The following is a 1,153,433-nucleotide window of genomic DNA, read 5'->3' as shown; positions in this document are numbered from 1 at the left end:
GTTGCCGAGAGAAGGGGGGGCGGCGGGGGTTGTGGGGGGGGGAGCGCTGTCCTCCCAGCTGAAAAACCTAAGTGGAGAGGGCGCAACCGCCACTTTAAATAAAAATCTGATTCCGGGTTCAGCTGAAAGCCTCTAGGATGCTTCGGGAAATGGGCACTTGCCAATGAAGGGAAAGTATAAGCAATTTTCACAAGTGAGAGTGAGTCCACTGAAGGGGTGGGGGTGCTGTCTGCGGGCTGCCCCGCTTCAGCAAGCTAACGGGCCTCCCTGAACTGACTTACCATTCTGTAAAGCAATTATCTTCTGATGCTGTTGCTCGGTTAAGGCTGTTAAAGCTTTTAAGTGTTTCAAAGTTAATTCCAAGACTACCGCTTTCTCCAGATGCCCTAGTGTCTGCAGTGGTGCAAAAGAGAAGGGGGCACTTGGTTACTTAAAAGCACACATTTGGCTTGATGGCTCTCCATTCAGCACAGCAACTTAGGCAAGCACTTTGAAAGAACTACTATTCTTACACTTCTTGAGCTTTCCTTAAGACAGGTTATAAATGCTTTCTTGCCTTCAGCTTGAAACACCCATTCTGAGACTGGGAAACTGTACACTATAGAACAAGTTTTAAGTCAGGCCTCTAATATTTACATTTTTTCTTACATCTCTGTAAGTCGTACGGGGCTATTATAACGCCCTTGGAGATACAGCAAAGAATGAAAATGTGCATCTTACTGTTAATTTGAGATGTTCAGGCAGTAAATCTTTCAGCTGAGCAATGCATTCATTAATTCGGTCTCTTCTTTTCTTTTCTATTAATCTGTGCGGTAATTTGTAGGTATCCTTAATATAAGTGTCGTGGAAGAGAGAAAACAATAAGCTAAACATTCACTGGACACAGCAATCCTCCCACTCCCACCCCTCCACAACATACTATGTGATAGAACTATGCCCAAGAAACCTCTTTCCTCTGGACTGTTCTTGAAATGCAATTTAAATTCAGGTATGATGTTTAATATACCCCTGAGAGTATCCAGAAAGCCACTTAAAATTCACAGTTGGGAAAGCTCACAGGCTGGAATATATTTGCGGGCAGAGCTTCACTGTGAAATCAATGGCCCTAATTAACTATCCAGGCAGGTTATGGGAAACATCGGAAACTTACACTTACCTTGCTGTCGTCTCGCTTCATGCTCCTTTTGGGTTTACACATATACAAAGAAGAATAGTCCAGTCTGCAAAACAGAAATCATCATCAGGCACCCATTCCGGGAGGGGCTCTGCCCTTATCCGCTCCATACCACTTTCTGGAGGAGGAAAAAAAAAAAAAAATCTAACCGAAGCCCAGACAGATATTCGCAAGGGTGCTTGCACCTTACCCTATAAAATCTCTGTGTTCCAGTAACTGTCTCTCTTGCAAATGAGGAATTCCTTCGTCCATGTTCAATCGCTGTTTGTTTCTTCTGTTTCGATTTTGGGGTCTCTGTTCTATAATCTGTGGGACGGTAGCCTTGGGAGATCTTGGGGGGATCGGTGCGTCTCCAGTCTCTCTCTCTCTAGCTCTCCCTCTTCAGTGCAGTGTCGAAAGTGTGAAGCAGTTGGTCCCCCCACCCCCCCGCGGTCGCTTGCTCTCTGGCACACACGCACACACACACTCGCGCCGGCCCCACTGCGATGGTAGTTTGCTCTCACTCCGGGCAGTGTTTGGCCACAGGGCACGCGCGTCGCCGGCCAGACCAGCACCCAGCTCACGTGCGGAACGTACCATCCGCGGTCCAGCCCGGAGGGGGGCGGGGGAGGAGGGGCCGGGCCGGGAGGGGGCGTCGGGAGAAGGCGAGCGGCGGCGGGAGGGGGCGGGGACACCTGATCAGGGCCACCGGAAAGGAAAAACAACTTCGGCCAAGCTATTCATCTTCCCAAAGGCGATGCAGTCTGAGGGGGGAGGGGGCCGGGGTGCGGGGCAGCCGGGGCTTCCTTGGCTTGGAAACGCGACTCCCGCGGTTCGGTCGTCATTACGGTGCAGAAACGTGAACGTGGCTTTTTGCTTTTCTACCGATGGGCTGTTGATTTGGATTAGAGAATGACAAGAGAGATTTCGCGGTGGGTAAACTTCGGTTTCGAAGGAAATTTTGGAGACTTGTTTGCTCACCGCTCAGTGGCCCGGGGGAACCCTTGGCGCGGATTGGAGGTTGCCCCGAAAAGGGCAATTTGAAATCAGCTCCACGAGGGATTTCAGATAAATGAAAATGTAATTATTGGGTCAGAATGTCGCAATCCTAATCCCTTTCGGAGACGCACTGTCCCTGGGCCACCTAAACTTCCCGCAGCAGCCGGAATTGCGGTGCCACTAATCACAGCAGCAGATGACGACGTTTGGGGCCTCTTGTGCTTGCGGAGGAACGCGGCGAGGAGAGAGCGGGGGTAGGGAGGGTGGAGGGGGTGGCACGAGAGGGGCCGCCACAGAAAAGCAATGCAGCATTTATCACTCTCTGGCGAAACTCCGCCGCCCCTCTGCGCCTCTGGTGACGCTAACGTTCTTTCTTTGAGCCCCCATCCCCCGTGAGATAAGCCACGCCGGGAGTGTGCCGAGCCCACGTTTACTACCGCTGGCACCTCCAAAGCCTCCCTCCTTAATCCTCTCTCAAACGGGTACCAGCACAGGGCCAGCAACGTGATCCGACCTGCCGCTGCTGCCACATCACTGCGCGGGGAAACCGTGCGCGCGCGCGCGCTCGCCCAGCAGCCGCGGGAGCACAGGCTAGCACGAGCGGGGCTACCTTTCTCCAGAGCCACACCAGGAGCATGACTCACTCACTGCTAGTGAGAGTTACCCGGAGGTGCCTGGGGATGAGCACTGCCCACGCCGCCCTGAGCGGCAGGAGACAGGGTCCTGGGAGGCCAGGGGAAAGTGTCTTGCGGGACCCCCAGGTCTCCGGTCCCGTGCTGCCGCAACTTGGTCCGCGAGGGGTGAGATGGAGGAAATATATATTAATCTCCTGAATAAACAGAAATTAAAGCCAAGCTTTTTTTCTTGCACTTAGAGTAATAATTGCATTCTCCTCTGGTGATTTCCGAAACATTCATTATTGTCAGTGGCACGTGAACCAAGGGTAGCAGAACACCAAATGTACACGCACTGGAGCGCAGCAGGGATAGGGGCCGTCGCTACGTGTCCTCCCGGCAGCTACCCCCACCCCCAGCCTCAGGCCCGGCGGGCGCGGGTTCCGGGGACGGATCTGGGTCGCTGGAAGCGGCGGCTGGAAGGAGGTCACGTGGCTGCTAGAGTCGCGTCTCCTCCCCGCCTCCAAGAGCCGCCGGGCCACGGCCTCCACCGCTAGAGCTGCTGCAGTCTCCCGAGTCCTGCACAGAGACGCGCAGCGCGTCTGGCTTCGTGACTTGGGCGGCGGCGGCGGCGGCGGCGACCCGGGCTCACCCTGGCGAGATGAACCGCTTGCGGCCGATTCAATTCCTTAGGAGGACCCTGAAGGTCTCTCGACTTCCTCAAATAGGGGATATAATTTTGCACCAAATAGGCAATTTAATAAAGATAATACTTAAAAGATATTTTTCAATGCTGTTGTATTTAAACCTTTATCCGAATGTCTCTCCTGTTTCCAAGTGGTTGAATGAGTAATTCCCTTTGGTGGGAAGGGCAAGTTAGAACCCTAAAGCTGCATATTCCTGCACTACTGTATCGTTTTCCCCCTCTTGTTTTGTCCAAAAAGTGGGGATGGGAGGATGCCCTTAAGGTTAACAACAACAACTAAAAATTAAAATACCAGCTCCCTTTACAGGATCTGATTGTTTGGAGTAGGAATAGGGTTGAAAAATGATCACTAAACTTATGAAAATGAAGTAAAGACCGAATCCTTGTATTTTGGCCTTGTCAGTAGATCAGAGGAGACTAAGTCAGACAGACATCTGGCCAAAGCAAACCTTAGGGATAAAGTCTGGAGCAGTTTCTACTGCAAGTTAAAATAGGAGGAACCAGGACCTGCACCTTGAGGATCAAGGGTGGATTAAGTTAGCATACACACTTTCTATAATCTAAGGACACAGAAAGAAGATACTGTCTGCCTATGAAGACTTTTTGTTACCACTTTTCTCTCCTCTCTCTCCAATCCCTTCTGTACCAAGCTTCCATATTTCTGTAGTCAACAGTTTGGTTTTCCCTTCCTCTCTTTCCTCTCCTGATACCCAGCTCAACTGTAAATGGGCTTATTTTTCAATTTTTTATCTCCTTTGTTATTTTTGATTCTCACTTTCCTCTTCTTGTCTTTTCCTTTCATGCCCCTTTATTCTTCTTGTTTTCCTTCTTTCTCTTCTTTTCCCTTCTGTTATCTTCTATCTTTCCCTGTTAAATATCTGTTTTTGCCCTGTCCCTGTAGTTTTTGTTCTAAGTCCTGTGTTTTTTAACCTTTCACCCTGGTGACACTTCTTGCTTATCCACTTCCTTAAACTTGAGTCCTACCCCTTTTCTTTCTCAAACTATTGTTCTGGACACAAGGCATGGTGTTTTGTTTTTTAATATTGATTTTTTTAGTTGTAGTTGGACACAATACCTTTATTTTATTTACTTATTCTTATGTGATGCTAAGGATCAAACCCAGGGTCTCCCGCATGCTAGGAGAGCGCTCTACTGCTGAGCCCCAACCCTAGCCCCAACCAGGAATAGTTTGATGTCTCCAAGTGTCCCTTTTCTGCAAGGAGGGCAATTACAATAGCTGAAAACTACATAAGACTTAGGATTAGTGTACCAGACTCCATTCTAAGGGCTTTTCATGTATTAACTCATTAATCCTTATAGTACTGACCCTGCATATGGTAGATACTATTATTCTCTGCATTCCATAGATGAGAAAATGTTTACATAGTGAGATTACAAAATGTGTCAAAGGTCCCAGAGCAGGATTTAAACCCAGTGTATGCCTGAGTCTGTACCCTTTACTGTTACCCCTTAATGTGAATGGTGAGGGCTAAAGTCTAAATGTTTACCTGCTTCAGGGGTGTGCTTATGCATTTGTTGTGGAGTATGTGTGTGAATGTGGAAGGGTGGGATTTTGAAAGAGAGATGGGGGAAGGGAGAGAATGTTAGCATTGGAGCTGATGGCAGAGAACCAAGAAGGTATAACAGAGATGGGTAGCAGTCTTTTGGCTGTCAGTAATCATCCATTTGGCATCTAGCTCCATATTTATTGATTTAAGTCCAAACATCCTAATTAACTGTTATTATTTCATACAGATGTACAGAGGAAGGTCAGTGTAGAAAAGGCTAACAGTGACTGATTGTTCACCATCTAACTGAGCAAACCAAGCCAAACTCTAATGTGAAGCCTGCAGGTTTGTAATAGGAAGAATTCACCTGTGGTCAGGTTAGAAAGGAAAAAATTCCCCTGACAGAGGAACAAAAACTGGACTGCCCGCTTTGGACATGTTTAAAATAGATTGAGTCTTATCTTTTTAGGAAGGCTTAATGCTGTTCTGCTGAAAGCCAAGAAGGTACAAAATGAGCTCAAAGCCCCTTTGAGCTTATAATTAAATGATTTTATGATGCGTGCCTCCAATGAAAGATACCCATCTTTCTCCTTTTTGTAAGTAGTGGAGAAAGCTGCTCCCATTGGTTTTCTTTGGTTAAACAGGGAAATCACTACTTCAGAGACTAACAATTTGGCCCAGGTGTTTTTCTCCTAAGTATTCTAGGCTTTACATTCACTGTATTCACCTTGTGGCTTTGGAAGGTCTTATCCTACTTGCTTGCAATGTCTTGGATTTCCAACAAAGACAGAATTCTCCTGAGAAGATTAAAGTTCCATTAGGAATATAGGTTTTCTACCTCTTTAGTGCTCTACAAGTCCTACTGCTCTTCTGGAGAGGTGACTCATGGAGAGGTGTTTGGGGACCCCAGACCTGAACTAAATGAACTATGTACCTCTGATGACCTTGGAAATTCCAAGCTCTTCCGAAGGTGAGGAATCTCGTGCTTGTGATGCTGTGAAAACAGCCCATGGGGGGCAGATGTGTGGAGTGTGTGTGTGTGTGTGTGTGTGTTGCTGAGGATGCAATCCAAGGCCTCCAGCATGCTAGCCAAGCCCTCTACCACTGAGCTGCACCTCTAATCCCAGATGCCTTAATGGCCTCTGTTTTGGATAGAATTTATAGCTGTTCTATGTCATTTTACTCAAACAGAAGATATAACCTATTCATCAAAGAACATAAGAATCTAAAAGTTTGGGGTTGATGCTTAAAGTTTGGGGTTGATGTTTGGGGTTGAAGCCAGGGGGAAAGGTGGTAGGAATCTTCTTTTGTGGAGAAGGGTTAATGCTGTCACACACCCTGCAGAAAGAAAGATAGCACCAAGAAGGATCTTAGGAGGGAGGGAAACCCCACTGCTACTCACCAGAAGCCAAATATGACTTTAAAATATTGATGATGTTATTTGCTGAAGGTACCAGATTTAGAATCCTGGAATAGAAGGTTAGGTTTCCCAGTTGCATACTCAGCACTTTAGCCACAGCAGCAGAAGTGTCCCCTTTTTAATTTGTAAAAGAACTTAAGTCTTTCTGTAGCCTACCAATTAACGTGTCTTTATGGTTGTAAATATACACATGAATCACGTTTTATACTTATGTAACACTCTTTAGGACAATTATCCACTTATTAGTCTTTGCATAGTACCAAAGAGCAGATAATATTAAGGATAGGAAATACATTCTATTTCTGCTGAAATCACTTATATATTTGTATTTATTTGATTGTCATAAACTCCCTGGAAGGCTATTCCAAATTTAATGTGTTCTCAGTGCTCCCAGAGTTTCTAATATGCAAAAAAAAATGTAGACTCAAAAATTATAGTCATTTTTAGAACTAATTGATTTCCTTCATATATCCTATATCTTCAAGTCATTCATATAGATATTTTCTTTTTAAGCACTTTTGCCTCTCCATGTAACAATGATTGCCCTTTTAGGTGAAGGACTTCCCCTGGCATTTTTGCCACCAATCTGCCTGGTCCCTCCTGTTATCCGTACGCTTCTTATACTGATGCAGGCTGGTCCATAACGATGCCAGAAAAGAAGAGTGTGGAAAAGATGACACACCGATAAGGATCTCCATAATGTGATTCTTACCCTTCCTCTGGATTCCTTGAACTAGCTGGATTATAGAACCCAGAGAGGCTGCAGTTAGAAGGCACCTTTTAACCTTTGTTTTCCTTGTTTCTGCTGATGAAAATTCTTGGAAAAATCTTCAAAGAGAAGCATATTATATAATGTGAAGCATACCGAAATGGAATAAGATGTCCCAAACAGCCACTCTTCTCACCTACCTTTTGTGGACTTTGTTAGGTCTTTGAATATCATACATGCTAGGCAAGCGCTCTCCCACTGAGCTACATCCTCAGTCCCGGAGTTATCCATTACAGAGTGCCACTTTATATAAGACACAGAAAGTCTAGTTAAGGAGGACTTAATCTACACTTAAAATTAGAACTAATGTTTGAAATTTAATTCAGTAGTTAAATCAAGAATTCATATACATTAATTACCCAAAAGTAAAGTTATACTTTAATTTGTAATTCTGTCTCATAAGGAAACTGATGGAAATCTAGACTATCTGTATTAATTAAGAGCTGTACCTCTGATGGCCTTAGAAATTCCAAGCTCTTCCAAAGGTGAGGAGTCTCCTGCCTGTGATGTTGTGAAAACAGTCCATGAGAGGTAGATGTGTGGAGTGTGTGTGTGTGTGTGTGTGTGTGTGTGTGTGTATGTTTCTGAGGATGGAATCCAAGGCCTCCTGCATGCTAGCTAAGCCCTCTACCACTGAGCTGCACCTCTAGTCCTAGCTACCTTAATTGCCTCTATTTTGGATAGAATTTATGGCTTAAATAAGACAAAATAACAGCAGCTTAATCAAAGAAGGCATTTTTTTTTTTTTTGCTAGCATACAAGAAGTCAGAAGGTAACGGAATTCAGAGGTAAATTGAGGTGATAATAGTGCCAATATCCTAAATTTCTGCTTTTCTGTTGTGTTCTCCACCAGCTCCTATCCTCAAGATTGCATCATGGTCATAAGATGTTTGCTGGAACTCCTGCAGGAAGGATAAAAGGGGGACTTCCAGCCCAACAAGGTCTCTTTAAGCTTTTCTTGGGGTATTTAATTCCAATTCCAATTATAAACTCCATTCAATGACCTCTGCTTATATCTTATTGTTCAGTCCTATTGCAAGGAGACTAGAAATACAGTTTTCTAGCTGAAGCTTCCCAATGACTAGAGGGAACAGAGAATAGATATTAGATTGGCATCAGTCATTCTGTTGTGGTGTGACTAAAGTAGTGGCTTGTTCAGGTCCTCTTCTTCTTCTTCTTCTTTTTTACCAGTGGCTCTTTTTTTTCCCTCTCTCTCATGCCACATGTATTGATAGTTTTTCTTAAGTATACTGGGGTGTTTTATTCCAGTTTCAGAAACTTTTCATTCTTTCCATCTGTAGTTGCACAAACTTAACTCCTTAAGCACAGGGTCTTTAACATCTGTATTCTCAAGTTCTAATAATTGCAGAAATCTGCTTAGGGAGGAAATGCAACAGGGTTTGCTCTTTGTGTAGAATGCAAATTGCAACTGCATGTTTTCTGGGAAATGACTTTCTTCCTTTTTAAGTTGCACACCTGTCCTCTGGCTGTTCTGTCTCTAAAGCAATGCCTTCTGCATTTGGATTGAAGCAAGAAATTTATGCTCCTTCTGACAGTTCCCACCTGAATGCAGCTAGGATTTTGTTCTTCATTCACTTATAGCCACATCAATCTATGTAGAGTACAATATCTTTAGGGTCAGAAGATAAGGAGGAAAATTGTCTGATGTAATTGTGTTCCGCAGTAGAAAGAGAAAAGAGGAGATCAGGTCGGTACAGCAAAAAGGGAGCAAAAGAACCAGTCTCTAGGGTGGATGTTGGGAAGTGGAACACCGGAAGAATGAACCTTGGGATACTTTACTATGGACATATATAAGAGCTATCATCTTACAACCATTATTTAGTTGAAATTCTTGACACTAGCCACCATAAACTCCACTTTATAGATGTACAAGTTCAAGTTTTCATCCTAGCTGTGGAGTGGTATTCCTGACATTTAAGTTGGAATACTAGGCATATTTCCCCATAGACAGATGACAATGGACAAAGGCTATAGTTAGCCTGTGGAATACAGTTGTCAAGTGTCTTGGAATCTGCTATTCAGTCTCATCCATTAAATGAGTATGTGCTGTGCTTATAAGTGCTGGGCATTAGGGATTTAGCATTGAACCTTGTCTTCAACAAGCTTACAATGTATGGGTGGAATTTCTCAAAGAGATCACTAAGAAAATGAACAGTTAATCCTAAAACCATCATATGTTCCCCAAAGCCTCCTTTATGGCACATTCGAGATATACCGACAGCTATGCTTCTCTAGTAATGCACTTTAGAAATCATTCCAGAGAATGTAGTTAGTGGCCTCAGCCTGTGGGTGAGCCATGTTCTCCTGTAATCAAAAGACCACTGGACAGAAAGACTGGCAAGGAAAATGCTTTCTGTCTAGACCTTCATCACACCTACCATCTAATTTGCCCCCATCCCTGATGTTGCTGAGAATGTCGGTTCAACAGCCAGCTCCTCTGAGCACATACAATTTCACTTCATATCTTCTCTGTCTCTGATTTTGCCACCTCCAGTGACAAGTAATGTGGTCTTATCTTCTCGTGGCTCAGTGTTGGAACTTTCTCTCTTTGATGTTTGAACCTAACTTTGTCTGTAGGTTGTAACTTGGTTTTCTCTGTTGGTGTTCCACACCCTCTGTAGTCTCTGACCAGACCTTCCTGATTATCCCCAGCACCCTGGCCCTCACCTTGACTCCTGCTGCTTGTTTATTGCCCTTGCAGTTCCTTTTAGGAGAAGATTTAAACAGGGCTAAGCTTAGCTTATTTCCTCTGCTCCAGAGCAGGCTGGAGTGGCTGCCCAAAAGAAGAGAACTCATTGAATGATCCATAATCTCCAGAAAATGGATTTGCACATCCTGAAAAGGGTACCACATCTTCATCTTCATACACTTGACTCCCTTGATTCTTCTTCAACCTTAGCAGTTTCACCAGGAAGGGAGCCTAGAGGGCTGGCAACTTGAAACACCCTGATGTCCACATTCCTTCCAGCAGTGTGAACTAGATTCCAAATTTAGAAAGACTGTCTGACCTTTAAACCAAAAATTCAATGGTTATTCTTGACCTCTTTATCCCCCCTCACTCTCCTCATCCAATTAACAGCAATGTCCTATAGATTCCACCTTATAAAGATATATTAAATCCAGCTTCTTCATCCTTGCTATCCACACCAGATCAACCACCAAAATCTCTCACCCCAAATGCTGTAACAATGTCTTCACTGATTTTAACATTTGGGGCTTACTAGGGAAAGCATAAACCACTTTAGATATTTCAAGTAGGAAGAATTTAATAGAGGGAATTAAAGGCACATATAACTTTTGGAAAGGCCGGGGTCATCTAGGGTGGGAAAAAACTGCTGCTGACTTTCAGGAAATCGTGACAATCAGGAGATTCTGAAAAGCCAAGAGCCAATGAGTCCAACTCTCTGCTCTGCTAAAGGAGCTGACTTGCAGAGGCTTGCCTGGGGGCCTCTGTGAACGTTGCCTCTGTGCACATCCACACTACAGAAACGGCGTGTTCCTTCTTCTTGCCACATCTTGTACAGAGCCTGTCATTGGAAGTATCTTTGCTGGAGCCCTGTGAGGAAGAATTTCTGGAAAATGAGGTTCCAAGCAACTATCCTATGATGAGGATAGATGTGAAGACAGTGGAACTGGTACTAAATCAACAGTAAATTTCACATACCATGTGTCCATTGGGTATGCCTATCTTCTCTGTCACACCAAGTTCTATCACTATACTCTATCTACTCTATCTAGAACAATTTTTTTTCCCATCCATGCCATTTTTTCTGGTCAAAACCCTATAACAACTTCCTGTTTTTCTTAAGTTAAAATAAAAATAAAAACTCTTCAGTGGCCTGAAAGATGCTGATGTGATTTAGCTCCTGCCTAGAGCTTCAGCCTTATCTCTCACTTATTTTACCCTATTATTTTATTTTATTTTTCAAAAAAACAAGAAAGATCTGGAGATATAGCTCAGTAGTAGAATGCCCCTGGGTTCAATCCCCCATTCTCCTCCCCCCCTCCAAAATACTCCACATTTCATCCCTGCCCAGTACCATTCCTAATACAAGTTACACCTTTAATTCACTTGTTCCACATTATAAGCGAATGTTGTACCATACTTTTAACTATCTAGGGTCAATATTTCATACCACCCACAATTTGATTTTTAAAACAATAAAGGATGTACTTCATGTTTCAAAAGACCACTGCACCCAAAGGACCGCTGATGAAAATCATATGCATGTATGAATAGGCTACAGTGAAACCCCACTATGATGTACAATTATTATGCACCAAAAAAGGGACCACTGATGGAAAAATGGTACACCTCAGAATGCAGCCATCTGAGAACCACGTGAACTCCAACCACTGTCCTTTCCTAGACCGAGCGGCTGGAGGCTTGGGGCACTGACATTAACAAAGGACTACTCCGGTGACTCTGCACACACCACCATCAGAGCCACTGGCATTCATCAGCACTTTCAGATGTCCCTACCAACACAGGCTTCATCACAGGCATCTTTCTCTATCTCTATATTCCACCCTACATCTTTCTCTCCAATCTTATTTAATGTACCCTATTCTATCTCAAGCCCTTCACTCATGCTGTTCCACTGAGTTGAAATACTTCTCCTCCCTTCCCAACTGCCTTAAACTCTCTTTCTCCTACTTCTGCATCATCGGAAGCACCATTTTCTCCAAGAATCCTACTCTGGGTCCTATACACACTTCTCCACCTTCTAGAAGCTTCCTTTGTACCTATAATTCTCTTGTATAACATTTCTACTGTTTGAAAGGCTCATAAGACTTTTCAATGTCTATCTTCCCCCATTAGTTTGTAAACTCCATAAAGATGGACACTGCTGTGAACCCCGTGTGAACCCAAACCACACACATTGCTGTTTTTGTCCAGGGACTCCAAAAGGTACTTTGCCAAATTGTGTACAAACTGAAGGTGGTTTTGTTTCAGGAAAACACTTGAGTGGCAAGTCATAGGCAAGCCATGTAACATCTGAAGGGTCTTTGTACCTGTTGGAGGTGGGGAAAATAATGTTGGCTTCCACCCTCGATTCCCCTTTCTCTTTTCCCCTTTTATATATTGCTGTGGGCAGGACTATCCTCACTTGCTTGGAATGCTGTATATTTATTTCTCAGTCTTACCAGGTTTGTAAAAATTAGGAATTAGACCAGATGAAGGATCAGAAAGTGCTCCTGATATAGCAAGAAACCTTAGCAGGGTCTTTGGTGGAGCGGTTAGAAGTTCTTTTGAGCAAGGCAGCAGGTGTGGCCTGTGCCTCTAGAACTGCTGTTGGTCCCTCTACTAAGATGGACATGTTCTGGCAGTTAGCTCTGCCAGCATGCTCCCTAACAGCCTTGGTAAGTTGGCATTGCTCACTCACAGAACTTTTGCCCCCTTTCACAGTGTGCATTAGCAAGGCAGAGAGATTTCAGGGGCTGCAGCTGATTCAGTTGAATTCCACAGGTGCTCCAGAGACCAGGGGTTGGTGAGGTAACATTGAGGGCATGGCTTTCAGGGGCCAGAATTGGGGAGGGGGCGTAGAGCTTGGCATGGTGAGCTGTTTTTCCAGGTCTGCTGGGCTGAGTGGCTCACAGGAGGGGGTCCTGGGACTGAGCCAAAGAGCTTGGTTACCAGGAGTGCAGAAAGAAACGAGCACTGTGCCAGGATGTAGGAGTCAAGCCTGGGACTCAGGAACAAAGTGGGAGGGTTGAGAGCCAGTGGAGCCAATCCATCAGAATGCCAAGCCGGTAGGCATGGAGGAGGCAAGAAGTGAGGGATCAGTACAGACAAAGGAGAGCTGGGGCAGGACGTGGGAAGCCCAGGTCTGGATGATGCGTGATTGCTGTGGAACAATTCTCCTTGGGGAAGTCATGATGCTTCCAACAGGTTGGAAACAGGGTCAGGAGCACTTCAACTCTCATCCCCAAACCAACTTGGTGTTTACTACAGGCACTTATAATTGCACAAACTCATAATTCCCATTTTTCTAATCATGTATTTAGAAGGGCAGCATTGCTTTTCCTGATGAAGGGGTTGCAAAATCAAACTATACTTCCTAAACACAGCCCGGGTGATAGCAAGCCATCAGCAGGCCTGGGTCTGAGTTCACACCTGCTCAACAATTCTGCATCAAAGGTGGTTATCTGGCAGCTACAAATCTGGGTCTGTCTTGTTACTGGATAATGACACTAATGATTTTTCTGGAAGCCATGTTTTTTATTGTACTTTAGCAATTCTGCTTCAGATGTACTGACGGTAATGAAACAGACACATCACACACTTTCATCCTTATTTCATATTATTTCACGTTGTTGCTAATGGTGGCAGCTTCATATGAGCTTGGGCTTTATGATCAAGAGGATCTGGGTTCAAATGCTGTTTTCCCCTGAGTAGCTGAGTGACCTTGGACAAATTATTAATGAATCTGCTTTCTCAAAGGTGACAGAGATAGCAATGTCTTCCCAGGACTGCTTGTTGTGCAGGTCTGTGACAATGTGACAAGAACATCTGCAGCATGGTAGGTGAGCAATAAATGTTAGCTATTGTTTTCCCCATTTGATCTGCCTGGTCAAAAATGTGAGCAGCATAGAAAATACTGATGACATACTGGTGAAAATAACTGATGAATTAAATATATTTTAGGTTCAAGAGATAAACCTATTGCTTTCAAATATCAGTTTCTTACTAACAAGTGAATAATAATAAAACAGTAGGCCAGACCTGTCAACGTGGTTTTCTGTTAATGAGATACAGTTGAGAGTCCACTTTATTTCATGTCCTAGTTGGAAATAGGCAACACTGGTCACAACTTCGTGCTTTTAAATCACGCTATTCAGAGAGCTCTACTGCGAGGTCACACGGTTCTACATTTGTTCCCCAATTGAGGGAAGTCCTGTCAGTCCCTCCTTTGTCATGAGTTATGTCTGTTCAGGTCTTAAAGGAATGAGATGGTGGAATTAAGTTTCAGAGTTTGCCAGCTGTTCTAAAATCACTTTTAGAGCAGTTATTCTGCGCCATGCTTTCCTTTAGTATCGCCCACGTCCTGTGCAGGTGATGGAATCAGGATCACTTGGAGTGAATTGGGTTGGCAACGAAAAGACCATGCAAACACAAATACCTTTTTCCGGGTTTAAGGATGGCTTGGAGACCTCAGTCCCCACGCTGGAGGGCAAGGGCAACAAAGGAGGCAAGAGGCAAGAGAGGGAGCACCCTGAACCTCTGTTTTTGTTTAGGGGAAATACATTCAAAATTCCACCCAAATAAGGCAAGAGATTGAGTTACAGCAAACAGAGGGGTGTAGCCCAGTCCCATTGGGTAACGCCCACCCCCAGGACTCACTTCCTTGCCCAGTGAAGGTGAGGCCCACCTGCTTCGCACTGCTGCTGCTGTTCAGGGTGCCCCCCTCCCCAGCACCTTAGTGCTTTATAAATGTTAACTCTCAAATAGCCCCACAACCCTTTGAGATAGATACTGAGACCACATTCAGAAACCGAGGAAACCGAGGCACAAGTTAAGTAAAGTGTTCATGTTGCACAGCTACTAAGTGGCACAGCCAGGATTTGGACTATAGAGTCAATGCCTTAGTGTCTGCTGCCTCCTGGCACAATGACCTCCAAAATATCCAGGCAAAAATTGAACAGTTCTGTTCATCTCCCATGATTTTTGTTTAGAGAAGAGACGATTCATGGTACCAGAAGGAGCACAAGCCTTGGAGTCTGAAACTCTGAGGCCCAGGTGAAGCTTTGCTGCTGCTTATTGGCTGGACTAGGAAAGATGAGGAGCTGAGCTTCTCCACACCTCAGCTCCCTGCCTTATGAAGTTGGAAGTGTAACTGCTATAATGGCTGACCCACAGGAGATGCCCCATGAATAGTGTACCTACCTCAAATGCTAAATATCTAACTATATCCAAGGATGCGATTATTTCGGTGGCTTATGTACTCCTGAAAAATTTTTCTTGATTTTAGTAAACTTTTCATCTTAAAAAATATGGTAAAATGTGATCACTAAGGGAACAATTTGGGTGGGGGGTGTTCTCTGTGTGTGAGGCATTTTCTGCATTGGTGGTATCCAACCGAACTATCTGCCAGGATGAAAATATTCTATTATCTTTCTTGTTCAATAAGGTAGCCACTGGCCATGTATGAATATTGAGCACTTGAAATGTGGTTAGTTTAACTAAGGTATTGAACTTTTAATTTGATTTAATTTTACATAATTTAAACTTAAATTTCCATATGTGGGTTAGTGGCTTTAATTGGATTCAAATGCTAATAGATCAGCAGGCAACTCTTAAGAAAATCAAGACAGTTTCTTAGTCTGTTCTTTTTCTGAGTTGCCCATAATGCTTGGAATTTGTGTAAGAAGAAAAAAAATATCAATTAACAAGCATACATTTGAGCAAACAAAGAGAAACTGCAGCCATCAGCTTCTCTAGGTTTTATGTTATTTGACAGATCCATTTTAATTTTACTGGAACCCAACCCAAATGATGTAAGTTATCAACATTTTAAAAGACAGATCATGAATTTGCTATGAATATTTTAGTCACTTCCCATAAGTAGATAGTAACATAATAATTTTGATACTGCATATAATACTATATGTATATCAGTTAGGTTTAGAGGTAAGCAGTGGTATGCCAGTAAATGTTTAAATGATCCTCTGGGAAAAATGTGTGTGTGGGGGGAGGGGACAGCTATTATATATTTATATATTTTACTATTATAAAGGATGTGCAGTAAAGTACACAATTATATGTAATAATAAAATATGCATCACTCCTCTAAATTCCATATAGCCAATTGATTCTTACTGAATACTTTTATTGATTTTTGCTAAATCCTTTAATCCCTTGCCAGTCAATGGTTGCAATTAATTCACAAGTGAAATTCCAACATGGATGTTAGTTGATATTTTTGTTCATATTAGTGATCAAGAGACAAATAAGACAATGAAACCATCCATGATAACCTTACATATTTGTCAATGATATATGCAACTTCTTCATTAAATCATATAACAATATTCACATACTGTAAAAATATTTCCTCAATATTTTGAGGAAAATTATTATCCACAATGCAGTGACTATAGACAGAACACATTTTTAAGTGCAATCTTCATGATTAACATTTTCTCTTTTGCTTTCTTGAGTCTAAGAATCAACAAAACAATTCATCATACACTAATTTGTAGAGTTTCCAGTTTCCATGGTGTAAATAGTTCCACTATGACCAATTTCAACCTACCAATGCAATATCACTCAAAGTGGAGAGAACAATGGGCATACTAACCTCAAGACTATATGTAACAGTAACATGTAGTAAAATAACTAGGAAGTCATGAGTTTTGAGTAATTATTATCTTTGTGTTAATAAAATTTATTTAGTTGTAAGTTTATATAAATTAGTTTCTAATATTGGCTAATCCCAGAATTGATATTGTCAGTTCATCAACAATATATAGAAGGACTGGCCATTCTTTGCCAGGATTAGATACTTGGGCTAAACATAAAGGAAGCCTGTCAATACTTGAGTCTTCCAGAATGAGCTCTTGCCACCTTCTGTGTCTGTTTTTTCCTCCCTGAAAAATCTCATCTAGGCTCATTACTGATCCAGCTTCATGCTGTTGACTCCTAAATTTGTTTCCACCCCTAGTTTTTGTTTTTAGCTGTAGACTAAGAAAAACCTGACTTCCTACTTTATAACTTCTCTTGGATGTTGTATAGTTATTTTAAACTTACCATGGTCATTCAGTTACATCTTATTGTCTACCTTCTGCCTCAAACCTATCCACTGGTTCTCCAGTCCTTGCCATTCTTAGGCAGTAATGGTGGTCTAAGCCCAAATTTGATCCTTCTGTTTCATCAACTTTGCACATACAATCCATCAGCAAGCTCTGTTTTCTTTATTCCCAATGCTCCCTAAATCTGGATGGTCCTCACCATCTTCATGGCTATCATACTTCTCAAGGCCATTATCCCTTCTTGTGACTACAGAGAAGAAGCTTCCCCTCCTCCAGTTTCTCCCACATAGACCTTTCACAGGACATGAGGACACTTTTACAAATATAAACCACTTTATGTCACTCTTTTCTTTCAAATATGCCCTGTAATTATTTATTACAGTTAGAATAAAGTCCACATTTCTTTCTATAGCTGTAGTTGGTAGAATGGTGTGTTCATGTCCTAATCACTGGAACTTGAATAGATTACCTTATATGGCAAAAGAAACTTTGCAGATGGGACTAAATTAAGGAGTTCAGATGATGAGATTGTCCAGGTGGGCACAACATAAGCATAAGCATCCTTAAAAGTGAAATGAAGAGACAGAGGAGAGGAAGTAATTGTTTCATCCTCAGGGAGCTACAACATTGTTGGGCTTAAAGATGAATGAAGGAGGCACAAATCTAGGATTATGGTGCCTTCAGGAGCTGGAAAGGCAAGGAAATGGATCTTCCTAGAGCCTACAAAAAGGAATGCTGTCCTCGGTAGTGCCCGCCTGTAATCCCAGAGGCTCAGGAGGCTGAGGCAGGGTGATGGAAAGTTCAAAGCCAGTCTCAGCAAAAGCGAGTGAGACCCTGTCTCTAAATAAAATACAGATTAGGGCTGAGATGTGGGTCAGGGGTTGAGTGCCCCTGAGTTCAATCCCTGGTACAAAAAAAAAAAAAAAAAGAGAAAGAAAGAAAGCCACTTAAGATTTATAGAACAGAAAGAAAATAAATTTTTGTTGTTTAAGCCAGTACATTTGTGGTGATTAGTTAGGGCAGCAGCAGAAAACTAATACATTTTAACCAGAGTGAGATAAAATTTCAGTTTAATTTTGATTTGCATTTTCCTGATTGCTAAGGATGTTGAACATTTTTTCATGTATTTGTTGGTAATTTGAATTTATTCTTTTGCAAAATGTCTATTTAGTTCACTTGGTTGGGTTATTTGTTGTTGTTTTTGAGTTCATTATATATTCTGGATATTAATCCTCTGACAGAAGGGTAGTTGACAGAGATTTCCTCCCATTCTATAGGCTTTTAGTTGTTTCCTTTGGCATGCAGAAGCTTTTAAATTTGATGCCATCTCACTTATTGATTCTTGGTTTTATTTCTTGTACTTTAGGAGTCTTATTAAGGAAGTTGCTGGCTATATGTTGGAACATTGACCCTATGTTTTCTTCTAGCGGGTACGAAGTTTCTGATCCAATTGCCAGGTCTTTGATCTATTTTGAGTTGACTTTTGTGCAGGGTGAGAGATAAAGAAGAAGTCTCATTGAAAGTCACATTACATTTCAAAGCCCTAGAATAAGAAGAACAAATCAACACCCAAAACAGTAGAAGACAGGAAACAATTAAAAACAGACAAGGGCTGGGTTTGTAGCTCAGTGGTAGAATACTTGCCTAGCACATTTTTCTGCATATGGATGTTTCATCTCACCCTGGTTAGAATGGGAAGCATCAAAATAATAATAATAATAATAATAATAATAATAATAATAATAATAATAATAAATGTTGGTGAGGATATAGGGAGAAAGGAGCACCTTTACATTGTTGGTGGGACTGCAAATTAGTACAACCATGTTGAAAAACAATACTGAGATTCCTAAAGAGAATAGAAATGGAACCACCATATGATCTAGCTACTCCAATCCTTAGTATTTATTCAAAAGAGTGGAAATCATCATACTGCAGTAATACCTACACACCAGTGTTTATAGCATCACAGTCCACAATGGCCACATTATGGAACCAGCCTTGGTATCTATCAACAAATGAATAGATAAAGAAAATGTACTATATGTACAACATGGAGTTTGACTCAGCCACAAAGAAGAATGAAGTTACATCATTTGCAAGAAAATGGATGGAATTTATGGAATTTGAAGACATTATGTTAAGTGAAATAAGCCAGACACAGAAAGTCAAGGGTCAAATGTTTTCTCTCATATGTGGAAAATAGAAATAAAGAATAAAAACAGGGATTTCATGAAAATAGGAGAGAATAGGAGAATAGAGGAAGGAAATCAAAGGGGAGGCAGGAGAGGAGAGAACTGTGGAATGAAATTGCCCAAATTATGCTATGTGCATGCATCCATGTATCACAATGAATTCTATTTTTACATGAAATTATAATGCACCAATTTCAAAAAACAACTACTAAATTGAAGGAAGACCAGAGAGTAGAGGAAGGGAATAGGGGAGAGGAAGGAGGAGCCGAGAAAGGGAGGTACTGGGGATCGAAATGAAGCAAATTATGTTGTATACATTTATGAATATGTCAAAATGAACCCCCTATTATGTATGACTATGAAGAACTAATAAAAACATATAAAGAAAATGAATACAAAAAATAGTATACATGTCCCTCTGAGATCTGCTTCTTGTCAGTCTCTGTAATCTCGTCTTTTATCACTCTGTCCCTTTGTTCACTATGCTCCATCAATCTGTGCTTTTGTTTTGTCTGGGCAACAAGAAGAATCATTTCTTGGGATTTGTGCTAGGTAGCTGTTGGCTACAACTTTCTTCCTCAGATCTTCACAGAATTGACTATGCACCATTTAGATTTCCAAAATCTTCTCAAAGGGGCACCACTACCTGGTAACTTTTTATTCTGTTTTATTTTCTGAATAGCTTATATCAGACTCTAAAATTGTCTTAATGATTCATTCATTGTCTTCTACCTTCTGACCAGACACACTCCATTAAAATAGAAACTTCATGAAATCAGGAACCTTAGTCTATCACATTCACCCAGTGAGCACCCAGTGATACAGCTGAAAAAAAAAAAGTGGAAAATGCCCAAGTGCCTTCCCTCAGGATAGGCATAGTTCATGGGAGAGAGGATGAGTTAAGCAGTGATTACAGCCCAGCACAAATGAGTGTCATAAAGGGATGTGGGGTGTCACAGGCACCCATCGGAAAAGCACCTTGACAGGATTTCTGGAGGAGTATAACCATGGGACAGAGAAAATGGGAAAGCAAAATCCAGATAAAATCTTGAAGAGAAAATGGGAAAGCAAAATCCAGATAAAAAGGAGCAGGTGGATGTTCAGGCAGGGGATGTGGAGGGACAAGGGCACAAAGGTGTGACTCATAATACAAAGGCATTAAGCAAGCTATGGATGGTTGGGTTCCTGGAACCTGGAATGAAAGAAGGTGCCTCATTTTAGGGACTTGGTATGATTTATCAAGAGATTTTTAACTTGTCTAGGTGACATTGGGGGGCCATTGAAGGATTTAAAATGGGCCAGTTTTGCATCATAGAAAGTTTACTTCCATGACACTATTGAGACTAGTTTAAATAGTCACTATTGAGACTAGAATGCTGCTGGAGGCAGGAGACCAGTCAGAAAGATCTGACATCATCAAGAGAAAAGATCCTAGGGTAGTAACAAGGAAGGTAGAGAGTGATAGGCAGATCTGAGAAACATCTTCAAGGTAGATTCTATGTGATTGTGTGAAGTAAAAAAGAAGGATTAGGAGTGACCTTCAGAATGGGTTTCAAGTGGCTGGGCAGAAAGTGGTACCACCAATAAGACTAATGAATACTGAAGGGGGACATAGACTTCATGGGGTATTATGAATGAGGTGACATCTCAGAGGGACTTGGATAACTGAGTCTGCAACCCGGGGGAAAACAGCCCAGTGATTTAGATTCAGGACTTAATGGCAGATCTGACGCAAGTGGTTGAGCTAACTTGTGATTAGAAGAGAAGCAGGTTGAGGATGGAATCCTGGGGAACACAGGTTTTTATTCATTTGATGGAAGAAGACGAACCTACGAAAGGGACCAAGAAGGAATAGTCAGAGAGGAAGGGAAAATCAGGAATGTGCACTCACCCACAGAAATATCAGCTCTTGGTGTTGCACTTATTTTAAATGTTATCTCCTCTAGTTCCTCTCAGAGTCATTTACTTTAATTGAATCACTACTGCACATTATTAGTACCTCTTTTGTGGAAATTGTCACATGGTACATAGATCTATATCTATTTATCTGTCTATTCTGGCCTCGTTGTCCTATATAGTGTATTTATATACAATAAATAAAAATAAATAAAGTATTTTTATGTGGTGCTGAGAATCAAACCCAGTGCCTCACAGGTGCCCAGCAAGCATCCTACCACTGAGCCACAAATCCAGCCCTATAGCGTATTTCTTGAAAGCAAGAACTATGACTTAATTTTAATTTTTTTGGTAGTTCTCAATAGAATATCATGCACTTATCAACTTTATGAAAAATAAACATCATCACAGAACATAGCAGATATTTTGGAAAGTATCATTTATTTATATTTTAAAGGAAGCAATAATCATTTGAATAAGTATAGGAAGGACCAAATAGCTAAGAAAATGATTTCTTCATGTGACAGTTGGATTTCATCTTCATATACTTGCATCATCATGAGTTCCTGTGTAATTATAATAGAGAATTATTTATTGAATGATTATTGTGTTCTGGGCATTCTCTCAAGTACTTGATAGACATGATTTCATTTAATCTTCACAGTAACCTATGGGTTTGGCATTATTCCCATTTCATGGATGAAGAATCAGAATCTCAGAAAGTTTTGAATAACTTGCCTAGGATCACAACAGTCAGTAAAAGGCTAGTATTTAAAGCCATATAGAGTGGTATTCTAAGTTTGTCTCTCCCCAGCCACTTATGTGACATTGTGGTCAAGTAGGGTGCAGGAGGGACACTTCAGGGGCCTGCAAATGGATTTTGCTTACTTAATTACCCATAATGGGGCATGTATTTTGAATGGTTAGAAATACCTGACATATTGGTATGTGAAACTGATAGTTGTGTTTTTGCAATATATCTTAAACAAAGATTTTCAGATTTAAGCAAACACTAATATAAGACTCATTGATTCATTCAGCAAGCAGTTTAGAACACAGAACTTTGCCAAAGTTTATAAAAGAAAATAGCACAACTTCATGCTCAAGGGCAAAAACAAGGGAATCTAATGGAGCAGAAGACCCAAAAGGGCTCTTGGTGCCCAAACTAGCAGAGTTTTAAGAGGTACTGTTGCTGCAACATAGTAGTAATATCCAGCCTTCCTGTTTCTTTATTGTTTAGCAAAAAGGTAGGGAATGGTCTTTATTCTCAATGGCCTGTTAAAATGGTAACATGTAACATATAAATTGTCTCTTCCTCTGAGACTGTGAGTCCCTCAAGAGCAGGGCTCAGTTTTTCCATTATTCTATACCAAATACAAAACAAGAGAAGGTGATGAATGGGATAGAGCCTGTAGCAATTATTGCCATATCCGGCAGAGAAATGCTCTAGGATGGTAGGGACTTCGCCTTTTTTGTTTACCACTGATTCTTCAAAATACTTGTTGAAAGAACAGATGGTTTTATAGTATGCAGCAATTATGTGGCAGGTCAAATGGATTATCTACTACATTTTAAAAAAATTTCTAAGGTCTGTGATTATTAGTAGTCTAATTCCTATTAAAAATTATGAGTTTGGGGCTGGGGATATAGCTCAGTTTGTAGAGTGCTTGCCTCTCATGCACAAGGCCCTGGGTTCAATCTTCAGCACCACAAAAATAAGTAAATAAATAAAGAATAAATAAAAAAATAAAAATGAGTTGGTCACTTTATTCTCTGCCAGTGCAGCACAAACTCTGTTCATTTTCAAGTTCACCTTTGTAGATTATTCAACATAATAATTAATTTGCTAATATATATAATCATTTCTACAGCACCACATGGGAATGTTCTCAACTATTCAATTAATTTAATGCTAGAGTTAATGTAAATGATTGACTATATGATTGGAGAAAAGAGGATTCTATTATGAGGTACCATTCACTCACATCTGTATTCCATAATATTGTATATAGTCCATTTTCTAGTTTATGAAGAAAACTAGCATTGACACATCTGTCAAACTCTTGCGATATCTATGTTTGTGTAGTCAGAATGTCTCAGACCTCACTAGCCAGATGGTGCCATTGTATTTTTCAGGACTCGCCCCACTGCAAGTGACAGAGACCAAATTCCAGGTAGCTGAAGCAGTAACGGAGATGATTGGCCTATGTAACAACCTGAGGTGTGGGATAAGGTGACAGGAACTACAGATGTGCCTGTCATTAGATCTCCCTCTCCAACTCTTATCTCAGGTTCCTTCTGCAAAGGAGCTTTATTCTTTCACGCCAATGTCTTCCTCAATGGAAAAACTGAGGGAGGGGCATGAGGCTATAGTCTGAAGCAGATATTCACTGCTTAGTAACCTGAGGGAAGGATTGATCGTTCCAGTTTTGGTTCAAGCAAGTCAGGGAAAGGACACTGGGCAGGCCCCCTTGGGGCACTTGATCAATCACTGTGTCCTAGGAGGGCTGACTCTGTGTTCCCACATAGTAGATGACAGAAAGTTCTGACTTGTAAAAAACCTCTGCCCCTTAATACCTCTGGAAGTCCTCAGGGTACCCATCCAAGACTCGGTCCAGGATTTCCCTCTTTACTGTGGCTCCCACAGTCTTGGACATGTTCATGAAACTAATATTGTGAGACAGGAATGAAGACAGTACCGTAGCCTCAGATTGGGCACTGGTGGAAACAAGCACCCACATCACTGGATTGACCCGAATGTTGCCCCTGCCTCTCTGCCAGGAGCCTACAGTTGTCACTCTTGCCACAATTTAGCTCCTTCTGACAGTGGTTCTCTTAGGAGTTGTAGAGAATGCAGCAAGATTTCTTGTGCCCATGAACTCATGGCATGGTCCACTGGCTTGATACTGCCGTGGGCTGAGTCAAGACATTTCGTTCCCATGCTCATGTTCACCTGCTCAGAGGCTGCAACTCTGCTCCTGTCTTTGTGTCTGTTACCATTCTCTCTCCTGACAGACAAGGGCGTTTGGCTCCCTGTGTAGCTGGCAGTCTGCTTCTCCTGATGTCGGCTAAATTAGAGTGGCAGTGCCTTTACGTAAGTTCAGAGAGGCACAGGTCGTGTCCCTTCTCTCTGAGTGAGAAGTGAGGAGATTTTGACTTTGTTGGACAGAATGCTGGAGATTTTGCAAGTCATACCTACAAACTTCTCCAGAGTATACAACTTAACAGGGTGGATGGATGGGGTTGGGGTGGATTCCCTAACACTTTCCAAGTTATATGCATGTTCTTAGGGGTGAATTCCGTTCTGGCCTTCTATTAGAGCCATTTCAATTTAAGAGGCATAAGGGACATTTACGCTGGTGGACTGGACCACCCAGGAGGGATCCTTTGGTATCTGTTGATTTAGACATTTGCATAATTCCTTGAAATGAGTTCACTGAACCTTAGTAATAGTTCCACACAGAACTATTGTCCTCTTAAGCCACATAGAGTGAGTTAAGGCAAACTTAATTGTTGATAAGGTTTTTTAAAATAACAGTTTTATGGAGATATAATTCACATATGATAAAAGTCATCCACTTAAAGTGTACAATTAGCTTTTTTTTTAACTTTGTTTATTTTTTTTTTATGTGGTGCTGAGGATCGAACCCAGTGCCTCACACATGTGAGGCAAGCGCTCTACCACTGAGCCACAACCCCAGCCCACAACTAGCTTTTAATATATTCCAGAGTTGTGCAACCATCACCACAATCAATTTTAGAATGTTTTCTTCAACCAGAAAAGAAACCCTGTGGACAATGCCCACTCCCTCTTTTCTTGCCCTCCTCTCTTCCCAGCCCCAGGCAACCACCCATCTACTTTTTTTTTTTTGGAGTTGCCAATTCTGGACATTTCATGTCAGTAGAATCATACAAAATATTGTCCATTGTAACTGGCTACTTTCATTTAATATTTGATGTATCAGTACCTCATTTCTTTTTATTGCTATATAATATTCAATGGTATGGGTATACCACATTTTATTTATCCATTTGTCAGATGATGGACATTGGGTTGTTCCCCTTTTGGTATTTTGAATAATGTTCCTGTGAATATTCATGTATAAGGTTTTATGGAGATGTATGCATTCAATACTCACAGGTTTTTATCTAGGTGTTGAATTGCTAGGTCATTTGGTAACGGAACCGTCATACTGCTTTGCAAAATGGCTACAACGTTTTGCATTCCCCCTATAAGTATGTGAAGGTTCCCATACCTCCACATCATAAGGGGTGTTTTAATAGAAGGCGTGATAAATGTGCAAGTGAGGCATGAGAAGTCATGATTTGTCTTAAATTTACTGACAATAAGTTTAATAAACATTAACCATTTGATTGACTCGAACTGTAAATTGACATTCAAATAATTGTATTTTTATTCAAAAACACATGTTTATCCTACAGGTTATAAAATATGACTGAGAAAGAGAATTTGGGTATTGAACAAACATTTCAGGTTGGCAGGGTTTAATTCTTTTTCCCAAAATACCCTTCAAAATGTAAGTAAATTAGCAAATACAAGTACTAATGGGAATACAGTACTAAGATGGAAATAGGGTTCTTGCTTAATTCTACTTTCTTGGAATATCCATATCTGAGCTTTAGCTCAGTCAAGACATCCTATAACATAATAAAGCAACACACAATGAAACTAGGCTAAGAAGACAGAAGCACGTGACAAAAATGCATGGAATCGCCCTGCAGATCCTACTTAATGTAGCATCATAAATTTATGCATGACCAGAAACAGTCATAAAAGGTACAGTGCTTCTTTCTTCCCTCTGTTGTTCCTCTGTGAGCCTGACAATGAAGGCTGTTAAGGGAGCAGCCCCTTTCTGTTGTTGAATGAATTTTTGTGGCACCATAGTACACAGGCTGGTACTTAGGTTGGTGCATGGGGGGTGTGGGGGAGTGCATGTTCATACCTCCCTCTTTGCACTAATGGAAATCTCCTTTTAGAAACATCACATCTAAGATGCATTTTTGGAATCCACCTTAATATGTACTTAACAAGGTAAATACTTTATTTTATAAAATAGATGTGGTCAGGGAATTTTAAGGTAATTGGCACATTTATTCTGTAGTTTGCTATTCTATTATGTGATTTTGTGTTGATGTGGGGACTCAAAAGTCTTATCTGTGATATTAGCCCATAAATCAGCACAGTGGACTTTCTTAGAACCTCTGTGGTCAGGCCCTCATGCTTTGTCATTTTTCTTGTTCCTCTTGCTCCTTGGCCATGTGTATCTCCGTCTCACCTTGAGGTGATTTTGGAGTGACCTGGCTTCTTCCTCGGATTAATTATGTAGATTAGCCTAGGATTATGCTTCTGAGAGTAAAGTAAGGATGCTACACAGTTTATAATTTTCTCGAATAGGGAGGAGACCGTAACTTGATCTGAATAAAACCTAGACATGAATTAGCCTGTTGAAGACATGAACTGCCTTGAGATAAAGATGAACCTTGTGTGATGATGAAAAAACAGACTGACTCTGGGTGCTGCTTTCTAGAGTGGATATAAGTGGAAAAGCTAGGGGTTGAAGAAAGCTCTAGTTCCTCTTCTTACAGGTATTATGATTTTGGCATCTTGCATTCTATCATATTTCAACTCAATATCACTTTGTTTCAAGCATGGTTTTCTTAAACTATATATTGGGTGAAAACAGGGACTCAATGAACTGTAACTTTTTTTTTTTTCCAGAAAAAAAAATCTTCCCTCATCGTTATAAGTGTTTTTCTGTTGTGTTTCTATGTGACATTTCCATTCAGAAATGTCCTGAAAATAAATGAAGACTTTAAAGGAGTCAGAATCTGCCCTATCATTACTGGCTAATCGAGTGTAATTACAGTTCTCTGTATTGTCACACACTCAGACTTGCTGGAGACCCCACACAAAGGACTGGGGTTTTTTGTTTTGTTTTATTTTTTTAAGTCAGAAATTCTTTGTTTCTGATCAAGCATTACTCTTATTTATGGCTTGTGATTTGAAAAACTTCAAGCCATCTTGGATTTTAAAGTAATGGTGGATACCCCCTCCCCACTCCCCAGGAACATTTATCTTACATGGAGAAGCACTACTATAAATGGTTGAACGCAGGGATTGCTCTCTGTAAGATGATGTGTACAGATTATTTTTAAGTTGGCTCTAGATTTGATGTAGTCTTTACATCCCACCTCAAATGCACGGTGTCTCTTTGCTTGTGTTGCTGTATTTATAAAATTCAACAAATTTGTTTCCTAATTCTTATGATTGGAAATCTTGATGTCTTGTATTTTCACATGTTTACCTGCCACTTGGTAGTTAGGAACCACAACAGTGATTCAGGGGCACTTGGAGAACAAGACTTATTTTTAAAAATTATTTAAGGAATATCAAATTCTAGCAATTTCATCATTTAGCTCATTTTATTTGTCAGTGAGAGGCTTCAGAGGTATCAGACACCAGATTTGACATCTAGCTTCATCTTTTTCTAGCTCTGACCTTGGGCAAATGATTTACCCTCTCTTGGCCTCATTTTCCTCATTTTTGTCTTATTGACAAATATACGTAGTGCATACAGTTTTCATGAGACTGGAATAAGCCAATAAATGTCCGTGTCTTACACATACTATCTACTCAGTACAAGTGACTTATTGTTTCTGCCAACATCAACAATTCCAACATTAAGAACATTTTGGAAATATTATTCTATTTGGAACTTATGTTGTAATCTTTATTAGCCAAATAATGTGATATCCCATTACTCAATTAATATACATTTTTATACAGTTAAAATATGCAGACAAACACAGGCACACACACACCCCATATATATTGCACCTGAAGCTTTAAAGGGATTTTCAAGAATTTAAGTCCTTTGATATTTGGATACATATATTCTTAAGGTCAGTACTCCCTTATAGGAAGAAACATGAGGACATAACTATGCTATATGGTGTACTCTCTTAAACTTGAAGACAATTCCGGCCAAGTGCGTACTGTCCACACCTAGGGCACTCATGGTTTATGGCTCCCTCTTGATTGTGTCAGGAGGAGCTCAAGGACAAGCTCACATCAGCCATCCAAAAGGAAGCATTTGGGAGAAAGCTGAAATGGATTTGACTCTGGGGCAGCACAGGGGTGCATTGTTTTGCCCACTGAACTCACACACATGACCCTACACAAAGCCCAGAACACCATCACCTGACTGTTTTGGTGCTGAGCAGTATATTTTAGTAAAAATTTCTGATAATACCTATAAGATACTTTCCTAAATATGGTGCTCTCACATTTTAGTTTCTTAACCAGTTATTATTTCATGATGCTATTATACCAGTTTGATTTTTTATATAAGCTTATTATTTTATTTTCCCAGGAGTGACTATTTTCCTATATGTAAAGTTTAAATGTCTTTCAAAAAGAGCTTGTTCCTAAGTATCCATTTGACAAAGAAGTCACATGAAGATTTAATTTTTTGTGCAAGTCCTTGTACATTTTTAATTTGGAGAGTCATCTGTATCATTATGATCTCTCTTCCTACTAAAATGTGTTAAAGGAGACCTTTGAGATCCCATAGCTGAGGATACTTTGTTATAAATGAGCATAAAGCCTAATGCTGTGAGTACTAGTGAATTCTGGAAGGAAGCATAGGCTTTTGATTTTTTTAAAAATTCTTCTTAGAGTCTGGAAAGGGACAGTCATCTCTGGGATTTGTGATGCATTCTGCATGAGGATAATTTTGCCTCTGGGAAAGTCAGAGTCAGGCCAAAATCACTCCTGGGATTTTGAAGTCTGAAGTCACTTGTTTGGCTCTGCTCACTAGAAAATTCAAGATTAATCATTGGCCAGCATGAACAGTGGTTGAGAAATGAATTGTTGTAATGATAATTTCCAGAATTTTTTTTTAAGATATAGAAATTCTTCCACATTTTATTTTAGGCACCAGCATGGCAAATCTTAGTGGGGTTTTCAGGTGAGACTTAGAAGTGAAGTGGCAAATGAACATTTGAAATAACCCCATGACTGTTCTTTCTTTTAAGTTCCCTGATAGTTTTTTTTTAGTTAAGTAAATATTTTTGTCTTATTGTTACTTTATTTCATTGTAACATATTAATTTTTTACAATAACAGTCCACCCCATATCTAGATAATGAATTTCCTTCCCATTATCAAATTCTTTGATTTCAAATACTGAAAGCCTGTTTTCACATGGGAGTAACAGATTAAAATTTATGATGTTTATAAATTATAAAATTTATAATTTAAAAGTATCATCCAAGCACTCAGAATAAGAAATATACCATATTTTTAAACACTCACTTATCAAAAAGTGGCACAAGAAATTTGTTTCACAATCACAACATGTTTCAAGCAGTTATCATTGGTAAATCATTCACATCTTTTTCCTTAATACTGAAAATTCTTTTTTTATTATTTTTAAAAATTTATATATGAAATCAGAATGCATTACAATTCATATTACACATATAGAGCACAATTTTTCGTATCTCTGGTTGTATACAAAGTATATTCACACCAATTCGCACCTTCATACATGTACTTTGGGTAGTAATGATCATCACATTCCACCATCATTAATAACCCCATGCCCCTCCCTTCCCCTCCAACCCCTCTGCCCTCTCTAGAGTTCATCTATTCCTCCCATGCTCCCCCACCATCCCACTATGAATCAGCCTCCTTATCCCCGTTAGTTTTTTGAACAGGTTTTATTTATTTATTTGAATACTAATCATACTGTAAAGCCAGCATGAGATCAACTTTTGTTAACATACCCAAGCAATATCATTACATAATTAAATCTTTTGGAGATGATAGAGAGAAGAAGGAAAATGTGAGAGATATAGTTCATCCCATGATATTTAAATTAGTACTAGTATCATTTTCCTCTTGAGATCCTTTTAAAACCTGTTAAAAAATAACCACATACATTATGTTTATTTTCCCCTTGTTTTCCAACACAACTAATTCTTAAAATCCTCTATTGGAGTTCTAAGCTTCTGTTCAGGGGCACTCTTTCATATAAAGTTTTCACAATGGCCAACACTTCATTCATTTAATACATATTTATTGAATACTATGAGTGTCAGGAACTGTTCAGAGTTCTTGGGATACATCAGTGAACAAGAAAACAAGGCTCCTTCCTTCACTGGGCTCTTATTTTAGCTTACACAGAGGACCTAACCTACCTATACTCAAGACCTAGACTTTGCCATGCTCCAAGGGTCCCTGTGGTCCAAGAGGGGATCTAATATGTTCTTGAAACAGGTCCACACGAATCAGTAGCACACTATACTCACTCGTACAGAACATAAATGTATTTTTTAAAAATATTTTTTACTTGTCAATGAACCTTTATTTTTTGATATTATTTATTTATATGTAGTGCTGAGAATTGAACCCAGTGCCTCACACATGCTAGGCAAGTTCTCTACCGATGAGCCACAACCCCAGCTCACATAAATGTATTTTTAAATTTTGTCTATATCTGACATAATCCTCCTTATCTTTCCCTTTGTGGTAGCAAATTAAAACAAAACAAAACTTAATTTTTAAAAAATCTCATCCAAGGCAATAATTTACCATTGCTTTTGGCAATGCTGGTATTTTAAATTGAAAATGAGAAGGAGATGAGAGAGATGCCACATGAATAAAAATTTTGAATATGTCAGCATGTTTACTTAATTTTTTGTGCTATTCATAATTTGGTGACTATGGGCACAATTCACTTTCAAGTCTAACTGATTTTATTAACATTTCCCTTACCATTTTCTTAACTCCCAACAATCAACAAAACCATAACCAAAGCCCTGATTTGCAGCAGCTGCCTATTTCCATGGTGTAAATACTCCACCACAGCTGAGTTCAAATTTCCCACGTGATGTCACTGAACATAGAAAAGATGTGCAACAGAGTGCCATTCTACATGCCATTCACATTCTACATGTCACCCAACAGACATGTAGCCACAAATAACCTCAGGATAACAGATAATAGCTAAAACGTATTGAAATTGAAATGATGAGGAATGTATTTCCTTTGCTTTTAATGTAATGTTTTTGCCGGGGCTGTAGCTCAGTTTGGGAGTGCTTGCCAAGCATGTGCCAGACACCCAGTTCGATCCCTAGCACTACAAGGAGAAAACAAAAACAAAAACTTAATATAATTTATTTAATTGTGAATTTAATTGTTAATTATGGATGTGTTTAGCTGTTGGCTTGCAAAATACTTGGCAATTTAACAATTGGCTCTCACAAGTCACTATGTCAGGCCAAACTACAGTAACCATCAATGATCTGTTTTCCTTATCTCTCTTCTTCAACTCAACAGAAAATGTGCTAACTCTATCTCTGAAGCTGATTTCAAACCCCTCTTTTCCCTATGACCATCAGTTCTCATCACACTCACCTCCCACCTGCCTCCCGGAAATAGTCTCTCCACCTGTTCTGTCTGCTGCCTCCACTCCAAATGTATCTACACTCTATTCTCCACATGGAAGCTAGTCATATTTTTTAAATGTGTATCATAATATTTTTCATATTAAACCCTTCAACATCTTCTATTGTCCTTAGAAGAAAACCCAAGCTCTCATCATGACCAACAAGGCTCTACGTCCTCCAACTGTGGTCTCCCTACACTTCATCTTAGTCATCATTGCTGAGAGCCATAGCCAAGTAGGAATGATGCATGGCAATTTCCTTGTCAGCCTACCCCATGTTGCTTAGAGGGAGGACTCTCCATTGTGGAAATGGGCTTGCCTTGGACCCAGGTCATTTGCAGTGACATTGCATGAAAGGTGACCTTGCTCAAAGACCAGGGCGGATCCGGGTTTAGGGCAGATCAGGGTTTAGGGCGGATCCAGGTTTAAGGTGTATCCTGCTGGGAATGGGGCGTATCCTGCTGCCTCCAGGCGCCCGCTCCTTGAGTTCCCGTTGAGTTCTCCTGGGATTCAGAGGGTATTTGGGATGCAGAGCCTGGTGGAGGTGGAATTTTCCCCAGAACGTGCGTGTAGAGTGCCGGTGTGAGTTCGGGAATAAAGAATTGCTGTTTGAATCTACAAGGCTGTGAGTGGCTCGTGATTTTGTGCCCAGCCAGACTGCGGCACATCATCCTAGCCAAGCACACTGCATGCCAGTCACACTGGCTTCTTTCTTTTCCTGAAGCACACCTATTTCGTAGCTACTTCAGGATCTTAGCATTTGTTTCCTCAGCCAGGAATGCTCTTCCCCATTCCAGGGCTGGCTCCTTCTCACCATTCAGATTCCATCTGGAATATCATCTCCTAAGAGAAGTCTCCCTGGCTGTTTTATCTATGGTAGCCCACATCTCCCAGAGTGCCATTATCTGTCACATTTCTCTGTTCCCATGAATTCAGGCAACTCACCCAGCCTTTTCATGCCTCAAATTTTTCATTTCTTCAGTGGAAGTAACTATAGTACTTTCCTCCTAGGGTTGTGAAGATGTGATGAGTTAATACATGGAAAGTAATTTGCATACTGCCTGGATCATATTAAGTACTATATAGTATCATCATCATTGCCAATGTTTTGAAGTATTATCATCACTGTTATTATTGAAGCATTCAAGGTTCTTGTCACTGTCTATGAGTATTTTATCTATGTTTTTGCTTGTTTGTTTTCTGTCTTCTCTAATGGAATTTCAGCTCCATGGGAGCAGTGATCTTGAATAACTCAGGCATGGCTGTGTCCTAGCCCCTAGATCAGTGCCTGCCACATGCTAAATACTTCCATATTTTTTGAATGAATGTGTGTATATGTGAATAAACACAAGAAGTAGGGGTGACTCATTCTGAACCTTTGTATATTGGAAAATATTATCCCAGAAACTTGTAATCAGTAGGATTTCAGAGACACAGCCTTTTCTATAGGCAGCGGGACTCCTGGACTCTTGCCATAGGGCAGCGGGAGCTTCCATGAATTCTGGATATGGTTTTCCTAGAGTTTTCAGGGAGCTGATGCTACAGTGATCTCACTCATCAGGAATAATGTGCTAAACTGAGCTCCAAAGGTGAAGTCAATTGTGAGAACTAGTAGTTTGTATCCCTAGTGGGACTAGCCTAGATGAAGAACTGTGTGTTTGGGATTCAGAAAGCAGCCTGACAACAGGGAGTCCAACACTTTGTTATCCATGATGAGGAGACTCAGCAATCTGTACCATTTGTGAAAGAATTTGCGGCAGCCTCAGGAACCACCTTTGTGGTTCTGGGGGTTGTTTTGAGCAAAAATCTTGTTTTGAGTCCACCTGTCTTGATGTAAGCAGTCATTTGTACCATATAAAAATAAATAAAGATATTGTGTCCACCTTAAAAAAAAAGGTTATATGAAAAGGCTCATTTCCATGGTTCTTTTTTTTTTCTTTTCAATTTTCCATTTAGATCCCTGATGTGTCCTGATGGTAAGTTCATGAAGAATCTCTGCATCTTGCCCTGTGTTGATTAGAAAAGACCATTTTCTTGGCTCTGTGGAACCTTCTGAGGACACACCATGTGTGTTCTTCACCACTGCATGTTGAGTACCTAGCACATGCCTGTCTCTGAATAATCGCCTATGGATGAAGGACAGGATTTCCATATCCAGAGCAGTATCAAATAGAGTATGGTACCTGGCACTTAGAGAGCAGGGCCCTGGGGACACTCTGAGGAGCACCAAGGGAGCCCTCTCTGCCTCCTCCACTCATCTTTCTGAAGGAGGCACTGAGAAGGGAGAAGGCAGGCTTTGGGATCAGAATTTGAGATTAAATTTTGTATCAGGCTGTAGTTATATCTCGAGGAATGACTATTTAAATCGCCTTGAGGACATTGTTACTTACCATCTTTCAGTTTTTTAATTTGTAAAATTAGAATAAAAAAATGGTACCTATGAGAATTAATCATAGAGTATACAAATATTTTTGCCCAGAACCTGGTGCCTGCTATGTGATCAGCTATGGGAGCTATTGATATGAATTAGTGTAGTGTTTTCTGTTTGCATATGATTATCTATTAGATTAAGGGGCTAGGATTTGTTGAGAGCAGAGTGGAATTGGGTCCAATAACACAGGGCCATAGCAGATCCTTGGCCAGAACTATATTAGGAAGAATTAGGGTTTGGGCCCAGAGGTTAGGCCAGTGATGATAGTGTGTGGTGAGGACATGGGACATGACAATATAATGACACAGAAGACAATGTGTGAAACAAAGAAATAGATCAATTTTTATAGATGAGAAACTGTACTGAGATTGATATCTGAATCTCTACCAAACTCCTGGAGAATTTCTATTCCTCATAGGAAATCTACTTTTTAATGAGAGAAAAAAAATCCAAATCGTGTTTTATGAACATGGAATTAGGACAACTTGGAAGTTGGCTTTTTTAGAATTCATGACTAGTGTATTCATGGTACACAGTAAGGCTATTGGGTAATATCTGTTTATCCTTCTCTTCCTCTTTTTCCTTCTCCTTCTCATCCTTCTTCTCCTTCTTCTTTTTAAATGTTTTTTATTAGTGCTTTATAGTTATACATAATAGTGTGGTTTGGTTTTGTTTCTTATATTGGGTAAATCATATAATAGAGAGTAATTCAGGAGTTGAAGTTACTGATCCAGATTCATCAGGGAAAGATGAATTAGCAGATGATAGGGTGAAAATTAGAGAAGAAACAATTATGAACACGGAAGGGAAGGCCACAGCCCAGACAAAAGGGATGGGAAAGCATGTATCTCAGAGGGCAGGGTGATACTGTATTGTGGGCAGAGGGCAAAAAACACCAAGAGATAATCAATACTTCAACAATATAAAAGTGACTCCAGCTTTGTCCTTAAATGGCTGTAGCACACAACTTTAAGACTTTAAAAGGAATAAAAAATGTTAACATTTAAGAAGATGTCCTCTGGCAAATCTGCAATAGAGTGACGACCCTTGAATGGTTTTGTAATAAGCGTGTGGGCGAAGGAGAAATTTGGCAGAGAGGGGAAAAGTTAATCTGAAAGAGGAAATTCAAGGTTAAAAGAACATGAAGGCCAGTTATTTGTGATGAATGTAAAGGAAGGATCAAGATTTAATAATGAACAAGAGAGACAAAGAATAGAGCCAGCGTTAATGACGAGAGGGCACGCAAGAAGCCACTGCACTAAGGTTTTCAGTGGCACCATTGCACTGGCCATTAGGACAACCTTTGAGGTGAGCCCTGTTGCAGCCCCATATAGCAGGGCAGGTCAAAACTTGTCGGTGACTTGGAGCCGGGAGGCAGAGGAGCTGAGGTGTGAATCTGTGCTCTCTGAGACAAGAGCTCCTGTGTATCACCATGCAGCTGAGGTTTGTCCAGAGGGGCTGAGAGAAGACGATGAAGGTAGGGAAAGAAATGGGAAGAAGAGGCTCAAGGGACTTCACTATTCAAGTATCTTAGAATGAAAGTAAGACATTGTAATGAATAAAGGAGTAAGGAAATCAATATTTATTGATCAACTCGTATGACTCAAGTTCATGTATATAATCTCTTTTAATCACAAAGACCCCGTGAAGCAGATAGGACTTCCCTTTACACAGATGAGATATGAGTTCAGAGAAGTCACTGTTAATCATGTAGCTCATAAATACCTAAGCCAGGATTAGAACCACGGCCTGCTGCCTTAGAAAGCCCGCAGTATTTCCATTTGAGCAGCTGCCTGGGGAAAGGAAGTGCTCAGGCTGGGTGTGAGAGAGCAGAAATGGCATCTCCTTCGAATGGTGGGGTAAAAATGCAAATAAAGCATGACTAGAAAGACAAAAAAGGGAAATGAGAAAGGGAGGACCGCACAGTGATAATTAGGCTCACACCACCTGTTTTTCCTCTAGCCAAAGAGGTCCCTTGTCAAGGCTCTGAGTGAAAAACAAAGCAACCGATTATCTCAGAAAGGCCAACAAAGTTTTCTGTTGGTCATCCCGGGATCTGCAGCAACTCAGGAGCAGGTGATTTGGAGAAGCCCCAGACTGCCACAGGAGATTGCAAGAAATTGACACTGCTGACTGCCGTGGACATTTCACAGAAAATAGTAATTTTAAAAAGACACAAAATGGAGAGGTGCTCAGAGGAACACACTCTACAAGGGTGGCTGGCAGGAAGTATGGTTACTATGCAGGACACCGAGACACATAACAGCCCTGTGCAGCTTGCAGGGTCAATTTTATTATCACCGCTTTGCATATGAGGAAACTGTGCCCCTAGTGTTTGAGGACCGGCCTGTGGTCTTGAGCTTTAGAATCCAGGTGTCTGACTAAATCTAGTGTGTCTCATACTGTGTCATTTTCATTTAGAATGAAATATATTTCTACTGGTAACTTTGGGGTATCAGATAATGGACATATTTTTTAGTAGAGCTCCTTACCTTGTTCTATACAGGTAATTCTTTTTAAACACTTTATGTTTATTTGTTTTCAATAAAAGTAGCTTTAGAAGAAAATGCCATTCAGCCTCTTGGGTTACGGTGGTGTTTTCCAGGTGCAGATTCATGTAGAATCTTAACCAGGATTTGTCTAATAATTAACAAAGGTGGCTGCTGGCTTCTCTCTGTGATCTCAGGTTCCACTACAAGTCTTTCTGTTTGCTGCTGTTCAGGATACTGTGACTGGTGGAAGGTGATTCCTTAATGGCCAACTCAGTAGCTTTCATTAAGTAATCTGACAGCCGGGAAATACATTCTCACTCCCAGACTCTGGAGTTAATGAAATACTTAATCATTTCTAAATAAAACTGAGTGAATTATCTTTGGCTCATGCAGAACCTTCCTCCTGCCCACAGAGATTCACATTGGATATACTCAACAATTACCAAGGCCATGCTGACACTCTCAGACCGCTCAGATTACTAATTTTGCTTCTCCTTTCAAGAAATTGGGGAGATTTTTACATTAGGAGGAATAGCAGACACTAGAAATCACTCTCAACGTGACTTTGAAAGATCTCTACACACTTCATGGTTATATTCCATACCCCTGTTTCATTCCGCTGGGATAAAACAACAGTTTCCCAACTATTGATAAGACTTAAGTGGCTCAGTGGCAGGGTAGCAACCTCAAACCATGGGACAAAAACTTAATGCCTTGATCACTACCAATCTTTTCATGTAGCCATCAACTAGTTCCTGAATCCAGATGGGCAATTTGCTCATTTCTCCTTTTAACATATTTTATTCAGGATTTAAAGGTTTTTTTGTTTTGCTTTTTGATCAACACCTCGTGAAACTCATTATCTACCTTCTGATCTATGACAAAGTCCTCTTTAAAAGGCAGTTACTTTTTTTTTTCTGCTTAACATCTAAAATCCAAGGCCACTATCATGAAAATACACTCTGTCTGAAAGGGCAGAAAAGATGTTCCTTCTAATACAATTATATATATATATATATATATATATATATATATATATATATATATTAATTAGTATAACTGGTGTGAGGGAAGAGCTCTGGGTTGTTGAATGCTCATCCTGTGCTTTGTTCAGCTCTCCCCTGTTTCTCCTTCCCTTGTTCCTTCCATACTCGCTTCCTTCCTCTCCTTCTTTTTAAACTCTTCTGTGTGTGTAAATCCATACTTCCTACTCTGAGCTTTCTCCTCTCCATGATTTACCCTTGCAGGAGCCTACCTAGCCCAAGCTGTGTCTGTAAACAGACATGTGACCTTCCTGGCCACATCTGACATCTCTACAGACAGCCTGGTCATCATCAGGAAGGTTCAACAGCTTAGTCATGGCGCTTTCAAGCTCTGAAACACAGGGGCTTCTGACTGCCTGCAGCACAGGACCTGCAGGAAGTCTCTCTGATGATGCGGACCAACTGGGACTAGCCTGCAGCAGTTCCTTTTATAACCAGAAGAGGCAGATAGGGTCCTGGCTGAGGCAGCTGCACAAACACAGCTAAGGATCTTCAGCAAGCAGTTGCCCCTACAGCTGACCACTAGTGTCTCTTTTGTTTTTATGTCTGGGATTCTCTGGTTTGCCCACTGCACACAGCAGCGCCTTTAGAACCAGATGTTGTCAATTGAACCTGTTGCAAGTTTGGCATGACGCTAATCACCATCCTCTGACCAGCAAAGTCCATCAAGCTCAGAGTCAAGCTCAGAGGCACAGAGAAAGATATCTGGGGACAGAATATCTTCCACATCAACCAACAGGAGCCAGGACAGCCTGTTAGGAACTAGGCTGGGCCACACTCTCCTTTGCTATATTACCTTTAATCAAGACTCCTCATGGTACAACAGTCATGCAACAAGCTCTAAGACCCAAAAAGGCAACTCTGCCCCTTGGTTGGAAAGTGGATCCATTCATCCCTGGAAATACTGGATGGGAGAGGGAGGAGAAACTGTCTGAAAAGCAGAGACACATCATGGGGTATGGCAGAGATTGACAGTAGGGTGGAGCTAAGAGGCCTGACTTTCTGGGATGTGCCTTAGGGTGGGAGGGTGTCTTCAAATGCAGCAGAGGCCTCAAAGCTAACTCTGAACTCTTGAATGAACTAACACAGTTAAGCAGGCAGGAGTTTTGCTAATACCTCAATACAATGGGTGGATCTCTAGTATAAGCAGAACTTGAGAGGCAGATATTGGCTAAATGGAACACAAAAACCCAAACCAAAGCAAAACCCACTTCTGAAAGGGTCTGTGCCATGAAGGAGATCGGCTGTGACATCTGTCCCCTGGGAGGGTTTGTGGGATGATTTTGTACATCAGGATGAACCTTTTCCCTGAAGCTCCATCGGTCACTGAGGGCAAGACCAGAAAATCTCAGCACAGAGGCCTGGGGCGGGAAGCTGCAACAAGATCTGCCCTGGGAAAAGCAGGCACTGCATGGATGGTCCAGGCTGCAGGGGATGAGGGAGATTCCATTTGAAAGAGAGAAGCCAATAATACAGTTTATGTCTTGGACAGTCCATGATATTCAATGTTTGCTCAAGATAAAGAAAATAGAAAAATGCCCTGTTGTACAAATGGACACTGATTTTATTTTCTCATTTACCCCTGGACCCTCACCCAATAGTCTTTTACTTTCAAATGAGCTTCCAATTTATTTTTAAAGTCAATTTACCCTTCTTGTAGACCCAAGTAATCACTGCAATCTAAACACACAAATAACATTGGTGTGTTAGGTTGCAAGAGAAATCATTCTACTCTTCCACAATAACTGTCAGAGCAAACTCATCTTTACGTGAAGTGCTGTCAGTCATTTTGAGAAATTATGCAAGCAGCAACATTCAATTTAAACAATATAAACATACGGTGCTTTATTTGTTTCCTTGATGACAAAGGGGAGTGTGTGAATTTTTCCTTTGCAGGTAGAACTTGTCTATGGTAGTCCTGGAATCATTTTTCTTCCATATTCATAATATCCTATCACCCTGTTCCCCTTATTTATTACCTTGATGCTCCCCACCCCCATCAGAGCCATGCTCCCCTCTCATCTTACTGAAAGAGTATCATGAACCATTCTTCTCTTGCTGCAGCCTTCCTTACATGGCAGACTGAGTGAGCCCTTTAATCTCAGTTACATCCTATTTTTCCTCTGCTTAAAGCCTCACATTTTGCTGACAGTGAAACTCAAAGCCTCAACGCAGGACTACACAGCCCTGCATGGTATGTCCCCAGCCTCTTCCCTCCAGCCTCTCCTGCTTCTCTTACCTCACTGCATCCCAACAGTGACCTCCTTGCTGTTCCTGGAGCCCATCGGGAGCCTCCTGCCTGAGGGCCTCTGCTCTAGCTCTTCCCTCTGCCTGACGCTGTCTTCCTGGTGACATTCTCTGGGCTCACACCATCTCTCTCCTTCAAGTCTTCGCTCAAATCTCTGCCCTCTGAGACCTGCCTTGACCATTCAACCTGCACCTCAGCACCCACCTCTACACCCTTGACAAGCCCCTAATTAGCTCTACTTTTTTCTTTCTTATCACTTATCATTTCTTAAAATTCTTCATGATTCACTTATTGATTACATTTACTACTTATTGTTAGAAACCTTCTAATTAAATTCAAAATACACAAGGTCAGGGGTCTCTGTTTTGTTCAAGCACCTAGGACAGAATCTAGTGTCTAGAGAGAGTATCCAGTAGGCACCTAGTCTTCATTGTTGAACAAATGAGTGAGCATATGAATGTTTTCAGTGTGTATTCTGTTATCCAAACTCTATCATTCATTTATGTAACTTGTCACTGATCAGTCCTTTGGGTCACCTCCTCCATTGTTTGGGTACCTGTTACTATTTCATTTTGATCATCTTATATGCAAATACAAGGAGGTCCCTAAGTCACTGGTGGTATATACCCTTGAAGGGGACTTTGAGACTCAGGCTCCTTGTTCTTTCCTTCTTTTTTGCTTCCTGGCCATAAAGAAAGCAGATTTGCTCTGCTTTATGTTCCCATCATAATGTGCTACCTCACCGCAGCCCCAAAGCAATAGGGCCAACCATCATGGACTGGAATCTTCAAGACTGTGTGCCAAAAAAACATTTCTCTTTATAAGTTGATTGTCTCAGGTATTTTTATTATAGTGATGGAAACTGACTAACAGGTGGGAACTAAGACACAGTATTGTTCTTAAGAAGGTAATTAATACCTTCTCCATGATAATTGTTATTGATTATTCATTTAATTTGAAATTAATTCTGAAGTCCCCAGAAACAGAGCAGATAGAATTGCGTGAATACCTAGCACAAGAATGAGTGAGAAAAAAGCTTTCCATTTATCTTTGTTTGTGCTATGGAAAAACAGAATACCTGAGACTGTGTAATTTATAAAGAACAGCAATTTATTTCTCATAATTCCAGAGACAATAAAGACCAATCAAGATCCCAGCAGCTGGTAAGTGTCTCCTTGCTGTTTCCTCACATGACAGAAGGCAGAAGAGCAAGCAAGAATGGAAGAACAAGCTAGCAATCGAACAGAATTCCACATAAAGTCTCTATTAGAAGGACTTAATCCCATTAACAGTGGAGCAGCTCTCATGGTCTAAGCACCTCTTAAAAGTACGACCTCTTAGTATTATCATATGGGATTTCAGAGGGGATTAAGTTTCAACATGAATGTTGGAGGGAATAAAAACATTCAAACCCTAGCACCACAGATAGTGATAAAGTCTGAGAAAAGTGGAACCTCTGTTACCCAGAGATTTATATTTCTTTACATATAGATATGTTATATTTCATATATTCACATAGATATGTAATATTTGACATGAAATACATGTTGATATAAATCACCAACATTCTGCCTAACACATCCCAAAATAAAAAAATATTATTAAACTCCACTGTGCTAAGTAAGCACTAAGGCCATCAGGGTGAACAAAAATATTCCCTGCTCGTGGGATGGAACCCAGGACATAGTGCATGCTTGACAAGTGCTGAGCTATACTCACAGCCCTAAAATAAATAAATAAATAAATAAATATATATATATATATATATATATATATATATATGAAAAAAAGAGAAAGAAAACAGGAATGGGAAGCCTGCCCATGAGTGTAGTGAATTTTAATTTTCAGGTCTGTGAAGAACTTGGTAAGCAGACCACTCTGTAGATCTCACACAACAATGGAACACACCTGAACTGAGACAGAGAGGCCTAAAAGAATTGGTTGTGGGCTGGGGTTGTAGTTCAATGATGGAACACTTGCCTCACAAGTATGAGCCACCTGGTTCAATCCTGAGCATCACATAAAAATAAAATAAAAGGTTTTGTGTCCATCTTCAATTAAAAAATAAAATATCATTTAAAAAAATTAAAAAGAATTGATCCTTCCAGAAAGCAATTTCTCAAAGTACGGTCAGAGATCAAGTTCTTTTCTATTGCATCGAGGCCTTTGGATTTTTGGTTATCCTTTTTGCTTCTGGTTGTACATTTTATATTTGCATTAGGTACAATCTTGGTTCTATAAGATTGACTGTTGAGAGCCACAGCGGAAGGGGCCCCAGCAAACTTCCAGCTGCCAGCTGATTGGCTCCTCTGCGGTGATGCTCATTGGGCTGTTTCCCCGCCCTTTCAGACTATGGAGCTGCTCATTGGGGGACTCTTTTGGCTCCGCCCACACAACCCAGCCAATTGGTCTCAAGAGCAGGAGGAGTGGGGGGTTGAGAGGCTTGCAGGAAGCTGGTGGTGGCATTTGGGACCTGAGGGAATTCCTGAAGACCTCTGTGGTGCCATGTGTTCTAAAAATAAAGTTCATTTCTGCTTGATAAGTGGCTTATCAATTGTGCCCAGCCAGACTGCGGCAATTGACCATTAAAAAGTTGTTCAAAGCTATCTTGAACTTGCCTATATCCTCTGCAGTATTAACAACCCCTTTTGAGCTAGAATTGGTCATGTATTCACTAGACATCTGTATGACCTTTCTTCTTTCATTTATAAAGACACAGACAAGCAAATCTCCTCTCCTCCTTGCTTCTGGGACTGGTTTTAGTTGGATACCACTTTAGCCTCTAATATCTCTCAGCCATGAATGACGTTGGCCATAGCTTCTATGATATTCCTGTAGACGAATTGACTCTGTCCTTTGCATATACTTTATTGTCTGGTTTATTCAAATATTCGATTTAAAAATACTTAGAACATGAGGAGGAGAGAGGATCATGATATAAAGAATTCTTGAACAAATGTTTTAATTTGAAAAATTCTGAGCTTCTAGTTGGAGTCAAGAATAGGAGGTGTACCTTCTTCATACCTTAAAATGAGGAAATAATTCAGAAAACCCTTGGCAAGTGATGTAAGCCAAAATGTTGGATCTCCATTCCCATCTATAGAGAGCTAGGGAAAGGGGTTTTCTCTTGGTAGGGAGTTCACTTCTTTTCTTGGCCTGACCAAAACCCCTGGCCTTCAGATTGTCTAGTAAATCTGCCCCTTCCAGATTTTGAGACTGGGGGCTGTGAAGCTGATATTTCGACGCACCATTTTTTAACTGCTGCTACTGCTTTATTTGTGTCCTAATTAAATCGTTTCGATTTTGTACTTATGGCCTGAAGCAATTTAATCATCCAGGGTACAATTTAATAAATTTTAAAAAAACTGAGTGGGACTGACTGCCATTGTGCCCCACACAGTGGCATGCAACCAGTGGATGCTTAATAAATCCTAATTTAGGATTACGACAGCCTTACAGGCAGGGAACGTAGAATTCTGAGTTACTTTTCCTGTTCTCCGAGTCACTGTCTGATCCGAGAAAAGGCACTTCTATAATTCAGTTTCACAATCCACAAAAGGAAATAGTTCTTGTTCATCATTATCAATTTAGGATACAGAAAGAAATGCAGATGGATTAAATTAATAATTGTCTTTCTGTTTGAAGGTGGCAGTTGGCCAGGTGTTCTCAGGCTCAAGTGAAGAATCTGAATGAAATATATTTGAAAATATTCAGGTTAGATGACGAAACTCTGGAGGGCCCCTCTGGAGAGCTTGAAATGGGGGCTTTTCTTGCTTCAGATGGCCTTAGCAGAAGGGGGCCAGATGATCCCTTTGTACAGGCTTGCCATTCTTATGTGGATTTTTAAAGAATATGGTTACTGACTAGAGGTAATGCACTAGAAGGTGAGTTCTTTGGTCTAGCTCCTTAATAATCATGTGATCAAGTGATCAATACACCATTTAAATGCCCAAACTCAGGCAGGAGACATGGTTGAACCAGATGGTTGTTATTGGAGAGGGGTTGACTGCTCATAACCTTTGACTTAGTAAACCCTAGTCTCTGGAGCAGAGGTCAGCAAAATACAGGCTGCCCAGTTTTGTACAGCTTGTGAACTAAAAAGGCTCTTTACAGTTTTAAACAGTTAAAACAAAATTTTTAAAAGAATACCATTTCATGACACATGGAAAACTAAATTCAAATCTCATTGCATATAGATAAAGTTTGATTTGAACACAGACATACACATTCATGTATGTGTTGTTTACGTCTACTTTCATAATACATCAGTAGAGCTGCAAAGATAAAACAGAAACCATCTGGCCTGCAAAGCTAAAGTGATTTGCTACCTGGCTCTTCATAGGAAAAGTTTGGTCTACCCAAAAGAAGTGGCCCACACAATACAGAATAATCTGTATGGGGGAAGTTTATCACAGTGTGATCTATACTAGAAAAATGTGAATGCTCTCCCAAGTACATAAACATTGTTAAATAAATTGTGCCACATCCTTTTAACAGAACATTTCAGAACCATTAAAATGGAGAGCATTGACTATCTACCAGTACTAAAAAAGAACATAGTATATTAAAGTGGAAAAAATATTAGACCATAGACTTGTATAACCATATGAATATTAATTATCCAAAAAATATTTAGTGGGAACTAGAATGTTAGTGAGACATGTACTAGATACATGAGAAGAAAAAACAATTTAGTGTTGATAAAATGACTTGGTAAGAGTGATCAATTTTGCTGATTTTTTCCCTTCATCTCTAGTTTTATTTTTTCCCTATATAACGCTTATGTTACTCACATATTAAAAGCTTTACTTTAAAAGATTGGGGAAAGGATCAGCTTATATAAAAGGACAGTCAACAGCTCTCTTCCAGACTGAAGCTGCCTGGTGGGACCTGCCGAAGGTTCCTGACGGCAGGGACAGCATCTTGTTCTGCTCCAGCAATTTCTCTTTTATATCTTTCTCTACCACATTTCTCTTTATGAAATAGAAGACCAGGCTTCTTTTTAAACTCCTCCCTGCTCTCTTCTACACGGACCCAGGGAGCCAGCAGGCATGACTTTCTCTCCATTTAAGAAACAGAGACAGCCCTGTTTACACAACACCTATACCATCTGAGAAACTGCAACTCTGTCTGAAGAGATTTCAGTGGCACCTGCTGTTCTTCATGATCATGTAGGAACCCACATCTGAGCGAGGTCAAAAGTGGGAATTTTTATGAAGTAGAACTGGTTCTAGAGCCCAGACTCAATACCTCCCCAACTCTACCTCTGTCAGGAAAGCCATGTTACTTTACATCCATCGAAGTCTTTAAAGAAAAGTGCCACCACTTGTTAGCATTGCTTTTTGAATGTTTAAAGACATATTAAGGATGAAAATAATGGAAAGGGCATCACATTTGTAAGATTAAATATGGGACTGGCCTGAGACACTAAAAGGGAAGACCATTAAGAGTTATTATGCATGTAAGACATCCATATAAAAATAAGAAGTTTTAAAAAAGCCAGAATGCTCCAGTGAGTGATTCACCCCACATAATGTTCTAAGGCTGTCATACAGTGATGACCCAATGGGGGTAGTGGGTGAGCAGTGACTTCTGTCCCACTTGAGTGAAATAATATTGGCTTCAGAGATGTCCCTTACTCTTTACTTCTGAATCCAGTTCTTAGGCTGTTCAGAAACAACTGTATGGGCATTGAAGAACTTCATTAATCCAACAAATATTCACTGAGCACCAACAGTAAGGGAGTCTAAAAGTAATTTCAGATGATGATGTAGGAGGAGGGTTGGGTGGAGGTTGTACATCACAGTGATACTATGGCTGTGATTCAGAAAGGAGAAGAAAGTGACAATAGAAAAAAGGAGCAAGAGGAAGATATGAGACATGTTTCAAGGAAGGATTTATGTGACTCAGAGATTGGTTAGATAGAGGCCATTATGTAGAAATTTCCCTGAGGAGAAAGTTCATGCCTAGGTGTGCTGTGATAGCTAACACAGGACAAACCACGAGTGTACCAAGTGTGGTTTGAATTAAATTGAGTTGAAGATGATTTTCATGCTTGGAGAAATGTGGTATTCTTAGCAAGACTAAAAGGCAAAAAAGGGAAGCTAGTTTTTTTTTTTTTAAGAAAGAATATAGACCTAGTTTAAAAATAATAGTTTAAGGTATGGTGGGTCATCCAATATCAAATAACTAGTTAGCTGACCTGAATTCTGGAATGCTTTTTAAGCATCCCCATATTTAGCAAGCATTTCTTTAGTTTCAAAACTACAAAAGAATCAATTCTACATTCAACTAACAATTCTTTTCTCTCTCTCTCTCTCTCTCTCTCTCTCTCTCTCTCTCTCTCTGCTTCATTCTTTCAAAAGCAGTTGGAAGGCTCTTAGTTAATATAAAAATTAATGTTGTTCATTTAAAATGCTTGAATTTGGAGTAATAACACGATTTTACACTGGGGGGCTATTTCTGAAATGTGTTCATGAGATTTCCACTGTCATATTTTCCCATAAGTACTCATTTGTCTTGGGAGAATTAAAGAATGCTATAGAAGAAATATAAAGGGCTAGAAAGGCTTAGATTTTAGCCTCTAATATCAAAATATGATTTTCAAGAGACAGTAGGCATATAAGACAGGTTTTGTCCCAGAAAGAAAGAGTTTTCTATATTTCTTACTTTCCTGAGAATTGTATGAGAGTCTATATCCCTAAAAAAATGCCAGTCACTATAAAAACTTGCTCTCCATCCAAGATGGCATGAGGAAATGGCCTGGGAAAAGCAGCTCAATGGGGGTTGAAAGATACGTAGCTGGTTTCTCCCACCAAATATTTGACCTAAAAGAGTCTAGCAGTCCTCGAATACCCCCATGGAGGGTCCCTAGGGCTGTGGAGAGAGCTTACAGAGAAGTAACTTCTGTGCACCTGAGCATTCAAGCAAAAGCTGAGTCATTTGAAGAGACAGTGCAAATGAATGGTCAGGACTAACATCTGCAGAGAAAACACAGTGTGCACCTGCTGGCCATCCCACCCTCCTCCAGTTCTCAACCATGTGGGGACTCATGAGGAAGTCTTTTAGGTTATAGTGAAATAGAAAAAGAAGCTGCATTTCTTTGTACATCTGAGTGCATGCAATGTGAACGAGTAACCACTACTGTTATACAAAGTTAAAATTGGGAATTTAATGATGATTGATGACAATAAATTATTCTCAGTTTCTGAGTGTAACTACAGATCTAGAAGAAAGCTGAACTAAGAAACTTGTCTTCAAATGTATGGCACGAATTCCAATTGCTCTAAGTAATAACTGTCCTAAGCCATTAATAGACCATCTTCCTCCAATGACATTAAGGCAGACTTCAGAATATGCAGCTATTTAAAGAATCTTTATGTATTTACTGAGATCCAAACAAGTGAATTGATTACCACTTTTGAAATCCTCTCCAAGTAACAAGGCACTAAAAAATATCTATATAAACATTCTTGAATTGTACGATTCACCTCTTGTTCTTTAATTGTCTATTGTCCTTACTCTAATTTCCCCCTGTGGTCCATGATTTGCTAACTCCAAGTGAGCCAGAGGAAATTTACTTCAATTCAGCGTCTGAAAGTTTGTGTTTGGGGGTATTCATTGAATTTATTGAACTTATTGAGAAAGTTTCTCATCTTAGTTAGGTACCTTTTTCCCATCCTTAGTCTTACTTACTAGTCAAATGGGGGAAATTAAAAAAACAATAGCTTTGCCCTGTCAAGAATAGAAAAATTAATAACATGTGTAAGTTGTTCATCATCTGTCAAGCATTGTATGTAATTGTGGCTATATAAATCATCAAATTTCATCATCATGGTGACTATATACTTGAGTATTTTTTAAATCCTTATTTTACAGATGAGGAAACTGAGACTTAAGCTAAGTAAACCTGGTTAAAAAAAATCATGCAGCTAGTAAAGGTGAGATTGAAACACATTCAGCTTAATTTACTAGCTCCTTCTCTTGACAATGGCATTATGTTGTAGTTTTGGTTGCTCTTCTCTGTTAGACTACTGTAAATTATACTATTGTTCCCTAGTTGCTGTGGTCCATTTCTGGGCTGCATTCATTTATTTATTCCGCATTCATTTTTTAACTAGTACCCTCCTGTTTCCAAAATTCTCTCTATTCTTTTTTGAACACTGTTCAATTTGATCCTTCTGTTTTGAACACTGTTCATTTTGATCCTTCTGTTTTGTGCCATTGATTTTACTTATGCATTCCATGATCATTGGTTTCCTGTTCATATTTAGACCAAGAAACAGGACATAATGATTGACAAGATTCTGGGTGTCTCTCAGCTTCTAAAATTAGGGAAACTTTACTGTGGGGCATGAACTGCCATTCAATGAGTCTTGGTTTGTTTCTTTTCTTTAGGAAAGAGCATGGGAATAAATGTCAAAGAGGCTGGTAAGGGTATTGTTCTGCATTTCAGACTGTAGGTAAGGGATGGGTGTAATTGCTCTCTAAAGAGATCTTTAACGAAGTCCCCAGTTTTCAAGTCCACTTCTGAACTCTGCCCTCTGTAACTGCAGGTGCAGAGCCCAGATCCTCCCTGGGGCTCCATATGGAGCCTTGGCTCGTACCTTCTCTGGAGCCTTTCATTCTTATTGTCCAGAGCTGCTTCTCCTGCCAACATCATGCTTGTTTTTTCCAGTGTCCAGATGTCTTTTATATGCTGATGAGTTATTCTCTTTATTCTTATAGGTTTCTTCTTCTCACCCCCCCACCCGCTCTTTTACTTCTTTATGGTCATTTCTTAGAATGGAGTTTAGGCGAATGCACATATTTAATCATTATCTTAGATTAAAAGCCTATGGTGTTTCTCTTGAAAAGCTATTTTAAGCACTGATAAACAAGATAGTGTAGCCTTAAATTTTATATTTCAATGAATTTGGAAACCAAATCTCAGCTTGCTAAAATATAAGTGCCTTTATATTTTTTTCTTATTTCTTTTTGTGATTTGTGTTGACTGTGGCTCATGTATGTGGATGATTAAACTTCAAATCGTGTCTTCAAAGATGAATGAAGAAATGATGATTTGTTTGAATAATACCATAAAACAGGTAGACATGGGAAAATTCATTTGTAGCCATCTCAAAAACTCAAGTGAGATATGTGATACATGAGATTTCTGTATCAAGTTTACATTTTTTTTTTTTTCCTAGCGGAACATCCCAGAACATGGGAGACAGAACTTCTGAGGTTAAAAGCATTCTAGGGAGGAAATGGCCAGGATTTCACTGGTCACCAAGAAAATAAATACACCTTGTTTACCACCCAATAAAGATGAAATAAAAATAAATCAGGAAACTTCCTTGTGGTGGCTATGAAAAATGTCAGGCATTATTTGAAGGTTGAACTCACATTTTCAGGGCATCATCACTAACTTATTATACACACCTGATCTCTAAATACCATCTTGGTTAAATATTGATTATTCTTCAGGCTCCACTTAAACTACAAATATTGACCACATCTACCAATTTTTTTCATTAGCAGCTTTATTGAGGCATGATTGACATATAATAAACTACACAAAAGTATAAAACTTAATAAGTTTTGATATCCATTACCCTCCACATTTTCTTGCATCGCCTAATAACAACCCTGTTCCTTTTCCTTCCCACCTCCTCTACCGTCTCCTCAAAACCATTGATCTGCTTTCTGTCCCTACTGTAGTTTGCATTTTCTAAGATTTTATAGACATTGAATCACCAGATTTACTTTTCTTGGTCCAGATTTTCACTCTCAGAATAATTCTTTTTCAACTTTGCCTGCAGTTGTTTTCACATCAGGGATCTTACAGCTGAAGTCACTATGAACATCACAACTAAATCACTATGAACATTTGCACATCAATCTTTGTATGTGGACATCAGCTTTCACCTCTCTTGGACTGGGTGGTGTGGGAGGTCTGCGTTCAACTTTTTAAGAAACTACTGGACTCTTTCCAAAGTGGTGGCACCATTTTCATGCAGTGTGTGAGAATTCCAGTCACCCCACATCCTCACATACACTTGGAATGTTGAGTCTTTTCAGTGGAAGCTATTCTAACACATGTGTAGTGACAGCTCATGGTAGTTTTAATTTACATTTCTTTAATGGCTGATGTTGCATATCTTTTCAGGTGTATATTTGCCACCTATCTCCCTTTGTGTAGTGTTAAATGTTTTGCCCATTTTTTATTGGATTATTTGTGTCCATATTACTGTGTGTGAGAGTTCTTTACATATTTGGGCTAGAAGTCCTTTATCTTTGATTTGTAAATATTTTCTCCCAGTCTGTGGCTTCTCTTTTCATTCTCTTACTCTCTACCTTATCTTATTTTGAAAGTGTGTGGGCTTTATGGGAATTTTTTAAAACATAACAATAACAATTGTAAGTAGCATACCACGGAATTCAGATTCCTTTGAAAGTTGTACAGACATGCTGAGGTAATGTCAAAATTGAGCTGTTTTTGTTTTGTTTTAATTAATTAATTTATTTTAATTAGGTATATATGACAGCAGAATGCATTTGATTCACTGTACACAATTGCAGCATAATTTTACATTTCCATGGTTGTACACGATGTATCCTCAAACCATATGTGCAGTCATACATGTATCTAGGGTAATACTGTTCATTTCATTCCACCATCTTTCCTGCCCCCATGCACCCTCCCTACCTTCCCCTCCCTTTGCCCAAAGTTCCTCCATTTTTCCCATGCCTCCCCGTTGTCACAGAGAACATTTAGCCTTTGGTTTTTTGGAATTGGCTTACTTCGCTTAGCATGATACTCTCCCACTCCATCCATTTACCTGCAAATGCCATAAAGTAATATTCCATTGTGTATATACCACAGTTTCTTTCTTGGGCACTGTTTTATTTCTTCTCTCATTCCCAGTTCCATTGCCCTTTTTAGGCTGCCTTCTTGTACTTGTTGAATTATCACATCTATTGAAGGGAATCTAGGTTGGTTCCATAGTTTAGCTATTGTGACTTGTGCTGCTATAAACGTTGGTGTGGCTGCATTACAATAGTATGCTGATTTTAAGTCCTCTGGGTATAGACCTAGGAGTGAGATAACTGGGTCAAATGGTGGTTCCACTCCAAGTTTTCTAAGGAAGCTCCATACTGCTTTTCAGATTGGTTGCATCAATTTGCACTCCCACCAGCAATGTATGAGTGTGACTTTTCCCCCACATTCCCACCAACATTTATTGTTGTCCGTATTTTTGATAACTGCCATCTGATTGGCATGAGATGAAATCTTAGAGTAGTTTTGATTTGCATTTCTCTAATTACTAAAGATGTTAAACTTTTAAAAATATATTTATTGATCAAGTGTATATTTTCTGAGAAGTGTCTGTTCAGCTCCTTAGCCCATTTATTGAAACCTACAGAACACTAAAGAAAGAAATTGAAGAAGAGCTTAAAAGACAGAAAGATCTCCCATGCTCTTGGATTGGCAAAATTAATATTGTCAAATTGGTCCTACTACCCAAAGAGCTATACAGGTTCAATGTGATTCCAATTCAAATCCCAATGTCATTTCTTATAGAAATAGAAAAGGCAACCATGAAATTCATTTGGAAAAATAAGAGACCCAGAATAGCCAAAGCAATCCTTAGCAAGAAGAGTAAGGCAGGAGGCATCACAATAAATACCAGATCTTAAACTATATTACAAAGCTATAATAACAAAAATGGAATGGTATTGGCACCAAAATAGACATGTAGACCAATGATACAGAATAGAAGCCAAAGAAACAAACCCACATATAGTTATCTCATACTAGACACAAAGTGCCAAAAACATACAATGGAGAAAAGATAGCCTCTTCAACAAATAGTGCTGGGAAACTGGAAATCCATATGCAACAAAATGAAAATAAACCCCTATCTCTCACCATGCACAAAACTCAACTCAAAGTGGACCAAGGATCTAGGAATTAGTCTAGAGACACTGCGCCTAATAGAAGAAAAAGTAGGCCCAAATCTGCATCATGTCAGATTAGGTCCCGACTTCCTTAACAAGACTCCTAAAGTGCAAGAAATAAAATAAAGAATTAATAAATGAGATGAACTCAAACTAAAAAGCTTCTTCTAAGCAAAAGAAACAATCAATGAGATAAAGAGAGAGCCTACATTTTGGGAGCAAATTTTTGCCACATGCACATCAGATAGAGCACTAATCTCCTCATACCTCATTTGAATCAAATGTATGATATATGATATGTCAAGATCATTGTAATGTTTGAGCAACCAATTAAAAAAACACCAAAAACACAACAACCCAATCAGAATTGAACTGTTAAATGTGAGTCTACAATGGGAAATCCAATTCTACATACTTAACAGAGCCTATTTCTTAAAATTAAAAAATTGAGGGCTGGGGTTGTGGTTCAGTGGTAGCACACTTGCCTAGCATGTGTGAGGCACTGGGTTCTATTCTCAGCACCACATATAAATAAATAAAATAAAGGTTCATTGACAACTAAAAAATATTTTTAAAAATTAAAAAAATTATGAAACTGTAGTTTTAATGAATTTTTAATAATGAATTATATTGAGTAGAAAATTTATTAAATTGCAAAAAATTTCAGATGTAGAAATTCTGTTAGCATTCTTTTCCTTCATTTAGATATTTTAAGCTGAATTATTCTAATTTAGATATTTTTAGCTGAATTATTCTAATGAAATAGTTTATTTATTCCCTGTCTTTAAACCTTTCATAGGTAAAAGATTCATAATCATTGGATTGGTCATATAATATTTGATTATATGATTCACACTCAATATTAAATGAACGGAGAGATGATGAATGATGGTTCTAAACCTTTTATAAGTTTCTCTAAATTCTTAGTGATATCAAAATTCTGCCAAAGTTAATCCTGGAATTAAGGCAAACTAAATTATAATGTGCAAACAGTATATGTTAAAGCTAGAATCCTAAACTTTATCCCCTTTCCAAGTGCAATGGGAAAGCTGAGTATCACTGCACAACTCTGCCCAGTAACTTCATTATCAGAATTTTTCTTCTATATTTCTCCTTTTATTTTATTCTCAAGCATTTGTGATAATTAAAAATAGTTATTTCTTCAAAAATAGTTGAGTTTGCATATTGAGTCTAGATATTCTTTGGAAGTTGATATTTATCCTGTATCACAGTTGCTTACCATCTTCCCAGTTGCTTATGTCAGATGGATACTTGGGCACTGTTTTATTTCTTCTCTCATTCCCAGTTCCATTGCCCTGTTCAAGCTGCCATCTTGTATTTGCTGACTTATCACAGTAACCTCCTGCTTTAGTCCCTGCCTGTATTCTTTCCCTCCATCAGTCCATTATCTACGCTGTAGCCAGGTAACATCTTCATAATATAAATTCAACCATGTTATATTCTGCTCAAATATTTGTCATAACTTTATTACCTTAAGAAAGAAGTCCAGGGCTGGGGCCATGGTTCAGTGGTAGAGCACTTGCCTAGCATGTGTGAGCATGGGTTTGATTCTCAGCACCACATATAAATAAATAAAATAAAGGCCATTGACAACTAAAAAACAATATTTTTTAAAAAAGGATGAAGTCCAAATTTCTTTTATGACATTACAAGGCTCTCCATATTGGATTCACTCTTTTTTAAAATATTTTTTTAGTTGTTGATAGACTTTTATTTTATTTATTTATATACAGTGCTGAGAATTGAACTCAGTGCCTCACACATGCCAGGTGAGCACTCTACCACTGAGCCACAGCCTCAGCTCCCTGGATTCACTTTTAAATAACAATACAAGAAGAGATGGAGATAGATTTTTTTTTAAGTTCAGAATATAAAACTATTCAGATCGGTGACTGAAGGAGTATAAAATTGTGGTAGGATCCAATGAGAAGATTTTTAAAAATTGGCTTTATGAGGCACAACACATTATTTTAATGCTTTTACTATGTTATTCCTACCTGTCCCTTGGTGAATCTCTGAGAATGACTGAACACTAGCATTTCACTTTTAAGTCACTTTCTATTTCAGCCAAAGCTCATGGAGCCCTAGATATGGGATTGGTTGCTACATAGCTCTGGATATTCAGAAAAATACTGGGTCAAGTTGGTCTGCATCTCTAATGCTTAGAGGTACTCAACCTTGACCCATCGTGCTTCCCAGTGGACAGACAGACGGCATCATCCTTGAGGAGGGTTTAGAACGTGATGGAAGCTCCCAGGCATGATGTGGAGCCATTCAGCACCACCTGCAGCTTCTCTTCCCAGCATGGAGCTCCTGTTTCTTCCTTCTCTTCTTGGGCTTATATGAAAGGGCTGACTGGGGCCCTTGGGAACCAGAAGTCTTAGAGCATTCCAGTCATGACTCCTTTGGATGCAAAGAGCAGAAATCCCCAATACTATAAAACAGAAAAGTCAGGAACTGGAGCTAGTTTCTCCAGATCATAAGTGCCACATGGATTGTCTCTCGACATCTGCATCTGACTTTGTACTCTGCTCATATACTCCAGCCAGCTATCTACTTACTGATCTTGCACAACAGCCAACATGGCACCCTCCAATTCTATACATATCACGACAATTCATCTGACATTTACTAACAGGCCTAATTGCTCATTTCCCCCAATTCCAGATTTTCTAATATGATTGTTCTAAATTGTCATTTGAGCAATACCCATCTCATAATGGTGTGTGTGTGTGTGTGTGTGTGTGTGTGTGTATGCATGCACACAAGCACTTGCATGCTTAGTATAAGATATGTAGGTGCCAACAATGATAAAGATGGAAATCTGTAGCATAGACTGGGGTAAATTAAGGAGGACTATGGGTGGACTGGTTATAAAAAAACTACCTGGATATAAGGTGAAACCCAGCTCAACTGGGAAGATGTGAGAAGGAAAGCAAATTTAATGATCACACTAAGAATGTATTCTGAACTCTCAGCTAAAATTTTGGAGACAGAAATACAGGACAGGTTAGAGAGAAGAAGGCAAAAGGGAAGAGAATGGATGTGGCTCGGGTGCAGACACATACCTGATGGTATAGCTCAAGAAGCTCGTGTGCCTTTGGGGCCTGGGCATCTTCCATGCAGGTCTGCAACAGGGTTGGACCCTGGTCTGTTCTCCCTGTTAGTGCAACTGGTGCAGGATAAAAACCAGAATGCCTCCTCAGGAATTTAAGTATATTAGACACTTTACAGATTGATATTGGTGCACACATCTGGACCAGGTTAAATCATTCACTCTTCAAATATGTATTTAGTACTTGCTATATGTATTGAACTACACCCCAGACTTTGCTGGGGATGCAGCAATGAACATGTCTATTTGTTCTGATTAGGGTTCAGAGACTCAGACTTACAACCTAGAAGGAGTACAACATTACTCAAAGGTGACAATGACCTGAGAACTTTCAAAGGAGAAGCTTTGGGAAAGAGCTTGAGGAACACAGCTAGTTTAGGCTAGGAGTCAAGGTGGGCTTCCTGGAGGAAACCACAAAGGCTGCATAGGTGCATAGGGAACAAGAGTGTCCCAGGTATGGGGAGCCAGGTGCTTGAAGCCTAGTGGCAAAGAGAGCAGTGCCTGAGGAACTATAGCACTGGCTGGGGAGGAGGTAGAGAGGAGAAGGTGAAGGCAGAGGGACCAGTACAGAGGTCACGCTAGGAGGCAGTCACTAGATACTAAGGGCAATGGAAAGGGGTAGAAGAGATTAGTGTCTCTTGGGGACTGGATCTCATACTGATGGATTGCTCATTTCGGTTTTGATGGGGACAGGAGCCAGGCACTATGAGGAGGGAGCCATGGCACCATGAGGGCAAAAGAGGATTCCAAAACAAGAAGGGTCTGTGAGCAAAGCCTCATCTACGTCACAATTGACCTAGGGGCCCCGTGTTCCCACCAGTCAACACAGCTATGCCTGGATGTGTTCAGTTTCTCATGTCTACACCTACACAGCATCAGAAGCATTGGTTCTGCTATATAGCCCTGGTCTCAAATGCCCCCTAAGAGGCCCTACCAAATGAAGCCAGAAGACTATATGATGGCCATTAAAAACAACCAATCAAATTCCATGCCCCTTAGTGTCAGGCTGTCTGTTAAAGGAGGCAAGAACCCAGTCCAGTTGTGTACCACTCAGTAGTTACTTACAACTCGACATGTATATGGATGGTGTTGCAGCATCTCTGATGGTATTCACATTTAGGTCATTGAAACCCTCAGATAATTGATCTTATTTTTAGCCAGGCTTTTAAAATTTATTTATTTATTTGCAATGCCATAGTAAAATATTTACTTAGGCTGCTGACTTTTCGTATGAGAAAGATACTGTTAGTCCTTACTGGGACAAACTGTGTGCTGTGTGCTTTTCTGATGGCACAGAGAAGACTGCACTCCTGAGCCCTCCTGACTTTCCCACAACCTGTCTTGGAATCAGAGAACCAGCAGGAAAAGGATGGAGTTGGGAAAGGTTGATGAATTTATGTTTCATCTTCCTTCTCCGCTTCTCCTCCGGGAGGTGTGAACAAATAATGAAACTGCTAAAAAGAAAGGCAGCATGAAAGATAAAGAGGCTGCACAATTGGCCCTTGAAAATTCAAACTCCAGATCATTAGCTGTGAATCTGAGAGGAGGTGTTGAATATTCATTCACACGACCGTGCACATTGCAGCCAGATTTCTTTTCTTGACACAATGAACAGTGTCCTGACACCTCTAGACCATTAGGGTGCTTGCAGAACCTTGCCAAGGTGACAACAAGGGAAGGGACTTTCACTTCACCTCCCGTACCACCACCAAAGTGGCGCCACCTTGCAAAAATCACATGTGCCATCTCCTGCCACAAAACATAAACTAACCACTGCATTTAAGAAGTTCCATTCCACCCCTCTAACTGTCCCCTGTGAATTCTGAGTACACAATGAATTTTCCTCCAATCTGCAAATGAGCCTCAAAGTTTACTGTTTAATAACTAAGTGACTTAAATCAAGATATATGTTCTGCAATACAAGAAACATAATTTTAAGACACACAGAAACTTGAAATGTACTGGAAGTCTTTAGAGAAGAATGGGGAGAAAATCAGACATTTGCATTTTATCTTCTTGAGAATCATACAGCATCTTCCTCATGGTTTGGGACTCAACAGATGTGGAAGAAGTGTCACTCCAACACTCCAAGCTAAGACATTTGTCAAGTGTCGTTTGCATGAATAGAGCATACTGAAGGTAAGCAAGACACTGGAGAGATATTCAGCAGAGTGTATTACTCTGAAAGGAAAGAATTTAAACTTTCCAAGAAGGAAACAACCCCTACTCTCTGCCAGGTCATTCCAAAGTACGCACTGGTCCACCTTCCAGAACCCTCCACAGTTGGGCTGTGCTCCAGGGAGACATTGTTAGAGGACAAGGAGCACAGGCTGAAAAGAAGCAGACTGAGTCTCCGGAGCTGCACAGAATCTCAAGCAAGCTTTACATCCGTGCTGTGTGTTTCAAGGAGATCTATTTTCATTCTCACTTGGGTTATATCAGCAAAGAAACCATGATCTCTGTGAAAATCTTTTTCCTTTTTTAAACTTTAGTACTCATCTTTTTTTTTCACTTTTCTTTTATCCAAAGAAACCATTTTGTCTAAAGTTACTCAATATCCATTGGGGAAATTTTCACTTGATCCACTTCTTTGTTTATCAGAATTCTGTTATCTTCTATTTGAGGACATGATAGCAGCAAAACTACTGTTGTAAAAAAAAGTTAGTGTTTGAAATGGACCCAAGTCGATAGCTCCCTTATTGCTGAAGGGAGGCTGGTCAACAGTGGTAGCCCTCTTGTACCGTTGTATTTTTAAGAACATGTAATATTATAGTTGTTTTCTCAGTGGTGGCTTCAAAAGGGTCTATAGCGAGACTACATTTGAAAACCACATTTCTCTTGGTGCTACGGGTCAGCTTACAAAAGGCAGTTAGGTAGGAAATGCTATCCAAAAGCATATGATTGTGTAAACAGACACTAATTATAGATCAAAGTTTAGTTACAGGTTTTGCTTTGTAGGATGACCTGAGCCAAACTCGTCTAGTGAGATAATCACCTGACAGACACCAGTAAACTAACCCAGGCATGTGGACGTCCTTCACTGGAGCACCTGTGAATAGACTATAACCCAGTATGACCTGGAAGTACAAAATCGAAGACTGACCTTAAAGCAATCAGAACTTAGATGTAGAAACACACATTGTCCCTTTCAAAACGGACAGAGTTGTCATTGCTCAACGTACATTTATTAACTAGTTTTTGAGAATTGCTTTTAAATCCTTTGTGACACATGATTTTTAATATTCTATACAGAAGCTAATAATATTCTCAAAGAACAGATTTAACACTGGGAATAACTGACAGTTGTTTGGAGGTGAGTGAGGCCTGTGGCAGGAGGAGAGGAGTCGATGACTAGGAGTGGCTCACTTGGCTTTGAGTCCAGCCCTGTCACCTGCAGTAGTGAGATCATGGGCAGGTGCAAAGGCTGATCTGGCCTCATCTGAAGCAGAGTCACTCACTCGTTCCACTGTCTCCAGGTAATGTTCTTTGTTGAGCAATCACTATAGGGACAGAGAACAGGAGCTGACGGATGAAATAATTACCTCTGACTCCAAATTTCTGCCTTAGATTGATGATCAATCTTTAAAAAAATAAACAAAAATAACAAGCTCAGTGTATACTAGCATTAATTAATAAGTATGATTATCTTGGGTGGCTTCTAAATTACCTTTGATGAAAGCTCCAAAGGTTTGTAAGTCCCTATAGTCTTACTAGGTAAAATTTTAACTTTTTTAATTGACAAAGGTGAAGCACCAGACTCATTTCTGGTGCATTTCTGATACCATCGATCCTAGATTGATTTATTTTCTTGCTTTCTCCTCCCTCCTCTCCTCTCTCCTTTAGTTTTTCTTTTCCTTCTTTTCTTTCTTTCTTTTTTAATTTGGGACAATGACTTGCAGTTCTAGCCATGTATCAAAATTACATGGAGCTGGGCATGGTGGCCTAAGCCTGTAATCCAAGTGACTTGGGAGATGAAGGCAGGAGGATTATAAGTTTGAGGCCAGCCTCAGTAACTTAGGGAGATCCTGTTTCAAATAAAAACTTGAAAAACAACTGCTTATGGAATCTTTGAAAAGTACTGCTAGTGGACATCAATCCCCTTCTGGAAGTAGAAGCTCTAGGAAAGATCTCAGTCCCAGTGTTCAAAGTGCCTCATGAGTGATTCTGACACAGCCAGGGATGAGAATAGGAGCTTTCCATAACCACTTGTATTGTCAGAAATGTCTACCTTTATCTTAGCAAATTTTTTATACTATCTTTTCTTACAAAACTTTTTTAAGAAATATTATCTTAGCAACATCTTATTATGATTGAGATTAAATTAATATATGAAAATCTGATCCAGAGAGAATTTGTCCATCTACAAGTAGTCTTGTCTTTTTTTTTAGAGAGAGAAATTTTAATATTTTTTTTTTTTTAGTTTTTGGCGGACACATCTTTGTTTGTATGTGGTGCTGAGGATCGAACCCAGGCTGCACGCACGCCAGGTGAGCGCTTGAGCCACATCCCCAGCCCCAGTAGTCTTGTCTTTTTAATTGAGTACCCATTAAGTATCTAACTCTGTGTTTGTTGTTTAGGTAACTATAAAGGAAATTCAAGATCAGTCTCTACCCCCAAGGCCAATGTTAGGAATTGGGGAAGATGTTAATAGAATTATGGAAGGGGCTCTTGGAATACTCAGAGCCACAGAAAACCACAGCTATCCTTGCATGTGAATTTCCTGGGGGGGGGGGATGTGAACATGTAGGGAATGCTGTAAGTCTTCAGCTGGACTTTGGTCCCAAACACCACTGTAGCTTGCCCTCTGCTTCTCAGCTGGATCGCAAAGCCACCCCCAAACCCACATGATAAAATGCATCACAGCTTCTGTTTATCATTCCATACTGTGCTGTACTTGAGGGGATTACATGAAAGGAAGAAAGTGGGAAAAAAGAAGTCTCTGCAAATATGGACATTGGAGAAGTAGCTCCTGACCTAGTGTCCTGTCTTTGTTGATGAGTGAAAACTTGAGCAGAGAAGGAGAAAGAAGCACGCCAGCTTCTACCCACTGTGGTCTTTGGTCAGATTTTCAATTTAACTTTCAAAGTGACAGCTGATTTGTGTGGGACCTGGAGTGTCACAAGCATAAAGCAACTTCCTAGGGGTGGTGGTCAAGGTCTGAGGTGAGAAATGGGAAGCTTACGGCTCCAGTGCTTGCAGAGGACAATCTGGAGGGCAAAGAGTAAGGTACACATTTGCTGGATTTTCAAAGCACTTCGTACATTTATAAATTGCAGTTACTTATTTCATTATGTTCTAAGAGCCTGTTTTCTGCAATTTGGCTTATTCATGCTTTGTAGAACTAACACAGTTCCTAGCACAGAGGGTAATCAGTAATGCCTTGTAAATGAATGAAAGACCTTCATAGAAGATAATAACAGGATATAAGACTATATAAATATAACTCGTGTGTTACATAGAATGCTATAGAAGTGCGAGAAAGAAATAGTTCAATGGCCTAGATAGTTAGGAAACTCTTAACAGAGGAGGTGGGCTTGGGATAAACACTTTTGCACAGTAAACGTTTTGTTTATTCAAAAGATGCCTGACCTGTGGCCAGTGCTGTGCACTCTCCTGGGATGTTGGAGGTGAGTCACAAATCAGCTGTCACTTTGAAAGTTAATGTAAGTTAAAAATCTGTCCAAAGACCATGCTTGGTCAACATATAGATCATTTAGTGACATAGTTAATTTCTCTTCTAGATGAACATCAGCAGAGGAAAAGAGTATGATAGAAATTAGTGAACCAAAATTGCAACAGCTTATTTCATAGAGAGGAAGGGAGCAAAAATGCAGCCTGTGGAAGAAATGAAGTGAATTTCTTTGGAAAACTAAGGATAGTTTTGTTGCGGTAGTTGTCTTACATGAAAATATAATGTGCACATCCAAGGAACATAAAATAGGAAGAAGAGGAATATATATATACCTTTAAAGTCCATCTGCCCCTCCTCCTTTCACCGAGTGCCTAGTCCTGGTCTGATTGTACTCCTGGTTCCCACGGGCAATGGACAAAAGTGTGAAACCAGGGGAAAGTGTCTGTAAGGCTTAGGAAGAGAGGAAGAGCTCTGTGCTGTGTAAAGAGACGAGCTCATTCTGAGATAACGTCCTGATTGAGCCAGTGGGTCTGACCCAGCACATTCCAGAGTCGTCTCAGAGATAAATATCCACCAGGTGTGAAAGACCACACTGCTGTGCCAAGTCTGTGGGGTCATCACACGCACATTTCCCAACTCCAGTCGATTGCCTGTGATGGTGACATGCTGCAGTAAAGTAACTTTGCCCTTTGTGCCTTACTGTACCTACGCACGATTCTGTCCTGGCACGTGTCACAATTTATTACCTCTCCCGAATCACGAGTCTCTCTCTCTCTCCAGTTGATCTCCTTAAGGGAGGTTTCAGGGCCTGCCAGGTTGTGTGGCAATGTCAGGCAATTATTTAATATTTATGAACTAAATAAAGTATCCTGTGCAGGCAGCCCATTGCTGAGAAGAAATAAGTGAGGAGTAGCAGCCTCTAGAAAAGGGAATGTGACCTTTTGCCTTAAGGGGTGGCAAGAGTGTTGACCTCACCAGGCATGGTGGCCCATATCTGTAACTCCAGGGATTCAGGAGGCTGAGGCAGGAGAATTGTGAGTTTGAGACTAGTCTGAGCGATTTATTTATGTGTTTATGTATTTGGTGGTTATTTCCTTTTGTATAAATTATTTTTCTCTGATATGCAGATTCTGACTCACGATGGGAAGCAGGGTTTCACCAGATGGGACAGGGAAGAGTGGCAGGAAGGGAGGGTGAATTGGAATGTAAAAGACATTCCTATGTTCCTATACAAATACACCTTCAGTGTAACTCCACATGAGGTACAACCACAAAAATGGAAACTTATACTCCATATATTATGATATGTCGAAATTCATTCTACTTTCATGTAAAAATAAAAAAATTTGTTCTAATCAGTTATACATGACAGAAGAATGCTCTTCGATTCATTGTACACAAATGGAGCACAATTTTTCACTTCTCTGGTGGTGTACGAAGTAAAGTCACACCATTCATGCAATCATGTATGTGCCCAGGGTAATGATATCCATCTCATTCCACCATCTTTCCTATCCCTATGCCCCCTGCTCTCCCATTCCTCCCCTTTGCCCAATTCAAAGTTCCTCCACTCATCCCATGCTCCCCCACCATTATGGATTAGTATCCATTATCAGAGAATATATTCGGCCTTTGGTTTTGGGGGATTGGCTTACTTCACTTAGCATGATATTCTTCTACTCCATCCATTTGCCTGAAAATGCCATGATTTTATTCTCTTTAAATGCTGAGTAATATTCCATTGTGTATATGTACCACAGTTTCTATTTATTTATTTGCCACAGTTTCTTTATCCATTCATCTATTAAAGAGCATTAGGTTGGTTCCACGGTTTGACTATTGTGAATTGTGCTGCTATAAACATTGATGTGGCAGCCTTACTATATAGTAGTGACACTATAATAGTAGGAGTGGGATAACTGAGTCAAATGGTGGTTCCATTCCAAGCTTTCTAAGGAAGCTCCGTACTGCTTTTCAGATTGGTTGCACCAATTTGCAGTCCCACCAGGAATGTATGAGTGTGCCTTTTCCCCCCACATCTTCACCAACACTTATTGTTGTCTGTATTCTTGATAACTGTCATTCTGACTGTAGCAGGTTGAAATCTTAGAGTAGTTTTGATTTGCATGTTCTAATTACCAGAGATGTTAAGCTTTTTTTCATATATTTGTTGATGGATTGTGTAGCTTTTTCTGAGAAGTGTCTGCTTAGCCCCTTAGCCCATTTATTGATTGGGTTGTTTGTTTTTTTGGTGTTAAGTTTTTTGGGTTCTTTATATATCCTGGAGATTAGTGCTCTACCTGATGTGCATGTGGTGAAAATTTGCTTCCATTCTGTAGGCTCTGACTTCGCCTTATTGATGATTGCTTTCTGAGAAGAAGCTTTTTAGTTTGAATCCATCCCATTTATTGATTCTTGATTTATTTTAAATTAATGTATTTAATTATTTTAATTAGGAGTATATGACAGCAGAATGCATTTTGATTCATTGCACATTATTGCAACACAACTTTTCATTTCTCTGGTTATAAAGATGTAGTGTCACACCATATGAGCAATAATATATGTACCTAGGGTAATGATGTCCATCTCATTATACCATCATTCCTGCCCCCATTCCCCCTCTTGATTCTTTATTTTATTTCTTGTGCTTTAGAAGTCTTGTTAGGAAAGTCGGGGCCTAATCCAACATGATGAAGATTTGGACCTACTTTTTCTTCTATTAGGTGTAGGTTCCTAGGTCCTTGATCCACTCTGAGTTGAGTTTCATGCATGGTGAGAGATAGGGGTTTAATTTCATTTTGCTGCATATGGATTTCCAGTTTTCCCAGCACCGTTTGTTGAAGAGGCTATCTTTTCTCCAATGTATACTTTTTAACCTGGGAAATTTAGCAAGACCTAATTAGTCAATTAATTAATTAAAAAAGTGTTGAGCTTAGCTTGGAGTGTCCTGGGAAGGTTTTTAATAGGACTTAATCACTAGGATACATCCCAAACATGCAAAGACCCACACCACACTCCAAACACAACTAAACCAGGAATATAAAATGTGATTTAAATGTTTTAAGGTGCTTCTAACCTTCATCCCTGACTGAAGGCCAGTGTACACAAGTCTGTGTTAGTACATCACTTCAGTTTTTAGATTTAGACTAATGACAACTTCCCAAAACACTGTAAATAGACATCATAGAATGGCTTTGTATTTTCCTCCACAATTTGACAAATAGTCTGTTGTTTTCTGTATTCCTTTATTTCTAAAATTGAATTCACTGCTCATTTGTCACATGTTTTGTTTTGCTCCTACAGCCCACTATTGCAGAGATAAGGATACTCAAGGGCAATGCTGTGATGTACCTGTGCAGGGGCCCAAGTCTGAGTACCTTCTACTTCAAGAGTCAGAAATAATTCTCTCCAACAAGAGGAGTATCTACTGGCTTGTTTATTTAACCATTTAACAGTGTTCATTGAGCACCTACTGTAGGCCAAATATGGTGATGCAGTGGTGAATGAGACAGTCTCCTGCCTGAGGATGTTCAAGGAACTGGCTTCAGGCAGAGTTGTTTTTTGATGCTCAAATAATATCATTCTCTCTCTCCCTGGATCCCTACACCCTACACTCATCTTCTTGGCTCTTTTAGACTGTTCTTCTTTGCACATTGACATTTTTCTCTTCTGTCATATAAAGTCCCCCTTTAAGTTGTGGGAATACAAGCACGCTTACCATGGGCATCCCCTTCCCCAGAGGAAGAGAGGACCACGGCCTCCCCTGTAGCAGCCACTCCTTTTGCCTGATGGATGGATTCTATTCACCTTGCTCTGGATCAGTCCTCCATCTGCCCACTCGGTATTAGGCTCAGGGTAGGGCAGGGATACCTTTGATGTGTGATTTGTCAAGCTAAGGCCCTCTTCTGCTGTCATGGAGTGGGCCATTGTCTCACAGGATCATAGTGGAAGGGTCATTCCCCAGTCTAAGAAGAGGTTTTAGACCTCAAAAAGGATGCCCCACGTACCACGTGCAATATTTTAGAAAGCAAAACATTTGAAAAAAATGTAAACATTTTTCTGCTAAGATATGATAGATTTAGCTTAATGTTAGATTATCCATATGTTTTTGAAGTGCCAGCAACTCAGTAACTTCTGTGAAATACTTTTAAATCAATTTGAGGAATCAAGAATGAAACCTCTGCTAATTTCAATATAACTGTCACAAAGTACATAGTACCTGGCCTGGGAGGCACTTTTATTTTGTACGGGGGATTGAACCCAGAGGCATTTAACCACTGAGACACATCCCCAGCCCTTTTTATATTTTATTTTGAGACATGGTCTTGCTAAGTTGCTTGAGGTTTCGCTAAGTTGCTAAGACTGGCTTTGAACTTGCAATCCTCCTGCCTCAGCCTCCCAAGTTGCTGAGATTACAGGAATTCCACTGTACCCTGCTTGTGTGGGGACATTCTAAAAAACCAAAAACACCCTACAATCTGAAAAAATTCTCAATTATACAGTAGGTTGAGGATAGAGAAGGTGGTGGTAAAGAAAAATGAAATGATATTGTGAAGCAAAAAATAAAATTATATTGCAAAGCACTAATTCCATGGTTGACACTTCAGAGATGAGGCAGTGAGTGTAAGAGATGACCAGGAAGAATTATACTTTTTGTGAAGTATGTTGGAGGAGAAATAATGAGGACAAAATTGCCAAAGAGAAACTGCAGAGAAAGAATGTGTAGAAAGGAAGAAGTGAATAAGAAGAATGTGTAGAAAGGAAGAAGTGAATAAGAAAAAAGGCAGAGTTAGGATAATAACTAACAAGTATTGATTACTTATTTATAATTGATCCATTATTGATACCAGGAAGTGATCTGTATGCTGTTATCAACTTTTATTTGTATTGCATAGCAACCTTCTGAAGTAAGAACTTTTAACGTTCACATTATACAAAAAGGAAACCAAGGTCTGGGGGAGGTCCAGGAACTTGTCCATTCCTAGTCACACTGCTGCTAAGATCAGAGCTAATAATGGCAGTCTAAAATCCGTGCTTATACATATAACCACATAAAAAGGAGAGAACTCAGAAATGAATTTAGGGAGGAAAAGAACAAGGCCTACAGGGTTTATCTCAGAACCAAAGATGTCTTGAAAAGTGGTGATGAATAGATAAGGAATCACAGACAGTGGCATAATAGGATCAAAGGTGTCCCCTGGGCTTGGACACAGGTAATGGCCAGCCATTCACTGAGGAGGAGGATTAGAGGTCAAAATGAAAATGTTATCATTTGCATAGAACACATAGGATATTTAAAATGACTCTGGTATGCTGGCACATCTGCACACACCTGTAATTCCGGAGGCTTGGGAGGCTGAGGCAGGAGGATCACAAGTTCAAAGCCAGCCCCAGCAACAGAGAGGCACTAAAAACTCAGTAAGACACTGTATCTAAATAAAATATAAAATAGGGCTGGGAATGTGGCTAGGTGATTGAGGGCCCCTGAGTTCAATACATGGAACAACAACAACAAAAAAGACTTTGGTGTATTTTAATGTTGTTGTTTAGAAAATCTGATTATCACTCATCCAAAGTGTCTTGGTTGAGTTGTTCCTAAAGATTAATAATAAAGGAGAAATAAAATACAAAATTCAGAGATCTTAAAGAAATGTCATTTACAGAAGAAATATCTGAATCCAGATAACTTTCTATGACTATTTAGGATTTATAAATATTTATTAGAATCATAAAGTGTCCTGAGTGCTGAGCCAGGTACTCTAGGAGTAGATGTGACTGGGAAAGCATGGCAGCTGCCCCCACAGAGCTTATGGCCAAGACTCCCCTGGGTGTCGTTTCCCACTGCAGTGGCACAGGGCAGGGACATCTGTGCACAGCGCACTTACTCCCTTAACACACGTGGCTGCCTATATGTGCAATGTAGGAATAAATTTTTTTCTGTACAGTGAAAAATACAAGTCTTTCGAAATCAAATATAAGTGGAAAGAGCACTAAATTTAAAGCAAGAAAACCTTGGTTAAAAAGCAGAAGACCTTGGATGAAAATAGCTGAGAACAAACTACTAAAGGACTTAGGAGAAATTCCCACCTCACAGGGTTTTAGTGAGATTGAAACAGATGATAACATTTAAGAATACTTTGTATCCTATACAAACACATAAACATCTCAAGCATTATTATTATTATTACTGTAATTGTCAGAAAATCTTGGTTTTGCCTAGTTTAGAGAAAATTTTCAGAAAATGATGTCATGACATTGGAACTATGTCTTTACTTATGATATCTAGCAATAAAATGTGCTGTGTATGGAAATGGTAGGAGACCCTCAATGTTACACAAAATTACATAGAAAAGGATGTGAGGGGAAAGGGGGGGAAACAAGGGAGAGAATGGAACAACAGCAGATGAGGTAGAGAGGGATGATGGGAGGGGAGAGGAGGGGGGATAGTAGGGGATAGGAAAGGTAGCAGAATACAACAGTCACTAATATGCCATTATGTAAAAATGTGAGTGTGTAACCAATGTGATTCTACAATTTGTATTTGGGGTAAAAATGGGAGTTCATAACCCAATTGAGTCAAAAATGTATGAAAGATGATATATCATGAGCTTTGTAATGTTTTGAACAACCAATAAAATGTGCTGTGGCATTAGACGTGAAAGCAGAATGGCTTTGGAGCTAAAGTCTGCAGTATTTAGAATAAAAATATCAATAGTACATTCATTGTATACATACCCCAGGCTACAGGTCAAGGACTCTCTCAGCTGCCTTCCCACCACCCCTGCAGACTTATCTGCATCCATTCTTTCCTTCTACCTTGGCCTGTGACCAACCTTTCCTTCAACAGCTCACCTCAATCAACTTGTCTGATCAACTGTTTCCTCCCCCAGGGAATCTTTATTAGCTTCTTTAGCACACACACATATTCAAGTGTCTTCCACGAAGAAAAGAATAAGAGGTGTGTTAGATTTCCACTGCTGTGACAAAATATCTGAGAAAATCAACTTCAAGGAACAATGGTTTGTTCTGGCTCATGATTTCAGAGATGGTATAGTCCCTAGTGCTTTGGGGCTGTGGCAGCACAGTACATCATGGTGGGGAGTTTGCTCACCTCGTAGAGGCCAGGAAGCAAAAGAAGAAGAGAAGAGGGATGGGGTCCATATTCCTTTAAGGGTAGAACCTCAGCGACCTAACTTCCTTCCACTAGGCCCCATCTCCTAAAGGTTCCACCACTTCCCAATAGTGCCACAGGCTGGGGACTGTGCCTTTAGCACGTGGGCCACCAGGGAACATTTAAGATCTACACCATGGCCAGGTGTGATGGTGCGCAACTATAATCCCAGCAACTGGGGAGGCTGACGCAAGACGGTTACAAATTTGAGGCCAGTCTTAGCAATTAAGCAAGACCTTCAGCAACTAACTGAGATCCTGTCTCAAAATTAAAAATAAAAAGGACTGGGGATGTGGCTCAGTGATAAAGCACCCCAGTACAAGACCTACACCATAGTAAAAAGTAAACTTAATCACTGTTGTTTTTTCTTTTAAATTTGTTTGTTTTACTGTTTTCTCCCCTTCAGAGATTAGTGTCTCCATAGATTCCTTTACATGTATTTTTTTTCTTCTACCTCCAGTCCATTCTTTTTTGAGTGTGTGTGTGTGGTGCCAGGGATTGAACCCAAGGCCTTGTGCATGTGAGGCAAACACTCTACCAACTAAGCTATATCCCCAGTCCCTCCTGTCCATTCTTGATCTCATAGAAATCTTGAAACTGCCAGATGGGATTGATCTGGCAAAGGTAGCCAGTGACCATCTTGTCACTGAAGACTTTGGATACTTTCCTTTTACTTGATTTCTCTGTGAGTTCAGGGATAGAGTGAGTTTAAAATACATCTGGGCCTTTTAAATGGATATGTGAATGGGTATCTGCATTTGCAGAGGTAGTGCTAAGAAGAGCATTCTGGGTTCCTAAGATAGACTTGGTAGTCTTCAGCAAAGCCATAGAATATGTGGAATAAGAAGAGATAGAGGATAGGAAGGGAACCCGAGGAATAACCCATATTTAGGAAATCATGAAAGGAAATTTAGTCTACAGGGACACTTGAGATGGAAGGCATGATGATTTAAAAATGTCTTTAAGGGTTGGGGTTGTAGCTCAGCAGTAGAGTGCTTACCTCAAAAGTATGAGGCACTGGGTTCGATTAAATAAATAAAATAAAGATATTTTTTAAAAAAATCTTTGATGCTCCTTGATTCTTTGATAGAATTCCTTTCAAAAGATAGATCTTAGTTCTTTTCACCTTCATTGTGGGCTAGACTTAGTCATAGTTACTCATTTCTCAAGACTGGAATGTAGCTCAGGTGTTACTGGGACCTCTGAGGAGTATCATGCAAAGGATAGCTTTTCATCTTGCTTCCTCAACCTCTGAACCTCTGCTTCTGGTTGAAGTGAGCCAGCTGCCAAGTTGGGAGGTGACAGCTGCAGCCCTGTGGAAGGCCCCCTGGAATAGAAAAGCCAGCCAGCCAGGTGAGTGAGCCAAGCCACCCTGAAAGCAGAGCCTCCTGCCTCAGTAAAACCTTCCGATAATTCTAGGCCTCCAGATAACAGGAAAAAACAAACCATGCTGCTCTGTGTCTGAATACTTGACCCATGTAAACTATGGGATAATAAATAATTATTATTATTTCAAATTGCCGAGTTTTAGGGTGATTCATTACGCAGCAATAGATAATTAATACAGAGGAGTCACCAGGGCAAGAAAGAAGTGAGGAGAGTTTAGGCCAGAATTTAAACTTATCGCCACTTATGGAACTGTTAATTGCTGATGGATATCCACCAACTCCCTGTATTTTTTTTCTATTATATATTTTTAAATCAAGATGTAATTACATACAACATGCACAGATCTTAAATGTTCTTCATGGAGTTTTGACAACGGTTTATACCCATGCAACCACCATACAAGATATGGAAGACTTAGTTCCATTGCTCAGAAAATCTTCTCTAGACCTTCCCAGTCAATTCTTTCATTTCAACTCCATAATCACTGTTCAAATTCTATGACTACAGATTATCTTTGATTTTTTAAAATGAATTTATATCAATAGAATCATGCAGAAGGTATTATTTTGTCTGTTTTCATTTTCTTAGCACACTGTTAGTGAGATTAATCCAAGTCATTGTCTATATTGATAGTTCATTCCTTTTCTTATTGGAAAGTCCTATTTTACTGTCAAATATATTATAATTTACTTATCTGTTATCCTGGCATTTATTAATTAAGATAAATTTGGTTATTAATAGCTCATCATATGTGGTCAAAACATCAAATTTACATGTTGAAAAATTTGAAATTATAAATACAAGGCAAATTCTGTAAATAGATAAAATGCATGATGAAATAATTGATAATTATCACTTCTACAGAATTTCATAGGATGAGAAAAATCACAAGCCCACTGTTGACTATAAAGAGAACATTGCTTACATGACATTTAACTCAAAAATATAAACTGCCATGCAAAAATTATAAATGGGTCAATTCTTTTGAGAACAAAATAGGCCTAAAGACACATTTCAAATTAATGATGTCAAAAAATAAAATGGAAAACTATATGATAGTTTTTTTTCTTTTCTACATGTGTATATGGGCACAGACATGGATCAGCATTAACCCTGGAGTCATTTTAGATATGGAGTCCAGTGAGATGTTTGGAGATAACGGTATTGAATACAACAAACAAGTTCCCAATTATTCTCTGCAGTGTATTTGATACTCCTTTAAATCAAATCTAACTGGATGCTTTTGATATACTTAATTACATTTTACAGAAACTTGATATAAGCCTTAGAACTTTAATAATTTCTTTCTGAAATCTTTTTTTTTTGTTGTTGTTGTTCTTGGCCAATGCAAGTTATGTGCTCAGAAATGTTAGTTTAGATTATTTTTAGTTGGATTTCCTAAGGACATTTTGTTAATGATGTTACTTTTAAAAGAGTTGTCATCTTCCCTAATCTAAGCTTCTGAGGCAAAAATACTTCAAAATAATGCTAAATTTGAGATATACTACAAAGATAGAGGTACTAAGTTTAATTTAAATTTTTCCCTGAGAATCAAAATAATCTCAAACTACGTGTTAACTACTCTCCTGCAATTTCTAGCTTACAATCTCTATAAGTTTTGAGTTACGAGAATAACCAAGAATATTTGAAAACAATTTGTTTCTACTTTGCCTTTTATCCCAATAATATAAGTGCATGAAGAAGCTATTACATACCCTATAAAACAGTGACATCATAATTTATGAATACTAAAGAAGCCCCAGTTTATTTCTGTGACATCTATGATGAACTGGAAAGGTGATTTTTACCAATAGAAAGGAGAGTTTTCTCTCTCTTATCTTACCCCTCCTTTCCTCTTATATGTAATTTTGTATAACCCTGAGGATCACCTTCCATTTCCATGCGATTTCCCTACTCACTCCCTTTCAAGTGGAAGAAATGATTTACAGTAGAGGGGGTAGAGAGAGAAAAGGGGAGGGGAGGGGAGGGGAGATAGTAGAGATTAGGATAGAAAGCAGAATACATCAGACACTAGAATGGCAATATGTAAATCAATGGAAGTGTAACTGATGTGATACAGTAATCTGTATAGGGGGTAAAATTGGGAGTTCATAACCCACTTGAATCAAACTGTGACATATGATATATTAAGAACTATGTAATGTTTTGAACGACCAACAATAAAAAAAAGAAAAAAGAAAGGAGAGTTTTCTCATTCTGTCCTTAATGACCATCTAATTTCATTTCGAGCTTTGATTGCTCTCAATCACTAACCATTTGACAACAACTCTTCTCACCTTCTTCTTTGACTTTCCTATAGCATTCGAATGAAAATGCCATCCTTACCACTATTATCTTGTGATATTGCCAAGGGTGATTCCCCTCGAACACGGGTTTATCCAAGCTGCTGGAAATCTGAGCAGGAGTGAAGAACTGTACATTACTGTCTCCTTTGCTAGAAGCTGAAAACTGAACTAGGCAGTTATAATCAGACTCAAAGGATTACAATTTATCTAGGATGCTGTTCACTGTTACTGGTTTCATTTGTAGCTAGTCTCAGCTAGGCAATTATAGTTAAGTCTTTATTATAAAAACACACAATTATCCTCCGAATCCACAGTTTTGCTTTTTAAAAATTTTAAGTGGAAAATTCCAGAAATAAACAATTCATAAGTTTTAAGTAACTTTTATTGCAGTAATTATCTTAATCATTCTATTTTATTATTAATTTATTGTGCCTAATTTATAAATTAAACTTTATCACAGGAACATATAGGGAAAAACAGTGTGTGTGTGTGTGTGTGTGTGTGTGTATGTGTGTGTGTGTATACATGGTTTGCTACTATTTGCAGTTTCAGGCATCCACTGAGGGTCTTTATATCCATCATCAATAAGGGGGGACTAGTATATACACAACTTTAAATCATTCTAATTCTGAAACTTAGAAGACATGTACAGGAATACCCTATTTTCTTGTTTAACTACTATAACTTACATCAAACTTAATGTTTTAAGGAATAGAATAGTAATATTTTATTCCTAGCTAAATGCCAACCCAACATTATCATCAACAAACAGAGCCTGTATCTAGTCCTCAATTGTTAATAACAGGAGTAATGATCTCCACCGATGTATTAGTCAGCCTCCCATTACTATAACAAATGCCCAAGATAAATTAACAGAAAAAGAGGAAAGGCTCAGAGTTTTGGAGGTTCCAGTCTATTCTGGATTGGTGTCATTGCTTTGGGCCTATAATGGCACAATACATCACAGCAGGAGCACCTGGCAGAAGACACTCATTTACCTTAGGATACAGAAGTGAAAGAGAAGAGGCCTGTTCCTAAATCCCCTTTCAGGGCACAACCACAATGATCTAACATCTTTGACTAAGCCCCATCTCTAAAAGCTTTCTACCACTTTCCAGTTGCACCAAGCTGAGGACCCCAACATTTAAACATGGGCATTTGGGGAGTATTTATTCAAATCATAGCAATTGACTATTGTATATATTATGGTAGTACATCAAGGTAGTTTTCTAAAGTACTCAGATAGCCTTAGGCTCAAGATAACAGATGATTCAATGATAGAAAGAATAACACCTATGATAATTAAGTTGTTTAATGTCATAAACAATTTAAATAGTCCACCCACTTGTTTGTCCATAAGCAGTGTACATACAGGAATTGATTAACAAAATAAGTACTCCACAAGGCCACTGACTTTGGATTTCACATTTGGTTTTCCTGATTCTCATCCCTACCTAGGTGAGTGACTTCACAATCTGGTTACTTAATTCTGATAATCAATATTTTTCATCTTTAACAATGAAAACTATAATCATAAAGTGTTTATAAGGAAGTAATATGAAACACTGAAAGTGCTTGCTACAGAATATTCAGTAATTGTCCCTATTTTATTATTATTATTATTATTATTATTAATATTATTATTATTATTTGCAGGTGTTGGGGAGTGAACCCAAGGGTACTGAACCACTGAGCCACATTCCTCATCCTTTTTATTTTTTGAGACAGGGTCTCACTAAGTTTCTGAGGCTGGCCTCGAACTTGTAAGTCTCCTATCTTACCCTCTCCAGACTCTGGAATTAGAGGCACACTCCACTGTGTCTGGCTAACTTTATTATTAATAAAAACGAATAATTAATTATAGGTAGTGAGTTGGCTTTCTATGTTCCATGGACCATATTTTTCTCACTTGTCCAAAAGGAAGGTATAAGAAAAACACTGAAGTTAATAAAATAAGTAAGGGTGAAGTATATATTTTATGTTCTCAAAGGTACTTTTGTGGGGAGTTGGCAGTTTATAAGGAGAGCTGATAACAATTTAATAATTTAATAATTCTGAGGAAACAAAAGGAAATTAGATTTTCTTTAAGTTAGTTGATTGAAAATAATTTATCCCATCTTGGCAAATCATTTCTTTTTGAATACAGGTTTCTGGATGTTAAAATGACCATACCAAAGGCATATAAATACGTGGAAGTGATGGTATCATTTCTTAGTGGTTTCACTGAAATTTGCTGTAAGCAGTACTGACTAGAGGTATGCAGGAATTAATTATAATCAGCTTTATTCATTTGCTTTGTGACTTGGGGCCAACACCCTTCTATCCTAGCACATTGTAGGTGCTTAAATTTAACTTTTACATGTTGTCTGGCTAAAACTGCCCCTCTCTAGGGTGGACTCTCCCCCTAGGCACTGCTGTCTAGTTAAATGAAGACTGCCTGAGAACTCCATCTATTTTATTTTATTATTTTACTTTATTTTTTGAGACAGGGTCTCACCAAGTTGCTTCCGGCCTGGCCAACTTGCTGGGGCTGGTCTTGAACTTGTGATCGATCCTCCTGCTCCAGCCTCCCCACTTGCTAAGATTACAAGATTACAAGTGTGCACCATAGCCCTGACCCATATACACTATTATAAGAGCTTTAAAAAATAATGGAGAATTCACCATTAGCCCACTATCTCTACAAATAATTTTTCAAAAAGCAAATACCTCAATGGGGAAAATACCTTTATTTTTTGGTTGGATTATAGAATTTAGAAGAGTCCATTGTTGGAAAATAAGAACAATCTAACTTCTGGAAGTGACTTCACAGCTTGGAGCGCAGCAAAGCCTATTTCGGATTAAACTGTCTATTAATTAAACTCAAATGATTTAAACATTCATCACTTTGCATTGCACCTCCCAGAAAACAAAAACACAACAACAACAAACCTAGGGTTTGAGTGAGGAAAACGGCCCCTGCGCGCGCGCGCGCACACACACACTCACACACTATACATGCACATACTCCGCACTCACTCACTTACTCCACTCCTGTCTACAGTGCTCAGATTTTAGGAGGCCTGAAGATTCGCGCCAGCTCCCACTGGCGATGGGAAACCCGCCCCGGGGCCGGTCAGGCGCTGCATCTCGGACCGTTGGCAGTTGGCGACCCCCCTTGAATCCCCCTCTGCCGCGGGCTCCCCGCGGCCTTTGGAGGCTCCACGAGTCGGCTCCAAATGTTTTCCATATTTGTTCAGCCTCCGTAATTCGAATACCAGGGCAGGTTCAGCCCGCCCTGCGCCGCGCTCCCGGCCCAGGGCGCTGCTCACGCTCCCACCCCGCCACCCACCCCCGCTGCCGCCATGGGCAAGGACAAGCAGCCCCGCGGCCAGCAGAGGCAGGGGGGGCCGCCGGCCGCGGACACCGCCAGGCCCGACGACATGGGGCCGAAGAAGGGCAAAGGGGCCCCCAAGGAGTGCGGGGAGGAGGAGGCCCGGACGTGCTGCGGCTGCCGGTTCCCACTGCTGCTAGCCCTGCTGCAGCTGGCCCTGGGCATCGCCGTGACCGTGGTGGGCTTCCTCATGGCGAGCATCAGCTCCTCCCTGCTAGTCAGAGACACTCCATTTTGGGCTGGGATCATTGTAAGCATCGAGTCTGTTTTGCCTAAGCGCGTTTGCCAAACAGGAATGCAAAGCCGCATGGTCGAGTTCAGACTAACCCAACTGCATGCGCCCTTCCCAGCTCCACTCCTCTAACTCGCGCTCTGCTTGGTGACTAGTGCGGGGTACACTTGGCTTTCCCAGGGGTGAGGCTGGACGCGATCGGAGCCGTGCCCTTCTGCAGGTCGCTCCCAATGCCTCCAAGGGGACTGATGAACCCTCTGGAGCTGGGCAGGCGCTCTAAAAGGCTGCGTGTTGTGGCCAAATTGTGGCTGTTAGCCTCAGGAGCTAACAGCAGATTCACTTTGACTTCTTCCTTATCTGATTCCTCAGGTACCACCCCTGTCCCTAAATAAGTAGCAAAAAGTGAAGTTCATCTAACTAATCAAAGTAGATTAGGGAAAAGGCTGAAGTTGCCACTTTGGGTAGTATAATTGTGTTAAGTGAGGTTCCATTAGTAGGTTTTATGAAATAATGTTTCAAGGCAGGAAATGTGAATGCAACAAGAACAGCCTTAATCCACTGGAGTCTAACGTAGTTGGTAAGCAGGGCTCTGGCCCTGGCAGAAGTATATTTGGGACTTTGCTAATGGATGTACTGTTCTAAGCAGAACAGTGCTCAGCTGTTAGGAGTGAGTGTTGAAACACGTAGCATACTTGGCTTCATTCAATGAATTCCTTAATGTAAGATGGGTGCCATTTATTGAGCACCAACTATGTGCCTGCCCTGCTGGAAGCCTTTTAGACATTATTTCTAATCCCTACATCGTCCTTATGGGGCAGTTATCATTTCTCAAATGAGGGAACCCAGGCGGGACTGGCCCAGGTTAGTGAGTTGACAAACATTCAGCCAAGTTGATTCCTTTTTACACCCGACTGTCTGCAATTTCTAATTGAGATCTGCTGCCCCACGTTTGATTTGCAATTTTAATACCATGTTATATTACAGTGACTGTGGCCAACTAAACTTTCATGTGCATTTCATTTGAGCCATTAAATAATGTTTTGAGGTGGGAATTGTTATTCCTCTTTGGACAGGAGAAAACAGGCTAAGAAGTTAAACGTTCTCAAATCCAGAGAGTCAATAAGAGAGACTAGAATCCACACTTCTGATTCCTAATTTCATCTTACATCATTACTGCCATCACTGACCATGGAACTATATAACTCATAAAACAACCCTCAAAATAATTTTTTATCAGGGACAGACATTAAAGTCACCTGATAAATATGCATCAATGCAGGTACTTTCTAATTAAGATTATTTGAATTAACAAATTCTTGCAGAGTAATTTAAAACTTTTAATTTGTGTACTAAGAATTCCCATGAAATTAACATGATTGGAGTTTTCTAAATCAAGTGATTTTAAAAATAGCTCTTCACTATACTGGGTATTTTCATCACCTCAATGGCTGTCAACATACTGGAGTGGGGGAGGAAAGATCTGTTCTTTAAGGATAGGCAAATTAAAAGAAAAAAGGAACAAAATCCTTTCACTGAGTGTTTTTTAGTATTGTTTTTTAATGTGTCTTCTGTCTTTTATTTCAACTCCAAAAAGTCCCATACCAAAGAAGCAAATTAGATGGGGGAAAAACTTGTTGTAATGTTGATGGCATAACATACAAAGTATGCAATTTCATGAGTTAAAGTTCCTATAGGATATGATGTGCTTAATTGTTCTGGAAGCTCCTTGAGTGTGGTCGGAGCATTGCATATATCCCAGGTCTCTGATCTTTCTGATTTTTTTTTTTTTATAATTTAGGATTCATTTGAAATTTGCTCATAGCATGTGGCCCAGATGGTACTTGTAATCTTGCATTTTCTTTCAACAGAGAGACCTGAGACTAGTGAGGAGTTCTCTGAAAAATCAGACTAGGAACACCTCTCATCCCTCTGGGGCCAGAGCTATAGGCTCTGGCATTGTTTCACGAATGTACAGTGCTTGCCCTCACCACATTGGCTGTGGTTGGTCACAGGGCAGTCTTCCAAGTTTTCAGGGAAAGAGAAAGAAAGAGGCAGATGGTAAAGTGTAGATGTATAAACACTGTGCACAGTGTTGAGCCCCAGCTCAGACACTATTTGCTGAATTACTTTGGGAAATTACTTAACTCTAGGTTTCCATTTCTTATGGAATCAGAATGACAATGGTAATTTCTACCTCTTAGAATTGTCCTGAGGATTATATAAGATAATGCATGTAGAGCCCTTGGAATCGTGTCAGCTGATGGTAAGCATACAATGAGTTAGCTCTTTTTATTAGCTGTCAGTGAAACAATCACTGGTAGTGGCATTCTTCAAAGTACAAGTGGCCGTATTTCATTTCTAGTCTAACAGAACAGTCATTTCTGACTCGCTCCATTTCTCGGACCCTTTTTGTCATCTCACCCTTCTCTGCTCTCAGCCAAGTTACTATTTAGCAGCCACCATGGTATTAGATTAGTCCAGTACTTTCTGAATCTCTCTGGAGGTTTCTAAAAATGAACTTGGAGGAGAGGGGCATCCTGAGGGTCATTTTCCCTTTGGAGTACAGGATGACTCTGATCTGGTATATCCTGCAGGGACAACGGAAAAGTTTGCCCTGTTGAGGAGACTCACCACACCAGAGCCAATCCATGAAGCTGAGGCAGAGCCACGCCCACCTCCTGGACATAGGCAGACTGCTAGATCCACCCCCTCTACACTTTGTGTGCTTCACTCTTGTTGCCTCTTAATTGTGTGGTCGTGGCTTCATTTCTCAAGTGCTGCCATTCCCTTAACTTGGGATTTGGAGACTGCCATTTCCATTGTGGAAACTGGGTATATGGATAAGTTAAGTTCACTTAGGTGACTTCTTTCTGGTTGATCAAAGCCTGAGTGACATGAATGTTCTGGGAACTTCTGTTTGTAGTCTGATAAAGCCATTGTTGATGTATGATCAGAGTTTTATATGTAGTGAAATTTGAGGAAAACGATTAGGTTATATCTTATCTATCCTCCATATTTACCTATCCAAAATGTGACTCCAATCACTTGGTGGTGGTGGGGTGGGTGTTTGCAGGGGTGATTGAAGTCTTTTTACCTCAGTTACAGAAGATTTCCAAAAAAGAAAAGGGGATAGAGAAATGTGATCTGCACAAGTGCTGGTTTTGTTTGTTGTTTGGGAATGAACCCAGGGATGATGATGATGATGATGATGATGATGATGATGATGATTTTTATCACTGAACTACACCCTCAATCCTTCTTTTAATTTTTTATTTATTTTGAGTCAGGGTCTCTCTAAATTGCTGAAGGTCTCTCTAAGTTGCAGAGACTAGCCTGGAACTTGCCATCCTCCTGTCTTAGCCTCACAGTCACAGGGATTATAGGCATCCTGTACTCGGCTGGCTCTCAAAATAATAGATGGTTTGAGGGTTGTAAGTAATACCACAATGATAATACAAAGTGAAAGAGCGTCTCTGAGGATGAACTTGGCTAGGGGCAAGGCGTCCTAGGAAATAGAAGTTGGTTCTGTATTTTTTCTTTTAATGGCTTGAATATCTGGGTCAGATAGGCATTCAAATTTGCTCATCATTTGGGAATTCTTATTGATAAAAAATGTATATGGATTATAGGAATCTAAGAATTTGTGGCACTTGTTCAAATGAATACTTCTGTTTTAGGTGATGCATGTTGAAACTTGAGCTTATTTTTCTTCATTCAGAAACATTTTGGGGGGTGTCTGCTGCACTAGGCATTGATCTAGAAATAATGAATCATGTACCTGGAGGAGCTCTCCAGCTTCTGATGGACAAGTACCCTTATCATACCTGACAGTAATGAATATTACCGATTAAAAAATTTAACCTACATGCATATTTTTAAAGACCATTTACCTTTTAAAGTAGTCACTTGCAGTGATTTATTTGCTTTGGCATCTCTACTCTGAAGTCAATTTAAGAGCAAATTCATGCTCCTCATCTCCAGTGGGGACATTCAGTATTTGTTAATCTCTTGACCCTCTAAGGAGTATTCACATGGAAAGTGGGAATTTTCCTTGACTTCTGTTTTCTTTAAGCTTTCCTTCCTTTCCCTCAGTTGCTAACATATCCTACCCACTGGAGTAAAAGCCCCATGAAATATACTTTATTAATCACATTAGAAAGTTTAAGTCATGGACATAGGAAAAGGAACAGTACCCTTTATTTAATATCATTCACAAAATTATTATGTGAATCTGCAATGATTAAAAGTCCTGTCAAGAATTTCAATAACATGTTAACTTACTCTAAAGAATTCAAAATGCAGATATATTCAGATTTTGAAAATCTATTTTAAGTCTTAATAGAAGAGAAAACTGGAGTGGTTATTAATTTTGAAACCATATATATTGTGAAATTTACAAGTTGATATATGACATATAGAAAATAAGGATCATATATAATATTATCCACAATTTATAAGTAAAAAAATGATTTATCAAACTGATGTGATCGTGGTTATAAAGAGAAACTGGAAGAGAAAAAGATTTGGCATTGTGGTTTTGATACACCCTTCAATCAGTCAAGAAGCTAAAAATGGTGTCAGTTTTCTATATAGTAGTTTTGACATTTGAAAAATTAAATCTGGAATTATATTTTTAGGAACACACTGCATAGTAATTCATTATTTTTCATATTGGGACTGTAATATGCTTCCAAAACCTAATGCAGCACCTCAGGTGCCCACTGGGAAATAAGTTTTATGATAGCGACTGTCATAGGATTGTTAGGAACTAAGAAGTGGTAATTACATGGCCTGATTCAATCTCCATTGAGTATGTATAATAGATAATGGCAGGAAAATTATCTTATAGTCACATGAATTTCTCATAGTAAGTATAAAAATGGAATGTAATTGAATTAATTTGGCAAAAATTAATTTTAATAAGTGCATGAAAATAAAATGGAATAGACAAGAAGTTGGTGAAATGTTTTCTGAAGGAATTTCAGGAATAAAGAGTAAGGAAGATTGTGCTAAAGAGAAATGAGTTTTTAACCTTTTCCTGTAGTTTTATACTAGATATGCAAAGGCCAAAGAAATGCTCATATAATGAGGAATTTTTCCCTAAATATTATTTTTTTAATAAGGAGAATTAAAACCCTGTATTAGAGTTATATTCAACTTAGGAACTTGATTCAGAATGCTAATCTCTGGAACATTTGAGATGTTAATCATCATTTTGGTTTAATTCTTTTGAATAATAGGAATAGTAATACATAGAGTTTTGGGATAATCAGATAAAAATAAACAAGGTATTCTTCTGCTTTATGTGTACTTACTATATCTGCAGAGCTACTGTATATCCCCTGACACTTTGGGATACCTAGTGTGTTGAACTATTTATTTATTTCATACTTGACATTATTTGCATTTGCATTTGAACTTGCATATACCCATTTAAAGTATAAATACAGAGAAATTTAGATTTATTCATAACATATAACATAACTGAGTAATAATAAAGAATATGTTGTTACTCCATTTTGGCTTTGGAGTATTTAAAATACTTAAATTTTACAGAAATTTTTTACAGAAGTATTTAAAACACTTTAACTCATCATTATCAAGATCTTTTATTGCGTGTTATGACTATAGGACTTTAAAAAAGAGAGAGGCAGAGAAAGAAAGAGGTCATTTGACTTATTTTACATTCCCTTAATTGGAATAAATTAGGACATACTAGGATGTAGCCAAATGCTAGATGTTTATATTACAATCATCTACCAAGGAAGCCATAGCATTAAGTTCCCTAATATAATTTCTGATGTGGGGTATACTTTCATTTTTTTTCAATTGATCTGAGGAAATGGATGGTGTCTAGACTTCTTTCCTTTCACCTTGTCCCTGACATTTCCATTAAGAGTATTCTTTAACTGTGTCCACTTGCATGTGCTGAGCTCTGGAGGGATAGCATCAACATTAAAAGGAAGTACAGAAGGGTGTGCTAAAGAGTCCAGCAAGCATGTTTCTATGTTACTGTAGGACAGAAATGAAATCTACTCATTAAACTTTAATTGGGTCTCATTTCACTGCAAAATACTGTCATTTTTAGGGCCTAAAATCTGGCAAACTAGAGAAGTACTGGTCACAAGAGCCCATCAAGATCTGGGGCGGATGGGACCTCATTAAGTCATATTCTAACCTTCTAGTTATTACCTGCTCTGAGTGTTCAAGTCCAGGGTTATTATAATGTGTTCATAAACTGATAGTTAACTCTAAAAAAATAGATGTCAGGAATTGGATTTTTAGCACAGATTACATAAAAACCCATTTTGGAGGCACACTGTCTTTCAGATAGTTCAGATGTCATCTCAGATCTTCATGTATTGAGATCCAACTTGGCAGAGGAATCTGTCAGATGCCTGAGCAAGGCAGCTAACTCACACATCTTGGTTAATTTTCAAATTCACATATGTACATCTACACATGTTGTATTAACTAAAATACATTTTTGTTTATGTCTTAGTCTTCTTGAGTTGCCATAATAAAATCCATACACTGGGTGGTTTAAACAGCAAGCATTCATTTTCTCACGGTTCTGGAAACTTGGAAGTCTAAGGTCAGGGTGTCAGCATGCTTGGGGTCTGGTGAAGTTTCTCTTCCAGGCTTACAGATGGCTGCCTTCTTGTGTGCTCACCAGTCTCTTCTTGGTTCATACACTTGGAGAGAAAGGAGATGTTTATCCGCCTTTGTCTCTGTCTCTGTCTCTATCTCCCTCTCTCAAGCCATCGATCTTGTCAGATTAGGATCCTACCCTTAAAACCTCCTTTAACCTTAATTACCTCCTAAAAGCCCTATCCTCAAATACAATTATTTTGGGAGTTAGGCTTTAACATATGCATTTCAGGGAGACACAGTTCAGTCCCTAGCACTTTGCATGGGGGCTATACACTTGTACAACCACCTGTGATTCTTAAGCCCATTTCCCATCTTATTAATGAAAGCCCTCCGGCTTTCTGGGAATGGCTATGCATCTGAATGTTTCTGATGAAGATTCCGAGCCTATAAACTGACAAGTGGCAATTCATCGGGAGGGGTGGCTCTGTACTCATGCCTTTAGTGAAACATTTGTAGGAGGATGCTTTCACTGCGTCTACAAATTGCTTAAATTGCTTCTTTTGTCAAATTTCTGTAAAAATAAAATCAAGTAGATCCAGGTAGTCAGTGCAATTCTAAGAGTGGCTTGGGAATTTTATTGACTGCATTAGCTTTTCAAGGCTTTAGCTTTTTAAGGTTTAGGAACCACAGAGTAGTAAATTCCTGCCTTCCTCCCCTGCTCCAGGGACTAACTGGCTGTTAAGATACAGCTAAATGACATCTTGGTTCTGAGGCATGGGTGGTTGGTTGGCTGACTGATACTGCTGGCAGATGCTCCTATTTTCAACAGTTTGACAGTTTATCAAGCCTGCTGTCCTGTGAGAGGCAGTGATTCGTACTTGGTGTTTCTGGAGCTCAAAGGAAGCAGCCTTTCACCTCTTCTTTGTAATATTCAGCCATCGTTTTCATTTTTGATGCTATGTAAAATTAGATAAATATTTTTTGTTCTGTGGAACGTGTCAGGATAAAACCCTGGATGTGTCCCACCCTGAACCTCATTATGTAAGGGCCTTTTGTACCAGAGGTACTTCCTTGTTAGATCCATACTTAGAAACTTGTTCAAGGGCTTCTCATGGGATTCTGTTGGTGCAGCTTAGAAATCCCAAACTGGGCTGAGCTTTTCCTTTACCAAGTGCTGCACAAATCCAAGCCATCTCAGAAGGAAAGGCAGGGGAGGTTGCTTAAAACTTTCAAGTATGCAGCCCTTCAGAACAATTGCCCCATCTCAGTTCCAAAATGAGTAGCCAACAGAAAGCATGGTCACTTCTAAAGTACCAGAAGAATCCCATTATATCTCCGGTTTTATTTTTGAGCATAAAGTTGATGCTCTCTGTTCTAATATTGCTAGAGCCACAGCCCCTTCTTAGTAGTCATGAATGGGTTTCATCTGTGGGGGCTGGCAAAAGGCCAGCATGTGACTGGGCATTAGAAAGCAAAAGGTTTGTTCCCAAATGAGCATTCTCAATTTCTGCTGAAGATTCTGTTGGACTTGAGTCTGTCTTGCAGAAATGGCCAACTCTCCCCTGGTTGGGAGTGCCCTGTTGGTGGGAGAAGCTGTGAGCAATCTAGAGAAAGCTCTTTTAATGACATCCCACTTAGTTGTTGTTTTTAAAGTGTTAGATTCATCATTCATTATTCCAAGTTTTTAAAAACCTCCTTTAAGATAAAAGATATTATCAAGGCCTCTCTCTTGTATGGAGGATAATGACAGGAGACCAGAAAACAGGAGGAATTGTTAATGTGTTAGCTAGGCCCTGACTAGGAAGACAATTTTAGCTTTATTACAGGGAATGGGAGGATGACATAACACTTACTGGTCAACTTCTAAAGTATCAGGTGTGGGTCACAGGCTTCCTGAGGGTGGTACTTCATCTTCATGGTTATACTTCAGGGCAGGGCCAGGTACCATTCTCAGGCAAGTGGATGGCTGGGCTACCCTCACCAGAGTGCAGAGCATCCAAGACTAGAGAAGAAAGCATAAACAAATTAGAATGAAGGAAAAAGATCTTCTTTTGACCACATACAGATGCGAGGCTGAATTTGAACACTGCAGTTTACCAGTTCTCTGCTCCATAAGTTTATGCCCTTCTCTCTGCTAGTCTGATTCTGAAACAAAAGGACCAAAGCCACTCAGGTTGGCTTTGGCTCATAAGCTTTTCATTCGCAAGTAGTCTGGGATGCCTATTAAAGGGTTTCAGTCTGTACTAAGTGCTTTGAGACTGGCTATAATTTTTAAAATGAACCTTGGATAACCAAAACTATTGTGTCATAGAACCTTCGATAAATAATTCTCATTCAGTCACCGAATCTAATGCGTCACAAATTTTTCCACCTCGAGACCTCCCTGAAGCCCTTCGCCCAGTCCTCACACCCACATCACAAAAAGCTCAGTGTTTGGCTAACCCATGTTGCGTGGGAGGCACACAGGACAGGCTGCAGGCTGCCTGGGGACACTGGTCTCCTCACACTGAAATGATAAAACGATGTTCAGATGAAAAGCAATATTTCTATGTATTGCTTAATGTTCCTTTATATCCTGTTTATTTTTAAAAGTACTCTCAAATGGAAAAGCCACTTGATAATATTTTTTAAAGGTTGAACATGATGGTTTCCTCATTTGTGCTACTGTTACAATGTTATATAATAGAATTTATATTGATTTACCATAGTTTCTATACACTGTACTAACAGATTTCTATTTATTGTACTATTTCACATATATGAGCCCTGGGGCATTAATGGGAAATTATCTCTGCAGTCATTTCTAAAGCAGGGCCTATTTTGAGAGCCTCCTCAATTATGCCTGAGTAATGAAATCCAATCTATGACTGTACTTGGAGTAGACTAAATCCATATAACAAGATCCCTCTCCTTGTGAGGGCTTGAAAAATACCAAAGGGAAGCAAACGAACTACAGGTTATTTATTTTTTTTCGCCACAAATACATAAATTTTGCTCCTCCTCTTGATTCATGAGAAAGACTGGGAAAATAATCTTTGTTTCGCCACATTCTTTGGCAATGGATTATTTTGCAAAAATAGGTATTTATTGATAGAACTTGGTGATTAGTCTCTGCTAAGTCACTGCAGGAGTGAGTTAAGTAATTGATAAGCAACAAGTCAGAAGCCTATAAAAGAAAGAGTACTTGTTAGTAAAATAGAAACTTCTTAGATATAGACACTCTCCCTCTGTATCTCCAGATGGCATCCCCTGCCCAGGTGTTTAATCTCTGGGAAAGGAAATGCAGGAAAAATAATTACATATAGTTTAAAAAGCCAGGTGTCCAGGCTGTGCCCTAAACCATGTTCAAAGGGGCAGGCATGAGCAACCCTGCAGGGGAGGATCAGCAAAAGCAAGGAGAGGGGAACTGAAATTGTAGGAGAGGCTCCAGCTTTGGAGTAAAAAGAGTATGGGAAGAGTCCTGGCTCTACCAGTTTATAACCATTTTCCAAAACATGTTTGGTAATTGCTTTTTATTTTCATTTTTATGTGAGTGTGAACAAGTACACACAATTCTATGACATTTTCAGTTTTGTATTGACAAGTAGAAAATAATAAGAACCATTTATCAATTCCTAACTTTGTCAAATTTTAATATTTTTATAATTGCTTTAGTGTTTTTTTTTTTTTTTTTTTTAGAAAGAAACATTATGGTATACTGAAGTTCTCTGTGTTTCATTTCTTAATCACATTTTCCTACCTGCCTGTCTTCCCCAGAGGTGTCTACTGTCCTGAATTTGGCATTTGTTATGATTATGCTTGTCTCTTTTCATATTTTGCAGCATGTACATATCCATAACCAATAATTATCTTGTTTTAAATTTCATATAAATGGTATTGTTTTTGTTGTTATTTGAGATTTATTTATAAAGATATTTGTTGTTATTTGAGATTTGTTTATAGTAGTACATGGATACCACTCATTCATTTTTGCTACACTATATTTCATTTTAGGAATATATAATTATTCATCCACCTAATGATAAAAATTTAGGCTGTTTTCAAAAATGATTTTTTTTTTCAGTTATAAAGTTTAACTAGACATTCTGGTCCATGGCTCCCTTTGCCTGTATTTCAGTTTCTTTAAGGCATATTCCCAGAAGTTAAGTTATTGGCTTGTACAATGTAGGCACCGTCAACTTACTAGAAATTGCCATGTCACTCCCAAAATCCCAAACTGTGCTAATTTATACTTATATGAATGATAAATCAGAGTTTCTTTTCCCTGACTTATTTGTGTACAGTAGCATTTTGTTTTAAGTTGCCTTTTTTTCTGATTACTGCTGGAGTTGGACATATTTTATGTTGATTGGCCATTTATGTTTTTCTTCAAAAATATTTTCTATGGGTTGTTTGTTCCTCATTTCTTGACTAATAGGATTTTTTTTTTTTACTTCTGTTACTTAACCTTTCTGGTTTTAAGTACTGAAAATATCTTTTCCTACTTGGTATCAAGTTTTGTTTATGGTGCATTTCTTATGAAAAATATTTAATTTGCATATTTTTATAATTATCAATCTTTTTATGGTATGTGCTTTGATATATTTTAGAAAAGTTTCTCCTTACTCCAGGTCATAAGATATTATTCTATACAATTTTCTAAAAATGTTAAAGTTTTGCTTTTTCTATTTATATCTTTAATCTGGATACACTAACATTTTGCATATGATATTAAGTGGGGTCCATACAGATTGCTAATTATTTTAGTACCATTTAATAAATGGTATTTGAGAATATTACTTGAGAATCAGCCTTTTAAATTCCAAGAAAAATACTGTGGTATTTTCATGGGATTTGTACTTTCTATAAATGAACAAAGAATAGCTTTCCATTTATTTGGGTCTTCCCTAACTTTTTTTTTTGTATGTGTGTGTGTGTGTGTGTGTGTGTGTGGTGCTGAGGATTGAACCCAGGGCCTTGTGCATGCAATTTGATTGTTGATTTCAAACAAATTGGTTTGTGTTCCTTCTTAGGTAACATGCCCCTTCTTTATGATTGCTTTCCACATTTTCTCTTTGTTTTGCAATTTAACTACAGTGTGTCTAAATATGGATTCTGCTTTTATGTATCCTACTGGGGACTGGTTTTATGAACCAAAGATTTTTGTTTTTAATCGATTCTAAATTCCAGCCATTTCCTTCCAAATCATGTGTCTGTCTTCATGTGATTCCCCAGTGTGGGACTGCTATAAGATGTATGTTTACAACCTTCTTCTATTTTCCTTATCTCCTAACCTTTTATTAGGTTTTATCTCTCTACCTCTCCATGCTGTGTCTTGGGTTAGTTCCTCAGATCTTTTAGTTCACGGTTTCCCTCTTCAGTTGACCTCAATCTGCCTATTACCTAGCCATTGAGTTTCTAATTCCATCAATTTTCTTTTTCATTTCTGGAACTTCTATTTTGTTATCATTGTTAATATTTTTATATCATATATTCCTGCTATTTTTACAAGTTCCCTCTTCTTTATTGATGTTTTCATTTCCTTCTTTCTTTATTCATGTTTTCAATTCCTCCTTTCATGTCTTTGTTTAGAATATTCTTTTTTATAGTTTCTGTGCATTAGTTCCATTACTTGGATTTCTTAGGGCTTTAATTCTTAGAGAATGTGTGTTTATACATGTACATGTTGGCCTTCATCAGTGAATTAATTCTTCATATGTTTGCTCATTTTGATGTGTGGGGTCATCTTCCAGGAGGCCTTACAGATGGTTTTGTCTTGCCATGTGTCCCCTTGGTATCATCAGCCTAGAGCCACTTCTTTTTTTCATAGTCTATTTATCATAGAAGATTTCTTGCACACACAAAAGCAGATACAATTGTATAATGAACCTCTGTGCTATTCCCATCACTCACCTTCAATGATTATTGTCTTGTGATCAACCTATTTCATCAATATGTTCCTATACTTCCTCCATACCCACATATCACACTCTGAATTATTTTAAGTAAATCCCAGACTTCATAACATTTCACTCATAAATATTTTCCTATATAAGTTAAATAATAAAGGCTATAAAATAATCAAAATACCAATATTACATCTAACAAGTTAATTTCATCACAGGATCACATGAGTGTTCAAATATGCATTATTTACTCATGATTATGTCTTCACAGTTTGTTCCAACTCAGGATCCCAGTAAGATCTATATGCTGAAATTGGTTCATATATTTCTTTATTTCTTTATTTTTTTTAGTTGTAGTTAGACACAATACCTCTATTTCGTTTATTTATTTTTATGTGGTGCTGAGGATCGAATCTAGGGCCCCCACATGTGGGAGACAAGCGCTCTGCCGCTGAGCCACAACCCCAGCCCCTCTTTTGTCTTCTTTACTCAAGGATTTTCACTTTCTCTCTCCTTTCCATTATCTTTCTATTTCTCCCCACCCCACCCCACCCCCTTATTTGCTGACATAACCAAGTTTTTATACAAGGTCACTTTTATGTAACTTTCTCATCTTAATAGGATCCAGTATTGTGCAAATAGTTAAAATTCCCCAAAACCCCTGAGCACAACAAGTTTTGTTGACATGCAGTGTAAGTGGGTTAATTACGTTCTAGTCTTGTAAGTGTGTCGTCATTTAAGAAGTCTACACAAATGCCATAGTCTTGGTTCCAACTATCTATCTGTAGACTCAGGTGTATTGTTGGCCTGTGTGGCCATTAAAACCAAGACTTTTCTGTTGTGAAGACTGACTATCATTCTCCCTGCATGCTACTCCCACTTTTCTTTGGGATTTTTGCTTTGTCAATTTTTTTCATTTTTTGGAAATTTTGATATTAATAAAAAATGTGTTCTACGTCTTATTCAGTATTTTATATCACTTTATAAGGAGTTTTCTTATAATTTGGTTCTTAAATCATGCAGATATAAAACATCTTCTTGCTTTTAAAAATCTTTTTTAGATTAACTTATAATTTTCTTAACCTTGCTGCTTCAAAATATTCTATATAATAGATGATGTCTTTTTACTTATTGTATAGTTTTAAGTAATAAATGAGCTAATATAAATAAAGTAATACATAAAAAAGACCTTTTCTGGATGAGAATATATTTGAGCAGGTTTAAAGAATGAATATGACTGAGTTTAAGGTACTTGAAGGAGGCACATTACACCAGGTGGATAAGAAAGTGAAGGGACATTTTAGGTCAAAGGGGCAACTGGTGACCTGTTAGCATTTAACTCAGTTTTCATCCACAACCAACATTACTGCTTCACAGTTCTGTTGTTTGTGTTGATTCAACCTTTTGAGTATATAATTGCAAAAATTCTCAATAGTTCCTGTAAAATAAGAAAACTTAGATACTCAAAACTGTTACAATATTAAAACGAGACCCTACCCTCCATAAAGGATTCTATTTGGATGTTACAATAAATGAGGCACTGGGATGCTGTGGGATTTCTTTTCTCAGTTTTCTGTGAGTTGATGAAATATTCCTTAGGATTTATTGGCTTAAAATGATGAGTTATTTGCAATTATTTCCAAGCAAGGATTTAGGAACTTGTGAATTGTAGCAACTTGGTGCCCACACGCCTATTGCACCTCTTCTAGCTCTCCACCAGAAAGTTTACTTTGGCTGAAACATCAAGGAAAGTATACTCTATCCATAGGATTTAGGGGATTCACACTCATCTGATCCAGCTGCTGTTCACAAGTTCCAACTCATTTTTATTAGTTCCATTGAAGTACTTTTCTGATATAGTATAAGCAATATACAAGGTTCAAGTGAACATCTGGACAGCACACTGTGTGCTGGGAAGTGGGACCGTCACTTAACCAACACGTTTGTCTTCCCATGTTTCTCTGCTGGTACAAAGATCTGGCTGAAGTACACAGCAACACAAAGTTCAAAGCAATACTGGTGGAAAAAATATTAGGGAAAATACATAATTTCAGTTATTGGATTGTTTCAAATCATGATAAAAGCCACCACTTTGAATTAGGAATAATGTATCTAACCATACAAAGGATTTTAGTCTGGTATAGTTCTGCATGCTTCTTTCCCATCCAATCAGAACTTTGATCACAACAGAGGAAGTGAATGCACTCTCATTGCTGGAAATCACATGAGCAATAATTTATTTAAGAATACCTCACAAATTCTTAGAAATTTTATTTATTTCCAATTGATTTTGCAAAAAAAATCTAGATTTAACAAAGCTGTCGGTAAGGATCAGCCCACTTTTATATTTTAACATAATTAGCACATAAATCATTACTTTGGTTCAATTGCAATGTCTTTGCATACTCATCTATGAAGAGTTCATACATTATAGTAATTCAGACATACATCTGTCAAATATCAACTCCACAGGTAAAAGGACAATTATAACAACAATGGGAGAGAATAAAATTGACAAGATTTTGCAGACAGAGTAAATATGGGTATTGTTGAGCAAAGATTTCTTCTCTTTAGATCCTTAAGAAAATTCTTTTCTGTGGTACAATTTATCATGTAGAATTGACTTCTCACTGAGAAACTTTGACCTAGATGTCTAATATTTGCTTCTTTAAAAAATAACCTCTTGGTGCATCTTTGCAAAGTAACTATTACAAATTCTTCGTTCAGTTTCACAGAAAAATATGGCAATGCAGAATTGAGGCTGTGTGTCAAAACCTGAACTCTCCGTGCACAGACAGAACTTCGTTCTTTGGTAAAGAGAGGATTTCTGTGCTAGAAATTTTCAAACAGCAGATTTTACTCTTAACAGAAAAATTAACAATAAAGAGTAAAACTCAGTGAGGCTCTGGGATTGTAGTAGATTCCTAAGGCACATGACAAGGCATCAGATATCTTCCTGATATATCACAGGCCAAATAAAACACTCATAAGCAGAAGTTCCTAGCTATAAAAAACTTTGCTAGCTAGAGTTTTCTTCATAGTGGAAAAGAAGCTACTATTTTGAGCTTAGTTTAATAAAACCAAGAAAAAATGTTTCAAGATTATAAGTAGTTTTAATTTCTGTGCATTCATGTGCAGTGTTGAGAGATAGATTGTTACTCCCTTCCCCCTCATCTTCTGCCATAAAACCCTGGGTTGATTTTTAGTCCATATTTACACCCCTATCACTTCTTTAATCTGTCATGAATATCTTTTACACTGTTTGGCTGAAAGCTTCTTTTAAAAAAAAAGTAACGTTGACTTTAGATTTGTTAAGGACAGAATATATTTTTCAGTGAACAACTTTCTTTTTTTTTCAGAAATTGAATGCTTGTCTTTGTAAAACCACAATAGGGTAACTGAAGAAATATATATATAGCTTGGCATGGTCACTAAGATTGGCACAGGTGGTGTTGAGCAAGGATTCCTGGGTAGTAGATAACAGGTTTGAAGCAGAAATTTAAAAAAGCAGCAAAACAAGTTATATATTTTATATATTTCTCAGGTATTTTCAAACTATTGTGTTAACATTACTGGAAAGATGCTTTAAAAGTGGAAACTATGAAAGCAAAACTAACCCAAGTAATGAGTTAGTTTTTAATCCATTTATTCAGTCAACAAATGTTTATTGATTGTATATATGTGCTGGGTGTTATACTAAGCCCTTTATATTTGCTGTCTCATTTAATCCTTATGGCAACTTATGAAATAGGCATCATTGATATCACCCCGAAGATGATGAACCAAGGCTTGAAAAGTTAACTTCTTCTCAATATCTAGAAAGATGGAGAGTTGGGTTTTGAACCTTTATCCAGTAAATCCAGAGCTAAGATGCATTGTGTCAGAGTCTCTATCTTTAGGTATGTGGCATGGCCCATTTTGCTACAAAATCTTGCATAGTTACCCTTACTTGTCCCTTCTTCGGGTCTGTGTATGTTGCATCTGGAGCTGGGAGGTCTTATATGACATGGGGGGGGGGGATACGTGTTATTGAAGTAATAGAGCCAGCAAGGCACTCTCAGAAAAACTGTGAGTTCGCTGTGCTGTTTCTTTCTTTTTGGAAGGACATTACCCAATTTATTTTTTTCCCAGAGGGACTTATCACTTTAAGGACTTATTGTTTGTGTTTTGCTAACCACTCTATGTCATGTTTGTTGGGGAATAAGTTAGGATAATAAGCGCTCGGTTCTCCATAGCTTGTCTCGACAGCTGACATCATAGATCTGCTTATTTTGTTCATGGTCTGCCTTTCCATTTGAAAACATGAGCCCTACCAAGGCAAGATTTTTGTCTCTTCTCTTCCCTGTGGTATTGCCAAGCCTCAGAGAGTACGTGGCACATGGTAGGTACACAATGAACATTTGTTAAAAGAACAGAATGAGACTATTTCCAAGATGTGATAGAGTGCTTACATTTACATATATTATTCATTTTCAGCTCAAATTTCAGAGTGAGTTACACTGGCACAGTTTGAGGTCATATGAGATGGAAAAAAATACCTACTACAATTACAGGCACATAACTTAAGATCCTTAAAAACAAATTATAAAGTAAGTATTATTTTCTCCATTTTGTGCATGATAAGACTGAGTCTCAATGACTGAGTCGTGGTCCCGCACCTTGGATACTTGTTTGGACTTTAAGGATTTCCTCTTCACACTTTGCCTCAGGAGTAGTGCTTCAGCCATTCAGGAGAGGAGCAGAGGCTAGAACATTCTCCAAATCACTGCAGTTCTTGCTTGGAGTGCTAGTCAAGATTCCTCCAAGGAGGACTCCATGTTGTGTAGTAGCTAAAAGCCAGGTTCAGTACTCTGACAGGTATGGCTATCAACTTGGAGATATATATATATGTTTTCTCTGTGAGTTTGGAGCATAAAACCTTTATGGCTCTAGTTTCCTTATCTATCAAATGGAATTCATAATGGGAGTATCTTGTAGGGTTTTTTATGAGTAAGGACTGAGATAATTTACACAGGATGCTTAGTAAGGTGCCTGGTATTAAAACTTCTCAATATTAGTATCAAAATGTCAAACAATCTAGACTTGGTGAGCTTTTCTTACATAAATATACAGATTACGCCAAGTGCTCATTTGTGCTAATACTAAGTAAATCCCATAATATTTGTAACCCAGACAGTATCAATTCTAAACATGGTTATGCTGATAATATAGTTAAGAGTCTTTAAATATACTCTAAACTTGGTCTACTCTAATAAACATATTAATTGCATTAATAATTTTAGTAATTACTACTAGTTATTCTGTACCTATAACGTAGATATTATCCTAAACATTATCCTTGTTTATATTATCATTAATCTTCTTCTGATTAACCATTAAAACATTATTGTCTTCATTTTATAGGTAGGGATACTGAGGCCAAAAAGAATTAAATAACTTTGTCCAAGGTCATCTAACTTGTAAAGAAATAGAATCAAGATTTAAATTCTAAAGTCTGAATTTGTTTTCCATTATGCAACTGTCTCCTTAATTATACTTATGGTTCTACACTTGATTTTAACAGAACCAAATAAGCAGTTATCATTGTTGAATGAACTTGATGTTTCATGTTTTCGAATGTTATTTTTTCCTTATCTCATTAGGGGAAAGGGTATGTTTCTGAATCTGTTTATTTTAGCTTTTACTTAAAAACATAATGAAAAATAATAATTAATAATCATGAATGTGGAAAGGGAATGTGCTTCATAATTTTAGCATGTTTAAATCCTACTTGATTAACAGCAAAAATTTTGTCTTTTAAAAATAACACGTACTTAAAAAAATAATAAGAAAAAACCTAGATGATTCAGGGCTTCTTACATTAAAAAGATCTGGGTGGTTGATCAGTGAGGGGAGCCGAGTGAGCTGCTCTTGTCTGCTCATCTCACACCTGGCCCAGGTTGCCAAAGGATACTGCTCATGGCAATCAGCTTTTTTGTACCTCACTTCCTCTTCTGTAAAGTGGGCATTAAAGTATAAATTTCCATCTTCTTCAAACTCCCAGTTTCTATAACAATAAAGCTTTTAGTGATTTTACTTTTATTATACTCCCCAAAATCACTTGGGGAGTAATTCCCATATTGGAGTGACCATTAAATTATTATATATTCTGTATTAATATAAAATAACTTAGGGTGCAAGGAGTAGATACTTAAATGTTTGTATTTGTAAAGCCTCAGTTTTCTCTCCCTTGTGACAAGCCTCTGGAGGAATGAAAAAAAAAATATATATATATATAGTATTTAGTACAGGGCCTACCACTTTGTAAGTACCCATAGGTATCGTTATTATTATATTATGATTGTTTATAATAAATAGCTCATTATAGGATACTCAACTAGTTATAGTACCAGTCTGGAACCCTAACCATTGTGATAAACCTCAAAGCAGGCATCAGCATTTGGAAGACTATGTTTATAACGTAGGTCAATGGTTCTCAAAGTGTGGCTATAGGACAAGCAACATCAGAATTTTCTAGGAATTTGTTAAGATGCAGATTTCTCAGTCCCTACCCCAGACCTATTAAATCAAAAATTCTGTGGATAAGACCAGTTTTGACCAAGACCTTTAAGTGATTCTGAAACACTGCCTTAAACCTTGTCTTCCTATAAGGCAATGTGATGAGAGTCTAGTAAAAATCTTAAATCATGCTAACATATTCTCTACAGTCCTGAAATCTTGATCACATAAGCAACCTTTAATATATCTTCTTGAAATGTTCTGTTTCATATTATTTAATTTTCTGGTACTTTATGTGTTAACAAGTCTCTTGAGTAAGACTACATTCAATTAACAGACTGTAATATGTTTATCATTTGTTGAAAATGATTTCTAATATTTTACCTTAAATTATATTAAATAAATGAAAATCCATAGAAATTGCCTTAAGAAATATCCATCAAAACATTTACAGTTCTACTACTTCCCTGGGTGATCAATTGACTGTGCAAACATGAGAAGAGAGTTCATCTTGTTACGATATTGATTGAATTAAAGCACTTTAAATACAAAGGTGGAAGTTGATTAACTTACAGAAATAGAGTCACATTTCAGGTTCACAAAGGAAAGGTAGGCATGGAAGGACAAGAGGATGCTGAAAGGCATTTGACAGGGGAAGGTTGTATTCCCCCGATAACCCTGTCAAGCAGCACCGTCGACACCAAAAAGAAGAAAACAAATAAATTGGAGGTTGTGTGAATGTCACAAGACCAGAATATAAATATGTAAGACATGGAAAGAAGTAAATACCAATAATGCTTTTTCTTAGAGAATGTTTAGGGGGATACCTTCTAGCTAGAACAAAATGAAAAGGAAAAAAAATGTAGATAAATCTCTGAGATACTGATCCTGCATCTACCTTTTATTCACAATAAACCCACCTTTAAGAGATACCAGTGCAGGTGCCATAGGCCAAATCACAAAACAAAGTCAATGTGTGACAAAACTCAGGACTCCTGCATCTAGAAATGTACTTAACATTCGGAGAACATTTCAACCCTGTTTTGCTTTCCACCTCACAAGAGAGAATGCAGACTTCAGCCTGTGTAGACAGAAAATATCAAGACAGAATGTGGAATTTAGGACTTGGGTTTTCCTATTACACTGAACAAATCGTAGAAACACACATCTAAAAATTTCATGTTAAAATGATGTTTATCTTTTTTTTTTCTCTTTTCCATTAAAAGTCACTGTAATATTTTCTTATCAATATAATATCTACCCATGAATGGACTAAACCTTACTATGGTCTTAAACACTAGTTGTCCTGTTGCCTTCTTCCCATTCCGTGTTTTCAGTGCCACCCATTTTCCACTTGGCATCATGCTCTGTGACACCACCTGTCCACCTCAGGCCTAGGTGTCTGGTCCAATGGATGCCTTCCTGAAAACCCCACATAATTGCCTGTTTCCTGTTCCGTGGGCTTCACCTCGCCATATCTAATGGGAGTGCTGGCCTGGATTCCAGGAAAGTTGTGCCAGAAAAATCTGGCGGGTCTTGCTGCTCATTAACATCAACTCCCCCTTCCTTGCCTGGGAAACCAGAACACGGTGTCTTCCTGGCATGCCCGTGTCCTGCCAGCTCAGGAAGCAAGACCCTTAGTCTGGCATGGAAAATCTGGTTTCCTCTCCATGGCCATAAAGCCTTCAGTTTTTAATGTTCAATAAATATCAATCTTCTAGAACATTCTTACACTCAATACAAATGAACACTCTGATTTAAAAAAAAATCACTGTTAAAACTTCAAAGCTGGGGTTGGGGTGATGGCTGAGTGGTAGAGCGCCTGCCCAGCATGTGCAAGGCACTGGGTTCGATTTTCAGCACCACATATAAATACATATAATAAAGGTCCATTGAGAGCTAAAAAAGATTTTTAAAAATTTCAAAGCTGTAGGAAAGAAAATGAAACAATATCTAGAACCTATCAAGTTTTGTCATATGATTAAGAATTAAAATATGTTGAATTAATTCAATCTTTATAGCCAACACCCGTTACAAGGACCTAGATAGAAGTGAAACTTTCAAAAATCTGAAAGGATAATCAGTTAAATAATTTTTACACATGGCATGATGTACAATCAAAATTTTAACAAGTATATTTGAGATGTTTTCTGCTCAAAAGATTCTTCATAACTGGGTAACTTCCTGGGCCCTTTTGTTTCCACTAGTCTCTCTAGATGGGCCAGTGTTTCCTATGGCTTCATTAGCTTCACATAGGCTGATGACTCACAAATTCTCCATCCAGACCTCATTCCTACACTGTAGGCCCACATGGCTGAGCTTCGAATCCATGTGGTATCATCATTTCCCACTTCCATTCTGCTCCTCCTCATATGTCTTGTAGCTCATGAAATGTCAAAACCTGGCAGCTCAAGTCAGGTAAGCAGCTGAGCACTTCCCTAATCCTTCTCTCCTTCAGCCCTAATATGGAATCCATCTTTAGATCCTATGGATTTTGTTTCCTTACTGTCACTCAAACTTACCATCTCTCTATCCTCACCTCTACCTAAGCTCATCAATTCCTTGCAGGAAAAGAATAGCTTCCTACAGGTCTACCCTCCACAAATATCATCACCCCCATTCATTTCATTCTTCGTAGTCAGGAGGACAATTCTAAAATGCAGAGTTGACTGTGCCCTAAGATGCTTACTGTGTATTTCTCCATGCTTTGGTACCTACTAGTACTCTTTCTGCCCAGAATAGCTTTCCTCACATCCTCCTTCTACCTAATTCCTGCTTATCCTTTGAAACTTATCTTGCTCCAGGACATTTCTCCAAGTCTCCCTCAGGTTAGTCACCCCTTCTGTGTATTCTCATAGCAGATGGGGTTTTAGTACCTAGATTATATTGTAACTTCACCCTTTTCTATTTTCCAACTGGAATAAGAGATCCTTGGAGGCGGGATTGTCCTTGGAGTAAAGAACTATGGTTTTTCATCTGTCAATTCTCAGTCATACAATAGCACAGGGTCTGCTATTGTAAATCCTCAATAAGGTTCTTCCGATTGAAGAAATGAAATGCTCTAGAATGAGGTCATGGGTTTCTATGCAACATCTTACTGGAAACCAGGTTAAATGAAGGCTACAAAGAATTAGATACTATTGAAAGGGGAAATTTTGTTCCAGCAGAGGCATTGAATCTGATTTTTAAAGATGCTGGTCAGTTAGGCCTGATTATTGGAAATGTGTCTCTTGTAAAGACAAAGAGGAAAGTCTTCGCAATTGCCAACCTCAGCACTGTAGTCTCTAGGGACCAAGACAGTTACATGAGAAAGATGTGCTTGTCCCATGCCTCTGCAGACAAAAACTATCAAGGGAGAACAGGAATATACTTTGGGATATAACAATCCCCATACAAGCAGTTTTAGAACCTTCAATCTGATTTGTTGCCATTAAACAAAAAGGAAAGAAGGTCTCTCCTCTGTTGTGTCAATTCTATAAATTCTTACTATGAGAATACATAGTACATCCACAAGGCTTTATTAAACATGTACCTTAATTTCTAGTTTTTTAATGTGCTTAAAAAAATTAAAAACCACCTCATTTCTGACTTGGAAATGTCAGCACATTATAAGCTACAAAACAACTTCAGTATCATTACCTGTTCACCTGCCAGCCCTCTGCTGAAAAGCTGCCTCCCTGGATTCTGCTTTGCTTTCCATCCACACCTCTCTAGTGCATGCCATGTTCACGTGCTTTAAGGCTGTGTCTCTCCACTGGAAACTTTATCTACTACTATTAAACCATGCATCGAGTCCTAATAACAGAAAACCCTGGAAACAAGTTGTATTAAAAGAAGGCTGGGATTTTGGCTTCATGGTCTAGTAGAAATCTGAACAACCTTCTACTTGGGAACAGATAAAGGCACAGGCAATTTATTGATTGTGTTAACACAAGATAAAAAAAGAAGTGTTACCTTAAAGTGCTGTTGGCTTGCTTTGTAAGTTCCCAGTTCTACAAACCCAACAATCGTAGGGTAGTAGAGCTGGTAACATACAAAGCCAACATACCATTTTAAGATTTGAAGCTGGCCATGGTAGGGATTGTGAATATTACCAAATCAGTTGTTTACTTCTCAATGACTCTCAGCCACCCCTCCAATATCCATCTCTAGGAAAATTGTGCCTATTAGAAATGCAATTCTATTGCGTTATGTTTCCTATGTTTAGCAACATTTTAAACTTTCCAAAACTGAATATGAACAGATTCACTTTGATTAGAAATTTCAAATCACAGTTTAAAAAATTCCAGTTCACAAAAAAGAAACTACAGTTTAACTAACAGAATCAGTGTATTTTCTCAAAGCCGCCACTCCTCCCACCAGCCTTTCTGTGAGGCACATCTACCTTCTGTCCATCATCTTCACTCAAGACCTTGGAAGTTGCTTTTCTCCTAGCATTCGTGCAATACATTACTACACCTTTTCCCTCCACTGCTCTATCTGAAGTTGCCTGCAATCCCCTGAGCTCTGACCCACCTAATATGTTAATCTTGCTCAGGTTAGTAAAATAAAATCCTGATGTTCTCTTCCAACCCACCCAACATCACTGTTCATTTTCCCGAAACAGTCTCAAATCATGTCATTCCCTGTTTGAAAACTTTCAAGGAAGCTCCACGACTTACTAAACCAGCCCTGTATCCTCAAATCTTGGTCCTACTTTTTCTTCTCTACGTTTCATTCATTCAACTGTGCTCTTCTCTCAAAGTGCACGGTGCAGGTGCAGCTCCATGCTCCTGTGGCTGCTTTTTACCCAGCCTACCTGGTTTGCATCCTGGTTCCATTATTTACTTGCTTTATGCCTCTGCTTCCTCATTTACAACATACAATAGCACCTAGATTTTATTATGACGATTACACGAGGAAGTACCTACAAAGCCCTTAGAAGAGCTCTAGCACATGGTGTTTAGTAAATGTTAGTGACCATTATTGTTATGTCTTTCAAAGGCCATTTTCAAATCCACTTGTTGAGCGAAACCTTTTGTCTTGCCTAACTCAATGTAACTTCTTCCACTTTTTGTACTTCTCTGAATAGCATTTGACATATTAGGCCCTGCCACAGTGTAGTGCATGTATTTATTTTGGCCTGTACTGAACTGTATGCTGATTAATGCTGAGAAAACTTTATTCATCTTTGTACATGGGATCATCAAAAGGATATAATAAATACTAGCTAAATTGAAATAAATTGATTTTATTGTGTTCCACAAATTAAGTAAATACATATAAATAAGTAAAATGAAATGAACAGCTTGATAACATGGATGTTACTAGTGAAAGACACTGAGATGTCAGTAGAACCATGACTTGCCCTGATAACATCCTTTATTCCATGTTCTGCATTTCAGGTCTGCTTAGTGGCCTATCTGGGCTTGTTTATGCTTTGTGTCTCATATCAAGTCGACGAACGGACATGTATCCAGTTTTCTATGAAAGTAAGTTGTTATTTTTCTTTTCTTTATCAACAATAGAAATACAAGTATAAAATAAAGGAGTGCTTTTTAAAGGGTTGCATATCTGATGTGTCTAGAAATTACATTTTCAGGCAGGCCAAAAAATGTTTTAGGAGGGCATTGATCCAGACCCAAAGGTAATGCTAGTCTTAATTTCCATGAGCTGGGCTGGCATGGAGTATGTGAAGTGTGTCCTTTAATGCCCTTAAAAGGAATATTGAGCATTCATCAGCTCAACAAAACACTTGGCCAGGGAAAGGTGGCTCTTTCAGTACCCACTTCCATATCTTGGGGGTTATTTGGAGTATTTTAATAAAGAAGCAATTTAAGTGCATTTCCCCTTGTAGGTGGGATCACTGAGACAGAAAAAGTACATTGGGTGCATCCAAATGATCTGTGCCAGGAGTCTGAGGGCAATGGTTGGGATATGCATGGTTTGGCAAGTGTGTGTTTCTTTCATTTTTGTGAATTTTTTCTCTGTTAAGGACAGTGAATTTGCTTGGACTCAATTCAAATGCACAGCATTTTCGATGAACAGAATATTCTCCAAAGGGAAACATAGATACCTCCTTTTCAGAGTTTAAGGACATAAAACACTGAACCAAGTAATCAAAGCTAGTAGAAATCAAATTCCTACATTTTCTCTCAGCTATTATAGCAAATAATAAAAAATATCAATAACTTTTTTTCTATTCACACTATTTACTTTTCTTCTATAAGAAAACATAAAAACTTTATAAATATGTAACAAAAATTCCATCAGTATATACAAATATAATGCACCCATAAAAATGTAAAAAGAGAAAAAACATAAAAACTGGATGTTCTTTTGTTCACCTCAACTAGAATAAAATTAAGTCAACAATATTATTTGGAAATTATGAAGATGAAGAACATAAGATGTATTGGAATATTGCAGTATAATTGAAGCTGTTAATATAAAAGAGCAGAGTGCTGATGCTTTTTAAAATCATGCTGTAGTTGGGTGTGGTGGAACACACCTGTAATTCCGTGACTTGGGAGGCTGAGGCAGGAGGATCACAAGTTCAAGGCCAGCCTGGGTAACTTAGTGAAATCCTATCTCAACATTAAAAAATAAGAAGGGCCAGGGATGTAGCTCAGTGGTAAAGCCCTTCTGGGTTCCATCCCTGTACTGCAAATAAGCAAACAGATAAATAAAATTTTAAAATCATAATGTAAAAAGGAAGTTAATGGAACAAAGATAGTTTACATTTTATTAACTAATGAAAAAAAGCTCGTGACAAAAAATTTATCATATGATTTCACAGAAGACAGACTACCTTTCATTGTGCATAAAAAATAGTTACCCATGAGTGCAGGGATAAAGAGCAACACTTTGTAGTTTTCTCCAATTTTGAAATGTTCTCCAATAGTGAGACATCACTTTTCTAACTAAAAAATAATAGATGCTGTTTTTAAGAAAATTGTGAAGAGTTAGAATTTTGGTACAAATATCTACATTTGAAAATTTTACTTTTTGTGTCTAAGGACTTTCCTTAAAAGAAGAAGTCTAGATAGAACAAAGCCTCAGTTCAAGTCTTTTTGTTGCATTCTGACTAAAAGAAGGCTTGGTGATGGAAGGAAGCAAGCAAGCAAGCCTGGTAAAAATGGTCTGTTAAATAACGGGGAACTTAATTCAGTAGGTGAAAAACCCCCTAAACTAGGTTTTCATTAATTTATGTGCAATACCCTCATTTTCCCTCACAGATGATCCCAGAAAACAGCAGAACGAAATGCCTCACTTTCAGAGAGACCCCTAAAGGCATCTCAATGTCTGCACCTCAGTTAAAATAAGGAGCAAAGTAGAAAAAAGGGAAAGAAAGAAAAAAGTCACTGCCAATGTCAGCCAGGTTGAGAATTTCCCACTAGGAAGATCTCATTAGTTACCTAATTTTTTCACCTGTGACAGACATTGACAAATACTGAGGCACTTTTCTCTTCCCCTGAATGTGACCTTTAGTGGTGCTTGCTGCCAGCAATCTAAGGTGCTGGCTTATAGTATCTTCAGGTCCAAAATCAGCTTCACTCATCTCCAGGTTTCCCAGTGGTCCAACAGGGCACAGTGATTTCCTCTCCCTTTTAGGAGGGGGCAGGAATGAAATGCATGTTAGGTGTTTCTTACCAGCACAGTTGCATTTGAGTGCCCCCATGTTGGCACCCTGGCTTAAGCATTGTCTGAGAATTTCTTTCTTCTTGTTGAATGCTCAGATAGCCAGGGCAAGCAATCGGGCCATGATGACAATCTCCTTGTGGAGAGAGAGAGAGAGAGAGAGAGAGAGAGAGAGAGAGAGAGAGAGAGAGAGAGAAAGCAAGAGCCCCCCCCCCCCCCCACACACACACCTTTTTCCTTTGGCAGGTCTTGGATGCCACCAGTGCTTTCCTCTTTCTCCCTGGCTTCTAACCCTGGGCTTGGCCGGTCCATCTTACTGTGGATTGCGCCTCCTGCCTTTCCCCGTGGCCCCTATTGCTGGGGGCACACCTGAATTTTCAGAAATATGTGGAGTTCATGTGCTTGCGGGAACATTCCGGGGCACGGTCCCTCATGCCCACATCTAGGAAGCCCCTGGGCTGCTGTGACAGCCCGCTCTTGCGCGGTGTGCAGAGGGGACTTTACCATTCAGGCCACCGGGGAAGGTAATTAAATTGAAACAGAACCACCTTCTCCCGAAGTCACCGAATGTGAAAGTCTGAAAGCCGCAGCCGGGTACCAATTAGAGAGAGGCAGGGAACGGAGGAGCCGGGGAGCGAGACCCGCCTGGCGCTGCTGTTACAGAAGCACCCGGGGCCACCGCGCCTCCGCCCGCCGCAGAGCGCCAGACCGCTGCGCTGACACCCGCAAGACGAATGCCTCCCGCGCGGGGCTGTTATCAAGATATATTTGCTCGGATTCCCAAGGTCATCGTACACACTTTCATTGATAGTTATTCGTGCTGTGTAGGTAAAACAAGCCACTTGATTTTAAATTATGGATTCTGACCCGTAAGCTTGTTGCTGTCAGATGAGTTTAAAGCCATGAAGGCAACATGCTGCAGCGTTGCAGATATAGCCCACAGGCTTTAGCCGATCAAGTCTATATTTATGACCTAAAATGGATAAGAAACTCTATTCTGTGGCTTCTTCCTGTTTACTGATGCTTTTCTGAGTGGGAGAAGTGGAGGCACCTTTACGTGTATGTGAATTTGTTCATATTCAAAGGAGCTAAGGGGCATGCATAGCTTTTCTTGTACTCTTGCTGGCTTCTAACATATTTAAGAAGCTCAATTAAAACTGAGCAATCACTGTACTTGTGTAAATGTTTACATCCATTCCACAAGCCAAGTATGTATTGTTACTCCCACACCACAGAGAATAAGACAAAGACAATACCACTGATATGCTAAGGGTCCTGTGGACTGGCAATCCTTCCCCTTCTCTACTAATTTGTTTATTTATTTCACAAACACCTAAACAGTGCTACTATGCACCAGACTCTGTTCTAAGCCCTTTGCAGATGTCAACTCTTTTGATTCTGATAATATTCCTATGAAGTCAGTGCTATTATGATTGTCATTCAAGTTTACAGATGAAGAAACACAGGTGCACATGGATTGATTAATTTGCCCAAGGACCACAGCTTTTGAGGGGACAGCCAAGTTCTATCTCAGACAGTCTGGCTCCTTGATTCATGCTCTTAACCATCACCCAGTACTGCTGTGCAAATCTTTTAATTTCTGAGCCAAGAAATTATCCGTTTTAAAAATAGGAAAAACTGTAGAGCATGGTGGCACACACATATAGTCCCAGCGACTTGGGTAGCTGAGGCAGGGAGATCACAATTTCAAGGCCAGCTGCAGCTATTTAGCAAGACTTCTCAGTAACTTAGCAAGACCCTTTCTCAAAATAAAAAATAAAAAGGGCTGGGGATATGGATTAGTGGAAAAGGGCCCCTGGGCTCAATCCTTTACCCAGAGGCACTGAGAAGAAAAAAAAAATAGATAAAATTTCCAATTTTAGCAAATGGACTTTTGTCTCCAATAAGTATTGCAGAAATCTACTATTTAAGGGTATATGTCTGTGAGCGTGTTGAGGTAATTATAAGATCTGCCCATTCCATTCATTGGTGGCAATAAAAAGAAAACTCCATTTGGGGTCCTTCTACTAAGCAGATGACTAGCCAGTAGGAAATTATCACCTTGACTTGAGTCTTTTCTGCTGGTAATTATGAATGAAGTACTGATGTTCCCAGAGCAAATAGGTCCCAGCTCTCTGCTGGCTGCGCCAGAAACAGTTGCAATGGTATGCTCACACAACATGGCCAACACAGTTTGGCTCTTGGCATCAACTGTTTAAAGTCGATCACCAAGTCTAAATATTTCAGAGCAACCCAGAACATTTCAAGTATTCTGTTCCATTAGCTGCACACAATAAACTCATACTTTTAAGCCCAAAGAGTCCATTTTTGTATAAAATATAGTCACTAAATATACTGGGGACAGGAACAAAGCACTGCTTTCAATACAGCAAATTACATATTTCCTTTTTAAATTTTATAATACTGCCACTTTGTATTTATCTGGTTCACTTCCTCCAAGGAACACTAAACACAGTGACTATAAATTATCCTTGTTATGTGCCTGAGATATAAGATGCTTCTATAAACTGTTTCACAGATGAAGATTAACTTGGGTTACATCTGAAAACCCTATGAATGATTTGAAAAGATTATCTTTGATGAGAAGATTCAAAAAACTTATGTACTCCTTAAGATATACTAAGACAAAAATGATTTTAACCAGTTCCACTCTCTTCCAGTGACTTCAGATATCTAATCAAGCTGTATGGGATCTAGGATAGATTTCTTCACAGGCAAACAGAAACACATGGTTAGGGCACCCGCAACCATGTGTGTGCACACACACACATACCTTAAATAAAAATTTTATTATTCCATATTTAAGATTTGAAAACACTTGACATTGTCATTGTGTGGGAAATCACTCATTTAGATGACTTTCATACATATATTTTATGTTTTTATGTATGTTTTTATTTTAATTGACAAGTAATTGGAGGTGGAAGAAGGGCATAATCTTTTCTGAGCTACTTTAATCTGAAAAAATGAATGAAACTAACCTTACCTTGGGGAGTCCCCATTCACCAGAACTAATCCTTTTAAAGAGCAACTTTGGACTGTGGTGACATAAATCTTAAACTACAAACTGTGGATGCTAGTTCCCAGGTCCGCAAAGTCTGATCCTTTCTAGATTCTCAGCAGGTAGACCACTAAGAGAAACATTACCAGTAGGTGAGTCTAATCACAAGAACATTTCTTGTCCTGTATGAGAGATTTTGCTGTGGCCATGTCAGTGGGAACCAACAATTTTTGATCAAAACATTTCACTGTAAGTAAGCCAAATGTTCTGAGGTTCCACAGTTCTTTTGCAGAAGAATTAAAACTTAAACCACTTTCAATTCTGAATCTAACAAGTAGGTTAACAGTGCTCAGAGCCTTGGGGGCTGGGGAGCTATTTAGAGTTTATTTTCACTCCCAGGAACTACATGTTTTTAGCAGAATATGAGTGATGAAGCTAACATCAAGTCATCTGCCTTCTGGAGCCATAATTTTCTTCTCCCAGTAAACTCTTGCTTGGGTCCCTGGCTTTTATGGACATAGTCTGGCAGCCACCACATGGAACAGTCTTTTTTCATTAACCTGTATTTTTAGTTGATCAATTACTGATAATTTTGGCCCACACAGTGTTTGCCTTACAGAAACCTGTTCTTGACTTCCTAGTCTTCCTTGTTATCAGCGGCTCTTGATTTCAAAATAAGCCCAATATGTCATCCAGGAATGGCTATCTGATTTGGAATTTATTTTAAATGGCTTGCTACATCTAGACGTCAGCCATTCCACAACGAAGCTAATACGGTTGGCTCAGTTCTGTATGGCAGAAAGGGCTCAACATCTGTATGGCAAATGGTATTAGGACCAGGGTTTAAGGACTGCTTGCTAATAAATAAACACGAAAGTTATTTCCATGTCTTGGGTGCTGTGTCTCTGAGGAGACAGCCCTTCCATCAGAGAACTTCCTAAGAGAGAAGAAAAAGAGTGATGTTAATTAATTAGCTTTGCAAATAGTCATCCCATGTTCTTTGTAACCAGAAAGGTTTCATTCTGCTTTCTTGCAGCTGTTGTACTTTGTGCTGAGCGCCCTGGGCCTGACCGTCTGTGTGCTGGCCGTGGCATTTGCTGCCCACCACTATTCGCTGCTCGAACGGTTTACCTGTGAGACTGCACTTGACTCCTGCCAGTGCAAACTGCCCTCCTCGGAGCCGCTCAGCAGGACCTTTGTTTACCGGGATGTGACTGACTGTACCAGCGTCACTGACACTTTCAAACTGTTCTTACTCGTCCAGATGGTGCTGAACTTGGTCTGTGGCCTTGTGTGCTTGTTGGCCTGCTTTGTGATGTGGAAACATAGGTACCAGGTCTTTTATGTGGGTGTCAGGATGTGCTCTCTGACAACTTCAGAAGGCCAACAGCAAAAGGTCTAATAGTCTTGCTCAGAGGTGGAAAGAAAACAGCACATGGAGTAGCTGAGGTGGCAACAAAATGTTTTTTTTTAGAAAGAAAGAAAAGTTTGACGATAAATACTATTTGCCATTCTAAATGAATGTTTTTATATTTTTCAGGAAAACAAAAGAGCATTTCTTCAGGTTTCTATTGCATTTTTAAAATTCATTTGAGGAAAAACAAATCCAGATTGAGTTTTGAGAATATTAGAATTTAAAAGAACACTGAACCGGGAAAGAAGGGCACAGATCTTTTTTTGCAGTCTGGCGTTTATTCCTGACACTCATTTCATCCCTGACTTACAATACAACCTTCTTTCCTGTTAGTCCAGTTTTGGTGGTATGAACTGGCACTTTGGGGCCACTTGCTAGATTGTGTAGTATCTTCTGGTCCTTGCCACCTTGAACCACAGTTCTCATGGTATCTTAGAGAAAGGCAGGGTAGAGGAAGAGCCAAATGTCCAGGCTAAATCTTTTTATTTTCCCTGGTAGAGATGTCTTCAAGCCATGAAAGAGCTTTACAAAATCAGAGTAGAAAAGGAAGAGACTTTGCAAAAGGCTAAATAATTATAACCACCTGGGCTGGGGCGGCGGCCTTTTTAGTTCCCTGGGTTTGGCTGTGTGAGTAGATCACTCTCCGAATGCTTTGGATGATCATCTGTTTCTCAATAATTGAAAGGTGGTGGTAGTTGTATTCTTAATGATGTAGAAGTTTTAAAAATAATTACATTATGCTTCTATTCTATCATCTAAAACAAATCATTAAAACTAATTTCTAGCTAATTGTTAATTATAATTATGCTCAGAAGTCTATTTAATGAGCTCTGGCTGTACTTAGGCAGCACTGTCAGTGTTAAGAGAAATTACTCTCACAAGAGAAGACGCCTAAAGATCTTTTTTTTTGGAAGCCAATCATTATAAGAAAAGAAAAAAAATATTAATAGATTAAAAGCACTCACTTAAACAAAAACAAGAGCATTTGTCATAGAAAATGTTCTACAAATGGCACATTTGTGATATGTTGAAAAGTATCTCTCTTGGCAACTGAGTACCTTTGAGGAAGATTGGGTACTGCAGATGAGTTCTATTCATAAAACTGTAGTTGGTACATAATCCTATTATTGATTTATATGCATAGTGAACTTCAAGACTCAATGTTTTGAAGTGCTTATTTGAGAAATATGTCCAATGATTTTTTTGTTTTGTTTTGTTTTGTTTTTGAGGCAAGGTCTCACTATTTTGCCCAGGCTGGACTTGAACTCCTGTGCTCAAGTGATAGCCCATTTCCACCTCCAGAATAGCGAGTGTTATAGGCATTTTCCACTGTAACCAGTTGTGTTTTGCTTTGTTTTTGACTTACTATGATTAAAAACAAGTAGCCTATGATAGGGGACTTTGCTCTGTTTTTCCTATTATTATTATTATCATCATCATCATCACTATTATTAACTTCTGAATGATATAATTGTTTCAAAAAGGAGTTCAAAATGGAAATTCATGCAGCATAAATGCTATCAAGAACTTTCTCTATTAGTACACTCTGTTGAAAGAGAAGTTCAAGGTAATGATTGAGCTCAATATGCCTCTCTGCATTGCTTATTGATATACTTTAATAATCACAAAATTCAACCCCAAAATCAAATAGATTCTTTGAGGATAGATGAATAATTTCATTGCTTATGATAATCGTGTCAATATCTGCATAACATAAATATCCAAATAAAAAAGTCACAGAGGATTGTAAATATATTTTTATATTCTCTAGATAAATCACTTGATTAACAGATGTTAAAACCTTTTTATGTTTTGACCTGATTTACAAATGGCCTTCCTACCCAGTAGGTCAGGCCAAGGAGGAACATTGGAGAGCTTAGTGGCCAAGAGTCTGGAGCAGGATTGACTATATTCAAAAATTTCACTGACAGAATACCAAGCCTCTGAGGATAACATGAAAAGTCCTTTGTGCCCTGTTAAGAAAAATCTCAATAACTTAATCCATTTTGGTTTTTGATAATGTTTACTGCATGAAGAAGAAAATGACAGAGAATCTAGAATGTCCCAGGTCGCCCTTAAAAGAGTAAGAAAGGACTGAGTTCGTGCTAGTTACCATGAATCAGGCACCCCTGGAAGCACATCCTGAATACCTTTAGCAACTTTTTATAGCAAACACTACAGGTTTTTATATTAGGAAATTGAGGTTCCACACATCAATTAAGGTGCTCTATGATTTCAAATGATTCACAGGGTATTCCAAATGGTAGAAAAACTTTCGCTTTTTTTTTTTTTGCTTCCTTTGTATAAATAATGTAACCAATAAAAGCTGACTTGGTAATAAGCTTGATATTAGTATGTTGAATACTCAGGAGATGTGTGTGTGTGTGTGTGTGTGTGTGTGTGTGTGGTATAGTGGGGATTTTGCTATTGTGGAATCAAATCATTCTTAAATCCCCAGAGAGAAAAATATAAATGAAAAGAAGGAACAAAAAAAAAAAAAAAGATTCCTTTGCTGAGAGCTTACTGTATATTGATATGTGTAAGAATTGTGTTGCATGAATAACAAACTGCTTTGGGCTGGATTTGAAGTATTTTGATGTTATGTTTTGCAAATATTGAAGTTACAATAAGGGCAACAGGAAAGGAACAGACACACAGCTTTATACTTAGCAAAATGTTACATTGAAAATCTGACTAGGAGCCAAGATGGTGACTGTCTCCTCTTTTAAACCATACAACAGTAAGATTTGTGCAATCCTCCTCCTCTCCCACCTCCTTCAGGAGTATTAAATGAATCAAGACTTTGGAAAGAAAGGGAAACAGCCGGGACTTGGCAGTACTTGAAATAGGAGGAATACAGCAGCCTAAATGTACAGACTTTGTCACGGAGCCCACTCGATGGGTCTGTGTCTTCACGTGACGGCCATCTGTGCCTCCCTTGCACCATCCAAATGTGCGTAGGCAGAGACTTGGAGCCAAGCCTAAAAATACAGCTACACCAGGGCCCTGGAAACTGTAGTCAAGTAACAGGCCTAACTTTTTTTTCCTCGTTGGATTAAAAGTGTGGATGATCTCTTTGGAGGGGATTCCAGCCACACATATCAGAGTGTTGTTCTGACAGGAAGAATCCATTATATAGGCATTTTCTATTCCTGTCCAAGGCATGAGGATCTTTTGATATCCTTGTACTTCTCTTCTCACGTGCAGTATATTTGGCCTACATTTATAAAATTGTAATAAAGGCTAGGATAGAGGGTGTCCAAGGAAGATTCTCAAGGACAACTGTGGTTACTGAAAAATAATAAAAAATCAATCTAAAAGCTGCCCTGAAAAACGAATGGCTTCTGTACCTAAAACATGCCTTTATATTTTCTAGTGATTATCTCTGAACTATAGCTATGTGGCCATCATTTCTGTAAATCTGCTGTCAGTTCTTACCATACTCAAAATTCTCGTCATGTTTTTAGGTGTGCACTGTATATTCAGGATATACGATGGACAAATAGTTTCACAGTGGAAACATTCATTTGGATCTTCGTCTTAATGGTTTAGCCTTTGACATAAATACCTTGATTTGGTGTTTTCCCCTGATTTTCTAGTACTTTATTATCTCAAGTGATTTTTATCCCCTTCAAAAATAATGGTGTCTTACTTTGGAGTTGTGGTTTATTCTTCTGGTCTTGATCACATAGTGAATAGAATACCAAGTGTTTCTACACATTTGAGGTTGTGGTTTTTAAAGGTGTTGTGTATAAGCAGATTTTCTTTATTAATAAAATTTCCATAGTACTTGGACACACTGCATTGAGATGTGCTCTAAAGTGACTGGTGCACACAAAATCTCTCAGGTTAGTGTTTACTCAAAAAAATCTGGCTTGGGAATCCACAAGACCCAATATCATTTTGACTCTTTTTGTCCCAGGGACTGTCCCTATTTGGGGACTCTGGTCCATCACAGAAGTCAAGATTATAATGACTCCCCAGGCAATGAGTCTGAACTAGGAAAAAAAAATCTCGTGAAAGGTACCTGGAATGTTGCTTCTTAGTTTGTATGATCTAATGTCAAATAAAGCCTGGACTAAAGAATTAGATACATCTGAGAGTTACACATTTGAGTCTTTTCCATTTCAAGTTGGAATTTGAAGACCTCTGCTTACCCACTCTGAGGCCATTGAAAGAGTTAATTATGTGGTAAGATGCAGTGGTTCTTTTTGTTTAGTTTGAAAAACTTGTAGAATGCTTGCAGAAAAAGCTAACAATTTAGGACCTACTCTGCAAGCTGGATTGGCTGTCCTTGAGTTGGGGCTGTAGATTCCAGGCTGGGAAGTCTGGCTGCCATTTTTTGCCTGTGTGACTTTGGACAAGCCATTGGCTTTTAGTTTCCTCATATGTAAAGTAGAGAAAAATCTAACTGCCTCACAGCATTATGGGGAAGGTTAAATGAAATAGCACTTAGCAAAAAGATGGTCTCCTAGAGAGCTCTTAGTACACATTTGGTTTCTTCCTTCTCTAGCGGATTCTATGTAGTGTGCGAAGCTTCTCCTCAGTGATACAGGTTTCTGCTCCCACATCAAACTAGAAAAGTAGCTCTGTTTTGTTGTCACCTTTTGTTAAATCATTTTAATACATCAGAAACAGAAAGAAAATTTGCTTTTAAAATAAGATAGCACCAACTTTTATTGCTAGACACAGAATGCACATAATTTTGGGCTGGTCTGATCCCTTTGTTGTTTTCTGTATGCGGATGTTTTTGAATGAGTTTATCTTTTCTCAGTTCTTCTCCCCAGCAGAAATAGAGCCTGAGACATTTCTCTTATTTTTCATCTAAATTCTAACATAATGCAGTAGAAATGTTTTTTTTTTTTTTAACTTGTTTTTTTTTTTTTTTGGCGGCGGGGAGGGAGTACCAGGGATTGAATTTAGGGGCACTCGGCCACTAAGCCACATTCTCAGCCCTATTGTGTATTTTCTTTAGATACAGGCTCTCACTGAGTTGCTTAGCACCTCACTTTTGCTGAGACTGGCTTTGAACCTGCAATCTTCCTGCCTCAGCCTCCTGAGCTGCTGGGATTACAAGCATGTGCCACTGAGTCCGGCTTTTTCTTTATTGAGCTTTTATATATTACCAGTCCACTGCATGTTAGGTCCTAGTGTACAATCCCTCATAGATTTAAAAACCAGCAATCAAGTTTGTTTCTGAATCACCAGTTCTCATTCAAGAATCATAGAAGGTTTACTTTTGAGCATAGACAGAAAAAATGAAATGGGTCTTTATTCTCCAAGCTAGATCTGAAAACATTGATGCCAATCTTTAAATTTGAGGAAATTTAATTATTGAAGTTATATAGCCAGTACTATACTCTTTCCCTTGATAAAGTCTATCCATCTTAATAGGTCATGATAAATTTATTATTTTTTTATTTAACACATTCATATCTTTTCTAAGTTTTTTATAAAGTATAAGACTACTAAATATTATATTGTATTTTTAAAAATAAAAATTGAAAGTGAAAATAAAACTAACATGGGGATGACAGCCCGGAGACAACAATTTTTTCATTTTCCCCAACAAATATTTATATATTTATTGATAATCCTTTTCAAAGCATGGGTGCTCAGAGGTAATCCTTTTTGTTTGGTAAATTGATTAGAAAAATCCTTTAATCAAGGGGATGTAGGACATATATTCATTGGTAATGGAAAAAGCAGATACCACCAGTAATCCAAAGGCAAAAGTTTCAGAGATAGGAAGTCGTTGGTTTAACAACCTTCTCTGAGGTTGCAGGGAATGAGGCCTGGAGTCTTCTGGAACCCATACTGGAGCTCTCTTTTGCACATAGAAGCCTGCTGGAAAGGGAGGGAGGGCCCCTGCAATGGGATGAAGGTCCACCTGATGCTGCCAGGAATTGTAGGGGAGACTTGGGCAACACCCCAAGGGGGGACTGAATCATAAGAGGTCAGGTGGCACTGGAGACATTGGAGTACCCCTTTCTGAGCAGGGCATCCCATCTACTCTATTTGACTTCCTGCCAAGACCCTTCTCCCCAGAAATTCTCACTGTCTTATCTCTGCCTGATCAGGGGGTGACTGTAGGGAGTGAGAGGATAACTCAAGAACCACAGGGGAAGGGGCAGTGTGAACAGAGAAAATAACTGTAATCTTGTGACATTCTCCCCCAATTGGTCTCCTACATCTTCCTAAACACACAGATCTGTTAGACCATCAGTGTCCCAGGGAAGACCTGAAAGTGATGTGCCAACCAGAGTGGACTGTCACAGACAGAGACCAGAATGGAGAGACGTGAAGTTCAAGTCATCACTGACCTCAACAGATGATTTTAAATTCCCTTCCACTCAGGATAGAACTCACATATCATTCCCTCAGATAGCTTTGCCTCAGATAGCTTTATTCTTCCATTAATTTCCCCTCTAGAGAGCAATAAAGTGACAAAAGGTTGGTGTACCCTTTCAAAAAGAGAGAAGGCTTGCTTTGTTTTAATACAGGGAAGTTAAGAATCTGAGACTCTGAGCTTGACTGTTTAACCAGCGGCTGGGAACATGCACTTAGACAACTGTAGGGAGGAGTGACATCATGAGCAAATTTGGGGGCTGGGTGAGGTGACCACAAATGAAAACCTGGATTCCATTTGGCCTGGCTGGGTTGGAGTAAGAACAGCCATCCTGGTGCAAACTCACACCCACTCGCCACCTGATTTTAAAGTTGCTCCAGACAGCTCTGGGAAAAATCACCAATCCAGTTACCAACACTTCCAGATCTATATTTTTTCCCTCTCTTGGGCAATTTCTACTCTTCAGAAGAAGAAGACCCCCGCCCCCATACACACACACACACTGCAGAGTCACCCTGCCCCTCCCTCCATTTTCATTAGACTCTATTAAGGTACTGCTAATTCAAATGCTAGCAGTTAACACAGATACCCCCGTGGGCACTGGTTTCACTTTACTAGGCCACAACTAAAGATCAGGAAAGCTTTCAGATTCACAGAAATCAGGCGGAGACTTGTCCAAGAGTCCTTCATACCCAGCCACGTAGCCACCTACTCCCGATTGCCCAGGGTTCTCATACAGCTGCAGAGCCCATGGGACTTGGAGGACACTTCCCATTAGCCTAGCTCTTGCTTTTGCATCTGCAGCCAAGTCAGATGCTCAATACATTGGAGCAAACCTCAGCTCAGACTGGTGGAAGGGAGGCATCCAGAAACTCAGAGGGAGGGGTTTTCCCTCCACTGTTTCAAAGGGCATTTTACTGTGGAAGGCAGGATGAGCAGAGGGAAGAATCCATGCAGAACCTCTTGGCCCCGGCGCCTGGCTCCCTGAGCATTACTCACGGATACAACTCACCAAAGTTGAGAAGCTTCGCTGGGACCCCCAGCTTTTCTATTCACCCACCACAGAACACCCTCAGACTTTGGCTTGGCTTCACACTGCCGCCCAGAGCACGACGTGTCTGCCACTAAGCAGGGTTAATGCTCATTTCTTGCTGAAAAAGTCCCAAAATGTAACTTAACAGGGTAATCTTTCTGTTGTTGTTGTTAATTTCCAAAATGTGTTCCCCCCCATCCCCCCAGTCCTTGAGCGCAGACCTGTGGTTTTGTCTCTCCTGGTTTTACAGTCTATCTGCCTCCAGCCAAGAGACTTGGCTGTTTCTGCCCCCTGAGTCACAGTCTCGGCTGGTAGCTGAACCCAGGAAGCCCTGGCCCATGTCTCTCCCTGGAACCACCAGACCACACAGCCTCCAGTGCTCAACCCTTTGGCGGGTGTCCTGCCTCCTCTTTGTTTGGAAAGAGACTTCTTACGTAACTCCACAACCTACTAAATGCTCCATTGTCTTCCACTTGGGAGAGCTCGAAATAACCCATTAGTGACTTATGACTTATCACAGAGATAGAATCTCATATGCACACACCCACAGCCCCCATGGAGCTAGCCTCACCTCTCCTACCTCATCAACAATGAGACTGAATGCTTGTGGTCTTTGGAGACTGGAAAGTTCAGTACAAGATGCAGGGAATGCAAAGGTCAGTTCATCTATAGGTCATGGTACTTTGCTCCAAAGGCACATGAAAGTCATTTGTAATTCAAGACTGAGGCAGACACAAACAATTCTGATCTGATTATCCTTTTACTAATCTGATTTTGATAAACAGCTGATGAAAGTGGGAGGTGTCTGGTCATCAGAGGAGAGATACCCAGGCAGTGAAATCAGTTTCTCTTATCTCACTGGGCAGGGATTTATTTCAAGACTCCTATTAATAGCCTGCAATGCCAAGAACTGTGATCTCTACCCTGGATTGCAAGAAGCTTCTGAGCAGAGTGGCAGAAACCCATTGGGTAAGGTGTTCTCCTCCATCTTTATTTTCTATGAATCTCTGATTAGCCCTGTTGGGGATTCTAGTAATTACTTAAAGCTGGCACCTCTATAAAAAAAATATACCTCTTAGGATTCAATTAAAAATGAAAAGAACCACTGCATGTTGTTGCCAGGGAGCTTTCACAGTATAAGACAGGGGTGTAGACCAGGACGAATAAAACACTTCTGCGTTAGGTGACATTTCCATCTGGCTCTGCTGCCACAGCAGCTCTGGGGAGAGCAGCTACAGAGAGGAGGGGGACAGCCTGTTCTGTCCTCCCCATGGACCTCATGGTCTTTCAAGGATTCCTCAGGCCCTTTTCTTATTTCTTCCTGCCACAGACATTTTCTCACCTGGGACCAGCTACATGACTAGGTGAGGTGGGGTCACATTTCTTTGCCTGCTCAATAACATGTGAGTCTTAGGAAAAGCTTTCAGAAAGGGTCTCTGAAATTGGTAAAGTGCAAGTGTTTCAACAGACCTAGGCAGCGTGGAGACAAGAGGCAAGAGGCTGTGTCTCTCTTTGTCCCTGCTCTCCCTCCCACTTCCCTTAATGCCTCCGTGTCTTGGACACCAATTTACCAGATTCAGTGCATGTATCTTTGGACAGCAGCTGCCAAACTCAGAAGGCAAGAGATTTTGCTGTGCTTAGTTTTGGGTGAAAATGTGACTCAGGTCTCATAATATTCAGTTCACTGAGTTTCAAAAAGCTGAGTATAAAAGGGGCTTTCTATTCTGGCTTTTAAAGTAGGGATTTCTGCAAGGTTATTTGAAGACCCCCTTCAGTCTTTGGGTCCAAGCTTCTTTTAAGGAGCTACTTGTGTATTACAGGGAAAAATTTTAGGTCTTGTAATTTGGAGACTCCACTGATTTTTAAATAATGTGGAAAAAAATCAACTTTTGATTTCTTGTTCATAGGAAACAAACTGAGATTCAAGTTCATCTAAAATGAGAAGATTAGATTCCTTGTGAAGGAAATACAAGTTTTAATAAAACTTGCATCCAAAAATGAACAAGAGTTGCTTATACTTACTGCAAGGACAATAGCTCAAAAGCTCAACACAGGCATGGACTTGACATTACAAATCCATTTTCTTTCTCACTGCAGACTGGCTATAAAGGAAGGATTTGGAATAGACATTAGGAAGAAGTTCCTAACTATAAATGTGTAAGATATGAAAGAAATTACCAAGGGAACTTGTAAAATCCTTATTTCTGCAGAATAGAAAATAACCTTCTCTGAAAACTATTGATAAAATAGTGTATCCTCTCTTTCTACAATGGCTTCATTCAAACACTGCCCAAAAGCTCTTATGAAAAAAAAATTTCCGACTGAAAATCGTGGGAATTTACCAATCCAATAGAGACTTCTAATGGTGTCATTGTCCTTTCTTATCGGTCCTCTGTCCTCTTCTCTTTCTAAAAGCACTTCTGATTTAGGAAATTTTGGAGACAGGGTGAAAAATAGAAAAGTTAAGTGACTAAAGAAAGGAGTAGAATTGAAATACCTATAAATTACCACTTCAAGGTAACAGTAAAAATAAAATTTAAGAAACCTCTTATGTATAGTCTACATATTTTAATACATAATATAATATGCAAACATGTGGTCCTGTTTAATTACACTTGGGAAATCCCAGAATGATATTTTAAGGAGCCCTTGAATTCAGAGTCTGTATGTATTTGAGAGGCTACACATCATGATCATGAAAGATACAATTCTGGAACCAGGATGTCTCGGTTGAATTCCAATGGGGTCTTGGGAAAGCCAAAAACTTCCTTTGTGCCTCCCCAACTCAGTTGCCTCTTTGAAGGATAATGATATGGTTTTTGTGAAGAATGAATGAATTATTAAAAGTAAGAGATTTGGAACAGTGCCTATGGCCTATGCTACCTCTAGGGAGGATGATGTTGATGATGATAAACTATCATATAGAAATTCAGGAAACCAGGAAAAGAGTGGTAGCACCTAAAATCCCTATAGCAGAGCACTCTGCAGAAATACACAGTGGTTTCTGTCTTCTGTAGACTAAGGACAACAACAGTCCCTCTGACCCCTGCAAACATTGGAAAGTGCAATGTCAATTGTTTTCTTATGTTTCTTCCCCAGTCATGATCTCTATTCACTGGGAAAACTAGATTAGAGCTTCCAAGTCCTGGCATCTGGGAATCCTGAGGCTCAGTGACCTAGAGGAATGATATGTCACAGCCAGAATAAGATTTTTAGAGCCCAGAACCAGTCTGTGGCCATTCCCCTACACTCTCAGATGTAGGTGCTTTCCATGATAATAAATACTTCCTTCGACCTTTAAGGGAATGAAAAAGGTAGCAAAGGCTTTGAAGAATGCTTTGTTACACTGGGAAGGGCAACCCCACCATCTTTGCCTTGGAGACTCTGAATCACATGTTTGTACAAATTCATGTGACTTTTTTCTTGGAATCCAGCTGGCAGAGTTATTTTCTTTCTACCTATCCATTAGCTCTGTCCCTGAGCCTTGCCCAGCACAGTAATTCAGATTCTATGGAGGGGCAGGACCCTGGCAAAGCTCTGGTAAGGACCTTTGTGTGAAAATAGATGGCTCATGGCAAAGTGACACCCTTGAATTTTACAGCTCCCTGTCCACACCATCAAGGTCAGCTCTGGCATCCACAAGATAAAATCTTTAGAGATCTTTATCAAAGCTGTTCTTACCAAGCCACACTGCCTGTCTCCAGGGCCCCAGGGGGTAGTGCTAGAAGTGGACTAAATATGCAAGCCCAGTCTGTCCCAACCTAAATGTGGAGTTCTATAAATTGACATCCTGGGTACTCTAAAGAGCTAAGATAGATGAGATTTAGCTTCATAGCATGCTCATGAATTAAAAATAGACCTTAAATACAGACGTGACCAAACTATCCTGTGGGGGAAGAGTGGCCCCGCCTCCTTGATGAGCAATGTCATGGGCTCTGACTTGACCTCGAGCAGACACTCCATCCACAGTCAAAAATCTCTGAGGTCAAAATAGAGATGGGACCACGGCCCCTCAGCCCACACCTCCTCCCCTTCTGGCCCCAACATACTCACTTCCTCTGCAGTTCTTTCATGAGAAGAAAGAAGAACCCAAACCAGGAGAGGGGCCAGGGAGATGGCATGGAAACCTCTGAGACCTGCTTGCAGGGCTGTGTGTACACTCCTCCTCTAAGAGGAAAGCAGCTTCAGGATGAGAAAGAGCAGGAAGGTCAGAGTGAATGAACATGTGAGGGACTGTTCCATACTGTTCCATAGAAAGCTAGGTTTTACTCAAGGTTCATGCACTCTCTCCTCTTTTTTTTTTTTTTAAATTAGGAATTAGGTGTTAGATGAGGGTTTTATAAATTACTGAATTTTTAATATTTTTTGAGATAGTATTTCTCTTCTACTATCTCCAAATTGCCTTCCATGCTCTATATTCTGTGCTCTTCCCTGAGTGCATTTGGGGCCCTTAGACATAAAGCAAAAGGAAGAAATCATTTTCTGCTAAGTTTTAAATTTTGGCATTTGTTACCAAGAGTCAAAAATCATTTTCTTTTACTATTTCATGTAAATAAGAAAACGTATGAAAGGGAAAATAAAATTTTACTGCAACCTCTTTTAGTTTACTCTTGTAATTTCTCCTTAAAAGAAAATAGTTATTTCTTAACTTAAAATTATTGTGTTGGAGCTAGAAGGAATCTTTCTAATTCATCTTATGGAAGAAAGAACTGAAGCCAGATGAAGTTAAATGACTCCCTCAGGGTCATTCAACTCAACATTCTCTTTTTTACTCCTTTGTAACACAAATTTTTTTGGCTTTTCTTTCCCTCCTTTTCTTGATTCTTTATCATATGAATTTAAAAGTTTGGGGTCCACAATTGTGCATGTCCTAATTTCAACAGGGTGGAAACCCCTGTTCAGTATTCTCCAGGAGGCTAGGCAAGAACTCGTTGTTGGTTTTTGTTTTTGTTTTCTGGGTGAAACCTCCACATTAATTTTATTAATATGTCCCAGGATATTTTCTCTCTGTTTCTTTTAAAATGAAATAAAATAAAAGTTGCTTATCTTCTCCCAACCTCGATGATCCAGAGTGAGTGGAGGAAGTACAAGGTGTTGGGAGCTCCCCAGAGCCCATGTACAGAGGAGCTGGCTGAGAGTGTGACCAGGAAACACTAGGAGCAGAGCAAACAGCCTGTTGTTTGAGAATATACCTTGGTGTTGATAGACAATGCTGGCAGCTGTACTCCCCAAGGGAGCTTCCTCTCTGACTCAGTGTGGTTCAGTGGTTAAAAACAGACTCAAGATCAGTCCCTTTGCCTGAGATCCAAGTCTAGGTTTTGCTACCACTTACCAGCTAGATAGACTTGGACAAATTCCTTGACTACTCTCTTCCTAAGTTCTATCACCCACAAAGGGGAGTTACAGAACACCTCCCTCACGTGTTCCTTGTAAGGCTCACATACATTAGTAACTATAATGTGCTGGGAAGAGTGTTTGGAGCACTCAAAGGCTCAACCTATACTCCTTATTACTACCTCCTATCCATCCTATTTCCTTTCTTTGAATTTTCTGAAAATAAAGGCCAGATGTGCAAGAGGAAAGGTGCTTATTATTCTGACTAGCTACCCAGATCAGCAATGCAGTTATGACCTCATGGGACAGTGAGGAGTCCTTTCTCGAGTCCTTTCTCATCTATCTCCACCCAGCTTACACCATTAAGGACACAAATGCCTGCAGTTCACCTTCAATTAGAGAGCAATTTCCAGAATGTGCTATGTCAGAGAAATTTCTGGTAGATTTCAGACTTTTAACTGAAGTCTGGTTTCTGGCTAACACAACAAATCCTCTCTGAAACTCGTGTGTACTGGGCTTTCTCATTGTTGCATCAGATCTGCAATCAGAAATGACAGTCCTACCTATTCCAGGTCTTCAGAGTGGGATTAGTTTTTAGACTCTGTTCCTAATGACTCTATTGCCAATAAGCTTGGGTTATTCCTGCCCAGTCACCTGCCTCTGCTTTCAGTGGTCCTTTTCAAAGCTGGACTGGTCCTCTGGAGAGAGACATGCTATACTTCTAAAGAGCCCCCAAGGATTTCAGCCCTTCCAAGCTGCACCGAAAGGTTTGTTAAGCAAATAATGGGATTCTTCTCTTCTCCATCAGGTCTTCAAGCCTTGCAACACGGTGTCAGTCCCTTTGCCAGTACTGGGGTTTCAGTGGACCATAGTGGGGTGTCCCATAATCACTAACACACAAGAAAAGAGTAAAAAGGGAATCTAAAGAAAATTTCCAAGGATAGTTAACTAGTCTGACACCCATGCATTCTGAAGGCTGTTTTAGGCTGGGAAGAAAAGCAGTGATCTCTGGGTTCCTGGCCTCACAAATGGAACCATGCAGCAGGAGTACCATCCCCGTTTCTGAGATTTCTGTGTCTTCCACATAACCACCAAGGCAAACACAACCCCCCCCCCCCCCCGCAACAAATGAAGAACCCAGTTTGTTGCATAAGCTCCTTCCTTCCAGAGTAATTCAATCTCATCCCTCCCCACCGGATCTGGAAGAAGGAGCAAATGTGCATTGGATTTGGGGGCTCGTGGTAAAACAGAAATATGCATCATCATTGGCCAGGCCACCAGAATGCTTTGGAACATTCCTCACCTGCTCCACTTAAAAAAAGACCTGGCCCTAGCTTATCTTAGTAAGTGACTAATGTGCACTCCACCCGGGAAGGCCTGCCATGGCCTCAGATCTTCTCTGCCACTCTGCACAGTGCCCTTGGCAATACCACAGCAGGCCACAGAAGCTGGGTGAGGCCAGGCCTAAGGAGAAGGAGAGGATAGCCCAAAATAAGATGCAGCTGCTGAACTTTCTTTTCATTATATCAATTTCTAGACTTCTGGATACTTTCTGAAAGGGGTGGGAAAGGACTAAAGGAGACAATCTGTCTGCTTTAAACCTAACTGAAATTGAGCAATAATGAAAGCCATTCAGCCTGGGCAGAGACAGCTCACCATGATCACTGCTCTCTACCACTCAATTCTATTTAGTTAGGAACCTTCATTTCAGCTCTACCTTCGGGGCAGAAAAACACAGACCCCTGAGGCAGGCTGTGCCCATTGCAGTCTCCTCTGGCCCTGCCTTCTCTCTTACCTGGAGCCATTCACCATACCAGCCCCTTCCAGGTTGGGAACAAGGGCAGAGCAAATATGGCTGTAGGAGCAGCACCCTCTGTCCAGCTTACTCAGTGATGCTGCGCCTGGAGTGCATCTATGAGCAATGGGCCACAACCCTGGACCATTAAATCATTCATGTGTTTCATATTACAGTGTATGTTGAGAGAAAAGATGGTCAAAAAGATGTTTCTTAGCTTTGCTAGACCTGATGGGATTGAGGTGGGGGGTAGGAAGGTGGTGGGCCAAAGGGGAGGTGTCAGTTTTCTTCCCAAGTCCTCCATTCCAACCATTTCCCTCATTTTCTGCTTGAGGACCTTTTATTATGTCCTAATTCATGCATCTTTGAATGATCTGTGCTTCTCCAGAATATCCCTACATCTTAGTCCCAGGGTTAAAACAAAATGAAGACAAGAGAGAAAGAAAATGTGAAAGATTCAATACTTCAGTAATGTCTACAGCACATTAGTCACAATGCTAGGATCTGGATGCACAGAGATCAACAACAGCAACAACAAAAATAAGCTTACATTCATGAGGGAGAGACAGAAATAATAATCAAAAGATAAGAAAATGAACAGAACAGAATTTTATGTAGAGGGTAAGAATTATGGAGAACACAGTTTTCCTGCTGGAGAGAGTGAAGGGCAGGGCAACATTGGGAAGGGTGGGGAGGGAAGGCCTCTTGCTGAGCATGCCATTTGATTTGGAACCTGAATAGCTAGAGAGAGCCAGGCAATGATCTGGGACAAAAGCATTCCAAGCAGAAGGGACAGCAGGTGTGAGGTTAGGCAATAGAGGGGAGAGGAAGAGGGTGAGCATACGTTGATCAGAGCTTCTGAGGGGCAGGCTGCTGCTAATGGGAATGAAGTGGTCAGAGTGGATCAGATCACAGAGGCATTTGTAGACCATCATAAGTAGTGGTGCCATAGGAGTGTTTGTAAGCACCAGAGTGACAGGAAGTTCATCCTCTCTGTTTGCCTCTCTGTCGTTCATAACTATGCATATACACTTATGCATAAGCACAGAGAAGATAGATGGTTGAGGGTCAACTGAGTTAGGGTTGTGAAAATATTGTGTTTCTATCATACTTCCATTATGTTTTTACAATTATTCATAACAGTTTCCTGAGGACTTCAAAATTGACATTTAGAAGGATGAACAATTTCTCAGAAGTACAAAATGAAGGAAAATAAAGCAAATATATATCTGAAGCCCTTTTATAAAATTAAAACCTAATTATTATAACCTAATTCATGCATCTTTTAATGCTCTGTTCTTCTCCAGAATATCCCTACATCTTAGTCCCAGGGTTAAAAAAAAAAATGAGGACAAGAGGGAAAGAAAATGGGAAAGATTCAATACTTCAGTAATGTCTATAGCACATTAGTTTAAATGGCACCGTCCACACACATCAAGCTGGACATTAGTCTTTCAAAGCCAAACTCGAAGATATTTTGCTGTGGCTACAACAGGGACACAACTGGAAAGAAAAAGCTGTATGACTTTGTACGGAGCCTCCCTCACATATCCAGTGAGAAAAAGCACAGCTTGGTTTAAGGAATCCAAAACCAGTAATTTGTGAGTACCAAGGTTTATCCATATTTGCACAGGGCACTAGGCCTCCCTCTGAGATCCAGACAAGAACCCTCAGTTTCACCCACTTGTTTAACCACAATGGCCCCTCTCTGTCCCAGGACATCGGTGGCACCTTGGAAGACTCAGTCAATGAAAGAACTTGGAGCAAGAAAATGTTTTGGGGTGTTGGCAAACTCCTTCAAGTACTTTTCTACGTGACTTTCTTCCATTCTTTTCTTTCAAGAACTTCTGAAAGGAGAGAAAAATCTGAGAGAAGAGATGGGCTGATTTTCATTATGAATTCTGATTATGTCTAATATGACAAAAATTACATAATATTATTCTTGTAATATGATGGAGTTTTAGACACCTGGTGATTAAAGGCACTCTGTCATCTATACATAAGCAGAAACTTTATATCCACACTTTCTTATTGTTTAAATAAATGTGTGCAAAAAGTAAGTAAATCTTATTTTAAAAAAGCAAGCTGGACACTGTGTTGCACATCTATAATCACAGCGGCTGGGGAGACTGAGGCTGGAGGACGGCAAGTTCAAAGTCAGGCCTTAGCAATTCGTCAAGGCCCTGAGTAACTTAGTTAGACCCTGTCTCAAAATAAAATATAAACAAGGGCTGGGGGTGTGGCTCCATGGATAGCACCCCTGGTTTCAATCCCTGGTACTAAAAAAAAAGTAAAGCAAGACTGAGGTCTGAATAAAACTACAGTAGACTTTAACAAAGTAGTTATTAGCAAAGAATATATGAAAGCATGAATTACTTGTAGATATATTTTATTCAGTTTATCCTATTTATCCTTTGATAACTTAAATACATAATAAAACAACATATTTAAAAAGAGTAAAAATAGAAGCCAAATACTAAATAAAATTGAGAAAGTATACATAAAATAGGAGAAGCTATTGTAAATAAGAAAAATAAGTTAGGTTTTTTTAATTCACTTTAGAAATATTTCCTTCATTTAGACAGATTTTGGAAACTAGTTCAATGATTAAAAACCTGAAGAATAAAAGTAGCATACACTGAAGTTTGGTTCCCCCAAAGATATCCTTGTTCTAATTCCTGGATCCTGTCAATTTTATTTTAGATGGCAGAAAAGGGTTTTGCAAATGTGATTAAGTAAGGGTCTTGAAATGGCCAGCTTAGCCTGGATGATTTGGGCAGGTCCTAAGTGCAATGACACATGTCCTTGTGAGAGAGACACAGAGGGCGAGGTGACACTACACAGGAGAAATCTAAGACCTAGGATTTTCTGGTAAATACCTGAGCACTGTCTCTCTCACTGTTTTAAAAAATCTATTTATAAGTAAAAATAAACTGAAGATTATTGTATAAAGTTTATGTCCCTGGAAAATTCCATCAGTAAACTAAGCACCAACTTAGATAATCTCATGAAGAAGAGGACCAGTTTTGAATTAAAACTCCAAATTCTTTTTTTTTTTTTTTTTTTTTTTTGACGCAGAGAGGTACTAGGGATCGAACATAGGAGCACTTTGCCACTGAGCTACATCCTTAGACCCTTCTATTTATTTATTTATTTATTTACTTACTTACTTATTTATGATGCTGGGAATTGAATTCAGGGGCACTCAACCACTGAGCCACATCCCCAGCCCTTGTTTGTATTTTATTTAGAGATAGGGCCTCACTGAGTTGCTTAGGGCCTCTCTTAATTGCTGAAACTGGCTTTGAATGTATAATCCTCCTATCTCATCCTCCCAAACCACTGGGATTACAGGTATGCACCACTGAACTTGGCTGGACCTTTTTATTTTTGAAACAGGATCTCACTAAATTTCTCAAACTGGCCTCAAATTTGTGATACTCCTACCTCAGACTCCCGAGTCACTGAGATTACAGGTATGTGCAATAAACCTACTTGAAACACTCCTGAATTCTAATCCTGCCTCCTCACTGTCTAGCAGTGAGAGCTCAGGCAGATGACTAAATTATGAAAACTTGAGGGATTATCTTTCTAAAAGCATGATGTCCTCATCTTTAGAATGTTGATAACAATACACGACTGATATTTTTATACAGGGCAACTGAAATGAGACAGTATAAAGTTCTGTGTCTGGCACCTAGAATACAACACCTTCTTAGTAAATGAGAACTATGATCATTACTATTTTAGTCAGAAATTTAGCTGGGGCTGTGGGGTAGCTCAGTAGCAGAGCCTGAGTAGCTTAGCATGTGGGAGGCTTTGCAGGCTCTGGGTTCAACCCCAAGCACTGGGAAAAAGAATTATAGCTCAGCACCCTTTCAGCTTTTGATTAGCTAATTTAAGTTGTTTATTTTAACTGGAAAACAAAACACATAAGAAAAATTATATAAAATAAAAATGTCCAGTTTAACTGGCGATAATAAAACAAATGTGCAGATAACAAATACAGGGTCAAAAGAACGCATTGCCAGCAACCAAAATCCTTCACTGACTCTCTTTCTGCCATCCCCTAGAAATATTTCCTTGTGCCTTAAATGTAGCTGCAATAACTTTCTTTTTCTTTTTCTTTTCTTTTTTTTTTTTTTTTTTTTTTGGTACCAGGGATAGGGATTGAACCCAGAGACACTTGACTACCTAGTCACATCCCCAGTCCTTTTTTATTTTGTTTTGTTTTTTAGTTTTGAGACCAGTTCTCACTAAGTTGTTTGCGGCCTAGCTCAGTAAAATGCTGAGGCTGGTTTTGAAATTGTGATACTCCAGCTTCAGCCTCCCAAGTGACTGAGATTACAGGCATACGTTACTGTACCCAGCTGATTTTTAACTTTCTTAACTCATGTGGCAAATATTCCTTCACTTTGTTTCTAATTTTATTACCTAGACAGAAATAACTTTATCAAGACTTTTAAAAACCTATGAGTTGCCCTAGAAAGTTTGGAGGATTGAGTTCATACTTATTGAGAGATACAGTGTGCAGAAACTCTACAGAAACTAATAAGACGATATAGGCTGCTTGCTCTCTAGGAGCTTATAGTGATGAAAACCAAAACCATACCCCTGGCTCCCAGCTTGAAGAATGCCCTTATGCCACTTTCCTATTGAAACAAACAATATTCACTAGAAACAAACGTAATACAAGAAATTGCTCTTTTAAGAATCGTTTTCAAAGCTGACTGTCTACTCATGTTTCATGGTATGAAGAGAAAGGGAAATGGGAAGAGGCTCAATGTTTATTAGCACCATGTTAGAGTTTTAAATTTTACCTATTAATTGTTACAATACTCTATTATGTTAGATATTGTACAGGAGAAAAGGAATAATTTTCTTCATACCCTTAATAATGAGTAACTGGGATTGTCTGTAACAAAAGATAGATTAACAAGAGGAAAACAAAAAGAAGTTTATTAACATGCATACCTCACGTATACATGGAGGAAATCCAGAGAATGAATAAATCTCTGGAACAGACTTCAAAGAGTTTAAACTTCAGGCTCAAATACTGGTATTTTCTAAAAGAAAGAAAGGAGAATATAGGAAAAGTCAGGTTCATATGAGATGGCCAGGAAATGCATATAAAACAAAGGTAAGTTTGTTAGGCTGATGTGAATTAATACTTCACCAGTGTATGAGTCTCTATGGATTTAGTTTTCCTTCTTACAAATAGAGATTTCCTTTATAGATATAAATTTCTCTTACAAATAATGTTTTATGCTGTTTCTGTGTCTTTGGTTTCTCTAAATAACCAGTTCAACATAATCAATTTGCCCAAGAAGCATGTTATAGGGTGGCATAATATCTTCTACTGTATATTTTGGGATGGTGTGTCCTAAGCACCATCAATATCATTAATCTTATTTGAATTGTGAAGATGTTGAGGCAAGCTAGGAAGTTGGGACAATATAATTTTTTATTTTTATTTTAAAAATTTTTTGGTACTGGGGATTGAACCTAGGGAAACCTACTACAGAGCTATATTCCCAGCTCTTATTATGTTTTATATTGAGACAGGATCTCAGTAAGCTGTCGCAGCTGGCCTCAAACTTGCAATCCTCTTGCCTCAACCTCACAAGTCTCTGGGATTACAGGTGTGCATCCCCATGCCCAGTTGGGCCAATATAATCTTAAAAATAGAAAATGGAGAGACTTCCACATCATGACATAAGGAAGATATAATAATTATAAATGTGCTCAACAATAGACTGAATTACATGAAACAAAATGTAACAGAATTGAAAGAACTTTACAACTCAACTACTATAGTTGAAGATTTCAGTACAATTCTTCATATATATTACATCAGAATGCATTACAATTCTTATTACACATATAGAGCCCAATTTTTCATATCTCTGGTCGTATACAAAGTATATTCACACCAATTCGTGTCTTCATACATGTACTTTGGATAATAATGATCATCACATTCCAACATCATTAATAACTCCATGCCCCCTCCCCTCCCCTTCAACCCCTCTGCCCTATCTAGACTATTCCTCCCATGCTCTCGCTTCCTGTCCCACTGTGAATAGGCCTCCTTATATCAAAGAAAACATTTGGCTTTTGTGTTTTGGGGATTGGCTAACTTCACTTAGCATTATCTCCTATAACTCCATCCATTTACCTGCAAATGCCATGATTTTATTCTCTTTTATTGCTGAGTAGTATTCCATTGTGTATATATGGCACATTTTTTAATCCATTCATCTATTGAAGGGCATCAAGGTTGGCTCCACAGTTTAGCTATTGTGAATTGTGCTGCTATAAACATGGATGTGGCTGTGTCCCTGTAATATGCTGTTTTTAAGTCTTTTGGGTATAGACTGAGGAGAGGGATAGCTGGGTCAAATGGTGGTTCCATTCCCAATTTTCCAAGAAATAGAAATGCTACACAAAAATTTATCAAGAATATGGAAGATTGGACAACATTACAAACCAACTCAAACTAACTACATAAAGAGATTCCACTCAACAACTGAAGAATGCACAGTCTTCTCAAGTACATATAAAAGGACCATAGGAGGGTGTGTTCTGGTCCCTAAAATAATTCTCAGTGAATTTAAAATGATTATGATCATATAAAGTACGTTCTTCGATGACAACAGAATTGGAAGACCTATAACAACAACAGAAAGAAATCTGAGAAATCCTCAAACATCTGGAAGTTAAACAGCACACTTCTAAATAACCCCTTGTTCAAAGAAAAAAAAATCACAGGGAAAATTGACAATATTTTAACCAAATGAAACCAAAGTACAAGATGCCAAAATTTAAAGCATATAGGTAAAGCAGTACTTAGAAGGAAATGTGTAGCTTTTTGTTGATTTTTGCAATGCTGGAATTGAATCCAGGGCTTCACACATGCTAGGCAACACTCTACTGCTGAACTATATCTCCATCCTGCAAATTCTGGTTTTGAATGTCTATATCAGAAAAGAAGAAAGCTTCAAATCAATAATGTCAGCTTTTAACAGCTCAGTGGTAGAACATTCGTCTGGCATGTGTGAGGCACTGAGTTCAATCCTTGGCACTGCATAAAAATAAACAAATAAAATAAAGGCATTCTGTCCATCTGCAACTACAACAAAATTTTAAAAAATAATGGCAGCTTTTATTTTAAGAAACTAGGAAAAGATAAGCAAAAATTTTAATGATCAAGAAGACTGACAAACTTTTAACTAGACTAAGCAAGGGGAAAAAAAAAGAGAGAGAAGACAAAAATTATCAAAATCAGGAGTGAAATGGAGACAGCATTACCAACCCTACAGGAATTATAAGAATTTTAAGGGAGTATGATGACTAACTTAATGCAAGCAGCTTACTCACTGAGATGAAATGAACAAATTCTCACAAATCACTGAGTTTGACTTTAGGAAGAAATAGAAAATCTGAATAGACCTATAACAATTTAATCAATTAACAATTAAACATTGTCTCACAAAGACAAGCCCAGGCCCAAATAATTTTAAGAAATGATACCAGTCCTCTACAAATTCTTTCAGATGTAGAGGAGAGAACACTTTTCAATTCATTCTGTGAGGCCAGTATTATCCTGATATCAAAGCCAAATAAAAACATTACTAGAAAAAAATTATAACACTTATGAACAAAGGCACAATCATCACTACCACAATACTAATAAATTAAATAATTATACACAAAGACAAATTATACTCCTAAGACATTTATCTTAATTACAACTTATCTTAGGAATGCAAAGCTAGTTAAACATCTGAAAATTAACAGAAAATAAAAAGGACAAATACCACACTGTCAACTCAATAGATATAGAAAAATATCTGACTAAACCTAACATCCACTCATGATTAAACACTCTCTACAAACCATGAATTGAAGGAAATATCTCCAGCCCCTGTGGCTTGGTAGTGTTTGCACAGTTCTCTAAATTTACTACAAATATTTAATTGAATACTTACAACAAGTAAATTTTATTATATTTAAATTATGCCTTAGTATAGCTATTATAAAAATGAAAAATGATAAAGGTACTTAAATCTCTTAGTAGAAGGTTCTATAGGCAAGAATTATATGCTTATTATGTTCCCTTTGGAGCACAAAACATTAGGATTCCTCAATTTTTAGTGAATGACTCAATTGAGATTTAAAAGACGAATCATGAATCCATGGACTTCACAACCAATAGCCTGGAATTTGGGCTGCTACGTATCATTGCTACAACTGATTCTCTTTACTCTTTTTCTCAAACCAACTTTCTATACCCACTTTCTCATCTCTGTCTTTGTTCACAGTATACCCTTGAGCCACAAGGTGGTACTTTGGACATGTGTAGCTCGGTTGCTCTCCAGAATGACTTCAGGGCAGTTTGAGAGAAGGGGATACATGATATAAACAGGCCATTTGACAGCTGGATAGTCACACGCTGAAGAGGGCTTTGATTAGATATAGACAACTTTAACTCATTCATAAAATAAATCTTTTTATCTCTTCCTCACTAAAAGTTGAATATGAAAAAAGTAATGGCTAGGAATATTACCAAAATATGGGTTCCATGGGGGTTTTTTGCACCCAAAAGCCAACCAAATGAAGGACCAAGTGGGGTGTTAGTTAGGCAATGGGGTTTCATTCATTAATATGGGCATGGTGAAGCTGACATTGACTTAGGGCAGATGTTGTGAAAAGGAGGTTCAAGTTGATACTGCAGTTCAAGTTGATATTCAAGTTGATATTACAGCTAATATTTATTTAGCATCTGCTTTTTGTGCCAAGTATACCATCCCAAGTTTTGGAAATACCGTCACATGCAAAACAAACTCTATTCTCATGGGGCTTGCATTATAGTTGGGAGGGAAATAAAAAGTGGGCAAAAAAGACTGGTATTTAGTTCAGGAGGGCTCTGGAAAGTCCTGAAAAGCAGGAAAGGAGAAAATGGGACTGGTGAAATGGTGAAGGTGGCAGTTACCATTGTATCTGAAATGGACAGCCAAGGATTTCCTAACAAGATGGTATTTGAGTGGGTCTGAAGAAAATGTGAGAAGGGATCATGCTATTCACTTGGCAAAAAGCAACCAATGAAGAGAGAACAAAAAAATATAAGGGACTGAAGGTGGGAGCCTTCTTGGTATTTAAGCCAGAGAAAGAGAGCAAGAACATAGCTGCAGCGTGGGTCTTAAAGGTACATGGCAAAGATGAGTTTGGAGAGGTAGCAGTAATATGGCTTGTGGGCATGGAGGGTTTTGGATCTGGATTTTATTCTGAGGGAGATAGAAGCCATTGTAGAATTTTAGCAAAGAAGTGACCTGATCTGACTTCTGTTTTAAAGGGGTTACCCTGGCTGCTCTGTTGACACTGACTACACTAGGGCAGAGGGAGAAGCCCTGAGACCAGTTAAGGTACTGTTGTAATAATCCAGGCAAGAGGTGATGGTGGCTGAGATCGAGGTGTTAGCAAGGGAGAGGGGAAATGACCATATTTTATATATATATATCTCTAAGGAAGAGTCAACAAGATTAACTGATGATTATACCTAGGGTATGAGAGAAATCAAAGAGCCAAATATGACTATTTATTTTAATCGTCTAACAAGACTTTATGTACTAATTATATACCAGGCACTGTTCCAAATTCTTGACAAATACCAATCATTTAATCTCTGCAATAGCCCTGTGAGACAGGTACTACTTTTATAATCATTTTCCTCCTTCAAGGTTTTGGCTCTGAGAAGATAAAAGGGTGGAGTTGACATTGACTTAGGGCAGATGTTGTGAAAAGGAGGTTCAAGTTGATATTCCAGTTGAGATGACTGAAACAACTTCACAGTGATGCCAAGCATGCAACTGGCTCTCAAATCTGGAGCTAAGGAGAGAGATCTAAGCTGAAGATCCTCATTCAATGGCCCTCAGTGTAAAGGTGGCCATGAAACTGGATGAGATCTCTAAGGGATTATGAGACAGAAGAGAAGAGGACCAGGAACAAGCTTGAGGCCATGCAGTATTTAAATATGGGGACAAACTCTCAAAGAAAGCAGAGAAATGGCCCATGAGTTTGGCATCCTGGAAATCAAGTGAAGAAACAGTTTGAAGGAGGAGGAACAGAGCAGCTATGTTGAATGCTACAGATTGGTCAAGTAAGAAAGACTGAGAATTTATTTATTAATTGCTTTGAAAGAGCCGTTTAATTGATTGGTAGAGATGAAAGTTTAAATGCAACAGGTTTAAGAGGAGGAGAATAGGAGATGGTAAAGGTAATTCTTTTGAGGCATTTTCTTTCTTTTAAGCTGTAGATGAACACAATACATTTAGTTAATTTATTTATTTTTATGTGGTGCTGAGGATCAAACCCAGTGCCTCACACATGCTAGGCAAGTGCAAGAAGGGCAAAAGCCCCTCTTTTGAGGAATTTTCTATCAAAAGAAATAAAGAAATATGCAGCAGCCAGAGAAAATTATAGGGCTTAGAGAGAGGTTTTTTGTTTTTGTTTTATTCTGTTTTATTTATAAATGAGTGAAATAACAGCATATTTGTACACTGATAGAAATGGTCCAATAGAAAAGTTAAAATAAATAAATAGATAGATAGATAGATCGAGCAGAGAAGAAATGAAATGAAGTCAATGGCAGTTGAAACAGGATGATAAAGTCAGGGGCTTAGATACAGAGGGATTTCAAACTTAGTAAATGAAAGAAAGGCGAATGAATACATGGAAATCCATGGAGATAGGTGAATGCACAGAGAGATATGATTGGCATTTGCAGAAGTTCCCTTCTAATTTCTTCTATTTTCTCAAAGAAATCAGGAAATGGTCATAAGCTGAAAGAGGTCAGAAGTGAATGGAGTTTTGAGGCCAGAGAAGCTGTGACACGAATGCCTAGGAAAATGGGGACTATATTCCAAAATTTTATAAAGGTCAACCACAGGTCACTGTATTGTTCTAGTTTAATTACGAAAGTTTGGATCTTCAGGAGACCCCTATTAAAATGCAAATACTGGGAACCCAAGTGCCTTCCAGCTGCTTTGCTTGGATAACACATTTGTATCAGAATGTCTGAGCTGTGAGACAGCTGAGAATAAGATTCCCCAGGGTCATGATGCTTGTAATCAGTCTTTCCTGGGAAATCTAAATTTCATTTCCTTTTTTTTAAAAGAAAAATAAATTGTTTAATGTAGAACTGAAAATAATTGATTTGAAAAACTTAGTAAGATTTAATATAACTAAATCCATATATCAGGAAAAAAATTCATCAAACCACTTGTCCCAATTTTCCCCCCCAACTACAGAAATAAGACACAAGTAAAGGCCTTTGGAAGGAATCAACAAAGTGGGATTGAGAGAGATACTATTCTTAGGAAGAAAGGGGTTGTTCCAGACCAATAATACTTGCAAATACTGGTACTTTGTCTATCAAACCTAGCAACATATTATTTTATTAATACTCCCTTTCATATTAATAAATGCTGAGTAGAGACATAATTATTTGTGCTCTCTTCTACCATTATAGCCCAAGAATTTTTATAGAATTTTCTTTTTGAAAAATGCAAGCATTGAATCACCTCTAGGATGGTAATAGAATGCTGTGCATGAGGTACCTGGGTCCTGGCATGCCCCTTAAGCTTGAGTTAGAACCTCAGTTCTTCTCTATTCTACCTTTGTGACATTGGGAAAGTTTCCTGTCCTCACTGAGATAGTTTCCTCTTCTATAGATCATGGGCTACTGATGAATGTTGTGAAATTAAATGAAGCAACGTGTCACAAGAGGTGCACAGGCCTGTGTCCTGCAATTGAAAGAGCTCTCATTCTTAATCAAATGTTGCTCAACATGGAAGGTGGTATTGTCCCTTATAACTGGAGAGACAGCTAGAGCTTCCTCTGAGGATTTGTTTGAACTTGTATCTGGAAAACAAACGGTTTCTCACTATACTCTCACTTAAAACACTCACTTCATTTCTAGCTGGCAGAGCCTGTGGGATTCTTTCCCACACCAAGAGATTCTCTAATTCTCTGTGAACACCAGCTGGGTGTCCTACAGCTCAACATTATTCTGACACTATCTAAGGGTAATGCAGACCCCTGGGGTTAAGGGCTCAGTCCCACAAGACCCCTCCCCCCCACTTCAGATGCCATGTGCAGGTGTTGTATCCTGAGGTTCCTTCCAGTTTCTGTCCACCTTGGCTACAAGTTGGAGATTCTCAAGATCCCCTTCTTGGCCTGGATAATTTGCTAGAGCAGTTCACAGAACCAAGGAAAGTAGTTTACTTTCTAGAGTACTGGTTTATTGCAAACAGCATATGAAAGGATACCACTGAGAGCCAGATAGAGAGGTACATAGGACAAGGGATGGGAGAAGAGGCATGAAGCTTCTAGGCCCTCCAGAGTGCACACACCTCCCAGCACCTCTGCAAGTTCAGCAACAGAAGCTCTGCAAACACGACCTTTACCGCTTAGGGAAGCGAACAAGTAGATGGGTCCTTGGTGATTCACTCAATCTCCTTCTACTTCCAGGAGGATGGCGGTTGGGTCTGAAAGTTCCAGCCCTTGAATCACTTGGTTGGTTCCCTGGCAGCCAGCTCCCCCATTTCCCTCCACCACCTTTAGGGGCTTTCCAAAAGTTGTCTCATTAACATAAACTCAGGTGTGGTTGAAAGGAGCTTTTTATGAATAACAAAAGACCTTTATTACCTTTAACACTTAGGAAATTCCTAGGGTTTCTGGAACGCTAGCCAGGAACTGGGGATACAGACTAAAATATGTATTTCTTACTGTATCATAATACCATGGTGAACAATGCAAAGACCCAAACACCACCAAAAACAGAAGCAAAAGAGTTGGACAGTGGGTATAGCTGTGTTTTTAATTGTCCCCTTGGCATTGTAAGCATATCAGGGACTGCCAATATGTTTTGCTCATCTTCAGCCAACTGATGATGATGAGATCTTCATTTTACCATAATATTTTTAAAGTTCCAGAAGGATGGGGACCATGTATCTAACTGAACTCAATAGGGCTGCTTACCAACTCGTTAAATGAAGGAGAATACTTAAACAAAAAGGTGTGCTTTCCCTCAGCAGTGGGTTTTAAGGGAGTGCAGCCACGAGGTCCCTCTCACACACACAGGCTGGGCCCTCGGAAGTAGTGGGTATGCAGGCGGCTGTGCTTGAAGTTAGGTTTAATGATGTCCTCCAACAACTGCATCCACTGCTGATGTCGCCATTGGAATCTTGCAGCTGCTTGGCTGGTGTGTGCACTTCTTATATGTTACAGTGTAAAATGAAGAGAGCAGAGAAAATGCTTAGAGCCACATCTAGAACCCCCATGGGCAGACTGTGTCCTCCTGCTGGAATGCTTAGGGAGCAAGACAGCCAAGTTTCTGTGTTCTGCAAGAAAGCCTGTCCTTTGGTGACCTCTGTGTATCAATCAGCTTAGATTCCAGACACTTTGTCTTATGGGAAAGTCTAAGGCCCCAGGTCAGGCCCAGCAGACAAAGCCTTATCCAATAATTCAAACTGTTATTCATTAACCTGATCAGGTACTAAGGAGTCAGTTTGTGTCTGACACCCTAATTACAGACCATGGCCATGGGGCTGTGTCTTTTATAAGCCCTTGGAGTGTGGGGCCACTCCCATGCTTGTCACCTGGCCCTTTCTTTCCTGGCAGAGAATGTTTTCACCTCTTTAAGGCCTTCTAGATTCTGGACTTTACAGTTTGAAGGTTATCCTCTACGATGGTTTTTAGCTTTTTTATTTTGCTCTGACCCTCTTTTCCCATCAAAATCACACCCAATTCCAATATTTAAAACAGCTCTGAAAAGGTTGGCATAGAATTTGAAGCTCCTGAGATCGTCATCCTAGCCTTTCTTTCACAGCTGAAAAAGCAGGTCTAGGTCTCTCCTGTCCAATATGGTGACCACTAGTCCCTAGTAACCAGGGAATATTTGAAATGGCTAGTCCAAAACAGAGGCATGCTGTATCTGTAAAACACTCCAAGAATTTCAAAGATTTGGTACAAAACAAAACAAAAAGAATGTAAAATAGCTCATTAGTATATTTTTATTGAGAACATGTTGAAATGATAATATTTTAGATTAGTTCCAATAAGACATATCATTAAAAATTAATCCCATTAGTTTTACTTTACCTTTTTTAATGGGAGTACTAGAAAATTCAGAATTACGTAAGTGGCTCATATGCATAGCTTGTGTTATAATTCCATTGGACAGCACTGGTCTAGATTGTTTTTATAAATGCCTTCTTCAAGGGTGTGTAGATCATCAAGGGCAGGTCAGGACCATGACTCCTAACTTGTGTTCTCTCCATTCCACCATTCTCACATTCCTCATCTTCACAGCGACATAACTGATGGACAGCAGCTCACAGTAACATCCCTGGGAAGTTTCATCTACTGTAACAGGATCAGAGGAAAGAACTCACAGGTGAAGGTCGAGGTGGAGTAGGATTAGGTTGATGCACGGTCCTCCCAAACACCTGTTTATTTGACATCTAGAAGACCATGGCTTAGGAGTCTTGAAGTAGAAACAAGTGCCGAGGCTAGACCTCTCCATGATTACTCCCTATCTCCTTGGGGAAATTGCCAACCTGCCCAGTGTCATTTCTCCTATCTGTGAAGTGAAGGAATATGTTTATGAGCTTCCAAAGTCCTCTTCCAGCTCTGGAATTCTGTGCCCCACCATTTTTTAATTCCCCTACACTCTTCCCTGCTAGCAAATACTTTTTCATGAGGTGGACTCACATCTACTTTTCCCCCTTTCTCATAGTCTCCTGAAAGCCAGCTTCAGCAAAGTGAAGTTGAGGTGGGAAGGGGAAATGACTTCAAAGACGACTTTAAATCGCTTCCTTTCCTCCTTGCCCCTGAAAACAATGGAAATTCAGCTGTGTGCTCATCTCTCAGCACCATGAAGAAGAGTGGAAAGGAGGGGGGAGTGGAAGGAAGATGGGGAAAGAAGAGGGCAAAGAGGAGGAGGGAAATGGCTTTTAGAAATGCACACTTAGAGGGGTGATTAGTCATCTAACTGCACTCCTAGAAAGCAGGGTCCTCTGTTTGAGGGGTGGGAGCCGGGTTGTCTCGTGCAGTACTCCAGCACACTACTCGGCTGTGGCCCACAGATCTGAAGCAATCACTTGGTTAGGCACACGGAGTTTGTTTATAGCCCCCGCCTTTTATTGGTGGCACATTCCTAATAGGCATGCTAATAAAGGCAGATGAAACACATAGTTACACAGAATGAGAGAAGTCAAATTAAACAACAAATTTATTAAACTTTTTACCTCCTTCAGAGCTCCTGTGAAGCAGAAAACACCCAGACATTGTTTTAAGTCAGGGAATTTCCAGCCTTGCAACTGAGCTCCCTGGCAGAAAGCCAGGTTGCCGCCAGTGCGTGGGAGAGAGCAGCCTTCTCAGGGCTGTGTTGGAAGTTGCAAGTTTATGAGGCATTTATGGCAGGGTTTAGCCAGTACCTATGGGTTTAGACTATAGTTTTTCCTTGAAAATGTACTTCATTTCTGAATTGCTGCATGTGCTATGATGCTTATTATGACTTTTGTTTCCTTGACCCATTATGTATAACCATTGTCCTGTTTATGGAACACCTAAAAAACTAAAATATGTGGATTATTAACTTTGAAATAAATAATTTTGGTTTTAGAATTCTATGCTGTTGAGGGCTCGAGATGTGGCTCAGGGGTTAAGTACCCCTGGGTTTAATCCCCAGAACCAAAAAAACGAAAAAAAAAAAAAAGAATTCTATGCTTTTGAGAAAAGTAATAGATAGGTGAGTGATTAATGATAATATTCACTAATATTATTATTGGGGTTTTTTTTGTTGTAAGTGGACACAATCTTTATTTAATTTTTTAATATGTGGTGCTGAGGATTGAACCCAGTGCCTCGCATGTGCTGGGTGAGCTCTCTACCACTATCCCAACCCCAACCCCTCATTAATATTATTAATGATATCATTAATGTTAATAAATTATATACTTAGCCCTAGATTATGATTTTCAACCTATGTTAATGTACCTGTGCCAATTTCATTGAAACACTTGTATAATTGAAAATTTGGGATTTAATGGGTTAATGCTTCATAGTCTCAAGTTTTGTCTTCAATCAATTTTTGAGACGAGATGCTTCTCTTGGGTCCCACCCATACCTGACACTCCTAGGGAAGAGCAGTGAGAAGGGAAGTGACCCTGAGGCCAGCCACAGGGCCCTATTGGCTGCATCTTCGTGTGTGTAGGTTTGGGAGAAGGGAGAAGAAACTGGTGCAGCTTTGAAAGGCAGTTTGAACTTAACCCCTCCTGCCCATGCTAGGGCTATTGACAGTGGAGCCTCAGCAAGAACCAAAGAGCATCTTATTAAAAGAGACTTTTGAGAAAAGAAGAAAGGAGGAGAAAAAAAAAAAAAAAACAGAACATCCAATTAAAATTAAAATTTCAGATTTCTGGAATGTTAGAAGAGAATAAAATTGGAGCAATTATATGGTAGCAGTTGCGGGGGTCAAATCATTAATCTTGGGGGGTATTTTCCTGTTGAGTCTGTTGTCTAATACCTGCCTCACAGAAGAGAGAACATAAATTAAAGTGCCAAATCCAGGAGCCAAGTAGCTAACACTGCGGAGGATGAGGATTCTTCCTGGAGCGGCCCACCCAGACCCCCTGGGCCAAGGTACAAGATGAGTTTCCCTTGATACACTGCAGGCATTTTCTTGACTGCACAGGGGCTGCTGAAAGCCTGGGCAGGCTCTAAGTAAATGGGATCACAGTGGGGCTCAGCAAACATGCCCTCCGGGTTGAGTACACTCTGTTCACACAGTTCAGGTCACAGTGTCCTGGAGGGCAAGGCCCATGTAACTGTGTTTCCTGACGAGGGCCTCTGGGAGACACACTCCTCCTGGCCAGGCCTTACCATCCTTTCTATTTTTGTCAAAGAGCTCACAAACTCAACCTTCACATCCCTTCACACTCAGGGACTGACTGGGGGAAGGAAGACCTCTCTTTCTGCAGGCCCTCGTTGTCCTTTAATGACGACACATAAAAGACACAGGCTCTGAATTAGGAACAGAAGTGAGGGGCCCCCATTTAGGGGAATTCAGTGTCACCCTGTATCAGAGCTGACTTGGGCTGCCATAACAAAGGACCGTGGACTGGTAGCTAAACAATAGAAATTAAATGTATTTTCTCACAGTTCTCGAGGCTAGACATCTACCATCAAGGCTCCAAAAGGGTGGTTTCTTTTGGAGCTCTCTCCTTGGCCTGTGGATAGCCATCTCTTCCCTTTGTCTTTGCATAGTATTTCTTCTGTGTGTGTCTTCTAAGGACCCCAGTCATATTGGATTAAGGCCCATTTCATGATCTCATACTAATTTAATATGAGATCAGGCTCTATAAAGGCCCTGAGCCTGTGGTAAGTGAAGTTCAGATTTCTTTCTTCCTTTTTTTTTTTTTTGGTACTGGGGATTGAACTCAGGGCCACTGGACCACTGAGCTACATCTGAGCTACCACTGAGCCCTATTTTGTATTTGATTTAGAGGCAGGGTCTCAATGAGTTGCTTAGCGCCTCACTGTTGCTGAGGCTGGCTTTGAATTCATGATCCTCCTGCCTCAGCCTCCAGAGCCACTGGGATTACCGGCATGCGCCACCATGCCCAGCCTGAAGTTAGGATTTCAATACATGAATTTGGAGAAGGGGGCATAACTCAACTCATAACACCATGCCTGTGACTTTCAGGAAGGCTGAAAACCTCAGTGTAGCCTCCCATGGCACCACATCAACATTAGGATAGCCCAGGAATGCCTTTCTATCTACTTTTCTTACAAAAATGCCCCAGTATTTCTGGTCTTTCTGAGCATCTTAGACTGGTCTTCTCCAGGATCTCAGTTCCTGAGGATGTTTTCTGGAACATTCCCTGGGGGACTGTAGCACTGCCAAGCCCACAGGCCAATGTGCTCCCTCACCCACAAATCTTCCCCTCCTGGCCATTCCCAGTCAGCCAAAATAGGCCCAGTTAAGGAGGGTTGTGGTCTTGCCCAAGAAGCCAGGTATGGTGCACTCTCCCCAATCTCTTAGGTGTGGCCTCCCGAAAGATAACCGTCTCCTCAGGTCAGCTTGTCCTTCCTGTGGTGTTTACCACCAAGCCTTCTCCCTGTGACACAGGTTCCAGAAATGGAGATCCAGATTTGTTTTTCTTCCCACTATTCCTTAAAAATAATCCCCTGGTCATACAGGTTGGGAAAGAAAATGGGATTCCTAGCCCCCTCACCCCTCTGGGTTTTGTTGTGGTGGTTGTTATTGGTTCATTTATTTGTTTAGTTGTTATTTTTTTTTTTAAATAGCCATTTAAAGGTATGTCCCCTCTCCCTGAACCAGATCAACCAGGGTCACCTTTACTTGGGCTTTGCAATTCAACTCTGCTTTCTACAATCACAGCGCTGAGCTCATTATACAAAAACAGCTCTAGTGAATCCTCTTGCTGAGACTGAACACTCCTGGGTGGTCCTTCTTGGGTGGGTCCCTGGGCACAGAAACCCCACGCCACGTTTCCTCCTCGCTCAGCACGCCAGGCAGATTCTGCCTCATGCAGCTCAGCTCCAGCTCATCAGGAGATAAGATCAGAGACACTACGGAAGGGCCTTGTTTTAACAAGGCAGAAAATACAAGCTATTGCAAACATCAGGCCTACTGTGCAGAAAACGAACCCCCGCAGCACACCTTGGCTTTGGGGGCCCTCGCCAGAGAGGGTTTCTCCCCTCGTAAAGATCAGTATCATGGGGTGAGGAAAGAGTCATGCCACTCCCAGCAGGGCTTCCAGGCAGAGGGCTTCACTTTCAATTACCCAGAGCAGCTGTAGACTGCTGCTTATGTAACGGGCCCTGCGCCTCCTTCCCGGGAGGAGGATGTGGAACCATTTGGTGTTTGCTGAATAATGAGTCATGGTCAGAGTTAGGGAGCAGAAACACTGAATTTCTCCCCTGCATTGCTTCATCCGGAACTTCTAGTAAAGAATGATAAGCCATGAGTCAGAGCCCAGCAGGGCCTACCCGGGAGGAAAGCACCAGAGAAGGTTCCAAAATGCAGCCCCCCAAGGGCTCCTGCGAGCTGCAGAAAGGGGCTGTGGGGGCATTTGAATCCCAGATGGGCACTTCATGAGGAGAGGCACTGTTTATTTTGGCCTGTGGCTGAGCTGCCAGGGGTTTTCCTATCTTTAGTGACTGTAGCCCTTTTCCAAGACTCAGCCAGGATCCCTGAGTGTGGGGGTAAAGACCAAGGCTTGAAAATGAACAACACTCTCTCCAAACCTCATTTAAACCTCAAAAATGAAACACATCTCAGGGGTGGGAGGAAGGGGTATATTTACATCAACTGAGAAATCAAAAGGTTTGATTTCAGCCAGAGAGAGAGAGAGAGAGAGAGAGAGAGAGAGAGAGAAAGGGGGATTCTTCATATTCTAAGGTAAACATAAATATACAAAAACCCAACAAAACAAAATTAAACCCTGTAATAAAATGGGTCAGAAATTACTTGTCTCTTTTGTTTCTAAGGGATTCTATCAAAATTTATAGACTTTCTACATCAGCAAATAATTTCTTGTGACTCCCCAGTCCCGCCCCGTCATGCTTTCCAACATACCCAAGGAGGAGTCACAACCTTTCTGGGGCGGTAGCTCAGTAGCAGAGCCCTCACCTAGCATGCAAAAACGTCACAGCCTTTATTGTCCTTTTTCAGCAAATCAGGATCCAAATCTGGGTAACATGCAAGGCTCTCTTCCTAAGTCGGTCTAAGTCGGTGGGTCTACTTTGTGGTGGTGTTCTAAGACGCTCAGGGCAACTTGCCTGATGAATAATAATATTTTTTTCATTGTACTAGCTCTTAGGAAGCTGAGCTCTGTCTATGAGAAGTAGCATAGCATAGAGGTCAAGGTCAAAATGTCTGGATTTAATCCCTGCTCTGCTACTTACCACCAGCTATGTAATTCTGGCACACAATTAGCTCCTCTGCTTGGTTCCCTCAGCTATAAAATAGGAGCAAGGAGAGCCTCTACCTTATAGGGTGGTTCTGAGGACTGAGGCAAAATTTCTAAAGCCTTTTGAATGATCAGGATTTCTTTTTAAACCAATCCTCAACCTCATCATCATCATCATTGACATTTACCTTCACAGACTTCTATTCAAAAACATGTTTGCAAAATGTGAGCAGATCTTATGGTCAACTAGATATAGCTTTTTATAATTAGCAAGTTTTCTCTTTAGTCTTTGCATGTACAAAAAAAGGAGGGGACATCACAAGCATATAGTGAAGATTCAATAAGATAAAGTTTATCAAGCTTAGAAAACACTCAAATGATGGCAACTATTTTGATTATAATTACCAATTCCACAGATTGAATCTGTGTGCAAATTCTAGAATATCCCATGCAGCCAAGTGAAGTTCCAACCCCCTAGATCACAAACATCTCTTTAGAGTATTTCTACATGTGTTCATGATACGAAACACCAGAGGGGAAGCAGATTCGTCGAATTCTAATTTAACACAAAGTTCATAAGGCATTTGTTCCGGTGGTGGGTCAAGAAAAGGAAGGAGGAAAGATGAAACAATTCTTTAGATTCTTTAACAGGGCACTTTCAGCTTGAGTTATATTGATTGATTTCCTGCTCAATTCAGCTGACCACAGAAAGTAGATGACACACCTCTGAGACTGGCCCTTTAGCGCCAGACAGATGAGATGGGTGTTGTAGGGCAGCCACATGCCTGACATCATCCCCACCAGCATCGCCCCACATGGCGTCCATGTTAGAGGTGTTAGGTGCAGTGCTAAAGGACTTGATGTATTAGCTCAGTTTTATCCTTACAACAATCTTGTTGGCTTAATATTATTATCTCCATCTTAAGGATGAGAAAACTGTTCTTTCCAGGCTTGCAACCCTCACAGTCCCACAGCTGTTAAGTGATAGAATATAGAATTCCAGTCTCAGATGCTGTCCATGGGGCTCTATTGCCACTTGCTACTGGGGTTGGGGCCTTCCCAGAACTCCTCCCGCTGTCCTGGCTTGCAAATCCTCTGCCTTCAGGACAATGTTCAGCAGCCACCAGGTGACCTGCTGGGTTAGTGCCTCCACAGGCCCTTGCCTGGGGAGAGATGTCTGTGTGGCTGACAGACTTCCAGGGGCTGTTGCCAGCTTTGGACCTCGGCATAACTGAGACGGACTTGACAGAAACAATTCAGTTCAACAGCAGCATGAAGTTCCCCCCAAGTTATTCTGTGGAGGCAGCAGTAAAGGAGGAGTGACCCCTGCCCCCAGGTCCCAATGTAGCCAACAGGCCCCGTTAAGAAGGGCAGAGCTGATGGCTTGGACTAGCTTCTTTTCTTGAAACCACGTTAATTTGTCCAGTTTTGTGGCTTTTTTATGTGGAACAACATTAGCTCATCCAAGCTTGTGGTTTATTTGAAAACGAAATTCCGGTAAATCTTTCGCACCATCTGGCAGTGCGGTGATTGGCCACGAGTTAGGGAGAAGCCACTGAGCACACACGAAAACAAAGCGACGAAAACCCACCCCAAACAGAGAGGCTCTGTGTAATTTGCCTACCCAAGCAGCCCCACCGGCCTCTCTGAGGAATGGATCTGTCCCCATGAGCGGAGCCTTGACCTGTCACTCTCAGGGTGGGAATCTGTTTCTCTCAATAGCTGAGGCTGTGTGGAATTTCTTAGCTTAAGCCTGAGCCAGGGTCTTAAATTCTTTCTATAGAAATACATTAGAAGGGGCTCTTTGAGGACACAAACAGGGTGTAGAAACCAACATGAGTGATCAGGAGTAAAAGGGATTTAAACATCAGCAGTTGACTCTTGGGTCTGTGGAAAAATGAGACCTGGGTCTCTGAGGGATGTAGATGTCATTCTTATCTGTCTCCATTCCATAGTCCTTCCCTGGTATTCATAATACACATAATAAATATTCACCCAGTGCTCTCTCTGGGTGGGCCCCAGGCACAGGAGACAGAATCATAGACAAGGCAGACAGGCTCCTTGCTTTTAGAAAGCTTATATTCTGCCAGATGCGGTGATACGTACCTGTAATCCCAGGACCCCTGGAGGCTGAGGCAGGGGGATGGAACGTTAAGAGCCAGCATCAGCAACTTAGCAAGACCCTAAGCAATTTAACATGATCCTGTCACAAACAAACAAACAAAAAGAACAGAAAACCTGGGGTTGTTGTGCAGTGGTTAAGCACCCAGTTCAATCTCTAGTACCAAAAAATAAAAAAGAAAGCTAGGATAAACAATTCTAGGATAAACAATTGAAAAAGCATATCATTTAAAGTAATAATTTTAGGCAAGCACGGTAGTACATGCCTAAAATCTAGCACCTTGGGAGGCTGAGGCAGGAGGATCACAAGTTCAAGGCCAACCTCAGCAACTTATCAAGTTCCTAAAGCAACTTAGCAAGGACCTGTCTCAAAATGAAAGAAAGAAAGAAAGAAAGAAAGAAAGAAAGAAAGAAAGAAAGAAAGAAAGAAAGAAAGAAAGAAAGGCAGGCTGGGGATGTAGCTCAGTGGTAAAGCACCTCTGGGTTCAATCCTCATACAAAAAAAATAAATAAAATAATTCAAACACAATAACTGGTATGTAGAGGAAAAACAAGCACTTGAGAATAGGAGATGACATTTGAGCAGGAACTGCATATTGAAAAGCTGCCAGCCCTGGGAGGTGTGGAAAAGCTAAGGGATCAGCCCGATGAGAACAGTGTAAGAGAAGGAAGCACGCTGATATGAGGACAGAGAGGCAGCAGGGCCACACCCAAGACACAACGGGAACTTGTTCCTCCTTTCACTGGGGGGGGGGGGGGAGAGCGCTTTAGTCACTGGGGGAGAATGGACCATGATAGTGGGTGCAGAAAAACCAGGTAGGAGGTTTCCTCGGTTATCCAGACCAGGGCCCACAAGCCTGAGCCCAAACGGTGGAGAGGGAGCAGAGGAAGAGACTTGAGGTAGAACCAAGAGAATTTACTGATGGATTTGATGTGGAGGAATCAAGAGAGGGATCATGGAAGAAAGCTCCGAGGTTCTGTAGCCGAAGCAACTGGGTGGGAGGTAATGCCATTACCAAGAGTGGGGAGATCAGAAAGGGGAGCACAATGCTTGCGGGGGGGGGGGAATTAAGCATCTGTTTTAACACATTAAATTTGATATATCTGTGATGTAGCCATGTGGGAATATCAAGTAGATATTCTGGAATTCCGCAGAAAAAAAATAAATATTTAAGATGTCATTAGCATGAAGCTGATATTTGAACCCATGAGAATTGATGAACTGATCTAACAGAGGGAAATAGAAAGTATTCCAGAAAAGATTGGGAATGTCTCCTAACCCAGCCTGCATGCATACTTGGGAGGGGTACACACAGAAAATTTGAACACATTGTGGGGCCTTGTGCACATACACGTGGACACATTAGCCTGCTTGTGCAGTGCACACCCATAACCCCCTCCACACAAAGCACCCATTGGCTACTACTCAGGAATGAATCTGGTAAAAGGCCCCAGGCAGATCTTGGAAATGAGCCTTGAGCTATTTGGACAGGAATTCTAGGGCCCCAAGGCTCTGGAAAATAGTGTAGAAGAGAACAGCACAGGAGCTTGGTAGATGTGTTGCTGCAGACCGCGTTCTCCTCATTCATCTGGGTAAGGATCAGAGCAGGTCAGGTCAGAGCTGGGACATCTAAAGCACCGGAGAACAGGTAGGGACATTGGCATTCGTGCCCAAGGGTGAAACTGCACATCTTATATTCATCAGGGTGATCAAGGGCGTTACTTCAGAATCTCATACGTAGTTCCTAGGAAGGGAGCCGGTGTAACTCACCCTGCCGTGTCCTAGACTCTTCCTGCAGAGTCTGCTGTGCCGGCCTTCCCTTTGCTTCATACTGCCCTTATCATAATGCAAGTGGGCACTCTTCCTAAATTGACCAAAATTTATGTTGGTGGGAAGGAGAAGTAAGTGAATAGGAAAGATTGGGTCAAGGGGGAAAACCCCTGCCACAGAGTTCAATCTCAGCTAAATAGACCAGAAGGTCTGATGCACACAATCAATGGGCATTTGAACCTCAGTCATGGTACACCTAGGTCCCCGGGCACAGGCCATCCCTCAGGACGTGTTCACAATGGGAATTCCATGCATAAATGATGTGCAGGGAATTGAAGGGCAGCATGGCTTCTCTTGTTCTTTGCATTCAAAGCTCAGATCTGCTGAAGACCGGGATCCATCCAATGCACACTTTGACCCTCAAAGGTTAGGACATAGCAAGAGTTACTCAAGGCATTTGAAGCTTAAGACTACTTTCCCATTTTAGTGAATTATAAGAGTGCAAGCAAGGCAACTCATCTTCTTGTTGTGAATGGTCCAGCATTCTGGGCAGGTTGGGAATCTAAGGAGGAGATACACTTGAGCAGTCACAGCCGCCTACATCTCTAAGATTGGGCATTCTGACATGAAGAGTTAATTTTCTTCTCCAGATACAGGGCTCAGTCGCCCTCCTTTGACGTGTGTGGCTCAAGTCAAAGCAATGCCGTAGGCAAAGCTCATCAGCATTCCCTTTTCAAAGCCTCAAAGGCTGGCAGCCCTCCCATCAATTCCAGGATTGGTGACCAGGCCTTATTTGCTGTCCAAATAATGAAATCCTTAGCTTTCCTCATCTGCTCAGCACCCTCACAACAGGCGGATGTCACATACAATAGGGCTATAAAAATTGTACAGCTGCATGACACTTTCTAATTCTTCTTGTTCCTTTCTTTCTTTTTTGTCGTCACAGCAACCCTGGTATCCCTGTAGCCAAGCCAAAGAGAGGTAGAACTGTCAGGGGAAAGTCTAAGCGTCAGAAACGATAAGTCTCATTCCAAACTCTATAGTGGTGGCACATCTTGTGGCCTTGGGCAAGTCACCCAATCTGTCTGCTCCTTCCTTCCAAAAAGAGAAGCAAACTGAAAGGGGGCTGGGCGAGTTCATGAGTTTGGTGGAAAGGTTTGAACAACTTGGTTCCATCAGTGCAATAATGACCTCTCTCTATTTACAAGACATTGGCGCCTCTCTTCATTTCACTTTTGATAGCTGAGTGGATTTGCAAGTAAATGGGAGCTCTCAGCAGCAATCTGTGGAGCATTCTAAAAGCCTCTGGTTTGAATCTTCCAGAGAAAATGTCAGCCACTCTGTAGAATGTTACTTTAAGGGGCTTTCAACAGGACTTAAGTCCTCTGAAGCAAGGGTTATGTGAGAGTGAAATTATGCTATATTCCTTTTTCAAATTAAGACAAAAGGAAATTTGTGTTTTTGAATGGTGGCCTTGAACTTTATACATTTATGTACCTCAAAAGAATGAATGACTCACATCTGGTGCATTGCTGTCTGTGTTACATAATGCTTGACAAATATTTATGGCTAAATTGATGAATGAATGGGTGACTATAGGTAGCAAAAAAAATAATCTATTGTTAAATTTTATTTTAGAATGCATTTTTACCCCAGAATGCTCAAGATTTGCTGTTGAGGGTCTTCAGTCATATTTGATATCACTCTGTACTATCTTACTTTCACTGGGTGCAGATTTTGCTTGGATTGAGATGAAACCAAAAGTAGAATCACTAGGGTTCACTGAGCTGTGGGAGGACGCTATGTCCTGTCTATGTGGGGCAGAAGTCCTGTGGCATGGTCATAATTCACAGAAAAAGAAACTAAAGCTAGGAGATACTGAACATTTCAGAATGGCCTTATCCCTACTGGAACAAGTAGGCACCTGTGATCTCAGAGGCTTTGAAAATCCCCTGCCCCTAAACATGAGGGCTGCTTTGTCACTGTGACCAAAATACCTGACAAGAACAACACAGAGGAGAGATGAAGAAAAGCTTATTTTGGCTCAGGGTTTCAGAGGTCTCAGTCCGTGGTCAGCCAGCTCCATTGCTCTGGACCTGCGGGGTGAAGTAGAACATCATGGCGAAAGAGCTTGGTAGAGGAAAGCTGCTCAGCTCATGTAAGTCAAGGAGCAGAAGTACAGGAAGAGGCCAGGAACAAGATTAGTGCTTTCAGGGTGTGCTCCCAGTGAGCTGCTTCCTCCAACTAGGTCCCATCTCCCAGGAGTCCATTCAGCTAGATAGGTTAACCCATTGGTGGGGCCAGAACTCTCCAGATCCAATCATTGCCTAAAAGCCCCATGATCCCGAAGACTCCATGGAGACTCATAGACGTCAGCTTCCCATTCCACCAGGAGGCCACAGAAGATACACCCTTTCCTCAGATACCCAGACACCAGTCCCTGAGAGAAGCCAGGGAAGGGGGCAGAACTCTGAACAACTAAGTATTTTATGTAGAAGAGATGGAAGAATTACATATGGAGATTATTTAAACGATAATACCTAAGCTTATTGTGTTGTTAAAAAACCTTATTTCTTTATATAGGGCCTGCAAATCAATAGCTTCAAGTAGGAGCTCATTAGAAATGCAGAATCTCTTTGTGATGAAAACATTCAAAACCCTCTCTTCTGTAATTTTGAATTATATTATACAATACTCTTAGGTATTATCTTTTGATTAAAAAAAATAAAGTTTACTAATTTAAAAAGAGAAGGAAAGAAATGCAGGCTCTCAGGACCCATGCCAGACCTATCAAGCCAGAATTCTCATATTAACCAGACCTCTAGGTGATTCATGTGCATGTTAAAGTTCAAGAGGTGCGGCCCTAAAGTACAGAACCCTTCCTTGTCTCTTGCCCATTGTCCAGTAAGGACAACCAGAGTGGTTGTAGAATAGTCCAGAACTACATTTTATCTATACATCTTACTGATGTATAAATCTGTGACTCCATCACAGTTGAATGAACATAGAGAGCAAACTTAAGAGAAGGGGAGTAGCTTCTAGCACCTTCTGAATCAAAAGGAACAGGTAAAATTGGGTTAGCAATGGGGTGTCCGCTGATATGTCAATCCCTTCTATTGATACCACTGGCTCTATTGCTATAGTGAGAAGGATTCTGAACGATGTCAAAGGTCAGCAGGAAAAGGCAGTGCAGGTTAACTATGATGACAGTGATGTCAGGCTAGAGATACCAGCATACCTTCCCCAAGTCTGCCACCTCTGAGGTGGCAGGTATTCCAAGAAGAATCAATTGGGAAAGAGCCTTTGATGTTTCCTGACAAAAGTTGCACCAGGGATTTCCTGCTCTCTTCTCCTCCTTCTCCTTATTTTTGGTACCAGGGATTGAACCCAGCAGTGCCTGGGCCCCATCCCCAGCCAGATCACAAAGCAGACAGGGCTATTTGCAGCCAGATTGAGGTGCTGGAGTTCCCAGAGAGATTACTTCTTAACTCTAACGAAACCCATTCCAGTGTCACTCACAGGCAAATGCACTTTCTAGGTGGTTGTTATGAACAAAATTGTGCCCCCTACCCATTCAGACCTATATGTGAAATTCTAACCCCCAACGTGACTATGTTTGGAGATAAGGCTTTTAAGGGGTATTTAAGGGTAAATGAGGTCATAACGGTGGTTTCTAATCCAATATGACTGATATATGTGGATATATGCACACAGAGGAAAAAACATGGGAGGACAGTGAGCAGGTGGACTTCATAAGCCAGGAGGAGAACAGTCTCTGCAGACATCAAGCCTGACAATACAATCACGGGCTTCCAGGCTCCAGAATTGTGCAGAAATACCTTTCTGTTGTTTGAGGCACCCTGTAGTATTTTATTATGGCATCCCTCACAGACTTGTGCACGAGTGCTTAGCAGGCTGAAGGTTGGACACCCACTGCTACAATAGTCCCACCCTGGACAGCCAGGATGCCCCAAAGTTAATGATGCAAAACTGACTTGCTTCTGAAGGGTGGGGCAGGAAAGGGGGAGCAAGCTGAGGTCCCTGGGCCCATTCCCAGCTGCCAGCTCTATTTGAAGCCTGAGATCAGGGACAGCAGATGGGAGAGTGATGAGCCCCTTCTGGTGCAGGTGATTCATAGGGCATCTGGGCATGCAGCCCACCTCTACCACCAGTGGGAGAGATTTCCCATCTATCCCAGCCCCTGCTCCACACTGGAGAGCCACGTGAGGCTGGGCAGGGGCAAGGGGAAGGGGCTCTCAGTCCTCTAGTGCATCTGCTCTTCTGCCCTCAGAAGCCCTTGGTCTGTCGGTTAGCTCACTCGGGCAGCTGTGTTTGTAGTCACATTTGCCTTTGACTTGCATCAGCTGCTCTACCTGCCTTGCTTTTTCTGTTCTTCCTATATCTCTGCCTCTTTAGGGCAAGTTCTATACCTTCCCCAGGGATGCCTTCACCAAAAGGAGACCCACTCTTCCTAGTAGGACAATCGAGACGTTCTTCCCTGCAGCAGTATAACAGTCTGTGTTTTTTGGCACCTTGTTGCCTATATGTTGGCCAGGTTTGGGATCCTGGTATGTGGCTTGAGGACTTTGACACTACGTCATTGCTTGGCATTTGTCTTGTGCCTCAAAGAGAGTCTCTGATGGGGTTGGGTCCAGTACCCACTCTCCTTCTCCTTGCCTTGGCTAGGATACTTCTCACTGGAAATCCACTGTCTGCCAGCTGGGAACTGAAGTCTCCCTTTTCCCTGGAGGTCCTGATATTTTCAGTGTCACCTGAAGCATATGGCAGCTTCATTCCTCACTGTCAAGGGAGATTCCCTCCTTCTGGACACTTGGAAGGCATCATAGTCCCTTCCCTCTCTTGCTCAGTTCTTCTCCCAGGGAAGGAGGCTAAGATTTTTGTTCTCTTGTGATTTCTAGTTTATGGACAAACCCCAGAAGTCAACAGTGTTTTACCCAGGCTCACTTCGGTGCCACCTGGTGTCCTTCCCTGCCTGAGTGGGCATCGCAGCAGCAAGAGTCTGGAGTGGCTTCCCAGCCCCCAGCATGTGACCCACACATGCTCAGAAGCATGCAGAGCAGCATTAACCTTTTGGGGGATTTTCCGGAGTCAACGAGACAGCCCATGGAGTGTAATTTATGTCTCTTTCCTTTGTCCTTCCCCTCACCCCCCTTCTGGAAGCAGTCATTTGGAATGGACAGAGTAAAACAGGAGTTAAAGAACTGTCTGCATATTTTTCCTAAGCTATAATTAAGATGGAAGCTCATTTGCCATCCCTGGGATTGGGGTAATCAAGCATATGACAGAGCAAGACTTTGGAACATTTTTATCAGTTCTGGAACCACAGTTCCTCCATGGCCAAATTTCTCTTCATGTCTCAGATTTCAGAGAATAGACTAACATTTCCCGTACAGACAGGCCACCCCTCTGCTCTCCTGATTCAGCTGTCCACTGTGCACTGCAGCTACATGCAAAGGGTAGGAGTGGACGCATTCCAGCTTGCTGGGGTTTGGAACGGCATCTCTCATCCCCAGAGAAGGGATTCTCTGTGGAGGCTGAGCTGGCGGCGCTTGAGCTTGCCTTGCGGTTGGCACGTAGGCCATCAGAAATCATCTGAGCATCAACCTGCCAAGCTGGGGCCATCCTGGGGTGCAGGGATTTATTGCCAACAGAGGACAGAAAATAAGCCATTTCCTTTGCTCTGCTCTGCAAGCCACTTTCACGTAAAGGGACTCTGCTCTTGCCCCTGTCGGGTCAATACCTAACTCATCAAGCTTGTGTTCGGCTGGCAGTTCAGGCCTGTCTGCTACCAGGAACAGGTGCCAAATCCGAGTGTGGAATTTTCCCAGCAGGCCCCAGGGAGTACTGCTGCCAAGGCAACTGTGGTAGAGTTGAGGAGTAACTAGTGAACCACAAATCCAGAAAAGGAAGAGAAGGCCACCCTCTTGGCTTGGGCCGACTCAGGTACAGGCTGTCCCTTGAGGAAAGCTGGGGGTTGCAGAGACTCCCCAGTGCCAAGGGCAGACCAGGCCAGAGCAAGCAAGGCTGGGCCGCATGAGGCAGCTTCCCAGAACCAGGTGAATCAGACCAGGTGAGGACAACCCAGAGAGGCTGTCTGCTTGGCCGCAGAGGACTCTGGCCAGCAGGAGTGACAAAAAACAGTTGGTAGCCGGGGAAAACCAAGGGACCTCTGTTTAGCAAACAAGATCAGGGGGTCCAAAGTGAGCTCTGGATCTAAGTGGCCAGGGAGGAAGCAGAGTTGTGTGCGATATAGAAGCAGTCCTGGAACTCGGGATGGCACGGACAAAGCCAGTGATACCCAAGGATTTGAGGTCACAAGTTCAACCGAAAGGAGCAGAAACAGAGAAACCAACCAGTCCTTTGGACCCAAACAGTAACAATTCCATACTGACACCACCTGACAGAACAAGTCTTTCCTCATCCCTGGAAAGGGAGTCCCACCCGTGGCCACCGTGGCAGCAGAACACCTAGACAGATGGAGATGGTCACCAGGCTGCTTGCCTGCCTTTACTCCTTCTGGGCCCCCAGATCTTGACTGCAATTCTGAGACCACATTCAAGCACCATGGTGTGATGTTCAGTGGGAACAGGACAGGGAAGCATACTGGTCATGGCCAGGATTTGATCTTCCTGGAGTTTCACTTAACTTGGAGACTCCATTAATTTCATGAAGACAACAAAATGTTGTGCTGAGAATGACTGAGCCCATAATTTGAAATGAGAACCAGAGTTTTATATGTCACATGATAACTAATTTAGACTACAAAATTGTCTTTAGCAAATTAAGAATATAGTGGGCCAGGCCTTTGTTACTGAACAAATGAACACCCCCTGCCCCCAGTGCACCTGATTATCCTGTTCTCATGGAGATTTGATTCACTTAACTTTGATTGCTTTTCTTTGAAGTATATACTTTTTTTGATAGGATTAGATTCTCTGGTTTGAAACCTAAATCAAAATTATCTTTTTGCTGAAAATAAATATGACACTCCCTATATTCCAAAATGATGCAGCCCTGTGGTAGCAAAACTATAGTTGTTGCTTTCTAACCACTATTGAGTAGGTACAGAAGGATGTTGTTATGACCAATGGCTTTTTCTGGGAGGACAGTAGTGTGGGGTATTTAACCCAGGGGCACTTTGCCACAGTGCTACATCCCCAGCCCTTTTAATTTTTTTTTTTAATTTTTTGAGACAGAGTATCACTAAGTTGCTAAGACTGGCCTTAAACTTGCAATCCTCCTGCTTCAGCCTCCCAAGTCTCTGGATTATAGGAATGTCTCACCATGCCCAGCAGACCTTTAAAGCAGATGAAACAAACTACCTCCTACTTTTTATAGGATCATAGCTGGGCATGAACAATATCTGTAAGGGGTCTAAAATCTCAAGGTTTTGGAATGGTAAACTGCAGAAATAAGAGAGTAAATTAACATTTTTGAAAGGCCAGTTTCCAGAACTCTATTGGTGATTTACTCTATATTATATCCTTAAATCCTTAGAACAACCTAGAAAAGAAATCATCACACCCATTTTTTTCTATGGGTATTGTAATGTCCAGAGAAAAGAAATGTTACAGAGTGAGGGCACCACATGTGGCCCTCAGTTGCTCCTGCTGGACTCCATTCCCTTGGTGGAAGCTGTTGTGAACCACCTGTTTCTTCAAGTGCTTGACACTATAGCTTTGCAGCTGAAAGCATAGCTGCCTTCAAAATTATATAATAAACTGACTAATCAGTTTGAAAAAGAGCTCAGTGTTCTTATTTCCCAGTAGTTATTATTGTTTAATATTGTATGTATACTTTAAAGTGGAAGATATTCCAACAAAAAAATTTAATTCATGGGGAGATGATTCTGCCAAGTTTACGACCCATGATTAAAGGTCAAAAAGTACAGCATGAGGCAACCTCATTGATTCTTTCTTTTCCCTTTGGGGATTTTAGACATTCTCAAATATCCGTTGACATCATAGTCCTTGTGTAGGAACTGAGCTCAGTTTTCTTCTAGCACCTTCTTTTTTTGTTTGTATTTGCTCATTCTTCTTTGTGTGAGGCATGTTTGAGATTCTACCTCCTTAAGGAACTGCATTTTAAAGCATGAACAGTTCTGGAATATCTTATGGAAGGATCTCTGAGGTATATGGAAATATGGGAACAAAGAAATTATTGGCCTATGTCAGAATTAATTGCAAAGAGACCCTGGAAGCCCAGATCTGTCCACAAAAAAAACCTGGCTATTTCAAAGGGAAAACAGAGGCAAACTCTGGGTCTGAAAGCAAACACTTAGAGGCATTCAGGAAGGTGCCTTTAGAAAATAAAAACTCTAGAATAGAAAAAAAAAACATTACTTGGGGTGCAGGTGCTTTTTTTAATCCCTTAATTCTCCTGAGCCTGTGGATTTGAGATGAAAGAGAAAGAATTGAGATCAATGACTGCCTGCCCAGGTAATGTTGATGAACTGGATTTGGAGTTGGGGCCCATTGGCTTAGGATGCTGGAATACTGGGTTCTTGGGCATGGCTGGTTCACATTTCACATGCACAGGAAGAATATATCAGGCTCAACACAATGGAGGAGGGAGAGAAACAGATAAATTTGGGAAAACAGTTATTAAGGAGCATGGCAGATGCAAAGCTGGAAAGGAGCTATAGAGTACGAAAGGCCATGAAAAGTTACATGTAGGAGTAGGGAACAGCCTTCAGTATCAGTGATGGAGTTCAGGGAGGAGAGCAGTGGCTAAGCATGCAGGTATCTGGCCTTCTCTCTGGGTCCTGAAGAAATGTTAAAGCAAGTACACAGCTTAGGTGGGGATAAAGCAAGAGGCCAGGAGGTGAAGAGGCAGGAACAGTTTGTGAATCTGATCCCATAATGTCCAGGAAGTAGGCTCTAATATCTCCAGGTTGCCAGGGGATATTGAGAACTGGCTAGTGTGTATGTGTTGCAGTGGGGTAAGGGGTGATGGGTGGGGAGTGTTAGAAGGCTTGTTAGAAGGCCCAGAGCTGGGTCATAAATACATCCTTGGATTTAATTTCACACATATCAGTAATGGGGTGGAATGAGACTCACAAATCAAGTGAAGGGTTTTATATTAATTCCTTATTTATTCAACAAATAAGAATTGAGCAATTATTCTATTGGGATGCTGGGGATCGAACCCTGAATGAGAGTGACAAGAGCATTTCAATGAAGGAGTTTACAAAAAAAATATGCAGACAGGTAAGCAATTAAATAAGAAATGATCATATAGTAATTTATGCTATGAAAAAAAGAGAGAGAAAGAAACAATGTAGATTGAGAGTGATGAGGTCAGTTGGCATAGACAGAGACACAGTTGACATGGCACAGGCATCTCTGAGAATGGGACATCTGAATTGAGCCCTGGATTTAGGGATGGCTCCACAGTGTAGAGAGATGGGATGGAATGATCCAAGTAAAGAGAAGGAATCACCTGGGCAATGGAGCCAAGGGAGGACCCTTCCTGCAAAGTCTGAAAGAGGAAATAAGGCAGAGTGGCTGGAGGATGGCGAGTGGAAGGCAGGAACTGGTTCTTTAAGTTTGGCCTCTAGACCGGTAGCAGTAACATCATCTGGGAATGTTTTAGAAATACAAGTTCCTGAGTCCTACTCCAGATTTAGTAAATAAAACTCTGAGTGAGGACCCAGAAATTAGTGTTTTAACAAATTCTTCAGGTGATTTTGAAGTTCACTAATATTAGAGAACCAGCACTTTATAGCAAAAAAAGATAGACTTTATGACCATAACATCAACTGCTCTTACACACTGCCCCACCCAGAAGCCCTAGCCCTGCATCGTGATGAAATGATGTTTTGAAGGGTAGTGCCGGCCTGGAGGTGTTTCTTGTGTATAGACAGGTGCTATCTTTTAAGGTACAGAATACACTGTTGGTCTTTCTCCATCAGGATTACAAAAGAGCTTTTAACCATACTGAAAATGATTTGAGTGCTATTTTCCCTATTCTCCGGTAGATGATCCATGGCTAATGCTATCCTAGACTCTTATGAGGAAAGTTAATTCATTATGTACAATGGATGCCTCAGGGCATTAGGGCTTCATTTTCTTGGAGAGTCCTTTTTGAGAATAGCAGCTATAAATCAATGACCCCTGTTATGATTTGGATGTGAGGTGTCCCCCAAAAGTTCACATGTGAGATGATGCAAGAAGGTTTAGAGGAGAAATGAATGGGTCGTGGGAGTCTTAACCCAATCAGTGAATCAATGTCCTGAAGAAATGAACTGAGTGAAAACTGAAGGCAGATAGTGTGTGGCTGGAGGGGTGGGTCTTGGGGAGGCATGTCTTTGGGGTATATATTTTCTACCTAGCTAGTGGAGTCTCTCCCTTTGTTTTCTGATCATCACGTGAGCCACTTCCTTCCACCACATTTTTCTGCCATGTTGTCCTGCCTCACCTTGAGCCCTGAGGAATGGAGCCAGCAGTCTGTGGACTCTGAAAAAGTGAGCCTCATAAACCTCTCCTCCTCTAAAGTTGTTCTTGTCAAGTCTTTTAGTCACAGGAGTGAAAAAGCTGCCTAAAACAACCTCTAGAGTTTGGTGTGCCCCCAGTAGGTAGAGTAATGAATGGGTCTGGGAAACAAGGAATGAAGATAGGCGTGGCTCCGCTTACCGTGGCTCCCAATGACCCACTTGGGAAATCCATATTCCTTCCTGTCCCTGCAATTCTGGGCTGTGTAAGTCTAGAGGTCCTAGTTCCAAAAGAATGTGTTCCAGCACAAAGAAGGAGTAAACTAAGAAAGAAGAAAACGTTTTATTTGGAAAGGAGTGGATATAACTTACAGGGAGGAAGAAGAAGTTCCAGGATGATAACTACACAACCTGCATTGAGGACAATTACACAGTTTATGTTATGCATAAATAATATATAATACATATTATATATAAATATATAATTATATGATATATACTTATATTAATGTATTTGTATATAATATTGTTTAATGCATATTTATATAATGCATATAATATATATGTATATATTTTTATTTATATCTCAGGTAGAAACAAGTATCATGAAGGAAAAAGGGAGTAGAGACTTGGCAATGGCAGGTGCCCTCATAGCTCAAGGCAGTGTTAACCACAAGCACAAAGGAACAGAGGGGACATCCTATTTAAGTCAGTGGGAGGAAGGAGGGGTGAGTGTTGGGTGCTTGAGGAGTAAGAATATGTGGGGCAAAGTCATGAGGAGGGTAGAAAACCAAATACTAGAGAAATGAAGGTTTAGTGCCAGGCAGCACTGTGCCCATTTGAGGTTTGTGGTCATAAATTTAAAGGGAGACTATTCAGCATGGTTCTGATTTTTTTTTCCAGCCATGTTCAGACTTGAGGCTGCAGGCAGCATAGAGGGCATGATCAAGACCAGAGCTTAACCAGGTGAGTGTGATGGAAGGAAAAAAGACGTTTGAGAGTCTTGTAAGTTGTTCCAAGGATGGAACTTAAGCTAAGGAGGGAAGTAGGGGCATGGATGAGGAGGGTAGGACGTGAAGATTTTCTAGATTCAGGGATTTTAAAAAAGAACAATTTGTTGTAGAAGGGGATACAGTTGAACTACATGTCCATAAGCCATTTAGCTGTGTAGAAATTTAAGGATGAGAACAGCAGACTGGTTTTAAGAAGGACACTTCCTGTCCCTAGGAAATTCTAGGATGTGTAAGTCTAGAGGTCCGAATTCCCAGAGAATGTGTTCCAGGACAAAGCAGGTCTAACCTAAGAAAGAGGAAAACATTTCATTTGGAAAGGAGTGAACCCAACTTCAGGGGAGGATGAAGAAGTTTCAGGATGATAACTATACAGTGTACAGTAAAAATAACTTCACGTTTGAACAGCGGGGTGGGGGCTAGCCGCAGACAGCACTCTCCTGACCCATTTCTCAGCCAACCTAGAAGCCTTCTCCAACCAGGAGGGTGTCTGCAGAGTGTCCCATTTGGCTGAAAGTAGAGCATCTGACAAATTCCTGTCTTACTCCACTGACAGAATCATCAATCAGGAAGTGGAGGAAGAGGCAGGGAAAGTTTCTACTTTCACAAGGAAGAATGTGTTGGTGAAAGCGAAATTGGATGGGAATTTAGAGAGAAAAGTCATCTGATTCCCTTAACAGTTCTAAATGAGCCAAATCATCCAGGTTCATATGATCATTAAATCCATGACTAGTGGATTTTTGTCACGTTACATGAATATAAGATAATACTGGAAATCAGTAAAGGCTATGACTTTAAGAAAGAAGGCAGAATCTGCAAGATAAATAAATGAAAAAAAAAAAAAAAAGAATGGTCTTGACCTTTCTCACTAGATGTAGATTAGTCAACCAGAGGATGTTTCTAGTGGCAGTTCACAGGAATCTAGGAGTTAACATAGTAAATTATAATCTCAATCTCAGTGAATTTGGAATGTCAGTACAGTGAGTCAGTCTACCAACAGCAATACCCTGGTCCCCAAACAGCTTTTTAAAATCTGTATACTTATATTGATTAGTATTTATACTCTATTTCTAGTACTTAAAGCAACTCTGTAACTGAAACTTTGATGTTGATCTTACTGTTGAAGAAACTGAGGTCAAACAAAGTAAATGACTTTCCCAAAGCCACGTAGGATATGGTAGAGCCAAGGTTCAAGCCCAAGCCAGCCTCTCTCCAAAGACCATTTTAATGTTACTTGCATTTGAATAGCAACTCAACATAAAGTATGTGGGATAAAATTTTGTGGTGATTAGTAAAAAAGGACAGTACTATGAGTAAAAAGAACAGGTTTTGGTTTTGTCAATAGCTTCTTTAGAAGCCATGGCACAACTTGGTCATTAAAACCACTGACCTGTTCTCACTTTCCATTGACATAGGGTCAGAATCTGCAGTGGTTCACCATTTGTGTCAGGCTGTATCTATTGGTCCAGTTGTGAGTCCCAGGCTTGAAAAGAAATATAGTCAGGTCAGATCACATTTGTAATGAAGAGACCACCTTAATGGAAAACTGAAAATCTCATTGAAGTCTTGTTGAAGAAGCTAGATACTTTGGAGAAGGGAATATCTGAAGGGAATAGATTATCTTTTCTAAAATACTTGGTGGGCTGTCTTTTCAAAGAGAGAATAAACTTGTTCTCTATGACACCCAAGTGATAGAAAGAACAAGGACTAAGTATTAAGAGTTACGGGTTCAATCAAAAAGGGGGCTGCCTAAAAACACATTGTTTTCTATTCTAGAGTGTTTACAAACCACTGAGTACAGATATTATGGAGGTACTTCAAGTCTCAGATGTATGATTATGTTACATTTGTGTTTTTTCCTTCCAATCTGAACCTCCTACAATTCCATGATTTATTTTAAAAATTAAATGTCTTTGTGAATATATTCATATAATTTTATAATAAATAAATGAAATTATATTACACCTGATTTTTAAAAAGTCTGATTCTTTTCTTTATTTTTAATTGGATTTCCCTTTCTCTCCTTTTCTCATTGTAGAGCTCTGCCCTGCAATTGTCTAATCCAGCTCTGCTACTGACTGTGTGTCCTCAGACAAGTTACTTAACTTCTCCATGCCTCAGTTTCCATATTTGTAAAATAGCAATAGCAACCTGTTCATAGGATTATTACGAGCATTACATATAAATAATATATGTAAAGAACTTGGTGTTGTGCTTGTCATTTAACAAGCACTAGAGAAGACTGAGTCATGATGACTCCCCATGTCAGTCCTTCCTTGTAAACTGGCATAGCAAAAATTGCTAGAATGGCTAGGTACAGTGATACATGCCTATTAACCTTGGTAGGCTGAGGCAGGAGGATCCCAAGTTTGAGACCAGCCTCAGAAATTTAGCCAGGCTGTAAGCAATTTAGCAAGATTCTATATCAAAATAAAAAAAAATAAAAAGGGCTGGGATGTGACTCAGTAGTAAAACAGAGCTGGGTTCAATCTCAGCACAATAATAAATACATAAATAAATGACTAGAATGGCTGTAGAATATACGATAATTTATTCAGTCCTTTTTCTTTTGATAAATATTCTCTTTTTTCCTAGATCCCCCCACCCACCAATACAAATGGCATTGCAAGGACTGGAGCTGTGGCTCAGTGGCAGAGCACTTGCTTAGCACATGTGAGGCATTGGGTTTGATCTTCAGCACCACATAAAAATGAATAAAATAAAGGTATTGTGTGCGTCTACAACTAAAAATATTTTTTAAATGGCACTGCAATATATAACTGTGTACTTATATCTTTTTACAGTGTTGTTTTATTTCTATGATATTAAACTAAAAGTGCATTGCTTAAGGGAAGGCTATGTGTATTTTTAAATTGGTGCATTATAACTATATAATGGTGGAATTCATTATGCCTTATTTGTACATGCCGATAACAATTTGATCAATCTCATTTCCTAGTACTTTCTTTATCTTCTCTTTCTTTCTCCTTCTGCCATACTGATATCCATTCTATTATTATTATTATTATTTTAATAGGTACAATGTGACTATATAAATATGTGGTATATATACACATATATACTTATATGTGTATATATGTATATTCATACATATATTCACATATGAATCACATATATGTGTGGTATATTTATATGTATATATTCATATATATATACATGAATCATGTATACATATATATGTTCACGTGTGTGTGTGTATATATATACACACACGTACCATTGAGGCTCATTCATACATGAACATAGCATAATTTGGTGGATTTTTTTCCCCAATACTTCCTCCTCTCATTCCTCCCTTTCCTCTGCCTTTTATTCTCATGAGATTCTCCACCCCACCCTCTTTTTAAAAAAATTCTTCTTTTCCTTTCTCTTTCTCTCTTTTTTAATTTTAAGAACATTGTCCTCTTGCCTTCACTGAATAAAGTCTCTGTTAAGACTTTGTTAAGTCTATTTCCTCCCATAATGTGTAAGAGTATACTTTTCCCCACATCCCTACCAACAATAAGTCATAGAGTCCTTTTTAACTTTTGCCAGAGTAGTTGATATTTCACTGAGTTTTTTAATTTGCAGTTCCGTAATTTTAGGAAATTTGAGCACCCTTTCATGTTGGTCATCCACATACTCACTGCTGGGTTGTGGGCATTTTCCTTGCCTGTTCTAAGAGCTCTTGGCATAGCATATGTCTCAACCTCTCGTGTGACTTCCTTTAAAACCACATTGGTTCTAACCATGGGGCATGGCTATGTCTGGGTCACTTCTGCACCAGCATTCCTAGATGAATCATTTCTTCTCTTCTTTTCTCCTCACTGCCTGGAATGGGGACTGGCCTGTAAGACAGCAAAGCATTTAACAAGAAATCAGTGGGTCTCCGCTGTGGAGAAACACACTAACGCAGAGCCATGAGAGAGAAGATGCAAGGACCAAGTCGTGGAGTGAGCAGTGTGAGAGACAAATCTGCAAAAGCCAAATATGTGGGATCAGAGGTAGGATCCCAGAGTCACAAGTGTGGAACCAGGTCAAGGTCAGGTCAGGCAGGTCAGTATGCTGACAGGTCAAGGTGAAGGGGCAGTGATGGGGGCCATTCACTTAAGATACCCATTAGCGTGTGAAGCTTATTTTTATAGGCCGGCAGGAGTAAAATGTGATGGTGGTCTAAAGTAGACCTGGCTCCAAATGGTCAGGCAGGGCACGATCATTTGCTAGTTCTAACTCTTTACTGGAGCCTTACTGCCTACATATCTTCCACAATCTTCTCCGATCTTTCCCTCTGCGCTTTGCATTTTCTACTCCATTATTGCTGCTCAAACTCCCTTCATCTTCTGGCTTTTGCTTGGGATGTATGTGTTCCCTGTTTCTCCTGCTGTATAGATTCTATTCATTTCTATTTCCCTGAAAGCCATCCTGATCACACTCTCCTCATGTGAACTCTTCCCATTCTGAACTCTCACAGTAATTATTTTCTGCCCACACATTTGGCAATTGGTCATTGTCTCCTTGAGATTCTACTGGAAACAATTCCTCCACCCAGCCTGCTTGAGCAATGAGGAAATTTATTATCTCACATAGCAGGAAGGCCTGAGTTAGGACAGGCTCCAAGGTTGATTCAGAGACTTTAAAAAGTCATGTCTTCACTCTGCCACACAATGTCTGGTTTCTTCATGGTTTAAGAAGACATCGAGAAACCACATAAACCTCACTCCCCTTGGTTTATGCTTAGCAGTGGAGTAGGGGCTCTCTACCTGAGCATGGCGTCTTTCTCTTCAGTCTGATTGACCCAACATTGGTCACATACCTACCACTGGTAATGGTGGCAAAGGGAACAATCTTATACTAATTTGAACTTACACCTGGATGTGGGGAGAGATCATCTTACCCTGGGTCACCTGGAGTGAATACTTTAATAAGGTTGGGGTCTGGTGGGAATTGAGAATGGGAGATGAATGTGGCATGGTCATGTGTGGCCTGTAATAAGTCTTTATTACCTTGAATTACTGAATTTATTACCTTGAATTTATCCCTGTTACTGTCTGTCACCTTTTCATGCTTCTCATATCCTTTTCTCCCAGGTAAATTGTAAATACCTCGAGACAAAGGTGATCTTATATTTTGTACTCCCAAATTACTTTCTTATAGATGTTTCAGAAACTATTTATTGATTGGATTTGACTTCTCTAAGATTCACCTATATTCTTATTTATTTGTTTTTGGTACTGGGGATTGAACTCAGAGGCACTTTACCACTGAGCCACATCCCCAGTCCTTTTTATTTTTTATTTTTTTATTTTGAGACAGGGTCTTGTTAAGTTGTTTAGGGCCTTTCTAAATTTCTGAGCCTGGCTTTGAACTTTTGATCCTCCTGCTTCAGCCTCCCAAGTGGCTGGAATTACAGTTGTGTACCGCCATGCCTGGCCCACCTACACGATTTACCTTAACTAGAACCACCAAATATGGGATGGGAGCTTTGGAGGTTCAGGTGATAAAGATAAAATGGTAAAGCATTGGGGAGCTCAAGCCGCCCCGGAAGCTGGAAGTCTGTTTGGAATCATGTTGCACTCCTTCCCTACCTCTGCCCCAGGAACTACATGCTTATTAGCATTAAGCACTACAACCTCAGCCCTTGCTCTTTTGATTAGTGCTACAGGGAAATTAAGATTCTATATTAAAATTTCTTCATCCTTGATCCTTGCATTTTTCCCCACATTTTTTTTGCACTAAGACCTGCAAAGTTTGCCTTAGCCAAAAATATTCTTTTTATTATATTCCTTTCAGAAAAGACCATGGTCACAAAAAAATGTATACTTAAGGTATTTTATTCATTCATACAACAAACATGTTTTCTGAATACCCATTACCAAGCTTTGTGCTAGATAAAGCAAAGTTGGATAAGAAATTATTCTTTTGCTGAAATTTCCCATTAATAGATATGCTATTGCCCCTTCCAATTTGGTAGTCATGATTTCTATGGGGTCACTGGGTTCAGATCTTAAATGATCAACTGCTCTAGTATGAAGTATTGGGCTACGGACATTTTGCTGGTTTCGGTGAGAAAAAGATGTACAGATTCGCCCTCTATTCAATGTTTAGCCTAAGGTGATTCACTTAGCTCAGCTTCGACATCACTAAAAAGGGAATTCATACTATTAGCATACTTCTAGTACAAGTTATAAAACCCATTGCCCATGTGTAAGGCATAATTCTGACAGCCTAAGCTTGAGAATCTCGTTAGCTAAAGTATAGTAAGATTGGGTGAGGTGGTTGTTAAGAGGTTTCTGAATGAGTCAGGCCTCTGGTGCTAAATTTATTAATGAGTCATTTTCCTTGCCTAGCAGACACTGTGGTAGAAAGTGAAAGAGGAAGAGGCCATTCAATGTCTGTTTTTAAAAAATATGTTCTGGCCTTCTATCACCAAAGCACATTTCCACCTATTTTAGTGTTTTAAGCCTAATACTTGTCACCAAAACATTTTCCTGATCCTCTCAGTTTGGAAAAATCAAGTGAGGTCTTTTTTTTCCCAGGAAAAAGGAGACTGGGTTTTGTTTTCTCTCAGAGGTCTCAGATACTAAATTCCTAATGGCCAGACATGGCCTCTATTAACCTTGCTCTCTGGGTGCAGAACCTGAAATTCAAATCTGATTATTCCAGGCTTTACTAAAACCTTCTGGTGACAGAGTTGTCACTCCTCACACTGTCTTGTTTTGTGTGATTTGACCAGCCTTCATCTTCATTCCACGCCTCTTCCTTCCTGTATCACTACATCCTGGGTCTCTTCATAGATTTCCCACCTGAGATCTCAAACTAGTCTTTTCCTTTTTCTGCTGGAACCTCCTCAGCTAGTCCCTCTTCTTCTCCCTCATAAGAATCACAAGATCTTCTACTCTTACCATAGCTTAAACCACTGATCATTCCTTTCAGCACCTGGGAGCCTTCTGTCTCCACTCAATGTTCTATGCAGCTTGAGGTCCCTAGTCAGCTATGACATTGCCTCATCGATCCATTGGGCACTTACCCAGGTCCATCATGCCAACCCCAAGTCCAGTCTGCACCCAGAGTGTTCATTTGACCTCCCCTGACAATGTAAGTCTATGGGATAAAGACTCAGACTGCAATAGGACTGGCCTTCTGAAAATTTACACTGTAAACTTAAACAGATCTGCAATAGCAGGGTGATTTAAAAATTCTGTCAGAAGACATAAAACATCTCTTCTGGCCAATATTTCTAAATATTCCATCTTCTTCAAATCTCCAGTCAGACTGTCCTTGATCTTTGCAAATTAGTTTGCCTTCTTGATTTATAGAAAATGTTAAGACTACTCCATAATTCCTCTTCCTTGTTCCCATTCCTCCTCCTTCCTCCTTTCTCTGTGTGGGTATCCATATATACATCTCTGTATCTATCATCTCTTCTCTACCCACCCACCCACTTGTGTCCATCACCATCATCATCACCTATCCTTGTTGCATCTGTCTTAGCTCAGGCTTGTGACAAGCTATTCAGTTGCCCCTTCAAGGAATGACTCTCAGCCCAGTGAGGGACAATGTGGTCAGCTAACAGTCTTTAGCCCTCAGCTCCCTCAGGGTCTGCCTCAGTTGTGTCACTTCGCCTGCATCCCTATAGCAGTGGCCCATATCCATGACTGAGGAAAGAGGACATAAAGCCCTCTAGTTGCCTGGCTTTTCCAGGGAATTAGAATTATTGATGAGCTCAATTATTGCCTACCTCTGGAGCTCCCTACCATCTTCAACTTTTTCTGTCTGATCCTGCTTCTTCATCCTTCCTTTAGAGGTTTTCATTCATAATAAATTTTTTATACCCCAAATTTGTCTTAATGTCTCCTTCCATAGAATTCAACCTGGGGGTGTCCCCAGAAAACAGGCAGTAAGTTAGGTTTTCACTGCCAGCTGATGGTGAGGATACCATCGCTGGTAAGGTGGCTCAGAGTCCCTGGCCCTGATTCTGATCTCATGGTTAAACTTTTAGCAGTAGTGAATTGTGGTGCAATAGTGGAAGAGAATGCACTAGAGTGGGTGCTGTGTCAGGCTTTTGAGGTATATGAAGAAAATCACAGCAATAATAACAGTATTCTAATATTTGGGAAGATGGCTAAAGGCCATTGATGCACTGTTTATGCAGAAATGTAACCAACAGCTGGGCAACCGACAACTGAAAGCCCAGTTTGAAAGCCGGACAGATCCTTGTTTGCATGCATCTCCTGCAGCTGCAAGTAGAGAAAGGCTCTAAGGAGCTGATAATCAGAATGACTTAACTCCGAAGACGGTAAAACCCTCAGCTGCAGCAGATCTCTTATTTGAGAATCAGGCCTTTGGCTGGAAAAACCTGGAACCCCAGCACCTACAATGGGGACATCTGGATGGATTTCCATTTCTACTGTGTCATGTGTAACATTATGCCTTTGTTACTTATTTGTCATATTTTCCCCCATTAGATGGTGAATTTGAGTGTTGGAATTCGATTTTAATCCTATTTTTTCTCTCTTCTTCATCCAACAGCCTTTATGCAACACACAAAGCTGCCTGGTGGTAACAAATGCTCAGTACAATTTTCATGACTCCAGTGTTTACTTAGGATTGTTGTTCCGTAACATCCCTACTTTCCTCGTTACTATTGAGTTCCAGAGGGAAATGTGTTCACTTTTTAAGGTTAGCTGATCCTTTTTTGACCCAAGACCCTCTACCTATTCAGGGTCCTCAGTCTTTTCCTCTCTATTAACTGCCCTCCCACATTGCTCTGCCACAGGATGGTGCTTTGGAAGTGTTTGCTTAATGAATGAATCTTCCATTGTTTCTCCCTATAAATCTTCCTCCTCAATAAGGCTGATCCTTTAACCAAAGCCATGGCTAGCCTCAACTCTATATTCTACCCATGCTGCTGCTGCCTGTCTGCTCAAATCTTGTTCAGGTTCTACAAGGGAGGTGGACAGTGATATGTACCAGCAAAAGGAAAGTACCAAATGCCACCCTAAAGTGGGCAAATAGGAAGATTCAGCCTGCAAGGAATGGACATTTGCCAACAAGCTTTCATTCTCTCACACCCTTGGAAATGCTCTTTTTGTCTTTCCATTCTCAGGCACTGTTTTCTCCACTGTTTTTTAAATTTATTTTTTATTTAAAAATGTCTTGGTCTTAACATTTCAGATGACACAAGCCTGTGTTCTGACACCCAACCTTATCCTGAGCCTTACAGCAATTCCACTGCAGCTTCTAAGCCTCTGCCTGGACTCCACTAGGTGAATATTTAAGGAACCAACCAACATGTATGTGTCCCTTGCCACTGTGAGACATTTTTGTGAGGTAGAGGGGTCCAGGCTACTAGTCTAACCTGTGTTCGATTTGAAAGTTCCAGTGTGATCAGGGGATTGATAGTTAAGTAACTCCGAAATTGGTTGGTATGAGAGATGGGAGATCCTCTTAGAAAATGAATCCGTCTTGGGAAAACAAGCTCATAAGCTTTATCTAAGAGCACAAAGTCTGTGTTACACAAGAGAGGCAATTTTCAATTCAGCAAAGTCTTTGTTCCTGAAATCATGCCATACAAATCACTCCTATCTTAGCCCCAGTCCCCTACACCCAGTTGTTTATATGAGGGCTGTGGGAAAAGGAGAACATAAAAAAATAACCTTGCAATATTGTACTGTATACTATTATAATATTGTACCTTATTAATTTTTAAGTTTAAGAATCCACATGATAGCTGGAGGTATAAGACTTGGGCATAATATCTGATGCTAAGTTTACCCTTTTCCTTTTGAAGAAAGTAATTTATGGAAGCAAAGAAGGCCTTTTGCATAGGGTAACAGCCTGGGGGTAATAATAGAACTGAGACTGACTGAGCCTAAAAACCCAAGGACCCATGTCCTTTGTGTCCCTCGGGTCTTAGCCCCCCTCTTCACCACACCTGGGAGATGGTCCACGTGTCTTACTATCACATTTCTAACATCCATTTCAAAAGCCTGACTGGTAGCTCCGCTTTGGATGATCTTTATTTTTGAACTCCTGAAATGCCTCTGGTCTGTATCAATCGTTTTGGCCTCCAATCACTCCTTTGCATCTATACTGTCCCCTCACTGGGGAGTATGGGAAATGGTTTTGGAATTGTCTGTCATACCCAGAATGCTAGGCTTACCTGTGGGGACTTGAAAAATCTGTTGAAACAATAAATTATTTAAGAGCTAAATGTGAAATAAGAAAAGACTGACTTTGTGATTAGCATTCTGCTTCTTCCTCGTTCATGTTTCCCTTGTGGATTTCTTCTCCCTCTCCTAGGTCACTGGCCAACAGAATCCATTCTGGCTGCCCTAGTGTGAAGCATGCTGGGAGCCTACTCAAGAGAGGGAACTGCACCCAGCACAAGAAGATAGTCTTGGGAATACAGTCTGTTTTTGAAGTTGTCTTCTTCATTCTTTGCTATGACTTTATTTTCCTCTTCTCAAAAGTGACAATATGGTAGTGCATTCCTTGGTATGCCCTTGATAGGTAATGGGAAAGTCTGAAAGGTTTCCTTGAGATCAGAGCTAAGCGGCTGCATTAGATTAATATAATTTTCTTGCTTAAACAACAACCTTGAATATCCAACTCATTCCAATTCAACACACACCCATTGGGTATTTACCCTGAGGAGCTAACACAAGGCTCTGTACTAGAAATTTCCAGTGTTATTTAATAATTACAACAACCATGAATGTAACAGCCCTATTTATAAAGGAAAACAAAACCAAAAACACCCATACCCTCAGAGAGGGTAATTTATTTGCTGAAAGTCAAAGAAGCCACATCAAACCCAGGCATTCAAACTCCAAAATTGCAGACTGACTGTGGAATTCAAGGCCTCCCAAACACTCTCTCTCTACCTAAGTATCTGCAAAGCCAGGTTGACAACCATGCTTTTGTCCAACATAGAAGAGTTAGAAGACCACTTTTCCGTGTTTCTATGTTACTTTCAAAATTTTGATTCAACCCTAATTTCAAATAAAATTGTTTTGTTAACCTGTAGTTACTTTGACATCCTACAGCCTGGTCATGTGGAAGCAGAGCCCCGGAGTAGCTTGAGTTTCCAATCTCCTCCTGCAAGGGAGTCAAATAGGCAAAAGAAAAATGCTAAGCCACCTTTTCAGAGTGTCTTTCTAAACTGTGAACGCACAGCAACACATGTCCAACAAATGGATATTGTGCCATCATCCGCATTGGAAAATGGTCATTAGTACCTCCAACCCTTTTACCAAACCTCAGAGCTCTTGGTTTAAGAGGGGGGTTTTGTAGTTAAGCTTTTGAAAAAAACATTTATGTGTTTTTTTCCCTCTGCTCCTTATCAGCTATTGTGTGGCCAATTCTGAATACCAAATTACTTCAAGTCTTAACAAAAATACCTATACTTCGTGCTATATGAAAATAGTACTTTTATTAGCTATAAAAGAAAAATATATAAATTGGTCTTTGTAAAATAAAAAAATATTTCTTCAAAGACAAAGAGGGAAAGGTGAGCCAGAAACTGGGAGAAAAACTGAAAACACCAAGGATCCACATTTTGGGGAAAGACCTTGTATTCAGAGTTAGAAAAACTCTTGGAGCTTGACTTCTTGGAGAAGTCAAACACCATAAACAAAAATAAGCAAGATGTACAGAGTTCACCCACAAAGAGCTACAAATAGCCAGTGAGCACATGAAAATATGTTCACTATCGTTAGCCACTGAGGAAATGAGAGTACCACAGCGAGGTGTCATGCCCATCTGAACAGCTAGGAGAAAAAGGACCCAAACCCCCAGAGCTGGTGAGAGTGGGGACCACTGACCTCCAGGCAAAAGCAGCACAGAAACTCTGGGAAGGAGCTGGGCAGGTTGTTCATGTTAAATCACCTAACTAGAAAGAACTGGGAAGAGAGGAATCATCCAAACCCAGAGTTAGCACAGGGAAGGAAATGGTAAAGATTAGGAGAGAAATAAATAAAACAGTGTAGAAAAACAACACAGAAATAAAGGAAACTGAACTGGTTTTGTATCAAGATTTTAAAAAATTGACAAATCTTCAGTTAGGTTAATAAAAAGAGAGAGAGAAAAGAGACCCCAATAAATAAAATCAGAAATAAAAGAGGAAATATTGCACATGATACCACAGAAATAATTAGGGTCAGGAGGCTACTAGAAGTGCCAGCTAACAAAGTGAAAAACCTGGAAGACATGGATAAATTCCTAGAAACATATAACCTACTTAGACTGCATCAGAAGAAAGAGGAAGTCTAGACACACCTATGACCAGCAGGGAGACTGGATCAGTCATCAGAAACCTCTCAACAAAAACAACGAAAAGCCCAGGACCAGATGGGGCTTCATTGTTCAATTCTTCCAGCATTTGGAACATCGATGCCAATCCTTGTCAAACTCTATCAAAAAACTGAAGAAAATGGAAAACTTCTAAACTTGTTTTATGAGGCCAACATTATACTAATACCAAATTTAGACAAAGACACTATAAGAAAACAGAACTACAGGCTAATATTCCTGGTGAACATAGATTCAAAAACCCTGAAAAATACTAGCAAACCTGTTCAACAGCATGTCAAAGTGGGATGATAAAGTGGGATTTAACCCTAGGATGCAAGGATGGTTCAATATATGAAAATCAACTAATGTGATATACCACCTCAACAGAATGGAGGATATAAATCTCATGACCATCTTAATAGATGAATAAAAAGCATTTGATAAGGGGCTGGGGATGTGGCTCAAGCGGTAGCGCGCTCACCTGGTATGTGTGCGGCCTGGGTTCGATCCTCAGCACCACATACCAACAAAGATGTTGTGTCCGCCGAGAACTAAAAAAAATAAATAAATTTAAAAAAAAAAAGCATTTGATAAAATTCAACACTTGTCTACAAGTGGATAGGCACCCTAGTAAATGTCTTGATATATGTCTATGAATTTAATCAGAGAAACACCTAAAAATTTATGTTCAAGAATATTTCTCATTATTGTTAGTAATGAAAAATGAAACCACTGAAGCTCCAAGTGACAATGAATTAGTGCATTAAAATGGGGAGCTTTGGTGAGATGCATATTAATCTTTACAACTGGGTGTCCTGCTCTGGCCCTAACCTGCCCTCCAACCTTGTAAAGTCTCCCCCATGTAAGTATTTCTGGGCCTCCCCAGAGGTTTCCAGTGGGAACTTATGAGTCAGGCAGCTGGATACAATCACACGAGGTACTTGCACTATTCATCTCTTGCTCCCTTCCTCCCTCCTCACAACAAGAGCCTTAATCCTGCCCTGGCGGACAGGACCTGTCATGAGCATTGCCAGCGTCCATGCCAACAGTGTACCCATGGGGCTCTACAGTCTGCTGATCTTCAGATTGTCCCAGCAGTGGCTGCTGTCCTTCATTTCCTCTGAACTGAAAAGCATTCTCAAAATCCTTACAAGAACTTTACAAGAACCAGATTGTACGCCATACTTCCACTGTCCTCCTCCTTCCTGTCCAAAGGACTACACACCAAATTCCATGAGCATCCTGCAACTAGGAACCCAAAGCCTTCTTGAAGTACCTTGCCCACAGGAAGGGGTCCAAACTTTGGGTTCTAACAACATCCACTTGAATCCCAGTTTAGGGTCTGCCAGGGAGTGTGTGTGTGTGTGTGTGTGTCTGTGTGTCTGCAGATAAATGGCACAGCATTTAGCTACAAGCATGTATTGCCTCAGATTATTTAGATTATTGTTGTTGTTGTTGTTGTGTGTGTGTGTCATGCTCATCTGTGAATGTCTCATAGAGGATATAACTGATGTGTCCTCCCTCCTAGGGAAAAGGTTGGGAGCCAGCTGACAGGACAGATGGATGCTCTTTCACTTTCTCTTAACCCTTGTGTAAGTAGAATTGGGCCCTCGGGGGGCATCTGGGCTTTAACTCCCATGGTCTAGGGCTAAGTGTCAGAATAAAGCACACTATCCCTGGAGGACCCTGAACTCACAGGGAGTACCCCAGGGCAGAAAACCCCTGGAAGCACAGACTCACCATGGAACAGCTGCAGTCATACCTGCCAGCCCACCCATCTGGGGAGATTCAGTCCTATCAGGTTGACTGGGTCGTCTGAATTTGTTCTGGTACCTACCTATGGATGAAGTAAACAAGAAGTCTTATGAAAGGTTAATCTTTGTCATCAGGGGTGTTCTTCCTGGCGAGAATGTTCTATCTAGTACCTCGCAAGGTAGCCAGCACGGCTTCTAAATAAGTCACAGTGAATCAGACGTACCAGAATTGCTGTTTGGATCCAGGTCTGTGGGTGTGTCTCTGGGTCTGAGAGTTTTGGATGGACACCTGAAAATGTTTATCACAGAGCCTCCTTGCAAGCCCTCCCTTTCAGGGAAGCTGGGCAATCATTCTCTGGTTCCAACAAGGAAGAAGAAGACAGAGCAGTTGGTGTCACCAATTAACCAAGTCATGGGGTTGAACCACTCGTTCCAAAAACTTAATATCCACAAACTTCAGTGCAAATGGCCTCTTTTAATTATTTGGGAATAATGGGCCTTAGGGAAGCAAGTGCTCTCAGCCTTGTGATCTGAGCAAGGTTCAGGAGCTCCAGCTGAGTCACCGCTGACTGCATGACCCCACGCACATCACCTGACCTCCACATGCTTCAGCTGGCCCAGCTGTAGAGATGAGTAAACGTGGTCCGGAAGGCCCTGGGGTGCAAAAACAGGCTTCTGCACACAGCTGCCCCGGGGAGCTTCTGAGGGCACAGGTCAGCTCCACCAGGGGAGGGGGACCCTAGGTCAGGCCACCAGAACAGTCTTACCTAAAAACCGCCTTTGGAAAAGTGCCATCTTTCATGCTCTTTGGGTAGGAGTATAAGTTAGCAAAGCCTTTGTGGGACCTTAAAACTATTCACATGTCTTGATTGCATGATATCACTTGAATGAATCTGTTCTTAGCAAATCAGTGGTTCACACAAATATTTATGTGCAAGGATGTTTATCACGGTGTAGTCTTTCATAGTGAAAAACTGAGAATTATCTGAATGCTCGACTACATAGCATTACTCAATAAACTATGGTACATCTGTGTGTTGGAAAGTTGTGTGGATGTTTAAAAAAATCATAAGTACAGATTAATGACCTGATAAATGTCCACAATAGAATATAAGTAGGACAAGATTATAAAACAATGTTGTTAGAATAATCCAACTCTTTTAAAATCACATTCTCTATCACATGGAGGCAAAAGGCTGGGAGGAGATAGAATCAATTGTTAACTAGTGTAATCTCTGGGCCTTGGGATTGTGAATTCTCTTTTCAATCCATGATGCTTGCCTGTATAACCCAGTTTTTTTCCCACAATGAATATGAGTTCTGTTTTTGCCATAAAAATGATTCTGAAGTTCCCCGTATCTCAGTCCCACTGACGTCTTCCCTGGGGCCGACCTGCATGCACACCGAGGGAGCACAGGGGCACAGGACACACGTGTGAATCAGGGCTTAGGCAATTCCAACCCTGGGGCTCTCTGCCTGGGAACAGAGTGGGACAATTTTTGAGGAGGCTGAGCCTGAAGAATGATGACTCCGGGGATGGCTTCCTAGATCCTCCGTGCGCATGGCTGCCAGCCTTGACTCTTTCCTAAAATTCTGGCTTATTGACCAAGGCCGAAGGGTGAGTTGCCAAAGCAGCCAACTGCCCGGCACAAGCCCATGGTTTACTCCATATCCACTCAGTATCTGTTAGGCAACACCGGATCCTGTTCACCAGGAAGTCTATTCCAAGTGAAACCTTTCTTTCAAAAGTTAACCAAACACGTTGGTGAGGAGTCTAGCACCTGTTAGCCATGCAGTTTGTTTTGGGTTTTTTTTTTTTACAACCTATTTGAATCTTTTTAATATGTACACATGAGATTGGAATGCATTACAATTCTTATTACACAGATAGAGCACAATTTTTTTGGTTGTATACAAAGTATATTCTCACCAATTCGTTTCTTCATACATGTACTTTGTTTTTTTTCCTCTCTTTTTTTATTAGTTGCTCATGACAATACAATGATCTTGACATATCATATATTTGATTCAAATGGGGTATGAATTCTCATTTTTCCAAGTGTACAGTTGCAGAATCACATGGGTTATATGGCCATGTCATACACGTACTTTGGATAATGATGTCCATCACGTTCCACCATCATTTCTAACCCCATGCTCCCTCCCTTCCTCTTCAACCCCTCTGCCCTATCTAGAGTTCGTCTATTCCTCCCATGCTCCCTCTCCCTATCCCACTATGAATCTGCCTCCTTATATAAAAGAAAACATTTGGCATTTGTTTTTTTGGGATTGGCTAACTTCACTTAGCATTAGCTTCTCTAACTCTATCCATTTACCTGCAAACACCATGATTTTATTCTCTTTTATTGCTGAGTAATATTCCATTGGGTATAAATGCCACATTTTTTTTTATCCATTCATGTATTGAAGGGCATCTAGGTTGGTTCCACAGTTTAGCTATCGTGAATTGTGTTGCTATAAACATTGATGTGGCTGTGTCCCTTTTTAAAGTCCTTTGGGTATAGACCAAGGAGAGGGATAGCTGGGTCAAATGGTGGTTCCATTCCCAATTTATGCAGGTCACTTTTGAAGTATTAAACCTACACAAATATCTTGAGTTGCAATATCACATTGGCTGGGTGGTGAGTCTACAGTGCTATATCCTGCATGGGAACAAAAATGTTTAAATGGCACATCATCCTTTGAGAAGAAAGCCATCTCCTCCATAGTCCATATTGGGAAGGAAGCAGGTAATTTATAAGCCAATCAAAGAAAATTGGCACATCCTCATTAGAGCTTTCAAGATGATCTTTTCTAAACCAGCACAGCCATTCTTAATCCTTTTTACCAAAACTGAGGGGTAGAGGCAGTAGATCTCCTCATTCCTGAGACTTGCTTCGGGATATAGCATGTCATTGCCTCCCTCAGGTCAGAAGTGCATGCCTGCTTCCCCTGGGCAGACTTGCTGAAGATGGCCCTGGAACAGGCCAAGTAAGCAGGAAAGACTGAGGTACATTTTACCATTGTCACAATGTGAAGTAGGAGTAATAGCTCTATCTCACAAGAAAGAAAACAAAGCTTCTATCATCATCATCCTACATTTTATTGAGTATCTACTTTGTATCTGGTACTGGTTCAGGCACTTGGGGAAAGAGCAGTGCACTAAATGGATAAAGGCTTTGCCCTCAAAAAGTTTACCTTCTATTGAGAATAAGCAATTAGCAGATTTATAACATATTTAGTGATAATTGACATCAAGAAAAATAAAGCTGGTTAAGGGGATAGAGAATGAGAGAGGTACAATTTTATATAGAGTAACTAGAGGAGCTTTCTTTAATAGGATGACATTTGATCAGAGACACAAAGGCAGAGCAGAAGTGAGCTACGTGAATCCTCACTGGACGAATGTTCAAGGCACAGAAAAGAACAAATGCAAGGCCTGGTGGTGAGAGCCTGCTCTGATGTGTCAGAGGATCCGCAAATGTGACAGTGTAGCTGAAGGCCACGGGGAGGACTCAGACTCTGCTCCAAATAAGATGAGGAGCCATGGGAAGGTTCTCAGTAGAGGAGTGGCATGCTCTGACAGGTTCTCAGTCACAGGAGTGACATGCTGTGACAGGTCAAAGTGGCCATGGCTATGGATGGAAGCAGGTAACCAATTCAGATGTCACTGTAAAATCAAGGACCAGGCTTGAAACGCTGAAAGTGTAGTTGGAAGAGGAGCAGTTTCAAAGGAAGCTATGTCAGGGCTAATTGGTATATTCCATGTGGTATGGTGAAGGGGAAGATGACCAAATGAGAACTTCAAGGTCATTGGCCTAACCTGAGCTAAGAATGGGGAGGGGGAATTCCCAGTCTGGTTTTGGATTCACAGTGGATCCTAACTATTCACTGTAGTTAAGTTCTATAAAGTCACACAGAAGACAAATAGCCTGTACTGAACCTTTGTTCCTGGGAAAACTCGGGGTTAGGTTTCTGTGACTCTCTACCAATCAGATTATCAACAAATTAACTTGTTTGTGTGTTTCTATTTAAAGACACTTTATTTAGTATGTATTATTGATGATTTAACATAGAACTCTGCAATGGCACTACAGTTCATGCCTGAACAGAGTTTATCATCACATGTATTTTTCTCCATAAGGCACATTCCAGCTTTCTTGAACTTATGGACATTAAACATTGTGCTCTTCAGTACAATGCTTGGGAGGCATTTTAGACAGTAAAATAACCAACCAAGAGCACAAAAATATGGAAACGTGTCATTAAATAAATTGTGAAAAGAATTTTTTTTTTTTTTTTTTTTTTTTTACATTACGAGAGCTGAAACACTGAGGCAGAACTCTGGCTTGTGTGACCTCAGAAGAAACATGTATTTCCAGTGACTTGACTTTTTCACCACTCTGTAGATGTCTGAAGATGATTTTGAAAGCACTGCATTGATTTAGAGGAGTAAGTAGGCATGTAAATATGGAATCCACAAACAATGAGGACTGACTATATTAAGATTTAGAAACCTATTACTTAAGTAGATGTATGAAAATCAGTTGGAGCTCAGAAGATGGGAGAGAAAAGTTGGAACTGAAGATGTTGACTTGGGAATCATTGCCATGTACCTCAGGCTCTAGAGCTAGCACGAGAGTGGCTGCCATCTCCTTGGGAGTACAGAAAAAGCAGAGAGAAAAGTTCTAGAGATTTGATGCTGGGCAAGCTAAGAAGGGGCTGACTGCAGAGGAGATTAAGAAAGAGTAGATAAGCCAAGAGTGGTGGCACATGCCTATAATCCAAGATACTCCGGAGACCAAGGCAGGAGTTTTGTAAATTAGAGGCCAGGCTCTGCAATTTAGCAGGAACTTGTCTCAAAACAAAAACAAATAAACAAACAAAAGTGGATGGACCATGGAAGAAGAAAAGAATAAAGGGAGAGTTATTTTAAGAACAAGGGAGTCATAGCTGGGCGTGGTGGCGCACACCTGTAATCCCAGTAACTCAGGAGGCTGAGACAAGGATCATGAGCTCAAAACCAGCCTCAGCAACTTACGGAGGCCCTGTGCAATTCAGCAAGACCCTGTCTCTAATAAAATACTTTTTTAAAGGGCTGGGGATGTGGTTCAGTTGTTAAGTGCCCCTTGGTTCAATCCCTGGTGGAAGGAAGGAAGGAAGGAAGGAAGGAAGGAAGGAAGGAAGGAAGGAAGGAAGGGAGGGAGGGAGGGAGGAGGGGAGGGAGGGAGGGAGGGGGAAAGAAGAAAAGAAAGAAGGACTAAGGGAATCAGGAATGATGAAAAGTTGAGTCTTCTGAGAGGTAAGGATTGACTTTTAGATTAGACAAGATGGCAGCCATTGGAGACTTGGATGGACAGTTTCATTTGAGTAGTAGAGACTCAAGCCTGTCTGGACTGGATTAAAGAACAAACATACGATTCCTTTCAGGAGTTTTGATGTAAATGAGAGAAAAGGAATAGGGTCAAAACCTAGGAAGCTGTAAGATCAAAGATTCTTTTTTCAAGGGAGCAGCCCCAACACAGGAGCTGAGAGGAACGGACCAATAGACGGGGAATGACTGATGCTGCAGAGAGTTGAAGGCAGATCTGCAGAGAACTGCAGATGGCAGCCTTCTGCTGAACTGCATCAATTACATGTGGCAAGGACCCTTCTCCTCATCTCCAGGTGAGAAAAACAAGGCGAAGAAAGGTCAGAAACATGTTCATGATCACACAGTGAGTAAGTGGCAGATCCAGGATGCAAATCTGGGCTTTCTGTTCCCAGAGCTTGGGCTTGAACTGCTGCAACTTGAGAGTCCAATCAATTCACAGTTATCGATCACCTTGTATCTAGCCGACGCTAACCAAGGTTGAACGGTGAGAGGAAGAAAGAGTGAAATCCCAGGCTTCTGCCTTTCCTTCCCTCTCTCTTGGAAACATCACGCTTTGCTCTCACAGGGAGGCTGAGGAGGAGTGCTGCAGCTGCAGTTTGAGTGGAGCCCCTGGTGTCAGGGTCATTGCCGATTCCTGAGGCTGCCCCAGCGAGCCTCCCCTTCAGAACACGGTGAGGTCAATTTTGTAGCACACGGGAAATAAAATTCATTCCTGAGGGTCATTCCCAAATCAAAAATTTAATTAATCTTCTCATAAACTTTTGTTCTTATTTTGATCCCACATGAGAGATTTCTGAGAAAATAGCTCAGCTTTTCCCAACCCAAAGGTATGCACCTTGGCCATTCCCTTGGACCTCGTCGACGGTGGTTAAATAAATCACTTGTTGCTAAACAGCAATTTATTCCCCTGACATCTACATGGCCCTCTTGGTTTATTTTAAAATATATCAACTAACTTGCCACAACTGCCGTGGCTTTTAATGTGTCTGACACATGCAATTTCAATAGCTCCATGAAAATGTCACCCCATAAAATAGAGACAGGGAAGGCACTGAGAGTTAGTGTGTAGGCACATCCTTGGAAAATAAGGGACAAAAACACTCATCCAGGTGGGGTTCAGGAAAGGGCATTTCTCCCAGAAGTTCAGGAAATGAATTAGATTATGTGGGACTAGCTCTTTATATATATATTCCTTTTGAAAACATTAATTCTCCATGCTTGTTATTTTTGCTTATGGAACCTATGGGCTTTCCTAGGGTCTCTTTCACATAAAAGTAACACCTGTCTGATGCATGTCTTCAATCTTTCATTTCCAGGAAAATATTTACTGTTGAATGTAGTCATGTTATTTAGTAAAGGGAAGAGTTCTAGAATGTTAGACGTGTGCTCTCTTTTTATTTGTTCCACACACAGTAATTTCATGCTATACTAAATGAGACATTTGCGCTAGTCACCTGGCCTCGGTGGGTTGGCAATCCCGTGAGAATGATCTTTGTCTATGCAGGCAAAGGTGGAAGGAGGTGGTTATGTCTTAGCTCTGGTACAAATGTGTCGTAACTAAGGCAATTGAGATTCCTAATCTGGAAAACTGGAAAGATATTAAATACTACCTACTGTAATGGTTTGGCTATGAGGTGTTCCCCAAAAGCTCCTGTGTTAATTCAGGGATATTCAGAGATGAAATGATCAGATTATGGAGCTTTAACCTATTCAGTCCACCCTCGTTTGAATGGAAAGAGTGGGTGGTAATTGGAAGCAGATGGGGTATGGCTGGAGGAGATGGATCACTGGGGGCATGTCCTGGAGGATGCATTTGCCCTGCATTCCCTTCCCCTCCCTCTCTCTCTGCTTTCCGGCTGCCATGTCCTGAACTATTTTCCTCTGCCGTGCTCTCTGCCATGTTGTTCTGTCTCAACTCAGGCCCAGAACAATGGGGTCAACTGACCAGGGACTGAACCCCAGAAATCATGAGCTCAAATTAAATTTTCCTCCTCTAAGTTGTCAGCTATTTCGGTCACAGCAATGAAAACCTGACTGATGCACCTACTTCAGGGTTACTGGTGTGATTAATAGTAATAGTAAAGCCCTGTAAAACTCAATGTTTGGTTCTTGACGAAACTCAAGGCACACTGTGATTATTGACTCTCCATCTATATTGTTCTAGAAGCTGATTCAGGTGCCTAATATCTACCATTCATTGCTGATGTCTTTACAGTGAGACAATCTGGCATTGAAAATAAGGTGTCAGGAAATCACATGATGCTTTCTTTTTTGCCTCAGTGATTACCAGGTCTACCATCTTATTCCTCTGGTGCCTTGCAGATTCCTCAAGCCCAACAGGTCACAAATATACCCACTCTCGTGAATTTTCTCTGGTTGATGATGGACATTTACTTTCTTTCCCAAATTAGAACTTTGATATAATCTTCAACCCTCTCCTTCCCTGACCTATTACTGGTCTAAAATTCGAAACCTCTACCTCCTCGTGTCTCCCAGATCTGTCCACATTTCCCCATCAGGTCACTACTGCTCTGGTATGGGTCCTCTGTTCTCTTTAGAGCAAACTCCAACCTTGCTGCCTCCCTATGAGCCTCTCCCCCTCCCTCCTGTTCCTCAAGCTGCTTCAAGTCGTATCCCCGAAGTCAAACATGATCATGTTCTGCTTCCCATAGAAAAGCTGCTGCTGGCTCCCCACTGCTCCCTAGAATAATAATCTAAACAATTTAAAGCTCAGTTCTCATGACTTCCCCAGAACACACCAGCCACATTTGCCCTTGGTCATTCCATGAAGAATGCTTCTTTCTCCCTCTGTCTTAGTGGCTGTTTTCACTCTTCCTGTGACTTCAATGTCCCCCTCCTTTTCCTTGACAGCTTCTAAATTCTCATTCAACTGATCCAATGTCACCTCTTCCATGCACCCACTCAGCATTCTGGACATAGCTGCCACTTCTTTCGAGCTCCTTGGCACCTTCCATACTTTGACTGGAGTGTTTACTACATGGTATTGAAATACTATTGTTGGTTTGTGTTACCCTTGAAATGTGAGCTCCCTAGAGTAGGGGTTATATTTTATGACCTTTTTATCTCCAGTGCCTGGGATCAGATGGAATCTGAACCTGACAGACGTTTGACAATAACGGTAGGAGAAGGGTGCTGTTGCTCTGTTGCTTCCTTTCCCTCAAACATTTATCCTGGATGTTCCTGTACTAAGAGCCTCCTAGATGTCCTCCTGCCTCTACCTTACTTCAAGTATTAAATTATTCTGTGGTTGTCTTGGTCTACTTGTGCTGCCATAACCACGGACTGGCTGACTTAAACAGCAGAAATTTATTTCTCACATTTCTGGAGTCTGTAAGTCTAAGATTAGGGGGCAGCATGGCTAGATTCCAGGGGGAGCTCTCTTCTAGGTTACACCTGGCTACCTTCTCTTTTAGCGCCATAAGGAGGAAAGACTGCAGAGAATGATGGGAAGGGTCCCTTTTATAAGGAAACTAAATTCCATTCATGAGGGCTCCACCCTCATGACCTAATCACATTTCAACCACCCCTTGCTGCCGAGGTGGGTGCACTGGCATGCACCTGTAATACCAACCACTGAGGCAGGAGACTCTCTTGAGCCCAGGAGCTCAGTGTCAGCCTGGGCAACATAGACAGACCTCTACTTCGAAAATTTAAAAGACCCCACATCTTACTATACCATTATATTGGTGGTTAAGATTTCAATATATGAACTTGGATAAGTGAGGTACAAACAGTGGGGTACAAACATTCTGTCCCTAAACTGCTACAGTCTCACTCCTCCTTAAACATTATTTGCCAAGTATGGATACAGAAGCATATGGCCTCAGTTCAGGTCTCCACCTACCTGACCTACCTGTTGGGGAACTTTTGGCAAATTGCTCAATCACCTTGTGCCTAGGTTTTTGCATCTTAGATCTAGGGACAACTATATACTTATTTTACAGGGCTGTATGAGGATTAATAAGTTGAATCCTATACAGTGTTTAGAAGAGAGTCTGACCCTTAGTGCGTGCTCTGGGGTGTTAGCTGCTACTAGCCTTGCTCAGATGCGAATTCCCCACCTGTGAACTTCTCTCAGCTCTTTCCTCTGGATTCCACAGCCTGCTATTACCACACGTACCTCCTGACTAATGAACATTAAATAGCTTACCACCTGGCTTCATGTTGTCTATGAATCGATCTCTCTTGGTAGCTGTTAAGTTCCTTTAAGACATTCCATATATTTTTTTTATTTTTAATTTTGGAATGCTGGGGATTGAAACTGGGGCCTTGTGCATACTAGGCAAGCACTCTACACTGAGCCACATCCCCAGCTATATATATTATAAATATATATAAAATATTTATAACATATATGATTTTGATTTCTTCACTCCCTGCCTGCCACTTTCTACTTAGGATATACTATTAAGCACAAAACTGGTACTCATTAAATTAAGTCACTTAGGGGACCTCATGGCTCTATGGAAAAAATGATGAATACCATGGGCTGTAGTCTCCTTCCAGCAGTGCCTTTTTACAGGGAGTGTTCTGAAGCCAGTTGTCCACTTCATCTCCCGTTCTCTGTCTTTAACACAATTCTTTTAAAAGAAGTAGCTAATGAATAGTGGCCAGTTCAAATCAGATAGGAAAGAGTGGAGTCTGGACACAGGGAGGCATGTGGCCTTCCCAGAATCAACAGTCACCCTGTGCTTCCTGCCACCTGCATAGCTCACTCATGGAGCCAACCCAAGCTCTATGAGTAACAGGAGTCATCCGATGATGCAGGACACGAACGAAATCAGTCTCAACACTTTACAACATAGTGCGCTTATTATTTCTGTGATCACCTGTGCCTCCATCCACATATAGGCCTGCTGTGCTATTTTAAGTTAGGAAAAGAGGTACACTACAATGTGTGTGTCCAGGGGCCACACTCATCTGAAAACCTATAGAACAACATCGAAATTGCTCAGTAACACAGGCAAATTCCCATGTGTTATGTAACTTGAAACTAGAAAACGGAAGCCTATAATTATAAGAGGTGAGTTTAAACTGATGAAAGTCACATGTTCTCACTGAAAATCTCCTGAGCTTATACTATCTATAGTTCCTCCTATAACCAAATCTAGGAGAAACAGTAAAATACTCAGATGCAAAGAAGGCTCCTTTTCCACCTTCTGCTTTGGTTAACACTCGTGGCACACCTACCTTGTGAAAGCTGACTTGAGAGTCAGGCTGGGACTTGGTTGTTCAGGGCGTCTCTTGCTAACTCAAGTCTATTTGGCATTACCTTCCAGGGGCCCCAAATCAGGAAGTAACTGCAGCCTGAATATGGTAGAAGACCATTTTCCTCTCTTCCTGTTTGCTCCCATTGCTGGGGCAAGTGGATACATGTGGCTGTCAGTCCAAATAGCAGTGCCAGCAAGCGATCCTGGTAGAACAAAAGTGCATTTCTTCTGTGCTGGTCTTGGAGTCTCTTGGAGACAGATGGAGTGCATTATTTTAAGTCCAGTGTACGTGGAGATCCACAATATCCAGCAGGGATCACTCCCAGAGCCCTTCTATCCAGGCTCACAACACTTGTCCTTCATTGATGCATGGCGAGGTGTACCTTGCTGCTGGCTCTCCCTCCTGCTTGCTGTGGTGTCATACATACAGGAAGCCCATCTCCAGAGTTAGAATGAGAAAAATTAATGGGAATGGAAGGAGAAAGGAGAGGCCCGCATTGAACTGTTAGACCCAGAATACAGGAGAGGGGATGGCCTCTGCTTTTCAGATGAGTGTGACCCCTGTTGTGGACTTAGGGAAACACTGGGGGGTGAGTACAGGTTTTCTCCTAGTGTCTTTATTTTTAGACTATCCACAAACTAATCCTGAGAATGGAGAGTCTTGTGTTTCATCCAAGTTGCAGTTAGGGAAGTTTCTTAATAGACTTTTCTTAGCTTTAATAATGGCATTATTTGGCTGGTGGTGTATACTTGTAATCCTAGCAGCTCAGGAGGCTGAGGTAGGGTCATCACAAGTTCAAAGCCAGCCTCAGCAAAAGGAGGGTGCTAAACAACTTAGTGAGTCCCTGTCTTTAAATAAAATACAAAATAGGGCTGAGGATGTGGCTCAGTGGTTGAGTGCCCCCGAGTTCAATCCTTAATACCCCCTTCCAAATAATAATAATGGCATTATTTACTTTATGTATGACCCTGGTATTGCTTTTACTCTCTGGTGTTTTTCATGTTTTGTAAATAGAAAGTTAGGAGGAGATACACCAGACTCTAGGTGTTTGACAAGAAGTACTCTTTGAAACTCTTCTCTTGACTTCTGAAATACCATTCCTTTCTATTCTCTCACCAACTTTCTGATTTTATTACTTATCATTTCTAACTTCTGCCAGATTTTCCTTGGGCTGTGTCCTTGGGTTTCTTCTTTTCTCCACATCTTCTTCCTCTTTTAGCATTCATTTATTCCTTTGGTCCCACTATTGTGCAGTATCTTGATGATACTCAAATCTTTTATTTCAATCCCTGACTTCTTACATAGATATTTCAAACCAACACATATTCTTTCCTGGGTGTCTCTACAACAAGTAAAACTCATTGAATCCAAGCATAAGCCCATCTTCTACTCCCCCTTCCAGCCTTCCCTATAGAACCACTGTTTTCCCATTGAGCAAGCCGAGAGTCCACAACTTGTTCTGGATCCCTCCCTCTTTCTTGTTTCTCACCACTGTGCACAAAGCTGCAGGCCCTTTGGAACACCTCTTTCAGCTAATACTTTTTTCCATTCCAGTGGCTACTAATCTTAAGATAAAACCCTCCTCATATCTTGCCCAGACTTCTGCAGAATTCTTTAAATTTAATAAGCACTAAATAAATGTTGAAAAGATGAATATCTAAGCATCAGGATGGAGGTTTTGTAAAAATCTCGGTGAATTGCTATTCTGCCCTCTCCCGTATTTATGCAACAGCTTTTTTGGAGCTAAGCTTTGCATTTCTCCTGAAGTTCATCAGAATATCTTTGTTCACCCTTCCAGTTTTCTGACATTATTGTTCTTCTGTCATCAATCATGTTAACTCTCCTTCCCAGCTTTATGTCATTTCCACATTTTGTAATTTTGCTGTCTACTTCTTTATTCCAGACATGGAAATAAATGTTGGTCAGGAAAAGGCCAAGGACAGAGATCTAACAACCGGCCAAGGATATTTTACTCTAGTTTCACATTAAGTAAAACTGTTCACTTGCATATAAATTTGCAGAATTCCCTTCTTTTCCAAGACACATTTCTCTATGTTGTTGATAGGAATTTCATGCAAACTTCTAAAATGTCTTTTTGAATTCAATATAAACTGTGACTATGATATTCACTTAATCCACAATTCTAGTCATCCTATAAAAATGTAAATGATGTTAGGAAAAACCTATTTTTAGGAAATGTTAGATAGATTTAAGTCATTAAAACTTTTATTTCTAAAAAATGTCATTATTAAACTATCAAAGCAAATTTGAAAACTATAAGAAAGAAAACAAGGTATATCCTATAGCTATTTTATAATGAATATCATTTTGTGTATTTTGTTGAGAAGCATATTTTTATGTAGTTAATAGTCTATATAATTTTGTAGCCATTTAAAATAAAACTAATCTTACATGTTTTCCAGTATTGCCTCAGTTTACATACTTCTTTTAGGTTTTATGACATTTCATCCTGTGACTGAATTATAAGTTTATAAACACACCTAAATTGCTGGACATTTGGAATATGTTTGATTTTGAAATGATATATGATAAAATGAAATTTTGCATGTGCTTTTTTTCTTATTTGATATTGTTCTTGGATAAATCCTAGAAGTTTCATACTTGAGTCAATATTCTGGTGCCTACTACATATGTCTCTGTATTAGTCAGGTAGGGTGTGTAATGCTGTGGTAACAAATTATCACATTCCTCAATTTCATTTATTTAACAACCCAAAAGGAAAAAATACCCCATATATTTCAATGGCTTATCACATGAAAGTTTATATCTCACTCATACCTATTCTGCTGCAGGCTCAAGGATTTTCAGGATAGTTCCTTTCAAAGAGGATTTAGATTGGTTCCATCTTGCTCCATGACTGATGAGGCAGGGTAAGGACTGCAGATTGTATACGGGCTTTTTGCTGCCTCAGCTTGTCAATTGTACTCACAATCAATTGGATAGAAATGGCCATGTGTTCCCACCCATTTGCAGTGAGTGTTGGAAAGTGTTTCATCTACGTGTTCAATACAAAAAGAGCACCACTATTGGTGAGCGTTAAAGTCTACTCCAGTGGAATGGTTTTGTACTGTCTATTAAGCTGGGCTGGAACTACATTCCCCAGAATGCCTTTACTCCTGAGGTTACCCATTAGGCTTGCCCACAGGAAGTCTTTTCATGAGATTTGGAACATGGAAGTGAAACAGTAGCTACTAAGTTCAGAATAAGCAGGTGACAGATGCCACTGAATCTCCTGCCTGGTCTCCTGGCCCACCGTGTTGGTGAGCAGCAGAAAGTGGTCTACAGTTCTCCAGCTCTATCAGATTTCCTACTCCAGCTCTGAGTCCTGGGTCAGAAACACACACAGCTCCAGGTGAAGGGAGCCAGCTTCTTCAATTAGGCCACCTACACTATATGGAGTTTGGAGGTGGTTGACACTAGATGCACATTTGTCTATCCTCAGGATCCCAGCTTTTCCTTGCTCTCCTCTGCCTCATACCCAGCTTTCCTCCCTATCTGCCAGCCCCACTGACTTGCTGTAACTTCGGCCCTACTGTCTGATGCAGAAGCACCAGCCTTCCATGAAGCTCTTCACCATAACTGCATGATGTTAGACACACAGTTATGGTGAAGGTCCCTAAAATGAATCTCTCAGGCAATGTTATCCAAAGTGGTTTTGATTTCCTGATAAATCTCTAATTAAAAACCATACATGATAAAGCAGGGCCTAATCTTAAGGTATTGTGGTCACAGAATTTTTGAGTTAAGCTGCTGAGAGGACAGGATCACGAAGCAACACTTGACTCATGTTGAAAGAGAAGAGGAGGAGGTTATAATAAGTGATTGTCTAAAAAGGAGACAAACATAAACATACAACAAAACCAAAGGCAGGAATTAGAGCTGGCGCAGCCCTAGCAGCTTTTCCCCTGTGCAAACAGAATACAGGGGATGAAGCTTTGGGAGCAAGTGCTATGGTGACTACCCAGGGGATCCTCACCTGCATGCCCCTCCCCTGTTGGGAGGGGGGTCACTAGCTGGAGAGGATTTTCCACCAAGGACTAGAGATCAAAGGAAACAGGCTAATCTTGGGGGGAAATCCAAAATAAAACTGAAGAGTCAGAATTTTTATTAAAGTGAGTCCAACTGAATTTAACAACTAATCTCTGTTCCTATAACATTTCTACCTGCCTGAAGTTCCATCTCTGTGATTCTTTGTTTGCCATGTGACTCCATGTGATGGTCAGCTGTGGGGGAGGTACTGGGTTGCTAAAGCCTGGAGATTTTTGGCCTGGGGTTGTTCTCTGAAGACCAGGCCTCCCGAGACTTCCTCAAAACACCCTGGCTGACCAAAGGCAGGGTGACTTGTGGACTTCTTTCACACTGCCCTCCACATGCACACTCCTGCCCTTGGTTGCCAATCACTCTCACTGGAAGAGGAACTCTGTCCCATTTCCCTCCCCCAATCATTCCTCTGATTCCAAACAAAACAAATCAGTTCTTGCCACACTGCTTCAAAGAAGTGTGGTGTCCTGGAAAATACCCATATGAGCAAAGAAATCTATTCATAGATTGCATGTGATTCATGCCACTCAGGTTGACTTTGGCTGCGTTATGCTTAGTTCTCTTCTGAGGGAAACTGTCATTGGAAGCAGCAGGAAATCTGAGAAGATCAAGTGGCCTTTGCCCACCGAGCTCACACAGGGCATCAGACACAATATAGACACACTAGTGTGTGTTGGTAAATTGAGGACTTGGCCAGCTCCCAACAAACCCTGAGTATGTGGGTCCATCTGGATCATTTCATCAGTGTGACTGGAATCATAGCTTTTGGTCCCTCATGTCTGGCTATGTGAAATAGCAATGATAAAGCCTTTTTACACCAATGGAGACATTTTGAAACATGGCAAGAAGTGAATAAAGCACTGAAAGTATCACACTCAAAAAATACACAAATCCAATTTTATTAATATTAACTTATAAATTATCTGGCCTTGACATATTATATTAGAATCATGTTGTTTTTTTTTTTTTTTTGAGGCAAATATAGTAATCCTCTACTGCAGGGGGATAAAAAGTCTACTTGGTGATATGAGAAGTACTGGCATGATAATTTCATAAATTATTCAAGTCCGTGGAAACATTCCAGTTCAGAGATGGCAACCCAGATTTGCTTTCAGATTTCTCAATTTTCACATGCGTTTTTAGCTCCCTGCTTGATTCTGGTACTGTGTGTTTTCTTTTACTAAACACGATAGCTTTATCAATAATTATTCAGAGACAGCAGCAAATGAGTGACTAGAAGGCTTCAATAGGCCTGAGGCATTTTCTAAAAACTGGAATTGGTTGTCAAATTTTGAACATGGAGCTCTTCGCACGGCCTCCCCACTCCCTAAATATGGCGCTCACTTAGTGGTTTCCCACACTGTAGAGACTTGCTGGCTCCCGCAGGCCTCTGTGGCTGTTTAAGACGCCTGCTCCCTCTATAGTGCATCCTGTCGGGTGTCTCAGCATTGTGGAATGGGTCTCTATTTCAGAATATGTTGATTTGTTGTTCCGTGTGGCTTTAAAGCAGCTCTAGGGAATATTCCAACTTACAGTTGCTCTTCCACCAAGCACTGTTCTCTTCATGTTTAAAGGCTTATCTCTTGAGCCTACAATCTGTTACATCATTGTGCCTATGCAATGTTTACTTACTTATGTCCAATCTACCAGGTCCCTGGAGGGCAAGCCCTTTCCTTCCTATTATCTACGGTTAGTCCTCCTTTTCCCTATGAATAGTATACAGGGAAACAGAAGTTGCCATTTTAGATTTCCCTCACCAATTCCTGAGATTCCTGCTTATTCTCAGTCCTGGAGGAAAAGGGGTGTGGGCCACACTGCACTACTGCTTATAATAGGATAGCTAGAAGCTAAAAGGACAGCCAAAGCGCTGAGCCATGAGCTGCAGATATGGGAACAAGCACACAGTTACTTCTGACTTGAATGAATTCTCTTCCTGAGACTATTAACAATCTACTAGAAACTAAGTTCTCTTTAGTTAGACCTCTAAGTTGAACTTTTTAATGACAGAAAGATATGATAAATTATTTTCATGTATACAGTTTATTTTATTAATATTATAGTCCTAGATGATACAACATCTCTAATCCCTAAAAAGATCTTTTAATTTAGAAGACATACTCTGGAGTCTCAGAATGTAGCACACAGTGAAACAAAACCCTTTTGAAATTAAAAATGTTATTCAGCAGAAACTGAGACTTTTAAACCCATATGGGTTTCAATACCAAATATTAAAAATCAAAGCAAAGATGATTGCATTTATTTTAATATCACTATATAAATATGAGCATGTTGATGATACTCACCTGACCAAATGTTGCAGCTGCATTAAAAAACGTATGCATAACCAAAAAAGTCCTACAAGTTGTCATTTCTTTATTATTATCTTTCTCGTTCATGAATTTAATGTCCTGGAAAGTGCCTTTTTGGTTTGCTGTTCTTATTTTGCTTTATAACCCCAAAACATTTAGGTATTAAAAATACAACTGAGAAATTTTAAGATCTGGATGAAATGACAGTCTGTACTCACTTTTTTTTTTTTTTCCCATGAGAGAAAATATGCCATGAAACAATGAGCTGCCTACACAATTGCTGGAGATGTTCGCTCATTTCCCATTAGTAGTTACGGGACCAATAGCTTTTTCACTCTAGAATGGACAATTGCCGTGTTAGAAAAGACCAGATAGTTTGCCATCTAAAACACAGGTTGCTCACGTCTGTACCAATTAATTGATTCTCTTGACTTTCAGTTCAGACATCAGAAATATTTTATGCTGAAACAGAGATAGCTTCCTATATTAGAATATGTTCAATATTTGCCTTTGCCCTCTTCTTTTCCTTCCCCACAAAACTCTGCCCAATTCCAGATTTAAAAGTACACTTTTTACTAAATACTGATAATGATAATGATGGTGGATTTTTCAAATGACTATTTTAGTCTAATTTTGATGAAGCCATTTTAAAAAAACAAATATATGATATAGTGTTTTTAAAAAATTAGTCATTGATGGACCTTTATTTTATCTTATTTATATGTTGTGCTGAGACTCAAACCCAGTGCCTCACACATGCTAGGCAAATGCTCTACCACTGAGCCACAACCCCAGCCCCCCCCCCACCCCCGTACTAAGTTTGAATAAAGAATTCAGGTTAACTGAATAACAGCTGGATTTCTTCTCCCTTTAGTGAATGCCCACTAGGTTCAAAGGTTGTTCTGTACACTGATATATCACAATTTCTTTGCATCTTTTGGTCATGAATGTTAGGGTCCTTTAGCTCCTGGCCAGGAAAAATACTATCATATCAGAGTGAGGAGTGCTTAGTTTGGGGTGGTCTGGGGGTGGGAAGTGATGCCAGTTGATTTGGTTCAAAAATTTATTCCTCTGGGCTCCAACAGTGTATTCCAAGTCTTATGTTTTAACAGTGTGTGGAAGAAAGATTGGTTCTGGTTTCCTTTGTGTTCTATACAGACCATGCTTTGAGATTTTTTAGGAGTCAACAGTTAAAACTATGTGAGAAAAAAATCCCAAAACTTTAAAAATGTCATAGCAACCTCTCTTTGGCTCTTCAACCTTGGTGGTAATAACCAAAAGTTTAAAGGCTCTAGAGGCCAGAGGGCCCATTTGCAAAGCCTCTTTCAAGAGTCTAGAGTCAGGAGCCTTCGATGCCTTGCCACATAGCAATTCTCCTAATATTTTCATTATCTGTATTTTGCTTTAATGTTCCAAATGTATAGTCTCTAAAAGTAATCTGACCATGCCAGGTTATTTTCTCCTTCAACAAACTCTGATTGCATGATTTAATATAAAAACAATTTGGGGAAGAGATTATTATCTTTATACACTTTGAAAAGCCCTTACTGTTACAGTTTTAAACATGCAATTGAAATGCTATATTTTCTTGAGTATTTAATCAATTTCTTGGATTCTCCCCTCTAACTGCAGGAACAGGATAAACAGAAACACTCAGTTCTTGGAGCACAACAAACACAAATCAAATTGCTTTCACTCCATGTTTATAAAAGTCAAGGCCACCATCAGAAGTTTTTCACTATTTCCTGTCACCTTTAAATATTTTCACTTATTAAAAGCAGTATATTTTAATAGTATATGCCTATGTTCTAAAAAAAAAAAATTCTTCCCTGGGGCTTGCTGTCAGGCTTTTCTTCCCCAAGCCTTTTGCAATCTTAGCCTATTCTGACTTAAAATGTGTTCCTAACAAGTTATATGAAAGCCACCTTTTGGGATGCCCATCGACAGAGCCCATCTGAAGCCTGGAGAAAGCAATCGAATCCAGCTATGTGGTCAGCAGGCGGACATCTGCTCCAAAGCACACGCTCCTGAGTTGCACATCCACTGGGTTTCATGTAATAAAGAAACTGCCCAGCGACAGCTACGGTTTGGAAGTATTCCCATGCTCCTTTCCAATTCTCATTTTTAATCTTTTCAGCTATTTTCTTTAGTACAATTAGCCACCAAAGTATGACTTCCTGTATCATTGACCTATGTGCCACAATTATAAGTAATAAATTCCAACCAGCCCAGAGGAAGGCTAGAGTCAGCACTGAAGGAAAAACTGAGCCTCATCAATTTATCAGAAGGTGGTTCTCCCTGCCCGGTGTTACTTCCCACTCTGCCTCTCCCTACCCTCGCTAGCCCCTGTGACCAAGTTCATGTTGCTTTGAGGATATGTGATGTGTGCTTTCGAGTTGCTGCTTTTGAGCTTGGGTCTTCTCAGCCATGAAAACACAGTTACAAATTGTTCTGGGAGCTAAACCACTCAACATCTTGGCACTTGGTTGTTTTTAACTTTTCAACAATAGGCACTGTTCACTCCCCTCCATCTCAGTCCTTTATTCAGTGAGCAGGCAGGACACTGATGAAAGGCTAGTCACGGCTTCCCCCCATGGTATCAGTGTGGTGGCATGTGATGATTCACATGGGGTGTGTTTGATCCGAGGAAGCCCAGCCTCTGCTTATTCTTCCTTTGTTCTGTCATCTGGGGAGAGAGAGAGAGAGAGACTGTTCAGCTGATTTCCACTCTTTCCCAGTGCTGGTGGGCACAGACGTTCTCTATCAATATTTCCCAAGTACCTAGGATCTGGCATCTTATAGAATATATTTATCAAAAAAAAGGGAAATAAAAAAAATGTGAATTTCCACAAAGAGAGAAAAAGAGCAAAACCCTCTCTGTGGTTAGGAAACAGGAACCATGGTTAATTTTTAAGACAGATCTTGATTTTCACTCATTTATCACTGTCACCACAATCATTTTAATAGTTAGCTGGGCTACTATTGATAACCACGAATGCTAACGATGTTGTATGATAAAGGGGTAGATTGTTGTAGTTACTGATAATGATTTGCTATTCTGATGAGTATAATAATTGTAAACGTGGCAGAAAATATGCTCTTCTATCAAAAAGTGCAGAAGTGTCCTTGCATGTTGGTATTTGCTCCTTTCCCCCCTTCACACAGTGACTAAGAAGTTCCCTGTTTGCAGAGATATAGTTCTACAGCAAGACATGGGGTTTCTTTACTGGAGTTCACAATCCTCTGAAGGACAGCCTAGCTCCCAGGAGTCTCTCTGGGTTTCCCCCGGATTCAAAGTGGTGAATGGCTCCGGCCCCCAGCGCCACCTCCAGGAGCATACATACCTGCTCCTTGAGTTCCGCCAGCTGACCTGACAGCTGTTTGACCAGACTCATGGTTGATTCCAGCTTTTCCTGCAGGTTCCGAATCTCATTTTGCTCACTGTCACCTTCATTGCTAACAAGGGACATGGCTCGCATCCGAGGAAACCAGTCCAAGTTCTTCTCCTAAAAGCAAAGTAAATGTGCAGGAACAAAGGAATGAGTATGGAAGGGAGCCTGGAGTCCCATAAAGAATGTTTATAGGTGTTCATTATTATTAATGAACCAAGTTAAACCAAGGTCTCTTAGCACTCACACCAAAAAGCATCCTCTAGCCAGGGTTGGGGAGGGGATGAGGGCGGGAACAAAGTGGGGGTCAGCCATTGCTCTTCATGAACTGGGGGAAGATCTTCAATATTGAAACAAGCTTGCTATGGGCTTCTAGAGAGATTCCAGTTGAAGCACTTAGGAGAGCACCATGCACCCTGCAGGCATGCAGTGAATCTTCCTGAGTGAGGGGTCATGATGAGGTGGGGTCTGGAAACTGGGGAGAGGACGTGTATTATGTGTGGGTACAGCAGAGTCATGAGCTGTTTCTCTTTCCCCCAGCACAGGGGAGGAAAGGGTGGTAGAACAAGAGGGTGGTAAAAAGATAGTTTCAGTTCTAGCTGCCCACGCTCGTTTCCTTCCCACTTCCCCCATTGAGGCTCCTCACCAGCTCTTTGGTCTCTAAGCTCCACTTAGGAAAGAGGGGAGTAGGAGGGCATGGCCCAGGGTTGCTCTGTCTGCTCCCTTTGGAAACACTCTATTATGGTGGTTTTAGACTTAAGACTTCTCCAGACAGCAATAGATGGCACCACTTCTGCATTTCTAGGGTGTGTCTTGTGGTGGTGGTGGGAGGATATTAGGAGGAGGACTCTACTTTCCACTATGATAGACACCCAGCTGTCTAAAAAATTGAATTGCCTAACAGCATGGAATCACTGAGAATTACTTAGATTAAATTTTCCAATCTTCAAAAGAACTGTACAAAGTAAACCATATTGTCCCCTATTTTACAGGTAAGGAAACAAGAGGATCCAACATGACAATTACCCCTGTCACAAGCTAGTGAATGGCAGGGGAGAAATGGGATTTGAGCCATTGATTGGGCATGCCAATGTATCTCTACCTACCCATCTATTTCTCTAAGTCATCTTCTCCCAATATCCCCAGAAGTTGGCTTTTTGCTTTAGATTCTTTCTTCTCCAGAAATGTCCACTGAAGTGGTTGGGGAAATCCTCTGTCTAGAGGATCCTAAGCAGGAGGCTCATTGAGCAAGCACCTTCCCTAAGGTGGAAAGACTGCACTGTGCTGTGGTCTCCACGATCTTACCTGGCCCTTGAATTGATTTTTTGTTGTTGTTGCTGGTTGGGGAACAAGTTCTCTTTAGTTCCCTATTGCCAAGGGCAGTGAAAGGGGCTAATAAAGGATTAAAGATAAAACACATTGAAGAGTTTTAAACTGCATTTAAACAGCTGTAGTTAATTAGCATTTCAAAGGAGAACAGTCACTTCCTCTGAAGTGCAGAGTGACAGATTCATTCATTTAATCAATCCTTCAACTTCTATTGTCAGGTAGCAGGGATGAAAGTCAGATAAGACTGTGTGTGTGTGTGTGTGTGTGTGTGTGTGTGTGTGTGTGTATGTGTGTGTGTGTGCTCTCAAGGGGCTTATGGAGTAGGTTGGTCCTCCAGGAAGAGTGGACCGCATACCCCGTCTGTCAAAATCCCCTGGGGTTGCTTGTTAAAATTGAGATCCCCACCCCATCACCTCTTACCAAATCAGAACCTCAGGGGATGTGCGTGATTCTTATTCTGATGTCATTACTGTGTACGAACTCTGGTCTTCAGAGACAGAAAAGATAAATGAGGATTGCTGGGACAGTGGCAGGACAGGGAGATGGCGTGAACAGGAAAAATCTATAATAGCAGTTTGGAAAAAACAGCAGAGGAAACCAAATCAGGACCCATTAAATGCTTGCAGAGTGGTGTACACGGTCCAGCCAGGTGGGAAACCAGGCCTTGAAATGACTGCAGCAAAGACCCTTGTTCACAAACAATCCAGGTAAATGTGCAGATGAGTCAGAAAACCAGACTGACACAGAATCTTGTGTCTCCCTGGGAAGGGCATCAGGAAGACACAGGTGTAGCGAAGTAGGAATGTCGGCAAAGCAGTAGCTAGGCTTAGGAATATTAAGGTGTGGACTGGCAGGAAAGATGGAGAGGAAGAAACCTGTGCTAGCTCCTGTGGTCATTTGTTCCTTCTAACAATGCAATGACATGCGTTCTATTATCTCTCTGGTGTCTACATTGTCTACAATGCTACTAATTATCTAAATTTTACAAATGAAGAAACTGAGTCTAGGAGGGGCACAGCGAGGATCCCAGCTCAGATCTGTTCATTCTGTTTTGTTGGTAGGACACAAGACAATGCACAGAAAATGAAATAAATATAAGACTTTGAAGGTAGGACAACTTTGAGATATGAAAACTCTGGGGTGAGAATGCCTTAAATCTGCTGAAGGTGGGTACTGCCTAAATTGGGGTATCAGTGTTGGTGGGCACGGAGTCTTAACTGAGGAAGATGAAAAATTCCAGGTTATGGAAGCTGGGTGATGATAGTACTCTAGTGTGAATGTACTCAACACCATAAAGCTATTTTTAAAATGGCCCACACGACAAATTTGATATTATGTATATTTTACCACAACTAAAAAAAAAAATCACAGAATTTGCAGAGGCTAATTTTTTTGGATGAAATGTGCATGGAGCCCGGAAGTCATCCTGAAGATCAGTACCTGGGTAGATGAGGAAGCTGTGGGCCAGCCAGGACCAATGTTTGTAATGAATGCACAAAAGTGACCCAATGTGCTAGAGGACATTGAGATTTTAAAAATGCCCTTTAATGGTGATTGAAGGTGTCACGATTTCTTGATGTCAGGGAGCCCAGAATTTGTGAACCTTCTTCTAGGGCCCTTAGGACTGAGTGGTTGGGGAAATAGGCAGCTGCCTCCAGAGGGCTAAAAGGGAGGCTCCTCCTGCGACAAAGAGGCAGCATTGTGGAAGAGAAGAATGGTCCACGAGGATAGGGGCCAGAGAAGCTCTTGGAGCAGAGGTTTTGGGAGCATCAAATGATTGGGCTTGGGGTGAGGAGGTACAGTGAGTGAAAATATTAACTTTCAGAAAGTTTCAAGACACAAAGCATTGCTCGAATACTTAGCAGACTGTCACTCTGCTGAAGAGAACACAGGGAAGAGTGTGAAACTGGCTCTGAAGAAACGCTACTGCAGCATTGGGGGCCAGATCAGTCAAGTCCATCACCTCTGGCTTTTGAGGAAACCATGGCAGTTCTCAGTGACCACTGTTGGAGCCATTTGGGCCATGGAGCTCTCATTCCCTACACTGTTCTGTATCTTTGTTCATCCATTAATTGAGTAATTCTTACTGGGGATTCCTGTGTCTGTGCTAGGCACTGAGAAAACAACAGAAAACAAAACCCAGCACAATCCATATGCTCTTTAAAATACACGGTTTGGGGTGGGGTGTGGAGAGTAAAACTTCCATCAAGGGATGACAAAAATAAAGACAAGCTGGGCTTAAATGCTAGGTAGGAAAGGTACATGGCTTCTCTTTTCTCTCAGTTACTAAAATGCATTCTTTCTTTTAACACTCTTTTGGTTTTCCTAATCTTTTTTTCTGCTTTTTAATATGTACATTGTTTCATTTCTTCCTCCCTTTGTGTATCAACTGATGACCGGCCGAAATGTAAATATAATGTTTAATTAACATTTTTTTTTCACTATCAAACAAAACTTTATGGTTCTTAAGATTTGAGAGACCGAAGTTAAATGAAAAAATTTAATTTTTTTTGTCCTTTTCAATAAAATGATCTTTCAAAAATCAGTTTCACATCTTATTTTTCTTCAAAACTAATGCAGAAAATATATTCTTTTCATCAAGTTTAACTCAAATACAGTAGTGTTCTTAGAATAAAATGTGGTGAGTGTTTATATATGATTATGTATAGTCATATAGTCAGATCAATTTGTCCTATTAACATTTGTATTACTTTTGATATATATATATATATATATCTCAAAAGTAAATCCCAATTAAGCACCCAGAATTTCCTCTCTCTGCTCTGCTACTTTCCATGGAGGTCTCATCCTAAGCAAGGTGGAGAGAAAGGTGAGCTGTGGACCTCAGCCTAAGCCGGAACCACGGGACCCACACACAGAACAGTAACTAGCTGACAGGACACCACTCCCTCAGCAGGTCCACGTGTAACGTGCTCAAACAAAGCCGTTGGATTTGATTTACTATTCCTCAGTTTACTTCTCTATGCTATGTACATCTTGTGATCATATGAGCACATGATTATTAGATTCCCATGTTGACTCTGCTTAGTCAATATGAAATCATTTCCTTATTTCACCAGGAATGAAAATATTTGACCACAGGGTAGCATAGAGTCAGGGAAGTGGTGGATTAACTGTTAGAATCTGAGGCTACAATGTAAGATCCTAACAATTTGGTGAGTGAAAATTCAGACCTTCCAGAGATTTCAAAAATGCAAAGCTCAGAGATGGAACTAGTCATATCTCTGAGATGTCACAGGGCAACCACAACCCTCTTGCTGTCTCCAAATTCTAATAATAATGTACCTTTCTGGATGACTGAAAGACCAAATGGTAGAGATACATAAATCTTTCAAATTAGTCCTTTCAACAATAGTCAGATCAGTTTGTCCTACTAACATTTGTAGTTATGCAATAAAAATGATTAAGTTGTTAGTGCCAATCAAAATTATCTGTGCTGTTTTCATATTTGGTTCTCAAATATGGTATTTCATTTGTGGGAAAGAGGCAATGTGGTACAATGCACAGAGCACGGATTTAGGAGTCAGGACACCTGGGTTCTGACTTTATTAGCCCCCAACTAGCAATGTGACATAGAGGGGGAAGGTCTGATTGCTGAGTCCCGGTTTCCTCATCTGTAAAGCTAGAATGTTATCCTAGGTGGTGTCTATGTCTTTTCCGGCTCATCATTATGTCAGTTATGAATACAAGGAAAGTTTAAAAGCCAAACTGCTGAGAGAAACTTCCATCTTGCCAAATGAGCAAATAGAAAGAGGGCTTTAGGATAGAGGCAACCTTGAAACCACATAGCCACTGTGAATGCCCAGCGCCTTGTGAATGCCCAGCCAATAGTCTAGAAAGTTTGGTTTCCTTGAGGTCTCACAGTACAATAGTGGCAGATATCCCTGCTCTCGTTCCACTTCAGGACAAGTTCTGCCACATTACATAATGGAATAGGTCTTACATAACCCGTCCCTCTTGGTATCTAATTGACCACAGGCTCAAGAAAACACAAAGAGCATAATCACCTTCCTCTACATCAGAATGAGATTAAGGAGTAAATGAGATTGATTTGGGGAGGCCAGACACTGGAGAAACTGACTTGTATCTTTTTAGCTCTGTTAGCTACACATTAATAGATTCCTGTAGGTAAGCTAAAGAGAAAGCAAGTAGTCTCCATCCCACACCACAGTAACCAATCTCCAAGGCACTGTAGCCATGCTATGACCAATACCCACAATTCCTTAAAGTAGGGGCTGTTACCATCCTGTTTTACAGAATGACACCGAGGCAAGAGGAGGATTATTACTTGCCCAATGTCTCCAGGTGATGTAAGTGGCTAAGCCTGGCTTTGACCTCCACCCTGTAAGACTGGAAATCTTGTGGTCCTTTGACTGCATTAGACTACTCTCTGTCTAATGGTGACGTCAGGTTTAGTTCTGAATTTGCTGAAGCAAACAAACACCAGGAAACCTCCAAACAGAAACTACTATATCTTATACCTTCTTGAATACTTTTTCTGGGATACGCTAAAAAGATGCTAAAAGCTTATTTATTGAAAATCAGAAACACAAACCACTGAAGCATTGCATCACAGATGCATGTGTGGGTACCGACGGGAACATGTCAATGCTCGACATTCACTAAGATTTTGCAGAGTGTTCACAAATATGGCTGACAAGAGGTCAGCATTGAGTGTGCCATGTCTTGCCACGGAATATCAATAAACCATTTAATATACACTTTCACCTCTGCTTCCAGACTTTATTGCTATGCTTAGATTTGCTGCCACAAGATCATTTCCTAGGGTCTTTCTTGGTTACCATCCTCTCCTAAGTTTTCTGTTTATATTGCATTTTCCATTCTAAAACTCATTTGCAAAGCCTCCTGGGCTGAAGAGCATAACCATTTCCCCAAAGCCTCAGCATGACCTACTGCATTTTTCTCTTTGCACTTCTGGTCTGGAGATGTCAGCAGAAATGGCTCTCAAAAGTAACAACAGCCATGCAACTACTACCTCCTTACTGGAAGGTCCCTGAGGGAAAGACACTGTTCCTGCTTTCCTGGAACTTCAGACATAGGAAAATAGGTTGGAACAATCTTTCTTTTGAAGTTGAAGTGACCGTTTCAGTTAGAGGGAGTGCCTCATGTGCCTGGTCCCAGTCACTGCTCAATTTCACAAAAGGCCTGGTGGGCTTCTCACCTTTGTGAAAACAGGGTGGCCTTGAGGGCAGATTAGGCATTATCTTGAAAAAATAAGGGACACCCACAACATAGTGTCTGGCTTCCTATCCAGTTCCTAGAGAATGCCCCACAAGAAATGCTGCCTTAGGGAAGCCCCCCTCCAACCCCCCCCAAAAAAAAGCGCGACCTCTCTTCAAGGCTCAGATACAAGCCCCATTCTTCATAGGGAAGAATGGGCTGGAAAAATATACCCTTTCTTGACAAAAGTTAGGGACTTCAGGTGAGAGGATAAGGATCCAGCTATATTCCTTGAAATTAAAACACCATTCCTGGATTGACAGATAAATGAAACCATTGGTAATTTATTCTAAAAAGAGGTAGGGGAAAATAGCCAATTTTTGTTCTAGAAAAACAACACATTAAGGACTAGCAGATTCATTTTCCATGCATTTTATTTCCTTATTTTCTTCTGCATCTCTCTGTACCTTAATCTCCCTGCATCATTTTTCCTGCAATGGGTAGGGCCCTGCAAATTCAGATTAGCGAATTTATGAGTACTGAGAAAGTTGGGGATGGTAAATTATCCAAAACAAGCCTGTATTGGAAGCAATAATTCCCTCTGGAGTGTTAGCATGACACCCTGACATATTTTAAAAATTTGAATGATCATGTTATGTACATGTACAAACGAGGCATCATGAATTCCACTATTATGCATCATTATAATGCACCACTAAAAGTTAGTGTTCAAATAGCATGTTTATATTATGTACATGAAGTGTTTTGGACCTCATAAAGTGCTGCACAGATAGAAAGTATCCTTGGACAGTTGGAGCAATGTGCATAGCAGCTGGGACCCTTGCCTGCGGGCAACACATGGCCCCTAACAAATGCTAGTGTCACTGCTGGATCTGGCCTGTTCCCTTTTCCATAGTACCACCTCCAGTGTGGTAAGGGGAATGCAGCCCTGAGAGCCCCGCAGGGCAAGGCCTATTTCATCTAGTCACCACTTCCAAAACAGAGGGGAAAACATGTCTAGTCAAAGTATCAATGGAGGAGAGTTCTGGGATGAAAACAACCTAACAGGACTATTGATCTCAGCAGGTCCCAGGTTTAGAATCAGAGAGTTGCCATTGAAGGGCCTGGGAGATAGCCCACTCTCCAGCCTCCTTGCTTTGTACCCTGAGCAGCCCTGGTGGGAGGCAGACAGTTCCAAGCACAGGGCTCACAGGAGGACCAGGAGGAGGTAGAAGTGTGAAGTCCTTTCTCTCTCAGCTGGCCTCCTGACTTTAGGGAGACTGGACACAGATAGCAATGACCCTTGGGTGTCTATAGGATGAATCATTCACATCTGCTCATGGTGGGTCCTGTATGCTCCCAGCTGACAGTGATCTGAGGGGCAGAGCCACTGACAGGAGGGCTGGGAAGATCTAAGAAGGTAGCACAGAGTGGCTGGGAAGCACCGCCCTCTTGTCTGTAAATTTAGAAGGATTGCCAGGGAGCCAGCATGAAGAGGGCTCTCAGAGGCTCTGGGTGGACACTGAACCTGACCTTGAGCTGTGATCAGTGTGAGGTCTGCTCAGGGAGAGGCCTGTGGAGCTCACCACCCAGAGCTGCTGCAAGCCACTGGCCAGCTGATTTCTAGAATCCCCGGAAGTATCAGACTTGGACTGGGATCCAATTAGTCAAAGGTCCAGGAATCTGGGGAAGCATTCAACGATGCAGAGACTTGTCCACCAGCTCACTGTGAATGGCCCAGGAACTGAAGTCCCCACTGCTCTTTTTCCTTCAGATGTGTTAAATGGGAAACATTTTGATTACAAAGGAAAAAAATAAGTAAATCAGAGGACTATCAGGGATAACAGACAGCCCCAAGGTTCTGCTGATGGACTTCCTAGAGCTAGTCTAGGCTACATGTTTTTTTTTTCCCCCTATTAATTCTATTTGTGTGTGTGTGGAGGGTGGGTACTGGGGAGTGATCCAGGGGTGCTCTACCATTGAACTATATCCCCAGGCCTTTTTTTTTTTTTTTTTTTGAGACAGAGTCTCACTAATTTGTCCAGGCTGCCTTGGAACTTGTGATCCTCCTGCTTCAGCCTCTTAACTACCCTTGGCTCTAATCAATTCTTCAACCCTTTGATTCTATAGTTTTCTTTGGGGTATTTTTTTTCTTACCTTATTACTTATTAATTTCCATACTTTAACCCCTCTGATTACTATCACTTGGATTCTTTATAAAAAGAACATACATATATATTTTCTTCTACAAATAATTTGAAGTAGGAACATTCTTGAGTCTCATTATATAGAAGAAAGCTGGAGAATTCTTCACAGTGAGTTGGGGGCAAAGCACATTGAACAGAGTTGAACACTCAAGTGGGCATTTGTTCAACTCTTGGCTGCCCAGGATCTGGAGGCCATCTCTGTGTGAGAAAACAGCCAGAGTGGGGTCTTGGTGGAACGTGGGGTCTAGCCTTGCACCTCAGAGACAGGAAGGGCTCCCCATGGCAGCTGGAGCTGAGTCCTAGGAGTTAGGAGTGGCCCATTAGATGTTCCTGCCTCAGAAATGGATGTTGAATAAGTGATGCCAAGAAGCAGGGGTGGTACAGGATTCCTTCCATTCACGCTGGCTGGGGTGGTGACTTCTGGCTATGGTGACACCAGGCATGCCAGGACCAACTTCCAGCCTGCAACCACAGTGATAACTAATTCCTTCTCCAGCAAGACTGTCCCCAGCTGGACTTTCCAAACAGCACATTTTTCATGAGTCCTGTCCATACTGAACCTGATTCTTTCCTCTTAACACTGTACATTTTTTCCACAACTTTTTTTCTCTCTAAAGAACACCAGCCTATTGCTATCATTGAAAATAAGGAAACCCAACTGAAACACAGCAAGGGAATGACAAGGTCAAGTCCTAATTTAACACAGCCAATTTCATCCAGAATAAAAATAATAAAACATTACACTAGAATGGCTGAGCCATACATTTAATTAACTCTTATTTAATAATTATAATTAATAATATATAATTATGCAATGATCCTATTATTAATTAATTGGATCATCAATTACACAGAAAAGAACATTGTGGACTCTTGAGTTTATATGTCCCTTTGAGGACAGGATCTTTCTCTGATTTATTCTTGCATCTTTCATTTTATAGAACATGATGGACACTGAACATGTATTTGTTAATAAAATGGATGAATGATTAGGTGTTGCTGCATTCGGTATAAATGCATGGTAGGTAAGCATAGTAAAGTAAAATTTCTGTATGGCATATTATTCTTTCTTCTTGACCAATCTAAAACAAAATGCGTTCCTTCTCCCCTTCAACATATACTTAATTATCATCTGATAGATGTACTCTTCTAGGTGGCTAAGGCAATGGGCAGCTCCAAAAGAGTCTACAATTTTGTGGTGTTCATATTTTAATGGCAGGGGAAAATGAAGGGTGTGGAAATGATAATAAAATGAACAAAAATAAAATAATTTCAGCTGGGTGTGGTGGCACACAACTGTTATCCCAGCAGTTAGGGAGGCCGGGGCAGAAGGATTGTGAGTTCAAAGCCAGCCTCCGTAAATGTGAGGTACTAAGCAACTCAGCGAGACCCTGTTTCTAAATAAAATACATAATAGGGCTGGGGTTGTGGCTCAGTGGTCAAATGCCCCCGAGTTCAATCCCCAGTACCTGCCCAAAAAGATAGAAAAATCAAATGATTTCAGATAAAGAGAAGTACAAATGACCAAAATGGTGGTTTGAAAGATCATCTTGGGAGGAGAGGGGTTATTCTAGATTGGGCAAGCCACAAATGTTCTAGGGAAGTGATGCTTGATTGACAAGAAGGAGAAGCTCTTCCCAAACTGGAGGGACACTGTTTCAGTCAAAAGCAGTAGTAAAAATAGCAATGCACAGGTCTCAGGGTAGAGAACAGTGTTGGCATTTTGAAGGAACAGAAAGATGGCCAGGGAACTGGAGAGTGGTACCAAGTGAGGAAGAAGGGATGGCAAGAAATAAGGTACCAGAAGTGAACAGGACTTAGCTATGGAGATTCCTACAAACAGCATGATTCACAATAAGGTTTTAAACAAAGAAATGGCATATTTTTGTTTATAGCAAAAATGTATATACATACCCCCCCCATCCATCTCCATGCACATCCATTCATAGACAGAAATAAAAAAACTGAACAACTTGGCTGTTGTGAGGAGAATGGACAACGGCCAAGACTCCTATTCAGGAATCCATGTAGGCATGGATGATGGCTTCGGCAAGGGGCACAAGGAAGTGTGATCCCAATGTCAGCCCCAGGGACTCTGAAGTCCCCTTGAAGTGTTTGGAAATGCAAACCTGCCAGACAACACCTCCTTCTGAAGGAGAAGGCTGCATTCATGGAGCTTAAGATATTTGGTTAACATGATTAATGTGATCAGACAGACTGCATAATTTAGTCCCTAAGATGGATTATTGGGCCAGAACCACATGACTGTTTTCCCAGAGTAGAGAAGAGGATTGTGCCATTTGCGAAAGCCAATTGTGTACATCTCTTCCCAACTCTGCATTCCTCGACGCCTTGCTGGTACCTTGACATCAACCATAGTGGGAGTATTTACACAAGGGAAATAGACAAATGTCATACTCAGGGTTGTCCAGACTCTACCAGGACTAGCACACCATGAATAATACCTCTTATTAATAGACAGGGAGGAAGCCATAAAGACTGTTTAGATTAAATCACTGACCCAAACCATACCTCAGAAGATCATGGCAGGACCAGGTCAGCAGAGGTCTCCTAATACACTGGACACTTGATCTTAAAAGTCTCTCAACCTTCCCCTATATTACCATCTGAAGATTTAGTTTGTTGGATTTACAGTTGAATAATATCTTTCTGAGTCATTCAGTCATTTGAATTTACATAAGTGCTTTGGGTATCATGGTCCTCATTATGACAATAAAGAGCCTGTTTATATCAAGATCATTTTGCTTTTCAAAATCTCCCAAAGTCAACAGAAAGGACAATTATGTTTCAGATACCTATTTAGAAAGTGCTGGATGGCCAGTGATGGCCCCAGACTCAGGGTGGCTGAAAGAAAAAGCAGATCTGAATCTTTTGGTTAGGCTCTTACAGAGGGGTCTGCCCAAACTGAACTGGAGAGTGTGTCTGGATCCATCTGCTTGTCTTCTAAAGACAACTGGGAAGGAGGACTTTGCAATTACAAACCATGCTGAGGTGCAAAGGACAAAACCATTTTTGTGTTTTAATCATAAACAATAACAACTTGGCTCAGTAATTGTGTCAGTTAATCTACAATTTGATTGACTTCTTCATCAAGTATAAATCAAAACTGCTTTTCTGTAAGTCCTAATTATTTGACAGGATTTCACAAGATTTCTCAAGTATGATCATTATATTTATCTCCACAGTATATAATTTATTAGGAGGAGAATTAAGAAAAATATATCTATATGCAAAACTCTAGGAAAATGAGATACTATATATACAATGTCTATATAGAAAATATTACACCTAAGAACTTCGAGAAAAAAAGCCATTTCTAGAAATCTTTTAATTCCAGAGCCAAATGCCACAACAAAAATGGAATTAAAATCTGTTTTAGTTAATGCATCTGTTAATCTTTGAACATCAATGTATATTTCTACATTTATCTCATACAGAGAAATGGATAAATCTGCTTAAAGGCAACTGAAATTCCTCTTTTGTAAAAATTAAGAATGTCACTTTATCCCTTGAGAACTAGTCAATGAATAGTCACCAAACCTTAAAATCACATGAAATAGCTCTAAGAAGAATTGCCACATGATGATCATCACAGAGCATTGACCAGCTGCCATCTGATTATACTGTGTTTGCAGCCGACCAGCTAGCATACAATAATAAATAATAAAATAATAAATGGGATTTTAATTTTATCTAGTATTTATTTAACACAATGCTGGAATTGAACCCAGGGCATTGTATATGTATATGTACTCTACCACTGAGCTACAACTCCAGCATCTATTTGTTTTATTTGAGCTGTTCAGTCTATCCTTAAGTCTTTCCCCTTATCTTCAAAATACTGCCTAAGAAGAGTTGCTGGTTCTCAAAAGTGTGTTTCCCAGACCAGGTGCATCAGCGTCACCTGAGAAATGGTTAGAAATGCAAAATCTTAGACCTCACCCCAAATCTACAGAATCAAAAATCCAGTCCACCTCCAGTGATTTTGATGCATGCTCAAGGTTCAGAACAACCTTGGTAGATAACTCAGGATCAACATCATATCTGTTGGATGAACCACAAAACAATTCTTAACTATACTTACATGTTACATGTTGATAAGGTAATCAAACAATTTACTGAATAAACTGACAAGCATTTTAACACAAGAAGAGTGTTTTTAATAAAAATGCAGTGTCAGGGGCATCAACTAGGAATGGTCCAGTCAAAACTATGGTTCCTCTGGATTATGTTAAAACCTAGACTACTATTTGCAGGATCTGGACCAACTGGTAATAGAATAAAATAATTCTGTAACCATATTTGGGCAACCTGCCTAGATTATAAAATCCCATTTATATGAAAAATTGGGAGAGAATGACCTTCATATTACCTACAAGGAAGCTGTAAGCATTTGGTCACCAGCAAATTGCCCACAAGCAATGAGTTTTAACACATTTCTCAAGGGAGTGGTCCATACCTACCACTTCAGTTCCATTATCACCCATTCTTTTCTTTACTCTTACAAAATAGATTCCTACCAATATTACCCTGAAATGTCTCTTTGATTCTCATGACTTTCTTTTGGAAATTTCACATCGTTTTCCTCCAATTTTCATTCCTGGCCTTAGTACTAGTCTCTCACCTGTTCCAAAAGTCCAGTGCCAAAGAGCTAGAAGATGTTCATGATTAAAACCTTGAGTGGCTCTTTCGGGGTTATCACAACAAAGGCCTAACAGTAAGTTCAAAGTTGGATCAAGATGATATGTCAGATTGAACCAAAGAGAGCTTACACACAGACAAAAATTTCCAATTAGCATCAAAGACTCAGAATTCTTCACTAGATTCTGCAAATAGGGCAAATGGGGCTTTGAAGGATGCTGAATAAAAACCTGAATTGAATCCAGACCAATATGTTCTTCTGGGATGGGCCAGTTAGTTGTGATTCAAATATGGGGTTGAACTCTAAGTCAGAGTACAGCTTTGCAGAGGATGATGGTGACCACTGGCTGGCTGGCTCTGGGACCTGGATTTGCTTCAGCAGTTCAAAATAATTTCTCCAAAGTCATTAATGAATTGACAGCTGGCTAGATGGGTCCACAGAGCACAGGATCCTGAACAGAGAGAGCCCAGCAGCTGTAGGTGTCAACAAACAACTCTGCCAAGCAGCTGTCACATGATAAGAAGCAGGGAGGTAATTTCAAGTATGATGAACAAGAGGAACTTTGAATGATGAAGCACAGTGATGGACTTCTCAGGACACAAGTAAAATCAAAAGAAGAGTATGGTAAATTGCAATTCCAGAGGCTGGTGGTTCTCTTTGAGTAATGACCTCTGGCTGATTATAATTATAACATGCCTAGTCAAAAGACACAAGGTTTTGATGAACAGGAATTACAACCATGAGCTTTAGCACGCTTTCCCACACAAGCAATGTGGAAACAACCATTGATTATGCAGTAGGTGCTGCATTTCTAAGTTTTGTGCAGTTTCACAAATAAATCCCCCAACTTTATGCTGAGGCTACTCAGGGTTTATGGATTTTGCTCACTTTTCTACTTTTGAAACATTGCACTGATTATTCATTTTTATGGAATATCCATCTAGTAGAAGACTTAAAAAAATTGAAACAGACACAGAGGCAATTCCTACGTGTAAAACTTGTTTTCAACACATGATGGAGCCAATTGGATGAAATAATGTAAGGCCTTGGATGACTGGTTGCTGTACACGGGTGTTCTGTGCTGACAAGCATGTGGATGCTGCCCTGAGACATAGTACTGATCAACCCTCAAGTTGCTCCCTAATCTGAAGTAGATCTGCATTGCCTCTTTGGTTGAATCCTACATATATTGAGAGTCAAAGCCCCCCCCCCACACACACACCTATAGTTTCCACAGCAGTACAGTCAACTTCTAGACTCGCATTTCTTTCTCTTCCTCCTCCTTTTCTTCCCCCAGTACGAGGATCAAATCCAAGGCCTAACACACAAGGCAAGACCTATACCACTGAGCTCCACCCTCCCTAAACTCACACTTCTCCTTCAGTTTGCTTTTCTCCATGTGCTCCTCCTGACCTAACCTCTCCCAGATCTACCACCCTTTATGGTTGGGGCACTCGTATAAAATTTGAATGGTCTTGGTTCCTGGTTCCTAGGAGGATGGCCTAAACCTTTGAGATTTCCTGAGTGATAAAAGTATCTTTGTCACTCATAATCACCCAGATTATACCAGGGTTTATGCTAATGAACTAACTCATGTTGGGCTCCTAGACACCTTCAGGAGGTAGATTACTAGAATGACCAAGGACAGATGATGGCAGTGTTGGGACTTTGAGCCAGTCAACTCCTGGGCTAAGAACTGAGTTCAATCATATGGCCAATGTTTCTATCAACCAAGCTATGTAAGAAAACCCTAATAAAAACTCTGGAAACTGAGGATTAGTGGATCAGTGGAATTTTCTTTTTGATGAATAAACTAATGTGCAGACAAAGTAACATGCCCTGGTCCCCTGGGGAGAAGCTATGGAAGGTCTGTGTTCTCTCCTAGACAGCTTCCCATGGTGATCTTCCTTATTTATATCCTTTGTAATAAAACTATAATACTAAGTATAGCTTTTTAAAAAAATTCTTTTGAGTTGCTAGCAAATTATCTAACTTAACTAGTTTGTGGAAACCCCCAAAATTTATAGCAAGCCTATCAGAAGTGTTAACCTCAAGACCCTCAAAGACTAGCTGATGTCTAAAGTCTTGCTGGGAATTGTGCCCCATAACTTGTGGGGTTGGCACTAACTGTGGGTGGTTAGTGCCAAAACGGAATTGCAGTACCCCCAGTTGCGATGGAAATGGAATAGCTGGTGTTTGAAAAGTCACCACCTTGTTCACTACCTCTGGCTGTGGTCCAGCTCCTGCAGGTGGCAAGATGCAGGGTGCTCATGATAGGAATGGTAAAGAAATGGAAGGGCAGGTAGTTCAGGTTACAGGGCTAGCTGGGCATTTAATTCTGTGAACTGTTGCTTCTCTGAGACCTATAAATAGCAAGCTGTGGATTGGACTATTACAAAAGACAGCTATAGATGATAGAACATACCCAGAGAGTTGCAGCTGTATGTATATTCAGGATGTGACCATGTAAGGCCAACAAGATTTATCCAGTGTGTGTCTGTTGCTAAAGGATAAAATAACTCTCTGTTTTATCCTGAGCCCTGCACAGGAAAAGGATGCTGTTGGAGTGTGATCTTACATAAGGCCACTCTTGATTCCTTACCCATTCTGCCTTAGAAGTTAGGGACAATTTGAAATCCATCAGCCTGTGGGTGCTTTGTGGATTAAACTGTTGATGCTCATATGTTCTACCCATTTCCTTGTCAGAACTGAATTTTGTGTTTTACAAATAATTGATGATGTTGGGCACTTCTCTGATACAAAAATAAAGCACTAATACATTTTTTAGAGTCAATTTTGCTAGCATAAAACTTAAATGTCTTTTTTTGCCCAGGGGACCCTGTGTATTCCAGTCCCTGTCCCTCTGCTATCCTGCATCCTCATCACCATCTGTTTCCCTTATTAACTCTGCCACAGGAACTGTCCCACTGGTCCCTCCTTGAGCCCAATTCATTCCTATCAAGTGTTGGCCTGTGCAAACCTCGATCTTTCTGTGGCTTCTCATTTACTTCATTGCTATTTCCTTAGAGGGCGTCCCTGCTAAAACACCTTTCGCTGTTCTCTACTCCTTTAACTTGCTTTGTTTTCCTCTATGTTACCTGGCATTACACCTGTATTATACAGTTATCTGTCTCTGATAAAAGAATGCAAGTTCTAGGAGAACAGGGCTTTGTTTGGCTTGTTCCCAGAGCCTAGAACAATTTGACATGTAGTAGGTTTTCAATAAATGCTAGCTACATAAATGCAGAGATCAACAGGGAGCAAAGTGCTCCAGGACTGCTATGTTTTCCCCACGGGTCCAGAGATGAAGAATATCCAGGTGACAGATGAAGCAACTATGAGGTTTTGAGAAGATGTGTGCCCATGTTAACACTAACTGAGGTGAATGCCCACCCACCCACATCTCCAGATGAGAGGACACAGATGTGCATGGAACCAAGAAAAGAGGCTATAACTTACCAGGCAGGGGTTGGAGGGAGCCATCCCTATGTGAAGCCCAGCCTGATCTCTCATTAAAGTTGCAATCAGAGAAGGTTATTATTTAAGTTTCTTCCTCTGAAAGCGGTGATGATGATTCCTTTCTGATATGATTTCTGTCAGGGTTTCACATATGCTATAGAGGATCAAGTGCAAAGTGTTCCCCCACTGGGGAATGGGAACTGATACTCATAACACACATTTGGTGGGAGGCTAACTTGAGAGGGGTTAGGGTGTAGGCGTGCCATGGGGGGGAAATATAGTTAGGGCCAAGCACAAGGAGAGTGATCTGCAGCTGGCCCCATGGGATTATGATGTTAGCATACTTTCCAGGGACAAGAAAAAAGAAGTCACCCTGATGTGAGTGTAGACATTTCCCCAGGTCAGCTGCAATTTGGGAGTTTCTAAGGGTTTTCCTTCCACTCTGCTCACCCCACTACTTGCTAACTCTGAAGCAATGAGGAGCCTACTCATTTCATCCATATCCCCAAATACAACTTTAACCTTTATGTGCCACTTTGAAAAATGTAAATTACTTAAGTTGTCCTGCTTCTGAAATCTACTGTTTCAAAATCACTGACACACAAAGAGAAGAAGGCCGCCGCAGGATGCAAGGATTCTATTTTTGTCTGTTTTCTCTGCAAGGACTGTCTGTGGTCAGGCTTCCTAACCGGTGGTGCCCAAGTAGTCAGAGCTGACCTATCTGTATATGGGGACTGTTACTTTGAAAGGAAGCTTCGAGGCTTTGCTCCAGAGGATTTGCAGCCCTTCATATTTACTGAACACATGATGAATCCGTTTTTACTTCCTCCTTCATTATTTATGTTACCTGAAGGGGCTCCCAGAACCACTTCTACACATTGGGTTCATCTCTTCCCTCTGTGCTGGTCTTGCTGCCTCCTCTCTCCAAGGCTACTGATTTTGGAGGCGTGGTAATGACCTTTAGCTCTGCCTGGTCCTGAGGCCTGTGGTAATGCTATGAATCCTGTGAAGGAAGCCTTGCCCTTAGAGCCATTTTTGGCTATGCCGTAACTTTGCACTTGGAAATGAGATTATGGGAGATGCCTGTACTTTCACACCACAGCTTCAATATGCAGCTGGCGGATGCATGCCTACTCAACTTCAGATATGACAAGGCTTTTTTAGTGGCCTAACAAACAAGATTTATTTGGATTTAAAATTTATCACCAAGAATGGAAAATTGATGGTCTCACCAGTGTTAGTAGCCAAGACTTCCAAGGTCCTGTTGAACTTGAATTTATCCTCAGTACTTCAGTGGACATTCTCTTATATCCCGTAAATCCCACTAGGCAGATATAAATATATTCTTTTTATTTTCATCTTATGACTGAGATTTTAAGGTAATTTGACCATATCTTTGTGTAACCATTTTAAATATTTTAAAAAGACTTTGTTATTATCATCCCGAATTTAATATTTCTTGTCATTACAGTATTTCTTGTCATTACAGTATTTAAAACAATGTTACCAACAGCCTCACATTTGGTTGCTGGAAGCTGAGTTGGAAATTATGTTATATTGGAATCATAGAAACATCTATTCAGCATTATTTAAAAGATCTGGTTATGATTTAATCCCTGGTGATGGTTTAGGTATCATAACATAGTAAATTTCTCCTTATTTTGTTCCCCCAGAGTACTCTTGCTCATTCCCACCTACCCCAACACCTCACAACTCATTTTTAATTTGCTAAAAAATCCAGGGAAGATTTGGAGATAAAAATACCTAATGCACATTGTATTAATTGAGATTGTACACCGTTCAGGAATAAAGGTAACCAAATTATTTTAACTTAAGATACCTTTAAGTTAGTGGAAATTATAAAAGTGAGTTTAAAAAATAGAATACTTACTATTTATTTCAACAAGTTTTTCCTTCTTTTTTCAGTGCTGAGGATTGCTAAGGATTGAACCCAGAGCCTCAGCCCTATGTGCACAAGGCAAACACTCAACCACTGAGCTTCACCCTGCTCATCAGGGTTTTTTTTTTAAGTAACAATTTTACCAAGCACATTGAAAGTAAGACTCAAGCTTTCAACACAAAACACAGTTACATGCAACATGTCAATAACAGGTATACAAAGTGAAGCTGAAATAATTTTGATGTACACTATCAGGTTAAACAGAAATTTAAGAAAAATCTTACTTACACGAACTACCATTTTACTTTTCAATTTTATAGGATGAGCGTAGCTGACACAAGGTGTAATGTAAATTTCACCCATGAAGATCCACTTTTGATATAGAAACCTCCTGTTCTCTTATTCACAATTATCAGCAACTTATTGCATGGAATGCCATTGTGCTACGATGGTCGGATCAAGGTGATGTGTCCAGTTTCCAAGTGGCTTGAGGCCCCGGGGCTGTGGAAGAGTGTTCCTGGGCCTTGAGCTGGGGTTACAGTGCTAAAGCTCCACTGAGCAGGACTGAGTCACATGTAGCCTCACATCCCTGGATGAGCCACAGGGCAGTGTGCTCCTGTTTGTCTACCTCACTGGACAGGTTCCCTCAGAGCTGGCCTCTGGCAATTTATCTTCACCTGGAGACTCAGCTCACACTCAGAACTGACAAAGACCTTTGTTCTTTACCCAAAATAAAACCATTTACATAGCTCTCTGAGGCCTAATCACCAACAGGACATTTTAGAAAACATGTTTTGCGTCTCTTGCTGGTGTCACACACATCTAAGGACCACTCTGATTTTTCTCTTATTGCCTAACACACAAGCCTAGCACACTCTAAAATACATGGGGTGAATGCATAGAGCAAGAATATTGACAGATTTTGTTTTTTTACTGTTATCTCTTTTCTACTATTTCTTGTCAATCACCAATTATTTATAATCATATGCTTCTTATATCTCTCATTCCAGATCCTTTTTCTCAGAGAAACCAGGACTCTAAATATCAACTGTTGTTCTGCTCTAACACCACTATTTTCTGATCTATCAAAATCTGAACTTAGTTCCCTGCAATAACATCAGCCCAACCATTATCTAGCTACCAACCTATTTACAGGTGTCTGTTTTTCTCTCTTGATGGGTACTCTCAGTTCCCCTCAGCACCTCTCTGTACCCTAGGTGAAAGAGTGCATATCCGAAGCACAAAAGACAGGGAACCTTATGATGGTCAGTTGGGTGAGTTACTTTCATTCTCTCATCCCCCCTGGGGAGGGCTTCCTGGGCTGGGCTGGAAAGTTGGAGAGGCCTTTGCAGCTCTGACGTTCTCTAAGCCATGCTCTATCATTTCAACTCCTACCTGTGCTTGTGAGTCTAAGATTGGGATAGATTTAAAAGGAAAAATGACTTGAGCTTTTTGAAGGAGAAATAATTCATATTATTAAAATCAGCACCTTTTACTCACATAATATTTTAAAAGCTCAATTACTCTTTCACATTTATTATCTTAGTTTATTTTTCTCATTAACTCTGTGAAGGGCAATTCCAATTGCTCCCAAGACACAGGAAGGAAAACTAAGGTACATGGCTGTCACCCCTTAAACATGTCACCCATATAGTGAACAAGTCATTACTAGAATGCAGACTTTTGATTTCTAGGTCCCAAGACTCCTTATCTAGAGATTATGATCTATTTACATGATTTTCGTGATCTGATCTTAGAAAAGGATCTAAGTATGTAGATGCCTCTCATATATTCGAAGTTAGACTTACACTCGATTCATGAGAAAGGAAATGAAAGGTATATAATGACACCTTCAGGGTAAGTTGTCTTTCAGAATAAAGCAAGACAGGGTTAATTAACAAATAGGATCAAAACATTTAAAGGAACTCTGTCCATCGGGAGGAAGGCCTGAGCTTGAACCAAATGAGGTGGAAGGAGGTGGAACTGGCTTGTGTCCTGTGGCTTGTGTCCTGTGCTCTTCAGGGGAGGTTTGGTTAATTTCTGTATGTTCCTCAAGAAAGACAGAATGAGAGGAGGAATAATATTTTAGAATAAAAATATGACAGGTGAGCACTGTCGTATTTGCATCTATTATTTCACATAATTAAAATGACTCCATTGCCCTGATTATTTTCCCTTCCCTGTTGGTTTTTCCTCTGTAGCCCTTATCATCATCTGCCATAGTATATATACAATCTATCAATTGTATTGATTGCCTGAATATCAGAATGCAAACATCATGAGGGTGGGGATTTCTGTTTTGTTCACTGTTGTCCTGGATCATGTGCCTAAAACAATGCCTGGTACACAGGTGGTGATGAGAGAATAAACGAATGAGCTTTCACAACAGCCCTGAAGTAGGTACTGTTGTCTCCCACGATCACAGAGCTAGTAAGTGGTAAAGCAGGAAACAGCCTCAAGATTCAAGCCTATGTCTAAACTAGAGTCTACAGTTGTGCATGGTGATGAGGTCACATCAGTTTATCTTGGTCTGGTCTACTAAACATTCAAGTCACACAACCAACTAACTCCCTTTGCTCCCAACCTCTGTTCATTAAGCAGCTTCTGATTCTAATCTGGCTTCTCAGGGGGAAAAAAAAATACATGACTGGCCATCATGCATGTCTGTTCTGCTTGGAAATTATAATTTATCTGGCTAAATCAAGGATAGGCAATCAATGCATAAGCGTTCTGACATATCCACGTCTCTGCCTTTTGACTCTCATTCATGAATTGCTACATCAATGGTGTAGCAATATGTACTCTGGTGGCATCTAGGATCTATCTGGGCCTGCAAAAGTCAGATATGAACTTCTTTCACCTAAAAAGGTGTAATGAAGTGCTGCACCAGAGAGACCATCTGGTCACCTGCATGTCAACCTCCCCAGGTGACAACCTGATATCACTGCATTCTATTTTTGGCAAGGCAGAATTCTGACTATAGTTTGATATAATTTGGGAATGACAATGATGAATTGTGAAAGGAAGTTCATTTGTATCATACTGACTTTGCTACCATTTTATTTCAGGGTTTACTAGCCAGGTTAAACTGGTTTCACTAAGCAAGTTTAACCATTCTCAGGCCTCCACATGGAGGGCTTAAGGAAGGGAAAATGTGCAATGTCACTAGAAAGAATGAAAATTTAATTTGAAGCTTAAGTAATTCCTGAAGCCTGAGAACCTACAACGATCCACTATAATATAATATTAGAGTAACAATATAATATTATCCATTTTAATATAAGAAGAGAACATTGTATATCCCCAAACATGCAAGGATTCCAGAAATGGCTCTGGCAACTTTAATTATAGAATCTTTTTTTTCCTAAAACTGTAATTTTTTTCCCTTGGCATTGTATCCTCAGACTTATGACACAGAAGTTTAGAAGTAGTAGACCAGAATTTTCATTAAGCTCATGTAGTAGCCTAGAAATGTTCAATTGTTCATGCTTGTTTGTCATTATATACGTGAGCTCAGAGTTTTAATATGCTAAAATAAGTTTTCTCATCTGTGCATTTATTCTAGAAGCTAAGAGGTATGAAAAAAAGACATTTCCTATAGGAAATAAACTGTGGATAATATTTACAAACTATTCAAAGGAATAAGTACTTTAATTAAAGGGCAGATTTATCCTTCACAGGGTTTAAATAGAATGCTTGTTAACATTTTACTCATCGAGACAATGTCAAATGATGGGGGCAGCTAAGGTGATCAAGCATAAATGCTAGTGGGCGTGCTGCGTAGAACTTCATGCAAACACTGGCCCCACAGCTGGTGCCTGCATAGAAACCATTTCTGATCCGAATATTTTAAAAGTATTGCAGTACTTTTTGCGTATTGTCATATTTACCATGAAAACTATAAATTATTTTAAACTAGGAAATTAAAATAATACGTAGGATTTCTTTAAAAAGTCACCAGAATCGAAACCTATTTTAAAGTAATTACCAGTTAAACATCCTTGTCTGGCTGCTGACAGGTTTTCAGTGATTATGCAACAAATATTCTTATTTTCCTACATCACTTGGCCTCCTCATGAAGCAATGTAGCCTGCTTCCTCTTATTCTCTTGGAAAACTTGAAAGACATGGCCTGTATGAGGTAGAAAATGTCGTTTCTGCTAGCTTAATGGCTAATTACAGCAACAGGAGGGAGAAATAAGGAAATACAGCTAAATTGCAATAAGTAATGAAGGGCTTTGTGAGCTTTAACTACAATTTCACGCCTTGTGCAACGGCTCTTTAACAAAGCTCTTGTTGTCGATTCCCTTCGTTAATTCCAGTGTGATATTTTGATGCTTACAGTTATCCATTTTACAAAAAGCGGGTTCAGATTATGTTTACCTTTTTCATTAGCAGGGATGTTCCTAATAGAACCACTCACAGTCACTCCTGTCTTTGCTCCATTTTTAAGAGAAGATATATTTTCTGGTTGCTATTGTTGGAATAATTTGAATATAATCCACAACATTCTTCTTCACTGTTGTTTTATGATTTCTTTTAGGATAGGCAGACCAAAAGGAATACATGTTTTTAAGAGAATATTCTTCCCTCTTCCTGCTGTGTAAACCCCTACATATATCCATCACAGGAGGGACAGTGTACTTGGTTTGAATCAATCTTTCTTTCTTTCTTTCTTTCTTTCTTTCTTTCTTTCTTTCTTTCTTTCTTTCTTTCTTTCTTTCAGGTATACATGACAGTAGATTATATTTTGACACATTGTATGCACATGGAGTACAACATCTTCTAATTAGGATCCCATTTTTGTAGTTGTACACGATGTGGAGTTTCACTAGTCATGTAGTCATATGTGAACATAGGAAAGTTATGTCCAATTCATTCTACTGTCTTTCCTAATCCCATCCCCTCTCCCTTCCCTTCATTCCCCTTTGTCCAATCCAATGAACTTCTATTCTTCCTCTCCCCCTGCCTACCCCCACAGTGTGTTAGCATCCACATATCAGAGAGAACATTTGGTCTTTGGTTTTTTGGAATTGGCTTATTTTACTTAGCGTGATAGTCTCCAATTCATCCATAATTGAAATTATGGAAAATGCCATAATTTCACTGAATGTTTCTTTTTGAGAACCAACAACAAAAACAACATGTTGAAGGTCCATTCTAGAAAGAATGCATATATTAATAGTTCCACAAGGAAAGAAAGATCCTTTGGCCCTTTCTACTAATTTTTTAAAAAAATATTTATTTATTTATTTTTAGTTGTAGTTGGACACAATACCTTTATTTTATTTATTTTTATGTGGTGCTGAGGATCGAACCCAGGGCCTTGCAATTGCTACGCATGTGCTCTACTACTGAGCCACAACCCCAGCCCCCTCTTTCTGCTAATTTTGAAGAATAAATGTTCTGGGTCTACAAAGCCAGCCTCCAGGATACCTGCACAGTGAACAGAAGCAAACATCCAATGATTCCTCCATCCTGCAGAAAATCACCTGGTCGCCACTTCAACTGGTATTGATTAAAAACTATGACAGTTCACGGTGGCCTCTGAGGATTATGAAAAAAAAACTCAGTGTCTCCCAAATTCTCAGCTACAAGGCAATTCTTATCTGCAGAATTCTGTAGGGTGGCTTTACTGGCTTCTGTTATGTAGAAATTGGAGAAGACCAATTGAGAACCTTACATATGTGTGTGTGTGTGTGTGTGTGTGTGTGTGTGTGTGTGTGTATCTCTGAAGGCCCTTAAGGCAATTGTGTAAAATAATGTGTGAAAGATTGTTGCTGGAAATAGTGCAAGATTTCATGATTTTAAAAAACACATCAGTGTCATTTAGATGAAATGAAATGGTTCCTTACTTTCTTCGTATACATTTTAACCATCTTCTCGAGGAACTAGTCCAATGAATACTGCACGAAACTGGCATTTTGTGCTTTCTCCCAGGGATGCAATTTGCCAGCCTGACTGGCTTCTTTCTCCACAGCTCACCTGCACTTTCTTCTTTATTAAAGACGATCTAATCTCAGTTTCTATCACAGTCACATTCACGAAGCTACTAAGAGCCAGAGAGAGCCACACAGATGAAGACAGCGAAGGATAGGATTTCACGGAACAGGCTTGTAATCAGTATAAAAATCTGACACAAACTCATAACGTAGATAGGGGAGAAATGAATGGAACAATGAAGTTATATGAAGAGAAGAGACCTGGCAGTCAAAGGCCAACTGACACACAACCTTGGGGAAAATCAGAAGGAGCAGTGAGACAGATTATTTATTCTAGGAAGATTCTCGTGTGCCGGGTGGAGAGGTGGCTTCACAGTGTCCACCCATGTTTCTGTCACTGTGTCTGCTTCTCCTTAGACAACGCTCCACCTTCTCTGATGATGGAGGCCGATTCCCCCTCCTTCTCATGCAGCACTTTATTAGACAAAGACCAAGAAGAAAGAGCAGGCTGGTGCGGCTACCCTGGGCTCCAGCTTCAATTCCCCTTCTTGGCCTTCTCCCCATAGAGCCCAGGGAGGCCACCCAATCACAACCGAACTGGTCATGTCCTGTAAAGTAAGTTTACTGGACACTGCAGGACTGTTTGGTGACCTTATAATAAGGAGGAGAGCCCTGATGCTTTTCTTCAAGATTAGTATGATTCTCTTATCCACCTCTGGCTTCCAAGTTGGCCAGACTTGTATAGTTTTGATTATAAAACCACAGAATGTCAGAGTTCAAAGGGTATTTTTATGAATTTAATTCAACACCTTGAAGTTCATAAAAGGAAGCTAAAGGAGATTGCCTAAGGTCTATGTCTCTTAATTCCTAATGTAGTCTTATATGTCCAGGTCAATCTTGAATACTTTGGATCTGCTCAGAGGTTCCAGTTGAATATGTGTAGGCTACCAAGAATACAGGTATTAGAGAAAGTTCCTCATTAGCAGGGATTTTTAAACACAGTTTTAAGTGTCACAGTAGGTAGTATCATTTTTTCCCCCAATTTTAACAGACAAGAACAATGAAGCACAGAGTAGGTATGCAAATTCCCCAGGGTTACACAGCCAGATAGGCAAGTTGCCATATAAACTCAATCTTAACACCTGTGCTTTGGACTACTGCATAATTTTGCTCCATCATCTGCATTTTTAGGAAGTTGAGTCACTAAAGATATTTCATTACATATTTCTTGCTCATTCATTTGTTTATTTATCAATTCAGCAACTATTTACTAAGCACTTATTATGTGCCAGCAACTGCTCTAATTCCTGGTAATGTAAAAATGAGCAAAGCAAAATTGTTGTCCTCATTTAAATTACATTTAAACATAGGAGACATAATATCAAAAATAAAGACAGTGGGCACAGTGGTGCATGCGGGTAATCCCAGCAGCTCAGAAGGCTGAGGCAGGAGGATCACAAGTTCGAAGCCAGCCTCAGCAACTTAGTGAGGCTCTAAGCAACTTAGTGAGAACCTATCTCAAAATATTAATAATAACAATAATAATAATAATGGGCTGAGAATGTAGCTCAGGGGTCAAGTGCCCTGGAGTTCAATCCCCCATAACAAAAATAAGTAAATAATTAAATAAAGACAATATAATGTCAGATTGTCACAGTGTTTTAGGAGGTAAAAATACAAGGTAAGAGGATAAAGAATGGTACGGTAGGAAGGGGGGATATGTGGACGGATGTCTTTTGAAATACTAATAGGGGAAAGCCTCTCTGAGCTGGTGACATTTAGGTGGAGACGTACAGGATGTGAGAGGGCAATCTGGATGCTGTGCACTGTGAGAAGAGCAGATGTAATAGCCTCAGGTGGAGAAGAGCTTGGCGCCGTGTGGGGACAGCACGTTCAGCAGGCTGGCTGCAGCCTCCGAGTGGGGAGAGGGGCAGGACAGCAGGTGGCAGAGCTTGGAGGCCTGGACAAGAAGCCTGGATTTTGTTCAATGTACAGTAGGAAGCCAGCAGAGGGTTTGGAGCCAAAGAGTGAGCATTTTAATTTATGTGTTAAAAACCAGCACTTTTCTCCCTGAGGAGTGACCAATGGAGGAGCAAGCCTGGGAGCTCAGGGGACAGCTTGGTGGCCAGCAGAAGTCTAGGTGAGAGGTGACAGTTATGGGGACTAGAGGGGTAGAAGTTTTAGAACAGTGGATTGGCCTCTATTTTTTAGGGGGGTTACTGGGTATTGAACTCAGGGGCACTCAACCACTGAGCCACATCCTCAGCCCTATTTTGTATTTGATTTAGAGACAGGGTCTCACTGAGTTGCTTAGGGCCTCGCTTTTGCTGAGGCTGGCTTTGAACTTGTGGTCCTCCTGTCTCAGCCTCCTGAGCCACTGGGATTATAGACGTGCACCACCGCACCTGACTTGGCACGTATTTTATTGAATGGTAAAATGAGATATTTTGATGGAGCATATGTTGTGTTAGAGGAATGAGGAATGTTAATTTTCAATTAAGGTTTAAAACCTCTTTCCAATTAAGTACTTTTTTAAAAAGGCAGTAAGAGCTTGAACAGAAAAAAAGGGCGGGGGGGCAAAGAATTTGACATAAAGAATCTGGTCTTTGTCCCTGATTCTTAAGAGATTTTTATTTATTTTTCCTGGTATAGAGAATAGAACCTAGGGCCTCACACATACTAGGCAAGTGATCTACTGCTGAGCTCTATCCCCAGCTCCTGTCCCTGATTCTTGAAGATTCTAAAACCCTTGGAATTTCCCAGTGATTGGAGTGTCCTTGTTGGTCATGGGCCATTGGGATCACCTCTGGGTCTAGGCTAAGAGATAGGATGACTCAAGGTAAGGCTGATCACCAGGAAGACCTCACTGCGTGATTAGAGGGTGTGCGCAGGCGTCAGCTGAGCTCTGGGGAGGGCGGGGGCTGGCATTGGAGGTCAATTATGTGGCAAATGATTAGGTCAACCAGGCTTTTGTAATGAAACCCCAATAAAAACTCCAGGCATCCAGGCTCACTGGAACTTCCTGATTGGCAAACACTGGTGACCCAGGAAGGTGATGCGCCCGATTCCACAGGAGACGACACAGAGGCCCCAGGTTCAGATCCTACCAGGCCCTGTCCACACATCTCTTGGTGTGGCTGTTCCCAATCTTTACCCTTTAAAATAAAGCTGCAACTTCGAGCACAGGATTCTTAGGGTTCTATGTCACCCTGGTGGGTCATCAAACCTGAAGGGATCATGGGAACCACTGAACTTGCAGCCAGTTGGTCTGAACGATGAGTGACCTGGGGACACCCCAAGAACTGCTGGCAGAAGAATTGTAGGCTTCTCGCTGGGGACCGTGGGTGCTGACTCTGAGCAGTTAATATCGAAGTTGTATTGTGGTGTGCCAGCGGATGTCAGTCCACATCCCAGGTCCCTGGCACTGCCCCCAACAGAAGGGACCTGGAGAGAAATCTGTCCACAGCCAGGATCTAATGGCTGAAGATCTAAATCTTCAGAGGATCTAATCTTCCCATTAGGATGGGAAGGGTGCCTTTGGTCCCATGTCCACTCTGTTCTAACAGGAAGCCCAGAACTGTACATAGCACATGTTCCAATGGGGATTCAACATGCTAAGATCTCCTGGCACTTTCTTAATCTCCCCACCTATGGAATTTCTATTCAAATACAAGTCACTCCACCAACAGTTTAAAATAAATCAATATTTGTTATTATCAACTGCAAACATGAGCCTTGGGCATGTTCCCCTAACACCCATCTTCAACATCCTTCAGTCTTCTCTCCTGACCCTGGTTTTGTCCTCTGCAGAGCCCTGGTATCATCAGCCTGTGGAGGTCCATTCTCACCCCATGTAGGATGAGCTGGTGACAGAAACCACTGTTTCCCCAGTTTCTTCCTTAGATGGGCTGGCCGGGGAGGAGGACTCTAATTTCTGAAGACCTGTGCTCCAGGTGGTCATAGTTTGCACCTGGAGTATCCCCGAAAGGCTCGGGTATAGAGGCCTGGTCACCAGCGGATGGCACTGTTTGGAAGATGATAGAAGCACTGTGGGTGTGTCCTTTAAGGGCACATTGGGACCCTACCCCTTCTCTCTGTCTTCACTTCCTGGCTGCTGTGAGTGAGAAGTCTCCCTCCATCACACATTCCTTGTCATGATGCGCCACTTCTCCACAGGCTCAAAAGCCAGAGAGTCAACAGACCATAGACTGAAGCCTCTGGAACTCTGAACCTAAATAAACCTTTCTTCCTTCAAGTTGTTTTCCTCACGTAGTTTGTCACCATGATAGAAAACTAAGTGATTCACAGGTGGAGGGAACAGTAGGAGCCAAAATTGGCTGAACTAAAACTCACAAAATAGACATTATTATTGCTGTGTGTATATATGTGACTGCATGACCAATGTGATTCTGCAACCTGTACACTTAGAAAAATGAGAAATTATATCCCATCTGGTTCAAATGTATGATATGTCAAGGTCATTGTACTGTCATGTGTAACTAATTAAAACAAATTTTTAAAAAAAGAAAAAAGAATAATGCATAGAATAACAGAAGGTATGGGATGGAGGTGGAGAACCAAGCCCAAGGTGGAGGCATTAGGAGGACAACCCACCCCAATTCTGGGTCAAATTTTCATCTTTCTTCCATCATACCATCCCTAACCTATTTTTTCCTGGTTCCTCCCATCATATTTTGCATTGGTATGATAGTTGCTGGTTTCCCTTCCTCCCCATTTTTTACCCCTTTATGAACTACATCCTGCTTTCACTTTTATGATACTTCCTAAAAGATCCCATTTTAAAAAATCATATAATCACTCTATTTAAAAATCACAGACGTAAAGTAAACAAGGAAGCCAACACCTATCATTTCAGTTACTTGGGATAGGGAGCAGGAGTACAGTAAGTTCGAGGATAGCCTGAGCAAATTAACAAGACCCTGTCTCAAATTAAAAAAGGCTGGGCTGGGGGTGGGGCTCAAGCAGTAGTGTACTTGCCTGGCATGCGCAGGGCACTGGGTTCCATCCTCAGCACCACATACAAATAAAAATAAAGATGTTGTGTCCACTGAAAACTGAAAAATAAATATTAAAAAATTCTCTCTCTCTCTTCTAAAAATAAGTAAGTAAGTAAATAAATAAATAAATAAAAAGGGCTGGGGATGGAGCTCAGAGGTACAGTGCTTGCCTAAAAAGCATGAAGCCCTGGGTTCAATCCCCAGGGAGGAAAAAAAAAAGAAAGAACAAAAGAAAGGAAAAGAAAAGAAGAGAAAGAGAGAAACAAGGAAGGAAGAAAGAAAGTCTCACTTTTATTTGTAGGATTAGGCAAAAATTCCTTATGATCAATTCCTGCTACCATTTAGCCCCAACCTAATCCAGGTGGATTATGCCCTTTCTGAGTATTAATCATAGTTGGTCCTCTGTATCCCCAGGTTTAGCATCCAGTCTTCCCAGAATGAAAATATTTGGAAAAATAATTGCTGTCATGAACACGTGTAACCTTTCTTTGCTGGTCATTATTCCCTTAATACAGTATAGTAACTAATTTAACAGCATTTATATTGTATTAAGTATTATAAGTAAGATGTTGAGAGCACACAGGAAGATATGTCTAGGTTACACATGAACACAACACCACTTAAATAAGGCACTTGAGCATCTGTGGATCTTGGTACCCAAGGGGAGGTTCTGGAAGCAATCCCTCAAGGACACCAAGGGACATCTGTATTCAAATCTTCTCATTTCCTTTATATACAATGTCCTCTTCCCAATCTGGAGGACACAGCCTTCTCTGTAGCTTACCACACATTGTTGATACGCAGTCATGAAGACTGAGTAATAACCTTTCGATATATTATTCTTTCCCATGAGGCTCAAGGCTCCTGAAGGTAGAGAATTTATTCATCTACTTTTTTGTGTGTGCTTCTCTACAATATCTAACCATTAATATAGACATGGTAGCCACTAAATAAAAATGGTTGAATAATCATTTCTTGAGCCCAGACATGCTATTTCAGTAGTCAAGTGCCCACATACGTTTTAAAATTGAATGTAACATTTATTAGGTGTCAGAAAACGCAAAAATAGTCAATTGCTTAATGCTCCTAAAGCCCCACAGGTGGGAATGTTTACCCGTTTCACAAGTGCAGAAGCTAAAGTACAAGAGGGTTAGATAACCTGCCCAACACTTCCAAGTCCCTCAGGTTGTATCTAAACCACACCACCACGCCATGCCACGTCCCGCCCCCACACCCAGCACCCCTTCAAGGACTCGTTTCATTCTCGATTCCTGTGAGTTCCATGTTAGAAAATAAAGTGAGGTGATCATGATATGCCCAAGTTAGAATAAATGCCATCACCCCCCAATACGATGAGTTCTTCTCTAGCTGTTGGTACTGTGCATTATATTCTAAAATGACACTTTGCAAGCTGGACTCAGTGCTTCCAAATGTGCACCCCAGCACAGGTGCAGCTGGAGACAGGTGAGATCTCCCATCCCTCCCATGGCCTCCAGAATCACTGTGGAAGTTTCTCAAGGAGGCTTTGGCTCCAGGTCTTAGAGGAAAATTCCTGCTCTGTCCCTAGTCAGTGTGGCCCTAGTGAGAAGGTCAGAGCATAGAGGCCCCATCACAGACCAGCAGGATTCAGGAGCCAGACTCCAGCTGGGGGGAAGCCAGCCCACACCTGACCTCCCAGGGAACAAACAGGAACAAACTCTGAGCACTCCCAAATCCCTGCCACGACGACTTCCGTTTCATCATATAAAACAAACATCAACACCCCAGAAATGAGATGGAAACAAATATTTTAAACACTAGAGTTACGCGAATTTCAGAAGCAGGACAGAAGAGACTCTGGAAATGACCTAGATTTTCCTAATGCACAGGAATCTACAGTCCTGAAGTTCATCTCTTCTCGCAGTCATAGCTCCGCTGAGTAGAAGCAGGACCAAGGACCTCCTTGATAGCACAATGTGGCACATCCAAGGTGGCTAAGAGAAAACCTTGGGTGATTATCTCTTTGAAAAGTTACGGATACCTTTGCAATTAGACTACCTCTGAATTTGGTTATTTTTGAGTTTCAGATTCTGGCGAACCAGGTTTTTGGATGTCAGGTGTGTTGGAAATGCTCATCAGGTATCCCACAGAACAGCATAAATACCCTCAACGCTTTTTTCAGAGTTCACCACTGTAGTGGAACAGTGAAGAAAACTCAGAGCCAGAATAGGATTCTTACACAAACTGTGTGCTTCACACCAGAACTTTTTCAGATGTAGGAAAAAATGAAAAAGGTGATTACATGATGGAAAAATGTGGCTAATTCTTCCTATGAAGGAGCCCAAATCATGCATTCTTTGGAAAATGAACTAAATATTCTTTGATGATCCCATGCAGAGCCTAGAAGAAGGCAGTGCCTGCTCTCTTGCCCCAAGATGGTGGGGGAAGCTATGCGGAACATGCATGCAGGTCATCTGGGTTCTGACGCAGCATTACTGCCTACCACTGCTGGGGACACTCTCGACAGCAGGCACCCACACCTCTTATCACTTGTAAAACTCAGATTCAATGGTCTTAGCAATTCAAATATTTAAACGAGCTCCCAACTTTTGGGTTAACAAGGGAAGAAATGATAAAGGCATTTGAGTTTGGGTCTGACAACATATTTGAAGACTCCCTTGGCCCAACTTTTTTCCTGGTGGTCATGCTCACTGTTTAATTACCAAAAAACCTGGGCGACTTGTTGAGAATCATCCTTCTGTTCTCAGAAAATTCTGTGAGGGGGCCTTCCCTGTCCTGATTTTCTTTGCCCCCTGTCCAGGGGCTAGCACAGTGCCGGACACAGGAGGGAGTGTTTACTGAACAAATGAAAACTGACCATCTGACCTCCAAAAGGTGCATTGCAGGAATCAGTAGAGCACTTGAACATGAAAGAGCTTAAGAATGTTTTGCGTCTGCAAAGTAGTATTTAAATTTCACCCTGTTATTTAGTTGGCCAAGTAGTCTTAGTAGAAAGGAAATCAACATTTGTTAGACAATAACCGTGAGCCAGATACCGTGGAAGGCACTGATATATGTGATTCTGTTGAACTCACACAGGAATCCTAGTAAAAAGGATGAGAAAACAGAAAGCTGAGGTAATGTACCTCAGATGCTGTTATTTTGAAACACCTTGATCTCTAAATCCTACAAAAGTGGCAGACTCCACTAACATGATATTAAATGACTGATCTCTGAAATACAAATGCTGAATCACTTTGGTAAAAATTCAGCAATTATTTTTTCAGGAATTTTAGATAAAAATTGGTCTGAAATCTGATGGAAATTAGCTTGCATGATAACCTTACCTAACACAAGAGCAATAGTTCAGCTTAATTGGCATCTTAACTAATTACTCATAATATGGCCCAGGTTATGCCGTTCTATTAAAAACCATTAGACAGGAGTCCTGTGGCTTTACCGTATATAGTCCTCATTCCCACAACTTACATTTTGATGGCATCTGTTACTCTCTGGAAGAAAGCCAGAGTTTCTGAGTAAAATGTATCAGTCCTAACAATGTGGACATTATTATTCCAGAAAGCCAACTGAGAATTCAACAAGATCTTACAGTAATGACTAGAACTGGGAAACAAGAATTTTCTTCGGCACAGCAGGGAGAGATCTTTTTATTAAAGTTATGAGAATCAGAGATGTGAACATCCCTTTACAAGTTTAAAATAAATGACTTAGGATGGGTCACTCTTTCAGAATGGCTTCCATTTACTGAACAAATCCAGGTCACTTTGCTTTAAACATTTGGGGTTGCAGCATAATTCCATATGAAAACTTATTAATCAATATTGGGTCACAGGATATCTACACACTGACCAAAGTACTCTTAGGTTCACTGACTAATGAAAAGCTGGAATCCTCTTTCAGTTTTCCTACGAACACTGTTTTTCTCCTTTCTGGTTCTACTTTTTGATGAGTAAAATCTGGGTGGTAGACATTATTATCATCATTTTTAAAGAGTTTCCTCTGTGCCCAAGTCCAAGGCAAAGCTTCCTCTGATTCTCTGGCTCCACATAATCCCTTTTGGACACCCTTTCCAAATCTGTGACTTCAGCTATTAATTATACTCCATCGACTTATGAATCTTCATGATCAGCTAACAGATATTTATTGAGCATCTACTACTCGCCAGGCACTGTTCTATGCTCCTCAGATACCCTAGCAAATTAAGAGATTAAAAATTGACCTTTGTGGTGTTTAACTTTTCTAGTGGATTGTCCACCTCAGATTTCTCATCTGAATTCCAGACTCACATATGCAGTTTTTTATGGAACCTATGTGCTTGAATATTATAAGCCAAACTAAGCTGATCATGTCTCCTCAATTTACACCTATGGCATGCTTTACTCCTCCCACAGCCTCCCCCAAACTATCCAAAGCCTGGGGATGTAATGGCCTTCCCTTTACCTTCATTAAAGCCTCTGCCTTCATTTTTCCATAGCCATCATTTCTACTGGCATTTCCTTTGTCTCAGTTCTTATTCTTGTTTCTGGACAATGAAACTTTTCTACTAGTTTTTTTTTTTTTTCTCCCCTCTAGGATGACCCCTTGAATCTGTTTCTTATGTTGCCATGCAACATGCTTTCTGAAATCTAAATCTTCCCTCTCTCTTTGGTTTACTCTCTGGGTGGCTTCCCTAAGCTTTCAGGCAAAAGTAAAAACTTCTAAGTAAGTACACAGGCCCTTTGTGCTTTGGCTCCTGGTTACCACTGGAGTCTCCTGGTCTCCCCACCCTCACTCTTTCTCCAGACATACCCATCTGCTCCGTCTGCCGTCTCCATCCTCACTCCCTGCAGCTCCCAGGTGTGGCCTCCAGGAAGCCTGCCTTCCCAGGCCCTCTGCTCTGCTGCACCACACTGTGTGTGTGGCCGTTCCTGAACCTGGGCTCCTGCTTCCTTGGGTTAGCTCTGCTTCTTTTTGAATCCCAAGGCCTAGCTCAGGGCCTGGAATGCAGTAGGCACTCAACATGTGTTTGCTGAATGAGCATATCTTTTGATAGAAGTGGAAGACGACACACAGCCTGCATTTTCAAGGTACTTGAGATCACAGCTCCAAGAATGCAGCTTCAACACTAAGAATTTTAATTCATAAAACTACTAGAGAAGCAGAATGAGCTTGCCTCTTTCCAAAAGAGGTCTTTTGGCTTTTGAGTTTTTTCCCTACCTTTTCTCTAATACTTGATTTACACATATTTGACCTTAGTTAAGTTTTACCTGATTTCTCACTAGATGAAGGATTGGCTAAAGGTAAGATCTGTGTTTGGACTTATTTACTGAGCACCTTGGATGAACAGCATTTCTGAACCTCGAATGATAAAATTGAGTATAGCGCAGTAAGATGACCTGCAAAGCTGCTAGTACATATCATGTATTTAACTAATTTCCCTTCTTTATCTTACACTTTCACTTTAAAATGCACTTTCTGCTTGGACTACTTTGCCCCCATCCCTTCTGTCAAAGTACTCCTCATTTCTAAGCCCAACTCTCCTCACAGTCTTCTCTGTGAAACAGCACCCAGCACCCTAGCCACAAATAACTGTCTGTCCTCTGTGCTCCAGTGATGGTTATTTTGCTCAATAAATCCATGCTGAATACCTACTATGTGCTAGGCATTGATGTAGTTGCTGGAAATACAGCAGAGAACAAAACAGCACGCAAATGCCCTACTGGAGTGTTTATTGTGAGGTGAACACTAAAAATATTAATAAATATGAAACAGTCTGATGTTGGAGATAAATGCTGAAGGAAATAAAGGGTGATAAGACAAAGTAACAAGAATGAGGGACAACCAGGACAAGCAGACAGCACACATACACAAAGGCACTGACCAGCAAGAAGGCCCATGTGGCTACAGTGTAGTTGGTGTGAAGAAGGAAGGTGTGAAGCAATGAGGCTGGTGAAGTTGGCCAGAGACACACTGAGGAAAGGTCCATGAAAGAGTTGGGATTTAATCCTAAGTATCATGCAAGGGTCTTTTTGCAGGGGAGCAATGGTGTAATTTGTTTTCACTGTCTACTTTGTCCCTTACCAGAGTCGTGATAGACACTGTATTTTCTGGTGAATGTAGCTGTCCTTCCCATTAAGTTGTGGTTTTGTGAGGGTGGTGAAGATGTTTTATTCTTGTTTTTATCAGTGCCTTGTGTAGACTGCTTCCCAGTAAGTACTTGTCAAATTAAACACAGAATATTCCGCAGCCTTTTTCTTTCTTGCCTGCAATTGGAATCATTATAATTGCAATACGCCCATCTTTGTAAGAGGCATGCAATTGCCAACCAGTTCTGAACAGGTTCTCATTTTCCTATCTGAGTCCCTCTCAGGCCTTCCAGCTATTGTAGGGCTGTCATCTGAACTCCTGTTCCCTGGCCAGGTCCATTCCCTGCCCTGTGGACTGGATTTTTATAGCCCCTCTTCTTTAAAGCACCAAGTGTGTAGCTGAGAGCGTTGGGTACAGCTGGCCTTGCCTGCCCTCAGAGGAACCGTGGCTTCTTGCTTTACGTGTTGTATAGGACCCAGTCCTAGCAGACTCTGATTGACCACTTACAGGTTGTGAACACAGCATCCCTTTGTCACTAGGAGCAAGTTATAATCCTCTTTAAGCCTCTGTTTCTTCATGTGTGAAATGAGGATAATAATAATAGGATCCTCCCAGTTTTTCCCCAGGATTTTTGCCTTGACCCTTCTCCAAGACTTGCAATGGGAAGGTCAATGCCTGGCACAGGAGGAGGCCTCCCCAGCCTATCAAAGTTCGGCAGGCTTCCATTCTGAGTTCTGACTCATTACACAAACATTATCAATGGGCAATTTGAGAAGCAAAGTCAAGTCATCAATCTTGTAAATGGAAATCCTAAAAAATCAAACTCCATCTTCTAGAGCCCAGTTGATTCTTTGGCACCCAGCTTCTTCTAGAACAACCAACAAAAGCCACTCCCGGCTTTTCAAACTCTCTGGACAATCACCCAGACACCAGCAGATCCAGTTTGGGATCAATTCAGGAAGGAAGTAACCCAGGACAGCTCAGAGTTAGGGCCTTTCTGCCTGCCCTTGTCTTTATTCCCCAGCCCACTTCCATCCACGAAAATCATTCCAAAATTATTTGGCCCCAATCCCTTTCCCCTCATTTCTAGCACTGAGGTCTCACAAGCTGAGCACTGCAATACAGTCTCCTAGATGCAGGCTCCATGTGCAGCCACTGTTAAGCACTTCCAAGTCTATCTGTCTTACAAACAAACAAACAAACAAACAAACAAACAAAAAAGAGGATTAGAAAGGTGTAAACATGAGTGTAAAAAGGTGGTTAATTGATGGATCTTGCACATGCATACCAAATAGAAAGTGAGAATAATATGGAGGGGGGTCTCCGGCCATGACAATGAAATCTGGAGTTGGGAACTGAAACAGATCCCTTTTAAATTAAAGACACATGTCTGCACTTAAAACATGGGAAGAAGGTGGTGGCTCTGTGAATGTATACACTGGCCTCTTAATTGTGCATTTTGAGCTGTGGAGACCCCCTTGGCTTGCCCTGACATGTAAACATTTTTTAAAACGTTGTCTTAATAAGTTCTGAAATCTTTAAAATAGGTTTTAGTTAAAAATTAAGATGTTACATAATTGGCTTCATTAGATCCAATTATACAATTAGTGTAAATTAGAAATAATGGCATCAGAACATATAATTTCAGAATTATGACACATAACAATAATGCGGAAATTAAGTTGGCAAATGTGCTGAGGCAGGCAGGGTGCATAGAAATTGTAGACAATTTGATGTCTTCCATGAGCACAAACATCTCCCCGCTCCAGTAGTTACTGCTCAAAAATATGGTTTAACTAAACAAGATTGATTTTGAGTTCCAGACTCAGAAACCAACATCTGGAAAATCGTAAGTTCTTTTCCCCTCCCTAGGTAGGTGGCTGAAGGAATGACTGAGTAGATTTCTAATTCATGAAGAGGATGATCCCTCTCTTCCTAAGATCTAAACAGATCACTACAAGGAAGGATTCATTCTTAAGAGTGAAGGATGCCAAAAAACAACAACACAAAAAAAACCCCACATCCACTTAGATAGCTGCCCCTCTGCTCTGGAAGCAGCCTCAGGCACTCTCCCAAGCATCTGTGTGTGGGAGGGAAGGGGCTGGGCTTCGGACACTCTAGGAGAGAGACCAGGGAGGCATGCAAGTACCTCAGCCCTCCAATCAGTCACCTGATTTTTAATGTTGCATTTTATACACTTGGTTCAAGTGATATAACTCCTTCCTGCCACACCTTTATCTTCTGAATTTAAAGAATGAAATGAGCATGTGACTAATGAGAAATTCATGTACCTCTCTCTCCCATCTATTTTTGCTGTATCTTTCTATAAATTGTGTTCAAGTACCAGAAGACTAAAAAGAAACCATTTATTTATTAATTTCCTTACTTTTTTTGATTTACTCAATAAATGTTTTAAGTTTCATGGGGGAAGAGATGATTTCTTCTTCATCCTTATACATCAAACTTTTAGCACAGCCACTAGCAATGGATATTGCATTGCTTTTAATACACATTACAGACATGATTTGCCCTGGTATTGTGCAGAACAAACCGCTACTATCTACCTGGATATGGCCTTCAAGAAACTTACAATTATTTTCTGTGTGAAGACAGATGATTATGTTCAGAAAAAAATGAATTAAATTGTCTTGGTTTATATTGTCATAATGTCAAGAAGCACTAACGGGAGGAAATGATCCCCCAAACCACGGTCATGATGGGTGGGGAGCAGCCAGGGTCTCAGTCACAGCCCAGTGCCATCCATCAGGATGCTTGGGGAGGCAGCAGTTCTCTGCACACACACACAGCTCTTATATGCAACTCTGGTTTGGGTCTTGCTGTTTGTTGCATTAAGTAATAAACATCTCCAAAGATCCCTAACATATCTCGGCAAACAACACTGAAAACCTGAAAATACCCCCCAAATTTAGAGAAACAGCTAAAAAGCCTGAGGCATTTTTTTTTCTAATGGTTGCTATTTTGTCTGTTCCTCCTCAGTCATCATCTTTTGGATAGAAGAAGCAAAGGGGCTCTGTGATGCTCAAAGGCCGTTACTCGGAAGGCCTGGGGATTTATTCCTTTATATTTACCTCTTGTTTACTGGATTTCCTTTCATTACTTCTATTTTCCCATGTGGGCCCTTCTTTTCCCTTCTTTTCTCTTCCCAATAAATACCAACTCAAAATATCAATTATTTTATAAAAAATGAGGGTTTGCTTGCCAGAAGAAAATACATTCCCCAATACCTTGATCTACCTGCACCTTCCCTAACAAGATCCCTGCAGATGCTTTGTGTTAATTTGAATATTCATACACTGGCTTCTAAACATCTTGGCTGAGAGTATGAACGAAAGGGTACAGCAGTTTTAAGTTTTGATTAATATTTCAGACTCTTGGTTTTCATCATTAATACAGAGGTACAAACATGTTTCCTAAAATTCTAATCCACAGAATAGAAGTAGCATATTACTTTAATTTAAATGTATGTTTTAATGGATATTTGGTATACATATACATGTTGACATGGTAATACAGTATAAGGGTGAAGCACTGAAGGTGAAATCATCCAGATGGAGAAACATTCCCCACACTTGTTATATTCTTGTTTTTCCCATTTCACCAAAAGGTAGGAGGCATTTTCTAAAAGTCCCAAGGCACAAATCAGATTTCCTTAGTGTAACAAAATTCAGATGAATTCATTTTCTTTTGCATAAACCCTTATGGGTAAAAGCTGTATCAATTATGAAGCATCTTGCAAAGCCTATTGATAAACAAGCACCTACATCAACTTGGTAAAATAACATGTTTTAAGGAACAAAAATAAGAGCACCAGGAAGACACCTGGAAGGTTTCCTACCAAACTGTTAAGAGGAGCTATCTCTGGAGGGAGGGGAAAAAAAACTCCCAGTCTTCAAACTCAACTGCAAACGTGCTTCGACTTATACATGTTCTAAAATCTTGTCTCTCATGAGGCTCGGGATTATGAGACCGAAGTCTCCATGGAGCTTGGTGTAATGGATTTTCTGAACTGAGTTTGTCAGCTACAGATTTTTAGTTTTCCAAAAACACCATTTCAGAAAATGAGCAATCTTCCATGTGAACAAATTTTTGTTTCCATTCAGACCTAAGCTAATCCATTCTTCTGTCCTCTGTTCATTAAAATTCAGGAATGGAGCCTGTTCCCTCGGATGCACATTGCTTGGATGAGAATGAGATGTTTCAGGCTGGAATAAGCTTGTGGGCTCTTATCCCTTCTGTCAAGGTTCTGGAAAGAGCTCTGACAGAAGAGGATGGGCAGAAACATGCATAAGGACTTGGATACTTAAAGATCCAAGCACAAGTGCCTGGTAAAATGCTGCTTTTACTGTGATGGGTCAACATTTTCACAGCAGTCTTCTCTTGTGGGAAAAGGTCATTGGGTGATTTCTGCATTACAAAATCCAAAGGCTGTGACCTGTCTCTTCTTTATGGCTTCTCTGCAGCAATTGCCGCTGTTGAACTCTGGCCCTGAAACACTCATCTCTGGGCTTTTGACAAGCTCTACTTCCTGATTCTCCTTCAGCCTTCTTTACTATCTTCTTTTCTATCTATTTCACTCATCTTTCTTCTGGGGGACTCCCAGGTTCTGTTCTGGGCTCTCTCCTCCCTCTTTACACTCTCCCCCTTCTCCCACCAGTCTGTAGCTTGGCGGCTTCAATGCTCATTCCATGTGGACAGTCACATAACTTCGTTTACCAAGTCCCTTCACTCTACCAGGTCATTTTAACATCTCACAGCACTCCTATGAGAGATGCCATAGTTTCTTCACTTGAGAAGAAGCTCAGATAGGTTTTAAGATTCATCTATGACATCCAAGACCACCCAGCCAATAAGTAGTAGAGCACAGGTTTGATCTTCTTGGCTCCAAGACTCATACTGAGGCTATCTTGACATTCCTTTGAATCCACAATTCTCGCTCTTCAGTTTCACTTCAAAATCAACAAGTCTTTTCCCCTGACCAACTTCTCTTCCTAACAAAGAGACTTTCTGAAGCTGACACACCACCTTTCTCCCAATGACCAGGCTGTCATTGTCAGGTGTCTCAGGTTCACCTTGCTCTCTTCCACCTCCTGCTCCTCCCCCATCCGCTACCTCAATTTCATCCCTTGCTAAATACCATCTCTGATGTTATATCCCCCCCCCCCCCTTCAATGCCATCTTACACACCAACGTGCCACTACTTGACTATTGTCCCGGGTCACACTATCCTCTTAGTTATAATATTCAGTGGCTTCCCATTGCTGATGAAATAACACCCAAATGCCTGTATTTGTTACTCAAAATTCCCATCTACTTTTCTTGCCACGTCTCTCAGGGATTCATTCTAATCTGACTGGGTGCCAGGGAAAACTGGGCAACTAACGATCCCTCGAGGGTCTGCATGTCCCACTTTTATGCCTGTGTTCAGACTGCTCCTTCCTACAGGCACTCACTTTTATTTAGCAGATAAACTCTACCTGCACAAATCCTGCCCTGTCTGCTGTGCTGGCTCCTTCTTCTCTCTCTCTCTCTCTCTCTCTCTCTCTCTCTCTCTCTCTCTCTCTCACACACACACACACACACACACACACACACAATTCTCCTTCTCCCCCATCCAGTTGAATGTCACTTCACAGATTTTCATTTGTATAACTCGTGTGGAACTTTTCTACTTTTGGTTTGCTATCCCCCATCTCTCTGACTAAGCTCTAAATTCCTTGGCACAGGGGAATGTAGCAGACTTTTCACTGTATTCCCTGAAGTCTTTTACTCTAAAAGAACCTAATAAATATTATTGATTAGATTTATTCAAACTTTGATATAGTGTAGCAATGTGAGGAAACATTTAAAATGTAATGCTTCATGTACGATTTTTTTTTCCCAGCAAGCAGAAACGAAATGTTTCTCACATACCAGACCAAGAATGTGCAAATGACCACTGTGAAGGCACAACCTCAAATGGTTAGCACCCCTCACCCTGCCACCCCCGCAACTTAAAAAGGGAAGAGGGCAGAAAGGCAAAAGTGGAAAAAGAGAAACCAAATTGGGTTCTGTCTGCTGTCAAATGAATGCAGAGAAAACAACTTACAGTGAGATGAAAGTCAATAATAAAAAAATATGAAAAATCCTGAACTATAAAAATTCCATTTACATGTAGCACTCTTGTGACACATTGATATTGACAGGAAGGAACATTATTACTGTATCAACCTGCACTTATCAATATCTTTCTCACTAAATATGTTTTTTCGTTGCTCCTGATGGGTCCCTGCTTTTCTACATGGATGATAAGTCCCCAAAGGCAAGGACCTAGAGCCACTGTTAACTAAGTTCTCCTGTCCTGACCCCATTGCATTGATGCTAATTATCCTGAGAACCGAGCAGCAAGGAGGACCATGCATCCTCTAAGATCTCTTTCTCAAATAGTGAACACAATTTTGTAGGATGGTCTTTGAGGAAAATAAAAACCCCATGTACAGGCTTGTTTGTTATAAGTATATGAGAATTGATACAGTTGTAATTATGCTTATTAAAAGTGCCACGCTAAAGTGACAACTTTAACTTCCTTTTGGGCCAGTTAGTTTTAATTTTCTATGAGACAAAAGAAGCAATTTCAAATTATGGACAACCACATCTTTTGTGCTTATCTTAATGAGGAGCTATAAGTGACAACATGTGGCAGGATCGATGAAAATCCATCATGAACTCTGGCATATCAATCCAAAGTATATGCTGCCAGGAAACCAGGACCCTCCTGTTAGGACTAAATATCATACTCTTCCTACATGGAATTTAATTTCTTAAACTTTTGATTTTTGAAATTCAAGGAATTTCATAAAGCATGAATCTTCTGTTCACATTGGACAACAGGAATGTTCCAGATTGGGGGAATTAGGAGATCAGCAATGATAGAAGGCGTGAGGTCAGAAGGTGACAGACATCACTGAGATGATGCTATTCATTGCACAGAATATCGCACAGGAGAATTATGTGCATATTATATGTGCACTTGAGTTTTAGATTTGGGTGAAAAACCAGAAATCTACTGGGAACCAGCAATTTAGGCCACACAGAGGTTCTTCAGTGGTTATGGGCTTATTAAAAACATTGCTAGAGCCATTCTATTCTGGAAGGAGGGAAAGATAGAAAAGGTGCAAGTGTGCAGAACACAGATGGTCACAGATTCCAATGCTCTGGTCACTCACCACAATCATTTGAGCCACGTAACTTTCAGGTCCAGTGTATTCTGTTGGGTCTTTAACTTTCACCAGGACAATGAAGTACAAATAATGCCACATATTGTGTTCTGATTTAATATGCTCCTCAAATGAAACAGTCTTATTATCAAACTTGTCCCTCTCGAGTCCTGCAAAACACAAGAAATACAATATATGTAATTTGTCATTTAATCAGCACTTAACTTTTTAGCATAAAAACAAAACATAATCATTATTGAGAAAAAATGCCTGCTGAAACAGTGTGCCAATTTAAAATGTTATGATTAAAAACAACACAGTACACAAGACCTCTAGGAAAAAGGCTACAGTTTATAGATTTCTTGCTAACTAATATTTCTTTTCCCCCCCCATGGATCCTTGGAAATGCACAATCCTATTGTAGACGTAAACTTTGCAGGTAATTTTAAATATAGCTATAGCAAACCTGTCAAATTAAACTAGACCACAAATCTAAGAAAAAGAAGTAAAATAACTGTGCAAGAAAAGGTATACTTGCTCATCAAGGTAGAAAAAAAATTATTTTATTCAGGACATGGGTTAAAAGAGGGAAGGCACTGAGAGCCCTCTCTTCAGAACCGCTTATAATCAGTGAAGGGCACATGAACAGAGCAAACCAGCCAGACTCTGGGGGCATTGAGGACTCACACGCTACTCTATCCCTCTAGACTTCCATGCTCCAGGTACTGGGGGAGGGGAAGAGTCTGTTCAATTTTCTGGGCTCATTTTCAGCCTCTGAAAGAACACCAAAGTATGAATTTGGGCAGTAAGATTCTTTTCTCCTGACATTGAGTAGATGAAAGGAAATGAATAAAAATGAAGAAAAAACATCTATGGAAAAATGAATTCCATTGCCAGGTAAAATGGGGAGTTGGGATTGAGTCTGGCTTTGAGTTCAGATTCTGGAGAAGAAACCAGGAAACTGAATTCCAGTTTTGGCTGCTCTTTCTCTAACCACTTTAAAAAGCCCATTCAAGCATAAAGAAGATCCTCTAAGTAATAAAATACAAGGCACACTAAATTAAAAAAAAAAATCTGTCCCCAGTGAAGGTGTGCCTTTTTAACTTACATTATTGAATATTTTTATGAAAAACATCACAATATTCAGCTGGCTAATGGCTATGCCCCATCTTATGACCTGTCTTCAGCTCAGTATACCCAAATAAACTCCAAACCTCTTTCCCACATCGGCTCCAACCACAGTCCTTCTCCTTTCATTTGATGGCAACTCTATTCTTTCAGTTGTTCAAGCCAAAAGCCTAGGAGTCATCTTCGAATTATGTCTGCCTCTCAAGCATATGGTCCAATCCATGATGAAATGCTTTTGGTTGGACTTTCAAAACATATCTGGAATTCTGAACACTTCTCACCCCCTCCACTGCTGCCACTACAGTCTGGGCCATCATCATCCTTCATCGGATTACTGCAATAACCTCCCAGACCTCTCTGTTCCCACCAGTGCCCTCCATGGCCTGTTCTCAGCACAAAAGAGAGAGCAATCCCTTAAATACCGAAACACAATGGTGTCTCTCCTCTGATGCAAAACCTGCAGTGGCCTTTCACCTCTTCAGTACAGGGCAAAGTCCTTACAATGGCCTACAAGTAGGGCTGCTAAAAAAAACAAAACAAAATGAAACCCAGGATGCCCAGTTAAGTTTGAATTTCAGATAAAGAATGAATAATTGTTTAGTACAAGGTTGCCTCATGCACCATTTACTTGCTAAATCCTGTGTAGTTTGGCTCACAGCCACACTAACCTTCTCGCCTCCTGTCTTCTCTGTTGCTAGCTCCTATGCTAGCAACAATACTGGCCTCCTTGCTATTCCTTGGACAGAATCCTGCTTCAGGGACTCTGGATTGGTTGCTTCCTCTGCTCACAAAACTCTTCTCCCTGATATCTCCTCAGCTGACTCATTCACCTTTAAGCTTTTGCCAAAATCTCACCTTCTCAACATGGCCTAACTCAATCACCCTATTAACTCACTACCAGTCCCTTTCCTCTCTGCCAACACTCTTGATCACCTTTTTTCTCTTTCTTCCTCTTTCCTACGATGCCTATCACCCACCAGTAGACTGAATATAGCCATGGCAAAGTTGTGAGACTGGATCTCAACTCTAAGATAAAGAGGTAAAAATGACTGCAAGAAAAATCTTTACTGCTAATTAACACAGAACAAAGAGATGTCATTTTAGCCAGAAACCTGAATAAGAATTTATTATATTTATTGCTTATTGTTTGTCTTTCTTCCCATTAGAACTTAAGATTCCCCCTGGACAGATATTTTTGTCTTTTTAACTTCACCAGTGGTTCCAAAAGCTGAGAATGGTGTCTGGCACTTAGAGGGCACTCAACAAAACACAGACTGAATGAATTAAGAATATTTCACTAATAAAATATAGCTCTACTAAGATGCTATATTAATTAAATAAAAAAAGAAAGAAAGAAACATACAATATAGCCAGGCACACTGGCACATTCCTATAATTCCAGTGGCTCAGGAGGCTGAGGCAGGAGGATCCCAAGTTCAAAGTCAGCCTCAGCAACTTAGCAAGACCCTAAGCAATTTAGTGAGACCCTGTCTCAAAATAAAATATAAAAGGGCTGAGGGTGTGGTTCAGTGGTTTAGCATCCCGGGGTTAAAAAAAGAAAACACCCAAGCAAATCAGATAGTGACAAGTATGGGCAAGGATGTGGAACCCTCATATTCTGCTAGTAGAAATAAAATAATGCATCTGCTTTAGAAAAGAGTTTGGCAGTTCCTCAAAAGGTTAGACAGAAGAGTTACCATATGACTCAGCATATTCCACCCACAGGTCCAACAAGAGAAATGAAAATGTATGTTCACACAAAAATCTGTTCATGGTTATGTTAAGTGAAATAAGCCAGACTCAGAAAGTCAAGGGTCACGTTTTCTCTCATATGTGGAAGACAAAGAGTAAAAAAGGGAAAGAAAGGCGTGTGTGTATGTGTGAGGGGAATCTCATGAAAATCCAAGGGAAATGAGTAGAGTAGAGGAAAGGGACCAGGGGAGGGAGGAAAGGAGAGAAATACTGGGGAGGGATATTGGCCGAATTATAGTGTGTGAGTATGAAAATGTACCAACAAATCCCATCATTATGTACAACTATAATACATCAATAAAATATAGAAAAAATCTGTTCATGAAAAGAGAAAGAAAGAAACATACAATAGCCAGGAATAGTAATAAAAAATGCTCATAAATAATGCTCATAGTAGCATTATTTATAATAGCCCAAAGTGGAAACAACCCAAATGTCCTTCAGTTGATGACCAGAAACAAAATATGATATATGCAAAAATGTAATTTTTTTTTGCAATAATAAGACCTGGAGTACTAATACAGGGTATAAAATGAAACTTGAAAACATCATACTAAATGAAAGAAATTGGTCACAAAGACTAGATATTTTGATCCCATTTATATGAAATGTTAAAAATACATCAGTGGTTGCCCAAATCTAAGGAGGATGGAAGTGTGGGGGAGTGATGGTTAAAGTGTAGGGGTTCTTTTGGGGGGTGGCAATAAAAATATTCTAAGATTGATTATAGTGATCTACCCACAACTCCAAATTTGCTGAAAACTATTGAATTATAGACATTAAATGGGAGACTTGTAAGGCATGTTAAACATATCTTAATAGAGCTATTATCAAGAAAGAGAGAGATGGGGTGGTGTAGATTATAGTAAAATTTCAAGAACTCAATTCAAACACCTACTGCTTGCAAGACAATAATGCTACAAACACAATGTTTCTGATACCAAGTAACCCATGATATGGTAGAGGAACAGATAACTTGCATTATGTGCTAAAGTAGAAGGATAAAGAGAGCAAAATGAATTGACGAGGTATATTTAAATGGTTTCTAACAAGTGTGAAGCTTTAAAAATCCTGCCTTGGAACGTGATTATGGCAAGTGGAAAAGAGGTGTATGGCTTAATAAATGAGCTTAATATTTGATGAGCACCTATTTATGTCAACAACTATAAAGATGTCTAAATACACTATCATAATTACAATAATTCAATATGACTTTTTAGCATGTGAAGAAATAGATTCTGAATAATTCAACAAATTACTCAAGTTAACTCTTCTAGTTAATGGAAGAGTTTGTCAATATTTAAATAAAAATACTTCTGCCTCTAAAACTCACATTCTTTTGTCACATGAGCAGGGGAATTGGCATGGCAGAACTAGAGATGAAGGCAGATGACCTGTCCAGGGATATGTCAGTTCCTGGTTGGTTCACAGGGAACCCCCGGAAATAAGATGGAGTGGTATGTTTGGCACAAACTACAAAGAGCTTTAAACTCAAAGCTGTGGTGCTTGCACTGCATTCAGAAGACATTTGAGAGGAGCCTGGCAGATTCAGAGCTGTACTTCAAGTAGCTCCTGGGCAGAATTTAGAAGAAGAGAAAGGGCTGAGGTAGAGAATGAGGCACTAGGGCAGTGTAGGGGAGAGCTGAGAGCAGAACCGGCTCTTTCCTCTGCATGGGCTCTTACTCGCTGGGCTTTGCCACAGATTCCCACCATCTTAACAATCATCACGTTGATGGTTTCTCAATCCTCATCTCCAGTATGAGCCTTTCTTTTCAACTTCAGTTTCCACTTCCAGCTGCCTACTTGATAAATCCTATCGGGTAGCTTGTGGACCTGACTTAGCTCATTAAAAGTCTCCTCCTTCACTGCTGTTTAGGAAGTCCTTGTTGAGTGGGGAACTTGAGGTGATCCTTAGACTCCACTCGCTGACAATCCAAACTGGCAGTTTCTCTTTCTCTTTCTCTCCAAATACATCAAGTCTCTGCCTCCACCTCCTCTCCTTTTTGCCTTGCAAATATTCCTTCCTCAAGACTCAGCTCACACACTGCACCACTGACTCCCACAGACAGCTAGATGGCTGATCTCGGGGGGCCTCAACACTTGGCTAAGAAAATGTCTGTCTCTGTCTCAGCCTCTACCACTTTACTGTCTGATTAACTTTTATAATATCAGCACCTGGCATAATTTCTAGCAAACAGTAGGCATTCAGCTACACTCAAAAGAAAAATAGAAAAATTGTGTAAATGAATAAGAGAGGTGGAAGAGGCATTTAGAATGAAAATTTGAAAGGTCAGTATAATTACAGGTGTAGACTTAGGGTGAAGGAGGAATCAAGAATGATTCTGAATTTTCTGACATGATTGATATTAGGGTAATATTGCCAGAGCAAGATAGCCTGTCATGTTGTTTCATCACACCTGGTCTATCCACACATCTCCTTCTTGTTGGGTTTTCAGCCTCCAGCAATTCAAAACACACACACACACACACACACACACACACAGAGATATGTATATGTGTATGTGTATGTGTATGTGTGTGTGTGTGTGTATACATTTTATATATGGTCTACACAAATATCAGTGTATATGTATATATATTTGCTTCTTTGTACCAGGGATTGAACTACCCAGAGGTATTGTTTTAGTCACCTTTTTTGCTGCTGTGACTAAAAAATCTGACCAGAACAATTTTAGGAGGAAAAGTTTATTTGAGGGTTCACAGTTTCAGAGGCAGGCTCCATCCTTCAGGGCTCAAGGTGACACAGGACATCATGGCAAAAGCATATGGCAAAGGGATGTGGCTTACATGATGATAGGAGGGAGAGAGAGATCTCCACTTGCCAGATACAAATATATACCCCAAAATCAAGCCCCAATTCCCACTCCTCCAGCCACACCCCACCACTTCAGTCACCACTCAGTTAATCCCTATCAGGGGATTAATTCACTGATTAAGACTCTCACAACCCAATCATTTTTCCTCTGAAAAAATTCTTGCCTTATCTCACATGTGAGCTATTGGGGGATACCTCATATCCAAACCATAATAAGTGTGAAACTACTGAGCCACTTCCTCCGCCCTTTTTAATTTTTATTTTAAGGCAGGGTCTCACTAAGTTGCTGAGGCTAGTTTTGAATTTGTGATCCTCCTGCCTCAGCCTTTCAGGTTGCTGGGATTACAAGCATGAGCCATTGGATACAGGAGCTACTTTGTTTCTACGATTACTGCTTCAGCTCTGTCCTCTGCTAACCATCACCCAGTCATGGCCACTTTCAGAATTACCAGCAATTATTTTCTGAGTCACATTTAACTCTCAAATGTTTGGACATAGCCTTCAAGGCTGGGAAAGCCTAGCTGCTGCCACCACCTGTCACAGAATCCACATCTTCCCAACCACTGTGCGTGTGTCTTGAAAACACCTGGAGCCAGTCTCTCTTGCTATCAAGGTTTTCTCCTCTTATTTGATTTTATATCTTCTTTTTTTAAACCACAGATAACCCCCTTATACTAAAACACAATTCTGAGTTAATTGCAACTATTTTACAACTTACTAATATAACTCCCAAATATCCTGGCTGTTTAAATGTTTCTTGTAATTAAATTGTAATTAAGATATGTATATCTTAATAAACCTTATAATTAAGATAGGATATGCACCATATCTTGCAGGTATAGAGAGTCCAGCAATGAGTGCATGTCTAGAAATCCATCATCATGATACTCTCCACATTTCCACCTTTTAATTTCCTAAAAATGCCCAGGACCAATTGACAAACTGTTGTTTTTTTTCAAGTTTCCATTTTATTTAAATGTGCACACAAAGTTTGATATACTTTATAATATTTGTTCCAATATAAAAACACTATTTACATTTATTCTCAGGTTAAATTACCTAAATGGCCCCTCGGACTTGAATAAACATAAAACTTCCAGGAAAGAGACTTTAGAATATGTTGATCCAACATATCCTTGCACCTCTTGACATATCACCCTCCATCCCTGAATACCTGGCATATGACATAGCTGGCTCAGAGTGGTAAGAAACTTGGCCAAGATCACACAGCCAGATGTGGAACCACTGTAGAGCTATGTCTATTTGATCATGAGGTTCATGTGTTTTCTAGCATACACGGTGCACAGCACTCAGCAAAGGTGATAAGACAGCCATGACATGTACAGCAACGTAGAGCTGAGTGTGATGTGAGGAATTTAAGGGCAGACATATTTGCTCTGGTTGGTGAGATCAGAGATGGATTCATGGCATAATGACCTTAGAGCTGGGCCTCAGAGAGTGGCGAGCAGGAACTCAACAGCTCAGGAGTTTGGAATTTTAAAATGAATGTGCCCCACAACTGAGAACACAGAGGGAGTTCAGGAAGTTAAACATGAGTAACCAGCTGGACTGGAACAGGGATATAAATGGAATAAATGTAGATAAACAGGTAGGGGGAAAAAAAAGAAGAGGCCAAATCGTGAGGTTTCTTAGATGCCAGGAAAATTAGAGTTTTAGAGTTATAGACTGTTACTGATGGCTCTTTGAGTAAGAAAATGATGAATTTAAAGTGGAAAAATTAGTCTGGCAGCACTGAGCAGACCATTTTGGAGCATGAGTCAAGATGAGCCTGAAAATCCAAGGTGTGGCTGTGGGAATATATGAAGATGTGTGACTGTGGAAGTAGATTCATTAGCTCAAGGTAGCTGGTGTATCTGGAAGAGGAAGAAGGAGATGCTAAAAAACAACGGTGACATTCCCAGCCAGACAACTGGAGGCAGGGGAGGAGGACATCATGAAGTGCAGCATGTAAGTCAGGATTAGGAGCTGGGTCAGAGTGGAGAGGTAGACATGATGTATTGGTTTTAGACATGGAACAACGTCTGGCTACCGGGAAGATGCGTCTGTCTATGTGTCCCATAAACAAATGAAAATAGATGGGAAAACATAGGGAGGGTTTGGAGCTGAGGAGGCCTATTTGGCAATAATCTGTACAAAAGGGAGGTTAAAGAGGATGGCAGAGAGGAAAGACAAGAAGTCAATGTCAAAATTAAATCTCTTTTCTAGGGGTTTGGGAGAAGAAATCAAAACTTCTTTCTTAGGAGTCTGGGGTAAAACCAAAGAATGAACAACCAGAAGTACAAAAAAAAAGGTCAACAGGAAATTAATAGTGAGTTTGGAAAGAAGACTTAAGTTTGGCAATGAGGGTTACTGTGATGTTTTAAGGAACTTCTAGGTCATAGGTTTTTAAAGTAACCATGAAAAGCCATGGGACATAGGATCATGTCTTAGAATGAGTCTCCCATCTTAGTGACCCTCTCTTTCAAACACAGCCTTTTTCAGAGGTAGTGCACCAACATGACAGTTAGGATCATGAAGAAAAGGACTTAGAGGAGGCAGTGAAAGGCAGACCATGAGGCACACCAGAAGTTCCCAAGAATGCATCTTTTCTCCCCTCTGGAACTCATCCTTCCCTATAATGGCTCAGCCCCATATCACTACACTCCTCAACTTGGATCTGTTCCCGGGCTTGGTTGTCCTTGAGTTAGACCATGACCTGATGCTGCCATTTAAAGAGAATCATGTAGCTTAGTGGACTTTTGAGTTTAAATCCTGGCTCTACTGATTACTAGCCAGACATTGATAGGATCTGAATTGTTTCCATGTGTGTAAAGAAAGGTTTTGGCCACATGCAGAATATACTTTGTTTTTCAAAAAAAAAAAAAAATTCAAAGAAAAAAAATCTAAGTTGAAAATCCATTGTCTAATGAGTATTCAATAAATAGTCTTGAGATGTCCCATGATGATGTTGTTGATGATGCTAAAAGAGAGGTTCCAAGGTTGAAGGTGGGACCTTGACAGCCTCTCAGCATGTTCTTTCCAAGCTTCTGAATGACTGCAGGACATCTTCCTTGGCTACCTCTCAACCTTGCTCTCTCCCTTCTAATCCAGATACCAAAATAGAAGACTCCAGTTTCTGTCTTAATTTCCTTCTAGCAAATCCTTGCTCAGCATTATAATCTGCTCTACCTAAAGTACCAGAGACTCTGAATGAGAAGTCCAGAGGCCCTTTCACTTCATACTACTGGCCTTCTCTGCTCTGGCAGGGTTGAGCATTCATTCCTGTCTCATGAGGCTTTCTCCCCTCACTTTGGAGATGCCACATACTCTTGGTTCTCTTCGTGCCAGTCTAATTTGGTGCTTTTAGTTTTTTGGTATGTGAATCTTTTTCTCTCCTAACTCTTCAAGGCTGGTGCTTTCCACATGTATCCAAGCTGAGTGTTTTCTCACTCAGAAGCTCTTCCCCATGCTCCTGATTTTACCCCACACAGATTGAGGATTCCCCAGTTGACTGGTCTCTAGTGCAGACCCACTCCCTGAGACTCATACTCATACACTGGCCTACGCTGGATGTACAACACTGAGGTTTTCAATGCACAATGCAATTTAATTATTTCTAAAGTTAAACTCAGAATATTCCTACCTAAAGGGATTTTATTCATCTATTCTTAAGACAATCACCTGTTGGTATTATTCTCCACCCAAGTACCTAAGGTATCTGTCATCGGTATTCCTAGCCACCAAGGTTTAAAAATTCTGTCCTCTAAATATTTCTTGCCTTCTACCCTTAACACCTCCACTACTCAATGAATCAGGTTTATATTACCTTTCTGTTGCTTGAACTGTGGCCACATCCTCCTACCTGGTTACTCTGCTTGCAGGACTATTTCCTGATAAAGAGCCTCCCAAAGCTGCCACACTGCTCTAAAACAAAAATTAGAACCTTAACTCTTTTATTTATGATTCTTTAATGGTTCATGATCCTAAGTCTGTAGGATAAAGTCCATGCTGCCTAACCAAAAAGGCTAATCTGCATGATCTGGCTAACCTGTCCTCTTGGCATCCCTTGCTCTGAACTTCACACTCGATGATGCTGAGATTTTCTTGAGTAAATGAAGCTCCTCATGGTGCTGTTCTTTCCTCTGAGCCTTTGTATCTCCTGGCCATTCTGCTTCCACCCATCTCCAGCTGGCTAATGCTCTTCCATCTTAAGCCATTGGCTCTGCCATTAGCTCTCCTAAGAGGTTTTCCTGATTCTTTTCCATTGCTCCTTACTCCAACCTGAAGAGGTCACCGTCCTTTGGGTCCTTGCAGCTCAGCGGGAACTTCTTTAATATTTCTCTCATCACAAATGACAGCTGTTTAGTATGCTGTTTAGTATGTTTGTATCCCACAACAGATCGTGAACACCCTGAGACAGGGTATGTGTCAATTTTAATTGTTTCCCTGGCATGCAGCACTTTACTGCACATTATTCTCTGGTACATCTCTGGAAAGGTTTGAAGAGCCACGGGAGGAAACAAAATAATCCACAAAAGATGAACTGGGGAGAAAATGGGGTTTACTGAGGCCCAATCTAAGCTATAAATGGTTACACTGGAGTGAAGCCCTTATGCTTATCTGGTGACTTTTAGCCAAAGAATCTTCAGCCCAACATGGAAAATCAGAGGGTGAAGTCAGCCTAGTGTAGGTGGTCATCCAAAGAGGGAGAGGGATTCTACAGTACAGGAGACCAGCTGCAGGGACAGCTAAAGTCAGAAAGGGCTTTGGAGATGTCACATACTCCTGGTTCACTTCGTGCCAGTCTAATTTGGTGCTCTTAGTTTTTTAGTATGTGGTATGAATAATAAAGACAAGAGAGCCGAGTCCAAGAGAAGGATGCCAACAGAGGGAAGGATGGGGCTCCTGAGAGAGATGATGATGCGGCAGGGAGGAGAGTGGTGGGTATGCTGGGATGCTTGAAAACTAGGAGAAAGCACCCCCCAGTTTTAAAGATGAGAATCTAAAACAGTGATGTTAGAGAATAGAAGTTCAAGCTTCTGGAAAAAGCATCTTTGAATTCATAATTTAACCCTCCCCAAAAGCCCCAAATCATTCTGTTGTGTAATTAATACATTTTTGTGATAAAAGCCAGTTGGGGAAACCTTTTGACATTTTTGCATCACATTCTAAAATCAGCGAATCATACAAATTGCAGAAATAATGACAGAATAGCTTTGGGATCCAATTCTTCTATTTATGGAAGCAGAGAATTCCAGTGTACTTTTCTGTTACATAATCTGAATTTTATCCAGCCTTCATTTTCAAGTAGATTTTCCAAAAGCATGACAAATGAAAAAAAATTATTCTAGCCCCTCTCTCCTGCTAAACAGTTTATTCATCTATTCTTTTAGCATATGGAGAACACTTACCACAGATGAAACAGGTTGTTTTCAAAATTTCTTCTTTCTTCTGTTTTTCACTTCTGAGATCAGCAAAGGTATCAATGATAACTCCAAAAATCAAGTTAAGAACAATAATGATGACAATGAAAAAGAATAGAAGGTCATAAACCACTCGGGCAGCAAACAAGGGTTCCTGAAATAAAATTTTAAGAAAAATATATAGAATATTATACATAATTTCAAGTTATACTGATCTGATTTAGCATACTGCCTAGCACATATATATATTCAATAAATGTAAATAATATCCACAGTTGTAAAAATAATAACCCCCACTTTCTATCTTTATCTTCTTTTAAGAATTTTAAGATAAACTGCCTACCCTATTCTCAAACCCTTCCACTTCTGTAAGACAGCATATTTTTCTACCCAGTGGAGCGGATGCACCTTTCTTTAGAAACTACTTTATTTTGGGATTCCACTAAATGCATTTTGGCACAGTGGGCCACATTCCAGACACTACACAAAATGTAGTTAAATACTAATTCCAAAAGTCAGTAATTAGGGAGCTGAGAGGATCTAAGTGTTTGTCAATTTCTGGAATAGGTTTGTCCTCAGCGTTAAGAGGTCAAGAATACAGAGTCCACCCTTATTTCTACCTAGTGAACAGTATCAAAATATACATTAGAGGGGGCTGGGGTTGTGGCTCAGCGGTAGAGCACTCGCCTAGCACATTCGAGGTGCTGGGTTCGATCTTCAGCACCACATAAAAAAAATACATAGATAAAATAAAGGTATTGTGTTCAACTACAGCTAAAAAAAACTTTAAAAAAATATATATATACATTAGAGATCATGTAATTCAGTTTAACCGCTGACGGACCTGAGTTTATAAGTTTAAATGACTTGACATTATACAATTGGCCAGCTGCAGAATTAAGACTTTAAAGCTCTTAGCCAGGCATTCAAGATTTTATAATTATTAAAATTTTTTCCTTCCTTGCCATTTTAATATATGAAATCCTATTAGAATTTGTTCAAAGTTTATATTCATCATGGATAAATAATGAAGGCTCTTCCCAGGCAGAAGCAAAGAGTAAATCTTTATGTCTGAGAAACCTGATAGACAAGAGGCGGCCTCCTTGCTGTGATTTATGTAACAATCAACCCTTAGATGAAGTTTGCAGTCATGATTCTGTTGTGGTAACAGAATACAGAGGTCAGACGTGGATGCATTTCATAACCCTACTAGCATACATAGATTGTTAGTGCTACAGCTATTTCTGTGTAATCCTAGTACACAATTAGCAGATGTTATTGGCCACTGTCAAACAATATAGTACTATGAAAACAAAATCATATTATAAATGCTATTAAGAAAGGTTGCAAAAAATAATTATATGCTTCTTGAAAAAAATACTTCTCCTCTGACTTACATCTTTAGACGGCTTTCTGAGCACATCCCCCACGCCACCACCGTTTCTGAGGCCCTGGTTCAGCACAGTGACAATGCACATAAGAAGAGTGTCACATGTCCTTTCAATGCCATCTTCATACTCTTCGTCAGCTATGAAAACACATAAATGATATAGCAAACCTACATTTTAAAAACATACTGTTATCTATTTCCAAATATTGTACTTCTGACTGTGCCATTACACAATTTTTAAAGCCACATGACATCTACTTCATATGTGTCGGCACATGACTGACACACACTGATGAAGACACACTTTTAATTTTCTGAAATATTTTTTTTCTTGCACAGATAGAAAAATGACAGAACGGAAATGACAAAATATAAGAAAGCCAATATTCACTGTGCATTGTTGTGGTGGGAAGAGATTGTGGTAAAACCTCCACAAACAGCCATGTCACCTAGGAGACACAAGTCTCACAGAGGAAAGAGCATGAACAAGGAAGCCAGCTAGACCAGGCTTCAAGTCCTGCTGTGTTCCAAAAGGCTCCAGAATGTTGAACCTCAACATCCTCATCTGCAAAATGAGAAGGGCTGTTTAAGGATAAAACCCTTCCGAGGGTTGTTCAAAGATTATGTTTATGGTATGTAAAAACTGCACAGACTGCTATACACTTCAGTAAGTGCCTACATTTTGGGCAGGCACAATTATTTCGTCATTTTAGTTAAGTTTCTAAGTTTTCTTAAGGAACAACTTGGAGGTACGGATGAGAAACACAATGTATTTATATGAAAACCTTTACTCAGGGAGAAATGGACAGAGAGAAAAAGGTATTACATAACAGAAAAATTCTTAGGCTAGATTAATATTGTCTAAAGGTATAGTTCTCAGACTTAAAACATAATTTCCTAATAATTTAAAATAGTGACAAACTTATACTAAGTTGGATGTTAGAATCAGAATGTTCTAACATTAATAAATGAGCAGAAGGGTGTTTTTTGGTTACAAAGTAGAACAAACAAACAAACAAAAAACACAGGGGCATTGAATTTTGGGATTCTGTAACTACAGTCCATATGTCCAGGCATGACTGCACAAGCAACCACCAGTAAAGCAAATAAAAAGAATCTGTCTATGTGATCCTTGAACAATAGCTGGTTTAGCTCATTGTTAGGAAAGACTGATTTTTCCCTTCTGAACAGATTTCAACACTGTATGAATGAGGGATTCTGGTATTTTTACTTTCCTTAGAGCTGTCCCTTTTTTAACATGCTGGGATACATCTGGTTACAGCCAGGGATGGGCAAGCATGAGAGGTGGCTTCAAAGACAGTGGCAGAATCTGCGGTGGTCACTTATCTCAGAGCTGAACCAAGGCACACTGTGGTTTAGAAAGCAGGGGAAAGAAAACTCCCTTTGGAGGAAGGAACAATGGGGAAGAGGTGTTGGGGCAGAGCAGACAAGGCAAGTGGGTGAGCAGTGGACTACGCTGTCTGTACTGTGCTAGCTAGGGTCCAACATACGGGGGCAGATCCTAACATGATGGCTGAGAAGAATGAGAAGAAAAAGGGTTAGAAATGTGTCAGCAAATGAAAGACAAAAATGGTTTTCCAGTAAGGAGGTCACATGGAACATGTGAATATGCTACTTTGCTACAGTTAGATTTTCAAGCAAAGCAATCTTATATCTAGTGGCATGGTCTGCATTCATTTAATCATTCAGTAACTGCTTGGTCATGTCACAACAAACAGTTGCTAAAGACTTATCAAGTATCATAATCAGTACATAAAAGTGACAAGAGGGGCTGAAGTTATAGCTCTGTGTAAGAGCACTTGCCTAGCATGTATGAGGCACTGGGTTCAATTCTCAGCACCACATATAAATAAATAAATTAAAGGTCCATAAACAACTAAAAAAATATTTTTAAAAAAGTGACAGGAAAGTGCTCCTATCTCTCCTCCAAATATGGAAATGAGGTTCTTTATTCTCTAAGAAGTGAGTTGACAAAATCCATATGCAACTCCTGTGATTAGCCATAGTGAAATAAAATTGATTGGCTGCAAATACATCATGAGAGAATGGATGGTAGGTGTGCCATGTAAAAAGGCAGATATGGCCCAGGTCAGGCCAATGTCAGCATCAGTCCAGTCACCCTGCTCAGTACTAATCAGTGGATGGGCTCATGGTTTAGGCAGGAGCCTCTATGAGCTTGGTTAATAATGTTCTACCTTTGTGGACTTAAAAACAGCATACTACAGGAACACAGCCACATCAATGCTTATAGCAGCACAATTCACAATAGCTAAACTGTGGAATCAATCTAGATGCCCTTCAATAGATGAATGGATAAAACAAAATGTGGTATATATACACAATGGAATATTACTCACCATTAAAAGAAAATAAAATCATGCAATTGCAGGTAAATGGATGGCATCAGAGAAGATAATGCTAGATAAAGTTAGCCAATCCCCAGAAACCAAATGCTGAATGTTTTCTCTGATATAAGGTGACTGACTCATAGTGGGGTAGGGAGGGGGAACATGGGAGGAACAGACGAACACTAGATAGGGCAGAGGGATGGGAAGGGAAGGGGGGGGGCAGGGGGTTAGAAAGGATGGTGGAATGTGACGGACATCATTATCCAAAGCACATATATGAAGACACGAATTGGTGTGAATATACTTTGTATACAACCAGAGACATGAAAAATTATGCTGTGTATGTGTAATAAGATTTATAATGCATTCTGGTATCATTTAGTTTTAAAAAATCAATTAAAAAAAGCTCTACCTTTGTGAGATGGATCCACTCTCAATTTGTTAGGTTAAGTTCCCAGACCTTCAGGCTGAAAGTCAGGGCCCATATCATGATAAATTCACATAGATAAATGCCACCTTGTGGTTACCTGTGTAACCAGCTGGCCTTGCCCATATCACATCTGCCTTGTTCATTTCATCATACCAGCAGCCACTGGCTAGGTGCTAGGAATAGAGGTGAGAGAGATGAGGGTGTCCCGGTCCATAGGACACATGGTCCTAGGAAAGGAAAGGGGTAGGCATCCTGAAAGCTGGTGGCACCTGAAGGGACCCTGGAAAGACAAGGCACACCTGGGGAGTAAAATCAGTGAAGTAAGGCGTTCTGGGCAGATTAAATGGGATGAGCAAAGGTGAACAGGTGTGGAAGCACACGGGGTGTTGAGGGACCCCAAGGGGGCGGAGGCCACTGGGCCTTTGGTATATAAAGAGGCGTGTGGAAGGCATGAGAGAAGAGCTGTGGGAGCAGAGCTCGGGGATTCCATCAAGCTTGTATTCTGAAAGCTGTGGGGAGCAACTGGAGAGCTTCCAACAGGGGCAAAGTTGTTTACCCTCTGGTTGGGGAAATAGTATGAGAAAAACATGTACACTGCAAAATAGCTCGTGATCCAACACATAGAAGTGGTACAAAGCCATCAGTGCAGCGCAAGAACCTTCCACGCCACATATAATTGGCGAGGTGTCTCAATAATTAACACAGAGCTTGAGTTTATCTTGAAAAGTCAGTGGCCTAAGACTTGAGCAGAGACACATCTCACGTGGCATAAGCCGAAAGCCACAGAGGTGGAGAGATATAGGCTTGAACAATGAACAGCAAATAAACCAGTGAGTTCCCAGGAGAGGAAGATGAAGTGGGAGCGATAAACGGAGAGCTCTCTGTGAAGCTTCAGGGAGTGTGGACTTTATTGGGCAGGTAATGGAGCATCGTGGAAAGGCTGACCGGGGGTACAGGAGGAAATATTCAGAGCAGTGATTTCTGACAAGTAGTGTAGTGGTGATAAACTGGGTGAACTGAGGAGGAGAGAATGACTGGAGGTAGAAAGACCACTTAGGAGGCAGTTGCAATAATTCAGGCATGATGTGCTATGAGGCTTTACCAGGATAATGGCAAAGAACAGGGGGAAGGATGAACGAAAAGGAGCAGATGGGGTTTTAGGCATGAGGGAGAAGGCAGCATTGAATACCATACCAGGGCTGTCCAGCCAGTGGTGACATAGGAAAAGGATGGTCCCATTAGACCACAAAAGTAGGCAATTCAGATGGAAGAACTGGATATGGGCTGTTCTGATGAAGACAAGGAAGGAATGTTGATGATTTTTATGTGTACAGGATGAGACGACAGACATTTTTTAAAAAGTCAGAGAAGACCAGAATTCTGGGTGAAATTCAGGAAGAGAATAATTTAAACATGGAAGGGATGACAAAAAAATTTGAAATTATGGAAGAGTCAAGGGCAATGAGAGGTTAGAAAAGGTCATAGGATTTAACAATAAGGTCACTGGGAACCAGCAGGAAGAGATGAATAATAACAGAGAAGGTGGTTGCTGCACAGATTGAAGGAGACAGTGTAGGCCCAATTGTTTCATAAGAAACTTTGGTATTAAAACTATTCGTTTGGTGGAAACCAGAGGGAGATTCAATTAGAACCTCAAGTGTATGTAAAAAGAGAGAGACCAAGCAAAAGATTTCAGATGCAAAGCAATGGTCCTCCTGGTGACCAGGGAGTAGGGACAATAAATGGAGGTGATTATGAAAGCAGAGAGAGCATATGTTGGTTATAAACAAAAGGAAAGAATTAGTGGAAGCTGACTTTCAGTGTAGCAACACTGAAAAGGTCTACATATTCACATGTAAAAATAAATTGGAATAGTGCTTGGTACATAGTTAGGACTCAACAAATTCTAGCTATTGTAATTACCATTACTGATTAATGGCTTTTAAATCTTAAGAAAAGGTACGGTTTTAACATAATTAACAAATTTGATACTGGAACAATATGAGGTTAAATTATCCATTTTCATTTGACTATTGTTAAATATTTTTCTCCATACTGTAAAAAATCTTTCCTATGAAGACAGGAATCAAAATAAATTTTATTGTTTCTGAAACAGTTCCCTCTCATCTGAAGTGGTAGTCTATAAAATTTTTTAAATACTGGACATGCTTAAATAAGATTTACTAATTTCATCTTTTTTTGCATTAATAATTAAATTATTCAGTTTATGGTTTCTGAGAAAGAAATGGATTATCACTGAGATACATTTGGAAATCTGAACACAACTGAGAAACCCATTTTTTTTTAAGTCTTCAGCTTTAATTAAAATCCATCTATTATGGAATTGCTGATTTGAAAATTTTTAACTAGGAAAAAAATTTAAAACACCAGGCATTCTGTAGGAAGCCAAAATGTAGAGTGCATCATGCTGACTGGTTTCTGGTACTTATTGATCTTTTCTATTAAAGTAAAATATCGAAACATGTTAACTTTGAATTACTTATAAATGTTAAACAATTGTGAACCTCCTCCTTTTTTTCCTGTATATTCAGATGGCTTTTTACTTACAGCATAATTGTGATTATATTTTGTAAATTATCTCAAAAAGGTTTTGCTTTTCTAGAAAAGTCAGTTCAGGGGTTCTTTTTTAAAAAAGTATATATTTTTGTCTAGGAATCAGGGCGGTCAGTAGCAAATGAAATAAAAGTTTTTTTTTTTTTTTTTCCAACCACAGTTGGTTGCCAGGTACCATGTGAATTTTCTGCTGTTGGGACAATAACCTTACCCACATCCATAGGAGCCTTCCCCGGGAGCTGGTCGCTCTGCCTCCCAAACACCACAAGGCTAGTTATTATGCCACTGTGTGTGTCTGGGCCTTTTGTAATGTGGACCTGCTGTCCACAAGGTAACAAACCAAGGCCCTCACAAATGCACACTAGGGTTTGCAAATTAAAACTTAATCCTGGTTTTAGACATAGAAAAGTTATTTTTAAATCTAAGTGACACACGCTGCACAACAAACACCAGGTTTTAGCTTTCACTCCACTTCTGCAGTTAAATATCTGAGTTAAATACAAAAGTTAAAGGAAGCTCAAACCCAAAGAATTTTCAATGAAATGAATTTTAACACTTGCATGTCAAGCGCAAAAAAGGATATGGAAGAAAGAGTAGATTAATATAGGCATTTCTATATTTTTAAGACTGACTTGGGAATAATTCGTAAGTGTGAAAAGCTCTTGCTACCATGTAGGACTCCCCACCATGTCTCCAACACACTTCCAGGGCTGAAACTCTGCTACCATCCAGCTGGAATCCTTGCTTTCCTCCTACCTTGGCAGCTTTCCTTGCAAAAGCATTTCTACCTTTCTTCCCACTCCTAGCTCAGCTAGAGCCCCAAATGATATAGACTTTGCCCCTGGACCATGCACCTGGGAGAAAGAATTGTCTCCACTTGTCCATAGAGAAAGGGAGAGGTAAGGTCTTCTCATCACATTTTAGGTGAACAGTAATATGGTATAAAAGTTTTCAGAAAGCTTTTTTGTTTTTTAACTTGTCACATGAAACATTTATTTTGAACATACTGAACAAAGTTTGTACCAAGTATTGTATTCCCACCTCAGCTGGAATGAAATACAACATAGAAAGAAAAAGCAACCACCAACATGTAGGCTATGCCTGGTGTCAGAAAGCCTTTTTTAATAGATTATATTCAGCAGGAAAGACAGTAGAATGAATCAGACATAACTTTCCTATGTTCATATATGAATATAAGATCAGCAAAATTCCACATCATGTACAACACAAGAATGGGATCCTAATTAGAATAAGTTATATTCCATGTATGTATAAATACATGTCAAAATATACTCTATTGTCATCGGTATCTAAAAAGAACAAAATTTTTAAAAAGTGAAAAGAAAAGTTTGTATTTAGAGTTTTAAACCAATGTCCAGATAAAACAAAGTTTCTCAGCCTTAACAATATTAATGCTTTGGACTGGATGATTCTTGGTTGTGGGCTGTCCTCTGCTTTTTGGATATTTAGCCTCCCTAGCCTCTATCAGATATCCAGCTTTGGTTATGAAAACCAAACACACCTTACTCCATGCACTCTCAGATGTCCCCAGGGAAAGGGAGTAGGAAGCAAAACCAAGTCCTGTTGATAAATATGCAATGAAGAATGTATCCAAGAAATTGCCTTCCATATACAACATGCTTAAAGAAAATCCATTCATGCATACTCAGTGAAAGGCAATCTAACAGGTGGAATTTTAACAATCTCTGAATTTTGGATAGGGGGAAATAATTTATTAGAGATTAATCCTTTAACTGGAAAGAAATAACAGTCAGACAGAGTGCTGGCTTTGGAATCAGAAATCCACATTGATTTCCAAGCTCTGTGATCCTGGCAATTAAAGTCTTGATTCTTCCAAATTTTATCTAAAATACAAAAATAATTAGTCCTGTCTCTCTCAGTCATAGAAGGGTTGTGATGATTAAATAACATCATGAACACAAAGTGTCCAGCACAGTACCTGAAATGCTAAGCCTGGTCCAGGTTTTTGAAGACTGGGCAGGACCTCACTCTTATTGTTATTAAGTCTCAACTAATTCCTCTGAGAAAGGTCTTTCTGTATAATTTACCTATGGCCAGTCTCTCTTGATTATTGACCACAGAATTAGCCTTATTTTATAGCTTTTCATGCTTCCACCAATATTTTATAATTATCATAAGGGCCAGGGTCATGGTGGCTGGCCCAGAGCAAGGGCCCCAGAAATTTTTATGAATGATGGTAAAAGGAAGAAAGGGAAGAAGGAAGGGAAGGAAGAAGGCAGACAGGCACAGGTTTTCATTATTATTAATACCATCTGTGGGTAACATACAGTTTCCATTACATCTTTTTCTTTAAAACATTTTAAAATGTCATAATCATTCTTAGGTCAAGCTGTACAAAAACAGGTGGCAAGCCATATTTATCCTATTGTAGAACTTATCAAACTTGAGGATGACAAGAGGGAATAAGTATACTACTTTGAGACTCATGGCCCACTTGAACTGGAACTGCCCTGAAACTAAGAGATCATCTGGTCAAAAAACTCCTCATCTATTCACTGGATAATCTGCGAAGTCCTAGGATTATGAGTTGGCAGAAACAGAGAGAAATAAATGCATGGTTTCATATGTGAAACCTCAAACTCCCAATTATATGAGTACAGGATGGGTATTTAGGGCTTAACAGCTAAGCCAGTGAAGAATGGCATTTCAGTTACGAGTCAGCCAAATACGGGTCAAGAGTGTGATGCAATCCCCAATTCTGCTACCCAGAATGCAACAGCACCATTCAACTGCTTGCCTTGGAGTATTACATCAAGAGTCACTGCTATAATATGTGAGGAAGGCTGAAGAAATTGGAGATGTTTAAATTGAAGGATGCATGTAATAGGATTTTGGAAACTGCAGAGCACAGCAATGCCACATGAGCTGAGGAAAGCTGGTTCTACTAAGGTAAGCCTTAACTGGAAAGCAGGGGCAGGGGGGAAAACGAGTCTTGGTGGCAGCTGCTCACAGCACCTGTAGATACTGGGAGCTTGGATAAATGTGTTTAATCCTCCCTTTAGGTCATAAAGCGTGAACTATCTTAGTCAGGGAAAGAAAATGTCCATTTCCCCCCAAGTAATAGTCCAACATCTCAAAGCAAAAGACAACTAGGAAAGAAGGCACTGTTGTTATGACTAGACAGACAACATGCTCCATCCTTACACTCTTTTCCCCCTTATCTTCCCAGAGTCCAATTTTGTCCTCTGTAGACACAGAACATCTTCTTCAATCATATCTACTCCTGTTTATATATGGCAGCTCTCAAAATATTTAATGACACACAGTCCCTGTGTCTTTCTTCACTGCTTCAAGAAATCATTAATTTCTTCTATGTTCAGGAAACATCACACTTGCTATAGTTTCCAGACTCCTGCCACTACTAAAAGAATATGGAGTTTTAAAAAATCATTTGTATATGCAGTGTCTCACTAGCTCCTGTGGAAGTAGGGAAATTTTCATTCATTCTTTCATTGTCTCTCTTTGCAAGCCACATGAACAAAGTCCAGGAAATTTTCAAAATATATCCAAGACATCTAGCTAGATCCACGATTATAGCTGAGTTTTTGGAGTTCTAAGCCTGTGCTTTTCCAAATCCTTTGTTAAAGTCTATACAGTCAAAAGAGACTCGGAATGGTTTGTCATATGGTAAAAGAATTTTAGCAGCATGTACCACAAATTTGCTAAATTATCATGAATAGCAATAATACAAAGAAATAAGATAAGGATTCAAAATAACAGACAAGATAATTTATTTTTCTCTAGTTTGGATACTCTGGGTTCTTTTACCCTCTATTCTTCTATTTCATCTCATCATGAAATTCCTAGAGCAACTTTCTTAGATGTAATTAGCGTTACTTCAGAGGTATCAAGTTTATACCATCCTAGAGTTCTTTCTACAGACCTGTATTTGAAGATGGTATTGTGGGTGAACAGTTTTCCTTTTCACATGTTTCCATCATGGAAGGCAAAGTCATGGTAGGAACTCCATAATTACCTAAGAAGATACAAAGCAGAGTGTGGGTAGAGATGAGTATGCAAACAATAAGAAATTAACACACAGATTCCACTTAACTGTGATGCTAAAGTCTTTTAATAAGTTGGTTTGAAACCCTGAACAGAGTTTTGTCTATTGAAGCAATTTTATAGAGAATAGATTAATGGACCAACTCACTAAAAGTATTTTACCTTTTTTTAAGTGGCTGCGATAAAGTATTGCTAATATTTAGACCTTAACTACCATATGTAAGAATGTTTGTACGGCCAGATGCATCCAGGGTTCTGAACTGGGGTGCCAAGAACACATTCCCTCAATGCAACTGGCAGTCCTTGAACTCTAAGCACTTGTCCCTATGGCTTAGGTACAGACTAGAGTCAGTGGCATTTCTAGCAGTAAAGTATGGGCTGCAGGGAATAAGGGCATAAAATAACCCAGGGAAGGACAAATCTTTTTGCCAGATCCCTGTTCAGGATCTTTCCTTTCTTTCATTGTCCCCAGAAACTCATCTACCTACCTATTAGTTTATTTGCCTGGTACAGAATGGAACAGAAAATAGTAATCTTCCTATTTGTATGAAAGAAATTTTTCTTTGACTCAGAAGCTACGATAAGAGTAGAAATGGCAAATGGGAGCTGGAGTTAGAAGGGAAAGTGAGGAGGAGGTGAACGAGAGGTGGGATTGTCAACTACCAAAGCACTCAAGCACTGGGGCTGAGAGCTAGGTCCCCTGTGGAAAAGGAGACCACAGATCTCAGGCCTCCATTTCTCCCTGCCCCTGACGGTGGGCATATCACCATCAGTACTGACATGGGAAAGGGGTGAGAATCAGGTGGTCAGAGAGGGAGAGAACTGGAGTTTCTCAATGTGCTCTGGTGGCTATCCCCTTAATAGATATCTACTCGAGTCCTCTGCTAGGTTCTAAGGGCTCAGATTTGAGGTTTTGAAGAACTGAAAGTCAAGTAGGCAACACAGAGTTATAGACATAACTGCAGCGGAACAGAGAAAGTGAAGTACAGGTTGAAAAAAAGTGTAATGCAACAGGAGAGGGAGCAGTGAATTCTAGAAGAGAAATAAAATAGATGTTTTCCTTGCACGAAGATGAGGCAGGGAGTCAATAGGGTAATTCCAGGTGCAATCTGCCTAACAAAGGGCATAGAGACCACAGAAGGCACAGAGTAGGCTGAGTGACCTCAGCTACCAGAACACTTTGCACCAAGCATCCCATAGCCAGTCAGACTCACGGTGTGGTCATAATGACTAATGCGGGTAGGCAGAAGACAGGCTATAGGTGAAGAAGCCACATGGGCAGCTCATGCAGGGTACTAGAGAGTAAAAATGAGGGTGATAAACAAGAGGGTGAACTGAGGATGGGGAAGAGGGACAAGTCACCTCAATTTTTCAACAAAAATTTCCCTCCAAGTTCTTGGGCTTTTCTGATACATGGGTTCCCTTGGAAACTGTTCAAGTGAAATTTTCTTTGAGTTGCAGAATATTCTGGTAGGAACCACTTTCTAAAGTCTCAAAGCCATTTGCAAATAATGAGTCCTGCACTCTCACATACACCTGTGATGCTTTTGCCATTAGCTCTAAATGCCCAGCCTCTGTGCTCCCATCCACTGGTTTTCTGGTCAGCACTTCACACTCACGGAAGAACTGCATACTTCTGTACTCCAAATTTCACTTGCTCCCCAGTGTGTTATCCTCAGTCATTCCACTCCATACACATAGTCAACTTTGCAAGTAAATGGTATCCAATACTTGAAAGAGTAAATTTTATATCATGTTTCAACAGAGTTACTGATATAGTTTGTATGTCCCCACCAAAACTCATGTTGAAATTTAATCCCCACCCCAAATTATTATGAGATAGGACCAGGTGGGTGATCACGTTATGAGGGTAAGAGTGGATCTGTTATAAAAACCAGTTTGGCTCTGTCTCACCATGTGGTACCCTCTGCCATAGGAAGATGCTTCAAGAAGACCCTCACCGGAGGATGCTGAGCAGATGTCAGCTCTATGCCCCTGGACTTCCCAGCCTCCAGAACTGTGAGTTAAACAAAACTCTGCTCTTTATAAATCATCTAGTCTCAAGTAATTTGATATAAAACAGATACAACATGGCATTAGAAATGAACAAAAAATATAATGAAAATAAGGGTGCTTTTTCTAGGGCATTACATCATATACTACTCAATCTATGAAACAAAACTCTCAATCTGTGAAGAATCAGGAGTGTAACTTTGTTAGCTCTTTCCACAGGCTAGATTTTCATAGCATTTACAAAAGCTTTATTTAACAGCTTTCTATATGAATGTGCATAAGTATTTTTAGTAAAGAGCTTGAAATTATAGCTCTAGTGTTGCCTATTTTGTTAAGAAGGGTATTTTTCCCATTTCTAAGGAAAATATTTATATTCATAATATGACACCAACTTCCTTCTTAAGTAACTCAAAATATGTACCACTGAATTCATTAAGACAATAACTACCATAAACATTTTGAATTCAGAAATTACAATGTTTCTGTTTTAGATTGGCTCTGTACTGAGCAAGTTAATGTGATCATGCCTCTAGTCTAGCAAGTAAGTAAAATGATAAAACTGTTTATGATTCATAGTTTGGTAAAAGTGGAGCTTCACAGGTATTTATGTATGAGCTTTTCCACCAAATATGTAAAACCTGTATTAATGTGTACAAAGCAATACTTAAGGAAGAATAAAGAAAGCAGTAGCAGAAAATATTCAGGTTATTGTAAAAAAGACTAACACCTAGGAATGAAAGTCAGTAGAGTCCCTGCTTAATAACTTTCCATTCATGTATTTAATGTTTCTATTCTGTGCTTAGATCACTTAGAATTACTAATAGATTGAAATGTCACTTAATTATCACATAGTCTAAGAAAGATAACACCATACACTGTCAATTGAATAATTGAGAAATGTTTGTTAAAGACAAGAAAGCGTATCATTTATAAGGCAATGCTAATTAAATCTTATTTTTAAGTTTAATGGTTTGAGGACAGGCTGTGCCATTTTGTGGTTTCTATTCTCTACAACCCAGAACCAGCAGATGCACCAGAAAAATTATCAGCAAAGGCAGGACTATGATTCTATGTAGAAAAGCAGGAGGCAGGGAACAAGAGGAACAAAGAAATTTAACCAAAACAATAGAAGGTAAGAAAGATGGGGAAAGGAGTCATTAGAAAGCATGATAATTAAAACATCCAAAGTAACATGGAAAGAATACGCCCCGAATCACAGTGAGCAGGAATGGGTGCTGCCAAACCACTCAAATAACAAAAATCTAGACTGTACAGGATGCTGAAAATCACCTGCTGATAGACTGGGTCCCTTCATCACAGTATTTCCAGCATATCTTCCAGATTAAATTCCTTACTATTTGATGGGTTCCAAATCAAAGCATTTATCATTTTCAATTAAATATAATATGGTATTGTACTGCAACCAAGCATATGGAATCATGATTGCAAATGGATCAAGGAAAAAGAGGAGGGAAAGAATTCCAAACCCATTATTCTGCACTGAAGATGCTGACTTCTGGAGTATGGTCAGCATTATTGAAATATTCTTCCTGAGAGTGAGCTTAGATGATGTTTCTCGTGTGGGTATTTCCCTATACATATTGACAGCTAATATGTACTCTGAAAGTACTGCACGCTCCTGACTCTCAGTAGTAAACAAGAACATGTTTTCAAAGGAATGAAAGGAAAATTTCCTCCATTAAAGTTTATCTATAATCCCACAAACAAGCTACATACAATCATATCTGCCGTCAGAAAGCTCATTCAGTGGAAGCAACAATACCTGTAACTGGAGTTCTGTTTTTCAGCCTATGCACTTCCATAGTGAAGTCATCCTTCAGGAAAAGGAACCCAATAATGGAAAACAGGTAGACGAGGATGAGAGCCAGGACTGCGGTTAGAATAATGGAGCGGCCATTCCGTGTGACACTTTTTATGACATTGAGCAGAGTCTCTTCTCTGTATACCAAATCAAAAAGCTACAAAAATGAAGAAAAAATGCAATGCAGCAAAAAGCAAATGAATACAGATAATTACAAATACAAATGTGAGCCATTCTAGTTTATCTATAAAAAATAACCAAAGCCACCTTAAACATAAAGCAAAACACTTATTTTTTCTCTGTTTGGAATATATTAATAAACTGTTTTCCAATAAATATAACTCTAATAATATAATATGCATCTGATAACTTCATAATTAATATAATATCAATTTATTCTATGACATTATAGAAATAGTATACTTTGATTTGAATTTAGAAAAATTAAAGTGGATTCACCTGACTGATAAATTATTGACAAATTCACTAAATGCACTGTTTATTCAAGGGGTTAGAGGAGAAATTAGAACAATTTTACAAGTCTGATGCAACAGAAAAGGTATGGAATTCAAACCTTTGAGAAATGCAAACACCTTTTTTTTTAACTAAATAAAAACAAAATCTGTTAATTTAGCGAATACTTTTAGAAGCAGAAGTATAAACATAATTATAATATACAATTTTGCCAATGGGCCATTAATCATTTTATCTTTAGTATATTAGAAAAGCTATGCTCTAGGCAAGAATATAGGTATTTGTTTGCTATTTACTGTCTACACCAAGAATGAGTTTATTTATTGCTCCATTAAAAAGCTGAAATTATGCATTAGTAAGTACATTTTATTATAAAAAGCTGATTAAAAGACATAAAATAACATTCACTTAAAATATATATAAATAGCAGTTTGGAAATTAATACTACCATTAAAATTGGAATAACTGGGATTGGTATTCTGTTATCTGTGGGCTGAAATGGTCAATTATGAGTCATACATGCTTTCAGAAACACCAAGGTCTTGCTTTCTGTTTTTCCAAGTACTGAAGGTTATATACAGTTACTTCTCAATTATAGTCTTATATATAACTGCTCAATAGATCTTGACTTGTTTGCTCACTTTAGGAAACCAATATTTTATGAAGGTCAACTAAAAAACCAAGTTTAACTATCTTTCTATTTATCTTCTGGAAGATGGAGCTAACTTTAGAAATAAAGTCAATATTCTTCAGTAAAGACAAATTAATGCAAATTCAACTTCCAGATTGTCACTACTCTGGTTTATTCAATTTATTTAAGCATTAAGTTGCCATGAAGGAGATTTTCTTTTATGTTAACTCAACAGTGGCTTGAAAAACAGGTCTTGCAATATGCAGTAGGTTAGCTCTAGAGAGTTTATAGCTTTCAGAAGCCTGTGGGATGCTTGATAACAATTCCTGAGCCTTACTCTAAGCCCACAGCATCAGCCTCTTGCTAGTTCTAAAGGTCTTGACAGTGGATAGGTTGATGGTTCTTTATTTCTGAAAGGAAAATTTAGAGTGTAGTTTTCCTTACTTCAGATAAAGGACTGACACTTGAGGACCTAAGAGAGAGTTCTTACTCAAATATTCTTTAAAATACACAAACTAATTTTAAAATCTGCTGTATTTTAAATAATATTTTAAATACATAATAGTACAAAATAATAAATAATTTTAATAATAATAAATATATTATAATAAATATTATATTTTAAATTTCCTTCTAGTACTTTAAACACCAAAATAGATATTATATTCATAAGTAACCCAATAAAAACAAGATAGCATTAGTATTATAAACTTTGAAAGATAAAATATTGAAAGAAAATAAAACTATAACTGGGTTAAGTAACATAAAATAAAAGTAATACTATTGCTAATAACTCATATAATAATTAAATAAGCTTTTATTTTGTTAAACATCTTTCCCTGGAAAACAGAGATTTTATATGTGTCATTTCACATATGTTTTAGTATTACTTGATGTATCTTGATACTAACAGTCTCATATACTGTTCCATCCATTCAATGAATAAGATTAATGCACAACACATTATAGATTCATCAGGTTATATACATTAAATATTATACAGATTTTTGTAAGTCAATAATGCCTGAATGAAGTAGTTTAAAAATTATACATTATTGCATGTCAGAGTCAGGTAAAAGTGCTGGGTATAATAGGACTTTACATATCACAGGAAAAAATGGAATTTTCTGGTGAATCAGGAAAAAGACAAAGTTCATTTGGATTGCTGGAACAGAAAAAAAAAACTATTGCTAAATGATCTAACTTAACAGCCTAGAAGATAAGTCTGCATCAAAATACAATATGTCTGATTCAAAATATAAAATCCACTCATAACCACAACTCTTCCAAAGATAAAACGATAAAGGAAATAAGGCCTCATTTCAGCCTTCCTACATGATTGTGGCATGTAATAGGAAAGCAAAAGGTACTGAATTCTTCCTTGCTGGCCTGAATAAACTGGTCAACAAAATGTTTTTAGGTCTACAGCTTGTTTTCAGGAATCACTTTACTAGACAGCACTCTCCACTGTATATTCACTATGAACCAGAGACAGAAATAAATTGTCCCTACAGCACTATGATGCTAACCAACATGGTAATGTTCTAAGTTTCAAAACATTATAACACATTTATATTGACTCCTCTCCTGGTTTATTGCTATAAAACAGTATATATGTAGAAAGGAAAACAGAATAATCATTCTAGAAAAGTCTTAAAAACATCTATTTAAAGAAAGAAAGAAATATATACATAGATATTTCTTTAATATGTATTAATATATATGTATATATATACACTTAACAATCACATATTAAACCTGAAACTATAAGACTGTACCTAAAACAAATGACTCATTGTCTTTTTCCCTAGGTTGGCCTTTGTTTCTCCTCATTTTACTTAGATAACATTCTAAAGATGAAAATAACATTTGATATTATAAAAATACAATGATTTCAGCACCCAAGAAAATAGATCCCTACTTTCCCCAACACTGTTGGAGAATATTGAAATGTAAAGGGAAATATTAGTTGGCTGAAACCAAAAGCAGCTGTCTTATGAAGCCTGAGAAGAGGTGGGATGGTTGATTGCTTCTGAGAGAGGAAACAAAAAACTATACCTCCTATGTGGTTTCCCAGAAAAAAAAAAAAAAAGAAAGACTAAAAATTATAATTCACACTCTTCCTTAGAAATTCTAAAAATAACACAATTTGTCCTAAATGTCAGGCCCTGCTCTAAAAAAATAAAAAATAAATCAAAGGACAAGGCATAAGCAGCAGCAGCACTGTGGCTTTTTCAGCAGTGACTGTCCATGTAAAGATTACTCACCAGGAAGCTATAGAAGAACTCATGAACAAAGAGGCCCAGCATGCAGACCAGGACGTAGGCCACGTGGTAGAGAAAGGCCACATCCAGGATGACTGCTCCATATCCTCGGGTGAACGTGCCACGATTTCCCACAAAACTCACCAGAAATACTATTTTATTACAAAGCTAAAAGGAGGAAAAGATTTGATTTTACTGTCTTTATTTATCCTGAATTCACATACATAGTAGGATACTGACAAAAACTATTATCCATATACTCTGTGGTTTTCTTTCATGGTTTCTTAATATAAATCTGCATAGAAACATCATATGTGCAAAACTTGCATCCTTTTCAGTTTCAGTAAAAGAGAAGAATGATGAAGAGAACTAGCTATGCCATCGAAACAGACTTGAATTTAAATCCTGGCTCTTCCAATTATGCAACCTAGTCCATGCAACTGTAAGCCTCAAAGTTTTTTTTTCTGAAAAACTGGAATAAAAAATTTCCCTCATAGATCTCTTTAGAAGACTAAAAGACATTGTGCAATATGAATCAATTAGTACAATGACTCTTTACTACTTTTATTATTATTTTCATATTAAAAGAAATATAAAATGGTTTACTGCACTAAAATATAACAGAAAAAATTTTTAGAAAATATATAGATTTGTCTTTTCTATCTTGGATTTTTTATATTGAGTATTATTTTAAAGAAGCAAGTCATTAAATATTTTTTGCCATTTATTTTATATACATTGAAAATATGAATGTACTATGTACCTGGGTTAAAATAAACATAATGCACATATTTATTTTCTAAGCCATATATGTAGTAATTATTCAATAAATATTTTAGAATGTTTACTATTTCTCTGATCATGTAGTACATTTATATTCAGGCTTTAATTAATTAATATTACCTTTTGTGGCATAACTTTGGGAATGTAGAAATTTATATTGACATTCTTTAACAATAACAATGATATGTACAGTGATTTATAAAGACATTAGTTATCATAAACTTAGTGCCATCTATTTGGTTATTGAATCACAGCATTATTTATAAGAGCCAATTTTGCCTCATAGTCATCAAAGAAGAAATTACAGATTCCAAGAATTCTTAGAATTTTCCTTCCTCATTGTTCCCTGAGTTCTTCACATTATCTAATGGAAACATATTTATCTTTAAGCATCCAAACCTAATTTTGGAAAAACAGATTGCTCTTTGCAACACTGTTGGTTTTTTCTATATAGATAACATAAGCAAAAGTACCTTAGGGGATGATTCTAAACAACATTAAAAAGGAACATAACATTTTGAGTCAGATATAAAATTTGAAAGGTGAAAAAAACTTTTCCTTCAACTTTCTGAAGCCCAAATCAACACAGATGAAATGACCCATGGGTTATTAGTGAATGTTTTGAAAGACCAGTCAATTCAACAGCCCAGCACCTAAAAAAGTCAAAACTTTCCTAAATTTCCCCTCAGCCAATTAACGATCCTTGCAATAATTGATCACTTCCTCCTTCATCATCTTAACAATTTTAATAACACCAAATAGAAAGAAACTCCTACTATTTTCTTTGTTCAATGTTTCTTCACTAGCTTCCACTATTATTAAATACAGCTATGGTATAATAGAAGTCTTCATATTTATTGTTCAAGAACAGGGTTGTTCAAGAACAGGGTTGATATCATAAGATATCATAAAAACAGGGACTTTACATAATGTAAAGTGCTTCTCCACATGGAGTATTTGACAAGAAACAGCCATGAAAATGGAAAGAAATAGAATGTCTGGCAAAGTGTATTCAGCAGTTTACTCTCTTAATTGTTTTGAGTGGCTCTTGTCTAAATTTACACTATCTTGATTCATTTGTTACAATTCATCAGTATAATATAGACAAAAGTGGTATAATAAATAGAATTAAAAGTAAGAATAATTACTTTTCAGAAGGATGAATGATGTGATTAAGAAAGTTCTTGTTTCCTGATCTCTAATTCTTTAAATTGCATCATTAAAGTTATATAGGAAGAAACTTTATAAGTCCTGTACACTGAGGAAAAAAGAATACTTTGAATTTAAGTCCTCAAAAAAGAGCAATACATTTGGTTCTCAAATAATGAAAAAGCAAGAACACATATCTGCCTAAAAGGGACTCTGCCATTTTCACATGAAAATTAGAGATTTGCTTTATTTGTATTCAGAGTTTTGGTTTATGAATCTTGATCTAAAGTATGACAGATACATTTCTGTTCTCTGGACTAAGTCTAGAAGTGGGATGGAGTCAGCTCTAGCAGTGGCATCCATCTATTTCTCTAGAGATCAGACACAGGGAAATCAATGTCCTCATGATTTAAAGAGTTCATACCAAGGGCTGGGGCTGTGGTTCAGTGGTAGCACACTTGCCTGGCATGTGTGAGGCACTGGGTTTGATTCTCAGCACCACATATAAATAAATAAAATAAAGGTCTATTAACAACTAAAAATATTTTTTTAAAAAAGAGTTCATACCAAGGAGAAATAAATGCAAGAATAATTATTTGATTAGGCAAGAAGTTGAATTCTGGTTTCTTACATATAATGCAATTTGTCAGTTGTTTTCATAGAACACTTTCCTTAAGAGCTGGGAATATTTATGTAAGAAAAAAGTTTATAAGCCATGTACACTAAGGAAAAATGATATGTTGAATTTGAATTCTCAAAAAAGAGCAATACATTTTGGTTCTCAAATAATGAAAAAGCAAAACCATTCTCCCTTTTCATGTCACGACTGACTTGGCTGCTGTCATCTAACCAGTCCTTCACCTGTCACTACTGTGATGTAGGCAATCATTTCTATGGCAAAGGTCCACATGGACAACAACGACTAGAAGCTTAGTGAGAACATCTGAGTTGGCTTAGAAAGCCCTGGAATCAGACACACGGGACCAATATACAACACCATAACTGTCTCATTTGGTCTCCCTTCTCCATTTAGTTTTCAAAGCTGCCCAGGCTATATTTTTTATGGGGATGGGGTCAGTTATATGTTGGTGGGGAAAAAAGAGTGGGCATGGAGAGGCAAAGAGGTAAACTTTCTGGAAATTTTATTAACAGTGCTACACCATCAAGTCTTCCCAAACAAAATGTGAATTTAACAGTCACTTGTTCATTAATGTATACTAAAGCAATACCACTGGTTTTAATTAGGTAAAAAACATACAGTAAAGTAATATCTCCACATACACTTTATAGTCTGTGGATATGTCTTCAGGACTAATATCAGTGCAGTGTGGTGGAAAAACACTGGATGAGAAGTTGGCCATCTGGGGTCCAGTTGTGGCTATGGCACTAACTTCCTGCTTTAGTACATCCTCTGTCTCTACAGGACTTTATTTGCTCATGTCTGCAATTATGTGCCTAGAATTTAGGTGCCTTATAGTTCTAGAATTTTATGTGAGTCTTTTAAATTTTACTATTTCATCTGATCACAGACATTTGTTTTCATCTTTATATTATCCTTGTGATCTAACTTCATACTCTGGCCCTGATCAAGAATTGTATCCCCATCTTAACATTGTTCCTATGGGAAAATATGACCTATTTTCCAAGAATAAATTGTAGAATAAAAAAAAAAACAAGCAAGACTTGTCCGCTTATATATTGAAAAGATAAAATTGAATTTATCATCTTCAACTACATTACCATATTTTCACCAACTGACTGAATCACCCTTCTCAAATGAGAAAATGAGATGATTTGATTTTTTAAAAAAAATCTCTATTTCAGTGATGTTACATTGTAGGCAAGATAAGGTTCTAAGATTAATATGTAAGACAAAATTTGCATGCAGTCAGAATTGCCCTGGAAATATTTTAATCTGCCCACAAAACAGTACAGTAAACCTGGACAATATAAAGAGTAGCATCTCTCACTAAGTACAAAAGACAGCACTGAAGCAATTTTGTATTCTGCAAGTGAATACCAGAAGTAGTTAGGAGCATTCAAAATGTGTGTGTGTGTGTGTGTGTGTGTGTGTGTGTGTGTAGGGGTGGTGGGAATATAAGAGTTTTGACTTGGAATGTATAATTGAATTTGTATATATTAAGTGAACATATGATGGGATTCAACCTTATAGATCAATAGCAACAAGAGACCTCCAGAAAACTACCTACAGGTAAATATCTGAGGGTATTTATTTATTTGAACACCATAGTTTATTTGATAGACTAGTTATCTGCTAAACACCATTTGCTTCTCCTCTCTGCAAAATGACAAGACCAAGTTCTAGCATAACAAAACATTTCCACATGACAAATAACTATGAGAAAGACAAATGATGTACAAATAGCTTTAAATCTATTATACATTTCCAGGCATTGTTAGAAAGAGGAAAAAAAAAACATTGTGACTAAAAAGTGTTTACAAGATGTTAAAAGATCTGATATTTACTATATTGATATTATTTTAAAATGTAAGTTTCTAAACAAAAGATAATGGAAGGGTTAAACAAGTTATTTAACATTTATATGACTATTAAAATGAGATTTACATACAATCTTATTAGAATGAAAAAATATTAAGTGATCCTAAATTTCTAAAATGTTCACTTATATTTGTCAGAAGAACATATTAATCTCTATTACCATTAACTATCAATGCAGTGTAGTGGATGAGAAAGAAGGAAACTATAGTGGGTTATATGATGTGCTTCATAACTGAGAAAGAAAAACGTTTGAATTTTTGAGACATCTTAAACATTGGGATAACTCCTGTGACAAGATAAGCTAGTTAAAATCTAGATAAAACTTCAATTTCTAGAAATGAATAAAGATGAGAAAAATATGAAGTACTACAACAAAGAGGAGCCAGTAATCCTAAATGCTCAGCACACAAGCTGAGGATTTTTTTCCTCCCACTTAGTTCCTTTTCCAAAAGAGACTTTCAGTGTTTGCATAACATTATGAAAGGCAGAGTCCAGGAACAAGAAACTCTAAGAACCAAAACAGAAACACTCTCCAATCATGATAGCGCATACTGCCTCACATGTTAGATCCTAAGTAAATGGTAGCCATTATTACTGTTGTATCAGTATCCTAATTATTGTTCTTTTCTAAATCTTCCACACTCATCTCAATTGCTCTAAACAGCAACTGCTCTCTTACAGACTAGGTATCAGTATCTCATTCCTTCCACGGATGAGAAGAATGAAATTCAGAGGCTTGCTGAGTTGCCTGAAGTCTAGTTCTGATTTTCATTAAGGCTAACCTTTCAAGTAGATGTCTGGTTTTTCCTGTTTCTGATATCTCTAATTTTAGCACTTATAATCTCACCTGTTATGCAATGCAAATGTGTAAGCAAAAATTAAGAAAATGAACATATTAAAACCTAAGATACACAGCATGACCAATTCATATTTTCATTTGTTTATTTCCTGCCTCCTGAATAAACCGTAGATAATTTTACAGTATGTTATGTTAAAAGTTAAGGTAGATGATTATTCACTAAGAATTCTTAGTTGATATAATATTAAAATTATAGATAAAACTTCTGTCAATACCTGCTATATCAAGATTACAATTATTCCATGGAGTTTGTCCCAAATTGACATTGATTCTTTCATCAGAATGCCCTGGACCAGTGGATGTGATAATGCATAATCTGGCTGTGCAAACATGTTTTATACTATAAAAGCTATTAGGGTACCAGCAGATTTTCATATAGTTAATAAGGTAGATATGTTTACATATTTTAAAAATTTTTCATAATGATATTAAAGTATAAGACTTGCCTTTCATATGAACACTCAATTGTTATAGTGGAATTATTCTCACCAAAACCTAAGGACAAGTGTTGTTTTTATCCTATCCCAGGAAGGGAATAAGAGAAATACTTCAAGTGTTTTGGGTTTATCCCAACAGACATTAGAATGCTATTCCTCATCTTTTAATATATTCTGGGTCCAAAGATAAAGAACATGCAAAACAGTGAGTCTGACACATCCACCTCTAGATGGCGAGCGCCATGTCCTCTCCTCTTGCTATTTTTAGTATCTATTAAATTATATAACAGGGGCACAGTGAAAGTTTGTTATTTTTGGCCCAAATCTATCTAACTATTATTTCACTTATCAAACTTGGATTTTTCTAACTTAGGGTTAGTGTCCTATTGAGGTCAGTTACCAGTTTATGAAAAATATTTGCTTCTTTAAATAATATGGTTTAATATTCAAATTATTTTTTTAAAAGAAAAAAATAAGCCAAATACATAGGTTTAGAAAAATTTAGATATATTCCTGAATATTCTCAAATTAGATGGTTTGGTAATATTACCAAATTAGCTTATTTCCAATGCATTGAAAGTACAAGTTCAGTTCATGTAAATATTTTCAATGTTCAAATACCAAGTAGTAAAGAAAAAAGGAGCTGGAAGGGAGCAAGAAGAGTAGGGTTATGTACATGAACGTGACAACTTCTGCCCTCCAGAAACTTGCAGAATGTATATTTGGTACTTTACAAGATTCTTTAATTTTAGACTTCTTTATAATACACTTCCCTTTATTAACAATAGTTGAGAACTGGCAATTTGGTTGCTTGAATAATCCGATTAACTGGGAAGTGTCAAATATGTCATGTTTAATTTTTAAGAATTGTAATAAAAGAGATATCAGAAACACAAAAATACAGAATTGCTCATACTAGCTCAGCATCATAATTCTCACAAGTTTGGTTGACTATTTCATTTATAAATTTTCAATAAGTATTTGAACATATTTTATGTGAAAGACACTGTACAAGAATACAAAGATAACCATTCCTTCACTCGTTCATTCACTTAAAAATTAGTTGACTGCTTTGAGAAATATTTATTGAGTCCCTATGATGTTCCCTATGACATTGAATGATCAAGCACTATTCTTAAAAACTGTATAATGTAGTAAGGGAGATAAATTCTAGCTAAAAAATTTCCAGAATAGGGTATATTATGTTAAAAACTCAGTAAAAGATAAAATGCATTAGGAATTCAGTAGCTATAATAACTATATTTCTGGGCTTACCTGTCCATTTGTATTTCAAAAGCCTGGTGTTATACCTTTTCTTAAGGTAATATCCATTTATGGTTTCACCTTGTGTAAAGCTGGCAGAGAGATCCTTTAAAAATTTTACTTCTTGGGTAATATTATTTGTATAATTGTCTTACCTGCTTTTTGAAATAGTATTCTAGCTTGCATATTCTAAACTCACCTAACTAAAGTTTCAAAATGTACTCCCTTTTTCTAGTATTTCAAAACTTGGCAAAAAGAATATTAATCTTATCTATGCCTTCTACAAGTTTATAATATTTTTTCACATAAGAGGAGTTCAATTTCATATTTTCTCAGGCAGTAACCCTTTTTCTTAGGTCATTTGATAAAAAGGTATTCACTTCTTAAGTTCTACTGAATATAACTTAATCTTTCTTGGATGATTTAGAAATCATTTTAGGATGTTTTACAGTGGCTTGGAGTCATTGCTGTCAATAGCTGTGGGTATAGGATGCGGATGGCATTAAAATTGGATTAGATTAAATTGATGGCAGAACTGGGTCATGCCCCAAATGCTACCTCCTTAAATATATCGATTTTCTGTCATTTTTTAATTTCTCTAAATTAAATAATGTACAAATTATACCATGGCTAATTTAGGTTCACAATAAATTAGAATTCATTTTGTCTACATGAGTGAAAGCACAGAGCTACAGTTTTATGTTTAATACACTTTTAATTAGTTCTGTAACAATAGAAAGCTAAGCAAAGTACTTACATTAGCTGCACCGAGAAGTATTAACGTAGGGCCAAGACCTATAGTATATATTGACCTGAGCATGACTGACACAAGAAAGGGCCGGATACCCACAGGCTTGGAGAAGAAAAACAGCATAGACGTGCAGATCGCAACTGCTATCCACAGAAGGACTGAGAACAATGGAGAGAGGGTACCTGTAAAATGTAGAAGAAATTTATTTTCAATGAGAATAAAACTAGAAAATGCTGAAATACTTGCTCCTCTATTTGAGCAAGTCAAGCCATGATGCACTGAATCAAAACTCTATATTCTAAGGAAATGTCTTTGAACACATTACTTACTGCATTACTAGAAAGTTTGTGATTAATTTCAAGCTACTTACTCACTAGTTAACCTCCTTCTATTAAGTCTGAGAATTCTCCTGTCTCACCTCTGGGAGTAATTTTCTAAGTGTTTTCCATAGACCCATCTCACTTGGAAATCCTAATTCAAAATTTATGATTAATGACTGTTAGGGGTATAGCTAAATCATGAGAAATCAGGCAACTTTTTCATTGAACTCATATTTTGTCTTGCTTCATTATTACCAAGTATCCATATTACATTTTCCTCTAAAAACAATCCAGTATGTAGAATACCTAATTTTTTTTTTATGAAATAAAGACAAGTTTGAACTGTTACAACACACACACACACACAGGTGTCTACGTCTGAATGTATATGTATGAGTGTGAGAATCTGAAGTCCAAAACAAGATTTAAAGAAAACGTAGAGCTATGCAATCATCAGAAAATAAAAAGTTTTTAAAAATGAACTCCATTACAAACAGAATTTCTCAGAAACAGCCCACAAAGGAGGTTTAAAATATCTTTCTTTTAAAAAGAAGTACAATTCAATGACATTTGCACTGACATGCAGAATCAAGGAATCCTCTGAAGGTTGTGTGTGCTCCATCTGCAGAAGTAAATCAAGGGGCAACATTCTTGGGCTGATTGGATCAGCTCTGGAACTTCAAACTCCTGTCCATAGGATGACATTGCCACAGGGGATACAACAAAATGGAGGTTTTCCCACAAATTCCTTTAGTAAGTATTCCATGATGACTCTTATTCTTTTGGCCACACCTGTTTTTATTATTTTATAAATTTATTTCTGCATACAAAACACCTTGAGTGCTTTGGGGTGGAGAGCTTTTGTCCTATCACTGAAACCTTGGGTTATCTGGCCTCCTTTTATGAATTCTGTATAGACTTTAGTTCATAGTGCTAATAAATTTCAAAAATAGACTGATACTGTCAGATGTTGTGTTAGTCAGCTTTTCATCACTGTGACCAAAATACCTGACATAAACAACTTAAAGGAGGAAAGATTTATTTGGGCTTGTGGTTTTGAGCTTTCCTTCCAAGGACAGTCAGGTCCATTGCTTCGGGCCTGAGGTGAGGCAGAACATGATGGCAGAAGGTGAAGCAGAGCCACGCTACGTACCTCATAGCAGACAGGAGGCAGACTGAGAGAGAAGGAGGTTGGGGACAATACATGCTCAAGGGCTCACTTCAACTACGTCCTACCTCCCTAAAATGCCATCAAATTATCAGAGCCCTCATGCTCCAAATACTTCCCCACAGTCCCATCTCTGAATGTTGCTGCCTTGGCTACATGAACCTTGGGTGGGAGCATCTGATATTCCAGATACAAATCTAAAAAAAGTTTACAACAAACAAAAAATATCAGTGAAGAGCATTAGTTTAGACATTAACTTCTGAAATGCTTGTTTTTATCATGTTGTCTCTTGCTATAGTCTGCATACAGTATGAGTGTGTTCCCCAGAGATTCACAGCCTGGAAGCCTGGGCCCTGGTATGATAGTGTTGCGGTGGTAAAATTTTTAAGAGGCAGGGCCGACTGCAAAGTAATTAGGTCATGAGGGTGCTGCCCTGGGAAGGAATTGATGCAGCTATCACAGGACCAACGCAGTCCTCTCCAAAGCAGTTGTTATAAAGTGAGGCTATCCTGCAGGCAGAGTTTTTGCACACGGTCATTGGTCATTTCCACATCCACCTTTCTGTAATGTTATGAGTTATAACATGTTATGTTGTGACGAGGGCCCTCACCAAGGGGTGAACAGATAGGACCATCCAATCTTGAACTCCAAGTCTCCAAAACTGTGAGCTAAATAAACTCTCTCTCTCTTTTTTTTTTTTTAATGAAGTACCCAGCATCAGGTATTTTATTATAACAGTACAAAATGAACTAACACATATTTTATAGCAAACAATGATGAAAAAAGATTGGGAAGAGAGGTTTGATATCCCCCATCATCAAATTTATCTGGCAAGATTAATTCAGGGATTGGGAAAGAAAAGGGGTAAACTTCCTGAAAGTTACATTCAATTTCTGTTTCCAGTGTTAACAAAATGGACATGCTACTTGTGTTTATTTTGATATTGGCTTATAATCATTTTGTGTCTACCAAAACAAAGCCCAACCACCAACTGCCTTGACATCACAGATCTCAATGGGGAAAAAAAAAATGCCTTTAGGGTCCTCTTATCCTTATTAGGACTTGGGTCTCCTTTAGAATGCAAACCCTAAGGGAGAGGGCCATCTCGAGGTCTGTCACAGGGCTTGTCTTGAAGCAATAAATTAAAGTTCATTAAGTAAACAAACAGAAACATACTCTGTGAGTTCATTTTAAGAAGGCAGTTAAGTCTATTTATAAACACTCCAAGTTGTAAAGCTTTACTTTCAAGTATATCAAAACCGCCAACATCTTCAAGGCACATTTAACAATTTTCTGTCAATCATGTGACTCTTCAGTGTCATTCACAATGTCTTGGTATGACATTCTTGAAGTCCCAGATTTGGCACAGATAGCCACACTGGGTGTTAATGCCTGATAAGGTAGCCACATCTTTACTCCTCTCCATATAGTATCAAGCTTGGTGATATTTCCTCCTGATTATACAAGAAATTAATAGCCATGTGCTTAAAATTGGTTGCTTTCTAGAAAGAATTCCAAGAGTGTCTCACACGTAGTTTAATGATAAATAATACATCCTTGAGGAATGAATTTAGAAGCTTAAAATTTATTTTAAATGACTAGTAATTGATAATGATAACTGTAATTTTATCTTCCATAAGAATGATCCTATTGTTTTCTATCTGAAGATTCAACACGAAAAAAAAAAAAGAAAAAGAAAGAAAGGAAATTAAAATATAAAACGTCTCTGACAAACTCTAGAACAGATTGTGTAGATTTTCAAAGCCAATCCTTACCCATTAAGGGGGAAGGTTATCTGTCTTCTCAGTACAGTATATTTCTACCAATTTTCTATAAGGAGCATGTATAATATTTATAATGGAAAATATTTTTAGAAATCCCCCTATACATTTTTAAATCTTAGAAAGTAGGAAGTTAAGCCTTTATAAAAGAAATTTTAGGCAGCAAAATTGGAAACTCAATTCAGTTCACATAATGGAACGCTGCTATCTACCTCAATCTACCTCATGCTAATTTGTTTATGGCTTCCTGTATAGAGCAAGCTGCTTCTTACTTCTTGGTCTCTCTCCATGGCCTCTGCCTCCCACATAGGTTCATAAGACTCTCTTGTTTTTTTTTTTTTTCTGCCTAGTCCATCTAAAGTAGACATCCATCCATAAATCCATGGGTTTTCCTTGTGTCTTTCTCAACTTTTGCTCCTTTAATCATACCAAGAACTTCATAAGGACAAGGACAGTTTTCCTAATATTAGAATTTCTAGGATCTAGCATGCTGCCTGAAATTTGGTGGTACCCCATCAATGCTTATGCTTATTAAATTGAATGCACTGAAATACCTTGAAGAATTTATTTATTTTTTAACACAAAGCACTTGTAGGGAAAAATAATTAGCTACAAAATTGAAATACACACATACACACACACACACACACACAAACATACTCATTTTTATAAAAATCACATGCTATCTTGCTATAAGAAATTCCAATGGCAAGATTCTCTCCACTGACTAGTCTGCTTTTGCCAAATGCAGTCCTGGGCAGAGAAAATTGGCATGGCCATCTTTAATTTCTGAGCAGATATCCAGGAGATTTCCTAGCATCAACAGCTGCTGTGCTAGCCTGAGGTGAGAGGACATTCTCTATCTGGAGTAGAGGACAGAGGGTACTTTTCAAGTTGTCCTCTAAGAATTGTCTTCCCCATAATATCTCCCTTTAATTACTGTATACCAGTGCCATGGCCAAAGGGGAACACTATTCTCTTAGTTAATATTGTATCCCCATTGTAAACCAGACTTGAGGCCTAAGAAATCCCCAGTGGCTCTGTTGTTATCAGGCTGGAAAATACACCTTGAGAAAGCATCAACAGCCCAGTCCCTCTGCCAGCCCCTCAGCTCTCATGCTCCCATTGGTCTCTGTGGCTCTAAAGTAACATGCATTAAGGTTTGGGGTTGGAAAGGGTGGCACACATTAATCAGAGGTCTCTTTTTTGGCTCAAGATTTATTAGGAGATTTCATGATCAACATAATCAATATCTACACACAAAATTATGAGGCTCTCAGGGTAAAATAGATCCCCTATATTTATTTACTTATTTTTCATTTTAAACTTCATTTGCAAACTCTTTAAGACTTATGTAATAGTTGCAAAAACAACGCCAAAAAAAAAAAAGATCCTCCATACCTTTTACTTAAATTCCTCAATGTCAACACCTTATATAACCAAAGATCAACATCATTGATGAGGCATTTTTTATCTAACCTACTTGACCAAAGTTGGCCATATGCCCAACTAAAATCATTTTTTGGGGATCACGATGCATTTAGTTGTCACATCTCTTTCATCTCTCTGTTTAATTTTTTTTTTGTAGTTGTAGATGGATGGAGTGCCTTATTTTATTAGTTTATTTTTATGTAGTCATGAGAATTGAACCCAGTACCTCATGCATGCTAGACAAGCACTCTGCCACTAAGCTACAGCCCCAGCCCTCTTTCATCTCTCTTAACTTGGACCATTCTTTAATTTTTGTCTTTCATAAGACAAAAAGAGACATAAGAGACTGAGGCTGTGGCTCAGTGGTAGAGCACTAGCCTAGCATGTGTGAGGTGCTGGGCTTGATTCTCAGCATCACATTAAAAAAAATAAATAAACAAAATAAAGGTATTGTGTCCATCTACAACTAAAAAAAAAAGAAATTAAAAAATAAGCCTGATAACTTTAATTACTATAATAATTACTAGCTGATTATTTTATAGAATGTCCCTGATTTGGAGTGTGTCTGAAATTTCCTCAGTTTACTCACCATTTTTGGCAAATGATGTTATATGTCCTTGTTGGTACCTTTTGTCAGAAGCCACATGATGTCACCATGTCTCATGACTGGCAACATGAAGATTGAATGCTTAAAGTGATTTCTACACTCTAAAGTTACCACTTTTCCTTTTGTAATTGGTAAGTATATCATGGGGAGACACTTTAAGACTCCGTGAACATCCTGTTTTCATCATATAGTTACCCCTTATTTTTAGCACCCATTATTGATTCTTACTGCTGTGATGTTTGTCAAGTGGTGATATTCTATTTCCATCATTCTGCCTATATTTTATTAACAGGAATACTATTATAAGGAAGAATTCTTTTTTCTCACTACAAATATGGATTTCTGGATTCTTTTTTTATTCCATGAGTTATAATGTGTCACTGTCAATAATTTTTTTCTCAAAGTTTTCTCAGATTTGGCAACGAGGAGGCCTTTTAAGTTAGATCCTGTGTTCTTACATGTCCCCATCATTTTTTTGAGCACATCTTAGAAGAATTTTAATGGTCACATAATCCATCTTTTAATGACTTCAAAGTGCTCCAGGAGAGTAATGGTTCAGCCTGTTCGAAAAAATTCAGCATCAAAGAGCTTTCACCACCAGCACAGAATTCTTCTCCAGACAGTTCTGGTGGCCAAGTGTAGTTATCAGCCTTGACTTTCCTTCCTTGGCCTTCCTAGAGATGCACAGTGTGCAGCTGAAGTTTGGAGACTATGCTGTGACCTAGATTTCAACCTTGCTCATGGAGTAATAACTAAATCACTCATCTGGAACTGTAATCTGATGACCAGACTCATCTTGGGGTTCTACATTACCCCTTTCTTCTAAATGCCAAACCCACACCCAGATAACTTTGAGACTGAGCCTCTCCTCGGTTGCTACTGTTAGTTCCTTTTCAAGGGAAAGTTTGCATCTACAGCTGATGATGGGGCACCAAGTTTTCCATGCTCGTGTTTGTTAGTCCTATTTCTTTTGGAGTCAGGAGAACAACTCCAAACCCATCTATACATGTGGTTTTTAGTCTTTGTTCAAGGATTAGTCACCTCAGAAACACCTTGAGAACTTATTTTTAAAATAGAATTATTAGGCAAATCTGAAACAGGTGAACCATCCATAGAACAAAGTACTCACTTTACAGGTTTTGTCAGGAAGATTCAATGAAATTATGTATGTAAAGTGCTGAGCATTTTGCCTGACCCAATCTAAATGGTAAATGACATCAGCCACTATTATTATTATCAATATTACTATTATAACTATTATCAGTCAGGTTAGTATTAAAAATACATCCGGTGTTCTGCTTTCTCCTGAATGAGTAAGGGACAGTGGTCCAGGTGGATGGCATTTCCCAACACCATTTCATGCATAATAGGTGGCAGCAAAGGCACCTCATCTCTGCTGGTCATGTCAGCGACATCATAGAATGGAACTGAGGGGACATGAGGTCATGTATGAAGGAGCACCTGCTATCTACATGCTTCCAGTACAATCTTTCATGAAGAAAGGTCCCATATTAGAAACAAAAGGTTTAGATTTCTACTCTGAGATCAGCCATCTTTGCCTAAGTTTCCATCTCTGCATCTGTCAAATAAAGGTTTGATACTGGATGAATTCTAGAGTTGCGTCCAACTCTAAAACTTTATGCTTCTATTAACTGGGACTCTGCCACCTAGTCTCAGCAGTCTGTGTGCAGATGATAGTGATTTATCATTTCATGCTGGACTTCTCTTGTCACAAGAGTTACACTCCTCAGGTGCCAAGAGTTCACATTAAAGGAGACCAAACACAGGGCCGAAGAGGCAGGCAATTTCCACTTCCTAGTGCAGTATGGATGGCCAAAGAGTTGCTACAGTTTTCACTGATATTTAACTCACGCATCCACCTTATTGACAAAGATTCTATCATTGGCAATGTCTTCTAACGAAAGAAAACTTTTTTTTTCATGACCACACAAATTGTAGCTAAAGGTTAAGACTTCAATATTTTTGTTATCTATAATGGACTTGTAAAACAGAAAATTTCTCCAGGATTCCCATTTTTTGTCTCACTTCCAGTTCATCTGAAATGAGCTTAAATATCTGTTGCTTTCATCATAACACCTTTCCAAGAGGCTTCCCTTGGTAGCATGAACATACTGTACCTTATAACAACCACAACTCAATTTTATCAGACGCTTAAGGAGTTGCTATAGGTAAAGCACTATTCTAAATGCTTTACCTATAGCAACTCCTTAAATTCTTACAATAATCCTGTAAATACAAAGCACTTTATAATTATCATTTGAGATACAAAAGTACTTCATAGTTATCACTTGCTAATTTTTTCATGCCCCCCCACTCTTTCCATGCCCACTGCAAAGACATTTACTTGTTTCCCTCACTTGTAATATATTTTCCCATGTGCACTGTCAAACTCAAACAAAATTTATTTCTCAAAACCCTTAAGTATATTTCTACCTTATTTCCCATTTCACTTAAAATGGTATTTATCTCACCTTTACCCTTAAAAAACCACATGCATTATTAGTTTAACAATACTAATTTCATAGTCAATATCCTTTATTCTCTATTATTATATTCTGTCTTATACTGTGCATTTTAAAGACCAAGATTATAAATATTCAACTTTCTATATTATTATATATAATATTATAGAATCAAAACCAAAAAATTATAGGTTGCATATATGTGCATGTATATATGAGATTTTTTTTTTGTAAAATTATATTCCTCTTGACCACAGTTTACTGAACACTCTACTTACATCATGCTTTCAAAAACAGAAAAATTTATTTAACAATAATTAAATTTTCCTTATTTCAGAGCTGTTTATGGTTAAGGAACCTATGTAGTATATTAATTTTAGAATTTTAAAACATTGATCATTTGAAGAGACAAGCACTTGCCTTCATCTCCATCATCCCCAAACGGGTAGAAGAGAGCAACTGCTAGATTGATGAACACGGCCAGGTTGAAAGAAATGCTCCCCCAGAGAGAGATATGTCTCGAGAACCAGAACAGAGCAGGGTTGTCTGGAAGCAGAAAGTGCAACGGGTCAGAATAGAAAATAAATCTGGATTTTAACAGGTAAGTCTAACTGAAATAATATTACATTAAATCCATTTTTGTCAACTACTATAAAATCATATTTAAGTAGACATCAATTATGTCTTAATTTATTGAAAATAATGAATATCACAGGGAGATTTCTATTATATTCCTTTTTTTTTTGTCCTTCAGCCAGTTTACACCTACCCTGCAGTACAAGACTGAGTAATTTTGCAATTATTAATGGTGGTCAGAAAAGGTGGTTCTGGCTAGGTGCAGGGACTACTTGGGAAACTGAGGCAGGAGGATGGCAAGTCCAGCATGGGACATTTAGTGAGGTCTTGTCTGAAAATAAAAAATAAAAGGGCTGGTAATATGGCTCAGTAGAGTGCCCCTGAGTTCAATTACAATTAAAAAAATTAAGTAGAAAAGGGGATTCTGTACTCTATCCCCAGAACTGATTAAGGGGGAAGGCAGCTTAGTAGCTGCCCGAGGTCCCTTTTAATGAAATGGTATACATCACTGTACAATTTGATAACACTGATGAACTGGTCCCATTCCCATGCCTTAAAAGTAAAAAACAAAAACAACAATAACAAAAGACCCTAGCACAGGTACCTCTACAATGAAAATTCCTGTGACACAGCTGTAGTTGCCTAAAATCGGAAACGTAATGCCACAGCACAGTTACTATTTACTGAGAACAAGTGATTTATACTATCTACATTTTAAACCACAATACTTAACAACTTGTTGGGTTTGAAACAGCAGAAAAAGATGAACTCTGCAAAAAAGAAATATCTCTAAGTGGGAGAGAGACTTTGCAGAACATTTTTAGAAACGGGACTGCATGTCTGTTATCAGAAAAGAATTAGTAAACACATCTACTGAATGTCATCTACCTTAACGGAAACTCACTTCTTTCTTTCTTTTTTAATTTGTTCTTTTTAGTTATACATGATAGTAGAATCTATTTGGATATATTCATACAAACATGGAACATATCTCATTCTAATTAGGATTGTGGCATGCAGTTTTAGACTCTCCTAGTAGCACGTTTGAAAGAAGTCAAGAAAGAAATTATTCTCCCTTAGCATTTTACCACATAGAACCATAAGGAATAAAGTGACATTTTATTTCAGAGGTTCACTGTGGTATATTCATATTCATCCATAGGAAAGTTTGTCAGATCCATTCTACTGTCTTTCCTATTTCTTATCCCTCCTCCCTTTTCTTCATTCCCCTTTGTCTAATCCACCAAACTTCTATTCTTTCCCTCCTCCAACCTTGTTGTAGATAAGCACCCACATATCAGAGAGAATATTTGACCTTTGTTTTTTTGGGATTGGCTTCTTCCAGTTAGCATGATAGTCTTCACATCTATCCATTTACTGGTGAATGTCATAAAGTCATTCTTTTTTATGGCTGAATTATATTCCATTGTGTATATATACCACAGTTTCTTTATCCATTCATCTGTTGATGGGTAGCTAGGTTGGTTCCATAGCTTAGCTATTGTGAATTGTGCTGCTATAAACATCAGTGTGGCTATGTCACTGAAGTATGCTGATTTTATTTCCTTTGGATGTATATCAAGGAGTGGGATAACTGGGTCAAACAGTGGTTCCATTCCTAGTTTTTTGAGGAGTCTCCCATACTGCTTTCCAGAGTGGTTGCACTAATTTGCAATCTGTTTATTGATTGGGTTTTTTGGGGTTTTATTTTTATTTTTATTTTTTGGTTAAGCTTTTGAGTTCTTCGAATATTCTGGAAATTCATGTCTTATGTGTAGGTGGCAAAGATTTTCTCCCATTCTGTAGGTTCTCTCTTTATGCTCTTGATGATTTCCTTTGCTGCGAAGAAGCTGTTTAGTTTGATATCATCCCATTTATTCTTTCTACCTCTTTTAAATAACTGAACAGACATTTAGTGCATTCAAGGTTGACTAGCAGCCCAATTTGCCCTAGGCACCACCACCTTTTGTTCTCTAACTTTTAATATCTTAACACCAGGATTAAAATACTGGAGTTAATTGTGGGGGAGGCCTATTGATTTTCAAGTAGAGGTTAGAAACTTTTCAGAGATACCCTGTGAATCCCCATCTAGCGCCTGCTGTTCCGTACATGTTGTTTTTCTTCCCTTGGGATGGAATATTTCATGCTAGAAAAAGCTAGCCATGGCATTGTATTGACTAATATTCTGCTTTTTAAAAATGAGGACTCCTAGTTCACAAATGATGGAAATGGCTGTTTCCAAATTTTAAAGTGAAATGTGCTTTGGAAATAATGTTCAGATTCTGTTCAGACATAACAAGATATTTATGTAAATAAAAAGCACAGAGTCCAGGGCAGCTCACTATTCAATTTGCTTTTTGGTCAGGAGAAAATGCATGTTTTTCAAATGTCTCAGATAAAACTACTGAGTCCTTACATATATTTGGGACACTCAAAAATGTCACTTTATTCCTTAGGGTTCTCTGTGGTAAAATGCTAAGGGAGAATAATTTCTCTCTTGACTTCTTTCATACGTGCTACTAGGATGAGTCTAAAAATGCACGCCACAATCCTATATCCAAAGATGTGGTTCTCAAGCTAAATTCAAGTTCATAAATCATACTCACTAAGGTTCCTAGAAAACTAGAAGGATGAACAGAGGCCAGCTTATATGGGAAACCTCTCCTAAAGACAAAACAAACAAACAAAAAAAAACCACCAAAAAACCTAATTGAGAGCTTCCCCCTACCAATTTTTGTTAAAAATTCACGATATCCCTTATCTGGGAAAATAAATTAAAATTTATTTAAAGTTAAAAAAAATTAAATATTAAAACTCAGTGTTTCCAAATAGATTGGAGGTCTGAGATATAAGTAGTGAGAATGATTTTTAACTGTAAAGTTATAACACTTGCTCTCTCTGAATACAGGTGTATGAAAGGTTTGGCTTATTTGATATGGAAAGGGAACCTATGTTAAAAGAAAGGATGACTCTCAGAAAAACACCGGACAATCCATTCAATCCCAGGACAATAGAGAAGAGCATGAGGAGTCCACTGGTGCTGACATCCCCCCACCCTGTTCACTGACTATCAGAGGCCAGTGGTGCCTATTCATGGACTTCAAACCTGCAGCTGCCCAGTGGTTGAAACTTACAGCTGCAAACTTGCATTTCATAACATGTATTTAAAAAATAGGATCATCACTGACAGGCAATGTGTAATCAGGCCTTTCTGCATTCATGCAGTCACAGGTACCTGTTTCCACTTATAGACTTGGCTTACACTCTTAAGTCTGTAAGTGGCTTCAGTGACATCAGACTGGAAAGAAATTTAAAAACTATTTAAGTGAATTGGCATCATGTGTCCCCAAAGTACCGACTTATCTACTGCTATGCACAGAACTAGTCCTCTCAGGTCTTTGTACTTACTCCTGATTTTCTTTTGCCACTTCATCTCATTGTAGAGATCTTCTGTTTGCTGGAAGAAGTCATTCACTTTGCTTCCTTGTTCATCCCTCTCAGTAGTATTGAACACACGGCACTTGGATTCACGAGTGAGGAACTCACAAATATTGGGGACAGGAAAAACAATTTGCTCCATGGTCCTATCATGCCGAACAATCTGAAAACAATAATTTGCATTTGATTTTAGCCTTTTGCACACCCGAGTCTTAGACTATTATTTAATTTTCAGCATGAGTTTATTGACTAATATTTTATGAATCCAGTATGAAAAAAAAAATGTGCTGGCTTAAAATCCCTAAAATAGTCCTTTACTGTACTTTATTTTGCATTTTACCTTTAAATAAAATAAGAGCAATTAATTGACATCGTAGCATACTGTATTACAAATAAGAAAAAAATAATCTTTCATTCTGAGTTAGCATTAAAGTTTTGCCATCTATTTTTTTTTTCATGAAGTACACCAGAGAACGAAGACTGTCTTAATTAGCAGGTGACTGGCTGTCGCCTCAAACCCAGCCCTTAGCATATTTGTGTTTTATTCCTGGTCTGTTCTTCCTGAGTGGGATCTTGGGTAACAAGTGACATTCAAGTGCATCCTCAGTTCTACAGGGAAAGGTGTTTTATATTATTAAAGTGTTCTCCTATGCATGGCAAAACCTATTTTTGTAGGAACAACACTGTTTTTAAGCATGTGCCCACACACGTATAGTCATTATTTTGAACACCCCTTAATTGGTATTTGTGACCATTTAACTTTAGACCAAAAACGACGCTGAATATTTTCACACAGATTCACTATGTAACAAAGAATTTATGAAGCTTAAACTTCAAGGTTCATTTCAAGTCCTTAGGAATTAATAAGGATTGGTCTAAATACAGAAGAGTAATTTTATTTCCCTTTGCCATTGACTAGTTTGGGAGTGGGCATATGACCTAACTCTGGAAAATGAGGCATAAGAAGAAATCTCTAGGGGCATGGGGGTGGTGGTGGGTGTTTCTAGAAAAGATTTTACTTCCTAATAAAGGCAGAGAGTCACCTGGGACAAAATAATAATGGCCCCAAACCAAACACAGAAAACACAAGCTTTGTTTTGTTTTTTGTTTTATACCCTGCACCCTCTTTCTTTTTGTTTAGAATAAAGGGTGGTATAAAGGTGTGGACCTTGAAACTCTGCAGCCTTGAGGCAAGGTGAAAGAAGAAACCTAGCAGAAGCATGAAAAGCCTACATGCTTGAATCAGTTGTAGGAGTGCTTACACCTCCAGACCTCCCATCAGTTGATAACATGTTTTTGTTGTTTGAATAACTGTGAGTTGGTATTCTGTTAAACTTATAATTGAAGATATCCTACACAATATGTGGTCTAGTCAAACTACAAGGTAGAATACTGACATAAAGCAAACAAGATAAAATTTAGTAGTGGTAAATAAAACTTCCTGCACATAGACTAAAAATCAATTATATAAAATAATTGGACATATACGGTGTGGTAAGCAACCATCTGAAAAATTTTTAAAAAACGTTTACTTGATTAAAAAGTGTCAAACACTAAAAAAATCTCAGGGTGCATTAAAGAAATGGAATCTTGATTATTATAAGACAAGCTATTCAGTCCCTTTATGAAATGTCATGTTTAATTCTGGTTGTCACATTTTACAAAGGGCATTGACAAACTGGAGGGATTACTGAAGTAAATGGAATAACTTAATTGAAAAGAGCCAAATATGGTTAATTTTTTCCACAAATCATTCAACAAATGCTTATTCAGTTTTTAGGTGAGGAGCTTTGGGGAAATCAAAGTTGAAAACAATGTGAGCACCTATCTATAAGAACCTGAGGTTTAGCAATCATGACAGTTCTTCAAATGTCACCACCAAGCTACCATGCTGAGAGTGGAGGAAATATTCTCAACAGAGAGTAAACTTTATAATGAGCTAGTGAAAATTCTTTGTTTAAGAAAAACCTTTCTGATTATTAGGATTGTTCCAAATTAAAGCAATGTCCTTCAGAAGAACTGAGATCTCTGTTATACAAAGAATTTAAAGTAGAAGCAACATCACTACAGGGCAATTCCTTCTTAGACAGACACATAGACATGAGACACTTTCTATTTCCTAGGGTCATTAATTTATCTGTAAAATTTATTTACAGATAAATTATTATCCTCAATAATATCAATGATTATAGTTACGCTCTGGATACAATGTTTAGTTTTGGAAATACAAAGATATTTGAGACCAGTCCCTGTCTCAAACTGAAAACAAGTGAAATATACATAAAGCCAACAATACTCCAGAGTGTGATTGGCATTGAACTAACAGAAGGACTAAAGTGCTATGGAAACTGCTATGGAAACCTGGCGGGGGGTGGAATTAGTGAATGCCTGGAGGAAGAAGGGGAGCCCCCTCTGAGAAGGTCATTTAAGCTGATTTTTGAATGAACATGAGAACTGGTCAGTGTGAAGAATTGATACCATCAACCCAGACCCCTCCTTTGAAACCTGGACTTCTATGTTGAATTTCATGGGTGTTTCACACTCACCTCAAATTCAGTTTACCTAAGAATGAACAAATAATCTACCTTTTAACAGCAAAAATTCATTCTCTCCCAGGATTTCCATACATGACACCAACTTTTGTCTGTTTATTCATCCTACAGCCCAGGGGCATCCTTTTCCACACCATTTTACTAATTTTACACATGCGCTATAGTTTGGAACCCAAAGGTTCATGTGTTAAAAGCCATTCAAGGTAGTGAAACTTTGGGGAGTTTGGGACTAGCAAGAGGTCCTCAGACCTAAGGAATCATGCCTTTGAAGAAACAGAAGGTATTGTTCTTCTCCTCTTCTCCTTTTGCTTTCTGGATAATGAGTGGTTTTGCTCTACCATGTGCCCCTTCCATGATGTACCACCCGCTACAGGCCCAAAAGCAATGGGTCCACCCAAATATGAACTGGATCCTCGAAAATCATAAGACAAAATAAACCTTTTCTTTTTAGTAGTTAATTATCTCAAGTATTTTTTTATAATGACACCAAAACTGACTGATACAATGTACAATCCAAATTAATCCCTGTTAGGATGTCTATATATGTGGATATATAACTGTATATAACTCTACCTATATGTGTGCAAATGTGTGTGTGCATATAGTTTGAAACCCAAAGTTTGGAGGTGTGTGTGTGTGTGTGTGTGTGTGTGTGTATTTGCATGTACATATATTCTCCAATCCAACCATCTTCAATACTACCATCTCTCACCTTTCCTATTATCACATGATCTTGTCTGATTCACCTGTCTTCCCTAATGCCTTCTCTTTCTAAATTTTTCTCCAAATAGCAACCAGAGTGCTCTTTTTGTAAGAATCATCCCCTCCCTGTGCTCTTTCACATTTTGTCTTCATTCCCTTTTTCTATCTGAAGCCTTCTTCTTGATCATTAGTAAAGAGAAACTTGTATCCAATCTGTAATCTATTCTTGATGGCAGCCTTCTTTATGAAATCTATCCTGAAAAATTTCAGGCACAATTAATTGCTGTTTCCTCTGCACTTCCTTGAGCCTTGTTTATATACTTACTGCACAGAATTATCTTCCATATGTGTGAATTGGTAGTGAGTGCTCAGTAAACATTAACAGAATGAATTTATAGCTCTCTCCTCACTGCTGGGAATCAATAAAACCACCTTCAACAGCAGCTCTCATCTCTCATAGGTATAAACAACCCCCTCTCTCATCTGCCCACTCTGCCTGCTATTCCCTGATCTCTTCTGATCTCCTTGCTCGGTACTTTGGTTTCTGAGACCGTCCTCAGGACCTTCATGACTTGATGATCTATTTGTATTAATTCTTTCAGCCTCCTGACTCCCAGTTCCTAAGCACCAGATGTAGTGAGCAATATTTTGGCTCCAGGTCCAGCTTCTGGGCTGCTCTAGGTCAAGTTTGACTCCAAAGCTGTGGTACTGTTAATGCTTACAAATGTGAGCAAGGAATTCATTTTGCCACACAAAGTAATAATGCTCATTATTCCAAAGATTTGGCAATAGTAAAAAATAAGGTACAACTACTCTGCTCACTTCTGCCTGATTAGTTCTGCCAACTAGTGTCAAAATGATACCATAGCTAGTAAATGACAGCCATACGGGTCTCCCAATATATAATGATAAGTGCATTTTGACTCACACCTCCTGAACTCCCACTGGCCATTAAATAAAATTAAATAATATCTAATCTGAGGGGAGGGGTGGCAAGGGATCAATTGATGCACACTGAAAATGGAAATTGTTGAACCTTTCAAGTTAACAGTCATATGAAAACGTCTTCTACACTTCTATTTTCCTAAGACACACAGAGATCTCTTTTGCATTAAGCCTTCCACAATTTTAAAAAGTAACATTTTCTAGAATCATGACTTCTATAATATTTATCCTGTCTCTAAAATATCACTGCTCTGCAATGATTGTGTCTACAATCAAACAACAAAAATAAAATCACTCTATTAATTTTAGAAAACAATTTACATATAGTTCTGGTAAAGGAAGAAAAAAGATAACTTTGAAAGATATGCACCTCCATTTCTTATAGATCCTCTTTTAGTATATACTTTTCAGTTTAAATCACTCAATGCTGCTTCATCGCTCTAGGAAAATATATGAAAATGGACTCAAATAGAAAGTAAACATGTTTTTTTTTTTTTCACAGTTGGTCCCTTTCAAGAAATAGTAGATGGTTACCTCGATCTGGGCGGTGTGGTTGGCATAATATTTTAAGGCTTCATCTCCTTCATCTGGATCTGATCCCGGTTTGAGCATCTGCTGTAACAGTTTGTTGTGGCGGGCCAACTAGAGAGGGAAAAGGATAAAGGTTTGAGATATTTTCATTTCCCCTTTCCTGGTTCACACTTCAAAATTCCTTTGTCCATTTGTAGATACAACTTCACAGTCCTGGGGTAAATGGCAACTAGTTATATTTCCAGAAAGTAGGTCTATATTTGAAAGGCATAAATAATCAAGTCACTAAGGATCAGCTGTCAACATTTGTTAATTAAATTTATGCTTTCAATAAGTATATGATTGTGCCAGGAAAAAGAAATGTCCACAGTGATACAGATGTAAATAATATTCCCTGTAATAAATTTAAACTACATTCACAGATCAAACTGCCTGATCAACAGTGCAATAGATCAGAGGGTAGTGGAAGTAATATAAAGGGTAGCTTCCTGGTGGGCATAAGTAGTCCTCTGTATTTCAGAGGATTTCTCTTAAGGCATCTAATCAAAGTTTCCCATCAGTAGTTTTTTACTGAAGTCCTTTGCTTTATCATCTTAAGTCTGTCAAAATTGGCACTTCATGGGTATAGATTTCTATTTTACTGTAATTGAAACTGGGCATTTAAAAAAACAAAAAATTCATCTTAAATTATTTCAAGCTACTACTGTAAATCATTCAAGAAAATCATTTCCTGATTTTCATTACTACTGTAGAAGTAATCTTTCTCTCTTATTTAAACGTTTAAGATATTTGCTGGCTTGTTCTCTTACTTTGTAGATAATTAGTACCTATTGCCTTTAGAAGTCTCTTTTATTGTTGTCTTGAACAATTCCTGAGACCTTGCAATGTCTTTAACCTTTCAAATGTTCTCTTCCTTAAGTTCCCCAAGGATTGCTAGTGATATTCTGCTATATAATTCTTTTACTACTAGCACAGTACACGTGTCTTTTCTGTGTCCTAAGCATTTTAAGTACATGATCTCATTTAGTCCTACTAAGAAATCCTGGGGTACATACTATCATTATCACTAACTCATAGAAAATGTGAAACTTGTCTATAATAACATAACTATAAATCAGTAGAGCCAGTATTAAACTCAAAACAATATGGCTCCAGATTCCGTATTTTATCAACATTATAGAGCAATAAACAAGTCCTTCATTATTTATGAGATCTTAATATAAATATTAACTAGATAGAATGGAGATACATTTGAAATAACAATCTAGGACCAATAAAACCAAATGAGTATCTTCCTTGGAAGTGATAATTTGGTGAGTTAAATATTCATTCCATTGATGCTGCTCTAGAACAAATAATTTTCAAAATTATTATTTTAGAATTGACTTTCAGGAACTTTTGTAAATCATTCAAGAAAATCATTTCCTGATTTTCACTTATATTTTATATTCAACTAAATGTATAAAATTTTATTAGAAACCATAGTCATGGAATTTGTTGTGACTTATAGGTGTTACTAAAAATCTAAATGAGTTTCAATGGATAAAATTATTGCCACCATTCAGGCACATTAGCAAGTGGCAAAAAGTGGACAGTTCATCAAGGTAAAACTGGCATGATTTATTTAAATATTGAATCTAGGGCACAAGAAGAATTAAGGATGTGTTATGGTTTAAATCTGAAATGTCCCCCAAAAGCTCCTGTATGAAGGCTTGGTCTCCAGCTGATGGTGTTCTTGGGAGGTGGAAGAGCCTTTAGGAGTGGGGAGCCTACCTAGAGGAAGCCAGGCTGCTGGGAGTGTGCCCTTGAGGGGAATCTTGGGACCCTGCCCCTTCCTACGATGCAAGTAGTTTTGCTCCACCATGGCTTCCGCCATCATGCTCAGCCTCACCACAGGCATCCAGAGCAACAAGGCCAAGACTTGGCCTTGGAACTGAAACTTCTGAAACTACAAGCCAAAATAAATCTTTCTAACTTTTAAGATATTTATATCAGATATTTTGTTATGGTGCTGGAAATCTATCACAGGCTGACTCTAAAATTACTGACATGAGCAATTAAGTTTAGAAATGTCATTTACTAAGAGGAAATACAAAGAAAGCAAATTTAGGGGCAGAAAGTCAGGATTTGGGTCTGGATACCTAGAAACTTTCAATGTCACCCTATAAAGGCGACATGGATCACACTGTTGGATGGGTTTGTCAAAAGTTCTAGGGAGAGATAAGGGCTTGATTATATATTTAGGGTTGTCAGTGGTAACAGTTATAGGAAACCATGGTCTAAGCCTCCACATTAGGCACCAAGAGACCAGCCTAAAACTCAACATGGTGTCAATCATGCTAAAGCTCCATGGCATCAAACTGAGACTAAATTATCATTTGAACTTCCAAGAATTCAAGAGAAAGGTAAGAGCCAAATTCTCCAACAGGCCAATTTCAATCTGTGTGACAATGAAGTTCTCTTTATTTTATTTTTTGCTTTTTAGTTCTATTTTAATCTTTACTAAGTAATATGAAGTAACCTCATGTCAACCAGTCAGTTGTTTTTCTGTTGTCTATTTCCCTGCTCCTGTGTTACAGGGAGAGTAACTTTAAATGACCAGTCCACTTTTTGTTCTTCATTCCTGTTTTCCTCACCCCTGTTCTGTTGATAAAACCAATGTCTTTGCAATTATCCAACTTTATAAAGAATAAGTACTTCCCAAGTCTAGGAAAAGTATTTCCTGTGTCTTGAATCACAAATAAAGCTAATCAAGATTTCTAAATAAAATCTGCTATAATTTTGGTTTTTCATGTCACAATATGGCTGACATTTAAAATCATGAACCTCAGTGAAATCATCGAAAAGTGAGTTTAGACCAAGAAAAGAGCTCTATGAAATTCAAAAGAGATAAAGAAGATGAAAACCATTGTCAAAGAAGAGTGAGAAAGCTGGGTAGGCATGCAGACACAAAATAGTGCAATGGAACTTCTGGAAGCCAAGTGAAGAAAGAATTTCAATGTGGAGGGAAGGACCACGGGCATCAAATGCTGCTGATAAGCAAGTGGAATGAAGCCTGGGAAGTGTCATTCTGTTTGGTAACTGATAAGCTTGATAGCAGCAGTTCCAGGTGGTGAGGGAAGAAAAGTGTAGTGAGTTTATGTAAGAATGGGAGGAGAGGAGATAAAACCAGTGAGTGTGAGTACAGGAAACTCTTGAGGACCACTGCTTTGGGGATAGCCAAGGAATAGCTTGCAGAAAAGTCCGAGTTTACTGGAAACGCTGCAAAAATTTTTGCACTGGATTTCGGATTTCATTGATACTGGGAAGGACTGATCCTTTCACCAGTCCTACTTTGCCCCCCAAATTTGGTTTTCCTAGATTCAAGCATTCACTTGCAGGAACACTTTTAATTTTTAGGCTAGCTAGACAAGGAGAGGGGCAAAAGGGAGCTTTTGGTTTTAAATATAGGAAACGTCAGGCTTGATTTTGAGAGAACAGGAACAATTACTGGAGTGCTGTCAGGGAGTGTGGAATGGTCCAGCACTAAGTGGAAAGCTTTGCCTTAGAAAATGCACCCCAGAGACAGCAGAGATTTGCAGGGGCAGGGGCTAACTGTGACAGTGGGAACACAGAGAAGACATTTTTCTGGTTACATTTATTTTCTTGGCAAAATAGGAGGCTAATAATGAGGATGAAAGAGGAGGCACTGGATATTTAATGAAGCAAAGGTATGAAGCAGTCAGGTAAGGAAAGAGAAGGGCTTGGGGAATATAGTAGGAGTGTCAAGAAGCCTCAAGGGTCTCCTTTCTGTATGGTCACAGAGAGAACAGTGAGCATGTTTGTTGGGTTCTCTCCAGTGACATTCAGCTGTCTGGGTGCAGGCATGCAGGAGACAGAAAGTTGTAACTAATGAGATTTGTGGTTTGGCTGGATGAGGTCAACACCATCAAAAAAGACAACAGGAACTAAGAGTCTATGCAAGGAATTTAAACAGGACTATGGAATCTAAGCTGAATGAAGGAGGAAGTGAAGCCAGGAGGGACAATAAAAAGATGGTAGAATCAATGAATTGTAGCTTCTAATGTGGTTTTTAAAAGGGGTAGTAACTGGGGAACTAGAAGGAAATACAAGTGAGGCAGAACTAGTCCAGGTGGAATATTTGCAATGGAGCTTATTGATAGTGAGGGCTCACTGATTGGTAATGATGAGTTGCAGGTACACCCATGTGGCTAACTGTGTCTCATATCTCCTTCCCACGATGTTTGGATCCACAAGTCTCCCACCTGGAATACTACAATAGCCTTTTTTCCCCCATTTTTAAAATTGATTCTTTTTAGTTATACATGATAGTAGAATTCATTTGGATAAAATTATACATGCATATTTATATCTTATTCTAATTAGGATGTCATTCTTGTGGATGTACACAGTGGTGGGATTCACTTAGGTTTTTTTCATATAAGTACACAGGAAAATTATGTCAAATTCATGCAATAGCCTTATAACAAGTCTCCTTGCTTCACCCTTGTCCTCTTGAGTCTAGCCTTAACACAGGAGCTGAGGTGATCCTGCTGGTCAGATTATGTCTTTTTCCTACCCAGAACCCTCACATGGCTATTATCTGAGAGCCAGAGACATGACCTCATAATAGCCCTCTGACCTTCCTACACCTCTCTTTTTCTACCCTCCCCCTGGTGACTCAGTCCCAGCCACACTGGTCTCCCAACTGTCCCTTCTACCCAAGTAGCATGTTATCAACCCAGGGTCTTTGCAGTTGCTATTCTGTTCTGGATTCTCTTCCTTTAGACACCTGCACATCCTGCCCCCCTGTGTACTTCTGGTTTCCTTTTCAATATTGTCTTGCCAGTAACCAAGCTTGAAAAGATCAACCCACCCTCCACCTGCCTCCTCTGCTACATTGAATCCCATTTCCTGCTTTAGTTTTCCCCATAAAACATTATCATCTGACAGTATATTTTGTAATGGATCTGTTCATTAACTCTCCTCCTTCAAGAACGTAAGTTAGGAAAAAAAAAAAAGAAAAGAATGTAAGTTAGGACGTGAGATTTTCATTTGATTCATTCAATGCTATATTTCCAAGGCTTAGAACAGTGTCTTACACATAGTAGGTGCTCAATGCATATTTTTAATCAATTAAATGTAAATCAGAACTCTTTAAAACTTAGTTGACAGCTTCTTAAGGTGACTTCAATATTTTCTCATTAATTTATTAAAAAGCTTTTACTTCTTTACAGTTACTTTATGATATTAAAATTACTAAAATTGTTTGAAGAAAATAATTCTATTTTATGCACCATAACTAATGGTAAAGAAACCCATACAAAAAATTTACATTTAGTATATTTTGCTTAGCAGAAACATTTTAGAAACTCTCTTCTTTATGCAGTCTTAATGAGATAATTTACATTTATTTTGTTTTACTGCAGATATAAAGCATTCTAAAAGGCACTTAAAAAAAGCTTCTAGGCCTTCTTGTACATGTTCAAAGTCTTAAGCAACATTTTCATTCAGGGTTGTATAAGTTTGCTACACATATCTTGGAAAATTTCAAATATATAATTTTTAAAAAACAATAAAAAAGAAAAATAATTCCAGCATTTTTTCTTTTTTTTTACTTCTCTTGACTTTTTTAAGAATTTATTTTGGAGTTTCATTTTATACAGGAAATAGGCATAATCACCAATAAGTGAACTTTAAGAACTAAGACCCCAGGAGCCTTCCCTGGTTGGCAAAAAAAAAAAAAAAAAAAAAAAAAAATTCCTTTACGTGCCACAAATTCTGCTTCTGGGATATCCTATTTTCTTTTCTTTCTTTCTTCTTCTTTTTTTTTTTTTTGCTAACCCCCTGTCCCCTCCCTTCCCTTCTCACCCCTTTGCCCTATCTAGAATCCATCTATTCCTCCCATGCTCCCTCTCTCTACCCCACTGTGAGTCAGTCACCTTATATCAAACATTCACCATTTGTTTTTTTTTTTTTTGGATTGGCTAACTTCACTTAGCATTATCTTCTCCAACTGCATCCATTTACCTGCAAATGCCATGATTTTATTCTCTTTTATTGCTGAGTAATATTCCATTGTATATAAATGGCAATTTTTTAATCCATTCATCTACCACAAATCAAAACTACTCTAAGATATCATCTCACTCCAGTCACAATGGCAGCTATTATGAAGACAAACAACAATAAGTGTTGGCCAGGATGTGGGGGAAAAGGTACACTCATGTATTGCTCGTGGGACTGCAAATTGGTGCAGCCAATATGAAAAGCAGTATGGAGACTCCTTGGAAAACTTGGAATGGAACCACCATTTGACTCAGCTGTCCCTCTCCCCAGTCTATACCCAAAGAACTTAAAAACAGCATACTACAGGGACACAGCCACATCAATGTTTATAGCAGCACAATTCACAATAGCCAAACTGTGGATCCACCATTTTTTTTTTCTACCTGTTCATCTTTTATATTCTTTGCCACTGAGGGTCATTCTTGACCTAGCAGCCTGCTTGCTTGTCTCTGTTCTGCATTGACACGGTGCCCTGCACATTCCTATATCATAAAATTTATCATATTTTATCTTACTCACTATTATTTCTCTCCAGTGGGCTGTGACATTCTTAAGGAAAAGGGCCTGGTCTTATTCATTTCTGTATTCTTAGAGCCAGAAACAAAACTTGGTTCATAAAGTAGGCTCAATAAATACGTGTTGAATCTGGCTGATTAATGACATATATCTGTTTGTTAAAGTTAAGCAAGGGCTCAATAAATTCTGTTTCCACCTCTATAAAGAGGAAAGGTGAATAAATCTGATTAGAAATCAGATGATAATTCCCAGAAAAAATACTTTAATGTTTTTTCTTGCTTGCTTATGATTATTGATGTGCGTATATCCCTTCTGGTAGGTTGTAAGTGATTTAGGCAACAGCTATATGGCAGCCCAACCTTAGTGATTGTGAAATACATGAAATGGTATCAATATAGAGTATTTTGGGTACAAATTTATAATTTGCTACAAATGCAACTTCTCAGAGACCAATTAACATATGCCCCTTAGTTTCCAAAAAAATTTAAATCCCTTTGTATGCAATTCTATTAAAAGTATTCTATAGAATAACAATACTGCCAACCAAAGGCAATCAATTTTCTTAATGATGGACTCTTTTGCCACATTTGTTATTATGCTCTGCCATGTACCCTTTTATATAACATTAAACAACAACAAACATAGCATCCATAGAAGAAATAGTATTATTATTATATGTTCTGAAAAAAAAAGGTAAAAAAATGGTAAGTTCCTGGACTGTTTGGCACATCGTGGAGAGATGTCACAGTAAGAAATCTCAGTAAAAAATCTAATTTAAACCCTAATTAAAAACTGAAAAACAGGTATGAAGATATTCAAGGGCTATGCCTTATGACATCCAACTTGACTATTGACAGAGACGCTCACAACAGTACTTGAAATTAGCTGATGTCACTATGTAGTATGGTCCAGAAAACTAAAAACAATCAATATTAGTAATTATAAGAGTCTGAACTTGCACAGCTGCCCTGAATGTTAACAAGAATGATATCGTAGGTAGGAAACTCCTGGGTCCTAGAACTACTTGTAATCCACATGAAAATAATTGCCAAAACAGTAGCAATTATTTTATATATGGGAGGGAAATGATGTCTATGTTTTGCATGCATAGTTAGTATAGAGTGCCAAAAGAATTCTGCCCAAATGAACACTTATTAGGCTATTATCACAAATAAGAAAACCATGCCTGGGATTGCTTATCAACTACCATAATGACTGGTTTTGGTGAGTGTCCCCCTAAAGGGGACATGCGCCTGTGTGTTAAGGTTTGGTTCTCATGTGTCACACTACTGGGAAGCAGTGGAATCCCTTTTTTTTTTTTTTTTTTTGGTCCTGGGGATTAAAACAAGGGGGAGTTTTATCACTGAGATATATATCCAGCCTTTCATTTTTTATTTTAAACAGTCTTACCAAGTTGTCCAGGCTGGCCTTGCACTTGTGATCCTCCTGCCTCAGTCTCCAGAATGCCTGGGATTACAGGTGTGGCTCACCATGCTGGCAAGGTGGTAGACTCTTTAAGAGGTGAAGCCAAGTGGGAGGTCTTCAGTCATTGGAGGAGCATGCCTTTGAGGATACTGGGACCCCAGCCCCTTTCCTCTTCCTCCTTTTCAGGTGCCAGCCAGGAAGTGAACAGGCTTCATTCTGGCACATGATCCCCACCATAATGGCTGCCTCACCATAGGCCAAAGTAAGGGGGCCAGTGGATCATAGAGTGAAACTCCAAAACTGTAGGCCAAAATAAATCTTTCTTCTTATAAGTTGATCATTTCAGGAAGTTTGTCAGGAAAGCTAACACAATAATATTAAAATATATAACAAAATGTAATACAATAAGTGAGCAGATATATGTATATATATTGCAATATAATAAATAGGTAGGCCAAGTGCAGTGGTGCATGCCTGTAAGTCCAGTGGCTCAGGAGGCTGAGGCAGGAGGATCATGAGTTCAAAGCCAACAATGGTGAGGTGCTAAGCAACTCAGTGAGACCCTCTCTCTAAATAAAATACAAAATAAGGCTGGGGATGTGGCTCAGTGGTTGAGTCCCCCCTGAGTTCAATCCCTAGTACCTAAAAATAAATAAATAAATAGGCAAATATAGATATTATACATATATATGTGTATATGTATATTTGTGGGGGTGAGGAAGGAATCAATAACACTGGCAGAGAGTTAGCCTTGTGAAAGAATAAAAACATATCATCCAAAGGTGAATACTGCTAAGGAGAGGTAAGGATTCCTTCATTATTTGTTGGAGATAATCATGCACCTCCTTATCAATCATGATACATCTGTCATTCAGTTAAATATAAATGCAACTAAGTAGGAGTAAAAACATATGTGTGTGCATTTATACACAAATACACACACATATACCTACAACAGAGTCTTTGGAGAATATCATGCATTTTTAAATCCAAAAATGGGAAATAAAGATGACAGATTTGAGGTTTCCATTTTTGCTGGCATCCTTTATTAAAACATTTCATATTTATCTTCTTACCATGAGGATTTTAATGTTCATTAATGTTGATATAGATACATATGAAATATATATCAAGAAATGGTTTCTGAATGATACTGAACAATAATTATTCCTTGGTACTTCTGTGTTCTACTTTTACTAATTGGTAAAACTGTGACACAGCAACTTGCTGCTCAAAGATCACAAAGTGAGCTGGAGCCTGAAGTTAGAATAATTGCCTTATGTGTTTAGGCTAATAATTGTGCAATGCTTTCAAACCAAACACCATTCCCATTTGAGAAAGAGATAAATGAGCACAAGAAGGTATAAATTAAAGTTTTACCTATTCTTGCATATATAACGTATATAAACCCCTCTGTTTTCAAAACATCTGGGGTAATCTTTTTCCATCTAATTTTGTGATCCTGTTATGTGCAAAGTTCAAGTTTAACTAGTGTGGTATTATAGAGATAAAATATATTTGTTTTTTTTAAAGCAAACTGATTTCCAGGAATTGGAGAAATTAAATCAATTATAGCCATGTGATTAATATGAAGTAAAAAAAAAAGCGGGGGGCAGGATTACTAAGAATCACATTTGTTTTGGTGCCACCAGGAAAATAATCATGTAGACATATACCTGATAAAGAAAGGTCTTAAAGAATGAATAAAATGCCCACAGGCAGAAAGGAGAAAGGAGAGGATTGCATGAGAATGTCCTTCTGCACAAAGAGAGGGATCTGCATGAACCAAGTCATGGAGGATGGTAGGAAGAGTTAGGATCAGAAAGAGAATTTGAAGCCATACTAAATGTTTAAGTGGAGAATACTGCCATGGGTGGAACTGTATCCAAAGCAACCCAAAAAAGATCCACTCACATCCTAAACCCTCATATCTATGAGTATGATCTTATTTGGAAATAGGGTCTTTGTAGCTGTAATCAAATTAAGATGAGGTCATTTTGGAGTAGGGTGAACCCTCACCCATTAACTAGTGTCCTTAGAAGAGGAAAATATGGGCTCAGACAGACACATGAGGAACAGAGTCATGCGACAGAGGAGACTGGAGTGATGAGGACCTTGGAACACCAGCATCACTCCATACACTAGTGACTTCACCCAAGGAGTCGTTAAAACAAATCAAGTGGGGCCAAGAACAGCCAGCCAACAACAGAACTGGGAAGGGACAAAGAAAGACCCTTCCCTTGAGCCTGCACAAGACCATGGGCCTGCCAACCCCTTCATTCAGGACTTCCAGCTCCAAGCATGGTGAGGCACTGTCTGCTGTTTTGAGCTACCAGTTTGTTCTGCTTTGCTAGGGCATCCCTAGAAAGCCAGCACAAATACAAACCATAAAGGGATTCTCCTCTTAACTGTGACAAGATGAAATGAGACTGTCTTCACCATCCCTTTCTCTGATATTAATAAGCCAATTGTGGATTACAGAAGGTCCATTTGGGAATGGTACCATCTGTCCAGAGCTGCTCTCAAGAGTTCCTTTATATAGAACACAGCCCAAAGAAGTAATGATTCTTCCAGAATGTTGATGCCAGAATTACTAGTCTGTTAGGAGTAGGGTCAAAGACATGTTAAGAAGAAGAAAAGGGCTTTCCCACATGAGACTGAACTGTGTGGTCTCAGCAGGTCTCAGTCACATGGCAGGGGGGTCACTTAGAAGGAACATAGCTTCAGGTATTTCTGGTGGAAAGGAACACATTCCTCCCACCTGCCAGCAGAGCCTGGATGGCAGGAATGCTCGCTCGGTTGCATCCAGCAGAAGTCTGAGGTTAAAAAAGGGCAGTGAGAAAGGACCCTTCTCAAGGAGGAAATGTGGAGTTCCCTAAAAGATAGAGGTGAGACCACAAGAGAGGTGAGGAGGAGAAGAAGAGTGGAGAGAAAGGGTGGGGAAGGATATTAAAGACAAGATAGGAGAAGCAGAGGAAGGCCCTGACTTTTCACCAAAGGTACAGTGGAAGGGGTTAGTTGGAAACAGTAACTAATCTCATTCTTAAAAAGGTATTTCTCATCCTTTTTTCCTTTTCCAGACATTCTTTTCCCTAGTCAAACACACTTGTCCACATTGCCTTGCGTAGATTTGGAGTTGCAACTGGAATAGGACAGAGACAAATGACGTTTTTCTGGACTTCCAAACTAAGCTCTTGAGAATCCAAAGAGAAAGCCCCAAGGACAGAATGCAAGAGGAAAGGGTGGCCATGGATGAGAAAGAGAAGGATCCTTCTGAGAAATTTGGTTTGACAAACTTTGGAAAAAGACAGCTGTGGGCTGGGGCTGGGGCTCAGTGGCAGAGCACTTGCCTAGCATGTGTGAGGCACTGGGTTTGATCCTCAGCACCACATCAATAAATACATGAATAAATAAATAAAATAAAGTTATTATATCCATTTATGACTAAAAATATTTTTTTAAAAAAGCTGTGGATGATTCCTGGACCAAGAGAATAAAGGGCCAAGACCCAAAGGCAAGAATGAAACCTCAGACATCTCAGACTGCTTTTTTCTCATCTCTCCCCAGCCCCCGCCTCCCTCTGTCTCTCTCACACACACCCCTATAGGGATATACGGAGGAACTGGTCCTTCCCTTCCTCCAAGCACAATTGGAGGAGGGACCCTGGAACACCAGCATTACTCTATACACTAGTGCCTTTACCCAAGGAGTACAATACATAAATAATTCCACCATGAGCATTAGGGATCAGTTATTAGTTCCATTATAGCAATGGCCAAACATAGACAAAGATATGTGCAAAATAACAAGGAATTCAACAAAATTTTTTAAAAATGTTTTTCAATTAACTCCTGATTTTTCAGATGAACTAGACTGCTACTCATTAATACCTATCTTATATTTCAGCTAATCAGTAATTAATTAGTGATTATATGAAATAAATGGCTTATGTTGTAGGGCAAAGCAGGAGAAAAAAAAAGACAAAGACAATAACCCTCAAGAAACAATGCATTTTTTAAAATAATTTAAGGCAGTTTTCAGTAAGTAAACTATCTTTGTAATAAGTTTCTGACACGAAGCTTACAAAGTGTTGTGATGGAGAGTGTAGCTTTCTTACTGATGGTTAATGCTGTTTTTAATAAAAATGTGTTTCTGGGGCTGCTGCATAGGAATCATCTAGAAACTGTTGGAGATGCAAGTCCTTAGGCACCTCAGACCTTCCCAATCAGAAACTCCAGGGGTGGGGTTAAGGGTGCAGCCATCTGCTTCAATAACGACTGCCTAATAGTAGATCTTATCATCAGAAGCAATTTGGATTCTGGACCAAAAACCCACCATTCTCTTAATAAATTAAACATAAAAGAATCAATGTTTTTAAAGGAGTTTTTTTCCTTTAAAACATAAGAAAAATACAAATATTTAGAAAATCTTTACTGTAAGACACACTTTTTAAAATAAAAATTTGAGCCAGACATATAAAATGTTTTGCACTTAATTTTTAAGAACTAGTGATCACTAGTAACTACAGATTTCTAAATTCATGTTGCTCTTTTGTAAATACTTCTGTATTAAAATGGTAAAAATTACTTTAATCTCACTAAAATTTTAGTTTATAAGATATATAATATATTAAGTATGTTAGTTTATTAGTTGGTTTATTTTTATGAAAAGACTAGATGAACAAATTTTTGTCTTGTAAACCAAGTCTTCTCCCTACAATTATTTAAGACAAATTCATTCTTTATTTCCAGTTTTCAAGTAAAACAGGTCATATCTTTTCTGACTTCTAGACTTTAGAACTTACTTAAAATTTTATATTTTTATGCAAATTTTAATGAAGTATAATGCCTAATTCCTTCTGATATCATCAAAATAACATAGATTAATAATTCGGAATTAATAAAACTACATGAAAACAAATAATACATGTAGGTCATCTTATCTGAAATCAATATTTTAATATTGCAAATTTGTTAATGTTGCAGTGCTCTATTCACAAAACATAAAAATATTTTAAGATGAAAAAGCAAGAGCATTAACATGCAATTCTAGCATGTGTGAGGTTATCCAAAAGACAGATAAACATTATTAAGAGAAAGCAAGTGATCTTTGGGAACCCCACAAATGACAAACACTTGGAACTTTTGCTTTTTGACTTGTAGAATTGAAGAAAGAGGTAAATTTCTTCTACCTTATTTCTTTCTGATGTAACTAAAGACAAATCTTTGAAATTTCTAGGCCTCTCTCTTTCCATATAGGAAGTAATGCATTAGAAAATGCAGATCTACAGATCCAGAGATGAGAAGATAATGTTACCTGAACTGCTTCTTTAGCATCCAGAAAAAAAGCTTGCTGGCTAGTTCCAACCCATGTCCCCTTCCTCATGGTTCTTCAAATGTGGTCTGAGAAATACTAACAAATCACAAGGACCTTTCTGCACAGTAATTCTCAAGAGTGATGCACTGGTGTGAAATACTCTTTATTTGATGTTGGTGTGTCACCCTCACTTCGAATATAAATCTCAGGTCAGGCATGGTGACACAAGCCTGTAACCCCAGTGGCTCAGGAGGTTGAGACAGAAGGATCGTGAGTTCAAGGCCTACCTCATCAAAAGCCAGGCCCTACTCAGTGGGACCCTGTCTCTAAATAAAATACAAAAGGGCTAGGGATGTGGCTCAGTGGTCAAGTGCCCCTGAGTTCAATCCCCTATGCCCACCCCAAATACTTAAGTCTCAGAAGGATAGGGATTTTGTTTTGTTAACTAGTACTCCATGCATCTAAAACCATATCCAGCACAGAACAGTTGCTTAATATTTATTGGATAGATGGATGGATGGATGGTAGGAATAGAGTATTTTTTGTATGTTTTGTTTGCTTATTTGTTAATTCATTTAAGTGGTATATGTGTTTTACATTCCAAAAGAGACTTATTTTTAGAAAACAATAAGTTGTCATGTTCTATGTAAATGGGAAAAATATTTTAATTCCTATTTCTGGAATAAACTAGACATCTACTTACAAAACTAAATAAGAAGGATGGCTTTGCTTATCTTTTCCAAAACATTCTGATTCTTTAACTGTGTTTTAGTTGTTGCATTTTCTAGTTGTTGCATTTTCTTTGAAGCAATCACCAAGAGGTAAAGAAAGCAATATTTTGGGGGTCTCTGACCCATTAAAATAATTTTGTGGTTGACTGAGAAAACTTAGAGAGCCTTTGCTCTCCGAGTAATTGCCGTAGCGAGTGGGCTTATTTATACTGAGAAATTATTTCTGGTTCTACTGCGGACCTTTCATAGCAATGCATTCAAGTTTTTTGACCTTCTTATGTCTCATTTGCCTACCTGTGAAGTAACAATAATATCTACAATAATCTCAGAAAATTGCTGGAGGATCAATACTCCTAATGCTCTTAGTTTCCCAACCAACAGGGCTCAGAGAAGAGCCTTGGATTACTATCCTCTCCATGAGATACCTCTTCTAAGAATGAGTCAATTGCTTTTGGGTTGCTCATAGTCTTGACAAAGCCACTTTAAAGTGGGTTAATTAAAGGCTCGAAGTTAATAATGATGAGTTCTACAAAGATTCTCCCACTGCTCAGGAATCCAATGTGAAGTGCAGAAATTAGCCAGATGTAAATTGGGGGTGGAATATGAAGGGCTGAGAAGAACCACTGCGAGATAATTTTCAGGAACTTTAAACTGAATTGCTTGAAAGCATTTCAACCGTAGGTTTCTTCAGCTTTCTATTTCTGCATCACGCCAGACTGAGAAATATCATGCCATTGCTTCTCTATGTTTAACTGTCTAAAAAAAAAGGTCAGCTTTTGTTCGACAGAGTGGTTTCTAAAGGGAGAGAATTACTGCTCAAATGAACTTCTGCATTTCAAAGGCAACTCTAATAAAGGAGGGAAATGAGGTGGCAAGGTGAATCTCAACTCCAAGTAAGGATTCAGATCAGTTGAGTCAAACTGAAAAGAGACAAAGAAGTTTAAACAGATGCATTCTGATACTTGCTCATTCTGTGACATCCAACACCCTCTTAAATGTTATCCAATCATCCAGAAGTTAAATGACCCAGGTTGCAAATGAAAAGACCATGGGAAGGCAAGTCACAAAAGAAGGGGAAGAAAGAGAAAATTTAGGTGAGTTCACATAGCAAAACTGATTTACCTTCCTTAAAAAATGTAGAGCTAATTGATAAAGAAGGCATTTAAGGATATAGGCACTGAACATAAACATATAGGTAGTAAGATACTGCCTGCATTATAAGTTTCTTTATTATTATTATTATTATTTATTTTTATTTCTTACATACATGACAATAATGGAATGCATTACAATCATAATTATCCATTCACAGCACAATTTTTCCGTATCTCTGTATATAAAGTATGTTAACGCCAAATGATGCCATTATATGTGAGCTCTTTTATTTTTTTTTTTGCATTATAATTCTTAATACACCTTTATACCACAATTTATCATACTGCATTATAAGCTTCTTTGTTACAATGTAATGAGGTCATGAATTATCTGTAAATGAAAATATTATTATCATTGTTAGGTCCATAAAGTACTTTATGTATGATATTAACATAACATAAATACTCTCTTCTGAACCAAAACAAAAAAAATACTTTTTTTTATCCTTATAATTTTATGCCACCATGAGATAAATTCAATGATTAATGTGTGTCTGGTATGTTCATTCTAAAATATTTAACAAATTTTTGGTGTGTGCCAAGTAATGCCCCAGGCATTGTTGCAATTATAAAAGCAAACAAAACAGACAAAAGCTCCTGTCCTCAGGGAACTTTCTGTTGGTGGAGGAGACACAAATAAACGCGCATTCTACTAAAATATGAAAGTTCTAAGAAGAGAAGAGAGCAGAGGATGGGAGTAAGGATCAGGGGTGCAGGTGAAGCCTGCTATTTTAAATCACATGGTCACAGACCATTTTCACAGAAATTTAAAAGACTGAACCAACAACAAGTTCAAAGACCCAAGGTGGGATTATGGTTCTTGGTTTCAAAGCGCAGCCATGAGACCAGTGTGGCTTGAGCAGAGAAAGTAAGGAGGAAAGCACCAGAGAAGAGAGGGGGAGGGTCCAGGTCATACTTCGAGGCTTTTGAAGTCAGTGTGAAATTTGATTTCTGCGGAGAAACTGGAAGTATTCGAAAGTGTTGAGCAGAGAGGTAACATAATCTGCATTATATTTTAAAGGGTTCATTGTGGTTACTGTGTTCGAGAAAACAACTGAGGAATGCACAAGCAAATGAAAGTAGAACAGTCAGAAGCCTATGGCAGTAGTCCAGTTGGGAGATGATGGTAGTCTGGACCAGATGATCATGCAGAAAGCGGGCAGATTCTGGAACACAGAGATCAAGAGGGACGATGGCAGAGATGACTAGCGAGTAGGGCTTCCTAGTGGTTAGCACCACAGGCTCTGAACAGACCTGGGCTCAAATCCCAACTGTCCCATTTGTTCACAGAGCAACCACTGGCAAGTGGTTTAGCTTTTCAGAGCTTTCACTTTTAGCAAGTGAGGGTTACTAAGAACACTTCCTTAATATTTACCTCAAAAAGTTACTCTGATATTCAGATGAGACACGGTACCTGACACGAAGAAAGTACTTGATAAATATGAACTAAAATAATAATTAAAAAAAAGAAAGAGCAATCAGGAGCCTGACGAGGGTCTCTCAAGCCAGACCAATGAGCACACACTGGGGCTCACCAGAAGCCATGGAAATGCTGAGTGAGGAGATGGGCACCATCAGTTGGCATTTTGGAATAATTACTTTGAATTCTTTGAAGAGTGGATTGAAAAAGGCACTTCACTGGAAACAAAGAGGAGACTGCCTTAGGTGCCTGGTAAGAGCGGATGGCAGCAGGGAGTGGAGGAAGTGAGTGGCTGAGGGAGGCAGGGGAAGTGCTGGCTGGCTCCATGGGCAGTGTGGTGAGGGGGTGGGAAGGTCCAGGGCAACAGCAGCCTGTGTCTGGATAGCCCCTGAGTGAACAGGCCACTCCCTGAGGAAAGTGCTCAGAGTGATTCTGGAAAGAGGTGAGGATGGTTTCAAGACTAAGCCCCCTGCCCTGCAGTACACTCAGATTATATCCTACAGGGAGGAGAAAATCCGTCCCCCATGGGAAGCAGGAAGAGCCCACTGCCTATCACCACTGCTCTGGGAGGCATTGATACTTTCTGGATGTGTGTATTTACATTATAACTTGGGAAGACTTCTTCCTTAGTTTTCATCAGTGTCAAACATGTGGGAGTGACGAACCGCAACTATAAAACGAAATTAATTATAAGGCTGTTCTAGAATCAGTAACACCATTAATAACATGGGGGGGTGATGGAGGGGAACAATTTCAAGGAAAACTTGTCCAAAGAAATTGTTTTCTGTTAAAACTGCATAGACAAGTGTTTGTTTATTCCTTTTGGAGCTCATTTGTGGACCTTCTTGCAGCATCTACGTAGGATCTGAACCCTGGAGCTGCCTGAATTCAAGCCCTTCCCTCCCCTAATGAGCTTAGAGAGGGTTGATGGACCTCTCCTTTCAGCTTCAGCCTCGCCATCTGAGCGTGAAGTCCTCCCTGCAACTCCCAAACCCACTGACATTTAATTAGCACTGTCGCTGGGATCCTGAAGCATGCCTTACTAGATGAGAACCATAAAGTGTCAAGCAGAATGGGTATACGTGAAAACAAATACCTAGTCTGGCAGATAAAGATCTGCTTTTGCAAACTGGACCCTCTGAGCATTTCCAATTAGCTCTTTTCTGGTTCTGCTTTTAGGTAATGGCACTGTGCTAAGGGAAAGCAAATATAAATATGAAGGAGCCTTAGGAAATCTTGGAGGGAGAACATTTTAAATAAAGTGCATGAGCACACACACCCCACTTCTTCTGAAGAACAATCATGGTATACCAATGGCATAAAGTTGTCCTGAGTGACAGCAAGACAATTTGAGTTGCAGTGCCTCTAGTGTTATCTCATTCTCCCAGGCCCTCTGGGTTTTAGAGCTGAAATTTTGCTTTCATTCTGCTTAAGGTAGGGATCAGAAAAGCACACCCTGGCTGAGCTGCTTTGAGTCACTGCTCCTCTGACTGTCGTGCACCTTTTGAAGTACACCTGCATTTCCAGTCATCATCGCACAGTTGCTCTGTTCACTGCTATCAGTTTGGGTGCCCACCACTCAATTCGGGTTTCTCTTTGTAGAACTGCTAAGTGTCACAGCCAGGCCCAGGCTGACAAGTGTGCTTTGTGTATTGAGTTATTTAGGGCCATTGGTCCCACCCTCCTTTGAGAGTCTCTCTCCTCCCTTACTTTTAAATCTCATTCCCTCAGAACTCTCATTTCAACCCATTTCTGTGGTTTTCTCTCCTCCCGTGCTTTCCTTTAACTTTTGATACTACTCTGGGCTCCGTTCTCAATGTTCTACTCCTCTGATTCCAATTGCTTTGCTCTGGAAGTCTCGTCTCTGCTCACCAATGTTCCAAGCTTAGCTGTCATTCCTGAGAATGAAGTATACAGAGTCCACTGCTTGTGGTATACCTCCAACCCAATGTCTCAATAGCTCCTTAAATACTGAAGGTCTAGAACTAAGTTTCCTTCTCCATTTCCCCTCCAAGCTTCTCTTTCCCTGGTCTTGCCCACCAACCAACTCCATGCCTAGAAGCTATCCAAGACTCTTACATCCCTTTTGCTCTCCATAAGCCACTCCTGTGGTCATTAAATGAGCTAAACATGAAGTGGAGCTAGACTTAAGAGAGGGTAGTGGAGAGATAGCTTCTCACTGTATATAGGACTAAGGCCAAAACCCTTGGCAAGATCTACATGGCCTCCTGATCTGACCCTGCTCATCTCCTCAGCCTCCTCACTTGCCCTCTTCCTGGGTCTCTTCTTGTTTTGTCATTACAGACTTTGCATCTAAAGATGTTGTAGATTCTCATATTGTTTTATGGGGTCAGTGTGTACACACATGACCAACAGGGAGACAGCTATGGTTTTTATTCATTAACTTTAGTGTAAGCTATTTTTTTTGGGGGGGGGGCAGATATTTCCTTGTTGATAGACAGAGGTCGGTTTAATTTCTGAGAAGGGGTTGGGTTTTAGCAGAAATAAAATGAATAACAATCAGGTCAGGATGATACCAGGAAGGTGGAAAGCACAAAAGGAGAAGGAAGGGAAGGAAAGGAGAAGAGGTTGTATGTGGGTCAGGTGATCAGGCCGGGTCAATTAGGGAAGGAAGCTGAGAAGGGCAAAAGTCTGGAGTAGCTTTTTTTTTGAAACTGTGGTCTGCAGACAACTCAAATAAAAATATCTTGGATGCATGGTAAAAAGTGATCTTGGGTCCTACCTTCAATCTATTGAGAGACTCTGCAGACAGAGTCTAGGAATTAGAAGTGAACTACATTTGAGAACTTCTGCTTTAGACCTCAATATAGAACACAGCGTTTCCTCAGTTGTCCATCAGATGTAAGTGGAAAACTACCTTGGCCCCTAGCTAGTTTTCTTTTGTTTGTCCTGTGGCTTTGCCCTCTAGATCCCTCTCATTGCAATCACTCTGTCTTCACTTCCCGGATTCTGCTTCCATTCTGCCGGATTCATTCACATTCCTGATTCATACTGAATTCCTTTGTCTTCTCCATCTAAGGAATGAGCATAAGCCTGCCCCTATCAACTTGTTAGTGAATTCTCATTTATCAGCCTCCTGCTGTCCACAGAATACTTAAGTCATACGACCAGAGGAATGGAAGAAAGGACCTCCAGTGTGTTCCTTTTATCCAGTCAAAAATTCTAAGCATGTGTGTGTGTGTGTGTGTGTGTGTATGCGCGCACATGCGTGCCTGTGAGCTCACGTGAGCATGGCATGTCACACTCATAGACAAAGTGAATTAAACTTTATAAATACAAAGTTGAAAAACACTTAAAAGTAAGTGGTCCCATCAGTTCTGATTCACAAGGATATTTCAAATGTGGGGAATGGGAATCTTTCCCATTGAGAAGATTATAAAAATCATCTAAAGCAGAATCTGGCAAACCATAACTCCCGGGTCAAATCTGTTCTGCCACCTGCTTTGTAAAAATGAAGTTTTATTTGGTAAACACAGACAAACGCCTGTGTTTACACATTTTCCATAGCTGTTTTGGCTCTAGGATGGCAGAGTTGAAAATCTGCAACAGAGACAGTATGGTCTGAAAAGCTGAAAATATTCACCATGTGGCACTTTGTGAACCTCTGATAAACCAATTCGCAAAAGTTTTCAGGTCTCATATGGCAGACAAAAAAATGTATAGACATGGATAAATGCGGTATAGAGAGATATATTTCTAGAAAATGTCTTTTGAACCAATCCATTTTATATCCCTAAAACTGATCTTTCATTGATAACATAAATCATAAGGGGCTTTCCAGAATTTTCTCCTACTATATAATTTCAGATAATCACTTCGTTGTGAGGTGAAAGGGAACCTTTTTTTGGTCTGTTTTTTTTGTCTGGCTGAGGATAACTATTTCCCTTTCTGAGGTCTGACATTGTTTTAGTTCAACAGTTTTATCTTCCAATATTATTTTGTTGCAGTGATCTATCACTTTACTGTGAGTAAATTCAGAAATTCAAAATGCATCAAAAATCACAAAAGACAAAGGCTGAGTAATCTTGTCACTAATTAGTAAGACCCATGTAACTCCATAATTCTCTTGGCTACTACATCAGGAAAAGCTATTTTCAAAAATCAGTCCATAGTCAATAGAGAGTTAGTTGGACCTCTGTTCTGCTATCCCATCCCCTCTGATGCTTCTACCGTGTGTCTTCAGGATAATATGTCAGCTGAAGAGTTGAACCTTCTACACTGACATTTGAGATGGAAAAACAAGCCAATCAATATACATTACAGGCAGATATGTGAAAGCACAAACAAGACACACATATCCAGACTATTCCTCAGTGCTTTGACATAAGTGTTTTTTATCAGCTTATGTGTTTACTAATTGTTTTCACATTGGTTCCTTTATAATTGATTTATCTTTAAATGCTTGCTTAATAATGTCATGGTATAAATTAGTACATGAATAAAAGTACAATCGTTAAAAGATCCTTTTAAGACCTGTAATAATGCTTTTGGGTTGGCAGATATTTTCTAACGCAGACTTCTCTGTCATTTTTTTGTTGCTAATGTGTTCAGCAATTTATAAAATCATCAATGTCTCAATAATTTTATGGTAACATAAGTAAGAGCAAAGTACTCTGAGGAACAGTTTGGACAAAATATGTGCTACGTGACATGTCAATTAATATTTCTATGGAATTGTTTTTTTTTTTTACCTTTTTTTTAAAATTGAATTTATTTTTTAAAATACATGACAGTGTTACTGCTGTTTAGCTGTGATAAGTCCTTGCTTCCCTGAATGCTGAAGTATAACACCAGAGAAGCACGCAGAGGCAAGTGTAGAGTGGAAAGGGTTATTAAAGGACAGCAGAGGGTCTGGGGATGAGGCTCAAGTGGTAGCTAGCTTGCCTAGCTTGCGTGAGGCATTGGGTTCAATTCTCAGCACCACATAAAAATAAAGATATTGTGTCCACCTAAAACTAAGAAATGAATATTTTAAAAAAAAAGACAGCAGAAAAGACTTCTCCCCGGAGGAATAAGGGGACCAGAAAGGCAGGTGGAATCCCTGGAAGGGCAAGGTCTTCCCTTTTTTATAGCTAAGGTCTTCTTTTAGTCTTCCCACATTCCTGTCCTTTGTTTCCCTTAATCCTGCAGTGATAGAATGCAGGTGGGAAGGCCAAAAGGTGGGAGATAGGTGGGCTGAAGGAGTAATCTGGGCAGGAAGGGCCTTGGATGCTTTTTGATTAGCACCTCCCTGTTTGCTGGGGGCTGTTTCATTAACAGTTCCTTAGGATGGGTTCTGGGCATTGGGGACATTAACATTTCAGTTTCCCCAAGTGCTGCTCTGGTTGGAATTGTTTTTTGGTACTTAAAGTCCTCCAGAAGTTGCTGAAGTGCCCCTTCTCTGCCACTTCCCACAGCACCTCCCTGCCTTCCCCGTCTTTGATGCAAGGTCCCCGAGAACCTGACGTGCACACACACCAAGCTAAATGCTGCCCCCACCCCTGTAATACTTCCCTATTATGAAAATGTTTTCTTCTTCTTTTTTTTTTGCTTATGTAAATCTTATCAATCCACAAACATTATCTAAAATGCAAGTCACTCCACAAAGTCTTATACAGCAATTCTAGTCAATCAATCTAATTCCTTTGTAATCATCTACAGCACTCATTAACTATAACAATCACTCATTTACTTACTCAACCAACCCAAAATGTTTATGGAATCGATCACATGCTATGCACTGGAAGACATTTGTGAATAAAACCCAAATTATGCTCTTAAAGAGTTTGGAATCTAGCAGAGTGGGATAAGTAAATAGGCCACAAGAGTCCAGTTGATGTATATTCTGTGATATATCACAGTAAGCAATGATGTATCACGTGACAGACAAAATCCAGTCTTGAGTCAGAGTAAAAATGTGAAGAACAGGCCCTGGAGTCCAAGTGTCTGGATTCGTCCCTTGGTTGTACACACCACGGGAGAAGCAAGATTTCCATTATGGGTATGGTCAGTGTTAGTTGCTGAAAAAAGACCCAAATAGGAGCTTGAGGGTCTGGTGTTCAGAAGAGAAGCCCATGCTGAAGATAAAAATGTGGGATTTATCATGGTACTGCTGGTTCTTACAGTCATGTGATTGAATGAGATCACCCAGGGAGTGATCAGTCATTAAAAAGCCAAGAGATCCAAGAATTGAGTCCTACAACACTGTGGCCAGAACACTTCAGACAGAAGGAGAAAGGAACAAGAACCAGTGAAGGAGACCGAGAAGAAGGAAACAGAAAGATCAGAAGATAGTGCTGTGTGAAAACTAAGTGAAGAAAGTACTTCAAGGGGAAGAGACTGACCAAGTGGGTCAAATGTTAGTGACAGGTCACATAAGATGAGGAAGAGGACAAACCAATAGATTTAGCAAGGTGGCAGTCACTGTAGTCCACGTAGAACTTACTGGTGGCATGGTGGGGATAAAAGCCTGGCAGAAATGGATTTAAGAAAGAAAGGAAAGAAGGAATTGGGGGTAACCATTATGTACATTCTTTTGAGCAGTTCTGCTATAAAAGGGAGCAGAATCTCAAGCCAGTGGGCTAGAGGCTTTTCAGAGAAGCAGATGAACATGCTTGAATACTGAGTGAATGGCCAAATGATTGAGTGTAGAGTGAATTCAGTCTGCTCCTCCGACTTCAGGCTCTCTCCCTGACACATTCGAGCTCTTGTGCCCTCATCTTCCCAAGTATACTCCCACCCTGAGATCCCAGAGCACCCCAGATACACATCTTCCAAAGGACTTAATGAAATGTGATTGTTTTCTTGTCTCTCCTGTAATAAAAGGTGAACTTCATGAAAGTAGAGACTATGTCTCTTTTCTACACCCCATTCATCCCCATCCCCACCTGCTACATGACTGGTGTCCATAGAACACACACATCAAGAGGAACAATCAGTGTGATCCCAAGGAGGGAGGTCAGTTCACTGAGGGAAGGGATCTGTCTGCTCAGTTCTTTATTCTCACCACTGAGAACAGCAGCCTTATCGCATACCTGGACAATTAAGCAAACCTATGTTTTTCAACTCAAAATGATAAACGTGATATTTTTAAAAGCTTTTTTCAATAAAGTTCACATATTGGAAAGCTTCTACATTATCAAAGTCCGTCTATGAAGTAAGCTTACGGTCTATTTTCACAAACACTGCTATATTTGTCACAGTCCAGAATTAACTATGTTCATTTGAATATAACTGAAGTGTTGAACATTATCCCTGAGGACTGGGAAAAAGCAAAGTGCAACACTTCATCTGGGATATTTTGCAGAACTCTTTTAGAAAACATTGTCCATGTTGTTGTACTATGTCTTCATATAAATTCCTTTTAGAACTAACTGCCAATAAACAGTTGGTTATTAATAAATAGCATAGGTATTAATTCACTATTTTTCACGCTCAGTTACCAAAAAAAACTCAGATCTATCTCTGATAAACAGAATATTGGCCAAGATACTCAAAATACTTAGTTCCTCCTTTCTTTTTTAAGGTTTTTGATCTTACATATTCTAACAGTCTAGTTATACAAAAGCTTTTCTCATTCAACCTCAAATTCCTCTTATATAGAGATGATGCCTAAATATATACACAAATATCTAGTAGATGATTAGTTATTCCATTCTATTACTTAAAACATAATCTAACCCAGTAAAAGAGGCATCATGGTCCAAATATACTAGTAGTATTCATATAGGTCCCTGAAAACTTCCTTTGCAAACATGGATACCCATCATAGTTTAGTAGATGAGCAAGCTGAAGTCAGATAAGCCAAGTGACGTAAATAGCTCATAGGGAAAACACACAGTGCAGGGTGAATAACAGCTAAGCAGTCCCCACAATATCCTTGATACAATATTCCAGCTAACACATTACTGCACTCCAACTGCCTCTGCATGTTAAAAAAAAAACCAGCTGTGTTTTCTACTTTCTGCACTACAAGCAATAATAAAGATGAAGTAATTGTAAGTTAGTTAAAACCCTTCAAAGATATTAGATGGAAGTTATGTATCCAATTACGAACCCATCCTTCTGCTTCTACAAATGAAGTAAATGAAGCAATGCTGATTACTACATATTAGCATAAGAAAATAAAAGCTGCAAAGAGGTGAAAAGCATAACTCTCTAAGGGAAACATTTTAAGTAATAGGAGTGATATATACATTACATATGATTTCAGTATAAATTAAAATTCAGTTATTTAGAATAATTTGTATGCTTATCCCTTAAAATGAATATAGCTTAAGCAATGGCAGCTATGAAACAGAATTTTCAAAGAGAAAAAAAAAGTGGATTAATGGGGACTATCAGGACCAATATAAAACTTCTTCAGTATAACATAGAGAATCACAGTGCTTAAAATGCCATGGCTATTCCTAACACCTGGTCTCTCTCTCCCAAGTGTTAAGAAACAGATATTGGTTTTGGGTTCAGATAGGGTAATAATTCAAGGATCTGAAGTACACTAGGAAATGCTGTGCATTTTCTTTGAGAGGAGGAAAACCAAAAACTTAGAAGTCCTATCTGCAATTTCTAGCTTTCCTAATAATCTTTGTATTCAGTGAATATAGCCGAGGTCAGAGCAGCATAGGGAGGAGTCAGAGACATGGCAACAGCCTTATGCATGGCTAGAATTCAGATTGATGTTCTGATAATTATGTCAGTTAAAAACAAGTATATAACAAACATAAAATGTTAAGAAGAAAAAGATAATAATAATTGATTCCACTGAACCTGGCTTCATGATCCTAACATCGAGAGGCCAATTTCAATCCATTTTCGGGATTGTATTTTTTTATTGCTCCCACTAGCCATGAATTTGAGAGGTCACTTAAATGATAGTAACACAAAGATCAGTTGTTGCTCAGTGAAGTATATTTGCGTGCCAGTTAGAGGATTTAAATGATTACACCTAGGAAATTTTTCCATTACATTTTTTCCTTTGTAGAAAAGTTTGTTGTTGTTTTTTTAAATGATATTTCATGGGCACCCAGATTTGTGAACCTACTGCTAATTAAGTATGCAAGATCGATGTGCATGAGATAATTAAAGAACAATTCTAGGAAGATATATAGCATGAACAACTGTCAAAGTACGCATGTGGTTTGGGGCAAACATAACAAGTGTGAGAACTAAAAACAAAGAGAAACCATTGTTGGTTGGAAGTTATTTGGAAATGGGATAGGTAGTTCTCACTTCAGATTTTAAAGGAACTACATCAATACTAAAATACTAAATGAGGAGATATTCTATTATCTCAGGAGGACAGCTTCATTTAAAAAAAAATAAGAAAAGTACCTAAGGAAGAGGAGAGATAATACAGAGCCCTAACTAATAGAATTTACAGAAAAGACTGGCAAAGAGTGACCTGTAAAATTAAAATAAAAGCAGTCATAGTTAAATAGGATCCTTGACTGCCAGAATGCTAGTATCAGTTTTGCAAGATGCTACTTATCTATCGCTGTTGTGGTTTAGATATGAGGTGTCCCCCAAAAGCTCATGTGTGAGACCATGCAAGAATTTTCAGAGGTGAACTGATTATAAAAAGTGTAAACTAATCAGTGGATTAAGCCACTCATATTGATTAACTGGGTGGCAACTATAGGCAGGTAGGGTGTGGCTGAAGGGAGTAGGTCACTAAGCACACAACTTTGGGGTAATGAGAGAGCCCAGAAATATGGAGTAAGTTGACTATGAACTGAACTCTGAAACCATGAGCCAAAATAAACTTTTCCTACATTGTTCTTGTCAGGTCATTCGGTCATAGTGACAATAAAGCTAACAAAATCAAGTGCCTATCTTGCATAAAAGTGTTATCAGCGTGCATACATTTTTACAGTTAATTGTTCCTCCATACTCTTCTTGAGTGTCTACTATACACAAGGTACTATATTTAGCATGGGAGCAGAAAAAAAAAGAAGATGAAGAAAAGATTTGTGTTTATATAGAAAAAAGTTATACATCAATAGCATAAATTATTAATTTTGATCATGGTACCAATGCTAACAGAAAAATATCTTTATTCAGGTTTACTATTAAAATACTTAAACTATAAAATACCAAAGTTTTGTAATATATCATATACTAGTCATTCATTCGTTCATTTGTGCTAAATTTCTGTGATCAGTCATTGAGATATCAACCATGTTTACTAAATTCAAATTATTACAGTTCATATCATAAAAAAACATGTGGGTATCATAAAAAAATCCCTATGAATCGTCTCAAAACAAAATTCTCCCTGCAGAAAAAGCCTTTGACAAAATTCAGCATCCATTAATGATAAAAATACTGAAGAAACTAGGGATAGAAGCTACTGCAACATCATAAAGAGGCTGTATATGACAATATTATAGTGAGTGGGGAAAAATTGAAAGACTTTCCTTTAAAATCTGGAACAATCAGTGAACTGAATTTGGCTAAAGCAGAATGAGCTTGAGTGGGGATTCTTCCCAGAACTTCCAGATAAAAGACTACCCTAACCTGCACTTGATTTGGGCTTTGTTAGACACTAACAGAGATTACACTTGAGCCAGCCCAGACTTCTAATCTTTAAACCTGTAATGTAATAAATAAGCATTGTTGTAATCTACTAAATTTGTGCTATTTTTAATGCAACAATAGGAAATTAACATAATATCTTATAGGACTAAGTAGGTCATATCTGTAGAGTTCTTAATATTTGAAATTGTCAAGTTGTAAATATTCAATAAATGATAGCTCTTTAAAAAAAAATCTGGAACAAGCAAGGATTCACTCTCACCACTCCCATTTAATACCTGGCTTCAAATTATACTACAGGGTCATGGTAATAAGAACTGCAGGGTACTGGCATAAAAACAGATGCACTGACTTATGGTACAGAATAGAAGACATCTATAGAAATCCACACATCTATAGTCACCTTCCTTGACAAAGGTACCGAAACATAAACTGGAGAAAAGACAGCCTTTTTAACAAATGGTGCTGGGAAAACTGGTTATCCATATGTTTAAAAAAAAAATGAGGCTCAACCTTGATCTCTCACCCTGCACAAAATCCAATTCAAAATGGATCAAATTTTAGTAATTAGGATAGAAACTATAACTCTTAGAAGAAAACAGGGTCAACACTCCAACATATGGGCACAGGCAGTAACTTCCTCAATAGGACCCCAAAAGCTCAGGAGATAATGCCAAGAGTTAATAATTGGGATGACATCAAATTAAAAAGCTTCTGCAGAGCAAAAGAAACAATGAAGAATGTGAAAAAGAGAACCTACAGAATAGAAGAAAATCTCTGCTAGCCATTCTTCTGACAGAGATTTAATATCTAGAACATATAAAGAACTAAAAAAAAAACATCGAAAACAAATAATTCAACTAATAAATGGGCAAATGAACTAATAGACACTTCTCAAAAGAAGAAATACAAATGGCCAGCAAATATATGAAAAAAAATCACTGGCAATAAGGGACATGCAAATCCCTACTGAGATTAGAGAAATGCAAATCCCACTGAGATTTCATATCACTCCAGTCAGAATGGCAGTTATCAAGAATACAAATAATGATAAATGCTGGAGAGGATGTGGAGAAAAAGGAATGCTTTTACATGGTTTGTGGTACTGTAAATTAGTACAACCAGCATGGAAATCAGTATTGTAGCTTTTCAAGACTAGACATGGATCCACCATATGATCCAGGATAACCATTCCTTGGTGTTTATCTTAACGATTTAAAGTCATCACACTACAGCGATACATGCATACATACATGCACTACAGTGATACGTGTTTACAGCAGCACAATTCACAACAGCCAAACTATAGAACCAGCCTAGACAAATATCAACAGATGAGTGGATAAAAAAAATGTGCTATACACACACAATGGAGTTTTATTTAGCCATAAGGAAAAATGAAATTATGTCATTTTTAGGAAAATGGATGAAATTTGAGAACATTATGTTAAGCAAAATAAGCTAAATTCATAAGGTCAAGTTTGTATGTTTTCTTTCATATGCGGAAGCTATAGGATAACAACAACAACAAAAAAGAAACGTGGTGAGGGGGAGAGGTCTCATGAAAATCGAAGAGAGATCAGGAGAGTAGAGGAAAGGGACCATGGGAGGGAGGAGAGGAGGGAAAGAAAAACCACTGGGGAATAATATTGGCAGAATTATATTATTATATTATGTACATGAATAACTATGTGCAACAACTATGTAATAACAGATCCCATCATATGTACAACTATAATGCACCAATGAAAAATATGGGGAAAAAAAAAACAACCAGAAGTTTCTCCCTGTAAAATATCTGTGATGCATGTTTGCAGAAACCGTTTCCTTTGCTCAAAATGTCCTCACCATCTCTTTTATTCTACAGGGTTCAGTTCAAGTGTCTCCTCTTCTAGAAGTCTCTTCTGCCTCCTAGGGGAATAGCTTCTTGCACAGACTCAACTTTAAAACAGCACATTAAATTATATTGATTTCTCCATCTTCCTCTCTGCATTACATACAATTCATTGGGAGCTTCTTGAGACATTTTATTTATCTTTTTATCTTAGCAACTAACACAATGCCTGACATAAGAGGTGTTCAGTACATGTTCTTGAATGACTCTCTGATGGTAAATGAACCTGAGGTAATTCTATGTGATCAATATAATATTCAAGAGCTCATAGCTGGCTGGGGGGGGGGGTCCAGCTCCCAAGGACTTCTTTTAATTCTTGAAACATGCCAAGCTCATTACCACTTTCAAGACACTTGTACACCACACCCCCACTTCAAACACTGACCTTTGTTACTTTTATTAGATCTAGCTTCTGTTTAAGCTCATCACAGTAAACTCTCCAGATCAACCAGTCTCCAGCAGGCCCCACTGTCTTTCACCACTCCCCAGTCTCATCCCCAGCATCACCTATCTATCTGCAACTTTTTGGGTTTGTCTTCTCCCCTTCTTGGCTCCCAGGCAATATGGAAATTCCCTGAAAGCTGACCTGTGCTGATCATTTCATTGCTGCATCCTAGTATCTGGCACAGTGCTTGGCATTAAGTAAGAAGCACTCAATACATCTATGCAATCGGATCAAAGAATGAATAAGGAATTTGGATCCTTTACTCCATGAGTGATAAACTGAAAGGCTGCATTCAACTTGCTGGTGAGTTTTGTTTGGATTGCTCATTGTTTTAAAAAACCTTAAATGAGGGCTAGGGTTGTAGCTCAATGGTAGAGTGCTTGCCTCACACATGGGTTTGATCATCAGTACCACATAAAAATAAATAAATAAATAAAGATACTGTATCCATCTACAACTAAAAAATATTTTAAAACACCTTAAATGAGTTGCCAATTTTTAAAGGCTAGGCTATATACATACATACATACATACATGTATATGTATATGTATATGTATGTGTGTGTGTGTGTGTGTGTGTGTGTAAATTTCAAAATTCAGACTTTTTTTTTTCAAATTATTGCAAGAAGAAAACCAGGACCTGTAATCTCAATTGGCAAATCATCAGATGTGAATAATGGTTGCCTGCTTTGGGAGAGGATCATCAGACTATCCAGCCCCACCTGCCCACTCATTCACATGCCCCATCCCACCCTGTAGGTGGTCTGGATTCGGGCCCTGATCTCTTTTCCCAAAGCCTTCACTATGACCTATGCTCTCATATAATTCCCTGACCTCATGGATTGCTACTACATGAAATCTTAGAATATGCCTTTAGAGATGAATTAGCATCAAAACCTACCTTATTACTATTTCTCCATTAAAACAGTAAAGAATTACATGATTAAATAAAAAACTAGATACATTAGAAAATCTTTTATTAGAAGAAAAATCTGGGTAAGTAGTTAACAGATCTTAAGAGGGTGGAAGAAAACTGCCATTAAAATATAAAAAGTCAATGAATCAGGAAGTAGATATAACTATTAGTTATTAGATATAACTAATATGATTTGCAAAAGGTTATTATTCTTCATTAAAATTCAACAAGAAAAAAAATGAACCCTAATAAAGAAGGGACAAATACATTTTGCAGAAGAAATACAAGTGACCAAAGAACTCATTAAAAGATGGTCTGTTTTACTAGAAACCTAAAAGATGTGAATCAAAATGATATCCCCATTCATCTATCTTACATTAATTTATTCAACAAACATCTGTTGAGTTATCACTACATTCCAAACACTATCAGTTTAGCAAAGATTTTTTAAATGGTAATAATTTTAGGATTGAGTAAGTTAAGTACTTCATACACTGTGGAAAATAATTTTACAATATTCATCAAGAACCATAACACAGTTACTACTCCGTGACCCAGTAATTAAACTTCTTGGAATTTATCCTAGGAAAATAATCAGTGTGGCAGACAAAGATTAATGTATGAGGATGTTAATCATAGTGTAATTTATAATATCAAACACATTAGAAACGTAATGTCTAACAATAAGGAGTGATTAAATAAATTATGGTCCATTCAAACGATGCACAATTATGCAGACATTAAAATTATGTTTTCAAAGACCATTTATTGATATGGGAAAATGATCATGAAAAGTTTTAAAGCCTGAATTTTGAAAAGAATTTCATCTAACTAATTAAAGTGATATATTCTATGATTTGGGGCTTATTTTTGCTTCTTCCCTCAAGCTTGTTATCTGATACTTCTCCTGCAAGGAACATAACATTTCTCCATATACATCTAATTTCAGATGGGCATTAAATGAAGAGTCTCAGAGAAAAACACAGAAATTGCTAGAAGGAATGTGAGGAACAATGTGGCTCACTACAGGTTAAATATATAACAAAGTACTGAAGGATGCTCAAATGGTGGGCAGGGGCTTAACAGAAAGCAAGAACAGAGAAGAAGGAGGAAGAGGAAGGAAGTAGAATATAAAAGATCAAGACTACAGCAGAGAGAGAGGTCAGAGAGGCAGGAGGAGAGCCAGAGGAAGACAGAAGTCAAAAGGGACACCACTGAATGTTAAGGAAATTCTCTGCACAATGCCACAGTACTAGAACTTAAGAAATTCCCTTTTTGATGTATTTATAGTTTTATGTAGATCAGACAAGACACTTACAAGAAGCATTATTTGTTTCTTGTAACACCAACCACAGGAAGGGCCAAAAGGGATGTCATGGTAGAAAAAGCAGAACCATCTCACTGCCATGAAAAGCATAACAACAAAAACTGAAAGTCTGAGAGCACCAAAATAAACTGTCTGTACAAAAGATGATTATAGTAAAACAAGGAGGAAGCAGCATCTTGGTTTTGGAATTGCTGAACTGTGCAAAGGCAGAAACCAATCTGCACGGTCATTTGCATGAAGAAGCTCAAGGATCCCACATCCACAGTGAAAACAGGAAAAGCTGGATTCAACCAGACACAGCTACTCGGCCACTCCTGAAGAACAGCTCCTCTGCATTTACTCACTGGTGCAGGAGGGGTCTGGACAACAGGCTTGTAAGGAACTCGGCAACCATGGTTGGCTTCCCATGATACCAAATATGACATGCCAGGCCAGGGACAGCCAAAGAAGCCACTTGTGAAAAGGTCAACAGAGCACAGGGGGCTCTTCTGTGAGTGAATGCTGACAATCTTTCATAAAAGATTGGTGGCAGGAAATCACCTCATAAAGAGTACATCGAAGGGCTGAGGTTATGGCTCAGTGGCAAAGTGCTTGCCTGGAACATGGAAGGCACTGGATTCGATCCTCAGCAACCACACAAAAATAAATAAAAATAAAACAAAGGTATATATATATAAAATACATCTAAAAGGTGGTGAGGTGACAATTTCTTGTGTGACTGTAAGAAAATAAGCAGACAGTAGCTCAGCATTATGGTGTCAGTTATTTCTAACTGGTCCTGTACTGCTCCATTGCTATACAGGGGATCCATGTGGACTCTCCATTTAACTGCAAATCACCATTGAGTCTTAAGGCAGAAAGCCTTCAGCAATCTAGAATCTACTTGTTCCCTTCACTCAGTCCAGAGCTCTCTCTTTCTGAAGCTTGATTTCTTTTATGTACCTCTACCTTGTACTTTAATTGCTCTTCAAGCCACTACTTTTCCAACATTTTGTTTAGGGGAACTTAAAAAAAAATATCTCTGTATGTCCACTCTGGCCATTTTCACATCAGTTGGTTTCTCTCTTCCTTTCAGTAAGTTATTTTAACCTTTTGTTACTTTTGAATTTCTACTCCCGGGAAAATTCCACATTATCTTTGAATATATCTGTTCTCTTCTTCAAGTATTTTCATAAACTCAAGTCCATCAAAATAACTGACCTTTATGCCACCTTCATGTTTCCCTTCTTTCATTTATAAGTTACATTTTTTTTGTTATCGTCTTGAAATCTCTAACCAGCTCTTAAATTCTTTATCCTCTCTCCATTCTTCTCAATGTGCAACTTAGCCTTTTAGAACATTTTGTATCCTCTACTCTTAAAATTAATCTGCTGTGGGCTGGGGATGTAGCTCAGTGGTGGAGCACCTGCCTTGCACTTGTGAGGCACTGGATTGGATCCTCAGCACCACATAAAAATAAATATATTGTGTCCACCCACAACTAAAAAAATATTTTTTTTAAATGAATCTGCTGCAACTGAACTAACCTAAGTCTTTCTTCAACCTTGGCATTTTTATTGTTATGTCTAAAGCACTGCTAATCTGAGATTGCATTTTAAAACTTCTTCAAAGATGTGGGATAATCAGGCACAAACATAACAGCCACATCACTGGTTCCAAGGCAAACCGACCTGGTCTGGAGGCTCATTTCCCACTCAATAGTTGCATGGCTAGGTCTTGTTTACAAAGCTGCTCACTCACGCATAGGACAACCTCACCAGAGAGAGCAAGACTAGCTTTCAGTCAGGAACTCAACTCTCAACAAAATGGCATCTTTTCCATATCCTAAATTTCCCTTGTGATTCTATTCCCTTCCCCTTCCTTCTAAAAGGTATTGCTGCTGTCATTGCCCTAATCTTCCTGTCCCTTCCATGTCCCCTCTCCACCCGGCACACCATGCTACAGCTCCTACAGAAACTCCTGGACCCCATACACACACCGTCACCATGTTTCTATGACCAGACCTGGAAAAATATGACAATAAGTCACTGACATAAAACACAAAAAATGATTTTATTCTCAGCCTGGATCTGTATCTCCCTACTTATGTTAACTCTCATTCTTTTTTTGAACTTGACTCAATTCCTGTCACCTGATTTCTCTTTCTCTCTAAAATGACACCTTTTCCATATCCTAAATCTCCATTTCTACTTCCTTCAACTCATCCTTTCTCTTGCTTTCTGTTCCTCAATACCTAAAATGATCTTTTTGTCTTTGCAGCTATAACTCATTTACCCTCACCTCCTTTTGATCTATATATGCAACTTGATACACAATAAGAGACCCTAAAATCTTCTCAATATCCCAACTAGATCATGTAACAATAGCAGCCTCTTTTGTTAGTAGCTTTAAAAATCTGACTCCTTCCCAGAAGCCTCTGTAAATATTATACTCAAGTTTACATCAATTAGACAGTTATACAAAGGGTAGAAAAGGGCACAAGAAATGTCTAAAGAGCAACCTTTAAAAATAAATCTACTCAGAATCTGACCTTATATCTATCATTGCTTATTTAATCAATAAATAAAATGAATGGGGAAGCAGGAAAAAGGAGAGATTGTCAATAGGAGATGATGGCTAGGAAGAAAGATTATGAAGAATTATAAGTATGAATTTTATTCTGAAAAAAAGAGGGAGCTTTACAGACAAATGTACATTTAAAGTTTTTAATTTCTAAAACAATCTGCACTCAAAAATGCAAATTTAAATTTGAGCTTCATGTTAGTGGAATTAAACTTATCAAATAATATTTACCAAAGTTTTGGTTTTTATAAATCATGAAGTAGAAACAGTTTTTTTCCCAAAAGAATTTGAAAGTTAGTCTCACATTTGTTAGAAGTCCAGTTGAAACCAATTAGAGGCTGCTACTTTATGCCTTTGCCAATCTACAATTCAAGGAGACCAGCAGGTACCTGCCAGGCTTTTCCTGATTAGACCTGATTGCTCTCCCTTACTTCACATTCTCTGTTTTCTCAGTAGCCTTTCTCTCTTCTTCAGGATTTCTCTTTGTTTCCATGTTTTACCTATCCCTGAGTCTCTGACATGAGACTGTCCCTTCCTTCCTCCTGGCCGAGTTTTTGGTGCCAACCACTGGTATCTTGTAGACTGTCCCCTAGCATATTCTGCAGTGCATCAGGCATTCTTGGGGCTTGTTGCTCTCTTTAACCCCAAACATAGGAGGCAAGTGCTGAATAAATGAAAAGACCAGAACTGGAATAGAACAATAAGTCACTGACATAAAACACAATCCATAAGAAAAGCAAAATAATATAAGGATATAAAATGTAATACCTGATGGGCCAGAATATAGATATTGTGTCCAACATCCTTTGGGGAAACACCATCATCTCCGCCTTCCTCTTCCCCATGATCACATTCCAATCCTTGGTTATAGGCATTCTTCATCACATCTACCTAATGGGAGAAAAAAAAAGAACAACAAACAAGGTTGGAAATGCTACAACACACGTTTTAGATTTTTTTGTGTCATAATTTAAAATTGGGAAGCTTCATGAGTCTCAAAAGTATAAAAGACGTATAATGAAAATATCTTTGAAAACTATTTAAATGAATATGAAATATAGTCCTGCAATCCTACAATTCTTGTCTTCCTTGAAATTTTTGCTTTGACTTTGAATGTTAATTGTCAAAGTTCACACGATTTATGAGAATCTGGAACCCTGAGAAACATCCATTATTTAGTGAGCCCCCACAAGGGAACAGACAGACATGGTTTTGGATGTGGTATAATAACAACAACAGTGATAATAATAATAAGTGGAAACAATAGGGCCTCTCCCCTCAAGGAACTTACTTCCAGTGGACAGTCAGCAAGTCAAGAACCGGTATTTTTCAAAAAGCTATTGCAAAGTTCTGTTGCTGAATAAATTCATAATTCATTGCTCTATTTAACTATAGGATTGGGACACTGCTGCATTTCTTAACCCATTGCTTATTATTAGCAAATCAAGATTACTAGAAAATCAAAATTTTAAATAAATTTGAATTATTTAGGTTGAATTAGTATGAAAAATTCATGAGTCAGAAATATAATATAAATTTATTGATAACAAAGTCAGGTGTAGTAGCACATGCCTGTAATCCCAGCTACTCAGGAGACTAAGCCAGAAGAATCACAAGTTTGAGGCAAGCCTGGGCAACTTAGTAAACTCATTAAACTGTGTTAAATCACACAGTATCTTATCTCTCTTCTTGACTCCATTATTTACTAATAAAGAAAAAATAGTGGTGTCAGCCTCCCATCGGGTCTCTCCATAGCACCAACCATGGTATTGATGCAAATGGGACTTAGTCACTTCGGCACTGAGCTATATGGCTTGAGAACATCCTCAACACCTTTGAAACTTGCTGCTTTAAAAACATAACTATGTTACTTCATAATCTGCATGCCGTAAGTAAGAAGAAAAATATAACTTCTACAATAGGAAGATATTAATAATATCTGTGGAATCACCATCAAATCTCTGCACAATTTCCTCTAGGCCAAGCATTGTGTAACATTTCTCAGGTAAGAACAACTACAAAAAATACATATTTAATTTTACTTTTCAAATAGGTATACAATCTGGGAGATGTCTTATAAACAATTTTTACAAACATTCCTTACATACAGTCTTTCTGTATCTATGAGAAATTTGGTACCCCCAAGGATACCAAAATCTGGGGATGCTCAATTTCCTCATAAAAATGATGTAGTGTTTGCATATAATCTATGCACAGCCTCCCTTATACTTTAAATTATCTCTAGATTACTCATAATGCTTAAAACAATGTAAACACTACATTAATAGTTAATATGCTGTACTGTTTAGGGAATAATGACAAGGAACAAGTCTATACATATTCTGTACAGGCACAATTTTTAAAAATTATTTTTGTTCTGTGATTAGCTGAATCCACAGATGTGGGTGGGACTCCTGGATACACAGGGCTGACTATACTCCCCAGACACTATTAAACTAAAGTCAACTTTTTTTTTTTTCTGGCAAAAACCATTTGCATATAGTTTAGTAGAGTGCAACAATCTGGCTAGGAGAAGTACTCAGAGTGGATAAAATGAATGAAGTCATAGGACCAATTCCTATAGACCTTCGGAAGCACTTGTAATGGTGAGTCATGATGTTCTATTAGGTCTCAGCAGAGGAGGGAAAGTTGCTAGCCTTTTCTTCTGACAGGCTTATCATCATCCTCTCCCTTTTAGGCTACACATTATTTTTTAAATTTGTTTTAATTAGTTACACGTGACAGTACAATGACCTCGACATATGATACATTTGAATCAGATGGGATATAATATCTCATTTTTCTGAGTATACAGGTTGCAGAATCACATTGGTCATGCATTCACATATATACACACAGTAATAATAATGTCTGCTTCATTCTACTATCCTTCCTATCTCTCCAACCCCTTCTCTCCCCTCCCATCACTTCTCTCTACCTAATCTAGGGTAAAGCTCCTTCCCTTTCCCTCCCACCCCTCTTCCCTATATAGAGGTAATCTTCTTCTCCTGCTCTTCCTCTCTTCCCCATTTTGAGTCATCCCCTTTATATCAGAGAAGACTTTCAGCATTTGTTTTTTTGGTATTGGCTAACTTCCCTTAGCATAATCAGCTCTAATGCCATCCATTTCCCTGCAAATGCCATGATTTTATTATTTTTTAGTGGCTACACATTATTAACACAATTTTAAAACTTTTCCTTACCAGTTCCCTGGGTCTCATGTTGAAAAGAATTCTCTCTGCATTCTCGCTGTCATGTCTGCTTTCCATAATGGCCAGCAAAAGCTTGGAGGCGTTGTTCTAGAGACACAGATTGAGTTAATGCACATATAAAGTCTATTTCATGGACTAATGATCCCCTGCGTTTGTTTTAATTGAGATTGCCAGGACCATTTTTTAATCAAACAGAATTGAAAATTGACCATTTCTTTAGTCTTATTAATGTTTTAAATTGGATATTTAACTTCATTGTCAATACAAAATAAATTTAATGAATCATAAGAGATATTACAAGGGATATTTTAATTATTGGTGAAAAGATGCTTTAAATACAAAATTGACTATATATATATATAAGTATATATACATATTTATATATATAGAATGCAAATATATTTTCCTTCCTTTTTTCCTAAATAGTCATTTATATCATGACATTTTAATAAGAAATAAAGTGAACAGGAAATGATGACATATTTTATAGAAATGGCATAAACTTAAAGAAGTTAGCACAGTTGTTTTTGAAATAAAATATTATTAGCAAATCAAAATTTTAAATAAATGTGAATTATTTAGGTTGAATTAGTATGAAAAATTCATGAGTCAGAAATATAATATAAATTTATTGATAACAAAGTCAGGTGTGGTAGCACATTCCTGTAATCCCAGCTACTCAGGAGACTAAGACAGAAGAATCACAAGTTTGAGGCAAGCCTGGGCAACTTAGTAAGACCCTGTCTCAAATAAAAGTTAAAAAAAAGTGGGGGGGGGGCGCTTGGGATGTAGCCCAGTGGTAGAACACTTGCTTACTATATGTAAAGCTCATATTCAGTATTTGGACTACGGCAGAATAATATTTTCTTTTTTTATGGTTGGTTGTTTCATTTTGTCTTTCTAAAGATTGAACTGAGGGCTTTGCGTGGGTAAGTGTACTACCACTGAGCTAGGTTCCTAGCCCAAGGATAATATTTTCTATTTTTGCTTAATAGAGAACAAAATAGCTTATAATATTTGATATGCTCTTATTTTATTTATAAATATATTATATCAAATATTTTACTTAGAGATATCAAAAACGTGTCTAAAACAATTTGCAATCCAAATGGGCAACACAAAGTTATACAAAGTCTTATCATAGAAAGAATAATATCCTAGACATTTTGAATGACCACTGCAGGCTTGGCTAAAAGTTCAATATGCTATCCTCTGCTATAGAGCTGGTTCTAGACATTATGAAAAATGTTTCCATACACTATGATTTTAAATAGTGCTGCAGTAGAATTTTGGCTGGCAAAAAAAATACCCAGGAGATATTTCTACAGAGTTTTGTTATATTCATTTAGACCAGAATCTTAATCTTCACATATAATCTCTGATAGCACAAAAGAGGTAGAGTCAATGGTTTTTAAGGCACTTCAAAGTGAGTCAAAGTTAATATCTTTTACAGAATAAAAAAATTAAATTCAATCAGCATTCAATCTAGGTGGACAATCACCACACGAATTTTTTATAAGATTATGTAAAGTAATTCCACTGTTTCATTTTAGTACTAAGTTCTATCCTGCTATTCCAGAAGTACCACATGAAGACTATTTTGAAGTGACTGATATTAGAAGATGATGAAGATGAAGAGCTGTAGATGGCACCAAAGCCACTGACCCACAGGGAAAAGATCTTAGTACTTTTATCCCATTTTCATTTTTTTCAGATTTGCACCAATTCTAATACCCACTTTCATAATGTAGGATCCTGCATAAACAACATAACTAAGAAATATGATTTCAGGATTAGTGGAGAGCTTAAATCCTTAGCGCCATCTGAACAGACCTCCACAGAATTCAAAGCTCACTCCCTGGCAACAGGAGCAGGGCTCTCTAACGAATCACACGCAGCAGGACCAATACATAATAGCTTAAAAATACATCCAATTTCAGAATGCTATCGGCAATATGGTATTTTTTGACCAATTTTCTTTTTCATACTATGTCAGAAGAATAGAAAGAAATCTTATAAATGACCTCCTAAAATCTGAATCCATTTTAAAGTACAAAACCCTATATAGGCTAAAAAATCAAATGGAAGTGTCAAGAGTTAATAGGGGGGTTTTCTTCCAATGGAAGCCAGAATCTTCAAAACAAAACAAAACAAAAAATATTATCTGTTTACAAACTCAACATTTCATATTTACCAATGATAAGAAATGGAAGTAAAAAGTAAAAAGTTTGAAAAATTCATAAAGAATTATACTATGAGTATACAAAATATAAAGTTATGAGCAATTAAGCAATCAAATTCAGTAATGAATGATATGAAATAAAACCTTAATATTTTTAATGCAGCATCTGTATAATGCTATAGAAAACTTATAAAAGCTCCATACTCATGAAAGCCCCTCAAATTTACCAATGTACATCTTACTGTCAAGCAGACATTGTTTTCATGTTAACCAATATAAACAAAACCTCAGACTGTTTAGAAAGCTACATTCACCTCATTCTTTAAGTAAAAAACTATACGTCAAATATTTCAAATCAAATCTGTAAATTTGGTATTTCAAACAAATCTTGACTTATCAAATTATTGTATTTTAAAAGATATAAATTGTGCTTATTAAGTAAAAATTAAAGAAATCTTTGTTTAAAAGTATTTTTATTTGGATAGCTTATATATTTGTACTACTAAACCATACCCATTTAAGATTTGTTGTTTTTTTTTTTTTACATAGGTCTGGATTTGTAAGTAATCTATATGTCCATACTTTATTTATTTATCTATCTCTATTATTTTCAGCATGGGAGATTGAAATCAGGAGCACTTTACCACTGAGCTACAACCCTAGCCATTTTTATTTTGTATTTTGAGACAGGGTCTCACTAAGTTAGTAAAGCTGGCCTTGAATTTGCAATGGTTAAAGATAAATTTAAGATAAAGTAACAAAAAGGTTTTATGTAACTCAAGTGAAGCTGACTGTCATAGAGGCCCAGATGCTTCATTAACTGAAGCCTGCAGCCAGAAAGTCAAAGGGCACAAGTGCTGTCCACGTGGGGACCACCTTCATTCTGTCCTGAATGGAGGAGCTCAAAGCTCACGCAGATGACAGTGGAAAAATACAAATGCAACTCTTCTGCAAAAAGAAGCAGCACCTGCTTACTAGGGGCCTGTAGCACAACCTTCACATGAGTAGGACATATGTATATTCCATCTGATACTCAAACCTGCATTTAGAAACAGAATCATAAAAATATCATTTCTATTCTTCTTGGCCATAAATTTACCCAAAGTTCAACTTAATTATATGCTTTCTATCATATTGGATAGCCCTGGCTTTGCAGAGAAATTGTATTTATCCCTGATTGTGCTTTTTTAAACCTGCTCAACACTAAACACAATAATGTGGTCTTAAATAATTTATTTCAATTGAATATCATGCCTTAGAATTTGGGATATATATAGTTTCTAGACAAATATTCATTTGTCTACTCTCATTTGAACAGAAAGTTCAAAAAGAAAAAAATTTAAATGTCCCTGTGCTTCTGAGAAACAGAACTGCTGAAAGCGGGTACAAGGCTTGCATTAAAGGACTCCCTTAAAGGCACTGCGAATATAACAACATATTTTTTGAGAGGAATTCAGATTCTAATGTAAAAGGGACTTGGAAAGAAGACATAAAACTAAAATATGTCACTCCTTTGACGTTATCTAATTAATTATGACCTGCTGTAGCCCAGGTGGGCTATAAGTACATGGTGTGGTCAGTGTTCAGCACATTTTGCTTCTCTGTATAATGAAAATTACAAAATAAAAACAGCAAGGAAGTAGTGAAACAAAGTGGCTGCTCGAGAGAACATCCACACAGGAGCTTGCAATTGAACATTACCTCAAAGTAAAATTTCCGTTTTATCAGAAATTTTACGAGCCTTTTGATTTTTAAATCTCTTTCTGTCAACTCATTAGTTGAAAATCTGATCACATCTTACATTTGACAAATGCTGTTTGAAGACTTAGAGTCAACTCTGGAAGGGAGTTTTATGTAGGGAATGTAACTTTTCCCACTGGAACAGCAGATTTTACTCTACCTTTAGCTGGAGCACCAGGTCCATTCGGTATTTACCAAGAGGATTTATGTCATTCAGAATCAAAGCAATGATGATATCAATCCCATTGGATTCATGAGTAGCAATGCAGGTCTAGAAAACAAAACATTTGTAAAATAACCTTTTATTTACAAATGAACAACACTAGATACAATAGGACATAAAATAGCAGAATCACCTTTATTTTTTGACCTTTAAAACATAATTGAGATTTAACTTTATTTGAGTTATTCTTTTGTGTGGAGTCTTTTAATTGATTGGTATTAGGTAAGAGGCTTTGGACGCAGAGCATTAAGAGAGACAGATGTCTGTGAATGCCTATTTTTAAAATGAACTATTTTTTTCAGAATTTCAAAGACCACTGATCATGTTAAATACTCTTCTGGCCAATAAATTTTTAATACAGCCATCAACAGAGGAGCTCTTTAAAATTTCCAGTTTTAAGATTTCACCCATCCTAAGAGAATATAAAAAAGGGAGATTTGTAAGTAAATTTTATAGGACTGATGTAGCACTTTAATTTAGGTGCTACTTAATGCTAAATTGGTTATGAGAGGTGGTGTGCACATGCTGGACAGCAGCAAAGACAGATGATGTGGGAATCTCCTAATATTTGATGGGGGGAACACACTGTCAGTTATGGTGTATAAGGGAAAATTTTGACACATTTCTTAAACCTGGATGATCTATAGAGAGATTTTTGATTGGGAAAATTACATAAAACATCTTGAGACATAAATATGCACATTATGAAGATAAAGATCTACTGTGCTAGGGTTCTGAACTTAATTTTACAGAACTTAAGATTCAAAAGGTTTGAGGGCTAGATTCGTGGGACTATGTTACAATGGAGAACCTTGCCATAGAGTTTGAAAAAATCTGAAAACTTGCTGAGTTAAATGAGAAAGGGTAATACCAAGACAAGTCTGAAATGACTGCTTTTTAGGATAGGCCTTATTTTTCCTTCATACAAGGAAACTGTCCGTCCCCCGACACAGAGGAAAGGCGTTTTCCATCCACCTTTCCCATGATTTCCTTAGGTTCTTCTGCCCATGAAATGTTTACTAAATGTAAAGGGAGTCTAGTTGCAGTCCATTTCTAGAATTTGCTAGCAAACTTCTTTCCTTCCATACATTTTCAGAGCATGGGAAATTATATGTGGGGTTAGAGTTATTTTATTATTAGTTTTTACTTTTAGAACTTACTTGGTGTTAATAAATTATTTTCAAAACTCAACTTCACCCTCTTATAAAACCAAGAGTTGGGTACATTCTAATAGGCTGCCCATGAAATAATAATAGAAGTGCATGGCAAACTTATTTTCTGTTATAGATAGACATGGCTTTATCAACAAAACCAAATCTCTAAATTTGTATATTTTTCCTTAACTTATAAATCAACCGTTAGGTTTTCTTATTATCATTGCCCTAGGAAATTGAAAAAGAATCCAAAAAAAATCAGGGCAAAATTCACAAACTCACATGTGCCTTACAAAGAAGGAAAAATTATCCCTATAACAAATTATTTATGTCAGTGATTCTCATGTTTTACTTGTTTATGTTTTATGTTGTTTACAAGTTTTATGTACCTATAATGTATATGTGTGTGGAGTATAAGTTCCTACACACACACATAGGCACTCTATATGTGTATATAATTTGCAATACAAAAGTAAATTTCTTTTTCTCATTTCCATTCTATCAACAAGTGATGTTTGTTCTTAATGGCTTCTTTAACATTTATATCCAGAAATGTCTGTGATTGGAAAACTCTTCCTGCGTAAGCCTGTGTTTAGGATGGTAGCTCTATAAAGCTTGTGTGGATGCAAAAATATCATTTGGCTCCTCTTTCTTCTACTCACCAAAAGTTATGTCTTCTCCCATAATGTGTCCTTGATATCCAAAACAAAAATAGAATAGGAAACCTACATTCTAGAAAACAGTATTGAACTTTGTGCCACCCTCCAAAATTAATACAGTCAAAAGAGCACTCTATTTAGATTCAAAATCTAAGGTCTTGAGTTTTAGAAACAACTCCACAACTAACCAGTTCTGGCACTCTGAGACACTGGGAAGTCACTTAATCTCCAGTCGGAACCTATTCATCAGCAAAATAGGAGCAATAACATCTCCTTCATAAGTTTTACTGTGAATATAAAAGAGAATATACACTACCCCCAGTAGTAGGGCAAAAGGAAGTTTATTCTACAATCCTGGAAAGATTCACTACAGATGAAAACTGAGCATTGGGGGAAGAGACATATTTTACCTTTTGTTCAGTAATTCTGACTTTTATCTTGAACGTTTTCATGGGAATTTGCTTTTATGATGAAATTAAATAAAGATATGGCACAGTATTCACTACTCTATAATTCAGTCTTTGTATGTTTTGTTAGGAAAGTAAAAATGTCTGGCAAAGCAAGAAGAAAGATCCTTCAAATGTACACAAAGGTTGGCTGCTTCCCTAACTTGGCCCTTTGCTCATGAGTCATGACTACTTTTGCATGAGGAACTGCTTTCACAATTACCTGATTTTCATGGCACGGACCCTGGCAATATTCAGTCAAGCTCTCCAGGGTCTGGTTGACCAGCGCTACATTCTTCTCATTGATGTAGAGACCCAACAGGCCCAGGCCACCTGTTGTACTCCCACAAATGCAGTCCAAAAACTGGAGGGTCTCACAGACAAGGTTGTAATTTGTCTTGTTGTTTTGATTTCTCAAGAAGTTCTGAGGGCAAAAGAAAATACATCACAGGGGTTAAAAAAAAAAAAACCTACACTAATTGCTTTCAAGTCTCTCTCTCTATGTGTGTTTTTCTAACTCAAAAATATCCCTGAGGCAGTGAGGGATGGAAATGCTCTTTATAAGAAAGTGTTCACATTTGCTAATTTTCTCGAAGGTTTAAGATGGGAAAAAGCCTACAGGTTTTAGCTCAAGGTCCTGTATCAACTGTACAGTTCATAATGAACACTTCTCAGTGTCCCCCGTTTAAAACAACTTAGTAAGGGAGAAATAATAAGTATGAAAAGGAGAAGAAGAAAGTAAAAGCAAAAAGCAATTCATTAGAGAGAGAGAAATAATCAAATTTCAAGTAAAGGGTCCCTGACAGGTAATGCTGCTTCATTATTTGTTGATTGTAATGATAGCACTTGGAAGCATTGTCAAAAATTTCAAAGAGTTAACACAAATCTATATAAAAGAGGTTGTATACTGCTTTTTATAGCAAAATCTCTTATCAGACCCATGGCGAGGTGACTGGCTTAACCAATAATAGTACATCCAAACCCTGATATATTGTGAGGCTATAAAATGAGGCATAGCCTAACAATATATAAGTTAGTAATAAAGCATATTAATTAATAAAAAAGTGAATTGGAGGATACTATGAAATGTGGATTCTCTTTAATAAAAGGTTTACACACATATCAACATTTACATGTGCACAAAAATTTCTACAAGGAAATACAACCTATTAATAGTGATTTTCTTGAGGAATAAGCCTAGTGAAATGGTAAGCAAGAAGGAAGAGTTTTATTTCTTAATACTTTGCTTATATTTATTGTTTTAATTAATTTAATTTATTCATTTGAATTTATTTCTACCATTTATTATTCTTAAAACTATTTTACATGTAGTGATTCCCTATATTGTTTGATCCCATACTCCTATCAGGAAAACGTCCAATCAAAAATTCTATAATCTCTTATACATTCCATACATCTGTTCCCTACATTGACAGACTGGACGGGTTAGGACAAGCATGTAGGCACACATCCAGCACCCTTTCTCTAGAAGGAATGCTTCTGGATTGGCTTGCCAACCATGTTGCAGAAGCTCTCTCCAAGTTGGAGGGATGGTTCACAAGAGTAATGACTTTCAACATCATTAATTCCTGAGCTTCCCATCCCCGTGGAAGACATTTAGTCCAATATGTCTTAACCTACCATATCCCACCAATTCAGAGCCCTTGCACTCTAGATCCTCACAAGAAAACACAACTTCATAATCCACTGTCCTCTACTGGGGACAGGTGGTCTTATAGTGAAAATGGAAGATAAGAGGCACCGCAAATTTCAGCCACTTCCACTAGAATTCATTAATGGATTCTTTTGCCAGCCGTACCACCTGGAAGGGTGGCTGGGCTGGCATGATGGAAGGTGTGCTGGACCTGAGATGGTCTGTTGACTAAAACCGCCTCAGGTAAGCATATGCACTCACCTTCAATCAGGACAATCAAGGATTTCAACATTTCATGTGGCTTTGCCATGGTGACATAAGCAAATAATGCAAAAAAAAAAAAAAGTCAAATTCTTAGGCTCCTAAACTCATCTGTCTGACCAAGGACAATGTAGCAAAGAAGATATTAAGACATGCACTGTACTCATTTACAAAGCTATCAACCTTTATTGATGCAAAAAATCCTTCTCTGTATTAACTTTGTTTCTAATAAAAACAAAACATATTCAGCATCCTCAAAACCATGAAAGGCATAGATGAGAACAATTGGACTTTTCTCAACAAATGCAAGAACACTGAAGCTCATTGAGGATAAAAAGAAATTGAGTTGTGGATACACAAGATGATAATGTGTGTATCTGATTTTTTCATGCATCAAGGAACTTTTTTTCTCATTTTTCTTTGCTGATATAAAAGTTTTCTTCCATTTCAGAAAAGCATTGCTGGCATTATTGATTATCTCTCCAAATCTCTCTCCCAAACTACTTGTTAGCTTTATTTGAGTTTAATTACTTATAACCACAGGCTTATTCTCAGCTTTCACACAAAACAGAACAAATACCTGCAGCTCCCGGTTGTGATTCTCACACAGTAACTGAAGAAATCTCAGGATTGGCTGCATGATGGCAATTGCGGGACTCATTGTTACTTCCTCTGCAGATTTTTCCTCCACGTTTCCCACCTCTGAGCCTGTGTACATAATGTCTATTTCTGGATCCATTTCTCTTCTGTATACACAATATGCTTTAGATGTTGCCGAAGAAGCTTCTGTTAACTGCCCTTTCATACCCTCTTTTAAATGTAGTGATGAATCTCTTACTGAAAATAAAGTAGTATTCTTATATTTCTGAACTAATTTTCTTTCTAATTAAAATAATAGAAAGACAACCAGAGACCCAAATTCTCTAACAACTGTATTAAAAAAATCATCTGACAAGAGATGCAACAATTATCTCATAAGGGATTTGAGGTGAGAAATAAAAAAATAACATTTGCAGTGGAACATCAGAAAAGATTTCAATCCTTAGCCAATTTTAGAATTTTCTGATATCTATATCAGAAAGACAGACAGACACACGCACAATTTATGAACTTATTACATACAAGAAGGTTGGGAAAATATGACAAACTTCAAAATGTTAACATCTTTATGACTTGTAATTAATACTGTGATAATTTTTTTTTATTTTAAATACCAAGATTCTTTTGTTAGATAGAGATTAATGCTACCAATTTTGTTCCAAATCTTAAATTTTCATGGTGACTCTAAAGGTTTTAGGCAGTTGTTGTGTACCACACATGCCACAGTAAAATCAAAGAGTTCTCATGTCACCGATGGCTTCACACTGATTAAACCTCATCTAAGTTTGCTCCTGCAAGGCCCATGACCAAAACTCTTTATGGATGGAAGTTCACGTTCAGAGCCACAGAGGCGATAATTAGGCCAAGATAAAGGAGACGATAAGGACAAGAGACATTTAAAGGCTACATCACCTTCTCTTCTCTCACCCTCTTCTCCCCAAGAGCCAAAGAGTTCTTTACCTCTCACTCTTGGGCCGGATGTCATCAACTCACTGTCCTCATCCCTCTTTTTGCTCCCTAGATCAATGGTGTTCACTGTCACTGTTGATCTTATCTCTTTCTGAGCCGCCTTCATTCGATCATAGAGAACTTTGAAGAATTTTTCTGACTTCTTTTGTTCATGCAACTGCTTGTAGAAGGAACTCTGCAAGAAAACATATTTTAAGATATCAATACCCAAGAGGAGAAGAATAGTTGTTTTCATGCAGGAAATGAACATAAGCATTATAGATAAAAGCACATATTTAAAATGCTACCCATTATTACTTCATAAATTGACAGCCTTTCAGTCTCTTAGACTAGTTAATGAGAACTAATAATAGCTAGTTATTTACTTAGCATTTTCTACTAAAAAACATATTTTAATGTGTTATTTCAGTTATTCTTACCGATTATATTTTTTAAATTATAAGGTTATTATAAGATGTTGTATGAAAAGAGTTTTTGATTTTTTTTGTTTTTATAAAGTCACACCTTGATTCAACACATATTTACTGAATGCCTACTGTGTGCCAGCTCTACCTAGTGCTAAAGATAGAACAAAAAAGGAAAAGCAACCACAATCCCTGCACTCATGGGTTTGTAATCTTAAAAAAAAAAAATCCATAAGTCCAATGTTTACCCTGCTTAAAATATGAGCTTATATTAAGTTATGAAGAGTTATTTTCTCTTTATCTAAATTACAGTACATTTAATTTAGAATGGTTACCATGACAACCTCACTCATAGGAAACTACTGATAAATAGGCACTAAGTTTTTTCAGTACTCATTAGTTACATTGCTTCACATGGGGTCTAGGACAAATCCAACTTAAAATAAATCCTGCTCTTTAGTGAATAATGATGTAGAAAGGATTCAACATCAAAAATATGATAAAATTATCTTAGTAAGATGTGGAAATACTGAGCCTTAGAAATATGTACTCTAATCATTGTCTCATCAATGTCTTATGAAAGTATTCAAAAGAAGGGGTAAGAGATAGGAAAGGTGATATACCCCAGAGAAGGTAGAATTTGAAATGGGTGGAGAAATTATAAACTATTAATAATAAATCTATGAGATAGTCACAACATAAATAAGAGAAATATAGTAAAAATTTAATGAAGATAATAATCATGTGACTATAATGATAAAAAAAGAGATTTTTGTAAGCTTAACAAGAGGTAGTGTAAAGAAAACATATATAAACAATGATTTCTAGATCAAGGAGAACTGTCCATAGTCCAAAATAAGAAAATCTAAACAGGCCATTTTGGGGAATTTGACTGTTTCAGATATGCTCTCCTAAAGGAGTGCCTGGAACCATGACCTACAGGTCTTGGGGCATGTGAGACTCCAACGGCATCGGGTTTTGCAATTTTCTATGTGGCAATGCACATATGCACAGTGAATTTAGAAGCATGAGATGCCTACTCCACCCACACAAGAGGAAGCTCCCAAGTGGAGGGCGAGCAACCCTCAAGGCAGCAGGCCAAAAGTCATAGTAACCATAGCAACCGCAGCCCAACAGCCAAGCTGGTTCTGTTGGTTCAAAGGATAAACACAGCATTCACAGATCTCTGTGGTTCCACAAATTAAGCTGAAGCTTAAGCCCTAAAATTTTGAGACAATATGGTTAGAAGGTGGAAGGAGGTCCCAATATATTAGTAAAGAAGATATGGAAATGTTGTGGCTCTACTGAAACAGGGTTTTACAGTTGATGTAGAGCTTTCACTCATATCACATCATGGGCACCTTCAGTCCAACAGTGTGATGCACCAGGTGCTCTTTTGCCATTTTATAGATTAATAAAAATGAGATTTAGCAAAGGTAAGTGATTTGCCCAATATTACATAATGAGTAAGTAGTAGAGCAAGGATTTAAATCTAGATATTGACTCCAAACCACTAAATTATAAAATAGCAATATAAACTCAAAACAATAGATCATTTACATAGACAATACCTTTTAAAACCCACGGTTCTACAATCCTGAACAGCATGAGTTTAAGAAAATTAAAAGTATGTTTCATAGACAATTTTATAATCTCAACAGACAGGTAAGGATTTAACAATAAAGATATTGTTTCTGCTTGGGAAAGTATCTTAGGGAGCTGCAGAGTATATAAGGGGGAAAGCCAGGTCCTTTTTAGGAGCCAAAGGTAATGGATAAATTACATTTGTGTGACAGAGGAAGGATTTGGCCCCAAAGAAGAGGAGGCAGACTGAAAATGGAAGGGCTGAGAAGAGAAGTGAAATAATGAACTAGAAACACAAGAGAGGACAAGGGTATGACGCAAGGTGAGTCAGCCAGTGACAGACACTTCCAGGGCTGAGGATATAGAAGGTGATTTCTAGAAAGGAGATGTTTATTGTGGTTAAGATTACAGAATCTGGAGTCAGACTGCATGAGTTCAGATCCTGACTCTACCAAATAGCTGTGTGAGTTTGGCACTATCTGTTTCTTCTTCTGTAAGAATTCATGTTGCCTTATGGGTTGTTGGAGAATTAGCCAATAAATACAAACCACCAAGAGTGGTGCCTGGGATTTAGTAGATATTTCTCTTTCCTATTGTTATGATTAGTATTTGAAATTGAAATGTGAGTTCTTCTATCATCCACTAACCAATCTTTAATAAAGTATGTTAAACACAGAAATTGATTTATATAGTTAGGAAGGTAGAAATTAAGGAAGGGGCTCTGATTCATATCTCAATAATAGAAGGAGGGCTGCCAAGATAATCCATGAACTAAAATGCAGGATACTGGTGACTAAGGAAACAGTGAGAATGTAAAACCCCCAGGGGACTGGCAGGAGCCTCGGAAGGGATGCATTTCAGTCTATAGTAGTGCAGGGTTCAGGATTCCAGCTAATATCAACTAGACCTCTGAGGCCAGATGGACACAGATGACATTTAGGTGACACAACGATGTACTTAATTGAAGAACCTGACCAGGGGGAAGCCTAGCAAATGAGATTGCCATAGGTCATCTTATAAGAAACTTGTTACATACAAATGTAATTTAATACTCTTTCATCAACAAATATCCATTAAATAGCTGTAAAAGACTATAGATACAAAGAATAGAACCCGATCTTCTATATTAAGAAGTTGAATTTTATTAGAGAGGGTGCAGTACAAATTTAAAAATTAAAAAAAAAACAAGGTAGCACAAGCAAAGCAGCAAGTAAGAATTAAAGAACCAGTGCTAGGGAAGTTCAGATAAGGGAGCAGTTGCCAAATGCCCCAGCCAGATAAGAAAGACTATGAATGAGGAAGAATTTGACTGGGACCATTTGTAGATACATTCACTCCTGAGCATTTATTTATTGTACTCTTAGATAGAGTCAGATATAATGCCAGATATAAAGAAGAACATGTGGTCTCAACTTTTAAGGATTTTTAATTTATTAGACAGAGTCTTAAGCACACAGGAAGAGGCCCAATAAAGCGGCAGTACCGCTAAAGATGTCTGCAGGTCACAGAGGGCCCTTCAGCAACTAGCAATCAATTCCGCCCAAAGGGACATGGAGTCAGAAAAGGCTTCCATGAGAAATCTATAGAGGTGAAGAGAAAGCACGAAAAATAACATATTTGGGGAGCTGAAGAGTTTAGTGTAGCTGGCGTGAAAGAGAAAGAACAGAGGGGGGAAGTGGGAAGTTAGAAAAGTTGACAGGATTCAATCATGAAGGCTCTGATGGACTAGAGTAGGGAGTTTGCCTTTGAGGGGCAGGTAATGATCAGAAGCAAGGCAATAACAGGTTTTGGAAAGATATCCTTGGAAGAAATAAGGAGAATGATTTGGAGAAGAGCAAAACTAGAAGCAAGGATACTTCTTGGAAGGCTTCTCCTCACAATTCATTAAAATATAAGAAGGATCTGTAGGAGGATTGGACAAGCAGGGGTTGAAAATAAAGTATGGATATGAAAGATGTTAAGAGGACAGAATCACAGAGGTTGATCATCCTGGGATATCCAGGAAAGAGTGAGGGTGAGTGAGGGTAAGTTAAGGTGAAGGCTGGCTTTTGAAATTCTTTCTTTCTTTCTTTTTTAAATATTTGTTTTAGTTATAGGTGAACACAAAGCTTTATTTATTTATTTATTTATTTATTTATTTTTTATGTGGTGCTGAGGATTGAACCCAGCGCCTCACACATGCTAAGTGAGTGCTCTACTGCTGAGCCACAACCCCAGCCCCTGGCTTTTGATTTCTGTGTAGACAGCTTAATAGATGCAGTGCTAGTCATCGAAAGAGACAATGCACAGGGAGGAATGGGCATGTAGAGAATAATAGTGGATTCCATTTGGAATGTGTTGGGCCTAAGATATTGTTCAACATCTTGTAACGATCTCTGGAAGATACTTAGATGCAGCGTCTAGGACTTCAGTGAGTGAACTGAGAATCATCAGCATAGAGCAGAAATTAAAGATGTGAACATGAATGAGATTCAGTTGGGGATCAAGTAGAATAAAAGAGGAGGGTCCAAAGAAACTGGGGGAAATGTCAGGATTCAGGAGTTAATCAGAGGAAGAGGAATCTTCACAGAATGCTAAGAAGTAATGGTAGAAGGTGGGAGGAGAAGCTGGAGAAGGGGGTATCCCAAGACCAAGGCATCAAAAAGTCTCAAGAAGAAAAACAAAAGTCACCAGTGACAAAATGCCACAGAAATGTCAAGAAAATAAGGACTAAAATATGTTTTGGTTATGAAGGAATCTAGGAAATCTTTATCCACCTTGCCAGGAATTGAAAAAGCGGCATATGCAGTTTCTGACTGGTGTTGGCTTACTCTCCAACAATATGAAGACATTAGTAAGTACAAATATGCACAGAGGATGAAGAATGATCCCATCTGATAACCCTCAGTGGTCCAGACAGAGGATTCCAGAACATACTGTGAAGCCTAAGAATCACTTCTGGAGATGTCAAGAAATCCTTCACTCCTATTGTATGTCTACATTTAATGGAGTAGCCTAGATAATTATTCAGAAACTCCCAACTGAATATCTGGTAGGAGAAGATGAGATGATTTCCAAGAAAATCCACTCAAATCCCTCCATTACCTCCTGCTTCAACCTCCCTCAGAGGAATCTGTGCTGTAGCTTTAGTACCACGGGAACTTTCAACACTTTTCTTTTTTCCCCACTAAGAAATATCATTGTTTGGAGATGATTTTGTTTTTGTTTTTGTCACTGTGCCATTTGCTATTCATGAGGCCTCTGTTCCTAAAGCTTCACCATTGGATGTGTCCTATAGTGAAGTTCCTGTTGTTCGACATATTCAATGGCTAGCTAAAGCAAAGTATCCTAGATTTGAATCAGATGTGGCTTCTGCTTGCTATGAAGAGGGACAGTGGGTTTCGGACTCCAATGAGTTGCAGTTGTTACATTTTTGCTTGTTCACCCAGGCAAATCTAGAAAGATCAGGTTACTGAGCAGCAGCAAGGCCAGAGGGCAGCCTGTGTTTTCTGGGAACACTTCCTAGATCCCAGGCTAGCAAAGCCTGATTGCCTGTGGGCGTGGAGAGGCCTGTGTGCAACTTGGCAGGAGTTTCCAAGGGAAGTGTGTACCTTCTAGAGAAGGTGGTCAGATCCTCTGTGTGCAGGTGAGCAGATCCCTCACTGTAGCGGAATTCCTGGTCTAATGTCAGACTGATGTTTCTTAGGATGTTCTGATTTATGGAATAATTTGTGAAGTTCTGTAGCTTTTACTTCAAATTAAATAAATTTATAAGGAAAATGTGAGGCTCTTCCTTTTGTTTGTTGGTTGGTTGCTATGATAAGTAAAGAAGAAATACAAATAACAAATGTAAGGCACATGATTGATAAACAGGCACCTGTGTTTGTGAATTTCCTCCTTCAAGCAAAGCAATGCCGAGTAAAATGCCTTCTGAAAAAATCCTGTCGTTTTTGGTGTTTACTATAACATCAATGACAAGTTCCGATGCACCCTCTTTATCCAGCAGAGACTGGATATCAGACATTGAAATCCCCGTCTTATCTGAATCTTGTCCAGAAAAGCTTCCTGTGATTAGGAAAAACAAACAAACAAACTTTAACTGCAGACACACTAGCATGCAATGTTTTCAAATCCTTACAACATAAAAAATATTTAACCTTGAGCCTTTTTTCCTACATAGTTCAACATAATGGAAACTGAATTGAAAATTACCAAAGGTGTATAAAAATGGAACTTTTGGCTAAAGGTCAGACACCTGTACTTAAGTGTGATTAAATTTTTTTCTTAAGAAAACAGAAAAAAAAATAGCTTTTTTGTCTTTTATTTACACACTTGATTTACTTATTTTTTCAAAATTACAAGGCAAAATCAATTACAATGTTCAAATCTGTTTTTTTCATGAACCCCAAACTGCACAAAGGTTTTTAAGAGTGCTTTTTAAATGAATATATTATATTTGTGCCATTCAAGTGAAATACGAAAGACTGACATAAAAAAAATGTCATGAGAATCCTAAAATGAAAAAACAGAGAAGCCTCACCTCCCACTTGTGCAATTTTGGCGTAGTTTCCTGTCAGGTGTCCATTCATACCAACTCCATAATCACTTTTGAAGTATCGATTCAGGAGTATTTTTCTTAATATGCTACCCTAATAAGAAAATAGGAAAAGTGTTAGTTATTGTGTCTTTTTCTAATGAAAGTAGAAAATCTCAGTATATTAAAATGCCACATAAGGTATATTTTATGGAAGATGTGTTGAGATATGGATATCTTAATTATATATCCAATAATATTTTCTGAGGCAAAAAATCATAAATATGTACCAAAATAATAATTTTACTTCTTATAACAAATGAAGAAGGGCAGAAATTTGGAACTGATGAATGGGCTTATGACCTAGACTGTAGAGAAGGTTTCACAGATTTACCCTAACTAAACTAATCAAACTATATATATTAAATATAAATATTTTTATATGCTGGCCATACCTCAATAAAGCAATTTTAAAAATAAGTTTTCTTATCTCAGAAATAAAATAAAATAAAATATGGTAGATTGTACCAGAAAAATCACAAATACTATAAAAACTGGAGGTCCCAGTGTTGGTAAGAATATCAGTAGTTCCTAAAGATAACACAGAATGACACACACCCCAAGAATTAAAACACAAAGACTTAGTTAGAAAAGCTTATTAAAAGAGTTGGGGGAAAGCTGGGTATACATCAGCCACTCAGAAAATTAAGCTTGATAAAACAATGAATTGTATTCAGACTCTAAGAAGTTTTACTCAAAAGACAGTGGGCAAAAGACCTTGTATTTCTTTATAAAACATGCAATTCAAAAATTCCTAAGTCTCCAACTTTGTACTGATTATAGAATGTTTTATATGTAATTTTAAAATATAATTTCTTTCACATGTATAAGAAACACAGCCAGGCACTAACGCATACATCTGAAATCCCAGTGACTCAGGAGGCTAAGGCAGGAGTATAGCAAGTTGGAGGCCAGTCTCAGCAACTTAGCAAGACACTCTCTAAGAAAATAACCAGAGGTGGCGGGGTGGGGGGATGGGGCTGGCTGGGATGTAGCTCAGTGGTAACCCCCAGTACCAAAAAAGAAAAAAAGAAATACAATAACTCCAAATCTCCTTTAGAGGTTATTATTAATTTAATAGAAAGAATGGTCTTAAAATACTATTTAAAGAATACTTGTTTATCCCCACATCCTCACCAATACTTATTGTTGTTTGTATTCTTAACAGCTGCCATTCTGACTGGAGTGAGATGAAATCTTAGAGTAGTTTTGATTTGCACTTCTCTAATTGCTAGAGATGCTGAACATTTTTTTCATATATTTGTTGATTGATTGTATATCTTCTTCTGAGAAGTGTCTGTTCATTTCTTTGGCCCATTTATTGACTGGGTTATTTGGTTTTTTTTGTTGTTGTTGTTTGTTTGTTTTTTGGTGTTCAGCTTTTTGAGTTCTTTGTATACCCTAGAGATTAGTGCTCTATCTGATGTGTGAGGGGTAAAAATTTGCTTCCAAGCTGTAAGCTCTCTATTCACCTTACTGATTGTTTCTTTTGCTGAGAAGAAGCTTTTTAGTTTTAATCCAACCCATTTATTGATTTTTGGTTTTAATTCTTGCACTACAGGTGTCTTATTAAGGAAATTGGGGCCTAATCCAACATGATGGAGGTTTGGGCCTTCTTTTTCTTCCATTAGGCACAAGGTCTCTGGTTTAATTCCTAGGTCCTTAATCCACTTTGAGTTGAGTTTTGTGCATGGTGAGAGATAGAGGTTTAATTTTGTTACATGTGGATTTCCAGTTTTCCCAGCACCATTTTTTGAAGAGGCTGTCTTTTCTCCAATGTACGTTTTTGGCGCCTTTGTCTAATACAAGATAACTGTAGTTATGTGGGTTAGTCTTTGTGTTCTCTAATCTGTACCATTGGTCTACAGGTCTATTTTGGTGCCAATACTATGCTGTTTTTGTTACTATTGCTCTGTGGTATAGTTTAAGGTCTGGAATAGTAACGCCACCAGCTTCACTCTTCTTGCTAAGGATTGCTTTGGCTATTCTGGTGGGACTGCACCAACTTGGTACAGCCAATCTGGAAAAGCAGTATGAAGATTCCTTGGAATAGAACCACCATTTGACCCAGCTATCCCACTCCTTGGTTTATACCCAAAGGACTTAAAACAGAATACTATAGGGGCAAAGCCATATCAACATTTATAGCAACACAATTCACAATAGCTAAATTGTGGAACCAACCCAGATACCCTTCAGTAGATGAATGGATAGGGAACATTACTCAGCATTAAAAGAGAATAAAATCATGGCATTTACAGGTAAATGGATGGAGTTGAAGAACATAATGCTAAGTGAAGCAAGCCAATCCCCCCAAAACAAAGGCTGAATGTTTTCTTTGATATGAGGATGCTGACTCAAAATGGTGATGGAGGGGATCATAGGAGGAATGGAGGAACTTTAGATAGGGCAAAGGGGAGGGAGGATAAGGGAGGGGACATGGTGGTAGGAATGATGGTGGAATAAGTTAGACATCATTACCCTGAGTATATGTGTGAAGACATGAATCGTATGAAAACACTTTGTGTACAACCAGTGATTTGAAAAATTGTGCTCTACATGTGTAATATGAAATGAATTGCATTCTGCCATCATGTATAACAAATTAGAAAAAAATAAATAATTTAACAAAGAAAAAATGCTCATCTATAGATACTGGAATAAAATAATAAAAACTTTCACCAAATATGTACTTTAAATTAGTTATATTTGTAAATAATACTAGGAAAAAAATCAACTTTTTGACTCCTGTATACTTAATAATAAAATGTTCCTTCATTATATAAAAAAAACCCCACACTTGTTTCAACTATTTAAATTAATGTAACTACTAAGGTGTCACTCCTATCCTGCAGGGAAGGCAGCTGATCTAATCTCTACTCTTGATTACAAAATCCAAGCCATTTCCCATTCCTGTACAGCCCTCCCCCAAGCACACCTCAATTTATGTAGTGACACGTGTCGTGTCTCATCACTCTTTCTCTCTTTCATGCTTTGGTTGTCTCTCCTTTTCTGGTTCTCAAGCTTTGCCCTCATTTCTTTTGTTGTGCTTGCCTCTCTGTTTTCCCTTCCCCATCTGCAATTTCATCTGATCCTTGATTGCGCAATCGCTTCTGCAGATCTGAAGGCCAACTGTGTCTCCTCCAGCCTTGACCTTGCTCTCTTAAGCTGCTCAATCTGTTTCCACTTAGATTTTCTCATCTCTGACTGCCATTCTACAGGCACCTCAAACTCAATTTTCATTCTCTGTTAAACATGGTTCCCTGTAGATTTCTATTTATTTTAAAGAGATAATAATTATTCTAATCATTTAGGCTTCAAATTTACGGAATCATGTATTTACCCCCCACCTGAACTTGACAATGGTCTGTGTCTTCAGACATTATATTTTAACAAACTGAATTATGTGTGATCATTTCTTAAAGTTTTCTATGCCTTTCTTGGCTCACATCATTACTAATAGACAGGTCCTGTTTTCTTCATTCTACAAATATTCATTAGGTGCTGATTATTTTAGACATTATCCTACGAGAATAAGATATAACCTTCCTCTCCAAGAGTTTACAATGAGCCCTGTGCTAGGTCTTGAGTAAGCACAGTAGTTGACTCTGAGAAGGTTTCACATGCACACGTGCATTTCTAAGCCATGCTCATGGAACAGACTGACCTGTGCACGGTGAACAACATGTCCTAAATGCTCTGTGCCAGGAATTTTAGAAGACATTCAGTGATGGCAGGTGTTTATCTTTATAGTGACTTTTATTGATTTAATTCTTGGAACGCAAACACCTATAATGGCTCTTTATTTCATGTTTTCTTCCTTGAAGACTTTTCCATATGGAGTGTATTAAGTAAAGGAGATAACTAGTCTCACAAGAAGTAGTGAAATATAAGAGCTATTCCCTCACTGAATACGACTCTACTTTTCCTTATAAAATGTAGGAAGGCTATCTGGAGGAGACATGAGAAATGAAAATGGTCAATACCTATGATGTGTGTGTGTGTTTTATGAGAAAGTCCTTTGAGTTGAATTAGTACTATATGGCTGAAGAATAGTCCTTTCAAAAGGGAAAGAAAAATAAAACATTTCTTTGGAATCAAGTGTATCTCATTATAGCAGAAGGTGATGCCTTTAGACTCATTAACAATGGGGTTGAAGTTATAATTGGGATGAAAAACATGAGCTCATATGAACTGAAGCGCTGGTTTGTACCCAGGGTAGTACAGTTTGCTAACCTAATCTCACCCCCACAGATCCTGCATGATACCATTTGTGCATCACTAATGAATATAACTGTCAGGTGGGAAGATCCAGCTTCTTTTTTTGAAATTGCACAGGTCAAATCAGAGTTGGTGTCTGGAAGACAACCTAATATGGGTAGGATCCTTATGATCTACTTTCGTTTTAGTCTTTGTAAGGATCTTACTCACTTCTTTTAATCACACTATTCCAAGAAACAAATATCATTTTATTAAAAAAGAAGAAGAAAAGTAAAACTACTTCTTACTCTTTAAAAATTCTCTGTAACTTGTTAGAAGAATAAACTGTTTAAAATCAATCATGGAGCAGAACTGTCCGGCAGTAAACTAAAATAATGCTTATATTTGTCAATATTTTAAAGTTTTCTTCAGGAAAATAAAATCGCAAGTATCTATCAGAATGATAAACACCAAAGTCAAATGAGCAACATTCTTCTTATGCAATTCTAGCCTCATCAGATTATTTTCTAACTATTCTGTGTAACACTCAGAATATCAAAGAAAGGGGTGACTTCTGTCTATCTCTGTTCTTAATGCTGCAAACACTGGGGGCTCTTATAGAAGTTACCTCACCGCTCTGGCCTTCTTTCCTTCAATCAAATGAAATTATTATAGCACCAACTATCATAGTGTTTCTCTGGCATTAAATAGTTAAAATTACATAAAATATTTGGGACAGTTCCCAGCATGTACAAAGTGTTGTGTAAGTTTTATGTATCTGATGCTCTCCATGCTAGTATTAATATTATCCAGATCATAGAAGAGCTTATAACTTCATCCTTTCACATACTTCTTCTCACTTTATACCAAACCTTCCCACAAAAGTAAAATAAAGATCTAACAAAAAAGTAAAAATAATAAATGATAAATTGCCTATGTTTTCCAATAATAGCCAGTCCTTGGAATTAGATATTTGTCGGTCTAAAGCATGCATATAATAATTAGTCCAAAGCATACATATATTTCACTATATAAGATGAATCTTATGCTAAGTGCAGTGATGCACGCCTGTAATCCCAGCAGCTCGGAAGGCTGAGGCAGAAATATTGCGAGTTCAAAGTGAGCCTCAGCAAAAGTGAGGTGCTAAGCAACTCGGTGAGACCCTGTTTCTAAATAAACTACAAAATAGGCCTGGGGATGTGGCTCAGTGGTCGAGTGCCCCTGAGTACAATCCCCGGTACCACCCCCCTTCAAAATGTATCTTACAACTTCAACTAAAGTTGGAAAAAAAAAAATTCTACATTGGTTCAAACATAGTTTTCAAGTCAGACAAACTCTGGTGCTAAAACCAAATGAGATGTAGATTGAGCAGGATTCTGCTGCATCTTAATCGTTCTCCCTTAAGAATGGAAAACTCCAATAGTGCCACATCACCAGTTCAGCAGAACCGACTTATGTTGTCATTTATCAAGTTCTGATTTGCTGGATGAGAAGCAAGTCTGTGTCACAGTTTGCCTTGGGGCTTCCTGGTGGCCTGTGCTGCTTGTGATGGGTGGTTGCTTAGATGTGAGTCATTCCCCCAAAATTACTTTAACTCAAATAAAGTAATTGTAGAACCCTTGTCAGAAATCCTGGTGCCAGCACTGTAAATGATTGTCTCAGACACAATTTGGGAACTTCAGGAAAAAACTAAAAGCACATTAAGCTATTTTGAAAAGAATTCTACTACAATTGAGAAAGTCCACTTCTGTACTGGTTGTTCAAATCCAAAATGAATTCCTGACTGGGCCTCCCACGGAAGGTGTCTTTGTTGGGTTAGGCCAACTAGCCAGGAATGTTCTTTACAGTCTTTTCAGTGTCAGAGTCAATCCCAGGCCACAAGACACTGCTTTTAGCCAACGTCTTTATGCGAACACATCCCAGATGTGCTAAATGCACTGTAGCCAAGATAACTAACAACCACCTTCTGAAATTACAACAAAATATCTCCATAAAAAGACATCTTTTGTGGCCAGAGAAGTCATGCTGACAGTCTGTGAATATCTAGGAGAATTGGTTTTTTCCTGGCCACTCCCTGTTGAGTCCGATGTATCAAAACTTAAGCAACTCAGAAGTTACAGCCTTTCATGGATGGAAAGGATAATAAAAAATTATTAATCCTAGAAAGGACTAAAGATTTTCTTTTGCTTTTGAGAAAGCATAATATTGTTTGCCTTAATAGAAGTTAATAGACTTAGGAATGAAGACTTCAAGGATGCAACATTTGAAGAACCGATTTCACATCTGTTCCCATCCCTTTGGGAAAATACTCTATTTTTTTTTCCATTGTGGACAACATAATCACAACATTATGAAGAAGGGACACCCTAACCAGCAGTTTAAAAAACTAAAGCCTCAAATGGAAATTCAAAAGAGAATAGAAATTACAAACTAAAGATGTTTAATTTAGGATTTTTCCTTAAAGATTATTGTTTAGCTACTAATCAGCTTGGTCAAGATCTGTGAGGAGGTGATTGTATGTGCCTCTACTCCCCACAGTGTCATTTTAACATTAAATGAGGTAGTTGCATAATTGGTGTTTCCGTAATCTTTTGATTTAATGATAGTACATCTGATTAGATATTTTCCCACATTTGAATTCCCAGGGGGGAAAAGGTCCATATCTCATTTTAAAGAAATTAATTGTAATAACTGCAACCTAATGGAATTATATCAGGCCCATCATTATAATCAACTACCTCTTTAGGGAATTGCTTTGAGGACACGTGGTAAATCTCCTATAACGTAGCTTTCTAATGGTTTGGATGTCTTGGTCTCAGTCCGAGTAGTGGGTGCCCATCTCTTTCTCTGTTGCTTTTGACCAGCTATTTTAAGATGAGAAACACACATTTCAACAGCAGTTGTTATATATATTCACAAGATGTTCTTCATCAGCACAATGATAATCATTATAATCCTGAAAAACATATGGATGCCTCAACAATGCTACTAAAGGGCCTTGTGAAAAAATAAAAGTCTGGAAAATTTTAAAACAAATTATTCATGTACCACAATGGAAGTCTACTTCCGAATTCCCTTTCTCCTTGTTTTTTGTAATCATAAAGACATTCGTTACATTTCTACCATGCATCAAGAACAAGAATGGGGGTACAAAAAATAATTCTGCACCATGTGCTAAAGCAATGTTTAGATTTGTATAGCTGAGACATTCAGTACTGATTTTCAGTTTAGATAATCCTCATCAGATCATTGAATTCCATTTGTGAAATTTAATTGTTTGAATATGATCATGTTTAAGCATTTTATTGACAATGCTGGGTATGAATGACTTCAGTAATCGCTGCAGGTTTATCAAATATCCAAGCCTCAAGGTAAATGGGGTAGCTGAGTAGGCTTTATTAGGGAATGATTCTGTGCCCCATAAACAATAAATACAGTGAAGGAAACTGTATTTATTTTATTTGGGGTACAATAAAAGTCTTTCTGTATTTGAATTCCAGGAAGCATACTGAATGACATAAAATTCAACAAACTCTCCCACCTCAACCACTTTACAAACAGGGTCTGTTTAAATTCAAAAGCTAAGGCCTTATGTAACCCTTCACCAATAGTACTTGAGAATGAATTTTATTGCTTGTATTGTTTAGTTCTCTGAGTAAGCAATATTCATCTCATCTTCAGAACAGAATGGTAAAAAGTTGAGAGGAGAGTAAACAAGCAGAGATGTGCAGACCAGCTTTAGATATCATTTCCTTACTGAAGAAACACTACCAGACTCACACATCATAAATCGCTATCTCATAAAATTACAGTCAACTGGCAGTGGCACACAACACCAGAAACAAGCCCATAATCCCCTGGTACACAGCAGATAAACCTACCAGAATACTATCTGTGACTGAAAAAATGGAGTCCATGCTGCCAATGTGAGCGTGTGCACACACTGAGGGCTGAGGAAAATGGAATTTCAAGTAGTAATTTCAAAGTTTCTGCAGACTGCGTTGCAATGAGTTCAGTAATGGACTCGGTTTACAGCAGGTCCCAGAGAACTCAAAAGTGGGAAAGCAGAAGGCAGGAGGAGATGGGAATAAATGACATAACTGACATTGATCTGTATAACAATATGAACTGCAACAGAGAAGAGGTCTTCCTCCTGGACAACAGAAAAAGGCCTCTTCAGTTTGCTGTGTTAAAGCTCTGTCCTTGGATGCTATGTGACTCCACAATGACAATGTCTCATGATGTTTAATTAATTATTTAATTAAACATCATGAAATTAAACATCAATTAATGATGATGTAAAATGGTGTTTCCACAATCATTTAGTAAAGGTTGATACATGGGTACAAGTTTGGCAGGTGGTGTGACAGGAGGTGAGGAACAATACTTACAGGGAGGTAAGATCCTGCTCTATACTGACTTCCTGTCCTGCTCTATATTTACTTCCTGTTTCTATGGAGTCTCTTGCAGTCCTTCAACTCCAAGCTGGGATCTCCTCATCTATAACTAAGAGAGTGCTGCTCACAGGGCTGTGAGAGGGGCATCTGCCTGAGAATAGCTGACAAGGAAAAATGTGGTGGAAGATACCCCACCACAACATCACACACACACACACACACACACACACACACACACACACACAGCATTCAAGAGAAAGACTTCACCCTAGAAAGATTCTACAAAGAAATTGTGCCTAAGAACAGGGAGTAAACTAGCACTTGTATTACTTATCAATCAATGCAAATATTTGACAAAAGTAGGAAGCTGAATTTTAATAAATTCAACAATTGTTTTAGAATCTCCTCACACGGGAGAAAAATATTTATGGGGTCTGAAATGAAGAGTTCTACACAGGTTCAGCTTCTAGCAGAGGTATCAAGAATTAAATAATGTCTATATACAGTTTAAGATATAATAAATTCAATTTATAAAAGCTTCTTGCATTGGAAGATGGTATACTTTGGTGGAAAGGATACTATTTCGGAGACCAGTGGACTTAATTCAGATCTAGGTCCAGCATTTATTGGCTTTGTGATGGCAAGAATTATACATAATTGCCATGAGACTCAGTTTCCCCACCTCTGGATAATAATATCCACACTGTAGGATTAAAAATTATATTTTTGTTCTTAGCCATAAGTGCTAAGTAAACAGATGCTATGATATTGCATTTAATGATAAAGGGAAAAAAGCTTCAGTCTGGGGAAGATTTGTATAACTGATGAGGTATATGGGGTATGGCAATGCTCAGTGGCACAAAGACCAGCACAGCTTTTTCGGTTGACATGAATACTCAGTTCCGACCTTCTACAAGTTTTTAAAAGAGCAAATTAAATACAGCACTAATTCTGTAGATGATTACTTTGAAGCCAATTTGATCAGCAAGTTACAGTTTCATAAAAATAACACCTACACATCAATAGGTTTCAACCACCCTGGTAAATGTACAAAGCAGATATCTTCAGAAGATGATGTAGATCAGCTTTTCTTGAAGCAGTGTTAGAAGGAAAGCCAATATTTCACATTCTGCAGGAAAAGAGCTGTTTTCCCTTCTGATATTTATTTTTAACCTAAGAAACACAGCAATATATTAAACATATTTATAAAGTTATCATCATGCAATGACGGTTCATTAGGAAGTCTGTGCTTCCTAACTAGTCTTCCTATAACCACATGTTGCCCCTTTTGCCTCTACACTCAGCATTCAGGGACTTGCAAAACAACATAGGGCTACTACTGTTCATGATATATGAAGGTGAATGCTTACAAATCAATAACTAAAGCATACTCTCAGAAAAGCAGGCAAAGGAATTAAAACTGGCATTTCACATACATAAATATGTATGGGCAACAAGTGGGGAAAATGCTCATATTCTTTGACTAATCAGGGAAGATTATTAAGATTATTGAGCACCATTTCCACACACAATAGATTGGCAAAAATTAAGAAATAATACAAAATCAAGTGCCACATAGGACATGAATGAAGAGAGTGTCGCAATGTAAATTGGAACAACCCCTTTGGAAAACATATTGATACATGCTTTCATCCAACAATTTCACTCACAGAGAAACATGTGCCCAAGGAGACCAACAGCATCCCATCCAGATATTAGAGCAAGAGCAAAACAACAAGCAGAAATCACAGAGAGTCAACCTCAAATAACCACTGATGGGAAAATGAACAGATACACATGACATATCGCCAGCATGGAATATAAACATGAATGAACAAGAGCCTCACAACAGCATACACAACCTTGGTGAATCTTAGAAACACAGTATCTAGAGGAGGGGAAGTAAGCCCTAGAAGATATGCAGAGAAGTACTACAAATGCAAGCTTCCACTAGTCTCTGGAGGGGAAGGCCAGAGCACACAGGCAGACACAAGTGCTTGGGGACAGCTGGCTGGAGGATTCCTGGGTCTTCACTATATTATTATGCATTATAATTTAGAATTATGTTGTACACATTGTTTCATAAAAATTCAGTATTATATTTTTTAAATTTAAATATTTTATCAAGAAATACCAGGTGTCATGGTAAGTGTTTCCCTCACATAATGTCCCATTGATTTCCACCTCCCTGAATACAGGCTAAAACCACAGCATGGCTTAGATGAAGACTTATGGTCTAACACCTATGGATCCTGAACCACTGTTGTCATTGTCCTCTGAACCAATCTACATCTCCCTGATGCCACTAAAGCCTTGGAGGATCCCATTACACTCCCCCCTGCTTCAAGACATCAGCACAGGATATTCCCTCGGCCAGGCCTACTTTCAGCTCCTGCCCTCCCAGCTTGCTTGCTTAAGTCCTGATCAACCTTCAGATTTCAACTCACATGTCCTCCTTAGTCATCCTCTCCAGGCTTCCCAAGTCAGCTCCTACTAAATCCTCTCATTGCACTACATACTTCCCTATATACTTCAGTTTTATATTGATTTACGCCAATCTTTCAATGAGTTCCATTACTTCTATTAAATTATAAGTGTCATGAGGATAGGGACTGTGCTTGCTTACTTGCTTGCTGGCTTACCTTTTTGACTGACCATCGATTTCAACACCTAGCTAAAACTTAACACATTAAGTTTTGAATGAACATTTGAATCAATGATATTGAATGAGAGATCACTACATTTACTAACAAAATCTGGTGCCAAGGGCCATCTATTCAAAGATGCCCGATGTATGCTGTATATTCTCACAACAATGTTACTGAAATATTAAGTATTTTTAATACACAAACTCATTTCCCATGGTTATAATCCTGAAAGAAGGAAGTTATGTTGGAATCTAAGAAGCAATATACGTGAACGCTTAAAAATTAAAGACGGACCATTCCAAAATTCAGTCTGAAGGACTGGAAGGTAAAAATGTTAATAAGAGCACACATAGCCCAGTGCAAGAGAACATACTCATGTGAACATGTATTAGTCTAGTCCGAGTTCTTCCCCTCCTGGAATAGTCTATTGAATTTTCATTTCTTCCTGAAAACACAAACCATCTTGATGCTGTACACCATGGAAGGATCTAACTCAGGAACCTCGTTCCTAATATTATGTGATTATCACAAAGAGATATGAAGTTACTATAGCCACTTTTTTTGTTGTTTGGGTGTGTTATAATTTATTTTAAAAGATAAAATTAAACACAATTCTATACTACCTCATTTTTCTCATGAAATAACCATTTCATCTTTAGTATCTTATACTACTAATTAAATAGATCATATTTTGATCATCTCTTGCACAATTTACACATGAGACCATGTTTTTGCCTACATTAATGTAAATAAAATATTACTCTTGCGAGCTCCTAATTGAGTTCTATATGTAAACCATAATTTTCAAAGATTTTACAGGAAGAAAAAAACCAAGACAATGACTTACAAGTAATGAAAAATAGAAATCCCCTAAATTTCCATCAACATTTCAAAGCGCCAACATAATTATTACCAAAGTGAGATCTCAGCTCAAACAATTATAAATATGCCAGAGCTAAGTAAAGGGACAATGTGACAAATGCCTACCTTAGGAATGACCTTTTTGAGAGTCTTTGACTAGGCTTATTACAGTCCTTTGAATACTATTTTGAAAATCACTCTGATTCCCTGTGGCATACACCACAGCAGATATTTCACTGCTTTAATATGTCTAGAGTGACACTGGAATCCAGGGCACCAAGAGGGTAAAACTCGATTTTCCCTAACAGTAGAGCAGAGCATGCTGGCTGCAGTGGAAGCGCAGGCGCTTGCTAGCACTGTGCTGGCATCTCTGCGTTATAAATAAGGATTTTCACAGGCTTGACAATCACCTGTTGAAATGTGCTTCTCAAAGAAACAAGTGGGGAAAAAAAAAACATTCACACTCTGAAAGCTTAAAGTCTTCAATAAATTTGATTTGAGGCAAACCATTTTGTGTGTGTATGTGGCACGAAGCTAAGCGGGCTGGTTTCCAGGGATTAAACCCAGGGACTTTCAACCACTGAGCAACAAGCTCAGGCTTTTCAGGCTTTTTTTTTTTTTTTTTTTTTTTGGAGATAGAATCTCACTGAATTGCTTAGGATCCCACTAAGTTTCTGCGTTTGGCTTTGAACTCGTGATCCTCCTGCCTCAGCCTCCCAAATCTCTGGGATTACAGTCGTGCACCACTGGAAGCCTGTTTATAAATCGATTGTTTTAAATTAGTAAACTGTTCAGAGAAAGGGAATTATTTCAGTGAACTACAGGTTGCTAATGCTGATCTAATACTCCCAATTTGGAAAAGGGTAAGTCAAAGAATCTCTTTCCCCTTTCTCCCTTTACAATGTCCGGGATGGAGGGGAGGCATGGTCGTGATTATCCTTTTAGATATGAATGCCTATATTTTAAAAGGTATTTATGAAGTCAGTGAGGTATTAAAATCCTTGTTTTCTCTCCTGGGTACTGATAAGCCTGTTGACTCTGATGAATAAGGGAACAAGCACACCTCCCCTTAGGGTTCCCTGATTCTAACACACACCTTTTTCTCAACATTTCAACATTTCTGATTCTAATTCACAGTGTGTTCCAGATTAATTGGCAGTATGCCTTTTCTTTCCAGAGATACACGAAATTGTGGCATGTCTTCTAGTTGCTTATATATTAGAGTTGATGGAATATACTGAACGAGAGGGCAACCATTTCTTCTAATCTAGCGTTGTGACACTGATCCCACGGGCCTTGGCACCACTCTTATGTCCCTTTTTTGGTTAATATAAAATAAGATGAAATCATGCTGAACATTGTGGGATTTAACCTTTGTAATAAAAAAAAAAAATTTAGTAGTTTCTCCCTTTTTCATGCTACATTTCTGCCTAAAAGCTCAAGTCACCACCATCTTCAGTTTTTGATGACATATTCCCTGAGTTGAGCTTGTATAAAAATTAGAAAGGAAAATGACCACATTGATGTATATGAAAAGTGTATTTATCCCGCACATCAAGAGTAATGGAAAAGAAAATAACTATGTGAGATGCATTTGACTAATTTATGAAGCCTAGATAATATTTCTCTCATTTGAAGAAATCACCCCTTAATACCACTTTACATGCCCAAGGATGGCTAGAATAAAAAGGAGAAAAATGACAGATACTAGTGAGGATGCAGAGAAAGTAGGACTCTCATACACTGCCAATCAAAATATAAAATGGGACAGCTACTCTGGAGAACTGTTTGGCAGTTCCAGAAAATGAACAGAGCTATCACTAAGAACCAACAATCCCACTCCTAAGTATGTACCCAAGAGAAATTAAAACATTCACCTAAAAACATGTATGGCAATGTTAATATCAGCATTAGTCATAACTGTCAAAAAGTGGACACAATCCAAATGTTCACCAAGTGATGAATAGTAACCAAAATGTGATATAAGCATACAATGGAATATTGTATGTCAACAAAAGGATAAACATACTAATATATGCTACAATATGGATGTGCTTCAAAACATTGTGCCAAGTAAAAGGAGGTGTCACAAGAGCCTGCATACCATATCATTCCATTTATATAAAATGTCAGAAGAGGATAATTCATAGAGATAGGAAGATTAGTGTTTGTTAGCACAGTAATCCCAGGGCTCAGGAGGCTAAGGCAGGAGGATCACAAGTCCGAGGCCAGCCTTAGGCAACTTAGTGAGTCTCTGCCTCAAAATAAAAAAATGAAAAGGTGGGGACTGGAGTTGTGCCTCAATGGTAAAGCACTTGCCTAGCACATATAAGGCACTGGGTTTAATCCTCAGCACCACATAAAAATAAAGGCATTGTGTTCATCTACAACTAAAACAAATAGTTTTTAATTTAAAAAAATTTAAAAGGGCTGGGGATGTGGCTCAGGGTTAAAATGCCCCGAGTTCAATTCCCAGTCCAAAAAAAAAAAAAAAAAGAAAAAGAAAAATTAGTGTTTGCCAGCAACTGGGGATGGAGAGAATGGGAAGTGACTGCTACAGTTTGGGGTTTCTTTGGGGGTGACAAAGATGGTTCTAAACTTAGACATCGGAGTTGGCTGCAAATCTGTGAATATACTAAACACTGCTGAATTGTACATTCAAGCAGGGGGTATTTTATGATATGTGAATGTCTCAATAAAGCTCTTACAAAAATAGAAAATAAATCCATTAGATCAGTTAAGTAAAATCATCCCTTAAATGATTTTAAACTACATCTCTTAAAGAAAATAATGTCAGTTTTGTCCAAATTTTTACTAAGCAGCTGAGCTGCTTTTTGCCACAAAGTTCCTGCATTGAAGTACATCTGTGCAACAGATGTAGTATAAAGGCACATGTTTTGAATGTTACATCTGTTAGTAAAATGTAGCAAGGCTCAAACTGCTAATTAAATATGAAATTGTATGTGTCAATTAGGAGCCAATTTCTTGTTAAAACTGCCTAATGTTAAGGCACAATAAATGGAGCGAGTGTCTGGGACTGTCTTGACCTGTGTGGGAAGGCAGCCCAGTGCACTGAATACAGGCTAGACAGTTTCCATGGATACCTCACACAACCTGAGGTGTAGACACTCAAAATTATAAACGACTTTATGGAAATCATGCTTTGCAAAATATGTTTTTAAAATGTTAAACAAAAATCTGCATCTTCCTGAAGAAAGATGCCCCAAATTTATATTATTGATAAGGTTTTTGGGAGAGAGAGAGGGCACATTTTTTAAAGGACAGTTTTTAAATTCCTTTAGAATTCATATTAAGAGGAGATACATTCAAAATATGTCCCTCAACATCAGATTTATGGTAAACCTCAAGAGTTTAAAGATATTTAGCTTTTATAGAAACCAACTACAATGAATTATTGCAGCTGAGCTTAATTAATTTGGCCACTGCATACTAATATGCTGGTCTTTCCAAATAAATGTACACTGTAATTACAACCAGGCGACTCCACCCACCATCCTTTTGCTCCTTCCCATGAAATATGACTACATATCTTCCAGATGTAGCATAAAAGCCTCCGTATTATTTGCCAACCGTTTTAGAATTAAACAAAGCATGAGAAAGACACATGGAGCTTCCATAAGAAAAGGAGACATTTCCCACACCACTTTGCCTAGAAGACCCGAGAGACACCTGCTTATTTACTAAACCTTTAACAGGTTAGAGAAGGAGGATAAGACACTAAACCTTTAACAGGTTAGAGAAGGAGGATAAGACAGTCACAACACAAGCCACTTTCATGACCCCAAATCACTTCCACTATTGGGCAATCAAGTCCTAGAACTCCAAAGATAATTAGCATGCACAGAAATGCAGCTGTATTCCTTGGGACCACTCAATTCAGGCAGTACAGGAGGGCCATCATGAGTAAGGAAAAGGCATGAATTGTTGTAATAATGAGCCAAATAAATTAGTAGATTTTAATCAAATTAAACAAATACTAGATGATGTATCAGGACAATTCTGCAAATATCACCTCTTATTTCACCGCAAGCTAACACCTGGCTTAACAGCAAGAGTCAACCGTATTATGCTCTTCCTGAATAATTTTGAAGCATGTGCATTTATTCTAACTTGATGTGAAATAAAGACAATGTTTTGGACAAATTAGAAAATGTTCACCAGAAGTGTTGAGGGTAGGAATCGGGGCTAAAAGATCACAAAAGGAACTCAAACTAGAAAAATACCTGTCTTAAAAGAGAACCCTGCATTAAGTTTTCTGCACTGTTGCCAACTCTATCTTGATCCTCCTCCCAATTTCTTCCTGTTTTCAGTCTCTTTTCACCTGAGCTCTAGCCAATCCCTAGGGATCTCAACCAGCATGACCTTCATCATGGGAGCAGTGGCCTTCCCACATGTGTGCCTCCTACCACTCCCACCACCTTCACTAGTAGCTCTGCATTATTCTTCGGGTCTCAGCTTATGTCATTTTCTTGGAAAGAACTGTTTCCTGGACAGCCCTGCTCTAACCTATCCTGCATCCTCCAGTTACATACTCTTGCCACAAACCTTCAGAGTAATTAAGAGAAGGAAATTAATAAATTTCCTTCCTAACCATGTGGTTGATATCTGATTTTCTCACTAAACTCTAAACTCTATGAAGGTGTAATAAATTATTCATCAGTGTAGGTCCAGAGATCATTGAACAGACATTCAATAATTTTGATGTATTTTTCTATTTCTAAATACTTCTATATCCTATTATTTTCATGATTTCCTAATAATAACTTGTTTTCATAGAATTCAGATTCTTGTCATTTAATGTATGCAGAATCAACATACAGACATGCATGTAACCATATTTGGGATATGTGTAGGGCCAATGTGTAAATACCTGGTAGGTGGTAGAACAGTGGACATCAATATGTCCACTCTAGTTACAAAGTCTTGAAACCTCCATACTCAGGCTCCAACACTTTCTTCAGTACCAGCCTCCTCTATGCCTTTCATATAGTCTCCCATACTTGACACTAAAATCATGTGCTCTGTAGCTTCTGTCACCTGGAACAACCTCCGAGTACATCTTTGCCTTATTTACTCTTCATCTCATTTCAATCTTCAGATAGAAATATCCCTTTGTCCTTGATTCACCTCTCAATGGACAGAGTAGGGAAGGATTTCTAGCTTTAAAGCACTTGAGTGGTCACGTTGTAAGAAGACACTGCAGTTTCATGAAGCACGGCATGCTGCATGGATGCCCAGGGGATTTCAGACGTTATGAAAGCCATTTCCATCTTGCATTTTAAAAGTCTCTGCTTACATCAGAATTAAGATTCATTATGATATTGCCATGGTACTAACATTTTAACCCCTTGAGGAAAAAAAAAAGATTCACATAGTATTTCCTCCTGGAAAACACAAAATGTCTTAGAAGAATCCATTATCAAAGATACCATCAGATATCCTTGCCCTATAAGTCTGTATTTATCAACACGAGAATAAATGACAAACTCTAGTTTACTGCAAGGAGAGGCCACGTGCTGAAAGCTGGCCACCTGGTCACAAAATCCTCTCCCTTTTCTTCTGAGTGCATAATCAGACGACACTTACTTGTCTCTGCCCAGTAAGGTGGAGCCACGTGATTGAGTCTGAGCAAACTGAAGATAAGCAAAGTACCACTGGCCTCACGTGGGAGTCTTCTTTCCTCTGCTGTAGCTTGATACAGTACAGCAAAGCAGGCTCAGAAGACACAGAGCCCAAGATGGACAGACCCTGGATCGCTAGGGAAGCTGGCTAATAGGAAAGCTGCCCTACTAGGAACATGACACTGGAATTTTAACTTTCATTTTTTAAACAGAAGTAAAGTATAATCATATTAAGAATCATATATAATTGTGATATTAATATATTATTAATTATATATTAATATCACAATTATCACATAGACTTATATAATTGTTAATTTTTTGTATTACTATTATAATTATCATGTGTAATTATAACACTAATTATTATATATTATATTAATATAATTGAAGCAAATTCTATTGTATTAAGCCACAGAGGTTTTTGGTTTGTTATCTCATTAGGTAGTTTATCTCTAATATAGGCTAGTCTGGGTCAGTCTGAATGGGCCATCACTGGTCCTAAGCTCTTCCTAGGGTATTATGTCCAAACTCATCTGTATCCACAGGAACCCTGACTCTAAGCACCAGCTAGTCATGAAGCTTTTGTTAAAAGTCATCTGGGAATACAATTTCACCTACACCAAAATAGTCTCAGGTTTAGCTTGTCCATCATTCTCCAACATCTTTTCCTCATCTCCACTGTCCCATTGTCTCCAAGTCCCCATCACTACAATTCTCTCACCACCCACACACACTCGCACCCTCTTTTTCCTTCCTTTGTGGTAGTCCTTGAATAGATCCAGTGTCACGAAAGCTACCCAGAAAAAAAAGTCAACTGACCTCAGGCCACATGTATGTCATCAACTGTCAGGAAATGCTCTCCACCATCCAGCTGCACTTCCATCAACCTTGTCATTTGTCCACTTTCATTTCTCCTATCCTTGAACCTCTGAAAATATTTCCTCTCTACAGTGGAGCAGTAAGGCTGGAATAGCCTCAGAGTACCTCTGAAAGCACTCAGGAATCCCTGAATTTAAGTATGCATCCCAAGAACAATGCAATATTTATGAACAACACAGCACATGGTTTTGTTTTGACTTCTCTGTTATTTCACCAGCCAGTAAAGAAATATGAGCTAAATTCTTAGTATGATCAGTTATCATGGGAAAAGCTTGCAATTACCTATAATTTTTAAAAAGAGAAAAAAGAAAACAGAAAGAAAGAGGAGAAAAAAAGAAAAGGCAAAGAATTGATGGACAGTATTGGCTGGGATTTGTATCAATTTAGTTAGATATACAAAAAACAAACAAACAAACAAAAAGTGCTTATTACTGTTTCCTCTAATGAAGTCCTGAAAATGATTTACTGCAGTGATGATATTTCTAGGCTTTAAAGACATCCATACAAAAAGATATTCTTCTGTATTGGATCAATCGCATTCCAGCCTGGCTAGAAGTGATGATAATTATTGGAAAGTAAATTGTTATGTTTTTGTCTGACTGCCTATTGCCTTGGCACGTGCAACTTCCAACTCTGTCTGGAAATAATAGTACACCAAGCCATCTTGGGTGACTTATATAACCAGCTGCTATCATCTGAAAACTGTCAGCTTCAGTAACTTGCTACTGTATGTGCAGTTATGCCATTGGAACACTGATTTCATTTCATTTATTTTCTGCCTGCTGCCGAGAACTGTCATTTTAAAAGAAAATTAATTTCAAAGCTTCACCTTTATTCTTAATTCAAGTCACTGTAGATTTGGTTACTAACAATTTCCAAAAGAGAGGAATAATATTTAATGAACTACTGACATTATTTATTTCTTATTTTAATTTATCCATTAAAATTATGGTTAATTCTTCAGGCAAAATATAGCTATCTTCTGCTTCCTGGGTTTATAACAACAGATCAAGAATCTAGCCTCCAACAGAACAGAATCTGTGCATGTCACATCACCTAAAAGTAAGATGATGGCAAATTATTCTCCTAAACTCTGGGAATTTAACAAATATACAAAGTAATTTCTACCTCAGTGCTATGTGCACTATCAAAACTAGCAAGACACCTACCAGAGTAGTGAAAGCAGAGTTTGCAAAATCTTACTCAGTTTGAACCAGTTTGTTCCAGCACCAGCAAGAGAACAAGGGAAAACAACAATAACAACAACAACAACAAAAAACCACTTTACGGGTTAAAATAGAAAGTGCGAAGAGGAAAAAACAAAAAACCAGAAGCTTTATATCATTTATCAAAAAAAATTTCCTGTAATGTCCAAATATTAGCACCAATGCCAATACCAAAACTTTTTTTTAAAGGAAATTAAAGGCAAGAAAGAGAAAAGCAATATTTCTCATTTTCTACAGTGACTTTTTAGGGAGTTCTGAACATTCTTTCTACATTTAAACATTATCTGCTCTACTTACTATAATGTTTATGTAACCTATCAAAGCCCTAATAAGAACATACTATTCTTTGAAAGCACATATAGATTTCCGGCATGTGCCTGGCTAATTAAGTTAGTATCACTATACTTCTGATGAAATCAATAAAAACAACAAAGAAAATAAAACGACACTCTCCAAACTCCATTTTCAGCAAAAGCAAGAGATAGATAGCAAAAACCAAAGGGCTTATTACTGTTCCTCATCTCCACTGACCCATTGACTCCAAGTCATATAAGGGCTGCCCACATCTGCAGGCATCAGGTAGAGCCCAAGCAGGAGAAAGTGAAGACAACTTTTAAGAGTTAGCCCAACTACAGCAGCAAAATAAAGGCAAGGATATATATCCTGAGGTTAAGAAATATCAAGAAATATGAGAGCTCCATTTCACACTCATATCAACAGTTATCAGATTTCAGAAAAGGCAATGTCAGAAATACAGAGGTCCTAGAACTATGAAAAGAACTATCGTATTTGTGACTGCAGAAAATAAAAGTGTTTGGATCTACAAAGACTGTTACTGAGGCTAGCTTTGAACTCATGATCCTCCTGATCCTCCTGCCTCAGCTTCCCAAGCCACATAGATTCCAGGCATACTCCATTGCTCGCAGCTCCTGCAAATTACTAGTAGTATCAACAGAAATAATATGCAGAAAGATTATGAAGAGAAAGGCAATACGTGCCATGCAGCAGCATTTGAATGCAACAGCAAAGTTGATCAGTAAATGGCACTCCTGAGTTCCACACAACAACTAAAATCATAGCCAGAAAGCCCCAATGTGTGCACTTTTAAAAATAAGGGTAATATCACCTCTATAAGGTAATGTTGCACAGCAAAAAGGTAGTAATTTACAAAGAGATTGCAAAAAACAAAAACAAAAAACAGTAAGAGATGAAAGTAAAAAAAATTCTTCGGAAATGAATAAATAATTAGAAAGGAAACAAATTATCTAGACACTACAGGAAACAGAGGATTGAATAAAAACAAAATAAATGGATATTAAGAAATCCCTTTAAAAGTTAAAAGAAAACATAAAACAAGACAGTGACTGGGAGACTCAAATGCACAACTGGAGATCTGAGGAACAAAATCAAAGAAATAGGGTTTAAATCAAAGAAATATAGAATGAATAGTTTACAAAGATATAAGGAAATCTTCTATTTTCCTAAGTATAAAGTTTAAAGAATATAACAGTGATAGCAAACAGAAAACTAGAAACTAGTTTTGAAGTTAGAAAGCAAAGGATTTCTTGCATCTGGAAAATAAACTCTCCTTAAATAGAGAATAAATTCAAATTTAACTGCAAAATTTCTAGAAGACAACAACTAAAATACTATCTATAGAGGGACGCTATGGATTCAGGTAAAGTAATGCTAAGAGAAAAATCCATAGTCTTAAAAATTCATGGCAACAAAAATAAACGTCCTAAACAAAAATAAAAATAGCAAAATTTAAGTCAAATAAATTATTAAATATAGAAGAATGATGTAATTTAGAAGAGACAAATAAACAGCAGTAACAAATATATTTTTTAAAATTTGCTTTTTTCAAAAAAGAGATTGAGCATCAAATGACCTGATTAAAATTTAAAAAAAAAGTTAAAACACTAAGTAAAACAATGTGAAAGGAAAATAACCAAATAAACAGAAAAGTTTAAATGGTCACAAAATTTCCTATGATCAACATTGTTTTTCATTTCATTTTTTGAAAGATTGAATAAAATGAATTATTTTCAAGGAAAACGTAATTTACCAAAATTGAATCCAAATGAGATAGAATATGGTCTAATGGGACATTTCCATAGAAGAAATAAAAGAAATTGTCAAAGAGTAAACAACTGAAAAAACACCAATCTCAGATAGTTTCACAGGGCACTACTGCCAAATTTAGGAGAGAAGGTCATTCCAAATCTGTTTAACTGTTTCAAAGAGAAAAAAACAAGAGAATCTTCTAAATTCTTCTTATAAAACAAATAAGACTGACACAAAAATCTGACAGTGATCAACAACAACAACAAAAAATCTACAAGGTTTTTATAAATATCACTGTGTACACATATAGTATGGGTAAGTATGTGTTGCTGAATTTCATGATCCAGTGGAATTTGTTCCAAGAATGCAAAGATGGCTCAATATTAGAAATACTAGGAAATCTATTAAAGAGGTAATTTAAAGAAATATTTTTCACATTCATTAACTATTTAAAAAAACCCATATGGTCATACTCAGTTGATGCTGAAAAGACATGGATAAAATTTAACTGCATTTCTGATTAAAATATATATGTGTGTGTATATATATATGCTATATGTATGTTTAATACATGCTGTTATTTAATACATGCTATATGTATGTATAGCATATATATAGTTAAATATGATAAACAGATGCTTCTTTAACAAAATAAAATATATTAGTCTTACCCCAAAGCTAGCACCATGTTTAATGAGAAATTATTAGAGACATTCTAAGTAAGGCCAGAAAAAGACAAAGAGGTTCACTGTTACCATTATTGTTTTACATGTGCTAGATACACAAGCCAAAACAATTAGCACAGAGAAATAATTCAGAGATAAAAAGAAAATTGGAAATTATCAGTATTTGTGGAGGATGCCATTTCATCCTATGAATACCAAAGACAATAAAATGAAAAACTACTGAAAACAGTAGGACATTTCATTAAGGAAATGAGATTTAAAACATGAAGCAGCTCCGTAGGTACTAAGGCAAGATCAAGGAGGTGTATCAATAAGTAAAGTGAGTAAGGTGAAAATAGTAGTATGGTGAAAGGTGAAATGGCAAAAATAGTAAGGTGAAAATACAGCGATAGGAAAGCAGAGATAAGAACAAACATACCTTTGTATTTGCTTATGTGCACAGAGAAACTCTGAAAGCACACCTAAGAAATGAGTAGCAGTTCAAGTGCAGGGAGGTGGGAGGGTGGAAACCAGGTGCAAAAGGCATGAGGGTGGGGGAGAAACTATCCACATTACATTTCTGTCCATGTGGGTATACTGTCTATTCAAAAGTGAATTTAAAATGAATTTGAACTGAGAGCTTTCTTCAGGTTCTCAAAGAAGTATGCAGTTATTAAACTATTGTTTCTCAGTTCCAAGCTGGCCCTTGTGATGCCAAGGTTAGAATTTTATAAATCCGGGGCTAGAGTTGTGGCTCAGCGGTAGAGCGCTTGCCTGGCATGTGTGAGGCTCTGGGTTCAATCCTTAGCACCACATAAAAATAAATAAAATAAAGGTCCACTGACAAGTAAAAAATATTAAAAAAAAAAAAAGAATTTGATAAATCACATCTCTGCTTTGCTGGCTAGATCCAGGATAGGTTCAGCCCAGAGGGAGCCTACCAGGCAGGAGGAAGAAAGGCTTGCTCCTTCTGTCTGCTTCCATGGGTCTTCTGTGTTGCTACCAGTTCCTGTGAGTGCTGTTCCAGCCACACTTTACACCAGGAAGGACGACTCCTAATGAGAGCTGTTAACTTCGGTAGTCTGGAATCTTTCCACGGTGCCTTTCTCTCAGCAACATCTGCTTCTGTCTTTTGTTGATGGACCCTGGGGTCTGTGTAGCAGCCAGACAGGACCCTCCTCCAAGGTTTCTAATGCTAAAATTCCAGTGTCTTCTTTTGCTCTCGCCCTAGATATGGCAGCTGCTTTCTGAGACTGTGACATTCTAGTGTTCTCTTCCAGCCTTTCATTGCTTCATTTCCTAGTTATCAATGAGTTTTATTAAACTTTCTTTAAAATTTGATTTTCCCCTCTCTCCTAATTCAAACCTCATTGCAAATCTTTTATTTTTTAGGCACATACTATGAATTTGATTGAGTAGGTATATGTAGAAATGTGGACCTTCCACAAGTTGATACAACTTTGAAAAATTACAGCAGAACAGTTAGAAATTAGAGAAAATTAGTTCATGTGACCAAAATAATGTGTTTCTTTTTGGATCACCCAATAAATTATTTCTTGGATGGAACATCATGTTAATGTTAGCAACATAAGTCTTGTGAAAGAAAGTATATTAAAAAGCCAGACTCGGCCCTTAAGTAGCTGCCTTTCTATAGTATAAATGTTCAAAAAGAAACTCACTGAGCCAAACTGCATAATACATCACTGAGTTTTATTACCTGAAGGCTGTGCAGCAGGTGGTACATTTTCAGTAGTTATGTAAAACTGAACTAAATATTTAGTTCATTTGCAGAGAAAAGTTTACTCACTCATAATTGAGGTTCAGAAAACCATGAAATCCTTTAGTATTATTTATTGTATATGCACAACTCATTAAAAATTATTTCTTTATAATTTTGTATTATAAATACTAAAATGTAATTGAAAATACCTTAATAGCTGCCAGTTATATATTTGGTAATTGTCTGATGACAGCTGAACTACTAAGAATGTGTTCCTGGAAAGTACATGTTCTACAAAGTTGCATGAGCTCTGTTATTCACTGTCAAACATTCTTAAGTTCATTATATGCATTCAGAGGCCCCTCTGGAGCTTCCCAAAGCCTCAGCCATCACACGCTGGTCATAAAGCACATAGGTTCACCAATGTAATTTGGCTTTTTCAAAAATTCCCTTTTAAAAATATGTATTTGTGGTATAAAACAAGATGATCCTTGTAAAAAAGATAGAAGCAGGTGAATAAAGGAAAGATGCTCAGAGAGCCCCAGCCCCAGCAGTGATGGATCATACATTAGCTTTTAAAAATGCAGACAGGAAAAGAAACAAACAAAAAACCATATTCAATTATGGTAGGTAAGGGATTAGCCAGTTCCTTTTTATTGTTTTGTAAAGATGAAGGAGAACGTTATGCTTGCTGATGTAACAAGCTATCCTTCCATTACCAGATAATTAAAACAGCTCTGATTTCATTCATTAACAAAGGTACACCAGCTAGCATCAATTAAACATCTGGAAGCTAGCCTCCTCATAGCAGATGACATTTACTGAACTACAATTCTCGGTATCTTTTTGACTTTTATAAAATACTACTACCATGTTAGCCATCAAATATGTTGTCTATTCTAACAAGATACATTTTCTATTACAGTTTTGCCAAACAAAAAAGAACTATGTTTTTACAGTTTGGTTTACATATATAGCGTGAATACTCTTTGTGTATGTGTATGTGTATGTGTGTGTACACACACACACACATACACATACACACACGCAGAGTTGTCCCTTGGTAACTGCAGGGGATTAGTTTCAAGTCTCCCCTGCCCCACAGATACCAAAATCTGCAGATAATCAAGTCTCATAAAAAATGACATAGTGTTTGCATATAACCTGCATACATACTCCCACATACTTTAAATGATCTCTAGGTTACTTATAATACCTAATACAATGGTAAGTACTATGTAAACAACTGCTATACTGTGTTGTTTAGGAAATAATGACAAGAAAAAAAATGTCTATACATGTTCAGTACAGATACAATCTTTCAAAAATTTTCAAATGACTCTGATATGCTGAACCCATAAGTACAGAAGGCCAACTACATATATACATACCAGAAGTACAGTGTAAGTAGAGGCGTCCTAATGCTATCTCTAAAACTCAGAATATTTGATAAGAAGTAGCTACAAATCTTGCTCTTACATCAGAATCACCTGGGAAGCAATTTAAAAACCATATCTTTTCAGACCTTCAATCTAGACACAATCTATCAAAATTTCCATGAAATATGGGCCAACCTGATGCTAGTCCATGGAACAACATTTGTGGACCATTTAGATGTTTTACAACCACTATCCTGTCACCTCTTAGCAGTGTGATCCTGATCAGCTCCTGATATCTTTATGCATCAGTTTCCTCTTTGCTTAAAAAGAATAATCATACCTACTATAGGCAGTTGAAATAATACATGTGTGCATGTTAAATGTTATATGTGATGTAGATAATCTATTAAAATGATATTGCTAAATCTGGGGTTTAATATATATTTGAAAACAATTTGCTCATGAATACCCACATACATGAAATCAGGATATAAGGTTACATTCAGCAAATTCTTGTCCTCAGAAGATTTTTAAAGAATAAGAGAAAAACAAGGTTTTTTGCAAATTGGGGGAAAAAAACTGTGACAACACTGGTTTTGTGACAGTTTAAGAACCCTTCACCTAAAATTACAAAAGAACTGTACACCTAATCCCTGTTGATACAGCAAAATAGAAGCTTCTGCATAACCTTTCAGTGCTTTGGCTTCAACCCGGTGTCCAAAAAATTCTAATGAACATAAAGTTCTCGCCAGGGTTTGTGGTTGAAAATTTAAATCCTATGTGTAAGAAAATGAGGGTAGAGGGGTTGGGAAAGCTGAGCTCACATCATTGGTTTTGGTTGTCTCCCAGTGGACCTTTAAGCCCCTACTGTGACAATAATCCTCAACTTTCCCAGGCCCTAATTTTTCAACATCTAATATTACCTTTCTTCCTCTATCTCAGATCTCCTTTTATGAAAAGATACCAAAAAGTCTCAACTAAACAATATGGGGTTAATTTCTGATGGTTCTCAATTCTTTAAATTGATCAGCTACAGTCTCACAAAGAAAGTAAACTTGCTTAATATTAAAAGACCATTTGAACTCACAATTTAAAATTCTGTGTCACTGATGTTCCTTCCCCCACAAAATGACCACTGACTATCAATTTCTATATTCGCATTCATAGATCATGACATTGGAAAAAAAATATGAACAGCCTTTTAAGCAGATTCCCAAAAAACTAGTTTTAAAAAACCAAATAAACCACTGCTAAGTGTTTGTAAGAAAATATTTTTCTCTCATCAAGAGGATTAGGTCCCACACCACCCCTGCATTATTTATGCAGGTTACATAATGCTTAGATTCTGCTCTTCGGTGTATGTGTGTGTGTGCGTGTGAGTGTGTATGTGTACGTATGTGTGTGTATACATATATATGCATATATATGTGTATATATTTTGCAAATATCTTTGCTGGAATTACAATGGCAATTTATCAATTTATGTGCAGCTAATCAACCCATTTGCTTTCTAGTATAAAGCAGTAAAAGCTTATCTCATGCAGACTCACGGATCGTTCAAAGCAACCTAATTGAATTTCAGGGCCAAGAGCATTGCACAACACGTGACGTGTCTCCAGTGGAGCACAGTGCCAGACACTGCAGGCGTTACATAATCACATGCTGTTGTTGGCAGAGCCGCCTCCGTGGCTTGGCAGTCCACGTCTCCTCCAATCATGCCCTGCAGCTTTAATCTGCACAGAGTTTTCACATGTACAGTCACATGTTTTGAGACTTTCATAGCTGCAAATAAAACAGGGACCATTTCCCTACTGGTAGAAGCAGTTCATTAAAACCAGTCACACAGCACACAAGATGACATCAGAATGGAAGACACAGATAATACAGAGGCTTCCAAGCAAGCAGCAGAAAAAGCAAATATCAAATATTCCATTTTTCAAATGATTGAAGATATATAATACTATCCCTGCCATTTCAAATGACTTTTCAAACTGGGAAGGTACAGGAATAATATATTTAGACATTACATAGAGTATAACCAATTATCAAACATGAGCTAGCTAGCTATTCTTGAACATGAGCCCTAGGGGGTACATAAATTCCAAGCCTCAAATACTCATCATTTTATTTTCAACGGTCAATCAGAATATGCACGATTATGAAATATTAGGTATATTTAGTCCTTAAGTAATATTACCATATTTGTAAACATTGAGCTATTTTATATATATCTAAGAGTTTACCTTCAGTTTCTATTGTATTGCTAATGCTGTGCCGTAATGCAAAAACATGTCTAAAATTGATAATGACATACGATATATGCCAAATGAACTCCTAGTTTTGTTTTCAAATTTTTAAAAATATGCTTAAGTACGAGATTCAGAACTCAGATGTTAAACAATGTCTGCAGATTTTCTCAAAAACAAAAGGAATCATTTAAATCTATACCAGGGATGTTTCACAGAACTTCTAGGGAGTTAGAAATGCTACATAAAAAAAAAAATAAATAAAAAAGAAATGTTACATAAAGAGGGAAAAATGAAAACAAAGGAAACAAAAGAAATGAAAACAAAACACACAAACCATGTTTTTTCCTGATTCCAAAATGCATTTATATCTCCACCAAATGTTAAAATATTATCAAAATAAATAATTTAGTATCACAGTAGCTAAAATTAAGCAGGTTACTGTCTGCATAAAAACAATACTAATGAGCAGAATTTTTAAATACATTTTTTTAGTTGTAGATAAACGCAATATCTTTATTTATTTTATGTGGTGCTGAGAATTGAACCCACTGCCTCACATGTGTGAGGCAAGTATTCCACCGCTGAGCCACAATCCCAAACCTAATGAACAGAATTTTGAGTAAAATGTGACTGTTACTTTAAGTAAGTAGATTTAGAAACAGTTTACTTTGATCTCACATGACTCGAATAGTTATAGAATGAGAATTCAAAATGTAGAGGGATTAAAATAAAGCATTTATTTTATTTAATATAAAACTTAAACTTGAGAAACTGAGTATGATAAATCACTTGTGAGACAGTGACACCTACTGATGCACTGTGATACTGCAGCCCAGCTCTACAGGCTCAGTCCATTACCATCTCAGGGAAGAGGCAGGAAAAAACAATTTCAAAAGAATTCACTGTAAAATATGAGTATCACTTCCATGTGGAAAGGGTGGGCCTAGAAGCTACGGAATGAAAAAGGAGAAGTTTTCTTTGGTACCTGTTACCTTTCTATTAAACAAAACTTCCCAACACCTGGGTTTTCATGTTCTCCATTCTATAATAACTTCCTTTCGATACTTTGGGATTTATAACAGACATATAAAGTCCATCCTTTTAGAGTGAAACAGACCTAGAAATATATTTTATAATATGTTTCCTGGACAGCTACAATCCTTTCCTACTGACTGCTCTGCCTACAGCATTTCTCACCAATGGCATCAAAGCAGGACTAACCTTTGACAGTCAGTTCCTGATCAAAAATCTTCCTTCAGAAACTTCAGCTTTCACTGACAGTTAGGTGAATGTGATTTCCACAGCTCTGACTCTGAGACATTCTATAAGATAGTTTTTACTCTCCAAATTTATATTCTAAACTTTACACCACATAAACAGGTTCTTATTTCCCAATAAGAACAGTGTTCTGGATGATTTGTTCCCAAACCATATCGTGAACAAAGCACTCTCATTTATCCCTGTACTCCACACTGAGCTCTTTTTCTTGTCTTTATTTTTTCTCCACAACCTTGGACTCACTCTATCAGACTCATTGCTCAATGTAGCACTTCCATATTTATCCCCCATACAGACTATCTCACCATTAGCCACAGAAACCATGTCCCAACCTCTAATCCAGGCCAACACCACCAACATTCCAGCTAGGCATTCCCTGTCCCTTGAGGAGCATTGGTTATTGCTTCTATAATCCAAGGCACACTCTGTCTTCAGTTCTTTGCTCACATTGTCATCCAGCCTGGAATACCACCCTTCTTTCCTTTCTGATTATATAAAATCATTCTTATTATCATTCCTTTTCTGTTGTTGTTGTTGCTGCTGCTGCTGGGAATTGAACCCAGGCCTTGCACATGCTAGGCAAGCACTCTACCACTGAACCACATCCCCATGCCAACCTGCATTCTTTATCCATTTTACTAGTTAGTCCAAGACACTGTACACACTGCAATTGCCCTCATAAGATACTTATTCTCATAGAAATTACAGGACTACTGTGAGAGACAAATAAAAAGTAGACAATAACAAAAAAAATAAAATTAGATGCATGTGCTTTCTAAAACTGGCTATGACAAAGAAATACGATGTTATAACAAAGATGAACTGGGGGGAAGTTTAGAGTTGTCAAGGAAATCATTTCAGCTCAGAATGTGTCCTGTGAACTGAAACCTGAAGGATAAAAGAAGCCGGGCACACAGTCAGAGGAACCACATTCCAGGCAGAAGGAATAGCAAATGCAAAACCTCTAAGTGAGAAGAGATGATCCTGCTTGAAGAACAGAAAGAAAACATTACAGTAAACAAGAGAAAGAGGTTAAAAAGCTGGCACAAGCTGGATCATGAAGGGACATATTGATTCTAGCAAGAAATGAGAATTTTCTTTTAAAGGGCAACACAAAAACACAAAACCCTCACAGGATATTAATAGGAGAATGACATGATCTAGTTCATGATTCATAACTATTACTCTATGGAAAGAAGAAATTGGAGGTTACAAACAACAGAAGCTGGGACATGGGCAGGGAGGGCATGTGACAGCCCAGACAGGAGAGAATGATGACTGAAGCCAGAATAATGGGCTTACACAAGTGGGTAACTGGGCAGATAAGCAGCTGGATTCACTGAAGAAACATTTATGGTTAAAATCAGTGAGACAAGTGGATATAGATTCTGTATGGGGTAAAAGGAATCAGAATGACACCTGAGGGGGCTGGGGTAGAGCACTCACCTAGCATGTGCAAGGTACTGGGTTCAGTGGTAAAGCACTCACCTAGCATGTGCAAGGTACTGGGTTCAGTGGTAGAGCACTCACCTAGCATGTGCAAGGTACTGGGTTCCATCCTCAGCACCACATAAAACAAAGAAATAAAATAAAGGTCCTGTGTCCATTCACAACTAAAAAAAAAATATTTCAAAAAAAAAGAATGACACCTGAGGTTTTGGTTGAGTAACTTAATGGATAGGGATGCTGTTTATTAATAAGAGGAATGTAGAGGGAAACAAGAAGGACATCAAAGACTCAACTCAGTCTTTGGGATACTTGAGGTCCAGCATAAATTCATGGAATTTCCTAATACCAAACAGCCCATTATCATCTTTTTTTTTTTTTCTGAAAAGTTACAGTAACACTCACTGCTCTATTTTCTCAAGGTTTATGTGAAATTCTTAGGAAATGGCTTGTAGCCATCCCAGCCTGTCAAAAATGTCTTTGGTGTCTGACTTAACATTCTGCCTCTAACACCTGGTTCACTTTTGAAGACAGTACAAGCTTAACTGACCTTACTTGCTTTTCCCACGCACTCACATGGCCTGCTTCTAACTGGAATACAAGCTTTTCATGGACAGATAACTAATGCTCAATGGTGCTTCTGCACTGGGCACTATATACTTCGTTGGTTGGTGATGAAGAGTACAATATTTAAGTGTCATCAGGTTTTAAAAATTCTATTAAATAACATGATACTACCAATTAAAATAATTCTGGGATAGCAAAGCATTTAGCATTTTAAGAAATAGAAAAAAATAAATCTCTTTCAATTAAGATAAACTGATAGATTTATTCGAATAATCAATTCCACATATTCATTTTACAGAAATGTTCTTAACTGAAAACTACTTATGCTAGTGGATCTCAAGGTCACAGAAAAAGGAAACTGGGAGTGGCGCAGTGTAGAACTAGCACACAGTGAGATGACAAGACTGGTAGCTTGCTGTTAATCAGATCTGTCTCTGTAAGGAAATAAGTGAAGACCGCCATTCCTACACGACAAAGCCAGGAGTACACATACACAGGATTTCTCATAAAAAGTGAACTTAGGGAGACACCACCGGAGCTCAGGCCTGGACCAGATTCACCTCTGCCCACTTGTGTGGGACCCAGGCCCAGGGTAGGACCTGGTCCGTCATGCACACCCACCTACCATACAGAATTAGGATAGAATCTTAAATGCTGCAAGAGAGAGGAATCAGATCACACATGGGGGAGACCAATTCATATCTCAGCAGATTTTTCAATCCAGATCCTCAAAACTAGGAGATCCTAGAACAACATATACCAAGCTCTGAAAGAAAATGGATGCCAACCAAGAATCTTTTGTTCAGCAAAATTAAATGACAGATTTGATGATGAAATAAAAACCTTCCATGATAAACAAAAGTTAAAAGAATTTACAACCAGAAAGCCTGCACTACAGAACATCCTTGGCAAAATATTCCACAAAGAAGAAATGAAAAACAATGATGAAAATCAGCAGAAGGAGGTATAAAGGAAAAACTAATCAAAGGAAAAACCAAGTCAAATTAAATACCAAAAATAAACAAAAATGGCTGGGAATATAAATTATGTCTCAATTATAACCCTGAATGTTAATGGCTTAAACTTACCAATCAAAAGACATAGACTAGCAGATTGGATAAAAAAAAAAGAAGACCCAACAATATGTTGCCTCAAAGAGACTCATCTCATTGGAAAAGACATAGACAGACTGAAGGTGAAAGGTTGGAAAAAATCATACTACTCACATAGACTGGGGAAGCAAGCAGGGGTTTCCATCTTCATATTAAATAAAGTAGACATCCAGCTAAAGTCAATCAAAAGAGATAAAGAAAGACACTACATACTGTTCAAGGGAACCATTAACCAACAAGACATAACAATTATAAATATATATGCCCCAAACAATGAAGCGTCTATGTTCATCAAAAAAAACTCTTCTCAAGTTCAAGAGTCAAATAGATCACAACACAATAATTCTGGGTGACTTTAACACACCTCTTTCACCACTGGATAGATCTTCCAAACAAAAGCTGAATAAAGAAACTATAGAACTCAATCATACAATCAATAACTTAGATATAACTGACATATATAGAATATTTCATCCTTCAACAAGCGAATACATTCTCTTCTCAGAAGCACATGAATCTTTCTCTAAAATAGACCATATATTATGCCACAAAGCAACTTTTAGCAAATACAAAAATGTAGGGATACTACCCTGCATTTTATCAGATCATAATGGAATGAAACTAGAAAACAATGATGAAATAAAAAACAAAAGCTATTCCAACACCTGGAGACTAAATAATATGATATTGAATGAACAATGGGTTACAAAAGACATCAAGGAGGAGATTACAAAATTCTTAGAGGTAAATGAGAACACTGATACAACATATCAAAATCTCTGGGACACTATGAAGGCAGTACTTAGAGGAAAGTTCCTTGCATGGAGTTCATTCCTTAAAAGAAGAAAAAATCAACAAATAAATGACCTAACATTACATCTCAAAAACCTAGAAAAAGAACATACCAATACCAAAATTAGTAGAAGACAGGAAATAATTAAAATTAGAGCTGAAATCAATGAAATTGAAAAAACTTGACAGAACGAAAAGTTGGTTCTTTAAAAAAATAAATAAAATTGACAGACCTTTAGCCATGATAATGAAGAGAAGGAGAGAGAAAACTCAAATTATTAACATATGTGATGAAAAAGGAAGTATCACAAGAGACACTACAGAAATACAGAAGGTAATTATAAATTATTTTGAAAACTGTACTCCGGTAAAATAGAAAATATCAAAGTCATCAAAAAATTCTAGAGTCATATGACTTGCCCATATTGAATAAAGATGATATACACAATTTAAATAGATCAATTTCAAGTGATGAAATAGAAGACGCCATTAGAAGCTTACCAACCAAGAAAAGCCCAGGACCGGATGGATACACAGCTGAGTTCTACAAGACCTTTAATGAAAAACTAATACCAATACTCCTCAAATTATTTCATAAAATAAAAAAGAAGGAGCACTTCCAAACTCATTCTATGAGGTCAATATCACCCTAATTCCAAAACTACGCAAAGACACAAAGAAAGAAACCAATATCTCTAATAAACATAGATGCAAAAATTCTCAATAAAATTCTGGCAAATCGAATACAAAAACATATCAAAAAGATAGTGTACCATGATCAATTTGGGTTCATCCCACGGGATATAAGTTTTGTTCAACATACAGAAATCAATAAATGTAATTAATTGCATCAATAGACTTAAAGATAAGAATCAAATGATCATCTTGATAGACGCAGAAAAAGCATTCGACAAAATACAGCACCCCTTCATGCTCAAAACACTAGAAAAACTAGGGATAACTCGAACATATCTCAACATTGTAAAAGCTACCTATGCTGAGCCCCAGGCCAACAACATTGTAAATGGAGAAAAATTGAAAGCATTCCTTTTAAAAATTGGAACAAGACAGGAATGCTCTCTTTCCCCACTTCTATTTAACATAGTTCTTGAAACACTTGCCAGAGCAATTAGACAGACAAAATAAATTAAATGCATATGAATAGGAAAAGAAGAACTCAAATTAGCACTATTTGCCAATGATATTATTCTATACGTAGAAGACCCAAAAAATTCCACCAGAAAACTTCTAGAACTAATAAATCAATTCAACAAAGTAGCAGCATATAAAATCAACACCTATAAATCAAAGGCATTTCTGTATATCAGTGACAAATCCTCTGAAAGGGAAATGAGGAAAACTACCCCATTTACAATAGCCTCAAAAAAATAAAATGCTTGGGAATCAACCTAAGGAAAAAGGTAACAGACCTCTAAAACGAAAACTATAGAACACTAAAGAAAGAAATTAAAGAAGCCGTTAAATTATGGAAAGATCTTCCTTGTTCTTGGATAGGCAGAATTAGTATTGTCAAAATGACCATACTACCAAAAGCACTATACAGATTGAATGCAATTCCAATCAAAATTCCAATGACATTCCTCATAGAAATAGAAAAAGAAGTCATGAAATTCATCTGGAAAAATAAGAGACCCAGAATAGCTAAAGCAATCTTTAGCAAGAAGAGTGAAGTAGGTAGCATCAGTATAGCAGACCTTAAACTATACCACAGAGCAATAGTAACAAAAACAGCATGGTATTGGCACCAAAATAGACAGATAGACCAATGGTGCAGAATAGAGGACACAGAGACTAATCCACATAACTACAGTTATCTTATATTACACAAAGGCACAAAGAACATACATTGGAGAAAAGATAGCCTCTTCAACAAATGGTGCTGAGAAAATTGGAAATCCATATGTACCCCTATCTCTCACCATGCACAAAACTCAACTCAAAGTGGATCAAGGACCTAGGAATTAAATCAGAGATACTATGCCTAATAGAAGAAAAAGTAGGCCCAAATCTCCATCATGTCGGATTAGGCTCCAACTTCCTTAATAAGACTCCTATAATGCAAGAATTGAAATCAAGAATCAATAAATGGGATGAATTCAAACTAAAAAGCTTCTTCACAGCAAAAGAAATAATGAAGTAAAGACAACCTACATTTTGGGAGCAAATTTTTAACACAAGCACATCAGATAGAGCACTAATCTCTAGGATATATAAAGAACTCAAAAATCTTAACACCAAAAAACAAATAACCCAATCAATAAATGGGCCAAGGAATTGAACAGACCCTTCTCAGAAGAGGATTTACAATCAATCAACAAATATATGAAAAAATGTTCAACATCTCTAGCAATTAGAGAAATGCAAATCAAAACTACTCTAAGATTTCATCTCACTCTAGTCAGAATGGCAGCTATCAAGAATACAAACAATAATAACTGTTGGCAAGGATGTGGGGGAAAAGGCACACTCATACACTGCTGGTGGGACTGCAAATTGGTATAGCCAATATGGAAAGCAGTATGGAGATTCCTTGGAAAACTGGAAATGGAACCACCATTTGACACACCTATTCCTCTCCTCAGTCTATACCCAAATGACTTAAAAATAGCACCCTACAGGTACACAGTCACATCAATGTTTATAGCAGCACAATTCACAATAGCTAAACAGTGGAACCAACCCAGATGCCCTCCAGTAGATGAATGGATAACAAAAATGTGGTATATATACACAATGGAATACTATTCAGCATTAAAAGAGAATAAAATCATGGCATTTGCAGGTAAATGGATGGCACTGGAGAAGATAATGCTAAGTAAAGTTAGCCAATCCCCCAAAACCAAATGCCTACTGTTTTCTCTGATACAATGATGCTGATTCATAATGCCATTTGCGGGAGCCTGGAAGGATTAGATGAACTCTAGATAGAGCAAAGGGGAAAAAGGGGGAAGGGAGGGGGCATAGGGGTAGGAAAGGCGGTGGAATGTGATAGACACCATTACTCTAAGTGCATATATGAAGACACGAATGGTGTGAATACACTTTGTATACAACCAGAGATATGAAAAATTGTGTTCTATATGTATAATAAGAATTGTAATACATTCTGCTATTATACATAACAAATTAGAATTTTAAAAAGAAAGTGAACTTAGCTTGCAAAAGGCAACAAGAGCTTATTATGTAATGAGAAAACACCCCAATGGAGAAAGGTCAATGGGGAAGTGCCTTTCTCTGTGCCCCATGAATCCCAGGTGGAGAACCTTCCATTAGTGACACACCTAACCTCTCTCTTTCCACTCACTCACTCCTCCCTGGAAAAGAGCAAGGGCCTTATCTAAATGGTAGGGTGCTTAGCCAAGTCTCTCCTGGGTTCTGCCTGACCACAAGGGCAGGTAAATTCTGGACCTCTCTCTGCCATGTTCCAAGAGGCTTGCCCTCCAGACATCTGGGGCTGTTAGTAGGTGGGGAAAAATATTATCAAATACCCACAGACCCAGAGGCATGTTTCCAGTTAGATGTTTCAGTTATGAAAGTAACATTTTGGTATTAACCTAAATGACTCCTGTATCTGCCCATGGTTCCAAATCCTGGGAGAGGAATATTACTGAAATTATTGAATATTTTTGAAAGGGCTTCCTGGAGCCCTAGCTGGAAATAGAACCATTAAGGTGTTAAATTCTTATTTGGGGCCACAGAACTAAACATAGGATTCAACACACTTTCATGTTTTAAAACTGCATCTATCCTGGGAAAATAAGAGTCCATCCTATCACGTTAGGATGTTCTCTTCTTTAGTCAATTATTACAACCATGCTCCTCCACATGGAAACCTGAAGGCAGAAGTTGGGCTGAAATAACATTTCTTCAGAGGCCACAAACAAAACAAAACAAAATAAAACAAAAACCTGTTCAAATTTACTCTATGCGTCCAGAAGAATTTTAGGTTTAAGCTTTAAGGTTTTTCTATTGTTCCCTTGTAAGATTCAATCTCCCTCCAAATTAAAACTGCATTTTCCCCTTTGACACTGTGGATATTTGGATGCTCAACACATCATGCCAAGTGGGTGTGATTTCTTGGCTGAAATTCATCACCCTTGCTTTCTCTATTTGCAGAAACCTGGTAGGAGTAGAATAATTTCATGCCTAACTAGGTCAGTTCTGTACTGTACCTATTTACTCTGCTGAGCACTAGGACATGAAAGTGGATAAAATTCCTTCTGTCGTCTTTCGTTTCACAATAAATGGCACCTCCAATCTTCCCGTTACTCAAGCCACAATCTGTAGTTATTTTTGACTCCTCTTTCTCGTATATCACATGTACAATCCATCTGTAAAATCTGCCCACTTGGGGCTGGAGTTCTGGCTCAGTGGTAGAGCACTCACCTAGCATGTGCAAGGCCCTGGATTCCATCCTCAGCAGCACATAAAAATAAACAAGTAAAATAAAGGTATTGTGTCCAACTACAACTAAAAAAAAAAAAAAAATCTACCCACTACAACTTCACGATCTATCCAAAGTCCAGTGACTTCTCATCTCTACTGCTATCATCATCCTGATCCGGATCACCTTCATTTCTCACCTAGATAGGTGCAACCACCTGTTAAAAATTCTCCCTGCTGTCACTTTTGTCCTTGTAGGTGTACTCTCTATAGCAGACACAGTAGTCCTTGTAAATCATAGATCAGATTTAACTTACTTCCATACAGAAAGTGTTTTGATGGCTTCTTTTCTAACTCAGAGGGAAAAAAAAAAATCAAAGTCCTTTCCACATCCTGCAGAGGCCCTTCCTGCTGCAGCCCCTGGCCCACCTCTCTGATCTCATGGCCAACACTGTCTGTCACTGACTCTTCTTCAGCCACACTGGCTTCCTTGCTATTTCTCAAACACGGAACAGGTGCTCCTGACTGAGGTCTTTTACACATGCTCACTCCTCTGCACTATGCAGGATATCTGCATAGTGCCTTTCCTCAGTGACTTTCTCTCCTTCCCTCAGTGACTTCTAAACACTTGCAACTTCAGGAACTGTTCCTGGTATAGGGTCCTGAGTTAAGAGACCTTCCTTGGGTCTCTGTCAAATATCACCCTATTTGACATTCTCTTAACATCCCTCACACAACACAAATCTCACCACTCTTCATTCTTCTTGCCCTACTATTGTCCGGACAGAGGCAGCAGAGTAATTCAGTTTTTATTAAAGAGTAAGATAGTACAAACCACCTTGCCATCAGAATGTAAGCTCCACTCCTGAGTGGCCTTTGTCCCTTCATTCCATTGTTTTATTTCACTATTATATCTTTGGGAGCTAGTACAGTTCCTGGCACATGATAGGCAGCAACATTTTTTTTTTTTGCATTAAAATCTTGTAGTCCAGTCTAACTGTACCCTCCACTATTTCTAAAAAGAAATTTACATGCTTTGTGTCACATTAACAATATAAATCCAAAAAGGAGAAATGAATCAGAGAAGTATGTTATAAGAGACCTCAAAAGATCACTTGGCTCAACTTTGGCTTTTAATTTAACTTGACAGGTGACATAGGTGAGAACAAAGGAGACTAAAATCCCACAGTGACATATCAAGAGCCCACTGTCCCAACCAGCAATCCCTACAAATGTCCAAAACTGCCTTTTTTTTCCCTAGTGCTGATAATTAAACCTAGTGCCTCCCACATGCTAGATAGTGCTCTAAGTTATATCCTCAGCCCCCAAAGTTATTTTAAAGACCATCTTAAGTCTACAAAGTCAGATTGACTAAATTTATTTTGAGTCATATGTAGTTAGTAAAACTAGAAATAATCATTTGTTTTCTCATTCACAGGGGTCAGAAGACCAACTAACTTCTTCTGGAATGTGGTATATCTGAAGTCTTCAAAGACAGACTCAGAGGTCACAGAATACTTGAAATTATTGGGCCATTTTTGTGTGTCCATATTTGTATTTGGAAAACATCATTATCTGTGTTGCTAGTAGTCATGATCTTCTGAGGAAATGTCTCATTGAAGATCATTTTTTCCCATTCATCCTAGAGATGTTTTCTTTCTTGATGGGTCAGAAGTAATTGTGGGAGGAAGACCATTCTTTTTCCCCAACAGAGGTTACAAAGACATGGAATCAACACAGTCATAATTTCTACACTCAAATCTCTCCTTTCTACTTCCAACTTTAGGAGCTGTGCCTGGTTCAGGGTTCATGGTGGTGAATCTCAACCCAAAGAGTTGGTTCTTAATGACATGGACATATTTCTGGGTAAGAAACCCACCTTTATATAGCTTTTTCAGATATGGTGGTCCATATACATGGAATTGTAATGATAAGCTCAGAGAAAAACGAAATGCTTCTTTCCAAAGTTATTTCATTTACTTATTTTCAGTTCTCTCAATGTATGCTAATTTATAAATATTAAATCATAAAAAATTATACTCAGCAAAAGAACATGAAAGCCAAAAATAAATCTTTCAAGAGTTAAGCTTTTTATGATTCAATTTAGACCTACTTTTAGTGTTGAACTATCAACATTTGTAGGTTTGGGTAGCCACTGAATGGTAAGTGGCCCAATAAATCAGTTACGGTAAATTATTTTTATCTTAAATACCCTTCAGAGTAAGATAAAAGATAGATATCTGAGAACCACTCAAGTTCATTTCTGAGCCTGGTTCTCCTGGATCCCCATAATATTTGTTGGAGTTTCCTAATGCGCTCATCATATTCTGCCCACTGAAATATCTGAGGCAACATGAAGTACAAACAAGTATAACCCTATAGCATTAGGCACATAAGCCTTCTCAATAAATGCACTGAAAATAACAGCAGTGAATAATTAAATTGGACAACAGATTTTCATATTAGAGTCTGAATGTTATCCCTAGCCTTTCATTTACCACATACCCTGAACATTTACCAAATACCTTGGACATGTGTACTAACCAAACCAGAGCTAAACTAAATTCAAAAAATTTTAGCAGTAGACAGGTACAAAATTTGTCTTTTAAAAGTGCTTCTGGATATTTTACTCCTCTTAGCTTTATTTGTACCAGGGATTGATCCCAGAGGCACTAAACCACTGAACCACATCCCCAACCTTTTTTCATATTTTATTTGAAGACAGGGTCTCATTGAATTGCTTAGGGCCTTGCTAAGTTGCTGGGGCTGGCTTTGAACTTGAGATCCTCCTACCTCAGCCTCTCAAGGATTACAGGTGTGTGCCACTGTTCCTAGTCTCCTCTTAGCTTTGTGAAGCATTTATGACCATGCCTGGTAAAAGCTACTCCTGTGCAGGTCAGACTGCCTCTCACTCCAGAGCGACCTACCTCAGCCTTGATTTTTCTTTTTCTTTTTTTTAAATTAATTAATTTATTTTAATTAGGTATATGATAGCAGAGTGCATTTTGATCCATTGTACATATTGCAACATAACTTACATTTTTATGGTTGTACATGATGTACTGTCACTCCATATGTACGATCACACGTGTAACTAGGGTAATGATGTCCATCTCATTCCACCATCTTTCCTGCCCCCTTACAACCTCCTGACTCTCCCCTCCTTTGCCCAGTCAAAGTTCCCCCATTTTTCCCATGCCAACAGGAGGTATTCCTCACATACACCTGTGCCTTTCTGTTGCCATGCTGTGCTTCATATTCACTGCATTCACACACACCTGTAAGTGCATACCTGAAGGATGCCAGGGAATTCCCTTTTCCTGTGTGCGTAGTGAAGTAGCCATCTCTCATAACCCTATAGGAAAGACTATCCCCGCATCAAAACACAAATGACCAATAATCTTAATTTGACTATAAAAGAAGTCATTTGTTAAGGGTAGGAGGAATTATTCTGTATGTGTCATTTTTTCTGATACAGCTTATTCTCCTTTTATTGGTTTAAAACACACTAAAGGTAGAAAATCTTTATACCTAAGAAGATACAACAATATTGCCTTAAAATATCAGAAAAAATATCCATAAACTAGGATATTTGTGAAAGTAATACTATGATGTGATCCTTGCTTAAAATAATGAGAATTTACTGTTTCATTGTTCTTTCTCACATACAGGCACAAGGAATAAGTTATTGAGGCTTGACTGCATCATGGGCTAAAATTAGCATCCGTATTGGTGGTCTAAAAATTCATTTTATGTGGTATTAGGATTAACCACTAACATTTTAACAACTGACCACTTACCAAAATAAAAAAAAAACTGTGCATATATATGGTTTATGAAAACTTATAAACAGTATGAAATGCTTCCCCAAAAAGCATGCTTTTCTTTTTCTCTTTCTCCTTCTTCCTCTTTTTCTGTGTGTGCATGTGTGTGTAGTGCTGAGGACAGAACCACCAAGGCCTCACGCATGCTATGCAAGTGCTATACTACTGAGCTCTATCCCCTGTCTTCAAAGAAGGATTTTAAGCATATGTTTTGCTATGAGAGGGACACAATGATTAAATGTTTTTCCAGAAAATTTCTTGAATTTAAGTGTAGCTAATAGGAAACTCCAAAGTTCACATGTGAAATTTATAATTCTTCATGAAAATGCTAAATTGTCAAAAAATGCTATCCATTTTAGAGAATGATCCAAGGCTAAAAACTATGACGAACATGATTCTATCAAATTTTCAAATTCTCCCACTTTGCTTTTTCAGAACCACTCAGCTCTATTTAGTGTTTTAACTTTATGCTCAAACATCTATATCCATAAAACATGGATCAAACATCCATGTTTTTCTAGATGTTATGCCAAACAATTGCTTTCTTTGAACATTGAGATGTAAAACAAAGGAAAATAAAACTCCCTTTTTATGTTTCTTGTCTTGGTTTGAACCAATTTAAATAATAATGTTTAGAAATAACTTGGAAATGCCAACAATCTGCTCAGTACAGTTTGGCTGCCCTCAACAAAATGAACACAAAAGCAAACACAGAAAACATTTGCACATGTTTCATCTATGAGTAGATTAAAGACTGAGCTGGTATTAGGACTAAATTGGGCCCACTAAAAAATCCCTATGTACCTCTCCTGGGTATCTATCTAAAGAATTAAAGTCAGCATAGTATTACGTACATGCACACCCATTTTACAGCAGCACAATTCACAATACCCCAACTATGGAACCAGCCTATGTGTCCATCAACAGATGAATGAATAAATAAAGTGTGGTATATGTGCACAATGGAGTTTTATTCATGCCATAAATAAAAATGAAATTATGGCATTTGTAGAAAAATGTATGAAACTTGGGAATATTATGTTAAGCAAAATAAACAAATCTTCAAGACTCATATGTTTTTTTTCTTCTATGTGGAAGCTAGTATAGAAAAAGGAAAAGAAAGGTCAGGGTAGGGATCTCATGAAAAATCAAAGGCCAGAGGAACAGGACCAGGGGGAGGAGGATGGGAGGAAAGAGAGAAGTACTAGAGAATGATATTGGCCAAATTGTATGGTAATCCTGTGTGTGAGTTCAAATACGTAACAGAAAATCCTACTATTATATGCAAACTATAATGCACCAATAAAAAAAATGTAGAAAAAAATGTATGTAAAGTTCTAACCCCCAGTAATTCAGAATTCAGAATATAGTCATACTTAGAGACAAGGTCTTTAAACAGATAATTGAATTAAAATGAGGTCATTAGGGTGGGCCCTAATGCAATGTAATGGTGTTCCTAAAAGAAGAGGAAATTTGGATACAGGCACACACAGAGTGAAGACTACATGAAGATACAAGGAGAAATTGGTCTTCTACAAACCAAAGAGACAGGCCTGGAGCAAATCCTTCCCTCCAGGCCCTCCAAAGGAACCAACCCTGCCAATGCCTTCATTTCCGACTTCTAGACCATGAGAAAATGAACTTCTACTGTCTAAGCCACATCATCTGTGGAAATTTGTATGGCAGTCCATGAAAATTAATATAAATGGTATCATTTCCTTCCTTTTGTAAGAGGTGCTGGTTATCTGATCAAAACACACAAGAAAAAATAAGGCTTTTCTCCAAATAATCCTCTCCCTGGTGCCTGATCCATGACTCAGGGGACAGTGGTCAACACGCCCAACCTCCTAGTCATGGAGAATCACTCGCTGCTTCGTCAGGGACCTTCCTGGAGTGGGTCCTTCAACTGCTGCTCCACTTCTGGCCCAATCATGGAATAGTTCCCAGTTTTATAATCTTCTCTTTTTTCCCTAAAATAAAGGAACTACAGAAATATTCAGTATAAATGTTCCCAGAAGTATCCCTGGCAAGAATCAGCAAGACGGTATGCAAACAAGTGAATCTCATTCTACTTCCAGAACATGACACTTGTCAACAGACCTCAGAGAAAACTGCTTGATCTCAACTGCAAGATGAATTCCTAACACTGACATAGCCTTAAAGACTGCAAGGCAGAAAAGGATCTTCTGCTCTAAACATAAATCTTAAATCACTTGAGCTAGAGCGGAGGAAACGACAATTTCATCACAAATCAATGAGTTACTATATTTTCTAATTTATTGACTCTCCTTTAACAATACAGTATTCTGACTCAAGAAAGAAAAAAAAGAAGGAAAGAAAGAAGGGCCAACCAAATCTTTTATGGAAACCAGAGAATGGAACTTCCTTCTCAAGATCTTACAATGTGATTTAAAAGATAGGAAAAAAAAATAAGTTAAACGTTGGACAGGTAGTTGATTACAAAGGAAAGATGCAGTGTCAAGGTGGCCCAACAGTCCTTCTGCAGACCTGGTCACTTGCTGTCCTGCATCAATGGGTTTCGTAGGAGCTGATAATTTGATGAGGGACCTTTAGATCAAGAATCTGTATGAAGCACTTTTCATTCTTGAGGTTAAAAAATGCTTTATTAATTGAGCAGCAACTGAAACCATTTTAAATGTTTTAAATCACTGGTCTCTATAGGTAACAGCAAAATAAACCATGTATTGCCACAGACAATAAAAATGAGCCCCCTGCCGCCAAATCTGCATGTAGCACATGGAAGCTTCATACTTGCTAGTCAGACTATGGTAGAAGCCACAGAAGTCCAATAAAACTTTACTGAGTCATTAAATAACACGCTTTGGCAGAAGATGTGCTGACTATATTTTCTGTTACAGATTTTCCAATTATTTTCTCATACAAACATAAAATAAAAATTAATACATATCAAATGCCATGATAGAACATCATGGCTACCTATAGTGCAGTTCAAAATCGCGAACCAGTTGCAAAGTCTGTAGCTTCGGACTAAGAAGGAATGGTTTCTTTCACCTTGTAGCCAAATCAGTCAAGTACTTGGGGAAGTTGGGCTTAAAGGTTTCCCTGAGGTATTTTTAAAGCCTGAAGCGAAAGACTTCCTTTCACAAAATTAAAGCAGAAACATTACTCCAATGGAAACAAATTTAGTTAAATCTAAAAAAAAAGGAGGAATTCAAATGTAAGGGGAAAAAAAAGGTTTACAAGGTTTTGAAATTAGACACGATGTAGCTCCCATTTTTAAGACAGGAATTTTTCATAAGAAAATCCTTTTCTGTTGTACTGTAGCACAATTGTTTAAAGATGGAGCACATAAAGGAGAAAAGAAGAAAGAATCCAAAAAGAACAACTTGTGTGTCAGTCAAGATCTCAAAGATTAATATTTATGAAAACAATTGGCAAACAACAGTCTATGATCCAAGTACAAAAAATGTTGTAGCAGATGTCTTGTCGAAAGGCTACAGACGCTGGAAAGTAGCATACTTTCGTCCATATGTTTTCTCAGCCTTAAGAAAAGATATCCTCAGTCACTTCAGTTTTTTGAGAACACAGAGTGCCTGTGTGTACAGTGAAGAAGAAGCTTTTTTTTGTAAAGGAAACTCCAAGCCAAGATTTCTGGTTTCATTTGGAAAGAGGTGGCATATACATTTAAGTGGGACAGGAACATTAGCCAAGTAACTTAATCTAAAAAGCCCAATCTGGCAAGATTTTGTAGAAGACACTGAGGTGGTCTTTGGTTTGTTTGGGCCTGCCTGGCATCCCTTTCCCCATCTATTGGCAACAATACTCCAATTTTCTTAGGAAGAACGACTTCACTCCTCTTCCAGGCTGTTTGTTGCTGCACTATCCCAGCTGCTCAGTGGTTGAGCTTGTGACTATGAAATCTAAGGTTAATATGCAGAGGAAGGGAGCAAGCTTAGAGAACTGGGAAATAAGCAGGATCAATGGTTATCATTAGGTTAAAGGACAATGATAGCAGTTGTAGCTAAAGAAGCAAATGGAATGGAAAATAGTAAAGGTCAGTGCACTGAGATTCCTGAATCAGCAATGTGGAGGATTGCTAGTGATGAAAATTTCCAAGTTGTTATCGTAGAAGTGAGTAGTGGACCATGGAGGCAGGCAGTGCAGATTCAGAGGTCAAGGCCCCAGAGGCCAGAGGATCAACCACTAAGCCCAGATGGACTGCCCTTGATGTGTCAGGTCCGAGAGCCAAGACTATGTGCTAGGTCCCAAAGTCTTGGATGGATGAGAGGGAGTGGTAGGACATTGGCAGATGCCAGGGTGACAGAGTCAGAAGGTCTTTGTCTGAATTTCAAAAGAAGGCAGGGAAATCCACCTTGAAGTAACAACAGGAGGCTGCAAAACTCTTCACATGGAGGGTAAGTGAGAAAAGACACTTCCTACAAATCTGCTGAGAAAGAAGCTGATCTTAGAAGAGAATGAGGATTCCTATAAAGCAAAAGGGGATAAAGATATAGGAGAGTTTGCTGAGTGTGAAGTCCAGAGAGGGAGAAGGACAGCTTGGGAAACTGAGAAAGAGAGAACTGACAAGGAAACGTGGCATGCCAAGGGCATGATAGGAAGGGTTTGTTATTTACATTTTGGTCACTGACTGCTAAAAGCATGGTGGAATTGATATGGCAGTCTACACTGTTTAGTGTAGTAGCTGGAGGTCTTGTCTAACTGCAAAGGGTATGGGGGACCCTCACCAACCCTACATATGTTGTAACCTACTAGTTTAATGAATAAATGGCTGCATGTACCCCAGTGGTAGATTGCAAAAAGCCTAAAAGGCATCCTTCTTGAAGATATACCCAAGTGGGAGGTTATCGCTTAGTTCCTGCTTACCTTCTCCATACACTTCCCTGATTGCTCTACTCTGGCATTGTGAGAGAAAATCAAATCAACTCAATACCTGGGATAGAAATTATATAAGTGCATATATCTGGGTTAATATCTTCAACATCATTCTATCTATCTCTTTCATCTAAATTATAAGTATTTAATATGATTTTGATTGTCTATTTCTTCTCACTTAACTATGTTATACCCTGGACTCAGTCAAAAGCTAGAAACAACTGAGAAAAGATAAACCCAATAATTTCACTGAGCAACCTGCATATATTCAAATTGTTGTGTGTTGTTTTGTTTTAAGCAAATAAGATTTATCCAAAAATGTTTGGGATTTTCAAGTACCAGATGGAATATGCAGGAATCAAGCCCATTCTGAAGAAATCAGTAAATGGTAGATGTTCAAAATCATTAAATACAAGAAGAAATGTCTTAAGGTGGTTTGTGTTGTTGTAATAGGAAAATAGTTTTCCTCTGGCAGCCAAGCATGAAATTTCTACTGCTTTGAAGTTGATATCAAACAGAATGAAAGACAGTATTATGTAGTGATTAGGAACATGGACTGTAAAGCCAGAGGACCTGGGGTTTCATCCTGACTCTACGATTTCCTTGCTGCGTAAACTTGGACAAGTTTCCTTACCTTTCTCTGCTGTGAAGTTCCTCAGTATATTGATATGAAGATTTTATGAATTACAATATAAAACAGCAAAAGTTTTAGCAGCTATTATTATTTATAGGGCAGATACCTGAAAGTGGGATGAAAATATATTTCCCTTTATGCTTTGTTTTTGGTTTGGGTTTTTTAAGACCTGTTGAACTTCCAGGTTTCTAGAGGTAACAAAATGAATAAGTCCAAAGCAGTAACTTGAAAAACTGAAATAATATTCAAATTATCATTTATTTTTCACTAATATTATTTAATTCCCTGCCACATGGAGAAGCATTATAGGGAGTAGAACAAGAAAACCTTGTTTCATATTTATGCTCTGTCAGTTACCGAAGCATGTGATTCTTACTAGGGCGATATACTCTCGGTGTCTTTCTTCATAACTATAAAATGAAGGTTAAAATAATCCTTTGCTCCCTCAGAGAGTCACTGTGAAGATCCAAGTGACATGGACACCTTGTTACCTTGCAAAGGACTTCTCTAGATATACACAATTGACAACAGTTCAGTAACCACACAATAGTCATAATAATGTGGGTTTAGGGCCTCATATACTAGGCAGTTTATTTCTTATGTGAGGACTTGCTCAAATAGTGGTTTATATATTAATGAATCTGATAAGAACAGTGAAATGTATCAGACCCAATCTTCTCTGTATCCCTTATATTGCTCCTCATCCTTGCAATGGTAAAAGCACAGAGCAGTTCCAAGCACCAATTTTATCCAATGTCAGGAGATTCTGATGCTGTGTGAGATCAATAACTGGTGGGTTCTGGGGCTAGCTACTCTTAACAGTGTCCCCATTCTGTTGACTGGAGCTTGGTCTCTCTCCAGAGTCCCCACTACTCCCATGTCCTCTTGATTTTATAGGAGCCTCTTCCTGATTTTATAGGTTCAAAGCTTACATGGTATTTCTCTTCTTTAGTGGCTAAGTCTCCTTGCATGTTCTTAACAAGTCTCTTCTCAGGGAAGGAAACCCTTTCTGGAACAGAAGCCTCTGCATTAGCTGGCCTTCAGACCACAGTATCCTTCCTTTGCTCCAGCCCTCCTGGCTGAACTCCCACCATGACTGTGCAGTGTCTGGGGATTCCTCACATCTTCCCCTTTGTCCTCCCAGGCCACACAGCAAGCAAAGACAACAGCCCATTAGACATGGTACTTTCTGTAAGAGGGTCTCCATCATCAGCCCTCTCTGATATTGGCCAATTTTACAGGTGTGTCAAAAGTATAAAGAAACCTGCTTTTCCTGGGTTACAAAGATATGCAAAATGGAACTTGAAGTAATGCTTGCAGAATCTGCTTTTTGGCTAGGACCACTGAAGGCCACCGGGTTCCATCTGCACACAAACATGTATAGCTCTGTGGAAGTCAGTCAGTCAATCTACAAATGTTTGCTGAGCAACAGCTGTGCAGAGGGTATGGTGTTAAACACTGGAAATTCTTTGGTGAGGGTAAGATCAACAGTCTCTGCTTCAAAAAGCACAGCATGTTTTGGAGTGTGAACTAAAACTAGAGAGAAATGCAAAATTGTACCTTCATAGAATATCAGCATTGAAAGCCTTTAGGGGCATTTTTTCGCCTACTAAAACTGCAGACCTGTCCTTGAGGGGTTTTTAGGTTATTTAAAATACCAGGACACACACAAAGGAAAACCTTCATCAGACCTGTTCTAAAGGTCTACAAAAATAACATATAGGATTACAATATAGAATAATATGGAGTTAAACAAATTGTGAAATGCTTCCTGGAAAAGGGTTTACATTAGATTTAGATAGAAATAGTTAACATGACAACTTAATAATGTATCAATTTTAGTGGGTTTTTTTGTTCTTTATTATCTTTCTTTTCTTTTTAAATCACTATACCATTCTTCATCTACAATCATTAGTTACCAAATGTCTTTCACTACTTATTGGAGGCAATGAATGGAAATCACCTTCTGAATATAGGTAATGTTCTCATTATAACCTTTTGGGCATAGATCTCTAGAATCATAGCATGTCTCAAAAACCATTGAGGCAATGGATGCTATTGTGTAATATTTTAAAATTGGAAAGTAAAGGCAAAGCATAATTAAAAGCTTCATAATTTTTTGTATGGTTTCAATGATCATTTTTAAAAACTTGTAAACTTTCCTACTTTTATACCACAAAATACAGTTGATACTAAAACTCAAATTTATTTTCCTTGGCAAGAAAGTTATCAAATTCTTCAACTATAATTCACTCTCTATAGCCTTTCTACCCAAATTTGTTTATTTACCTTCTAAAAAGAGAAAACAGTAACATGCACAGAAGGTGAATGATCCTGCACAGGTTCTTACAAGAGAAGCTGGATACAATTTATAAATTTGCAATGATATGATTACTGCTAGGACTGACAGGTATGCATATTTGATGGAGGAGAATTAAGTTGCTTGATATAATTCTGACATTCTTTTTGCTGCTTCTCAAAACCAGAAATAAAAGATTAGTTACAATGATTCCTTTTCCTTGCTGAGGAAAAGAATAAATTATTGTTAACTCAGGTGACAGTAAATTTTAGTTTAAAAAATGGAGGAGATCTTAAAAATAATTCAAGACATCATTTCCCAAAGATCTTTATCCATATTGTTCCAGATAGCAACTTTCACATCAAGAAGCCACTGTTTGCTATCATTGTGCAAGGTGTAAATATCACCTACCCCACCGGGGCATTTGTAAAGATCACAGATCTCAATTAGATGCTGTTTGTTGAATGCCACGTTTCCTCAAGGGGCTGTCTACAATAGTCATCTGACCAGGTATTGTTTAGAACTTTTAGATCTAATGTTCTTGTTGCTAACAACTCAGACCATGGGAACAGTGGTTGATCTGTACATCTATAAAAGTAAATCTTCCAAAATCCCCACAGCTACTGTACCACATTGTTCTCAATCAATTTAAACTAAAAACTTCCTTAGCAGCTCACTGAATATGTATTCTAGTACACACTTGGGAAAAATTATCAAAAATGAAATTAAAGAGATTTTGATTTTATTTATATGTAATCCAAGAAAATAAAAGTGTTGGAATTATAAATCCTATACTCTCTTTTTAAATTTTTTTAGTTGTCAATGTACCTTTATTTTATTTATTTATTTGTGATGCTGAGAACCGAACCCAGTGCCTCTCACATGCTAGGCAAGTGCTCTACCACTGAGCCACAACCCCAGCTCAAATCCTATAATCTCTTTACATCTAATATGCTAAGTGTGAACTTAGGAGCCCAAATGTTTACATTGGAATCTCAGCTCTCTTCTCTCTACCAGATGTGTGAACTTAATCTTTCTATACCTTAGTTTCCTCATTAGTAAAAGGGAGATAATAATGAGGATTAAATAAGATAACACATAAAAGATTAGAAATAGCATCTGATGTATGATAAACTTAATTAATGCCTATTAATATCTTTTTAAAACCATTGCTTAAAACTTCACCATAGCTATCTTGAGATACCTCAAAATTTTCTTTAATATAAAAAACCCTGCACCATAGCTATTATAGAAGAAATTTCTGAGTCTCTATGCAATAATATTCCAAGGATAGATGCTATTTTAAATCTGAACATTTTAAGAATGTTATGAGAGAAATAATTTTTAATGTTCTACAAATCATAATGAAAATATATACTACACAGTGGAAGAGGAAGGAAATGGACTCCCCCCAAAAATCCATATGATCAAACCCATCCTCTGAGTAGCTATTACTTCCCCCTCAGCTGCCTTGGCTCAGCTCTACCGGTCCACACAGGTTCTCTCCCCAGTGCACCTCAGGCAAGCCTCTGCCCAGGTTGAGGCCCACGGTTTCTTTAAATGTATAAAGCAAAGGCACAGTGTTCTAGTTAAGCTACTGGGTTCAACAGCACAAATACACCATCAGCTGCTTCTCTGTTATGGTAAAGACATTGTGAAAACAAAAGAAGCAGGGAACAAAATGGCTTTTAAGACACAGAACATTAGAAATCATACTCCCCTAAAGCTTTTTGAAATATACATTCTCTCTCCCTCCCCCAAATTTCCAACATGTTATTTTTTATAAAATACAAATAAATAGGTCTGCTCTTGTTATCTTTAAAAAAAATCTTTTATACCTAATAAATATATGCCACTTGAATGCATCAATTAAAATTTAAAAGTTAAAAAGCTTTTAAAATTGAGCAACCACAAAGATCCACTGCACTTACCAAGTTGTCAGAGTTATATCCTTTGTAAAATTTTGCTTATTATAATCGCCTACACAAAAAATACTTTGATGGAGGTTTCCTAAAACTCAGTTAATTTTTCCCTTTAAGGATACTTTCTATACATAATTTTCACATTTTATCCTTCAATAAAAATAAGTATGATAACAAGTCACTACATGATCCCTAGATGATTTCATGTGTAGACACATATAACAGGAAATTAAATGCTCCTTTACTTATTATCCTTTCAAGAATCTGATTTCATCAACCCACATCTTATTTCTCAGCTTTTTAGACAAAAACTAAGAAATATGAAAAAAGAAAAAAAATCCCTAAGCATAATTAATTTAGGAATAGAACTCAGAAGTATAATAAATGTAAGCTTTCAAAAAAACAATTGACTGAATACCAGATAAAATGTAGAATATATATCCTTAATCTAGTTCCTTAAAATATCACACAAAAGATAGCCAAATCAGAAAACTTAGAAATTGCCTTAAAGAGCATTTGGTACAACCATGAACCATCATGCTTTGTTGCCCTATTTTAAAATTTTTACCAGATATACACACACATGCACGTGTTCGTTCTCTCTCTCTCTCTCTCTCTCTCTCTCTCTCTCTCTCTCTCTTTCTCTCTCACACACACACACACACACACACAAACACACACACACACAAACACACACACACACACAAACACACAAACACAACCTACTTCTGGTGTCAGGGACTGTGATGTTTGAAATTTATATTTGGCCCTGACATACAACTCCTAAAATCCTTGGAATCTCCAAAGTGAAAAATCCTTCAGAATGGGGAAGTTTCACTGGAAATACCAAGACAGGATGAGAAGGTTAGGGCTTTCATCCCCACCTCCAGCCTCCAGGGAAGAGGAGGGACTCACCATTATGTGGATCACCAAAGGCTAGCAATATAATCATGCATGCTTAGGAAATGAAGCCTCCATTTAAAAAAAAAAAAAAAAAGAGAGAGAGAGAGAGAGAGAGAGAGAGACAGAGTTCAGAGATTCAGAGAGTTTCCAGATAGCTGAACATTTAGAGATTGGAGTGCTCAGAGAGGGAGGTCTTTACGCCATTTCTTATGCCTGGTCTTGTGCATCTTCCACTGAGCTGTTCATCTGTATCCTTTGTAATAGCCTTTACAATAAACCAGTAAATGCAAACATTTCCCTGAATTCTGTAAGGGGCTCTAGCAAATTAATCGAACCTAAGGAGCGAGTAATAGAAACCCAAGTTTATATCTTGTTGGTCAGAAGTAAGTAAAACAAGTTGGGGCTTGTAAGTGGCTCCTGAAGAGGAAGCAGTCTTGGAGACTGAGCCCTCAAACTCTGGGATCTCGCCAGGTAGATGGTATCAGAATTTAATTGATGCTACAGCACTGCTTGCTTGCTGGGTGGGTAAAACGCCATGCACACTTGGTGTCAGAAGTGTGTTGCTAGAGTAGCTATAAGGAGAAACTGAGTTTGTTTCTACCTATAACTCCAGAGGAACCAAGGAAATAAAAATGGAGATTTTCTTTTCAACTGACATTTTTACATTTAAATAGGTAAAGTTTAAATGTAATAGGAGAGCTAAAATGAAAAACACTGATTTGAGTTTTCTGTGTTGATTTAATTCAGAGAAACCTTTGGGGAATGCTTCCATACACAAATAATAGAAATCCAGTTGATGAGGTGTTAGAGGACCAGGAATTTGGGAACTTATGTGATTAACATAGCTTACCTCTCTGCATCTCTCCTTCTCTATTTGCCATGAGGAAGTAACACTGCCTGCTCTATGCACTCTCCTGAATTGTCGAAAGGTAGCAAAATATTTTTAAATATTTTGAAGACAGCAAAGGAGTATCAATTCAAAACACTTTTTGTCATATTCATTTAAACTGCCCTACATAGTAATTTTCATCAGCCACAGGTAAGCACTGATTCTATATTCTAGATGAAAGTTCTCACTGTCAGTAGAAGGATCACCGTGGTGGACTGAATCATGCCCTCCCCAAAGATGGTCATGGCCTCAGGATCCCCTGCCTTGTCCCAGAACCTGCAAACCTGTTTCCCTACATGGCAAAAGGATTTTGCATATGTGATTAATTTAAAAAAAAAGAATAGCGTTACCCTAGATTACGTAGAGAGAAGTGATGGGAGAGGAGGGAAGGGGTTGGAGAGATAGGAAGGATAGTAGAATGAAACAGACATTATTACTGTGTGTATATATGTGAATACATGACCAATGTGATTCTGCAACCTGTATACTCAGAAAAATGAGATATTATATCCCATCTGATTCAAATGTATGATATGTCAAGGTCATTGTACTGTCATGTGTAACTAATTAAAACAAATAAAAAAACAGCAAATAAAAGAAAAAGAAAGAAAGATCTTGACAGGGGAGAGTATACTGGATTGTTCATGTGGTTCCAATGTAATCACAGGTCTTACAAAAGGGAGACAAAGGTGCCAGAGGTGGAGATGTGACAGTTGAGGGAGGGGCAGAGGAGAGAACAAGGGGGAGGAGAACTGGAAGCTGCTACACTGCTGGCTTTGAAGATGGAGGAAGGGCCCATGAGCCAAGGGATGAAGGAGGCCTCTAGAGGCAGGAAAAGCCTAGAAAATGAACTCTCTTCTAGAATCTCCAGAGGCAACACACCTCTGCTGACTTCTTGATTTTAACCTTTGACCTCCAACTCTGTAAGATAATGAATTTGTGTGGTTTTAAGCCACCGAATAAGTTGAAAATACAACTACCTATTATCCCATTACTGAAAATCAGGTTTTTCTTAGAGCCCACCATAACTTTGACCAGTTTCTGAGTCCTACCCAGAATGCTTTCACCAAGACCTATTCATTACATTTCCCTCCTCTGGCACAGGCAATTGGGCACTAAGCATTTAAAGAGGGCCAACTGTCAATACCTAGAGATCTTCTAGACCTATCTCTTCTTCCACAGTACAGATGTTTGAATTGTTCTAGATTTAATATTCTTTCCTTAAGAACTTCCAGCAGGGAGCAGTGCAGGGATATCTTCTGCTTCTACTAGTAGAAATGCTTCTCCTGGGGCTGGGGCTGTAGCTCAGTGGCAGAGCACTTGCCTAGAGTGTGAAGCACTGGGTTTGATCCTTAGCAGCACATAAAAATGAAACAAATAAAATAAAGGCATGCTGTCCTTTGGATAATGACGTCCATCACATTCCGCATGTATGAAGACATGAATTGGGTGTCAACATACTTTATATACAAACAGAGATATGAAAAACTGTGGTATATATGTGTAATAAGAATTGTAATGCAAAAAAAAAAAAAGACCAAAAAAAAAAAAAAAACCAAACAAATTTGGAATGGAACTACCATTTGACCCAGCTATCCCACTCCTCCGTTTATAGCCCAAAGGATTTAAAAACAGCATACTACAGTGATGCAGCTACATCAATGTTTATAGCAGCTCAATTCACAATAGCTAAACTGTAGAACCAACTTATCTGTCCTTCAATAGATGAATGGATAAAGAAATTGTGGTACACAATGGAATATTACTCAGCATTAAAAGAGAATAAAATCATGGCATTTGCAGGTAAATGGATGGCATCAGAGAAGATAATGCCAATCCCCAAAAAACAAATGCTGAATGTTTTCTCTGATATAAGGAGGTTGACTTATAGTGGGGTAGGGAGGGGGAGCATGGGAGTATTAGATGAATTTTAGATAGGGAAGAGGGATAGGAGGGAAAGGGAGGGGGAGGGGATTAGCAAGGATGGTGGAATGTGATGGACATCATTATCCAAAATACATGTATGAAGACTTGAATTGGGTGTCAACGTAATTTTTATATAAACAGATATGAAAAATTGTGATATATATGTGTAATAAGAATTGTAATACAAAAAAAACAAAGTACATGTATAAAGGCATGGATTGGTGTGAACATACTCTATATACAAAGATACGAAAAATTGTACTCTATATGTGTAATAAGAATTGTGATGCTTTCCGCTGTTGTGTATTTAAAAAATAAATCAATAAAATGAAAAAAAAGGTATGCTGTCATATATGACTACCAAAAAAAAAAATGCTTCTCCTCCAAAACACTTAGAAACAAGAAGGTGTGTCTAAGAATTAGAATTCTTTCATCTGCATTTTTTCCTACTCTATCCTTAGTAGACACGGAAAGAAAGAAATAGGATACTTACATGTTCTTTCCCAGATTTTTTCTATTAGTTAAATGACTGCATTTCCCCCAACTTTAATTATCTTAGAGGTCTATCTGAAACTTGACCTGTTTTGAACACAATATTCTGTCTTATGTTCTGTCTGCCTATGTCTAACTATTTGGATCCATAAATTTGTTTCTTGGACAAAGTGTACTAACCTTTTTAAATATCAGAATACAAAATTTATAAAGGCTGACTATGATTACACTAAGGCACTCTTGACTAGTCAAAGTAAAATCTTACTTGATTTCTTCTCTATTTTCTTAGAGTAATTCAATAATGTTCTTTTTTATTGGTTCTTTTTAGTTATATATGACAGGAGAATCCATTTTGACATAATTATAAAAGCATAGAGCATATCTTGTTCTAATTCAGATCCCAGTGCCTCTCCTTCCTCCTCCCTCTCTCTACTCCCACTCCCTTCCCTGTATTGATCTTTCTGCCATTTATCCATAGTTATTTTTTAATTAATTTCTTTTGGATGTACCCAATGGTAAGATTCACTTCCAATTCATATACGTAATTGGAAGCTGTGCCATGTCTCTTTGTTTATATATATATAATATTATTACTGTAAAGCTCCAAACACTCACATTGACCTAATTTTTCACTCTATGACCTAGCATTTCAGTCAAGGTTAAATAATCTATATCAGTATCTCAAGGAATCAAAGACAACAAAAAATCCCAAGGAACTCTACTTATATAAACATATACTCAAACTTGTAAGCATTTTCTTCAGTCCTGGGTCAGAGAAACATTTGCTAAAGTTGCATTGACCCCTTTATTTTGATAATTTGTTTCCCAAATATAGTTTGAATGATGAAAAGAAGCTATTGCAAAAGAGAAGGCATTTTGATTACTGATGCAAACATCAGATTCAAATGGAATATTTTGAGGCAACAGTCCTCCTTTTAGTAACCAAGATTCCACAGCCTTTCATTTCTACAGAAATGCATTTAAAAAAACACTACAATCTTTTCAGAATTAGAATGTACATAAGTTAATAAGCATAATCCTTAAAATTTTAAAATACAGATGATTAGTATTTATAGAAACAGACCAAAAAATTATTAAGAAGCATAGTACAATTTTGTTTGATATCTAAATAAAAGTATTGAGAGATTAGCTAAAAAACTTCTCTAGACTTATATTTTATCACCTTGGGTATTAAACATGCTGCTAGCTACCTCTTAATGAGCACCTGAGCTGTCATTTTTAATAATAGACTGACAATTATTATCTATAAGGTGCTATTTCTCTGAGAATCATCTGTGCAGTACTTAATAAAGTTAAGAATAGAAACTTACTACTCCAATTATTAAAAAGCACTATTTTATAATATTTGGTATAATATAAAAAATAATACATATAATTTAAAAAAAAATCAACAGATGCCAAGATGCACAGACATTCTCAATAAACGTCAGAACTTTATGTGAAATCTAAATAATGCCATAACTCATTGTTTAAAAAGCTCATTTGGTCTACTGAAACCAAAAGGAGAAAACATACATAATGAAGGCAGACTATATTAAACCAAATCAACCAAATATTCAGGCCACTCTAATTTTAGTTATTTCTCAACTCTAAACAAAACATGAGAGATGAATACCATATAAAATCAAATTATCTAACTCATATAAGTACTTATACCATTAATATATAAGTAATCATATAATAGCCTATTGTAATCCATAGATTATAGCACTAGGGAAATCTTACTTCATTTATATACTAAAAGATTTTTTTTAAAAATACCTCTTCCACAAAGCTGTCTCTTTTCTCTAGCATTTCTCGTAATGTCTGAAGAATTTTAATGCAGAGTTTTTCTTCTTTCTCCATTAGTTTCTTTGTATGATTAATCAACCTTAAAGCAAAACATTAAACCTTAGAAAGGACAGTGATTTCTCTTCAAGCTATATATGAACATCATATGCTACACAAAACAAAAAATGCTATAATTTAAGAATATGAAATAAACCAAATATACATTTTAAACAAAGCTTTAAAATTATACTTCAGCTTATAAATTTTGTATTATGAAACATCCTTTTTGTTTTATAGGCAGTATATCTCAGCTTCTCAAACTTTAGGTAATATTCTTTTAGTAGGACAGAATACTCTGAAAAACAAGGAAACATCATGTATTCAAAGATTATCATGTGGAAGAAAGAACCAAAGAGTGAAAGTGTTAGAGAAGCAGGCTTTGCTTTTCTTGTAAGGAGAACTTTTGAACAGTTATTCTTTCTGCCTGTTGGACCCGAACACATGAAAACACACCACCATGTCTGAAAGAAACACCAATAGTCTCAACTCATCAATGTTGTGTTGGAAAAGAGGAATAAGTGTAGTATATTTTATTATGTTCTATCATATTATTTTCTATGTACTATATTATATTAACTATACAGTAGCAGCAGCAATACACAATATTGTAATGTTAGTTTAACAGGCCACTTTCTAGTGTCCACTAATAATATTGTACTATTTTCTCAAGCTAGAATTTAGTAGAAACAGGCAGTTTCTGATTAAAAATGAAGGAAAAAATAATTAAAGTAATATCATGGCAGTCTATCCATTTGCTATCTTTGCTATGATCTGGACAAAAATTCTACTCATAATTTTATTTGGTGAACATGCACTGGTGAAGTTCTGTTAGAGATTTTTCAGGACCACAATTGTAGACCATCCTCAGATTCAAAATAAAGTCAAATGTTTATCATCAGGATATGTAGCTCAGCATACGTAGCTCACGTTTTCCTAGAGAAACAAGGGTTGCAGGTTGCAAGGAAATGCTCTGCTTTCTGTGACATAATATGAGTACTATGGGACACAACCCTGAGAAAAATAAAAAGGAGTTGCCACCAGTTAATGGCCACTAAGTGATTACCAGGTGTCCAGGGCAAATGCAAGGACTCTCTAGAATTCTTTCCACTCATCCTTACCACAAGCCAGTGAGACAGCTTCCATATTTGGGCTAATTTTGCTAATGAGAAAACAGAGGTCCAGAAAGATAATATATCTTGCCTCTGAGTATATCATTCTAGAGGTGGGATTGGAAATAGACTTGGGTCCCTCCGACTTCAGAGCCAAAATTCTTGGCATCTCTCTGTGGCAACAACGATACGATAGTTCACCAATCTCTTGATTTTCAGGGTTGCTGTGCAGAGTCTCAATACACACCAGGTGGCACACAGCCACTCGATAAAATAAGTGCCACCACAGAGGTTATTGGCAAATGCCATAAACCAAAGAAATCATTTCATTCTGTTGCAGGGAATTATCTGGAGCTGATCAGAGCGAGTTTCAGTCAAGAAATAACATTTCACTTGGAAGATTTCACCTGGTGGGGAAGTATGGGAAGATAAGGCATCCCTGCAAAGGGAACAGCATGATCACAAAAGGAAGAGGCAGAAAGCCAACCATCCTGTCCAGCAACTGGTAAGAGCACTGACTGCCAGCAAAGACTGAAAGACCTGGAGGAGGAAAGTAAGAGACGTGGTTTGGAAAGAAGGGACTGGAATAGTATGATAAAGAGTCTCGAATGTATTCTGGAGAAAATAGGAAACCACCGGTTATAAGGGGCCTGAACAGAATATAGGTGTGAGAAAGACATCGCTGGAGGCAATGGGAATGTTGAAGCAGAGGAATGAGCTCAAGGTGAGAGATGGACAGGGCAAGTGACAGGGTAAGGGGATAAGATGCAATACAGAAGTACCACAGCCAAACACGGTAAATAATGGCAGAGAGATGGAAGACCAGGAAGAAGAGTAGATTGTAGAAGCCCAAACTGAACAGACTGGGTGATATGTGGATGGCAATACTTTGAAATGATATGTGCTTACGCTGAAGGGGCAGCACACAATGAAGGTAACAGTGATTTCTTTCAGACAAGGTGGTGTGTTTTCATGTGGTCGGGTCCAACAGGCAGAAAGAATAACTGTTCAAAAGTTCTCCTTATAAGAAAAGCAAAGTCTGCTTCTCTCAAACTTTCCCTCTTTGGTTTTCTTCCACATGATAGTCTTTGAATACATGAAAATAATTTTTGCGAATGTTGTAAATTATTTTCTCCCTCTCAGGCTAAGTATTTACATTTTCTTTAAATCTTCCTCGGGTAAAATATTTAATTCAGTTATCACACTGAAAATACTAACCGTAAGGTTGAATTCTCACTTCTTAGGAATTTGTAAAGGGGATTAATGTATCACATGATGTTTGGTTGGACAGGATAAGTGACTTTCAAATACTCTTTCTATGATCAAAGTAGTAAATACATTTCACAACCCAGTATATAAGAACGTGTGTGTGAGTACAAGTCGACACAAATTTCTCCTTACTGTGAGATGTACTCTGATACTTTATATTATTTACTAATTCATTTTTTAAAATTAGCTGGTTACCTCTACTTATGTCAATTTAAAAATCCACAAATGGATTAGATCCCATAATTCAAAAAAACAGTGAGGTTCTCCTTCACAAGGGAGAGGCAGTTGCTGAACTGAACAGACAAAAACCAGCTGCCTTTCAGGTGGACACCCACATTGACCTTTTCTCTTCATTCCCATTCTATGTGACTAAGTAGAATTTAAGCCGAACTTAAATTCTCAGTTCTCTTCTTCATATCCTCCTAGAGATCCTTTTGAATCAATGGGTCCAAGAAATAGATTCACTTTAGTAAAGAAAGGCCCACTTAGACTTTGGCCCAAACTTTACATTTCCAACTAAGCTTCACCAGATCACTCTGAACAGAAATTTAAGGTCACTTGCATGGTACTAACTAAACTGAATTCTAATTTTGTTAAATCTCCTTGAAAACAAAACTGTTATCCTTCACAGAGTTAGAGGGGGTCAGAATAAGCATTAGACCAGAAAACAGATATTCATGAGCCGCTGGCAGTAATACTGCCAGTAATACTCTCTTCGCCACCCACTAAAGTAAGTACAATATCCTTTTCCTCCCTCTGGGTGTAGGGTCTGCAATATGCTCCCATTATCACATCCCTTGTGCTCCTCTGTTGTTAGTTTACCTAATGGAGCCACAGATTTGCCTCTATCTTCACAACAGGGCAATATTTATTTGATCTCCTGAGTTTCTTTATATCACTTTCTGCTGTGCCTATACCTTCAGGTTCTAGACCATTGCTATCTAACACTCTGTGATAATAGAAATTTTCTCTCTCTCTGCTGTCAGTTTGATACCCATTAGCCACACAAGGCCACTGGGCACTAGAAATGGGACAAATGAGACTAAGGGAGTAAATTTTCATTTTATTTTAATTAACTTAAATTTCAATTTAAATAGCCACCCGGGCCTAGTAGCTGCTACTATCAACACCCCAGTTCTTGACAAGGAAGTCAATAAACTTTTTATCTAAAGAATTAGATAGTAAGTATTTTAGGTTTTGCAGGCCATATAATCTCTATGGCAACCAATTGATTCTGCATTGTGGCATGAAAGAAGCTCACAGGCAATACACAAATGGACTTAAAACTACAAAAATGGAAACAGGACCTATTTAGCGGAGTGCCCAGAGTTTCCCCTGTTGATTCAACAGATTTCAAGAATTAGACTCACTTAAAGTAGAAAGTTCCACTTAGGCCTTGGCCCAAACTTACATTCCCCAACCTGGTTTTACCAGAGCACTATGCATAGCAATATAAGCCCCTTCTTAACTCAGAAATGAGCAACATGATCTATTTAGCTTGAGGACCTTCTGGAACCCCTGGTCCAGAGTGTCAAATTCGCACTCTTCTAGCGATAGTATGATATTAATTAACCAGAGCTGAAGTTCTCAAGTTTACAACCTACATTTTTTTATTAGTTGCTCAAGACAATACAATGATCTTGACATATCATACATTTGATTCAAATGGTGTATGAATTCTTATTTTTCCACATGTACAGATTGCAGGACAACGTACTTTTTAAATATGGACATATGTTCATAGGAGGTGAAGGGTATTTTTAAGACCATGTTTTTATATTGAGTTACTAGGCAATACTTCTACCTAGAATTTGCCTTCTATGTTCTCAGCAGTCATCACTTTTGCAGACACTCTGAACCTCCTCACTTAAAGGTACTTACCAGAAGACTGGCAATTCTCCAGATAAACACGTTCTCCAGCCCCCTAAGATATAGTGAGTCTAGAGCTGAGAGTCCTTAATTCTGACCATCTGTAGCATTCAACATGATCCCTAGAGTCAGTTCTTCTCATCACATTCCTTATTTGCTTTCTCAAAGTCCTAACCAGAACTTGTTAAAAAAGGAACACACTTTTTGTGTCCCAAGTTCTTCCATTTCTACCTCAGTATGCCAAGTTAATGGAGAAGGTTTCTAGATCTTTCTCAGCAATATCCTTAACCACACAAGATACAGCTGAATGGGAAATGTTCAAGGTACTTGGTCACTTGATCCAACTGACTCTCCATCCATATACTCTCTTCTGAAGACCATGCAACTGACTGGCCAACTCATTATTATTTTTTTTTTTTTTGTCCTGGAAATTAAACCCAGGATGCTCTACTACTGAGCTACATCCCCAGGCCTTTTTACTTTTTATTTTGAGACAGGGTCTTGCTAAGTTTCTGAGGGTCTTACTAAATTGCTGGGGCTGGCCTTGAACTTGCAATCCTCCTGCCTCTGCTTTGTGAGTTGCTGGGATTACAGACATGAGCCACTTCACCTGGTTGACTGGGCATCATGAGTCTATGTGCAATGAAATGCAAATCATTCAGTAACATGACTCTTCTTGCAGGAGCCAGGCTTTTTCTCACACCTGCTTACACATGCAGATTCTCCCTGAGAGTTTTCCACTTAGCATTAAGAAAAGAACAGTCTAGGGTAAACATAGGGGCTTTATGATAAGACCTCAATAATGCTGAGATAAAGGAGTAAATGGAAGAGTTGCAGATGAGGATCATGATGGGCATGACTAAGTACTGAGACTAACACTTAATAGCTCATTTACCTAAAGCATACCTACGCCTCAACTTACTGACTTCTGTAACAGGCTGACCTCCCAATCTCTCAAGGTGTTTTTGCTGACAACATAAAATAATGAGTAATAACTGCACACATAGTAACAACTCAATAAATGTTAATTCCTCTTCCTTTCCCTCTCTGAAAATTAATGACTTTAAACAAGAATCTTTTAAAAGTTTGCACTACGTAGTTAAAGGAAGGAATTAGAACCAAAATATTATTTTGTGTGATATTTTGTGCCCAATAATGAAACACTTCATTTGTAGTACATTTTAGTACAATAGAATAAATTGACCATCACCAAAATAAAACTTCAAATGAACCAATTTAATTATTTGGAAAGTATATTTTGACATGGATTTTATAGATTGTCATAAGTAAAAAACAGAGATGTTAGAGGCCTTCGCACTTTGGGAAACAAGCAGAATCTCAGACCCAATCCACTTACTTGGACATGAACGTGCCACATCTGATTCTTGCATCACTTCCTTCAGGGAACAGCAGTTCTGGACTGTACAATACATCAACCAACACTGAGAATTCAGCCTGCGTCATTGGGCTGAACTGTTGTTCTAAGGAGGCCACAACATCCTAAGACACAAAGCACAAGAGAACCCATCGGAAGACTAAGTCAGACTTCATCTTTCAAAGACATAGCAAGCCTAAGAATTCTAACCAGGAATGTCAGAGTAGATGAACCCTATCTCCCTATGGTACCAAATGTCTGTGCTATCAGTCTAGTCTGGTTTTATGTATAAGTACTGCCTGGGCCTCTGGGTTTTTTTCTTTGTTTGTTTTTGTTTTGTTTTTGTTTTCACTTATAAGACAAAGAAAGGGTGGGTAACCATAAGATTTTAAATAATATACACACAAGAATAAAACTCACTAAAGCCATTGTACAGGCCATTAAGTGTCTAGGACTGTAAAGGAATCATGAAAAATTGGAATAAATTGGAGGCCTATTTGGGGTACAGCTAAAAAAAAAAAAAATGATGTGTCATTGGTCATCTAGAACTAAGCATTTCTTCCAATGGAAAAATCCACTGATATATTATTTGAAGCATAATAGTACAAGGGTTCAATGACATTCAATAGTATTTCAAATTATATTTATCAATACACCCTAATGATCACCTACCCCACAGCCTAGTTCACCCCTTTCTTGCTACAAGAATCTGAATATTGTTTCTGAATCTGGCAGCAACATTCTTAAGGAGATGAACCCCTCAGCTCTGGGTCAAAGTTGATTGGATTAAGCTAGTCCACCTCCGGCTCTAGCAGCTGACCTTAGCCTGATTCTATGACCCAGTCCCAGCCAATGAGATGTCAGGTGAAGTCTGCAGATGTGCTGGGAGCCGGAAGAATCTTTTGAAACCATCTACTGTTCTTCTGGGAGCTTAAAGGTGTGAATCCAAGGGAGCCAGCCCTCATGTGGCCTTGGGAGATCAGCTTTAAACCAAAAGCCAGCAGACATGGCCTATCCACTGCTGAATTTCCCTCTCAGGGAAAGCCACACAGGCTTCCTGCTGCGTGAAATGGCAGTCATTATTGTTTAAGCCATTTTATTTGAACACTGTGATATTTACACTGGAAACATCCTAACTGATGTGTTTCTAAATAAACTATAAGCGGTTATAATTTCCCGAACATTCTTTAATGGTTAAAGCATCTCCTTTTTATTTTTAAACTACATTAGGAAACAAACAAACAAACAAAATCTTCTCACATAAGCAACAATTTATCCACCCACAGCTATGGCATATTTTGTTAAGCAGAAAACTGCTTCTTGTTACTCTCAGCTACAAAAACTCAGATGGGGCCACCACCCTCTGGATTTCTTATGGCCAGATTTCAGGAGCTGACTTATCTTTAAGTCTTTCTTAACCTTTCAGCAAAAGTGATTATTTCTACTTACTATTCTAAATCAGCTTTCTGAGAAATTCCTGACATCAGTTAAAGGTGACTAGCAGGAAGTCCATACATCAAGGGGAAAACCAGAGATTATATAAAGGTGAGAAGAGGGCATGCTTATTATATGTGATCATATTTAGTGAAGCGTACCTGAAATACACCTAGGGATTTTTTTTTTCTCCTCTCTCTATTTCATTTACTGAATGAATGGTGCTCAGGCTATTAGGATGTAAATTCTATCTTTACTTCTGATTTTGATCTTGGACCAACTATGTAATCTGAGTCACTCTCCCCACGTGAAAACTTGGGAGAATGATACTAGTGATCACATGGGCTTGCTGGGGGGATTAAAAGGAAGTGGCTAGAATATGCTGGCCACTGACTCATTTCACATGTTAGTAATCACTGTGACTGCACACCAGTGCTCCATGATCATCACCTGTGGTCACAATCTCTGGTTACTTACTCCACAGCCCTCAACTAACCAAGTCACTGCTAAAGTATCTCATGTACTGGTTCCTACTCTGAAATATCTTCTCTCTTGGCCTCTGTGACACTGCAATTTATTTCCCACCTGGGTCCTGTCCTGACCTTTCCTTTGTCAATCCCTGGTAGCTCCTGGTCTTCTTCTATGACTACATTTTCTTCTGAGACATCTCATCCAACTCTATGATTTTGATATCATGTATCAGTTGCAACACCACATTTATATTTCCAACATGAACATCATCCCACACCAATCCAGACTTGTACATCTACCTACCTCTCTTGACTCAACCATTAAAGTATCTAAATAGGCATCTCAAACTTAAAATTCCCCCAATTCCTTCTTAAACCAAGCCATCATCACCTTTTGCTTGAATTAATGTCAAACTACCTAACTAAACTCACTGTTTCCATGTCTGGATTCTATAAACACCACCCCAAATCCACAGAGATCTCTTTAAATATACACTAGTCATGTCTGTCCTCTGCTAAAAATCTCTTAACCTGCCATCACTCAGAACAAAATCCAAATGCTTTATCGTGTGTTTTAGTTTATTCAGGCTGCTATAACAAAATACCATAAACTGGATGCTTAAAAATGATAGAAATTATTTTTCATAATCTTGAGGTCTGGGAAATCTAAGATCAAGGCACCAGCAGATTTGGCATTGCATGAAGGCCCACCTCCTGGTTCACCAAGAGTGCTATCTTGCTGGGTTCTCACAGGGTAGAAGGGCCAAATGAGTTTCCTTGGCCTATTTTATGAGAGCACCAAATCTTATTTATACAGTTTTCACCCTGATGACCTAATCATCACCTCCAAATTCATATGTTGAGGTCCTTTCTCATAGTACCACAGAATGTGGCTTTATTTGGAGATAGGGCCTTTTAAAAGGTAATTAAGATAAAATGAATTTATATAAGCGGGACTTAATCCAAGGATACATGTTATAAGGATACATATGATTGGTATGATTGGTTATAAGGATACATATGATTGATGTCCTTATAACAAGAAGAAATTGGGGCACAAATGTGCACATATGCAGAGAGAAAACCATGTGAGGACCTAGTGAGAAATTAGCCATTTATAATTTAAGGAGAGAAGTCTCAGAAGAAACCAAGCCTACTGAAACCTTGATCTTGAACCTCTAGCCTATAGAACAGTGAGAAAATAAGTTTCTGTTATTCGAGCCACCCTACCTATGGTTTTGGTTTTTGTTTTTTGTTAGAGCATCCCTGGCAAACTAATACATTATGTCTTTCATTTAATATCCCAGAATGTCCAGACCAAAAGCATGAGTGAGACTCTATGCAAGTAATTTGTGAATAAAGGTGCTTGGATCACTCTGCCCAAAAGGTTATACAATAATAGGGAGAAATTGAAGCAAGGTTATGGATATTTAATTTATTATATAAATCTATATGGTCAACTATTTTACCAATTTTAGTACTGGCATTATGGTTATTATTCTGATATCAAGAATCTCTACTCAGCTGGTGTGGTGGTGCATGCTGGTAATCCCAGCAGCTTGGGAGGCTGAAACAGGAGAATCACAAGTTCAAAGCCAGCCTCAACAAAAGCAACTCAGTGAGACTCTGTCTCTAAATAAAAATATAAAATAGGGCTGGGTATATGGCTCAGTGGTAGAGTGCCTCTGAGTTCAATCCCCAGTACAAAAAAAAAAAAAAAAAAGAATCACTACTCACTACTACAATATTAGAACATATTAAATACTGTACAGTCACTAAAAAATAACTCACAACTTTTACCTGAAAGTTATGCATTTAAAAGGGTAGTGTGGTAGAGAGTTGTAAAATAAAACCTAGTCCCCAAAAAGAATAGAATATTTTCAACCATATCTTCTTTGTGAAATTCATCTTTAAAAAATTATAATTTATAAAATATTAATGTAATTTCATATTTTCATTGTACCTGTAACTTTTCAATAATATTTCTATAATCCCAAGCAGGCCCTCCAAGAGCTTCCTTAAAGCGTGGTCCAGAACGAGCTGAGAGTCTCCAACCCATGGCTGCTCTCTGCACCATATTTGAATGACTCTTCATGAAAAGAGTATTGACTTGGCTGTCCAAATCCACTGGAATGGCAATCCCACGATTTTTTGCTGTAAAAGAAAGATTTCAAATAGTTTCCTCTTAATTTGACTAAAGCCTCTTATAAACTATCCCCATACTTACATGAACATAAAACACATAAAAAAGAAAAATAGCAAATTCTTAAACTCTACAATTAAATCATTTTAAATAACTACAACAGCTTTTAACCTAAAAATATTTCAATTCTTCAGACCAATGAGTAAAGTGGGTCCATTAAGCATTCAAGAATTTATTTGATTTCCCAGTGATTAATCTTTAAAACACACTTCATACAGTATCAACACAGGAAAACATTATATAAAAGCCATGGAGAGTTTTTTTCTTTCCAGATGTCAAAGGAAATAAGACAGCAGACAGAAAACACATGGTAAAATTCTGCCAATTCATTCATTAACTTAATTGGTATGTGTCTGTGTGTGTGTGTGTTTGTGCGTACACACACACGTACATATGCACACAAAATTGCATGTGATACATCTGACAGTAGAAATAAAGAAAAACCATTTAAAAAATCTATATTGGAAGATGACCCATAGTACATGTTTTTTCCCCCAAGATCCCCTGAAATTTGCATTTTGAAGACTTATATCACAATAACACTGGAAAATGAGAATGCTTGCCACAAAGAAAAGGAAATGTTGAGGCATTTCTGAAAGATAGAATGAGAATGGCATTGCTCCATCAGACAAACAGGAATGGGAGCTGTCCTTCAAGAGCACTGAGTTAGAACAGATCTTCCTAAGGGCATAGTCAACCCATACAAGGTGTATCAGGAAGATAGTGTCATCTGGGCAACTCATCAAAGAATCACACTTGAAAAGCAAGGAAGGTAAGGCCCTCCATCCAGTGATTAACAGAAACAGAGAAGTTGGCAGCAGCAATTTTTACCCAGAGGATACATTTGGAGAAATGGAGCAATGTTCTTTCAGGAAATTAGAGTACCTAACTAGAAAGAACACCTAACAAAGGTGCTAGGACTTGACCAAGGAGCAGAACAGAGATTGAAGCAACTCCAAAGATCATCAGATAAGGGGGAGATAGGAGGAAAAGAGAAAAGGCAGGTCCAATAGAGAGAAAATACATTGAAGACTCCAACTCCCAGCAAAGCTCCCTTATTTTAACACTTGCTGGGATGTTCAGCCTATTTTTGGCTACACACACAAATACACACACACACACACACACACACACCCTAAGGGAAAGTCTGCATATGATTTTTCAGCCCCTTTCATAGAACTCCAGGTCAGTTCCATCACTTATACAAGGATTCTGAGAGAAACAGACCCTTCAAACTGCAATGAAAAACCATGCCAGCTAGCCATGCCAATCATTACAGACCTCCACAATTATGAACACACCACCATGGATCCTTACTCCAGTCAGAATGGCAACTATTAAGGATACAAGCAACAATAAATGTTGGCAAGGATGTGGGGGGAAAGTTACAATCATACACTACTGGTGAGACTGCAAATTGGTGCAACCACTATGGAAAGCAGTATGGAGGTTCCTCTCTGAGGAATTTGGAATGGAACTACCATTTGACCCAGTTATCTCACTCCTCGGTTTACACCCAAAGGACTTAAAATCATTATATTACAGTGACACAGCCACATCAATGTTTATAGCAGTTCAACTCACAATAGCTAAACTATGAAACCAACTTAGGTGCCCTTCAACAGATGAATGGACAAAGAAAATATGGTACATTTATACAATGAAACATTACTCAGCCTTAAAGAAGAACAAATTATGACATTTCCCAGTAGATGAATGGAACTGGGTAATATCATGCTAAGTGAAAAAAAGTCAATCCTAAAAAACCATATGTGGATGCTAACCCACAATAGAGGGATGGTAGGGAAGAATAGAGGTACTTTGGATTATATAGAGAGAAGGGGAGTGGGAGAAGATATATGGGGTAGAAATAATAGTAGAATTAATCAAATATTACAACCCTATGTGAATACATGATTGCATGAATGGTGTGATTCTCCAACATGCACAACTAGAAGAATAAGAAGTTACACTCCATTTCTATGTAATGTGTCAAGTGCATTCTACTCTCATGTGTAACTAATTGGAATAAACTTTAAAAAAGAATAACTAATTGACCACAGGTAAAACAGAGATGATTCAAGGAGAGAAAAAAAATTTACATAGTTCTAATAACTGTCCTCAGAAAAATCTGATCACATACTACTTCCAAAATATCAGAAAAAAATGACATCTTGGCAAGTAGAATATGATTGCGTAACTGGGCAAAGTGGAGCATGCCTATAATCCCAGCTCAGAAATCTGAGGTGGGAGGACTGCAAGTTCAAAGCCAGCCTGGAAAATTTGTGAGACCCTGTCTCAAAATAAAACAAAAAATGTTGGGGATATAGCTCAATGTTACAGCACTTGCCTAGCATGCATGGGCCCTGAGTTCCTTAGCACCATCACCACCAACACCACGTGTGTGTGTGTGTGTGTGTGTGTGTATTATTCACAAATAAAAACTTCAAAAACCAGATGGAAAAGAAAAGGATAGGAACAAAGTTGGTAATCTTGAAAAGGAAGTCAAGGAATCTTGTGAAACATAAAGCATAAAAGATTAAAAGGGAAAATAAAACAAGGGATAATGAAATTGGGAGTGTAACTCAGGGAAGTTATGTACCTAACAGGTCTAAGTTCCAGAAAGGAAAAAGCAGACACAATGGAAGGGAAGAAATGATTTAAAAAAAAAAAACTGGAGGCAATATCCATGGGCTGAAGACAGATGCAAATCTCCAAACTAAAAGGGCCCACTGTGTGGATCACTAAGTACACTGATCATGTTTTGGCAACATTTTAGAAGATGGTTATAGTTTGAACTGTGTCCCTCAAAAGCATACCTGAAAGTTCTGATCATCAATACCTGTGAACGTGTCCCTATTTGGAAATAGGGTCTTTGTGGATATAATCAAGTTGAATTGAGGTCATCCTGAATTAGGATCTGCCCTAATCCAATTTGGCTCGTGTCCTCATAAGAAGGGGAGAAGAGATAGAGAGACACGCAGAGGAAAGCACGCCATGTGAGGATGGAGGCAGAGATTGGGTTTACGCAGCTGCCAGCCAACAGCTGTCAGCAAACACAGGAAGCAGAGAGATCCTTCCCTGGAGCCTGGGGAGAGCCTGGTGCTGCCCACACCCTGACTTCAGATAGGGAGACAGTGAGTTTCTGCTGTTTTAAGACTTTCAGTGTATAATTTATTATGGCCAGCCATAGAAAGTAGTACAAAAGTCAAGAATAAAGAGAAAAATCTCAAGAACTTCCAGAGGAAAAACAGAGAATTCCTAAAAGGAATCAGATTGGCACCAGATTTCCCATTAATATCACTGAATGCTACAACAGTCTTTAAAGATTAAATGAGTTTTGAAAATAAGAATTTATATCTATCTAAACTAAAAATCAAATGTGAATCCACCATAAAATGTTCCAGAATAGGTAAAGGCTCAGAAATTCTTCACTGAACCTAAGAAAAAATTACATAAAAAATGAGAAGGGAATCCAAGGAAATGTCAACATGAACATAAGAAACTATGGCAACTGGTTACGAATCCGAAGAAGACAATTAGGCTAGAAACAAATTTTAAAAGATTCATTAGATAGATTTTAATGGTTAAGAAATTGTCTTCCAATTGAAAAGTTTTTAATATTTCAGCACTACATTTTTATTTCAAATGGTTACACACTAAAAATATTTACACATCATAATTTGTATGTTCTAATCATTTATTTGTAATGTTTATCAGCCTATATGATTTATTTGTATTTCAAAATAGAATAAAAGCATCACAAATCATAACAACAGAAAATCAATAATATGTCAAGCAATAATTAGAATATAGAGTAGAAGAAAAGAGATACTGAAGGATGTATGTTAATCTCCTCATTTCTCACAGTGTGAAACTTATAGACATTATTTGAGCTGTTTAATCAAGAAACAGAGATATAAAGATCATATTTAAAGTCATAATGATAGTCACCAGAACACTTATTTTAAATTAATGAAAATAGGCAGGAGGAACTAAAAAGAAACTGGATAGAGACAGATACATACATAGATAGATACAGACACAGACAATCTGGCTTGCTTCATACAATGAAAGGAAAGGAACAATAGTAGAAGAGACTGGTGAAAACTCTCCAAAGCTGGAAGATACTCAAAAACCCCTTTGGAAATAGACAATTTTTACTATCAACACACACACACACACACACACACACACACACACACAAACAATTACCAGTTTAGGTAAGAACTCAGGCTGAAGTCTTAAGAATACTAATAACTCTAAGTGAATCTTAAATAGCCCTCTGCATCCTGGCACAGACTGTGCCAGCATTCACTAGAATGCTATTCCTGCTCAGTTTCCCTTTCCCAAATACACAGTACCTCTGTTCATGTCTTTCACACAAAGCAGTGCAACTGCACTTCTGTCCCAGCTAAAAGACGACCTCCACAGCACCAAGTAGCACATAATTTTATAAATGCTTGATCCTGCACAATGATCCCACCCTGGCAAGACTTTCTTCCTCTTCTGGTTGCTTCACACATAGGCTGTATTTGCTCTGAGCAGTCAAAAAAGTCAAAGAGAATGGCTGGGTATGTAGCTCAGTGGCAAAGTGCTTTTCTAGCATGTGTGAGGCCCTGGGTTCAACCCCCAATACCACACACACACACACACACACACACACACACACACACAAACAGAAGACAACGCTGCCTCTACGTTATTTCTAAGCAACAAAAATTATAAACCTTAGTTTTGATCAAAGCATGTTATAGCCAAATTTCACTAACATTTAAACAAAAGAAGAGGGTATGGATTTATCTCCCCTTTATAAAGGAGTTGCTTACATTGCTCATTGATGGAATGAACCATCAAGTAAATATGGTTGCTATGAATGTGATTTATACAAAGAAGTGCTCAATTAATATTTTTCCAGTGATACTAGCAGAAATGTAGTCCAATGGCCATGCCTCTGTTATGAACAATGTGGGTTTTTTTTAGTAGTGAGTTCAGAAAAATCTCATTCACCCCCAAAATCTTCTGTAAATTGCTACTACTAAATATTCCTCTCTGGCTAGCAGCAGGGACTAGCCAGTTTGAGGAGACACCACTATTCCAAACTTAGTTGAAAGGTTTCCCCCAACTACACAACTTTAACTAATATTATTCAGTTTTCCTATCTTGGCATAAACTCCACAATATAAACTAACCAGATAAAATATACTACTTTCTCATGCTTAAAGAAAACACTAACAAGTCACTAAATCAAAATTCCTAGGCAATAAAAGAAAATCTACTATGCAATTAATGGAAAGAGTAGTGGACTTAACATAAGTCAGTTGTTTAGATAGTGATAACATGTTTTTAAGCATGGTGAAAGCACAACTATTTCTAAAGACAGTCTGAAATAGATCTGCTCCACTGTCAAAATAATATAAGTACTAATCTGAAATCAAAACTGACAATAGTAATTTAGCTTTCTATATGTTGCTTAAGATTAAAGCAAAAAATTAAGCAGAAAAGAAAATTATAAATAGCAAAAAAAGAATTGGTTCACTATCTCACTTACAGAAATACTAAAATTAACTAGAGCACTATTTTTCAAACAGAACAAAAACATGATCCAAACTGAGACTACTTTCATTAAGTTAGAAAAATTCTGGGATATATAGTACGCAGAAATGTGAGCTAGGACATATTCTTGGAATTAGCAGTAAGAAAGAGCTAATGAATTTATTATAGCCAGCCATTCTTCAGGTCTACAGTCTTAGCTCCAACTGTGTGCTTTAATAGAAAGGGTCATGTTAAAGTTTAAAATGTATAAAAAAAGAATTACTTCTATTTCTCTTCTAAGTTAGAGCATACTTGAGATACCACCTTGTTAAGGGCACACTGTCAGAGAGCAAGTATATGAAGCCCTTTAAAAACTAATGGGAGAGAAGATGGACTATTATCAATGCATTTATCTTTCCTAGAGCCCTGCCTAGATATAGCTAGTTGTCTAAAATGAGCTATCTTTATTCATAGTTATTTTTATTAGTAGGCTAACCTTCTAATTAGGCTTATAGGTCCTGAAAATTCTCCGGATGTGACAAGTTTTCTCAGTAATTTTAAGATGTAATCAAAATCCATTTCTAATTATTATTCATTAAATATTGCATATTATGTGAATTTTTTTAATTAGGTAGAATTACTGATGGTATCTGCCAGACCAATGCAATGATAGATGCTAAGGGAAAAATGCTCAGATAGATAAACTGACAGGTAAGGGGAAGGCAACAGAAAGTGTAAGCATTAATTAGAAAACCAGGTTGGCTGTCAGGCACCACTGAACAGGCCCATAAGAATGACAACAGAGGTGTGCAAGGAACATGCAATGTTCCTTTCTGTATCATGTCAAAGTGTCCAGGATAAATCATACTGAAGTACTATGTTTTTAAACAGACAGAACATAAAAGATATTAAATGTGTAGGATGGATCTTCAATTAATTTGCAAACAGAACGAAGTATATAGTTTTTATGGTTTACTCAAGAACTAATAGTGGAACACCTGACTAGTTATCTGAATTTATTAAAGTTGTTCCACACCACATACCTTGCAACTAGATGTATTCCCGCTAGCTCAAAATTTCAACCAGCAACAGCCTAAATACAGATAAACCAAAACCATAAAAATTCTTTACGAAAAATTAAAAAAAACAGATTGATCAAGCCTCCTCTGAAGATGAAAGAAAACCTTTTTAAAAAACTAAGAGAAAAGAGAATTCTGCGTGCCAAAAATAAAACAATTCAAATGACAAATTAAGAAACAGCTGGCGGGGCACAGTGGTGCACACCTGTAATCCCAGATACTCAGGAGACTGAGGCAGGAGGATCAGAAGTTTGAGATCAGCCTAAGCAACTTAGTGAGATCCTCTTTCAAAATAAAAAATAAAAAGGGCTGGGTACGTGGCTCAGTGGTTAAGTGGCCCTGGCATCAACCTCCAGTACAAAACAAAAAGAAAAATTAAAAAAAAACATTTCTCATAGTCACAGAGTTCATTTCTCTAATATAAAAATGGTTACATAAATTATGAAGAAAAAAGCACTAGAAAAATAATCAAAGCACAAGAAGTGACAGGTCACAGGAAAGGAAATACTAGTGATTCACTCCTGTGGAAGGGTTTTCTTTCTTACTCATAAAAGAGAAACACACATTAAAACTATAAGCATATTTTCACTAAGATTGACAAAAATCTAACCTGCTGTATTATCGAGGATAAAGACACCCCCCTATGTTGCTGGGGGTGTTAACTGAACAATCTCTATAGAGGGTAATATCTATCAAAATTAACATATTCCAGAAATTCTACTCCTAGGTATTTACCCTATTCTCTTTCATGTGCAAAGTGATTGAAAACAATATAAATATTCAACAATGAAGTAAAATCAATTATAATATAATCACATAATGGGATATTATGCAGTCAACAACAAGAGTGGGATATTCAATCATTTATTTGTATCCTTTATTTTATTCATGCCATAAATATTCATAGACTGCCTACTGTACTCTGGGCACTCTGTCAGGCTCTAGAACTTTATAACAGCTAATGCACTTAATTTTCTTCTGTGATTTCTTTACATGTTGTAAAGAACATTAAAGATATTAAATACACATTTCCTGTTTGGCATTTCCACAATGCACTGGAACTTTGCCAAGAGCAGGAAACAGGGAGCAACAGAGTGCGTTTCCTCCAACTAAAAGAATGCCTTTCAGATAATAAAGAACCATTATAAACCAGCCGAATTAATAAAAAGTGAAAACTTATTAATAAATAAGTGAAGATATTATAATCTCTTCAGATTTAATTTTTTAAAAATAATAATGGTGTTTATAAAAAACAGAATCATAGGAGTGTTTTATGTCAAACTCTTCATCAACTCTAAGACCCCAGTACACTGAAATGAATAGGCTTACTTATTAGAGACTGAATTTCTCAAAGGGTTAATATTTTTTGCAAGTTTAAATTGCAGGGGGAATATTGGCTTAAAGATTTATGTTCATTATTTAAACCATTTGTAAAAGATATATTATGGAATATCCATTTGGAAAATAGATTGTGTTGCCAACAAAAAATCCAACATTAATCTCCCAAATCATTTGAAGATTATGAAGCACATGGAACAAAATTCTTTCTTAAATAAAATAATATGCCAGTGATTTTTGGATACTTTTTTCTCAAAGCATTTCTACCATGTGCTGCTGTTTCATCTGAATAAGTAAACTGAGGAATAGCAACTGACCAAGCACATTTAAAAATTCACATGGGCTTAATATTTGTCAAATCTCAGTGAACACCATGTGTGCATGTATTGCCAAGGTCTCCATCCCTACTTGCTCCCATCACTGGCCTTAATCTAGGATTGAGGGTAGAAAATGATAAAGATGCCCCTACCTTAACAATGTGTTCAGGACCTGCATGAAATGACTATCCGGGTGTTTGTATTTATTATAATTTAAGAACTTGTTTCTCCTTGCTAGTTTCAAATTCTATATAACTCAGAAGAAAGTCTAACAATGGAGGTAATTATCAATAAAAATTTCTACAGCTACACATCATTCATAAACGTTTTTAAAAGTTTGGAAAATTTTATGAGAAAAACCTAACATGGTAAATACATGCTTTTGCCTACAATTTTAAAACCATATTATGTTTTTTGAAAAATGCTATGTATTTGTTTCAAGTATAGCTTAATTTACCATCTTGGTCTATATCTTATAACTTCAAGTATAAAACAGGTAACATGTTCATTTAAATTGGTTTGTGATAGAGCATCACAAATGCCTATTAGCATGTCAGTCCAAAAGGGGTTCAGATCCCACCTCTCTCCTTTCCCACCTGTATGATCTTAAGCAAGTAGTCTAACTTTGCTCACCTCATTTCCTCATTTACAAAATTAGGCTAAGAATTATGTCCACATCACAGAGTTTACCAGACTGTCCAATGTTCATCAAGTGCTGGCCGCTCTCAGCAAAGCAAGTGCTAAGTTTGTGATTGCTTTTGTTGATTTTTCACTACCTTTTGTATTTGATGTACAAATGAGGAAGTGCTTTTGATAATGATAGATGAGTTGAGCTAATATACTTAACAGCACTTTACAAATCATAGTGCTATGTAAATGTAACTATAATCAATATTTGCATTTGCAGAAATGTGCTTACCAATTTGTAAATGCACTGAAAATTTGCTTCATAGACACAAAGTACCCCCTTGACTTTGTCATGTTTTGAATACATACACGTTGTTCTCTTTAATACTATAAATTCATACATATTTCAATCGTGTTAAATTTCAATGCCTAAATATATTTTTAAAGAGTTGCTGAAATGCAAAACTGACTATGTTCTGAGTTGTAAAAACTTTAGACAGAAGTTTTTATGAAGCAAAGTTTACAGGAGACCACTGTTTTGGACTGAACTCCTGCTGGGTCTTAGAAAACCAGTAATCAGAATGGAGTCATTCATGCTAGCTGCCACATAATCAAACTAAATTCCAAAATGGGCCACTTTCCCAAGAAATATGGGAGATCACAGCAACCAATCAAAAGGGGCCCTGTTTAAGGAAAGTAACTTTGAAACAACCAATCTGTTTCTTGTTCCCTGTTTCTGCTTTCCTCAGCACTTTTCTATCTATAAAGCCTCCACCTTTACTCAGCTTGTTGGGAAAATGTATTCTATTATAGAATGAGATGTTGCTTAATTCTAGAATCACACAAAAAAATCAATTGAATCTTTAAACTAAACTTGTCAGAATTTTACCTTTGACACCAGCAAACCAAATCATGATGGTTCTAGTTTATATCCTAGAACTTCCACAAAATAGGACTTATGGGGCAACTGATATGGCATAGACTGCATACTCAGAGAAACTTGGATTTCAAACCCAAGTCAGCTTCTTAATTGGTCAAGTTATTTAACTTTATGAGCCTAAATTCCATTACCTGCAAAATACCCATCCCACAGATTATTGTCAGTCAACAAATACTTATTATCTACTTAACACCAGAAGCAAAGTCTCTGTTTTCATAGTCTACATTAATGGGTGAAGCAGACAATACAGAAGCAACAAACAAAAAAGAGTCTTTCAAATAGTGAAACATATTAGGAGGAAAATAAAATCATATAATATGATAAAGGTGAGAAGAAACTAAGACACTGTGGATTGTTCTGGGACACTTCACTGAGCACTTAGCTTCAGAGATGAGACCTGATTGACAAGAGGAAACAAGCAAGTTGCAACATGGGGAAGAGGATTCAAACAGCAGGAACAGCACATGCAAATGCCCTGAGGTAAGAAAAGCCTGGTTAGAAAAGGCCATCAAATATCTACTGTTTCAATTATAGTAAAAATAAAAGAAAGAAAAGGCCAGGCTGCATGGAGCAGAGATCAGGCAGGGGTTGGTGAAGAAAGGTAGGACTAGATGAAGTTCAGTCAAGGGTCCTTGATAAGCCCTGGTAAGGAACACAAATTTTCAAATGCAGCAAGAAGTTCTAGTAGGTGAGTGATAGGATCTGAATTACATTTCAAGATCATTTAACTGTTATGCAGAGGGAATGGATTGCAATACAATGGGGGAAGAAGTGGGGAATTCAGTAAGGAGACTCCTCTGTACTCCATATCTGATAATAGTGGATCTGAACAAGGGTGCCTAACAGAGAAAGAAAAGAGATATATTTTGGAAGTGGAACCAGTAGAAACTGTTCTCATGCTTAATGGAGGTGAACAAAAGGGAAGAATCAGAGCACTAATTGCAAAACAGTTATTTTTAAAAAATAGGGCTGAAATCCACTTCTTGCAGCTGCCACATATTGATTATGACCCTACCTGTAGGAACCTGTTGCAAGAATCTGGTGTTTGAGGATAATTACCATGTTCCCCCTCAGAATCCTCTTCTTTGTCTAAATATCTCAAATGTTTTCAATCACTGGTCAAATGATTTTTAAATCCCTTTCCTACAATGAATGTCCACGTCTGACTGCATTTCATTTTCGTCCTACGTCCTTCCATGAACGGTATCCTCCAGCAACCAAAAAGCATGGGGTCTCCCTGTCACAAGGCAGAACTTGACTTTCACCCTCATCCTAGATCATAGCTTTCTATGAATGTCTCTTTGACAGCTGCTTCCTTGTTTCTTGCTCCTTAAAATCTAATCAGGGAGAAAAGATTTGTACTTATGATGACATAAGCTGGAATAAAATGAAAAGCACACACACAAAAAAAGGTGTAAATGATCAAATGAGAGAAAGTCCATTTAATGGATATGGGGGTCAGCAATGGCTTTTATGGAAGACTTCAAACCAAAAAAAAAAAAAATTGAGAAATGGAAAAGATGCTGAGAGGTGTCCATGGTGGAAATGGAAGAAAGAGAAAGTTGGAAGAAACTTACAACGGGAGAAAGCTGCAGCATGAGGAATGGACGGCACAGAGACTTCAGTTTGCTGTCACATAGGGCATTATGGAGACCAGTGCACAAGGAGAACATAAGGAAAAGGTTGGCTTATGACGCAGAGGCCACACAGGGTCCATCATGGAGTCAACTGAAGGACGCTGAAGGACGCTGCTGAAGTGGGGGACTCTGTTCAGGGGATTTCAGTTCAGGATGATTATTCTGGTAGCAGATTTTGAAAGTGAGGAAAGAAGGGGAAAACGATGGTTCAGAAAGAAAGTAATCGGGGCTAAACAAAGCCTCCATAGAACAAATGGAAGAGGAGGGATGAATGCAGAGGAAGAACAGAATTTCCAGAGCTCAGCAACTGTGCTGATGGACAGGAACAACAGGGAAGAGGCAGAAAGCATGTCTCCTCGCAAGATAAGACAGGTTTTCACATGAAACACCAGTCATCAAATCCATCTTGATCAACAGATTTATATATCATCATCTTTTATATTTCTTATCCTACCTGCTTTTATAGCATACAGAAAGGAACTAAGTATTTTTTTATGTTAAATCCTAAGATTGTGGTCAGAATAGAAAATGAATCTTATAACTTAGAAATAAACCATATATTTGGATTAATATAGTCTCAGTGACTATTTAAGCCCCCCAAACCCTGCTATCCTGCTATACAAGAACTGATCTGACCACAGTACACCACCACTAAGCCTGGAATCCAGGCAACAAGCACAGCATATTGCAGTAAAGTTCCTGTCTCTGTATTCCTAAGTGAACAGCATGCTCTCTAGGCCCTATGTGAGCTGACCAGCATTCCTTGAATGTATCTGATAAACAGTGAGGGGAGAGGAGGAGAAGAGAAAGAGGAAGACAGGAAAAGAAAAAAGGAAGATAAGAAAACAGGGAGATAAGGCCTTAAAATGGAAAAGAAAGAGGGCTAGGGTTGTATGCAGCTCAGTGGTACAGCGCTTGCCTTGCATGCATAAGGCCCTGGGTTCGATCCTCAGCACCACATAAAAATAAATAAATAAAAATAAAGATATTGTGTCCATCTACAACTAAAAAAAATATATTTTTTAAGAAGTGGAAAGAAATACTAGTTGCAGATAAGGTAACATATTCCTATGCAAAAATCAACACCATCGTATATTATCTTTTGAGTGGTTAATATGTGTCCTAACAGAGTTGGTCCAGATGAAAATCCCTTCTATTTTATTATAACTTGAAAAGTAATATATGATTAGGAACTCAGAAATTATGTAAAAGTGTGAACAAGAGAACCACATTTCCCTATCACTCCACCACTTAGAGGTAACCTGTGTTAATATTTTACTCATATGACCCTATAGACACTTTGTACATCTTTTTAATAAGAAAAATTAGGTAGTTTTGTTGTCCTTTTTTTATTTTTGATATAATACAATTGGGGCCTCCTCTTCCTTCTTTTCCCTTCTTTTTCTGAACCACTCAGTTATAAAAAATTTAGGAGGTACAGAGCAGGAAAAAAAAAAAAGTCTGAAGGAGATATGGTGGCCCAGAGCCCTGGAGCCCAAAAAGAAGTAGTAGAAGGTCTGCAAGGATGGTGTCCACGCTGGGGAACGACCTGGCTCAGGGAGTTAAGGTGAAGAGGGTATGCATGTAAAGGCACGGGACAGGGCAGAGAACCAGAGACCCAGTAAGGTGAAGAAGACAACTCACATAGCAAGCGCATGGCCTGGACTGCAGGAGCCAAGATGGCGAGCAAGACACCTCCACAGGAGGGTGTCGGAGGCCAGGCCCAGGAGGACAGCTTCCCTGTGGGGTATCTGGGCCCATGTGGGCTCCGTGTGCAAAGGAGGGTTCCAAGTGTGGAACTACTGGAGTTATAAGCTTATTTCAAGAAAGCTGGCATCTTTATCAATTGAATTTTCCCATCTTTATCAATTGATTTTTCCAATCCAGAAATTGTATAGCTTTCCATTTATAAAAAAAATTATATCCCTCAATATGATAGTTTAATTTTATTCTCTTGTATTTCTAAGTTTACCCTTAACTATTTAATATTTTCATTGCTATTGTTAATTCACAATATTGTGGCTATTGTGAATATGTTTTATATTGTGTGTTTTTTGGTATACAGAAGACCCATTAAAGTATAATACTTATCTGTAATTAATTACCTTAGTGAATTGTATTACTAGTCTATTAGTTTTAGTAATTTTCAATGGATCTTCCTTGGTTAGAAATGCTTTTTAAATTATTCATGTTAAAATTGGTGCCATCCTTAAATTTTGTTAATATAAAATTGCTTAGTTCAGATTGCAAATGGGAGAAAGACTTTAAAATGATCATTAATTAAATCATTTATCACATATCTACTGCATGCATACAATAACCCTGGCCAAGTTACACAACCTAGATAATCCTGCTTCCTTAACTGTAAAATGTAAATAGTCAAAGAACCTACCTAAACTATCTATCTAAATGAGAGACGGCATGTAAGTTACTTAGCTTTGCACATGGCAAGTGCTCAGGAAATGTTAACAGTCGTAGCGACAAAGACAATGAAACCCTACAAACTGCCCTCCCCAACACCCACAGAACCACCCGAGAATGAGCAAGCCCCTCTTTGTTTTCCTTTTTTTCATTTCAGCCACGTCTATAGTTCTCCTCCCTCCTGCCCTCCACCCTTCATTAACCAGCCTACACACACACACACACACACACACACACACGCACACTCACACAGGGATCTGTAAGAAACTCTTCTTCTAATGTTATGATCCCCTTGCCTCCCACTTCATTTGTAATTTCTGAATCTTTCAACATCTAATAGGCTCTCAAGAAATACTTATGGATTACAATCAAAATTAGAACACTGAAAAACACTCAGAACATCCTACTGCTGTATCAAAGTCTTAGTAAGTCAGTTTATTAATAGACAAGACCCACTCTACAATGAAATGTGAGACAACAACTAAAACCATGACTTTAAAATTTTATTGAGTTATACTTTAAGTGTCAAATACAATACTATTACATTTAAATTTAGAAATAAAAGTATATTCCCCCTCTCAAAAAGCCTGTGATGTTCAGAATCATTTTCTGATCATTGCTCTTCGACTTTACAGAAATCATACCTGTTTTCTTACTGAGTTGTAAATTGGAAACATGCTTCTATTGCCTACTAGCCAAAAGTCTAGTTTTGTCAAGAGGTGTATAACTAAGTCAAACTGCACACCGTGAACTTACCCACTTCTGCCAAAGTCCTGATACAGGATTCCACTGAGGCTTTCTGTGCAGGGTTTGGCCAGGTGCAATTGTAAATTCTGAAGGCAGACTGCAGCAGCTGAATAAAAACTGGCTGGTGTGTCTGAAAACAAAAAGAAACAAGGCAAGTTGTACTAATAAGCCACTAACATGCCTCATGTGGGATCTACGCATTATCAGCAAGGTTCATCAAAATAAAATGCAAAACATTTTTTTAACTTTTAGTGTTATTTAATATATATCTCATTCAGCCTACATTATTCTATACCCACTTCATGATCCACACTGTGCCAGACACTATAGAAAATCAATCATTTGCATTTTAACTATATTCTTAATCAGAAAATATGCCACTTCTTAAGCCAATGACATGAACCTAAGCAGTTTTTATAAATCCTTTTTTTATTCCCAAGTACAAATACAAAAGTGTTTTGGGTTTGGTTTGGTGGGGTTTCATATGATGGGCAAATAGAGAGGAAGACCGCTTTGAACTTCCATGGGGCTGAGGTCATGGCTCAGTGGTAGAGTGCTTGCCTGGCACACATAAGGCACTAGGTTTGATCGTCCACACCACACAAATTTAAATAAATAAAATAAAGGTACTGTGTCCATCTACAACTAAAAAATAAATAAATAAAACAATTTCTTATATTTCTATAAAATTGTTTAAAATTTTTCCCTAAAGAAATATAATTGAAATGATGTTTTTATAAGAGTAATATATAGTCACTGAAGAGTATTTGGGAACCATGGGAATAAAAATAGTCAATAATTTTTCAATGTGGAGACGATCAGTAACAATATTTTAAAGATAGAGTCATACTTATATTTGGAGGGGGAGTGGTTCCAGGGCTCTTCACAGATAACACAAATCCACAGATATTCAAGGCTTTTATATGAAATTGTGTAATATTTGCATACAACCTCTGTACATCCCCCATATACTTTAAATATCTCTATATTACTTCTAATACCTAATATAATATATAGGCTATCTCAATGGTTGTTGCACTGTATTGTTTAGGAAATAATGACAAATAAAGTATGCATTTGTTTGGTCAAAATGCAATTTTTTAAAAGATATTTTTGATCCAAGGTTGGTTGAATCCTCAGATGTGAAACTAGCAGCTACAGAGAGAGTCAGTAGTATTTACTTCCTGAGTTTCTCTATGTGTATATGCATATGTATTCTTCTCACAAACTATAGTATAGAATGATATTATAACGCAAATTTTGTGACCTAATATTACTTCATAAACATTTTCCTTATCGATCAACTTTCCCTTTAAAACATGACTTTTAATTGCTACATAATAAGATACTCTACAGATGCACCACAATCTATTTAGCTATTCCCTTGGTGGACATTTAAGGTTTATATCAATTTTTGAATATTTTAAATACCTGGATGAAAATCTTAATGTATAAACCTACACTAATTCTTTTAGGATAAATGTCCAAAGTGAAACTATTGGATTAAAATGCCTATCCATTTAAAGAACTATGTCATCATTTCAACACTTGGCGTGTAGTCAACATATAGATGTGAAAGATGTCAGTCTGCTTATAGAGTAAGGAAAAATAACACAATTTCAAGATAGGGTCTCTTTATTTAAAATAAAGTTTGGTTCAGAAATAGGGATAATTTGAAAGAAGAATGCTTTTCAGAAAACAGCTGGGCACAGTGGCACTTCCCTATCATCCCAGCAGTTTGGGAGGATGAGGCAAGAGGATCACAAGTTCAAAGCCAATCTTAGCAACTTAGTGAGTCCCTGAGCAACTCAGCAAGACCCTGTATAGAAATAAAATATAAGAAAGGGCTGGAAATGAGGTTCAGTGTTCAAGTGCCCCTGGGTTCAATCCCAGTACAAAAAAAAAATAAGAAAGAAAGAAAAAAGAAAAGAAAAGAAATGTAGAGAACAACTTCTGAACCAGACTGTAGATTTTTCCTACTCCAAGAATACAAATTCCTTGTGACAATGCTTCTGCTCTTGGTTCAGTTACCTGGAGGCTGGTACTGTTGTCTGAGAAAGGAGAGCTGAAGAAGCCACTCACGATGCTCATGACTGACTCCGTGATGCACTTCTCCAGGAAGAAGTCTGCGTGCTTCCTGTCTGTAGTGCTGTTGCAGACCTGGAGAGAAGAGCAAAACAACTCAGTATGCTTCATCCCATCTTTGCATCATAACTCAATACAGGAATCTTCTAAAAAAAATTGTCCTGAAATAGCTCTCCATAATAATTTTTATCCTTTTTAAAGTTGCTTTGATTAGAAACATTTCTGCCCCCAATCCACTAAAATTGTATCATTTTCCAGTAGCTCCTCCTTCAAGTCTGACTCATCTCAGCCAGGGATCAGAATTCCTTCACAGAATCCAAGCTGCTTATTCTTGATTGGCTTCTCCATTCTCTTGCACACCAACCTGTCCCCTAGTCCCCAAGGTTGATTCTCCTGGAAAACACTTTTCCTCCCATTCAACATGAGGAAGCCAAAGAAGAAATAGTCTTAAGTATAAGAAAGTGGTAGATGTAATTAATGGTGGTGTGTGTCTGCATGCACTTTACCCAAACTGGACAGGGCAAACAAAGAAAATATCTGGAGGGGAGACCAGAAAGGTCAGAGGAGAAAAGTCAACACCCTTTCCAACAATTCTGACTTTCTCACCTATAGATGATCTGGGAAGCATGGAAAAGTACTTTTGTAAGCATTCTTCTCAGAGTAGGCTGAGCAAGAAGGCACAAAACTAGAGCTACAGACAGACCAAAAAGGACAGCCCTGGAGCTGGGGTTGTGGCTCAGTGGTAGAGCGCTTGCCTCACATGTGTAAGGCAGTGGGTTCAATTCTCAGCACCACATAAAAATAAATGAATAAAATAAAGGTCCATCAACAACTAAAATATATATATTTTTTAAAAAAGGCCAGCCCTGCTTCCTGCTCTGTTCTTTACATCTGATTAAATGAGGCACAAACTGGCCATTTTGCCAAACTATAAATTTCAAAGTGTGTCAGGGTGGACAAATTACAAATGCTAAGATGCATGATTTAAAAAAAAAACACATAAAAAGCACACAGGAAACATGGAGATAAAGAGGAGAAGGAGGAGAACAGAGGGTGTGAGAAGAGACTGAAAAACAGAGAGGGAAATAAAATTTAAATGTTGACAAATTGTAGTGGGTAAATATGGTGGCCATATGTTCCAGATGTTGTTCTTAGGCAATCCAAATTTTTATGTGATTTTTGTCTTTTCAATAAGGTGCTTAAGTAAAAGAATAAGTAAATGTAATTTCATTTGATATTGCTTTAAAACTCTTCATACAAATTCATAAAAGAGAAAAATTCCTTTCTCAAACCATGTGTTCCAGTGTTTTCAGTTTAGAAAACAGAAGTGCTAAAGCTAGCAATTGCTGAGTGGGGGAGAAGAGAGAGGACAAGTTTGCATCTAAGCCCTTTTCCATCTCATTTTTTCCCCTCTATTAAATGGCACCCATCTGATGTTTTTAGAACTAAAAGGTTTTTAGTACAACTAACGTCATAGGGTTATAGTAGGAAACAGTACAATTAAAGGGAATAAATTACAAGTTATGTAATCCAGCTATTGTCCCAGTACATAACATAGTGTCTGGCACATACAAGATGTTCAATACAGTAGTCCCCTCTTATCCACAGAGATATATTCTAAGACCCCTGGTAGATGCTTGAAACCATGTACTATGGTTCATCTACCAAAACCCCATGTATACATATTTTTTCTTATACATGCATACTTACAAAAAAGTTTAAGTGGCAAATTAGGTGCACTAAGAGACTAACAACAACATAATAAAATGGACCAATTACAACAATATACTGGAATGAAAATTATGTGATTATGGTCTCTCTCTTCTCCCACAATCTTATTTTATTTTCACCTTTTCACTTAAATGCTTTCCAACTTCTCTTTGACATATCCTAATTGCCAGCATCACTATTCTTGTGTGTTGGGGTCAAGATTAAGTAAAATGAGCAACACTTGAACATAGGCACTGCAACACTGCTACAGTGGATCTAATAACCAAGGGATCTACTAAGTGACTAGCAGGTAGGTAGCATATATGCCATGGATAGGCTGGACAAAGAGATGATTCACATCCTGGGCCAGAGGGCATGGGATGACAGATGACATAGGACGTGTAAGATTTCATCAAGCTACTAAGAACAGCATGCAGTTTAAAACTTATGAATTGTTTGTTTCTGGAATTGCCCATTTAATACTTTCAAATTTCTGTCACCCTCAGATAACTGAAACTGCAGAAAGTGAAACTGTGTATAAGAGGGGACTTTTAAATGTTTGTGAAATGAATGAATCAATGAACTAATTTTTTAAAAAATAACTAACGACTCTTATTTTTTGTTTTGTTCATTAACTTTGAGCTAGGCTATCGTTGTGAGCCACTCTAACCTGGGATTAACATTTCATGTGGTCTCAGAACTGATATAAAATTGATTTTCCCAAAATGGATATGAATTAGGATTTAGTTCTGTTGCTAACTTTCTAGCACTGGCTTTTACATTGAACTTTTCTGATATGGAGGATAAAACTGTCTTAATGTTGAATTTGTAGCAGACCAATTCTGGCATAACCAGCAAGAATGACCTTCTTCATTCCTGATACAACATGCAATCATGTGGAACTCTCTGGAGTTATGAGAGTTATCACACTGCATTACTTGCAACTGGAAATTTGCCAAAGCACCACCCAGAAATTTCCCTTTCAGTCAATAGAGTAATAAAAGTTATCTATTTCTAGATAAAAGTCTTTATTCAAAATCCTGAATAGTAAAAACTCTTATGTTTACAAAATGGTGCAAAACCTATTCTCTTTTCAAGCTATTTTTTTTCTGCCTCATATGAATGGCATCCCATACTTTATTATCATTAATAGCCAAGAAATGTAGGAAGCTACTTTTCTTTTTTTAATTTATTTTTTAGTTGTTGTTCGACCTTTATTTTATTTATTTTATATGCGGTGCTGAGAATCAAAACCAGTGCCTCACACATGCCAGGCATGTGCACTACTCCTGAGTCATAGCCCCAAACCCAGGAAACTACTTTTCTTATTAAAATCTTTTAAGAAATTTTCAGGGGACATGAAGCTAATAAATAGTGTAATATTTCCTTGTCCTCTCTATTACTGATTTTTATTACCTCTTTACAACAAAGACCAGAAATGACTCAAATACAATTATATCACATTAAATTATCTTTTATGTGTTTTACATATGTTTTCTCAAGTTTCAATCACTTTCATGTATTAATGACATAACATTATTTCCTATAAAACATTTCTATGTACTGTCATTACCTAAAAACTTGTTTTAAAAGGCTATATTTATTCCATCATTTTAATGTATTATCATGCTTTAATCTATTTTTGGAATGGGCTGAGGTATACATTACCAACAATTACAAATCATTTTCTTAGTTATTTCCTTCTTGCTAGTCTTTTATGTGATTTCTTTTATTTTTTTATTTATTCATTTTTATTTATTTAGGCTATCACAAAGAATTATGCGAGATTACCAATTTTACTTTCAGATTTTTGGGTATATTTCACCCAAGAACAAGTCAAATGAGGGTGAGTAGACAGTTTTATACTACTTGTTGGGATGATCCTCTAAATAAATTTATGATGCTATCAACAATCATGGGTACATAGGATGTCCCTACATTACCATCACTAGCTCTAGCTTTCAGGTTCTGGTTGGGTTTCATTACTGCAGGGCACTGTCGGGAGATCACAGAGTGGAAGAGAAAGAGGTCAGGTACCTACCCACCTCTGCTCCCATGCCCACCTCCCTTTCCCTTCTGAGACTTCCATGTTCTGGGGACCCACCTCCGACTGGAGCCCATCTTGCATGTCTGCAAACTGCCCCCTGACAGGAATACTGTGCTGCCCACTGCCCCTTCAGGCCCCTAGGCAGTACCAGCTTTGTCTTGTTTCCAGTTCCTGGTTCCTTCAACCCTACCCACACCTCTCACAGTGTGCCATTTGTTTCCTACTGAACAGACTGCTACGCCTACATATTATAATAATTATTTTGTCAATTTAATGATACCTAAAAGTTATTTCATTTTGTATTTCATACATTGTTAACAAGGCTGGGTACTTTTATGTCATCATTTCATTTCTGTTTTCTGTCCTATACAAGCAACTCAAGCCCTGGAAACCACTTTCCAACAACCTGGATAATGACTGTACATTATATATCAGTTTAATAGACCTTTTATAAGCTCTTTTCAGATTGTGCACTCTGACTCTTAGAATATTTACATCCTTATGTTTCACTGTGTAAACTAATTTTTAACATTCAAGCCCTACTACTTATTTTGATCAGACCTATTTATTTAACATAAAGAACACAAAACCTCCCTTCTTCAAAAAAAATTATAGTCTATACATTTTTATTCTAGTTTTTAAACTCTTTATCTGCATTTTGCTGCTGTAGGTAACCTAACTTGCAGAAAAAGCTTATTTTTTCCCCATACTGAAACTCACCTGCCTTCCAAACATTTATTGAATAGTAATTTCTTGTCTCCTTCGTAGGTGGCTTCAGGTTGGTCTTACAATATGTCACTAATTACTTAAATCTCTCTCTAAATTTTATATACACCAGGGATTTTCGAAATATCTTAATCCAACTGCATAGAAATAAAAGATTCTCAGTTTGTAATGTGTTTTCCAGCTTGAAAAGAAAGTATCCACCATCATTACCTTTCCCAGGAAAACAAAATCCACCTTTTGAAATATTTGTCCTCTTTTATTTCCACATGAATTTTACTGTATATTTGTCGAAATTCATGACATATCATACAGCTTCTTGAATTTTTAAATTCAAGCTAAACATTGGATTAGGAATTCGAATATCTGATTAAACAAAATAAAGTCCGACGTCTACTAGAGACCTTATTTCAATCAAGAAAGGCACTCTGCAGACAAATTAATAAATACAGAACGTGTGAAGTGGTAAAAAAAAATCAAGAAAAGAAAAACAGACTATAGAGAAAATAGAGGCAAGTGGTATAGAGATTGTTTCAGGAGGGGTGATTATGTTGAGGATTACAATTTATTTACATTTCTTACATAACATCTCATTTTAATGAAGAACTGAAAGAGGAAGCAACCGTGGAGATTTCTGGGGCAAAAGCAATTAATAAACTGTCTCCACAATTAGAATTCACATGCTCGGATGCCAGGAACCGATCTGTCGTGCTTACCACTACACACACAGCACTTCTGCACTTAGTAGGTATTCTATTTGATGAAAAATTTTATCGAGTGAAATTTTCAGACACGACTCTGTCTGAATTTCTCCATTATCATATACGATGTCCCTCCTCTCTTCTACTCTAAAAGTAATTGGTACCCTCCAAAAGATGACAGGCTATGCTAAATAAATTACCAGATGCTAGAGCAGCATTGTCCAATATAACTGTGTCTACGATGCCCAATTTAGAAGCCCCTAGATGCACATGCTTACTGAATACTTAAATATGGCTGGTGCAATTGAGGAATTGACTTTAAATTGCAGTTAATTGATTCTGATTAAAATTTAACTTGAGATAACCACACATCGCAAGCGGCTCTTGTACAGTGCAAGAATGCACTAGAGCAGGTAGCACACCTTTGATCACTGAGAAAATAAATCCCAAGGATCATTTTATTATTCCTCAAGGAGAATAAAAATGTTCCTCTAAATATCTGAAGTAATATCTCATATTTATTTTAATTTACATTCCTTTGCTTGTGAGGCCAAAACTTTCCCAAGTGTTTGCTTTCTGTATCGCTTTTGTACAAGAATCACCTGTTCATTCACCAAATTGGTTCTCTTAGATTCTAAATTTATTTCAGAAAAAAATTCTTAATCACAGGAACACTGAAAACTAAAGAGAAATAAAAAGGAAAACAAAATTATCCTAAATCCTATAATTTATATAAAATCATTGCTGATATTGAAAAATTATTTTGTTATACTTTTCCTCTGCCACATATATTTTACATAACTGAGATTCTTCTGGAATCAGTTTTATATCCTCCTTTTTATCCAACACTTCATAAATTAGCATTTCTCACATTAAAAGCTCTCAAACAGTCTTGTTGACTCAACATCTATCATATAGATATGTCAGAATTTATTTAATCATTTTTCTATTGTTTCTATTATTTGCTGCTTTATAATAGCATAAAATTATGTTGAACTTTTCTGACTATAAATCCTTGATGGTGTTTTAAAATTATTTCCCAAGGGCAGATTCTTGGAAGTTAAATTTCATGATATATTTTAAATTACTTTATATAAATAAAATAATGTAAATATACCATTATTTATATCATATAACTTTTTGCAGAAAGACTGCATAAAATTATATTCTCATCTAATCAAAAGGATATATAAATGCGCATCGTGAACCATTACCAATATTATCTTTTAACTCTTGCAATTAGGATGGTTGGAAATTGGATCTTTTTTACCTTTGTATTTTTTTAAAATTATTAACAGTTGGACATTTTTCAGAGATCTATTAACTACTTATATTTACTCTTTCTATAAATCCTAAATGCCAAAAACAAATGAATCAAAAATGCTTGGTTTTTCCCATTGTTTTATTAGACTGTTAGTGCTTTCCTTAATAACATATGTAAGTTCTTTACTACACTTTTAAAAGTATATAGTAATTTTTTCCATTTTGATGGTTTTCTGAAATTTTTACTTGGAAAGTTTTTAAGTACCTAAGTATTAAATCTTCAAACAGTGAAATGTCTAGAATATTCCTTAGTGAATTTCATTCATTGTTTTTATGCTTAAAAAGAACTTTCTCATCCAAATATATTCATCTACATTTCCACTCATTTTTAGTTTCCATTTGTCCACCTGAAAATCCATTTTTCTTATTGTTACCATATTATGTAAGTTCATTTCACCTCAAATAGCCAGTGTCCTCAAAAATCATTTTGATTTAATTTAAATCAACAATTTTGTTGAGTGCCTGTTCCATGCCAAGAATGTTTTACATACTTAGAATCCCATCAGTGAACAGAATATACAAAAGTCACTACTTTAATGGAGTTTATATTATTAATTTAATTATCTAAGAACAGGCAATGGGTCAAATATGGCCATATCCACTCAATTATGTATTGTATGTGGCTTCTTACCCTGTAATAATTGCTATAATAGTTATAATGGTGACCTACAAAACTGAAATATTCATTATATGCTCTTTACAGATAAAGTTTGCTGATCCCTAGAAATAACCAATCCTTTCTCATTAGTGAGTAGTGTTTTATTATACATTAAGATCTTACATATATAAAGGGATGTTTCTGGCTATTTATTTCATTTGACTGACATGCCTAGTTAATTCTGTATTAAGACTATTCTTACTTTGTTTCTAAATCCACTTTGTAAGTCAACTTAACTTCAGGTGACATTATTAATTTATTCTATACATAGTTACTGAATATCTACTATTGTGAGGCATTGTTCTAGGTGAGGACTAAATGAAACAGACAAAATCCCTGTCTTTCATTTGTTTCTCCTGAAATAGAAACAAATATATAAAGAAATGTCAGATGGTGGTAAACTGTATTGAGAAAAATGGAGCAAGCGTAGGGAGGATAGTAGGTGTTTCAGAGAAGGGCTCTCTAAAAGGGTGGCTTATAAGGAGGGGCCTGCAAGAAGAGAAGGAAGAAGTCATGAGGATAACTGAGGGGTCGAGCATACAGGAAAAGGTGCTGAGATGGGAGTATGTTGGGAAAAGCAGCAAGGAGGACACTAGCTGGAACAGGAAGCTAGCTGGGGACAGGATAAGAGAACGTCAAAACCAGGGGATGGAGTGAGAGCAGAGTGAAGGTCAAATCATGCAGAAGTTTTGCTCTGGGTAAGACATAAAGTCTCCAAAGGAATCTGGAAGAGCAGTGACCTGAACCTCCTCCACTTCTTCCTCTTTCTCCCCTAGACAAGACAGGTGGTACTTTGGAACAGGTGATCATGATCCAAGTGTTCAAAAGTAGTCAAATTTGGGACATTTTAATACCAGTACTTGCAGAACTTGCTGAAGGGTTGAATTTAAGGTATAAGAAAAAAAATGGTTTATAGATGACATTAAGGTTTTTTCCTATAGCTAGAGTGAGAATGAAACTTCTATTTACTACAATGCTGAAGATTTAGAAAGGGATTGTTTTACAGCTGGGCATGGGAATGAATAAAGAGTTTGAGGTCAGATAGCCAAATGGATATGTCATGTAGACAGATATGTAAGATTGGACACCAGGGGAAAAGTCTAGGCTTCAATCAACCCAGTATTAAAGTTAAGAGAAGATATGAGATCGGCAAGAAGTGACTGTAGTCAGAGAATGGAACAAGTTCAAGGTGTGAACCTAGCACATCCCAATATTTGGAAGCTGGAAAGATGCAGAGGAAAGAGCCCTGAGACTGAGAAGCAGTTAGTGAGGTGGAAGGCAAAGAGGGGCCCAAGGGAAGAAGTATTTGAAGAAATAACAAATATTATTGCTCATAATAAATACTGCAAAGAATCTGAAGAGCAGAAAATATGATGCCAGACAGGGAACAATCAACCAATCATCAAGAACAGGTAAACACTCAGCAACTCAGTGAGACCCTGTCTCAGAACAAAAAATAGAAAATAAATTTTAAAATGGACTGGGGAATGTAGCTCATTGGTTGAGTGCCCCTGGGTTCAATCTCGGATACAAAAAAAAAAAAAAAAAGAAAAGAACAAGCAAATCAGCTCTTCAACCCAGGTGGACACCATTATTATAATTCAGCATGAAAGTTAAAGAGATGAATAGAATTACAATTGGAGGAAAGGTGCTACTCAAATAATAAAATCTATAGAATATACTTTTTCACTTCCCTGCAATGCTAGCTAATGAGACCATACTAAAAAGCGGGGGGGGGGGGGAGCTTTAAAATGAGGCTTATCAATAGTTCACTCAACTTAAGAAACAAAAGAAAATTAAATCTTTTTAATCCTATAAAATAAAAGAAATAGGAAAGTATGCCCCAAAGTACATATAAATCACATTTTTTTTCTCCTACCTTTTACCTAATTGGTAAGTTAAGTCAAGAGAGTATGGTATTACTCAAGTGATCTATCTGAAAATGAAATACTTAGATCTTTGTCTTGTTAAGTAATGACTGATGGGACAACGATATGACACTGTTAGGTGTGCCTCCTAAATTATTTCTTGGTCTAATTTCATTCTGCCAGTATATCACTTAGACTAGTCTTGGTATTATAGGATCTTGAAATTGATAGTGAAATTGGGAACATCTTCAAAAACATATACATAATCGGAGGCTGACATTGATCATAGTCCACCTTCCTCCTTGCGCTTTCTCATAAGGACTCAAGTCCCCTGACTTCACCACAACAATCAGTTATGAAGCTAAAGAAAAGCATTCCTGCCCTGCAAACACCAATTTTAGCTGCATTAGAGCGTAGATCAAAGTAGGCTGTCATTAAATGCTCTAAAAGACAGGGTAACAACTTTTCATGGGTCTAATAGCTTTTGTGACCTGCCTGAATCTGGTGTATTTACAGCCCCTGGATGCTGCCTCTGTCAGGAAATCAGAATGGAGTAAGTATGTGAAATAATTGGGCACCAGTTTATTAAAAATTAGCTCTGAAGAAATATTTTCTTATATGGGTTTTAAGATGATAAAAGACAAGGAGATACAAACAAGAGAATGAAAGATCCTAATAGAGGTGACTCTTTGGAGGGCGGTAGTCCACAGCAAACAAAAGAGGAAAAAACCAAAAAGCCCCTGTCATGTTGGCTCAAGAAAACCTCGGGAAGAAAGGCGGCAGAAGGCAGAATCAGTGCTACTGTGTGTCAATATTTCATTTATTTTTAAACAATTAATTTTTAAACAAAATTGTTCTCCAAATTTCTCCAAATTTCTAATTGTGCTGGCCAGACCCTGTATGAAGTAGTTGGCTCCAACCTGAATACCAAACCTTTAAAGAGAAACACAGAGCAGTGAGAATCCAAAAGTATATGAAAACAAGGATCCCACAAATGACTTCATAAGTTCATGGAAAGATATTGAAGGAAATATGAAATAATTGAAAAGTCAGGTGGGGAAAGGCTTCCCATTCTAAAGCTAGTGGAGCCACCTAGCAAATTATCTCCCTGGAACCCACAAACACAATTATGAGGCCAACCTAGGTTTTAAATTCCTTTAATTTTATAATTTTAACATAGACTGCAAACAAGGAAAATTTGTTGCTTCTAGTAAACACTAATATTTTTGTGAACTTAATTGTTCAATATTACTGCTGGAAGAATATCAAGGTCAAAATTATCATAAATAAGGGATGAGGAGGTAGCTCAGGGGTAGACGTCTTTTACCCAGCATGCATGAGGCCAAGGTTTGATCCTCACTATCACAAAACACACACACACACAGACACACACACACACATGTGTGTGTATACACTCTATATAATAAATTAAAATTTGACTCAATACAAGAGCTTTTAATAATTAAGTTATGTGGTAATAAAAACAAAAGCCTCAAAAACAGAAAGATCATTGTTAAAAGAAATATTCAGGTAGTGCTGAAAACTATGAACTGGACATAAAGTTGAACAATATATATTCATCTCTTCTAACCCTAACATGCTATGGTAAGACCACAGCATCCATCTTATCAAATACTTTCCTACAGATTCTCTTCACCATTTCTCACTTATGTTAATTGAGTATCATGGGATTTCATAACTTTGTTGTAAAATCCGAATTTGATTCATGCCCTCTGTGACAACGTATCAACTACCGTTGTGCATGTCCAGCTTCGTGTCTAGTTTTGGGTTTCTGCCGGTGCTGGATGATCCCCCCTTTGGTTATACTCAATATTATTATTTGGTATAGGTCTCAGGGAAGCACTTTAAAGTTGCTAGGCTCCAGACAACTTTTCAATAATACTGGTGATAATAATATAGGTGAAGTTGCCCACTCTCCTAGGAGGCAACTTGCTAAGAGTTTTGCATGCCTTGTTTCACTGAATCTTCCCAGGAACACCATGAGGAATATGTTAGTATTCTATTCATTATATAAATAAGGAAACTCTGGGTGCTAAGTACCTTGCCCAAGATAATCAGAGCCAGTGTGGACACAGGCTTTGATCTGGCTACCTTCTGTAAAATACCTACCCTCAACCACCATTCTCTACTAAAGCAATTCTCAAAGTGTGTTCCCTGGACCAGCAACTATAAATCATCACCTTGAGTCTTAAAAATGCCAAGTCTTCCAGGTACTGAATCAGAAACTCTCAGGCCAGAGCCGAGCAATCTGTGTTTTAATAAGTCCCCAAGTAATTCTAAAGCTTGAGAACTACTACCCTACTAAATGGAAAGACCAATTTCTACTCACTTAACCATACTTATTTTATAATTTGAACTAAACATTTGAAGTAGCCCCTTAATCTTTTTTTTTTTTTTATAGAAGAAAGAAATTCCAGATGTGGAAGAGTCAGGCTTCCTTTTCTCTCCGGAAACAGAAAGGGTGATTTCCTGACAAATCCGGTGAGTGGATTAGAGAACCTCTGCTTTAAAATATGGACAGGAGGGAAATAAGAAGGAAAAAGTACTTTCACAGTATAGTTAAGCCGTTGTGGTTAGACATGAAAAGTGAATAGACCTAGAAGGTCTTGAAATTCCCTTAGAGACTACAGAATAAATAACATGAATCATCTGCTTCGTCAAAACAGCTAAAATGAAAAACAAACAAACAAAAAGCAATCTTCCCACAGGCATACTTTAAAAAAAAAAAAAAGAACATAAATCTATACACTTTTGTCTTCCGGATGCATTAGTGGAAAAGTGTTTCCAAGGTGCCATAATCAATGGCAGTTACCATCAGCTTTCTGTGGTTTAAAAAAAAAAAAAAGAAAAGAAAAAAAGTCCTTTCAGCCCTATAACTCACGCTGCCTAGAATACGCCCTTGGTCTTTCTTAGGCTTATCTCTACTCAGTGGCACAGTACGTGTAACTCAGCAAATCAGTCCATAATCTCTTTAGCATCTTCCTGCACGTGCAATTTTAAAGCTCAGGCATTGGCACAGAAATCATCCTTTACTTCAAGGACTCCAGAGACTCTTTCACATTCTTGCATCTGGCTAGATACTAAATTTTCATAAGCCAGTGGGAATACATATGAGTATTATGTTAAATCTCATATAAAACAGAGTGGTTTCTTTACAGGTGCAGATTTACCTGAGAAAGGTAAAAGTGGCTTCCAGTCAGATGGAAATGATGTAAAACAGGAACTACCCTACCTCACGTGAACTTGAACCTAGTGGAGATGGCACACACTTAACCACCCAAAGATACAATGAGTGAATCTCACCTGGAAACTGTGGCTAAGTAGAAAGGAAAAGCACAGGGCCCACTGTATTTTCCAAAGGTGCTCGTGGGTATCTAGGGTCATAGTGTTTTACTGTACCTGCTGTGTTGTCCCTCCTTCTAGAAGGGGCTATAGAAAGGCAGTGAAATGACATTCTGAAAGATGGTGGAAATAAGGGCTTCACCAATCCTTTAACAAAGAAATGTATATGAATCCTCTACACAGCTACCAGCACTCACGAATGGACAGGCCAGAGAGACAAGCACAGGCCATCGTAACTCATAACAGGCCTAAGGAGTTATCTATACAGCATTACCAGTGAAAGGCTTATTTTCACTCCATGTCCTATTACTTTAAATAATAAAACTATGGAAGATTTTTTTAATTAAAATAATAGACCCTGGACATTGTAAGAATTCACTTTGCAAAAGGAAGGACCAACACATACTAAAGAGAATTCAGTGCTATCTTTCAACCGAAGATTCACTCCTTCCTTTCTTTATCTATTCATTCACTTACTTAGTAATAACAGAACAAAAACATGCAGAGCAGGATCTAGAATATGCCATCCAGCTCCACACATCCTTTCCTAAACCCTGCCCCAAAACAGAACAAAACAAAAACAAGAGGAAATGGACTCCAAGCAAAAGCAGAGTCTCGTTTTGCTGACATGAGTGATAACACCACATGATTAACTTATTCCAACATGCTTCCAAGGAAGGCTCAAGGAGCAATAATGAGTAATGTAAGTCTGCAGGCAGGTCAAGTGCCTACCTGCCTGAGAGAGGAGGTTGAGGCCTGGAGGCCTCCCCCATCTGTGGTGTTAACTGCACTCATGGTATGAGTTGATTACAAAATGACCTCTGCCAAATGTCTTCTCAGACCAACGTAAAAATGCTACTAAAATTCTACTTGATAACAGACAAATATCATTTGTAAAGGTAAGAAATGAACACTATCTAGTACTACGTATACTGTACGAGGTATTTTGTGGACATTAACGCATTAAATCTTACAATCTGGTGGAACTCATTCACAACTTCATGAATGTAAGAGACTGCACCAAAAGGTTGTAGGTTTGATGGAAATCGCAGCTGTTTAATTCTGTTTAGAGAGAGCATATATTGCCAACCTTACTAAACATGAATAGTGTTTAAAGGTAAAAGCACAACTTACCCTTGCCATATCCACCAAGAAGTTCTCAAATAATTTCCAAATGTGATTACTTGTGTAGATTTCTTTCATTTCCACTTCAGTGTCAACATAACAGTGATTAACAAAGTTCACATAAGCAATTTTAACCTGTGTAAATTTCAGATTCAAAAGAAAGTTAATTTCTTTAGTGATCACTTTCAAATATAAATTACTAAAGGATCAAATGTGTTAGTTCCTGTAGTATATTACCACATGTTTATCTACCCAGAATGCATTCCCATTTTCTTTCTTTTGCCAGGACAATCCACTCCAATCCAGGGGTGAACATGTGATCTAGTACTGAGGTCTGTAGGCTCAGGGACTGATATGTGAATGAGCATTTCATGCAAACCAAGCCCCTCATCCTATCACAGAGACTCTAGGGGTCAGGGGTGCTCCCTTGAGCTTGCTCGCTCTCTCTCTCTCTCTCTCTCTCTCTCTCTCCTCTTCCTCTTCTCCCTCCCTCTTTCCCTGCCCCTTCTCCCAACTCTCTCCCCTGACCCCCGCCCTCACCTGCTACTAAAGTGAAACATGATAAATCTGAACTTCAAGACACTATCTGCTAGGTGTGTGGAGAGAAAAACTATGCCCAGAAGAAGTGAATGAGACAAAGACACAAAGGAACAAGGGACAACAGAAAGAATTCTGAACCTCTGCATCCACTTGAACAATAGTCCTTCAAATTTCCAAGTACAAGAGCCAGTAAAATCTCCTTAAATTCCCTTTCTTGTTTAAACTACTTTGTTAGGTCTTTGTCACTTGCAACCAGGAGTCCTAATATAATGCTTAAATATGTTGACAAAACAATACTTCATTGACATTAAAAAAAAAGAAACTTATGCTACTGATCCTGAGGAAAAAAAACAAACTCATAGTTAACAAAAAAGAAGTATTATTTGGTAATGTAGTACATTCCTCAGAATCAGCAAAATTCTTCATGAAGGATTAGGATGAGTCTCATCAATATATACCATGTGGAAAGCACACAGGGCAGTCATTTTTTATTTTATTTTCTTTGTTTCTCTCATTATAAAAATCTAATGAATTTCTATAAGTCTATAAGAAAAATGTATATACACAAAAAATCAATTAAACTATTTCGGGGATCCATGGAATTAGAGTTAGAACCACAGGAACATAGGGCCAGCTTGCATACCTTGGTGATTTTCTCTGCTTGACTGGGGTCTAACACAAGCCATCCACAGTAGGCGTGTGTGTCAAGGATGGTCACAGATAGGGAAATATTTGAGCCAGTCAGCATGCCATCACAGGCCACAGAAGTAAATATTTATGCCATATTTACTGTGTGCCAAACACCTTAGGCATTTTGTATGTACTAACTTATTTAATTCAATTCTCCAACAATCCTATCAGACATGTATTATAATTATTTCATCTTAAAACTGTGGAAACTGAAAATTGAAAAGTCAAGTAATATGTTTGAGTCAGTGATATCACTAGGCAGTAATTGATCCAGGACTTTGACTCATCCTTTAATTCATTTGTTCATTCATTCAAAACATATGTACTGAGTATTGTTCCAGCCCAAACAATGTAATGATGAACAGAAACAGCCCTAACTGTTACTCTCCTGGAGTTTATAATCTTGGAAAAGAGTATGAGGGCTAAATATGTTTACTAATGAATAAAATTCAAATGACAAATTTCACATTATAGACTCATAGACTCTCTGCTACAGGAGGCCAGGACACTTATTCCTGAAGATGTAAGGCCCAGATCAGGTTCTAAAGGGTGAAGGGGAATTATTTACACAAACCTAGAAGTAAAGGTGGTGTTTTCAGGGGAGCTGCATATGGGAAAAGGCATGGCCAAACCAGGACCACAAATAAGGACAGAACCGATAGACTTCCTCACTATACTATATTCTCTCTGCCATCTTGTTTCAAACAAATCAAGGCATGAAGTACCCTAGGATTGAGATGTCAACAATCCTACAGAACTTCCAAAAATTTTCTTTAAAGTCCATCACTACAGAAGACTATTTAGAAATGGGAAAGTTAACTCCCCTGACACCTTTTTAAGTTACTGTAATTTAAAATGTTTGGTTTCATATAATTTTCAGTATATCACACATTTGAAAATTTTTCAATAATACACCATAATATTACAAAGGAAGCCTCATTAATAGAACCCTGATAGCAGACAACCAGCTTCTGCTAATTTTTTCCTCTATATCATCAAAACCAAACTGAGAGGCTGGGGTTGTGGCTCAGTGGTAGAGTGCTTGCCTAGCAATGCATGAGGCACTGGATTCCATCCCCAGAACCACACAAAAATAAAAACAAATAAAATAAAGATATTGTGTCCACCTATAACTAAAAATAAAAAAAAAATAAATCAAATTGAGAGGGTAAAGGAGGATGTGAGAATAAAGCAAACTGTGTATGGTATTTTTCAAGAACACATTTATTCCATAAAGCAAAGTAAACTTACAGAGTTCAGTGTGTGATCTTTCAGCACTAGCCTAGTCTCTCCAATCAATGATTATAAATCATTTATGAAGTGCCTGTTTATGCTCAAAAATATACTACAGGCTACAAGTAAAGTTTTCATTTGATCTGATTACCATGTTTAAAATTTAAGAGGCATTTTTAGTAGCTTCCAGTAAACTAACAGGGGCCACACTTTAAAAAAAATTTTTACTCTGCTTCCAAATTTCTTAAATTTCCCAAATTTTCTTAAATTTCCCAAATTATATAGCTAACTACAATTTCTCAATTCGTGTGATCTCATAAATGTTAGTATGGGAGACTTCCAGCACTTAGATGTACTTCAAAACTTTATGATGGTTCTACAGCTACTGAGCTTCTGCCAGGCTTACCTCCGGGATGCAGTCATCGTGGGTCACCACCCTCACTATGTCATCCAAGGGCAGAAGGGAATTACACTTGATTTCAGTGTAGACATTCTTCCCCTCTGTGCATGCTGCCAGCAACTCCACAAGGGTGATGTGGTAGGCTAGGGGGCCACTGTCATCCCCTCGGTCTCTCTCTGAACACATCATGTGGAGAAGGATTGGAAATGATGCTCTATCATTGTAAAAGATCAGCACATCTTCACCCCCATTTATCAACTGAAATGATAATAAGAGAATCTCCATTGCCATCCAAATTATCATTCTTGCATTTTATTTCCAAAGGCTTTATCTATCTAAAAACAGTTGTATCTCTTTATAAAAAGCATAGATAACACTGTGAAGGAATCATTATGCCAAGAAAGAATGGTGAAAAGATTATAATCATGTGCCAAGTGACCAGTTGTGAAAGCTACAAAAATGAGGCAGAGAGATATGGGTGCAGCAGAGGTGGCAAGAATTAGACAACATGAACAGTAGCAAGGGTTATCAGTGAGTTAGACACTGAAATCAAACCTATAAAATAACAAATTTATTTCCCTCCATATTAGAGGACTCTACTGCCAAAGCACTAGCAATTTGTGGTCACTTATGTCTAATTTTTACTAAACAGGATGGTATACCCCAAACCACTTCAATAGTGACTAAATAAGTAAGCAAGTACATTGAGCCAAGTATAAATCTACAAAAGTCTGGAAAACTCCATGTTTATGGGAAAGCATCATAAGAAAACAGAGGTAAAAGCAGAAGAGGGAGAAATAAGGAGAAGACTACTAAAAAATGAGACACAAAGAAATGAATAGTAAGGGCTTTTAGGACATGAATTTTCCTTCAGATTTTATTGTATAATTTTAGTGGAAAATTCCAGCAAGTAGCAATTTTACTGCTGAAACATCATAAAATATTACTGTTTATCTCTTACAAGGACCAATTTTCTGAATACAAAATGAGTATTTTAGTGGGGAACAATAGATATGCAATTTTTAATCTTTTTATCATATTTAAATTGATAAGCCAATGAATTGAGCAGTTTTGTTGGAAGAAAAATGTATACATATCACAAATATATTAAATATTAACATAATATTAAAAATACTTCCTCACACGTAGAAACACATCATTTGATAAATGCCATAGGGATGGCTTAAATATTTGCTCCTCTCTCATTCTAATTCTTTCCTTGGTGATCAGAATCCAAATCAAATTACTTCCCACACATTTCTATGCATTAAAGAAGAACTAATGTGAATGTAAATATAATTTGTAAAAAGGTAAACTTTACAAGTGTAAAACATTCCTTACAATGTTTAATAACAATAATTGACATTTAAAATTTTTAAGCTTTTGCTGAATTAATTTTAAGATTTCTAAATGGCAGGAGGGACTCATATTGAATCAATACAAAAATATCTCCCATCCCTAACTTGAAAGAATATTATTGCAAAGCTGCCCCCAAACCAACAAAGTCTATAATACAGTGTAACAGTTTGGTAGCTATGACTTGAAACTGCCTTAATCCAGACAGGCCACAAGAGAACCATTTCGTCACAGAGTGGTGATTTACCCAGATGGGCTCTTTGGGCTGCCAATTCCCCAAAGTCTCACCCTTGGTTCCTAGTGAGTAACTCACTCTTTATGTAAATCTCACTCGGTACCAAACATCAAGATAAAAAGGGCAAAATAAACTAAGTTCTTCAGCCATTCATTCTTCATAGATTCTTGTGTTACTCTAAGTAGCAAGTTCCCACCTGCTATAATAAAGCACCAACAAGTAGCTTTTAAATTGATTGGTTCCTTTTGAAGCCTTTGCAAAATATGGCAGAGAACACCCATTCTACATTTCAGAAACAGAACAATAAAGGTACTAAACAGAGTTCTATCTCTTTGTTGTATTATTGAAAACTCTAAAATACTAAATTTTTTACTTGAATTTCAAATAAGCTTGGGAAATGGTAAGACTTTAGTCATTATTTAACATACCCAAATTCATTATGAATCAAACGAAAATACTCTTAGAAAATCATAAACTTAAGTTGTAATGTGTTGCTTCATTGGACTAAAGCAAAATACATTTGTGCTTAAGGAGTCATGATGAAATAATTTTCCAAAATGGTTGCTTGGCTTTTTTTTTTTTTCTAAATTAACAGAAAATACACATTCAAGCATATTGTTTAGGTCAAACTGATAAAATACAAACTAAGAACACACCTCTGTCATTACCATATCCTGGCATTTCTTCACGTATTTACCATCTGCTTTCACAATTGTTTGCAAAAACCTCAGGTACTCCACGTGGCGGCCATGTGTCTCAATGCAGTGCACAAAATGCTGCACAACCCTCTCGCTGATTTCATTACACAGATGGTAATTGTTCATGAAGATGTGCCGCATCGTTTCTGCTTCAAGGAGCTAAACAGGGAACATGCTTTGTAATAATGATAAGATCAATTTTGTATTCTACAAAATTAGACTAATTTTCCTGCTTGTGATCAGCTTTACATTTTATATGAAGCCCAAGTGAATTTTCTGTGCAAGTCTTTTACAAAATGCAATGAGATCATTAACCATTAAAAGAAATTCAGCTCACAAAGGAACTCAGTTGAAGACAGAAGCTTATTATCATGAAGTACAACATGTCAGCAATAGTGTTCTTGACATTAATTTAATTATCTATTATTCAAAGAAAGCTCTTTCTTAAGATCTGCTTAAACATGTTTAAAAGGCAAGAGTTAACTCTATCTTCAAGTTACCCATATTTTATCTTGCGGTATTATTAAGTTAGTTCTTTGTTATACCTTATCATTGTTCTAACATTAAACTGTACATGAAAAAATGAAATTGTCATTTGCATATAAAATTTTTGCAATTTCCAAATTTACTTTAAAAGAGTCCTTAGTGGAAATAAAAAGATGATCAATTTTAAGGAGAGAATACCTACAAGGAAGAAATGAGATGACAAGGATTAATAAAATCCTGTTCATTAGTGCTACTAAGATTAATCTGATGCATACTTTACTATAAATATTAGAAATCACTAAAATACTTACACCAGGAGTTAAAAACAAATTCAGATGTTTATGAAGAAGAATTTGATTCTGTGGATTTCCTCTGCAGAAATTCTGCAGGAAGATATGGGCTAGATTCATTACTTCATTCATCTTTTCATCATTCTGTAAGTTAAAAGAGTAGCACATGATACAGAGAAACAAACCTGAGTGCAAATACTATCAAAAAAAATGTTCCTTCAGAAGATTATCTTTCTATGAGTTGTAACACAAACTGCACAAAATGTGTTAGTTTAATAACTCTATATTTGTCATACATTGGCAACCTCTTTAATATCTATAAAGTAGACATTATAAAATTAGGACTCCTTTGTCCAGTATGTACACAAAATGTAAAATGCAGCAAGGTTTAAATGAAATGCATATAACATCAAAGGCAATGGGAAAGTTGAAATTTTCTAGCACACTCTCACAAAACACCTTTTGCAACTTCTTTCCTCCCAACTCTCTCAACCCAATGAAAAAGTACAGATAGTAAACTGTTCAGAGATGGTTTAACGATTCCAAACACGAGATTTCCTACCATTTTGGGGGGATATTTACAAAAATTTTATTTTACTACTTCTACTTCTAAATATATCAAGCACTTTTAAATATCTAGAAGGACTAAATATTTCCTATAAGAACTTATTCACTATGCACACAGCACTGGTAAATAAAATTGCACATGTAGCAATGGTTATAATCTGACACATCTTCTAATATGACCGTTTGTCCTTGAACCTTTCCCTCCCCAGTTCCTTCTCTCTACGTTCAGTCTAGTGAACAAGCACAGGCATATGTAATGCTTAGAGATTGTCAAACAAATTCATATCCAAAAGTCATTTAGGAGGACAGAATTTCCTATGAATTTCAACACAAAGTAGACAAAATGTGCTAATTATACTAACCACTCTGTCATACACCAGAAACCTCTTTAACATGTAGAAATGAGATGTTGCAAAACTGGGACTTCTTTGTCCATTATATATAACATACACACAGCAAAACACTTAAGTCCTTGTTGGAAACATCTAGTCTTTCAAGATGTCTATTCATACCCAACATATGGTAAAATTAGAGGGTAAAGTAATGCCCTTTAAGTATTTTTTGTTACTACATAAGAATGGTTGCCATTTTGGTGGATGGAATTATTAAATTTGACATCTTGGAGAGTGTGCTCACTGTTCACTGGGTGGTGGGTGGGACAAGGAGAAAGTATGCATAGAGAAAGGTTCTGTGCCCCTTAGATTCGTTCTGATTGTCTAGTCATTGTTTTATGTGCATTTTGGTTAATATTGCTAGGTATTAAAATATAAGTCCTAATGCCCAAATATAGTAGAAGTAGCAAAACAATCCCACCACAAATATCCTTTTGTTAGTTTTTAGGAATAACTGTCTTCTGCAAATGACCATTGTCAATCCATCTCTGGAAACTAGGGGTCATCCAAAACTTAGTCACTGGAATGGTGAAGAAGAAGAAAAGCAGAAGGAGAAACGTTCTCTGCTAGTATTTCTGTATCTGGAAGACAGTTTTAGAATACAGCCGTAGATCTACACGTGCCTTTTTGGTAAGGTACTTGTGTTTATTATACACAAAATTCACATTTTATTTCACAACATCTAAGTTTTCTAGATGTCTCGAGATGGCAGTGTATCATAAAAAGCAGAGCTAGTAAATTAACTAACTCATACATATCTTATTGTCATAGTTGATAGAAAAGATGCATCTTGGACATGGAATTGTTTTATCTCTTCAAAGTGTGTATCAGGACTTGTTCATTGGGCTGGAGCAGAGGGGCAGAAGGAAGAACACAGGGGAAAGTGGAACAAGTACTCAAGGATTTATATTCTGATGTGAGCCACTGATGTGTGTGCATCTTCTGACTGTACTGCTGGAATATTTTAATTCACAGGGAACATGCTTTCTTGCTAATATTTTAGTAGTCAAAATCTGATAATGAATCTCCTAGAAACATTATTGCAGTGTACTCTGCTGCTTTATGCCTCATTTTAAATTGAGTATTAAGTATTTTAAATTTGCATATAAATTTTTAGTTGTAACTCTGCCAATTCATCTATCTAGAATCCTGATGCCATTTTTGTCTTTGGCGAAATTTTGTTCCCAAGAAAGGCAGGATTATAATTTTTTCCTAACAGATTGAGTTGGTGTAGTATATGCTTGGTTTAAAAAATACTCCTATAGCCTTGGGATTTTTGAATTGGTGAATATTCATGATGTGGAAAACCACACTTGAGGTCTATGATCTCAACCACACAAAACAGGATGCTGCGTACGTACAGGCAGGACCCAGGACAGTCCTGACTAAACTGCTTGTGACTGGATGACGTTCTTCTTTACTTACGTTTTTATGTTTCCTGGAAAGTACATATTAACTTTTGAAAAATAAAAGTTATTTTTTAAAAAATGTGTTCCTTTGTCCGGCGGACATTTTTTTTTCCTCTATTTCATGGTTGCTCTTCTCTGTGCCTTTATGTTTCTACACCTCCCACAGTTGCGCCTGCCACTTCCCTGACTTCTAGATATTCCTCGTCTTCTCTTTATTTGTCCTCATATCTGTTGGGTTACAGTCCTTAGACCCTCCCTTTGTTTCCCAGCCCGTTCTTGTTTTGCCCCAGTCTTTCTGAATATTCTCTGCCTTTCCCCATCTCTGAACACCCACTCCTTCCCACCCGGCCCACATCTCCTCTGCCCTCCCTCCTTGTGCTCTCTATGTGTAATAGGAAATGAATTGCATTGTGTCATCATGTATAACAAATTAGAATAAATACATAATTTAATTTTTAAAAAGTGGTCTTTCCACATTATTGAAATCATCTAATAACTTCATATATAATTCATTGCCCATTTGTCATGTGGCCATTATTAGAGATTCAGAATGAATTTGTGTTTTGAGTCATAGCTTATATTAATTGTGTTTAATGTCTTCCTTTTTCCTAATCTAAGGGTCTAGAGTTTATGCCATCTATAACTAAGCAAGCAGCCTAAAGTCCTTAATAGGCCCATTTCTTCATATTTAAAATAGGGAAGAATCAATTAGACTAACAAATAAGACTAAAAATAACCCCATTTCTAAATAAAAGTGGGAAAATTTTACTTCAAAATCTTCTAACACTTTCTTTCAACTTGTGTAACCCAGGAATAGTTAGAAGACAATGAAGACACTTCAGTCACAGAAATGCCCAATTCCCACTGAAAAGCCAGCAGGATAGAAGGGCATCCCTGGGGCCAGTGCTACAGCAGCTCCTGCTCCCTGTAACTCTCTTCTCACTTCTTTTCTGTTTTTATTATTATTTCTAAACAATCTAGTTATTAAAGCTTAATAAACCCATAGAAACAAAGGAGTAAAAAGTGTTCAATTCTCCAGTTATATTATTAGAAGGGAACTCATCATGTGTCCAATGTCCATGTTATAATATCAGATAAAATAATCCAGAGAATAAATACTGAGGATTTAGTATCTTTTGTTGGCTTCCAAGAATTCTTCAATTGCATTCTTTACCACAGGCTGGATTATGCCACCTTAGGAATGGTAGACTTGTAAATTTATATATTAGAAAGTAACTAATGGGGAAAGGCAGACAACCCAATAGAAGATCAAGTGAGGAGGGCATCCTAACAGAGAAAGGTCCAGCCTGGCCCGGTGGCACCAAAGGAGATGAAAAGAAGATCCCCTACTGGGTGATATGAGAGACCAGTGTGAACCGATGAAAGGGGTGGGTGTTTATATGGAGGTGTGGCAGCAGTGCAGTGGAAGACAGTTTTTTACTGGGTACCTATAAATAAGTAACTGTCTTAAGAAGACAATGGGAGAGGACAGGGTTCTAACTGTTAGAGAATGAATACACAGTACCAAAAAAGAGAAACTAACATGAACTCTGGTTTTGAAATTAGAGTTATGGTTATGAAAACATGGTTTTCAATAATGTATAAACAGATAAGAAAACAAATGTCAATGTAACTTGGATATGTATGTGCATGTACACACACACATATGCATATCTCGGACTTTGTCTGTTCAGAGGACATGGAAAATGCAACATATCAATAGCAACGAGCACACTCATTTTCCAAAACTTTGCTTCTAAATATCATTCTCTATCAAATGGAACCAGGGCTTCTTAAAGAAATGGCTGATTCAAAGTTGAAGTAGAATGAACCTGGAATGTTTTACTGTGCCAGATCATGATGATGGGGACATGTTAGAGGACACAGAATCTAGCTTGAAAGGGCTTCACTGGCCAGTTCTGGGGAAAACTGTGAGTCAAAATAATGATAGAATCCTATTATAACCTATTGAGTAAAATGAACTTCTGCATGTCCACACTGATACAAGTAAATGAAAGGATGTACTCAAAGTTAGATGAAGAATGGGAATTTTACTTAGTTTCACAGAATCACTCCACAAAATACTTAATAATCACGAAGAGAAAGTGAGTACTTCACAGTGGAGAATCCAAGCAGTCACCACCTTAATCAAGTGATCAGCGTGAATATCATGAATAATGGGGCAATTAAAACCATGTGCCACCTACTAGCAAGCAATGAGAAGAACTGAGTATCCTTCTGCCATGTTCCTGCCAAAGATGCTTTACTGAGTCTAATCCCATGAGGACATAACAGCTGACCCAAATTAGGGGACATTCTTCAAGATAAGTGGCTATCTTTAAAAGTATCAATGACATGAGAGTTCCAGCACCAGAAAATTTAAATACATAACAACCCCAAACTGCGTGTTTCTAAAGTGGATCCTGGTGTCAATTAGGACACTCCCGGGATAAAGAGAAATTTGAATGGTGTCAGGGATTAGATGACAGCAAAATGTCATACCCCTTCCTGATTTGGAAGGCTGTAGTGCGGTCATGTAGAACCATGTCTTTGCATGAAATACACACTAACAGGTTTCAAGATGATAGTGATCAGGTAGGGGACTCAATCTCAAATAGTTAAGAGAAGAAAAGTTCTTTTTCACTTTATTATACATTTAAAATTGTATCAAAATACAAAGTTAAAGAAAAAGGTATTTAAGGACAAACCTTTTCATAGGGTATCTGCAGAAGATCTAACACGACAGAATGAGCCCCCATATTTTTCAGTAATCGTTGATGTTGGTTCCGACACTTTTTATTCTGTATGCAGAGTTTACTTAACCTAATCAAAATCTTTAAAAAGAAGTAAAGCATTATAAACAACAATATTAAATAAATATAATATATAAGCAACAATTATTTATGATAATTATTTAATATCATGTAAATATAAACCTATATAAAGATACTGTAAATTTGCTGACCTCCTTTACAATCCGGTAGTTATTGCTCTTATTGCTGTCAATCTGGGGTTTCTTGGTTCCATCTTGCACTGGACTTAAAATGTTTGATTCCTAAAATAAACAAAAACATGTATTTTATGCCATATGGAGCTTGATAATAAACTTATGTTGTAATAAATATACTTTGTGATTATTTTTAATGAATTTATTTTTCAACCTAAATTCTTTCTTTTGTTTTCTTTATTGCATAAAAAGCTCCTTGGCTTGAATAAGCCATGTAAATTATCACTGCCTAATAAGAACCCAATTATAAGATAAATGATATTACTAATAATTAATTAACTGTGTTTAAAAATAAAAGTTATTATATAATACTAGTGTATATATGTACCTATTTGTGTGTGTGTATATATGCGTATATTTCAAAATATCATGGTGTCATGTTGTCTCTAGAAAAAGAACAGTAAAAATTCAGAGCATAAAAAAGATATAATTTTGTCATCATGGATAACCCACAACGAAATAAAGAGTGAAGGAGCATATCATAACAGCTGAACACATCTCAGGAAGGGAAGAAAGAACAACTTAACCCAAGGATTCTCTGCCAGGTTACCATGACATCCTTAAGAGTCACGACGTGGGGCCACCCAAGCATGTACAGAGCCATGAAAATGAAGATAGGAAAATAAAACTTAAATTATAAATAGTATTTCAAATTACCACATTACTAAAGCTTAATGCCTGAAACACCAAAAACACTTACTTATAATAATTATTAATCTGAAGCATTATAAAAAACAAAATAAGGAATGCAAATATTTTAAATATTAACTATTGTAATAACCATATAGAAGTGATTATAAATAATTCCATATTGAACATTTTAAATTAAAACAGTACCTATCTGGTACTAGACTATGGTGAATGGATCAAAAAATAAATAAAAGATATGGCCCTTCTTACAAGAAAATTAAAGCCTACCTAAAAAAAAAAAAAAAAAAAAAAAAAAAACAGGGAGAAGTAAGAAAATAAAGTTTGTCTGGATGAACCCAATTACTATGTTTAACTAGAAAGCTCTAGTAAAAAAAAAAAAAAGGGGTAGATTTGAATTGAGCAGATTTCACTATTCAGAGAAAGAGAGAGAAAGGCTACAATTTAGACACTTTTATGAAAGAAGTCAAGTTTAAGCCAAGGTTTTCAAAGGTAGAAACCAGTTAAGCACAGGGGATGCCTGGGCAGTAGAGGGATGACTTGGTCAGAGCAGAAAGTCATCTTAGCCAAAGGGACTGCAGTGAGAAAAGGCACATGTGCTGAGAGAAAACAGCAAGAACTGATGGAACAGGTTGCACAAGACTGGGCCATTACCTCTCTCATTTACACCAAGTTCAAAATTACATTTGGAATGAACATCAGGTTCAACTTGGGTTAAAAACACCCTAAACTTCTGAAGGCCTTGGACTCTCACAGTTACGAAGGACCCCAGTCCAAGCTCAGAAAAAAGTAAGAAAAATCACATGGGACCAATCAACAGAATTTCATTTATCCTAGGTTATTTTTCCTACTGTGCTCCAGGATGAATCACAAAAGTAATACACACCAAGGGGAAAAAATACTTTGCTTGCTGGTCCAACAATTCTGATGAAAAGCTTCAAGCCCCTGTAATCCCAGCGGCTGGGGAAGATGAGGCAGGAGCACCACGAGTTCAAAGCCAGCCTCAGCAATGATGATGCACTAAGCAACTCAGTGAGACCCTGTCTCTAATAAAATACAAAATAGGGATGGGGATATGGCTCAGTGGTGGGTGCCCCTGAGTTCAATCCCTGGTACAAAAAAAAAAAAAACACCTTATAGCCTCAGAGTGACTTGGTAAGGGTTTAGCCAGCACCACTCATTGTCAGCTTTGCATTCTTCTTTCACTGCGCTCCTTGCAAATATTGTGCCAAGCCTCCCAATCTGAATTCCACTTTAGCAGGTGACCTCCTATTCCATTTATTAAGCAGAAGGAAATTTCCATAAATTACTTTTCCCTTTTAAACCCCAAAATTTCCACTATCACAAACTGACCTATCTCCTTTTCCTTAGAGAACAAAACTTTTGATGTATGGATTTTGAAAATTCCCTGCCTCCTCTTTTCTGCTTCAGTCTTATTTCTTATATACAACTAGTTTCTACCCTCTACTCTTTCTCATCTCTTTAAAATATGGTCAATTGGAGGCTACTCAAACACATTCAGTGATAACTGCCTACCTTGGAAAGCAGTCTTGCCTCTCAGATTATTGCTTCCACTATTATCTCAAAAGAATAATCTAGGCCACACTGATTGCTTTACATGCTAATGATTCAAAATTGCCAAAACTTTCTCCAGCATTTGAGACTGTGGTTCATTCCCATTTTTTGTTAAGCCCCATTCTCTGTTTTATTGTGGTGTGATACTCTTCCCTATTACCTTCTACCTTGTGACCACTGAACAGAACTGTAACTGCAAAAGGTAAAAGAGCAAATGTTGAAAGCCTTCAAAAGCTTACTAAGGCTGATTTCAGGGCTGTTTCCCCTAGTTATCCTAATAAATGCTAGGAGGGACACGAAACAGCGAAACCTCCACTCCAGGTAAAGGGGAAAACTGAGACATTGTCTGCCAGACTCTAAACATTAAATGAATCCTAAAAAGTCATAGAAGAAAATATTAACCTGTCTTTGTAAGGAAAGCTAGCATAGAAGAGGCAAGGCAGGTCAAGTGGCTAAGATAGATGGAAACTCTCTAGATGGAAAGAGACTGGAGGTCAGAGAATGAGACAGTTAGGGTTTCTACTTCATACCAAAAGGAATGTATTGATGAGAAGTAGAAATTGAAAAGGGTGGAAATATAATTAAATTTCCTTTTTCTGATCTCAAAGGTAGAGGTTGAATTTTTATAAGGTTTTTTGATGTTTTTCTTTTTCTGGAAGAAATATTAAGGAAAATCAAATCTATACCACAAATCAAGATTAAGATATTACCAAGTCTAAGACTGGCAAAGCTCCAAAGATAGACTTTTAAAGAAGGCAGTCGAAAATGCAGGCAAAGTTTTGGCCAATACATTGAAGCCCATTTTTCAAACAATGACCTGAATAAAAAGCAACAGACTGGTTTTAAGAAAAGTAATCTCGGGCAAAATGTACTACGGTACAAGAAGTTATGCTCTTTAGTTCAACCCAGGGGAAGACTCAGACAATGCTAAACTGTGTTAACTATGGGAATCATGAAGAATAATGATTTTAATTTAAAATTGCCAGCAGTCAACCCAAGGAGACAACGCTAGAGAATTCAATAAACAATCCCTTTTAATTTCAGAAAATAATGCAACATAATTAAGTGGAACAAAAGTATTAACCCAAAGAACATCTGGATGATTCCAAGTGAGTCATCAGGGGAATCTAAGAAATATGTAAACTATGTACCTACAGTTAGATTTTTATTTTTTTTATTTTGCAAATGCTCTAAACAAGCATGTTTTAAGAATTTTCCTCCAAAAAGGGCAGAAATCAACTGTATTCTTTATATCCTACACAACCTTAGCCCTATTGAAGTAACCAGATCTACAAAGCTCTAACTTAATTCTAATGACAAAACACTAGAAAAGTGCAAAATGCTGAGCAAGTCTAGGAAAAATGTCTAACTCTGCGAACAGTGCCACACTTACAGAACACACCCAAATGACCCCTGACAATGGGTGACGAAGAATAAATTTGGAGCTCCAACAGCACTAGTACTTTATTATAATTGCTTCCTGTCATCTGGACAACCTGAATTTACTTCTTCTAATGGAATATGGGAAATAGCTTAGTTAAGTGATTTTACAGAAGCAGCTATATTTTTAATTGTATAGTATGTACCACAATAAAAAGCAGTAGGTTCAGAAACAAGACAGCAAGAAGAGTCTAGATATTGGTAGCAGGATTCTAGGCAGAGACACAGAGAGTGAATTCTGCTTCTAAACAAAGGTTTCTCCCCAGTTTTAAATTTTTTCCTTTTTTTTTTTTAATTGGGTGTGGATAGGGAAGGAGCAAGGAAACTCTTTTGTATCAACAGCAAAAGTAATGTAATAAAATAGTATCATATGGACTACATGGCAGCTAACACTGGCACCAATTCGTGGGGACCCAGCTTCTTAATTTAAGCAAGGGCAATCATGCTTTTAAAAATAGGACTTTCCAAATCCTACCATGTAGAGCTGCTGGCAACTGCAGCTGCACGATTAAAATAGCTCAATGCATGCCTTCTATTCTTCCCCACCCCACTGAAGTTTAAGGAGGTCCTTCCTCAGCAAAGTTGTCAAGTCAGCAAGATGGCAAAGCATTCTGGTCACCATCTGGATCCCCAGCCTTCCCTTCATGTAACCATTCTTCAGCCCCATCAGGGGCTTCATTAACCATCCAGGGTCCCCACAACTCAGATGTCAAGTGCCTTCCTTGTCCTTTCCTCACTCCCTCTAAAACATGGAATAAAGATCTAATAATCAGTCCTTCATATTTTTATTCATCAGATTATAATTGAATTAATACTTCAAGATAAATATTTACCCTCTTCAGACAACTGAATGAGAGCCTTTTATGGGGATGATAGGGTTTTTTTTCTCCCTCCCATCTAAGAGTACCATCACCTACTAGTCATTTAGGAGGGTGTAAAATGCCTAAAATACCCTGAACTTGCCTATAAAATTAATTTGGACCATCATGGTGTCATGGTTGCCATTTCTTTTTTTTTGTTGTTGTATTTTATAGTGATAGACTTAACCCAGGGACTCGTATGTGCAAGGCAAAAACTCCACTATTGTATACCTCCAGCTCATGGTTGACAGTTTCTGCTTCCCCAAGAAGTGCCTAGGGCAGCTGGAAAGATTGGACCAAGATTTACAATGGGCTGAGGAGGCTGTGTCTCCCTTATTGGCAGATGACTTCCCTTCAGGCTTCCCTCAACCCAGGCCCAAATAGCTTCCTTTTGAAAGAATAAATACACACACTCCTAACTTGACCCTAAACCTGTTTCCCCCACACACTCTGTCCTCCGGCAAATACAATGAATTTTCTGACTCATTTGATATAATTTTAAATGGTATTTGATCATGTTTAATCTGATATCCAAGAAAACACCCCAAATTTACTGTTTGTCTGAGAAATAAAGTAACCAAAAGCACATGCCCCTGGACAGTGTGCTCTTTGATAGAGATATTAGGAAATACTGGGAATATATCAGTGTCAGGTATGTTCACTGTAAACGAATAATGGCTGTCATAATGCAACAGGAAATTATTATCACAGAAAATCTGTTTTTCTTCCTTCCTTCCTTTCTTTCTTTCTTTCATTTTTTTTTAAGAAATGGAGTCTTGGGGCTGGGATTGTGGCTCAGCAGTAGAGCGCTCACCTAGCATGCGCAGGGCCCTGGGTTCGATCCTCAGCACCACATAAAAATAAATGAATGGAATAAAGGCATTGTGTCCAACTACAACTAAAAAAATAAATATTTGTTTTAAAAAGAACTGGAGTCTTGCTATGTTGCGCGGGCTGACCCCAAATTCCTGGCCTCAAGCAATCCTCCTGCCTCAGCCTTCCCTGTAACTTGGACTACAGATGTGCAATTACCACGTCCAGCTTGTCCCAGAAATTTTGCAATGCAACTAAGGGGTGGCTAAAATCTCACTAGAATTATATAAAACATGGAAATAATGAGCCGCCTTTTAGTCATGAGAGTGGCAGACAGTAACGAAGCACTATACGGGAAGTGAGGACAGTCATGTATCATACCCCCAGAAACCACTTCTGGTACCCGAGGCATCATGTGAAGAAAGCATCCTTCTTACAGTCCTCACAGAAGTGGCTGTGAGAGGAGGCCACTGAACGAATGTGTGGCAGGAAGGAATCACTCTCAACCAAGTAACTGCCCTAATCAAGCAGTCATGACAGAAATTTTGGCATCTGATCTAGTGACAAACCTGTGCTGATCTGACTGTATCAACTTCAATTGTTCCCTTGTAAGACACTTGCCAAGAATCTTAGAACCTTAGGAATATAATCATTAATAACCTGTATTAAATTAAAAATAAGTGGAAGCATTTTTTTTAACAAAAGGGTAAGACAGTAATTGTTCTTTTAACATGAAGGGAAATACTAAGTTTCCTGATAAAACAGCATTAATTTTAAATATAGGATAGAAGACAAGAAGATTCTTCTTGTGGAAGTAATTTAAATAACAAATTCAGGAAGGGTAAGCATTACATTTAAGAATTTGCATTACAACTAAATAGAATGAGAATATATAAAACTAGCATTTGGGTAAAACCCAAAAATTATTTTTCAGCAGTATGTCAGACGGAAGGGCTTATTGATCCCTATCTCTGGCAATCACCTTCAATAACATGAGCTCAGACATAAGGACAAGGATGAGTATGACATAAACAAAAAAGATAAACTAAACAATGAGTTCTGGAGTAAAATAGAATATAAAGACAAGAAAATAGATTCTATCAAAGGAAAGCACTGCCCAAATTATAGAATTAAATGTTCTTAATTAAATGATCACGGCATCCTGTATGGGTCAAGCCAGGTAGTAGACTTGTTTAAAACACAAGAACTCTTTTCTGTACTAGGCCATGAGGATTCAACATTCCACCAGTCCCTGATGTCAAGTGTCACCTCCTCAATCACAACTTGTGCTGCAGAAACAGTGCTTATGTAGAACTATTTTCTCACTATGAAAAATCAAGTACCCCTACTGGGGAAAGTAGAATTGTCTTTCAAGAAATCCTCCTAAAGAGATCTGCCTCCTCGTTGGCTTTATCAAAGAAAAGACTGAAAGTGGTAGGCAAAGAACAGAATACAGATTTTGCTTTTAATGAGTAATGCATGCGGACATAATAGACACATCATCACACAGGGAAGGTGTGCCAGAAAGAAATAGAGAAAGGATAATGGAGGAAGGGAGATGGGGAAGGAGACAAAAAAGAAGGGAATAAATCTATAAATAGTTCTTGTATATGAAGTAATAAAAATAATTAAGATACAGCTACTGACTAAAATCCAATGTCTATCAGGGATGTTACTGCTAAGAAAGAAAACCCAAAAGCTCAACAATAAGAAGACTATGATTTCCCAGTGAAATGCAGTCAAGAAATCTTCTGAAAGGACTTGTAAATAGGTATGTGCAAAACAACCATGGAGACAAGGAAGAACAACATCGCTCATGCCACGTGGTTCCACGCAGTTGCTGCACCAAGGAACAGTACTGGGGATGGCCCCACAGCATCCCTCAACAAGGGTAAGCAATGATTCTGGGGAAGAGGAAACTACAAGCCGAGCATCAGCAAGAAAAGATAAGGCTTGAGTCCTCTACTCTCCCATCAGCCAATAGAGAAATGCTGGGAGCTCAGCCAGTTGCCAGTATGGGTCTAGATTTCCAAGTAATTGCTCTCCTAACTCCCACAGTAACTTCCTACTGGACAGGTTTGAGAGTAACCTTCTCAATGAAAGTACACAAAACTATCTGAGCCATTGATTATAGAAACTGCTTAGGGATACCAGCTGTGGGGCTCATAAAAATTGGACTACTGTTGGGGGGAGAAGTCCCAAGTCCCATGAGAAGGTAAGTTAGTGTACAGCATCTTGAAGGTGAGGGACTTCCTCTACCATTCCTATCAGCTCAGGCAGCTCACTGTCCAGGCAACTCCGAGTTAGCCCTGGGGACATTTTTCAGTTAATTCTTTTCCTTACATCACATATCCATTAAGAGGAGAAAAGAAAAAAAAAAAAAAGCTCAGAAGGAAAAGAGGCAGATGTGAATCTGAACTGGATAGATTTGAAAAAGAACCAATTAGAAAGCTTGAAGATGAAAAAATTAGTCCTTGAAGTAAAAACTAGATAGATGTTAAATATCAGACTTTAAATTGTTTCATTTAAAATTTTTTATGAAATTGTGTATAGAAAATTATAAGTAATTTTTTAAGCGCTGGAAACCACATATAAGTGAGTAGATACATACAGAGATTAACACAAATTCACATGCAAATAGAGAAGAAAAATCACTGTAAGAAAAATAAATAACAACCTAAATAAATAACAAGAGCAAAGACTTCTTTCAGGAGCACTGTGATGTCCAAGTGACCTGCTTTTCCAGCCTAAATAAAGAGATGGGTGAATGCAAAGGGCAATCCTGACTTAACCCACTCGGATATGGTTTCCTGAGTTAATCTCTCCTTCCTATATTTAGAAGTCAACACATATTTGAATGTGATGAATTAGTAATTGCTTCTAATGCTACTGACATTGTCAACTTGTTACACTCTAGCCTTTAAGCTTTCAGAAATGAGGTACCGTCTTCTTAATGCCCAGGAAAACAAGTTTAACGAAGGGGAACACTGCAACATATTCTAGATATTAAAGCTCATAGGTCCTAGGGAGGCAGTGGGCTCACTGGAGGACCAAATCCATCCCATTCTCCTCCTCATTTATAAGAGATGAACTATAATGATAGGATAATTTTGGGCCACATGCTGAGATATGTAGTGTTGGTAGATGGCTTTCACTTCACCTTTATTGCCCAGAGTACACAGAATCTAGAGTTAAGGGGAGAAGAACATTTAGATTATTGGAAACATGTTTCTATTATAAAAGTGAAGAATCCCATTAATGTTATCTGGTCCTCTGATATCTAAGCAGGCACAAAGTTAGACCATTATGAGCTGTTTGCAAACAATGCCAATGGCCCTGTGTTTAGAGCCTTTGTGAGACTTACTCAACAACAAAGAACTGTTATTGGTATAGGCCTGCAAGAGTGCATGCTGCCTGCTACTGGCTGTTTCCATTGATATTGTGATTTATTCATTCTGTTTACAACACATTGCCACAGTCTTTGCCTGATGGTTCCTTGCATAATGTAGACTATGTGACTGTGTATAGGTAAGTGACTTCCTAGCTTCTCACTTTTCCTCTTTTTAAAGTAATCCATTATGAATGTACCTTTCTCCTGGCTTCTCAATCTGCAAACATTTCTACTGTCACATCCCCAGTTTGGGCTTTTTAGACCTTACACGTGAATTTGTGCAAGGAGCTCTTAATTGGTTCCCCCACTTGATCACTTGTTCTCCTGAATTCTGCCCAGGAAAAAAAAAAATGTCCAAGATAATATACTTACCTCCTACTCAAGAATCTTCAGAGTCTCCCAATTTTCAGTCGTTTCTAATGAAATCACTTTTTTTTTATTGACTGCTGCAAGTATTTCACTAACTAATCCTTCAAACAGGCCTACCTTACATGTCTGAACTAATCCTTCTCCAAGTTGTTACCCACACCAACCAGCCTTCCTCCATACCATGCAGCTCAGCACCAAGTCAACTGCTGTCACACACTTCCAAGGGTGTTCATTCTATGCACTCATTCTTTAAGGGCAAGAGCCATATCTGGAATATTAGATTGGCTTCTGGATATCAATTTTAAGAAGGGAAATAAGAAATTGACGTGTACACAAAAGCGAGTGAGCATGATGGCAAAGGGATTGAAATTATACTTCAAACAGAATGTGTCAAAGAAGGATTTTCCTCTGGAGAAACACAACAGCTAATCAAGTAGAGGAGGTTCATGCATAGTCCACATTGCTTAAATCTACCATCAGTGAACAGATATCCCAGGACGAATATACAGCTCAAAATACAGAAGAGCAATTTATTGTTAAAAACCATAAAACAGAATATGATGAAGTAGAGTTCGGAGAAACCCCTCCTATACAACATCTAAAAGAGACAGATAAAATATTTAAAATACCTGTTTTTAGTAGAGAGACCAGAAACCATGAAAGGACATAAAAGTTTCAAAGCAATAAACAAGCACTGAATTCATTGTTGGCCTTGAAGGCTTCAGTATACACCCAATAATCTGGATTCCAAGTTTTAATGTGATTCATGCACGCACGCACACACACACACACACACACACACACACACAAAAGGAAACAGAGAATGAAATCCAAGGATGGAAGGTCTGATCAGAAGCCCTGACACACAGTCAAAAATATCAAAGAGAGACAGAATGGTGATAAATCAGGAAAAGATGTAGCATATAAGAACCAAAAGGGTCTCTGTCTTGGCCTTGAATCTGGATGAAGTTAAAAAGGTGGGGAAATGCTCTGAGGCCCCCATATACAAAGACAAGCCCTCTCTGACTCCATTTGGGAGCAGAATTCTCACTAATAAAGTAGCTCTCCAGAGTCCAAACCAAAAATGTATTTGATGTGGTTACAGAATATAATATCCCAAGGTGCCTCATAGAATTAAATATAATTATCTAGATTAAACGCAGGCCTCAGAAGAACTTCACATATAAAGTTCCAAAAAATGTAAGTTCATAACAACAAAAATTCCACTAAACACCTAATTAAATGCATCCCAAGGACTTCTGCAAGAATAGCAAACTTAAAATTGCAGATCACCCTCCTGTTACAAAACAACTAGATTCTAAATATAAGCCTATTTTAAGTATATTTCTGGGATCACGGAAAACAAAGGTCTCTCCAAGATCCCACCCTTATCTCCTAAGGGAAAAAAAAAGTAACAAGAAATCAGATCAGGGGAGCTCCAATATATAAGGCTCAGAATAAGTATACCTGAAGGCAAATGACAATACTACTTCTAAACCCAGAAACTAAGGAAGCCCTGAACAAATGTCAAGTTTGGGGAGCTAAAACCCAAAATTTCTGCCTTAGGACAGGTGTGCAAAAAGGGAGTAACATGGTCTCAGACTAGCAGCGCCCCCTGGCAACGGGCTGAGACAATAGCAAGCATTCTAAAGAGGAAAACATCCCATTTCAACTCTGAGGTCTGCAGATCAAAAGATATGGGCTTATATATTTGTTGATTGATTGTATATCCTCTTCTGAGAAGTGTCTGTTCAAGTCCTTGGCCCATTTATTGATTGGGTCATTTGGTGGGTTTTTTTTTTTTGGTGTTAAGGTTTTTGAGTTCTTTATATACCCTAGAGATTAGTGCTCTATCTGATGTGTGAGGGGTAAAATTTTGCTCCCAAGAAGTAGGCTCTCTGTTCACCTCACACATTTCTTTTTGCTGAGAAGAATCCCTCTCCTTGGTCTATACCCAAGAACTTAAAAACAGCATATTACAGGGACACAGCCACATCAATGTTTATAGCAGCATAATTCACAATAACTAAACTGTGGAACCAACCTAAATGCCCTTCAGTAGATGAATGGATAAAAAAAAAACATGGCATATATACATAATGGAATATTACTCAGCAATAAAAGAGAATAAAATCATGGCATTTGCAGGTAAAGGGATGGAGCTGGAGAAGATATGCTAAGTGAAGTTAGCCAATCCCCTGACCCCCGCCCCCCAAAAAAAAACAAATAAAACAAATGTCGAACATTTTCTCTGACATAAGGAGGCTGATTCATAGTAGAATAGGGAGGGGGAGCATGGGAGGAATAGACAAACTCTAGATAGGGTAGAGGGGTGGGAGGGGAAGGGAGGGGGCATGGGGTTAGAAATGAGGGTGAAATGTGATGAACATCATTATCCAAAGCACATGTATGAAGACACAAATTGGCATGAATATACTCAGTATACAACCAGAAAAAATAAAGAGAGAGAGATAAGCTCAAAACCTGCCAACAAGCAGTTAGAGTAGCTTCATTTACAATTGTCCAAAATTGTAAACAACCAAGATAACCTTCAATGGAGGAATGCATAACAAGCTGTAGTGTATCCATACAGTGGGCTAGTTAGTATACGGAGATTTTAAAAATAATAATAATAATAGATATCAAGAATATGAAAAGCTCTTAAATATATATTGCTAAGTCAAAGAAATCTGTCTGAAAAAGCTATATCTTATAAGATTATAACTAAATGACATTCTGGAAAAAGTGAAACTACAGAGATAATAAAAAGATGAGTGGTTGCCAAGGACTCCAGAGTTCAGTGGGAAGAGATACATAGGTGAAGTCCAGAGAATTGTCAACAGTGACACTATTCTGTGGGATGCTGTAATGGTAGATACATGAGAGTATACATTTGTAGAGCCCATAGACTTTATAAGGCGAAGAGTGAACAAATGATGGACTTCAGTTAATAAAAATGTATCATTATTGGCTCATCAATTATAACAAATGTACCACGCTGATACTAGATGTTAATAATAGGCAGAAATAAGAATGGAGAATTCATTTTCTGTGAAATTTTTCTCCAAACCTAAATTTTCTCTAAAGCCTATTCAAAAAAGATATGAACTCATAATCAAAGATGATCAAAAATATAATAAAATGAAGAACATGAATGAGAATAAGAAACACCAAAATTCTTCAGGTCCTGGAAGTCCTACATATAGAATATAAAGTAGCCTTAAGGAATGGAAAAAAATTAAAAGGCAATAAAACATCATTTAAAAAATGGCCAAATAGAGATGTGCATAAAAATCAAACTTTGGGTATAAAAAAGTATAATAATTGACGTTAAAATTCAATTGGTGCCTCCTAAAGCTTAGGAAATAAGGCCAAGAGTTAATAAATGGTGTAGCATCAAATTAAAAAGCTTCTGCACAGCAACAGAAATTAGGAATGTGAAGAGAAAACCTAAAGAATGGGAGAAAAATCTTTGCTAGCTACTCTTCTGACAGAGCATTAATATTTAAAATGCATAAAGAACTCAAAAAACTTTGTACCAGGGGCTGCAGTTGTGGCTACGTGGTAGAGCGCATGCCTAGCATGTGTGAGGCACTGGGTTCAATCCTCAGCACCATATACAAATGAATATACAAATAAATTAAATAAAGGTATAAAAAAATCTTTAAAATGTACCAACAAAATCAAATAACCCAATTAATAAAGGGGCAATTGTATTAAATAGACAATTCTCAAGTGAAGAAATACAAATGGCCAGCAAATATATGAAAAAATGTTCAACATCATTAGCCATTAGGGAAATGCAAATCAAAACTACATTGAGATTTCATCTCATGACAATCAGAGTGGACGTCATCAAGAATACAAATAAGCAGGACATGGTTGTACATGCTTGTAATCCCAGCAGCTTGGGAGGCTAAGGCAGGAAGACTGCAAGTTCAAGTTCAGCAACTTAGTGAGGCCCTAAACAAGTTTTCAAGAACCTGTTTTAAAATAAAAGTGGTTCAATGGTTAAGCACCCCTGGCTTCAATCCCCAATACCAAAATAATAATAATAATAATAATAATAATAACAACAACAACAATATAATAAATGCTGGAAAGGATGTGGAGAAAAAAAAACACTTTTACACTATCAGTGGTACTATAAATTAGTGCAACCACTATGAAAATCAATATGGAGGTTCCCAAAAAGACTAGGCATGGATCCAGCATATGACCCAGCTATACCACTCCTCAGTATTTATCTTGAAGAATGAAAATCATCATATTACAGTGATACATGCATTCTCATGTTTATAATAGCACAATTCACAATAGCCAAACTATGTAAGCAGCCTAGGTATACATCAAGGAATGAATGAAAAAAGAAAATGTGGTAAATATACACAATAGAGTTTTATTCGGCCATAAAGAAAAATGAAATTATGGTGTTTTTCAGGAAAATGGATGGAACTAGAATGTTCCATTATATTAAGCGAAATAAGTCAAACTCAGATGATTAAGGGTCATATGTTTTCTCTCATATATGGAAGCTAGAGAGGGAAAAGGAAAAGAAAATAGGGGGGTAGATCTCATGAAAATCTAAAGGAGATCAGTAGAAGAAAGGGACCAAGGAGTGGGAGATGGGGAGGGTGGGGGGAAGTGCCGGAGTGATATTGGCCAAATTATATTGTTACACTGTGTGCATGTATGAATACATAACACCCATCCCATCATCATGTACAACTATAATGCACCAATAACAAATTAATAATTCAACTGGGAAATTGAGAGACACACCTGAAAGATATTTGGATAAATTTAAAGACGATATTCAATATATAGTACAAGGTCACAGATATAGAAAATATGAAAAGCAAATTAATAGACACATACTGTTTAATGCTATACTAGTAATAGAAGGTTTAATGTACATGTATCTGGAGTTTCACAATTAAAGTGCTGTTATTCAAAAACCAGCAAACTTCTCCACAGCAGCAATGGAGGCCCAAACACAAGAAATAATACCTTTAGAAGTGAGAGAAAATAACTTTCAATTGATAAAATTTTTTCTTTGTAGTTAAAAATAATAATTATTATTATTGTAAATTTATAAGCATCTAATAAAATAGCCTCTAAATGAGTAAAGTAAAAATTAACAGAACTACAGGGTAAAATTGATAAGCCTACCACTGCAGTAGGAAATGCCAACAAATCTCTCTCATTTATTGCTGTTAAGAAAACAAAAATATTAGAAAAATAGATGATTTAAACATAATTAGTAAACCTGAGTCACCAGCCACACATAAAGAATCTCATACCTATTCATGTTCTTCTCAATTCTATCTAGGACTTAAAAAAAAACTGAAAGTATGATAGCCCAAAAAGCAAGACTCAATAAATTTAGGAGAAATTACACTATCCTAACCACATTCCCTTGTCACAAGTTAATAAAGAATTCAGTTTTTTAAAGGCAAAAATTTCCAATATATTTGGAAATATAGAAACTCACTCCTAAGAAATTATGAGTTGAAAAAAGAAAATCATAATGGAAAATTTTTAAATAACTAATATTAAATAGTAATAAAAATACAATTTGTCAAAATTTGTGGCACTAAACTCCTTAGAATGGAATCACACCATTAAATTTTCTTCAAAAGTCTGTCAACATAAAAAATTAGAAAACAGTAGAATACAAATGATAAAATAGCAAACAAATCCAGAATCCCAACAAAGCCAAAATGAGATTATTTTACAAGAATGAAAAATACATAAAACTCTGGCAAAATTGAGATAGAAGAGAGACAAAAATAAACAGTATTAAGAATAAAAAGTGGATAAGAAAGCCCAGATACCACAAAAAGAAAAAGAAGGTGAAGGAGCTAGCTTCAGCAGCACATATGCTAAAATTAGAAAGATACAGAGAAAATTAGCATGGCTCTGCACAAGGGTGACATATAAACATGAAGTGTTCTGCATTTGTCCGTGTGTTCTTGCACAGTAGTATGACTAATGGTAACAGGAATATTACTTTAACTTTCAACAGAAGAAGAAAGAATTTTGAATGTTTCACCATAAAGACATAATCAATTTGAAGGAACAAATATGTTTAACCTGATTAAACATTATAGAATTACACGTTTCAAAACTCCATATGGCATCCCATTGATGTGTACAATTTTTTTTTTATTTCCATGCATTGGTTAAAAAGTGAAATTAATTTAAATTAAAAAACTTTTAAGGATGATGAACAAATATGAACCAATTAATGCCAATAAACTTGAAGGCTTAAAACATATGGCTCATAAACAACAAATTGAATCTTAGTAGAAGAGTTTGAGTTAATTGAATAACCATTTTTAAAAATGAATCAAGCCAATCCCAAAAAAACCAAAGGCCGAATGTTGTCTCTAATAAGTGGATGCTGATCCATAATGGGGGGAGGGGAATAGAGGAACTTTGATTGGTCAAAGGGGAGGAAGGGGTGGGGAGGGGGTATGGGGGCAGGAAAGATTGTGGAATGAGATGGACATCATCACCTTAGGTACATGTATGACTGCACATGTGGTGCGATGCTATATCGTGTACAACCAGAAAAATGAAAAGTTGCGTACAATGAATCAAAATGCATTCTGCTTTTATATACACCTAATTAGAATTAAATTAATTAATTTTAAGAAATGAATCAGTAATTAAAATCTTACCACAAAATAAATATGTGGCACAGGAACTTTTACACATGAGTTTTTAACATTAATGTTAAATGATAATGCCAGTCTTACACAAAGAAAAAGAATATGCTTCAACTCATTTTATAGAACTAGTCTAACCTTGATACCAACACTTGTATGAACAAGACAAGAAAGGAAAACTGCATGTCAATGTCACTGACAATGTAGATGTAAAACCCTACACAAAGTATTAGTAAACAGTCTGGCAATGTAAAAAAATCGGATACTTTTATTCTCTAATGCAAAGTTACTATGGTAGAAGGTCTATTTAAGATTTACATAATTCAAGTGAACATATTAAAGAAAAAACATAATTGGGATAGATATGTAAATTATATCCAATTAAAGTCAATAAAGAAGAAGGGAGGAAGAAGATGGGTGAGGAAGAGAAGGAGGAGGAGGGACTTCTTACCGGTAATATTCTTTTTCTTAAGCTATACATTAATTTCAATCACAGAAGTTTGTAGTTTAAGAAATGTATCACATATCCTATAAGGTATTGGGTTTGATTACCCCTCCAAGTATCTTTTAACTCTAAGGTTTTATCATTCTATATCCACCATAGTAAATAGCACAATGTTTTCCCCATAAAAACAAATAATAATTATTATAAACACTAACTGAATGCTGACTTTGGTAGACACTGTTGGTTGCTCCCCAACATCCTTTCTTACTCTTACTTACTAGCAGATTCCAGTTTTTGTTCATTTTTTGTTTTTGTTTTTCTGCATCCATTGTTCCCCTATGTAACTCAGCATGGGCTATCCCAGATTGAGGGACATCTTATATTTAATCTAAACTACTCCTACAGTCCCTTGGTTTAGAGGTAAACATGTGGCCATATTTTGGCCAAAAAGCTATGAGGTAGAATCTATTGAGGAATACCTGAGAAAGATTCCCTTGTTCCTAAACAGGAGACCCAGAAATAGTTCCTCACAGTGCTATGCACAGATGTGACATCTAGGCAGTAGCTCCCACAACACCACCAGGAGAAAGATCAGCCTCAGAATTAAGCCCAGCAACCCAGGGTAACAACCTGAGGCAAGGAATTGGAGCCTTACTTCTTGACTTGTTGGTAACTAATGTTACCCTATTATTTATATTTTCATGTTGTCTATACTTCTCCACTGAAGTTGCATTAACTGACATATCACATGCACAGGGCTTGCTCACTTGATGCCTATGCATTTCAAGCTAAGTATCATTATTATGTCCCATTTTATAGATGCTAAAAATGCAGTTTAGAGAATGAAAACAAATTGCTCAAAGTCACACATATACTAAGAGGCAAATTCTGGACTGCCTCATTCCAAATCTCCTGGTATCAATCACCTAAGCAAATCATCTCTATGTTGCATATTACTAACTGACACTCACTATTCATTCCCAGCCTGTGAGGTCCCCTGAACCAAAGACTAGTATCCCAAATCCCCTCCAGCTAGAGTTCTACATTCTACCCTCTGCCAATGAGATAAACTCAGGTGGAACTTGAACGGCAGAAGGAAAAGTAAAGGTCATCTCCTTGGGACTATGAGAAAATTCCAGTAGACACGGTGTTTCCCGTGAACACCATGTTGTATTATCTTTCCACATGCTTTCAAAATGTGAGTCAGTGGTGGTGATTGCAGCAACAAAGGCAATAGCCAAAGCAGCTTCTTGACCTCTGACCCTTGCAATCTCTATTGCCAGGGCAACCTCCAAACTGTACTCCTCCAATATTTAAGTCCTTGTATTAAATCACTTCCCTTCCTTAAAGTACCTAAAATTGTTACCTTTTCCTGAACTGATAAATCCTGAACTCAACAAATAAATAAATACCAATTTCACTGACTCCTATTCATCTGACACCCCCAGAAAGTGGGTTATATAACTTGTTGGTAACTAATGTCGCCCTACTACTTACATAATGTAGTGCTTTATCTTTAGGATTTCCTCAATCAAACTACTTGTTTCTCTTCTTTCTTTACATAAATACAAAATGTTTGTGAAACTTTTAAGAGGAGACCATGCATACACACTATGATAGAGGCTCTTTCTACCATCTTCCCTCAGTGTGTGGAAACTACAAGTAGCGATTAACATCTTCCATGTTAATGTAGAAGAGATTCTTCTCAACTTAGGATTTGTTTTATTGTTGTTGTTGTTGTTGTTGTTTTCAAAGTCCTACAAAAAATAAAATGTGTTTTCCTAAGGTTCATTTTTTTAAGAATGGAATTTTTTGAAAAAGGAATGCATGTATTCCTATTCCCCAGAATACATGTAAAATATGTATTTTTCAAAAGAAAAAGATATTATAACTTTTGAAAGCATAATATATTCACAAGTATCATTAAATGAAATTTCAGAAAATGAAATTTCACACTAAAGAACCTGGATATTGTTATCAAAAAAGCTGGGTTCAAATTTCAGTTAAGTCACAGAGTTGACTGACATTGAGGAGGTTCTTGGTTCCTCTGAGCTTCAGTGTATTTAGCGTTAGAAATGTAATGCTTACAACTGTCTCCAAAGTTTGCTGAAACATTTCAAAAGAGATTCCATAGATAAAAATATTTATTCTAAAATGTGGAATGTAGCAAGTACTAAATAAATATTAAGTCTTCTCTTATGTCTTAAATATATTATGGGAGAACTTTATTCTCCCACCATCCCAAATTGGTCATAAAATAAATATTCATGGAGTAGAAATTCTGCATTCTATGAACACATTACAAAAATCACAAGAAAAGTTTCTGAAAGATGAAGTAAAAAAATTTCTTATTGATAAGTGACAATTACCTGAGACAAGTAAGAAGTAGTAGCCTATCAATCCAACCCCCCTTAGAAACTAGTCAGCATTTTGATTATTCGAATTATCACCTGTTCTATTATCACTCTTCACCCCGAAATGACTTGAGTTCTCAAACAACACCAAACTTGAGGCAGTTAAAACTATCTAAATAGCTTATATTCCTGCAGATTAAAAAGCAACTAAATAAAACATTTGACAGGCACTTAAGAAACTTTATGGATTATCAATTGTGATGGTCTGCTGTTATTTAAGCATTACCACTAACACTGTGCAAAAAGAATATATTGTCCTATGTATTAGTAAAATGGGAAAAGAACAACTCATTAAACCCACTAAAGACTAAAACAGAAGACTCAAGGTCAACACCTTAGTTCACTGTTTAGCTCAAGCATAAATTCTTGGTATTTTTGTGTTGACAATAAAGCATATCGTCCTTCTATTTAGATATTTTTATATATTATATAAGGACAGAATGAAAGAAATGATTTGTAGGTTGGTGAAAAGCAGGCACTTTGAATGGTGACAACAAAAATTCCCCTCTCCATAGGCCTGCTATTGTCATGATTCTTGAATTATATGATTTATAGTGAAAATGAGACAGAGTAAATAATTACACAGATGAGGTCATAGGTAGTAGCAACTGACAAGAATCAAAGAGCAGATGTATGGAGTTCGGTGACTTAGGGGAAATTTTTATATTCTGAAGCTCAGACAAAAGTTGTCTTACAAACAATTTTTATTATAAAGCATGTGGCTACATACATATCTGACTTAAAAAGATACTGCTTGGATTAGTTCAAAGTAGATCTTGGAAACCAACCTCATTTGGTTCTTCGCCAACTTTGACTTGACTTTCACCTATCTCTCCATTCTCATAGCTGCCGTTCTTCTCCACCCATAACTCAGATTTTTCTACAGTCAGTCGAAGTTGGTCCAGATCTGCCTTGATTTGCTTGTAGTTATCTACATCTTGATTGGATACCAGCAGTTGCACCTGAAAACATCAGAATGTTAAACTTTAAACATTTTTACAACTCTCTTTATTCCTATATCTTTTATGCCTAAACTCTGAGTCTTAAAATATATCTTATGTAGAGTTTGATATATCTAGAACATTTGTGAATATTTTAGATGTATATTGGCCATGAAAACTTACCTGGATATAACCAATATATTGACATGTTATAAAAAATTTTATTTTATTTTTTTTACAAAAATGTGCCTTAGCTAAACTTTGCAAAGTTGGTGAAAAGTAATTTAACATAAAAAGATACCCTTATTCTAATTTCACTGTGGAGATCAATTTTTCTGAGACTATTTAAAAATAGGTAGAAACTTTTTTAAAAAGTGGCAGAAAAATATATAGAGATCTAATCTAAGCTTAATAATCTAATTTTTTATTTTATTATAATTTCTAAGTATTATGACATACACATATATGCAAAATTATATGTATTTATATACATATAATTTTATATGACTACCTTTTAGTCAATTTCATATTCTTTAGCACATTCTGAGAAAACTTCCTAATAAAGATCAATTCCCTATTAAATAAAATAAATATTAGTGACATATACATAAACCCTTAGGTATGACTAATAATCTCAAAACTGATGTCTTATTCAAAGATCAAAGAGAAAGATTAATTCCATAACAGTTCCATTTCTTTTTTTTTTTCAGAGTAACAGTATTTATTTCAGAGCTACTACTTGTCCTTCCCAATATATCAGTAAAATTTGGGGTCAAAATAATAACAAAGGCAACAAAATTCCTAACGTATTATCTTCCAGTGCCATCTTAAACCTTAGTGCCTGTCACTCATATTAAAGACATTATCTGAAAATCTCTTGTGGGGAACTCTTGACGTAGACAAGACCATCTGTATCTTTAAAAAATATAATGCATCTCCAGCAAAAGCCATGCAGTCTCGTTAATTCTGCAACCATGAAATCAGGGTGGGTGATATTTTCAAATCTTCAGCTGTGGACCCCTCAATCTTACCTGTTTATTTCTTTTTTTTCCTTTTTGTTTTAAGGTTCTAGGATTGAATTTAGGAACTCAACGTATGATATATACCTGGCAATTGTCCTACCACAGAGATACATTCCTGGCAACAAGCTCACCTGTTTAAAGGCCTGTAAAACTTCCGCTCTCTGGCTGAAGTGCTTGAAGAGTAGCTGCAGGGCTCCAGACAGCAAAGGAGCATAGTCGTGCATGATCAGATGAATGAGGACCCGTAAAAATGTCCTGCCTCCTTCATCATCAAGTTGCACTGGATTTTTTTCCTTTCTATAAAAACAAAAACAATATTAAAGTAACATATTTACATAACATCTTATATTAAATTGATTAAACTTGTATCTATGTTTTCAGAGTTAAATGACTTGTTTTCCCAAATTAGGAAGTGAATGAGAAGATCCCCTCATATAATTGTAATTGTTTTCTCAATTACAAAGTAAACTCTGTATTTGTCCTTAAAAGTAGGGGTTACTAGCCATCCTAGTTTGTCTAAGACTGAGGAGGTTCCTAGGCAAAACCAGGATGAGCTGGCCACCAAGGCATGGAGGAAAGACAGGCATCTGAACCCATTCAGAGTATTTACGGAGAATATCTACCAATGATTGATTTTCCCCAGATCCTAAAAGATCCCTACATGACAGGTGGGAAAGGGCTAGAGAAGGGAAGGCCACATGTACATGATCATCACCAGAGCAGCTCTGTGTTTGGTATAATGGGTCTCTGAATAAGACTCTAGTGGAGTAAAGGCCGATCTACAGTCATGTGCTATTTAATAATGAGGCTACACTCTGAGAAATGTATCATTAGGTGATTCCATCACCATGTGAACATTATAGAGTGTACTTGTGCCTACTATGCACCTATACTATGAAGTGTGTGTGTGGGGGGGGGTCTATTGCTTTTACAGCCATGATAAACAAAAAACACACAAGATTAAATTAAACCAGGTACAGTGGTATATGTCTGTAATCCCAGCATCTTGGGAGGCTGAAGCAGGAGGATCATGAGTTCAAAGTCAGCCTCAGCAATTTAGCCAAGGCGCTAAGCAACTCAGTGAGACCCTGTCTCTAAAAAAGTACAAAATAGGGCTGGGGATGTGGCTCAGTGGTCGAGTTTAATCACTGGTACTCCTCCCCCAAAAGAAGATTAAATTAAGCACAAGAGAAAAAAAATGATACGAACAAGAGACAAGATAATGAGGGTGCTGCTGGTATAACAAGAGGATATAGAAAACCGTTTTTAGTGAGTAGGAATAAATTCTAAAATCATAATAAAAAGTATCATATAGTAAATGTATAAACCAACAACACAGCATTTACTATCATTATCAGGTATTTACATGTCAGGTACAAAATCATATGTCGCATATTTCAATACAACTAGCAGCACAGGAGGTTCTAGACAGCATCACCACAAACACATGAGCACTGCACTATCCTCCACCACCACGATGGCTGCAGTGTGACTGGGCCACAGGAATCTTCCAGCTCCATTACAATTTTATAAAACCACTACTGTGTATGTGGCTGTCTTTGACCAAAACACCATGAGCATCACATGACTGGATTTTTAAGGTGAAATCACACACTGGTTAAGTCTTTCTTCCCAAGAATGATGAATAGGAAAACATTTCAATAGAAAAACAAGCAAAAGCTGATAACTGTGACATGAAAACAAACCTAAATCAAATGTTCACTAGAGATAAAAATCTCTCTCCCCTTAATTTTTGTTTTTGTTTCTAACTACAACAAAAGCAACAAAAAGCTTAGCGAAGACCTTTTTTTTTTTAGGTTCTTATGTCAACTCTGTAATAAAAATGAATGTTAGAATCTCAATAATTTTAGCTTCTTTTACTTTTTGTTTTGGTTTATGTTAATTTCATTTCTGAAAAAGAAACTCTTCAAAACAATAAAGGGAAGAGTGCCCAAAACAAAGGAGGGTAGTCAGGCCAAACGCATACTGTTTTCTTTAATTATGGATATTTCCAATTAGCAGAAAATAGTTTTATTGTTAACATATCAAGTTAATGATAACATTAAAAGAAGTTACTTTCTTGCCTGGAATACGTGAGATTCAGGGAAATAATGTTTTACAACATGCAGTGATATTTACATCAGGGGAGCTAAAGGGCATTCTTGTGCTGTCATTATTTAAGGAAAGAAAAGCAAAGACTTCAGGGAAAAGTTCAATACACTGATCTCATCTCTCTTTCTTTTTTCTTTTTTTTTTAACTTGACCTAAAGGAGAACTATGCTTTCTCCTCTAGAGTATATTAGCTGCTTCATTTCTAGCAGAAATTTATGTTAACAACAACAGAAGATCCAAAAATAAATAGGTATAGGGAGGTGAACAACAAAATGTTATCGATAAAATTCCAGGTAAAATCTTACTCACAAGTAAAATAAAGACACTTGAGTATTACTATACCTTCCAGCAAACATAGTTTCTGCCTGAGCTGCAATTTCATCTATATCAGGAACAATAGCTGCAAAGATAAATAGTAAAATCTTTATATTATCCCAATCAGGAGCCACCATATTCATATTAATACTAATTTACCTGAACTAATTTTTGCCTTCCTTTATTTAGGTCACCAAAGGTCAACTAATAGTTTAAAAATTAAAATATAGCCTTGCAGAGATATTAATGTTTTAACTGAAGTTTCCATTTACTTATTTATTTTAGTGTTGGGTATTGAATCCAGGGCCTCATGCATACAAAGTTTCCATTTTTTTTAATGCAAGCTATGTTTAAAACTAATGTGTTACTGTAGTCAAAGATATGTATATTTGTTTGTTATGCGGTACTACAGATTGAACCAGGGGCCACTCCACCATTGACCTACATCCCCAGCCCTTTTTTTCTTTCCTTGAGATAAAGTCTCATCAAGTTACCAAGGCTGGTCTCAAACTTGCAATCTTCCTGCCTCAGGCTCCTAAGTAGCTGAGATTATAGGTGTGTGTCACTGTGCCTGGCTAGTCAAAAATACATTTGAAGATCAGAAAACACCATTTACAAAGGTGCCTCTTATCTATACGATCATTATCATACACACACACACACACACAGAGTTCACATATACCTACACATATGAATATATAAATACATATGAACATACATATATACATATAATTTAAATAGGTAATGACATGGAAGGATACTCTTTCAAAGACTCAAAATGTACATATGAGTCTTATTATTGTACATTTCCAAACAACGCGATGTTTTTACCTAAGCTTACTAACTTCTAAAATTCCATCTTTTTTCTTGTGGACAGGGTGGGTTTTCTCCCAGCAAACCAATCATGGTTCCTAGTAAGGAGTTCCTAGTGTTCCCCATGACTAACATTTTGAAGACACTTCTATTAAGGTAACATGTTTAAGTGATAAATATACAGTTCATTTACTCACCTCCAAAACATAAAAAGAAAAGAGAGTAACATATGGAAAAGCAGTTCTCCCATACTAAGTTTCCATTCCAATCTGTAAGGCATTGCTTACAGATTCACATGAGGAAAGCAGTCAGGCCAATCAGAGAGAAAAGGTTTTCTGGGTGCCCCCAGACCTTCCCTCTGGTGCTTTACTGACACTTAGAGCTCATGTTTCCCGAAGCCTGGCTTCTGGGAGCCAATAATTATTATGCTTCTGTCAATGCAACCGCCAGCAGGACTTTCTGGTTCTGCCTTCACGTTCCTGGAAACAGCCCTTTGGGGTTCTACACTTCTGAGAAGCCAAAAAAGAGTGGTGCTGCAAAGGTGCCAGAAGTGACTTCTCCCAGGCGAGCCCATCTCCAACCGTAGGGCCCTGCTGCCTTGGGAATTTGCTGATGTCAGACACATACAGCAGGACATCGGCCTAGTATCCATTTTATCTGCACACTTGCAATCGCTGCATCATTTCTGTCAAGCTGATTGACAGACAAAGAGGAGGAAGTCCCTAACGTTGTCACAGTGGTTACAGTTTGAAGAAAGTTTCATATCTGTGTGCAAATGCTATCCTCAGAAAAAGAATTCTGTTAACTAGCTAACTACTTCATAAGATGTAGCTTCTAGCCTGCCATGACCAGCCTGACCTATGTGGGAAAATGCTAATTTAATTTTTTAGTTATCATTAAGTCCTTTCCATAGTCAGAAACTTTTTAAAACCATTTTAGTGTTTCGTTGTTATGCTCTAACTCTCAGAAACAGAGTGGCTTCATTCTTTCACTTTTTAAAAATGTGAAAACTGAAATACAATTCCAGTTTATAACTGTGCAAAGTTAAAACCGCACAAAGTCAAACTCACAATCACTCTCAGAACTTTGAGGAATGCCAGACTTTATTGTTAAGTCAGGTGATGGTTACCCCACAAAACACCTTTTCTTCTGAAAGCCATGTTACACTCTGCTCCTGATCCAGGCAGAAAAATGTCTCTTAGATTTTCATTAAAAAAAACACAATGCTTAAGATTCAGGTTAGCACTGAAGAGACGTGGTGGGGGTAGGGGCTGGGGGTCCTTCTTCCACGACTTTCAGGACCTTTAGCAAGTAACTTATCCCCTCTGCCCTGGGTTTACAGATCAGTACCATGGCACAAGAAATAATACCTCTCCCTCATGGAGTTGTAAGTGTTACAAAGGACAAGCAATTCATGGGATTTAGTGTCAATTAACACCAAAGATGCTCCCCACTATTTAGGCAAGTTATTTAATGTTCTGTCTTGATTCTTTCATGTCATTAATGGAGACCATGTCTATATTTCCTCTAATAGAAAAACCATGATGTTTTAAAATATGAAAGTTGCCTTTAAGTTCTTATGAAAACAATAAGTACTGTCACAGAGAACCTACCTGTGGGTAGTAAGGTATCTGGAGAGCCGTTGGCAGACGTCTCAGCATTGTCATTGTTCTCCCCAAACTCCTTCTTATATATCGACAGCATATATGAGATCCTGTAATCTAGTCTGACACTCAGGATAAACTACAAGAAACATGCAAAACAACATTTTCAATTAATTAGCACAGTGTTGAAAAAAGCAATTCATTACACGGCACCAAGAGCAACACAGCCATCAACCTTTCAAGTGAACTAGTCAGAAACTTGGTGAACTTAACATTCCGTCGTCCACATGTTTATCAATGTTAAGACAAAGGGAAAGGATACATTTCTATAAGCCAATGTTAGTTAAAGCTCACAGCAATTCTTGGAAACAAAGAAGTCTGACACCCTACAATTGGTCTCTGAATAGTCCAGGTAAGTATCTTGTGGGTCTAGATGAAGAAGTAATGTTGTAATTCCACAGAGCATTTTGCAGTATTTTCATTGGCTCTGAGAGGAGAATGCTTGAGCTATGGCCTTCATTCTTGCACAGAAAGTCTGGGCTTTTAGCTACAGTAGAGCTGACTCCACAATCGGCCCTAGAGTTGTGGCCATAAGGGGGCAACTGAAATCATGGTACCTATGTGCTGTGGGTTTTCCATTGATATTTGTGTTTCCGTAGGCTGGCTTTGCTAGAGTTACTCTTCCCATTAACAGAAACTAAGTACTAAGTCTTCTGTCATGTCATGGGGAATTCAAGCACTTGAAGCCCTCGGCTCTCCAGAAGCTGATAACCGAGTTGGGAAAATAAATCATAGCACTGTTTACATGAATAGGAAATGACTGAGTGCTGAACCATGTGGCAGGGATGCTATGGAAATCCGAGAAGGATAAATCAGGATGCAACAGATTAGAGGAGTGGTTTTCATGGTTGTCTTCCATCCTAGTCTGCCTGAGGTAGGCCCTTTACTTTCTGTGTCTCAGCATAGTTAACAGTGCTCCCTAGATTCTCAAGAGTCTCATTTGGACAGTAAGCAATGCAGTCACCCAAGTTTTAGGAAAGCTGGCATTTCCTGGTGTCACTGAAGCTTATCGCTCTCTCTGTGCCACTCCTGCACCACACCTCACCTCCCCCACACACACCAGGCCCCCTCCTCTCATTCTCCCTCAGACTCTGTTCCCTGAGCTCTTGAATGCTTACAACTTCTCTCACCTTCTCACTTTTTAATGTTCATGTTGCCCTCCATATTCTTCTTTTCTACCTCCTAATAATCAGTTTTTGAGATTGCCTCCAAGGTTCAGTTTAAATCCTTTTTACATCACGTTTTCACTGGTTCCCCAATCCAAATAGAAATCAATCTCTCTTCCACCCTCCACTCACCCACCCTTCCTCCTCCTCCTTTTCCCTTTTCTCTTCCTGCTCCCTCTCTTCCCTCCCCCTTCACCCCTTCCTTCTCATCTTTCCCTCCCACCCCCAGATGTTTATGCTCCTTCCAGGCAGGAAACACTCTTTGTAAGTCACACTCATTTAATTCACCAAACATTTGTTAAGGCAGGTACCCAGGAAGTGGCCAGGGATACAAAAATGGTACCAAGGATATAAGTCTACCTCGGAAGAGCTTATAGTCCAGAGGGGACAACAAACACCAAAGAGACTCTTTTATTAATATGCAGTGAGTGCTCACACACTGGGTGAAGTGATTTTAGTTAATGAGGGGATTTTCAAAGCAGAAGACAGATCATGGGAAAAGGGAATCAGAAAGAGCTCTCAGATTTGATAACCTGGAGCAAGAGAGTAGGAAGAGAAGGTGGGCTGCAACAAGGAATCCGAGGGGTTTTTTTTAAAGCCTATGTAAAAAAAAAAAAAAAAAAAAAAAAACAAATTAATTAAATGTGAACTATCCTTTCTCTTTTAATGGAAGATTAGTAATCCCAAATATAACCAAAATAAAACACTGAATTCTCTACTACATCAAATCATGAAAAAACAAATAGAAGGTTCATGAACGAAAGGAACAAATAAAAACGAAGGCAGAGAAAGACCATATAGAAAAGGTGAGAGAAAGAATGAATGAGAGAGAAACAAACAGACTGAAAAAGAAGGATACATTCAAAATGGGAAAAAGACAGAAGGATCCTGAGAGAGAAGAAGAGCTGGCAGAAAGCAGAAGATCTGCCAAGGAGTGTGGCTACAAAGAAATTCTTCAACAGAAGTTTCAAGAAAGAAACATGCTCAAGAACAGGATCAATGAAACTGACCCCGACCCAGGGACCAGCAATCAGACTGAACAGAGGGTCAAGGAGAATTCATAAAGTGCCCAAAGAGGCAGCAAAAATGAATCAGCCCCTGACTGCTGTGCCTCAGAATCTCATTTCATCCTTTTTCACCTGTGAAGAGTTTTTTCTAATGCTCCTTTTCTCCAACTGTGGGCTAAAACGAGGTCACATGTTTTAGAGGTCGTCCCATGAGCAGGATGATGTTAAGCTGGGGGCTCCTTAGGTCCCTGGGTCAGGTGGTGACTGCCTTTCTCAGCTTAAGAATAGGAAAACTCTAAGTGATTTTTCAGGGTCATGAACACAGGGTTGGGAGGCCTGCCAATGTGTCTCAGGATTCAGCCTTTGGAATTCCTGGAGGAACTGTGAAGCCTTTTATGATCATAAATCTAATTACTTTAAATGAAAAATGTACAGCCCCTTCCAGGACTACTGACCCACTTCTGGTAGCTCCGTCTATGTTAAATTATGATGAAAGACTTAGTAAAGTATATCCAGAATCTTAAGAGACTCTTGAAAATTCCAGCTTCCAGTCTCCAAATCTGGAATCAATGCTATAATTAAGGTATCATAAAACTGCTTTCCAAACTTAACAAAAAAGAAAAGTGCTAAGAATTTATAAGCTACTCTAATGGAAATTTATTCACTAAAATAATGCATGTGTAGTAAGAGTTTATGTTGTTTGAATTCATAAAATTAAGGTATTAGAGTACGTTAACTTTTCAAGAAATAATTATTCCCTGTCACTTAAAAACAAAAGCACAGAGAGATGGTTATTTATATAAATCACTAGAACCAATGATAACAATTTTTATTTGAGTTTCTTGCAACAACAATAAGTCTGGATATTTGGAATCATATGCTTGATTCAATTACAAACAGGAAAATAATTGGAATTCAATCATTAACTCTACCTTGCATAAATATTTCCTAAATGAGGAAAAATTCAATCAGGATCAATATCAAATGAAAAAATATGTATATATGTGTGTGTGTGTATATATATATACACACACACACACACACATACACACACACACACACATGAAAGCAGTTTTAGCCAGCTCAAAGCACTCCACAATTGCTGGATATTACCATTAGTATATTTAATAGAAAGGAATAAATAGAATTAATATGTTAAATAGCATCTGTGTAAGATGTCTTACCAGGCTTGTTCATAATTTTAAAAAATGAAATTAGATAAACAGCATTTCAGAAAACTCACATAGCCACTGGGAACAAAAAGTTTAGTGAAATATAAACACAATGTGTCTGTCATGGGGCGCACCTGTAAAATCTCGATGATCTTCAGCTTGGTGTCCATCACCGTCACGTCCTCATGCTCCGTGGGGCTCACCTGCTTAGTGGGGTGGATGCTGGGCTGCACATCAGGCACGCTCACGGGAAAGATGGAGCCTCTGCTGAGCACCATCTGGGTCATCATCTCTCCCACCCCGTGGATGGTCCTCATGACGTTGTTCCCTGGCACCAGAAAAGGCCACAGTCAACACATGTAACACTTGGAGCTATGCAGCAGTGATGCTCACTTGGTCACAACCAGGCCAAGAATCTGACACAGAATGTATGACACATAGGAAAGGAGTACGGGCCCTGCTCTGGCTCTGACTACACAGATGGAGTTCAGTGATTGCAGGCGCACTTCAAAATGGCAGGATTTTTGAAGATCAAGTTTACTTTTCTCAGAAAATGCTTTCACATGATTCACTGAAGGTAAATTGTTGGTACCCCTAATATCCAGGCTCTTCTGTGACACAGGAAGTCCTACCAACTGTCACACCCATAGGCCCTTTTACAATAACAAAAAGAAAAAAAAAATTTGTTGATTGTTAATGTCTATGACACAGTCAGTTTCAAACAGGGATACAAAGACTACAACCAAGTTCCCATCAGAAAATAAATACATTTCTTTTCTCTTGTAAGAACCTTAAGACATTCTGCCTCCCTAAAGTGGAAAAACCCAAGAGCAGGAGGGGCAGCAGAAAGTGCCTATATTTCCAGCAACTTGAGAGGCTGAGGCCAGAGAATCCAGAAGCGGCCAGGAGTTTGAGGCCAGCCTGGGCAACACAGGTAGACCAAATCCCCACCCCACCTCACATGAACGAAATATGAAAAACCAAAATGAACAAAGAGCATATTCTTCTTTTCAAAACTAAGAAAAAAAACCTGAACAAGCCCTCTATTTTCACTTGTCATAGAAGCCACTTTACTAAACAAAAAAGTAATGAACCCCTGCTGGCATTACTACAAATAATGCTTCTGATATATGGTTACCTGGTAAGAATTGGTTTTCATCATTCTTTTAGGGATTTGGACATACAGCCTTATCCAGCTCAAACCGAAGCCACCAACCCCTTGGATCTCCACAAATGTTGGACAGGTGACCTCACAGAGCAAAAACCCTATGCACAGATCATGCCAATACCAGCATTTTCTAAACAGGCCTCCCATGAAAAGTTGGGAAGTTAGTTCACATGCACAGCCTACCAAGTACCTCACATTTCACTTCTCCCCAGGCCTCAGACCACCCTGTTTCTTTGTTCCATACCCTTCCCTAAATCTATTCTTGGGGAGGCAGGTTTGAGTCTGGGAGCTTCTTCTCATTTGTCTACCTCATGAACAAACTCTATTTTGCAAAACTCCATTTGACTGGCAACACTACTCGGTAGGCAGAATGGACCCAACTGATGACAGGATTGCATAAAAACTATTTAAATGCTCAATTGTGACATTCTGATTCTACACTGGGGTCAAGAAATTTTTATCTCTCTTGTAATATTTACAAAAAGCTTGTGACTACAATTTAAGAAAAAGAACATCTCATCTGGGGAAAGAGTCTGTACTCTCCAATACAATCCCCATCCCTTCATCTAATTTGAAAAAAAGACCATTCGAAATCCACAAAAAAACTAGTTGGAGGTATTTACAGAAATCAGTTAGTGACAAACATGATGGCGTCCGCTGAAGATCACTGTTTTCTGTGTTTCCTCCTGAGTTTGGCGATTTATTCATTTGTCCATCAATAAAACTGCATGATTTGCACCATGCCCCTACTCCCTATGCTGATCACAAACAGCTGGGTCAAAGGTTCCTCCTGTCACTCCCACGATTTATGCTCTCCAGCCTGGCTGTTGTCCCTCACTTCTAAGTTCCTACAACAAGCAACAAGAATTCAAAAGAATGGTTGTCTACTTTTCTTTCCAAACAACAGTGGTCTTTGCTTCGTGGGTGTTCATGGAACTCTGCCTGAAGCCAAAGCCTAAGAATCTGGCAAAAGAATTTTCCCTTCCCTAAGTATCAAGGGGTGTAAACCAAGAGAAAGGCAAATGGAAATGAGGGGTCATGAGATAAAACTCTCAGCTCTAAAGGAAGAATACAAACTCCAGGGATGCCTAAAGGATCAAAGGACAAATAATTTTTAAAAAATGTTTAAAAGATGACAAGAGAATCTGAATAATCCAAACCACTATTACCACTCATAACTACTATTATTTGTACATTGTGTAAAGATGATATGCTTTTTAAAACCCACTGTCTTATCTATATGTGAAATCAGTACAAGTCAGAGGTCAGTGCTCCAAATGTACATTTGAATACACAAAACAGTAGTGTTTTTCTCTAAAGTGGCATATGCTAGGAAGAAATTAAAATTTAGGTTTTCTCCTTGAAGGCCTGGGACCATTATTATGTTGCTACTTTCATAAGTCAAAAAAGGGGAGAAAAAAATAAATAAAGGAAATTTCCAAATTGGACAAAGTTGAGACAGTTCACTATTTTCTATCAGAATAGCCTGAAAGTTTCCTTGTCTGTGGTTCCCAATCACACAAGTGAGTATTTCCAAATCTCCCTCACTGTTTGCCACGTGGATTGTAAGGATGCACCTCTGGTTACTGGCAATAGTTTTGGGTTTGGGTTTGAAGTCCAACCAGTACATTCATTCAAGTCTTGATTCGAGTATATATGAGTGTTTGCCTCCAAAGATGATTTCTCACCACGAACAGAGAACAGGCTCCCTTGTTATTCTTAACCCTGAATCACACAGAAATCCTTGGCACTCACAGTGTCTGAGTCTTATTTAGATTTGAAAGGAAAATAATCATTTAATCCAAATGATTATAATAAAGACAATTAGACCAGACAATTCTTTACCCAAATATAGAACCCATTCCCAAGAAATTAAAATCCAGAGGCCGGAACATATTAATATATAACATATGTTGTCAGTGAAATGGGAGGGTTCGTTCCAGTGGTACCACATCCTCGCATGCCTGTGGCACGTGGTTGCCACAAAATTCTCCTGACATTTCCATGTATGGCCAACTCAGGAGTCTCAAGTGAAAGGATGCTGTATTTTCTGGGTTTGCTTGGTGGTGATGAGAAGTGCTGTGATTCTGAACTATTGCAGCTTGAAAAACATAAGTCAAACACTGCATGAATCACAGGCATACAAGTCTTCCCGGTATCTGTTTTTCCACAGAAAAAAAATTCTAAGTCTAGACTATTGAGATAAATCAGAGGTGATCAGTCCCCAACATTACAAAAGAGAAGTCATATTATTTCTCTTCTCAATTATAATTAGTTAATATTGACTTAAATGTTTTGGTAGAAAAAAGGTCCTAACAACAGAAATTCTCTGGACAATCTAATCCTTAGGAATTCAGTTCTTCTATAATTTTTGTATATTAACCCAGTAGCCAGATTTGGGATATATGTAAAAAAGCATGTTGAGATAATCTGAAAACCTGGAAGTTGTTTCTGTTGAGTTAAAAGCAAGAAGGAAGGAATTGCTTAGGAGAAAAGGCAGATGGACTTTTTATGTTTTTTCATTATACAGTTAGATACATATTTTTACTAATCCTAATTCCCTCAAGAGAAAAAGGCAAAAATGAGACAGGTTTAGTAAATCCACATTGGGAATGGTGATGGAATCATCTGAGGATATATTGTTTTGTTCCTTTGATTGTTCCAATGATCCAAGTTTCCATTACCCATTTCAGAAAAGTGAAAAGCAATAAGGTATGTACATGACACCGAAGCTGCTGCATGGACCAACATTTAAATTTGCCTTATTCAGAAGTTACTGTGTGGAATCACTACTGGGTTCAACAATCATTTGCAATTATATGGATTTATAGAAGCATAAGAGATTTAACAGAATCTTGACTGAAATTTACCTATGGTAGTTTATTTGAAGTCATCTTTATGCATTATCTCTTCCCATTAGAAACACTTTTCTCTTCTGAACACATAAGAATAGAAATGATAATTTGAATTTTCTTGTTTTTCAGATTTCAAATAGACATTACTATAACATTCTTAGGATTTATAAGAGATAATAGACATCTGATTAGAAGTGTTCTTTGAATAATTGTTCACACAATTTAATTGTTCTATGACTAAAGTCAGCTCAGTGTTTTATAATGATTTAGAAGCCAAAATGGATAATACAAAAACAATTCTTATTTTCCTTGAAACATATTTTTACAGCTGGATTTGCATAAATGCATCTGCTCTTATAATAATTCACTTGAAACAGAATGACACTAAGCCAGGAAACCGTGGCTCAGAAGGTCTTCCTGGTTCCAGCCTAGCCCAGCAGTAACTCACAAACCTCAGCGAGAAAATGCCTACACCCTCTAGAATGAGAGTAGTTTTCTATTTCAGTCATTTTCTAGAGCAGTGCTTCCTCTCCATGGCTGAAGGTTTGGGTTATAAAAGGTCAATTCTGTATGCCAAGAAAACAAAAATATTCGCGTGAAATCAAAGCCTTAATTAAGGTACTGGCATAAGCAGAGAAACAGGTAATATGGTACCAACCTGGCTTCAAGATTTGAAGCCCTGAGAAGACCATCAGATGACTAGTCCTCCAAGCTTCAAGTGACCACAGTATTTCGGAGAGCTACATTAATTTATTCCACACAGGGCTTTACCCCACATGCTGAACCTCAATAGGCTCACTGTTCCTCTGCCTGGATTCTCTCACCCAGATGGTTACATGGCTTTCTCCATTGCTCCTTTTTGATTTATGATGCAATGTCACCTCCTCAGCTAGACCTCTTCTAACCACCCTCATAAAGAAGCATTGCCATCAATGTCAATCCATGCACCCAGTGACATTTCAGCCACAGCATTATAACTATCTCACATCCTATGATACATCTGATTATATGTATATTGTGTTCTCTCCCCCCAACAAAAGGAAGGGGAGGGGAGAGGAGCCCCATGAAGGCAGGGATCCTGCCTCGATTACTGTTCTGTTGCTATCCAGAGTAATGCCTGATGTATAGAGGGCATTGAATAAATGTTCATTCAATAAATGAAGGAATGAAAGAAAAAAAAGCTGGATAAATAAACGAACTATTAAGAATGAGAATTACTTTTTTAGAAGCCTAGTATAAAAAATTGGCTTTCATTACATTAAAAGTATTCCATCTTTCATCAAGATGAGTTCTTGCTTATTTTCTTTTATTCTTCTCTAAATTTTTGCAAAAAGAATATATAATTCTGTGCTTCTTAAAAATCAATTTATTAAAAGGAAAAAAATTAATTAAATAGCTACCACTGAGATAAGGGGAAATAATGGAACTTGCCTAGTTGAGGGAATATCATATTCCCTGTATTTTGTTGGGTCACAGGACAAGCATCCCTTTGCCTCAACTAATCCTCACAGGGTCCCCCTCACCCCACCCCACTTTACATAGCCAGAAAGTGACAGTCTTAAATACATGCCAACTGATGTGAACATGACTCTTTTTACCCCATACCATATTGCTTCATTAACAAGGTCCCAAAGAGTTTATGTTAGAACTCAGAAAGCCCAGAAAGACAAGATTCCAATTAAAACTGCACTAAGAATGTGGAACTGCTGTTTGCCTCTAATCATGTAATGAATTTGCTCACATTATTCTCAAGTGATCTAACCCAACCAGCTTTTATTACATATGTTGAGCCACACATTACTAGCAGCTTTTTGTTTATATTACAGGGCAAGCTTTGTTCAGAAAGTATTCATAAAGCAACAAATTTTTCTCTGACTCTGTAACAGGGACATCCAGGGTGTGCAGACATAAGAGAAGCAGAAGAATTTACAATATGGTTGGAAAATCTAAAACATGTCCACAAAAATAAAATTAAGACCAAGTACGAGGCAGATGGCATGGTAATAGCATAGCATGGGTAGTACACAGATGGCTTGGGATGTTTTCATTAGGAGACATCAGCTAAAGATGCGGGGAGGAAGTGGAGGACAGCTTCACTGAAGATATAGAATTTAGAACTAGGTTTTGGATGAAGTGAAGATTTTGATTAGAAAAAGCATGATTTTTGTCAAATATTTGTTCAGAATGTCAAACCTAATAAAATATGTTCTGACTTCCTATAAGAATAGAATTTTATAACATGTAGAAGAGGGCATGAAGAATAAAAAGTACCATATAATGTAAGGGATTACTTTAAAAGGGGAAGTGCAGGACATGAGCATGCTTTGACTTCACCTCTGAAAAACAACTCTTCTCATTTAATTAGCTTCCAATATAGTGGTCAGCACCTTACTAATGAATACGTGATCCTCCCATGTAATCACAGCTCATAATCTCCTGTGATACAGCATGATTGACACACAATATTGCCTCTAAAAAGAGATGTCCTCTAGAAAAGTGATTTATAAAGAACACTTAATAGACATAACAGATAATATGACACCTAATTTTCTTCATTCTAAATAAACACTCACTGAATACAGCATCTTGGTAGACTATTTATAAAGCCCAAGCTTCCAAGAGCTTAGAAATAGAACAAACCCAATAACTAACCAAAAACATCTAAAATAAACTAATGCTATTATCTGCCCCTTTTTTTCAAATATCAAGAAGACTACTTGTGGGGCTGGGGATGTGGCTCAAGCGGTAGCGCGCTCGCCTGGCATGCGTGCGGCCCAGGTTCGATCCTCAGCACCACATACCAACAAAGATGTTGTGTCCGCCGAGAACTAAAAAATAAATATTAAAAATTCTCTCTCTCTTTCTCTCTCTCTCTCTCTCTCCTCTCTCACTCTCTCTTTAAAAAAAAAAAAAAAAAAAAAGAAGACTACTTGAAAGAAAATTATTTCCCATCCCACACACTAAAGAAGTGCTATTCAAAGGATGAATTGAAAAAGCAATTCATACAAAATAGTGGTTGAGTTCTGCATTTTACTTTGGATTGCATCAGTCAAATACCAACAAAGTCATTTCAATATTCTGAATCTCAAGATTTTAATTTACAAAACCGATCTTTAAATCTTAATAGCTGATAATGAGAAATAAATGAATTTCTTTACCATTTTTATGACTGAGATGATTTACTTAAAATGAAATGCACAGATCTTTAAATGCAAGGTTTGCACAGTTCTCACAAAGGCACATGAACACATAAACTACAAGTCATCTAAATACAGAAAATTTCCATTATCTCAGAAAGCTCCCTCATGCCCCTTCAGTTAATTTCCCAACATTCCTCCCACTTCCTCCACCCAGAGCATTTCTGGTTTCTCACACCAAAAACTCATACATTGGTTAATGTGGTATTTCATACGTATGGTTTCAGTGACTATAGGTAAAAAGTTATAATTAATGAACAAATGTTAAAGGATAGAAGGTCCTCTAGTTTTTGCTGCTTTGCTCTTCTTTGACCAGATTAGTATAGAAGCTCCCCCCAAAAAAAATCTGAAAAAAGACAGTACTCAGCACATCTTAGCAATACATGCACTAGAAAGCTTATAGTGGCACAATTCACAACAGCCAAATTATGAAACCAGCCCAGATGCCCATCAGTAGATGAGGAAATCAAGAAAATGTGATACACACACACACACACACACACACACACACACACACGATACACACACACACACTATGGAGTTTTACTCAGTCATCAAGAAGAATAAAATAATGGCATTTGCCAGTAAATGGATAGAAATGGAGAAAATTGTACTAAGTGAAATAAGTCAGACTCAGAAAATCAAGGGTTGAATGTTTTCCATGTGGAAGCTAGACAAAAATAAGGGGGAAAAGGCAGTGGGGGATCAGATAGATAGAGATATATGGAATATCAGTGGAGTAGAAGTAGGAGATAAGAGGGAGGGAGGGAGGAAGGGAAAGGAAAAGAAATACAGAATGAATCTAACAAATTCATGTTACTTACATTTATAAATATATCAAAGGGAATTTCACCTATGTGTTTATATAAAAAGTACCGATCAAAAATAAAGAAAGACAGACAAAGAGGAAGATGAGTAGAAGAGGGAGAATAAGGGGAAGGAGGAGAGGAGAAAAGGAGGGCAATAAGGATTGAAGTCAAATTCCCTTTAATGTATAATTTTATCAAAAAGAATCTAAATGCCGTATCTAATTATAATGCTCTAATAAGAAAAAACAGTACTGAATCCTGTATATACTGTTTTTTCCTATACATAACTATGATAAAGTATTATTTATAAATTAGGCACAGTAAGATAGTAACCATAATAACTAGTAAGAAAAACAATACCAGTATACTATAATAAAAATTATTCAAAACTTATGAATCATTTACTCCCCAAATTTTCCATTTAATATTTTCAGACTGCGGGTGACCACAGGTAACTGAAGAAACAAAAAGGAAAACTGAAGATAAGAAGGGACCACAGTATTTTTGTCCAGTGACTTGGACAGAGATTGTATGTTTCTCAAGAGCAAAGATAATATGAAACAAGAAGGGAGACTATGGTGAATAACTATCAAATTCCAAAACTACATTAATAGGCTGAAAGATGATAGATTAAACCCAACAAGGGATAATCAAAATAAAAGAAGCCATTGCACTTAAAGTCAAAATTAAAACAACTTAAATACAGGATGAATTGAATGTGTTGTAAAAGAATACAAATCAGAATTTTAGTTGGATTTAAGTTCAGTAAGAATCAATACTATGCTTTTGTTGCCAAAACACTCATTCTCACCTAGGCTGATTATAGAAGTAGAGTGTCCAGAATGAGTGAAAAAGTAGTCATCCTGCCTCTGTTCTTTCAGAGTTTGAAAAATCATACCACTCACATGGACTGCAGAAGCAAGCAGGGGTTTCCATCCTCATAGCAAATAAAGTAGACTTCAATCTAAAGTCAATCAAAAAGGATAAAGAAGGACACTACATACTGCTCAAGGGAACCATACACCAACAAGACTGAACAATTACAAATACATATGCCCCAAACAATGGAGCATCTACGTCCATCAAACAAACTCTTCTCAAGTTCAAGAGTCAAATAGACCACAACACAATAATTTTGGGTGACTTTAACACACCTTTTTTTTATCACTGGATAGATCTTCTAAACAAAAGCTGAACAAAAAAACTATAGAACTCAATAATACAATTAATAACTAACACTTAACTGACATATATAGAATATTTCATCCTTCAATGAGAGAATACACTTTCTTCTCGGCAGCACATGGGTCCTTCTCTAAAATAGACTATATTCTATGCCACAAAGCAACTCTTAGAAATATAAAAAAGTAGAGATACTACCCTGCATTCTATCAGATCACAATGGATCAAAATTAGAAATCAATGATAAAATAAGAAATAAAAGCCACTCCAACACCTGGAGGTTAAATAATATTCTACTGAATGAACAATGGGTTGCAGAAAACATCAAGGAGGAGATTAAAAATTTTTAGAGGTGAATGAGAATACAGATACAACATCGAAATCCCTGGGACACTAAGAAAGCAGTTCTAAGAAGAAAGTTCATTACATGGAATTAATTCCTTCAAAGAAGAAAAAGTCAACAAATAAATGACCTAATATTACATCTCAAAGCCCTAGGAAAAAAAAAGAACAAATCTACACCAAAAGCAGTACAAGATAGGGAAAAATTAAAATCAGAGCTAAAATCAATGAAATTGAAACAACTGAAAAAAATTGACAGTAAAAAAGTTGGTTCTTTGAAAAAATAAATAAAATTGACAGACCTTTAGCCATGCTAACAAAAAGAAGGAAAGAGAAAAACTCAAATTACAAACACAGGTGACAAAAAAGGAAATATCACAACAGACACTATGGAAATACAGAAGATAATTAGAAATTATTTTGAAAACTTGTACTTCAATAAAAAAGAAAATATCGAAAGCAGACAAATTTCTAGAGTCATATAATTTGCCAAAATTGAATCAGGATGACAAACACAATTTAAACAGATCAATTTCAAGTGACAAAATAGAAAATGCCATCAAAAGTCTACCAACAAAGAAAAGCCAGGACCGAATGGATACATAGCCAAGTTCTACAAGACCTTTAAAGAAGAACTAATACGAATACTCTTCAATTTATTTCAGGAAATAGAAAAAGAGGGAGCACTTCCAAACTCATTCTATGAGGCCAATATCACCCTGATTCCAAAACCAGGCAAACACACATCAAAAAAAGAAAACTTCAGACCAATATCTCTAATGAACATAGTTGCAAAAATTCTCAATATAATTATGGCAAATTGAATACAAAACATATCCAATATATAATATATATATATATATATTATATATTATATATAATACAGCACGATCAAGTGGGATTCATCCCAAGGATGCAAGGTTGGTTCAACATATGGAAAGAATTTGGTTTGAATCACAGGAGAAACTCTTAGAACTAGAGATGACCACACAGAGGGAGACAACATCGGGGGAGGGCTAGCCATTTTCAAACAGGAAGAGCTGAGGTGCGGAAGTGATGTTGCCTTTCTATGTGGTTCCAGGGAATAGCAGTAGGACCCAGTTGGAAATTAGAGGAAGGTACTTTTAGAATCACCTTTAAAAAGAGAAACAACAATTACAGCAGTGAGGAATAAGAAAGGCTAGACCTTTGCAAAGGTAAAATCATGATCCCTGCAGGTGGCCAAGACTCTAGATGACCATTTGTCACAAGTCTCTATGAAGATGTGAATTTCATATATTGTATAGATAATTTATGTGGTTCTTTGCTAATGCTCTATATACCTATGTTTGAGTCTCAATAATACACATTATAGATGGTCCTTGGTGGACTCACTTGACAAGAAGTTGAGAGAACTGGGGATCCTACCCAGTATATGTTCATACTTTGAGGCTCTTGATTCTGAGGAAAGGATGGTATTTATAATTAGAGAAAAACAACTATAGTAGAAAGAAGGTAAGGACCATCAGGTCCTCTTTAGTCATGCTTACTACCTGGGAAGTCATCCTCAGCATGATCCTGCCCACTTAGTGCAGGCAATGTTGATGAGCCTCCTCTTGGATATCAGGAGAAATGCCTAGACTCATTCCTGTCCCTCCTACTTAACTTCAGAGGTTTCCAAGTCACCTTATAGCAAAAAGAATGGGAATAAAATTCTTCACACTGAACTGAAGAAGGTGCTTCACCCAATGTGTGACAGACCCATTTGGAATAACAAACCCCAAAATCTACAGGTAGTACACTGACTTTTTACACATCCCACTGAAACACAAACCCAGAATCAGTTGTCTGCCTCTACAGGATCAGAGGAGTTGCAAAGTATAAATAAAAATAATTTTATGTTGCAACTTGATGTGAGCAACCCAATTGAGAGAAATATGAAGAACTTATACAGTTACTTTATGTCTTATGATGTTATATAAATTATAAATATCCATTCAGTCCTCCTGTAGTTTATTAACCTACAGTTACCAAAAAATTTTTGGACCATAATACTCTATTAAAATGATTCATAAGGATTACCAAAAAGATATACTATGACTTGTTAATATTGCTAAGATAAAAATATTGAAACAAAATATCAAGAAGAGTTTTAACATGAACTGGCATTTATCATCTTATCTCCCTTTCACTGTAAGTTAGAAAAGCAAAACTAATGAAGTTTATAAATAATTTAAAAATCTTACATTCTGAATGCTATGGTTCAAAAAATATTTTTATTATTCAAATATGTGGATATTTATATAAAACATATAACTTATATACATTCATTAGATGCAGTTTATTCAACAAACATTTTTTAATCCAGGTTTAATGGTACATGCCCGTAATTAGGAGGCTAAAGTAAAAGTTCTAAGCCATCCTGGAAATTTAGCAAGACTCTGTCACAAAATAAAATTTTAAAAAGGGACTGTGGGCATGGCTCAGTATCAGAGCACCTTCGAGTTTAATCCACTGTACCACAAAAATAAATAAATTTTTTGATAACCAAGTTGATATATAATAGTACATTAGGCATGGTACAAGTCAAATACAGAACCAGAAATAGAACTATTTTTACAGTTTTTCCTCCAACTGTAGTTCTCTCAGTCAATAATATAAATCTTTATTATGCATTATCTGGGTAGTAACTCAAAGAGTCATGCACCCTTTTATAACTTTACTGGAAATGACAGACAATAATTATAAAATGAACAAAAGAAAATACACAGGTATATATTTGTGGTATTAGGATCCCTAAATATTTTTGCTCTTCAGATGCATATATACTTACACCAGGTATGTCATACATGCATTTGGCCCAACAATAAGCAAGATGTGAAAGCACAGTGACACGTTGCTGAACAATGGCAATATGTTCTGAGAAATGGGTCATCAGGCAAATTCATCATTGTGCAAACATCACTGAAGGAGATTATACAAACCTGGATGACATCACCTATGACACTCCTAAGATATACACTATACACTGTCATAGATGTATCATCCACAATGTCCACTGAAGCATTGGTTACACAGCTCATGTGACTATATACATGAGATACAGAAGTAGGGCACAGAAAGGTGGCTGAGGAGATTGTTTTGCTGGGGAAACAGCAAGAGAAAGAACTAGTGATATCTATCAGGTGGTGAAGACCCTTGGGCATCAAATTAAGGAGCTGAGTTATTCTCTAGAGGTGATGAGGGCTAAAGAAAGAGGTAGCAAGTATAACTTAGAAGAATCTTAGGTGGTCCTGTGGAGATAGCGCCAAGGCAGAGGCATGGAAAACAATCAGGGATCTATTGTAAGAAGGGAAGAGGAACACCCGGCTTCAACAGATAGCTGGGGGGTAAAACTTTTAACACTTGGAATTAAAACTCTGTTTCTGAAACAAGCCAAACAACCACTCATGTATTAATGATTCCTTTAAAAAATTATTTTTTGGTCTAATAAAATCACTTCAAGCTAAAACAAAATTCTTAGTAAAAACATAGTGTGTTCTATTGAATTTGGGGAGGAAACTTGGAAAAAGTAGAGAACAGAGTCCTTGCACATGAGGAAGTTTAAAGTTAAGGAGAGAAAAAAGAAAGGACACTTGGATTCAATTTTTCCAGCAAGCTACAAGCTAAATGATCTGAAGAAAAGTATATCACCTATCTAAAAACCCATTTCCTGGTCAAAACCATGACCAATACACCAAACTTGTTGGAGTATGGTAAGAATTAAAGATAAAAACACATGGAAAAGACCTAAAGGTATGATATTAAGCAACAGATACCCTCTTACAGTAATTCCTTGCTAAATGCGTGGCCTGGCGTGTGTTACATAGTTACTCAGTGATATTTTGCACAAGCCACATTTCTTCACATTTCTTTTAAAAATGCATGTATATATATATATATATATATATATATATATATAAATGCATGTATATATATATATATATATATATATATATATATATATACATGCATTTTTAAAAGAAATGTGAGAGCAATGTGATTCACCGCACTTCAGGTGTTTAAGATCTTCTTGCTATACAGAGAAGACTAAACTCCCCAAAGGAGAGTTATTTTAGTCATCATCCATATCTAAGAGAAAGCCTGATAGTTACCCAGGCACTTTTTCTAAAACTTATAAAAGTTTAAAAGGAAGAAAAAAAAAGTAAAAAGAAGTATAAAATATATTGTATCTTAAGCCAAAAAGAACTCAGAGGTGCAGCCAGCAAAGCACAAAGCTAGTGAGAGAACCAGAATCAGAAGACCTGAATGTCACAGAAATCCTTCTCAACATCTAAAGAACAAGATTCTGGAAAAGGCATGCTGCCCGGGGAGGCTGTGGATGCCAGTTGCTCTGGGGCATTTGGAAATAGGTAGCTTCCAAAGATTTTTCATGCCTAGAAGTTTGTTGTGCTTTTAAATGTTTTTAATGTCGTTTTTATTTTTCTTCCTAATCTCCCCCTCCTCTGAGATCTTAATCTTGATCCACACTTTTTCCAATTGTGTTACTTTTCTGGAAGATAATTATAGTGGATGCAGTGATGGTCCTGCCTAGATTTCCCTCTCAGAAATGAGGAAATATTGTCCCAGCTTCCCTGGGTGCTTCCTAGAGGACAGTCCTTACTGTCAGATCCCTATGATGATTAACTAGTGCTATGGTCTGAACAATATGTCACCCTAAAATTTATATGGTGAAATCCTTACCTCTAAGGTGATGGATTAGAAGGTGGGGCTCTTGGGAAATGATCAGGTCATGGAAGAGGAACCTTCATGAATATGATTCATGTCCTTATAATAGAGGCCTGAAAGAGACCCCCTGAGCCCTTCTCCCACGTGAGGACACAGTGAGGAGTTACCAACTGTGAACCAGGAGGTGGGCCTTCACCAGACACGGAGTCTGCTGGCACCATCATCTAAGACTTCACATCCCCCTGAACTGATTTAAATGTTTGTTGTTTATAAGCCACCTGGTCTATGGCATTTTTTTGTTTTTGTTTTGTTTTAGCAGCCCAAATCATCTAAAAAGAGAAAAGTGGTGCTAAGAAGTGAGACACTAAAAACCTGGACGTGGCTTTGGAACTGGGTTAACAGGTAGAGGCTAGAGGAGTTTTGAGCTACACGCTAGAAAAAGTTTATATTGCTATGTGTAGGCCACTAAGGGGTGAATCTGATGAGGGCTCAAAAGAAGAGAAAGGGAGCTACAGAAAAAGCCTAAATCTTCTTAGAGAATATGTAAAAGGTCATGAAGCGAATACTAGTAGATATATGGATGGTAAAGACCCTTCTGATAAGGTCTCAAATGAAAATGAGAAGCATGTTCTGGAAACTGTAAGAAACTCCTCTTTATAAAGAAGCAAAGAACTTCTAAATCGTGTTTGTACTGTACAGAAGGTAGAACTTGAAATCAATGATATTGGATATTAGGGTAAGGAAACATCTAACCAAAGTATATAAGGGGTACCTGATTCCTCTTGACAGCTTTAAGTAAAAGATAGAAATAAATTAAAGAATGAATTGTTAATCAAAAGGGAAGAAGAACTTAAAATTTCAGGAAATTTCCTATTGGAAATGTTTTATTGGAAAAAAAAAACTGTTTGGAAGAAGACAAGGGTGTGACCAAGGGACCATCTGATAAAAAATCTAGTACTAACAGGTTGTTTTAATCAACTTTTTTACTGCAGTGAGCAAAAGACAAGAAAAGACCAACATAAAGGAGGAAAAGTTTACTTAAGTCTCACAGTTTCACAGGTCTCAGTCCATAGATGGCCAGTTCCATTCCTTAGGGCCCAAGGTGAGCAGAACAACATGGCAGATGGACATGGCAGAGGAAAGCAGCTAGGAATGTGGCACCAGGAAGCCAAGAGAGAGAGAGACTCCACTGGCCAGGGACAAAAAATATATACCCTGGCCATATCCCCAATGGGCTAACTCCATTGCTCTGGGCCCAAAGTGAGGCAGCACATCTTGGCAGATGGTCAGAGGCAGTTAAAGCTGTCAGCTTACAGCATCCAGAAGCAAAAAGAGGGATGAAAGAAGGGGCCTGCAGGGAAGATGAGCCCTTCCTTGGTATGTCCCCCATGACCCACCTCCTCCAGCCATGCCCTACCAATACCAGCCAGTCAGTCCATTCAGAGATGACTGATTAGGTTACGGCTGTCACAATCAAATCATTTCACCTCTGAATATTCCTGCATTAACAGGAGCTTTGGGCAGACACCTTACATCCAAACCATAAGAGACTAGCATCACAACCACTTCCTTCCTTGGTCCAGTCCTGCTTCTTTCCCTCCCTTTCCACTGGTGTAGATCCTAAGAGCTCTCCCCCATTACATCGCCTTCATGATCATCTCCGTCTCAGAGTCTGCTTCCCAGGGAGCACAGCTGGCAATAAGTAATGCTGGAGCTGCTGAGGGACTGCTGCTGCTGCTGCTGCTGCTGCTGCTGCTGCTGCTGCTACTGCTGTTTTTAAGTCAGTGGAAAGATCTCTAGGCATTCTGAGAAGAATGTGTCCATCTGATACAATACACACATGCACAAAGGGACAAGGAAAAAAAAATATCACTGTGGCTGAGACTGTGGGTGAGAAGCCTCCCTGCCTCTTAGAGGCTACAATTTCCTTTGATAAACATATATTATTTGGATGCAGAGAAGGTGTGGAGAGCAGAGACTAGTGAGTGGGAGGGAAGTAGGTGTGAAGAAGAAGATACACATTGGAGCTGAGACAGCTCTGCTGGAAGCAAAGAGACCTTGCTGAAAGCAGAGAGATGAGTGGACAGGCAGAATGGAGCATCCGAAGGAGGATAATGCTGAGGGGGAAGAACGGTGTTGGGAAAAATTAGGTCCAGAAACCAATAAAAGAGATTTTCAAATGACAAATGGTACTTGTAGTATCTTCTCTTTTGCAAATAAGCCTGGCTAATACTTCATTGTGAACTCTACGGCAAACTCAAAGGAAAGTCGGATGAAAGGAAGTCGGATGAAAAATTCAAAGAAGATGAACACATTTCAAGTGAAGCCAGCTTCTACTTGAGGTACTTCCTCTGTGGTTTGTACTAAATCTTTTTCTGTTCTTTCTCATCCCCCATCTCCACAAATGTACCTCTTCAAAGTCTCACCTAACTCCAGGTAAGTCTTTTTCTCTCTCTCTCTGTTTTCTTCTTTTTTTTTTCTTTCCATTTTTGGTAAGACAATGTGGATATTTGAGGGAACCTGGTTTCTGGCTTTGAGACATTCTAGCTGGTGTCTCTACAAAGAATAATCACCACTGTTAACCAAGAGATGGGCTTCATGGATATTTACTCAAAAAGAGTGTTTTGTGACTCCTATTAAAAAGAATACCACTCAAAGAATGAAGATGAAATGGATCGAAGAATCAGTTTTGAACTGAAGGAGACTATAAAGCTCGTATTTAGACCAACTTCATAATTTTATAAAGAAGGAAACTATTTTCTGGCAGATTTTTTTTGTCTGCAAATGTTTTCTTCCTTTCCCACCCATATAACAGTATTAAAAATGTTTCTGCTCTGCCTCACATCTCAATTTCCCTTCTCCTTTTTTACAGCAATGATGTTGCCAGAAAAAGTATTTCAAGGTGGATCATGTGAAGTCTCTGCCAAGGGGAGAAAAAAAGTTTAATTGAAGAAGTAGCTGGTTCTTTGCCACTAGATGGAAAGTTTGCATACCTCTTACTCTCTTCCCCAAATCTCCAGGGTAAGGGGTACTCCTGGACACACATGTATCCAAAGTGCCCCTCACTACCCTCTCTCCTTATTTCTCCTTAGTGTGGGTTGGGCCCATAGGGCTATAAATCAACGCAGTTTTAATCTTTTCGGGACAGAAGGATAATTTCAGGCTGTTGTGGTTGCTTGTATCTTATTCTCTAAGACCAAATGCATTTCATCTCCAAACCAGAAGCCTCAAAGGAAAGGAAATCCTACAAGTAATGGAATTCTTCATTGATTGTTTGTAGTAATTTCTCACTTCCAACATCATAAAGTGTATGCCAACAAAAGACATTATCTGGTTACTGACTGGGAAGAGGTCCACATTTCAAAGTTGAACTATGGAAATTCCCAAGAATTTGGAGTTATGAAAAAGCAAAATGATAGATGATAAAAAGAAACTGTTCAGTTCTTGTTTGGTCTTTTGGTAGTCTTCTATGATCTATTGCCTTATTGAATTATGGGTTCAAGGACAGGGAAACAATTGTGAAATGAGACAACAGTGGTATCCAGACACCCTAACTAGGCCCAAGTTTTACTCAGTGGTGAAGACTCCATTGCTCCATGTGGAAGGTTTCAATTTGAACCCTAGTCCCATTCCAACTACAAACAGATCATTAGAACATGAACAGGGTATCTAAATCACACACTATGCCCAAACCACATCCAAGGCTGTGTCAAGTTCTCTACTCTAACCACATATATGTTCAAATAGAGATGATTGCTACTCTTGGAATTCACAATTAACACGCACTACGAGGCTCATTAGAACAATGTTAAGGGGGATTCACATTTGTCTCCAACTAGCTAAACAACTCTCTAGTAGAAGAAAATTTACTCACCCTGTTGTTTAGAAAAAAAAAAAAGTGATCTTCAATCATCAGAAGTAAAATCTTTGGATTGTATATACTGTGGTAAGTATTAAAAAATTGTGTGATTTTAAAAATGCCAATGTTCAAAGAATATCCAAAATATCCAATTTATCAGCTTGTATGTAGGCTGGCTTTTAACTTCTATACATGACAAAGAAGAACACTGCTTGACATAATCCTTCAACCCAAAAGATCAATTACACTGAATGGTGCCTGTGCATTTTAAATTACTGAGAGCAAATGATAGGTATTAGGCAGAGCAAATTGACTCAACAACATAGCTTGCTGAGAGTGAATGCATTTGTTTGAAAACAATATTTCTTTTCTTAAGTGAGTACACAGCCAAGGAAACAGATTGGATTGATGGTTCTGAAGATTAGATCTCCTGTTTCACTACAGAGAAGGCCAGGGCAGTGCCAGCTCCCCGTGTCTCCGTGTGGGCATGCCTCAATAATTTTCCGAATGGACCACCTCTAGGGCACAAAAATGAAATCTGCTCTAAGCCTAGCAACTTCTGCTGAACGTGCCAACTAAACACCACGGCACTGGGAGCAGCCACAGCCTGGGAGCTGGACTCAGACCTCCAACAAGCTCTACACTGAGGACGCGCAAGTGACACTGAGTGAGCTGCAATGCCACCAAAGACCCAGGAGAAGAAAATTTTTGTAACTGCCGCTTTCCAAGCCAGCCTTCCCCACCTCCTCAAATACTAATCACTGATATCCAAGCCTCCAGGATTTCCCAGAAAGGCAGATGAATGCTGTGTGTGCACAGACTATTTAAGACTGGCGCCACTGAGGCTGGCACAAAATGGAACTCCAGGAGCTGAAAACCTTTCCTTCTATGCACGCCTCTTCTTCTGACCTGCCAAAGAACTGCCACAGACATTTCTCTGCATGGCCAACCCCAACTGTACCGAAGGAGAATCCGTAAGGGGTAAGTGAGTAAAAAGAACCAAAAAGACACAGAGCTACTGCACAAAACTCCAGACACTGTACGTGCATAGAAAACTGTATCATTTATTGGAAGGAACTATTTTATCTAGCAATAATGTTTATAAAATGGCTACTTTTTTAAAATCGTACTTTGCAAATAACTTCTAATTGAAAATGAAGTTTCATTAAAATAAGAAAATACAATTGAAACCATTTAATGGACAAAAAAGAACCAAGATGATGATACACTGGATATGGAAATGTAACAACACTGCTGTGACTTCTACTAGTTGTCCTTTAACATATCCGTGCCCCCCCACCCCGCCCCCCAGGTACTTTCCATAATCTGGGATTTCCTTTCTGGCGAGAACCTCTGTCTCACCCTGCACCACAAGATTTTTCCCATGCCTGAAAATCTTGTCTCCACATTTGGAGATTCCCGAAATATGTTCCCTCTTGTTTCTTTTGTTAAGAATTTATAGTCTACTAGAAATTTTGCTAGGATTTATAGTCTAATAGAATACAGCTATAACAACACACCTCCTGGTTGAGTTGTAAGGTAATTATTTAAGCTTGACGTGTCACCTTGCATAACATGAATCCTTCTTCTACCTGGTTAATTAAGTTATTTACTTTATGTTGTTGTTGTTGTTTTTAAAAACTTTCAAATTTATGGAAATAGCTGCAAATACAGTACAAAGAACCCTGTACAATTAGACCCTGTGCCCAAATAGATTAGATGCACAAATTCTACAGCATTAGTGTCAGTCTCCCTCCCTCCCTCCCTCCCTCTCCCTTCCTCCCTCCCTCCCTCCCCCCCTCCACACACGTACACACAAATTTTTCCTGCACTGTTTTAGAGTTAGTTCCAGACATCATGACTTTTCAAACCTCAATTCTTCGGCATGTACTTGCTAAAAATAAGTACATTCTCTTACATAACCACAGCACAATTTAAAAATTCAGGAAATCTAAATGATACCGTACTACCACTAACAAAAATCATATTCATATTTTATCAATTGTGCCACTGTTGGGGAACAGACAGATGAGGATGGTGGAAACGTGAGGTTAAGAAAATAATTCTGTAAAATGGGCCCCTGCCTGGCCTAAGGATATGTCACATTCCTCAGCAAACTACCTGTTAATTGCAGGAGAAATGCAGGCCCAAGATAATGTCAATGGGAGGAACCCAGGAGACTTTTGTGACCAGATCCTGAAAACCTGGGACATAAGGAGAGTTCCTCCTGACCACAAAATCTCTAAGAATATATGGTTAAAAATCCAATTAGAACTGGTCAGCCTGGGCAAGGTGACCTAGAGTTGTCATGACAGTGGGTACTTGAAAGTCTGATGTTACCCTCCTGTTAGTCAAAAGTCAAGACATGGACCTTGGTGGGATTCTCTGGAAACTTCTCTGGAACCCCCAGTAAGACGGGAGTGCAGGAGAGGCACACTGTCCTCCTCTCCAGGAGGACCCACTCTCTCTCTTGAGAGTGACTCCCTTCCCTTTTCCTCACCCCTTCAATAGACACATTCCTGTTACTCTAAGCAACATGTCGGAAATCTTTCTGACTTGGTCACAAGAATCAAGGTTTGAAGGTGGGTCTTCGTGTTGCCTCAGTTTCTTGGAAGGATCCAGCTCTGTAACACCCCTAATGCCTTCAACAGAGAATATCTGTCCTGATTGAAGACCCAATCCAGCTTCCACAGGGCATTTAATGGTCATCTCAATTAATCCCCTCTAATCTGGAGCGCTTTCAGCCCTCCTTTGCCGTTCATGATGCTGGCATTTTTGCCCATTTTGACATTTCTTGTCCAATGAGCAGCCAAAGTGATCGGGTCACATCAAACCCTCCCCCTGAAGGTTGCCCATCACTCAGGACAAAACCAGGTCCCTCCCTTGCCCATCTCCTCCATATCACAGCATTATCAATGTCACAGCATACATTCATTTATTATCTGACAGCTTCTCTCAAGGGGCAGGGGAAGAATTTTGTCAACTTATTCATTAATAGTCCTCTCTATGGCTAAGGACTTCGCTTATCTTGTCCCTGGATAATTCCAGAGACTAGAACAGTGTTTGCATGCAGAGGTGGCTCAAGATTCCTCTTGAATAATTAATCGACAGTTGTCAAATTTAAGAAAGATGATTAAGATATCCAGAAGTGAATGGGGTTCACTAGAAAAGATGAGAATTATTACTTTAAAAAAATAATAACTGAATAAGGGCTGGGGGGGGGAGGCGTGTAGCTCAGTGGCAGAATATAGGCTCAGCATGGGTGAGGCCCTGGCTTTAATTTCTAGCACCACAATAAAAGTTTACATGTCTTACAGGGCAGACAAGACAGTGGAAAATACAAACAAGATATCAGCACATTTTCAGAGGGGAAAACAAATGCTTTTCTTTAGGATAAACTCTATATGCAGTCTATCAAACTGAAACCAAAAGTCAGGATCAATTTCTAGCTTTTTAAGAATAGCTGAGTTTAAACTGGAGATTGCCAACACATCATAACAGGAAGGCTCTGTTGATATGGCCACTCTGACTAACACACACCCTCTACAACTGCTACAAGAGTCGCTCACTGGTGAGAGTCAGGTGGCAGAATTAGCAGGCCACCTGCATGTCCCTGCCCTTCAACTGACCACTGCAGTTCTTTCCTTTGCTCTCATTCGTATATTGTTCACAGACTCTTATTTTTGTGAAATTTTAAACACACAGGGCTGGGTTGTGGCTCAGTGGTAGAGCTCTTGCCTAGCACATGTGAAGGCCTGGGTTCAATTCATAGCACCACATAGAAATTAAAAAATAAAATGAAAGTCTATTGACAACTAAAAAAATATTTTTAAAAAATGTAAACACACATGAAAGATGCAGGAATAGAAAAGAACAATCCTGTAACCTTTTCCTTTTTTCTCCATATGCTTTCATTGTCCATGCCTCAGACCCCCACAACTCCCTCTGAATATATACTATGTGTCTCAGACATTACCATGCTGGACAATTTCACTCTGTAGATTCATATTGCCTTGTACTTCCAGAATGTTTCCCTAGATTTTCATTTTAAATTGTACCCTGCCCCCCACTGCTCTGTTTTTCTACTCCAGGGACTCCAGTTGTTCATGTAGTGGCTCCTCTTTGCCTTTCTTCTATGCCTCCACTTTCCCTCTCACCTTTGGGGCTTGTTTTTCGGTATCATCATCACTCTCTTCACTGTTCTCCTGACTTTCTTCAATGCCCCTCATTACATTTTCATTCAAACCTATTCTCCCTTGGACACCTTACAATGTAGTCTGTATGTCTGAAAATAAAGTTCTATTTCTTTCCTGACTTCAATCAATTTTCCTTGTATTTCTTCCTGCTTTCTGGTCCATTTCTGACCTTGGTTTTGGAATTCCTGTCTCACAGTGTTTATCATACCCCAATGTTTGTGAAGAAATTTAAATTCGATTGGAGTATCATGTTACAACATTCTTATGCTTCCTGGTTGCTTTTCAAAGAGGAATTGTCATTGACTCAAGTGTTTTGACTTCCATTCTCTTTGGGTCATGCAGGTGAACACTGATGACATCTATGCATTCTGTGGGCAGGCTGACAATAGGAACTGGTTCTCAAAATCTCTGGTTCAAGAGCTCCCTCTTCTGTCAGAATCATGAAATGCAGTTTTTTTAAAGTGGCTTTCAGGGGTGGGGGCAATAAAGGAGGTTTATCTTTCAACTTCTTGGCTTACTTTTATCATGTACTATTTTAGGTGAACCTATCTTGATTCCTTTCCTTTAATATTGAAGACTCCAAAAGATGATTCTCCCTACTTCTAAGCTCATTCATTCCTAAAAGCTCCAGAACTGCTACAGTCCCTTTTTCTCTTTAGTCAGTGCTCATATCTACTGGATTTTGTTTTGTTTTATTTTTCAGTATTTTTACACCATCTCTTTCTGAGGGTGATTTTCTCACAATACCCTCTTATCTCTTTTGTTTTTTTCCAGACACCCTGACTGTGGCCTGTAGTGGGAGCTCATGAGGTAGCTTTACTGAAAACTGGTATTTACTTTTCCATTTACAGTAACTCAAGTTTGTGCTGTCCACTGGCCTCTAGTGATGCTGAAGGTGAAGGATTTATGTGATTGAATTTGCTTCTTATTGATCAATGCAGTTTTTTGGAAGATACAAAAGGGATTGAGATTTAGGCAGCAGCAATTAATTACTCTGGATTACCTGTAAGTACCTCATTTATAATTCTTAATTAGATATTTCTTCCTAATGTCTGAAATTAGATTTCTGGTTCCATCTTTTCCTCCTGCAGTGGCTATTGCAGGGGATACTGTTGTGCTCCCCTATTACCCTGCTTCAGAGCTGAGGCACCTCTTCCCCAGTGAGGAGTGCAGAGGCATCATGGTTGCTGCCTGCTCAGGGCGGAGTGAGCACTAAGCACTACTCTTGGCCACGGCACACTTACCCAGTGCTACTTGTCCAGTTCACCCTACTCCATGAGAAGCCAGCAGCCACTGGCTGGCTGACACTAAGATAGAAACTGGGCTCCTGGCCTTAATCTGTGACAACCCCATAGGGCCATTCCAACTCAGCTGAGGTCTCAAGCATGGCACATTGGTCCCTCTGATCTGCACAAACTTACCTTTCTCACTTCCTTGCAGGTGTATATCCTGAGAACACCCCTTAATAAGCTTTCCACAAAAAGTTCTCCATCTCAGGGCACTTTCAATACTCAACCTAAGGCAATCACCCTTATAAAAAGACTTAGTGAATTATGAGACAGCCACTGTTGTAGTTTACTGAATACATCAATATGTTCTTCTCATAAGAAAACTCTGAGAAAGACACTATCATTCTATAATTGTCATTTTTATATCTCAAGTGAGAAAAGAAAATCAAAGAGAAAATAAGTTATAATGCCACAGGCAGGAAGGGAACCCAGGCACTCTACCTCCAGAGCCCTCTCCTCCACTTCACCCACTGCCACCCACTCTAGCTGTATACTCAGCCTCCCTTAGGAAGACCTTAGCCAGTACCTCCTTGCATCTGCCGATGCCCTGTGCCAAACCCTATGACACATACCACAATGATCACAAAGAGTAAGACGCTTTTATTCTTTTAACATATAACATTTTCACTGGGGGATCGGTGATAACATTCATTGCTAAAGATGGAATTCGATCTTATAAGTTTGTCTTTTGAAACTATAGCATTAAAACAAAGAAGCATACTTGTGAATCCCCCATGACCATCTGCCAGGTCGCAAGATTACTTTTCATACGTATTGTGCACGTGTATGAGAAAGTGCATGTTACCAACCACTGCTCTATAGACTTGATTTTTATTTTACTTCAATGTAATAAAAAAATTATAATATGTCTCAGAAGTTCTTACCTCCATCTTGAAATTTGCTTAATCTTTCAAAATACGATGACATGGGGGCCTGTACAATATCTAGGATGGCCAGAAGTGTTCTTGTCAGCCTTAATAATTCACTGAAACTATAAAATCCAAAGTATATAAGATTCCGAGCCAGGTGAACCACCTTAATAAAAAAAAAGGGGGGGGGGGTGGCGTAAAGAAGGCAGAAATAAAAAGAAGAACATTAGGAACACTGGCATTTTAAAATCTGAATTAGTTCAGATATTGCTAAACTTTCTAATTCTTTAATACCTAGGAGTTAAAATCCCTGTAAAAGCCACCCTTAAATTTTGATTCATTTTGAATTATTTATTATTTATTTGAATTATTACCTCTTTATTGAATATTAGCTCATTTAAGTCAGTAGGATACTACTTAATAAGTGGTTAAATTGATTACTTCAGTAAATAAATATTATCCATGAAACTTGCCCATAAATACATGTTCCTTATTCTGCTTTGCAGTCTTCTGTATACTATGAGCCACAGCAACTGTGAGAGGCAGCCTCCAGGATGCGGCCCCCACTGTACAGGGTCCTCTCACATTGTATAGGTTGGTCTCTGTGACCAACAGAATCCAGCAGAGTGACGGCATGCCACTCCCAAGATCAGATGATAGAAGACTGCAACTTTCATCTTGGAGTCCTCTTTGTACTGACTTTCCCTGCAGGGAGCCAGTGACATGTCATGGGTATAGTCAGCTCCCATAAAGAAGAAGCTGAGGCGTTTAGTCAAAAGCCTGCCAGAAAGCATGGCCACCAATAATCACGAGCAACAGACCATCTAGCCCAGATGACTGCCATCTCGCTCAACATCTTGACTGCTCCCTCTTGGGAGACCCTGAACCACAACTACCAAGCTACTCCCAGGATCCTGACTCTCAGAAACTGTAAGACAATAAATGAATGTTTTTGTTTTAGGCTACTATGTTGGAGGGTAATATGTCACACACCAATAAGGGAGCTAATACATTAGGTATCCTGTAACAGCATCCTCTAGGTTTGCATCATTCCCAAAATGATATCATCACTGACGACATTTCAATTCAGTAAAACGAGCCTAAAAATATCACCTCTGCGAAGATAAGGGGGGAAAAAAAAGCATCCAAGCATAAAATATGAAAAAGTATCCCCTTTTATCAACTGTAACAAAGATAACATATTCAAAAAATCAAGGGAAACAGTAATTAATAGATATTATTTTGGTATCTCATCAAAGTACCAAATCTCTATTTTATCAATGCAGAGAATCATGTAGTCATGAACTAAACAATCCAATTACCGAAACACCCTAAATATCAAAGGGAAAAAAATCTTTGATGCTTAAAGTATCTAATTTTTGACAGGGAACATTTAATTACTTTATGAGAAACCATTTAAAAATACCTCAAATGTTAGTTTGTTTTTTTCTTTATCCCCAAAAGGAAAGGGCTGATTTACAACTTCTTTCAAGTATTCCTCAACAAATTCCATCGTTAGTGCAAATTTCCTCTTCATATCATTTCTGGAAGAGTCTGTTATAGAATCATATCTGGAAAGACAGAAGATAAGGCAAGTTAAACTGATTATAATAATTTAAAAACAGGAAACTATGTACTTTAACTTCCTCACTTGATGATCTTGTTAAATCAGTTAACCTTTCCGGGTATCATGCCTGCATCTATAAAATGGGGCCATTGTGAAATGAGAAAGAACACGTACAAAGTACTTAAATCAGAGTCAACTATAACATCAAGCTTTTTGCTTATCATTATTCTTATTATTTCTGCATACTGGCTTCCAGAAAGATGTTTCTATTATCACTGAAAATTGTCAGTTTATTCTCAAAAAGAATATCTTACAAGCCTATAATCCCAGTGGCTCAGAAGGACAAGGCAGGAGGATCCCAAGTTCAAAGCCAGCCTCAGCAACTTAGCAAGACCCTGTCTCAAAAAATAAAATAGATAAATAGTTGGGGACATGGCTCAGTTGTTAAGCATGCTGGGTTCAATCCCCGGTACCAAAAAAAAAAAAAAAAAATCAAAAATCTCATTTGCACTTGGAAGATGAACAATCTTAGGATACACACATGCCTTTCCATTGTATTTCATCTCAAAATTTAAAGACATTTGATTTTGAGTTCAACTGCTAAATTTATAGTCTTGAGAAATGTTTCCCAACATACTCGTGAATCGTGATCTTTGTGGGGATTTCCGTCCAGAGCCTGGCATAGCGAACAGGTACCACAGACTCCTGGGGGTCTCGGTCAACGTGCATGTGGAGCATGAGGCGACAAAAAGATGCCCGGAGGTCAAACGGGAGGCTCTCATCCGACACGCACCGCAGGATCAGATCTACAGAGAGCTGTGTAGAAATCTGGTTTATGGCCAGATACTGGCGATCCAAGCACATCCTCGCAAAGAGGTTTAGCTGGTACCTTAAAAATATGAGACATATGACATTGTGATTTTATCTTGATAAACCTCCTAAACTTCATAGTAAAAATCGATGTCTATTTTGATGATCTCTGTATTTCCCAGTGCTTGGGATACTGAGTCAAACTCTGTGAGGGGAAGTTCAAGTGATAAATAAGAACACAGACATGAGATGGTCTCTCTGCCCCTTTATTGTGATTTCTCCTCTTTGTTCCAGTGGACGTGTGTCTGGCCCAGGTGGTCACTGTGTTCCAGGTTTCCTGGGATTACAAAGACACGAGGCTGGAAGGCCAGGGAGCACAAGTCACATGACACCATCTCGCCCCATCCCCAGCCTCCCTCAGCTGGGGGCTTTAGGGTCTACAGGCCAAGTTTGCTCCCACAGTTCCCAAATCAAATGGGGTCAGTTCAAATAGTGTCAGTACTTGGCTTCCTCAGCCTCTGAGATGAAGAGTCAGCCACGGGTTTGTGGCTGTAGCTGTAGAAACCAGGGAATGAAGGCATTTTCTGCTTTTCTCTGATTCCTGCCTCTTGGGGCCAAACTGGTCCCTGGGTTGCTGCCTTCTGTTTTCATCCCTGAAGCTCAAAGATGCCAGTTAGGATCTTGTCCCCAACATACTGACACTGGGAACGACCTTCAGTACTTCTGCTGTACATCGGTGAGTTTTTGTAACTACAGACACCAGTTCCTCGAAAGCCCAGGTCAGCAGGTATTAAAAAGCGCTGGTATAAACGACTGGCTGCCCTCCTCGTGGCCACCCCACAGTGAGGTCAGCTTCCTCAGCCCAGGTTCCGCTGCTCTCTCAATTTGTGCCCTGGATCCTAACTTGTCTCCCTCTCTCCTTGAAAACAGAAACACTCCACTACACAAAACTCCAAACTAGAGAAAACTCAGGGAACGGCAAGTGGTGTACCTGGAAAACACAGACGCCAACTTTCCTTGTGACTGTTTGACGCAGTTAGTCCTAAACATTTCAGCTACCCTAGTTCTGGAATGACTTTTAAAATCTCCGCTTCACACAGACCTAACTTTGAGAGGTTTCAGAGAATCCACTCTCGAAGCATATGCGAAAGAGTGAATTATGACTCTATGGTACCTCACCTGTAGTAGGTAAGAACCTCCAGGTCAGCTTTGGTGCCTTCCTTTGCCTCCTGAGCCAGGTGCCTAATAGCTTTGCCATGAGGCTCCTTGTTGCTGTCAATCCAGTACAGCCAGACTTCTTCGTCATCCAGGTCGTCTGGTAGGATGCAGCTCTCCAAGGGGTTGTCTACTTGCATGGAGACCAGCCTTGAAATCAGGAACATGCAGAAATCTATCAGGAAGCACGCTTACAACTATGATTTAAAAAAAAAAAAACTACAGAACTTAAAAAATAATGAACAGAAAAAAATGCCTCCATGATCTATCTGCCTTACTTAGTTTGGATGAGAATGTCAGCATTTCCGGGACTCAACATAAATTTACAGATGAGTTCTTGAGTGACAGGGATAGCAGTGGTGTTAGACACACACAGATCTGACAGATAATCCAAAAACCTGGCAAGAGAAGAAAAATTAAATGGAACATGAAGGCGAAGCATTTTACAAAATCATTCCAATGAAAATATAATTTGGGATATAACAAGAAACTTATTTTTATATTTTTAATACTTTTTCCATGTGATATTTTTTTAATGTCTTGCTTCTCTACTGCATCATTAGAAACAAATTAAACACTCCATTCTTTTCATTTAATACAAACCTTCATTGAATACAAAGGATATGTTTACTTCTATTTATTTGGTGACATTCTTTCCTCAGCATGGTGACTTATGTTTATAAAATCATTTATCTGCCTTAAAGTGACAGTCCCCAGGATTGATCTCAGAACAAAAGCAGATCAACGCTAATGGCTGTACTGAGTAAAACAGGACATAGCATATGCTTCATGAACGTGACCATGGCCTGGCCCAGAGAGAGGACCAGTTCTACTTTCTAGAGAACACTATACCACTTAGTTAAGAAAACATTGCCAATGTTCATTTCCCTCAGATAAAGCAGTATGGCGAAATCAAAGCAGAACCATAATCCCCAGATTTACTTTTACTTCCTATCAGGGCATTCTTGGGCATACTGCTCTGTTTTCTCATTTCAAAAATGTGAATAATATAGCTCAGTGGTAGAGTATCTGCACTGGATAAGCAAAGCTCTGTATTTAATTCTCAACACACACACACAAAAAAAATAAAATGTGGATAATAAAAGATAACCAGTATTCTTCATGAGAATGTGCAAGATTTTAAATGAGATGGTGTATATGAATATGTTTTGAAAGCTATATATAAGTTATCAGAAGGGAAATTAAGTACATTAAATTATAAGCCTAGTTCTGGGATGTAACTCAGTGACAGAGCATTGCCCAACATGTGCAAGGCCCTGGGTTCAAGTCCCAGCAGGGTAAAAATAAACAAATATCAGTTTTCAAAGGGTTTTGATCTCTAACAAAGAAATGACTATATAGCAATAAACCCAACAGAATTTGTCCAGGAAAGTTAGTGCTACCAAAGAATTCTAACTTTTAAAATTTCTAAAAATAAAACCAAAAGCCCCGGTCCCCACCAGAAAAGAAAGAACACTACATAAACCACTTCAAACCTTGGCTCCCGGTTCCTCCTGAGTAAGCTGACAAATGTTTCTATTTCTTTTGCTGTGATATGTTTCTCTAGTAGTTTTCTGTTGTTGTGCAACAAAGCTGTGATAGTATCTTCTGCCAAAATATCATAGCCAATCTGGGACTGCATGACACAGAAATTCTTAGCAATATACTCCTGCAAAAAGGAAAGACTGTCAGAATGTGCCGCCAAACAGCTCAGAAATCAAGGTCCTCACAGGGCTAGCAACACGGTTAACTCATTCACAGCAGAAAACTCTCTAAAAATTTTGTCAAAAGAGAAGCAAGTAAACATTTCTTCAAAAAGTAGAGCTTTTTGAGGAAGGCAATTAAAACATATCAGTATACATATAATTTAAATTATGACAAAAAATACATTGCTAAAATGATTTTTAATATGCATGCTTAAGCTCTTGTGAGAAAACCAAAAATAAATATAATTAAAATAACAAATCTTTACAACTTGGTAACTTAGGATGTCATCAGCCTAACAGAGGCTCTTTCTCTGAGTCTCCCCAAAAGCCATGACCAATGATTTTGGCAAGATGATGAAAAAGAAAACAACTATTTGATATCTCATTCATGAGACATGAGATCTATGCATCTACCTGAAGACTCTAGATGGATCTGGGTTGATTTCTTTCTTGTATATAAACTACAATGATCTATAAGATCTTTTCTTCAAAATAATTGTAAAAACTTAGTAACTTCTTATCATTAAAATGTAAACTGGGTTGGGGATGTAGCTCCGTGGTAGAATGCTTGCCTGGCATGCATGGGGCCCTGGGTTCAATCCCTAGTACTCCACACACACACACACACACACACACACACACACAGTGCAACTAAATAAGATAATGTAATCAACCATGTTGCTCATCAGATCCATTCATTCAGTAAAAATTTCTTAGAGGCCTCAAACATTCGAGGCACTGATTGGGAGACTAGGGGTATGGCTGTAAACAAGACAGATAAGCTATCATGAAGCTTTCATCCCTGTGAGCAAACAAATATACTCTCATTTCACATGTTGATAAGTGAAATGCAAAAAAAAAAAAATAGAAGGATGGAGAAAAGTGGCGACTTTAGATGGGAGATGCCAAAGAAAGGACATGGGCACAAGGATGGGAATGATCAAAAGGAGGCAGCCAGGGGAAGACCTGAAGAGAAGCCTTCTAGGCAGTGAAAGAAGCAAGTGCAAAGGCCCTGTGGTAGTGGAACTAAACTTCTTGTGTTCTACAAAGAAGAGATGGCCATTGTAGTGAAAGGGAAGTAAGCAGCAGAAAGCAAGAGCTGGAATTGGAGAGGTAAGTCAAAAAAAGAGTCCTTGTGAGTTATGGTAAAGAGCAAAAACTAAGAACAAGAGAAAGCCACAGGAGTTTCAATGAAACTTTACTTACTCTGCTCCTTACTCTTCATACTAACTCTCCTATACTCCCACTCACTATTGCTCATTTTTAACATTGTGTGTATAAGCAACACATCTCACATAACAATGGAACTAGTGAGCTGAAACCTTCTACAATCAAATGTTTTCCAGTACCTGGGTATTCTCCTTGGGAAGGCATCTCTGTTTCTAAGATGGGAGAATATATTGATTAGAAAGTGGTTTTGCCTCAGGCAAAATTTACTGGAACGTATCTATTCCTTGAAAATGGTATTGGTTTGCACAAATCTAATTATGTTCTAGGCAGCATTTTTGTGGTCTTTCAAAATGATGACTTTGTATATTGGTTGCCAATTAAGTAAAGTAAATGTCTTCTGTTGGTGTATCATTTTAAAGATATGTATTGATTTACACACTTTTATGACCACTGTAGTCATACTCTGATATCGGGCAAACTTCCAAGAAGTTGGTAAATAATTAAATGAAATTACAGGGTTATCAAATTCTATAAATAATAACAAACAAAGACACACCATTAAAGACCAGGGTGAGCACTAAGTCATGAGTCAACTCTGTTAGACTGTAAAGTACAGGTGATGATATGGGAAAATGAGGTAATTATGCAAAAAAGTAGGCCTTTCGCCTACATTGAAAAAACCTTGTTCTTAAAATCATCAGAAAGCTATTTTATGCTTATTATAAAGCAGTCTTAATTCAAAAAGAAGTGATAAAAAGGCTTTTCAACAACCACTGAGATTCCACTGGAGCACACAGGGGGAGGTGAGGGAAGATAAAATCCAACCCTCAACGAACACGGACTTCTTCGTTCCTTCCTCAGCTCAGTGATCTAAAACTTGGGGAGAGGAGAGGTAGGAAAAGCTGACCCACAGCCATGTATGCACAGAAACCCAGACCAGGTCCCCAGAGCATGTCAGCATTTACCTGGGATGAATCATGTGATTAGGCAGAGGTGTGTGCACATGTGTATATGTGGCCCTTGCAGTGTTTGTTCATTAGAGACATTTTCAGAGAGAAACTGCACACACCACAAGGAGCCTGGGTGCAGTTAAGACTAAGGGAGTGAGAAAACCTGAACATGCCATGCCAGAGAAAGGACACCAACTAAGATGTGCTGCCTGGGAACCTACCACAGGGAGCAGAGTGACCCACCCCAGGACCTCTGGCACTGAAGCCCAGGGCAGGGATGGAGAACAGGAGGATGGATCCTCAGCAGCCTTCCAAAGGCTAAGTACATTCAAGGATGGCACTCATCCTGACCTTATGGGACTGAGGGCCCCAGGAACGCTGCAGACCTGTGAACTCTTTCTGCTAATTTCATTCTCTAATGATCCAGCACTACTTGTATGGGTGGCATGGTGGCCTATCTAGCAAAGCATAGTAATCTCCCCTTTTCCCCAAGGGACACATTCCATGACCCACAGTGGATGCCTGAAACATGGACAGTACCAGACCTGACCTAAACTGTTTTTCCTATGCATACACACCTATGATAAAAGTTTAATTTATAAATCAGGCATAGTAACATATTAATAATAACGAATAACATAGAATATTCACATCAAGATATTATAATAAATGTGATTTAAGATGATAGATCTATGTATTGAGCAGCCAGTTGAGTAATGTCTATATTTCTAGAATTACTTCTAGAATCCAGCAATTAATATTTTTGAACCAAAGTTGACCATGGGTAATGGAAAGAAGATAAAATGAAATTGTGGATGAGAAGGGATTACTCTGTTTTTTCAGACCCAAGAAGAAAACTAAAGACAAGTAAAATATGCTGGGTAGCCTCATTCCAGACGCCCTCTGAAGACTTTAGACTCTCAGAAGAGCACGCACCTCCAATACAGATTCTCCGAATGCCTGAATGTCTGTCATTTTTTTTCTTTTTGTAGTTGTATATGGACAGAATGCCTTTATTTTATTTGTTTTATTTTTATGTGGTGCTGAGGATCGAACACAGTACCTCACACATGCTAGGCAAGCACTCTGCCGCTGAGTTATAGCCCCAGCCCAAGGTCTGTCATTTAACATTCTGGATCTTGAGTTTTCCTCCAATGAAACATGAACAACTCTATCCACTTTTATCTTGCCATGTTAAAGGAATGTAGTGAAGTTGCAGGCCTAATTCAAGAGATAACATTTACAACTGGAAAGAAAGATGCTTATTTCTGGAGTTACATTTGAAAATATTTAAGGATTTGTGTACATTGTTCCCTTGCTTCCATTCTTTCCCATATTATTTATCTCCTGGCTGATCTGTTTTACATATTTTTGGATCTTTATTAATCTTTGAACAGAATTCCAAAGCCAACATACTCTATTTAACACATCCTTCCATATATGTGTGTGTGTGTGTGTGTGTGTGTGTGTATTCTTTTTTGCCAAATACTTTCAAACTACCCAGAGGCAATAACACAATGATGGAGCGATAACCATAGTCCTGAGTGGAAAGCTCAGTGGTGGAGCACTTGCCTAAGATGCATGAGGCCCTGGATTCAATCCCCAATACTGTAAAGAAAGAAAAAGAACAACCTCCAACTTTAGGCAAGTTATTTAACCTCTCCGTGTCTCAATTCCTCATCTTAGTATCAACTAAACTGAGTTATTCTGTGAAAATTGCTTACAACTAAGCCTAATGCAAAGTGAGCACTCTAAAATACTACTGAATATTCCTAACAACCTCCACCCTGCAGGACTGACACCACAGGCTGTGAGGTGCTTAGGCCTTCCCCCAGCCCTCTCCCACACCATTCCTCATGGAATAACCTCCTCAGCAAAATTTATGGCGGTGTATTCTGCCCACCTGGTTAAGAGAAACATGGAAACTAATTTTCCAAATGATAATTAATTTAAACAATTTTATGTTAAACATTCACATTATTGAACACAATGCAAAATATTATGTACTTTTAACAGAAAACGAGACCTGAAAAGAAATTTCATTAGGAGCCAACAACTTTTAGCTGCATCCCACGTGGCTTCCCTGTCCTCCTCAGCTGCGAATATCTTAGGGCCGAAGTACCCTTTCTAGCCTCCATCATCCTCTCTTCAAAGGTCTCTGTTCCTAAAATCGCTTTTCCCATCCAATTTATGAGAACGATTCTCATCCTACTCAAATGCTTTCTTCTCCAGGAATCTGTCCTGGGTTCCCCAGCCACAACTGTGCTCCCCCTCTTGAGAATTTCCATCCTTGTCTTCTGTCTCTGCTCCCCTCTGCCTCCCCCTTACACTTCAGATGCACATGCCACATGTTTTCCACTAGAAAACAAACTCCTTGGCCACAGATGTTGAGGCTGTACCTTGCAAGTTCCTCAAGCCAAGAAATGTTCCATTCCTCTTTACATAATAGACCCAGGACCCCTCATTCCCAGAAGTTAATATGTTCACATAAGAGCTCAGGATATCCTCACTCAAGCAAGGATTCTGATTTTATACAGAGGAATAAATAACTATGTTGGCTCAAAAATACTTACAGATCATTTTTGTGCTGCCAATATAAAACACTTCATTGCACAGTGAAAGTCCTAATTCCTACTTTCTTACACTTTACACAGCAATGAAAAGAACCCTGCTCACACTTCATATGTGAAACAGAATTAAGAATGGGGGCCACCTCTGACCTGATTTTTCCGGTAGTCCTGCTGCGAATGCCTGAGGACGCGGTAACAGAGCCGCAGCATGTACTTGTAGGGAGCATATCTTTGGTCCCCAAGGTCTTCGAGCCTCAACATAGAGCCTTCTCCTGCTTTCTCTTTAAAGGGTGCTTTAAGAATCCCAAATACCTATCAGGAATAAAAAAAAAATCGCATATTCTAATAAACATGCTTTATGATCATTTTTTTTTTTTTACAAATAAGAACATTGGCTCAAAACACTTTTGTAACATTTGAGTAGAATTAATGTAAAGGGGTGAAACTACTTAGGACACAGGACTAGAATGTTCAAGGAACAGAAAATCAATGCTAAATTCCTAAAGTGAATGACAAAAATATTGTTTAAATAAAATGCTAAATTTTATTTAGAAATAATATGTTTTTAAATTGGGAAATAGAAAGATGTTCAGCTGTACCAAGCTGCATGTTTAGATGAACTAAATATAATTTCTGTATGCTTTTGGGCATTTTCCTACTATTTTCTATAACTTCCCCAAATCAAAATAATATAAAGAAACCATTTACTTTTTATCTGAAACTTACATCAGAAAATTGCTTCCAAATATAAGTTTTACATCTTCCTAGGGTCAATTCAGAAAGAGGAAATAGCAATCCTAAATATATATGCACTAAATACCAGAGCACCCAACTATAACTCTTTCTAAAAGAGTAAATTCACTGTTCATGGTATACAAAGATGTGACCAAGTCAGTGAATGTATCAGAATTAAAATATAATAAATAAGGACCCACATGGGCAGCTGATGGGACCCAGTGAGCCAGATGTTTGTAAGAAAGTTAGCAGTTAGAAAGTATTGGAAAGCATTGAGGATAAAATTTGTTTTGAGTAAGACAGGAGGTAGGCTCACCTGGAGACTAGCTGGTAGGATGAGTAAACCACTAGGAAAGAGCAGGTAGTCAAGGGAATGAGCATTAACACAAGAAGCAAAATGGAAAGAAATTCTCATGTGGAGCCCATGAAATGTGATAGCATTTCTTCAATAATTGTGTATTTACTAAACTTTGCATGTTATATTTATAACACTGAAATTAAAAATCTGATTGAAATTAAAAATATGCTGGTTAAAATATTAATAAATCCATACCAGGTCCCAAACGTCTTTGAAATAAAATGTTTTGTATAAAAGTATTGCTGATGTCAGAAAATGCTTTGCTCCAATTAGATTTATAACCCATTATTTGAGAAAAATATTGACTATATATACTATATACTGTGTCTACTATTTTCCTTTCTCAACTCAACAAGAACATGTATATTACTAACATAATTGTTAGTTATGTTTTAAGTATCTTCCTTGAGTCCATATGTAATTCACACAAAAGCCCATTACTTTCAGTAGCAAATAACAAGGAAAAAAAATAACATATAAAGAAGGACATGTCCAGATGTGCATATTATCAGGAAATGAACTGATTCACTGGTGTATTATAAATAATTTCAGGAAGATACAATAAAGGAGCAGCTCTCAACTCTCAGGGGAAAAAAATCAGAATATTGTATGGTGTACTTATGAACCAGTGCTCCTGGAGAAGATAAGAGAAGAAGTAGGAAGAGGATGGAAATGGCATTTTCCAAGTTCATCTAGAAATTCTACCTAGAGATTTTTGCCAGCAGTTTCTGGAGAATCTGACCACAAAGGTTTTTTGGAGATCTTTGGTAGGCTGCTTCTGAGACCATCCCAGATGATCCTTGCCTCTTGATAATCACATCCTATGGAATCTTCTCTCTTTGACTATGGGCTGAATTTACTAACTTTCTTCTAACTAAATACAGCAAAATGGATAACATGTTATGTCTAAGATAAGATCATAAAAGGGCTGTGGCTCCTACCTGGGGGTCGTGTCTTGTTTCCTCTTGGATCCGTCACTTCTTTTTTTAAAATATTTTTTAGTTTTAGGTGGACACAATATCTTTATTTTATTTTTATGTGGTGCTGAGAATCGAACCCAGTGCCTCACACATCCTAGGGGAGAATGCTACCACTTGAGCCACATCCCCTTAATATTTCAGCCCCTTGGATCAGTCACTTCTAAGGGAAGCAAGTTGCCTCCTCTCCCTGGAGACTCCACTGGGAGAGGCCCAAGTGAGCAAGCTGGGAAGTGCATCTTCTCTCGTGTCTCCTCTCAACCTTGAGATGATGGCAGCTCCACCCGACTCCTTGACTAACTGTGAAAGACCCTCAGCAAGAACACCCACCTAAACTGCTCCTAGAGTTTTAATCCACAGAAACTTCAGTAAGTGTCTGTCTAGGGGTCATTTATAACACAGCAATCGATAATTAATACAAGGACTTTCCTGATACCATAATTTAAAAAACAAAATAAGCAAATTTAGCTTCATAACAAAATTCACCTGTGCCAATATGTTTTGTTCCCTCATTAGTTTTTGACGTTCTCGGTTCGGCTTGGTGATAACCACATCCAGAACTTCTTGTCCATTATTAGGCACATCAGCAACAAAAAAGATGAGGTCTTCCAATAATTTGGTTACAAACCTATCATAAAATGAAAAGGAAATTTCACTCTGTGGCTTAATTTTGGATTTTCTTTTTATTAAATGTAAGAACTGAAACAATGGAAAACAAAGTATTGAGAATACAAATCTTCAATAAATAAAAGATAATATCTAATGCAGTTACTGTTTACCTTAACTTTTATAATAATATTCCTTCTCCAGTTCCTACTGCAGCCTCTCTGCCTCTAGGTCTAATGGAGTATTTGCAGGCTTTTGTGAAATACAGTCCCAGGTGCCTCAACAACACATGAGCTGGTAAGATAACACCACCAGATTCTTTTCCATGACTGATCAGCAAAGTAGAGTTTTTTCCATTTCAGAGAAAATGGCTATCCCTCTAAATTACTAAATTCAAACTTTATTTTTACTATTCACTCAAGCTACTGCATTTCAATTTATTCTAATGTACAGAACAAATGCTGGGCACAGTGGTGCGTGACTGTAATCCCAGTGGCTTGGGACATTGAAGCAGGAGGTTTGTGAGTTCAAAGCCAGCCTCAGCAACATAGTGAGACACTTAGCAACTCAGGCAGACACTGTCTCTACAGAAAATATTTTAAAAGGCTGGGCATGTGGCTCAGTGGTTAAGCATCCCTGGATTCAACCCTTGGAGGAGGAGGAGGAGGAGGAGGAGGAGGAGGAGGAGGAGGAGGAAGAGGAGGAGGAGGAGGAGGAAGAGGAGGAGGGGGGGGGAATTTAAACAATCTGTGAAAAGAAACCAAGTAAGCAATTAGACACTGTTGTGAAAGTATCAACTGTTCTATAAAAACCATAGTATTCTAAAACCAAACACCAATGTTCACTTGTAACTTGATATTTTGGTTACTGTTATTATTATAACTATTACTTGAACTTCAGTGGCATTTAGTCCCTGAAGTGTTTTGAAAATTCCTCCTTACTTAACTTTTTGCTCCCTCCTTCCTCTGCCTGTACTTTGTAATTTTTTATGTTGGTAGGTAGATGGAGGCAGCCAGGCTTCATATTATTACAAACACTGGTAAACTTATTTGAACTCTGTATTTTTAAAAGAGATTTTGAAAGTTATTAATGATGAAATAAACTTGTTATTTCGTTTATAGATATGATTTTTATAGTAAAACAAAAAAATATTTAAATTAGCATCCTCCATGTACTGGTAGCATAATCATTCACAAGTATTAGCATGATACATCATGATCATATTAATAATAAACCTACAAGTGTCTCAACTATTACAGAACTGTTAGAATATATTTAGTCAGGAAACATCCTGATCCCATCTCCAAGGATCCTATGCCTCCTTAGTGTTCCTGTTTTAAATTTTAACTCAGTTCTTTGGAAAATGTGTCGAGCTGATAGGATTCACTGACATCTCAGAAGGCAACCACAGAAATAAAAAAACACATGTGCATTAAATATGATGTGAACTTCTTTTGAATTATGACTTAATGTCTTCCAAGTCATTCAGTTCTTCTTAAAACAGAAAACTTTTTTTTTTTGAGCTCAGGTTACTTCAGCAACTGAGATTAGTTAAACCTAGGTTGCAATCTGCTCAATATAAGTCCAGCTGGACCATAAATACTTGCATTTATTTTCTTTTTAAAACTATCAATATTCATTTACTCTTTCTATTTCTCTAATTAGATATTTAGATAACTAAGAAAGCCCAACTTTGTGATCTACTAACATTACTCTGCTTCGAAGTCTTCTAAATGTCATGAAACCTCCCAATGGTTAATGGAATGATGATGAAGAAAATTAAGTACTGACTGAAGATCACTACACACAAGCCCAAGCTGCAGAGCCCTCCCCAATGAGGGAGCGAGGGAGGCCAGAAAATATGAATATTTGGTTTTTGTTTGGTTTGGTTTTTGTTTTTGTGTTTTTTAATATTTCATCTCAAGCATCCCATCTATGGCAAAAAAAGAAAAAAACTGGTTTGCTTTTCATACTCCAGTTCTGTATTGGGTGGTTACTCATGTAATTGTACTATTTTTTTTTTTGCTTTTTCCTTTTTTTTATTTATTTTTTTATTGGTTGTTCACAACATTACAAAGCTTTTGACATATCATATTTCATACATTAGATTGAAGTGGGTTATGAACTCCCAATTTTACCCCAAATGCAGATTGCAGAATCACGTCGGTTACACATCCACAATTTTACATAAAGCCCTATTAGTAACTGTTGTATTCTGCTACCTTTCCTATCCCCTACTATCCCCCCTCCCCTTCCCTCCCATCTTCTCTCTCTACCCCATCTACTGTAATTCATTTCTCTCCTTGTTTATTTTCCCATTCCCCTCACAACCTCTTATATGTAATTTTGTATAACAATGAGGGTCTCCCTCCATTTCCACGCAATTTTTGTTTATTAAAAACTTTTTCTGGGGCTGGGGCTATAGCTCAGTGGTACAGCACCTGCCTCACACATGTGAGGCACTGGGTTCAATCCTCAGCACCACATAAAAATAAATAAATAAAGATATTGTGTCCATCTACAACTAAAAAAAAAATTAGAAGAAAACTTTTTCTGTGTGACTGTCAGGTATAGCAATAATGATGTACATAAGCATGTAATATATATGTGTGTTGTGTGTGTATGTGCACATGTGTGTATATATATACATTTGTGCATTTGTGTGTGTGTGTGTGTGTGTGTATATATATATATATATATATATATATATATATATATATATATATGACACAGCACATCTGAAGACATTAATAAGAAGTTTCATGGATCAGAAATCAAATAAGAATAACACAGTGAAGAGCCTGGCTAACATTCAACCCTCACAAGGTAGCCAGAACTGAAAGCACATAGTAGAGATGACACTAAAGACATAAAAGCAGGGAATAAAGTTGGGATTCTCTACCTCTTCAAATATCCCCCCAAATCCAGTGGTCCCTCTAGGCTCTGGTAGTGGAAGGGAACAGAAAGCACATGATAGGACTTGGGCTAGCCACTTGTGATTACGATGACCACTAATCACCAGAGGACCTGAAATCTCAGCACTCAATGCCAGACCCAGCTCTGGGCTAGTGGGAGCAGGGAGACAAAATCCAAAGCTAATAGAGAAAATGAATGAACATAGGGAGGAAAAGCAAAAACCTCCCACCTGAAAAGAGACTAAAGAGTGAAATTCCAAAGCACATGAAAGAAACCGATTAAGAAAGATGACCATCACAATAAAGAATCAGGAGACCAATTCATTACCAATAAAATCAAGTAACAGAACAATTTCAAAATAACTTTTAAATAAGTATTATTTTTTTGGTCCTCCAATGGATAAAGAAAGTAGGTATCTACCAAAACTATATAACATTTTAAAATGCTGGTATGAATGAAGAATGGGCATATATGCAAAGAACCTATAGAAATCTAAAAAATCACAATTTAAATCACTTAAGTAAAAGTCTAATTGATGAAGGTAAACTATTCTGCACATATTCTAAGAACAGTTAGTGATTGTAAGGTAGTATCAAAAATGAATATAAATAGAATAGAGAGACTTAAAAAGGCAATTATAAAAGATTAAATTAGGAGTTGAGGAAGATGATTAAGAGGAGCCCATATGTATTTAATAGGTGTTTTGACAGAAAAGAGAAAAATGGAAAGAATCGATATTTGAAGGAAAGTGGATGAAAAACTTAACATTAAAGGAAGACATACGTACTCGGATTAAACTAACTGCCCAGGGGGAAGAACAGAAATAAAACATCCCCTTGAAAACAGAGGGAGACATTAGGACATTGAGGACAGAGAAGAAAATCTACAAAATTACCAGACAGTAAAGAAAAATTACCAGTAAAGATAAAAAGACAACAAAGATAACAATTGACAGCATATTTCCTAAGAGCAACAAAAGATTCCATAAAATCATTAAACTATAGCTATAAAATACTATAAGAAAATAGTTGTCACTCTAACATTTCATACACAAATTGTCACTTAAGAGTAGAGGCAAAACTTGGGGCTGGGAGCGTAGTTCAGAGGCACAACGCCTGCTTGGTATATGTGAAACCCTAGGTTCCATGCCCAGGAGGAAAGAAAGAGAGAAGGAGGGAGGGAGAGAAAGAGGGGAAAAAATAGTAGAGGCAATATAAAAACATTTTAGACATTTTTATATATGTGAAGACTAAAGATTATAACCCAACAGAGCTCTATTGAATGGACTGAAGAAAAGTGAGCCCAGAGAGAAGTGAGATGCAAGAATTAAAAACAAGCAGAGAGAGATAATTAATCACTGGAAAACAACTTTTAGAAATTAAATTTCTCAGTAAAAAAGATGGTTCAGGGGGTGCAGTGGTGCATGCCTGTAATCCCAGCGGCTTAGGAGGCTGAGGCAGGAGGATCGAGAGTTCAAAGCCAGCCTCAGCCAAAGTGAGACTAAGCAACTCAGTGAGACCCTGTTTCAGGGCTGGGGATGTGCTCAGTAGTTGAGTGCCCCTGAGTTCAATCCCTGGTACCCCCCCAAAAAGGATCTTACATCAAAATTTATATGACACATTTGTTCTTTTGTATGTATCAAATATAAAATAAAACTACAAATGAATAAACACAGAACTGTGGTTCTAGGCATATGCTTCATGAATGATGGGAGGGAGACTATCAGTGCATAAGCAAAGCAGTGCTGAGGCACTTTCTCTCATGAGAAGAAGAAAAAAGTATTAATAACTTCAAGCTTTATAAGAAAGAATGTATAAGAAAATGTATAGGATAGAGTGCCAGGGATCCCAGCAGCCTGCAGCAGGGCCCGGAGATCCAGGCCAACTGATTCGCGTGGCCTGCCCTGCGGCTACAGAAGGCGTGGCGCCTCAGTGAAGCCATTAATTGGCAAGCAGGGAGGTTAGGGAAGGCCATTAGGTGGAAGCCCACCAGCCAAGCCCACACGGACCCTTGGGCCGAGCACGGGTTCTCAGAAGGGGAAGGAAGCGGTACAGTCCCATCCCCCACAGCGGACACTCCGCCGAGGCAGTCAGCGGCCACCATCCGGGAAAGCTGAAGGATACACCGCCACTCTCCTTCAGAGTGCAACATCAAAACAGCGGACACTCCATCCAGGCAGTCAGCGGCCACCATCCGGGAAAGCTGAAGAATACACCACCACTCTCCAACAGCTTGCAACATCAAAACAGCCAGCAGCAGGACCCCGGAGATCCAGGCCAACTGATTCGCGCGGCCTGCCCCGCAGCTACAGAAGGCGTGGCGCCTCAGAGAAGCCATTAATTAGCAAGCAGGGAGGTTAGGGACTGCCATTAGGTGGAATCCCGCCAGCCAAGCCCACCGCCCACGCCCGGAACAGGCCCAGCCACCTGCCAGCATTGTAGTCACGACACCCCAATCGGAATAGGGACAGAGCAGAGCCGCCTTCCACTCCCGGAACAGGCCCAGAGAGCCGCCAGCGTGGTAGACACGTCACCCCAATTGGAGTAGGGGCACAGCCGCCGCCCGCACCTGCAAGGGAGACTTTTCAAGTATACAAGAGCAACATAAATAAATAGGGGGTGAATTTCAAAACACAACAGTTGCACCAAGCAGAAAGAAACGCGAGCAGTATGAAAAGACAAGGAAAGAAAGGACCACAAGCAATGCAGTTCAACTCAACTTTAGAAGAGGTAATAGCTGCAACAGATGGAATATCAGATAAAGAGTTCAGGATATATATGCTTCAGATGATCTGGAGTCTCAAGGAAGACATGAGACAGCAAAATCAGACAATGAAAGATCACATTGACAAACAAATCCAGGAAGTAAAAGATCAATTTCACAGGGAGATAGAGGTAATAAAAAACAAACAAATTGAAATTCTAGAAATGCAGGATACAATAAACCAACTTAAAAACTCAATTGAGAATACTACCAGCAGAGTAGATCACTTAGAAGAGAGAACATCAGACAATGAAGACAAAGTATTTCAACTGGAAAAGAACATAGACAGCTCAGCAAGTCTGCTAAGAAACCATGAGCAGAACATCCAAGAAATATGGGACAATATCAAAAGACCAAATTTAAGAGTCATTGGGATACAGGAAGGCACAGAGCTCCATTCCAAAGGAATAAACAGTCTATTCAGTGAAATAATACGAGAAAACTTCCCAGAATTGAAGATTGAGACAGAATCCCAAATCCTAGAAGCCTACAGGACGCCGAATGTGCAAAATCATAAGAGATCCACACCTAGACACATTATAATGAAGATGTCCAACATACAGAATAAGGAGAGAATTTTAAAAGCTGCAAGAGAAAGAAAGCAGATTACATTTAGGGGTAAACCAATCAGGATAACAGCTGATCTCTCAACACAGACTCTGAAAGCTAGAAGATCCTGGAATAACATATTTCAAACACTGAAAGACAATGGGCTCCAACCAAGAATCGTGTATCCGGCGAAATTAAGCTTCAGGTTAGAAGATGAAATTAAAACCTTCCATGATAAACAAAAGTTAAAAGAATTCGCAGCTAGAAAACCATCTCTTCAAAAAATCCTGGGCAAAACATTACAGGAAGAGGAAATGGAAAACAACATTGAAAACCAACAATGGGAGGTAGGACAGTAAAGGGGGGAAAGTAGTCAAAGAGGATAACAAATCAGGTTTAGTAACATCAATAAACAAATATGGATAGAAGAACAAACCATATCTCAATAATAACCCTAAATGTTAATGGCTTAAACTCACCAATTAAGAGACACAGGCTAGTAGAATGGATCAAAAAACAAGACCCAACAATATGCTGTCTTCAGGAGACGCATTTGATAGGAAAAGATATACATAGACTGAAGGTGAAAGGTTGGGAAAAATCATATCACTCATATGGACCGCGGAAACAAGCAGGAGTGTCCATACTCATATCTAATAAAATAGATTTCAAGCCAAAGCTAATCAAAAGGGATATAGAAGGACACTTCATACTGCTCAAGGGAACCATACACCAACAAGACATAACAATCATAAATATATATGCCCCAAATAATGGTGCAGCTGTATTCATCAAGCAAACTCTTCTCAAGTTCAAGAGTCTAATAGACCAACATACAATAATCATGGGAGACTTCAACACACCTCTCTCACCACTGGACAGATCTTCCAAACAAAAGTTAAATAAGGAAACTATAGAACTCAATAACACAATTAACAACCTAGACTTAATTGACATATATAGACTATACCACCCAACATCAAGTAGCTACACTTTTTTCTCAGCAGCACATGGAACCTTCTCAAAAATAGACCATATACTATGTCACAGGGCAACTCTTAGACAATACAAAGGGGTAGAGATAATACCATGCATCTTATCTGATCATAATGGAATGAAACTGAAAATCAATGATAAAAGAAGAAAGGAAAAAGCAAGCATCACCTGGAGAATGAACAATAGGTTGCTGAGTGATCAATGGGTTTTAGAAGACATCAAGGAGGAAATTAAAAAATTCCTAGAGTTAAATGAAAACACAGACACAACATATCGGAATCTATGGGACACATTGAAAGCAGTTCTAAGAGGAAAATTCATTGCTTGGAGTTCATTCCTCAAAAAAAGAAAAAACCAACAAATAAATGATCTCATACTTCATCTCAAAATCCTAGAAAAAGAAGAGCAAAACAACAGCAAAAGAAGTAGAAGGCAAGAAATAATTAAAATCAGAGCTGAAATTAATGAAATTGAAACAAAAGAAACAATTGAAAAAATTGACAAAACTAAAAGCTGGTTCTTTGAAAAAATAAATAAAATTGACAGACCCTTAGCCATGCTAACGAAGAGAAGAAGAGAGAGAACCCAAATTACTAGCATACGGGATGAAAAAGGCAATATCACAACAGAGACTTCAGAAATACAGAAGATAATCAGAAATTACTTTGAATCCTTATACTCCAATAAAATAGAAGATAGTGAAGGCATAGATAAATTCCTTGAGTCCTATGATCTGCCCAGATTGAGCCAGGAGGATATAGACAACCTAAACAGACCAATAACAATAGAGGAAATAGAAGAAACCATCAAAAGACTACCAACTAAGAAAAGCCCAGGACCGGATGGGTATACAGCAGAGTTTTACAAAACCTTTAAAGAGGAACTAACACCAATACTTTTCAAGCTATTTCAGGAAATAGAAAAAGAGGGAGAACTTCCAAATTCATTCTACGAGGCCAACATCACCCTGATTCCGAAACCAGACAAAGACACATCAAAGAAGGAAAACTACAGACCAATATCTCTAATGAACCCTGACGCAAAAATCCTCAATAAAATTCTGGCGAATCGGATTCAAATACATATCAAAAAAATTATACATCATGATCAAGTAGGATTCATCCCTGGGATGCAAGGCTGGTTTAATATACGGAAATCAATAAATGTTATTCACCACATCAATAGACTTAAAAATAAGAACCATATGATCATCTCAATAGATGCAGAAAAAGCATTCGACAAAGTACAGCATCCCTTTATGTTCAAAACGCTAGAAAAATTAGGGATAACAGGATCATACCTCAACATTGTAAAAGCAATCTATGATAAGCCACAGGCCAGCATCATTCTGAATGGAGAAAAATTGAAGGCATTCCCTCTAAGATCTGGTACAAGACAGGGATGCCCTCTCTCACCACTTATGTTCAACATAGTCCTCGAAACACTGGCCAGAGCAATTAGACAGTCAAAAGAAATTAAAGGCATAAAAATAGGAAAAGAAGAACTTAAATTATCACTATTTGCAGATGATATGATTCTATACCTAGCAGACCCAAAAGGGTCTACAAAGAAGCTATTAGAGCTAATAAATGAATTCAGCAAAGTGGCAGGATATAAGATCAACACGCATAAATCAAAGGCATTCCTGTATATCAGTGACAAATCCTCTGAAACGGAAATGAGGACAACTACTCCATTCACAATATCCCCCAAAAAAATAAAATACTTGGGAATCAACCTAACAAAAGAGGTGAAAGATTTATACAATGAAAATTACAGAACCCTAAAGAAAGACATAGAAGAAGACCTTAGAAGATGGAAAAACATACCCTGCTCATGGATAGGCAGAACTAACATCATCAAAATGGCGATATTACCAAAAGTTCTCTATAAGTTCAATGTAATGCCAATCAAAATCCCAACAGCATATCTTATAGAAATCGATAAAAGAATCATGAAATTCATATGGAATAATAAAAGACCCAGAATAGCAAAAACAATACTAAGCAGGAAGTGTGAATCAGGCGGTATAGCGATACTAGACTTCAAACTATACTACAGAGCAATAGTAACAAAAACATGGTACTGGTACCAAAACAGGCGGGTGGACCAATGGTACAGAATAGAGGACACAGTAACCAATCCACAAAACTACAACTATCTTATTTTTGATAAAGGGGCTAAAAGCATGCAATGGAGGAAGGATAGCATCTTCAACAAATGGTGCTGGGAAAACTGGAAATCCATTTGCACCAAAATGAATCTGAATCCCTATCTCTCGCCGTGCACAAAAGTTAACTCAAAATGGATCAAGGAGCTTGATATTAAATCAGAGACACGGCATCTGATAGAAGAAAAAGTTGGTTATGATCTACACGCTGTGGGATCGGGCTCCAAATTCCTCAATAGGACACCCATAGCGCTAGAGTTAACAAATAGAATCAACAAATGGGACTTTCTCAAACTAAAAAGTTTTTTCTCAGCAAAAGAAACAATAAGAGAGATAAATAGGGAGCCTACATCCTGGGAACAAATCTTTACTCCACACACTTCAGATAGAGCCCTAATAACCAGAATATACAAAGAACTCAAAAAATTAGACAATAAGATAACAAATAACCCAATCAATAAATGGGCCAAGGACCTGAACAGACACTTCTCAGAGGAGGACATACAATCAATCAACAAGTACATGAAAAAATGCTCACCATCGCTAGCAGTCAGAGAAATGCAAATCAAAACTACCCTACGATACCATCTCACTCCAGTAAGACTGGCAGCCATTAGGAAGTCAAACAGCAATAAGTGCTGGAGAGGATGCGGGGAAAAGGGCACTCTTGTTCATTGCTGGTGGGACTGCAAATTGGTGCAGCCAATTTGGAAAGCAGTATGGAGATTTCTCGGAAAGCTGGGAATGGAACCACCATTTGACCCAGCTATTCCCCTTCTCGGTCTATTCCCTAAAGCCCTAACAAGAGCATGCTACAGGGACACTGCTACATCGATGTTCATAGCAGCTCAATTCACGATAGCAAGACTGTGGAACCAGCCTAGATGCCCTTCAATAGATGAATGGATAAAAAAAATGTGGCATTTATACACTATGGAGTATTACTCTGCATTAAAAAATGACAAAATTATAGAATTTGGAGGGAAATGGATGGCATTAGAGCAGATTATGCTAAGTGAAGCTAGTCAATCTTTAAAAAACAAATACCAAATGACTCCTTTGATATAAGGGGTGTAAACAAGGACAGGGTAGGGACGAAGAGCTTGAGAAGAATATTTACAGTAAACAGGGATGAGAGGTGGGAGGGAAAGGGAGTGAGAAGGGAAATTGCATGGAAATGGAAGGCGATCCTCAGGGTTATACAAAATGTCATTTAAGAGGTAAGGAGGGGTAAGTCAAGAGAATACAAATGGAAGACATGATTTACAGTAGAAGGGGTAGAGAGAGAAAAGGGGAGGGGAGGGGAGGGGAGGGGAGGGGGGATAGTAGACAATAGGACAGACAGCAGAATACATCAGACACTAGAAAGGCAATATGTCAATCAATGGAAGGGTAACTGATGTGATACAGCAATTTGTATACTGGGTAAAAGCGGGAGTTCATAATCCACTTGAATCAAACCGTGTAATATGATGTATTAAGAACTATGTAATGTTATGAACGACCAATAAAAAAAAAAAAAAAGAAAATGTATAATTAAGAATTTGGGGGCTAGGGCTATAGCTCAGTGGTAGAGTGCTAGTCTCATGGGTGTGAGGCACAGGGTTCGATCCCCAGCATCATATAAAAATAAATACATAAAAGATATTGTGTCCATTTACAACTAAAAAATTTTTAATGGAAAGAAAAGAATTTCAAGGCTGAGGTTATGGTTCAGTTGTAGAGCACTTGCCTAGCACATGTGAGACACTAGGTTTAATCCTCAGCACCCCATAAAAATAAATAGTTATGTAGAAAAAAGAATTTCAGAGCACTTGCCAAAACACAGAAGTACAACCTCAAGCTTCTGAATCAGTAGAGGAAAAGATAAGATGGGGAAGGGAAGGGAGAGATAACCTTCATCCATTGAACAGGAAGCAAAAAGGAAGTGGAAGGAAAAGAAAAGCTACCCTAAGTAAAAAAAATACGAATGAGCCCAAAGACATTATTTATTACATGCAAAGTAATTAAACTTGCAAAATAAAATAGACTATTCGATTAAGTTTTTAAAAATCAAGGTCTCTGCTGCTCACAAGACACATAACTAAAACAAAATGACCAGGAAATCTGCAATCAAGGGACACTGAAAAAGAGGCATCAGGTAAATATTAAAGAAAAGATGGCTGGTGTTGCAATAGTAATATCAGGCAGATAACATTTGGTGAAAAATGATGGTACTGTGGAAAGCAACCTCAGAGACATCTGACCTGGTGATCCCCTGTTGGATGATCTCTCTAGATCCTGAGCTTCACCAAGTGGAATAAGAGCCAGACTTCAAGTCTATAAGTTGCGTGGAGATACATACAATCTAAGATCTTCAGCATTTATTAGCACCACACATGCATGCATGGAGAAATGTCTGACATAATTCTGAATTAATTACATCTGTAAACAGTGGATGCTACATACAAACCCTGTGCAGGTAAAACATGCTCCCTAAGACGTGCAATGCACTACAGAAATTCTGGTTAAGGAGTGCACGTGTCACCTCCTCAAGGTCTGCACAGCAGTCAACAGTCTTTCATATTTCCTTTCTCTTCCCTTCAACATGTTCCCAATGCCTCTATTTCGTTGGTGCAACTATGTAAAATGCAAGCAGAAAATCCAACTGAAAATTATCTAAGGTTGAGCATCTTGGAGCACAACACAGCAGCTGTGCCTCCAGAGTCCTTTTCTGGGCTGAGTAAAAGGAGGGTTACAAGGGAGAAAGAGAGAATTCCAACACCACAGGCATTTTGAGAGGGACCTGCAATATTCTCACACCTTCCCTTTGACCTTGTATCATCTTCCTGGTTTTGAGTAAAAAGAACATCTAATAATAACTTCATTCTCCATAGGGGGAAAAAGTCAGGGTTGTCAGTTATTTTCAGAAAGAATTTTATATTGAATTCCAAAACTAAGAAAATAATATAGATGCATTCAACTATGCCAATAAACTCTACTATGCTGACAGGCAGCTTTGAATGCATTTTGATGGGAAATGGCTTTTCTAAGATTACTAAATTAAGATCAATAAGTGCAACTTCATATTTCTCAGGCAAAGTCTTCTCTTTGCTATTTTTTTTCACTCTAAAAACAGTGATAAAAGAAGCAGAGGAAATAAAATGCATGATCTCTGCTCACTACTAGACCACCACCTTCCTTGGACACATCTCGTGAGAAGGTCCCCTCCATCAGTAACTGGAGAAAGAGCAACTTGAGCCAGGTGGCATCCAGCAATGGTGGAGCACTCATAATGGGAATCTTTATTTGTCCTTCTCTTCAGTGAATACCTTCATGCTTAGAATCATAAGAGGGGCTTGGTAAATTTCTATGCATATGTGAAAGGGACAGAGACAGAAATGGATTCATCAAATGAAATTAGATAAATCTCAGGCAAATAAAAATTCCTATCTGCACATTAGAACCTATTTCCTGTCATAATTGAGCTCTGGTGTTTAATTATCTGTTTTCCATTAAAAGTGGGGCAGTTGCTTCAGCTTCTGGCCTTTATTTATTTCCTCCAACAGGGTTAGAGATATAATTGAATACACGACAGTTGTTTTCCAATGCAGGTCTGTCAGGGGAAAAGCAGAGGAAAGAACAGAGAAAGCCGAGAACCAGCTATTTCATTTGTTTGCATATTTATGATTTTTTTATCAACAGGAGCCGGACAGGGGGAAGCAAGTTAGTGTTTTATTCCTTTGTATTATAAGATACATACCTAAAAGTCTCTAAAACATATATGTTTAGTTAAGGGATTCTTACAATGTGAGCCCCATGACACCACCACCCAGAGCAAGCAACAGACAATTACAGTTGCTTCCTTCCCTCACCAGTCAACTCCTGCCTCCCCTCACAGAGGAAACACCAACTGAATTTTGTGACAATGATTTTCTTGACCGTCTTTATAGACCTTCCAATTGCCAAAACACCCCTCAAGAAGTTGCATTTATTTCGCTTGTTTTTTAACTTACAAATAGTGTAACAGCAAATGCATTTGTTGTAACTCATTTTCACTCAATCTAAAAAGTTTGTTAGATTTATTCACAGCATTGCACACAGATGTAGTTCTTTAATTTTCACAGCTATACTGTATTCCAGTGTATGAATATATCATGACTTTAATCATATATTTAATGGGTGATGGATATGTGGACAGAGTTCAGTCTGGGAGTATTTAGAACAAGGCTGGACATTCCTGTGCATGTGTTCCGTGGCACATATGGAGGAGATCCTTTTGGACAGATGTTCAAGAATATTCAGCTAAGAGTGAAACTGGCAAGCCACAGGATGTTTACTTCTTTAACTTAACTAGTTTCTGCAAGGTGCTTATGTCAGTTATCATCTCACCAGCTGTGTCTGAGAGTTCTAATGCATGAATGCCTTGGCTTGGTAAACACCTTTATCTTGTTCAAATTAAAAGATAAGTTGCAAATCATGAAGAGGGAAAAATAGGACATTTGTGCTCAGATGTGCTGAAAAGCACACAGACTTTAAACTACATGTATTTGAAGCCCCCACTTATTACTTATGTGACCTTACACAAGTTGCTCACTCTCTCAATTCTCCTTTATATTTAATGAGAATATCTACCTCAGGACCATTTGAAGGATCAAATAAAATACATGTGTGATGCCTAACATAGTACCTGTTGCAAAGTGGAGATGCAATAATTTCTAGCTATCATTTTCATCCTCTCTCTCACTTATTTCCAAAATCAGTTTGAGAACCAAGGATCCAGTTTCTCTGAATGAGTTAAAAGGGCAAAAAGCTATGCCTTGCAGATTTTTTTCTAGTACTCCTATTTTTTTTTTCATTTTGAAATACTAGAGCTGAGAAATGTGTCATGAATTAAAAATGACCAAAAAAACATAAAACTTCCTTTAGGACATTAAACTCTAAGACCAAATATCAAATCAAGTGTAGCAAATGGTATCATGAAGCCTTTAAAAGAAAAGATCAAAGAATAACTACAGGGCTGGGATTGTGGCTCAGTAGTAGAGCGCTTGCCTCACATGTGTGAGGCACTGGGTTTGATTCTCAGCACCGCATATAAATAAATGAATAAAATAAAAGGTCCTCATCAACTAAAAAAAAATTATAAAAAATGAATAACTACAAACAACTATTTTCAAGACATGGAAAAAGCAAATACTCCATCAGATTTTAAATCACTACTTTTCATTCACTCAATATGATCAAGAGAAATTAAGTCCTCACCTCATTCAGAAAGAATTGTGCTACTACCAAGAATATTCTATTATTCCCTAGAGTCACTCATTCACTGAAGGTATACAGCAAGAATTGACAATTAATTCTTGATGATTAAAAGCCATTTTAAAAGTTACTAACCTCCTTTCATTCTGAGTTATGGTGCCATTTTCCAGCTTTTTAACCGTGGTTGCTAGCACTTTGTTTGCATCATTAGCAAAGTCTAAGTCTCGGACCTCAGACAGTGGGACAGACACAATGGCAAATGCTTCTTTATCCTCTTTTGTTTGGCAGGTTCCGATCTGGAATGTGTTTTTCCATTAAGATTAGTTCTGCTAAATAACTATGCAATATTTTTCAAAGACTAACACGTATCAGTACTGTTTAAGAAATATAAGGCAAGAATAGATAATCCAAACACAGTAACTCCCACATGCATCACTCTCTGGGAAAGAAGGCAGGGATGCAGTACCAAAACATTGTCCCTTTCACACTGTCCTTTGCTTCAGTTCCAACAGAGCACAGAAGAGGCAATCCTGAAATCATACCCTCTTCCCAAATATTGTTCCCATTCATTTTGGAATCCATACTATGGCCTCCTGACTGACAGTTCTGCTGCAGCCAACCAGTATGGTTCTGCTACCTCAGCAAGTGGCAGATATAAGAACTCAATGAAATGAATTACAATAATCTCTAATGTTGATGAAGGTGGATTCTAAGGAACATGTCAGAAACCCCCTAAATCCTACAAACACAACATCTGACAAAAAACTAAACCATTCTCGGCAATATTTACCTTCAACATAACAGGTCGTTCTTCATCTGTGTCTATAGGAATACTAGTACTGGTTACCCATGTGTTGGTGCATAAATGTCTTAATCGAACATATGAGTTCCTAAAAGAAAACAACATAAAAGACATACTATAACAAATGTGACATATTTGTCAACATGTAACATGTTGACATATTTAACAGTTTCATATATGAGAGGAACATAAATATATCTTAGACTATCAAGATACATTTGGATTATGAAAAAAATCTGAATTTAGACGACTTCAAAGCAAGTATACTACTATTACCCAGGCCAGTTGTTCTCTCAAAGTGTCAACATCAGCAGAATCAACATCACCAGGGAAATTAGCCAAAATGTAAATTCTGAGACCTTACCCCAGTCCATTAAATCAGAAACTCTGGGGGTAAGGCCCCAAAATGAGTAGTTCAAAAGGCTTCTCAGGCAATTTTGATGCACACTAAAGGAAAACTGATCAAGTAACCACCTCCCTTAGAACTGCTCCTGCCAGCTGTCTCCTGTGTAGCTTAATCATCTGCATGTGAAAGGATGTACAGTTGATCCCCGTTATTTGTGAATTCCGTACTTGTAAATTCTACTTACTAAAATTTATCTGTAACCCCAAGATCATAGAGCTTTTGTGGTCATTTGAGGACATGTGCAGAGTGACAAAGCATTTGAGTCATCCAACAGGCACATTTCCAAGCTGAGGTCCAGCAAGGTGACATTTGGCCTCCTTGTTCCAGCTCTGCTGTAAATACATGTTCCCTTTGCAGTCTACTTAGTGCCACATTTTTTTTTCCATTTCTATGCTTCTCATTGGAGATTTTGGTGTTTAAAATGTGCTATCAACCATTCCTGTGATATGACTGAAGAAAATTCTTGTGCTAGATAAGCTTCACGTAGGCCTGAATTATAGTCCTGTTTCCATGAAGTCAATGTTAATGAATCAACAGTACACAGACAATAAGGTGTCTTTAAACAGGCACGAACACAAAACCAGTTTATGTACTGACTGATTAAAATGACCAGAAACTAACAGGACATAACCCTGTACCTCCCCTATGAACAATGGTTCATTCTGCTAATGGCTCATTTTGCTAATTCCATGAATCATGATTAACAAAAATTCACTGCATATGACCATTGAGAAAGTGCCCAGAAAAGCACACCTAGACCTTCATCCAGCTCAAATATTACCATTTTTATTGAATCTTTTATTACCATTATTTCTTTAAAAAATATGTGTATAGGACTAATTAAAAGAAAAGCCCATAAAGTTTTCTGCCTTAGAGTTCCTAAGTATAAAGATTAAACATAAACATATCATATAACATAAGATGTAAGACATTTTGGCCAATAAGAGAAAATAAATAAAATACCAGTGACCTCAGGGAAAGAGATTCATTCAACAATATGGTTCTGCATTCACACAAGTAGAATAAACAGAAAATGGGTTGCAAAAATCTAAAATGACAAGTATCCAATTCTGAAGGTTGAACCTTTACACTGAGCCACTTCCCCAGTCCTTTTAATTTATCATGAGGCAAGATCTTGCTAAGCTGCTGAGACTGGCCTCCAACTTGCGATCCTCCTGCCTGAGCCTCTTGAGCAGCTGGGATTACAAGGGTGCACCATTGGGCCCAGCATAAGCATCCAATTCTTATCTAAATAACCAAAATTTTTGAAATGTCTCTGGTCTTCCACTTATCTTCTGCACTGAATTATACAGGAGATATCATTTGTATACAGTGGTCTTCCTTTGCATTTTAAGCATCGGGAAAGTGGATCATAGCTTATATATCTCTGTGGTTCTTTCCCCTATTTTACCCTTGCACTACTTCAATACAGGTTGAGTACCCTTTATCCAAAATGCTTGTAACCACAGTGTTTCATATTTTAGATTTTTACATTTTGGAATATGAGCATAATGGGGTACCTTGGGAGTGGTCCCAAGTTTAAACATGAAACTCATTGATGTTTTACACATACCTTAGACATATAGCCTGAAGGTAATGTTATACAATATTTGTGGTGCACCTGTATTTTCACTAAAACCTATCATATGAGGTCAGGTGTGAAATTTCCCACCTGTAGCATCATGTTGGCATTCAAAAAGTATCTGTTTGGGCAATATTTCAAATTTTGGATTTTCATATTAGGGATGTTCAACCTGTATGTGCTTACCGAGTTAACTCTTATTTCTGGGTTCGAAATAAAAGAGAATATACTCCAGCCTGTTAACTTACATCTTGAGAGGATTTTGGAACTGAGTACCTCTTTAGGACCTATGCCAGATAAATATATTGTCAGTAAGACCTTGATGTAATCTGAACAGTGAGATCCTTTACCATTTCCTTGAACAAACTCTCTTGATGGGCATTCAAGAAAGACTCCACTTTCAAGCCAAGCCTGGTGGCATGTACCTATAATCCCAGAGGCTTGAGAGGCTGGAGGCAAGAGGACCACAAGTTCAAAGCCAACACTGGCAACTTAGCAAGGTTAAGCAATTCAGCAAGACTTTGTCTCTAAATAAAATATTTTGTTAAAAAAAAAAAAAGTTGGGATTGTGGTTCAGTGGTTAAACACCCTTGGGTTCATTCCCAAGTAACCCCCCGACCCGCAAAAAAAAAAAAAAAACTTCCAATTTTGCTGAAAAATCTAAAATAAGTGAAGTCATTCCAAGGAGTAATTAAGATCCCAGTTCTGGGAAGACAAGGCAGGAGACAGACCTGATGGGGGATCTCTTTATAGACCATATGGGAGAAAGGGAAGCCTGAGAGATGGACTCACATAAAGTCAAGATTCAGCAACATTCCTCATGAATGAGAATCCCGTGGAATTCTCATACCCTGGGACCCTCCACAGTGGTGTTTCTCAGCAGTATTAGTACAGCCACATTTTACCCTTCCCAAAAGGGACTGATACAACAGCGCCTGCATCTTTGCATAGTTACCTTCATTCACTTAACCTCTACCCAACGCCTAAGTATAACACTGCTCCATCAAGGCCAACTGAGCAATACCCCACCCTGGCCCAACAATGTGGACGGCACTCAGTGTTTCCAACAAGCACATCAGGATGCTACTGTTGGAAGAGAGTTGTGGGCAAAAGAGCTCAACTGAAATAGTCAAATTCAAGCAAAAGAACATAAGATATTCTCTTACATTAGGTTCTGACTGCCTCATTTCCCATCGCCCTCCCCCCTTACCCACTTAGGTCCAACTCTACTTGCCTCCTCAATGGTCCTTAAAAACACCTAGTAAATTTCAAGATTCTTCCATTCCCTTTTCCTGCTGCTTGAAACACTCCTCCCAGATGGAGTGGACTCAATCCCTTGATTCAAGGGCCATTCCTGCACACTCTGATCTAACAGAATTCTCTTTACTCTGCAATTTTTCTTCAAAGTATTGTCATTACCTGACCCTATATTTTTTGTGTTTGCTGGTTTATTTACTGCTTGTCTCTTCCATTTGAATGTCAGTATATAACCAGTTTGCTCACTGCTGTCTTCTCAGTGCCAAAGGCAATGCCTGGAATGTAATCAATGTTCCTTAAATATTGTTGACTGAATCACTAAATAAATGAACAAATGAAGTGGGGAACCTGACATAATAAAAATAAATGATAAAAGTATTCCTAGAAATGCTTTCAGATTATTTATCATTTTTGTAACCAAAGGCCATATAAGTAATAGGAATAAATGATTCTTATGAATTTTTCAGAACTCAATTGGTCCTGTACCTTTTAATTATTTATAAGAATAAAATAAACTATGTTAATCTACTCACAAAAGAGGCACTATATTTTACACACTTTTTCTTCACTTATGCTCTGGATATCACAGAAATTATATTAACATTATGATTTTCATTCCTTACTTACTCCTAAAACTATTCAAAGAAACATCTTTTAACCATATATTCTTTTTTTTTACCTCGGAACCAAGCAGTCAGCTCTCTGAAGAGTTGTGGCATCCAGTTCAAAAAGAGATGCAATGTCGTTTCCATGTGGGACTGAGACCAAAGTGTACATGATCTTCTCTCCTGACTGGCGTTTTTTCTTTGAAGTTGGAAGGTCTCCATCTCTCTGTTGAGAAGATATAAAGTTATGTACTTTTATCAACTTTCTTATTAAACTCGCCACTTAATCAGGAGAGAGTGTTTGAATTTGCATGTTTCTAAAGATGTCTATTTCACAAGACCCAGAAAAAGCAGATTCGACCTGACAGTCTTTGAGGAAACGATTATCAAGACACACACTCCTGGGTGGCATTGGATCCAGGCACATCGTTACGGCACTCACAGTCACAATAGCTATGGTTCTTTTCCTTGTTTCCTTCAATCTATTGAAAAGTAAGGATTTGGGCATTTGATAAACCAAATACAGAGAAGAAACGAGGCTTCATCTAGATCCAAAATTAAAGACATACATATGGGAAACAAATATATGAAAAGGTACTCAACATCACTAAGCATCATGGAAATACAAATCCAAACCACCATGAACTATCACACCGTTAGAATGTATATTTTCAAGAAGACAAGAGACAGTAAGTGTTGGGAGGGTGTAGAGAGAAAAGAACCATCGCACACTGTTGGTGGGACTGTAGGTGCAGCCCTCGTGAAACACAATATGGATGTTCCTAAAACAACTAAAAAGATAACTATCACGTGGCCCAATAATCCCTCCTCTGGGCACAGACCCAAAGGAGATGAAATCTCCACTCATAAAGACATCTGTGCCCCACATTCCCTGAAGTACTATTCACAATGGTCATCGCATGGAGACAACATAAATTGTCCACTGATGGATGAAAAGGCAAAGAAATCTGTGAGACATATATAAATACACACAGAGAGACAGATGGTCCCCCATTTGTAATGGCTTGACTTATAATTTTTTGACTTTATGATGTGTAAAATCAATATGCATTCATTAGAAACCACACTCCAAAAAATGAATTTTGATCTTTTCCTAGGCTAGCAATCTGCAGCATGATACTCTCTTGCTATGCCAAAAAAACATCAGCTCTCAGTCAGCTACAAGGTCTCAAGAATCAAAAACCAATGATTAATAGTATACTGTATTGCTAAGGATATGATGTTTGGTAGGTTAGGAATGTTAAGCACATTTTCAACTATGATATTTTCAACTTACAATAGGTTTAACAGAATGTGATCCCATCATAAGTCAAGGAACATCTGAACAATGGAATATTATTCAGACTTTAAAAAAAAACGGGGGGAGACCTTGACATTTGTGACAACAGATATAAACGTAGGGGACATAATGCTAAGTAAAATAAGCCAGACACAACAAAACAAAATACCACATGATATCAGTAAAGTGCTCCTGGGTTCAATCCCTGGTACCTCCTTCCCCCACAAAAAATAAAAGGTAACTATATGAGATAATGGATATGTTAATTTGTTTCATTATAATAATAACTTCACCGTGTATATGTATATTAAAATATCATGTGATACACCTTAAGTGTACACAATTTTTAAAAGGAGAGAGAGAAAAGGAAAAAAGGAAGGCAGGCAAACAGGCAGAGGTGTGTTATGTCCTGGTCTATATCATGCAACTTAATAAGAAAATCCAGGTGTTATGCTAAGATACACCTGGTAATGAAGCACTATTCTCTAAGGCTCTAACATCTGATGGTGCCACGGAAACCACACTGCTGACTGCAAACAGCTGAGACAAGAAGGCCTGAACAAGGCCCACAGAATCCTTAACAGGCCCAGTAGAACACTGCATGCAACTAAAAGTGGCTTCTCAAGGTTAAAAGCACACTGACAGATGATACTGAAGACGGTAAGGATTTCAATGAAGAGGCTAAGGAAAATGAGGAAGAAGGAGGAGGTTCACGAAGAGGAAGTGGTCATTCCAAAAGAAGCAAAAGGAAGTTTGTTTTAAATTATATCCTCAGAAATATGAAACCTGGGGAGAAATAGGCCAGGATGATAACAGTGGCAAATAAATACTATGAAAGAACATAAGATATTCTCTTACATTAGGTTCTGACTTTTTGGATTTCATAATGCTTTTGCTGCAAAAAAGAAAGAACTACCAAAACGGTGAGTGGCGTTAACACATGTGAGAGAAGACTGCCTCACAATGTAAGAACACAGAAATGATGGACGAGATCAGTCGGTTGTAGAAATAATTAGAAGGATTTTTGTGTACATGTAGGTAATGAGATTTGGGAATGTCTTAATCTGTTTTCTATTGCTACAACTGAACACCACAGATTGGGTAGCTTATAAGAAGAACGGTTTATTTAGCTAATGATTCTGGAGGCTGGAGGTTCAGGAACACGGTGCTGGCTGTCGGTGACACCTTCTTGCTGTACCCTAACGTGGTACAAGGCACCACATGGCAAAACAGAGAAAGCTAGTCAGAGAGCTCACTTTTATCATAAAGCCATGTCTACAATAACCTACTAATCCCTGAATAAATTAACCCACTCATGAGGGAACAACCCTCATGCCACAGTCACCTCCCAAAAGTCCCACCTCTCCACACCACTTGCATTGGGGACCAAGTTGCCAACACATGAAACGTAGGGACACTCTCCATCATAGCAGCGCACAAGCGGCTTCCGTGGAATATTGGAATGGAACAACTAAGAGCTTATCAATTACACTGGACATGTTTGAAGAAAAGCTTTATTAACAGAAGATCAGCATGTAACCTAAATAAATGGAGCATCTGTGAGCAAGAACTTCACAGGTTCTCTGACCACTGACGAGCATAGACGTAATAAACGGGTATGCCAATCTTCTTGGTAGAATGCCATTGGCATATGATTTCCTGACTGGGTTTCCGATACACCAATATTCTCATTATAATTTAGCTTTTGATATAGATATTCTTTCAAGGGCAATGCACTAACTGACCCAACTATTTAGATCTACTAACAGTTGAAAGTTGGTGTTGTGGCTTATCTATCAGTCACTTGTGAGTTCACTTAGGAGGAGTCAATCCCCCTCCATTCATTCCCCTTTTGGAATGCTAATGGAATGAATTTTCTAGACCAATAAGAAGATATCAGATCTAGGTTCCTAAAGATAACCCTCCTACTGACTCTCCCTGGTACTGTCTTCCTGTGGGGGTCCAAGCAAATCAGTCAGGAGCCTCTTTATTTTGACACTCTCACATTGCAACACTGAGAATCTTTTCCAAACACAGGTTTCATTAATTAGGGTTAATTAAAACAGGCCACTCTGAGTTACTCATGCTATTTAAGACCTGTGGTTTTACTTCAATTACATAGAATATATGGAATGTACTATTCTTCCCTTAAATAATTCATGTAGGTCTTTGAAAAATGGCTTTAATGAACAGAAAATTTTCCATTTATAAATAACACAACAATTGTTTATGTGTGAATAAGAGCTTTTAACATGTTTAGTTGTTTTTTTTTTTTTATGTTTTCAATTTATTTATTTATTTTTTATTTATTTATTTATTTTTTTTATTGGTCGTTCCATTTATTTAGATCTTTATCGCATGAAGACCATCCTGCTCAGAACCATATGCTTGTGGCTTTTGTTTATAAAACCACATTGATTTTTAAGTAAGAAAAAGAAAGACATGGAAACAGTAGTTCCCTGTGTGGAATTACTGAAGCTCAATGGTCTCTCCCTTGAATCACAAAAATGCATTAAGGTCCCACAGAGCTTAAACGGGTGTGAGATGTAACATCAGTGAGCTCAATTCAGGGTGACACAGGGTCTCAGAATGTTAACCGAGTCCTGGGCTCTTGGCAAACTGGCATTTTCACTGGGAAGGAGAGGCAGGGCCTCCCAGGTTACAGGAGATTCTGGCCCTTAAGAAAAGCCACTTAGGAAACTCAGGGCTCTCCTGGTTTTTTCTGCTGTCCTGGGGCCTGCTGGTGGCAGCAGAGCAGTTAGACCCCTGGAACACCTTCTGTGTTACTCACTGGTGAGTCATCAAATTTTTAGCAGGAACCTCACATTGCAATTCTGTTGTTGGGAGCCAGAGACATTCTGTAAGAAACATGTCTGCTTTTCTGAGCTGCGGGAGGCCGTGGCATAATGATGCATAGGCTTCTCTGTTTGCATTCCCAGCCTCTTGGGCTTGCTGCTGACTTTATGTAACCACACACAACACTGCCTCTTAAAGCTGCACATGTTCCTCCTCTTGCAGGGCTTCCTGAACAAATTCTCACTCTCTCTTTTTTTCTTTTTTCTTTTTTTTCCCCCTTAGCACTTAACCAGTGATGAACACAGAATAAAAAACTAAAGAAATTGGGGGAATCTTACTTTCAGAAGCCAGGGCTCAAGGAATTTTGAGAGTCTTTCAGAATCTGGCATCACCACATCCCAAAATTCTACAGAATGTACAACTTCATTTTCAGCAAAGTTTCCTGATTCCAATAATATTTCTGTTTTGTATACATCAATGCACGTAGATAGACCAGTGGTTCTCAATGGGGGAGATTTTGTCCCTGGGGGGGGTCATTTGAAAATTTCTAGACATATTTTTAATTGTCATAACTAGGTACTAGGGGTGGGGGGCTGTTGGCACCTACCTAGTAAATAGAGGTCATAGATGCTGCTAAACAGCCTGAGATGCAAAGGACACCCCACACGCAACAGAGAATTGCCTGGCCCAATATGTAGATATTGCTAGGGTTGAGAAACCCCACCATTAACCAAAGATACTCCTCCAAAAATTAGATCACATTCCACATAAATATGGTTGTGTTAATATAGGTGGTGCTGCAGTACATTTAAAAAAAAGAAGAAGAAGAAAAAGATTTTTTTAAAAAGCCCTTTCCCAGAATCATTTGAAAAGATACAACCTTTCAAGAAGAAATAATGACTGTCAGGTTCCAAGCCTGGCTTGACGCGGTTCCAATGTTTACCGGGTCCCTGTGGATGCTGTACATTTGTAAGATTGGAAATAATAGACTCCTTTGTAAAATAAATACAGCAATTTGGGTCTTAATGGGAGCTCTGACACACATCGCCTCATTTCTGCGGCACCATGCATTAACCTCTGAAACTTCAAAAATGGAAGGCAACGTTTTGATAAAGGTTTCTAAATTACAGGAAAAATATTAACTGGGCATTAAATAGACAACCTAGGGAAAATTAGGAAAGAAAAAATTAGCATAGTCATAGTGAACTCAGCATTACTGGAACCCAGATCTGAGGTGAAATGGCCTTCTGTTTTGGGAAATTGATTTCTTATTTCACAGGCAGGAGATAAAGTCTGAAGCCTCCTCTGTTTTCTTCTTTAGACAGAAACATAATTATTGCTCTGTGGTAAATGATCTATAAAATGAGAAGCCATATTGTTGTCGTTATAGTTCCATACTCTCTGTTTTGTTTACTCTCAAGCTAGGGTTTCTGGAGAGGAAAAAAATTAAATCAAGTGTCTCCAGTTGGATGTCTCTCTGAGATGACAGATGAGATCCAGTCATAAACATCTCCAGCAAATGCAGCCCCACCTGTCTTGTGTACAATTAAGGAAATGCTGCTGACAATTGTTTAAACAGAAGAGCATTCTTCTCACCTTCAGAGGCAAATGAAGAAATGGTGTTTTGAAATAAAAAGGAAAAAAAAATACGTATCAAGACAGGGTAAAAGCTGGATTAGCACAAATAGTGAACTTCGCCACAGATTCATGAGTTATTTATATTTTCTGTGCTCTGCATACCTTTATATCCCATATTCTCCCACTCCACTCTGCCCAGCCATCAGTAGTACCACCAACAGTATGAAGCAGAAAGGAAATGAGCACAGAGATGTAATCCAATCACTCAATGTGAAACTTTGATATCATGCCCTTGTAATAGTGACAACCTTTATTGCTAGCCTACTAACATCTTTTATTCGGTTTCCCTCTGTTTGATTCCATTTTTTCGCATGGCACCCAGATGAGGTATATAAGGCAAACATCTTCATCCCATTAGATAAGGAAACTGAGTCTCAAGAAAGCTCTCTGACTTTTCCAATGGCACACATGTGGTTACTAGATGTAGGGCCCTCTTGGTCCTAAACCATGCTAAAGAAGCCTCACAGAATGTTATAAAAATAACCCTTGAAAGAAAGAAAAGCAACCCCTGACATCCAACAGGTATACTCCAGCTAGGCTAGGTTGTCCTCTTGCCAACATGAACAATGACATACAACATCGACATCAGACAAGGACACTTTGACCATGATGGGTCAAGACGAAAACAGGGGGGATAGTAGAGGATAGGAAAGGCAGCAGAATACAACAGACATGAGTATGTCAATATGTAAATCAATGGAAGTGTAACTGATGTGATTCTGCAATCTGTATACGGGGTAAAAATGGGAGTTCATAACCCACTTGAATCAAAGTATGAAATATGATATATCAAGAACTATGTAATGTTTTGAACAACCAATAAAAAAAAGAAAAAAATAAATAAAATTTTAAAAAAAGACGAAAATAGGACCCTCCTTAATGGTGTCTGAAAACAGACAAAATATGAATATAGTCCAAGCCACAAAAATGACTAAATACTTCCCTAGCTAACATAAATTGATGAAGCATCTTTAGCCTTCCCTCCTTTCAGGTAGAATTTATTAAGATTCTCCTCTTCCTAACAGCATCCCTATCCATGACAAAGCTCCACTTCCTCACATTCTCCTCAAAAGTACCTTACACAAGTCCAAATCATAAAGTGAGTTATTCTAACATGCTCTTCCTGAGATGCCCAGCAGTTCCCCATGTTGTGCCTGCATCTCCCTGTGAAGGGTAATAAACTGAACTTGTTCAACAGCAGGTGTGTTTCTGGTGGCCTCTGCTGCAGTGACAAACTCAAAGGAAGAACCAAAGAAGCCATGATCCATCCTCCACTTTTTAAACTGGTTACTGAGAGCATATTCTTAAATCATAGGAAAAACAGAATCCAACAATCTTGGGCAGCCACTGGAAACCTGAGAGGAGAAGAGCCCACCCAGGGTGATAAAACTGAAATAGAAATAGATCTAATTGATGGAACAAGCCTACATCCGTATTGGGGGCTATTTTGACACAAATTACAGTTTCCCTGGGCCAATGGCACGAGACTTCAGCTTCCTTTCTATTGTAATCCTAACAGTCAAATGGAAAGAGGAGTCAGTCAAGCAGGACTCGATCAGGTTAGAAGTTCTGACTTGATTCCCTTGTCCCATCCCCAAAATAAACTGTGCACTGATGCAAACACAAGTAGTCATGTTAGCTGAACACTCGACTCTCTATCAAAGGGTAAAATTTATGGGTTTTTGGTGGTGGCAGTGTTACTGGGGGTTTTTTTTAATTTTTATTTTTTAATCATAAAATAATTGTACATATTTATGGGGTACAATATGTTTCATTTCATGTATACACTGTGTGATGACTAAATTAAGATAATGAGAATATCTATCTACTACCTTAAACAGTTATTATTTTTTTGTAGTGAGAACATTCAAAATACTTTCTTCTAGCTATTTTGTAATAAACAGTACATCCTTGTTAATCATATTCACACTACTGTGCAACAGTACCCTAGAACTTCTCGCTCCTAATTGTAACTCTATACCCATCGACTTACTTTTCCCATTCTCTCCTCCCCCCTACTCTCCACACCCTCTGAAAACCACCATTCTATTCTTTTTTTTTTCAGAATTTGTTTATTTTTTTTTCAAAATATGTTTTAGTTGCCAATGGATTTTTAACTTTGTTTATTCATATGTGGTGCTGAGGATCGAACCCAGGGCCTCACATATGCTAGGCAAATGCTCTACCACTGAACCACAACCCCATACCCAAGAGTTTGTTTATTGTTGTAACATTTTTGAACTTCAAATACTGTGCCAAAATATGAGCCATTCATCTTAAGATGTCTTTACCATAACTGAAGAGTACCATATTGATGTTTACAATTAATTTCAGACAACCGAAAACTTATTAGTGATATTTTTGTCTAGTAATCAAATACTTCATCATTGGCTGAATGTAATTATTAAATTAAAAGAGCAGTTTCACCTCCCTTTCTTAGCCTCAAACCAAATCAAAAGTCATTTTCCACCTGGAAATAACATTTATTTTAACCAGTTTTAAATAAAACCCAGCATGCTCTAAAACATGGGAAAACAAGGTTTCTCAGAGTGAATATGATACTTGAAAAGATAAAGCTCCCTGGATGAATCTGTTTTCACCAACTTGCAAAAAGAGAAAGTGCTTAATGTTTTTTTCTAACCATTTCTTCACTCAAAGGCCTTGCTTCACCTTCAAAGCATCTAATGAAGAGCTGTGTGCAGGCCCACATCCAAGTGGGCTATTCAGGGCAGAAGCACGTTTCAGTCACTTAGTCACCTTTCCTCCTCTTTGGTTTCCCTATGATTTTTAGCAGCTTTTGTTTTAGGACATCAAACTAGTAGGTTTCTTTTTCCAAATGAAAACTCTATGTAGATGCATTTGAACACAGTGAAACATTACTGATTACGGCACTAAGTGTGCATGCTCCAAGTCCACGCATGTACCTCGCACAGCCTGATGGAGAGCAGACATTAACTTCCACAGCAGTACAAGCTTCAACACATGATATCAGAGCAAACACTAAAGTTAGATTGAAGTGGGAAGAGGGAAAGGGGCCATATCACCAATGGAGCAACTGACAAGAATGACTTAGAAGAGACCAATCTCCCTACAGCTGTCCTTGTGACGTTGCTTGTCACTGAGCCCGCATGAAGCTGATGTTTCAACTTGCCATCCTAAGAGACTGTGTGCAAACACACTCAAGGGCATCTCTCTTTCACAGAAAGAACAAATGTCATTTGTACCAAATGGCAATGGATGCTCAGGACAAACAATATTTTCCTAACATTACAGCAATAGTAATCACCTATTCAGCAAAAGGGACTCCTTTAAACAAGAAAAAAGACTCACGGTCATTAGCCTATATACCCACTGGATCAATCTGCAGCAACAAAGTCTAGGGCTAGTGGACATGGAGACAGAAGAACCAGCCACCCTCAACACAGGCTGGGAGATCCAGATACTAGGCTGGATCCTCTCAGAAGGCCTGTATCCAAGGAGAAGAGCTTGTCAAAACAAACTAGTCAAAAATTGTGTGAAGGACAACCTAAAAAGAGGAGGCATATTAAGATTTCCTGTACCACACATATGCAAAGAAGTCCTACTAAGTGCAGATTAAGCACATAAAGCTCTCATTCTTCCTCTAAATCAAAGGCAGTTGAAAGGACACACTGGTGACATCTATGGAAATAAGAAAACTGCATGGATATTTTACTAAAATCTTAATTCACTAACTGGGCAGAACTTCATATAAACATAACTTAGTTCTCCTATTTACTATATATAAATAAATTATTAGACAATTAGTCCTTAGAACTATTTAAGGGGGAGATTTTGCACTGGAGAAAGCCTGTGTCATCTCTTCTCTAGGAATATGTGCCTCCAGACACCATTCTATTCTTAACTCCTAGGAGATCAACATTTTCAGATTCTCCATGGGAGTGAGGATCATGCAGTATGTGTTTTTCTGTGCCTCTTTTATGTCACTTAACATCTTCCAGGTACATCCATGTTGTGGCAAATGGCAGGATTCATCTTTTCGGTGCTGAATAGTATTCTCTTATACATGTACCATATCTTTTTTATCTATTTATCTGTCGATGGAGATTTAGATTTATTCTATATCCTGGCTATTGTAAACAGTGCAACAATAAACATGGAAATATAGATGACTTTTCGACACTCTGATTTTGTTTCCTTTTGATATATACCTAGCAGTAGAACTTCTGGATCATATTACAGTTCTGTATTTAAATTTTGAGGGACTTGCATGCTGCTTTTCATAATGGCTATGCATTTCAACCTCCAATGTATAAGAGTTCCCCAAATCCTCACCATTTGCTATTTTTTGTCTTTTTCATAATAGTCATTCTAACTGAAGGGAGGTGATATCTCATTGTAGTTATGATTTGCATTTCCCTGGTGGTTATGAAACTATTAGAAAAAAACGGATAGAAAATATTATATGACTTTAGTCTGGGCAAGGCTTTTTTAGATGAATCCTCAGAAAGACAGGCAACAAAAGCAAAAGTTTCACAACTTTGACAAACAGTGTTACTAAAACATCTCTGCACATCAAAGGAAATGATTGACAGAGTGAAGAAACAACCTACAGAACAGGAGAAAGTATCTGCAAAATATACATCCAAAATTTATAAGGAAATCTTCTCAATGGCAAAAGAACAAATAATTCAACTGAAGAATGGGACAGACACTTGTCAAAAGAAGACACACAAATGACCAACAGCTAAATGGGGGAAAAGTGTAATTTTTTTTCACTTTTGTTCTTGTTTTCCTTTTTTGTTCTTCAAATTGCTAGAAGTCTCCCTCAGTGACTTAATTGGACTTCTTATAATCTAAGCTATATCATCTTTTATCTTTTTTCTTTCATCCATAGCTCTACTCAAAGAATCTCAAGAGAGAGATTCTCAGAGATTCTAGTCTTCAAATTTGACACTAAATCTTCCATTTGTTCATATGAAATACAGGATTTATTAGGGAAGAAAAAATTTTACTCACCACATTTTTTCCTTCGTTTTGGGCATCTCGATAATCAGGATTAAGCTAAAAAAGAAAGAAAGAAAACTAGTTTTGAATTGCCATTAAGAGCATATTAACAAGACCAGTAATCTTTAATTCAGTTCACTAGTGTACCCTTAGCTTAGTTTGATATCTTAAAAGGTGAGAAAAAAATTTAGTAAACATAACCACTTAAAACATTACCACCAAGTCCTAGTTATAGGAAGTAAAAGATAAAATGCCAGACTTAGGGCCTTGGTTCATATCCGCACTGTTGACATCTTTGTACAAGTCAGAGAACACAATCTCACCTCTTCTGGGAAAGCATTCAAGAGAGTTCACCATTTGACCTACCACAAAAACTGACATTAACCAATCACTCAGACATCAATATTTAAAAATACACCAAAGGAAAGTTTCAACCATGATTCAAGATCGTGCTTTGCATGGTATGCACACCGGGAAAAGAAAACTGCAAAAGGGAAGCGCAGGTCAGTTATGTCAGTGAATACACAAGAACTATTGGAACCCAGACAAAAACTCATCTTTGGGGTCAGAGAGCAGAAATTAGAGGTCATCCCAATGACCTCTACATGAGCCCTGAAAAAACTGAATAGTGGCACGTACATCACCCAGCTGGTCAGATTCCCTCTTCATTCCCATTCATGAAAAGTATATCTTAGTTGTCCAGAATTAACCAGTGGATAATTTGTTCAACAACAGATTTATAAGATCTTTTTCTTGAAATATCAAGCCCTAATGAATTTAAATATTTTAATATGAATCTGCCAGTGTGTGCAATGCACAAGCTCAAGTAGTTCAAGTTATGCCAAATGTAAAGTCAGATGTCTTTCTTAAAATGACACGTGGCTAGAAGCCCTAATTGCCATTCCCAAATTATCTTTACATTCAATGAAAGTGCTGGAGGAAAAAAAAAAAAGAAAAATAAGACAAAAGAAAAAACTCTCGATCTCATTGAGAACAAAGGCTGAAGAACCACCTAAATTCCAAATCTTCAGTAAGTTGGAGCTAATTATAAAGCAGATAGTTCTGGAGAGAGAGGCAGGTAGCTTCCAGCACCCCTCAACCTGACTTCAAGCTAGCAGCCCTACAAGAAGAAAGAAGAGGCCTGCTGTGCCTCCCACCATTTGTCCTGACTCAGACCCCAGAGAACTTACCAAGTAAAAACCTAAATGGAAAGGCTTCTTGATCAGTGAGAAGCTGCTATTAGATTAAACAGAAAATCATTTCCCCAGCCGGGCCCCCCCACTGACCTGTATCTCCTCTCACAACCAGGGAGATACACAATTCTCAGAAAGTAACTGGGCAGAAAGTGCAGGGAGCAGATGCAGGCAGATGAATTTCTGAGAAGCACTGTAGTGCAAAGAAGAGAAACAAAAGAACCAAAATGCCGTGTGCTGGAATCACACTGCATCGTAATGTAGAAATAGTGAAGAGGTAGGAGGCAGAAGCAACTGCAGTGGAGCTCAGACACGGAGAGTCAACATCTGCTAAAACTGGGAACCACACTGGAAATGCACCCATCAGTCTGCCCTACAGCCAGCTGAAGGCTTAGAAAAAGAACTGAGCCAGGCACAGTGGTACCTGTCTGTAATCCCAGCAGTTTGGGAGGCTGAGATCGGAGTATCACAGGTTCAAAGCCAGCCTCAGTAACTTAGCCAGACCCTGTCTCAAAAATAAAATATTAAAAAGTTTAGGGATATGGCTCAGTGGTTAAGCACCTCTGGGTTCAATCCCTTGTGAAAGAAAAAAAGAGGTGGGGGAGAGAGGGAGGGAGAGAGGAAGATAAAAGAAAAAGAAAAAGGATCAAATTGTCAGACCACAGAATTTAGAAATGGAACAAAAGGACAATCCACTCAACTCATATGGTTATGTACAGAACTCACTCTTATGAGGATAATACAGAAAGAAGGAAGGAAAGAAGGAAAAAACAACTGATGAGGGCTGGGGTTGTGGCTCAGTGGTAGAGTGTTCGCCTAGCATGCATGGGGCACTGGGTTCGATCCTCGGCATCACATAAACATAAAGATATTATGTCCACCTAAAACTAAAAAACAAATTTTGTTTAAAGGTAACTGATAAGAAAGTACATTGGAACAGAGGGAATTCTTAGGTTCCTTCTCAATATTTCTTATGGTATGATGCAAAATAAATTTTCAGGAAAAGATTTCTTATATTCAAGAAAGTACAAGTAAATGTGACTTATGTAAAGGCAAAAAAATGCACGAACAGCTAAAAGGATAAGACAACAATATAATATTGTAAATAGCAATAATATAAAGTATTGCAATGTAAGATAATGAGAATTTCAAAAAAAAGGAAAACAAATTCAAACTCAAAGTCTATTCTAGCAGCAATAAAAAGCACTGTTGGTGCCACATAGAATGAGTGATGAAGAAGGTAAGTTGGATAGCTATCCTTTCATACAAAATAAAAATTTTAAAAAAACAAAGGACCAGAGAAGGGACTATAAACTATTGGGCAGCCAGTGTACTCAGAAGGAGGAGAGAATAAGTAGAACACAAACAATAATCAAAGATAACAGAAAGTCTAACTTTGCTCACTTGTCAAAAGGACTGTGTATGCAAAGTTCACCTTATTTCAGGAGAAAAATCAACAAAAGAGGTCGACACATTCATTCAAAAATTATGAGGTGGGGAAAAAGAGGGAAAACAGCAAGAGGAACATAAACAAAGCAAGAAATCAGGCCTAGGTAAAATATGCATCATGCACAGGAGGGATAAACCAAATGTGGCTGAGTCAGAGATGGAGTTGCTCAGCAGGAACCAGATGAGCTACCACCCCACTCAGATGACTCTGGAAAACATCAAGTGGAAGAAGAAAGACACAAAAAGAATGTGCTGTGTGATTCCACTTATGTGAAATATGAAAGTAAACAAAACCAAACTGTGGTGAAACAAATCAGAGAGCGGAGGTGTAAGGGAGAGGAAGGACAGAAAACTGACCCAGTCCCAGAGCCCCATGACAGCATCTCTTCCATGCTCAGAACTGATACAAAGGAGGGGAGACATGAGCTGCCTGCCAGGGCTGGGCCAGCAACTGGGGGCTTGGAGCCGACCTCCACTTCCTATGAGACTCAGACTCCACCTTGGACTCCCTGAATTCCTTTGAATTATGAATCATGGAATTTGTTTCCAAACAGGATTAATCTTGCATTTAGAATGCAAGAAGGAAAATTCGAGGACCAGAGAGTTAGTTATCTGGCCCTCTAATCTACTGATTAGGAAACCCAAGAAAATACATTTTTACTTTGATAGTAAAGAAAATTCCAGTATGGTGCCCAGAAGGGATTTATTCACCTATTTTAATCAAGTATCACCATATTTTTAAATTTTTTTTAGTTGTAATGGACACAGTACCTTTATTTTGTTCATTTATTTTTTTATGTGGTGCTAAGGATCGAACCCAGAGCCTCACATGCAAAAGGCAAGTGCTCTGCCAGAGTTTCAACTCCAGCCCCAAGGACCACCATAGTTTTTTTTAAATTTTGTTTTCAAATTAAAATCTTAACTTTTGTTTCAAACTTAAAAAAAAATCCATACTAAAATTTTCACTAAATTACAACCAAAAATATGCAACATTTTTAACCAAAGATATAACCTAGGGTCAAACTTACATTTAATAAGCATTAGAATAGTTGGTTCCAAACACCATAAATAAACTCATGCTGGAAACCATGAGACATCTATATCTATAACTAAAATGTGCACAGAAAAAGGAATTAACATTCCTAAGTCAAACACAAAATAATTTATGCCCTTTGAAGTACAGGTCATAGTCTATACCACAGTCAATGTTACATTCTATAATTCAGTCTTGACATATTTTATTCACTCAGGATCACCCAGTTCAATCCTTGCTGGGATGAACAGGAAGCTAGTCCCAGGCTGCTCTAAAAGGAAATGCCATGTGTGCCGGGAAAGGTCACCTAGTCCCCATGGAACTTGGCATTCTCATCTGAAAAATGAGGAAAAAGAAATCTCTAACTGAACCCCAGGTGGATGTCAATGAATTTACACATTCATGTACTTGGCGGCAATGCCAAGATGTGCCAGTCAGGTTCTGTCTCATCTGTGTCTCTCGACCTACAATGTCCTATTATAAATAAATCACATTAAGTGATTGTTGTAGCCAATTAGTAAATTCAGTAAAGTGTGAACAGTAATAATAATAACAAAGAGGAAGAGAAGGGAAAGGAGGGGTAAATGCCAGCCAACTAAAACTGTGGCTATATAAATCCATCCAAATTAACTATTAAAGATCAAATACCATGCTGCTTTCCTTCTCTAAATATAGTAACAGCAGTAATTATTAAAGTAATTGGATTAAGAATAAATAGCAAAAAAAAATATTTTTAAAGAAGGAAGAAAAAGATATGCTCAATGAAGTTTCCCGCATCTTTTAGGATTTTAAAGGAAATATTTCCTTATGTTAAAAAAAATAAACTATAAATCCAGCATTAGAGAGAGAAAAAAACTAATATGCTCTTCAATCTTTTATTCAATAAATATTAATAGAGCATCTATAATGGACAAAGCATTGTGGCATATGGTATTTTAGCAAAGACAAAGAGAATATGGACCCTGACCACAAGACCTTATGATCTAGAAGGGAAAATAAGACATAAATACAGTCAGCTATAATACAAAATAGAATGTGACCAGAGATATAAGACAGGAATGAATAATTTATAAATAATATAGGTCAGAGGAAGGAGGGATCTGTGGTGGGCAAATTTATTCAAGAATTATTCATGGAGAGTAGCATTTGAGATAAGCCTTGAAGGATGGGTAGAATTTTAAGCGGCAGAGAAGGAAAGAGGGACTGAGAAGACAGGCAGCGCTGGAGGAGCAAATGTCACACAAGTGAGAAAAATGAGCCTTGTTTAGAGAAGACCCTGAAAGGTCATTTATGAAATCCTTTTTATATGCTGTTAAAAGTTCATTCATTTAACCTCACAACTATGCTATAAGAAGGGATTCTTAACTCTTCTGTACAGATGAGGCACCCAGGGTTCTTCCGCAATGTCACACCACTGTCAAGTGGCAGGGTGACGAGGCACAGGTCTGATGGTGCCAGAGATACATCATTCAGTCACTTAGTGTCTTGCTTCCCTCCTGCCTCCATAATAAAGAGCAGTGTGATCCAAGACCAGAGGGAAGATCCACCCAGACCAATGGGGACTTCAAACCACAGGCCACACATACATAAAATCAGTAGTAACTGAATGTGAGAAGAAAATGCTTGTTGTGACTCTCAAGTTTTTAACTCTGCACTAAGAATAATTATCATTTTGTGGGGAAAGAACTCAACCTTTGAAATATTGATTAAGTTTATATAGCTACAGATAACCAAGATCAAATTTATGGCCCACAGCAGCCACGGAAGAGAATAACAGACAAAGAATTTAAAGACTACTAATATTTAAAAAGAGTGTTTTTTTTAAATGGCTAAAGAAGAATAGAAAGAAGTTAGATACAGTGCAAAGTAGCATAGAGAAAGTAACATCACAGGCCTGGGGTTGTGGCTCAGTGAGAAGCACTTGCCTGGCACATGAGAGGCACTGGGTTAGAGCCTTAGCACCACGTAAAAATAAGGAAAGAAAGATATTGTAGAGGAGGAGGAAAAGAGGGAGTAAGAGGGAGAGGAGGGGGAGGGGAGGAGGAGGAGGAGAAGGGAGTTTGTTTTTCTTATTTGTGCTTAGATTTCAGGTTGTAATTCTTTAAACTTACTGTGAGATGGCACCTATAAATATAATAATTTAAACATTACACATGACCAGGTGTCTCAGATGTATGATGGAAACAATTACAAGAAAGATCTCAATGTCCCAGTGACTGAGTTAATGGAATTCTCCTCTGGATTGCAAACTATTCAAGGCCAAAAACCATGGGTTAATCACCTTTCTTTTCCTTCACAATCTATAAACATTAATGTCATAAAATTGTTGTGCGTATATTTTCAAGTAAAACAGTGACTAGAACTTCAGGGCCAAATCTGATTGATAAAAGTCCAGAAAAGAGATGAAGGAAAAAATAACTTTAAATGTGTGTTTATGTACACCAGCTACAATTTATATTTTAATGTGGAATATTCTGTGTGTTTAGGGTCTAGTATGTGTCTGTATTTTATCTGTATACACACACATACATACAAATTGGGCCTTTCTCATATCCTATAGTTGACAGATATGATAAAGAACTAAATATATGGATATTTAAGGCTACAGCCCTAACATTCATAAACCTACACTAATAAACAAGTTCTTGAGTACTGTTTTTAATTAATTAAATCCAGACTATTGAATAGTCAGGAAGTAAGTGTTTACTGCCATCTGGTGGAAGTTTTGCCTATCTACAAACAAAATAAACTAAAAGCAATATGAGATCTCAAATAAAATTATTTTGCATTACTTCATCTATCTTGTTTTTAAAAAGATTATCAAAGGCTTTTACTTTAATAATCTTCAAAGTAAGAAAACGTAAAAATCAGATCAGAAACTGTGATGCTTGATTTGTAATTCTTCCTATGACTGTGGAAGAACTATTTACCAAGGCTCCCATATTATCCCATTGCATATGTATGATAAAATTATTTTCTCCCCCCCAAGACAAAGTTGTGAACTTGACTGCACCACCAAGGTAACAATGCCAAAAGCTATGTTGTGTATGAAACACTCAAAAATATGTAAGAGTTTGTCTACCTCCTTTTGCCATCTAACTAGCGACATGCCTGCCTCTTAGAACTGACATTACAGGGTTAGAGTCTACAAACGTGGCGCTCTATTACCTCATGAAGCCATAATATCTTTACTATATCTTCATAACCAAGTGCTTTGTTCCACATTTTATCCAGGGAGTTTTAGCACTATATAGTTCTCAAAAACTGGTCTTCATTCTCTAAAACTATACCATTGGAGATCTTTACAATGAACAAGAGTCCATTTCTAAACCTTGATTCACTTTATTTAGTATACTGCAAAATAAAACCTAAATAATGTCATATCTTACATTACTGTCCTAATTCCTAGATGTTTTTCTTAATTCACCAAAAACAGCTTGTAATTTACATGTTGGGGTTGCTACAGAATCTCTAGCATATGAAATGGCCTAATTTCCTTTAGTTTATGCCCCCTTCATTTCTACAAACAATAGCCTTATTACAACTTTTCTGAATAACTTAATCACCCAGTTAATAGATGGTTAAATCAGAGTATTATGTGTAAGCACGATGTTTATAAGTAAGTTAATGGAATTGTTTTTCTTATTTGTGCTTAGATTTCAGGTTGTAATTCTTTAAACTTACTGTGAGATGGCACCTATAGATATAATAATTTAAACATTACACAAGACCAGGTGTCTCAGATGTATGATGGAAGCAATTATAAGAAAGATCTCAATGTCACAGTGACTGAGTTAATAGAATTTTCCTCTAGATTGCAAACTATTCAAGGCCAAAAATCATGGATTAATCACCTATTTTTTTCCTTCACAATCTCAAAACACTACGTTCACCTAGGGGACATTCAGCAAATAAATGTGTAATTGCAGAATAGTGTCAATCAAGATTTCTCAACCTAAACACTACTGGCATTTTGGACAAGATAATTCTTTGTTGTGGAGGGCTGTCTAATACATTATTGGATGTCTAGCTATCTCTCTGTTCTCTAGCAATAATATAAGGCCCCCTCTCCAATTATGAAATAAAAATGCCTACAGATATTGCCAAAAATCACCCTGAAATTCAGAACCACTGATACAGATGAAACTGTACAAGATTAGTATTCATCCCTAATATTGTCACTATATGTATATATATATATTTTATACATAAGTTACATATGCACATATATAATACATATGTATGTGTGTACATATATGTGTGTATGTGTGTGTATATATATTTATATAAATATATATATATTTTATATATATTTTTTTTACTTTGAGCAAAATGAATCATCTCACTGAGCCTGGATTTCCTTTTCTATAAATTGAAATAACTCGGGCTGGGGATGTGGCTCAAGCAGTAGCGCGCTCGACTGGCATGCGTGTGGCCCAGGTTCGATCCTCACCACCACATACAAACAAAGATGTTGTGTCCACCAAAAAATAAAAAATAAATATTAAAAAATTCTCTCTCTCTCTCACTCTCTCTCACTCTCTCTTTAAAAAAAAAGAAATAACTGGATTTACAATAAGTATAGTCCTTATGCTTCATCCATTCAATCATCTAGTATTTACTCAATGTAAACTACATGTGAGACACTGTTTTAGCACAAGACATCCAGTCATGAGCTTGCATGGGCCTTTCTTCATGGGGAACAAAACAGTCAGTGGAGGGACATACACAATGCTCAGGGGAACAAGCACATAAAGAAAGACATAACTGCTAACTGTGAAGACGTCAAAGAAGTGATATAAGCATTTCTTCCATAAATGGGGGATTTCCCAAGTATCTCAACAGGTTTATAGAGAAAAACTGTGGAATTATTCAAATGAAAACCTTTTAAAAATGCTACAAGCCTCAATGAATTCTAACTCTACCACATTGCAAGACTATAAATTATCATATAACAGAAAACTGATTCAAGTTATTCAAAAGAATCTTCATTTCTTCTCTAGAAATAAAACTTTATTTTCACTGACACAGTTGTACCTGTAAATATTTGTGGGGCATAGTGTGCTAAATCAAAACATATATTCAATGTGTAATGATCAGATCAGTGCAATTGGTATTTTTTTAATTTTTTTAGTAGCAGTTGGACACAATACCTTTTTTTATTTATTTATTTTTATGTGGTGCTGAGGATCAAACCCAGTGCCTCAAACATGCTAGGAGAGCGCTCTAACGCTGAGCCACAATCCCAGCCCTGCAATTGGTATTTTTTCAAGAAAATTTTATCAGAGGACCTCAGAAAAATAAAAGCAACCAACATTGTGGTATAATACTAAAAGGCATGAGCAGTCTATTAAGCTGCCCTCCTTGATAAGCACACAGCACATTTAACCCAGTTAATTTCGAGTAATCTCACCCAAAGTGTCTACTTTATGTCATGGAAGTAACTGGCTGGCTTGTGTATCATGTCTGACGTCTAAACTTTGGGTAGAATTTGATTGGAAGAATTTTTGATGTCTCTATGAGGCAGTATTTCCTATGTCAAAGCATAATAGGTGATATTTTCCAGGTAAACAGATGAAATCACTAAAATTGGTCCCTAAACATTTTTTCCCATTACATTATATGACAAAGAAGTATCAGTTCTTCATGACAATGATGATGATAATAATAAAACACTGTTCTCCAGTGTCTTCTCTTTCTTTCCTCTCTATAAAACTGAAGAAACTTAACACATATTGAATAAATTTCATGTACAAGGAACTGTATACACTCTATCTTCCTTAATTCCAGAATAATTCCATACGACATATATTGTCACCTTTTTTAATACACAAAAGAACTCAGGTCCAGAAAAGTTAGATATTTGCTTCAAGTGAGATAGACTGTAAACAGTACACAGGAGACTTTTTCCCCCTACTATTCTAGGTTCTCTTTGTGCCACTGGCCAATATAAATAACCATAAACTCAAAGGCAGTTCAAGAATCGCATAGTCCAATTTACCAAGAATGCCAAAAGCACATTACAGTAAGGTTATAAATTATAAATATGCCTGCTGCGGGTGGAAAAGCCATGGGAAAAGAGAGTAAGACCCTGTGATATCCTGCTCCTTTTTAGGTACTTCTCTTCAATGCAAAAACAGTGCAATACTCACCCATTATTTTTAAGTATATTTGCAAAAAGCATCAAACAGGACTCTTATCTGCACTCTAACTCTCGCCCTCTCTCTCTGAACATTTGATCGGCACTGACCTGTACCTCCTGGCCTCCTCATCACTCCTCCACCCAGGCCTTCTGGCTTCCACTAAAAATGTTCTCAATAAAGTCACAAATGATCGCAGTCTTGCCAAGTGCTGTAAATAGATTTTGCTCCTGACCTTTTCGGTAACACTCCCTCCTTTTTGAAACTCTATCCTCCCTTGCTTGGCATTTGTGATTCAACCCACTTGGTTTTCCACCTGCTTCTCTGGATTGGCAGGCTCCCAGTCTTTTGTCCACCCTTAAAAGATAATGTTCCTTGTGGTTCTGTCTTAAACATCTCACCATTCTTTCACACTCCCTAATGATCTTCTCTGTAGAGATGAGAATGAAATCTACTTTGTTAGCCCTAGTCAATCCCCGAATTTCTAAACCATTTGTGAAGCCTGTGCCTATTAGACATTTTCACCTGGACATTCTATAAGCAACCCCAACCAAATTTAATCAGAGCAGAATGGATTCGTTCCTTCATTAACTTGGCACTATCTCCCATTTTCTCCAAATTGAGAAGTGACATATCCAGTTCTTCAAATCTGAAATTCTTCTACTCCTAAACTCTACCATTTCGTGGTTACCATGCCATTGATTCTGCCTCCTAAAAATATCTTCAACCCTTTGCCTCCTTACCATTATCAAATGCCATCCCCTTGGCCCAGGTCCTCAAAGTTCCTGGAAGATATCATCCTTCTGGTCCTCTGCTTCTAACTCCAGTCTCTTCTGGTTACTTCACAAAGTTCCTGACCAGCACTATACACTAGAACTTTCTCTTTGACCACAGAAATGTCCCATACTTGTGCTATCCCAGATGGAGTAGCCAATGGACAACACACAATGTGGGTAGTATGACTAAGAAACTGACTTTTAGATTTCATTTAATTTTAATGATATTAATTTTAATCTAGTAGCCAATATGTGGTTAGAAGGTAACATGTTGGTCAGTGCAACTCTGGAGTGGTCTTCTTTAAATACAATGTTCTTTATAAAACTCCTCTTACTTTAAAATTAAACCCACTCTTCTTAATTTAGTGGATATGCTCTGAACTACATTTCTAATCTGAACAGTCCCTCCCACCATCTAGCACAACTTCCACATGTATCAGTCACACAAAATCACACTGCATGACATGCATGCCTCCTTGCTCAGGTACAAGCTGTCCTCACTACGTGAGCCCCCTTTGTCTCTCCCCATGTTCCTCACTCATCCAGCAAGCAGCTCCTCCTCAGCCTCCTCAGCCTTCCGTGCAGCTCCCTGGCACCCTCTGGCATAGATGTGCAGCACTTCAGTGCTTCCCCATAAGCACGCTACTATTCCTACTGCTATCACATATTTGCCACACTATACGGGAGCTCTTCAAGGGCAGATTGGATTTTTTAATGACTTCACTGGTCTATTTCAATGGTTTCAAATAGCCCTTTAGTCACAGCCTCTAGGTTGCTAGGAGAAATTGCCTGAAATCTCATTTCTATTACTAATTATGGCAAATCCAGATTCTTCATTCATTATCTTAAAGGAAAGTGAACTGTCAATAATCCCTTTCACAACCCTTTCCTTGAAGTGAGCCTTAGTTTTTATATTGTCTACATATGATTTAAACTTTTCACATCCATGTCTGTGCCTTCTTGATGACTCCTACAAGGTTTTTCTCTTCCAATCCATGTCTATTACTTTCTTTGAGAACCACGGGAAAAAATTCACCCCAAGCAAGAACCCTTTGGACTCATCTTACACTGACCAATTCCACCAGCACAGGTAAGTAGCTCTGTATGACCTTACCTACAGGCTCTGGCTGTTGATTACATACTATCCTCTGAACTCTAAGGCCAATTCCTGGAGAGCAGACAGTCCTTTGCTTCCTCGCTATATGTAAAGCACTCTGCCTGACTGTGCATTTATTAGGCACTGAAGATACACAGATGGAAGGGTCTATGGAATCTTAGAGATGATGTTTGATGTTTTTATGAATTCCAAAAGTTGTCATTTACAACGCTAGTTTTCAACATCCTAATACAAAGTAATACATAGACATTAAAGATAAAACGAAAATATTTGATAAATAAAAGCCATGGATCTTTCCCGCACCCAAAAAGAAGAGTGTAGATCAATAAAACAAATAATGTCAGGAGGTTGTAACTCAGATTTTGAGGAATTCCCTGTAGTGCCTCAATGACCCAAATAATCTTTGTAATTGAGATTTGGGGAATTTTTAAAAAGCAAAATGACAAAAGGATAATCATGGTTTCTCCATGGCTATCAGAAGCTGGTCACCACCTGCTTCCTGACTAGAAATCAATTTTTTATCAAGTGACTGTGACTGGCCACCACTCCAGGACTTGCACCCTGGGACATCAGTGTGCCAGGCTCTTATCTGAACTACTGATGCAGGAAACAGAAAACTACAGCTTATGAAAGCCAGTGTTTTGAAGCTACAGTTTCTATTTCAATATTAAAATATTACACAGAAGCACCCATTCTATTAGATAAAATCTATAGAAAATGGATTTCTAGCTTTCAATTTTTAGATATATATTTAATACTTAATTCTTCTTCTCCTACCTTGCCATAAAAAAGATGTTATCTACAGAATTAAAGGTCAAAGAAAAGGTCTTCCAAATACACCAGACTCTTTAATGGATAAAATAGCTTCTGGCATTTAAAACTATGTTCTCTAGAGACAGAATGAAAAGACAGTCTAACAAAATCTTTTCAAGGAATCAATTGCTTTCTATTTTTCAATCTTTTAATTAATTCATTTGTGTAGCAAAGTCTTGGATCATCACAGAAGGTGATGAACAATTTAATCCCTAGTAATCTAACCATTTGAATTTATCAAATGATATGTTTTATTCACAGAAATTAATAAGGAATGTGCATATCATGTCAGTTTCCTACAGAATGTCAGAAGTAAAATGGTATTAATTGAAAAGTGAACTAGGAAAAAGAATCACTGACACAGAATCCAAAGGGACTTTAATCCTAATTTCTTACCTTGACAGACTGCATTAGGTTTTTCTAATTCTTATTTTAGACAAGATTTTCTGCTTTACTGTGCATATTTGCTTCAAAGAGTTACTTTTCAAGAGGGTTACTTTGAGATATTTATTGTACAGATAGCCTAGAAATTACAAAGCCATGTTACATTTAGTTGAGCAGTAAATAATGTGCCAGATATTTATAAGAGTAAGAGTGATCCCTATTTATCATATAATAAAATTAATCATGCTGGTATCACTTCCTGGGTGTTTACCTTGCGCCACACATTACGCCAAGCACTTTACCTCATTTAGTTCTCTTAATTTAATTATATTTAATTATCCTCATTTTCCAGAGTAGGAAAGTGGAGCTTTGAGAGATTAATTGGCACAAATATGGCTGCAAATGCCTCTTACATACAAATCCTGAAGTCTCCTTCTTCCCACCCTCTAATCTTACAGAAGTCTGCATAGCTCTTTTATATTCATTCATTTACTCAGAAAATATCCATCAAATGCTTGCCAAGTGCCAGCCACTGTTCTAGATGCTGGGGATCCAGTGATGGTGAAAACCAAGATCCCTGCCTCCAAAAAGCACTGGTACACTCATCACTTGTTGGCCCTTTGGCTAAGATCAGGCATAGAAAGTGATCCCTTGACAGACAGTCACTAAAATAAAGTGCACACGGAGTCAGATGGTGAGTACTATGAAGAACACCACAGAGGACCAGGTTTGTGAGGGTAATGGGGTTGGCTGCAAGTAGAGATGGGTCATACGCTTATAGAACCTACAAGACCTCCCTTTTCCCCATGTCTCTTCTAATCAGTCTACCAACACCACTTCCCTCCTTATCTCTCCTCACACCCAAAACCAGAAGTCAGATAAGTGATGGTTAAAGCCTTTTAGACCTCTGGATTACAATCTCAAAAGAAATTCTAAAAAACAGAAACAGAGTAAAGAACAGAATGAATATTTCTATACACATTTAAAAAATAGAATATTTTCAAGGCCAGGAGCAATGGTTTAACACCTGAAATCTCAGCAGCTTGGGAGGCTGATGCTGGAGGATCACAAGTTCAAAGCCAGACTCAGCAACTTAGCAAGACCCTGTCTCAAAATTAAAATTAAAAAATTTAAAAAGGGCTGGGGACATGTTTCAGGAGTTAAGCACCCCTGAGTTCAATTCCCAGTACCAAAAATAAACAAATAAAAGAATAGTTTTAAAGTTATTTTTAAATTAGATAACCAAACTTGAACTATTTCTAAGATCTTTCTTGATGTTATTTCTACCACTCTTCACATCTGATTGTCAATATGCTTTTAGAAGAAAAAGAAAAGTCTAGATAGTGCAAAGGGGAAAAGGGGAGGGAGGGGAAGGAAGGCAGCATAGGAGTAGAAAAGAGGTGGAATGTAATGGTCATCATTACTCTAAGTACATGTATGAAGACACAAAGGATATGACTCTTCTTTGTGCACAACCAGAGATATGAAAAAATGTGCTCTATATGTGTAATATGAATTGTAATGCATTCTGTTGTCATATAAAACAAGTTAACTTTTTTTAAAAAGAATAATTTTTAAAAAGAAATAAGAACATTGTATCAAAATATCACCATAGAAACACAGAACCTAATTTTAGAATAAATGAATATCCAAAAATTATTTTTTAAAAAGTCCTTCATATGTTTTTACTATTCTTATTGACAGTTTTAGGACAGTTTAGTGAATCGAGAACAAAACCCTTTCCTCTCCAAAGGTTTGAACAATAAAAACCACCTACTGGTGAAAGAGTGGCCACTGAATGTAAACCTGACATACTGTGGGTCACATACACATCAACAGTGAACTGATCATGCCTCTAATACAGATACTCTGAAAGATTGAAACTAAAAATAGAAAATTTTAGACCATATCACATACATATGCAAGTCAGATGCCCTGTTTCAGCTGACCTTACAATAAGATCAACTGCAAAGTTTTTTTTCATTGTTACTTTCATTTTTATTTTAAGAATTTGACTATTATCTACATTTTTAAAAATAATTTATATAAAAAAAATAATTTATATGCCAACCCAGAATATTACAGGCAATAATCAAATCTATATAACAACTATCCCTTTTGGAGAAACCAATTGCCTATTTCTCTATTTCAGAGTTAGTGACTTATTTGCAGTATATCCCATAATCTTACCTCTGCAGCTAAATAGTTCCCAGTTGCAAGATGTTTAAATCTGAACAAACTGTTCCACTGGCCTGCACCTCCACGGCATGGGTCATGGTGAACCACCTACAAAGACAGTAATTACAATAATATCAAATGGTATTCATGTTCCAGCAAACAAATGCCAATAGTTTATGCAGAGTGCCCTCCTGTTAATACTGACCTGTAAAATCTAATACACGTTTTCATGAGAATATGATGTAGCAGGCCAACAAAATTCTTTATAAGTCAGCAAAAGAGATGGACTAATGTTGTTAACTCACTATGCATGCATGAGATATATGCCTTACATCTGCAAATACTGTCTCATTCCATAAGGCAATTTCCAGAACAAAAACTGGCCCAACCCAAACCCAAGACTGTGGTTCTCCCCCATCTCTTATTCAATAGATGGAAGTAAAAACTGATTATAGGCCAGGTACCCTTCAAGACAATAAGGGCAGGCAATGGAAATTACTACATATTTCATGCTAATGGAGAAGAAAAATTAGAAAACAAAGAAAAAAACAAGATTTGAAAAGGAAGGAGACAGAGTGCATGGTGGAGTAACTAGGAAATGCTAATTTCTATATAGCAATCCACATGGGTTACTCGGAGATGACATGGGAGCTGAAACTTGAAGAAAGAGAACAAGACAGTCATGCAGAGACTGACGAGATCATTCCAGGCAAAGGGAACCCCAAATGCTAAGACTTGCATTAGCAGAGAGCCCAGAGGCTTCTCTATATCAGGGGAAAGAAACCTTGCCTGGCGAGGTTATGGGCATTTCCATGAGAATGGAAAGCAGAGGAAGATAGCAGCAGAAAGGTTCCTCTTTTAGTGACAGTAGTCTCCTACAGGGTGGGTGCTTGGGGACAGCATAGCTTGTGAGGACAGGCCTGCAGGCTCAGAGGAGGGTGGCTTTCTGTCATGCTAGATCTTCAATAAGTCCATGTCCCCCATACCAGTTTTCCTCCTCCAGCCCCTCTAATACTGTCAGATCTAATTCCTATATTAAACACCTCTTTGCATGAAATGCCTGATCCTCATGCTGACAGAGCATGAGGCCCGGCTTCCTGAGGAAACCCAGCTGTTACAGCATACAATAGAGAAGCACCCTGAGCCTGCATCATTCAAACCTCTTCCACAAATACACATTGGTAATACTTCAGCACATGACCATTCTAAAAAGCTTTTGCATCAAGTTATCTGAAAGGTCCAATTATTTAATGAATTCATGATGGAGAAGGGAGCTTAAATGTAATAAAGACATTATCTCAAAGCCCTTAAATAACTATTCCCTCTCCATCTGACTGCTCAATGTGTCACAGAAATTCCAACTACACTTTTGCTGGAGAGGGTTTCATGGCTGTGGTGCAGTTTCAGCAAAAGTCATGCAACTAAAGAGATGGCAGAGTTTTCAAAACTCCTTGTAACAGAGTTGGAACCAAATATTAAATAAGCAGGGAACTCACTATACTTCATGAGTGAAGTTTTTAAATAGTATCTCACAGTGTTTCTATCTTGATGATTTTTTTTTAATTTTTGGAATACAATAAGAAATCAACAGTGTACAAATTCATGTTTTATTTATTTATTTATTTATTTGGGGGGTTGCCTGTTACTATTCAGCCTTACCCTGAAGAGGGAGGCAGCCTCTGGCAAAAGACTCATGCAGCCTCCTGTGCTGTTGGCTTTAGTGATGGTTTTTTTTCCCCACACCTTCTCAGTTCTGTCACCTGGTGATAGCTACAGTCACCAAAGTCTTTCTAAATACCAGACACTAAAGGTGTGCCTCAACAAGTCGGGGATGTCAAGACAGGAGAAGTGTTTTATCATATCCTTTCATCTCTATTCTAACCCATGTCATAACATCAAGAATTCTTTGGGTGTTAGCTACATTTATTAATAAGGCACAGCTCATTTGCATAAACATCATACTTCCTCATTTTGGTTCAAGTTTCTGTAATAGGCCTTGTTACACCCTACTGGTAGTTATTCCCCCCTATTTCTTTTATCATGTGCAAATAAGTTTGTTCTGTTTTTTTACTTCTCCTACTAGTTATTAATCAAGGTCTCACAATTACCTTTGCTCTTTCATTTTCCTAAACTTGTATGGAATGACTTCAGATCCTCTTCTACCACTTCTCTCTAATCCAGGATGTAAATGGGTTTATCAAAGATAGATATAAATATCGTATCTTCCAGAGTAGTCATTTACATGTTGAAATACATATCATTTTATTATAAAGTATTTTCCTTTTGTTTCTTCTTCATATTAGAATGGAATATTATATTTGTTTTCAATCATGAGAACTTGTATATTTCATTTTAGGGCACTATGGGAAGCACTACAAAATATGGGCTTTAAAAGGAGGTCGGGGGGAAAAGGAGGTAGGAGATGGGTTTGAAATAGTTGAGAACCATTGCTATAGGCATACATGTCCATTAAATCAAGATGCAATTTATCAGCTGTTGCCTTGTTCACAAGTGGTTATGTATCTTATTTCCTCCACCGTAGAGAAAGATAATTTAAAGAAAAAACCATATCTTACATTTCTAATTACTCTACCATCCTGTCACATTTAATAAATACTTTCTAAAGGGTGAAAAAATTCTCAACAATGAGTCTCTTGATTCCAATAGAAATGGCATCCCCAGAAAAAAACGCTGTTCTCATCAGTGACAGCCTAGTTCTGATATCTATCTTCACTGAAAGTGAATCATCCTGCTCCATCTTCACTCCATGGCCCTTTCTGGCCAATCAGCCTTGATAGTGTTTCACAATGGACTTTTAAAAACAAAAATCAAATATATGGCCTTATTAAATGTGTGTTTGTATATAAGTGAGAGAATGAAAGACACTTCAAAGAAGACAGGAGAAAGACACAGAATCCTTTCAGATCCATCACAGCAATGAAGGGGTATGAGTTGGCTCACAAAAAAATTATTGTTTAATGAGTACATTATAAATGATGCCTATAATGATAAAACAACCTACTGGAGCTTACCTTTTTATCTAAATATTTATTCAAAGTAAAAAAAAAATCTATATAATCACACACCTCTATTTCCCAGAGTGCTTTAGAACTAGTAGCAGAAGTCGCTGACTGACGCAAGGTGGTACGAAGGAAAATGTGCTGTTTCTTCTCATATTCATCACAAGTTAGAAACTTCTCTTGCTCTGCATGAAACAGTCTAACAACATCACCCTAGAAAAATAGATCAATAAAAACTGCATTCCAACAACTGTCTAATTTTTTTATTTTTTATTTCTTTTTAGATATATATGACAATAGTGTATATTTGTCTGAATTATTTTTAATAAAAATAATAAACAGTTTAATTTTAGTTACTGAAGATAGTTACACTGCAAAGTTTCTCTAGAAGTTATATTATTGTGGCATCTATACTCTCAACTATAGAATTTCTCATTATCCCTGAAAAACAAAAGGTTCTTTTTGGTTTTAATACTCAGGAACCTTCTGTCAGCTACTTGGCTTTGAATGATTATTTATACATTTAAAATACTGGTGGGGAGTAACTCAATAAAAAATTCAGAGTATTAAGATTTGTGGTCACATTGTAAATTACGAGTGCAGAGGTTCTGCAGGTAGAATTTTGGTAAGACTATCTTCATTTCTTCCAGCAAATGTTCAATGTAGCACATACTTACTCCTTTTAACACATCCTCCCGATAGGAACTAAATTTCATGAATAAAGTGATTTTCCAGCTTGTGTTACAATTAACAGCATTCACCTATTAATGAAGAAATATTGAGTTATAAGACTACAGATTCCATTCTATAAAGAAATCATTACTTCAACTAGTAAAAGAAGAAAAAAGACAACTTTGAACAATTGATACATGTACCTCAATAAAAATGTCAGCAAAGGACCATCTAAAATTAGCTAGTCAGCATCTACATGTACATTAGAAATATTAGTTGGCCTTACAAGGATTATGCTCATGAAAACAATGAAGGACACTACGTGACTTTTTCTCTCTCTCCCACCTAAGAAAACCAACAATCGCTGTCCTTAGCTCGGGAACTCACCTCCTTACAGCCTGGGTTATCGAGAAGCTCTATGTTGCTGGCATGCAGTGGCTGTCCTGCATTCACAGGCATCAAAACAACTTTATCTCCTACGACAATCTAGAAATCAGAAAGAAATTGCAATTGAGACACTGCATGGATCTTTAGTCCTATATCTGAAGTTAAAAATAACTGCACAGGAGTTCTCATTGTTGACCTGACAACTGGTCTTTTTAGCCTCCACACAAATTTTAGTTCAATTCTTGTTACCTTTGAAGTAAAATGTATTCTAATAAATGATCATGTAATCATGCCCCATAGTACCTATCAGTCTGGACTCACAACACCAGAACAAATCTTTGTATTATCAGTCTCATTTCAGATAGAGCTTTCTGGAAGTCCATAATCAGCTCATTGTTCCTCCCCACAAGTCTTATACCACAAGCACAGCAAATAGAGAGTAAAAGCAACTGCCACAATGAAACCAGTCTACATATATATCAAAATTACTCCAAGTGCAAGCAAAATATGTTATATATTTGTATTATCTCTGTAAAGGGACACAAGTCTGGCAAATTTGATCTTCCCATAACCTCAGAAATTTATTAAATTTTAATATCATCTGGATTCAGGAAATACAAGTTGAGGTATGACTTACAAAAATATGCTTTTTGTTTGGGCTTGGCATCTGGTTCCCTCTTATCTTAAACATCCCAAATTAATATTACTTAAGCCTGGTACTCCTTTTAACATCAAAACTAAAATTAGTTGTGGGAAAAGTTCTCCAGAAGTAAACCTAAGCTGATTTTTTAATTTATGCTACCATAGCAATGTCTACTTTATCTTCAAATATTTTTATTTGTAACTCAAATTGTAGGGAATTAAAGTTATCCTTTCTTAATAAAAATAATAAACAGTTAATTTTAGTTGTTAAAGTTAGTTACACCCCTAAATTTCTTTAAAAGATGTAATACTGTGGCACCTACACTCTCAATTACAGACTTTCTTATCATCTCCAAATGAAAACCAAAAGCTTCCTTTGGTATATTTTATACCAATTAGTTTAATAGATAACTGAAAAACAAATTAGGGTTCAGAACTTCTCCATGTATCTTAAACCAAAACTTTAAGGAACATCAATTTCATATTTTCAATATCAGATAACCTCATATAGATTATATGGAGGAGTCTATAGTCACACATGGTACTATTGTTACAAAATATATTTGGAGATTCAGATATGATAAAGAATCCCCAAACCAATCAAACAATGGAAAGCTGTACTTTGTTTTGTGGAAATAACTCCAACTATTTACTGGATTGGCCTCTACTCATTATCCTACCTTCCAAGTCCATAGTAAAAGTCAGAAGTTGTGACTCTCAAAGACTCATCATAGAAACTCTTCATACAGAGATAAGGAGAAATCATCATGAAATAGTATTAAGTGCAAATATGAAGGGGAAGAGCAAGGCACATAGCATGGTATCTTTTTCGGGGGGGTTAAGGAAGTGGGGATTGGACAGATGGGAGAAAGGGTAAGAGTGACTCTTCACAGTCTTTATATGATTTTCTACTATTTAATCATGATATGATACCTCTTAAAAATTAAATCAGAAACAAAAATATGTAAAAATAAATATGCCTAAGCATATTTCCACTACTCTCCTCTCCTAAACACACACACACACACACACACACACACACACACACACAAGATATTGAAGCTCCTTCCCATGACACCAAGGCAGCTTCAGGTCATAGAGCCACACAGAGGCCCAAGTACTCATCCACACTAAAAATTACTGGGTGCTTGATTCCACATTTTACCAGTGCTACATCTGGGCACCCAATTTAAAAAAAAAAACATATTTTATTACTATTTCATTCTCATCTGTCCCATGTAAATATGAGCCAGTAAGTTGCTAAACATTATGATATATTTGAGCTATGTCCTGCCAACTCAATATTTTAGGTTACATCTATATTACACATTGCTCTGAGTCTTATGATTTTACCATATTCATCTATAAGCTTTGGGTCAATTCATATGTTATATTTACTTCAAAACACCACCATAAAGTCTTCTAAGTATATTTTTTAATTTTTAGTTGTAGATAAATGGACACAATACCTTTATTTTATTTATGCATATGTGCTGCGCATTGAATCCAGTGTCCTACCCATGTGAGGCAAATACTCTAACACCCTAGCCCCAAGTCTTCTATATTTTTAAGACACCAGTCATACAGCCAAAATGATTCTTAATGTCTATGAATCAGTTTCCAAGGGTTATGAGCACAGCACTTACAATTATAATCTAACATTAATTCACTAACTTCCAGGCCCTCGGTCTTATTGACAATGGGTACCTTGAGTAGCTGAATAACACTTGCAAATGAAATCAACAAAATGCCAATGATGTGAAATAAAAAAAGAATAGTAAGAGGTGCCAGGAAGAACACAGATATGTAAGAAATAGTCCCTATTCTCACGAAATTCACACCTAATTAGAAAACTTGGCAAATATGGAACATGGTAACATTAGCCTAAGAGTGCCACTTGGGGCCTGATCCACTGAAGGGGCCAGAAGCTTTCTGGGGAATTGCATATTTAGTACAGAACTTGAAGGTGAAGTCATTTTAGGCCACATCCTAGGATTAGCCATCATATTCCCTGTAGAGCATGAACATCTTTTTTTAAACATTGTAATTCCAAAAGCACTTCTGTGGATTCTATATAACAGCCATGTAAGATCAAGCTGGGATTTTGCTGAAAATAAAGAGCAATATAATGCCATTTGCAGTCACTCTCCTTCTGAAGTGGCACCTGGTATGGTGAAAAGAATATCACAACAGGAATCAAAACACCAGAGTTCTAGTTCCACCTCGGCTAGAAATTCAAGGTATGTAACTTTTTAAAACAGCAAAATCTACTTGATAGATGGAAAGAGTCTCTTTCCCCAAGAATTGAAATTTTCTCTCCATTTAAAGAATATCTAGCCTTTTCACAGTTTCACTATCTATCAATAAGGTGAAGAACCCCAGTCTTCCTACATCAAAATTGAAAATGAAAAATTAACTATTCAATCAGGAGACAATAAATAAAAATGAAATATTTATGTTCTCTGTTCATAGTTGTCCCCCATGACTTTTTAACAGTTTGACAGCAAGCAAGGGCTTTCTATACAGTGAAAGTTGGATCCATGAGTCAAAACCATCCTTCCCACATCCTTAAACATGTATTACAAAGGTACACGTAAGTGGAGGGACCACTGATTTTTGAGGAAATGAGCACCTTTCTCCCCTGACTATCATCACTTCATTCTTGCATTTGGTTGTGTCGAAGAACATCTTGTTGGACACACACAGCCTAAATTAATACTTAACTAATTGCTAAATAGTAAATTATAATTTTAAAGTCCCCTAAACATTGCAATTTCTTCTTCTTAACTTAATAGGCTTTTAGAGAAAAAAAAATCAGGAGTAATAGAAATGACAGAATTTGCAATTGCTTTCAACAAAACAGTAAGGTTATATTTTAGAAAAATACTACCTCTTCCAAAGAAAGAAAATAAGGGTTACAGTACAACTATTTATGTGACCAATATAGGGCTGTGGGTGTGCTTAGGTTTTCACAGCAACCTTAATCATACACAAAAGCTATACAGTGGTGAGCAAAAACAGTGAGCTATTTCAGCAAAAAGCAAAGTGGAAGGTTGTTTCAGCCATGCTATAGGGAGCACATCTAGATAAGGACACTTTTATATTGCACTTAACAATTACATTGTCCATTTTCACCAAAATGGAGCATTTTGAGTGGTAGGTTTTGTTTTGTTTTTCTAGTACAACTAATTATTTGAAATAGTTCATTACATTCAACTCTCTATTGACTCTGTAAAGTGATTTGGAAGCAGGGAAAGGAATAGAGAGAATGAATAAACAGTGAATTAATATAATCCATGCATCACCTAAAGGCTCCAATTTATCCAATCATTTTACCACATTCTTTCAGAGTTTGAGCTCAGGTTTTGTTTGTTTTGATGTTTAATTTTCATGGAACACCTATAGACAGGGACACTACTCAGTGGTGGGAGCAGGGAGTGGGTGACAGGGGGACAAGCAGGACAAGCAATGGTATCAAAAACATGGGTCTTTCACAAACCTGTCATCAGCCCCTGAATAATTGAGAGTTGATTGTAATTAACTACTAAAATTAAAATGTATCATGCTCACAGCACACTGTTTGATGCCAAATGAAAAAGAATACAACTTATTTTTATAAGGAATCCAACACAAGGTTCAAAGTGCATTCCATTCCTGCATGCCATGCTTCTCCCAAACCTTACCTAAGGAAGATATCACCAGATAACTTATTAACCCAAATAAATCATGAAGTTGCATCCTGTGGAATTGAAATCATACTTTAAAATTTGCTAGAAAAGTAGATTCACAATAAAAGGAAGACATTTCTAAGACTAGAAATACCCAAAACACATTAAAAATGTAAACAACATATTGATGGAGAAAACTCTTTGCATAATTATATTTTATATTGCTTTGAATTCATATTGCCAAATTTTTGAAAATCTCCTCAAAACCACCTGGCCCAACATGGGTAGAGCATTCTATTTATGAAAGTTATTTGGTGTTCACTGTCAATCAGCATTTATTAAGCATCTCCCAAGTGTGAGAAACTCTCACCCAATATTTTATATATTACATGCACACAAAAAATCAAACTATTGATCCTAATGAATCATTTCATGTAATTTTTCTCTATAAAAGAGCAGAAAATATTTTGACAATTACTATAATTTATGTCACAATATGTACATAGTCCACAACTAATTATAAACATAGCTGTCATCAATAAGTAGGTGCTAAACCTACAGCTCCTCATATATCCCACATCTACTATAACACGACTGTAAGAAGCTGCCATGGAGCCAGTATATTATTGCTGTGACTCATTGTGTTGTTACTCTATTGGTTCAAAGGGCAGACTCTGTATCTTAAACACAGCTTTTTTTTTTTACTGCAACCATGCTCCCTCCTACAAACAGGCAAGAGAATATACTCTGAAAACCACCCAGTAACATAAAGGTTGCTTACGTTCTTTCATGCAAACTCTAACTGGAAGGTGATTTTAAATTAATTTGAATTCTGACTTTATGACTTCTGAACACAGACTGTACTATAAATACATGCATTTAGCCTAGTAAGACACTAATATGAAAATATGTTGGTTGAAAATTATCCTTTCTTTGTATCTTTTAGAATTTGTCCCTTTGTCCCTTATTAAGAACTGCTTCATCTATGAACTCACTATTTCCCCCTTAATTTTACATTTACATACATTGTCACCCTCACTTCTCAGCTTCCAGAAGGGATGAATATAAAACCAAGACCCTTCATTTCCTGCAGCATCCAAGGACACACGCATGGCATTCTTCTCCAGTAAAGCTGGTAATCTCTTGTTGACAGTCAAATATTTGTTGCTTTTTATATGCAGTAGCTGTAGGGGAAAGACAAGCAGTTACCACCTTTATCCCTCTGCCTCCCCTTTAATTGTATTTGTGCATTATACATATATCATATACCCATATAACATGACTTGAGGCAGAAGCTAAACAAAGGACCTGTTTTCAGACTCCACGACCATCTTTCCAAGTCGATGATCTTCTTTGTCTCCTCCCCACCTCCACCCCCAATTCTGCTTCATAATGAGGTAAGTGTGTGAGCAACATAAACCAGAAGACACTCTGAATGTTTATTTTTTCATCTAGAGTAAATAATAGAATAAATCCAGGTTGTCCAAAGGAGACCTAGAGGTCCCCCAAACCATATCCTTTCTCAAAGCCCGCATAGCTACAAAAAAGAAGAAGAAAAAGAATATACTAAAGAAAAACTAAGACACTGGAACAATGTTTCAAACTACTTAGTATCACCCCTGCCCAGGGACAGCCTAATTCTTCCTCAGTCAGGAGGGCTACGCATCCTAAACAGGCTCTGCAACTCCACAGAACCAGCCCCTTCTCACAGGAGTGTAGAGGCTCCATTCTCAGATATTTTGGATTCCATGAAGAAAACATTTCCAAAAATGTAATTCTACTAAATAGGAAAACCAAAACAAAATAGGTTTCCCATCTATTATTACAATTGTTTTGAAAAAACAACAGTCATTTTAATGCCTACAATATAAAAAGGGAGTGATCTCAAAATAAAAGAAAGGTCTTCAATTGAAAAAAAAAAAACAGATCTTTGAAAAGCTCTCTATTATACCCTTGGTTATTGGAAACCCTCGTGGGACAACCGCATTCTTCTTCTGGGTTCCACCGCATTAAAGCCATGGGTCAGCCCCTAACTGAGCAGGCAAACCTTTTCACTTCAAGTACTTGACAAGGAACACTTAAGTACTGGCTGGACTTAACACCAATCAAAAATCTGTGCAGAGAAACTATTTATGGAGGATTGCCCAAGGGACATCAGTCTACCCATGCCAAGAGTATCATGTTATCTTTCATCAGATTTAGTCATACATGCAGGAAGCTGCAGACCCAGGTTTTCTCATCTTGTCTTCTCAGAGAATTGCTTTGCCCTGTACTCTGGTTTTTTGCCATTGTTCAAAACCAAAATATCAGGGGGATATTACTTTTAAAAACAGGTTTATGAAGTACTCCCTTGTTGTGGTATTTGCTGTAAGGAAGTGGTTAAGGACATTGTTTACTAAATGAAGCAGTGTCCTCTTTATGAGCACTCATAGGAGAAATACTTCCTTGCTCTTATTTCTGGGAATGGTTTCCAGTCTAGACCTCTGTTTGGCCGTATGTTATGGGCCTCCAATGCTAATGCTATAGCATAGAAGCTTCCCTTATGGCTGAGCAGGCAGCAAAAAGGCTTCAGGACAAAGTTTATCGGACTTTACCACATGGTTTTCATAAGCATGCCTCACCCCTAACTTCAGCTTGCTCATGCAGTCATTATTTTCCCTTTGACCCAACTGCCTTAACTATTTGCATTTTATCTTGTTATGTGTTACGTATTTTGGAAAATGTCTTGCACTCTTTTTTGGAACAAGGTGGGGCATTTATTAAAAAAGCTAAAAAGATCCAAATGAAGCACAGGAAAGGAATGCAGCTGAGATAAATCAGAGTGTGCATATTAATTGAAGTAGAAAACCTTCTAATAACATTCAAAGAGGATTTCTATCTGAAAGTACAATTTGAAATTTTTCCTTTCTCTATAAAAGATAAATATAAAGACCCTGATGTCAAAATGTAATCCCATGAATCTAAAGGATTACTTCTTATAGACCTTTAGAAATCCTTTCCTCAGGAAAAGAAACTCTATTCTATTATTATTATGATGATGATGATGATGATGATGATGTTATTGCATTTTTGTACCTTTATTTTATTTATTTATTTATTTATACGTGGTACTGAGGATTGAACCCAGTGCCTTACACATGCTAGGCAAGGGATCTACCACTGAGATATAGCCCCAGACCCTACCTTATTCCTTTTTATACATACACCTAGATTCAATCACTTCTTTATGTGCATACATCAGACTTATTCTTTTTTACCCCCTTGATAGTGTTGGAGATTGAGCCGAGGACCTCACTAAAAGTAGGCAAACTCTATACCACTGTGCCACTGAGCTATGCACCTAACCCAGGATTATTTTTAGATGTACAGAATCGTGCACTGAATATCAACTGAATACATCACAACATTTGTAGTTCTCACTGAAGAACAAACTATTATATTTCCAAATTTTCATTTGGCATTCCAACCAAATGAATAATTTGGATAATTACCCATAAAATATCCATCCCTTTTATGAAAAAGTAGAGACTTACTTGTATAACATTACTGTATTTCACAATTTCTCCCAACAGTTTCTTATTCTCTGATTCATTTTGTTTTTGTTCCAGTTCTGCAGCATGCTATAAAATGATTATCAAATATTCAGTGTGGAAACAGAGTCAACAGAGTATAATAATTAACAAAGAAATATTTTTTTTAGTAAAAAGTATATAACCAGAAATACAATTGGCTGGTTGCTTAGAGTTTGGGGAGAGGGAGAGAAAGAGAGCAATAATTAAATAAGTGATTGTAATATAATGTGATAATTTCTCAACTCATGCTGAACTGTAGCCAAAAATGTCTTGGGTTTCTTTTATGTTGAAAATTTCAGGAAAACATTTTGGTCTTATAAAATTGCTTTAAGAAGGAATATTTCTAGAAACACCAACCAGGATAGAAGGTCAATTACAAAAGTCTCAAAGTATAGTTTTTTATTCTAAAAATAGTAGGAATTTTATTTTCTATGTTCTATGAAATTTAAACTCAGCAAAACCAGAAACAATGATCTTTAAATTGTTTTTCCAATTTACGAATTCCATACTAAGTCAGGTAAAATATATACCTGAACTTAATATTCCTACAGAGATTCTGAACTGGTTTTCAGTTTAATATGAAGCTTTGAATTAGTCCGGCACACCCTTAAAAAAATGGCAGCTTGTATTGCCAGAAAACAAGTGGTCACACCCTATAACTTAAAACTGCCCTACACTTTTCAATGTGTATCTGAAATCTCTGTGTGTTGGGTGAAATCACAAAGCTAGAAAGCTGTGAATGCATGTTTTGTTATTGCTGCTCTAGTCCAGCCTGAGCAAGACACATGCAGCCTGGCCCTTACCTGTAGTTTCTTCAGCAAGGCGGCCTCTGTGTGGTTCCCCTGTTTGGCTTGCTTGGCTTTCCAATACTGCTTCTGGGCAGAATATCGATTCATAGGGCACACCTTGAAAAGGCAGTCTATGACAAACAAACAAACACAACACTGTAACTAAGGCTGCTGGCATTTCTTAGACTTCCTTCATTGCCTAGTTTTGGGATCTTGGAATTTCTAAGTCAAAAGAACATTCAAAAGTTATATAACCCACCCTCTAGCTATTAGATTTCTCCTATAACATCCTTTTCAAATAATTGTACTTAGCTAAAATAAACCCTTCTTCATTAGTTTAAGTTTTTAAAAAATATTATAGCCAGTGTGATTTGTAAAGAAATAAAACCAATATAATTATTATGCTTTTTATTTATTTATTTTTGTGTGGTGCTGAGGATCAAACCCAGGGCCTTGCACATGCAAGGCAACCACTCTAGCGCTGAGCCATATCCCCAGCCCCTACTTAGCATTTCTTAATTGTGATGGGGGACCTAGTCTTAATGGATAGTATGAGATCAGTGTCTTATCTGACCCAACACAATTAATACTAATCCATGGTAGATATTTTGACAGCCAAAGCTACACAGAAAACAGAAACAATCACAGCTGATCATTACAGTTATCCATTTCCCAAGTTTCTGAATACCTTGAATGAACATGGTGTGGACACCTCAGAGACAATGGGCTATGATGGAAGCATAAAGCAAAACAGAACAAATACGTAACAACACCAAGAGTATAGTCCCAATACTGCTCCCAAATATCAAGATAGGAAACCATAGTTGAATACTGTGCCCATGACATCTCTAAGTCAAAAAGCAGAGGTGGGGCTGAGCAAAGTGAAGTTGGCCAAATATAAAACCTCAGATTGCAAAATCTCTTTCCATTTTAGGGCCTTGGGTTTATGGTCCCCCTCAACAGTCTCCCCATAGGTAACATCTGATTTTACACTACAGTAAATAACCAATCTGCTTCTGTGTGGGAACTAAGACCACAGGACTGTCTGGGCTAATAGATGGGAAACATAGGGCAAGACAGTCTTCTGCAAAAAGACTTCTCTTGGTGGTGGTGGGGTACATGTGGGTTTAATTTTCTCTCTCTGCCTCCTTTAGAACACATTTTTTTTTAAATAAAAAAAAATCTACGTGTCTTGGGCTGGTCACATATTTTGTCTTAATTCTAAATTTACTGCATAATAAAAGTATTAATAATAACTGCCACACCTAATTCACAGGGCTGCTGAGATGCACAAAAGGATAATCTGTGTGAAAGTTCTCTGCGAACTCTGAAGCCCTATTATAAATGTAAAGTATTATTATTAACATTGCCTCATTCTTCCAGGAATAGCCTCACTAAGATGAAAAGATGACTAAACCCTTACTGAGCTCTCAGCAAAAGTGGATTTCCTGGAGTACACCTGAACCTGCACCAAGAATGCCCAATTAATGGCAAGGTGTTCGCTCCCAGGACATTCGATGCCATGGAGTGTTTTGTATAAAGTCCTCGAAGTCTCTCAAATAGAATGGCAATGAGCATTACCTCCCCATGACCTTGTAATATCATTTAAACTTTGCGGATACAATCCCTAACACCAGTTCAGTCACAGCCTTTGACAAGCCCCCTTTTCTCCTGCATGAGGGAATTCAGCTGTATCAGACCCAACAATCTCTCTATCTTCCTCACCCTGCTTCTAAAACTAGCTGTCTCGTATTCCTTGGTCTGCTCCTTCTCTAAAATTAGAGGTGGGTATATGCTAAGAAAGTGCTTTTAGAGGCTTCTCCACTAGAAATCAGCTCAGTGTCACTCTTTAATTAGGTAACAACCTCTTTAACATTTAAAGATGCAAGAATTTTTTTTTAAAAGAGAGGTTTGCCTCGTAACAAGTACCAAAAGCACAAGTAAAAAAGGAAGGAATTTGAGTCGAATATGTTAAAAGTTTAACCTTCAGACCTTGGGCCAACAATCTTGCAGAAATACCGAAGTTCGGGATACGTTAGTAATGCAACAAGACATGACATGTTAGATCTGGCAATAGTGTAAGAACAATGGCTTAGAATGGGTACTTTTTTTTCTTTTAACAGCCATGAAAGGAAACTAAGCCACCCAGAAGTTTCACTTCAGCCTGATTTCAAATGCCAGGGTTAGAGAAGAGATACGAAAGCCCTTCACAGGGTGCACAGCAGGAAGTTGGCTGTGAGTCAAAGAACTAGCCTTTCCACTTGACGCCATGTACACCTACCTGCAGGGCACCATCTACACTCCACTTCCAAGACCCATCTAAACAGTGTTGAAACATTTTGCTTTGTAACTAAAAAGCACTTCCTAAAACACTTGTATCTGAGATCGTTTCTGCCCCAACCTGGAAACTGACTTTAGCACTCCATTTTAGGCTATTACACGTAAGGCTGGGTCAGGCCAGCAAGTTCCTCTGGGCATGGTGGGGAAAAAAAAAAACTTGCTTTTTCGCTTCTCCACCCTCCTAAAGATGTCTTAAGATTTAAATGAGGCAAAGCATATTAAACCATCAGCAAATGGCTGTCACAAGGCAGACATTCAACAAATGGCTCTTTCATGGTAGCTTGTAAAATTACCTCATGCTGATTACAAGGAACATGGTTGCCAAGGGTTTTATTACCTCCACGTGGAGGAAGCTGGGGATGGAAAGGCTCTAGGACTTCTCTTTTTTTTGCAGCAAAGATCCACGATGACAATGATTTCTGGGACAAAGGGCAAGCTGGGACTCTCCCAGTGATAAAATGGAAAGTGGTAAGAAAATTCTCCCTAAGGTAAGGAACAGGCAGACAAGAGACCACTTCCTACTAGCAATTAGAATTCAGAGCTGTTCATGGGAGTGGTATGCATTCATTAGCCAAATTCATAGTGGTAACTCTGTTTTTTATTTTCAGTTTCTCCAAGAAATGCATCCTAAAATACATGCTTGTATAAAACTCTTTATGTTTAGAAGTGTCAAAAAGGCATGTGTTTTTCTATTAAAAATAGAAATTTCAGACCAAACATCTACTTCCCTTGCCTTGCCTAAGGGAAGGTATCTAAAGAGGAAAATATGCTTTAGAATGCTACAAAGGCCAAGGAGAATTTATTGCATGTGTTAGCAAACATTAAAATTAATCACAACACGAGTTGGCAACCATGAAAACTGCAATATAACTTTCTCTAGCCAATAGTCAGCTATTTTACTACTGGAGAGGAAGATAAATGGTCTTTCGTAGTTACAGGCTTGTAGAATACTAAAATGCTAGCACTTGAAGGGCTCTCAGATAAAATCCAACCTGGAAATAAAGAGGCAAAAACTCAAAGAGTGAGTTGCATAGGTCTTTCCTGATAGAATCTCTAGAGTGAAATAAAGAATACATATGAACAAGTTGAACCACATACAGGATACTGGAAATGCCCTGACAAGTGACTGCCTAGCTGCCTTGGCTTTCCATTACAGGTGTTTCTGAAAAACACTTGGGGTTATCAATTAATAAGGTAAAATGTTCATTTTGGCTCACAGTTTCAGAGGTCTCAGACCATGGTCACTTGGCCCTGTCACTTTGGATCTGAGTTGTGGCAGAACATCACAGAGAAGAACATGTGGTGGAGCAAAGCTGTCACCTTATGGCAACTGAGAAGAGAGCGGGAGGAAAGGGTCAGGGGTTCCAATATCCCCTCCAAGGTTAGGACTCCAATGACCTCACTTCCTTCCACTAGGCCCCACATCCTAAAGGTTCCACACCTCCCAATAATGTCTCAGGCTGGAGACCAAACCTTCAACAAGTAGGCTTTTGGAGGACATTCAACATCTTAAAAAGACATTAATGCCACACTTAGTTTGCTGAATACGTCAACTACTATGAAGCACTTTGTAAACTATAAAGAGTACTGTATAGTGACAATTAAAGTCATTCCCTCTTCACAACACCCTTGAAAGTTAACCAGATTATCTCCATGTTACAGACGACTAAGACTCAAGTCCACAAAGTTGGTCAGGAATTGAGCTGCAATTAGAACAGAGAGCCTCTGAACCCAATTCAATGTGTCACTACTAGTCAAAGGTACCATTTGGAAGACAGGTTTTCACAATGAGGCAAAATCTGGCTCATGATAAATACCATTCATAATTCTACATATACACCTTGAGGCCACTGAGAACAAATCTAAACCAGCTTCTACCCAGTGGCCCTAAATCCCCAGACAGCATCCTTCTGACCTATTTTAACTTGGATTTGATTAGCATAGCAGGATCTCCTCAGAAAGCACTGTTCTTATTATATATACTACCAACACCTCTTTCCCATAATAGAAGTGTTTGGCCAATTGCAGATTGAATTCTTAAGGCATTAACTAAAGCACTTGTTAATGTATTCAGCAAGTTTGGACAGTGGAAAATATACTGCCCAGACAGTTATGTCTCAATTCTCATCCTACCACAGTCATACACATAACACAACTTCTAAAGAAATACTATGAAGTTAAATATATACTTGTGTAATAGCTACAATATTAAAAAGAAACTAATAGTTTTTATGGGAAATTTGTCATATATATATATATATCACCATATAAATTCCAAAACATAAGAATGTTATAAAATATTAGTCTCAAAGAGAAAAATTATCTGATTCAAACATTAATGAGTAAATACTCAAGAACAAATGAAACTTTATCTTTTGCTTCATTTGGAATAGGGAAGAAAAATAAAATTCAAATGCATTAAGGCTAATTTACATTGTTGTCAAGGTTTAAGTTTCAGCATTAATCAAACCATTATACTAGACATAAATGGAACTTGCTCCCAGAAAATTATAATGTATAATTTTTCAATTAACTTTCCCAGTCTCAGTGTCCTATGTTAACACTGATAATCAAAAAAGTATAATGAGCACACTGACTCAGAAATAAAAATACAAGTTTCTAAATTCCATTACATAGGGCTGGGATTGTGGCTCAGCGGTAGAGCGCTCTACCGCTCGCCTAGCAAGGGCAGACCCGGGTTCGATCCTCAGCACCACATACAAATAAAGGCATTGTGTTGTGTCCATCTACACCTAAAAAAATAAATGTTTAAAAAAAATTCCAGTACACAAATATCAAATCCAAAAGGAAGGAATTTATACATACATATATATACATAGACACATAATGTATATGTAATTATATTAAAATATGTATTTCCATAGTACCTCCTATATATCAGGGAGCATGGTTTTCACGTGTGTGTCTATCTCATTTAATTCTTCTACAAACCCTTGAGGTAAGTATTAGTTTTATAAGTGAGGAATGAGAAACAAGATGTTTTAGAGCTCAATCCTGAAATCTCAAATTTTTAGACTTAGTCCAAATCAATCTGTTTCCAAATTCCATCTTCATAATGTTATAGAGAACACTCTATGTTTGTTGAATTAAAACTTTAAAAATTAGGTCTAGGTACATTTGCTGAAATTAAAACACATAACATGATAGTCTTAGCCTTTCCTGGCTTCGAATTCTGAGAGATGCTGCGATTTCCTACAAGTACTCAAAATTACATCAGAAAGACTCCATCTGAACATCTTTATGAATATGGTAGAAGTGGTATAAAAGCAAGATAAAAACACCCAGGAAATTATATGGCCTCAAGCCCTCCACTTAGAAAACAATAATTCTCTAATAGATGAACAATTAAACTGTTAATACAGGCAAATTAACTTTCTAGAGATAGGCTTGTTTCTTCATATCAATTTTAGCATGGCAATCATAACTCCTGGACTAAATATTTGAATTTTAAAAGTCTAGCCCAGGGGATTGGGGTTGTAGCTCAGTAGTAGAGCACTTGCCTAGCATGTGTGAGGCACTGGGTTCGAATCTGAGCACCACATATAAATAAATAAAGGTACACTGACAACTAAAAATATATTCTAAAAAAGTCTAGCACAGGATATTTTATGCAAGTAACAGTTTATGTAATTTAAATACTTGGATTGAAGATTGTGTGCTATTCATTGTTCCAGGACTGAATTAATTGCTGTTCTCATATAGGAGACCCAAAACAATTCAGTTTGTTATGCTAGTCCTGTGAGCCAAAATTTATGCCCAAGAACAAAAAGATCATAGAGTCCTGTTCCTCACTATTATTTTAGATTCATGCCCAAGTAAGTCTAGTTTTCTACTGATCATTACCACCATAAAGCATCTATACATAACTTAGGAGTCAATGGACAAGAACTTCAGAACAGTTTACAAACTAATTGTGCAAGCCAGGTTAGAAATTAATTTATTTGGTCTCAACATGCCCTGTTTGAATGGAATGTAGAGGAACTAAATGACACAAGAAAGGAAAAGAAAGGTAAATAGCAACTGGAAGTAGCAGGTACTTTCTCAAGAAACTTATTTCTGGTGGTGTGTGTGTGTGTGTGTGTGTGTGTGTATGTGTGTGTGTGAGAGAGAGAGAGAGAGAGAGAGAGAGAACGCGCATGCACACACACACACACATGCATACTGGATTACAGTGTAAGATACATTTCCTTCAAAGAGTTCCAATAATAAGTATTTAGAAGTTGCTATTCTAAAAGATAACACATGTGCAAAGGTTAGTGAACTTTAAATTTATGTGAAAAAAATAGCATAAATGCATAGATCCTATGGACAAGAGGCAAGGGCAAGAGCCAAGACTAAGAGAACTTTTCTTTACAATATGAGTGACTTGTGAAATACACAAAAACTACCTTTTTATTAACTGACCTGTTAAATTTGTATACAGGCAATTTTAGTGGAGGAAGATGCCCATTTAAAAAAGATCTTCCTCTTTTTTCTCCCCACTCAAGTTGACTTCAGCCTTTCCGACAGCACCTATCTATCAGCTGTATCTTTCACAGTCAACCAGTACTGGACGTAACTCTATTTTCAGTGCCTATTATTTGATATCTGGAAGATGTTCAAAACCTGTTTACAAAATAAAATTCTTACCAAATTGCCTGAGAAATAATCATGAGATATCAATACTTTCTGCTCTGAAAATTTTGAGGCTTCCTTTTCTCCTATTAAAATAGAAATAGCTGAGAGGGGATTTCTAAGATGTCTATTTCAATTTCCCCCTTAGAACTTGGGAGCTCCGCGAGGGTGAGGTGGACTGGTACAAAGGATCTGGGGAAGACACCTTTTAAACTACCAACAACGAGAAGAATGTTGTTCATCAAATTTTCAGGTGATGTAGACTGGGGAGAATAGTTAGTTTGAAAGATAAAAATCTAGATTTTTTAAATAATCTCCACAGAACAAACATCAATTCAATTATACTTTATACAAACATGAATATAAATATGAAGTTCAGAAAAAAAATCAACTGCTTAAGTACATGATAGAGGGGAAACACCAGGGCTATTAGCAATTAACATAAAAACTCTTTTGAAAAGGCTTTATCATCTCAGGCTTGAGGTTCAACTTAATATAATTAAAGTGACTGCTATGATTTAGATATGGTTTGTCTTCCAAGGGTTTGTGTATTGTGAGCTTGGCCCCCAATGTGGCCTGTAAAGAGGTGGTGGGTCCTTTAAGAGGTGGGGCTTAGTGGGAGATAAAGTAGATCACTAGTGATGGTTATGGTTTAGACATGAGGTAGCCTCCAAAAGCTCATGTGTGAGAAAATACAAGAAGGTTTAGAGGTAAAATGATTGGGTTAGGAAAGCCTTAATCTAGTCATTGAATTAATACCCTGAGAGGGATTAACTTGGTGATAACCTGATAACCGGAGGCGGGTAGGGTATGGCTGGAGGATATAGGTCATTGGTGGGCATGCCTTTGGGGTATGTATTTTGTTTCTGGCAAGTGGAATCTGTCTCCCTCTCCCTCTCCCTGTACCTCTGCCTCTGCCTCTCTCCTCCTTTGTGTGGTGTCCTGAGCCACTTTCCTCTGCCACACTCCTCCACTATGAGGTCTGGCCTCATCTCTGGCCCCAAGGAATGAAGTCACCATCTATGGACTGATACCTCTGAAATCATGAGCCCCAAAATAAACTTTTCCTCCTGTAATTGTTCTTGTCAGGTCTTTTGTTCCCAGTAGCAAAAACAGCTGACTGAAACAGAGATGCTGCCCTTGGATGGGATGAAGGTAGTTCTCCTGGAACCTTGGTGAGTTCTCAAGAGAGGGTTGCTATAAAAGAGCAAGAAAAGTCCCTCTCCATCACTCTCTGGCTTCCAGTCTCCCATATTAGATCTCCCTCTCACCATGACTCCCACCGTGATGCCATCGCCATGATGTAGTAGAGCCAAGGGGGCCCTCACCACAGCCAAGCAGATGTTGGTGCCATCCTCTTGAACCTCCAAAACTGTGAGCTACATAAACTCACTGATTTACAAATATCCAACCTCGTATTTTTATAGCAATAGAAAACTAAGAAATACAGTGAGCACACATCCCTATGTACCCATACTATTTCTGGTTTATGTCTGTGGCCTGAGGTTGACAAATAATCATAACCCTTTTTACTCTTAAAAGTGTCCTGGTTTTGACAATAATTATATGCTCACTCCAAAATAATCTATGAGCATTGTGTTATAATGGCTTAAAACCCAATGTCACCACTTTAGGCTGGTTAATAGAACAATGGGATCTCAACCAGAACAAGAAACACACCTAGATAACTGGGCTCAATTGTGCATGGCATATTTTAAGCAGCATCTTAACAAATTAGTCTGTATCCAGAGTTGAACAAACCAGAAAGCAAGAAATATGTCAGGTTTTTTTTTTTGTTTGTTTGTTTGTTTTTTTTAAGAACAGTAGTAGGAACTAGGAAATGTTGTATGGCAGAGATAAAACAGCTCGATAACATTACTTCATATTGCTGAAAGTCTACAAGTAAAACAGGAAAATTCTTTTCCCTATATTAATTCAGGGGAAAAAAACAGTTTTACTTCAAACTAAGAGAAAACTTAGCAACAACTGGAGAAAAATCCAAAAAAAATATTACTAAAAAATAAACCTTTGTTCATCATGTTGTGACAAAGGCAGATGAGAAATGATGCCCAAGGGGTCTTTCATCAAGAAGGAGGTTTCTTCCAAATTCGCTTTTTTTTTTTTTTAATGAGAATTGTAGCAGAGGTGACAGGCATGAAAAGGGCAGAGTTCATGTCCTCCATTTACATAAAATTTCAGAACTTCTCACCTGCCTCAGCTGTATTTATCAAACTTTGGTTTGGTTTGACATCTCAGCATTACAGAAACCAGGAAATCCCTGTCCTGGACCCTTCAAGTTTTCTACTACTAAATGTCTGTCAGTACCAGGTTAAAATGCTCACAGTTCATGCACTTTGTAAATAAGCATTATTATTACTTCCAACTTTACATTCCAGATGAGCAAATACAGTTGTGTTTATATCTTGGAGTTTCAGAAGCATGACGCTTTGTGGTATTTTGCCACTTAAGTATTTTAGTTTGGTAAGATGTGCCCAAATTAAAAGAACATGAACAGAGAGCCAAAAGTGGAAGGCATGGAAACCAGGAAACACCTCCTTCCCCCAACACCCACCCACACACACACACACACACACACACACAAATAGCATTATAATGTTTAATAACTAAGTACAACGTGTCAAGCACAATGAAAGCTTTACTTAGATACATCAATTTCCAAAAATAATTTTGAGACAGGCATGGTTATCACTCCCATCATACAGACAGTGAAATTAGTATCTTAATGGTGCGGTTCTGTCCAAGGTCACAGAGCTAGCAAGTGGTAGAGCTAGGATTCACATCCAAACAAGTTGACTTCAGAGCTATGCTATTATACAGTACAGATGGAAAGGATACAACCCAGCTATTTTGTATGTTTGGAAGGTGGAGCAGTGAAATGTTGAAGAATTAAAATATGGAAGGAAAGGAGGGACTTCTAGGAAGCAGGGTGGACACAGAAGTAGGCGAAGGAGAGATAAGATAACAGTAGCTGAGACAGTGGGTGAGATGTGGGAACTACAGGAACAGCTGTGCCATTTTCTTCTTGCATTTTTTGTCTTCCTTTTATTCTTTTTTCTTTATTCTTTTTTCCTCCATAACTTTAAATTGTTATTCTCTTCCACCATTCCTTAGGCTCTTCCTTTCATTACTACCTCTTTGTGGTTTTGTCACCTTTTCTGTTTTTCTTTATCATTTTCTTCCTTTAACAATCTTAGTTCACTGTGTCTCCAGTATTTCCTTGATTTGTTCTCTGAACTTTCTCTTTTCTTTTTTCTCTCCCTTTCCTGATTGTAAACTCCGCCCCCCTCAAAAAAAATGTATTTCTTATTTTCTTTGGATAAGATTATAGCTTTTATCTTTCAAATAAAATCATAAATGATTTGGATATTTTCTTAACCAAACTCAACTTAAAATTAAGTTTCAAAGACAAACATATATATCTAACAGAGGACTTGCATCCAGAAAAGTACTGATATAGCTAGATGACAGAAGACACAGTCCAACAAGACCTGAACAACCATTTCATGGAAAAATGATATATGGATTGCTTTGGCTATTCTGGGTCTCTTATTTTTCCAAATGAATTTCATGATTGCTTTTTCTAATTCTATGAAGAATGTCATTGGGGATTTTAATAGGAATTGCGTCAAATCTGTATAACACTTTTGGTAATATGGCCATTTTGACAATATTAATTCTGCCGATCCAGGAGCAACGGGAGGTCTTACCATTTTCTAAGGTCTTCTTCAATTTCTTTCTTTAGTGTTCTGTAGTTTTCACAGTCGAGGTCTTTCACCTCTTTAGTCGTTTGATTCCCCAGTATTTTTTTTTTTTTAGGTTATTGTGAATGGGGTAGTTTTCCTAATTTCTTTTTCAGTAAATTCATCACTGATGTATAGGAACACATTTTCAAAAGAAGCCAATCCCAAAAAACCAAAGCCAAATGTTTTCTCTGATATGCAGATGCTAATTCACAATTAAGGCAGGGGTGGGGGAGAACAGTTACTTTAGATTAGGTAGAGGGAAGTGAAGGGAGGGGAGGGGGGACAGGGGTAGGGAAAATAGTAGAATGAATCTCACATTAGTACCCTATGTACATATGACTACACAACTGGTGGGATTCTACATCGTGTACAATCAGAAGAATGAGAAATTATACTCCATTTATGTGTAATGTATCAAAGTGCATTCTACTGTTATGTATAACGAATTAGAACAAATTAAAAAAAAAAGATAAGCAACAGGAAAAATGATATATGGATAGCCAACAAGAAATGAAATGATACTCAGTGTCATTGATCAGTAGAAAAATGAAATTAAAGCACTTGTGTACTGTTACACATCCAACAGAATGTCCAAAATCAAAAAGAATGACAAAGCCATGTGTGGATGTAGATCTGAAATAGCTGCGACCCTCAGACATTGGTGGTATAAATACAGAATGGTACAGCTACTTGGGAAAACATTTTGGTAGTTTCTTAAAAAGTTAAAAATACACTTACATGACCCAGTAATCCCAATCTAAGGTATGGACCTAAGAAAACTAAAACTTACATATATATGTAAGTTTTATTTTATTTAATTTATATATATATATATATATATATATATATATATATAAATTTTTTATTTAATATATATATATATGCACACACACACACACACACACACACACATATATATATACAAAACCTTGTATGCAAATATTCATCAGCATTCTTCATAACAGCCAAAAGAGCAGGTGAGGGAAACAACCTGAATATCTGATTTCAAATGTAGGAGTATATCCAAAAAATGGAATACCACTTGGCCAAAAGGAAAAGGAACTACATGAATAAGTCTTAAAACTTAAAAAGAAGCCAGACACAGACTATATACCATACAATGCCATTTATATGGAATTCTTAACAAGGGGAAACTATAGCATCCAATAAAAAAAAGTCAGTGTTACCTGGAACTTGTGAATAGGAAGAAACAGTTTGGATCAATGGAGAGTGCATCACTATATGTACTTACCAAAACTTGTTGAACTAATCACTTAAAATAAGTGGATTTTATAGTACATGAACTATTGTACAATTAAACTGAGAAGTCATTGCCATATATGTACATGGCCCTCAATTGCTTACATATTTTTGGATTCTTAAGATAAAAGATAATCTTTAAAGACATAAGAAGCATCTATTTCAGTTGTGTGGCTGAGGTTTGGGGATATGGGAAGGGAAATACAGGGTGACTTTTTTTTTGCTACATCACAGGATCGAGCTGACTTCCCTAGTGTGGTAGCTCTTTAAAATATTTGATGATTCACTGATAAGACACACCCAGGGGTGCAGCAAGTAAATCTGGCTACATGTAGTGAGATAAATTTTCCTAAACACAGTCTGAAGTGAAATTGGAGCTTAATCCACAATTTAATTTTCATTTGGAGAAAAGAATACCCTGCAATACCTTGTCACATCTCAAAGGAAGAGGTCAACAAATGGGAGGGAGGTGAGGGAGTGCAAAAAGACTTGCAGAGAGATGAGACTACCTGAGCATCAAGAACCATGGACAGACCATGTGAACATCAAGATTACTGACCACACTGGATTAAAACACGACAAATAAATTAAAATCCCTGAGTTTATAATTATTTTAAAAAACACATATTGGTCACCTTTGTAGTTTAAAGTAGCAACTCTTTACTCTAAAACTAGTAGATGAAGGGAAATAAGCACTAAAGCAGATAAAAAAAGAAAGTAGATGAACACGAACACAAATGATGTCTTGATACATTACAAAGTGGAAAAAAAGCAATCGGCGCAACACTGAATAATGTGATCCCAGTGTTACAAAACTCACAAATCTATATGAGCTTTTATAGGCTTGATTAAAAACTCTAAGGAGAAAAATTACCAAAAGTGGTTAACCTTGAGGAAGAGAAATGGATGTTGTGAAAGAGAAAAGATGATTTTTGGCTTTGTACATTTTACTGCTTTTGTTAAAAAAAAAGGTAATAAATTTATAAACAAAACCTCTCATTTTCCAGGAACAAAAATCAAATTCATTATGGGCTATATATTAAGGCCCTGTAATGGTGCCACATTCTTTCCTGGATGAGGCCCAGATTTGTCCTTTATAATGGAAAGCATATAACAAAGTTTCAAAAGATATAAATAGCAAGTGAATACTTTAACATACATTGCTGTTTCTCTCTCTCTCTCTCTCTCTCTCTCTGGAAAAAGACCAGAGAAGGAGAACAAGTCATGATGACGTTACTCATACCATTGTCACCAAATTATTTTAAAATCACACTTAGAAAAGGTTGATTTAATTATCTACATCGTTTATTCCACACTTGTTCTTTTCCAAGGAACTCTGCAATTAAGTGGCACCCAATTAATCATACAAGAAAACAATGTGAAAGGGCTGGGATTGTGGCTCAGGGGAAGAGTGGCTCCCCTAACATGTGTGAGGCCCTAGGTTCAATCCTCAGCACCACATATAAATAAATAAAATAAAGGTATTGTGTCCACCTACAACTAACATATAAAATTTATAAAAAGAAAGAAAACAACATGAAGGGCTGAGAGTAGAGCTTAATGGCAGAGCACTTGCTGAGCATGCAAGTGAGTCCACCCACAGCATACCCTGCCCCCTACAAAGACTCAGAAAGGCATTCACCAGAAGAAGTGGAGAATATAATTTCATATATTCTCATATGCTGGCTGAATGGAAAAGAATGAATTCCACAACAATTTATAAGTGCTATTAATTCCTACCTCCTTTACTAGTTGGGTACAAGCCATGATCTCAGGTTTGCTCTGTTTTGTTTTAAATTGACCAATAAAAATGGTTTTTATTTATATAGCATAAAGTTTAATAATTGTATACATTGTGGAATGGCTAAATCAAGCTAATTAACATATCCATTATCTCAGCCATTTGTTTGTGTGTATGTGTGTGTGGTGATAATATCTACCTTTTTAGCAATTTTCAAGTATATAATGCATTGTTATTAACTATAGCAATCATGTTGTACAATAGGTCTCTTGAACTACTAATTCTAACTGAAATTTTATATTCACTAGTTTTATACATACATATGCATCCAGTCTTTCCATGTGGTAACTGTACACAGTGAGTTTCAGGCAGGCATGAGCTAAACTGCTTGGTTAAACCAAAGAGGAAGCCGGGCATAGTGGCATGCTCTTGTAATCCCAACAACTCAGGAGGCTGACACCGGAGGATAGAGAGTCCAAAGCCAGCCTCATCAGATTAGTGAGGAACTTAGCAACTCAGTGAGACCCTGTCTCTAAATAAAATATTAAAAGGGGCTGGGGATGGGGCTCAGTGGTTAAGCGCCCCTAGGTTCAATCCCTGATAACAAAAAAAGAAAACAGAAGAAGAGATATATAAAGAAGGAGAGGGTTTCCAAAAGATGCACTAGAGAAACAAAAGAAAAGTTTGTCCTCAACATGTGCCCAGGAGGGAAGGAAGACCCTGGAAGCAGGTATGCAGGAAGCATATTTCTCTGCTCCAGTGGCTGACAAGGGCAGCACTCACACCAACAAGCAAGACAATGTTGTGGAAGAACAGATAGAAAAAGATGAGGTAGCTAGCAAGTCCATCTCTGTGTGCTTACTAGAGAGAAAGGAGTGCCAGTCCACCAAAAGACATACAAAGCATGCCACAACAAGGATGTTCATCATGGCCCCAAACTAGAAACAGCCTACTTAAATACCTATCAACTGGAGAATGGATAAATACATTGTGGTATGCTAAGGAGATGGGATCCCAAAGAGAATGAACTACTGCTACATGCAACAACATAAAAGAACTACAGAGAGCTGAACAAAGAAGTCAGCTACAGAAGGCATGTACTTTTCACACCTAGGTAGATACCCAAGTGAATTGAAAGCCTTTCCACGCCCACACAAAAACCTGTACATAAATGTTTACAGCAGCATGATTCACAATAACCCCCAAAAGAAAACAAACTAAATGTCCATAAACCAATAGTGGATAAATAAAATATGATGTTCTTCTGCATTTTTTAAAATTCTGATTCATGATACAATATAGATAATCCTTGAAAATATTATCTAAGTGAAAGAAGATGGTCTCAAAATAGCACATATTTAATGTTTCCATTAAATAAAGTGTCCAGATTAAGCAAACCCATAGAGGTACACAGTACATTACTGGTTGCCAAGGATGGCAGAAGAGGGAAATGGAGTGATGGCTAATGGCTGTATCTTTTGGCAGGGGATAAAAATGTTCTGGAATTAGAGAGTAGTGATGATTGCACAAATTTGCAAATACACTAAAAACAACTTAATTGCATATCTGAGATGGTGAATGTTATGGTATGTGAATTGACTTATAAGTCAATAAAAAACTGTTTAAAAAAAGAGGGTGGCATGGTTCCACTTATACGAAGTTTGAAAACTGAAACTCATTGATGGTAATAAGGGTAAAGATAGCAGCTACTTTTAGCAGAAGAACCTCTGGGGGGCTAGAAATGTTCTACATATCTGAATAAAAGTGGTGGCTACCTGAATAAATATTCAAATACATATACATGCACATACATATATAAATTTATCAAATTTATACTTAATATACTGAAGTTTACACTTAAGATTTATGTGTTTTAATGTATGTAAGTTAAGTTTCCTTCAGCAGCTATTGTAGGAAAAAAACTTTTTTTAGAAAATCCATAGCATGGTGCCCTTCAACAGATGAATGGAAAAGAGAATGTAGTATATACACACACACAATGGACTATTACTCAGCTATAAAGAAGAATGAAACTATGGCATTTGCCAGTACATGGATGGAACTGGAGAATATCATGCTAACTGAAATACGCCAGTCCCCAAAAGACAAAGGTCAAATGTTCTTTCAGATATGAAACAAGGAAAGGTAGGGAGGGGAGGTACAGAAGTTCATTGTATTAAACAAAGGGGAATGAAGGGAAGGGAAGGAGATGGGAATAGAAAAGAAAGTAGAATAAATCAGACATAGTTTCATATGTTCATATATGAACACATGTAACTCCATGTAACTCCATGTAACCAGTGTAACTCCACATCATGCTCAACCACAAGAATGGGATCCTAGTTAGAATAAGTTAAACTCCATGTATGCATAATATGTCAAAATACACCCTACTGTCATGTATATCTAAAAATAACAAATAAATTTTAAAAAGAAAATCCATAGCATTATGATGAGAATCAAGAATGTCATTGGTAGGCTGGAGTTGTGGCTCCGTGGTAGAATGCTTGCTTGGCATGCATGAGGCCCTGGGTTCAATCCTCAGCACTGCATATAAATAAATAAATAAATAAATAAATCCATTGACAACTAAATTTTTTTTTAAATTTTTTTCTAAAAAGATGTCATTGGTATCTAGCACTTAGATCCACTCCATGATGCAATTTTATCCAACCATGTACCTCAACTAAAAGCCCTAAAATCATCTTTGATTCACCTCTTATATATCTCATGTCCAAAATAATAAAACCTCTATAGATTTTACCTTTAAGATACACATAGCTTCCGATTTACCAACCCATAAACCTGATCTAAATCACCATATTTCTCTCCTGGCTATCATCACAGTCCCCTAACAAGTCCCCTGTTCCTGCCCTAGTCCCTGACCATCAGCACTCCACTTAGCAGGTGGAATGTGCCTGTTAAGACACAAGTTGGGGCCTCTGGGCCTCTGCTCACAACCCTCCAATGGCTCCACCTCACCAAGAGCAAAAAGCAAAGACCCCAGGGGCCTATGAGGCCCTGCCTAAGCTGCTGTGGGCCCCTGCATCCCCCAAACACCTTGCTGGCCTCACCTGCCACACCTGGCCCCTCACTAGCTGCACCCAGCCACAGCAGTCCACTTGCTATTACTGCAACCTATCGAGGGCACCCCTCCTTTAGCACCTTTGCCCTTGATGGTCTGTCCACCTCTGGCTGTTCTCTAGGATGTCTGCTCTGTCTCCCACTTTAGGCCTATCCTCAAATATCCACAGGGCCTTCCCTGGCAGTGCAAAAACAGCAGCCCTATCCAGCCAGCACTCTGATTACTCTGATTTATTTTTCTTCATAGTCTCTCTCCATCTAATAAATGTGTGGTTCTTAGTAGGTGTTCAATGAATGGTTTTCTGTCTGAATGAAAATATACATGAATAAATGAATGAATGAATATAAATTAAAAAATGAATAAAGGTTACACTAATTCTTGAATGCAGAATAAAACCCCACAACCATCAGTAAATCTGATGTTTTTTTTTTTATATGTACAGGTTATTTTTATCATAAACAGGTAGTAGAGTTACAGTAGCCTATACTTCAACTGGATTCTATCAGATCTGCCTAAAAAGAAAAAATTATAAAGCAAAAGGGAATATGCAGTTTTTCTCAACTGTCTTACCATCTACAGGGCTTTATTAAGAAAATATTGACTTTAAGATTTGAAAAGGAAAGGGTGAATATGAAGGAAAATAATTTTGCAGGCAAACTGTTACTCATTTATAGAATCTCGGAAGTTTTCTATTCAAAGTTAGGTGAATGATGGACAGTGCGACTTCTTTCAGGTGTAATGTTTTGCAAGAGAGAGAAATATTTCCCAGGTACCAACAGTACAAATGTTCTCAAGGGTCATTGAGGCCTATCCTGCCCACAGATTAGCAACGGCTTTGCCAGAACCAGCTTTGATGTTATCCAGAAATGACGAACAACAGACCTCCTGAGCTCCTGGCAGGCCAGATGAAAACACGAGAACATAAAGGAGCCCTGGTGCTTCTTTCCTTTTATCCTTGAACAAACACAGACATAAAGCAGATGTGACCTCACTAAATATGAGCTGGTTCAACTGATGTGCAGTTTTTACTGCACTTCTAATGATTACACATTGTCATGTCCCCACTCTTTGTGACTGAATCCAGGCGAAGGACTAAAGCAACCCTCTGCACCATGGACATAAAAGTTTATTTGAGACATAAATTCTGGCTACTCTAACAATCTGGTAAATGGTACCGGATTATTTTTCAATAGCTCAAACTGCAAAGTTGAACCATCTGCTCAATAGAAAAATTGCTCCCAACATAGCTAACTTTTGTTGTTTGAAGAAGCACCCTTGAACGCCTTCCCAGAAGCATAGTCTCAAGAAAGAAAAAGAAATTCCTTAACAAAATCCTCAATTACAGAAGGCATAGATGTAGGTAGAGGGATCAAAATTCAACCAAGCAAAATGTAAGAATATTTGGTCTTGGGAGAGAGAGAAAGAGAGAATGGTCATAATGTTCTTCTTATAGAACATGATTATCAGAAAGCATTTACATGGTTCTGCCTAACATAAAAAAAAAGTTATGCCAGAGTAGTTTCTCATTTGCAACTCAAATTTTAGTCTCATTACTGAACAGAGAGACTGTAGATATTCAATAAATTCCATTTTGATTGAAATTTAATTCTAAACTATGAGTCTCATTCTTCCATGAAGACTTCCCGACTCATAAGAAACTACTTCTCAGACCCCTATAATATATACTAGTCAACACAGATTATTAACTGTTTCTGTTGTTCTTGACTTATTTTTGCATAGATTCTTATCTCTACAACTAGACCCTGAGTGCCTCAAATTCAAAAACTACACTTAAATTTCTTCTGAGTAACCCAACAGTATCTCACCAGGGGGATACAAAGTGTATTAAATATGAAACATCATGCCATGTAAGCACAAACAGCTCTATCTATAAGATTCCCACAACACACACACAAACACACACAGACTCCCACATGGCTCTTCCTAAGCTGCTTCTTTAAAGGCCAATAAAGTATGCATGCAAATGAGGTGAACCTGGAGAATGAGCCCATTCTGTTCCGCCCCATGTCCCACATTCCCCAAGCTCAGGAAAGACAGGGCTAGTGTTTTCTGTGGTGCTCGGAAGCACTGGATGTGAGTCTGAATAGGAAATGAGAAGGAACAACCTAACAATTTACCACCAAACATGTAATTCCCACAAACTGCTGCTGGGCCCTAACTTACTATGGCGTGACTCCTTGGATATGGGGGTCTTCATTTTTCAAAGGGATCTCTGGAGGATTTCATTACACACTCCTAACCACCCCTGGTTTGCTGAGAGCATCACAAATTTGTTTGGCAGTACTGCTATCTTCTTTATTCCAAAGCACACAGGCTTCATCTACAACTAATTTATGCTCACCAATCAGATCTGTGTGAAGAAGAGTAGAGGAGTATCAAGGTCATGAAGTCAAATTGGGTTATTTCAAAATAGTGCACTGTTTTCTATACTTGTTTTTCTCTTCAAAGAGTTCAAGTGTTTACTTATCAAGGTGGGGGTGTTATTTTGTAGATTCTTAATTAACTTGTGTCTAATTCCCTTCAAGGCTACATATAAATTACTATAAAAGTGAACAAAAGGCTGGGGTTCTGGCTCAGCAGTAGAACGCTCGCCTAGCACATGTGTGGTGCTGGGTTCAATCCTTACCACCACATAAAAATAAATAAAATAAAGGTATTGTGTCCAACTACAACTAAAAAAAATAAAAATAAAATAAAAACTTTTTTTAAAAAATGAGCAAAAACATGTTTCTAAACTCCCTTTCAGGTTTATCAAAATACTTTTTCTTGCTAAATATCCAAGTAATTCAAAACTAAGCAATTGACCAAGTCAGAGTCAAACTGTCTAAACAGGTCATCAGTCTTTCAGAGTGTTTTTACACTGATGAAACATCACTTGGTCAAAGGCCACATGGTTTTATTTGAGATTTTGAATTAGTACATAAAAATATACTCATTTAAAATTTCAAAGAAAAAACAAAATCATGAAGTTGGCCTGCCTGCTTGCTCTTCCCTCCCTCCCTCCCTCCCTCCCTCTCTCCCACTTCTCTCCTTTTTTTTTTTTGTTTGTTTTTGTTTGTTTGTTCTCAATGCTATAATTCACTATGCTACCAGCTCAGAGCTCTGAAAATACCCACAAGCACTGGAGACTTGTGCCCTCACTTTACTGGCATAGGGACTCCTTTTTTTTTATTGTCTATATACTCTTTTTTTTAACCTTTATTTTATTTATTTTGTTTTATGTGGTGCTGAGGATTGAATCCATTGCCTCACATGTGCTAGGCGAGCGCTCTACCACTGAACTACAGCCCCAGCCACAGTACAGGGACTCTTGCAGTTCATGGTTCCTCGATGAAGCCATAATTCACTTTATAGGTTAGTCATCTGCGGGGAGCCACCCATGAATTACTTGAGGGTCTTCACTCATTATCGAGCACATGACTTCTATCTCTGCTCTACCAGGAAGACCTTTCTTGTAGCTCCGGAGTTGGGCGTAAAGGTTGGGAACAGGACAGCCCACCTCCTCCCTTATTTGGCAAAGAACATTCCAAGAAAAACCTTTGATGTTCCCCAATATAAATAAAGCAAGTGTGGGCTCCATTTTGCTCTTTTTAGTGTGGAAGCACGATCCCTAAGACCGGCAAGCCCATCCGACCCCCACTTTTAAAATTATTTTCTGTGTCCTGTGGTTTTTTTCACGGCTCAACTTTCTTAGCTTTTATTCTGCAGCCAGCCCATTCCACCACGAGGAACTCCATTCCCACAGGCCTTGTGGGAGTCATACACACAAACCAGGTGTGAATGACAAGAACCATACAGAACTACAACTTTCATAGACTTAAGTGAAATAAAAGTAATTTCATATAGTCCAACCCTAAAACATCTTTCACTCCTCTTTGCTTTGTGTTACTCATGCAAATGTTATAAAGTTCTATTCAAATTCCATAGGTCTTTCTGATTTATCTCTTGTTCTACTTTATAGCTCCCATTCTCCATTCACTAAATGTCTCTAAAGCTCATAACTTGTCACCTCTCAGCAGGACAACTGCAACTGTGCGCTCACCATCACTCATATCACCTTTCCCATCAAGTTCTGGGACCACTGGGTCAGTTTCTGCTAACACTCCTTTTGACATATTTCTTTGTTCAAAAATTCTACTACACTAAGTGCATATTTATTTACCTCTTCCTGGTTGTCCTACATCATGCCACCTCTCTCACGTCATTTCTTCATTGACTTTTCTTCATTGTTCTTCAACAGATTCAGTGATCTAGACATGAAAAGCCCCTGCTTCAAACCCACAGCTTGTTCCTTCTTAAGTGACTTTAGTGGGCTATTCTATCATCTGAATAATTCTATCAATCTTCTATCAACACTTCAAAACCCTGAAGAAACAGTTTCTCCAGAAAGTCTTCCTAATTGCTTTTGTACTATCTAAAATTATTACAAAGACATTATCCTTCCTCATTGTTTTGACAATTGCTCCTACCTAAATTTCAACATGTATAAATCATGAAATACTATATGGCATTCTAAATTACTGGTTCTTTCTGGAAATAAGTGATTAGTCACTGGGGAGACTGGCAAGCTAGAAGAAGCTTAAAATGCAAACTTCAGAATCCATCAGTCCCAAGCCTAAAAGTTAAAACAGAAATAAGTGAAACTTTAAAATGGAAGTATAAGGAGTATGAAGGGAAAAGGTAAACTCTGAGGAAATTCATAACTTTAAAGTACATGTCATATGAAACTAATTACTTGGATTTGGCTGTAAGATTTTATGTAGACCCCATTACCTGAAGTTTTATACAAAACTATTAGCTTGGTTCCCTGCTACATTTTTATGGGTTACTGTTACCATTTCTGCTCTGCAGTTTGCAAGTCCACCATAGAAGCAGCAAGAAGAGGGTTGGGGTTGTAGCTCAGTGGTAAAGGTCTTCCCTAGCACATGTGAAGTTCTGGGTTTGATCCTCAGCACCACATAAAAGTAAATAAATAAAATAAAGGTATAATGTCCATCTACAACTAAAAATATTTTTTAAAAAATAAGAAGCTGAAGGAAGAAACTGAACTCATGTGGAGTTAGCATTGACTTTTAATATCCAAGTTGGAAAATTAAAAATGGACTGGGATCCAAAGCATCGCTCAGACATATTACTCATAAACTTCTACAAATAAGTTACTGCTTATTCCATAATGTAAAATGTCAAGCATTAGTGGGAATGTCTATTGTAATCATCTTTGAAGGTACAACTGGTTCTAGTGATCACACAATTTCTACCCCCATTTCTTTTTCTCCTGGGGAAACAATGAAATACTAATTTGTTCCAATATGACATCACCTACTCTTGCTTCTTGAGAGGAAATAAAGACCACTGTTTTCAAGTATTGTGCCGGGGTGGTAACATTTTGGGTATGGGCATCACGATCAAATATTATGTTCATTTTAGAAAACCAAGCCTACAGATCTCAAGAAATGCTATGGTTAACTTATCCATCTTTTTAATGGTATCAATTCTGGAAAATGTCATAAACGTAGTAATAAAGACCAAAAAAAACATAATATTCCATTTTTTTAATATTTTTTAGTTTCAAGTGGACACAATATCTTTATTTTTATTTTTATGTGGTGCTTAGGATTGGAACCCAGTGACTCACGCATGCTAGGCGAACACCCCACCACTGAGCCACAATCCTATCCCTAATATTCAATTTTTTAATTATGGCATTTGTCCTCTAAGACTTCTTAAGTAATAATGTCAAATGGTGTGCCTCAGGAACTCAGTTGTAGAACTTATTTGAAAGTGGAAAAAAAAAAAAAAGTGTATGCTTCACTAATCCTACAGGATTTTCTCTAGCACTGTTAGAAAAATCTTCACCAATGCTAATTTAGTTAATACTTACTTAGCATCCAACAGCTGTAAAAGCATGGAACTGACATTTTAAAAACTCCCAAGGAGAACCATTAGAACTAGAAAACCTTCTGCTCCTTCTAGAGTATCTGGGGAAAATAAGAAGACCTCTTCCTAACCACTGCAAGGAATGCTGGGGTAATCTCACATAACAACAGCAACCAAATCAAAAGAATGCTTTCTCAATCTAGAAAATACTACAATGTTAAGCATTAGGTCATAGATTTAGATTTCCAAGTTCAATGCTTAACTCTTAATCTTCATTTTTGCAATCTGGGTAAACAGGTGTCCAGTTATAGACTCTAATTGCCCAGTTCTCACCTAAACTAATATATGGGTCTATGTATTGACGGTTAGTACTTGTCCTCACATCTCCAAGGGCATGTCACATTCATGCCTACCACTGCCTCATTTCCTTAGAGACGGTAAGTCATGGGACTTGCTCTGCTGATTTATACCTCATCCACAGAGTCACCTCTAGGACACGTGATGCCAATGAGGCAGTCTCCATATAAGAGGTCTGCACTCCTCTATGCTTGATGAAGATTTAGTAATAGGATAAATGTGTTCTGTATTTCAACAGAGGTACCTTGAAGTGGTCAAAGAACCACTATAATTACACTGGGACTATAGGGGAAAACCAGGACTGTTCCAGGCAAAATGGTACATATATTATAACCAATGAGCTCATATAGATCCTCTCTCTGTCCATGAGACTTAAGAAGAAGGCCAGCAGAAAGAGAGAAGGCAATAAGCAAAGTCCTGAGGCATTAAAAAAAATAGAAATAAAAGAAGGGAAATGTTTATTATAAATGAACAGAAGTAAGATAGAGGAAAATGGAAAGACACTCATAAGTGCAGGGGGTCGACAACCAATATTTCAGACAGTATGCAAAAAACTTTAGGCATCTGGCAGGGCGGGGGAGGGGGCACAACTGTAATCCCAGAGGCTCAGGAGGCTGAGACAAGAGGATTGCAAGTTCAAAGCCAGCCTTAGCAATGGCGAGGCACTAAGCAACTTAGTGAAACCCTGTCTCTACAATACAAAACCCTGTCTCTAACATACAAAATAGGGCTGGGGATGTGGCTCAGTGGTTGAGTGCCCTGACTTCAATCCCCCCCCAAAAAAGAAAAGAACTTTAGGCATCTAGTTGCACCAAGTCTCCAAAGCAAACCTACAAGATAGATGTAACAGCCCCCAATTTACAAGTAAGTTAAATGAGGATTGCTACCCAAGATCATACAGCTAACACCTCTCAAGTGATTAAAAAAAAAAAAAAAGTTGAGTCATCAAAATGGCAAAACACCAGGATAGTATGTTACAAAAAAGGTATGCACATTCTAAGTGAGTGCCTAAACAGCTTACTGGGATGTGGAAGAAAATTCTAGATGCTAAATTTACATTTATTTTATCCTCTACTTTAAACTCTTCATTTGTGTATATTCAATCATGTGTAGAGCAAAGTATTATATTAGTGTGTATGTGTATATATATAACTTACATACATATAATTAAAAAATAAGTATATATCTATTATCCTCACTTATTCATACCTACTTTTTTTTCTGATGAGGCATATGACCAAAATATTCAAAGAACTACTGTCTAGAGTTCAGAATAGTACAAACTGAGTGGCAATTTATACAATCACTATAGCATCAACAAGTCTAATCTCAAACTACCAGAAACAGTGCTGTAGCCATGAGGCCCGGGTGATGGTGGCCAAAACTGATTCATGTTTTTCCTCTTATCTATGAATTCTGACAATAAATTCCAATCAACTCGAGTCAACTGAACTTGAAATGTCAAAAAAAAAAAATGAAGCAGACGTAACTTTTCTATGTTCACTTATGAACACACCAACAGTGAAACCCCACATCATGTACAACCACAAGAATGGTAAAGTAATTCAAATAAGTTATACTCCATGTATGTATAATATGCCAAAATATACTCTACTGTCATGTATATCTACAAAGAACAAAGAAAAAAGTATCACTTATACTGGAAGTTTCAAAGGAACTAAATTGATACTGCAGAATAACATGACTTTAAACCCAAACATATTATTTTTGCCACATGCAGAATCCCACAGAATCACACAGCTATATCCCTAGGGTCTTAAGTGATCAGTGTAGATACAAGATGAATAATTCACTTTGATGGGTTTAAAAGTTTTTTACTTTTTAGAAATTATTAAAAAATTTCACAGTGGATATCTAAAAACTCATTTTAATTTTGACAGCCCTCTTTGTTTGCAAGAAAGTTCTTCCTGCTCATGTTAAGTTCCTCAGAGAGCTTGAACCTGGTTCTCCTATCACATCATCAGTTTACACAATGATTAGTTGGTTCTCATACTTTGCATAACTTTTTTATTTTTTATTTTTTGGTTATAAATGGACACAATACCTTTATCTTATTTATTTATTTTTTAATTGATTTATTTTTTAGTTATGATTGGACACAGTGCCTTTATTTTATTTACGTATTTTTGCGTGATGCTGAGGATCGAACTGAGGGCCTCCCACATGCCAGGCAAGCACTCTACCACTGAGCTACAAGCCCAGCCCCTTTGCATAACTTTTCAAGTACATGAAAACATTTCTTTAACTCAACTGTTATTCTTTCTCTGACTATCTGGTCCAAATACATATCAGGCTGATTTTACTAGACTCTTGGGAAGTACCCCAAGGCAGAGTACTTAGAAAAATATCCTTGCTGGGATATGGAAGGTGTCTTCCAAAAGTGAGGTAGAGGTGGCTGCCAAGACTTTCCTATTTGAGGATTTCTAGAAATTCAAACACAATTCTAGAAATGGTAAGAATAATTGCTTAGGCACTAATTAAAATTCCAAGAGATAATAATTTGGTATTAATTAGAACTCCAAATTTTGATTTTTTTTTTTTTAAGAAAACTGCCCAAATTAACAACCCAGGATGAGTTCCTCTCCTCCTCCCCTGCCCCCACCTTGGGGCTCCATGCTCCCTTCCTGCCTGATCTCTTACCCCATACACTGTCCCACCTTTCTCACTCTCCATCTCCCTACCTTGAATCTTCTTTATTCCTTTACTAGACACAATACATAAAAGCATATTTAAGAAGTCATTTATTATACATTGATGACACTTTTCTAGGTTGTAAACAACTGTTTAACATAAAAATTTAGAAATACCAAAATACTACCTAGCACATAGAAGACACTTATGAATATCAATTCTTTCTTCACTTTGTTGAATGTTTTTGCCTCTCAATTGGCCGTAACCAGATTAACTTTGTCAAGATCGAAGCTCCTGATGGGAGTGGGAGGTGCCCAACCTTGACACTAGTCTTTCTCTATGACACAGTCTTGATAGCCACAATGAATTTGAAAACCTTCAACTCTGTATTGTTTCTGTTAAAAGATACAAGTGTAGTGTATAAAGCCTCTTACTTAGAACAGAGGATGTTCAAGTCTTCACAGGTTAGACACTGGAAAGAGATGCTCCAGGTAGAACAGGAGTGTCTGACTCAGCAGCTAGACCACTCCCCACCCCACCCCGCTCCCTGGAGTTTCAATTTCCACTGAGGTTGTTTCACCAAGTGCTACCTACATACCCGTCTCTCAGCAGTCTGTGGCTCCCGACCTACAACTGGGGACAGAAATGCGTAAAAGGACCTTCTATAATCCTAGTTCAAAGGAAATTAGTATTTTCTTATTAAATGCCACTGGAAAGATAAAAAATATTTACAAAATATAGTTTTTCAAACAAGAGATATGGATCCTCCATGGGCCACATGCAACTGGCCCCAGGTCTCCTCCATAACAGAGGTCAAGAAGCCAAATATAAACCTTCCAGTTTTCATGGACCATTTGCATCACTGGGACAGAAATAGTGTCATACAAATTTCTTAAAATTTTATCTCCAGTGTCTATCAAAGTATCTAAAATGAAAAAGTGTTCAATAAATGAATGAAACACATACATGAATGCTCACCTATTAAAAGAAACACCCTCCCAAGTAGAGATACAAAATGGGCCATATCCATTACATGAACTAACTTACAGTAAGAATTTCCTTCTCTTAGGTACAAGACAGTTGTTCTTTCAAATTTTCCTTACAGGAATGTGCTGCATTTGAAACCAGATTCAAATAAAATTAGTTTTTTTTCTTTGTCCAAGAAAATCAATCTATAGTAGCAAGCCCAGGTATGTTCTAAATACATTATTCATTTTAGCACAGCATGGCTCATTTTCAAAGGAAGTGAAGGAAAGTTTGTAACTGCTGGTCTTCCCTTAACGGCTGCTATTTAAATTATGAGGCATCATTCTGTTGTAAATTATAATCTCACCTGAGGAAATCACACTGGTTTTGCAAACACCAAGCAAATCTAGACAAATTAAGTATAGGGTTACCAATAGATACTAGGAGATGGAATACACAAACTTACCAAAAAAGAATAACAGAATTCCTTCAAAGACTACAGAGTTACTAGAGGTGTTCGAGCAGAAATAAAGGAGGATGCAATACAAAAATAGTAGCTTTGGGCAAGGTCATGAATAAGATATGTAACCTCCACATCAACTCTTCTAGAGCTGCCGGCAATTGGTGATAATCCTAATCCTAAACCCAAGTAAAATCTGAACTAGAGAAATTACTAGAAACGAAGAATCAAAAGAATCAAACATAATCTGATAAAATTTAAGATGATGTTCAACATTTCATGGAAGAAAGGATTGGAGCTCAGAAAATGAAATCCCAGTTTGATGCTCTGACAGGAGAGCTAGAGGAACAGTCTCAAAACCAAGGTCTCTCTGACCATCCCTGACCCCAGGCTCTCAATTCTCTTGGAGCCTTCTTCCCTTCCAGAGCACAGAAAGGGGCTTTCTCTGAAGTTCCCTTATTTACAGAAAGATCTGATCCATCTAAGAGTACACTTGCTTCCAATCCTTGTTATGGTTTGAATATGAGGTGTCCACCCAAAGTGCCTGTTAATACAGAAATAGTCAGACATAAATGACTGGATTATGAGAGCTGTAAATCCATTGGTCCATCCTAGTTTGAATGACTGAGTGGTATCTGGGGGAGGTGAATTATTAGGGGCATGCCTTGGAAGGGCCTTTCTTCTGGAGGGCCCCCATCCCTCTCCCTCTCTCTCTCTCTGCTTCCTGATCCCACCATGAATTGAGCAGTTTTCTTCACTGGGCCTTTCTCCCAGGATGTACTGCCTTACATTGAGCCCAGAGCAATGGAGTCGACCAACTATGAACTGAGATCTCTGAAACCATGAGCCCCAAATAAGTTTCTCCCGCTCTAAGTTGTTCTTATTGAGTATTTTGATCACAGTAAAGCAAAAGCTAACCAAAATAATCCTCTTCCTGAAATTTTGCTGACTATGGAAGATGAAACTCATATCACAGAAGAAGAGATTGAAGATCAAATGGTATGCCCAGAACTCAGGAAGTTGGTCCCAGGTCACTGTATGTTTTCAGGCCCATTCATTTCCTCCAAAAAATCATTTACTACTCCTCTAAAATTACCTATGTTCCTCATTTCCCCTTCCCCAACAAAGAGGGTATTTAAGCTTCAATCATGTGGACATTTCTCTGAGGTTCATATTTTGTATAGCTCCCAGGTACTTGTACACATTAGGAAATTCGTTGCACTTTCCTCTTGTCAGCCACTTTTTTGTTATAGTGGTGTTAGCCATGGCCCTTTATAAAAAGCAGGAGAAGGAAAGAAGAAAACTATAATTATATATTAATATCTGTATCTCTGATTCCTTATAATATAGAGAATGGGGGTTGGAAAGATCTACTGTTACTGATCTCACCTTGTCAATTAATGTGCTAGTTGCTTTATGCAAATTGTTTTATTAAATTTCCAAATATCCCCAGATGTCTATATCACCATCATTTTATAGTATATATACTATAGCAAAAGAGAATTAAGTATCCCCTCAAAGCCACACTCCTAGTAAGTGGCAGAGCTAAGGTCTAGACACCAGTCTGACTCCACTGTACCCCAGTAAATTAAAGAGAAGTGCCCAGTAAACCAAAAAAGAACTGAATGCTGAAACTAGTTCCAGGGGAGAAGTAAGGCTAATGCCCTAAAGATAAAGAATCTACTCTATATAATGAGTTAACAGCTGTCCTGTATATCTAGAATAGACCAGTAACTTACTATCCTTTGGAGAACTAAAAAAAAAAAAAAAACTCTCAATTTATTGTCTGTATTCTATAGTAGATGAGAAATCCTGGTAAGAAAGGCTTGGGGACAGTCTAATGTATTCCTAGGAAGAGTGTGAAAATACATGTTCCCTGAGACCCAGCAATGCTACTCATAGGAAAATCCCCTATTAGAATGGGCCTTGGTAGTCTGGTAAAGCTCACAAACCCTTTCTCAGAATAATTGTGTATTGCCTACATTCAAAACTGAAGACAATGGGACAAGTCTCCAAGGTACTAGGCACCAGGATGGCAGATCCAGTCTGCAGAACCACCTCCTCGGATCTAGGCTTGGGCTGTGGACTCAAGATCAAGGGCTACCCTAGTGCACTGAGGCTCAACCCCATGCACCCAGGCACCAAGCTAATCTACTTTCTAACCCAGGTACACAGCTAGCCTATCTAAGGACTCAATCAGCAAATCTGCCCAAGGAACCCACCAAACAATGAACGCAGAATCTCTGCACGATCTGAGTAGTGAAGAACTTTCCATACCAAAACCACTTTACAGACTGGAATTGATATTTAATTCTTGAAATATACAAACATCAACACAAGGCTGCAGGGATCACAAATAGTCAGGGAAACATAACACCACCAATACCTTCAAAGGAACAAAACAAAACACCTGTGAAACCAAAGAAATGGGGATCTATGACCTGCCTAAAAAAATAATTCAGAATAATCTTCTTAAACTCAGTGAGCTACAAATGAAACAGATTAACAGCCAACTTCAGAAAAACATCATACAAACCAAATTCAACAAAGAGAATACAATGATAAAAGAACCAGACAGAAATTCTGGAGCTAAAGAACAGAGTGCCTTAACTGAAAGTTTCCATAAGCTTCAACCATATATTTAATCAAGTTATAGAATGTGAGCTCAAAGATAAATCATTTAAAATTAGTTTAGAAGAACAGAGAGGGGGGAAAAAGTAAAAAAAAAAAAAAAAAAAAAAACAGGACTATGGGACACTATCAAGAAAACTACTATGGGCATCTTGTGAAACCAAAAGGATCAGAGAAAGAAAAGGGGTCATAAAACTTACTTAAAGAAACAATCAATGTCAGACAACTTTCCAAATTCAGAAGAGAAAAAAATGAACATTTGGATTCACATATCCTAAAGAACCTCAAATAGATGAAAAGTAAAGTAATCTTCACTACAACACATTAAACGAAGTTCTCAAATGTCAGAGTGAAGTTTGAAAGCCACAACAGAAAAACAATTCATCACAAACAAGGAAACCTCCACATGATGATCGGATTTCTCAGGAGTTACCTTAGACCAGGAGAGAGTAGGAGGACTATTCAAGAAGTTGAAAGAAATAACTGCTGACCAAAAACACAATACTCCATTCTTCAGAAATGAAGAACAGAATTTTGCCAGACAAATAAAAACTGTGGGAGTTCATCACCACTAGGCCTGCCCAACAAGAAATGCCAAAGGTATTTCTTCAATTTGAAATGAAAGAACACTAACACCATGAAAACGTGAAAGTTTAAAACTTTCTGTACAGGTAAGAACATAGTCAATTCAGAACAGTCTGATATTGTAACAATGGCACATAAATTACTTTATTATTATTGTTATTTTTAGTTATCAACGGACCTTTATTTTACTTATTTATATGTGGTGCTGAGGATCAAACCCAGTACCTCACACATGCGAGGCAAGCGCTCTGCCACTGAGCTACAGCTACAGCCCCCATAAATCACTTTTAACTCACTGAAGTTAAAAAGTGAACATATTTTAATAACTACAGTTACAAGGCTTGGGAGATAGCTCAGTGGTAAAGTAAAGCACTTGCCTAGCATGCATGAGGCACTGGGTTCAATTCTTATCACCACACAAAAAATTTAATAAATAAAAAACAACAAAAAGATTTATATATTTATATATATATAAATGCATATATACACATATATACACACATATATATGTATATGTGTACGTATATATATAAAACTATAGCTACAATAATTTGTTAGTGGATACATAGTATATAAAAAAAAGTAGAACTCTGATATAAGGTGACTGACTCATAGTGGGGTAGGGAGAGGGAGCTTGGGAGGAATAGATGAACTCTAGATAGGACAGAGGGGTGGGTGGGGATGGGAGGGAGCAGGGGATTAGCAATGATGGTGAAATGTGATGGACATCATTATCCAAAGTACATGTATGAAGACATGAATTGGTGTGAACATACTATACAAACAGAGATATGAAAAATTGTGATCTATATGTGTAATATATAGAATGTGATGCATTCTGCTGTCATGTATTTTAAAAATAAAAGCAATTTAAATAAATAAATAAATAAAATTGGGAGTATCACTATAAAAAAAAGTACAAATTGTTACAGTAACATAAAATGAGGGAGGAGCAGAGAAAGTATAGTGTTGATGTCATCGAAGTCACATTGTGGCTCAGTGGTAGAGCACTTACCTAGCATGTGTGAGGCACTGTGTTCAAACCTCAACAGCACATATAAATAAATGAATAAAAGTCCATCAACAACTAAAAAAAATTTTTTTCAAAAATTACATTGTCGGAGCTGGGGTTGTAGCTCAGTGATAGATCTTTTGCCTAGCACATGTGAGGCAGTGGGTTCAACTATGAGTACCACATATAAATAAATTAATAAAATAAAGGTTCACCAATACACACACAAAAATTTTTAAGTTACATTGTTATCAACTTAAAATAGACTCTATTGATAAGCTCTATTTCTTAACCTGGCTGACAGGCATTCATGTAATTTTTGTTTATTTATTTTACAGTACTATTAGTGGGAAGCCTCTTCTCCACACTCATCGCTTTTTTCTGATGGTGGAAACTTGAATGGTGAAAGTGGCAATTCTCCACTCCTTTTCTTACCTAGCCCTTTAAGAAGTGAGGAGACTACTTGACTCCCTCAATGGTGCCTACATCTGGCTAAAGGGTCTCACTTGACTGTGGCTTCAGAATGAGAACACTCATTTCACCCAAATTCCTGAAGCTAAATGTAGCTCCATTATATAGTAAAATTTTGGTACTGATCATTTTCCCTTAGTGAAAAATAACAGGGCTGCTCTACTTCAAAACTTACCACCAAGCTACAGTAATTAATATGGTAGTGGTGAAAGAACAGACAAATCAGTGGAACAGAAGAAAAAGCCAAGAGATAGACTCACATAAATATGATCAACTAAGTTTTGATAAAGGAACAAAGGCTATATAATAAAGTAAAAACAGTCTCTCCAACAAATGTGCTAGAACAACTGGATATCAATATGCAAAAAAAAATGAATCTGGACAAAAACTTTCCATCACTCACAAAAATCACCTATAGTCGAGCACACTGGTACACTCCAGTAATCCCAGAGGATCAGGAGGCTGAGACAGGAAGATCATGAGTTCAAAGCCAGCCTGAGCAAAAGTGAGGTACTAAGCAACTCAGTGAGACCCTGTCTCTAAATAAAATACAAAATAGGGCTGGGGATGTGGCTTAGTGGTTAAGTGCTCCTGAGTTCAATCCCCAGTACCCCAAAAAAGAAATCACTTACAAATGGGTCATAATTCTAAATGTAAAATATGAAACTATAAACTCCTAGGAGACAAGAAGGGGGAAACCAGTATGTTCCTTGGGTTTGGCAATAATTTTTTAAATACACTATCAAAGGCATAATTCATGAAAGAAAGAATTGATAAAATGGCACCCGCATGTCTGGCTTGGGTGGCTCTTACAGTGCCATCTGCTAGCTGGATGAGGGCAGGTATATTATAAAGCAGGGCTAGTGGCACTTATGCAGCAGGAACAGGATGTTCCATCCCTATGTGTAACTATCTGCCATGCCTCCTGTCTCTGCACTGTCTCACTCACTCTCCCCGAGACGGCTGTCCGGGGTATCCCACCCAACCCCTTTCCTAGCCAGCAGATGGCTGCTCTCAGCCAATGGCTGCTTACTCAGACCCTGGTGCTTCCACTTGTCAGAAGGGCCAGCCTGATTTCCTCATCTGTGAAATAAGAATAAAGGACTTCTTGGAAAAGGGAGAGATCATTGATAAAATGGACTTCGTAAAATTTAAACCTTCTGTTCTCCAAAAGACGTATCAAAAAAGTGAGAGACACAAACTGGGAGAAAATAATTGCAGAAAACGTGTCTACTAAAGGACTATCAGATCATTAAGCAATAAGAAAAAAAAAACAACCTGATTTTAAAATGGCCAAAAGGCCTGAACAGACACACTTCACAAAAGATATACAGATGGTAAATGGACTTATAAAAAGAGGCTCACAATCATATGTCATTAGGGAACTAAAAACTAAAAATTACAACAGCAATGAGATACCACTACGTGCCACCTAGAACGGCCAAAACTCAAAACACTAACACCAAATGCTGGCAAATATGTGGAGCAATAGGACTCTCATTTACTGCTGATGGGAATTCAAAATGGTAAACGCAGTCTGGCTTTTCCTTACAAAACTACATATACTCTTAAATTACATAATCTGGCAATCAAGCTCTATGATATGGATCCAAATGAGTTGAAAAGTTATGTCCATACACAACCTGAGCTAGATTTTTATAGCAGTTTTACTCACAATTGCCAAAATTTGAAATTAATTAAAATGACCTTCAGTAGATAAATAAAGAAATAAACTCTGGTACATCCAGACAGTGGAATATTATTCTTTGAAAAGCAAAGAAAAAAATGTTTTCTTTTTCAGCATCAAAAAAGAAATGGGGGTGCTGGGGTTGTGGCTCAGTGGTAGAACGCTCGCCTAGCATGTGTAAGGTGCTGGGTTTGATCCTCAACACCATAAAAATAAATAAAGGTATTGTATTCCAACTACAACTAAAAAATAAATATTAAAAAAAGAAATGGGTTGTAAAACCATTTTTAAAAACATGATGGAACCAAAAAGGCATTACATAAACTGAAAGCAGACAGTCTGAAAAAGCTACGCTGTGTAGGATACCAACTATGTGACATGTGAGGAAAACATAAAGCCATGGAGACAGAAATCATGGGTTTTCAGAGGTCAGGGGGAGTGCATGACCAGGGAGAGCACAGGGGATTTTCAGAGCAGTGGAATTACTCTTGTGAATACTGGTGTATACAGGTCATACATTTGTCAAGCTCCATAGAATGCACACCACCAAGAATGAACATTAATGTAAACTGTGAACTCTGGGTTATAAGGATATGTCAATATAGTCTCATCAATTATAACAAATGTATCCCTCTGGTGCAGGATTTTGATAGTGGAAGAAGATATGTGCATGTGGGGGCAAGGAGTATATGGAAATTGTACTTTCTGTTTAATTTTGCTGTGACTCTAAAACTGCTATAAAAAAATTCATTTAAAAAAAAGCAAGCCTATTTTTGAACTCTGCCCATTTAGCTCTATATCTATAGCAATATAGTCTATATCCATATACTCAAAAACACATATATACAAGTAATCAGACATAAATATATCCATTTCATACATTTTTAATGTATGCTTTATTTCATAATGAACGTTTTTTAAAATAAGGCTGTAGTGACTTGTGATAATTGAAATGAATGGGTAACAATAGGGGAAAGTAGTTATAAAGTTAAAAAAAAATTAAAGCAGAATATAAGTCTATTAAGGTTTGAGAGGGGCTTCAGACCAGCAAACTACCGTGGGAGGTCAGGCCTGGTGTCCCAGATCCACTCACACCGGACTGCGAGGGCCCAAGGCTCACAGTAGGCCCAGGTTCATCCCTCCACCGGCAGACACCCACCAGAGCCCAGCCTCTGGCAAGGACTGCCCCTTCTGACCAGCAGACAACCTAGAGAGGTCAGGACCGGCCCAGATCCACTCACACCGACTTGCATAAGACCCAGGTCCAGAGTAGGTCCGAGTTTGCCACCCCCCACCCCCAACCTGAGAGCCTAAACCTAACCCATTTCCATCTTGGGGCACTGCAGGTATTGCCATAGTCTTCCCCATGTAGTAGCCCTTACCTTTTTGACAACAGACAGGGCCTAGAAGCAGCTCCATCTCAGGGCAGACATCCCAAAGAGACTGTGAGGCCCACCCTTTCAACCCCATCTCTGTAAGACCTTGCTTCCATCTTGGGGCACCTCCACTATTATCTCAAGTTACCTCGGCTATTGCCACCACCATCTTTAGTTGCAGTAGCATACATTGAGGGACACCAGCAGGGTCTGAAAGCCCAACATCAAGGTGAGGTGCAGACAATCTGCACGGGTACTACAAGAATATAAGGTAGAGTTGATTAAATGAAAGAGAAGGAGTTCAGAAGGTTCACAATTAAAATGATCTGTCAATTAAAGAATTACCTAAATGAGCAAATACAGGCAAAAATTGATGACTCCAACAAACAGATAAAAGAGCAGATATAGGTAGCAAAGATTAATTTAAGAAAGAGATAGAGACTCTGGGGGAAAAAAACAGTCAGAAATCCTTCAAATCAAGGATACAATAAACCAAATAAAAAACTCAATAAAAAGCATAACCAACAGGCTTTTCTTCACTTGGAAGAAAGAATGTCAGATAATGAAGCAAAGTATACAATCTGGAAAATAAAGTTGATCACACAGTGAAAACAGTAAGAAACCATGAACAGAACATCCAAGAATTATGGGACAGCATTAAAAGACAAAATCTAAGAGTTATTGGGATAGAGGAAGGTACACAGTTTCAAACCAAAGGAATGCACAATTTCTTCAATGAGATAATATCAGAAAATTTCCCAAGCATGAAGAATCATTTGGAAAACCAAATACAAGAGGCTTACAGGATACCAAATGTATAAAGTTACAACAGATCTACACCAAGGCACATTATAATGAAAATGCCTACCATACAGAGTAAGGATAGAATCTTAAATGCGGCAAGAGAGTGGAACGAGATCACATATAGGGGGAGATTTTTCAACCCTAACCCTAAGAGCTAGAAGATCATGGAACAACATATACCAAGCTCTGAAAGAAAATGGATGCCAACCAAGAATCTTGTATCCAACAAAACTAAGCTTTAGATTTGATGATTAAATAAAAACCTTCCATGATAAAAGTTAAAAGAATTTACAACTAGAAAGCCTGCACTACAGAACATCCTCAGCAAAATATTCCATGAAGAGGAAATGAAAAATAATGATGAAAATCAACAGAGGGAGGTATTACACTAAAGGAAAACCATGTCACATTAAATACCAAAAAGAAACAAAAATGGCTGGAAATAAAAATCATGTCTCAATAATAACCCTGAATGTTAATGGCCTAAACTCACCAACCAAAAGACATAGACTAGCAGATTGGATTTAAAAAAAGAAAAAGACCCAACAATATGCTACCTCGAAGAGACTCTTCTTATAGGAAAAGACATCCACAGACTGAAGGTGAAAGGTTGGGAAAAATCATACCACTCACATGGACTGCGGAAGCAAGCAGGGGTTTCCAGCCTCATATAAAATAAAGTAGACTTCAAGCTAACATCAATCAAAAGGGACAAAGAAGGACACTACATACTGCTCAAGGGAACTATACACCAACAAGACTTGATAATTATAAATATATATGCCCCAAACAATGGAGCATCTATGTTCATCAAACTCTTCTTAAGTTCAACAGTCAAATAGACCACAACATAATAATTCTGGGTGACTTTAACACACCTCCTTCACCACTGGATAGATCTTCCAAACAAAAACTGAACAAAGAAACTATAGAACTCAATAATACAATCAATAACTTAGACTTAACTGACATATATGGAATATTTCATGCTTCAATGAGAGAATACACTTTCTTCTCTGCAGCACATGGATCCATCTCTAAAATAGACCATATAATATGCCACAAAGCAACTCTTAGCAAATATAAAAAAGTAGAGATACTATCCTGCATTCTATCAGATCATAATGAAATGAAATTAGAAATCAATGATAAAATAAGAAATAAAAACTGCTCCAACCCCTGGAGACTAAGTAATATGCTACTGAATGAACAATGGTTTGCAGAAGACATCAAGGAGGAGATTAAAAAAATTAGAGGTGAATGAGAACACAGATACAACATATCGAAATCTCTGGGACACTATGAAAGCAGTTCTAAGAGGAAAGTTCATTGCACGGAGTTCATTCCTTCAAAGAAGAAAAAGTCAACAAATAAATGACTTAACACTACATCTCAAAGCCCTAGAAAAAGAAGAACAAATCTGCACCAAAAGCAGTAGTAGACAAGAAATAATTAAAATCAGAGCTGAAATCAATGAAATTAAAACAATTAAAATATTGACAGAATAAAAAGTTGGTTCTTTGAAAAAAATAAATAAAATTGACAGACCCTTAGCCATGCTAATGAAGAGAAGAGAGAAAACTCCAATTACTAACATACTTGATGAAAAAGGAAGTATCACAACAGACACTACAGAAATACACAAGATAATTAGAAATTATTTTGAAAACTTGTACTAAAATATAGTGGAAAATATCAAAGGAATCGACAAATTTCTAGAGTAATACAATTTGCCAAAATTGAATCAGGATGATATACACAATTTAAACATCAATTTCAAGCAACAAAATAGAAGCCATCAGAAGTCTACCAACCAAGAAAAACCGAGGACCAGATGGATACACAGCCAACTTCTTCAAGACCTTTAAAGAAGAACTAATACCAATACTCTTCAATTTATTTCAGGAAATAGAAAAAGAGGAAGCACTTCCTAATTCATTCTATGAGGCCAATATCACCCTGATTCCAAAACCAGTCAAACACACATCAAAAAAAGAAAACTTCAGACCAATATTTCTAATGAACATAGACGCAAAAATTCTCAATAAAATTCTGGCAAATCAAATACAAAAACATATCAAAAAAATCATGCACCACAATCAAGTAGGATTCATCCCAGGGATGCAAGGTTGGTTCAACATACAGAAATCAATAAATGTAATTCATCACATCAATAGACTTAAAGATAAGAATCATATGATCATCTCAAGAGATGCAGAAAGAGCAGTTGACAAAATACAGCACTGCTTTATGTTCAAAACATAGAAAAACTAGGGAAGAACATATCTCAACATCATAAAGGCTATCTATGCTAAGCAACAGGCCAACATCATTCTAAATAGAGAAAAATTGAAGGCATTCCCTCGAAAAACTGGCACAAGACAGGGATGCCCTCTTTCACCACTTCTATTTAACACAGTTCTTGAAACACTGGCCAGAGCAATTGGATGGCAGAAATTAAAGGGATACACATAGGAAAAGAAGAACTCAAATTGGCACTATTTGCTGATGATATGATTCTATGCCTAGAAGACCCTAAAAGTTCCACCAGAAAATTTCTAGAACTAGTAAATGAATTCAGCAAAGTAGCAGGATATAAAATCAACACCCATAAATCAAATGCATTTCTGTATATCAGTGACAAATCCTAAAAAAGGGAAATGAGGAAAACTACCCCATTTAAAATAGCCTCAAAAAATAAAAATAAAATATTTGAGAATCGACTTAATGAAAGAGGTGAATGATCTATATAATGAAAATTACAGAAGCCTAAAGATAGAAATCAAAGAAGACCTTAGAAGATGGAAAGATCTACCTTGCTCTTAGATAGGCAAAATTAATATTATCAAAATAACCATACTTCCAAAAGCACTATACAGATTTTATGCAATTCCAATCAAAATCCCAACGACATTCATCATAGAAATAGAAAGAGCAGTCATGAAATTCATCTGAAAAAACAAGAGACCCAGAACAGCTAAAGCAATCCTTAGCAGGAAGAGTGAAGCAGGTGGCATCACTATACCAGACTTTAAACTATACTATAGAGCAATAGTAACAAAATCAGCATGGTATTGGCACCAAAACAAACTGGTAGACAAATGGTACAGAATAGAGGATACAATTACTAACCCACAAGATTACAATTATATTATATTAGGCAAAGATGTCAAAAACATGCATTGGAGAAAAGATAGCCTCTTCAACAAATGGTGCTGGGAAAACTGGAAATCCACATGTAACAAAATGAAATTAAACCCCTATCTCTCACCATGCACAAAACTTAACTCAAAATGGATCAAGGACCTAGCAATAAAACTAGAGACCCTGCATCTAATAGAAGAAAATGTAGGCCTTAATCTCCATCATGTGGGATCAGGCCCCAACTTCCTTAATAAGATACTTTAGGCACAAGAATTAACATCAAGAAGCAATAAATGGAATGGATTCAAACTAAAAAGTTTTTCTCGGCAAAAGAAACAATCTGTGAGGTGAACAGATTGTGAGGTGAACATCTTGGGAGCAAATCTTTACCCCTCACATATAAGATAGAGTACTAATCTTTACAGTATATAAAGAACTCAAAAAGTTAAGCACTAAAAAAACAAATAACACTTCTCAGAAGATGATATACAATCAATCAACAAATATATGAAAAAATGCTCATCATCTCTAGCAATCAGAGAAACGCAAATCAAAACTATTCTAAGCTATCACCTCACTCCAGTCAGAATGGCAGCTATTATGAAGACAAACAACAATAAGTGTTGGCGAGGATGTGGGGAAAAGGTACATTCATATATTGCTGGTGGGACTGCAAATTGGTGCAGCCAATAATGGAAAGCAGTATGGACATTCCTTGGAAAACTGGGAATGGAACCACCATTTGACCCAACTATCCCTCTCCTCGGACAATACCCAAAGGACTTAAAAACAGCATACTACAGGGACACAGCCACATCCATGTTTATAGCAGCACAATTCACAATAGCTAAACTGTGGAATCAACCTAGATGCCCTTCAGTGGATGAATGGATAAAAAAATAAATGTGGCATATATACACAACGGAATATTACTCAGCAATAAAAGAGAATAAAATCATGGCATTTGCAGGTAAATGGATGGAGTTAGAGAAGATAATGCTAAGTGAAGTTAGCCAATCCCAAAAAACCAAAGGCCAAATGTTTTCTCTGATATAAGGAGGCTGATTCATAGTGAGTAGGGAGGGGGAGCATGGGAGGAATAGATGAACACTAAATAGGGAAGAGAGGTGGGAGGGGAAGGGAGGGAGCATGGAGTTAGAAATGATGGTGGAATGTGATGGACATTATTATCCAAAGTACATGTATGAAGACATGAATTGGTATGAATATACTTTGTATACAGAGATATGGAAAACTGTGCTCTATATGTGTAATAAGAATTGTAATGCATTCCACTGCCATATAGCATATATAAATAAAAAATTAATTAAAATAAATAAATAGAAAAAATTTGAGAGGCATCAATAGAATTAGCATAAGCAGTGTTTTATTCAGCTTCTGATTGATTAATTGAGTGGTAGTTGTAGATGGACAGAATGCCTTTATTTATTTATTTATTTATTTTTAATGTGGTGCTGAGGATCAAACCCATTGCCTCACACATGCTAGGCAAGCACTCTACCACTGAGCTACAACCCCAACCCCTCAGTCAGCTTTTTTGTGCTGTGGCCAGAAAACTCTCACCCGTCTTTTATGTCAGGGTAGAAAGTAGAAAGCTATGTCGTTTTCCTGGCTTTCATATCTATAAGCCCATAAGTAGAGATATCTGCCTTTAACTTAATAATACTGATCAAGTATATAAAAAGAAGACAAGGGTAATGAAGAAGTAGGAATTAAAGGCTTTCCAATGTTGTTGTTTTAAGTTAAAATATTAGTTACAGTCTGTTGCTTTTTGCTTTGTTTTTTACATTTGTCCACTAAACACTCATACTTTATTTCTAACATCACATTTTGGGGACCAGACTTTTTCTCTTATACAACCATATAACAGAACCTAACTCCAAACCTAACCACACAATCAATTTTATTTAACTACTTTCCTTCCAATAATTTACCCACATCCAGGTATTTAATTATGTAGATATAATCAGAGTTCAAGTTGCACAAGTGAACTTCTCACAACCATTAAATTCTGCTTCATGAAGCCTCCCTAAACAGAAGCAGGAGGACAAGCCTCCACAGCCCTATTTCTAAATAGAGCCGAGGCTTCTGTCCTGTAGAAATGCTAGTTTTAAAAAACAGTTTAAGCTCACTTAAATTCCAGAATAGGACACTCTGAATAAGCTTATTATCTTCCAGTTCCTCATGCATGGTCCTTGAGAGCCTCTGGATATGGAAGGTTAACCACCTCCAAGTCATCTGATGGGGCGCGCGCACGCGCGCGCGCGCGCGCACACACACACACACACACACACACACACACACACACATACACACACATTGCCCCCGTCCTACAGGAAGCATTAGAGAAGTACGGAGATCAGTATGTTCCTAGTGATCCACCACATTCATTCATTTTTAGAGTGTAAATCTCACTTTTCAGAGGTGTTCAGCTTTAAAAGGGTAAGCAAGGCTGGAGGAGAACAAGGTGAATCCCTGTCATGGCAAAAGAGGCTGCCTCGCTAAATGTGAGAGCTGCTTTTGTTATTCACCTTATTCTTCAAAAGACAAAGAAAGTACCTAAACCACTTCCAAGCATTTATAAAACAAACACTGCCACTTGCCAGCAATGTTTGCTTTCTTCTGAAATTGTGTGGTTACCTTGAAAACCACAAATTATAAACAAGGGCACCGGATCAGGGAAGATCATGAACCTGCGCACTCACTAAGTCAACACCTGGGAAAGCACGGCAGTTGACCTGGGCTTGAATACACAAGGTGCAGATCAATCTTTTGTGTAACTTGAAAAAGTTAATGATTGCTAAGCTTTAAGGAGATATTCCATAAGGACTTTCATAAACAAAATTTCTGTTAACATTTTTAATATTCAGAAAGGAGAAAAATAAGGTTCATCTGCCGTAAACCATAGAAGCATAATCTTGACTCCTACATATTTCCACTTAAAATAATAAATGTGTGTAATGCTTTTCTGCCCACTGAAGATACAAAGCATGTAAAAAATGAACCAATTTGAAATTTCAATGTCATTCATATGCCTAACATAGTAAGATTAGAGGGGATAGGGAAATGGTTGACCTAAAAACAGCTACTATTTGATTCATTGGAGAGTAATTTGAGTGAGCCAAAGTTTCAATTCTGCAAACAGTCTATGCTTCTCACTATAATGTGTTCCTAGAAACGATGTTATTAAGTACATTTTCTATAGGAAATGCTATGGAATAAAATAATTGGGATTATTTCCCAATTAGAATATATAGTTGCTGGACAGAGAGGCACATACATCTGCAAATCTAGCTACTCAGGAGGCTGATGCAGGAGGATCACAAGTTCAAGGCCAGCCTAAGCTATTTGGTGAGACCCTATCTCAAAACAAACGACAAAAAAAAATACAGAGTCAACAATGAATGTAGCATAATGTAGCATATAGCATGGGTAGAAATACTATAATCCTCCATATCATTTAGAAGAGTAGCCTATAAAATTCATTAAAATGTACTTTATTATACAATCATAAGGATCATTTTTTTCCCTAAAAGTAGAATTGTACCAAATAAATATCTGAAGAGCTTACCAAAGACCTTCCTGTGAGGGCCCAGAGAGGCAGTCGGATGAATGAGGTCTTTCCCCACCTCCCCACACATCAAGCTTAAAGATAAAAATAAGTCACAGCAATGTAGGCTGTAGAGACTTAGTCTTTTTACAGGGAAGTTGAAAGTTTATTTCCAAGTGAACTCAACTTCTAACTATCCCTTGAATCTGGAGTTGGCTAAATTCACCTCTCCTATCCCAGCCTTTTCCAGAAGAGCAAATAAATAGAGTTATGCATCGTGCCACCTTCTGAGTCTGAGGAGCCATCAGTGACTCATCCTCTTTACCATGAGGAGCCTTCGTTGTGTGGATGCACTGCTGTGTGTTTTCTTACCTACCCGCCAGCTAAAGGAGATTTTCTCTATTTCCAGGTTTTGCTATAACTACTCTTGGTGTGAATTTAGGTTTCCATTATCCTTTGGTAAATGTTTAAGAGTGAGACTGCTGAGTCATATGGAGAAAGCGTCTAATAAACAGCCAACTCTTTTTCAAGGTGCTGTAGCACTTTGTGTACCAGAAGAAATGTCTGAGGGTCCTGGATGATAAATTTGATCATGGACTTATCCACTGCTTTAAGGTAAAAACCAAACGTCTCAGCACAGCATATAAGGCTGTTAGGTATCAGGAGCCTCCTCTCACCTCATCTCTGCCACCCTTCCACCATCTCCTAAGCTTTCAACATATCTTCAAAGCCACAACCACAAACCTATCATGCTAATTCACACCTCAGGGCCCCAACCAGTAATGTCTCTATCTCCTCAACCTCCTCCTCTTCACCTGATTAATAATGCTGATTTCCCAGTTTACCTCCATTCTTCTTCTCAATCCCAAAGCTAATCACAATCTTCTCTGTGTTTCCATAGCACCTTGGATCTACAGGCAGTATAGATAGTGGGTAAGGGTCTAGGCTGCAATCACAGCTTTGCTTCCTCTTAGGTGTATGACTTTGGGCACGATCCTGAGTCTCTCTTTCCCTTAGTTTCCTCATCTATAAAATGGGATATGATAAAGAATGCTACTCCTCCCCGTATCCATCCTCTTCTTCCTTTGCATAGTTTGGCTGGCACTTGACCTGCCCCCAACCACCATGCTCCTCAGCCTCCTTAAAACAACAGGGAGTATTAGTCTTCTATGGCTGCTGTAACAACTCACCACAAAACTGATGGCTTTACACAACAGAAATGTATTCTATAGTAGTTACAGAGGCCAGATATCCAAAGTCAAGGTGATGGCAGGGCCATGTTCCCTCTGGAAGTTCTAGGAGAGAATGCTCTCTTGCCTCTCCCAGCTCTGGTGACTCTAGGTGTTCTCCGCTTTATGTCAGCAAAATTCCACCTCCACCTTCACATGGCCTTCCCCTCATGTTTGTTTCTCCTAAGAACATTTGTCATTGCACTTAGGGACCACCTGGATAATCCAGGATGATCTCTTCTTAAGATTCTTAATTATAACTGCAAAGACCCTTTTTCCAAATAAATTCACACTCATAGGATCTGGATTTTAGGATGTGGACATGTGTTTTATAGCACTGTCATTCAATCCAATATACCATATGCCTATGAGATATGGGTGGGAGTGATATATGAAATTTCAGGTATCTTCCTGAAAAAAGAATCCACTTTTCCTGGATTCATCTTACCTCTTTTCTACTGACTGGGAAATGGTGACTAATTAGAGCAACTTTGAAAGCCCTGTGTTGATAACAACACAAGCTGGTGCTGGATCACTCACATAGGAACTACTGAGTGAAAGAGAAATAAGTTTCTAATTTATTGGGCTTTGCTTTATTTTATTTTGTGTGTGTGTGTTTTCTGTTTGTTTTTTGGATTTCTGTGATAGCATCTTGTATACAGAGATAATATTTTTAAAATGATATATGCTTTATAGGTTATATGATGATTAGATAGATTAATAAAATATAAAGCAGTTAGAACATTGTCTGACATATAGTAAGGACAAAATAAACATGAGTTATTAGCAGCAAGGGCAGTAAAGAACGTTTTGTCACATTCCATTATCATGAATTTACTTGTGTATCATTTGCAAAAGACTAAATGTACTGAGATAATGGCTTGGTGCTTTAATCTATATTATACTGAAAAGAATACCCAACATTCCATTACTTTTTAAAGAATGCAGTGTAGCTTTGCACCTCAATTATTACCCTAAGAACTACTGTCATGAACAGGTATATCTTGGGCCTGGGACATCTGGGTGTCCCTTCCCCTCAGGTACAAGTCTTTCAGGTCAAACACTATCTTAATTAAGAAGCTTTCCTCATCACTCAAAACAGGAAATTAAAATCTCCATCGTCCCATAATACCTTCACCATATCTTTTTATTTAACCCTTATCTCTTTCTACCTTGAGTTAAAATTATATATATGCACATCTTATCTCCCTCATTAGATTATAAATTCCTTGAGAGCAGCTTTTATTTCTGACTCATCTGGAATGTAACAACTGGCCACACACTTCACTGCACACAGTGTACATTCAATAAACCTCTGCTGAATGAATCCAAAATCTTACAGGGTTGAACACCAATAGCTTCAAACAAGCCTACTTCCCACCTACTGATGGTGTGACCTTGAGCATATACTTCACTTTCCAAAAATTTACATTTGTAAAATGGGACTATTAGGATTAAATATGGCAACAAGGAAAAAGACCGTCATAAGCAATAAAGGTGAAGAATTTGAATATGGGGGACTTTCTATTCTTGGAAAGAGTGGTCTTGGCTATTAGATTAACATGCTCACAGTAAAAAAAAATATATTTATACAGTGCTTACTAAGAATTTGGACAGCTAATTTCATACACAACATGAAAAAGGAGTTGTTGTTTTTTTTTTTTTAACAAATGAGCTTGTAGCTCATGAAAGTGACCCATAGGTACATGAATGATAAGGGAAGGAGCCGAAGAGTTGTTCTTACCCACTAATCACCAAACCACGGGAATCATGTTTGTTAATTTTCTGCCCCTCACTTGTTAAGAGAGAATTAAACCTCACAATCAAAGTCACAAATCAATAAAGTTCAGACGTCATTCATATTTTAGATATATAGATAATTTTGTGAATTATTATACATTGTTTTGAAGAGCAAATTATGAGACATCCAAAAGTGATTCTCTTTTATCCCTCAAGAACCACTGTCCAATAGAGACTGAAATATTTTAAAGAACAAGCACTTCCACAACCCTGACTAGTTCAAAAGGAGAAGCAAAGAGGCAGGGCTATCTGTTTTCACCTCACCCTTCAATCCTTCTCCCAGAGAAGAGCAAACTTATTATCTAATTTCCACACCACTTTAGAGTTTAATAGTAGGGTATTAGCAGTAGAGGGTTATTATGCAATGACTTACAAACACCCAGGACCTACAGTGGTAGTAACATTCAACTGAAGAATTTTAAAGGATTTTAATAAAAACCATGTAGTTGTTGGCTTGAAAACCCATAGCAAATTTCTTAAATTTTCTAAGCAGCAAATTACTACATCTGCAGTCTGGACTGTCTAAAACCTCCAAGTGAGTAAGGCAACTCTGCTGAGGATGTGGGCTGCAAATGTGGCCCCCAAAGCAACAAGGGTTCTCATCAGAATAAACTCAACTGTACTGTGTTTAGTTTCCTCTACACTGCCTGGAGTTAAATTGGCAAACAGGAGCCTAACCAGAGACAAACAAGGCAGTCTGAAGATGACTAAAGAAATCCCAGAAGAATGTGTAGCTGGCAACAAATAAAAGAACTAAAAAAAGCTAAGACTGTAGAAGAAAAGACCTGTAGGAATATGATCAGTCTAAGCAAATATCCAAATGGCTATTGTTTGGAAGAAGGATTAGATTTCATCTATGGGCTTTATAGGACCAACAAGTAGAATTTACAGGAGGGCACAATTCAATAGATAGTATGGGCTAGTGGTTAAAAACAAACAAGTCTGGAGTCATAAAACTTGGTTTCAATCTCAGCTCGGCTACTAATGAGCTCAGCAACCTTAAGATGGTTGCATGACCTCTTTATACATATATTTCTCTATTAAAAAATTAAAGTAGCAATAGTTTCTACTTCAAGAGGTTACTGGGATGACCAAGTAATAATGCATAGGAAACCCCAAGCACAGCATATCATGTATCAAATGCTCAATAAATGTTAGTTGATTTTCTAATCTGAAATAGTTGGTCTTCATAAAAAAAAAATTACACTAATACCAAATCTGAAGAAATTCAATATAGTAATTATTAAACTGGTGAAGAAGGTATTTATAACTGGTTAAAGGGTTAAATTGTATATCAAAAAATAAGACCATTAAATCATATTTTCAATTACATAAAGAGTCAAAGCAAGTACCTAGCAAGAACTCTTCTTCATTTACACACCTGAGTATGACCTTTAGGAGTGGGGGAAAAGGTGAGGCCTGCCTTCAAAATGGCTTCCCTGAAGCCAAGCACACATCTGTAATCCCACCTATCTAGGAGGCTGAGGCAGGAGGACCACAAGTTTGAGGTTAGCCTGGGGAATTTAGCAAGAACCTGTCTCAACATAAAATAAAAAGGACTGGGGAGCTAACTCAGTGGTAGAGTATTTGCCTGGCATGCCTAGCACCACACACACACACACACACACACACACACACACTCACTCTCTCACATACACAAACACTCTCTCTCTCCCTCCCCCACATACACACAATGAATGGCTTCCCTAAATTACCCAAAAAGAAGGAATTGGGTTAAAGAAAGGATCTTGTGGATCTTCCCTTAAGTCTCTGATTTTCACCACCTGCTTTTTCACGTCACAGAAAAGAAATTCTTTCTTTTCGTCCCAATTCCTGAGGCACTCTGACTTATTACTGTAAAATGACCTGCTGCTTGCCAGAAGTGGCCCTGTGGTAGGTTGAGGGAATTACGACCATGTCAAATGATTACAGAATCTCAGAGTTGGAACTTTTTAAGCTAAAGGTCCAACACTGGGGAGAATGCAATCAACCAAGGAAGAGGTTTGTCTTCTCTTCCCTCAGCCTCCTGGGGACTAGCTCCCTGGCTTCTCCATGGTCCCTGTGTTTCTGTCCTCCTCAGGGTCAGAGAAGGACATGTGCATCTCTCTTGCCTTCATGTAAGTCAGCTTCTCCTCCTAACAGAAAAGCCGCATGTGTTAATAAACAGAGACTTTTGGAAAAATCCATTCTTGAAGAAGGTGTTATTGGAGAATAGAGAAGTGTAAGAAGGATCTAGGGAAGAAAAAAAAAACCAAAAGAACATAAAAGAAACTAAAGTAGCTGCCATTATTTGGGATGAGGAGAAGGGTTAACTTGTATATCAAAAATAAGACTAGCGGTAAATCATGTTGCTATTATGCACCTCCTGATACAGTGCAGACAGGGCACTTAACCTCTCTGGTATCCTCCTCAAAATTTTAACCCTCTCTAATCCTAAACAATACCACCAGACAGACCCAATCCAAAGGACAGACTACGAAGTACCTGGCCAGACTCTTCAGAAGTATCAAGGTCGTGAAAAACAAAAACAAAACCAAGAAAAACAGAAAGTGTCACAGACCAGAACAGACTAACACCCAAATGCAGACTGGGACCCAGGAAAAACTGGAAATGTGGAAAAAGTGCTGAAATCCAAATGAGGTCAGGAATTAGTCCTAGCAATGTACAAATGGTAATTTCTTAATTTAGACAGATGTCCCATAGTAATATGAGATGCAAATGTTGGAGGAAGCAGAGTAGAGGGGAATTTCCTGCACTGCCTTTACAACTCTAATGTACTTCCAAGTTGATTCCAAAGTTTCAAGCTTATTATTTTTAAATAGGGAATATCCTGGGCTGGGGTTGTGGCTTAGTGGTAGAGTGCTTGCCTAGCATATGCAGGGGCACTGGGTTCGATCCTCAGCACCACATAAATGTAAAATAAAGATATTGTGTCCACCTAAAACTTAAGAATATTTTTTTAAAAATAGGGAATATCTGAATATTAAAGGAACTGTATTCGCTTAATGCCGCTGTGCTTCTGTTTATATTATTTTCATTGTGCGGTTTCTGTTGAAAAACAGCTGTCCAGCAGGTAGTAAACTAACACTTTGGAAATTGCATATTTGTTAGAACTTTGTTTCCTCTGCTCATAAGTGAAGCACAGTCAAAAGAAGACTCTACCACATAATTTTTGTGTGTATGTGGGAGAATCACTGTAACTTATTTGGAACTTTGGGACCTCACTCAAAAAATTGGAGGAGTTGTACGAGATCTACTTTTCATTGCTTCAGCACTCTAAAATGTTACAACTCACTTGAGTAAGTCATAGCATGAGTATTGAAAAATACAAAAATCTTCTTAAATTAATTTAAGAATGTCATGCATCTGGCTGAGGCAAGAGGAACTGAGGTACAGCTGAGCTTCTGATAGACTATTGTTTTTCTGAAAAGTAACAATAAGGAAGGGTGCTCTGGAAACTTGGCAGAGGGGTCTGGAAATGCTGGGATGGTGACTCTGGGAAGCAGTTCTATGAACAGCAATGGCTTTTACAGGCAAAGGGAACTGGGAAAGCATAATCAGGCATAAAATGGTGTAACCCAAGAGCTGTAAAGGACTGGCCACAGGAGAGGATGAGGCAGTCTGGACAATAGTATTGGCTCCAGGCCAGGTGGGCTGTATGAAGACCAGGTCAGAGGCCACCCCTTCTCCCCTGGGGCTCTGCAGGGATGGGGAGGAGAGTTGAGCTTTAAGATAAAAGGGAGCCCTGGGTCCCCAATAGGAAAGGACCTTCCTTTTCTACTGATAAATGGAGTAAGCTAAATGGTTTAGTCTTAAACTTTTAGAAATAGAAATAGAAAATGAGAGCAAATCAGCAAGGGTAATGACCTAAAGCATTAGATTACAGGAAAAGCCAGGGTTTGGGCCAAGGGATGGAGCGCCTGAAAGAATGATTCATACTTTGAACCAGTGCCTACTGAATAAAGTGAGACCAAGTATCTGAATATATTGACCTCTTGAGTATGGAGTTGTTATGGAGCTCAGGGTTCCTTCACATACTCTAAAATAATCTTCGCACTTTAAAACAATTTACTTTAATGATAAAGAGAAAAAGAGAAACAGCAGCCTGAAATCCTAAAGTTTATCTTTGAAAGAGTAATTATTGCTGACCCTCCAAGGAATAAGGCTGCCCAGGCTCACGGCAGTGAAATCTGGGGCACCCCTGGGAACCAAATTTTATCACATGATCAGGGAAAGGTTGGATGTCTCATCCAAAATTATCTAATGGCCACTTTTGGGGGGGAAGGGTAAAGCTCCATGTCTTGGAAACACAAAACTAATAAAATAAAACTCTCCCCTAGAAGAGATTATAATTTAAGGGTAGAACCAAATATTTTTAATGAAAATACATTATGTTTTTCTATTGTTAGTTAAGTATCATATAATGACCTAAAATGTTCTTACATTTACTTGCTCTGGAAAGATTTCAAGGCTCACAAAACCTTATGTGATAGGCACTGTTCCCATTATCCATCCCAGAGGACAGATGTCCTCTGAGGCTCAAAACGGTTAGGTGACCTATTTAAAAGGACATAGCCATTGAATGACACAGTCAAAACCTAAACCTCATGCTTTTTCTTAATACAAATACAGTGTTGTCCCAGTTTACTTTCAAAACTTTTCTCTTTGCCTTTAATGCTCTACAGTTCACAAGGGAGTGCCTACCTGTGGATTTGGTTGTATTTATCATTACTACTTTGAAAATGATGTGCCCTTTCTATTGGGGGAATACTTTTTTCTCCAGTTGATCCAAGTTCTCACCCATGTCTATTCATAGGTTGCGTCTCTCCCATTCCCTCTGATCTCTTCTAGAATTCAGCTGGATGCTGCTGGATCTTCTCGATCTATTCTCCTACCTTACCATCACTCTTTCATATCCTTCTTCATATCTCTCTGTTACATACTGGGTGACTTCCTCAGATCTCTTTCTCCAGAGCACTAATTCCCTCTTCAGCTTTACATAACATGCTAGTTCATGCTACCTCACCTCCATTCATGCTCTCTGTTCATCTATGAGGGATTCTGCGTCCTCTTTTACCTTTTAAGTTATTTTATACACACTTGCTGCTGAGTCTCTGGCAGGCTGTTCCTCAGTGCTGGTAACCTATCTGTAGTGATTTTACTACTGAGTTCCTCCTCAGTGGAGACTTCTATTGTAAGGTCTCATTTACCCAGAGTTAGCAGACTCTTCCTACTGAGAAATTTTAGGAATGTCTCCAGTGAGTATTTTACCTTTCAAAGCCTATTTTATGTTTTCTCCACTTGGGAAAAAATTTAGATTTCATACAAAGTGGTGAGTTTAATTAAAATGACACTCTCTCTACAAGATTCTAAGTTGAGGGAAAGAAAAATATTCTCATAAAAAGATATTGTGTATAAAGCACCTACCACAGAGAGTAAAACATAGTGACTATTTACTAAATGTTAACTATCTCCCCTCCCCAGTGTATTGATCATCGCATCTTGACTTAAGTATGTCACTCTAAGGAATTCTTTTCATTCTGCAGGGTTTTGGTTTTTTTTTTTAATTATTTATTAAATCTGATTTCTATCATTGTAAGAATGAATGTATGCAAAGCGTTCATAATAAATGTTGCTTTAAATTTATTTTTATCATTGTAAGCATACACAAATTATGAAATATATTTAACAAGCTTTTAATTACTGATTTTAGTTTTCTAGGATTCTTTACAGATTCCATTGGTTCTTTTGTAAACCTGAGTTATAATCAATTCCTACTAAACCCATTTATCAGTTAAAGATATTATCAAGCTATTTCTAAGATTGCTTAGAAAGGATTTCTAAGACAATTGTTAGTTATGATACTCCATCCAGAGTGTATTTAAAGCCAAGCTAAAGCATCACTGTCACTTTCCTAAAGACTTTACAAAGATAAATTAACCAGCTAACAATGAAGCACTATAACATTTATAATAACTGCCACATAAATATATAAATAAATTTATTTGGCTGCATTTACTGGCTTGAAAAGCCATCTTTCACAGTTAATTACCATGATTTCCTTTCAACAGAAGACTATTGTCCAGCAAAACAAAAATTGAAATTATTCTTTCATTATAAATCCTCCAATGTATCAAAGAACAACAATGGGTACATTTTTGAAAGAACTTTCAGTGGTATTTGAAAGTTCTACACTGAATAAAGTTTTAACATTACTTATTTTGACACAAAAACAATCTGCTATCTTAGGTCATATAATAAAACATATTTTTTCTAATTCTTACCTCTGAACTTCTTGGGAGGGTTAGCAAGGTCCCCTGCCTCTGGGTGCACCACACATCTGTCATCCACTAACCTACAAGGGAAAGTATGATTACATGGTTAATGTTGTCATATGTATAGTCCACAGGCTGCACAAGGACACTGCATAAGTATTTACACAGTGTTAACAGCTTCACTAAGAAACTTTTTAATAACCATGAATTTGTAAAAAGATTTGTTTTTAGGAATTCATTACAACAAGGTTTATGAAATTAGAAAGTAGAACATATTGTTAACTAGTAGGAAACTAGTTAGAGAAATGGAATACTACAGAGTTACTTAAAATTTTATTAAATAAAATGCACTGGGCTCCAAAATGCCTATACTACAGTGTAAAAATAAGTGATAACCAACAAATATGATATCACATGTTTAAATACATGGATGCATGCGTATACACACACACACACACACACACATATACATATAACAAAAGGAACACAGATAGCAAAATATCAAGAGTGGTCAGACCACCCATAGCTTTTATTTTCCTCTCTTTCCTCTGTGTGTATATTAACAAGGAATCCCACCCAAATCTGTAATGACCATGTGGCAGGTGGCTATGAGTACTCATCCTGCCTTCAAACTCTGGCTCACCCACTTCCTACCTAGGACTTTGGGACTCTTTTTTTTTTTTTTTTGTAGTTATAGATGGACAGAATGCCTTTATTTTATTTTTATGCGATTCTGAGGATCAAACCCAGTGCCTCATGCATGCTAGGCAAGTGCTCTGCCGCTGAGTTATGGCCCCAGTCCTAGGACTCATTCTTTACACCTGTAAAACAAGGATAAAAGTTATTATCTCAAACTACTGTTAGGATGATTAAACAACTTGAGATTTTAAAAATATCTAGAATACTTTCTGGAGTATGGTAAGCCTTTAAATAAGTGTTTAGTTGGTAAATAAAATCAAGAACATTCTGTCTTATTTTGCACTATACTCTGTGTTTCTAGAATAATGACTTGCATGTATCAGGTGATTAACAAATAATAGTCAAATGAATAAACTGCCTTTAGTAGTCATAAAAGAATCATGTTTAATCCCTGTTAAAATATTTACAAAAAGCCACTTTCTAGTCTTATTCCAAGAGGGAGAAGTCATATCTCTGAATTGTGAGATGTGAGTCTCCTGTTCACAGAGAAAGATCTAACTACCAAAGACTCATTAGCTCATCTCCCATGGACTAACTAGTGGGATTACTTAGGTTTTTTCCAGAAAATTGTGAGAATACATGTGAATTAGTTACACACATGTGAATTTATTTGAAGGGCACTTTTTTCTTTTTCCTTTTATTTTTTTTAAGTATTTGACTTGCTGTCATGCAACAACTCCAGCACAGAATAAGCCCCTTGAAATAGGATGATTAACCAAAAAAAAAAATGAAACTTTTGGTCCATAGCTGCAGACACTTCCTAAATCACCAGATTTTTCTATGGGATTCAGTTTCCACAAAATAAAACACTAATTTGGTCAAGCAGTACTGTTCTTTCTTTGATTTCTTTTCCCATATATACTTCATTTATGCTAGTTCACTAAAATGTGGTTTTACATGAGCTGCCAGGCATGCAAGAAATTCCTTTTAAGAGTCTTTAAAAACTGTTTTCTTAGAAACAGGAAGTCACATTGGATCAAGAGAAAACAAATCCAAACCTCCGTGATGTCTAAGTGCAGTTTGTAATGTTGAATCTGAAAGACTTCAAACAGTTCTAAGAATATCATCACATCATTTAAATAAAAACGCTGTGAAGGAAAGGTCAGCTTTTCTAATTAGCCAAGATGCGTTAAGAATTCAAAACATAATGATAAAAGAATCATAGTCTTATTTAGAGGACATAAAAATTACATAAAAGACATTAACACTCCACTCATCCTTCGTGCCTGCCATTCCTACAGAAATACAAGCTCCCACCAAATGCCACAGAGACCCCCACATGAATGGACTAGACTTCAAGAGAAATGGGAACTAAAGCCATAAATCAGATCACAGTGCACTTATGTAAACACCTGTGTCTATCCTCAATTACTGATAGCCTAGATAAAACCATAATAATGAAGAGTGACTCTAATTCTAAGAATTTGCCATTCCTTATACACAAACTTGTATGAGAATCACAAACGTAATCATTTCATTCTTTGGACTTGGTGACTTGGAATTGAGTTTGGAAAGAACGGAAAGGGATAGGGGTCGGAAGAAGCAAGGAGAGTAATATATATATTATAATTGTACAAGTCTTATGTCTGTTATAAGACTTGTACAATTGTTGATATTAAAAGCCAAAGAGGATTTCACTTACAGTTGTTTAAATAATTTCTACAATTTCTTCCTGAATATCTCCAGGACCAGTATTTACATACCATCCTTTTGGCACTACTAATCTTAGAAATAGCACTCTATCTTTCCCATCACAGTCCTTGTCACATTTTTTATAACTTTTGTTCTTGTTTACTATTATGTCTTTGGCATCTACTAAACTGAGTTACAGTAGGTACTAAATAAGTATTTGTTAAATGAATAAACAAGTCAGTGAATAATTGATCATTTGCTACCCATTTAACTTCCAGTTCTTCTGGAACTACATAGTATAAGTTTTTCTGAGATGAACAAACCTATGTCTTCTTTATATTGACATTAACAGAGGAGCTCAACTTCCTTCCATCTATACCAACTGTTTAACATCCTCCTTAAAGATACTATCCACATGAGGCCAGATGCTCCCCTCCCTGAAGAAGTTCAGGGTACAGAAACTATTGCCTCCTTTCACCTTTCACCCCTACACTAACCTTAGAGTGATTTTTTTTTTTTTTTGTACCAGGCGTTGAACCCAGGGGCACTTAACTTCCAAGCCACATCCTCAGCCCTTTCTTCTATTTTATTTAGAGACAGTGACTTGCTGAGTTGCTTAGGGCGTCACTAAATTTCTGAGGCCCAACTTGAACTCAAAATTCTCCTCTCTGCCTCCAGAGCCACTGGAATTACAAGCCTGTGCCACCAAGCCTGGCTACAGTGATGCATTCTAAGTTTAAAGTAGCTTCTATGGGAAGTCAAGGCCTACATCTGACTTTCATTAGATTTACAGCCACACAATAATTCCAGGTCATTTTCATGTAACTACTCATATGCCAGGTTCTCTCACCCACATATGAGGCAGTTAAATTTTATAATCTAAGGAAAATAATTTATGACAAACAAAAAAGGATAAATGTAAAAATCAATCTTTGGCCTATGAGTAGAAGTCATCTGAAAAATATCAATATTTATTCCATCCCTATCTAATTCACTCACAGTACCTGGCAAGATTATTATCCATTTTAATCACTCATAATAAGTATTTCCCAAATTTGGCCAACTGGATGAAACACTTGAGGAATTTAATAATAATGATAACAATTTTTGTTCTTTTTCCAGATCCATCAAATAAAATTTCTAGGAATGGGGACTGAGAATCTATTTTTTCTGAGCTTACTTAACTGGTTTAGAGTTATCTGTTCTGGGCTCCCATAATAGACTATCCTATAACAACAGAATGTATCATATTCCATCAAAATTCATACATGTAACACTATAAGTTATAAGCTCCAAGAGACATCATTTTTGCTTACAAGTATATGCCCATCTCCAAATAATATGCCTCAGAATGGAAAATGCTGATTGTTAATTAAATAAATGACAGAAGTGTATTTCAAACTTCTGAATAAATCAATAATGTTATTTTTGATAGTTTATATAAATAGTAAAAATAATTGGAAACAATAAATGGTAGCCTAATAGTAGATAGAGGAAAAGATCAGAAATATTTCCCATCTATATGTGTCTCAGAAAATTACCCAAAATGTCATATCCTGAAAAGGGTCAAGATAATCTGTTCTAAATGATGATTTCTCATATAACACCTTTCAACCCATTATATCAATTCAGTTTTAATGGGCTGCATTTAGTTTTCACATGACCATGCATTAGCAAATTAGCCATACAGGTAATTACAATGATAGCATAAAACCTAAACCTGTCACTGAAACTCCCCTAACATAAATGTGTTGTCCTTATATCTATCTTCTCTTCATAAATCATAACTGATTGAATTATTCATTCACTTCAGTTTACAGGAAGGAAAAACATCAACATTTGGATCTTCCAAAGTATTATGAGAATTTATTAGCTTTTTCAAATGATGTTATACATAAGTATGAATAAAAGTGTAAATCAAATTTCAACTGGACAGAAGAAAAAAGTTTAAACTACTGTAAGATACATAGCATCTATATGAAATTTGTGTTTATGCATGAAATTCAAGTTGACTACACCTAACACTTTGGTTTTTAAAAAAAAATATATATATATATATATATATATATATATATATATATATATATTTTAGTTGTAGTTGGACACAAAACTTTTATTTTATTTGTTTGTTTTTGTATGTGGTGCTGAGGATCGAACCCAGGGTCTCGCATGTGCGAGGCGAGCACTCTACTGCTGAGCTACAACCCCAGCCCAACACTTTGTTTAAAATAAAGTGTTCCATTAATTATTTTTACAAATATCAACAGTCAAGAGAAAATGCATTGTTTTTTATTTTCTTGGTTTTGTGGTTTAGGACATTCTACTGCTGTCCATATTAAAAAACTTAATTGCAATCCAACCTCAATCCTGGCTTCAAGCTTCAGAACTGAAACTTATCCTTTAAACATCTTCAAGTTCCACTTGTTCATTTCCCAGATAGGAAGTTCTACCCTGAATTCCTACAGCAACTTTAAGAGTATTTTCTAATTTAAAAGATAGTCTGAAAGTGTGTCAGATACTTTAGTCTTATCCTCTCAATCAAATAATAACTATAGATGCTTCTCAACTTGTGATGAGGTTATGGCCAGATTAAACACATCATAATTTGAATATATCAAAAGTCAAAATGTGATGAATACAGCTAACCTACTGAGCAACACAGCTTAGCAGTACAGTACACTGTACAGTATGGGTTGTTGAACTTCATGACTTCATGGCTGATGGGGAGCTACAGGGAGTATGAGACCACACTGATAGTCCAGGAAAAGATCATAATTCAAAACATGATGAATGGTTTCCATGGATTTCAACCAAAGTAGGCAAAAAATTCTAATTAAAATTATCATTATCTCAGAGACCAACTATCGGTCTATCACTCACTGATCACATGTCAAGTGCCGCTCTATATATTTATATGAATTACACTAAATTCCAGACTTGGAAGACATTTTCTTCCTCCAGATTAGAGAGATCAAATGATAGGGCCAAGATGATAGCTCAAGAAAAGATCTGTACTCAAATCCGTAAGACCAAAGACTTTGCTCCTTTCTTCCATTCTATTGGGTCAAATTTGAGTTCTCTTGTACACTGTACATGCATGGTAAAATAAGGGAGATGTAGTAGACACTCAAAATCTTTTACTGAAGTGCTGATTGACTTCCACTGATATCAATTCCAACTTTAAAAATTTCACAATCCTATAATTCCATTTTTACAGTATCTATAAAATTAGAAAGCAGTAGTTATACTTAAGTATACCATTCATTAATTTGCATAAAGCCTTACTAATTTCTGTCATGTAAAGACACCCAACAGCAAAACACATCCAGGTAGGGCTTGACATTGTGGTACATCCCAGCTCCTTGGGAGGCTAAGGCAGAATAATCACAAGTTTAAGGCCAGCCTGGGTACCTTAGCACAATTCTCATTCTCTCATATTCTCTCTCTCTCTCTCTCTCTCTCTCTCTCTCTCTCTCTCTCTCTCACACACACACACACACACACACACACACACACACGTATTAAGGTAAGTAAGATGACTGTTAAATGATGTTTAGGCAATTTATTATTCATTTTTTTAAAAATACATAATCCTTTCTTCACAGTACACATAAAAAGTCAATGTCAAGTGGGCTAAAGCCTTTAATGTGATAGTAAAAACTATTCAGAAGAATAGGGCTGGGATTGTAGCTCAGTGGTAGAGCACTTGCCTAGCATGTGTGAGGCACTAAGTTCAATTCCCAGCACCACATATAAATAAATAAAATAAAGGTTCATCGACATTTAAAAATAAAATAAATCTATTCAGAAAAACAGATGGGTGATAATTGTCATAAGAAGAGAAAAATTAACTAAGCCAGACCAAAACTAAGAAAGACTGATATATTTGTCTACATTAAAACTAAAAACTTCTAGCCAGGCACATTAGTGCATGTCTGTAATCCCAGTGGCTAAAGACACTGAGGCAGGAGGATTAAAATTCCAAAACTAGCCTCAGCAATTTAGTGAAGCCCTAAGCAACTAAGCAAGACCCTGTCTCTAAGTAAAATTTTTAAAAAGGGCTAGGGATGAGGCTCAGTGATGAAGTGCCCCTGGGTTCAATCTCCAGTACAAAAAAAAAAAAAAAACTAAGAAGTTCTATCCACCAAGACAGTATACCAAGAGACAGAAAAGTCACAAGACTACCACCACACTTGTGTATTTGTACACTAAACAAAGGTGGCAGCTTATTAACTAAATTCTGAATCTTGGTCTGTGCTCCACTGTAGAAGCCATACACAGCAGCAGAAGCTGTGACTGTGCAGATGGAGTGGTATGTTTGCACAAGAGAACACTGTGCAGCCTACATAGGCACCTTTTTTTAGTTCATACAAAGAAGCCATAAATACTAACAGTATTCTTTACATACAAGTTACAAAGTAAGAGAGGATATTTGCTACAAAGCCTTCCTAAGAGGAATTTAAAATAATGTCTAAGAATCAATTTTAAAAAAGAAAAATCATGAACAATGTTTTTTGTTTTGTTTTGAGGAAGCATTAATAGTCCTTAAGCATTTGATAAAATGTTCATCCTATTTACTAATCAGGAAAATGCGAATCAAATAGTATTAATATGCAACAAATTGGCAAAAGATAAAGTTAATGTCAAATGTTAGCAAGTTTTTGAATCAATGTATACTTTCATTCACTACTGGCAGGGGTAAAAACTAGAATAAACACTTTTTTAAAATATTTTTTCAGTTGTAGATGGACACAATATCTTCATTTTATTTATTTATTTGTTTATGTGGTGCTGAGGATTGAACCCAGTGACTCACATATTCCAGGCAAGTACTCAACCACTGAGCTACAACCCTACCCCAAGAAACATATTTTTTAAATGTGGTATTTAAAGTTGAACATGGTCATGTCTTCCCATTCAGCCTTTCCATTCCCAGTTTTTATATGCCCTAGAGAAATCTTACAAATGTGCATCTGAAAACATGTACTGAAGTGTACAAGATAACACTGTTTATGATAGAAGAAACTGAAAAAAAAAAACAAATGCCCATCAAATGGCAGCATGAAGAAACTACAACTAAATGAATAACTTCATATGGTAGAAAACTATTTGAAAATGAATGAATTGTAGCAGGTTGCAACAACTCTAAAAAATCTCAAAAACATAAAGTTGAGCTTAAGAAAAGCAAGTCCCAAAATAATAAATGTTACATAATTCCATTTATAAAGAAAGTTTAAATAGGTTTTAAAACTAAACAACATATATTCTAGGAACATGCACAAATAATAAAAAAAATATAAAAAAAAATATAAAAAGTGAATAACTATCAGATTTTTAAGTAGATTTCTCAGAGTAAGCAAATTATTCCTTAGACGCCAGTCCCTTATTGTTCCAACAATTACAAAGAAAATGTCACATGCTAGGTAAAATATGCTAGTTGTACCTTTTTCCTTATGAAGTCATAAATGGTATTTCTATATTGACTATATTGTGAAATAAGTGTAATATTTTCCTGATGTCTGTTTGTCAGATATATCTGACCCTTTAATATTTAATTTTTTTTTAGTTGTAGATGGACACAATACCTTTATTTTATTTTTATGTGGTGCTGAGGATTGAATCCAGTGCCCCACATGTGAGGTGAGCACTCTACTACCACTGAGCTACAATCCCAGCCCTGACCCATTTAATACTAAGTGACATAGTTTATTTCTAATAAAATGACTCTGAAGTGCATTTAAATAAAATGAAGGACAGAGTATGCCAGATATCCACAGCAGATGTTATTAAAAGCTTTTAGTAAGAAAGGGGGTTAAGAGGATGGCTAGTTCTAAGCAGGATACAACTGTTTGTGAGAGTGTTCTCAGAACTTTACCCCAAATAACACTGTCTCCCACCTATCTGATTTGTACTGCTTGACTACATGAATATTTCCCTTGACTGTAATCTCCTGGCTTCTTCCGTAATCTGTCCTTCCTCCTTACCATCTCCCCACCATCCTGGCACACAGTTTGAATCCCTTCTTCACTTGATTTAGAAGTAACACTAGAATAGAAGGAAAGAGATGTGGTTTATGTCCTTGATCTGCATTAACCAGTTGTGTTGATGTTAGTTACTCAATCTCTCTGTGTCTCTTTTTTTTTTTTTGAGCCAGCTGTTATATTTCTATGTTTTTTTGTTTCTCTGGTCCCTTTTTTTTGTGGTAAGAGCGGGCTTGTGACATAATCCTTTAATAGCAAACGTTGACCTTTATCATTGCACTCTTTCTATAGTTTGAAAGTTCAACTCCCTAGCACATTTTTTTAAGTTTATACATTTATTTTCTCATTATCAGCAAAATACTAACAAGTAATTGCATTCCACTCATTCACCATAGTTTTTTAATTCATTATTTTAAAAAAAAATACTTAGTAATTTGGACACATTTCTTATTAGAAAATCTCAAGTTGCCCCAATAGGAATCATTTCCAGGCTGCAGATTCGTGTATATATGACAATCTTCTCATAATTCAGAATAACATGACAGGCAATATTACAAATGTCCAATTTCACACTTTACAGGTCTTGTGGATATACCCCTTTGCAAAGCCACAAATAATTTAAAACATGCCAAAAGGAAAGTAATTTCATTGCAAAATTTTTTGCTAAAAAAGTGTTCTAAATTGTAAATGTAAAACAGATGCAATACAACAAATCCACTCATGGTTGTTCTCTGATTTTACCTACCCATGGTTACAAGAGTTAGATTCATACTTGTTTGCCATTCAAAAGGTGTACTTTTTAAATTTAAACCAATAAAATTTATCATTATCTTCTCCTTTGAGATAAGTACCATATGGACTACAAAGACGATGCTTGTGTATTAATATTTTCTACAAATTATTGCAAGAAGTAGTCACTCTTTGAAGCAATTTTTTTGCAGCAATTATATTCAGACTATGAAACTCACCAGAAAAATCTAAATTGCCTATAGCCTTTCAAAGAAACATATATTTCAAACATGATTTCAGAAAAGATTTGCCCCTATGTTTTGAAAGCTTAAAGTCCTAATCCAAGCCTGGCGTGGTAGCACGTACCTGTAACCCCAGCCACACAGTAGACAGGAGAATCACAAGTTCAAGGCCAACCTCAGCAAATTATCAAAGCCCTTTCTCAAATAAAGATAAAAAAGGATGAGGGGTGTAACTTAGTGGTAAAGTCTCTTGGGTTCAATCCCCCATATCAAAAAAGAAAAAAAGTCCAGACCCTGCTAAAGAAAAAAAAAAAATCATGACTTTTTTTTTCTAGGTTTTTCCTTCTCCATCTAATAACTTCCTTTTCTTGACCTTCTGTCTCCTCTCTTCCTCAATCTCTTTGAACCCAGTACTGTTGCAAGCCAGTTGGTTAAGTATTTTGTCCTCGCCTGTTTATTACAGTTCCCTTGAAAGCCAAAGCATTTGCAAAGTACCTCAGAATATGAATGGGCATCCGTAGACGGTTGAGATCAATTATTTAGTTATGGCTGAGCTGACCTTAACTCACTTCTCAATTATTTACAAAGAGCTAGAAAAATCACTGGTGCTGATAAAATGACTCACTAGGCAAAGTTCAGGTGTAGATGTTTACTACTTCTAGACTGTCATTACTATCTGAGTTTTTGCAGCAATTTGCAAGATAAAAGGCCATAAAATTCAGAAATTCACTGTGCCACTGCCACTCTCCTCCTCCCAGGAGAAACACCTCCCTCATTTCAGGGTTCTGTCTGCTTTGGGGTCACTCCAGTGCCTAAGCACAGATTTTGTTTTGTTTTGTTTCCATTTTATCTACAGTTTATAGTCATCATACCGTAGATTAAATTCAAATGAATATGAACTTAAATATTTAAAACTTACTAAAAAAAAATAAGGGAATAAACTAGTCATGAATCAGCAAAAACAACAAATATTATAATCATCAATGAAAACTATAAAATAGCTATCATGAAATCCTTAAAGAAATGAAAGATTTTTTTTAAAGATCAAAGAGAAAGAACTCATAAAATGGCCAGATAAATTTGATAAAGAATTCCTAGAGATATAAAAAATCATTATGGAATAAATAGATGGGTTCAAGATAGTAAATTAGATACGGCTACTTACTAAGCTAGAAGATAGATCATAAGAAATTACTCAGAATGAAACAGAAAACAAGAATAGAGGAGGGGCTGGGGTTCTAGCTCAGCTGCAGAGTGTCAGCCAAGCATATGTGAAGCACTGGGTTTGATCCTTAGCAAAACATGAAAATAAATAAAATAAAGGCATCTGTCCATCTACAACTACAAAAAAAAATTTGAAGAAAAGAATAGAGTAAATAGAAAAGACAGGTTAAGAGCTATACAGGGTAGGATGAGAAAGTTATTCACATGTCATTAACATCTCAAAAGGAGGGAACATGGAATGGAAGAGGCAATATAGGAAGAGATAATGGCTGAGAATTTCCATAGGTAATGAAAAATATGAATCCACGGAAATAGAAAATACAATATATTCCAAGAAACAGACTTTTTGGGGGGGGTAGGGAGGCATAACTGGGAATTTAACCTAGGGGTGCTTTATCACTGACTTACATCCCCAGCCCTTTTTATTTTTTCTATTTCAAAACAGGATCTTGCTGAGTTACTTAGGGCTAAATTGTGAGGCTGGCCTGAAACTTGCAATCCTCCTGCCTCAGCCTCCTAAGTCCCTGGGATTACAGTTGTCAGCCAACATGCCTGGAAAAATAGATATATTTTTTTAAAAAACTGCACATATTGAAAAAAATACAAAGCAACAAATGTAGAGAAGGTCTTTAAAGTAGCCCAAGGGAAACCCACGGCAATTAAACAGACAGCAAATGTCTCAGAATCTGAAAAACACCAGGAGATAGAAAAGGTGCTGGTAAACATGTGAATTAACCTAAACATAACATAAAAGAATGACAAGGAACTACTCACATAAAGGGTTAAAAAGAACAGCACTGAAATACCAACAGCAGCATATGAGCAGAAAGGGAATGATCAGAGTTAAACAGCCTCCGGTTCTGAATTGTACAAGATGACTTCAAACAACAATTAACTTAATACAGGGTAAAAATGTTTCCCAATCCAATTTTATTAAGGTATAATTAACTAATGAAAATCATATATATGTTTACAATGTACACATGACATTTTGACATTTGTGTGTGTGTGTGTGTGTGTGTGTGTATATATATATATATATTTTGTGGAATGATTAAATCAAGCTAATTCATGTATCTATTACTTTATACTCAATTTTTGTGGTGAGAACACTAAAAATCCACTAGCTCAGCAATTTTAAGTACATGATACATTATTATTAATGTATACGGTCACCACACTGTAGCTTGGAGCCCCATCCTATCCAACTGAAATTTTGTATCTCTTGATCAATATCTCCCCATTTGCTCTCCAATGCCTTCCAGTCCCTGGCAACTACTATTCTCTGCTTAAGGGGCTGTAGCTCAGTGGCAGAGCTCTTGCCTTGCACATGTGAAGCACTGGGTTCAATCCTTAACACCATATAAAAAAATAAGCAAATTAAAAAAAAAAGTCATGATGTCCATTTACAACAACAAAAATTTAAAAAAAAAAAAAAAGATCAACTTTTCTAGGTTCCACATATATGTGAAATTACACAGTATTTGCCTTTCTATGCCTGGCCTACTTCACTCAGCATAATTTCCTCCAGATTCATCCCTGTTGTCGAAAAATGACAGGATTTCCTTCTTTTTAAATGCTGATTAACATTCCAGTTTGTGTGTGTGTATGTGTGTGTGTGTGCATGCGCGCACATGCAGGTGGAAAACATTTTCATTATCCATCCATCAATCAGTGAGCACTTAATTTGTTTCTATGCCTTGACTACTGTGAATACTGCAGTTAACATGGGCATATAGATGTCTTTTGGCATAACCATTTCATTTCAGTACCCAAGAGTGGAACTGCTGAATTATATGGTAGTTCTATTTGAATTTTTTTAGAATCCTCTACAATGTTTTCCATAATAGCTATACTAATTTACATTTCCACCAATAGTGTACAAGGGTTCCCTTTTCACCCTTGCCAATGTCTTATCTCTTGTCATTTTGATAATAGTCATTCTAATAGGTATGAGGTAATATCTCATTGTGGTTTTAATTTTCATTTCCCTGATGATAACTAACGTTGAGCAGCTTTTTATATATTTCTTGGCCATCTATATTGCTCCTTTTGGAAAATATTCAGTCCTTTGCCTAAAACAAGCATAATAAAATTAATTTTTTAAATTTAATTCATCACATAAAAGACATATTTTCAATTGGATAAAAAAATCCAGTCACATGGTATTCACAAGACTCATACCTAGAACATAAGGACATACTAAGAAAAGAAAGGTGTGGTAGCATTTATAACATCAGAAAAATAGTCTAAAAGAAAAAAGTCTTATTCCATATTTTAAAAAGCCATTATATAATGAGAAATAGTTCAGTTTCCTAAGAAGATACAAAAATTCTAAATTTATATATAAAAGTCCCAAAATGTTCACAACAAAATTGTTAAAACTACAGGGAGAAATTAACAAATACACTATCGCAGTGGCAGATTTCAACACACTTCTCAATTAGTGAGAGGGCAAACAGACAAAAATTAGTAAGGATGCATGCTTTAAAACACATATTTAACAAGGCTGATCTAATGGACATACGCAAAACGTAACAACAAGTGGTAATACATAAAACTCAGCAACTGGAGAAAATATGTTCTTAAGCATGAACAGAACCTTAATATACCAGTTCCCTTAATTGTTTCCAGACTATATGGTTTTCATATTCCCACTCTGTCTCTAAAATATAACCTAAACTTACAGATATGGATTTTTTAAAAGTGGTGTCCTCTTGGATTACACTTAACTAAAACCTCACACTCCACATCAATGTTTATAGTAGCACAATTCACAATAGCTAAACTGTGGAATCAAACTAGATGCCCTTCAATGGATGAATGAATAAAAAAAAATGTGGCATATATACACAATGGAATATTACTCAGCAATAAAAGAGAATAAAATCATGGCATTTGCAGGTAAATGGATGAAGTTAGAGAAGATAATGCTAAGTGAAGTTAGCCAATCCCAAAAAAAAACAAATGTCAAATGTGTTCTTTGATATAAGGGGGCTTATTCATAGTGGGATAAGGAGCAGGAGCATGGGAGGAATAGACAAACTCTAGATAGGGCAGAGGGGCAGGAAGGGAAGGGAGGGAGCAAGGGGTTATTAATGATGGTGGAACATGATGATCATTATTATCCAAAGTACAGGTATGAAGACATGAATTGGTGTGAATATACTCTGTATACAACCAAAGATATGAAAAATTGTGCTCTATATGTGTAATAAGAATTGTAATTTATTTATTTTATTTATATGCTGTCACATATAAATAAAATAAATAAATAAAACCCCACCCTCACTCATCCTCCAGAAGCATGGGGTCTCCTCTGATCCCACCATATCTGACATGCTGTCACCTTTCAGTATCACACTTCAAGCTGTTATTTAATCATATTAGACCTCCAGCTACATGTCTCCAATAACTAATGAGAGCCCTGGGGATTGCAGCACTATATTTGTAATTTTATAATACCCTGTACATATTATGTATATAAGTGATACATAGTAAGTGCACCCACATAATATTCCATTCAGTGGTGTATAGTGATCGCACCAAAAAGAATTGTTAAATGAATTGTTACTTTAATAGATCAGAAAGATAAAGAAATCAAAATGCAAAAGACAAAAGGGAGTTGATGATGAAACAGTGGCTCTCTTGAAGCAGAATGTGTAACTAAATCATAGGAAGGAAAGATGGAGCAAGCAGTAATGATACAACAGATCATTCTTGGACCATCTCCTGGGCAGACCATAAAGCAGCATTTAATTACGTATCCTGGAAGTGGGCAGGAAAAAGAAACCTCAAAAAAATAATTCAGTCAATAAGAGCTCCAAGGCACAACAGAAGGAAACAGAACAGAACATTCGTTAGCAAAAAACATTCCTTTCCTTTGAAATCTTCAAAGCACAATGCAATTGGTGATTAGGTCTGTCGCTGTAAGGACCTGCCTCTTCCCTGTTCCCTTCTTCAAAAAGAGATGAAAATGAGAACCAATGACCACTTCCCAATCGATTAGACATGAAAGAGATATATTAGTAGGACGAGAGAGCTGGCAAGAGAAGTTCCCTGGCCAGAAAAACCTCTGACAACTACAGACCAATTCCCACAATCATTACAGCGTGAGAAAGAAATTTGGAGGGGTATTAAAGTTACCTCGTTAAAGCTACAAGCAGAAACCAGACTGTGTTTAAGAACTATCAGAAAAGGAAGAACTCAGAACAAAACAACTCCCATTCTCACATAAGTCCTTCAGAGACAGGGGCTGGGGTTGTAGCTCAGTGACTGAGTGCTTGCCTCACCTGTGTGAGGCTCTGGGTTGATCCACAGCACCACATAAATTAATAAATAAGGATATTGTGCTCATCTACAACTTAAATTTTTTTTTAAAAATTAAATAAATCCTTCAAAGACAAAGCCTCCAGTATTTAATTAACAGTAGCTAAATGTGAATAAAGATGGGTTTTTAAAAAATACAGTTGTCATGCTAAAGTCTTACCTATAATTGGTACAAAATGAATATGAAGAAAATAATCCCAGACTTGTTTATGCTAATGGTGAGCGTCTAATTGTGGCTGGAATGACAGATATACCCTTCTGCAGCATTTTAATTGGAGAACAAAGTCCTCTCTTTCTGAGATGGAGTAAAAGAATCCTTACCAGAAAATAATGAAGAACCCACATGACCTGAAAGCAAAACCAATTAAGGTAAATAAAGATAAATAAAAACAAGGAAAGTCTCATAGTTGGAAAGAGCTTCAGTGCGTGCATTGAATTAAATTCTCCCTTGCTTTTAGGCTAGACAAAATTTATTTTTTCCAACCCCTAAAAGCAGAAATAGTAGCACACTTAAAGCAGAATTTGTAACTAATTCTAAGAAATGAATGAATCTCTAAATGTAAAATGGCCCTTAATTCTAATCCTTCATCCTTCAGACAGTGATCGTAACAATAGGGGAATGTTCATGAAAAGAAATATTGTATTCATACAAAATAAGACAAAAGTGGGATGCCAAGCATGGTGGCGCATGCCTGTAATCCTAGTGATTTGGGGTGTATGAGGCAGGAGGATCTCAAGTTCAAAGCCAGCCTCAGCAACTTAGTGAGGCCCTAAACAACTTAGCAAAACCCTGTCTTAAAATAAAAAGGGCTGGGGATGTGGCTTAGTGGTTAAGTACCCCTGGGTTTAATCCCTGGTGCCAAAAAGAAAAAAAAAAAATGGGATGGGTAATGTACATTTAACACTATATTTTTTCTTCTTAAAATTTCAGCATCACAAGTTTATCTTTTCCATACTGTATGATGTTGGGAAAGTTGCTTCATTTGCATAACTACAAAATTGAGATAATAATAGTACTCCCCTCATAAGATTGACCTGAAAATTAACTGATTTGATAATGCAAAATGCCTAGCATATTCAATGAATGTTAAACAACATTATCATTATCATCATTGATTTTATTTATTATAAATGCTCATTATAAAGCAAAGATTCAATGATTAGCTATCATCATTTTCATCATCATAATATTCATTAGCATCATTTAATTGTTGAAAGAAATTCACAACTAAGGCAGTCACTTTGGAGAAAATGAGTTTAAATATCTTTAATATTTAAATTCCACGGGCTGGGGTTGTGGCTCGGTGGCAGGGCGCCTCGCATATGTGGGCACTGGGTTCGATCCTCAGCACCACATAAAAATAAATAAACAGAATAAAGATGTTGAGCCCATGTATAACTAAAAAACTATTTTTAAAAAAATTTCACAAGTATATACTGAGCTGCTACTATTTGCCAGGAATTATTCTAAGAGCAAAAAAAAAAAAAATTAACATTCTTACAGCAGGGAACTGGGGAGCAGATAAATAGTAAATCCACAAATTACATAGTGTACTAAGAGATAAATGCTATAGAAAAGAAGGAAAAATAAAACATGGCAAAGACTTCAAGGAGGCGAGGGAGACATCTAGGCAAACTGCAGTACAGGCAGAGGGATCAGCCAGCTCACCACCCTACTGTGGGAATGCGTTCAGCGTTTCTGAAGACACCAAGGAGGCCACCAGGAGTGAGGAAGGTGAGTGACTGGAAGGGAGATCAGAGACATCAAGAAATAGAAGGCCACAACCCGTTGGATCTCCCATGTCAGAGTAAAGACTGCTTTTATTCTGAGTGAGCTGGGAGTTGCTAGAGGATTTGGAGCACAGGAAGGTTCCACATGGTCTGGCTTATTTCTAAGAAGAACCCTCTCGCCCCTGAATTAAGAACAGACTGATAGGAATGAGTGAGATGCAAAGTAGGGAGAGATCTGCAGAAGGAGGACTATGGGTGACAAAATTGTATTTCATGTGGGATTTGTGCTAAATGAGTTGATGGGAGCTGCTCTTGACACACACACACACACACACACACACACATGAAAAACTATGTGAGATGATCGATATGTTAATTTGTTTCACTACTGTTTCCCATCTATATGTATCCCATAACATCATGTTGTGTACCTTAAGAATATGCAACAATATCGATTAAAGAAAAACAGGGAGATCACTTTGAAAACTAATCCAGGAAAGAAAAAAGAAGGTCCATAAACATGTCTCACATGAACTTATCAATATCCCACCTAGAGAGAATATTAGAAGAACTCAAGGGATGCTTATCAACAGTTATTCTCTCCTTTAGAGTTATACTGGTTTTGGAATGTAATCATGCATAGCAAAATCACAGTTACCATAAATAAAGTGCAGTTAAGTACTTCAGAGTCAAAAAACTAGACTGCGTCTGGAACAAAGTAAATAATATCCACTTATTTAATTCAGTAAATCAGAATTTATTCAACTTCTTGGTGGAAATGTTATTCAAATATGATTTTTAATGGGAAAAAACACGACATGGGGGAAAAAAAACCTTGAAAAACAAGAGACTGTTGTTTCTCAGTTGCTCAAGAAGCACAGTTACATGTTAATTCACATTCATTCATCCTTTCATTAAACAAATATAATTGACCACCTACTGTATGTCAGGTACCATACTGCTTTCTAACTGAATCACTTAACCTAGACTTAAGGGATCAAACAAAAAGAACTAGGGTGTGAAAACAATTTCAAAAAGTTCACGTTTGGTTGACAGACACACGGAGCTCAGGATGAGGCCTCTGACCTGTTAAAAACCTAGGATTCAAAAGTTGGCACTACAGCAAGAAGCTTACAGTCCCTGTTCAACCTGGGTTCATGATGAGCCAAACAGAAAATTAAGATTATGAGGCTTTAAATATCATGTTAATTAATCTTTGTCAACAATTTTTCAAAAAGCATCTTAAATATTTAAATGTATTTCAGTCTTCCTAAGAGTATTTTTCTCAAACTTGCATGATAATCATAGAAAGAAATAATTATAGAAAGAAAATATTCGCCTTCTATTTAAAAAAATATGTATGTACTATTAACAAACCAATGTTTAATGTTACATATGATCAAAGAAAGAATAATTGAAATTGCAATAATTTGGAATATTGATCATTGATATTGACTGTTTTCTATGTGATAAAGCACACAAAAATCATTTCAAGAATGCCCATACATTTTAAACTATTTTCTCTACCTTATATCAATCTTCACTGGTTACATTTATGTACCCTGGCAAGCACAATGTATTCAGTCCATGCCAATGTTCTGCTAGAGGCACCACAGGGCAGATGAGAAGCTAATGCTAAAACACGATGTCACATATAGTAAATCTAAATCACTGTCTCTGTCATCAGAAGACAGCAGCTCTCTCTGTGATTTATACCAGACATCACAGAATTCCTATAATGCTCTCCTCATTCTTTTTCTCTTTTACAAGTGTTGGCAATTATTCCCCTAATTCTTAAAAATTCTGCAAAAAAATATAGAAGTCTTTCCTTTGAGGATGCATGCACCTTCTGTGATTCCACAAAACCAATGGGGATATTCAATGGACCCACTAACATTCTAAGACCACATTATCAATTTCAAACTAATTATTTACCAATGGCGCCACAGACACCCGTTACTTTTTAGTCTGCTCCTTACCCTTTGAGAAATACCCCTTTCCGCTTACAACTTTTAAAATGGCATGGTTAAGAACCAGCAGAACCCCTCCAATACCCAGGGGAGAGTATGAGACCAAGGCTAACTCCTTTCTCTTCTACCACCCCAGAAAGTTCTTGGTCCAGAGGAGAGCACCTAACCCAAGCAGAACCAAAGTAACCTACTTCCTCTAGCTAAACCCCATCTGCCTAAAGTTATCATCCAGAACAGTAGTCCTTTCAAATTATGATTCCGACAAATGGATTAATCCACTGCTTAGGTTAGAACTCTCCTAACCTAATCGTAAGCTTTCAGGGGACACCTCATATTGAAACCATAACAGTAGATGACACAAAACAAACATGAACAATGAAAGAAAAGGGAGGGAAGGGGAACAGAGAATCTATCTGCTTTTGAGGTCATGCATTATAGGGGAAAGTGTAGGCCTGCAAACCATTTTCCACACTGCGGATGGAAAAAAAGTCTGCCAGAGAACACAGCTTATAAGAAGGAAAAAATGAAGAAAGCCAGATAAAATCCTGGTGTCACCAACTGTTTTGGTTTCAGTATGAGGTGTCTCCTGAAAGCTCATGATTAGGTTAGGAGAGTTCTAACCTAGGCAGTGGATTAATCCATTTCAAGGAATAGTAATTTGAAAGGACTACTGTCCTGGATGATAACTTTAGGCAGGTGGGGTATAGCTAGAGGAAGTAGGTTACTGAAGGCATATTTTTGGTGAGGGCGCTTCACTGTCTCTGCTTCCTGGCTGCTATGTCAATGAGCAGCTGTCTTCTGCCATGAGGGTCTGCTTCACTTCAGGCCCACAGCAATGGAGTCAGCAAACGATGGACTGACACCTCTTAAACCGTCAGCCAAAATAAACTTTTCCTCCTCTAAGTTCTTCTTGTCAGGTGTTTTTGGACCCAACCACGAAAAACTGACTAACACATCAATTCAACCCTTGGTTCCAGTTGCAGCTGAAGCCAAAATCTCTGCTTGGACTTCCCAATAATGAAAACAACAAGCCTCCACTCTGCATGCTCTGGTTGGGTTTCTGTCCCTTGCAGCAGGAGTAAATGTAGCCATGAAGGCCACATAGCTAGTAAAGAACTGACAAAGTATAACCAAAACCATTCTAGCCTCATACCAAAAAATAAAATATGTACACTTTGTCACTGACTCATTCATTCAACAAGTAATTTTTGTGGGTGTTGATTCTGAACCAGACATTGTCCTAGGCTCTGTGGCTATAGCACTGACACAACAGACCAAATTTAGAGCTTAAATTTGGCAGCAATAGCCACTATTACATGTTAGCCCAAGTATTCCTAAGCTTGGACTCAAGGAGTAGACTTCAAGGAGGTTCAAGGACCCTAAATATGTTTTAATACCCTAAATATGTGTCTATGCATATCTATGGCAAGTTGCAATATAAATTTTCTGTTTCAAAGACACATGACTCAAGAAAAAATTTAAAAAAAAAAACCCTTACAGCATTAGTGTGATATCCTGCTTTGCATTGCTGTGACAAAACACCTGAGGTGGCGAGATATTTAAAAGAAGTAAAGATTTATTCTGGCTCATGGTTTCAGAGTTTTCAATTCAAAGATGGCTGCCTCCATTGCTTTGTGCCTGAGGTAAGACAGAATATCATAATGGCTGGAGTTTGTGGAGAAAGAGGGTGTTTATCTCATGGCAGCAACCAGGAAGCAGCAGGGTGAGGGGCCAGGATCAAGACGTACCTTTAAGGACATTCTTCAGGGGATCTATCCTCTTCAGCTAGTTCCCATTTCCCAAAGTTCCAATACCCCTTAAGAGTGCCTCCTGCTGGGATCCCAGCCTTCAAGACATGTACCTTTGGGGAACATCCCAGATCCAAACTCTAACAATAAGCAGACCTTGGGATCATGAGGTCTTCAAATTCTTAGAGAAATTTAATCTTCACCTCGGCATAGATCTGGTGTTGTGCAGAAACACCATTCTCTTGTATAGCAGACAATGAGGTTAACTCCATTAATCATCTGTTCCTATGAAAACAAAACTAAGAGCTAATAGGGGGTTGCCTTAACCCATAAGATGCTGGAAGGTGTCTCAAATATTAGCTCTTTAATTAAGGATTGTACCTGAAGAAGAGGAAAAAACAGAACCCTCCTCTAGATCACACAGTCTCAACTCCCTCAAATGCTTTTGTGGCCAACATTTCACTCGATAAAGTTGAAAGCCCTGATAGAAGTAAAGTTGAAAGCCCTGATAGAAGTAAAGGAACTGCAGATATTTCTACCAAAGAGGGACCTCTACCGCAAAGTTCTAAAGGCCCAGTTTACAAACATCGCTGTCATCCACAGCCAGTTTTACATATTCCGTTCTTTTCCCTTCACAATTTGAATTTAAAAACCTGCGTGCTACAATGTAATACAACTAAAGAGCAATCAAGTTGGGCCCCAAAGGAAAGAATTTTTTTTCATCTGTAAAATATATTTCTTCTAAACAGGTTCCTTTCTGGATTAAAAGAAAAATAGGAATTAGGGTCATCGCTTTCCCTTCTTCTAAAAGCTCTTCCAGAGATGTCTAAACAGCAGCAATTGTTATCATTATTATCTCACCTAAACTTATCTCTAAGAAGGTGATTTAGTGGTTTTCATTCTGGCTGCTCCAGCATCTAGGGTACCCAATTTAGAATCCTTTACGATGTAAACCAACTTGTTTCTCAACCTCCTGCCTTTTCATGGAATGATACTTGAGACTTTTCGACAAGAAATGTCACTAGAAAAGATAATCTCATTTGACATTTTGGTAAGATTTTCCCAATTCCTCCCAAAATGGTGTGACTTTCTTGCCTTCTAGAAAGGTGGGAGAAAAAGCCAGGGCCACTACTCCATGACTGGGCCCCGCCACGGTCATTCTGTAGCACAGGGGCTCATTTCTCTGTCTATATCTGTCTTCTCATTCTGTCTCATAATGCCAAGCTTTAAATAGTTTTTAGTTAAATATACCCAAAATATTTTTAAACTGCCTTTTTAAGCAATTGCTTTCAGGGTTTGATAGCCTTACTAGTGTGATGTTTTACCAACCAAACTTCTAGTCACAAAAGTGACAAACGTCCACCATTACCTTACCTCCTTAAACACACTATAAAAAAAAAATATAGATTTAGGAATATACTCATTCTATTCCCCTAAACCAACCCTTATTTCAGCTTTTCTTTTTTTGATTTTGTTTAGCTTTCCATATTCAGGCATAATGCCATTCACAGTTATAAATTACATGGAAAAATAAATCCATTGGGACACAGACAATTCTTCAACTGTGTGATGCTTTTGGGTTGTACACTAAGGGCTTTGTGACTGAAAGGCCACATCCATGTAAGATGAAGACATCTCCTGCCAGGAGGCATAGAAATTATCCTTAATCATAAAGAATAAGAAACCTTCACCATTTCATTCTGCTTTTGCTTTTGTCCTGTCTGAGAAAGTTCTGCGAAAAGCCCGTGCTTCAAAAGTTTACTCTGCATTAAGATCTACTACTTACCAATAGAACCACACCTTTTTTAGTTTTCTCTCAAAGTGATCTTAAGGATAATCTCTACTCTTAGTGGTTGCTCAAAGTTCTTATAGTTGTTTTTTTCATAATGTCATATTTCCCAAAATTAATTAGTGAAACGTCTCTTCAGTTACCTGCTTTATTCGGTGTTCTAAACCAGTGAACTCTAAGTATAAAAAAGCCATGGCTTAGGGACTTGCCATTTTCCCTACAGCCACCCCTTTCTCTTCTGCTTAGCAAGCACCACGGGGACATTCAGTCTCCCTTCCTTTCACACACCCATCAAAAGCCTCTTCCCTGCCGGTCTGAAATCTGAATCCCAACCACTTGGCAGTAAAGGGCTGTCACCAGGCCAGGCTCCCTGTAGGAGCATTCCAAACATTGCCTAAAGACTCCCTAGTAGCAGAAGTTTTCTTAAAAGGACTTGGAATTTAAAAACAGGAACAGAGAAGATGTGATAGGAAATGCTTTCTTTTCACTTAATGTCACATTTCCTTGAATTTATGGATATCTAGATTTAGACACATTGCTCTGCTTAATCTTTCACCCTTTAATCTTTCCTGAATGCTAGAGTTCAAAGAAACAGCTGGACCACATTTTGAATTTTATTTGTTTGTTTGTTTGTTTTTAACAGTCGACAAAATTTGAAGCTATCTCCCTCTCTTATACTTTGAACTAAAAAAGGGGAGGGGGGATTGGGGTTGTAGCTCAGTGGTAGAGCGCTTGCTTAGCATGTGTGAGGCACTGGGTTTGATCCTCAGCACCACATAAAAATAAATAAATAAAATAAAGGTCCATCAACAACTAAAATAATATTTTTTAAAAAACAGAGGCTGGGGTTGTGGCTCAGTGGTAGAGTTCTTGCCTAGCACATGCGAGGCCCTGGGTTCGATCCTCAGCACCACATAAAAATAAATAAAATTAAAATTAAAATTAAAAAAAAACTAATAAGGAGAGGATACCTTAATGACACTCCAGGTATCATGATTTATCTGTGAAGTTGTAGTCAGATGATAATTAGAGTATAGTTTTAAAAAGCCAAAAACAAGATGTTTAACTTTTGATATAACTAAAACAATATTTGTTTTCCAAATATGTCATTTTATCAATAAACATAAAATAGAATCGTACTGCAGAGGAGATACCTTCATTCTTTTTGAATTATAAAAATCTGAAAAAAAATAAGCCATTGATATTAAAATACATAATTTGATTCAACCCTTGCTATTAAAAAGGAGTAGGTGATCTCCCTATGTCTTAATCACTTTAAAAGCATCTAATACTAATTTTTTAAATGTCTACCATGAAACAGGTTTAATGTCACTTCTTAAAAAGGACCACACACAGATATTATCAGTACTCCTAAAAGGAAAAAAATATATATTTTTGGACTGGGGATTAAATCCAGGGTGCTTTACCACTGAGCTATATCCCCAACCTTTTGTTTCTTTTTTTTTTTTTTTTTTTTGGCCGGTAGGGAGTGGGTATCAGGGATGATTAAACTCAGGGGCATTTGACCACTAGAGCCACATCCCCAGCCCGATTTGTTATTTATTTATTTATTTATTTATTTATTTATTTATTTATTTATTTATTGGCAGGGTCTCACTGAGTTTCTTAGTGTCTCACTGTTGCTGAGGCTGGCTTTGAACTAAGGATCCTCCTGCCTCAGCCTCCGAAAATCACTGGGATTACAGGCGCTCAGCAGGATATTTTGATACAGGGTCTCACTAAATTGCAGAGGCTGGCCTAGAATTTAGAATCCTCCTCAGCCTTTGGAGTAACTGGGATTACAGGCGTGTACCTAGAAACTAGACTGGTATCCCTAGTTGAAAGATGAGGAACTTGATTCAAAGTTAAATGATTTTCCAAGTTGTCAAAACCTCTTCAGGGCATAACAAATTCATTCCTATGCACCTGAGTAGTTCTTTCTGCAATCCACACTGCTTTTAAAGACTCATTATCAAACATTTATTTATTCAAGGATTTAACTTCAACCTTGAAATTAAATATGATTTATACAGTCATGTCAATAATCTATCAATATCTTCAATATTTCAACATGCATCCAGATTTTAAGTACGTAAGAAAGAAGAAAAAAAAGTTGAAGATACTTTTTATTTATTTATTTGTTTATTTATTTATTTTTGGTACTGGGGATTGAACTCAGGCACTTATCCACTGAGCCACATCCCCAGCCCCCTTTATTTTTATTTTGAGACAGGGTCTCACTTAGTTGCTTAGGGTCTCAATAAGTTGCTGAGTAAACACAATAGACACAATACTTTTATTTTTTTTATTTATTTTTATGTGGTGCTGAAAATCAAATCCAGTACCTCACACATGCCAGTCAAGTATTCTACCACTCAGCTATAACTCCAGCCCCAGATACTGACTTTAAGAGTTAAGAAAATTTACTTTAATTATTCTAAAAGATTACACAAAGATCACATTTCAAATATTATATATTCTATAGTAACTAGAAATTAAAATTCATATTTAGTTTGAGCACAATATAAATTAGATTTTTAACATGGAGAACATTTAAATTTTTAAATATTTAAAGCATTTTAGCAACAAAATTTTCTAATTTTTGAGATCTAAATTAATGATCTTTTGATTTTAAAATTCAAATTTTAAGTTTAGAAAATTTTAAACCCTGATTATATTACACTCCACATCGTATCCTCTTTTTTTAATATTTATTTATTTTTGTTTTTTAGTTTTCTGTGGACACAACATCTTTATGTGGTGCTGAGGATCGAACCCAATTCCCTGCGCTTTCCAGGGAATCGCGCTACCGCTTGAGCCACATCCCTAGCCCCACATCGTATCCTCTTCGTTAAAATAATTAATTTATGTTCTCTATGTGCATATAAGTGCCACTATTATGCCATAAAATAGGTAAACTGTTTATATCTAAGCAAAAGTTGTCTAAAAAAAAGCAAGAAATTAACCAGTTGCACTGGTACACGCCTATAAGGCCAGGCCTCAGGAGGCTGAGGCAGGAGGATCCCAAGTTCAAAGGCAGCCTCAGCAAAAAGTAAGGTGTTAAGCAACTCAGTGAGACCCTGTCTCTAAATAAAAGACAAAATAAGTTTGGGAGGCTGGGGTTGCGGCTCAGTGGCAGAGCGCTTGCCTAGCATGGGTGAGCACTGGGTTTGATTCTCAGCATCACATAAAAATAAAATAAAGGTATTGTGTCCACCTACAATTAAAAAAATAAGGCTGGGGACTGGGGTGGTAGCTCAGTGGTAGAGTGCTCGCCTAGCACATGTAAGACCCTGGGTTAGATCCTCAACACCACATAAAAATTAATTAATTAATTAATTTTTTAAAAAAGTATTGTGTCCATCTACAACTAAAAAAAAATTTAAAAATAAGTAAATAAATAAGGCTGGGATGTGGCTCAGCGGTTGAGCATCCTTGAGTTCAATCCCCATAACAAAAAAAAAATATGAGAAATTAAACTTACTATAAGAAAGATTCAAATACATATGCTTTCATGAATGAGAACCATTAATCAAAGTTCTATGCTCATGAATAATGTGCTTCTTTTTAAAGTTGTCATATGCTCCTCTTTTTTAAATTTTGCATCAACATTATTGAGATATAATTTAGCAACAATAAACTGCTGCCTTTTCTTTTTAATCCCTCACCAGTACTCCCACCCTTGATTTCCTCAGAATCCTCTTCTTCACTAACAGATGCCAAAGTCATGTTTAGGCCACTCCAGGCTACTGAAGCTTTGTGATGGCATATAAATTCTCATCAGGAAGAAGCAGAAACAGTTCTGAAAGCCCAAAAAAACGGTAGCCTGGAAATGAGACTAGTCTGATGAAAGCACCCAAATAATGAAAGGCTTCCAGTCTTAAGTCGTATTTGTATGGACCTAGGAAATGAGGATTAGTGAAAGTTAAGGGGTTATCCTATTTGGCCACAGTGGACACGTGGCGTCTCTGCCTGTCCAGCACCCACCACCCGCCTACTGACAGCAGAGCCCAGACTGAAGAACTGGGAGGGGTCTCCTCCTACACAGTGCATGATGACATCACCTCTGAAACAGGCTCCGCTCCTCCCCCAGCCTCGGTGTTGGCTGAAAGATGTGACCATTACCTAAGCCACTGCAACAGAGATAACTGTGGTACTGTACTCTCTCTAGAGTTTAAGGAAATGGGGCGCTCCTTTTTTCAGCTCTGAGTGTAAGAGAAGGGGGGTAAGGCAGAAGCTACTAGCGCCAATTAGCCTCCTTTGGGACAACACCTGCCCAGGATGTGACTAATACGGACAGTACAGCAGAATCCGGGGAGATAGAGAGCAAGTCCTGCAAACTGTGATGCCAAGATTTCCCAGTTACCTATCACAACATCCTCTTGTTTTGCTAGAAATGTCTTCAATTGAGTTTTCTAATTCTTGCAACCAAAAAACATCCTAATAAAACTAGTGTCTTCACATAACACTCATTCTTGGTCACATCCAGGAGTGTGGCACTTTTTGAACTCTTTCCCATCACCAGTTACTCTGGTAAACCTAGAGAGAGCCAACTGGCTTAAACATCACCATAAGGAATTTATGATGGCTAACAGGAAATAACTTCTCATAGAGAAATTTTCAAGGGAAGGGTTACAAAGTAGTTTCTCTTTCAAAGTATTTTTTTAAAGCTTTAATGTTTTAAAGGTTCTTCTATACTTTGTGAACATGAGTATATTACATTTACAATAAACAGAAAAATCTTCTTTTAATGCATAATTAAAAGAAGGCAAAGGCCTGAATAATTTTTATTCATTAAGAAGATCAAGAGGCAGGAATAAAGATGTACTTTTTATGCCTTTTCAATCCCCATGATTTTGTCTAAAAACTGTGAGTATGCTCAAGAGAAATGTTATAATTTGATTAGTTGCTATTTAAAATTTGACAAGATTTTCTCCCACAAATTTATTGATTTGTAAACTGATTAACTATCCAAATCAGATAAATTGTTTTTGCTAATATACATCTAACAGTCACAGAAGTTCAATCAGAATTCTTACCAAGAGAGAGTAGCACCAGCTGTTCATTGGAAACATATATAAAAACTATATCCTATTGGCTCCAAAACAAATATATGTTTTATGTCAATAAATAAGACAAAAAATTGCTTCATTACTATGTTCTAGTAGAGAAGAAATTTCAGCAACTAAAAGAGCATGTAAGCTTTAAAATTTAACAAAACATGAAAATTCTAGTCAAAGAAAATAATATATATATCAAGCATTTCTAAGACTATTACTAATGCTGATACACTCCAAGTGTTTTTAGTACATCAAATGAATTACATGCATCAAACCAGAAACAAAAGAAAAACATAAGTATTCACAATTTAATAACATATATTATTAAAGAAAGAAAAAAAACAAAATAATAATAGATAAGGCAGCATGGCTCCAGAGAGCCTACTAGGCAAACATCAGCTTAAAAACTGGTATACTACAAAATTTTATAAACATAAAACAGCAGCACTTTTAACAACCATGCAATAGGAACTCAACTAAGTTTCCAAAAAGACCCTCATGCTAATTTTCCAGATATAATAATATAAATAATAACAGTGATAGCTTCCACCTAGTTCGCACTTAGATGCCTGGTGCTACCACCTGATGGTGACCAAGCATTTGACATATATTAATTTCCATGAATTTCATAGCAGTACTACAAACTGAGCAATAATCCTACCTTGCAGATAAGAAAGCTGAGATATTTCATATTAAATAACTTCTGAAGGTCACACAATAAAAAAAAGTGGAGCAATACTTTGAAATCAGATTCATCTGAGCCAAAAGCCCACACTCTAAACCATATACTAATTATTCATTCAATATATTTCTTGAGTACCTACTGTGTGACAGATACTATGAAAATCCCAGGGGACATAATATTAACAAAATAATGTGAAGTCTCTGCCCTTAGGGAGTTTAAAGTCTAATGGAAGAAGTAAATATAATCAGATACTCATAGAAATAGAAGCAAAATTAAAACCACAACTGTGATCAATTTTATGAAGGAAAAGAATATGGTGCTGTATAGCAGAGAGGATCTCTCACAGTCTGAGAGATCAGTGACAGTTCACCACAAGAGTCACAGAGCTGAAATCTGAATGAGAAATAGGTGAAAGGCTTGCAGGTAAGAAGGAAAACTGACCAGAGGGGGAGCACGTGTAAAGGCCTTGTGGCAATAGGAAGCTCATAAAATTCATGCAACTAAAAAAGAAAGCAGAGAGCTAGAGGAAGGGCCCATAGTACAAGATGTAGCTCACACACAGCTCAGAGACTTGGAAAACCAGAAGTGAATTACATTTTATCCAGATATGAACAAATGAAAATTTCTTTCAAATCTTGTACCTTTAGTTTTTTCAAGTAATTATGCCTTAATAGCAATGGTGAATATTTTCATTCATAAATATTTTTTAGGTCTAAAGGGAAGAACTAAATGGACACTGTCCCTTCAGTGATTGTGAAGACAAGCTACTCGCATCCCTACACAACTGCTTGGTTCATGCTGTCATCATGTATCATCCCGATTCCTCGGCTGCCTGTCACTTGCAGGCTTCTGTTTGTCCTCCCATTCTCTGATCTTTCTAAAGCAAAACCAGATCATGTGATGGTGCTGTTTAAAAACCCTTCAATGGCTTCACATTGCCTAATAGGGAATACATCATCTTGTCTACCCATCTAGTTTCATATTTTGTTAGAGTATAGTAGAGCCACTGTTGGGGACTTCTGGAAAACTGGTACATTTCTTGGGGCTTTGTTATTTCTAGTGCAATAGCCTCACCTTCATGGTCCAAGATGCCTTATTCCCATGCCCATGGGTGGGGGACTAAACACCTCCATTAATGGTTTTTCTTCCACGTGTAGTATATGGCCTCACCTGATTATGAAGGGGACTAGGAAATATGGTCTTTATTTTGGGACCCATAAACCCACCTACTTCTCTTAGTATGAAAGAAGGGGAAAATGGATTTTGTGGAATAACTAACTAGCAGTCTCTGAAACAGAAATTGACATTAACATGTCTTTTTAAAATTAAATGTTTCAAACTAAATGATAATAGTTGCATTAATTCTTTATAATTTATTAGACAAATTGTAACTTTCATTTTTGAAAAAAAAACATGCATTATGAACACTGGTGTATTCTTTAGAAAATGCTTATAGACTAACTTTATAGATATCCATTGCCAAAGAAATTACCGCCTGTCAAAATTTCTACATGACAATTTACCAAAATAATTATTGATTCAGGTTCTCTAATTATTAACAAAGTATTTTTATACTTCTGAGAGATATTCCTTAGCAGCTGAGACTTTGGAAATAAGCACTTGGTTTATCCCCTAACAGATAACAATGACTTCATTTGTACTAACCAGGAAGGAAGACTCTGAAATCATGACCTGTCAGGTAAAGAAATAAAGAAAAGTAAATAAAAGTCCCTTTCTCATTTATTAATACTAGAAATGCACTGATTTAGTAAAGTTTTAACAACTTACACTTTCACTGACAGTGAATCTTGATTTAAGTATCATTTAATATTTCTCATTCCTAGCCACCCACAAGTTTAGAAGCCTGAATATGACAAAATTTTTTTCTTTGCTTTCCCCACCAACTATAAAGAACCAGAACTGAAATTACCTTCTCTGAAAACATGGTTGAAGCCAAAAATCTACTTGCAATGCAAATGTTTAAGTAGTTATGTCCCTGATATTAGCAATGACCTTGAACACTCTCAAAACAAAAGTGACCAGTCTTTAAATCATTAACTTACTTTGGATCCCTAGTGTAACTGTGTTTGGTGATTTGTGTATTCAATTTTTTTGAGTCACTGTCTTTATGTTGCTTGATATTCTTAAACTAGATTTAGTTTGAATGTTATAGAAATGGAAAAAAAACTCTGATTATGTTTGGTATCATTTATCTCAAAATTACTTTTCAAAGTACTTATATTTTCAAACACCGTTATAGGGGAATACAGTATGTTAGAACTAAAAGAAATTGAACGACAATGTTTTATTTTTTCAAATTATTTTATAATTTGTACATATCTACATTTTCACTCTCTCATTTTTCTCTCCTATGTAAATCCTAAAGCGACAAGTATTCATTCAATAAGTAACACTGTGTTACACAAAAGGAGAGCTATTGTAAGCTTCCACTTACATGAGGTACCTAGAGTAGGCAAATTTATAAAGACAGAAAATAGACCCAAAGTTACCAAAGGATAAAGGTAGGGGAATATAAAGATTTATTGTCTAAAGGATATGGAGTTTCTATTTGAGATGATGAAAAAGTACTGGAAACAGTGGTGATGGTTACTCAACACTGTGAATATAATTATTGCTGTGGATTTATAGACTTAACAAAAATTAAAATGGAAAATTGTATGTCATGTATATTTTTTCACAATTTATTTTAAAAAGGTGCTACAACTTACTACAGTATTAAACTGTCTATAAGCAGTGACAACCAGCACATGCCCAGGCCCTCTGTCCCCTTTCCCCAGTGCCATACTGCCCCAGAAGCAGATAGAAATCAGAGCTCTGCTTAGTGATTTTCCTGGTAGCCAGATCAGAGCACTGGGATTCACCTTCATGACATAAATGATTAATCCTAATCCAAGTGGGGCCGAATGCTATCACTCTACAATCTGAAATTTGAGAGACACTAATATAGGAATTACAGGGTCAAGGTCAAGCGGGTGGTGGGACCCAGAGAGAAGGTCCTGCTGTTGGGACTCTCACAGGAGCCCTGGATCTTGGCCTCCCTAATGACCACTTGTCAGTTTCTTGGCGCTCCTCCAGTATCCTCACAATAAATCTCCTTCTTTCCTTAAAGGTAGCCAGAGATGGTCTGTGTTCCTTACCAACAAAGAACCTTCCTTTCAACATAATGAAGTCATCTAAATCTTCAGCTTTATTCGGGTGGGCAAAGTGATGTACAAATATCCCTTGCTTCCCAAATCTTTCAAGGTTTTGAGATCAGATAGTAAGAATTAGGATATCAAGGGACACTGTGAATTGTTTTTGAAGATTTCCAAGGCAATTCACTATATAGTATGCAAATAATTAAATATGAGTTGAACATGAGTCGGAGGTACTTTAGTCTCTTGAGATTTTTACAAATAATATACTTTGATTTATCACTAGAAATGTTAATAAACAACTTTTAAACTAGTTGTATTTTTTCAGGGGTTTTTTGTTAGCTTATTTGGGCTCTTTACATTTAGCATTGGTGATCCATTTAAATGCCCTACAAAATATGAGCAATCCTCTTTTCTACAGGAGACAATATGTGGAGAAAAGCAGGATCTGTCCTTAGTGATTGTTTCATAATTAGCCGTTACCACTACAGGTCTCAGGAAGCTGGACAACTAGGATTTATTTCATTCAAAACCTAAGTTTTACTGCTTGCTTTGGTGGCTCATACACTAAAATTGGAAAGACACAGAGATTAGCATGGCCCCTGCACAAGAATGATATGCATATTTGTGAAGCAATCCATATTGTTTTTTAAAAGGGAAGAAAAAAAACCCTAGGTTTTGTAGAGTAGAGGAAGGAGTGTAGGAGACAGGAGGGAGGGCAGGAAGGACAGAGAGGAGGGATGGGGGGATCATGAACTGAAATCGAATTCCATGTGTATATGATTTTGTCAGGATGAGCCCAACTACTTACTACATATAACTATAAAACTCAAATTAAAAAAAAAAAGAGGTGGCACCTTGGAGACATGATTAGGCCATGAGGCCTTCACCCTCATAGGCTATTATAAAAAGCTAAATTTGGCCTCCTTTTGCCCTTTCTTGCCCTCTTACCTTCCATCAAGCAATGATGCAGCAAGAAGAATCTCACCAGATGATATGACCCAATAAATTTCTGTTACTTATTAAAAAAAAAAACCTAAGTTTTCTCTAGAAATCCATTGAGGATATAACCAATATATAAGGTCTAGCATTTTATATCTGGTACAAAGAGATCTTTATAATGATATTTTAACAGTGACTCAAACATCTCAGTAATAGATAGAACCTCAGTGACGTATGTCTGAATTCTAAGAATTTAGATACCAATTGAGATTATGCTTTGTTCACTTCCTTAACCTTTCCCTGTGTTCATAGGAACCTATCTATGGCCTTTGTCACTTTTTAAGAAATCGAAAGAGAAAGAGGGTATGGTAGACTCTACACACAGAAGAAGGGAATTTCAAACCAAGTGGGAAAGTGTGTGTGAGTGTGTATGTGCAGTGTGTGAGTGTGTGTGTGTATGCATATCCACACAGTCAAATGCATTATAAGGAAAAAAATAATTAAGAACTACTTTAGATGAAAAGCTTTCCTTATTTCCAAAGCTTCCAGGGAATCTATAAAACTTGAATTAAGTTCATGACTCATGAAGAAAAACTATGAAACACTGGAGATAAGAAGCAGCAAGGAAAGGTGAATAAAAATATCATATACAAAGAAGCTGAATACCTTTTCTCAATTCTACACACACACACACACACACACACACACACACAAACAATTGCTAAGTTTCTTCTTGACCAAGCTTTATATCCCTGGCCTCATTCTCTCAGTAAATCCAGCATATATTGAAAGGAGACTTTCTTAATAATCTCAGAGGGTCTGAATCAAGTTTAAGTCTCTCACATTTGCTAAAATTAGCATAAAATAGATTCTCAGATTATTGCTTCTGTTTTTGTGTCTCTCAAAAATAACAAACTGTTTGCTTATAGTTTTTCAGATCTATTAAAATGGACAGAAAAATTCACTGATTTTTTTAGATGAAAAATTACCAAGAACACATAATCAATTATGGGAATAGATAAAACAAATATCCATCCTAATAATCCTGCAAAGTTCAGCTCATGTGCCAGCTCATCTTTGAAGCCCCCCCAGGTCATCCAAAGCAGAAGAGGAAGAAGGACTCTTCTGACTTCCTATTCCACTGTTTCTGACCACATTTTTGGCATTTATAAAGAAGTACCTCACAGTACAGATATTCAACACCAGTCTTTTCTGTTACTAAATATTCAAAAGTGCTACACTGATTTCCCAAATATTTATTCAACACCTACTATGTACTAGGAATTTGTCAGATGCTAAGCATACAAGAATTTAAATGACCACATTTTCTTGGTACTTGTTAGTTCCTGGTCTTGCAGCACTCACAACACTGAAAGTAAAAATAAAAACTGCCTTCATTTCTCCCACAAATCCTGGCCCACTGTCGTACCACAAATTGTCAAAGGAAGATTTTATTTTTGAGATAATATTTTATAGCTTAATATCTGTCATTTCTTTACATGTGTATCCCTGGCCCATAGTGTAGCTCATTAAGCATTTACCAAAAGAATAAATCATCTTAGCATGCTTCAGCAAAATGTACACCATCAGGACAGTCACGTGGACTTCTTTCATCATGTGGACACTCTGTCAATTCCATGATTAAAGTTTTTTTCCTAAATAGCCTAATAGTTTATCTCTTTCTCTCTCTCTCTCTCTCTCTCTCTCTCTCTCTCTCTCTCTCAACTCAGGGGCATTCAACCACTGAGCCACATTCCCAGCCTATTTTTTTTTTTTTTTTAATTTAGAGACATGGTCTGAGTTGCTTAGAGCCTCACAGTTGCTGAGACTGGCTTTGAATGAGATCCTCAGGCCTCAGCCTCTGGAGCCACTGGCATGTGCCACTGCGTATTACAGGCATGTGCCACTGCACCCAGCTATATTTAACTCATTCTTAATTCAAGGTTGGAGATCTATGGTGTGTGTTGTTATAACCTATATAATAGCTATTGTTAACCAACAATTGATTTGAATTTTGAGAAAGCTAATCCATCTTTTTCAGACAGTAAAAGAATTTGTTAATTTAGTTTGAACACACACCCAATAACCCCCTCACAAACTAATGCTATAGATGTTGACTAAGGCAATAAAAACCTCAATCTGAGTTCAAGGTTACTAAAAGAACAAGTCAACCATGCAAAAATGTTTATTTTACATGTGTAAACAGACTTCTAAAGTAAAACAGACTATATATTTACTGTATGAAATAAATTACTCATCATAATTGCTCAGTATTACTGGCTGGACAGACATTTTTCATAATACATTTTAATACCAATGTGAACTAGGAACAAATTTTTCATGGTAAACATATGACTATTTCAGTAACATGCTTTATTTATACTTTTTAAAATAAATATTATTGATGTAGCTCAGAGGTAGAGTACTTGCCCAACATGTGTGAGGCCATGGGTTCAATCCCCAGCACCACAAAATTATAAATATAGATAGATATAAATATATATATATATATGTATGTATTATTGATTAACAGTAATAAGAAGTTGAAGAATCCTTAAAAACATCATTTTCATTTTAATTAACTTTCCTGACTATAAAAGCAATAGGTGTTTAATTAAAGAAATATATTCAAGATCTGGGAAATAAAGGAGATATAAAAAGGAGAATTAAAAATCAGCCATTCAGGGCTGGGGATGTGGCTCAAGCGGTAGCGCGCTCGCCTGGCATGCGTGCGGCCCGGGTTCGATCCTCAGCACCACATACCAACAAAGATGTTGTGTCCGCCGAGAACTAAGAAAAAATAAATAAATATTAAAAAAAAAACAAATCAGCCATTCATGGGCCGGGGCTGTAGCTCAGTGGCAGAGCACTTGCCTAGCATGTGTGAGGCACTGGGTTCGATCCTCAGCACCACATAAAAATAAACAAATAAAATAAAGGCATTCTGTCCATCTAAAACTACAAAAAAAATAAAATAAAATAAAATAAAAAGGGCTGGAGATATAGTATCTCAATGGTTGAGTGCCTCTTGGTTCAATCCCTGGTACCAAAAAAAAAAAAAAAAAGTAAAACTTACTTAGTACTTTATAAATTTATCATAAAAGTCCATGGTTACTTCTTTTACATTTACATATGAAGATATGTACTCTGACTGGGATTAAAGTTTGAAAGTTTAGTTCTATAGTAATCTCTAGGTTATCTTCATACCATCTGTACAATAACGGTTCCAAAGGGAAAATGTGATTGTGAAAAGAGCTACCTGTGCACAAATAAAAGACTTCTTTTAAGCCTAGAATGAAGCCAAGCAGTTGCCTCTGAATTCCAGTCTGACGAGACGAGTATTTAGGGGCACTTGAACAGGGATAGTTGTTTACCTGACTGAGCTCTCACTTTAGTGAGGGTCCAAACCCGCAGTGTTATTCATGGAATGACTTCTAGGTTTCAGAAACTGTCCAGCTTTCAGTTTAAAATAGACTTCATGTTGACCACTTCAGAAGCTGTCTTTGAACTTTAGCTGGTTTCAAGTTCCACAACATCACACTTCTAACCCTTAGACTTCCCCAAAAAACTCAGTATTCAAAATTCCATCATGTATCCTCCCCACTGAACATGTATGCAAATATTCAATGAATTTTTAGATAATTTTTATCACATTATCAGATGCCATAGCCAAAACAAAGCTCAGTTTCTGTGCCTATAGCAGAAAACAATATTTGGCTATTATTTAGAAGGTCCTATTTGGAAGATAATAAACATAACTTGCAAATTATGCAAAAATAAAAGTTCCATTCCATGCTTCATCTACAACTCCCTACTAATCAAACAATTCTATTACAGAAAATATTTTTACAACTATAATAAGGATGGCATAATTAAGAGAAAATAAATCATATCTGTAAACATTTAAAGGTCAATAGAAGAGAAATTCAAGGGACTATAATTAGGAACAATAAAATGTAAGCATTTTCATAGTCTTGTTATCCAAGGAATTAAATCAGAATTACTAACTATGTGGCTCACCCCTTTCCCCACATATTATCTGTTATTGAACATGGAAAAAGGAAAGGGAAAAATTAATAGAATTGGTCAAAATCAAGCAAGAAGTAAAAATAAGGGCCTCAATCCTTTGTCACTCTAACTAAGAGACTATTGTGACACTTTGATATCAGTGTTACAATTGGTAGTCATCTGACAGTTCTTCAATACCATAACTTGATGAAACCTCAATCCAAAAGTAGCAATCACTTAAACATACATACACACACATACACACACATGCACACAAATATACACACTTTTTATTTCCCAACCTCTCATCTTATGAATGGCCAATGAAGAAATGGCATACCTCACTGGTTCCACTTTCCCTACCATCCTAAGAATTCTGCTAACACTTTTTGTGTTCGTTAGCTTCCTGTTACTGCAATAAAATACCTGATGTAACCAATGTATAAAAAGAAAGGTTTATTTTAGCTTAAAGTTTTGGAGGCTTTCAGGACTGATTGGCCTCACTGCTTTCAGCCTGTAATGGCATAGCACATCATGATGGGAGAATATGGTACCTTATGGCAACTGGGAGAATATGGCACCTTATGGCAAGTGAAGCAAAGAGAACAGGAGAAAAAGGCTATATCCGATATCACTTTTAAGGATAAGCCTCCAAAGACCAAACTTCCTCCCACTATTCCCAGCCGCTTAAAGGTTCTGCCACCTCCCAAGAGTGTAATGAACTGGGGACCACACTGTTAACACATGGGCCTTCAGGGAAATTTAAGATCTAAACTCTAGCACTTTTATCCTGAAAAATCAGACTCATCAATTGAAACACAATTATTTTCTTCTGATTCTTATAAATGGCATTACAGTTAATTTTTTAATGACCTTGCATGGTTTTAATGTTTAGGACTTTCTTTGACTCATGGAACCACAATGTCATCCAATTTTTAGAAATTATAAAGCTCATGGAAGCATATACCCATGCCACATGTAATATTATGTAGGCAGATATTAGGGTAGCATCCCCTACTTGTTAGCTTACTTACAATTTGTAAATATTTTATTTTGCAAGTTGGGTCTAGGGCTATGAAACCAAAGTTTCAATATATCGTAGTTTCTCAATATATTGTTGCAGGTCATTATTTGTACATGTCCTGTATCAAAGATAGTGGATACTTCTGGTTGAATTAATAACCTTAATTAACCATTACAAAATTAAGTGGTATTATTTCTCAACAGTTGAAACTTTTCATCTCTGAATTTAGAAAATTATTTTATAACACAGAATCCCTAAATTTGAAAATGATCAACATGTTAATAAAAATCAAAGCAATGAAGAATAGAACATGAACCACGTGGTCCCTTTAGAAATTAAACAAACCTTATTAAAGGTGCCAGATGCTTTCTGAAAGCATCTCATAAGTTTCTGCAACATTAATTAAATATCTCATGTACAGCAAAGTTTGGAAATGTGTGTTAATAAGATAATCAATAATTGCAGGTTTAACTCTATGTCAGTTCCAATTTTAAAAGAAATAACATGTTTTTCAATGAGCCCCATTTTCAAAGCAGAAAAGTGCTATTTTTAATCATCAAAGATACACTGAAGCCATTATTTGTCAAGTGAAATATCACAGCACTTGAAGAGTTTGTCCTGATTATTCCATAAGGATACTCTTAAGTCAGAATTCATTTAAGTCCTAAGCTAGTTATCTGCTGCCCTTGAATACTTTTTGGACACTATTCAATGAGGGCCAGGAAACTGCATCAGAGCATATCAGCAATGACTTTCATTCACTACAATGCCCTTTGAAAAGATGTTCAGAAGCAAGTATCAGGACAGAGAAATGGCATACCCAATTCCTGACTTACAGAGTACTACATAATTATGTGAACCCCTGAGCAGTCTCGCTCAAAAAAAGAATATCCAATCAAGGCATCAAATTCTATCAGGCACAGCTTCTCTAAAGACTCTTCTTTAACTTAGCAGCATGTGAACCTTGTCAGATTACTCTCAACATGACTCTGTACATTAACAGAAAAATATTATTCTGTTAATACAATACACAAATACAATCTAAGGAAACTCAACTTTTGAAACACCATCAAGAAACACTGACTACAAATAATAAATATTTATACAAATGTATATGTGACATTCATAGTCATTCAAGCTTATTTTTCTCAAGGCTTAAAAAGTATTATGTGTTTGTAGCCAAAGGAAAGCATACTTGGCTAGGAATCTGGAGACAGGGTTTGAGTTTCAACTTTTTGCACTGATATCTTCTATTTCTAGGGTCAGTCACTTCATTTTTCTTAGAGTTTCCTTATCTCTAAAATGAGTAGGGCAGACTCCACAACTGTTGAAGTTGTAGCTCCATGATTTGCCACCCACAGCCCTTCTAGTATTTGTTTTATAAGTTACCCACACGCATGCCTTTGCTGTATAAGGCACTATAGAAATATGGCCTTTTGGTTTTGACTAGGTTTTATACACTACTCCTAGACTTTTTTATTGTATTATCCACAAATATAACTATTGCTCATAGTCACCAAGGTATTGATAATTACTGCAACAGCTAGTACTTACATAAGTGCTTATTACATGACTATACTGTACTAAGCACTTTACACATATGAACTCTTCTCACCACAAACCCATGGGAAAGAAACTATTATTATTCCCATTTTTGCAACTGAGGGGACTGAGGTACAGGTGGGTTATGTAACTTGCCCAGGGTCAAAAAGTTTACAAGTGGAAGAGTTGGGATTCAAACCCCAAACCCGCTCCTAGAAGCCCATCAGTTTAACTCCAGCCTTGCACTTGGCTAGAGGGTCCATAGGAGGTGAAGTGCAGCAGAGTTCATCCACAAAATATTGGCAGAGTCCCCAAAACTGCACTCATACTATGAATTCTCCCAGGAATAACCAATGGTTTGTGATTTACAAACCCAGCATACATACTTGCAATTCTTATTTCTTTCTTCCCTGCTTCAGTTTTGCAAGTAAATAACAAGGATGGAAAAGAGATTAAACTAAATCTACCTTCCTTCTCTCAATTATTTGGGGAAATGAACAAATAACAGGAACTGTGGGACTACTGGGAACTTCCACATCCCACTGCTGAGTAGGCAGAGCTCCGTTATAACAAGCTCCCAGTCATGGTCCAGGGACGTTGCATGTTAAATCATGTCCCCCAAAAACGAACAGCTGAAAACAGTGACCAGGCAGACATAGAAACACCAGTTCTGCAGCCTCAAATCTCTAAGACTGAGGTTGTCTAAGAGCCTGGGACCATGAGGTAACAAAAAAACTACCTCTGCAGCAAAATATATTACAGTGTGCAATTAAACTGGTCAGTGGTATACAAAATTAGGGCAGAGAGAAAATACTGGTAATCAAAAAAAAAAAGCCCTATTTAGCTATTCAGCACATTGTTTTTGTATATGTATACTCATATATTTCCCCAATTATTAACCAACTCCAATCTTGCACTTGGCTGAGATTCAAGAGATCTTCCCTATGGGAACCAGAGAAGACAGGTCTGAGTTCTGGAACCCGGGCAGCCGCCCCTAGGCTGCCCACGAGGCGGGGCAAGTCCTCGTTTGGCAAGGACAAAAGGAAATTACTTCAGAGAAGAGGAGACGGTGAGCTCCTCCCGTAGGACAAAGCCACACTTTGGCTCACCACATCTCGCCCGAGTTTCACGTCCAAGGCCACGGACTTCTATCGCCTGCTCTTCAAACCCAGCATTGACAGACAAGGGGATGAGAGCGGTACTGAGAAACGGTGGGAAGAGAAGGTGTTTTGTTTTCCCAAAGGAGAAAACAAACCCACATTTTAATCAAAACAACCTATGGAGAAGCCAGCGAAGACTTCTTCGCCCGGCCTGTCTCAGGACTTTTGAATCACTTCCTCCTTTTCTGATGTGTCTGAGTTTGAGATTACAAAGTTGCTGAGAAAGTCTTGCCTCTCCGGCAGCTTCCTGCGAGGGAGAGCCGGCGCTGACCCTACCCGGCGCCGCCACCTCGGGCGGGAACCGGAGGGCGCCGCGGCGCGAGGAGGGACTGGGATGGGTTCCGCGGGGACAGAGCGCGAGCGCTGCCCAGCCGCCTCTCCTGCTTACCCCAGGGTGCTGATGAAGCCGTTGACAGAGCCCTCCGCGTACAGGGACACGATGTCCCCTATATAGAGGAAGCTGGACATTTTATCAGACATGCTGCTTCATGTTCCAAAGTGAACCTCCCTCCTCTTCCCTGCGCCCTCGCGGCTCTCTCCAAAGGAGCTGCAGCGGCAGAGGCAGAATGGAGCGCAGGACCGCTGCAGCGGCGCAGGGCACAGTCCCGGCGACCGAGAGTAGGGGTTCAGCCTGCTTCCGCACCGCAGGATCCGGGCAGGAGCGAAGGCGCCCTGTGGACACCCCGCGACGTGCGCAGCCCCGACGCCCCGAGAAGCTGCAGCAGCCGCCTCCTCGGCAGGTTTCCTGTTCCTTCAGAAGTTTTCTCTCCAACACCTTTGCTCCTCCTCCTCCCTCCTCCGCTCCCTTCTTCTAGTCCCCTCCCCGCTCGGCGTCCCGCCGCAGCCGTCACCGTCACCGCAGCCCCGAGGGAGCTGGAGGTTGCAGAGCCCCTCGGTCCCCTCAGGGGAATTTTTGGACCAGGTGCTGGTGCCCATCCGATCAGGCGGAGGAGAGGATCCCAGGGGAGGCGGGGGCATCCAATCAGGCAACGGCGACCGGGGGCGGAGCTGGACAGGGGCGGGGCGACTCTGAGGAGGCCGGGCCACCGGGGAAGCCGAGGAGGTGGACGCAGCAGCGGGCGCGGGGAGGAGCACTGGGCGGTGCTGGAAGAGCTGCAGGGGGCCGGAGCCTCCGGGGGGACGCTGCCTCTTCCAACTGGAGAGGAAGGACCTGCGGCGCTACAGTCCCTGCCTGGGAAAGCGAATGAGCCTGAAAGGGACTAAAAGGGTGCGAATTGGTGAAGGGGAGGGTGCATGTATGACCCATGCTCAGTGGAGTGAACCAGCGAGACTCCTGAACATGAAAACGTGGAGTAGGGGTGTGGATGGGGTGGATGGGATTGAGTAACTCGCTGATCAAGGGAGAGGAAGAAGTTGAAGTGAAGGAAAACATAAAAATAAAAAAATAAATACATAATAAAGAAAAGGAGGGAGGAGGGAGTAAAAATCTCGCTTGGCATATGTAATTTTGTTGTTTTGTTTTTCTCAAGTATATAGCCTTAGTGAAACTTGACCCTGGAGCAGATGTCTAGGTGAGTGGGAGCTTCCGTGGAGCTTTCGTCACTTGGCCGAGCCTGCAATTTTTGTAGCCAGCCCCTGACGATGAGGGCACTGTGGACCTGTGCCTTCTCTTAACTTCTGTTAAACCTCCAAGGCTGGGCCTCCTGTGCTTCCTTAACTTCAAGCCAAGGCTAACCAAGTACCTCCAGGAGCCCATTGTCACTGTCTCATTGACAGCCCTTACTTGTTTACATTTAAAGTTGATGACTTTTGAAGCTCCAGCTGTTGCACACAAACTGGAGGCAGCACACGTTTGAACTCCTTCTCTGTTGCTTTTGAAGTCTTCACCTTAGAACATCGTTTTAAAAGTCTTTCACCCTACCCTTCTAGAAGACCTGAAGAAGGCAAACTCTAGCAGTAATGACAGTCGACACTCAATTAAAAAAAAAATAATAACTGCTACTTAAGTAATCCCACAGAGCAACGTTTGCAGAAAGGCAGAGGAACTCTGGGAATGCAGAGGGATATGTGCCAAATTATGCAACTAGCCAAAATGTACCTTACAGTTCAATGGTGTCACTCATGTCTTACAGCTCAAAGATGATTTGGGTTGAAATTTATAGTCGTACAATAGACTGTAAGAGAAAAATCAGCTTAATATTCAAATGTTTGTATTTAGAAAGCCTTCAGGAAAGAAAAGAATAGACTCTGGATCCAGGAAATGCCAGTACAAAGTCTGTGTGTGTTGAGATAAACTGGACCTAGTCATTGACTTACCATGCAGCTGAGAGATCTCTTTACTTCTGTGTTCTGGAAAAGATAACTTAGCTACTTAGAAATGCCTATTAATGATAGAAGCCCTCTTCTGCCTACACATGTGACATTACTGTTGACATTACTGCAAGAAACTGGCCATAATTATTAAAAAGCTTGAGATGGAACAAGATGATGACTACAGAAATGGAAGTTTCTTTTTTGGGGGGTAGGGGGGTACTAGGGATTGAACTCAGAGCACTCCACCACTGAGCCCCCTCCCCAGCCCTATTTTGCATTTTGTTTGGAGACAGGGTCTCAATGAGTTGCTTGGGGCCTCAATTTTGCTGAGGCTGGCTTTGAACTTGTGACCCTCCTGCCTCAGCCTCCTGAGCCACTGGGATTACAGGCGTGAGCCAAGGTGCCCAGAGGAAGTTTCTTTTTATCCAAGTGATCTATGCATTACATTCCATGGTTCTCCATATTGCACAGTCCTGTGCTATACATCTAATGGATGCTCAACAATTACTGGTCAAAGTCATGAATGTTCTTTGTTACCTCAAGGCACAGAGTTACTGTGGACAACACATAATAATGTTTATGCTCATGAATAATGTTTATGCTCATGAACAGATAAAAGTATCAAGTCATGTACCCAAGTTCTAGCTCTTGGTAAGCATGTCTCCTGGGCCCAAAACAGGGTCCTCTAAAAATTAAAGCCCAGCACTGGTGTCCTGTTGCCTGGCCTAAGAATACATTCATTTTAATGTACCTCTCAACACTTCTCACTTTGCTTTCTGCTTATTTTTGTACATATTGAATCTTACCAAACTAAAAGTATTCTAAGAATGAAATCAGCGTCTAATTCATGTTTTATCCCTTGTGGGACCTGGAAGTGCCCATTGAAAGTTTCAATAAATATTGGATAGGTAAATTAAATAATAACTAATGTAGAATGTTTTAATGTTAAAATATTTATATTACCTCTGATAATGACAGTAGTAGATGTTGTGAATATTAGTTTAACCAAATAGAGTCTCATGGGCTGAGAGCAGGTGTCATTTCAGCAAATGCTCTGGTCATCATGCCCTATATGAAGAGACAATAAATAGAACAGAGTGTAATATTTGAAATGTTTATTCCCAGAGGATTTACTATATTAAAAGGTTTCCAGTAAAAAAGTTCTTCCATCAGAGATGTTTTCAGGGTAATTTATAATCAGTGTTTACTTGAATGTTCTTAGATCAATACTAGAAGTGAAAGGGTTTGCAAGCTATTATCTGTCAAATGAGTGTTTCATGAATTGCTTTCCTCTCTTCCCTTCCTTGTAATGAATATAATTTTTTAAATGTAGTGGTTTATTGAGCAGTCTCCTTCATGAAATACAAATAAAATACAATTTTGTAAGTCATCCCATTTCAAAAACACTCTATTAAATCTACATGTTCTGTTTCTTAATAATATTTCAAGGAAAGCCCTTGGATATAAAATATTTTCAATTATTAAAAATACATACTCAGCTAGGCATGGTGGCATACATCAGGAATCCCAGCTACTCAGGAGGCGGAGGCAGGAGGACAGCAAGTTCGAGGTCTGCCTCAGCAACTTAGTGAGACCCTCAGTAGTTTAGCATGACACTGTTTCTAAATAAAAAGGTCTGGGGCTGAAGCTCAGTGGTAGAAAACCCCTGGGTTCAGTACTCCAGTACTGCCAATAAATAAATAAATGAAAATATATGCTCTTGCACGTGTGCACATTCACATACTCGTATATACACACATACATACACGCACTCACACATGTGCGCACATCCCAGTACAGTTTCAAACATTGGTCTCATCTCCTCCAGCCCTCTTCAGATCAATGAGTAAGTCACAGGAAAGGAGGTGTCTGCCTTTTATCACTATACATAGGTCTTCATGAGCTCCTTGGGTGTTGAGATGGAGAGCTAGAATCAGGATGAAAAGTGTAAGTGTATCACTCTGAACTCACTATGTGAGTTCAGTTTTCTATTGACTCTGCTGCTCATCTGGCCAGTCCGGACTATTTGCAGAGGACTTGTTGTCAGGTTGGTATCAAATATCACCTCCCTGTTGGGCTCTAAAACACCTCTGTGCATTTCTTTGGAGTAGATGAGCTGGCCCCAGCCTGACTTCTTCCTCTACCCTCTCACTGTACCCCTGATAGTAGGCCCCACAGACAGACAACCCTTTCAAACATAGTTCAAGTAGATCTGGTTGTGCTTTGAGTGTAGGAAAGTCGGGAATAGTCTTATTCATGGCAATGCAACCAGTGCACAGGACCCTTACCTACAAAGTTCCCGAACTTGATTCGATATTTGTTTTGCTGGCACCATCCTGAAATTCTCAGTCATTTTTTTTTTTTTGAGAGAGAGAGAGAATTTTTTTAATATTTATTTTTTAGTTTTCGGCAGGCACAACATCTTTATTTGTATGTGGTGCTGAGGATCGAACCCAGCGCCGCACGCATGCCAGGCAAGCAAGCTACCGCTTGAGCCACATCCCCAGCCCTCTCAGTCAATTTTTAACAAGGAACTCTGCATTTTCATTTTATACTGGACCCTGCAACTTATGTAGCCAGTCCTGGATTCAGGAATCCTGACCACAACAAAGAGTAAGCAGCTTGCCTGCTCCACTGATCCCTCTCATGAATCTTTCTCTCTCTTGCAATTCCTTTTTTCCATCTCAGCCATCTCAACAAGTCTGACACATCAAGTCACTTCCAATTAGGATAATTAACATCAAAATTCTCCACTTGTAGTACTACCACCCTCCAAGTTTCTTTCCAAATGTCCTCATTGGGACAAGGGTAAAACTCTGCCATCCCTCACTAATCAAAAATGGACAACTTAAACTGAGGATGTAAAGTAGTATGAGACTCTGAGCTCAATCCCCAGAACCACACACACACACACACACACACACACACACACACACAAAAGACAACTCTGCCAATTCACTATAATCAATTTGTATTCACCATGATGAATTCTAATAAATAGAGATTAGTCATTTATATTCATTGAAATGTTGAACTAAGAAATGTGTCCTTGGGCTTCTGGGTTCAAGCTAAAAGAAGGGTAGATGGTACAGGAGAGAATATCATAACCATCATCAGCCACTGTTATCTCAACACTCCTGTGAGGTAGAACCTGTGGTCACCACCCCGGTACCCACCCACATACCTTTGCCCTATAGGGTAGCAGCCTGAATGGGGTTAACCTCCAATTCCAAGCAAGCAGTTCTCGAGATCTAGTACGCATAAATAAGACCTGAAGAAGAGTTTGTTAACACACAAATCCCTAAGCCCCATCCCTGAGATTCTGATGTAGCAGATCTGGGGTGGGGTTTGGCATCACTCTTGAAGGAGAGGTTGTATGTGGGCAGGAGCTGAGGGAGACAGGGTTCAAGTAAACCTTGGCTAGTGAAATAACCTCAAAATTGCAGAAAAACCTTAACAAAAAGAATACATAGCTTTGCCCCAAATTTAGTAATTTTAATAATTTGCCACATTTTACAGCTCTTTTTCTATAGACACACAATTTATTTTCAGAAACATTTGAGTGCAGGTGGCATAATTGTGTCTGCTTACTTTTTAATACTTCACGTATACAGTACCTAAGAACAACAATAGTCTGATATAGCAACTATCAAGTTCAGGATATTTAGCATTGATATAAAATTTGTACCTTATCTACTGTCCAAATTCCAATGTTGTCTATTATCCCAGTAGTGCTCTTCTATAGCATTTGACTCCAAGGACAGAATACTATCCAATCATATTTAGCATTTAGTTGTCAGAACTCTTTAATATCTTTTAATCTGTAACAATTCCTCAGCTGTACTTTGTCTTTAATGCCATTGACATTTAAAAATATATATATTTATTTGTAGACTATTTCTCAATCAGGGTTGTCTTGTATTTCTTCACAAATAGATTAGGTTGGGCTTGGGATGTAACTTAGCTGTACGGTGCTTCCTTAGCAGGAACAAGACCATGGGTTCAATCCCCAGCACCACAAAAACAAAACAATAACAAAATTGGATTAGGTTAGGAATTTCCAGCCAGAATAGTATACGAAAGACAATGTGTTCTTCAAAGTACCCTGATATCAGGGACACAATATCCATCTGTCCCTCATTGACGATGTTGGTTTCTATCACTGTCAGGATGTTGTCCAGTACACAGGAGTTTAAGAATAATCCCAAACCAGATCTCTTATAAAGAAATGGTTTCCAAAGAAATAATCTTTTAACCTGAAAAAATTCTGGAAATGAAGGCCAATTTCGAGGCAGCAACAAGTCTGATTTTCCTGCCACAAGGCTATCCATACCATCTCCTGATCCTTAGCCTGTTTCCAAAGCCAGGGTTTGACCTCAGTCTGCGGTATCGGTCTCACATGGTCCTTGTGAAGTTTAAATTAGAAAATAAATTTAAAGGGCTAGGCTGGTAGTGCCTAGCACTAGGCACTCAATAAATGTTAGCTATTATTATGATTACCATTATCTGAAAGAAAAGCAATATTGAAGATCATAAGAAAACCAAGCGTAAGAGATATTGCAACCAGTGCAAAAAGACACTAGTGACAGCCAGCCACAAACATCTTCAGACACTGAATCAACGACTCTCCAATTTACACATCAGTGCCTTCCCTGCGTTCCACAAGCAAACAGTAGTCAATACTTGGTGTCTATTGAAATTTAAATTCTTTCAGGAATATTTTAATTTTCTTAGTATGTGTAAAAGAAATCATTTTTTAAAGCAGTCAAATTTCAGATCAGGGGGGAAATTTTGAGATTAGAAAAAAAAAAAAGGTAGCTAAATTTCCAGCCCAATGCTGCAAAACCACCCACAAATGTCACATGAGAACTCCGCCTTCTACAAGCTGACGGCTTTTTATCTCTTCACAGAAGGGAACAGATAAAACCCACAGAGAAAACTGCCATCCAACATCAGAGAACACTGTCATGTTTATGGTTCCATGAATGATAATGGCCTCTCACAGACTCTGATGCCCACAATAAAGGTTGCTTGGGCAGTTAAGGGTCTAAAATCAAATTAAAAGAGATTATGCAAGGTATGGTCCCATTTCCAATATCCCGTGGGATTTCTGGACTGCTCTGGAAAGCTTACTTCAGGAATTTCAATCCTGTCTTTAAAAATGGAAAGAGACTGCTCACCAATTAGTAAATGTCATGAATGAAAAGTTCGACAGCAAGTTTCTGTAGAGGGAAAGGAATGACTCTAAGGAGGAAACTAATATATATCAGTAACTTTTATGTTTGATTCTCTGAGTTAAGTACTCTTCATACATTACCCAACAATCCTCATGAAATAATTGCTATTATTAATCCCATTTTACAAATGAAGAAACAGACTTAGAAAAAATAAGGAATCTTTCCAAGATCACCCAATTAGTAAGATAGGGGAGAAAAGAGAAAGTAGTACCATGACTCAGAAAGAGGGAAAAACAGGGAGGATAAACCCAGGAAGAAATTTCTGAAATCTCTCACCCCCTGTCTTTTCCCCCCAAATTTAACTTGGTTTCCTCTCATTTGCATAAGTGGTTTGAACTGCAGAACTGTGCATCTGCTCTTGTGCATTATTTCAGGTATGTGCATCCTGATTAACCAACTGAATCATAAGTTTATTTAAGGCAAGAAGTCTTTTATATACTTCCCTTCCATCGCCCTTTGCTCTTTGCTGCTGAAATAATTAGCCCAGGAAATTTTCTGGATCCCAGTCATAACATCCACTTTAAGCTGTGCTCAGGGAAAATGCTCAGGACAGGGGCTTACATCCAATGGACTTTTATACTTCTTCAAATCATTTGGAGGCAGATGGGCCATGATCACAATCACAGAAAGTCAAGTATCTAAAGGACTGAGAGGAGCAAGTGGCATGTAATTATTTAAAGGCTAAGCACATTTTAAAAACACTAGAGATGTGAACTTCAGAGAGCCCAGAAGCTGGATCTCCTGAAGGATGTTCCTGGAAACAAGACCTTCACCTAACCAGTCTCAGGGCCAATGCACAAAGGTGCAGGAAGCTGTTTTGTACCAGGTATTTGCAATCATCAACACAGAGTCACAGACCTGATTACTTATAAGAACTCAATATATGATAAAGTCACAGGCCTGATTACTTATAAGAACTCAATATATGATAAAGTAAGCATCAAGAATCAATGGGAAAATATAAGATTGTTCAAAAAATACTGTTAAAAGGATTATTTACTTATTTGAAGAATATAAGTTTTAAAATATCACATGTCTTAAAATGAATTCAGGTGAGTATATTAATCATTTAATATAAGAAATATGGGCTGGGATTGTGGCTCAGTAGTCGAGCGCTCACCTAGCACATGTGAGGCCCTGGGTTCAATCCTCAACACCACATAAAAATAAATAAATAAAACAAAGGTATTATGTTCAACTTCAACTAAAAAATAAATATTAAAAAAAGGAAATTTATATATACCCAGCCAGGCATGGTGACACACACATGTAATCTCAACAACTCAGGAAGCTGAGTCTGAATAATCATAAATTTGAGGCCAGCCTCAACAGATTAGTGAGACCCTGCTCATAATAAAATAAAAAGGATTGGGGATGTAGTTCAACGATGGAGTGGTAGAGCACCCAGGTTCAATCCCCACTACTGGAAAACATATGTATGTGTGTGTGTGTGTGTGTGTGTGTGTATACACACACACACACACACACACACACACACACATACACACTCTCCAAAGGAAAGGGAATTGGATGTATCACACCCTATGAACAAGGGATTTCTTAGCAATACATATGTATTAAAATAGAAATATAAAGCAAATTATCAAGTCAATTTTATGTCAAAACTCTAACAAACAAAATTGAAAGGGAAACAACAAACTAAGGAAGCACTTTGCAATAAATTTTATAGGCAAAATGTTGATTATAGGCAAATAAGTAAAAGTAATATAATAGTGATATATCATTTCTCAGATTAGCAAAAATTTTTTAAATTATCACAACCAAGGCTGATAATCAAACAACTAATCTCTTATCTTATTCAACCATTTTTAAATGGAAATATGGAAGATTTCCTAAGGAAATAATTCTATATATGAAAAATACTTTATTCGCTATTATGTTTAACATAGTATTTATAATAACAAGAATAATTAATAATCACTAGAAAAAGTAAATACTGAACATTAGCAGATTATGGATGCATGTTATAGTATGTGACATGGAATGTAGCCAATGATTCTTATTAAGAATATATGAACAAACAAACAAAAATTTTTAAAAAGTGACATTAGGCTGGCAATGTATCAGTGGTTAGAGCATTTGTCTAGCATGCTTAAGATCCTAGGTTTGATCTCTAGCAATGCAAGATAAGAAAGAAAAAAAAGAGAAAGAAAAGAAGAAAGAAAGAAAAATGTATAATAATACATAAAATTATTTCTATGCTGACTTAAAAAGCAAGATTAATGTTCTACATTAAGTATATTCATTGTAATGTAGGGGGAAAGCAACGTATAAGAAAAAGACATGTTTGATAAACTGTGGGTAATTTTTCTACTTTCCTAATGTTTTAGAGAGTATTAATTTTTAAATAAAAAATATAAACATACAGGAGTGAATGACATTTTCTCTTTTTTTTGGCAGTGCTGGGAATTGAACCTGGGGCCTTTCATTTGCTTTTAAGAGGAAAAAAATTTTTTTCAAGCCAAGTCTAGAAACAGCAGTAGAGAGCAGGCAGAGCAGTAGAAAGGGACTGGTCAGATTTATCAGGGCAGAAGACAAGATGGGAAGCTGTTGGTGTTTCAATTGATCTATTCCTATCAATGCATATTTTAGAAAATGTTTATTGCCTTCTTTATAGTGAATCATAAGCAGAGTACATAGAGCTCCAGGGCATTCCACTAACTTATTTTTGCTGGGCCAGTGTCTACTGGCATCTTTCAGGACATCTCAGTGGAAAAAAAAGTGTAAGTGGAAATTCAAGAAGCTTGTAGAATTTGAATCCACCCTTCTTGGCAGAAGCAGAGTTAAGACTGGAATGTAGTTCTCCATGACAACCTTATCAGTGTTTGGGGTCTGCTTATTTCTGGGTACCATGTTCCAGGAAAGTGTTGCAACTAAGCTTGTTACCATTTTCCCCTTAGTTACAGGCACCAGGATTTGTACTCACTCACCAGCACAATCTCTGCTTATCAAAGTGGAGCAGGTATTGTATTCAATAAGCCTAACAATGAATGACATAGAAATATTGACAGAAAGAGAAAATGCTAAACCCTTTTCCACAGGAAATTTTACAATTACTCAATCCATGGGCCTCGATTCAGCTCCTGAACTCTCCCAAATCGTCCTTCCATCTACCCTTCAATATGTTGTAGAACTTGTTTAAATCTCATCTGGTATTGTTCCTATTTAAATAGATTTATACTAGAGAAAACTCAAAAATTTCCTTCAAACAGCGTACTTTTTGCAGCTGCTTCTCACAGACTTTCATTTCTCTGAAAAGATAGACACTTGCCTCAGATGTCACTTCCTACTCCTATTTGTCTGTACACTAAGATAACAGTGCACCAGGTTTTGAATACATGCTCACTTCCTCATAGACTCGAAGAGTGTGTCTTTGTACCGTAGAATTTCTGGAAGAATGTGTATATGGCAGTGTGTGTGGAACTAAGGGGTCGGCAGATGGTGGTAGATTAGGAAAACTTGCTAACAGTCTCTGTCTTGTTTTCTTCTGAGAAGCATGTCTTTTTCTCTATAAGCCACAGTTCCTTCATTCCCAGGTCGCTTGAAACATTGCCTCTTAAAGTCCTTTCATAATTGCCTCTATCTCTGATGTTAAGAATTCTTGCTATACACCATTTCCCCAACACATGGCGTATATATCCATGTAAAGTTCTACCATCTTGTGGTTTGGGCTGTATTACAAATCTACATTAACTTTGCTTTGCATTCTTAGAGCTTAAAATCATTCTTTTTCTTTATTTATTAGCATTTTTTCCTTCCAGTATCTATTTTTCTTTACCAATATTCTTATTGTCAGCCTATTATTTGACAAAATAGGGAAATATGAGGAGAGAGATCTCTTTTTCTCTACCCTCTACCCTTCACCCCTGCTGCAACAGATCCCAACAGTTCAAACTGCACCACTCATGATAATTTGTACCATAGCTTTTGTCAGCCTTAGATGCTTTCCCGTTGTTCCACTTCTAAACAGCCACTTATTTCCGCCTCAAAACTGATGGAAGTATCAGCTTTATTTTTTTTCCCAAACTGAGTCTATATACTTTTTTCCACCTGTGACTGAGTCAATTTGTAGACAGTTAGGCACAGGATTTGGAAACAAAACGAATTGCTTCCTCATCTGCCTGACAGCATTCTTATAACCCAAGCAGAGACAATCAGTTTTATATAGTTGAGTTGTTGTCTTGTTTGACGATTGAGTTCTGAAATCAGAATTAAAGTAAAATGGAAGAAAGTTTTTAAAACCTTCTTTTCAAAAGTATGGTTGTACTAAAACAGAGAAGAGTTAATGAGAAACTTCTTTTTCACACTCTTTCCAGGAGCCACAGCCTAAGGAGGGGTAGGTATAAAGGGTAAAAGTAAAGATGGGGGTCCCCATCTGTTCAGCCTCAGATGAGGACCCCCTTGGCCACATCACAACATGACAAAGTGGAAAAGGAAATGGCCCCGGTGCAGAAAAGGACCAGTGCATGGAGCAGGTAGCCTTACCTTATAACAACCCGCTCTTATCCTGAGATAAGGAACTTATCCTGAAAGACTGGCATTAGCCCCTACCGAGGGCAACCCCCAGTGATCTACCAATCTTCCACGAGGCCCCACCTCCTTTTTTTTTAATACCTACCCTTTAGTTTTAGGTGGACACAATATTTTCTTTGTGGTGTTGAGGATCGAACCCAGTGACCCCTGCAAGCTAGGCGAGCGCTCCACCACTGAGCCACACCCCCAGCCCTAGGCCCCGCCTCTTAAAAGCTCCACCTTCTCAGCATCACCACACTGGAGACCAAGCCTCAGTACACAACCTTTGGGAGATAAATGAAATCCAAATCGCAGCACTTTATTTTTAAGGTAAGTGCTAATTATAGAGATTATCGAGGATAGAAAAGGCAAACTTGGGTGGTTTGTATTATAATTGAGGGATGTCAAATATTTCTACGTTAAAAAATATTAAACTAACTTCTAGCTCCATTAAGCAGCTAAATAAAAGGTTCAGCATTTCTGTAAACAGTATTTTCTGCTTATAAAAGCCGAACTTTCCTTATTACTTGTTTCCATTACTTATCCCAAAATAGATGCATCCTCTTTTCTGTGTGTGTAGTTTTAATCATTGAATATTATTTTGACCACAGAGCTTATAAGTATAATTAACATATATGTCTTATAGATTCTTAAAAAGACAGCATTATGAATTTTTTAAAAGTCATATAAAACTTGAATATTAATTTTTATTAAATCTGTAGTATATTTGGGGTCACATCATATTTGTAAAACTCGAAATTGAGAGTACTTTGTTAATTGAACTTATATCTTTTTTAAGTTAGTATGTGCTAATGTGTATAATAAAGACATACTTTCAAATTTAAAGCAAATCAAGAAATTGCAGCAATTATCAAATCAACAAACGTCACATAACATCAACTACCTATAATTCATTGGCAATTTTCAAGAAACCAAGTCTGCACTTCATTGAATTCCAAGAAGGAAAAAATATCCATATCACAAACACTCCTCAGTCACATGGTCTGCATATAGGACAGAGATTTTACTCACTCAATATTAATATTTAATATGGATTCTCATAATACAATTTTCTTGGCCTAACCTAAAAAGGATCACATAGAACAACTCTGTCAATTATCACACATTTTAATAGTGTTTAGAATTTTTAGAATTATTTGCCTACTCAGTTGAGCCCCAGCCCAACATATAGTGAATACAGAGGGAAATCCTGGCATGACAGCTCTGAAAACAAGGGAGGACATCAGTAAATGCAAATAAAATTGTGGTGTAGATAATTACATTGCTAGCATTTTTTCTTCAGTGACATTTCTGGGAAAACAAAAATAAATTGCATTTTCTTGTTTATTACCAATCTCCCAATTTTACTGAAAAATACCCAGTGGCTTCCAGCTATATACTTAATTCATCCACATTTGGACTTTTCATCATTACACTGAATTAACAGAGGAATTTCTCAAATTGGTCTTTATTAGAAGAAAATGCATCTGTTCTTTATGTGGTGCAATTTGAAATCCTATATTATTAAATTTTATATAATCTAAAGAAAATTACAATATATCTTTGTGACAAATTTGTAGAGATCAAATCTATATTCTTGGCTCATATCCTTCAATATTGCCATTAACCTTAAAATGAAAGAATTTTTTATCTTTCTATAACATTTGGCTATTCCAGATGAGCAGGAAATTCCTTATCAGTTTATTCAACGTAATTTATACTCCAGATACATTATGGGACCAGAGGCAGTGCCTGAGAGAAGTGAAAGGAATCAATGCTCTTGAACTTTGTATTACTCAATCCTATTTTTACATACGACTCAATCAACAGAATAAATTATCTTTAATATCCATAAAATAGCAAATGATTGACCTTTTGTAGTTGTAAATGGACATATACCTTTATTTTATTTATTTATGTGGTGCTGAGGATCGAACCCAGTGCCCCACACATGCAAGGCAAGCACTCTACCACTGAGCCACAACTCCAGCCCCATGAGACTATTTCTATGTAAAAATTTCAGTTAATATTTTTAATTAAGGTTTTATGGGTGAAGAAAGTAAAACATTTCATTCTGTGGATGTTTCTCTTGAAGTTTACCAACATGCTCAGCGAGGTTGAAAATTGAAGCAATTCTCTGGATGATTCATGCTATAATAAAATAGTCAAATTCTTGAGTTTAAGCTTAGGCATCTGTTTTTTTTTTTTTTTAATTTCTACTTTGTTATTTTGTTTTCCTTTGATTTTGCAAACAGAATACTCCCAGACAGGATAACATCTCCACACCTAGATAAATATCATTTTTTCCAGATTTACAAATGAAAAAAAAAAACAAGGACTAAATAAATTAGGTGACTCATCCATAAATCAGGAGTTAAGTCATAACCTCCCGAATTCTCTTCTCCCATGATTATACCATATATCATTCTATCTTTTTCTAATTACAGTGCTCCTCCTTTATCTGTGGTTTTGCTTTCTGCAGTTTCAGTTACCCAAGGTCAACCACGTCCTGAAAATATTAAGTGGAAAATTCTAGAAATAAACAATTTGTAAGTTTTTAATAACTTTTATTACCATACACTGTTACTATTATTCTGATTACTAGTGTTGTTAATCTCTTATTGTGCTCTAATTTATAAATTAAACTTCATCATAGGCATATATATGTAAGAAAAACATTACTAATGTTCATGTAGGGTTTGTTGGTATTCCATTTCAGATGTCTTCCTGGGCTTCTAAAACATATCCCCCATGAGAAAGGGAGCTACTACAATCCCATTTGCAGTAATTATGCCTAATCTTTAAATAATATACAAATAAATCAAACTACAGTAGAAAATAGAAAATAATGGTTAACAGTAGGAAAAACACTATTACCCTTGTAGAGACAATTGCTCTAATCATCTTGGTGTTTATCTTAACATTTATTACTCATGTATATTATATAGTTAATATGTTTTTACAAAAAATGAGAAAGTCATATTCAAACCATTTAGAAGCCAAGTTTTCTCACTAAACTATAGATCATTAACATACTTCCATTATGAATAAATCTTATGTGCCACCAGGTGCAATGGTGCACACCTGTAATTCCAGTGGCTTGGGAGGCTGAGGCAGGAGGATCACTAGTTCAAAGCCAGTCTCAGCAACTCAGTGAGGCCCTAAGCAACTCAGTGAGACCTGTCTCTAAATAAAATTTTTAAAAGGGCTGGGGATGTGGCTCAATGGTGAAGCACCCCTGGGTTCAATCCCTGGTACAAAAAAAAAAATCTTATGTGCCTTATTTTTCAAATGCTTATTTTAATGATGAAGAATTGAATTTGAGGATGGTTCAATCTATATTAATACTTTCCAATCAATTTTAGAAAGTTAGTTATCAAAACTTAATGAGATACTACTACATGTATAAAATAGTTGCCATCACTACCAGAAAATACTTCCATGAAAATATGTTTCTCTTTGACTTTTTAAATGTATAACAGGTATCACATTCATTTTACAAATATTAAACTAACGCATTATTTTCCCCCTTAAATCAGGTTTCAATGAAGTCTCTGCCTTAGAGATCAAACCCTGAAGGCTTGTACATGGGCTAGAATGGATTATTTTGTCCTGATCAGGACAATAAGCCAGAAAGCTGGTAAAGAAGGAATTCACTAAATTCTTGACCCTCCACTTAACTAACAATATCTGTCATAGGATAGGAAAGATGACGTTAGTGCCACAATGTACTCAGCCCTGAGATTAAAGTGGAACATACAAGAATATGGTATAGAAGACATGGAGAAGTACTGTAGTTTATAGAATCTAAGACAGCATTAATCATAAGCTGCATCCTGACACCCCCACTGTGGTTTGCACGCTGTTTGTCCCTGACGAAACTCATGTTGATATTGAATTGCCAATGTAGCAGTTGGAGAGGTGACGGGGTCTCTTTAAGAGATGTTTGGGTCAGGGAGACCCCACCTTCTCAAAGAGATTAATGTAGTTCCTGCAAGGGTGGTTTAGTCATCTCTAGCCTCCTGTGTCTCCTCCTCCCCTTCTCTTTCTTTCTTTCTTTTTGCACATGCCTGCTTGCCCTTCCACCATATGTGAAGCAGCAGAAGGATCTCCCCAGATACCAATCAGAAGCAGCCAAGCCTAGATTTCTTGAGCTTTCCAGCCTCCAGAATTATAATCCAAACAAACCTCTTTTCTTTATTAATCATTCAGTCTTAGGTATTCTGTTATAGCAATAGAAAACAGACTAAGACAACCACTAAGAAAAATGATAAGCTAAAACCTGACATACGTTCTAAGATTCAGTTTCAAAGATGTTAAAATATGAAAGTGAGTGGAGAGTGCATCTTAAATGCATTAAGTACAGTGTAAGAAAGGGCAAGAAGCGGGGCAAGGTAAGGGGCTCTCCTCACTCTGGAGCTTTAAAGTTAACTCAGGGCAGTTTAAGGCAGAAAGGATCTTGCCTTGCTTCTAGATAGGGTTTGGAGAGGAGTCCGCCTCAAGAAATCCACACTCTAATGGGGAAGGTGGAGAGAAAAAGTGGTGACCTAGTGTAATGGGACAGAGGAGGGAGCTTGACACCAGGTCCCAAAAGCTCACCTCTACTCTTGTGTGATATAGATGGAAGCCAAAGTGCTGGTCACAAGGCATAAGCTGTAGCTCAGTGGTAGAACCTGCCTCACATAATCTAGGCCCTGGGTGTTACCCCAACACTGCAAAAAAAAAAAAAAAATTAAATAAAAAGGAAGAAGGCACATGAACTAAGACCTAAAAGCAGGAGTCCCCACGGTGCCACAGTAGCAGATTCCTTCCCCACTCTGTGATTCAGGGCAGATGACCCCATCATCTAGTAGGCCAGGAGCCAGATAGAGAACAGGGCAGAAACTCAGTAGGGACCAGGGAGCCAGGCACTGCCAAGTCAGTCAGGGAGAATGCTGGGCTCAGCTCAAACTGCAAAAGTGACTAAACCATGAGTTACATCACTTGCAGATCCAGCCAGCGAAGCCAGCAGCAACCTGGTGACCAAGAGTCATCGCTACAGAGGACAGAGAAACTGGAGCACAGAACATGGAGCCCGTGTGGAACTAAAAACCCCATCCCCCCAACGTCACAAGATCACAAAACCACATCCTGCCAGGTGAAATCTAAAAGACCAAACATATACCCAAAAGAGATTAGACGTTTACCTAAAGACACTGTTTAAATTTCTGTAACTATAGCCAAGTTTTAATGCTCAAGGACTGAAGTCAGCTGTTTCCTGGTCCTCCAGCAGGTGGAGCCTCTGGAGGCTGTGTTTCAGACCCCTGAAGGAAGTACACCTCCTCTGCACGGCTGACTTGCAGAATGAGTACAAAGTAGGACTTCTAGTTAATATATGACATCAAACCACCATTATATTTTCCATGCATCTTCCTTGATCTCTCCAACCAGAAGCATTTCCTTCCTTTTCTGTATTTTCATAGTACATTGGTTCTCAAAATGTGGTTTCTGACCATCAACATCAGTGCCACCGGAGAACTTGTTAGAAATGTAAATCTTCAGGGCCACCTCACAACTACTATGTCAGAAATTCGAGAGGTAGAGTCCTGCAATCTGTGTGTGTGTGTGTGTGTGTGTGTGTGTGTGTTTGTAGTTAGACACAATACCTTTATTTCATTTACTTATTTTTATGTGGTGCTGAGGATCGAACCCAGGATCTCCCACGTGCGAGGCGAGCACTCTACCACTGAGCCACAACCCCAGCCCTGCAATCTGTATTTGAACAAATCATTTAAACATTCCAATGCTTGCTAAAATTTAAGAACCATTGTCATACCACTTTGTATCTTTTTTGAGATCTTTTACATGCTAGCCTTGTAGTTTTAGTTTCACTGTCCTGGGGCTGTTGGGTTTGAACATTCTATGTCATAAATGTATAATACAGGTCCTGTTCTAGACATCTAGACACCACTCAGCATCCTTCTCTATTCCTTGCAGATTTACCTCTGGGCTCACTGTTACTCTGGCCAACACTTTCCCCACAACTCATAATACTTTCAATATCTGTATAAATGATGTTTCTTCTATCCTGGTCTCTCAGCCTCAATTCTCACACTCTACTTTAGCCCCTTACTCTATGAGTACAACATTGACCATAATTACAACCCATAATATCAATTTCAAGAAACTGACTCTCTTAGCACTATCTACATCCTGTCTTTTTCTTGCACCCTCTAAACACTCTCATTCATACAGCTTTTTGACTCTGATTGATCACCACTATCCCATGGTACCCCTCCTTTCACACATCCTATTTTCCTTTCTTTTTTTTTTCCTTTTTTTATAAAGAGAGAGAGAGAGAGAGAGAGAGAGAGAGAGATTTTTTTCCTATTTTCCTTTCTTACTCAGTTGGATTAGAATTGATCATCATAATCACTCCAGTGCACTACCTTCAACTCTCTTTGTCCTCTCTTAGTCCTCTCCCTCTATTCACCTGGTAAACTCCAAAGCTGGTTAAATCCAGTGCTCAGCCTGCTCTACAGCTGCACTCCTGACTAATATTGCTGTAGAAAAATGTAAAACCCCACACACAACCAGTCCCTTCTAAATTTGTAACTACTGATCCTTAAGTGGGTGTGGTGGGCACAATGCATTCTCTTAACTTATCCACCCTCCTAGAAGGTGACTTCACACCTTCTTCTCCATCTCCTCCCCAAATGACAAATTTCCCTTCCAGTCTCATGTTGCTGATCTTCTTGCTTCCTATTTCATGGAGAAAATAAAAGCAATTAAAACTTCTACAAGCATCTGCCGCAATACCTGTATCATTTTCTCTGTCTTCCACCCTGTGATGAACTCACTCCAACCCTATCTAATCCCCATACAGAAATTCCCTGGAAAGAATTGTGGATAACTTATCTTTTATCTCTTTCTCCTCTTTCCATTCTCTTTTGAACCCTTTGCCTCTGCCCCCACTTAGCCATTGAGATTCTTGTCAAGGTCACCTGTGACCTTCATAACGCTATAAATGGTCACTTAGTTCTTTCTTCCTCTTACTCAACTTACTAGGAGTACTTTGCACAATTGATGACTCTCTTCTATATATTTTCTTGGCTTCCAGGACACCATACTTTCTTGGTTTTTCTTGTGCTCCATTACTTATCAGTTCTCTTTGCTGGTTCTTCCTTCTGTCTCCAACATTTAAACAATAAAGTGCCTGAGGGTTCAGACATGGGACCTCAGATGACTGTCTCTCATAAATTTTCCACTTAGAACTTCAAAGTCTATATATCCAGTTGTGTAGATTTGTTTGTATAATACACACATATTAGCAGAATTTGACATAAGATTACTCTAGCTGTGTATGAAGAAGAGATCCAAGGAGAACAAGAAATTATGTAGGGGCACTAGTGAGAAGACTAATGTAATATTGTGGTCTCCTGATCCACAGGGAATACATTCTGAGATTCCCAGCAGATGCCTGACGTTGCAGATAATACCAAACACTATATGTACAGCAAAATGTTTTTCCTGACATATGTACCAATGAGAAGTTTTAATTTATAAATTAGGCACAGTCTGAGATTAAAAGCAAAATAATAAAACAGAACAATTATAACAATATGCTATAATAAAAAATTGTGTGTATGTAGTCTTTCCTTCAAAGTATCTTATTCACCTTTCTTCTTGTGATAATGTGACATAATACATGTTGACCTGATGAGATGAAGTGAGGTGAATGACAGGCACTATGATGTACTGTTCAGCTACTATGTAAGGGTTATTTGAACACAAGCACTGTGATATCATGGCAGTTGATCTGATACCCTAAATAACTACTTTAGATGGGTAACAAGAGGTGATTCATGTCCTGAGTAGGACAGGGTAGGAGATCTCACACTACCAAGATGGTGTATAATTTAAAACTTATGAATTGTTTATTTCTGGAATTTTCCATTTACTATCTCTGGACTGTGGTTGATCACAGTACCTGAAACTGTGGAAAGTGAAAATGCAGATAAAGTGGGAGGAATAGGGACTACTGTAATCTGGATAAGAAATAAAATTGGTGTAAACTCTAGTGATGGTGGTAGAAATGAAGAAAACACACTCATTTAAAATTATTTTACAGCTAAAATCAAAAGATTTTGGTGATAGATTAGATGTAAGTAAGAAGGGAAAGAAAGGATCAAAGATGTCTCCCAAGTTATCTGCTGGGCAGGGGGGAAAATGAGAAGGCTACTAAATGTGCTATGAAAAAGAGGAGGGAAATAGGTTTGGGTTTTTTGAAGTGTTGGGAAGATAAAAGTTTAATTTGTAGCTACTTAAGTTTCAGAGGCTTGACACATCTCATTGATAAAATTCGTAAATTAATTGGGATATACAGAACTGGAATTTGTTAGATAGGACTGAATGAAGATTATAAAACTATCAAATCATGCTAAGCAACAAAGTAAGATGAAAACTGAAGTATCTTTTAAACATAGCAATTTGGAGGGCATTAATGAGCTGGACAGCAGCAGTTTCAGTGAAGTTCTGGGTAATGTAAGAGGAGCCAGAAAACAAATGAAGGGAATGGCCTTCTAAGAAGGAGGAACATTTTTTTCATTGAAAGATAAAATAGAGGAAACTAGGAGAGGGCAGCATGAAGAGGAAGCAAGCGGTGGGATTAAGCGAAAGGAAATAGGAAAAATAATAATAGAAATTGAAAGAGAGGGGGAACTTATGAGAAAAAATTCTTCTTGGTAAAATAGAAAATGAATAGATTCTCAACTTCCTCAGAAAGTAACACTGGCTATGAGGGGGTGTTAGAATGTTTCTTGGGTAATAAAGTTCAGGTTTCATTTTCATTTTTTTTATCAGAATAAAAAGATCCATATAAAGTTTAGGCAGTAAGAAAATCATGGGGCTGGGGTTGTGACTCAGAGGAAAAGCGCTCGCCTAGCATGCGTGAGGCACTGAGTTCGATCCCCAGCGCCACATAAAAATTAAATAAAGGTATTGTGTCTACCTACAACTAAAGAATAAATATTTAAAAGAAAAGAAAATGATATGATGTGAAAATAAAAAATATAAGCTTTTATCTGGAAATGATAAGGCTAGATTTATTACCCTGAAATAGCTACCTATTGCCTGTAATGGAAACAATAAGGAAAAATTAATCAGCAGGAATTCTGTTAATTGTCATTTAAGCACAACCATTTCCTTTCTTTGAAATCCATCTGAAAAAGTCCACAGGGCAAGAAGGTTGCCTCAAATCCAAGGTACAAACACAAGTTATAAGACAAACAGAGGAAATTATTCCATCATAAATATGTCAGTCAGCAAAACAGTCCATTCAGACCAGCATAAAGACCTTATCTGCTCTTTGGCTGTAATGTTCTGGCTATTTCTCTTTCCTTCCCTTGAGCAACACATTTAGTCATTGCAACCAGGCAACCTGCAATGTGTGAGGGACATTGAAATGTATCTACTAGCTCAATGCTCTCTGGCTGTTTTAAGTGGTATTATAAAAATCACAAGGAGCTGAGCATGGTGGCCCAACCCTGTAATCCCAGTGGCTGGGGAGATTGAGACATGAGGATTGCAAGTTCAAAGATGGCCTCAGCAACAGCAAGGTGCTAAGCAACTCAGTGAGACCCTGTCTCTATATAAAATACAAAATAGGGCTGGGGAGTCCATTCACCAGAGTCTCTGGTGACAGAGAATTTGAAAGCTTTCAAGGGCACCCTCCAGATAGAGAGCACTTCCTTCCATTCACCAGATATCATTTCCCTGATGTTTCCATTTCTCTGAGTTTGCCACATTAGAATTTTTTTCTACAACTCAAAATTCCTATCCCAAATACTGTCCCTTCAAAGAGGAAAGGTAGCTATCATATACCTCTGTTTTCTCCAGTTCACATCTGCAAATTCTTATTTTGATTCCACTGTTATGTCCTACCACCATATTTCTGTGATTGGTCCCCAGTTTGATTATATTGATGCCCAGAGTTGAACACAATTATCTAGATATTCTCTAACAAAGAGGAGTAGAATGAAACTATAACCTCTCTTATTTGGAATATTATGTTTATATAATATATTGATTGCTATACAATTAACATATTTATTAAATATCACTAAATTAATATTTCATCCAAAATGTTAATACATCCAATGATTCCATAGCTTTCTTTTCAATAACGCCACACCATTGACTCACTGTGGCAGGTTGAGAATGGTTTCCCTAAGATGTTCATGTCTTAATCCCTAAAGCCTGAGATATGATACCTTATGTGATAGGAGAGGATTTTGCAGGTGCGATTAAATTAAGGAATCTTGGGAAAGGGAAATTATTCAGAATTATCTGGGTGGGCCCAGTGTAATTAAAAAGTTTGTTATAAGAAGGAGGCAGGAGGGCCAAAGTCAGAGGAAATGTGACAATAGAAGCAGCTATCAGAGTGACGCAGGACCATGAGCCAAGGAATTTGAGCAGCCTTAAGAAGCTGGAAAAGATAAGGAAACAAATTCTCCCCAAAAGCCTCCGGAAGGAATGTAGTTCTGATGCCCCACTTACCTTCCTGACCCCTTTAATTCTTTAAGCCAGTAAGTTTGTAGTGATTTGTTGAAGCAGAAACAGGAAACCAATACTCTCATGTCAAATTTCATTGACATACACTTCATCCATGAGCACTGTAGCTAAACTTGCTATGACACAACCAGCCTTTGCTTCTAAGGGCTTTGCATCTTCAGGTTTAACCAACCACCGAAAGAAAATATTTGAAAAAAATTCAAGTTGCTACTAAACATGTGCACACCTTGTTATCTTGTCATTCCCTAAAGAATGGAGTATAACAACAATTTGAATAAGTATACTGTATCAGGTATTAGAAATAATTATAAATAATTAGAGATGATTTAAAGCACACTGAAAGATATATGCAGACTGTATGTAAATACTATATACCATTTTATATGAAGGACCCAAGCATCTGAGGATTTGAGTATATATACTGGGGGGCATAGTATGATTACCCTATGGAGAATCAGGGATGACTGTTACTTATATAGTTGGTTTTCTGGATTTAATTTTTAAAAACCTAATGATTATTCATATTAATTTTAATTTGGCTTACTTTATCTCACTTCTCAATTATCAAGAAATAATTTTAAAACAATTCTATTATCCAAGTGTGCAAAATTCTTCCATCTTCATGAAATCCACTGATATAAGCATATTTTTAAGAGAGAATTTTTAATATTTATTTTTTAGTTTTCAGCGGACACAGCATCTTTGTTTGTATGTGGTGCTGAGGATTGAATCCGGGACGCATGCATGCCAGCTGAGCGAGCTACTGCTTGAGCCACATCCCCAGCCCTATGAGCATATTTTTAAAGAATTTTTTTAGTGGTTGATAGATTTTATTTATTTGTATGCGGTGTTGAGAATCAAACCCAGTGCCTCTCACATGCCAGGCAAGTATGCTACTGCTGAACCCTAGCCCCAGCCCTTATAAGCATATTTTTAATGTATCATTAACCAAATCACCAATCAAAACATTGAATGGGGAGTACAAAGGGAAAATTCAAGAAAGATGCATCTCTCTCCAGATTTGGGGAATCACTTGTCAGTGACTTTGTTGTACTTCATTCAGAAGAAATTTTTTTATGCTATCCAAAAGAATACCACAAGACTTTCATTAATTCCTTGGACTGGCTCACAACTCTGACAGTAACCCTGACAAGGAGATGAAGTTAATCTGATGGAATGTGCTTTTTTTGTGAATCGGTGTTGGTTTCTGATGATCATGGTTTTCTAGTTTAGGCATTCATAAACCACTACTTTACTAATCTGCAGTCTTGCATGGGGCCCATCATGTGTCCACAGGCTTCGGCATGATGAATATAAGTAAGTTTTTTTGATTTTCAAAGACAGAATAGTTGTATAGTATTCAAGAGATATCAGAGTACCAAGACATTATTTATGCTTTCAAAAAAAATTATACTGAAACTAGCTGGGCATAGTAGTGCATGATTATCATTCCAGCTATTCAGATGACTGAGGTGGGAGGATTGCTAGTTCAAGGGCAGTCTAGGAAATTTATCAAGATCTTGTTTTAAAATAAAAAGTAAAAAGGTCTGGGATGTAGCTCAGTGGTAGAGCACCCCTGGGTTCAATCCCTAGCCGAGAGAGAGAGAGAGAGAGAGAGAGAGAGAGAGAGAGAGAGAGGAGAAGAACAGAAAACAAATTAAAAATGTTTAAAAATAAAAAATTATGTTGTAACTAATTTTATTCACCCTGTATTCTTTTGAAGATTTTCTAGAATATTATTATACTAACAAATGATCTAGAAAGCAACTACCAACAAGGCATCCAGGTAGTTGGGAAAGTAAAGTACCTACAGGTAGTTTGTTTTGGTTTTTTTGTTTGTTTGTTTGTTTTTGTTTGTTTGTTTGTTTTGGTACTGGGTATTGAACTCAGGGTTCTCGACCACTGAGCCACATGCCCAGCGCTATTTTGTATTTTATTTAGAGACAGTCTCACTGAGTTGCTCAGCGGCTCGCTTTTGCTAAAGCTGGCTTTGAACTTGCAACCCTCCTGCCCCAGCCTCCCAAGCCTCTGGGATTATAGGCATGCGCCACCACACCCAGCTTATACAGGTAGTTTCTTGGTCAACTTTTTTCACTTCCCTGAGACTAAAAAGAAATCAAGTAAAGAAATCCTACAATAGTAGAAAACTAGTGATGTCCTATGTTGTTTGACTTATGTTCTAAGGTTGGGGATGGGGGGAGATATTCAGGAACAATGATTTCATATGCAAAATATCTAGTTTACATCAATAAGATAATAAACTATTTCATTCCATTGGTAAAATCTTTCACAGAGCAAAAATTTTAAGTTTTGATGAATTTAACTAGCAAGGTTTTCTTTTACAGTCTATGCTTTTGGTTTCACAGCTAGGAACTCTTTGTCTAACCTGCTTCTTTGGTCAGTTTGAACCAGGTGCTTCTCTGAAGTTCTGTCTGTCCACGCTGATGCCCACTTCAGGTTTCAGGCAGCCTTGAATGTAGGCTGGGCAATACTAAAGTTAAAAAAAAGAAAAAAGGTAAACTCAGCACCAGTTTTGTGTTGCTTCAAATTCTGATCTTCTTCCCCTAACTGCTTATTCCTGTTCACTTTTTCAGAGTCCTCAAGTAGCTTCTTTCTGTATTTTTTCTTATTTTTAGCTGGATACCATGGGAGAGACCAGGAGCAGTATGCTGACTCCATCTATCCTGGAGTCATGACACCAACTTGTTAAACATCTAACCCTGGGTGAGTTAGCACAAGTCTCTCTTCTCTGTCTCTTTCACATCATCCCCAGAAACTGGAGTTTTAATTACAATGGGAACTGGAGAAGTAGCACTGGGACAAGGGTGGCATCTGCTGCAGCCACCACAGGCTGAGGTCTGGTGCTGATCTCTACCTGCCAGCCCCCATCTTTAAGTTAAATTATAGAAATGATGACATATCACGTGTTCATACTTCCATACACATATCTAGAGAGGATATTTTACTATGTAACAACAATGTTATTGTCACACTAACCTAACAAACAATAATTCTCTATTGCAGACCACATGCCAGAGCCAGTGTTTCCAGTTGGTCCCAATGTGCGACCAAATCTTAATATTTTGAAGGACTGTAATAACACAGTAGAAGAAATCTTTGCAGATTTGCGTGAGGAAAGGCCATATCTCCTTCATATACGATCAACACTATCTCAACTCTCATTCCTAATCTTAACATCTTTCTCACATAATATTCCCCCTTCCTGGCATCTAATGTCCAGCAAGGACGCAGAATAGAAGAAACCACAAATAATTAGGGGGGGAAAAAAAAACCTTCTCACACACAATCAAGGAATTAATCATATGTTCCTCTCAATCTATAAATAGTGAAAAATTATTATATGGTTAGTTAGAATAATTTCTTAAGGTAGTGTTTTCAATCTGCAAGTCATGACCCATTAGTGGATTGTGAAGTGAATTATTGTATTTTGTCCAGCATCTTTTAAGAAAAGAATGAGTAGAATAGACACTTTCAAAGTGCATTTTACGTTGTAAGGGTAAGCTACTTTTTTCTGACGTTTTGTTTCAGTTCTATGTTTGTAAATACAATTATGAACTGAGGATACTTCTGAGAAATGTACTGTTGGGTAATTTCACCATAGAGTGTAATTACACAAACTAAGATGCCTATGACATCACTAGATGACATAATTATACAAGGCACCATTATGTGTGTTGTCCATGATTGACCAAAACCTCAGTTATGCCACTCATGACTGTATACACATATGAATTACAATAGAAATCTGTTTCTCCTTGCTGGTAAGAATGTGAAGCAAGGGGAACTCTCATTCACTGTTAGTGGGAATGTAAATTAGTATAGCCATTCGGAAAGTAGTATGGTACTTCCTCAAAAAACTAGAAAAGGTGCCAGGCATGGTGGCACACATATGTAGTCAAGAGGATCATTCAAGCTCAGGTGTTCAAGACCAGCCTGGGCAACATAGTGAGACCCTATCTCATAAAAACAAATATCCTGATTTAGTTTGGGCATATCATATGCCTCTAGAAATTTGTCAATGTCTTTAATATTTTCTATTCTATTGGAGTACACATTTTCAAAATAATTTCTAGTTATCTTCTGTATTTTTGTAGTGTCCATCACAATATTTCCTTTTTCATCATAAATGTTAGTGATTTGAGTTTTCTCTCTCCTTCTCTTCATTAGCATGGCTAATGGTTTATCAATTTTATTTATTTTTTTAAAGAACTAACTTTTTGTTTTGTCAATTTTTTTCAATTGTTTCTTTTGTTTCAATTTTATTGATTTCAGCTCTATTTTAATTATTTCCTGTCTTCTGCTGCTTTTGGTGTTGATTTGTTCTTCTTTTTCTAGGGCTTTGAGATGTAATTTTAAGTCATTTATTTGTTGACTTTTTCTTCTCTTAAGGAATGGACTCCATGCAATGAACTTTCCTCTTAGAACTGCCTTCATAGTGTCCCAAAGATTTCGATATGTTGTATTGGAGTTCTTGATTACCTCTAAGAATTTTTTAATCTCCTCCTTGATATCTTTTGCAACCCATTGTTCATTCATATTATTTTGTCTCCAGGTGTTGGAAAAGCTTTTATTTTTTATTTTACCATTGATTTCTAATTTCATTCCATTGTGGTCTAATAGAATGCAGGGTAGTATCTCTACTTTTTTGTATTTACTAAGATTTGCTTTGTGGTGTAACATATGGTATATTTTAGAGAAGGATCCATGTGCTGCTGAGAAGAAAGTGTATTCACTTGTTGATGGATAATATATTCTATATATGCCAGTTAAGTCTCAGTTATTGATTATATTATTGAGTTCTATAGTTTCTTTGTTTAGCTTTTGTTTGGAAGATCTATCCAGTGGGGAAAGAGATATGCTAAAGTCACCCAGAATTATTGTGTTGTGGTCTATTTGACTCTTGAACTTGAGAAGAGTTTGATTGATGAAAGTAGATGCTCCATTGTTTGGGGCAAATATATTTATAACTGCCTTGTTGATGTATGGTTCCCTTAAGCATTATGAAATGTTCCTCTTCATCCTTTTTGATTAACTTTGGCATGAAGTCTACTTTATTTGATATGAGAATAGAAACCTCTGCTTGCTTATGTAGACCATGTGAATGGTATATTTTATTTCAACCTTTTACCTTCAGTCTGTGGGAGTCTTTTCCTATGAGATGAGTCTGTTGAAAGCAGCATACTCTTGGGTCTTTTTTTTTTTATCCAATCCACCAGCCTATGTCTTTTGATTGGTGAGTTTAGGCCATTAGCAATTTAAACAGATTGATTTCAAGTAAGGAAATAGAGGATGCCATCAGAAGCCTACCAACCAAGAAAAGCCCAGGACTGGATGGATATACAACTGAATTCTACAAGACCTTTAAAGAAGAACTAACACCAATACTTTTCAAACTATTTCATGAAATAGAAAAAGAAGGAACACTTCCAAACACATTCTATGAGGCCAATATCACCCTGATTCCAAAACCAGATAAAGACACATCAAAGAAAGAAAACTTCAGACCAATATTTCAAATGAATATAGATGCAGAAATTCTCAATAAAATTCTGGCAAATCAAATACAAAAACATATCAGAAAGATAGTGCACCATGATCAAGTAGGGTTCATTCCAGGGAGTAATAAATGTAATTCATCACATCAATAGACTTAAAGATAAAATAAAGATAAAAATAGACTTAAAGATAAAAATCATATGATCATCTTAATAGATGATGGGAAAGCATTTGATAAAATACGGCATCCCTTCATATTCATAACACTAGAAAAACTAGGGATAACAGGAACATATCTCAACATGGTAAAAGCTATCTATGCTAAGCCCCAGGCCAACATCATTCTAAATGGAGAAAAATTGAAAGCATTCTCTCTAAAAGCTGGAACAAGACAGGGATGCCCTCTTTCACCATTTCTATTCAACATAGTTCTTGAAACGCTAGCCAGAGCAATCAGACAGATGAAAGAAATTAAAGGGATATGGATAGGAAAAAAATAACTCAAATTATCACTATTTGTAGATGATATGATTCTATACCTATAAGACCCAAAATATTCCACCATAAATATCTTAGAACTAATAAATAAATTCAGCAAAGTAGCTGGATATAAAATCAACACCTATAAATCAAAGGCATTTCTGTACATCAGTGACAAATTCACTAAAAGAAAAACTAGGAAAACCACCCCATTTACAATAGCCTCAAAAAAAATACTTGGGAATAAATTTAACAAAAGAGGTGAAAGACCTCTACAATGAAAAGTACAACACACTAAAGAAAAAAAATTAAAGAACATCTACGTTGTTCTTGGATAAGCAGAATTTAAAAATGACCATACTACCAAAAGCACTATACAGATTCAATACAATCCCAATGACACTCCTTATAGAAATAGAAAAGGGAATCATGAAATAAGAGACCCAGAAAAATAAGAGACCCAGAATAGCCAAAGGAATCCTTAGCTAGAAGAGTGAAGCTGGTGGCATTACTATACCAGACCTTAAACTATACTACAGAGCAATAGTAACAAAACCAGCAAGGTATTGGCACCAAAATAGACTGGTAGATCAATGGTACAAAATAGAGGACCCAGAGTCTAACCCACATAACTATAGTTATCTTATATCAGACAATGGTGCCAAAAATGTACACTGGAGAAAAGATAGCCTCTTCAACATATAGTACTGGGAAAACTGGAAATCCACATGTAACAGAATGAAATTAAACCTCTATCTCTCACCATGCAAAAAAAAAAACAACTCAAAGTGGATCAAGGACATAGGAATTAAACCAGATACCTTGCGCCTAATCGAAGAAAAAGTAGGCCCTAATCTTCATCATGTTGGATTAGGCTCCAACTTTCTTAATAAGACTCCTATAGTGCAAGAATTAAAACCAAGAATCAATAAATGGGATGGATTCAAACTAAAAAGCTTCTTCTCAGAAAAAGAAACAATCAGTGAGGTGAACAGAGAGCGTACAGAATGGGATCAAATCTTTACCACAAGCACATCAGATAGAGCACTAATTTCTAGAATATATAAAGCACTCAAAAACCTTAACACCAGGGGCTGGGGTTGGGGCTCCTTGGCAGAGCACTTGCCTTGCATGAGTGAGGTATTGGGTTTGATCCTCAGCACCACATAAAAATAAAGAGATAACTAAAGACATTGTGTCCACCTACAATTTAAAAAAATACTTTTTTAAAAAAAGCTTAACACCAAAAAAACAAATAACCCAATCAATAAATGGGCTAAGGAATTGAACAGACACTTCTCAGAAGAGGATATACAATCAACGAACAAACATATAAAAAAATGTTCAGGGACTGGGATTGTGGCTCAGTGGTAGAGCTCTCGTCTAGCACGTGCGAGGCTCTGGGTTCAATCCTCAGAACCACATAAAAAAATAAACAAACAAAATAAAGGTATTGTGTCCAACTACTTCTAAAATATAAATATTTTTTAAAAATGTTCAACAACTCTAGCAATTAGAGAAATGCAAATCAAAAGTACTTTAAGATTTCATCTCACTCCATTCAGAATGGCAGCTATCAAGAATACAAACAACAATAAGTGTTGGTGAGGATGTGGGGGAAAAGGCACACTCATACATTACTAGTGGCACTGCAAATTGGTGCAGCCAACCTGGAAAACAGTATGGAGATTCCTTGGAAAACTTGGAATGGAACCACCATTTGACCCAGCTATCCCACTCCTCGGTTTATACCCAAAGGATTTTAAAATAGCATACTACAGGGACACAGCCACATCAATGTTTATAGAAGCATAATTCACAATAGCTAAACTGTGGAACCAACCCAGATGCCCTTCAGTAGATGAATGGATAGGGAAACTTTGGTATATCTACACAATGGAACATTACTCAGCATTAAAAGAAAAGAAAAGAAAATCATGGCATTTGCAGGTAAATGGATGGAGTTAGAGAATATAATGCTAAGTGAAGAAAGCTAATCCCTAAAACCCAAGCCCGAATGAATGTTTTCTTTGATATGAGGATGCTGAATCATAATGGCAATAGAGCATGGGAGGAATGGAGGAACTTTAGATAGGGCAAAGGGGAAGGAGAGAAAGGGAAGGGACATGGTGTTAGGAATGATGGTGGAATGAGTTAGACATCATTACCCTAAGTACATGTATGAAGACACAAATGGTGTGAAAATACTTTGTGTACAATCAGTGACTTGAAAATTTGAGTTCTATATGTGTAATATGAAATGAGTTGCATTCTGCTATCATGTATAACAAATTAGAATAAATAACTTTATAAACAAATTTAAAAAATTAGAAACAGAACTTGCACGTGATGCAGCAATCCCATTACTGGATACATATGTAAAGGAAATGAAAACAGAATGTCAAAGAGTTATCTACATTAAAACAATACTGAATATTATATAACTAATCACAATAATCAAGATGTGGAATTAATAGGTGACCATTGATGAATGAATGAATAAAGAAAATATGATACATATATGTGTGTGTGTATATACACACACACACACAATGGAATATTATTTGGCTATAAAGAACAATGAAATTCTATCATTTGAATCAGTGTAGATGGAATTGGAGGACAGTAATTTTAAGTGAAATAAGTCAGACACACAAAGACAAATACTGCATGTTCTCATCTACATGTGCAAGATAAAAAGTTGATCTCACAGAAGTGGAGAATAGTGAATATCAGAGCCTGGAGAGCATGGGGGAGGGAAGAATGGAGAAGCACAGGGATGCAATTTGGATAGGAGGAGCTTCTCATATTGTATAGCTCAGTGGAATAATTATGATTGACAACAATTAATTGCATATTTCAAAATAGCTACTACAGAGGATTTTGAATGTTCCAAATACAAAGAAATGATAAATGTCTGAGGCAATAGATATGCTAATTATCCTAATGTGATCATTACACATTGTATAAATGTATTGAAGTGTCACACTATATTCCATGAATATGTTTAATTACTGTGCCAATTAAAAATAAATTTTTAAAAATAGAAATCTCTTTCTTATGGTATGTTGTGAACAATGATTTGAAAGCCATAGCTTCAGAGAAAGTCTAAACTGGCTCTGTATCTTAGAAGGCTAGTTTCTTTTTCCAATATCTCTAAAGAATGATTGGATCCAGAAGATCCAGTCTTCCCTTCTTCCTACATGTCTGGTGGATAGATGTTTTCTAGACAGTGAAGAAAATCAGCAGCACATCCACCAAGAGGCTGAGAAAGCCAGCTTTCCCCTACAAAATGCTGAGAATAGTGTCAAATCAGATGGTAAGACCACGAGAAACACGGGCAGAAAATCAGGACAGAGCAGGAAATGAGGAGAACATGCACATGAAACTCTAGACCATCAGTCACACCTACCCAGAAGCATGCATGCCAGCCAAGATAAGGAGTCTGACCAGGTCTGCAGGGTAAACAGTGAAGATGGCTGAAGTTAGGGAGTGGTGCTTGGGCACTACCTCTGGGATTTAATCCCTGTTTTCTTCTTATTAGTTGGGTGTTCTTAGAAATGTTAAGCACTCTGAGCCTTATTTTTACCATCTATTAACTAGGAGGAAAAGAGTTATTGTCTCCTAGGATTGTGATGATGATTAAATGAGTTAATACCTGTACAGAACTTTACCCTCTGGAAAATGACTAACATCTCACAGAAGTACTTGCTGTATTTTGGAGGGTTTATGGAAGTAAGAGTGAGAGTAGAGAATAATAAGATAACTAAATAAAGCAACATACAATGAAACTCACAATACAATTATAATATTTTTATCAGGTGGTTAGATTCACTATCAAGACAGCCCTGAAACTGCTTACATTTTGTTCCCTGTTGAAAACCTAACTTTCTCATCACACTCACTTGGTTGAAGTTACCTTCATTTATATCCTGAAGAGATATGAGAAATTAATATTGAATTGAGAAATTCAAATATTGAGTTTTTTTTAAATACAAGTTTTTGTTTTAAAATACTAATGTCTTTTACCTAAACCCTCCCTTACTTTAACATCGTCTCTTCAGGTATATCTTTTACTTTGGCACATTCAGACCCCTTTGAGTGTCACCTTCTCTTAAGAGAAGCCAGCTAGCTATCAAGACAGGGAGAGTCCAGGAGATTGGATCAAGGGAAGCACAGAAAGGAGTGTGGGTTGCTGAGGAGGGCAGGCAGCTCTGCTGAGGACGGGTCAAGGTGGAGGTGGGGGTGGGGACATGTGGTTCCCAACAGAAGTCCCCAGATTCCAGAGGACACTGGGATGAATGGAAAGGGAGGATGTTTCTCATGGAAGCTCTGCTTTCCTGGCACACAGTAGAGGCTGAAGCAGAATGCTGCAGTCAAATCACAGCCTGGAGATTGAAAATCATCTCTCCCATCAAGGGTAACTTTGCATTTCCACCATAACTCAAGGTATGAGAGAGTAGAGACAAGGCACACTTCTAATCTCTCTCTTACATCTTTTCTATCCCTTTGCCATATCATTTATAAGCACTTGATTGGAAAACAATATTGATCACACTTTATTTCTAACTGGTTACAGACCATAGTCATTGCTACTTCTTTTATGTATCAGTTATAAACAAATATCACTGAGTTTAAATGGTATTTTAAATGTAACCTATTTCTAGGATTATTAAGGATATTATTTAACCCTAGCTTCTATTTTATAAATTAGATGATAATGTTTAAATCTCATTCTTAATTTTAACTTCTTTTTTTTTTTTAACTGGGGATTGAACTCAGGCACTCGACCACTGAGCCACATCCCTAGTCCTTTTTTGTATTTAGCTTGAGACAGGGTCTTGCTGAATTGCTTAGTGCCTCGCTATGTTGCTAAGGCTGGCTTTGAACTCTTGATCCTCCTACCTCAGCCTCCTGAGCTGCTGGGATTACAGGAGTGCACCACCGCGCCTGGTTTAATTTTGATTTTTTTTTTTAACCATACGATTTATTTTTATTTTTATTTTTTTTTACTAAAAAAAATTAATTTTGACTTTTAAATGTGGGTATGACCATCCAGCACTTGGGAGGGTTGGTGCATACACATTAGTTTATCTTTTTGACTCTTCTTTCCCGAGTTCAGACTAGTCCCATAGCCTCCTTTGAAATTAGAAAGAAAGATGGAGAATGAATTTTTCACGTATGTATGACTACTTATATATAGTAGGCCATTATTTATGGCTTGAAATAATCTGGTTGTAATTTGAAGCCCTACTATATAATAAATATTACTAACAAACACCTAGAAATAACACTGAAAAAATACAAGTAAGGCAATTATATTCCATCTTTGTGATAAATAATGAAGACTTCCCTCCTAACATATATTGGGAGAGAAAAAATATCTAATAGAAAAGAATGTTCTCTAGGCCTATAAGATTGGTCTCATTAGAAGTGAGTACAATTACTCTTCACAGTATTCTGTTAGTAGGCCTGTTGGGTTAGTTTGTTTTCTTTTCTTAAATTACTTATTTCTGTGATTATGCCAGGCCACAGTGCCCCATTGCATGCTACACAGTTTCTGTTGCTGAATTACATAAGAAATCTTGGTATTTTCCCTGCAACCTTGTACCTAGTAATGCATCATCTTGAGCTTCTTCTCTTCTTCCTGGCCTCCCCCTTCCTCTTTCCAGATGCTGTTATCTAGTGAACATTACATGTATGCCTTCAGAAGCTTGCTGGCTAATTTCACCAAGTGGAAAACAAAAAAAGTTAGTTAGAAATCAAGTAATGAATTATAAAGGCAATCATTGGAGCTTTATTTCTTTAATATAAAAAGAACTTTTTCTAAACATTTCGTTTCTCTTGATTGAGATTTGTATCTTTTTTCACAAAAGAGTGCTCTTTGTTCCATTGGTTTTGGGCTTGGGGTGTTTTCTTTTTGCTTTTTGGGGTTTCTTTGTACTGATGGTGATTGAACCCAGAGACTCGTGCAAACTAGGCAAGTGCCAGCCCAAGAATGTTTCTTTATACCTCTTCTCCTTTCACAGGAAATGTCTCCACACTGTGTTCCTATGGTACTCAACCCACATGGGTAGCTGTTTTTTTTTTTTTTTCCAGATGTTATTCAGATCAAGTACTGACTTGATACTCACACAGAAACCACAAGTTTTAATCTTTCCTAAATTGAAGCAAAACCTTCTTCTCCCCATCTTAGCAGCCATTTCCTGACAAATTTACTGGTTTATGATCTTTCTGTGTCATACATTTGACTGTCTTTTTAAAAAACATTTATTAGTTGTAAGTGGATACAATACCTTTACTTATTTATCTTTATGTGGTGCTGAGGATTGAAATAATGGCTTGAAATAATCTGGTTGTAATTTGAAGTGCCTCACACATGCTAGGCGAGTGTGCTCTATCACTGAGCCACAACCCCAGCCCAACATTGGACTCTTAATTGTCATTAATTGAACAAACTAGCCAGTGTGACCTGTATCTATCATGAAGTCATTTTTGCTAGGGGTCTACTGTCTATAGGGCCATCTTAAATCCATGAGCAGAACCCTTCCATCTATAACTAAGGGCTCTTTTCTGTCACTGGTGGGAACCATTTTAATATACACATGGGTTTCCATAGCTTGGGCTAGATTCATCCTGGTAGTTGTATCTAATAATGGCACCAAATCCTAGAACTAGCCCCAATTCAGTGATTGGGGCACTGACTCAAAATACCGCCTTCAGAGATTTTGGCACCTGTCAAAACCTCTCCAGGGAAGGTTTTCTGGAAATTCTAAGACCCTATAAAAATGTGGAGAACTCAACACTAGAACATCTGTGGCACAGTAGTTAAGACTAGATTTGACAGTCTGTTCAGATCATGGTCATGACTCTTCCTGTTGTACATCGCTTAACCTTTATGCGTCTATTTCCTCGTGGACTGATTATTCTCCAATTGCCCCCATTGGAGCCACATGGGAATTGACACCTGAAGCCTATATGACCTAGATTGATTCCCTTGATCTCAGGCTTCCAGTTGTTTCCTTTATGGGAAATGGGAAGGAAGTGGGAGGAGAGAGCAGTGGAGTGTTTGCTGTCCCTACACCCCACTGAACTTCAGTTGTTCACACCTCACCTGCTGCCCTGCCCTGCACCACTGGGGCCCCAGACACACCTCTCTATGATCTGAGGCTTCTGAGAGCAGCTCTTCCTAGAAAAATTCTTCACCTGGCTCCAGTTGTGCCATTTTCTTGACTTGCCCTTCTGCCTCAGGATGGGAACAGCTGCCTACTGCTGCTAGTTTTCTGATACTTCCGCATCCCTGATTGATTTGCTTAAATCTGCCTCCGTGTCTGTAAACAGTTCTTTCCTTCTGTACATGTGTCCTGTTTCTGCTGCAACCTTGATGAACATACCTCACAGGACTGTAGCTAGGACTAATAAACACAGACATGTATCACGACAGCACAGGGTACAGACTAAATGCTGTGTAAGGATTAGCCACTGTCATCACAAGGTAGTCCTGTCTGCTTTCCTACCAGTTCTAGAAGATATACACTGAAATTGCCAAAAATAGATAGGGGCCCTATTTCAAGGAAGCCTCAGAATTTCTGGAGGCCTCTACCAAGCTCCCTCTGTGAAGGTATTTGTGAAGGCTGGGATGGGAAAGCCAGAGTGACATGGGAGAGACACCATGGATTGGGGCAGCGGGGAGTGGAGGAAGCATCAGGTCTCTCAGTATGTCAACAGGCAAAGACTGAAGGACACAGTCCCTCTGGAGAGGTTTGGGCTGCAGGACCTGAAAGAGGAGTCTTCAGTGGACAGGATACCTAAAGGGTGTGGCAGAGTGCAGGAGAGAATGGGACACCCAGGACAAATTTCTTTCCAATACTTGGCCTAGAGCCTACAGGGCTATTGTCCAAATTCTGAAGACCAGGTGAACCCAGTGTTTGGGACTAACAGGATCTTATCTGAGAATGCCAGCTGGCTGAGTTCACACTCTCATATTTATACTGGTGGAAGCTGGTTCAGGTGGGAATGAAGACAGTTCCTCATGAACAGGGCTGAAGGCATAAACAGAACATCAGAGGACGTGTATAGCAGTGGTTGGCAGTAGAGGCTCTCAGGACCTGACAGGATTCAAAGCAGCTTCACCAGTTCCTAGCTGGGTGGCACTGGGCAAGTCACTCAGACTCTCTAAGCCTCATATGTTTAGTCTGTAAATATGATGCTAATAACAGAGCCTATATTTAGAGTGGTTACAAGAATTAAATAAGGAAATTCAGGTGTAGTGCGTCATACAGTGACTGACCTTTAGTAAGCACTCAAAACCATTCTCCTAATCCTCATACAAACTGTGGTCTCCATCACAGTTCTTAACAGTCAGGCTGGCAAGAATCTTGCAGACACAAGTTAATGAAAGGGTAACGAGTCTTGTGAGAATATTGTACAATAAATAGGGTTGCGCTGTAAGTAGATGTGTTAATCAACCAGCTTATTCTTTCTTTTTCTTGTAAATCCAGACCCAAGAAAATTGCAATCACTGTCTAAACTACAGGGTGGCTATGCTCTTTAGCTCAGTAGTATAGTTTAAAAGTTGGTTCTGAGTAGGTACAATGGCACATGCCTGTAATCTCAGCACCTTGAGAGGCTGAGGCAGGAGGATTGCAAATTCAAGATCAGCCTCACCAATTTAGTGAGCCCCTTAACAACATAGCAAAAGCCTGTCTCAAAATAAAAAAAAAAATTAAAAGGACTGGGGATATAGCTCAATGGTAAAGCACCCCTGGGTTCAATCTCTAGTACCAAAATAAATAAATAAATAGAAGTTAGGTTATGGAATCAAGCCTGTTGATGTTCAAGTCCCAGCACTGCCAGAAAAGAGCTCCTTGACCTGGGGGCAATTTACTTGATCTTCTGGAGCTCTGTTCATCTCTCATTTGTAAAATGGAAAAAATAATCATTTCTGCCTCATAGGATAGTTATGAATATTAAGGGAGATGATAGAGACAAACCTCTTAGCAAATGTTGGTTCTCACTGTTAGTCCACTTCCAACAGAAGGAAAATTTAAGAGTTTGACTGTTAAATAAAATACATGTCCCAAGAACATTTGAGAACTTTCACAATAAAACATTCTGCCATATTGTGGAGAAAGAGGATTGAAGGGAAGAGATCACGGGGAAATTTTCAAAATGGCGAAAATGTTAAATTCTTGTTTGGAGTAATGGATGTATAAAATTGTCAAAGTTCGTGGAACACTGCAGATTTGTACTGTATTTGTGAAAATTATCCCTCAAAGGAAGAAAACAGCAGTTACGAATTCTACTCTTGATCTAGGAGTTTATCTCATCCTATTCCCTGTATTAAGCTTGGAAAACATCATTGGTAGCATTGATTCAGAGAAAAAAAAAAGCAATGATGTTGGACTGTCATTCACAGAGTGCACAATTAAAGGCTCCTTATCATTAAATGTACAGCTTCTGCTCAAAACCCATTCATCAGAAACTAGTAAGAGACACGGGGAGGCCTTGGTCCTAAGTATCATTTCATCATGTCTATGGAAATAGTGAATCCAGAGCTTATCTTCACTGATCTTACTTAGGGTGTCTCTATAAACAACGAGGTGAATGACTAGGCTAGAGACACACCCACCCAATGACTGACTTGTATATGTCACTAACAGTGGCAGTAGTCTTGCTACAGAAGATTAAAGCATTCATACCTGATGAAGGGAAGGATGAACCTGATAGTGAATGGATGATTGAATGGACAAACAAACATTTACTTAATGGCCATCACACATCCCCTTAATTAAATGTAATTCTCACAGGAAGCTTATGGAGGGGCTGGGGATATGGCTCAGTGGTAGAGTGCATGCATAGCATTCATGAGGCCTTGGGTTTGATCCTCAGCACTACAAAAGCAAAACAACAACAAAAAATTTATGGAGCAAATGTCATTTTCCCCACTTAATACATTAGAAAGGATCTACTTAGAAGCAATTAGCCTAGTCATAGCAGAAATAGACTCCCATGTCATCTGAGCATATTCTGAATAATTTCCATTTGTTGCAAGTCATTCTTTTTTTCTTAAGAGCTCCTATGGAACTGGGATGTAACTCAGTAGGTAGAGTTCTTGCTTAGCATGCATGTGGCCCTGGTTTGATGTGGGGGTTTGATTCCCACTAGTATCAAAAAGAAAAAAGAAAAGAAAGAAAGAAAATCTCCTGTGTATTTTATTAGAGCTTGTATGTTACAGTTAGGATACATAGAAAGATTCCGTCTTTATTCCAAATGCTATCCCAGCCACCTTCACTAGGGAACTGATTAATAGAAAATTATTAGGTAGGATAAACTTTCAAAGTATTAGTCAATGTTTTCCCGCAATATTTTCCTCTTACTTCTCAATTCTTATCATCTTTCAAAAACAGCCGGGAGGCTATTCTGAGTTCCATTACCCCCAAGCAAGGGAGCTTAACAGAAAATAGAGAAAAAAATGAACTTCTTTTGACTTTTGGGTCTGCAAAATCTAGGCTCCAAAGATATTGGGAAAGCTGTAAGACATAAATAAGATTTTTTAAATCTACTTGATAATGTAGAGGAAAAATGCCCATTCACCATTACACAAGGATGTTGGTGGGGGTTGGGGGGCAAAAAGAGGCAAGTTAGAAAGAAGTCAGGAGAACACAAATACTAACATGACTCCTCGGGAGGGTCCACTCCTTCCTTCTCCCTCAAGAATTCAAGTGTGTGGGAAGGACTGAGATACAGACAGTGGCTCCCACATCAAAGGGATGGAACAAGAATATCCCAGAAGATAAATTACCATGCAGAAGACAGATATTGAGGGTGTGGGCCCCATGGATGACCTTCACATTGGGTACCAGCATGGACAACAAACTAGCAGAGATCAGTCTCAAACCCCTCACCTCAGTCCCCACCTCTTGCCACTGGGAACATACTCTAGAAATTAGGTACAATCCTGGGAAGGGTGAGAGGAAATCCCCAAACTGACAGAGATTAATTTTGGCTACATTGAAGGAATGGGGGCAAAAACAGAAATTAGCTGCAATTATAGAAAAACAAACAGATTTCTTGCCCAGTTGCACAGAGGTGTTTTGACGTTTGCCTATTGGCATTCATAATGCAGTAGTTATTTCTATAGCAGATCTCCTACTTCAGATATAACAGCATGAGAAGGGAACCATATGTTAAGCTTACAAATAGAAATCTAGAGAAAAAAAATTCATTAAGGACAAAATGAAATGTCCCTTTTGACTTGGCCTCTGCTTTTCTCGCCATCATATTCATTGAGTTTGTCCTATCTGTGTGTGACACCCCAAGTTTACCTTTGTTGAAAATTCCTATACCTATTCCTTCCAAGTTATGTGCCTTCTGCTTGTATCCTTCAGAGTCTCTGATCATATTAAGTTTTTGTCCTGGGACTTGTTTATTTCAAAACAAGAGTTTTTAAGAAGAGGGTTCATTTATTGGTTGAGTCCTTTGCAAAAGTCCTCTTGTCCAGCAGGAGTTTAATAATTTTTTTCTTGGCTGTTGTGTGTGCACCATATGCCGCAGAAGCTCCTTTGTTCCCACTTATATAGTCTCTGGTCTCCTATGCATCACCTGTCAGTGAATGACCCAGGCATGACCACTCTAGAAGAAGCAAAAACAAATTGTGGTGAGAGAGGTGAACACTAAGCCAAACTCTTTAAAGAAATGTTGTCACTTTAACCACTGGAAACCATTATGGCCCAGTCCAACAGTTGTTGCTCCATCTCTTTGACATATGTTGTCAAGCAAAAAGGTAAAGGGACCAAGGACAAGTCTTGTTTATTAAAGCAGGGAAAACCAGCCCCAGAAAAAGGAGATGGAGGAACTGGAGATGCAGCTCAGTGGTAGGGAATAAGGTTCAGATGTGGAGGCTCAGGTTTCAATCTCCAGCAAGAAGGAGGAGAAAACAAAAGGAGAATGGGAGATGGGGAGAGGGAAAGAGAGAGGAAGTAGAAGGGAAGGGGAAAGGGGAAGGAAAGAAAGAGAAATTAGTGAATGAATAAATAGGGAATGGATTAGGAGAGGAGAGTAAGTAATGACAATTGCTAGAAAAAGAATTACTATAAATGAGTGGAAGAAAACTGCACATAGGTCAGATCAGACTCCACTCCATTGACAATGGGCCTGAGAAAGCAATCACCTTAAGAAATGTTGTAACAATTCCATATGTGTAGGTCAAAAAAGTTAGGAACACGTGGGCCTAAATTCCTTCCCACAAACTCAAAATTATATCGCCACTTAAAGGTTCTAAGACGGACTGCACCAAATAAACCTATATTACTTTAAGCCAGAGTTTTCGAATTTATTTGAATACAATACACTTTCCTGCCTTTCTGTTAACACCCTGAGCAACAAGTTTCACTATACACCAGTTTGTGAACTGCAGATAAACACTTTTTTCTTTCTTCTTCTTTTCTTAAATTTACTGATTTTTCCAATATCTGGATTTTCATTTTTATCCTCATAAGTTTATTTCAATAGAGACCCTAATGATCACAATTATTTTTTAAATGTTAAGAGTTCTTAGGGGATGCCTGTAACAGGAATGAACATGGAAGCAGAGGCTGAAGAAGATCATTCAGGGCAGTGGAAGATCCCAGAGAGCATAGGCGCCGGGTAGAAAATTAGGTGACAGCTGAAGTAATTCCTGGACTCAAAAAAAGGGAAAGACTGGGGCTGGGATTGTGGCTCAGCGGTAGAGTGCACGCCTAGCTCGAGTGGGATCCGGGCTCGATTCTCAGAACCACATAAAAATAAAGACATGGTGTTATGCCCATCTACACCTAAAAATAAATAAATAAATATTTTTTTCAAAAGTGAAAGACAAAGGTGTGTGACTTGGGGGACAGGGACTCTGGTATTATTTTCTAACTTAGGTTAAGGGACTCAGAAGAAAAGTACTTTGCAATACCACCTAGATCCACTTTCTACATTATCAGAGTAGAAGGCCACAGATACATTGTGATTTGAGAAACAATCTAGAGTAGCCACATAATCAAAAATGTTGAATACTCTTTTAATTGTTCTAATTTTGAAATTATCATATTGCTCAGCCTTACATGTTAAATTTTTACCTGTTTCATAGTAAGAATTCAAAAAATGTTTATTTAGTTTATGCTATAGTCTATATTAGTCTATACATAGATATGTCATAGGATATAAAATAAATTATTTTGTTTTGACTTTGGTGCTAGGGATTGGACCTAGGGCCTCATGCATGCTATCTGCCACTGAACTATTCCTCCAACCCCTGTATATATTGCTTTTTAACTTAGGCTGCTTCTTAGTACTAGTTTCATCTGTAAAGTTTATATCTACAAATGCTTTATTTTAATATTTGAGGTTGTTGGGAATTGTTTTGTTTTTGCCAAACACCTCCCTGGCAGCAAACAGATTGAAAGCATCCGCTCTGGCATGAGACACACCGGTTCCATTCTGGCTCTGCCACTCATTAAGCCATGTGAATTGGTCAAGGTGCTTAGCTTCTCTGAGTTTCTTTTTCTTCACCCATAAAGTTGGGATAATAATAGTTCTAATTCATAGGACTGTCAGCAGGATTACGTGACAATACAAGTGAAGTTCTTGCATAATGGCTGGCGTGTACTCAATAATTAATAGACATCAGCAGAATCCTACAAACTAATGACTGGGACGGAAGTAGAGATAAGACAAAAATATGAAGCAAAGGAATAGGGTGATGAGAGTTGGAAGTTGGAGAAACTGAAACTTTTCTAGATTTAATCAAGAAAGAACTGGTGAGGTGCTAGAAAGACTCTGCCAAATATAAGTTTGATGCTTCTAGTTTATATATTTATTCAGTGCCTTCTCTGTGCAAGGGACTGTTTAGGTTCTGGGGAAATCACAGTTAACAGGAGAGTTTTCATTCTAGTGTAGGAGAAAAATGATACATAAGAAAAGAAGTTTAAAAAAGATAAAACTGCTCACAGTAACAAGAGCTATGTATGGATTAAAAGAGGACAAAGTGATAAAGAAAGTTGGTGATGTTTTACGTAGGAGTCAAAACATGGGCCTAAGCGATGTGAAGAAGCAAAACATATAACATCTGGGAGAACCATATACCAACCACAGGCAGCTGCTGGTGTAATAGTGTGTGTTCCAACATGAAGACCAGTGTGTCTGGAGTGAAGGGAGGGTGGTAGGAGATAAAGTCTTAAGGGAAATAAGGGACAAATCATGGAGGGACTGGTAAGTCCTAGTAAGAAATTTTCTAAATGTGGTGAAATACTGAAAGATTCTTCCCCAACCTTCTTGCCTCCCTCATCTATCCATTATAAGGTAGTTGAATGTTGTGGTCTGATTTATATTTTTAAAATATCATGGTTGATGTTTTAAGAATAGACTGTTGGGCTGGGGATGTGGCTCAAGCGGTAGCACGCTCGCCTGGCTTGCGTGCGGCCCGGGTTCGATCCTCAGCACCACATACCAACAAAGATGTTGTGTCCGCCGAGAACTAAAAAATAAATATTAAAAAAATTCTCTCTCTCTCCTCTCTCACTCTCTCTTTAAAAAAAAAAAAAAAGAATAGACTGTTGTTGAGAAGGGATAATGAAAGTAAAAAAAAAAAACCATTATGAGGCTATTTCAGTAGTCCTAAAAATAGATAATAATGCTTTGGACTATGATAGTAATGTTAAAATATGCTTGGATGAGAAATATACTAAAACTTTCAAATTAAACCAATATGATTTGTTTGTAAGGTATGAGGCAAAGAAAAGGGTCAGGTTTGATTCCTGTGTAGCATATAGTTACCTGGAATCTTAGATGAATGGATAAAATATACCTGAGGGTAGATTTAAAAGCTGGAGTTGGCTAACCTGGAGACCAAACAGGTAAATAAAAAGACACTTGAATGATTTTTTTTTTAACAGTATAAAGGGAAACTATAACTGGACATAATGGTGCATGCTTATAATCTCAGTGCTTGAGAATCTGAGGCAGGAGGATCACAAATTCAAGGCTAGCCTTTTCATAGTGAGACCTTGTCTCAAAATGAAAAATAAATAAAAGAACTGGAGGCCTGGTGTGGTGTGCATGCCTGTAATCCCAGCGGCTCAGGAGATCCAGGCAAGAGGAACAGGAGTTCAAAGCGAGTCCCTAAGCAACTCATGGAAACCCTGTCTTTAAGTAATACATAAAAAAGGACTGGGGATGTAGCTCAGTGGTAAAGCACCCCTGGATTCAATCCCTAATACCCCTGAATAAATAAATAAATAAATAAATAAATAGGGGGGCTGTTTTGGAATGAACAATAAAAAAATTCTGTTTAATAAATTTGTTAATCTACTAACAAAGATCCACATGGAGCATGAAATTGGTTTTGATTTACAAGCTTCATGAAAAGCCAAGATCCTCAAATTAATACTGAAAGCCAGATCCTATTTTCTTACCCAAATGAAGAATTCAAAATGTACCCACCTGACTGTAGTCAGTTAGGTCCCCCTGCTGGTGACTAGGAAACTTACCTCTTGATATAGTATGCTAACTGATAGGTACTAATGTTGCTCTGAGCCAAATGTACGGTGTAAGCTAAATTGGCTCCTTTCATGTTTCATCCCTCCTTCCTCCTGATGTCTACCTCACTTTCACCAAGACCAACTATCACCAGATTCCATGCAACATACTAGCTACAAGATATATCCCAACAAATAGGACTTTTTTTCCTGAGACTCATCAAAACATACTTTCTTTTGTGTCCTACTCTCCAACACAACTTCTTTGTGCCTGACAATATGAGTCAAAGAGTAGGTACTTACCTCTCTAAAATAATGTAATGTTTTTAACTAAAATTTTTCCTCATAAAGAGAGAAAAGTATAAAAATTTCAGATGGAACTAATGGTAAGGAAGGAAGAATACTATTAAAAATAATAAGAAAAAAATTCCCAAAAGATTCTCATCACATCAGGCTGTCCTTGGTAAGCATTATGCCTTCAATATTCCCTACTTAAAACTAGGCTTTCCACTGCCACACCCTCCCAGTCCCCTCAGATGAGTGGTGGTTGCCCACAACTTCTGATCTAGGGGAAACAATGCATGGTGAGTCCGCCACGTAGCCAGGGCCCTAAGGAAATTGGGCCAGCTTTCAGGTTTCCCAGGCAAGGTGCATAAGTCAGGCCTCCAGTACATACAATAGAGGTCAGGTCAAAACTCATTTCCTGGAACAGTCACCATGGAGAAAACTACTAAAATACTTAACTACCAAACTCCATTTTTATGCATGGTCTCAAGAAAAAAAGCACAAAGAAGCTGCGCTTGGTGGCACACATCTGTAATTCTAACTACTCAAAAGGCTGAAGCAGGAAGATCTCAAGTTGCAGGCCAGCCTCAACATATTAGCAAGACACTGTCTCAAAATAAAAAAAATAAGAAGCACTAGCTAGAGATATAGCTCAGAGGTAGATTTCCCCTAGGTTCAATCCCCCAATTGGATGGGTTGGGGAGAGGTAAGCACAGAAAAGCAGCCCTACAACAACTCATTAGGAAGAGGTCCTGCTGGTACAGGGTGCCAGCATGTGGGTGTGGCTCACTCAGGGCATTTGCTGAACCTTGACACTCCAACAAGAGCCTCAGCTTCATTTAACTATTATTCCTGGAAAAAAAAAAAAAACATACACACATTTTAATGCCAGCACCATTCCTGTTCATCCATTAACCTGTGTGTTGATGGGCTTTGTTAGTCTGTAATGTCTGACTTGCTTACATGGCTGATTATCAGGGGGTATGCTCAGAGTTCACAATAAAGATGTTCAGAATTTTACATAAAGATTTAATTTGAAAAATAAGGCATTTTGTGATCATGAAACAAAAAACACAAAAATTTGATTTCTCAGTTTCAAATAAAAAATGTTCTTCACTTTCTTTTCCTATTCTTCTTGTCTAAGAGTTCACCTGTCAGGAAGATGTACCAATGTATCATTTATTACATAGCTTATCTTGGTATAATGTATTTGAAACCTCTCTGAAAGGTAAGTTGAATAGTTATTACATTTTGGGGGGTTAGGGGTACTGGGGATTGAACCCAGGGGCACTTAAACATTGAGCCTTTTTATTTATTTATTTATTTATTTATTTTGAGACAGGGACTCGCTAAGTTGTCGAGGCTGGCTTTGAATTTGTGATCCTCCTTCCTCAGCCTCCTGAGCTGCTGAGATTACAGGCATGTACCACCACGCTGGCCAGTTATAACATTTTCATCATCCCTTTCTACCTTTCCCACCCCAACCTCCCTCATCATCTATATCTTTTTCACCCTTTAGAAATTGTTTCTAGCATATCATTTCAGGTGCTCTGTTAGAATGTGTATTAGAATTTTGACAAAAAAAAGCTCAGTGGCAGCCAGTAGTCCTTTCAGTGGGGTGAACATGGTGATGGTTTGGGTAGCAGCTTCTACCACCCCATACAGACAATCATTAAAGTCTAATAAAAGAATTGCCTCTTGTCTATGCCCTTCTCTACCAGCAGATGATGAGCTGTGCAAGCGGCATGGGATTTGTCTTGTTCACTGCTGAATCCTACTGGTTAGAATGATGCCAGACCATAGTAGGCATTCAGTAAATATTTTAAAAATTATTACATAAGATCATTCTTATGATCTTTCACTTAGACATCCTGAACTACTCAGCTCCACAGCGTGGCCAGCACGCTGGTTTCATTCAAGAGGTTCGTAGCATAGAAGTTAACTAGTGAGATCAAAATAAACACACAGACTCAATTACCTTTTTCTATGACCAGGTCTGAGACGGCCCCCCCTCTAGCTCTCGCCTCGAACCACCGGGTGGGGCAGAAAGGCTCTCAGGACTAGCAGGAGAGAGAGAGAGAGAGAGAGAGAGAGAGAGAGAGAGAGAGAGAGAGAACGCCAGGGAGTGGCCTTTTATTGGGGAACAAGAAATTCAGGGGAAAATTCCATCCAATGAAGGTCGAGGGGGGCAGCATTCCAAGGTTAGTATCAGTGATTGGTCTCAGGTTCAATGGTCAATCACACCCCCACAGGGACAGGCTCTCACACCTGGAGAGGGTGGGGATAGCTCTGACATAGTTTGGCCAGAACGCCTCACACCCAATCAGGGAGGTGCCCAATCACCTGCGAGAATGGCTCTCCACACTCAGCCATCTCTTTTTGGCCAGCATTCTAAATGACCTACTTGAATAGGGCTTGTGAGGAAAGAGGATGGTCTAATCACTGATCATGAGCTAGTCTCTGAATAGTGAGGACCCACATTCAGCTAACTGCTTTCCCAGAGATCATGGGAGTTTCTATTAGCAGCTTACAGTAAGCTAAAGATGCACAATAGCAATTTTTTTTAAGGTGGAAGAAATATTGGTTCCATGTGGACTATAGGAAGCAAAAACTGAGAATGTTTTCCTTCTTTATGTTGGTTTAGTCCAGGAACTTGCACTACAGCAGGCTTCATTGTGTCCATAGAGGAATACAATCATTTGCTTTTTTTCAGGAACATTGTGTTTTCATCATCTTGTTGTTGGCATTCCGTGTAGTTTGTTCACATGAACTTCCAAAGCCAACAATTTTTCAGAAATGTTCTCAGGAAACAATACCTGTCTTGATCTCAGAATAACTGAGCGAATCAGAAAGGCAAGAAAGAATATTTTTTCTGGGTGTCAGCACAGCACACCAGCTGTATCCATCAGTGGGAGGTTATATTTTCCTATCCAATATCAAGTGCTAGCCACACCTAGAGTACATCAAGTTAAATCAGTATAAATTGTTTATAAACATAAAGTTACTGGGAGTGACTTCATCCAAGACTTTTTTTTTTTTTTTTTTTTTTTTGGTACCAGAGATTTAACTCAGGGGCACTCGACTCCCGCCACGTTCTGTGTGGGCGTGGAAGTTAAGATTCCTCTGGGTGGAGTGGGCTGGCTGCAGAATAAAAGCTAAGGAAGAGAAAATGGTGAAAGTAATTTTTAAAAGCGGGGACAGAATGGCTAGCCGATATTAGGGATCACGCTTCCACACTAGAAAAAAAAATAAGGAAGCCCTTGCTTGCTTTATTTATATGGGGAAACATCAAAGATTTTCCATGGAATGTTCTTCGCCAAATAAGGTAGGACTTGGGCTGTCCAGTTTCCAAGGGGTTACACCCAACTCCAGAACTATGAGAGTGTTCAGAGTGTTCTTCCTAGCAGAGCAGAGATAGAGGTCACCAGCTTTGAGCAATCCATTAGTGGGAGGAGCCACAAAACAGTTTGCAATGCCAAACCTAAATCTCCCTGGCTCAATACCAAGTGAAGACGCTCAAGTAATTCACGGGTGGCTCCCCACACTGGACCACTGAGCCACATCCCCATCCCTATTTTATATTTTATTTAGAGACAGGTCTTGATGGCTTACTAAGGCCCTCGTTGATTTGCTGAAGCCGGCTTTGAACTTGCAATTTTCCTGCCTCAGCCTCCAGAGCCACTGGGATTACAGGCGGCACCACCGTGCTCAGCTCATCCAAGTCTCTTTTAAAATTTTACATTTTACACTTCAAAGTCAATAGTACAGATCCTAGCTATAGTTAATCCTGAAAGATGGCAAGTGCCAAATTCCAAGGACTAAGTACATTATAAAGGCCTAAAGGAAATAAACTATAACTATAATCCCATTTACCTTGTAAAAATAATCTTATTTCTCTTTCTGCTAACCTGAATCTAAATTTTGTGGCTTTCTAGTTACGGAGCTGTTTGTGTCAGAAAAGAAATACTATTGACAAAAATAAATTGCATTTAACTTGGAAATTTATAAGACTTTTCCAAATGCAGGTTAGGGAGAACCTAAAAGAATCTCCCAATAAAAATAAATAAAATGTCAGAGAAAAATATCTTTTTAAATTCTTCAAGTAGGGGAAAGTAAGAAATACTCAGGTCTTCAAACCAAGTGAATGCAGGCACCCTAAGAGGTGAGCAAGGATGAGACTTCCCTGGAGCATTCCTGAGGAACCCTGAAGACACTGAATTTCCACTTTGATGGTTGCAAGCAACACAGGGGAATAGGAAATAAAGGCTATGGCTCAACAAAGGTGAAGAACCTAAACTGGGGCTCTGAAAGTCTACATCATTGATATAATAGGAAAAAATAAATGTAATCCTATCTCACTGACAGTGAAAGAAAGAAACTATCTTGTCTCCAGATGTGCCATGGAGAGAAGGGTGTAAAAAAAAAATCTCTTCTGAAAATACATGATCACAAGGATTATTGACTCTTACAGGGATTTACAGCCTGAATTTATACTGCCACTGTGATGGTTAAAAAAATGTTTAAAATGAAAATTTTATTTAGTGGGAAAATCCCCTAAATGTTTGTCAGGAGAAAAGTTAAAGTTAAGGCTTTAAGGATTCCAACAAAGAGCCAAGGAAAAGGAATTAAAGTGAATATCATAAAACACACAGGAAGCAAAGCACTGATTAAGATATGGCAGAAAAATAGGGGGAAAGGACTAAAAAAGCTTATGTTGGAGTGATAATAGATTAGCTATATCTAAAGAAAGAATTTGCAAACTAGAAGAAAGATACAAAGAAAGTCATAAAATATTCCAGACAGAGATGAAAAATATGAAATAGATGTAGAATATAGACTGAGGTCTAATTATCATTCCAGAACAAGCTAATAGAATAAAGAAGAAAGAATATTTGGCAAGATAACAATTGTGTGTTAGCTTTCTACTACTGGGATAAAATACCTGAGAAAATCAGCTTAAATAGAGGAAAGGTTTATTTTGGTTCATAGTTTCAGAAGTTTTGGTCTAGTCCAAGGCCAGTTGTCTGTTGTTTTGGGGCCTCTGAGAGCAGAACATCATGGCAAGGAGTGTGATGTAACAAAGCTACTTACCTCATGGTGGCAGGAAAGCAAACAGAAAGACAAGAAGGGGCAAGGCTCCCCACATCCCCTTCAAGGGTGACCCCAGTGACCTAACTTCCTCCAACATGGTCCCCCCACTTTAAGATTCCACTATCTCCCAATAGCATGCTGGGCTGGATATCAAGCCTCTAACACAGGAGCCTATGGAGGAACACTCCAGATCCAAACTATAGCAGGCTAGGAATCCTTCAGAATTATAAAAAGATGCAGATCCAGAAAGACCAAGTGAAACAAAACAAAACAAGCAGATAAATAAAATAAAAATAAAAAATATACAACTAAATAAAAAGTAAAAAATCCATACAACCACAAACCACCAAGCAATGAAAACACTTCAAAAGCATAGAAAGCATACACATTACCTGCAAGAGACAGCAAGGCAGCTGGCAACTGACTTTTCAACAGTAACAATGGAAACCTGAAGGTAGCAGAATCCTCCATCAGATGAGCTAAAACAACTAATAATCTATTAGTCTACGGCCCTTAAAAAGTAGGGGGAAATAGAATAATTTTCAGACAAACAAAAACAAAGACTGCCATTGAAAGACCTTCTAAAAGAAATCTAAACAAAGGATTTAATTGCAAAAGAATTAGTGAACAAAGACATTGGTCATATGTGCACAAAGCATAGAAGTCATTGTTTGCAATAACTGATTGTTCGGATTGTAATGCAATAAAAACCAATAGTAATTATCTGCCTAAACTACTGGTAAGTTTTTTCTGGATGTATAAATAATAATGAAGGGGTCATCAGAATTAAAATATTCTAAGGTGCTTGTAGTTTTTGGAGGGTGAAAATATTGAATAACTGTAAACTTTGACAAATATTCACATTAAAATAATCTGAAAACCACTAAAGTAAAAGACAGAAAACACATTGCTTCCATGTTAGAACATATTTATAAGTCAAATATGAACCAGATGCACATAACTGTAATCCTAGCTCCTTGGGAGGCTGAGGCAGAAGGATTGCAAGTTTGTGGAGAGCCTGGACAATTTAGCCAAACCATATCTCAAAATCAAAAATAAGAAGGGTTGGGGGCATTGCTCAGTGGTAGAATGGTTGCCTAGCATGCAGGAGGCCCTAGGTTCAATCCTCAGATGAGGAAGGAGGAAGAGGAGGAAAGAGAAAGGGAACAGGAGGAAGACAAGGAGAAGAAATCTTGACTTCCAATGTGATATTAGCAAGTGGCATTGATATTATCAGGTCACATGGGTGGGATGGGATTACTGCCCTTATAAAAGAGATCCAGAAGTGCTGGGAATATAGTTTAGTGGTAGAATGCTTGCCTAGCACATACAAGTCACCAGGAGGTGGGGGAAGGGGGAGAGAGAGAGAGAGACAGACAGACAAAGATATTCCAGAGACCTCTTTGCCCTTTTCACCACGTGTGGACACAGTGAGAAGATGACCACTGGTGAACCAAAAGGGTGCTCTCACTAGAGCCCAAATCTACCAGCACTTTGATCTTGGACTCCCCACCTTTCAGAACAGTGAGAAATAAAGTTGTATTGCTAGTAAGCCACACAGTCTATGGTAATTTGCTATAATAGCTCAAATGTACTAAAACAGCTTCCCTTTGGAAATCTAAGCAAACAGAGGTAGTTACTTCTGTTAATTTTCTTATGATTTGCCACAAAATTGTCTTTTAATAATCTCAGTGATTTAATTGAGTAAAATAAATTTATACACTTATAAGAGAATCAAAATACAAAAGCCCAAAGAGATCATAGGACACTTGCAATCTGACATTCTCTAATTTAACAACTGCAAAATTGAGACCCAGAGAGAATCAATGATTTTCCCAAGGTGTCCTAGTTAGTAATTACAAAAAGACAAGAACCCACGTCTCCTCATTACCCCCCCCACATTCAGAGACCTTTCCACCCACTCTACCATTTTGAATTTACCATTCTATTATTAAAGCATTAGATGCCCACTAAGATGAATAGAAACCGTTGACTGGGAAGAACCTTCTGTTTTCAGGATTATGAATTCTAACTTTCTCCAGTCATTAACTCCATGATGCCACAGTGAAATAAGTGGCAATTTGTCCAGACCTGCATTCACTTCCCAAAACACTCATACATTATCTGCTGGCACCCTCATTCTTTTCACAGGGAATTCAAAGAACAGACCTCAGCGGAAGTGGAAAACCTGTGGGTGGTACCAGACATTCTGATACTATCTCTTCTAATTTCCCCAAGGCAACTTCAAACATGTTGCTTAGCCTTTTGTTATATTTTTCCTCCAGGAATGTTTTTAGTGAAATCATCTTTTACATTTAGGCAAGATGAAATCCTCTCTTAGCAGCCACTTCTGTTCTTTGTGTAAAAGAATGTTGGAGGAATTAAAGAGGGTCTAAGATAAGCAACTAAAAAAACTAAAGGGGTGAGAAACAATTTCTCTATAGCAATCTAATGAGATGAAAATATTTAACCAAGAAAGATACAGCTAAGTGGTGATAAAAGTGTAGAAAAAAATAGCATTAAGAGATATTGTAAGGAGGGATGGCCTTATGGAAAAGGCCATTCCTTAAGATAACTTAAAATGCTATACCTTAAGATAACTTGAAAGTTGGGTTTCTGTAATGTTACATGGTCTCCAACAGTCATTTAAAAATTCAAGTATTTGATAAATTATATGAGTGTGTGATTAGATTTAGAAAAAACTGTCAATCTATTTTTCAAAGTAGATGTGCCATTTTCCAACCTCATTAGCTATGTATTGAGTGTTCATGTTGTTTTTACAACGTTGCCAGCACTTGATACTGTCAATTTAAAAATGATCATTCTAGTAATTATGCAGTTTTTATACCCTGAGAATTGTTTGCATAATCCATGGTCATAAGGAGTTTTCTCTTGGTTTCATAGCCTTAATTCTTATATTCAGGTATAACTCTGTTTTTTTCAATCTGAAATTGAGGTAAGGTACAAGACCAAGGAACGGATTTAAGAATCTTTTGTGAGAAAATTGGAAAACATTGGGCAACAGTTATTAAGATCAATAGTATTTTTAAATATATTTTGCAATTTACAAATAAAATCAATAATCATTTCCATATTTCTTAACATTTGGTGTGTATTATACACAACCAGGAATTGTGAGCAGGGAAGACTGCCAAGAAGTCCAAAGTGGAGACCCACTTTCTTCTTTCTGATGCATTCCATTTATTTAAAGAGGTGAGATATGAGCATTCAAATAATAGAGAATTTTGTTAAAAACAGCATGCATTTAATTGAAAAGCATAAGTTAGACCTGTGATTCTCAACAGAGTGTGGGGAAAAAGCAAAGGAACCATGCCCCTCTTTGGAGTCATCTGAGCATCACTGGGGAGGTTCTGAAGCTATACATGGCCCTCCCACCAAAGTGTTGAGATTCTGGTAAAAATGCTTCCTTTGTTCAATGAGAATCAGTGAATTCTGAACTCTGCTATAAGAGGGTATATATTATTTTTCGGATAAGTTACTGTGAGAAAATTTGTGGATCACCGCTATGAGAAGCATTCTAGTAAGGATACATGGATTAGTTTAAATCTTGGAGAGAGTCAAAGGGCTTGGGAAAACAGGTAGAGATCATTCCAGGGGGGATAATTAGTAGAGAGGTAGAAAAAACACTGGGAGGTTCACTTTCCCTGAGAGTACAAATTAATGCAGAGAGATAAATCTGGAAGATTAGATTAGGATTAATTGTAGAAATAAACTGTATGAGAATAGGGGCTTTGCCCATCTTGTTCACTTCTGCTATGACCAGAAACTAGAAGAGTGCCTCACATATTATAGACCCTCATATATATTGACAAGACTGTCAATTTAAAATTGTAGGACATTATCTTCCAGCATCTATAAGTGATGATAGTAGTGGAAATGTGAACCTAGGATTCCAGCAAGAGATGAGGATGAATCAATATATGGGGAAAGTTGAACCAGAGAGAAGGTAAAAATAAGGACCCACCTTCTGGGAATCCCAGAGGATGGGACAGAAGAAAACTCAGCAATGATAAATAAATGTTATTAGCTAATAAATTCAACAAACATAAAATATCACCTTGTAATTTAAAAGATTCCTCCATGTGTGCAATATTAGGTAAAACAGGCTTTTTTTTCCTACTGTTTTACATTGAAATCTGTGGGATGATGATGAAGATTATCTGAGAGCTGATGGAGAATACCTGAGAAAGAAAGACTTTGAGGAGGAACCGCTTCCCAAAAGGTAAGATTTAGACTTAAACAGAAAAAGTGTGGTTGTAGACCACTGAGTGGCAGAGACATTTTCTGGGTTGCCTGAGCCAGAGCTAGTCCACAGTCATCAGGGAACAACCCTGCTGGGCACAGATGAGCCAAGGTAAATCTCTGGGCAGGTACACAAGAGAATTAGGATGCCACTGACTACATCAGTTCTGGAACCCAGCAGCATCATGGTGAAGTGATTTACTGGGCCTGGGCTGGGCTTCAAGGTCACCCAGGGCAGAGTACTGCCAAGTGTTCCCTCCATACCAAGCTGAAAGCAAGATGTATCTTTCTTCCAATAGCATCTCTCCATTGCCCTCTACTGGCAAGTTTTAGCATTATGCTCACTTCAAAAGAAATGATGGTTTGGGAAAGTATTGGTTTGAGTCTTCAGAAGTGTCTATTTTTTCTTCGTTTATGTAAATTGATATTTTAGAGCATTAATACCGTAGGATTCTGCTGAGTAAAATGTTAATGGTTTCAACAAAGCATAATCCTAGGATATCAAGACAACCCTCTTGCGTTATTTTGAAAACCATTTCCTTCAAGCAACCATTAGGGCATATAAGCTGAATTTGGGACCAACTTCACCCACAAATCAATCCAATCCCCTAGAGTCTGTTTCCCCCAGATTGGAAATAACCTGATTATCCAAAAGTGAGCCGCTCTTTGTACCTCTTCAGTGACACTCAATATTTTCATATTTCCAATCTACTACATGCACAAGCAGGGTGCCAATAATGCTAGTCCACCAGTTTGAATCTCCCTTTCTTTTCACACATATGTGGTGGGCAAGTAAATGAACTATAACTTGAAGGTCCATGACAGCTGGGATCTTTCTCACTTAGCATGAGGGAGCTAACAAGATTTTTGACTAGAGGGCCCTAACCAGTTTAAAATTTCCTTCCATCAAATGTAATACTGTAAAAGAAGCAGTTAGTCCCTAAAATTAACTATCATAGGAGGCATAATATCACAGTAACCACTAGCTACCCCAAAAGCCATATATTTCCTACAGCTTCAATTCTTCAAAAATGGCTTTCAAAGAGCTGCTTCATCAAGGTCAGCACATCAGGATGGAAATGATCCAGAACTGGGTTTTCTGTTAAGATGCTTAGAAGCATCATAAGCTTCCTGGGCACATTATGAGAGTCAGTGTAAGAGTTTGGGGGAATAATCAGATTTCCAGATTTGGGTTTATATTCATCATCAATGACTTGAGCATTGTACTTTAGGGCACATTCTTCCCATTATATAATTTGTGGAGGAAATATCCAGTTCAATAATTAAATCAGTCTGGAAAGGTTAGTCCATTATTACATAGTGGATACATAAGCTGAGAGGTAATAAATTGACAACTAGCACAAATGGTTATCTGACATTGTCAAGGGTGCCTGTATAAGGCTGGACTTTTCCATAACATGGGACAGAAATGAGTGAAGCTTGACTTCAGGTTCTGGGAGAAGGCTAGGGTAGAGCAGGCAGAGGAAATAGCGATACCCAGTTACCCAGGTGGTGCTAACTCTGCATAGGGGATGGATATGTTAGAAATGCCTGGGACAGAAATTACTGGCAAAACTTTGTCCCTGAATTTGATCAGAAGAGTTTCAGCAATGCCAAGTCTTGTGTTGGTGCTGACCTGTCTCAAGGAATATGCTGGCTGTGATTGACTACTCACTATTTATATGAAGAAATCTGAGTTTTTCATGGCTTGCCAGATGCAGTTGCTATACTGGTAAATTATTCTCTTATCTAATTTCTCCTATGGCTTCCCTGGGAAAACAAGGCAGTTTCAAGTAAGCACTTAAGTATCTCTGACCTATCTGCTCAGCACTGTGTTCCAACAGATATTAAAATAGGGCTCAAATTTTCCAAGTTTTTCCCTGTGATGATTTATATATAGCTGTCTCAGAACACTAACAAATAAAATGAAAGTATTTAAAAGGACCATAAATAATAATCTAGTATAGGGAATGCATCTGAGAACAATAGTTCAATATTTAAAGTTAATAGACTGTAGCATTTTAAGATACAAGTCTTAATTGTCTGTCACATTAAGTGATAGGTTTTGGTAAACTTTTTATGAAATAGTCAAGTATTTTAATGATCCTAATGATTATTCTGTGACTTCTACTCAAAGTTTGTATCTTTTATAAGGACTTCACAAACTTGAAATGAAAGAATGTCTATTTTTTAGGGTTAAAAAACTGGCTTATGAGAAAACTTGACATTTATTGCCTCAGCAGAGAACTTTAAGTATCAATGTTCTGCCACAGGGACAGAGCAAGCAAATGCCAAACCTCTTTCCAAAGGCAAGTCTGAACTTTGCTTCATGTATACTTGAACAGGTTACACTGGTTCATGATGTCAAACTGCCAAGATGGCTGGAATATAATTCTCTTACCAAGACTTTGCAATGACAACTCTTAGATGAGGGGAAGATTATTGAATCATAGTGCTAGTATCTTGGGACAGTTTTTACCATATTTATCCTTCATGCACTGGCTAACAATGAGGTAAAGGGAAAAGAAGATTGATCCCTTTTCCAAATGGCTAAGTACGGGTAGCTGGGTATAATGCTCAGCTTATGAGTTTAGTTAAAAAGAAAAAGTAGGATCTGAAGCAAAATCTCATGTTAAAGAATGAAAACTTGAGCTGGGATTGTGGCTCAGTGGTAGAGTGCTTGCCTAGCACCGGCAGGGCCCTGGTTCGATCCTCAGCACCACATAAAAATAAAGGTATTATGTTTTAAAAAAAAAAAAAAAGAGGAAGAAAGTTAAAAAAAAGAATGAAAACTATCACAAAAGGGTAGAGACATTTTCAGAATTTACTAATCAATAAGACCTTAAGATGAAGATTATAGTAATCCTTTGAGTTAAAAAACAATCCCCATATAAAGTGAAATTTCGAAAATTGAGTTATTTCTTATACCATTTTATTTTTGTATTCATGGACTATGCACTAATTGAAAAATCTTTTTTTCCTTCAAAAGGCAGCTTCTTGTATACATATGTGTCTATACATGCATAAGCTATATCTGAATATTCACTAAACTGCTAACAGAAAGGGAGAAAAACTGAAGGACTGGGCAATCAGTGTGTTGGATCGTTTTTTTTTTTTTTTTAAGAGAGGGAGAGAGAATTTTTTAATATTTATTTTTAAATTTTCAGTGGACACAACATCTTTATTTTTTTTTTTATTGTACTGAGGATGGAACCCAGTGCCCCACGCATGCCAGGCAAGCGTGCTACCGCTTGAGCCACATCCCCAGCCTGGATCTTTTTAATTTCATGTCGTGGTCATGTATTGTCTGTTTTATAAGTTAAAAGGTTGTTTTTAAATACATAGAATCCATATGTCAAGTATTTTATGTTCCTCAAATCATTTCTAAATATAGAAATAACCATTTGCTCTTTCCCAATATAAAACTTTGAAAGTCTTTTCTCCAGTCACCTCTAATTTCTAAAAGAATTTCTGTGCTAAATTGTGAAAACATAGATCTAGTCAGCTGCTCCTACACAAAAATTCACAATTTATATTATATTTTCACATATATCATTGCATCTCTTTTACATTCTTCTTTTATTCATTTATTCACTCATTCATTTGAAAAGAATTTGGCTAGTGTCTACTTTTTGCCAGACTATTGGACTAGGAAATAAAGATAACGTAAATAAGCTGCTATCACAGAATTCATAATATAGTACTAAAGAAGTGTATGCAGAAATATAAAAAACAAAAAGCATAATATTGTATAATGAATGCAATAACAGGACCATATACAAGATAGAGAAGCTAAATTAGTGACTTTCACATTATTTAGGAAGAGGATGTTGGCAAAAACTGGGTAAATGAATATTCATGATCGATTTTAAAGCTAGAGAAGCTATCTATCTAGAAACAAGAAAGGCACTGTAGGCTCAGAGGTCTACAGTGCTTGAGTTATGGAAACAAAACAGCACAGTGTGCTTAGGAAGCTATGGGCAATCTTCTATTGCTGGAACACAGGATGAGTTGAGGAGTGGGAGGAAATGAGACTACAGAGGTGAGCAGAACTTGGGTTCTGAAATGCCTTGTGGCTTCATGGCAATTACCATATTTGAAAGTTTTAGAGATGGCAGTTTGAAATGGAAGTCCTGGAAAAATGCATTAAAAATAGAATCTCTTCATTTTACCCTAGTTTCTTTTTCTTGAACGACTTATTAGAATTATTTTTGTGCATAGTCTTAGTTTTTTGGTTTAGCACGCCAGTACATCAGCACTAAAGGGGGGCTCTCCAACCTTCAGAATCCTCCCCGTCCCTGGGAGAACTTCCATTTTCATTTGGCAAAGCCACATTCTTCTAGATACTGTTGTTGTGGTTCTCACTCTGAACTGCAGCCCAACCTAAAGAGCATGTGTAATTGCAGGAGCCACTAACCAGGACTTCAACTGGATGCAAAGCATGAGAGATAAAGAACAACAAAGCAAAGGGAAGGCTAATAGGAAAGGAAAAACACAGAAAGATAAAAAAGAAGGGAAGGATGTATGGAAGGGCACAAGGCAGGGTGAAGGGAAGGACCAGGAAAGAGCGAGAGGAAGGGAAGAATAGGAAAGGTTACAGGAAAGAGAATGGAATTAAAGAAAGGAACAGGAAAGTGAAAGACTTAGTTTTGTCAGGTACTCTCAAAGTACCTTATATCAATTAATATCCAAAACATCACTGATCCCATTTGTTAGTTGAAGAAACTGAGGTTACATGCAAAATCATGTAACCAGTCAAGACAAATTGGATTTAAACCTTTTATTCCAAAACCCACAACTTTATCCAGTGAAATTACCTTTTAATTTGAAATTGGAACAGCTGGACTTAGATCAAACACACACTTATATCTTCAGTATTAGGGCCAGAGTCAGTTCAAAGGAGTGTCTCACCACTGTAGCTGAAATAACTCTTAGAGCAGCTGAAAGTTCAAAACCCTCTCTTTTGGTACACATGATGGCAAACTATGTCCACTTGCATCCTTCTTTAGTGACTATAAGCCCAGTCAGAAGCACCTGTGCAACCTTCCAGCTAAAGATCCTCAGCCTGTCATCACCTTACAAGGTCACTCTACAATTCCACAGGCCTATGGAACATGAAGTTTCCACAATACTGCCCAAACTAATGCAAGTTTCTCAACAGCAAGCTTCTTCTAAGTATCTGGCTCAAATTTTAGCATAAAATTTTAAGATTGTAGGCTAGAAATCCAAAGATGACACAGGAACTTAAGGGCTATCAACCTGAACAATGGGGCTAACTGAAATGATAACAAAATTAAGCAAGCCATTCTGTTTTCTTACCCATCTCAGTCACTCACTGGATGCTAAAAGATGAGACAACATCAATTCCCAGAATTTTATGTTATTTTAAGAGAGATCACTCCTACCTATGTCTAATACTCCAAGTACTTTATTCCAAAAGTACACAAAGATTACAGGGCCACAGAATGCAGCAGATATCACAGAAGTCATTAAAAGAAATGTCCTTGACGACAAACCTTGATACTCCTGCTTTTCCTGAGGTTATTCCTTCCATGGTATTAACAACTACTTCACTCACAGATTTTGATTCCCATGAATGTTTGCAGGAAAACTAGACTCTACAGAGGTACACCCTAATCACAGAATAAAAATACCAAAGCATCCTGTTTTGTCTGACCTTGTTTCAGAATTATTTAGTCAAGATTGGTATTCACAAGCCCTCCTTTCATTACCCAAGTACTCTAATTTTTGTGGATCTTCAATCTCTGAGGCAGTAATGCTGGATATAGCCATGCCTTCAGAAGCACCATCTTCAAAGTGACAGTGTTTCTCAGCAAATGGAGTGGCTCTGGTTCCAGTCTACCTAGAAAGATATGTAGTCATCAATCTCTTGACATCTTCAGCATCAGCAAGAGATACACTGTCAGCCTCCCATTTTCCCCTTGAGTTCCATTGATTACACTTGTCAAGCCAATCTAATCAACAGCACCTTCATGAGCACAATCATACATACTTCTGAATCTCCTGAAGTTTCTCAACAGATTCACTTGTTTGCCATTCCCACAAAAACAATTTTACCTTCTGGCACAAGGACCTCACTCAATTCTTTTTTGCCTTTAAAAAATCACAGTTTCAGGGCTGGGATTGTGGCTCAGTGGTAGGGTGCTCACCTAGCACATGCAAAGCCCTGGGTTCAATCCTCAGCATTACATAAAAATAAATAAACAGAATAAAGGTATTGTGTCCAAGTGTAACTAAAAAATAAATATTGTTTTAAAAATCACAATTTCAGCAGCACCCTCTTAGATCAAGTCTTATTATGTAATATGATTATGAAAACTCGGTCTTCTAAGGAGACCTCATCATTTACTCAATTTATATGGCTTATCTAAATTGTCCCTTCCTGAGTTATCCAAATTTGCAAACCCATTAGAATAACTGAAAGTACAGGTTCAAAGACTATAATGCATCTGTCTTCTAAGTAAGTGAATCTCAGACATGGATTTCTGGTGGTAGCTGAACTCTCCAAAACTAGACAAATTTTGCCAAACACTACATTGTTTAAAACCTGGATTCTGCTTTCTTAAGTCTAATGCTTCAAATCCTTATAATAATATGGGATTTTCTAAATCTGCTCACTTTGACAGCATATCCATAACAAATTAGTATCTGAATGCTTTTGTTTCCCACATGTGAAATTATACTGATGGTTTTAATTGAAATGTGCCAGAAACATCAAAGCAAATAACTTGAGTGCCTCATAAAACAACCTCAAATGAAATATCACATACTGTTTTGCCCAGAAATAAAGGTACCTTAGTTCACTGTTTAGTCAGGAATATAAGTGAATTTTGAGAACTCAGACATTTAATTTGTAATGGTCCTTCCAAAAGCAAGCTCTGTATTTTTCAGACTGATTCATAATACTTATATGATGCATCAATGTCAATCAATCTATAGATTAATAAATCTATATAAATTGTATTGATAATTGTTACATGCCCATATACTGATTCTGAATAATATTCAAATACTCTCGGACTTTTTGGAATAAAATCTCATAGCATTTATGGCTGCATATAATAGTTTGTCAAACATACCATGTGGTAAGAGGACTGCTAAAATTATGCCTTAAATTATAATTATAAAAATATATGGGAATGGGTCTGGGGTTGTAGCTCAGTTACAGAGTGCTTGCCTTGTACGTGTGAGGCACTGGTTTCGATCCTCAGCATCACATAAAAATAAATAAAGAAAAGGAAAAACAACAAAGCAACAAAAAAAGAATTTAAAAAAACTATGGGAAGGCCTAGGGTTGTGGCTCAGTCGTAGAGCGCTTGCCTAACACATATGAGGCACTGGGTTCGATTCTCAGCACCACATAAAAATAAATAAATAAAATAAAGGTACTGTGTCCAGCTTCAAATATATATATATACACACACACACACACACACACACACGTTTTAAAAACATATGGGAAAAAAAGAAAAAAAAGATTGCAAAGGTTTCAAAAAATTTAAAAAAAGAAATGAACCAATAAAAATTTAATAAAATAACATTAAAATATCAGCTAAAATAATAAATAAATGAGATTTGAAGAGAGTAGACTCTCAATACAATTGAAAGTGCAGCTGTTCTTGATGGGAAAACTTTGATTCCTTCAATCATTAACTCTGGACATAAGATTCCCTTATAGAAAAACAACACAGAAAGCATTCTCCTTTTCTAATAAATACTCAAGGAAAAAAACTGAGAAACCTAGAAATAGTGTTTGACACTAAAATAACATGTTTCTTACAACATGTTAGAAGCTTCCAGATGAAGCAGTACAGGAAGAAGGTTTACAAAACATTTAACATAAACCATGAATTTCAGAGGAATAAAAAGACCAAAATACACACACATACGTGCCCACCAATACAAAGGCAAAATAATTCAAAATAAACAAAACATTCTTCCTTAGAAGAGCACCCTATATATGATGCAGAATAACAGTAAGATTTTATGTAAGATTTCAAATCTTACTTAAACTCTATAAATTTCTAAGGATTGTCTGTTATTAAATGAATAATACTTTTTTCTAAAGTAACTACTCCCAGTATTTTGCATTTCAGATTTTTAATAGTTTTATTTGGCAAAGAGAAGCCTAAGATTTTTTTAAAAAAACATTTCCAGAGGGAACACCTTTTACCGTAAAATAAACTTGTGTGAGTTGGAAGGACAAATCTCAAATGTATATTTTTGACTTATATGCCAATTTTATAATTAGTACAAAAAAGATAGTTGTTGAAATATTTTAAAAATGTAAAAACCAGTCCAGGCAACATAGCTATACAATCTTGCTGTAAAATTACTTATATCAAATTCTTGCCCAAAATATTTTTGCAATATACTAAATTTCTTCAAGTCACTCTTCACTGACGGCTAGCTTTTCCATTTTCTGTTGTCTCCATCCTAAAAAAAAATAGAAGAGACAAAAATGAATTGGTAAATTAAAACATTAACTTTCCATAATTTTTCCACTTAATTATCTACCTGATAGATGGAAACTAAAATCTAATATATTTATTCATAGAACAGAACATGAGCACTTTAGGAAAGGATTAAAGTTAGGGAGTTAGCCCAATTTCCTTATCTTGCATATAAATAAAAACAGCCTGGAGAGATTAAGTGACTTTCCCAAGGTTGAATTTCAAAGGCCACCAGTTTTTTCCTATCATTTTCCCTTCTCCAAGCAAATATATGAGAAAAAAAATCTCTATCATTCAGTCAAGGATTTATTTCCTTTTCCATTAAGAATTCCTTCACCAAATATATTTTAAGAGAATTTCTTCTAAAAAATTTATTAAAACAATCAATATTTTTAATATTGTATTACTGGATAGGAAAATATTTCCCCCTTGTTATTTTATACAGATTAAGTGTTGCATACTATATGTTCTTTATAGTTTTCCCCTCTCTATGATGCTTACCAAGCACTGAAAAAAATAATGCTGTACTTTCAGGGTCATAAGCAATGTGGGTATGAGTACCTAGAATCAAACAATTTATTTTGTTTATTCCTTGTAGGTAACACATATCAATTCATCATAATAGTGAAAAATTGCTGAACACAACAAATAGTGAATAATACAACTATATAAGCAATTAACAAAATCAATTTCTAAAATAAATAACACACACCCATTTTCCTCCTTGAGATGTTGATACAACTCAGCTCTGTTATTGACAGAGTTCAAACGTCCAGCAAACTCCTGATGTTTTCTGGAATTGGCAGTATTGATTCTATTACTCCACAAGGATAATAAGGACACTGGCCCTGGTATTGTATTAGAAAAGACAAAAAGGTAAGAAAATGTATTACTACAAAATTTAGAAATTTAATAAACTTGCCTTTAATTCTATTGTTCATTTTACACAATTAGGCAACAGCACCTTTATCATTTTCTAAAATTTATGTTTCAGGGTCCAAGAGTACTAGCTATTTCAGTGACTCCTGGAAGAACTCAGATGTCTAAAGGTGAAATTACAGTCATGACTAAGAATTATTACAGCAACAGAGTAAGAATATATAGATAGATCAGTAGAAGGAAAGACAAATTAGACACAAACTAGAGGAATCCATTTACAGCCTTCCCATGATCTCTGTCTCCAGAGGGGGGAAAAAAAAATTAACCAAATGTGTGTAATATTTCTGCCAGGAAAGCCTGTTAGAGACTCAAGAGTCCAGGGTTTTTACACAGGGGTTGATTATGTAAGCATTCTCTGTCTAGCCACAACAATCAAAATTCTAGACTTCCAGAAGAAAAGCTAGTATTAAGTTCAAATGTAGGGGAAAATTACTTTATCATCTAGGGAATGTTTCAAAAGCCAAGTTCTGAGATGCCAGCCAAGGGCCAAACCTGCAAGCAAGATTTTCTAATGAAAATGGTAAGACAAAAGAACTACAATAGCCAAAACAATTCTGAAAAAGAAAATTAAAAAAAATGTAGAGGATTCTTCACTATCTGACTTCAAAACTTAGGTTGTAGTGATTATGACAGCCCTGATTGGTGAAAGGAGACACAGACCAACAGAATATAAGAGAATCCATAAATAGATCCCACAGACAGTCAATCGATTTCTGATAAATATACAAAGGCAACTTAATGAAGGACAGTCTTTTCAATAAACACTTGTGGAACAATTAAGACACTGTACACACACACACACACACACACACACACACACACACACAATGAATACTGAAACTATGCACGGTGGCACAAAACTGTAATCCCAATCTCTGCTTGGGAGATTTGAGGTAGGAGGATTGCAAGTTACAGGATAGTATGAGCTACTTAGTGAGACCATAACTCAATATAAAAAACAAAAAGAGGTGGGAATGTATCTCAGTAGTAGAACAAGACTGGGGTTCAATTCCCATTACCACAAAAAGAGAGGAAAAAAAGTATGAAGCTATATAGCTCAGAGCACCTGGCTAGCATACATGAGGCCCTGAGGCCCTGAGTTCAATCCCTGGTACTGAAAAGAAAAAAAAAAGATCAAAAAGAATATTGACCCATATTTTGCATCTTACATAAAAATAACTCAAAATAGATTATGGCTTTTAAAAGTAAAATCTAAATTATAGAACTCATAAGAGTTAGGTTTCTTTACATGTAACACCAAAAGCATCATAAAAACAAAAATTGGCATATCAGACGTCATTAAAATTAGAAACTAATGTTTTGCAAAATTCATCATTAACAGGACAAGCCAGACACTTGGAAAAATATTTGCAAATCACATATCCAACAAAGGACTTGTACCTAGAACAAATAAAGAACTCTCAGAATTCAACCATAAGAAAACAACCAACCAAATTTAAAAATGGACAAGTAATTTGAAAGGACCCTTCACCAAATTAAACATACAGATGGCAAATAAGCAAATGAAAAGAGGTTCATCACCATTAGTCAGACAAGAGTGTAAACTAAAATAATAATGAACTACCACTACATACTTATTAGAACAGCTAAAACAATGATAGTAAATAACCCTGACAATAGCAAGTGCTAACATGGATGCAGAATAACCAGAAGTCTCCTACAATGCTGGTGGAGGTGTAAAATGACAAAGCTACTTTTGAAAAATAACATGACAGTTCCTTATAAAGTTAATTACATACTTTATAAATAAATGGAATAAAAAGAGCAAACTAGTGATATATACACAAAACACAGATGAATCTCAAATGCATTATGCCATGTGGAAAAGCAAACTTCAAAAGGCAAAATAATATTAAATTCATTACAATCACACATCAGTGGTTACCAGGGATTGGAGACAGTCATTGACAGTGTGTGATGACTACAAAGGGGCAGTGCAGGGGAATCTCAGGGGTGGACTGTTCTACATGCAGATTCAATGTCTAAACTCACAGAACTGCAGACCAGAGAGTCCCACTGCATATAAATTTTTAAAAAGTAAATTTTAAAAACAAAATTATTTTATTTTTCTTATTACTAAATTAATACATATTCGGTAGCATTCAGAATACAATAAAACACATAAAGGAACAAATAATCCATAATATCACTGCTCTAACAACTGTAAATATTTTGATCTTTAATTTAATGCCTAACAAAATGACATTCTGTTTTTTCTGTTACTGAATCATACAAAAAAGTTGAACAGATTTTCACCAAATCTAGAGGGCACATTTGGAACAGTACAATCTTAAGGGCAACGTATACAGCAGGCACAAAACTGGGGAGGACTAAAAAGTAATTTTCCAAAGGAAATGAAACTAAGGTATGATAAAAGGCCCATATAAGTAGCTGATCAAAAGAGACATATGATTTAGGTGGTAAAATAGAATGGAAGGAAAAATAAATGCTTTTCCAATATCAGTCTAAATGGAAAGTTTCAAGGGCAAAGAGGGATTTGCAACCAGATTGCTTCTCATAATGGTCCATTCTGTACAATATTTCCAGGGTAAAAAGCATCAGGGATCCATTTAATTTCCAAACAACTTAATGATAGATGATAATTCATAATTCATCTAAATTAAAAACCAGTGTATATGTGCATGAAAACTTTTTAAACAAAATTGAGATCATAGTATATATGGATTTATAGCCTACTTTTGACCCCCTAAACTTATTACATATTCATTCATTTACTCATTCATTCAATAAGTAACCAAACTCAGTATAAATGAGCCTGTGCTGGTTGATAATATAAGAGTAAATTAAAAATAATCCCTGCTCTGAAAATATTTCAGACTAGCAGAAGTGGGATGTTAGGAAGCAATGTCAATACAATACTCTGAAGTGCTACCAGAGCAGCAATCCTAGGACACAATGGAAGCACAAAGAAGCAGCATCTGACTTAACTGTGAAAGGAAGGAAGTTAGGGATTTCCTTCTGAAAAAGGAGTCATGATGAAGAGAGAAGAGTAGGCATTTGTGACAATAATTATTCTTGGGCACGCTTTCATATAGTCATCTTTTTACTAATATGTGTTTTGGCTGTTTCCAATTTTTGTCAGTATGAATAATGCTTTTTAGAGTTCTATTTTCCAAGCAATACCATTAAGAGTAAACCTTCTCATTCTAATCAACAATGGGATATTTGGGCCCACAAGAAATAAGACAATTCATCAATAGACATTTATTTAAGTCCTATTATTTTCAACATACTCTGGCAAATGCCTGAAAGGCAAATATGGCCAGGCTACCTTAAGGGTGACCTCAAATTCTAATTTCAAAGAAGCTAGTAAACCAAAAAAATGTAACACATAATATGTGTACTATGACAAAAATATATAAAAAGCAAACAAGCTCAACTTCTCCCTAGGTTGAACTGCCAGTAATGGTAATATGGCCAGCCCTGAAATCTTTATGGCCTTAGAAGAGGCACAGTAGCAAAACATCAGTTTGATGATGGCATACCATTTTCCATGTATCCTAAAAGGACTAAACCTAAACCTAGTTTACCCTCAAGATCACTAGGACCTCAAAAGATTTCAGGAACTCTCAATTCCGAATCATATCTTTAATGAACACATGAGGAAACTAAACTTTTCAGCCTATAAGTAAGACAGTTTAGAGAAGAATCTGTCTTCAGTAACCTAGTACTTAGGATAGTATCAGGAACATAACCAGATTCAAATTTACATATTTAGAATTTCTTATAGCATAAACTTTATAGTAAAACTGCTAACTTTCCAAAGGCTTCACATTAATGGAGATAAAACATGACTTTTATTTTTTTACTACTGATAAATATATTTACTACCTATATCTTCCAAGGCTATAAACAGAGAATCTCCTAAACAAAATCCAGCAATACTTAGGAGCTCTTCCCCAAAGATACAACAAAATTAAATAACACTATACAAAATTAAATTTAATTAGAAAAAAATTTGCATAGTTACCTTACCTTACCTTAAGTTATACCTTACCTTTTGATTTTTCCACTTGTGGAGTTTCATCCATTTCAACAAGGGGCTTTTTATTTGGAGGTTCTGGGGAATCAGGTGAATCTTTTATAATTTCAGCTTCAGCCAACTCTTCTTTTCCACGTTCTAAGATTCCTTTCAATCTTTTAGAGGGACAAAAAATTAAATATAGTTAAAATTTTAAAAGTTTACAAATAGTTTAATAATTAAACCATCTCTGCAAAATCCAGGGGCTAATCAGAAACTTCAATCTAAAACCAGGGAAGAGAACTTAACAAATTAAACATAAATATCCCTTCCTTCATAATAAAAATGCAATAATTCAGGAAATGGCTGTAAAACAGGAAAAACTAGAGGAAAACTTAAGAAGATAACATTAAAAAGGTGAGAAATAATGGGATCTTTAGAAGATACTTCATAGTTTTAAATTATAAATATGATCAAGAAGTTTACTATCAGCTTTATAAGCTATGTACTGTGGAAATGTAGTTCTCACAGTTAGGAACTTAACTTCAAGCTTTTATTGAGTTTCATCAAGGAATAAAAACACTTTCAAAATATTCAGAGGTATATTTGAAGGTCAGTTTAAACTGAATAAGTACTTTTTTTCCTCTTTGTATAGTAAGCCAGTTTTGTTTTAAAAGCTCAGTAGCCCTAAGGAAAAAGTGAATTTCTAAAGTTAAAGGGAATAAAACTGTTCTACCTATTTATTGATGAAGTATGAGTTTCAGAATTAGCTTCAAAATATGCCTATGAGGGTGGTGGTGAGGGTAGTGGATGTGAATATACATATATATAAACTAAGATCTGCCATGAATTAATAATTGTCGAAGGTAGATCATGGTTATCTATTTGTTCTACAGATGTTTATGTTTGAAATGTTCCATAATAAAAAGGTAGGTTTTTTTAAAAGGAATTTTCTAATTATAATTCCATTATAACATTTATTTCATTGATTGCCTGATTTTATGGCAAGGTAACAGAAGATGTAGCTAATAAGATATTTTTACGTATAGATCTTTATTACTGTTTTTCAAATTTAACCTTGACATCACAGGGTAAATAGCAAACTAAGGGAAAAGAATGTACTACTGAAGAAAGTTTCTGAATTAAAACTGTAAGCTCTTCTGTGCTCCCAAGGGTATTCTGTGCCTAATTTTATAAACACTTCCCACTTTCCTGTCATCAGTGACTTGCTTGCCTGATTTTCCCATAATACTGTATGTTCTTTCAGGTCAGAGATCTTTTGCCAAATACCTGGCACATTACTGAAGTTAAATATTTTGAAACTAAAGAATAAAATTGTTTTGGAAATTCTTAACACATTAAGCAGGTACTGATAACAAACATGGTTTATGACTTTCAGAAGCTACTTAGGAAAAATTAACATTATCTTTGCTCCAACAGTAAACACATACCTTTTTAAACCCAAGAATGATCTTCTGGAGTTAAGAATGATAAGATTATAGTTATAAAACGAATAAACACATATAAATGAAATTTGAATGTGCTATACATAGAATGTGATACAACAAAAGGTATGTGAGGCTGTATCAATGCTAAGAAATCACCTCTCTGAATCTTGCCAAGGTTTCTCCTGTTCATAATCTTTCACTGCTTTCTCTGATTTGTCCTCTTTGTCCTCCCTCTTTCTTCCTCGTTTTTTTCGTTCTTCTTCTTCTGGGGGTTTGCTCCTACATGCCATCAAACATTCTAAGACTCTTTGATGTTTCTCCGAGTTGTTGATATGGGCTCTGACCAGGGTTTCTAATTCATTCCACATGATACGGTACTGTTCGTCTCTGTGGGAAAGATTTAAAACATTCTTAGAAATGTTCTTTAAATAATATTTATCATTAAATAATATTGAAGTGTTACTTGCTACTGATAAAAGTAAAAGGAAATAAATATGTTTTGTTTCCCCTCTTACCCCAGTAGCTAATGGTGGAATTCTAAATTACAATATATTTATGTCTGCTATTCTCACATCTCCATTATTATGTACATGCGTGTATACACACACACACACACACACACACACAGCCTCAAATATAATTTATGCGTAGAATAAATTATCTTACAAAACATTATGTATCAAGTAAATGTCATAATATAAGGAAAGTAAGGAAAAAAGCTACCTTTTAGGGCCCTTTCCTCTTGTACCAACTGTGGAAATAGGTAGAGGATCATTTTTTCTTTCCATATCAACTAAGTTGTATATTGTTTTTTGACAGTTTAACACATCTTCTTCTGTCAAAGATTCTTTCACAATAACACTGGCTAATGGAACTACCTGTTAGATTTTTTTTTAAAAGAAAAAAAAGAATCTGTCTTGAAAAACAAATATCAAAGCATCTAGGTGACGTTGATTTTAAAATTGACTTTAAAGAATACCATGGTGATATAATCTATAACTACTATTTAATTTTCAATAACTAATTCTTTAACTTGAGCAAACATACATATTACATTCTTTGCTTGATAAAGGTATAAATTACAAATTTTCTAATTTGTTTCTATAAAGAATATGTAACTAATTTAGGAAAAAAGTGAAATTATACACTTACCGCTTGCATGTTGAAAATGGTGGTTTGTGAAATAATCATAGGCCAGTAACGGGTGTGTTTTTCTAACTGATCTTTTGCTCGTTCCAAAGGGATCTCAAGACTTCCATCGATTTTATATCTGGGGTCTAGAAAAGGAGTTAATCTGTTTTCCCTCATAAATTCACCAAAATCCTAATGATAACCAAATAAGATAAAATTAGAAACTATTTCTACTGTTTCAGTATGGATTACACGTAATAGTCATTTTCCCTGATGTCTTCTCTCCTGTGATTTGCAACAAAGCACTTTTTCTAACAGCTGTCCCCACACCTCACTTTTTTCAAACTTGAAACCTATCAGCCTTCATACAAGGGAAATGAACAAAGCCTCAAAATGCATAATACATTCATGCTGTTTTTTCCCTTTTTAAAAACCTGGGAACATTCATTTTATTTCACTCCTATAATTTAACTCTTTTCTATTATATAAAAGAATGAGTTATTTACATTAGAAGACCAATTTGCTTCCTTAAAAACAGCCTTAACGTAATATTACAATGTTAACAGTGGATACTGCTAAATGATGGAATTGTAGGTAATTTATAGGTTTTTGCTTTTGCTTTTAGATGTCTGCATGCTCTATATTTTCCACAATTAATACTGATAAGCATTCTTTTTAGTTAAAAAAAAAAAAAAGGAAAGGCCTACTAAAACAATTACTTTAAGTACATACACTCTGGTTTATAAAGTATATTTGTATACATAAATCATTTAATTCTTATAACTACCTCAAAAATCACACAGCCATGAAATATCAAATATGAAAATGGGAGGAAGAATGAAAATAATCAGAATCAAAACCACAGAAATTCTAGCAAAAATACTATTTCTTTGTATGCTCTTCCCGATAAGAAAAAAAATTAATGTTACTTCAAAGTGGTAGCAATACAAAGACTCAAAAAAGTTTTTGCTTACCATTTAAATTACTAGAAATTAAATTTTATCTAAAATAGCAGTTCAGATGAATTTTCCTTCTCTGTAATTCCAATGTGTTAGTATAATCCAAATACTTCAATATACAATCCAGATACTTCTCACTGAATATATAATAATGGAAGACTACATAGTGATAAGTAGATCTTTTGATCAAGTAATAAAGGAAGTTCAACTATTTAAAATAACAATCAACTTCTTCCAAACTCTTTCTTTCACAGATTTTAGCATATTACAGGAACTCAATAACTACTTGCTAATTGATATTAGACTCAAAACATAGCATTTATTAAATTCTTACTGTAATCCGGTAGTCTGTAACTCTTCCTCCACATCCTTCGCTAATTGAAGGTGGATCCTCTAGAATGGATCGAGAACTGCTAAGGACATGCAAAAAAATCTCTCCTCCATGGCTACTAAGCATATGACTAATGACTTTGGAACCCGACTTTCGTGGTTGTTCCAACAAAACAGAACGACCTGTCAAAAGCAAGAATCCTATCAGTAATAAAATTCAAATAGATTTATTTATTCCCTTGAGATTTATGTCTAGATTTTTTTCATTTCATATTTTAACCAGCACTGCTAACTTAGTATATTTCAATAACTAAAAATCTGAATTCTAGCAATAGCTTATTTTCAGATACTCCAAACTTACACAGAAATTTGGACAGTTTTCCAAAACACGTATAATCGTTTCTGATACAACCAATTTCAAGTTCACATATAATTTTTCTCCTGGACATTTAAGAAGAAAAGTAAGAAAACTGCTGGATAATCCTCAGATTACTAATGCTACAAGATATGTGGGGAGAAGACCCAGTCTCAATTTGCCTTTTATAATAACTCCTTATCAGTTCTATTATCATAAATACTTCCTACTTCACATGTCCAAACATTATTAAATCTGATTTTACACAGGGTGATAATTAAAATTGTGCTTAACATAGCAATGAGATAGGCTTTATGATAAGGACAGACTGACTTCTTAGTTCAATGATTCCAAAACCAAGCTGATCACATGAAGAGCTTTTAAAATTTAGACTTATAAAATGGAATCTGACACTTTAGACTTATTCAGTCCCTAGCATTAGGGGAAAAAACAATCAAGCTATATAATGGAATATATTATTCTAGATTCTAAAAAAGCAAATAAAGTTAAGACTCCAAAGTCCAAATTTTTAAAAATAAAAATACTTAAAAATATGTTAAATAAAACTCACTTAGACACAATAAATATGAAATTTATAAAATCATCTTATTTTTTAAACCTTAGTGAACCTGTTAAAGGCTATTTCAGATTTTTAAGTTTAGAACAGTTTTGGCAAATACATAGTTAGTTTATGTTGAAACAAATACTTTTCCAGAATTCATATTACTAATGATTTCACTTATAATAATCTCAGTCAAAACCATTAAAGGATGAGAGTTACCATTTAGAAGAAAATTAGTAAGGCAGGAAGAAGGTCTACTATTTACATCTACGGGTGAAATTCGATAAGCTCCAGTACAATAGTGTAATTCTGAAATAGAAGAAAACACTGATTTGAAAGAATATAAAGAAATATTCATTTCTACAATTTAAAAAAAACTTGCTTTTTGAGTCCCTAAAACCAATACAAATCAAAAATTCAAGAAGAAATTAACCAATCTTTGTATAATACTTGAGCAATCTTTTGATTTGTTCTTTTCTCTTTCAATTGTTTTTTAATACCTACCAATGTTATTTGTCCTTGGTGTGCACCACTTTAAAGTTATCGTTTCTTTAAACGGGCCTTCTCTACTGCTGCCACCTAAGTGGGTATCACCTTTAAAAATTTGTCAAGAAACATTAGTATTACTAAATAGGTCGTCAACTTTAAATTAATTGTTTGAACAAGATTTCAAAATGAGTTTAAGCTCTATAAGATGCATACTTCTAAAAAAAACCCATTATTTTTATAAAGTCCCCTAGAAAAATGCCAAGCAGAATATGGATATTACCTACAACTAAAAGTAATATGTAATTTCCCTCCAACTTTTCATTAATTAAACATTTCAGGTTAGTACACTGAATGTCATTGGCAAAAATTTCAGGAATCTACAATAATTCCTCCTTACCCACATCGTTACATGACAAAATAACATAGTTAAATACTCAAAGGCTTAAGGAACCTAAAATGCACAACTAATTTTACCAAATCCTTATAAGTTTATTAAAGAGAAACACAGCCAAGGGATCTATGAAGTTGAACTTTGAACAGGATACATTTACATTATTAGTGCTTGTAATAGAGAGATTTGACCTATTCTAAAACACAAGGGAGAGGTTGCTTGACTTCCTTGACTGGTATGAGTTCTAAGAGGATGAATAGAAATTAAAAGAAATGGAGAGAAAAAAGCATGAAGATTATCAGGTCTGCACAGATGAAACAGAGAGGAGTATGTTTTGAGATAGAAAGGCAGAGAGGCCAGACAATGCAGAGCTTTGCAGGACATTAAAATAGTTTTGTCTTTGTCCCAAGGGCAACAGAAAAGCACTGGAGGGTTTTAAGCTAATGGGAACATGATCAGAATTAGCATTATGAAAATTCATCTTACTGGAGGGTGAAAACTGTATATAGACAGACCTTTTAGGAGACTGCTATTGAGATGTTGGGCAAGAAAACAATAGACTTCATTAGAGAGACAGTAATGGTTGCAGAGATGCAGATGTGAAAATATTGAAGATACTTAGTAGATGAAATCAAGAAAATGTGATAATGAGGCTGGACATGGTGGCACACGCTTATAATCCCAGGGAGGTTAAGGCAGGAGGATTGCAAATTCAAGGTCAACCTCAGCAACTAAGTGAGGCTCTAAAAAACTTGGTGAGAGTCTGTCTCAAAGTTAAAATAAATAAATAAATAAAAAGGGCAGGTAGGGACTGGGGATGTGGCTCAGGGGTTAGGCGCCCCTGGGTTCAATCCCTAGAACAAAAAAGAAAAGAAAATGTGGTGATGAATTAGATAGGAAGAATGACCAGTATCTCAAAGATGATTCTGAGATTTATGCCTTATACAACTGCAAAGATGACAGGGCCATCCACTGTAAGAGAGAACATTAGAAGACCAGTTCAGGAAGCAAAGCTCATTAACTATTCTGAGCATGCTCAGTTTTCAATGGCTGAGAGACAACTATAAGATACAATTTCAATACACAGATGTGGAGCACAAAAGAGACACATGGGTAAACTGGAAGCCTACAATCACCAAGTTCCAGCTCTGTTGTCACCTCCTTGGTACAGCTTAACTAACTCTCAGAGATATAATCAGCAGCCTCCTCTGTATTCCCACAGTGCTCTAATCCCATTGCTACATTACACATGGTGTCTACATGTTAACATGTACAACTACAAGTTAAGCTAACAACTATTCCCAGAGAAATATTTTGTATTATCAGCATTTTAACATTTAAATTATACTTTACATATTCTTTCCAAGTTTTAAAAATAAATAATCTAAAAACTGACATCACCTTACAGGTTCTTAGCAATTTCCACAAATTATATTTTTAAAAAAAGTTTTCTACATTCCTTTGTTAAACACTGTTACATTCACATAATGTTTTTTTTTTTTCCTTTCTGTTAGCCACTCACTAGATGAACTCCAAGACTGCTTAGACATGAACAAATGTTACAACTGGCTCATGATCATACTTCAGAATAGTTATAAACATGATCAAAGTCAACTATTTAATTTTCTAACAGCACAATCTACATAAAAAACATTCTACAGATTCAACTAAATGTCAAAGCCTAAAAGCTTTTAAAATGACCTTCAAATCTTAAAATTTCATTGAATTTAAGAACTGGCTGGAATATTGCACTTCATCTAATCCAGCATCTTTAATTTATAAGTATGCAAACTGAAGTCTAGAAATATATAGGACCTGCCAATTGATGGCAAAACTTTAACTAAAGTTCTTATGTCCTAACTCCAGTCTTCTTCCATAAACCATACCAATATAGTTACAGAAACCAAAGTTTTGGAGATGAGACTTAATGATTCAAAGAAATTTTTAAGAGGAAAAAAACTAATTTAAATTTCAAAATTTTTATCTAGGCAAGCTGTAGGTCTAACACTCCTTTAGGTCTGCTCTTGTTCTTTCTCTTTGTTAAGGCCACTTGCCTACAGGAAAAAAAAAAATGACAACTACCATTTGAAAAAACTTGTGCATTTGAGAAAGGCATGGTGATCTTTCTGAATATTTGCTCAGTTAGCCTACTGTTTCCCATCTAACTTCTACACAACATTAGTATGGCCATTAATAAATAATACTGTCATATAAGTTTAGAGAGATAAATTAAAGCCATTCATGTTTGTTTACTGAAGAACTTCTTAGAGGTGTTTAGTATGTTTTCATATGTCAGATCTTACAAAATAATACTTTAAAATTTCTCTTACCACTTTTCAGGAAATCTACATGTGCATCTTTGTGATGAAGTAGTTCCACATCATAATTGGCAGATGTGTTAGCATGTTGTTCTTCCTGTAGGCAAAATTTAAAACATTTAAAATGATTTGGTTTTGCTTTCTAAATAAGGAAATTATTTATTTTGCTTTTTGTTTAAAATGAGGCCAAATATATTCAACCATAATTTGCTAAAATAATGGGATAGTCTGCTCAGTAATTAAACTATTTAAAGATGCAATAATTTTCAACAGCATTATGAACTTTATTTAGAATCTACTGGCTAAGGCTGGAAATGTGGCTCAAGGGTAGAGTGTTTGCCTGGAACATGTGAAGCCCTGGGGTTATTCCCAGCACCACATACACAAAAATAAATAAGTAAAATAAACAAGAAGAAAAAACCCCACTGGCTACACATAGATAATGAAGAATTTAATGATTATTTTACATCAGAATTAACATAGATGACTAATCTAGAAATTTAAAACATTTTTTATTCCAAATGCATTCTTGTTAATGCTTTTTTTTACCCAAATGTAATGTAATTGAAATAATTTACATAAAGTGAACATGAAACAGTGTTGAAAAGAGCAAACAGCATCTTTAAATACCTGCAGTGAATTAGTGTAAACACCAATTACATAAAATAGCAAATACAAACTATAAACAAGTTTAGCAACTTGCTTTCATAGTAAATAGGAATTTTAACATTATCTATTTACCAAAAAATGAGAAAGATTGAAGAGAGAATCACACACAGTAGCATACTAATGTCAAATTCAACAAGCAAGTCATCTTTTATCCTTATAGTATTATTCTTATAAAATTACACATATTAAAATAAACCTATTAAATTATATTACTTGTTAACTGCTTCTGCATCCAAAAAGTTCTAAAAGATAAGATTAAAATTTCTGGAGAAGAATCAAGCCATGGAATAAGGAAATTAAAAATGAAAGTATTATACTCATGCAATTTAGTGTTTATGATGTCATGGCAAAAAACCTGAAACTGGATTATAAACAAGACAATTTGAACTTTCAGGTATAGTGATCACTTTATATTTTAAAAATAATCAATTCAATTCAATTCAATTCTACTCAGTAACAATGCTTCTAAAGCTTCTATTGGTCAGGTATTATCCTGGTCTTATATGATGTAATAACATAATGAAAATCACAGTAATAGAGTCCTAAGAAAATCCATTAGTAAAATTATAGGACTTATGGATATCTACAGTTTTACAGTTACACAGTAATAAACTAATTGAAAGCTATGGGTTATTTTTTCCTAATTAGACCTATTATCTATAAATATCTTTATGCTGGGTGGGCAAGAATACAAACACAGAAAAAGGATCCACTAGAAAACACAAAGTAAGTAAAATCTAATATTACAGCTGTCAGGAAAAGAATCACAGAAAAATAATTTAAAATACCAATTATATTTTAATGAAAATAATGAAAACATAATTTTTTAAAAATTTCATATAACATGTTATTAGAAATAAAAAATATAGCACTTTATTCTGTGATCCTTTCTTGATGCTTTTCAATATTTACTAACCTGGTCAAAGACACTGAATGTGGGCTAGTAAAACAGAAAATATGATATAGAGAGAAAAAGTAAACGTTCAATTAAAATAAATAATACATATCAAAGACGTATTTAAAAAGCAGTTCTCAAATTTAGCTTAAAAAAAGAACCCCTACCTTCATTGGAATATTTGTAATAGTAGTTGAAGCCAAGTCAAAATGTTGCTGTACTAAAATATTCAATTTGGTAGCAAGATGCCGTCCTGCACGAACACTATGAACTTCACTAGTTAAAACTGGGGACAACTACAGAAAAATATGCAAGAAAAATAACCCACAAAACATTAATTCATTGTAACCTAGTATATTATAACACACAAAAAAATAAGTACTTTTACTTTTAGAACTTGGGGGAAGGGGAAAAGCCCACAAATTAACCATGACAGTTATTTAGCAAAATTTTCATATATTCATTCAACACATATTAATCAGAGTTTACTACATTATAAATCAAGAACTGTGTAAGTCACTGGACAATACAATGGTGAACAGTCTCCACCCTCCTAAAACTTAGAATGAAATAATTTTTTATTTAAATATATTTTTAATTTGTATTTTTACTTCTATTCATCTAAGCATAAAATGAATTTGAAGTGACTCACAGAAATGCTACAGAAAAAATAATTCATTTTGTTGTGAAGACAAAATTCTGCAGATAAAACTTAAAGAATGTAGGAATCACCATGAACATCTCATTTTGTTGCCAATAAATGAGATAAAGTAATCAAAAGGTATAAGATAAAAAAATTATTCATTCCAGGGCAATAATATTTATTATAAATTATTTATTTTAGTTATTACAAAATAAAACTAACATATTGCCATATTATTACAAGAGGCAGAACAAAGTTAATAAAAAATGATAGAGATAATGACTTAAAAATACCACTTAACTATAAAACAGACTACAGCAATACCAGCATAATTATATTAAAAATTGCAAAAGAAAAATTCCAGAATATAAGGACATATACTTTTTTTAGGTGGGGGGTAGTACTAGAGATTAAACTCAGGGACACTTGGCTACTGAGCCACTCCCCAGCCTTATTTTGTATTTTATTTAGAAACAGGGTTTCACTGAGTTGCTTAATGCCTTGCTTTTGCTAAGGCTGGCTTTGAACTTGCAATCCTCCTGCCTCAGACTCCTGAGCTGCTGGGATTACAGGCATGTGCCACCATGCCTAGCAAGGACATACAATTTTAATTTAACTACATAAATAGATTTGTATTTCTAAACATAGACCACTGATGGAAAATAATCTGACATGAATTCATTTAACAATTAACATAATTATCTTTTCCTTTGAGATTTTCAAATTTAGTTAAAACAAAAAAGTAAAGGTTGAGAATTAAGTTCCCCCCATCCACTGCCTAACATGTAAAATTAGTTTCTTTATCAAGAGTATATTTTTATTAAGAAAAAAGAAAGTGTATTGTTTTTCTAATGAAGAAAAGATTTTCGTACAATAAAAATGGCTACTAATAACTGAAATTTATTGAAGCACTTAGGAAGAATATAAATTGTGTATGGTTTGGCAACACATTTTATTGAAATAAACAAATGTCAACAGGCAAGCAAAATAGAAAATACTTTTTTTTTCCAGAAAATACTTTAAAAACTATAATTTTAACAACCTAAACATTTGTCTTACAGGTTTTGCTTTGAAAAATTTAAATATTTTCTTTTTAGTAAATATTGATATTGTGATCACTTCAATGCTAACCTTTCTCAGCATTCATTAATAAGAACTCACAGTGATCTTTTCTTCTGAAACTTTTACACCTACCTCTTTTTTAGGACGATCAGATACAAGGCTGTCTTCACCAACTGGGTAGGTGTGGATTAAGACCAACTCACATTTTTGAATCTGCATGAGACTTAAAGAGAAACTTTTCACTTAAAATATAAGAATATATATTATGTAAAGCATTTGGGTAGATAAAGTACTACAGCTTTACTACACTAAAACAATATATTGCTACAACCAGACACTACTGTTAACACAAATGCTAAGTATTTAAAAAGACAGTGTATAACTGCTGTATTTGAACACAATGGTTTTATCAATTTTAAGTACAAAAATAATTTTCTTTTTGAAAGATTAAAAAAATACAGAATTCTTATAATTATCAAAGAGAAAATGAATACACTGTATATTAATTTCCCTTATACTAATAATTTCTCTTAAGAGTAAAATCAGGAAGAGTTGATTATTTCCAAGAACACAGATTAGTAATGCTAAGAACATCCCCAACTTTATACTGAAATTTTGAGACTCACAGAAAAGTACAATCTTCAATGAACACTCCTATATCTTACATTCTATTACATGCATTTACTATTAGCTATATTTTCTACCTAAAATTTTATTAAACCATTTGTAATTAAGTTGCAAAGGACTCTCCTAAATACTTGAGCATGCTTCTCCTAGTAAAAATAATCTTACAATAATAATACCACTAACCCAAGAAAATGTAATCACTCAATCCAAATTATAATTCACATTACAATTCACATTAAATATGTCCTTACTGACTGTAATGTAACAAGAAATCTGTATTTGGTCTCTGCCCTGGAGTTCCTAGAACAGTGTTCTTAAAACCTGTATAAATTCTTAAGACAACTGGGTTGTACTAACAATCTATTACTCTAGTATTTGATCTTTGATCTCAGTTTTCAACAAAAAGTTCTTAATTCCCTTGGAATTTCCTGGGTGATAGGAGTATTTTTTGTGCTAAGGAGGAAATTTGTGGTGGGCTCTTTGATAGCTCCTGGATGGTAAAGCTATCACCAGAAAGATCAAGCTATAATTAGAAGTTTAGGAGCTTTCAGCCCTACCCCACCATCCTCCAGGAAGGAAAGAATCATCAGAGAGCAAGTAATCAATCATGCCTATGTGAAGCCTCCATAAAATTCCCTGAAGCACAAGATTTAGAGAGATTTTGTGTTGGTAAACATATCCACATGCTGAAAAGGCAGTACACCCCAACTCCATAGGGACAAGAGCTCCTGTACTTAGGACTCTTCCTCCTATGTACCTCTTTACCTGGCTGCTTGTCTGTAGTCATTATAACATCCTTTATAATGGGGTATTGTAAAAGTGTCCCTCTATTCTATAAGCCACCATAGCAAACTATCAGACATGAGGGGGGAGTCATGGAACACCTCATTTCTACCCAAATTGGACAGACAGGTGAAAATCTAGGGATTTACTACTTGAGACTGATATCTGACAGTGTGTGGGGTGGGGGACAATCTTGTGGGATATATCTTAATCTGTAGGGTCTGGCAAAAACTCTAGTCAGTTAAGTATCCTATCTGAACTGCAGGACACCTAACTGGTATCTAGAGAGTTGGGGATTTTGTTGATGTGGGGAAAAAAACCAATATATTTGATTACTCATGGTATGGCCATAGAGAGGAAAAAAAGTGTTTTCCTTTTCAATAGCTTTTTTCTTTTTTAAAAATTCACACAATGCAATGAGTAGTTATGTTCTGATTTGGTACATACTGAGTAATGCTACCTTCAATTTGCACATTTTATAAACACTTAACAGACTATGAGAATTAGCCATCAAAACAAATAGGCATTAGAAATTTAAGTGCTATTTTATCCTTCTGATTACATTTCCTGTGAGAAAAGTAAATTTCTTAGGTGCAAGACAAATGGGAAGAAAAGCCTCTACATTCTTAGTAGTCAATACTTTTAGACTAATTTGTTGAGTTAGGACAGAATTCAAGGGAATACTAAAAATCATATTAAAATTCTTGGAAATAACTATAATAAAATGCATATAAAATGAAGTTGAAGACATTTATTTCTTTATGGATCATACTCACTGATCTGAATTTGCAGCAAGCTTGTTATGTTCATGAATGGTTTCCTGGACACAGTCTTCAAGCATTCGCACATGACTATCACTGTGACATAAAAAAGACATAGGAAACTTAGATAAATAAACAGTTAAAAAAATTGAAAATACTATTCAGATAAAAAAATACTATTATTAACCTGCATTATCTTGTATAAACACTTAAAATTACTTTAATAAGGATTATCTTTAGTGTGTTCATTCACAATACCAAACAACTATCTGAAAAACTAGTGATAAAAAAAAAATAATCAAATCAATTTACATGACAACACAGTTTTCACAGAGATGAATCTTCATTTAGAATTGGATAAATGCAGCATTAATTTTAAAGGGGAAAAAATTAAAAATCCACTTGCAATGTGTTTAAGTGTTTATATGTAAACCATAATAGGAATGACAATTCCCTCAGTGAAAGGATTATTATGATTAATATCCACACCTTTTTGCATTAGTAATGCAGATTATTCGTCCTCTATTTCCAACACGTTCTGCATTCTCCATGAGTAAAGTACGAGCCTCATGTTGATATTCAGTAATTTTGCAAAGCGTTTCCACTGCTGCAACAAGACCATGCAGAATACTGCAGCATTCTGGATCTGCCCGAGGATTAGGAGGCCCAACAGCAGCTAATGCTGCCATTAGCTAAGCAAAAGGAAAAACAATTAGGTTGACAAAAGTAGTAACAAGTCAGACAAAACACTCACAAGAAAACTACATACCAATGTATTTTTAAAATATAGACATAGACATCCTTAATAAAATACTAGCAAACCAAATCCATTTGCAAACAAAGAATTATTATATCCCATGATCAGGTAGTATTTATTTCAGAAATACAAAGCTGATTTATTTATTTATTTTTTTTTAATTTATTTTTTTTTATTGGTCTTTTTTTTTTTACAAAGCTGATTTAATATCCAAAATCAATTAATGTAAGACACTGTATAAATTGACTAAGAAACAAAAATCACATGATAATCTCCATAAACAGAAAAAAACATCATTTCACAAAACTCAAGACCCTTTCGTGAATAAAACAAAACAAAATGACAACAACCACCAACGAAACAAACAAAAATATAGTGCAGGAATAGAAAGGGAACTTCCTGAAAGAGAAGAGCGCCTATGAAAAATCCACAGATAACATCTTACTTAATGGCAATAGACTGGATATGTTTTTCCTAATGGAACTTATGAATAAGGATGTCCACTCTCACAACTTTTATATATACACATAAGTTATTTTTAAACTTCATGAGAATTGCTTACTCATAAAAGGTATCCAAAAAAGAAAGAAAAGTTACTGTTTATAAAAATATCATATAAAGTCCCTGTTACATAGGAAAAACTCAATAAAAAATCCTAATTCCTTAGGAGTCAGAGACATATGATTTGAAACTCTGGCTCTGCCATTTAATCTCTTATGGATTTTTCTCTAGTCTGATAATAAAACCTATCCCACATTAATGTAGTATTTTAAACTTTAACCAAAAAAAACTTTAACCAACAAAAACTCCTGAAGTCTGACACCTTTTCTGTAATAAAATTTAAGCCGTATAGGATAGAGTTGTATGCTTAATGGAAAGAATTTTGGACCTACATATGTATGTTAAACAACCTCTGGCTGCTGTACACCTCAGTCCATTCACCTGTACAAGGGAAGAGTTGAAGCAAAGGATGTTTAAGATCCATCTGGCCCAAACGTTCTGAAATCAGTCAACTTCACTTGTTACACATGACTATTCCTAATAACTAGGGAAAAACGTGACATAGATAACCAAAGCTAAACATTAAATATGCTAACACAGAGAAGACTAAACATAATTTATACAAAATGTCAATTCTCTTGTATCTTTTTTTCTTTTTTTTGGGGGGGGGGGGTTACAGGGATTGAACTCAGGGGCACTCAACCACTGAGTCACATCCCCAGCCCTATTTTGTATTTTATTTAGAGACAGGGTCTCACTGAGTTGCTTAGTGCCCCTCTATTGCTGAGGCTGGCTTTGAACTCTCAATCCTCCTGCCTTAGCCTCCAGAGCTTCTGGGATTATAGGCCTGTGCCACCACCACGCCTGTTCTCTTGTATTTTAATACCAGTGATTTGCTATATTGTTTCCTTTACATCTGAAGTTTCTTACTCCATTCACAATTTAAAAGCAGTGCATGTGATAATGTACCTTCACCTCAAAAGTAGAAGTAATGCTTCTTTTATGATTGGTCACCTATCAAATGCACACCTTCATTGCACTACAGTGGTGCAAGAAAAAAACCTATATACCTCTTTATATTCACCCACAGCTAGAAAGACTTCAAGCTTCTTCCACAGTACTTCCAAGAGATAGTACAAGAGGAATGCATGAAATCCTTAATATTATTTTTCCAAGTAATGAATGAGTATTAAGAATATTCTGGTTGGGTACAGTGGCACATGCCTGTAATCCCATCTACTTTAAAGGTTGAGACAGGAGGATTATAAATTCAAGCCCAGCCTGGGCAACTTAGCAATACCTTATCTCAAAATGAAATTATAAAAGGGTTGGAGGGCTGGGGTTGTGGCTCAGTGGTAAAGTGCTTGCATCATATGCGTGAGATACTGGGTTTGATCCTCAGCACCACATAAAAATAAATAATTAAAATAAAGATATGGTCTCCATCTACAACTAAAAAAATATTTAAAAAAAAAAGGCTGGAGATGCAGAGCACTTGCCTAGCACATATAAACCAATCCCCAGTTCCACCAAAACAAACAAACAAAAAAAACTAAAGAGATAAAAATGCAAAGCCAAGCCAATGAAATCCTACTCCTTAAGTCACTTATATCTAAAGAGTGTAAGGTTAGATATGTTTGATAATCACAAACATTATAAGGGATAAACACATTTTCTTTAAAAGTATTACACTAAAACTCACCTTTAATTAGATTATTTCTATTGAAGAGAATCCATTAACAGAAAAATTTTAGCATGACATAATTCAAAGTGTATCCAATATATCACTAATCCCTATCTCTCATGTTGTTCAATTTTACCAGTGAAGAATCTAGTAGAATAAAGTCTTCCATCCAACTAAATAATAGCAATGAACATAATCTACCAGAAACTCAATATTTTTAGACAAATAAAGTTAAGAAAACATAAACTTAATTAAGCAAGCATGAGTTATTTCTGTTCCCTCCACTATGACCACAGCAATTTTTTAAAAAGTATAAACCCAAAGATGAAGGAAAAAGAAGATAACAACAAATGTCAGATAAAAAATATATCAACAATAATACATAAAAATGAGTGAAGAAGTGGTAATAAACCTAATAGAACTAACAAGATGAAATTTAAGTATCTACAGGGGAGAAATAGAGGCAAGATGATATGTCCTAAAGAATCTAAAAGAAGTTTGAGAACTTGAACACAATGCAGGGATGAGACAACATTTTAAGAACTATAAGTAGCTTTAAGTCAGAATAGATAAACTTTGATTCTAGATCCTACAACCTAATCCAGGTAAGTGACTATCTCTTCCCCACTCCCACACAGAATTACACTTGTGAGTGGGCACAAAACAGAAAGGTACCAAGCATGGATACCACAAAGCACAGCATAGAACAAGGGTAAGTTACCAGACCAGCACTGCTCAACAAAACTTTCTGTGATGCTGAAAATGTTCTCTGTCTGTCCTATCTATTACAGTAACCACTATCTATGTGTGGCTTACTGAGCACTTGAAATATGGCTACTGCTATAAGAGAACTAAATTTTTAATTATATTAAATTTTTAAATTTAAATACACAAATGTGGCTAGTAGCTACTATATCAGTTAGCAAAGTACTAGACTCAAAACAGAAAAATTTAAATACAACCTGGATGTCTGCGCACTGAATGACAGAACAAACCATCCCCTCCTGCTTCCAGAAAGCTACCTATAAAGTTTATAGAATATAAACTTTGAATAGTAGAAGATCTTCTCTGGAGACTACAAATAGTTCCAGAGAGATGATCTGTTAACTCTGACATTTGGAAGTTCCTTAGCAAAAATAACTGTCTTAACCTCTGAAGCTTAGTCAGCAATGCCTAATCCAACATAAAGATTTTCTAATCTGCTGTTTAATGCCTTGTTTTTAAATAAGATTGCATAGACAAATGTCATCAGGCATTTAAGAAAAGCCTCAACATGAAAAGAACTCTTGAGAACATAGAGGGATCAAAGAAAAACTTAAAACACACCATAATTAATGGCTCCAGATAAAAAATATTACACCCATAGGTCTGGTGGCAGCCATCAGGTAAGACAAGATGGGCATATACAAGTACATCCAGGAGCTATGGAGGAAGAAGCAGTCAGATGTGATGCACTTTCCTCTGAGGGTCCACGGCTGGCAGTACCGTAAGCTCTCTGTGCTCCACAGGGCTCCCCACCCAACCTGGCCAGATAAAATGCAGAATTCATGTGCACTGCGGTGGACACAAATGTCCATTTCCTAAGGGTGCAACCTATGGCACGCCTGTCCATCATAGTATTAACCAGCTAAAGTTTGCTTGAAGCCTTCAGTCTGTAGTGAGTGAGATGGACGTCGCAGTGGGGCTCTGAGAGTCCTGAATTCTTATTGGGTTGGTGAAGATTCCACAAATTCTTTATTGGTCCATTCCACAAAGCTACCAGAAGAAATCCTGACACCCAGTGGATCACCAAAACAGTCCACAAGCACAGGGAGATGCATGGTCTAACATCTGCAGGCCATAAGAGTTGTGGCCTTGGGAAGGGCCACAAGTTCCACCACACTATTGCTGGTTCTCACAGTACAGCTTGGAGAAGCTGCAATACTCTCCAGCTCCACCATTACCACTAACATAAGTATGATGTTCGTAAGGTTCATACCTAATAAATAATTTGGGACAGTCATGTCTTCTTAAAAGTGTTATTTGTCTGTTAAAACTAGTCTGCAGATTATTTCATGAATACTTTGTCAAATTGTGGAAGTTAAATTGCAATAATGTTTGAAGACAGTAAGTGATGGTGTATCTTGTTTCTAATTAGATAAACTTTCTGTCTTGCTTTATTTTATTAGGGAGTTATATGTCAGGGTTTAAAATACGCTGTGTGGTACAAAAGGTGTCATATTCTTTTAAAAGAAGAAAAAAATTACACCCGTAAAGTAAGAAAAAGATGATAAAAATGATATAGTTACAATGTAAGTACAAGTTATTGGAAATTTAAAAAATATAAATAACATTTCCATATGAGTCAAAAGATTCAAATAATGTAGAACCCAGAGAGAGGCTCAATGAGAAGAATAAGGAATTTAATCCCATAAATTCAAAATCCTACTAATAGGTATGCTAAAAAGACACAGAATATAGACAAGAACATTATCACAGATACAGCACAGGGACTTTTTCTTGAACTGAAGAATATAAGCCATAGCACCATGAATGAGAAAAGACTAAGATATATTACTAAAAAATTTCAGAACACACAGTGGGAAAGATAAAATTCTAAAAGCTTCCAGAAATTATGAAGAAAAATGATCTTGGACTTCTCAAGAGCATCACGGAGGGGGTAACACAGTATAATGATGTCATCAAAATTTTTTGAAAAATATACTTCCAATGTGGAATTTCTATGCTCAAAATATCAAAAAAAAGTAAGGTAAGTTACAGGAATTCTGGAGCCTCTACCAAAACTAAAGACTACAGAGAGAGAAAAAAATGAGACCTGAAAATTAGAGCAAGGAGGATAACTGCAGTGCAGTAAGCCCAGAAAGTGCCAGTTCAGACTGTGTTTCAAGAAGTAATTCGTGAAGGTATCAAACTGTTAAATTATCTAATACATCTATAATAAAAATACTGAGAAGTTTAAGCAAACATAGAAAAAAGGAAATAATTAATTCTAGGAATAAATAAAAATTTGCACAAATAATCATAGATATTACCTGGCATAATAGTGAATAACACTTTATGTGGACATTATAACAGAAATATGAAATTTTAAGCAAACCAATAATTCTGATATAATAATTCTGAAAAAACAGGGAAAGGCATGGGTGAAGGGAATATAAAAAAGATAAATCCTAGCTAACAATAATGATAAATAGATAAATTATAAATTGAGACCTCAATAAGTAGGAATAAAAATATGTTGTTTAGAAATATGAAAATATATACCAGAAAAACTAGAAGTGAAAGATGTTTGGGGGTGAGAGAGTGAGTGAAATGGAAAGCTGTTTTTCTTTTAATTTAACTGGAAATTTTAAAACTATGTATAAATACAACATGGACATAAATAAATAAATAAACTTTTTTAAAAAAAACTATTGCCATATTTAGATAATTTTCAAAAACAGCCACAACTTAAAACCTAACCATACCTCCTGTAAATTTTGGTCTTCTTGAGTCCAAGAATTTAAAACATGTGCTCCAGAGTCACTCACAATGAAATTCACCTAATAGATGTCAAAGAAACAATTAATATTCAACTATAATTTTACTTAACCACCATACTTTAATATAATATGCAATTTCTACCACTGGTTCATTGTTTAATTCATTCATTTTATAATAACAGAATGCCTAGCTTATACCAGGTACTATTCTTAGCAGTGGGGACATGGTACTATAGGGATGGATGAAACAATTCTGTCACAATGTGGGGGAAGTCTAGAATGGGGAATGTGATAAAGTAAGGAGCATTGCAACAAGAATACAAATTAACATGATAATTTCAGAGAGTGATAAATGCTATAAAAAACAGTTGTTAGCTACTCTAGATCCGGTTGTGAGACACAGGCTCTCTATAGAAAGTGGCAATCTAGAGAAAATTAAAATGACCAAAGGAAACCAGCCACTGAAAAAAACAGGCATAGAGAATTCCAGGTACAGCAAACAGCAAATGCAAAAGCTGATAAGTGTGTACCCTTAGAAGAGTTTAAAAAAATATAAAAAATAAAAAAAATAAAGAGTAAGCAGAGTAGCAGGAAAAAAGTTCAAACAAATAGGGCAATAGCCTTATCTATAGAGCACTCAGTAATTCAGACCACTGAAAGCCAAATAATAGATTTGAAATACATTATTTTTACTAAAGTAAAAAAAAAAAAAAAAAAAACATTATTGGGGCTGAGACTATAACTCAGTGGTAGAGCACTTGCCTAGAATGCGAAAGGCCTTAGGTTTGCTCCCCAGCACCACAAAAAACTACCAGGTAGGATGATGATAAGGAATATATTAGAAAATATATCAAGTGATTATGTCACTTTTTGAGAGGAAGAAGAAATTTCTTTCTTTCCCCTGGATGATATGATCTTTTTTCCCTAATATACATGAAATGCTAGTTTCCTTCTTTAAAGAAAAGTTTTGATAATCTGTCTTTTCTCCAATGTTTATCTGACAGGAATAAATTTTATAGCCACTTTATTAGATTATCTCACTTAACTCTTACAGCAAGAAAATAGGTATAATACTTACATAGGAGGAAACTAAGGCTTGGAGAGATTAAGAAATATTATCCAAGTCACACTGCTGGTTGCCAGATGCCAGGATTTGAACTGAAGCCTGTGCCTAAAATCAAGATGCTATTCTTCCCCTCATTATATATCTATACAGGATGCACAAAAATTTCAAAAGGGCCAGGTGCCACAGCACAAGCCTGGGAGCTAGGGAGACTGGGCAGGAGGAGGATCATGAGTTCAAAGCCAGCCTCAGCAACGATGAGATGCTAAGCAATTCAGTGAGACCCTGTCTCTAAATAAAATACAAAAAAAAGGGTGGGGATGTGGCTCAGTGGTTGAATGCCCCTGAGTTCAATCCCTGGTACCCTCCCCCCCCAAAAAAAATTATAAATATATAAGAAACTTATTTTTTAACTTGGAATATATCTGAATGCATAATGTTGGACTCTCTATATTCACCTTAGCTGTGACTATGGTATCTTTGCCAGTCTAAGAATTGGCTAGGTCCCAGCCCAGGCTGCTACAAATGAGACAGAGAGCATATCATCCACTTGTGGCTAACCAAATGACTTTCCCAAAATAAAACATCTGAGATAATAAAACCTAAAGAAAACTTTCAATACTTAAAATTTCTATTAATCATCAATTTCTCTTCTTGATATAAAAAAAATTCCATTTAGCATCATTTTTTCTCTTTCCTTTTCTTTTGGTGCTGGGGATTAAACCTAGAGCTTCCCAATGAGCTACACTCTTAACCCCAACTTAGGTATTTTAAGAGCATTTCTTTTTAAGTTGGGCAAATCCTAAGCAGTTTAGTATATATTCTTTAGAATGGCAAGCAGCCAGTCTGCTCAGATTCAGGTTCTGGCTCTATCTCTAACTGGCTATGTGACTAGGGACAAGTTTCTTTACCTCAGTTTTTGTATGAACACCACAACTGTAATAAACAAAACTGATATACAGCTGGCAACATACCAGCACAAGTAGAGAAACTGCTTATAGCCAATGCTCCTTCTGCTTGGGCTCCCATAATTCTCAATGGTCAGTGCTTGTTCCATATTAGTTGTTACATATTAAAATTGCCTCAATACTTATGGCACCTACTTCATCTAACTGTTGTGACAATCAAAGGAGCTAATAAATATAAAGCACTTTGAAACATGTCTGGCACATGTAAGTGTTCAATAGTTACCAGCTGTTATTACTGGTTCCAATTAAATATCTATAATATATTTATCCCAAATAGCAGTTCTGTGTGCATTTTAAGTAGTAAATAAATAGTTCTAAGTCAAATCTACAACAAATTTATTTACACAGTTAAGTATATCCCCCCATATCATAAATTTTGTTTGTAATGTATACTCACCAGCTTTTTAAATGGAAATATATCATACATTATTCTACAGTACTCCATCGAAGATTCTACTGAACAAGTCCACAATGATTTAGAGATTGGGGCCAGAGGGATGATTCCTTGGGTTCTATTCTTCACCAGCATATCAAACTCCACATGCTGTCTGCATGATTCTGCCATATAAGGGCAGTGATCCACAACAAATACTGTTTTATGAGATTCAGAAAAAATCTTCATTTTTAACCTATATGGGGAAATGTACATTAGTTAAATGGTGATATATAACATGTAATATCTTAAATTATTTCTAACTAACAGGACTTTTCCACAAAAAAAAATTGGTAGGAGATATTAAAAATATATTCAAAGAAATTTGTCCAACAAAGGAAAAGTTTAATGACAATGTTTACCAGGGTTAGGACCAGAAAGCAACTGGGTCAATTCAAATGAGACTGTCACTTTACCAAGAAAGTTACATTCCATAATTTTTTTATTTTTGCTTTTCAAAATAACTTAAAAAATTGTCAGAAAAAAACATTTGATATATAATTGTATCTGATTCCCTTATATTTGCCAAACATGAAAAATAATAAATACTCTTCAAATACACTTTTGGTTATCCTAATTGACATTGATATATAAAAACCTCTAAGTCAGCAATTTTGAGCTTCCCTCCAAAAACAAACAAAAAAGTTTCAAGACTTCTGAAAAAGGTGAGTGGAGTGAGGGAAAACTAACAGTTAAGGAATGTGACAGCAAAAGTAAAGCCCAAAACATAATAAACAACTCCTAAGATAACTGCATATCGGGTCTTCGTATTAGGATAAGGACCCCAAACTCATTCTTCTTCTTAACATTTGATAGACCACAATAATTTCCATGTAGAACAGAATAACTTGGTTGCTACAATTACACTGTTGGGGAAAAGGAACTTTTTAAACTTTTTCTTATTAAAACAGAGCATGAGATACTCTCTTACTTCACTAATAAAATACTAAATAGACAAATCCACATTCCAAAAGCACATGTTAAGCAGAGGAAAAGTGTTCATCAAAACGAACTGTCTTTTTACGACCGCTATTTTCTTCTGTTCTCAAAACACATCTCCCCTTCATGCAAAACTCTCTTTAAGAAACCTCCTAGACACACTCTGCCGGGGGTTGGGAAGGGGGTAATACAAGGTGAGTGGATAGGGAAGACCTCAAAATCGAGGTTGGCTTACTTTCGTGCCTGGTCCTGCAGTGAAAACGAACAGAGGCTGTGCCTCTCTGGCAAAGGCTGCTGGCTGGGAGGGTGGGAGAATCAACGCACAGTCAGGAGTGTCTGGTACCAAAACCAGGGGACTACGCTTTCCCCGCACATCTCCAGAACACCGGTCCTTCCCAGGCTTCCTAAATGCAGGAGTGCGCGCGTGCGCGTGCACATACACACACACTCACACACTCGGGCTCGCGCGTGCGCAAAGCACTCTTCGACAGCCCCGCCAAGCTTCTCTTCCTCCTCCAAGGACCGACGCACAAGACGCCAAACAGGAAGAGGGCGGAGCCAATGAGAAAAAAAAAATTGCCTCCAACCTCGAGATGTTCTACCCACTAATTTACCCAATCACCCTTTGGGAAGAATGATTCGGGCGACCTAAGAGTGTCCCCAAAAGTGAAGTACCAACCACAGCACCGCTGAACAGGCCACAACCCCTTAGGTTTAGAACCCATGGGCTTAGCACCCACCCTCCCGCGTCTGCTTTTCTGCCTCTTCACCTAGGCCCGTTGCCCCTGGAAAAACACGCGAGACTTAGCGAGAAGACGAGCTAAAACTAGAGTGGGTAAATAGGGAGGGACACAGGAAGGCCCCGCCCCTACCTCTCCCGCAAATCAGCGGCGAGCGGCCGGCTCTGCTCCACGGTAACGCGAGGGAGGAAATCTCGCGAGACTGGGGCAGTCAGGGAGCGCTCGTCGGGGACGGTCGGCGGAGGTTTATCCCGGGTCAGTGATGGGGCTGAACCCCGCTGACTTGCCAGTTGTCTGTTCTGTCTCTGTTGGATTCTGCGTCTGCTCGCTGAAGACGCGGAACAGGGGTGCGGAGTCTTTTCCTTTGGGTGCTTAAGACCCGGTCGTCAAAGGTTCTAATCTGCATAGCCGACGGCTGCGAGGGATTGAGAGCGCAGTAAGTGGTATAAACCCGGGGACCAGAGCGGGCGTAGGCGAGTCGGAAGCTTACTTTGCCTGTGGGCTGCCTCGGTGCGTGCCCCTTGAGAACCACCGGCTCTTTGGCCCCGGCCACTTCGCAGTCTCAGCTCTTGGGAGCCAGCCTGGTGCTTAGCTTTGAGCTCCTCTTTCCGGAACGGAGATACGGAAAGTTTATTGGAAACTCTCGGCCCCAAACCTGTGGACGCACCGTACCATCCGTATTTGTTTTCTTCTCTTCTTACCCACCTTGAGGGTTAGGGAAAGGGACCCTTTTTCCTCCAGTTTACCCCTTTGCAGTATTTGCCGCAGATGACCATTCCCTTCTTGAAACCGCCCTCCAAGAGATATTACTTTTTTTCTGGTTTTCATCTTTATTCCATCCTAGATACTGATACTAACACCAGTATACGTCCTAACATCCAAACTAGAAACCCAAGAATCCACAGTTCCAGTTAAACTGCACTGTATTGTTTCTTCTTTCACCAGAATTATTGCACCTACCCCAAACTAGTTTCCCCGTTAACATCCTTACAGTTCTGGCATACGTTTTGTTTACATCTCTCCTTAAACTTTTCAAGTAACCGTATTGCTGACAGAATCAAGTCCTAATTATCAAGCATGTCATTGAGGATCTTTTACAGTCTGTCTCAATCATATTTTTAGAGTCTCAACTTGCTTCTTCTCCAAATACTTTAACGTCCAACCATACCAGACACTGGCTGTTTTTTCCAAAAGTGCCGTGCATTTTTCACAGCTCTTTCTCTTTATAGGACTGTAGCATCTGTCCCTGTTTGCCATTTATCAAAACTTAATTCGTGGATTTTCTCAGACTCCCCCAGGTGACAAAGCGCTTCAGATAGTTTGGTGGTATTTATTAGGAAGTATTATTTGTTCATTTATCTGTCTGTTCTGCGAACTTGAAATTGAGTCTGAAATGTCATTTCATCTTTGAAACAGAATTTAGTCCAGTGCTTGGCACATTATTTATATGTACATAAGTATACATATTTATAATAGTTCTAAAAACTTTACCGCGGGAGTTTTTAGTTCCTTAAAAGCATGGAATTTTAAGACCCAGAAGGAACCTTGTATATTTGCTTGAAGGCCCCTGCCTATTTTGAATATGAGCAATCCCATACTCCTAATACGTATGTAATTGTAAAATTTTAAAATTATTGGTTGATTGGAATTATAATAGAAAGTGAAAAAACCCTATGCTTTCAAATAATTTTGTTTTATTATACTATTATATTTGAAAAGTAGTGGGATTATATGTGAGAGAAATGTCTTAGACTGTTTGCAATGCTTCCTGTGTGTGCATTCATATAACTGTGCCGCTGACTCCTTGGCCTATAGGTTAGAAACAATGGGTTTAGATTAGGTTGGTTCCTTTTGGAATTGCTATAACTGTTTGCATATGTGTATATGAAACTTTTGTTTAATCGTGATTCTAAGGATATTTTATTATGGCAGGGGGTGGTTACTGGGGATTGAACTCAGGGGCACTCAACCACTAAGCCACATCCCCAGCCATTTTTTGTACTTTATTTAGAAACAGGGGCTCACTCAGTTGCTTATCACCTTGCTGTTGCTGAGGCTGGCTTTGAACTCAAGATCCTTCTTCCTCAACCTCCAGAGCCACTGGGATTACAGGCCTGCGCCTTTTTTTGGGGTGTTGGAAATTGAGCCCAGGGGGACTTTACCACTAAGCTAAGTCTCCAGACTTTTTAATTTTTTATTTTGAGATAAGTTCTCACTAAGATGCTGAGGCTGGGTGCTGGGGTTGTGGCTTAGCAGTAGCGTTTGCCTAGCATGTATGAGGCCCTAGGTTGGATCCTCAGCACCACATATAAATAAATAAATTAAATAAAACTTAAAAAAAATACTGAGGCTGGTCTTGAACTTTCAGTCCTACTTCATTGGGAATATAGATGTGCACCACTCTGTTGGGTCCAAATGTATACGATTTTTCTAAAAATCTTCCAGCATTATTCCTTTCAAATTCTGTTCTGTCCAACTTTAAAAATTAATTTTCTTTATAAAGCTCCAATTATGTTCACTGCACCAATGAAAATTTTCCGTGATTTCAAATAGTGACATGTATGTCTGTATAATGCTTATTTTTATGTGTAATTAAATGCATAATTCTTGATCTCTTAAGATTATGAGCTTTGGGGGCTGGGGATATAGCTCAGTTGGTAGAGTGCTTGCGTAGCATGCACAAGGCCCTAGGTTCAATCCCCGGCACCACCAAAAAAAATAAATAAAAATAAAAAAAGATTACTTACTTTTCTGAAAGACATAACTATGCCTTTTTATTTTTCTATCTCATGTGTCAATTAATGTTATCTACTAATTGTCATTAGAGGTGTCTACTTGGACAGTTAAAAAAAATTTACACTAAACTGACATTTAAAGACATCTGTGGTATATCAGTAGTCACTATAAGATAGTAGATTTCTGGATAAAGGAAACAGATGAGTGACCTGAATTTTTTTAAATTTTCCTTAACCAAAAAGAAGTCTATAAGTAAACAGCTGGCAATTGCTGTCTTGGGTAGGTGGCAGTTTCTTTTTTACCAGCAGCAGAATGTTCTTGAACCATCTGCCAGGAATCTTGAATGTACATGTTTGGTAGCAAGAGTGGGTGAGAAAATGGCTAATGCAGGAAACACACCAAAAAAACTTGTTTAAAAAAAAATTTCCTGCAATTTAGACCTACCTATAGAAAACAATGTAAACATTTTGTGACTAGTTAAAATAGGTAGGTACTATGAAAATAGGCAGATAAGTTAAAAGTACAACTTTTTTTTTTAACTGAAGGCTATTTTTTAAAAAATTGAAACTTGTTAGTTTGAAAAGTACTTCTTCCACTCTACTTATTAGACAAAGAAAGGGAGGAAATAATTTTTCAGGAAGAATAGCAAAGTAAATTAATATTATTAAATATTTTACACTTTTTTGGTCTCACATACAGGAAATGAACATGCAAATTCTAAGAAACTGTGTCACTGTTTTTCTGAAATGGTAATAAAATTATCCTTTGAGCTGCCTGCTATTTACAGTTTCTTTCCCTGAATAGATGTTTTTATAATTATGAACAAATTTTAAGTATAGTTCATTTTGATAGTGTTTCATTATGCAGCCTAGAGAATGTTTTTTAAAGTAGATGTTAATTATAATTTTTAAAAGTCTATGGATAAACTTTTGTTGCTTAATTAACTGTAAGGTCTAATTAAAATGGTTCTTAGGCTTGTGTTAGTTTCATGAAAAAAATTTTGAAATTTTGTTTGGTTTTGGTACTGGGATTGAACTCAGGGGCACTCAACCACTGAGCCACATCCCCAGCCCTATTTTGTATTTTATTTAGAGACAAGGTCTTTCTGAGTTGCCTAGTGCCTCACTTTTGCTGAGACTGGCTTTGAACTAGTGATCCTCCCACCACAACTTCCTGAGCCACTGAGAATACATGCGCCACTGCAGCAGGCGAAATTTTGTAATTTTTTTAATATAAATTGTTCTTAGGCATTCTTGTTTATTTCTTATGGCTATCTTGGAAGTTCATTGATTTGTTAGAGTCAGGGAATTTGCTTTGTTTTTCTACCTCTGCAGGTCAAGATGGTTTCCATATAAGTGAAAGCAAATAAGACCTTGTGAATCCAGCCTGGCTCAAGAATAAAACTGGGATCGGAAGATCTATTTCTGGTACTAGCTGGGCTCTTTCACTGGGTTCCTTATATTGGTAATTATTAAGTCTATTTTCTTTTCTTTTTGGGGGGTATTGGGGATTGAACTCAGGGGCACTCCACCACTGAGCCACATCCCTAGCCCTGTTTTGTATTTTATTATTAGAGACAGGGTCTCACTGAGTTGGAACTGGCTAAATTGCTGAGGCTGGCTTTGAACTCTCCATCCTCCTGCCTTATCCTCCTGAGCCACTGACATCACAGGCGTGTGCCACCCCACCGGGCCCCTAAGTCTATTTCTTATTGGTAAAAAAGGAATGATAATACTTGTCCTGCTGCCCAATTAAAGTGGTACTCCTCAAATTCCGAAAGCTACCATCAGTTTGAATGAATTATCACCAGCATTTTGATTTTTGTTCTAGAGTACTCCAGAAGTCTGGGTTGAATTAGATTGAAGAGAAGGCTAAATATAGGTAAAAACAATTCTGAAGAAAAAGCAATGACTTAGCAAGGGTTTTAAAACTATTAAAACTGAGGCAATTGGGTATTGATGATAGACAAATAGCCATTTTAATAGGGTGGTAAAAAAAACACATCATGGTTTTAGTTGAATATCTTTAATAAGCACATCTTTTCATGTGCCTATTCACCATACATGTTTTTTTAGTTAGTATTAAAGTCTTTTGCTCATTTGCTTATTTTAAAAACTGTATTCTTAGAATTAGTTTTGAGAGACTTTCATTGTAAATACAAGTCTTTCATCAGATATGTGATTTGAAAGTATTTTCTTCCAGTATAGATATAGCTTGTGTTTTCAGTCTGTCTTTTTTTTTTTAAAGAGAGAGAGAATTTTTAATATTTATTTTTTTGTTTTTGGCGGATACAACATCTTTGTTTGTATGTGGTGCTGAGGATCGAAACCGAGCCGCACGCATGCCAGGCAAGCGCGCTACCGCTTGAGCCACATCCCCAGCCCCATTCAGTCTGTCTTAATGGTGTTTTTCCTTAGTTGTAATTTTAATGAAGTTCGGTTTATCAATTTTTCTTTTAGGAGTCATGCTTTGGTAAACATCTACAAAAAATCTTTGTTTAACCCCAAGTTACCAGGATTTTCTCCTCTTGTTTCTTATAGAAGTGTTACGTTTAACATTTAAAACAGTGTTCCATTTTGAGTTAATTTCTGTATAAAGTGTAAGAATTGTGTTGAGATTAGTTTTCTGGCTTATGGATGTCCAGTTCTTCAACCATTTGTTGAAAAAACTAACCTTTCTCCTTAGGCTTGCCTTTGCACCTTTTCAGATATCAATTGACCATGTTTCTGTGGGCCTATTTCTGATCTCTGTTCTGTCTCTATCAATACTACAACTGTCTTGATTTCTGAAGTAAGTCTTAAGTTTTAGTGAGATTTTTACAACTTCAGTTTCAAAATTGTTTTGTCAAGTCTATCTTTACATTTCCACAGAAATTTTATAATTGGCTTGTCCATTTCTGGAAAAAAAAAATTGCTGGGGTTTTGATTGGAAATTGCGTTAAATCTGCAGGTCATTTGTGGAAAACTGATCATCTCTATTACATTGAGTCTTTCAATCGTTGAACATAGTTGTGTTTCTCCATTTATTTAGGTCCTCTTTAGTTTCTTTTCATTAACTTTTTGTAGTTAGCATGTAGACATTACATGTATTTTGCTTCCTTTTTACCCAAGAATTTTTTGTTTTGCCCAAGATTTTTAAAGATTATTATAAACCTGTTTTGTTTTGAATTTTTGATTTTTGATTCCCATTTGTTCATTGCTAGTTTATATAGGGGCCTTAAGCCTCCCACCCCGACGCCACCTCCGCTACTGCGGATTGGTCCCAGAGTATTCTACTACTGAGATACATCCCCAGCCCGTTTTTAAATTTTGAGACAGGGTCCCCAAGTTTCTGAGGCTGGCCTGGCCTCAAAGTTATGATCCTCCCTGCGTCGCCCTCCCAAATCCCTGGGATTACAGCTATACACTGCTGGGCCAAGCTGTTTTTTTTTTTTTAAATTTCTAACATAGTGTTGGCTATGAATGAAGACAGTTTTATTTCGTTTATATCTATATGCCCCCCCCCATTTTCTAGATTTTTTTCCCTCACTATTATTGGTTATTAGAATCTCCTTGCCTTGTTCTAATTTTAGTGAGAATGTACTCAGTCTTTGTCTATTAAGTATGATTCGCTGTAGGTTGTTTTTTTTTTTTTAGAAGTGCCCTTTCTCTGTTTGAAACTTCCCTTCTAGTCCTAGTTTGCAGAAAGTTTTTACTATGAAAGGATGTTGGATTTTTTTCTAGTGTACCAATTGGTATGATCAAGTGTTTTCCTCTTTGATAGACTATGATGATAGCCTTGAATTGTGGGATAAACCCCACTTGGTCATGGTGTATTACTTCTTTAATATATGGCCAAATTTGATGTTATGGTTGGATGTGAGGTGTCCCTCAGAAGCTCAAGTGTGAAACAGTGCAAAAATGTTCAGAGGAGAAATGATAGGGTTATGAGAGCCTTACCCCAACCAATGAATTAACCCCTCATGGAGTTAACTGAGTGGCAATTGAAGACAAGCAGGGTATGGCTTGGAGAGGTGCTTATTGGGGACATGTCTTTGGGGTATATGCTTTTTTTCTGGCAAGTGGTGTCTCTCTGCTTTCTGATCATCATGTCTTCCACCATCATGTCCTGCTCACCTCCCACCTCAAGGAATGGAATTGGCTGTCTATGGACTAGTTTCTGAAACCCTGATCCCCCATAGAAACTTCCTCCTCTAAAATTTTCTGGTTAGGTCTTTTCAGTCATATAAGTGAAAAGCTGACTAAAATATTTGATTTGCTAATATTTTCTTGAGAATTTTTGCATGTATATTCATGAGGGATGTTGGTCTATGTTTTCTGTGTTTCTTTTACTGTCTTGTATAGTTTGGGTTTCAGAGTAATACTGATTATCATTTATGAGTTTGAAAGAATTCCCTTTACTTCTGGTTTTTTTTAATGTAATAACATTGGTTATATCTCTTCTTCAAATGCATGTTAAAATTTGTTACTGAAAGCAACTGGTTATGGAGATTATTTGCAGGATTTTAAAATTTTGTTTTGTCCCAGGGATAGAACCCACAGGCCCTTAACCACTGAGATATATCCCCAGCTCTTTTTATTTTGAGATAGGGTCTCGATAAGTTACTTAGGGCTTTGCTAAATTGCTGAGGCTGGCTTTGAACTTGTGATCCTCCTGCCTCAGCCTCCAGTGTTGCTAGGATTACAGCTGTGTGCACTCGTAATTTTGCAGGATATTTTTAACTATGAACTCAATTTATTTAAAGTTAAAGGACTATTATAGAATAGCTATAGACTTCAATAATAACATAACTACAATAACTATAATTAATAGTTATAGAATACTAATTTTTATCTTTTTTGTGATTTTATATAGTTTTAGTTAATTCATTTCGTTTAAATTACCCATTTTAGTTGTGTGGGATTAAATAGTATTCACTTTTGCTTTGAATGAATTAGGGATCCACAGTGATAACCCTTCTTTTGTTCTTGACATTGATAAGTTGTGTCTTTTTTGTTGTTGTTGTTTCTTGGTTATTCTTGCTGGAGATGTACCAACTTTGTTATAAAGAAGTGGATTTTGATTTCACTGATTTTTCTCTGTTGCTTTCCTGTTTTCAATTTTATGGTTTAATCTTGGTGCTCTTTATTATTTCCTTCTACTTTTACTTTGGGTTTATTTTGCTGTTCTTTTCCTATTTTCTGAAGGTTGAGGCATAGATAATTGATTTGAGATCTTTCTGATTTTCTAATATAAGCATTTAATGTTCTAAATTTCCTTCAAAGTACTATTTTACATGTATGCCAAAATTTTTGATATCTTGTAGTTTCAAATTTATTTAGATCAAAATATTTCTGATTTCCAGAAATTTCCTTTTTAGCTCATTATTTAGAAGTGTCTTGTTTAATTTTAGAATGTTTGGAGATTTTTTTAACCTATGTTATTTAATTCCATTATGATCAGAATATAATTTACATGATTGCATTTCTTTTAGATTTTTTCCCCAATATGTATTTTATTATTTTATTTTTATGTGGTGCTGAGGATCAAACCCAGTACCTTAAACATGCTAAGTAAGCACTCTACCTCTGAGCCATAACTCCAACCCTTCTTTTAGATTTTTGAAGGTTTGTTTTGTGATCTATCCTAGTGAATATCCTATGTACACTTCAAAATAACGTGTACAGTAGTTCCCCCTTATATTTAGGTGATATATTCCAAAATCCCGAGTGGACACTTAAAACTGAAAATTATACCAAACCCTCTGAACACTGTCTTTCTTATACATTCCTATGGATAAAGTTTAATGTATAAATTAGACCAGAGTAAGAAATTAACAATAGGCTTCTCACTCTTGAGATAGTTTGCACACTGTCTCTTTTCCTTTAAGTGTATAATTCTTGCTTTCCTAAATAAATCTTTGCTTCTGACTCCAGAAAATAAAAAAGAGATTAACAATACTATTAATAAAATACAACAATTATAAAATATACTGTAATAAAAGTTATATAGATATGGGTCTTAAAATATAGGTTTTGGTTTTGGGTGTGTGTGGGTTCTTCACTCTGTACACAGCTAACTTTATGTTATGCCCAGCAGTGTTGCCACATAGTACTAGAGTAATCTGTCCTATGTCTGATGTCCTCCTTCCATGACTGCAGATTCTACTGGCATCTTTCTGCAGATGAGCTTAGTTTCATTGCAGTTGAAAATTCACATTGGATGGTATCCTTTCTCTTTATTTAGTCTCTTCAACTCTGCTGGAAATTCAGCAGCAGCTTCCTCATCAGCAGACACAGGCTCTGTAGTAATTTCAGTCCAAACCTATTCCTGAGTCTGTGTAACCATCCTTTACTTGCAGTAAATGGCTTGGTGTTATGTTATTTCAGAGGCTCCCTTCTGAAGTCTTCATATAGGCTGAATACTTTCTAACACAAAATATTACCACCAATCCGGATGTGTTTTTCTGTTCATGTCGTCCACCTACAAATTTAATGCCCTGCCCCACCTTCTTTTGTACTCAGATTGAAAAACAGTCTTCAACACTTTTATCTTTTTGGTTCTGGGGACTGGAACCCAGGGCTTTGCAGAGGCAGAGCATGCACTCTTATCACTCATCTACAGCCCCAACTCTCTTTTTCATCTTAACTAATTACTAATCACATAATCACATGCTGTGGCTGCAGCTTTTGTAGCTTGGGTTGTGACAGCAAAACTAGCACAAATTTATTTTTTCTTCACAGTTTCAGATAGATCTTAGGAACCTTGGTATATAGTTTTGTGGGTTTTTTTTTTTTCCTGTCCTTATGAGAATTTTTTACTTAAAGGAAGCACTTATGGTTTCTTTGGCATGTCCAAATTGCCAGCATCACTACTCTTGTACATTGAGGCCATGATTAAGTAAAATAAAGGTTACTTGAACACTGGTACTGCTACTGTGACAGTAAATTTGATAACTTAGATAACTAGTAAGTGACTAACAGGCATGGAATATAGCCAGCATGATTGGACAAAGGGATGATTCATGTATTAAGCAGGAATAAATAAAGATTTCATAACACTATTCAGAATGGCTTACAATTTAAAACTTATGATTGTTTATTTCTGGATTTTTTTCAGTTAGTATTTTTGAACCACAATTGATCATGGGTAACTAAAACCATAGAAAGTAAAACCATGGATAAAGAGAACTATCGTATTCTACCATTGTTGGTAGTAATGTTTCATAAAATCAGTTCAATCCACTTAGATGATGTTCATTTCCTCTATATCCTTCCTGATTTTCTGCATACAAGATCTGTCAATTCCTGAGAAAGGAGCACTGACGTTTTTAGTAGTAAGTGTGAATATGTCTATTTATCCTTTCAATACTTTCAGGTTTTGCTTTACATATTCTTGCGTGCATGTTACATTAGGATTCTTGTCTTCTTGGTGAACTGCCCTTTTATCATTATGTAATGCTTCTCTGTCCCTGATCATTTTCTTTTCCCTAAAGTGTCTTTACTCCAGCTCTTAAAAAAAAAAAAAAAAGAACGCCTTTATCAAGACATATAATATACTATTTACCTATTTAAAGTGTACGATTGAATGGGTTTTAGTATATTCACAGTCATATAACTGTCAACAAAATCAATTTTAGAACATTTTATCACTCTAAAAAGAAACCATATGCCATTAACAATTATTTCCTATTCCCCTTTACTTTTCCCAACCATACCCTACCCCCTGCTATACTCCAGCACTAGGCATTCACTAAATTAATTTCAGTTTCTATGGATTTTCCTCTACTGGACATCTAAGTCATAATATGTGGTCACTTGTGACTGGTTCCTATCACAAGCATAATAATTATCATTCATGTTCCTTGTTTCAGGACATCTTTTTATTTATTCATTGATCAGTTGACGGACTGGGTTAATTCTAATTTTGGGCCATTATGAATAATGTTGCTATGCATAATATTTTGCTTGAATTTTTTTTTCATTTTCTAAGTGTATATCTAGAATGGAATTGTTGGATCATGTGTTTGACATTTTGAAGAACTACCAGAATATTTTTCATAGTGGCTATACCATTTTTACATTCCCATGGGTCCTTTATGCAAATTGCAAATTCTCCATATCCTAGCCAACGCTTACTTTTTTAATGTCTTTTTTGTGATAGCCACCCTTAATAGATGTATCTCATTATAGACTTTTTAGTTTTGTTTTTTGTGGTTTTGGTACTGGGGATTGAACTCAGGGGCAGTTGGCCAGTGAGCTACATCCCTAGCCCTTTTATTGTGAGGCAAGTTTTTGCTACATTGGTTGGGATCTTGTTTACTTGCTGAGGCTAGCCTCAAACTTGTGATCCTTCTGCTTCAGCTTCCCTAGTCACTGGCATTACAAGCGTGCACCACTATGCCCTGCTTGTTGTAGTTTCGTTTCGTTTCTTTTTTTTTTTTAATTCTTTTGTAGTTGTAGATGGACAGAATGCCTTAATTTTTTTATTTTTATGTGGGGCTAAGGATCGAACCCAATGCCTCATACAGGCTGAGCAAGTGCTCTGCCACTGAGCTACAGCCCCAGCCCTTGTTGTAGTTTTTTAATTGCATTATGTTGAGCATGTTTTCATGTACTTTTTGGTATCTGGCTTTCTTTTGATTAGTATTTGTATAGTGCATCCTTTTTTTATCCTTTTACTTTTAATGTATCTGTATTATATTTTAAGTGAGTTTTATATAGATAGCATATAGGTCTTCTTCCTCAAGTAAAATATTAGAAACTTTATCACAATATGGGCCTCTTTGTTGCCCCTCTCTCCTTATGTTGTAGTTATAGTTGTATTCTATATTACCTCTGTATATGCTAAAAATTTCATCAGACAAGAGTTGAAATTCTTATTTCTAAACACCAAACATTTTAGAACTAAAGAGACTATTTACTGTTATGTATAATTTCTATTCCTTTTTCTTCATTCCTGATGCTTTTTCTTTCTGATATCATATTGCTTTTATCTGAAGAATTCCTTTAGAATGAGTCTATGGCCACTATCAGGTGTTGGGCTTCCTCAGTACTATTGATGCTGGCTCTGTTATTTGTAAGGGTCTCTAGCACTAGCTGTACCAGTAATGGTGAGGGACCCAGGTGCTTCACAAGGAGAGGCCAGGGCAAGAATCAGAGCACCTCTTCTGTGGCACTCACATGCAGTCTATTAAGCAATGCATGACAGGCAAGGTGTAGGGGTAGGCAGCCAGCGGTAGAACTGCATAGTTGTGGTGTTCCTTTCTGCTACTGTAGGCATGTCCACCCAAGTGTGGGACCTCAGACCAACTGCTAACTGCAGGCACTTGGTGACAGGATAGTAGTAGCAAGACCCTCCACCCTCACTTCTGTCCTGTCTGGGATAGAGCAGAACAAAGTCAAGGCAAAATTCCTCCTGAGGCCTGTCTTGGCTGTGCACACTCAGGGTCAAGGCAATGGGGTTGGGGGGCTTTTATTCTAGGATTGCTTTAGATGTAATGCCCTCCATAGAACCAGCAAGAGTGAATCACATCTGCAACCAAGCAAAATTCCTTTCAGTGGAAGTGCATGAGCAAGAGAAGAATGCTCCAGGCATCAGGCAAGCCACCCCGTCCCCTTAGACTGCAGGTCCCTCAGCAATTAGAGCTCCAGCATTGCTCAAAGCTATCCAGCAGGCCTCCATAGGCAAAGCAGCAGTGGGACCCATGGAGTTTTTTCCTTGCCCTGTTAGTGACAGGAGCCTGTTTGGGTGAAGGGGTGAGGGGTCCCTTCATTTCAAGCACTAGAGTGAACCCCCATGCTACTTAATGATCATGCCCTTGGTTTCTAAGGGCATCATCCGCAGTCTCCCAGTTCTTGAGGGTATTGCCTTCTGTTCTCATGTCACAAACCCTGTTTATGACAGTGTAGGACACACAGCAGGTTTGAATCATTCATCTGCTGAGCCATGTTTGGTTCCTGAGGCAGCTACCTGCTAAGCCAGTGCAGTTGAATGTCGAAGTTCCAGAAATGTGAATACATTGGGGTTTCTAATCCTTAAAGCAGTCCAAATTAAGACAGTAGGTCTCTTCACAACATGGCTCCTGAACTGCACCCTATATATTCTCTGGAAGGTGATATTAAATCCTTTTCAAAGCAAGTCTGTTATGTAGATTTCAGGTAACTTACCTAGGTTAGGCAGCAAGCCAGTGGGCATAGTGAAACTTTGCAAAAGCTAGGGTTACCAGTATCCACACTGATTATATTTTTGTGAGACTGTTTTTTACCCTTACCCTGCAAATGGAACTTTTTTTACCCTTGCGGTATCCCAGTTGTGGGGTCCAGTGGCAAGTGCTAGGCTATTTTGTTTCTCTTACTGTATTCTTCTCCCAGGTTTATAAGAATTTACAAGGTTACAGTATCTTGCTCCCTGTTTTCCAGTGTTCTCCCATGGTCACTCACCTGTGAATTCAACTATATACCTATTACTTTGTTTCATTGTTGAGGGGGAGGTGAGTGCTGGGTACCTCTAATAGCCATCTTGAAATTCCCATTAAATTTCCCTTATATATACCAAAAGTTTCCCATAAGAGCCAGTGTTATTCACACCAAAACTTTTTTTTCTTTTCACGATATACTAAGGAAAATACAAGAGTTAGGATTATAATGTGATTTTATATAAGAAGTATACCCAAGAGAAGATTGAGACTTTGAATAGCATGACACATAGAAGCAATTTTGTCTAGTTAGTAATATGTGTTTTTGAGGAGTGTCTCAGATCACCTGACTAAGTAGAGGCTAAGCAGAGTTCTTTATACTCTATTTAAACTTCAAGCTTATATCATTTCTAACAAGCGAAATCACAAGGTGTTCTTAGATACTTTTTTCTCCCAATGAACAAACTTAAATGAAGCTTTAGAAGTGTAATTTTGTATATGTGAAACTAAAACAAGGTGATATGCAGACTTTGTTTTGAGTCTCAATTTTAATTTTAATTATAGATATTTTTTTAGAAATGAGTTGCACAATTGAGAAGGCACTTGCTGATGCTAAAGCCCTTGTTGAAAGATTGAGAGATCATGACGATGCAGCAGAATCTCTGATTGAGCAAACCACAGCTCTCAACAAGCGAGTAGAAGCAATGAAGCAGGTTTGATTTTTTTCTTTGATTCCATTTAACAGAAGCAGTCATTGACATTTATGTATTGCTTGAATTATAGCTACTGCTTTTAATCTGTTCCCTAAATTTTGAAGTAGCTTCACTTGTATGTTTAGTCTGCTTTAAAGGAGGATATGTTTGTCGTGTTTAGATGGCATACATGTATGGATGTATGTGTGTTCTAAAACCTATAGATTTGCTGAGCACTGTAATCCCAGGAACTTGGGAGGCTGAAGCAGGAGTATCACAAGTTCAAAGCCAGCCTCAGCAACTTGGCAAGGCCCCAAGCAACTTAGTGAAACCCTGTCCCAAAACAGAAAATTAAAAGGACTGGGCATGTGACTCATTTGTAAAGTGCCCTTGGTTCAATTCCTACTGCCAAAAATTAAAAAAAAAAAAAAAAAAAAAAAAAACTGTAGATTTGATTACTTTTCTGATAGAGATGCACATTTGAGTTTAGACCTCAAATTAATTTATTAGGTCTAGATAAATTTGACAAAGACCAGATAATACCTTTTACTAATGTTAACATACATTTTGCTTTGTCTTGGGTAAGACAGATGTGTTTATGTAGTTTTCTTATAAAAGTACTTAGATGATGCTATTTAACAACCAAATGTTTTCTAAAGTGATGCAAAGAAATACCTGGTTTACAGCCTATGCAGTAACACATTAGTACTTTCTATCTTGTTTTTCATTTAATGCTCTCAACTAAAAAGAAATTAAAAGGTTTTCATAACTTGATTTTTTAACATGTATAACAGTATCTTTCAGTGAACTATAGAGTCTAGCTACCATTTTAAACCCTCCTCTGATAAAAATTTTTAACTATTAAGAAGACTATACAATCTCATGTATTGTGATAGAAATTAGAGGGGAAAATGTATGTTCACAGCCAACTTTTATGAAACTCACCCATTCTGTAAAAGGAAACAACCTGAGGTAATGCTCTTAACAAAGCTATGAAAAATAGTAAAGCAAGTTTACTTATTCTGTTTTGCAGTCATGTTGCCCTAAACAGATTACCTGCCTCCATAATGTCCGGTTTAACTCTGGCACTCCAGTGAACATATGCCTGGTATTAACTTGTTTTTAAAAAAGGAATTTGACACCTGAAGTTAAGAATCAGGAATGTTGTTATGAATCCATTACTAGGTGTCTCATAATGTCTTGAAAGTAAATGATTGCAATTTTGAAGTTACATTCTTTCTTTTGGGGGGTGGGATACTGAAGATTGAACTCAGGGGCACTGGACCACTGAGCCACATCCCAGTCCTATTTTTTGTATTTTATTTATAGACAGGGTCTCACTGAATTGCTTAGTTCCTCACCATTGCTGAGGCTGGCTTTGAACTTAACATCCTCCTGTCTCAGCCTCCTGAGCTGCTAGGAGTATAGGTGTGCGCCACTGCACCTGGCTCACTTATTTTTTTAATGCAAATTATTTTGCATTTCTTCCGCACATGTTCTTTTAAGATAATTTATATACCATAAAATTCCACCCTTTTAAATAATACAGTTCATTGGATTTCAGTATATTCACAGGTTGTGCAACCATAACCACTAATTACAGATCATTTTCATCACCCTAAAGCTGTAGACCCATTAGCAGTATTTCCCTAGCTTCCCCTTCCCTTCCCCACTAGTAAGCACAAATTTTTTCATCTGTGATTTGCCTATTCTAGATAAAATGATATAATATGTGGCTTTTTGTGATTGGCTGCTTCTTTTTTTCCCCCTGGTACCAGAGATTGAACCCAGGGGCACTTAACCACTGAGCCTACATCCCCAGCCCTTTTTAATTATTTTGTTTAGAGACAGGGTCTCGATAAGTTGCTTAGAGCCTCCCTAAGTTGCTGAGGCTGGCTTTGAACTCAAGATCCGCCTGCCTCAGCCTCCTGAGCCACTGGGATTACAGACACTTGCCACCACACCTAACTGTGATTGGCTCTTAACAGAGTTTTTACAATTCCTGTCACAGCATGGAATCAGTACTTCATTCCTGTTTATTGCCCAATAATATTGCATTGTGAGGATGCAACACATTGTGGTTTATCCATTCATCAGTTGATAGACATTTGAATTTTGGGGCTCTTACACAAAATGGTGCTATGAGTATTTGTATACAAAGTTTGGCATGGATGTAGGGTTTCAGTGCCCTGGGGTATATACCTAGGAGTGGGATGAATGAATTATATAATATCTTGTATGTTTAACTTTTAAAGGATCTGTTTATTTATTTATACTTATTCACACATCAGATATGTTTCCAAATACTTTCTCCAGACATATTCTTTTTTAATCATTTCATTAGTATCAGGAAGAAATTCAAGAACTTAATGAAGTCGCAAGACATCGGCCACGGTCCACATTAGTTATGGGAATCCAGCAAGAAAACAGACAAATCAGAGAATTGCAACAAGAGAACAAAGGTAAGACATATTATCACTGTAGATGAATGGTTTCTTTTCTTCTTTTTTTTTTTTTTTTTTTTTTTTGGTACTGGGGTTTGGACTGGGGCATTTTATACTGAGCCACATCCTCAGTTCTTTTTATTTTTTGAGACAGGGTCTTGTTAAATTGCTGAGGCTGGCCTCAAACTTGGGATCCTCCTGCCTCAGCCTCCTGAGTCACTTGTTATGACAGGTGTACACCCCCACACCCAGAGAACTTCTTTTCTTGGTCTTAGAACCTCATCCTCAATCTTAGTTTGCACCTTTTTTTTTTTTTTTGTTACCTGTGAAATGACTCAGTTTCATTCTCTGCAGTTTCACTGCTTTAACCCCCGTTAAGGTGCGACTGTCCTCTTAATCTTTTGTCTGTTCTGTCCTAACTAGTCTCCTTGATTCTAGTCTTTCCACTTCCATCAGTCTTTAACACAAGCATCAGATTGATTTCTCAAAAATAAATCTAATCATGCTACTTTTTGCTTGAGAACTTTCATTGTATCCTTATTTCCTTACATAAGGAACTTCAAAGTCAATTCCAGGCCTTTTCTGTCTTCTTCCCACAGCTCTTCTCTGTGAATATTTTGCTCTTGCCATTTCAGACCAGTTTCTCAACACATCATCCATTTCAAAGCCTCCTTACTTGAATCTCCAATCTTTAATTTTTCAACCCAAGAAAATCAAAGTCATCCCCATGTCACGCTTCTGGGAAACTTTCACAAATTTCTCCCCAGAGATTTCTCTTAAATGTGTTTGAGTAGCTCTGCACTTACCACATATTTGTTTTCTCTACTATACCCTAAACTGTATGGTTTTGGGGTATTCTTAATATAGCAAGAACATTGTCTGATGTTTATTTGCTATTTAGTAAATGTTTTCTGATACTTAAAAACTGAGTTTTAAAGCTGGGTACAGTTGTGCATGCCTGTAATGCCAGTGACTTGGGAGGCTGAGGAAGGAGAATTGCAAGTTTGAGGCCAGTGTTGGCAACTTAGCAAGACCCTGTCTCAAAATTAGAAATAAAAAGAGTTATGGATATACCTCAATAATAAAGTGCACCTGGTTTCAGCCTCCACCACTAAATAAATTATTTGTCCACCACTAAATAAATTATTTGTCTTTTATTGTTACATGGGTAGAATTTTATATATCATGTTTTCTTTTTAAAATACCCTATTTATTTTGGTATTTTGGTAAATATTGAAGAGAATATTTTGTTTACCCTAAATTTGAATAAAATATACTGTTATTCTTGATAGAATTACGTACATCCCTGGAAGAACATCAGTCTGCATTGGAACTTATAATGAGCAAGTATCGAGAACAAATGTTTAGATTGCTCATGGCTAGCAAAAAAGATGATCCAGGTATAATAATGAAGTTAAAGGAGCAGCATTCCAAGGTAATCCATTCCATAAAGGTAACTTGAACGGGAAAAGAGGGACAGTTGGTTGTGTTCAGATTAAAAAAGGGATATCTAGTAATGCCGTGTTAACATGACATTGACTACTTCATGTTTTTAACTGACATTTTCTGCCGTCTCTTTTCTCACTTCTTCTTTGTTATGTGCCATATTCTGTTTGATTTTTTTTTCTAACTCATACTGTTTGCTAGTAACTTTTAAACAAGTATGTATGTATATTACACACACTGTTTTGGAAATAAAGGTAAGTTTGTTCAATTCAAAATTAGTTTTGTAAGTTATCTACTTTTAAGAAATATTTCTCCCAGTAAATTTATATAGTGACATATTTTGTGAGAACAAAAATTGAAATTGCTTTGAAATTTTAAAAAATGTTTGAAAGCAACTAAATGTAAATTTGTTTTTCTGAAGACCATTTTCTGAGTGAGGCTAATTTATCTACTCTATGAATGATCCTGATTATAATGAAAAACTATGGGGCTGGGGAGAAGAAAAGATTGTACCAGTCTATTTAAATTTTGCTCTCGGGATTGCATACCAGTTGACATCATTTTTAGAGGCAAAACTGAAGTGGTTAGAAACTAGTGTTTTTTTCCTATTTTTCTTGTGGGATTCCTGTGTCTATTTCCTTTCATATGTTCCTGTGTTTACTGGCAACTGTTATGAAGATAAGTAGACTAATCTCTTCACCATTTACGTTGTATTTTAAACTTAATTTTAGCTGCTGGTGTAAAATAGAAATATTAAAGGTTGTGATAACCTGGCCATTATCTGTAGTGCATAATGGTGAGATACTTGTTATTAGTTATTAAGAAATAGTGGTTGTTATAAGACATTTTTTATCTTTCTCAATTAGGAAAACACACTTTAGATTCTTTTAATATTCATTTAAAATATTTCTTCCATCTGGTGCTTATGTTTTTAAATTACTATTAATTCTTCTGGAATTAAATGCCTAGTAAATAACTCTTTGAGAAAACTTAATAGGTTCTTCTTGTGTCAACTAGTAAATTAATAAATTAACAACTTTGGGCTTGATATTATCTAATATTCATCTCCTAGCCAAATGAAAATCCTTGGCTATTTAGGGAAAATCTTTTGAATATGAAATCTATAGTTGGGCTGGGGATGTAGCTTAATTGAGCACTAGCCCAGCTGTGCAAGGCCTTGAGTTAGATCCCTAGCATTAGAAAAAAAAAAAAAATCCATTGTTAATGAGACCATTACAAATCATTTAAATTTAACAGTATAACTAAGAGTCTTTTTTTTTAAGTTATGAAGAGAAATTGAGTTAAAATTATTGATAAGATGAATGTAATCTTGGCATATTCTAAAAGGACCTTCTCTTTTATAACTTGAAAGATAAATTTTAAAGATCTAAAGGGAAGAGAATACCATGTCAAAAAAATGCTTAGGATCCGATATTGCAGCTTGTTAGTCCCATCTGGTAGCAATTATGACAGAGCAAATGTTTTCTAAAACACATTAGGGGATAGAGATGTAGCTCAGTGGTATTGTGTGTGCTTAGCAAGCATGAAACCCTGGGTTTAATCCCCAGCACAAAATATAAATAAAACACATTAGATTTAATCATTCATTGAAGTTGTTTTACTAATTAGTAAAGTTAAACATTTTCTAGATTGCTCTAAACCATCCATTTTCATTATGTGGATTGAATTTAAGTGCTGATCCTTGCCTTCCATAAAATGATTATAAAGTTACTCGTTATTAATTCTAACTAATACATATTAATGTTTGTGATTTTGATTTTTCCCAAAAAGGAGACACCTTGACTCAGTTAAACAAACATTTATTAACACTTGCACGGGGTTAGTTGTTAAGCGTAATAACAATGTGAATGAACGAATAAGTTAAATTACTATTTGAGCTTGTAATGGGAGATACAGACACAAACCTAATTAATATAGGGCAGGGTCTGATAGAAATAGGAATTGTTACCAGAATACTAAAAATCAACATTAGTTCTTGTGAGGAAAATCTGGAAAGATGTTCAGTAAAGAGAAAATGTATCCAAATTCAACCTTGAATTAATTATGAAGGTGGGGAGGGTTTCCATAAGCAGAAGTGGGTAAACAGAAATACCATAAAGGCACAAAACAAGGGGATTCGAGGACATGTTTGAGTATTAGTGCCCTGATAACACCTAAACACAAAAATAATTTTATGACAGGGGTAACATAAAGTTACACATAGCAACATTTTGGAGTAGAAGACCCTTTGAAATACTACAGAAGTTTGTGAGTGCACACTTAAAAATCTGTAAAAAGTTTAAGAATTTATTTTCATCCAAATAATTATTTTTATATTATTTTTAACATACCTTTTTGGAAATCTTAAAAAAACAAACATTTTGAACAGTTGGCTAACACGCATGAACTAACACTCATTCAGTTTTTAAAGTACGGATAATGTCCGTATTAACATTATAATGACTCTGTACTACAGATTGACATGGTACATCGTAACAACTCCGAAGGATTCTTCCTTGATGCATCTCGACACGTCCTTGAAGCACCTCAACATGGACTGGAGAGGAGGCACTTGGAAGCAAATCAGAATGTACACTAAATAAAACAGTCAATTTTGGGGTGTGGATGGAAAGGGGGTCCATTTAAAAAGTTCTTTTACTTTGAATTTCCCTCCCAGAATAGATCAGCAAATAAATGAAATCAACTAAAAATAAAATGCTGTGCTTTTGGTAGTTATACTGTTTAGTGTAGAATCTTTAAAAATTTGTCATTAATTCTCTATATATTGTATCATACACAGTCACTAATTCTCTTGTGTATTGTATCATACACAGACTAGAGGTTTTAAATGATATTTAGCCCAGTTTTGCATTTATTTTCTCTTATTAGCTTTGTTGCTGCAGTTTTTGTTTCAACAAAACAGTTACATCAAGGACATTTTCTTGTCCTGGATATTAAGGATATTTTCTTGACATTAATTTTAACCTGATTTCTTAAAGTCTTGGTCCATCAAAAAGGAAATGTTTTAAATTAAATTTTTTATAGTTTGTAGTCCTTTACAGTTCACAAATAAGACAAAAATGTCTTTTGTTTATATAATTTAGTAGTGCTCTTTCTATGTGTCTTCTCTTTTTTAAAAAACTTGTAGCCATTCTTTTATCTTCTTAGTAAAGTAAAAATAAGCCTAGACAAAGTTAAAAATGAAAAGCATTAGGTACACTCCTATAATCCCAGCAACTCTAGAGGTTGAAGCAGAAGGATCACAAGTTCAAGATCAGCTTCAGCAACTTAGCAGGATCCTCAGTAACTTAGGGAGACCCTGTCTCAAAAAATATAAAGGACTGGGGATATAGCTCAGTGGTAAGGCACCCCTGGTTTCAACCCTCGGTGCCTCCCCCCCCACCCTCGCAAAAAAAGTCATTTCAAAACAGTTTAATAATTATGTTGCTAACACTTTTGCCTTCAAGGCAGTTTTGAACCAGTCTTGTCTTTTACACCTATTGAAAACTGATTCCTCACAAAAGATTTTATAGTTAACAAGTGAACCATTGATTGGGCCTGTAAAAATACTATCATTTAAAGTTTGGGGTTTGTGTGTGTGTGTGTGTGTGTGTGTGTGTGTGTGTGTGGTGATCTTGTTAGAACAGACTTTTTCCTGAAAAAGAAAGTAAATATTTATTTTCTTCCAGTTTAAAAAGACTTAATTGAGAGTGCTATTGTTATTCAAAACTTATGTTCATTACTCATTTTGCTGCTGCAGTTATCTGTATTTACTTGCTTTTAAACATTATGTTCCCTTTACAAGTGGAAGGAAAGTTATTTTTTAGTTTTTGGTACCAGGGATTAAACTGAGGGGTACTGAACCACTGAGCCACATCCCAGCCCTATTTTTTGTATTTTATTTGGAGACAAGGTCTCACTGAGTTGCTTGTTAGCACCTTGTTTTTGCTGAGGCTGATTTTGAACTCAAGATCCTCCTGCCTCAGCCTCCTGAGCTGCTGGGATTATAGGCATGTGCCAACCATGCCCAGCTTTTAATGATTTCTTTTAACTGTTGCAGAGTATGGCAAGTATGTGTCTTGATCCTTTTTGTTACTATAATCTAATCCAAAATTGCCCAGTAGAACTTTCTGAAATGATGGAAATGTTCTTTATACTAATGTGGAAGCAAATCAGAAATGTATGCTAAATACATGTGTGGCTGTTGAGCACTTGGAAATGTCAGTGCAAGAATTAATAATAATAATATGTATTTAATTTTAATAGCACTGTGCTGGACAGTGCAGATTAGTCTTTTATTGTGCCTTCTTCTTAAGTACTCAACATTATAAAGATGTCATCATTGGAATAATACAAGGAGAGGTAGGAGGGGGTATATATAGATCAGTGGTAGAACATTTCTTAGCATGTGCAAGGCCCCACCACCAAAAAAAAAATGCATTTTTATTAGATAAGATTATTAAATGAGGTGGGGAATGTAGCTAAATGGTAGAGCACTTGCCTACCATGGAGTAAGGCCGTGGGTTCAATCAGCCCTGCAGAATATATATGTATATTTTATACACACAAATATGTATACATATATAAACTGTATATTTTTTAATGTGGTTTACTAAAGATAGTCCATTCTTTTTTTCCCTATCATTTCATCCAGTTTGTTTTGTGGGGTTTTTTTGAGGTCTTGTTCAAATCCTGTTTACAATCAAAATATATACAACTATTTGAGACTTGGTGTTTATTTGGAATGTTATTCATTTTATATTTAAGCTTGGCCTTGATATATAATAACCTCTTGCCAATGAATAATGGTCGAAAGAAACTGATTATGATAGTGATTTTTCTCACATTTCTATTGATTTTGAATGGTATTTGTTTCACTCGACTCTGAGCTCCTGCAGGTCAGGGAATAGTCTTAGCAGGCTTGATATTCCTGGTGCCTGGTACAGTACCTGGCACATCAGAGATTTGCAAAAAAAAAAAAAGGAATTCTCGAGTGGGACCTCATTTATGCACCTAACAAATGCAGATGTCTGTATTATGCTGAAATTATATTTTCAATGGTTGGCAAAGGCCATTTAATATTTTAATACTTAGAAGCAGAAGTCTATTAAGTTCTCAATATTATAAAGAAAAGACTAAATAGGCAAATATAAACAGGATGCAGTTCTTGCTTTCAAAGAGGATCAATTTATAGGCATGGATAATATTGAAAAGATTTGTGAATCATGAAAACTTGAAGATCAGTGTGTCAACAATTTTTTCTTCACAATTACTTTGACCCGTTGTATATATAGGTGTGAAAAAGAAAAAGTTGCTGATTCCTGTGGTTAGAGGAATATGAAAGGAGTAAATTTCTTGGTACTGGGTTTAATTATATCTTTCTGCTTATCCTTAATTCTAGTCCTAATAGAAATCTGATTTCAAAAACACATTCATTGTTAATCATCTTTGTTGTGATCTAAGTACTACATTTATATTAAATGGCAATACAAGAATATTACATTCATATTAAGTGACAGTGCAGATTTTATTAAAAGGATGCAAAACTAAAAATAATTTGAAAAATAAAGTATTTCACTGATTACCAACTCATATGCTTTTTTTTCAGGAGTTACAAGCACATGTTGACCAGATAACTGAAATGGCAGCAGTGATGAGGAAAGCCATTGAAATCGACGAGCAACAGGGTTGCAAGGAGCAGGAACGAATATTTCAACTTGAAGTAAGTTTTAAATTGCAAGTGTAGGTGAAAACTGTCCATAAAAAGACATGCCAGAGGGGCTGGGGTTGTGGCTCAGTGGTAGAGTGCTTGCCTAGCACATGTAAGGCACTGGGTTTGATTCTCCACACCACATAAAAAAGAAAAAAAGAAAAGGCATTGTGTTCATCTATAACTAAAAACATTTTTTAAAAAAAGACATTCCAGAAAACATATCCCATTTAAAAATATACATATACTTTTCTGGAATACTTGGTAATATTCTTAATCTGGATGCTGGTTATATGAATATATGATGCAAGGCTATATAGTAATGCAAGAATCTAGGATCATTAGGAACTTATACCAGTAGTGGAGAGAGAGATATTCCTTTTCTTACTAAATGAAGGTACTTATTTAACTTAGTAATTTTTATAACTTTGTTCATTCTATCAAGATAGTACAGGGAAAGGATTCATTAATCCACATATATTTTTTGTGTACTCTTATTTTCCAAGGACTCTAAAAGTCTTTGTCTCAATCCATCTTTTATTTTGTATACAATTAAAATAATTGGAATAGACTTTGAAATCATTATCAGGAAAAAATTGACTTCTTACTCTTAAACATGTATTCTCCCGTTTGTGTAACAGGAATGGGCAGACTTTTCCAATAGTGAACCAGCAAATAAATTTTCTATACTTCTCAAACTAAACAGTTCGCACCTGCTCAACTTTGCCATGTAATGCAAAAGTAGCCACAATAATATATGATAAATTATAAAAGATTATTTTTAACTATCTGAAAATTTCTTAACAGTAATTCTAGAGTTGGGGGAGGCAAAATTTTTTTGTGTTTTGGTATTTGCACACAACACTTTTATTTTATTTACCTATTTTTATGTGGTGCTAAGGATCGAACCCAGGGCCTCAAATATGCTAGGGGAGTGATCTACCGCTGAGCCACAACCCCAACCTCCACCCCAAGGCAAAGTTTTTTACAATGTCAAATATGGTTACTTAATTTCCTTTTGAGAAATATCATCTACTCAACCCGGCTGCTCTCAAATTTCTGTGTAAGGGAAACAAACCAGATGGCTTGTCCTACATTCCATACTATCATGGAAAGTAATAAAAGTACTAATGTACTGTGAGGGTATAGTCAGAGGGTATTATTCTCTACCTTTATGAGTTTATATGTAGATCCAGATGCTATTTTGTTCATCTTTAGTATGACTATAAGGCAGTTTGAGTTTTTAATCTTAGTTACATCTGTATATATAAGGCTTTGCAGTGGTGGGAGAGGGTGAACATAGTTCACTTTTTAAAGAAAAATTGTTTGGGTTCAGCTTGTCAACTATATGTAACTACATTTATGCCAGTTACAGAACTTGCTTTTTGTTATACCTTCACATGTTTGGCTTTTCTTAATACATGTTCACGAACCTCTTTAAATGGTAATTATATCTTTTTTTTTTTTTTTTTTTTTTTTTTTGGCTTGCCTCCTTCTAGCAAGAAAACAAGGGCCTGAGAGAGATCCTTCAAATAACTCGAGAATCATTTTTGAACCTTAGGAAGGATGATGCATCAGAAAGCACATCTTTGTCAGCATTAGTAACCAACAGTGACCTAAGTCTGAGGAAGAGCTGAAAGGGTTCCAAGTCTGGGAACTTTGTATATGACTCTAAACTATCACAAAGACTGGCCTATAAATGAATGAATGAAGAGAAAACTCAAATTCAATCAACCCTTTTTTTTTCCTCTATAGTTTGTACAGTGCACTGGCTAAGTGTTAGCCAAAAAAAAAAAAAAAAAATGTATAGTTAGTTCGTCATAAACTTTATTCCAAAACATAATTGAAATAGAAACTGAGCCATTGTTAATTGGTGAACAAAGGAAGGATTTTCACAGTGATGGCTGAAAATATCAAGAGCTTTCAGCAGTGCTATTGGCTTTCTAAATGATATACTTAGATACACTTGACTTTTCCCAGTAATTGTTTGGGAATTCATAGAATTATCCTAATTTACGATATTTTGCCATGGTTTTGTGAATGGAAGATCCTTATACTCAATTTAATCCTTCCTGTTTGGTGTCAGAGTTAACAAATAGGTTATGTACCATAAGACTTCAGCTTTAGTGATTGCCTGTCTCCTTTCCCATTAATTTAAAATTTTTTTGTCAAAGAAAATTCAGGTTTAAAGGTTGCAGTAATGTTTTACATGTACCACAAATAAAAGAGGAAATTTAATTATAGCTAATTTACCACATAAATGATATTTAGCTAACAAGTGTCCATAACTTGCTAAAGAATATGAAATATTTCAGGAATGAAAGAGAAGGAACATTACTTTCTAAGAAAGAAGATCTTATAAATAAACATATTTAGTAGGTTAAACTACTCCTCTGAAAGAATAAGTTTTGGTTTTTAGTCAATAAAAACAATTTTTCTCTTTTCTGTTTGGTACTTAAGGACCTCATATATTTCATTTACTTAACAAAGTTTAAATGTTTCATGTAGTAAAATAGGTATGGTAATTTCAAAGTAAATTCAAAATTATGGTTTACACAACCCTTTTTTAAGTAATTAAGATACAGAAAAAGTAGACTCAAATATTTAAAAAAAAATTATTTTGAACTCCATCTGCCTCATTCCCTTAAGGTTTTTTTAGTTTGGTTTGGTTTGGTTTTAATAACTTTTCATTACTAAAGGGGGTTGGAAATCTATGGATTTACAAGTATTAGTTTTATTAAAACATGTCAAACAGTAAGTAGATTTCTTTTTTAAAGCAAAAAGATACAGAAACTGTGACACCAATTGAAACCTAAATTTTTCTTTATTTTGTAGTGATCATATAGAATAAAAGGATGAGTATCAAATATTATTAAATATACTCATTTGTATCACACATTAAAATTAACACAAATAGAAAATTCTGCTTTTGAGTATATAATTTGTTAAATATCATGTCATGACAATTTTTAAGTATAATTTCATATATTGGTAAAACTCAAAACTACTTTTCACTTTAGAAATTTTCTACATTAAATTTGGGGAGAGAAGGGTAGATGGGGCTTACTGATTAGAAAAGGGTTAATAATGGCCCAAAACATTAAATTTCTTTTTTCATTCAGAAGCCTTAACTGATACTTTATAAATGACAGTCTTTTATTTTTAAACTTTTCTATTTTTTTTTCAGAAAGTAGACCTTAATTCAGTGGCACATTCAAATAGTTTTTATCCCAAGTAAAAATTAAATAAGCTACACAGTTGAGATTCTAAGGCAATTCATTAGGCAGCTGTAATTATAAACATTACTTGATAAATATTTTTGTAAACAGATGAGTTAATTTATTCTTGGTGTTCTTGCTTGAATATGATTTTAAGGTCTTGGGTGTTTGAAAGACTTTGTTTTTAATGACAGTTTTCCATCCCCTACACTCCCCCTTTTTTTTTTTTTTTTTTTTAAAGAACCTCAAATTTGTGTCTGAGAGTATATACTGCATAGGAGACTATTTTATCAATAAAGATGAGTGATTAAATATTGGTATGGTCTCCAATTTAATTTTAAAACAATGCTTACATTTCTTACGTAGTTCATTTTTAAGGCCTTTTGTCTTTTTTATCACATGACGATACTTAGCAACAGTCTCTATTTATATTTCCTAGGGATTGGCCAGTGGCTTATTGCTGATCCTGCAAACCTTTTTATCCTCAGTAGTGGGTTGAATAGTATTCCCCCAAAGGGTAGACCCAAATCCTAACCCACTATACGTAGCAATGTGACCATATTTGGAAATAGGGTCTTTGCAGATATAAAGGATCTCAGGATAATATCACTCCGCATTAGACATGGCCCTAAATCAATGATTGGTGTTCTTATAATGAAGATTTGCAACACAGAGAGAAAGCCATATGAAGATGGAGGCAGAGATTTATGCAAGTCAAGAAACACCAAGGATCATGAGTCACTGCCAGAACCGAGTGTGGGGCATAGAATGGATTCTCAGCTCCAAGAAGGGAACAACTCCTGCTTGATTTCATACTCTGGCCTCCAGAATTGTGAGAAAACAAATTTCCATTGTTTTCAGCCTGTGGGTAATTTATTAATGCATCATTTGTTTATCAAGTATAAGCTATATTTTTAAATTTTTGTATAGGAAATACAGTTCTAAAAAACCAATTATACAAACTCAGATAAAATGCTTTCTGTTCAAATTTATAATTGCTGGTAACTCCCACAATTTTAGATTAGTTCTAAACTGCTTCAGTGAAAATCATAGAAGATCATAGATCCATAACTTAATTTGGGGTGATTGCTACTACCTTTTCTAATTGACAGAAACAGGAAATGTGTTTTTTTAATAAAATATTGATGGAGATAATTTCTAACTGGCATTTTAGGAGACATTTTCCTTTAACTTCGATCCCCTTTATTCCTTTCTTTTCTCTGACCTCAACATTAGCCACCATCAGTCCTTATTCCTATTCAGTGTTAATATCTCTACTCACCTCCTTGGTGATGTCATTTGTATGCTGGATGATACACTACAGCTTAGACCGCTCAGTAACTCTAAACTCATCCACCTGTGGCTGCCAAAGAGACATTTCAAATTTAAGATGTCCAAAATGAACTCCCAGAACCTCTCCATACCATTCCCCATCCCAGTTAATCCCATTGCCAGCTACCAAGTTCAAAAACTCCAGTGGCATCTTTGACTCTACTTTCTAGCTTGCATCTAACTCAGCAAATCCTGCTGGTTCTTTCTTCAAAATATATCAGAAACCTACCATTCCTCACCGTCTGCATGTATTGTTATCCCTGGTCCAAGCCATATGGGAGTGAACAAATTGGATTCAACCTAAATAACCTCCAACAGGAAAAAGAGTTGTCAGTTTTCACAGTACTTAGTGTGGCTTATTATGTACTGAATTAGTCCATTGTGGTTGCATAAAACCTCAGTATTTTGTTTTGTTCTTATAGGCTATTTTAAAATGGAGGTGATCTGTTACACTCCTGGTCTTAAATTTCAGCACTACTCTGTGGTCAAGTGCTCAGTGCTGATCAAAAGTTATTTTCAAGATCACTCCTATAATAATCCCAGCAACTGAGAAGGCTGAAGCAGGATCCAAAGTTCAAGGCCAACCTGGGCCACTTAGCAAGATCCTGCCTGCCCTGCCTCCAAATAAAAAGTTTAAGGATTTTAAAGTGGCAGAGCACATACATAGTATGTGCAGAACTCTAGGTTCATTACTCTGGGGGGAAAAAAAGTTATTTTTCCATAAGTGAATGAATTTCTCAAATGTTATCTTGTCTAGAATATGTTCATCTTAAGACCTATCTTGTTAGGTATGGTGGCACATGCATGTTATCCCAGCAATTTGGAAGTCTAAGGTGGGAGGATTTCAATTTCGAGGCCAGTCTCAGCAATTTTGAAGCCCTAAGTAACTTAGCAAGATCCCATCTCATAATTTTAAAAAGGGGAGGGGATATATCTCAGTGGTAAAGCACCCCTAGGTTCAATTGCCAGTGCAAAAAAAAAGACAAAAACCTATCTCAATGGACATAATAAGGTTTTTGCAACACTTAGGACTGACATAAAACACAAGACAGCAAAAATGCTCTCTGAGTAAGAACTCAGAAGTGAGTTGGTTTGGAAGGAAAATTGAATAGCTCTATTCATGGAACAAAACTACACTGAAAAACATCAGGCATTAATAAGCAAAATAAGAGGAGTTGTGGTTTTTTTTGTTTGTTTTTAAAAAAGTCTTCAATCGTAGGCCTGAAACTGTCCCACCAGAACCCTAGGCCCAGACCTGACAATACACTTATTTTACTTGTTTTATGGAATTTTGATACACGGATGGTCTCCCCCAAAAGACAACTGGTTTGGGGGAGGGTGGTTTTTTTAAGTATTAGGGGTGGAACCCAGGGATGCTCTACCACTGAGCTATAGCCCCAGTATTTTTATATTGTATCTGAGATAGGGTCTTGCTAAGTTGCCTAGGCAGGCCTCAAACATGTGATCCTCCTGCCTCAGCCTCCTGAGTTGCTGGGATTATAGGCATGCTTATGCCAGCTGTGGAGGGGAGGAGAGGAAGAGAAAATGGATGAAAGAAGGAAGCTGAGGACTGCCTGATTGAATTGCTGAAAACAATTCATAGAGAATTGGGGAGCAAAGACACGTTTAATAATTTCACTTGCTTCTTCTAGCTCTTCATTTTAATCTCTGTCCCTCTGCTCAAAGGCCCCAGACACAGACATCCATGAGCTTCTCAACAGCCCACTGTGAGTTTGGGCAGGTCATTTGTATGCTGGAATACATGCACACAACAAGCTGGGCAATGGAATCTGTCAGCAGAAACCAGGAACTTCATGTGAGAAAGTAAGACTTTCACCCCTTAATATCCCCATAATTGGCCACTCTGTAATCTTGCAAGGGAAAGTATTCACCCTGGGAGTGACAGATCCATTATAGTTGTGTACAGGCCTTGAATAGGAAAAATTACTTTGAAGACATGCTGACCCATCTCCTGGAGAACAATTGCCAAATTCTACAGTTTGGAGAGGAATTACAGCAGCAAGATAAATATAAAGGCAAGGTATTCACTGCAGTTTTGTGTTGCAGTTAAAATTTAACCAAGACTGATAGCACCCTTCTCAGAATACTGAGTGCTGAACCCACCAACCACCAGAATGAAGGATATAAGGACAGGCTCACTTGAGGGCTCTCCATAATGAGAAGGGAGGCCTAGAGGCTTTGCTTCCCCTCTACTTCATGGGACACACTTTGCTCCACTTTGGCTTAGACTCTCCTACTCACCCTTCAAATCTCAGCTTAAACCACTTCCTCAAGAAAATATTCCCTGGTAGGCCTTTTTCTACCCCATCAGAAATTTTCATTGCATATTGATTGTACCTCTTTGTATACCTATTTGATATCTGCCTGCCTCACTACACTACATCCTGAGAGCAAAGAGCAGGCCTATACTATCTGCCATCAGCTTCCTGGTCCCCAAGACAATGTTTGGCACATAAACTGCCAAATATGTATTTAAAAAAGTAACCAAGTCAAAGACCACTATTTTTTTTTTTTTTTTTGCCTCTTATTTTCACATCACTTAAACTAGATCTGCCAGTCTCCCCAGTGTTTACATGGTACTCCCTGGATAAATCAAAAGTTTTATTAACTTGGAGCTCCTCTTTATTGTCAATTTCATAGAATGGTCCTTGCAAATACCACTTGCAAAAAGTGGTCCTTGCTAAATTGTCAAGAAACATTTCCACCAATTATTGAAATAAAATGATTTGCAAAGTATATTACATTGCCAGGAATGCCATAACAATATCACAGGCTGGATGGCTTAAACAACAAAATTTTCTCATAGTTCTGGAAGCTAGAAGTATGTGAACAAAGTACCAGAAGGACTAGTTTCTCCCAAGACCTCTGCTGTGTTTGCAGATGACAATTCTTGCTGCTTATTCAAATAGGCTTTCCTCTGACACGCGCCCCTGGTGTTTCTCTGTCTATCCTATTCTCTTATTAAGTCAGATTGGACTGATGACCTCAATTTAATCTGATCACCTCTTTAAAAAGCATTATCTCCAAATACAATCACATTCTGAGATACTGGAAGCTACAGCTTCAAAATATAAATTTGGTGGGTTCACAGTTTAGTCCATAACATAAAAGGAAACACAAGTAAGCTGCTATCCCATTAAGGGCTAAGGCACAATGCAGGACCAAGCTCCAGGGCAAGGCCCTGTTCTCAAAAAATTAGAGCCAGGAACTATGCGCTTTAATAAAGGTTACTAAAAGGTATCATAGACATCATCGTCCTCAAACTGGGGATGGTAGCACAGACCTTTAATCCCAGCAGCTTGGGAGGCTGAAGCAGGAGGATTATGAATTCAAAGCTAACCTCAGCAACTTTGGGCGCTAAGTGACTCAGTGAGACCCTGTATCTAAATAAAAATACAAAAAAGGGCTGGGGATGTGGCTTAGTGGTTGAGTGCCCCTGGGTTCAATTCCTGGTATAAAAAAAAAAAGAGAACATTAAAACAAAAAGTTCTAAACAAATGCTACTATACAGATATTTATGGATACTGAAATATTAAATACCAGTCATTTGAAATTTAAAAAAAAAAAAAAAGAAAGAAAGAAATGGGCCAGGTGTGGTGGTACCTGCCTATAATCCAGCAGCTCAGGAGGATGAGGTAGGAGGATTGCAAATTCAAGGCCAGCCACAGCATTTAGCAAGGCCCTATGCAACTTAGTGAGATCCTGGTCTAGAAATTTAAAAATAACATAAAAAAGAGCTGGGGATGTGGCTCAGTGGTTAAGGGTCCCTGGGTTCAATCCCTGGTACAGCAAACAAAAAACCTACCATGGTCTAGAACCACAAAGCATTAACTTGGAAAAACATGCTTGTGTAAAATGAGTAATTCCTAAAAATGTCAGAGTTATAAATATTAACATGAGAATATCCTACCAAATTATTAGAAGAAAATTGAAAATAATCAGTGATTTACATCTTTATGACAGAATACAAAGCACATTTGGATGGAGCATTGAGCATCCCCAACTTTGGTCTGGGCAGTTGTCTGAGAATTTCCTCAGGCATAAAATAAAAGGGACAAATAACATTATCTCTAAAGTCCTTTCCAGGCATAGTATTCTAGCAAATTCTTTGTTGGGATCAGTTTTCTATCACCTTCTACAGAAAATTCAACTGGCCTACAAGTACTATTTGGCTAGTGTGCTTTGGCTCCCTGGTAACTAACCTGTAACAGATCAGAACGTTCAGAAAATATTTTAATAGTGTAATAGGTTTTCCTGTAACACTAGTACTTTTTCTTCAATTTGATACCTGAAGAACTAATGAAACCAACACTATATTTTAATAACTAGGCTTTTTAGCACTTTTTTCAAAATAGATATATTTATTATAAAAACTATACAAACTGGTTTTTTATTACAAATTATCATGAAAGTTTTTAAATAATTTGTATCCTTGTTCCCCCCCAAAAAAGGTGTTCCACCTTTTATAGTCTTGACTAGCAGAGCATTCTAAGGATACCAAGAACAACTCACAAATATTCCATTTAACTGTTAGAATGTACAAAGATTGAAGAAGCCAGAGTCCCTACAGTAAATTATTTTAAATTTGAATAAAAAGTCTTTTTTTAAGTGTTACTGAAGTTACAAACAGTAAAAAATTACCTACATTAAATTTTTCAAAGCAAATATGGTTTGTTTTCTATTAGTTCATTGTTCTTATCCTTCCCAAAATACTTTTAAAAGCAACAGTTAAAAGATTTTTCCAATTACCCGAAGCTTCAATAATCTTCTGTACTTTGAAGAAACCGTAAAACGTAACATCAATTAAATAGTGGTTACCTCACACATGTGTGTGCCACAGCCACCATGGACCTCAGCACCACTCAGGCATGTCAGAGAAACCAGCTCACAATCCAGCACTCTGACAGGCGAGAAGAAAGGTCCTGAGTGGGAGGTGTGCAGCCCAGGGATCCAAGTGCTTTCTTGTGGTGAAACAAGGTTATCGAAACTGAAGGGGCCCTCTATAGAGAATCCAAGGTGGTCTTAATTAAAGGCTGGCCCATTGAATACCTGAATCCTTGTTGACTCTTGCCTCATCACTTCAAAACACAGATCCCAGAAAAGGCTTTAATTACAGAAAAACAATTATTAAAACTATTTTACACCAATGCTAACACAGCTACTTTAGCAGGGAAAACTGAAGTGCAGATTTTTTAAAGGTTGTTAATGTCACTGTAGATTAACAGAGGGATCAGTGTGTTTCCTTGAGGGGGAAGGGATCCATGTCATCTAATGTAGTTTAAAATAAAGATCACCACTTAATTATTTTTTGTGGTACTGGGGATTGAATCCAGGAGTGCTTTACCAAAACTAAGCTATGTACTCCATCCCTTTTTGAGACTGGATCTTGCTAAATTGCTGAGGCTGGCCTCAAACTTGCAATCTTCCTGCCTCAGCCTCCCAAGTTGCTGGAATTACAGGCATGTGCTACCATACCTGGCTGTCAACACTATTTTATAAAGCCTTGAAAGAAAAATAAAAGGCCATGTTTTGGAATCTAGATAAATTATCCATAAAAATTCTACTATCTATATAAATTGACCGATTTTCAAATAACAAATAATTTAGCTTTTTAAATTACCATTTTAAGCAATAAAAGTCAAAAACAAAGGAAAACTACTGAATTATACACTTAAAAATTTAAGTTGTTAAATGTTATGTATATTTTACAGTTAAAAATCTTTTAAATATTGAAAAAGTTCCTTTTGGTTAAAAAAAAAAGACATGTAACTTTGTAGTCAGATGGCTTTTAATAAGAAAATGAGTTACTTCTCTGTATATTCTGACATTTGGGAACCCAGTATCAGATCCCTAAACCTCTAAACAAAGGGGTGAATAAAGATTGAATATTTAAATAACTCCCCCTCCCCAAGTTTAGACAGACTCAGGGGAGAAAATTATTCAAGGAGTTATAAAAAGAAACACAAGGGCTTTTCAGAAGAATCATGGTTTTTTATTTTTATATTTTTTGATGAACCTATTTAAATGGAATGTTGATCATATATGTATAAACCAGAAAGTAATTTCCCAAGTATTGGAAAATAAGGAAAAGCCTCCCTACCACAACTGTTCAGTTATGCTTCTCATTCTCTCACTCAGAATCATCCTAACTCCCTAGTGTACCCTTACCACACATCAAAAAGGACACCATGAGCTCATGCAGAGCTGTTCCATGTTAGGCGGGCACCAGGGGTGGCTGAAGCAGTCTGGACATGAATTCCGGAGCTGTGGCAGACTGACTAAGCCCATGCCATCTATAGAAGGAGGGGCGTCCTCTCTCCAGCCGGCTGTTCCTCCTGGAAAAGCTCTTTTATCTGGGTTAACCGGCCATAGAGCCTCTCTCTCAGTGGAGGAATATGGTAGCTTGGATCCAGAATGTTCGTTACTCTGCGTTCTCTCTCTTGTTTCCACATCTTGTATGGGTGGGGAGGGAAAAATGGTCGCCCTCTTTCTCTTCGAATCTGTAATGTAATTCCACTTACAGCCAGCATACCCCATACTGCCAGAATAACGAAGTCTAAAAAACAAACAAACCGGTAGAGAAGCACCATTTGAACACTTGTATTTTAAAATCTAACATATAATCCTTCATGGACTAAGTCTGGGTTTTCCTTTCTAATATCAGAGTTTGTGGTGAGTTGGTCTACCCATGTACTTTCTTTTGCTCACAATCTAAGTAATGAGTGGGGAAGCTGCTGTCTTATTTTTGAAACTAGGAATTCTCTATTAAAGGCATCCAAAAGTTCAAACAGGTTGGAAAAGAACCAATTGTTTGGATCCTTGGCATTCCAACATTAAGTAACCATGCCCACACACACCATTATAATATATATATATATATATATATATATATATATATATATATATATATTTTTTTTTTTTTTTTTTTTTTTTTTTTTTTTTTTTGCAGAAAGAGGCTGAGGGGAAAGGCAGTGATTTAGTTATATTTCACATATGTTCATCATGGAAACCAGGTGCTGCTCATTTCCTTTCCATTCCACTCTCTTGTTTGACCATCACTCCAGGTTTTGTATTTAAGAGTCTTACCATTATTTTGAAAAGGCACATTTGTGAAAGCTCTGTGGAAATCTGTGTGGAGTGCTCTCCTGAGTACATTCAAAGTGATGTAAGAAAGGCTTGTGGACATGTAACTGTCAATGGCCAAAACCACCGCGTAGGAGCCAATAATGCCACAAGACAGGATGTTCAGCTGTGGAAGAGTAGAAGAGTTTAGGCTTATAATCCCTGGTAGAATGATAGTAGTTTCTAACTCTCACTACTCATCTCAATCACAGAGGCACATGAAAAAGGACCAAGTAATGAATGTTACCTGAAAAGATGAGCTTATCAAAATACAGCCATGAGCCACATAAAGACAGACTGCATATACAACAGCAGTCCCACAAGATTATATCACCTACTGACACTCTCTGTATAAGTCCACTCTATGATTTTGCACTATGACAAAATCACCCAAGGATGCAGTTCTCAGAATGTGGCTCTATTATTAAGCAATGCATGACTGCACACAGAAAATAATCTTCCCTGGGCATGGGTTGTGGCTCAGCAGTAGAGCACTCACCTAGCACATGTGAGGCCCTGGGTTTGATTCTCAGCACCACATAAAAGTAAATAAAATAAAGGTATTGTGTCCAACTACATCTAAAAAATAAATATTAAAAAGAAAGAAAGAAAATAATCTTCCCTGTGAAAGAACTTCAACACCAACATATAATTAAATGAAAACAGCTAGACCTAAGACTACCTTCTCTGTTCCAACTGCTGAAATATATTGACAGATGATGCTCCATTTGATTAAAACAAAAGAACACCGTGTGATAATCATACATAGAATTTCCTTTGCTTTCCTAGTAATAAGACTTTTTAGAAGCAGATAATCATACAGCCCTCCCTAGTGAATAAAAACATGCAATCAGTGATCAGCGGAAAGCCCAGGACATATAATGAATACATCTAACTTGTGATGAAACACTTACTATTCTTAGGCAGCCCATGAAAACTACTGGAATGAGGACAGCTATACAAGAGAAGGTCACCCAGAACACACCATCGTCACGAAAAACCTTTATGTTTCCTGAAAAAAGCAAAGAGAAATCAAGAGTAAACAAGAGGTCTCCCAACTTAAATTTTCTCTTGAGAACACAGACATATACTGAAGGCTTAAAGCAACAACCAGGGAATATGTTGGCAACTCGAAATGAACTGATATTCTTCATTTCTGTCAATGTAATCCCCTTTGAAGGTGGTCTAGAAGGGGAGGGGAGATGATAAAGGTAAATGCTCTTCATGTAGTAGCAGGATAATTTTAGAAGAGGCTACAACAGTTCCAGCTATTCCATGCACTAGCACTGCAGCTCTGGACCTCAGCTTCCTAACCCATAAAAAGACTGAATTATCTCTACACTCTCAATCACCCCTTCTATATCTAATAAGTTCTATGTTTCCTGTTTTGTATTGGTGTGGGGAGACAAGTAAAAAGATTCAAAGTTATGAACCAACACAATACAAGCTGCAAAATCCTCTTTAGATTTTATCGTCAACCCATATCCTGATACACCACTGCATACTGGAGGAAATCAGGGACCAAAGCTAACCATTCTTTGCTCCTACCAAACCCTTTTCCTGTCACATGACTCCAATATGTGGCACAGCTTACGGTGACCCATAACCAACACATGCAAACTCTTTATAAAGTGAGTTTTAAAAGCAAAAGCAGGGTGTGATGATATACACCTACAGTCTCAGCTGCTGGGAAGGCTGCAGCAGAAGAACCACTTGAGTTTAGGGCCAGCCTGGGCAACATAGCAAGACCCCATCCCAAAAGAAAAAAAAAAGGTCTGATGATTTATTATGATGTTGGCACCATCATTCGTCTGTACATGATGCTATAACTTGAGACCTATATGTCTTGAGCAGAGGCTCTGACCTTGGGACCCCATATTGTCGGAAAGCCAAATGCAACATGGTACAATGAAGTGAATTTATGGATTATGTTCTTAAGTTCAACTACATGTGTGGCTTTTTTTAAGTTTGCCAAGGATTGAATAGAGTTATTATACACACAGATGAAGAATGACCTTTTCAGAGAATGACCTCTTTGCTACCCACATAACATGAAAATAGTAATCTAATCAGATCAGAGAGGTTAGCTAAATATTTTACAAATTACAATGCTTAAAAGTATGAGTTTGCATCCACTGGCAATAAAGAAATGCTCAAATGCTCACTCTAACTGTTCTTGAGCTATGAGATAGTTCATAAATAAATATATATACATTTATATGTATATTGTATATGCTGAAATTATTTTCACCAATAGAAATAGTTCATTAAAAAGTTTAGAGACAATTGCTCTTGGCTATTTTTTTTTTTTTTTTTTTTAGAAAAAATACCTTTATTTTATTTATTTATTTATTTTTTTGTGATGCTAAGGATCAAACCCAGCGCCTTGCACGTGCTAGGCAAGTGTTCTACCGCTGAGCCACAACCCCAGCCCCCTCTAGACTACTTTTTTTAAAGATGAAAATGAAGACTTTATTAATAATTTCATCACTTCTATCCTACTAAAGTTTTACAGATGATGAAACGGAGCTGCAGTCAATGCCTTGTCCAAAGTTAAAAGCCAGGCATTACAGATGATGAAACAGAGCTGCAGCCAATGCCTTATCCAAAGTTAAAAGCCAGGCAAGGCACAAGGGACAGCCAGAATGCATATTACATTTTTTTTTTTTCCTGATTTCCAAACTTAGGCTCATTCTACTCATCAAAAGCACACTAACTACTAAAAATTCTAACTTACAGTCCCTCATCTTTTAGGGGGAAACCCCAGTACATGGTATTTGATGTAGCCCATCTAGGGGAGGGCCTCGGATCTACAATTTCAACACACACCTCCCCATAAGAATCTGTCATTCAGCCAAGCTTAAACACGACTACTTTTCACCAGACTTTCTAAACAAAAAGCCACCTGTAAGGGGCCAGTAGGAATTATCTGAGCTATAGGTTTGCTAAAGTCAGGACAAAAGGCCTTGGACAGTCAGGAAACACACAGGTTGTCAATTCTCTCTGGTCTTAAAAAATAATCTTTAGTGAGCCCAGGGACACTGACTTGTACTGAACACCTCTTATATTATATTGTGTGTTCTTAAGAGGTGTCAGCCTCAGGAAACTGTTATTTTTAATCTAACATTTCCATCAATTTTAATATTAATATAAGAACTAAAATTATCACAGAAAGGAAACAGCCTAATAGAGTATCTTTGAATGTATTTTTCTCTTTGCATTTTGTAAGTCACTGTACAACCTAAGAATGTTAACTCACATGTTATTTGGATTTTTTAAATTAATAGAAATTAAATTACATAAAACAAAATTCCAGAATTATCCTTGGGCTACTGCTCTAGGGTGATTACCAGCAGTTACCTTAAGAACACTTGTGGCTTGGCAAAAGGAAGAGTGGAGGTGGAGGGTCCCTAGGAAGGCTGAGGATACAGTGTCAGGTTCCCCAGTTCAGGTGCCATCACAGCACTGCCAGTTTATATGGGAGATATATTGGGCTTCTGCTTAGGATTTACTATAGAAAGAGTTCCAAGATTAAAAAAAAAAAAATCACTGTTCTGCCATAATAAGAGTCCTCTTTGGCTCCACTTATTCTCACAGAAATATACAGGCACAAAGCCACCTCTACAGACATTCTATGATACGCCCAGTACAGAGTGCCTCTAAGAAAGTAGTCTTTCTTTTTTTTTTTTTTTTTTTAATTTTGAGACAGGATCTGAGTTCCTCAGCATCTCACTAAGTCGTTGAGGCTGGCTTTGAACTTATGATCCTCCTACCTTAGCTTCCGAATTCTCTGGGATTACAGGCGCATGCCACCACGCCCAGTGAAAGTAGGAATTGTTATTTGTGTAGGCCTTCTCTAAAAGAGCCACATCATCTGTGCAAATTCCCACAACTCTTCAAAGAAAAGTGGAGAAAGGCAGCACCACTCCAGGATCCAAATTCCTGACAAGGCAATATTTGAGTCTAGAGAGCCCAATTAAAGTCTTCCAAACAATGAGCCAAACACAGAACATCAGCCGCACATCTCCTACCCAGCGGAGTGAAGAAAGTCACTGAGGCAGTGAGGAACCCCAGCACCAGTCCAACACACAGCATGCACAGCAGGAGGACTCCAAATCGCCACCATGTAGCCACCAAGAAAATCCCACCAATGGTTCCAGCTACAGCTGTTAGGATCAGGCGAACTGTAGGGAAGAAGATGCACTGTTTAATCAGGAAGAGCACTTCCAACCACATGCCCCAGACACAGCAGCATTATCAGAGCCAGCCTCGGCCTTCCCTGGGTCAGGCCCCACTGACCCTTTAGCAGTGCCATGACACCAGCATGCAGCAGGCCTCTCCAGGGAGGGGTCTAACCACCACGCTAACTCTTAAAGGCAGGTGACAGGCTTGGCTTGTCATTGAGTTCAGACTGAGGAAGGTGACAAGTATTCTGTTAAATGTGATGGGGTGGGTAAGAATGTTTACTTTAAGGTAAGGAAAATTTTATCATTTTGATGTTGTACATTTTGTCTCTTAAAGTTTATAATCAAAATGGCCTTTCATTTCCTCAAGTCCCAAGAAATTTTCCATGCAGATTAAAAACCTGAAGAGAAGGCCTGATTGAGTAGTGAGATACTTGGCACATGGCAGATGGGTTACTTCACACAGGCAAGGGGACATCACACACGAATCCAACAGCAGAAGGAAAAGTGAAGTGTCAACACAGCAGTTTCTCTCCCTCCACCCCCCACTGTACTGGAGACTCAACCCAGGGACCATCTACTGGGCTACATCCCCAGTCCTTTATATTTTTTTTTTATTTTGGGGACAGAAACTAGCTAAGTTGCTGAGGTTGGCCTTGAACTTGCAATCCTACTGCCTCAGCACCCGCCGAGTAGCTGGGATTACAGGTGTGCACCACTGTGCCCAATTCAGCAGTTTCCATTTTGAACACCCAATTAAACTATCATTTTCACTTACCATCATACTTAACAGGTGTCAGCCTTGTGACTAATATATAAAAGAAGAATCCCATGAAGATAAAGCCTATGAAGAATAATTCTAGTGGCAAACCAGCAGGCAACAAAACAAACAAACAAACAAAAAAAAACAATAAGCTATGGTTAGGTCCTCTTTTTACAATGCAATTCAAAATATCTGATCTACCAATGCATGCTTACACTCCTAGAATAGCCACACATTTTGGCATTTGAAGAAGAAAAGTAATTATCTAAAAGGCAGGAAAAATTGAGAAGTCACCGGGAGTAATTTTATTATTAAATGGATAAAATATTTAAAGTATGGTATTAACTTCCAAACACCCTTTTATGTATGTAAGTCAATTTCAATTATTATGGCCAATTTCATAGTTCATTTTAATACATTTGTATTTTCTACTTAAGAACACTTTTGTCATTTGTTTCTAATCTGAAATTACATACTACATTTCAGCAGTTATATAAGCAAAAATGAAATTATGTGAAAAATTAATTATATGTGAAAATAAAGTATTCCCACAGAAAAGGTGACTTTACTATTTTTTTAAATCATCTTACCTTGATCCACTAAAATACCTGAAAATAAAAGCATAGATATAACTTTGTTTCCCACCAGTAAGTCTAATCCTGATTGAAGATAGAGCTCTATTTTCTCATATTCTTCTCAGTTGTTATTGGTAATATCTGTCCTGTATTTTAATTTTAATATGTATAACATAAGTATCAACATAAAAGGGGGGAAAAAATAAAAACCCTGGTAATACCTTTGGGATTTTGCCCACAGTCTAGCAATTAATTCTTTGTCACAGAATCATTCTACAGTTTGAGGGATTGAGTCTTCCTCATAATACTCTCATCCAACAAGCAAAAGGTGTTGCAAAACAGTTGCTATTTCAAACACTATCAGAGCAAATTCAAGAGCTTCATTAGACCAGGATCATGTGTTCACTCTACCCATGAAGCTCAGTGATCAGCTTGCTGGTAAGAATTTTTTTAGGCAATTGAAAATGTTACATAAAATGCAATCCAAAGAACTGAAACCAATTCAGTAAGCATAATTTCCATTCTATTCCCACAAGGTTTCTCTCTGCGATTTCTGAAACTCCTCTGGGCAGCTAAGCCTCCCAGGACTGAGCAGGCATTTTGGCCTATCTCTATTTGGTAGCCCTGGAGCCCAGGAAGTCCATCACCATCACCACAATCCACACAATCTAGGCAGACACTCTCATTTCTAATCCCAGTTATTTTTAGTCACTAGCAGACCTAGCAATTAAAGAAGTTTACCAGACCAGCCAAACTTTATTCTCCTCTTATGAAGAGGAGGTTGTACTCCACTTTTGAGAGAAAAGGAAAACGTTAAAATGCAGGACCGGCAATGTAACTCAGGGGTGGAGTTCTTGCTAGCCTGAGCAAGGGTCTGGGTTCAGTCCTCAGAATCATAAAAATAAAATTTAAAAAAATGCAGAGCAACTTAATAGAAGCATCAAAAGAACCCAGCCACAAACCTATGAGAACAGTGGAGAAACATATTCACACTCCTTAATGTTCATAATTCCCCAGCAACATGGAAAACCAAAGACAATAAAGAACATAAGTAGTATCTACACTGGTCAAGATACCTGTTTTCCAGAATCTGTGTCCAAAGAAACAAATGAAGAGACCAAGCATTGCAAAAAGAGTAAAGAACACTTTGGTAGATACTCTTCCTGAAAAAAAAAAACAAACAATGAAAATTTAGTAGATAACACATTGCAATTTAATATTCTATGTTTAATTAGTAAAGCTCTGTGAAAAAAAAACTGAAGTGAACTGACAAGGATATATCTCATATATGTATAATTTATCTTAAAAATATCCTTCCCACCCTTAATGACTTAATCTATGTAGGCAATATCAATGGGTGCCTCTACAACAAAAAAGAAGACTACATGCTTGCTTATAGAGGTATACAATATTAACTATGACATATTCTTTGTAGTAGGGTGAGCAGTAAGAATGTGCTTAAAATAACTATTTATTCAATAAATAGTTAAAAGGAAAAAGGGGGGTACGACTATGGAGTAAAAAAGATTTATGAGATACATCAACTAAATACAGTGTACATATGAAGCCTGGTTTGAATTAACCTGTGGAAGACAACTGGAATACTATTGGGGAAATATAAACTCTGAATGTTAATTTGATGTTATTAAAGATTATTTTTAGTATTTAAATTAAAAATTGTGTTGGGGGCTGAGGATATAGCTCAGATGGTAGAGTGCTTGCTAAGGCCCTGGGTTCAATGCCCAGCACCACAAAAAAAAAAAAAAAAAAAAAAAAGAATGAAAGAAAGAAAGAAAATTATGTTTATGATACTATGGTTATATTTATGTACGTGGTACTGAGGATTGAACCCAGGGGATGCCCTAACACTGAGCCTAGCCCTTTTTGTTTTGAGACAGGGTCTTGGTAAATTGCTCAAATTGGTCTTGAAATTGTGATCCTCCTGCCTCGGCCTCCAGAATCGCTGGGAATTTTAGCTATGAACTACCATGCCTGGCTCCTATGGTTTTATTGTTTTTTTTAAACAACACTTATCCATGGTGGTGCTATTTTAAAAAATAATAATACATATTGAGAGAGTAAAATGGTGACCAGGAGTTTACTTTAAAATAATTCAGTGATAAAGGATAAACAGAAAATGGGAATGGAGGCACATGCATATATTCCTAGATACTCAGGAGGCTGAGGCAGGAGGATCAAAAGTTCAAGAACAGCCTCCACAAGTGAGTGAGATCCTATCTCAAAATAAATAATATAAAGGTCTTGGGATGTAGCTCAGTGGAAGAGTGTTCCTGGGTTCAATACCCAGCACTGCAAGGAGAGACAGAAGAAAGCAGGAATACAGCTGAAACATGACAATGGCCTCAAGTCAAAATTGTTAATGCTCAATAATTGATACATGAAAGTTCACTGAAGTTTTCCAAAATGAAAAACTTAAACATAAACTCATATTAAGAAAACATTAATGTGGGCTGGGATTGTGGCTCAGTGGTAGAGTGCTTACCTAGCACATGCAAGGCCTTGGGTTTGATACTCAGCACCACATAAAAATAAATAAATAAAATAATGGTATAGTGCCCAACTACAACTAAAGAAAATATATTTAAAAAAAGGAGAACATTAATGATACTATACATCACACATGTACTAATCACTTCCAATCTTGGGGGAAAAATGTTGTATTAAAGGCAACAATAAATCACAATATGCTTCATGTTGTCAAAGAATCTCTAAATCTCAAGATCCTTAATAGGTACAAATGTAAACATGAATGCCATGACAATGCAAAAGACTTAGCTTATTTAAGAGAAATATGTGCTCACAAAATTCCCCATCATCACTGGGCATGGTGGTGCACGACTGTAATTCCAGTGTCTGAAGCAGGAGGATAGTGAGTTCAAAGTCAGCCTCAGCAACTCAGCAAGGCCCTAAGCAACTTAGCAAGACCATAACTCAAAATAAAAAGGGCTGGAGAAATGATTCAGTGGTTAAGCACACCCCTGGGTTAAATCCCTGATACCAAAAAGAAAAAAAATTCCCCATCATCATTACTCCTTCAAGGTAAACCCAAGAAAGTAATCCCTGAACTAACAATGAAAACAAAACTTCTATATAATAATCTCATACCAAAAAAATGTTACAAGCCTGCCACAAATCAAAATACACCAAGCCAGGCATGGAGGCTCAGGCCTGTAATCCCAGCAACTCAGGAGGCTGATGCAGGAGGATCACAAGTTCCAGGCCAGCCTCAGCAACTTAGCAAGATCTTGAGCAATTTACTGAGACCCTTTCTTCTTTTTGGATGCTGGGGAGTGAACCCAGGGAAGTGAACCCAGGGACTCTGAGTTACATCCCCAAGCCCTTTTTTTTTTATTTTTCAGTTTTAGGTTGACACAATATCTTTATTTTATATTTATGTGGTCCTGAGGATCGAACCCAGTGCCTTGTGCATACCAGGCGAGCACTCTACCACTGAGCCACAACCCTAGCCCTCCCCAAGCCCTTTTAATTGTTTGTTTTGAGATAGGCTGACTAGGAGGGGCGTGCATGTGAAGGGCTCAAGAGAAAAGAATAGAGGAATCTGGACATGATTCACTGTGAAAAATGCAAACACACATCTGCCTGGATCTCTTGCATTTTCTCTTTCAAGGATGAGCATCAGTAGAAAACTGAGTGGTGATACCACCCTTTAATTCGGCTCCTGAATTTTCTCATAGGCCCATAGTAAAATACCTTCCTTGTAAAATTAAATTTCAGCAAAAACTCTAATGAATCAGATTAGCAAGAACCAGGTCCCCACCACCACCGTTTGTTATCTGACGGCCCTCAATATCTGATCAGGTTCCTCATCTTCCACTATCCTCCAGGTGATGTCTCATCACTCTACCGTGCCTTCAGCAAGAACCCTCTTTGGTCAGTTAGACAGAATTCCCTTTACCTCTCATATTATCTCTTAGTAACATTTCATTCACTGACCACACCCAACCCCAGCCACCTGCTCTTTGGCTATACATTCCCACTTGCCCATGCTGTATTCAGAGCTGAACCTGCTCTCCCCGCACCCACTGCAAAATCCCATTGTAATGGTCCCTATACCGACTAAAACACCCTCCTCTTCTCTGTGCTTTCATGAGTGTCACTAAATTTTTTCCTCCTTTAACAGAAGGATACAACTCCAACAAAGAAAGGGAACCCTAATCCCCATCTCAAGCACAACTCAGACTTTATTCTTCAGAGCAAAACTCCTTGAAAGAGCTATTTGAACTCATTCTCCAATTCCCATCCCCTTTGCTCTTGGACATATTCCAGCTATAGCACTCCACTAGAACAGCTCTCAGAGGCACTAATGTCCTCCTTGTTGCTGAAGCCAGTAGTCATTTTCAGCCTGTTAGCTGACCTCTCTACAGCATCTGATAGTTGATTGCTCTCTCTTCCTTGAAACACTTTCTCCCGCCACCTTCAGAAAACAGCCAGGCACAGTGGGACATGCCTGTGATCCCAGCAACTTGGGATGCTGGGGCAGGAGGATCACAAGGTGGGGCAGGAGGATCACAAGGTGGGGCAGGAGGATCACAGCCTCAGCAACTTAGTAAGATCCTGTCTCAAAATCAAAACAAAAAAAGGGCTAGGGATGTAGCTCAATGGTACTGTCCCTGGGTTCAACCCCCAGTTGCAAAACACCAACAACAAAACAAAAACCATTACATTCTCTTTGGGCTGTGGGTAAAACTCAGTAATAGATCTCTGACCCAAATCCCTGGGTTCAATTCTTAGCACCACAAAAATTAATTAAATAAAAACAAAAAATCAGGGCTGGGGAGATAGCTCAGTGGTGAAGCACTTGCCTCGCAGGCATGAGGCCCTGTGTTCAATCCCCATGACCACATTAAAAATAAATAAACAAACAACAACAAAATATTTTATATATAATTTTTTTTAAAAATATGTCACTTTCCATTTACCACTCCTGCTGCTCCTTCTCAGCCACCTCACCAGGATTTTCTTCAATTTCTTCATCTCCATACATCTGTGCCACCAGGGCTCAGTCCTCAGACCCTTCCCTTTTCTATATACTCACTCAACTGATGAAACCATCCATTCTATGGTCTTAAATGCCATATAGTTAACCTGATGATTTCCAAGACGATCTCTAGCCCAGCCCTCCCCTGAATTCCAGCTGCTACATAGAGCCAACGGTCAGCTGCCCAACTCCACTCGAATGGTTAAGAGTGTTCTCAAACTGCACATGTCCAAAACTGAATTCTGGGTATATTCTCCCAAGACCACTCCCAGTCTTTCCCATCTCAGTGAATGACAATTTGCCTTCTCTCATTACTTAGGCCAAAAACTTACTAAGAAGTCATCCTTAACCCCACTTTCTTCCACTCACTCAATCCATCATCAAACCCTATATCAAAAATACATTCAGCCACTCATGGGTTAAATCTGGGACAATCTGGACTGAAATTAGGAAAATGCCATTTGGCAACGACTAGTAATAAGTGTTTCAGGCAAAGACCACTGGATGCTAAAACTAGCAAGTGTGAGTTTGAGAATGGGATTATTTACAAACACTAAAAATATCTCCCCCAAAAGATATTTTAGGTAAAAACAGTGACTTTATGGCAGAGAAGACTGGCAGATGTCACTAACCAAGTAATCAAGTTATCACCATTAATGGGACAGATATGAAGAGAAAAGGACACATCACTTCCCCTTTCTTTCTGCCAGATATGCATAATCTGAATGTAATCATGAAGAAGCATCAAAGTAACAGACTGAGGACTTTCTAAAAAATAAACATCCTGTACTCTTCAAAAAAGGTCCAAGTCCTCAAAGACAAAAAATAGACTAAGAAATTGTTCCAGATTACAGAAGGCTAAGGAGACATGGCAATTAAGTGCAATGTGGTGTCATGAACTGGACTTTGGGCAGGAAAAAAATTACTTTGTGTCTTTTAAGGGACATTAGTGGATAATGAGTAAAATTTGACGATATCTATAAATTAAATAACTGTATTGTATCTATACTAATTTTGTGTTTTTGATCATTTTACTATGGCTCTGTAAGGAAATAAATATAAGTATTTAGGGGTACAAGGTCTTTCTATCTGCAACTTATTCTCAAGTGGTTCAGAAAAGTATTTAATATACATATATGTATGCTTTTTATAGGAAGACAGGATGAAGCCAATAGAACATGGAAATGAATGTTTGAGAAATCAGGGTGAAGATTATGCAAAAATTATAGTATCTGTGCACCTTTTCTAAGAAAGTGTTTCAAGATGACACACACATGCTGGTCACACACACCTTCACTGCCACAACTCTCCTTAAGCTACCATCCCTCATCTGGATGACTTCAGTGGCCTCCTAACTCATTCTACTACTTCTGCTCTTGCCCCTGTCTTTTCTCCAAAAGGAGCCAGCAATCACATTAAAGTCAGATGGTGGCACTATTTGCTCAAAACCTCCCAACGTCTTTCCATTTCCTTCTGAATATAAGCCAAAGCACCTGCGAGGGCACACTACTAGCCCTGCACCTCTGGCCTCATCTCTACTGAGCCCTCCTCATTCTTTTCCCACCACTGTCGGACTGTCGGGCAGTCTTCTGGAAGAGATTTTGGTACTGGCGATTCCCTCTACCTGGAAGGCTCTGTCCCCCGATATGCACATGGCTTCCTGCCTCCAAGGCCTTCCTATATTGTACTATCTCAGATTTTCTTCTCACCTCTACCAATGTGGCCCTTTCCAATTTTATTTTTCTTCTTAGTAATTTCTCTTGTATTATATACTTTACAAATTTAACTTGTCTTGAATCTCCCACTAAATATATAATGATATATAAGCAAGATGATATATATATGTGTGTGTACATATGTAAGTATTTTTATTTTGTCTGGTTTGTTCACTGCTATATTCTAGGGCCTAGAACAGAGAGTAGAAAAATGAAAGGGCTCAAACCCCATTTGCTGAATGAACAAAACGCATTTTTGAATATTCTAAAGTTCTATATTTGTGGAAACAGATCTGCAAAGTCCAAGAAAAATCTGTTAAAGTTTAAATCCATACACTCACCAAGGGAAGCACAATTACCCTCCACTGCCTCAAAGCTGCAAGCGTATGTGTGAGCAGGAACATAAGCAGCAGATGTATTCAAGAATGGATCCCGAACGATGACATTATAAATAACTCCTTGACCCCGCAGGGAGGAGAAGGAAACTCTTGTCTTATCATCAGCTGTTAGAGTCACCAGCTAGAGCCAAAAATAATGCACAATTAGTGTTTAGACTTTTTTTTAAAAGCTATTCTATTAAAAAGTACCACCTACATATACCAAATTGCAATTTTGTTTAAAAGCAAAAATTACGCCAACCCATTTAGCTTTGTCAAAAGACCAGCCTACATGGTTTGTATGTGCTAATATAAACAGTTCTTACACAAAATGCCTCCAAAGTTTTAGTTTAATATGTTAAATGACATTAATATCTAATATAAATAAAGTCTAACATCTATATATTAACCTAATACAAATAAAATCTAATTATAAACCTAATAAAAACAGTTGCAAATGCTAGTTAGTACAAAGTAAAAAATTTGGTAGGTTTTTTCTTTTTTTTTTTTTCTTTTTTTTTTTTTTGGTAGCAGGGATTGAACCCAGGCATGCTAAACCACAGAGCTACATCCCTATCCCTTTTCATTTTTTATTTTGAAACAGGGTCTCGCTAAGTTGCTGAAGTTGGCTTGAACTCAGAATATTCCTGCCTCAGCCTACAAGTTGCTGGAATTACGGCATGCACCACTGCACCCCAGCATTTGTTTTAGTTTAAATAATACAAGGGCACAAATCATAGTTAATTTGCTCACTACTCTTTCTTTAGTACTCAGCCCAATCGCTATTACCAAATCTTCAACAAGTGTATGCTCAATATAACCATACTGAGCTCAACATAACGATAATACATAGAACTATAACTAGTGTAAATGAAGAAATTAAATATTTGAGTTTCCAAAGAAACAGTCACAAGCCTTTTAGAAGGGTACCACTTTTTTAAATTATTGCTCAGCCTTTAAAATACATACTCTCTGAGCAAAAGATTAGTCAAGTTTAACAAAATATTAATCTTATCACCTACATTTCCAAGTTTTTATCATGCAAAATCTAAACTACACAAAAATGTTAATAATACAATAAACTCTATACCACATAACTGTCAACATTTTACTGTATTTTCTTTTCTATTCCTTGCTCCTTCAATTTTTTTTCTTGCAGAACTATTATAGATATCATGACATTTTACTTCTAAATATTTCTAAATATTCCGAAAAGAGTATTTCTCAAACATCATGTCCCTTGAATCACTGAGGGAATCTAGTAAAATGACTGATTTTGTCAGTCAGAGGTGGCTTTTGTTGCTTTTCTAACAATCTTTTTAGGTGTTGACAATACTCTACACGCATCTACCACATTCTGAGTAGCAAGGTACTAAGAACATTCTCCAATCTAACCACAATGCCTGTCTCACCTAAGAAAATTAATAATTTCTCATTATCTAATACAGATCCATTTTTTCCCTTAATGTCTTCTATAGCTTTTTTTCCTTCTTACCCAACATTCAAGTTTAGTGTCTGTTTTGCATCTCTGATCTCAGTAATCTAGAACAGTCCTTCCCACCACCCTCTCCAACCTACCCACCATTCGATGATTTTTAAAGAGATTAAGTCAGTAGTTTTACAGAATACACCACAATCTGGGTTTGTCAGATTGTGCTCAAGATCTAATTGGTTCTTTTAACCTTTATATTTCCTACAAACAAGAGAATCAAATGGAATGAACAAAACTTCTTAATTTGAGAGTAAGCATGATGAGTTTTTTTGTATTAAGGCTCCTCAGAATTGTGCAATGACATCCCAGGTGACACACATACAAAGTAAGACCTTACTCTTCAATCGGCTATGCCTACAGGCTGATCATAATACACCATTTTAACCACTTCTTTCTATATAACCTGGTGATCTATTAATCTTCTAGGAAGAATCATAGCAATCAGTCTAAAAAAACCTCACCCACCAACCATGACTGAAGGAGGACCTCATATGACATATTGCTATCAAGTACCTTGCAAGATACGAAGTTCAAATCCTGGCCTCCACAAAAGGAATCTAAATCATTAAGTCTCACATTCTAATATACACAAGAATTACCTGGGGGATTATAAAACACAAATTCCAATTCAGTAGTTCCAGAGTGAAGCCTAAGAAGAATCTGCAATTCTAACAAACTCCCAAATGATGCCAGTGTTTCGGGTCTGTGGTCCACACCTGGAGTAGCCAGGGTTTACAGGGATTCAAAAGCTCAGAGAAAACTTTTGCTCCAAGTTAGACTTTGAGTTTAGGTTTCAGATATTAATACTGATGTGCAATTTCTCATTATTATTTAAACACTACAACCTTCATACTTGCCAAAACTTTTAAGCCAGTAGTTACGGAAGTTACACAGAAAATCACTTCAACTTCTCTCTGTATCTCAAGATCATTAGTCACAGATATAGCTGCAGCCTAAATTCAATATAGTATATCTGTATCTCTCCAAAGGCCAACATCATTCTGGCCTATCACTAGCAATGGTTCCCCGTTTGATAATAAAATAAAAGGGAATAAAGTGGTTATCCCCCCCAAAAAAAAAAATCAAGAAAACAGTAAATCAATAAGGTCCTGGTAAGTTCTCCCTTCAACTTTTTCAACAGTGTCACAATAGCCACATGACCATGAGAAACAGATTTACCTTGACAGCATTGGCCTTCACCTCGGGCACCTGGACCATCCTCTGCATGTGCTGGAGCAACACGTCCTCAGTGAGGTCATTCTCAGGCAGGAAATACTGATACACATCATACTGCAACCTCCACCTAAAGTCCCGGCCTGTTCCCACGTCACATGGCGGAGGATCTGCACCTCTAAAGTCAACCAACAAAACTGAACAATCAATCTTGTGTGGTGCAAGCCCCATCTACAAAAAGGAACCAAAAGCTCTAATTTCAAACTTCTGCAACAATTCAAATATAATAGTTCACCTTTTGCAATGACATAATTGGTATTCCGGAGAAAAGTAACATGCTGTTATGAACTGAATGTTGCTGTTACTCAAAAAATTCATGTTGAAGTCCTAGCCCCTAATGTAATGGTACTAGAAAGTGGGCAAGTGGGCCTTTGAGAGATAATTAGGTCATGAGGGTGGAGCTCTCCTAAGTGGGATTACTGCCCTTATAAGAGACCCCAGAGAGCTCTCTAGCACTTTGTGTCTTGTTAAGGATACTGCAACTAGAAGAGGGCTTACTCCCAACTGTTCTGGCACCTTAATTTTGGACTGCTAGCTTCTAAATCTGAGAGAAATAAATGTCCATTCTTTATCCAGTCTACAGTACAAGTTGATCATCCTTAATACAAAACTCTAAAATCCAAAATGTTCTGAAATCTGGAATTTCTTGAGCACAGATATAATGCTCAAAACATTTCAGATTTTGATTTTCAGACGAAAAGTACCCAACCAGTAAAACCTATGCACATATTCCCAAATCCAAAAAACTTCCATCATCTGAAATTCTTGTGATCTGTGCTTTGTTATAACAGCTCACCCGAAGATACACCAAGAGGTGAGTGCAGTTAAACAACCAAATTCTAATGTCAGGATTATAGTGAACTGCCAGCTGTGCCATCTGGTGTGCCTGTGGGCACATCAATGAACCTCAATGACCCTTAGAAAAACCTCTCTGTAAAACAAGAGCAATCGCCCCTTCTTCATAAGATATTTGGATTAAAGGATAAAGAACATGTAGCACTCAGTACTACATATGATGCACAGTGCTGAGTGCCACATAGAGAATTCTAATGTTTTTCAATGGATTTGTTGCTGTTAAAATAGAAATTTAAAAATTGAGGGCCAGGCACAGTGTGATTGCCAGTAATCCCAGCAACTCAGGAGGCAGAAGCAGGAGGATCACAAGTTCGAAGCCAGCCTCAGAAAATTAGTGAGATCCTATCTCAAAATTTAAAAAGGGGCTAGGGATGTAGCTTAGTGATAAAGCACCCCTAGGTTCAACCCCCAGCACCAAAGAAAGAAAGAAAGAAACTGAGGCAGAGTTTTAATTTTAAAAAAATCTTATAAAAGGATATTTCAGAGCTACAGAAGACTTTCTATATTAAAATGCATTATAAAAATTAAGATGCACTTCCAAATTCATAATAGACACGTCTGGCTTTTTCAAATAAAGAATGAAGGGGCAAAACATTAATTACAAATGACAGTTCAAACCAGGCACAGTGGCTTGGGAGGCTGAGGCAGGAGAATCGTGAGTTAAAAGCCAGACTCAGCAACTGCAAGGCACTAAGCAACTCAGTGAGACCCTGTCTCTAAATAAAATACAAAATAGGGCTGGGGATATGGCTTAGTGGTTGAGTAACTGAGTTCAATCCCTAGTACCAAAAAAAAACAGTTGAAATATTAGTAATAAAGTTTAAATCACACCAATTCCTTCCCCCCCAAAATAAACAATTCAATTTCACTACAGAGAACTACAGATCTCACAAAGTTTGCTAAATTTACACAAAATTCAGTCATGACTATTCTAAAAGCAGTTTTAGAAGACAGAGATGGCATACCTTGCATAGCCTAGGTTTGCAGGGGCAAACTCAATAGTCGTTTCAAAGAAATTATACTCCAAGTAAATGTTGGGATCAATGTCTAAGTCAAACTCCAAATTACAGCCTCCAGGGATAGGATCTGAACGAAAAATAGGAAAATTACTAACAAAGAAGTCTTACATATCCAAATCAGGCTCAGAAAAGCGGAGTGTTAACAGAACTTCCCATGTGGAAGTTAAATATAAACACAGAGCTTCTGCTTTTGTACTATTTTAAGGACTTGGTTAAAGAGGAAGATCATGGGGATGAGGACCCTAGACCAGGGACTATTTTAGGCTTTGTGGGTCTGAGGGTCTCTATGACAACTGCTCAGTCCTGCCCTTGAGACACAAATGAACAGGCACAGGTATGTTTCAATAAAGTTTTATGCACAAAGACAGACAGCAAGCTGGATCTGGCTTACCATCTCCAGCATGCCAATCTCTAGAGTTTAGTCAAAAGTGACATTTTTAAACTGAGGTCCAAAAATGGGTTTCATGGGCTCCACAAGCACCCTGAAATTGCCAAGTATTGAATTTCTACATTTCCTTGGGAGAAAACTTTTGATTATATTCTGGAGTTTGTGACTCAAAAAAAAATGCTTAAAAATCTGAAGATGGGGGGAGGAAATCACTGTCAAAAAGGGAACTCCATGGGTAACAGCTGTAGGGGGATGCAGCCAAACATGGGGCACACGCCTATAATACCAGTGAATCTGGAGGCTGAGACAGGAGGGTCACAATTTTAAGGCCAGCCTCAACAAGACCCCCAGCAAGACCCTGTCTGAAAATAAAAAATATAAAGGCCTGGGATGTAGCTCACTGGTGGAGTACCCCTGGGTTCAATCCCTAATTCCAAAAATAAAAAATAAAAGAGGTAAGGGCATCTACTTTTCATATGGCCTCTTTCAACAGAGAAAAATGGTATCATCCTCACTACTGTAGAAACAGTCATTGTGTTTCTACAAAAGAGTAAATATAAAAGACCCTAGGGCCATTTATGCGAATCGTACTTGAGTATTTAATCAAACACAAGATAGATTTTGGTAATTTGACGTTAATCATGTGACTGAAATAGCTCTTTTCTTGTGAAGAATCCTACTGAAGTCACTTGACATTAGCTCAACTCCATATGAACAACTGTGTGTTATGCAGTCATATGGAGAGATAAGACAGAGCAGGTTAACCAACCTAAAGATTTAGATCACAACTTCATACACTCATCCATCTATTCCCACAGCTGAATCTTGGTTTCCACAAACTGTTGGAATTCTGGTGGTAGACTTCCCCTGGTGAGAGCTGAGATGGAATATAGTGTATACTTCAATATTATGTGGAATCTTCCTCAAAATTGAGTTTTTTTATATTCTTTCTCTGCACTTACAAATATCTACAACACCTAAGAAAATGATATGCATCCCACCTGAAGCTCTACTTTTTGGGGGAAGGTTGCAGGGTGGGTTACACTGTCCTTGATAGAAGGCTGAAGTCTATGGATTTGTTTGTTCGTTTTTGGTACTAAGGATTGAACCCAGGGATGCTTAACCACTGACTGGGTCATAGCCCCAGCCTTTTTTTTTTTTTCTTTTTTCTTTGAGACATGGTCTTGCTATATTGCTTAGGGCCTTGCTAAAGTTGCTGCAGCTGGCCTCAAACTTGTAATCCTCCTGCCTCAGCCTCCTGAGCCACTGGGGTTACAGGTGTGCACCACCATGCTTGGTGAGTCTATAACTCTTTACCAGGTAATTACTCTTTAGTTACAGAAAGCATTCCCTTTCCTTGATTCTGATAATCATTCGAATTCTACCTCCTTTACTACCTATCACTCCTCTCCTTCCCTTGTTCCCTAAACTTTAAGCATGGCCTAATTTCCCTCACCTCACCTGCGCTGCTCAATCACTGTAATCTCATTTTCATCCCTCCTGTCTATGCCACTAAGATGACTCCCATTAAAAGCCACCACTCATGCTTTATTACCATCAGATGGACCCTTCTGATCACTTCTCTGGACCTCCCTACAGTGTGCTATTCTCCACTCCTTACTAAGGCTGCACCTCTGAGCTCTTCTCCTACCTCCAAGACTCACATCTCAGTCTTATGCTTATTCCTCAGCAGTTAATATCCCCCAGGCACCCAGAAATGGTGCCTGACAAATAGTAGGAACTAGGAAAGTATCTGCCATTTCCCCCTAGTTTTCTAAGTACATGCCTGGACAATTTCACTCACAGCATGGCTTTTCCTTTGCTGAGTATCTAACCTCACTCCTCCATTCCAGGTCCATATTTTAACTGCCCACTATGCACTGTCATCCATATGTCCAACAATCCCATCTGGGATTCACTGCGTCTCAAACTGAAGTCATCATCTATTCCATCGCACCCCATAAAACATCCAATACAACAACCCTGTCCTCTGCCTACTTCCATCGCTATCTCCAAGCTGTCCATATAGGAAGTCTATGTACCCCTCTAGTAATCCCAAACCACTGGTCATTGTGTCTTATCAATGCTACCTTCCAAACATCTCAAGACCAGTCCCTCTTCTCCACCCCATCTTGTGGCCTCAGCTCAGATCTTCATTTCCCACTCTGAACCCTCAAAGCTTTACTGAGTCCTGACTCTGCTGTGCTTTCTCCAATCCACTCCCAACACCGGCTCCAGGGTTAGCTTTCCAAGATGAAATAGACCCCATCATTCCTCTGCCTGGAAACTCTACGCTTCCTTAGAACTGACCTCAGGATAGAATGCAAACTTCATGCTGTATAAGGCCCTTTGCACTCTGGTTCCAGCCACACCCACTTGCCATACTCCTCCTTCAAAACATTAAGCTCACTGCTTCCTCAACTTAGAAGAATCTACTGCTAAGTTCTGTGTCTTGCCTTTCTGTTTCTGCTTTTCCAAGAGCTCCTTAAATATACTCTCCCCATCACCACCTGAGCTTTCACTCATCATGCTCATTTTGAGCTCCCTTGCTATTAAAATATTTCTGATTAAATAGCACTTACAGGGTAGAGAGAGAAGATGTGAGGGAAGGGGAGGGGGGATAGTAGGGGATAGGAAAGGTAGCAGAATACAACAGTTACTAATAGAGCATTATGTAAAATTGTGGATGTGTAACCAATGTGATTCTGCAATCTGCATTTGGGGTAAAAATTGGGAGTTCATAACCCACTTCAATCTAATGTATGAAATATGATATGTCAAGAGCTTTGTAATGTTGTGAACAACCAATAAAAAAATAAAATACATGACTTGCTCACTTCTGTAATTTTCTATGTAATATTTTCAGACCACCATTGACCACAGGAAATTGAAAACACAAAAAACAAAACCCATCAAATGTATGAAATATGATATGTCAAGAGCATTGTAATGTTTTGAACAACCAATAAAAAAAAGCAAAACCTTGAAAAAAAATAAATAAATAGCACTTACAACAAGCAATCGTAATAGGATAATTTTCCTTAAATTTTCCCAAACACATCCCATATTCCATATAGTAATAGAGAGTCAAAGACACGTTACCTCTTTCTGAGTAAGAGAGTGGAATGGCCACATTTTGAACAGGCTCAGCATCTGTAGTCTCCAAATACCAAGTGCACATACTCTGCTCTGGTCTAAGAATAAAAACCAGTCCTTTGTCATTGCCTGTTCCTGAGGTATTGGGAAGGAGAGTCTGCAATTAGGAAGAAAAGTCACCATGAATAGGAAGTTGAGCAAAAGACACAGAATTGATCCAGTATGCAAGTCCTATTTCAAATATACTCAAACGAAAAATGGGGGACGGGGAGGAACCAGCCCTTCCTTAAATAATTAAATTCTTTTCATCCTATGTTCACATGCTCACATCTATAAGTAGAATTCTTTAAAATGCACTATTGTTTTAGTCAGTTTGGGCTGCTATAACAAAGTACCATAGATTGGGTTGTATATAAAGAATAAAAATTTATTTCTTATAGTTCCAGAAGCTGGAAATCTGAGAGCAGAGTGCCAGCATGGTTAAGTTCAAGTGAGAACCTTCTTCCAGGCTGCAAACTGCCAACCTATGGCTGCATCCTCACACAGCAGAAGGGGCACCTCTTGTACAAGGGCACCAATTCCACGTATGAGGACTCTGCTCTTAGGACCTAACACTTTCCACAGGACCCACTTCCTAATACCAACACACCAGGAGTTAGGATTTCAACATATGAATTTGGAGAGGACATATTCACTCCATAACAAAAATCTTTGATCAGGAATTGCACAATGGATTTTACAAGCATTTTGATTCACCCGAGTTAAAATTTACTAAGTACTAAGACGATAAAGATCTATAAATCCCAACCCAAAGGAGTTCAGTTTCTAGAAAGCCTTTTGTAACTAAGTTGTAACTAACATATTATAAACTGTACATGAAGTATATCATTTGAAAAGTTTTGATACATGCAGACACCTGTGAAACCATCACCAATTCAAAACAATGAATATATGAAGGACTTCCAAAAAGTTTCCTGTGCCCCTTCCCAATCCTTCCCCTACACTCCTCTCCCTCTTACATCCCCCAATCTCATCTGTTTAGAAATCTTCTTTAATAATAAAATGCTTTTTTAATAATAAAATATTAAGGAAGCAAACTCAGAGTGCTCTTTTAAAACGAAAAAAGCAGGGGACAGATAAAGGAATCAGATTCAATTTGACAAGCATACACAAAAATGACTCACGGATTAATTAACTATAAAGTCAATGGACTCCAAGAAACAACGGACTGTCATGATAACCCAAAAACCAACAGTTTCTAGGATGCAGGAAACAAACAATTCTCACACAGACCTCTCATTTCTAGCTGCATGCAGTTCTGGTCATCATCTTCTAAACATTATGAATAGTGGAACTAAAAGTGGCCCAAGAAATGAAAACTATTATAACTAAGATTTTTCTGCATAGAATCAAGGCTCAAGATGCTGTTCAGCCAGATCTCTTTGGTCATTTATTATGCCAACATTTCTTTATCAAAGATCTGTTTCCTCAAATGTAGGAACAGGCATCACCACTACGTTACTAAGCTGCTATGAGAATTAACTATATGGAAATCAAACACAGAGGTTCCCAAACAGGAGCCAGAGGGTTCCGTAAGTCTCCAGAGGCCCCTATGAAGTTGTATTTTGCCTGGGAGAGGGTCCACGAACAAGCAGTCTCTGGCTTCAAGAGCTTAAGAAACACAGATTTAGCACAAAGTATCCAATAAACTTAAATGCCCTTCCCATCCTCTCTTATTGTCTTTGTTATCAACTGAATCCTATCATTTGTGACAACATGGCAGAACTGGAGATCATTATGTTTAGTGAAATAAGCAAGGCACAGAAAGATAATTACCAAATGATCTCACTCACATACAGAATCTCAAACAGTTGATTTCACAGAAGTTGAGAGTAGAACAGTGGTTGCCAGAGGCTGGGGAGAGTAGATGGGGAGAAGCTGATAAGTGGGAAGGAAGTTACAGTTAGATAAGAGCAAGTTTTAGTATGCTATTTGCCCAGAAGAATGGGTACAGATAATTATAAAGCACTGTTTGCAAAAGCTAGAAAAATTTGAATGTTTTCACCTTGAAGAAATGATAGATGTTTGAGGAGGTATGTTTAACCTGGTTTAAACATTACTCAATGTATACACGTATCAAGAAATCACATGGCACCCCATAAATACAAGATGACCAATGCCTATCAAACTGCATATGTACTGGGTTGAGACAGGTTTGTTAACCAAATTCCAGAACATTAGAAGATAGGCTTGGAACAAATAAAAAGTGTAACTTCACACAGGGCAAAATTCATTCATTAGTCTAAGGGTTCATGTAGGCCAAATATAGATTTGTGAAAAGTTACCATAAATGACTGATCCTAAAAAGTTCAAGTTAATCCAACTAAAAGCTTTCCAAAGTTGAGGTTAGCTTAAGGGGTTAGTGACGACATCTACAGTAGAGTTCTTAACTCTGCTGGATGTGCAGCACAAGGCTGGATAAACTGGGTGTTAATTCCTTCATTTGGTTCAAAGCCAGCCTCAGCATCTTATCAAGACCCTGCCTCAAAATAAAATAATAAAAAAATTTTTAAATGGCTGAGGATGTGACTCAGTGGTTAAGCATCCCTGGGTTCAATCTCCAGTACCTGTCCCCACCTCCACCCCCACCCCCACAAAAAATAATTCATTTGTTTGCAAGAGAGACTCCAAAGGATAAAACTGACCACATAGGGTTCTCAATAAGCTATAACAAATAGCTAAATGACAATGGAAACACATTAAAATATATTATCAGAAAAATTATTAAAGGACCCACAAGAGTGAGAAAATGAAATGGTTGGAAAACTTAAGTGCAGAGAAGAGACATCAGGCACAGGACCCCCTCTCCCATGACTCGGCTCTCCAGCTCTAAGTCAGAGGCTGGCAGACTGGCACATGTCTACAATCCTAGTGACATGGGAGGATGAGGCAGAAGGATCACCAGTTGAGGCCAGCCTCAGCAATTTAATGAGATCCTGTCTCAAAAAATTAAAAGGACTGGGGATGTAGCTCAGGGGTAAGGCATCCCTGGGTTCAATCCTCAGTACCAAAAAAAGAAAAAGTACTGAAGTACTAACAACTGCAGCTCTCAATTGCTAACCTGACAACTCAATCTTTTTTTTTTTAATTTTTTTCCTTAGTTGTAGTTGGACAGAATACCTTTATTTTATTTATTTATTTTTATGTGGTGCTGAGGATCGAGCCCAGTGCCTTGCACGTGCTAGGCTAGTGCTCTACCGCTGAGCCACAACCCCAGCCCCCAACTCAATCTTTTTAAGACAAAAGACATAAACATGAAGAGACATCAAATTCTAATGCTTATACCACACATAAGACCTAAACATATGGAAATGATATTTTTGCTGAAATAATTCTTCATACATACCTCAGAAAAAGAAAGTGTTGTATTCCGATACTGTGAGTGTATTTGGAAAATAAGGAAAGTCGCATTACTTGAAATATGACGTAAAATAGCTTCCTCTGGAAATAGCCTGTTGAGCTCGAAGTATCTGAATTTCCCCACAGAAAATTCAAGAAAACCTACAATGGGAGAAACTTTTCATTATAATACTGTATCTCATTTGTAAACACCACATTTAAAAACAAATGTAGAATGCTAATTTAACCCTCAGAAAACTCCAGGAGGTAAATATTGTTGTCTCTATGTTATGGATGAGGACAATGAAGCTTAAAAGGTGAAGCAGGGCCTGGGGGTGTGGCTCAGTGGTAGAGCTCTTGCCTAGCATGTCCAAGGCCCCCAGTTCACCAGCACCAGAAGAAAGAAAGAAAAAGGAAGGTGGAGCAGTCCACATGAGGTCATTCAGCTAGTAAATGGTGGAGCTGAGAACTAGAATGGATGTTTGAAAAGATATGAACATCCAGGTGTGGTGGCACACACCTGTAATCCCAGCAGTTTGGGAGGCTGAATCAAGAGGATTCCAAGTTCAAAGTCAGCCTCAGCAACTTGGTGAGCCCTGAGCAACTTACTGAGACTCTGCCTCAAATAAAATATAAAAAAGGGCAGGGGAGGGCTAGGGATATAGCTCAGTTGGTAGAGTGCTTGCCTCATATGCACAAGGCCCTGGGTTCAATCCCTAGCACCACAAAAAAAAAAAAAAAAAAATGGGGGTGGGAGGGGAATGTGGCTCTCTATTAAATCCCTGGTATGGGGGGAAAGAACGTGAACAATACTAAGTGCTGAGGATGGGCCCAAGACCCCAGAAAATTTTACATCTTGTAGGAAAACAACAATTCTCTTTGGAACAAAGTCTCCAAACTTAAAAATAAGCAATCCTCAAGGATCTTATCATGAATGTGCTACTATTAAAGAGTACCATCTAGTGAATTCTGAGAGAAGCAGGACATCAACTTAATGCCAGAGTTAATGGCTGTGTTATTTTTAGGCTGGTTGCTGAATTGTCATAAGCTTCAATTTCCTCATTTATCAAATGGGGTGTGAAAAACTAACTTGAAAAAGCAGGTACCATCAACATCAACAAAAATATTTGTCAGGGGCTAGAGTTGTGGCTTAGTGGTAGAGCACTTGCCTAACATGTGAGGCACAGAGTTCGATTCGCAGCACCACATATAAATAAGTAAAATAAAGGTCCATTGATGTTGAGAGCCACAGCCAAAGGGGCCCCAGCAAACTTCCAGCTTCTTCTGATTCTTGTAGACACCTTCTCTCTAGAAGCTTTCTGCTTTCTGAGGTGTGCATTCTTCTTCCTTTACCTTTGTCTGATCTGAAGGCTTTGGACTAAGCAAACTAGATACGTTCGTCCACAATGGCAATGTGCCAACTGGCAGAGTCCCTGGGTTGTTCTTTTCTATTCTTTTTAAATCCTCACCATGATGGTTCCATTGTGATATATCTAACAACTCCTCCTTAAAAAGCCATGGGCTATATTTTTGTATTATATCAACGTATGCCCTGACTGCTCTTGATTTTATTGGGAAGCCTCCTTGCTCTAACAATTTACTTAACACTTTGGGGTATATATTCCCCAAAGATAAACTTAAAATAACCCTTTTTACTCTAAACTTTTTAAATTTGGATTCATCAGGACTTAGTGCTGCAGAAAGGCATATGTGTCCAAAAAATGTACATAAGCCCAAGGTACTTTGGAAAGATATTCTAACAGGACAATGGAAAGGTCCTGACCCAGTAATTGTCTGGAGTCAGGGGTCTGTTTGTGTGTTTCCACAGGAAGAACAGCAGCCGATTTGGATTCCAGAGAGATTAACCAAGGTCCTGACCCAGTGATTGTCTGGAGTCGGGGGTCTGTTTGTGTGTTTCCACAGGGAGAACAGCAGCCAATTTGGATTCCAGAGAGATTAACTAAAGCGAATTCTACAGACCAAAAAGATGATGATTTGGCTCAAATCAATAATAGCTGATATCCAAAACTCCAATTTGGCTATCCTTACATCTGCGACAGAACCAGGATGCTTTTTTCAATATCTGTTTTATTATTGCCCTTTCCCATATCATGAAGTTCTATTTTGTTTTTTGAGCTCATACAGACCTAGGTTAATGTTTTGCTGATCAGTTATATTTTTTTTTTTTTGACTATAGAGTTTTTAAACATTGTAATGGAGATTTCACCTGTAAAAAGTTATAAGGCCTTTACTATTATGTTATGTGTTGTATGTATTATATTATGTGTGCACACTTGTGTTTTGTGTTATATGTTTGAATGTACATATGTCCATATATCATATATGATGAGTGCTCATAAAAAAAAATGGATCCAAAAATTTTTTTTTATTCACGTGATTTAAATGGTTTAATTTAAATTGGGTAAATAACTGTTAAGAATTATTTTAATATATAAACAAAAAAGGAGGTTAACAGATCTGTTTGTTTACTTTCACCTATCCTTTTCATTATATTTAATAATTCTTTTCAAGATAATGTAAATTGTTAAGAAAATTGTTTTCTTTTAGTGCCTTCTAGAATGTTACACAATTATTAATACTAACCATTATTGCCAAAATTCCTATCTTCATCCCAGTGCTGGTGAAGATAATGTAAATTGTTAAGAAAATTGTTTTCTTTTAGTGCCTTCTGGAATGTTACACAATGTTTTCTTTAGCCATTATTGCCAGAATTTCTATCTTCATCCCAGTACCAGTGAAGATAATGTAAATTGTTAAGAAAATTGTTTTCTTTTAGTGCCTTCTGGAATGTTACACAATGTTTTCTTTAGCCATTATTGCCAAAATTTCTATCTTCATCCCAGTACCGGTGAAGATAATGTAAATTGTTAAGAAAATTGTTTTCTTTTAGTGCCTTCTGGAATGTTACACAATGTTTTCTTTAGCCATTATTGCCAAAATTCCTATCTTCATCCCAGTGCCGGTGAAGATAATGTAAATTGTTAAGAAAATTGTTTTCTTTTAGTGCCTTCTGGAATGTTACACAATGTTTTCTTTAGCCATTATTGCCAAAATTCCTATCTTCATCCCAGTGCCGGTGAAGATAATGTAAATTGTTAAGAAAATTGTTTTCTTTTAGTACCTTCTAGAATGTTATATAATTTTTTCTTTAGCCATTATTGCCAGAATTCCTATCTTCATCCCTGTGCCGGTGAAGACAAGGATAAAACTAATCTACAGTTTCTGCAATAGCCATCACTGAACCGCTTACAGAACTTGCCTAAACTATGTGTCACTTGTATGCATTGTACTCACTTGTATGCATTGTGAACTATGTTGGTGCAGCGACTTGTGGTAGTGTTGGAGTATTTTTGCTGATGATGTCATCGGTGGTACAATTTTTCCAACAAGAGCTATCGATTGGCTTGGTATATCTTCCTCCCTTCTGCTTGTCATGACCGTTCAACTATTTGGGGGCCAACAGAGGTGAGGCAAAGAACCTCACCCCCCGCTGGTACCTCTCCACAGGTGTGGCTGTATACTGGACCGGTAGTCAATGACGGGTAAGATCCAATTACAATGGTACCAACCTAAGACAGGAGGCTGATGCCCTGAGGTCAGCTCATCCAAAGACGGGTAAGGACCATATGTAGTATTGGACAACCTAAGGCAGGCACGGTCCCTAAGCCACATGCTTGTTGTTTAAACAGGGAGGGGGAGATGTTGAGAGCCACAGCCAAAGGGGCCCCAGCAAACTTCCAGCTGCCAGCAAACTTCCAGCTGCCGGCTGATGCTCACAGTGGCCCCAGCAACATCTAGCTGATTGGCTCCTCTGCGGTGATGTTCATTGGGCTGTTTTCCTGCCCTTCAGACTGCCAGCTGATGATTGGCTCACAGCGGCCCCAGCAACATCTAGCTGATTGGCTCCTCTGCGGTGATGTTCATTGGGCTGTTTCCCTGCCCTTCAGACTACGGAACTGCTCATTGGGGGACTTCTTTGGCTCCGCCCACACGACCCAGCCAATCGGCCTCAAGAGCAGGAGGATTGTGGGAGGTGGAGTGGTTTGTGTGGTGAGAGGCTTGTGGAAGCCGGTGGTGGCAGTTGGGCTCTGAGGGTTTTTTCCTTTGGAGCTCTTTTGCTTGGCGTTTGTAGTTCTAAAAATAAAGTTAGTTTCTTTTGACAAGTGGCTCCTGAATTGTGCCCAGCCAGACTGCGGCACATTGACAACCAAAAAAAATTAAAAAAAAAAAAAAAAAGGTTTGTTGGGTACCCACAATAGACACTTCACATATAATTGTGAACCACAGGCATTCTGGAAAAAGGAGCTTTTTTTCTTTGTATTAGGATCAAGCCCAGAGTTCACACAGGTTATGACAAGGACAGTTTCTCAACACCTCATCCAGACGTCTCCAGGCTGTCTACCTGCCCCTATTGTCTGGTTGAGTTGAAGTCACTCATTCTGTCCGTGGTCCTCTCTCAGCTGCATGCAGTTCTTTCTTTTTCCAATCTAATTCTCAGGCAACCCACTAAATTAGGTTGCTTTTACTTCTGGGTGGCCCTGGATTCCCAAGGCAGCCCTACCCTCCGGTCAGTATGTATCTACATAAATAGCAGAAGAGTTCCCAAGCATTACATAACCAGTCCTGGGGGTTCACATCTGAAAGTAAGTGGAAAAAGCTTCAAGTTTAATATAGAAAAGAAGTTGATGAGAAAGGAGTTGATGAGAAAAACTGTAATTCAACTGAATCCCACAGTAGAACCATCACGTTTTACTTTAGAAGGAGATGAGAGGCAGTGGGTGGTAAAAGAAAACTCTCCCGAATTAAATAATTTGGGCTGGAGCTGTAGCTCAGTCTCACACATGTGAGGCACTGGGTTCAATCCTCAGCATCATATAAAAATATATAAATAAAGATACTGTGTCCATCTATAGCTAGAAATTTTTTTAAAATAATTTAACACATTCATGTCCCAAGAAGACCATTCAACATTTTTTTCCTAAATTCTAATACCCTATAGGAACCATGAAGAACAAAAAGTTATCATACATGGCCAACCTGTAGATGGAACTCCAATAAGTACAAATGATAAGCCTAGAAAAATGATTAGTCTCTATAAATTTTCCCCAAACTTTGTATTACCTTCGTAACAATGTTTTTATAAAAATTGACAGAAACGGTTATTTGTGTTTATGATTTAATTTCTCAAAAGTCCAGAGAAAAATTTAATAGTTGTAGCCACGACAGATGGAAATGGTATATTTTCTCCTATTTATAGAATAGGAATGAATATTTTATATGGACCAAAATCCAGCTGAAATAGAGGTAAAGCTTTAGGGAGTAGCCAGGAAAATCTGGCTAGGAAAGTCTAGAAAATACAGAGAGTTTGTAGTTTTGTTTTTTGTTAAAAGTTAACAGGAAAAACAGTTTTACAATTTCCAGACCTTTTCATCATCGTAGTTATTTTATTAGAAAACCAAACTACACATAAAACTAAAAGCATCTCAGTAAATGGCACTAAATGTGTCTCTGTTTTATACTTTAATTTTGGTCCCATCTATCATCCATCTTCCAAGTCTTAAAAAAAAAAAAAAAAACAACATTCTGGAGGCTGGGGTTGTGGCTAGCATGTGTGAGGAACTGGGTTCAATTCTCAGCACCACATATAAATCATAAAATAAAGATCCACCAACAACTAATAAAAATATTTTTAAAAATACCCATTCTGATCTGTCAGACCAGAACAATATCAGCATCAGTCTGTTTTCCTAAAGAATTAACTGTCCAAAGTTAACTGTCCTTTTACTGTCCAAAGTCTGCAGCTCATCTACTATCCTATCTTTTCTAGTTTCATTTTTGGTTTTCCCTTTTTAAAATCCTTTTTTCCCCATTTGGCAAATGTTCATGAAGTACTTATGAAATAGTCCCTCTGGCTATCAGGCATTGTAAATGAAACTGAAAGAAGCAAATTTAAAAAGATTATCTAAAACTCTGTCATTAAAACTTAGATTTGCCCTTCAACATATTTTAGAATGTCTACGCCCAAAACAGGGACCTTGAACCAGAACAGTACAGGCTTTAAAGCCCTGTAGAGATTGAAGCTGTCACTAGTGAAATCTTAATGGTAAACTACCCCTAACCTTTTTCTTTATTCTATCACCCAGGGGCAAGCATGAATCACCACTCAGAATTAGAAAAACTTCAGAAAGACAGGAAAGAAACACAGGACCATGGAAATTTAAATATATCTTAAACAACTGGTGACTTGACGAAATAAACAGGAGTATTAAAAGCAGGTAGGTTAAGTTACTTCGCTTTATGTGTTTCCTTATTTTTCAAACTTTCTATGGTGATCATGAGTTGTTCTTATCCAAAGGAATTTCATGATTTGAAAAAAAGCCTTCCTGGCACTCGAAAGTATAAGATCTACCCTGAATCTACAATTTTATTTATTCATTTATTTTAGAATTTTCAATGCCTTTATTAGTGCATTGTAATTATACACAATAGCTGGGTTCATTTTGACATAATCAAACATGCATGGAATTTAATTTGCTCCATTTCAGTTCCTAGGGCCTCCTCTTTCTTTCCCCTCCTCCCTCCCCCTATTTTCCTTCTTCTACTCCACTGATCTTCCTTCTATTTATTTATCTATTTTTAATTGGTGCTTTATAGATATACATATAAAGGCGAAATTCACTGTGGTATATTTATACATGTACACAGTGTAATTTTATCAAATCCATTTCATATTTCTGCCCCTTTCCCAATCCTCCTGCATCCCCTCAATCTCCTTCTTACGTTTTAAATTCTTTAAAAAAAAAAAAAATGCCTGGGTTCATTGCCCAGCACTGGAGGGGGAGAGGGGAAGGACGCACAATAAACAAACTTATCGTTTATTTTTCCCTTAAAACAAATATTTTTAGATACTATATAATCTTTGTTTTTAAAAGGTATAAAATACAATACATTATTCATAAATCATCACTCAGTTTGGCATACAACTGTTCCTCAGCATCCACAAAGGAGGGGTCCAGAATCTCCAAATATACCAAAATATGTGCATGCTCACATCCCTTACATTAAAAGGTGTAGTGTTTGCATATAACACATGCACGTCCTCCTGTATACTTTAAGCCATCTTTGGACTGCTTATAAACCTAATACAATATGAATGCTACATAAATAGTTGTTATACTGTATTGCGTAGAAAATGACAAGAAAAGTCTGATATTTAGTACAAGGGCAATGTTTTCAAATAAAAATGGAAAATCATTAGCAATTGGTTGAATCCATGGATGCAGAATCCATGGAGGATATGGAGGGGTATCTTAGGACTTAAGTAGACAGCAGCATGTGCATTTCCACATATACGGAGGGAAAAGATATAAATGTTTGGTGTAGCCCATTTAATAGGTTTTAATACTTTTCCATATCAACATCATTCCAGGTGTATCATTCTTAAAGTTCTTCAGTATTCTATTCTGCATATGTAACATAATTAGTCAACCAATCCCCAAATAATGAACCCACAGACTGTTATTCCAATACAAATTAAAAAATAAAATAGTTCTATTTTGTGACAGTGTGTCCTAGAAAGCACTAAGTCAGGCAATCAACTTATGTGAGATTTCTCCTGACAGCATAACAGATGACCTTTGATCCTAAATGGTTAAACTGTATCTAAGGCTTACTCTACTCTTAGAAAATTCGAAAATGAAAACAAACAGCCCAGCAAGTCACAGTGGTGCATGCCTATATTTCCAGTGGCTGGGTGACAGAGGCAGGAGGATCACAAGTTCAAAGCCAGCCTCAGAAATTTAGCAAGATCCTGTCTCAAAATAAAAAATAAAAAGGGCTGGAGATATAGCTCAGTGGTTAAGCGCCCTTGGTACAATAAACAAAACAAATAGTCCATGTGAAAATATGTAATGATCAGGACCAGAAAATTAAGCTACAGACTCTTCTGACTTCTTCCTCAAGAAGTACACCCAACATTTCAGGAAGAGTTGTAAGTTTCATCTCTTCCTGGGTTTCCAGAAAGCTACAGCAGGTTGATGCCTCCTGGTCCCCATCCCCAACATGACTATAGCAATGAACCAGGCAGAAGCCAGTTAATAAAAGGAAGGGACACTGTATTATTTAAAACCTGGTTACTTGAAAAAATAGGCAGAATTAATAACAGGTATCTGTCTAGGGATATATTTTAAATAATTATTTTTTCCTTACAATTTCCCTTAGTTTTCAGTTTTTTTCTTAGTGATCATGAGGTGTTCTTAATAGAAACAAGTTATAATGTATCCTGGCAATATATGACAGTCATCTGGAGGTAGTTAAAAAAAATGCTGCTTGTGATCATTTCCAGTCAGTTATATCAGAATCCCTGGGGGCTGGATCAAACTATCAATTAAAAAAATATTTATTAAAATAAAGTGCAGAGGACTGGAGTTGTGGCCCAGTGGTAGAGTGCTTGCCTAGCATGAGTGAGGCACTGGGTTTGATTCTCAGCACCACCTATAAATAAAATAAAGGCCCACTGACAACTAAAAAATATTTTGAAAAACAAAATATAGTGCAGAGAAATACCTAAAGTTTACACACCCATGAAACCATCACCTAAGTCAAGAACCATCATTTCAGCATCTCAGTGTGGCCCCTGTCAATCACCCCATCTTCCTTCCTTCCTCCCTAGAGGGAACCATGATTTAATGTCAAACACTAGGATTTGGTTTTGATAATTAAATGAAATTTACACATGAATTCTTTTGTATGTGGCTTTTTTTTAAATACTGGGAATCGAACCCAGGGGTACTCTATCCCTGAGCTATACCCCCAGCCCTTTATTTTGAGATAGGGTCTTGCTAAATTGCAGAGGCTGACCTCAACCTTGCAATCCAGGTGCAAACTTGCAATCAGGTGCCTACCCGAGTTGTTGGGATTATAGGCATGTGTCATCATGTGTCTAGCTTTTTAAAAATCAATATTCTATTTGTAAGCTTCATTCCAATGACTATAAATAATCATAACTAATTCATTACCATTGTTGTGTAATTCATGAAATTAAATACCACAATGTATTTACCTATTCTTTTAATAAATATTTGGAGGAGATGGGGATATAAGCTCAGGGTTACAGCATTTGTCTAACATGATGTAGGGCCCTGGGTATGATCCCCAGAACCTCAAAAAAATAAACATTTGGATTATGTCTAGTTCGGAGTTATTATAAATAACTCCAAACATTTTCTATACATCTTTTGGTGCATGTACACACAGGTTTCTCTTTGATAGAATCCATCAGAATTATCAGATAATAGGTATTCTTATATTCAGATTCAATAGAAAGCATTATCCAACATGCTTTTGCCAATGTACACTCCCATTAATGTGTGGACAAGTACTGTCAACAGTCTCCCAAACACTTGGGATCATCAGTTGCTCTGCTGGATGTATAGTGGTATGTTATGTTAATACGCAGTATTAACTGGGGATGTAGCTCAGCAGTATAGGTCATGCTTAGCATGCCAGAGGCCCTGGGTTCTATTCTCAGCACCAAAAAATAAAAATAAAAATAATAATATGCATTTCCAAAACAACTAGTGATTTTTTTACTACATTTTATTTTGCTTATTGTCTATATGGATATTCTCTTTGTGAAGAAGTCTGTTCATCTTTTGTCCATTTTTAAAACTGAATCATTTGGTCAGGTGCTGGGGTATATACCTACAATGCCAGCAACTCAGGAGGCTGAGGCAGGAGGATTCCAAGTTCAAGCCCAGACTGAGCAACTTAGTGAAATCCTGTCTTAAAAAATAAAAAGGCTGAGGATGTGGTAGAGCACCCCTAGATTCAATCCCCAGTACTAGGGAAAAAAAATTTATTTGTTCTTAAATTTTAGGGGTTCTTGGGCTGGGGATGTGGCTCAAGCGGTAGCACGCTCGCCTGGCATGCGTGTGGCCCGGGTTCGATCCTCAGCACCACATACCAACAAGGATGTTGTGTCCACCGAGAACTAAAAAATAAATATTAAAAATAAATTCATATTCTCTCTCTCTCTCTCTCTCTCTCTCTCTCTCTCTCTCTCTCTCTCTCTCTCCCTCCCTCCTCTCTCTCTCTCTCTCCTCTCTCTCTAAAAAAAAAAAAAAATTTAGGGGTTCTTTATGAGAACTTGCCTGTCAGGCAAGTGTTGCATAACACCTTGTACTTTTGTAGTTTGTCTGTTTCCTCTCGCATTACATTCAGACTATGGAAGTTTTGATTTTAATAAAGTCTCATTTCTCAAGTTTTTCATCTATGATTAGTCCTTGTGTCATTTTAAAGAAATTTTGTCAAGTATTCCAAGATCGTGGTATTCCCCATGCTAACTTCTGGAAGTTTTGTTTGACCTTTCACATTTAGGTCTCAAACCAACCTAACACTGATTTTTGTGTATAGCTGGGACAGGGAGCAAGGTTCCTTTTTCCATGTACATATACTTGAAATAACAACCTTCAGTAAAAACCCCACCCTCTCCCTACTGCTCTGCAGTCCCACTTTAATGTAAGTCAAGTGAACAAACATGTTTGTTTCTGGATTCTCCCTGGGTTCCACCAGTTTACCTGTCTGTCCTGACACCTTTATTATTCTGTCTAAATTCCTATCCCAAATTTGTCCTTCCTCTTCAAAACTGTCTTGACTATATTATAGCCCTTTTCATTTCCACATAAATACAGAAATCAGTTCATCAATATCCACCAAAAAAAAAAAAAAGCCCCGATTCTGATGGGGAGGGCACTACAATTTAGGAAGAAGTGACATCTTTAAGACATATTTTTTGGTACCGGTGATTGGACCCACTTGCCGTTTTTTTGTTTTGTTTTGTTTTTTGAGACAGGGTCTAAGTTGCTTAGGGCTTTGCTAAATTGCTGAGGTTGGCCTTGAACTTGCAGTCCTCCCGAGTCCCTAGGATTACAGGAGTGCACCACCATGCCCAGCTAAAAAAGAAAATTTCTTGATCTGTGAATTGGAGATATTCCTCTACTTTTACTTTGTCTCAAGAATGTTGTATGGTTTTCTCTGCAGAGATCTCTACATATCCTAGTATAATTATCCCTAAATATTTAACATTTCCTGGTGCTTCTGTAAACTTTTTCTTTTGAATTTCCATTTCTTGTTCTCTCTTCAACAATATGCCTATTTAAAAGTTCTCCAGGTGATTCTAATGTTCAGCCAGGTTTGAGAACTACAAACACAATAATAAATAAGGGAAGGATAAACACATTTTCTCTTTATCTTTAACCTAACTTCACTGTGAGAATACTTTGGCAGTTAAAAGGACATTTCATAATTTTTACAGAAGACTGCATTTTAACCAAACTACTTGTGGTTTCACTTCTGGCTGTTCAGTGCTTTGTCATATTTGATGCTCCAGTGCCTGGCACAGACAGCACACGTTTGTTAAATGATAAGAGAACTATGTAACCTCAGGCAAATAATTTATTATTTCCTCTGGGCTTCTGTTCTCTTATGGTAAAGTGGAGGTAACTATGCTACATATATCAGTTTGGCTGCTAAAAGTATCAAACAAATGGGAAAAATGATTTTAAACTATCCAATCCTATACTATAAGACATCATTAGCTTCCAGGCAGTCTTGGATTAGCTTACAAACAAACTAATGAGAAGATGCTAAACACACATAGGACATTTACAGAAATACCCATCTCTTAAACATCAAGTTGAGAAAGAGACTTCTATCTGGTGACAATGAAAGACACTGAAAAAGACACTGGGGATGGGGCTCAGTGGTAAAGCTCTTGCCTGACATGCATGAGGACCTGGGTTTGATCCCTAGCACCACAAAACAAAGAAAAAAGAAAATTTTTACTGAAACCCAAAATAATTTTTACAGCACAACCTAATAAAGATAGCATTTAATTTCTACTCACAAAAAAAGACCTGGCAAAAGAAGACATGTACCAAATTATATCCTGCAGAAGTTAACAGGAACTTAACTTCACCTCTAAGCCATCTGGAAAAGGATTCATCGGAAGCATTTTATGAGACATAATTAGATCTTATGACTTCAGGAGTGGGAGGAAAAAAGACAGCACATCAAATGACATTACAGAGCAAAGGGCCAACATCAAGATGGTGCACTTACAAAGTAGTTCTCCTCTACAAAGAAGTGGTTCTGCTTTTTCTGCCAACAATTTTTAGCACTGGAATAGAAAGGGACTTTTTTTCTATTTTTCACACTCATCTTTTATTCTTGCCCAGAGTCCGTTTTTCTTTCCAGTAATTCCATTCCAAGAAGAACTGCCCAATCCTAATAATCTCTTCCTTTCTTTGCCAATCAGGTCCTTATCTTGCAACCTTAAAAATTTCCAGCTTTTCCTAATATTTTACTAAAGTCTACTTCAGATTTCCCTCCATTGTTTGTGCTTTAACACAATAACCAAATTCTGGGAGGGATCTGTCAAATCTTGGTCTCAATAATTCTCTTCAGACACAGTTAAAAATAAAAATGGTTCAGCTATGTGAGCTGGCTGCCATTCAAATGCCCCTCCCAATAGCTCATTTTCATCGTTTTCTAAATTGTTATTAGTCCCAAAAGTTAAAAGGAAACACAACAATGAACATACAACTTCTCACACACTTGTGAAGGGAACCAACATTTGCAATTCACAGCACAAGTGACCTGTTGCTTTAAAGCATCATCCAAAGCACAGAGGGTCCATATAACTTCCCTATCAACTCCAATTACTATGTAATTTCATGAGAGTTAGTGGATACAAATCTAAAACAATAATGATATATGTTAAGGGTCAAAGAGACATGGGACTCCAGGAGAAGAGACAACTATTTAAATGGACAAATCACTTCCAATGCCCAGCTGGTCAGAGAAAGCACCTTCCTTAGACATTCTAGGAACTCCACCAGCCACCTTCCAAGGTTCATTCAGTATTCAGCCTCAAACTGTGCAAGTCAGCTCATCCTGCTCAAGATGGATAAATCTTCCTAAACTGCAGCAGCTGCTCTGATCCTTCATTTTGTCCCATTAGAATCCTACACAGCAATCCAGCCATGTTACAAGAGGATCATGCAAGTCTTGAACTAAGGATTTCTTGATATCTGTACTGACTTTCATCGGACAGATGTGGAGAATATCAGCTTTTATTATCAGCAGTTAAATTTCCACATATTGTCCCTTTCCTGCAGAGAATAATATTAACACAAGGCAAACATAATATTCTTTTTTTTTTTTTTTTTTTTGGTACCAGAGATTGAACCCAGGGCATCAATCACCAAGCCACATCCCCAGCCTGTTTTTTATATTTTATTTAGAGACAAGGTTTCACTAAATTGCCAAGGCTGGCTTTGAATCCTCAATCCTCCTGCCTCCCAAGCTACTGGGATTACAGGCATGAGCCACAGTGCCTGGCTCTATTTCTCAACTTCTCTGTAAAGATTTCTAGATAGTAAATACTAAAGCACCAAACTAGAATAAAAAGGTCTGGATACCAACCCTTCTGCGTCTTGGACTATCCTGGATCAACCACAACTTTCCTACCTGTTAAATGGAGATAGTATCTGGAGACTCAACCTTCCCTATTAGTCTATTTTAAGGGATAAGGAATCGCTGAAGGATTAAATGTAAAACACAAGATATTTTATTGGAAGTCACCTTCGTTGAAGTGAGAAGACAATGAAATTTGCTGGGAGACATACCTAGATTTAAACCCTGCCTCTGCCCCTACTAGCTATTCATTTGTTTAATGAGTGTCTTGGGCCTCAGCTTCATCCTCTGCCAGGTGAGGACAATCATTATCTGTGGAGTTGTGAGGATTAAAGAACACTGTATATGGAAAGCACCTGGCACAGGCTGCATGCAGTGAACATACCCTATTATATGTTCTGCAAGTAAATATAATTGCCCTTTTCAGTTTTGGCCTTAAGTCTATGCAAAGATCCTAGGATTCAGTTTGCACAAGGGGTTTTCAGAGATAAGCATGTAGGAGCACAATCACATTATTCAGAAAATATGTTTCAGAACTGCATCTTGTCTCTTAAGCTCGAAACAAAACCCAGAATGTGCCTAATTTCACGGAAAAGCACATGATCATCAGCCTGGCACAATTAGTGCTTTTTACATTTTATATTAACAAAGCATGAGCTGTTGCTAAAACTCATTTCACCAAGCACATGATCTACCATCTAAAGTCCCATTCTGGGGTCATTTTTTTCCTCAAACTCCGCAGGACATCAATCAATTTGAAAAGCGTCACGATTTCGGAATGCGAAACCAATGCAGCTTGGAGGACCATCAATCATAAAGCTTAATTCCTCTTCAAGCTTCGCAATCCGGAGCTGAGGCAGGCCACGAAGGAGCAAAGGGGCGTTTTAATGTGTTAAAACCACAAGCATGGCTGCTCCCTACGGGAGATAATAATGTCTGAAAAAGAGAGTTGGTTATCTCTTCCCGTTTCCCCCGTCTATTTAGGGGGCTGACAGGAAGGCCTCCTTCTTAGCCATGGGAGGAAGGCTCTAGTCTATCCGTGTCAGTTTTAACTCACAGCTCGGCGCTCCAACGCCCCCCAAGACCCACCTTTCTCGCCAGGTGGAAAGCCCCCAGGGGGATTCTAAGCTTGCAAAAAATGCAGAAGTAACTTTGGGTCGCACCAGCGAGGCACCCGACCTTACCCTGGCTAGAGTTGCCGACCGTCTCAGCTCCTCCAGCCGTACTGCGTTCCGATGCCAGCACCGCCAAGACCAGCAGCCGCAGGAGCCCCATTGCTGCCTGCAAGGACCCGGACCCGCGCCGCGGTCCGGGAGGAAGGCGGGCCTGCGCGCCGGGACCCAGCAGCCTCGCCGGCACTACCCCGGGGCGCTCGCGCTGGGCGCCATCGCCTGCTCCGTGCACTCGCCGCGCACCTGCCAGCACCAAAGTATCTGGCGAGCGCCCCAACGAAAGGTTAACTCACGGACCTGCGGTGCCCCGTGTCTCCGTCCCCAACCCTGAGCGCTTGGCCGCTGCGGGTCCCCGGGCGAGGGCGGCGCTGGGGGCGTTCCCACGCAGCGCGCGCCCAGGAAGTTCTGGGGTTGTCTCTTCTTGCTTTTATATCTTTCTAACGCCGTTAAAAGGACAAAATCGCTTTCTGTTGTGGCCTAACGTCCCAGACTCCAGTTTAACAGCCCTCTGAAAAAAAAAAAAAAAAAGAAGAAGAAGAAGAAAAAACAAAAGAGGAATCCGGTGGTCCTCTAGCCCGTGGTTAGATTTTTTTGCAACAATTGAAGATTGCTTCCCTGTAGCAATTGCCTTAGCAGCTAAAGTTAAAGTTAGTATAAAAATCCCAGGGAATGCCCCTTGTAGTTGTTACTACTTTCTGTAGTTGTTATTACACTAGTTCTGAACACCACATCGAAAAATAAAGTTTCATTTTATCTAAGCGAAATATCCTCGAAAACTCACGATCTTTACCTGAACTTCCGCTCTCAAATCTCATACCTTAATGCTGTTGAAGGCACTGCAGTCCCTGCAACAGATGGCTAATGAGATGATGATGATGATGATGATGGAATTAGCTCCCAGGGGGATTCTAAGCTTGCAAGAAATGCAAAAGTAACTTGCATTACAGACTCAGTTATTTGGGAATGATTGCCCTGCTTTCTTTCCATGCTAATTAAATTTTTCCTGTATGTATTTTAATGAACAACTATTTCTAGAAAAAAAATATTTATTCAATTAATCCACTAATAGATACATTCTATGGCAGCTACCATAATAGTAACAGGCACAACTGTTGATGGTCCAAATTTTCACACCTTCAGTAGCTTATTTACTCTTCACATGCCCCATCCATATATTTACATATGATTATATGTGTTTTCCACCAAAGCTGATCTCCATCAGTTGATCCTCCTACCTGGGCCTACTGAGTAGGTAGGATTGCAGGTGTACACCACCTATACCCTGCTAAGAGGTTTTAAAGATGAAAAAGGAAGTGGATTGTGTAAGATATTTTGAAGCAGTAATCCTTGGCCACAATTATTAATAACAAGAAGAGCATCAGGGGGCTGGGGTTGGGGCCCAGCGGTAGAGCACTCATCTCACATGTGTGAGGCCCTGGGTTCGATCCTCAGCACCACATAAATAAAATAAAGGTATTGTGTCCATCTACAACTGAAAAAAATATATATATTTAAAAAGAAAAAAAGAAGAGCATCAGTCCAAAGTTGAACAGTCAGTTGCTGGGCAGAGGTTCTATTATGAGTCCTTTTTAGATAGGGTTGTGGTGGCCTCTGTGCAAACATCAGGTTCTAACAAGTCTTTTGTGATAATTACTGTTGGGCAATCATGCATAAGAATCCTTTTTCATAACTTCCTGACTATGAAGGCTGTTGTTAGGGATGACACAAGTGAATCCATTTAGAATCTGAAAACACATTTTTTCACAACATTCAGAATCAAAGTCCATCTGCCTGGGAGCAGTTGAGTCCAGGAGTTTGAGGTCAACCTGCGTGATGTAGCAAGACCACATCAAAAAAAAGAAAAAAAGAAAAAAGAAAAGAAAGATAAAGAAAAGAGTGAGGGGCCTGGTGGTACATGCCTATAATCCCAGCAACTTGGGAGGCTGCGGCTGGAGGATCAAAGACACCCTCAGCAACTTAGGAAAATCCTCAGTAACTTAGAGAGACCCAGTCTCTAAATAAAAATACAAAAAGGACTGGGGATGTGGCTCAGTAGTTAAGTGCTCCTGGGTTCAATCCCTGGTACCAAAAAAAGAAAAGAGAAAGAAAAGGAAAAAAATAAATAAAATTCATCTTCCTGAGTATGACACAAGTCTTCTGTAATGTAGTTCCTGTCCTCAGTTCCATTGCAAATAAACTCAAACTCTGTACTAGCCACACTGAATTAATTTCAATTTCCTGATCTAATCCCATTGTCTGCCCTCCATACCTTTGCCAGCAGTTCCCCCATGCCTATGAGACAGCTGATGATAGATATGTCAGTAATCAGAGAAGGCTTCATTACCTGGGAGAATGATTAGCTGGAGTACCCTGCTCATGTCAGAGTTCCATGGAGATCTGAAAAGCAAACAAGCTTGGCAGCTTTGTAAACGAATTGGTTTTTCTATTTATTAAAGGAAAACGCAGGGGCTGGGGTTGTGACTCAGTGGTAGAGTGCTTGCTTAACATGTGTGAGGTACTGGGTTTGATTCTTAGTGTTTACCCCACCTCCCGATTGTATCATTTTCTCTTGTAAATAAATAAATTTTATAAATAAGTAAAATAAAGGTCCATCAACAACTAAAAAAAATATTTTAAAAAAGAAAATGCAGAAACTGAAAAGATTCTCAGATTTAATATATGCATAATATATGCCTTAAAGTCAAAGTTTAGAAGAGGAAGGAAGGAAGGGAAGGAGGAAATCTAACATAGATTTTTTTTTATTGGTTGTTCAAAACATTACAAAGCTCTTGACATATCATATTTCATACATTAGATTCAAGTGGGTTATGAACTCTCATTTTTACCCCAAATACAGATTGCAGAATCACATCGGTTACACATCCACATTTTTACATAATGCCATATTAGTAACTATTGTATTCTGCTACCTTTCCTATCCTCTACTATCCCCCCTCCCCTCCCTTCCCATCTTCTCTCTCTACCCCATCTACTGTAACATAGATTTTTAGATAAAACCCAAGACACCTCAAGATGGAGATAGGAGCAGGAATCCAGGGCAAAGGCAGGAATGAACCTTTGTGGAACTTGTGCATCTATCTATTCCCACTCTAATCTCACCCTCATATTCATATTCTCTCTCTCTCTCTTATATATATATATATATATATATATATATATATATAATTTATTTTTAGCTATAGTTTGGGGGTAATCTGTAATCTGTAACTTTCCAACCCCTGTCGGCTGTTGAGAGAGTATATATATGTGTGTGTGCGCGTGTGTGTATATATACATATATACATATACATATGTGTATATATATATATACATATATCCCCCCACCCCCGCATGCTCTTACCTTACTTGGACTGTTTGCTAAATTAAATTCACTAAATGTGCTTATTGTAACTATTATATGCAAATGATAATGCTGGTAAGTTCATTCATTCAATCGATAGATGTGCATTCAGTAGTTTCTATATGCCAGGCTAAATGCTTGAGGCTAAGTATTGGAAATATGGAAACAAATTGTTTCCTGCCTGCACGTAGATCATGGTCTGGTGAGTGAATTAGTCATATGCCACATAACATTTGGGTCAGCAATGGGCTGCATATATAACAGTGGTCCCACAAGATTACAATCAAGGTGAAAAATTCCTGTTGCCTAGCAATGTCGTAGTCATCATAACATCACAGCACAATGCATTGTTCCCATGTTTATGGTGATGCAGATATAAACAAACCTACTGTATCACCAATTGTATGAAAGTGTACACATCCAATTCTGTGAAGTTCATAATATTTGATAATGGTAATAAAGAATTATGTTGCTGGTTCATGAATTTGTTATATCATCATTTTTAGTGTACTATTTACTTTAAAAGAAAAGGTTTAATATAAAATTGTATGCCATGTTATATCTGTGGTGGCCTCATAAATCTGGTGTTTACCCCACCTCCTGATTGCATCATTTTCTCTTGTTCTTAATTTAATCTTGTGTTGTTCTGTTCATCATGGCCCTAAGAATAATAGGCTGTACCATGCATGCACACGCCATATAGTCTAAGTGTGTAGCAGGTCAAACTATCTATGATTGTAAAAGTATGCTTTATGATGTTTACACAATGAAATTGCCTAACAATACATTTTTCTGGAATGTATCCCATTAAGCTATGCATGGCTGTAATTGTATGTTAAGGGTACTAATAAAGTATAAGTATACCAATTGTGGTAAAGGTTGGGAGCAATTAACTAACTCTTAGGATCAGGAAAGTTTTTTGTTTTGTTTTGTTAATATTTAATTTTTAGTTATAGGTGGACACAATATCTTTATTTTATTTTTATGTGGTGCTGGGGATCAAACCCAGTGCCTCATGCATGGTAGTCGAGCACTCTACCTCTGAGCCACAACCCCAGCCCCTTTTGTTTTGTTTTTAAAATTTTTTTAGTTGTAGATGGACACAATACCTTTATTTTGTTTATTTTGCTGAGGATCGAACCCAGTGCCTCACCTTGCAAGGTAAGTGCTCTACCCCTAAACCACAATCCCAGCCCTGAGGAAAGGTTTTTTTAGTTGTTTTTGTTTTTGTCTTTGTGGTGCTGCAGATCAAATCCAGGGCCTCATGCATGCCAGCCAATTGGGAAAGTTTTATGAAGAAATGTTTAGAATAAGATTTGAGGGTTGAATAGACAATCACCAAGGGAACAAAGTGGAGGTGTGGATGGAAGTGTAATTCATGAAAGGAAGAGAGAATTATATGTGCTTCGTACAACGTGCATAGCAGAGCATATTTAGGGGACTGCAAGGAATCTGGTTACTAAATGTTAGTATAGTATTTCAGCCTATTGCTGGGTCATTTCAGACATTTAGTGGATTGTAATCGAGTTAGTCATAAAGGTATCTAAGAGTCTGGAATGTCAAGTTAAAAAATCATTAAGGTTTTTTTTTTTAATGAAAGAATAGGGAGTTACTACAAGTTACTACAAGTTAAAAACAACAACAAAGTGCACACAGGCCTAGAAGAAAATTCATAAGCATGACTAAAGTTTTGCCAAGCAAATCTAAGTTGTCTTGAAGTGACTCCTCTACTCTAGGTACCCAAGTTCTCCTCAACCAGTTTGCAAAACTTAACATTCTCATTTAGTAGACTAGATTTTATCCAATCAGTCACTAATCCACATTATTTTTTTCTTTAAAAATATGTTTTAACTTTACATCCTCTCATATTAGAGTCAACACTGTAGACTAGATCCAACTCACCTCACTATCTCATACTTGGCCAACTACAAACTAATTGGTCCTTGGCATTTTTTTTAAATCTCTACAAACCTAACAGCCAATATATTTCTGGGTACATGGCAGGCATTCAATAAGGTACTCTCTCAACAAGGGGTGGAAAGTTACCAGACTATCCCAAATTATAGTTGAAACAAATTGGTCATCTTTAATTAATCTCAGTTATTGGGGAAGTACTCCACTTATAGAGGTTCCCAGTTAGGATGCAGTAGGTAAATAGACTGTTTCAGAATGGGGATGGCTATGAAGCAAAAGTGCAAGAGTTGGAGTAACCACACAAAACACTGATATAGATGCAGTCCACTAGTCTCTCATTGGCAGCATGTGGACTGTTGAAGAACCCACTGGAATGTGACTGCACAAGGATTCTGTCCTTGTCTTCTTTGTTCTGGGTTCTAAGCACAGTAGCCAGGACTGAGTAATCCCTCAGAACAGGGGCAATTGGCAAAAGCTTTGGTATCCTCTCTTTGCTTCTTATACTCTCATATGTATGGCACTATGTTCCTGATAACAGACTTCTGATTGATAATACTGTGCACAAGGGGTCTGGTGAATATTTACTTTGATTGCCAAAAGAATGAGACGAAAACACTTTTCTTTGCACACCTGTTTTGAGAAGCAGCTCTGGCATTACTCCCACAGTACACCCAAGAGAGGAATTGACCATAGAATGTTGAATTACTGAAGTCAGAAATCTTCAGTTCTAGTTTCTGGTGGGTCACTTACTGACTTCAGACCACTTGACCTCTGAGTTTGTTTCTTCATTTATAAAACGCAAATAAATCCTGTCATGGCTTCTTTGCTCTGTTATGATTCAAATCAGTGAAAACATTACAAAGAGATCATTACACAGACTTCCTGAGGCCAGAGAGCTCCTCTCAGTATAGATGAGGCTGCTCACTTGGTTTTTATTGGGAATCATTGGGTGAAGGTTGCATTTGATGAACCCAGCCCAATTCATCTCAAGATTGGGAGCCATCTCGCCACAAAGTCATGAAAAGTTGATTTCTGTTTTACTATAAATTACTGCAGTTTCTAAACTTGCTTGGAATGCCTGCCCTTGCCTTGAACTCACCCATGCCTGGCTTTCCCTGACCAGATAACAACCCTCTCTGAAACCTCTGTGGCGCCTCATAAATTCTGATGTTGGGATCTAAATTTATTCCCTACCTTGAAATGTTAAGCCATGTAGATCATTAGCTTACTATCTGCCTTTGTATTATGCTTGTCAAAATCCTGTTATCTGTAAGTTCTCAAGACACCCCCATTTGCAACTTTTTGTGCTATAAAATCTCATTCTTAGAGAGTGGGGAAGGGGAGGAGTGTTGGTCTCTAGCCAGCGTTAGGAGAGACAGTCACTGATCAGCTCTCTTTGTGTACACAAATACAAGTTGCTTTAATTTGATTTAAAATTGGAGTTGGTGGTCTTTTCTTTGCATGGAGATTCAACACATTAATATTCTAATTTTAATATTACTATTTCAACTTGTATAGGTTCTAAAATTTCCAAAATAAAAAGTTTGGTAAATTAAAAAAGAAAAAAAAAAGAGTTGGGCTGGGTGCAGTGGAGAACACCTGTAATCCCAGTGTCTCAGGAGGCTGAGGCAGGAGGATTGGGAGTTCCATGCCAGCCTCAGCAACGGCAAGGTGCAAAGCAACTCAGTGAGACCTTGTCTCTAAATAAAATACAAAATAGGGGTAGGGATGTGGGTCAGTGGCCAGTGCCCTGAGTTCAATTTCCGGTACCAAAAAAAAAAGTGGGGGTAAACACAAGGTGAGTTTCTCAAGGATTATTTCTCCAATACTAGGATTTCAGAGCATTCTCCAAATTTCAAGTGTTGGAAAATTAGTTCCCAAAGTTATATGCCAATGGTATGAGAGGTGAGACCTTTGTTAGGTGATTGAATCTTGAGGGCTCTGCTGTGATGAATGAATTAATCTATTCATGGATTAATGGACTATCAAAGAAATAGCTTTGTTAAAGTGAATTTTCTCTGGCTCACTTGCTTTCTCTCCCTACATGATGCCTCTCCCCACCTGCAGCAAGAAGGCCTCACTAGACTTCAGCACCTTGATACTGAAGTTCCCAGCTTCAAGAACCTCTATTCTTTATTTAGTCTGGGGTATTTAGTTATGACAACAGAAAATGGTCTAAGACACCCACCTTTTCCCCAACCCCAGGAAAGTAATCAGGGATATGGGCCTGAGAAAAATGGTATAAAAATTTGTCCAAAGTACACAAAGCAGTCATTGCTGAGTCTAAGCCCCTCCCCTTTCTTTTTTGCCGCCATTGCCCACCATGAAGTTACATCTCCAGTCCTTTTTACTTTTTGAGACAGGGTTTGGCTAGGTTGCCCAGACTGGCCTCAGGATCCGCCTTCCTTAACCTTCCCCAACCCTGCCCCCCAGCGTTTGGGATTACAAGCATGTGACATTGCATCTGGCTTCAGTCTCCTTTCTTACCAGATTTTCCCTAGGTTCACTTTCCTTAAATATCGAATTTCTACTGTTGTAGGGACAAATGAGGCAAGGCACCAAAGATAGCAGGAAACCTTTTATTTGGCTGCCGCCAGGTTCTTAGGGCACAGCTTTTGCTGTAATCAATTAATCCCCTGAACCCCCAGTTTAGGGAGTTTCAGAGTTTTGTAGCCAGCATGTAAGGGGAGGGGCTCAGAAGTTCACAGTTTGCAAAAGTTCACATAAAAGCAGCTTTTTCTTTCACTGTTTTGGGCATGTTAATGCTTCAAGAACAACACCGGAGAAGGGAGAGCTTCGTCTCCCCTTTCATTCCTCCCCCTGCCAGCTGTTACCATGGAGCCCAATTGTAACTTATCTTAAAAATGTAGACATCTCTGTGAAGCCCAGCTCAAGGCCAGAGGCTTTGTTTGCACATTTCTTCAAAGTATTATACTGGATATGTTTGTGAAAAACTAGTAAGGGGGTGTCCAGCACCTGCTGATATCTTCTCAGCCAGTGGCCAAGTAAACAGGGCGACACAAAAAAATAGGAAGTTTATCTGAATTGGACTCTTTTGCAGAGACTCTTTTGCTGACAGTCCTAAAATCAGCCATGGTGAAGAGGGCTTTTCTGTGGAGAAAGGGGGTGCCACTTCACTACTATTACTCTTTACACTTAAACTCTCAGTAGATCCCAGCTCTAAATCTAAATTCTAAAGCTGATCCTTCTTAAAACTGAATCTGCCTTACCAGCTTATTTTCAAGAAATCTCCTCTTTGGACTACACACTGTGGATCCATTACTTTCCTTTCCACTAACTCTTATTTCTCACACTAATTTCCTCATTGTCAAGCAAACAAAGAGGCTTATTAGTTACCTAGGTTAACACCTGAACATCCTATTATCACTTACCTCCAAATGCTCCTCTTCCCCTTTCTCAATTTTGCCCGCCTTTCTTCTCCCTACACAGTCAATATAACCCAGTTTAATATTTACTTTCTGAGCTTTCCACTTCTTCTCAGCTTCCTCAGCACACTAATATTCAGAATTAAAACACATAGCTAATCTCCACCGGTAAATTCCCTATGTCCTAAAACAACAGAGCAGCACATGAATATTTAGTCTTCCTGATTGCCTGGTGGATTTTAATGTGTTGAATTTAAAATCGATGTCGTGACTTTCAAGTATTTATGAATTGCTTGCTGCGTGTTTTGTGGTCCACTTGGAAAGCAAAAGCAACAGAAAATAAAAATTCAAGGTGATATTTTTTAAAAAAAGGAAAATAAATACATGAGAAGGTAGGAGGAACTACCAAATAATCACACAGAGCCAACAATCTCTGTAAGGTGTTGAACACCTAACAACCTCGAGGGGGTATGGCCCCCAAAGCGATTTACCATTCCTAATTGTCCCTTACTTAACTCCAAAGCGGCCCAACCTCTAACCTGTCTAAACCCAGCAAGCCCGAGAAAACGCCCACTTACTCCTGTCTCCACGCCCCACCCCGTTCAAGAACGCCGGCCTTTGATTGGTCCTGACGCATCCTAAAGCTGCCCAATCACGCGCGAGCAGTTGCCAGAGCGTCCCTTTACGTGCAGGGGGAACATGGCGGATCGGCTTACGCAGCTGCAAGACGCTGTGAACTCGGTAAGGAATTTCGTTGGATTAGTCTCTGGCTTTCTTTTTTGAGGTAAAGCGACGGAGGAAAGGGGCCCGAGAGAGAAAACTCGGAAGTGGGGGAAGAATGAGTCAAGGCGTGAGTGGAAAGTGCTCGCTCGTGGCGGTGGAAAGCGCCGCCGCGAACTGTGGGAGGTTGGTGGTGGTGCGCGATGCTGCGGGGGAGAGCAGCCTCTCGCCAGACTAGGACCCAGGAACTCCCCCACACGCCTCCGGGGTCCGGGTTGCACTGTCCTGTTGTGTCTTCTTGTTTTATTTGTCAGTAGTGCTTCTGGGATTCCCCCCCTTTTTTTGTGTGGGATGGGAGAAGCAGCAGCTTTGTTTGTTTTGCTTTTCCTTGTTAATTTTTACCACCCTGGGGGATCCCGTGCTCTTGATTGTTGAGTCTTTTTAATTAATTGTTAATCGAGCTGCATTTTCAGGTTGGGGCTAGAGCGATTTGTGAGAAGTTTTGTTTAGTCTTGGTTGGCTCCTGTTCCGTCTCTTGGCTACTTTCTAGCAAATAGTTTGGGGAGAACTGACAACTTTATGATACGATTCTTCTAATCTTATTTATGTCTACTTTAATATCTCCCCAAAAGTCTGTTAAAGGTTAGTCTTGTAAGCAGGTTTTCTAACTTTTTCGTTCTGTTTCTTTTTTCTGCTTGCTGTACCTGAGTGCAAGGTATATGCAAGCCAAAGGATACATGTACTTTTTCCCATTAAGAGTTAAACTGTTATTCATTGGTAGTTATATTTCTTGGCGTCATTCTGATTGTAATTTGTTGTCCCAGGTCAGGTGCCTATACAGAATATTGACTGGGTACCTGTTCCCCATGCCTATTCCACCCTCCTCCCAAGATAGCAACTTGGTGTTCTTGTTAATACATCACTCTGCGTATACTTGAAGTGTCTTGAACCTACTTGTGAAAAACAGATCCACTCTTTAGCAATAAAAATAGGAACTTCTAAGGCTGAGCCCCTAGATGTTGTTGAATTCACCAGGTAAAATCTACCTTGCAGTGACTTGGCTGGGCAACCAGCCAACCTCCCCTCAGGGAATACTCCTTTGAGGTTTTACAAATAATAATGATGCTGCTGGATAGAAATATTATTTCAGAGAAAATTTTGCATATTCGTATCTTGTAACTAGGATAGTGAGGACAAAATGAATATGGCCTTGAATCCAGGGTAGGCATGCTGATAATTGGATTTGAGAATCCTTTAGATTAACTAATATGAGTGAGTGCTTATCGTATATATAAATAGTTTAATATTTATTTTTTAAGTGTAGATGGATACAACACAATGCCTTTATTTTTTTATGTGGTGCTGAGGATCAAACCTGGGTCCTGCCCGTGTTAGGCCAGTGCTCTACCGCTGAGCCACAATCCCAGCCCCGTATATATAAATATTATCTTTACAAAATGATACTTCCTGAGTGGATTAGAAAGATGTCATACACTCAAGAGACTTTTAAATGATGCAAAAACTGTTTGTTATTAGGGTGTTATAATGATTCAAGTGTTTTCAGCTGTAACTGTTGAAGTAGATTGACATATAGAGCTGTATGAACTAAGGTAGAGGGAATCTTAGCCTTTATCCTAATCATAATTATATGTTTAACTATTAACATTTGTTCTACCCTCTGGAATTTCTGAGTACAGAAACTATGTCAGATTCACTATATCTCTAGAATGTTTATATATAATACTTGGCAAGGAATTGATTTTCAATAAATATTAGTGAATGAATGAATGGATCTGAAAAACATCTGCAGAACGTAACTGCCACTGTATTGAATATTGTGTGTGTGTGTGTGTGTGTGTGTGTGTGTGTGTGTGTTGTTTGTTTTTTTGCTATTCCTCATGACAGGGCTGTAATATGAAATGTTCCAATTTTAAAAGTGAAAAAAGCTAGGAGAGGGTAGTGACATACGCCTGTAATCCTTTCGATTCAGGAAGCTGAGGCAGGAGGATGGAAAGTTTGAAGCCAACCTGGGTTACTTAGTGAAACCCTATCTTAAAAAAAAAAAAAAAAAAAAATTGTGGGCTGGGGTTGTGGCACAGTGGTAGCACACTTGCCTAGCACTTAGGAGGCATTGGGTTTGATCCTCAGCACCACATAAAAATAAACATATAAAATGTATTGAGTCCATCTACAACTAAAATTTTTTTAAAAAAAAATTGCTGGGGGCTGGGGTTGTGGCTGAGTGGTAGAGCACTTGCCTAGCGTATGTGAGACACTGGGTTCAATCCTCAGTACACGTAAAAATAAATAAATAAATAAAATAAACGTCTATCAACAACTAAAAAAAAATTGCTGGGGCTACAGCTCAGTGGTAGAGCACCCTGGGTTTAATTCCCAGTACTGAATTAGAGGAAGAGAAGAAAATAGCTACTCAGGTTAACAGAACTGGTATAAGAATCTAGGTTTATATATCTTCTGAGTACTTACAAGTAGTAAAACATGAGCAAAGCCATTTAGTCTCATAAATGCATTCATGATTAGTCAGGCAAATATGAGGGAGTAGTGAAAAATATGAGGGAGTAGTAGAATAAGAATTGACTTAGATTATTGAAAGTTTTGAAATATCCTGTAAGTTGGAGATTTATCTTGAAAACCATAGTGGAGTGAACTTTAATTTTTTTGAGCAGGGTAAAATAATATGGTCAACTAGAAAATGATGAGGCTTTTTATAATACTGTTGTAAGATTACTACACTAAAACAGCAGCAATAATGATAAAAAGGGAAGTATTTGTAGTGTTAGGTATTGAAGATGAGTGGAAATAATCTGAAGTTACACTTGTTGACTCCCAATACAGGTTAGATATTTAACATAGGAAACAGTTGACTTTGAGTTCTGTCCAAGAAATGAAGGCAGAGAAACTCAGTGGAAATTCTTATGTTTTGATTATTAATAGAAATTGAGGTTTGAGGGATCAGGACTAATGAGAGAAGTTGGTGGGGAGTATATTAGTGTTTAGTTTGGAGATGGTAAGGAATTGATATTCTCAGTTTTCAAAACTGTTTAAGAAATACATTTTTAGTACCAAGAATTTACAACTAGAGTTTTGGAGAATTATATATTTCTTATTACCTAAGGTTTCTTTTCTAGCAGTTGTTATCTCATTGTTTCTTTACAATTGAAATTACACTCTGTGAGAAAAGGAATCATACTTTGTGTATGAATAACACATTGTTTATTAAACTTGAGCTACACTTAAGGTTATTCTATATTTCTTTTTAATTGTTTCAACTAGATTGATACCAAACTTGGTTTCTTTGTACAACTAAAACATTTAGTAGGGTTGGGGTGCAGCTCAGCGGTAAAGTGTATGCTTAACGTGGACAAGGTCTTGGGGTAAATCCCCAGCACCCTCCAAAAATAATAATTGTTATTAATCATCACTAGTTTATTTTATACAAAATTACTTCTGTTTTATTCCCTTGATCAGAGATTATTATTACTAAAACTTATTGCTATTACTGATAAAATCCTTAAAATTGGTAAATCTTTTCTAACCTTAAATGTTTTCTTTGGCCCAAGCTTGCAGATCAATTTTGTAATGCCATTGGAGTGTTGCAACAATGTGGTCCTCCTGCCTCTTTTAATAATATTCAGACAGCAATTAACAAAGACCAGCCAGCTAATCCTACAGAAGGTAAATAAGTTTCCTATAGCTTCTCTTAGCTTGAGTCTGAAATTTCATGTAATCCTTTATTAGATTCACTGAGAAACTCAACTTATTTATGATTTCTTTCTAAAAATGTTGTTGGAGAATATTACTACAAATTTTATCATAAAACAAATGAATTTATTAGTCAATTCACACAATATTTCATCATTCTGTTCATATCAATAGCAGATGGATCCTCCTCTAGAGAAGCGATTGTATGAATTTAACTGAATTTTACTTGAAGGACTTTAATAAGGAGACCATCACATTTACAAATTTTGTTCAACTGATCACCATATTATCCTGTTAAAGGAAATGACATTCATTATGCATAATTTCCAATTTAAGCTAACATTAAGTTAAATATGTGATGAGATTGGTATGTCAAAATTAGACTTTAATCATTAGTTATGACTTTCTTTGTTTCATTAACTTAAAATTAAATTTGTTTTGGGAAATTTGAGATTCTTTTAAAACCTAATTTAGTCATGTCTTTCTCTAGAATATGCCCAGCTTTTTGCTGCACTGATTGCACGAACAGCAAAAGACATTGATGTTTTGATAGACTCCTTACCCAGTGAAGAATCTACAGCTGCTTTACAGGTAAAAACAAACTCATTTGAGAATTTTACTAGTAATAAAGAATTTTGATTTAAAGGAGGTATTTGATACAGTTTGTTACAATATTGAAAGTTACTTTAATATTAAATTTTAAGTTGGGTGTTTTATCAGTTCGAGCTAGAATAGACTATTGAAGGTGGTGCTGAATAAATATAGTTGTCCAGTTTTGAGTTACAAGGAAGCCTCACTTTGAGGAACATTTCAGAATGTTCCTTGTTTTGTCCCTTTTCCTTGCAAAGAATGAAAGGAGGGTGGAATTCTGAATGTAGAGTAGAATAATAGTTTCCAAGTTATCTGGTTTTTAGAATTCCTACTACTGAAAAATATATCACAGTGGTTGGAAAGTGATCCAGATTTAAAAATTAATACCACTTTTTTTCCTTCTGAACTCTAAAGATTTAAAAATTTGTTGTCTTATAAAGGCTGCTAGCTTATATAAGCTAGAAGAAGAAAATCATGAAGCTGCTACATGTCTGGAAGATGTTGTTTACCGAGGGGATATGCTTCTGGAAAAGATACAAAGTGCACTTGCTGATATTGCTCAATCACAACTGAAGACAAGAAGTGGTACCCATAACCAGTCTCTTCCAGACTCATAGCACCATGTAGCTAAGAAAAGAACTGTTCAAGAATTCTGTATCATATTTAGATATATGCCTTTCCAACAGTTACAGAAACTTTGACATGTGTTACCTTTGTAGCTATTTTTAATAGTCTTCTGTTTTTGCTCTTGGTAAATACACTTACAAATTTATGGTTGAACCAACTTTAAATCATTGTTATGCCATCATTTTTTTATCTGAATGAATAATGTTCATAATACAATTAAACATATGCTATAAAGTTCTGTCTTTTTGTTTTGTTTTATTTTTTTTGTATCTTTAGAGTTGAGCACTTTACCACTGAGCTACATCCCTAGCCCTTTATTTCATTTCGAGGCAGTTTTGCTAAGTTGCCCATGCTAGCCTCAAATATGAGATCCTCCCATCTCTACCTCCCAAGTATCTGGTGTCCTTCCAAGTGTCTGGTGCATGTCCCTGTGCCCAGCATTCTGATGTTTTTTAAAGAAGCAGTGTAGCTAGATGAGAGTAAATCACTTATGCAAATATTTTCTTTTCCAGAACCTCATACCCGTTCTAGTTCGTTTGCTTTTACTAAGAAATCTTTTTTTTTTAATATTTTTAGTTGTAGATGGACACAATACCTTTATTTTGTTTATTTAGTTTTATGTGGTGCCGGGGATTGAACCCAGGGCCTCACACGTGCTAGGCAAGCACTCTACCACTGAACTACAACCCCAGCCCCTACTAAGAAATCTTCTCTGTCTGTAGAGTGCCTGTGCTATTGTGAGAGAATTTTTTTTTTTCCATTCTGAATTTTCTGGTTTTTGCGTGGGTTTTTTTTTTTTTTTTTTTTTTTTTTAACTAGAGATTAAACCCAGGGATGCTTAACCACTGAGCTATATCCCCAGCCCTTTTAATTTTTTATTTTAAGACATGGTCTTGCTAAGTTGCTTAGAGCCACACTTAGTTACTGAGACTGGCCTTGAACTGGCAATCCCCCTGTCTCAGCTTTCCAAGCTACTGGGATTATAGGCTTGTGGCACCTTGTCCAGCTGTTTTAATTTTTTTTTTTTTTTTTTTTTTTTGGTGCTGAGGATTGAACCCAGAGCCTTGTGCATGTGAGGTAAGCACTCTACCAGCTGAGCTATATCCCCAGCCATGTTTTTATTTTTTATTTTTAACCTTTTTCAAAACATCCTTCTCCTTAATTTGCTTGTCATCAGAATGATGTGTTTCCTAAATCAACTTCTTTTCATTCAGCTTCTGATATTATTAACCTCCTAGTCTTTATTGCTGTATTCTAATTAAACCAGAACATACTTTTATAACAGGTTTTCTCCATTTGTGTTAGGCAGCTTTTTGTTGCTGTAACCAAACTCTCTGGATTTATTTGTACAGTTTCAGAAGTTGAATCCATGGTTGATTGGCAGAAACATGGCAGAGGAAAGCTGCTCAGCTCATGGCAACCAGAAAGTATGCAGGGAGGGTGGGGGATAAAACCTTCCAGGGGATGCCTCCAGTGACCTACTTCCCCCAACTAGGTCATACCTCTTTATTACATTCAACTGTCAGATTCATTTGATAGATTATACCACTAATGGCCGTTATGATCCTACCATTGCCCACAACCCCTGCCACCCCTGAACCTTGCTGCACTGGAGATCATGCTTTCAATACATGAGCTTTTGGGTAGACATTCTAGATCCAAACCATAGCACCATTCCACCCCAGTTTGTTACTGTTAACGTTTATGTCAGCATTATCAACTATGGGTGTTCATCCACCTCTTGGATCTCACTAATTATCTTCTTTGAAAAGCTGCAGTTGAAATGTCTTCCACCCTGTAACTGGTTCTACCTCCTAAAGCTTCTTTTTTCTTAATATCCTGAGCTGTGCTTGCTGCAATCTGCTGCTCTCCAGAGTTTCTAGAGAACCCTCAAGAACAACAAAGCATTCTGCCAACTAATTTCATCATAATGAAGTTCTTCTACATTTCTAGATAAAGTGCTATGTTTCAAAGTTTAGAACACTAGCATTAGCTACAAAATTGTACCAATTTATTGGTTAGGCATAGGAATTTTTGAACTTTTAATTTTTTTGTATCTATTATCAATGAAGTTTAACAGTTTGCTATAATTATTCAGCATAAACCTATACTTTTTATTAGAATTTATTGGAAAAGAAGATTTGATCAGAAAACTATTTTTAAAAATACATAAGGTGGGGGACTGGGGTTGTGGCTCAGAGGTAGAGCGCTCGCCTAGCATGTGTGAGGCACTGGGTTTGATCCTCAGCACCACATAAATATAAAATAAAGATATTGTGTCCACCTATAACTAAAAAATAAATATTAAAAAAATACATAAGGGGGCCACATCAATGTTTATAGCAGCACAATTCACAATAGCTAAATTGTGGAACCAGCCTATTTACCCTTCAGTAGATGAATGGATAAAAAAAATGTGGCATATATACACAATGGAATATACTCAGCATTAAAAGAGAATAAAATCATGGCATTTACAGGAAATGGATGGAGTTGGAGAATAGAATGCTAAGTGAAGTAAGCCAATTCCAAAAAACCAAATGCCGAATGTCTTCTTTGATATAAGTATGCTGATTCATAATGGGGATGGGGTGAGGGAGCATGGGAGGAATACACAAACTCTAGATAGGGAAAAAGGGACAGAGGGGAAGGAAAGAGGCATGGGAGTAGGAAAGACAGTGGAATGAGATGGACATTGTTACCCTAAGTACATGTATGAAAACACGAATGGTGGGACTCTACTTTGTGTACAACCAGAGACATGAAAAATTGTCCTCTATTTGTGTAATATGAATTGAATTGCATTTTGCTGTCATATATATAACAAATAAGAATAAATAAAATTTTAAAAATACATAAGGCTGCTGGGATTGTGGCTCAGTGGTAGAGTGCTTGCCTAGCAAATGATGTACACTGGGTTTGATTTCAGCACCACATAAAAATAAATGAATAAAATAAAGGTCCAATAACATCTAAAAATATTTTTTATAAGTATATAAGGTATTATGAAGGACCTACGAAGGTACTAATATGAAGAAGTCATTTTCAGCTAAATTAAAGGAAGGCTTAGTAGAAACAAACCCAAAACTCTGAGGACAGGAACCTTTCTTCAGAGAAGCTGTGATCTCATTGCTTTTTTTCACTTTCCACTCACTTCCTGGCCTAGATGTAGCCACAGTTGTTAGAAGTGTGCAGCAAAGCAGGGTAACTAAAGCCCCAGCTTTTTACTTGGAGGACTGCAAGGGTGAGCGTCAGGGAACCTAGAAGTACTGGGAAACTTTAAAGAGAATAAGGAACTTTGGAAAGCAACCCCTTTTTTAGAGTATTCACTGTCAGGCTACATGTGTGGCTCTGACTCCAAATAGCAGATTTTAATGAAGTAGAATGAATCAGACATAACTTTCCACTGTTACATTTAATGATTGAAAGAAAATAAATTAGTCTTCTTATCTCAGTGTATGTAGAGGTAATATTTGTCATAAAGGCAGAAGAATTAAAGCAATCTAATGGTAAGATTTCTACATTCCATTTTAATTTTTTTGGTGCAGGGAATTGAACCAGGGCCTCATGCATGTCAGGCAGACATTACCAATGAGCTATCACCCTAGCATATATTCCATTTCAAATGGTGAAAAATATTGATTCTCATAGACTGTAAGGAGTTAAGTATTTGTATGATCCCTAGAGCAACTACTTAAATTTTAAAAAATACAGAAATACTTTCAAAAACATTGGAAAAAATGTTCAACTATCAGGAAGGGAGGAAAAGGGGATACAAAAGAATGAAAATATAGAGAAAACAGACGATAAAATAGTAACCCTAAATTGTCCTAACATCAATTATTACACTAAATATCAATGAGGTAAGCGAGTTTAAATCAAGAAATGGGTGAGTACCTGTGACTCTGTTAAGGTGATTAAAGTTTAACCTTTATTCGGTAGCTCTATAGTTTGATTTTCTTTTTGCTTATGTAAGCAAGTTTTATAGTCCAGCTGATCATAATCAATTAACTGACTCTTAAGATCTCTGTAGGTTGAAACCATTATAATTACTGCCCTGGCCCTGATGCCAGTTTTGGTAATTAGAGTCTTCCTTTCTCGAGGTTCAATCCTTCTAAGTGTCTCCTGCCTCTCTTATTTCCCCTCATCTCTATTATGTTTAAGGAGGCAGTTTCAATGAGAGCATATTTTACTAACATTAGCAGACAATTGCTATTAGAGTTTTTTGAGGATAATATTACTTTCTTCACCAATGATTTTTTGAAAAAGCTTTGATGAAGAGAGAGTGTAAGTCATACTAATAAAATCACTCCAACATTTCCATCTCCTTGAGTCTTTGGATACCATTCTCTCTATATATACCACAGATATTCTGGCATCTGACTTTCATTCAAGTTGATCTTGCTTCTGTATATTAGCAAACCAAATGACAACATGTGAAAACTTAAATAACTTTTACCATGAACTGTCATTTACTACATCAGTAGAGACATTAATGTCTTTTAATCCAGTGAGATCAGAGAACAGATTCCAGATTTCCATTCTTAAGGTTCTGTTTCTGCTACCATTGCCGGTACCAAAACTCAATAGAATAGACTCAATAGAATGTAGCCATGAAAGAAATTGTTACTACATATATTACTGGAGTAGGGGTTTTGGGAATCAGCATTTACCCAAATATGGGAGGAGCTGGGGAAGTGAAGGATGAAAGGAGAATCTGCGGAGCAGAGAAAGTTACTAACCACATCATCCTAAAGAAATGGTGTAGATGGATATGTGGGCACATGTGAGAAAGTGTAACAAGCTGTGTGTGTGTGTCTACCAAAGTATGAATGTGAAGGAGAAGCTCATAAAGAGATTTGTGAAAGCTGATGCTGCTTAGGAAGTGCCATTCTATGTGGAAATCACTCTCTCTTCATCAGGCTTGAAGCCAAGTTTGTGATGGTCAAATAGGGCCAAAAGCTGGGAAGAGAAACTCAATAAGGATAGGGAAGAGAGAACAAACTGGGGCCACAGTTCACCTTTGTGTCTTCTATTGTTGGAAGCCCATGGCATTCTGAGAATACCCATCTCTTCTTCATTTCCACCTTTCTGATATTGAGAAACTGATGTGACTCCATTTTTGAAAATAAATAACAGCAGCTTCTACCTCAAGGCCTGTCCTAAGGAAGGGGTCGTGACCCTTGTCCTTGGAAAGACCCACAGAGCACTCCTAGGCACATACCCACCCTGCTGAGTTGTTTGTCTGCAAATAACAGGAGAGATCTGTGGCACCAGGCATCCCTGACTCAAGGTAGGTGAAGACCCACAGCAACCCCTAGCAACCACCAATCAGCATGAGACAGGGAAAATACTGGGGATGCCAGATAAACCCCCCAGTAGTTTACTGTGGTTGATAACATGTTGGGAAACCATGTAGTTCAGCACGTACACCCCTCGTGGCCTAAACCAATCAGTTCAAATGAATACCCCTTTTGTACTGACCAATCACCCCTACCCAACTTGTTCCCGCCAGTGAATGTGCTAATCAATGTTAAGAGTTGTTTTTTGATTTTTCCCGCAGTATGGAATGATTTGCTGTGTGATGTTGTGATGCATAGAGTAGCCCCCCAAAACCTATAAAATCTCACTGAACAAAGAACTGGGACTCACTCCCTGAGACCGCTGCATTGGTTGTGAGTCCAGGCTGGAGCTTGCAATAAAGACTCTTGTGTGATTGCATCGGATTTGGCTCCTGGAGGTCTGTTGGGGTCCCATGAATCTGGCATTACAATATCATGTGAGTTCCTTTCACTGGCCAACTCTTAATGGGGAGCCTTTCATGTACAAAGTTATCAGGTTTCCAGGTTAGTCCATTTTGAACTTCAAAGGCCTTGTTCTCCAACTCAAATTTTCCATGGCCAGGCCAGTAGACAGACCACAGGACAAAAGCCTGAGACAGGACTGGGGACCAAACCCAGGGCCTTGTACATGCTAGGCAAGTACTCTACACTGAGCTGCAGCCCCAGCTTTAGATAGGACTCTTTAACAGCATAGTTAAATGATCTGTTAAGATTCAGATAGTATTCTCCTGCAAAGTAACAGCCAGCGTTTTTAAATTGGCCCACAATGTGCTGGATAACTTTGCTTTTGTTACTCGGCTGCTCTCTTGGTTGACTGTGTTCCATATATAGCAGGCACACTCACTTCAAACCTCTGTCCCAATGTTCTCTCCATTTGGATCACAGATCATCCTGGGATCCACTTCCTCTTTTCCTTCACACCTTTATGTGAATATAACCTCAGAAAAACCTGATTCATTACATAAGAAAGTAACCTTCTCATCCCACTCTATATCCTTTCCCCTTCTGTGTTTTTGTTTTGTTATAACAGTCTACCTGAGAACAGTAGCATTAAAAAATAAGGATTCAAGGAATAAATACAACAAAAATGTAAGCCATCTGGGGATAAATATAACAAAAAATGAAGGAAAATTATAAAAATACCTAAAATAGTTTTTAAACCTAAATAAATGGATAATACTCTTCTGTTCATAGCTAAATTTCCACCTGGGATTTCTGTGGAACTTGACAAGTTATTTCAAAAATTTATATGGAAATGGAAAAGGCCAATAAGATAATTATGAGAAAGAATAACAGAATGATGGAACTTGCTTTAATAATTTGTGCAGGAATAGACAAATAGACCAATGGAAGATAATATAAAATATATATAAATATATTAAAAATATAAAAAGCAAATCCACACAGATAATTTAAACTTGATTTGGGACCAATGATGTTACAAGTCACTGGGGAAAGAATAGAAATGGCGCTGGTGCTAGACGTAGTGATATACACCCTAAACGTTAAAATCAATGCTTATGGAGTTGTGTGGGGGGTGATCAAGATGCTCTGAAATTAGTGATGATGGTTACACAACTCTGTGAATATAATAAGACTCACTGAGTTACATATTTTTAAATGGTGAATTTCATGGGAATAATACACAACAAAACATATAAGTATTAAAAAATTGAGCTGGGAATATAGCTTAGTGATACAGTGCTTGCTTAGCAGGTGCAAGGACCTGGGTTGGATCCCCAGTGCCACACTGATTTTTATGTTTGTATGATTTATAAATGTATATAAATCAATGCCAGATAGATTAAAAACTTACAAATGAAGGGCAAGTATCTGAGAAGACCACACACAAACACAATCTCTCACCACAAGAGGGCAGTTTGACCTCGAACTTTGGCTCTATACAGATCATGGTTGGATAGGTTGTTTTGTGACCCAGAGGTCCCTCAGGATTAGCTAGATTGGTAGCCTCAAATTAAGATTCCTCAGAAATCCATGTGTTCAAATCTAGTGTTACAATTCTGATTTCAACTAGTATTTTCTGGAAGCCAGTAACTTAAATGTGATGACCAAATACTATTTTTTTTCATCTGAAAGCAAAATAAAAGGATATAGACACAAATTTATAGTAAAAGACTCTAGGCCAACCATATAGTCATATTAAGCAGAAGCATGAACCACAAAGCAAGTTATGTGAGTACTTTGCACGGTAAGTCTTCTCTAGTACATGCAAAAACACAACCTCCCCACCCCCATATTTAATCTAACATTTCAAAGGAAAGGGAATACTTAACAGTGAATGAGAAAATCAAATTATAATGGCTCTATAATGAGTTTATCAGATCTACTTTTAAATCTTCCAGAAAGTTAGTTTTGAATCCTTTCACTTAAAATGTGAAAATGCGAAAACTTCACAAGAACAAATTTTTGATATCCAGGAAAACAAAAATTTGCTACTTAAATTTTAATAAAAACATTTTTATTTATGGAAAAAATATTTTTATAACTGGTGGATGGACTGAAAAATCAATACTCTAGTAAATGAAGCCAACTCTTTAATATGAATCCATATTTACAGGAGTTTTTAGCTAAAAGAGTCATTAATGACAAATGTTAAACTTAGAATTTCTTATCACTTAATCCTATGGTATAATACCCAAATTTTATGATAACAAAGTATATTAAATTACATTTCTCTCACCAAGTGATTTTTTATTTGTTTTGGCAAAGAAACATTTTATTTATAATAAAATTAAATGTATTTAAGAATAGTGTTGGGCTGGGGTTGTGGATCAGTGGTAGAGCCCTTGCCTAGTATGTGGGAAGCACTGTTTTTGACCCTCAGAACCACATAAAAATAAATAAATAAAGTAATGGTATTGTGTACAACTAAAAAATAATTTAAAAAAAATTTGCAGGTAAATGGATGGAGTTGGAGAATATAATGCTAAGTAAAGCAAGCCAATCCTCCAAAACCAAAGGCCAAATGTTTTCCTTGATATGAGGATGCTGACTCATAAAGGCAATGAGGGAAGAGCATGGGAGGAATGCAGGAATTTTAGATAGGGCAAAAGAGAGGGAGGGGAAGGGAGGGGGCAAAGGGGTAGAAATGATGGTGGAATGAATTAGACATCATTACCCTCAGTACATGTATAAAGACATGAATGGTATAAAAATACTTAGTGTACAATCAGTGATTTGAAAAATTGTGCTCTTATATGTGCAATATAAAATGAATTGCATTCTGCCATCATGTATAACAAATAGAATAAATAAATAATTTAAAAATAGTGTTTAGGGGGCTGGGGATATAGCTCAGTTGGTAGAGTGCTTGCCTTGCATACATAAGGCCCTGGTTTGTTTAATCCCCAGCACCATCACAAAAAAAGAATATTGTTTAGGGCTGGTGTTTTAGCTCACAAGTAGGGTAAGCACTTAGCAAGTACAAGGCCCTGGGTCTGATCCCCAGCAACACACACATACATATTTAATTCCTATCTCATCCATTTAAAATTTATATTTTTGGAGGTATTACATTATTAAATAGTATATCACTATTTACATAACTTATAAAAAATAAATATGCATATATAAAGAATATCAGCTCAACATTTATTTTGTTAGAGTTCCTAATAAAATGTTTGAGAATCATAGGTCTGTTTGCTGGCAAAGCAAATCACATATTTAATTAAATATTGGGTCACCTGAATGACAAAGTATTATTTATATAAGGTAGATAAATAATGTTTTTCAAGAAAAAAATCCAGAAAGTGGAATGTCTCATTCCAGGTATTAATGAACTATACTACAGAAAATTATTATTTTTAATTAATTAGTTAATTTAGTTAGTTTGAGATGGGGTATCACTGTGTTGTTCATGCTGGTCTTGAACTAACTCCTGGGCTCAAACAATGCTCCAACCTCAAGCTCCCAAGTAGCTGGGACTACAGGCACAGACTACTATGCCTGACTAGAAAATAATTCTTAAAGTGTGATTCATGGACCCCAAGAGTGCTAAGTCAGACCATTTTCATAATAATATAAGACATTATTTGCTTTTTTTCACCATGTTGGCGTTTGTACTGATGATGCAAAAGCAATGGTAGGTAAAATTGCTGAAGGCTTGGCATTAATCAAGGCACTGAAATAAAACTAATCATTAAAGTCTTTACTGTCACACACTCTCAAAAAAAAAAAAAAAGCTTATTTCACTTAATGCCGTTGATGAAGCAGTAAAGTCTAATCATTAAATCTTGATTCTTTAAGTGTCTTTTTATAATTCCATGTGACAAAATATAAGCATACATAAAACACTTCTGCATAGTGAAGCATGATGGTTGTATTGAAGAAAAGGAATTCATACAATTTTTTGAAAGGGGAGTTAAACTAGCTGTGTTTTTTTCATGAAACAATATTTACTAATGACTGAATCAGACCGGTTATGTAGAATTAGGTAACTTGGAGATATTCTTTCAAAAATGAACTAACTAATCCTGTCACTTCAGAGAGCACAAAGTATTTATTGCCAATGAAAAAATTTGAGCTTTCAAGTAAAAATTAAGATTTCAGGAAACTTGTGTTCTCCCCATGGACTTGATAGGTTCCTACTATTTAAGACTTTTTTGGGTGTATTTCTGATGAGTTCAGTAGTAATACTAAGAATTGTGATTTTTAAAAATATTGTTTAATGAAAATGTGTCAACATATGTAAGATATGAAGACCTTGGAAAATCAGAAGTTTTTTGTTTGTTTTTTGATTGTTTCCCAAATGGCCAATGAAGATGCTAAAGAATTTTTCATGGGTAAAATATCCATTCAAAGTGCAGTGGATTTTAATGTAACACAGTAAGAAAGTCATTAATAATGGTTTTGGATTCCACATTGCAACTAACCTCTAACAAGTTGCCACTTTTTTTTTTTTTTTTTTGTACCAGGAATTTAATTCCCAGATATGCTTAACCCAGGGGCACTTAACCACTGAGCCATATCCCCAATCCTTTTTATTTTTTTATTTTTAGGCAGGGTCTCTGTTTAGTTGCTTAGGGCCTTGCTAAGTTGCTGAGGCTGGCTTTTAATTTGAGATCCTCCTGCTTCAGCTTCCCGAGTCACTGGAGTTAGAGCTGTGTGTCACCTTGGCTAGCTTTAAATTGCTACTTTTGATTCTTTTGTGTGTGTGTGTGTGTGTGTGTGTGTGGTGCTGGGGATTGATCCCAGGGCCTTGTGCATGCTAGGCAAGCACTCTTCCAACTGATCTATATCCCCAGCCCCACTTTTGATTCTTAATGTACTTTGGAAAAAAAAAAAACTACAACTATCTGAAAAGGCAATTAAAATATCCTCCCCATTCAAACTGCATATACAGATTTGCTTAACATACTTCAATCAAAACAACATACTATGAAAAATGGAAAGCAGAAACAAATATTACAACCCAGTATTTACAAAATCTTTCTGTCCTCACAAGTTCTATTTTGCTTTGGAGAATATAATTTTCATGAGATATATCTTACTCATATTTACATTTAATGGGATTATTATCTTAAAATACATTTGCTAAGGTTCATAATGGTATAGGTTAAAAAAAGCAGGTGCTCACATCAAATAATGATGGTGCAGATGTAATAATTAGTGTGTTTGTTTGTTTTGCAGTTCTGGGGATCAAACTCAGAGCCTCATGCATGTTATGCAAATACTCCACCACTAAGCTACATCTTCAACCCAATTTTTTCTTTCTACTTTTCCCTCTTGTAGCTGAAATATGCTATGGGTTAATATTTTATCTTAATTATTCAATCGTGAAAAATAGAATTCTCACAATATGAATGACCCTTATAAATCAAATAAACATGCTGAGAGTAAAAGAAATGTGTTTCTTTGTCAGAGTTATCCAAGTGTTTACAGTGCTTATATTCTATTTTAAGACCCAAGGCTGGCTGAAGTTGGACTATTATTCTTAAATTACATTTATTTTTATCCTGCCAAAGCTAAAATTTTAAGAAAATCTATAGATATCATGGTCATATCAATGATCTTGAAAGTAAGGTTCTCAACAAACAATGAAGAAATAGTTTATTAAAAACAAATCCTGGGGCTGGAGTTGTGGCTCAGTGGCAGAGCACTTGCCTCACACATGTGAGGTGCTGGGTTGGATCCTCAGCACCACATAAAAATAAGCAAACAGCAAAATAAAGATACTAAAATATATATATTAAAAAAAACATGTCCTTTCCAAAGTAAAAAAAAAATCCAGTAAAAGATGAAACATGTACTGTAAGTTTATAAGACATTGAACTCCATGGTCCTGACACAGTATGCTCTCTGACGCTGGCTTATTCTAAATGCTTCAACAAATAACACAAGAGTACAGTAAATCCCTATTCTTCCTAAGAGCATTGCTGGAAGATATTTCTCTCTAACCCTGGTTAAGGTGCTCTTAATTTATTACATGGATTAAACTTAATTTCCTTGATTTCTTCTTATTCTTTCTAACAATGGTTGATGAATAGGAATTCCGAAAGGCTTTTCCAGATTTGAGATGCAACTTCAATGTCAGCCCCTTTTTCAGCCTAACTAAATTCAAAACAAAAGAAATAGTTGCCAACTAAGGCACACTCTACAGAATCCAGGACTTATGTGGTAACTCAGCAATGAATTTTACTCTCATGATTTTGCTGGGAATTAGGTGCAACTCTGGAGAATAAATAGTAGCATTGACTTTAGGCTCTGCAGGCCTAAACTGAGTTAAGGACTGTTAGAATCTTAATATGCAGTTTCCTAATCTTTGTTATAAGAACTTCTTAGTTAAAATATTACTGATATATCATCCTTAAAAACTCCTTACTGTTAAAAAAACAAAACAACAAAACAAAACAAAAACCTCCTTACTGTTTGGAATACATAAAGCATGTTTGTTTAGGGCACAGACTCTGGATTGGAACCCTGGCTATTTACAAGTGTGTAACCTGGGTTAAGTACCAATGCCGTTGTCTTTTTCTCAGTTGCTGTAGCTATAAAATACGAAGGATTTTGTGGTTTATATGAATAATAAATATATGTAGTCTGATACTAAATTACCAATAATGTCATTAATTTTTTTTTCAATATTGGGGATTGAAACTAGGAGTGCCAGTGCTCCTATGTGTAAAAGTTTTGATTCTTAAAAATCTGCTGAAGAAAGATTAATACATATTCTAGTACTATAAGAAGAGTCAACAAGCTGAAACCAGCCCTTTTAGTTTTATTTTGAGTCAAAGTCTTGCTAAATTGTATAGGCTGGCCTGTAACTTGAGATCTTCCTGTTTCAGTCTCCCAAATTGTTGGGATTATAGGCATGTACCACTGGCCCAGCCGCTTTATTTCTTGAGCCTTTTGTTTCTTGTGTCTGTAATGGGGTATCAGTCCCTAAAAGTAAACTGAGGCTCAGAAGTTAATTGTCCACTTACCTGGAACTTGACTGTGACAGGCTGTCTGATTTCCAAACAGGGTACTTCTCAATATGTTATCCTAAATCTACAAATTTCATTTATTTCTTATAGGAATCCTTACTCAATATGTAACTCAAAATTTTGCTTTTTTTCCTTCTTTCTTACACACACACACACACACACACACACACACACACACACGAACTCATTGAGTGCATTTTTCCAAATGCTTTTGTGAAATGTCCAGACTAGAAATCTAAAGAAATCGGAAGTAGTAGTTGCCTAGGGCTAGGGAATATAGGGGTTTGGAGGGTGATGGTTAAGTAGTGTGCAATTTCTCTCTCTCTTTTTTTAATATTTATTTTTTGGTTGTAATTGGACATAATATCTTTATTTTATTTATTTATTTTTATGTGGTGCTGAGGATCGAACCCAGGGCCTCCCACGTGCTAGGTGAGCCCTCTACAGCTGAGCCATAATCCCAGCCCTTTCTCTTTATGATAATGAAAATGTAAAAATCAATTGTGGCAATGAATGCACAATTCTTTGAATATACTAAAACCTATAGAATTGTGTACTTTAATGGGTCATTTGCCTAGTATGTGTATCCTCAATAAAGCTGTTTGAAAAGTTAATAGAGGAGAAAATAGAATAATAATAGTGTGATACAAAACAAGTCAAGTGAAAAGAAGTAAAAAATAATGAAAAGATAGGACAAGCATTTTGACAATTACATTAAATTTGGACTAAAACTCTTTGAAAAAGTATATACAGAAATGCAAAAAATAAATAAAGCATATGGGATTAAATAAAGAAGTACATATGGAAATGCAGGAATAAAGAAGGCAGTAATGGAGGGGAAAATAGTGGAGGCTTTAAACTTTCAAGTATAAGACTTGAAAATTATAGTAATGAAAAACATACCAACAAAGATGTTGTATCCGCCGAGAACTAAAAAATAAATATTGAAAATTCTCTCTCTCTCTCTCTCCTCTCTCACTCTCTCTTTTAAAAAAAAAAGAAAAACATAGCAATATTGGTACAAAAATAGACACATAAATCAGTGGAACAGAATGCTGAGTCTAGAACTGATCTACTATATAGTAACATGATTTACTGGAAAGAGGCCACTATTCAGCAGGGAAAAGGATGGTCTTTTCAATAAACGGTGCCAGGTTCATTGGATATGCATGTGGAAAACAGTTAATCCTCATCCTGTTCTTCACACCATAAGAAAATGTATGCACTTAACAGAAGTGAGTGCTTGTAGCCATCAAAATGTGTAAGAATGTTCATAGCAGATTACCAATTGGTAAAAACTCAATTTTTTTATCATAAATTGGATAGATAAATAAGTTTTAAATGAATGATAGGGTGATATAAATAATGCAAAAATTAAAATAAGCTACTACATTCAATAAATAGATAAATCTCATACAAAATATCAAAAGAATCCAGACATAATAGAATATCAACCATACGATTCCATTTATATGAAGTTCAAAACCAATCTGCAGTTAAATTTCAGAATAACCATTATCTTTAATGGTGTTTTGATGGAGTGGCATGAGTAAGCTTTCTGGACTGCTGGAATGTTCTATGCCTTTAGATAGAATTTACATAAAAATACACTAAACTGCTGTTTAAGATATGTGTACTTTATTGCATATAAGTTATCTCAAAGAGTTGGTTGAGAGTTATTTTTATGTATCAATACTTAGAATGATGATGAACAAAGTAAACTTGATATTTGATTTTATAGATCTCAATAAGAATTGTTGGGTAGAACGTGTACGTGGAATATGGAATTTAAGAAATACTTTGGTCAAAATATGTCACATAACATAAGGAATACTAGTAGTATAATAGTCATAACTTATTTATAGAAAAAGCAACAACCAGAAAACAAGAAAGGGAAAGATGAAGAGGATTTGGGCTGCTTGCCTTTCCTATATAAATTATGTTATACAGAATGTTATAGTCATATAAGATGCTAATGTGTTTTCTGGGAAGATATTGCCATGCTTGTATATTTCTGTGTATATTCAGGACAATAGAAACAACTCTAGGTATTTCAAACATTGAACATTTAATTGAGAGAATTGTTCTTCTTCTTCCTTTTTTTTTTTTTTTTTTTTTTTTGGTACTGGAGAATAAACCCAGGGCACTCTATCACTGGGCCACATCCTCAACCCTTTGCATTTCTTATTTTGAGACAGGGTCCAAATTGCCCAGACTAGCCTGGAACTTGCACTCTTTCTGCCTCAGTCTCCTGAGTTGCGGGGATTGCAAGCGTGTGCCATCACGCCTGGCTAACACTGAGAATTGTTGACAAAAGTACTAAAGGGGCTGAAGGGATGGAAAGGTGAAGGGATGGAAAGGTGAGTGACATCTACAGATATCAGTAAGCAGAGGAAACTTCTAACTCCCAAGGCTGGAGGAGCAAAAGGGAAAAGAGTGTTGCCCTATCCCAAGAGTGCTGTGCTGCTCAGACCTCTGATGCCACTATTTACCACCACTATTGTTTGAATCACTGCAGCTGCTACTTTTTTTAAAAACAGTTTTTTTAAGTTGTAGATGAACACAATACCTTTATTTTATTTATTTTTATGTGGTGCTGAGGATCAAACCCAGTGCCTCAGCCATGCTCAGAGAACACTCTACCCCTGTGCCACACCCCAGCCCCAGCTGCTATTTTTCAGGAAACATGGAATCTCAGTGATTATTCAGGGTTTTGGAAACCACAATCACACTTTTTTTGGTAGACTTGCTACTGCCATCATGAGGTCAGAGACAGCAGAAACCAGCAGAATCCAGCAATGGAACTTCGTAGACAAATGGCTCAATAGGTTCCTGCCCAAATCTTTTTTTCACTTTTATGCCTATTGTACAACATTTAATCCTTCCAAAAATCATTTTCCTCCTTAACTAAACCAAATTTGTTTCTGTTATTTGCAACCAAGAACTTTAATGCAAGTATTCTTAGAAAGCAGAGAAAGCAAAAAGAGGAACAAAGTTCTATTTTTTTTTCTAGTCAAAAAGAAAGAGAAGATTGCTTATGTGAGAGAAAGTCCCTATGAATTAATGGCATTCTGACATTTTAGGTTTAGAACATCAGATTTACAAAAACTCAGAGAAACCATATATGTAAGAGAAAAGGGGGGAAAGTATAAAACCATGTCCAACTGTTTAAATGTAAATAATTCCAAAGAAATAAAAGAGACAGGGATAGCTGTGATAAGGTACTAAATGGCCCTGATGTGGAACAATGAGTAGAAGAATAAGAAGAAGGAACCAATAAAAATGTGTCTGTAATAAAACATGTGGATATTTTGGTTTCCATCATAATCCTGTATACAAGGCCAAGGTACTCATTCTCATGCTATGGTGCATATTGGCTCATATGTGCATCCTGCACATGAAATTGCTTGACAGCAGAAGATTGCCTTGATCCAATCCTAAAGCCCCTCCCAGGTTCAGCTGATGCAAAACAAAACAAAACAAAACAACAACAAAATAAAGGCTGGATTTTTCCCCAATTTAGGATAACTCTAAAGAATCACTCTAGCTTTAAAGCAAGTGGTGGGATCAGCTGCAAGGAGGCTTCTGCATCAAACTCATCATTTCAGAGACTGTTTCTAGGAAACCCAGTCTAAGGCACTATTAAAGTTCAGAATAATCTGTTGTGAGCCATCCATGGGTTGTGTGTGTGAGCTATGCGCATTGTAACCATATGAGGGAACAAGTCTGGCACTGCACCCTGATTGGGGTGTTCAATGCAAATGTGCCTCTCTTCTTGCTCTGCCTGTGGTACCACGCAGCACCTGAGATGCATGTGACTTGCCAAGATGTCAATCAATCTGCTGACCACAAGACAACACGAAGCAAGACTCCACCTTTGAAACCCTGTCCCCTGTCTTATATGGTGAAGAACATTTCATCGAAAATCCTTTGTGCGTCCCCCCTATAAAAATAAAGAGATTCCTGGTGCACACTGTCTTTTTCCAGTGCCTTCTAGCATGGAAGTTGACCCTTAATGTTAAGAGTAGTCCCACCCTTGATCTGAGAAACTAATGTTCATGTGTTGAGTGATTTCTTCTCCGTGTTCTTAGTTTAATGTCTCAGCCAGCTCCTTTGAACCCAGCTCATCTCATCAGTGTAGGTTGTTGGCAAGAATAATCTTGTGAATATTCTTAATAAAAATGAAAAGACATTTTAGCCATGATCTGAATAGGTGGAAGATGGGTTAGTGTCGGAGTGCTATCTCCTGAAGTCATGGAGAGTGCACCCTGAAGAATCTGAATGCAGAATTCCTGTTTATTATGGGAAGCCAAGGAGTCTGGGCTGCTAAATGCTATAGGGCAGCATTAACTCCCCACGCTAGGCTAATTCTTGTGAGGCACGATGACCCTGATTAAGGAGAAAAATAAGGCCCCAATTGTACTACCTGTTATGTACTTTAGGTGTATGTTTCCTGGCATTTTATGAGAACACATCCTGTTTTGTCACTGGGAAATCTGTTTTCTTAGTACTAGCAAACAAGTTAGTTGTTTTCAAAATGTTATGCCATAGTTCAGATTTAACCTCACACTGCCCTATAAAAGATGCACTGTGTAAAAACAAAGCAGTCTGCAACTTTCCAGGCTCCCCAGCATCCCCCAATAAACAAACTGTCAATTTTACGACTCAGAATCTTCGTGCATAATTAACGGAACCAAATGCTCAGCAGTAGTTCATTCGAGGTGCGTCAGCAACCTGAGGAGGAGGACATGATGTTACAGGAAAGCAGAACTCAGGGGACTGGATGATCACTGTGGTCCCTGAGTATATAGACCATTAGAGTTATCAGTTTACTTAGTTTCTGCTTTTTTTTTTTTCAGCTTCTTTGGCAAGGATTGTCTTTAATTGTAAATGCCAGAACAATTAATCTAAATAAGGAAGTCCAGTACAATTAAGATAGGGAAAATAATAACACAGCACTTGTGGGAGACCAACCTTACACGTGACTGGGTCACACTCCCCGGCTGGGTGCTGAGGCGCTCAGTCACAGAAATGTGGTCAGTGTCTCGTGCATGGGTGTGTCTTGCTACAGCCCCATGGGTGAAGCTATGCTCACCTGTTCCTTTGTAATATAACCCCTTGCCCTGTTTAGGGTAGAATCTTCCATGGAAGTGCCTTGTGTGTGTCCCCTCCTCTTACTGTGCCCTTGGGTGTGGCCCACCCAGGTGTCAGTCAACCTGCTGACAGTGGACATCATGAAGATAGACTCAGCCCCCTGAAACCTGACCCCTTGCCTCATTTGAATAACTTCTCAATAAAAGAGGTCAGCGCATGCTCTCGCTCTCTCTTTCTGCGGACCCTTAAGGTCAGGGGAGCCGTAACAGCGACCCCAAAGAAAAAGGTATTTGTGTCTCTTGTGTGATTATTTTCGTGCAGCCCAGTTAGCCCAGTTTGACTGGAGTGACCCTTGAGCATTTTAGTCACGAGAACAGAAACCCGGCAAGCACTCAGCTACACTCTAAAGTTGTGATTAATGAAAACAGAATTATATATGTCCATTGTAAGAATGTGAGCCAGAGTTGCTAGTAGCTCTGTCTTGTGGGGAAATCCTGCCCAAAGTAGGATAAAATAAAGCCAAGAAGCTGAAAATTTTGGAGATGGGGACAAAATGAGATTCCAGGAGACTCAGGTTCATTAGATGGTTAGATGGCAGTTTACCTGTACCCTTTCTTATTACATGAACAAATAAGTCCTTTATTTTATTTTATTTTTTTGGCTTTGGCTTGACTGAGTTCCAGTTGAATTTTTTCATTTAGTAAAAAGTCCTGAAAAAGAATAAATTTATAGATGAAAATTCTGATATTCAGAGGGGTAAAGCAATTCATACAAGTTTTAAGCAGCAAGTGGCAGAGCCAGACTTCTAACTGAGACCTCTCTGAGCCATAAAACTATTTCTCTTTTCATTTTCCTCTACTGATCAGCAATCTCTATCAATCAATTATTTACTAAAAGGTACCAGATCCTATAGGAGAATTCCCCCATGCAGATTTGATTATTGCTTCTAATTATTTGACTCAGGGAGAGAAGCATACATCCGTGGAGTACTAGGATGTACCCCAAGGGGAGAATGTGTATTTCTGCTTATAGTGCCACGGTTGCATTGATTCTGTTCTTAGGTTCAATTCGGCATTCAAACTCAGAAAACTACCACAGACCACTCTGGCATCAGACTCACTGTAGGGTCCCCAGTTCTCCCCCACACCTCCCAGCCTACTGCTTTCTTTCTGTAACCTGATTAAAAAAAAAAAAAAATCAGCGTGCCTTGACTGCTGTCTGACCTAGCCAACTGTAGCTTTTCCCCAAGAGGCTTGAGCCCAAGCAGAGGCCTTGAATATTCCCAGGCACTGATACAGGTACTAGTTTGTTGCCTAAAACACTGAAATAAAATAGCCCTGGCCCTGAGCCAAAATTCCTTAAATTCTCATATAAACTCCATACCTTAGCCCTCCTTGCTGGGGATGTATGTAGGTACAACATCCCTTTTCTTTCACCATCTCTCCCAAGGATACATGGCAGCACTTTTTAATGTAAGTTTCCCTAAAAAAAAAAAAAAAAAGCTTTGGACATTTTGTGTTCCTTTTTGGAATCGCAGTTGGTTTCATCTTTGTTCCCTTATGGGAATTCCCCTGCTGCAGCTTTTGGGGCAATACCAGCAGGTTTGGTGGAACAAAACATTCACTCAGAAGAACATAAGACAGGAACCACAGTGTACAAGTAGGGCAGCACCCAGTGTCTCTCTTCTGTAGGACATCAAGGCCTACAGTTCCCAAAGAAGCTCAAATGGAAGAAGATGTCATGCACACAGGGGATGTTCAAGACCTCCCTGACCTAGATCCCATTCCCACAGGAGCAGATATCTCCTGTAACAACTTCAGAGGCACAGCGTCTGGCATCACTACAGGGGACACATCCAGTGAAAGCAGTCACCACTCAGGGAAGTTAAGAGCTGCATAATCTCCATACTGTATTTATAATGCATTATAGTTCTCTCCATATCCAGATCAGTTTCCAATTAGAGATTATTTTAATTATAAGCAATGTTGCTGAATAACTTTGTTCACATAGTGCTCTAATCTGGTTCCAGGAGAACAGAACTAGAAAGTTAACCAAAGGTCACATTCTTAGGCAGCAGGGGCAAGATTTTAACACTTGCTCAGACTGTTCCACTGATAGAAAGTTTAACTATATGATTTGCTTTGACCAATGGAATGGAGATGGATGTGTCTGTCTGAGGCCTCTTCCAAGCAGAAGCCTTAAGAGCCATTGCATGATTCTGCTCTTATTCCTTCCCTCTTCCGTGAAGCTAGGATAGGTGCCATCCCTTCAGCTAGGTTCCCAAATGAAGAACGTATCTGGAGAAGAGAAACAGAACAGAACTGCAACAGATCCTCAGCTGCCATAAACCCTCCAGGAGAGACACAGACTTTTACTGTGGGAAGTCATAGCTAATGAGGTTGGTAATTACAGCAGATTAACGTCTTTCTGATTAACAGGTCTCCTTTGAAAAGATCTAGGCTTCAGTTTTTCATTTCCCCACCAGAAATTCCCTAAGTAGAGTCTGCCAACTGAACCAGCTAGTTTGGGGGATGTCATACCTTCATTCTGCCCATAACCCCCAACCTGAGTCTGATAGACAGTGATTTCCCCTTTCTGAGCTATTCTGATATTAGCGGAGTTTAAGTTACATCTGAAAAAAAAAAAAAACCAAATAAGTATGTAGACTGTAATGTTTAGTTGCCCTAATTCATCTTCCTTTTTGTACCAGTCAGGATTCAGTCTAGAGACAGAAATTACACAACACTAACTGAATAAAGAGAATTTAAAGAATTATCAACTCAGTATGAAACTGCCAACTTGGTAACCAAAAAAGGTAAAAAGAGATGTCATTGAGTTACCATAGGGCTGGGGTTGTGGCTCAGCAGTAGAGGGCTCACTTAGCATGTGTGAGACCCTGGGTTCGATTCTCAGCACCACATAAAAATAAATAAAACAAAGGTATTGTGTCCAACTACAACTAAAAAAAATAATATTTAACAACAACAACAACAACAAAATATCACAGATGGGAGACTGAGGCAGAAGGATCCCAAGTTCAAAGCCAGCCTCAGCAACTTTGTGAGGCCAGGCAACTTAGTGAGACCTTGTCTCAAAATAAAATATAAAAAGGGCTGGGGATGTGGTTCAGTGGTTGAACACTCCTGGGTTCAATCCCTGGTTACCCCCCCCCCCAAAAAAAATCAGAGACTGCAACTGTAATAAACTGTCAATTACCTCTAGAGTTGAGGAAGAAGGATAAGAGGTTGGAATTACTAAAACCCACAAACTCAGAGGAGGAGCCAAGAGGAGTAAAAACACAGATGGGTGCTGCTCAGCCAGTGCTGGTGTCTGAAATGGAGGCAATGCAGCCAGTCCTACAAATGTTAGGCAACTGCAGACCAGATCAACTGCTGCTATGGTGAACACATGTTAAGGGGCATGGCTGGCAAAAGCTACAAACAGGAGGCTCACAGGAAAAGCAAATCCCTTTTTCCTCCCCAAGCCCTCAGTCTCTCTCTCTCTAGCGCCCCCTGTTGTTGGAGACAGCTGGCAAAACTGAAAAGGGACTGTTGAGCTCTAGCGCACCACACTAAAATCAGTGCCTGAGGACAACATGCTGAGGGAGCGAGGGAGGCTGCAGTACAGTCTTTTCTTGCCAAGTGCAACCCTCTTGTGTGGGGCTGTGGAGAAACAATGATCTTTTTCTAATTTGCACAGAGGTGAACACACACTGATTCAAGCATCAGCAATCAAATCTTTCATCCGTCTACTTGGCAGTGAGAAACATGTTTGAATTGTATTATTACTGTATTATTGCTAAGGTGCTGGCCTCAAACTTGTGATCCTCTTGCCTCAGCTTACCAAGTCGTTGGGAATACAGGAGTGTGCCACTACACCCAGCCCAGTGGCAATATAGTTCATAAAACAAGGTTAGAAAAGAATTGCTCTATTTTTGTAATAAGCACACAATAGATACTAAAGGTGTGCAAATTTAGTGTTTTATGAAAATCATAAAATTCATGGAAATGGATGGCTATTTATGGTGAAAAAAAAAGTCTGTCACTTTTTACTTAACCACCTGATGAAAACTCTCAGGAACTGAATTGTGTGTGTGTATGTGTGTGTGTGTGCATGTGTGTATACACACACGTGTACTTATACAACAGAATATTAATAGTGGTTATCTCTCACTCAGGGTTGGTAAATTTCAAATTTTATTTTACTGCTGAAAATGTTCTTTTCTCTATTATACAAGTATGTACTTTGTATATGTATATAAACCATAAGTGTTATGGTTTCAATATGAGGTGTCCCCCAAAGAGCTTATGTGTGAGACAATGTAAGAAAGTTTAGAGGTAAAATGATTGTGTTTTTAAACCTGAACCTAATCCATGCTTTCATCCACTGATAAGGATTAACTGTAGGCAGGTAGAGTGTGGCTGGAGGGGGTGTGCCACTGAGGGCATACCTTTGGGGTTTATATGTTGGCCATGGTGAGGACTATCTCTCCCTCTCCCTCTTCCCCCTCCTCCCTCCCTCTTTCTCTCTCTGTCTCTCTCTCTCTCTCCTTATGTTCCCACATGCTTTCCTCTGCCACACTCTTTCACCATGATGCTCTGCTTCATCTCACTTGAGCCTGGAGAAATGGAGTCAGTTGTCTATGGAAGGAAACCTCTAAAACTGTGAGCCCCCAAATAAACTTTTCTTCCTCTAAAATTGTTGTGGTTGGGTCTTTGTTCACAGCAGTGAAAAACTGACTAAAACAATAAGAATAAATGTTTTAGAAATAAAAACAACCAAATGAAAAGTAGCCAAATGTATTTCAAGGTTTAGTAAAACTGATGTATGAGATGTATCTTCCTTACAATGATTTAAAATAGGCAGTAAAGCAACAATTGGAAATAAAAATCATCTAATGTGCTCCATTCAATGACATATAAGTGAGGATTAATTTGATGTATAGCTACAGATTTCCAAAGGGAAGGAAAAAGTATAAATTGGATCTATAAGAGCAATATTATAGATTCGCAAATGAGAATCCACAAAACATCCTTTTTAAAATAGAGAATATATTTCAAAAGGGTAATTCATTTGATAGAGAAGCAAAATGATGAGAAAATGCTGGGATTGTTTTTCCCCACTCTTTTCTGTCACTTAGATAAATCATGAAAGTAGGCAGCAAGGAAAAAAGCCCTCTAAAATGTACAATTCTTGGATAAGAGATGATGAGTGTTTCCTATTAGATGGGAAGGAACACTTTGGGAAAATGGATCTAGATGAAATTTGTTCTGCTCATCTTTAGAATTAATAATTGTGTAGTTTATTAGTGGTCTTATGAAAGGAGATTAAATCTTAAGCTATAGATCCAGTCTAATTTTGTTCTTGACGCAGTGTTCCCTCATATAAGCCCTTCTCTAGGCAAGGTTCCTGTTGTATGTGCTGTCTAGGACTATGTTATTTCTTCGGAATAATGAACCTCAATTCATAATTATACCACCATTTGGGCTGGGGATATAACTCAGTGATAGAATTTGTGCTTAGTGTACATAAGACCCTGCGTTCAATCTCTAGCACACACATGCCCCCAAATGCACTGACACGTTTTTACCACCATTAATGTGATTATTTGATTAATATCTGAATACCCTACTTGATTATCAGCTCTATGAGAGTGTGGCCTGTGCCTGTTTATGCTTACTATAATGTTGCCAGAGCCTAAAGAGACTGAAATATAGTAAGTACTGAATAAGCATTTGTGAATAAATAAACGATGAATCAAACATTTTAAATGCAAATAATTATTTACAATAGATTCTGGGGAGGGGCATTAGAAAATTTGGAGTTAACTTTTTAGGTACTTTAAGAGAGTATCTTTGAAGTATTTCTGGTGCATTTAGCAATAGGATATAAAACGCAACGTAGCAGAAAGAATATGAAAAACTATCAGACTTCCAGAAAACAAAACAAAACAAACAAACAAACAAAAACACATCCCCTCTGGTAAATTCCTTATATAGTTTAAAGTAGTTTACTACTTTCTCTTCTGAGCTCTCTGAATATTTTTCTAAAATATTGTTCCCTTTTTAAATGGTATAAAAAGCTATATTTTTCTTGAGTAAAACATTTCCCTAACCTAGTTAATAAAATGATCAACAGTTAATAAATATCTTTATAGTGTAATATTTGGAACAGAAAGCCACAGTGAACCTTTCACTAAATAAATAAATAAATTAGATGACAAAAGAAAGAAGCTTTGCCTTACTTTTTATTTATTTATTTTTAACTTTTATGATCTTCTGGGATTTCTCTACAGATTCTTAGTAGATTTTCTAAGTAAAAATTTTGACATTTTTTTGTACCTTTAAATTTTTTTTTTCAATAATTCTAGCTAAAAACAACAACAAAACCAACCAACAAACCAAACAAACAATCTTGTAACTTTGAAAAAAGTACTACATGATTCTCACTATGGGTGAACAAAATTTTTTATTCACTCTGTAAAACTGGGTCATCTTTTTTTTTTTTAAATCTTTTTCTCCCTCAATCTGAGAACAGATTCAAGGGATCAAGGCAGAAAGTTTTCTACAGTCCAGTGGGGAATTCCTCTTGGGGACTAAAGAAGCAAGCTAGCCAGACAACATGGTTGCACAGGTATTTCTGATGCTTAAAAACATGTATACATTGGTAAGTTAACACTTGATTGAATGAGATACAGAAATTGAGCGTGAACGAGGCACTGGGTTTAATCCCCAGCACTTCCCAGGTCTGTGGAGGAACCACAGTCAAATGACTTTCCTAAAATCGGTTCATCTTTTAAAAAACATTTTTTTTTCAGTTGTTGATGGACCTTTATTTTATTTTATTTATATGTGGTGTTGAGAATTGAATTGAGTGCCTGGGGATACATGGTAGGCAAGCACTTTACCACTGAGCTACAACCCCAGCCACAATCTATTTATTTTAAATGTATGTGTTTATGCATTGCCCAATGGACTGCTTCTTTGTGGCTTTTTGATTTATGATTTTTAGTGTGAGAAAAAAGATAATCCCCATTAGGCAAAAGAGGAACAGGTGGCATTTCACAAGGATTCTACTTCAGTCATGGATGAGACTGGAAGAAACCGACAGTTCAGCTGGAGGAGAAACCAAGTCACGCTTGAAGCAAGACAAGAATCAGAAGTAAGCTAGGAACATCTCCCTACTGATATGACGGATGTCTTACAGCTTTTCTCTCTGGCTGTTGAAAGATTTATCCAATTTAAGTAGTTATCTCTCTTACCTCATAAATACCCCTTGAAAGTTTTCATATTTGGTTATTTTTTAGACTGAAAAAACTTAAAACAAATTTAAGAAATTTTAAAATTACTTTATCTACCCACTAGCTATCTCAGTTCTCAGATTTGGCATCATGAGTTTGGGGGGGTCATGGGAGCCTCACCAAGTTCCCAAGTCTGGCCTTACGGGCATGAGACTATTCTAAGAACCAAAATAAAATCTCTCTTTCCATGTCCACTTGAAAAGAACATGTACTGTACGGTTGTTGGCTGGAGTAGTCTATAAATGTCAATTCAGAAATGTTTTTATCTTTTAATACAAATGGGGTGAGACGTGAAATAGATTCATTGCCCTCTTCCCCAAATTGATAATGTGAGATTGTAAATCCTGCCAGCTCTTTCTTCTAGCTGAAGAAGTCTCCTGATTGCAATGACAGCTTTGAACTGAAAAACATTCTTTCATTTGGTCTACTAATCAGCCACAGAGATGACCTGATTGGATACTTATTAAGAAATTAAATGAAGCTGCTTGTAATTCTTCAAGCATCTACCAAACTAATTAAATTAACCCTTTACTTCCTGGCATACCTGGAGGATTCTCCTGTGACACAGAGGAACGGCAAATCCTTCTTGAAAACTGTTGATTTTAACAACCAGATATTTCGGTCAATTTCAAAGGAGATACCTTATTTAAGGGGCATATTAAGTACAAATAAAAAAAATAGAGGTTATACAACTATAGTCCTTCGACAACTTGAGTATTCCTTTATTGATAGTGTTCTGAGGGTCTATTTTTTGAGACAGGTTCTCACTAAGTTGCCCAGGCTGACCTTGAACTTGTGAGCCTCCTGCATCAGCCTCCCTAAATGCTGGCAATACAGGCATGCACCCCTACACCTAGCTTAATGAGTTGTTTTAAAAGTATGGTTATATAAAATAAATCAACATTAAACTAGTTCTCCACATTAATGTAAAATAAAATTTAGGATCAATGATTATAATATCCAAGTTGATAAGTGCAAGAATATTTAAAGTACCTTTCAGTGCCTTAGGACATTTCAGACAAAAAAATGGGTTAAAAATATCTCTTCCTGGGCTGGGGTTGTGGCTCAGTGGTAGAGCCCTTGCCTAGCTTGCATGAGGTACTGGGTTCAATCACCAGCACTACATAAAACAAACTAACTAACTAAATAAACAAAATAAAGGTATTGTGTTCATCTACGACTAAAAATATTTCTTTTTTAAAAAAATCTCTTCCTTGCTAAGTTTGAGGTTTATGGAAGTTGTGAATATATTTCATTAGAAAAATAATATATATTAGAAGAATTCAATATTACATGTTTTCCTTAAAGATTTCCATGGAGAGAAAATAAATTTCCATAATCATAAACTATATTTTATTAATAATTTTAATTTCCTTTTATAATGAATACTCTTGGAGATAATTAAAAAAATTTTTTTAGTTGTAGTTGGTACAATATCTTTATTTATTTATTTTTATGAGGTACTGGATGGAACCCAGTACCTCACATGCTCAAGGCAGGTGCTCTACCACTGAGCTACAGCCCAGGCCCCTCTTGGAGATAATTTAGATCAGTTTTTGTTTGTGAGTTTTTGTTTTTGCTTTTGTGGTTGTTGTTGTTGTTGTTTGGTACTAGGAATTGAACCCAGAGGTGCTTAAACACAGAGTCACATCCCCAGCCCTTTTTATTTTTTAAGACAAGGTCTTGCTAAGTTTCTTAGGGCCTCACTAAATTTCTAAGGCCGGCCTTCAACTTGCAATACTCCTGCATCAGCCTCCCAAGTCACTGGGATTACAGGCATGAGCCATTGTGCCCAGAAGGTCAAGTTTTTTAAAAAGAAGAAAATAAGGCTGGGGGTGTGGCTCAGTGGTAAAGCACTTGCCCAGAACATGTGAGGCATTGAGTTCCTCAGCACCACATAAGAGTAAATAAATAAAAGGCATTATGTCCATCTATGGCAAAAAAAGTAAAAAAAAAAAAAAAAAAAAGAAGAAAATAGAAAACAGTCATCATTTTATCATCTCAAAATAACTGTGAACATTCTGATGTCTATTTGTTCAGATTTTTTTGGTCTTGTTATGTATTATATATTGTTTCAATAAAAAATGGGATTTAAAATGCATATTATTTTATGCAACCTACTTTTTCACTTAATAATTTATATTTAATAATTGAATATTATCTTGATATTTTAACTCTTCTTATTTTTGAACAACTAGTTTGTTTACAATCTATGATGAAGATACTTATTAGATATGTTACTTATATAAATGACATGAAAAATATCTAATCTTCTTCCACTGAATATATGGGATAGAAATACTTTTGATTTTGGAGAGGAAAGCGTAGGTCCAGATTAGATTTAGATACAATTTTATTTGGCAACACTTACATAGAACTAACTAACTGCCTGACACTACTCTAAGAACTTTGGAACTAGTAATTAATTGAATTTTCCTAATAACTACATGAGGCACATTTCCCATTTCACAGTTGGGAAAATGAGGCACAAAAAGCTTAGGCAATTCATCCAGTGTTACCCAGGTAGTAAGAGGTAGAGCTAGACTTTCACCTGGGTCCTTGCTCTTAACCATTCTCTTACAAGGCATAGGTCCATTGTTGTTTTCTGAGCCATTTTAGAAATGAGGTTTGTGATGTTAACTGGGTATATAGAGGTATCCCTGAAAGAGAATTTGATGGGCATGGGGGAGGATTTTTAAATCAAAGGAACCTAGAACTTCACAGATCAGGCACAGAATGCTGGGCATTCTTTTGTTAGAATAAAAAATAAAAAGAAAGCCTCGCCTGAAGAAGTTGGTAACGCCCTCTGTTCAAATCTTTTGTGATTTTATAATGCAGTTTTGCAAATCATAGTTATTTGGCAGAATGTGATTTTTTTTCTCTTCCCTTTCCCCATTTTACTGTGAAGTAAATCCAGTTTACATACTTCATAACAAAAGAAAACTATATTGACAATGATGTGTCTCTTTTAAATGTTGGCCCAAAAGTTTGCTCTCTGGGTTTTAATATAGTTAATCCTAAGAAATCCTGTTCTTATAGAGAAACAACATACCTTTCTTTTCCATCAAACTAGTGGATAAATTTAAAGATCAACTTACAATCAGTCAATCCTGAAAGCAGCCTCAAAACAGACAGTTAAAACCAGGAAAGACTTGCCCATTGTCAAAATGAAACAGGCTAGCAGGAGCTAAAGAACTGCTCATGGACAGGATTCTTTGAAGTTTCTCGGGTGCATGGCAGGCATCTGTAACCAGAGGGATTAGTTGTTCTGGGGAAGAACAAAGGCCCATTCTTGTCCTCCCGGAGGCTGCCCTTCTATGGGGAATTTTGCCATAGCTCCTTTTTGCTATAGAGCCTGGAGTTCTCAATGCTGTTGAAAACTTTCAGCACAAACGGTATGATTTAATTCTGATGAGTTAAATATGCCCAGTCAGTGGTGAACTAGGAGAAAAGGAAATATAACCAGATGGTGGAATAGGGGAGGGATCACAGAGTAAATGATAATTGGGGCTAAGGCCTATGTATCTTATATGATTTAGAGTTTAGAGGTATGATGATTCTAAATCAGAAGCAAATACAGGAAAGTTAGATTTGTTAAACTGAAAATATTATTTTGCTGGATTTCATTGAAAGTTTTGAATAGGGGAAGAGCCTGTTTTCATAATACCTCAGCTGAGTCCCCTAGTTATCAAAGAGGACCATTCTGGAACTTTACTGTGCTGAGTAGGACCCAGGTGTGGTTGCTTCTCTGCTGCACTGTTGAAGAGAGGGAGAGGTCTGGAGGACTAGAGAGGGTTCTTCTCCAACAAAAACTCTGTAGGTAGTGTCACCCACTGCTAGCTGCTGTCCTCACCAACCATAGCATTCACAAGTTTGAAGAACCAGACATACTCCGAGTAGTCTAAAAGAAAATGAGAAGAAGATGAGACTGGAAAACGCTAAAGAAATCAGACTTAAGTTTGGTCCACGTAACATAAACAGGCAGTTTAGTTTCACCACCAGACTAAAAAAAATGTAGTCTGATCACATGGCAAACATGGCAGAAAGAGGAGCTTGGAGGGTTGAGACTGCTTGGTGTTGCTATTTGAGAACTTTTTCCTAAACTGAAGACAGTGGAAGCACCATATCCAGCATACTGGTCTGGATTTATCCTCTCAATGGCCTTGAAACTGACACAAATCTGAGAACATGTTGAATACACTCAAGAATACATCCAACAAGTATTTTCAAAAAGATGCTTAAAAACTGTAACTTTGTAGCCAGGTACGGTGGTGCAGCCTATAATTCCAGCAGCCTGGGAGGTTGTGGCAGGAGGATCTCAAGTGCAAAGCCAGCCTCAGCAAAAGTGAGGTGCTAAGCCAACTCAGTAATACTCTGTCCTTAAATAGAATACAAAATAGGGTTGAGGATGTGGCTCAGTGGTCATGTGCCCCAGAGTTCATTCCCAGGTACCCACCCCTCCCCCCAAAAAAACCCGTTACTTTGTTTAAAAAATGGGGATGTGTTGAGAGCCACAGCCAGAGAATGCCCCAGCAAACTTCCAGCTGCCAGCAAACTTCCAGCTGCCAGCTGATGATTGGCTCACAGTGACACCAGCAAACTTCTAGCTGCCAACTGATTGGCTCCTCTGCGGTGATGCTCATTGGGCTGTTTCCCTGCCCTTTCAGACCAGGAGCTGCTCATTGGGGGACTTTTTTTGGCTCCGCCCATACGACCCAGCCAATCGGCCTCAAGAGCAGGAGGAGTGGGGGAGGTTGAGAGGCTTGTGGGAAGCCCTGGTGGCAGTTGGGCTCTGAGGGAATTCCTGAAGAGCTCCTGTGGTGTGGTGTGTGTTCTAAAAATAAAGTTCGACTTTGTTTAAAAAAATGGGGATGTGTGATCCTTTTATTCATTCACTCATTCAGCAAATATTTATTGTGTACTAAGTGCCAGGGATATTCAAAAGTAAAATGGGTCCTGGATCTTCTGTTCTTTAGAGCAAATGCTGTGAAAGCAGAGTCAGACCTGCCAATCCTGTTGGGACTAGGGCTTGGGTGGTGACTTCTACTTTTGAAGCCTAGAGAGACCAATAACTGATAGACTTTATGGCAACAAAATACAATAGCAGCGACTGTCTATTTCTTCTTACTAAGTGCTTTATATATGTGATCTCTCTTAAATTCTTACAATGAGCAGGCCACCTACAGGGTGCCTGTGCAAACTGGAACTAGATACTTATTATCCTGAGGGGACTCAGACCCAGGAAACAGATTCGGGATCCCAGCAGGTCGAATAAGATGCAAGACACAATTGAGATAGAAAGCATGCTTTATTTAGAGGCAGCAGTAGCCACTAGCCAGACTTCAACTCCATCTTCAGCCCCCAACCAGCACCGTTTTGCCCTCCTGAATCCTTTCCATAGGCCTTTTAAAAAGTATCCATCCAATACAAGACAAAGAAGGCACATTGACAACAGGTTACCATAATGGGCACATGCTTACAAGAGAATGTTTACGACCTTGAGTACATACACCAAATCAGAGAATTTATAACCTTGACTTCACACTAAAAACATAGCCTGATGGAGGTCTCAGAGAGGGAGCCTAACTACAGCCATTTGGGGCCTGCCCTACACTTAGGCATGGTAGATACTCCGAGATTTGAGACCAAATGGGATGTGAGCCCTTTTCACCTCCTCCACAAGGAACTGTTCAAGTCACAGGCTGCACAACTGTACTTGACAGGCCTGTCAAGAGCCTAGTTAAGTTACCATCAATCTTGTTTCACAAAGAAGGAAACAGATTTAGAGAGGTTAAATGATTTCCCCAAAAGTCTTGACTCAAAGCTGCATTTGTTTCCAAGGCACTGTTGTCCTTCCGCTATTTCAATTTGCCTTCTTGTTGTTTTGCCAAGGATGACCATATCCCCTCACTCCCTTTTTTTTTAGTTGTAGTTGGACACAATACCTTTATTTCTTATTTATTTTTATGTGGTGCTGAGGATCAAACCCAGGGCCCTCCACTGCTGAGCCCCAGCCCCAGCCCACCATATCCCCACTTGATTGGGGAAGTAATAACAATTCTCAAAGAGCCTGTTGCTTCTTTCTTTTTTATTTTGTTCTTTATTTTTAATTGTTGTTAGGCCTTTAATTTATTCACTTATTTATATGCAGTGCTGAGAACTGAACCCAGTGCCTCATACATGCTGAACAAGCGCTCTACCACTGAGCCCAACTCCAGAGCCTGTTGCTTCTTATGTGTTTTCTAGACCGTGTTAGAAGTCTCCCCTTTTCTTTTTTTTAATATTTATTTTTTAGCTTTAGGTGGACACAATATCTTTATTTTACATTTATGTGGTGCTGAGGATCGAACCAGTGCCTGGTGCATGCTAGGTGAGCGCTCTACCACTGAGCCACAACCCCATCCCAGAAGTCTCCCCTTTCTATGTTCTCCTTTTAGCATTGTTAATAGCAGTTAAATGCTTACTTACCTTTTTCTTCCTGCTGGCCTAATTTAAATCCAGGTAGTTTAAACAAACACTTAAAATAAATGTTATTTTTAAACTCTTTTTAAATCTTGTAGGTGAAGATAATACACTTTTAAAAGTTAATATGTAGGACCAGGATGTAGTTCAGTAGTATGATGACTGACTAGCATGTGCAAGGACATGGGTTGATCCCCAGCACATTAAAAGAAAGAAAGAAAGAAAGAAAGAAAGAAAGAAAGAAAGAAAGAAAGAAAGAAAGAAAGAAAGAAAGAAAGAAAGAAAGAAAGAAAATGAATATGTAAATGTTTACAAAGGCAATCAAATGATTTTTTGTAAAAAGCAACTTTTATGGCTTCTGAATGGTTTATCCTCCAAATGTCCATCTGCTGTGGGAATGGTCCCCAGTGTGGAGGGGCTAGAAAGTGGTGGAACCTTGTAGAGGGGGAGCCTCGTGGCAGATGATTAGGTAACGGGGTACCATCTTTCTAGTTCTTGAGGAATTGGATCAGTACTCCTAAGAGGGGATTGTTGCCAGTGAGCCCGGCATCTCCCTTCCACACACATCTCTTCACTGCCTTTCATGGCCTTCTATCACGTGACACACCAGAGAGCCCTCACTAGATACTGGCATTATACTATTAGGACTTTCCAGCCACCAGAATCATGAACCAAATAAATCTCTTTTCTTTAGAAACCCCACTCTTGGGCTGGGGATGTGGCTCCAGCGGTAGCTCGCTGGCCTGGCATGCGTGCGGCCCGGGTTCGATCCTCAGCACCACATACAAACGAAGATGTTGTGTCCATCAAAAACTAAAAAAAATAAATATTAAAAAAAGAAAGAAACCCCACTCTTGGGCTGGGGTTGTGGCTCAGCGGGAGAGCACTCACCTAGCACATGTGAGATCCTGGGTTTGGTTCCTCAGCACCACATAAAAATAAATAAATAAAATAAGGGTGTTTTGTCCAACTACAACTATTTTTTTTAAGTACCCACTCTCAAGTATTTTTAGAAGCATGAAAGAGACGAAGACAGAGGCCTTCCCATAGAAAGAGCATGCCTTCACTGCTGTCTTTCCCCACATCACTATCTTTTAATAGTGATGAATAGAAATGATGTGGACAGCATTCCATGACCAACCTGTACTGGCTTCATCAAGCTAACCCTTTGTGAATTGTGCTTAGGTAATTCTTCTGTTAGCAGGTCCTGGGGAACCACCATGAGGCCATAGTGAGAACCCAGGGAGAGATGTCAATCAGAGCGGCAGCAGAGGTGTCACAGGGTCAGGGCCACCTTTCATGCAGTTGCACCTGCTGAAGCACAGCCTCCTGTTATTCCCGCATCCAGGGCAGACGATTAACTGTTCGGTCACTCAGGGAAATTTCTCAGGGAATTAGAAATAAAATACAGACACACAATTTACCTAATTAAGAGAGAGAGAGAGAGAGAGAGAGAGAGAGAGAGAGAGAGAGAGAAACGCTTTGGAGTGGGCTTTTATTGGGGAACCCTAAATTCTGGGGAAAATCCCGTCCAATGAAGGTCAAGGGGGGCAGGGTTGCAAGGACAGGTGAGGTGATTGGGTCCTGGGGTTGTGGAGAAGCAGGCCTCTACAGGACACCGTTCTCCAACCCAAGAAGGGCGAGGCAGTCTAGCAGCAATGCCTCATCACCCAGCAGGGGAGTTGACTCAGTCACGTGTGAGGTTGGTCTCCCACATCTTGTAACTTGGGGCTTTGAGATCTTCCAGGGCATGATGAGCTATTCTGGCCATATAGTCATTTGATGTCACCAGTGACGAACTAACTATGTCAGGGCCCACTAGCCTCCAGGAGCTGCACTTTGAATAAGTTATCGTTCTTTGTAGCAGATGCTAATAGAACTGCTTGGAGAACCCTAGGGGTTTTCCTGCAATCTTTCAACTGGGACTAGCAAAGGACTCACATGGTATCTTTTTATTCCACAGATGCCCCCACTATCATGGGATCCACTGCGTTGTATGGCCCATACAGCAAGGCTGCTTTTACTGAAAACTGGACCTGTTACAGAGTCTTTTCTTGCCTTTGATTCCAATCCTAGGCCACCAACTCTCCAAGTCACCTTATAGATGGGTTGAAGCAGTGTACAACAATGTGAAATATTCTGCCACCAACAACTAAAGAAGCTTGCTTAACAAGTGTTATGTTTCTCTCTTATAGGTAGTAAGTAAAAGATGAAGTAACCACCCTTTACTTTTTAAGGGATATCTGTGCATCTGGTAGGACTCTGGATCTTCACAGAGTTGAGTTTTCACTCTCTGGGTTATGTTTTAGTAAGGCAGCTATAGTACTTGCCACCTCTCATTCATTAACAGCTATCTTCAAAATAGTGGACCAATGTGATTTTTTTTTTTTTTGGAATGTCAAGATAGTAGATGTCCTTGTGTCCAAAAATGGGAAAATTGCACTCTAGTAAGCAGTATGGAGATCCCTCAGAAAACTCGGAACGGAACCACTGTTTGAGCGAGTTATCCCTCTCCATGGTATATACCCAGAGGACTTAAATCAGCGTACTAAAGTGATGCAGCCACGTTCATGTTTAAATGTTTATATCAGCTCAATTCACAATAGCCAAGCTATGGAACCAATCTAGGTGTCCTTCAACAAATGAATGGATAAAGAAAATGTGGTATAGACATAATGGAATATTACTCAGCTATAAAGAAGAATGAAATTATGACATTTGCCAATAAATGAATGGAACTGGAGACTATCATGCTAAGTGAAATAAGCCAGTCCCCAAACACCAAAAGCCGAATGTTCTCTCATATGTAGATGCTAACACATAAAAGTGTGGCAGTGTGTGGGGTGGAGAATAGATCATTGGATTAGACCAAGGGAATGAAGGGAAGGGAGAGGGGATAGGACTAGGAAGGACAGTAGATGGACAATAGTGAGGCCCATTTTATATGGCTCTCTAGAGGGATTTCTAGAGAAAACACATCTGTTTCCCACAGTGGTGATCAACTTTGTACACACCCTTCATTTCACTTTCCTTTTAGCTCAATTTTACTTTTCCACATCCCTACTCCTATTCCCTGAGATTGTTGACTGAATTAAGTAACTACATGCAAACTCTTGTCATAGGGTCTACTCTGAGTATGGTGTAGAACTTTTAAATATAGAATTTATGCTTGTTATAGAAAATCAGAAAACACATGTAGGTGTTTAAAAGAAATATTCATGCAAGATCCTACCAACAGACATAAACTTTCTAGAAGGTTGTCTATGCATATACATATATATGTACTTTTGTACTTACTATAAAAGTATATATAAAAAGTACATATATACTTTTTATATATACTTTTATAGTATATATATATACATATATACTATATGTATATATATGTTTATGTATATATGTTTATATATATATATATATATATATATTCATAGATGCTTTTTTGTTGTAGATGGACACGATACCTTTATTTATTTACTTACTTATTTTCACATGGTGCTGAAGATTGAACCCAGTATCTTACATGTGCTAAGCAAATGCTGTACCACCGAACTAACTACACACGAGCATGCATATCCTTTTTTTAATATTTATTTTTTTAGTTGTACACAATATCTTTATTTTGTTTATTTATTTTTATGTGGTGCTGAGGATCAAATCTAGCATAGCCTTGCACATGCCAGGCAAGCGCTCTACCATTGAGCCACAACCCCAGCCCACATGCATATATTTTTTGAAAAAAATAGAACTAGAGTTTGTTTTTTAAACTTGCTCTCATCTTTTATATTATAAACATCTTTTTATGTGTCTCTTTGTAATTTAAAAAAAAATAACTTCAAAAGCTTGCATGGTGGCCCACTAGACTCTAAACTCTGTGGCCCTTAGGTGTTCTTAATATAGTGAGACCATTGTCTCATATTTCATTACTGTTTAATAAATGTTTGTTGAAATGATTCTTAAAAACTGAGTTTAAAGTCAGGTGTGGCTGTGCATGCCTGTAATCCCAGTGACTTGGGAGGCTGAGGCAGGAGGAATGTGAGTTCAAAGCTAGCCTCGGTCATTTAGTGAGACTCTGTCTCAAAAATAAAAAAGGCTGGGAGTGTGACAGTGATAGAATGCTTGCCTAGCATGTGTGAGGCCCTGGGTTTAATCCCCAGACCACATACCCCCCGCAAAAAAAAAAAAAAAAAAAAAAAAGAAATACTGCATTAGTATAAGTACTCTATAACATAGTGCTACCACATGTAGTTCAAACCAGTCTCTCACACTTAGACATTAAGTTGTTTCCCAGTTTTTTTTTTTTTTTGTCAGCTTTGCATTGTTTGACCAAAAGACTTGACAAGAACAACGTAGATTATTTGGTGCATGTTTCAGAGGTTTCAGAGTTTCAGTCCACAGTCAGTCCACTCCACAACTCTGGACCCAAGTTGAGGCAGAACATTATGGCAGAGGGAAGCAGCTCAGGACATGGCAAGCAGGAATGAGAGAGAGAGAGAGAGAGAGAGAGAGAGAGAGAGAGAGAGAGAGAGAGCGCAAGCGCTCCATTCACCAAGGACAAAATATAAGCCTCAAAGGCACGCACCTAGTGACCCTTCTCTTTTAGCCATACCCCACCTGCCTACTGTTACCACTCAGCTAATCCATATCAGTGTATTAATCTGATTGTCTCACCTCTGAACGTTCTTGCATTGTCTCATACAAGAGCTACTGGGGGCTGCCTCATATCCAAACCATAACACTGGATTTGTTATTCTAATGCAGTGCTCTGATTTATATACTTAAAGGTATTTAAGAAGTATGAGTATATCATAATGATTGAAAGCACAGCTCTGGACTCAAACTGATGGATTAAAATATTCTGTTATATAATTTAAAACAAGTTGCTTAACTTCTCTAAGCCTCAGTCTCCTTGTGTAAGAATGTGATAAGAATAGATAATAATAATAGTAGGTGATACATCATAGAGTGCTATAAACATTCAAAGCACTTAGAATAGTGCCTATGGAACAATAACTGTTCAATAAAAGTTAGCCATTATTACAAGATTGTTACAGATTATTTCCTTAGGATTAGTTCCTAGGAATAGAATTTCTTGGTCAAAAGGTATATGTTTTTGAGGTTTTGCTATAAGTTGCCAAATTTAGGCTGTATTAATAGTCAAAAGTAAATATTCATATTGTTGCTCAAATCAATAACATTTATATGGATACAAATATATGAACTATTTTTAATACAAGAGGATAAGCACAGGGGCTGGGGATGTGGCTCAAGCGGTAGCGCGCTCGCCTGGCATACGTGCGGCCCGGGTTCGATCCTCAGCACCACATACCAACAAAGATGTTGTGTCCGCCGAGAACTAAAAAATAAATATTAAAAAAAAAATTCTCTCTCTCTCTCTCCTCTCTCACTCTCTCTTAAAAAAAAAAGAGGATAAGCACAAATATTCTTAAAAATAACATATTTTAATTTTGGAAAAAGTATAGAGAGTCATCTAGTTAAATCTTTTATCAGTGAGGATAGGGCCCAATGTTTTATCAGTGAGGATAGGCTCGCACGTGCTGTGGTGACAAACTATTCCATTAACTCAGTAACTTAAAACAACAAAGGTTATTTCTCCTTCATGCTACCTGTCCAATATATTGTAGTGTAGCGGTGGTGGAAAGGAGGGTGTTTACTACTTAGAAGTCATGCACTCAGGATAATCAGGATTCCATCTGGTTAGATGCTTCCATGATCCATAAGGCAGGAAAAGGGGACAGTGGCAAAACACACACTGACTTTATAGCCTCAGCCTGATCATGACTCATATTAGTTCAACTTGTCTTTCATTTGTCAAGCAAAATATGGCCAAACCTGCCTTGACAGTTTGGAGAACTATACTCTTATATACTCAGGAGAGAAGAAGCAGGGCATATTTGTGAACAGTCTTAATGACTACTGGCAAATAGACTTTTGGGGGGGTTATTGTCACCTTTTAAATTTGACTATTATTTATTTTTTTAAATAGGCAATATATAGTCACATGGTTCAAAATTCAAAAGGGATCTGGGGTGTTGTTCAATGTAGTGTGTTTTTAGATGTGAGGCCTTGGGTTCTATCAACAGTACTCCAAAAAAAAAAAAAAAAAAAGAGAGAGAGAATTTAAAAGGTATGAAATGTTATAGAGTAATATGTCAATATTCTACCATCTTTTTCCTTGCTTGGAGCCAACCAGTGTTAACAATTGTCTTGTATTATCTGGAGACATTCTGTACATACACTGTATTAGTAGATACTGTGTGTGTATTGGCTCTTCTCTTTTTGCCTTCAGACCTCTTATCTATTTGTTATAGTTTCAATTAAAAGTGTTCCCCAAAGACTCCTGTATTAATGGAGGAATGGTTTGAGATGAAATAATTGGACTGTGAGAGCTGTAACCTCATCAGTCCATCCTAGTTTAAATTGACTGACTGAGTGGTTACTGTAGCATGTGGAGCATAGCTGGAGGAGGTGGGTCACTGAAGGCTGGCCTTGGAAGCATTATTCTTCCTCCCCGTGTTTCTCTCTCTGGACTTCTTGGCCTTACATCAGCTGAGCAGCTTTCCTCCTCTGGACCATCCCCCATGAGGTGCTGCTCCACCGTGGACCAGAGCAAGGAAGCCAGTCATCTGTGCAATCAGACCTCTGAAAACATCAGCCCCAAATAAACTTTTCCTTCTCTAAGTTGTTCTTGTCATATATTTAGGTCACAGTGATACAAAACAACAACTAAATCAAGGGGACAGATATCCTCTTTTTCTCTCTCCATACTTCTGACTCTAATATGGATTCTCTGTTGCCACGGTAGCCAACAGTCTCAGAACACAGACTTCGGACAGTTGCACTTCTTAGTTACTGAACTCAGATATCCCGTTTATGCCTCAGGAGTTGGCAGCATCTCTTTCCTTCAGGCAGTCACAAGAGCCAGGCATGACAGAGTCTGCAATGTGAGTGTGTGTGTATGTGTGTGTGAGAGACAGAGAGTCGGAAAAGAGAAAGCAATTGTGTGCATATTCTCTCCCCCTAATCAATCACTTGCTGGTGCATCTCAGGAAATGCTGGACTAATGATACCATCAGATAAGGGAAGGAAGGGTATTTAAATAGCTGTATTCTTTCTAGAAAGTAATTTAATATCAATTATCATAACTTCAATATATTTGAAATCTTTGATCCAAGAATCCAACCTATAGGACTATGTAAAAAGAGGCAGAAATGTGTGGATAAGGGAGTTTACTATGATTAACAAGACCATCGTTAATGGTCTTAATAATCTAAGGGCCATTGATCACCTAAATTAATGGTCATTAATGTGTGATCACCAAAAATAATTATGAGAAAGTGGTTAAGAATTAGAGAATAGCCATATGTGTACATGTTTCATGTAGGCTGTGCCATAAAATTTAATAATCTTACATTCTTTGATGTGACATCCACATATATGTGGATGTGCTCATAAATGTAAAATCCAGATAGATAGATAGATAGATAGATAAGTAGATAGATACACAGAAAGAGAATATTATAAATAAATCCACCAAACTCTTCCAGATGGTATCATTCCCCTTGGATGATGGGATAAGGGTATTTATTTCAACTTCCTATTTTCCTGTATTTTTCAAATGTTATACAACTATCTTTCATGATAGGCTGTACTTTTAACTGTAGTAATAAGACAAAGCATGAGAGATACCAGATGGAGATGTCAGTGAAGATGGTTATTATACAACAGAATAAGTTTTTAAAGAGGAAGAACTCCATCTTCTGCCCTTGACTGGAGAGTGCAAATCTAGGATGTGCTTCTGCCTGAGAGGGATAGTTGTGAATGAAAAAAAAAAAAAAAGCGGGGGGACACAATTTGCTAAAGTACATGACTCTCTTCCCAATATCACCTATTTGTTTTCTTTTGAAGTTTCCATTTTTGAGGGAAACGGAGCATTTGAGCCCTTGGACTTCATGGAAGACGCATCCTTGGGCAGTAACTGCCCTGACATGGGGGACTGTATTTTGGAATCCTCAACCAACCGGAGCCTCTCTGTAGGCTATCTCCCCCATGAGGACAGCATTGACTGTGAGGACATCATACCCTGTGAAGAGCTGACTTCTCAGGGTCCCTCCTGCCACGTGCTGCCTCCTGTCCAAGGGGCATGGGGAACTGAAAGTGTAAAGAGACCCGTGGAGAGACAAAATCCAATTCAGGACAACCCAGAGAAGCCTGGCGAAGAAGCCATCCTCGAGGTCTTGGATGCCTATCTGGACTGGCACTGTGAAGACTCGGGAGCTAATGGGGCTCTAAGTAAAGACTCCCAGAGGATGGACGAGTGCCCACAGGAGAGGATAAACCAGACCCTCTGGGACCTGGATGAGCTCATGAAAGATCTGAAGGCATTTCTGGAGAGTCAGAAGGATGACCAAGATGATGACCCTGTACTGTCTGATTCTCCTCAGGAGGAGGATCTCCAGCCGTGCAGCAGTGCCTCTCCCCATATAGATCAGGTCAGTCATCAAGAACCTGAAGCTTGTGAGGACTTGCCCAAGTGTGACCCACCAGAAAACGGAGACATGGACCAGTTCCCAGAAATGCCTCCTGAGCTTGAGGACGATGAGATTGTTGAGGTGAGCACAGAGCAGCCTCAGTGCAGAGCAAGGGGTGGGTCAGGGAGCGGGTGCCAGGTTGGACAACATGGAGTCATGGTACCTGCTGTGAAGCAGAGGTGGACCCCAGTGTCTGAGCAGATGAACAATGGGAGAAACAGGACAGCCAGGAAAGGAGCTGGGGGAGAGGGGTGGGGAACATGCCAAGGAACACTGAATCAGGCAAGAGAGGGGAGAGCAGAGAGAAGGACTAATGATAATACAAACAAGTGTGTGTGTGTGTGTGTGTGTGTGTGAGTGAGTGAGATGGTTAATGAGTAATGAAACTCTCCATTAACAGTTGGCCAATTTTGGTAAAAAAATAAATTAGATATTCATGAGTGACTAGATATTGAGTCCATTGCTGCTGAGACTGTATGTCTCTACTCATCCTCTTTGTCTTCGCAGATGCAAAGCCAGGACAGTGGCACTGAAGAAACCTCCTCAGTCTTATCAGAGGAGTCAAAGGAGGAGGATGTGCCCTTAGACACCAAAACAACGTGCTGTCTGAATTTTGTTTTCAGCTTCCAGTGGCTCAGAAAGCGACTGGTCTCCTTCATGCCAGGGAGAAAGAGCCCTGGGAGGGTCAACAATGGCCCCCTTAAGCTGGCACTACAGAGAAGACATTTGTTTGGAGGCAATAGAATCCTACCTCAAGAATCCCTCTAGTTAGGGAACCCAATATACCTAGAATTTTAATTGTTTTGATAGCCCCTACTATACAATTACCATGGTTTTATGTTTTCCCAATTAAAAAAAAATGTTCTTGTTCTCCATGTCTTCCTCCTCTTCCATTATAACATCTGGGCCCAAGTGGAAAGTATGTATGTTGGTTATAAGATTGAAATGGATTCTCAGGACATCTTAGGGAATATTATGCTTCCTAAACAGAAGGCATTTCTCTCTCTCTTTCTGTGCCCCTTCCTACTGTATCCCCCCTATTTGATCTATTATTTCATTCATTTTAACCTCTTTTATCATTAACTCATACTTGCATTGTCAGAGGCAGCAGTGACTCCCACATGGCAGGATGGTATTGGTGGAACTTCTGGGTGCTGAGCAAGTGGCAGTGGGCAGTGAGTCACTGGGAAATCCATTTCAATCAATGGTGTTCAGACTTTCAGAAAGCAGTCTGAAAAAAAAAAAAGCAGTCTGATGACCCTGTGGTTCTAGCATGTTATTCTAAAATGTTCTGGCATGTTGGTTGGTTCTAGCAAAGTGGCTGGCATAAGTGGCCCATGGAGGAGGAAAGTGAGGGCTGGGAATGCTGCTCAACCACCCTAAAGCTTGGCTGTCTTCATTCATAAGATGAGGGAGATGGTACCACAGACCTCACAGGGTTGTTGGGAGAATGAATGAGATAAAGAAAGTGCTTGATAAATACTGTGGCTGCTGGTGGTGGTCATGTTCTTGAGGATTTTCGAGGAAGACCTGATTCAAGATGTACCTAAGAGAGAGAATTGGAGTCAACTCTCATTGAGCTATTTCCTTCACTGAAGCCATTTTACCAAAACTTCAGGTTTTCAGTAGATCTTGATTTAACCAAGTCCTCTCTCAACCCAATACACTGTGCTCTCTGAAATTCCTTTGCAAGTATCATTAAAATTGTCCCTACAGGGGCTGGGGTTGTGGCTCAGGGGTAGAGTGCTCACCTAGCGAGGGTGAGGCACTGGGTTCAATCCGCAGTACTACATAAAATAAATAAATAAAAGGCATTGGGGCTGGGTTTATGGCTCAGTGGTAGAGCACTCGCCTAGCACGTGCAAACGTGCAAGGCACTGAGTTTGATCCTCAGCACCACATAAAAATAAATAAAGGTATTGTGTCCAACTACAACTAAAAAAAAAAAAAAAAAAAAAAGCATTGTGTCCACCTAAAACAAATGAACAAAAAAAAATTGTCCCTACAGGTTAACTTCTTTGAGGATGGCTGGATTCATCCTTCTTGCTTTGCTGGCTCTTCCTGTGTTGCCAATTCACCTCCCATGGCCACCATTACCTTCCTCACTCACCCACAGGGTCCCTCAAAGGTCCTCCTCCTCCAGCTCTTACAACCACTCTGTAGGAGCTTCACTGTTCACATTGTGAAAAGCCTGTGAGTGTTTAGTCTTAAAGGCCTTCCTGTCCTCAGTTTCACCCTCCTTCTCTCCTTCCTCCCTTCTACAGACATTAAGCACATAGAAACCTCACTAGCTTAACATACCACAAAAAGATGTCTGGATCTTTGGGCTCAAGGGGCTTTGTACTCAGAGTTAAAGCCATCTAAACATATTGCTATAAAGGGTTGTGGGTGAGAGTAGTCTGTAGTGGGTGTAAGAAGGGTACTAAAGAAAGAAGAATTCAGCAAGAGAGGGGTGATTCTGAAAGTGTTCGAAAAAAGAATCACATACAGTCCATGTATACTGGTATTTTTCACTGCATTTTTTTTATTGTTAAAATACATACGAAGTGGGCTGGGGTTGTGGCTCAGTGGAAAAGGGGGCTAGGATTGTGGCTCGGTGGTGGAGCACTTGCCTCACCTAAGGCACTGGAATTGATCCTCAGCACACATAAAAATCAATAAAAGTAAAATAAAGGTATTGTGTCCATCTATAACTAAAAATATATTTTAAAAAAGTAAAAAACATAGAAGATTATACATAAAGACAGAAACTTTTACCAGGAATTGGCACATGCTGTAATGGATGCTGAGAAGTCCAGGACCTGCCATCTGTCTGCTGGAGACCCAGGAGTGTCAATGGCAATATTCTAGTCTGAGTCTGAAGGCTTGAGAAGCAGGAGAGGTATGGGACAAGTAACAGTCGAAATCCAGAGGCAGGGCAAGACTGATGTCCAAGCTCCAGGAAAGTTGGGCAGAGCAGTCTTATGTTTCATTCAGACCTCCAGTGGATTTGGATGAGGCCCACCCACTCTGGAGAGGCCAATCTGTTTTATGGTGTCTACTGGGACAAATTTATTTGTTTGTTTGTTTGTCTGTTTTTGTACCGGGGGTTGAACCCAGGATTCAACCGAGCAACATCCCCACCCCCCTTCCTTTTTTTCCTGGCTATTTTCAAAGTTTCATCAATACTGTGGTTTTGTTTTTTTGATTTTTTACAAATATATATGAAGAATCTAATCTGTACAATGCTCAGGATGAAAAGCTATTCACACAAATTGGAAGAGACCAGCCCTGCATTCCCATACTCAGAACACTGGAGTACTGGGTGAGAGTCAGGAGGAAACAAAGTGCTATGGGAGCTCAAAGTAGTAAGGCCAGGTTGGGCTGACTCTGCAAAGCTTAGGTGCAGTATATAACTTAGCTGGAAAAATTAGCATGCTCAGAGGCAGCTGGAGAAAATCACAAATTTAATGCCAGTTCTGTAAAAATTAAGCTCTTGATGTAATAATTATTCAACCACATAAACAGTCTCTAAAAGTAGATCTTTCACAAATAGAGAAGGACAAAAGATGAATTAAAATATCCAAAGTTGGGCTGGGGCTGTAGCTCAGTGCCAGGATGCTTTCCTAGTGTGTGAGAGGCACTGGGTTCAATCCTTAGCACCACATAAAAGTAAATAAAATAAAGGCATTCTGTCCATCTACAACTACAAAAAAAATTTTTAACAAAAAAACTCCAAAACATATCCAAAGTCATGTAGTTTTAAAGCTAATTTCTTGTAACATAATTAAAAAAAAACATCGATCAGAACAAATATATGAAAAAATGTTCAACACCTCTAGCAATTAGAGAAATGCAAATCAAAACTAAGATTTCATCTCACTCTAGTCAGAATGGCAGCTATCAAGAGTACAAGCAACAATAAGTGTTGGCAAGGATGTGGGGGAAAAGGCACATTCATACATTGCTGGTGGCACTGCAAATTGGTGCAACCAATCTGGAAAGCAGTATGGTGATACCTTAGAAAACATGGAATCACCATTTGACCTAGCTATCCCACTCCTCGGTCTATATCCTAAAGACTTAAAAATCACATACTATAGTAACGCAGTCACTTCAATGTTTATAGCAACACAATTCACAATTGCTAAACTGTGGAAGCAGCCTAAATGCCTTTCAATAGATGAATGGATAAAGTGTGGTACATATATACAATGAAATATTACTCAGCCTTAGAAGAGCATAAAATTATAGCATTTGCAGGTAAATGGATGGAGTTGGAGAATATCATGCTAAGTGAGAGCTGTAACCTAATGAGTCCATCCTAGTTTGAGTGAACCGACTAGGCAGTCATTGTAGAAAGGTGGGATATGTTTGGAGGAGATGGGTTGCTGGGGGTTGGCCCTGGAAGTGTTGTTCTTCCTGTCTCTGCTTCCTGACCCCCATCTATTGATACCTTTTCTCCTCTAGGCCCTTCCCCCATAGTGGACTGCTACACCTTGGACCTACAGCAAGGGAGCCAGTTATCTATGACCTCTGAAAATGTGAGCCCCAAATAAACTTTTCCTTCTCTAAGTTGTTCTTTTTTTTTTAACATTTATTTTTAGGTGTAGTTGAACACAATACCTTTATTTATTTTAATGTGGTGCTGAGGATCCAACCCAAGGTCCTGCACATGCTAGGTGAGCACTCTACAGCCAAGCCACAACTCCAGCCTCTCTAAGTTGTTCTTGTCATACACTTTGGTCACAGTGAGACCAAAAAAAAAAAAAAAGACTAAAATAAGAGGATGGGTCCTTTGGTTTTTTAATCCATGTTTTTTTCCTTCCATCTATCTGGTTCTAATTTGTTTCCTCTGTTGCAACGGTAGCCAACAGTCTCAGAACTAAGAGCTTTGACAGTTGGACTTTTTAGCCATCAGGACCAAGGATCCAAAGGAATTCCGGTAGCCCCTATTTATACCTTGGGAGTTGGTAGCATCTCTTCACGCAGGCAGCCGTCAGAGTTGGGCTTAACAGGCTGCAATGAGCGTGTGTGAGAAAGAGCGACTGTGTTTGTGTGCTCTTCTCCCCTTTATAGCTGGAGCATCTTGGGAAAGCTGGACTCAAGATGCCATCGATGATAAGCATTTAAACAGCTATACTCTTTCTAGAAAGTCATTTAGTATCAGCTGTCATATGATTTTAATATATTTGTAAACTTTGGTCCAATGATTCAAACTGTAGGACTATGAAAAGATAGGGATTTTTGTATTTTTGTTAATGGTCTTAATAATCTAAGAGTCATTGATTACCTAAAGTAATGGTCATTAGTAAGTGATCACCAAAGAGTCATTAATGAGAAAGAAGTTAAATAGAGAATAGCCATATATGTGTTTCTTGTAGGCTATGCCATAAAATTTAATAATGTTACTTTCTGTAGATGTAACTCCACACATATATGGATGTGTGTAAATATGTATAATATGCAGTCACGCGAAGATGCACATACAATGAAAAAAAAAACAGATTATAAGAAAATCCACCAAACCATTTTACTGATGGTAATCATTACCCTCTGGATGTTGGGATAGGAGTGTTTATTTTCAACTTCCTACTTTCCCATATTTTCCACATTTTATACAACAATCTTTTATGATAGACAGTTCTTCCAAGTACAGTAATAACAGAAAACACAAGAGCTATAAGGTGGAGATGCTCAGTCCAGAGGGTTATTATACAAAAAAATAAGTTGTAAAAGAGAAAGAACTGCCTCTTCTGCTCATGACTGGAGAACTCCCTCCTCCTCCTCCTCCTCCTCCTCCTCCTCCTCCTCCTCCTCCTCCTCCTCCTCTTCTTCTTCTTCTTCTTCTTCTTCTTCTTCTTCAATTATTTTTTTAGTCACAGATGGACATCTTTATTTTATTTACTTATTTTTATGTGGTGCTAAGGATCGAACCCAGTGCCCCACATGTGCTAAGCAGGTGCTCTACCTGAGCCACAACCTCAGCCTCTGGAGAGCACTTCTGACAGTTATGAATGGAAAAAATAATGGGAATTATTGCCAAAGTACTCTCCCCAGTATCACCTCTTAATGTCTTTCTTTTGAAGTTTCCTGCTTTGAGGGAGACCAGAGTTTCAGTCCTTGAACTCCATGGAAGACTCATCCTCTGGCAGCAACTGCGCTGAAGAAGAGGACTGCATTTCAGAATCCAAATCTAACCTGAGCGGCTCTGTCGGCTATTTCCCCTTTAAGGACACCATTGTCTGGGAGAACATAACACCCTGTGAAGACCCAACTCCCAAGGCTTCTTCTGCCCACTTCCAAGGGGCATGGTGGACTAGAAGTGTAAGGAGATCCATGGGGAGACAATCAAATTCAGGACAACCCGGAGACGCATGGCAAAGAAACCATGTCCCTCGTCTTGGATACCTATCTGGACTCCAACTGTGAAGACTCACTATATGAAACTACCAGAGGATGGACAAGTGCCCACAAAAGAGGACAGAACAGACTCTCTGGGAACTGGATGATCTAGTGCAAAATCTCAAGGTATTTGTAGACAATCAGAAAGATGACAAAGATGATAATGCTGTGCTCTCTGGGTCTCCTCAGGAGGAGGGTCTCCAGCCGCCCAGCAGGATGTCTCCCCATATGTATCAGGTCAGTCATCAAGAACGTGAACTGTAGCCAGGTACAGTGGCATATGCCAGTAATCCCAGCAACTCAGGAGACTGGGGCAGGAGGACTGCAAATTCAAGGCCAACCTTAGCAACTTAGCGAGGTCCTAAGCAACTTAACAAAAGTCTAAATAAAAATTTTTTAGAGAGGGACTGGGGATGTGGCTCAATAGTTAAGTGCCCCTAGGTTGAATCCCCAGTCCAAAAAAAAAAAAAAGAAGAAGAAGAAAAAGAAGAAGTACATGAGACTTGTCAGACCTTGCCCAAGTGTAAACCACCAGAAAATGGAGACATCAACCAGTTTCTAGAAATTTCACCCAGGAACATGAACTTACTGAGGTAAGCACAGAGCTGCCTCCCTGCAGAGCAAGGGAGAGACCTGGTGGGGATGCCAGGTTGGACAGCATGGAGTCAGTCATTCTCCCTGCTGTGAAACAGAGGTGGACCCCAGTGTCTGAGGAGATGAGCAATGGGGGAAGGAGGTCAGAAAGAAAAAGAACTGAGGAAGAGGGGTGGGGGGAATGCCAAGAAACACTGAGAGGGGAGGAACAAAGAAAAGGACTAATGATAATACAAAAAAAAAGTGTGTGTGTTTCGATATGTTTAGTGATTAATGGGTTCTACAACTTTGCATTTACCAGTGGGCTATTTTTTGGTAAGAAAAATAAATTAGATACCCCCAAATGAGAAAATATTGAATCCATTGTTGCTGACATTACACCTATCTAACTCATCATCTTTCTCTTGGCAGATGCTAAGCCAGGAGACCAGCACTGCAGAGACCTCCTCAGTCTCATCAGGGCAGTCAAAGGAGGGGGACCTGCCTTCCTACAAAGAAACCACATCCTGTCTGAATTTCGGGTGGATCTTCCACTGGCTCAGGAAATGGGTGGTCTCCTCTCTACCAAGGAGAAAACACTCTGGGAGGGCCAACAAGGGCCCTAGTCTGCTCTCACCAAAGAAATGATGTTTTCTTAGGGGCAAGAGAATCCAGTCTCAAGAATCCCTTGACAGGACACACTATAAACCAGATTTTAAAATATTTTGACATCCCATATTAAAGAGTCTCTTCGGTTTTATGATTTCCCAATAAACAAAGCAAATGTTCTTGTTTTCCACGTCTTCTTCCTTTTCCATCATAACATCTGGGCCCAGGTTGAAAGTATATATTTTGTCTGGAAGACTGAAATTGATTCTCAGGACATTTTAAGGAGCATTATGCTTCCTAAACAGAAGGTATTTCTTTCTCCCAATTTAATCTGTTATTTCATGTATTTTATCTTCTTTATCATTAACTCATACCTGCACTGTCAGAAGGCATCAGGACATCTGTAACTCCTACATGGCAGGATGGTATTGGTGGAACTTCTGGGTGCTGAGCAAGTGGCAGTGGGCAGTCAGTCACTGGGAAATCCATTTCAATCAATGGTGTTCAGACTTTCAGAAAGAATTTCTGAAGACCCTGTGGAATCAGACTGGTTCTAGCATGTTATTCTAAAATGTTCTGGCATGTTGGTTGGTTCTAGCAAAGTGGCTGGCATAAGTGGCCCATGGAGGAGGAAAGTGAGGGCTGGGAATGCTGCTTAACAACCCTAAAGCTTGGCTGTCTTCATTCATAAGATGAGGGAGATGGTACCACAGACCTCACAGGGTTGTTGGGAGAATGAATGAGATAAAGAAAGTGCTTGATAAATACTGTGGCTGCTGGTGGTGGTCATGTTCTTGAGGATCTCCGAGGAAGACCTGATTCAAGATGTACCTAAGAGAGAGAATTGGAGTCAACTCTCATTGAGCTATTTCCTTCACTGAAGCCATTTTACCAAAACTTCAGGTTTTCAGTAGATCTTGATTTAACCAAGTCCTCTCTCAACCCACTGCACTCTGCTGCCTGAAATTCCTTTGTGAGTGTCAGTAAAATTGTCCCTACAGGTCAACTTCTTTGAGGATGGCTGGACTCACCCTTCTTGCTGGCTCTTCTTGTGTTGCCAATTCACCTCCCATGGCCACCATCATCTTCCTCACTCACCTATAGGTTCCCACAAAGATCCTCCTCCTCCAGCTTCTACCACTACCCTGTGTGACCTTCATTGTTCACATGTGGTGCTGATAACCCCAAGGTCTCAGGTTCAATCCCCGTAAGGGCCACCAAATGCTGCGCACAATTCAGGAGCCACTGGTCAAAAGAAACAAACTTTATTTTTAGAACACACACACACTGCACCACACAGCTCTTCAGGAAAACCCTCAGAGCCCAACTGCCACCACTGGCTTCCCACAAGCCTCTCCACCTCCCCCACCCCTCCTGCTCTTGAGGCCGATTGGCTGGGTCACATGGGTGGAGCCAAAAAAAGTCCCCCAATGAGCAGCTCCGTGGTCTGTAAGGGCGGGGAAACAGCCCAATGAGCATCACCGCAGAGGAGCCAATCAGTTGGCAGCTAGAAGTTTGCTGGGGCCGCTGTGAGCCAATCATCAGCTGGCAGCTGGAAGTTTGCTGGCAGCTGGAAGTTTGCTGGGGCCCCTTCCTTTCCTCAATTTCAACCTCCTTATCTCCTTCTTCCCTCCCTTCCCCAAACATTAAGCATGTCTGAAACCTTTCTACCTTAACATAACAAAACAAAACAAAAAAAGATGTCTGGCTCTTTGGGCTCAAGGGACTTCTTTTTAAAAGTTGAAACCACGTAAACATATAGCTAGCTACAAAGAACTGTGAATTATAGCCATATCATCATGACCATAAAGAGTTGTAGGTGAGTGTAGTCTGTAGGAAGTATACAAAGGGTAATGAAGAAAGAATAATTCAGTACAGGACAGATGACTTTCAAGGTTTTCATACATGAGGCTCTTTGAGGTAAAAACATGGTAGTTTGAGGTAGAACACTTTAAGCTGCCAGATACATGGGAGTGGAGGTGAGAGTGCCTCGCTCAACACACAAGTGAGAGACATATGCATGATTCTGTCCACAAAAAAGAGGGGAAGGAAGAGATGCAAGAATAGGGCCCTTTGTCCAATACGGTGCATCACAAGTCTCTTCCAGCCAGACTTCTCTCTTCTCCACCTTTCTGAGAACTCTATCTCATTTCACAAGCTCACTCCAACACTCTCCTCTCCTTTCACAAACATCTGGAGTTCCCATCACCATGCCTATCCCTGAGCATCAATCTACGTGCCTCCTTTCCAAGATGTGGTACATCCTAGTCACATGCACAATGCCTGCCTTTTTCTTCTGCTTTTAATCTATGTTCACCCAATTTCCACAGAGGACACTCTTGCTTCTCAAAAGGGTCATCACACAAAACCACTGAGATTTCCTTCTCCATTCCCAGACTGCCTGGGCAACTCATACTTGTTCTAGGATTGCTATGAGGCCAAATTTGATCACCCTAGGTAAAGGTGACCATGCCCTTCAGTTGTACCCTGTAACCTACCCTGCTACACTCATACCATGACCTATACTTTACAGCTTTTGAGGGTCTTAGGTCTTAGTTCCTTTATACTGGGAAATCCAAAACTGTTTCTAGTCCAGAGTAATCTGACTGTCTGACCCTATGTAATAAGTGTTTTAAATATATCCTACTTCTCTGACATCTTTTCAATATGAATTTTCAGAAGCGAAATACAGCAACTTGCGGATTTGCTTTTCTTTATATTAAAAGTGATTGATCCCCAGGATGAAGGGTACTAAGGGGGAAGAGAGACAAAAAAAAAAAAAAAAAAAAAAAAAAAAAAAACAGAAGAGAGAGAGAGAGAGAGAGAGAGAGAGAGAGAGAGAGAGAATATGATCATCAGGAGAAGGTGAAGTGGTAGGACAACCTGCTGATTAAGAAGCCTATTGAGATCAGATGAATTTAAAACCTAATTTGAAAAGTTTGTTTCTCAATTATTGAAAGAAAGTAGACAGACCATGCAGCAAGCATCTTACATAGATAACCTCCAATCCTTCCAAAAACTCCATAAGGAAGATGTCATTATTTCTATTTCATACATGAAGCAATGTCAGGTTAAAAATGGATTTGCTACTGGTAGAAGTGGCAGGATTCAAGGCCTGGAACTTGATAGGCACTCACTTGGTAGGTATACAGTTGTGGGATTTTTTTTTCAACAGATTTTAAAAGTACAGAAAATATTCTAAGAGGGAATTAGAACAATTCAAAAGTTTACCTGGATTTGGTGTTGGGGTATTATCAGACTTGGTTAGAAGTATGTTGAGCCCAAAAATGGGAAATAAAAGAAGAAATGCTAGATGCTTTGAATGTTTCCAACTATTTAAATGATTGTCATTTAATTCTCACCTAAGTAATAAAGAAGCAACTGGCTCCATCATGCAAGAGCCTGGCCACAGACCTTGGGGAATTCAACCAAGCCTATAATGAGATTCTTACCTGCAATGCCTAGAAGAAAGGGTGGGTTTAAAGATCGAATGACTGAAAAACATAATCTGTACATGTGCAATTAAAAAAAAAAAACTTCCACAGGGTTAGTTGTGATACAAAAGAGATAATTATTTATAACTCCCTGGGGAAATTAGCATTGAATTACTAATCCAAAGCTCATATACAGAAAACCAATCAACCACAGTATGTTTCTCTCCCATGAACATCAGAGAGTTGTCCTTTAGCATAATATTTGCTGCAAATAATATTTCATTGATAAAGTGGTGCTCACAAAGGGCTGTGAGTATTGTATAGTCAGTCCCACTCCCATGTAAGCTGAAAATGAGACTCTATCCTGCTCAGCTGGTCTCCTTAGGCCCTAAGTTCCACAGGGCTGACGTACAGCATATTGACCACACTTAGTAATATCCTATACTGTAATCTTGCTAAGAGAGTACATATTGGGTGTTCTCACCATACACACATACAAGCACACACAAATGGTAACTATGTGAGGTATAGAGGCATTAACATGATTGTGCTGAATACTTCACAACATATACATATATAAATCATCACATCATGTGCCTTAAATATACCATCTCTGGGTTGGGGCTGGGGCTCAGTGGTAGTGTATTTGCGGGGCATATATGAGGCACTGGTTTGATTCTCAGCACCATATATTGTTAGAGTCTGTAAACAAGTCAAGATGGTGCCTGGCATTTTGCCAGAGGGAGTGGTTTGTGAAGTAATGCCAGCAGGCCATTAAGTGTGGCGATTCCTTATTGGTTGACTGCTGTATCTAGTTTATGTTAATTAAGATAAGCTGTGTGGAATGTATAAATACCCCTCCGGTCCTACAATAAAGGGCTCCCACTCCTGCTGTATCAATGTACCCAGGTTGTTCGTCACCCCCCCCCCCGCCCCGGTTATTTTGCTGCAGCCAGACTGCGGCAATATATAAATAAATAAAGGTCTATCAACAACTAAAAAAATTTTTTTTAAATATACAATTTCTACCTGTCAGTTATACCTCCATATATTCCCACCAGTCCTGTTTCTAGCCTCTTTGGAGGAAATTTTGTCATCTGATACATGTAATTTGTTTTTGATTTTTACATGGGCTCACAGCCAAATTTGCCTTGAGTTTGAGGAGAATTTGGAGTTGGACAGTACTTCTGAACTCTGCTGGAGCTGTTGACTATGGTACCCTTGGAGATGGGCTAAATGCATTTTTGCAACGTGAGATGGACAAGAGCTTTTCGAGGGGGCAGAATATTCTTCTTTGGATATGAGGAATCCTCTACCCCAAAAGTTTCTCTATTAATATAGGAATGTCAAGAGGTAAAATCAGTGGACTATGATAACTATAATCTCATGATTGCATCCTAGTTTGAATGACAAGGTGGTAACTGTAAGCAGGTGGGACATGGCTGGAGGAGGTAGGTCACCTCCATGGAAAGGTTCATCTTCCCTGTGGCCCTTGTCCTTTTTCTCTCTGTTTGCTTCCTGGCCTCCATGAACACAGCAGCACCTCTCCTCCACACCCTTCTGCCATGATATTCTACCTGACCTTGCACCCACAGAAATAAAGTTGGCACACCATGAATCAAACCTCCGAAACTGTGAGCCAATCAACCTTTCCTTCTCTAAGTCGTCTAAGTAGGTATTTTGGTCACAGCAACAAAAGATGACAAATACACCATCCTTATGGAATTTTCTTTGCCCTAAGGGGTCTACCCCCATGAATACATCACCCAGGTTCCTTGATCTTTCACTTACAGTGGGGTTTGGCCAAGGGGAGAAAGATTGGTATGTTTTCTCTGAACAACTGCTCTAGAGCTACAATCAGGGATTGGGAGTATAGCTGGATGGTAGAGCTCATGTGTGAAGTCCTGATATCAATCCCAGCATCACCAAAAAAAAAAAAAAAAAAAAGCTACAATTGGGGTAGAGGTAGAAACACGCCGTGTTGCTCAGTATTTCCTCTCTGATCTTCAGCTCTCACAGAGCCCTGGCTGGTAATAATGTTCATCCTTAATCCATAAAGCATGAGTATAATAACGGCTCCTTGTATTGTTAGTTAAGGTAGGGGAAGGAAGGGGAAGCCTCAGCATCTCTCTCTCTCTCTCTCTCTCTCTCTCTCTCTCTCTCTCTCTCTCATTCAAACTGCTTGGTTGAGTTATAATTCATATTCCATCCAATTTACCACTCAGTGTGCCATTCAGGAACTTTTCTACCTTTGTAAATAGTTTCTTTATTGAATTTCCTTCAAATTTTCACCTGTGTGTGTTTTTTTGTTTCCACCTGGGACTCTGACTTATTGTCTCTACAGTGGCCGCTGGCACCAGATCATACTAACTCATGAAAACCTATTGCTGAATATATAGGAGCTTCGTGAACTGATTATTTAATATAGCCACTATTTTTAAAATTAAATAAGCATCAACAAGTTATTTAAAAAGTAAAAAATACCCAAAATTGGGGCTGGGAGTGTAGCTCAAAGAGCAGGCACAGAGTTTTGGGTTCAATCCCCAGTACCACCAAAACAAATGCCAAAATTTATCACTTCCTAATTGTTGTACTACATTTTATCTTGAGATAATTTGCATCTGTTGCATCTATATGGTAGAAATACTATACAATGAAGTGCTTCGAGATATATGCCTCTTCTCCCAATTCTATTTAGTGACGACACATTGATACCTTGAAGTTGACCATTGTGGGAATATATCTACTACAGAAATCATCAAATGGCACAGTCAGGACTTGATCTTTTGTTTTGTTGACTGTCTAGACTTATGAAAATGATGGTAAGATGTTAAAAGTACAAATTTAACCTAATACGTGTAATTTGTTATCATTTTGAACAGAAAAAAATTAAGAAAGTATTGTTCCAGTATTTGAATTTATCCAGTCCAGCGAAGTCACACATATCATTGAAGTGCTATGAAACGCCAAAATGTCTTCATTGTTTCACTTCCACCTTACTCGTCAATGATCATGCACAGAACTCCACTTGAGGAGTTGATTGCTAAATATTCCCTGTATACATGCATATACCTACACAGAGTTTAGACAATATTCCATATCACCAAAAGAGCTTTCTCAATTTTTTTTAGGTTTGCATTATATGCATTTTATGGATAGACTGAAATATTTTGCTGTTATGAAATCGTTCTTCAAAGAATCACTTATGAGTCATCTATAAACGCATTTGAAATTTCAACAGCTATGGCCAAATTGCTCTCTGAAGTTTTGTCAGTTGATACTCCTGCCAGCAATATATGAGAATGTCTTTTTTCCCACACACCCCAGCAATATGATGTACATTAAATATTTTGCATTTTGCTATGTCATTATTTAATGATTGTTAATCATCCAATAAGATTCTGAAATGCAATTTTAGTTAATAAGATGCATAATCTTTGGGGGCTGGGTTGTGTCTCAGTGGTAGAGTGCTCACCTAGCATGTGTGAAGCACTGGGTTCGATCCTCAGCATCACATTAAAAAAAATAAACAAACAAAATAAAGGTATTGTGTCCATCTACAATTAAAAAAGAAATTTTATTTTAAAAAAGATGTGTAACATTTTCAATTAGCAATTATTGAAATACTATTTAAAATAATAGTCTGTAAGTGATTTGCATGAGAGAAGATAACATTTACTCTTTAAGATACAATGTAGGAAGCCACCTTTCTCAGGAGCAGACTGGTCATGCTAAGAAAATAAGAACTGAAAGTTAAAAAGAGATATTTGCAGGTGGCCTATATTGGAAGTAGAAAGACACAGCACTGTTTTGAAGAACTCTGCTCAGAATGGGATAGATTAGATAAGTAAGTAATATTTTGGTTCATTCTCTCTCACAAAAGTAGTATGGGAGCATTTTTCCAGAAGATACTGAAAAAAGTGAAAGAAAAACATCAGTATGTGTAAGAAATGCGAGTAAAAATAAAGTACTTGTATAACTCTGCTTGAAAATCTGTACTATCTCCTGGTCTCCATGCTACATAGCTCCCTGGGAAGGTGGGGAGAGACGCAGGAAGCCTTGTTTCTGCCCAGATGCAGCTAGATCTACTATTGCTTTGAGCACAGCTTCCACTTACTCACACGAGCTATCAGCTGAGGTAGGAGCAGAAAATGTGCATTCATATTATTTGGCTTTCTCAGCATCTCTCTTTCCCATTCCCTTTTCTACTTCAGAAAGAAATAAAGTCTTCAATTGATACAACTGATAGAGATTCAATCCTATGGGTTTAAGAATCTTAAGATAGAGCCCAGCCAGGCATGGTGGCACACTCTTGTAATCCCAGTGGCTCCAGGAGGTTGAAACAGGAGGATTGTAATTTCAAAGCCAGCCTGGGCCACTTCCTGAGACCCTGTCTCAAAATAAAAAAATAAAAAGAGCTAGAGATGTAGCTCAGGGGTAGATATCCCTGGGTTCAATTCTCTGTACCATAAGAAGGGAAAAAAACTGGGCTGGAAAGAAGGGAATAAGCAAAGAGTAAAACTGACTGGGTACATTTTCTCAATCACATTGCTTATGGGTGGTCAGCCTTTCGCTCATTCCTTACTTCTCAACATGTCTGTAACATTAAGAAGTTACTTGGCTCCTTGACCTTTGATTTCCTCATCTACAAAGTGCGGATGATAATAGTTTCAACCTCATGGGGTTATTGTGAGGAAATGAGATAATCCATAAAACGTACAAAGCCAGCATTTGACAAACATGTTATTGCTCAGTGTGTGTTATCCATCATTTTTCCAGAAATAACTATTGTAAATTGTGTGCACCCTCATTAAACAATGGAGTTGCTTACAATAGATTTTTCTGTTGCCTTTATGAAATCTTGAGCTAAAAAACTCTATAGTCTTATTCAGAGTTCATAGGTGAAGGAGCTCTTCGATGCACAGAGTTGGTGAAAGCAGAAGACAGTCTCTTCACAAGCACTATAACAAGGCCTATTTCTGTCTGGTTTGGCCCCACTAGACATGTGAGTTGATCCAGGCTTATTTTTAAGTAACCATTTATTTTGCTGAACAAAATTAGAGCTTATATGCATCCTTATAACATATATCCAGGCTCTATTTAATCTTCCAGGAGAAGAAGTTTACTAAATGATACCCTCATGTCATAGAAGAGCTTACTCAACTTAACTGAGGGGGTCCTTTACTCCCATGGACCAGGTTAGACATTCTGATGCTTTCTGATCCTTACATTGGAATCAACTGACCTGGGAGTTGACTGTGCACAAAAAAGTATGGAATACCTCCTTTTGCCTACAACAATTTAATTACGTATAGAGAGCGGAGAAGAGCGTTGCTACAAAAGCCTAATTATGGCCTAAGATACAATAACCTAATGACAGATTATGTTTCTCTCTGTGTCTCTCTCTTTTTTTGTGTGTGGTGCTGGGGATCAAATCCAGTGCCTTGTGCATGCAAGGCAAGCACTCTACTAACTGAGCTACATCCCCAGCCTCTGTCTCTGTGTGTGTGTGTGTGTCTTTCACTCTCTGTGTCTGTCTCTTCCTCATGTCTTAAGTAGCAAAGCAAGCAAATCTGTTTAGAAGACTAATCTTTGAAAAAACAGGCTCAGTTCAGTTGAGAGAAACATTTTTTTTTTTTTTTTTTAGGACACAGTTATCTGTGAGGCACTTTACTGGGCAGTATGAAAAACAGGACAAAAAAGATAATGTCACTGCTCTCAAGTCACCATCTAAGGAAATAGACAAATAAGTGCAAAACAGTAATAAAATATGGGAAGTGCTACGCTAGTGGCATAGAAAAAGGTGTTATGGAAACTACTAGGAAGCCACTGATTTCATTATACAGCAGGGAGGAGGATCCTAAGGAAGATTTTGCTGAAGTGACATTTGAATTGGATCTTGGAAGATCTGCAAGGTTTTTGAAGGAGGCAGAGAGTAGAGAGATAAAAGAAGCAGCATGAACAGGGGTAGGGATGCTCCATGGGGGGGGATAAAGCTCAAGAGATTTGCTAGGATGAGGTTCTGAAGCATTTATTAGTCTTCTAATGTCGACTGAGTGTTATCCTGAAACCAACAGAGAAAACTGAAGGTTCTTGGTTGAGGCAGTGACTTGAATAGGCTTAGTTTGAGGGAAGGTCATTGAAGTAGCAGTGGGGAAGCTGGCGATCTGCTAGCCCAGGGGCTTCTGGGCAGAGCTAGAAGGTAATGCAGGAGAACATGTAAGGGTGATTGTGGAAGAAAACAAAAGAAGAGGGCTGGGGCTGGGGCTCAGTGGTAGAGCGCTTGCTGAGCAAGTGTGAGGCACTGGGTTCGATTCTCAGCACTATATATAAATAAATAAAGCAAAGGTCCATCAACAACTAGGAAAAAAAATTTAAAAAAAGAAAAGAAAAGAAGAGTGTTCCTAAGAAGTTATCTTCAGAATTCAGAGAATCATGAGACAAACACACAGGGACAAAGGAGAGAGGGGCAAGAAGATGAGGTGACCAACATTGTCAACAACTCTACAGTTCCAGATGCAAACTAAAAAAAAAAAAAAATCTATTGGATTGAGCAACTAGACCATTTCTAGTGGCTCTTTCTGAGAAACCAGTTTCAATAGAATGAGCAGGGTGGAAACTAGATACTGTCAGACGTGGAAAAATATTTATAATGTACAGGAAATTTTAAGATAGGAGCTAATGTTGCCTCTCTCAAGGAGAATAGCATTTAAAAGCAACTGACGGAAATCATGAGAAATGGGAGCTAAAAAAGTCTAATCCCCAAAACCAGACAGACGAGAAACATTTGCAGGATGATGTCATCCTCCCCACTTGGATGATATCATTTTGTCCCTCAGATGTTTAACCCAGACTGCATGAGTCAACATCTATCTTTGGGCATAAGGAGAACTACCTTTTGTATTATGTGCCAGTTCAGAAGTCTGTTTGTGTTCGTCTGGTTTAGATCTGTCAATTTATTTTAGGCTGTGACTTCATTAGCAGTCCATGGTAGTTAATCTGTTTAATATCACACAGCTTGAATTTCAGCATGCTCATTTTTATGCAATGTAACCTTAATTGTCCTCTTTTGTTCTTTGCATTTGGAAGACATTAGGATTACATTTACAAGTACATTCTTAATAAAAATTTTAAAGGCAAAAGTGGAAATATGAGAAGCAAACATAAATAGACCTAAGAGCTTATGTGGATTACTGGGCATGGCTAGAATAATAATAATAGCTTCCATGAATTAGTGCTCAGGGTCTGCCAGAGATTTTTCATAGAATATGGCCAGTTCTCACTATTGCCTTTATATATGACTATGGTTTCCAGCTGAAAAAGTAACTAGCCTATGTCCACTTAGACAGCAAATGGAAGAGTAGAGACTCAAGCCAGACCTGATCCTAAAGTCTATGATCTTTCACCACATTGTTCTCTCTTCTTCAAACATTCGTGGTGCCCATTATAACAAAAGAAAAGCAGACCAAGTCATATCAGTGTGTTCACAAGTTATGAACAAGACATTAGTTTAGAAACTCTTATTAGGTGTAAATTACTCATCTAATTTTATTTTGGAGGTAAATATTACCAAATGTATGTGGTTGACCAAACTGAATATTGAATGACTCCTTATCTTTGATGAGAAATCAGAGAAGAAAGCAAGAAAATAAAGAAAACAGGAGGATTATACAATGGGAGCTATGCCTGAAGGGAAATTCCAAGTTTCAAAAGAGCTGAAGATGGATTCTTATAAGATCATAACTCTTCAGAAATGTTAAACTATAGTGGTTCTTTCTTTGTCTAACAAATAATAAGAACATTTATCAGAATTTTATTTCTTTTATACTAAACTCATTGCTATGAACAACAAGAAAGTGTGCAATATTTATTTAGGAAAGAAAACTAACATTTAGTCAGTGCCTAATTCATCACCTGATACACAGTAGTTGCTCAATAAATATCAATGAATGGATGTCTGCTTCATCTCAGACACTGTGCTGACAAATTGTGTGTGTGTGTGTCTGTGTGTATGTGTAGGTATGTGTGTGTGTGTGTTTTGTTTTGTTTTTGGTATACCAACATAGGGTTTTAAATAGAAGTCAGTGAGAGGGTCATTAAAGCATTAACTTGGAGTATTTCAGGTTGAGAAATCGAGTGTATGATATTTGTGATATTTGATACTATTATGGGGTTATTTCCCAATGAAGCACACCAATCAGAGAAATCATTTTGGGGAGAACTTTGGGACATCAAAGTCTTATAGATCTGCCATACATAGACCATGAAGCAATTGAAGTACACTAAAGAAGAGGAAGCAAGGGAAATACTGCCTTGAATTCTGGTACCTAGAACAGATCTGGCATGAAGGAGACAGTCAACAACCTTTTTTTTTTTTTTGGTACTGCCAATCACCTTATAATTCATGTAAGTTTTGTGTCCTTAACTCAGCTTTCTAGGATCACATTTTCCTTTATAATTAAACAACAACATAACCCTTCAAATTCTCATCCTGCTTGATTGACAATGAAGTTCTCAAGAGGGAAGAGCCTCCTTTCGCTCATTTTCATCCGATAATGGTAGATGTCCTATGAAAGGCTTTAAGTGAATGCTTGCTGGGTGAGTTAACAAATGCTGTGTCAGGATAGATTCTCTCTCCAAAGATTTCTTTTTTTTTTCTTTTCTAGTACTAGGAATTGAACCCTAGGGTGTTTAACCACTTAGCCACATCCCTGGCCTCTTTATTTTTTATTTTGAGACCAGATCTCACTAGGTTGCTGAGGCTGGCTTTGTGTTAGGAGCCACAGCAAAAATATTGATACAGGCACCTTTGGATTTTATTGACTGCCAGCCAGCAATTCACATTCATATGGTAATTGGACTCATGCTGTTCAGCTGGGCCCATTTCAAGACTCAGGTTACTCATGTCACTCTTGTAATGGGAGAGTTCCCATTGGTTGGGAAAGGATGGTAGGAGGGTGTTCCGGGGGAAGGGGAAACCCCCCCGGCTCAGGTAGAACACACACGTGGCGGACCCACCTGTTAGGGGACGCACACGGCCTCTCTCTAAATAAAACTTTGTCTCAGTTTGACTGGCTTGTGTTTTTGTGCCCAACCGGGTTGCAAGATTGCAAGCCCGTGTGCACTGACAGCTCAGCAGGGGATCGCTCAGCAGGGGTGCCGCAGGCAGTGCTCGGCAGCAGGAGCGGGACTCAGCCGGCCCGGGGCCGGGCAGTTTGCGGCAGCTTTGAACTTGCAATCCACCTGCCTAAGCCTCCTGAGCTGCTAGGATTACAGGCACGTGCCACCATAACCTGCTGTTTCCAAGGATTTCTAAGGACACCCAGGTAGTCCTAGTTTTCACATCACCTCAGATCTGGACTACATATCAACCTTCTATTATTTCTCTGGGTTACTGTGATCTCTTCAAACATCTTTGCTTAATCATGGACCCAACTACTCTCTCTTTTTCCTGACGTACTTCATAGCGACTTAAGGAGATTAACAAATTTGACTTAACTGTTGAAGATAACACAAGGGATTGACAGCATCAAGAGCAAATTTCTGCTTTCTCTTTAGCCCCATATGGCACCAAGTTGCTAGGACTTTACCTTCCCACACTTCGAGTCTACCCTGGGTTGAATAGGGTCTGTCTAAATTTATGTCTACCAGAACATATGAGTATTATATTATGTGGGTTCCATTATGTGGATTTACAGATGTAAGCAAGTTAAAATGAGGTCATATTGGAAAAGGGTGAATGCTAAATCCAGTGATTAGTGTCCTTCTTAAAAGAGGTAAAAGAGGAAAGGGTCTGGGAATGTAGCTCAGTAGAAGGGCACTTGCATAACATACGCAAGGTCCTGGGTTTCATCCCTGTACCAGCAAAAAAAAAAAAAAAAAAAAAAAAAAAATTGCTAGCAACCACAAGAATCCATGAAGAGGCAAAAAAGTATTCTTCCTTAGAGCCTTCAGAGAGAGCACTGCACTGCCAACATCTGATTTTGGACATCTAGACTCCAGAACTGCAAGATAATATAGTTCTATAGCTTTAAGCTACCTAGTTTACGGTAATTTGTTGTGGCAGTCTTAGGAAACAAATATGCTTCCTGAAATCCCAGACCATGACATCTCCTTTCTTGGCACCCCTGCAGGAGAATTGGAAAGAGAGAGAGCACTCTATTTACATCAAAATGACAAAGAGATCTCCCTAAGATTATTTTTGCATTCTTTCTTGCCTTTGAAGAAGGATTTTAGCAAGCATGTGGCTGGGGAGATGGCTCAGTGTGTAGAGCTCCTGCCTAGCATGCACAAGGCTCTGGGTTCTACCCCAGGCACCACAAAATAAGTAAAGAAGAAGGCTTTGTCACATTCCAGTTCCATGGCAAAGTTCTGCCTGCTTTTCTCAATCTCTCCTGTCAGCCTGGGGTGGGAGCAGTGGCTCACCTCTGTAGGTCTCTCTCTCCAAGAGCCTTCCCCTTTGGCACCAAATCTGAAGTCACCCCCAGACACTTGCTAACACATTACTGTGTTACAGATTTTTCATAGCAGTACCTGAAATCATCTTGTTAGCTCATTTTTTCCCTTCGAAATAGACTGATCACTCCCACTAAATTTAAGCTCTCCATGAGAACAGACTTTGTCTTGGATTCACATCTATATTTGAAGTGGCAATAATGGTGCCTGAAACATAGTAAATGCTGAAAAAAATTTACTCACTGACTGAATGAATAAGTTATTGTTGCCAAGGCATAATAATTTGAATTCCCAACGTAATGCAGAGATCTTCACTCAAGAAATAAATTCTGAGCCAGGTGCCATGGCACACATCTATAATCCCAGCAGCTCCAGGGGCTGAGGCAGGAGGATTGCGAGTTCAAAGTCAGCCTCAGCAAAAGTGAGGCACTAAGCAACTTGGTGAGACCCTATCTAAAAAAAAAAAAAAAAAAAAAAAAAAATACAAAAGAGGGCTGGGGATGTAGCTCAGTGGTTGAGTGCCCGAGTTCAATCCCTGGTACCCCCTCCTCCCCCAAAAGAAATAAATTCTGCATCTTCCTGGAAAGGGGAAGCAGTTCGAGGGATGGAGAAGGAAGACTCAGAAAGATGGTATGATAATAGGAATATATGTTTGATTTCTATCTTGTAGGTCCAGACCCAGAGCTTCTGAAACCCTGAAAATCTCCTGAGTGACAGGATATTGGAGTGTCTTTGCTACTCATAACAAGTTCCTCACAACTATATCTGAGTTTATGTTAAGAAAGTGACTCTTGGTGAGTCCCTAGGTAATTTCAGATTGGGGACTGGTTGCCAGAGGAACCAACTATGTGATTACACCATTAGAACTTTTAACCCTATGTAACGAAGCCTCCAGAAAAATGGATCTAAACAACGGGATCTGGAGAATTTCCAGGATGGTGAGCACATCAAGGCTCTGGGAAGGTAGAAGACCCAAAGAGGGCATGGAAACTATACCTCCTTCATGCCTTTACCCCATGCATCTCTTCCACCTGGCTATTCCATCTGAATTGCATCCTTTGTGTTAAACTGGTAATAGTAGGTAAAGCGCTGTCCTCAGTGCTGTGAGCTGTTCTAGCAAATTAGCAAACCCATGGAGGAGGTGGTAGGAATCCAGGACTTTGGAGCTGGTCGCTCAGAAGTATGGGTGGCTTGGATATGCAGTTGATGTCTGCGGTAAGGACAAACTTGTGGGACTAAACCCTTAACCTGTGGAGTCTGAGCTAATTCTGGGTGGTGTCAGAATTGAATTGAATTGTGAGACTGTTGTTATCTGGACAGTTAGAGAATTGATTCGGGAGAGGGGGAAAAATCCATTTTGGTGTCAGAGTGCTGTGAATAAAAGACAATTCACAGGTGACTTACTACAAACATGAACAGAGCTGATTCTAAAGAATCTCCTTCCTGGGATTTCTAAGGACACCCAGGTAGTCCTAGTTGTCACATCACCTGTGGGGCTGTGATTGTAGCTCAATGGTAGAGTGCTGGCCTAGCATGTGTGAGGCACTGGATTCAAGCCATAGCACCACATAAAAATGAAACAAATAAAGGCATGCTGTTCATCTACAACTACAAAAATAATTTTAAAAAATAAAATAAATGTATTTTGTTCATCTATAACATATATATATATATATATATATATATATATATATATATATATATATATATAAATTTCCTTCTTCACGGGAATGAAGAGTTAACCTATAGGCATATTTGCTTAGTTCAAAGTTTTATTGTTCAGTAAAGTAGCAGACATGTGAATGTTGCTAAATATATGCAAATAATTAAAATGATGTGACATAGAATTTGTTAGCCATCATGCAATACTTTTGTTAAGTCAGAATTTTAAAAGCAATTCTGAATAGTGGGAAGTTTTTTATCTCATGAGTGTCTTACGGCATGGAATATCTTATCAGTTCTCAGAGCTGTCTGTACTAGAGTGTTTAAAAAAAAAAAAACAGAAGTAAGATGACTAGTACTCCTAGCTTTGATATGGCTGGATGCATTAGGCAGATTGCCTTTTATAAAGTCCGTTCACTGAGTTAGAAAATACAGCCAATCTTCACTTGACCTTATATGGTGGTCAGAGGTCCATGAGCTCTCTCATGCCCTTATGTTTTCTTAGAATAAACTTCTGCTTAGTGCTCCAAAGAGAAGCTGCTATGTTTCTGGACAAGTCTTTGAAAAAATGTACCTTGCTGATGAAAAATGATTATCATATTGCTATGAACTATTAAATGCATGTATTTTTTTCATAGCTTTTTCTAATGTTGAGAAATCATCCTAACTTAACAGGCATATTAACCAAAAATCAGACAAAGCATCTATGGAAATATAAAGAAGTGAAAGAGAATAAATATGATTCACAAAGGAGGAAAAATCAGAGAAATATGGTTTTAGCCAACAGGATCACACCATTTGTTTTGTCTAATGCTATAAAACAAACCATTTCAAAACATTGCATCTGAAAACAATAACAACCATTTATCTGTTTGTGGCTCTGCTGTTTGGTAGGAACTTGGGGGACACAGGTCAGCTCTGCTCCATCTGGGGGCATCTGGTAGCTCAGTTGCTACTGGAGAATGGAGCACAAGCATCCACTTTCAAGATGGTTCCTTCACCTGCCTGCAAGTTGGTACTGAATGCTGGCTGGAGCAGGTTAGGGCTGTTGGCCAAGGGTGATGACTGCCTTCCACAGGAATCTTCCACGGTTGCACAGGCTCCCTTACAGCTTAGCAGCTGGGTTCCAAGAGGGAAGAATTAGAAGTTGCCTATCTTCTCAGACATTAGGCCCACAATTAACATAAAATCATTTTCCCTTTGTTCTGTTGGCCAAAGCAGTCCCAGGCCTATCCAGATTCAAAGGGGGCAGGTGATAAACCCTGCCTTGAGTTTTGGGTGGAATCGGGTGTAGAGTGACAAAGAATTTGCCGTCACTTTTACTCTAAACATTCATTCGTTTATTAATCAACTTTTTTTCAAGGAACTATTAATTCTCTGCTAGGCATTGTATTAGGATACCCAAAGGAATTCATTCAAAGTTGAGTCAGAAATAGTTTCTACTTTCTAGTAGTTGACGCCCTAGTGGGGGAGGCAGATTCCTTAAGAGATGATGTATTAGTCTCAGGATGAGGGAAGCTTGGAGTTCTGAGGCACCACAGAGAAAAAACACTTCATCCGACCTTGGCTGGAAATAGGGGTCAGTGAGGATTTCCTAGCAGGTGTGCATGCTGGCCAGAATCTCAAATGATGAGATAACATTAGCCAGGAGAAGAGAGGATGGGTGGCAAACAAGTGTGTTCCGTGTAGGGATAGCTCCTTGACAAAAGCAGATGCTAGAGACAGCATGGTTCAGGACAAGACAAAGCAGCTCAGTATAAAAGGAAAAAAGAAAAGGGGCTGGGGATGTGGCTCAAGGGGTAGTGTGTTTGCCTGGCATGCATGAGGCAGTGGGTTTGATCCTCAGCACCACATAAAAATGAAATAAAGATATTGTTTAAAAAAAGGCAGGAGAGTTGGGTTTTATTCTGTGGATCACAAAAAAATAAGTACACAGAGTAAAGGCTGCCCCTCCTTCTTCCCTTACTAGTGATAGATATTTGTAATCCTCTTAACACAGGACTGTAAAAGTTACCTCCAAAACTGGGAGGTAAAACTGGGAGACAAAACTGGGAGGTTTTATCTAATGCTATAAAAGAAACCAATTTAAATCTTTGCATCTTAAAACAATAGCAATCATTGATTTGTTTCTGATTTTGCTATTCGTGAAAATGCTTTGCTAGATAAGCTGTAGAAAATGCAAAAACAAATTTGAGTCTGTGTGTGGGCACAGAAGGCCCCAAGTTAGAGTGCTGTATAGAGCACTGGGCAAACAATGCAGGGTGGGTTTGAGAAAATAATACTGGACACAAAGAGAAAAGCTGGGATTGATGGAGGAGTCCAGATGACAGACAATAGACTTAACCTGGACTCAGGAGCATTGTTTGGAGAGGAAAAGATGATTCCAGAGATATTTAGGAATTGATGTGATTGATGTGAATCATTTGGTTGTGTGAAAGGCATAGAGGAAAAAAGGAAAGATATTACATTATAAATCATTTAAATAATCTTTCCCTTCTCGCCTTATTTTCTGGGACAGACCTGGGTCAGATATGTATGTAGGGATAATGCAAAAACATGGTGAAGATCCCAAGAGTAATGAGGTTTATCTTCACAAGAAAGAAATGGTCAGAAGGCAGCAAAGAAGAGGAAGAGTCTTCAAGCAGAAACATTGTCAGGGAAACCTGAGGGACTTTGGAGACAGCAAAGAGGTTGGATAGACAGGAGCTGTCAGCCATCAGATATGTGGGTCTGTAAAGAGAATAGGAAAATAGATTTCAAGAAATTTTGGCTATGTATGATATCTCCTGAACTGTTGTCCTCTGGGAGCACCCTGAAAGGATTCGAGTTGCTCTCTAATTACTTAGTGTTGTCAGACTAGTATTTCCTAGAATATGATTGTATGTTTGGGTTGAACCAGGGGTAGCTTGATATTTTGCAGCCTATATTTCCAAGCTGGATATGTAAGCACAATTAAGGCAGTTTCTTAGGTTTCTAGCTTGCGTGCTTGAGTAGTGCCACCAACAGAGAATGAAGGAGGACTAGCTTGCCAGTAGGGAGGAAATGTGGCCCACATTAATTTGCAGTGTTTGTGGTGGCAAGTTCCAGTGGATATGTTGAGCAGGCAATTAAATTTGTAAGTCTGAGGCCTCAGATGGAGGTATAGATTTGGGAAACTCAGCATTCAAGTGGCTGTTTCAGTTATAAAAGTGTGTGATTCTGCCAAGGAGGACACATAAAGCACAAGAGAAGATAGCTAGGGACAAAACAGGGGAGAACAGAAATTAGTCATGGATGGTCAGAAAGATTGAAGGAGCATCAGGAAAGTATGGTGTCACCAAAGCTATGGTTTGAGAATTTCAAGAAGGAAGCCATGGTCCAAAATATTACATTCAGCAGAAAGATTCACTCATATAAAGACAAAATATAATGGCAGGATTGCTCAGTAAAAGATCACTGGGAACTCTTCTTGCAAGCCATGTTTTAGTGGAATGATTGGGACAAAGCCAGTTTGCAATTTGAACCCAATGGGAGGTGAAGCAGCAAAGACCACCAGCTGGTATTGGTTACTTTCAAAATCTAGATGGATGGAGGAATAGCAAGAGATGGTCGCAGAGACAGAAGAGGGCATAGGGTCAAAGGAAGGTTTAGAGTATTCAACACTTTTTTAATAGAAAAATGTGATTTCCCTCTCATTTTGAGCAGATAAAATGGAACAGAACTGTCAAAGGCAGTGACTTTATAATTATGCAGATGTGTTGCTCTCCTTTCTGTAAAAATCTTCTTGGTAAACTAAACTAACCAAACAAAAATGAAACTTATGCCTTTTGTTGGGTCCTGTTGGACATGTAAGAAAACTAAACACTCTTGAGTTCTGGATATATTTATTCAGAATTATAGGAATCCAGCTTGACATGACTACCGCCATCTTATTTATAACTGTCTTTTTGCCCAGGTGACCCTAGCACACATCCCAAACCCCATAGGAAAAAGTCACTAAGATAGTCAGCCAAGGGACTAGGATACAGCTCAGTGGTAGAGCACATGAACAAGGCCCTGGGTTTGATACCCAGCACCACACACACATGAAAAAAAGATAATCATCTAAGTGTGATATACACTGATGTCTAGGCAACAGACACATAGGTTGTTTTCATATCTTGGCTGTTGTGAATAACGCTGCAGTGAACACTGAAATGTAGATATCATTATGAGGTGGTGATTTCACCTCCTTTGCATATACACTCAAAAGAATGATTGCTGGGTCATATGGTAGTTCTTCTATTTGTAATCTGTTTAGAAACCTCTGTTCTGTTTTCCATAATGGCTATAATAATCTACTTTCCCAGACAGGCATGGCGGTGCATATCTGTAATCTTAGTAGCTCAGGAGGTTGAGGCAGGAGGATTACAAGTTCAAAGCCACCTCAGCAATTTAGTGAGGCCCTACGCAACTTAACGAGACCCTATTTCAAAATAAAAAAATAAAAAGATCTAGGATGTGGCTCAGTGGTTAAGTGCCAATGTCTTGGCTGGGCACAAGATCACGAGCCACCACACAGCTTTGTAGATTCAAACAGCAATCTTTATTCCCGAACTCACACCGGCCTCTACACACGTTCTGGGGAAATCTCAGTTCTGCCACCGCCCAATTCACCTACTCCACGAGGCCTTTTTCCAAATACTTCTTGAATCTCACGAGAACTCAACGGGAACTCAAGCAGCAGGAACACCCTATTCCCAGCAGCAATAATCTTCAACCTCCAACTTCCCTAAAACCCATATTGTCTTAAACCGGGAACGCCCTAAACCCAAGGACGGGATACTCCCTAAAACCTGATCAGCTCTAAACCCAGATCCGCCCTGGTCCTTGAGCAAGGTCACCTTACTAAAGCATACATGCAATGTCCCAGCGAATGTCCTCTAAGCAACATGGGGTACGCTGCTGGCAAGGAAATTTCGATGCGTCAATCCTACTTGGCAATGGCCCTCAGCAGTTAAGTACCCCTGGGTTCAATCCCTAATACCAAAATTAATTAACCAATTAATCTTAAAAAAGCAATCTACATTCTCACCAATAGTATATAAGATTTCCTCTTTTTCCCCATTAGTTTTTAATTTAAGCAAGATAATACTCAGAGCTTGTATAAGTGGTAGAAATATAAACTCTTACAACTTTTCTGTATCAGAACTTTTAAAATTACTATCCAGTAATTCAGTAATTCTAACTCTAAGAATTTAGCTAGAGAAATAATTACATATTTTCACAAACTTTAAAGTACAAGAATCTGTATTCAGTCTTGGAAAAAAACGATAAGGTGAAATATTAAGACATTAGGGCAAAACCATATGATGTATTCAGTGAAGTCAGATTTTTCAAGAAAATTTAATGACCAGGGAAGAGTATTTGTGATTAAATAGAAATTCAGGTTTTATTTTTTTTAGTGTGATCTTTCATAAAGAGAAAATGCATACATGCATATTGACATCTGGAAATAAAATATACTTAATAATAAACATACCTAATAAAATATACTTAATAATATAAGAAACAATTCTATGTCCAGGTGGGCTCCCCTCCCTTCATTGCTTGGATCCAAGTGGTTTTATTATTGGTGATTTACAGTTTTTTAAGATAATTTTTTAGTTGTAGATGAACACAATACTTTTATTTTATATATTTTATTTTTTAATTTTTAAAATATTTTGTTAGTTGTAGGTGGACACAATACCTTTATTTTTTATTAATTCATATGTGGTGCTGAGGGTTGAACCCAGTGCCTCACATGCACTAGGTGTGTGCTCTACCATTGAGCCACAATCCCAGTCCTTAATTTTTAAAATTTTTTTTTTATTTTTATGTGGTGGTGAGGATTGAACCCAGTGCCTCACATGTGCTAGGCAAGTGATCTACCACTGAGCTACAACCCAAGTCCCTGCATTTTCTTATTGTATACTTTTCTGTATTCCTAAATTTTCTACAAGACTTGCACAGTATTTGTCACCAGAAAAAAACAAAGTTAACCAAATTACATCGTATATGGTATCTGACTAGTAAATCCTGCTGACTGCAGGCCAAAACCCATTAAGTTTGGATTCAATGTCACTCAAACCAAGCGTATTCTAAGCTCTCTATGGATCTGTGGAGCTCTGAAGTGCTGAATGTCATTCTGTGAACAACTCTCTCCTTGGAAGCCAATAGAGCAGTAGGCCCAGTGCTTCAGCATGCTGTCTTCTCAGGGGCCGACCTTAGAAAATTTAGATTGTCCTATTTAAGAATGGTAGAGGACTGAGGTTGTGGCTCAGTATAGAGTGCTCGCCTAGCACGCGTGAGGCACTGGGTTTGATCCTCGACACCCATAAAAATAAAATAAAAGTATTGTGTTCACCTACCACAAAAAATGTATTTTAAAAAAGTATTAAAAAAAAGAATGGTAGAGTATGGATACCTCAATTAATCAACGGCTGATTAAAAGTAGATTACTAAAAAAAAAAAAAAAAAGTAGATTACTGTAGCATATGTTTGCCCCAGAGACAGTGAAAAATCATGTGCATGGTAACTGTCATTGCAAGTGTTGACATTTCCTCCTCTGTGGGTGGAGTTCTCCTGAGCCCTGGTGTCTGGAAAATGGCAGGGATTTCCTTAAAACAGAGCCACTCCTTATATCTGATTATTCTCTTTCACCCTTTTAAGCTTGGGTAGAATTTTCTTCAGGGCTTATTTTATATTTTAGAACTTATTTAGAAATTTAGACTAAGAAAGTATTTATCTCCATCTTGAGATATAGACCTCCAAATCCGGCTGCGTAACATTACCCTCAAAGCTCCTTCTCTTTCTCCAACCGTCTTCACACTGCCTTCTCTCTTAGATGACCACTCACTTGCAAGGTTTAGATGGATGAAGTAAGAGGGAGATGGTAGCAGAGATAGAAGTGGAGGCCAAAGGAGAGTTTGGACTTTTCAATAGAAAATGAAACAATAATAATTAAATAATTACAAAATACTAAATCATTAAAATGGGTCTCAGACCCATTTGGATAATTCAAGAAAATCTCCTCATCTCAAGACTCCAACTCAATTACATGTACAAACTCTGTTTCACCATAAATGTAATAATCAGTTTCCAGAGCTTAGGAGGTGGACTTCTGAATTTTCATGGTCAGTTTGGGGAATCATGTAGCCTGCAACACCACATGGCCAGCGGCTACTGCCTTCAGGCACCCTGAAATAAATATGCCTGTGCTCTCAAGAGTGTTTTGTAAAATGTCAGCCCACGTGTGAGATGCAATTTCCATCCTGGAATAAGACCTAAGAGCTCAAAGAAGAATAGCTCAAAGAAGAATAGCAGAGAAGGTTCAAGATGGTCTGGATTTCAATCCTGGTCTCACCTCCTTAACCACTTAAATGGTATGTGACCCTGGGAATGTCACTTGACCTCTCTAATCTATTTCCTCATCAATAAGATAACATCTATCTCCCAGAGTCATTGGGAAGGCTAAATGAGACAAGGCTTGTAAAGTGATTAGGACAGTGTGTGATATACAGAAAAAAAAATCTCGGAGAGTGATTAGCTCTGTGATTAGGGTGTCTTCCTTCCTTACATACCAAGATAAGAGCTTGGAAACATGGAGTGATTTATCTTTGTCTCACCCCCTTGCCCTCAGGAGTTATAGAAAGAACAAAATCCCACAGGAGACACTGAAACTATTTGGATCCCACTGAGGAATCCCTTCCTGTCTGCTCCGGGGATGCCATGCCACCTCACACCCACAGTCCTCCACGCCAACCCAGGAGGGCCTGTGGGCCCCTGGGCCGGCACTATTCCTTCAGTGCTCTGGAAGGGAACCAACGCCTTGATACCACAGTACCTGCCAACTAACCTAGAGCTGGCTGGTGTGCTGCTTCATTCCCCACACAGGCCCTTAGCCCTGTTTTGAGAAGAGGCTGTCAGGATTTTGGTTTCTGGTTCCCTGTTATGAATCTCATTGCTATTATCTACTGGCTTTGCCTGGCACACACCTGTAATTGCGGCAACTCAAGAGGCTGTGACAGGAGGAGCCCAAGTTCAAAGCCTGCCTTAGCAACTTAGTGGGACTCTGTCTTAAAATAAAAATAAAATAAAAAGGACTGAGTGTATAGTGCCGTGGTAAAGCACTTCTGGGTCCATTCCCCAGAACCGCCTCCCCCCCAAAAAAAAAATCCTTTTTAATAAAAATTGTTTTCTGTGCATTAGTCAGTGTTCTCCATGTAAGTATTAATTATCTTAATAGCTTTATGAAGTAGGAACTCTTGCCATCTTTCTTTTAGAGATGAAGGACAACTCCCCTTCTAATCAACAGGAGCTCCTATTGCTGTACGATCCTCTTTCTCTGAAGTATGCAGAGCATCATGGAGGGTGTCCTCTTGTGCATATATCTGTCTGGTCCCACCTTTCCTGGGGAAGATCACTTAGGGGGCTATGTGAATTCTGCTACATCTGTAGTTGTAAGCTTTCTCTATAAACTGTATACTGTGTGGCTCCAGTGGGGTGTGTGTTAATAACCCCTTGGCAGAATAGTTAGATATTTCCGTACTGGATAACTTTATCATTCAAAAAAGAAAGCAAGGTCTGAGACCAATTAAGCATGCCATAAGAGTGAATATTGTGTTTATGGAAGTTCTTAAAACAGATTTCAGTCCATTGATACCTTGTCTCTTCTGCTCTGTGCCGTTGCCTCTAAATGGTATCCTGTTCCCTGGAAGAAAACGTGGTTAATGCATCTCTTGGCTTGACTCTAAGGCCATTTGTATCTTGGAGTGGTCTTCGCTTGGAGCTCTAACTGCTTGCTTCTAACTTGAGTGCCAGGGAGCACTCACTTCACCAGAAAAAGGTGTTTGGAGGAAAAGTCAAAATCTTCTTCTTTCCAAGGGAGAAATACTCCAGAATGAGATACAGATGTTCTTTCCCTTCCCTAATATGCCAGAGCCTCCCCTTCTGGCAATTCCTTAAGCATTTGGTTTGTCTGTTTTTTCCCCAACCCTGTTAGGATTACACTCGAAACCCTTTATTTTTTTTATTTGATATAAAAGTATGGGTCAAAGAATTTCACATTCCATATCTGTTCCCACTGTCTCTTTTGGCTATGTGTTTTATGGGTCAGTTTTTAGTTTAGATTCTTCTCCTTCTCCTTCTCCTTCTCCTCTTCCTCCTCCTCCTCCTTCTTCTTCTTTAAGCACCAAAGTCCTCTTAGAGGTGACTATGTCATTTGTTGGTTTTTCTGCAAACAGTTTACATTCTTTGGTATTTCTTAGAACCATTTACAATTTCCTGTTGGAGAGGATTTTGTGCTGCTGAAATTCTATTTGTGGAGTTTTTCCTATTTAAAAATACACATATACACACAGAGAGAGTGTTTCTCTCTCCCACAACCCTTTCAGTTGTTTATTAGCTTTGGCCTCTGAGGCATTTTAGAGCATAAGACTGTTCAGCTCCATCTCACTGGGAAGCTTAAACTACAAGAAAAAAATCCCAGGAGATCAGTACCTACAGCTGAGCTCAACTTTAATGCACATGATCCAGAAGTCAGGAAGTCGGAGCAAAAGTGGCTGCTGCACTAACTAGCATGTGGTGGCAGAGCCTCTCTGTCCTGGGGAGGTTCTCCTGGGCAGTTGCTGTGGCATAGAAGGGGTGAAGTCAGCGGTGTGCAGGGTGGGGCAGGAACTGGGAGGCTGGGCAATTAACAACCAAACCTAGTCCCTAGCCAAATGATAATGAGATCTTTTGCTTTCCTTCATCTTCTTTCTCTCTTTCCTCTCTTTGAACTTCATACAATTTCCCCTAGCCCCTACCAGCTACCTGCCCCAGCCCCAGGTCTGGGATCTGAACCCAGGGCCTTACACATGCTAAGCAAGCATTCTATCATGGATATACATCCCCCAGCCCCATGCTGTCTTATTAGTTCTCTTGAATGTAGGAGAAAGTATTGGCATATACACTACTCACAGGGGTATTTGCAGAACAAAATTTAACAGGGCAGGGCAGGACTTTGGTTTGCCTTTCTTCCCCTTACTTCTAGTCCTGACCATTGCAAGGGGTAAGAGGTAGAGGAGGTGAGTGCTAAGAGCCATAGCCAAGTAGTATGATGCATGGCATTTTTGGTTGATAGGTGAAGCCAGCAAGCCATTGAGATGATATGATTATGTTAAGATCTGCATTCTTATGGATATTAGACCCCTGCTGTCTACCTCAGCCTGCTAAGGGACTCCTGGAGAGTTCCCATTGGTTGGGGAAGTGCGATAGGAGGGAATTCTGGAGGAGGGACTTCCTGTTGGGGTCCGGGAGAACGTCAGCAGTTTTTCCCAGGAGCGTACGGGGCATTGGCGGCAGTTTCAAAAATAAAGTTTGTTCCTGCTTGAGTGGCTCGTGATTTTGTGCCCAGCCAGACTGCAGCAGGTGAAAAATACTGCTGGCATGTAAGTTACACAGTTCATCTCTGCTTTCCCAGGCCTCTTCCATGGGGAGGACTTGCTGCTTTTCTTTAATTCATACTATTGCCTATCACGTGCCAGCTATTGGCACTGGGGTATAATAGCAGTTAACATAGAAAACAGTCCCTGAGGTAACTGCATGTGTGATGATTGTTACCTCAAAATGATTAAGGATGCCATGGGAGGCTGAGGACATTTCTCAGTTGGTAGAGTGCTTGCTTAGTGAGCACAAGTCCCTGGGTTCAATCCCCAGCACCACCAAAAAAAAAAAAAAAAAAAAAAAAAGAAAGAAAGAAAGAAAGCATGATTTCAGACCAATTAAGATGATGTAAGAGTGAATATTGTGTTTATGGAAGTTCTTAAGACAGATTTCAGTCCAAATGATACCCTGTCTCTTCTGCTCTGTGCTGTCGCCTCTAAATGGCATCCTGTTCCCTGGAAGAATACCTGGTTAATGCATCTCTTGGCTTGACTCTAAGGCCACCTGTATCTTGGAGTGGTCTTCGCCATGGAAGTCCACAGTGAGGAAACCAATCTGATTGCCTTTCCTGTAGGGCTTAGTCTCGTGTATAACATCAGCCCTTGCCCTGTAGGTGGCCCTTCAATTCAGATCTAGAAAGCCCTGGGCGTCCATGTAGAGCGCCAGATGCAGCCTTCCTCTGCCCTCCAGTAAGTCCTGGCGTTGATCTCCATCCCATCAGCCTGCACTCTAGTTATTTGCTGGTTATTTGAACCTTTCACCCTGCTCAATATTTGCCAGGTTTCTCCTCTGAGTCTATACCCTTTCTCTTGGATCTTCAGAAACGGAGTTTTGCCCCGGCTGGACTGCTCTGCACCCACCTGACTTTGATCCTAGCCATCCATTAGAACTCCCACTATTGTGTGCTGCCCTCCAGAGTAGATCAACCTGGCCAGAACAAATGCAGGGGCCATGGAGAGTTTCCAAAGCTGCTAGGGTTGGCTTCAGACATTCTTCTGACTTCTGGTTTTTCCTTCCTCTCATTTTTATTTTGCTGTGACCCACCAGGTTTTGTGGATAAGTCTGAGTTGTAACGTTGTTATTCAAAATTCCCTGGATTTGTTGGCTGTTGAATTTTTACATTAGCTCTTCCTCCTTTGTACAATGTAGAGTACTGCCTAGTTTTTCAACAAAATTTCCTAAGAACCCACCATGCACCACTATTCTTAGCACTTAGGAAATATTAGTGAACAAAACCAGGATCCCTGGACCCATTTTTCCCCTACAGGGAATTAAACCCAGAGGTGTTTAACCACTGAGCCACATCCCCAACCCTCTTTATGTTTTATTTTGATACAGAGTCTCACTAAGTTGCTTAGGGCCTCACTAAGTTGCTAAGGCTGGCTTTGAACTTGCAATTCTCCTGGCTCCCCCTCCTGAGCCACTGAGATAACAAGCATGTGCCACCATGCCCAGATGGATCCCTGAACTTCTAAACATATCCATTCTACGTGTGCTCTCCGGGAATATAGAGTTTTAAAATCAAGTGCCCTCTGACATGAGAGTAGTTGGGCCCTCTACTCAATGCTCAAGACATGGTGTACTTTCAAATCTCCAAATTTCCCAAGATGAAGGGGCCCACCCAGGTATTGCCTTCATTCCACGCCTCTCACTTCCTCTGTGAAAAATGAATCTCCATGTGGACCATTTCCAAACCACCCTGCTGGAAGCATGACATCACCTCACAAATTACAAAGTTTATAAACCACACATGATAAATGAGTTTCAGCCTTGGAAATTAAGTAATTGCTCTTTGAGACTTGCAGACTAGACAATACAAATTGCTCATTGCTGACCCAAAGATTCCAAACTAAGATTTCTCATTTCAGAGACTAACTGTGCTATATAAGGAAACACAAATTTGACTTTTGCTCTGATTAAAACCTATCATAATATTACAGAACCCTGATGGATAAATACCCCTTTGTTCTCCTTCCAAGTAATCATAATTTGGTGGCACACACACACACACACACACACACACACACACACGCACAAACACATACACACACAAACACACACACACACACACACACACCACAAAGTTCAGTGTGGGGTTTATTGCCCCAAACACACATGCAGTTGTTGAAGCAGTTTCTTTAGCTGTTTTCTTTTTTGTTTGCTTCTCTTTCTGGTTTCAGAGTTCTCATATCAACTTGGATAGTAATTGAGCAAATATTACCCAACAAAAACAATTACAATTAAGCCCTAGGTCTGAACAATTTCCTTGATCATTGAGACACATGCTGTCCCACACACTAGCGAGTGGCAGAGAAGCTGAGGTCAGGCTGCCAGTGAGCACAGGAACGTGCCAATGATGTGAGGCAGAGCAGGGCAGACATCAGATAGGTGGAGCGTGTAACTGGGCATGTGGCAAGATGAGACAGATTCCCAAAAAAGGTACTCAACTGGGAAAGTCTTTCCTCTCTACTACAGACAGGGCCTGTGATTATTGGAATCAGTGTAAGGTAAGCCACACCACCCCCACTCCTAGCCTGCAGCTCCCAATATCTCATTCCACAGGAAGTGAATCCAGGGAGGAGCCCCCAGCTACTGGCATGGGGCTCAGTGATAATCCTGGTCTGTCGTGGGTTCCAGCCTGAGTTCTCTGACCTCCACCATGTTTTTCTCCCTCCTTACTTTTTCAAACATTTAGCAGGGCCTTTTAAGAGCAAGGCACCATGTTAGACACTGAGACCAAAGGTAATTAATGCATATGCCCTTCTCTCAAGATTCTGATGCAAATAATAATACAAGAGGAACTTAAAAAGAGATCAGCTGGGCACCGTGATGCACAGCTATAATCCCAGAAACATGGGAGGCTGAGGCAGGAAGATCACAAGTTCAAAGCCAGTCTCCAGCAACTTAGCAAGGACCTAAGCAACTTAGTGAGACTGTCTCAAAATAAAATATAAAAAGGGATGGGGATGTGGATCAGTGGTTAATTGCTCCTGGGTTCAATCCCCAATACCAAAAGAGAGAAAGAGAGGAGAGAGAGAGAGAGAGAGAGAGAGAGAGAGAGAGAGAGAGAGAGATGCAAATAAGGGAAATCTTTGTCATAACGGAATACTTTTGTTTCTTGATTACAGTGGTAGTTCCATGACTCTATACCATGATAAAATGACATAAAAGTGTGTGTGTGTGTGTGTGTGTGTGTGTGTGTGTGTATGTAGTTTCCAGATCAATTTCCTGGTGTTGACATTGTACTATAGTTATGTAAAATGTAACTGTTGGGAAGACTGAGTGAAGAGTACAGGGAACCTCTCTGTACTATCTTTGCAACTTTCTTTGACTCCATAATTATTTAAAAATAAACCAATTTTTTAAGAATGGAAGAGGTAGATGCTCTCTTTCCATTTCATACTCAGGAACATAAGTTAAGGGAAGCTTAATGACTAGGTCAAAATGAGAGAATTGAGTGTGTGCATAAAGCACATGAATATTTAAGGCTGGAGTTCAGGGGCAAAATCCAGGCTGTTTCTAAAGATTCAGGAACCATCAGCATTGGCATGGGAATCACAGGTGTGGAAGCAGAAGAGACCCCTGGTGGAGAAGAGATGAATGAAGAAGGCATAGTGGGTTTGTCTGGAGGGAAAGGAAGTGAACCAAGAGTAACTACCATGGAAGCTGTAGTAAGGAGGAGTGTGGAGGAAAGGAATTTGTAGTCATACAGATGAGGGGGCAAAAGAGATAAAGAATGGTGTCCTCTGACTTCTGTCATAAGAGGCCATTTGTGACCCTGGTAAGAGCAGTTCCAAATAGCAAGAATGAGAAGAGAGAGACTGGAGGCTGTGTATACGGGCAATCTTTCCATAAGTGTGGTGTGAAGAGGACGAGAGGGACAGGACCTTGCATGGAATGGGAGGGGAGCTGCAGGGAGGTCTGTTGGTTTTAAGATGAAGGAGAGAAGCAAGAGAGACAGAGTTTGAAGACTTGTTAGAGAGGAAGTGCTCAACTAAGGAGAGTCACCAAGCAGACAAAAGGGACAACTAAGAACAGCAAGGCAGTCTGGCCTTAGAAAGAGAGACACCTCTTCAGTTCCAGAGAGGAGAAAGAGATGTGATGGGTATGGATGTGAGTGGGTATTAGAATTGTTGGCAGGAAGCTGGTGGGTTCCTCTCTGAGATTTTAGTGCTTCTCTGTGAACTAGGAGAACAGGTCATTGACTGAGAGATGGGGACAATAAAGAGCATCAGAGGTTTGGAGTGACCAGAGGAATGTTGAAAGGGTTGTAGGGAGGGGAGGAGGAGGTGACTGAGGCAACATGGTGAAGACACTGGCCACAGTGTACTTGGTGGCCACCCAGCCCCACCCCCTCAGCACTCAGTTTTGGAGTGGACCTGCTGATGGCTTTCGGCAGTGAGCATCTACAGCTCTGCCTGAGGGTGTTCTTCAGCTGGGAGCTTATGTGACTTAGGCACCAGGCAGCTGGAAGGAAAGCAAGTTAATGCTGCTGAGAGCAGTCCTCAACCAAAGAAAGAGAGGAGTGGGGTGGGACATTCACAGCTGCACAGGCCCCTGTGGCACTGAGCTCCAGCTGGCCACAGTGGTGATCTGCTCATTAAGACATCTTATGTTTGTGTCCCTCTTTCCTCTCTCCTTTTTTCTTACTTCTCTACTTGGGGTTATATCCAAACAAACCATTTGCATTAATATCCTGTCTCAGGCTCCGCCTTTGTGGGAAATGAACCCAACAAACACACAGTTGAAATTAGTGAGTATCAACTATAGTGTTCCCATCTGCTGTGTCGTGACGATACCCTAGCAGTGCTTGGTAACCTGATGAGAAAGAGAGGTGGGTATGGGATTTTGCAATGGGAATAATAAAGCAAAGTGTTTAAGACCTTGCCAAGAAAATAATCAAGAAGAATAATCATAGAGTCTAACTTGCTGTACTGGGGATTGAACCCAGAACCTTGTATATGCTAGGCAAGCCCTCTACCACTGAGCTATACCCACCAATGAAGTCTAGTCTGAACAGATTTGTCCTCCAGGAGTGGACTAAAGGACCTGAAGTCAAAGGAGAACAAATGTGTTAGGACAGTTGAGCAGGCCAATGAGTGGGTAAGAAAAAGTGATCAGAGAGAAGGATGCCTGATTTCATCATTTTAGAGATGGGGCAGTTTGGGCATAGCATGGCTGTGAGAATACTCCAGTATCAATTTTACCATATTTCTTTATAAAAGAATTCAAAATGTCTGAGACTGTAAATGAAATGGTTTGTTCACACAGTTACTTAAGTCACTTTGGATGTTGTAGTTTGGAAGACCATAAGCCAAGTGCCAAAGTCTATTATGAACAGGGGTAGAATTATCAGAAACTCAGATGGTGCACAAGGGTGACAGTTGATAGAATGGAGTGACATGGGCCTCAAAGAATTGATAACCAAAACCCCATCATTCTGGGTTGATATAGACTTTCATTACTCTTCTTAAGGGCAGCACAGTATTCCACAGATGCTTACACCACAATTTACTTAGCTAACCCCTACCAAGGGACATTAAGTTTGTTTCTACATAAAGAGAGCATGAATACCTCTTCTCAGATTTGTGTTTAATCTCCTTGGAACTAGGAGAGAGTCCTACACATAGATTTGTTGCATTGAAGAATGTATATATGATAGTTGGGTGTGGTGGCATGTACCTGTAATCCCAGCAGCTTGGGAGGCTGAGGCAGGAGGATCACTAGTTCAAAGCCAGCCTCAGCAATTTAGTGAGCCCTAAGCAATTTAGTGAGACCCTATCTCAAAATAGAACATAAAGAGAATTGGGGATGTAGCTCAGTGGCTAGAGTCTCTGGATTAGATCCCTGGCACCATCCCTACCCTGCCGCCCCCCAAAAGAATATATATATATATATATATATGTGTGTGTGTGTGTGTGTGTGTGTGTGTGTGTGTGTGTGTATGTATATATTGCTGTGTTACTTTATTGTCAGATAGCCCTTTGCGGAGGAGAAAGGTTGGGCCATTTTTCATAGTCACAGGAAAAATACAGATAGTGAATTTCTTTCTTGACAATGCAGGAGTTTGATCAACTTTTAAAAATCCTTGCCAGTCTGGAAGGTGAAAATTATTTCATTATTGTTTTAATTTGTCTTTCTGAGTATTAGTGAATTGAAGCTTTTCCATATTTAAATCCCATTTAAATTTTTAATTTACTTGTTTGTGACTTTTACCCATTTTTTTTTCTAATAGACTTAAAAAAACTTACATAAACTCCTCTATTATTGTGAGTATTAACACAGTGTTGCACGGTGTTATTAATATTTTCCTTAGTGTGTCAGCCTTGATTTAATTTTCTTTTCTTTTCTTTTCTTTTTTTTTTTTTTTAGTGCTGAAGATCAAATCCAGGGCCTTGCTCATGCCAGGAAAGTACTATACCCTTGAATAACACTCCTGGTCCCACCTTGAAATTTTCAATTGACTATATTCAACATTATTTATTTTTCATTATTTTTTCTATATTCTTTTATATTTAAAGTGTTTGCCATTTAAATTTTTGGCTTGTCATTAATTTATTTAGAGGCAAAAATCTAATATTTAGAGGTACAAATCTAATATTTTCCCCAAATTACTATTGAACATTTCTGAAAGGTTCATCCTTTTCTTCAGTGATTTGAATGTCACTTTTGGTCACATACTTGCATAACTAGTGCCCCTGGTCTCTCCCATTCCCCCCCAAATCCCTTGCCATCTGGGGCTGTAGCCCAGTGTCAGAGGATGAGACCCAGCCCAGGCCCTAAGTCTTGCAGCAGCCAGGAGAATTAAACAGGGTCTCAGCTGGAGTCCAGGAAGTAGGGGAAAGGGTGGAATAGATGTGGCATTGCAGCAGCACAGGGAAAAGGACTCTGACTCACACACTTACTGGAACATTCATGGGCGGCTCCTTCAGAGCACCAGAATAAATGGGGATCCAACAGCAAAGTGGCAGGCTGTCTGGGCATGTATTTCCTGGACTACAGGACTGCAGCTCCTCTATTTCGGCCATTGCTTTAGGCGCTAGTATGTTGGCCACTCACAACAGACCAGTCCCCCATCATGTCTCCAGGATCTGCCCAGGTGAACAACGATCTCCAGCTGGAATCAGAAGACACACCCAGATTGTGGTACCACCGCAGATCCTGCCCCTGATTGCTTTCCCTCCTTCTGTTCTGGCTTCAGATTGTCATTGCCTTTCTTAGAGGTACCCACCCCCAATAGACTAATTCCTCCCTTTTTTTTGGACAATGGAGGTGTGGCTTCTTTTTCAAGAGGGGCCAGTCTATGAGTAGGAATACAACCTTATACAAATGACATTCCTAAATCCTGTTACTTTTTCTAGGGATAGTTCTTCAATTCTTATACAACCATATCCTTTAAAAGACAGTTATTTTTAGCGTTTCAAAGGTTAAAAGAATCTGGGATTAAAAGAAAGAAACAAAGTTTTATCTCTCAAGGCATTCTGTTATGTAAATTTTTCAACAACAACAAAATTAAATGGAAGAGCTCATGCATGGACTCTCCACACTGTTGTTCTTTGGGTCTTTCCAAACACCTCAGCCATGCTAAGTGTGCTTCCACGGTTGCACTGCCAGTGAAATTGGCTAATGGTCTCTTCACTCCCAGAGACTGTTCTGTTTCTCAGAAGTGGACTGTTCTTCTCTAGAAGTCTTAAAATTCAGCCACTGTTGGTCTTCCAGCTGTAGTTTAAATCACCAAGCCCAAGCTACCATTCAATCCTTGCCTTCAGCAAGTTGGACATTCTTGCTTTGGGGGAAGGGACAGTTTGCCTCCCCTCCCTCCCCCTGGGTAGACCAGCACTACCACTGATTTTTGTGCAGTGTGGGCCCAACACAAGGGTGTCCGGCTGAAGGACAGGTGGAGGCTAAGGTTCAGTACTTGACCCAGGAGTCCTGGCTTGGTGCTGGGCATATGAGAGGATGCCGGTCTTCCATGAAGGAAGGTGTGTTTCTAATTTGCACAGAGGTCCTGTATGGGCTGGTGGCAGGCTTGGGACAAAACTTAGGAAAGCCATAGGGTAGCCTGGAGTTTTAGCCTTTTGCATTAGGAGACCAGACCTTCATGATATTTACTGGGAGTGTCCAATTTGGGGGTTCATATTTTATGAACTTGATGTGACTTTCTCTCAATGCCCCCCAGTGGGAAGTCTGTTGTCACTGACTGCAGTCAGATGAAGGTGAATATTCTACCTCCCCTTGCTCAGAGAAACCTGTGCTACTGTGATGAAGGTCTGTCCTCTGAGATGTAGTATATGCCTCTCATTTGTCCTCTATTTTGTCTTTCTAGAAGCTTCAGAATCTGTAAATACAACAGTAATACCCTTAAAAGGGGGGCAGAGAACATATATGGACTTCTCCACCCAAGTCCCCTTCTAGGATTGTGTCTCCTCTATCCTCACTCCCTTCTTCTTTCTGCTAAAGCTATGTCAGAAGGTTTCATGTTCATATATTACCACATCTACTAGATTTGATCCAACATGGACCTCAAATTTCCCCAATTAAAATTGAGAGGGATTATCCCTTTCAGGAGTAAAACTGTAAGGATTTTTAAAAGAATAAAATGAGTTGTTCTTTATTTTTTAAAAAGAATAAAATAAGTTTCCTTCCTGGTGGAGAAGGTAGATCTACAATTAACAAGACCAACGCATCAGGTGGAGAGAAGCAGTTTCCAAATGGAGGAGACTTCCAGCAACATTTCAATCGTTGGTTCCCATTGTTCCTGAGGCCCAGCTGCATCCCAGTTCTCCCCAGCCTTGATTACTCACCTCCTTGTTGGATTTTGTGAATAGCAACCTCTACCCCAACTCTTTTCTTTGGGATAATTCAAATAATGTGCCCTTGGGATGCCTTGCTTTCATAGTTACACTCCACTAAACCTGACTAAAAACATTACTTCACATAGGTGAAAAGCAGAGGTCCATTGGATCTTGTCACTTGGATGACTAGATAGGATTCATTAACTGCTGATGGTTTACAGTAAAGTGAATAGTTAAGAAAATAAGTCCCGAAGGGTTGTCTGGCTCACAATAACGCTGGTTTCCTGAGAAACTTGCTTGACCCAAGACAAGGCATTTTCTTTTTCAAGAGAATTGTTCTGTTTTTAAACCACAGAGCACTGCTGTATAGCAGGCATTCTTGAAACGACTTCCTTTCTATACACATAAACGAGCAAATTTGAAAATGATATAAGCAGAATAACCAGTAATAAAAATAGATGTGTGTGAATAATAGTACAAAGAATCTCTACTGAGGTTTCTCCCATGGTGTCACAAGATCAATGTCATCATAAACCATTTTTTATGTTTGCATTCATGACATTCCTTCAGTCTCCATTTGTTGATACCTACTTTGAAATAACTCGATGGAAGCCACAGAGTTGGACCAAAGAGGTTCACAGGATGTTTATAACCCTGTCTGGAAGTACATTTGTGAAAAAAACCTTAACAAGGCCAGTTGAAATAGGTGCTGTCACAGAAGGAATGAAGTGTTCTGAAAGTTTTTGTGGAGGAATGACTATCTGCAGCTGGGGTAAGAGCATAAATGATTCTCTACATGGCAGATTCACATTAACCAAGCTCAGAGAAATCATCTCCAAATTAAAAATGGCAGGTTATTATTTTTTAATGACAACTATTTCTGAGAAAGGTTTAGACACCTCTATGATTGTATGAGAGTTTACTATAGGACCTTTGAGCCAATGCCTGACACTTACTGAACTGAGATTCTATTTTATGATGAATATATCTGAAAATGCTACATGATTATAATGCTTAGAGATTTCATAAGGAAATAAAAAAACACAGCAAATGTTTTAATGGATAGAATCCAAGGGACAAATTTCTCTTCTCACTGAAAATGAACAAGGGTTGGCAAACCTTTTCTGGAAAGGGCCAGATAGTAAATATTTTCAGCTTTGCAGGCTGTGAGAGCTCTGTTGCAACTGCTCAACAATGCTCTTAAAATGCAAAAGCAGCCACAGGCAATGCATAAATGATGAGCATGGCTGTGTTCCAATAAAACTTTATTTATAAAAACAGATAAAGGGCAAGATTTGGCCCCCCAGGCTGTTGTTTTCCAAACTCTGACCAAAAACAAAGGGGAGGGGTTATGAGCATTGAATAAAAGAACCTACTAGCACTTTGCTGTGCTTTGTGGAGAGAAACAAAGATACAAAAGACACACTCCAAAGTCCAGTACCATGGATGAAATCTGTAAACAAATAACTAGAATACAAGGCAAGACATCTTAAGTGAGGAACACAAACCTCTGAGTTGGAAAAGCCAAAAAACATGGGATCTACTTACCTGGAGAAAGGGGCAGGGGTTGTAGGAAAGGAGAGTTATGTGAGCAAATGACCAGGACAAAAGAGCGTAGGAGGGCATGAAGACAGAAGGAAACTTTGAAACACAGTTTACCACCCTCATTTTGTTATCTCTTTGCCTCTTCCTGAATTCTGAGCTTCTTAACTAAAAGAGTGTTCTCCTCCTGAGAGCCTGAAGAAGGTCACTAGGAATTGTCAGTTGAGATCATTTTGAAATACAGTCTGGCAAGATCTACTCAAATAATGAGGTGGCTCCTCCATTTCACACCTGTTCTCCAGGGAGACCCAGATGCCTTTTGACCTAGAGTCACCATAGAGAAAAGACCCAACATTGATTGATATTCTCCCAAAGTTACCCAAATCTCACAAGCACCCTTCCCCCCATAAGGACTTTTACCCTTAGTAAAGACAAGGGAGGCCTGTGAGAAACCTGATCATCACTGGCCAAGAGGCCATAGTCCACAGGTGGACCAGGAGCAGAAGGGCTTTGATTCTCCAGGAAGGGTTCCCTGTGGTACTCAAAGTTCTTATTCCAAAAATCTTCTCAAAGGGCCTTCTGTACCAAAACTAAGGTCAGCTCTATCTTATAAAGTAATCAAATAAATGTAAATGAAAACAAAAGGGAAACCATTTTAATCATTGAAGTTACCATGATGATTTTATAAATGATCAGAGTTAATAAAGATATTTGGAATGCATGTTCTTGTTTCCTATTGATGGGAGCTTTCACTGGAACAACTGTTCTCAGATGCAATTTATAGTTTGTACAAAATTTGTTTTGGTTCAACATTTTTATTGCTATAAATTTATTGTAAAGAATGGCTAAAACTTAATATATAGTTTGATGATGTAAACTGTAGTGCTTTTTAATAGAGGACAACATAAATTTCCACCAATAGACTCATTTACATGAATTATAGTACACTTGGATGATACATATAATTTCACCAATAAAGTCAATATTTTAAAAACTAATAGCATAGGAAGTACAATATGTTGAATGCTAAAATAATGTACAAAAAAAGTGATAGTAGAATTTATCATTTTATTGTATGTCTCAATATATTTTAAAATTTATTTTTAAAAGACAAAAGAGATTGTATTTCACTACTAATTGTAAAATAAATTGTGGCCCATCCACACAGTGGAGAATTATGTGGCTATTTAAGAATGAGGTTGCTCTATATGCTGATGTGCAAAGATGTCCATGATACATCATTAAGTGAAAAAGAAAGTAATGTAGTAATATACATAAGTTCATTTATATATGTATTTTTAATTTGGGCCAATTTCTTTATTTTCAGGTATTTTTTAGTTGTAGATGGTCACAATACCTTTGTTTTATTTATCTATTTATTTTTACGTGGTGCTGCGGATCAAACCCAGTGCCTCACACACGCCAAGCGAGCACTCTACCACTCAGCCACAACCCCAGCCCCTCCTTTGTATTTTTATAATAGTTTATATATGTATTAAAAGTCTTTACAAGGCCAGGCATGGTGCCATATGCCTGTAATCCCAGCAGCTCAGGAGGCTGAGACAGGAAGATCATAAGTTCAAAGCCAGTCTCAGCAACTTAGCAAGGTCCAAAGGAACTTAGTGATACCCTGTCTCAAAATTAAATATTAAAAAAAAAGAGGGTACTGGGAATGTGGCTCAGTGGTTTAAAGCCCTTGGGTTCTATCCCTGGTATCAAAAATAAAATAAAATAAAATAAAAGTGTTACGGATGTACTCCCAACTAACAACTGTGATTACACCTTGGGTAACAAACGAAGGAACTCTGCAATCCAATGTCGTGTAACAGCTCACCTTAAAATGTGGCTGCTTAAAGCAACAGTATTCATTTATAAACTCTCCCTGTTTATGTGGATCAGGAACTTGGAACTGCTCAGCTGGGTAGTTCTGACTCAGGGGTTTGCACGAGTTTATTACAGTCTGGGGTTAGGGCTATCTCAAAGCTTGTTCATTCACAGATCTGGTGTCCATACTGGGAAGGTGTTTTAGTCAGTTTTGTTTTTTTGTGTTTTTTTGCTGCTGCAACCCAAAGACCTGACAAGAGCAATTTTAGAGGAGGAAAGTTCATTTGGGGGTTCATGATTTCAGAGGTCTCAGTCCATAGAAAGTCAGCTTTATTTCTCGGTGATTGATGTGAGGCAAAACATCATGGCAGAAGAGTGTGGTGGAGGAAAGTGGCTCAGGACATTACGCCAGGCAGAGAGAGAGCTCCCCTCAGCCATAGCCTCCCTGCCTACTGTTACCACTCGGTTATCCTTATCAGGATAAGGATTAATTCATGGCTTGGATTAAGGCTCTCAAAACCTCAAAACCTTCTGGCATTGTCTCACACATACACATTGGGGGGACACCATGTAGCTAAACCATAACAAAAGACTTGAAATGCTGGGACTTCTGGGGATCTCTCTCTATCCGTATGTGATCTCTCCAGCATAGAGGCTTCAGAGCAGTGGGATTTCTTGCATGGCAACTTAGGGGTTCAAAGACACATACCCAGAAGGAGAAAACCAGGTAGAGGCCATGTTGCCTTCTATGACCTGGCCTTGGAAATCACTCCTGCCACAATCTTATCAGGCAAAGGCAGTTTCCAGGTTTTCCAAAGTTTGAGGAGAGGGAACACAGACAACGCCCCAGCACCCAGATGGAGGAGTGTTGACATCTCATCCTAAGAAGAATATGTGCAATGAGATACATATTGGTGTATCCTTCTTTGGAAAATACCATCTACTGGAGTATATTTGCATTAAATTTTTTGTTCTTTTTTCTTTTTGGTACCAGGGATTAACCCAGGGGTGCTTAACCACTGGGTCACATCCCCAGTTCTTTTTAATTTTTTGTTTGTTTTGATCCAGGGTCTCCCTAAGTTGTTTAGGGCTGGCTTTGAATTTTCACTCTGCCTGTCTCAGCCTCCCACGCAGCTGGGATTACAGGTGTGTGCCACTGCCCCCAGCTGCCTTGTTTTAATTTTGACAGTGAACACATATTATTTTGGAAAGAGAAAAAACAATGTAAAATTATATCAATGTTAAAGTCTATAGAGCTAACAAGGTGGAGGCCTTATTACCTTTCATGACCTCGCCTTGGAAATCACCCCTGCCACATACTGGGAATATTTCTTCTACTCTACCAACATGAAAAGATTTAAAAATTACATTACATCCTGTCTATACTGTAGTGCAGTATTTGAAGTTGGAACAATTCTTTTGAAAGCAGAGAAGATAACATACCTTATAATTATCACAAAGTGATCTATTTCAGAGCAGCCCCCCTGTGAAACTCCAATTGTGTTCCAATGGCCTGATTCAAAATAGGCTCTGAATTAGAGGTTTATTCTTTCTGCCCGGGATTATTTTAGACTCTTTTAAAAGTCAAATAAAAGTAGAGAAGTAATCTTAATTCCTTATAATAATGATATCAATCAATGCGAGAGCAAACAAACAATTCCTAGTGTGACTCATTGGCAAGGATTTACTGTAGTGGCACCACCTCCTCCACAGAAAATCTTAATTAAACTTCTCCAGAAATCTTCACCATAATTGATCTTGGGACTATCAGCAAAAGAGTCTCTACAGAGGAGTTCAATGTAGTTAAATTTCCTATTTCCTGTTGCTCTGTCTTATTTAGCCACAGGCCTAAAAGAGATCAGTACTCCAGGTGCTGAACACCTCTTTACGTGTTTTTTTCTCAAACATTTATGAACTATCTAGTGTGTGTTTGTGTGAGTGTGTGTGTGTGTGTGTGTGTGTATTTAATAATTTGTAAAGGTTTTCAAGGGAAGTGTGTCTGCAAATGCAAAGTGTGATAAGAAAAACAGATTCTTTTAACTAAGCCTCTGGCTTCACAGAGATGTTTACATTTCAAAGATAAGAGAAGATGTTACTAATTGGGCTCCAAGGTAACAGCTGCCAGGGGGAGGGAAAAAAAGGGGAGAACAAGCTCTCCCCTTCTTGGGCACTGTCCTTGAAGGATTAATTTGCCCAGATCAGTGAAAGAAAAGCTGTTCTACAGATTGTGAACTTCTGAGCCCCTCCCCTTACATGCTGCTTATAAAGTTCTGAAACTGTCTGAACACGGGGTTCAGAGGAATTAATTGAGTATAGTGAAAGCTATACTCTCTGAACCTAGCTGCAGCCAAATAAACCTGCTTCCTGTTTCCTCTTTGGTGTCCTACCTGGTCTGTCCCCTACTACATTACCAAGAAGTAAAACCTGCCTCACTCCTGCCTTAGCATGACAACACCAGGAAACCTACTATCCCAGAGAGTTTCTCTGAAAACTGAGATGGAGAGTTCTACCCACAGTTTTGTTCCTTGACATTAAAGTTTCCTACTTTTTACGTTAAAAAAAAAAAATCATGGGCTGGGGATGTGGCTCAAGTGGTAGCGCCCTCACCTGGCATGCGTGCGGCCCGGGTTCGATCCTCAGCACCACATACCAACAAGGATGTTGTGTCTGCCGAGAACTAAAAAAAAAAAAAAATAAATATTAAAAAAAATTAAAAAAAAAATCATGAAAAAGCAGCACTTAAAACTTTATTAGTAATTTACAGCTAGGCAAATGGATTTCTGATCCCAGATAAGAAGGTTTTGAAAACTAAGTACAGCCTTTGCCTTGCTCACTGACTATTAGAGGCTACTCTGTAGGTCATAATTACTGATTAGTTACAATTCCTCTCTTGGTACATCGTCCTGCTGTTTGTTTCAAGAAGGTAAATCCCATGTATGGTCAGTAGTCTCCCCTTTACATTTTAATATTCAATGAATTAATTCAATCACAGTGTTGTAAAAAAATCAAATACTACAAAATAATCTATATTGAAAAGCATTGTTTTTCCAGGTGTGATGCACCTCAGAAGGATCTCAAGTTCAAGGCTGGCCTTAACAATTTAGTGAAATCCTGTGTCAAAATAAAAAAATAACTAAGGCAGGGATAGCCGGGCATGGTGGCACACGGCTATAATCCCAGCAATTCGGCTGAGGCAGGAGGATTGTAAATTTAAAGTGAGCCTTAGCAACTTAGCAAGGCTCTAGGTGAGTTATCAAGAACCTGTCTCAAAATAAAAAATAAAAAAGGGCTGGGAATGTAATTTAGTGGTTAAGTGCCCCTAGGTTCAGTCCCTGGGACCAAAAAAAAAAAAAAAAAAGGCTAGGAATGTAGCCCAGTGATAGAGCATCCCTGGGTTCAATCTCCAGTACTACAAAATAAAATGACCAATTAAATTAATGAATAACAAAAAAGCAAGTTTCCTGTTTCACTCCACCAAAATTCAAGGAAACTTTTAATATGACATGCACAATTTTTTAAATATTTATTTTTTAGTTATAGGTGGACACCATATCTTTATTTTTATGTGGAGCTGAGGATCGAACCCAGTGCCTCACAAAAATGCTAGGCGAGCACTCTGCCTCTGAGCCACAACCCCAGCCCATGACATGCATATTTGATTACTTATGACTTATATAAGACATGTATTCTGGGATATAGAAACTCTAGTACTGGATGTTGTTGTATATTGACTTGCCTATAGTAGATGATGAAATAGTTTGTTTTCCACACCTTCCCTAAATTCCCCTATGCTTTCCATTTAATATAATTACATCACCATTTTTGTTCCCATACTGGTTACCTTAAACTTAACTATTAAAACACAGAACTAAATGCTAAAAAGCTGTCAGGAGACATTTTATGTAAGGAAGAGAACTCAAAGATTTAGACAATAATGTTATTGTGAGAAATCATAGAATTCAGTTGCCTGTAACAACCTGTTTGAACAAAATGCCATTCTTGGTTCAAGTCTCAAGGGAAACTTCAAACACACAATGGAGTTTATTGTGCTGCTAAAAATAAAAACATTTTAATATTAGAAGTGAGGTGAGTTGCTCAGGAGGCTAAGGCAGGAGGATTTCAAATTCAAAGCCAGCCTCAGCAATTTAGTAAGATCCTGTCTCTAAATAAAATATAAAAAAGGGCTGGGGGTGTGGCTTATTGGTTAAGTGCCCCTAGGTTCAATTCCCAGTACAAAAAAAAAAAAGAAAGAAAAAAATGAAATTAGTAAATTTAGTAAATCTAAAACCGACTAATTACTCTAGGGATGGGGAAAGGAAACTTGGCTTTAAAAGTAGAAAACCAAGCAACAGATTAAAAACTGAAAGCTCCACATTGTAGAGATTTCCAGCTTTCTGCTCAACTTCCAAATAGGGTCTCCATGTTGTTGGATGTGGAGAAGTGTCCAGTCAGATAAAAGTATTATGGTTCTAGGGCTAGGGTTGTGGCTCAGTGGTAGCGTGCTTGCCTAGCTTGTGTGAGGCACTGGGTTTGATCCTTAGCACCACATTAATAAAAATTAAAATTTTTTTAAAAAACAAATAAAAAATAAAGATATTGTCCATTATAACTAAAAATATATTTTTAAAAAGTATTGTTTCCTACCTTAGCAAATAAAACCATAGTACTCTCATTTAAATATGTATTTCAGATAAACAATGAAATAATTAATACTTTCAGTATAAGTATGACCCATGCAATATTTTATCTGGCATCCATGTAAGTATATTTACCAACCTCCCTTGCAGATAGGAGTAATCAAAGAGATGCCAGATAAGCCATTGGGTGGAGCATCTAGGAAAGTTCTAAAAGGGGATTTACCAAGCAGCACCCATTTATCCTTTCCTCTTCCTTCTTCTTCCTGCCAAGAATGCTAATGTGAGCAACTCTCTGGTGACCATGGACAACTTTGACAATAGAACCCACCAACATGGACAGGACTGCAGACAGAGAAAGGAGACTGGTGAACATCGAGGACACCACAGAACAACTCTACAACTCAGATTTATCTTTGTGACAAAAGACAGATTTCTAACTTGTGGAAGCTAGTTTTCTATTTTAAGTATTTGAACTCAGTCTCAATCCAAACAGTCCATGTTCATGCGCCATGTTATGGTTTGGATGTGAGGTATCCTCCAAAAGCTCATGTGTGAGACAATGAAAGAAGGCTTAGAAGTGTAATAATTGGGTTATGAAAGCCTTAACCCAATCAGTGAATTAATCCCCAGATAGAGATTAACTGAGTGGTAACTGAAGTCAGGGAGGGTGTGGCTGGAAAAGGTAGGTCATTGGGGGCGTGTCTTTGTATCTGATGGGTGGAGTCTGTCTCTCTCTCTCTCTCTCTCTCTCTCTCTGATTCCTGAAGTCCTGTTCTGAGTTGCTCCCCTCTGCCAAACCCTTCCTTCGTGATGTTCTGCCTCACCTCCAGCCCCAAGGAATGGAGCACGCTGTCTATGGACTGAGACCTCTGAAACTGTGAGCCCCCAAATAAACTTTTCCTCCTTAAAATTGTTCTTGTCAGGTCTTTTAGTCACAGCAGCAAAAAAGTTGACTAAAATGTGCCATTAGCAAAAAGTCAGGTCCAGTGTCAAATTCAACCACGGCTATCCAAGCAGTATAGAATAAGATATCAGCAGAGGATAGTGTTGCAGATAATTTACAAAGACCCATATGGACAGGTAACTGGAAGCAGAGAGGTCTAGAAACAGGCATCAAAGACCTGGTCAAAAAGATTGAAAACCTAACCCTTGTGGGAAATTGGGTGAAGGCAAAGGCTTCCTTTTAGAAGAATGTGGTCATGAAGTCAGATCATAAATCAAGATGAAGGAAAGATGAAAGATCATAGGTCAAGATGGAGGAAAGACAATCTGGAGTGACATCCTGACTTCTGTTGTTCCTACCTGAGACCAGGCCTGGCTTTTGAAATGTGCCATGCTGTTGCTTAGCTGCCAACAGCTAGCTCACAAACTTGAGTTGCAAAATTTCACAAGTTTATGATGAAATAAGATAAAGAAAAATGTCTAGATAACCCTGGGATATTGGACCTGGATTTGAAGGATCTGAGGAAAAGATGCTGGCACTGAGTAAAAGGTGGAGCTAAATAAATAACTGCCAAGATTTCTTCCCACTCTTAAGATTCTTGTATTTATTTTTTCCTTTGTTTTCTCTTCTTCTCCTTCCTCTCCACATTTTCAACATACCACAATAAGTCTTATACTTCCCACTAGAATCCATTGTTATTGCTTTATTGATAAAAACCAAAAGCACTTCAGTTTGGCCTGAAGACTCTCCAAATCTAATTTCTGCATAATTCTTCAGCCTGAAATCTAGCCTTTCTTTGTAGTCCAGAAAGTCAAGTCTGAATTCTATTCTGCCTCCTACTTCCAAACTCCATCCCTAGTTGGCCTATATTTTAACTTGCCTTTCTCTGGAGGACTCCATGTGGTCCTTGATTAAAACTTGTTCTACTTTCAACTCATCCATTCTTTGTTGGATTAGTCAGGCAGCTACCCAGGCATAAGTGGCACAAAATATATCTGAAAAAAGCCTGGAAATTTGGAGCTGGTGAACCTAGATTCCTCATCGCATAAGTGGAGAAATTGAAATTAGTCCAACTCTTAAATTAGTGTCTATAATAATCCATTATTTTGGATTTGAACACAGAAAAGGAGAATTTATTGTTAATTATCCTTCACTGACTTCCAAGGTAAAAGGATCCTAATTAACCAGAGCACCAGTCTTAAGGGCCTTTGGTATACTGGCATAAGTGGTAATGAAGGGTTGTTGTGCAAGTTTGGAACCAGAGGCTGGAGCAGAGCTGAAGAGTTTGGCATAGAGAAAATTTAGACAGGAAGAGGAGAGAGGTCTGAGAAGGCAGAGGTAGCTGTCAGGAAGGCTTGAAGCAGAAGGGAAAAAAATCGTTTGAAGGCCAAAAACAGATTTTTTTTTTTTTTTTTTTGTACTGGGGATTGAACTCAGGGTCACTCGACCACTGAGTCACATCCCCAGCCCCATTTTGTAGTTTATTTAGATATAGGGTCATACTGAGTTGGTTTTTGCTGAGGCTGGCTTTGAACTTGCCATCCTCACGATTCAGCCTCTGGAGCTGCTGGGATTATAGGTGTGTACCACCAGCACCTGGCCCCAAAAATAGATTTTGAAGGAAGAGAGAACTAGATGACTAATTAATTTCCTTCCTTCCATCTTTCTTCTTCTGTTTCTTTTTTTTTTAGGGCACAAATTGAATTTACTGAAAGAAAGAAATAAAGAAGAACTTTCTCTGAGAGGTGGGTAGAGTGCAGGTGTTAGAAAGGAAGATATTAGCTGTATGTTAGCTAGGCGTGTTTATACATGTAAGATCTATAGTACAGAGACATGAACTAGGAGGGTGTTTTTAGTTCTCCTGTGTGTCGGTAACAGGATATGTTGACCCTTACAGCGATGGGATCATTTTCTAACATGTTGACCATTATCAAGATGGGGATTTCTTTTCTTCTTTGTTTTTGATGTGTTCTGTTTGGTGAATTTAAACAGTACAGCATTGTTGTAGCTTTGGATAAGGTCAAATAATTGATTTCATAGTGCTGTTTGTCATGAAGGGATGTGAAAGTGACCTTCAAACCTGAACTTTGAGTCTTGACCACTCTTGTGTTGTCCCGAATACCTCCTTTCTGCCTCCTGTGTCCTCTCCCTCATTACTTTTTGCTCCCATGAATCTCGGCACCTACAGACTCAAGTATGCTGCTAGCAAGACATAGGCAGGACCTTCAGAACAGATCCGAGTATGCTGACCCAACAGAGGACGAAAGGCCAGGACCTTAGCCTCCTTTTAAATCATGGTACCCAGGCCTGCCCATGGCTACCTGCCACTCCTACAGGAAGTGAAGTGGAGTCTGTGGATCTGGGCTCAGAATGGAATAGGAGGACATGGCAGCCATGAGCATGGGCCTACCTTCAGCAGAGGTCTAGCCCACCAGTGAAACTGGTTCAGTGAATGTCCCACTTTAAATAATCATGCAGGTACTCCTAGCGGGGGATAGAAAAGGGGCAAATTGAGCTAGCAGAAGTACAACAGAGGTTCCCTCCTATTTGGGCTAAGGCAAACCCACGAGGAAAAGGTAGATAGGATTCTTCTATCTTCAGTGGTTGTCCTTACCCATCTGTCTTCTTCCTTCCTTCTTTTCTTAAAAGCACAAGACAAAGAAGTGGCTCATGTTCAACAGGATCATGATTAAGTATTATACCTGTTAATCATTATCATGTGAAAGTGCTGGCTGGGGATATAGCTCAGTTGGTAGAGAGCTTGCCTCACATGCACAGAGCCTTGGGTCCAATCCCTAGCACCACAGAAGGGAAAAAAGTGAAAATGCTAAGGAAGCAATCTGTTAAACATAAATATGATCACCCCCTAAAATGCATACATGGAGAGAATTGACCTCAAAGTCATAATCTCATTGGCTTGTTGAGGAGGTTGAATGAGTTAAAAGTCTAAAAAAAGTGTAAAACAATGCTTGGCATATAATACCTTATTGTTGTTAATTTACCTTTGTGAAGCATAATACAGTAATTATCTTCTATGATTTTTTCTGTTTTTTTTTACAACAGCCCATGAAAGAAGAAGTAGGACAAGTCATATTACCTCCTTTACAGAAGTTCTTCAGAACAGTAGATCTATAATTCAGATGTTCTAATTTCTAGTTTAAATCCTTTTCTACTATTGCACACATGGGCAGCTACCTGATTTCCCTTATTTAGTAAAAAATTAATCTAAAAATTTGGTGTCTTACCTTCTCATCAGGAATTCCCAGCTGATGATAAAGTAGAACTCTGCAATTCTCCTACTCTCCTAGGAAAAGAATCTCTTGGCTTGAATTATATACAGTATTTGGTTTTGCAGTTTCCTGGACAAATCAGTACATGCATTACATAATTGATAATCCTTTGCCTTCTCACATATTTCCTATGCTGATTATTTTATTTCTTCCAAATTAAACCATTAGGGGAGGAGAAGGAGATGAACTGGATGTCACTTTCTGTCTTCTTACTGTAAGAGGTTGCTTTAGCTCATTTGACTAGATGAATAGATATCACCATAGCCCTTTTCTTTTTAACTATACCTTTTTTATTTATGTAAAGTGTGTTTAACATGTGTAAGAGTGTAGACAGAAGATATATACAGATGTATGCACACATATATCACTGAGACCATGCTCCTCACTCTACTCTGTAACCTGCTGTTTTTCTTAACAACACAGCATGTATGTTTTCCTATGAATTAGTTAGGTTTGCCTCCCATTGTCAAATTGGGCATATTGTGGTTTAACCAACCAAGGGGGTTATTTGTCCCATAAAATAAGAAATCCAGAGGTACATAGCCAGTGCTTCACAATGCCTTTCCAGGACCCAGGTTTCTTCTCTGCCATACTCAGCATGTGGTTTTAGATTTTGTGCTGTTAATCATTTTTAAATTTTTTTTTAGTTGTAGTTGACACAATACCCTTATTTTATTTATTTACTTATTTTTATGTAGTGCTGAGGATCGAACCCAGAGCTTCGCATGTGCTAGGCAAGCCCTCTACTGCTGAGCCACAACCCCAACCACTGTGCTTATTACTTTATTGGCAAAAGGTGGTTGCTCTCGCTGCCCCTTTTAACACATCTGTATACTAGGTAAAAAAAAAAAAAAAAAAAAGGGAAAATACCAAGAGCAAAGGTGCCTTTGCTGAAATTGCCTCTGATAAAATAATTTTCCTAGAATTCTACTCAACCATTTCTGCTTACATGTCACTGGCCAGAAGTGTGTTGAGTGGCTGCCTAAAGCTACAAGAGAAGCTGGGTATCACCGTTCTATTTCTCAAGAAGCAGTTACTCAGATGTAGTTAGGCATTAAAAAAGTTTAATGGGGAGTAATACTTGGGAAAGAAGCAGGAAGCAGAATCAGGCATTCCCTGATGCAAACATGACAGTCTCTACCAGCTCCATGTACAGCTCCAAAGCAAAGATTACCCATTGCAGAGCCCTAGTAGGCTGGACATGGTCAGCCCTTTTACTATCGTCTTTGGCTGGGGATTGTCCCAGAAGAGCATGATCTCAACTTGAAAGGTTCCAGAAGTTATTAATGGGAGGTTGTCAGTCAATCATATTCCTTGCAGTGGGCAGCAAGTCCCTTCTGAAACAAGGGCATCTGAATGGCACATTTCTATGTATGCTACCCTGGGAAATAGAGTTTTTAAGTTGGGCTCATTGCCACGAAAAAATTTGGAGTTCTGTTAGTGAGGAAGAAGAAAGGATGATGTATAGGCCACTGTCATATCTGTCAACCTTTGTTAAGATCCCTGCTTGGGAGACAGGAACAATCTTGCAATTGTTCTATTTGTGTGTGCCATGGTGGAAGGAAATCAAGAAACAGAAATATCATCTTCACTGGCAAGCACCTTGGTGGTCCATCTTCTCAAGGCTTCAGGTTGCCTCCTGTTGGGTAATTCAGAAAGAAATGGATCTAGCTTACAACTGAAATGATGGACATGGGTAATGACAGAAAGAAATAAACATGAGTCTGCTTTTTGGTTTTCCTTTTTCCTTTGTGCTTTTCTAGAAGTCACCAGTGTAATTAAGTTTTTCCCTTTGGGCTTATAAAGATTTGGCTCATTGATATTTGGTGGCTAAACTAGAGAGAGGCCAATTATTCAGTCTGTCTCATGAGGCTGGATAATGCAAGGCTCTTTTGGATGATGCAAAGATCATCCTAAAAGGGAATTCTCCAGAGAAAAAGGAAACAAGTAGAATAAGTGATTAGGAGCTATAGTTTGTTCAGTTAGGATATTTATTGCTTTTTATTTTGCTGAAGTGGTTTCCTCCAATCTGAATATTTCTGATGCCATGGAGAACAATTCCCTGTCTGTAGCAGCGGGAAATATATTTGACTTTCAACAGATAGATTCGGGAGTAATTATGAAGTTTAGGAAGGATACCCTGAGTCTTTCCCTGTCAGCGCTGGGAGAGGAGATTGTCATCTCATCTGGGTATCTGCATCTGTGCTCTGAACATGGAGCTGGCTGGTTGATTAATTCTGAAAGTTAGTGATGTGCATGCAAATAAAGTCTCAAAATATGAAAATATGACATAATAGAGAATACATTTAGGTCTTAGCTAATCTTAGAAAACTGATGAATAATTTATTCTCCTAATTAGTTTCCTTAAAGTAACCAAAGTTTGTTATTTATCAGTAATTAGGACCTCCATTTCAGCTCCTCTCACTGAAAGAAAAAGCACAAGCAGTTTTAAATTGACTGCGAGGAATCAAAGGTTTTCCAATAATGCTTTTAATTTTAAATAAGATGCATTTACTGTAGAAAATAGAGAAAAATGCCAGAATGATTAAAATTACCTCTAATTTCACCAAAAGTAATCAACATTATAATATATATTTTTTTCAATCTTTCATAACATTTATATTTTGTGTTTTATATAGATAAGATATGGATAATATATGTAAAATGTTTATAAAAACCTGTTTGTACGTAGACATGTGTGTACACACACACAATTAATTGGGACTGTGCTCTGCATACTGTTGTTATGCCTAATGTGATACCTTAAAATTTTTTTCATGCCAGTAAGCTTTTCTATATAACATACTTTTCAAACCTGCATGGTATTCAAATGAATCTATATACCAACTTATTCAAATAATTTGTTACTATTGGACACTTAAATTCTTTCTGGAGTTTGATTATTATATGAATATTGTATTTGAATATTCCTGGCCTCTACCTGCTCAGAATTCCTTCCCTTGTACTAGATGATAGAACTGACCTCCTACCCCACTCACCCATTTCCTTTTAGGAACTAACTGCCTCTGCCCACATGGTGAAACTTTTCGTTACGTGTCCTGCCTCCCATTGTCCTAGACACAGTGACTGGTGCAAGAGTATGACAAGTAGTGCCAATAAGAGAGACTTTTTCTAAGTCTGATATTAATGCCAGGATCAAAACATCTCTTCTGTGGCCAGATGCAGTGGTGATGCCTATAATCTGAGCAGTTTGGGAGGCTGAGGCAGTAGGATCAATAGTTCAAAGCCAGCCTCAGCAACTTAGTGGGGCCCTAAGCAACTTAGCAAGACCCTGTCTCAAAATATAAAATGAAAAGGGCTGGGGATGTGGCTCAGTGGTTAAGTGCCCCTGGTTCAATCCCTGGTACCAAAAAACAACAAAAAACTCAAAAATCCCATCTCTTTCCTTCTGAAATTCCTAAGTGGCACCAAAAACCAGTTAAGATTGGGACCAATGAGCACCATTTTCATACAACACATAAGAAAGCAGAGCCAAGCAATGGAGCAAGAAGGAAATTCCTGATGACAGCATTTGGGTTCCTGATTTCAGCAAAGCCAGAATCAAGATGTTCCCTTAAACTCATTCAATTATTTGACCTTATAAATCTTTCTTTTTACTTAAATTAATTTGAGCTGGCTTTCTATATTTGATACCAAGGTTCTTGATTAGTATAGATATTCTTAAGGTTTTCATACATGTTCTCAAATAACCTCCAGAAATAATATTGCCAAATATACTTCTGAAATGTGAAAATTTTAACTTGAACTAACAATATTGCTGCCATGGATCCATGTAGAATTACAGTATGACTCAATCATCTTTCTTCTTTTCCTACTCCACCCCATCCTGACCAAAGTAAAGCATTCCCATCAAATCATCACACTCAGGTCAGAAGGTGGGGATTGTGATGACTAGGAAGCCCAGGCTCAGGTGAGTAAAGCCCTGGTGTCATGGAGGAACAAGAAAACGTCAACTTGTACTCTATAGCAATTACATAGTGGGCCTCTAATATCACTTTTTCTTTCTTCCCACCCTCAGATGTAAATCTAAACCTGAAGGGGGCTAGTTCCAAGAAGGGAGTTAAATTATTAAAAAGTAAGTTTTCAATTTCAAATCAAGCAGAGCGTTTCAGAAAGAAAGTATGTGACTATACTAGGTGGGAACCAAAGTTTTTAAGCCAGATTAAAGAGGTAGACTAGGGAGAAATTGTGGGAGGTAGGTGGGTAAAAACCAAAATAACGCTGGGGTAAACTCCAACCCACCATTGGAAGAAGCTGGAAAAAGGTGTCCATTACTCTAGTGTCCCTATCGATTCCTATGTGGTCGTGGAAATTAAAATTGATTCCAGCCTGAGGTAGACATTGTCCTGTTAAATAAGATTTATAAGAGGCCATCAATTCAGACTGAGCGCCTACATTAGTCCCACAGACCAAACCAAAATGGAGTTACTTATGGTAGAGTTCCATGTATGTTGCCAAACAGAAATTTACTTGTTTATCTGAATTTTCAAAACATCAAGAGAGAGATAACAGCCTAATCCTGAAACAAGTCAGTTTTAGCCAGCATGATAAGGAGGTCTCTTTTAACTCTATAAGGAAAGTAACTTTGAAATGACCAATCAACATTTTTTGCGGTGGCGGGGTACCAGGATTGAACTCAGGGGCACTCGACCTCATCCCTAGTCCTATTTTGTATTTTATTTAGAGACAAGATCTCACTGAGTTGCTTAGCAGCTTGCTGTTGCTGAGGCTGGCTTTGAACTCATGATCCTCCTGCCTCAGCCTCCAGAGCTGCTAGGATTACAAGCGTGTGCCACCACGCCTGACAACCAATCTATTTTTTATTCCTTATTTTTTGCTTTCTTCAACTGCCTTTTGCTTTTAAAGCTTGTCTACTCTGCTCAACTCATCTGAATACCTTTTCTAAATTTTTAGACGTGCTGTCCTAACTCAGGAATCACAAATAAAAGCCAATGAGATCACTTAACTGAATTTGGTGCAGTTTTGTCTTTGGACAGCCCTCAAAAGGAATGGAAAGAACACCCTTTACTAGCAGCAGCTCATCTAGGGTGGATGGTTTCATGACACACATGTGCACCACTCCTTCAGAGACTTCTAAGTCAACCAGTGGGTGGCCCAGTGATGGTTCCTGAGAATGAGTGGTTTGTTTCACTCACCCTTTTGCATATCTCTCTCAAATTTTTCTGATTCATAAAATTACAAATGAACAAAATTAAAAGAGAAGATGCACTTCAGAAAAAATGGGAACCAATCATTAATCTTTTGAAAGAATTTTTTTGTTCTTCAGCTAGTGGAAGTCAATTAATTAAAAAAAAGTCTGTTGCTTTCTTCTTTCTTTTTCGTGTGTGTGTGTGTGTGTGTGTGTGTGTGTGTGTGTGTTTTACTGGAGATTGAACCCAGGGCTTTGCACATGTTAGGCAAATGCTGAACAACTAAGATACACCACCAGATTTTTGTAAGAAATTTTTGAAACAGGTTTTGCTAAGCTGCTTAGTCTGGCCTTGAACTTCTGATACTCTTGCTTCAGTGTCCCAAGCTAGGCTACAGGTGTGCCCGCAGCATACCTGGCTCTACTTACATTTGTTATTGATTTTTTAAAAAAGTTTCTCAGCCAGGCATGGTGGTACATGCCTATATCCCAGGAGGCTGAGGCAGGAGGATCATAAGTGCATGGCCAGCCTCAACAATTTAAAAAGAACCTGTCTTGAAATAAAACTTTCTTAAAAAAAAAAAGGGGGGGGGGGCTGGAGATGTAGCTCAATGGTAAAATGCTTTGTCTAGCATATGAGAGACCCTGAGTTTCAGTTCCAGAACAGAAGAAAGGAAAGTAATTCTCCATATCTCAATCAAATCAATGTTGAATACACTATTTGTAGGATATTCAGTTGTAGGGGCAGTTTGGCTTGCTCCAGGCCTGCTAGAAGGTTGGATATGGCTGCAATGATATCTGTTTTCCTCCTAGATTGCTTCATTGAAAAAATGTCTCTCTATAGACCAGCTAAGTAGCCAGGGTTTGCAAAAGAGCACACTCAAGGACAAGCTAGTTCTGCATTAAAAATTTTGGAGGCATTGTCCAGACCCCTGAGAATAAAAAGACATTTCTAACCATCTATGGCTGTTTGGGCAAAGCAAGCAGTAGGTAGCTAATGGAGGTGGGTCAGAAGACAGACAAGATGTAGTCCCAACACCTGGAAAATTGGTCAAGTAATTGACTTTTCACCATTCTGTCTCCCTTTCACTCCCACCCTTCCAAGTGCCTTGTCCCAAATACAGACTTGATCTGAATTCTACTTCTGAATTGAATTCTAATTCAGTCTGGGGGATGAGAAGGAAAATTATCCCTTTCCTTTCCCTCAAACTCTGCTGCTCCAATGACAATAATTCAAACAAAACACAAGTGTAATAAAATATTTAAAATGGTCTATTTAAAAATCTGAATGAAAAAAAAATCTGAATGAATCAACAATAACAACAACAGCAGAAGAACAAACAAAAAAACCTTCTGGAACTAGTGCAGGATAAAAATATAAAGCCAATCACTTTCTTAAGTACCAGCAATGTATGCATAGAATTTCAAATTTAAAAAAAAAAGAACATTTACATTAGCAGCCCCAGAAATGAAATCCTTAGATGTAAATCTCACAATGTATGCATAAGAGATATATAAAGAAAACCTACAAAACTCTGGTGGAAGAAATAAAAAAGAACTAAATGAATGGAGAAATAGTCCATGTCCCTAAATAGGAAGTTGTAATATGGTCAAGATAACAGCCTTCCCAGCCTAATCTATTTTTTCAATATAATCTCAATCAAAATCCTAGCAATATATCTTGTAAATATTTACTAATTGATTCTAAAGTTGGTAGAAAAAAAGAAAATGATCCAGAATAGCTAGGACAATATTGTAGGAAAAGAACCAAGTTGGAAAATTCACACTATCTGACTTCAAGGCTTACTCTAAAGCCACAGTGGTTAAGACAATGTGATACTAAAGAATAGACAAACAGATGAAGGGAACAGAAAAGAGATCCCAAAAATCATTCACATAAATTAACTGATCATTGACAAAGGAGCAAAAATAATAGAAGGGACAATAGAATCTTTTCAAGAAGTAATGCTAGAACAACTGGACATTCACACAGAAAAATTCATCTAGACACAATCCTTCTACCCTTCACAAAGACTACTTTAAAAGGGATGTTAGACCTTAAAAACCCATAAATTCCTAGAAGATAACACAGGACAAACTCTAGATGATCTTGAATGGCAATGGCTTTTGAAAATACAACATCAAAGGCATGATCTATGAAATAAATAGTTGAGAAGTTAGACTTCATTAAAATTTAAAACTTCTGCACTGCAAGAGAATAAGACAAGTCACAGATGGAAGAAAATATTTGCAAAAGACATGTCTGACAAGGGACTATTACCCAAAATATACAAAGAACTCTTAAAATTCAGCAATCAGAAGATGAACAATCTCATTGAAAATGGGCAAAAGACCTTAACCGACACCCCATAAAAAGATATAAAGATGGCAAATAAGCACATGAAAAGATGCTCAATATCATTTGTCTTTAGGGAATTACAATTTAAAATAATAAGATACAATTACATACATATTTGAAAATTTAAAATCCGAAATACTGGTAATGACAAATGCTGGTGAGGATGTGGACAGACAGCAGCTCTCACTCGTTGTCAGTGGGAATGCCAAGTGGTACAGCCACTTTGGAAATATATTCTTAATATATGATCCAACAATTGTGCTGCTTGGTATTTACCTAAATGAGTTGAAAAATTATATCCACACAAAAACTCGTACATGGATGTTTATAGCACTTTTATTCATAATTGCCAAAACCTGGAAGTTACCAAGATGCCCTTCAGTAGTGAATGGATAAATGAACTACAGTACCTCCAGAGAATGGAAGATTATTCAGTGTTAAAAGAAATGAGCTATCTAGCTATGGAAAGACATGGAAGAACCTTACCAAATGCTGTAGTAATGTGCACTCCTAAAGTTTCTTGTGTTGAAGGTTTGGGCTCCAGCCTGTGGTGCTATTGGGAGGAAGTGGAACCAGGTGGGGTCTAGTAGAAGGAAGTTAGGTCATTGTGGGTGTGCCCTTGGAGGGGATATAAAGACCCCAACCCCTTCCTGTCTCTCTGCTTCCTGGCTGCCATGAGATGAACAAACCTTCTCCACCACATGCTTTTGTTTTTGATTTTGATACTGAGGATTAAAACCAGGGCCATTTAATCACTGAGCCACATTCCCTAACCTTTTTTTTTTAATATATATTTTATTTAGAGACAGTCTCACTGAGTTACTTAGTGCCTTGCTAAGTTGCTGAGGCTGGCTTTAAACTTGCAATCCTTTTGTCTCAGCCTTTCCAGCCATTGAAATCACAGGTGTGTGCCACTGCTCTGCCACATGCTCCCACCATGATGTACTGTGCTGCCACAGGCCCAAAGCCATGGGGCCAAATGATCAAGGATGGAAACTTCTGAAATGAAACCAAAATATTTTTTTCCTTATAAGTTAATTTCCTCAGGTATTTTGTCATAGCAACAAAAGCTGACTAACACACTAAGTGAAATAGCGAATATGAAAGCCTGTGTACTGTATTCAAACTATATGTCTGGGAAGGTAAAAATTATGAAGGCAGAAAAAAGGTTAGTGGTTAAGGGTTAGGGAGGAGGTAGTACTGACTAGACAGAGCACAGGAGATTTTTAGGGCAGTGAAACTAATTTTTATGATACTATAATAGCTCAGGCTATCATGCATCTTTGAAAATTTATAGAATGTACAGTACCAAGAGTGAACCCTCATGTAAACTATGGGCTTTGGGTGATAATTATATGTCAATGTAAGCTCATCAATGGTAGCAAATGTGTCACTTAGGGGCTAGAAGTGGATAGTAGGAGACTTGTGCTAGTGTGGAGGCAAGGGATAATGGGAATTCTCTGCACATTCTGTTCAATTTTTTAAAAAATATTATTTTAGTTGTCAATGGACTTTTTATTTTATTTATTTACTTGTATGTGGTGCTGAAAATGAAATCCAGTGCCTCACACATGCTAGGCAAGTGCTCTACCGCTGAGCTACAACCCCAGCCCCATTCCACTCAATTTTGTTGTAAACCTAAACTGCTCTTAAAAATTAAAATTATTAAAAATGTATTAACTTAAGAAAATTCTGTGATGAGTCAGTGAGAGAGGGATAAAAAAAAAAAGTACTGAGAAACAGGCTGGTTTTCAGCAATGTTGTCCTATTAAGGCATCTTTCATTCCCAGGGTCCCAGGGCATCCCTACTTACACTCTTGTAACCACTTTGCTTTTCTCCGTATGCTCATTTGATCTGATGTTAATATTTCCACATTTTTGGTTAGATACATTTCACAACTTAGACCACAGACAGTCCATGCTGAGATAGTCAGAGATGGGCTCATCCCTAGCTGAGCACAATCCTATGTGTGGCTCCATCTGTTTGCTCTCACACTTCCCCATCCCAGCTCCTCCTTCCTTTCTCTCCCAAACTTCCAGTGCTCTGGCTCTAGAACTCTGAGACCCACAGGGTAATAGACATTCTGGGCTAGACTGGACATTGCCAGTCCCAAGCCTCTGAATTTCTTTTGCTTTCCCCGACTCCCCAAAATCTAAGCCTTGTCTTTTTGGCAAGAAAGGGGCAAGGAAAAATCTTCTCCTCCCATCAGTTACATTCCATTTCATAGAGTTTGACTAACTCCTGCAATGTGCTGCTTCTGTAGGATTTCTCCGTGGACATGTCATAGGTTACAGGTATCTATGAGATGTAGATAACTTTAAATTTTTACAGACTTAGCCAGGCGACATGGGGCATGCCTGTAATACCAGAAGCTCTGTAGGCTGAGGCAGAAGTTCAAAGCCAGCCTCAGCAATTTAGCGAGGCCCCAAGCAACTCAGTGAGACCTTATCTCTAAATAAAATACAAAAAAGTCATGGGGATGTGGCTCAGTGGTTAAGTGCCTCTGGGTTCAATATCCAGTACAAAAACAATAACAAAACTTTTAAACCAATAAAAAACTTTACAGTGTTTGGAATTTTTTTCTTCCTGTACCAGGGATTGAACCTGAGGCTTCACACATGCTAAGCAAGTACTCTTATCACTGAGCTACATTTCCAACCTTTCTTTAAAGTTCTATTTTGAGACAGGGTCTCATCAATTTGCCCAGGCTGACCCCAAACTTTTGATCCTCCTGCGTCAGCCTCCTGAGTCACTGGGATTACAAATGTGCACCCCCATGCCTAGATGAAATTATTTTTGTATTTGTAGATAATAATGATATCATACAAAGAAATATGTTTTCTCCAAGACTCATACAGTCTCTTCCAAATGTCTTCCAGATTACAAGTGGTATATGATAAACTGAATTACTGCCTGGAAGTCAGCACACCTGAATGGAATCTCAGTTACTCCATGGAGAGTGTGTGAGGTTATTCACATTAAGTAACTTCTTCAGATCTTTGCTTTCTCACCCATCTGATTATGATTTCTGTATGTTAAACGCAAATACAAATGGTGAGTGTTTAAGGGAGCCTCATATCCTCCTGTGTCATATTTCCCCCAAAGTGGAAACCAAAAGCCAGAAAAAGCTTCCTATAAAAGACCACACTTCTGGCTGGGGTTGTGGCTCTGGCAGAGCACTCACCTAATACATGCGAGGCCCTGGGTTCAATCCTCAGCACCACATAAAAATAAATAAAATAAAGATGTTATGTCCAACTAAAAAAATAAACATTTAAAAAAAAAAAAAAAAGACCACACTTCAAATTACATCAACTCCCAATGCAGACTGTCTAGTTATAAAAAATTCTCATCCTGAAATCAGGCAAGTCCTGACTTATGCAAGTCTTTCTACTCAAATGCAGATGCTTTCTTGTGGAAAGAGAGTTTAGCCAGCCAGAGGCCTCATTCACAGCAGACTGAAAGGTCTCCCAAGGCAACCACTTCCCAAAGTGGGCTGAGTTTCTGTAGCTGTCTCCAGCCTGAACAAACAGCCCCTCCCAAGCCCTGGAAGATGAACTGGTTCAGGGACCACCCTTTGGCATTTAAGTCCATTGCAGTGGCCCAGCCGGCCCTGGATAAAAATAAATGTGAAAAAAGTAGTCCCTGGGGTTTGACTCCATGGCAGCCCCAGGAACAACATGACTTTTTTTAGTTGAGCAATAAATAACCTGAGTCTGTGCCAGGCCTGGAACACAGTCTACCCCAGTTTAAATGTGAGTGTGAGATAGACAGGAATTGCCTTGAGGAAACAGGAGCCAGGACTCCATTTGTTGAAATCTAGTTTGGGGCCAAACTGTGAGCTTGTCTGTCTTGGAGTTCTACTTGGTTCTCTCCTCCCTTGGATGCTTTCTTATCTACTGGCAAATCAGCCCCTCCCCCTATCTCAGCTGCCTATCTCAGCTGCCTTTGTGTTCAGACAGGGACCAAATTTCAAAAGGTTTCAACAAAATCTCTAGTAATGGATTTTCATATCTGTAGGAGAGAGAAATTTGTATGAAACACTTTTTTTTTTTTTAAATTGCCTTCTAATTATATCATGCTTTATAATCAAAAGAAACATGGGCCAACCATGTAAGGTCATTGTTCTGTCTTATATATTATAAATATTAACTTATTTATTTCTTATATGAGGTAAGTACATTTAATTTCTGATTTTACAGGTAAAGAAACTAAAGAACAAAGTGGTTAAGTAAATTTCCTAAAATCACAGTTAATGAACGCCAAAGTTGGATTCAAATGCAGTCAGTCTGATCCCAGGAGTTATTTTTTAGAATCACTGTACTATTCTGCTAGCTCTGTTTAATGCTTCCTCCAATTTAAATCTTCCTACATCATACCTAGACATTCCCTGGATGGATTTTTGGAAGTAGGTGATTGTATTTCACTTGGACCTATTGAGTCCAGGCTCAAGCTTGCAATAAAGACTCTTGTGTGATTGCATCAGATTCGGCTCCTGGAGGTCTATTGAAAATCTTTGACTTCTTGTGGACAAATAGAAGTATGTTTTGTGTGGGCTGGGGTTGTACCTCAGTGGTAGAGTGCTTACCTAGCATGTGTCAGGCACTGGGTTCAATACTTAGCACCACATAAGAAAAAGAAAGGTTAAAAAAAATAGATTTGGTAGATCTAAATTTAAATTAATTGCTTTTAAAGTTAAACTGATAAATGTTCTATTTTTAAAAGAAGGAAAGATCCAAGGACTTGTAAGAATAATTAATATTCCTCTGCCTCTTTCTTTATGTCTCTGTCCCCCTTTTCAGCGATAGAACTTATAATTCTAATGGTTATCATGAAGCTCTAATAATATGCCGATACTTTTGGTTGATGGATCAACTTTAGACATCATTTACTGACTTCCTGCTGTGATTGTTGAGCACTTAGTTTCCTTCTATCAACTACACTCTTCTTTCCTTTTAAATGTTTTTAGTTCTTACTTTTGAATTTTTAAATTAACATTTTTCACTTCATTGTCATTATAGTGAAGCTCTCCCAGCTCAGTACTCTGGTGTACCTTATGCTTCTCCTTCCTCCTTCTGCATTCATGAGGAGATCTATCTTGTTTTTAATTATAGTTTGATCCTGAAAATTTGAGTCGATAAAAATTATTTTCAAGCATTTCATGCACACCTTCTAGTGCACGAGGTCCTCATTTCCTCCACATTCCTCCATTTTTCGACTTCATTTTCTTGCTCAAAAATCCTCCAGCAATGTCTCATCACAGCTGATTTGGCAGGAGAGATGCCCCATTGTTGCCATAGTTGCTTTCTTCCCACTCTTCAAACATCTCAAGCTGGTTTTGTAATGCCAGATTCGTGAGACCCCAATAGACCTCCAGGAGCCGAATCTGATGCAATCACACAAGAGTCTTTATTGCAAGCTCGAGCCTGGACCCACAACTGTTTTGACGCAGTGGTCCTGAGGAGTGAGTCCTAACCCTTAGTTCAGTGAGGATTTATAGGTTTTCGGGGATACTCTATGCGTCACAACATCACACAGCAAATCATTTCATACCTTGGAAGAATCAAACAACAACTCTTAACATTGATTAACACATTCACTGGCAGGAACAAGTTGGGTAGGGGTGATTGGTTACTTCAAGTGGTGGATACATTTGAACTGATTGGTTTAAGCCACGAGGGGTGTACGAGCTAAACTGCAGGGTTGCCTAATCATGTTATCAATCACAGGAAACTGAGAGGGTCACCTGGCATCTTAAATATTTTCCCTGTCTCATGCTGATTGATGGTTGCTAGGGGGTTGCTATGGGTCCTTACCTAGCATAACTGAGTCAGGGACACCTGGCACCGCAGATCTCTTCTGTTAAACAACTCAGAAGGGTGGGTATGTGTCTAGTAGTGCTCTGTGGGTTTTTCCAAAGATAAGGGTCACGCCCCCTCCCTCTGGACAGGCCTTGAGGTAGAAGCTGGTTTCTCAAAAATGGAGTCACATCAGTTTCTCAGTTTCTACTGTTGGGCCTTTGCACTTGCTGTTTATGGCCTAGTTTTTCCTTTCCTGTAGGCCTCAATTCAAATGTTACCCTAACAGCAGTGTTGTGAATCAGATCCAAGCCCCTTTGCCCCAGTGTCTAAGATTGAACACCCAAGAAACGCTGAGGCAAACACAGAAAGAAGTTTTATTTAAAGGATAGGACAGAGACAGACTTCTTCCAGGAGGAAGGGGATCCAGAGCTGGTGTCAGTGGGAAGAGGTATCCTGCCCCTTTTATCCTTTCTTCTCAAGCTCCCTGCTTGAAGGCTTCCAGGGGTGCCTCCCTGTGTCTGCCCAAAAGGGCAGGAAGGGAACCACCCAGAAGGTGATACTTCTTTAACAATTTCTTGTTGGGAGAAACAGTTCCCTGGAGGCAGGTAACCTTGGCAACAGGTGTGGAGAAGAGAGAGTGTCCTGAAGATATTAGCATTTTATTACCTTTCCTTGGGAACCAACCCCATCTTCCGAACACACCAATGGGATCATCTATCTACACTAGATGCTTGTCCTGGTTCTTACTTCAACCCTATCAAAGAGGCTCCTCTTGTCCACCCACCTGAGCTAGCACACCTCTCCTTTCCTTGCATCATTCTCCATCAGAGCATTTATTACTGCCCACAATTAGTTATGCACAGATTTCTGTTTTTCTATCTACCTCACTGGAATTAAGCATGGTGATGTCTTTCTTTCTTGTCCATCATTGTATCCCCAACACCTAGAATAGCACCTGGCATATAGTAAGTGCACAATAAACATTTGCAGATGAATGGAGTTTCTCTTTTAAACTTGCTAAATAGATCCTGTTCTGCATTTCCTTTCATTGCTTTTCTTAAAAAAAAAAAAAACAAAAAAAACATTTATTTATTAGTTGTAATTGGACACAATACCTTCATTTATCCATTTTTATGTGGTGTTGAGGATCCAACCCAGGGCCTCTCACATGCTAGGCGAGCACTCTACCACTGAGCCACAACCCCAGCAACTCATTGCTTTTCTTAATCAGACCATAGTCTTATATTTCTCCCCTCTTTTTTGGGAGAATATATTCAAGTAACTTTTTTGAGAAGGGATGCATCAGGACTGAAGTTTCCAAATTCTTGCATATTTGAAAACATTTGTAGTTGGCCTTCAACCTAATTGATAGCTAGCCTAGGTATAGGGTTCAAGATTGAAACTCATTTTCTCTTTGAATTTTGATGGCCTTGCCACTGTTGAGAATTCTGAGGCATATCTTACTCTTATGACACTTAGACAGTGATGTGTGTGTATATGTCTGTCTGTGTGTGCAAACTTGATTTCCAGAAGCTTTTAGGGTCTTATCTTTATGCAATCCCTAGTGATGTATTTCCTAGATTTTTTTCTTTCTTCTTGTTTTTTTCTTCCCTTGTTCTGCTTTGCAACAACAGACTTTTTCAATTTAAAGACAGCTTGTTTCTTCATTTAACTTTTTTTTTTTGTTCTTTCTGAAATGCTCTTTACTCAGTTTGGACTTGCTGGAATGATCCCTTATTTCTTAACTTCCCTGTTTCTCACTTTAATGTCTTCTATATTTTACAAGATGACCTTGTTTTATCCTCCAAGATTTTGAATATTTTTTTGGCAGTTGTTATGTTTAAATTCCACGAATCAGGTTTGTTCTCTGGCTTGTCCTTTTCCATAACAGCCTGCTTATGTTTTAGGAATACAATGTGCATTATTCTATGAGGGCTTCCAGAACAAAATACCACAGACTGGGTGGCTTAAACCATCAAAACTCATCTTCTCGGGCTGGGATTGTGGCTCAGAGGTAGAGGGCTCCCCTAGCAGGGGCGGGACCCGGGTTCGATTCTCAGCACCACATAAAAATAAAGGCATTGTGTCCATCTACAAAAAAGATATTCTCTCTCTCTCTCTCTCTCTCTCTCTCTCTCTCTCTCTCTCTCTCTCTCTCTCTTAAAAAACTTATCTTCTCTAAAGACTAGAAGTCTGAGGTCAAGGTGCCAGCAGACTTGCTTCTTCTGAGGACTTTCTCCTCAGTTTGCAGATGGCCGTTTTCTCCTTGTGTCCTCACATTATTTTCCTTCTGTCCATATTTGTGTCCTAATTTCTTCTTATAATGACAGGAGTCAAACTGGATGAGGATCTGCCCTGAGGAGCCTTTTAACTGAATTACTTTAAAGACCCATCTCCTAATACTGTCTCAAGCACAATGTTTACATGCACTTTTTTTTTTTTCTTTTCTTCTCTGTGTGTGAGAGTTAGTTACTAGGTTGGGATCAAACCCAGGGCCTCATGAATACTAAGCACAAAATCTTCCTGAACTACATCCATAGCCCCTTTATATATATCCTTAAAAAGTTATATTCCTGGGCTGGGGATGTGGCTCAGCGGTATAACGCTCACCTGGCATGCACGAAGCCCTGGGTTTGATCCTCAGCACCACATAAAAATAAATAAATAAAATAAAGATATTGTGTCTAACCAAAAATAAATCTTAAAAAAAAAAAGTTCTATTCCTCACATTAGCTCTTTTCTCCAGGATCACTTTTTCTATTTACTTTTCTTCTTTTTTTCTCTTTAATGTAGAAAACAATAAGAAAGGAGCCTTTTAGAAAATTGTATCTATTTACCTTGTAGGCATCTATGTAAACATGTCTTCCCATGAGCTGTAATTACTAGTTACTGAAAATGTTATGTTCTCCATTGAGAGATATTTAAGCTTTTCCCAGGGCAAAATTGGAACTCTTTGTGATAAAATTAGATAGTACTGTTTAAATTGAATATTCTTATCTTTTTATACTTAAATATGGTGGCATGTTTGTCTTAAGAACAATGATATCCTCTTACAAAACCACAGAACAATTATTACAACCAGAGAATTTACATTAGTATTATCTAACTTATAGATCTTAATCATATTTTGTCAGTTGTCCCAATGATGTCTTTTATAGCAAATTAATGAAGTAAAATTCCAGCCCAGGATCTAATTAAGGATTAAATCTTGCTTTTAGTTAGTTTTTAATAGCTTTTTTAGTTGTAGATGGACAAAATTTTATTTATTTTTTATGTGGTGCTGAGGATCGAACCCAGTGCCTCACGTGTGCTAGACAAGCGCTCTACCGCTGAGTGACAACCTCAGCCCCTAGTAATCTTATCTTTTTAGTCTTTTGAATTCATGAACATTTTCTCAGTTTATTTTTGTTTTTTTTATGACATTGAAATTTCAAACAGTGTGGGCCAGTTAATTTGTGTATTATCCCTCACTTTGTGCTTGTCTGTTTCTTCATGATTAGATTGAGGGTAAGCAAGGCAATACAGAAGAGATGTGACCCAGTAAGCCATATCAGGAGGCAAAATGGAACATTTTTAAAGAGTAGTGTTTGTGGCTAGTTTACAATATATGCAATAGGATAAGCCTAAGACCAAGGCTTTCAGGGGGTGGCAGTGGATGCTGTGCTACCCCACTGTAAGGATGGCCTTACCCTAAAAAGGGCCTTAGCCTAAGTAACTCCATTTTAAAACAAAACTGCAATCCCTACCAGGCAAGCCTACAGAGGCCTCCAATATTGTCATCAGGCATAGTCTGATAAAATAAGTCACTTTCCACAACCCTGATAAAACTCAGAGTGAAGTCACTATCATTTGCCTTCACCCTGATAAAGTCAAAGAAGAGAGATCAGGATGGAAACCACCAGACCAGATGTCCTGACCCTAGAATGAAAGACGTCACTGAGAAACCTGGTAATGGCTGATAGGGATTGAAAGGGGGGGCAGAAGCCCTAAAATTTAGCATAAATGATGGAGCAAATGAACAGACATTCAGCCAGCCGACACTGATGCCCACATGCTGGAGAGCCTGATGAGGACCTGGACTGACATCCCAACTCTTCTCATCATCTACCTGATCCTCTGCATCATCCTCACGGCTCTCTACAGCCATGTCTTAACCCTGGTGAGAGCAGCAACTTCTCTCTATGACTCTCTCCTCAACTGGCCATCAGCTCCACCCAGGAGAAGCCTCCCTCAGTTCCTGACCTAACCACTGCAGTCTGAGTGAGTGTGCATCTGCTGGACTTAACGCCTAAGACTTTATATCTGGCACTTGAGCTTAGCGTGCAGAGGGAATATCTGTAATGAGTCTGTCATAATTAAGTGTGTTTGCAGTGTTTAGAATTAACTTAGACTTGTTTTCTTTGAATTGGTTATGTTTATTGCAGTGCCTAGCATTAATGATTGTCATTTTCTTGATTAAGAACCTATAGAGTGGGGCTGGGATTGTGGCTCAGAGGTAGAGCGCTCGCCTAGCACGTGTGAGGCCCTGGGTTCGATCCTCAGCACCACATAAAAAAATAAAATAAAATAAAGATATGTGTCCACCTATAAGTAAAAAATAAATATTAAAAAAAAGAACCTATAGAGTGAAATTGTATTGAATGACTTGAGTGAATAAAGCATTGAAAAGGGTATTAGCACAGGGATATTCTTTATTTCTCCCCTCAACTGACTATGTTATACCCTTGCCCATCATGACACCCACCCAAAGCCACTTCTAGGCTGAGGTTGCCACCATCTCAGCTGCCAAAAGTGTTGGCTTCTGATAGCCATGTCTGAATCCTTCTCGTTTCTGCTCTCAGCCAATGAGCTGTTTCCCAGCCCCTACAGCTGGTTAAGGTTGGGGTAGAAAGGAGGACTGGTGCTTCATCTGGAACAACTCTGCAGGGCCATCCCAACTCCAGAGCTCCCTGTGGGAGAAGCTGAGGCCTCCACTGGAACTACTTCACAGTTTAGCTGCTCCCTCTGCCTAATCCCAAGCCTTCTCTCTCTCACCTGAGTTGTTCCAGAGACTACTTCCCTAATAAATTTCTGCATTTAACCCGAGAGTTCCAGGGTCTTCCCCCCAGGAAAACTGACGAGTACAGTCAGTTTTACAGATGTGAGTGAGTCTTTTTATAAGCCATCCAAACATTAAAACAAGTCTATTTATAAACATTTAAAATATATACAGCATGCATATTAATCCTGTTATAAGAATTTTACTACATTGTTATTCGACCATGGAGACTATTGTAGTCAGAGACCGAGAACACAAAGATGTCAACAAGAATTGGGTCTAGACTGTTAAAGGTAGTCAGGGCTTGATGCTTAGCTTTGTGTGTCCAGAAGTTTAACTTCGTCAGAGGTGACCAAACTCAGAGAAACCAACACCGAGTAAAAGTAATCTAGCCAAGAAAAGAACAGGTGGCTATTTATATTGAGGCTGGCAATTTAGAATTTGAACTATAATTCGCAAGCAAACAAAAATTTTTATTGGCTAATGAGTACACTCTTACCCCATAAAGATATGTACATGGGAAGACACATCAGAAATTTACTTAAGAGGTTTGTCTAATTTTAATTTATCTAATTTACCATGATCTGATAACTTCTGCACTACAAGTAGGCTAGATATTAATTTCTGCCTACTAAGGTATTCTTGCCCCAGACATTTTATAATATACAATTTAAAAGTTATAAAAGTCAGCCTATTGCCAGGGGCAGCAGCACATGCCTATAATTCCAGTTACTCTGAAGACTGAGGTATTGGAAATTTGAGGTCAGGCTGAGCAACAGAGACACCATCTCAAAACAAAAAAATAAAAAGGACTGGGGATGTAGCTCAATGGTAGAGCACCCCTGGGCTTAACCCCCAGTACTAAATAAATAAATAATTCAACCTCCTAATAGTACGTCAATATACATTCTGTCTCCCTCAGAGCAGTTCTCCAAACTAAGTGTCAGAGTATTTTTTTAAATGCAAATTTACCATATCATCCTTTTGACTAAATCCTTAGAAGATCTGCCCATTGCTATTATTTATGTGAAGATAAATTCTTTTTTTGTTTTGATTGAGAGAGAGAGAGAGAGAATTTTTTTAATATTTATTTTTTAGTTCTCGGCGGACATAACATCTTTGTTTGTATGTGGTGCTGAGGATGGAACCCCGGCCTCACGCATGCCAGGCGAGCGTGCTACCACTTGAGCCACATCCCCAGCCCTGAAGATAAATTCTTAACCTTATCTGCAAGGTCCAGTGTGGTTTAATCAGGAAAAAAAAAAAAAAAACCCAAAACAACAAAAAAAAAATACAATTCTTTGAAAGCCCCATTTAGGTTACTTCCTTCAGGAAACCAAATCAGCATGCATAAGACTAACCTGAAAGCAACAACCCCACTCCTGGAGAGGGTGGAAAGTGTGGCAGAATGATAGGCAGATCTAGTTACTTCTCTTGTATAATCCCTAGCTCTCCTTTTATAAAAATTAACGACCTACTCTAGGAATGATTTTGCCTGCCTTAGATGTTTCTAGAAATTTTTTTTTTATATTTAAACACACTACAGGGTTTGTGACTTACTTCCCTTCATAGTCTTGTCCTCAACCTTAGCCCCAGAGCTGAAACCAAAGAGGAACTTAGATTGCATGCTATGAGGTGACTGTCATTTTACCTCATCTATTTAAGCTCTCATGATAACGCTATCAAATGGTGAGAGAAGTTCCTTTTTATTTAGGTATTTATTATTTGAATCCCTAATTGTTACAAGATTGTGCCAAAAGCAAAAGTCATCAAAACAGAGGCTGGCTCAGCAGCAGAGCGCTCACCTAGCAAGTGTGAGGCTCTGGGTTCAATCCTTAGCACCACATAAAAATAAATAAATAAAATAAAGATATTATGTCTGACTAAAAAATAAATGTTTAAAAAAAGGTCATCAAAACATGAAAATAATCACTAACCAATTGACCTATTAAGATGAGTCCCCACACAAACTTAACTTCTGTTTAATGTTAGGACTCATCCCTGACTCTCATGCCAAGGTCTTACACTCTTTCTTTATGGAAAGATTAAAAATAGGGACAAAACCTAGTGTGACCAAGCATGCCTGAAAATGGAAATTTTCTTTACTGCTTGCTGGTAACACGGAAATTAGTGCAACTCTAGACTATAGTTTGTTGGTAGGTTCAGAAATGTAAAATGTGGATTGCTTTTGAGTCACTCATAGGGATTTGCCCTAAACTTTACATTCTCTGTTGGGAGGAGAGAACCAAGAAGGAAGTTAATATATTAGAGGTTGTTGCAAATAATAGTTTAAAATAGAAAACTATGAATATCACCAAGATCTCAGAGAAATAGCTATGCTTTCAAGACTGACCCTCTACATGATTGTAATATATCTAAAGTGAACTGTGGATTATCCATCCATAATATCATAAAATTATGTTAAAAAATCTATAATGTGATTCAGCCTTTCTCTTTTTTCTCCAGTATACAAATCTGTGGCTTGCATGGCTACAATGTAACCTAAATTTTAAAAAGCAAATTTATCTTAACAATTTTAAGTTTTATTTTTCAATATAAATCTCCCCCCAAACCATCATTCTTTTCACACTTACTATAAAATACTAACCCTCCTTCCAATATGCATATAATTTTCTGGCAACAGTTATCATCTGATAATAAAAATCTAAATTATTCCCATTACAGATGAGTAAACTCGGGTTTAGAGAGTTTAAGCAACGTGCCTAAGATCAAGGATCCAGCCCTTAGTCCAAATGTGGACCCCAAATGTGATTATCCTTCCATTATTCAATGTGACTCATTAAGGACTTTTGACCCTGTTGCCCCATTGACCTGTCCTGTACTCCATCTCTAAGCAGGGACCTCAGAAATCTGACCTTTCTTCCAGGCTCAGAACACAGTGGAAACTCTGCACACACACAGGCCACTCCTGAGGTGTCAGTTAGAGACATTCTTCGTCTGGATTATCTGCCTAATACCAAGTGTTCCAAGATCTGAAAAATAAAAATTAACAGGTAAAGCAGATGACTGAAGCAGTAGAACTTGCACTTAGGGTCTCTGAATGGGGTGGCTGTAAGAAAAGGAAAGAAATCCCTACCCTCAAAGAAGGGAGATGTAAAAAGGAAACTCCCCTCAAGTCTCATTTAAGTTTATAGATTTTTCTAAGACATAACACCATCTCTAAAGTTAACTCTAAAGAGTTAATTTTAACAACTAGACTTTGAAGCAAAGTCATAATGACTTATTTTAAAAATTAACTATTTTACATATTCCATATTAAATAGGTAAATAAATGGTAGAGGAAGAACCAAATACCGATTACAGATCTCGAAACCATACTATATATGCAGATGACTTCTGGTTAAAAATATGAGTGATATCATTAATTTTTTTGTGTGTGTGTGTGATTCTGGGGATTGAACCCAAGGCCTCACACATGCTAGGCAAGCACTCTGCCTCTGAGCTATACTCCCAGACCTTAAAATTCCTTTGAAAATGAAAAAGCAACTGCTTTTTAAACACACTATAATTTTAAGTGCTGAAATTGCAGGATATGAATAAATTCAAAAGGTGACTATAATAGTTTCCTAGGATGAATTAATTTTTTAATATTTTCTTGGGCTTTTCACATTAAACATGAATAAGTTTTTATAAGTCATATTTTACTGTTATAATCAAAACATAATTTGGGGAAGTTTTCTTTCTCTTAATTGAGAAATGAAAAATTTGGACTGAACCCTGAAATTAGGAATGAGGACTGTGAGATTTTAAAAAGAAAAAGGAAATTTAATTATAATGCTAATGTCAAAGGACATTAATTTTTAGGAAATTTATGGGTAATTTTTAGGAAAATTATGACACCAAACGGAATTTTTTTTCTCTTTTGAGATTCAAAAGTTTTAAACCATACCTAATATAGCATCTACTATCACAAAATATTATAGTATCTTGCGTTTTGCTTTTTTACAGAGCTTCACTGTCAGATTTTCCTTAAGACGTAGGAGAATCAGAATATCTAGCATTTGGACAGTTTTTTCATACACACAGGACATGGTAGTCATTTGTACTATTGCCAGATATTTCTGGTTTTCTCCCCTTCCTGGAATGGTGAAAGACTGTACCCCCTAGATTCCTTTTTTAAATTACCAGAGTCTTCTGCAAAGCTTTTATGAGGTTGTATTGACTACTTCCAGCCAATGGGTTATGAATAGAAGTCTCAATTGAGACCCTCCAATTTTGTCTTTTTTCCTTTCCATTGTGATTAGCAATATTCACAATGATACCTACTCCCTTGTCCTGAGCCCCTGAGTGACTCTGAAAAGCAAAGCATTACTAGCCTGTGAAGGACATAGAACATAAGCAAAAAATAAATCCTTGCCATTTTAAACCACTAAAATTCTGTTACTGAAGCATCACTTAGTATGTTTCAACTTATGCATTATACTTCCTATTACATAGATGGAAACTCAGTTGTATCTGTGTCTCTGTAAGTATTGGGAATTTGTAAAAATTAATAGATAGTAGATGAGAATTACAGCAAGAAAGATTCTGACAGTGAGTTTTCATCTTTTCGTTGATTTAAATATTGTTTTTTTAAAAAGTCATTAAAGGGAAAGAATCCATTCAATTTGTATGTAACAAAAGAAAAAAAGGATCCATTCTGACACAGGTGTTTGTTATATAAATAATTATTATTATGAATGGTAATAAAAATAGCTTGCATTGAATGTCAATATGTGTGGGTCCCCTACTAGGTGCTTAATTTATATTATCACATTTAATTTCACTTAATCCTCACTGAGTTCCTAAAAGGCAGTTATTATTTAAAGTGAGGTCTTTCTTCTAATAAATATTTTTTCTATATGGCAGTAGTGTTTTATAGTTTGAAAAGTGCTTTTTTTTTTTTTTTTTTGTACTGGGGATTGAACTCAGGGGCACTTGACCAATCAGCCACAACCCCAGCCCTATTTTTTGTGTTTATTATTTAGAGACAGGGTCTCACTGAGTTGCTTAGTACCTTACCATTGCTGAGACTGGCTTTGAACTTGCAATCCTCCTGCCTCAGCCTCCTGAGCCGCTGGGATTACAGGGGTGTGCCACTGCACCCATGCAAAGTGCTTTTACTATATAAAACAATATTTCATTTTTGCAGCAAGTATGATGCTATTTTCCCATTTTACAGATGAGGGTTATACAGCTAGTGACAACCAGGTCCTTGGAATACAAGCCTTGTGTGATTCTTTGTTACATTTGCAGAGCAATAAACATAATGCAAAGAAATATTTAGACAATATATTTTCCACTTTTCCTTAATGCTTTCCTTCAGGCTTCCAATTTACCAGTGCATTCATCTTTGGGGAGAAATAACTTAAACCTTGGGAGTGTTAAATTCTAGGTGAAGAGCTGAGCACTGTGGTTCACGCCTGTAATCCCATGCCTGTAATTACTGAAGCAGAAGGATCACACGTTCAAAGACAGCTTCAGCAATTTAGTGAGGCCTTAGGCAACTCAGTGAGACCATGTCTCTAAATAAAATATTAAAAAGGGCTAGCGATGTGGCTCAGTGGTTGAGCACCTGTGGGTGCATTCCTCAGTACCAAAAATAAATAAAAATAAATAAATTCTAGGTGAGTGTTATGGTTTGGATATGGTTTAATTGTCCCCCAAATGTTTATGTGCTGGAAGTGTGGTCCCCAATGTAACAGTATTTAGAGGTGAAACCTAGTGGAAGGTGATTATGGAGGAATTACCCTTGGAAAAAATTAATGGCCATCTCATAGGAGTGGGTTAGGTCTGGTGTGACTGGATGAGTCTTTGAGAGAGAAATTTCATTTTTTCAAGTAAGGAAAAGAAAATTCTCCAAAAGACTTACTTCTCTCTTTCTTCCTCTCTCACCATGTGATTTCTTTAGGAGATGGGATTTTGTGGGAAGAACTTAGGTCATTGGGGGCATATCTTTGAAGGGGATACTGAAGTCCCAGCTCCTCCTCTCTTTCTCTCTTTCACTTGCCGGGTACCACATACTCTGCCACATACTCCCACCATGATGTACTGCCTCACCACAGGTCCAAAAGCAAGAGGCTAAATGACCAGGGGCTTAAACCTCCCATACTGTGAGCCAATATAAACCTTTCCTTCTTAGCTTGTCTCTCCCATGTATTTTGTTACAGTGATGCAAAGCTAACTCACGAACTCAGTTAAAAATTAGAGCAGGTATCAATGAAAATTTGTGGTTTCCTGATTTATAAACTGATTTGCAGAATATAGTCTGGTCTTAATGGATTATCATGTGTATTATTATAGTCTTAATGGATTTTCATGTGTATTATTAAATAATCCAGTGAAAGTCCCCTGCAGCTTATTGACTAGGACCTTTATTTTTAAACAAACTCAACACCACTTAGCTGTGTGGTATGGACTAGAGTGCCTTTGAAACTCAGTGATGAGAACAGGAAGCAGGAGTCAGGTACTCTTAGTGTCAAACCTGAAAGGCATATTCATTTTTTTTCTTTTATCCCATCAAATTGCCATTTTATCCTCAGTAAAAAAAATTAATGGATTTCCATTAGGACAGCATTCCAGGAGAACTGAAAAGCACATTTTCTGTCTATCTCCTCCTTTTCAAATCTATTTGTATAACGCTGTACACCATAATCTTTTGTGCTTTTTAAAATCTCCATATCTGTAGTTTAGTTACATCTTTATTATTATTCCTACAATTTATGTCTTTTCCTTTTTCCCCAGGATTAGTCCTATAAGGATTTTCCTGTTTCCTTGACTTTTCAAAGAATAATCTTTTGTGCTATTAGTCAGTTTTTTTAAACTTCAATTAATTTCTGCCTTAATCTTTTGAAATTGTGTTTGAAATAGTTAATTGTAACATAATTTATATCCATTTACAAATAAGTAGTTTATATGAGAATGATTATTAGCTTTACATTACCTGGTAAACATAAGGACCATGAACCCTGGGAAGGACTTCTTTTCTAAGTTTTATATCCTTCTACTTTCTTTGGATTAATTTTGTTTTTTCTTTCCGATTTCCTGAATTGAAAGCTTGGTTCATTTACTTTTCATTTTTTCATGTTAATTGCATTTAAAGTGATACATTATCCTCTAACTCTTGCTTTGTCTATATTCCAGAGTTACAAAATTGTACAAAGAATAGCAGCTTCATGTACTTGGTGGAAGTGTTTTATTAACACGTTTCCTTCTGTTATTTACTACTGCTATTTGCCATTCATTGGCTATTTACTATGAGGTAGGCCTAGGAGGGCCAAATACTCATGAGTTCCTATGGCAAAGGAGCTAAATATTTCATGTGCTTAAAAAAAAAAATCAGATGAATTGAGTACCAGAAAGGCTTTCACCATGATTTTTCTCTTTCCAGCCTACAATTTTAGCTTGTCTATATATATTTAGCATAGACTTGGAGAAAAGGGAATAAATGGAGGAAAAGAATAAGAATTCATATTAAACCATAGGGTAACAAGATTAGCAATGGTCATGATACATACCTGATACCTGTAAATAATTATCTGAACTTTAATTCTAATGTCTGAGAAAGTTGGTGAAAATAATTTTAAATGTTCCTACGAATGATTTATTATGTAGTCAAGAATTTTGGCCTACTGATGAAAAAAAATAAATATAAAAAGTATGTATACAATTCATCTATTTAACATGTATTTTGTGTATATTTATATTTTTTCACTCAATCCTTACCAAAAATTATTATTTCTTCCATTATGAATGTAGGCAGAAAACCACAGAAATATTAGCAATACCTGTGACTTTATTTTTTTCTACCACATTAAAGATGGCTACAGATATCTCAAAATATTCTTTTTGTATATCACTACTGCAAAACTGCTGTGGGTCTTGATCTTGTTATTTAATGCATTAATAAAGAAGCAAATATACAACTCTTTTAGTTATCTATGACTGTGCATCAAATTGCCTCAAAAGTTTTTGCCTTAAACAACAAACATTTAGCTGGGCAGGGTAGGGCACGTGTGTAATACCAGAAGCTTGGGAGGCTGAGGCAGGAGGATTCTAAATTCAAAGCCAGCCTTAGCAACATAACAAGGCCCTAAGCAACTTAGTGATACCCTTTCTCAAAATAAAAAATAAAAAGGGCTCAGATGTAGCTCAGTGGTTAAGCATCTCTGTGTTCAATCTCTGGTACAACAACAATAACAACAACAGCAAATGTTTATTATCTCAGAGGATCTGTGGGACAGGAATCTGGGCTTGGCTTAGCTGGCTCTGCTGGCTCATCATCTGGTTTCTCAGTGCAGGGGTTAGGCAGGGTTATAGTCATCACAAGGCTCACCTGGGAAAGAATCTGCTTTCAAGTTCATTCAGATGGTTATTGGCAGACTTCAGTTCCTTATGTTATTGGACAGCTTTAACTTCTTGGTAATTTTTTTACTTGAGATCTCTCACAGTTCCTTACCATGTGGACCTCTCCATAAGGCAGGTCCCAACAGAGCAGCTGGCTTCCATCAGAGTGAGCAGGTGAGACCAAGAGAGTGAGCGAGATAAAAGCCAGAGTCTTTGGTAACCTAATTATGAAAATGAAATCCCATCACATTTACTGTATTCTCTTCTCCAAGTTACAAGTCCAGCCCACACTCAAAAGAAGGAATTGCACAAGAATATCAGAAGGTAAGGATCATTGGGAGCCATCTTAAGAACTACCTGCTATATAACTATATCACAAATTCACTTTTTAGTATTTTGCTAATTTAATATTAATATAATCCATTTGTCTTGTAGGCTTATGCAGTTTATTTTACTCATTTCAGAATGTATTTTGTAAAGGGATCCATAGGCTTCACCAAACTTGCCAAAGGATACATATCTCTTAATTTGTTTCAGTTCAGGTAACTTTAACAACCTCCTGAGCTAATTTGTTCAGAATAGTCTCAATTAATAAACTAGTGGTCAAAGCTTTTTCTTTAATCTAGTCTGATAATATAGAATAGTTTATATTATCCCAGTGTTGTGAAAAAAGCACGGCACATTCTAAAACCCAAATTTGCTATAAAACAAACTATAAACTTCTCCATCTTACCTACTTGAATTGAATGTGTATGTATGCAGTATGGGAAAAGAAGCATATAGGTCTCTGTCAAGTCTTTTTTATCAGTTAAACTACCTACACTTGCATATGACAATTGTCATTTGAGTCTCAAAATGATCACGTAAGTGGAATTGATACCCTGAAGACTACTCTTATTACCAGACTGGAGCTTTCCCCAAGCTATATATGAAAAAGCATAGAGTGTAAGAAAAGAGAAAGAAATGATGTTATGATTTTTTTCCTAATACTTAGGTATGTGTAATCAACTCTTGGTAAACCTAAAGATAATGATTGGCATTTTAAAATTACATTTTCTACAAGCACTATGCTAGCTTAATATATTGTCTTACTAGTCTAAAAACTAAGGGTATTTTATAAAACTTTCAATATAAAACTTTTTAATATAAAACTTTCAATATTCTTAGGATACATTTGTCAACAATCATTGGAAGTGATTCTCTTTTAAATGGCTTGCCCAAAGACCAGTTTTGTCCCCAAATGCAAACTGCATCATTTTCCCCAAGTCATTTCCATGAGTCATCCTACAAGAAAGTTGTTTTCTAAATATAATAGACCCATATCCCTTTATCCACAGTTTTCTTTTCCCATGTTTCAGTTGCCAGCATCATGGTCCAAAAATATTAACTGGAAAATTCCAGAAATAAACCATTCATGAATTTAAAACTGCATCCCATTCTGAGTGACGTCATAAAATCTTGCACCAATCCACTCTATCTCATTCCAGAAATGAATCCTTCCTTTGTCCAGGGTTTCTGCATGGTATATGCTGCCTGCCCATTAATGAGTAGCTCGCTCAGTTATCAAATTAACTGTTAAGGTATTACTTGTCATCAAATACTAGTCTTCAAGTAACCCTTATTTTACTTAATAGCCCCCAAAATGCAAGAGTAGCAATTTTGGCAATTTGAGATTTCAAAAAAGCTAGCACTACTTCTCTTAAGGAAAAAGTTGAAAAATTTTAAATTAGGAGTGAATGAAAAAAAAATCATAAAATGAGGTTGCTATGGTAAGTTGTTGTTAATTTCTTTCTTTCTTCTTCTTCTTTTTTTTTTTTTTTTTTTGGTACTGGGGATTAACTCAGAGGCACTTGACCACTGAGCCATATCCTCAGCCCGATTTTGTACTTTTTATTTAGAGACAGGGTCTCACTGAGTTGCTGAGGCTGGCGTTTAGAACTCTGCATCCTCCTGCCTCAGCCTCCTGAGTCACTGTGCCACTACGCCCAGTGTAATTCTCTGGTTCAAATGATGTAGCTCAACACTAAAGACTATCATTTAGTATAGTTCAGATTTTCTGAGATAACTCAAGCAAGTTTTCCACGCATACTTCCGTTTACTTGGGGCCTATTCTTTCTTATATCTATTTTTTAAGATTTAGGTGGACACAATATCTTTATTTTATTTTTATGTGGCGCTGAGGATGGAACCCAGTGCCTCATGCACGCGAGGCGAGCGCGCTACTACTTGAGCCATATCCCCAGCCCTTTTTGCGCCCTTTCCAAATCCTAATTTCTCTCAAGACTCTAGAGTTCAGTCATGATGAAATGGAAGAGTTATGGAACTTGGGTGGCTTCTAGTCCCCACAGCCACCCACTGGGCAGTTGGTCAGCCAATCCATCTTTGTTGAGTACAATTTCCTAATCTGCAAATGGTGTGGATTTGTGATTTCTAAACCCTTCTCTATTTCTAATAGAGAATTGTAAAGTACTGAGAAAAAACTCTGACGACATTTAGGACATGTAAGTAATGTTACAACAAAATGAGCCACTCTCAAGAGAGTTTTGAGTGAGATGAGGCTGATAAGAAAAGGAAGTGCTAACCTCCCAGTCTAAGTTCCAATAGGAGGAGGTGGGCGGGGCCGGGGGCCCGCTTTGACGACAGAAGGCTGCTTCCGGCTGGGGTGCGTATGACGTCAGGGCGAGCTGGACCAGCCCAGCCACCGAGAAGCCGAGGAGGGAGGGCTCGCGAGAGTTCAGGGCGGCCGCCCCGAGATTCCTGCACGGCCGCAGGTCCCGCCTCTCGGGGGCGGGGCGAGGGCGGAGCGGGCAGCAGGAGCGGAGGGGCGCCCGGCCGGCTGCGGTCCGTGCGGAGGCTGAGCCGGCCGCGGGCGCGACTGGAGGCAGGTGAGTGTGCGGATGCAGCGCTCTGGGGGCCGGGCTGCCGCGCCCGCTCCAACTCTGCGAGTGAGAGCTGGAGGAGATCTTCTGTGTCTTTGGGTGTCCAGGGAAAGCTGAGCTAATTTCGGGGCTGGAAATGTCTCCCGGGAAGCTCTGGCGACGGCCTTGGCCCTCTTGTTCCCCGGGGTGATACCGGCCCGTGTGTCCGAAGAGGTGGCCTCGAGCCCGGGGAGGAATTTTTGTCCTTCCCTGTTCCTTTCTTCTTTCACTCCTCGGCCCCCAAGCACCCCACTTCAGGTCGCTGCCTGGGTTTCACAAACAATAACAAATGTCGCGGATGCCCTCCTGGTCGCCCCTGTCTCCCATCCCGTGCCCTCCAGCCCATGTCACCGAGAGGACGGATTCTGGGCATGGCTCTTGAGTTGTGGGGGCTGTTTGTGTATCATTCCTAAAAACTGATGCGTCAGATTGCTAAACATTCTCAGACACTGTAAAGCCGCCCAGCTGCCAGCAGCCACGGAATGTTCGAAACTGGTCTCGAAATCGGTCCCTACCATTGGAACGTAGACCCTTCTTTTCAGCATCTTTTTCTCTCGCCCCCCCCTCCCCATTTTTACCTGTAGTGTTGAGAACAAACGATTGGTTGTTTAGCCTGGGAATAGGAAAGATTATACCTGATTGAGTAGACAGACGTTTCACCTTTAAAAGTTGCCAGGTTGACAGCAAAAGAACAAACTTTTGTTATCAAAATCAGTGGACTACCGTTTTCTGATGCTACTTTTGTTTTATAAGATCGCTTTTTCTGGTTCTGAATTGGGAGAAATGATATAAAAAGAAATGGGAGATGGGGGTGGGGGTGGGGGTGGTGCTGAAAGTAGTAGCTTGTCCAAAAGTGTGCTACTGTTTGTTGTTGCTCAGTTGTTGAAATGCAGAACCAACGCTCTTGCCTGTTTCTTCTAACTTGTGATAAGTTTTGATAGAAGCCACTTACTTGGAAGTGGTCTGAGGATTAGCTTTATTGCTACTAAAATCCAAGGAAACAACTCGAGTGGTTTAAATTATGCCTTTTGGTTTTAAGACAGGGATTAGTGAGTGAGACCTTGTCTTTTTTTTTTTTTTTTTTTTAACGTGGGGGCTTAAATTTGAACAGGTCTCCCTATTTTAAAGGAGGGTCTCTTGTTCTTAACCCCAATTTTGATTTGTTTTATCCTAGATATATAAGATACTGGAAACTGCTTTGAATTTGGCCTTTGTCTCTTTGCCTCAGGATATATAAAACAATTAAGATTATTATACTCTGCATTGTCTTGGAGGTATTGTATGTGATTATTTACTCTTGTGACTATTTGGGGATAAAGTAATTAGTCCAAAATATGATGTTAATTTTTTTAACATATTTGTTCATATTCAGTATTATAGTACTTATCTGAAAAATCCTAATCTCAAGAGAGATGCAATAGATAAAATCTCTTTTTGGTTTGACCTCACTTAGCTTGTGTTCTTGTTAAGATGGCTGATAATGTTTCCCATTTTGTTGGAATGTGTTCAGAATGAGAAGCAGTTTTGTGTAGTTTTTGTATTCTTTTAAAAAGTCCTGCTATTGGGGAATTAACAAATTAGAATTAGAAAAAACTACATTAAATGAATACAATTCTTCTCTAGCACTTTGTTCTTGAGTTTGTTTAAAAATGAATAAAAGAATAGAGACTAAGATTATTTGTGGAAATAAGTAGGAGTTCTCAGAAGTTTTTTATGCTGAAAATTTAATCTTGAGAGGTAGGATATGACAAAAACAAAGGAAAAACTCTACTTTCTAGAAAATGATAAAGCAATGAATTCAGTTTGGCCATTTGTTTTCAGAAAAGGTTTGTTCTCTCAGAGGAAGGTGAGTATTGTTGTCCTAGAAAAGTTGGATGGTACTTTAGAAATTACTTTACCAGTGATCTGGGAGAAGTTGGAGACTTTTTCTTTTCTTATCTTTTCTTTTGGTGGCACTTTTTCAAGAGGGAGTAACAGGGTGCATATCAAAACCAGAAAGATTTGCATCTCATTGTAATGTTAAAATAATTTTATTTTACACAAATAAGTGTGGGTGAATTAAGCAAACATATTGTCATCTAGCATTCCTAGGATTACTTTAAAATCAGGCAGATGGGCAAGTTATGATTAGGTTAGACTTGCCATATGCAGAAAGTATGCTACTATATTTTTTATATTAAAAGCATCATTGGGGCTGGGGTTGTGGCTCAGTGGTAGAGCACTTGCCTTGCATGTGTGGGGAACTGGGTTCAGTTCTCAGTACCACATGTAAATAAACGAATAAAAGTCCATCAACAACTAAAATATTTTTTTAAAAAAATCATCATGGGCTTTTTAAGTGAGATAATGAAAACAAATTAAGGCATAAGAAAAATTTTAAAATTAAAATGATATCATTGGTTAGTGAGGCTTCTTTTCCTTTCTCCCTTTGAACATTCTTGTTCAAATCTTAAGGGAATATTTAGAAAAGGTCTGACCATTCCTTCTATGTACTGATTATATAAGCCTTCTGTCTCCAGGTAAAGGTTTGCTAATTGACAGTGTATTATTGTTTACAGCCTTTAGAGGGAGGTGAGAGGCAACAGTGGGCAGTGTTTGCTGCCTGGTACATGTAGATGATCTGTGGTCTCTGTCCTCAAGGTTTGTCCTCTGCCCTAATGGGAGGAAAATGGGCCCACCCAAATAAGTATAATACAAAATGCACTTTATGAGGAAGCCAAGCAGGGAGGGATTAAATTCTACCAGAGCAAGTAAGGAAGGCTTTAAGTAGGAAAAGGCATTTATGTGGATGGTTTGTTGATAATGTCAGTAGGGAACATTATATAATGCTGCTTGCTGCTAAATTCTTTCCTTAAATTACTTATTTACTTGGGTTTAATTCTTTCAACTGTATGAAGTAGGTGTTTTATTATTCCCATTTTGTTGATGGAATAACTGAGGTACTAAGATCAGAGAGCTAGTAAGTAAATCAGGATTCCAACCCAGGTGTTCTGGCTTTTATCTGTATCTATAGCTCATTTGCTATCCTATTTTCATTCTTCTTTTCAGGTCTATAGTTTCAAAGGGTTTATTGGGAAAATGCATTACTCTATCATCTAAATTTTGGGATCAGTTTTCTAGAAACAAAGTAATGAAAATTTAGGTAAACACAATATATTTTCAGCATGTTAAGTATTTTAACCCATTTTCAAAAGTTGCTTTTGGGGACTGGAGCTGTGGCTCAGTGGTAGAGTGCTCGCCTAGCATGTCCGAGACCCTGGGTTCGATTGTCAGCACCACATATAAATAAAGGTATTGTGTGCAACTCCAACTAAAAATTTTTTTAAAAAAAGTTTCTTTTGGTACCAATTAAATGTAACCATTGAGTAGGACTTTTGATAATGCTTACTACCTGTCAGTACTCATAAAGATTCGGAAATAAGAAGTTATAACTCCTTGAAAGAAGTATAATCATTGTATATATTATCTTGTAATTTAAAAAAACATTTGGCACTGGTTTTGTGATGAATTATGAAGTTGAAATTTAGTTAATGATTGAATGATCATCTCAGCCCTTTCAATTTTTATTTCCACAGATTGCTGTACTTACAATGGCTGAAATAGGGTTTGAATAGAGTGTTTTAAATATATAAAATGAGAGAAGTTCAGTTACTGAAACTTTATGTTGGGGAAGCTTTGAAAATTCTTTGGGGTTGTAAGGTAACTGGTGCTGTAGAATGTGTGCTTCTCATAGAGACCTCTCAGTAAATGGTTGTTGAAAGAATGGTCCAGATGTTACTTTTGAAGTTGCAGGAATAGTCCATATTTGTTATTGGTTGTCTAAAAATTGGAAAACAGTTAATGAGTATGGGGGTGAATGGTGGTAAGGCTGCTGCCTCCCCTTACCTGTCTAGTAAGATCCAGTCTCTTCAGCTCCTTTGGTTCCCTGATTGACCATACTCGGGGTTCTGGAGGACATTCTCTTCGAAGGAACAGAGTTGTATTCTTCTTTTGACTGAGTGGGGTAGGTGGTAGAAAACCCCTATAGTAGGATAATTTATGGCTGATACGCTTAAACCCAGTGAGAAAAGTAGCAGAACTATGCCAGGATTTGAAGCCCACATATTTGTAATATTAAAATAAGACAAAGATGGCAAAACAGAAAGCTGTGTGTGTGTGTGTGTGTGTGTGTGTGTGTGTGTTTTAACACACCTAAATTAGTAGTGATAGTATACTGTTTCTATTTACTGTCCTCAGTTGACAAAATCTTCTAGAACATTAGCCTGTAATTTTATGGAGATGCTTATAACAGCTTTTCTTTGTTTTAAAAATTTATAGCTTTCTGTATGTACAGGTTGGTTTTGAAAGGTTGTTCTTAGTAAAAAGGAGAATGAGTTTGCCAATCAAAGGAAAACTAGACATACTCTCACCTCCTTGTGGATAGAAATCTGGGGGGCATCTTTTCCCACAATAAAAGTTTTGTCTACAATGCAAACCCACTTGGGCAGTTAGCCTCCCTGTTAGATGATCTCTGCACCGCTCTTAGGGAAGACTAGCTTAGCTGTTACAGGTCATTTAGTGACCTGACCATTCATATTGATGTATAAATTTAAACATCCCTTAGCCTTGTTAATTATCTGTGGCCTGTGATAATGGTAAAACATGCTTAGCTTTTAAATTCTTGAACAATCTCTTTGCCTTCCCCTGAATTAACACTAGACCATTTGACAACCCAAACTGATGTTGATTCTTTGGCCACATGCATAAAGAGGTTTCTTGTTTTCCTTATCTTTTGCTGATTCTTACTGATTCTACAGGCATACATTTTCAACATATAATAATATGTAAATATCTAATCCCATATGCACAGAAAACCTTTTTTTTTTTTTTTTAGTGATTTGCTATCTTTACATCTGATTTGGAAGGGGAATTTATTCCTTCTTATTTCTGGAACAATTAAACTGCTTTTTCAATTCTTGAATAGGATGGAGTTAATATTATTTAACACCTCAGATCAACCATGGACACAACACACTTCCTTCCAATAAAGAGCAAGATGGCAGCAACTAAAATGACTGTGCATAATTGCTAATACCATCTATTTTTGCCAAGCAGAATTGCTGCATCTTTGCTATGGAACCTAGCTTTCATTCAGTCTATGAAAGTTTAGACAAATGAAAGGTTGGGGCAGACAAGCTTTTATACACATTAATGAACACTTTTGGGGGGTGTTGTTTACTGTTTTGGTCTATTTCTTTATTACTGTTCTGCTTTTATGAGTTGGAGATTTTTACTATATTTCTCTGGATTCCTCAGTAATCCTGTAGACACAGTAATTTTTATACTTAATATGAAATATGACTTATGTAATCTTTATTTCTCAAATTTGTCTTCCATAGTACATAGATTTAGCTAAGTATCATCATTCCCTCTTACATATTTTTGGTTCCTTTTTCTTCCTGAAGGTCACCCATCAGGGTCCATATCAAATAATTTTATAAACAACAGTAACTATGTACTTACTACTTACTGTGTAGCAGATATAATGCTAAGTACTATCTCTATGTAAGTTTATATATAAATAAATGTAAATATTAAAAAATGTATAAATCCATCCATCTGTAGGAACCCTTTGAATTTTTATCTCTTTTTGGTGGGGGGACAGGTACTAGAGATTGAACCCAGGGGTGCTTATCCACTGTACCACATCCCAGCCCTTTTAAAAATTTTTTATTTTGAAACACGGTCTTGCTAAGTTGCTTAGGACCTTGCTTAGATGCTGAGGCTGGCCTTGAACTTGTGATCATCCTGCCTCAGCCTCCACAGTTGCTGGGATTACAGGTATGCACCACCATGCCTGGCTGAATTCTCTCTTCTTACAAATGAGGAAACTGGACCTTAGAGAGGGGAGGTGACTTGGCTAGTGTCCCAGGAATAGATAGTAAAAGGTAGAGTTGGAAATTGATCCTAAGATCCAGGTTTGGTTTCTCTAGTATTCTTATTTTGTTACAAAAATTTATCCTTTGCCATTTATTTACCCACATGACTTTTATTTCTTCCCTCTCTTCCTTCCTTTTTTGCTAATTTTTTCTTTAGGGATTGTGTTTTGCTTGTCAAACACATTTCCTTGGGAAAAGGATACAGAAATAATTCAGCTATATATTAAATTTCATTTAGAGGAGGACTTGCTCTTAGAGCTTATTTTAAGAATAAAACTAGTAGCATCTTATCTTTGTATTATGCTTGATAGTTTTATGAAGCACTTACACATTTTTAAAAATTAATCCTCATAGCAGTCATGTGATGTAGACACAGTGAGGATATTGCTGTCACATTTATTTACAGGTAGAAAGGAACTCCTAAGTGACTTGTCTGAGATCCCAAAATAAAAAACAAAACCTGAATTTAAACTTGGGTCTTTTGACGAACATAAACACTATGTTTGACATAGCAGTCTTCCTAGTAGATTAAAAACCACTATAGGCAAAATGTTTACTGATGACTATACAAAAGAGACATATTTCTTGTCCTCAGCAGTTTTCATACTGAAATAAATGATATAATCAAATGTTCTGACTTCATTTAAGCCAGATAGGAGTGGATGAATATCATTATAGCTTAGTGTTTTTCTTAAAAGGTGTTATATTTTTGAGCCTTGACTTTGTATTTTTGCTTTTGTCAAAATCATGAGGCTTGAGTTTTATCTCTGCATTTTAAATCATGAAATGTAACGTCCTCAGTTCTTAGTTAAGTTGCTGTCTACTTTATCCTGTACTCAACTGCTTGCTTCCTTACAAACAATTATGATGAAAAAATGGGATGAAGGAAAGACAGATATAAACATTAAAAATTAAAATAAATTAATTCCTTCCTACCTGAAAAATAAAATTGAGGATTCCAACAAAGTATTGATAAGATACCTTGTAGTAGCCCTGTTGTAGGAAATTGCATATGAAATTCAAAGCATAGATAAGCCCTGAGAATTTACTTTTGGAAAGTTATATTCTTTGAGAGACTGAGAACTTATTTAATGATCCAGTTTTGAACTATCATGCCAGTATCTTGTTTTATTAAATTTAAGTTTTAATAGCTGTGTACATTTTTACTTTGAGTGATTTTTGCTCATGGACTTGCCCCCATTGTGGAAACTCCACACATTGTTTTCCCTTCATGATTTTTCTGTGTTTGTCAGCAGGGATTGGTTGCCTAGTTTTATAGCACAAGGGAGTTGCCCTTTGTTGAGTTTTTGTAATAGAAATCCATTTCATTTGGACACATCTTTCCAATCTGGTTGAGGATATTCTCCATATGTCCACTATTATCTAGCCAAACAGAATTTCTATTTTTATGGCTAGAGTGGAAAAATTTTAGTACTGAATTGCATGTACTTGCCCCATTGATACTCTTAATACTGGCAAGTCCTAAAGGAATCACAGACTCATAATGTTTTAGTGTGGTTAATCATCATAGTTCAACATTTATCAATGTTTGCAGGGCACTGTGTTAGTTACCTGACAAAACAAAGACTAGTAAAATGTATTGTTCCTCCATTTAGAACGGTTCAATACTGTAAGAGGTATAATGTATGGGTACAAATAATTGTAATTCAAACAAAAAGTGATAAATAGGTAACAGTGTTGCCGAAAGCTTGGTCCTTGTCTCCAAAGTCAATCCAATAATGAGGACACAGTTTTGAGAAAAAGGAGAAAGACAGTTTCTTGCTCTGCTAGCAAAGGAGAAACACTGGGGACTCCTGTCTCAAAGGCTGTGATTCTGCCCATCAGCAGGAACAGGGGATTTTATAGAGATGATTCATAGAAAATGAGATTTGGGAGGAGAGATGAGGGAGGAGAAGATCAGGGAGGAGAATGTTGGGAAAAAGAAGAAAAAATGTGATTTTCAAAACCATAGGGACATAGTCAAAACATCAAGTGAACCCGGTTCACTGTGGAAGTAGGGGTAGGAGAGATTACTCTTGGCGAGACAGGTTAGGAAAGCTTCCTATATGAAATAATCATTTCAGAATGAAGGACATGTCAGGTGGAGGGATTAGCGTAAATTGGGTGTTTCTCTGTAGTACTTGGTAAGTTATATATTGTTTACTTTTCTCTCTGTCCTATTGGATTTGAGCCCGTTGAGCCTAGAGGAAAGGTGTTTTTCAGCTTTTTATTCTCTATATCACCAACTGCTCAGCCTGGTACATTCAAATAGAGTTGTACTTTAGTAATATTACAGTGGTAGTAGTGCATATGGAATGCATTCAAAGGAAGAGAGAAAAGAAATGGGAAGACTGTGAAGGGACTAACTTAAATAATCTAGGAGATAATGAAGTTCTGAACTAGATGATATTGGAAAGCAGAGACTGGAATGAATATGAGTTGCAACTTCAATTTAGACTTAGGGAATTTTTTTTTACTCACGAATTACCTATGAGTGCCCCAGGTGACATGGGGATGGAAAGACTTGGTACTCCTTCAGAAAGGAGGAAGGTGACTGCTGAGTTGCATTCACAGCTAGAGAAGCAGTCCGAGTAGAGCACAGCTGCTATAATGAAGGAGCACTGAGAGGAACATCTAGGGAAAGGGAGCACCCATTGGGAAAGTGAGAAAAGCTTCCTCAGGAGGTGATAGTGTTTGAGCTTAGACTTGAAGAGCAAGGAGGAGTTTTTCAGGCCAACAAACCACAGGAAGATGTTATCACGTCATGATGTAAGAGACTAAAGCACATTTAGGGAGCCACAAGAACCTGGATTGTTTTAGTGTTGGGCATGAGGCTGGAGAGGATAAATGAACCTTTTATTCGCTGTGCTTTTTTGATGTTTATTTTATCCAGCTTGAGTACTCTGACATTTTGAAAGGAAGCTTTTCTGTTGCCTCTTAGGTGTACTGGAAGCATCTCTGCTGTTTTTCATTCCTAGTCTGCAAGTAAAGTGCCAGTGAGAAATTTTCTCTTGCTTGCATTTTGTGAAATAAGACCAAAAGTAATGATACTATCAGCTGAAGAGATAAAGGGAAGAATAAATCTATAAAAGCTCCTTTTCTTGAATGAATGCCTAGAGCCACCAGGGTTGTTGTATAAAGAGAATGCTGCATCAAAGCATAGTTTTAAGAGTACTTGACTTGAGGGAGGGGATTATGGTAGGAACATAATTATTTCCCTTTCCCATAGGGTTTTATGGAACCCTGAGATTTCCCAGGACTATAATACTGTAATACCCGAAGTCCTTTCATTGTATTTCTAGCCTTGATTTTTTTCTTAATCTTCCCTGACCCTTATTTTATTTTAAAATAACACAATTTAATAATATTGCATGACTTTAAACTTCAAATGGTGTCAAACATTGTCTCTACCTTCACCCCTCCTTCCCCCTTTTTTGTCATGCAGAGACTTGCATATGTAAACCATGATTCTGAGCTATATTTTATTTCTGGAGCTAAAAAGCATTAGAGGTCTTTTACATAAATTTACTTTCTAGAGTGGTTATTTTTCTATCCTGTGAATTAAGCCACTGAAACAGAATATGGTAGTTTTCTAAGGACAACCAAAAAGTTAATGGTATACTCCAGTTAGAATTATATCCATTATATTTCAAGGCCAGGGTTGGCAGCTGTGTTAACTTTAGTGTTATTACTGGTAATAGTAAAAGTTTATGGACTATGGGCACTGTCAGGAGGAAAGTGAAAGACAAGCACAGAGGAAAAAGAAGGCTTGCAGAGTTGTGGAGGAGGCATTGGGTGGGACAGGAAGAAAAGTACATGTTTAAAAGAGCTTAAGTACCTCTAATACCTATTCCAGGTGCTACTTTGTGGGACCAGTGCCATATTTCAGATTAAGTTGAACTGCCAGCAGACCTGTCTCAAAATACATTGGGCATATTGTTTTGGCAAAAAAAAAAAAAAAAAAAAAAAAAAGTTTGTTTCAATCAATATAGATTTAATTTTAAAAATTTTGTTTTTAAGAATTGAGCAGAAGGAGAAAAAGAAACCAGTATGCTTTAAATATTAGTGGAAACTATAGGTACATTTCTGAAATGTAGTAAAAAAGTAAAAGATTTAAGATCTCAATCCATAGAGTATGTACAGCCCTAGTTGGGCAGAAAGTGGCTGAAAGTAAAAGTAAGAATAAATAGAAATGTGTGTTTTTGAGTTTTTGATTCTAGTAAAATTGCATTTTTCAAGCTGACCAAGAATATAATTGAACCCACAGAAGGAAAAGTAGGGTAGAAATTAAATCTGGTACTTATATTCCCCTGTCCAAGTAAACCAATTACTACGTCTCTTTCAGAAAACAACTTTATGAAAACAACCAAACATTTCTCCATTAGAATTTATTTTTTGTTGTTATTGTTTTTTATTATTGACTAAAAAGCCAAAGTATAAAACTACCCATGATGTTAGTTTTTCTGTAATAGTAGTAAAAAGTTATTTCTCAGAAATATTGAAGCTTTTGATTCATTTTCAGAGTTGAAAGATGCTGTAGAGGTCATCTTGTACAATTCTCTGCTGTAAATTCCCTCTCCATGATACCTAACTAGTAAATGTCTAATCTTTGCCTGAATATCTAAATTCTGTCAAGTCACAAAGTAGCTAATTTGAATTCCCTTAAGTGATTGGTGTTCTCCAGCCTTCTGCCTCAGTCCTCTTCTTCTCACTCCACTCTGGGGGTGTGAGTGATCTCTTATATTATGATACCTTCAATGGCCTCTCTGTGATGGTAACTTTCAAACTGATATATCTAGCTCACATCTCTCTCTTGAACTTGATATTCCTTGGTGTTGGCTTCAGTTTGTCCAGAGTTGACTTTATGTTCTCCCTTCCCAGAGCTTTTCTTGCCTTTCCCAGTACAAGGCATTTTTCTTTACCTAGTGAAATCCTGGAAATCATCTTTGACTTTTCATTTATTACTCACACTGTCAATTATTAAATTCACTTTGCTACCCCTTCAACTCTATCTTTGTTGCTTCTCCAGTGCCAGTATCTTCATTTAGGTATCAAATTACTAGAACAGTCATGCCCTCTTCCAATCCATTTTCCTGTTGGCTGCCACAGGATTCCTCCAAAACATTAATCTGATTATATAACTCCCACACTTAAAATTTCCAATGACTCCCATGACCTTCTGCCAGACTTCTTAGGATGGCATAGAGTCTCAGGGTTCCTTTATGATACAGGGCTTTTTTAGTTTTCTCCCTTATCTTTCATAACTCCTACTCACCTCTTCAGTTACATTCTTTCTTTAAAGGAAGCCTTCCTTGACTTCTCAGCTACTGTCAGTGTCTTTTACATGTATCTTTCATGACTTTTTGTATCCTAAAGCAGATAGATATCCTAAAGCAGATAATAGATAATTTGTTGAGCCTTTATTGTGTTTCAGGCACAGGACAGTGTTAATCGGAAAGTTCTTCCTTATGTAACTTTCAACTGATTCTTATCATAGAATTAAAGATAATTAAAGTATGTTACAAGTATCACAAGAGTGATACTTGTAGATGCCTATTGTATATCCTCTTTGTTCCAAGGTAACTATATTCATGTATTCTTTAGCTTTTATTTATTTATTTATTTATTTATTTATTTATTTATTTATTTATTTATGTGCTTGTGATTTAACCCAAGCATCTTCATTTAATTCATTCAAATATCATAGATTCCCAAACTTTTTACTTTCCTGGTCAAAACCCTCTGTCTGTTTTAATTTGTTAGTTTTCTCTCTTAAAATGTGTGTTTTGATTTCAGATAAAATAGAGTTGTCATAAAGAAAGGCAGAGCTTCATAGATGTTTAGAACCTGGATATGGATGGTCATATTTAAGGTATAAACCTAACTTTTTTAGGTTTATACCTGTGAATTTTTTTCTTTGAGTCCAGAAGTCATCAGAATTATGTGGGAGAATATATGTATATGTATATACATATATAAAATATATTTTTATATCTTTTAATAAATAAACATATATATTTTTTGGGGGAGGGCATAATGGGAGTTGAACCCAGAGTCACTCTACTATTGAGCTTTACCCTAGCCCTTTTTATTTTTTATTTTGAGATAGGATCTTACTAAGTTGCCCAGGCTGGGCTCGAATTTGCAATCCTCCTGCCTCAGTGTCCCAAATTTATTTATATTTAACAAGTGATTGAAATACTCACATAAAAACAAGAATGCTAATTAGTGAATTCGTTAATATAACTGTGAGTAGAATGGAAGTTTGCAACATTTGGTCACACTTTCTTACCCCTACAGGAGAACCTACATGGGAAGCCAGTCATTCCAATCAAATGGGTAATCTTAATGGTGAATGTCACTAAGTAGGATAACCTGATGGATCCTCTTTATAAGGATGCAACTGCTCAGCACTGTTCTGAGTGTAGTCAGTGTACTTTGACCTCAGACAGTGTTGAGGGCACACAGGCAAAGTATTGCTTGTTAAACTCCTGCCTACCTCATTCCAGACTAGCAGTCCTCTTCTGATAGTATGGTCTTTACTTCAGCCAGAAAAAGAAAACACAATCAAAAAGATTCACCTTTCTTAGTTCACATTCACTCCTTCCTCCCAGAAATGATACCCTACTCACTTTTGATTGGGCTTGAGTGCTCCAGATCTTCTCCTTTACAAATTTTCTTGTAATTACTTATGTTGATGGATAATTTCTACCATTCCTTTTGTTTTGTGCTGGTATTACTTCCAGAGGGTAATTTAAATTATGAGGTCTTTTGCAATGTCCCTTGATATGACTGCTGGGCCTTGCCAGTTGTTAAAAACTTCTCCAAGTGCAAGCCAACCAGTACAGTTCACTTTCTTTATTCTTGAATTTATATGTTTATTGACTTGGTTGGTCTAAGATTAAAATTGCTTAAATTTGGGGGTGGTCACTTTATTCTTTTAGTGTATGTCAAGCTTTTATTCATTGAAAGTCTTGTTCTTTCTATTTATGAGTTTGTCACTTAGTATTTGATTTTTAAAAACCCAAACATAATTCTGTATATTTTCTGAATTGAATTTCATTTATTAAAATTAATATGTTAAAATTGTTTTGGATTCTGACTCTGTTGCTCCACTTTTGATTATTCTCTTCAGGTTCAGGTCTTCTCTACATTTTTTTTAATATTTACTTTTTAGTTGTCGTTAGACACAATACCTTTTATTTTCATTTATTTTATTTTTATGTGGTGCTGAAGATCGAACCCAGGGCCTCACACATGCTAGGCAAGCACTCTACCGCTGAGCCACAACCTCAGCCCCTTCCCTACATTTTGATAAGTATGTTGTCAAAAGCTTTTTCCAAGCCAGGATCTGTGGCACATGCCTATAATCCCAGCAGCTTCCAAGGATGAGGCAGGAGGATGGCAATTTAGTGAGGCCATAAGCAAATTAGTGAGACCCTGTGGCTTGGGAGGCTGAGCAGGAGAATGGCGAGTTCAAAGCCAGCCTCAGCAATTTAGTGAGACCCTAAGCAGCTCAGCAAGACCCTGTCTCTAAATAAAATATAAAAAAGAACTGGGAATGTAGCTCAGTGGTTATGCATCCCTGGGTTCGATCCCCAGTACCACCCCCCCCCCACACACACACACAAAAAGTTTTTTCCAGATCATTGGTAATTTATGTTGTCTAAGTCCATTGAGTTTTGGAGAACTTATTTATAAGCATTCTGAGTTTTGTTTCAGGCAGTTATAAATACATTCATTATTTAAAAAGGGGGGTCTACAGAGAAATCGGTGCAAAGCAGCTCTCGACCCTTTCTTTGCAAGCAAGCTTTTCTCCCCCTTGACTTTTTTTTTTTTTAAAGAGAGAGTGAGAGAGGAGAGAGAGAGAGAGAGAATTTTTAATATTTATTTATTTATTTATTTTTTTTAGTTCTCGGCGGACACAACATCTTTGTTGGTATGTGGTGCTGAGGATCGAACCCGGGCCGCACGCATGCCAGGCGAGCGCGCTACCGCTTGAGCCACATCCCCAGCCCATACATTCATTATTTAGCCTAAAGGAAGTATGAAGTGGAGCTTATTAAATATCTTTCAGGGTGTCATATGGATTGCTCCTATATATTTGCTAACTACAGAAAATACGTGGCAAGACTTGTTTATCCTGAGTCTATGCTGATTCTCAATGATCAGTCATTTTTGTCTGTTGAAAGACTTTTTTTTTTATAATCAAAATTCTAGAGGGCTGGGGATGTAGCTCAAGCGGTGGCGTGCTCACCTGGCATGCTCGTGATGCTGGATTCGATCCTCAGCACCACATACAAATAAAGATGTTGTGTCCGCTGAAAACTAAACAATAAATATTAAAAAATCTCTCTCTCTCTCTCTCTCTCTCTCTCTCTCTCTCTCTCTTAAAAAAAAAAAAAAGAAAAATTCTAGAATTTCCTCAGGATAGAAGATTCAAGAGTTTTTGGTATTGTCCATATTCTTCTGCAATGTGCATGTTCTTGCCACACTTTTAAAGATCAGTACGTGGCCTCCTGTCTTTTAGCAAAGCTCCCTAGGCTTAAGTTCCAAGAGTATTTACAGCATCTAGAAAAATTCACATATAGGTTCTCAGTATGTAGCTGGCACAGTTGGAAGATTTGCAGTGCATTGAGGGCAGCTCTCTGTGGCCTCACCCATCTTGGTCTTCAGGTGTTCCCTGCCAACACTCCAGTTTGGGTTGAAATCTCCTGGGCTGAAAAGAGAAGGCAGAGTGGGTGGTGGGATGCTTCTAGGACTGGGAGTATAAGAGGGGTGATCCCACCTCTTAAGGTGGTTGTAAAATAGAAATATATGAAAGGTGGTATTCAAGTGTAAGATTTTTTAAAAGCAAGATTGAAATGGAGGTTTTTCCTTTTCTTTTTTCCTGTCATGCATCAACTATACCATTTACTTTAACTGACATAATCCAGCCTTTTGGAAATTTTCATTTCCAGACATAAATTTAGAAGCCCCTTTTGTAGTCCTTGGAAGATTTCTTAAGTTGAGCTCATTGTGGACATTTTACTTCCTGAAAGCACTGTTTCTTTTATAGCCATCTAAGTTAAATGTCTCTCCTATTTTTTGTCTTTAAAAATCTTAAGTTTTCATTGACGAGCTCTCCAGTGAACTGCCAGTCTTTTTAGACTCTTCCCTTTTTCTGTCATTAATATTTTTTTCAGTTTACAGCCAGAATGCTATTTCACAGACCAAACCATTCCAAGTTTTAATCTCTTTGTGGCTGGAATGAATAGGTTTACTTTCCCCAAAAACATTTTTTTGACTCATTTTCTTTCTTTTATACTCTCTGTCATCCTTTTCTGTATTCTTTTGGTGATGTAACTTTAGGGATTATGTATTCTAGAACCAGAAATTTAAATCTGTCATTTTAATCAAATGATGCATAGATATAGAACATTTCCCTTCTTATTTTTTTAAGTTCATTTTTTTTTTTAAATATTTATTTATTTATTAGTTATTGGCGGACACAACATCCTTGTTTGTATGTGGTGCTGGAGGATCGAACCCGGGCCGCACGCATACCAGGTGAGCGCGCTACCTGCTTGAGCCACATCCCCAGCCCTTAAGTTCATTTTTGTTCTATAATTTCTACAGTTTAAAATGGATACTGTCTTCAGGGCAGTAATTACGTTTTCTACTTCCTTTGTATTTTACTCACAATGCTTAGTAAAATGTAGATATTTCACAGATAAATTTAGTATTAACAGTGCCTAATTAGTGTGAATTCTTTTAATTCATGAATAATCTAAGGTCCTTACATCTCCACAAGATCTTACACATCCTGTCACCTGTTACTTTTCTAAACTCTTTTCTTACCAGTCTCAGTCACTGGTTTTATCCTTATCATACTAAACTCTACTATTTCTTCAAGATTTACTCCTACTCAGGATCTTTGCTCATAGTATACCCTGAATGGTCCCCTACCCTAAAGTTTCTGAATTACGATTTTTCATCTCATTCAAACTAACTTCCTAATGAAACCTTTCCTGATGACCTTATTTAAAATTTTAATGTCACTCACAGCCTTTCTCCCTTAGAATGTAAGCTTCAGAAAGTGCAATATCACCAGTGTCGAGAGCATACCTGGCATAGAGTGATATTCAGTAAGTATTTGTTCAATTAATTAATTAATCAAAGCTAATTTAGATAGAATTCTGTTCTTGAGAGCTTCCTAAAACATATGACTCATCTTTCTTTAAAGAGTCTCAGGAAGGATTTGTTTTTATTTTCTCTGAACATTTTGTAATTTGTGTTCCCTAATTGCGGCCCTCATTCTTTTTTTTTTTTGTACCAGGGATTGAACTAAGGGGCACTTGACCATTAAGCCACATACCCAGCCCTTCTTTGAATTTTATTTAGAGACAGGGTCTCCTCAGTTGCTTAGCACCTTGCTTTTGCTGAGGCTGGCTTTGAACTCATGATCCTCCTGCCTCAGCCTCCAGAGCCACTGGGGTTATAGGTGTGTGTGTGCCACTGTGCCTGGCTGTTGCCTTCATTCTTATTCCCAGAGATGGCAAGAAACTTCAGAATTCCCTGATTAATTACTCTCCAGTTTCCCACTACTTCTTTTGTCAGCAAATTTCCTTCAGTGGTCACATTCATGTCCAGAATACTTCTTTCCCTATTTGAGACATAATGGAAGGGTTAGCATGGTATTTATTTGTGTTGATTTTAGATGTAGAATTCTATAGTTGAAGTTTCTATCACAACTCATTTTTGTATTACCTTTTGTCTATCTAGAACATGGAAAGTTCTTTATGTTTCTACTTTTCCACCATTGTACTATGCCAGTTCAGAGGCCCATCCCATCAGATCTCAGTGATGCTTCATGATATCATATCAACTTATTTCTAAAATGTCTTTCTTTGTATAATACCCATATCCTGAGCATGGGTTTGCAGGGATCTAAGACCCCATTGTTGCTGACTCCTTTACCATCTCTTTCTCTGTAAAAAATAATTTACTTAACCATTCCCATTATTGTAATTTTCTTTTTACAGTTACAGAAGTATCTGCATTTTTTCTACCTCTTTCATTTTTTTCAGCTTATGATTTTCAAGTTTGCGTAATCAATGAACCAAAATTACATAGTGCTTTTTAAAAAAAGCTCAGGATCTGCTATTTTATTTATTTATTTGTTTGTTTATTTATATGACAGTGGAATGCATTATATTTCTTATTATACATATAAAGCACAATTTTTCATATCTCTGCTTGTATACAAAGTATATTCACACCAATTTGTGTTTTCATGCACGTACTTTGGATAATAATGACCATCACATTCCACCATCATTTCTAACCCCATTTTAACTGTGTATTCTGAAACAAATTAAGTTACTTCAAACCTCTAAATTTATTTTTTCATTTGTAAAACAATTGACTATTATTCTGGGCATGGGTTTGCAGGGACCTGGTACCACATGTTGCTGACATACTTCCTATTTGTTTTCTGCCACAAGTAATTTACAAATTAATTTAAAGTAATGCCTGCAGGATTCATAAAACATTAATCTTCATTTCAAGAATTAAATGATACACAGATGGTGATGATAAACTTTGATGTAGGGTTTACTACTTGCCAGGCATTGCTTTAAAAGCCTCATATTAACACACAGTGTATATGGTGTGCAGTGTGTTTATTAGCATGTGGTTGGCCCAACAAATATGGAACACAGGTGTCAGTAAATATGCTTTTTGTTTTTTTTTTGTTTGTTTTAGTAAATATTAATTTTTATTACCAGCAGCAGAAACACATCTGATATTAGGTATGAGCCAGACATTCATGTACCATTCATACCATTCTTTAATGCTTTCCTCTTTCTAGAAGAAACCTCACATTAGTTCCTTCTTTCAAAAAAAAATTATATATTTTAGGTTTGGGGGCCCAGACAATTATAATTCTTTTATTGAGAACATAGCCATTATACATTTAAACCAAATTCAAATTATGTTTTTAAATTTAAAATAAAATTTTAACTTTTAAAGAATGGAAATTTTAATATTAGTTTTTATAATTTATATTTACTAAATTCCATATATTTTAATTGATTCAATACAAATGGAGAGATTAAAATAGCTCTTAAGAAAGGGAGAAAGCACTATGGAAAATTTCCAAGGTGTTCTAAAACATTACATTTTTCTATGGAATAAAACCGAAAATCATTGAGTTGTCAATTTTTTAAATGGATCTTAATTTTAGGATAATGTAACTTAGCATATTTAAAGTACACTCCAAATAAATCAAATGGTTGTATATGGACTCTGTTTAGTAGGATACTGAAATATTGCTTTTTAGTTGACAGTTAACCATCTCTTAACTAATAGCAGGATGGTACCTCTTGAGTTAAATTAAGGCTCAATGAGATTTGGTGATTTATGTAGTAGCATCTTGTGAATAAGCTGATTTGATTCAGGTCATTTGTTTCATTATGTGATTCTCTTTGACATTCACACCAGTCAAAGCTTGCTTTCAAAAGACCCAGTTCCTATTCTCATGGAGATTAGGAGGCATCTGAGATCTGCCATTGCTGTTCTCTTGGAAGATACTTGGAGAACCCCAATTGCCATTCTCAAAGAACTCTGTTTCTATGTCCCTGGTAAAGGGCTTAGAGACCCTTTGTCATTTCTCCCCTTATTATACCTAAAGGGCCTCCATAATAATGTGTTTAAAGAGTCTTCTATTTTCTCTTGGGATGGTGCTTGACCTGCCCAAATTGTAATGTACATGTTAAATAAAGTCTGGAGCTGCAGTTGATCATTCCTTGCTGGGTCAGTCAACAAGAGATGAGCATTTTGTGTGCTCTGCTTCCTCCTAAATATTTCAGGTGATGCAATAAGCTGTTGCTCCCTGCCTCAGGGAGTATGGAGTTTGATTGAAGATTACACCTATAAATCTATCTACATGAGAGTATATAATTAAATGCCCAATTGTGAGATTCATAATAAGTACTAGACAAGTTCTGAAAAGTGAAGTCAAATAAAGTTGGAGGAATCATGAAAAACTTTTCAGAGGAAACATTCACTAGTTTCTTTAAATATGAATAGAGGGAAAAGGAAGCTCTATCTTTCTATCTGTCTAAAAGGAAGCTCTATCTGTCTGTCTGTCTATCTATCTATCTGTCTGTCTATCTATCTATGCAAGGAATCAAATCCAGTGAAATACATGGTCTACCACTAGATAGAGAATGGTAATTGGGATTCTGGTCCTAAGAAAGGAACATTTTTAAATTTAGATATTCCAAGGCTTGGCAGTGAGATTGATTATGGCATGTCTTGTTGGTTGATGAGAGAGGAAACTGGTGAATAGCAGAAAATAAAACTAAATAGGGTGGGCCAAATTATGGGGTTCAATAGAAGTCGGGCATAAGAGTTTGAATGGAAGTGACTTTAGACTCCTTGGAGCCAAGGAGTGGCATCATCCCAGTTCTATTTAAGGAACAGTGATTTAGAGATGGAGAGAATGGCATTGAAGTGTTTAGCAAATAGTAGAAATATGAGACTGGCTGATGGAAGAAAAGATAGAAAATTCAGGTGTTTCCTAGCCTTGTTGAGTGTTGCTTAAAGCCATAGGGAAGGATGAGCTATCTCAGAATTCAAAGCCAGAGGTTCAGGGACTGGCATTCATGCATAATTTCTAGTGGATAAATCTGAAGAGTTCTTCATATTCATGTCGGCTCAAATTACTTCAGTAGTAATTCTTCTCCTTATGATAAAAACTATTTAGAAAATTGGAAAATGCAAAAAGGTGTAAAAAAAGAAGATAATAATTTATAGTACTTAGTGACTTTTCACCCTTTTCTTACGCATATGAAGGGATATGAAATATGTACAAACGTGTTGTATATAGAATCATGGGCTATCCTTTTGTAATTTTAAAAAAAATTTAATATTATATCATACTAATTTTCCTTTGTTATGAATTACTACTTGAAGATACTATTCTCAAAGGGCTCTATTTTCCCTTATCGTTTAGATTTATTATTACTTAATTACAGCTCTATTGTTGAACATTCAGATTGCTTTTGAACTCTTTTGCTCTTACTAATAATATAATCAGCTCGTGAAAGAACAGTCTTCACCTACTACTTAGATATGAACTCCTGAAAGCACAGATCTCTGTATACCCATACCTAGATGACTACCTGGACATAGTAGTTGTTTAATTTTAAAAATTAATGGAATGAACATTAAATGTTCAGTTCCTTTTATTTCCTTTATTCTGATTCTCTGTATACCCAGGAACTTTTGATTATGACTTGGCTATCTGTATAAGTCTGGCTGTAATGGAAGTATTGGTCAGATACACACACACACAAAGTCTTTTAAACCAGGAATTGAGTCTAGGGTGCTTAACCACTGAGCTACATCTCCAGCCCTTTTTGAAAGTTTTTATTTTGAGACAGGGTCTTACTAAGTTGATTAGGGCCTCACTAAGTTGCTGAGACTGGCTTTTCCCACCTCAGTCTTCTAGCCCTGGGATTATAGGTATGTGCCACTGTGCCTGGCTGTCACAGTTATATTTATCATAAATAAATTTGTGTTCTGATTTCTGTTGAACCTTGTTAATTTTGTTTGCTTCTAAAAGATGGAGCTATCCTATTGATACTGATAAAATCCAGTTTCTGAAAATGTAATGTTAAGGAATGGCTTGGGTTATGGGAAATAACCAAGGTAAGTGATTGCCACTCTGCCAAGAGCCCTTTGAACAAGACAGTCTGCTAGCCTTCACTGGGCAGAAACTTCTGGCAGTACCTTGTTTTCCAGTTCGAATCCCCATGGTACCCTGAAATGACAGAGGTTTGACTTGTGTCATATTTTAACATATTTTGAGATGAAAAAGACATCATAATTGACAACTTTTTTCTTAAAAATATATTTCATTGCCACTTAGAAGTTAGTTTCTAAGAGGAATTAAGTGGGTTTATATGATGGTCTTAAAAATTAAGAATAAATGTACAATATTTATGTCTTTTCTTTCAAAGGGTGTTATTTTATTTTCCTATGGTAATAAAAGCATATTATGAAGAATTTTTAGATCCAATTCACACATTCCTACGGAAGTTTTTAGTAGAAAATTAGAGAATTACTAATTTTATTAGAGAAAATTAGTGAAAAAACTTTTTAACTGAGGCATTTGATTTGGAAAAAAAAAATCTTGTGCTGGAAGCCTCTGTTAAATTCAATCTATATCAAAAAGACCTTCTTTTAGTCTATCATACCCTAAATCATACCCTAAATGTTGAAATTCTGATTTTCCACCTGGATCTTTTCTGTTGTATTTCATGTCTGCACTTTTTTTTTTTTTTTTTTTTTTTTTTTTTTTTGTGAGGCGGGCAAGCTCCCAGAGGAATCACAGAAAAGCTCTGTCCATTTTTCATACTTAGAAAATAATCATTCATTTTGGTTACTAAAATTTCTCTTTGATTATGAGGTTTGATCCCACTTGTCTAGATTGGATAGATCAGCTACTCAGGATTAGGATGTCTGGATACCTTTTCCTGGAGTATTCATCTCTTGTTCTTCCCTTGTTCTGGGAGACAATATTCCATCTGGTATAACCTGTTATAAAATTATGTTTCCCAAATTGTGTTATATGAAACACAAATCCTAGAAGGATCATTTTGTAAATTGCTATGTAAATAAGATTCCAGAGTCAAGGATTTGGGAATTCTATTTCTTCTTTAGGAGATTCACTCATTTAGCCTAGTATTTTCCAAATTCATTTTACTCTTAGAACTCATCTTTCTCAGACATATTTAATAAAATTGTGTTTTGTAGAACACACTTGAACAAATTATGCTTTTAATTATTACTTTCTGGTTTTTCTGCTTATGAATGATTTTGACTCAATTTTAGGAGTTTTAGAATTTTTTTTCTGTTGCAATTTTTGAGTTTTTCTTATATAGTTTATCCTAAAATAGTTGCTTTGCTAGTTTGAAATGTATACATTATTCCAAAGATGAACTTATCATGTAGACTTGCCCAGGGTTCATCTAAAGGAAATAAGTACTAAGTTGCTTTTTAAATTTTTTGAAGTGTGACACATAGGAGAATGTAAAATGTATCTGTACATTTGAAGAAAAATAATGAAACCTACCTGGAAGTATCTACCATGGAGTTGAAGAAGAAATGTAACAAACATGACACAAAGAAACCCACAGTTCTGAAAGAAAACTTGACCAGTATCCCCATGTATTTTTTCTACAAAGCAGCTACTGTCTTTAATTTTGCAATAAACATTTCTTTGCTCTTATTTGTAGTTTCATCACTTAATGATATGTCTCACAAAATCATCATTATTTTTTAGGTTTGTGTGTTTTTGAACCTTATAGAAGAAACATACAGTGTGTATTCTTCTATGACTTGCTTCTTATTTCATCATGTTTCTGAAATTCATCCCTATTGAGTTACTTTGTTCATTTTTATGCTCTATAGTTTTCAGTTATATGAATGTACCACAATGTTCTTTTTTTTTTTTTTTAATTCTGTTGACGGTCATTTGTGTTGTTTCCTAATTTTTTATCTGTAGAAACAGTGCTCACTGAAACATTGCTGCTCACTGTCTCCCTTTTCATATACGCAGGAGTATTTTAACAGTATATACCCAAGAGTGGAATTGTTTGGTCTTAGAGCACATGCTTGTTCAGCTCCATGAGCAGGATCAGACTGTTCTCCAAGGCAGTGGTACTAATTTATACTATCATTTGCAAGGGATAAGGATTTCTACTGTTGTTCTTCTTCAGTGAAACTAGGTATTGACAAAAAAACTTTTTAAGTTTTTCCAGTCTGGAAAATGATTATCAAGTATGAAATGATACCTTGTTGAGGTTTTAATGTTCATTTTTCTGATTAGAATCTTAGTTGAACATTTTTCATTATGTTTATTTTTTTTCTCTTCTGTGAAATTCCTATATGTTTTTTTTCCATTTAAAATTTGTTGTTTGTATTTTCCTATTGATTCATAGAAATTCTTCATGTATTTTAGACAGTATATTGTTTAGTGCCTAAAACACAGAATTATGAAAGAATAGCTTATATTACTGTTGTATTTAATACTTTTTTTTTAATGTGTTGCAAATATCTTCTGCTAGTTTGTGGTTTATTTTTTTATTATGTGATGCTTTTTTTAAACTTAGGATTTTATTATATAGAATTAAATTTTATACACAATCTTGAATATCTACATATTTATAACTATGACATATTTGTGGTATATATGTTGTGTTTCATAACACATAACTTTCAATCTTCAGTACCATTTACTTCTGCTCTTTTCCCTCCACCCCTCACCCCTTCTCTCCTTCCTTCTCCAGGAAAAAAAATTAACCCCATTTAATTCTCTGTTCAAACTGCTATATTTTTATCTTCCTTGTTGTAGGCTAATTATAGGTATTATCTGTCTCTCCAAATACTTTGATTATTTTAAAGATAAGACCTTTTTGATCCTATGATTTGTTCAAAAATTTAATATTTGATACAGGAACTGCTTGAACTCTGTAATAGTTGCTCATAAGAGATACAAATGAATCTTAAACTGTTATTTTACTTGGGGCCTTCTGATGTTAGATCAAAGACCTAAGTTCTTTGGAATATGTAACTTGCTGACCAGTCAGTGTATTATTTCTTTTAGTGTAAATACTTAAGAGATTCACATTATCTTTTTTTTAAAAAAAAACAGTTTTAGTTATAGATGGACACAATACCTTTATTTTATTTATTACTTTTATGAGTTGCTGAGGATCAAACCCAGTACCTTATATGAGCAAGGCAAGAGCTACATCACTGACTTAAAACCAAGCCCCTCACTTTATCTTTTAATGGGCTTTTTCACTTACTGAAAGGTTGATAAAAGGGACACGTTAACAAGGTAATTTGTAAAGATAACAGTGATGACAGCAGTCATAATAATAATAGTTTCTTACATTTGCCACATGTCCAGGACTGTCCTAAGTGCTTGACATATATAGACTCAAAGCAGTCCTTTTGATTGATGAGAAAACCAAGGTTCATACAGATGAAGTAACTTGCTTGAGATCACACAGCTAGCAAAAAATGGAATCAGAAATTCAAACTAGGCAGTCTAGTTGCAAAGTCATGGAAGTAGATTTTTATTTATCAGCTTGAAGGAACATTTATTCATTTTTAGTTTTGCTCTATTTTTAAAATGTGATGGTGAGAGAATGGGAAAGCACATTTGCAGCATGGTACATGGGATCATGAACTTTTAAGATAGGAGCAAAGCTTGGAGTGGGGGTTGTCTGATGGAAATGTATGGTAGGTCAGGCTTCCATGTGGACAGCTTTGGATCTTTGTTAGTGGACCACGACCTATGAAAGATTTCAGGGAATTCATAGCCTGTAGTTCAGTCTTCTATATACCATATATAAATATCTGGAGTACAGTCAGTGGACAGTAGTTTAAAAATTATGGCAGAGGAGTCCAACCAGTTTTTTTTAAAAAATATTTAATTTTTAGTTGCAGTTGGACACAGTACCTTTATTTATTCGTATGAGGTGCTGAGATTTGAACCCAAGTCCTTGAATGTGCTAGGTGAGCACTCTACTGCTGAGCCTTGGATAGTTACTCTCCAGTTGAGATAAAGCCATCCTAAAAGACTGCAACTTAGAAACTCTTGTATATACAACTGTTTGGGAAGTAGCTAAACATTTGAAAAGTATCTACTCAGCTTTACGTTAAAGTATACCAGTCAAGCACCATGGCACATGCCTGTGATTCTAGCTACTTGGGAAACTGAGGCAGGAGGGTCACTTAAGCCCACAAGTATCAGCATGGAGTACATCATGAGACACACAGCCCCCCTCCAATTTCTTCCTCCCAGTTCCCATTTTGGATATATACATTCTAATCGGTTCACAAAGCAATTTTCTTTAGGTTGCTGTTACTACTTTTGTTATTGGCTATTTTTAGGTAGTATCACTCTGCTGGGGTTTGTTTATTTAGTTATAGATTAAGACGTGGGTGGATAAAGATCAGTGTATTTACTCTAAAAACCGTAGGATTTAATGAATAAGCAAAAAAGAATGAAACATGTTTTTGCTTCTTATCCATTCCATTTCAAGGAGAATTAGCAGGGTGGATGGCCATGTATAGGAAAGATGGTACTGAGGTGATCCACTGTGGGCTGTTAGGCTCGATGACTCAGCTAGGGTGTGTATATTAATGGAAAAATTTCTAAATTTTGCTGTGGGCTTTAAATATTACACTTTTTCCTCTATCACTTCCCCCTCAAGGAAGGACTGAGAAAGTAGTTCTTTTCCCTCCTTTGTATGGTCATAATAAAGGATTAAAAATTAATTAATTGTATTCAAAGCTTCATTACAGATTAAATTCCATATTTGTCTTGGAAGGAAATTCAGGCTTCTGTTGTGTTGACTGAATCTGTGCTTTGTGGGACTGGGTGCAACTTCCGTGTATTCAAGGGTGGGATCATCTTGTCAACAGCCAAATGCCTTAAGAGATGGAAGTCACTAGGGAGAAATTAGCCCCCTAAGTATAGTTTGTTTTGATGCCTTGTTCACAGCCTGTTCACTCCCAGTACATCCCAGGGCAGTAGAGAAATGTTGCATCTGTGTGCTCCTCAGCAAGAGATTCTGTGACAGTTCATTGTAGATATTGTTTCTCTTGTGGGTTGGTGGCAGAAAACTGCTCTTTAACTTTTCCCAAGTCTCTGATATATGCTGAAAATTTTGGAAGCTCATTGTTGACTGTAAAAGATATATATCTAGAAATATTAGGAAAGCAAAAATAAACTCAACAGATTAGCTAAAATGTGTGATTACATTAGCATGATTTTACTAGCTACCTTTAGGATTTGAGTTAAAGGTGATCTTGATGTGTCAAAAAGAAACTTAGTTAAAACAAACAAAAAACAACAAAAAAATCCCTTCATGACTTTTATGCTGTGTTGACAAAGCTATTTGTGTTTCACTGTTTTCTTTATTGTGTGTATTTATCTTTTTTTCTTTTAAACAAGGGTGAAGATTTTCTATTCTGATGATCCCTGTGGATCAATTTTGATTTGTTTCATGGAGCAAGTCCAAGCTTAGAAGTTGAGAGGGAGGGGTCCTGGATTAGGAGTCTTCTGGTAGCTCCATTTCTAAATGTGTTACCTTAGGCAAATTTTGTTAGCTTTCTGAGCCTCAGATTTTAAACTTTAAAATAGTGATGATAATGCCTGTCTACCTATCTTACATAGTTTGGGAGGAGTAGGTACTGAATGGTGGGGAAGAGTCCTGAGCTATTGAGTCTTTGGTTGTATAAGTTGGATATGATACAAATCTCCCTTGAGTACCAGTGTTTTCTATTGCAGCATGGTAGTAACATTATGTACCACCTCTTAGGGCTAATCTGAGGATCAAAATCAAATGAGATGGCGTGCCTGTAATCCCAGCAGCTTGGGAGGCTGAGACAGGAGGGTCACCAGTTCAAAACTAGCCCCAGATACTTAGTGACACCCTAAACAACTCAGTAAAACCCAGTCTCTAAATAAAATGCAGAAAAGGGCTGGAGAGGGCTGAGGTTGTAGCTCAGCGGTAGAGCCCTCGCCTAGGGCATGCGAGGTCCTGAGTTCGATCCTAGCACCACATAAAAATAAATGAATAAAATAAAGGTATTGTGTCCAACTACAACTAAAAAATATTGAAAAAATAATGACTCCTCTAGCACAAGAATTAAAATCAAGAATCAATAAATGGGGTAAATGGGATGGATTCAAACTAAAAAGTTTCTTCTCAGCAAAAAAAAAAAAAAACCACAATCTGTGAGGTGAATAGAGAACCTACATCTTGGGAGCAAATCTTTACCCCTCACACATCAGATAGAGCACTACTCTCTAGGGTATATAAAGAACTCAAAAAGCTAAGCACCAAAAAAAAAAAAAAACCCAATCAATAAATGGGCCAAGGAACCTAACAGACACTTCTCAGAAGAGGATGTACAATCAATCAACAAATATATGAGAAAAGGTTCATCATCTCTAGCAATTAGAGGAATGCAAATCAAAACTACTTTAAGATTTCATCTCACTCCTGTCAGAATGGCAGCTATTACAAAGACAAACAACTTTAAGTGTTGACGAGGATGTGGGAGAAAAAGGTACACTCATACATTACTGGTGGGACTGCAAATTGGTGCAGCCAATACGGAAAACAGTATGGAGATTCCTTCGAAAACTGGGAATGAACCACCGTTTGACCCAGCTGTCCCTCTCCTCGGTCTACACCCAAAGGACTTAAAAACAGCATACTACAGGGACACAGTCACATCAATGTTTATAGCAGCACAATTCACAACAGCTAAACTGTGGAACCAACCTAGATGCCCTTTAGTAGATGAATGGATTAAAAAATGTGGCATATATACACAATGGAATATTTCTCAGCAATAAAAGAGAATAAAATTATGGCACTTGCAGGTAAATGGATGGAGTTGGAGAAGATAATGCTAAGTGAAGTTAGCCAATAACAAAAAACCAAATGCTGAATGTTTTCTCTGATATAAGGAGACTGATTCATAGTGGGGTAGGAAGGGGAAACATGGGAGGAATAGGTGAACTCTAGACAGGGCAGAGGGGTGGGGGGGAAGGGACAGGGCAGGGGGTTAGCAGTGATGGACATTATTATCCAAAGTACATGTATGAAGACACAAATTGGTGTGAATATACTTTGTATACAACCAGAGATATGAAAAATTGTGCTCTCTATATGTAATATGAAGTGTAATTCATTCCACAGTCATATATTTTTTAAAAATCAATAAAAAAAAGTTGGGGGGGAGGCTGGAGATGTGGGTCAGTGGTTAAGCGCCCCTGAGATCAATCCCCGTACCAAAAAAAAAAAAAAAATCAAATGAGATTATGTATATAAAGTATTAAGTATATTAGCTGGCACATAATTAATGTTTGGTTAATTGTTATTAATTATATATTATTATTGTCAATAACATTTGGAATGCTATTAAGTTTTAATGAAGTTATGGAATAGAATGATCAGATTTCCAGGTTTTGATGTTTGGTATACCACAATTTTACTGCTGAGAAAACCTAGAAATATAAGAAGTTAAAGAAAGACAGTTTTCTTTATATATATATATATATATATAAATATATTTATATATATATATATATATACACACACACACACATACATATACACACACATATTTATTAGCTGAGGATCAAACCCAGGGCTTCACACATACTAGGCGAGCGTTCTACCACTGAGTCACGATCCCAGTCCCTAGACAGTTTTCTTTTTTGAAAAAATTTTTAGCTGTAAATGGACACAATACCTTTATCTATCTATCTATCTATTTATTTATCTATCTATCTCTCTGTGATGCTGAGAATCAATCCCAGTGCCTCACACATGATAGGCAAGGACTCTACCACTGACCATCCCAGGCAGTTTTCTAGTTTCATAAATTGTCATTAATACCAGGGGCATTGTCTAAATGATCTGCCTTTCTGTGTTTAACTTTGTATCTAATTCAAATAAAGATAATTTTTTTTTCAGGAAAAATTATTGCTGTCATTTTATAAAAATTGAAACAAAAGTTCATGAAGTTCATGGCACCTAGAACTGAGTGAGTGGTTCTTTCTGATATTTCCTTAAGAAGTCTTTTTTAAGACTCAAATAAAAGATACTATGTAATTGGTAAGGAAAAAAATGTATCATCTTTTATGGTATATATGTGGGGAGTATTATAAATCTAAACAAGAAATTAATTTTCCACATTGTTTTAAGAAATAATGGTCAAAGTCATTGCTGAGACTGCAAAGATTATAGAAATATACAAAAAAAATTCTGCTTTTTTCCTTGCTTGTGCTTTTGGTCACTACTGATAGGCCAGAAAAAGGGAATTTACCACCTATACCATGTGACAGTGACCAGAGAGAACATGTCCTGTTTCGTGTATTTATGAATTTGTCACATTCAGCATATGACCCTCATTCATTAAGCACTGACTGTATGTTAGGTGTTGTCCTTGAAACTTATAATCCCTGGATAATGCTAGGATTTCAGTGTTACTCTGAATGGGTGGGGGCAGTAATTATAGTAGAGTACCTAAAATCTGCATTTCTAAAATATTTTCTTTATTACTTTGAAGGAGTTTATTACCTTTATTGTGTATTAATAGTTAAATACTCATTAACAATCTTTTCCCAAACCCAAGAAAATGCTGTAAAAGGAGCTCAGAAATCTCCACTGTTTCTCCCTCATCATAGCCTGCTGGGCCAATTTAGTTTATCTCTTAACTACTAGGTAAACTCCTTTCCCCTCTTCCTCCACTTTCTCTGTTCTTCAGACACTGACAGCACCAACAAATCTATTTTTCTCCATCAGCAATTCATCTAAAATGTAAATGGATCACATCATTTCCAGACTTAAATTCTATAAAATGCCGCCTTTATCACTTTTTTAGATCTATTCAAATTCCTTGCATCACATTCATGTTCTTAAACTGATCCCAACTTTCCTATCTAGTCCCATCTACTGCCACCTTTTCTCTCCCTTCTGCATATAAAATTATTTATAGTTCCCTGCTTTCATGCATTATGAAGTCCTTTTGGTATTTTCAACTCCATCGTTTCTATCATCATACTTATATTCTCATTTGTTTATTCATTTGTCTTCCATGATTAGACTGGATCTTGAAGACGAGATTCAGCGTCATTTGTCATTTAACTTTATATTCTACCCACATGTTACACTCCCTGGCATATAGTGTGCATTCTCTAAATGTTTGTCAAATAAATTAATAGATAGATAGATAAATAGGGATTAAAGATATTCCCTTGTGTTCACAGCGTATGATTAGTAACCCATTTCTCAAGTGTACTGTACAATATCTATAGATCAGTTTTATAAACCCAACAATCATAGCTAAAAGGGGACTTGTATATCTTGTGTTGTTTTGTGGCAAATCTTGATGTTATAGTATTTCATCTGGAAATATTTTAGTATGTATAGGATGTGTTATTAGTCATCCAAATATGAATCTCTCTGGCATTCTGGGTAGTCATAATACTTCTATATATAAAGTTGAGTAGCTTTAAAAAATGTTTACCCAGCTACACTCCATGATCCAGACCTGTAATCTCAGGTACTCAGGAGGCTGAGGTAGGAGGACAGCAAATTTAAGGCCAGGACAATTTAGTGAGACCTTGTCTCAAAATTTTAAAAAGGCTAGGAATGTAGCTCAGTGGATGAGCACTTGTATGAGACCCTGGGTTCAATCTAGCATGACTGTAAATAAAAATCTAGGGAAAAAACTTAAAAATTCCTTGGAGTCTTTGTTATTTTTAATTTCTTTAAATGACATTATAAGTTTATGGTTAACATTTTAATTATGAATTGCACACGTACATAGACTAAAATATAAGGAACATTTATGTATGTCCACTGTGCAACTTTGTCAAGTATTGATATTTTACCTTCTTTGCCTTGGATTTTATTTAAGTAACAGAAGATTACAGGTAGACTTGTGATGCTTTGGTAATCCTTTCTTTTCCCCCCTTCCTCCACAGAAATAGTTAGTATCCTGAATGTAGAATTTTTATTGTTTAAATGCAGGTATAACCTTATGTTGAATAGTGCCTTTTCTTTTATAAAGCAGTTTTACCCTTCATTTTATCTTCATAACTTTTGAAATTATTTAGGGAACTATATAACAGAGTATTTATCTAACTTCTAAAAATACCTCAATCCACCATATTCTGTTTCACTTAATACAAAGCTATAGGCTTTGAAGTATAGTGTTTTTAAATTATTTACAGTGTATTTCATTAGAAGAGTCCTGAAATGTGTATGAAACCTGAACATTTGCTATGTTCTCTGTTTAAAGCATCAATAACAACCTTTAAAAAGTTTAAACAAAGAAAGAAGACAGGAAGGAACCTCAGAGGGTTAAATAGTCTTTATTTCCTGGTTTTAATGAAACTGACTTTAAAATCGACTCATAGGTAAGAATTCTGTCCATTTGCAAAGAAAGTATCTGAAGAAGTAAGAGCTTTCTGTCCTCCTGAGTCATGTTTTCTGCAGTGTCACACTGGCAGAGAAGTAATGGAGATGCCTGCTTTGCATTTATCTAGTAATGCTTTAAAAAGTAAATGACTATCCTGATTTGAACATTACACAATATATACATGTGTCAAAACATTCACATGGTATCTCATGAATATGTACAATTTTATATGTCAATTAAAAGACTACATTTTAAAAAAGTAAATAACTGTAGAGTTTGCATATAATTTAAAATTTTAAAAGCAGGTTTCCACCCTGATTCCTTCTGAGCAATTTCCCCAGCTATGTTTAGCATTAGTTTTTGCTCCTTGGAAAGAGATATAGTGCTCATCCTGTTTATTCAACTTAAAAAAAATTTTTTTTCCCTTTTTTAAAAAAACAGACCCAATGCCTGTAAAAATTTCTGAGTCAGTAATTTTGGAAAGAACTACCTCTTTCCACAAATAAATGGGCCCACATACTAGGTCTTCTGAGTAGATCAGTAAATTTCCATGATGTCAGGAAACTGGGTGCAGTTTCTGTGGATGTAAGTTCTAAGGAGTAGGGACTTTTCGGGTCATGTTTGGAGAGCAGGATCAGGTTCCAGTATGGAATAGTCTATGAGCCACAAAATATTAATGTAATTAATAGTGATGGGCACAGTTTATGGGTATGATCAAGCATACCCAGCTGCTGCAAGATCTGCTTATAAGATCTCTGTGCTTTGATTAGAATGCCATTAGTATACCCCAGCTTTGCTTTATAAAACAGGTTTTATAAAGAGCTAACACTAAATTTCTAGTAACCTCTAGCATTTAGTTAAGCTAGGGCTGATTTACCTGATTTTATTAGTTTCTTTTGGAGCACTGTAGTCCTCCCTGATATTTCAGTTCTAAAGCCCTGCTTATATCAGAAAGGCCTACCCTGCTGATTATTTTTGTACTAATTGTATGGACAAGTCTTACTTTATTTCAACAATATGATGACCTCTTAGAGTGCTCATATCTTATTTTATTATCCAGGTCCCATTCTACTAACATAGTGTGCAGTACATAACAGATACCATGGTGTAATTATTTGGTCAGCCTTGCCTAAAGCCAGGGGAACTATTAGCTTAACTAGTTTCTCTAACTTTACCTATCTCTAGTCATCCTGAAAGCCTAAATGTCCTGTAAATACAGTCTCATGGGATTTTTAATATCTTATTTTCTGTAATCAATAATAAGATATTATCAGTTTGGATGCAACTTTTTAAATGGAATTTAACTGTAACCTTCAAATTGGATATTTGTCCTCCTGGTGGCAGAATATTTTTGCACATCAGCCTAAGACTAAAACTAGAATGGGATGGTTTAAACTATGCTTTTTCTCTTTTCAAAAGATGATACCAGCTGAGCTTTGTGGCACATGCTTGTAATCCCAGCTACTCAGGAGACTGAGACAGTAAGATCACACGTTCAAGGCCAACCAGGGCAACTTAGACCCTGTCTCAAAAAATAAAAAGGTCTGGGAATGTGGCTCAGTGGTAGAATGCTCCTGGGTCCAATTCCCAGTTTACCCAGAAAAAGAAAGAAAGAAAAAAAAAATGACACCAAATAAAAATCCCAAGAATATTTAAAAACTTAATTTATAAGCAGGTTCTAAAATTCATATGAATTTTAAGAGGGGCTAGAAGGAGAGTCTTCACAACCAGATGTCAAAATATAACTATGAAAATAGTTTGGTTTAACTGTGATGATAAATGGATAATATTAATGGAACACACAATAGTCTCAAAATGGATTATTTGAAATGAAAAGGTCTAATTGCTCATACTTACACTTCTAAGTCTTAGGATAGCTTTTTTTTTTTTTTTTCCTCTTAGTTTAAAAATGTTGGGCTGGGATTGTGGCTCAGCCGTAGAGCGCTTGCCTAGCACACATGGGGCCCGGGTTCGATCCTCAGCACCACATAAAAATAAAGGTATTGTGTTAAAAAAAAATTTTTTTTAATGTTTGCAATATTCTTTTTTGGGGGGTGGGGGTGGTACCAGGGATTGAACTCGGGGCACTCAACTACTGATCCCCAGCCCCAGCCCTTTTTTGTATTTTGAGACAGGATCTCACTGAGTTGCTTAGTGCCTTGCTTTTGCTGAGGCTGGCTTTGAACTCACAATCCTCCTGCCCCCACTCCCCACCTCCAGATTCTGGGATTACAGGCACGCATGTACCGTATTGCCCTTGAGTTTTATGAAACCTTGGGGTTGTAGTTTTTCCTCAAATTTTATAATGGAAAAAAAGAAAAATAAGGTTTATTATAAAGAACTTAGCAAAATGCAAGTTTAAGAACTTTTGGCAGTGTGATGAGAGAGAAATCAAAGAAAGCTATCTTGAAGAAGGTACAGGTTTCAGCTACCTTTGTCTTACTTGCTGGGAGAACTTGAGCAAGTTACTTGCTGCAGTAAAGATTTTCATTTTTATGGAGAATATGAGAAAAATCAATGAGTTTGAATTTCAGTGGGAGAGAATTAGATTTAGGAACTTTCTAACTACAAGTTGCCACATAGATAAGAGAGACTCTTTTGTTGCCACTAGTAGACAGTACCAGAGGAACTTTCCCTTTTTGGCCTTCTGAGGCTATTTCCGGGCTCCTGGGAACCTATATAGATGCAGCCTCAGTCCTGGTCTTCACCCCTAACTCCCAGCTGATGGCATCTTTGCCAGGATTCTGCTTGGTTAATCTTCCTGCTCATGTAGGAAGCATTCTGATACTTTTTGCCTGTTTCCTAGGTAAGTCAATGAGGACATCATGCACAAATATATATTTTAAAAATCTGAAATAATTGCAGAGTTTCCTGTTTATCAAAGTTTTTAATGAAGTTTTTAGAGCTGTTTGTGCAGGAGGACAGATTGAGTGGAAGGAGTAGTAACACAACTCTGCGTTACTGTGTTAGGAGAGATGAGTTAATTCTTTTTTTTTTTTTTTTTTTAATCATGAATTATACAGTCGTGTAAGATGTACCAAGAATAAATAAGGCGATTCTCTGGAGTTGCCTTTAGGAAATTACAGGTTTATTTTTGGCCTTAGCTTTGTTTAACTGAGTGAGTATGGTTATATATTAGTATGCCTAGTGGTTATCATAGCTTTAGAATCAAGAAAGGTTCAAATCCCAGCTGTCTGCCACTTTCTAGTTGAGAGGCCTCTGGAGAAGTAGTACCTACCTCATGTGGTCATGAAGATTGAGATAATGCACTGTTGAGCATGGACAAGGTGCTTAATAAATGGTAGTCATTAATTAATGTTCATCATTCTTCCTTTCTTCCTTTTTTTCCTTCTTTCTTTTACATCCCCAGTCCCAAGAATGATTAAGAACAGTGCTTATTTGATTTCCAGAGAAGCATGATCAAAGCTGGGACATTTTCTGTTGAAAAGAAAATTGTCATTGTTTTAACAAAGGATTTATATATCCTGGTCCAATAAATAAACAGTGAAGTTTTCACATTATATCTGAATAACAGAAAATCTCAGTTTGGAAACTATTTCTACTTACATTCTCAATCTTTGAGTTGTATGACAGTAGTATTAATTTATAGGAAAGCACCTCTTCTAATAATAGTAATAACTATAGTTCCTGCATGAGCTGAAACATACTCTTTTTATTTATGCTATATAAATTGAAGTGACTTAAATATTGGCATTATGGTATGATTTCAGTTATTTAAAAAGAACTGTGAGCTCTATTGTTGAAATATGGTCTGACTCTTAAAAATAAAGAGTTAAATCAGGCAGGCTTCTAAGAGAATAAATAACTATTTAAAATCATCAAAGTATGTTTAACTCATTTAATCAAAGAAATGTATAAGCAAAAGTAAGGTGTTCTGTTTTATTTTTGGTGTTTTTTTTTTTTTTTTTGGTGGTGCTGGGAACTAAATCCAGGACCTTAAGCATGGAGGCAAAGATATTCTTTTTAACCTATCAGACTGGCAAAGTTTAAAAGGACAGGCAGTGTCCAGGATTGTTTCTGTCATATAACTATATATGGTCAATTGGTACTTTCTCTGGAAAGGATTTTGGCAGTGTATATCAAATTTTTAAATGTGAATGTCTTTTGATTCAGTAATTGTACATCTGGAAGAGTATAAGGAAATTTCAAAGGGGGGGTGTGATCCAATATATTTACTGAAGCATTGTTATAAATACCCCCCGAAATGGAAACCATCTGAACATCTGTTAGTGGACATTGGTATAAAACCTATGGAAGGTGCAGTATGCCAATGTGGCTTAATTTCAGAGGACCCTAAGTTCAAATCCCGCCACTTCATCTAACTGTATGATCTTACACAGGTAACTTAATACAGCCAAGTCTCACTTTCCTCTGTGAATGGGAATAATAAATGGCATACTTTTTTTTAGGGCTAGTATGAGGGTTAAGTGAAATGATAATATGTAAAGCCCAGAGTCTAGCACAAAATGAGTCATTATATGTTAGAAAATATTATTACTATGTGCCACCTAACAAGAATGAATCTATATGTATTAATATAGATTAATATCAAAGGTTATCTACAAGATCACAAGGGAAAAAGCAAATTACAGAATAATTTATTTGAGCTCATTAATAGAACTGTTGTGTGTGTTGATCTATGCATTAGTTTTATAAGGCATAGCAATAGTTAATGTTTAATGAGCATTTGACTGAGTCTCAGGCATGATTCTGAGTACTTAAAAAACATCAGTCATTTTATTAAAATTAACTAATGTATTTCAAGTGCTTGGAACAATACCTATGTTTTATAAAGTGCTCAGTAAACAATAGTTATTAATTTCACATGCTATCATTATCTCTGTTTTGTAGATAAGGACATGAGACCCTGACAGTTCTCACAGTTGGGAAGTGACAGAACCAGAATTTAAATCAAGGCAGTCTAACTCCAGTCTCTCACTTAGTTAAAACCGGATATTATGGGAGATAGGATCATGAGGTCACTTTCACTTTGCAATGTATAAATGTCTGGATGTTTTCACATGAAACATTTTACTTTTACATTTTAGAAATATCTTTTTTCCCAAATAAGTATGGCAGTTCCAGAGGTCTGAGTATACATACACTTAGTTTTACCCTTATGCTTGGATGTTCTGGTCAAAGAGTGCCCATGTTCCCCATGTAGTGCATAAGATTTTGAGAACCCCACCTTGGAGCACCCTTTTTTAAGGAGGTAATTATAGACAGAGGTAGGATCTCAAGCTAAATCCACATCATTTAATATGACCAGCTTCCGTATTCAAAATAGCTTTCCAGAAACCTATAGTCATATTTTAATTTCCAGAAAGTTTGAGGTAAAAATGTCATTCTTCAGTTTTCTGAACAAGGATACAGAAAGCAGTTATTTGATCCACAGATCTGTAAATGTAAGATAGGAAGTAGTGACTTGGTGTTAGACTGAACATCTGTTAGAGCTAATAAATACTGGAACCTGGGACACAACCCTGGATGGTAGTGGTCTGAGATATAGCCTCTCTGCGGGCAGGGTTAGTACAGTATCTTAAGGGTCATCACCACATTGTACTCTCTCCAGCCAAAATGGAAGCTTCACTGGAAGGTCAAGTGACCTATTCTAGTCCAGTCTTTTCCATTAAATATCCAAGTGTTTGTGGGTTTCATCTCTATAAATTGAGGGAGATGGACTACATAGCATAGTCTTTGTCACTTAATGACAGTTAAATTAGTTTCTACATCACTTAAAGATGACCGATTTCTGCAATCACAGTTGATTTTCAAGTTCCATGATGCTCACAGTTTTGCCCCATGGTAAACTGAGTTTGCCGTCTTAGACCTGTAGTAGAGTCTAGAAAAATGCAAAACAGAATTGAACGCATAAAGTGATTTATGGGAGGGTTTGCCAAAGTACTTTGTTGAATGACAGGATATCCTTGTGACAACCAGCTATACAATTTATTTTTTATTCCATTTTAGGTATTTTTTTCTTCCTATATTTGTTTTCTAAATAATCCAGAATTGTGTTCTAAGGATCACAAGCCACCAAAGTGACATGGTCTTGTTCAGTGCTTAGGTTTTTTAAGTTTTAAGTTTTTCCGTTATTAATGACAAAGGTCATGAGTAGTTAAAAGGGTTTTTTGTTGTTGTTTTTTCTGTCTGGAAGTTTTTTGTGTTCTGCTGTCTTAATGAAGTGGATACCTTCTGGATTTTCTCAGGGTTGCAGAAGTCAAGTGATCTGAATGCTTAACACAATATCTGAGACTGATGAGTAACATGGTTTGTCTGCTTTTAGTTGGAAGCAATTTCTTTGGTCACTTGTGATGGTCAAAAAAGTCTCTTGGGAGAGTTTAAATGATTCAAAATAACTAAAAGTAACCCATAGCTACTTAGATCTTAAAACTATAAACTTGATGATATCATGTTCTAATTTTAGTCTTGTCTAATTTTTGCTCCCCCTCCCCAAAGAACTGCTGCTTCTGGCTCTTAAGTTTTTAACTTAGTTTGATCTCTTTCAGGGAGTAGTTTTCATTTAAAAGGAAGAGCAAAACAACGATAGAATAATTTTAATAAAGTTAAGAAGTTGGTACAACTGAGAAGTGCACACAAGTGTCTTCCAAAGTTATTCAATGATGTAGAAGCTTTGAATGAATGGGAAATTAAAATATGACTTTATATTTGAAATTAATATCATGTGTTTACTTGAGAAGTATATGTTTTACATCCTTACTTTTATGCAAACATGTCATTGTATTAGAAGTTTACTTTTAAGAGAATGAAAAGCAAATGTTAAAGATGACCAAGCTTTTTATAGTCTGACCACTGGGTGATTCATCCCTCCCAGCTGCTTCCCAAGCTTGCTCCTCCCTTCCCTTTACCAGGATGTCACACCACCTCTCACCACTCTTCATTTTCCTGCCTTGTCCATTCATTGGTTGTTTTCTGGTCACACCAGCCTTCATCTTTTAGCACAAAGTCTGCATTTTGGGCTGAACTAGTGTTGGCAGAGGGAGTCAGAGGGTTGGGTGACTTTTTAAAGTTTAGTGTTCAATTTTTTCCTCTTCACATATTTTGGAGGAGGATTTCTCTTGCCTAAATAAGATTTGTGTTACCTTACTTTTTGTTTTTGATATGGGCCTTTCAAATCATCAGGAGAATAGACAGCCATTATATATATATGCACAGATGCAAGCCATTATGAAACTATTTCCTAAAATGAGTCTAAGCTATGATTGAAAAACTTTTTTCAAAATTCCCCTTATTAGTCTTGTTTGTCTATAGTTTTTCCATGACATCTAACTCTTCATAATCCTTCACTAAACCACCTCTAAGAATTTAGTTCACAGGAAAAAATTCAAGTATACTGTAAACCTACTTCTGTGTGCTGAAGAGTACAAATTGATTCCTTTTTACCATCCCATCTCCAGCACCCTCATTCCAACATTCTTAGGTTTTTTTTTTTTTCTGATTGTAAAAATGGTTGTTTGCTTATTATGATATGAGAATGTGAGAAAATTGAAAAAATCATGAGGACAAAATTTAAACTGTTCATAATTTCACTCTATAAACGCCACCCCCTTTTAGGCAGTTGAGATTATTTTGTCTCTAAGGATAGAACATCGGGAATCCTGCTTATTAACCTAACATTAATTGTCATGTTGTTAATTTTTTTGGGGGGGAGGATTTTCTTCAGTAGTCTTTGCTATGCTGTCTTAATTCCATCAATCATTTTAACTAATTTCAAACAACTTTGTTTTAAGTGGTTTGGTGGTTTATTATTTTAAATGCTGCTTTAATTTAGAAAAGATAACCTTATACAAATCTTTGTTGCAATTTTGATTATTTCCTTAAGATAAAGTCCTAAAGATAGAATTATTATGTCAAAAGATAAAACATGTCATTTTGCTTGTTGACAGAAAAGGTTACATTCTACCATTTAACACAAGCACAGATGATGCACCAGAAAAGTGTCTAATGACATGGGACCCCACCTAGAGAGCGAGTTATGGCTACTTTGATATAGGGAACATACTGCATTCTTTTAAAGTTTCCTTGTCTTTAATTTATTAGTAATATTGACCACTTTTCATATATTCTTAAGCTACTTTTATTTATTTATTGTTGATCAGATATTTTCCTACTTATTATTTGGTCTTTGTTGTCTCTTTACAGCTTTGATTTTTTAAAAATCTCTGTATGAACTTTATACATAATAAGAAATTTGTTTTTTGAATGTATACTAACTAGTATGTTTATGTAAAATACACTGTTATTTTAGTGTTTTCCCCAAAATTACTGTCTTTGCATCTTGTTTGATAAGTATAGTATATTCCAAATTTTTGTGTAAGGATACTAACTCTATTTTTCATTGTGATGACTTCCTTTTTAAAAAGTTCTTTCACTTTCAGATATCCAATATTTTTTCATCTATATTTTCTTATAATTTTTTGACATTTAATTTCTTTTATTTCCTCCCGCCTTTTCTCCTTCCTTTCCTTCCTTCTATCTACCCGTTTATCTTTATGTTCACCTTTTGAACCACTTGAAATTTATTTTGCCCTTTAGAGTGAAATGAACATCTGAATATCTGTCTTGATTTTTTTTTTTCCTTTCCAAATAGATGCCCAGTTGTTTTAATACCATTCATTGAATAATTCTTCTTTCTTCCACAATCTATGGTTAGTTTTCCTCATAAAGGATCAACACTCTCAAAAATCAAGGTTATTCTTGTTTTCTGGGATTTTTGTTTTTGTTCTTCTTAGTTATACATGGCATCAATATTATTCTTTTTTTGTTTTTTGTGTTTTTTTGGTATCAGGGATTTAACCCAGGGGCACTTAACCACTGAGTCACATCTCTCGGCCTTTTTTTGTATTTTATTTAGAGACAGGGTCTTGCTGAGTTGCTTAGGACCTCTCTAAGTTGCTGAGGCTGATCTTTAGATCTCTTTAGAGGAAATTTCACAGTGTTGGGATATTGGAAGCCCAGGGAAGCATGGCTTTGCTGACAAGGCAAAGGAAAGGATAGTTCTTTGGGTTGCATTAGATATCGTCTTTGTTCGTCTCATTCATCCAAACTCTTCAGTTCAGAGCCATAGGTTAACTCTGGTATTGTAGAATTCTCTAGAACATCACTATCTCTTTCTCTGTTACACTCATGCTCTCCAAAACTTTCCTTAGGCTAGTAAATTCATGTCTATAAATTCTATACATTTTTAGATATAAAAATTGTACATATGAATAAAATAAAGATATCTTAAATTACATTTGTGCCTTATAAATTGATGCTTTTACCTTTGCGTAAGTCCTCCTTTACAAGCAACATTGAGATACTCACTCTGGTTTCCCTCACCCCTCAACATAGCTTTTCTCTACTGCTTAATATAGGCCCTCATTGGCCTGTACTAAACCAAGGGTTGCATTCTGAAATGCTGATTAGCAGCAGGCAGGTACTAAAATGAGTGAAGGAAACATGAAGGAGCAAGTTCCACCCTGGTGGGATGTGGTTTTTAAAAATGCCCACTGTTTATGAGTTCGGCTATCTTTATAGTTGTATAGATGTAAAAATCAGAACTGTCAACAATGAGTTAGCTTATTGTTGACAGTTCTGATTTTTCAAGAGGAAAAATTTTTATATGAAATCTTTCAATTTCTAAATCACAGCATAAGCCAAACAAAAAAAGACTGTGAACAACCTGTTTGTAAGCCCTGACAACTCTCATTATTGAGGCCTCTTAACCCTGTTTACACTCCTCTAGTCTATTCCTAGCCTTTTTGCCATTCTTACTCTCCTAGCATAATCCATCCAGAGGGCAAATCAGATAAGATCTTAAGACTGGTTGGAACTATTACATTAAAACTGGTAACCTTCTCAGAAAAGTTCTTGATACTTGGGTAAACACTGTAACTGCTTAATTGGCTTTTTTCATTTAATTAAAAGTCTTGAGTAACTCCCACTTATGCTTAGGGTAATTTTTTAACATGGCCAAAAAATACTTTATCATACCCTTATCTGCAATTCTACCTTGATCTTCTGCCATTTCAAACAAATATACTCAGTCTGTTCTGTACATGCAAATGTGTGTCCAGCACCTCCTCTGCAGAGTCCATCTGACTAGTCAACTCTTTCTACAGTCCCCTCCCCCACAAGATTGAGTTTAAGCATCTTCTTCTATTATTAAAACTTTGCCTATACTTTCCCTTAAAGAGCTGATTTCTTTCTGCTTTGTGTCCCGAAAAGATTGTGAATTCCCTAGGAACTATGTTTTCTCTATCTCATACTCTCACTACTTTGCACAGTGCTAGCACTTAGGATAGATCTGCAAGGAACATTGGTTGGAATAATACAAGTAAGTTATTATTATAATAATACAAGACTGTGAATTTCTTGTTCTTCAAGCTCTTCCTCAAAGAAAAAAGAGGCTCTGGCTGCTCGGTCATTAGGGAACCCAGCATATACAGTGTCCAGTCTAAGGACTGGTAGCCTTGGGCATTGAAAGCAAATGAAAGAGAATACAAAAAGAAAAAGGAGTGGAGTCTGACCTTGAAGGATTTGGAAAACAACAACCCACCCAGAAATTGGGGAACAACCACCCCCAGGGAGAAAGGGGGACAATAGGTCTGGGGAGAGAAGGAAAACAATGGGCTTTGGACTTTCACAACTGCCCTCCCTGACTGCCCAACTGACGCATTCTGCTATGATTCAAGTCTCACCTAAACCCTATAAAAATCAGACCCCCGTTGTAATCAGTTGCCATTTTCTCTAGGTCTGTCCCCATCTCGGTTATTTTTTGCTTTCAGACCTCAATGGATCAGCAGTGTTTAATTAAGCAACAGAAGGGCACATTTTTGAGAGGGAAAAATGGCTCTGGGCTGCAAAGGTCTGGGTTTTGTAGGGTTTAGCTGGGCCAGGTCATAGGGGGAATTTTGTCTGCTGCTGGTGGTGGTCTCATTTAGGGCGGGGCAGGAGGGCTGGTAGGGGAATTGTATATAAGGGAAGCTTCCTGGGGCCTGTGGTACTGGGGAAAGCCAGTTCAGCTGTCGGTAAGGGCCAAGTCTTTCTGTCCTGTCCGTCTCTGCTCTCCCCATTTTCCCTTCCTGTCTTCTCTCTGTCGGAGGCCTGGGCTTCTATTTTATCCCACTACAATGACAATAGCTCCAATTTACCACGGACATCTCCCCACACACACAGCCAGAGGGCCGGTGGGGGAACAGTTACAGAGAAGGACTTTCCCTGGGTTCCCTGGGGCCTACTGTCCATATCCTTCAGGCATGATGATTGCAAGTTATGAATTTTAGGAAGATTTTTATACTGCAAGGCAATAAGGTAGTAGCATTAAGCATACTATCTTTTGAAAGGCAGTATGTGAGGGCTGGGGATGTGGCTCAAGCGGTAGCACGCTTGCCTGGCATGCGTGGGGCCCGGGTTCGATCCTCAGCACCACATACCAACAAAGATGTTGTGTCCGCCGAAAACTAAAAATAAATATTAAAGAAAAAAAAGGCAGTATGTGAAAACTACCTTTTACCAGTCAGGTAAGGCAGTTGTTTTCCCCTTTTAGAAGTTTGATGGTAAATGGTTGGAGAGACCACATCTATTTATAGGTGGCCTGAGTGCCAGATTTGTTATCTCCTTTCCCCAGGCTTGATAAACTAAGGAATGTTGGGCTAAACTATTGGTAGTGTCTCCCTTAATGAATAGGGGAGTCTGGAGAAAACATGTGGACAGGAAATTTAAGGGCACCTAGTGTTGTTTTTATCATCCAGGAATTCTAGACTTGCAAATTGCATCCTGTTCTTTTTCTAGCTAAAGAAAGGGCTTTAATAAAAGACAAAGAACAGTGTTAAATCCATTAGAGGAATGAATTTGCAATATAACAAGTGCCAGTCATAGTAGATTATACTAAGAAATAATGTGAGTACTACACAGTTTTGTCGGATTTAAAAAATAAAAGTCTATTTGGTTTTGGTTAAAAGGAAAATTTTTTTTCTTATTTTTTAAAGCTAATCTCCAAAAAGATACTGAGTAATCAAAACTAAGGATGAAACACTGTCTTTTTCTGCAAATCTGCTTGTTTCTGATGTTATAACGTTATAACACAATATATAGGGTTTGACCCAAGTGAGATTACTATGTATAAAATACATATATAATTTAAAATTTGTTGAATTACATCATTTACAGAATGCTTACTGGGCGCTCAGTATGTTCCCCATATGCTTTCATTACAAAGATGAATAGATATAGATTTTGCTCTGATAATTGCTTTCATGTATATGTAACAAAAATGGAAGGAACATATTAATCATGATTCAATTAGTGTCTTAAAGTACTGTTTCATGGCTTGACATCTGCTTCTGGATTTTGGAGTCTTAGGATGCAAGAAACTCCATCTTCTGTTTTCTTTTATAAAGACATCAGGTTTATAAATATTTATTTAAAATGGTCTCATTTATTTCTGTACTGTTAATGCAGACAAGTCCTGTTGTTTGAAACACTAAAAAGTATTAGGGAATTCCATAAAAATGTCTATGAAGGCTTTGTAAGGGACAAGTGGACAAGTCTGAGGAATTCCTGAGACAGGGAACCTCAAGTCAGGATTGGTGGGGTACATCATAGAAATGAATTTAAGGACAGCTCAGAGGCAAATAGATTTATTTAGGAAAGCAGAGACATATTTAAGGGAGAATGTGTTTCATTTCAAGAATGAGATGCCTTTGGGGTTTTTAGGCTCTTCTTTTAAGGAAACTTGGTAAAGGGTGGGCATAGGAGAGTATGGGGATGACCTCCATCGGTTGATCATCAGAGAGTTCATAGTGATCTGGCTATTCTCAAGATCCCTAGGTTGTGATCAATAGATAACATTGGGAAAGTATGCTATATCATAGGTTTTGGAGAAAGTACTCTTTATTGTAGATTTTGTTTAATCTGTTTTAAAAATGCACACATTAGTGAGCTCATTTACAGTGTGCAGAGCAATTTTCATAAGTGGGTGAACTTCCAGTAACTGTAAGATTGTGAGTGAAGATTTATAGATTTCTCAGAAATTTGGGAGTTCCAGGCCTGGGAGGGAGCACTGGCTTGGGAGTGAAGGTATGTGGAACTTTATCATAAGACTTGAAGATTAAAGTTATATTTCCTTGTCCTCCTTTTGTCTCCTTTCTAACTGTCTTTTATTTCTTTTCTATCCTACGTCAGTTTTGCTCAGTCATATTCCGGCCAGCCTCTGATCTACACATTTCTGCTGTATTTTGGGAAACCCAGGTTAATAATGCCCATTTCCTCCAGTGGTCAGCGGCCCTGGGCAAGACAGTAACCAGTCTATTTTTTTTTTTTTTTAAATATTCCACCATATCCTGATGCCATTAAATATTTAAATTGAACAACAGTTCCCATTGTTTGGATGCCATGCTCACCAAGCTATCCTATGAAAGCAATCTTCATATCATAATGCAGGCTTTACATCTAGCTTGCCTAGAGAATAGAGTGCATTTGCAACAAGATGTTCCTTGTTACTTGATTTCTTATTGTATAAAACAGTAAATTGCTGGTCTGTCTTGTATATCCACCTTTTGTGAACTTGGTTAGGATAAAGTAGCTGCCAGAGTTAGTTTGATGTGAGACACTGTCAGCTGAAGATTAGACCTTGCACCTTGGCAGACTGAGCAGGGCAGCCTGTTCTACAAGGCCCTTTGGCAGCCAGCCAGCCAGCCAGCCAACTCCCTCCAAGGCTATATCTTGAGTTCACCATACATCTTTTTTTTTTGAGTTCCATAAGCATTACTTCTGAATCATATAATTCGTAACTGATGTGTTATTTCTTTATATTTCTTCAAGAAGCATTATAAAAGATTTTGTTTATTTTTTACTGTTAACTTTTTGAAAGGAATACATAAGCTTTGAACAATTATAGTTGGATCTTGACTGTTTTTTCCTTCTAGGAATAGGCAAACCACTTTGAAAAGTCTCTTACCAGAGGTCCATCTTCTGGAGATTTCCCTGTTCATAAGTACCTGCCTGCTAGAAGAGGCAGAGCAAATCAGAAAGCAGATCTTTTTTAGGTATTGCTCTTAGTTTGTTGAGAAAAGTAGTAGAACTTGTTTATTAAAGTGTGTGAAGAGCAGTGTCTATGAACCTACATTTTATATGTCCAAAGTTCTCTGGAATACTACTGCAAATTATATACCTATCCCTCTTTTGAGGATTTAGGGTTCATGTTAGCATATTAAAGATGCTGGGGAGTCTTATAATAAGCAACTTGTTTAATTTTGTATAATCTGTTTCTTAAATTTACTTTAATTCCTATATTTCCAGTCTATTTTCCTCCTCTCATCCCCAAATCCCAACAACAAACATAATTTGGGAGATGCTTGCTATGTAACATTCCTGTTCCTCTTTTCCTTCTTTTGACTTTTCTACATCTGATCTTGAAACAGAGAACATAAGCCTAATGATTCTGAGATATCTGAGAACAGTCTTGCAGCATTGTCTTACAGAGCATTCAGTGAGAACAGCTTAGTCCTTAAAAATCACTTGGCCATGATAATTCTTGAGTTTAATTTTTTTATTGCTTTAAAAATAATACTCATCATTGTTAAAGAATTTAACAAATTTTTAAAAATGTAACCTATTTTGAATTTATATTAGCCATTATGGCTTTCCTATGTATTTCCTGTATATTATCTTGGAGGGCCTTAGACTAGTCTGTGAACTAGGTAGAGCAAATGCTATAATCCCTGACTGAGGGGAAAGGGACTTGAATTCGAAGTGTTCTGGTGCTATGAATAAGGCCTTATGATAAATTAACAGGAAGGCTGCAATTAGATCTCTGAATTTCTGACTCCAAGGTTCAGTAATTTCTTTTTCCACAGTTGCTTATTAGCCATACTTCATAGAGTGCATTACTTTTTGCTAACTCTATAATTTTTCCCTCATTCCTCATTTGTCTTATTCATTCATTAATGTCCATGGTATGTCAGATACAATGGTATCGTAGGGACTATTCAAAAATGCTTCAGGGAAAGTTCTTGCCCAGAGGTGCTTCTAGGTAGCCTACTACCTTTGAGACTTTTTCCAAGCTTCAGTTTCCTACTTAGAGAACTGTTATAAGGACAGAATGAGAAGTGCCACTGTAAGTCCTCAGAAGAGAAAATGGGGAAGTCAATGAATAAAATACCATAAAGATCCTGATATACTGGCTTTTTTTCATGTTAAGCTAATTAAGCTGATTTGACTTGCTATAGTCAGTGAGGTGCCATGAAAGACACAATCATCTTTTTGCTATAAAAAGAATTAAAATAGTCTTCAGAGGAACAAATTTATAACATCAATGGATTTAATTTCAGACAGTGAAAAGCTCAAGCAGTGCATTAAGTATAAACCCATAAGACAAAAATGGAACCTGGAGTTTTCCATGTTTAAATTATTTACTTTGAATTTACACTTGACTTGCTAGACATTAAGGAACATGAAAGATCTTTAGGTTTATTCTGTCATCCCTGGAATCTTATTCAATTCAGGTTCACATCCAGGAGCCTATATCTTCATGTAATTGAGGCATGGTGGGTATTGAAGGGTAGGTGGCAGATTTAGGGGAAAACTTTTCTGCTAAGAGTGCAGAATAAGAGTGCAGTTTTAGATGATCTCTCTTGGCAAGCTGAATCTTCTTGGGTTTGGTTTGTTATGAGCCACATCCAAGTATACAAAAGCCTCTTTAATATGTGAACTATTCTAGTTTTGGTCTAGACATGGCCTGTGGTAGGTCAGGAATGTAAAAGCCTCTTTAATAATGAACTGTTCTAATCTTTGTGGTCCAGACATGGCCTGAGGTAGGTAAGTGTCTTGGGGTCAGTGCCCACCTACAGCAAACATGAGAGTTCAGTCTGTCCCCTGCAAAACAGCCATTTTGCTATATTCTTCACTTATTCACATTATCTTCTTCAAACCAGTACTTTGGTTGGTCTAGCAGTTTCTAAAAGTTGGCACTTGAATGTCTTTAAGACAACATAAACTGGCCAGTTAACTTCCTATTGTTACCTGGCTTGATTCATATGTTTGTGTTTCCTGCCTGTTCCTACAAGCATTCATTTCATTTGAAAAGGAAATGGACCTCATCTAGTCTGGAGAAGTATGCTGCACCTTCTTGTAGCACCATCTGGAAGGACATAGAATTAAGAGTGAAAGGGGAGAGTTATGATCCCATCCAAAGAGACCGATTTTTAGCAATTTTCTCCTAAATTAGCATATGCCTATATGAATGGCTTTAAACTGATGCTTGCATGCATATTTAATGTAACATTCATGTTTCATAGAATTTATGTGGTATATATTAAAAAGTAAGTTACTTCTTACTATTTAAATTACATTAACCCATAGGAGACTTACAATTATCAGGGGTGCAACTGTAACTATTAGCAAAATCTTATAAATTTTATTTGGTCATCAATAAATCAACAAAATGGACTGAAGTTTTGTTGTTTTGGATGTTGCTGAATATGAGTTTTTGTATGTGCCTTTATTATGTGTGGACTGCTGCTGGGACTGCTTCACTATAATTCATCCCTGGCTTTGCCAATGCGAAATTAATTTCTCTTGCTTTGAGAATAGTGCTTCTTTTTCTTTTTAACTTTGTATTATTTGTAATATGAAAAATTTGGGTATGTTAACTGTTAGGGTAGAATTTTTTTTAGAATTAAATATTTTCAGAGTTTGTTATAAGGAATAGAGTTTTTTTCCTACCAAACAATTTGTTTTTAACATGTCGTTCCAGTTTCTGTTACTATGGCAATGACGGCAGGGACTACAACAACCTTTCCTATGAGCAACCATACCCGGGAAAGAGTGACTGTAGCCAAGCTCACATTGGAAAATTTTTACAGCAATCTAATTTTACAGCATGAAGAAAGAGAAACCAGGTATAGTAAAGGCTGGTCAAAATTTTGTTCAGTTAAATGAGTGGAATTTTGTTCAGTGCTGTGAGTGGACTGTAATCATGTTTTTCATCAATAATCTGAGTATTACAGATCCCTTTATGCTATTTTTATGTTTTCTGCACTAACAGTGCATCTGGTTATTTGTTTTATTTTCACAGAACAATTTTCTGGGGTATTCGAAGTCTTGTGCACTCAAATTCCCATAATCAATGTTTTAAGCTACAAAATTATGGTATATTAAGGGCTAGGGATGTAGCTCAGTGGTAACGTGCTTCTGTCAGTCCCCAGTACTAAAGGAAGAAAAAAGAGAGAAAGAAAGATTACTTTTGACTAAGACAACTGGAAATACTTCATAAATGGTAGTGGCATTTAAACAAGGCTCTAAAGGAAGAATACTATTTATACATATGTAAAAGGAAGGAGAAGGAGGTACAAGAGCAGGAGGAAGGATATTAGAGATAGAACAAATCACTGTCAGGTCAGGCAGTGTCCAATATAGCTCAGGCACAGGATGTGCTAGATTTCAACATCCTGGGAGCTTCAGATGCTTTGTTAATGTAGCTGTTCTCTTGAGGGTGTAAAGCCTTGAAGATTTTTGAGCAGTGACCACAAATATTTCTTTAAAAGAGAATTTTAACTGTGATACACAGAGTGGATAGACTGAGGTGGGAAATTAGAAACAGGAAAGGCTATGATGTAGTTCCAGCAAATGGAAAATTGACAACAATAGAGAAGAACTGACATGTGAAAGATTAATAGAAAATAGTAACTATTCAAATATAAAGTGTGAGGGAAATAAGTCAATGCTGGCCCAGATATTAATGCCTATGCAAACTGAGAGGGTACAATTTTGTGGAACAGAACTAGAGAAGAGTCAGATTTTGGACAGGTTTAACTGTGGATTAGACACAGGTAAGGAAAGAATTAGTGAACTAGATGATAAAGGGAAATAAAGTATAAGCATTCAGAAGTTGATTTTAGAGAGACAAAGTAGGGAGATTTGAAAGAGAATTAAGAAACATGGAACATAGTGAGAAGAGCTGACATATTTCTAAAGTTCCTAAAGGAAGAGGGGAACAAGATTGGAGCAGACACAAGCACAAACTTCACCACTAATAGAAGTTTTTGTAGAGTTCACTACTAGTAGAAATTGCAAAAGATTCCGTTTAGTCAGAAGGAAAGTGATTACAAATAGAACATCTAAATGGCTAATGCCTGGATAAATCTCAACAACTATTGTACAGATGCTCCCCTACTTAGTGATGGTTTGACTTATGATTTTTCAGCTTTATGATTGTGTGAAAGTGACATACATTCAATAGAAATTAGACTCTGGATTTTGTATTTTGATCTTTTCCAATACTCCTTCTTGATGCTGGGTACAGCTATAGTCATCCACACTATCACAAGGTAAAACAACCAGTGCTCTGTAGTGTACTATGTTGCCATGATGTTCAGTATGCAAGTGCATTAAATGCATTTTTAGCTGATGATATTTTCAACTTATGAAGGGTTTATTGAGATGTAGCTATATCAAAACTCGAAAGCAACTGTATAAAACCACAAAAAATGACAATCATGTCTTCTGTGTTTAATAATTAAAATATTTTCTAGTGACAGAATATAAGTCAAAGAGAAATAATTGAAATTAAAGATCTTTGTAGAAAAGGAATAAAGATTAACTTCAAACTTTGACAAATTAAGTAGGTATGTTGGAATTTCTTGGGTAACCACTAAATGAATAAAAATAGTTTGTGGCTTCCAAACTAGTAGAAGGAAAAAAATGACATGAGATAAAACATCAATTCAAAAGGACTCAAAAAAAGAAAAACTGAATTACTAAAAACAAAACAAAAAAAAACCCTGAAATGCCAAAACAGAAAGGACATAATAGGTTAGGAAATCCAAATATATCAGTAAATGTAATTAAAGTTGCTAGAAGTGATTGGGTCATCATGGGAGAGTGAATAAAGTAAAAGGGATACAAGAAAAGAAAGACCTATGTATTTTAAAAAAACAGGCACTTAAGGTTATTCTTCATAATTTTAAAAGGTCATTGTCTTTTTTTTTTTGCTGAAAACTTAAAGTGATTCTGTTCCCAAAGGAAAGAATAAAAATATACGCTTTCTTTATTTGTTTGTTTGTTTTCAGAGATACGAATGAGAGTTTATTTGTCAGAGCTGACAAAGGCCATCTATAGGAGAGAGAGACCAAAATATGCTTTATTAAAAAAAAAAAGTAGATTTAACTTCATGCTATGGAAGACAAATTAGCTAGTCAGCTCATGTTTTTAAAAGCATATATTTTAAGAAAACATGTGATGTATTTTTGAGACCTAATTGGATAAATGCATAAGTCTAATAAATTATTTATCAGAGCAAAGTATAAGAGTGTTTTAGAAGGAAAGTTATTTTAAAAGAGGTACCAGAGAAGTCATGGCTTTCTGTTTAGATATGGTGGAAATGGATAAGTTACTGTTATCTCTTACTAGAATAAGGAAGGATTTCATGAAGTGTAAGTCTTGGCCGGAATCTAGGGGAAGTGAGGTAGTGGTGATTTGACTTAGAATATTGCTTGTATATTGATAGTCTTTCCCAGAATAATGGTTCTATTACTCTTTTCTACAGAGAAAACTGAAAATCATTCACCAAGCAACTCTGAAGTGCGTTGCTTAATGGCAGGCACAGAATCTGATGTTAGGGGCTTAGTCCGTTCTAATGAATGGGCCCTGGGGAAAAAAAATCATTGTAATAGGCACTTCAGTAGGTGCCTATGGCAAGTTGGGGAAAGCATGTGAGTGGAGAATATGTTGTTAGGTCTCATCTTCTCATCTGTGATTTACCAACAGGCTTTAGGTACTTCTGTTATAAATTTTCCATAGGTAAAAAGAATTTATTTTAATGATGGTTTAAGAAAGTGTTTACTTTTGAATATATTATCATGAATAATAAATACCAAAAATAAGAAAAATGTTTCTGATAGTTTTCAATCAACTCTTAGATTCATTTGAGCAAATTCTGAAACATTAGTCTTATTTGGGAATACTCCAAAACTTATTAGGACAAGTCTTCCCAGATTTATATTTAGGAAAAACCAATACAATAGAAATGAAATTGTTTACTTGGAAATGAATTGCAAGATGTATCCGATAATCATCTCTCTAGTTACTTTATCCACATATTTTCCCACATCACAAATGCTTGTCTTAACTGACTTTAGGGGTGCCATTTTTTAAAAAATGAGTAACTGAACTTGGCAATTTCTAGAGAAGAAAATATTCTGAAAGTAGATCATTACATATATACATATGGTTTTCCAATTGCCAAAGAATTTTAATAGAATAAGATATACAGTTGTACTGAACATCTTTTTGTTGTAACTTTTGTTGTAACTGTTAACTCATATTAATTGTATAGATTAATGAATTTCACTGCTACATTTCCATACATATGTACATTTCCATACATATGTACATCATACTTTTGGACATCTCTTCTTGATTAGGAAAATTGAGTTTAAAATGAGGGACTAACAAGCTCATTTTGCTGAAAAGTGTTAGGACCAGGATTCAAACACAGAGATATCCATCTTAAATTTTTATACTTTTTAGCATTGTTGCCTTTTTATTCTTTTATTATAAACACTGAGAAATATTACTGATTTAGGTACATTGTACATTAGATAACAGAGTGTTTCAATAGTACAATAACCACCTTTGCCAACAGTCATTTAGGCAGGAAAGTGAAGTAAACTATAAAAGTAGAGTTTACAGCTGGGGAATGTGGCTCGGTGGTAGCACTTGCCTATCATGCATGAGGTTCAGTCCCCAGCACTGAAAAAAAGAAGTAATACTTTGTCCAATATAAGAAGCTAAATCTAAATTAATATTTTGAGAAAGAAAATTATTCTTAGTGATTATTTTGATCCAACTTGAAAGATTTTCCTAGCATGGCAATCTGAAGCAGTTAACTTGAATAAGTAAATGCTTTTCTTATAGTTAGGAACATACTTAAAATTCTAATTATTTTTTTCTTTTGAAAAGGCAGAAGAAATTAGAAGTGGCCATGGAAGAAGAAGGATTAGCAGATGAAGAGGTAATGTATTTTATTACCTGTAATTACTATATAAAAGTAACCCCATTGATTTTTTCTCTTTTATCAATATTAGTTGATTTTTAGATTTCATCATTTGAATATGAACTTTCTTTGTTGCAATCTCAGCTGTCTTTAGAAAGAGGCAGCTCTTTTTAAAAATTCCAAAAACATACTTTATCTTCTAGATATATGAAATGAGGAAGTCAGTTCTCAAAGAGGAGTCACTTAATTGCTTAACTCAATGTTTTTTCTAAATTTTTAAAAAAGTTTTTAATAATTTTTTTAGTTGTAGATAGACACAATTATTTTATTTATTTGTATGTGGTGCTGAGGATCAAAACCAGTACCTTACATGTGCTAGGCGAGCACTCTTACCACTAAGTCACAATCCCAATCCTCTAAATTTTTTTAAAACCATTTATTTCTCTAGCCTAACACTGCTACTCGTAATTTAAGCTACTGTATGTTTCACCTCAGTAATACCTGCCTTGAAGTGGTTTCACTACCTCCTACTTGCAGTGTTTCTGCACACTGTATCCAGAGTGATTTGTTTGAAAATAGATTTGATTATATCACTGTATTGCCTAATACTCTTCATTGCACTCTTGGGAAAACTCTGTAACATTGGTGTATAAGACTTTACAAGTTGGCTTCTGCCCCTTCTCTAGCCTCATGCCTGCCTCCCTACCCCCATACCAACCATCACTGAATCATTATAATTTTCCCTCTCTCATCTTGGTCCTTGTACATACTATTTCTGCCACTTGGAACTCTTGGTTATTCCTCCACAACTCCCTTTACCCTTCAAGGAGTTTTTAGGTCTCACTTTATGCATCACTTCTATAAGGCATCATCCTACCTTCTGTCACAGCACTATTTCTGTTGTTGTGGTACCCTCAAAATACTATCTTTCCAGAGAGCAGAGACTCTATAATGTCTTATTTAGCATTATACCTTCAGAGCTGGCAGGGCTACAGTAAGTATTTGAGAAAATAAATGAACAATGGGTCTTGCCTTCAGGGAGTTTTCACATCAGGAGAGATTATGTATGTGTTTGTGTGTATATTCAAAATATGTGTACATTATAGAGCCAGAGGTGTACCTCAGTAGTAGAGCACATGCCTAGCATGCACGAGGCCCTAAATTGGATCTCCAGTTCTGCCAAAAAAAAGAGAAGAAAAATAGATACACTTTGAAAATACAGAGACTTCTTCTTTTTCCTAGTTAGGGGGCCAGAGAAGTTTTGAAGCTTAAAGAATGAGTAGAATTTTGGCTATTCTGGGTCTCTTTATTTTTCACAATAGCCAACCTAGATGCCCCTCAATAGATGAATGGATAAAGAAACTGTAGTATATATACACAATAGAATATTACTCAACATTAAAAGAGAATAAAATCATAGCATTTGCAGGTAAATGGATGGAGTTGGAGAATATCATGCTAAGTGAAGTAAGCCAATCTCAAAAAACCAAAGGCTGAATGTTCTCTCTCATAAGTGGATGCTGATCCATATGGGGGTGGGTGGGAAAAATGGAGGAACTGTGATTGGGCAAAGGGGAGAGAAGAGGAGAGGGAGTATGGGGGCAGGAAAGATGATGGAACAAGATGGCCATCATTACCCTAGGTACATGTATGACTGCACATATGGTGTGATGCTATATCTTGTACAACCAGAGAAATGAAAAGTTGTGCTACAATTGTGTACAATGAATCAAAATGCATTCAGCTGTCATATATACCTAATTAAAATAAATAAATAAAGAAAAATAGAATTTACTCTTCAGATGAGGTATATACAAAATAATGAATATGTATGCAGAATAATGAGTAATAACATTTGCACTCTAAAGGGTGCATGAAGAAAATAGCAAGCTAAGTTGACAGCACCAGTGGAAAGTAAGGTTTAGAATAGTTTACTAAGAAAGGTATACTTTATTTCCTGGAATGGTAGGGAATGAATCATAATTTAGATTAATTAGCAGTTGATAATCAGAAAAGTGTCTCTATATTTAAAGAGTAAACTACCAAATGATGATTTGAAATCAACTCGTTATCTAATCTTACCTGCACCTTTCCCTCTGTGTGTAATATCTTGATTTATACAAAAGATGGTTACTTTGTTAATCACTTGATTCCATCTAAAAAACTCAAATATTTTTACATTTTAAATTATTATGTATATAAAATTACTGTGATAAATATTTTAAAAGCTCATATCATTTATGCTCTTTTAATTTTAGTGAGAATGGTAATAATTTAAGTTTATATTCCAATCCAGAAAGAAACAAATAAGACCCAGCTTATCTTTCCTTATTTATTATTTTTGCAGTGCTGGGCATCTAGACATACTTTGTTTGCATGTCCATCTCATAAGGACATTTTTTGTTTAGTTCCACAAAGAGATTCTTTTTTTCCCTTTTTCTAAATAATCTTCTAGTTTGTTAATAAAGACTTACCTATCACTCTTTACTGTATGAGAAACTAAGAGCTCCAGTCCAAGTAGACTTCTCCCCTGGTGACTGTCATCAGTGGTAGAAACTGTGACAAATTAGGGAATTATTGTCCAGCTAAAGAGGATTGTCATTAGAGTGTGGCCAATTTCCTGTTTTTCAAAAAGAACTAGACATTTGGATTTTTATGTAAAATCACCTCTACTTTTAAAGTTTTTTGGCAGGGCTGGGGATGTGGCTCAAGTGGTAGCGCGCTTGCCTGGCATGCGTGCGGCCCGGGTTCGATCCTCAGCACCACATATAGGCAAAGATGTTGTGTCCGCCAAAAACTAAGAAATAAATGTTAAAAATTCTCTCTCTCTCTCTCTCTCTCTCTCTCTCTCTCTCTCAAAAAAAAAAAAAAAAAGTATTTCTTAAAAAAAAATAAATAAAGTTTTTTGGCAAATATTAGAATGTTTTAAAACAACTTGCCACCCAAATTAAATACATCTGTATGTCAAATACAATTTAACCTATTAGATATTCAGTGATTTTTTTTTTTTTAACTAGTCTATAGGCACTTTTAATGAAATGGTACAATCAGGTCATATTCTGCATTCAGATTAGACAAGTTTCTGTAACTATGCCTAAATGTACCCTGTTTCATGAGCTATAAAGGGAAAGATTCAGGATTATCTTTCAGAATTCTTAAGAGGTATTCATTTATGCGACTAAAATTTTTTTAAACTCGCCTTATTACTTTTAAGGACATAATGCTATAGTGCCACCAAGTGGCCTTTAAAAAGCTATAGTCTTAAAATTTAAAACAAGCTAATTTGAAGAGTTGTCTTTTACCAGTAATTCAGGCTTTTAAAATTATTCAAAAGGTATTTTTGAACACCTACTATGTTCAAAAAAGGTTACTGGCATTGCATTTTATGTAAAAGGAAGCAAAAATAGTCTTCACTGTTGCTCTAGGATCCACTTGTGTTTTCACAATTATATAAATGTCATTTTAAGATGCATTAAACTGACTTCTAAAAGATTAAAATCACCCTGCATGATTAATTCAAATTAATACATAGGTACTAGGTTTGGATACCCTTTTGGTAAACAAAGTAATGATTATTGTATCTTTGTGTTAGTAATTTAATTTCTCTTATATTATGACTTCTTATCGAAAGAAAAAATTCTCCTTCATTGTTGCCTACTTATTTTCCATAGTATCACTGGATTTTGTAATAAGTATTTGATGTGAAAAAGGACACTAAGAAAAGCTTTTCAATTTTTACCTTTGACTTATTTTCACAGTGTCATAATTTCTACATTGTTGTGTCTGGGTAACTTCATTCAGCTGTCTGGATTGAAGACATAATCTCTTCTACTTATCTTTTTTAATATCATTTTTTATTGTTGTTGTTTATTTTTTATGTGGTGATGGGGATTGAACTCAGGGCCTCATGCATGCTAGGCAGGTGCTTTACCACTGAGCTATCTCCCCAGCCCCTCATCTGTTTATCTTAACTTTAAGAGGTATCAGAATTCCATTATATTGATGATACACATTTACATATTTCTAATTAATTGTTAACCTAATTCTTTAAAACATATATACAGGATCAGGAAGAGATACTTCAGTAGTTTTTTTTTATTTAGGAGTAATATTTCTGGTCATTTTGATCTGTCTTTCCTTCTTAGCTGAACGACTAAAAACTAGGCAGGGTTCAGTTAAAGATGAGTGATACCTTATCCCTGTTTTTATGTTTATCATCTTTTTTTTTTTTTAAAGAGAGAGTGAGAGAGGAGAGAGAGAGAGAGAGAGAGTTTTTAATATTTATTTTTTTTTAGTTCTCGGCGGACACAACATCTTTGTTGGTATGTGGTGCTGAGGATCGAACCCGGGCCGCACGCACGCCAGGCGAGCGCGCTACCGCTTGAGCCACATCCCCAGCCCAATGTTTATCATCTTTTAATATTGTAAGCACCTTTGAAACAACCTGATTATAAATTATCCTTTTAAATTATCTTTTTTCAATAGAAAAAATTACGCCGATCACAACATGCTCGCAAGGAAACAGAGTTTTTACGGCTCAAGAGGACCAGGCTTGGCTTGGATGACTTTGAGTCTCTGAAAGTTATAGGAAGAGGAGCTTTTGGAGAGGTGAGCTGCTCTGTTGAAGCCACCACTGATGAAATATATGTCCTAAGATAGTTTAAAATATCTATTCAAACATATTATTCCTAAATTACCACCAATGGCAAATATCAGCTTTCTTCAAAAGAACCTGCTCTTCACTCTTGAATTAAAAGTAGTGACATGTGTGTGTGTGCGTGTGTGTGTGTGTATTTATTTATTTTTACTGAGGATTGATTGAATCCAGGAACACTCTACCATGGAACCACATTCCCAGCCCTTTTTATTTTTTATTTTGAGACAGGATCTCAAAATAAGTTGCCCACACTGGCCTCAACTTGTAATCCTCCTGCCTCAGCCTTCTGAGTAACTGGGATTACAGGCATGCATCAACATGTTTGGCTATAATATGTATTTTTATATTATAGGTACGGCTGGTCCAAAAAAAAGATACAGGACATATCTATGCAATGAAGATATTGAGAAAGGCTGATATGCTTGAAAAAGAACAGGTATGGATTCTTTCATACATGCATTGCAAAGAAATATCCATGTCTAAGATGGTAGGGTAGTGTTTATATTGGAGTTTTTAAAATAAATCTGTCTTAATATATAATTGATTAATTTTTGATAGCCTGTTATAGTGTTTTCCAATTATTTATTTTTTTTAATATTTTGGTGGTATTGGGGCTAAAACCCAGGGGGACTCTACCACTGAGATACATTTTCAATACTTTTTATTTGTTCTCTTTGGAAACAGGGTCTTACTAAATTACTGAGGATTTTTCCAAGTTTTTGAGACTGACCTTGAACTTAAGATCCTACTGCCTCAACCTCCTGAGTTGCTGGGATTATAGGTACACACTACCATGCCCGGCTCAATTCTAATATTTAAATTGTCTTCAAGTTTATAAATATCTATGTATTAGTTTTCTTGAGCTGCTATGGCAAAAACACTACAAGCTGGGTAGCTTATTTTCCTGTAGTTCTGGAGGCTGAATGTCCCAAGATCAAAGTTCTTATAGTATTTAGTTTCTGGTGGGGCCTCTTCTCCTGACTTGCAGAAGGCTACTTTTCACTAAGTATTCACATGGCCTTTCCTTGGTGAATGAAGGGAAGATGGGTGGTGGAGGGCCTCAGAGAATGAACACAAATACTCACATGAGAACTCCTGGCGTCTCTTCTTATAAGGACACTAACTTCACCCTTCATCCTCATTAAACCTTTTTTAGAGGGCCTAGAGGTCCTATCTCCAAATATAGTCACACTGGGGTGTTAGGACTTCACTATTACAATTTTGGGTGATTCATTCAGTTCATAACAGAATTCCTTCTGAAATACCCCCTTTTCTGATTTTGGTGGAAACAAAGAATAGTTCCCAACACTCTTAATCCTGTTGCATATCAAATTAGCAGAACTAGTTTCCTGAGAATTTACTGGGTTTACCTATTTCCAATATCTGTTCACTGCTCTTTTTCTATTCCTTGGTTCACTCTCTGTTTCCTGGGACTTAATGCAGTTCTGTGAGGTGGCCATAATGTCTGAAAACACTGATATGTTTCCATTTCATAGGTGTTCTGTATTCCCAGCCTGGATGGACACCCTGTAAAACTCTAAATTGAATACATATTCTGGTGAAGGACTCAACAATAGGAGCATAAGGAGAGATGGCCTCTTAGATTTTGTTTGTTTGTCCCCCCCCATTCTTACTTTGTCATTGCAGCAGTAAAATATTAATTTTTATTTCACTATGACACACTTGGATTTTCACTGCATTGTTCTTTCTTCCATAGCATTTATTCAGTTATTGAGTATCTACAGTATACCAAATACCATTGTAGGTTCAGGGATACTGTGTGTGTGTGTGTGTGTGTGTGTGTGTGTTCGTTCAGCAGTGGTGAGGGCCTTCTGAATGCTAGGCATGTGCTTTACTCCTGAGCTACCACCCCACCCTGGGATACAATAGTTAACAAATATGATCCTTGTTCTTTTGAAACAATGGAGAGACTGCACAGACAGCTATATCAAATTGTCATGATTGATAAATATTATGCGAAAATTTCTTTAAAAGGATCAGTGATATATATGATCTGGGTTAAAGAGGAAGAATTCAGTCAGGGGAAGTTTCTCTTAGGAAGGAATATTTGATGAGAGACTGAATGATGAGAAAGAATGACATCATTAGAATAAAGGTCTCAGGAGCAAATCCAGAGACCTGAGGCAGGGATAACCTTAGTCTGCTCAGAGAGAAGGAAACCATGTGGCTAGAATTAAGTGAGGGAAAAATGATTAGAAATGAAGTGGAAAAGGTAGGCAGTAGCCAGATCACATGGGACTTTGAAAGCCATGATCTAGAATTTGGGTTTTATTCTGAGTACAATGGGATGATATTGTTTGTTTTATTTTTTCCCCGTTTAAGCTGGGCAGTAGTGTGTTTTTGTTGTTTTTTTTTTTTTAACAACAATGAATTCATCTTTTTGCTTGCTTATAGGCAAAGCATGATTTGAAGCACGGAGACCACCTGGGAGAGTGTATCATTTCCATCCAGGATGTAGTTGTGGCTTACACTTTGGTTACAATAGTAAAGTTGAATAAAAATTAAAATAGATTAAGTGTGTGTGTGTTTGCAGGAAGAGTTAGCAGATTTTGCTCTGATGGATTATTGCAGAATGAGAGGATGGGCAGAATTTTGAGAGGAAGGGAAGAAAGAAGGACAAAGTAATGGGACAAGATGAAATTGCCTAGGGAACGAGTATAGATAGAGAAGAGGGCCTGGATCCCAGCACCACACAGAGGAGGAAACCACAAAGGAGACGGAGTATCTTGGCAAGGAGAAGTCTAACTGGAATAGCGGAAAAGAGAATGGGAAGCAACAAGTGGAGAAGTGAGTAGCGGTAAATTCTTCATGTGAAGCAGATTAAAGAATAGATTAGTAAAATGAGAGTTAGGGCTGAAAGGGTTTTGTTTTTGTTTTTGTTTTTGTTTTATGACAAGAAATGTCATAGTTGGAAGAATTCATTAGAAAGGAAAAAATTGAAGATGTAGGAAAGAAAGGAGAGATAACTGCAGCAGTATGCTGGAGGACAGGACCAGAAACCCATCTAGTAAAACAGAAGAAAAGCAGAGAAATGGGAATATAGAGTGGTTGTTCTGGCATTGGGAAGTTCCAGGTTTCTGCCTGAGTACAAAGAAGCAGTCACTGGCTTGGAGTAAAGGAGGTGCAGCTTGTTGGAGGTCAAAAGAGAGAAAAGTACAAAATAGTTATCTGGAAGTGTGGGAAAGGATACTTGCTATGGCAAATGCCCACTGAGATTTGTATTCATGAATTTATGGTGAAACCAGTTGGTAGTTGGGTGCTTTTCACCCTAGTTTCAGCTGAAGTGACAGGGTGAAAGGAACCATCCAGAGGAGAGGTTTTAGGGGACTTTGTTGATGACAATCTATGATTCCAGAGGGAAGAGGTTTGGAAGGCAAGAAAGATGGAGCTGTCAAGCTAGAGCAGAGAATTATAGATAATGATTGGAATGTAAGTTTGGGTAAAGATGATAGCTTCAGAGACTAGGAGGTACATAGGAGTCTAACTTAGCCATAATAGGATAAATCCTAGATATGGTTTTAGAGGAAGGACAAAAGATAGCAGTTAATTGAAGCTGTAGTCAAGCTGCTAGTCATGTGGCTACTGAGCACTAGAAATGTAGCCACTCTGAATTGAGATGTACTATAAATGTAAACTGCACACTAAATGAAGACTCAGGGTCAAAAATATAAAATATCTCAACAATTTTATATCAATTAGATATTTAATTTAGGAATATCAGATTATACAAACTATTACTAAAATTAATTTCACCTAGCTTTTTTCTTTTTTCTTTTTTTTTGCTTTAATGTAGCTACTGGAAAATTTAAAATTACATGTGTGGCTTGCATTATATTTGTATTGGACAGCATGGTCTCAAATATTTTGCTAGAAGTTGAGGAGCCTCTGGACTATTATTCTTTCTTGTACAGAGGAAGTCTTACCAGCTTTGCATGCAGTCAGATTTGCATTTTGGAATTGTCCCCCACTTCCTACCTCATAAATTAATCTGCATTCTTTTACCACTGAATTTCATTTGATTTATTTTTTATTTTTTTAATTTGTTTTAATTAGTTATATGTGACAGTAGAATGCATTTATATACTTTGATATATTATACATAGACGGGATCTGATTTCTCATTTTTCTGAGTGTACATATTGAGAATCACATTTATCTTACAGTCATGTATATACATAAAGTAATAATGTCTGTTTCATTCTACTGCCCTCCCTATCCCCACATCCCTCCTCTCCCCTCCCTTCTGAATTTCATTTTAGAAAAGTTTTCCAAATCTACTCTGTATTTCAAGGTTTGTCACAGATACTGTAGTGCTAAACACCCCCAAAATCAAATCGCAGGCCTTGTGCTGCCACATCACCATACATCATCCTTTCAAATCTTCTGGTCCCATTTGGGAAACATACCATGGAATCTAGCTGTAAGATATTTTAAAATAATCAAGCCAAGTTTATGATATAGTTCTTTTTCCTGACAACATCACATGTAGCTCCAAAAGTTCAGGGCTTTTCCTTTACTGCCCTAAAATGCTTTGTAAAAAGAAATTGGTACAGATTTTTATTATCATTTTTTTCCTTATTGAGCCAAATCCAGAGAGAAAATAGTTTTTTTTTTCATTTTCAAAATGCTTTTCTTTTTTTTCTTTTTTTTTAATTTTTTTTTTATTGGTTGTTCAAAACATTACAAAGCTCTTGACATATCATGTTTCATACATTAGATTCAAGTTGGTTATGAACTCCCATTTTTACCCCAAATACAGATTGCAGAATCACATCTGTTACACATCCACATTTTTACATAATGCCCTATTAGTAACTGTTGTATTCTGCTACCTTTCCCATCCTCTACTATCTCCCCTCCCCTCCCCTCCCATCTTCTCTCTCTACCCCATCTACTGTATTTCATTTCTCTCCTTGTTTATTTACCCGTTCCCCTCGCAACCTCTTATGTGTGATTTTGTATAACAATGAGGGTCTCCCTCCATTACCATGCAATTTCCCTTTTCTCTCCCTTTCCCTCCCACCTAGTGTATCTGTTTAATGTTGATCTTTTCTTCCTGCTCTTCCTCCCTGCTCTGTTCTTGGTTGTTGTCATTATATCAAAGAAGACATTTGGTATTTGTTTTTTAGGGATTGGCTAGCTTCACTAAGCATAATCTGCTCTAGTGCCATCCATTTCCCTGCAAAATCCATGATTTTGTCACTTTTTAGTGCTGCGTAATATTCCATTGTGTATAAATGCCACATTTTTTTTTATCCATTCATCTATTGAAGGGCATCTGGGTTGGTTCCACAGTCTAGCAATTGTGAATTGTGCCGCTATGAACATCGATGTGGCAGTATCCCTGTAGTAAGCTCTTTTAAGGTCTTCAGGGAATAGTCCGAGAAGGGCAATAGCTGGGTCAAATGGTGGTTCCATTCCCAGCTTTCCCAGGAATCTCCATACTGCTTTCTAAATTGGCCGCACTAGTTTGCAGTCCCACCAGCAATGTACAAGAGTACCCTTTTCCCCATATCCTCGCCAGCACTTGTTGTTGTTTGACTTCATAATGGCTGCCAATCTTACTGGAGTGAGATGGTATCTTAGGGTGGTTTTGATTTGCATTTCTCTGACTGCTAGAGATGGTGAGCATTTTTTCATGTACTTGTTGATTGATTGTATGTCCTCCTCTGAGAAATGTCTGTTCAGGTCTTTGGCCCATTTGTTGATTGGGTTACTTGTTGTCTTATTGTCTAATTTTTTGAGTTCTTTGTATACTCTGGATATTAGGGCTCTATCTGAAGTGTGAGGAGTAAAAATTTGTTCCCATGATGTAGGCTCCCTATTTACCTCTCTTATTGTTTCTCTTGCTGAGAAAAAACTTTTCAGTTTAAGTAAGTCCCATTTATTGATTCTTGTTATTAACTCTTGTGCTATGGGTGTCCTGTTAAGGCATTTGGAACCCGACCCCACAATATGTAGATCGGAGCCAACTTTTTCTTCTATCAGACGCAGAGTCTCTGATTTGATATCTAGCTCCTTGATCCACTTTGAGTTAACTTTTGTGCATGGAGAGAGGAGGGGATTCAGATTCATTTTGTTGCAAATGGATTTCCAGTTTTCCCAGCACCATTTGTTGAAGATGCTATCCTTCCTCCATTGCATGCTTTTAGCTCCTTTATCAAATATAAGATAGTTGTAGCTTTGTGGATTAGTCTCTGTGTCCTCTATTCTGTACCATTGGTCCCCCGCCTGTTTTGGTACCAGTACCATGCTGTCTTTGTTACTATTGCTCTGTAATATAGTTTGAAATCTGGTATCGCTATACCGCCTGATTCACGCTTCCTGCTTAGAATTGCTTTTGCTATTCTGGGTCTTTTATTTTTCCATATGAATTTAGAAAATAGTTTTTTGATGCCAGAAAGCAGGTTCTTTGTTCTTCACTCTTGTGCTATGCTCTCAGCATTTATTGAACCAGGCAATAACAGTAATTCCCAAAATGACTTCTTAAGCCGATCAGATTTTATTATCCTTAAAAGGCTTTCAAATATGTGCTTTCAGTGTGCTTTGGACCAGATTTCTTAGTGGTACACAGTGAAAATATCAAAAGTATAAAATCAAATCTTGTTGATAAATCCTTGAACAAAGAACATGTAAACATACTAATGCAAAAGCATCTGGAAACTGAAGTTATACCAACCTCATAAATTATTCAGTTTATGAAATTTCTAGTCTATAAAATTTTTACATAATGGTATCCCAGGTAATTATGTGTCTGACAAATCAGTAGGAAAACCTCAAAAACTTATACTAATTTGCTGTAACTAATGATTAGAGATTTTTCTAACAATAACTTAATATAAAATTATTACAAATGTTCCTCCATATAAAAACTAACAAATAAAGATCAAACTGGGCCCTTTTTTTTAATGGCTAAAAGTAGTTTTAGTAAACCTTGACTTTGTGATACTAATCTACATTGCATTGTTTACTACTTTTAACAAAGTCAAACTAATGTCCTGAATTTATATAACAAAGCCAGGATTCTTGCCCTGGTTGAGAGGTTTTAGTTGGGAAGATTGTGGACTAGTCATTACCCTATCTCAAAGGCCTCAGCTTTCTATAATATACCTTTTGATCTCATCTTTTCAACCCTAAAGATATTAGCTAAAACAAACTATTTCATGAGAGTCTCCGTATTTAATGAGAATTTGTACATGCATTATGTTTGAAATCTTTTTTGAAATTCCAGTTTTCCTTCATGACAATTATGGATGCATAATTTTAAGAGGGAAACTTGAAAAATGTGTAATGTGTTACAATTATTCTTTTAAAATATATTCCTCTAGGTGGCACATATCCGAGCAGAAAGAGATATTTTGGTGGAAGCAGATGGTGCCTGGGTGGTGAAGATGTTTTACAGTTTTCAGGATAAGAGGAACCTTTATCTCATCATGGAATTTCTTCCTGGAGGTAAAGAAAACATTATAGCAATGACAAGCTGACCAAGCATATCTTTATATGTAATAATAACTTTGTTGATTAGGTTTACTTTTATAGTTCTAGTTATGGGGTTTATATACTCACAGTTTTTCAGAATTTCCTTGTATAATAATATTCATTTTGACCACAAATCAGGTCAAATCAAATCAAATTTTGAAGGAATGATTAGATTGGTACATTTTAAATACTACCATTCTGGGTTCACTGCAACCCTTAGATTGTTATAAGTGTAGAGTTAAAACAAAAAGCCAATAAAATAAAAACACAAATACCCAGCAGGAAAATGACTGACAGTGTACAGAAGAGAAACTCTGGCTGTTTTATATAGGAAAATGTTCACCTTCACCTATATTCAGGGAAATGCTATTTTTTTCTTTTTCTTTCTTTCTTTCTTTTTTTTTTTTATGTGTGTGTGTGTGAGTGTGTGTGTGTGTTGCTGGGGATTGAACCCAGGGCCTTGTGCATACAAGGTAAACACTCTACCAACTGAGCTATATCCCCAGCCCCAGTGAAATGCAATGTAAATAGGAATGATATATCATTTCACACTCATCAGATTATCAAAAGCCTTCAAGTCTGATAATAATGAATATTGATAAGACTGTAGAAGATACTGACCTCCTGTAAGTAGATCTCTAACTTTGATGGAGAGCAATTTGGAGATGTTCAGTGAATCTGAAAATGCATGTGGCCTATGATCCAGTACTTTCACAACCAGCTGTTCTCCCTGGAGATTCTCCCTACATGTGCACAAGAAATATGCAAAAGAATGCTTATGGCAGCATCAGCATAATAGTGAAAAACTACATTCAAGACAAATGCCTGTCATTAGAAGTATAGAACAATAAAATCTGTCCAAATTATGTGATGGAAATTTTTTAACTGTAATTAAAAGTCATAAGCTCTATCTGATTCCACAGTAAAATTCAGAAACAGTGGAATGAAATAAAAATAAGCTGTGAAATTACACATAATTTGATAGTATTTAGGTAAAATTTTAAAAACCCAAAACTATAAATTTCTAATACATACATATGTGAAACCATATTTTATAAATAAGCCGTAAGGATACACACCAAACCAAATCTATCCATTGTTACTCAGCTAAGAGGGAATGGGAAATAGAATGGGAGTGGAGGACAAAGAATACTTCTATATAGTCTTTTTTTAAAAAGACTCAAAGCAGATATGAGAAAATATTATCAGTTATCAATTCTGTGTTGCAAATGCACTAGTTCTTACAGTACTAAAAACTACTTATTATTTGCCCTTTTTTAAAGGAAAAATTTTCTTGAAAATAAAAGACTGCCTAGAAGTGATTTCTTAAAGTGAGCTAATGTTCTATTTTCTTTGGACTAAGGAGCTCAGGCTATTTTTGAAATTTTAAAGAGTATGTCTGGTTTCCTGCTGTGTTTATTTTGATTCTTTTTGCAGTTTGACTTATTTTCTTCAGCAACTTATTCTGAATGGAGTTATATTTCTTCATCAGCTTCTATGAGCTCTGTTCTGATTTGGTTTCAAAAAACTCTCTACTCTAAAACCATTGCATGTCATCAAAATTTGCTTATGCAACGTGACTTTTGTTTAGCTCCAGAGATGGTTAGAGGTGTACTGGGTGGATCACAAAATGCCAAATCAGACATACATTGTAAAAATACAAAGAAAGCTTTTGTAGGGTATTTCCTCCCCTTTTGAAGCATTTTCAGTAACATGATGCTTCCCTTTTCTTAGGTGACATGATGACATTGTTAATGAAGAAGGATACCTTGACAGAAGAGGAAACACAGTTCTACATTTCAGAGACTGTTCTGGCAATAGATGCAATCCACCAGTTGGGCTTCATCCATCGGGATATCAAGCCAGACAACCTCTTATTGGATGCCAAGGCATGTGCATAAACCGGTGAATTATGAGGTTGCTGATTAGTTTATAGAGTAAAGCTGGTTTTATGATTAAAAATATACAACTGTAATTTGAATTATTGCTAAACTACATTATTTCAGAACAGCACAATAGGAGAGGCCTCTGGAGTGGAATGTATCATGGGGATATGATTTTTTTTTTTTATTTTTATTTTTTGCAGTGCTGGGGATAAATCCATGGTTTTTTTTTTTTTAATCTCCTTCCATTTTATGCTTTAAAAAAATCATCCTCCTCCAATATTTCTAAGTTTACATTTTTATCTGTATGAATTTTAAGCCAAAGATTTTAATAATAATTGCATTTAAAAGAGGAGTTTATAATAAGGCCTTTTTTTCAAAGTTGATATAATCTGGTTTTACTGAAATTTTTTTTAGGGACATGTAAAATTATCTGATTTTGGTTTATGCACGGGGTTAAAGAAAGCTCACAGGACTGAATTCTACAGAAATCTTACACACAACCCACCAAGTGACTTCTGTAAGTTTGCTTTTTTATTTTGATTAAGATATTATAGCTGGTTTAATGGAGTACTGTTAAGAAATGATAATTTTCTCCCTTCCTCTCCCCACTCAACTGAATTTACCTTGTGTTTTAGATGTTTATATGTGATTTGTCTTTTGCTAAGAGTTTTCCCCTCGTGATTATAATTCTGTCTTGTTGAAATTAGCATTTCAGAACATGAACTCAAAGAGGAAAGCGGAAACATGGAAGAAAAACAGGAGACAACTGGTGAGTTAACCACATTTTCAAGAGAGAATTTTGTGTGCTGGTCCTAAAATCTCATCTGTTTTCTACTTTATTGTTTTGTCTTCACAGTGATTAGTACTCCCTTCAATGATGGTGCTTATTCTGGGCTCACATAGTTTTCTGTTTCTTTTTATGATTTCCTTGCCTATAAAGCAAACTATAAAAATCTACTTTATGATTTAATTTTAGAGTACTTTATTGACAATTAATATGAATAAGTAATTCATCTGTTTAATAGTAATTAGCACTGTAAATAAAACATACTGAGTGTGTGAATGGCATGGGATTTCCATTTCCTCATTTTCTGTGCTGTGATATAAATCCTGATATAACAAATAACAATTGTAAAAAAGTGGTTGCCCTTTTCTATGAACTTCTTTAGAGATCAAGTAAATAGGAAATTTGGGATTTCAACAGTGTTATGATAGAATAGATACAAAACTGCCTCAAGCTGGGTATGGTGGAGCATGCCTATAATCCCAGCATCTTGAGAGGCTTCAACAGCAGGATCACAGGTTTGAGGCCAGCCTCCAAAATTTATCGAGACTCTCAGCAACTTAGTGAGATCTTTTCTCAAAACAAAATGTAATGGGCTGGGGTTGTGGCTCAGTGGTAGAACACTTGTCTAGCATGTGTGAGGCACTGGGTTTGATTCTCAGCATTGCATATAAATGTACAAAATAAAGGTCCAAATAAAATAACACCACCTTTGTTTAAAAAAAAAAAAAGTAAAGTGGTTCATACCTGTAATCCCAGCAGCTCAGGAGGCTGAGGTAGGAAGATCTTGAGCTCAAAGCCAGCCTCCACAAAAGTGAGGTGCTGACTAACTCAGTGAGACCCTGTCTCTAAATAAAATACAAAATAGGGCTGGGGGATGTGGCTCAGTAGTTGAGTATCAATCCCCAGTACAAAAAAAAAAAAGAAGAAGAAGTAAAAAAGGGCTTGGGATGTAGCTCAGCGATAAAATGCCCCTGGATTATATCCCCAGTAACCAACCCTCCCACCCCCCCAAAAAAATTGCCACAGGTAAACTTCATTATTCCATTAATGTAGAATTACACTACTTTTAACCCCATACTATTTCTCCTCTGTTACTTAGCAAATTTATAAGAATTGTTTCCCCCTTTTCCTCTTTCCCTTTATCCAGAACCATGAACATTCGTAAGATGAAGAATGTGCCTTTTGACTTTGTTTTTCCACCTTCTCATACATGTAGATACTCAATAAATATTTGTTCACTTCAACCAAGTAATGAATGGGGATTCTAACTCACCATTCCTTTAGGGAAGTAAATAGACTGAAAAATAATAGTTTGACACCCTCTAAAACCAAATAAACAACCTTTGCATGATTTAACTTATTCTCTTATTAGACCAAGTAATTGAAAACTCTTGTAAAAACAGTCCAGTGTTTTTTATTTTTTTATTATTTTTTTTTATTTTTTATTTTTTTTTTAGAATTTTTTTTTATTGGTTGTTCACAACATTACAAAGCTCTTGACATATCATATTTCATACATTAGATTGAAGTGGGTTATGAACTCCCAATTTTACCCCAGATGCAGATTGCAGAATCACGTCGGTTACACATCCACAATTTTATATAATGCCCTATTAGTAATTGTTGTATTCTGCTACCTTTCCTATCCCCTACAGTCCAGTGTTTTTTAAATGTATTGAGCTATGCATTGAGGAAAACTCCATTCTGCTTTTCAATGTGTCACTTTTAGGTCATATTTTACAGCTGAGAAAAGAATTGCAGTATTGTCTACTTTTAAAGGAAAATAATGAATACTGGCTAAAAATATCATAGGAGAATTCTTTACCTCCTATTTACAGAGTTTTCAAAGGTAATCATAGGTTAATGTTCTCATGGCCAATAGTTATCCTGTGTTGTATCAGGGTTTCCCAAGGAAGAAGTAAAAAAGTACTTTATTACTATTTAGGACAGGAAATTTCCTCTGCCCACTAACTGCCAATCATGTCTTCTCCTATATTGTTGAGATGACAAAATCTGCTTGTTACATCAGAAATAGCACCTAGCTCTCATTGAGAACTACTCCTTAAAAACAATTTACTAAGAATGAAGCCAGGTGCAGTGAAGCAGAGACGAAGGCAGGAGGATCAAAAGTTCAAAGCCAGCCTCAGCAATTAATCGAGACCCTAAGCAATTTAGCAAGACCCTGTTGTGGCAGGTTTTATTACCACAGATTTTTGTAAGCAGAAGCTGAGGCTCTGAGAGCTTAAATAACTTGCCCAAGAACACAATTGTAGTGACAGGGCAGCCCGGGTTCAACCTTTTCATTCTGTTTTGAGATGGACTTAGGGCTACACATATAATGATTTAGTTGAGCATCTTAGGAAGCAGAAATCATGTATTCTGTAACATAGAATCTGACTCACCTTGCATATGATAAACATATGGAATAAGTTATTAAAGGGAAAATTAACTTCTTTAAACTTTACTTTTTTCAGTAGTAAATCATACTCAGGTGGTTGGGATTTTTTTTGTTTTATTGTTTTTTGTTTTTTAAATGTTCTGAATGTTGGTTTGATAAGCTGCTCCTTTGCAGGCATATTCCACAGTTGGGACACCAGATTACATTGCTCCAGAAGTCTTTATGCAGACTGGTTACAACAAGTTGTGTGACTGGTGGTCTTTGGGAGTGATTATGTATGAAATGTTAATAGGTATGTTCTGTCGTTAACTTGCGTTACCTTGAGTGCTATTGTTTGAACATGTTACGGATATCATGGGCTAAAGTAGTTTAACTACTTTAAACCTATTTCTAACCTTCTGCAATGTTAAATATTACCAAATACCAAAGGACTCTTTAGGGATCCTATTGAAGGAAGGCAGGTATTTACCTGGACATTCATGTATCTGCATGACTTTTCAGGTAAAATAAGGAAGAGGGGTACTTTAAATCCTTTATTGACTCTATTGGCAATTTTATTGTAAATTGATGAATGGTGGTATTTTTTAAATTAGATACAGCATTCAGCATTGTTTCTTGTGGCACGTATTTAGTAGGTACAATTTAATTAATCACAAAAGCTGACAAAGCTTTTGTTTTTCTTTGTGACATGTAGGCTATCCACCTTTCTGCTCCGAAACGCCTCAAGAAACATACAGAAAAGTGATGAATTGGAAAGAAACTCTAGTATTTCCTCCAGAAGTACCTATTTCTGAGAAAGCCAAGGATTTAATTCTCAGGTTAGTGTTTAAACCCCTAGAGGAGTTCAGGGTGTCTTAACACTTCACAGGTACCCAAAAGATCTGTTTCACTTTTGTGTGTCAAGAGAGGATACCACTGATCTACATAGCCAAAGAAGTCAATAAAGAAAAGGGTTTTTGGGGTTTTTTTTTTTAAATGTAAACTCTTAATAGGAAGTTTGCAATGGAAAAAAGTAGGAGTCAAGAAGAGGGAAGAAGTCTTGTATTGTTTCAGGGACTGATACACATTAAAAGCAAAATGTCACTCACTCCTGTTAGAATGCAGTGACCTAATCCTATTAAAGAGAAGAGGGAAAGGAAATTTGTTAGTGGTAGGAACTCCTTTTTATGAAAGTCTGTATATGAAATCATCTAAGCAAAAGATTCTGTTCTGTTCTATAACTAAGATGTATTTTGGTACTGCTGTGAAGAGCTGGAAGGATTATAAATGGAACAACCTGTGAGAACAGCCTGTCAGTAAAAAATCTTTAAACTATATATGACCTTAGACCTAGTGACTCTGCTTTTAGAGTTTTGCTTATGCAAATAATTTGATGTATATAAACATTTAAGTATGTTTATCTTGATATTGTTTTAGTCATGAAAAATTGGAAACCATCTAAATGTTCAATAACAGCAGACTGGCTACATACATTGTAATTTATAATAGTTATCCCTAAATACTACAATTATGGGTGATTTTTATTTTCTCCCACATTTTCCACAATAAACATAGTAAACTTCAAAAAAAAATTGTAATGCTTTAAAAAAATAAAAAAATAACACTGAGTACTTTAGATATAATTTGTATATAATTTGTTTTCTTGTTATAGATTTTGTACTGATTCTGAAAATAGAATTGGGAATAGTGGAGTAGAAGAAATAAAAAGTCACCCCTTTTTTGAAGGCGTAGACTGGGGGCATATAAGGTATGTTGCTGGACTTTGGGGAGAAGTCTGAGTATTATGAGTTTCTAGATTTGGTGATTAATTTACCTTCAATTCTGCTAGATTACCCCTAGCAGAAGAAGTACCACTATTATAATGTTATCAAGTCAGTGTTTTCTGGGTTATATAAGTGAGACTATACTGGCTATATAGCTAAATGACTTATCATAGGCTAATGTCCACTGTAAAGGAAAAAAACACATTTTGCTTTTTAGAACCTTCTACTTAATATCTTAGTACCTTTTACATAATCTGGTAAACTTAACACCCAATGTATTCATTAAAATATTGTTGAAAATTCCTTAATGTAAGCCAGGTGTGGTGGCACACACCGGTAATATGAGCAGCTTGGGAGGCTGAGGTAGGAGGATCTTGAATTCAAAGCCAGCCTCCACAAAAGTGAGGTGCTGACCAACTCAGTGAGACCCTGTCTCTAAATAAAATACAAAACAGGCCTGGGGATGTGGCTCCTGAGGTCAATCCACAGTATCCCACCCTCTAAAAAATATACAATAAAAACTGATAGTTTCTTTTAATGATTTTTATAGCCAAATATTTTTAACATGATAAGAAGACACTTTCAGGGTCTGGGGTTGTAGCTCAGTGGTTGAACACTTGCCTTACATGCGTAAGGCATTGGGTTCAAGCCTCGGCCACCAAATAAATAAATAAATAAAGATATATGTCCATCTATGACTAAAAAAAAAAATATTTAAAAAAAAAGAAGGCAAAAAAAGAAAGGCATATTCATGACTATTTTTTTTTAAAAACCTAATATTCTTGATTCTCTTGAAATTCATACAACTGAGAAGTATTTGCATTCACATTTCATCACAAATATGTAGTACCTTGTTTTCGCAAATAACTTTGAATTTTTGGATCTTCTACTAGAAGAATTCTAGTCCTTAATTACTTAAGTAGGATCCAGTCCTCACAATATCCTATTTTATATAACTGTAAAATCACTCACTCTTTTTCTACTTAAAAATAGCATGAAAAAGTCTTGGTACAAGAATTTTAAAATTCTAAGTAAATGAAAACATTTTTGTAAAAATTTATACTCAACTATTTTGAAATCCACTGAACTATTCTCATATCCACAATAAATGTCAATGACCTTTTTAATTAGAAAATAGCACACAAGATTTGTAAGAATTATTTGTTGGAAAATAAAGAATTCAGGAAAATTTCCCATGGTTACTCAGTACCTTATTTTACAGGGAAAGGCCAGCAGCAATCCCTATAGAAATCAAGAGCATTGATGACACTTCAAATTTTGATGACTTCCCTGAATCTGATATCTTACAACCAGGTAAGATAATCTTATAACTCATGCTATTAAAAGTCTATGAAGATGACATTTTACTAATGAAATTTCTATATTCTTGGTTAATTTTTCTATCTTTCTAGTGCCAAATACCACAGAACCAGACTATAAATCCAAAGACTGGGTCTTTCTCAATTATACCTACAAAAGGTTTGAAGGGTTGACTCAGCGTGGCTCTATCCCCACCTACATGAAAGCTGGGAAATTATGAATGAAGATCACAGTCACCCATAACCAAGAGAACTCAGGTAGCTGCATCACCAGGCTTGCTTGGCATAGGTAACAAGACACTGAAATACCCTGAAGATGGTGGTGCTTATTGACTACAAGAGGAAATTCTACAGGATTAGGATTTCTAAGACTACTACAGGAATTGGTTGGCAGTGCCAGCTGGCTTTTTTTTTTTAATATTTTATTGATTTTGTTAACTTTATTATACGAAGGTACTGGAATAAAAGGAACGTACATCCCTTTGTAACTGCACTGCCTACATGCGTATTAAGGTCCATTCTGCCTGTGTGTGCTTTGGCTTTGAACTGTAACACCTCTAATCAATTCAGGAGAAATACATATCATTTAAAGCAGCATAGGCTAACCTGTAGGTAACACTGCAGTATTGCTGACTCACTGCAAATCTTATGGGTCTAGAAAATCAGTAAAAGCCATCTTCCATAGTTAGAACATTTGCCCTATTGGTTTGGACATCTGTAGAATATATATGAAGACAATTTCTATAATGGTTTTAAGAAATTTAAAAAGAGATACACTGGTTCTTTAAAAATAGAATTTTATCATCAAGTTATTACACAAACTCCACTGTAGGGAGTGACAAGTTTCTAATAAGGAAAAGGAAGTTTTAATACTTTCACTCAAGAACTCCACTAAGATATTTACTTTGTGGTCAGAAATACTGATGACCTTTATATACGTAGTCTGTATATTCATAGGGAGATGTACTGTATTATACAAAATGTAAAGTTGCTTTTTTTGTGACAAGAGGACTTCTTTTTTTAACAAGAAGACATGGCATTATTTTAATTTGATTATGGTGAGTTGAATTTCAGAAATGACCGTAAAGGCTGCTTGTAGAACCTAGCGTATTTTTATTAAACTATTTTTTTAAATGTCAGACTTCTGATTATGTAAATGGACTTATAAAGAACAAAGAGCAATTTACTTTGGTTTTATAGAAAGTTGTTACATATCATGGCTAGTTACCTTTTATTTCTTTTGATCAAATTTTTTCCTTTGATAGTACTTGTATTATTGTGCCATTATTTTCTTATGCTCCTCCAAATGTACCAAAGATCCTAAACAGAGTGGATGCTCACAGCGGAATAGAATTTTACTTTCCTATGGGAATGCTGTATTCAGACATGAAAGATCTCTCTCTGATGGAGGTCAGCTTATTTGAGGGCAGCACTATTTGGGTTGAGCTGCACCACTCTGGTTAATACCAATAGAAATAAGGAAGTAAATGCAGGCCAAGAGATTGTTATTAGAGGAAGAGAGCAAATGTCAGCATCAAATTCTTTGGGTATTTCTCTAAGAATTAAATAATCTTTTCTTGCTCAATATTTTAGTTCTAAAATGACTATCCCAAGGTTTTGGTTTCATATGTACTAGTTGAAGATAATACTTTATTAAAGAATGGCCTAATGTTTATCATAACTGTTAATTGATAGAATTATAAATGAATGATCTGTGATCAAAATCTAAAGTGATGATTTATTTGTAGGATGTCTTTCCTAAAGGGAAAGAATTACATAGGAGCATTATACAAATCTACAAAAACTGATGACTGTTGCTAAGTAAGTCCCAATGTTTCAGTAAGGCCATCCTGATGTGTCCCCCTCCTTTGGTTTGTTTCTTTATTTTTAAGCATTTGTTGAGTACTTTTTATGTGTTCATCTAGTAGTTCATCTCCATTTTTCTAGTTAGATCATGTGACTGAATATTTAGGAGAGAAAATTGTGAAAACTCTGGAGTTATCTCAATTTAACTGATTTTTCTAACTGCCTTTAATTTAAAAAAGAAAAAAAAATCTTTAACTCTTGCTGGGGTTCGTGAGATTTTCTCTCTCCAACACATTCCCTTTTAAAAGGGATTTTAATCAGCAAAGATCCCTAGCTACTTGACATATTCTCTCTTTGAATTGTTAAAATTTAGAACATTTACAGTGACAATTTGCTGCAACCATGATTATTTCCTGTTTTCTTTATTTAAATTTCACATTTTCTTTTTTAAAAAGGACTGTTTTGCTAGTGTGCTAATGAATAGTTAAGACACAAAGAAACTGCAATAGTCTGTAGTTTAAGTATCATAACTATGCTAGAACAGAAAGAATACCACTAATTCAAGTTGACTGAGAGACTGCAATCAATATAAGGAGCATATAAGAACAGAGCATTTTAGTTTTATTTCCTTCATTATTATCAGAAACAACTTAGAAATAGTTACGATTTCTTGGCATTAGAAGGGACATTTTGGAAAGTTTGCTTTGTTTAGAGCCTCATTCTTTGCTGGAGTTAATAGAGTGGTTCACATCTTTAGGGATTTCTCCTCATCAGAAGCGGTTCATAAGTGCCTCTCTTAAAGCAATTAAAGATTGTGTCTGCCCTCTGGAAGCTACGAGTTTGATTCATGATGCAAATTAGCTAGATAATTTGCAAAGTACCCTTGAGATTGAATTTTCTCTATTATACATTTCCCAAACTTCAGGTGAATCATTTAATTTAAATAACAGAACCCTATCTAATCAACTGCACATAATGACATTTTCTTTAAATTAGACTCTATTTTGAATTAAAAGAATTTTATTATAAATTGTGTGCTTTTGGTTTTTAAGTATATAGAAAGCTTGTATAATTCAGATTTTTCGGTTTCCTGATTTAATGTAGACATTGACTTTTTTATTAAACCTTTGTATTAAATCAAATTATGATATTTTTCTTTTACGAATTTATTATATTAACATGGCTTTAATTCTTTAACTGTATTAAAGCATTGTGTTGTCTGAAAATAAGGAATCCACTTTCAAATCAGCCACTTCTAAAATGGAATATATAGTTGATCTAAGAAGCTAGTTAGCTTAATGGAAAGTACCAAATGTGGACTATATAAAATGTTCTTCGCTAAGGCTTCAGATGGGGTTTCACTTATTTCCATAATAGCATCATACTTCAATGTTTTGTGTTTTTTTTAAACACCTGCATATCTTTATGTAAATCGAAGTTTTAAAATATTTTAAGTACATTTATTTTTGATGTTTTAGTGTAGAAAAGCTTTAGACAATTAGTCTCAACTGGTAGGAGAAACAAATATCTTTTGATGGTCTGCAAATAAATTAATTGAGGTTTTAATCAGTAAAGATCCCGAGCTACTAGAAACATTCTTTGAATTGTAAAAATTCAGAACATTCAAAATGACTGTTTTGCTGCATCCATGATTATTTCCTGTTTTCTTTATTTAAAATTTATTTTCTCTTTAGAAGTGCACTTATTTCTGAAAAATCTTAATGAAACAAACACTTAAAACAAATATAAAAACAAGACATTTGGGACTATTAGAGATATTTTAGATTTTTATGACAATGTGAGGGGATATTGCTGCTTTAAAAAGGAATAAAGTAATAAAAATATATCTTAGTTATTTTTTTAAAAGCAATACAATCCAGCAATTGTCTAGAAAAATAGTCATCAGGCTATTGAGTTCAGTGTTTCAAAAAAAAAAAAATGTTTTGGTGGCACGAGGGCTTTTTCACTGAAGGTAAGACAAAAATAAAAACTATGTTTACAAAATTTCTGTTGGTGAGGTGTTTTTGGTTTTATTTTTGAGTTTTGAGATAAGTGTTATCCAAAACTCAGGAAAGACTGTTTTGTGAATGTAAATTGCAGAACAACTACTATACTTAAGGATCACATCAAGAACAAAACAAACATTTGAAGTTTCATTTATATTCCATTTAAACTGTCAAGAGAGTTCCAGGTGTAGCTCAGCAGTAGAGCACTTACCTGCTTCACAAACAACAACAACAAAATCAGACAAGTTCATGTTTGAAATTGTTCAAATCTGTAGCTAAAAACATAACTGCACAAATTACAAATTCTACTTTTAGGCACTTGCTGGGCATATAGTTTATATACCCTACTAAATCAAAACCAATTAGCAAGCAGTATATTGAAAATGTCTCAAAATAACATGGAGGAGAAAGATATAAGTGGCTCAGATACCACTACATTCTGTCCTGTGGAAGACACTGACAGACAGTCAATCATGATCTGTTCTACCGAGCCCAGAGGGAGCCAGTCAATCCTATTCAGCCTTGTTGCACTCCAGCTCTTCCCTGACACACATCATTTTAATAATGCCATGGTAAGACAAAACAGAAAAATACTAAATGTCAGAATTTGGGCAAGAGAAGAAGCTTGGAAACTCTAAATTCAACTGTCAAACTTTATAAACAAGATGCTTTCACTTAACATGATTTGATTTTTAACAACTATTCTATAAAGAAAATTATCTTTCTATAGATTATAGTCATAAGACTGAGTGATTGTGATATATAAATATAGGTAGTAAACTACTCTGAAACCCAAATCCAGTGCACCTTCTCCTCCAAAACATACAGCATGCCTCATTGACAAATTACCCCCATATATTTCTTAGAATACAGAAGAATACATGGGGTAATGTTTCAAGAGTTGTTACTTAGAGTGCTCATTGTTACTGGGAGTTGGTACTTGGACTTCAGGGACGGAAGACACAGGTAAAAGTGACTTCAGCAATATAGAAAAATGAATATCTCACATAACAGGAAGACACAAGGCAGTCAATTCAGCATCTCAAAAACATCACTGACACAGGTTCTTTCCATTTTTTTTACTTTGCCATCCTTAAAGTGTTGGCTTTGTCCTTGGTCTCGTTCTCTCAGAAACTAGATAGCTGCAGGGACTCTGCATCCCATGACATATAAGGCCTTAAAAAGAAAATTCTGGGTCTGGGTGTGTGTGTCTCGGTGGTAGAGCATTTGCCTAGCATACACAAGGCCCTCAGTTTGACAAATAACCTTGTGTACCTCCTTTTTTGAATAGCAAGGAAAACCTTCCAAAAAATATTTTAAGCAAAGTAACCCTCACATCTTATTGGCCATGATTAGCTGTCCCTTACTAAGCCAGTGCTAGGCCTGACTATTGATTTAAATCAAGACTCACGTTCCTAGTATTGGATGAGGCTCACCTAAAGCATAAGTCCACATGGTACAAAATTAGGGTTATTCTGACAAGCTACAAGGTAACCAAAAGCGTGTCAGCTCTATGGCAGTGGTTCTTAACTGAAGCTGTAGGTCCTAGATTCTGTTGCTGGATGTGCATTGCCTATAAAAGAAGAGAAATCTGGTTCAGTGACATCTTTCCTGACCTATCTGTGAAACTGGATTATTGAGAACCATAGTGCTAGACCACAGCTCAGCAGCTTGGATTTGTTGGGTCTCTAGACATCAAACAAAAGAGGATGGACATATGGTCCAGTGACCAAGGCTTGCTCTCCTTAGTACTTTTGCCACTTCTCCCAGCTCCTGTTCATCAGCAGACTGTGTCTTTATTGGTCCATCTTCTCTAAAGCAGTTATAGTGGAAATAGAGAGCCTTGTCAATTTAGTTCCTTACCAGATCCAGCCAGGGGTGCAATGGTCTAATTACTGTTGGCTCAATTGCTTTATCTAAATTGGGAAGATGGGTTTTGACTAGCCTTTAAATTAAAAGGTTCATGATCAAACTCCCAAACATAGAATGACTTCAATCTCTGACAAAGGGAGAAACTCCTGATAGGAAAGGGAAGCTGTCCAGTTTGGGCCTAACATCTTTTATTATTCCTTGTCCTGTTAGGTAAAATAATCTTGAACAGAACCTGAAGAAACCTCCTGTACCCAGAGAACTAAGGAAGCCCTGAGACACCAGGCATGCTTTAAGTGTCTAGAATCTACAAAAATAGATAATTAGTGCAGGCTTTGACATACACAATCCCTAAGAGGCAAATGACAGTAAGCAATAAATCCACATAGACTTCTGCACAGTGATTTCTTCATTCTTGTCCTAAGTTTTGTTCCTTCCTGCAGTTTTCTCAGAATTTTGGTGTCTTGCCACTCAGAGAAATACCCTTCCCCCAACACACACACACACCTACTTTATCCTCTGCAACAATCTAGGCTGAAGAAAATTCATTTTCTTAAAATATTTTTTTAGTTGTAGATGGATACAATATCTTTATTTTTTATTTGTTTTTATTTTTTTATGTGGTACTGGGGATTGAACCCAGTGCCTCATCCATGCTAGGCAAGTGTTCCACCCTTTAGCCACAACCCTAGCCCTTAAGGAAACTTATTTTTAACAAGGTAATATTTTCTACAGTACTCCAATCATCTCAGAATTGTTTCAAAATCAACTAGGATACCAATTTGAAATAAAGATTTAATGTATCTCACCCCATATCTAACATCAGAATCTCTGAGGGTGGTTTGAAGTTCTGCACATTTTCCTGTACATTGGTCTTAAGGGATCACTGAGCAAAGGGGGAAAGGTCATTTTTGGACTTTTCCAAAAGGAAATAATGCCTGCCTCATTGGTTATTGTGAGAACATCTATGTAAAGTAACTGCATAGTAGGTGAGGTTAAAAAAAAGGGGGGAGTCAACTTTTACAGTAGTGCCTAGAATATGATAAGTGCTCAATATCTGTGATCAAATGAATTCAATAACTGCATTTTGTGGGTGATCCTACCTTCCACCCAAGGCCAATCTCAATATTTTCACTTTTAATAAAAACAAATAATAACCCCAAAATCATTACGAAGGATGTTACTTTTGCTGAATTTATTTTCCAAGAAAGTAACATGAAAGGTTTTGCATTACACAATGAAGCTCCCCCATAACCTTTTAGAAGATGTTTCTTGAATTTCCACTCCCTATGGCAACTGCCACTGCCCTCCCCTAACCTGTCACTCCACCTTTTCTTTCTCTTGAGCGACTCTCCTCCAAGTATCTCTGCTTTCCTCCCCTTCTTAGGCCAAACTCCAGCTGATCTTTCCCACACTGGAAGTCCACTACAGGTCTGTCCCTTGGAACACACAGGGCACTCATGGTCTTGTTTCTCCAACTGTACTCCCATTCATCAAACGGCTCAGCAGATCCAAGTATCTTTGCATCTTCCCCAGGATTCACTCTCCCCAGGCTGCTGGAGACAGGGTAGGATGAAAGAGTAGGCTTAAATATTATTGATTCAGTTATTTTCCCCAATCCACTTAGAAGCTTAAAAATTCTTTTTATGCATCATTAGAAATAATATCTTCAGGTTGTGGCTCAGTGGTAGAGCACTTGCCTAGCATGTGTGAGGCACTGGGTTTGATCTTCAGCATCACAAATAAATAAATTAAATAAAGGTTTAAAAAATATAACATTTTAAAAAAAGAAATAATGTCTTTGGTTTAACTCCAAAGCAGATGAATATTTTTGCCTTGAACCAAATAAAAAATTTCTAAGTGGCCTTAAGGTAAACAAATGTAAATAAATTACACTGTTACAATCCCTGCAAGAGATTGAAAAGGATGGAGTTTAGTTTCTGAAGCAGTGGTTCCTAGATAGGCAAAAAAAATACATGCTCTATCTTGAAAACAGTACCATCCTTGCCTAAGTACTTAAAAGTGAAACAAAATAAGTCCACTCAAGGATAAACAAGGGTTCCTGGAGAGCAAGGCTATTCCTGGGCTTTTGGCAAGGGGATAGTGTTGACCAGAAGGTTCTGGGAATCATATTTCAAATTACTTTTATCACATTTTCCCCAAGGAGAAAATGAGAAAACAACTGGTTGGAAATGAAAGATTACCTTCCTAGCTCTCTGGCAAGACATTGTGTGGCTTCTTATCTCTTCCTTATCCTGTGAGATATTTTGTAACTATTCCTTAAAAAAAAAAAAAAAAAAAAAAAAGGAAAGAAAAAGAGGCAGATGTGGTGATGATGCACCCTTGTAATCCCAGTTACTTGGGAAGCTGAGGCAGGACTGCAAGTTCAAGGCAGGCCTGAGTGATTTATCAAAACTGTGTCTCAAAATAAAGGGCTGGGATTGTGGTTTAGCAGTAGAGTGTGTGCCCAGCATGTGGGAGGCCCTGGGTTTGATCCTCAGCACCACATAATAAATAGATAGATAGATAGATAGATATTTAAAAATAAATAAATAAATAAATTTTTAAAAGGGCCAGGCCTGTGCAAGGTTCTGGGTTTGGTTGGAGAAACACAAGAAAGACGGGGCACTTCCCCTACCATGTTTTAGAAAATAGAGCCCAAGAGTATAAAGAAATAGCAAGTAGAATATAAACCTGACTGATCAGGAAAATACATATTAAGCATTGAGAGGAATTTGTCCCACAGAATCCAATGGGCTGGCTTTACTGTGTTATTACGCTTCATGCTTTCATAGTTCAGTGTCTGGATTCCTCCTTTCTTGCTTCCAGGCTTTTGGTGGAAGTGAATCATCATTTCTAAGGAATGAAGACTGCAATGATTCACAGGCAAGCTTATTGGACACCTCACACTGCAAGAGCTCCTAAGAAGGAGACCTGAGTTTTACGATTTTGCTTCTACTATTTACTGAGTGACCCTGGCCAAAATACTCATCACGTCAGAACCTCTGCCTCTGTACTAAGACGGGAATTACAGGTGTTTAACCACCCCACCAAAGATTTTGTGAGGGTCACTGAGACAATAGGAGAAATACTTCATAAGCAAGATGACTAAAACAGGATCCTAGCAATTCTGCCTCAGCGTCAAAATGGCATTTAACACATACCCAGGTGTAAGAGATTTCAGCCTCTCTACACAACCTTACCAAACCATCTCAAAATCGGGCACTTGCTAGGGAAAGCCAGGGTTTAAACACATTCTGGGAGACCTAGGGCGGATCTTGAGACTTTCTGCCAGACTCTTGGTGGAATTACTCTTTCTGAATGCCAGCACAAGTTACTGTTGGTGGAATTTGGGGTGGGGTTCCAAGTAAAAGCTAGGAATGTTTTAAGAATGGTTTTCATTAGGGTGTGTCTTTGAGAGTGATGGGGGAGTAGTTTTCAGCAACTCTTTCTAAGTGCATGAAGTCCCAGTTTCCACTTAAGACCTCAACAGTCATCCTGTCACCTACTTCTGCTAGGGAACACTCTTCCAACCCCCTTGCCCAAATTCTACTAATGGCCATATGAACTGCCCTCAGGATACACAGCAGCTAGTTCAGACTGTACTTGTGTCCGGGTAGGAAAATTATTAGATGAAGGCTTCCAAGTTTTAGTATTTTCTCAATTGTTCCTTTGCTCCACTAACCTCTGCTAGGCAAGGTGTATCCAAGGACTCCATCCAGGGACCAGTGGGAAGAGAGCACTGAACCAATGGATTCTAGAAATGTCAGAGGATGTAGGACTGACTGTCAAGAGATCTCCAAGGGATCTTACCTACGGATTTACCCAACAGTTCTAGGAGCCAAAGCGCCTTCCTCAGGGGAGCCCCTATCTGACGTCGACCTGCTCCTGTCTGCAACTAAGAGCTGGGTCCTGGGAAGACTCTTCCCGCACTCCCCAACCCGCGCCTTCCGCTACTCCACCACGCAGACATCTTCGTTCACCATCGCCACCACCACTCCGCCCAGGGCTTACAGCTTCAATAGGCGGGTTTCGAGAAAGGTTCTCTCTGCCTTTCAGCGCGGGACTCCCGCGGAGGGGGTCGGTGGGGCGGGGCGGGGCCCACTGTGCTCCGCCCCCCCCCCCGCGCGTCCCTTTCCCCCGCTCCGCCACCCGAGGCGCCCAGACCCGCGGGCGGGCGCGCCCCAGTCCGCAGGCCCAGTGTCGGCGGCCGGCGGGGCCGTGAGGCGGCGTCGGCTGTGCGCCCCGGGGCTGCGGTGGCGGCTGTCGCGGAACCGGGCAGAAGCCCGCAGGTGCCCGGCTCCGGGGCCGCCTGGACCCGGGCAGGGCGGGCCCCGGGCTGCTCCATGCTACCCGCCCCGGGGCTGCGGAGGTGGCCGGGAGGTGACCGCGATGGCGGCAGAAGAGGAGGCTGCGGCGGGAGGTGAGATGGCAGGCGGTCGGCGGCGGCTCCAGGTGGGGCGCGCGGCGCGGGGTGGTCCCCAGCCTGGGCTCTGGGCAGCGCTCGGCCAGCGCAGCGACGCCAGATCTGCCCACTTTGCAGCAGGGAAAGGCCGGCGCGCGTCCCCTCCGCCCCAACGTCTCTTCCGATGGTCTCGGGGACCACGACCGTCCCTGAGGGCACTGGTGCTGTTGGGGACCGGGGTGCCCCCTCCGGGAGTGGGACTCAGGGAGTGGAGCCCGGGAACGCCGCCGGCTCTCAGCAGCCCGCAGCGGGTTTCGAAGGTGAGCTGTGGTCCTCCTGCCCACCGTCACCCGGCGACGGTGAGCCACCTTCTTGCGCCAGCCTGCAGTGAAGTTCAGATCCTTTTTTCTTTTGAACAAAGTAATTGTCTTCAGTACTGGAAGGAGCTCGGCTTCTCGGAGCCGGTCCCCTATAAGCGGGCAATACTCGTTTCCAGAACTGCCCCCCGCCCCCCGTGGGGGGAACAAGTGAGCGCGCCGAGGCAGGTCCACCACGTTTCGCACACTCCAACACCAGCCGGTTCTGCCATGTACCCCCAACACACCCGACGAGCGCCCGGCAGCCCTCGCCTTTACCTTGACACCTTGGGTAAACTGACCAGTGGAGTTGGCTCCCCTCTGCCCACAACCCCGCGGTGCTGGGGATCCCACCCAGGGTCTCACGCCCGCTAGGCAAGGGCTCTACCCACTGAACCGCACCCCCCCGCCCCCGGTCCACCTGGATCTGTAATTTTTGAGGAGCTTTTGTGAATCGAGTTGGGAGTTACACTGTCTTTTCCTCTTGCTTGTACTCTCTGGTAGTATTCTGTGGTTTCTTCATGGGACCGTTGTGACCACGACTCGCAATTATAGAATAATTATAAAAAGCTGTTATTTAAAGCAGATGGGAGGCAGGGGAAAAAAAAACAGTAGCTAAAGGCAGGCAGGCAGAGAGAAGTCGTTTGCTTAAATGACCGCTTTCCTTGTGGAATATGGTGATGGAGTTTTAGATTCGTCTCTGAAAAATGGCACTGAGAAGAGGTAGCTTTCAAAATTTAATGCAGTGGTGGGAATGTAAATGAAGGGACATATCAAAAATTCCATGGTTTGAATATTTATAGTCTTCCCAGATGATGCAAAGACATGGGTGAACTTTTCTGGAAAAGAGACGACCCCCTCTCTATTCTGGCTGGTGACTGAGCTCTGCTTTATTATGTCAGTAAAGCTAAATCCTTTTGCTTTAGTTTCCTCCTCTATAAAATGAGGCTAACTGTAGTTATCTGCTTTATGGGATTGTTAGGATTCAATGAGATATTATAAATGTGTATAAAATGCTTAGGTCAGTACTTGGGAAATAGTAAATGCTCTGAAATATTGGCTTAATGTAATGATTCATTTATAGCTTCAATTTGCTTGGTGAAATTAATGAGTCCTGTCTCTTCCATTAAGAAAGTGTTGTCCCACATGAGTTAAAATTGGGCTTAAAAAGAAAAGAAAAGAAATACAAGTGCAGCTAGTAGTTCTAAAAGCAGCTTTCCTCAGATAAGTCTCATGGAGTTGTGAGAAGTTTTTAGATAGTGTATTTCTTTCTGTTTAGCTGAATACCAAAGGTGAAGCAGATAACAATCAATCAAAATTAATCTTCGTAAATGGTTCCATGGAGGCTGAAATTATTGAGAAACTACTATGTCCTAGGCCTTTTACAAAAGGTACTTTCCTCAGTCTCACAGCAACCTTGTGATATTATCTGCATTTCACTAATAAGAAAACAGAGACTGGTCCGGAGTGAATCCTCTGACCCTGGGGCAGGTGCAGCCTGAAAACTACAGACCTGGAGTTAGACTCTGTGGTTGCTGCCAGTGCTTTCCTTTTTTCTCAGCTCTCTGGGTGGCACTGATAAAGTGTGCTTCCTTCCAGACACCTCTTTATATTAGGAGGGTGAAAAAAAATGTTTTTGTGGACACAGTGGTACACACCTGTAATCCCAGCAGCTCTGGAGGCTGAGGGAGGAGGATTGCAAGTTCAAAGCCAGCCTCAGCAATGTAGTGAGGCCCAAAGCAAGTCAGACCCTGTCTCAAAATAAAAAATGGGTTGGGGATGTGACTCAGTAATAAAGTGCCCCTGGGTTCCATCCCCAGCACCAAAAAAAAAAAAAAACCTAAAACAATAAAAAAATGAACAATGAGCCTGGGGTTGTGGCTCAGCAGTAAAGCACTTGCCTAGCATGGGCTAGGCCCTGGGTTTGAGCCTCAGCACCACATAAAAATAAATAAAATATAGATATTGTGTTCATCTACAACTAAAAAAAAATTTTTTAAATGAACAAGAAAAAAAAGTTTTTACTATTTCTCCTCATTCCTGGAGGGAAAACAAAATAAAAGCAGGTCTCTATATCTGACACAGGGGGTCATAATTTTTCTTACAGAAAATCCCTGAAAAGGGGCTGAGGTTGTGGCTCAGTGGTGGAGCACTTGCCTTGCACATGTGAGGCACTGGGTTCTATCCTCAGCACCACATAAAATAAATAAATAAGTTAAACAACTAAAAAAAATTTAAAAAGGATCCCTAAAAACTCCTTTTTTCCTAGGCACTGTGACATGGAGTTCTCATGGTCAAATTAAAATCTAAAACTGGTGATGGTGGCAGGGAACCAATGGTTTAGCGTACACTAAAAAAATAACAACTTAGGACTGGCTTGGAAGATGCCAGCTCACTTACATTTTTTGACAAGTTGATGGTGTAACGCTGAGATTAGTTGGGCATGTTGCCAAATGACTGGGCATCTTCCTGGTAAGGATTCCAGAGTCCTTGGAGCTAGGGAGAGGACATCTTGAGGGAGCCACCCATATCCAAGACTGCCAGAGTGTGTCTTGGCCCTGGGCATCTCTGGACAGCTTTCTCACCTTCCTTTTTCTTACCATCTCATGTTTTCACCCCTGACATTATCAGACCCAACTTTTTTGAGATGTAGTTGTGCAATTTTAGTGACATAAATTTATTTTTGTGACTCAAACCAAAAGTCATTTCCCAATCCACATTGCATAAACTCCTGTTCCTAGCCTCAATTTCTAGGTGGAATTTCAACCACAAGTGCTTTATGCAAGATAAACTAGGATGGACTAATTATTTTTCACATGTGGAAGGGTTGAATTACTCAATGTTTGGGATCTGGGTCATTAGTCAGCATCAGCACTGTCATCTGCATTATCAGGGACTCAGAATGTGTCAGGTGCTCTGCAGGCGGTAAGGGCACCTAAGACATCTGTTCTGATGCAGTGATTTCCTGTCCTGTTTTTTGCTGCCTAGGGTGTCTCCCTGGTTCTCAACATCCCAGCCTTCTAGAGTCCCGTGCCTGGGCAAGGGCCCCCTCCTTCCCTGTGGCAGGAGGCTGTAAAAGTTAAGAGCCCCCAAGTATAAGCTCTTATTGCAGCTGGTATCTCAGGTGGCATATGTTCTGGGTAGTAGCAGATAGTATTTCTAGGTATTGGCTGATAATTTATGAAACACTGAGCTATGTGTGTACCCCACACTGTTTTCTTCTCCTACTTGGGCTCTGTCACTGGTCACTGATACATACTATTATGTCCTGTTAAGTTAATATTACCTATCTAACTTTTTGACTTAAAATATTTTTAAACTTCTTTAAAAAATCAGTCCAGTTACACAATATTAAAATTCTTATCTGGAATACTTAAATGTTGGTTGGCATGATAGGAAACTGGACATTTTTTAATTTTTTAAAAAAATTTTTAGTTGTAGATGGATACAATATCTTTATTTTATTTTATTTATTTATTTTTATGTAGTCTTAAGGATGGAACCCAGTGCCTCACCCATGCAAGGCAAGTGCTTTACCACTGAGCCACAACTCTGGCCCTGGACATTTATTTAAGTAAAATAATTATTGGGGTTTCTTTAGTCTTTCATCATCTGGCTTAAATCTCTAAATAGTATCTTGGAGTGAAAAACCAGCAGTCTAAAGGAAAAGGAAATGTAGAGAGAATCATCTTTCTACCTCATATGGCTTGCATTGTAGGATATTTAGAACTAAAGGTTAAGATCATTGTTTAAAACAATAACTTTCAAGACATTCAAGATGCTTAAACAATATTTTCGACAGGGAGATGTAGCTCAGTGGTAGAGTACTTTCCTGTCATTTGCAAGGCCTTGGGTTTCATCCCAGCATTGCAGAGGAAAAGAGAAGAAAAAAAAGAAAGAAAGAAAAAAGACTCTTTCTGGAGGGCTTCCCACTGGCCAAACAATACTTTGTGTCTATTTTTAAGAGGTTATTTTATATTTTCCAAGCGCATTGCAGAGAAAGTGGGGAATTGTCTAGTCTTCTCTTACAGAACACCTCCTCTTGTCCCCCGGTGTGGGTTGTGCTGTTATATGGGAGGCTCTGCCTTTCCCCAACTGGCCTCTGGCTCAGTTGTCAGCTGTTCCTGAAGTGCCCTGCTCACCCTCGACCGGCCTGAAGAATTTTGGTTTTTGGTGTGTTTGTTTGTTTGTTGGTTGGTGGTGATCCGAATTGGACCCAGAGCCTAATATACACAGAGCATATAGTATACTACCCCTGAGCGACTCCCTTCCCCGAAGACTCTTACCATGCCGAATAAGTGCCGTCAATGCAAGTGACATTGCTTTTGTCTGTCTCAGACAGACACTGTGGTGTGGGACAGTGAGCAGGATCTTGGAACCACACCTTTGAGTGTGTGATTTCCAGTTTCATTATTTGTCAGCTATGTGATCATGGCCACAATATTTAGCTTCTCAGAACCCCAATTTACTTATCTATAAAATGGGGGTAAAAATACCTAACTCAGAAGGTAGTTGTGGCAATTAAATGAAATAACGTTGACAAACTGTTCAATGTACTCTGACCTTCAACAAATGCTTTTCTCCTTCCCAGAACTCCCCTCCAAAATTGAAATGAGTCTCCCCTTCTGTTTTCACACTGCAGTATTTTTGTGTGTCTGAGATAACACTTGTGCCTGTTTGCCACAAGTTATTTATGCAAGTTTCTTAGCTCCACCCTTAGATTGCAATCAAAAAATCTACAGCCTAGGAGGGCAGGGTTGGTTCTTACTTATCTTTATAATCTCCAATTCCTTGCACTTATTAAGTGCTTAATAAAGGTTTGTAGATTTTGAATGAATGGATGATGGTTTGTTTAAGGTGTGGACAGGATTGGTTCATTCATAAAGGATCCATTAAATACTTGCTAACTATTTGCCTGGCAAACAGAGATGGAGAGATGGTTTATGGGAGAGGAGTGGTCAGAGAGCTTACAAAACATTGGCCTGGGTGAGAAATGCAGCCCAAATATTTGCAGTACAGAACAGACCATGGTAAAACACAGGCTTACTGCTGAGCGTCAATTGACTCTCCCAGAGTTGGGAAAAATTGTGGAGGGGATATATTAGTATTGATGCATAGATAACTCTTAAGAGATCAGAGAAGAGGCCTTCCAGGGGACAGAATAGTCATATAAGTGGAAAGTCACCAGTGATAAGCTTGGAAGGAATGACATTAGCATTCTTTGGTTTGGACAGGAAAACCGCAGAAGGAAGAATTGGTCTGTGGAGGTTGCATTGCTCATGTTCTGTAGGGTTCTCCCTACCACATCTGTGATGTGACATGGACAGCTAACACAGAAAGCTTGTCTTGGGGAAAGGTGCATCTTCTCTTTGGCTCCTGGGTGGCCACAGAGCTTTTCTAACACCATGAAAGGCTAATGAGAGCACACGCTTCTGATGAGTATGAAAGCTGGAGAGCAGAGTTCCTGGTTCCCACCTGTGCTTCTCATTCAGCCGGCGGGTGGCTTCGTTTTCTTCTCTTCCCTGAAAGAGCAGCTATTGTCTATCTTTAAAGCCATTTCACATTGTTCTAAAGAACATCGCAAGAACTATTCAGTTTATTCCCATCATAGCCTGTTGGGAAGCAGACACCTGCCCTTTCCAGGGCTCTTCTACATAATGACTCATGTCCCACTGTTCCCATCATTCATGAACCCTGGATATGGGACTGTGCTCCAGGCATGCTTTGAGAAAAGAACATGCCATGCTCAAAGATGCTTCCCATACAGCTCCTGGGACAAAGTCGAAGACCCTCAGCCTTGACTTGCAATACAAATGCTTAATGAAGGTTTATAAACAATAAAAAAGGCGGTGCCCTGCCATCAGAACCTGTTCCTGATGTGGAAAGAGCACTCATGGAAACACCTGCGTGTGGCGACGTCAGGTGTTCTTAGTTGATGGTAAAACAGTGCAGAGGTTCGGTGGCTTAGAAATTACTTATAAGCAGAAACTCTACTTACATCAAAATATACCTTCAATCTTTTGGAGAGTACTCAAGCTATAAGTATATTTTACAGAAATACAGATTTTTAAAGATAGATGGTCAGTAAACTGTCGATGTGATAGAAATTGATTGAATACAGAATATCAATAGTTGTTTAAAGGAATCTGAGATTGTCAAGATTAATAGTTTGTTTTATCAAAGACCTAGGGATAACTTCTGATGAAATGTGGACATGATCACCAGATCAACTTTCATTCTCCTTGATTGGAGAATTAAATTTCCTGAGTTTACAAGATACCCCAAGGTAGTCTGGGCTTACATTACCATGGGGACAGATAATGCTGCGTTCTAGGTAGGCCATCTCTTCCATAACCAGTCACCCAGGCAACCACACTGACCTAGAGAGGAGAAACCAAACCCAGTTTTCCATGCACATGGTACTTGTAGCTTCTTTACAACCAGACTCCTTTTTTTTTTTTTTTTTTTTTTTAGTGCAAGCCGGGGCTCATCACTTCCTTGGAATAACCACAGCTGCTTCTGGGATGTGTGACCATAATCAAAACAGCCTTATCTGAGAGGAATGTTCCAATCCACACCTCTAACTTCAGAAATCCCCCAGGGAAAACTATCAAAAGATTTAGAAATGATTTTTGTTAGTGATTTCTTTGGGAGAGCCTGCGAGCAACATGAAGTCAGATAGGCACTGTTACCTGGTCTGTTAGGCCTGGATGGTATTAGAGTCAGTTTGGATTTTACTGCTGTTAAAGTTTGTGATGTTTTGGTTTGTAGAACATTTGCCTGTTGCAAGGTCAGGCTTCCTTCTTTTTTTTTTTTTTTTCTTTTTTGGTTCTTTCCTCTTTCTAGAGTAAAAGCCATTCAGTGAAAAGATACACAAATGTTTTTATGAACACTGATGAATTTTTCCTCCCAAAGTTAAACTGAAGGTATTGTTTTTCCGTACCTGCCATGTCAGGAATGATGTATGTATGTATGTATGTATATATATATATATTTTAGAGATTCTGTGTAAGACTTGGTGGAGCCAGACTCATCATGATAATATCCTGCAGGTGTCTTCTATGGACTTGACCTGTAGGAACCATCTTTTCTTGGGCTGTATTTTCCCATTGTAACAGTGATGGGGGTGTAGACCACCTACATCTTAAATGTGTTTCTGTGCCTTTTGGAAAAACCTGCTGATGTTGAAACTGTTAAACCCTGCATTCTTTTTTTTTTTTTTTTTTCATGGGGATCTGTCAGTCCCAGAACAAGTTAGGGGAACTGAAATTCTGATGAACTGCTATTTCTTGCCTTCACCCATCCCTGGATTAGGTAGAATGCCTGTGAAGTGTTGTTGCCCCCCACCCCCAATAGTCATCATCAGGAAAGCATTCTTTAGTGCTTAGGTCACTGATGACATTCTGCATCACAGTGGAAGTGTTTCCTGTGATTTTGATTTCCTTAGAGTCATCAGGGGTGTTTCTGCTTTCTCATTGCCCCATTGCAAAAACTTAGCATGCTTCATTCTCACTCTTTGGTTCTGCTAAATAGACATTGTCCTCCTTTATTATTCACTGTGTGCTGGGCGTTTTCAGTGCTTTGCATGGTGCAATTCATTGAGTCTGCGCCAACTCTCTGGAAGGTACTGTCGTTATTCCATGTTTCTGATGAGGAGACTGAGGCCTAAGATGGAGGTTGCAGAGCCTGGGCTGGAACCCAGGCCTGGCCTCCAGAGTGATTCACCTCTTTGCTCCTGCTCCATGGTGTTTCTTCACCCACCCCCACCTGGGAGGCATTTGAATGGGTGCCATTTCTTTGAAGTGCTGATGTCTGAAACTGCATGGATCCTCTCTGGATCCTCCACTGGCCTCCAGTGGCACTGAGAGAATTTCAGCTCTGTCACTTAGTAACTGTATGATGTTTGGTGGGTGTATTAGTGAGGGTTCAACCAGAGGAGCAGAACTAGTAGGAGACATATTGAGATATTATTGTAAGGAATTGGCTTATGCAGGTGTGGGGCCAGCTAGGCAGACTGGAATCCACAGGGTGGCCGTCAGCAAGACAGGCTGCAGCTCTGCTGCAACTGCTATCCACAGAAGTTCTTCGGCCCCCTCAGCTTGGTTTTTAAGACCTTTCGACTAATAAGATCAGGCCCATCCTGATTATCTAGGATCTTTTCCCTTATTTATGATCAACTGATTATGGATCTTAAACACATCTACAGAGTACCTTGCCAGTAGCACCTAGGTTAGCATTTGAATAACTGAGGGTGGTACCCTTGCCAAGTTGATACAGCAAAAAGACCGACTTCGCAAGTTGCTCAGTTTCTCTGGAGTGGTTGGTTTCAACTGGTATTCTTGCCTTAAATCTCTTTCATCCCATCTCTATTTTTTTTTTTTTTTTCCCTCATGGCCATCATGAGAGGCTTAAAGTAGCTTACTACTCTCCATCTGTGAAATAAGTCTTGCTGAAATTCAAACACTATGCTTACAGCTTTCCTGGGCACATCAGCGTAATACTATCACTGCCTCCAAAAAAGCTCCCACACCCTGCTTGTTAAACACTAGTGGGAGGGAGGACGGCATTCTGCTGCAGCCCTGACACTCCTGCTGTTTTGTTCCTGTGTGATTGAGGGTGGGACATGCTTGAGCACTATTTCTCCAAAAGAGGCTATCGCATCTAAGTTGTGTTTCTTTCTCTTTTGATTTAAACTGAGACAGAACTCCCAGCTGGGCCTATTATTTCACCACTCTGATTCTCAGATATAAGATGAATAGATTGGACGAGATGATTTCTCTGGCTCCTTTTCCCTCCAGTCAATCTGTAACTACATATTAAGAAAACTAGTTATCTTTTTAGAATTTTCTCCAAATCTTTTGTAATAATTTTATTTATTTATTTATTTTGGTATCGGGGATTGAGCCCAGGGGTGCTCTACCACTGAGCAACATCCCCCAGTCCTTTTTCTTTTTTCTTTTGAGATACGGTCTCACTAAGTTGCTGAGGGTCTCACTAAATTGCTAAGGCTGCCCTTGAACTTGCAATCCTTCTGCCTCCGCCTCCCGAGTTGGTGGGATTACAGACATGTGTCACTGTGCCTGTCCAATAAATTTTATCTTTAACGCATAACTAGGTTTTTTTTTCCATATCAACCCAAATATTTGAAAGACAATACTTCATTATAGTTAAATTAAGTAATAAAAATTTATCTAGGAAAATTCTCCTCTTTCCTACTCCATTAGGTGAGAAACAGTGTGTGAACAAATGAATGAACTTGGGAACTGTTGTAGTCTATTGGGCTTGATAATTTTTTTTTTGGCCTTTTTCTTAACTGATTGTCTAAATCCAATACATATTAAACTATTTGGCATATTTCTGATTTCCCTGGCTCATAAACTTTTATTCGTCTTCCTACTTATTCCTACTTTATCTCATCTCCTGAATGTGGTAATAAACCTTTGTTTTCAAAGTTTTTCTTTTTTCACCATGATTCTGGCTTCTCCTTTGGTTACATGGCTGTTAGCCACGGGTGCTACAGAAGGTATTCAGTTCCCATGGTCTTTTCACATGGTATCGAGTTTTTGAAGATAAATTTTAAGACACTTTAAGAACAAAGACCATAGTTTTCTAAACAAGCAAGAGATGAGTCACACCTGCAAATAACGCTTTGGGGTTGAATGATATACAAGCAGGGGATATGGTCATGAACTTCAAAAAAGAGTGTGCATTAGGCTTGTTTGTTATTTTTTTCCCACATTATTTACACATATTATTTATGTATAAATAATAACATTTCTCAGTGATTTTGGCCTCCCCTCCATCCCCACACCACTGGTGGCACCCAAGCCCTTGGTTGACATGAGTGAGAAAAACATAAGTTCACAGGAGGAGCTGTCAGCCTCAGTTCCGCGAAGAGTAGTCTCTTTCTTTGGCCACTATCCTATTTTCAGCCCCTCGCACAGCCTCTGGTTTATAATAGGCACTTCATGAATATTTATTGATTGAATTATCTGCAGGACATTTTAAGATCACAGTGACAAACACTATTTGCCAGGCGGCCATCCAAATGAGGGAATAACTAGCTCTTGTTTCCCTTCCAGGTTGTGCCGCAAGCTGGCTTTTGAGTTCCTTCTCTGGTTTGGAAGCCATAAACATCATTTCTCTCTGCCCCCAGCTTCTCCCACTCTATGCAGTTGGTTAGTTTCACCTTGAACACCACTCCTTCATGAGGCGCCAGCGAGAGCATTAGCATGCACCATTCAGGAGACCCAGAGCACCTGCTGATCTTCAGTGAATGATCCTGTGTGACAGCCTAAGCAAATCCGAGTGTGACCTCAGTCATACTCTAGACTACATGAACAGACCTGGGAAAAATCCCTGGCCCTTCCTGGTGAGTGGGAGGGATGTGTCATGTAGGTAACTAGATCCTCTCTCAATCATTTTAAGCCCAACATAATCCCCGCGGTTCTCTGACACCCTGGCATTGTTCACAGTCTCACTCTCTGTTTTCCCCAACCCAAGCCAGTTCAGTTTTGCCACCTGCCAAGTGGTTGTGTGGGCCCATTCGCATCCCGTCCTCCGAGTCCTAACTCTGTCCTGTAACTTTTTTGTCTCATTCTGCATTGGGTTCTCTGTCTGCCTGTGCTGTATTTGGCATCGTGAACACATTCCCTGCTGTTCTCCTTGGCTTTTTTTGTTCCTCATGACAGCCAGCCATTTGGTTGGAAGATGTAAATGTTATGCTGGTCACTTTTGCAGATGGCATATGTTGGTGAGACTTAGGGAGAAGTTAGATAGAATATTACTCTCAAAAGGTGTTGATAGGGACATACCAAAGAGGAAAAAAAAAGAGAAATAGAACACTTAAGTATTAAAAAAGGGGGAGAGCATGAAGTGGAAATGAGTGGGTTAAAAACAGCCCTGTAGGAGATGTGGGTCATGTCAAGGAAAGTTCTATTGGGGAGTCAGGAGACCTACATATGGTTCCTCTGTATGGTAAAAGTACAGATGACGTAATCAACATGGATTCTCTTTTGGAAAAAGCATATTATTTTAGACTATCTGTAATGTCAATTCCAGTTCTAAAATTATATAAATCAATGGATCAGCAGTGTGAAGTGAAGGCCTAATATATAAAATAAAAGTTTATGTGGTCTTACGCATTAAGAAAGCGTAATACTCAGGCATGATGGATCGGTTTCTCCCCTCCCCTCTGGAGCACACAATCCTGGCTGCTGTTTTCCAGTGGTGCCATATATCAAAAGATTTCCATCCACACTATGTCTGGAAGAGAGCAGGCTGGCTGGTGATGTGGCCTCCTGTGAGTTATGCTTGGAAGAGCCACATGGTTTGGTTTAGGAGAAAGAAGAATGTGGGACAAGTGTGCAGGTGTCCTGCTGGTCAACACAAGTGTGAGGAATTCTGCTCCATACAGCTTCTCTCAGACGCCACCTCCGTCATGGAGCCTTTGTGGAGCATTGCAATCCAGGCTCCTGGTGACACTTTTCATCCTGCTGTGTGGCGGGAGGTTTTTGTATGTGTCCTACCGAGAGCAAATGCTATGTTGCATTCACATCTTCTCTAGCTCATAACCCATGCCTTGCACAACAGTAGGTAAGCAAACTCTCGGAACTGAGCTGAAAGCTTATTCAACTTCTCAGACATAGGGTTGATGGGTAGAAATTACAGAGAAATATTTTGGTCTTCCAAGAAGCAAACTTTTCAAATAACCAGACTGTCTTCAATTTACACAGATGAGGAGGTAACACAGCACCATTCATTCAAATGAATATATGCAGCAGGTTTTGGTGAGGATGGGGATCCCTGGGGCTGTCACCACTGCAGGGAACAGCATAGGACCTCATGGGCACCCTGGAGTCGCTTTCCAAAAAGTATATATACTTACCTCATAACCCTTACTCTCCCAGATGTTAACCCAAGATAAATGGAAACACTTATCCCCAAAGACATGCATGGATATCTGTAGCAGCCATCTTTACAATAGCCAAAAATTAGTCATTAATAAATGAATTAAATGGATAAAAAAAATAGGATATGGTCACCTGGTGGAAAATGACTTGGTAATAAAAGGAACAACCTGCTGATATACACAACATGAAGGAATCTCAAAATCATTATACCAAGGGAACAAAGCCAGACTCGAAGGCATATGACTTTAATATTCTGTTTATGTAAAATCTAGAAAATGCAAATATTTAAGTAAACAAAGCAGGGCAGTGTTCGCCTGGGGTAGAGGGTTGAGAGAGATGGACTGCAAAGAGACATGGGGAAACTTTGGGGGAAACTTTTCATTTTTTTCCTTTTAACTCTGTCTTAGTTTTGGCATTAAAATAGACACAAATTTAAACTTTAAATATTTTTAAAAATTTGTTTATTTATGTTTTTGTGATGCTGGTGATCAAACCCAGGGCTCTATGTGTGCCACGCAAACCCTCTACCACCGAGCTAATTTTTTTTTTAATGTAGCCATTTCTTTTATAATTTTTACCTTTGACATTGGACTTCAAAATACCTTACTTAAAGATTATGTAAATATTCATTGATTTGATTTTTCTCATATGCTATTACCCTTGCTTAAAGATTATGTAAATATTCACTGATTTGATTTTTTTCATATGCTGTTATGCTTTAGTTTCCTTATATTTAGCTTATTATTTCACTTTTTTTTTTCAAAGTTAATAGGGAAATATAGAGATCTAACATCTGAAATAGTGAAGGGATTGACCTGACACCAGCTACTGAAGAATCCACCGTTTCCTCAGTTATGCATTGAGGGTGATGTGTGAGGGGTTGTGTTAACTGAGAATACAAACACAGTTCCTGCCCTCTAGGAGCTGTGCCTGGGGAGGGGGTTAGTGAAGAGGATTACAGAGAAGTGAATTGAGCTCAGCGGTGGCATTGATTACAAAGCACTGTAATATTTAGAAGGGGCCCCAATAGGGTGGCAGGTTTTGGGGACAGTGGTCAAAGAGCTTCTAGTAGGAGATAACATCTGATCTGCCTGACAGGTAAGCCTGTGCTAACCTGATTTTGGAAGAGGGCATTTCAGGTGAGGGATAAACATGCTCAGAGAAGCAAATCCATGGGTGGGGGCGGCAGACGACTGGGGAGTCTTATGTAGCATGCTTCACTGTCACCTGGGCATGGGGTGAGGCTAGCGGACAGGCCATACTGTGTCCTTATATTTTGTGTCATAAACTCATAGGAGCCACAGTTGGATTTTAAGCAATGGAATGAAATAATGAAATAATAATGATTATTGATTTGTCTCATGTTGCCTTGCTTAAAAAGGGTAGGTAAAATTTATATTTTACTATTTATATGTGGACTTTCTGTGGAAATCAGAATTATCTGGCACTATTGTTCTGATCTAATCTAACTCCAAAGCAGGCCTCCCCCTTGGTTTGACTCACACCTTGGTCATCCTTGACAACATCCTTCAGTCTGATGGTTTATACGAGGGTGGAGTTGCTCCTTGGTGTCTGGATCTCATACCTGGCTATAAGCCCACTATACTCAATTCAAATAAGTGATGAATTTACTGCCTAACACATGCTCAACAAAATTTCATGGATTCAGTATCTATCTCATTTAAAATTTTTACAGATATTTTTATCTCATGCATTGCATATGAAAGGTCTGTAAGGATCTCTGAAATTTATCATAGGTTCTATTACACAGATCAGGAAATGACTTATCAAAAGAGCCACACAATGAATTAGGAAGTGAGTAGATGAAAATGCTCCTTTTGACAGGTGCCTCCTTATTGCCATTCGGTCCCCTGGTCTGCTGAGGGCTGAGCTATTTGTGTGGGGTATGGAACAGTGTTCTCATTGCAGCAGGGGCCTGAGCTTGAACTAGTGTCTCTCACTTTCCTACCACTGACTGGTGGATATTTTATGAAATGCAAGCCATCAGGAAGTTCTTTCTTTGGAAGAATCCTCAGGAATCTGGGCAGGTTGTCAGGGTCTACTTGGTCATTTGTCATAACAAAGCAGATGCCTTTGGCAGATGATGGGCTGTTCCCTGACACCCCAACAGACCTATAGACTCTTTCCAGAGTGCTGAACACAGCATCCACTGCTGCTGTCAATCCATGATCCGGTACTTGCGTTCGTGATTGCCAACAGTGCCGCAAGGCTGCTGTGTTCCAGAATCAGGTGTTACCCTTCCTTTACGAAGGGAATCTTTAGTAGGCGGGGAAGATTTTTCCTTAAGTCCTTCAAATATTTTGCCATACTGATCCCTCTGTCATACACAGGTCAGGACAAAGTCAGTCCAAGCCCTTGTTATTTCATGAGTAACTCCCTGTCCCTTCTGCTCAGAAAAACATGAGGCTGTTCCGTGGGAGTGGCACACAGCATGCTCATATCTTTAGCAACACAAAGTTCATGGCATCAGCAATCCGTATTTGTTCCTTGGGTTTAAGAAAACAACAGAAGGACTGCATACCTAGCTTCTTGAATAGTGGTATAAATTTGTCCATTTAATGACATGTCCAAGATTGTGAATAACACCAATTTTTTTATTGATGTATTCATTTTTTTCTGGATTAAAAAAAGTGATATGTGTTAGTTATAGAAAAAAGGGTAAATTAAGAAAAAAATTAAGTGTATTAACCAGGTCTTTTCTTTTCCATACTGCTGCTTTGACCTCTGGGCCTTGCTGACCTTGGAGGGACAGCTCCTTCCAGGGTGAGCCAGTTCCTAGAGATTGTAAACAACTTGTCCTTGAGAGCACTTTTCAAATAAAAAGCAACCAATCCAGAGCCCACAACCCAACCCAGCTCACAGTTTGGGCTGCTGTCCATCTGCCCTAAATCACCCCAGGGCCAGACAACTAGACACAGCTCCTCTGCCCCAGAACTTGCTAAAGGTATTTGGACCAGCCAGTCCTGAACACGCCCCTCCCTGCAGAAGCCACAGTTAAGGCTGTCGCCCACAGTTCTCCCTGTCCCTCTGCCCAACCCCAGTGCTTTTCCTTGTGGTCCCCTTGGTGGCTAAGCATGCCCCCTTCTCTCGGGAACTGTAACAACCTACCTTTTCAGTGCCAGTTATATCCCCATCTGTTGGCCCTACAGTGCAGTGGTTCCCCTTATCCAGGGGGAACTTCGTCCAGGACTCCTGGTATATGCCCAAAACCATGGGTAACACTGGACCCTATGCATGCTGTTTCTTTTCTCATCTATACATATCTATGGTAAAGTTTAACATATAAATCGGGCATTGTAAGAGATTAACAATGATAATAAAACAGAACATTTTTGACAATATAGTGTAATAAAAATTTTTTTTGAATGTGGCCTCTCTCTTGAAAGACTCAAGGCAAATATTAATATTTAAAAATTTTCTTTTAGTTGTAGATGGACACAACACCTTCATTTTATTTATTCGTTTTTATGTAGTGATGAGGATCGAACCCAGTGCCTCACACATAAGATGAGTGCTCTACCACCGAGCCACAACCCTAGCCTCAAATATTAATATTTTGGGACCTTAGTTGACCGTGGGTAACTGAAACTACAGAAAGGAAGCCACATATGAGGGGGATCTGTTGTACCTTGTATTTTCCATTGATGCACTTTATGAGCAAGGATCATACATTTTGTGTAACACAATTTCATAAGTGGTTTGAAACATTTGAAGGTTCCATCGTCATCCATCACAGGATTGTATCCTAATTTTTTAACGGTTCCTTTGTTTTCAGGTTTAACTTGAAGTATTTTCATGAATTTCTCTATGTAGAAAAGTCTTTATGTACATCTTTAAATTTTAGGGTAAATTTAAAGAAATAGCATTTCTGGGTTAAAAGACAGCATGTTCTGTCCCTGGGTAACAGTTTTCCATATTGCATTCTGGAAAAGTTATTCTAATTTCCACGCCTACCAAAGGAGTATGAAATTGTGAGGGTGCCACTCCTCTCAGCCCCTCCCTCCCTGAGGCACCTTTGCCAGTACAACAAATTATCAGTATTAATCAATTTGATCGCTACTTTTTGAATCTAGTGGTTCTCAGGTTAGGTATAATGTGAGCAGCCCAGATTTGAGGAAATTGACCACCACATGCTGTGGAAGCCAGTCACTCTGTTGCAGGATTCAGAACCAGGAAGTGATGTTGGTATTGACTGAGTCCATTGCCATTCCCACTGCCATTTGGTTGTCTTCATTTAGCTTTTCTGTTTATTGCATCCTTCTTCCATTCTTGTTTTCATCATCTGGGGACCTCCAGGATGCTGCTGCCTCATATTTTCGGAGTCATTTCCCTTTCTCCCCCACCCCCGAGTCACCCTGGGCAGCCCTGGTCTGCCTTCCCTTTCCCAACACTCTCCATCCTCACCCCACGGCAGACAGCCCTCTCTCATAGACCCTCGAGTCAGCTGGAAATGCTTCGCCTCCAAATCCCCAATCTGAACTTCTCCCTCCTGACCATGGCTTCGTGTGACTCTCCCGCTCACGTCTAATCTGTTTCCACCCATCTTGTCACTGGGCATGCTGTCCACCTGCCAGCTCTCCTGCCAGCTCCTCTGGTGTCTCTCACTCTCCTGCCCTGGTCTGTACTCTAGGATGCCCCATTTTACGGTGATGTACAGACATCACTTATTCCTTTGTCCTCTTGAACTTCCACAGCTTTCCTGGGCAGTGGACTGGACTTGGGTAAGCAAAAGCATATGTTTTCTGAGCTTTGGTTCTTCAGCCGTTGGAGACCATGAGCAAAGTCATACTCCAGCAAAGCTCTGCGTCCCTGGAATCGAGGAGTGTATGGTTCTCCCTTTATTATTTGGAACTCACAGAAATCAACAGTTTTAAAATAAAAAAGTGAGAGAGAAAAATAAACCTAAATATATTTTAGTTTGTAAAGTCTGAGAGGGTTCTATGTTGTCTCAAAGACTTCCACTTTTCTCACATCTGAACCTTCCTCTCATAAAACAATTTAATGAATGAACCATCCTGAGGATTTCCAGTTTAGACATCTTGCTCCTTTGGAGGCTAAAGTCAAGAGAATCCAATTTCCTCCCTATAGTCTAGGTGGGAGAGGGAGATCTTCCTCTGACCTTGCAGTATTACATCTGAGATGTGCCTGGGAACCTGAGGTCTGGAAGGGTTTGGGGCCTTCCCTGTCCAGGACTAGCAGCAAAGCCATGTTTTCCCAACCAAGCTGGAGAAGGTTCAGAGTACAGCTCTGAGTTTGATCTTTATTACAGAAATAAGCAAGAATCCAGGGGAGGGGCCAGTCCCTCCAGGTAGGCAAAGGAGGAGTACCTTAAGATGAAAGCTGTGGCTTTTGTTAGGAAGACTAATTCCTGAACTGATCTGCAGATATTCCCCCTGCCTTGGTGAGGGTTGACCCAGAAATGAATGGGGCTGACATGCCATCCTGGGTGAGTACATGTCACCTGGGGGACTATACATTAACTCCTGCTACCTGGAAATAATGATCAGACTCTTCACATAACATCCATGGCTCTCCATGAACAAGTACAATTTACTTTTCTGGCTATATTTCCCAGTACATTTTACACTATGTTCAGTGATGGTGATCTTTGTGCTATTCTTCAATAACCCATATAATTTTTTTTTCTTAAGACATGCTACTTGCAAAATTTTGGAAGAATATGGAAAAGTAGGAAAGAGAAAAATCCTTTGGCCACCCAGATGAAGTGCCTGGAAAGATTTCTATGTGTGTGTAGAAGTGTGTGAATACATGTGGCTTCCCCCTGCACATTCATTATCTTTGTTTCTTATTTTTCCTTTGTGTGTCTTTCATTCTGCTTTGTCACTAAGCATTTTCTGTATTTATGAAACTCACCATAAATGTCATTTTAAATCATGGCATACATAGGATTTTACTGAATACATTTGCTGCCTCCTCTCCCTAGTGTTCTCTAAGCCTAACATACCTATCCAAAAATTGCTTTTAAATGTTATTCCCACCCACCAAACAAAATCGAGTGCCCTTCTCTCTGCATTCCTGCAACATAAGCTTGTATCTTTATCTAGATCTGAGTTCATTCTGTGTTTGGTGTATATGTCTGTGCACCTACACAACACATGTGTGTATAGCATCAGAAACTTCTTGAGGGTAAGTGTGCAATATTAACCTTTTAAGATATATTGGGCTACCTATATTAGATACATTAGAGAGTCAGTCTCTCTCTCTCTCTCTCTCTCTCTCTCTCTCTCTCTCTCTCTCTCTTTTTCTCTCCCCCCTCCCTCCCTTTCTCCCTCCCTCTTTTGGAAGGGATACTAGGAATTGAACTCAGGGACGCTGCTGAGCCACATCCCCAGCCCTTTTTTGATTTTATTTAGAGACAAGGTCTCACTGAGTTGCTTAGCACCTTGCTTTTTGCTGAGGCTGGCTTTGAACTCATGATCCTCTTGTCTCAGCCTCCCAAGCTGCTAGGATTACAGGTGTGTGCCACCATGCCCAGCTGGAGTATTTATCTCTCAATGAATACTGTGAAATAATATTTTAAATCTCTGCTAAGCAAAAGTATCTTTTATAACTCATACTTAGTATTATGTATTGATGACATTTTTCTTAAACGATGCCAATTAGCACTTTATTTCTATCGGTCAAATTATCGAGCACTTTAAAATAGTGTGTCAGTGATGAGGAACAGCATTTTTAGCACATTAATACAAACCTACAGAGCAGTTACTGTTTGTCATTCTAGAAAGCTCCAGACTTCAAGATCCCTTTCCCCAGCAGGTGATAAGTATCATTTTTCTTCTATGGAAAGAAAATGGTAAAAGCGAAGTCATGGTTGGAAGTGGGCCTGCTTGTTTGTGAAGTAGGTACAGTAGGGACTTCCGTGTTCCTTACTGTGGACTTGAGCAACTGTGGCCTCGGCAGCCCAGGAAGCCAAGTGAAACTGGAAGTTCTGGTCTCACATCTTTCAGATCCTCCTTTGGATGCCAGGGATAATGAAGTGAGTGTAACTCATTCTTTTACCAAACTCTGAACACTCACTATGTGTCAGGCACTGTGCTGAGATTGGGGACAAAAAGATGACATGGTCCTCAAACACTTCCCAGGGTTGGAGCTCATAACCTTATCAAAGAGCTCATTAATCTTTCCTCTGCCGCCTCTGTTGATTCCACTAGCTGAGCACCATTTGGAATTCTGATGAGCAGGATCTTAACAAAGCAATTAAAAGTACAAGAAGCAATGGAATTTAAAAGTGGAGGATTTTGCTCTGAGGAGAACATCTGTGATGTTCTTGATGAACACGCATAATCTGAATTTAATTGTGAGGGATTATCAGGCAAACTTAAACTAGAGGACATTCTGCAAAGTAACTGCCCTCTACCTTTCAAAATTTTGAGATAGTCAAAGGAAAACTGAAGATTTGTTACAGATGAAAGGACATTGAGGACAGAAAACAGACACTTTAAGTGCATAATGTGATCCTGGATTAGATCCTGGATCAGAAAAAGGACATTAGTAGGACAAACGGCAAAATTTGAAGATAATAGTACTATATCCCAGATAATTTCCTGGTGTTGATCATTATACTGGGTTTAGTGAGATATTACCATTTGGGGAATCTGATTGAAGGGTAGATATACGGGGATTCTTTGCACTTTTTTTGCTAGCCTGAAATTCTTTCAAATAAAAAGCAAAGACATTTCACTCAGTGCATTTTCCTGACCAACACCCTGGGCACTTACAGTGGCTTAACAGTAATGTCAGCTCCTTTTTGCTGGGCTACTACTTAAGTAGTTAGCATCACTAAATCTTTGGATTTCAAATACATTTTTTTATCTGACTCCCCAAACAAGCAATTGGCAGCAAATTGCCTCCATCTTAAAGAAACAGGTTTGAATATGTTAAGTGGCTTATCCAAAATAGCCAGTACTAAAAGGATAGTTGGTTGAACAGACTGAAAAGATGTTCTGGGCATGGACTCATAGAAATTAAGAAGAGAAAACCACGTTCATTTTTAAAGGAAATCATTTAGATGATTACACAGAACAAATCATTTAAATAAAAAAATATGTACAAGATAATGATAATTTATATCAGTTTTAATGTGTAGCAGTCCTACTGGCAATGAAAGTAGGTAATGAGAAAAAGGTTTTAAGGTTATGAAAAACATATTTCTCCTATCCTGCTATGGCACCTGTTTGAAGTGTGTGTGCAAGTGTGTATATTTATTCTCCTTTGAGCACAATATCATGCTGAACTTGATCCCCTAGGTAACCTGGACCCTAAACCCAGTGGCTGCTTGGTGTCCCCTGATTCTGACTCCCTACTACTCATTCATTTCTCACCGATTGTTTTCATACTTGAGTTGATGCTAAATGTCAGCCTTTAAAATACTGTGGGTGGGTGGGCGGGCCTGGTGGCACATGCCTATAATCCCAGCGGTTTGGGAGGCTGAGGCAGGAGGAGTGAGAGTTCAAAGCCAGCCCCAGCAATTTAGCAAGAACCTCAAGCAACTCAGCAAGACCCTGTATCTAGATAAAATATTTTAAAAAGGATGGGGGGATATGGATCAGTGGTTAAGAGCCCCTGGGTTCAATCCCTGGTACAAAAAAAGAACAACAACAACCAAAAAAAAAAACCATGAGAGTACTTACTATCACCAGAACACATAGAATGAAGTGAAATTTAATGCTAATCTCAGGTTAAATTCACAGACTTCCTCTGCAAAAGACACAGTGTCTTTGTTCAACCTCAATTCTGGATTATTTTGTCAGATGTTAAATAACACATATTACATTCATCATTGAGAAGTGACTCAAGTCAGCCAGGAAAAAACAATATCAAAATATTAAATCATACACCCTCCAAATGAGTTATATAAAAGCAGGGCTGAATTTCAAATCTGAACACATGGTGTCATCTTTTTATAAAGGTATGTGGAGGCTGAAAGTCAAGTAAACTAGAAGGTTAAAAATGAAATCTTGATGTTTCTTCCCGAAAAAACAGCTTCCACTCCATGAAGGTTGAATTGCTTCCAAAGAACAGATCCTTTTAATCCAGAACTAATTAGTGCCACTAGCCCAAGTTTCCCTTTTGTTTACAGAGAACCCTCTGCTTTGAATACACTTCTGACTGCAGACCTGATAGAATGGCCAGTGGTGGGGCATTACTCCCTCCCCAGGAAGGGACATGAAAATAAAGACCCTCGGAGCTTCAGATCTTGATTTTATGAAAAGATTATTGTGCTTGTTTAAAGATAATCCATTTCTTACTTTAAAGGTTAATGAAGGAAGTGGAATAGAAATATGTGAAGATCATGCCTCCCAGAGCGAGAGGCAAAAAAAAAAAAAAAAGTTGAAATGAGAAAAATATCTTCATTTATTTCTGTCTCTGACCTTATGTGAAGGAAAGAAGTGTGCTTGCTGGCGTGTGCATTGGAGGCATGGAGCAGGGTGGTGGGGCGCCTGGGATTATATATAACATGGCGAACTGTGCAAAGTTAGCTTACTATTCCTTTTGATTTACTGGGGTTTTTTTAGAATTTTTTTTTTTTTTTTTTTTTTTTTTTAGTTATAGATGAACACAATACCTTTATTTTCTTTATTTATTTTTATGTGATGCTGAGGATCGGATCCATTGCCTCATGCATGCAAGGCAAGTACTCTACCACGGAGCCACGCCCCAGCCCATTGATTTACTATTTGATATAGGAAGTTCCCTTGATTTTTTTCCATGGAAATAGATGGTGTTCTAATATTTAGACTTCATTAGAATGAAGTCTAGGAGTTGAAACCATGATTAATCTCCTGTGGTATGTAGTGGTCCTGAGTTGACCCCCCCAAGTGAGAAGCATCATTGGTAAAATGTTTCTCCCTGGATCCACCATACTTACAGAGGATGGTAAAAACTTTATGTGTAGGTTAAAGAATTAAAAAAAAAAAAAGTCACCTGTGAAAGGAGTAGAATGTGAGTTCTTTGGAAGTACAGCATGTCCTTTGCTGACAGCGCCTCCCTCTGCTCACCCAGAGAACTGCTGTTCCCACTCAGGTAAACCATGCCCCTGCTTCTCAGTATAGGGTAGCAATTTACATAAGAACCTTTTAAAAACATTGATTCGTTTTACTTGTTTTGGACTTTATGTAAAAATTTTTAAAGGTGCTATGTGTTTGGGGCTGTGACATTTTTACTCAGCATTGTGTTTTTTGCAGTTCAGTCTCTGGTTAATGAGTATGACTGTACTTCATTTTTACTGCTGTTAGCACTCTATTCAGTGAATAGACAATTTTTCCATTCTGTTAGTGGAAATTTAAATATTTTCCAGTTTTCTTGGGTTGTCTTTTTTTTTAACTATGTTATGGCTAACCATTTGTTGTTCATGTCTCCTAGAAAACATTAGGAGTCATTCTGGGCATGATAACACATACCTATAATCCTAGTGATTTAGGAGGCTGAGGCAGAAAGATCAAAAGTTCAAGGCCAACCTCAGCAATTTAGCAAGGTCCTATGCAACTTAACAAGAACTTGTCTCAAAATAAAATATAAAAAGGGATGGAATATGGCTTAGTGGTTAAGCGCCCCTGGGCTCAATGTCTACCCCCAACAAAAAAAAATTTTATTAAGAGTCTTCCCATATACCTGAGATTGGAACACTCACTCTATGCACATATTCAGATCTATCAGTTAATGCGAAGAAATGGTTTCCAGAGTAGTTGTAACAGATGACATGCCCACCAGCAGAGCAGAGTGCTCTATTGCTCTGAATCCTCTGCAACTTTGTATCATCAGATCTGCATTGTAGCCATCATGTGTTAGTGTATTGGTGTCATTTACTTTGGATCTTCCTTATTACTATTGAGATTGAGTAGCTATTCATTAATTTCCATAAACTTGGCATGTCTTTCTGTTTATTTGGATAGATTTTTGTATTTTGGGTTTTTTGTACTGGGGGTTGAACTCGGGCACTTTACCACTGAGCTACATCCTCAGCCCTTTTTATTTTTTATTTTGAGAAAGAGTTTTGCTAAATTGCTAAGGCTGACTTCAAACATGGATCCTTTTGCCTTAGCCTCTGGAGTAGCTGGGATTATGGGCAGGTGCCAGCATGCCTGACTCACTTATTTGGATTTTTAAAAATTATTATTTTGTGTTTTTGTGGTGCTGGGGATCAAACCCAGGGCTATTATGCATGCCAGGCAAGTAGCTCTACTGCTGAGCTATATCCTCAGGCCTCTCTGTAAAAAGGGTCTCACTGAGTTGCTTAACTCCTTGCTTTTGCTCAGGCTGCCTTTGAACTTGTGATACTCCTGTCTCAGCCTCAGGAGCTGATGGGATTACAGGCATGCACTAGACTAAAATCTGCATTCTTATATGTTTATTTTGTTTCATTATTCCTGGTCTTATTTATTATGATCACTTTTCTTCTAATTCTATGAATTTATTTCACAGCTCTTTTTCTAATTTCTTAAAATAGTAGCTCATGAAATTTCAATCTTTCTTCTTTTTAAAACACTTAAGGTTAAAACTTTCCTATAATACTTTTGCATTTCCACACATTTTAATGTATAATAATTTAAAATTATTTAGTTCCAAATATTTTGTAACTTTATGCCTATAATCCCAGTGGCTCAATCCCCGGTACCCCAAAAGATAAATAAAGAAAGAAAAAAATGGGGCTGGGGTTGTGGCTCAGTAGTAAAGCACTCACCTAGCACATGCAAGGCATTAGGTTTGATCCTCAGCACCACATGAAAATAAATTAATAAAATAAAGGTATTATGTCTAACTATAATTTTAAAGAAATTTTTAAAAAAGAAAAGAAAAAATAAATTCTTGTGCTGTGAGTTTTGTATATTTCTAATTTTCCAAAAACATAGGGATTTTCTGGTTATCTTTGCGTTACTGGTTTCTAGTGTTATTACATGGTAGTCAGGAAACATTTTATGTATGATAGCAATTATTTGAAATTCTTGAGACATGAGCATTTTGGTCCCATATATTTCCAATTTTTATAATGCCCCCAGGGTGTCCTAAAACAAGCAACACTAGATTTTGAAGCTCCGAGTTTCATGTGTTTATTATATCATTCTTGTCCATCGTGTGGTTCACACCTTCTAAATCCTTTTTTTTTTAAAAAAAAAATGCTTAGTTTATCAGTTATTTTTAGAGATGTGTTAAGAATCTCACAATTTTGGGGGGCTGAGGTGTGGCCCCGCGGTAGAGCACTCACCTAGCATGTGCGAGGAGCTGGGTTAGATCCTTAGCACCACCTAAAAATAAAAACAAATAAAAAGATATTATGTCCAACTACAACTAAAAAAAAAAATTTTTAAAAAAGAACCGCTCAATTTTTGAGATTTACTATATTTTCCCATAAATATTTCTTATTTTTTAGTCTATTTTGTTAGGTACAAATGAGTTTAAACTTGTTATATCCATTTTAATATAAAAAATAGAATCTTTAAGGAGGCCCATGTTTGATCTACTAGTTATTTCTGGTATATTAATCCTGATTTTTAGATTTTGTAAAATACTGAATAAGGCACACTGGAAACAAAAAATGATTTCACTATCAGATTTGGCAATTCAGGGTTGAAAAATACATCACTTGACCTTATTAACTCGTTTCTGATAAACTAGCCAAAGAAATAACCAGAAGTAGGTAAAAAGCTTTATGTACCAAAATATGTATTATCTGTGGTAAAATAAATAAGTGAAAGCATACAGATTCTAACAATAGGAGAGTGGTTAAGTAACTATGAGCTGGCACATGATGATATATGTAGACATTAAAATAATTTATCATGAATTTGTAATAACACTGGAAAGTTATGTTACAATAATATGTAAATAACAAGCCTGTACTTTGATCTCAGTTACTTTAATGACAACTATAGAAAAAATTCTAAAAGGAAATATCTCAATCTTTGGTTGGTACCCCATGAATATGTATAATTTTTATTTTTATGTATCAGTTAAAAATAAAGAAAAATAGTAACATTAATTGGTAAAATTTCGGTTTCCTCTTTCCTTCTACTTTTTTTTTGTGTTTTTCGTATTTTCTACAATACTCAAATTTCCTTTACAATTAGATAGGGAAAAGTAACTTAAAAATATGGATGAATAAATATGTTTCCAACTAATGTTTGAATGTGCCTATTGAGTCTTTCTTATGCTGTACTTAGCTGATATTTTTGAAACATCAAGACAGAAAAGTTATTTAAATTGTGAGATACAGTGATATATAAAAGTGCAAATCAGTGTTTAAAATATGCTTCTTGGGGCTGAGGTTGTGGCTCAAGGGTACAGCGCTTGCCTAGCATGTGTGAGGCACTGGGTTTGTTCCTCGGTACTATATAAAGATAAAATATAGGTATTATGTCCACCTACAACTAAAATATATACATTTTTTAAAAAAATAAATAAAATACCTGTTTTATTGTGCTTTGTGTCTTGTAGGTAAAGTGCTGCTGGAGGAAAACCAGGGCATTGCTCCTGTGGTTTCCAGTCACGTGAGCCCAGGAGTGAAACCAGCAGTGGTTGGGCCCTTCAGCTCACACATGATGGAATTTCCAAGAAAACGCAAAGGAAGCGATTCGGACCCCTCCCAGTAAGTGGATTTTTGCTCTAACCCCATGAAATCTTTGACTCTAGGGAAAAGAGAATAAGATTGCTATTTAAATTACTATTTCTAGATACTGTATTTCACTGCATAATTGTCACCACTGCGTTTATATATATATATATATATATATATATATATATATATATATATATATATATAGAGAGAGAGAGAGAGAGAGAGAGAGAGAGAGAGAGAGAGAGAGTCATAAGTATTTCATGCATCCTAATCTTGCAATAAGGAAAGTTTAGTAATAAATGATTGTTAAATAATACGGGCACCATTTTTTAAAACATTTTATGGTAGATGGACAGCATGCCTCTATTTTATTTGTTCACTTTTATGTGGTGCTGAGGATCGAACCCAGTGCCTCATATGTGCAAAGCAAGCACTCTGCCACAGAGCTATAGCCCCAGCCCGGGCACCATATTTTTAAAGTTTCACATAATGATTGCTCCCTCGTTTTTTGAAAAAAAAAAAAAGTTGGCATAAAAACTGGGAAGATTATGTCAAGAAATAAAATACATGGCAACATGATTATCCACCCAACTACTACCTGACATTGAGTGAAATGGAACTTCTCCATCAACTCTGATGATTATTAGATACGTAGGAGGATCAACAGAGCCTAGAAGATATGTAGGTACATGAGGTTAATTTGCTTAATGTTTATGGTTGCAGCTAGATACTAGCCTTCTTTATTGAAATACTAACCATGAGGAGAACGTCTTCTTGCATATTTGGCTTAAAATAATAAATACCACTTACTACCTTACTCATCATTTACATTATAACCAATGAATCTTTGGTTATCTGTGGTCAATTTAATCAGATAAAACTCTTGTTTCCATATTAGTTAAGCCATGTGGATAGGAAGGTGAATGCTGAGAATACTTACTATGTCCTTGTTTATTTTTGTCATCTACTATGGCTTATAGCCTGAAATAAATAAATATATATATATATATATAGTTCTCGGCAGACACAACATCTTTATTTTTTTATTTTTATGTGGTGCTGAGGATCAAACCCAGGGCCCTACGCATGCCAGGCGAGCGCACTACCGCTTGAGCCACATCCCCAGCCACATCCCCAGCCCCCTGAAGTATTCTTTAGTGACTTCTCTAAAGCTACAGCTATGTGATGGAAACATTAGAACAAAATAAAAGTAACAATTCATCTTAGATTAAAGCACAATAAAGTTTGCAACTCATCCTAGGCCAGCACTTATGTTGGTGTGAAAGTTGATGATAGGTCCCCACCGTAAGTGAAGGGGACAGTTTCTGAGTTGGGACAAAGATGAGGACATAATGCAGCATCCCAGCTTTTTTTGATGTAGTTCTTCCCATTATGCTTCATAATTTAGCTGTGATTCTCAAGACAGAAGAATGAGTATGATTCAAATGTAAGGACAAGGCATCTCCCAAGCCATGTATAAATAATTGGAAGATCTTCTACTGATTTTGGTTGTCTGTTCTCTTAGCCTCTTCCATTAAGGCGATGCTCAGGAAGCGGCAGTGGACCAAGTGACAGTTTGTCTAAAGCTGTTGGCTGTTTTTCATTCTCCGTCAGTTGATGGTCCCCACTCATCTGAGCTAAAAGTGACTTAGTCTTTTTTTTTTTTTAATCTCTTCCCTTCATCTTTAGGATCACAAGCACTACTGTTGTTGATCACCTCAGTTGAAGTGGGAACGCTGAGTACCAGAGGTACCAGTGTTTCCTGCCACCTAGGGGCCATGTGGAGGTTTTGGGGGGTACATAGGAAAATAGAATTGGTCCCAGAGGAAAGATCACAAACATGCAAATTACTGCCAGATTGAATTTTTTTGTTGTTGTTGTTGGCAGCAGCCAACAGTAAAGATTATTTACTTAACTGCCCACATTTTAGAAAATGAAGAACCTAGGATTCAGAAATGTCAGCACCAGGTGAATTCACTTAATGTTTAGGTCACAGCTAAATATATGTCCTTTTTTTTTGATGCCAGGGATTGAACTCAGAGGCGCTTAACCACTGAGCCACATCTCCAGTCCTTTTTATTTTTTATTTTGAGACAGGGTCTCACTAGGTTGCTTACAGCCTTGCTAAGTTGCTGAGGCTGACTTTGAACTTGCGATCCTTTTGCTTCAGCCTCCCAAGCCACTGGGATTGCAGGCATGCGCCACGACACCCGGTGGTCCTTGCCTTCTTTATCACAATACTTAACCACTAGGAGAACATTACACATGGATTAGAAAGTCTGATTCTGAGTGGGGCATTTCTTCACCGTGCCTGGCCTCCTGTCTCTCTGCTCCTGGATGGGGTCGGGTGACCTGTAGCAATCATGCTGTTTCCTGATACATCTGGGTAGGGGGTGACCCAAGGCCTCCTTCCTTCCAGGTCAGAAATCATGACAGAAAAAGTGGTGGAAAAGCTTTCTCAGAATCCCTTTACCTATCTTCTTTCAACAAAGATAGAAATATCAGCACCCAGTGGCAGCAGGTAAGTCCTGGACTATGGTTTGGCATATTCCCTCCCTTCCTAAGAGGCTGTGTGGTGACAGTGGAGATGTACGTCTCCCTGATGGGCTCTCTGTCCCACAGCTTCTCCATTCTGCTATAGACCTTCTTTTATCCCACCATTTTCTGTGCCCTCTAAGGAAGTGATGGACTTCAAAGTACTTTACGGATTTTGTAAAATGCTGATTATACAGTATCTTTTCCAGAGGCTCGGGAAATGAGTCTCTGGACTTTTTCCAGAGATTTGGGGAAGCCAGTCAGTAGAGATGAGGTTGATTTTATTTATGTAGTCTCAGAGTGTTCAGTTTTTTGTTTGTTTGTTTCGTTTATTTTATTTTATTTTTTAGTTGTGCTGGGATCTAAATCCAGGGCCTCATGCATGCTAGACAAGTGCTCTAACACTGAGTCATAGCCCTAGGCCGAGGGGTGTTTAATATTATTTAGAAAAGAAGAATGTATGAGAATGATCAGTCTTTCTGTGGCACTGTTGGTTTTGAAGGGAGAGCTGAGTCTTTTAGAAGGATCTCTGATGAAGATTCTGTGGAATGTAGTCATTAAGTGTTCATTGAGAACCTGCTATGACACCCAGTAGAGAGGGGAGAAAAATGGGTCAGACACAGGGAACTTCGGTAAGCTGGGAAGGTGCTAATCATGCTGTTCATCCTCACTGTTGTAATAGGCACCTGGGGTGTGTGGCAACAGAGAAAGCTGGCCTTTTAAGGCAGATTGGGATCAGGAGTGAGGACAGCCTCCTGGAGAAGTTTGAGAAGCTGTTTTAAATGAAGAGTAGAAATGAGCCTACAGAGCAGGAGTGGAGAAGGCATTTTAGGTAGAAGGAACAACAGTGCAGAAGTACAAGGCATGAAGTAGCATCTGGACGAGCAGAAACAGGTGGTTTTCAGAGTGGAGTAGAGGGTGCACACAGATGGGTGAGCGATGAGATTTGAGGGATGAACAGGCATGAGGTCAGGAAGGGCTGCTGAACTCAAGAACCTCAAAGTTACCTTGAAGGCGAAATTCTTAGGAGACTGAAGAGGTCTAAGCATGAGACAAACTGGATCAGATTTACGTTTTTTTTTTTTTTTTTTAAAAATGGCTTGCCTCTGCCCTTCCCAGCCCCCACCCTACTTTTTTGTGTATCATAAAATTTTTCATCGGCATCAGTTACAGTCACAGTGTTGTGAACCATCAACCACTGTTCAGTCCCCAAACTTTTTCATCACCTCAAACAGAAACTGAGCCAACTAACAGCAAGTCCCTGTCCCTCCCTTCCTCCCAGGTCCAGCTTTCCGGCTCTATAAATTGACCTATTTTTATGTATTGCACACACCTGAAATTAAGTGATATCTGTCCTTGGATGTCTGGCTTATTTCACTCAGTGTAATGCCTTCAGGGTTTGCCCAGGTTGTCACTTATGTCACAATTTCATTTCCCTATAGAGCTGGATGATAATCCATCGTATGTATGTACTAACACATTTATCCATTCGTCTGTTCAGGGACACTTGGGTTATTTCCACTTGGGGGCTCTTGTAAACAGTGCTGCTATGGACAAAAGTGCCAGTTTGAGTCCCTGCTTTTAGTTCTTTGGGGTCTACACCTGGGACTGAGGTGTTGGGTCATAGGGTAGTTCCATTTGTATACTTGTTTCGTTTTTAAGGAACTGCTAAGCCATTTTCCACAGTGGCTGTATAATTTTGCATCCCCACCAGCAGTGTACAAGTATTTCAATATCTTCACATCCTCATTGATACTTAGTATTTTCATTTTTTTTTATTATAGGCATCCCAGTAGGTGTGAAGTGTACAGACTTACATTCTCAAAGAATCACTCAGGAATAGCATGGAGGTTGGGTGGAAGGAGGAAAACGAGCAGGCAGAGAAAACAGGTCAAGAAGAAGCTTTTGCTGTGAATTAGGTTTTCTGAACATTAGTCTAAGAGAGTGGCCCTGGAGAAGAAAGACATTGAAGGAAGGGACTGAGGCATATTTGCAAGACTGAATCTCTGAGGCCTTGTGGCTGTTGCTTGGCGAGAGGGAATATGGAAAGTATTCATGCTTTCTGATTTGAGCTCCTTGATGGAAAGTGGGATTTTCATTTACCAAGACGGAGGGGAAAGGAGTTCAGTTTTGAACACACTGAGAATGGAATATTTATAGAACCTTCAGGTAAGCAGTTAGCCATGAAGATCTGGAACTCAGGGGTGAGGCTGGACTTGGAGATTAGATTCAGACATCAATATTGAAAGAGAAATAATGAAGTGTCAGGCATGGGTCACATCACTGGGAGAAGTGTGTGGAGTGGAAGAGCAGGGGGCTGAGGATGTACCCCTAAAGACAGTGAAGGGAGGAAAAGAGCATACCCCAAACATGAAGAGGTGTGGTTCTTAGTGCAGGTGGAGTTTCAGGAGCCAAAGAAGCACATTTGAAGAAGAGGGACACATGAAAAGTGGCAAATCTGGAGCATATTTTGAGATTGCTTCTGACTTCATTTGTTTTAAAATAATTGCATTACTCTTGTTAAGATGCCAAGAAAATGCATTCAAGTAGTGAGAATGTTATTACTAACAGAAAGCTTATTAAAAGACATTTGTGAAAAATTATGACTGTATACCCAATGCCAGCATGAAAAAAATACACAGATAGCAAACTCACTAATTATCTAGGTTTGTGCTGCAAACAAATGGATTGTTCAGGCTCTTGTCTTTGTCCTGTTCTGCCAGAGACCATTAGATAAAAGTATATTTGGATTTCATGATTGGAGTATATTTGAATTTTGCTAAGGAGATGAGTTCACTCGGTGGGTTCATTTGCTAAAACCCTGATAATCAAAGCAAAAGCACGATTCTAAAAAGCTGAAGTTTACCTTTTGAAATTGAAGTTCTATATATGTATATTAATTCCAGACCATTAGGAAGGAGATCATTCACCTGTATAATTACTTTCTGTTTTATTCATTTAATAAATGAATAAAAGAAACAGGGAAGGAAGCTGACTTCATCTGACCCTCTCTTTGGCTTCAGAGAAGCTGTTTGAATTTTATGTGTAGCAACCACAGTGCAGACTGACAGCGTTGAGAGAAATGGCAAGTATCCTGGAAGGGACTTCACAGTGAACTTCACTTGGCTGCTTGTAGTTGCAGGGCCTTGTAGCAACTACAGCTTCAGCCTTGATTCCTTCATCTGTAAAATGGGGATAGTGATAACTGCACTGTGTTGTGAGAATCAAGTCACCTGTGAAAATGTGTTTTAAAAACGGTTCTTTATTTAAAAGTGAGTAGGAGAAGTACCACTTGAATAAGCTTCTTAACAGTCTTTTTTTTTTTTTTTTTTCAATACTGGGGATTAAACCTGGGCCTCACACGTGCTAGGCAAGTCTACCTCTGAGCCCCAGGCCCAGCCCTTTAGTGATACTTTTTATTTGGAATGTTCATAAGCATCTCTTCTTAAATGTGATTAAATTTCCTATAAAGAGCATTGTAAGAAGAAAAACATTAAAATTCAAACGAAAGAGTTCAAGTAAATAAAATAGTTCAGAGATAGGCCAGACTTTTTTCAAAGCCTGGAAAATGATTATTGTTAAATCTTTCAAGAGGGAGGTTGTCTAAGGTGAATCAGAAACATTCAAACAGCTCTCTATAAATTCTACTTCTAGGAATTTATTTTAGGAGAATAATTAAGATGTACTCACCATAATATTATTAGCCATATCATTTATAATGTTGAAAATATTAGAATATTGATTATATCCAACACTAGAAAATGATTAATTATGGTATAGCTAATCAGTGGGCCACTATTAATTATTTTGAATCATGTTCCCTAAGAATATTTAAAACTCTAGGAAAATATTCATTTTATAAAGTGAAAAAAGACAAGATTTAAAAAGTTATACACTGTGACCTGAATTTTGCTTATTATATCTGCAGAATACCCAGAAATATCTGTACAACTTCACCACACACACACATAGACTGTGGCTAAGTTAAATAATCAGAGCTGGTTTCATATGTGTCTCTACATGTTTAGGAAATAGATTGGAAGAAGATAAGAAAAGCAAAATAATACATTTGGAAATGTGTGTGTGTGTGCATATAAATATATTTATTTGTTTTTATTTTTTGTACTAGGGATTGAGCCCAGGGGCACTTAGCCACTGTGCCACATCCCCAGCTCTTTTTTTTCTCCCAATTTATTTAGAGACAGGGTTTTGCTGAGTTGCTTGGGGCCTCACTAACTTTCTGAGGCTGGCTTTGAACTTGTGGTCCTCCTGCCTCAGCTTCCTGACAGCTTCCTGGCTGAGCTGCTGGAATTATAGGCACTACACCTCGCTGGAAAGTATATGTTTTTATACATATTTTTACAAACTGCCTAGCCTGAATAATTTTTTACTATTGAGAATCGCCATCAATGTATGTCACTTGTTGATGCACTGGTGAGTACATTTCTGATGCCAGGGACTGTGCTAATGTGAAAATTAGCACAGTTAATATTACAAGTAATCAGAGTTTCCCTTTTTCATAGTATTTCTTACTATCCAGATAGATTATTAGACAAAAAAGTTATTTTTGATTGAAGGTATGACATTTTTAATGCATTTTTGGACTGTTTTAGTACAGCTGTCATAAAGTTTTTGGTTAAGCCATCAATTGTTTTGCCAAAAAATACTGTATTTTTTTTTCCCAGTGCTGAGGTGGAACCCAAAGCACTTGGTCATGTAGGCTAGTGCCCTGCCACTGAGCTGCATCCCCAGTCCTATTTCTATGGAAGTTTTATTCTTTCCCAAAATTGGTATGAGATTATTTCCAAATAGCACATCAATTATTGTTCATTGTTCATTAACATCAGTTCGGTTTCCCTGATGGGGATGGCATTGCCTAGCAGCTTTGGTAGGAAAGCAGATCAGGTAACATAATCCTCATTTTGGATTCTTACATGTTCAAGGTAGCATTTATAGCTAAAGGTTTCATAGGAATGAGATGATCATCTTTATCTCACATTTCTTTCTCAAGAATTATAGGAGAGCTGGGGCTGGGGTTGTAGCTCAGTGGTAGAGCACTTACCTTACATGTGTGAGGCATTGGGTTAGAGTCTCAGCACCATATATAAGTAAATAAAAATAAAGGTCCATCAAGAACTAAACAAAAAAGAATTATAGGAGAGATATTTCATGTAGTTTGACATTTCATCCTGTTCTTTGTAGAATGGAAGATGGTGAGCAACAAGTAAAAATGAAGTCCTTCAGGTACATTGAGTTGTAAGATGGTACATGGTAGGTGGAAAAGGTCACACACACACACACACACACACACACACACACACACACAAACACACCATTTAGCTAAACTAAAAACAATGTAAAGTTAGAATTTATTCATGAGTTTCAGGTTTGCCTCACTTGCTATGCTCTGAGAGCAACGTTATCAGTGACCTGTTACCTTTCTATCTACATGAATAACATTTTGACTTTTGTGCTTTTAAATTTCTCTTAGAGTAGCTGTTTATTAAAAACAATGATTAGTTTCTTTAAGTATTGGAGAACAACAGATTCATGCTTTGAACAAATCAAAACTGCATTTGAGAAGCATCTGATGTTAGAAATCCTTCATCATAAATCCTTTGTCATTCATTTCCACATATTTTTTTTTTTAGGTACCCTGGATTGAACCAGATCCTCAGGCCTTTTTTATATTTGATTTTGAGATAGGGTCTCTCTGAGTTGCTTAGGGCCCTGCCAAGTTGCTGAGGCTGGTTTTGAACTTGCCATCCTCCATACTCAGCCTCCTAAAATGCTGGGATTATAGGTGTGTGGCACTGTGCCCCGCTTCACATACTCTTTAAACAATAACAGAATTGTTTTCGACATCTGGCAAAAGTGTCCGGATCTGACTTTTGCATTTTCTGTATTTATTCTGTCTTCTGAGTCGATTCTACAAAACACTTGCATAGTTCTAAGTAGCCATTGCTTTACTTAGAATTGAGGGCTGATAAATTATCAGTAAAAGAACCAACCTCTTGATAAGTATGCCTTTCCTTAATAAACCCCCCAGAAATATTTCCAGGTGCAGCTCCTTCAAGTAAACTACCATATTCAAAACTGGTAATTTCGCCTCCCTCAGAGTTTCCCAGCTCCCGCCATCGCTGTTCGTTGCTCTCCACGGTGGCCCACCTTGTGCCCACCTTGCACTCATCTCCCTCTGGGCCACTGATGCTGCCCATGCTGATGGGTACTTCTGGGAGAAACCAGGGATCATTTTCACAAGAGAATAGCTATGACATTCTTTTTTTTTAAAAAAAATTCTTTTAGTTGTAGATGGACACCATACCTTTATTTTATTTTTTTTTAATGTGCTGAGGATCGAACCCAGGGTCTCGCATGTGCCAGGCGAGTGCTCAACTGCTGGGCCACAACCCCAGCCCCAGCTGTGACATTCTTTAAATCAGAAAATATTTTTTTTAATATTTATTAAAAATTTTTAATATTTATTTTTTAGGTGGACACAATATCTTTATTTCATTTTTATGTGGTGTTGAGGATCAAACCTAGTGCCCCGCGCATCAGATAAGAGTGCTACCGCTTGAGCCACATCCCCAGCCCTAAATCAGAAAATCTTAATCTAAAAGTCGCTCATGATTAGATCAAAGAAGGAATAAATAACTAAATTTTGTGTAAATGAAATTTGAATTCCATCCAGTTCACCCCCAAAGTACCTATTTTGTCTCCAGAATGGCGTTGCTAAGGGAGAGTGGCTGGGTGGTGGCAATTCAGCATTGGCAGTCTCCGTCAGTGCTCTTCCCACTTCCCCCAACCCCTGGCAATCTGGAAAAATTACATTTTTCCATTTGATTAAAATTCTCTGTAAAAACAGATCAGGGCAAGCCTTTCACTTTTCCTCTTTCCCACCAAATTGCTCCCCCTTCCCCAAATCTTCCTTCTTTTTTTCTTCCTTCCTCTCTTTATTTCTTTTCATTGTTGATGAACACAGTACCTTTATTTATTTATTTTTATGTGGTGCTGAGGATCGGACCCAGTGCTTCACAAATGCTAGGCAAGCGCTCCACTGCTGAGCCCCAGCCTCAGCCCCTCTCCAAATTCTTCATACATGGTATTTTCAGAGTTACCACGATCTGAGTGTTGTAGGAGAAACAGACAAATGTTTAGAGCAAAATATTGGAAATAAAACGGCATAATTCTTGAAATCTAAGATCTACATTTTATCTTGTTACATTTTATCATCTGGGGAAAAGTCTTATCATCTGGGACATAATCCTGATAATTGAGGGTATTTTTTTTCCTTGTGAGTATATTTTACAATTGATGGTGTTTAAGATGGGATGAAGTGTGACGGTGGTATTTAAGGTACTGAGGTGGACAAGAAAGGGGAATGATTGGTCAGGGAGTCATCAGAGAAAGCTTTCCAGAAGAATGAGTGAATTTGGTTTGGAAAATAGAATAGGATTTTGGGGGGCAAGGAAAAGACATTCCAAGCCTGGTGAAGAGTGAGGTGTGGAAGAGGTGTGTGACATTGTGATAAGTGTTTTGGGCGTTGCTGCCACATGATGTTTGGAGCTGTCAGGAAAAGATGTGCAAAGAGGGAACTGGAGAGGAAGGCATGAGCCAGGTTGTGAAGAATCTCAAAGTGGAATCAGGGAGCTTGGCTCTTCCTCTGGGGCACTGCAGATGGGCTTAGAGAATTAGGAAGATGATTTCTGGAAGATGTGTGTAATGGGCTAGAAGAGGAAAACACTGGAAAAAGGAACTCTAAAAGGCTCTGGGGGCCATGCAAAGAACCTAAAGGAAGGCAGTAACAGAGGTGACAGAGGGGCTGCTCTGAGGATGGAACCCAGGACCTTGGGCGTGCCAGAAAAGTGCTCTACCACGGTGCTACATCCCCAGCCAGAGAAACAGGAATTTTATGAGTGCTTTTCCTGTTCCCACAGCTCTTTCCTTTTCCCTAAATGGCAGCTGCAGGGCCAGAGTTGGGCAGAGGAGCACCGGAGCTTGCCTGGCTCATGGTGCTCCAGGGGGTGCCTCTGGGGTGACTCTGGGTCTGCTGAATGGTAATGTCAAGAAGGTTCTTTCTCCCTCTTAGAGAAGCTCATAGCCAAACCGAAAAGCGGAGAAGAGATAAAATGAACAACTTGATTGAAGAACTGTCTGCCATGATCCCTCAGTGCCATCCTGTGGCCCGTAAACTGGACAAACTCACAGTTTTAAGAATGGCTGTCCAGCACCTGAAGTCTGTAAAAGGTGAGTTTGAGAGGAGCTTCCCCCAGAAGCTTCTGGTGTCTTCTCTGATTGGTGTCTCTGGTTGGTTGGTTTTGTTACTGGCTATTGAGATTCTATTCCCATGTGTCTTCCCCCTTTATAGGCATTGTCTGTCCTTAGTCTGTATGTGTCGAGAATATTAAATTGAAAGTCAGAAAACTTGGTTCTGATGAAAGCTTTATCTCAAGCTTACAAGGTGAACTCAGAGTCTTTATATTCTGCTTGCTTTCCTGTGTGCAATAGGAAGAGAATATTACTTGCCCTTCATATCTCTCAATACTTAAGAAGTTCTGAGGAGCAGTATTAATTATTACAGTATAAAGGCATTGGGGGGTTTCTATTTGAAAATAGTCTCCTTGAATTCAATTTCTCTTAAAACGTCATTCACATTTGTCAGCAGGTATTCTCCCATGTACCAAGTCCTTTGTCCTTGCCTTTTGGTATGTGTGTACTTGTGTCTAACACTAGTAGTCCCCCAAGTTCAGTCTAACTTTTAAATTGAAGCATAATAAGTGCATATGTGTCTTCATTATAGCAGAGACCATGCCTGGTTTGGGAATAACTCCAGTCTAAGTTGAGGGGCTGGGTAATGGAAGTAGAAAATTGAGTTTTAGATTATTATAATATTTTTGATACAAACTTGGGTTGAGAAGACAAGACCTGGCAGAGTAGCAAGCTGAAGACCACAAAGGAGACTCTGAAGATGTGTAAAGATCTAAAAGATGATGGCAAAATTTGGCTCAAAATGTATAAAAAAGGAATGAACAAAGGTTGACCAAGGGGCTTGGTCTAGATCTCTGTCCTACACTGTAAGCCATTTTTTTTAGGGAACATCTAATTCAGGGAAAGATGGACCTCCTTCAGGGACTTTGCCTGATCCAGTTGAAGAAGCAACTTAGAGGAGAGCAGTATTTTTCCCGAGGCTTCCTTTTGGGAGCGTGATGGGAGATCTTACTTTCATAAGAGTCTATTGTGCAGTAAAGTTCTCTTTTGCCCACAAGTGGACTTGCAAAAAGTGTATGCAGCATTTCCCTTGAATCTTGTAGCAATGAAAATTTGCAGGCTCAACTGAGGTCATTTGATTGCAAATTGTATTTTCACGTTAGTCCTGAGAAAGGAGAACCTACGCTAGGGATCAGCCAATGAATTGAACTACATGCCTGCTCTGTGCTAGGGCTTAAAAATGAATGAGTCAAGGTTCTGCCCGCTAGGGGTTCATGGCCAGACAAGGGGCACAGACTGATGGCAAAATCATTAAAACCTGCTGTGGTAAATGTCCCAGCGAGGTCTGAGTGTAGTGAGAGGCCATGGGTACTTGGTGGGGAGGAGGCACTCTCTAAATCCAGGGGGGATTCCTTGCAGCAGAGTGTCAATTTTTGCCTTCAGTCCTTCTGAGCTGAAGTGAGTGGTCAGGTGCTCGTCCACACAGCCTCACCAGGTCCTTCAGTCAGTGCTGCTCCCCCTTACATGAGATGACATAGGCCATCGGATCTGCATCCAGTGCACTTGGTATACCGGGCTTGCTCTGCGGAAGTGTAGAAGCTGGGTTTTCAAGGGCTGCGGGTGAACCATGTATCTTGGTCGATACCATAATTATTTTAAAGGCAGACCATTGTTGAAATAATTTTTTTCCCACTACACTCTTCAGTAGTGCTTTCAAACTAAATGGGTGGGGGACCCGTGTAACCTGCTGCTACTCCCCACCTATTGCAGAATACAGTTGATAACTGGAAAAATAATCAAGGGCTTAGATGATATGAAAATGTTAGCACTTCTGTAAAACTGTCATAACTGCTTATTCTTAAATTCTGACCTCATCTCCCTGTGGTTTGCTGATGCCTGTGGTCTGCAGACCACATCTGGAGAGGCCCAGCTCTGCAACGTGTGCTTTCAGAGAGCCTGTGGACATCCTGTGTCTGCAGTCTGTTTGCCAGTGGTGACAGAGTGGAGTGGTTCATGTGTGTAGGCTCTGGTGGTAAACTTCCTAATCCAGACTCCTTGAACTTCATAACTGTGATTTACACAAGCCATTTGACATTCTAACACTCAATTTCCATGTGTCTAGAATGGGGATGATGAATCTGCCTTTTGGGGTTGTTTTTAAGAGTAAAGAATTAGGGGCTGAGGTTGTGGCTCAGTAGTAGAATACTTGGTGTTTGATTCTCAGCACCACACATATACATAAATAAATAAATTAAATAAATAAAAGTCCACCAATAACTAAAAAAAATATTTTTGAAAAAGTAAAAAAATTAATGCATATGAATTGCTAGTGGAGTTTTCTAATGGGGAAGGTGGTAGTAAGAGTGTTGGTCATTGTCATTTGGGCTCACTTTGAGCTCTGCCACCCATAACCAACATCGATTGTGGGAAAGTGAAGCGGTCAGGCTGCCTGGTCGTTTTTGCTGATGGACTTCTGAAAGCAGGTATGTTAGAGGTCGTGGCAGGTACATGGAATATCTTAGCATCTGTGGTGTTGGCTAACCTGCTGCAGCCTCAACCCTACCTGGGCTGCTCTCCTTTCTCTTCAGCATGTGTCTCCTCCCAAGCGTGGTCTTTTAGTGATTTTTCACTGACAGGGTTTCCCTAACTTGCTTCTGCTGTATGTGCTCTGTCGATCTTGCTTCAAGCCAGACCTAGAAGTGTCCCCACTGTGTTCAGAATCTCTCCACTGCTGTACCCTGGCCCTGAACCCTGTCTGAGTGTCTTTCAGTTCTTTCTCAACTCCCTCCTGCTCCAGTCTACCAGGTGCTGTGTCGTAATAACAAAGGAGAAATCATTCAGGGGAATTCTTTGAGGCCTATGATGCATGTTATTTTGGACAGAGGAGATTTTCCTTTGCTTATGCTGGGCTTTTCCAGATGCTACTAGTCTGGGAAAATGTAACCCACTCACCATGAAGTGCTTTTGGTTTTCTATCCCCTGTCATTTAGATGATTAGTGAGTGTGGGCTGCAGGTCTATCCATGGATCAATTTGTGGTTAAAATGTCTTGGGGTGTTACCCCCACCTAACTCTTTCAAAGGGAGTTGGGGAAAGTGGATTTGCTTCTGCATCACAATTGCCCTTGCACTTTGGTTCTGTAGCTCAGCCTCTGCGCCCCCTTGTGGCCACAAAGGGCTATCACATGTCGGGGTTGGATGCTCTCAACACAGGTAACCTGTTTTGGGTTCTTGCTGGTCTCTGGTCAAACTTTTACCCAGGTTTTGGTCTGATGAATGCCTTCTCATTTTTTTCCCAATGTTTCATTTGCTTTAGAGGCTTCAATTTCAATATAATGAGCTCTGAGGGGTTCAAAATGAATTATTTCATTTGTATTTTACATAGTTTTTGTATATTATTAAAGTCTCCATGTAATCTTTGAAGGAGTTTTCTTAGTTGAAAATACGACAAGTCCATAAAATTTGTTTACATTTTCAGGCTTTCCCCATCCAGGGGAATTCTTATGGTGAGTTTTAATGAGGTTAAGAAATTATCAAATTAACTCTTCTATATTCTTGAATATTGTTGCACATGCATTTTATAATGCTTTTTAAAGCTTTTACTATTTGTGAATTTGAATACAAAGGAATGAGTAGTTCCAAGGATTTACAACCCCAAAGCAAGGTTTTTAATCTAGTAATAATGGAAGAAGAGAAAGTTTACAGAAGAGAAAATGCTCCCCCGCCATCCTCCTCCTCAGTAGCACCAGCAGCCTTGCTAGCGCTCACTGAGAACTTACCTCATTTCCCTCTCCACTCTATTTTCAATAATTTTTTGGTCTGTTTATTTTTAGGCATGACAAATTCTTATTTAGGAGATCACTATAGACCTTCATTTATTCAGGATAATGAACTCAGGCACCTAATCCTTAAGGTAAGTGAAGGGATACATGTCTAAGTTGTATTTGTCCCTTCATTTCTGAGTGGGAGGCAGATTGTCTTTGCTTCTGTTCAAACACACAGAATACAAAAGGTGTATTCTACCACATTTCTTCTAATATAGAGATTGAAGACAGAAATTGGTGTGCCTTATTAGTGAAGGAGAGATGAAGGATGGGCCCTGTCTCCTGTCTGTAGCGTGAACTCCTTACACAGCCTGATGGGTCTGTCCTCATTATTGTCACCTCTTCAGAGCTTTCCAACTAGTGTCCTGTTCCTCAGGATCTTGTTCTCTGATCATGAACAGTCACTGCTTGCAGGATGGGTTGTTGGTCTGCATTTCTGTCCTCATTCTTCCATATGTGTGAGGGTTCAGAGTCACCGTTTGGAGATTTGCCATGGAAGATGTGACATGTGACTGGCTTATCCTGGGCAGATGATAAGTGTCTTGGTCATCTGCTATGACATGAGCTTCAAGCTGTACTCTTATCAAACAGTCTTCAAATATGTTTTCATGATTTTCTTCATTTTTTCTTTAAGGTTCTTTTATTTTTGCTTTCGGTGCTGGAGATTGGACCCGGCGCCTCGTACATGCTGGGCAAGTGCTCTACTATCCCCAGCCCTTAGATTTTGTTCTTGTTTGTTTTTTAGAAAGTTATTCTTTTCTTTAAACCATGAAATGTAAATAGAGTATTCCTAACATGAATAAATAGGAATTTTTGGAGATAACAAAATAATAATTTTTAAACATGGGGAAATGTATTTCTGGGAAGCTTTCTCACAAATCTTTGTATTTTTTTTTCAATCATAACTTCATACGTATAACTGTGGATCCCACCCCCCTTCCCCCGAATATTTCTGCCTAATTCACCTCACTCGTTTCCAACTGGTAAAAATAAGTTCAAGGAATGCCAAGTAGGAGTGCCAGACTCCTGTTCTGTGTTTGTTCATCTCCATTTCCCTGTTGGCTGCATCACAGGGGAATTTGTAGGGGAGATATCGTGGGAGATGAGGATATGTTAGAATTTTTAGTCTGTCTTTGAATGAGTGGTCGCATTATTCAGAATGTATGTGAAAGTGTCATGAAGGTGCCCAGTGACTCATGTCCAACCTTTCCTGACCCGTGCAATGCCCTCACCTTGGCACACCCTCCATCCTCATGGGTGGGTTTTTTTTTTTTTTTTTTTTTGATGACTAGAGTTCCTGTATGTAGGAGAGTAGAATTTGGTCAAGGTAATTTTTATATTAGAAAATATCTGAACCGAACGTTCCACAGCTAAAGCTTCCATGTCAAAAACATAAGCTAGGATTCAGTTTGATCATCTATCAATCTTTACATCTTAATAAATTTTCTTGGGCTGGGGCTGGGGCTCAGTGATAGAGTGCTTGCCTAGCACATGTGAGGCCCTGGGTTCGATTCTCAGCACCGCATATAATTAAATAAAATAAAGCTCTATTGAAAACTAAAAGAAATATTTTTTTAAAAATTCTTAAAATTGATTTTTACCATCTCGGTAAGCACTCTTGATTTTATTGCCACATATTTTCCTTAACATCTGAACTAATGTAGGACATAAGATGTTTTACACTTTATTGTATTTTTTTTTTTAAATCCTAGACTGCAGAAGGCTTCCTGTTTGTGGTTGGATGTGAAAGAGGAAAAATTCTCTTCGTTTCTAAGTCAGTCTCCAAAGTACTTAATTATGATCAGGTATCCACAACTAATCCATGGGATGGGGGGATTAGGTTTTGCTAAATTAGAAGAAGGTACTTGGAAAGAGGGTAGGTTTTTATTACTGACATCTGTGTTCCTTTCTTGACTTTTAGCAGGCTAACTTTCTTGAACCCCAGCCTCCTTCTATGTAAATATGGGAAATAATAATTATACCTGTCTCTCAGGGTACAATGACTAAAAAAGATACCAAACTGGAGTGTCTGAAAAGTGTTAGTCACCCTTCTGTATGTCTAGAGACAGCATTATTGCTCATTATTGAGTTATACACATTGCATAATAGCTCTTGATTTCAGCTCTGTCAACAAATCCAAGGCACATCTTTTGTGTAACTGGCTTACCTCATTCTTGAGCACTGTTTAATTTCAACTAGCTACTCAAAAACTACAGTAGTGAAACTAATCCGACAGAGTGAATAAACTAGAAATCAGGTAGACCACAGCTTTGATCTTGAGTAACCCCATTATTTCCTCTCTGTTTTCAAGGTTGGAAGGATATGAGGCATTATAGGTAATGGGTTAAATATTAGAAAAGATGTATTATAAGCCTTTATGCAGAAGGATTGAGAACCAGTTAATCATGCAGCTGTGACAGCTGGGGGCACAGGAGTGGTACAAGACCTGATGACTCCTTTTTAATTGGAGTTGGAGATCACCATACACACACACCAAGCTAAGATAACTTATGATACAGGGTAGTATTTAAGTTCCAAATCAGTGGCACAGAGTTCAGTTCCACTGGGCACAGACTTTTTCACGTCAGATCCCATTTAAGTGGCTCACTGTCTACTCAGGAAGATGTTGGGATCCCTGTGATAGATAACAGGATCTAGTTGGCTTTTCAGATTCAGAAACCTGACTTGCTCCAAAGTAGAGAGTTATGGTCATAAACTTATATCAGCCAAACACTCGACACCCTAGTACATAAGTCAGGTTGCTGGTTTTCTAGTCTCTCTGTCTTCTTGTGTCAGCTGGTCCATCTGTTCCACCTGCTACAGGAATGTCTACCTGGGTAATACAGGAGTTCAGAAGAGGTATGATCATTGTAGTCAGACAGGGAAGTGAGAGGTTTTCTGGGGTGGTTTTTTGTTGTTGTTGTTGTTTTTTTAAGTATTATGTTTGTTTAGAGTATAGTGAACTTATACCCTAAAATTGGATATTCTGTGATTTACGTATTCTATAATGTAATCTATTTGCTTTTATCAAGGATAAAAAAGCTCAAAGTAAATCATAGTGATTTATACATACTATGTGAATTGGGGGATGTTAAAAACAGTAACAAGATTTAACTGAATATTGGCAATTAGGCATTTGTATATGGTTTGTGTGTATCCAAGAATAGTTCTGAGTGCATGTATTTTTTTCTGTCTACAAATATCACCATGCTTCTAACACTGACTTAGTCAATGTCTCACCATGTAGTGAACATATATCTTTGAGCTTAAGAAAAATCAGCCTCTAACAGGGAATATTTATCATATGTCTGTGTGAGGAAATGTAAAAAAAGGTGGCACTGATTTTTAAATGCACCTCTGCCTTATGAATAGGCTAGTTTGACGGGACAAAGCTTATTTGACTTCTTACATCCAAAAGATGTTGCCAAAGTAAAGGAACAACTTTCTTCTTCTGATATTTCACCAAGGGAGAAGCTAATAGATGCCAAAAGTAAGTACTCATTTATTTACCATTTTCTATAAATATAATTGTTACCTGAAAGTACAGCTGAACAATTTTTTAAACCAGCTAATTAAGGTTTTATCAAGAAGAGAATTAGTGAACTTTATGTTCACCAGCTCTAGAGGGTGAAAAATACATAGCTATACAGAGAATTCCTAGACTTACACAGACACCTGAAAATAAGTATAGCGATCAATTCAAATGAAGGTGCTTTGGGAAACACATGACTGATTCATAGTCATTATTTTTTATAAGCAAATGAATTTTTCTAAGAAGATATTGTTTGGGGTAAAAACAATTGTTGGAGTTTTCATTACTTAGGTATATGCTGAGAGACAATACCTGAGTTAGTTCTTTTTAGTATGAAAGACCTTGTGTTATACTAACTGGTCTCAGGAAGTAGACTAATTCTTTATATTCTGTGAAAATACTTAATCTCTGAAAATGCTAAGTGCCAATATGATATAAAAATTCTATGCCTCTGACAGTGGTTGTAGTGAAGTTTTTCTTTATTTTTTTTAATTCAGTTTTTTATTTCATATAAGTTTATTATCCACCCCATGGTGGGGGAGAAAAACTGCAAGTGTTTTGAATTGTCCAATGTGATTGCTTGACAACCACACTTTTTGGTATGTTCAGTTCAGGATTTATTGTATAATCATGATGTTGCTTTAAATAATCATTTATTTTCTCAATTTGTTAAAACACTGTAGGTGATCAGAAAACATCAGGAGGTAAATTTTAAAAGTATTTGAAAATATTTCTTTCCACCTCTTCTCTTGCCCCCTTCTGCCAAAGCTGGTTTGCCTGTTCACAGTAATTGTCACGCTGGGAGGACACGTGTGTATTCTGGCTCCAGACGATCTTTCTTCTGCCGAATAAAGAGCTGTAAAATCTCTGTCAAAGAAGAACACGGATGTTTACCCAACTTAAAGAAGAAAGGTATGATCCTTTTGAAATGTCAAGTGATTTGTAGCATAGATGCAAATTTTAATGTCCTAAATACTTTTCATACAGAAAAAAAGTAAAATGTGTAGTCAGGGCTTCAAGACCAAAAACACCTAAGAAAATAAATTTTTTAATATTTATTTTTTCAGTTTTAGTCGGATACAGTATTTTTATTTTATTTTTATGTGGTGTTGAGGATCAAACCAGTGCCTCATGCATGTGAGGCGAGCACTCTACCGCTGAGCCACAACCCCAGCCCATAAGAATGTTTTTTAACCATATTTATTTAGATTGGTTCATTGTATCTTTCAAATGTATCAGGTAATTACATATTTTGTTCATTGACCAAGATTTTAATAGTGCTGTTGAAATTATAGTTTGGGGGCTGGGCTTGTGGCTCAGTGGTAGAGCGCTTGCCTAGCATGTGTGAGACACTGGGTTTGATTCTCAGCACCACATATAAATAAATGAATAAAATAAAGGTCCATACATAAAAAATATTTTTAAAAAAGAAAAAAAAGAAAATAAATTATAGTTTGGGAGCTATTAAAAGAGAAACAAATGACCAGAGATGGAAATGAAAATTTTGTTATGACACTCCACTGTTCCTTTTTTAAAAAGATCTTTTTAAAGAAAAAAGTTAAAAAAAAAAAAAACCGTGCACACACGAATGTTAATGGCACAATAGCCTTGTTTGATTAATTTCAGTGAAAGTTTCTTAAAATATCCAAGATGTGGTTTTAATTCTTGTGACATTGTGGTTCTTTGGTAAATATTTGTCTTGCAATTCTTTTCTACATTCATCTTGCAGATGCTTTATGAAATGGTTAAAAACTCATTTAACTTCGTGAGGGAATTTTAGGAAATGCAAAATATCTTATAACTTTTTTTGCCTAAGAATATACCAAGCTATTTAGGATTTTTTATTCAAATTTCAACTTGAGATTTGTTTTCTTATCCTTTAGGAGACTTTTTGTATGGAGCTACAGGATTTAACTTACAAATTTTGGTCTGAATTGTTTTTGACAACCGCCTAAAATGATAACCACTCATATCCACTCAATATGCATTTACCCTGTGCCAGATACTATGCTAAGTGAATTAATCCTCATGAGAACCTTTTTGTTGTTGTTATGTGTTTTTTTTGGTGCTGGGGATAGAACCCAGGGCCTCAAGTATGCTAGACAAGCACTCTACCACTGAGCTCTCCCTCGGCCCCATGAAAATACTATTCTTACCTCTATTTAAAATCAAAGATGCTCCAGGTTCTCATTGTGGGTTCTACCTCACAGCAGAAATGCTGGTGGGTAGCCTTAGGGCACAGTCGGAAGCGCCTGGGCTCTGAATTCCCTAGGGTTTTAGTGTCAGGTCTGCCACTTAAAAACTGTGCACCCTTAGGCAATTTCCTCTTAATTTACAGAAAGTGAATGTTAAGGACTGAACTTATGTTTCCCCCAAATGTGTCTGTGGAAGTTCTAACCTCCCTGTGACTGTATTTATAGCCAGAGGTGTTAAAGAGGTGACGGGGTTAAACAAGGGCTCAATGGTACAGCCTTTGCCCAATAGGACTGGAGTCCTGAGAGGAAGACTAGGAGCTCTAGGGTTGTTCGTCCACACAGAGAAAGGCCATCTGTAAGCCAAGGAGAGAGGCCTCGGGAGAAACCAAGCCTGCCAGGTCCTTGATCTGAGACGTCTAGCCTCTAGCACTGTAAGACAATTGCTTGTTTGGGCCTGTGTGTGGTGTTTTGTTATGGCAGCTGAACTGAGCTGATGAAGACAAGGAGTGCCGTTCTCTTTCATGTGGCTCCTTAGTGCTTGGCTCCCAGGGGGCACTCAGACAATGGCTAGTATTTGTGGCTCAGAAGGGAGAGAAGGAAAAATGAAAGAGAACAAGGAGAGAATGAATACCTTGGAAAGGTATTTCTTGTCCCTGGCCCTTGGTCACACTTGTTTGGTGACCTAACATATGGTCTGTTCTAGAGAAAATAACATGTATTGATGAAAAAAATATGTATCCTGCAGCTGTTGGATGGAATTTTCTGTAAAAGTTCATTTCATAGATCATTTAGTTTCTTTGTTGACTTTTGTGTGGATGAATCTGTCTGTCAGTGAGAGTGGGTACTAAAATCCCCTAATATGATTGTATTGGCGCCTCTCTCCCCCTTTAGGTCTAATAGTGTTTGTTTTATAAAATCTGGTGCTCCCACATTAGGTATGTACGGATTTACATTTGTCTTCATGGTGAATCAGTCCCTTGATCATTAGCGACCTTCTTGGACTCTTGTTAGTTTTTGTCTTAGTCTCGTTTACCAGATGTAAGGGTAGCTATTCCTACTTGCTTTAAGATTCCATTTGCTTGGAATATCATTTTCACTTTGTCTCTTTCTTTATTGGTATAGAAAGCTTACTATAGGCAGCATAAAATATTGTTTATTTAAAACAAAATAAAACCAATATTTCATATTGTTTTATTCAGCCAGTCTGGGTTTTGTTTGTTTGTTTTGGTACTGGAGATTGAACCCAGGGGTGCTTTACCAACAAGCTATATCCCCAGTCATTTTTATTTTTAGACAGGGTTTCACTAAGTTGCTGAGGCTGGCCTCCAACTTAATACTCCTCCTACCTAAGCCTCCCAAGTAGCTAAAATTAGAGATGTTCATCACTGCACTGCACCCAGCAAGGCTTATTATTTTTGGATACCACCTAGTTTTGTTAATATGAATGAAAACATTGTATATATGATTATCCCTATTTTAATTCCTTTGAGTTACGTTGGACATTAGGGTGATGTAAAGGAAAGGGCATGGAATAGTTCTAGGTTTCTCATTTAACTGCCTGGGTTAATTGTGGCGGCATAAGTCAGGCTAGGGAAGAAGTGATAAAGACTAGGTCTAAGGTTGGAAGGGACCATGAGTTTTGTTATTTAAGGCATCCATGGATGTGGAGAAGATGATGTCTATTGGGTGTTGAATGCAAGGTCTTGTGTATGGTTTACAAGACCTCAAGGGTGTTCCCTGCTTTATTCTCCAGCTGTTACCCATGCAGCCTCTGCATTAGCCACATCTGATTACTGTCTCAATCTGTTTGCTCTGGTTCTTCCCTCTGACTGGGAACACCCTTTTGTACCTGTGCCCTCCACCTCCTGTCTGAGTACCTCCCATAATAGAGCATTCACTGTCAAACACCATGGCATGAGTAGCTCAGGATCCGGGCTCTGGACCAGCCTGTTTGGATGTAAACCTCAGCTGCACTCTGTACCTGCTGCAGTTTTGGCATTAACCCTGTTTCCCAAGACAATGAGGGTAATATTAGAACCTCACACAGGACTCTGAGGATGGAATAAGTCATACATTTAAAGCACTTAAAACAGGATGGCACATGTCTTCTAGACAGGTTTGCAGTTATCACCTTGCTCTTTTTAAGATAACCCATATGGTCTTTCACTTAAATATTCTTTTCTTTTTTAAGATTTATTATGGTAACAGTCTTTTCAGATAATGCCAATGTAAAACAAAGCTTGTTCTGGATTTTCCTAAATCTGATCACAAACAAGTTGTTTAAAAGACTTTTCCTTTCTCTCCCTCTACTTCTTACCTCCTAAATCCCCTTTTTGGAGGACTGCTATGAACTGTATACCGCCCATCTTTTAGGCCTGTGTTGTATTTCATTGTTTTCTTAGGCATTTCCTGATATTTGAGCATATGGATATTTTCAGTTTTTTATTCTAGTAGACCTGTTTGACAGGCTGTTCCCTATGAGTTCATTGCTTGGTATTTTTCTGAAAAGTGATTTTTTTTTAGGCAGATTTTATCTTTACCTTTTATTACATTTATCCAAATATTCCCTAAAATATTTCTATAATATACCATGTATATCTATTATTATAAGTGCTAACATAGGAAATTTAAGAATATATGCATAATGATTTAAATGTTCTTTTTAAGCTTATGAATATAAACTATAATATACCCCCAAAATTAATAAGCTAAAAGACATGAAATTTAACTTTTTCTAAGATATAATTATTATAATTTAAAACCCTGGGAAACTGAGAGCATTGGCACATGCCTATAGTCCCAACTACTGGAGGCTGAGGCAGGAAGAACTCAAATTTAAGAACAGTCTCAGCAACTTAGCAAGACTTTGCTCAAAATAAAATGAAAAGGTCTAGGGATGTAGCTTAGTAATAGAGCCCCGGCCTAGGTATAGCCAAAGCTCTGGATCAGACCCCTAGTATCACAAAAACAAAACTGACTTGGAATATATAAAGTATAGGCCTACTTAATCCTAAATTAAAGCAATCAGTTACTTTTCTGACATAATTTAATTTAGTTTCTGGGGTGGGGAGGAATACCTATCAATAAAATCATTATATAACAAGATCAGATATTTTGGGGGGGAGTACTGAGGACTGAACTCGGGGACCCTTGGCCACTGAGCCACATCCCCAGCACTATTTTGTATTTTATTTAGAGACAGGGTCTCCCTGAGTTGCTTAGTGCCTTGCCATTGCTGAGGTTGGCTTTGAACTTGCGGTCCTCCTGCCTCAGCCTCTTCAGCTGCTGGGATTACAGGCATGTACCACTGTGCCCGGCATTTTTTTTTTAAGAATAAAAGGAGTAGGATTTATTATTCAGTTGTGTAGAATAGAAACAGAACTCTTGCAGGGGTGAGAGGGGAGCCCCTTAGGGGTTGTCCTTGATGGTTTCTTTTTAATCCAATTCCCTTCCCCTTTCACTGTAGCATATTTAAAGACCATTTCCCAGCCATTACAATTACTGTAAATGCCAATATAAGAAGTTGTAGAGTTTATAATTATGTAAATGTCCTTTTCTAAAAATGTTTAATTAGATCATAGAAAATTCTGTACCATCCACTGCACTGGTTACCTGAGAAGCTGGCCTCCAGATATGGTTGGAATGGAAGAGGAGAGGGACAACAAGAAAGACAACAGTCATTTTACCTGCCTCGTTGCCATTGGAAGATTGCATCCGTTTATTGTCCCACAGAACAGTGGAGAAATTAAAGTGAAACCAACTGAATTCATAACACGGTTTGCAATGAATGGAAAATTTGTGTACGTAGACCAAAGGTAAACATTTACATGATATACAGATGTGGCATTCAATGGGGTGTTTGAGGCTATGAAAGCTGTAGTTTAGTAGTACTGCTGTTTTTTTTTGTTTTTTTTTTAAGGCTTCAGAGCAGGGAATAAAGTTTAGGTGAGATAAGGGTATGGATGTGTCAGTAAATTTGTTCAAACAAAAATATAAATTGGGAAAATATTTGTCAACCAGTAATGCGGAGACTGGGCCTGGCTAGTGGCCACAGTTTTGATGGGGAGTAGTAAGGGCGCTCCTGGGGTTGGTTGGGGGGCTGTGTCTGTGTGACTCTTCTGGTGTGCGGCCCTAGTCCTGGCTAGAGCCGCCAAGGGCAGCCTAATGGTCACTCATCCCCAAGGCCACAGCCCCACTATTCTGACCACAGCTGGGCCTCCAGTGTTCTGGGACGGAGTGCACTCACCAATTCTGAAGTTTGTTTTCAATCTTAAAACCAGGGCAACAGCCATTTTAGGATATTTGCCTCAGGAACTTTTGGGAACTTCTTGTTATGAATATTTCCATCAAGATGACCATAGTAACCTGACTGACAAGCACAAAGCAGGTACGCTGTGCCCTGAGTGGAGTACTTTTTGGGTGATTTTTTTATTACAGCTTCAACTCTGAAATTTCTCCTCCTGTGAAATTAGTAATGTGAATCATTCTTCAAGGAATTGATTTTTATGGTGACTTATACTTTTTGGCTATTATTTTATTAATTCTTAATTACTATTTAGTTTTTAATTGTATCTAATTTTATTAAATTTTAAAATTTGTTCTAATTAGTTATACGTAACAGTAGAATGCATTTTGACACATTGTACACAAATGGAGACAACTGCTCATTCCTCTGGCTGAATGTGGTGCAGGGTCACTCCAGTAGTGTAATCGTACACATATGTAGGGTAATAATGTCTGTCTCATTCCACCATCCTTCCCATCCCCACAGCCCCTCCCCTCCCCTCACTCCCCTCTATATAATCCAAAGTCCCTTCATTGTTCCCTCCCTCTCCCCCATTATGGATCAGCATCTGCTGATCAGAGAAAACATTAGGCCTTTGGTTTGGGGGATTGGCTTATTTCATTTAGAATGATATTCTCTTGTATTAGCCATATCTACAAATGCCATAATTTTATTCTTCTTTAAGACTGAGTAATATTCCATTGTGTATATGTACCACATTTTCTTTATCCATTCATCTGTTGAAGGGCACCTAGGTTGGTCCCATAGTTTAGCTATTGTAAATTGAACTGCTATAAACTTCTATACAGCTATATTACTGTAGTATGCTGATTTTAAGTCCTTTGGGTGTAAATCAAGGAGAGGGATAGCTGGGTCAAATGGTGATTCCATTCCAAGTTTTCTGAGGAATCTCCATACTGCTTTCCAAAGTGGTTGCTCTGATTTGCAGTCCCACCAGTACCTTTTCCCCCCCACATCCTCGCCAACACTTATTATTGCTTGTATTCTTGATAATTGCCATTCTGAATGGAGTGAGATGAAATCTTAGAGTAGTTTTCATTTGCATTTCTCCAGTTGCTACAGATTAATTTTGTTAAATTTTTAATTTAATATTCAATTTGATTAATATTTAATAATGTTTTTTCTTGTTAAGTTCTACAGAGTAAGGAGAAAATATTTACAGACTCATACAAATTCAGAGTGAAAGATGGCTCCTTTGTAACTTTAAAAAGCCAGTGGTTTAGTTTCACTAATCCTTGGACCAGAGAACTAGAATATATTGTGTCTGTCAACACACTAGTTTTGTAAGTACTTTATTTTTAAGACCTTCATATTAATCTCAAATGGATGCAATTTTTTTCCCCTAAATATTTTCAGTCTGCAGTTGGTAGAATCCATGGATGCAGAACTTGAGGATGCAGAGGGCCCGCTATGTTCTGAGTTGTTCATTGGCAATAGTTCTCCCAAGTTTGCTCTTTTGTAATGTACTTTTGCTTGGTGTAATACATGATGGTAAAAGCATTTATCCAGGCATTTCCTTCCTACCCTTCATGATCTTGTCTTGTCCTTAAACTGCATGTCATTTTGCATCTATATCCTCTAAGTCTGGGTGCCACATGTGACTGAGTGGGGCGTGCCGAAGAGTGAGTAGAAATCCAGCCCAAGTGTTGCTAAGCAACACTGTCTATAGCTGTGTCAGCCTGAAGGAAGAGCCACTTTTCCTGACTGGCAACAGTATGTTCCTATGGCCCTGTTCTAAGTTTTACTGTTTTTCTACAAGTTTCCCTTTGATGATGCTATAAGGTTTTATTAGATCTATTTATTTATTTATTGGGTACAAGGGATTTGAACCCAGGGGGGCTTAACCACTGAGCCGCAGCCCAACCCTTTTTATTTTTGATTTTAAGACAGGGTCTTGCTAAGTTGCTGAGCTGGCTTTGAACTTGCAATCCTCTTGCTTGAGCCTCCTGAGCTGCTGGGATTTCAGGCATGTACCACCATGCCTGGCTATTGATTTTATTATTTGCAATATTTGGTATATAAAAAAAAGCACCAAAAAATTATCTCAAACATTGCCTGTCACCCATTCCAGTAATCTTTGCCTTCTTATCACTAGGATAGGAACTGAGAATTTGTTACTGTGTAACCATATACTTAATAGGATATTTGGCAATGGCCCTGATAATTAGCATATCAAATACCTTGATGTGGTGATATTAACAATATGTACATTAACATGTACATAAAACATTAAATGGGCCAAGAATTGACAATCAAATGCATGGAGCTTAATGTAGTTGTTTTAACAATTTTCTTTATCTTAGGGGGAAAAGAATCACCTATATTTTTTTTTAATTCTAGGGGGCATAGTGAGACCAGAGGAGCATCATTATTTCACTGCAGCTCTCAATCATCAGAAGGTAAGTTTAGGTTTTAGTTGGTGGAAGACTTGTTGCTAAGACCATTAAGACTATTACTTAATAATATTATGCAGTTACTTTTTTTTCTGTCTTGGAGAGGGGAAAATTTCAAGGTGAAATTAGAAGACTTCTATGGGTAGCTTATCGGCATCCCAAATGTGGGAGTAAGTTCACAGGGAAATAGGTACCCCCTTGGAAACTCCCAGGAGTGCCACCATGTCCCCTTTAGAATGCCCACAGCTCTTTGTTCACACTTCGGTTACTGCCTTCATTGTGTTTCCATGAGTTGTGCATTTGTTGGGCTCCCCCTGGCTTCAGGAGCAGGAATAGTGTTTTAACAGCCTTCCCTGGCAGCCAGCGTCGTCCCTTGTCTGTTGTGGTGCTTGTTAAATATCTGTTGCAGAAATAAAAGTATTAAGGGCAGCTTTTGCTTATCTGTTACCATATTTCACCACATAATTGTTACCACCTCATTTACGTGGATTCCATGCATCCTAATGTTGCACCAAAGACAGTTTAGTAATGAATGATTTTTAAATAATATCAGCACAATTTCTATTTTTTAAAAAAATTTTACATATGGGCTGGGGATGTGGCTCAAGTGGTAGCGCGCTCGCCTAGCATGCGTGCGGCCGGGGTTCGATCCTCAGCACCACATACAAACAAAGATGTTGTGTCCGCCGAGAACTAAATAACTAACTAAATAAATAAATATTTTTTTAAAAATTTACATAATGTTGGCACCCCACTATTTTGAAAAAAATTTTGGCATGAAATCTGTAATGATTATTGGTGAAATATGGTAGTTTTTAACCACAGGGTTGTACTAACATATTTGTGTAATAAAAATATTAGGAAATATGAGAAATAGAGTAGTATTTCTCAGGCCTTCGTATGGAGATGAAAGTAGGAGGAGAAAGAGAACTAGAAAATTATTTGAATTGAAAGTTATTAACCATATGAAAAATTGTGGTATATATGCATAATAAGAATTGTAATGCAAAAAAAAGTACATGTATAAAGACATGAATTGGTGTGAACATGCATTATATACAATGATATGGAAAATTGTGCTCTCTAAGTATAGTAAGAATTGTAATGCAGTCCACTGTCGTGTAATTTTAAAAAATAAAATCAATGAAAAACAAAAGAAAAAAGACCTGGAAAACTGGAAAAAAAAAGAAAGTTTTAACCAAAGTTACATAATTTTTATAAGTCTCAATTGAATTATTTTTCTTTTGCTGTTGCTTAGAATCCCCTAAGCAATCTTGTATCCATGTGCCTGGAATGTCTACTGGAACTGTACTTGGTGCTGGCAGTATCGGAACAGACATTGCAAACGAAGTTCTGAATTTACAAAGGTAATGCTTTATTGCTGCATATATTTTCACAAGTAAATTTATTATTTACAAAGCCAACATACAAAAATCAGTTTTTCTAAAAGCAAATAGCCAGTTTACTAACATAATGGAAGAGATTAGCACTAGAACAATATTAAAAATATATATTTTTTAAGTTACAGATTTTTAAAAAATATTTCTTAATTGTCAATGGATCTTTTATTTAATTGATTTATTTATATGCAGTGCTGACAACTGAACTCAGAGCCTCACACATGCCAGACAAGCACTCTACCACAACTCCAGCCCTATAGATTTCATAAGAAGTGTCCAGAGCTGAGGCTGAAGTGTAGCTCAGTGGTAGACTATTTACCTGGCATGTATAAGGTCCTGGGTTTGACCAGCACCATCCAAAATAAAATAAAAAAGGAAAGTGTCCAGACCTACATAAAACAACAACCACTTTTAATATTTACAAAGATAAAGAAAAGGTAACTCAAATAACTTTTATGACATAGCTGTTTTTCATTGTGAAAATTTGATATAAAATTCAGTGTCCTTAGACTGACCTGAATCAGGTAAAAAATGCTATCATGCATTTATTTTTGGAATTTGACAAATGACACTACTTGTATTAAAATGTCTAGAAAACTTCAAAACTAAAATAAAATAAAATGAGACTAACTCTGTCAGAGATTAAAAAATGTTTTAAAGCTGTAATCATTATATTTTGGTACAAGCCACAAATAGATTAATGTAAAAGATTAATTTTCCAAAGTAGACTCAACTGCATATGGAAAGTTACTGAATGGTAAAAGTGGCTTTTTAAATCAGTAAGTGGAAATAAGTCATACTGTGCATCAATTTTAGTACATAGATGCAAACTTTATAAGAATTTATATATTAAAACTTTTTATAACTATTCTTTATGCTATAAAACTCCTCATATATTAAGATATTCAAACTATCATGAAATGAACATTTTCCAGTTTGATTTATCTTTAACTTTGTTATATGAACTTTTATAAAAATATATGTATATATTAAACTTTACATAACTGCATATTAAACTTCATAGTATAAAAGTTTTAATAATCAAAACTCAATTTTTAAAAACATTAGCAGATATGAAGAGAATATAAAAATCAAATGGCTGAGAGAGAATATAAAAATCAAATGGCTGAGAAACTTTAAAAATTACTCATCTCTACTCAGTTAAATATACATACACAAAATTAAATGAGGTTGGTACTTTTTACACTTAGAAGATTATCAAAGATTTGGAAGTTGATACTCAGTATTGGTGAAAGAGTGAGAAAACAGACATCATAAGGTGTGTGAATATATATTAATACAGTAACTTTGGAGGACAATTAGACAGTACTCATAAAAAATGTAAATGTATGTATAACCTCAAACTCACCAGTTCTACCCCAGAAGCACATGTTTTTAAACATCTGTATAAAGATCTATGAGCAAGACTGTTTTTTTCCTTTACTATTTGTTAAATATTTATCATAACCATAATTCATAATTCTTGGTATATCCATACAGTAGAATACTCTGCAACTGTTTAAAAATGAGTAGCTCTATTATGCTAATATGGAAAGATTGAAATACATGGTAAATAGCAAAAGGCACAGGAATAGAAAAAAAAATAACATGTAGAATAACAAACTTGCATGAGGAAAAAATATGTGGATATATGTGGATATGTGTGTATGCAGGTTCATAATTGCCCACCTAAAACCCTTGGAACCACATGTTTTGAACTCAGAATTGTTTAGAACTCGATTTCTTTGGATTTTAGAAAAATCATGTTTGGGGGCTGGGGCTAGTAGAGCGCTTGCCTAAAGCACATGTGAGACACTGGGTTCAATCCTCAACACCACATAAAAATAAATTAATTAAATTTTAAAAAAAGAAAAATAGTGTTTGGGAATTCCCACTCCCCCCCCCCTTTTTAAGGGTTATGTATAATACCTCCAGAGAACACTTGTATCATGGTCAAGACTACAGTCCTTTGCATCAGTATTTCTGCCATGAGAGGTAGGTATGGATTAAGTGGAAAAGCGGGATATGCTTCAAAATAATCCTAAGGGCAAAAAGGAAATAAGAACTTGTAGATATACACATTCAATAAGATTAAGAAAGAGTTAATAAGTATTGAAGCTGTTCGAGAGTACATGAGATTTCCTCATACCATCTATTTTTTTTATCTGTTGGAAATTTTCCATACTAGAAGATAAAAATACATATTTGGAGTGAAGCATCTAAATACTCATTAGATAACATAAAATGGAATTTTTAAAAAATATCAGTCAAGGTTAGATTTTACTGAGTTCAGATTTTGCTACTAAATGATTTTAGAAAAATCTTCCTATTTTCAGGATGTTTGAGATTTTACAGTTATAGAGACAGAACCTCTGAGTCTATAATATAGTATATGGCAATATGAAAAATTTGTTCAAACTGGCTATCTTTCATATTTGGGACTAGGTATTAGGTGACAGTAGATATAAAAGAATGATATTTTTATCTTTTTATTTGACTTTGTACAATTTTAATTTTTAGCAATTTTTAAGAATTTTAAATTGAAAAAAAATCACTACTGAAACACTTGCCATTTGCCTTTGATCTGCCTATTTAATGAACAAATACTTATTGAATACTTAAACTGTGTGCTGTGTACTTTAATAATTCAGTTGTAAAACATGTTTCATCATGTGCTTTGATATAAATCTCATCACAAACATACAGTGTAAAACTGATTTTACCACATAGTACATGATTAGTCGCTCAAATGTGTGGTTTGCATTTTTGGCTTCTAATCCTAGACTGACTTTCATTACAGGATTCAAGTTTCCTTCCCCTCTTAACAACTCAGTGACCTAGGCAATGGAAAAGACATTAGTGGATCTGGATGTGCATTTGATTTTTTTACCCTTTTTAAATGTACAGTTTATTACCTTTAAATATCGGCACATTTAGCGCAGCTATCACCACTACTGCCAGAACTTTTTCATTTTGCAAAAATGAAGCTCTGTACTCTTTAAGCAAAAACTCCTTTACCCCCTTCTTCTAATCCCTAGCAACCACCATTCTATTTTAGGTCTATAAATTTTATTTCTCTGAGTACCCTGCGTGTGGAATTAGACAGTATTTGTTCTTTTGTGACATGATGCTTTAAAGGTTTATCCATGTTATAGCATGTGTAAGAATTTTCTTTTAAGGCTGACTCATATTTCATTGTATGTGTGTACCCCATTTTGTTTATCAGTGGATGAATAGACTCCTGGGTTGTTTCCACCTTTTGGCTATTATGAGTAATGCTGCTATAGACATGAATGCACAAATATCTGTTCGAGTCCTTGCTTTCAATTTTCAATTCCTTTTTTTTTTTTTTTTTTTAATAAAATACTTTTTTTTTTTTTAAAGAGAGAGTGAGAGAGGAGAGAGAGAGAGAGAGAGAATTTTTTTTTTTTTTTTAATATTTATTTTTTAGTTCTCGGCGGACACAACATCTTTGTTGGTATGTGGTGCTGAGGATCGAACCCGGGCCGCACGCATGCCAGGCGAGCGCGCTACCGCTGAGCCACATCTCCAGCCTCAATTCCTTTGTGTATACACCTAGAAGTAGAATTGTTAGATTATCTGGAATTTCTATTTTTATTTTTATTTTTTTGAGGAGCCACCATACTGTTTCCATTTTACACTACACCATTTTACATTCGCACCAGCAATGCACAAGAGTTTGAATTTCTCCACATTCTCACCAAAGCTTGTAATTTTGTTTTGTTTTTGATAATAGCCATCTTAATGGATGTAAAGTGGCATCTGATTTTGGTTTTAATTTGCATTTGCCTAGTGATTACTGATGCTGAGAATTGTTTTCACTTGTTCATTGGCCCTTAATCTCCCTTCTTTAGAGTATTGTCTATTCAGGTCCTTTGCCCATTTTGTAATATGGTTGTTTTGATGTTGAGTTTGTACAAGTTGCTTATATATTCTGGACATTAGCCCTCCATCAGATAAATGACTTGCAAGTATTTCTTCTCAATCTATGGTTTGCTTTTTTTGCTGTTTTTTGTTTTGTTTGTTTGTTTCTTGCACAAAAGTTTTGTTTCTGATGTTCAAATTTATCCACTTTCTTTTGTTACCTCCTTTCTTGGTTTTGGGTGTCATATCCAAAAAAAAGCTTGAAAAAATTGGTGCCAAATTCAATGTTATGGAGTTATTCCACTATTTTCTTCAATGAATTTTGGAGTTTGAGGACTTAAGTTTAGTCTTTGATGTTTTTATACTGTCTAAGATAAGAGTTCAACTTCATTCTTTTGCATGTGGATATCCAGTTTTTCTATAACGTTTATTGAAAAGACTACCCTTTTCCCCCACTGAATGTTCTTGGCATTCTTTTTAAAAATTGTTTGACCATGTTACAGGGATATTATAAGTGAAAATAGAGCCATGTGTTGACAGTTGGGTTCTGTCACAAAGTTCATTATACAGCAGGGAGGGCATTTCTATATGGTGGCACTTCAGTTAATGTATAGAGGTGAGAAGGAAAAACATGTTGGTTTCAAAGGACAAGCACATTCAATTGAGAGAGGAGCTGGCTGATGAGCAATGAGGAGTTCTCACTAAGGTCAAGTAGAGAAGGGACTTAGATTTGTTTTTGCAGGGGACTAATATGAAGACAACCATGATTCAGAACATTAATTTGGAAGTGAAAGGCATGAGGGATAGGATATTTTTCTTCATTAATGCAAGACTAAGTGAGCAGGTAGTGATTTTAAAATATGAACCAACAGTGATGTCAGCAAGATGGCAGATTAGGACGTTAAGTGCCCTTTTCCTTTTAGAAACATTAATACAAACAACTTTATGCTCATGAAAATACCATCACAAGAGCTAAAGAATTCATGTGAGGGAAGGAGAGTAAAGTGAGCACTCAGCTTTACTGTGGACACCAGCATAGGCCTAGCTCTATGAAATCTGAAGCCAGGCCTGTCCTCAAAGCCCATGCCTTAAGATTGCACCATCAACTCAGTCTCTGGTCTTGATGCAACCAGAGATTAGATCAGGTCTTCTTCAGTAGACCCTGGTACTCTACACCTGCCAATGTGGACCTGGACTCTAGAACTACTCCAGCGCTCAGCTGACCCCTGTATACTCAGTCTCTGAACTCATCCCCAGGAACCCAGAACTACACCAGAGAGCTAAATATGCCCTCCTGAACCAGGATCCTGGCCCAACCACATGGACCAGGTTGGCCTCTTTAAATCTGGGTACCAGACCCAGCCTTCTGCTGACCCAATCCCAACCAGTCTGCTTGAGGACTTTATAGGCAAGCTTGCCATGGACTCTGCTAGATATCATCCCCCATCCCCAGAATCTCTACACAGGCTAACTGGTGAGGTCTTTCTCGGCCAAAGCCAGTCTGTAAAGACTTTGGAATAGGGGTCTACTTCTTCAAATGTGAAGGTACCAACACAAGTCCGTAAGGATCATGAAAAAAGTCAGGGAAATAGAACACTGCCAAAAACTCTAAAGAAATGAAGATCAACACGAGCTACAGAAAAACACAGACGACTAAATAAAATCAGGAAAACAACAAACAAAATGAGAAGTTCAACCCAGAGAATCCATAAATGAGCCAAACAGAAATCTTAAAGCTAAAGAATATAAAGGCAGAACTGAAAACTTCCAAAGAGAGCTTTAGCAGCAGACTATGAAACAGAAGAATAAGTGACCTTGAAGATAGGTCATTTGAAATGATCCAGTCAGAGGAACAAAAGAAAAATGAGTGAAAAAGAGTAAAGAAAGCCTATAGGAAATGTGGGACACCATCAGGTAAATGTATTCACATGTTATGGGAGTTTCAAAAGACACTGAGAAAGGGGAAAGCGATAATTATATATATATTTTAATTGTAGATGGACACAATATTTTATTTATTTATTTATGCTTATGTGGTGTTGAGGATTGAACCCAGTGCCTCACAAGTGCTAAGCAAGCTCTCTAGCACTGAGCTGAAACTTCAGCCTTGGGAAAGCAATCTTATTTAAAGAAATGGCACAAAATACCCAAACTTAGAAAAATGAACATTCAGATCCATGAAGATCAAATAGAGTAAATATAAAGAGGTGGTCACTGAGACATATTGAATCAAATTCTCAAAAATCAAAGACAAGGAGAACTTTTAAAGCATAAAGATAAGATGTAACTTGTCATAAACATGGGAACCTCCTTAAGACTATCAAATTCCCAACAGAAAAATGTAGTTCCAGAACTAGTGAGAAGATATCATCAAAGTGCTGAAAGAGGGAAAAATATTGCCAACCAAAAATACTATATATAGGAAGTCTGTCCTTCAGAAATGAAAGAGGGAGAAGGATTTTTCCAGACAAAAGCTGTGGGAGTTCATTATAAGACTTTCTTTATAAGAAAGGCTAACCAGAGTTCTTTAAGTTGAAATGAAAGGGCATTAACATAAAAACATGAGAGTACAGAACTCCCTGTAAAGAATATAGTCAAATTTAGAATATTTTAATACGTTGATGTAGTACACAAATCACTTAACTCTAGCATAAAATTTAAAAGACGGAAGTATTAGCAAATTATTATAACTAGTTATTGTTAACAGATATATGATAGACAAAAGAAAAATTATGGTACCAGTGACATAAAATGGAGGAAAGAGTATAGAAGTTTTGTATATGGTTGCAATTGTCATCTAAAAATGACCGGTTATAAGATGGTTTTTGTAAGCTTCATGGCAAATACAAAACCTATAGTCGGCACACAAAAGATAAATCAAAATATGCCACCACCAAAAAAGAAAAAGAGAAATCAGGTCATAAGCAGTGAAACACAGAAGCTACAACACAGTCAGAAAACAAGTTGCAGAGTAAGTCAGCTATCAATAATTACATGTAAATGGATTAACTCTTCACTCAATGATATACAGTGGCTCGAATGGGTTATAAACGAGATCTAGCTCTATGCTGCCCACAGGAGATTAATTTTAGCTCCAAGGAGAGAGGCTGGCCATGAAGGGATGAACAAACATTTTTTCATGCCAGTGGTAACCAAGAGAGCAGGGGTGGCTATACTCACATCAGACAAGATAGACCTTAAGTCTAACACTGTGACTAGAGACAAAGAAAGTCATTATATAAATAAGTCACTAGATCAAGAAGATATAACAATTATAAATATGTATTCACCCACCATCAGAGCACTTAAATAGGTAAAGCAAATATTGATGAAATTAAAGAGATAAATTGCATTAATAGTAGGTACCATAGTTTCAGCAATGGATAGAGGCATCCAGACAAATAGTGAAGACACAGGGCACATGAACAACACCACTGTTCACCAAATTGACCAAACAGACATATAGAGATTATCCCATCCAACTGCTGCAGACTACATTGTTTTCAAGAACACTTGAGTTATATGGTAGGCCCCAAAACAAGTCTTAGAAATTTTAAGAAGACTGAAATAAATCATATATCAAATGTATTTTCTGAACACAGTGGTATGAAACTTGAAATCAGAGGAAAATTTTTAAATTAACAAAAGTAGAAATTAGACAGTGTATTACTAAACAACTAATAAATCAAAGAAAAAAATTCTGGAGACAATTGAAAGTTTAAATACAGCATATCAAAATACATGGGATGCAGTAAAAGCAATTCTTAGGGGAAATATTTAGTGGAAAATACATATTAAGGGGGAAAAAAGAATATATCAAATAACCTAGCTTTATACCTCTAGGAACTAGAAAAAGCAGAGCAAACTAAGCCCAAAGTTAGCAGAAGGAAATTATTGGAGCAGAAATAAATGGACACTTGAAAAATAGAAATCAAATGAAACTAAAAGTTGGGGTTTTGAAAAGATAAAACTGAAATATCTTTATCTAGACCAAGAACAAAAAGAAGTCTCAAATTATGAACAATGACAACATGGATGAACCTGGAGGGCATTATGCCAAGTGACATAATCCATACACAGAATGAGAAATATAATGTGTTCTCATTTACATGCAGAATCAAAAGAAAAAAAAGGTGGAATAAATAGAAACAGCAAGTAGAGAGTAGAGTGGTAGTTACCAGAGGCAGGGAGGGGAAGGAAATGGGGGAAAGTAGGTCAAAGTATATATATTTGCATTTCTGTATGTGAATAAATCTAGAGAGCTAATGTACAACATGAGAACACGAGTTAATATGATATCCTAAAAATTTGCTTAGGATTTTTGGTGCTGAACACATACACAACTGGAACATGATGAATATGTAAATTTGACTGCAGTAATCCTTTCAATGTGTATATCAAAAACATTGTACAGTTCAAATATATACACTAAAAAATAAACTAAAAGTTATAAATGATATTAATACTGATACCTAAGGAATACAAAGGACAATAAAATACTGCTTTGAACAATTATATACCAACAAATTGGATAACCTAGAAGAATTGGATTAAGTTCCCTGAAACATACTATCCACCAAGACTAATCAAGAAGAAATAGAAAATCTGAACTGACCAATAAAGATAAGGAGATTAAATCAGTAATTCAAACTCAGGACCTGATGGATTTACTATTGAATTTTACCTGACACTTAAACAATATTAATACCAATCCTTCTGAAATTCTTCCAAAAAATTAAGAGGAGGAAACACTTCCAAACTTGTTTTATGAGATTAGCATTACCCTGATACCAAAGCAAGATAAGAATACCACAAGAAAAGAAAACTGGGGCCAGGATATAACTCAGTGGTAGAACACTTGCTTCATATGTATGAAACCCTTGATTCAATCCCCAACACTACACACAGAAAGAGAAACAAAAAATTAAAGGACAATATCACTCATGAACATAGATGCAAAAATCCTCAAAATATACTAGCCTACTGAATTCAACAGCATATTAAATGGGTCATACCCCATGATTGAATGAGATTGATCCCTGAGAAGCAAGGATCATTTAACACATGCAAAGTCCATAAATGTGATATACCACATTAACAGTGAAAGATAAAAATCATAAGATCATCTCAATAGATGTGGGAAAAGCATTTGATAGAATTCAATATCTCATGATAAAAATACTCAAACTATAGAAGGAATGGAACTAAACTTAATAGAATCCATATGTGAGAAGCCTATAGACTGCTGAATGGTGAATATCTGAAAACTTTTCCTCTAAGATTGGGAACAAGATAGAAATGCCTACCACTCTTACCACTTCAATCCATATAGTGCTTAAGTCTGATCCAGAGCAGTTAGGTAAGTAAAAGATGTGAAAGGCATCCAAGTGGGAAACAAAGAAGTAAAACTGTCTTTTTTGCAAGTGACAAGATCTTATATGGAGAGAACCCTGAAGACTCCACCAAAATTTTCTTTAGAATAAACAAATTCAGTTTCAGGATACAAAATTAGCAGTGTTTCTATATATTTACAATGAGCTATCCAAAAAGAAATCATTAAAATCAATAAATTCTATTCACAATATCTAACAAAAACAAAAAACCTTAGGAGCAGTTTAACCAAGGACATGAAAGGTGTGCACACGGAAAACTGTGAAATGCTGGTGAAAGAAATTGATGATACCAATAAATGGAAACCTGGATGAGTGGATGTTCATGGTTTAAGACAATTATTATTAAAATGCCCATATTTCCCAAAGAAATACACAGATCTAGTGTTATCCCTATCAAAATTTCAATGGCATTTTTCACAGAAGTAAAAAAAAAAAATCTAAAATTCTTACAGAACCACCAAAGCTATCTTGAGCAAAAAGAACAACAGAATGTGATACATCATACCACTTGATTTAAAAATCAACTATAAAGCTTGAGTAATCAAAAAAGCATGTTACTGGCATGAAAAAAGGCTCAGAGAAATGGATCAGAACCAGGGACCCAGAAGTAAGTCCACTTATTTATGATCAATTGTTTTTTGATCAAGTTGCCAACACTCAATAAATGACAGTATATTTAATAAATGATGTTGAAAAACTGATACCCACCTGCAGAAAAATGAGATTAGGCTCTTGTCTCACACCAAATCAAATCAAAATAGATTAAAACACATGAAACTATAAAACTACTAAGAGTAAGCAGAAGAGAGGCTCCATGACATTGGTCTGGGCAGTGGTTTTTGAATAGGATCCCCAAAGCACAAGCAACCAAAAGCAAAAATAGACAAATAGGATTTTATCAAACTAAAAACTTCTGTGAGAAAGGAAACCACAGGGTAAGGAATGGGAGAAAATATTTACAAATCCAAGATCTGACAATATATTGAAGGAATATTAAAACGGACAAGGAACTCAAACCTCTCCACAGTAAGAAAAGAACTCAAAAAACAAGCAAGGATATAGATAATGCTCAAAGGACATACAGATGACCAATATATAAGAAAAAATGCTCAATCTCACCATCATCAGAGAACTATAAACCAAAACCACAATGATATCACCTCACTCCAGTTAGAATGTCTATATAAGAAAGATGAAAGTCAGCAAATGTTGGCAAGGATATGGAGAAAGAGGAGCTCTTGCACACTGTTGGTGGGAATCTAAATGCAGCCATTATTGAAAATAGTATGGAGGTTCCTCATCAAATTAAAAATAGAACTTCCATATGATCCAGCAATCCCAGATATATCTGAAGGAAATGAAAGCAGTATCTGTACCCCCACAGGATTATTCACAATAACAAAAAAATCATCCTAAGTGTCCATCAGTGAATGAAAAGAACTGTGGAATACTATACAGTTATACAAAGGAATATAACCCTGTCGGTTGCAACAACATGAAGGACAGATGTTATTTTAAGTGAAATACCCAGGCACAGAAGGACCCGTGCTGCATGATCTCACTTATATCTGGAATCTAAATAAAACTCATAGAAGTAGATTGGTGTATGAGGGATGGGGGTTAGGGAGATGTTGGTCAATGGGTACAAAGTTTCAATAAGAGGGTAAATAAGTTTTGGAGACCTGTTGTGCAAAATTGTGACTATGTGGTTAATAGTAATGTACTAGATGTATTTGAAAACTTCGAGGTGAGTGGATGTTAAGTGTTCTCACCACAAAATAGGTATGAAGTGAATATGTTAATCATTTTCCAATGTATACCTATATCAAACATTTTGTACACCAGTTATACTTTAATAAACCTGGTGGAGATGGGGGGCATGAACCCACAAAATGAAAAGCTGGCTGAGCTGTATACATGGACTGTCCTATGGAAAACCCCCTAGATGCGTTCCCAATCTTTCCTTATCATGGTTTTGTGACCTAAGGCATTTTATTTCTGTTTTAGTTTCTTCCTCTGTGATTTCTTACCAACTTTCTTAGGAATACATGAAGACGTAAAGTTATGTTTTTGCCATTCTCTTCTCTGTGCTATGTTTCATTGATTCTGTGCCTGGGGATTTTTGGGGGTAAAAATTATATTTCTCACTTGAAAATGATTATAGAATGTTAATAAATCTTTGAGTTTCTGTTTTGGCGTAAAGTCTTCATGAGGACTGATTTTTTTTTTTTGTACTAGGGATTGAACCCAGGGATGCTTAATCACTAAGCCACATCCCCAGCCCTTTTTAAAAATATTTTATCACTGAGTTGCTTAGGGTCTAAGTTGCTGAGGCTGGCGTTAAACTGGAGATCCTCCTGCCTCAGCCTCCCAAGCTGCTGGGAATACAGGCATGCACCACCAGGCACAGCTGTGAGGACTGATTTTTGACACAAGTAACTGATTTACACTGCTCTCCTTTTGTTTTTTGTTTTTTTGCTTTACTATTAGGTGGCAGGTTTACTCAAGGGCTTTGTCCCAGAGCTTGACTTCTCTGTTTACTGTGGAGTGACTTTCAGCATCGAAAGTAACTCTGGCACCGAACAAGTCAAACTGATTGTGAAAACCTTTACGACATTCAGCCTCAAGTTCCTTGCTGTATTTTATGTATTCAGAGACAAAAATATGTAAATAGAGAAAAATATGTAAATTTCTCCTTAAAATATGTAAATAAGGCAAATGTTTTATGTGTCACTTTCTAAAGGTTACAGTCTTCGTCCTTTGATGATTCAAGTCCAACAGAGCCAATGAGAGATAATCACACTGTCACCTGCAGGAATGTAAGTACACTCAAATGACAATGTTCAAGAAATCAGTGAATGATAAAATTTGCTCTTTGATTATTTCTTTTGAGAAAAGAAGCCATCCTGTAAAAAAAAAAAAAAAAAATGAGCTCTTTCTAGCCACTCAATGGTTTTTAAGATGCATCAAAGTTTAGAATAATGGTTAAGGGTGAAGTTGTTAGAATACCATCTGGGTCCAAGCTGTGACTCATATTCTGCTACATAGCCTTGGGTTTGTTACTTAAACTCTGTGCCTCAATTTCCTCATTTATAAAGCAGGGATGATAATATATCCCCTGAAGGAATGTGAAAATTCAATGGTTTAACACAAAAACAAACTCTTAAAACAGTGTTGGCACATAGTAAATGCTCAATTAATGGTAGCTGTGATTATAGTTAGGTTCTAAATTGGTAGATTACATGTATTCCTGTGGTTTGAAAAAGATAAGCCACAAGAAAAAAAAATTGTGGTGGGGATCAAATCCAGGGCCTCATAAATGCTTACCACTGAGCTGCATTCCCAGCTCTGCTGTTTCATTCAATTAAACATACATTAGCTAATTGAAATGTCTTTGTGCTTATACAAAAATGACTAAACATAGTACTCAACTAGAAAATGAAAATACAATATAATTCTAATATGATACAAATAACAAAAAGCTCTAAAGTAAGTATGTAAACTAGATAGTATAAGAATATGAGAGAAAAGAATTTATATATGACCAGGGACAAAAACCTAAAAATATAAATATTATATAGAATTCGTATAATAATCTAAATCTTCTGACCTATTCATTCATTTGTTTATACATTTAGCAAATGAGGCAATATGCTAGGAAACAGATTTTAGTTATTGTAAGAAAATCTCCAGTACCATACTCTATATAGGCTTTTTGTAGATAAAATACATCAACCTAATACAACAATACAGGCCAGTGATTTGTGAGCTACATTGAATATTAGATTGTGTTGCATGGAGCAGTCTAAAACTTTTTGGTAAAAGGATCTGCTCTAATCTGTTCCCCACTCCGAAGTACTATTCCCAGTAATTTCACAAGAAGTGTAGTTTTGCCATCATTTTTTTTTTTTTAACTGAGAATGACTTTGATACCGAGTGGTCATAAACTTTGCCTTCTTCATGTAAAAGTTTTCCTTTTAGCATGTACCTTTCGTTGTGGTTCACAGTGGTGGCTTTGGAGCCAAGTGGCCTTGGTTTATAATCATGGCCACAACACCTTGGGAAAGATAATGGATTTTTAGACTTCAGATCCTCACATTTGAGAAATGAAATGGAATGCTGCCCGTGGGGTGCTTGCCCTGTAGCACTCAGTAAGTGCTCGCTGCCAGGGAGCCGTGGTGCTGGTGGCAGGTCCCTGTCTGCCAACTGCCAAGGGGTTTTTATCTTACTCAAGTGCAAACCTAACTGTTCATTATTCCGTGTTTTGCAGATGTCAAATCAAGAGTTGTTTTCACTGAGTCCTTCAGAAACAGAGGAGCTGGAGACAACCAGGCAAAGCCAGAGCACTCACGAACCTCTCCTCAGTAAGTTGTCTCTGGCATCAGCTGGCCACGTTAGTTTTCCAGAAACTTCCTCTTACTCACTGTTTTCAGGCACAGGAGACTTCTGAAGAAGCACACTGTTTTAAAACTAAGATTTTTCTCATTCCAAATTCTAAATAGAAAAACCATACTCTTGATTTTAAAATATAGGTGCCGTGAAGAATTCAGTTGTTATTTCAGTCGGTTTTAGATGTTGCTGAATACATGCAATTTACTTATTTATTTATTTATTTTTTTATATATTTTTTTTAGCTTTTAGGTGGACACAATATCTTTATTTTACATTTATGTGGTGCTGAGGATTGAACCCAGTGCCTTGTGCATGCTAGACAAGCGCTCTACCAATGAGCCACAACCCCAGCCCAGAATACATGCAATTTAAATACAACTAAGGTATTTCTAAGTAAAGGGAAAAAAATATCCATTCAAGAATCACCAAAAATTTTTTAAAGGATACATATCACAAAAAGAAGTATAAGATTTTAATAAATTGAATCAAAGATTTTCAGACACCCATAACTGACATCACTTTCTAGAAAGCTGAGGCTAAAGAGAATCAAGGGATTTGATTCAGCTTCACACAGAGAACCACATAGAAATCATCTTAAATTCTATTGTACTTAGAAAGATAGCCAGAAACCAGTTCATCTTTATCTGTGTTTTAACCCTTAATTTCTAGAACCTCTTTCTATCTCTAATTTGGATGGTTCTTCTATATATCCTTTTTCAATTAGAAATCTGGTTACCTACCTGTAAGAAAATTCTAGATTTTTCGGAAGATGACACTTTTGTCTCAGCCCTTTGCTTTTAGGCTCAAACAAATGGAAATCTTTCTCAAGGCAGATGAAAGTTAAATTTGCCCTTCCAGGCACGTACACCCAAGGCCCTAACTTCAACACTTTGAGAGTCTGTTCCCTTTAGCAGTACCATCTCCTATTACAAAGCTTCTGGACATTGGATGAATCAAATGCAACTTATCTAACATCAGATTGTTATAAAAATAGGTGACCTATTTAAAAACACATCAGGTTTTGCCAATTTTAGACCTATGCTTCACATTCTGATAGTACCTTGGATGGTGTCTCTGCCTTGCTTTGCCGTTTTTGATTCGACCTCCAAGTTTGTGAAATGTGTGACTTTGGTAACCTTCACTTATGCAAGCCTGTATTTTAATTCACTAGGTGACAGCGCACAGCTGGATTTCGATGCCCTGTGTGACAATGAGGACACAGCCATGGCTGCTTTCATGAATTACTTAGAAGCAGAGGGGGGCCTAGGGGACCCCGGGGACTTCAGTGACATCCAATGGACACTCTAGCATTTTACTTCTGTCTCCAAGAATGAGAAATGTTTTCAAGCATTTCATTTACAAAACACTGTCTCTTCTTCAGTCCTGTATGGATAATTCTGGTTTCATGTTTTCTTAATGATCTACCAGTTTTTATAGATTTGCACCTGACTCTCAACAGGGAGGTTGGAAAATAGATTTTCCTCCAAAGAGAACTGATCAGTTTATTATCACCCCCTTTATGCCATGAAATAGCATAAAACCCACTAGCTGCCATATTTTTAACTAAAATATTTCTGACCAATACCACCACCTACATGGTGTTTTGACTTTATTATTTTTTTATGTGGTTTTGAGTTTGGAGAATTTAATGTGGACATTTTCCTGTGTCTAAGATTTATTTACCGCAGATTTGTGATACAGGTTTGTGTAATTTGGAACATTTCCATTTCTTGAGCATTTCCTTAATTGAGGATAGGGCATTCATTCTAAGAAAACAGGGAGTGCTTGTACACTTAAAGGGACAGTGCAACTTGTAATCATAATCTTGATGAATACTATAATCAATCTTTGTAGAATTTGGCAAGAACACAGCCAGGATATTTATGCTCAGTCAAGCACTTTCAGATGAATTTTAAGTGAGATGACTTCTTATTTAAAACAGACAAAGCCAAAAAAGAGTTTCAACTTTGTTTACAGAAAAGGAAGAATCTTAGGTCCTGGATCTTGTTGATTAACAAAACTAGCTCTTAATATAAACACTCAAGATTTTCATTACAGATAGAATAGACTTTTGCTGTTGAAACATGGTTAGGAAGAAATAGGTCCAGGCAGATTAAGTGTCCTGGGTAAAGGGCTGGGCACAGTGGCACACTCTTGTAATCCCACTGGTTCAGGAGGCTGAGACAGGAGGATTGAGAGTTCAAAGCCAACCTCCGAAAAAGTGAGGCACTAAGCAACTCAGTGAGACCCTGTCTCTAAATAAAATACAAAATAGGGTGGGGGATGTGGCTCAGTGGTTGAGTGCCCCTGAGTTAAATACCTGTACCCCCCCCAAAAAAATGTCCTGGGTAAAGTCATACATTAAATTCATGGATTTTTAAAGTGTTTAATATGTATAAACTAGTTTGTTTATACATATTTGCAAAGCAATGGCCTCACTAGCTAAATGACTAATTGATCCAGGAAATAGTTGTAGTTTTTTTAGGTAGTTTCAGTTATGCCTGTAAAGAAAAAGTAATGAAGTAAATGTTAAGTACATTTTTTTAATCAAGGCAATGAGAATGCATTTTAAAACCAATTTTCTAGTTACAATTAAAATTTTGGAAAGCATTATTTTAAATAGTAATTAATCCAGAAGTAGCTCAAATTGAGTATAAGAACTAAGATTAATTAAAATTCTATATACCTACCTTCTTGGGAATCATACTTTTATAAATACCTGTGTTTTAATATCTCTTTACAGATTACCACGTGTTCCTATACCTTTTTTTTTTTTTTTTTGTATTTTACAAACGAAAGAAGGATAGGCTGGAAAACTAAGAGGGAAGCCCTCAGGCCCCAATGTAGGGTTCAAATCCACTTTTCTCCATATGGTGCTACACCCTTCCAGCAAATTTCCCTCTGAGCCCCTCACCAAAGCAATGTGTTACTTTGACCTTCATGATATTTCTGGAGGCCGTTAAGTGATAAATGAGAATTTTCATCAGATGTGTTAATGACAGACATACCAACAGGCAATCACCCAAAGCAAATGTTTCTTTCAAGTGTGAAATTCGCAGTACCCGTGTAGGTGAGGATGTACTGGCACATTGTGCTCTTGAGCCCATACCGTGTGTTCCAGCAACATCAGGGGTCAGCACCCTTCTTGGGCTGACATTTGAGGCCTTGAGAGACATCCAGGTTTATAACACGCCAAAGAAACCCTTCAAGATGAGGGAGGGTTGACGTGCTGCAGCCCCAGCACTACAGCTAAGTTGAAAGAAGCATGAAAGATCACATGGCCCCTCTGCCTGCCCACCAGCAGAGCTGTTTTTAGGGGACTGCACCATTGCAAGTTCCCTAGTGGTAGGCTATGTCATCACTATGGGATGGCCTCAAAAATAGGAGGGGCAAACCCTCATGATTTGAGGGGCAGAGATTCTGGATGCAGCCCTTGCTGCCTTGCACAGCGGGAGTTTTCTTATTGCAAAAGGAGGGGTTATTCCATAGGCCAACAGGCAGGTAGCCCTTGGAATGCTCTGGGCATATAGATTTTTAAATTTTATTTATTTATTTATTTTTAGCCCACTCTAATTTTTTCCATAGATTCTCTTGTTCTGGACCCAGAATCCAGCCCATCCATGCTTTGTATGGTACTGTCGTTCTCCCAAATTTAGTGTATTCTCTAAAATTCATTCAATTAGGACTAAAATATTTGTATGGATTATGCATATTACTATTGTCTCCTATAAGGTAACATCTTGAATTTGGTGAGAAATAACACATCTATAAATTGCATGAAAATATCAAAGACAGTAATTTTTTTCTTAACTCTGAGAGTTACCTGTAACATCATATCAGAGTGGGAATAGTCCCTGTGTAGCCAGGGACTATGTAGCCAGAGTCCCTGTGCAGCCATTTAAAACTCTGTGCCTCAGTTTCCTCATTTATTTAAAAAAAAAAAGTTTGCTTTCTGAGTTTACTCCCAGCTGTGACTCTGATTCTAATCCATAGAACTTAAGCACTGGGGTAGACCTAGAACTGGACTGTCCTTTACTGTAGCCACTTGCCACATGTGGCATTGAACACTTGCAATGTGGCTGTTACAAACTGAGAGGTGTTATCAAAGTAAAATACAAACCAGATTTGTATTTTACAATACAAATTGTAAAATTTGTATTTTACAATACAAATTGTAAAATTTGTATTTTACAATACAAATTGTAAAATTTGTATTTTACAATACAAATTGTAAAATTTGTATTGTAAAACGTGCTGGGGCTGCAGCACATCAGACTTAGTATGTGAATGTAAAATAGCATGTTAATTTTATAATGATTACATATGCAAATCTTATTTTGGGTATACTGAATTAAGTAAAACATTACAATTTTACTTGTATCTTTTTACTTTAATGTGGCTACTAAAAAATTTCAAATCACACACACGGCTCTCATTCTTTCTTTTGGACAGTGCTGCTCTAGATCATTTCATCATTATTATTAAAGTAGACCAAAGGTTATACCATCAGGATGATATTTACCTCTAAATACTGTTTGAGAGATATTTATTAATCTTTTTCAGACCACTAGTGTTAATGTCTATTTGCCTACTGTTAAACAGGCCACCTGATTTATTGATCCTTAATTAAGTACAAGTAACTGAGCCTCTAGTCATGTGCCAGATTTAAAAATTTGATCAGACATTTTACTACATGATGGTAGCCTACAGTCAAATACAATTTGAGTTATAGGTTGACACCATCTGTTTGTCACTGAATTTGAAAATCTTTTGGGAAACAGGAAAATACAGAGTGGAGAATATTAGTGAATAATGAAATTGAAGGGAAGTGTGTATCTACAGTGACAACAGAAAAGACCATATTACTTTTGTCTCCTATAAATTAACTTCTGTTCTTGAGTCCTATTCTGTGGAGTCTGGGGCACCAGTATGTGGACTAGCCCATGCCTAGTTACCAGACTGTGTTTGGTGGTTTCTGTTTCAGATCCTGCTTTAGAGATGTGCCTGCCATTCAGGTAGGTCACCGCTGAGCTCTGGAATTAGAGACTCAGATTTGCCCAACACTGTTCAGGGCAGAGCAGGGTGGACAGCATTGTCAAGAAGCCATAAAGAAAAACTGCTAAGTGGCCACTAGGTGCCACCTTTCCTTTCTCACAGTGCTGTGTTTTGATGAGATTAATTTTCCCCAGCTCCCTGGGGCCTGTGAGAGACATTATTTAAGATTTCTGTGCCTAGAATGAGTCAGCTTCTCTGGTGTGGGTTGGTTGATGAGAAATGCTTTCCAAGGGAGGTCTGGGGACGCCTTCTCACATAATATAAGAACTTTGGTGTAGGGAGCTTCCCAGATGTGCTGCTCGTGAGAACTGACCTTAGCAAACTGTCCAGTCTGGGGTAGGCTCTCTGAACCCGATGCTCATATGTTCTCAAGTGTAGATTTGCCTTTTCTACAGTTTTTAGCTCTCTCCAGTTCACTTGCTCTTGTCTGTATATTGATATTTTTAAAATTTTGTGGTAATAATAGTGAAATTAAATTATATTTTGTAATAATTACTACTTTGTAGCTTTTTTTTAAATTAATACACTTTCAAAAAGTGTGTCTTTGATTCTGTGTGTGCGTGTGTGTGTGTGTGTGTGTGTGTGTGTGTGTGTGTGTGACAGACACAGAGACTGGGGATTGAACACAGGGCACTCTATCACTAACTTACATCCTGGGCCCTTTTTGAAGCGGGGTCTCACTATCCCTCAGCCTCCAGAGTAGTTGGGGTTACAGGTGTGCACCACTATGCCTGGCACTTAGCTATTTTCTAGTGTATAAACATAGGTGGGGTTCAAGACCTCATGTTCTCAAACCACTAGGCAGGGGGTTATGATGAAGAATGTTACTGCATAGATTTGGGGTACATTCACAGGCTTTCCTTATGGCTACAAGTTCAAAGACCCTGTGGTTTAACCAATAAAGGTTTCTTCCAGCTCATATCACAGCTGATGCTGTCAGCACTTTGCCCCTCTGACTCTCCCTCTTTCCACCAATGGGTTTTAGCCTCTGGTGGACCCTCTCTCCATAATGATGCTCAGAAGCCCCAAGTGTGTATTTTATAACGGGCCATCTCAATAGAAAGAGAGCTTCTCTATTTGTTAGTAATTTACTAAAAAATGCCCATTGATTTGGGCCTCTGGATCAGCTTGGTTGACACTCGTTTCCTAAGTGATCAACGGTATTGTAAGATCTACAGTGTGACAGTAAATGTTGGAGATGAGTGTCATATAGAAGCTTCATCTTTAAGTTAAAGAATTCTGAAAGCTACATACCAGATAAATATAGATGTAATAGAGTAATTTAAGCTTCACAAAAGTTCAACCCAAATAATTGAGGTATATAACTAATACAGACACCAAGGCAACCCCATTGAGGGATAGTGTTTGGGAAGGTGTATGTGAACTACACAAAGAGTTAAGCAGTTTGATTTGATAAAGGGAAAATCTATAAAGGTTTTTTTTGGGGGGGAGGGGTGGTGCTGAGAACACCAAAAGACTCCATTGGTTCCAATTTAAGCACTCATTCATCCTGAGCTGTGCTCAGCTTCATTAGTCCCTGCTTCTAAGATACTAGTTTTGTGGGGGAGACCATGGAAGGCAGTAACCATAGAACAGGGCCCTTGACATTTAAAAGAAACAAGCAAGAGCAAAGAGCCTAGCAAGGGCAGGCTTCATCTCTGCTTGTACATGATCTCCCAGCTTATTATATTCTGGCTTTTTATTCCCCTTATTCTTCCAGACCTGTGGTTCTGCAACTTCAGTAGTCTCACAATCACCGGGAGCTTGTTAAACAGGTTACAGCCCCACCCCCACTGTCTGATTCAAGTGGTCTGAGGTGTGGCTCAGTAAGCAGGACCAGTAAGTAGCCAGTGGTGCTGGTGCTTCTGGCCCAAGGGCTACACTTCAGAACCACTGATCCTGCTGTTCAAAATAAATGGACCTCACAGACCTCTCATTCTTGGGCTCTTCCAAACGAAGTGGGGTGGGGAGCAGAGTCTCAGGATGAGGCAGAGCCCACTACTTCTCTTCCCTCCCTTTAGAACATTTAAATTCTGACTAGATGAGTTAAAATGAGCTTCAAAGGCATCCTTGAAGAAAATGTCAGAAATAGCCAACAGCTGGACAGCCTAGGCCAGAAGGAGGAATGGATTGGAATGTATGCAGAAGAAGGGTCCATGAAAAGCTCGTGACTCATGATGGCCAACTTCCTAGAATTATGGGTGTTGGTGTGTGAGTCTTGCATATTTTTGGTCTGGGTCATTTACCAGGAGTAGCGAGTAGTGAGACATTTTTTCCACCTTGGCGGTTGTGTTGAGAGGACCAAGAAAGAGCTGTTTTAAATTCTCACCAGCTATGTGTTTCTCGTCTTGGGTTTACTGTTTCTTGGGCAAACCTAGCTCTGGTCTGACCTTCAGGCAGTAGTGCCCACATTCACTTCTGTACAGGAGGAAATCTTTTGCACATTCACATATCTGATGCCTAAAAATCTACACTGAAATGAGAAGCCTGTATGATGTAAACTTACAACTGAATAGAATTTTTTTGTTTTTTCTTTTCTTTTTTTTTTTTTATGCCAGGAATTGAACCGAGGGGTGCTTAACCATTAGCCACATCCCCTGCCATATATATATATATATATTTTTTTTTTTTTTCTGAACAGAAGTAACACATACAATTAGCTAACAGTCAGATTATATTTGAAGATATAAAAGTACAAAAAAAGAAAGCCCCACCTGAGGTCTCATTCTTATTTTCCTGAGCAGTCACAACTTGGGCCAATTATATTCATAGTTACATTTCTAATTATGCTTTTATTGCTACTCCTTAATTTGCCCAGCATGATTTTGGAACAGAGCACTAACCATTTTAAGTTTTTATTATGGAACATTTAGAATGTTTGGAAAGTTTCATTGTCATGGGAACATGTCAGTTAACATCCTTCTGCACAAGTGTTTGCTGTGTGCCTCTGATTCTGTTTAGGATGAATTTCTATAAGTCTAATTATCAGATCAAAACGGCCCACCTGCCTTAAAGTCCATACACAATATTCTTTAATTTTTACGTGGTTAAATATGTCAGTTTTCCCCCTAATTTTTTTGTTTGCTTTTTGCTTAAGAAGAAAACATTTTCTACCCCAAAATCACACACCTAAGCCTTTTTCTTAGTGTCATGTGGTTTCATAGTTTTACACTAAAGACTTTTTGATCTAGCTGAAATTTATTTTGGTCTTTAGTGAGACACAGAAGTCTACTTTTCTTTACTTAGTATTGTACCCTTGCTCTGCAACCATTCAGTAAATAGTCCTTTCTTTTCCAGATGATTTGAAATGCTCTCTTTACCATCTACAAAATTTTTACATATTCTGAGACCCGTTTGGAAGGAGGTGGTGGTAGCCACAGGTGGGGAAAGGAGGGAATTTTAGCTGTTGAATTAATCTGGCTGTCACTTTTTTGAGGACTCTTCATGCTATTTTGCTAGCAGTTTTACCATTTTACATTCTGATCAATAGTACACAGGGTTCCAATTTTTCTCCATTCTTACCAACTCATTACTAGGTTTTTTTATGAAAAAAAAAAGTAGCTGTCCTAATGAGTTTGAGGTGATAATTCATTGTGGTTTTGATTTGTATTTCTCTGATGATGAGTGCTCTTTCCATATGCTTATTGGCCATTTGTATATCTTCTTTAAAAAATGTCTATTCAAGTCTTTCGATCATATTTTGAGTTATTTAGGGGGTTTTCTTGTTTATTTTTAAAACATATATTCTGGATATTAACACCTTAACAGATTTTGATGATTTGCAAATATTTTTCCAATTTAGTAGATTTGTATTTTCACTCTATTGATGGTTTTCTTTGATATGCAGAGGTTTTAAAATCTCATTTGTCCTTTTGCTTTTCCGTCCTTCCTTCCTTCCCACTCCCCCCTCCAGTGCTAGGGATTGAACCCAGTACCTTATGTGTGCTAGCCTTGTTATCTGTGGGTTTTGGTTTTTTTTTTTTTTTTTTTTTTTGGTCCTGGGGATTGAACTCAGGGGTACTCAACCACTGAGCCACATCCCCAGCCCTATTTTGTATTTTATTTATAGACAGGGTCTCACTGAGTTGCTTAGCGCCTTGCTTTTGCTGAGGCTGACTTTAAATTTGCAATCCTCCTGCCTCAGCCTCCCAAGCTGCTGGAATTACAGGGGTGCACCACCACAGCTGACTGTTATCCATACTTTTGATACCTATTTCTGTGTCAGTCACAGAAGCACATGTTCTATTTATTTGGGAAAAAAAATATATTTAAAACTTTTTTAAGAACAAGGTGAAATAAGATTTGAAAACTTCAGGAAATTTCTTGAAATATATAACATGGAAATTGCTGTAGTTCAGCGTGGTAAACACGAGAGGCTAGTTTACACAACTGTATAAGAAGAAATGAGAGAAAAAAAAAAAAGAACCACCCCCACACTATCTGGGGGAGCGACAGTCTGTACGCAGCATTGGTGCCTCTGCTCCTGCCGCACCCCTGGCAATCACAGCTGATGAAATGTATTTTTTCGTGTTGAACCAAAATGTGCTTCAGAACATTCAACACAGAACTTCAGGAATCCTTTCACAAACAAGCAAGGTGAAATATTAGACAAAATCTATTTGTTATCTTGTCCTCAAACACTTCCTAAAAGCACGTTAGTTAAAATAGTTCCCCAAACATGCCACACTGAAAAAGAGGCACAGCAAGTAGATTTGTAATGATTATAAGCTTATTAAACTCACTGAGAAATCCCATAGAAATTTTACCAATTCATCGTTCTCTAAATTGACTTGATCATGAAACTCTTTTTGTCTCATTCTTCATATTAAAATACTATGGAATTTGATTTGTATGAAATGTATTATTGAAATAGGTTTCGATATTTCCCATGGGACAATCATTTATAAATTTCTGTTCTCTGAAAAATGTTAACCAACTTTATATCTATTTTGTAGAAATTTGGTCTCCCCAAAAATGTTTAATTTTTAAAGTTTAAAAAACAAGGACATGAGGACACATCTTCAATCAAGAATGAAAATTTCAAAAAGTGGGGAGAAAAAATTCTAACACTGGCTTAGTTTTAGTGATTATTTTAAACCAAAAGTGGTTTAAAAGATTGAATAACAAAATCATTAAAAGGATGATATCATTAATAGGGTATCTACCTAGTATTTTAAACAAATGAGATTTTGTGGGTCCTCAGACTGACAAACTAGAGTCTGGTTTTTTAATTCTAGATTTCTGTATGTTTAGATATAGTTGTGGTGAGCATTTATTATTAAATTGGCCTTTTTTAAGAGCTCATAGAAAATAAACCATTAAAAAATATCATACCAGGGCTGGGGCTGTAGCTAGTGACAGTGCTTGCCTACCATATTGTAAGGCACTGGGTTCAATCCTTAGTACCACATAAAAATAAACAAAGTCATTCTGTCCATCTACAACTATAAAAAAAATTATTTTAAATCATACCAACAGTTACTCTGAGTAAGCAATGTTGAAAAACATTTAGGGTTTAATGTTTTCTAATCTCAGATGTGTTCATAAGAATACCTACTAAAATAACTAAATCTAAGCTGGATCCAATTGTATGTGTCTGTAATCCAGCACTCAGGGGGCTGAGACAGGAAGATTACTTGAGTTTAGGGTTTGGAGACCACGTAAGGCAACACAGTGAGACCCTGCCCCCACCTCCCCCAAAATTAGATAACTAAACTAGCCTTTCTCTTAAAGTAACATACTATGTGATGTTGAAACAAAGAACTGATTTATTAAACATAATTTAACACTGAAACAATTCATCAAAATTAAATGTAAAAATCTACAGTGGTTCTCAATTTTTGGTTCCAAGACCACAACATCAGTACCACTTGTCAGAAATGGAAGTTGAGGGGCCCTACTCCATGCCTACTGAATCAAAATTGATTCAGAAATCTGGTTTTAATGGATGATTTCTGCTGTCTACCAAGACTTGGAGACTCATGCGTATTCTAGTTTGTGTCTGGTGTTAGATTGGTCCATCTTACCTAGAATTGTTGAAACCTCTCACTCTGTGTGAACTAGGCAATAGAATTCCCCCATATTTGAGGAGCAGAATATGGAGACATCTTTCCAAATATAACATCTAATGAGCATCGGTGACCCTCCCTCTGTAGAAAATTAGAGTACACAAATTGCTTATGTATTTTTAGAATACACAGAGTTTGCTTGTATTTCCAGAAAATGAACCAACTAAAAAAGATCCATTCTTTTATCCCTTGACATAGATAATTGGTATATAAATAACAAGAAAAACATAACAGGAAAAGATTATAGCTACAACGTTGACTAACATTATCTGTGACAACTTAAGGAGAAAATTATGTAGCTATCCCCAGTTATGAACCTATCTGAACTTACATATGTAGAAAAAAAGAACATTTTAAGTAACAGGGCCGCCTCCAAGTCAAAAAAGAGGGGATCTTTGCGGTAGGGGTGTCCTATGCCATGGGGCAGATGCAGTGGCAGAGCGTGTGTCTGTAGGAGGCTGCTTGTTGTATAGAGGTGGCACCTGGCACCAGGCCACGGTGGGTGGCTTGAAGGCTCTAGTCAGACACTGCCTTCAAGGAGCTCCTGTAATCACTGCCTTCTTGAAATCTTTGTGCTCACTTTTGATAGCATTGCAAACCATGCTGAGAGACCAGGACTCCAGCCAAGCATATTTTAAAATTCTTGGGTAATGTTTCCATTTGCGGGGGACATTTTATAGTTTTCAGTTTAAAATAGCACATTCTCTATAGAGCAGGGTTTCTTCCTGTTGGCACTATGGGCATTTGGGGTTGGATAATTCTTTGTTGTGGGAGTCTGTCCTGCGCACTGTAGAATGTTCAGCAGCACCCTTGCCCCTCTGCCCACTAGATGCCAGTAGCACATCCCAGTTGTGATAACCAAAAATGTCTGAGGATATTGCTGAATGTTCTCTGGGATGTGTGTGTGTGTGTGTGTGTGTGTGTGTGTGTGCACACGTGCAAAATCCTCCAAGCCCCAAATTGAAAACTGTTCTAGAGAGATTTCTTCTTTTTGCTAAATGGGGCAGGAAAAAATAATCATTCCTCCTGTGAAGGTTTGTTCCACTCCTGGTAATGGGCTGTCTACATGCCCTGTTAAGCCCTGTAGGGCGCCTTAGCTGGTGGAGGAAGAAGAACCCAGGCCACCCTCCCTACTGGACACCCGTAGCTAAGAAGATTATTCCCTGACTCCAGCTATTTTGCTGTCACTCACCTCTGGTAGACTCTCCAGCTGAAAGAGTTGGTTGGAGAAAAGCCCTCAATGTCACCCTACCCCCAGGCATGCACTGCTAGGGATTGGCCAGATGTCCTACTCTTGGGCAGACACTCTCAGAGTAGCAACAGAGAAAAATCATAGTTCCTTTTGTCACCCATGCAGAAGTTCCCACAACTCCTACATCTTATCTGATCACACACTGTTGACAGGGCTGCTTGTGAGAGCCACAGAGGAGTTGTAGTGGTTCCTGTCACCGCCTGACTTCAAGAAGAACCTGGGCCTGCAACACTGTCTAATTGGAGGACAAGTGCATCAGGTCCCTCACCATTATTGGTGCAGCCAGTGCCAGAGATCCTTATAGGCAACAGAATGAATTTCAACAGTTAGGAAACCCCTATCTTCTGATAGGTGTTACTATTCCCATTATAGGGGGACACATAGTGTGTGCCCACACAGACCTACTCTCTACACCACACCTGTCCAGATTGTTAAAGTGTCACCACTCTTGCATAGCCCACAGATATGGTGGGTTTCTGATCCCGACACAGTACCTACTGTGCCTGAATTCACTAATCATAGTTAAAAGAAGCTACAGGGGGATTACAATATGGTACCCAGCTGGAAACAAAGGCATAATTGCAAAACAAATTGATACTCCAATATGTGTTTAGGAGAAAGTTGCTTACCAAGAAGGCCTCACTATAAAAGTAATAGATATACTTGATGTAGGAGAGGCACAATGCTCAATGTAGGAATACAAGAAATATGAAAAAGGTCATATGACATCTCCAAAAAATAATGGTAGTGACAGATTACAAAGAAATTAAACGAGGTGCCTGTTAAAGAGTAAGAAAAAATAAAATTTTAAAGTTCAATGACATAAGAGAATGCAGAGAAACAGTTAAATAAAGTTAGGAAAACAATCATGTTATGGATGAGAAATTCAGCAAAAGTGATTTTGAAAAAGAACCAAACAAATCTTGGAAATGAAGAGCTCAATAAGTCAGAAATTTGGTGGAAAGTCTCAATAACAGTAGAACAAGCACAAGAATGTCTGAGCTTGAAGACAGGCCTTTTGAAATAGTCCATTTACACAGGAAAAAAGCAAAAACAGCAATCAAGATCTTTAGGACACCTTTAAATGACCAAATGTCTGCATCATCAGAATATCTGAAGGTGAGAAGATGAAGATTAAAAGCATAGAAAACCAGTTCTTATAAACAACCCCCCCCACACACACTTTATTGCACACATTTGAAAGTTATAATTATAGCATTTGAGTCTATATTAGACAGAGAAGCACTATGCTTTTCAAATGATTTGAAAGTCATATTTGCCTCTTTATTTTGATGGTGGATTGATTTTCTTTTAAAGTAAAATCCCTGAACTTGTGCATTGGTCGTGTGAAAATTATCTGCGGTATCTTTGCATGACTGTGTTTTAGCTCAAATAATCAAAACTAAAGTGAAAAAAAGTATAAGTTTGTGCTGCCTACTTCTAAGAACTTTTGTTCTTCATAATGAGATAACCTTATGTCACGGATTCATAGGGGGTTTAAATTAATTCTGTGGGTTAGAACACCAGAGTTATTATTCTCCATTTTCATCTAAGGTCTTTATTCTCTTAATGTTCTTATTCCTATTGAAAATTTCAGTATACAAAAATACTGCACCATTAATACCCAACAGAAAAGCCATTATTATGTATATGCTGATCATCATGACCACAGTGTCCCGAGGTTCTGGTATGTTGTACCACTATTCTCATAGTTCAAGAATTTTTCTTGAGTCCAAGAAGTTTTAAATTTCTCCCTTGATTTTTTTTTCAATCACCCATTCATTATTTAAGAATATTATTCAATCTCCATGTCTCTATGTAATTTCTGTAGAGTTTTGTCATGTTGATTTCTAATTTCATTCAATTATTATCTGATAAGTACAAAGAATTATATAAAATTTTGAATAAGTTTTCTAGGCTCTTTTGTTTCGAAGAGCATGAAAGTTTATTTTTTTTATTTTTTTTTTTTGAAAGTTTATTTTTTTAATTTTTATTTTTAGAAATATTTTTATTAGTTATTGATGGAGCTTTATTTATTTATATGTGTGCTGAGAATCAAACCCAGTGCCTTGCACACGTGAGGCAAGTACTCTACCACTGAGCCACAACCCCAGCCCATGATAGTTTATTTTTAAAAATTGTACCACACTGATCATGATGACCATAGATGAATAGTCGAAGGAGAAACTAATTCAAATTAAAAACCAGAAATAAGCCAAACTGTCAGGGAATAAAAATAATTTCTCAATAATAACATTGAATGTAAATGGCCTAAACTCAATTAGAAAACAGACTGAAAGATTGGATTTAAAAACAAGACCCAACAATATGCTGTCTCCAAGAGACTCACCTCATAGGCAGAGACATCCACAGACTGAAGGTTAAATGATGGGGAAAACAAAAACTTATCATTCACATGGATTTCATAAACAAGCAGGGGTTTCTATCTTCATATCAGATAAGGTAGACTTCAAACCTAGTTAATTAAAAGGAACAAAGAAGGACGTTTCATACTCCTTAAGTGAATTATACATCAACAATACATAACAATGTTAAATATTTATGCCCCAAACAATGGAGCATCTACCTACATCAAACAAACCCTTCACAATTTCAAGAATCAAATAAATCACAACATGATAATACTGGGTAACTTTAACAGGCCTCTCTCATCACTAGATAGATCTTCCAAACAAAAACTAAAGAAGTTATAGAACTAAAGAATACAATTTATAATTTAGACTTAACAGCCATATATAGAATATTTCATCCATTAATAACTGAAATATACTTTCTTCTCAGCAGGACATGGATCCTTCTCTAAAATAGACCATATCTTAGGGCACAAAGCAACTCTTAGCAAGTACAAAAACATAGAATACCTTGTATTTTATCAGATCATAATGCAATGAAATTAGAAATCAGTGATAAAATAATGGTGAAGACACCAACAAAAGCCCACCAACAAAGAAAACCCAGGACCAGAACCTCTTCCACAAATGATGCTGGGAAAACTGGAAATCCATTTGTAGCAAAATAAAATTAAACCCCTATCTCTCACCCATCCTGCACAAAACTCAACTCAAAAATTGATCAAGACCTAGGCATTAGTCCAGAAACCCTGTGACTACTAGAAGAAAAAGTAGGTCTAAATTTCCATCATGTTGGCTTAGGAACCAAATTCCTCAGCAAACCTCCTAAAGTGCAAGAAGTAAAATTATGAATCAGTAAATGGGAAGGTATCAAACTAAAAAGCTTCTTCACAGAACAGAGAGCCCACAGAATGGGAGAAAATCTTTGCCACCTGCACCTCAGAGTATTAATCTCCAGGATATACAAAGAACTCAAAAAACTTACCAAAAAATAAATAAATAATCCAGTCAATAAATGGACAAAGGAAATGAACAGGCACTTCAGAGAAGAAATAAGATCAGTCAACAAATATATGAAAAATGTTCAACATCTCTAGCAACTGGAGAAATGCAAATTAAAACTACACTTAGATTTCATCTCATTCCAGTCAGAATGACAATTATCAAGAATACAAGTAACAATAAATGTTGGCAATGATATGGGGGGAAAGGTACACTCATAGATTGCTGGTGAGACTGAAAATTTCTGCAATCACTATGGTAAGCAATATGGATATTCCTCAGAAAACTTGGAGTGGAACCACCATTTGACCCAGTTATATGCCCAAAGGACTTAAAATCAGTATACTATAGTAATACAGCCACATAAATGTTTATAGAAGCTCAATCCACAATAGCCAAGCTATGTAAACAACCTAGGTGCCCTTCAACAGATGAATGGATAAAGAAATATGGTGTGTGTGTGTGTGTGTGTGTGTGTGTGTGTGTACACATATGTACAGAATAGGAGAAATGTGTATATATATGTACACACACACAATGTACTATTACTCAGCCATAAAGAAGAATGAAATTATGGCATTTGCCAGTCAATGGATGGAACTAGAGACAAATATGCTAAGTGAAATACGCCAATACCAAAAAACCAAAGGCTGAATATTCTCTTCGTTATGCAGATGCTAACACACAATAAGGGAAGAATACAAGTTCATTGGATTAGACAAAGGGGAATGGAGGAAAGGGAGGGGAGACAGTAGAATGAATTGGACATAACTTTCCTAGGTTCCTATATGAATACCCAACCAGTGTAACTCCATATCCTGTACAACCACAAGAATGGGAAATTATACTCCACGTATATATGTCAAAAAACACTCCACTGTCATGTATATCTAAAAAGAAGAAATTTTAATTTTTTTAAAAAAGAATACAAATAATAAATGCTGGAGCAGATGTGGAGGAAAAGGAACACTTTTACACTATTGATGGGACTGTAAATTAGTACAACCACTATGGAAATCAGTATGAGAATTCCTCAAAAAAACTAGGCTTGGAACCACCATATGACCCAGCTATATCACTCCTTAGTATTTACCCTAAAGAATTAAAGTTATCTTACTTCAGTGATACGTGAATACCCATGTTTATAGGAGCACAATTCACAATAGCCAAACTATGGAACCAGTGTAGGTGTTCATCAATGGATGAATAAAGAAAATGTGGTATATATACACAATGGAATTTCATTCAGCCATAAAGAAAAATGAAATTATGTCATTTGCAAGAAAATGCCTGGAACTAGGGCCATTGTGCTAAGTGAAATAAGTCAAACCCAGAAGGTCAAGTGTCGTGTGTAAGTTTTCTCTCATATAAGGAAGCTAGAGAGGAAAAACGAAAAGAAAAGTGGGGTGGGGCTGGGGTTATGGCTCAGCAGTAGAGCACTCACCTCACATGTGCAAGGCCCTGGGTTCGATCCTCAGCACCACATAAAAGTAAATAAATAAATAAAATAAAGTTAAAAAAAGTGGGGTGGCACTCCTTAAAAAAAAGGGGACATCAGTAGAAGGGACTAAGGGGTGAGAGGTGAGGAGTGAGGGACAAGTGCTGGAAAGTGATAATGGCCAAATTATATTGTTAGATCGTGTGCATGTACTAATATGTAACAACAAATCCTATCAGTATGTACAACTATAATGCATTAATAAAAAGGTGGGGGGGAATCTATTCAATGAAATAATACCAGACAAACTCTTTATCTGGGGAAAGACATGGACATCCATATATAAGAGCTTTTAGAGCTCCAAGTAGACATGATAGAAAAGATCTTCACCATGATTTTAAAGTCAAACTGTTAAAAGTACAGAAAAAAAATTTTTAAATTTGCAAAAGTACCAAGACATCTTTAAGGGATACCCTGTTAGACTAACAGCAAGTGTCTCCGAAGAAACCCTACAGGCTGGAGGGAAGAGAATGACATATTCTAAGTACTAAAGGAAAATAAATGTCAACCAAGATTGAACTCAGTGTAGCTATCCTCTAGGAATGAGGGAGAGGAGAAAAGATGGTGGACGAGAAGCACTTAGCATTTATTGGCTGCTCCATAGGACTGAACCAAATTAATGTGGTCAGCTGCGAAAGGAGGTAAGGGACATAGAAAAGAGCTGGCATGCAGCTCAAGACAGTCAATGACCAGGAGAAATCCAGAAATACTGATTTTTAGAATAAGGGAAATCATAAAAGTATAGCAGCACCAAATGTGTGGCAGCTCAGTGAGGGAGAGGAAGCTCCCTTCTGGGGCTGAAGGAGAATCCCAGCAGTCTCTAGGAATCTGGGCTCTGTTATCAGGCAAATGTGAAGTCTGAGCAGATGGGAAACCTGGATTCTCCATAGCAAGCCAGGGCAGAAGAGCTTCCCTTTGGGTTCAGATGGTGCCATGACAGGGAACCATCTTAAGGGTCCTATTGTCTAGGCTTGCTGTGAAGGAGACCAGAAACCTCTGCATTTTTTTATGTCTTAAAACTGCTTTTCTTCACTGGGTCAGGGGGCACTCACCCTGAGAGTAAGACATGAAAATTACAGCAGGAAAACTGAAAAAAAAAAAGAGAGAGAAAGAGGATTGAGAGAGAGCGGAGGAAGGGAAGGGGGACCAAAGATACAGAGTAGCGGGTGAAAATTATCAAAGTATTGTATGAATATGTCACAAAGAAACCCATTCCTCTGCACAATATACACCAATAAAAAAAGAAATGACAAGATAAAACCTTCCAGGGTAATCAAAAACAGATCAAATGACCACCAAACCAGCCTTACAAAAGATGCTTAAGGGAGTCTGACATCCAGAAATGAAAGATAGATAACGACCATCATGAGCATGTGAAAGTATAAATTCCATCAAAAGACTAGATACACAAAAGATAAAAGAAACATTGTCAAGACAGTAAGCCATCCAACCAGAAAGATGAATAAGAGGAAGAATTATTTTTTAAAAAGGTAGATGGAAATCAACAAAATGACAGATGTGAGGCCATACCTTTCAATAAAAACCTTGAACATAGGGGCTGGCGTTGTGGCTCAGTGGTAGAGCCCTTGCCTAGCATGTGTGAGGCACTAGGTTCAATCCCCAGCACCACATAAAAATCAAAACAAATAAAATAAAGGTATTGTGTCCATCTACAACTAGAAATTTTTTTTTAATTGAATATAAATGGACTGGTATCTTCAATTAAAAGATAACAGACTGAGCTGGGTGTAGTGGCACATGTATGCAATCCTAGCAACTTGGGAGAAAAACTAGAAAAATGACCCTGAAATTCATATGGAATCACAAAAGACCCTGCATATCAAATGCAACCTTGGGCAAAAAGAGCAAAGTTGGAGGCATCACAATACTCGATTTTAAACACATGACAGTTGTAGTAACCAACAGAGCATGGCGTTAGCATAAAAACAGATACATGGATCAATGGACCAGAATGTGGAAATGGAGATCTACATCTACAGCCAACTGGTCTTCAACAACAGTGCTAACATCATTCATTGAAGAAGAAACAGCCTCCTCAACAGGAGTGGTACTGGGATTCTGAGCTGAGCCTGGGCCAAGTGCAGCTAAGCCTAAGAGTGGCAGTGAAGGTCTGAACTCCAGGGAAGCCCACTCCCTCCTTCTCCCTCTCCTTCCACCACAGTCAGCCTGAAATCCTTCAGTGAGGTTAATAGGAAAAGCAGCATCTCTGGGAGCAAACCCCCAGTGGACAAGCTGGTGAGGCTGCTGTACAACATGAAAATCTACCACCCCAGTTCAAGAAGCTGGTGCCTAGCACCCCCACCCCAGAACAAGGTAAGCAAGATGGATATCCTGCAGCACCTTATTAACTACATCTTGGGTATGCACATTGCTCTGGATTTACACTCCCATGAGATCCAGGCAGAATCTGGCATCCAGGATGCTAGTGACCACCCTAAATGTGAACATCAGTACCCTGTTCTTGCAGGCTTCTGAATTCCCTTCTGAGTTGGTGTCAATAAACAAAACATTTTTTGCTGAATAAATAGTGCTCGTGACTTTTTTTTTCCCACGAGAGCAAATCTACAGGATCTTTTAAGACACTGAAATTATTTTCCAACCTTCCCACCAGGAGGATGACAAATTGAAAGAATCTTTTTGAAATTTTTTCTTTATATTGTATTCCCACCATATACATTTCATATATATAACATGCATATATATGTATATATAGTATGTGTGTATATATATATGTATATACACACATTTCATATATATACACACATTTCATATATATATATATACACACACACATTTTGTATATATGGGGGGACCTTGTAAACTACAGTTTTCTTGTATAGTGGCAGATGTATATTCCTGCATAAAAAAATGTAATGATGTACTTATTATTGATGCTAAACTTTTACAAAAAGTTTAGTTGTAGACTTAACCTTTTTATACAAAAGAAATCAAGTATGTTTATTAAATGGTGATTGCCTCCTTTATATCAGAGAATCGGTGATTTTATATTTTAACTGAACACAAATACAAATTCAAGTTTATTGACTGTATCAAGATAATAATAAAATGTGTCTGAAGGTAAAAAATGGTGGTAGGAAAAACTGGACATCCACACACAGAAAATAGAAACTTGACCCCTCTTACCCTGTGCAAAAATGAACTGAAAGTAAATCAAAGACCCTAAGAGCTGAAACTCAAACTATTTGTAGAAAACATAATGAAAACACTTCAAATCTTTGTACAGGTAACAATTTTCTGGATAGAGCCTCAAAAGCACAGGAAGCAAAAGCAAAAATTGATAAATGGGATTACCTCAAACTAAATAGCTTCTGGACAACAGAGGAAACAACAGAATGAAGAAACAACCTACTGAATGGGTGAAAATATTTTCCAGCTATTTATCTGACAATTAATATCTAGAAGATAAAAACTCAAAAAATTTAATTAAAAATTAGTCATCTGATTAAAAATTCAGCATATGATATGAGCAGATATTCTCAAAAGAAATAGGCCAATAGACATATGAAATAATGCTCAATATCATTAGCCATCTGATAAACATAAATCAAAACTGTAATGAGATTTTGTTTCACCCCAGTTAAAAGGGCTATTACCAAAACCACAATAAAATAACATGCTGGTAGGGGCTGGGGATATAGCTCAGTTGATAGAGTGCTTGCCTCTTATGCACAAGGCCCTGGTTCAATCCCCAGTACCACCAAGAAAAAAAATTTCAGGGCTAGGGATGTGGCTCAAGCAGTGGCGCACTCGCCTGGCATGCGTGCGGCCCAGATTCGATCCTCAGCACCACATACAAAGATGTTGTGTCTGCCGAAATAAATATTAAAAATTCTCTCTCTCTCTCTCTCTCTCTCTCTCTCTCTCTCTCTCTCTCTCTCTCTCAAAATAAATAAATAAAATAAAATAACATGCTGGTGATTGTGTAGACAAAAAGGAACTCACATACTCTTGATGGGAAGGTAAATTAATACAGCCACCATAGAAAACAGGATGAATGTTCCTTAAAACAGTAAAGCTAGAACTACCATATGACCCAACTAACTATCTCACTCCCATGTTTATTGCAGCACTATTCACAAGAACCAAGACATGAAATCAGTGTAGGTGTCTATCAACAGATATTGTATGAAGATAATGTGAATAAAATTCTGCCATTTGCAGCAGTAAAATGGGTGGAAACTGAAGATGGTCATTTTAAGCAAAATAAGCCAGATACAGAGAGACAAATATTGCATATTTCCTTCCTCTCAGGTGGAAACAAACAAAAAGTCAACCTGAAGTTAGAATAGTGATCACTAGTGACTGGGAAGGATGCCAGAGCAGTGGGTGGGGCTGGTCTTATGTAAGAAAGGTGGTGGGATTTAATCAATATACACTGTGAGAATATACAGATATATCATACTGAAACTAGTAATATGTACAATTGATATTAATTAAAATAAAGCTTGTTGTCTTTCCCAATCTCCATTTTCATCTATTTCAGACTTTTCTTGTGCTCTTTAAACTTTCTGTAACCACTTGACCTTTCAAAAATGACCTCACCCATCATTTAACCTTGTTCACCATGAATATAAAGCAGATACAAATTGCTGTGATCTGAACTATACATTGTAACGTTGAGTAAAACAGAAAATCACCAAAAAGTGGAATGTGTGTAACTTAAACATTTTAACTTCAAACATAAATGTGCAACCGTTTGTTAATCTTCTGAGCTAGGGCCAAGAAGTTTTTTGAGAGTTTCCATAAATTCACATTCTGAAAAAAATATACATACATGATTTTTCTTCCTGATGTCCAATTTGGACTTAAGGGGAAAAACATGAGTGCAAAATCCTATGCAATATTTGGTTTTGGGTTCTTTTACTCCAAAATTTTACGATGGTTTTGCCCATACTTACTTTGACCAGAAAAAAGAAATAGCAACTCACTTTTTAAAAGATTCTCAAAGTTTGGCTTTCATGAAAACAATTTCATTTTAAACTCTTAATCCTTCAACTTACATTATTAAATACTGTAGGTACAACTGGCATGTGCAAACAGGTCACAAAGGAAAGATGTCTTTGGGGGAGAGAATGAATTTACAGAGCTTCTGCCATGATTTGATTTCCTTCCATGGAACTGACCAGTTCACCGCAGGTACTACCTCCTCCCACCTCCTCTTGTCAATGCAGTAGAGGGCTCCTCTGATGTAAATACCCACTCCGCCGGGCTTTGCATCTGATCTCTCTATACCACTTCAGACACTCAAGCCTGTCCACGGAAAATAACTCTGCTTTGAGGAAATTAAAAATGGCTTATTTTAAGCCAACAGAACGACCACAGCCCAAGAACACAACCTCAAGCTAACAACATGAGCTCCAGAAGGATGTGGTTCCCCAAGGTCATGGTTGTCCTGTGAAGAGGTTACATAAACTTTTTTTTTTAATTATTTTTTAGTTCTAGATGGACACAATACCTTTATTTATTTATTTTTACATGGTGCTGAGGATCAAACCCAGTGCCTCATATGTGCTAGGTAGGCAAGCCTCTACCACTGAGCTACAACCCCAGCCCCTCACATAAGCTTTTATTGTCCCCAAATTAGGCAGGATCATCAATTGAACTACAAAAAAGTGGAAAAAAGCCAGGCGAGTGGTGCAGTGGCTTGGGAGGCGGAGGCAGGAGGATCGGGAGTTCAAAACCTCAGCAATTTAGCCAGGTGCTAAGTAACTCAGAGACCCTGTCTCTAAATAAAATACAAAATAGAGCTGGGGATGTGGCTCTGTGGTTGAGTGCCCCTGAGTTCATTCCCTGGTACTGGGGGGAAAAAAAAGGTGGAGAAATCTTCCACAGATTCTTTTTTTTTTTCAGGGGGCAGGGGATACCAGTGATTGAACCCAGGGGCACTGAACCACTGAGCCAATCCCCAGCCCTTTTTATATTTTTTATTTTGAGACAAGTTCTCACTAAGTTGCTGAGGGCCTCGATCAGTTTCTGAGGCTGGCTTTCAACTTGCCACATCCCCAGCCCTATTTTGTATTTTATTAGAGACAGGGTCTCACTGAGCTGCTTAGCACCTTGCTAAATTGCTGAGGCTGAGGTTTTGAACTCCCAATCCTCCTGCCTCCGCCTCCCAAGCCACTGGGGAATACAGGCGTTCACCACCTCGCCTGGCTTTTCTCCACCTTTTTGTAGTTCACTTGATGATCCTGCCTAATTTGGAGACAATGGAAGCTTATGTGAGGGGCTGGGGTTGTACCTCAGTGGTAGAGGACTTGCCTAGCACATATGAGGCACTGGGTTTGATCCTCAGCACCATGTAATAAATAAATAAATCCTCTTGCTGAACCCCTGGGATTATAGGCGTGTAGCATCATGCCTGGCTCAGTCATTGCTTTCAATGAAGCAGGTGACTTTCCTACAGGATTTGGGTGCTGTCTCCTTCTGTCAAGCTTAGCATATGTTTATCCAGTGATACAAAAATGCTAGGTCACACAGAGACTACTGATGCATGGTTGTCAAATGAGCCTAACACAGCCCAATACAATTTAGTCTTCTTAATCTATAACACGTCATCTTTCCAGAAGCCTCAGTGCTCCAATCAGTGGAATTCAAACTTCCTGAAGCTCCAAAATATAAATATAGCCTCTTTGGGGAGGCTTCAATTCTTGAGCCCCTCTCCCTCTTGTGTCTTCAACATCCCCCTCCTTGTATGGCTGTCCCTTAGGCACTTAAACCTACTCTATTTACTTTGATTTAAAAACAATCATCTGCTGTGCTAAGTAGTGCACACCTGTAATCCCAGTGATTCTGGAGGCTGAGGAAGGAGGATCATAAGTTGGAAACCAGCTTGAGCAGTTTAGTGAGCCCCTGTCTGAAAATAAGTAAAGAGAAATGGGGATGTAGCTCACAGGTAGAGCTCCCTGGGTTCAATACCCAGCACTGAAGAAACAAAACTGATCATCTGTGGGTCCCACGTCTTTCTCTTTACAATTGGGTTTGTGTAAACTTGCCCATGCTTCCAGGCTTCCTGCTTTCACATCCTCTCCTCAGATTGACTTCCTGTCTCACACTCCTCCATGGAAATGCTTCTCTTTAAGGTCACCAATAACCTCTAGCATTTATTCCTTTTGAACATTTGTCACTGCAGGCCACCTTCTCCCTTTCTGGAATCTTCCTCCCTCAGTTTCTGAGACACCTGGATACTGGTTTTTCTTCAACCCTCTGGCCATTCAAGAGTTGGAATTCCTCCTTCAGGCTTCATCCTAGGCTGCCTTCCTGCACTTTCTGTGACCTCACTCTCTACTACAGCTTTGCTGCCACCAAGTTACTGATGATTCTCAAGTATTATTCCATCCAGATCTCTCTCCTTAGCTCCAGAACTATATATCCAACATTTTCTATGTTACAGAAACACCTCAACCTCAACTTTTTCCTTTTTTTCCAAACTGTCTCCTCTTATTTTCCTGAAGGGTACCAGGATTTGCCCAACTTTCTAAACCAGGAACCCAGAGGATATCACTTATTCATTCCTTCCTTTCTCTTTCTCTCTCTCTCTCTCTCTCTCTCTCTCTCTCTCTCTCTCTCTCTCTCTCTCTCTCTCTCTCTTCTCTCCACCTCCATCTCTCTGTCTCTATCTGATCCACCACATTGTCCATTCAAGAAACATGAATCTATTTATGTCAAATTTTTACAGGTTAGAGTGGCCAGTTCAGCAAAGAAAAAGAATACCCAGTTCAAGTTGAATTCCAGATGCACAATGAATACATTTTTTTGGTATAAGTATATTCTATGCACTCTTTGGAATATATTATACTGAAATGTTACTGTTATCTGAAATTTAGCTGGGAATTCTATATTTTATCTGACAGCCCTATTATGCTTTTGAATTTCAATTACTCATATCACTCTCTTGGTTTAATATACTAAAATAAGTAAAAGACACAATTCCAAAAGTGATAACAAGCTACCTAAACTCTATTTGTTAGAGCTGCTCCTCAGATCCATGTGTTCCCAGATAAGAATACAGACTATTTTAAAAGTTAACTCCACAGGGAGTAAACTACAAGGTCACTTTACTGTCCCAGAACAGCTATCTCAGCTCAGGCTGCTGCAACAAAATACCACGGACTGGATGACTTACACAACAGAACTTAGCTGGGTACAGTGGTACAGATCTGTAATCCCAACTACTCGGGAGAATTGAAAGTTCAAGGCCAGCCCAACCATATGGCAAGACCTAATCTCACAAAACAAAAGAAATTCATTTCCTCACAGTTCTGGAGGCTGGGAACCCAAGATCAAGGTGCTAACACGGTCTGCTTCTGGCTTGTAGATGTCTAGCTACCACATGTGTCTTCATGTGGGGAAGAACCCACTCTCTCATGTCTCTCCTTATAAGGACATTATTCCCATCATGAGTGGCCCACCCTCATGACCTCACCTAAACCTAATTATCTCCCAAAAGGCCCATCTCCAAATACAAAGTAGGGGAATTATGGCTTCAATGTATGAATTTGACCAGCAGAGGGGTGACCGGAAGATGCCAATTCACTCCAATGTCACTTCTTAACTCCTGCTATGAAGCTGCCCGATGACTTACCAGTATCCTAACTGCCCCATTTGGAGACACTGCTGGGACTCAATCAAGGTGATATTGTCCCTTGATCAGTGAGCTCAGTGAAACTTGAGGTGGGGTCTGCAACAGAAACATCATCTCTGTTTCCTAATTAATAAAGTAGCTTCTTTCCTTTTCCTTATTCTAACGCAATGGTTCTCAAATAAAAAGTGCCTCTAAGTCACCTTCGGGCTCATTAAGCCTCAGACTGCAGTGCCCACTCACAGAGTTCCTGATTCAGTAAGTTGGGGATGGGACCTGGGAATTTGCATGTCTAACAATTTTTCAGGTGATGCTGTTGTTGCTGGTGCAGGGAGGAGACTTTGAAAACCACTGCCTTAGAGATCCTCTTCTAATTGCCTGGTGTGGGAGCTGAGTATCCTCACTTCTTAAAGTTCTCCAGGTGATTCCAGCATGCAACATGCACTGTTCCAATGCAGTTCCACTCTCTAGTGAGTGGGTTTTTGGAAAGTGCAAATCTGATAAACTTATCATCAGAAAACATTTAGTATCTCAGGGTTAGAAACAGCTCCTTATCCAGTCCTTACCAGGTCTGGATCATGTACCTCTGAAGTGCTCTTCAATCTCACTCCCAGGGCCATCTCTGGCTCCTTCACCACTCCAGGCTCTACAATGCAGGCTCATTGGATCAAGCTGTTCCTGAAATGGATCTTGTTATTTGTCTATCTGGATTTTTACACATTTGTCCTCTTTACTGGGAAAGTTCTTATCAACTCACCTCTTCACTTGGCTATGCCTTCCTTACCTTCCCTAATAGCCTTACTTCTAAAAAGTGTGACACATGGACTTGGAAGCCTGTTAGCACTGCAGAATCACCCCAGATCTAGCAAATCAGAATCTACTTTTTAGCAAGATCCCAAGGTGGTTCATATTTACATTAACATTTGAGAAACACTGTTTTCAAACTCCCATAGATATTCTTTCTCTGGATTGATGCTTCCAAGTCCCAAAGACTCAGCCAGATGCCTCTCCTATGAGCTGTCATGGTATTCTTCCCTAACACTTAACACACTGCATCAGATCAGCTCCTTTTGTACTGTGGGGCAGTAACTGAACGTTTATTCATCCTTGCATTCTCCACTCTAGCACAGTACCGGGCACCTAGCAGAAGTTCAAGAAATAATTGTTAATTAAATGAATGGAAACAAGTAGAGAAAAATCAGCTTTTAATTTGGAGAAAACTGGACATAAATTTCGAATGACTACTTTATTAGCTGCAAGGACTTTGTAATTTACCAACCTCTCAGAACTTGTTACTAAGTTGAGAATAGCATCTTACAGTGTGTTGTCAGGACTGGTGATATAATAAATATAAACTCAGAACACAAGGCCAGCTGGGACAAAGTTCCCCAGTAACTATGAGAGTTACTTCCCTTTAGTTCTCCCAAGCAGCAAGAATATTACTAAGTTCAGTAGAATATTACTTAGGTTTTTTTTGTTTTGTTTTTGTTTTGTTTGTTTGTTTGTTTGTTTGTTACTGGGGTTTAAACCCAAAGGCACTTAACCACTGAGCCACATCCCCAGTCTGTTTTATATTTTATTTAGAGACAGCTCTAGCTGAGTTGCTTAGGGCCTCATTAAGTTGCTGAGGCTGATTTAGAACTCACAATCCTCCTGCCTCAGCCTCCTGAGCTGCTGAAATTACAGGCGTGTTTGTCACTGCACCTATCACTACTTGTTAACATAGAAAGAGTGTCCAGATTCAAATTCAGTGCCATGTTTTTTCCTGTTTCCCTCTTATTTCATACAAGGAAAAACAAATTTTTAAAAGTGAGAATTAACCTGGAATCAATGCTTTCCTCTGCTTTGTGTCAAAATAACAAGATTCAAACCTGAGCCATCAGAAATGGTCCTTTAGGGATCCATGTTTGCAAGGTGACCCTGTCAGGCTCTGAACCCCTGGGACTGAACATTTTAAATTATCTCCTAGATAGAGGTGAAATTGAAATTTGAGAAAGCTCTGCTATTTTTTTGATCATTCACCTTGAATTCATTCTAACATCCTCCACCTTTATTCTCCAACCACATGATTCTAAATCCTTTAATCTCCCACTTCCACACTTCATATAATAGTTGACCAAATAATTAAAAAGGTGAGATGGTCAACACCAGAATCAAAAGAGTGAAGGACAGAGGGGCTTTGGAAATAGAAAAAGAGAAATCATGCGGAGGGAAACTCTCAGTCCACTGCTGACTTCACAGTACTTGGCTAAAGTTGAGGACCAGGGCTATCCCAGGTCTCAGCCACCCTCGGGGCTTTTTATAGGTCAGAAAATTGTGTCACTTGACCTGAAGTTACATTCTCAAGTGTTGTACTAACCGAAGGTTTTCATTATAATTCACATTCCATGATCAGAAGCAGGAGATGATGTTAGATAAACCACAAAGGTCATAAAAGATGTTCCTTTGAACTGCTATAATCAAACCAAATAATTTGCTTTAGTCTTTGCATAAACATTTGGATAAATAAACCTTTCATGTTTTCAAACATTTTATATCTTTATATATCTAAATGACAGAGTAATTCATTACCCACTGCATACTTTTAATTAAGGGATAGAAACAAGTTGACGTAACTTTCTCATTTTTTTTTTTTTTTGCACCAGGGATTAAATCCAGGTGAGCTTAACCACCAAGCCACATCCCCAGCCCTTTTTTATATTTTATTTAGAGACAGGGTCTCGATGAGTTGTTTAGGGCCTCACTCAGTTGCTGAGGTTGGCTTTGAACTTGTGATCCTCCTGCCTCCTGGTCTGCTGGGATTACAGTCATGCACGGGGCAAGCTTTCTCAATTATAAAGAATTTCTCTGCAAACAGTAAGTTATTAAAATTAGTTGTGAATAGTACAGCAAACTGCTTACGGAGGGTTAAAAAGACTGACGGGAGTAAGGAGACTCCTCTCCCTGTTTCCTTCTTGGAAAATTTTTTCTGCAGAGAGAAAATTTTGCTTAAAATCCATTGTGCCTTGGATTGAGGTAAATGTACCACACTTGAGGATTTATACTAAATGAGGTCTTCTCTGATCCCTTGAAGTGGGGGAAATGTTAAAATACCTGATATCAATTCAATGAGCAACACACCAGCAACACAAATGTCTCACTTCTCTCTTTGAACATTACAATTCCATTGCTTTGGGTGGGTATTTCTATTAGTCCTATAGTAGAACTATAGGCTCTTCTGAAGCTAATCTCCTCCCTGCCCCCACTCTCAGAGAGCCTAGAGAAGAGGATGAACCCATTTCTTGGGCTTCAGTGCCTGGCCAGCTGTATCTAACATCTCCAGCCAAGCCACTCCTACAGATTTTTTTAAGAACAGAGCAGTTGGTTCCCTGCCTCTGCTGCCCACTCCTTATCTTTCCCACGTCTGACTTTCCCTTCATCTGCCAATTTTAGTTCATGACCCCTACTCCAACCAGAATAGCCTCCTCTCAAGCCAATCTTATCAAATGCTCTGAGGAATAAATTCTGTGGCTCACATGCAGGAACACAGGGTTCATCCGGGGCTCGGTTCTGTTCCTCTCAGGAGCAAAGTCTGTGGAGGTCACTTCCCTGGCTGCCTCAGCCTGCCTATTCTGTCCTGAGGTTCATACATGGTCAACATACTCTATTCAAGGCTATGGAGTCTCCATTCCTGGTTCAGGCCTGCTTATCCCTCCTTTGCATATGAGGCAAGCACCTTATTTCTCCAGCATCCCTTCCTCCCGCCCACCCCTGCAGACTGCACTGGGCTGTCTGACCAGCACCACTTGACCTGACCTCCTTCTGATGCCCAGTTTTCACTTAGCCACTTATGAACTTTCACTAACGAACTTTATCAACTAGCTGAGGCTTCTTGTTGCCTAGTGTAATAGGGTTCTTTAGAACAACAGAACAAATAGGATACATATGTGTGTGTATATATATATGTATATATACATATATATGGATTTATTGCAGTCTATTGAACCATCCCATTCAGGGCAAGTTTCCCTCCTCAGTCTGCAGTCCCCTGTCTCTGGAAACATTCTTAAAGACACACCCAGAAATGTTCTTTGCTAATTTCCTAGGTGTCTCTCAACCCAAACAACTTGACAATCAAGATTAACCATCATATCTAGTTTGTTAGCATCCAAAGCTTATTAAGTCTAGAATGTTACTTCAATGCAAATAGTATGATGAATATGCATGCAAATTCACATTAATCTGAATCCTCAGAGACTCTTGGGAATCTATACTTCGGAAGTGTTAAATTAGCATGAGCAAGAGTTCTGACAGAGAGAACAGCTCTGCAAGTCTTTAATCTAAATCGGGAATTGAAAATTTCTTAATTATCTGGGGGGTGTTAGAAATAATGTTCACTGGTGAAAGACTATCCCTATAGTTATTTAGAAACTGCATTTCAGGAAAATAAACCTATCATATAAATAAAATTATAAAAATTATGGGTATTAAGGTAAAATGAGCTAAATCTTTTTAGGTAGTGATTTCTTGGCCCTTTTGTTTTGCTAGCTCTATACAGTGAATACTGCAAAAGTGTTTCTGTAAATGAGATTATCCTCACAGGGAAAGAATAAGTCTTTGGAGCTGGAGCTGGAGCTCAGAGGTAGAGTGCTTGCATAGCATGTGTGAGGTACCAGTTTCCATCCTTAGCACCACATAAAAACAAACAAATGAAATAAAAGAAAGCTGTCCATCCACAACTACAAATAATAATAATAATAATTCCTTGGGGGAAGTGCAAGAGAAAATTCAGAATCTTCATGAGACTTTGATCTATTCCAATGCATTCCAGATTTTTATAAACCTTATAAATTGCCAAGCCAAGGCTGTCCTTTACCTTTCTCAAGTAAATAACAGAAAGATACAAATACATTTGTCATTTATTTTATCTCTAAAGATCATTACTTATCACTTGCCATATGTTCTCCTTCCAAAATTTCAGATTACAGTCAATTCTCATTATCATGGTCATTGTGTTCTATTGAGTCACCATGAACACTAAATTAGCAAATATTGAACTGCCTCTCCTAAGGGAAATACAGTTAGGTCCCATGAGCCTCTGCTCATATTTTTATCAATTGATAAGTATATGACCTTGTTTTATGGGTATTCCTGCTTGAATCCATCGTATTTAAGATATGCTGTTGATTTGTTGATGTGAATTTATGACCATCAGCCCTGTAACATATGCCTGAATGAAATTTATATCACACATGTATTTTCTCTATAAGGCACACCACAGCCTTCTTGTGCCCAGGGACACTACCAGCGCTTCAGTGCTATGCTTGAAGGTCCTTTTAATCAGAGAAATCACCAATAAAAGCACAAACTGCAAAACAAAACACAACACGCGGTAAAGTGTCATGGAAAGGACATTTTATGGTAGAAAAGGTGGGAGAAGAAGGCAGAGTGTCACCCTGCTCAACCTCAGCTAGGAAGATCAGTGTCAGGTGATTCAGTGAATTACCATGAATTCTGCACATATCCATGAATTACGTCGAAAGCACCAAGAGCCTTTATTTTGGGGAGTCACAAATAAATTTCACAGAGTAGTTAAATTAATAAATACAAGATTTATGACTAGTGAGGATTGATGAGGAATAATGAGAACTATAGATATTCTTGGTTTCTAGACACCCCTCTCCCAGGTCCCCTCAATCTTGGTCTCCTCTTCTAGAATCCTTCTGAACGTGTCTCCCTGAGGCAGAGTCCATAACAGGAGTCTTTCTTTCCTTATTATTACAGTCTCCTAATATTTCCTCTTCAGGAAATATTTATAAGGTAGTGGGTATTGGATACAATAAATTAATCCCATTTAGGTCATAGCTGATCTGCTGCATTTTTCTTCTTCAGTGCTGGGGATTGAGCACAGGGCTTTGCACATAAAATACAAATGGCCTACCACTGAGCTACACCCCCAGCCCCAATCATAGCTGATCTGATACCTGTTCCAGGGATAGTTATGATTTTGAAAGAATCTACTGACTTTAACAGAAGGATTGCAGAGTGGTAGGGAGAGTACTAAAGGAAATGAGGGAAACAAAGCACGTTTCTGACTTCCCATCATATAAGAAACCTTCTAGTCTGGTAATTAAAGCTTTCTTTCTGGGCCCACAGTTGTAAAATTGGTTCCATTGAAGCCTATGGTTCTGGAGTTCTGTTTGATGCTGACAATTTTGGAGAGTTAGTGCTCACATCTCACCCCATCCTGGGTCTCTCTCCCAGAGCATTTCAAGCTGACATCTCAGTTTCCAAGGAGAGGCATGCCTGTAGGTGAAATCCATCAGATCATATAAAATTCCTGGTCTTGGGAGTGTGTGCTCCAGAAATTGGCTGATGGGAAGGTGTGACCCAAGACAGCCTTCCCTTCCTAGTGTGGTCAAGATTCTTCCGTTTAGCTTAGGTATTCTGTCTATTGTTCCAAGGCTTATTATTACAAAAAGACAATTTTAACCGGAATCTGCCAAGATAAAAGCTATGACCCCATCCTGTGCTGGGGAATATGAGTGTTATTTCAAGGGTGTTGTACACAGCTCTGAAAATCTATACCTTGGATTAAAGCCCAGCTGGAAAATGGAACATTCCCCAACAATCCTTGGAAAACAGTCACATATGCTTAGATATGAAAGAACAGAAAAGCTGACTCTGGCAATTCCTCTCGCTACAGAATTTCAAAAATGCCTGCGGCCTCACCAAAATGAACTGTCTGAACGAAAGTGAGTAGGAAGAGTGAGGAGAAACTGAATGTTGGCTGGTTCTGTGGCCTCTCCCCTTTCCCTCTTTCCCTACCCATGTTTTTGCTGGGCTTCCCTCAGCCTTCTTCTCTTACTCTTTGGCACCCATCCGGTGGAGCTGAATTCAGGCAAGTGTGGCAAATGTCACATGAATCGAGAAAAAGGGTTGGCTCCTGCTGGTTAATTAACTTTATTTTAGCTTGTTCTAAAAACAGCATTTGTTCTCCCTAATTACAAAAGTTGTCAATCATTGCAAGGATTGCTGATTATTCCTAGAGACACATTTGCTGGATCTAAAAATATGATAGACTGTGGGGCTTTTAGTATTTAATTCCAAACAGTTTTTCAAAAGTTAATGCAATTTGCAATTCTGCCAAGATTAGCTTTTTGACTGACTTTACCATTAAAATTTGTGTGCCACAGAGTACGTTTTTTGCTCAGTTCCTCTTAACCTACTATAGACAAGTCTTCATATGGGTTGTTTTATCCCAGCTGAACCCAAACCCAGAGTTGCCCCAAAGGCAGTGGCAGGGAGTTAAAGCAGGAGAATGCCCCAGCCTTTTGGAAACAGGACTGGTTGGTCTTCCATAGAAACACTCATGAAATGCCAAGGTGATCCATTCAGAGCATTGATGAGGGGCATTTAGAGAATGCGATAGTGTACCCTCACTAAGGTCAAATGCAAGGGAGCTTCATGGCTGAGCTACCTCTTCAGGAGAGAACTTCCTGCTTCCAGGAGTGTGGTTGGTTGACATGGCTCAGCTTTTGCCTGAAGGTCACCTGATACCCAAGGCAGCATTGGCCAGCCACTGAGCAAGGCAGGGGTACAGGGGTCTGGCCATTTCTGCCCAACATAGGATTCCTTTAACTGGCATTCTTTCCTCTGAAGCTTCCTGTTGACTGGCAAAGATTTTGTCAATGTTTTTCATGGTTCAGTAGCTCCTGAAATCCAACCCAGGTTCCTTGCTTTTGATTCTGGCAGGTGTTAACTTCCCAATAAACCTCTTTGTATTCCTAACTCTGTCTCCTGGTCTGTCCCTGGAGAACCTGAGACAAATTATAGCATTTCTTATCTATCTGTCTGTCTTTCTATCTACCTATCATCCATCCATCTACCTAAATTTGTATTTTATTACATACCAGCCATAAGTAAAATAGTTCTTCCACTAAAAATTAGTATTAGGATAATCAATCAAAAGGGGGAAGGACCTCATCCTCAGAGATGAGATTCAGGAGCAAAGAAGAGAACACATGAAAACTGTGCAGGGTGCCAGGCAGATTTGGGTCAGAATTAATGCCAAGAAGGATCTAAGTCTCAGAAAAGAAAAAAAGAAAAAATAATACAGCAGTATTCAAAGCACAGAAGCAGATGAGCAAAGAGTGAGATAAGAAACAGCATAACATGTCGAGAACAAAAATTGTAATAGAATTAACTTTTAAGGTGTGGTCATTTAACCAGCTGTACATCCAGTCAATTTTCATTATTTCTACCACTGTTTCTCATATTGATCACAAAGTCATGAAAGACCTTTTCAAATGCCTTTTTGAAATTTAGGCCTGAGCTGTCAGTTAAGTTTCCCTGAAAGAGTAGCAAAGTATCATCATTCAAAATGAAACGAATGTCACAGGGTTTGTCTGGGAAAACCCATGTCATTGCCTGGGAATCACTGTTTCCTTTCTAACAGCTCAGAAATCATGTCTTCCTTTCTAAAACCTTGCCTGAAACTGATGTATTTCTACAGCACAACTTGGGTCATATCATGGCCTTGCACAGAAACTTCCCTGCTCCCCATCTCTGGCACACTTGTCTTCCTGCTTTCCTTCCTTTCTTTCCTAATTTCTGAAATCTGGACTGTTCAGAAAATCATAAAAATTTCCATCACTCTAAAATTGCCACTTTCAGTGTTTGGGTGAACATCCTTCAAGTTATTTCTCTATGTAAATAAAAAATATAGATATGGATATATGAATATGTACTTATGTAAATGTTATCTTTCACGGTTGCCTTTACTTCTGTTTAAGTGGCTAAGGCATTAGTTAATTTCCAAATTAATAAAATACAATTAAATTTGTTAGAAAAAACTCTCTCCTTTCATCAAATTCTATGTGAGTTTGAACATCTTACTTTGGTATTTAAGATAGTTCCCCTGATCTGGAAAACTTTCTTCCATATTCTTTATTTACCTGAACAAATTTTTTATTTTTTTAGTTGTTTATGGACCTTTATTTTACTTATTTACATGCAGTGCTGAGAATCAAACCCAATCAAACCTTGCCTCACACATGCTAGGCAAGCGCTCTACCACTGAGCCATAATCCCAACCCCTACCTAAACAATTTTTGATGCAGGTCCCAACTATCATGTGAAACTCTTAAAAAGCATTAGAAAAGCTACTCTATCCCTATGTAGGGATCCTTCCAGTAATCCTCCCTCTACAATCCTGTAGGACAGACATATACCCCTCACTGCATTCAACCCACACCAACTGTTGTTATTTATGTCTT

The 1,153,433-nt window shown here is 37.9% G+C and overlaps 10 protein-coding genes, 1 long non-coding RNA gene, 2 other non-coding genes and 2 pseudogenes across 32 annotated transcripts in view; 10 read left to right on the top strand and 5 right to left on the bottom strand.

Annotated features, from left to right (window-relative positions):
* The window catches only part of Bhlhe41 (basic helix-loop-helix family member e41), a 4,008-nt gene extending 2,273 nt beyond the window's left edge, over window positions 1-1,735 (bottom strand). Inside the window, exons 1-4 of the mRNA XM_026392308.2 lie at window positions 1,365-1,735; window positions 1,157-1,220; window positions 721-828; window positions 282-393 (exon numbers count right to left, since the gene is read on the bottom strand). Coding sequence (XP_026248093.1) covers window positions 282-393; window positions 721-828; window positions 1,157-1,220; window positions 1,365-1,426 — 346 coding nt within the window. The 5' untranslated portion in view covers window positions 1,427-1,735. The remainder of the gene's footprint in view (window positions 1-281; window positions 394-720; window positions 829-1,156; window positions 1,221-1,364) is intronic.
* A 9,887-nt stretch (window positions 1,736-11,622) lies between these two features.
* On the bottom strand, window positions 11,623-11,697 carry LOC113185297 (small nucleolar RNA SNORD74). Its single transcript, XR_003301110.1, has one exon. It is a non-coding gene; the product is annotated as a small nucleolar RNA SNORD74 (small nucleolar RNA).
* Window positions 11,698-74,544: 62,847 nt separating this feature from the next.
* Window positions 74,545-107,332, top strand: Sspn (sarcospan). The gene is made up of 3 exons (XM_026392321.2): window positions 74,545-74,925; window positions 99,269-99,355; window positions 105,563-107,332. The coding sequence occupies exons 1-3, from the start codon at window positions 74,647-74,649 to the stop codon at window positions 105,926-105,928; spliced, it is 732 nt and encodes a 243-aa protein (XP_026248106.1). The 5' UTR covers window positions 74,545-74,646; the 3' UTR covers window positions 105,929-107,332.
* Window positions 107,333-114,193: 6,861 nt separating this feature from the next.
* LOC113185274 (uncharacterized) lies at window positions 114,194-166,694 on the top strand. 2 transcript variants are annotated; one of them, XR_003301107.2, is made up of 5 exons: window positions 114,194-114,291; window positions 155,703-155,765; window positions 158,405-158,534; window positions 164,984-165,075; window positions 166,112-166,694. It is a non-coding gene; the product is annotated as an uncharacterized LOC113185274 (long non-coding RNA). The 2 variants fall into 2 exon arrangements; XR_003301108.2 differs by having other exon boundaries at window positions 164,984-165,102.
* Window positions 166,695-185,454: 18,760 nt separating this feature from the next.
* Itpr2 (inositol 1,4,5-trisphosphate receptor type 2) lies at window positions 185,455-665,256 on the bottom strand. Of its 2 annotated transcripts, XM_077799170.1 has the most exons (57): window positions 664,663-665,256; window positions 624,634-624,704; window positions 572,897-573,012; window positions 572,055-572,141; window positions 569,547-569,705; window positions 564,212-564,310; window positions 563,830-563,913; window positions 563,219-563,365; window positions 560,145-560,240; window positions 545,062-545,106; window positions 534,404-534,555; window positions 530,468-530,567; window positions 529,813-529,973; window positions 514,926-515,067; window positions 512,520-512,681; window positions 507,470-507,642; window positions 506,252-506,371; window positions 505,938-506,123; window positions 504,586-504,837; window positions 503,808-503,952; window positions 502,397-502,547; window positions 478,043-478,236; window positions 474,513-474,642; window positions 472,114-472,171; window positions 469,791-469,956; window positions 468,485-468,658; window positions 449,026-449,115; window positions 448,769-448,894; window positions 443,714-443,836; window positions 442,875-443,075; window positions 440,634-440,885; window positions 437,774-437,899; window positions 424,193-424,321; window positions 422,171-422,291; window positions 407,281-407,471; window positions 403,396-403,538; window positions 397,723-397,831; window positions 340,588-340,696; window positions 339,925-340,112; window positions 334,072-334,255; window positions 333,092-333,348; window positions 330,820-331,020; window positions 328,275-328,385; window positions 324,184-324,279; window positions 321,749-321,871; window positions 286,676-286,783; window positions 281,913-282,105; window positions 278,349-278,474; window positions 270,145-270,320; window positions 262,379-262,543; window positions 258,968-259,163; window positions 255,050-255,142; window positions 245,759-245,889; window positions 244,350-244,515; window positions 233,232-233,392; window positions 190,179-190,340; window positions 185,455-189,520 (listed from the first exon to the last, which is right to left on the bottom strand). In XM_077799170.1, the coding sequence occupies exons 1-57, from the start codon at window positions 664,752-664,754 to the stop codon at window positions 189,434-189,436; spliced, it is 8,106 nt and encodes a 2,701-aa protein (XP_077655296.1). In that variant the 5' UTR covers window positions 664,755-665,256; the 3' UTR covers window positions 185,455-189,433. The 2 variants fall into 2 exon arrangements, with proteins under 2 accessions (XP_077655296.1, XP_077655297.1); XM_077799171.1 differs by lacking the exons at window positions 560,145-560,240; window positions 563,219-563,365; window positions 563,830-563,913; ... (4 more) ...; window positions 624,634-624,704; window positions 664,663-665,256 and adding an exon at window positions 554,975-555,012.
* LOC113185301 (U6 spliceosomal RNA) lies at window positions 464,025-464,128 on the top strand. Its single transcript, XR_003301113.2, has one exon. It is a non-coding gene; the product is annotated as a U6 spliceosomal RNA (small nuclear RNA).
* LOC113185300 (U6 spliceosomal RNA) lies at window positions 656,146-656,245 on the top strand (annotated as a pseudogene).
* A 60,864-nt stretch (window positions 665,257-726,120) lies between the features above and the next one.
* On the bottom strand, window positions 726,121-755,449 carry Ints13 (integrator complex subunit 13). Of its 3 annotated transcripts, none has more exons than XM_026392322.2 (17): window positions 754,910-755,449; window positions 753,700-753,931; window positions 751,257-751,331; window positions 745,337-745,539; window positions 744,863-744,943; window positions 742,809-742,899; window positions 741,139-741,267; window positions 739,420-739,504; window positions 736,714-736,803; window positions 736,429-736,536; window positions 735,297-735,475; window positions 734,025-734,195; window positions 733,596-733,750; window positions 733,029-733,259; window positions 731,461-731,600; window positions 727,195-727,330; window positions 726,121-726,465 (listed from the first exon to the last, which is right to left on the bottom strand). In XM_026392322.2, the coding sequence occupies exons 2-17, from the start codon at window positions 753,922-753,924 to the stop codon at window positions 726,426-726,428; spliced, it is 2,139 nt and encodes a 712-aa protein (XP_026248107.1). In that variant the 5' UTR covers window positions 753,925-753,931; window positions 754,910-755,449; the 3' UTR covers window positions 726,121-726,425. The 3 variants fall into 3 exon arrangements, with proteins under 3 accessions (XP_026248107.1, XP_026248109.1, XP_026248108.1); XM_026392323.2 differs by having other exon boundaries at window positions 726,122-726,465; window positions 736,429-736,518; XM_026392324.2 differs by lacking the exon at window positions 736,429-736,536.
* LOC113185257 (large ribosomal subunit protein eL15 pseudogene) lies at window positions 749,185-749,738 on the top strand (annotated as a pseudogene).
* A 143-nt stretch (window positions 755,450-755,592) lies between the features above and the next one.
* Window positions 755,593-783,217, top strand: Fgfr1op2 (FGFR1 oncogene partner 2). 7 transcript variants are annotated; one of them, XM_077798841.1, is made up of 8 exons: window positions 755,594-755,850; window positions 759,485-759,577; window positions 769,123-769,259; window positions 771,583-771,700; window positions 772,975-773,117; window positions 775,605-775,718; window positions 778,737-778,850; window positions 780,338-783,217. In XM_077798841.1, exons 3-8 carry the CDS (start codon window positions 769,125-769,127, stop codon window positions 780,473-780,475), a joined length of 762 nt encoding a protein of 253 aa, XP_077654967.1. In that variant the 5' UTR covers window positions 755,594-755,850; window positions 759,485-759,577; window positions 769,123-769,124; the 3' UTR covers window positions 780,476-783,217. The 7 variants fall into 7 exon arrangements, with proteins under 7 accessions (XP_026248136.1, XP_077654967.1, XP_077654966.1 ...); XM_077798840.1 differs by having other exon boundaries at window positions 769,111-769,259; XM_077798839.1 differs by having other exon boundaries at window positions 759,485-759,614; window positions 769,111-769,259.
* A 4,579-nt stretch (window positions 783,218-787,796) lies between these two features.
* Window positions 787,797-829,665, bottom strand: Tm7sf3 (transmembrane 7 superfamily member 3). Of its 4 annotated transcripts, none has more exons than XM_026392333.2 (12): window positions 829,329-829,665; window positions 814,655-814,809; window positions 811,255-811,405; window positions 807,711-807,831; window positions 805,837-806,008; window positions 803,130-803,307; window positions 797,130-797,216; window positions 795,494-795,574; window positions 794,563-794,715; window positions 791,446-791,543; window positions 790,496-790,658; window positions 787,797-789,965 (listed from the first exon to the last, which is right to left on the bottom strand). In XM_026392333.2, the coding sequence occupies exons 1-12, from the start codon at window positions 829,417-829,419 to the stop codon at window positions 789,703-789,705; spliced, it is 1,713 nt and encodes a 570-aa protein (XP_026248118.2). In that variant the 5' UTR covers window positions 829,420-829,665; the 3' UTR covers window positions 787,797-789,702. The 4 variants fall into 4 exon arrangements, with proteins under 4 accessions (XP_026248118.2, XP_026248119.2, XP_026248120.1 ...); XM_026392334.2 differs by having other exon boundaries at window positions 795,494-795,559; XM_026392335.2 differs by lacking the exons at window positions 814,655-814,809; window positions 829,329-829,665 and adding an exon at window positions 813,085-813,164.
* Window positions 829,666-838,652: 8,987 nt separating this feature from the next.
* On the top strand, window positions 838,653-843,872 carry Med21 (mediator complex subunit 21). Its single transcript, XM_026392338.1, has 4 exons — window positions 838,653-838,718; window positions 842,279-842,393; window positions 842,911-843,011; window positions 843,452-843,872. Exons 1-4 carry the CDS (start codon window positions 838,677-838,679, stop codon window positions 843,626-843,628), a joined length of 435 nt encoding a protein of 144 aa, XP_026248123.1. The 5' UTR covers window positions 838,653-838,676; the 3' UTR covers window positions 843,629-843,872.
* Window positions 843,873-883,254: 39,382 nt separating this feature from the next.
* LOC113185283 (uncharacterized protein C12orf71 homolog) lies at window positions 883,255-884,601 on the top strand. The gene is made up of 2 exons (XM_026392367.2): window positions 883,255-883,914; window positions 884,341-884,601. The coding sequence occupies exons 1-2, from the start codon at window positions 883,255-883,257 to the stop codon at window positions 884,599-884,601; spliced, it is 921 nt and encodes a 306-aa protein (XP_026248152.2).
* An 83,322-nt stretch (window positions 884,602-967,923) lies between these two features.
* Stk38l (serine/threonine kinase 38 like) lies at window positions 967,924-1,044,074 on the top strand. The gene is made up of 14 exons (XM_026392340.2): window positions 967,924-968,006; window positions 1,015,749-1,015,893; window positions 1,019,954-1,020,005; window positions 1,024,473-1,024,595; window positions 1,024,997-1,025,080; window positions 1,031,994-1,032,117; window positions 1,033,879-1,034,033; window positions 1,034,445-1,034,547; window positions 1,034,738-1,034,799; window positions 1,037,390-1,037,507; window positions 1,037,910-1,038,033; window positions 1,038,867-1,038,962; window positions 1,040,201-1,040,292; window positions 1,040,391-1,044,074. The coding sequence occupies exons 2-14, from the start codon at window positions 1,015,760-1,015,762 to the stop codon at window positions 1,040,516-1,040,518; spliced, it is 1,395 nt and encodes a 464-aa protein (XP_026248125.1). The 5' UTR covers window positions 967,924-968,006; window positions 1,015,749-1,015,759; the 3' UTR covers window positions 1,040,519-1,044,074.
* Window positions 1,044,075-1,076,213: 32,139 nt separating this feature from the next.
* Window positions 1,076,214-1,119,617, top strand: Bmal2 (basic helix-loop-helix ARNT like 2). Of its 7 annotated transcripts, XM_026392366.2 has the most exons (16): window positions 1,076,214-1,076,275; window positions 1,078,665-1,078,766; window positions 1,083,983-1,084,024; window positions 1,086,873-1,087,030; window positions 1,090,823-1,090,902; window positions 1,092,526-1,092,618; window positions 1,094,186-1,094,303; window positions 1,095,114-1,095,257; window positions 1,100,115-1,100,355; window positions 1,100,821-1,100,927; window positions 1,101,979-1,102,129; window positions 1,103,187-1,103,245; window positions 1,104,498-1,104,606; window positions 1,116,661-1,116,736; window positions 1,118,188-1,118,281; window positions 1,119,481-1,119,617. In XM_026392366.2, exons 1-16 carry the CDS (start codon window positions 1,076,226-1,076,228, stop codon window positions 1,119,615-1,119,617), a joined length of 1,761 nt encoding a protein of 586 aa, XP_026248151.2. In that variant the 5' UTR covers window positions 1,076,214-1,076,225. The 7 variants fall into 7 exon arrangements, with proteins under 7 accessions (XP_026248151.2, XP_077654851.1, XP_077654850.1 ...); XM_077798725.1 differs by lacking the exon at window positions 1,078,665-1,078,766; XM_077798724.1 differs by lacking the exon at window positions 1,083,983-1,084,024.
* Window positions 1,119,618-1,153,433: the final 33,816 nt, after the last annotated feature.

This window comes from Urocitellus parryii, chromosome 5, assembly GCF_045843805.1.
Source record: "Urocitellus parryii isolate mUroPar1 chromosome 5, mUroPar1.hap1, whole genome shotgun sequence".
Lineage (NCBI taxonomy): Eukaryota > Metazoa > Chordata > Mammalia > Rodentia > Sciuridae > Urocitellus > Urocitellus parryii.
Note: the sequence above shows the minus strand (reverse complement) of the source record. Positions and strands in the feature narration are given on the sequence as shown.

What these genes read in the sequence shown, in the direction of transcription:
- Sspn (XM_026392321.2), top strand. Translation starts at nt 74,647, where the DNA reads ATGGGCAAGGACAAGCAGCCCCGCGGCCAGCAGAGGCAGGGGGGGCCG. An exon ending in CATTTTGGGCTGGGATCATT is followed by an intron (nt 74,926 to 99,268) that starts GTAAGCATCGAG and finishes TCTGCATTTCAG; the next exon opens with GTCTGCTTAGTGGCCTATCT. An exon ending in GTATCCAGTTTTCTATGAAA is followed by an intron (nt 99,356 to 105,562) that starts GTAAGTTGTTAT and finishes GCTTTCTTGCAG; the next exon opens with CTGTTGTACTTTGTGCTGAG.
- Itpr2 (XM_077799170.1), bottom strand. Translation starts at nt 664,754, where the DNA reads ATGTCTGATAAAATGTCCAGCTTCCTCTATATAGGGGACATCGTGTCC. An exon ending in GAGGTTCTTACCTACTACAG is followed by an intron (nt 504,838 to 505,937) that starts GTGAGGTACCAT and finishes CATATTTTTAAG; the next exon opens with GTACCAGCTAAACCTCTTTG. An exon ending in TTGGCGAAGAACCAAATGAG is followed by an intron (nt 449,116 to 468,484) that starts GTTGGTTTCCAA and finishes TGTTTATTTTAG; the next exon opens with GAATCAAACATTTTAAGTCC.
- Ints13 (XM_026392322.2), bottom strand. Translation starts at nt 753,924, where the DNA reads ATGAAGATTTTTTCTGAATCTCATAAAACAGTATTTGTTGTGGATCAC. An exon ending in TGCATTACTAATGCAAAAAG is followed by an intron (nt 744,944 to 745,336) that starts GTGTGGATATTA and finishes TTTATGTCACAG; the next exon opens with TGATAGTCATGTGCGAATGC. An exon ending in CTTGCTGCAAATTCAGATCA is followed by an intron (nt 742,900 to 744,862) that starts GTGAGTATGATC and finishes TTTCTCTTTAAG; the next exon opens with TCTCATGCAGATTCAAAAAT.
- Fgfr1op2 (XM_077798843.1), top strand. Translation starts at nt 769,125, where the DNA reads ATGAGTTGCACAATTGAGAAGGCACTTGCTGATGCTAAAGCCCTTGTT. An exon ending in ACTTGGAAGCAAATCAGAAT is followed by an intron (nt 775,719 to 778,736) that starts GTACACTAAATA and finishes CTTTTTTTTCAG; the next exon opens with GAGTTACAAGCACATGTTGA. An exon ending in AACGAATATTTCAACTTGAA is followed by an intron (nt 778,851 to 780,337) that starts GTAAGTTTTAAA and finishes GCCTCCTTCTAG; the next exon opens with CAAGAAAACAAGGGCCTGAG.
- Tm7sf3 (XM_026392333.2), bottom strand. Translation starts at nt 829,419, where the DNA reads ATGGGGCTCCTGCGGCTGCTGGTCTTGGCGGTGCTGGCATCGGAACGC. An exon ending in GGGTAATTGTGCTTCCCTTG is followed by an intron (nt 797,217 to 803,129) that starts GTGAGTGTATGG and finishes TTTTTTTTTCAG; the next exon opens with GAAGAGTATCTACCAAAGTG. An exon ending in GACACCTGTTAAGTATGATG is followed by an intron (nt 794,716 to 795,493) that starts GTAAGTGAAAAT and finishes TCTTCCCTACAG; the next exon opens with TTCGCCTGATCCTAACAGCT.
- Med21 (XM_026392338.1), top strand. Translation starts at nt 838,677, where the DNA reads ATGGCGGATCGGCTTACGCAGCTGCAAGACGCTGTGAACTCG. An exon ending in TGCAAGACGCTGTGAACTCG is followed by an intron (nt 838,719 to 842,278) that starts GTAAGGAATTTC and finishes CTTTGGCCCAAG; the next exon opens with CTTGCAGATCAATTTTGTAA. An exon ending in GCCAGCTAATCCTACAGAAG is followed by an intron (nt 842,394 to 842,910) that starts GTAAATAAGTTT and finishes GTCTTTCTCTAG; the next exon opens with AATATGCCCAGCTTTTTGCT.
- LOC113185283 (XM_026392367.2), top strand. Translation starts at nt 883,255, where the DNA reads ATGGAAGACGCATCCTTGGGCAGTAACTGCCCTGACATGGGGGACTGT. An exon ending in AGGACGATGAGATTGTTGAG is followed by an intron (nt 883,915 to 884,340) that starts GTGAGCACAGAG and finishes TTGTCTTCGCAG; the next exon opens with ATGCAAAGCCAGGACAGTGG.
- Stk38l (XM_026392340.2), top strand. Translation starts at nt 1,015,760, where the DNA reads ATGGCAATGACGGCAGGGACTACAACAACCTTTCCTATGAGCAACCAT. An exon ending in AAGGATTAGCAGATGAAGAG is followed by an intron (nt 1,020,006 to 1,024,472) that starts GTAATGTATTTT and finishes TTTTTTCAATAG; the next exon opens with AAAAAATTACGCCGATCACA. An exon ending in TATGTATGAAATGTTAATAG is followed by an intron (nt 1,037,508 to 1,037,909) that starts GTATGTTCTGTC and finishes TGTGACATGTAG; the next exon opens with GCTATCCACCTTTCTGCTCC.
- Bmal2 (XM_026392366.2), top strand. Translation starts at nt 1,076,226, where the DNA reads ATGATGGAATTTCCAAGAAAACGCAAAGGAAGCGATTCGGACCCCTCC. An exon ending in AGCGATTCGGACCCCTCCCA is followed by an intron (nt 1,076,276 to 1,078,664) that starts GTAAGTGGATTT and finishes CCTTCCTTCCAG; the next exon opens with GTCAGAAATCATGACAGAAA. An exon ending in GAAGTTCTGAATTTACAAAG is followed by an intron (nt 1,104,607 to 1,116,660) that starts GTAATGCTTTAT and finishes CACTTTCTAAAG; the next exon opens with GTTACAGTCTTCGTCCTTTG.